The sequence below is a fragment of the Penicillium taxi genome (genome assembly GCF_028828555.1).
Source record: "Penicillium taxi strain IBT 34144 chromosome Unknown utg000004l_segment0_segment0, whole genome shotgun sequence".
Taxonomy (NCBI): Eukaryota; Fungi; Ascomycota; class Eurotiomycetes; order Eurotiales; family Aspergillaceae; genus Penicillium; species Penicillium taxi.
The window spans coordinates 1,208,414-2,237,500 of record NW_026643206.1 but is presented as its reverse complement, the minus strand read 5'-3'; the positions used below and the strand labels follow the sequence as shown (position 1 = coordinate 2,237,500).

The 1,029,087-nt window shown below is 46.6% G+C and overlaps 377 protein-coding genes across 377 annotated transcripts in view; 194 read left to right on the top strand and 183 right to left on the bottom strand.

The window, feature by feature from the left end:
- N7495_005745 (uncharacterized protein) overlaps positions 1 to 322 on the top strand; it is a gene marked incomplete at both ends in the record, with an annotated part of 4,467 nt that extends 4,145 nt beyond the window's left edge. Inside the window, one exon of the mRNA XM_057208396.1 lies at positions 1 to 322. This exon is cut by the window's left edge and continues 3,212 nt beyond it. Coding sequence (XP_057062170.1) covers positions 1 to 322 — 322 coding nt within the window.
- A 506-nt stretch (positions 323 to 828) lies between these two features.
- Positions 829 to 2,306, top strand: N7495_005744 (putative nucleotide-sugar transporter; the record flags this gene model as incomplete). Its single annotated transcript, XM_057208395.1, has 5 exons — positions 829 to 912; positions 979 to 1,055; positions 1,104 to 1,136; positions 1,253 to 1,972; positions 2,033 to 2,306. 5 exons carry the CDS (start codon positions 829 to 831, stop codon positions 2,304 to 2,306), a joined length of 1,188 nt encoding a protein of 395 aa, XP_057062169.1.
- Positions 2,307 to 3,002: 696 nt separating this feature from the next.
- On the bottom strand, positions 3,003 to 5,766 carry N7495_005743 (AP-1 complex subunit gamma; the record flags this gene model as incomplete). Its single annotated transcript, XM_057208394.1, has 5 exons — positions 3,003 to 3,098; positions 3,154 to 5,263; positions 5,321 to 5,509; positions 5,567 to 5,690; positions 5,757 to 5,766. The coding sequence occupies 5 exons, from the start codon at positions 5,764 to 5,766 to the stop codon at positions 3,003 to 3,005; spliced, it is 2,529 nt and encodes an 842-aa protein (XP_057062168.1).
- A 658-nt stretch (positions 5,767 to 6,424) lies between these two features.
- On the top strand, positions 6,425 to 8,339 carry N7495_005742 (putative sterol o-acyltransferase (APE2); the record flags this gene model as incomplete). The annotated part of the gene is made up of 6 exons (XM_057208393.1): positions 6,425 to 6,552; positions 6,618 to 7,061; positions 7,121 to 7,825; positions 7,899 to 8,154; positions 8,218 to 8,259; positions 8,313 to 8,339. The coding sequence occupies 6 exons, from the start codon at positions 6,425 to 6,427 to the stop codon at positions 8,337 to 8,339; spliced, it is 1,602 nt and encodes a 533-aa protein (XP_057062167.1).
- Positions 8,340 to 10,544: 2,205 nt separating this feature from the next.
- Positions 10,545 to 12,473, bottom strand: N7495_005741 (J domain-containing protein; the record flags this gene model as incomplete). The annotated part of the gene is made up of 1 exon (XM_057208392.1): positions 10,545 to 12,473. One exon carries the CDS (start codon positions 12,471 to 12,473, stop codon positions 10,545 to 10,547), a length of 1,929 nt encoding a protein of 642 aa, XP_057062166.1.
- Positions 12,474 to 15,004: 2,531 nt separating this feature from the next.
- N7495_005740 (metallophosphatase domain-containing protein) lies at positions 15,005 to 16,230 on the bottom strand (the record flags this gene model as incomplete). The annotated part of the gene is made up of 2 exons (XM_057208391.1): positions 15,005 to 15,897; positions 16,035 to 16,230. The coding sequence occupies 2 exons, from the start codon at positions 16,228 to 16,230 to the stop codon at positions 15,005 to 15,007; spliced, it is 1,089 nt and encodes a 362-aa protein (XP_057062165.1).
- Positions 16,231 to 17,098: 868 nt separating this feature from the next.
- On the top strand, positions 17,099 to 17,941 carry N7495_005739 (60S ribosomal protein uL13; the record flags this gene model as incomplete). The annotated part of the gene is made up of 3 exons (XM_057208390.1): positions 17,099 to 17,249; positions 17,419 to 17,731; positions 17,803 to 17,941. 3 exons carry the CDS (start codon positions 17,099 to 17,101, stop codon positions 17,939 to 17,941), a joined length of 603 nt encoding a protein of 200 aa, XP_057062164.1.
- A 770-nt stretch (positions 17,942 to 18,711) lies between these two features.
- N7495_005738 (putative AMP-binding domain protein) lies at positions 18,712 to 20,671 on the top strand (the record flags this gene model as incomplete). Its single annotated transcript, XM_057208389.1, has 5 exons — positions 18,712 to 18,855; positions 18,942 to 19,137; positions 19,192 to 19,638; positions 19,690 to 20,319; positions 20,376 to 20,671. 5 exons carry the CDS (start codon positions 18,712 to 18,714, stop codon positions 20,669 to 20,671), a joined length of 1,713 nt encoding a protein of 570 aa, XP_057062163.1.
- An 840-nt stretch (positions 20,672 to 21,511) lies between these two features.
- On the top strand, positions 21,512 to 23,332 carry N7495_005737 (putative ubiquitin ligase complex F-box protein GRR1; the record flags this gene model as incomplete). Its single annotated transcript, XM_057208388.1, has 2 exons — positions 21,512 to 22,927; positions 22,985 to 23,332. 2 exons carry the CDS (start codon positions 21,512 to 21,514, stop codon positions 23,330 to 23,332), a joined length of 1,764 nt encoding a protein of 587 aa, XP_057062162.1.
- Positions 23,333 to 23,808: 476 nt separating this feature from the next.
- N7495_005736 (M28 family metallopeptidase) lies at positions 23,809 to 26,658 on the top strand (the record flags this gene model as incomplete). The annotated part of the gene is made up of 1 exon (XM_057208387.1): positions 23,809 to 26,658. One exon carries the CDS (start codon positions 23,809 to 23,811, stop codon positions 26,656 to 26,658), a length of 2,850 nt encoding a protein of 949 aa, XP_057062161.1.
- A 489-nt stretch (positions 26,659 to 27,147) lies between these two features.
- N7495_005735 (putative L-cystine transporter) lies at positions 27,148 to 28,088 on the top strand (the record flags this gene model as incomplete). The annotated part of the gene is made up of 2 exons (XM_057208386.1): positions 27,148 to 27,669; positions 27,738 to 28,088. Coding segments are annotated over 2 exons (873 nt in total), but the record flags the coding sequence as incomplete, so codon positions are not given.
- Positions 28,089 to 28,566: 478 nt separating this feature from the next.
- N7495_005734 (uncharacterized protein) lies at positions 28,567 to 30,529 on the bottom strand (the record flags this gene model as incomplete). Its single annotated transcript, XM_057208385.1, has 7 exons — positions 28,567 to 29,191; positions 29,253 to 29,439; positions 29,510 to 29,649; positions 29,708 to 29,816; positions 29,866 to 30,014; positions 30,096 to 30,273; positions 30,331 to 30,529. The coding sequence occupies 7 exons, from the start codon at positions 30,527 to 30,529 to the stop codon at positions 28,567 to 28,569; spliced, it is 1,587 nt and encodes a 528-aa protein (XP_057062159.1).
- Positions 30,530 to 30,799: 270 nt separating this feature from the next.
- On the top strand, positions 30,800 to 32,861 carry N7495_005733 (uncharacterized protein; the record flags this gene model as incomplete). The annotated part of the gene is made up of 3 exons (XM_057208384.1): positions 30,800 to 30,842; positions 30,898 to 30,941; positions 30,996 to 32,861. 3 exons carry the CDS (start codon positions 30,800 to 30,802, stop codon positions 32,859 to 32,861), a joined length of 1,953 nt encoding a protein of 650 aa, XP_057062158.1.
- A 494-nt stretch (positions 32,862 to 33,355) lies between these two features.
- N7495_005732 (Rieske (2Fe-2S) protein) lies at positions 33,356 to 33,751 on the top strand (the record flags this gene model as incomplete). The annotated part of the gene is made up of 2 exons (XM_057208383.1): positions 33,356 to 33,373; positions 33,527 to 33,751. The coding sequence occupies 2 exons, from the start codon at positions 33,356 to 33,358 to the stop codon at positions 33,749 to 33,751; spliced, it is 243 nt and encodes an 80-aa protein (XP_057062157.1).
- Positions 33,752 to 35,027: 1,276 nt separating this feature from the next.
- Positions 35,028 to 36,016, bottom strand: sdh2 (succinate dehydrogenase iron-sulfur protein subunit SDH2; the record flags this gene model as incomplete). The annotated part of the gene is made up of 3 exons (XM_057208382.1): positions 35,028 to 35,348; positions 35,409 to 35,560; positions 35,653 to 36,016. 3 exons carry the CDS (start codon positions 36,014 to 36,016, stop codon positions 35,028 to 35,030), a joined length of 837 nt encoding a protein of 278 aa, XP_057062156.1.
- A 1,042-nt stretch (positions 36,017 to 37,058) lies between these two features.
- Positions 37,059 to 38,459, bottom strand: N7495_005730 (uncharacterized protein; the record flags this gene model as incomplete). Its single annotated transcript, XM_057208381.1, has 3 exons — positions 37,059 to 37,557; positions 37,607 to 38,115; positions 38,241 to 38,459. 3 exons carry the CDS (start codon positions 38,457 to 38,459, stop codon positions 37,059 to 37,061), a joined length of 1,227 nt encoding a protein of 408 aa, XP_057062155.1.
- Positions 38,460 to 39,539: 1,080 nt separating this feature from the next.
- N7495_005729 (putative amidase) lies at positions 39,540 to 41,433 on the top strand (the record flags this gene model as incomplete). The annotated part of the gene is made up of 3 exons (XM_057208380.1): positions 39,540 to 39,838; positions 39,903 to 40,330; positions 40,406 to 41,433. The coding sequence occupies 3 exons, from the start codon at positions 39,540 to 39,542 to the stop codon at positions 41,431 to 41,433; spliced, it is 1,755 nt and encodes a 584-aa protein (XP_057062154.1).
- Positions 41,434 to 44,908: 3,475 nt separating this feature from the next.
- Positions 44,909 to 46,259, top strand: N7495_005728 (polysaccharide lyase family 1 protein; the record flags this gene model as incomplete). Its single annotated transcript, XM_057208379.1, has 5 exons — positions 44,909 to 45,246; positions 45,304 to 45,426; positions 45,483 to 45,579; positions 45,632 to 45,865; positions 45,921 to 46,259. The coding sequence occupies 5 exons, from the start codon at positions 44,909 to 44,911 to the stop codon at positions 46,257 to 46,259; spliced, it is 1,131 nt and encodes a 376-aa protein (XP_057062153.1).
- Positions 46,260 to 46,614: 355 nt separating this feature from the next.
- On the bottom strand, positions 46,615 to 47,746 carry N7495_005727 (putative sexual development protein (LsdA); the record flags this gene model as incomplete). The annotated part of the gene is made up of 2 exons (XM_057208378.1): positions 46,615 to 47,322; positions 47,384 to 47,746. The coding sequence occupies 2 exons, from the start codon at positions 47,744 to 47,746 to the stop codon at positions 46,615 to 46,617; spliced, it is 1,071 nt and encodes a 356-aa protein (XP_057062152.1).
- A 1,875-nt stretch (positions 47,747 to 49,621) lies between these two features.
- Positions 49,622 to 49,819, bottom strand: N7495_005726 (uncharacterized protein; the record flags this gene model as incomplete). Its single annotated transcript, XM_057208377.1, has 1 exon — positions 49,622 to 49,819. One exon carries the CDS (start codon positions 49,817 to 49,819, stop codon positions 49,622 to 49,624), a length of 198 nt encoding a protein of 65 aa, XP_057062151.1.
- Positions 49,820 to 50,215: 396 nt separating this feature from the next.
- Positions 50,216 to 50,500, bottom strand: N7495_005725 (uncharacterized protein; the record flags this gene model as incomplete). Its single annotated transcript, XM_057208376.1, has 1 exon — positions 50,216 to 50,500. The coding sequence occupies one exon, from the start codon at positions 50,498 to 50,500 to the stop codon at positions 50,216 to 50,218; it is 285 nt and encodes a 94-aa protein (XP_057062150.1).
- Positions 50,501 to 53,608: 3,108 nt separating this feature from the next.
- cat2 (bifunctional catalase-peroxidase Cat2) lies at positions 53,609 to 55,852 on the top strand (the record flags this gene model as incomplete). Its single annotated transcript, XM_057208375.1, has 1 exon — positions 53,609 to 55,852. One exon carries the CDS (start codon positions 53,609 to 53,611, stop codon positions 55,850 to 55,852), a length of 2,244 nt encoding a protein of 747 aa, XP_057062149.1.
- A 521-nt stretch (positions 55,853 to 56,373) lies between these two features.
- On the top strand, positions 56,374 to 56,592 carry N7495_005723 (uncharacterized protein; the record flags this gene model as incomplete). The annotated part of the gene is made up of 1 exon (XM_057208374.1): positions 56,374 to 56,592. The coding sequence occupies one exon, from the start codon at positions 56,374 to 56,376 to the stop codon at positions 56,590 to 56,592; it is 219 nt and encodes a 72-aa protein (XP_057062148.1).
- Positions 56,593 to 56,725: 133 nt separating this feature from the next.
- On the bottom strand, positions 56,726 to 57,319 carry N7495_005722 (uncharacterized protein; the record flags this gene model as incomplete). The annotated part of the gene is made up of 2 exons (XM_057208373.1): positions 56,726 to 57,065; positions 57,117 to 57,319. 2 exons carry the CDS (start codon positions 57,317 to 57,319, stop codon positions 56,726 to 56,728), a joined length of 543 nt encoding a protein of 180 aa, XP_057062147.1.
- Positions 57,320 to 57,840: 521 nt separating this feature from the next.
- Positions 57,841 to 58,832, bottom strand: N7495_005721 (uncharacterized protein; the record flags this gene model as incomplete). Its single annotated transcript, XM_057208372.1, has 2 exons — positions 57,841 to 58,631; positions 58,694 to 58,832. 2 exons carry the CDS (start codon positions 58,830 to 58,832, stop codon positions 57,841 to 57,843), a joined length of 930 nt encoding a protein of 309 aa, XP_057062146.1.
- Positions 58,833 to 59,693: 861 nt separating this feature from the next.
- On the bottom strand, positions 59,694 to 61,314 carry N7495_005720 (fungal specific transcription factor domain-containing protein; the record flags this gene model as incomplete). Its single annotated transcript, XM_057208371.1, has 2 exons — positions 59,694 to 60,753; positions 60,809 to 61,314. The coding sequence occupies 2 exons, from the start codon at positions 61,312 to 61,314 to the stop codon at positions 59,694 to 59,696; spliced, it is 1,566 nt and encodes a 521-aa protein (XP_057062145.1).
- Positions 61,315 to 66,206: 4,892 nt separating this feature from the next.
- Positions 66,207 to 68,014, top strand: N7495_005719 (uncharacterized protein; the record flags this gene model as incomplete). The annotated part of the gene is made up of 3 exons (XM_057208370.1): positions 66,207 to 66,473; positions 66,532 to 67,281; positions 67,349 to 68,014. 3 exons carry the CDS (start codon positions 66,207 to 66,209, stop codon positions 68,012 to 68,014), a joined length of 1,683 nt encoding a protein of 560 aa, XP_057062144.1.
- Positions 68,015 to 69,816: 1,802 nt separating this feature from the next.
- On the top strand, positions 69,817 to 71,050 carry N7495_005718 (uncharacterized protein; the record flags this gene model as incomplete). The annotated part of the gene is made up of 6 exons (XM_057208369.1): positions 69,817 to 69,889; positions 69,948 to 70,405; positions 70,462 to 70,588; positions 70,641 to 70,706; positions 70,759 to 70,863; positions 70,917 to 71,050. 6 exons carry the CDS (start codon positions 69,817 to 69,819, stop codon positions 71,048 to 71,050), a joined length of 963 nt encoding a protein of 320 aa, XP_057062143.1.
- A 1,578-nt stretch (positions 71,051 to 72,628) lies between these two features.
- N7495_005717 (transcription factor domain-containing protein) lies at positions 72,629 to 75,208 on the bottom strand (the record flags this gene model as incomplete). Its single annotated transcript, XM_057208368.1, has 1 exon — positions 72,629 to 75,208. One exon carries the CDS (start codon positions 75,206 to 75,208, stop codon positions 72,629 to 72,631), a length of 2,580 nt encoding a protein of 859 aa, XP_057062142.1.
- Positions 75,209 to 76,051: 843 nt separating this feature from the next.
- On the bottom strand, positions 76,052 to 76,369 carry N7495_005716 (glutaredoxin family protein; the record flags this gene model as incomplete). The annotated part of the gene is made up of 1 exon (XM_057208367.1): positions 76,052 to 76,369. The coding sequence occupies one exon, from the start codon at positions 76,367 to 76,369 to the stop codon at positions 76,052 to 76,054; it is 318 nt and encodes a 105-aa protein (XP_057062141.1).
- A 267-nt stretch (positions 76,370 to 76,636) lies between these two features.
- On the top strand, positions 76,637 to 77,742 carry N7495_005715 (uncharacterized protein; the record flags this gene model as incomplete). Its single annotated transcript, XM_057208366.1, has 3 exons — positions 76,637 to 76,742; positions 76,855 to 77,368; positions 77,430 to 77,742. 3 exons carry the CDS (start codon positions 76,637 to 76,639, stop codon positions 77,740 to 77,742), a joined length of 933 nt encoding a protein of 310 aa, XP_057062140.1.
- A 2,508-nt stretch (positions 77,743 to 80,250) lies between these two features.
- On the top strand, positions 80,251 to 81,763 carry N7495_005714 (putative ethanolamine kinase; the record flags this gene model as incomplete). Its single annotated transcript, XM_057208365.1, has 5 exons — positions 80,251 to 80,409; positions 80,508 to 80,619; positions 80,688 to 81,130; positions 81,189 to 81,532; positions 81,592 to 81,763. The coding sequence occupies 5 exons, from the start codon at positions 80,251 to 80,253 to the stop codon at positions 81,761 to 81,763; spliced, it is 1,230 nt and encodes a 409-aa protein (XP_057062139.1).
- Positions 81,764 to 84,445: 2,682 nt separating this feature from the next.
- Positions 84,446 to 87,183, bottom strand: N7495_005713 (putative quinate pathway repressor protein QutR; the record flags this gene model as incomplete). Its single annotated transcript, XM_057208364.1, has 2 exons — positions 84,446 to 84,700; positions 84,751 to 87,183. 2 exons carry the CDS (start codon positions 87,181 to 87,183, stop codon positions 84,446 to 84,448), a joined length of 2,688 nt encoding a protein of 895 aa, XP_057062138.1.
- Positions 87,184 to 87,905: 722 nt separating this feature from the next.
- N7495_005712 (putative C6 transcription factor QutA) lies at positions 87,906 to 90,641 on the top strand (the record flags this gene model as incomplete). The annotated part of the gene is made up of 2 exons (XM_057208363.1): positions 87,906 to 90,427; positions 90,482 to 90,641. 2 exons carry the CDS (start codon positions 87,906 to 87,908, stop codon positions 90,639 to 90,641), a joined length of 2,682 nt encoding a protein of 893 aa, XP_057062137.1.
- A 367-nt stretch (positions 90,642 to 91,008) lies between these two features.
- N7495_005711 (type II 3-dehydroquinate dehydratase) lies at positions 91,009 to 91,476 on the bottom strand (the record flags this gene model as incomplete). Its single annotated transcript, XM_057208362.1, has 1 exon — positions 91,009 to 91,476. One exon carries the CDS (start codon positions 91,474 to 91,476, stop codon positions 91,009 to 91,011), a length of 468 nt encoding a protein of 155 aa, XP_057062136.1.
- Positions 91,477 to 93,070: 1,594 nt separating this feature from the next.
- N7495_005710 (inositol monophosphatase family protein) lies at positions 93,071 to 94,361 on the top strand (the record flags this gene model as incomplete). Its single annotated transcript, XM_057208361.1, has 5 exons — positions 93,071 to 93,257; positions 93,326 to 93,520; positions 93,576 to 94,014; positions 94,070 to 94,201; positions 94,253 to 94,361. The coding sequence occupies 5 exons, from the start codon at positions 93,071 to 93,073 to the stop codon at positions 94,359 to 94,361; spliced, it is 1,062 nt and encodes a 353-aa protein (XP_057062135.1).
- Positions 94,362 to 94,558: 197 nt separating this feature from the next.
- Positions 94,559 to 95,623, bottom strand: N7495_005709 (shikimate dehydrogenase family protein; the record flags this gene model as incomplete). The annotated part of the gene is made up of 1 exon (XM_057208360.1): positions 94,559 to 95,623. One exon carries the CDS (start codon positions 95,621 to 95,623, stop codon positions 94,559 to 94,561), a length of 1,065 nt encoding a protein of 354 aa, XP_057062134.1.
- A 1,023-nt stretch (positions 95,624 to 96,646) lies between these two features.
- On the top strand, positions 96,647 to 98,395 carry N7495_005708 (sugar porter family MFS transporter; the record flags this gene model as incomplete). Its single annotated transcript, XM_057208359.1, has 3 exons — positions 96,647 to 97,183; positions 97,236 to 97,637; positions 97,697 to 98,395. 3 exons carry the CDS (start codon positions 96,647 to 96,649, stop codon positions 98,393 to 98,395), a joined length of 1,638 nt encoding a protein of 545 aa, XP_057062133.1.
- A 2,612-nt stretch (positions 98,396 to 101,007) lies between these two features.
- On the bottom strand, positions 101,008 to 102,099 carry N7495_005707 (Gfo/Idh/MocA family protein; the record flags this gene model as incomplete). The annotated part of the gene is made up of 1 exon (XM_057208358.1): positions 101,008 to 102,099. The coding sequence occupies one exon, from the start codon at positions 102,097 to 102,099 to the stop codon at positions 101,008 to 101,010; it is 1,092 nt and encodes a 363-aa protein (XP_057062132.1).
- Positions 102,100 to 102,669: 570 nt separating this feature from the next.
- On the top strand, positions 102,670 to 103,761 carry N7495_005706 (sugar phosphate isomerase/epimerase family protein; the record flags this gene model as incomplete). The annotated part of the gene is made up of 1 exon (XM_057208357.1): positions 102,670 to 103,761. The coding sequence occupies one exon, from the start codon at positions 102,670 to 102,672 to the stop codon at positions 103,759 to 103,761; it is 1,092 nt and encodes a 363-aa protein (XP_057062131.1).
- Positions 103,762 to 104,279: 518 nt separating this feature from the next.
- Positions 104,280 to 104,936, top strand: N7495_005705 (uncharacterized protein; the record flags this gene model as incomplete). The annotated part of the gene is made up of 1 exon (XM_057208356.1): positions 104,280 to 104,936. The coding sequence occupies one exon, from the start codon at positions 104,280 to 104,282 to the stop codon at positions 104,934 to 104,936; it is 657 nt and encodes a 218-aa protein (XP_057062130.1).
- Positions 104,937 to 107,731: 2,795 nt separating this feature from the next.
- On the top strand, positions 107,732 to 108,717 carry N7495_005704 (uncharacterized protein; the record flags this gene model as incomplete). The annotated part of the gene is made up of 2 exons (XM_057208355.1): positions 107,732 to 108,114; positions 108,177 to 108,717. The coding sequence occupies 2 exons, from the start codon at positions 107,732 to 107,734 to the stop codon at positions 108,715 to 108,717; spliced, it is 924 nt and encodes a 307-aa protein (XP_057062129.1).
- Positions 108,718 to 114,675: 5,958 nt separating this feature from the next.
- On the top strand, positions 114,676 to 118,136 carry N7495_005703 (uncharacterized protein; the record flags this gene model as incomplete). The annotated part of the gene is made up of 5 exons (XM_057208354.1): positions 114,676 to 114,753; positions 114,810 to 114,840; positions 114,903 to 117,431; positions 117,486 to 117,581; positions 117,637 to 118,136. 5 exons carry the CDS (start codon positions 114,676 to 114,678, stop codon positions 118,134 to 118,136), a joined length of 3,234 nt encoding a protein of 1,077 aa, XP_057062128.1.
- A 737-nt stretch (positions 118,137 to 118,873) lies between these two features.
- Positions 118,874 to 120,269, top strand: N7495_005702 (H(+)-transporting V1 sector ATPase subunit C; the record flags this gene model as incomplete). The annotated part of the gene is made up of 4 exons (XM_057208353.1): positions 118,874 to 119,174; positions 119,234 to 119,328; positions 119,389 to 120,024; positions 120,078 to 120,269. The coding sequence occupies 4 exons, from the start codon at positions 118,874 to 118,876 to the stop codon at positions 120,267 to 120,269; spliced, it is 1,224 nt and encodes a 407-aa protein (XP_057062127.1).
- Positions 120,270 to 120,564: 295 nt separating this feature from the next.
- N7495_005701 (adenylyl-sulfate kinase) lies at positions 120,565 to 122,436 on the bottom strand (the record flags this gene model as incomplete). Its single annotated transcript, XM_057208352.1, has 2 exons — positions 120,565 to 121,189; positions 121,673 to 122,436. Coding segments are annotated over 2 exons (1,389 nt in total), but the record flags the coding sequence as incomplete, so codon positions are not given.
- Positions 122,437 to 125,714: 3,278 nt separating this feature from the next.
- Positions 125,715 to 128,385, top strand: N7495_005700 (glycoside hydrolase family 92 protein; the record flags this gene model as incomplete). The annotated part of the gene is made up of 4 exons (XM_057208351.1): positions 125,715 to 125,841; positions 125,916 to 126,553; positions 126,602 to 127,614; positions 127,668 to 128,385. The coding sequence occupies 4 exons, from the start codon at positions 125,715 to 125,717 to the stop codon at positions 128,383 to 128,385; spliced, it is 2,496 nt and encodes an 831-aa protein (XP_057062125.1).
- A 1,479-nt stretch (positions 128,386 to 129,864) lies between these two features.
- Positions 129,865 to 131,599, top strand: N7495_005699 (Zn(II)2Cys6 transcription factor; the record flags this gene model as incomplete). Its single annotated transcript, XM_057208350.1, has 3 exons — positions 129,865 to 130,060; positions 130,108 to 131,493; positions 131,568 to 131,599. The coding sequence occupies 3 exons, from the start codon at positions 129,865 to 129,867 to the stop codon at positions 131,597 to 131,599; spliced, it is 1,614 nt and encodes a 537-aa protein (XP_057062124.1).
- Positions 131,600 to 132,559: 960 nt separating this feature from the next.
- Positions 132,560 to 132,829, top strand: N7495_005698 (uncharacterized protein; the record flags this gene model as incomplete). Its single annotated transcript, XM_057208349.1, has 1 exon — positions 132,560 to 132,829. The coding sequence occupies one exon, from the start codon at positions 132,560 to 132,562 to the stop codon at positions 132,827 to 132,829; it is 270 nt and encodes an 89-aa protein (XP_057062123.1).
- Positions 132,830 to 133,222: 393 nt separating this feature from the next.
- On the bottom strand, positions 133,223 to 133,537 carry N7495_005697 (uncharacterized protein; the record flags this gene model as incomplete). Its single annotated transcript, XM_057208348.1, has 1 exon — positions 133,223 to 133,537. The coding sequence occupies one exon, from the start codon at positions 133,535 to 133,537 to the stop codon at positions 133,223 to 133,225; it is 315 nt and encodes a 104-aa protein (XP_057062122.1).
- A 3,954-nt stretch (positions 133,538 to 137,491) lies between these two features.
- N7495_005696 (uncharacterized protein) lies at positions 137,492 to 140,631 on the top strand (the record flags this gene model as incomplete). The annotated part of the gene is made up of 4 exons (XM_057208347.1): positions 137,492 to 137,751; positions 137,980 to 138,913; positions 138,981 to 140,470; positions 140,544 to 140,631. 4 exons carry the CDS (start codon positions 137,492 to 137,494, stop codon positions 140,629 to 140,631), a joined length of 2,772 nt encoding a protein of 923 aa, XP_057062121.1.
- A 738-nt stretch (positions 140,632 to 141,369) lies between these two features.
- N7495_005695 (Apq12 family protein) lies at positions 141,370 to 141,974 on the top strand (the record flags this gene model as incomplete). Its single annotated transcript, XM_057208346.1, has 2 exons — positions 141,370 to 141,385; positions 141,466 to 141,974. The coding sequence occupies 2 exons, from the start codon at positions 141,370 to 141,372 to the stop codon at positions 141,972 to 141,974; spliced, it is 525 nt and encodes a 174-aa protein (XP_057062120.1).
- Positions 141,975 to 142,476: 502 nt separating this feature from the next.
- N7495_005694 (putative signal sequence-binding GTPase GPN3) lies at positions 142,477 to 143,345 on the bottom strand (the record flags this gene model as incomplete). Its single annotated transcript, XM_057208345.1, has 2 exons — positions 142,477 to 142,816; positions 142,906 to 143,345. The coding sequence occupies 2 exons, from the start codon at positions 143,343 to 143,345 to the stop codon at positions 142,477 to 142,479; spliced, it is 780 nt and encodes a 259-aa protein (XP_057062119.1).
- Positions 143,346 to 143,768: 423 nt separating this feature from the next.
- N7495_005693 (S-adenosylmethionine synthetase) lies at positions 143,769 to 145,060 on the top strand (the record flags this gene model as incomplete). Its single annotated transcript, XM_057208344.1, has 3 exons — positions 143,769 to 143,848; positions 143,912 to 143,997; positions 144,060 to 145,060. The coding sequence occupies 3 exons, from the start codon at positions 143,769 to 143,771 to the stop codon at positions 145,058 to 145,060; spliced, it is 1,167 nt and encodes a 388-aa protein (XP_057062118.1).
- A 704-nt stretch (positions 145,061 to 145,764) lies between these two features.
- On the top strand, positions 145,765 to 148,802 carry N7495_005692 (uncharacterized protein; the record flags this gene model as incomplete). Its single annotated transcript, XM_057208343.1, has 3 exons — positions 145,765 to 145,917; positions 145,979 to 146,695; positions 146,751 to 148,802. 3 exons carry the CDS (start codon positions 145,765 to 145,767, stop codon positions 148,800 to 148,802), a joined length of 2,922 nt encoding a protein of 973 aa, XP_057062117.1.
- Positions 148,803 to 149,278: 476 nt separating this feature from the next.
- N7495_005691 (uncharacterized protein) lies at positions 149,279 to 150,998 on the top strand (the record flags this gene model as incomplete). The annotated part of the gene is made up of 2 exons (XM_057208342.1): positions 149,279 to 149,469; positions 149,519 to 150,998. The coding sequence occupies 2 exons, from the start codon at positions 149,279 to 149,281 to the stop codon at positions 150,996 to 150,998; spliced, it is 1,671 nt and encodes a 556-aa protein (XP_057062116.1).
- Positions 150,999 to 152,238: 1,240 nt separating this feature from the next.
- On the bottom strand, positions 152,239 to 153,306 carry N7495_005690 (ankyrin repeat domain-containing protein; the record flags this gene model as incomplete). Its single annotated transcript, XM_057208341.1, has 6 exons — positions 152,239 to 152,292; positions 152,348 to 152,677; positions 152,736 to 152,858; positions 152,912 to 153,040; positions 153,167 to 153,192; positions 153,249 to 153,306. The coding sequence occupies 6 exons, from the start codon at positions 153,304 to 153,306 to the stop codon at positions 152,239 to 152,241; spliced, it is 720 nt and encodes a 239-aa protein (XP_057062115.1).
- A 384-nt stretch (positions 153,307 to 153,690) lies between these two features.
- On the top strand, positions 153,691 to 155,043 carry N7495_005689 (WD40 repeat domain-containing protein; the record flags this gene model as incomplete). Its single annotated transcript, XM_057208340.1, has 1 exon — positions 153,691 to 155,043. One exon carries the CDS (start codon positions 153,691 to 153,693, stop codon positions 155,041 to 155,043), a length of 1,353 nt encoding a protein of 450 aa, XP_057062114.1.
- Positions 155,044 to 155,716: 673 nt separating this feature from the next.
- Positions 155,717 to 158,225, bottom strand: N7495_005688 (origin recognition complex subunit 1; the record flags this gene model as incomplete). The annotated part of the gene is made up of 3 exons (XM_057208339.1): positions 155,717 to 157,193; positions 157,251 to 157,375; positions 157,437 to 158,225. The coding sequence occupies 3 exons, from the start codon at positions 158,223 to 158,225 to the stop codon at positions 155,717 to 155,719; spliced, it is 2,391 nt and encodes a 796-aa protein (XP_057062113.1).
- Positions 158,226 to 159,323: 1,098 nt separating this feature from the next.
- On the bottom strand, positions 159,324 to 162,554 carry N7495_005687 (uncharacterized protein; the record flags this gene model as incomplete). Its single annotated transcript, XM_057208338.1, has 9 exons — positions 159,324 to 159,391; positions 159,471 to 159,588; positions 159,662 to 160,289; positions 160,430 to 161,756; positions 161,810 to 162,022; positions 162,072 to 162,162; positions 162,214 to 162,257; positions 162,310 to 162,388; positions 162,456 to 162,554. 9 exons carry the CDS (start codon positions 162,552 to 162,554, stop codon positions 159,324 to 159,326), a joined length of 2,667 nt encoding a protein of 888 aa, XP_057062112.1.
- Positions 162,555 to 162,752: 198 nt separating this feature from the next.
- N7495_005686 (RNA-binding ribosome biosynthesis protein MAK21) lies at positions 162,753 to 166,294 on the top strand (the record flags this gene model as incomplete). Its single annotated transcript, XM_057208337.1, has 3 exons — positions 162,753 to 163,493; positions 163,551 to 164,719; positions 164,779 to 166,294. 3 exons carry the CDS (start codon positions 162,753 to 162,755, stop codon positions 166,292 to 166,294), a joined length of 3,426 nt encoding a protein of 1,141 aa, XP_057062111.1.
- Positions 166,295 to 167,930: 1,636 nt separating this feature from the next.
- Positions 167,931 to 169,555, top strand: N7495_005685 (putative neutral amino acid permease; the record flags this gene model as incomplete). The annotated part of the gene is made up of 3 exons (XM_057208336.1): positions 167,931 to 168,161; positions 168,235 to 168,377; positions 168,439 to 169,555. 3 exons carry the CDS (start codon positions 167,931 to 167,933, stop codon positions 169,553 to 169,555), a joined length of 1,491 nt encoding a protein of 496 aa, XP_057062110.1.
- Positions 169,556 to 170,265: 710 nt separating this feature from the next.
- On the top strand, positions 170,266 to 171,760 carry N7495_005684 (glycine decarboxylase subunit T; the record flags this gene model as incomplete). Its single annotated transcript, XM_057208335.1, has 2 exons — positions 170,266 to 170,642; positions 170,701 to 171,760. The coding sequence occupies 2 exons, from the start codon at positions 170,266 to 170,268 to the stop codon at positions 171,758 to 171,760; spliced, it is 1,437 nt and encodes a 478-aa protein (XP_057062109.1).
- Positions 171,761 to 172,139: 379 nt separating this feature from the next.
- On the bottom strand, positions 172,140 to 173,709 carry N7495_005683 (H(+)-transporting V1 sector ATPase subunit H; the record flags this gene model as incomplete). The annotated part of the gene is made up of 3 exons (XM_057208334.1): positions 172,140 to 172,752; positions 172,815 to 173,355; positions 173,415 to 173,709. The coding sequence occupies 3 exons, from the start codon at positions 173,707 to 173,709 to the stop codon at positions 172,140 to 172,142; spliced, it is 1,449 nt and encodes a 482-aa protein (XP_057062108.1).
- Positions 173,710 to 174,263: 554 nt separating this feature from the next.
- Positions 174,264 to 176,967, top strand: N7495_005682 (M protein repeat protein; the record flags this gene model as incomplete). The annotated part of the gene is made up of 3 exons (XM_057208333.1): positions 174,264 to 174,468; positions 174,523 to 175,964; positions 176,023 to 176,967. The coding sequence occupies 3 exons, from the start codon at positions 174,264 to 174,266 to the stop codon at positions 176,965 to 176,967; spliced, it is 2,592 nt and encodes an 863-aa protein (XP_057062107.1).
- A 793-nt stretch (positions 176,968 to 177,760) lies between these two features.
- Positions 177,761 to 179,987, bottom strand: N7495_005681 (Zn(II)2Cys6 transcription factor; the record flags this gene model as incomplete). Its single annotated transcript, XM_057208332.1, has 4 exons — positions 177,761 to 178,546; positions 178,601 to 179,107; positions 179,161 to 179,806; positions 179,860 to 179,987. Coding segments are annotated over 4 exons (2,067 nt in total), but the record flags the coding sequence as incomplete, so codon positions are not given.
- A 331-nt stretch (positions 179,988 to 180,318) lies between these two features.
- Positions 180,319 to 180,981, top strand: N7495_005680 (GNAT family N-acetyltransferase; the record flags this gene model as incomplete). Its single annotated transcript, XM_057208331.1, has 1 exon — positions 180,319 to 180,981. The coding sequence occupies one exon, from the start codon at positions 180,319 to 180,321 to the stop codon at positions 180,979 to 180,981; it is 663 nt and encodes a 220-aa protein (XP_057062105.1).
- Positions 180,982 to 181,925: 944 nt separating this feature from the next.
- On the bottom strand, positions 181,926 to 182,423 carry N7495_005679 (uncharacterized protein; the record flags this gene model as incomplete). The annotated part of the gene is made up of 1 exon (XM_057208330.1): positions 181,926 to 182,423. One exon carries the CDS (start codon positions 182,421 to 182,423, stop codon positions 181,926 to 181,928), a length of 498 nt encoding a protein of 165 aa, XP_057062104.1.
- Positions 182,424 to 189,562: 7,139 nt separating this feature from the next.
- On the top strand, positions 189,563 to 192,108 carry N7495_005678 (putative nuclear localization protein; the record flags this gene model as incomplete). The annotated part of the gene is made up of 3 exons (XM_057208329.1): positions 189,563 to 189,659; positions 189,833 to 189,940; positions 190,088 to 192,108. The coding sequence occupies 3 exons, from the start codon at positions 189,563 to 189,565 to the stop codon at positions 192,106 to 192,108; spliced, it is 2,226 nt and encodes a 741-aa protein (XP_057062103.1).
- Positions 192,109 to 193,834: 1,726 nt separating this feature from the next.
- N7495_005677 (uncharacterized protein) lies at positions 193,835 to 194,177 on the top strand (the record flags this gene model as incomplete). Its single annotated transcript, XM_057208328.1, has 2 exons — positions 193,835 to 193,975; positions 194,001 to 194,177. The coding sequence occupies 2 exons, from the start codon at positions 193,835 to 193,837 to the stop codon at positions 194,175 to 194,177; spliced, it is 318 nt and encodes a 105-aa protein (XP_057062102.1).
- A 987-nt stretch (positions 194,178 to 195,164) lies between these two features.
- Positions 195,165 to 195,744, bottom strand: N7495_005676 (uncharacterized protein; the record flags this gene model as incomplete). Its single annotated transcript, XM_057208327.1, has 2 exons — positions 195,165 to 195,387; positions 195,716 to 195,744. 2 exons carry the CDS (start codon positions 195,742 to 195,744, stop codon positions 195,165 to 195,167), a joined length of 252 nt encoding a protein of 83 aa, XP_057062101.1.
- Positions 195,745 to 195,776: 32 nt separating this feature from the next.
- Positions 195,777 to 196,559, bottom strand: N7495_005675 (uncharacterized protein; the record flags this gene model as incomplete). Its single annotated transcript, XM_057208326.1, has 1 exon — positions 195,777 to 196,559. The coding sequence occupies one exon, from the start codon at positions 196,557 to 196,559 to the stop codon at positions 195,777 to 195,779; it is 783 nt and encodes a 260-aa protein (XP_057062100.1).
- A 2,467-nt stretch (positions 196,560 to 199,026) lies between these two features.
- N7495_005674 (ankyrin repeat domain-containing protein) lies at positions 199,027 to 200,970 on the top strand (the record flags this gene model as incomplete). Its single annotated transcript, XM_057208325.1, has 1 exon — positions 199,027 to 200,970. One exon carries the CDS (start codon positions 199,027 to 199,029, stop codon positions 200,968 to 200,970), a length of 1,944 nt encoding a protein of 647 aa, XP_057062099.1.
- A 594-nt stretch (positions 200,971 to 201,564) lies between these two features.
- On the bottom strand, positions 201,565 to 202,821 carry N7495_005673 (phosphoglycerate mutase family protein; the record flags this gene model as incomplete). Its single annotated transcript, XM_057208324.1, has 3 exons — positions 201,565 to 202,326; positions 202,430 to 202,654; positions 202,732 to 202,821. Coding segments are annotated over 3 exons (1,077 nt in total), but the record flags the coding sequence as incomplete, so codon positions are not given.
- Positions 202,822 to 205,735: 2,914 nt separating this feature from the next.
- Positions 205,736 to 207,882, bottom strand: N7495_005672 (homeobox domain-containing protein; the record flags this gene model as incomplete). Its single annotated transcript, XM_057208323.1, has 2 exons — positions 205,736 to 207,484; positions 207,544 to 207,882. 2 exons carry the CDS (start codon positions 207,880 to 207,882, stop codon positions 205,736 to 205,738), a joined length of 2,088 nt encoding a protein of 695 aa, XP_057062097.1.
- A 6,833-nt stretch (positions 207,883 to 214,715) lies between these two features.
- Positions 214,716 to 215,683, top strand: N7495_005671 (uncharacterized protein; the record flags this gene model as incomplete). Its single annotated transcript, XM_057208322.1, has 2 exons — positions 214,716 to 214,919; positions 214,967 to 215,683. 2 exons carry the CDS (start codon positions 214,716 to 214,718, stop codon positions 215,681 to 215,683), a joined length of 921 nt encoding a protein of 306 aa, XP_057062096.1.
- A 2,380-nt stretch (positions 215,684 to 218,063) lies between these two features.
- On the bottom strand, positions 218,064 to 218,974 carry N7495_005670 (HAD family hydrolase; the record flags this gene model as incomplete). The annotated part of the gene is made up of 4 exons (XM_057208321.1): positions 218,064 to 218,545; positions 218,606 to 218,715; positions 218,779 to 218,800; positions 218,884 to 218,974. 4 exons carry the CDS (start codon positions 218,972 to 218,974, stop codon positions 218,064 to 218,066), a joined length of 705 nt encoding a protein of 234 aa, XP_057062095.1.
- Positions 218,975 to 219,326: 352 nt separating this feature from the next.
- N7495_005669 (GNL3/Grn1 family GTP-binding protein) lies at positions 219,327 to 221,099 on the top strand (the record flags this gene model as incomplete). The annotated part of the gene is made up of 3 exons (XM_057208320.1): positions 219,327 to 219,339; positions 219,405 to 219,505; positions 219,597 to 221,099. The coding sequence occupies 3 exons, from the start codon at positions 219,327 to 219,329 to the stop codon at positions 221,097 to 221,099; spliced, it is 1,617 nt and encodes a 538-aa protein (XP_057062094.1).
- A 538-nt stretch (positions 221,100 to 221,637) lies between these two features.
- cbfA (uncharacterized protein) lies at positions 221,638 to 222,602 on the top strand (the record flags this gene model as incomplete). Its single annotated transcript, XM_057208319.1, has 3 exons — positions 221,638 to 221,787; positions 221,869 to 222,002; positions 222,077 to 222,602. The coding sequence occupies 3 exons, from the start codon at positions 221,638 to 221,640 to the stop codon at positions 222,600 to 222,602; spliced, it is 810 nt and encodes a 269-aa protein (XP_057062093.1).
- A 686-nt stretch (positions 222,603 to 223,288) lies between these two features.
- N7495_005667 (putative SIR2 family histone deacetylase (Hst4)) lies at positions 223,289 to 224,966 on the bottom strand (the record flags this gene model as incomplete). The annotated part of the gene is made up of 2 exons (XM_057208318.1): positions 223,289 to 224,565; positions 224,621 to 224,966. The coding sequence occupies 2 exons, from the start codon at positions 224,964 to 224,966 to the stop codon at positions 223,289 to 223,291; spliced, it is 1,623 nt and encodes a 540-aa protein (XP_057062092.1).
- Positions 224,967 to 226,203: 1,237 nt separating this feature from the next.
- On the top strand, positions 226,204 to 229,471 carry N7495_005666 (mediator of RNA polymerase II transcription subunit 16; the record flags this gene model as incomplete). The annotated part of the gene is made up of 9 exons (XM_057208317.1): positions 226,204 to 226,349; positions 226,416 to 226,764; positions 226,820 to 227,063; positions 227,120 to 227,574; positions 227,627 to 227,966; positions 228,018 to 228,128; positions 228,184 to 228,450; positions 228,512 to 228,643; positions 228,699 to 229,471. The coding sequence occupies 9 exons, from the start codon at positions 226,204 to 226,206 to the stop codon at positions 229,469 to 229,471; spliced, it is 2,817 nt and encodes a 938-aa protein (XP_057062091.1).
- A 764-nt stretch (positions 229,472 to 230,235) lies between these two features.
- Positions 230,236 to 230,905, bottom strand: N7495_005665 (60S ribosomal protein uL29; the record flags this gene model as incomplete). Its single annotated transcript, XM_057208316.1, has 3 exons — positions 230,236 to 230,467; positions 230,703 to 230,842; positions 230,903 to 230,905. The coding sequence occupies 3 exons, from the start codon at positions 230,903 to 230,905 to the stop codon at positions 230,236 to 230,238; spliced, it is 375 nt and encodes a 124-aa protein (XP_057062090.1).
- Positions 230,906 to 231,215: 310 nt separating this feature from the next.
- N7495_005664 (putative vesicle transport v-SNARE protein Gos1) lies at positions 231,216 to 232,028 on the top strand (the record flags this gene model as incomplete). The annotated part of the gene is made up of 3 exons (XM_057208315.1): positions 231,216 to 231,278; positions 231,340 to 231,453; positions 231,525 to 232,028. The coding sequence occupies 3 exons, from the start codon at positions 231,216 to 231,218 to the stop codon at positions 232,026 to 232,028; spliced, it is 681 nt and encodes a 226-aa protein (XP_057062089.1).
- A 282-nt stretch (positions 232,029 to 232,310) lies between these two features.
- Positions 232,311 to 233,469, bottom strand: N7495_005663 (mitochondrial ATPase complex subunit ATP10; the record flags this gene model as incomplete). Its single annotated transcript, XM_057208314.1, has 2 exons — positions 232,311 to 232,914; positions 233,042 to 233,469. The coding sequence occupies 2 exons, from the start codon at positions 233,467 to 233,469 to the stop codon at positions 232,311 to 232,313; spliced, it is 1,032 nt and encodes a 343-aa protein (XP_057062088.1).
- Positions 233,470 to 233,904: 435 nt separating this feature from the next.
- On the top strand, positions 233,905 to 236,084 carry N7495_005662 (DNA-directed DNA polymerase IV; the record flags this gene model as incomplete). Its single annotated transcript, XM_057208313.1, has 4 exons — positions 233,905 to 234,232; positions 234,270 to 234,457; positions 234,511 to 234,852; positions 234,906 to 236,084. 4 exons carry the CDS (start codon positions 233,905 to 233,907, stop codon positions 236,082 to 236,084), a joined length of 2,037 nt encoding a protein of 678 aa, XP_057062087.1.
- Positions 236,085 to 236,829: 745 nt separating this feature from the next.
- Positions 236,830 to 239,275, top strand: N7495_005661 (uncharacterized protein; the record flags this gene model as incomplete). Its single annotated transcript, XM_057208312.1, has 7 exons — positions 236,830 to 237,280; positions 237,354 to 237,838; positions 237,895 to 238,006; positions 238,063 to 238,430; positions 238,487 to 238,886; positions 238,919 to 239,107; positions 239,175 to 239,275. The coding sequence occupies 7 exons, from the start codon at positions 236,830 to 236,832 to the stop codon at positions 239,273 to 239,275; spliced, it is 2,106 nt and encodes a 701-aa protein (XP_057062086.1).
- Positions 239,276 to 239,851: 576 nt separating this feature from the next.
- N7495_005660 (uncharacterized protein) lies at positions 239,852 to 240,224 on the bottom strand (the record flags this gene model as incomplete). The annotated part of the gene is made up of 2 exons (XM_057208311.1): positions 239,852 to 239,954; positions 240,013 to 240,224. The coding sequence occupies 2 exons, from the start codon at positions 240,222 to 240,224 to the stop codon at positions 239,852 to 239,854; spliced, it is 315 nt and encodes a 104-aa protein (XP_057062085.1).
- Positions 240,225 to 240,945: 721 nt separating this feature from the next.
- Positions 240,946 to 243,474, bottom strand: N7495_005659 (uncharacterized protein; the record flags this gene model as incomplete). Its single annotated transcript, XM_057208310.1, has 3 exons — positions 240,946 to 241,349; positions 241,404 to 242,778; positions 242,851 to 243,474. 3 exons carry the CDS (start codon positions 243,472 to 243,474, stop codon positions 240,946 to 240,948), a joined length of 2,403 nt encoding a protein of 800 aa, XP_057062084.1.
- An 872-nt stretch (positions 243,475 to 244,346) lies between these two features.
- Positions 244,347 to 249,339, bottom strand: N7495_005658 (uncharacterized protein; the record flags this gene model as incomplete). The annotated part of the gene is made up of 6 exons (XM_057208309.1): positions 244,347 to 246,031; positions 246,109 to 246,432; positions 248,548 to 248,830; positions 248,903 to 249,043; positions 249,105 to 249,133; positions 249,195 to 249,339. The coding sequence occupies 6 exons, from the start codon at positions 249,337 to 249,339 to the stop codon at positions 244,347 to 244,349; spliced, it is 2,607 nt and encodes an 868-aa protein (XP_057062083.1).
- Positions 249,340 to 250,113: 774 nt separating this feature from the next.
- Positions 250,114 to 250,939, bottom strand: N7495_005657 (Frag1/DRAM/Sfk1 family protein; the record flags this gene model as incomplete). Its single annotated transcript, XM_057208308.1, has 4 exons — positions 250,114 to 250,244; positions 250,297 to 250,502; positions 250,560 to 250,805; positions 250,860 to 250,939. 4 exons carry the CDS (start codon positions 250,937 to 250,939, stop codon positions 250,114 to 250,116), a joined length of 663 nt encoding a protein of 220 aa, XP_057062082.1.
- Positions 250,940 to 253,808: 2,869 nt separating this feature from the next.
- Positions 253,809 to 255,302, bottom strand: N7495_005656 (uncharacterized protein; the record flags this gene model as incomplete). Its single annotated transcript, XM_057208307.1, has 1 exon — positions 253,809 to 255,302. One exon carries the CDS (start codon positions 255,300 to 255,302, stop codon positions 253,809 to 253,811), a length of 1,494 nt encoding a protein of 497 aa, XP_057062081.1.
- Positions 255,303 to 258,755: 3,453 nt separating this feature from the next.
- On the top strand, positions 258,756 to 259,177 carry N7495_005655 (uncharacterized protein; the record flags this gene model as incomplete). Its single annotated transcript, XM_057208306.1, has 2 exons — positions 258,756 to 258,770; positions 258,842 to 259,177. 2 exons carry the CDS (start codon positions 258,756 to 258,758, stop codon positions 259,175 to 259,177), a joined length of 351 nt encoding a protein of 116 aa, XP_057062080.1.
- Positions 259,178 to 259,386: 209 nt separating this feature from the next.
- On the bottom strand, positions 259,387 to 261,210 carry N7495_005654 (uncharacterized protein; the record flags this gene model as incomplete). Its single annotated transcript, XM_057208305.1, has 4 exons — positions 259,387 to 259,611; positions 259,665 to 259,788; positions 259,847 to 260,093; positions 260,151 to 261,210. 4 exons carry the CDS (start codon positions 261,208 to 261,210, stop codon positions 259,387 to 259,389), a joined length of 1,656 nt encoding a protein of 551 aa, XP_057062079.1.
- A 2,612-nt stretch (positions 261,211 to 263,822) lies between these two features.
- Positions 263,823 to 264,890, top strand: N7495_005653 (uncharacterized protein; the record flags this gene model as incomplete). Its single annotated transcript, XM_057208304.1, has 4 exons — positions 263,823 to 263,873; positions 263,930 to 263,947; positions 264,004 to 264,661; positions 264,718 to 264,890. 4 exons carry the CDS (start codon positions 263,823 to 263,825, stop codon positions 264,888 to 264,890), a joined length of 900 nt encoding a protein of 299 aa, XP_057062078.1.
- Positions 264,891 to 265,547: 657 nt separating this feature from the next.
- On the top strand, positions 265,548 to 266,779 carry N7495_005652 (recombinase RAD51; the record flags this gene model as incomplete). The annotated part of the gene is made up of 4 exons (XM_057208303.1): positions 265,548 to 265,634; positions 265,693 to 265,772; positions 265,836 to 265,903; positions 265,968 to 266,779. 4 exons carry the CDS (start codon positions 265,548 to 265,550, stop codon positions 266,777 to 266,779), a joined length of 1,047 nt encoding a protein of 348 aa, XP_057062077.1.
- A 352-nt stretch (positions 266,780 to 267,131) lies between these two features.
- N7495_005651 (nucleoporin Nup120/160) lies at positions 267,132 to 271,207 on the top strand (the record flags this gene model as incomplete). Its single annotated transcript, XM_057208302.1, has 3 exons — positions 267,132 to 267,768; positions 267,825 to 269,960; positions 270,015 to 271,207. The coding sequence occupies 3 exons, from the start codon at positions 267,132 to 267,134 to the stop codon at positions 271,205 to 271,207; spliced, it is 3,966 nt and encodes a 1,321-aa protein (XP_057062076.1).
- A 1,577-nt stretch (positions 271,208 to 272,784) lies between these two features.
- abcB (uncharacterized protein) lies at positions 272,785 to 277,747 on the bottom strand (the record flags this gene model as incomplete). Its single annotated transcript, XM_057208301.1, has 8 exons — positions 272,785 to 273,019; positions 273,193 to 273,567; positions 273,624 to 273,704; positions 273,764 to 276,245; positions 276,301 to 276,580; positions 276,634 to 276,860; positions 276,911 to 277,448; positions 277,523 to 277,747. The coding sequence occupies 8 exons, from the start codon at positions 277,745 to 277,747 to the stop codon at positions 272,785 to 272,787; spliced, it is 4,443 nt and encodes a 1,480-aa protein (XP_057062075.1).
- A 3,130-nt stretch (positions 277,748 to 280,877) lies between these two features.
- Positions 280,878 to 281,171, bottom strand: N7495_005649 (uncharacterized protein; the record flags this gene model as incomplete). Its single annotated transcript, XM_057208300.1, has 1 exon — positions 280,878 to 281,171. The coding sequence occupies one exon, from the start codon at positions 281,169 to 281,171 to the stop codon at positions 280,878 to 280,880; it is 294 nt and encodes a 97-aa protein (XP_057062074.1).
- A 1,180-nt stretch (positions 281,172 to 282,351) lies between these two features.
- On the top strand, positions 282,352 to 301,024 carry nrps1 (uncharacterized protein; the record flags this gene model as incomplete). Its single annotated transcript, XM_057208299.1, has 9 exons — positions 282,352 to 282,864; positions 282,927 to 283,343; positions 283,399 to 283,701; positions 283,760 to 290,720; positions 290,784 to 295,439; positions 295,503 to 295,885; positions 295,940 to 296,600; positions 296,658 to 298,273; positions 298,331 to 301,024. 9 exons carry the CDS (start codon positions 282,352 to 282,354, stop codon positions 301,022 to 301,024), a joined length of 18,204 nt encoding a protein of 6,067 aa, XP_057062073.1.
- A 1,101-nt stretch (positions 301,025 to 302,125) lies between these two features.
- Positions 302,126 to 303,827, bottom strand: N7495_005647 (MFS transporter; the record flags this gene model as incomplete). The annotated part of the gene is made up of 2 exons (XM_057208298.1): positions 302,126 to 302,971; positions 303,033 to 303,827. 2 exons carry the CDS (start codon positions 303,825 to 303,827, stop codon positions 302,126 to 302,128), a joined length of 1,641 nt encoding a protein of 546 aa, XP_057062072.1.
- Positions 303,828 to 304,143: 316 nt separating this feature from the next.
- N7495_005646 (uncharacterized protein) lies at positions 304,144 to 304,965 on the bottom strand (the record flags this gene model as incomplete). The annotated part of the gene is made up of 1 exon (XM_057208297.1): positions 304,144 to 304,965. One exon carries the CDS (start codon positions 304,963 to 304,965, stop codon positions 304,144 to 304,146), a length of 822 nt encoding a protein of 273 aa, XP_057062071.1.
- A 37-nt stretch (positions 304,966 to 305,002) lies between these two features.
- N7495_005645 (uncharacterized protein) lies at positions 305,003 to 305,794 on the bottom strand (the record flags this gene model as incomplete). Its single annotated transcript, XM_057208296.1, has 1 exon — positions 305,003 to 305,794. The coding sequence occupies one exon, from the start codon at positions 305,792 to 305,794 to the stop codon at positions 305,003 to 305,005; it is 792 nt and encodes a 263-aa protein (XP_057062070.1).
- A 1,363-nt stretch (positions 305,795 to 307,157) lies between these two features.
- On the top strand, positions 307,158 to 307,589 carry N7495_005644 (proteasome regulatory particle lid subunit SEM1; the record flags this gene model as incomplete). The annotated part of the gene is made up of 3 exons (XM_057208295.1): positions 307,158 to 307,266; positions 307,331 to 307,436; positions 307,556 to 307,589. The coding sequence occupies 3 exons, from the start codon at positions 307,158 to 307,160 to the stop codon at positions 307,587 to 307,589; spliced, it is 249 nt and encodes an 82-aa protein (XP_057062069.1).
- Positions 307,590 to 308,418: 829 nt separating this feature from the next.
- On the bottom strand, positions 308,419 to 309,735 carry pgkA (phosphoglycerate kinase pgkA; the record flags this gene model as incomplete). The annotated part of the gene is given in 3 exon segments (XM_057208294.1): positions 308,419 to 308,640; positions 308,652 to 309,605; positions 309,670 to 309,735. The coding sequence occupies 3 exon segments, from the start codon at positions 309,733 to 309,735 to the stop codon at positions 308,419 to 308,421; spliced, it is 1,242 nt and encodes a 413-aa protein (XP_057062068.1).
- Positions 309,736 to 310,556: 821 nt separating this feature from the next.
- Positions 310,557 to 311,630, bottom strand: N7495_005642 (Mpv17/PMP22 family protein; the record flags this gene model as incomplete). Its single annotated transcript, XM_057208293.1, has 6 exons — positions 310,557 to 310,628; positions 310,680 to 310,846; positions 310,899 to 311,241; positions 311,317 to 311,342; positions 311,402 to 311,492; positions 311,568 to 311,630. The coding sequence occupies 6 exons, from the start codon at positions 311,628 to 311,630 to the stop codon at positions 310,557 to 310,559; spliced, it is 762 nt and encodes a 253-aa protein (XP_057062067.1).
- A 622-nt stretch (positions 311,631 to 312,252) lies between these two features.
- N7495_005641 (TRAPP trafficking subunit Trs65 domain-containing protein) lies at positions 312,253 to 314,156 on the bottom strand (the record flags this gene model as incomplete). Its single annotated transcript, XM_057208292.1, has 4 exons — positions 312,253 to 312,421; positions 312,476 to 313,586; positions 313,649 to 313,921; positions 313,982 to 314,156. The coding sequence occupies 4 exons, from the start codon at positions 314,154 to 314,156 to the stop codon at positions 312,253 to 312,255; spliced, it is 1,728 nt and encodes a 575-aa protein (XP_057062066.1).
- Positions 314,157 to 314,334: 178 nt separating this feature from the next.
- Positions 314,335 to 316,726, top strand: N7495_005640 (snoRNA-splicing protein PRP40; the record flags this gene model as incomplete). The annotated part of the gene is made up of 3 exons (XM_057208291.1): positions 314,335 to 314,493; positions 314,541 to 315,749; positions 315,815 to 316,726. The coding sequence occupies 3 exons, from the start codon at positions 314,335 to 314,337 to the stop codon at positions 316,724 to 316,726; spliced, it is 2,280 nt and encodes a 759-aa protein (XP_057062065.1).
- A 320-nt stretch (positions 316,727 to 317,046) lies between these two features.
- Positions 317,047 to 318,404, bottom strand: N7495_005639 (WD40 repeat domain-containing protein; the record flags this gene model as incomplete). The annotated part of the gene is made up of 2 exons (XM_057208290.1): positions 317,047 to 318,144; positions 318,261 to 318,404. The coding sequence occupies 2 exons, from the start codon at positions 318,402 to 318,404 to the stop codon at positions 317,047 to 317,049; spliced, it is 1,242 nt and encodes a 413-aa protein (XP_057062064.1).
- Positions 318,405 to 319,518: 1,114 nt separating this feature from the next.
- N7495_005638 (Translation initiation factor RLI1) lies at positions 319,519 to 321,592 on the bottom strand (the record flags this gene model as incomplete). Its single annotated transcript, XM_057208289.1, has 4 exons — positions 319,519 to 320,873; positions 320,929 to 321,267; positions 321,436 to 321,509; positions 321,570 to 321,592. 4 exons carry the CDS (start codon positions 321,590 to 321,592, stop codon positions 319,519 to 319,521), a joined length of 1,791 nt encoding a protein of 596 aa, XP_057062063.1.
- Positions 321,593 to 322,625: 1,033 nt separating this feature from the next.
- On the top strand, positions 322,626 to 327,179 carry N7495_005637 (chromatin-remodeling ATPase CHD1; the record flags this gene model as incomplete). The annotated part of the gene is made up of 2 exons (XM_057208288.1): positions 322,626 to 327,001; positions 327,059 to 327,179. The coding sequence occupies 2 exons, from the start codon at positions 322,626 to 322,628 to the stop codon at positions 327,177 to 327,179; spliced, it is 4,497 nt and encodes a 1,498-aa protein (XP_057062062.1).
- A 604-nt stretch (positions 327,180 to 327,783) lies between these two features.
- N7495_005636 (C2H2-type zinc finger protein) lies at positions 327,784 to 329,097 on the bottom strand (the record flags this gene model as incomplete). The annotated part of the gene is made up of 2 exons (XM_057208287.1): positions 327,784 to 328,454; positions 328,551 to 329,097. 2 exons carry the CDS (start codon positions 329,095 to 329,097, stop codon positions 327,784 to 327,786), a joined length of 1,218 nt encoding a protein of 405 aa, XP_057062061.1.
- A 520-nt stretch (positions 329,098 to 329,617) lies between these two features.
- On the bottom strand, positions 329,618 to 330,695 carry N7495_005635 (aldo/keto reductase family protein; the record flags this gene model as incomplete). Its single annotated transcript, XM_057208286.1, has 3 exons — positions 329,618 to 330,098; positions 330,153 to 330,585; positions 330,644 to 330,695. 3 exons carry the CDS (start codon positions 330,693 to 330,695, stop codon positions 329,618 to 329,620), a joined length of 966 nt encoding a protein of 321 aa, XP_057062060.1.
- A 512-nt stretch (positions 330,696 to 331,207) lies between these two features.
- Positions 331,208 to 331,817, bottom strand: N7495_005634 (uncharacterized protein; the record flags this gene model as incomplete). Its single annotated transcript, XM_057208285.1, has 2 exons — positions 331,208 to 331,615; positions 331,671 to 331,817. The coding sequence occupies 2 exons, from the start codon at positions 331,815 to 331,817 to the stop codon at positions 331,208 to 331,210; spliced, it is 555 nt and encodes a 184-aa protein (XP_057062059.1).
- Positions 331,818 to 332,816: 999 nt separating this feature from the next.
- On the bottom strand, positions 332,817 to 333,969 carry N7495_005633 (uncharacterized protein; the record flags this gene model as incomplete). Its single annotated transcript, XM_057208284.1, has 4 exons — positions 332,817 to 332,855; positions 332,914 to 333,006; positions 333,067 to 333,281; positions 333,342 to 333,969. 4 exons carry the CDS (start codon positions 333,967 to 333,969, stop codon positions 332,817 to 332,819), a joined length of 975 nt encoding a protein of 324 aa, XP_057062058.1.
- A 740-nt stretch (positions 333,970 to 334,709) lies between these two features.
- On the bottom strand, positions 334,710 to 335,659 carry N7495_005632 (SDR family NAD(P)-dependent oxidoreductase; the record flags this gene model as incomplete). Its single annotated transcript, XM_057208283.1, has 2 exons — positions 334,710 to 335,542; positions 335,602 to 335,659. The coding sequence occupies 2 exons, from the start codon at positions 335,657 to 335,659 to the stop codon at positions 334,710 to 334,712; spliced, it is 891 nt and encodes a 296-aa protein (XP_057062057.1).
- A 5,481-nt stretch (positions 335,660 to 341,140) lies between these two features.
- N7495_005631 (C2H2-type zinc finger protein) lies at positions 341,141 to 341,944 on the top strand (the record flags this gene model as incomplete). Its single annotated transcript, XM_057208282.1, has 1 exon — positions 341,141 to 341,944. The coding sequence occupies one exon, from the start codon at positions 341,141 to 341,143 to the stop codon at positions 341,942 to 341,944; it is 804 nt and encodes a 267-aa protein (XP_057062056.1).
- Positions 341,945 to 343,063: 1,119 nt separating this feature from the next.
- On the top strand, positions 343,064 to 344,984 carry N7495_005630 (uncharacterized protein; the record flags this gene model as incomplete). The annotated part of the gene is made up of 2 exons (XM_057208281.1): positions 343,064 to 343,391; positions 343,450 to 344,984. The coding sequence occupies 2 exons, from the start codon at positions 343,064 to 343,066 to the stop codon at positions 344,982 to 344,984; spliced, it is 1,863 nt and encodes a 620-aa protein (XP_057062055.1).
- A 730-nt stretch (positions 344,985 to 345,714) lies between these two features.
- Positions 345,715 to 347,177, top strand: N7495_005629 (adenosylhomocysteinase; the record flags this gene model as incomplete). Its single annotated transcript, XM_057208280.1, has 3 exons — positions 345,715 to 345,753; positions 345,812 to 345,944; positions 346,003 to 347,177. The coding sequence occupies 3 exons, from the start codon at positions 345,715 to 345,717 to the stop codon at positions 347,175 to 347,177; spliced, it is 1,347 nt and encodes a 448-aa protein (XP_057062054.1).
- A 1,389-nt stretch (positions 347,178 to 348,566) lies between these two features.
- Positions 348,567 to 351,174, top strand: N7495_005628 (uncharacterized protein; the record flags this gene model as incomplete). Its single annotated transcript, XM_057208279.1, has 2 exons — positions 348,567 to 350,212; positions 350,271 to 351,174. The coding sequence occupies 2 exons, from the start codon at positions 348,567 to 348,569 to the stop codon at positions 351,172 to 351,174; spliced, it is 2,550 nt and encodes an 849-aa protein (XP_057062053.1).
- A 608-nt stretch (positions 351,175 to 351,782) lies between these two features.
- Positions 351,783 to 353,777, bottom strand: N7495_005627 (uncharacterized protein; the record flags this gene model as incomplete). The annotated part of the gene is made up of 1 exon (XM_057208278.1): positions 351,783 to 353,777. The coding sequence occupies one exon, from the start codon at positions 353,775 to 353,777 to the stop codon at positions 351,783 to 351,785; it is 1,995 nt and encodes a 664-aa protein (XP_057062052.1).
- A 1,660-nt stretch (positions 353,778 to 355,437) lies between these two features.
- Positions 355,438 to 357,503, bottom strand: clf1 (putative cell cycle control protein (Cwf4); the record flags this gene model as incomplete). Its single annotated transcript, XM_057208277.1, has 2 exons — positions 355,438 to 355,668; positions 355,728 to 357,503. 2 exons carry the CDS (start codon positions 357,501 to 357,503, stop codon positions 355,438 to 355,440), a joined length of 2,007 nt encoding a protein of 668 aa, XP_057062051.1.
- A 2,497-nt stretch (positions 357,504 to 360,000) lies between these two features.
- N7495_005625 (U4/U6-U5 snRNP complex subunit PRP31) lies at positions 360,001 to 361,401 on the top strand (the record flags this gene model as incomplete). The annotated part of the gene is made up of 1 exon (XM_057208276.1): positions 360,001 to 361,401. One exon carries the CDS (start codon positions 360,001 to 360,003, stop codon positions 361,399 to 361,401), a length of 1,401 nt encoding a protein of 466 aa, XP_057062050.1.
- A 1,516-nt stretch (positions 361,402 to 362,917) lies between these two features.
- On the top strand, positions 362,918 to 363,704 carry N7495_005624 (uncharacterized protein; the record flags this gene model as incomplete). Its single annotated transcript, XM_057208275.1, has 2 exons — positions 362,918 to 363,461; positions 363,514 to 363,704. 2 exons carry the CDS (start codon positions 362,918 to 362,920, stop codon positions 363,702 to 363,704), a joined length of 735 nt encoding a protein of 244 aa, XP_057062049.1.
- Positions 363,705 to 363,881: 177 nt separating this feature from the next.
- Positions 363,882 to 365,323, bottom strand: N7495_005623 (M20 family metallopeptidase; the record flags this gene model as incomplete). The annotated part of the gene is made up of 4 exons (XM_057208274.1): positions 363,882 to 364,108; positions 364,163 to 364,302; positions 364,362 to 365,170; positions 365,231 to 365,323. 4 exons carry the CDS (start codon positions 365,321 to 365,323, stop codon positions 363,882 to 363,884), a joined length of 1,269 nt encoding a protein of 422 aa, XP_057062048.1.
- Positions 365,324 to 367,241: 1,918 nt separating this feature from the next.
- Positions 367,242 to 368,165, top strand: N7495_005622 (casein kinase II subunit beta family protein; the record flags this gene model as incomplete). Its single annotated transcript, XM_057208273.1, has 3 exons — positions 367,242 to 367,301; positions 367,389 to 367,634; positions 367,689 to 368,165. The coding sequence occupies 3 exons, from the start codon at positions 367,242 to 367,244 to the stop codon at positions 368,163 to 368,165; spliced, it is 783 nt and encodes a 260-aa protein (XP_057062047.1).
- Positions 368,166 to 368,454: 289 nt separating this feature from the next.
- N7495_005621 (arylformamidase) lies at positions 368,455 to 369,556 on the bottom strand (the record flags this gene model as incomplete). Its single annotated transcript, XM_057208272.1, has 2 exons — positions 368,455 to 369,406; positions 369,450 to 369,556. The coding sequence occupies 2 exons, from the start codon at positions 369,554 to 369,556 to the stop codon at positions 368,455 to 368,457; spliced, it is 1,059 nt and encodes a 352-aa protein (XP_057062046.1).
- Positions 369,557 to 369,993: 437 nt separating this feature from the next.
- N7495_005620 (putative eukaryotic translation initiation factor 3 subunit EifCh) lies at positions 369,994 to 371,282 on the top strand (the record flags this gene model as incomplete). Its single annotated transcript, XM_057208271.1, has 4 exons — positions 369,994 to 370,001; positions 370,053 to 370,092; positions 370,167 to 370,636; positions 370,703 to 371,282. The coding sequence occupies 4 exons, from the start codon at positions 369,994 to 369,996 to the stop codon at positions 371,280 to 371,282; spliced, it is 1,098 nt and encodes a 365-aa protein (XP_057062045.1).
- A 752-nt stretch (positions 371,283 to 372,034) lies between these two features.
- Positions 372,035 to 377,432, bottom strand: N7495_005619 (uncharacterized protein; the record flags this gene model as incomplete). The annotated part of the gene is made up of 3 exons (XM_057208270.1): positions 372,035 to 373,422; positions 373,573 to 376,507; positions 376,587 to 377,432. The coding sequence occupies 3 exons, from the start codon at positions 377,430 to 377,432 to the stop codon at positions 372,035 to 372,037; spliced, it is 5,169 nt and encodes a 1,722-aa protein (XP_057062044.1).
- A 1,254-nt stretch (positions 377,433 to 378,686) lies between these two features.
- N7495_005618 (uncharacterized protein) lies at positions 378,687 to 382,289 on the bottom strand (the record flags this gene model as incomplete). The annotated part of the gene is made up of 3 exons (XM_057208269.1): positions 378,687 to 378,961; positions 379,030 to 382,075; positions 382,146 to 382,289. The coding sequence occupies 3 exons, from the start codon at positions 382,287 to 382,289 to the stop codon at positions 378,687 to 378,689; spliced, it is 3,465 nt and encodes a 1,154-aa protein (XP_057062043.1).
- A 380-nt stretch (positions 382,290 to 382,669) lies between these two features.
- On the top strand, positions 382,670 to 383,701 carry N7495_005617 (HMG-box domain-containing protein; the record flags this gene model as incomplete). The annotated part of the gene is made up of 3 exons (XM_057208268.1): positions 382,670 to 383,185; positions 383,240 to 383,536; positions 383,594 to 383,701. The coding sequence occupies 3 exons, from the start codon at positions 382,670 to 382,672 to the stop codon at positions 383,699 to 383,701; spliced, it is 921 nt and encodes a 306-aa protein (XP_057062042.1).
- Positions 383,702 to 385,871: 2,170 nt separating this feature from the next.
- N7495_005616 (uncharacterized protein) lies at positions 385,872 to 386,321 on the bottom strand (the record flags this gene model as incomplete). Its single annotated transcript, XM_057208267.1, has 2 exons — positions 385,872 to 386,033; positions 386,094 to 386,321. The coding sequence occupies 2 exons, from the start codon at positions 386,319 to 386,321 to the stop codon at positions 385,872 to 385,874; spliced, it is 390 nt and encodes a 129-aa protein (XP_057062041.1).
- A 711-nt stretch (positions 386,322 to 387,032) lies between these two features.
- On the bottom strand, positions 387,033 to 387,313 carry N7495_005615 (uncharacterized protein; the record flags this gene model as incomplete). Its single annotated transcript, XM_057208266.1, has 2 exons — positions 387,033 to 387,176; positions 387,203 to 387,313. The coding sequence occupies 2 exons, from the start codon at positions 387,311 to 387,313 to the stop codon at positions 387,033 to 387,035; spliced, it is 255 nt and encodes an 84-aa protein (XP_057062040.1).
- A 187-nt stretch (positions 387,314 to 387,500) lies between these two features.
- On the top strand, positions 387,501 to 389,472 carry N7495_005614 (C2H2-type zinc finger protein; the record flags this gene model as incomplete). The annotated part of the gene is made up of 6 exons (XM_057208265.1): positions 387,501 to 388,797; positions 388,847 to 388,987; positions 389,039 to 389,115; positions 389,166 to 389,193; positions 389,249 to 389,311; positions 389,369 to 389,472. 6 exons carry the CDS (start codon positions 387,501 to 387,503, stop codon positions 389,470 to 389,472), a joined length of 1,710 nt encoding a protein of 569 aa, XP_057062039.1.
- Positions 389,473 to 389,990: 518 nt separating this feature from the next.
- N7495_005613 (uncharacterized protein) lies at positions 389,991 to 390,509 on the bottom strand (the record flags this gene model as incomplete). Its single annotated transcript, XM_057208264.1, has 1 exon — positions 389,991 to 390,509. One exon carries the CDS (start codon positions 390,507 to 390,509, stop codon positions 389,991 to 389,993), a length of 519 nt encoding a protein of 172 aa, XP_057062038.1.
- Positions 390,510 to 391,063: 554 nt separating this feature from the next.
- Positions 391,064 to 392,371, bottom strand: N7495_005612 (uncharacterized protein; the record flags this gene model as incomplete). The annotated part of the gene is made up of 2 exons (XM_057208263.1): positions 391,064 to 392,258; positions 392,319 to 392,371. The coding sequence occupies 2 exons, from the start codon at positions 392,369 to 392,371 to the stop codon at positions 391,064 to 391,066; spliced, it is 1,248 nt and encodes a 415-aa protein (XP_057062037.1).
- Positions 392,372 to 394,095: 1,724 nt separating this feature from the next.
- On the bottom strand, positions 394,096 to 395,347 carry N7495_005611 (uncharacterized protein; the record flags this gene model as incomplete). Its single annotated transcript, XM_057208262.1, has 4 exons — positions 394,096 to 394,877; positions 394,928 to 395,056; positions 395,122 to 395,223; positions 395,278 to 395,347. The coding sequence occupies 4 exons, from the start codon at positions 395,345 to 395,347 to the stop codon at positions 394,096 to 394,098; spliced, it is 1,083 nt and encodes a 360-aa protein (XP_057062036.1).
- Positions 395,348 to 396,037: 690 nt separating this feature from the next.
- On the bottom strand, positions 396,038 to 396,415 carry N7495_005610 (beta-glucosidase I; the record flags this gene model as incomplete). Its single annotated transcript, XM_057208261.1, is given in 2 exon segments — positions 396,038 to 396,187; positions 396,200 to 396,415. 2 exon segments carry the CDS (start codon positions 396,413 to 396,415, stop codon positions 396,038 to 396,040), a joined length of 366 nt encoding a protein of 121 aa, XP_057062035.1.
- A 72-nt stretch (positions 396,416 to 396,487) lies between these two features.
- On the bottom strand, positions 396,488 to 396,879 carry N7495_005609 (glycoside hydrolase family 3 protein; the record flags this gene model as incomplete). The annotated part of the gene is made up of 2 exons (XM_057208260.1): positions 396,488 to 396,622; positions 396,664 to 396,879. The coding sequence occupies 2 exons, from the start codon at positions 396,877 to 396,879 to the stop codon at positions 396,488 to 396,490; spliced, it is 351 nt and encodes a 116-aa protein (XP_057062034.1).
- A 380-nt stretch (positions 396,880 to 397,259) lies between these two features.
- gcy1 (putative glycerol dehydrogenase Gcy1) lies at positions 397,260 to 398,215 on the bottom strand (the record flags this gene model as incomplete). Its single annotated transcript, XM_057208259.1, has 2 exons — positions 397,260 to 398,139; positions 398,196 to 398,215. 2 exons carry the CDS (start codon positions 398,213 to 398,215, stop codon positions 397,260 to 397,262), a joined length of 900 nt encoding a protein of 299 aa, XP_057062033.1.
- A 956-nt stretch (positions 398,216 to 399,171) lies between these two features.
- On the top strand, positions 399,172 to 399,973 carry N7495_005607 (PSME3-interacting protein; the record flags this gene model as incomplete). Its single annotated transcript, XM_057208258.1, has 2 exons — positions 399,172 to 399,340; positions 399,432 to 399,973. 2 exons carry the CDS (start codon positions 399,172 to 399,174, stop codon positions 399,971 to 399,973), a joined length of 711 nt encoding a protein of 236 aa, XP_057062032.1.
- A 138-nt stretch (positions 399,974 to 400,111) lies between these two features.
- Positions 400,112 to 402,008, bottom strand: N7495_005606 (sugar porter family MFS transporter; the record flags this gene model as incomplete). The annotated part of the gene is made up of 7 exons (XM_057208257.1): positions 400,112 to 400,769; positions 400,822 to 401,078; positions 401,134 to 401,377; positions 401,446 to 401,637; positions 401,720 to 401,810; positions 401,870 to 401,915; positions 401,982 to 402,008. 7 exons carry the CDS (start codon positions 402,006 to 402,008, stop codon positions 400,112 to 400,114), a joined length of 1,515 nt encoding a protein of 504 aa, XP_057062031.1.
- A 628-nt stretch (positions 402,009 to 402,636) lies between these two features.
- N7495_005605 (alpha-N-arabinofuranosidase) lies at positions 402,637 to 404,374 on the top strand (the record flags this gene model as incomplete). Its single annotated transcript, XM_057208256.1, has 5 exons — positions 402,637 to 402,743; positions 402,795 to 402,989; positions 403,043 to 403,259; positions 403,318 to 403,417; positions 403,476 to 404,374. The coding sequence occupies 5 exons, from the start codon at positions 402,637 to 402,639 to the stop codon at positions 404,372 to 404,374; spliced, it is 1,518 nt and encodes a 505-aa protein (XP_057062030.1).
- An 86-nt stretch (positions 404,375 to 404,460) lies between these two features.
- N7495_005604 (uncharacterized protein) lies at positions 404,461 to 404,839 on the bottom strand (the record flags this gene model as incomplete). Its single annotated transcript, XM_057208255.1, has 3 exons — positions 404,461 to 404,515; positions 404,575 to 404,657; positions 404,735 to 404,839. The coding sequence occupies 3 exons, from the start codon at positions 404,837 to 404,839 to the stop codon at positions 404,461 to 404,463; spliced, it is 243 nt and encodes an 80-aa protein (XP_057062029.1).
- Positions 404,840 to 405,606: 767 nt separating this feature from the next.
- On the top strand, positions 405,607 to 406,773 carry N7495_005603 (uncharacterized protein; the record flags this gene model as incomplete). Its single annotated transcript, XM_057208254.1, has 1 exon — positions 405,607 to 406,773. The coding sequence occupies one exon, from the start codon at positions 405,607 to 405,609 to the stop codon at positions 406,771 to 406,773; it is 1,167 nt and encodes a 388-aa protein (XP_057062028.1).
- A 552-nt stretch (positions 406,774 to 407,325) lies between these two features.
- N7495_005602 (putative VPS9 domain protein) lies at positions 407,326 to 411,361 on the bottom strand (the record flags this gene model as incomplete). The annotated part of the gene is made up of 3 exons (XM_057208253.1): positions 407,326 to 410,924; positions 410,983 to 411,229; positions 411,284 to 411,361. The coding sequence occupies 3 exons, from the start codon at positions 411,359 to 411,361 to the stop codon at positions 407,326 to 407,328; spliced, it is 3,924 nt and encodes a 1,307-aa protein (XP_057062027.1).
- Positions 411,362 to 414,420: 3,059 nt separating this feature from the next.
- Positions 414,421 to 415,611, top strand: N7495_005601 (ABC transporter; the record flags this gene model as incomplete). The annotated part of the gene is made up of 3 exons (XM_057208252.1): positions 414,421 to 414,480; positions 414,552 to 414,622; positions 414,696 to 415,611. 3 exons carry the CDS (start codon positions 414,421 to 414,423, stop codon positions 415,609 to 415,611), a joined length of 1,047 nt encoding a protein of 348 aa, XP_057062026.1.
- An 821-nt stretch (positions 415,612 to 416,432) lies between these two features.
- On the bottom strand, positions 416,433 to 416,842 carry N7495_005600 (cytochrome b5-like heme/steroid binding domain-containing protein; the record flags this gene model as incomplete). Its single annotated transcript, XM_057208251.1, has 2 exons — positions 416,433 to 416,731; positions 416,830 to 416,842. The coding sequence occupies 2 exons, from the start codon at positions 416,840 to 416,842 to the stop codon at positions 416,433 to 416,435; spliced, it is 312 nt and encodes a 103-aa protein (XP_057062025.1).
- A 66-nt stretch (positions 416,843 to 416,908) lies between these two features.
- N7495_005599 (uncharacterized protein) lies at positions 416,909 to 417,716 on the bottom strand (the record flags this gene model as incomplete). Its single annotated transcript, XM_057208250.1, has 2 exons — positions 416,909 to 417,357; positions 417,479 to 417,716. 2 exons carry the CDS (start codon positions 417,714 to 417,716, stop codon positions 416,909 to 416,911), a joined length of 687 nt encoding a protein of 228 aa, XP_057062024.1.
- Positions 417,717 to 417,994: 278 nt separating this feature from the next.
- N7495_005598 (uncharacterized protein) lies at positions 417,995 to 418,888 on the bottom strand (the record flags this gene model as incomplete). The annotated part of the gene is made up of 3 exons (XM_057208249.1): positions 417,995 to 418,102; positions 418,178 to 418,456; positions 418,676 to 418,888. The coding sequence occupies 3 exons, from the start codon at positions 418,886 to 418,888 to the stop codon at positions 417,995 to 417,997; spliced, it is 600 nt and encodes a 199-aa protein (XP_057062023.1).
- A 2,981-nt stretch (positions 418,889 to 421,869) lies between these two features.
- N7495_005597 (acyl-CoA desaturase) lies at positions 421,870 to 423,183 on the top strand (the record flags this gene model as incomplete). The annotated part of the gene is made up of 3 exons (XM_057208248.1): positions 421,870 to 422,083; positions 422,156 to 422,904; positions 422,953 to 423,183. 3 exons carry the CDS (start codon positions 421,870 to 421,872, stop codon positions 423,181 to 423,183), a joined length of 1,194 nt encoding a protein of 397 aa, XP_057062022.1.
- A 3,707-nt stretch (positions 423,184 to 426,890) lies between these two features.
- Positions 426,891 to 427,589, bottom strand: N7495_005596 (mitochondrial 37S ribosomal protein uS11m; the record flags this gene model as incomplete). Its single annotated transcript, XM_057208247.1, has 1 exon — positions 426,891 to 427,589. One exon carries the CDS (start codon positions 427,587 to 427,589, stop codon positions 426,891 to 426,893), a length of 699 nt encoding a protein of 232 aa, XP_057062021.1.
- Positions 427,590 to 427,967: 378 nt separating this feature from the next.
- tim44 (protein translocase subunit TIM44) lies at positions 427,968 to 429,533 on the top strand (the record flags this gene model as incomplete). The annotated part of the gene is made up of 2 exons (XM_057208246.1): positions 427,968 to 428,806; positions 428,861 to 429,533. 2 exons carry the CDS (start codon positions 427,968 to 427,970, stop codon positions 429,531 to 429,533), a joined length of 1,512 nt encoding a protein of 503 aa, XP_057062020.1.
- Positions 429,534 to 430,531: 998 nt separating this feature from the next.
- N7495_005594 (uncharacterized protein) lies at positions 430,532 to 431,716 on the bottom strand (the record flags this gene model as incomplete). The annotated part of the gene is made up of 3 exons (XM_057208245.1): positions 430,532 to 430,595; positions 430,655 to 431,652; positions 431,714 to 431,716. 3 exons carry the CDS (start codon positions 431,714 to 431,716, stop codon positions 430,532 to 430,534), a joined length of 1,065 nt encoding a protein of 354 aa, XP_057062019.1.
- Positions 431,717 to 431,976: 260 nt separating this feature from the next.
- Positions 431,977 to 435,349, top strand: N7495_005593 (RIC1 family protein; the record flags this gene model as incomplete). The annotated part of the gene is made up of 4 exons (XM_057208244.1): positions 431,977 to 432,288; positions 432,346 to 434,008; positions 434,061 to 434,539; positions 434,591 to 435,349. 4 exons carry the CDS (start codon positions 431,977 to 431,979, stop codon positions 435,347 to 435,349), a joined length of 3,213 nt encoding a protein of 1,070 aa, XP_057062018.1.
- A 452-nt stretch (positions 435,350 to 435,801) lies between these two features.
- On the top strand, positions 435,802 to 437,092 carry N7495_005592 (SPFH domain-containing protein; the record flags this gene model as incomplete). Its single annotated transcript, XM_057208243.1, has 2 exons — positions 435,802 to 436,277; positions 436,357 to 437,092. The coding sequence occupies 2 exons, from the start codon at positions 435,802 to 435,804 to the stop codon at positions 437,090 to 437,092; spliced, it is 1,212 nt and encodes a 403-aa protein (XP_057062017.1).
- A 1,057-nt stretch (positions 437,093 to 438,149) lies between these two features.
- Positions 438,150 to 441,623, top strand: hir1 (putative histone transcription regulator Hir1; the record flags this gene model as incomplete). Its single annotated transcript, XM_057208242.1, has 5 exons — positions 438,150 to 438,186; positions 438,296 to 438,370; positions 438,442 to 438,660; positions 438,726 to 441,455; positions 441,529 to 441,623. The coding sequence occupies 5 exons, from the start codon at positions 438,150 to 438,152 to the stop codon at positions 441,621 to 441,623; spliced, it is 3,156 nt and encodes a 1,051-aa protein (XP_057062016.1).
- Positions 441,624 to 442,362: 739 nt separating this feature from the next.
- N7495_005590 (YchF/Obg family ATPase) lies at positions 442,363 to 443,970 on the top strand (the record flags this gene model as incomplete). Its single annotated transcript, XM_057208241.1, has 3 exons — positions 442,363 to 442,437; positions 442,642 to 443,199; positions 443,422 to 443,970. 3 exons carry the CDS (start codon positions 442,363 to 442,365, stop codon positions 443,968 to 443,970), a joined length of 1,182 nt encoding a protein of 393 aa, XP_057062015.1.
- Positions 443,971 to 444,392: 422 nt separating this feature from the next.
- N7495_005589 (translation machinery-associated protein 20) lies at positions 444,393 to 445,330 on the top strand (the record flags this gene model as incomplete). The annotated part of the gene is made up of 3 exons (XM_057208240.1): positions 444,393 to 444,406; positions 444,655 to 444,795; positions 444,940 to 445,330. 3 exons carry the CDS (start codon positions 444,393 to 444,395, stop codon positions 445,328 to 445,330), a joined length of 546 nt encoding a protein of 181 aa, XP_057062014.1.
- Positions 445,331 to 446,891: 1,561 nt separating this feature from the next.
- On the bottom strand, positions 446,892 to 447,144 carry N7495_005588 (uncharacterized protein; the record flags this gene model as incomplete). Its single annotated transcript, XM_057208239.1, has 2 exons — positions 446,892 to 446,997; positions 447,050 to 447,144. 2 exons carry the CDS (start codon positions 447,142 to 447,144, stop codon positions 446,892 to 446,894), a joined length of 201 nt encoding a protein of 66 aa, XP_057062013.1.
- An 810-nt stretch (positions 447,145 to 447,954) lies between these two features.
- Positions 447,955 to 448,985, bottom strand: N7495_005587 (HNH endonuclease signature motif containing protein; the record flags this gene model as incomplete). Its single annotated transcript, XM_057208238.1, has 2 exons — positions 447,955 to 447,974; positions 448,178 to 448,985. 2 exons carry the CDS (start codon positions 448,983 to 448,985, stop codon positions 447,955 to 447,957), a joined length of 828 nt encoding a protein of 275 aa, XP_057062012.1.
- Positions 448,986 to 451,160: 2,175 nt separating this feature from the next.
- N7495_005586 (basic helix-loop-helix domain-containing protein) lies at positions 451,161 to 452,702 on the bottom strand (the record flags this gene model as incomplete). The annotated part of the gene is made up of 1 exon (XM_057208237.1): positions 451,161 to 452,702. One exon carries the CDS (start codon positions 452,700 to 452,702, stop codon positions 451,161 to 451,163), a length of 1,542 nt encoding a protein of 513 aa, XP_057062011.1.
- Positions 452,703 to 457,042: 4,340 nt separating this feature from the next.
- On the top strand, positions 457,043 to 458,717 carry N7495_005585 (putative Golgi traffic protein SFT2; the record flags this gene model as incomplete). Its single annotated transcript, XM_057208236.1, has 3 exons — positions 457,043 to 457,274; positions 457,828 to 458,384; positions 458,565 to 458,717. The coding sequence occupies 3 exons, from the start codon at positions 457,043 to 457,045 to the stop codon at positions 458,715 to 458,717; spliced, it is 942 nt and encodes a 313-aa protein (XP_057062010.1).
- Positions 458,718 to 461,839: 3,122 nt separating this feature from the next.
- On the bottom strand, positions 461,840 to 462,478 carry N7495_005584 (GFA family protein; the record flags this gene model as incomplete). Its single annotated transcript, XM_057208235.1, has 3 exons — positions 461,840 to 462,146; positions 462,203 to 462,382; positions 462,471 to 462,478. The coding sequence occupies 3 exons, from the start codon at positions 462,476 to 462,478 to the stop codon at positions 461,840 to 461,842; spliced, it is 495 nt and encodes a 164-aa protein (XP_057062009.1).
- Positions 462,479 to 463,120: 642 nt separating this feature from the next.
- N7495_005583 (coiled-coil-helix-coiled-coil-helix domain-containing protein) lies at positions 463,121 to 463,549 on the top strand (the record flags this gene model as incomplete). The annotated part of the gene is made up of 1 exon (XM_057208234.1): positions 463,121 to 463,549. One exon carries the CDS (start codon positions 463,121 to 463,123, stop codon positions 463,547 to 463,549), a length of 429 nt encoding a protein of 142 aa, XP_057062008.1.
- A 379-nt stretch (positions 463,550 to 463,928) lies between these two features.
- Positions 463,929 to 466,404, top strand: N7495_005582 (nitrogen permease regulator 3 family protein; the record flags this gene model as incomplete). The annotated part of the gene is made up of 2 exons (XM_057208233.1): positions 463,929 to 464,970; positions 465,029 to 466,404. The coding sequence occupies 2 exons, from the start codon at positions 463,929 to 463,931 to the stop codon at positions 466,402 to 466,404; spliced, it is 2,418 nt and encodes an 805-aa protein (XP_057062007.1).
- A 2,712-nt stretch (positions 466,405 to 469,116) lies between these two features.
- Positions 469,117 to 472,084, top strand: N7495_005581 (La domain family; the record flags this gene model as incomplete). Its single annotated transcript, XM_057208232.1, has 2 exons — positions 469,117 to 471,458; positions 471,523 to 472,084. 2 exons carry the CDS (start codon positions 469,117 to 469,119, stop codon positions 472,082 to 472,084), a joined length of 2,904 nt encoding a protein of 967 aa, XP_057062006.1.
- Positions 472,085 to 473,704: 1,620 nt separating this feature from the next.
- On the bottom strand, positions 473,705 to 474,792 carry N7495_005580 (uncharacterized protein; the record flags this gene model as incomplete). The annotated part of the gene is made up of 3 exons (XM_057208231.1): positions 473,705 to 474,216; positions 474,263 to 474,426; positions 474,482 to 474,792. 3 exons carry the CDS (start codon positions 474,790 to 474,792, stop codon positions 473,705 to 473,707), a joined length of 987 nt encoding a protein of 328 aa, XP_057062005.1.
- A 610-nt stretch (positions 474,793 to 475,402) lies between these two features.
- Positions 475,403 to 478,563, bottom strand: N7495_005579 (COPI-interacting protein CEX1; the record flags this gene model as incomplete). The annotated part of the gene is made up of 10 exons (XM_057208230.1): positions 475,403 to 476,165; positions 476,231 to 476,403; positions 476,460 to 476,663; positions 476,718 to 477,012; positions 477,068 to 477,441; positions 477,494 to 477,640; positions 477,699 to 477,809; positions 477,869 to 478,006; positions 478,071 to 478,403; positions 478,549 to 478,563. The coding sequence occupies 10 exons, from the start codon at positions 478,561 to 478,563 to the stop codon at positions 475,403 to 475,405; spliced, it is 2,553 nt and encodes an 850-aa protein (XP_057062004.1).
- Positions 478,564 to 479,016: 453 nt separating this feature from the next.
- On the bottom strand, positions 479,017 to 479,256 carry N7495_005578 (uncharacterized protein; the record flags this gene model as incomplete). Its single annotated transcript, XM_057208229.1, has 1 exon — positions 479,017 to 479,256. The coding sequence occupies one exon, from the start codon at positions 479,254 to 479,256 to the stop codon at positions 479,017 to 479,019; it is 240 nt and encodes a 79-aa protein (XP_057062003.1).
- Positions 479,257 to 480,322: 1,066 nt separating this feature from the next.
- On the bottom strand, positions 480,323 to 483,951 carry N7495_005577 (putative PAB1 binding protein (Pbp1); the record flags this gene model as incomplete). The annotated part of the gene is made up of 5 exons (XM_057208228.1): positions 480,323 to 480,519; positions 480,587 to 482,881; positions 482,942 to 483,212; positions 483,301 to 483,487; positions 483,797 to 483,951. 5 exons carry the CDS (start codon positions 483,949 to 483,951, stop codon positions 480,323 to 480,325), a joined length of 3,105 nt encoding a protein of 1,034 aa, XP_057062002.1.
- Positions 483,952 to 485,155: 1,204 nt separating this feature from the next.
- On the top strand, positions 485,156 to 488,224 carry N7495_005576 (formin-mediated actin nucleation enhancer; the record flags this gene model as incomplete). The annotated part of the gene is made up of 2 exons (XM_057208227.1): positions 485,156 to 485,158; positions 485,219 to 488,224. The coding sequence occupies 2 exons, from the start codon at positions 485,156 to 485,158 to the stop codon at positions 488,222 to 488,224; spliced, it is 3,009 nt and encodes a 1,002-aa protein (XP_057062001.1).
- Positions 488,225 to 488,967: 743 nt separating this feature from the next.
- Positions 488,968 to 492,108, top strand: N7495_005575 (uncharacterized protein; the record flags this gene model as incomplete). The annotated part of the gene is made up of 6 exons (XM_057208226.1): positions 488,968 to 489,643; positions 489,726 to 490,292; positions 490,846 to 490,940; positions 491,165 to 491,194; positions 491,266 to 491,342; positions 491,400 to 492,108. The coding sequence occupies 6 exons, from the start codon at positions 488,968 to 488,970 to the stop codon at positions 492,106 to 492,108; spliced, it is 2,154 nt and encodes a 717-aa protein (XP_057062000.1).
- A 328-nt stretch (positions 492,109 to 492,436) lies between these two features.
- On the bottom strand, positions 492,437 to 492,849 carry N7495_005574 (uncharacterized protein; the record flags this gene model as incomplete). Its single annotated transcript, XM_057208225.1, has 2 exons — positions 492,437 to 492,691; positions 492,760 to 492,849. The coding sequence occupies 2 exons, from the start codon at positions 492,847 to 492,849 to the stop codon at positions 492,437 to 492,439; spliced, it is 345 nt and encodes a 114-aa protein (XP_057061999.1).
- A 730-nt stretch (positions 492,850 to 493,579) lies between these two features.
- On the top strand, positions 493,580 to 495,670 carry N7495_005573 (uncharacterized protein; the record flags this gene model as incomplete). The annotated part of the gene is made up of 1 exon (XM_057208224.1): positions 493,580 to 495,670. One exon carries the CDS (start codon positions 493,580 to 493,582, stop codon positions 495,668 to 495,670), a length of 2,091 nt encoding a protein of 696 aa, XP_057061998.1.
- Positions 495,671 to 495,981: 311 nt separating this feature from the next.
- On the bottom strand, positions 495,982 to 496,853 carry N7495_005572 (peptide alpha-N-acetyltransferase complex A subunit ARD1; the record flags this gene model as incomplete). The annotated part of the gene is made up of 2 exons (XM_057208223.1): positions 495,982 to 496,346; positions 496,487 to 496,853. The coding sequence occupies 2 exons, from the start codon at positions 496,851 to 496,853 to the stop codon at positions 495,982 to 495,984; spliced, it is 732 nt and encodes a 243-aa protein (XP_057061997.1).
- A 430-nt stretch (positions 496,854 to 497,283) lies between these two features.
- Positions 497,284 to 498,782, bottom strand: N7495_005571 (PLC-like phosphodiesterase; the record flags this gene model as incomplete). The annotated part of the gene is made up of 3 exons (XM_057208222.1): positions 497,284 to 497,507; positions 497,564 to 498,163; positions 498,221 to 498,782. 3 exons carry the CDS (start codon positions 498,780 to 498,782, stop codon positions 497,284 to 497,286), a joined length of 1,386 nt encoding a protein of 461 aa, XP_057061996.1.
- Positions 498,783 to 499,280: 498 nt separating this feature from the next.
- Positions 499,281 to 500,317, top strand: N7495_005570 (SUR7/PalI family protein; the record flags this gene model as incomplete). Its single annotated transcript, XM_057208221.1, has 2 exons — positions 499,281 to 499,701; positions 499,773 to 500,317. The coding sequence occupies 2 exons, from the start codon at positions 499,281 to 499,283 to the stop codon at positions 500,315 to 500,317; spliced, it is 966 nt and encodes a 321-aa protein (XP_057061995.1).
- Positions 500,318 to 502,620: 2,303 nt separating this feature from the next.
- N7495_005569 (WD40 repeat domain-containing protein) lies at positions 502,621 to 504,024 on the bottom strand (the record flags this gene model as incomplete). Its single annotated transcript, XM_057208220.1, has 4 exons — positions 502,621 to 503,280; positions 503,341 to 503,836; positions 503,912 to 503,933; positions 504,003 to 504,024. 4 exons carry the CDS (start codon positions 504,022 to 504,024, stop codon positions 502,621 to 502,623), a joined length of 1,200 nt encoding a protein of 399 aa, XP_057061994.1.
- A 1,190-nt stretch (positions 504,025 to 505,214) lies between these two features.
- N7495_005568 (dynein light chain Tctex-type family protein) lies at positions 505,215 to 505,891 on the bottom strand (the record flags this gene model as incomplete). The annotated part of the gene is made up of 4 exons (XM_057208219.1): positions 505,215 to 505,499; positions 505,577 to 505,651; positions 505,732 to 505,770; positions 505,865 to 505,891. 4 exons carry the CDS (start codon positions 505,889 to 505,891, stop codon positions 505,215 to 505,217), a joined length of 426 nt encoding a protein of 141 aa, XP_057061993.1.
- Positions 505,892 to 506,437: 546 nt separating this feature from the next.
- Positions 506,438 to 514,365, bottom strand: N7495_005567 (uncharacterized protein; the record flags this gene model as incomplete). Its single annotated transcript, XM_057208218.1, has 6 exons — positions 506,438 to 507,331; positions 507,407 to 507,730; positions 507,792 to 512,398; positions 512,453 to 513,008; positions 513,063 to 513,603; positions 513,662 to 514,365. 6 exons carry the CDS (start codon positions 514,363 to 514,365, stop codon positions 506,438 to 506,440), a joined length of 7,626 nt encoding a protein of 2,541 aa, XP_057061992.1.
- Positions 514,366 to 515,392: 1,027 nt separating this feature from the next.
- Positions 515,393 to 516,144, top strand: N7495_005566 (uncharacterized protein; the record flags this gene model as incomplete). The annotated part of the gene is made up of 2 exons (XM_057208217.1): positions 515,393 to 515,408; positions 515,474 to 516,144. 2 exons carry the CDS (start codon positions 515,393 to 515,395, stop codon positions 516,142 to 516,144), a joined length of 687 nt encoding a protein of 228 aa, XP_057061991.1.
- Positions 516,145 to 517,076: 932 nt separating this feature from the next.
- N7495_005565 (tRNA ligase) lies at positions 517,077 to 519,470 on the bottom strand (the record flags this gene model as incomplete). Its single annotated transcript, XM_057208216.1, has 1 exon — positions 517,077 to 519,470. One exon carries the CDS (start codon positions 519,468 to 519,470, stop codon positions 517,077 to 517,079), a length of 2,394 nt encoding a protein of 797 aa, XP_057061990.1.
- A 425-nt stretch (positions 519,471 to 519,895) lies between these two features.
- N7495_005564 (ankyrin repeat protein) lies at positions 519,896 to 520,546 on the top strand (the record flags this gene model as incomplete). The annotated part of the gene is made up of 1 exon (XM_057208215.1): positions 519,896 to 520,546. One exon carries the CDS (start codon positions 519,896 to 519,898, stop codon positions 520,544 to 520,546), a length of 651 nt encoding a protein of 216 aa, XP_057061989.1.
- A 637-nt stretch (positions 520,547 to 521,183) lies between these two features.
- N7495_005563 (vacuolar protein sorting family 37 protein) lies at positions 521,184 to 522,040 on the top strand (the record flags this gene model as incomplete). The annotated part of the gene is made up of 2 exons (XM_057208214.1): positions 521,184 to 521,491; positions 521,554 to 522,040. The coding sequence occupies 2 exons, from the start codon at positions 521,184 to 521,186 to the stop codon at positions 522,038 to 522,040; spliced, it is 795 nt and encodes a 264-aa protein (XP_057061988.1).
- Positions 522,041 to 523,261: 1,221 nt separating this feature from the next.
- N7495_005562 (uncharacterized protein) lies at positions 523,262 to 524,135 on the bottom strand (the record flags this gene model as incomplete). Its single annotated transcript, XM_057208213.1, has 2 exons — positions 523,262 to 523,872; positions 523,922 to 524,135. 2 exons carry the CDS (start codon positions 524,133 to 524,135, stop codon positions 523,262 to 523,264), a joined length of 825 nt encoding a protein of 274 aa, XP_057061987.1.
- A 3,335-nt stretch (positions 524,136 to 527,470) lies between these two features.
- Positions 527,471 to 528,654, top strand: N7495_005561 (uncharacterized protein; the record flags this gene model as incomplete). The annotated part of the gene is made up of 2 exons (XM_057208212.1): positions 527,471 to 527,865; positions 527,916 to 528,654. The coding sequence occupies 2 exons, from the start codon at positions 527,471 to 527,473 to the stop codon at positions 528,652 to 528,654; spliced, it is 1,134 nt and encodes a 377-aa protein (XP_057061986.1).
- Positions 528,655 to 529,038: 384 nt separating this feature from the next.
- On the bottom strand, positions 529,039 to 529,714 carry N7495_005560 (GPI anchored serine-threonine rich protein; the record flags this gene model as incomplete). The annotated part of the gene is made up of 3 exons (XM_057208211.1): positions 529,039 to 529,405; positions 529,472 to 529,570; positions 529,623 to 529,714. The coding sequence occupies 3 exons, from the start codon at positions 529,712 to 529,714 to the stop codon at positions 529,039 to 529,041; spliced, it is 558 nt and encodes a 185-aa protein (XP_057061985.1).
- A 784-nt stretch (positions 529,715 to 530,498) lies between these two features.
- N7495_005559 (alanine--glyoxylate transaminase) lies at positions 530,499 to 531,939 on the bottom strand (the record flags this gene model as incomplete). The annotated part of the gene is made up of 2 exons (XM_057208210.1): positions 530,499 to 531,570; positions 531,632 to 531,939. Coding segments are annotated over 2 exons (1,380 nt in total), but the record flags the coding sequence as incomplete, so codon positions are not given.
- A 712-nt stretch (positions 531,940 to 532,651) lies between these two features.
- Positions 532,652 to 533,458, top strand: N7495_005558 (vacuolar protein sorting-associated protein 29; the record flags this gene model as incomplete). The annotated part of the gene is made up of 4 exons (XM_057208209.1): positions 532,652 to 532,708; positions 532,767 to 532,781; positions 532,832 to 533,245; positions 533,312 to 533,458. 4 exons carry the CDS (start codon positions 532,652 to 532,654, stop codon positions 533,456 to 533,458), a joined length of 633 nt encoding a protein of 210 aa, XP_057061983.1.
- Positions 533,459 to 534,124: 666 nt separating this feature from the next.
- On the top strand, positions 534,125 to 534,936 carry N7495_005557 (polyadenylate-binding protein; the record flags this gene model as incomplete). Its single annotated transcript, XM_057208208.1, has 5 exons — positions 534,125 to 534,190; positions 534,261 to 534,517; positions 534,586 to 534,673; positions 534,740 to 534,857; positions 534,914 to 534,936. 5 exons carry the CDS (start codon positions 534,125 to 534,127, stop codon positions 534,934 to 534,936), a joined length of 552 nt encoding a protein of 183 aa, XP_057061982.1.
- Positions 534,937 to 535,728: 792 nt separating this feature from the next.
- On the top strand, positions 535,729 to 538,776 carry N7495_005556 (NEDD4 family E3 ubiquitin-protein ligase; the record flags this gene model as incomplete). Its single annotated transcript, XM_057208207.1, has 9 exons — positions 535,729 to 535,748; positions 535,836 to 535,858; positions 535,955 to 535,993; positions 536,066 to 536,171; positions 536,243 to 536,376; positions 536,445 to 537,693; positions 537,740 to 538,033; positions 538,087 to 538,224; positions 538,281 to 538,776. The coding sequence occupies 9 exons, from the start codon at positions 535,729 to 535,731 to the stop codon at positions 538,774 to 538,776; spliced, it is 2,499 nt and encodes an 832-aa protein (XP_057061981.1).
- Positions 538,777 to 539,404: 628 nt separating this feature from the next.
- Positions 539,405 to 539,596, bottom strand: N7495_005555 (uncharacterized protein; the record flags this gene model as incomplete). Its single annotated transcript, XM_057208206.1, has 1 exon — positions 539,405 to 539,596. The coding sequence occupies one exon, from the start codon at positions 539,594 to 539,596 to the stop codon at positions 539,405 to 539,407; it is 192 nt and encodes a 63-aa protein (XP_057061980.1).
- Positions 539,597 to 540,329: 733 nt separating this feature from the next.
- Positions 540,330 to 544,177, top strand: N7495_005554 (hybrid sensor histidine kinase/response regulator; the record flags this gene model as incomplete). The annotated part of the gene is made up of 7 exons (XM_057208205.1): positions 540,330 to 540,412; positions 540,483 to 541,526; positions 541,585 to 542,286; positions 542,338 to 543,387; positions 543,440 to 543,701; positions 543,763 to 543,877; positions 543,942 to 544,177. The coding sequence occupies 7 exons, from the start codon at positions 540,330 to 540,332 to the stop codon at positions 544,175 to 544,177; spliced, it is 3,492 nt and encodes a 1,163-aa protein (XP_057061979.1).
- A 698-nt stretch (positions 544,178 to 544,875) lies between these two features.
- Positions 544,876 to 546,711, bottom strand: N7495_005553 (uncharacterized protein; the record flags this gene model as incomplete). The annotated part of the gene is made up of 1 exon (XM_057208204.1): positions 544,876 to 546,711. The coding sequence occupies one exon, from the start codon at positions 546,709 to 546,711 to the stop codon at positions 544,876 to 544,878; it is 1,836 nt and encodes a 611-aa protein (XP_057061978.1).
- A 3,000-nt stretch (positions 546,712 to 549,711) lies between these two features.
- N7495_005552 (uncharacterized protein) lies at positions 549,712 to 550,167 on the top strand (the record flags this gene model as incomplete). The annotated part of the gene is made up of 2 exons (XM_057208203.1): positions 549,712 to 549,895; positions 549,959 to 550,167. The coding sequence occupies 2 exons, from the start codon at positions 549,712 to 549,714 to the stop codon at positions 550,165 to 550,167; spliced, it is 393 nt and encodes a 130-aa protein (XP_057061977.1).
- Positions 550,168 to 551,274: 1,107 nt separating this feature from the next.
- Positions 551,275 to 553,362, bottom strand: N7495_005551 (Zn(II)2Cys6 transcription factor; the record flags this gene model as incomplete). The annotated part of the gene is made up of 3 exons (XM_057208202.1): positions 551,275 to 551,416; positions 551,467 to 552,310; positions 552,474 to 553,362. The coding sequence occupies 3 exons, from the start codon at positions 553,360 to 553,362 to the stop codon at positions 551,275 to 551,277; spliced, it is 1,875 nt and encodes a 624-aa protein (XP_057061976.1).
- Positions 553,363 to 554,092: 730 nt separating this feature from the next.
- Positions 554,093 to 557,814, bottom strand: N7495_005550 (uncharacterized protein; the record flags this gene model as incomplete). Its single annotated transcript, XM_057208201.1, has 3 exons — positions 554,093 to 556,074; positions 556,126 to 556,761; positions 556,830 to 557,814. The coding sequence occupies 3 exons, from the start codon at positions 557,812 to 557,814 to the stop codon at positions 554,093 to 554,095; spliced, it is 3,603 nt and encodes a 1,200-aa protein (XP_057061975.1).
- A 741-nt stretch (positions 557,815 to 558,555) lies between these two features.
- Positions 558,556 to 560,091, bottom strand: N7495_005549 (putative pyridine nucleotide-disulfide oxidoreductase AMID-like; the record flags this gene model as incomplete). The annotated part of the gene is made up of 5 exons (XM_057208200.1): positions 558,556 to 558,593; positions 558,657 to 558,967; positions 559,040 to 559,382; positions 559,450 to 559,791; positions 559,845 to 560,091. The coding sequence occupies 5 exons, from the start codon at positions 560,089 to 560,091 to the stop codon at positions 558,556 to 558,558; spliced, it is 1,281 nt and encodes a 426-aa protein (XP_057061974.1).
- A 1,132-nt stretch (positions 560,092 to 561,223) lies between these two features.
- On the bottom strand, positions 561,224 to 563,229 carry N7495_005548 (uncharacterized protein; the record flags this gene model as incomplete). The annotated part of the gene is made up of 3 exons (XM_057208199.1): positions 561,224 to 561,661; positions 561,721 to 563,125; positions 563,183 to 563,229. 3 exons carry the CDS (start codon positions 563,227 to 563,229, stop codon positions 561,224 to 561,226), a joined length of 1,890 nt encoding a protein of 629 aa, XP_057061973.1.
- A 4,607-nt stretch (positions 563,230 to 567,836) lies between these two features.
- Positions 567,837 to 568,919, top strand: N7495_005547 (LLM class flavin-dependent oxidoreductase; the record flags this gene model as incomplete). The annotated part of the gene is made up of 1 exon (XM_057208198.1): positions 567,837 to 568,919. One exon carries the CDS (start codon positions 567,837 to 567,839, stop codon positions 568,917 to 568,919), a length of 1,083 nt encoding a protein of 360 aa, XP_057061972.1.
- A 1,201-nt stretch (positions 568,920 to 570,120) lies between these two features.
- N7495_005546 (Major facilitator superfamily domain general substrate transporter) lies at positions 570,121 to 571,611 on the bottom strand (the record flags this gene model as incomplete). The annotated part of the gene is made up of 1 exon (XM_057208197.1): positions 570,121 to 571,611. One exon carries the CDS (start codon positions 571,609 to 571,611, stop codon positions 570,121 to 570,123), a length of 1,491 nt encoding a protein of 496 aa, XP_057061971.1.
- A 488-nt stretch (positions 571,612 to 572,099) lies between these two features.
- On the top strand, positions 572,100 to 573,123 carry N7495_005545 (alpha/beta fold hydrolase; the record flags this gene model as incomplete). The annotated part of the gene is made up of 4 exons (XM_057208196.1): positions 572,100 to 572,202; positions 572,269 to 572,553; positions 572,605 to 572,820; positions 572,927 to 573,123. 4 exons carry the CDS (start codon positions 572,100 to 572,102, stop codon positions 573,121 to 573,123), a joined length of 801 nt encoding a protein of 266 aa, XP_057061970.1.
- Positions 573,124 to 573,795: 672 nt separating this feature from the next.
- Positions 573,796 to 577,662, top strand: N7495_005544 (uncharacterized protein; the record flags this gene model as incomplete). The annotated part of the gene is made up of 2 exons (XM_057208195.1): positions 573,796 to 573,829; positions 573,881 to 577,662. The coding sequence occupies 2 exons, from the start codon at positions 573,796 to 573,798 to the stop codon at positions 577,660 to 577,662; spliced, it is 3,816 nt and encodes a 1,271-aa protein (XP_057061969.1).
- A 581-nt stretch (positions 577,663 to 578,243) lies between these two features.
- N7495_005543 (N-terminal protein methyltransferase) lies at positions 578,244 to 578,996 on the top strand (the record flags this gene model as incomplete). Its single annotated transcript, XM_057208194.1, has 1 exon — positions 578,244 to 578,996. The coding sequence occupies one exon, from the start codon at positions 578,244 to 578,246 to the stop codon at positions 578,994 to 578,996; it is 753 nt and encodes a 250-aa protein (XP_057061968.1).
- Positions 578,997 to 580,057: 1,061 nt separating this feature from the next.
- On the bottom strand, positions 580,058 to 581,637 carry nemA (Nem1-Spo7 phosphatase catalytic subunit NEM1; the record flags this gene model as incomplete). The annotated part of the gene is made up of 2 exons (XM_057208193.1): positions 580,058 to 580,200; positions 580,260 to 581,637. 2 exons carry the CDS (start codon positions 581,635 to 581,637, stop codon positions 580,058 to 580,060), a joined length of 1,521 nt encoding a protein of 506 aa, XP_057061967.1.
- Positions 581,638 to 582,215: 578 nt separating this feature from the next.
- On the top strand, positions 582,216 to 583,714 carry N7495_005541 (translation initiation factor eIF2B subunit beta; the record flags this gene model as incomplete). The annotated part of the gene is made up of 3 exons (XM_057208192.1): positions 582,216 to 582,313; positions 582,391 to 583,584; positions 583,642 to 583,714. The coding sequence occupies 3 exons, from the start codon at positions 582,216 to 582,218 to the stop codon at positions 583,712 to 583,714; spliced, it is 1,365 nt and encodes a 454-aa protein (XP_057061966.1).
- Positions 583,715 to 584,312: 598 nt separating this feature from the next.
- Positions 584,313 to 584,893, bottom strand: rps23 (40S ribosomal protein uS12; the record flags this gene model as incomplete). Its single annotated transcript, XM_057208191.1, has 2 exons — positions 584,313 to 584,491; positions 584,635 to 584,893. The coding sequence occupies 2 exons, from the start codon at positions 584,891 to 584,893 to the stop codon at positions 584,313 to 584,315; spliced, it is 438 nt and encodes a 145-aa protein (XP_057061965.1).
- Positions 584,894 to 585,425: 532 nt separating this feature from the next.
- N7495_005539 (uncharacterized protein) lies at positions 585,426 to 586,184 on the top strand (the record flags this gene model as incomplete). Its single annotated transcript, XM_057208190.1, has 1 exon — positions 585,426 to 586,184. The coding sequence occupies one exon, from the start codon at positions 585,426 to 585,428 to the stop codon at positions 586,182 to 586,184; it is 759 nt and encodes a 252-aa protein (XP_057061964.1).
- A 310-nt stretch (positions 586,185 to 586,494) lies between these two features.
- Positions 586,495 to 586,923, bottom strand: N7495_005538 (MICOS complex subunit Mic12 family protein; the record flags this gene model as incomplete). The annotated part of the gene is made up of 2 exons (XM_057208189.1): positions 586,495 to 586,848; positions 586,903 to 586,923. 2 exons carry the CDS (start codon positions 586,921 to 586,923, stop codon positions 586,495 to 586,497), a joined length of 375 nt encoding a protein of 124 aa, XP_057061963.1.
- Positions 586,924 to 587,272: 349 nt separating this feature from the next.
- N7495_005537 (mitochondrial 54S ribosomal protein bL17m) lies at positions 587,273 to 588,104 on the top strand (the record flags this gene model as incomplete). The annotated part of the gene is made up of 2 exons (XM_057208188.1): positions 587,273 to 587,500; positions 587,634 to 588,104. The coding sequence occupies 2 exons, from the start codon at positions 587,273 to 587,275 to the stop codon at positions 588,102 to 588,104; spliced, it is 699 nt and encodes a 232-aa protein (XP_057061962.1).
- Positions 588,105 to 589,884: 1,780 nt separating this feature from the next.
- N7495_005536 (putative R3H domain protein) lies at positions 589,885 to 592,572 on the bottom strand (the record flags this gene model as incomplete). Its single annotated transcript, XM_057208187.1, has 3 exons — positions 589,885 to 591,400; positions 591,488 to 592,470; positions 592,522 to 592,572. The coding sequence occupies 3 exons, from the start codon at positions 592,570 to 592,572 to the stop codon at positions 589,885 to 589,887; spliced, it is 2,550 nt and encodes an 849-aa protein (XP_057061961.1).
- Positions 592,573 to 592,880: 308 nt separating this feature from the next.
- N7495_005535 (zinc finger CCHC-type containing 10) lies at positions 592,881 to 594,270 on the top strand (the record flags this gene model as incomplete). Its single annotated transcript, XM_057208186.1, has 4 exons — positions 592,881 to 592,916; positions 592,970 to 593,085; positions 593,420 to 593,548; positions 593,625 to 594,270. 4 exons carry the CDS (start codon positions 592,881 to 592,883, stop codon positions 594,268 to 594,270), a joined length of 927 nt encoding a protein of 308 aa, XP_057061960.1.
- Positions 594,271 to 594,412: 142 nt separating this feature from the next.
- On the bottom strand, positions 594,413 to 594,672 carry N7495_005534 (uncharacterized protein; the record flags this gene model as incomplete). The annotated part of the gene is made up of 2 exons (XM_057208185.1): positions 594,413 to 594,561; positions 594,612 to 594,672. 2 exons carry the CDS (start codon positions 594,670 to 594,672, stop codon positions 594,413 to 594,415), a joined length of 210 nt encoding a protein of 69 aa, XP_057061959.1.
- A 469-nt stretch (positions 594,673 to 595,141) lies between these two features.
- Positions 595,142 to 595,714, bottom strand: N7495_005533 (CCDC12/cwf18 family protein; the record flags this gene model as incomplete). The annotated part of the gene is made up of 1 exon (XM_057208184.1): positions 595,142 to 595,714. One exon carries the CDS (start codon positions 595,712 to 595,714, stop codon positions 595,142 to 595,144), a length of 573 nt encoding a protein of 190 aa, XP_057061958.1.
- A 524-nt stretch (positions 595,715 to 596,238) lies between these two features.
- Positions 596,239 to 598,725, top strand: N7495_005532 (pentatricopeptide repeat protein; the record flags this gene model as incomplete). Its single annotated transcript, XM_057208183.1, has 1 exon — positions 596,239 to 598,725. One exon carries the CDS (start codon positions 596,239 to 596,241, stop codon positions 598,723 to 598,725), a length of 2,487 nt encoding a protein of 828 aa, XP_057061957.1.
- A 1,386-nt stretch (positions 598,726 to 600,111) lies between these two features.
- N7495_005531 (putative transcription initiation factor TFIID subunit 13) lies at positions 600,112 to 601,349 on the top strand (the record flags this gene model as incomplete). Its single annotated transcript, XM_057208182.1, has 4 exons — positions 600,112 to 600,688; positions 600,751 to 600,816; positions 600,878 to 601,246; positions 601,273 to 601,349. The coding sequence occupies 4 exons, from the start codon at positions 600,112 to 600,114 to the stop codon at positions 601,347 to 601,349; spliced, it is 1,089 nt and encodes a 362-aa protein (XP_057061956.1).
- Positions 601,350 to 601,767: 418 nt separating this feature from the next.
- Positions 601,768 to 603,111, top strand: N7495_005530 (uncharacterized protein; the record flags this gene model as incomplete). Its single annotated transcript, XM_057208181.1, has 1 exon — positions 601,768 to 603,111. The coding sequence occupies one exon, from the start codon at positions 601,768 to 601,770 to the stop codon at positions 603,109 to 603,111; it is 1,344 nt and encodes a 447-aa protein (XP_057061955.1).
- A 94-nt stretch (positions 603,112 to 603,205) lies between these two features.
- Positions 603,206 to 604,528, bottom strand: N7495_005529 (uncharacterized protein; the record flags this gene model as incomplete). Its single annotated transcript, XM_057208180.1, has 1 exon — positions 603,206 to 604,528. The coding sequence occupies one exon, from the start codon at positions 604,526 to 604,528 to the stop codon at positions 603,206 to 603,208; it is 1,323 nt and encodes a 440-aa protein (XP_057061954.1).
- A 1,241-nt stretch (positions 604,529 to 605,769) lies between these two features.
- N7495_005528 (uncharacterized protein) lies at positions 605,770 to 608,559 on the top strand (the record flags this gene model as incomplete). The annotated part of the gene is made up of 1 exon (XM_057208179.1): positions 605,770 to 608,559. One exon carries the CDS (start codon positions 605,770 to 605,772, stop codon positions 608,557 to 608,559), a length of 2,790 nt encoding a protein of 929 aa, XP_057061953.1.
- A 785-nt stretch (positions 608,560 to 609,344) lies between these two features.
- On the bottom strand, positions 609,345 to 610,488 carry N7495_005527 (eukaryotic translation initiation factor 3 subunit F; the record flags this gene model as incomplete). Its single annotated transcript, XM_057208178.1, has 3 exons — positions 609,345 to 609,567; positions 609,624 to 610,336; positions 610,387 to 610,488. 3 exons carry the CDS (start codon positions 610,486 to 610,488, stop codon positions 609,345 to 609,347), a joined length of 1,038 nt encoding a protein of 345 aa, XP_057061952.1.
- A 667-nt stretch (positions 610,489 to 611,155) lies between these two features.
- On the top strand, positions 611,156 to 613,478 carry N7495_005526 (UTP25 family protein; the record flags this gene model as incomplete). Its single annotated transcript, XM_057208177.1, has 4 exons — positions 611,156 to 611,298; positions 611,352 to 611,871; positions 611,930 to 612,507; positions 612,566 to 613,478. 4 exons carry the CDS (start codon positions 611,156 to 611,158, stop codon positions 613,476 to 613,478), a joined length of 2,154 nt encoding a protein of 717 aa, XP_057061951.1.
- A 428-nt stretch (positions 613,479 to 613,906) lies between these two features.
- Positions 613,907 to 615,304, top strand: N7495_005525 (DMT family transporter; the record flags this gene model as incomplete). The annotated part of the gene is made up of 3 exons (XM_057208176.1): positions 613,907 to 614,251; positions 614,306 to 614,427; positions 614,488 to 615,304. 3 exons carry the CDS (start codon positions 613,907 to 613,909, stop codon positions 615,302 to 615,304), a joined length of 1,284 nt encoding a protein of 427 aa, XP_057061950.1.
- A 232-nt stretch (positions 615,305 to 615,536) lies between these two features.
- Positions 615,537 to 616,646, top strand: N7495_005524 (uncharacterized protein; the record flags this gene model as incomplete). The annotated part of the gene is made up of 1 exon (XM_057208175.1): positions 615,537 to 616,646. The coding sequence occupies one exon, from the start codon at positions 615,537 to 615,539 to the stop codon at positions 616,644 to 616,646; it is 1,110 nt and encodes a 369-aa protein (XP_057061949.1).
- Positions 616,647 to 617,498: 852 nt separating this feature from the next.
- Positions 617,499 to 619,054, bottom strand: N7495_005523 (choline-phosphate cytidylyltransferase; the record flags this gene model as incomplete). The annotated part of the gene is made up of 4 exons (XM_057208174.1): positions 617,499 to 617,621; positions 617,689 to 618,094; positions 618,150 to 618,500; positions 618,555 to 619,054. 4 exons carry the CDS (start codon positions 619,052 to 619,054, stop codon positions 617,499 to 617,501), a joined length of 1,380 nt encoding a protein of 459 aa, XP_057061948.1.
- A 914-nt stretch (positions 619,055 to 619,968) lies between these two features.
- On the bottom strand, positions 619,969 to 621,937 carry N7495_005522 (PP2C family serine/threonine-protein phosphatase; the record flags this gene model as incomplete). Its single annotated transcript, XM_057208173.1, has 7 exons — positions 619,969 to 620,294; positions 620,376 to 620,618; positions 620,673 to 620,879; positions 620,950 to 621,034; positions 621,087 to 621,160; positions 621,223 to 621,541; positions 621,902 to 621,937. 7 exons carry the CDS (start codon positions 621,935 to 621,937, stop codon positions 619,969 to 619,971), a joined length of 1,290 nt encoding a protein of 429 aa, XP_057061947.1.
- An 892-nt stretch (positions 621,938 to 622,829) lies between these two features.
- N7495_005521 (putative transmembrane glycoprotein) lies at positions 622,830 to 625,619 on the bottom strand (the record flags this gene model as incomplete). Its single annotated transcript, XM_057208172.1, has 1 exon — positions 622,830 to 625,619. One exon carries the CDS (start codon positions 625,617 to 625,619, stop codon positions 622,830 to 622,832), a length of 2,790 nt encoding a protein of 929 aa, XP_057061946.1.
- A 1,699-nt stretch (positions 625,620 to 627,318) lies between these two features.
- Positions 627,319 to 632,581, bottom strand: N7495_005520 (nuclear pore complex Nup192/Nup205 family protein; the record flags this gene model as incomplete). Its single annotated transcript, XM_057208171.1, has 5 exons — positions 627,319 to 627,369; positions 627,432 to 627,703; positions 627,763 to 627,918; positions 627,972 to 632,318; positions 632,395 to 632,581. The coding sequence occupies 5 exons, from the start codon at positions 632,579 to 632,581 to the stop codon at positions 627,319 to 627,321; spliced, it is 5,013 nt and encodes a 1,670-aa protein (XP_057061945.1).
- A 264-nt stretch (positions 632,582 to 632,845) lies between these two features.
- atmA (DNA-binding protein kinase TEL1) lies at positions 632,846 to 642,034 on the top strand (the record flags this gene model as incomplete). Its single annotated transcript, XM_057208170.1, has 9 exons — positions 632,846 to 632,924; positions 632,976 to 633,018; positions 633,069 to 634,430; positions 634,487 to 634,827; positions 634,901 to 639,383; positions 639,441 to 639,828; positions 639,886 to 640,950; positions 641,004 to 641,958; positions 642,015 to 642,034. 9 exons carry the CDS (start codon positions 632,846 to 632,848, stop codon positions 642,032 to 642,034), a joined length of 8,736 nt encoding a protein of 2,911 aa, XP_057061944.1.
- Positions 642,035 to 642,524: 490 nt separating this feature from the next.
- N7495_005518 (uncharacterized protein) lies at positions 642,525 to 643,102 on the bottom strand (the record flags this gene model as incomplete). Its single annotated transcript, XM_057208169.1, has 2 exons — positions 642,525 to 642,718; positions 642,781 to 643,102. 2 exons carry the CDS (start codon positions 643,100 to 643,102, stop codon positions 642,525 to 642,527), a joined length of 516 nt encoding a protein of 171 aa, XP_057061943.1.
- Positions 643,103 to 643,602: 500 nt separating this feature from the next.
- On the top strand, positions 643,603 to 647,086 carry N7495_005517 (DNA-directed DNA polymerase gamma MIP1; the record flags this gene model as incomplete). Its single annotated transcript, XM_057208168.1, has 3 exons — positions 643,603 to 643,792; positions 643,864 to 645,125; positions 645,176 to 647,086. The coding sequence occupies 3 exons, from the start codon at positions 643,603 to 643,605 to the stop codon at positions 647,084 to 647,086; spliced, it is 3,363 nt and encodes a 1,120-aa protein (XP_057061942.1).
- Positions 647,087 to 647,380: 294 nt separating this feature from the next.
- Positions 647,381 to 649,902, bottom strand: N7495_005516 (uncharacterized protein; the record flags this gene model as incomplete). Its single annotated transcript, XM_057208167.1, has 14 exons — positions 647,381 to 647,408; positions 647,466 to 647,631; positions 647,681 to 647,853; positions 647,913 to 648,013; positions 648,064 to 648,398; positions 648,455 to 648,505; positions 648,576 to 648,860; positions 648,917 to 648,986; positions 649,043 to 649,226; positions 649,277 to 649,422; positions 649,474 to 649,568; positions 649,621 to 649,670; positions 649,722 to 649,755; positions 649,809 to 649,902. The coding sequence occupies 14 exons, from the start codon at positions 649,900 to 649,902 to the stop codon at positions 647,381 to 647,383; spliced, it is 1,812 nt and encodes a 603-aa protein (XP_057061941.1).
- A 902-nt stretch (positions 649,903 to 650,804) lies between these two features.
- N7495_005515 (cyclin family protein) lies at positions 650,805 to 652,034 on the bottom strand (the record flags this gene model as incomplete). Its single annotated transcript, XM_057208166.1, has 1 exon — positions 650,805 to 652,034. One exon carries the CDS (start codon positions 652,032 to 652,034, stop codon positions 650,805 to 650,807), a length of 1,230 nt encoding a protein of 409 aa, XP_057061940.1.
- A 2,350-nt stretch (positions 652,035 to 654,384) lies between these two features.
- Positions 654,385 to 655,191, bottom strand: xgeA (putative endoglucanase; the record flags this gene model as incomplete). Its single annotated transcript, XM_057208165.1, has 2 exons — positions 654,385 to 654,781; positions 654,839 to 655,191. 2 exons carry the CDS (start codon positions 655,189 to 655,191, stop codon positions 654,385 to 654,387), a joined length of 750 nt encoding a protein of 249 aa, XP_057061939.1.
- A 2,150-nt stretch (positions 655,192 to 657,341) lies between these two features.
- On the top strand, positions 657,342 to 658,161 carry erg2 (C-8 sterol isomerase ERG2; the record flags this gene model as incomplete). The annotated part of the gene is made up of 3 exons (XM_057208164.1): positions 657,342 to 657,672; positions 657,732 to 657,758; positions 657,824 to 658,161. The coding sequence occupies 3 exons, from the start codon at positions 657,342 to 657,344 to the stop codon at positions 658,159 to 658,161; spliced, it is 696 nt and encodes a 231-aa protein (XP_057061938.1).
- Positions 658,162 to 658,357: 196 nt separating this feature from the next.
- Positions 658,358 to 660,015, bottom strand: N7495_005512 (GNAT family N-acetyltransferase; the record flags this gene model as incomplete). The annotated part of the gene is made up of 2 exons (XM_057208163.1): positions 658,358 to 658,475; positions 658,541 to 660,015. The coding sequence occupies 2 exons, from the start codon at positions 660,013 to 660,015 to the stop codon at positions 658,358 to 658,360; spliced, it is 1,593 nt and encodes a 530-aa protein (XP_057061937.1).
- A 489-nt stretch (positions 660,016 to 660,504) lies between these two features.
- On the bottom strand, positions 660,505 to 661,941 carry N7495_005511 (putative proline utilization protein PrnX-like; the record flags this gene model as incomplete). The annotated part of the gene is made up of 1 exon (XM_057208162.1): positions 660,505 to 661,941. The coding sequence occupies one exon, from the start codon at positions 661,939 to 661,941 to the stop codon at positions 660,505 to 660,507; it is 1,437 nt and encodes a 478-aa protein (XP_057061936.1).
- Positions 661,942 to 662,494: 553 nt separating this feature from the next.
- Positions 662,495 to 663,331, bottom strand: N7495_005510 (GIY-YIG nuclease family protein; the record flags this gene model as incomplete). Its single annotated transcript, XM_057208161.1, has 1 exon — positions 662,495 to 663,331. The coding sequence occupies one exon, from the start codon at positions 663,329 to 663,331 to the stop codon at positions 662,495 to 662,497; it is 837 nt and encodes a 278-aa protein (XP_057061935.1).
- Positions 663,332 to 664,731: 1,400 nt separating this feature from the next.
- N7495_005509 (MFS transporter) lies at positions 664,732 to 666,358 on the top strand (the record flags this gene model as incomplete). Its single annotated transcript, XM_057208160.1, has 4 exons — positions 664,732 to 664,919; positions 664,967 to 665,350; positions 665,409 to 666,160; positions 666,219 to 666,358. The coding sequence occupies 4 exons, from the start codon at positions 664,732 to 664,734 to the stop codon at positions 666,356 to 666,358; spliced, it is 1,464 nt and encodes a 487-aa protein (XP_057061934.1).
- A 708-nt stretch (positions 666,359 to 667,066) lies between these two features.
- Positions 667,067 to 668,648, top strand: N7495_005508 (glycoside hydrolase family 76 protein; the record flags this gene model as incomplete). Its single annotated transcript, XM_057208159.1, has 4 exons — positions 667,067 to 667,163; positions 667,218 to 667,462; positions 667,577 to 668,026; positions 668,082 to 668,648. The coding sequence occupies 4 exons, from the start codon at positions 667,067 to 667,069 to the stop codon at positions 668,646 to 668,648; spliced, it is 1,359 nt and encodes a 452-aa protein (XP_057061933.1).
- Positions 668,649 to 668,951: 303 nt separating this feature from the next.
- On the top strand, positions 668,952 to 669,773 carry N7495_005507 (putative 2-hydroxychromene-2-carboxylate isomerase; the record flags this gene model as incomplete). Its single annotated transcript, XM_057208158.1, has 4 exons — positions 668,952 to 669,026; positions 669,088 to 669,187; positions 669,244 to 669,524; positions 669,573 to 669,773. The coding sequence occupies 4 exons, from the start codon at positions 668,952 to 668,954 to the stop codon at positions 669,771 to 669,773; spliced, it is 657 nt and encodes a 218-aa protein (XP_057061932.1).
- A 412-nt stretch (positions 669,774 to 670,185) lies between these two features.
- On the bottom strand, positions 670,186 to 671,855 carry N7495_005506 (MFS general substrate transporter; the record flags this gene model as incomplete). The annotated part of the gene is made up of 5 exons (XM_057208157.1): positions 670,186 to 670,316; positions 670,372 to 670,542; positions 670,598 to 671,404; positions 671,452 to 671,700; positions 671,759 to 671,855. 5 exons carry the CDS (start codon positions 671,853 to 671,855, stop codon positions 670,186 to 670,188), a joined length of 1,455 nt encoding a protein of 484 aa, XP_057061931.1.
- Positions 671,856 to 672,381: 526 nt separating this feature from the next.
- Positions 672,382 to 673,084, top strand: N7495_005505 (pyrroline-5-carboxylate reductase; the record flags this gene model as incomplete). Its single annotated transcript, XM_057208156.1, has 3 exons — positions 672,382 to 672,655; positions 672,716 to 672,848; positions 672,928 to 673,084. 3 exons carry the CDS (start codon positions 672,382 to 672,384, stop codon positions 673,082 to 673,084), a joined length of 564 nt encoding a protein of 187 aa, XP_057061930.1.
- A 112-nt stretch (positions 673,085 to 673,196) lies between these two features.
- On the bottom strand, positions 673,197 to 674,534 carry N7495_005504 (uncharacterized protein; the record flags this gene model as incomplete). The annotated part of the gene is made up of 1 exon (XM_057208155.1): positions 673,197 to 674,534. The coding sequence occupies one exon, from the start codon at positions 674,532 to 674,534 to the stop codon at positions 673,197 to 673,199; it is 1,338 nt and encodes a 445-aa protein (XP_057061929.1).
- A 312-nt stretch (positions 674,535 to 674,846) lies between these two features.
- N7495_005503 (uncharacterized protein) lies at positions 674,847 to 676,109 on the bottom strand (the record flags this gene model as incomplete). Its single annotated transcript, XM_057208154.1, has 1 exon — positions 674,847 to 676,109. The coding sequence occupies one exon, from the start codon at positions 676,107 to 676,109 to the stop codon at positions 674,847 to 674,849; it is 1,263 nt and encodes a 420-aa protein (XP_057061928.1).
- A 572-nt stretch (positions 676,110 to 676,681) lies between these two features.
- N7495_005502 (uncharacterized protein) lies at positions 676,682 to 677,128 on the top strand (the record flags this gene model as incomplete). The annotated part of the gene is made up of 1 exon (XM_057208153.1): positions 676,682 to 677,128. One exon carries the CDS (start codon positions 676,682 to 676,684, stop codon positions 677,126 to 677,128), a length of 447 nt encoding a protein of 148 aa, XP_057061927.1.
- Positions 677,129 to 677,851: 723 nt separating this feature from the next.
- Positions 677,852 to 679,290, bottom strand: N7495_005501 (DnaJ family domain-containing protein; the record flags this gene model as incomplete). Its single annotated transcript, XM_057208152.1, has 2 exons — positions 677,852 to 679,054; positions 679,111 to 679,290. The coding sequence occupies 2 exons, from the start codon at positions 679,288 to 679,290 to the stop codon at positions 677,852 to 677,854; spliced, it is 1,383 nt and encodes a 460-aa protein (XP_057061926.1).
- A 434-nt stretch (positions 679,291 to 679,724) lies between these two features.
- Positions 679,725 to 680,219, top strand: N7495_005500 (mitochondrial 37S ribosomal protein mS37; the record flags this gene model as incomplete). Its single annotated transcript, XM_057208151.1, has 3 exons — positions 679,725 to 679,854; positions 679,979 to 680,058; positions 680,121 to 680,219. The coding sequence occupies 3 exons, from the start codon at positions 679,725 to 679,727 to the stop codon at positions 680,217 to 680,219; spliced, it is 309 nt and encodes a 102-aa protein (XP_057061925.1).
- Positions 680,220 to 680,471: 252 nt separating this feature from the next.
- N7495_005499 (cytochrome P450) lies at positions 680,472 to 682,140 on the bottom strand (the record flags this gene model as incomplete). Its single annotated transcript, XM_057208150.1, has 3 exons — positions 680,472 to 680,608; positions 680,668 to 681,758; positions 681,812 to 682,140. The coding sequence occupies 3 exons, from the start codon at positions 682,138 to 682,140 to the stop codon at positions 680,472 to 680,474; spliced, it is 1,557 nt and encodes a 518-aa protein (XP_057061924.1).
- Positions 682,141 to 682,554: 414 nt separating this feature from the next.
- Positions 682,555 to 683,958, bottom strand: N7495_005498 (calcium/proton exchanger; the record flags this gene model as incomplete). The annotated part of the gene is made up of 2 exons (XM_057208149.1): positions 682,555 to 683,484; positions 683,563 to 683,958. 2 exons carry the CDS (start codon positions 683,956 to 683,958, stop codon positions 682,555 to 682,557), a joined length of 1,326 nt encoding a protein of 441 aa, XP_057061923.1.
- A 2,471-nt stretch (positions 683,959 to 686,429) lies between these two features.
- N7495_005497 (guanine nucleotide exchange factor DCK1) lies at positions 686,430 to 692,837 on the bottom strand (the record flags this gene model as incomplete). The annotated part of the gene is made up of 1 exon (XM_057208148.1): positions 686,430 to 692,837. One exon carries the CDS (start codon positions 692,835 to 692,837, stop codon positions 686,430 to 686,432), a length of 6,408 nt encoding a protein of 2,135 aa, XP_057061922.1.
- A 1,196-nt stretch (positions 692,838 to 694,033) lies between these two features.
- N7495_005496 (GTP-Rho binding exocyst subunit SEC3) lies at positions 694,034 to 698,726 on the bottom strand (the record flags this gene model as incomplete). The annotated part of the gene is made up of 5 exons (XM_057208147.1): positions 694,034 to 694,958; positions 695,016 to 696,118; positions 696,181 to 696,664; positions 696,725 to 698,384; positions 698,561 to 698,726. 5 exons carry the CDS (start codon positions 698,724 to 698,726, stop codon positions 694,034 to 694,036), a joined length of 4,338 nt encoding a protein of 1,445 aa, XP_057061921.1.
- Positions 698,727 to 699,646: 920 nt separating this feature from the next.
- On the top strand, positions 699,647 to 700,945 carry N7495_005495 (nucleolar and coiled-body phosphoprotein 1 family protein; the record flags this gene model as incomplete). Its single annotated transcript, XM_057208146.1, has 2 exons — positions 699,647 to 699,673; positions 699,764 to 700,945. 2 exons carry the CDS (start codon positions 699,647 to 699,649, stop codon positions 700,943 to 700,945), a joined length of 1,209 nt encoding a protein of 402 aa, XP_057061920.1.
- A 235-nt stretch (positions 700,946 to 701,180) lies between these two features.
- On the bottom strand, positions 701,181 to 702,982 carry N7495_005494 (F-box protein; the record flags this gene model as incomplete). The annotated part of the gene is made up of 2 exons (XM_057208145.1): positions 701,181 to 701,865; positions 701,916 to 702,982. The coding sequence occupies 2 exons, from the start codon at positions 702,980 to 702,982 to the stop codon at positions 701,181 to 701,183; spliced, it is 1,752 nt and encodes a 583-aa protein (XP_057061919.1).
- A 414-nt stretch (positions 702,983 to 703,396) lies between these two features.
- Positions 703,397 to 704,565, top strand: N7495_005493 (mitochondrial 37S ribosomal protein uS7m; the record flags this gene model as incomplete). Its single annotated transcript, XM_057208144.1, has 3 exons — positions 703,397 to 703,696; positions 703,757 to 704,089; positions 704,143 to 704,565. The coding sequence occupies 3 exons, from the start codon at positions 703,397 to 703,399 to the stop codon at positions 704,563 to 704,565; spliced, it is 1,056 nt and encodes a 351-aa protein (XP_057061918.1).
- Positions 704,566 to 705,344: 779 nt separating this feature from the next.
- Positions 705,345 to 708,107, top strand: N7495_005492 (putative plasma membrane phosphate transporter Pho87; the record flags this gene model as incomplete). The annotated part of the gene is made up of 3 exons (XM_057208143.1): positions 705,345 to 705,427; positions 705,578 to 707,901; positions 707,962 to 708,107. The coding sequence occupies 3 exons, from the start codon at positions 705,345 to 705,347 to the stop codon at positions 708,105 to 708,107; spliced, it is 2,553 nt and encodes an 850-aa protein (XP_057061917.1).
- Positions 708,108 to 709,175: 1,068 nt separating this feature from the next.
- On the bottom strand, positions 709,176 to 709,958 carry N7495_005491 (uncharacterized protein; the record flags this gene model as incomplete). Its single annotated transcript, XM_057208142.1, has 1 exon — positions 709,176 to 709,958. One exon carries the CDS (start codon positions 709,956 to 709,958, stop codon positions 709,176 to 709,178), a length of 783 nt encoding a protein of 260 aa, XP_057061916.1.
- Positions 709,959 to 710,976: 1,018 nt separating this feature from the next.
- On the top strand, positions 710,977 to 711,417 carry N7495_005490 (uncharacterized protein; the record flags this gene model as incomplete). Its single annotated transcript, XM_057208141.1, has 1 exon — positions 710,977 to 711,417. The coding sequence occupies one exon, from the start codon at positions 710,977 to 710,979 to the stop codon at positions 711,415 to 711,417; it is 441 nt and encodes a 146-aa protein (XP_057061915.1).
- A 3,745-nt stretch (positions 711,418 to 715,162) lies between these two features.
- On the top strand, positions 715,163 to 715,813 carry N7495_005489 (DUF2470 domain-containing protein; the record flags this gene model as incomplete). Its single annotated transcript, XM_057208140.1, has 1 exon — positions 715,163 to 715,813. The coding sequence occupies one exon, from the start codon at positions 715,163 to 715,165 to the stop codon at positions 715,811 to 715,813; it is 651 nt and encodes a 216-aa protein (XP_057061914.1).
- Positions 715,814 to 716,457: 644 nt separating this feature from the next.
- Positions 716,458 to 717,193, top strand: N7495_005488 (40S ribosomal protein eS8; the record flags this gene model as incomplete). Its single annotated transcript, XM_057208139.1, has 2 exons — positions 716,458 to 716,531; positions 716,665 to 717,193. 2 exons carry the CDS (start codon positions 716,458 to 716,460, stop codon positions 717,191 to 717,193), a joined length of 603 nt encoding a protein of 200 aa, XP_057061913.1.
- A 360-nt stretch (positions 717,194 to 717,553) lies between these two features.
- Positions 717,554 to 718,609, top strand: N7495_005487 (uncharacterized protein; the record flags this gene model as incomplete). The annotated part of the gene is made up of 1 exon (XM_057208138.1): positions 717,554 to 718,609. One exon carries the CDS (start codon positions 717,554 to 717,556, stop codon positions 718,607 to 718,609), a length of 1,056 nt encoding a protein of 351 aa, XP_057061912.1.
- A 183-nt stretch (positions 718,610 to 718,792) lies between these two features.
- On the bottom strand, positions 718,793 to 721,088 carry N7495_005486 (uncharacterized protein; the record flags this gene model as incomplete). The annotated part of the gene is made up of 3 exons (XM_057208137.1): positions 718,793 to 719,501; positions 719,573 to 719,973; positions 720,018 to 721,088. 3 exons carry the CDS (start codon positions 721,086 to 721,088, stop codon positions 718,793 to 718,795), a joined length of 2,181 nt encoding a protein of 726 aa, XP_057061911.1.
- Positions 721,089 to 721,983: 895 nt separating this feature from the next.
- Positions 721,984 to 722,519, top strand: N7495_005485 (Cytochrome P450; the record flags this gene model as incomplete). Its single annotated transcript, XM_057208136.1, has 2 exons — positions 721,984 to 722,277; positions 722,325 to 722,519. The coding sequence occupies 2 exons, from the start codon at positions 721,984 to 721,986 to the stop codon at positions 722,517 to 722,519; spliced, it is 489 nt and encodes a 162-aa protein (XP_057061910.1).
- Positions 722,520 to 723,746: 1,227 nt separating this feature from the next.
- On the bottom strand, positions 723,747 to 726,604 carry N7495_005484 (glucan endo-1,3-beta-D-glucosidase; the record flags this gene model as incomplete). Its single annotated transcript, XM_057208135.1, has 6 exons — positions 723,747 to 723,766; positions 723,824 to 724,083; positions 724,139 to 724,200; positions 724,254 to 725,978; positions 726,032 to 726,337; positions 726,401 to 726,604. The coding sequence occupies 6 exons, from the start codon at positions 726,602 to 726,604 to the stop codon at positions 723,747 to 723,749; spliced, it is 2,577 nt and encodes an 858-aa protein (XP_057061909.1).
- Positions 726,605 to 727,940: 1,336 nt separating this feature from the next.
- On the bottom strand, positions 727,941 to 730,839 carry N7495_005483 (UTP14 family protein; the record flags this gene model as incomplete). The annotated part of the gene is made up of 2 exons (XM_057208134.1): positions 727,941 to 728,123; positions 728,185 to 730,839. 2 exons carry the CDS (start codon positions 730,837 to 730,839, stop codon positions 727,941 to 727,943), a joined length of 2,838 nt encoding a protein of 945 aa, XP_057061908.1.
- A 250-nt stretch (positions 730,840 to 731,089) lies between these two features.
- Positions 731,090 to 731,533, top strand: N7495_005482 (mitochondrial 54S ribosomal protein mL41; the record flags this gene model as incomplete). Its single annotated transcript, XM_057208133.1, has 2 exons — positions 731,090 to 731,272; positions 731,324 to 731,533. The coding sequence occupies 2 exons, from the start codon at positions 731,090 to 731,092 to the stop codon at positions 731,531 to 731,533; spliced, it is 393 nt and encodes a 130-aa protein (XP_057061907.1).
- Positions 731,534 to 732,243: 710 nt separating this feature from the next.
- On the top strand, positions 732,244 to 736,002 carry N7495_005481 (uncharacterized protein; the record flags this gene model as incomplete). The annotated part of the gene is made up of 3 exons (XM_057208132.1): positions 732,244 to 734,213; positions 734,269 to 735,271; positions 735,331 to 736,002. 3 exons carry the CDS (start codon positions 732,244 to 732,246, stop codon positions 736,000 to 736,002), a joined length of 3,645 nt encoding a protein of 1,214 aa, XP_057061906.1.
- A 1,017-nt stretch (positions 736,003 to 737,019) lies between these two features.
- pab1 (polyadenylate-binding protein) lies at positions 737,020 to 739,280 on the top strand (the record flags this gene model as incomplete). Its single annotated transcript, XM_057208131.1, has 2 exons — positions 737,020 to 739,052; positions 739,121 to 739,280. 2 exons carry the CDS (start codon positions 737,020 to 737,022, stop codon positions 739,278 to 739,280), a joined length of 2,193 nt encoding a protein of 730 aa, XP_057061905.1.
- A 1,640-nt stretch (positions 739,281 to 740,920) lies between these two features.
- On the top strand, positions 740,921 to 741,242 carry N7495_005479 (uncharacterized protein; the record flags this gene model as incomplete). The annotated part of the gene is made up of 2 exons (XM_057208130.1): positions 740,921 to 740,945; positions 741,079 to 741,242. 2 exons carry the CDS (start codon positions 740,921 to 740,923, stop codon positions 741,240 to 741,242), a joined length of 189 nt encoding a protein of 62 aa, XP_057061904.1.
- Positions 741,243 to 741,684: 442 nt separating this feature from the next.
- On the bottom strand, positions 741,685 to 742,812 carry N7495_005478 (isocitrate/isopropylmalate dehydrogenase family protein; the record flags this gene model as incomplete). Its single annotated transcript, XM_057208129.1, has 1 exon — positions 741,685 to 742,812. One exon carries the CDS (start codon positions 742,810 to 742,812, stop codon positions 741,685 to 741,687), a length of 1,128 nt encoding a protein of 375 aa, XP_057061903.1.
- Positions 742,813 to 743,771: 959 nt separating this feature from the next.
- On the top strand, positions 743,772 to 744,388 carry N7495_005477 (vanillyl-alcohol oxidase; the record flags this gene model as incomplete). The annotated part of the gene is made up of 3 exons (XM_057208128.1): positions 743,772 to 744,024; positions 744,152 to 744,271; positions 744,327 to 744,388. 3 exons carry the CDS (start codon positions 743,772 to 743,774, stop codon positions 744,386 to 744,388), a joined length of 435 nt encoding a protein of 144 aa, XP_057061902.1.
- On the top strand, positions 744,389 to 745,893 carry N7495_005476 (FAD-binding oxidoreductase; the record flags this gene model as incomplete). The annotated part of the gene is made up of 4 exons (XM_057208127.1): positions 744,389 to 744,711; positions 744,771 to 744,855; positions 744,909 to 744,947; positions 745,015 to 745,893. The coding sequence occupies 4 exons, from the start codon at positions 744,389 to 744,391 to the stop codon at positions 745,891 to 745,893; spliced, it is 1,326 nt and encodes a 441-aa protein (XP_057061901.1).
- A 612-nt stretch (positions 745,894 to 746,505) lies between these two features.
- Positions 746,506 to 749,434, top strand: N7495_005475 (FTFMHR domain-containing protein; the record flags this gene model as incomplete). The annotated part of the gene is made up of 7 exons (XM_057208126.1): positions 746,506 to 746,581; positions 746,638 to 746,692; positions 746,764 to 747,868; positions 747,921 to 748,043; positions 748,103 to 748,153; positions 748,211 to 748,335; positions 748,390 to 749,434. The coding sequence occupies 7 exons, from the start codon at positions 746,506 to 746,508 to the stop codon at positions 749,432 to 749,434; spliced, it is 2,580 nt and encodes an 859-aa protein (XP_057061900.1).
- Positions 749,435 to 749,663: 229 nt separating this feature from the next.
- N7495_005474 (uncharacterized protein) lies at positions 749,664 to 753,469 on the bottom strand (the record flags this gene model as incomplete). Its single annotated transcript, XM_057208125.1, has 8 exons — positions 749,664 to 750,650; positions 750,733 to 750,858; positions 750,914 to 750,927; positions 751,249 to 751,276; positions 751,328 to 751,363; positions 751,416 to 752,200; positions 752,256 to 752,547; positions 752,603 to 753,469. The coding sequence occupies 8 exons, from the start codon at positions 753,467 to 753,469 to the stop codon at positions 749,664 to 749,666; spliced, it is 3,135 nt and encodes a 1,044-aa protein (XP_057061899.1).
- Positions 753,470 to 753,744: 275 nt separating this feature from the next.
- N7495_005473 (Eukaryotic translation initiation factor eIF-5A) lies at positions 753,745 to 754,488 on the top strand (the record flags this gene model as incomplete). The annotated part of the gene is made up of 4 exons (XM_057208124.1): positions 753,745 to 753,756; positions 753,907 to 754,176; positions 754,236 to 754,368; positions 754,424 to 754,488. 4 exons carry the CDS (start codon positions 753,745 to 753,747, stop codon positions 754,486 to 754,488), a joined length of 480 nt encoding a protein of 159 aa, XP_057061898.1.
- Positions 754,489 to 754,935: 447 nt separating this feature from the next.
- N7495_005472 (uncharacterized protein) lies at positions 754,936 to 756,963 on the top strand (the record flags this gene model as incomplete). The annotated part of the gene is made up of 7 exons (XM_057208123.1): positions 754,936 to 755,049; positions 755,090 to 755,180; positions 755,233 to 755,342; positions 755,396 to 755,655; positions 755,728 to 755,833; positions 755,891 to 756,029; positions 756,089 to 756,963. The coding sequence occupies 7 exons, from the start codon at positions 754,936 to 754,938 to the stop codon at positions 756,961 to 756,963; spliced, it is 1,695 nt and encodes a 564-aa protein (XP_057061897.1).
- Positions 756,964 to 757,334: 371 nt separating this feature from the next.
- N7495_005471 (ubiquitin-60S ribosomal protein L40) lies at positions 757,335 to 758,209 on the top strand (the record flags this gene model as incomplete). The annotated part of the gene is made up of 4 exons (XM_057208122.1): positions 757,335 to 757,403; positions 757,536 to 757,706; positions 757,912 to 758,022; positions 758,123 to 758,209. The coding sequence occupies 4 exons, from the start codon at positions 757,335 to 757,337 to the stop codon at positions 758,207 to 758,209; spliced, it is 438 nt and encodes a 145-aa protein (XP_057061896.1).
- A 650-nt stretch (positions 758,210 to 758,859) lies between these two features.
- On the bottom strand, positions 758,860 to 759,803 carry N7495_005470 (Yip1 family protein; the record flags this gene model as incomplete). The annotated part of the gene is made up of 3 exons (XM_057208121.1): positions 758,860 to 759,572; positions 759,645 to 759,702; positions 759,759 to 759,803. 3 exons carry the CDS (start codon positions 759,801 to 759,803, stop codon positions 758,860 to 758,862), a joined length of 816 nt encoding a protein of 271 aa, XP_057061895.1.
- Positions 759,804 to 760,163: 360 nt separating this feature from the next.
- On the bottom strand, positions 760,164 to 761,508 carry N7495_005469 (TBC domain-containing protein; the record flags this gene model as incomplete). Its single annotated transcript, XM_057208120.1, has 3 exons — positions 760,164 to 761,038; positions 761,093 to 761,224; positions 761,280 to 761,508. Coding segments are annotated over 3 exons (1,236 nt in total), but the record flags the coding sequence as incomplete, so codon positions are not given.
- Positions 761,509 to 762,670: 1,162 nt separating this feature from the next.
- thtA lies at positions 762,671 to 766,820 on the top strand (the record flags this gene model as incomplete). Its single annotated transcript, XM_057208119.1, has 6 exons — positions 762,671 to 763,149; positions 763,201 to 763,315; positions 763,370 to 764,933; positions 764,994 to 765,166; positions 765,223 to 765,692; positions 765,890 to 766,820. The coding sequence occupies 6 exons, from the start codon at positions 762,671 to 762,673 to the stop codon at positions 766,818 to 766,820; spliced, it is 3,732 nt and encodes a 1,243-aa protein (XP_057061893.1).
- Positions 766,821 to 767,254: 434 nt separating this feature from the next.
- Positions 767,255 to 770,532, top strand: N7495_005467 (putative mitochondrial translation initiation factor IF-2; the record flags this gene model as incomplete). The annotated part of the gene is made up of 3 exons (XM_057208118.1): positions 767,255 to 767,686; positions 767,754 to 770,218; positions 770,289 to 770,532. The coding sequence occupies 3 exons, from the start codon at positions 767,255 to 767,257 to the stop codon at positions 770,530 to 770,532; spliced, it is 3,141 nt and encodes a 1,046-aa protein (XP_057061892.1).
- A 551-nt stretch (positions 770,533 to 771,083) lies between these two features.
- Positions 771,084 to 771,795, bottom strand: N7495_005466 (uncharacterized protein; the record flags this gene model as incomplete). Its single annotated transcript, XM_057208117.1, has 2 exons — positions 771,084 to 771,443; positions 771,514 to 771,795. 2 exons carry the CDS (start codon positions 771,793 to 771,795, stop codon positions 771,084 to 771,086), a joined length of 642 nt encoding a protein of 213 aa, XP_057061891.1.
- A 1,085-nt stretch (positions 771,796 to 772,880) lies between these two features.
- erg5 (C-22 sterol desaturase erg5) lies at positions 772,881 to 774,674 on the bottom strand (the record flags this gene model as incomplete). Its single annotated transcript, XM_057208116.1, has 3 exons — positions 772,881 to 774,165; positions 774,262 to 774,412; positions 774,521 to 774,674. 3 exons carry the CDS (start codon positions 774,672 to 774,674, stop codon positions 772,881 to 772,883), a joined length of 1,590 nt encoding a protein of 529 aa, XP_057061890.1.
- Positions 774,675 to 775,118: 444 nt separating this feature from the next.
- On the bottom strand, positions 775,119 to 777,055 carry N7495_005464 (signal recognition particle subunit SRP68; the record flags this gene model as incomplete). Its single annotated transcript, XM_057208115.1, has 3 exons — positions 775,119 to 775,608; positions 775,672 to 776,805; positions 776,865 to 777,055. The coding sequence occupies 3 exons, from the start codon at positions 777,053 to 777,055 to the stop codon at positions 775,119 to 775,121; spliced, it is 1,815 nt and encodes a 604-aa protein (XP_057061889.1).
- A 486-nt stretch (positions 777,056 to 777,541) lies between these two features.
- N7495_005463 (putative translation regulator (Cya5)) lies at positions 777,542 to 781,279 on the top strand (the record flags this gene model as incomplete). The annotated part of the gene is made up of 1 exon (XM_057208114.1): positions 777,542 to 781,279. The coding sequence occupies one exon, from the start codon at positions 777,542 to 777,544 to the stop codon at positions 781,277 to 781,279; it is 3,738 nt and encodes a 1,245-aa protein (XP_057061888.1).
- Positions 781,280 to 781,656: 377 nt separating this feature from the next.
- N7495_005462 (MCM DNA helicase complex subunit MCM3) lies at positions 781,657 to 784,639 on the top strand (the record flags this gene model as incomplete). Its single annotated transcript, XM_057208113.1, has 7 exons — positions 781,657 to 781,729; positions 781,793 to 781,811; positions 781,865 to 781,916; positions 781,974 to 782,020; positions 782,076 to 782,181; positions 782,248 to 782,511; positions 782,573 to 784,639. The coding sequence occupies 7 exons, from the start codon at positions 781,657 to 781,659 to the stop codon at positions 784,637 to 784,639; spliced, it is 2,628 nt and encodes an 875-aa protein (XP_057061887.1).
- A 284-nt stretch (positions 784,640 to 784,923) lies between these two features.
- On the bottom strand, positions 784,924 to 785,529 carry N7495_005461 (uncharacterized protein; the record flags this gene model as incomplete). The annotated part of the gene is made up of 1 exon (XM_057208112.1): positions 784,924 to 785,529. One exon carries the CDS (start codon positions 785,527 to 785,529, stop codon positions 784,924 to 784,926), a length of 606 nt encoding a protein of 201 aa, XP_057061886.1.
- An 842-nt stretch (positions 785,530 to 786,371) lies between these two features.
- Positions 786,372 to 787,745, bottom strand: N7495_005460 (Spo7-like protein; the record flags this gene model as incomplete). The annotated part of the gene is made up of 1 exon (XM_057208111.1): positions 786,372 to 787,745. The coding sequence occupies one exon, from the start codon at positions 787,743 to 787,745 to the stop codon at positions 786,372 to 786,374; it is 1,374 nt and encodes a 457-aa protein (XP_057061885.1).
- Positions 787,746 to 788,289: 544 nt separating this feature from the next.
- On the top strand, positions 788,290 to 790,041 carry N7495_005459 (putative alpha/beta hydrolase; the record flags this gene model as incomplete). The annotated part of the gene is made up of 2 exons (XM_057208110.1): positions 788,290 to 788,460; positions 788,527 to 790,041. The coding sequence occupies 2 exons, from the start codon at positions 788,290 to 788,292 to the stop codon at positions 790,039 to 790,041; spliced, it is 1,686 nt and encodes a 561-aa protein (XP_057061884.1).
- A 273-nt stretch (positions 790,042 to 790,314) lies between these two features.
- On the bottom strand, positions 790,315 to 791,373 carry N7495_005458 (uncharacterized protein; the record flags this gene model as incomplete). The annotated part of the gene is made up of 1 exon (XM_057208109.1): positions 790,315 to 791,373. The coding sequence occupies one exon, from the start codon at positions 791,371 to 791,373 to the stop codon at positions 790,315 to 790,317; it is 1,059 nt and encodes a 352-aa protein (XP_057061883.1).
- Positions 791,374 to 792,654: 1,281 nt separating this feature from the next.
- Positions 792,655 to 793,833, top strand: N7495_005457 (TatD family hydrolase; the record flags this gene model as incomplete). Its single annotated transcript, XM_057208108.1, has 1 exon — positions 792,655 to 793,833. One exon carries the CDS (start codon positions 792,655 to 792,657, stop codon positions 793,831 to 793,833), a length of 1,179 nt encoding a protein of 392 aa, XP_057061882.1.
- A 468-nt stretch (positions 793,834 to 794,301) lies between these two features.
- Positions 794,302 to 796,786, bottom strand: N7495_005456 (Zn(II)2Cys6 transcription factor; the record flags this gene model as incomplete). Its single annotated transcript, XM_057208107.1, has 3 exons — positions 794,302 to 795,406; positions 795,463 to 796,576; positions 796,723 to 796,786. 3 exons carry the CDS (start codon positions 796,784 to 796,786, stop codon positions 794,302 to 794,304), a joined length of 2,283 nt encoding a protein of 760 aa, XP_057061881.1.
- Positions 796,787 to 797,582: 796 nt separating this feature from the next.
- Positions 797,583 to 798,643, bottom strand: N7495_005455 (nuclear transcription factor Y subunit beta; the record flags this gene model as incomplete). The annotated part of the gene is made up of 4 exons (XM_057208106.1): positions 797,583 to 797,816; positions 797,870 to 797,997; positions 798,052 to 798,162; positions 798,484 to 798,643. The coding sequence occupies 4 exons, from the start codon at positions 798,641 to 798,643 to the stop codon at positions 797,583 to 797,585; spliced, it is 633 nt and encodes a 210-aa protein (XP_057061880.1).
- A 1,492-nt stretch (positions 798,644 to 800,135) lies between these two features.
- On the bottom strand, positions 800,136 to 800,920 carry N7495_005454 (putative prefoldin subunit 2; the record flags this gene model as incomplete). The annotated part of the gene is made up of 4 exons (XM_057208105.1): positions 800,136 to 800,168; positions 800,280 to 800,472; positions 800,604 to 800,694; positions 800,761 to 800,920. Coding segments are annotated over 4 exons (477 nt in total), but the record flags the coding sequence as incomplete, so codon positions are not given.
- A 299-nt stretch (positions 800,921 to 801,219) lies between these two features.
- On the top strand, positions 801,220 to 804,100 carry N7495_005453 (putative mRNA splicing factor RNA helicase (Prp16); the record flags this gene model as incomplete). The annotated part of the gene is made up of 3 exons (XM_057208104.1): positions 801,220 to 802,072; positions 802,138 to 803,678; positions 803,747 to 804,100. 3 exons carry the CDS (start codon positions 801,220 to 801,222, stop codon positions 804,098 to 804,100), a joined length of 2,748 nt encoding a protein of 915 aa, XP_057061878.1.
- Positions 804,101 to 804,446: 346 nt separating this feature from the next.
- On the bottom strand, positions 804,447 to 805,135 carry N7495_005452 (putative oligosaccharyl transferase subunit Dad1; the record flags this gene model as incomplete). Its single annotated transcript, XM_057208103.1, has 3 exons — positions 804,447 to 804,513; positions 804,588 to 804,769; positions 804,887 to 805,135. The coding sequence occupies 3 exons, from the start codon at positions 805,133 to 805,135 to the stop codon at positions 804,447 to 804,449; spliced, it is 498 nt and encodes a 165-aa protein (XP_057061877.1).
- Positions 805,136 to 806,240: 1,105 nt separating this feature from the next.
- Positions 806,241 to 808,754, bottom strand: N7495_005451 (putative C6 transcription factor; the record flags this gene model as incomplete). Its single annotated transcript, XM_057208102.1, has 1 exon — positions 806,241 to 808,754. One exon carries the CDS (start codon positions 808,752 to 808,754, stop codon positions 806,241 to 806,243), a length of 2,514 nt encoding a protein of 837 aa, XP_057061876.1.
- A 236-nt stretch (positions 808,755 to 808,990) lies between these two features.
- On the bottom strand, positions 808,991 to 810,372 carry N7495_005450 (uncharacterized protein; the record flags this gene model as incomplete). Its single annotated transcript, XM_057208101.1, has 4 exons — positions 808,991 to 809,780; positions 809,839 to 809,965; positions 810,024 to 810,162; positions 810,217 to 810,372. The coding sequence occupies 4 exons, from the start codon at positions 810,370 to 810,372 to the stop codon at positions 808,991 to 808,993; spliced, it is 1,212 nt and encodes a 403-aa protein (XP_057061875.1).
- A 2,054-nt stretch (positions 810,373 to 812,426) lies between these two features.
- Positions 812,427 to 814,825, top strand: N7495_005449 (uncharacterized protein; the record flags this gene model as incomplete). The annotated part of the gene is made up of 3 exons (XM_057208100.1): positions 812,427 to 813,499; positions 813,552 to 813,829; positions 813,888 to 814,825. Coding segments are annotated over 3 exons (2,289 nt in total), but the record flags the coding sequence as incomplete, so codon positions are not given.
- An 804-nt stretch (positions 814,826 to 815,629) lies between these two features.
- On the bottom strand, positions 815,630 to 817,180 carry N7495_005448 (uncharacterized protein; the record flags this gene model as incomplete). Its single annotated transcript, XM_057208099.1, has 2 exons — positions 815,630 to 817,107; positions 817,165 to 817,180. The coding sequence occupies 2 exons, from the start codon at positions 817,178 to 817,180 to the stop codon at positions 815,630 to 815,632; spliced, it is 1,494 nt and encodes a 497-aa protein (XP_057061873.1).
- A 1,130-nt stretch (positions 817,181 to 818,310) lies between these two features.
- Positions 818,311 to 821,646, top strand: N7495_005447 (TMCO4 family protein; the record flags this gene model as incomplete). Its single annotated transcript, XM_057208098.1, has 2 exons — positions 818,311 to 820,350; positions 820,402 to 821,646. 2 exons carry the CDS (start codon positions 818,311 to 818,313, stop codon positions 821,644 to 821,646), a joined length of 3,285 nt encoding a protein of 1,094 aa, XP_057061872.1.
- A 417-nt stretch (positions 821,647 to 822,063) lies between these two features.
- On the top strand, positions 822,064 to 823,572 carry N7495_005446 (RTC4 family protein; the record flags this gene model as incomplete). The annotated part of the gene is made up of 2 exons (XM_057208097.1): positions 822,064 to 823,223; positions 823,296 to 823,572. 2 exons carry the CDS (start codon positions 822,064 to 822,066, stop codon positions 823,570 to 823,572), a joined length of 1,437 nt encoding a protein of 478 aa, XP_057061871.1.
- Positions 823,573 to 824,340: 768 nt separating this feature from the next.
- Positions 824,341 to 826,100, top strand: N7495_005445 (MFS transporter; the record flags this gene model as incomplete). The annotated part of the gene is made up of 5 exons (XM_057208096.1): positions 824,341 to 824,380; positions 824,437 to 824,460; positions 824,519 to 824,547; positions 824,596 to 825,487; positions 825,550 to 826,100. Coding segments are annotated over 5 exons (1,536 nt in total), but the record flags the coding sequence as incomplete, so codon positions are not given.
- A 2,671-nt stretch (positions 826,101 to 828,771) lies between these two features.
- N7495_005444 (uncharacterized protein) lies at positions 828,772 to 830,729 on the top strand (the record flags this gene model as incomplete). Its single annotated transcript, XM_057208095.1, has 5 exons — positions 828,772 to 828,868; positions 828,926 to 828,988; positions 829,072 to 829,613; positions 829,685 to 830,229; positions 830,282 to 830,729. The coding sequence occupies 5 exons, from the start codon at positions 828,772 to 828,774 to the stop codon at positions 830,727 to 830,729; spliced, it is 1,695 nt and encodes a 564-aa protein (XP_057061869.1).
- A 927-nt stretch (positions 830,730 to 831,656) lies between these two features.
- N7495_005443 (TMEM14 family protein) lies at positions 831,657 to 832,038 on the top strand (the record flags this gene model as incomplete). Its single annotated transcript, XM_057208094.1, has 2 exons — positions 831,657 to 831,659; positions 831,718 to 832,038. The coding sequence occupies 2 exons, from the start codon at positions 831,657 to 831,659 to the stop codon at positions 832,036 to 832,038; spliced, it is 324 nt and encodes a 107-aa protein (XP_057061868.1).
- Positions 832,039 to 832,712: 674 nt separating this feature from the next.
- N7495_005442 (bZIP transcription factor JlbA/IDI-4) lies at positions 832,713 to 833,457 on the top strand (the record flags this gene model as incomplete). The annotated part of the gene is made up of 2 exons (XM_057208093.1): positions 832,713 to 832,754; positions 832,810 to 833,457. 2 exons carry the CDS (start codon positions 832,713 to 832,715, stop codon positions 833,455 to 833,457), a joined length of 690 nt encoding a protein of 229 aa, XP_057061867.1.
- A 194-nt stretch (positions 833,458 to 833,651) lies between these two features.
- Positions 833,652 to 834,365, bottom strand: N7495_005441 (HAD family hydrolase; the record flags this gene model as incomplete). Its single annotated transcript, XM_057208092.1, has 1 exon — positions 833,652 to 834,365. The coding sequence occupies one exon, from the start codon at positions 834,363 to 834,365 to the stop codon at positions 833,652 to 833,654; it is 714 nt and encodes a 237-aa protein (XP_057061866.1).
- A 1,293-nt stretch (positions 834,366 to 835,658) lies between these two features.
- On the top strand, positions 835,659 to 840,296 carry N7495_005440 (uncharacterized protein; the record flags this gene model as incomplete). The annotated part of the gene is made up of 9 exons (XM_057208091.1): positions 835,659 to 836,291; positions 836,351 to 836,693; positions 837,141 to 837,209; positions 837,345 to 838,031; positions 838,085 to 838,404; positions 838,469 to 838,527; positions 838,838 to 839,113; positions 839,174 to 839,916; positions 839,980 to 840,296. The coding sequence occupies 9 exons, from the start codon at positions 835,659 to 835,661 to the stop codon at positions 840,294 to 840,296; spliced, it is 3,447 nt and encodes a 1,148-aa protein (XP_057061865.1).
- A 120-nt stretch (positions 840,297 to 840,416) lies between these two features.
- On the bottom strand, positions 840,417 to 841,568 carry N7495_005439 (uncharacterized protein; the record flags this gene model as incomplete). The annotated part of the gene is made up of 1 exon (XM_057208090.1): positions 840,417 to 841,568. One exon carries the CDS (start codon positions 841,566 to 841,568, stop codon positions 840,417 to 840,419), a length of 1,152 nt encoding a protein of 383 aa, XP_057061864.1.
- A 3,052-nt stretch (positions 841,569 to 844,620) lies between these two features.
- On the bottom strand, positions 844,621 to 845,478 carry N7495_005438 (putative mitotic spindle checkpoint protein (Mad2B); the record flags this gene model as incomplete). Its single annotated transcript, XM_057208089.1, has 1 exon — positions 844,621 to 845,478. One exon carries the CDS (start codon positions 845,476 to 845,478, stop codon positions 844,621 to 844,623), a length of 858 nt encoding a protein of 285 aa, XP_057061863.1.
- Positions 845,479 to 848,072: 2,594 nt separating this feature from the next.
- N7495_005437 (uncharacterized protein) lies at positions 848,073 to 851,256 on the top strand (the record flags this gene model as incomplete). Its single annotated transcript, XM_057208088.1, has 2 exons — positions 848,073 to 849,421; positions 849,483 to 851,256. The coding sequence occupies 2 exons, from the start codon at positions 848,073 to 848,075 to the stop codon at positions 851,254 to 851,256; spliced, it is 3,123 nt and encodes a 1,040-aa protein (XP_057061862.1).
- A 309-nt stretch (positions 851,257 to 851,565) lies between these two features.
- Positions 851,566 to 852,907, top strand: N7495_005436 (class I SAM-dependent methyltransferase; the record flags this gene model as incomplete). The annotated part of the gene is made up of 3 exons (XM_057208087.1): positions 851,566 to 851,607; positions 851,809 to 852,576; positions 852,629 to 852,907. 3 exons carry the CDS (start codon positions 851,566 to 851,568, stop codon positions 852,905 to 852,907), a joined length of 1,089 nt encoding a protein of 362 aa, XP_057061861.1.
- Positions 852,908 to 853,030: 123 nt separating this feature from the next.
- On the bottom strand, positions 853,031 to 853,645 carry N7495_005435 (uncharacterized protein; the record flags this gene model as incomplete). The annotated part of the gene is made up of 2 exons (XM_057208086.1): positions 853,031 to 853,545; positions 853,603 to 853,645. The coding sequence occupies 2 exons, from the start codon at positions 853,643 to 853,645 to the stop codon at positions 853,031 to 853,033; spliced, it is 558 nt and encodes a 185-aa protein (XP_057061860.1).
- Positions 853,646 to 855,266: 1,621 nt separating this feature from the next.
- Positions 855,267 to 855,566, top strand: N7495_005434 (ankyrin repeat domain-containing protein; the record flags this gene model as incomplete). Its single annotated transcript, XM_057208085.1, has 1 exon — positions 855,267 to 855,566. One exon carries the CDS (start codon positions 855,267 to 855,269, stop codon positions 855,564 to 855,566), a length of 300 nt encoding a protein of 99 aa, XP_057061859.1.
- A 2,559-nt stretch (positions 855,567 to 858,125) lies between these two features.
- On the top strand, positions 858,126 to 859,408 carry N7495_005433 (glycoside hydrolase family 16 protein; the record flags this gene model as incomplete). The annotated part of the gene is made up of 3 exons (XM_057208084.1): positions 858,126 to 858,177; positions 858,228 to 858,640; positions 858,692 to 859,408. The coding sequence occupies 3 exons, from the start codon at positions 858,126 to 858,128 to the stop codon at positions 859,406 to 859,408; spliced, it is 1,182 nt and encodes a 393-aa protein (XP_057061858.1).
- Positions 859,409 to 859,637: 229 nt separating this feature from the next.
- On the bottom strand, positions 859,638 to 862,160 carry N7495_005432 (chitin synthase-domain-containing protein; the record flags this gene model as incomplete). The annotated part of the gene is made up of 3 exons (XM_057208083.1): positions 859,638 to 860,035; positions 860,095 to 861,362; positions 861,424 to 862,160. The coding sequence occupies 3 exons, from the start codon at positions 862,158 to 862,160 to the stop codon at positions 859,638 to 859,640; spliced, it is 2,403 nt and encodes an 800-aa protein (XP_057061857.1).
- Positions 862,161 to 864,024: 1,864 nt separating this feature from the next.
- Positions 864,025 to 865,401, top strand: N7495_005431 (nucleotide sugar dehydrogenase; the record flags this gene model as incomplete). The annotated part of the gene is made up of 1 exon (XM_057208082.1): positions 864,025 to 865,401. The coding sequence occupies one exon, from the start codon at positions 864,025 to 864,027 to the stop codon at positions 865,399 to 865,401; it is 1,377 nt and encodes a 458-aa protein (XP_057061856.1).
- Positions 865,402 to 865,553: 152 nt separating this feature from the next.
- N7495_005430 (glycoside hydrolase family 18 protein) lies at positions 865,554 to 866,873 on the bottom strand (the record flags this gene model as incomplete). The annotated part of the gene is made up of 4 exons (XM_057208081.1): positions 865,554 to 866,227; positions 866,312 to 866,543; positions 866,618 to 866,642; positions 866,722 to 866,873. The coding sequence occupies 4 exons, from the start codon at positions 866,871 to 866,873 to the stop codon at positions 865,554 to 865,556; spliced, it is 1,083 nt and encodes a 360-aa protein (XP_057061855.1).
- A 1,564-nt stretch (positions 866,874 to 868,437) lies between these two features.
- Positions 868,438 to 869,382, bottom strand: N7495_005429 (phytanoyl-CoA dioxygenase family protein; the record flags this gene model as incomplete). The annotated part of the gene is made up of 1 exon (XM_057208080.1): positions 868,438 to 869,382. The coding sequence occupies one exon, from the start codon at positions 869,380 to 869,382 to the stop codon at positions 868,438 to 868,440; it is 945 nt and encodes a 314-aa protein (XP_057061854.1).
- A 487-nt stretch (positions 869,383 to 869,869) lies between these two features.
- On the top strand, positions 869,870 to 872,116 carry N7495_005428 (Het-C domain-containing protein; the record flags this gene model as incomplete). Its single annotated transcript, XM_057208079.1, has 4 exons — positions 869,870 to 869,951; positions 870,012 to 870,318; positions 870,381 to 870,763; positions 870,831 to 872,116. 4 exons carry the CDS (start codon positions 869,870 to 869,872, stop codon positions 872,114 to 872,116), a joined length of 2,058 nt encoding a protein of 685 aa, XP_057061853.1.
- A 1,237-nt stretch (positions 872,117 to 873,353) lies between these two features.
- On the bottom strand, positions 873,354 to 873,809 carry N7495_005427 (uncharacterized protein; the record flags this gene model as incomplete). Its single annotated transcript, XM_057208078.1, has 1 exon — positions 873,354 to 873,809. One exon carries the CDS (start codon positions 873,807 to 873,809, stop codon positions 873,354 to 873,356), a length of 456 nt encoding a protein of 151 aa, XP_057061852.1.
- Positions 873,810 to 874,949: 1,140 nt separating this feature from the next.
- Positions 874,950 to 875,708, bottom strand: N7495_005426 (uncharacterized protein; the record flags this gene model as incomplete). Its single annotated transcript, XM_057208077.1, has 1 exon — positions 874,950 to 875,708. One exon carries the CDS (start codon positions 875,706 to 875,708, stop codon positions 874,950 to 874,952), a length of 759 nt encoding a protein of 252 aa, XP_057061851.1.
- A 91-nt stretch (positions 875,709 to 875,799) lies between these two features.
- N7495_005425 (Zinc finger RING-type) lies at positions 875,800 to 876,360 on the bottom strand (the record flags this gene model as incomplete). Its single annotated transcript, XM_057208076.1, has 1 exon — positions 875,800 to 876,360. One exon carries the CDS (start codon positions 876,358 to 876,360, stop codon positions 875,800 to 875,802), a length of 561 nt encoding a protein of 186 aa, XP_057061850.1.
- Positions 876,361 to 876,864: 504 nt separating this feature from the next.
- N7495_005424 (syntaxin family protein) lies at positions 876,865 to 877,659 on the top strand (the record flags this gene model as incomplete). The annotated part of the gene is made up of 1 exon (XM_057208075.1): positions 876,865 to 877,659. One exon carries the CDS (start codon positions 876,865 to 876,867, stop codon positions 877,657 to 877,659), a length of 795 nt encoding a protein of 264 aa, XP_057061849.1.
- Positions 877,660 to 878,037: 378 nt separating this feature from the next.
- N7495_005423 (uncharacterized protein) lies at positions 878,038 to 878,462 on the bottom strand (the record flags this gene model as incomplete). Its single annotated transcript, XM_057208074.1, has 3 exons — positions 878,038 to 878,118; positions 878,185 to 878,264; positions 878,333 to 878,462. The coding sequence occupies 3 exons, from the start codon at positions 878,460 to 878,462 to the stop codon at positions 878,038 to 878,040; spliced, it is 291 nt and encodes a 96-aa protein (XP_057061848.1).
- A 1,664-nt stretch (positions 878,463 to 880,126) lies between these two features.
- Positions 880,127 to 880,834, bottom strand: N7495_005422 (DUF4452 domain-containing protein; the record flags this gene model as incomplete). The annotated part of the gene is made up of 2 exons (XM_057208073.1): positions 880,127 to 880,444; positions 880,556 to 880,834. 2 exons carry the CDS (start codon positions 880,832 to 880,834, stop codon positions 880,127 to 880,129), a joined length of 597 nt encoding a protein of 198 aa, XP_057061847.1.
- Positions 880,835 to 883,753: 2,919 nt separating this feature from the next.
- On the top strand, positions 883,754 to 883,978 carry N7495_005421 (uncharacterized protein; the record flags this gene model as incomplete). Its single annotated transcript, XM_057208072.1, has 1 exon — positions 883,754 to 883,978. The coding sequence occupies one exon, from the start codon at positions 883,754 to 883,756 to the stop codon at positions 883,976 to 883,978; it is 225 nt and encodes a 74-aa protein (XP_057061846.1).
- Positions 883,959 to 885,887, top strand: N7495_005420 (calcium-binding mitochondrial carrier protein; the record flags this gene model as incomplete). The annotated part of the gene is made up of 4 exons (XM_057208071.1): positions 883,959 to 884,088; positions 884,144 to 884,224; positions 884,298 to 884,505; positions 884,573 to 885,887. The coding sequence occupies 4 exons, from the start codon at positions 883,959 to 883,961 to the stop codon at positions 885,885 to 885,887; spliced, it is 1,734 nt and encodes a 577-aa protein (XP_057061845.1).
- A 610-nt stretch (positions 885,888 to 886,497) lies between these two features.
- Positions 886,498 to 891,513, bottom strand: ubaA (E1 ubiquitin-activating protein ubaA; the record flags this gene model as incomplete). The annotated part of the gene is made up of 6 exons (XM_057208070.1): positions 886,498 to 887,070; positions 887,127 to 887,305; positions 887,516 to 887,684; positions 888,181 to 888,301; positions 888,354 to 891,153; positions 891,369 to 891,513. 6 exons carry the CDS (start codon positions 891,511 to 891,513, stop codon positions 886,498 to 886,500), a joined length of 3,987 nt encoding a protein of 1,328 aa, XP_057061844.1.
- A 741-nt stretch (positions 891,514 to 892,254) lies between these two features.
- N7495_005418 (uncharacterized protein) lies at positions 892,255 to 894,564 on the top strand (the record flags this gene model as incomplete). The annotated part of the gene is made up of 1 exon (XM_057208069.1): positions 892,255 to 894,564. One exon carries the CDS (start codon positions 892,255 to 892,257, stop codon positions 894,562 to 894,564), a length of 2,310 nt encoding a protein of 769 aa, XP_057061843.1.
- A 513-nt stretch (positions 894,565 to 895,077) lies between these two features.
- N7495_005417 (beta-class carbonic anhydrase) lies at positions 895,078 to 895,778 on the bottom strand (the record flags this gene model as incomplete). The annotated part of the gene is made up of 4 exons (XM_057208068.1): positions 895,078 to 895,302; positions 895,392 to 895,531; positions 895,583 to 895,620; positions 895,693 to 895,778. The coding sequence occupies 4 exons, from the start codon at positions 895,776 to 895,778 to the stop codon at positions 895,078 to 895,080; spliced, it is 489 nt and encodes a 162-aa protein (XP_057061842.1).
- Positions 895,779 to 897,042: 1,264 nt separating this feature from the next.
- On the top strand, positions 897,043 to 897,301 carry N7495_005416 (uncharacterized protein; the record flags this gene model as incomplete). Its single annotated transcript, XM_057208067.1, has 2 exons — positions 897,043 to 897,135; positions 897,167 to 897,301. 2 exons carry the CDS (start codon positions 897,043 to 897,045, stop codon positions 897,299 to 897,301), a joined length of 228 nt encoding a protein of 75 aa, XP_057061841.1.
- Positions 897,302 to 898,762: 1,461 nt separating this feature from the next.
- On the top strand, positions 898,763 to 899,792 carry N7495_005415 (putative short chain dehydrogenase/oxidoreductase; the record flags this gene model as incomplete). Its single annotated transcript, XM_057208066.1, has 2 exons — positions 898,763 to 899,054; positions 899,116 to 899,792. 2 exons carry the CDS (start codon positions 898,763 to 898,765, stop codon positions 899,790 to 899,792), a joined length of 969 nt encoding a protein of 322 aa, XP_057061840.1.
- A 449-nt stretch (positions 899,793 to 900,241) lies between these two features.
- N7495_005414 (uncharacterized protein) lies at positions 900,242 to 902,153 on the top strand (the record flags this gene model as incomplete). Its single annotated transcript, XM_057208065.1, has 4 exons — positions 900,242 to 900,608; positions 900,677 to 901,332; positions 901,391 to 901,458; positions 901,511 to 902,153. 4 exons carry the CDS (start codon positions 900,242 to 900,244, stop codon positions 902,151 to 902,153), a joined length of 1,734 nt encoding a protein of 577 aa, XP_057061839.1.
- Positions 902,154 to 904,080: 1,927 nt separating this feature from the next.
- N7495_005413 (GILT family protein) lies at positions 904,081 to 905,145 on the bottom strand (the record flags this gene model as incomplete). The annotated part of the gene is made up of 2 exons (XM_057208064.1): positions 904,081 to 904,603; positions 904,670 to 905,145. 2 exons carry the CDS (start codon positions 905,143 to 905,145, stop codon positions 904,081 to 904,083), a joined length of 999 nt encoding a protein of 332 aa, XP_057061838.1.
- A 2,547-nt stretch (positions 905,146 to 907,692) lies between these two features.
- On the top strand, positions 907,693 to 909,607 carry N7495_005412 (hexokinase family protein; the record flags this gene model as incomplete). The annotated part of the gene is made up of 2 exons (XM_057208063.1): positions 907,693 to 908,321; positions 908,374 to 909,607. The coding sequence occupies 2 exons, from the start codon at positions 907,693 to 907,695 to the stop codon at positions 909,605 to 909,607; spliced, it is 1,863 nt and encodes a 620-aa protein (XP_057061837.1).
- A 742-nt stretch (positions 909,608 to 910,349) lies between these two features.
- Positions 910,350 to 910,748, bottom strand: N7495_005411 (uncharacterized protein; the record flags this gene model as incomplete). Its single annotated transcript, XM_057208062.1, has 2 exons — positions 910,350 to 910,517; positions 910,650 to 910,748. The coding sequence occupies 2 exons, from the start codon at positions 910,746 to 910,748 to the stop codon at positions 910,350 to 910,352; spliced, it is 267 nt and encodes an 88-aa protein (XP_057061836.1).
- Positions 910,749 to 910,987: 239 nt separating this feature from the next.
- Positions 910,988 to 911,500, top strand: N7495_005410 (transcription initiation factor IIA subunit gamma; the record flags this gene model as incomplete). Its single annotated transcript, XM_057208061.1, has 3 exons — positions 910,988 to 911,031; positions 911,105 to 911,252; positions 911,354 to 911,500. 3 exons carry the CDS (start codon positions 910,988 to 910,990, stop codon positions 911,498 to 911,500), a joined length of 339 nt encoding a protein of 112 aa, XP_057061835.1.
- A 585-nt stretch (positions 911,501 to 912,085) lies between these two features.
- On the top strand, positions 912,086 to 913,288 carry N7495_005409 (uncharacterized protein; the record flags this gene model as incomplete). The annotated part of the gene is made up of 3 exons (XM_057208060.1): positions 912,086 to 912,242; positions 912,304 to 912,349; positions 912,409 to 913,288. The coding sequence occupies 3 exons, from the start codon at positions 912,086 to 912,088 to the stop codon at positions 913,286 to 913,288; spliced, it is 1,083 nt and encodes a 360-aa protein (XP_057061834.1).
- A 103-nt stretch (positions 913,289 to 913,391) lies between these two features.
- N7495_005408 (uncharacterized protein) lies at positions 913,392 to 913,872 on the bottom strand (the record flags this gene model as incomplete). The annotated part of the gene is made up of 2 exons (XM_057208059.1): positions 913,392 to 913,736; positions 913,795 to 913,872. The coding sequence occupies 2 exons, from the start codon at positions 913,870 to 913,872 to the stop codon at positions 913,392 to 913,394; spliced, it is 423 nt and encodes a 140-aa protein (XP_057061833.1).
- A 211-nt stretch (positions 913,873 to 914,083) lies between these two features.
- N7495_005407 (uncharacterized protein) lies at positions 914,084 to 914,440 on the top strand (the record flags this gene model as incomplete). Its single annotated transcript, XM_057208058.1, has 2 exons — positions 914,084 to 914,170; positions 914,264 to 914,440. The coding sequence occupies 2 exons, from the start codon at positions 914,084 to 914,086 to the stop codon at positions 914,438 to 914,440; spliced, it is 264 nt and encodes an 87-aa protein (XP_057061832.1).
- Positions 914,441 to 915,795: 1,355 nt separating this feature from the next.
- On the bottom strand, positions 915,796 to 918,553 carry N7495_005406 (DUF323 domain protein; the record flags this gene model as incomplete). The annotated part of the gene is made up of 7 exons (XM_057208057.1): positions 915,796 to 915,868; positions 915,924 to 916,005; positions 916,071 to 916,294; positions 916,346 to 917,201; positions 917,255 to 917,470; positions 917,520 to 918,199; positions 918,255 to 918,553. 7 exons carry the CDS (start codon positions 918,551 to 918,553, stop codon positions 915,796 to 915,798), a joined length of 2,430 nt encoding a protein of 809 aa, XP_057061831.1.
- A 3,966-nt stretch (positions 918,554 to 922,519) lies between these two features.
- N7495_005405 (uncharacterized protein) lies at positions 922,520 to 923,878 on the top strand (the record flags this gene model as incomplete). Its single annotated transcript, XM_057208056.1, has 6 exons — positions 922,520 to 922,669; positions 922,727 to 922,843; positions 922,896 to 923,086; positions 923,139 to 923,261; positions 923,314 to 923,394; positions 923,464 to 923,878. 6 exons carry the CDS (start codon positions 922,520 to 922,522, stop codon positions 923,876 to 923,878), a joined length of 1,077 nt encoding a protein of 358 aa, XP_057061830.1.
- Positions 923,879 to 924,512: 634 nt separating this feature from the next.
- Positions 924,513 to 925,850, top strand: N7495_005404 (F-box protein; the record flags this gene model as incomplete). Its single annotated transcript, XM_057208055.1, has 1 exon — positions 924,513 to 925,850. The coding sequence occupies one exon, from the start codon at positions 924,513 to 924,515 to the stop codon at positions 925,848 to 925,850; it is 1,338 nt and encodes a 445-aa protein (XP_057061829.1).
- A 454-nt stretch (positions 925,851 to 926,304) lies between these two features.
- On the top strand, positions 926,305 to 927,132 carry N7495_005403 (uncharacterized protein; the record flags this gene model as incomplete). Its single annotated transcript, XM_057208054.1, has 1 exon — positions 926,305 to 927,132. The coding sequence occupies one exon, from the start codon at positions 926,305 to 926,307 to the stop codon at positions 927,130 to 927,132; it is 828 nt and encodes a 275-aa protein (XP_057061828.1).
- Positions 927,133 to 928,769: 1,637 nt separating this feature from the next.
- N7495_005402 (Gfo/Idh/MocA family protein) lies at positions 928,770 to 929,828 on the top strand (the record flags this gene model as incomplete). The annotated part of the gene is made up of 1 exon (XM_057208053.1): positions 928,770 to 929,828. The coding sequence occupies one exon, from the start codon at positions 928,770 to 928,772 to the stop codon at positions 929,826 to 929,828; it is 1,059 nt and encodes a 352-aa protein (XP_057061827.1).
- Positions 929,829 to 930,490: 662 nt separating this feature from the next.
- Positions 930,491 to 934,648, top strand: N7495_005401 (DNA-directed RNA polymerase; the record flags this gene model as incomplete). Its single annotated transcript, XM_057208052.1, has 2 exons — positions 930,491 to 931,288; positions 931,349 to 934,648. 2 exons carry the CDS (start codon positions 930,491 to 930,493, stop codon positions 934,646 to 934,648), a joined length of 4,098 nt encoding a protein of 1,365 aa, XP_057061826.1.
- Positions 934,649 to 935,771: 1,123 nt separating this feature from the next.
- On the bottom strand, positions 935,772 to 937,376 carry N7495_005400 (beta-lactamase/transpeptidase-like protein; the record flags this gene model as incomplete). The annotated part of the gene is made up of 1 exon (XM_057208051.1): positions 935,772 to 937,376. One exon carries the CDS (start codon positions 937,374 to 937,376, stop codon positions 935,772 to 935,774), a length of 1,605 nt encoding a protein of 534 aa, XP_057061825.1.
- A 1,234-nt stretch (positions 937,377 to 938,610) lies between these two features.
- xlnR (putative C6 transcription factor) lies at positions 938,611 to 941,567 on the top strand (the record flags this gene model as incomplete). Its single annotated transcript, XM_057208050.1, has 2 exons — positions 938,611 to 941,373; positions 941,424 to 941,567. Coding segments are annotated over 2 exons (2,907 nt in total), but the record flags the coding sequence as incomplete, so codon positions are not given.
- A 521-nt stretch (positions 941,568 to 942,088) lies between these two features.
- N7495_005398 (DUF92 domain-containing protein) lies at positions 942,089 to 943,339 on the top strand (the record flags this gene model as incomplete). The annotated part of the gene is made up of 4 exons (XM_057208049.1): positions 942,089 to 942,274; positions 942,354 to 942,562; positions 942,618 to 942,981; positions 943,037 to 943,339. 4 exons carry the CDS (start codon positions 942,089 to 942,091, stop codon positions 943,337 to 943,339), a joined length of 1,062 nt encoding a protein of 353 aa, XP_057061823.1.
- An 815-nt stretch (positions 943,340 to 944,154) lies between these two features.
- Positions 944,155 to 946,091, top strand: N7495_005397 (inorganic phosphate transporter; the record flags this gene model as incomplete). Its single annotated transcript, XM_057208048.1, has 3 exons — positions 944,155 to 944,233; positions 944,315 to 945,748; positions 945,808 to 946,091. 3 exons carry the CDS (start codon positions 944,155 to 944,157, stop codon positions 946,089 to 946,091), a joined length of 1,797 nt encoding a protein of 598 aa, XP_057061822.1.
- Positions 946,092 to 948,624: 2,533 nt separating this feature from the next.
- On the bottom strand, positions 948,625 to 949,716 carry N7495_005396 (uncharacterized protein; the record flags this gene model as incomplete). Its single annotated transcript, XM_057208047.1, has 3 exons — positions 948,625 to 948,834; positions 948,914 to 949,161; positions 949,245 to 949,716. 3 exons carry the CDS (start codon positions 949,714 to 949,716, stop codon positions 948,625 to 948,627), a joined length of 930 nt encoding a protein of 309 aa, XP_057061821.1.
- A 367-nt stretch (positions 949,717 to 950,083) lies between these two features.
- Positions 950,084 to 954,807, bottom strand: N7495_005395 (sulfite reductase (NADPH) subunit beta; the record flags this gene model as incomplete). Its single annotated transcript, XM_057208046.1, has 4 exons — positions 950,084 to 950,110; positions 950,182 to 954,513; positions 954,573 to 954,712; positions 954,777 to 954,807. 4 exons carry the CDS (start codon positions 954,805 to 954,807, stop codon positions 950,084 to 950,086), a joined length of 4,530 nt encoding a protein of 1,509 aa, XP_057061820.1.
- A 3,151-nt stretch (positions 954,808 to 957,958) lies between these two features.
- On the bottom strand, positions 957,959 to 959,023 carry N7495_005394 (inositol phosphorylceramide synthase regulatory subunit KEI1; the record flags this gene model as incomplete). Its single annotated transcript, XM_057208045.1, has 2 exons — positions 957,959 to 958,924; positions 958,982 to 959,023. The coding sequence occupies 2 exons, from the start codon at positions 959,021 to 959,023 to the stop codon at positions 957,959 to 957,961; spliced, it is 1,008 nt and encodes a 335-aa protein (XP_057061819.1).
- A 2,430-nt stretch (positions 959,024 to 961,453) lies between these two features.
- Positions 961,454 to 963,408, top strand: N7495_005393 (MFS transporter; the record flags this gene model as incomplete). Its single annotated transcript, XM_057208044.1, has 3 exons — positions 961,454 to 961,890; positions 961,963 to 963,078; positions 963,147 to 963,408. The coding sequence occupies 3 exons, from the start codon at positions 961,454 to 961,456 to the stop codon at positions 963,406 to 963,408; spliced, it is 1,815 nt and encodes a 604-aa protein (XP_057061818.1).
- A 637-nt stretch (positions 963,409 to 964,045) lies between these two features.
- On the top strand, positions 964,046 to 965,214 carry N7495_005392 (Galactosyl transferase; the record flags this gene model as incomplete). The annotated part of the gene is made up of 2 exons (XM_057208043.1): positions 964,046 to 964,121; positions 964,526 to 965,214. 2 exons carry the CDS (start codon positions 964,046 to 964,048, stop codon positions 965,212 to 965,214), a joined length of 765 nt encoding a protein of 254 aa, XP_057061817.1.
- A 438-nt stretch (positions 965,215 to 965,652) lies between these two features.
- Positions 965,653 to 966,590, bottom strand: N7495_005391 (Rab family GTPase YPT6; the record flags this gene model as incomplete). The annotated part of the gene is made up of 5 exons (XM_057208042.1): positions 965,653 to 965,711; positions 965,769 to 966,171; positions 966,262 to 966,350; positions 966,449 to 966,474; positions 966,538 to 966,590. The coding sequence occupies 5 exons, from the start codon at positions 966,588 to 966,590 to the stop codon at positions 965,653 to 965,655; spliced, it is 630 nt and encodes a 209-aa protein (XP_057061816.1).
- Positions 966,591 to 966,965: 375 nt separating this feature from the next.
- Positions 966,966 to 967,816, top strand: N7495_005390 (H(+)-transporting V0 sector ATPase subunit c''; the record flags this gene model as incomplete). Its single annotated transcript, XM_057208041.1, has 5 exons — positions 966,966 to 967,023; positions 967,080 to 967,114; positions 967,183 to 967,274; positions 967,334 to 967,642; positions 967,708 to 967,816. 5 exons carry the CDS (start codon positions 966,966 to 966,968, stop codon positions 967,814 to 967,816), a joined length of 603 nt encoding a protein of 200 aa, XP_057061815.1.
- Positions 967,817 to 968,215: 399 nt separating this feature from the next.
- Positions 968,216 to 970,484, top strand: N7495_005389 (bifunctional molybdopterin adenylyltransferase MobB/molybdopterin molybdotransferase MoeA family protein; the record flags this gene model as incomplete). The annotated part of the gene is made up of 4 exons (XM_057208040.1): positions 968,216 to 968,500; positions 968,549 to 968,589; positions 968,654 to 968,691; positions 968,746 to 970,484. The coding sequence occupies 4 exons, from the start codon at positions 968,216 to 968,218 to the stop codon at positions 970,482 to 970,484; spliced, it is 2,103 nt and encodes a 700-aa protein (XP_057061814.1).
- Positions 970,485 to 970,798: 314 nt separating this feature from the next.
- On the bottom strand, positions 970,799 to 973,747 carry N7495_005388 (DDHD family phospholipase; the record flags this gene model as incomplete). Its single annotated transcript, XM_057208039.1, has 3 exons — positions 970,799 to 971,271; positions 971,331 to 972,765; positions 972,821 to 973,747. 3 exons carry the CDS (start codon positions 973,745 to 973,747, stop codon positions 970,799 to 970,801), a joined length of 2,835 nt encoding a protein of 944 aa, XP_057061813.1.
- A 580-nt stretch (positions 973,748 to 974,327) lies between these two features.
- N7495_005387 (uncharacterized protein) lies at positions 974,328 to 974,585 on the top strand (the record flags this gene model as incomplete). Its single annotated transcript, XM_057208038.1, has 1 exon — positions 974,328 to 974,585. The coding sequence occupies one exon, from the start codon at positions 974,328 to 974,330 to the stop codon at positions 974,583 to 974,585; it is 258 nt and encodes an 85-aa protein (XP_057061812.1).
- Positions 974,586 to 975,582: 997 nt separating this feature from the next.
- Positions 975,583 to 977,355, bottom strand: N7495_005386 (uncharacterized protein; the record flags this gene model as incomplete). The annotated part of the gene is made up of 1 exon (XM_057208037.1): positions 975,583 to 977,355. The coding sequence occupies one exon, from the start codon at positions 977,353 to 977,355 to the stop codon at positions 975,583 to 975,585; it is 1,773 nt and encodes a 590-aa protein (XP_057061811.1).
- Positions 977,356 to 979,659: 2,304 nt separating this feature from the next.
- On the top strand, positions 979,660 to 981,614 carry N7495_005385 (putative FAD monooxygenase; the record flags this gene model as incomplete). The annotated part of the gene is made up of 2 exons (XM_057208036.1): positions 979,660 to 980,304; positions 980,364 to 981,614. The coding sequence occupies 2 exons, from the start codon at positions 979,660 to 979,662 to the stop codon at positions 981,612 to 981,614; spliced, it is 1,896 nt and encodes a 631-aa protein (XP_057061810.1).
- A 344-nt stretch (positions 981,615 to 981,958) lies between these two features.
- N7495_005384 (CXXC motif containing zinc binding protein) lies at positions 981,959 to 982,858 on the top strand (the record flags this gene model as incomplete). Its single annotated transcript, XM_057208035.1, has 5 exons — positions 981,959 to 981,993; positions 982,144 to 982,258; positions 982,326 to 982,391; positions 982,532 to 982,654; positions 982,706 to 982,858. 5 exons carry the CDS (start codon positions 981,959 to 981,961, stop codon positions 982,856 to 982,858), a joined length of 492 nt encoding a protein of 163 aa, XP_057061809.1.
- A 587-nt stretch (positions 982,859 to 983,445) lies between these two features.
- N7495_005383 (small nuclear ribonucleoprotein F) lies at positions 983,446 to 983,969 on the top strand (the record flags this gene model as incomplete). The annotated part of the gene is made up of 3 exons (XM_057208034.1): positions 983,446 to 983,546; positions 983,674 to 983,829; positions 983,903 to 983,969. The coding sequence occupies 3 exons, from the start codon at positions 983,446 to 983,448 to the stop codon at positions 983,967 to 983,969; spliced, it is 324 nt and encodes a 107-aa protein (XP_057061808.1).
- Positions 983,970 to 988,822: 4,853 nt separating this feature from the next.
- N7495_005382 (uncharacterized protein) lies at positions 988,823 to 989,074 on the top strand (the record flags this gene model as incomplete). Its single annotated transcript, XM_057208033.1, has 1 exon — positions 988,823 to 989,074. One exon carries the CDS (start codon positions 988,823 to 988,825, stop codon positions 989,072 to 989,074), a length of 252 nt encoding a protein of 83 aa, XP_057061807.1.
- A 3,623-nt stretch (positions 989,075 to 992,697) lies between these two features.
- N7495_005381 (uncharacterized protein) lies at positions 992,698 to 993,467 on the top strand (the record flags this gene model as incomplete). Its single annotated transcript, XM_057208032.1, has 3 exons — positions 992,698 to 992,902; positions 992,966 to 993,069; positions 993,126 to 993,467. 3 exons carry the CDS (start codon positions 992,698 to 992,700, stop codon positions 993,465 to 993,467), a joined length of 651 nt encoding a protein of 216 aa, XP_057061806.1.
- A 545-nt stretch (positions 993,468 to 994,012) lies between these two features.
- Positions 994,013 to 994,474, top strand: N7495_005380 (DASH complex subunit DAD1; the record flags this gene model as incomplete). The annotated part of the gene is made up of 3 exons (XM_057208031.1): positions 994,013 to 994,105; positions 994,188 to 994,250; positions 994,304 to 994,474. 3 exons carry the CDS (start codon positions 994,013 to 994,015, stop codon positions 994,472 to 994,474), a joined length of 327 nt encoding a protein of 108 aa, XP_057061805.1.
- Positions 994,475 to 994,967: 493 nt separating this feature from the next.
- N7495_005379 (GTP-binding protein rhoC) lies at positions 994,968 to 995,941 on the bottom strand (the record flags this gene model as incomplete). Its single annotated transcript, XM_057208030.1, has 3 exons — positions 994,968 to 995,342; positions 995,398 to 995,601; positions 995,654 to 995,941. The coding sequence occupies 3 exons, from the start codon at positions 995,939 to 995,941 to the stop codon at positions 994,968 to 994,970; spliced, it is 867 nt and encodes a 288-aa protein (XP_057061804.1).
- A 1,220-nt stretch (positions 995,942 to 997,161) lies between these two features.
- Positions 997,162 to 999,003, top strand: N7495_005378 (phosphatase PAP2 family protein; the record flags this gene model as incomplete). Its single annotated transcript, XM_057208029.1, has 5 exons — positions 997,162 to 997,216; positions 997,300 to 997,516; positions 997,576 to 998,346; positions 998,403 to 998,875; positions 998,933 to 999,003. The coding sequence occupies 5 exons, from the start codon at positions 997,162 to 997,164 to the stop codon at positions 999,001 to 999,003; spliced, it is 1,587 nt and encodes a 528-aa protein (XP_057061803.1).
- A 2,215-nt stretch (positions 999,004 to 1,001,218) lies between these two features.
- On the top strand, positions 1,001,219 to 1,002,681 carry N7495_005377 (SUMO protease ULP1; the record flags this gene model as incomplete). Its single annotated transcript, XM_057208028.1, has 3 exons — positions 1,001,219 to 1,001,336; positions 1,001,397 to 1,001,868; positions 1,001,910 to 1,002,681. 3 exons carry the CDS (start codon positions 1,001,219 to 1,001,221, stop codon positions 1,002,679 to 1,002,681), a joined length of 1,362 nt encoding a protein of 453 aa, XP_057061802.1.
- A 517-nt stretch (positions 1,002,682 to 1,003,198) lies between these two features.
- N7495_005376 (glycoside hydrolase family 16 protein) lies at positions 1,003,199 to 1,004,650 on the bottom strand (the record flags this gene model as incomplete). Its single annotated transcript, XM_057208027.1, has 1 exon — positions 1,003,199 to 1,004,650. The coding sequence occupies one exon, from the start codon at positions 1,004,648 to 1,004,650 to the stop codon at positions 1,003,199 to 1,003,201; it is 1,452 nt and encodes a 483-aa protein (XP_057061801.1).
- Positions 1,004,651 to 1,006,544: 1,894 nt separating this feature from the next.
- On the bottom strand, positions 1,006,545 to 1,008,095 carry N7495_005375 (uncharacterized protein; the record flags this gene model as incomplete). The annotated part of the gene is made up of 1 exon (XM_057208026.1): positions 1,006,545 to 1,008,095. The coding sequence occupies one exon, from the start codon at positions 1,008,093 to 1,008,095 to the stop codon at positions 1,006,545 to 1,006,547; it is 1,551 nt and encodes a 516-aa protein (XP_057061800.1).
- Positions 1,008,096 to 1,008,724: 629 nt separating this feature from the next.
- On the top strand, positions 1,008,725 to 1,009,855 carry N7495_005374 (TauD/TfdA dioxygenase family protein; the record flags this gene model as incomplete). The annotated part of the gene is made up of 3 exons (XM_057208025.1): positions 1,008,725 to 1,008,991; positions 1,009,069 to 1,009,211; positions 1,009,270 to 1,009,855. The coding sequence occupies 3 exons, from the start codon at positions 1,008,725 to 1,008,727 to the stop codon at positions 1,009,853 to 1,009,855; spliced, it is 996 nt and encodes a 331-aa protein (XP_057061799.1).
- A 4,122-nt stretch (positions 1,009,856 to 1,013,977) lies between these two features.
- N7495_005373 (GTPase domain-containing protein) lies at positions 1,013,978 to 1,015,630 on the bottom strand (the record flags this gene model as incomplete). Its single annotated transcript, XM_057208024.1, is given in 4 exon segments — positions 1,013,978 to 1,014,949; positions 1,014,961 to 1,015,301; positions 1,015,357 to 1,015,488; positions 1,015,612 to 1,015,630. 4 exon segments carry the CDS (start codon positions 1,015,628 to 1,015,630, stop codon positions 1,013,978 to 1,013,980), a joined length of 1,464 nt encoding a protein of 487 aa, XP_057061798.1.
- A 522-nt stretch (positions 1,015,631 to 1,016,152) lies between these two features.
- Positions 1,016,153 to 1,017,362, top strand: N7495_005372 (GTPase domain-containing protein; the record flags this gene model as incomplete). Its single annotated transcript, XM_057208023.1, has 3 exons — positions 1,016,153 to 1,016,333; positions 1,016,414 to 1,016,988; positions 1,017,018 to 1,017,362. 3 exons carry the CDS (start codon positions 1,016,153 to 1,016,155, stop codon positions 1,017,360 to 1,017,362), a joined length of 1,101 nt encoding a protein of 366 aa, XP_057061797.1.
- A 1,152-nt stretch (positions 1,017,363 to 1,018,514) lies between these two features.
- N7495_005371 (uncharacterized protein) lies at positions 1,018,515 to 1,019,645 on the bottom strand (the record flags this gene model as incomplete). Its single annotated transcript, XM_057208022.1, has 1 exon — positions 1,018,515 to 1,019,645. One exon carries the CDS (start codon positions 1,019,643 to 1,019,645, stop codon positions 1,018,515 to 1,018,517), a length of 1,131 nt encoding a protein of 376 aa, XP_057061796.1.
- A 3,320-nt stretch (positions 1,019,646 to 1,022,965) lies between these two features.
- N7495_005370 (FAD/FMN-containing dehydrogenase) lies at positions 1,022,966 to 1,024,480 on the top strand (the record flags this gene model as incomplete). Its single annotated transcript, XM_057208021.1, has 1 exon — positions 1,022,966 to 1,024,480. The coding sequence occupies one exon, from the start codon at positions 1,022,966 to 1,022,968 to the stop codon at positions 1,024,478 to 1,024,480; it is 1,515 nt and encodes a 504-aa protein (XP_057061795.1).
- A 2,538-nt stretch (positions 1,024,481 to 1,027,018) lies between these two features.
- Positions 1,027,019 to 1,028,574, bottom strand: N7495_005369 (uncharacterized protein; the record flags this gene model as incomplete). Its single annotated transcript, XM_057208020.1, has 2 exons — positions 1,027,019 to 1,027,761; positions 1,027,821 to 1,028,574. 2 exons carry the CDS (start codon positions 1,028,572 to 1,028,574, stop codon positions 1,027,019 to 1,027,021), a joined length of 1,497 nt encoding a protein of 498 aa, XP_057061794.1.
- Positions 1,028,575 to 1,029,087: the final 513 nt, after the last annotated feature.

Here is a 1,029,087-nt window from a genome sequence, read left to right as displayed (position 1 = left end):
TTGTCCAATTTGCTTACCAAAGCTTGGGGATACCTTACCAACAAAGCCAAATTGGTTTTATTGGGGGATCAACTGCCCTAACGACCACCCAACTCCCGATTCCGTGGACGTTGCAGCGGTCAAAACCCCCGAGGATATTGGCAACGAAAACAACGAAAATCAATTGCTATTCTTTGAGCCTTGGGACGAAATCTCGATTGAGGAGACTATTGATCACATTGGAGCACCAGATTGTCTCAAAGACCCCAATTCTACTGGAGAGGCCTGTATGGATGTTAAATGGGACTACCTGCAGAGCCCTCAAATTTTGGTGCAGCTCTAGAGAGGTTCACCACGCACTATTCAAGATACCCCTAATATTAACAATATGTTTATCAAATATGATTATTAAATATGATTATGACATCTTCAGGGCTGTTACTAGTAAACTCAGTAGTAGTTACTGTATCCTTATTATGATTCAGATAAGAGCTTCGGATTAAACGTAGATCAGGGTCTGAGCACAGATCCACTTAGCTACTGTGTAAGAAACATAAGACTCTCTGTGTCAATCGAGTTAGCCGAGACCATGTTAAACTTATGATGACTGATAGATCTATGGATGATAGTCTAGAAAATAAGTTAAAAGACGGAGTATGGAGTAACCATATAAGCAGATTGTACCTTGTCCATAATCCAATATAGGCTTAGCTCATGTGTTATCGGGGATCGCGTCACCTGCCTCTCTTATCCGATAACGATAACGGCGCTTTGTTCATCTTGGGGGTTCGTTCTCTTCAACTTTCTCCTCTCAACTCTCCACAGAACTTCGAGTCAAGTCGAGGAAACATGGCGAATCGCAACTTAATTCCGTTCCTGGTCACGATGATGCTAGTGACCGGGGTTTGTAATACTATTCTCAACAAGTATCAAGTACGCACCCCCAAGCCGACCGAGGCTAAATCAAAGGCCCCCAGCTAAACAACATTGTAATCCTAGGACATGCAATGTGTGCGTAACTGTGACTCTCCTGACCCTCAGGAGTGGAAGACGTTTGAACAACCGGTTATCCAAACGTAGGTGCTTTATTTCGAAGTGGGCCAGTACGATTTGATTGCTCACAGTGATCTATTTGAACAGGGCGCAGATGTTCTTGGGTGAGATGGGCTGCTGGCTGGTCCTTGGTCTATCAATCCTCTATAAGAGCTTCATCGCACCGCGTCTCTCAAGTAACGAGTCACCTCTTCTAACAGGCGGCTATCGGCCCGTGCAGGGGGGAAGATGGAATCCTCGACGACGACGATGATAACACAATTAGCGGCCTGATCCCTGATCAAGAGCGCTTGAATAAGCCAGAGTCAGAAGATGATTTTAGGATTCCGCTTCGTGGATGGAGAATTCTTCTCCTTGCCGCACCATCCTGCTGTGACATTACAGGTACGACGCTCATGAACGTGGGCCTGCTCTTTGTAGCCGCCAGTATCTACCAGATGACCCGTGGAGCCTTGGTTCTGTTCGTGGGATTGTTCAGTGTTATTTTCCTCCGCCGGAAGCTGTACTTGTACCAGTGGTCTGCACTAGTCATTGTCGTGCTCGGCGTAGCTGTTGTTGGTCTTTCTGGTGCCCTCTTCAGCGGCGACAGCAGTCAAGTTCAGAATGATAGCATTTCGACACAAACCGCAGATGTCCCGGATGCCGTGCAGTCCGTTTTAGGAGTGCTGCTTATTGCCGCGGCTCAGATCTTCACGGCCTCGCAGTTCGTACTTGAGGAGTGGATCCTCGAGAACTATGCTATGGATCCTATCCAGGTTGTAGGATGGGAAGGTATCTTCGGTTTCTCGGTGACCTTGATTCTGATGGTCATTTTGCACTTGACTATTGGAAGCACCACAGCTGGCCAGTATGGCTACTTCGATATGAAGGAGGGATGGCACGAGATCGTTTCAAACCGCGCTGTGACCATCTCCAGCCTCGCCATCATGGTTAGCATTGGGTATGTCTTATCTCTCCGATTTACTCACCTAAATTATTGCACTCACTAATCATCACCAAGGGGCTTCAACTTCTTTGGTTTGTCCGTCACTCGTAGCGTTTCCGCCACCTCTAGAAGCACAATCGATACCTGCCGTACCCTCTTCATCTGGGTCGTATCACTTGGACTAGGCTGGGAATCTTTCAAGTGGCTTCAAGTTGTTGGATTCGTTCTTCTTGTCTATGGAACCTTCCTGTTCAACGATATCGTTCGGCCTCCTCTCAAGGCTTGTCTACCAAGTGTAAACCGGGAAGGCGAGGTTTTACTCCCAGAAGACCCAATCGAGCACATCTAAAGCAATATACCAATCCTTCAATACCTCGTTCGTTGATTCGAACTACAATCATCCACGATTGAATCTGATCATCAAAGCTATAAGCTTTCTGTTATATGTTGGCTACGATCTTGCATTTCAATGACTTTTGGGTTGTTTTGTTTTTGTGGTTTGGTCATTTCTTAGCTTTCATGAGATGGTTCTTTGTTCCATACATCAGTTCTTGAACTTCTGTTGTCTTTCGAATGTTTCAGTCTATAGTCTTATTTTTGACACGTACTTTTGAACTCGGAGGATATGCAATTGCCCCTGGCTATTTGTGTCCCAATGCATACATACTTAAACTTGACTTGAATCATGATCTGATCTGTACCGTAGCAAACCCAAACTTTGTACAATTTCTACATCTACTAGATGTTACGACTTTCAATGTTGAAACTAGCACAAAATGCATATCAAACCATCCAATTGTGGCGCTAAATCACTCATCTGTTGACGAAGCATGTACAAGAAAAATCACTCTTCTCAGAAAGAAGACCAAGAGAGAATGGAGATAATAAAAAATCTAGATGGAGATGTTGAAAGTAAAAGATACTAAGGCTGGTGTGATTTGAGGATGCCCATGATAATTAAACAATCCACCAGATGAATTTTTCGGAAGGTACGTCTTGCTTCAACCTGAGATAGCTGAAGTGTTTTTCGTTTCACTTCATTCGCTCACGATTCCGTCCAGTCGACCTGATCAGTTACTGGGTTTGAAGGATCCTGCGCAGATGTGACACGAAGGCGGAGGCGGAGTTTGGGGGGTAGAGCCTGGAAGAGGTTAGCATTTACTGTAGTTATAAAAGAGTAAGAAGGGAAAACATACCCCATTGAGTGCCGTGATCCGCAGTGTTTGGAGTCCTTCATCACCAGCATCAAGATCAGCCTTGGTAATAGCACTCAGCTGTAGGCGCTGGCTTTTGGGCACAGCAGCCTGCAGACCGACACTTGTGAATCTTTCCAAGTTAGACTCGTTGCGGAAGCGAGCCAAGATTTGGGCGTTGGTTCCGCTCCGTTGAACTTGCAGGTTCAACACAAGGCCATCTTTGCTGAAAACAGTATGGGCAGGGGCCGAAGTGGCAACAGGTGCGGGAGAGGCAGAAGGTGAGAGCGCAGATTCGCCCATTCCACCGCCTAGCAAGTCCAGGCCGACAGAGGAAGATTGGACAGGCTGAGGGGTGGATGTTGCGTTGTTAGATCCAAACATATCCATGATGGCAGAGCTCTGGGTAGCGGCGGGGGTTGGGGCAGGCGACGAGATGCCTGAGTCTCCGCCGAGGATATCTGCCAGCAGATCGGCGGTGTTTGAACCGGAGGATGTCGGACTGGTCACGGGGGCATCGGAGCCACCCATCAAGTCTAGCAGCAAATCGCTGTCAGCAGGTTTGGAAACCTTGGTGGATTTACCACGCAGAATCTTGCTCTGGCGCTTCTTGGTAGGTGCACCCAGCACACGTTGCTCTTCACGAATCTCGGGTGCGGGCATCCGTTCGAGCACACCGCGACGGATCTGGTCGTATGCAAAGAGGTTGGTGTATTCAACGGCACGTTGCTGGATCTCGACGCTCAAGTCGGCAGTTCGACCGGAGAGGAAGCGTCGCAGGCGTTCAATCTGAGCGGGGTCTGACATGCGCACGGTAAGCTTCATGGACGCAGTGATGACATACTCAACGACAATCTGGGTAGCGTAGGTGCTGTTGAGAATATTGGTGAATAGATTGACAATGTCGCTTTCCTTGACCTCCTTGACCAATTCTTCTTCCTCGTACTGACCACCCTGCAACAAGCTGTCGGCATATTCACCGATGGTCCATGTTGCAGCCAACGTCAGACCCTCTTGAGAGATATCATCCTTCAAGGAGGCGTAAAGCTTTTGAACGGCATAGGTCTGCAGCTCGGGGGAAGTTGCAATGAGACGAACAAATGATGACAGAATCTGCTCCTTGACGTAGTTCCCAGCCAGCTTGAGAACGCGAAGAATGGTATCTAGGTGCCAGCGCTTGTTTGGGGCAAATCGGTCTGCTGCAATACCAATCTGGGTGGTCATTGTCGGCTTAAATTCGTTGTCGGCAGACTCCAAGAAAGCAAGCAATTCTCGCACGAGCACCCTAACATTTTGGTCGTTTATCAACATGAAGCTGAGATCGAGCGCTCGCCGGCGAATGCTGATATCAGGATCGCGCAAACACTCAAGAATAGTATTGCGATGCCTTTGTACCGCGTTCGGCTCAATGGCCACAACTTTGTTAAGAGTGTTCAATGCAACATAGCGGATATTGTTATCCTTGTTAGACAAGAATTTACCCAAGATGTTGACACCCAGGACCCTCAATCCAGAGTCGGCTTCAATATCCAAGATTGTGAGCACAGCTTCGTATAAGATGGCATTGCCCACGTTCTTCGACGAGTCAGTATTGGTGGCTACCTGGGCCAGAATATCGTTGATCAATTCACTGGTAGCAGCATCTCCTCGGGCTAATACCCGCAAGAATCGGAGAATCTTCACTTGAAGGAAGGGATCTGTAATTCCGGACACATCGTGCTCTGGGGCATATCCTGAAGTGGTCAATCCTTTGAGAGAACGCACCAGCCCACCGGCGAGCGGCCGGAACGCCTCAATCACGCCCTCTGGACCTTCCTCCTCCTCCTCTGCCTCGCATAAATCTGTCACGAATGTCAAACCACAGAGAAGAACGCCGTGATTGCGGTCTGAGAGCAATGTCTTGGCTTTTTCCAGGAAGTGCTCGAACAAGTCTGGAACCTTGCGACAGATTCGCATGGCGCAGATCGCTGCTTTCCGCCGAATGTAAGGGTTTGCGGTGGACATGAGAGATTCGACTTCGGGGAAGAGATCACGCGACATTTCGTCAGAGGCGATATTGCCGAGGGCGCATAGGGCGAGACCGACGATATACTGGTTGGAATGATTGAGGTCACTGAAAAGGGTCAGCATTGGGTTATTCACGTAGTAATATCGTCAATTAATCACCGACTTTTTCAGCGAATTAGTCACTAGTGTCAGCACCTCCTGATTTTCATCCAACAACAGCATTGTCCCTAGATATCCCAGTCGCTTGTCGGCAAAGCGGTGTGAGGCGAGTAACTTCAAGCATTCGATCTGACCAAAGTGTGTCCGCTCTCCGAGAGTGAATAGATATAGGAGCTTTGCCACATTATTTCTCCTGCGAAACATTAGCTATGCATGGCCAATGGTGGTCTTTGGGACGGGTATGGCTAACCGAACGCCAGAGTCATGACTCTCTTCACGGAACGAGGCTCGAATGGCGGCGCTTTCCTTCTGAATAACTGCCCGCTCATCGGCAATGGTCTTGGCTGATCGGACATTTCGAATAAATTGCTTAACTGTTGGGAAATGGGAGAGTTAGACTCAATGTTCAGGGGAGGAGGGGGCGGCGGGCAGCAACTCACGGGAAGCCATGGTGGCTACAACCCCCGATGGGGTCAGAGGGACGAAGAGTCAATGAAATAGAGAGATATAGGATCCCACGGAGGGTATGAAAATAACTCGAGGGTGCGTTTTGATAAGTGTAGCTATGCAGTGTCCTGCGTCCGTTCTGGACTGCTTTATTATGGCCCGTGACTTGGTTGACCTGGCTTCTTGGCGGAGGTAGAGCTAGTCTATAATAAGAATAGCGTTATACTACCAAGCTGAATAAGCTGAATAGATTCACCGCCTAGTAAGGTACTTGTAAATTACATGTAATTTAATCTGCATAATGCATGATGGATCGAAGTATAAAGTGTTAAACTAAATTAATCTAAGTGGTTTGTAGTTCCCCGGTAGATCACTGATTACTCATAAGCCAAGATGTTCTAGTTATAATAACCTTGGACACATGATATAGTTGAGAGTTGCTGCCTTTATGTATGGTCCCATCGGAGCAAGGTCCGGTAAGATAGATCTGAGACTGACGTAGTGTCCACACACTGTTTGCTCACCTCGAACATAGTTCAAGTGTCTGTTAAAAACGAGATAACACATCTAGTGAGCCTCTATTCTTTTGCTTGTTATTAAACTGGGTGCTGAAATCTTCGATGTCATCCAAGTTTTCTCATTTCGCAAACACGTTCCTCTAATGATGTCAACTGCTGTCTCTCACGATGCAGCCTCAACACTGCGGCCACGGGCCACATACACTGCACCCACCCCTGAAACAGACCCGGGCCTCAAGCCGCCACCAGATAAACCGGGTCTAGATAGAAGGTGGGTTAGATGACTTGTCATTTATGGCATTTTCTGTTCAATTGCTCATTGTTCTTCCAATATAGTGGCCACTCCACTCCCGTCGCAGAAGATGCTCCCCCCTCGGCGCACTCGATATCGACAGCTCGCAAGCAGGTGCGAGCTCGCAATCGTCTATTCTATACCATTGACTATGTGCCACGAGTGTCCCATTTCGATCCCGAGAGCGACTACCACAATTTCCGGGGATTTTTCATTCTCTTTTGGATCTCCTTGGTCATTATGGTGGTCACGACTGGACTGCGCAATATCAAAGATACCGGATACCCACTGCGTGTGAGAGTCTGGAGTCTTTTGAGTGCCAATTTATGGGAAATGGGAATGAGCGATTTGGCCATGGTAGTGAGCTCTGCGCTTGTTCTGCCGCTGCATCGGCTCTATCGCCGTGGACCAAAGTGGCTACAGTGGTCTCGCGGCGGTATGGTAGTTCAATGTATTGGCGAAGCGGTTTGGCTCGCTGTCTGGATCAAGTGAGTCGAGTCCCTCGGAAATAGCCATAATGTGCGAATATGTATTGACTGGAAAATAGTTGGCCATTTATGCGCCTGTGGACTTGGACTGCCCAAGTCTTTTTTACCCTCCATCTCTTGACCATCCTGATGAAGCTCCATTCTTATGCCTTTTACAACGGTCATCTAAGCGAGACCGAGCGTCGTTTGAATGCCCTCGACAAACAAGTTGAGGTAACGCCGGGTTCCTCTCGAGAATTTCACTACCCAGATACGTACGGTCTGCGGCCATCAATCCCTTCGCAAGATGAGGATTCTATTTCCGAGCTATCTCGTCTCCGTGAGGGCTTAGCTACAGAGCTGACATCTCCCTTGGGCAACATCTCTTACCCGCAGAATCTCCACATTGAAAACTACGTGGATTATCTTTTCTGTCCTACTCTCTGCTATGAGCTCGAGTATCCCCGGCGACCGGAGCGTCGCTGGTCCGAGATTGGCTATAAGACACTGGCTGTATTTGGATGCATTTTCCTGCTGACGTTGACAAGTGAGGAATTCATTGTCCCTGTCCTAAGCGATGCCAGTGGCCAGTTACATCTCTCTATAAACATTGCGGAAAAGGCTCTCATTCTGGCAGAGACCATCAGCATGCTCTTGTTCCCATTTATGATCACGTTCCTCCTTGTCTTCCTTGTCATATTCGAGTATATACTTGGCGCATTCGCAGAACTGACCCGATTTGCGGATCGACACTTTTATTCCGATTGGTGGAATTCATGTGACTGGTCAGTTTACATTGCCTATGGCTCTTATCTTCTATCTGGTATTTCATCTTATACTAATGGGTTGTTGTTTCAGGCTCGAGTTCTCCAGAGAATGGAATATCCCTGTTCACAACTTCCTTTTCCGCCATGTCTACTATCCATCCCGCGTCAACTTTTCCCGGCCCGTTGCTACATTTATCACGTTTCTTGTCAGCTCCATCTTCCACGAGGTGGTCATGAGTTGCATCACCAAGAAGCTTCGCGGGTATGGCTTCATCGCCATGATGCTCCAGCTACCAATTGTCGCCGTCCAGAAGTCCAATTTCTTCAAGGGACGGACGACTCTTAATGTAAATGACCATCCCTCTTCCAATTCCAGTCCAGACCGCTGCTAATATGCTATTTTCCTCTAGAACGCCTTCTTTTGGTGCTCAATGATATTGGGTCTATCGATGGTAAGTTCATTGGCAGCTCATATGTGAAAAGATCATTTCTAACCCCATGGCAGATGTGCGTATTCTACGTGTTGCTTTGAGAATCAGGCCTGGCTTGGCTTGATACCTCTATCGCTTCGGTGATATTGCGTTCACTTGGATTTAAACTGGATACAGCGCGCTACTTATCAAATACCCTTTTGCTTTCAGTTGGTTTTGTCAGTTTCGAATAAACCTAGTCTAAGTTCACCTAGTTGGGCTTTTAAACACATTCAGTGTTTTTTTGGTGGTATAATGGATGTAGTGTTGAAGATGTTTGGACCCTAACCGATATAAGGAGATAATACAATTAAGGTTAATTTATCTCTAGGTAGCTACCTAGGGACTGTAATATATCGACACACCTTAGGTGAGGATCTGAAGGGTCTCCTCAAGCCTTCCAAGGTTGAAACCTCCCGTAAGATAAAGAGACGAGGGGACTTATGAGAAATCAAGTGCAATTAGTTAGCTAGAGTTCTTCAGATAGAATGAACATATTTCATACACAACACCTGCTTTCACAGCCTAGTAGGCCCCAGATTTGGTACTTTATTTGCCTCTTGTGCGTGTTGGTAAGGTAGTACATATTTGATGGTCTGGATATGATATTCCCAGTCTTAAGCTTAACAAGGATGGATATTTGTTCTCAATCTTTGAGACTGTGTTTATTCCATGAGATATTCCGGTAATTATTCTCGGAACTGGGTCCCTTGTTCCCTGCAACTAGCCCGGTCTTTGACTGACTTTTCAGGTCATTTTTGTCCTTGGAGTTGGTGCTTTCGGACTTCACTGATTGTAATGTACAGGGCTGTTGTAGTTTGGAGTTTGACCATAGCTGAACTTACTGCCCGCTGCTCCATTGTGTATTCTATATCTTGCATGATTCTTCATCTGACGGCTCTGAAATATTCTGAAACTTCTTCTACGTCACAATCTGCATAGGTATTTTGAACAGCCCTCCAGGGGCTGGAATCAAGGCTATATGGATGGTTTCAGTTCTACCTATGTCGTACATGCATAGCCTTGGAATGAGAGCCGGTCGTAGTAATGCATACTAACTGCTTAGCCACTCTATACTCTAGCTTTCAAGACGATAAGAACTTAACTCACCTACTTTGTAGGGGCAGGCTCTACAAAAATAGGGTATATAATTCCTCTCAACATATGTCCTTCGGGTCTAATGGGCATGTTGCAAAAAACAGAGAAGATTCGCCTTTGTCCTGACTAGGCTGGAAGAGAGAATCAACAAGACGATGACCATCTTCTTTTCTTTTTACGAAACGGTCTTAATCAGGGCGTTATGAGGTTGTTCCAATTCTGGCAAAGCTACGAGGCTATAGGTTTGAAACCGAGTGCGCGCCTTTTTATTATATCTTTCTTTTGCGTAGATTAAGGCAATATAGAGAGATGAGTGTGACTTACCTAGGTAGGTAAAAAAAGGAGTATATCATATTTACGTGACAAATATAAGGTAATATATGCGTATTTTGAGCTCAGGGATGCACTAAAGCTATGCCATTTCGCCATTCTGATAATATCTCATCTCGCGTAGATACAGAAAAAAAAACATAAAAATCAGAAATACTGTAAAATATTTTCATCGACTCATGGTAATAATCATATCAAAAAGCATAAATTCGTTAAGTTAGGATATTCCAAAACAGGTTCCACGGGTATATAGATAATTTGTTTGTTTGTGCCCGGGATAAGGGGGAGTTCAAGGCACATAAAGAGTTGGAAACAGGCAACAGAAGAAGAAAAACCACGTAATAAGTCATAAAGGGGGAGGAAAGAAGAGTGCAAGGGATTTAACTATGCGATTGTGGTTATTTTGTATGTTGGGTTTCAAGCAGAATTAAAAAAAGAAAGAAATAATAAAGGCGAAAAAGTGAATCCCCGATGCACCGGCATGAGATCTTGAGCTCTGGGCCCGCAGGCTCTTCATGCGTACACCGAAACCGTCCCAATGCTGAAGGGAATCATAATGAATTTGCATGGATACGCCATTGGAAATGAACTCGCGTTTGTCATGCTTCATTGGATTCCGAGGCAAGACTACCAAACAAGTTGTCGATGTATGGACATGTGGACAAGATGCAATGAGAATTGAAAAAGATTCTGTCGTTGAAGATTCAACACCGGATCATTGCGAACTGAACACAACAAGATATCAATGTCAGATATGATATCGTCGTGGATTTCTGGAATGACCGAGGCATATAACTGAAATCGCTCGCAAGCGAAGGATTCGTCGTGAAGTTTCGTAACTACGTGTAGGCCGATTGACGTCTCGGTCCTATGGGAGGGGGATGCCGGCTGTGACTGGACCGGCCGGCAGACACGGTGGCATCATTCGGTCGAATATGGGTATACTTGACATCCTCAACTCGACCATGATACGTGATATCCTCAGGTCGAACATGCGGGGAATATTGTACCTCGCCATATTTCCGAAGAGGTCGCACAGATTGTATTTTGGGCCGGGTAGAAGAGACGGACTCGTGATGGAGGGTGCTGGAGCGCTTGGGAGTAGTCCGCGAGGGACCTTCCCGATCTCGATCCCGATCCTTTTCAGGCGAACTAGAACGGTACTTGGACTTCGGTTCGATAATGATACGTGGTTCGTCATACGTATAGCGAGCAGTCGCTTTAGGCGATTTGTTTCCAGGCATTTCGGGCGTGCGAGGACTTGAGTATCCCGAGTCATATGGATCGTACTTTTTGGATCGTACTTGGCCTGCCTCGTGGACCATATTGTCCAAGATGGATCCTTCGCGACTAGATTTGGACCGCTGGAAGCCAGTATGGGTGGCCGAACGGGTGAAAAATGATGGGCGCATGGAGGAGGTCTTGTAAGCTGGAGATGTTGCAGCCGAAGGCATCTTGGGCTTGAATTCCTCAGTCCGAGTGGAGGCAGTAGATAACTTGGGTGGCTTTTCATTACTTCGAGAATCCAGATGCTCGTAAGAGTTACTGCGTGACGAGGACTGGTCCTGAGTCGAGCGGATAGTAGAAGAGCTAGGCATTTTAGGGGATTTGAAGTCACTTCCCCGTGTGGAAGGGGAAGGCATCTTAGGTGGTTTCGACTCATTGTTTCGAGAAGAATCCAGATGTTCGTAAGAATTGTTGCGAGACGACGACCGATCCCGGGTGGAGCGGGAGGACCGAGCCGGGTGCCGTGAAGCTGCAGCTTCTGGTTCCGTCGCCTCGTATCCACGGGTTCGCTGTGGAGATGGTTGCTTCGGGGTCCGCTTGGGAGAGCTTCGCCGTGGGGAGCGAGAGTTTCGTGGGCGCTCCCCTTCGTACTTGGTCCGCTCAATATGCTTCTTGGCCTGCGTGTGCCAACTATCGTGTTTGTTGTTGGCATAGCGGTCGGGATAGTCGTCCTCTTCGTAAGCCCGTTCACGCCGGTGCGAAGGTTCTGATGGACGTCTCGACTCCCGAGACTCACGAGCACGGCGGGGCATCTTGAGACGAACGTAGTAAGAGCCGCTAGAGTCGTCGGAGACATCGTCATTGGAATGATCATTGGCCGCGCTAAATGAGTTGTATTTCTCAGAGGTTTGTCGTTGTCGTTCTTGATCGCGGCGCCTTGCACGATCTTCCTGTGCTGCTTTCGCCTCTCGAGCCTCCCTTGCTGCTCGATCTGAGGTTAACGGCGTCCGGGTCTTGTCTTGAGATCGGGTCTTAGAGGGAGCTCTGGATTTGGAAGGAGCTCGTGTTTTGGATGCAGATCGGGGCATGGGCCGCGTGCCGTATTCTTGATACTTGCGACCCATGGGTCGAGGTTCCTCTGTAAATGGTATATCTTCATCGAAGAATGAACTCATTGGCTCTCTCTCCTCTACTTTGTGGCCATGGCGAAACTCTTGCGCGGAGCCACTACCACGAGGAGTTGCGTATGCAGATTCGGTCCGGCGATGCTCTCTAACCTCACGCTTCAGCTGCTCCAATTTTGCCTTCTGCACAGCTTGTTGATCGTAGCGAGCGCGACGAGTGTCGTCCGAGAGTAGTTCGTATGCCTGTTGGACCTTCTGGAATTCATCCTGGGCCGCAGCTCGTTGCGATTCATCTTGGACTTTGTCGGGATGGCATTTCAAAACGCGCTTTCGATGAGCGGCTCGAATTTCGGCGGTTGTTGCATCCTTCGAAACACCCAACACAGCATATAGGTCTATATCGGGTGGAGTTGACATGATGTTATGGATGGGGAGAGGAAAAAAGATATCATCAATAGATAATGACTCCTATGAATTGGAAATGAAAGAGGGAAGTGAAGTGAGGAGGGGAATAATGGGAAATCGAAGTGGCGGTGGAGGTATGGAATGCCGCAGGTTGACGTCTTTGAAGATCGGGAAGAATCCGGGACAGAGACACATCCAGAATGATCTCGGGAAAGATTGTATTATCAATCAGTCAGAGTTATCAACTGCATAGAATGGCAAAAGCGGAAGTAGGTTGAAGTCGGAGGACCGGCAGCTTTGAAAAGAATAAACAGAGACAAGGTGACCCGAGAGAACCGATATTAGATGCCAGGGGCGAATGCGAGCTGAAAATCATATTCCGCCACCTGGGCACTTCTTAGCTTCAAATTTTCTTATTTTTCTTATTTCTCTTCTTCTTTGAATCCTTAATTTTTTTTCGGTTAACTAAATAGTAAAGGAGAGTAAAAGTCAAATGTGGTGCCCAAACTAATTACGAAAACGGGAAGTCAGTCTTATTTTGACGGCGCTTGGATGATTCTCCTCACTGGTTCTTTCACCGGTTTTCTTACATATATTTCAAGGTCTCCGATTTGCTTGCTTGCTCACCAATTAGATGTAAGAAATGGATACTGTTGTCTTGGTCATTTCAAGTGGGGCGATCAATCAACACGATCTCCTTTTCATAAGTACCCAAGTACATATGTTGCCTTGTGAGGTACCGTGTACTTCCTATTATTTTTGGCTTATTTTTGCTTATTTGTTGATTATTTTGATTACTTTGCTTATTATTTCTCTACTTATTTCCCTTCCATTCTATATCATTCTATACTGTTACTCGTAGTAGGCATACTGAGATCTCCAATCTATGTCCTGAGTCTAACTGGTTACAGTGATGGATCCTTCTTCCCCCCCGCATACCTAATTCAGCTGGGCTGATCTTAAACTTCGCCTCACTTCCCTCTCCCTTTTCCCTCACTTTATCAAGTCATCTGATTGGCTGTGCCTGAAAATGTCTTCGGTTGCCGTGTGAACCTATTTTCGACGCCTTAATAACAATACTTATGCTGCAGGTCTTGCTGCAAGAGAGAGAGATGCTATATATAGGTACCTAGGTGTGTAACCAGGGTTTCCAGCTGGAGGTTGATTATAGGGTAAAGAGTATAGACGTAGAATAGTTATAGAAATTGATAATGGCCTCATGAGTCCATCTACCCCTCCATTCTAGACTCCAGCCCCCCTCTTAACCCCTCCATCTCCACTGCTCAACTTCCTCTTTGGGACACCCAGTCATCTGGTCTCGGCGAATGCGGTCCGGGCGGACTTGAACTAAAAAATCCTTTCAATCATTCTTCACAATCACAGGTTCTTAGCTTCTTTATCATTTGATGCGGTTTCGGAACCTTCCAAGGTTGGAACATTGATCGGGATTGCTTTCAATTTCAACTGCCATTACACCTTCCCACTTTTATCTAGGTGATTAATCCTCCGGTAGGTACAATGGAGTCGTACAAGACCTGAAAACGAAAAAAAAACCCCAAAATTTGGGGAATATCGTCACTTGCCCACCTGGGCACCTGGGCAAAAATTGGAAGCTCCGAGCTTTTTTTTCATCATAGCTCCACTGCTTCACCTTCACCGGTCGTCTAGTCAAGCTCAGTCTAGGTTCCCCTAACCGCCAGATGATAGATAGTACAGAGTCGTCACTTGGGAGATCCATGCATGACTCCTGCGCCATTTGAATCGTTTCATTCAAAGTGGCCACTCATATCTCTAGACCTTGTGAAATTGGAGATTAGAATTACCTACCTAGCTAGGTATGTACTGCTTGTGAAGAAGATCTTCATCTGTGATGTCTCCAAGGTCACACATGGAAGAAGTGGCGCACCGTCAGACATCCATTGATTAGGGCTAATTGGCCCGCTCCCTTTCCCCTCATTTGGAAACTGTCAGTTCCCAAACCCCGTGACTTTAATATCAGTTCTGCAGATGACTAGGATGTCCCATGAAATTGTGATAAATTCTTGGTCTTACGGCATTTCCAGAGACATGTCAGACGACGGGGATAATCGGATCGCATTGTACTACCTATAGCTTAGTTGGATCAGACAATTCGAGGCTCACAATAAGTTGGTTTAAACTTCTGATGTATCGATACTTGATTTCTGAACTACCCTATACCGAAAAGAACTTAGAACGGTCGAAATTTGACGCGTCTGTTCGCAGGACGATCGAACTTTCGGTCGCATCACTTGGATCGATCAGCCAGTCCTACGGGTCAAGCACACGAGGGAATGATGTAAGCGTTAGGGAATCAATGTAGTGAATAAATCCGGTTCGCCTTGATAATTCAACCAACGAGAGCTGAGATCCAAGATCCAATGGGCCAAAGCTCGGCGGTCCTGCATGGCAATGGGAAGCATCCAAAGCCACGATATGCATGGGGACCGATTGAGCGATCGAACCCTGCTGTCAGTTTTTCGTGCAGATTCTGTCTGCCTAAATGAGAGAGCTAAATGATTACTTTACCTCTTCGGGTCCCCCTCTTGCCTCACTGGCAGATGGACGTCAACCACGATGGGTGCATGGAACCGCTTGCCTCCACGATGCGGCCAACTAGTCGCCATGATGGCGGCGTTGACAATGCACGTCTCCCTTCTGAGCGTCTGCGCTGCACAGCCATGATCTACAACGTGGCTACCTGCGTTTACCGTCGGCACGATGGATTTCAGAATGGAAAATGCTGCAGGTTGGCCAATGGAAGATGGAGGTGACATCGGGCTCATTTCCAGGAAGTCGCATTGTGCAACAGCTGAGCCTGAAAAGCCCGTGTTGTCCAGCGAGGGAATGCTTTTACCCGTCAGATCAACCAGGCTCTGTTTCTTGCTACCCAGAGGTGGCAAGAAACCAGGAGTGGTAATGTCGTCGTCGTCGACACCACCATTTTCTGTGGCAACAAGCGACCGCCAGCGGACCCTTTCATATCCTCTTCCCTCATGCACATGGCCACAAACAGATAATAGCGGCCTGATGCGCCTGAGTGTCTGGCGAAGAGCATTGCACCCGACGAGCATGCCCGTGGGTTTCTGGTCGCAGTGCGATTGAGGTGGTGTATGCGTCACGAGAATGTCTACGTCGAGAGGAATCTGATTCCAAAGTGCATTGGTATCCTTTGAGTCCAAGCCAAAAGCCCAATTTCCCTCAGATTGGGAGTACGGCGATCCGAAGACTTTGAACATTGTGTTTGGTCCGTCTGGTCGAATCAAGCGAATGATAGCGGCTTGGTGCTGGAGATACACGACAGAGGGTGAGGATCCGCTCACAATGTCAATGCACTGCTGCGGGTCTTCGAGGCGACTGTGAAAGGATTGCCCATGTTTCGCGTAGAATTCAGGATCGAGTGTGATATCGTGATTTCCTGTGGAAGATTATAAAAGTCAGACCGCGCAAGAAACCTTGGAACCTCGCGCCGTGGCGCCATATATGCAGTAGACTGGCACTCAAAATGAGTGCGATCGGGAGCATTGTTTCCAGAGAGGGGTTATCCAAACTGACCAGCCACGATGATCTTTATTTCGAAGTTGGCTTCCGAGATCCAAGCCATAGTCTTGCGTAGTTCGGCCGTGCTTCCATTTTTTGTCAGGTCCCCCGCGTGTATCAGTACATCTCCAGCGGGGAGCTTGAATCCTGCTTCTGAGGGCGTATATCCATGAGTATCTGAGACGCAGACAAAACGCGTTTTTCGAAGCATGATTTCCAAGACTCTGAGGTCCTAGCTTTTCTGGAGCTATATCCCCCGAGGGATTATCGGGTAATTGTGAAAGTTTATTTCAAGATATGCAGGGCTGGTCATTTTGTTTGAGACTAGCAATGCCACAGAATGAGCGAATAGGCTTAGCTGGAACCAAGAATTAGGTGGAATTGACGGGTGAGTTCTAATTGAAGGAAGAAAAATAATGATCCTTGGTAGATATTAGTCATCGAGCCAATAATGGCTCCAGATCATTCCTTTGACTGATCTATGCAGATACGCAAGTAGTAGTAAACATATATGTACCTAGGTAATGAGGGGGAAATCTTCAATTTATGTCATTCTTAATTGAATGCATTTACAAAGTTCACATTGTATGGGTATTTGGGATGTAACTATCTTGGGAAAACACATTGATCTGAATAGAACTGGGTCAAACAGCCCTAAAGACAAGCCCTAGGAACAGTAGGAGCATATGTAAAGGCCTTACAAAAAAGGAAGTTAACATACTGACATAAGCACATTCAATTCAAGGGTGGATCATTATCCTAAGTCACGTGACTATACTCTCCCACCATTGGCCAGGATTAGGGCTGCGACCCTTACCACTAGTCCACACACAGTTGGTCCCACTTTGGCTCGCTTAGCCCCTTCGCCTTCGATCCATCCGACTGACCGTTGTGTGCGTTGCTTTGACTCCAACGACAACAACCGCCGACAACCATTCAACCCAAGGACATATTCCTTAAAACGGTGACAGGATGTCCTCCTTTGAATCAGTGGTGCGTCTCTCTTGCAATCGGTGCCCTCGATACCCGAAAAATTCAATCTTCAATCCGCCTTATTCGAAGATTAAATCACTAACTGAATGTCTCCAAATCAGGTCGTCATCGACGGCAAGGGACACCTACTCGGTCGCCTGGCTAGCACTGTCGCTAAGCAGCTGCTCAACGGCCAGAAGATCGTCGTTGTGAGATGTGAGGCCCTCAACATCTCTGGCGAGTTCTTCCGCGCGAAGCGTACGTTCAATCCTCCACATCCCCCCGATTCAAATGCCTGGTATCACAAAAGACAGTAAGAGGAGGAAACGAATTCACAGAGAATATGCGATCAAAATAATGAAATGTCAACTACACGGGATCTGCCCACAAATCTCTGAATAGAATACTGACTCGACTACTCCAACAGTCAAGTACCACGCCTACCTCCGCAAGATGACTCGTTTCAACCCCACTCGCGGTGGTCCCTTCCACTTCCGTGCCCCCTCCCGCATCTTCTACAAGGCTGTCCGCGGCATGATTCCCCACAAGACCGCCCGTGGTGCCGCCGCCATGGAGCGCCTCAAGGTCTTTGAGGGTGTCCCCCCTCCCTACGACAAGAAGAAGCGTGTTGTCGTTCCCCAGGCTCTCCGTATTCTGCGTCTCCGCCCCGGCCGCAAGTACTGCACTGTTGGCCGTCTGAGCCACGAGGTTGGCTGGAAGTACCAGGATGTTGTTTCTCGGTACGTATTGAAGCGGATTTGGGATCTGAATTCTTTAATTATACGGAATGCTAACATCTCATTTTCTATAGTCTCGAGGAGCGTCGGAAGGTTAAGAGCAAGGCTTACTACGAGCGCAAGAAGGCCGCTCGCCGTAACCTTGCCAAGGCAGAGCAGGGTGCTAAGGTTGACAGCAAGACCAAGACTCAGCTCGCGGAGTTCGGTTACTAAATACCTCATATCATGCGGCTGGTTATTGAGTGACGGGTGTGGGTTGGAATCGCGGACGGTTTTGTTTCAGCAAACTTGAACGGCAAGCCGATCGACCTTGATCTTCTTAGTGGCTCCAGTCTTTTCCCCTTGTTTTCCCTTTCTCATGAATCTCACAATTATTCGTTTGATTGTGATGCATACGCGGAGGGAGGACTTGGGAGACTGGGGTCTCTTTGGAATTCTCAAAAGCAGAAAAAAAAACGGAGTCGCGGGATCAAAGGTTGTTTCAAAATAGCTGGCTGTTTGTCTCGCACCGTTGGCGGTTCAATTCAAAACAATTTTCAAGAGTTCATTATGACCTTAATGATGATACAATTTCATCTTTTTCACCATTTCTTCTAAAATCTAGTGACCTCGTAAGGCCTACATAACCCTGTTGATATGAATAGTACTTTTCTTTAATCTCTAGGGCTATCTGTGTTTGTAGTACAATCTTACCAGATTCCTTAGAATTGGCGTATTTCAACTATGGAAATGGAAGTGAGCATTTCAATATGAACTGTTCTGAGAACCCCTAATCCGCAAGGGCGCTAGCTCCCGAGGCCCTGAGATCCCCGGATATAGCAAACCTGGTTTCCATGGGCTTGCCCTTCCCCGCATTTATAAAGGTTCCCTCGGCAATTCCCCTGGCCTTCTTCATTTACTCGATTTCAATCAATTCTGATTCCTGAAGCATCATCCGGCAACAAAGGTATATAGCGAGTTTCAACAATACCCGAATTTCTTCAATGTCTGGAGTCAAGTCTCGATTGGCGAGCCTGCTCGCTCATATCTCACCTGAAGCTTCAATCTCACCCTTTGAGCATAACTTCAATCGCCATACTCTCTCCCCTACTTTCTTTCTTCCACGAGCGGCTGAGATTGAACCTGATGTGAGTACTACCTTACATCCTTCTTTCAAGTTGTTGTCTTGAATACTACTACTATAAGAATGCTTCTGATACACATCTAATCACAGGCAGAGGCAATCTATCATGTTACAGCCGACAAGAAGATCCTGCGAAGAACTTACAAAGAGACAGCTGCTCGGGCCCAGGGGTTGGCATACTATTTGAAACATAGAGGGTACCGAAGGGTCGGGATTCTTTGTCCAAATACTCCGGCATTCCTGGAGGCTATCTTTGCAATTGCAGCTGCCGGAGCAGTAAACATTGGTAGAGTCATCTGATAGGTTGGGTACGAAGAAAATATTAGCTGATCTTAATTAGCCGTGAATTGTCGACTGAAGAAGGACGATATTGCCTATATCTTTGCGCATGCAGAGGTGGACATCATCCTGGTGGACAAGGAATTTGAGCCTCTACTGGAGACATATCGAGCTCAAACCCCCAATGTACCCCTTATTATAGATGATGATAAGTATAGTGAGCCTTGGAATCCCATTGGAGCCGTTGGCGATGCCATCAAAGAAGGATGGAACCATGATAAGGCGGCCGGGGGACATGGGTGGGCAGGACTCGAAAGTCAGGCTGCCGATGAAGACTCCGTTATTGCTTTGGCATACACCAGTGGGACTACAGCAAAACCCAAAGGCGTAGAATTTACGCACAGAGGCTGCTACTTGGCTAGTTTGGCGAATATTGTTGAATCGGGGTTGAATCATACCAATGGACGGGCCAGGTATCTCTGGACACTTCCAATGTTCCATGCAGCAGGTTTGTAATACCCCATAAAAAACCTGAGGCCAGTCACTGACACAATTTCAGGATGGACATTCCCATGGGCAGTCACTGCCACTCGTGGAACCCATTACTGTTTGCGCAAGATCGACTACCCCGAGATATGGAGACTGCTCAAAGAGGAGCATATCACTCATTTCAATGCAGCACCAACAGTCAACACGTTACTCTGCAATGCTTCAGAAGCCGAGAGGCTGTCTCAGGCAGTCAGAGTCACAGTGGCTGCAAGTCCGCCGACAGCTCACCTATTTGAGCAAATGACCGATTTGAATCTCCATCCAGTCCACGTCTACGGAATGACTGAGACATATGGGCCTATCACAAAGGGCTACTATATGCCTATTTGGGATGAGATCCCATTGAAGGAGAAATACAATAAGATGGCGCGCCAGGGTCACGGTTTCATTACTAGCCTTCCAGCGCGAGTGATCAAGACCGAAGTGCCCGACGGAACTATCATCAACGTCCAAAAAGATGGCAAGGAGATTGGGGAGGTTGTGTTCAGTGGTAACATCTGCTGCAAGGGCTACTACAAGGACCCTGAAGCAACCCAGAAGCTTTTTGCTGGAGGTGTACTGCACTCTGGTGATTTGGCTATATGGCATCCTGACGGTGCCATTCAAGTTCTCGATCGTGCTAAGGATATTATAATCAGTGGTAAGTTCGGATTCAGCCAGACTAAACCCCATTCATCACCCCTGACATTATAATAGGTGGTGAGAACATTTCTTCTATAGCTCTAGAAAACATGATGAGTGAACATCCGGATATTCTCGAGGCTGCGGTAGTTGCCGTTACAGACAGCCACTGGGGTGAGCGACCCAAGGCCTTTATAACGATAAAACAAGGGAAGAAGCTGGATGGAAAGACTGTGATCGAATGGGCACGTCATACAAGTGGCATTAGTAAATTTATGGTCCCTCGTGAAGTAGAGATAGTGGCCGAGTTGCCCAAAACTTCAACGGGCAAGATTCGAAAGAATGTGCTGCGAGAGTGGGTAAAAGGCTAGAATAAATCATGGTTTTTTGTTTAATTGTTTTTAGCTCATCATGGAGGTCTGAAATATGTATTTAGGCCTTGATATAGACAGCTGTGCATATATTCAGTGGTCAATGAAGGAAGTAAACTTGGTGTGGTAGCCCTAAATTGTCGCTCCGCTGAACACTTAAAACACCCATCCCAAACTTCAATTAACAGGCACATCGATGAAAATAGAGATAACTTTGGGAGACTAATTGAATTAGTTCTAGGATCGTAGATTTCTCATACTTCCAGTCTATTTTTGGACTTCCCCTCTTCAAACCAACAAACACTAGACGAAATCACCTGGCTTATCACACATCGATAAGCAAGTGCCAAGCACACACTCTCCGCGCCTGTGAGACCCGACTTATTGCCTCACCACCCCTCCATCCTTGCGTTTACTTCCCTTGCGCTCTCATAAATCTACTCATAGGCGTCAAGAGGCTGACGCGTCTTTTAAGCCTTTGGTATTGTTTATAAATCACCTTAGTCATAACGCCACCACGACGCAACTTCGCCTTCTGCTGCAAAGAAGGCACCAAAGAATCCACAGCCTCACGTTGCGTCATTATCTATCATAATCCTACGTGCGCACACTGATCGGGAATATTGCATATCTGCATCATCTGGAATTCAGGTCTTTCCGCAGATCCTCCAGGAGACCCGGTCACTCAAACGCCTGGAACTCTGAATCTTCAGCGCTGACCAACCTCCCTTTCACACCACACCGCCTATGCAAACAACGCCTGGCGAGTTGTTTCAGCCCTAGATCTTAAGACTACTTTCAGATGAAAATTTGATTTGCGGATCTTTACCAACAGATCAAATGACTCGTCCACGCCCTATCGCTCGGTTGTCGAGCGAGGCCCCCTCCGAAACCTCCTCCTCTACTTCTCCCGAACGCGCCGTCGACGATGACACAGACTTTTTCATGGAACAGGCCAACGACTCGGAGTCCTCGATTGGAGTTGCTAATTTCCGCGATCCCCATGTAGATCAGAGTCAGAATGTGGCTTTGCCGCCGATTAGCCGCCTCCCTCCTGAGCTCTTGATCGCGATCTTCTCCAAGATCGAGGAAACACAGGATATGTTCAACTGCATGCAGGTGTGTCGTAGCTGGGCCGCGAACTGCGTCGCGATAATGTGGCATCGGCCATCGTGCAATAAGTGGCGCAAACTGGTGAACGTTGCGTCATCAGTCGGAAAAACCGATGGTCTCTTCACCTATGCCGACCTTATCAGGCGCCTTAACCTGTCGGGTCTAGTCAAAGACGTTAGTGATGGAACAGTTGTACCGTTCACTCAGTGCAAACGCATCGAACGATTGACGCTCACAAACTGCTCCCAAATCTCAGATAAGGGAGTTTCGGATCTCGTTGAAGGGAACCGACATTTACAGGCGCTGGATGTTACTGATCTACAAATGTTGACCGATCATACGATTTACGTGCTCGCAAGAAACTGCCCACGCCTGCAGGGACTTAATATAAGCAACTGCAACAAAATTACGGACGAGTCGTTACTCGTCTTGTCGCAGAGCTGCCGCCACATCAAACGGTTGAAACTTAACGGGGTTACCAATGTCACGGACACGGTTATTAACTCATTTGCCCAGAACTGCCCTGCAATTCTGGAGATCGACTTACATGGCTGCAAACAAATCACCAGCGCAACAGTAACGACTTTGCTCACGACCCTCCGTCATCTTCGAGAACTACGCCTTGCGCATTGCACTGAAATTAGTTCCTGGGCATTTACGGACCTGTCTCAGAATATAAAGCTTGACAGCTTACGTATTCTTGACCTCACGGCGTGTGAGCTTGTCGGGGACGAGGCTGTGGAGCGGATCATCAGCGCCGCTCCTCGCCTGCGAAATTTGGTGCTGGCAAAGTGCCGGTTCATCACAAATCGATCCTTAAGAGCAATTAGCAAGCTGGGCAAGAATCTCCACTACGTTCATCTAGGACATTGTTCCCTTATCACCGATGATGCGGTGATCGAACTCATAAAGGCTTGCAACCGCATCCGTTATATTGATTTAGCTTGCTGCACCGAGTTGACCGACGATACCGTTATTCACTTAGCTGCTCTACCAAAACTTAGACGGATTGGATTGGTAAAATGCGCAAAAATCACCAACTTCGGCATCAAAGCCTTTACCTTCAAACACCCACATCATCGACTCAGCATCAGCAATCTAGAGCGTGTCCATCTCAGTTACTGCACATCATTAACTCTTGAGGTATGTTTCGCTAACTGTAACTTTTGTCAATGAGTATCTGTTCATATCTGATTCTAGTCAATTCACCCGTTGGTCAACAAATGTCCAAGGCTTACGCATTTGAGTCTGACCGGTGTTCAACCGTTTCTGCGACCAAATCTCACCGGCTTTTGTCGTGCGGCTCCCGAGGAATTCACGGAGCAGCAACGAGATGCCTTTTGCGTGTTCAGTGGAGAAGGAGTGACTAATTTACGCAATTACTTGAATGAACAGGCAAGACATCAGCAACAACAACAGTCAATTGATACCGTCATGTGGGATGACGACGAGGAAATGGAAGACGAAGAGGGGAATATCACAGGTCTGATGCATGCGACTGGTCTCGATGACGGAGACTACATCGATGTTAGATCTCTTGAAGATTGATCTGACAACTCATATTTATCATGCCTTATTCTTCGGGTTAGTTTTACAGGGAACCTTCATTTTCATTTTTTTTTTTCTTTTTCGCCTTCATTGTGTTTCTTTTTACCACTTGGGGTTTCCGTTTCCTTTCAACAAAGGCTTTCAAAATACAGATTTCGAGCTTGGAGTCAGGATTCAGCGACAAATTACCATATATCTACCCATATCAGCGAGGATTACCCTATGCCATTCACTATCTGCGTTATTGGGAGGCAATGCATTGTGAGGTAGCGAATATGGACTCCACGGAGGTCTCTTCTCTTTCTCAATTATTTAGCATATTTTACGTCAAACTAAAGTTTTTGTTTGTGTTTGATTCCATAAAAAGTAATTATACAAAGTGTTAACCTTGGCGCGTATTGATGACGGGCAACTCCAAAAGAGCTCCCCCGCATTCTTTGCTCCAACTTCATCCCTTCCTCAACCATCCGCTCTTCATGGCGAATCCTCTGGCCTTTACCCCATGGCCAGTCACCATTATAACCACTGTAGTCTACCTGGCCCTGCTCGTTCCTGTGCTGCTGATTCATTTCAACGTCCCAGTCGCGCCTCGAACCAGTCCTAATGGCCTGAATCTCACCGAGGCATGGGCAGATCTCCAGACTCTTACAGGCGGATTTCACCCCTACAATTCACACCGAAACGATGAAGTACGCGACTGGCTTCTCAAGCGAGTCAACTCAATCCATCAATCCGTGAGAATATCCAAGGACGAAAAGGTACCGGATGTCTTCGTTTTCGACGACCTCACCTCAAACCTTACCTCCGTTGACGGTCGCCTCGGCGTATACTTTGAAGGAAACAATATCCTGGTGTACATTCGGGGTGCAGAGGATGTGAAAGAAAATTGGTGGGAGATTGGGCACGTGCCAGCGAACAAGGGAGGTGTTCTTGTTAACGCTCACTTTGATAGCGTATCGACAGGATACGGTGCTACCGATGATGGAGTCGGTGTGGTCACATGCCTTCAATTACTTCGGTATTTCACTACGCCTGGCAATGCACCTAAACGTGGCCTGGTGATACTCTTGAACAATGGAGAGGAAGACTACTTGAACGGCGCTCGCGCGTACAGCCAACACCCCATGTCGGTATTTGCACATACATTCGTGAACCTTGAAGGTGCCGGTGCTGGTGGCCGTGCAACCCTGTTTCGTAGCTCAGATGCGGAGGTTACGCGTGCATACGCGCAAGCGAAGCATCCATTTGGATCGGTGATCAGCGCGAATGGATTTGAGAGTGGACTTGTCAGGAGTCAAACCGACTATGTTGTTTTTGATGGCATGCTGGGGCTGCGTGGGCTGGATATTGCATTCTTTGAGCCTAGAGCTCGGTATCATACCAACCAAGATGATACTAAACATACTAGTATCGACTCGTTGTGGCATATGCTCTCTACTGCTGTCGCGAGCACCGAGGCCCTTGTTTCGGACACCTCTGACGAGTTTGATGGACGGAATCGGGAAGATGGCAAAGTCTCTAGCGGCACAGGCACGAAAGCTTTATGGTTTGATCTCTTTGGAGCGGTCTTCGCCGTGTGTCGTTTGCACACCTTCTTCGCTCTGTCAGTCACTATACTAATTGTGGGACCTGTCACGCTGCTGTTTACAAGTATTGCTCTATCCAAGGCTGATAAGATGTATTTGTTTCGCTCGTGGGCATCCATGGACTATGATGAAAAGGTGCCACTTCGAGGTTTACGAGGTTTCTTCCGGTTTCCATGTTTGTTCATCATCCCCACCGGGACAATTGTTGGACTTGCATTCCTCGTGACCAAAGTCAATCCTTATATTTCACACAGCAGTTCTTATGCTGTCTGGAGTATGATGATTTCCGCCTGGGTCTTTTTGGCATGGTTTGTGTCTCGTGTTGCCGACTTCGCTCGTCCCTCAGCTTTCCACCGAGTCTACACATGGACCTGGATCTTTATCATCACGTGGTCCTTGCTGGTGATTGCTCTTGTGTACGAAAACGAAAGGGGACTAGCTGGCGGATATTTCATGCTCTGGTATTTTACAGGTGTATTCCTGGCTACCTGGATCTCATATCTTGAGCTCTTCGCACTTCCCAAGAAGTCAGAGTACCTGAACTCAATCTCACTCATCCAGGACTCACGGCGCCCCAGCAGCTATGGAAGCCGACTCGCTCTCAATGAGGATGAGGAAGATGCTGATGGCGATGAACCGACGGAGTCCACCTCACTGCTGCGTAGTCAACAACGGACTACATTTGCGAACTATGTCCATGTTGCTAGTAGTCATGTAAGAGATGGAAGTGACGATGAAGAAGAAGACCCAAGAGTGTACCCATACGAACAAGCATGGAGTGGTTCGATGCCCACTTGGACCTGGTCTCTACAATTGATTCTTACAGTCCCAGTTGTTCTCACACTGGTCGCCCCAATCTCTCTTTTGCTGACGAGTGCTCTGAACCAAACGGGTCAGGATGGAAGCTCTCAGCTTTTTGTCTATATTTGCATTGCTAGTCTGACTGTCGTCCTTTTCATGCCAATGTTGCCTTACATTCATCGCTACACCTACCACATTCCGCTCTTCTTGTTCCTCGTGCTGATCGGTACCCTTTTATACAACCTGATCGCCTTCCCATTCTCAGAAAACAATCGTGTGAAGATGTCTTTCTCACAACAGGTCGATCTTGATCGGGGAAACTCTACCGCCTATCTGACTGGCGTGCCTCCCTTCGTGGAAGAGATTGTCCGCGGTCTCCCCAGCGCCCTAGGCAAGACAGAATGCCATGAGTACCTCAATCGCGTGCAATGTGGTTGGGCCGGCCCTGAACCCCAAGTAGTCCCCCACGGCACCTTTATGTCGCCTGGTCCTTCCAAAGACTGGGTTTCCTACAGCATCTCCCATACTCAGAGCTCTTCTCTCCGGTTTGAGATATCCGGCCAAAACACCCGCTCTTGCCGCATCACTGTGGACCGTAATCCCATTAAAAATTTCAGCGTCTTAGGAGGCTCTCTACCCGATAGACGCTTCATCAGTCCCGATTCAGATGGCCTACATGAGATCCGCCTTTGGAGTCGTGACTGGGATAACAAGTGGGCCGTGGATGTCGATCTCGCGGAGCATGGAGTCTCTGACGTGAAAGGTCGCATCTCCTGTATCTGGAGCGACCATAATACCCCTGGTCTCATCCCTGCCCTTGATGAGGCTATCCAGTACGTCCCAGCCTGGGTGGCAGTGACCAAGCTGGCTGACGGCCTTGTAGAGGGCTATCGGGAGTTTCAACTCAAGAAGACTGGCTCGGTGTGGAACCAAGTTTAATACCTGTACACGACAAAACTGTAAGCCTGCAAACGTTTGTCTCTGTTTTATCTAGAATGTTTTCGTTTTTCGGTCTCTTTTCTTTAACCCTCACGACAAGTCATACCTTCTATATCTGTTGTTTATCCATTTTGCCACAGGCGGGGTTGGCACTAACTATTTGAATATGTTATTTTACATTGTTTGCTCAATTTTCATCGATCAAATGTCACAATATTTTTCGGGATTGTTTTTTATACTCACCTCCACGGAACTTGGAACTTCCATGGGGGTAAACGGGGGTTGATAGGAACACGACACTTCTTTACGGGCAATTCTACCTTGGTAGACTTCCTACATTGAAGTAGTTAGTAAGTTATATCCACTTCCGCCTTGTGTCATCCCTGTGGCAGATTGCGGTGAAATTAGATATCGATTGCTAAGCTCCGAACTCCAGATCTATTCCGAACTCCGGATCTATTCCGAAACTTGGGATTCCCGCCTTTCTAGTGTTCTTCCCTTCAAATTGAATCAAGGGCCAATTCTGTTGGTCGTGACCTCTCCGTGATGAAAGATCTTTGGACACAAATCATCTCTCAAATCCTAGGCTGGACATACTTCGTCTTGTGGTCACTGTCCTTTTACCCGCAAGTCCTGCACAACCACCACCGCCGCTCAACTGACGGCTTCTCTATCGACTTTGCACTTTTGAACACGCTTGGATTGACTGCATATACTGTTTTCAATGCCTGCTTTCTGTTTTCGCCGGTTGTGCGCGCCAGCTATAGCCAGCGACATCCACGGAGCCCCGAGCCAACTGTCCAATGGAACGATTTCGTCTATGCCCTCCATGGGACCTTGATCTGTTACTGGATAGGCAGCCACTTCCTCTGCGCCCGGTTCTGGAACTTCCAATCCAACCCGCAACGGGTAAGTACTTCGGCCTTCGTAGTCTTCTGTGGCTGCCTGGCAGTGATAGCCCTAGCCGTTCTGTGCGTTCCTCTGTTTATGTCGTGGGAATGGATTGATGTGGTAAGAGAGCAACACAGTCCGCAAATGATTAACTTGTTGACATGCGCTTACTGAACTACTTGCATAAGGTCTACGTGGTCGGCATGACCAAGGTTTTCCTGACAGCCATCAAATACGCTCCCCAGGTGGTGATGAATTATAGGCAGCAGTCGACGGCGGGGTTTTCCATTGGGGCAGTCTTACTGGATCTGTCGGGCGCAGTGCTGTCGCTGATGCAGCTTGTACTGGACTCCTCACTGCAGGCGGACTGGTCAGGCACCGTGGGCAACATCGCGAAACTCATGTTGGGTAACATCACTGTCCTATTCGATTTCATCTTTATCTTCCAGCACTTTGGTCTGTACCGAAAGCGACCAGCGGGGAAGAATCCAGGACTATCGGAGCATAACCCTCTCCTGGGTAGCAGCCATGGGATATAAATAGGTGGTTGCTAGGTGCACCTGATACTAATATCGATATAGAGATAACATTGACGAATCCAAGTATGGAGAGTTACAATATAATGGGAATACAATATTGGAACTTGCCAATTGTATCACCACAGGACACCATATTCAATGTGTTTATATATTCTCAGGCTATATCTCAACAACATAACTTCAATAAAGTTGGTTCAGTATGAATGAATATTGATATGGCTTCCGAGAACAAAAAAAGAACTTTCAAGCAGATCAAAAGCTTGCATTATTATAATACCACTCATGACCTCGAACATAATAGTAACTAGTTATTCCACAGTATTATATCGTGTACCTAAATGCAGTAAACATGCACTAGCCCGTGAGCAGGCACACCATTGAAGAAAGAGCTATCAAAAAGGGGTTCATAAATTTCTTTAGTGAATTTCAAAGTAACACACCACTAACCATGCGAACGAATCGAGGTCTTACCCAGTATCTAGTAATTGCGAAATGCAATGCGGAAGGCACAAGCCGTGAAAAACATCAGCCCAGCAACTACTGACCACAGAATGACCAGCAAAGGGTCTTTGGCGAGGGGGGACAGTGCCATCCCTAATAGATATCCTAGCCCCGCGGTTCCGATATAACACGCCTGAAGTATTGATTTCATGCTCTTGGGAGCATGGGAGTATGTATACTCGGAGCCTGTCGGCCAACAGAACACTTCGGCTAGGGCGATGATGATGAAGGTGGGGAGCTGCAGCAGCACATGGACGCGGTTCGGGACCTGTCCACCCTCAGATTCCTCGCATACAAGAGGGTATGAATAGCAGGGGCCCGCACGGTAGATCATGTCCTGCACTACGGCCGAGTACGCCATAGCCACTGACATGATAACGAATCCAAGAGTGATGCGGTTCACTATACTGAAAGGAATCTTATGTTTTTGTAAGAACGGATATAGATGTTTCTGAATGATGAATCCGAAAATAACATAGGCCAGCGGGTTAGCTGATTTGATCAGATCGTTAGGAATACCGTGGGTTTCCATTTGCCCGGCCTGAGAGATGGACACTTGGGCGCCTTCGCCCATGCAAATCCAGAATATCGGCCATCCAATGCTATTCTGGTTAGTCGACCCATATGATCCACAAAGCAGATTAGGGGAAGAGCATCACGCACCAGATCTTAAAAGCCGAAAGGGCATCTCGGAGCTCATCAACAAAATCATCGTTCCATGGGACGACTCGATGATACACTTCTAGTTGATTTTGCGGCAGAGCGGCATCGAGCTTGAATCCTCCTTGGGCAGCACACCATAAACAAAAGGCGGCATGAGGTAGCCGAGAGCCTTGGACAGGGGATTGGACTTTGTAAAGAAAGCATTAGACAGACATATTAAAATCGTAGTTCTACGGAATTAACGACAAAAAACCCACCAAATTTTGTTTTCACCATTTGGACGGTAATAGCGCATAAGAATATTGCACCGAGATCCAGCAGATATGCCGACCAAAACCCAATATATTTCTCCATGAGTGTGGTGGCGATGCTTCCTAGGGAGCCGACATTGACCATCCTTGCCAATTCATTAGCTAAAGTCACTCGGTCTTTCCATTATCCACTCAGATACCTACCAGTAGTACAGATTATAGATATACTGGATTGTGACTTCGCGGTCCTCTACGACCCTTTCGCCCTGTTTAGTGACTCTGATACGCATTTCGTGATCGGTGTACTGCTCCGCTAATGTCTGATCAGCTATGGGGTTCACCGTCTATATAGCTGCACTTACCGATGAATGGTTGGATGGAAGATTGTACTCCCCCTAGCCCAACTGCAATGAGGAAAGCCCCGACTCCGAAGCCAGGAGTCGCGATCCCGGCCGCCATTTCGGAAGGAAAAGAGGTCGCGAAAAGGATGGCCGAACCCGCGGCATATATACTAGAGATGAAAAGTGGCAAGGAGTTAGTTCATTAAGCCTATGTAAAGCTAACAACAGCTATAGGTCACCTAGTTTCCTACCCTGTGAATATCTGAAGAGCTTTGTATCGGCCTAGCCATCCATCGACGAGGACAGAGGTTGGCAGTGGGAGGATATTCACTAGCACAGTGAACGCCAGGTTGACCGTAGTCGCCCGAGATTTGCCCAACCCCATTGCGCCTGGGACTAAATCGTTCGGGCTATTCTGAAGATAGTTTTCTAGAGTTGAGTTGCATTAGTGGAGCAATACGCAAGGTTTCTAGGGCGTATACTAACGAAAAAGAGTCTGCGTTCCATAGTAAGAAAATCGCTCAGCCATTCCGATGATCGCCACCAGCCAGACTCTCAGTGGAAGATGTGCTGACACATGGCGCAGTTCTTGAATTTCGTTTTCAGTAGCCAGGTTGCCCTCAGGCGTGTGCATCGAGGCCACTGACGCCGCATGGGCTTCTAACTTTTGAATGGATTCATCCATTGGGAGGTTTTCTCAGAAACCTTGATTTGGGTATTAGGAATTGAAAAAGATAATCATTCGTACTTAATCAGACATCACAATTTATAGCAGTATCGGATAGAAGCTTGATCCAACTCCGGATATGAGTTGATTTCGGAGTTGATTCCGGAGTTCGGAATTGCATGATACCAATATTATTAAACCAGCTTCGGGGCTTTCAGGGGAGCTTTCTTTTTTCTTTCTAGTATTAGAGAAAGAACGGCATCATATCAGAACAGGCATAACGCAACAATGTCGCCCGAGCAATATATTCTGCTCGATGGCACTCGGAATGGTATATTCCCTTCCCAACGAACAATCTGAACCATGTCACCTCTAACCTTTCCCAGTCCAAATGGAGATCGAGGCCATTAGCAATGAGCCACTTCAAGGGGTAGACATACCCAGATGTAGTGTCCTTACAGCTAAAGTTCGGCCTTTGAGACAGGACCTGATCAACAAATATGAAAGTTCTCCCGATCCAGCGATGCTGCAAGTGATGAATGCAGGCTCTGATATACCGGTCATGGTACCCATAGAACCTGGCAAGCTTGATGTCCTCTGCGCGTGTATGAGCGTTTGGAAAGATCAGGAAATCGTCAAGTTTATTATTTCTAATGAAGAGGGGCACATAATTCGGAGTGATATATTCGAGGATCGACTACGGGGTCGCCCGGGGATCCGGGTTGTAGGGCTCGTTCATCCTCGGCAATTTGTCTATCCTCCTCCCTACACTACACGAGCAGGTCTAGGGAAACTCCTGGAATTCGCCGTATGCTGTATTCTGATCGATAGCGGCAGCAAAAGTTCCAAGAACCAGCTTTCCGATCAATTGCAATCGCACCTCACTGAAAGGCTCTCATTTCCTTGGTTGTCACCGACGCCAATTTCTTCGCGCAGGCTTGCTGTAGTCGGTGAAGTCCGCCCGGCGCACCTCTCCTTGCGATTCTTTCAGGCCGCTCAAGCCCTTGGGGTTAAGGTGGTGGCCTTTGGGCCTCGCGGACATTGGTTACAGGATCAAGAATCCCACAACGCCCAAATAAAAGAAGCTTTCATCGAAGTGGATTTGTCCGTAAATCCTGGGCTTCCAGACCGCATTTTAACCGCTATTCAAAGCTACCCTGCTAAAATTGATGGAGTGACTACGGTCACCGAATTTCTGCTCATTCCAGTCGCTCAAGCTGCCGAACGACTAGGTCTCCCTACCTCGCCAACTACGTCATTTATCAAGTCCGTCAACAAGCACAAGACCCGCCTAGAGGACAGCCCAAGCTCCTGCCTTCTGGTTTCTAGCTTGGATACCCTCCAATCACAGTTAGCATCCGGTAATGAAGAGATACTCCCCCCGGGCCCACCGTGGATTGTTAAGCCCTGTAATGGCTGGCATAGTCTTGGAGTCTCCAAGGTGGCCACCAAGGAGGGCTTAGCTGCCGCCGTAGAGAGAGTGGCCAAATATGCCGCTTATTCTAGGGACGAGCCGGAAGAAAAGGAGCCCCAGTGGCAAACCAATGTGTTGATCGAGGAATATTGCGATGGGCCGGAGGTAGACTGCAATTTCGTCTTGTGGGACGGCCAAATCCTCTTCTTCGAAGTGATTGACAACCTTCCGTGTGCTGGTGATGAGGTAGGAGAGGACAGGCAAAGCTCGGGAAATTTCAAGGAAACCCAGCTAGTATTCCCCTCCGCGTTGCCGCCATCAGAATTGGAGACGCTCAAACTCTCTCTGTACACCTCCATTACGCGATTGGGATTTCGCTCCGGAGTCTTTCACGTTGAAGCTCGTGTGCGTGATTCTAGTTGCCGATATCGATCGGTAGAAAAAGATGACTCGTTAGACTTGCGCCCTAGCCTTGAGCCTACGGCGCAAGATCCGACTGTTTTTCTGATTGAGATCAACGCCAGGCCTCCGGGCTATATGGATACATGCGCTAGTTACTTTGCGAATGGGGTTGATCTTTTCGCGCTTCAAATCCTCATCGCACTCGAAGACGAGTCAAGGCTACGAGCCTTGTCACAGCCATACAAGTCTTGTAAGTCTTGTCCTCACGTCGTGATCTCAGCGATCCAAGCAGCCAAGTCCGGGGTCATTGTGTCGGAGGATCCCTGGAAAGACCTATCCCAAAAGGATCCAACCCTGATGTCTCAAGTGGTGCAAAATGTCACGAATTTTGGAAAAGGTGATTTTATCCAGGACCCGCGGTCAGATACCACGCCGTGGCTTTCTGCGTTCATGGCATATTCACTCAAGGATCGAACGAAGGCTTTGGAAATAACTTTACAGGTCAAGGAGAAGTTTGAGTGTGAAATTGACTAGTTAGAAATTAGAATAAATGTAACGGGTTTGCCTTGTATATTTCCGACCATCCAAAGTGATAGCTATTTCTAAAAAAGATAGTTATTTAAATATTTATTTAGATATTTATGGTTAAAAAAATTAGTTACATAAGAATGTTATTACATAATTTTTGTGGTGTCTCTAATTAGTCCAAATTTTGTAGTGTTTCTATCAATTCCGCCAAGGTCAGGGCACATAAAGTATAGAATTTGAAACCAACCTCACATCAAAAAGGAATGAACCCATTTCCCACACGATCAGCCCGGCAAAATGCAGCCTGGCACCGAGCTGGGCTTATATCTGAATTTCCAGACTTAGATCTGGATAAGGACGCGTACCGAATAGCTCCAAAATGCAAAGCTTTTCGCATTCCAAAAGACGATCCGTCTGATCCCAACGCCCCATTTGAAGCAGACCTTGATCTACCGGGAGAATTAAAAGAGCAAGTTCTTGTTTTTAAATATAAGGGGAAAATGCATGCTATCGACCACGTAAGTAATTCGTCAACCTCCAAGCCTCGAACCGAGTTTCAGGAACTCCTTTATATATCAAGCTATGAGCTGGGGCTGTATTTGGATAAGGTGTTGAATATCAGCTAAACAAGTACGCAGCAATGTCCCCACTCATCTTTTCCTTTATCACAGGGCACCCTGTTTGATATTGAAGATTTTGGAATCACACTCAGCACTGGCGTGACCTGTCCTAAGCACGGCTGGTCCTTTGATCTTTTTTCTGGTCAAGCAGATCGTGGCAATTACAAGCTTAAGATTTGGGAGGTGCAGCTTCGTGACTCTTCGTTATGTTCTGGAGAGGGCGCTGAAAGTAGTGAACAGGAGGTGTGGGTTAGGCGGAAACAGCGTATTGGCTGATTGATGTACCTACGTACGATTTACTACCCAGACATGTGCAGGGAATCTGCCAGATATGTAATGTATATGGGTTATGCTATAGCGTCGACACTGCGCGACTTGTGATCGGCCTAGTTGTGGCTGAATGATCGGCGCACTAGGCCTGACTACCCGGGTGTTGCAATAGCTGCTAAAGGGTTGGCGATTGAAAAGCTTCTACGAGGACTGATAATGGCGCATATTGGCACCGGACCTCGAGATGAATGTTGGGAGTATAAGTATATATCACTTGCAATCCCAAGGTTCATTACACCAGCCGGTCTTCTGAGGGAAATAGGAAAAAGGTTGGCCCCTGCAATAGATCCATTCATACTCTTTGACCTTTCAGTCTATCAGCTATCTTTGTATGGGTTCCATATCTGGGAAATTCTAGTGATCCATGCCACCTGCAGGGCTGCATGTGAGTGAAGCAGGATCGTGATCTCGCCTCTAGTTAGACATTGGAAGTCACAGCCGTATTCTGCTAGGTGCATATTTCAACAAATCCCTCTTTCTTTCTCACGACTTGTTCTATGCAAATTGAACGTACTTATCTGCAATTTATCTTGGAAACTATTTAGCGACAACCTATTAATGAATTCCTAAGGTTTGCATTAGACGCTGGCACATGCAGATCTGTGCAGATAGATAGGGTCATAACGCGAAAAGTATCAGCACCATTGGCTATGGACTATGGACTGATGTGGTTGATTCGATATGATAGTGGTTTATTTTCTAGGATGGACACAAATGCCGGAGTTGGTAAAGAGAGATCGTTCAATGGCTTGAGTCTAATGAAACCTTGGAATGCGAAGGAACTAAGTAGTATATCATCCAAGGTTGTCAATGACACAATACATATCGTGAAATCATACTTTTCCTTTTGACAGTCAATGTGATTGATGGGCATTTGGACAAGATGGACAGATTAGATTACAATCAATCTAATCAGATCAAATAAGATGTTCAATCGAAATGTTCAGAGCATTATCTAATGACGATTTGCGCTCTACACTTTAAACCAGCAATCTTGTGAACATCCCGAAGCCGAGATTGTATTTTTTGCGATTCATATCCAATGGATCACTAGTGCATTCCTGTAAGAAGCAAATGTGCACGATTTACACCTATGAAAACATCCAGGGTCTGAAAAACAAAATAGTATAAGAAAAAATGATGAAAGAAAAGAAAAGGGAAAAAAGCGGCTGGCAAAGACATTGTGACAGAAAGGAAAATTCCAACTCCGTTTTTATATCACTTAAACGGCCAGCATCTTCTTGACCTCGGCTACAGCAAGACCAGGGTTAAGACCCTTGGGGCAAGTCCGTGTGCAGTTGAGAATGGTGTGGCAACGGTAGACGCTCATGTTGTTGTCAAGAGCGGCCTTGCGCTCGGCGGTCTTCTGGTCGCGAGAGTCGGCCAACCAACGGTAGGACTGGAGCAGGATGGCGGGGCCAAGGTACTCCTCGCTATTCCACCAATACGAAGGGCAGGAGGTTGAGCAGCAGGCGCAGAGAATACATTCGTACAGACCGTCAAGCTTCTTGCGCTCCTCGGGGCTTTGGCGGTTCTCAAGGCCCTGTTGATCGTTAGTATACAAATCCCGCACAAGGGTTGAGGAAATCCATGAATCACTCACATCAGCAGTAGGGGTATCATTCTGGAGGTAGGGCTTGATGGACTTGTATTGCTTGTAGAAAAGGGTAAGATCGGGAACGAGATCCTTAACGACGTAGGTGTGAGGCAATGGGTAGATGCGAGACTCCGAGGCAGTATCGGTAGGGATGCGGCCTATCTAGAAGATTAGTTACTCTGATATTGGGTTTATGGTGTATCGCATCACTGCGTATGAAATCGGGTGGCGAGAATGGTAGAGCACATACACAAGCAGGCAAGAGTGTTGACACCGTCAATGTTCATGGCACAACTACCGCAGATACCCTCACGGCAAGATCGGCGGAAGGTCAGGGTTGGGTCCATTTCGTTCTTTATCCGGATAAGAGCGTCCAGCATCATGGGACCGGTCTTCTTGAGGTCAAGCTGGTAGCTCTGCATGGTTGGCTTCTCGCTTGGAGTATCCGGGTTCCAACGGTAGATCTTGAAGGTCTTCAATGAGGGGTTCTCAGAGGCAATAGGATCCACGGAAATAGCGGACTCAGCGGTCGCATAGGAGCGAGCGAAAATAGCCGGGCGGAAGAATGGCCGCGACGCAGCGAAGAGTCGCGATGTAGTGCGGAGGGAGGCCATGACGAGTGCGAAAATCGAAAAATTGCCGAGGGAACCGACAATTGGTAGGTAGAACACGGAGAGACGGTGATATTCCTGTGAGGGGAGAGGATCGATTGATTGGAATTCCGAAAGGCCTGGAGATCACCACTACCAAGTTGACGACTGAAGTCAAGGAGTTCGAGTTCGAATTCGAGGTTCAATCTTGGTCACTAACCTCGGGTTTGAGGGTCGGTAATTGCATGACTAAGCCATATAGCACCAATCACATCGGATCTAATTGTCACAGATTCGGGCGGACACGGCGGCTTCGACTCTGGCATTTAAACACTGCCGCTGCTCAATTGACGATCTACAGATCAACCAGATTTATAGAAGGGCGAAATACAAGTATAATCTGATACATATATATCGGATTTTTTTTTTCAACTTGCTCTTCTCTATGCACAGGCTTTTATTCAAGTTGTAGCATCTTCAGGCATCAAGGCACCAACGTTCTCTTTGCCGAGCGGCTTCGGTCCAGTGGACCGGGGTATGGAGTACCCCATACGACAATATTATTTCTCATTCTTAACTACATTTCAAATACTCAAAAGAATCGACTCATGGACCATAGCTCGTATGAGCATGCAGCATAATAATTTGTCTCTTCTTCAAGGTATAGCTGAAACACTCACCAAACAGCGAATCACTAATTAACTAACTACTTGATACTGTCGCATCTACGATGGTAGGAGTTTAACCGATGTGCAGAGGTCGAATACAAAAGAAGGCATATAATTCCTAATTTGGCTTGAATTATGTCCTTCAGCTCCAATGGTCTTGTTACAAAAATACGAGGCTATGGACTCAAAACTGAGTGCGCGTTCTTTATCTATTTTTTATAGACCGAGGCGGTCGCCGCTGACTGACCTCATAGATCTGAAAGTTGAAACAGCATAAAAGATTCCGACGTCTTCTTCGAAAAGCCTTCGAAATGTTTTATCCGATCTTCAAGTACACTCAGGTGAAATGTCTTTCAGCGTTGCTAGGGAAATCAGAATATTATTTCAAATCGTGACATCTACAAGCTTTTTGTACCAAGTGACGCATGCAAAGAAGGGCTTCCTGGTGTTGGTGATTGAGAGAGATCATCCACACTCTCGATATTAACCTCATTTGTCACCTTGATGCCTTCCGATTTTGAGCGTGGTCGACGGTCATCTGGATGATGGGAAGCTTCCGGGGCCGTCATCTCATACTCATTACCGCCAATATTCGACCAATCAATCAACCGCTTATCGTCGCGAGTAGCCGAGCTCAAGGTGTTAGTCACGATCCGGGATTGATGAGTTCGCAGTCTGCCGACAGACTGAGAGCGAGTGCGGCTTTCGGTGTACTCTGTCATGTGATTGAACATGTTTCCAAACGCGGGCTTCAGGGCGGGCACAGAGAGGGCAATGAGCGAGCTGGCAATCTCGGCATTTTCAACACACAACATTTGGTTGTAGGGCCAACTACCATCTGCGGCCCACTGACCTTCGACAACCAGCCAGATGCGGATGGCGGAGACAACGATGACACTGACAAGTTAGACCATGAAGTATTCCGGGCTATTGCAAATGAACTCACAATACACCAGGGAACATGACTATGGAGAGCTTGATCTTCTTCCTCATGCTGATATGAAGCTGTTTGATGAGAATCGCAGGAATAGCGAACATCATCACATCACAGACCAAGGAGATACCTGAGTTGACTGAATACACCAAGCCCCACGACAAACACGTATAGTTTATTGGTTCGGGCTGCCAGGAATAAGGCCAGAGTCCGGTTACTGGTCTGCAGTGGAAAATCAATAGGAATAGCTGCGGAAGGTATGCAGCAAAGAGGAATGGGGCCGCAACCATAATGATCTTGTTTAAGATACTTGAGCGTGATGTGATTCGGAAGTAGAAGGCCAGACCAGAGAGTCGACAAAAGAAAAGGGCCGTTGTGTAGAAAATGTGCGCAACGAAGTCGAGGACTTCAGTCTGACGGACGGTGGACATGGGTAGTACATATTGAATGTATTCGATATGACGACCGCTTCCCATATTAATCAGGACAATGGAGAGAACCACAAATATAATATAAAAAACCTGTTGTCGAGAACGTGTGGTTAGCCTCCATGACCAAGGTTTCCCTTATTCGCGTTCAACCACAGATCTCTAGATATACTCTTCGGACACGAGCGGTTGGATATGACTTGAACTAACCAACATACCAATGTCAAAATGGCCAATGCATCATCGAGTCCGACCTTCTTGACCAGAAAGAATCGCGCATATAGACGTACGATCAGGATCACCCCAGTAAAGCAGATAATGAACAAGATGCCTACGATAGCAGGGTGATCACGCGACTGTGCGAGGTAGGTGAGTGAAACATCACTAGGAATACTCCCTGCCGCCTCGGCCGCGAGAATATCGGCAGGAATTGCCATTGAGGTTCCAAAGCTGTGTAAATTCAATTGAAGGGCATTGGTGCAACAAATTCAAAAAGTCATAATGTGGGAATGACAATGTAGGAAGAAAAGCTATTCTAAAATGCTAGCAACAGCCCTAGGAGTAGATGGTGGCGCTCTGAATATCGCCTTAGAAGCTCTAGAGAACATTTAGAATAACATCAGATCAAAATCTTACCTGCTTACGGGCAAAAAGTAGCGAAAGCGGGTCCTTAATTAGAACTATTTGATCAGCTAATAATATTGATACCGAGGTACGTATTGAGTTCAACATTACTGTCATTTAAAAAGAGAACTGTGCAATAAAAAAGGAAAGCGACGTCAGAAATAGATTAACCACAAGTACCCGAAAGATTAAACGCGTATTGAGATTAGGTTTAATGACGGATACTAATTGTAGATGTTAAGTAGGAATTTTCAGTCCCAGTGAGGTATTTCTCGCTGCACATCAAATCCTTTTTAGCCGAGCCAATATTATTCTATATACGCTAGTTTCATCTTCGAGTCTTTTGGACCATTCAGTGAATCGCAGTGGATCGTAGTGGATCAAGATCGATAGATTATCGCTAAGAACGACACAGTTCCGGACCTACGCGAAAGTATACTATTTACAATTAGGAAGGAGACAAGAACATCAAAAAAATATACATAGAACTATGGAGTGCTTTGGAGATGATTGTGGATCTGCAGGCGGCTCATAACATGCAATTGGCGTTATATTGAAATCCACACCTGGCTTCCGCGTGGACTACCATGTGTTTTTAAGACCGTTCTGGGAATAGCAAAGTCATTCCGCAGCTTCCGATTTTATTTCCATGACATCAAATATGATACTATGGTGGCTCTGGCAGTGAAAAGAGATAACGGAAGACGGAAGACATGTATGGAATATGGGGCAATAGCTGGGAACCTTGCAAGGCTCCCCCAGTGGTTCATGTTTTACGTCGATTCTCTGGATTAGTAACGAATGGACCCATCTAACTATCGAGGAATATGAAAAGCTAAGCTTCCCCCCTGCCAGCTTTCAAAGTGGCGCTTCAAGTTCGATTGCCAGCAAACATGTCGCATCTGCTGAAGACCGTCGTGACCAGCCTGGCTCTAACCAGCGCCGTCATTGCTTCTGAACCAGTTGACACTCTAGTCACTTCGCAAATTTTGGCTGATCCTTATGCCTTTGACTTCCCTCGTCTGGGCGCTGCCGGAGATTTGTTGTTTCCTATGCGTAAATGCCACGGCTTCAAGTTGGAGGAAGCAACTGTTGATGAGATCCAGCATCAGTTGACCAGTGGTAGCCTCACTAGTGTTGAGCTGTTGGAATGCTACCTCGATCGTATTCACCAGACACAACCATATCTCAAGTGAGTGTTATTATTATGTGAAAAGCTGATTTTATGATTATCTTAATGCTGACTGGTTTATTAGTGCCATCCTGCAACACAATCCGGATGCTTTCTCTATTGCACAGAAGCTGGATCATGAGCGTGCTCAGGGTAGGGTTCGTGGTCCTCTCCATGGAATTCCTTTCATCGTGAAAGACAATATTGCCTCCAAGGATCGCATGGAAACTACTGCTGGCTGCTGGGCTTTGCTTGGTAGTGTTGTGCCTCGTGATTCCTTTGTTGTCCATGGTATGCGCAAGGCCGGTGCTCTGCTCCTAGGAAAGGGTGCTCTGAGCGAATGGGCTGATATGCGCTCCAACAACTACTCCGAAGGTTTCTCTGCCCGTGGCGGACAGTGCCGCAGCGCCTACAACTTCACTGTGAACCCCGGCGGTAGCAGCACCGGTCCCGGTGTTGCCGTGGGTGCCAATTTGATTCCTATTGCTCTCGGCACCGAGACTGACGGAAGTGGTACGTGGAAACGATTCTTTGATCTGTCAAAAAATAAAAAATAAAAAATAAAAAAGAAACTAACACAATTGCCAGTCATCAACCCTGCTCAGCGCAATGCTATTGTTGGAATCAAGCCCACTGTCGGTTTGACTTCTCGCGACGGTGTTATTCCCGAGTCTCTCCACCAAGATACCGTCGGTACTTTTGGAAAGACCGTTCGTGATGCCGTTTATGCTCTAGATGCAATCTACGGAATCGACCCCCGTGACAACTACACCCTCGCCCAGAAGGATCTGACTCCCTCAGGTGGCTACACCCAGTTCTTGTCTAACAAGTCTGCCCTCAAAGGCGCCGTGTTTGGTCTGCCCTGGGAGTCTTTCTGGGCTTTGGCCGATGCCGAACAGCTCGCTCAGCTCCAAGAGCTTCTCACTCTGATTGAATCTGCCGGTGCCACCATCATCAACGGCACTGAGCTGCCCCACTACAAGGACATCGTCTCGCCCGACGGCTGGAACTGGGATTACGGAACTTCTCGTGGCTTTCCCAATGAGAGCGAATACTCCTATGTCAAGGTTGACTTCTACAACAACCTGCGTGACTACCTTGCCGAGCTAAACAATACCGATATCAAATCGGTCGAGGACCTTGTTCAGAACAACATTGACAATTACGGCTCAGAGGGTGGTTATCCAAGCATCCACCCTGCCTTTGGCTCTGGTCAGGATGGCCTCATTGCCTCGATGGAAAGCAAGGGTGTCATGAACGAAACCTACTGGTCCGCCCTAGAGTACTGCCAGCGCACCACTCGCGAGGAGGGTATTGACGCTGCTCTGAAATATGGAAACAGCACTCTGAGTGGCCTTCTTGTTCCTCCCGATGTTGCCCAGAGCATTCAAATCGCCGCGCAGGCTGGATACCCTGTTATCACCGTCCCTGCTGGTACAAGCAGCGTGTCTGGCATGCCGTTCGGCCTTGCTATCATGAACACTGCCTTCTCCGAGCCCACTCTGATCAAGTACGCTAGTGCCATTGAGGACCTTCAGAAGACCTCTGGCACTAAGTATCAGCGTACTCTTCCGGAGTGGCGCGGCTACTTGGAGCGAAACTTGCCAGTTATCTAATTCTAAAGAGGTACGGGTTTACGTGAAAGGGCGTATGGAGCACTAATTGAGTCACTAATCTCCACCTCCTTGTCCATCTGCGTCATATCATTTACAAATACTTCCTTTAAATCAGTTAGATGAATAGTGACTTTTTTAGATATCTGTGTTAACATATTACCTAACTTGAAAGTCACTGCTGAATTTTATAATGTAACATCTTTTTTCAATGGATCTGAACTATGCTAATGGATGCCGGGCGATGGATGAAGATTGATAAAGAATGAAGATTTTCACCTCACGGTGCTCTGACGGGGATATTGTTCATTCCTTACTATACACATGTCACTGAATACTACCATCCACCATGAGTACGACTACCTTTTTTGCTCTAGGTTTGTGGGATCCTATCTTCAAAATTTTGATATTAATAACCAGGGGAAGCGGAAAAGTCTTTATAATCGTCAGATAAAGAAGTGTTCTTTTCAATGCGATGATTGGGACGAAGATTTGGGCGAATTTACTACACTTCTTTCCGATTGGAATCAGCAGCCGAATCAACCTCTCAATCATGATTCATGACTTAGAGTTTGATATTGATACTCTACCTACTGAGTTTGGCTCGGGGTTTGATCAAGAATAATAAGATTGGCTATGTATGGTCTTTTGTATCTAATCTAGAATGTAGTGGGATTTCGGTTCCGATACATATCAACCAGGTAAGCGGAATATTAAAGCCGTCAATCCCAGCTGATACTGTAAACGCTCCATCCCGCTATTTTCGTCCTATATAGTCGATCGCTAATTAGGGTTGCGATTTCAGTTTATTAATCCGATAGAGAAGCGGCTTAATGGTGTCAGGAAAGTAGAAGCCTATAATCTACTATGTATTATCCATCTATAGACCTTATATATCAATGTGTAAATTAAGGGTCTTGCCTAACGCTAATAGATTGCCTACTTTAAAGTTACCACGGCGGGCATGGTACCTTCTACTCTGAAGATCTATCTCACTTTGAAGTATTTGATTCAAGTGAGAGGATCATCACTACATCGCTAATTCTTTGAGTTCGTCTCATGCCAAGTATAGTAGACCTTGTGCCTTGACACTTCGTTTTCTTCAGGATGCTCCCTAACCTAGCGCGAAATCTTAGCAGGGGCATAGGTAAAGATGAAGGAATCAATAAGGTCATATATGACTTGCGGAACTTGAAGATCTTTATGAGACGTGTGCTAATGATGTTGGATGGAAAGGCGAGGGTTCGGTCAAGCAAGGGTGGCTATATACTGAACTTACTTCCACAAAGAAATCGCTCTATACAGCGAACACATCTCTGCTTCTCAATGTCTGCCTTAGATTTATAGCTTCGGGTATACGCTTCATCTTAAGAGCAATGATATCCATATCGATGATATTATAGATTATTACTTAGTTGATAAACAGAGTGTTCAGCCTGATTTGCATCAGAGAATAAAAGCAAATCTAGGGGCAAGGTCACATATTCTTTATAAGTTCCTTATTAAGCTCAAGGGGTTTGGATTTAATCCAAGCTTTATTGCGATTGATAAGGATCTAGCAGAGATCGGAGCAGTTGGATCAATCTGGCGAGAGGCTACGCATTAGCTTTATTAGTGACACGCGGAGTGCGCTATTAGCATGAAGTTAGAGGACTCTACTAGGCTGGCAACGCATAATCAGTATGAAACAGAGGATGCAACGGTGGTTTAGAAGGATCATCTTGAGATTTGATGGGGATCAATCACAAATAAAAGACCAAAAGAGCATAGATTTAGTAGTAAGTTTCTTTCCCTAGTACCTTGCCCTACGTTTCTAGCAGTATTGATTTTAGAATTGAGTAATATTGATATTTAGGCCCTCGTCAGTTTCAGCGTCTCTTACGTGGTATTTGGCCTATTAAAAATCGAAGGCTTGTTAGGCATATTCCGCCGACACTTCGATGTCCATCCTCTGATTCCTGATCTGAATGGTATTCAATGCCAGCAGAATCTCCATCGAGATTGTGCTCAAGAGGTATATGATTGGTGTCAGCCTCGCGACTATTACCATCTCCGAGCCTACCTCTTTATCAGCCGGTATAAAAAGGATCAATAGATTCTCTGTGCTCGGGCTACTAATCCTGAGAAGATTCCTGTGCTCAAAACAAAAATGATTATAGATTCGCATTGGCGAATGATAAAGCATGACTATCTTCATCGGTTCAATTGGCCTCGAGTTGATCTAGTGGTGGTCAAAAAATAGGTAGTCGGTAAGAAGTATACTGCCTATAACAGTAGTCTAGGGAGTTTAGAAGAGATTCAAAGTAACCTTGGAAGCTTAGTATTGAGAATAGTGGTAGTAATGAGGAATATATATCTAATGATGAATGCTCAAGAAGAATTTACTGAAACTGATTTGCCTTCAATCGTCAGAATCGTCTTATTTAGTCAAATTCATCACATTTTGGTTCTCAAATCCGTGTTTGGAAGTTCCCATTTTTTTCTAGAATTTTTGGATTAACGGGACCGTCGGATAACCGAAATCACGTTAGATAAACTGCACTGAACGACATACCTGCATACGTACGATTCACAGCGATCTTTTGTGATTGTGACTTGGCATGAGGAGAACATCAATTCTGTTACCATCAGCAGAAGTTTGCGTGGACTGACATGGATTACAGTACTACTAAGTAGATTTTCAATTATCATTGGTGTATTATTTCTTCAACATCGCGAAAAGCTATGACTGAAAGATCAGATTGGTCCGAAATGCCAAGAAGGAAATATTCAAAGAGTAGATTAAGGGGCGACGTAGATAGTGCAAAAAAAATTACAATCACGGGAATTCACCGGAAAAACTATTCATTAAAGCAAAACAACCCAAGGCGTAGGTGTAGAGTATCCGCTCACGGAGTAGACCCCCCACAGAGTAAAGCGTGGTTATCCCGTCCTTGAAAGCAAATATCAGGTGGAGCGAGCGGATAACGCCAAGGCCGATAGAGTGAAACATCTTCAAGAAGCGTGCTTGAACCTGTCACTTTTAGACTACCTTAGTTCGTGGGGCTAACCATTGTTCCAAGCTTCTACTGGAGAGAATCCCTTGGACCTCTTGAGTCTCCACAACGTTGACCTTGGTTTAATATGATGGAACTCCACTTAACATTGCAGATACAGCCCCCTGCATTGTTGTCCGAGTCTGATTCGTCTAGTGAAATCTTTGGAGACAGTGATATTGAAAAAAGGACCAGTTCTGGCCTTGCGATGTGGAGCTTGGGACTCCCAAGGTCATGAATTCTTTCATCTAACAGTACTTTGAACTCCGAATGTATTTCTTTTTCTAACGACTAGTTTTTGCGCTAGCTGAAATGGGAATAGGCCGGCCTTGAAGAGCGACTTCTTACTACTCAGGTTCCTATATAAAGAGAGTCAATTCCGCAAATAATGGAGTCTCCCGTTCAAGGGTTCTTTCTTATTCATCTTCTCGCTTCTTCACGATATGAAGTATAGTCTTACAATTGTCGCAGCTTTTGCTGCTCACGTTGCTGCTGTCAGTGTCTCCGGCGCCGCTGAGGGTTTCGCCAAAGGTGTTACTGGTGGTGGTGATGCCACTGCCGTCTATCCTACTAGTATTGCCCAGTTGACCTCATACCTTGGTGATGATGAGGCTCGTGTCATTGTCCTTGACAGAGAGTTCGACTACACTGATTCCGAGGGTACAACCACTGAAACTGGCTGTGCTCCTTGGGGTACTGCTTCTGCCTGTCAGTTGGCTATTAACCAGAACGACTGGTGTGACAACTATGAGTCCGATGCCGCATCTGTCTCTGTGACATAGTAAGCTCTTCAAACTCCAGTTAAGAAAGACTGTTTACTGATGGTATTGGCCTGTAGCTACAACGCTGGTGTTGAAGGTATTACCGTTGGTTCTGATAAGACCATCTTGGGTGTAGGCTCAGAGGGTATCATCAAGGGTAAGGGACTTCGTCTCGTCGGATCTAGCAATGTTATCATCCAGTAAGTGCTCTCAAGATTGCAAGCGGTTCTGATTTCAACATCTAATCATTATCTAGAAACATTGCTATCACCGATCTCAATCCCAAGTACGTCTGGGGTGGCGATGCTATCACTCTTGATGACACTGATCTAGTGTGGATCGATCACGTTACTGTAAGCAAACATTTTGAAGGATTTGGAAGAGCTTTTGTTAATAGCTTCACAGACTGCTCGTATTGGCCGCCAGCACATTGTTCTGGGCACCTCTGCCTCCAACCGTGTGACAATCTCAAACCACTACCTCGACGGTGTGACCGACTACTCTGCCACCTGCGACGGCTACACCTACTGGGGTATATACCTCGATGGATCTAACGATCTGGTGACCCTGAAGGACAGCTACATCTACAGAACTAGCGGCCGTAGTCCCAAGGTCCAGGGCAACACACTCCTCCACGCCGTAAGCTCAATTCTTTAGAAATGAAATAATGGCAGCTCACTAACATCCGATTCAGGTCAACAACTACTGGTATGACAACAGCGGCCATGCCTTCGAGATCGGCTCGGGTGGTTACGTTCTGGCTGAAGGAAACGTCTTCCAGAACGTTGATACCGTTGTCGAGTCTCCTATCGATGGTGACCTGTTCACTTCGCCCGACACGTCTACCAACGAAGACTGCGAGACCTACTTGGGACGTGCTTGCAAGATCAACGGATTTGGTTCTTCTGGAACCTTCGATCAATCTGATGAGGGTTTCTTCAGTGACTTCTCGGGCAAGAACATTGCATCTGCCGACGCCTACACTACTGTCGTATCATACGTCAAAGCTAATGCCGGTCAAGGTAATCTGTAAATGGCTCAAGGCTATATTGGCTCCTGCGTTTGCTGCTTGAAAGAACTGTAAATAGCGGAGGGGTATCGTGACTAGCCACTGATATTATACGTTGAGATCTGAATATGATTAGGCTTAAGCCCACGAAGTGAGAATAATCTCAGTACCTAAGTACCCGAATAAGTGATTACTTGAGAAACGCCCGGGCGTAGAAAAGGGTTTCCTCTCAAACAGACGTTGATTGGTAGTTGCATAGGTCAATACTTGGGCTTAGCTTCACTATAAACACACACGCATTCGTAATGGTAAACAGCACAACATCCGATATACAATCGAGTCCATTCTACCCGATCATCCCGACAATTCCCATCTCCCCTTAATTGACAACGATAAGACCAGGACCAGCAAGGGTCCACTTAGCCACAGAATTTGCATCACCGAACGGTCCCTTGTTCTTCGTCACTGCTGCGATAGTAAGGCCGTTCAATGAATGTTCATCGTATGGGAAAAGAGCCTGGGCGACAACGTCACTTCCATTTCGTGAGACAAAGGTCAAAGGCTCGACAACAGGCAGATTGAGCTGGTTAATGTAGGTCAACCACAAGGTGTTCTCGGTTTCGTTGCCGGGTTCGTTGAATTGGAATGTGATGTTTTCCGATTTCGGGCCCGGAGCGGTGTTGATGGTCAAGGGCTCGTAAGTGCGAAGTGGAATCTCATTGATGTTCGGGCAGCTTCCAGGGACCACGAATCCCTGGATAGCGGTGAAAGCGAAGTTCAGGTCCGAGGTTGTCACGAATGGAAGATCATTTGGGATACGACCCTGCATCACTCGGAACCAACCCTGTTGCTCTCCTTCATTACCAATGACCGATGCAATCTCGCGAGCAAGGTCGACATCTTGACCAAGGGCAAATCTTTCAATCACATCCTGCAAGGTACCAAGAACAACCGATGTGAAGGTGGATGCGAGCAAAATGGCCGAATCAAAGTCCTCAACGGGGAAGGTGTAGACACAGGGCTCAATGGGGCTCTGCTTGAAATGAACCAAGGCATTGTTGGCCCGAATTGCGTGAAGTTCCTCTTGCTGTAGGGGATTTAATCAGTACATATGAAATAATGGGACTCTGTGGCATGGAGATACTCACAGCGAGAATGGCCTGCAGGGAGCGAAGGACAAAGTCACGATCACCACCGTCGGTGAAGCGGTAGCCGTCGATCTTCTCAGTGATGTTTTGGATCAACTCGCCAAAGAAAGCGACCTCAAAGAGCTCGTTGAAAGCAATCAGCTTGAGATTGTTGAGACCTTTGTTGCTGACGACTGGCGGGACAGGACCGTTTGGTAGTGTTCCTTGGGATTTCTGCTCGATGAGAGACAGTTCACTGGGGCTTGGGTATGGCAGACCATTTGGCAGCTCATTTCCAACAGCCGGGAATGGTCCTGTCGGGATTGCAACAGCGAAAAAGATGGAGGTGGCGCTCAGAAGAGCGATGTTTGCAATAAAACGCATGGTAATAGAGAAGTGCATACGCTGATTGAAAAAAAGTGATGAGCAAAGATAGTCACTGGGAAAAAGTACGGCTTAAGTATGCACTGGAAGTATGAAAGAAGAGAAGTAGCAAGGGTGAGGAACTGGAAGATGTAGGACACAGCCTCGAAGTATAGGGAAGGAACCTTTCTATAGGAAAGAGCCCTTGGGTCCCGGGAGCATCACACATTCAAAGACCACAATTTTAGAATAGGAAGTAATTTGATTGGAAATAGAATGCAAAAGATGAAGAATTACAGTGGAGTGTGCTACAGCAAGTCTATAATTAGGTTGAAAAGGACGAAATGAGATACTTGATGTAGGTGGTGTACAAATCCAAGCTGGTCAGCGACACGAAACGCGGGCACCAATATGGAGCATCAGCCCATTAAATCTGGAATCTGGGCATCTTACAGGCCCAGTTCAAAACTTCCAATGTTCTTTTTCTGATGAGGCGCAGTGGACCAAGCTACATTTACTTGAAGTAGTAAATGTGGGGCTCAGGGACTTAAGCCTTGATATGCTTACTTTGAGATCAGATTCAGCATAGCCCAGACCCTTATCCCGTATTGATTTATTTCTGTTTGGATGTGGCCACTCATATAGTTTTGATAAATACTTTACAGGCTGCAATAAACTATTATTGGTGCAGGTTGAAATGGTCTGGAGCCTCGATTACTTTAATTTGGTCCTGCTACGGCCAAGGCTGCCCAGATATTCTTTAGATCCATGGATAATTTTCAAAGAGAATCTCGGTTTAAATTGTGAATATTTTGACATTCAGCGTGCCCGTTATAGTAAGACCTTGAAAGTAGAATTACTGGATCTTCAATTGCATGTTGTACAGTTCGGACCAACTCGCCTAAATTGGAACGCTGGAAAATTGTTTTACCGTTACTGAGAAATGTTCTCGGTTTTCATGGGATAATAATCTAGATCTGCAACCTTGAAACTACATGTCCATCCCTTAATGTTCGGATGATTCTAAGGTTGTTTCAGCACCTTAGGTTCTGGATAGATGATCCCGAGGTCTGACCTATCGCGGGTTAAATCGATATGGATTAAATTTATTATGAAACAAACTAGTAAGTCATTCCGTACTTATCAATCACCTCGGGTCCAACTTCCCGAAAGACCAAGAGTATGCGAGGACCCGTTGAAAGTGGTAAATAGATGTCTGGTCTAAGGATCAGTTAACTATGATGATCCACTCAGAGCCAAGATTACATAATATGGCGTCATGTATAATTCCCAGATATGGTGAGTTTATACTCCGTACTTACCCCGCACATGATATGTACCGGATTTTCTATGCCAGTTCCTGACGTTCTTCTTCTGTATTAGTGCTCACCCCATTGCTGCTTTTGGTCCCTGAGTAGAACTGAGCACGCCTCTGGGCATTATGCTCCCTGATCTGCTCAGTGAGGATTCGGCTTGACCAATACACAAAGAATAATCCTTTTTGGGCCCCACTGCCAAGCACTTAACATGTATAAAAACATATATTTCACATACTGATTTCTCCAATAGAAACAATTCAAAATCGAATTAGGACTCTGGTATTGATCGCAGCCCTCAACTTTACCCTACGTCTATCATCAAGCATTTGTTGCTGTTTCTTCCCTCTCCAGTCAGTATGAACTCTTCCACTAAGAATGCGCGCGAAGTCATCGGTGCAAGATTTCCCGGAAGCATTGCTACTTCACTCACCATATTGGATATTAGGTATTAGTTATGCTGTTAAGTTTTCTCTTAGCTAACTCTATGGGTATCTTAATAATAAAATAACGCAAAACTACACCACCCGAAAGAAACCCAAGCAAGATTGAAGAAAGAAAAGAAAAAAAAACACTAAAACTAAAGCTGAGATATCATCCCACCTTTGGTTAAGGCAACCGAAATGGTAGGAATACCCGGCCCTGTACGCATGGAAAATGTATTGCGCATGGATGCACCTGATAAACGGTGACCGACGGGTGCTATTCTCTGGATGGCGTTTTCTGAAAACCAAGGCCCCCATGGTTGTCCATCCTCCTTCATCAATTGGATATCCATTTTGCAAGTTCTCAGCTTCTATGTGGTACAGTTGGCGTATAACACATTTGTCGTGTTGAGAATTGGTCGATATGTGAGGCAATTGCTGCTAAGGTACAACCACTCACACATAAACACAGTAAACACATCACTTCCAGTGTCGTTTAAGATCAATATCTCGATGTATTGATTGTTACCTCCTTCAAGAAGGGGCAGACACATCCGGGCTTTGATCTAAAGCCAAAAGGTTAGGCAATCAAAAAAAAAGATAGTCAAGAGAAGAAAAGCTTACTCACCTCATGCATAGAATTCGTAGTGCTAATCCCTTAGGTGGCATTTTTCTGCATTGCTTGGTTTAATGGACGTTGGTTACCATGCTGTTTCGTATTAGCAATGATAAAGTAATCCATGTTAGTTCTAACTTACCTCATGGAAGGATGGTTGTTTTGTTGCTAGACATTCTTCATAGTTGGTTACTCGGCGTCCGCCTGAAACCCAAACATCGTCATCGGTAGTGACAGCACCATTTTCATAGAGTTCAATAACTAGTTGGATATTCATCTCTTGGCGATGTCCGTAAATAGGATCGGTGAGGTCAAGCACATGCTTCAAGAAGGCCACTCTCTCCTCAACAGTAGGGGGTGGTGGAAGGATATAGGGTGGAGCTTTGAGATCGCTATAGTAGGGTTCGGAATTCGACATTTTGAATCGAATAAAGAAGGGGAAAGATAATAATGAAAAAAACCTCGGAGTAGATAAACGCGTAAAATAAAGTAGTTACTGTGTACAATAATAACAATATAGGCTAACCTAATATAGACTAATTGATAAATAAGATTTATATAATAATAATTCATTAATTGAATCTAACTTAATATAGACTAGTGTTGGACTAGTGATCGGTGGCGATCCTCTTTCATCTCTGCAACTACATAATGGGTCAAAAGTCTGTTCACACTCCCGCATTTTAGCGCGTTTTTTTCGCGTCGTCTATACTCGCCTTTTTAATTTTCGTTTATTTCACTAACCATGGCTCCGTTTGGCACAGAAATTAGTGAAAACCGTGGCAAAAATCAAGAGCTATCTACTGAAAAACTCTCTGCAATTATCTCTAGCCTCAAGAATGGTGTATCGCCCTCTAAAATTGTTGCTATTCATGGCTGCTCCCGCAAGACAATCTACAATACTCGCGATCGCTACGAAGCCACCAAAACGCTTGAATCTTGCCCTCAAATTGGACACCCCTATCTATAATGGAACCACTAAACTTTGGATTTATTTAAAAGCGCGTCGACATCCATTTTGGAGCTATAGATGACTTGCTGTAAATACCGATTTTCACCCCTCCCGATCAACATTACAGAAATCTTTAAGACTTATCACCTAACTAAACGATGCCGAAAGAATAAAATATCTCTTGGCCCTCTTCTTGCGAAAGACCGACTTGAATTTGCTCAAAAATGGCGTCAGGATGTGGATTGGAAGAAATGGATCTTCTCGGACGAATGTTTGGTTCAAAGAACATCAAATTCTGATGTCCAATAGGCTTGGATATTGAAATCGGAGACTTACTTAAGTCAATTTATCAATCCTAAAGCCCATGTGAAGGATATTTCGCAGATGGTATGGGCTTGTATATAGATTAATGATCGTTCAAAGTTGGTGGTTATGGAGCGTGATTCTAGGTCTAAAGGTAAAGGATTTATATAAAAGCCCTAGAAAAGGGCCTTTTACCACACTATGAGGATGTTGATATATTTCAGCAGGATAATGCTAGAATTCATACATCACAGGAAGCAGGAAGGTGGTTTCGATGTTGGAGGATTCTTCTTGAAAAATGGCCTGCACGATCGCCTGATATGAGCCCTATCGAACCATGTTGGTACCTTCTAAAGTGTAAATTAAGAAAGCTACACCCCGAATTAGTCGAAATGGGCCAAACTGCAGCTGATTGGGCCTATTTTAAGGCCTGTATTTGCGAAGCTTGGGATGCCATTCCACAGGCGACGATTGATAGCCTAATTAGGTCTATGCCATGTAGATTGGCCGCTGTACGTAATTCTAGGGGATATTATACTAAATAGTGAATAAAATTCTGTTCTCCTGTCATTTTCCTATATAAATATATATACTATACAGCTATAGCTATAATATTGGTGTAGATATAGGTGGTTGAAGTAATTATATATATTTGGGGTGGGTGGGGCTAATTCCCGTGTGTGTACAGACTTATGACCTATAACGTACCTAATCAATCATCTTTCTACTTTGAGAGCTAAAAATGTCGAATTCCGAACCCTACCTTAGCGATTTCAAAGCTCCACTCTATATCCCTCCACCACCCCCACCACTCCCTACTGTTGAGGAGAGAGTGGCCTTCTTGAAGCGTGTGCTTGACCCCACAGATCCTATTAACGGACATCGCCAAGAGATGAATATCCAACTAGTTATTGAACTCTATGAAAATGGTGCTATCACTACCGATGACGATGTTTGGGTTTCAGGCGGACGCCGAGTAGCAACTATGAAGAATGTCTAGCAACAAAACAACCATCCATGAGGTAAGCAAGACCTAACATGGATTACTTTATCGTTGCTAATACGAAACAGCATGCTAACCAAAAACCAAATCACCAATAAACAGTGACCTATAGGTTATCTAGGTAGACTAGGGGGTCAGTGATATGCGATGGTCGCTACAATCTGCCATCTGGGCATCAACTTGGAATAAGATATTTTTAAATTCCACAGTATTTTTTTTGTACGTGTGATGGTCTTGATCCCTGTGATTAGCCATAGATTTAAAGCTTCATGATATGATAGTTTATTATGTTGTCTTGGTTTAATATTTCATTGAATATATTCTAAGATTGGTGTGACTATTTTGTGCCGAGAAGTGTTTATTGGGGAGGATGAGTCAATCTCGCCGCTGGCTATCATCATAAGATAGTTCTGACGTAAAGCCTGTGATGCCTTAGGTGAGGAAGAGAATGGACCAAGCGGACCCTTTCCAACTTAGAACGTTGAGTGGTACGCGAGACCTTGTACATTTATAGTACCTCTAACCGAAAACGTTAGTGTTCCGATTGCTTTGAAGAGGTGCTTCTCAATCTCATATTAGTATATTGAATATTTATATAGGATATAAATCGCTTAATTATAGCTAGAAAAGCAAAAGAAAATACTATAAAATAAAAGATATAGGAAAAGGCTTAAAAATATGTTCAAGAACAGATTTGCGAGTAGCTTTAGGAGCAGGTTCAGAAGCAGATTTTGGTAGAAAATGATCTAATAATAGCGTTAATAGAGAGATTGTCGGAACATGAGCCTGAGCCTAGACTGAAATTTACTCAGTGAGCCTGACCCTGAGCGCCCTCATAAAAGCGGCGGCACCTAAAATAGGAAAGCCTTAGCATAGAAAAAACGGTACGTAAAGCTAACTAGGTGTTTCAACATGTTCAAAAAACAAGGCCAGGTAACAACCAATAATAGGTACTACGACGTACACAGTATCCATAATAAAAATTGACCTGCGCAGTACATCTTACATCGGAATTTGCCGCCTCCCCGCAGGCGGATCGTTTCCCCACTGATCTGGCCCAATGATCAGCTACAGCTTAGCAATCGGGGCTGGACTTGTCCATCAGTAATGAAGCTGACAAAACCAATTCCCGAGCTTCAATTTTCAATTTCTAGAAGTGCGGGGTGATACTTTATAACTCTCGCCCCCGACTTTCTCTTTTTCTCCCCTTCCTCTTGTCCCTTGTATTACACTTCATTTCTTTCCTGATTTTGACAATCAACGACATCATGGGTGAATGCCCAGTTCACAAATTCGACGCCAATGTTGCTGGCGGTGGTACTAGAAACCCTGACTGGTGGCCAGAGCAGTTGAGGTTGAATATTCTGCGTCAACATACTGAATCTACCAACCCAATGAGCAAGGATTTCGACTATGCTACCGCCTTCAAGAATCTCGACTACTATGCCCTTAAGAAGGATCTGAACGACCTGATGACCGACTCCCAGGACTGGTGGCCGGCCGACTTTGGCCACTATGGTGGTCTATTTGTTCGTATGGCCTGGCACGGTTCTGGTACTTATCGTGTGTTTGACGGCCGTGGCGGCGGTGGTCAGGGACAACAGCGTTTCGCCCCACTTAACAGCTGGCCAGACAACGTCAGTTTAGATAAGGCCCGCCGTCTTCTGTGGCCCATCAAGCAAAAGTATGGTAACAAGATCTCCTGGGCTGATTTATTACTTCTCACCGGCAATGTCGCCCTCGAGTCCATGGGTTTCAAGACCTTTGGTTTCGCAGGTGGCCGTCCCGACTCCTGGGAGGCCGATGAGTCTGTATATTGGGGTGGTGAAACCGTTTGGTTCACCAATGATGCCCGCTACAAGGCCTACAATGAAAAGGACAAGGTCAAGCAGAGCGACATCCGCACTCGTGACCCAGAGGACCCCTTGGCCGCTGTGGTCATGGGTTTGATCTATGTCAACCCTGAGGGCCCAGATGGCGTTCCTGATCCCGTTGCCTCAGCTCGAGATATTCGTATCACTTTCAGCCGCATGGCTATGAATGATGAGGAGACTGTTGCTCTGATTGCTGGTGGTCACACCTTCGGTAAGACTCACGGTGCCGCACCCGCAGATAACGTCGGTGCGGAGCCTGAGGCTGCCGGCATTGAGTCGCAGGGTCTTGGCTGGAAAAACAAGCACGCCTCTGGCAAGGGTGCCGATGCCATCACCAGTGGTCTGGAGGTCACCTGGACCAAGACCCCCACAAAGTGGAGCAACAACTTCCTGGAGTACCTGTTCAAGTATGAGTGGGAACCGACCAAGTCCCCCGCCGGCGCAAACCAGTGGACCGCTAAGAACGCTGACGACATAATCCCCCATGCCTTCGACGCCACGAAAAAGCAGAAGCCCCGTATGTTGACAAGCGATCTGGCTCTACGCTTCGATCCGGAGTACGAAAAGATAGCACGTCGCTTCCTTGCCAACCCTGACCAGCTGGTCGATGCTTTCGCTCGTGCCTGGTTCAAGTTGCTGCACCGTGATATGGGTCCACGTGCCCGCTGGCTCGGCCCCGAGATCCCAAGCGAGACCCTGCTCTGGGAGGATCCCATCCCCACACCTAACCACCCCTTGATCGACGGCGAGGACATTGCCGAGCTGAAGCACAACATTCTGGCTTCCGGTATCGACCCTACAGCCTTCATCTCCACTGCCTGGGCTTCGGCCTCCACCTTCCGAGGTGGTGACAAGCGTGGTGGAGCCAACGGTGCGCGCATCAGACTCGCACCCCAGAACCAATGGGAGGTCAACAACCCACCCCAGCTCCAGAAAGTCCTCAAGGCCCTCGAGGATATCCAGAAGCGATACAACACCACCCAGAAGGGTAACAAGCGCGTGTCGCTGGCTGATCTTATTGTTCTCGCCGGTAGCGCTGCCCTCGAAAAGGCCGCTGGTATTCCCGTCCCCTTCACACCCGGTCGCGGAGACGCCACAGAAGAACAGACCGACGTTGACTCCTTCCGCTGGCTCGAGCCGTTTGCGGACGGCTTCCGCAACTACGGAAAGTCTACCGGGCGTGTGCGTAGCGAGCAGATTCTCGTTGACCGAGCACAGCTTCTAACGCTCTCCGCACCCGAACTTGCCGTCCTAGTCGGTGGTCTGCGCGTCCTGAACACCAACTGGGATAATTCCCCAGCCGGAGTCTTCACCAAGCGACCTGGCCAGCTAACCAACGACTTCTTCGTCAACTTGTTGGACATGAACACAGTCTGGAAGCCTACCAGCTCCGAAAACGAGACTTTCGAGGGTCTCGACCGTAAGACCGGCAGCAAAAAGTGGACCGCTACACGTGTGGATCTGATATTCGGTCACCACGCTGAACTGCGCGCTCTGTCTGAGCTTTATGGTAGCTTTGACGGCCAGTCTAAGTTCGTCACTGATTTCGTGGCTGCTTGGACCAAGGTCATGAATCTTGACCGGTTCGACGTGGTCTATCACCCACCTACACCAACTGGTCGCCAGACTCGCCTATAATTGTATGAAGTTAAAACTTGACCAAAGTTATGTGTTCAATTATTGAGTTATGAAGATTGATATGTTTCAAATCCAATGAATTAGCCTTGTTTTCACCTTTTTTTTTTTCTCAAGATATTGTAGCAACACCGGAATTTTTAGGAACAAGCAACGTTAGAAATAAAACCTAAATCCTAATCTCGTCGATAGATCAATACCTACCGAAAGAACAGTCGAAAGCGTCTAGTTACAGACTACCTCCAGTGAGCTCGCCTTTCATACTCATACTGCTCCTCAGTATAAGAGTCCCACTCATTTTTCATAGTACGTGCATCAACAGAGCTCCTAGTGCCCTGTTCTTGAAGAAGTTGTCCACGAAATTCAACTCTCATCCAATTAAATTCACCCTCGATACATCCATCACCCAAAAAGGTGATGTGGCCGAAATTGGCGTTCCCATAATGACTTGCATTCTCGTGTTCCCTGCCCCTCCAAGTGAAAGACACGGACTGATGAGATGAAGTCATGGGCCGTTTATCAAAATGCATGATTCTCTCGATGATGCCGACGCTGAATTTTCCCCAGAGCTGGCAGCCATCAAGTGTCAACGTCAGGAAGAAATCCTCGTCGTTAAAGCTCCATTCTTGAAAAGATGTTCAAGTGAGATTATAGTCGCCGTTGAGAAGTCTAAGTGGAGGAAGGGGTCTATCATTATAAATCTCTTCATCTTCTTCCTCATACTGCTCCTGAGTGATATATGAAGCCCACTCATTCCTCATAGTGCGCGCATCAACAGCACTCCTAGTGCCCTGTCCTTGTCTTCAATGCGCACAATTCCCCGTATGATGCTAAAATAAAACTTGCCCCAGAGCGTGTTGCCATCAAGGGTTAAAGTCAAGATAGATCGATTTCCTCGTAGCCCCAGTTTCCAGAAATCCAAGAGAGAGTGTAGTCGCCATTAAGTAGTCCAAGTGGAGGAAGTTCTTCGTTAAAATTTTCTTGAGCCGCATACTCCGTATAAGGCTGGGTACCACGGCGAGCTGTCTGCTTGTTCCGAGGAGCAGGCGCAGGCGTATCCTCGACGTCCATGACATCCTCCACAGGAGCAGCCATCGCCTTCTTCGAAGCAGCGTTAGAAGCAACAGGCCGCTGCACCGACTCACCCCCATCAACAACATCAATATTTCTCTTCCCACCAGCCATAAACACACACACACACACACACACATAGTAACTTTAGCTGAACTAGCCGTCACCGCAGTCGGCGTAGCTTGAGCATTCTTACTGTCCCCTCTCCTTATTCTTCGACTCCTCCGCAAAAGCAGCCTCAAGCTGATTAATCTCAGTGGGTACAATCAAATTCCCATGTCTCGCCGCGTCATGAAGTATTACATGTGCAACAGCCTTAACCTTAGAAGCTTTGAGTCCACAGTATTTCAGTTGAGCTTCAAGCCAATGCCATCGCAGAATTTTCATTGTAGCCTCCATTTGCGGCATATTCTTTTATTTCGGCTGCTGAGGCGCGGAAGTGTAGATTTCCGAAGCTGGATTTTGCGAATAAGACACAGTGTTTGTAGTCGAAGCGTCTTTTGAGCTTTCAGATGCCATTTTTTATGGAGTTCGGTGCTTCCACGGGCTTCGGGTTCGCCATTAGGTTAGTTTGAAGGTGTAATTGGGCCGTCATTGAATAGAACGTTGGTTGACACTTCCAGAGTTGAAACTTGAGCTTGGATGGATGATGTAAATGTAAATGTAAATTTAAATGTAAATTTCATTAATTCCACTGGAGGCTAGACCGGAGCCTTCCACTATACTAAATCATATTCAGTCCCATGATAATAACTATCAGACAGAAGAGCTCATTACAAGACATCAGATGACATAAATGGCATGACAGCGAAGGGACTTCAAGAAGCACAATCAGCTGCACAGGGGGTAGGGGTAGGGGTGGTAGCACAAATGTAAAGCTTACAAGCCTTGAAAAACTCCAAACTCGAAGCGCAAACCGTCTAGAACCATACAATTCCGGCTACCAAGCCGATTACGACAGCCATACAGCTGCCTTGTAGTTCAGGGGAATGCCGCCCTGCGGCATCGGTGGACTGCTGTTCACCAGGCACAATGTGGGACTTGGGGGTTTGCACCGCGGTGGAATTCGAGGCGTTGGTGAGAGGCCTCGGGGGGATTGACGTATTCAACAGATTGAGAGACTGGGGTATCATGTGGATTATTGACTCGATGTAATTTGAGCCGTGGATTAATGCAGGTATATAAGGGGCGTCCTTTGCGATGTCCCATAGGCTAATTGCAGCTCGGCAGGCCTGCTGCCACGCACTGTACTGGTATAGAACCTGCAGTTCTGATTTCTCTGTCGTGGATGTATTTGATTTGATCGGAGTATTTGAAGCATGATCGGGCTGTTTGTTGTAGGAGGTTTGTAAAGGGGGGCGAGTGGAAGATGTGATTGTTGGGTCCAGACTGGCTGTCTTTGCAGTGACATTACGACTGGAAAAATGTGTGAAGAGTTGATAGCCATCTAGCTGTTGAATGAAGTATGTGCGGAATGCGCGAGCTCTTCTGCTGAATAGGAAAGAAGATTCCGAAGCATAGGATGAGCGGCTCTCATTTGCAACGGTCGCAGTTTCGCTGAATATCGTCGATGCCCCATTACCCCATCTTGACGATCGCGGTATGCGATTCCCACACGGATGAGGTAGCGCAGGTTTATACCATGACTTGCGAGTGTCACTCAGAAGTGAATCGGAGGGAATGTCGACATTATCCTGGATAAGAGGGACTTCTGAAAAAAAACGGTTAACTCCGGGAAACTCCGCCACTGTAAGTCGTGCAGGTGATACATACGACGAGCGCCACTGGCAAAGGGAAAATCTGCCAGCTTGAGGTTGTAGATATTTGACAAAGATGGTACCAGGGTGAGGAGGGAAAAGACAATCAGAGCCAGAAGAGGGAGTGCGCCTGGTTTATCAAGCCCCGGGCGCATTGTCCAGGCTCGCCGGTCAAAGGCCGGCCAGAGTTCAGCTCAAACTTGAGATTCAAGGAAATACTACTGAATCAACGCCATCGAGGAGAAAAGTGCGGTGGTGCGACAATCAATGTTTTGGGATTTCACGGGAGGCGTTTTAGCTCGAGTAAGAGTTCAGACGCGCTAGCACTCAACTAGTAAGGGTAAGGAGTAAGATAGAGAAGAGCAACCACCACTTAACCTAAAATCGATCAGAGAAGATGTAGAAAGGAAGATTCGAGGAATGCGACAAAAGCTTAGCCTAGAATGTCACTGACACTATCATATCTCTGTCTTGGCTTCTTTTTCTTTGCATGACGTCGATGACGGTCGCATAGGTAACGGTTGCAGCGGTACTTTGTACCTGGACTACCTCTAGTACACGGATTATCTACGTGGAAATGATCGTTCATCACCGGGCATTCGGCATTCGGCATTCGACATTTTATATAATTTTAGGATTCTGGTTTTCTCTCAACAAATTCTAAGAATCTGAGCCTGAAATAACAGGCATTGATTACTTGATCAGCTGATCAGCCGTGATCGGCGCTACTTCGGGGTATCTTCCCAAGTCATATTTGTCTGTACTCGTCCGAAAACTCTCATACTTTGACTTTGACTCTGAACTGGATCAGAAAATATTATTAACACGCTATATAGCAGTGCTGCTATATACTAAGTTGAGAGAGCGTCAATCATCATACATGTACAATTAAGTTAATTCAGCCCAAGTCCCCAAAATGGATGTTGTGGCATGGTGCAAACAATAAACCCACCCGTTCTATCCCGTAAGGAGTAACCAGTACTCCGATCATAGCTTCGACAAACCACCTGGAAAGTCTAAGCGAGCAAATCCCTAAAAAACGCCCCATTTTGAAACACCCAGCTTCGAGCAGGTGAATCAAGGAAAGAAGGCAACCAACTGGGAAGTGGTAAATTGGTATTACTAGTGACCTTCTCCCCACCTTGGCTGTACATGGAAACCAATGCATGCTCCAGTTGGAAAACATTGACACTGCCAACAGTGCCTGCCGCAGTCAATGTTCCTGGCGCGTAATCCACTTCAACTATGTCCGGATATTGGTTGCACGCTGTGGCACGCACTGTTCCGTGAAACCCTTCCATGATCCTCATGGCTTTCCTGGCCAGTGCATATCTGGGAGCTTGCTGACAGATCACGTTGTATCCGTTGAAGAATGCCGCGTAACTATATTGCAGTCCCGGGTCGGAGCTGACCTGGATCCCGTTTGCTGCAAGAATGTCCCTGTCGGCTTGGATGGACAACAAACATACCCCAAGACATGTCAGTGCCTCTGTCATGAATGTTGGAAATAGAAACAGGTTGTCACCAGCTTCGCTCCTCTCATCTGGTGGCAGCATATAGAGCTTGTGGATCGAGCTAATCACCCCGCAGGTCTCTTTCATCAGAGACCGTCGATGAGACAGGGCAAGAAGATCACCTCTGTAATTCGGGCGTCCATCCTTGGGCTGACGAAGATTGTTGCAGGGGTCGGCGAATGCTTTGTATAGCGCGGCCTTTGTGGAAACGACAAACATATGCAGTAAGCTTCTCTTGCCGGTGATGGTGGGATCCACGGCGTCCCAAGTTGTGTCCGCATTATCGAGCCAAAATGCAGGTGGCAATTGATCAAGAATAACCTCCTGGAAACGCTGAGAAAAGTCGGCGACAACAATCGGGTCGAGTTGGTCGCTTCTCCAGGAAGGTGGACTCATGAAAGCGGTCATATATCGCGCTAATTTGATATGAACGACTCGGCTTGTGAATGGTGTAAGTATATAAGGGCTGACTGTATATGCCTGCAGATTATCATGGGGAAGATCAATGTCAAAATAACCCTCGGGGATGAGTGGCCAGTGTCCAAAAAATGAAGACATGAATCTGTTGAAATGTTAGGATCGTCTCCTCCAGGCAATCTTGGAAAGAATTCACATACCTATCCCAGACGTACAAAGACCAAAAGGTTCGTCTGCGATATTCCAAATCTAATTCACTGATAATAATGCCTGGGTCCTTTAGATGCAAACCAACTTCATGCGCATCCTTGATCGCAGCACTTAGAACAGACCAGGCTTCTCTTATTTTGGCGTAATTCTTCAGATAGCACACATTGAAGAATCTTTGCTGAACCGTGATAGTGGAGGGAGGATGAGGTGCCCGAGCTGTATCGATTTGGTCTGCTGTTGCGTAGAGCCATTCCTCCAACTCACTCAGATGCGTATGCACAACTCCCTTGGTAGGGTACTTTGGATGTGGTAGACACTGACAACTAAGCAGACACATGCGAATAATAAGCAGGCCGAAGTCGCAATCGTCGCCTGGAGATGAGACGACTGTTTGAAAGTCGTTATTTTCCTGGGAGATCCACCATGAGTTGTATCTTGTTTGGAATGCCAGGGGGTGTATGATCTCATAAATGCGATTCATCTCATTAAGGAACATTCCAGTCAAGAAGTCGGCTACGGATCGCTCTGGCCAAATCCTTCGTGGGCGCAATGATCGTGAGAGTGAGTGTGCAGGCGACAAGCTGGAGGATGATTTGCTAGTCTTTTTTGGTGGTATCGGGGATGTGGCGCTGATTTGGTAGTTAGAATACAGGAACGAGGCTGGCAGGACGGGAGGATGAGGATTGCAGGATCGACGAACAGGTTGTCATAGTGTGTAGCCGGAAATAAGATCTTTGTATCCAAATTTGGCAAGTAGCCCAGAGCCTCCAAAGAATCTACACCTTTCTCATTTGGTTCGGAATCATAAGATGATAGGGTTGTTGACGTGTCTCTTTCGCGATTTTGATCAGTGCCAGTTGAACTCGAACGACGTCCAGCGGGGTAACTGCGGCCTCTGCTAATGCCTCTCTGGGAGTATAGGTTGGAATAAATGCAAGCATGCTCTACCCCACGACTGATGCAATGGTTGCATGGTTTTTGGCGATTGCACTAGAGAGTAATCATCAGTGATTGAATTCCTTCGGGATTAATTGGGTAGCCTTAATTCCTTTACCTTTTGTTTCCGACGATTGCATTCCAAGCAAGATTTAATTGGTTTGCGACGAGTCTTCTTTTCATGCATCTTTTGAATTGATTAAGATCCAAAGGAAAAGGGAAATTTGGGACTGGGCAGCAGTTTTATCTAAGAAAAGCGAATGGGTAGTTGCGGTACTGGGGCCTTTTTTGGTTCTGGTTAGGGAAAATACGCCCCCACCATATCCAGCTACTAACTACTTATGGCATTCCCAGTAATGTGGTATCATATACGTTTTAGGCACGTGTGATCATCGTTGTCGAAGTTAAAAACAAGTTAGGTATACGGTGTTGTTCCAGTCGGCCATGTGGTATTTGGTCCTATAGTTTTACCGATCTACACCTGTAAAATAATTCCAACTGATGCCCAGCTACAACACAGATAATTGTCTATAGTGAATCATCCATTATTTAGGTAGTAATTCATTATATTCCAAGGCTCATGATGTAAATCTATTTCTCTTTGGGTATGGAACTTCCTTCGGAAAAGCCGAGATACGTGGAATCACGGAGTTTTGATTAATTAACTAATGATAAGAAGATGATAGGTAAGCATGGGGCGCAATTTAGTGTACCCAAACCGATGGAAATAGCTCCACTTAAGGGAGGGGAGCAAGAGGGCCCGGAAATCTCCCGCCTAGCCATAAACGCCGCGATATTAGGTATAACACCGGAACTTGACCGACATAGAGTTATCAAAAGTGACAAATATCTAGAACCTTGGAACCTTTTCCGAAACCCGAGTATCACAATTGATCGAGAAAAAGTAGGTAGATGAAGTGAAGTATGGGAAGTCCCGAGTTTTGTGAGTTCCGATACTGATATCTGATTTGTTAGTCAAGGGTCTCTTACCGCCATTCAGCAATATACTACCAACAATATACTTACTATAATATGCGGGCGGAGCCTTGAACTTTCGAGAAAGTTTTCAAGGTTCTAGTTCTCTTTAGTACCGAGTATAAACTAGCACGGAGAACTTCATATTGCAGATTCCCAAAATCCCGACCCCCGGTAAATGCTTAATATTTTAGGCCGTTTTTATGATATTGTTAATTATGACCCTGATGGACATTTGAACTGTTACTAACTAGTGCAAAAGTTCTAATCTGATTCATATTTGACGTCATTCACCAAATTAGGTAGCCCGATATATTGGGCATATTTGGCTAATTTGTTGGTTCTTCAATTTCTCAGCTAGCTAAAATTGCACGTTTGAAGTAATGACAAATAATGACTACTTAATGGATGTAATACATCCTGAGACGACAATCAGTGGGGTTACTGCGACTATATATTGTAAGCAAACGTAAGCTCTACTTCAACTGAAAATATCCCGACGCTATCTATTCTGTACCTACTGTGTAGATAGTAATGTGGGTACATTGAAATTCTGCAGCTATTCAAATTATAGTTTCGGTACTAGTTCATTCATAGTGGATTAATAAGGGGTTTATTGTCTGATTTGGTAGCTTTTCCGAATAAGACGGAGCCACCCACAAAATACTCCGAATTACTCGGGGTTACAATCCTAAAAAGATATGTTTGCCAACAGTGGAGAATTGATTAACATGATCAGTAATTTAAGTGACCGTGACTATTTTTACCTAGGTAATCATGGCAGGATATCAATTACTCAAATACCGAGAGAGAATTGCAACCCCATGCTTTGATCTCTTGAACTGACGCGCTACATAATGCCACAAATACGTAACAAAAGATTCATTTTTTTTGATTAAAGATTAAGATGTTTTGTCTGGATAAAGGTTTCAAGTCAAGCCTTGGGAGTACCAAATATGTTTATACAATACACCTACGGGGGACTTCCGAGATCTCGAAAATGCATGAACTTGGGAACTCTCTCTACTATGTATCAAATCGGTTCCTTCCTTCCCGTCTGTCATATTATGATCATCGTCGATTCACTTCTAAACCAAGGCTCTTTAACCTTTCCGACTAAGGATCCACTCTATCTCAAATCTCAATTTCGGAGTAGCTAACCTGAGCTAGCAAATCCTTCGCACATCACTGAACTGGGGTCACGATGTGGAAATCGGTATCTCCACTTTAGACTCCGCACAGACTCTTGTCTTCACGTATTCATTCTCTTCTTGCCTTTCCTAATCCAAGACTGGTAAATGAAACTTCTCTTTTTGATCCTTCGCAACTCTACCCAAAGTACGGGGTAAATCTAAATTCCTGCCCCCGAGGTACCGATGTCTGTAATTCTATCTCCATACAAAAGAATCACGCAACATTGATGATTGAAATGATGGATATTGGAATGTCGAAACAAGGAGAACTCCTTTCCCTTCTTATTTCACTAGTGTCTTTTTTACCGTATTCGGTAAAAGAATCTATATCCACGTGCTGAGACACGTGGCACTGCAATATACTTTACTTTAAAAAGTTACTCCGTACCTAGTGCAGCTCCAATCCCAGCCAAGGCTCGCAAAACTTGCCGCAAGATCTTTCCAAAATTTCTTCAGGTTCCAATCTATTTAGCTTTAAAAGTTCATGTGACATAGCTATCTGGTTATGAAACCTTTTTTCAAAACTGGGCCAATTGTATTCCCATTGTAATTGTAAATTCCCACTTATCCACTAAGGAGTAAAGAAGTATTGATTTTCTGGAAAAAAGTTACTCCGTATATCCGCAGATCTGCCCAGGTGGTCTAAGTATAGAAAGTGCTGATACAGTAAGTTCGAGCCCCCTTAGGTCCGTGAGATTCAGTTCTCCATAGATAAAATGAGGTCATTTAGCTATTTAAGGATTAATTTTAGTTGGTTCCAAAACCTCCTTTAGTAGTACTGCCCACGTGGGCAGGCAATCTACCGGCAATCGGCCGAGGGCCGAGTCCCGATAGTCTATCTTAGTGCAATAACTGAGGGATATCGCCTCCAAGGACCAATCACTTGGCAATGGAACCTCCTGAAGATATTTGAAGATATCTGAAGGTGATACTAGCAGTAACTGATACTACCGTGGCGGGCTGACTTCCTTTCTGAGCTGTTGCCACTTTTATGACCCTCAAATCAGTTCGCACTATACAATACCTGCTTATTCCTTACTTAATGAGGGCTGATATGGTGATAGCCGCTAAAAGCCAGTTGCGTTGGAGTTTCTATCTAATCATCCCAGAGAAGTCGGACTAAAATTGCCTCTTTATTCGTAAGGCGTGAAAAGTAAGGCGTGCGACTACGCGAAAAGCGGCGACGTCTGAGCACGAAAGGGAAGAAAAACGCCACAGAGTGGAATTTTGACTAGGATAACGTTCCCCGGTACCTTGGTAAGATGTGGGTACCAATTGTTGGACAATTTATTCGATAAGCGAAGATTTTCCCTGTTATCCCTATCAGTTTACTTTACGATGGGTTCATACCCCAGGCACTTACACGGTAACTAGAGGTCATCTAAAGTAAATCCTATGAGTGGCGCACACATATGAGTGACCCAGAACACCATAGTAAAATAAAATAAAATTTAATGTCATATCTCAACAACAATGACACTGATAATATTTAAATATAAAGTCAGATATAACAATAATGATCTCTATAAAGAATCAACTCACTTTAAGTAAATTAGATAGATTAATTCTATTTAGTGGTATCATATATTACTATACATTACAGCATAATTTATCTATTTTAGCTTCACCTACACCTCACTTAATGATTTCCTAATCCTTCTTTACATCTATTTATCTGATCAACTAGAAATAATCCGAATTCAAGATTTGAAATTATTTGAACTGGTGGTTGTTGAGATATGACATTAAATTTTTTCGATTTTAATATGGTGTTCTGGGTGCGCCACTCATAGGATTTACTTTATAGAGCCGAGGGCGAAGTTATCTTCTTCACATGGTAAAATGACTCACGCTTTGAGAAAACTTGCAACCCGCTTAGAAACTTGGAATAAGCAATTTAATTCCGTGGAATTCCACAGACCTTGAACATTGACCGCACAGATCGCTATTTTGACTTGAGGATTGTCCCTTGTTACATTAAGCTCATCATCCATTGTTGGATATCCCTTGTTAAGTCACTTTATATGTTGAAATACCCCTTGGCACGGAAGAATTTGACGAAAAGCGCAGAAGTCTTGGCTGTTATGTCCGCGTTATCCCTTCAGTCAATCCACTTTCAAAGTTCCAAGGTATTCATGAATGTTATGTAGATAACGCATAGACGCCAGATACGATGTTCAATCGTTACATCCCCCTCAGGCGGCAAGCAGCCGGTCTATACTCTCGTATAGAAAAGAAAAATTATCACGAGAAGCATCAAGTCCAACATTGAAAGGTAAATCAAATGGGCCACTCGGTAGAGATCTCAGATTCATTTGGCAATTATTTTGTCAATGACACCAAGATCCACGATCCTTACGCGAGCGTTCTTAACATCGAAGATGTCGGCATCCACCCAGCGCAGCATAGTCAAGTCCAACTATTCGACAGTGAGCCATCCAATGGACAGAAATGGAAGCTGGGACTACGCGAATGGCTCATTTTGATATGCATTGGTATATTAACCATGATGGATGCTTTTGATTCCACGGTCTTGATCACTATGTTGCCTGTAAGTCAAAAAAGTAGTCAATCCATTAAAGTAGCAGTACACTGAAGAGAATGGATAGCATTTGGCGAACACCTTCGATAAGTCACTCGTCAGTACCTTCTGGACAAATACAGTCTACCTCGTTCTCAACGCCGGCAGCTTTCTATACTTCACCATAATGTGTGAAGTCTTCAGCCACGGAGTCCTATGGATAATTGCATGCGTGTTCACGACCATCGGCACAGGAATATGCAGCGGGTCATTGACTCTGGTCGAACTGATAGTCGGGCGCATGATCCAGGGAATAGGCGGAGGCGGCGTCCTAGCTCTCAGCTTTGTGATAATGGCAGAGTCGATCCCTGAAGCGATGCACTCGCGATATTCATGCTTTATAATGCTCATGCGGCTGATTGGGTTTATTCTCGGTCCGATCTTGGGCAGTATATTAAGCAATACTGCCAGGTGGACCTGGGCCTTCTATATCAATTTCATCTTCTGTGGGTTCGGAATGATGGCAATTCCTTTCGCGGTCGATATGCGCATTTCGAAGCAAATTCCGCTCAGGAAACTGCGTGTCTTAGACTGGTCTGGCGTAACAATGGCTTTTTTAGGGCCCGGTTGTATGCTTCTTGGTTTGAGCTGGGGTGGGGTTTCTTACCGGTGGAATCAATGGGAGACGGTGATGCCAATCGCGGTTGGAGGCGCGGTACTACTGTCGCTGGCGTTTTACGAGGTTATCTGGGCGTTGCATCCGCAATTTGATCGCCGCTTGCTTCGGACTCGGGCGATTACAATGACCTATCTGGGTTGTTTCTTACATGGCTTCGTGGTAAGTTTTCAATTACCCATATCCATGGATATCCATCTACATAAGCTTGAGCTGACTCGTACAACAGGTATTCTGCCAGTTACAGTTTTTTCCACTGTACCTCATGACAACCAAATATCTCTCACAGACATTGTCTGGCCTCTCTCTACTTGCCGTAAACGGCTTTGCAACCATACCGTTGATATTAATCAGCGTAATCCTCGCTGGAAAGGCGCATAAGCAGTGGATAAAGTGGATTATACCTGGTGGTTGGGCAATAACAATACTTGCGGGAGGTTGCTCCATTGCCCTCAGCCCTAAAACCCCAATTGCAGGATGGATTATCCTCTTCCTCACGGCTGGCCTTGGTCACGGGCTTTTGATCGCGGGCTACAATATCCGGGTGCATAGCTGTTCTTGCATACTAGGAGAGGATTCAGAGGAAGATGTCCCTATGTCAACCAAACCGATTACTTTTGCACTTTTCATGTGGGCGTGGGGAATGGCATTTGCTGTTCCTATTGGTTCAGTCGTGTTTTTGAACATTTTTGGCAAGGAGCTTCGACAAATGGGGCTCGATCGAAATTTCATCAATTCCTCCAGTGGATATTTAGTATTGATGAGTCAGGTCGAAATGAGTGATGATCAGAGAGAGGCGATAAAGTTCGCTTCGTCATTGGCTTTGCGGGTGGTGTGGGAGGTAATTATGGGTGTTGCTGTGCTGGGATGTATTTCGTCCGCTTTTATTGAATAGACAGGGTGATTCATAAATTCGAGAGCAGGTAGGTGGTCGTGAGTGGACTTTGTGTACAGCCCCAAGTGGATGGAGCTTTGAAAATTGTTGATAACTATTGGCACCAACTTAATAATACAGGGCCGAGATATGGAATGGGTCAAGGCCTGACAAGTCAGCAGACTCACAAGGTTGGCCTATCAATTCTTCAATCATTTGAGTTCTTGATGCTTCAACCGCTCGAGGACTATAAAATCTCGCCCACCCTTGATCTGTCAACCGTTAATTCGTTCTTAGACAAGGTCTTGTAGAGTTTTCTTCTCAGCAATACTGTACAAGCTTGGATCCTAGCGATCGATATTGAACGGCTGAATTAGCGAAACGGGCAGGTTGGTGATAACCCGTGAGTGAACCATCAACCGATGTAGAAGTACAACATCTCCTGTATTACCCGTCATTTCATTTAACTCCTTACAGTTCTCAAGAACATATTAATTATTAAGAAAATTCCCTCGGCTTGCAAGACTTCCAGCTTCGGGGGCCATATATGGAGACACGCCTCGATGGTTATCATACTGCACAATCGAAGTTAGATCAGTCTTTCAGCAGAATCGATGGATCCCGCTCAAGGTGCTTTGCCAACACCTTAACTGAATCAGTACAGACCATGATACTGCCGACCTTTTCCTGAGTGTCATTGAACAAGGGAATGACCAGCAGTCCCTGCCCAGACAAATCGAGAAAAATTTCACAGATAGTAGATCGTGCCTTTGACATGAACTTTTTGACAGAGATTTCTTGTGTTAAGGCATATGTGTGCATTCGGATGTCCAGATTGCCTTGGGGAAGGGCTCTGTTCCACGTGTCGGCTGTCCATTTTGCTGCTTTCTTTCGAGAAAAGCAGTTTGGGATGTGGGGGTAGCAGCATTGCATGAGATGGGCAATCTGCTGGGGAGAGCTTGTAATCTGAATCGGTTGCCATTTTATCTACATTTTGTATAAAGCATGTCAACAATGGGAGCCGTGGATGTGTTGAATGTTGATGCCTTGACGTTGAGTTCGGAACGGCAAAGCACCGACTTTGGAACAAAATTAGGTAAAAAATTCGTAAAATTTAGATTATGGGATGAAAGTTGAGTTGAGAAATAAGTTCATGGTATGAATCTCGTTGAAGCAAGCCGTTTTCGTTTGATACCTTGGGAATCGACAGCTGGCTCATGCGCTTCCCAACATTTGATTTTTGTCGATTGAGACGCTCGTTATTTGCCTTGCCTGATTTGAATTGTAATTTGTTGCTTCTAGTAACCTAGTTATCTTAAACCGGTAATTTGAAGATGAAGAGATAATACTGAAAGGGTTGCCTTATTCTGACTCCCCAAACCCTTAATCTGACTCCCCACTACCTAATTCCTAAGGTTTCAACTCCACTTTCCCTACCGCTTTACCGCTTGACCGCCTTACCAATACACCAACCAGCGGGGAGATTAAGGGTTTGGGGAGTCAGAATAAGGCAACCCTACTGTCCTGATGGAAGCCCCACTTACCATATTAGGCTAGTTTCTTGTCATCAATTGTACATGTCTCATGAGATTTGTTCCTTGAGATGGTGACAGTCATTTTAACCTATTTCGGGTGATAATTATGGGTCTTTGGACCGAGGACTTAGGAGTTAATGGCATACTTGCGGAGTTAATAGCTATAGGTGCATAACTTTGCTCCTATCCAAGTAAGATATAAAATGCACATCCCTTACCTGGAATCCCATCTTCATTTCCAACATTCCAACTCCGCAACATCTATCGAAAACTCAATTGCCTCTCAAGATGTCTGAAAAGCAAATCCTTCGTTCCGAATTTATACTGGAGAAGTATGGCAAATCACTTGCAGGAAAGACAGGTAAGTGATCTGCTAATTTCCATACATGAACTATGCCCCTAATTCAACGCCCCGGAAGTCTTGATCACTGGTGTTGCCAGCAACTCAATCGCTGGAGAACTCGCCATCCAACTATCCACCGCGAGCCCTAAGCTGCTCATTCTAAGTGCCCGCGACGAATCGAAAGTGGCCGGCATCATTAAAAAGATCCAAGAAACTAACCCGAATGTCGCGACCCGTTTCCTCAAGATGGATCTAGGGGACTTAGGCGAGATTCGCCAGGCTGTCAAGAATGATCTTGCCGATGTCCCTCTCATCGATCATGTTGCTTGCGTGGCTGGTGTCATGACTTGTCCGTATGGCAAAACCAAAGATGGATTTGAGACTCAGTTTGGAGTCAACTATCTAGCGAACTTCTTGCTGGTGAAACTGCTCCTGCCAAAGGTCCAAGCTGCTGGGCCATCTTCTTCTGTCATCATCGTGTCTAGTTCGGTTGTTAGATTGGGTCGTATCAATTTCGACGATCTTGCGTTTTCTGTATGCAGTTCACCTTACTCAAATTTTCTGGAAAGGACTGAAACTGACATTTTTAGGATGGCAAAACTTATGATTCCTTGTCTGGATATGCACAGTCAAACATTGCCAGAGTCATGTTTGCCAAAAGATTGGGGGAAAAGCTCAAGAGTCAAAAGATCCGCGTCTTTAGTATTGATCCTGGTGGTATGTTGTGCTCTGAGCTGTTTATCGAATGAAGTAATTGACATTGCCTTAGCTGTTATTTCTGGTCTTCAAAGACACGTCAACGAATCGACATTTGCGAGTCTTTACAAAGACGATCGTCAGTATCAGATCACGTTTCCTCTTTTTCGGCGATATTAACGCACATTTAGCTCCCCGTGATGTAGACGGAAAGCTGTATGAAGGACCCCCATGGACCAGCCCATCCGAAGGAGCTGCGAACATCATTACCGGAATGTTGGATCCTACAATCTCGGGTCAGTACTGATAAATTTGTCCGCTTTTTTCTTATGACTAATGAGTATCACAGACCAAAGTGGAGCCTATATCGAGCAAAATGCTATTGCAGACTCCGTCTTGCCCAAGCAGAGCCTCGACGAAAACAACTGGACCCGACTCTGGGAACTCAGCGAGAACTTCATCCAGGAGAAATACTCTATTTGAGTAGGTGGTAATGTGAACAGTCCTGTCTTCAATGTAAACCCTTGATAAAATCATTATACTATTGAATTTCTTCGATGCGATCTCGATCGTTCCCCAATTTCCCAAACTCCAAGGGTTCTTCCCCCTCATCCTCCTCCAATAATTCGTAGAGTCAAGGACTTCCGGAAAACTCATTAAAAGCCAACTCCATTTCTTTATGAAGATTTCCGAAATCTCATAGGCCGCAGGATCCCAAGGCTCACCCCACAGCATCATTCCAACCTGCCAATCCGAACAACCATCAAGCCCATGAATATCAACACATAGTTCATCTTCGTCATAACGGCCAATATTCAACAAAAGACTTTCGCGGAAAGACACAATTGGCAGTAAATCAATCCATGGATGGTGAATGATGGATTTTTGCGCAGAAGTTGGTTGTAAGCTTGGTGGTAGAGGTACTTGGGGACCAGGAATATTAAATTGTGATGCAAGATTTTCATTCAAGATATCAATTGTCAGCCCAAAATGGGCTGCATTCATTACCAACGCCTGAAATAGGTTGTATTGAATGATTGGAATCTGAAGATCAGGACCAATGAGATCTTGGATTGTGCCATCGGTGATTCGCTTTTGGATTTGAGCTAAGAATAGCTCACCCGAGGCTGAGGTCTTATAATATTGGGAAACATTGCTATTTTGGCCTATTATTGAAGTCGCCTGCTGGGCTTTTTTTGTTACTGCAGGTGGTGGACTTTCGATATCTTTATATTTTTCCTCCGGAGGGGATGTTGAGTCTTTCGTGTAGATGACCCAGCGTTTTACGTGGTTATCTGACTTCTTCCCGAGTTTTAAAGCTCGTCTTTGACCTGAATACCAGTAAGTCAGTGTTCATCTGAAAGGGTGGTGAGATGCTTACGGCTGGCCCGTTGGTTAAGACGATTCTGTAGTCTTCGCTTTGTTGCAGGATCTAGCTCTGGTGGATGGGTTTCCATGGCTAGGTGAATGCAGTCCTAGTGCTCGACAAAGATATTGATAATCTATTCGACCAAATATTCGATTCGTCGGTCACGTGGCAGTACCAAGCTTGGTATATATCATGTGATACGGAGCCTGCATAGGCATTTATAGTTGATTAACTACTTTACACTGCCTCTTATAAGACGGTGAGAGGTTAGCGGTGTCCAGGGGCAGAATAATACTAAATTCGGCTCCAATCATGTCTTCGGGCAAGGAACGGCCAAAAGAGATCAGAAGCGAAGATTAACCTGCCTGAATTGGGGGCTGCAGGTTCAATTAATAAGACGTAGCTATTATTTTTTTAATATATAGATCGAGGCGACCGTATCTGTGTCATGTGCACACCCGACTCGTAAAAAACGAGTCGGGTGTGCACATGACACAGATAGTAAGGCGGATTCGCTTCAGCCATGTGATCTTCCACATGAGCTGTCTGTTCTTCAAATAGCTCCTAGTTTTTTTGTCAGATTGAATAGGTTGATACTTTTAACCTTCCATGCGCAGGTGCTTTCAAATAGTATATGTAAACTCGTAAATTTATGTTATGAATACTAAGTTATCTTAATTTTGTCGAGAGTATCACTTCAAAATACTCACTAAGTCTATCGGCAGGCTTTCCAAGCAAGCGAAGAGCACCAGGCTATTAGCAGCGAGTGAAGCAGTATCAGACGTTTTTTCAGAATTATGGGGCGAATCAGAAGAATCAGAAGAATCAGAAGAATCAGAAGAATCGGAATCTTCAGATTGAGTATCATCTGTCGAATGAGTCGAAAGTTCCAAGTCCATAATTTGTGTCGGAAGAATACGATCGAATCTACCGTACAGTTTGCGCCAAGTCTGCGAACTGAAGCCAAATACCTTAAGGAAATGCGATTCAGACAGATTGAGAGTAGCGTCGTCAATGCGAGAAAGAGACTCATGGCAGAGATGGAAACGATCCTTCAGTTCCTTACTTTGGTCTGGTGCGTTCTTGTACTCGGAGAGAATTGATAAGGTGTCACTGAGCATCTCATCCATGTCATTGACCCCTGACAATGAGGCGCCCTTGTCATATTTATAGAGAAAAGGGGATATACGGGCTGCGATGAAAACCAGTCCGCATACATAGAGGTAGTTCAGGGCATCGCATGGTGACACCGCACTTGTAGACATATGAGCTGAATTTGTGCTCGATGACACAAGCGACAAAAGCTGACGAGCAGCAGTTACACACTTGAATGACGCATCCCGGATAAAACCTAGGATCGACGGATGATGAAGAGATTCTTGCTCTTTTCCGGTAATGTGGCGTACATCTGAGCAGCGGTCACATTTCATGGATAGGGCAACCGCGTTGATCAGGAGCGGACGGAGGAGTCGAAGCCGGATGTACAAGTACTGAAGATGGAGCGATATGCGTAACCGGTGAAGAACGGGGTTCTTCGTGGGATCATCATCGTCCAGGTGATCGTCCCACAGAATTCTGGGCAATGAGCGTTGCCAAGTAGAGAGAAAGTCGTCAATTCTTCTAATGTCATTTGTATCATTTTCCATGACTTTGCGAAGGGGACATTTAACGCTGGTAAGCCGATACGAAATTTCTGTGTCATAGAGATCGTACACAAGCCGGGAAAGCTGGCTCTTCTGAAATAAAACCTTCAAAATCGGATCAAGTAACTGATTTTCTGATGACAACTCAGGAATCTCCTTTGTCCAGTCTGATTCCGTACAAGACAGGAAAGGAAGATTACCGGAGGCATGTGAGAAGGGTCTGAATCCCAACCCAAGACACAAAGCGAGCATACGTTCCGTAAGCTGAATGCTGTGCCATATCCGGTATACGAGTCGCTCTGATCTCGGATCGGTAACAATACGACACCCTCCCTTTGTATGGAGACCGAGGGACTGGGCTTTACGTACCACTAGGCCAGTAATTTCCCACGCAGTGCTCAGATTTCCTGTTGAGTAAAGATATTGAATTTGAAGGAGGTAGCACTGAATGAGGCCCAGCCAATCTGCAGAGTCTTCAATTTCATTGAACAGGGACCGAGCGTACTTGTAGAAATCTATTGATTTGGGAATATGAGAAGGGCCCTTTGGGCCCACACAAGCAAGAGCAAAGCAAAGGCTTAGGATTGCTGATTCGGTCTGATTCAGGGAATGAGAATTAGTCTTTGAAGACCTGTGAATTGATTTGAGATTTGAAATATTCAATATCGGCAGAGCTGGAAATTCCAGGTTCAGGTAGTTGTTCATCAAGTTATCCGAAAGCTTGGGAGGGAGGGGCGGCGCCTTTATGGACTGGGAGTCCGAGGATTGGGAGCAAAAATAGGATGGTCTTTCCATGGTGCTGAATTGAGGGCTTTCCATGCCCTGTATTTGCAATCGAGGAGTTGGATTCTGTTTTATCGGGGGTTGAGAGATAGAGATGGGTGGAGGTGAAGCCGAGTCCAGAATTGACAGAAATGTCCTCAAATCTGAGAGAGTTGGGATCTCATCTTTCTCAAGTGCATCATCAATCAGAGAAAGTAGAGGCGCATGTTGTAGCTGCTGCTCTTCCGACTCAGTATTGATATGTCTCTGGAAGACGCGTCTTAAGCATCTTAGGGCTGTAGAACTAAATTTCCGTTTCCCCGCGAATTCTAATGTTTCCAAACAAACAGCTAGTTCTGTCGATTGCATTGTTGACGGGTCCAGGAAAGGTGCCATCAAAATAAGCTCCAAACACTTTATATCGCACATGTTGAAATGGACACCCCCTCCACGCCCTTTTGGCTTTTTCGGATCAATAAGGACAGACAAAATTGATGAAAGAATCTCTATTTCACGGATGTACTCTTCAGGGTATGTGAAAGTTGAATGTTGTTCTTGTAGGAGTTGGTGAATTTGTGACATCGTGTTCGTATGGATGAGGCCATGTGTAGCCTTTTCCTGCAAAAAGACGACTATTTCCCAGCGAGGACGGTCCACTTCAAACATACCAGGGGGGAGCTTGGTATTCTTGGAGGGAATAGGGGATCGAGGAAGCGATAAATTGGTTTGTGGCACCTCGCTACACCTTCGTAGACTATTCGTAGGTGATTCATTGTTGGTAGTAAAGCCAGGAGGCTCTGACAATCTCAGCCGCTTTGCAGGCGGGAGCTCTGAGTCAATCGGTGCTAGCGGTAAGCTAGATTTCATCGCATCCTCGGGTGGGCTGGAAGAGGGTGAGCGGCATGAAATGCCATTAGCGCGACAGCTCCCGCATACTGTTCATTTTATTTTTATTTTTTAGCAATGACTTTTAAAACACTCTGCAAATAGGAACTAACTGACCTGGCTTGAGTCTGTCACAATCGTAATGTTTCATTTTGCAATTGAGGCATGGGCGTAAGAAGACAGACTGGGAGCCATCATTGGAGGACAGCATTATGTGTCAAGCTTGGAGTTGCCAGCCGAATGAAGTCGAGATTCGCTGTATAGCGAGGCAAGGGAGAGTGGAGAGTGGAGGGTTGTCGTCCTCAAAGAAAAAAATGAATGTTTCATGTCAAGGTGCTAGCCTTGAATATGATAAGAAGAAAAGCCTGCGTGAAGAACGCGCCAAAATACGTCGCGAATTGAGGACGCGGAGCAGATGGGGCTGAAAAGCAAAAGTGAAGCTTACTTGTTTATGGTCCTGGGCACTTAAAATCACCCATTTATCAAGTGACTAGCTACTGGCCATATCAATATTGAGGTTGTCGTGATTGGAGCTAGGTACCTGCAGAAACGTCCAACGGAATTAACCCGCTCAAGCAAGTCACCTGACTGAGTTCTACAATATCCCTACTTTCCAAGAATGCTGTATTTCCTAGGTGCCTCAATAAAATTAAGACAGAAGCTGGAAGGTTCTTAATGATTACTATGCACTGATATTGTTCTATTGATAGATCGTATGGCAGTTCTAGTGCTTCACGTGCGGTTATCACTATCTGGCAAATGCTCCAAGCATGCATGGGAATATCATACAAGAGATTATGTGCAATAAATGGACCGACTGTCTGATTATTTCTCAACTTCATCCACAAGTTGCTCAACTTCTTGCTCGGTCCATCGGTGGAATAGCTTCTTCGAGTCGGAAAGGTCAGCCTCCTTCGGTAATCCATTGCTCACTGATTGAATATGAAGCACAGGCACGTCAAACACATAGGCATCATGCCATGACTTATTTCCAGTCTCCATAATATCAGTCTCCACATATTCAAAGGGGCGTCGCTTCTGCAACTGAATCACAGTATTTTTTGCGGTATCGCAAAGGCCACAACCGGCACGAGTGAAAAGGGTCAATCGAGCCTGACCAAAGAGGATGCGTGTAGGTAGCATAGCGAGAGCACGTATTTACATGTGTTTATGCTTGAATTCGCTATTACTTCCAGTGGTAGTTGCAATTGAAGCTGGCTTGAAGTGGCGGGTGGAATCAACAAGTCGACTGTGTGGTCAAACCAATAGAACCTTCGAGCTTCATCGAGCTATACCGCCTTTGGTCGTATGCGCCAGTTTGTTCAGACCGCACGTCTATAACCTCCACTCAAACCTCTCGGTGAATTGACCAAATTATACTGTTCAAGCCCAGTCACTTACTACGCAATTATGGCTGGTAAGTGTGTTCACAAAGGATGTGGGAAGACTTTTTCCGACCCGGAGGAAGATTGCGTGTATCATCCGGGTCCTCCAGTGTTCCACGAAGGACAAAAAGGTGAGTAACTTGATGTATAGATATTCTAGATGTTTCATTTTCCATCTTGGATACTGTATTGCAACTAAATCGACATTTGGAAGCCGCAAATGCTAACTGGTCAACTATTCAGGCTGGAAATGCTGCAAACCCCGCGTTTTGACCTTTGATGAATTCCTCTCTATCCCACCATGCACGACTGGCAAACACTCCACAGTTGACGATACACCTGTCCCTGAACCTCGCAAAGTTGTGGAGGAAGCTCCTGCCCCAGCAGCTCAGGTGAAAGCGCTGCCCGAGAGACCTGCTATATCTACCACTGTCGCGCCTGCTACACCCCCCGCCAAGCCACAACCAGAAGAGCCCGAGTCCGACGATCCTGATCTGGAGATCTCCGCCAATGCGACATGTCGTCGCAAAGGTTGTGGCTCTACCTACACTGGATCCAGTGCTCGAGATGACGAGAAATGTGTGCACCACCCTGGTCTTCCAGTCTTCCATGAGGGCAGCAAAGGATGGTCATGCTGCAAGCGTCGAGTGTTGGAGTTTGATGAGTTTTTGAAGATGCCAGGCTGCACTGAAAAGACAAGACACTTGTTTGTGGGCAAGGCCAAGCCTCCTGGTGAGGAGAAGGTTGACACCGTTCGGTAAGTAGCCAGTCACAAGTAGTAGATCAAGATCATCGCGCTAATCCACGTCTGTATCTAGTAACGATTTCTACCAGACATCAGCTTCCGTGAACGTCTCCCTCTACTTGAAGAAAATTGATAAGGATCGTGCCCGTGTTGATTTGACAGCCGAGTCCATAACACTTGACCTTCCTACGACCGATAACAAGCGCTACCAGGATACTTACAAACTATTTGCGCCAATCGACGCCGAGAATTCATCCTTTAAGGTGCTTGGTACGAAATTGGAGCTCACACTAGTCAAGGCAGATGGAACTAGCTGGCCAGTGTTGCGTAGTGATGACAAGTGGACTGGAGAACGGATTCAGATTGGAAATGCTGGACGGGCTTGAGGGCTGGACTATATAGATTACAAAAAAGCCGTTGTATGATTTTACTCCCATGAATGAAGGTGATGGTTACAATGAAAATAAGTTGACTGGGCCACTCTATCCTTCATTGCTCAAAACACTGTATACTATCACAGGCTTATGGTTTTATCGCGGTTGGCTCACGATGACCTTGGAGCTCTAAAAATTGAAAAAAAAAAAATCATGCAAGATTACAGTAAGCATTGAAAGCAATAAATCAGGACAGAAAAGAAGTAAATAGTGTAATATAGTACAGAAATAGCGAGAGAAAAAAAAATACACTAAACCAGGCCCATGAGTGCGGTTATCGACAATCCCCTGGGTTGAGCTGTTGGAGCCCTAAAATCACCTCTTGAAAACTATTTAATAGTTCTCACCAGCTTGGAGAGATCAAATAATTATCCTAGGTACGATCCGCTTCTCTGAATTTATCGATTCTTCCCTCTACACCATCTTCACCCACTGTCCATACACTACTTTTAAATCAGCTCTCCCCACCGTTTGAATAGTCACTGTAATCTTTGTGGCCACCAATGGCAATTAATGGCCCCCAAACGAATGGAAATTTCCATATTGAAAGAGATCTAGACATGAGCCTAAGATACTATGGGCATTATAGTAGGGAAGCCACGTCCATTGGTCCTACATATGACGATGCCGATTGTAGATCAGGCCATAGATTAGATTGCCTCACAACAATCTTCCCTAAATGGATCATTTTGACATAGGGTGGGTTCTCTTCATTCACGAGGGCGTCTTCAATATCAAGAATTTGCTGTGAATTCATGATAGTCGAAAGGATGTTGAGAGAGGGGTAAGTGTGATAAAGGTAAAGGAGAAGTTATTTAAGACGCTTACTCAGCGCCCTGCATCATGATACAGTGGCGTCCGTTTGGCCATCGAAGACTGTAATGTCAGTGATTCCGCTTGGGGAGGGGAGGGGGTGAGGTTCTTAGAATGCGAGGTGAAATTTTGCTCTTTAAGCTACCTCCTCGTCTTCTGCCTCCCTACTAGCTGAAACGAACGTCGTACCTGTTCTGCCCGTACTTCTAACGTGTACTGCCTACGGAGTAACATGGTGGGTGACCATATGTGAATTCTGACTGTTGGTGATTTGGATGAGAATGGTTGAGAATTCTTTAGGGAGTTAATCTTATTCTCAAGATTTTGAAGCGGTTGGAGATAACTCTACTCGAGAACGAGAAGAATGTCATTTAAGATGTGATGGATATCAACCAATTTTTGAACCGAAAGACAAATACGTGGTTGGTTGTCGATTGCTTTTTGAAGGGGTTTCTGCCAGTACGCGACACAGTAAAACCATTCAATCGGGTCAATGTAAATACGAGCTCCTTAACCTGGAGCGAAGACCTTTTATCATAATTTACAGTGGACTGAGTACAGATGAAAATACGAGTTCATTTGATATTAGATTGAAGGGACAAGACATGTCGCGAATCCTCCACAGCTTTAACGCATGAGGCTCCCCGAAGGGAACCCTAGCCAAGCCATATAGGGAGACGCTGTCTATCTGCAGGGCCGGGAACGGAGGACTATCCAGGGAGAGCAAGGATAATCCTCAGCAAGCCTCCGTAGAGGAGCCATGGTTATAAAAATTTACATTAGTTAATGTAAACCTCTACTGATGATGAAGAAAGGAAAAGGAAGACTGGGGGCAGGACGACCGATATATATACCCTAAGAAAAAAAAACTAGAGAGCTAGTCCTAATTAGGACAGGGTAAATCATTAGTCCGAGTCACGTGTAACCCCGGTGTATCTCCAATAGGAAATAAGGGTTTAAGGGCTGGATCACAGCACGTGATATGCCTCAGGTTTTTGGCATGTGAAGGCCCCACTGGTTTATCTCAAACTTGAACGCCTGAGAATTGAGGCTTAAGGCTTGTTGGGAACCGGAAGCGGTGAAACGAGAACAGGACACTTTCCACTATTGTATACATTACAAGAGATTCGAGAGCTCGATATTTATACCTTTTGTCCAACATGATCTTCAAATCTAAAGGACCGAAGTTCAAGTTTGTAGTTAATAAGTAGTAATTTAGTAATCATTTCAGGGCCCATAGTACAATTAAACTGGTACGCCAAATCGATAATTGCCGCCCCCCGCCTCTTCCAATCATGGTTCAGAGGCACGAGACCATCATCTCCCTTAAAGTCTCATTCCTACCAATTCGATCTCTTTTCTTTTTGCCATATTGTACCCCCTTTCACCCCCTTCATCTTCATTAATCTTCCTTCTCCATCTCCCCTCTTTCTTGCATCACCCTGCAGATCTTCCCCGCTATCAATTGCGGCCCCCCCCCCCCAAAAAAATATAAAATGTTGAGCCTCTCAATGCCAAACTTTGTCTTAAAACACAAACTAATCTTGCCTAGTCCCATTTGGCCCCCCTGGCCTTCGTAGATTCTGATCTTCCTACACAGCGCTCGACTACGATCCCATCTCCCTTCCCCTTATCACACTCTTCACTATGGGTTCTCACTCGGACCTTCGGTACATCCCCCTCTCATACAACCCCGCAGACTCTCAAGCCTCTGCTTTGCGACTCATCTTGACAATCAACCCTGATTGGGATGGCCCTAATAACAAGATCGAGTTCGTGCGCTTCACCGACGGCATCACCAACACGGTGGGTTTTTCTCCGCCAGCACCACTCACCCTCGCCCCTGGGGCCTATAAGGGGCTCTTTCGCTCGAAAAGTCAATGATAACTAACCATATTTGATAGCTACTGAAAATTATCAACCGCAAGGCTGGTTTGACAGACGAGGAAATAGACAATGATGCTGTACTGATGCGCGCGTACGGAAATGGCACTGAGATCCTCATAGACCGAGAAAGTACGACTTTCTGACTCCCTCTGCGCCTTTATTGCCCGTGCGACATTGTGCTAAAAGTAAATTATTAGGAGAAACTACGTCTCACGCCCTTCTTGCCAGTCGCGGCCTTGCGCCTCCTCTTCTCGCACGTTTCAATAACGGCCTACTGTACCGATTTATTCGTGGCAAGCCCTGCAGTCATCAGGACCTGGTTACACCGCCGATTTTCCGAGGTGTTGCTCGTCAGTTGGGTCGCTGGCATGCAGTTCTCCCCGCCAATGCGACTAGCCCTGCTCCTGCTGATGAGGCCACTTCTGTAGCCAACTCCATTACCCTTACCGAAAAACAAGATCCGGAGTTCACGCTCATCCAGCCGCGTCGTGATGGTTCTATGTGGTCTGTGCTCCAGAAATGGGTTCTCGCTTTGCCCGCATCCACCCCAGAGCAGCAAGCTCGACGACTCAGCCTGCAGAAGGAACTTCAATGGGTTGTGGGACAGCTCGACGATGGAAAGGGTATTGGCGAAGACGGCGTGAGTATCTTGATCTAAATATATCGCAACAGAAACAGTCTGATTGACTTTCCTCTAGCTTGTTTTCTCACACTGCGACTTGCTTTGCGCCAATGTTATTGTCCTACCCATGAACGACAGCGAGCCTTCCGAAGAGGGTATCACCGCAGTGAACTTCATTGACTACGAGTATGCCGTCCCCGCACCTGCTGCCTTTGACATTGCCAACCACCTGGCTGAGTGGATCGGCTACGACTGCGATTACAACATGATCCCCACGCAATCAGTCCGCCGCGAGTTCCTGACCGAATATGTCAAGAGCTATTGCCAATACCGCGGTCTAGATGCTTCCTCCGAATCCGACATCGTCAGCAGATTGTATGGGGATGTTGACCGATTCCGTGGTATCCCCGGATTGTACTGGTATGTATATCTGATACACGACTTTCACGAACAAATATTGACATAAATCACGAAATCAGGGGTGTTTGGGCTCTTATCCAAGCACAGATTTCTCAAATCGACTTCGACTATGCCAACTACGCCGAACTCCGCCTGGGCGAGTACTGGGCCTGGAAGCGTGAGGTCGACGGCAGTCGGCAAAAGTCTGGCGAGGAAATTCCCCTCCGCGAGCAGCGCTGGCAGCTGGCATAGAGCGGATTACGGCAAAACAACAAATACACTAGTCTGCTTTTGATCTACGCTGACGACGCCTTTATTTTTCCCGGTCTTCTCTGGATATTATTTTGCTCCTCAAGCTTGGAACCTCAGGCTGGATTGTCCTTTTCCTCTTGGCCTCAAAATGGGAAAGAGGACCAATCGATTGCGCGATATGGGACCACGTGACAACAATTAACTTGCATAATTTACATCATTTTTTCAAGATTGTCTTTGTAGTTCTTCATATATTAACTTGATAGCTAGTCTTGCCTTTCATGGGACGCTTTTTTGACTTCTGTTTTTGTACTTTTCCTGCTTCGAAAATCTGGTGTTTGAATGATTTTATTCGAGTTACTGCATGCAGCACATACATGGCATTGAAGGTGATCCGGCATCAATTGATTGTTTAGATTAAAGATATTTCAATAGTCCGGGGTTAGTGGCCTAAATCCCCAGATATCCAATGTTCCAGACTCATGCTATAGGTATCGACCTCGCCCTTCCGTCATATCGTTTCTTTTCATCATAGTTCTCAGGGGCAGTGACTCGTAGACGAAGTTATATATCCTGAATTTTGTCGGATGGCATTTCGGTGACCTCTCTTCCACATGACTAAGGACTTCAACTGTCGTATTCGTGAAACGCATCGACGTGAGAACTTGGAGAATGAAAACAGTCGGCCAATCTGGATTTTCCATCTCGATGATAGTCCATATCGATATTTACCAAACTAATCTTCCACTATCCCTTGTACCACGTGGTGTTTATCGGGTAAGGCGTGGTGGCACTTACCGTCACTTAAAAGAAAACTTGTGGTATCATGTCGTAGCAGCCCAGAATGAACATACGTCCAAATCACCTCTATTGTCGTAGTTCCAAAGCCTAGAAGTCAACATACTAAGATGAATATGGCTTCTTATTGATGCATGGTTTGAAATGAATGCTGCTTCATTCTGAAGTCTTCATCGCAGCTTTATTTTCCCATCGAGAACTTCGAGCTTCGAATGCCAAGATTCTGACTCTGACTTGAGACTTACTGACTACGGTAGGTACTGTTATATTATCAACACCAACCCCACGCAACCTGCCTCAGAACCGGAGATCAATACTTGCACCAAATTCAACCGTCCAAAGGCTCTGGATCAGTTCCTCTCGAAGAATAGAACTCGAAAAGTGGCGACATACTTGTCATGTCGCACGGCTAAAACAAAAAGCGACCATCACAATTGTCTGATTGTGGTTGATCGTCGCAGCATCTTGTTCACATCAGATTTACAGATGGAATCCACGTGCTTAGAAAAGGAGGCTAATGGGAACACCTAGACTGTTGAAGACACGAGACTGCATAACTCTTTCTTCTATCTTCAAGAATCTTATTTCAATCATCTTCGGGTAAATACCCAAAATACTCACTCAGTCTGCCCTATTAATCTATCCAACCTTGGGGGTGACATTCGGTGGTATTAGCCAATGGTCAAAATCGCGCAGTATCGTGTCTTTAGCTGGTGTTTCACAACTGCACGATCCCTCTCATGGTCAAGCAAGCACATCCACTACCTTCATGGATCATGCTTCGAAAAGCAATCTTATCACCATTGGCAATCTCCACTCCTGGCTAGAAATAGGAAATTGTGCATTTCTGGGAGCTTGCACAATGATTTTCGATAATATTGGTCCTGATGCTGAGCACCAATCCCTCAACTTATAATCAGGTGACCCTAAGCTCACTCTCACTGCTGGGCAGCCAATCCAATCTACCTGAAAATCCTGGATGATGATCATTTTCCAGATAAAGCCTAGAAAGTAACAAGAAACAGGTGTGCTTTTGACTCACAGTTGGTAGTCGGCGCTAGATGTTTCGAAATTCAGTCTCCTTGACCGGAGATGGATCAGCTCTGCAAATTTGATAGATAGGCCCCGGATTGTCCTGTTTGCGATGGCGCTAGCCGGCTGATCTTCCATGTCTACATAGCATCAACTGCTGAAATCCAGAGATATCAGGAGATATCAGGAGACGGTTAGATCTATTCAGCATCTAGTTTCAATTATACGCCCTGATGAAACGAATGCAGCGACCAAATTAGCCTAATTCCTGCTGAATCCAGGGCCACAGCATCTCACTTCAGTGGAGAGATTGATCGTCCATCTCTATCATATACGTTTTAAAGCTCTATGCTATCCCTAATCTGTCGCTGGTAGGTAGTTGTAGTCCCCCTTCATAGTAACATTATGACTCTAGATCTAAGGATTCTTTATTACAGTTCAGGCTGGCGAGACACTTTCGTATGAGGATGCCTAGGTATCATCGAAATCAATCAACCTTTATTTCGTTCAATTCGTACTTGGATGTCCAAGTTTGATGTCATACGCAGCAGTTAGATCCTTTTTCCATCTGGTCATTTCTCAAGTTCCAGGACCCAGCCTCTGGATAGAGATCCTGTACAGTAACGTGAAGTCCAGTCGTACTGTCTGACTGTTGACTTGAGAAGACCCAAGCCATTGTTCCGTGAATTCTCCAATGAAGAAAGACTGTACTAGAGAGATCATGTGCTTATACAGATATCTCTCGACCTAAAAGAACAATCGGCATCACCAATAATTTGATGCATATCTCATGAGATCTGCCTTAGGCGGCACTGACTCAAAGCTTGAACCGACATGAAAATTCAACCCAGCTCAGCTTGGATTGCCATCCAAGTTCTGCAGTCTATCTTTGATGTAACTGGCATCATGGTTTCCATCCTCATCCACGTATTTTTGGAGGACGATATTCCGCATGAGCCGTCGAGGTGCGCGGCGTCCAGTGAAGAGTTCAAACTGGGCAAAACCTTGCTCAGGGAGAACGTCAAGACCATCCATGGGAACCCAGCCCCGGTGCGACAGAGCACGTATTTGTTTCATGAGTGGTGTGTGGAGGGGTTTGTATGCCAGCTAATAACATGTTAGCGAGAATAAGAGTTGTTATACAGACTGGGACCTACGTCGATGACAACACCCCCTGTCGGGCTTTCAAGCCACTGGCATGGCACGTTAAAATTAGGAGCTGGCTGACCGCCGATACTATGAGCCGGGATACCAGATACAATGATAGTCGGTTGTTTGTAGTCGACTGGCCAAGGATCGCCTAGTGAGCTTAAGGTCATGACCCTTGGGCGCCCGTCGCTTCTTCCTTGTTCAGTCAAGTGGCGTTCTTGGCGATTGTAATGATGGGCAAGCTTCTCGGCATTTGCGAGAGTTTTATTCCAAACAAAGATGTTCTGCACCCCAAGGTGGATCATCGAGTATATAGCTGCGCGGGCCATGCCACCAGAACCGATAACAAGACCGGTTGTGGAAGGACACACAGCATTCGCAGGTGAAAGACCTCGGCGGATGCAGTTGCAGATACCGATCCAATCAGTATTATCGCCATGTAAACCCACGACGGGACCAGCCCGGCATTTTTCGATACCTACTGGGAGTTGGGGATCGAATGTATCCATATCTCGGATAGGAATGAGGGTGTTGACAGCACCGATCGCTTGGGCATGCGGTGACATGGAATGTAGGAGAGGAATGACTTCGGTTTTGTAGGGTAAACTGACACTTGAGCCGCCAAAGAACTGATTCTGGACAAGATCGTTCAATCCACGAAGAGTAGGTGACTGGTAAAGCGAATATTGATGAGGCATCCCGCACAGCTTAAAGGCCGTGTTATGCATGGCGGGTGACATACTGTAGGTGACATTGACACCAAAAACGTAAAATCGCATCGGATCCACTGTGAATGAGCTGTAAAGGGCCTGTTGAGCTTCACGGGCAGTAATTGACGAACGCATTTCTGTTGGACTTTCATGAATTAGGGCTGGATGCGTGACTGGCGTCAAAATAGGATTGCAACAACGAGATTTGCGACCAAGGGGCCCGGTGTTATAGGCGATTAAAGGAAGTGCCCCAGGAAGATTTCGAACACGGGATCGGAAACTTTCAACGGCAAAGTTGTCTTCCATCTTCTCAGCTGGTTGGCAGATCCGGACCATATCACATCCTATTCGCTTTGCGCGTTCATAAATCTTCATGTATTCCTCTCCATCCCAGCCACCAGGTAGAGAGCGGAATGCCTCGAAATGGCCAATGACACTCGTGCATCCTTTGAACCTCACAATTTCAGAGACCAAACTCTCATCACGAGAGAGATCAACGGTCACAAAAGCTGGTGCGAGTCGTAGGCCATGGAAGACTAGATGGAAGTAAGACTCATTGGTAGTCTGGGCTGGAGAAGCAGACCCTTTCGTGACATGGCCATCGACGTGATATATAAGCGGCACAATAATATGCCGACGAATGATGGACACAACTTGGCTAATACTATCGTGTAGGTTGGCATTTGACTTTTGCTGGTATTTCTCTGACATATCCCAAGGGGTTGATAGCTCATCTGAGAAGCTTCCCATGTCGATTACTAGCTCAAAAGCATCTGAGCCGTATTCCAGTTCTTCAATATCAAGGGGCTGTTCACACAGTGCGGAGAATGGGACTGAGATTGCAGAGGTATATGATCGAGCTTGGACTGGTAACAGCGATAGTGGGAAAGAGGCGTGCTGGCGAGTCAACACCGTGACATCATTAGTAACAAAGGCGATGAAACGAAGGAAGTCTCTCTGGAGCCGCTTCAAGGTCAAAAATGGTGAATGTGCGTGTGTCGGCCCTGGGGATGGAATGTGGCCTTCTTTTACTGAATTGTCTCCGTTAGTAGGTTCGGAGAGGTTGAAGAATTCCAAATTTGACAATCCTCGGTAAACTGGACCGCTCAGCAGCAAGAAGAGCCGCACTTTCTCAGTATTCCACTTTTTTAGGTAGGATTGGATGTTATCGGGATCTCGAGTGACATGGATGACCGGATGACTTTGTGCATAATCTCTCAGTAGTTCCTGGGCACAACTCTCCAGTCCACCGCCACATACGATAACACACCCTTCCTTGTTATCCTCAAGCATGGATTGGAAGACCCGTACTTCTTGCTGTCGATTTTCATTGTCCTTTTTGAACTCGGCGCGCGAGCAGCCCGTCACCTGGTGAAAGTAATGGTCGGCATCAATCAAGCGGCGTCCAGAAGATGTCGCAAGAATCACAGCTAAACTGGATTTCCCTGTACCTCGAATCCCGACAAGTACGATGGAGGCCTTTGGACTGAAGTTTCGCGGAGTTTGGAAGGGGTGATTACTGATGGGAACAGGAGTTGCGTTGGTTGAGATCGACTGACTGTGTGAATTGCCACACGTATCAGGCTGCTCACTAGGTTGGCGCGAGTTAGATTGCGAGTATGTTCGATCAAATGCCTTCCATGAAGCTATCCTGGAACTTTCTTTTCTCCTCTCATCAGAATCGGAAGGCTCAGACAATTTGCGCTTTGGTGGGCGCACCAAGACGGACATTGCATGAGTGTTAGTGAATTAAGGGGATGAGCATGTCGTCAGATAAGCGTAGACTTGAGCCAAGGCTTGGATCCCTGCAAGCTAAGGGGTGGTAAGAAGCCGGTGGGGGATGAAGCCGAATTGGTGTTAAGACGAATGGAGATTGCGGGGTGCAGAATTAGTAAATCTGTTTGAAGATACGGTATTATAACCGGGGCGGCCAATCGCTCTGCCGGCTGGTATTTTTTCCATTTTTCCTTCCCCGCGGGGTGAGCTTCATGCAATGCAGACTTGTTAGGTCCTGGCGATTATGAGGAACAATAACGGAATTATACCTATATTTAAAGACTGAATAGTCCAAATACTTCGGGAATACAAAATATATGATAATCAAAATTAAAATAAACCAAAATCTTACTGTATTGGTCTCTGCAAAAGTCTAGAAACATTTTGCCTTCAAAGACTTTACCGCTAGCGGATCAGAGCCGAGGTTGACCTTCCTGCTGACAACTGCATTATCCGACTCACTCATCCTAGTCATCCACGTACTCCGTATTCTACGGGGTAACAAAACCCTATTCAACCAGTCTTGCACGGTCCTTTTTTCTCCGGTGGGGGCAAATCGTTCATGGAGACCACCATTTGACTGCCCCATCGGCAAAAGGTTCACCAGAATCTTCACCCTCATCGCATAGCAGTATCATGCGTCTGACACCGCCCGGTGGAAAATCGAATCTGTCACAATGTCCTCCGACCTTCGCCAGGCCACCGGTGCGGGTAAGGGAAAGCGACATTTGAACTCCGACGATCAAGACAACAGAATACTGGAGGATTCTGCAGTGCAGCCTAAACGACAGCGCGTTTCGCGAGCATGCGACAGCTGCCGCTCTAAAAAGGACAAGTGCGATGGAGTACAACCCGTGTGCTCAACGTGCGCATCGCTATGCCGACCCTGCACCTACAAGGCCAACCCCAAGAAACGAGGCCTACCGACAGGTTATATTCGGTCGCTTGAGCTGCTATGGGGGCTGGTATTCCAGAAAATACAGGGCAGTGAAGATGTGATGCGCGCATTAATGAGGTCCATCAACCTTCCCAGTCATCTCGCTACAATGGGCAAGGAAGCCGAAGGATCGGATACGTTACTATCTTCCTTCAAAAACAGTACAGTCTTGAGGGACATTGAGCGAATATTGGTGGTACTGGAGCTACCAGAGGAAGAGAGGGAGCGCAACCTCCAATTAATCAGCGATGAGCACACACCCTTGGATATCGATAGAATTCTTGCCTCGTCCGAGGCTCATGAATGGCAACTTCCAGAAGGGTTGGAGCAACGAGAGACTCCCCTCCCCGGCGTATCGCCATCACGATTATCAATCGTTGGCGCTGCTCCTCTGAAGACTTCAGCGCATCATAATCGAGACTCTGGCGTACAAACTTTGCCAGACGATCTTCACTCTTCATCAGTCTCCCTAAACCCGCCCCTTCAATCGACCTCAAATAAAGCTCCCATTCAGCTCCCCTATAACGCATGGCCACTTCTCGACATTTACTTCTCATACACGCAATGCTGGTTTCCCATTCTGGAAAAGCATGACATCCTCCGAACAGGATTTCAATATACTGAAGGTGATGTTTATGTTACACGTACAACGCCTGGCTCTGGAGATCACGCTGCTTTATGGGCCGTCTTGACTCTTGCCTCACTCCAAGATGCATCCATTACTGCGACCCGCGATAATAACCACCAACCAGAACGAATTAACTCTTCGCAACTGTACAGTACCGCCAGAGAACTGATTCCCGCCGAGAATGGCCCGTTTGAACTTGGGCATGTTCAAGCGCTACTCATATTGTCTTTAATAAAGTTTGGTCAGAAGGAGTGGACTTCTGCTTGGATGCTGGTCGGACATGCCGTGCGAATTGCGCAAACCTTGGGTCTTGACCAACCAAGATCTCCTGCGCAAGGCAAGCAACTAGGCCGGGCGCAACATGTATTTCTAGGATGCTTCGTTCTCGAAACACTGATCGCGCAACAGACGTCACAATGTCCCTCGCTACGGAAAGACGATTTGACTAGGGTAGGGTGTATCAACGAGGACGGACTGGAGGAATGGCACCCATGGGAAGACCAGACTGGCCTTCGACCGTCACAGTCATCCCGAGCTTCAATGCAGCGTGGACCACTCCATGCACTCAGCACTTTTAATCGTCTTGTTTCTCTGGTTTCGATTCTGAACGATCTGTGTTACCTCAAACAAGATCCTACTATTTCCAGATCACAGCTCGAGTCACTAGGGATTCAGCTACAGCGCTGGGTAACAGATCTGCCGAGGAGTTATCGTGTTGATCTGCAAAGTCGACCAATCAAACTGGCCTCTCCCCATATTTTCAGCCTCGAGATGACATATCAGGGCATTGTTTCCGCCCTCAGCCTGCAGATCGCATTACGGGAGAGTGATCAGAACATCCCCGACATGCCCCATAAAGCTCTTGCAATTGAAAGCTCAAAGCACTTGCTTTCACTCCTTCAAATATACATGGAAAACTACAGCTTCTCGGCCACCTTTCCAACATTTGGCATCATACTATTATTCTGTCTCCCACATACATACTCTCGGGAACCTATATCAGATCTTGACATGGGCATGCGGAACAAGATCCAATCATTTTCATCTCATCTAGCGCAGCTCTGGTCGGTTTCAAATCGGCCCAATACCAACCAGATTTCCATGCAAATGAGTCAGGCGGCTATCACCTCCCCGGCTACGTCTCAAAAACTGCGAGTGTCAGCGTCGGAAGACTCTACACATAGGCATGGCCTACCACCCATATCCACTCCTCAGGGGCAAGTTCAACAAACCCCACTCCTGACATCTACACCTGACCACTACCTTTCAGCCCCGTGGCTCAGAGTCACTCAAAATATAGAAGATGGAAGTATGATTTCCACCCCTACTCCACCATCTTTGTCCACCGCTGGCGGTGTCTCTGAGGTATCGCTACCAGGACAATTGGACGGTGGGATCGAAAGTGGACGCCATCAGGCATCAGCCAAATCTCATAACGGGCCAGCGATAATGTCTGACCTTGGAACGCCGTTTCCTTCAGGCCCACAATACCATCCGGCATTCCCAGATCCAGCCCTTAGTCTTGGCCATTATGTCGAGATGGATGGATATGGGCCACCATCACGACGGCAACGAATTGCTCCTGATTTAGACGCATTGTTTGACGAGCTGGCATCGTTAGATGGTGCTGAAAAGTGAGTCTGCCAACTTTGTATTTACTCGTTAAATTACTAATTCATCCATGAAAGGGTCGACAATCAACCCGAGTTCATGCAAAATCTTGGGTTTGTGTCCGAAAGCGCGGTTCCGGAGATTTACTCCTTTCCGAGTCAAATTGAACCTTTCTTGCTAGCGCAGACGCAACAGATGCCTCGAAACGGATCTACCGTTCCTCGGCGAGAATCATAACAGCTGAGCATGGTAGGCACTCCGAAGAGGTGACATGAAATTCTTTAATGAAGACTCTTCTCTTATGACTGCCGCCGGTCGGCACCAGTTGATGAGCCTGGCCACACATTTGGTACACGGCCACTTGCGAGACAGGTGTAGTTGCACGGAGCTTGGAAAAAAGGGGTATACTTCTAAGCAGCATGACAATTCCGTCGAAAGACTCAAGATTTGCAGATAATAGACTATATCGGAATCAATAAAAGACATCAATAAAGTATCCAGTAGTTTCGGAGAGCCCCATAATAATGTCTATATGTACACACAAATTCCCGAAATCTCAGATTCATTTTGAATCCACCCTTTTGAAAAAAAAAAAAAAAGCCGCTTACAGAGCAGTCTTATCATCCTTCTCCAATTCCTTGAAGTTAAGCGCAACATGCTCAACCGCAACCTTATACCCATGAACTCCCAAACCAACAATAATGCCCGAAGCCTTATCACTAAAATAAGAGTGATGTCTCCAAGGCTCGCGCGCATGGACGTTGCTCACATGCAACTCAATGAAGGGAATCGATACGCCGAGCAACGCATCGCGGATAGCGACGGACGTGTGCGTGTATGCGCCGGGGTTGATAATGATTCCGTCGACATTGCCCCGCGCAGCCTGGATACGGTCAACAATTGCGCCTTCGTGGTTGGACTGGAAGTGCTCCAGGGTTGCGCCTAGGCTTTTAGCTTGGGACTTTGCGCTGGCTTCGACTTCGGGAAGGGTCGTTGAGCCGTAAATGTGGGGTTCTCGGGTTCCCAGTAGGTTGAGGTTGGGACCGTTGATTAGGAGGATTGATTTGACCATTGTCAATTGTGGTGGCTGTGATTGGTATTGAAATTTTGACTGATGGAATGGAGTATAGTATGGTTTCTAGAATGGAGAGGAGGCTAGATAGGAAGAAATAAATAATGGATTAAATTGATATCCGTCTGTTTCTCCGCATTTTTAATCGCCCCTCAGCGGCTGAGCACTTTACCGCATGGACGTTCCATAGTTCGAGTAATAAAACAGAGGTAAATTTCCGTACGAACTGAGGTTGCTACGATTAATCCTGTGTCGGTCTGTGAGAGCTTCGTTAGTTATTACCATTTGAAGTGTATAAGCGCGTCTGGATTTACTCTCCTTGCCTAATATTTCAAGGTAAGTTCCCTGATCTTCCTAAGAATTAGAGATTTGAGCTCAGTCCAAATGGCTGGACATCAGATGAAATAGAGCCCCGCTGGCTAAAAAAGATATTCATTCCTATGACTACTTGACATACAGTATGGTTAACTGACGTCCTCATATCCATTCAGAATCGGTTTATTCATTTCCTCAATCCCCTCTCTAGAAGGCTAAGACCAAGGACATGGCGATTGTGGCGGATTTTCTGGCCTTCCGTAATATTTTTGAATCAGAGCTCCATCTTATCTCTTTGAAGTATCGTTCCTACCCTTCATCCTTGAAACTAAAAAAATGTAGACCAAGCGTCGAGCAGCCTGCCCATGGTATTCATCCATCCACGGCTCTGGGAAAGTAGCCCTGACCTATCTATTTTGAAGTGCTCTATGTATGTATAGAACTCAGGTCACGTCACCTAATATCTTGAGGAGGTTCACCTATTATGTTACTTGGATACCTCTGACATTCAGCTGTTGATCAAAATATTCAAAACTCGGTAAGATGGAATTCACGGGCGAGTGCCCTAACCGAGTCCATACATCACATAAATGCGATAAATCTTAACTTTACATGCCAACCATCAGGGCTGGTATGAGGATCATGCTTTGCATACTCTAGATATGTACTTATCCTAGTAAATTGATAAATTTTCAGAAACTCATAGGACATAATCTGCCTGAGAAATAAGGCATCCAGGATACTTCATTAGGAAATATTGATCGCTGGGCAACTAAAGCCACCTGGGTAGAGGTAAAATGGAATCAAAGAGTCACCTGAGCAGGATCCTTCCAAGGGCTTAAAAACTTGTGATCTAAAGTGGAATGTAATCGAAAGGAGGGAAGCGATGCAATAAGTAAAGGATAGGTATTATAGTTAGTAGGTAATTGTTAATAACTACTTGCCCACTCTTTATGCTCTTGATGGAACCATAAACTTATCCTACCATCATAACACATAAGTATCAGCTTGATTTAAGAACAATCGCCAGCGTCCTACTCCATACTCCATACTCTTTAAAAATGACCATGTGTGAAGGACCCACAGTGGAGAGCTACGATAAGCCTGATCGGCTAGCAACGGTGCGATCCCCGACCATTTTGCAACGACAACTCACTCAACCCCAATCCACCTCCTCCAGACCTATTCAGCATCTACAAGTCGCCCATCTAGATCATCGTTCAATCTTGAGCTATACCAGAATCGCTCCGCTGAGCCACACATTCCAACACCCTCCGCCATGGCTGTTGACCCTCTCTCACAAGATGAGCTGAATGAAATATATACCTTTGCGGTGGACCTCGGCCGCAAAGCTGGAAAGATACTGATGGACCGTATCGAGATGCGGATCTCTAGAAGCGAGGCTCAATCGCAGAAATTTGAGGAAAAGGAGAATGCCGTTGATATCGTGACTCAGACCGATGAGGGTAAGAAGATATCTAGTCGTGGAGGGATCTTCGTACTGCTTGCAGAGCTAACTGTGATATCGATATAGATGTTGAACTATTTATCCGGACAGCTCTTCAGACTAAATATCCCAAGCACAAGTTCGTCGTCTTCTTACCCCGCACTTCGTACAACCAAGTTAACCTCCACCCCAGATTTCTCGGCGAGGAAAGCTATGCCAAAGGCCAGTCGCGCGATTACCTTATTGACGAACATCCGACATGGTGTGTCGATCCACTAGATGGTACATCGAACCCCAAACACCAATCTAATATTCCCGAGGCTAATCAACATCTCAGGAACCGTCAACTACACCCACATCTTCCCCATGTTCTGCGTCTCAATCGCCCTCATCGTCCAACACCGCCCCGTAATCGGAGTCATCTACCAGCCCTTCACAAACCAACTCTTCTCCTCCTGCACCGGCCGTGGTGCCTGGCTCAACGAGACACGCCGGCTGCCACTCATCCAAAACCCGTCTATCCCACCCATGCCAGCTAATGCACCGTCACAATGTATCTTCTCTTGTGAATGGGGCAAGGACCGCCGTGATATACCGGACGGAAATATGCATCGTAAGATCGAGAGCTTTGTGAACATGGCTGCGGAGTTGGGCTCGCGTAATGGGAAGGGTGGTATGGTGCATGGTATGCGCAGCTTGGGTAGTGCTACCCTTGATTTGGCATACGTAGCTATGGGATCATTTGATATTTGGTGGGAAGGCGGCTGTTGGGAGTGGTAAGTTCCAGACTTCAATCAATAAACGAGTTTCTCCCTGCTCATTGATTACTAGGGATGTTGCGGCTGGATTTGCGATTCTTCTTGAAGCTGGTGGGTTGATCACTACTGCTAACCCACCTGAGAATGTGGACACTGCTCCTATTGAAGAAGTGCGCATGGGAAGCCGGTTGTATCTCGCTATCAGGTACGTTTTGCCATATCTCGTTTACGACACTCTTAACTAACTTGTGTCTAGACCTGCTGGCCCCTCAGACACTGAAACTGGCCGCGAGTCACAGGAACGTACAGTGCGGGAAGTTTGGCGGCGGGTCCGTCACCTTGAATATACACGCCCTGGGGCTTAAGAGTCCCGTAGAACAACCAATGTACAGGTTTTGGTTATCTCAAATAACTTCAACGTCAATATTGTCCATATTGTCTTGTCCATATTGTCTATATACTAGGTGCACTGAAGATCATTTGGAGGTCAAAGTCATATAATTCGTAATCAGCGCCATCCATCTATAACCAAGGCAAGTGTCCTATATATATTCCATAATAATCACAGGTTAGACCTAGTGGCCGCTGCTCTCTTGGCCACAGACCCGTTGACAAGTTCTTTCACCTGCTCAACTAAAGCAGGATTACCAACAATATCCTCGCCAGTCCAGAGACGAGCCTGCTCAAGACCCTGCCAGACCAGAGCCTCTGAGCCCAGAATAACCTTCCAACCACCCACCGAAGCCAGCTCAGCAATCTCCGTCCAAGGAACGGGGTGGTAACACATCTCAAGAATGACACCCTCCTGCTTAGCCGCATCAGCGGCAGTGCCCAGGAAAGCCTGGATGACAGCACGAGCTTTGATCTCCTCAACAGTCTTGGGCGGGTAGTTGGGAATACCAGAGACAATAGCAGATGGGGATTCGAGCTTAGCGGCCTCGGCAGGGTCAGTCACATGTATGATAGGAGCCTGGGTAATAGGGTCTGGGTTACGCTGGCGGTCCTCAGCAATGATGGCGGCGACCTCGCTTGCGTCACGGTTGACAACGTAAATACGGCTTGAGCCGAGCCAGCGGCGCATGACATAGATCGCTGTGCGGGCGGTACCACCACCGCCAATGATGAGAGCGGGCCGGCCGCGGAAGCGTGACGGATCTGGTGCGTTCTGGGTCAATGCCTCGCGGATACCGTCGCAGTCGGTGTTTGTGCCGACTAGCTGGCGCTGGCCGGTTATTGGGTCGTTGCGCAAGAAGATAGTGTTACAAGCGCCTGCTTGGGTTGCGTGTTCGGTTAGGTCATCTAGGTGTGGCATAATGGCGACCTTGTGCGGCATTGTTACGGATGATCCGACGAACTTGGGGTTGGCGCGGATTGTGGCTAGGAACTTTTCGATCGGTGGGGATCGTGTGAATGGTGGTGGGTAGGTTTCTGATGTGCCTGTTACGCTGGATAGCGGGATCTGTGTCCAGTTAAGTCCGAGGGAGCTGTATACAGTCTGGTGAAGGGGTGGTGACATGGAGTTTAGTAGTGGGTGGCCATAGAGGTAGGCCACGCCATCCAGATTGACAGGGCTGGTGATGGGCTCCTCTGGTTGTTGTGTAGAGGTTGTGACTTGAGGTGCGGCCATTTTGAATGGATGATTTTAATTTTGACGAGAATAGAGAATGATATTATCGTAGGAGGGATTGGTGGTTTTATAAATTTATGAAGAGGTGGGGAAGTATGAAGTAATCGAAGTACCATATAACTAGTTCATAAAGGTACAGCCGCGGGGCGGAGAAACACTTTTCTCTTCCCATTCTAAACATAGTGAACGCTGCAACTAGTTACGAGTCCCAAATATCTATTCTTAAATCCTAATGGGATCTCATCTCCATACGGTCTAGGGCTAAGCGCTTTGCCCAAACACGCCCCTTTACCCCACGGGGAAATCCTTCTATGCAGAGTTTTTGGATCCAATCAGATTATGTTAGTTTCACCAAATTGCCCAATCAGATACACGGGACAAATACGATGCCTGTGACTTAATCTACGCGTGGATCTCAGATCAGCCCTGCCGGCCTTGTGTTCTTCCATTTGTAAAATGTCTATGATTGGTCGCTTTATCGTGGCTTGAGTCCAAATGAAACAAACCACGTGACCTGGGGTACCCCGGATTCGAGATTGTAGCAAGTCACATGTTCCATTCGACTTTTCTGGACTCACCGGAGCCACTTTTACACACTTCTTAACCTTTTTTCTTGGTATCTCTTCCTACCAAGGGCTTGGCTTCTGCTCGGCCTACTTAACATCTAACACTTCGTTTTGCCGGCCCTTAACCAGGTCATGTGAAAAGGCTAAAAGCAGTTATTTCTGCGCTATGTCTTTCTCCGCCTCCACTTCTCCACGAAGTTCGAGATTTTCATTTGCCCCTGTGGACCTCACGGGGGTGAACCCCAGATTTTCTCTTCTCCGCCGACCCTCCTGTAAAGAGTATTTAGATCGCCCCGTTCCTCTAGCTGTTCTCTCTTTTTTTCTTCATCCAACTCCTTGATAATCTCTTCTCCCCCTTAAAGAGGCAACAGTCCTCTTCATTAAGGGCCGCACCCTCCTCTGCGTATCAATTGCAGTCGCATCTTCTTTTTATCTTTGATACTCCATTCCAGCCACAATGGGTATCTTGTCATTGACCGAGGATCGGCCGACGCCAAAGGCTGTCTACAATTGGCGGATCTACCTATTGGCTGCAGTCGCCTCATGCACCTCCTGCATGATCGGATATGACAGTGCCTTCATTGGTACTACTCTATCTCTGGATTCTTTCAAGGCCGAATTCGGCTTCAATGATATGTCCACAACTGAGAGGAACCTCGTGAGCGCCAACATCGTTTCCCTCTACCAAGCTGGCGCCTTCTTCGGTGCCCTCTTCGGTTTCCCTCTCGGTCATTTCTATGGTCGCAAGATTGCGCTGTCCGTTTCTGCCCTAGTTTTCATGCTGGGCGCTGGTCTTATGCTCGGTGCCAATGGCGATCGTGGCCTGGGTCTGATTTACGGTGGCAGAGTCCTGGCTGGTGTAGGTGTTGGCGCTGGTTCCAACATCACTCCTATCTATATCTCTGAACTGTCTCCTCCAGCTATCCGAGGTCGACTTGTAGGTGTATATGAGTTGGGATGGCAAATTGGCGGACTTGTGGGCTTCTGGATCAACGTAAGTTTGCTTTGCATGAAACTCAATATTTATAATATGCTAACCTCTGTAGTATGGTGTTTCCGAGACCTTGGCTCCTAGTCATAAGCAATGGATTATTCCATTTGCCGTTCAACTCATCCCTCCTGGACTTTTGTTGATGGGTGTTTTCTTCATCCGCGAGTCCCCTCGCTGGTTGTTCATGCGCGGTAATCGTGAGAAGGCCATCAAGAACCTCTGCTGGATTCGCCAACTGCCCCAGGATGACATATACATGATTGAAGAAATCGGTGCTATCGACCAGGCTTTGGAAGAGCAGCGCTCAACCGTTGGTCTCGGCTTCTGGCAGCCTTTCAAGGCCGTCGGCAAGAATAAAAAAGTCCAGTGGCGTCTGTTCCTGGGCACCATGCTGTTCTTCTGGCAAAATGGTTCGGGTATCAATGCTATAAACTATTACTCTCCTACTGTCTTCAAGGTAAGCCCCTTTTGAGTTTACTCTTCTTCAATCACCTAGACACTAACGTCCCTCTGCAGGCTATCGGTCTTACTGGTACCAACACTAGTCTTTTCACTACGGGCATATTCGGCGTCGTCAAGACTGTGGCTACCTTCATCTGGCTCCTATACTTGATCGATCGCTTTGGACGCCGCAACCTTTTGCTGTACGGATCCCTCGGTGGCTCCATCTGCATGTGGATCGTCGGCGCATACATCAAGGTCGCCAATCCGGCCAAGCACCCCAGAACTCACATGAGCAGCGGTGGCATCATGGCCATGGCATTCTTCTACCTCTGGACAATATGCTACACTCCAAGTTGGAACGGAACCCCATGGGTCCTCAACTCAGAGATGTTCGACCCGAACGTCCGATCCCTAGCCCAGGCCTCCGCCGCCGCATCAAACTGGCTCTGGAACTTCCTCGTCTCACGCTTCACCCCGCAGATGTTCGCCTCAATGGGCTACGGGGTCTTCTTCTTCTTCGCCTCCCTGATGCTCTGCTCAATGGTCTTTGTCTTCTTCCTGATCCCCGAGACCAAGGGTATTCCCCTTGAATCTATGGATGCTCTCTTTGAGATCAAGCCTGTCTGGGTCGCTCACAAGCAGACTATTTCTCGTATTCAAGAGGAAGAGGCTCAATTCCGTCACGAGATTGAGGATTCGGGTCTTGCTGCTTCCAAGATAGATAATGAGCAGATTGAACATGCTAAAGCCGATCCCGGAAAGTTTGCATGATTATGTTGTTTTATGATTTTGATTTTTTACTTTGGTTCTTGGATAAAAGGATATGAATTGTAATGAATGTATATAGCGAATGCAATGCCTTACGACTTATATAATCTCCATCATTACCGCCGTCATAAACCTTGAAACTAGACATCTGAAAGACAGCAAAAACCCAGTTCTTTCTCCAAGCGATTGGATAAACCAAAGCATTTGATGAAAAAAGAGGTGCACATCGGCCGGGGGTAGTGTAAGCCCAGTGACATACGGTGTGGTCAGAGCCTGTGCAAGCACAGGAACTGACCACTAGGTGTAAAAAATAAGATGATCTTTATACATCAATTCTTGGTATCCAGGTGGAAGTTTTTTCTTCCAAGAGGACAAAAGAAAGAAAGAGGGAGAGGGGAGTTTGGAAGGGAAGGGGGTGGTTAACGGACTCACCTGCTTACTCTCCATACAATCGTAGTTGTTCGGGGTCACCACAAGGCCACACTCGCCAGCATATCCCAGTGGAAGAAAGTGGAAATAGGATAGCCGAGTGGTAATTTGAGTGGACCGAGTCGACCCCGCCTCAACTACCCAAGGTCACACTCGCCAGCACATCCCCTGTGTAGATGTAGAGAGTAGGATGGATGTACAAGGAACATGCTCCAAGTTTGAGTGGACCGAGACGACGCGTGTTGACCACTAAAGTCCAGGTCCGCAACGGAAAATGGAAGAGCTAGGAACGAATTCACGTAGCCAAGGGTGGTCAAATGGTCATGTTAACAAAAACTCCGTCGGCCACCTATTGAGGCAGCCGCAAGACTGGCATCTAGTGTGAACACCAGCCTTCCACCCCGAGTGTGGCAAGAGCCCAAATGCGTCATGTTAACAAACTCAAGTCAGCCGAAGCCAAGAGCCTGGTGCCTAGTGTGAACACCATTCTCCCACCCAAATAGTCCTGGCAGGATCTTATCAGAGTGGCAAGAGCTACGAGTGGTAACAAAACTCCAGACGACCACCCTCAATAAAGGTGGCCGAGAGTCTGATGCCTAGTGTGAACACCAGATATCCCACTCTGAATGTCGGAATGTGGTAAACCCAGGAGGACCGAAGTCACTGGGATCAGAGTGGCAAGAGCCCGATTCGTTTATCAAAACTTTTATAATAAAAGCCCGAGTCAGCCGGCCATAACGAACGGCAGACACCCACCTGACAGAGTAGGACCAAAGCCACTGGATCTGTCAGATGGAAAGAGTCACAATGTTTCAAGATTGTGATTTTGACAAAACTCCAGACAATCAGCAATTGGTCGAAAATCTAGCATCGCATTGTGTATGGCAGACTCCCACGCTGACAGAGCAGGACATTGGTAAAGTCACTGGGTATCAAGGGTGGCAAGAGCACGAATCGTGATGAAACCAAAACTATATCAGCACCTTCACAGGTTGCCGAGAGCGTCTGGCGCCGAAGCGTACTTAGGACCTCCCATCTGAATAACCCCGGATCATATCAACAGGATTATCAAAAGGCAATAGTTGCGAAATTTGTTCGCCTCGTGTGACCAAAACTATGTCAGTGTACCTAGAAAAAGGATTACTGAGAGACCTGACGCATAGTATGTACGTCAGATCTATTTCCATCTCTGAATATTCCTGAATCAAATCAACGGGATGTGACAGAGTGGAAGTATAGTCACGCAAGGTCGTCGACCGTCGTGTTACTCACTCTTTGCGTTGAGTGGTAAATGGTTGTCGTGTCAACCAAAACTAAGTCAGCCAACCTGATAAGAAAGCTGAGAGTCCAGTGCCTTGTGTGAACACTGGGCTCCCACCCTGAATAGTGTCGAGGATCTACCAGAGTAGCATAGCCACGAGTAGTCGGTTAGTTGAGTAGTCTGGACTTTGTATGCAGGTGTGTGTGTGCTGGGGAGAAAGAAAACAGAAACAAATGAGGTGGGTAACAGTGATGAGCGACGGTGATAAAGAAAGTAAATAAGTAAGAAAAGAGCAGTAATGAAGAACGAAAACAAATAACAGAAAAGATTTCGAAAGAAAATACAGTGGAGGGGTGATGGAGAAGAGAGAAAAAAAAAGTGAGGAAAGCTGGGAGACGGTCCTTTTAAGGGTCGAAAAACGCGTGCATGTCAACAGTAAATGACCTCATAGATGAATTATTTCCAGGCACCACCTAGTAACTTTGTTACAATTGTCGACATATATTAAAATTGAATATCATGATGTTTCTCTGTCATTTTATCGAATTATCTGAGTTGTAGCTTTCATGACTCAGCCAGTGAAGCTATAGTTAGAAATTGAAAATTACCTACACTACCTTTGATTACTTGATCGAGGAACAGCGGAGAATTATACAGGCAGTTCCATAAGTCTGTTCCTAATAAGACAATGACTACAGATTTGATTTGAAAATGGTGCTCACGACTACCAAAGCTCGTGATATAAGTCTCTGTTGAGCTCGTCTTCTAATATCATTTCGTAGATCTTTTGGTCCCTTAGTACCAACATGGAAGAGTCTAACAGCTAAGCTTGTGGAACTACCTGCTAACATTTGAGAAGGCACTGTCAATGAATATCTAGGTATTTTACCACCTCGATCTTGCTCGACTACTCATGATAAACCCATTAAGCCAACGGATCAACTGCAATATCGACCGGCTGACCAGTCTGCATTGCCTTCTGGATAGCCTCACAGACGACCAAAGCACGCAAACCCTCCTCCCCAGTACAACTAGGCTCAGCCACGCCCCTCACAACATCCACGAAATGGGCAATCTGAAGATCAAAGGGGGCCACATTATCGGGCAGATCAATCTTATCAATGGTCAATGGCTGCGACCAGCTCTTCTCCGGCTTCCCGTCATAACTCCAGCGCGTAAGATCCGGCACGCTAAGCGAAGCCTCCGATCCAAAGATGCGATAGAAATCTGACCCATTATCCGTAGGTACAATCATCGGGTTCTCACCCGTGCCAACCTCGAAGCTATGCGGCGAAGGCGTAGCATCACAAACAAGGAACGTACCCACGACATCAGAAGCAAAGCGGAGCGTGAGTGCAGCACCCTCATCTGCATCGTGAGGCTTCGGCCGTTGTGGGGTGATCCGCTCCGCCTGCACACGAACTATGGGCCCGAATAAGTGGTGCATGAGGTCAATATCATGGACGAGGTTGATGGGAATTACACCGCCGCCTCGATCCCGAGATGCGTGCCATTCTGTCGGCGATGCAAAGTACGAATCTGGCTTGTAGAGTGTCCAGAGGCCGTTGACCGCAATGAGACGGCCTAGAGACCCTGCATCAAGAATGGACTTGGTGGCACGTACGTAGGGATTGAAGCGGCGGTGGTGACCAGCTAGAATCTTGAGATGCGCATGCTCGGGCGCTTTGGCAAATTCCAACAGTGAGCGGCCTGTTTCCAGGGTATCGCTCACAGGCTTCTCGAGGAGAATGTGAATTCCACCTGCTAGTAGCTCTTTTGCTACTGGGACATGTGTATTATTTGGAGTGCATATTATAGCTGCCTCTGGGCGGTTCGGTGATGCTAGTAATGCTGCTATGGAGGGATAGTAGTCTGTTTTCAATTCGGAAGCTGTGGCTGGGCCTGTAGGTGCGGGATCAACAAGTCCAACTAGCTCTGCTGAGGGGTTTTTGACGACGGAGTGAGCATGACGAGGTCCAATTATACCTGCGCCAATGATGGCAATTTTAACAGACATTATAATTTGTTTTGTTTTGGAGATATCAAGATGAAACTGTCAAGAATCAAAGGTCAGGATACAAGTACTCTGGATTCGGATTGAGACGTACCAACTGAATTGGGGTAGGCGACAGATATAAATACTCGTGGTTTTTAATGACTCAGAATGAAAGAACCTTGAATGCTGCAGTCTTGGCAACATAAACGAACTGTTAACCAGTACTACTTTAGTTACTTCAACTAAAATTCCGGGGTAAATGAATTATGTAATAAAGTGGGGGGTAGGCGGATAAACGCTTTCAACTAGAAAGTCTTAGCCGGCTGATATCCCACCTTTTAGAGGCGAAATTTGAAAAGGTCCAGAATTACAATCAGCCATTGCACCCTCATTCGTTAAGGGAAGTACGTTTAGTCGCTCCTTATTCAGCTCAGCCATTATCCGCATAAGTCCCGTAATTGTTTAGTTTGTTCATCTTACAATTTCAAATTTCTCTGCATTTCTTGTCCTTATATCGAGTCTCCTATCCATCTGCGCATTTACTCGCCTTCCATTCATATATATAAATCTCCATATATAGCAACCGTCATTATGGTCATCAACCGCCCCGGCATCGCATCCATGTCCCTGGGTCGCCCCGGCATCCACGACCTCCCAGGCAAGCTGATGCAAGCTGCTGCACATGGCTTCGAGGGCATTGAGCTATTTTTCGACGATCTAGACTTCTACGCTCAACGCACATTTAACGGTGACCACCTTGCAGCCGCACACGCCACCCGGCGGTTATGCGAGCGCCTCGGCATGGTCATCATCTGCCTGCAGCCCTTCTCCATGTACGAGGGACTGATTGACCGAGCTGAGACTGACCGTCTCCTGCACGATAAGCTCCCCAAGTGGTTCCCCCTAGCGCGGGCGCTAGGCACAGACTTGATCCAGGTCCCCTCGAACTTCCTCGGGCCGGACCCCGAGACCGGAAAGGCGCGGACGACAGCTGATCGCACCGTGATTGTGAACGACCTGCAGCGTCTTGCTGATTTGGGAGCTGGTGCTGGATTTCGCTTCGTTTACGAGGCTCTCTGTTGGGGTGACCATGTCGATACCTGGGAGGCCTCTTGGGAGATTGTCCGTGATGTGGACCGCTCCAACTTCGGACTATGCTTAGACTCATTTAATATTGCTGGTCGTGTATATGCTGATCCGGCCTCACCAACCGGTTGCACACCAAATGCCGCTGCTGATCTCGCCGCCTCGCTGGAGCGTTTGCGGACTGCTAATATCGACCCCGCCAAGATCTTCTATGTGCAGCTTGTTGATGGTGAGCGCCTTACTTCTCCTCTTGATGAGAAGCATCCCTTCCATGTGGCTGGTCAGCCCGTCCGCATGTCCTGGTCACGAAATGCTCGTCTGTTTCCGTTCGAGGAGGAGCGTGGTGGGTATCTGCCTATCTTGGATGTCGCGCGTGTCTTCTTTGAAGACCTCAAGTTTAAGGGCTGGGTCTCTCTCGAATTGTTTAGCCGCACATTGGCTAACACTGACCCATTTACTCCGGCTGATCATGCCCGCCGTGGTATTGAGTCTTATAACAAGGCTGCTGAGATCTTCCAATGGGAGGGTCAAGAGAAAAAAACAGTCACAATGGTTCCAGAATATATCCCTGGGCCCGCTCCTCAGCATCATCTGTGAAGAGATGATTAATGGCACGATTTATCCTACTTTAACTTGATATGTATATAGTTTTTTACGTTTGATGATTGTCTATGATACATAGATAGATCTAGGTACAAATACCCAGGCGATTGGAAGACTTGATGCGCGCATATTTGAGCGCATAAGATAGGAGCTCTTCCAGCTTGGAAGTTTCTTATATGATTTGTTTCCCAGTTTTGAACTTCACTTAGCAAATAACAGCAAAATAGACCTTACTTTGATTCAAAGGGATATATCCATCATCTTCTATCATATCGCTTCGTGTACCGAAAGGTGGGTTAGATACAATACTATACAGATTAGTCTTTTTTCTTCTTGAAATGAGGGCTTTCTAATTTTGGGATTTAACCTAATACGGACTAGTAAATCGGCCATCAGCCCCACTTATATGCTCCTCTTGCCTGCCAGCACGAACACTTACCTCTCGCCTGAGCACCAACTCTCTAGTGCTGTCACACTGCGGCTTTTGAACTCACCAGAAAAGTCATCTTCTCATGGCGACCTCCTTTCAAGAAGAACCGTTTAGGTTCCCTATAGATGCTTTCCTTTCGCAAGCCCAGCGCCCATTCAATTACAACCTGCAGAACGAGAATCTGTTCCCGATTGAGCATTTCTTACCCTTCCGAAGAGGAGGACCTGCTGCTGCAAGGTCTTTCTCTGCCATGCAGCCAGCACTTGGACTGATTTCGAGAATCATCCTAACACGACCCAGCACCTTTGGAATCTTTGTGAAGCGTGCAGAAGCTGGCTCTGAGGATGTTTTCCTCGACGATAGTACCGAGATTCCTGTTCCTGACGATGAAATCATTACGGCTATCAAAACTCATATGCATTTCTTTGAGCTGAGCTCAGACCCGATGTCGAGTTTTTCCGAAACCATATTCAACCCAAAATCCACCAGGGACACTGTATGCCTCGATTACTCTCTAGTCGAGGCACTTCATTTCGAAAACGACGGCAGCAACTCAAAACCCCCAATGCTTTTCTTTCTAGCCGCTCTCATTGGTCACGAGATTGCACATATCCTCGAATTCCGGTGTATTCGTTCGGGGCGCCTGAATGGTGATAACGCTTTTGTTACGCCTCCGGGCCTAACTTGCCGGGAGGCAGGAACTGCGTGGGAGGTCCGCACTTTTGGGGGGGGAAGATAATGCCCCTATGCTCTCCCAATATGATTATCTCTGGACTACGAGGCATAGGACTCAAGAGGGTAGCCTGGGACTACATGGTTATGAAAGTTGACGACAGATTCTTGAGCGCTCTTTTCACAGAGGAACACTGGACACCAACAAAACCGAAGAACCAGTTACGAGATTACTCGGTTTCAATTACTGCTTAATGTGCAGTGATTGAAAATGCTTTGGACGATGAGAACTCAGCCCCATCGACACCGGGGAAAGGGAAGCAACGTATATATGCCTTTGCAGAATTCCCTATGAAGCGACCTCGTCAACGAATCTTTCGAGAGATTAACAAATGCGGCGGTACATATGTGGGAGTTGGCTCCGCGTCTTTACTCAATCCACTACGATCGCAGGAAGCCCAACGAAGCGACCTCGTCGACGACTTGGTTGAGAGATAAATAAATTTGGCGGCATACATTTGAAACTTGGCCCCACGCTATTATTATGCCTTGCTATATCTTTTCAGTGACTCTTGTTTCTTGTACCGTGATACTAACTTTCATTTGTACGTTTAATACAAAAGTACAACTATTATATTCAAAGTGCACCTTATTAAGTAGTCATTAGTCTCCCCCAGTGGTATCTAGCCTTGAAGCTACCTCTGGTATGAGCATGCTGCAACTGGCACCCTTTTTCATTACAGTAGGCGCTCCACTGATTATCGGGCAAATAGACTGCTTTGATAGCGTCCATGCTAGTAATAGTGCTTACGCAGCGTGCTGGTACCTGAATGAATCCGAAATTATGCATACTGTATTCCGAAGAAGGGAATTGACAGAGATTCCCTCAAGTGTTCACGACAAAGGGTCTAGCTGTCTCAAAAACTCCCGCAGTCTAATCTACAAACTGGACGAAACCCCATTACCCCTTCTCTCTCTTATGATTTGAGGTTCTGAGTCAGAGGGGCGTCGGAATCGGGGCAGCATCCGCGTGGAATGTTGGATTGATCTCCGGTTGAATGACTTGCCAGAAACTCATGTGTCGTACTTCGCTGGCTGGTTCTGTTTCGTCTTGATAAAGTTGTTGTAAATGCTCTTGGTTGGATTTCTCTCCATTGTTTTCAACACGTCACGTTGCTCTATTTGACTGTGTTTTCCCTCAAGCACTCCGACCTCTCGAACCTCTGTCGCATGCTTCGGCGAAGGTCTTATTCCTTGTTATTGATGAAATGCTGTTATGCTGAGTTCATTTGTGGGTGGACCCTGTTATGGAATCCTCGAGATTGGCAGGCGAATTTCTTCTGCAATGCTCGGGATGCTGAACCTGGGAGACAGACGGGTTTGGTGGAAGCGAAGGCACGGATATCACCCTCCTCTAGTGTTGATTGAACACACTCCGAAACCCATGAAAATGCTTCAGAAAAGCCAAGAAAAGCTTCTCAAGCATAAATATCTTCTTACACCAAAGCTACAACAGGGTCTTACACGTCTTTGCCACTATCACCAATTACGCGATACAGATGTATTTACATATCATCTATTGCTCTACTAGGAACTAATCATACCATAGATTTCAGACCAGCTAATATCCCTGCTAAGCTAACAAAGAATGGCGTCAACTATTTGTCCAAGGATTAATTGCTCTCTCTCTCTCTCTCTCTCTCTCTCTCTCTCTCTCTCTCTCTCTCTCTCTCTCTCTCTCTATTTCTCACACACACACATAGGCCAGCCCCAGAAGACACATATGTATATGTTTACTGAAGTGAGGACCTTCCACCATCTTCGCCACAATACCTCACACTTCCTGCCAACATGGAAATTGATGTGGAAAGGGATATCAGCCCGCCCAAGAACACACTATCGGCCTGGCCTGCGACTTATGGGCGCTAGGATGCACACTTTTTCGAGATCCGGAAACAGATTGCACTCCGGTACGGGATTATGGTGAAGAAATGCTACCAGATATAGTGCGTCTCCTTGGTAAACTACCTCTGTGGGATGATTGGAAAGCATGAAGGAATTTATCTACTGATGAGGGAAAATTCATCTCATTCGGTGTCGAATACCCACTCGATGCAGCGCTAAGAGAGGATACAGAAGTTGTATCTGTCAGGCAGCCAGATGAGACTGGAGCGATGATCAGTTTGCTACATGGACCCTTAATCACACTCCAAAAGGAACAGCATTTAATAGCAGGTCTTCTGCGTAGGCTATTGAGCTACGAACCTGAGAATCGTCCAGGAATCGAGGAGGTACTGGCGCATGACTAGTTTAAGATGCCAATGAAGGGAATTGAGCCCACTAATTAAAGACTTATGCCCAGTATTGATTAACTAGGAAGATGATCAGTAGGTAGTGGCTGACTGAACGAAGCCCACTGAGAGACTTTTTTGATAGGGCAACGGATAAATCTAGGTAGGTTGGAGGCTGAACCAATCAACATAAGAACTGGAGATTCGGTGAGAACTACACTGCAATTTTAGCTCTCCAGAGGGGTTGGAGGAAGGATGCTGGGCCAATCAACATAAGAACTGGAGATCCAGTATCCAAGAGTCATGGATCAACCTCAATCTCGTCGCCTTGGCTCTATGAGGACTTGACCATAAAACCTTCCAAGAATCGATACTCTGAAAATGAAGTCTGGACGTCAGGATGATGCTGACTGTCGGGGCGCTTGTCCCTCCTGGGCGATAGACGAAGGTATTCAAGGTTCTTTTCTCGTCAATGACTGACGCATCAATCTTCACCCTCCATCTTCATCTCCATATCTATACTATTCATCTGCTACGGCCATAGCTAGGTTTCATTGAAAAGTCTGTCATTATGCCAGAATATACACTGTCAGAAGCTGTTGTTCCAAATGACCTCATCTTAATCAACGATCGCCGCATTGACCCCAGCAGCAAAACCGAGTACCTTCTCTATCCAGCTATGTTCCGCGTCCAGACAGTATGTGGAGACAGCACAAATCCTAGTGCCTCTTCCGTCTTTGTCCAGGAAGTCCTCCGCAAACGACTGCCAACTGCCGGGTACTGGACCATGGATGGTCCCGACGTTCGCTTTTTCAACGAAGATGAGGCTGGAGATACGGAGCGCGACTCAGACTCTGAGGATTGTGACAAAGATTCTTCTCTTAACAACAATTTGCAGAAGGTCCTTGATTCATTTGAGAACCCAGTGAAAATCATCGTAAAACCGCATGGCCGGTAAGTTCCTGCACTCCCCTAGGTTCTAGCCCTGTCATACATTGCTGACTTGGGATTTTTAGAGATGTCCTGAAGTATTACTACTGGGGCCACTGCCCGGAATGCGGCGGATCAGGCTCATTCTGCCCCGGCTGTGGTGGTGTTAGCAGACGATGGCCAGATCTCTTTGGCAGTTGCGGCGTGGACCAATCATGCCCTGTATGCCTTGGCTATGACTTTGCATATAGGGAAAAGTTGGAGCTTCGATATCTGGAGCAAGCTAGCGACTCCATCAGTTATGCAATCAGTGCGCTGAAGAAGCCCGACTCATCCAAGACTATCGAAGAAGTGCTGGCAATGAAAGCAGAGTATCTCTTGGGGGAAAGAGAGAGGTATAAACTTATCAATGCCCAACGGGCCGAAATGGGCATGAAACTTCATAATGTGGAGAAGATCGTGGATATTCTTGATAATCTGGAGTTCCTTTGCATCAAGAATGATAATGTCGATGACACTGCTGACAGTGATACTACTGGCGAAATCGTCGATACCGCTGGTGTTGTTTATGTTTCTGGGGATGTCGATACTGCTGGTGATAGTGGCAGTGGGAGTGACACAGCCTAAGGGGTCCACTATTCAGTCACAAGGCATCCTATGCTCTACACTTGTACTATTACTTATTGATGACGTTTTCCAGGGTTGTTTTCCATTCTGGGATGATCATAATCCACTTCTTTCCCAACATGATATTAACAGAGAGCGGGGTTATAGCTATTCAATAAATTCAGTGACCAACAAAACTAGTCAGTAGACGCGCCAAAAGGTCTTTCTCATATTTCAACCCTTCCAAGATCATAACCATTTATTGCCCAACTGGACAAGTCCCAGGAGAAGAACCTCGTCTTGGAGGTAGTAAAGTACAAAGTGATAGAATAGGATAGACTGCTCTAGGTTGTTGAATGAGGAAGTGCGAGATATGCGGCGACAGCGAAAAGAGTATATCGAAATGGTTAAATCAGCCGAACTTGAAGATAGCCTGCTCTCGGGTTGCCTACGTAGTACAAGGAGCCATATGATAGCTTATGTGTGTGGTATACTTGTATTGGAAAGCTTGCCCATATAGTTTCTATAATCGGGTTATACAAGAGTTAGAGAGGAAGGATCAACCTTGACAAAACATTGAAAGTGCTGCATTGAAACCTTCCTTTTTTCATCAGAGGTCCGTCATAAAAAATCGGTCATGCCACCTTCCAAGGGTGGAAGTTCGCTCTCCGATCTCTGGAAAACTTGGACTATGACGCATTGTATATTTAGCATACCTAGGTATGCGTTGGCCATGTTAGAAGAAATAGACCTTGACTCTGAGGTCCTAAGTGCTAGGTCATCAATGCGCAAGCCCTGGATGTGGGGTTCTCGTTCAAGTGATGTACAATAAGGCTCGTCTCTGCCAGCTAGATTCAAGCTAATGCATTCCTAAGCTCTTTTGCTACTTTGGCAAAATGGGACCTATCTTCCGATTGAATGTGACTTGAATCTAACTAACACCACCCAATTTTGAATCTTCAGTCAAGGGGCAGCTTACAGCCCTCTCAATGATCTTCAGATAATGCAGTATGTCGTGTTCCAATGTTGGCAGGGGTATGTTCCAAGATTGGGATGTGGCAAAGGTCTCTGACGGTCTAGTACAGTCTCAGGACAAAAGTACCGTCAAATTAGGTTAGCTACAGAGTTTTGCTGACCAAATCACTGATCCCCCGGTAAAATGTAGATCAATTGGGGTCATGCTCCATGTGCACATCTACTTGCTGAGAGGGGTAATATGGTAATATTTGAAACGCAACCCGAGTAAAATCCGTGCACCTGTACCTAGAGGTCGGCACGGTTTTACGGATATCCGTATCCGTAACCGTAACCGTAGAATTTCTACGGTTACGGATACGAATAAAATCTCTACGGTTACGGTTACGAATAAATGCCCTCTATCCGTACGGATATCCGTAATATCCGTAGCTTATATCACGTGTCTAGAACCACATGCAGTTCTAATATATATTTCCAAGTCTATAGAGTTATAAATCTCATGTAATTCTCAAGTAAAAGAAATTTCAATTAGGAATCAATATTATATACATCTCTTAACAAAACTAACTCTCTCATGGTCTTACTGTTCAGAGATTGTCGACGAACACCCAGGATATCCCTTACAGAACTGAAAAGTCTTTCAACTGAAACCTCAGCTGCTGGAATACCAAGGTAGTCCCTTGCAACTGCTGCCATCCTGGGGTATTGATCCTTATGAGCGTTCCACCATGAAAGCAGCCACTTAGAGTCATCTTGGTCTTCTATTAATCCTTCTACTTGAATAGGAGGCTCATCAAAATAGCGATCAATATCAGAAGCCCGAGATACTTCTTGAGAATGTACTTTTTGTAGAAGACGAGCTCTCATACCTGGTCGAGCAGGAGGATCCATAGTTCTAGAAGTAGAACTAGAGATGGAGGTAGCCAAAGGGGGATATTTCTTATGAAGAAAGACCTTAATGCTCTGAATGATTCCTTGGATAACCCCATCTTCAAGCTCTTGTTCTAAAAGAGCAAATTTGACACGTGGATCAAGAGCAAGAGCTATATAATAGATATCTTGCATATCCATAAGATCATAGTATTTCCTATACTTTTGCATTCCAACCAAGACAGCAGAAGAGATATCAGGACTAAGCCCTATAAAGTCGCCTTCAAAAGAAGCTGCTTCTATAAGGAGGTCATGCAATTCATAGTAAATAGGAATTACTAGACTTATATGAGGTTGCCGCTGAGAGATAAGTTGGGTAAACTCATAGAATCTTGAAAGAACCATGGCAAGATCACGAAGATTAGACCAATCATCATTTGAAAATGGTATCAGCTGATTCTGAACATTATTCCAATGTTTAATCTGCTCTTGAGCAAGGATAGCATCTTGAATCATAAGATATGTCGAGTTCCAACGTGTCTCGATATCATACCTAGAACTATAAGTATATATAAGAAAGAGAGAAAGGAATCTTGCTTACCGAACGAGCTTATCAGGTAATCCATGCGTCTGACAAATGATTTGCCACTGCTGCTGTCTTTAAGGACTTCCAGATACCCAAAGGGCTAAGATTCGTACACGAGCTAGCGCAGAATGCCCAGCTGGTAGGCTCTTATGGCCCTTTAGGATACCACAGGCATCTAAAGAAGATTGATAATCGCCAGATTTCAACTCTGATAGAATCTTTTGGACAATGAGATTCAGAATATGCGCCAGGCATCTAATATAGCTATCAAGACCTATCTTAAGTGAGTTTAGATAATTAAAGAGAGAGAGAGAGAGAGAGAGAGAGAGAGAGAGAGAGAGAGAGAGAGAGAGAGAGAGAGAGAGAGAGAGAGAGAGAGAGCTTACCCTGAAGATTTGCTGGAATGCTGTAGACTGAAGAGCAGTGAAAGGGATATTCTCCAAGACTATCCATCGAATCAAATTCTCCTCTAATGCCTCTAACATAGATTGACTAGTTTTTGTCCGAAACATAGAAACAATAGATGCTTGCTGAGTTGCTGATGATATCATTGATCCATGTTTTTTTCATCAGATGCGTTTTCATATTAGAAGTTGATGTATCTCTCTGGGAATCCAAGATCTTCCATTCTCCACAATGAATACATACAATCTCTCGGTCCTGTAACGGCCCTTTACCCCGTTTAGGATGCCAGAACTTCCCTGGAAGATTGCGGATTGTAAATTGACTCCAAAGGGCTTGGTTTTTGGATTTTGGTGTCTTGGGCAAAGAAGAGTCTAAAGGAGTAGACACTATAGAAGAGGTTGTTTCAGGGATTTGACTCGCTGAATCATTCGGAGAGATAGATTCATCTTCATCTTCATCTTCATCTAATGGGGAGTGATAACGTGGTTGCTTTTTGATACGATCACTAGGATCAGCTTCCTCATCACTACCATCATTTAGAACAAGGTAATCCTGTCGTGGAGCGCGTTTAGGGCGTGGTAGGAGACTCATTCTATCAATGAATGGATAACTATTTAGATATCAAATTAGGGACTTCGGATGATAAGTTTCTATCGTAGTATCGTATGATTTATTTAGGCGGTGGCATAATATCACGGATATCCGTAATCCGTATCCGTAACCGTAGAATTTCTACGGTTACGGTTACGGATAGAAGCTCTCGACTACGGTTACGGATACGAATAATCCAAAATCTTACGGATATGTATCCGTGCCGACCTCTACCTGTACCTGGTTTGTCTTCTTTTGCAATTTCGAAAGATTCTTGAGGTCCATTTATCCATCTAGAGTTAGAAACTGGGGTCCACGAAAGTGACGGGGTATTGATGGATCCATTACAGAGCTACCTAGGTACCTATGTCCATACCTCCAATTGCCTAGGTGAGTTCTTTGACCTCTGGCCACATACAGCATCAACTTTGGAAATTATCAGCCCTATAGGTATGTGTTACCGAAAACTCGAGCTCGGAACCAGGACTACCTCTTAAGAAATACTACTCCCTCTAAAATCGCTCCTTGGAATACTAGGTATCAAGGTACTAATGAGTGACCTGTTTAAGACAAGATTAGGGTGATTTCTTTTGTGATTGACATCCTAAGGTCCATTGTCTAGGGCTTCCCCTTCCCCGAGACAATATCAATTATTTCTATAAATAGCGGGAAAATAGGGCTCTAGCCAAAACAGAATTGGAGAATAATGGCACCAGTCTCGGAACTCAGCGATCTAGATAGTTTATTATCCGATTGTTTCGGTATATCCACGGATGTACTCCAGGGCTATTCACTTACAAGGTCAACCTCTTACCTATACATGTAGCCATGGGTTTACACCTGGATAGTTGAATTACACTTCCCTAAAGGGGCTCTCAGCAACATTGGATCTGGAGCAACCCATACAATTAGAGAGATTTAATTCAAAGGTCTTTTAATTCTACTTCCTCCACAGCAGAGATCAGCAAGGTTGAAATGTTCCACTTTATTCTTAGCATGAACTTGCTAGCGCTTCTTTAAGTAACTCTCGTCTACTTCGTATACTGTCTCCACTTCATATATAACTTTGAGGACAAGATCGAATGCTTGGAACATACTACGCGCTTTCAAGTAACTTCTACCGGCTTTTCAATAAAAAGTCTCTTTATTCACTGGACATTTGAAGAGATATTACGTTTTATCAATATCTCCCCTGTGGCTTAGAATCAGTGCCAATCACTTAATGAGAGACAATATAGTGGGTATCAAACTTTGTGATGAGGAAAAGTTTGTATTGACTTTAGAAATAAAAGGGGTAAAAATCCTATGGTTGACCTAAATGTCTGTTGCCCAGATGGTGCCTCAGGGCAACCAATTGCCCGATTGATAACTATTCGTGGGTACTAAATATACTATATACTATAGTTACACGTGCTGATAGGAGATTTACCGGCATTGGATGCATCATTCTCATTTCCAATCGGCAAATAAAGAGAGATCGTACCTGGATCGATAGGTTAGATCTCAGATTCTTAGATTCGCGAACCTCGAAATAAGTTTACTAATCTCAACTCATTTCATCCTGTCAAGAGGTTGAGTGTGGATAGCGCCCTGAGCCGTGCGCCCTTTAGCCGGGCCCGCTGTTCGTAACAATCCATTGCGTATGCCGTGATGCCATTAAAACAGCCAATTTAGAGGCTCGGAGAAGATAAACGTTCCAAGGTTTAAAGATCGAGATCAAATTCTGTTGCGGAGAAAGATCTATGTTGACTTTTCTGCCACGTTCATCGCTTGTCACTCCTTTCTTCCTCCGCATCCCCTCTTCATCTCTTTCTACCTGCAGTCCTCGACTCTCTTTTGAAATTCCCCCTTTTACTTCTATAATTGAAGACATAATTCTCCGCTATATCTTTTTCCTTCCATTCTCGACCCCCTATCCTCTTACGAGCGCTCACGAAGGCCAAACGAATCTCATTCCGCTTCAGAACAAGCGCTGGTCACCAACATCCGCGCCTATCTATCTGAAACGCCGTGTTGCACATCAGGCTGGCACTGCATTAGTATGTTGGTTTATTTTCCTTTCTTTTTCCCCCCTCCCTCGTGCTGGAAGGAAAAATTGGCTATCCCTTGGAGTAGTTGGGTCCTCGGATTATTTGAATTCGACCCGGTCTGGCCTCACAATCCCGACAGCTCACCTCATCCTGGACCTTTGGACCCTTGCACGGGGCCCACGCCTTACGATTATTCAACTGATACCACTAGATCCTTTGTGTTAATGAAGCATTAGTCTGCCTTAGTTGCCAATCTTCTTTCCGCCCCACCCTCCTCCCCTGTCGCATACCCCCTCTGATCCCGCACAACCATTTTTGTCACCTCCAGTCTATCTATAGCTAGGCTTCTGGTCCAACTTGAGAAAGCGCGAACGCTGGAAGTCCGCGCTCTCGTGTGTTCAACAACGCTATTCCTGTGGCTCGCACTCTATTGATTCGCGGAGCGCACCCGTGTTCGAATCGGATACCCAACTACAATTCAAGCCCGCGTGGGTGGCTTTGAACAAAGATTAGTTCAGGATGGAGTCACCACCTACTTACCCTGAATCCCTGTTGGACCAGGATGATGTGCCTTACGCCTGTATGGCATGTGGGGAGGTAGGCCTTTTGTAGAGCTTGCTCATGATGATATCATAACACTAACAACGTGTCAGATCTTGGAAGAAGGGAAAGCTTTCGAGCTCTGTAGGTCATATAGTTATCATAACAATTTCGGAATCCCAGTCCCGTCGCTAACCTCCTCGAAGCCGGACAGAGATGGCACATCGATTGTTTCCGGTGCAGCACTTGCAACACGCTCCTCGATTCGGACGCTCACCTCTTGCTCCTCGGCGACGGCTCACTGATTTGCAGTAACTGTACATATAGCTGCAACTCGTGTGGTAACAAAATCGAGGACCTGGCTATTCTTACAGGAGATCAGGCATTTTGTGCACAGTGCTTCAGATGCAGAAACTGCAAGAAGAAAATTGAAAACTTGCGATATGCTCGAACATCACAAGGTATCTTCTGTATGGACTGTCACGAATCTCTGATGCAAAGACGCCGGAAGAAAAAGTCTGCTGCGAAGAAACCAGGCGGACCAGGTTTCAAACTAGACAAATCATTACCTTCCCTGCCAAATATGGATGAGGTGCAATCACTGGAAGACTTGCCTATTGATACATACATGGAGGCAACGACAGATTCTCTTCAGGGCAAGCTCGATGGTGCAGGCGTCCCGGATCAAACAGAGACCACAGGTAAGGAAACAATGAACTGTTCAAACCCATTGAACTTAGGACTAATTGAATTCCCTCTCTTTTTAGACGGACTTATTCTCCCTTCGAGCACCTACCGTAGTAGTCGTCACCTGGGATCTCAACGTGAAAACGACACGGACGGAGGCGAGCTTCTGATTCCACTTACCTTTGATCCCTCTGAGAATCAGCGAACCTCTCCCCGTGTCGCACCCCCTCCAACCCAGGAAACCTCGCGCGACTACTTCAATCAGGCTCGATCTGGTGATCCCTCTCACGGCCCTGAGACCACATCGGGGTCTTCAATGGAGACCACATCGCCTCATATTGCGTACCAGGAAAAAGGCTGGGAACGCACTGATGCAGATGTGCCTAGGCGTGACTTGGAAGGGACGAATGGTTCAGCTGCGAAATCATCTATCACCAACAGCATTAATAGACCTGAACATACCGCATCCGCTCGCAGCTCTCGCTCCGACCTGCCACTTTCATTGCGAGAAACTAGCGCCTTTTCTGGGGCGACTAGCCCTGAAAGTAAAAGGTCAAAGGAGGATGCCATACGGCCAACTCTGGATACAACGATGTCTACACGTCCGTCAAATGAATTACGCCGACTACATGAATATGGATCAACGGATTCGTCTCATTCACAACCTTCTATCATGGCATACCCACCAAGGCGCAGTGATTCACTCAACACCAAGCTTCATGAAATCCCACGAAAAAATGTTGAGGCCTCGCCGAGTTCCTCAGTCTATGGATCCCCTACACTACCGGACATTTCTGCCGAGATTTTGAAACGGAACTTCAGCCCAGCCAATCCGTCGCTGCCAGTTACGCAGCGAAAAGACAGCGCAGGCTCCTCATCTCTACCTCAGGGGCGGTTCAATGGCAGCGATTCGTCACAGGATGAGGATATCGCACGGTTCATCGGAGTTGATGAGTCGCTGAATGGCCAATCCAACGATGGATTCTTGCGACGGGTCTCAAACTCTGTCCGCCATGGCCGCAGCTACAGCGACAAGAGTGTGCGTCTTGGAAAGGATGGGAAATTCCAAAAATCACCAACGAATGGAAGCTCGGAGATCGGTAGTCCAACAATCAGTACTTCTCAAAACGAGGAGATTTCTTGGCTACGAAATGAGCTGCAAAAAGAGCGTCAACGAGTTTCAGAGATGGAGGCAGCCCTCCGCGCCACAGCTGATGTTAAGAAAGTCAGCACCGAGCTTTCGGAAAAGCGATCTACCATGGTCGTGCTTGACGCTCAACGAGAAATGGTGCTACGTGAGCTGACGGTACTCACGGAGCACTTGGAAGCAGAGAAGCGCGGGGCTATCGGTGGACCATTGGATCTTGGCAAGCTTTCAAACCACGTTTTGCGGGAGCTTGCTGAATCCATCCAGAAGCTGAAAGAATCATACTCTCCACAAATCGAGGCGCTTATCCAAAAACGCAATGATCTATCGGAGGAACTGGTCGACATCAACAACCAGAAAGACAAGGCTTTTCAGGAGTTTGAACAAGTCTCATCGAAGAATGCTCAGCTAGCTGAGCTGAACAATCAGCTGGTGCACCAGATCCAAGAGCTCTACAAAGTCAACTCAGACCAACGTAGTGCCAATGGTCTCGGTATTGTATCATCTCATAGCAAGGATAAATCCGTCAACTCCCTGGATAGCTTCAAGACTACAATGAACGATCTGACCCCGTCGCTTTCAACTGCACACATCTCGGAGGGAGAGCCTGCGACTGCTACGATTATGCCCGGTCCACAGGTTGTCAACATTCGCAAGGGCCAACCTCGCAAGTTCAACTGGAAGAAAGGTGGGCAAAATGTTGCAAAGGGTGTCAAGGGTCTCAAGGGAGCCTTCATGTCCAGCGATGCTGTCGGACCGGAGCCCGTTGGTGGATTGCCTCGCTCTCAGACTCAAGATCCTAGTCGCCAAGGCTTCGGCTTCTTTGGCAATCAGAAAAGCAAGCAGGGCGGAAAGATGTCGCAGGCCGACAGCGTCCCGGTACTGACTGAAGCTGCAGGTGGTATGTGTTTTATATCTATTACTTCAAGTGATCCCCAGCTAATCAGTCTTGTAGCTCTCTTTGGCGTTGAATTGGAGGTCCGTATGGAACATGAAAAGAGCATCATTCCAGCAATTGTCACTCGGTGCATTCAGGAAGTTGAATTGCGAGGTTTGTTCCATCCCATCATCTACCAATGTGTGGATTTTTCACTGACTCTAATTAGGTATGGACATGGAGGGAATTTACCGCAAGTCTGGTGCCGCATCTGCCATTCAGGGTATCAAGGAGGGTTTCGAACGGTCTCCGTTTGATTACGACATCTCGGATCCCGATCTTGACATTCATGCTGTCACATCCACTCTGAAGCAGTACTTCCGCAAGCTGCCCAACCCTCTTATCACCTACGAAGTTTACGAGAATGTTATTGACTCTGGAGATTACCCGGAGACAGCCGCCCGCATTGAAGTTCTGCAAAAGGGCCTGTCAGAATTACCACGTGTGCATCTTGATGTCCTGGAGTTCCTCGTCTTCCACTTGAAGCGTGTGGTTGAACGCCAGTCAGAGAATTTGATGACTAGCCAAAATGTTGCCGTCGTGTTTGCTCCCACCATCATGAGACCTGAGAGTCTGGCTCGGGAGATGACAGACGTGCAAAAGAAAAATGATGTTTTGAAGTTCCTCGTCGAGAACTGTAATGATGTGTTCAACGGCATGCAGGGCTAATTGAAGCCCTTTTGGCGCTATTATGTCCATACTGAATCTCAATCCAATGGCCTGAGATGATCGCTTGCTTTGACCCTTCTGCCCCGACAGGCCTCCCCTCCCGACTTTTGTTTTCTCTACCAATCGCCTCTTAAGGATACCATTGCATGCTCATCTCCCTTTCACACTCTGTTATCGATCAGGGTGCTCAACAGAACTACTCTGCTGCGTCTTTCCCCTTACGTTTACTTTTACCGCCTCTTTTTTTTTTTACATATTCCGCAGGTTCGAAGTTAGTGATTTCCTGGACCTCTCGGTTTTGCCTCATAAAAGTGCCTTGTCGACGTCTTCATGGAATCAAAATTTATGTTTTAGGGTGGTGTACTGTTTTTTTTTTTTTTTTCGTGGTCGATGTTGGGTCTATTTTATCAAGCCAAAGAACATTGATGTTGCCAGCTAAGCATTTCCATCATCGAATACAAAATTTGCATGAGTAGATTGGAGCTTTGTGACGAGTAGATATGAGTAGCGATATCTACATATATAAATCCTCCGCGAGGTAAACAATGTACTCCCTACTCCAGAGTATATTGTCAAAGTGGCTCCGGTCCCGCACCAATCACCGCCGACCGCCTACGACATCAGCTCCTAAGCTCCGTCCCAATCCCACCCCTCCGCACGCCCTGATACCCCATGCCCGCCCGAAGGGTCCTCTGATCTCCGTCTTCAAGGCTACACAGTAGTCACATCTGATCAATATGTCCAAGCCTAGCCAATACCTCCTTCTCTCCCTTCCGACCTCCATCGTCCCCTCGCACCACCGCGACGACGCCCTTCAGGCCGTGTCATCCACCATCTCCCCCGACAATGCCTCCGCTGCCCCCTTCCCCATCCCAGAGTTCAAGATAGGCACTCTAGACGGTCTTGTACAGCAGGCGGATGAGCTTGCCAAACTCGAGTCATCATGCCAGGGTGTCGTTGCCAAGGTCGGCGATGCATTGAAGAATATCCTCAATGGCGACGAGGTGCAGATTGAGAGTATGAAAGTTGTTAATGATAGTATGTTTTCAATCGGGCATTGGGCGGATCTTGTGGACTTTTAAGCTTATCAATCGCAGAACCTGTTGATCACTACCTGCGGACTTTCTCGTGGAATAAGGTCAAGTACCGTGCCGATAAGCCACTGGCAGAGTTGATTGATCTGTTGCAAAAGGTACGGCTAGGATATGTCATTGGGACACTTAGGCGAATGTGGTGCTAACTCATGTTACAGGAAGCTGCCAGCATCGACGGCGATATTCGCACCAAGTACTCGCAATATAACCAGGTCAAGACCAATTTGGCCACTCTTCAGCGGAAACAAGCGTACGTCTCTCAATACTGCCAGCGCAATCCACAGCTAACTTGTCCCTACAGAGGAAACCTCTCTACCAAATCTCTCGCCTCAGTCATCGACCCCCGCTCCATGGTCCAAGACTCCGAGTTCATCGAAACCCACCTAATCGCCGTGCCATCACAGCTAGTCAAGGATTTCCTGAAGACTTACGAGACTATTGCGCCAATGGTGGTGCCACGCTCTGCACAATTGGTCGCCTCCGACAGCGAATTCTCGCTGTACGCAGTTACTTCTTTCAAGAAGACCAGCGTGGAGTTCATTCACAAATGCCGCGAGCAAAAGTGGATCCCGCGCGACTTCAAGTACGTTGAGGGTGGTAAGGAGGATGAGGCGAAGGAGGTTGCACGTGTTGGTGGCGATGAACGCAAGCTATGGGGTGAGACGCTTCGTCTTGGGCGGACGGCCTACAGTGAAGCTGTTATGGTTTGGGTGCACGTTCTTGTTCTCCGGGTATTTGTTGAGACAGTGCTGCGGTATGGTCTGCCGTTGGACTTTGTCTGCACTTTGATTCGAGTATGTTCCCTGTGTTCTTCTTTATTGCTGACTCATTACTAACCTGACTACAGACTCCATCATCCAAGCAGGCTGATCGCGCTAAGAAAAACCTCGAGGACAAGTACTCCTACCTCGCTGGTAATGCATTCGGGCGCGACAAGAAGGGCCGCGTCAAGCGAGATGACCCGAATGAGATGCACGGCGCTAGCGAGGGCACCTCAGACTACACACCATATGTGATCTACGAATTCGAGTTCAACTAAGAGTTTCCCCTTGACAACGAGAGCAAATATGGGATGATACGTGCATATACCACCCCCAAGGTTATTGAGCACAACCTTAGCGCTTTGAAGATTTCCTGTTTATTTTATTTTGAATGGTTTCGGGTTGTGCCTACTGAAATACACACAGTTCATATTTATGCAAATAAGGGCCTCGTTTCTTTCTTTTAGATTCTTTTTTTTTTTCCAACACTCGCAAAGCGACCTATAAAGTTTGTCATGAAATCACCAGTGTCAGAATTAGCTGTCCAAGGACAAATTCCACCCATTTAACAAATTACTTCTTAGGAGGGAGGTAGCCCTTGGAGTCAAGGTAGTCGATGATTTGCTTCACGGCCTCAGGGACAGGAGTCTCGTGGCTCTTAATGTGAACTTCGGGGTTGACAGGAGCCTCGTAGGGAGCAGAGATACCAGTAAACTCCTTGATAACACCCTCACGAGCCTTCTTGTACAAACCCTTAGGGTCACGCTTCTCAGCGACCTCAACAGGGACATCAATGTAGACCTCGACGAAAGGCAAACCAGTCTCTTCACCTGGGGTAGCAACCTCATGCAGCTGGCGAGCAGTATCGCGGTCCTTCCGGTAGGGCGAGATGAAAGAGGTGATAGCGACAGAAGAGCTGTCGGCGAAAAGCTTAGCAACCTCCGCGATACGGCGGATGTTCTCGTTGCGGTCAGTCTCGCTGAAGCCGAGGTCCTTGTTCAGACCGAAGCGGATGTTGTCGCCATCCAGACGGTAGGCGTGCACGCCGCGGTCGTGCAGGAGTTGGTGCTCGAGCTCTACGGCGATTGTGGACTTGCCGGAGGCTGAGAGGCCGGTCAGCCAGATTGTCAGGCCCTGCTGGTTACGTAGGGTATTGCGCTCCTGGCGGGTCAGGGCGGCGGCGTGAAAGGTGATGTTGCTGCGGGGTGAGTGTTAGTTGGTATTTCTAGTTTCTGAATTCGAGCCCCATTGTGAGCGCTGGGGTCAATTGACGTACGTAGCCATTTTTAATATGTTTGGAGATAGTGAGGGAAAGGAAGAGGGGAGGGGACTTCATGAGAAAGTTGAAGATTGCGTAAGAGCGGAACGACTCCGATCGCGGGGTTTTTTTGTCGCTTGGCGGTTCCATATCGGATTTTGTTACTTGATTACGGAGTACGATCTACTTCAGTAAAATACTTCAATGTGTTCAATCTTATAATTCTTCAATCTATATCCAATTAACTCTAACCTATACAAAAGTCATATATCTGCCATCTAGAAAAATAAGAAAAGTCGGAATCACGTCAGGATCCAGGAACGGCGTATTCGCCATTCTCGCCACGCGGGAAAGAGATTTATCATTTGTTGTATCGATTCGTGATTTTTGAAAGACCCTGAACAAGATAATAAATTAGCACACCCATAGTAGAAGAGAAAGTAAAAGCATTCACTCACAGATGCTTGTCGGGGCTCAATAAACAAAGCCTTAGCCTCAACCAAGACAACAGGGTTCTTCCCTTCTTCAGGAATAGTCTCAATGCGACCCTCAACCCAAGCCTTACGGCCCTCAACATTGACGGTCTCAGCCCGTAGCACAATGTACGAATCAGCCATGGCAGGCGCACGGTAATCAAGATTCAGGTTGGCAGTAACGCCGACCTTATTAGGCAGCGCCTCGAAGCAGCACCGAGCAAGGCCCTCGTCCAACAGCGTGGCAAGGAGACCACCGTGCACGATGCCCGGGTGGCCACAGACGTCTGAACCGAGGTACAAGAACGAGACGAGACTCTTGCCTTCGCGCTCGTTAAACACGAGCGGGGGCACAGGGATTCTCTTCGGTCCAGAAAGAGTGCCAGCTGTCAAGCTGCGCTCACTCAGAGCGACAGGGAACTTGAGGTGTGGGCGCGACTCTTTGAAGTCTGGGTTCTCGCGCAGGGCGGCTACTTCGGGAAGGTTGTGGATGTAGTCGACGATTTCCTGCGCGACGGCGTCTGGCGCTGTGTAGTTCAGCGTCTCCGCATCTGTCTTGATTAATGATTCGGCGGTCATCATGCGAGATATTGTGTCTCCGGCTTCAACGTAGAGTCCTAGACCAGCGGATGTGACGGCAATCGAGGCGAATCCGAAGAAGCGACGGAGGCGCGATTGTGGGGGAGAGGACGAGTGGTAGATTGTTTGAGTTAGTCCTGGCGATTGTGGGTTAGTTAGCGACTGTTTAGGGACAACGCGGCAATATTATCTCACCTGTTGATAGATTGTGTTTGTATCTTGGAGATGCGACTCGCAAAAGAGGTCGGAATGGAAGAGTTCGAGGGGCGAAGGAGTGGAAAGGAAAAAAGGAGAAAGCAGGACGGGGCATTGTCCTAATTTAGGCGAATTCTCGATTCTAGAAGACTATATGTAAGTGAAAGCGTGGTCGAGAAGTGAAGTAGTGGAACTTTTGAGAAGTTGCCGAGGTATCTTTTGTGCTCGGAGACTTTTAGAGATTTTATGATCTACTATGCATTAAACTACAAACATTCTATCGATGATTGGTTTTTTTAATTTATTCGGATTATGGGGCTCATCTTTTTATCTTGATGATTAGTCACGGTGTATTTAGTATAGTTAGTTAATCTGTTATTTATTTAGTGATTTAGTTATTTGATTCTAACACATAGCCCCTGAATACACACGCTCAGGCACCGTGCCTGAGTAGTGCCTATCATATGCCAATTAGGAAACACCCATGCAGGAGCTAAGAAAGAAACAGAACCTTGGAATTTACTACTTGCAGCGATCCCAAACAAGCAGAAAAATGGACAATAAATCACTGATGTTATGATATCTGTTGGTACTATCATCTCATGCTTATCATGGGATCACTCGCCGCTTATCGGGTGGGAAGCCACATGCTTATCATGTGACTTCCAGGTACCATATCCATAGCAGCAGTTTCATGATAATCAACCACTTCTTACAACTTACAACTACCGCACGTACTACACGCATACGTAGACCACTTGCGGCGTAAGCTGAAGTCCAATAGCAAGCTATTGTAGATACTCACGACCTGAGTATCCCGACAATATCAAACTGCAGTACTGAGTAACCTCTCTTCTCTACCTGCAACCAACAAGGGTTATCAAGCAATGAAAAAAGTATAAGAATGAAATCAATCACAATTTTAGAGATCAAAAAATGGTTGCTCGATAAATCAAGTCTTGAGGACAAAGTCCAGGTAAATGCCAGAATGCATCAGAATTCTCATCATATGCATACTGGCAGGAAGGTCAGCGGAGAGCTAAATCAAAGGGAGAGGGCTACTTAGCTGGTCGAAGCAAGAAATAGAGAGAGTCGAAAAGATATCAGAAGTCTTGATAAAAGAGAGATCAGCGAGTATACAAGGTCAAGGGAAGATGAGGACTTAGCCGGTTAGATGAAGAAACGGATAGTCCCAGCTATCAAATGAAGAACCCTTGACAAAAAAAAAAAAAAAGGTCAGTGGGTACTAAATAAGAGGAGAGGGAAACTTAGCCAGTTGGAAGAAAGAGACAGCCCTGGAGAGCAAAAAAAACACTTGAAAGAAGGTCAGCGAGTACAAAGATAACATGAGATGGGAACTTAGCCAGTCATATGAAGAAAGCGAGCGACAGCGGAAAAAAAAGCCTTGAAAAGAGGTCAGAGAGTACACGAATAACACGAGGTAGAGACTTGCCAATTATGAAAAAAGCGACAGCGAAAAAGAAAACCCCTTGAAAAGATGTCAGCAAATACAAATCAAATATGAGATGGGGACTTAGCCAATTGGAAGAAAGAGGCAGCTTCGGTGAGCAAAGGGAAGATCCTTGGAAAAGAAAGTCAGCAATTGAAAAAAACAATATGAGATAGGGACTTAGCAGAAGTTGATGCTGAGATGATTGAAGTCGATGTTGAGATAGATGAATAAAGAAAATAAAAAGGAAAGAAAGTGGGAAGATCCCACTACTTAAGGACCTCCGGGCACATCGTAGGGACCAACATGGCGACGACATCATAGTTGACTACGAGTCATAATGGAAGGGTACAGCGTAACGTGGCGATGGTCTCCACCATGATGGCCTCGGCGACGACATCATGAAGATACAGGCCTCGGGTCGTGTACCTAATCATGAATACAGCTTTAAGCTCTGGGGAAGCGGATAAAAAGTCAACGAGAAGCAGTTGTGGAATGAGATGTATGAGTATAGTCCTGAAAGAGCTCAAAGGGATCTCCAGAATCATTTCACCAGTGGTTACCTAGGTAGTAGGCATGTGGCTCGTCCTCCATATAAAAAGTGTCACCAGCCATTTCAGAGATCCACAATCCACTACAGTTCGAAAAATCTTCCAATGGTATTACGGACACCTAGATAAAGTGTGATTTTAGTCGTAAAATTGTTTGAAAGGGCTCCAAGAGAGTTGAACATTGATTGATACCTAAACAAAAACTCACCCCACCCATCACCTGGGCATTATATATGTAGGTGTCTGTATCTGAGGGCACTATTCCTACGGAAAAAGTGTGAATTATAGAATATCAGACTACATATAAAGTGAACTCCGAGGTCCTGAATCAATAATCTTGGGATAGCCTCATGCATGATATCATGATCACGACTTGCATCTATAGATTTGCATGTTCCCCAGAATACTTAGGTACTCAGGTAATTTAGTTGACTAGTGAATGAAATCCTTACCATCTGAAATGGAAAGTTAGCCCTGGAGACTTTTCTGACTCGATCCAAAAAAAAAAAAAAAAAATACATCCATTCAATGTGTAGGTAAGGTTGTGGGGACACTAAGGGGTCGCCCGCGGGCAGCGGCCCGAGCCTTTATACTTAAGCCATAACCTCGGGACCCAATGAATAATTTTTCCAAGGTCATCTTGCAATACTGAAGATCCACTAATTTATTGGATGGATAATAGATTTCCAAATGACATATTGCTATCTATTAGAATATTTGCTTGGAATTTATGGTATGATAGAAGGTCCCCGGGCCAGTTATAAGTTTCTCAGACAAAGAAAACTCCTACCGACCTAGGTACCTACATGCTCTTGAACTAACGCAATGAATAGAAGAATTGGGCTATCAGCTCTTCACTGAAGTACCAGATTCTAATATCACGTTGTTTTCAGTATGTAGGGAGTTATCTCCTGCCTACAGGAGATAACAGCTGACTTCACAGAAGTTGCTGCGGAGAACGAACTCACCTGGGCACTACCTAGATAATTACTCCTGGCATAATCTGCTCCCTAAGTTACCCATATTAGTGCTAAAGCTTGATTGAAAGGATCTGTATGCACTCTTGATGCAACTCTGCAACTGCAACGCGGGGTTGATCGGCAGGGGCGCCCGCATGCCAGGGTCACAAGGCAGGCACGAGCCAGGGGGAAGAATCAGGACCTGAATTCCAGCTCGATACTGCAATCCAGTAAGTCTTTACTCTTCCCTCATCAACGATGCCGGTAATTAACCTGCTTCTTCCGCTTTTTATAGCCGTACTAGCAAATGCGGCTGACCCATCGCCTGTTGAGGACTACGATGTGCTGCAGTATATTGATCCACTCATCGGTAGCGCTAACGGCGGTATGTCAAAATTGACGAGGGAGCTTGTACCCTCTGATTGATATTCTGTATCTAACCATGAAACTCTTTACCAGGAAATGTCTTCTCCGGAGCTACACTACCCTATGGCATGGCAAAAGCTGTTGCAGATACCGACTCGGAAAACAACCAGGGCGGCTTCGCCTACGACGGCAGCAATGTCACAGGATTCTCAAGCATGCATGACTCCGGCACTGGAGGGAGTCCATCTCTAGGAAACTTCCCTCTCTTCCCATACGCACAATGCGCAAACGACGATGTGAACGGCTGTGTGTATCCGAAGAAATCACGCAAAACAAAGTACCAGTCAGACTCGGTACAGTCCAGTCCGGGGTATTTTGCTATATCGTTGGAGTCCGGTGTGCATGTGGACATGACAGCTGCACATCATACAACTCTTTTTCGGTTTAAATTCACAAAGGATAGCAATCCGCTGATTTTGCTAGATCTTTCAGACCTATCCGATTCGCGGCAGGACAATGCATCTATCTCAATTAATAGTACCACAGGACGGATGACTGGCAGCGCGAGGTTTTTGCCGAGCTTTGGCAGTGGATCTTATAAGCTTCATTTCTGTACAGACTTCAACAGTTCGGGAGCGTTGAGAGATAGTGGTATCTTTGTTGATGCTCGTGCGAGCACTGGAGTTCAGGTGCTAGAGATTTCTCGCGGTATTAATGGCTATCCCCTACCAGTAGGTTCTGTGATATGCTCAGGGAAAGTCTTGGGCTAATTGGTATAGGGTGGTGGATTTGTCCGATTCAAGTCACCTCCCGATGGCTTAGTCCATGTCCGTGTTGGAGTGAGCTTCATCAGTCCCGAACAAGCCTGTACACACGCCGAGTCTGAGATTGGAGATTTTGACTTTAACTCAACACGCAAGACCGCCATCGACAGCTGGACTGAGAAGATGAAACCCATACGTGTATCTCGAAATGGGGTCAATTCATCCGTCCTCACCAATTTCTACAGTGGAATTTATCGCACAATGGTGAACCCTCAGAACTATACGGGCGAGAATCCGCTGTGGACAAGCTCGGAGCCATACTTCGATTCCTTCTACTGTCTATGGGACTCGTTCCGCTCTCAGCTCCCGTTCCTCACTATATTCGACCCAAGCTCCGTGGCTCAAATGGTTCGCTCGCTGATTGATACCCAGCGTCACCTAGGTTGGCTGCCAGATTGTCGCATGTCATTATGTAAAGGATATACGCAGGGAGGGTCAAATGCCGATAACATCCTTGTTGATGCTTATGTCAAGGGGATTACAGACGGAATCAACTGGGACTATGGGTATGCCGCTGTGAAGAAGGACGCTGAAGAGGAGCCGTACGACTGGTCCAATGAGGGTCGTGGTGGACTAAACAGTTGGAAATCTCTGCACTACATCCCAGTGGAGGATTTTGATTATCTAGGCTTTGGTACTATGACACGAAGTATCTCGCGCACAGTCGAGTACGCTTATAATGATTTTGCCATTGCTCAGATGGCTCGTGGTCTGAACAAGACAGGTGATGCAGAACGCTACGAGAAAAACTCCCGTTTCTGGCGGAACTTGTTCAAGGCCGATCAAACTTCTTACCTGAATGAATCCAGCACAGGTTTCACAGGATTTTTTCAACCAAAGTATTTAAATGGTACATGGGGGTACCAAAATCCCCTGAAATGCTCCAACATCGATAACAGCGATTCCATCTGCTCACTTCAGAATACCGGCGCAGAGACATTCGAATCCAGTATCTGGGAGTACCAATTGTGCGTTCTAGGCTCAATTAAATAGACTTTAACTCACAACTAACACATCACAGCTTCGTCCCTCACGATATGGCCGCCCTAATAACACTACTAGGCGGTCCTACCAGCTTCGTGAAACGCCTCGACTACCTTCACGACAAAGAAATCACATACATAGGCAATGAACCAGCATTCCTAACAGTCTTCCAATACCACTACGCAGGTCGGCCAGCAAAATCCACATCAAGAGTGCGGACCTATATCCCCGCCTACTTCGCCCCAACACCAGCAGGCTTACCAGGCAACGACGACTCTGGCGCAATGGGTTCATTCGTAGCCATGTCAATGATGGGCCTATTTCCAAACCCAGGCCAAAGCGTCTACCTCATCACCGTCCCATTCTTCGAGTCTGTATCCATCGTCTCCCCTCTTACCGGTAAAACGGCCACAGTCCGCGTCACGAATTTCAGCTCGTTCAACTCGGTCAATGGTAGCGGAACCGGATTTATTCAGTCTGCTACTTTGAATGGGAACCCTTTTACTAAGAGTTGGGTTAATCATGACTTTTTCACATTGGGTCATGAGTTGGTGCTGGTTTTAGGGGCTGATGAGAGTACTTGGGGGACCAAGGTTGATGATCTTCCGCCCTCCTTAGTAGAGGAGTCTAATGTCAGTGCTCGTGAGCTTGAGCTTGGGCTCTATGGGGACTTTGAAAATGTTTTTAGAGCGGGTGGGGAGGGGATTACTGCTAGACATTTGCGTATTGGTCATCATGCCCGTCTGGGTGGTTGATGCTCTACTATTGCTGCTCAGGTGGAACTCAGATAGAGGTATATTTTAGTCATCGAGAATTAAATTCCAAAGTTCAATTCACAGCCCTGGAGTGGAATGAAGCCACAACCTTCCAAGCTTGGAAGGTTAGAACATTCCCTACAGCAGGTAGGGAGGTCAACTGTTTCAAGATTACCTGTGAATATCGAAAGATCTTTGAGCTGCCCAATTGAATTAATCTAATCTATTACCGATTTTTGATTCGCGAATGTTTATATTCGCTTTAGACTGGGGTTTCAACCAGAGTAAGCTTAATTCAGAATAGGCTTATGGCATCTATAGTAATTTCACCGGATAGAATGCCTGTAGCAGCATCACAGTCCCTTCTTACACCACCTCCCCATTTTTTAGGGCCTATGATATAACTAGATCAAATCATCAAAAATGTATCTAAACGACATACCCCAGAAGCTATTTGGAACGACGCTAGCTATCCCTTTAGGACTTATCATTATGATATTTTCCGCCTGGGCTCTAAACGGCTATTTCTTTGCCTATCTTGCCCAGTAACACACATTCTCTGCGTTAGTATGGGCAGCGAAAAGGCGTTCAGACGCGATGACTTGGAAGTTTGATTGGTATTATATCAAGAAAGCTCGAAGGTACCAGGGCAATCCGGATACCAAGGAACATCCAATCTCGCATGCTGCATATATGGGCTATGCTAATATAGCATGCCTTATATTTTGTAACAGTATCTAGCGATTTCGAAGTTTTATTATAGTTATATCTAAAAGTAGTAGTGAAATCAGGACACCCAAAGGAATATATTGAAAGAGACTTCCCTTCTATCCTATGCTACGAGGCGAAGATAGGTAACATTGATCGCATTCAATATCTTCTCTCGCTTAGCTCCAATGTGATCCGACTGAACTCCCGTTACTCCAAGTAGGGCAATATACTAGTCCAGATGTGACTAGGCTTTTACTCAACGCCGGTGCAACCCCGAACGCAATCAAGCCGTTGAGAGGAACTACTTACACACGGAGGTGTCTGCCACAAGCCCCCTTAAATGTGACATCTAAAGTGAAAAGTATAGCGAAGTGATCGTAAAAAATATTGATTGCACATAGGGCTCGTCCGAGAAAGGTAGATTTAAATACGCAGCCCTTTGCGGATCTCTTGTTATATAGAATCTCCTGAAGGATGCTGTGTAGCCCAATTTGGCAGATACGGAGCGTGTTATGTAGTTTAGTACAAATGCATTTTGTTTGCTCATTTGACCAATTCCGTCAATAAAAGGATTGAGACTTTAGTGGGTGCTCGCTAATCTTAAGAAAGCGCAATCCAAAGAGAGAAAAACCCAAACTAAGGGTAAGATTTAGTTTACTTTACGCCTCATTTACATCATTTCCGGCGACATTTCCCGAACCCTGATAGGATCGCCACGTCGCACTTCCCCGCAGCAATTCCTCCGGGCATTCATTCCACTCCATAGTAATGTCGAGGTCGTTTAACGGCTGCACAAGATGTAAAGCGCGGCGTCAAAAATGTGATGAGCAGAGGCCATCGTGCGGACGCTGCCAGCACGCAGGCGTGGAGTGCAAGTACTCCATGCAGCTGCAGTGGGGTGGTCGGGCCTTTTCTCGATCAAGATTTGGGGCCTGCGTGGGCACAGGAGGCATGCAAAAACTGGGTATGTAATCAGGTATTTATTCTGGAGAATTTATGCACGCTGACCAGGACTAGAATATTCGCCGGGAGAGTTCATATACACCACAAAGTCGGGAAATACGGAAGCACAGACCACGATACAGACCCTGTCTCAATTTCAATCACCATCCCCTCCTCCACATCAACTCCAACCTCAATCTCAATCACTTATAATACAGGAACGGGAGCAACCCAGCTCCTCAGAACTGGTATTAGCGCAATATGTCGATCCATTCTTGTCCTTAACGTCTCGCCAAAAGAACCTCCTCCACCACTTCATTAATGATGCGTCCCAGATTACGGCGTCTCACCCTGGAATGCAACAAGATATATGCCGGATGCTCGTACCAATGGCCCTACAGACCCCATCTCTGCTCTACGCAACAACTGCCCTCTCCGCAATCCACTTACAAGCCCTACAAAACCAGTCCGAAAGCGTGAAATCCGCCCCGGACATTGCCCAGTTGATGGGACTTAGCTTAACACACTTCCAAAAAGAGCTCCAAACCCCATTGAACAATGGATTAGAGGCGTTGGTAGCAACTGCCCGCACACTTTGTCTTGCAGAGATACACTCCGGGGCTATCAATCCAAATTCATGGCGAGCACATATTGAAGGTGCAAGGGCACTCATGAAGACATCAGATGCCCGGAAATCCTCGCTTAGACCTGTGAATGGATTTCGCCGATATCTGGACCGATGGTATCGATCAATTGTATCATTGACGGCTCTAACCGGAAATGGGCCTCCTATCGGCGATGATTCAGACTTTACAACCTCTGATTTGGAAGGTCAAGGGGGATCACCCGACTACTTGGACGATTATTGGGGCTTCTCGGTAGATCTAGCGTCCGTTTTCCGTCAGATTGGCGCTGCCGCCTGGAGAATCAACCAAGCCGAGAAAAACGCCACGGGCTTCATTGAGAGTGAAATTGAAAGCAACATCGAAGATGAAGCGGAACTGCTGGAGCTATCCGTGAGACAACTCATGGATCGTGGCCCAGATTCTCAACCATCACTTTACCCCGGATCTGCAGATAGGCTTTCTGCCGAGAGTGTGCGACAACTCATGCTCTGCAACGAAGCGTTCCAACATAGCGCTCTGATTCAGATACACAAGCGGCTCCGCAAAACGCCGTCCACATCGGCTAACGTGCAGCATTCTGTGCAGCGTATCCTGGAGTGCACAGCTCAAATTGGACCATCATCCGGTCTTAGCCCGTGGGTGATGTTAACGACACCACTGTTTATTGCGGGCTGTGAGGCAAGGGGAGAAGATCGTGATATTGTGAAGGGCTTATTGACGTCTTTGCACGACACTATCCGAGTCCCTAATGTACTTCAGTCTTTGAGATTTCTCGAGCATTATTGGGAGAATAAGATGAGCGAGGACGAAAACTGGAACCATTTCCTGGGTAAGCATTACTTGCAGTATTCAATTTTTTTTTCTTTTTTGCTAGGAGAGGGGCAAAGCTAACACTTTTTCTAGACCGCATGAAGTTTGACTTCATACCTTATTAATCACACGCACACATTTCTTGCCCGGCCAATAAAGAATATATGTGTATCGAAAGATAACAATTACACAATTATTGATAGCTACATCTTTCAATTATTGGTTAATCATTTGCCCCTACCTTGAGTAAATGCCCTCTTGAGCCACCAGCCCTCAGACATCTACGAGGCTTCGAAACCTCCAACCTTGGAAGGTTTCATCCACGATCCGCATAGCACGTAGTGCAACAGAAGCCATTTTCTGAATCATTTGTCAAAGTGAAACGGTCATTCATCGACCAGCTGCTATACCGACCGCAAGCGACCCCAAATATCAGATAGCCATCGATGTAGTCAGGCGTTCAGGACCTCATCCGTCCAATTGACTGTCAGAAACGGTTGTCGGGCATGGTGAGTGAGACTCAGGCGCGTGCTTAGAGGCAGCGGAATTGTATATACTTTTTAGTTCGAATAATTCTAAGGCCCACGACTTTATCAAAGCTTAGCGGGTAAACAAACGCGTGTAGTCCTAAGCCCGATTCACGAAACTCATGAGGTACGAGAGAGACAGTTTTGGCGAAAACTTATACTTCACGAGACTTGAGCTAGGGGCGACGCTAATAAACCCATTCTATCAATTAAAGATAGAGGTCATCGATGCCGAGCAGGAGTAGGAATAGGAGTAGGCTCACGAGGCACAGACGGCGGAGTAAGAGGCGCTAGAGGCCTAGGACGAGGACCACACACAGCAGGAACCGAGGAGCTAGCGGAATTCTCTCAATAGAGAGGGGGGCAACTAGTGCTAGGCCAGAGAGGGCAAATATTATCCTATTCTCACGCTGAAGGTGCCACGCTGGGCGTCACAGGACGAGATGATACTCACATCTCCCCTAAGCACACTGTAGATGAAGATTTTAAGCTGTAGCTCTCTCTTATGTCCTCTGTAGGTATATCTCCTGCTGTTCTAGGTAGGCGGCGGTACATACTATGTTTTCTACAGCGGGGGATACCAGTGCTCTCGAAAGTTATGCAATTCTGGTCTCTGACTCTCTGGCTAGGGCTATAAATATGGTAGCATGCATACCGGCCAGAATAATCGCCATCCTGCGGCCTGCTCCCTCGCAACAGTCCACTGGATCACACACAGATGTGGTAGATGCCATATGCCAGCATAAGGCGTCTACGGCACACCAGCAAGGCGTTCCGTGGAACGGTCTCCATCAGAGCGTTGAGAATGGCGACGACATCTTGGCCTGATAATAATTAGTGATTTCCTTCAGAATAAAAGGTAGAGTAGCTTACGGTTCATGTGATTAATGTGTCGGATGTCACGAGGCTGCCCCCGGGATAACATGGCCGTTGACCAAGGAGAATAGTGGGTGTAGAGGCGAGTCTTCACGCAGAAAGCTATTTATCGGTTCACAGGGATCTCGATGCACTATTACTACTACGTTGTACGTGTAATAAGTTATGCGGTAAGATGTGTGTTCATTCAAATTCCCGCGATGGAATCGATTCCACTAGTTTCATTCACTTCCCGAGTTCATTCGCTTCAGCAAACCAGATTCCATTGGTTCCAACACTATTTTCCAGGCGGATTGACGCATTGCGGACACTATCAATAAATATTAGCTTTTAACACTAGAAACTCTAGACTTGATTTACGAGGCGAGATGCGCGGTCTCTAGAGTCAATTCGCTGATTCATAGCGCCAAGTCGAGCATCCATCGCGTCAAATCGAGCATCCATCGCGTCAAATCGTGTGTTCATTCCGTCATTCATGAGACGTAACTGCTGCAGAACCTGCATCCCATAGTCTTCAATCTGAAGGCTGTCGGCAGCCAATGCGAAGTCTGGAAGTGGAGGGATTACAACTTGGGGAATTGGCTGCTGACCATCGGGGGCTTGCTGATCATTTGCGGGATCTGGGAAGTCTGGGGGACCTGGAGGCGCTGGGTCTGCCATTATTGGAGCCTGTGGTGGGGTTTGGAGCCTGTGGTGGGGCTGGAAAAGCAAGGACGCATCACTGACTCATCAACCCCTCCACGTCGCTGACTAACGTGATTCCGGGTTGCGTCGCTAACCTAATCAAAATATCTAGTCTAATTTCAACCCACTATTTTTGAACACACACCATGCCTCCAATTCGTGCTGAAAAAAGCAGGAATTGGTAGAGCAGGAGGAAAGAGTCTTATTAGTTACTCAAGCTCTTAAGAATGGTCGACTTCCCTCTGTTTTAGCTGCTTCTAAGTCATTCAATGTAGCTAGATGAATCGAACACATTTTACACCACCTTGCACAACGTATATACCAAGAATCTAGGACGACTCATTCCCTACTCCAGTATATATAGTGCAACCTGTAAACCATGTCCTTTCAACGTAGTTAATCGACTGCTACCCAAGATGATTTACGGCTACATCTAAAACTAAATCAAATGTATTTGCTCCTAGGATTCGAGAGGTACGTTTGAAATATTGGGAGCCATCAAATACAGTCACTATCAATGAGTCTATGATTCGCAATTTGAGCGTTCTCAGCACATATTCAAGATGCCTAATAACTAATTCCTCAGGGTTATAAGCTATTTACTATAGCTGATCAGGGATACACATTATATTGGATTTGGGCAAGCCGGCAGAAGTCTTCAGTAGAGGTAAAAAAGCTTGGAAACCTGACCATGACAGGCTCCATGGTAAATCTCTCTCTCTCTCTCTCGTGAACTTTTCGATCGACAGTGATCTCGGGAAGTCTTCAAGTTCAGCCAAATTACAAAAAGTCCGGATTGAGAAGTCATTCCAGAAAATGTCTGCAGAAACGTTTAAGCGGGCATAATGACGAGACCAAGGGTGGTGATCTCACAGTACTCATCAGAGGTTCAAAAATTATAACACGATGCTTTGCGACTTTTTGCTGATTTCATTCGTGCAGACCAACACAATAATTCCCATACATCGACTGGTACAGCTTAAGTTGCGCGCATGGCTGAAAACTCATGAAGAGCTTGAGCAGTGGAAAGGCAGATTCATATAAAGCTGTGTTATGGATTGAATGGACCAATAACAGGGAGCAATACGAAGACTGGGAAATATTCAGATTGCTATCCACACGTTAGATCGGCAGTAGAACAGCGACCAGAATCAAAGGATGCCTTACATCAGTGGGCTATACTTCTTAACGGTTACACATGGTATGTTTGCGGAGCTGGTAATCTCGAAGAATGTATGGAAATGGCGTTTGAATTGAGGACACTGATGTAAAATTTTATTTAAAGCATAGAGTCCAAGATCTTTGGATAGTACGATTACGTTAACAGACACATATTTCAGTGAGGGCCAATTATAAGAGGATAAGAGGCTCGAGATACAGGTATTGGGAACTCGCAAGAAGAAGCTTAGTGTGTACCACTATAGCACGCTGACAAGTATGAACAATCTCGCTCCAATATACTCAAACCAGAACTGATCGGAAAAGAGACCAAATAGCTTCAGCTGCAGATGGTACAGAATCAGAAGACAAACCTTGGTATGGACCACTATAACACGCTAATTACCCTGGCGCATCTGGCCGCCACTTGGCAGTCCAAGGGTCTTTATACTGAAGCTATCGGTCTGCTTAGAACTTGTGTCGCGAAGCAGTAACGTGTAATAGCCTCCAATTATCCTGGCATCCTGTTTTCTTCTGAGCACCTACTGGAATGGGAGAGTATGTACGTTACGAACTGAATCATCTTTCATAGAAAAATGTCGCCTTTCTATTCCAAGGTTGCTCGTGGTATCTATGGATGTCTTCTCCAGGGCTAAGATGAAATGTACTTCCAATGTTACCTCCAGATATCCACAGATACCTAGATAGTACCCCAAACCTGGGGATGCGCATGAAAGTATGGCTCAATTCTAAGCTTCCAGCTTACAATGTTTGATAGTCGTTTTTTATTTTTATTTTTATTTTTATTTTTTTTCGCGCCGAAAGTGCACGGGCATTTGAGAGGCACTTGGACCACATGAATTTTGATAGATGCATCTAACGGGATTCGGACTATTTTTGGTATGGGGTCCGTGCTTGGGCAAATCATACGACTCGAAGATATTCGCGCTTACGACGTAACTTGGGTATAAACGTAGACCCAATTTGTACATGTGGACTCGATTCTATATGTACGTATAAGTGGACCTGTGGGCCCTAAGCGCTTCTTGTTCGGGAGAAACCTCCTGTTCATGGTTCCAACTCAAGTAGTTGAGCCTGACAGGTGCTATACATACATTTCTTCAGACTTGAAACAAACCTTGGAAGCAGGTGCCATGCGATGGTACTTCGTAGCTCGAACTAACCGAAGATCATCGGTTGTGGATCCCGGAGATCACTATTTTGAGCAAACAAACAGAACAGCTCTTGGTCTAGACCAGGTCTGAGCTTCTTGAATCAATAGATCTATCTTTTTATAACCAGTGGCTGCGTGGTTTCAGGGTGAACGAGACATGCACGATTGTTGGGGCATCATGTCTCGAGCCGGGAGGGTTTATTCTTAAACAATTAAGATGAATTTTTCACAGCAGTTTCGGAATTGATCCAGCCACATAAGCTGTTACGTTATCTATTTATTTTTTTGGACTCCGGCTCGAATATTTGGTAGAGCATTTGATAATAGTGATGCTGATGATCATTCGATAGTAAAGGCTGGGGTATTGCCGCCTTGCCTAATGAAGAGACATAGGCCGACCACGAGTTGGTTTGAGCGGAAAACATCAGTTAGACAGTGTTGATTGGGTGCTAGACACGGCACACACCCCTTGCATTACCCAGCTTGCAGGGTGAGCTAGAGTAGATGTGCAGCAAGCAGGAACACCTTAGTACACGTTGTTAACCTGCCACATTGATCATTGGCTGGTGATAGTGCTCAAAAGTGCCGAGGGAAAAGGGGGTCGGGGGTGGAAATACCCCACTATGGCCACTTTGGGGATGAGATCCACGTCCAATACGCGATCGGTTAATAAGGATAGACATAAGGCCCCTTTATACACCGTACTTTGAAGTGGACGAAATAGATGTACAGATGGTAAGATTGGGTTTGTGAATCCACGGTTGTGAATTCTTGTATACTCAATAATTCGATGTTCAAGAGACAACTACATTGGTGGCGCCTTGCATTGGGTCTGACGATCTAGATGGTAACAAGGGAGTACTTAAGTAGCTTGGAAGTACCTTTTACGAGGTAAACAAGGGTAAATTGACTTCAATAAACTTATCAGATACCTTTGGTATAGTTTACCCCTGAGTACTTAAATTCCCAAAACAGGATAGTTCAGAGCCAAACTCCCACGACTCAAGGGGGAGTGTCTTTGTATTGCAGACTATTGAATCTACTAGATCTGACTTACCTCAGTAACAGTAGGCCCATATGGATGCCCAGGTGTATAGGTAGTCCGCGAGTATCCGTATGTATTATGAGCTCTGATATCTGTATATCTACCGGGTAGTAATAGCACTCCCTTTTATATAGGCTTAAATGCGTTGATCTCGGGTTCCTTGGCATAACACTGATAACGCACATTTATATTCAAACACCAATCGAACATGATTCTTCAAGACCCACGTAGCGAATCGCCCCTGTGAGACTCCACTCAACTTTTTATCCCAGCGCCAAAAGAGTATATAGTTAGTCTGGAACTTATGGGGCGGGATGCGCCAATCTCCCCTACTTTGGTTCTCTCTAAACCTTTTCTCCCCTTTTTCATCTTTCACTAAAACACTCTTTCTCAAACTTCTCGTCCTTTCCTCTTTCGTCACTTAGCCCCCCGGTCTTACTGTGGTCCTCAAGTTCTAATTGGCAAAGCCAAGTGAACTTCCCGTGTTTATTCTCAGCAATGAATCAGAATCACCGATCGTCTATTTTTTGATATTTGATATTTGATATTCAAAATGGATTCCGCGACTCCTGGCGGCTCTCCCACGCCATCTTCTAACTATAATTCCCCGCCCCCGACGTCTCACCTTAATCGGAAGCCTCTCCCGCGACATGTCACTCAAGTGACTTCTAAGCTTGTGCACCCTTCTTCTCCCCTGTCCATTCAGGGTGATAAACCCGGTTCTATTCCCACACCTCCGCGAACTAGTAGACCACCACTATATCCTTCTTTGGTCGATGGAGACTCCTATACATTGCCAAGAAACCAGAATAGGTATGCTCTACTCCCCTGAACCCCCCTTATGGTTAGAAAGCATTCATCAACGCTTTTCCACTCCGTTCCCCTCTCGTTGTCTTGAAAGAGAACTTGCGACAGCCGGGAGGCACCTGAAACAACATACTAGTAGCATGGCCTATAGTTAGCATGGCCTATATACATGTTGCCTCGCTTTACAATCACCTGGAAGGCCTATCATAGCTTACCATCATCGCGCTTTGCCAGATACTCTCGTGGACGACATTCGTCGCAGCCCCTGCGCATCGATACTTCTACATCAGCCGCCTACCTAAGGTCAATCGTCGACGACGACGACGACGACGACGACAACAACGACGAGAGTCAGGATTTCTTTGATGAATATTACGCGACCCAATTCACGACCCTAACCCCCCTACACAGTCGACTCGCGAGCGAACCGTTTATTCCGGTTCTCAATTCTCCACCTCCACTCCCAAAGACTCAAAGACGTGCCACGAGTATGGCATTGCATCTTCCTTTGAATCGACCACCCTTGCATATCGATGTGGATGGACGACCAATGTCTATGGGAAATGAAATTAAACAGCCAAAAACACCTGGAAAAAAGATTAGTTCTTTCTTTGGCTGGAAAGGTAATCCTTCAACGTCACCAGGTGCAGAATCCACTAGCACCGACATCTCAGACGGGGGTCGATCCTCCATCCCTTCACCAATGCCTCCAATGGCCAATATATCAACAAAATCACCGTCTCATGACTCAAGAGGCCCTGGTTTCGGCCCACCAGTCCGAACTTCTTCTCTGGGTGGTGCAAGCCAACAGGAATTGGCGTTTGCTTCAAAGATAGCTGACCTAGAGAGTGAATTACGAGAAATTAGTTCTGAACTGGCGGGCTCAATCCGTCGCGAAATGGAGCTAGAAGACATAATTGAACTTCATCAATCAGAAGGACTGGAACAGCCAAGTCGGCGGACGAGCGACTATTTCTCTGACTCAGGCGCTAGTTCAGTTCGTACATCCGAACCAATTAAGTCTGAAGATATTGATAAGATTCGCCGAACAGCGGAGCAGGAACGTGCTCAGCTAAAGGCTGAAAACTCACAACGATTGCAAGAAGAGCGGATACAAAGAACGCAATCAGAGTCTCATGTTCAGATTCTGGAGAACCAGGTTCAGCAGGTGAGAAAGATCAAAGCATACCCATACCGCATTTGTGGCAGATTTGGCTAACAATTATAATCATTAGCTTCGACGAGAAAGAGTCGATCTGTCCGACCTTTCATCCAAAACAAGAGAACTTGAGACTGCATTGGATGACACCCGGCGCAAACTGCTAGAAGAACGACAATCGAAAGATAATTTTGAAGACTTGCTTACAGCTATGCGTGTGGAACTGGAGCAGTTGCGAAATGAACGAGATATCCTCCGGGAAGGGAAAACCCCCGCGGCGGATAAGCAGCGACTGATCGAAGAAATCGAAGCTCTAAAGATTGAGAATGCGTCGTTGGCACAGCTTCAAGGAGGTCGTTTTGCCTCTATTGCAGAAGAAGGAAGCGACGCAGGCGCACCAAGCAAGCGAAAGTCAGTATTTGGTCTAAGCCGGTCGAGCTCTCTAGCCCGCAAACCAGCCAGCGGCTTAGCACGATCCGGGTCTTTATCCCGATCCAACTCAGTCACTGGTAATAAAATCCCCCAGGAGAATGGTGAGTCGCTGGTCGACAAGGTGAAGGACATCGAACTCCAGCGAGACGCGCTGCACCGAACGGTGAAGAGCCTTCTGGATCGCCAATCATACCAAGCCCGCGAATTCGAGAAGCGCGCTCGGATGATGGAGATTGAACTTTCTCAAGCTCAGCAGGTGGGCCTCCCACACAAGATGGGATATGAGCGAGATGTGATGAGCCTGCGAGAAGATATCAACCATCTCCGCCTGCGCGCTGAGGACGCATTAGATGGCAAGTGGCAGGCCGAGAAGGGTCTGGCTGGTCTGAATATGGACCTCGATCGTGCGGAGCAGGAGACTTCTTCTTTGAGAGTGCTGCTACAGGAGCTTGATAATGATACAGTCACTTTTGAGGGTCTGGAAGCAGACCAAGAGGGCTTTGCTGAGATGATGGCAAAGTCATCTTCTTTAGAGTCAGCATACCAGCAACTTCAAGCTGACCGCCAACAAGCGGAGGGTAGCGTTGAGCTCTCAGACGAGCTGACGGCTTCTATTGGCCGTACCGACATGCTGGCCAGAGACGTGGACGAGCAGTTGCGAACAAACAGCTCCCTGCGTAGCCGCTTGGCATCTGCAATTGAAAAGGGCGAGCGAGACCAGAACCTGTCGGTTGAGCGGATCAACTATCTGCAAAACCGACTCAAGGAACTGGAAGACTCGCTCTTGAATGCCCAGCAGCATTCTGAGGAAGTGATAACCAAGCATGAGGACGAGATTCTCCAGCTCAAGGAGAGCAACAATGCTCAGCTCATGCGGATGAAGAATGGTGCTCGTGCCCCAGCCGCCCTTTCTCCGCGCCCACCGAACTCCCCCTTTAGTGCGCGATCCCCGCGTCTTGACAAGACTACCAGCGGTGACGGTGTCCCGCTGGCCGAGGTTGTCCAGGCCGAAGTCTTGGAGAAGAGAGTGAAGGAGCTAGAGAAACTCCTCCGCGATGCGGACATGGAGATGGAAGAAGTTATCGGACGAATGAATCGCGCACAGGTTGATGTGGCTCAACTCCAGTCTGACAGGTAGGTTTTATTCCGGGAAAATTGACAGCGTGTTTCAATCCAGTCCAGTCTGACTAACCCATTTCGTTTACAGGGATGATGCCCTTCGTGAGACCCGTCGCCTTCAGGCTGATATTCAATCCGAGCGGGATACGCTCGCTGTCATGATGGGTCGCGCATAATTTAAAAACGCGCGTGCCTTTTGCCTTTTCACATCTTTTCATCATTTTGTCTTTTTATATACCACATTTGCATCAGCATCGGTACTCGCATTCGGCGCATTCGGCTCAATGGTCGAGCAACCGGGCTTGGAGTTTTAGCATTGGAGTTTATATCAGATACTGATATCTCGATATCTTTGGACTTGGACTTAATGCGCGTGGCGTCGTGCAGATCACACTCGGGTTGGAAGTGTTGATCATATAGCCTGCTTACTGCTTGCGCTTGTATATACCACCTTAGTTACTAGTACCCTTAATCAACTGTAAACTACATTACAATACGAATGTTCAACTTCTAGGACTTCTGCTGCCTTCACATCATAATTCGAGTTGACATTGAATTGGTATACTTTCCAGATCTAGCCCCGGTGTTTGTTTGTTTTGCATCCCTATCGTAGACACACAGCAACCGCAAAATCTCCTGTCCAACACCTCTTATCACACACTTTGGTCTCTAGTTTTTCTCATATTTCATTGAGAAGCTTTTCAACGTATCAAATGCCCACTGCTGCTTTTCAAACTGAGATATCTCCCCAGCCAAAACAAAACCAATTCGAAAGTCACAACAAAACCGGCTTTGTCCAGAACTGCCCACCTAGGCCCGAAGTATAAAGCCTTCTTCAGAGCATGAACAGTTCTCAGTCAAATAAGTCTTGATTCAACACGACACCATCATCTAAGCGAGATAGTCAACAAGAAATGGATTTCCTCATTGGTAAGCGCAACAACAAGCACAACGCAACCCGCAACTCGCAAATCCAATCCAATCCAACTAATCAACCGAACGATTTACAGAAAACGTCCAAAACCTACTCCAAGCCCCAGCAGTCTCCTACCTCCGCACCACAACTCAAGAGCAGGTAACAACGCACCTATCCAACCTGCGCACAACCTACATGCAACCATACATAATAACACCCATCTCAACCTTTCTTTCCTCGACATCAGGCGTCGTAATGCCAGATCTGCTCTCCATCTTCTTACTAGCCCTCATCCTCATTATCACCCTGAAGGTCCTGGACTATGCGCGCCGCGTGATCATGTTCTGGGTCTCGCTTGCTTTCAGACTTGTCTTTTGGGCTACACTGCTCAGTGTTGCGTGGTATATCTATCGCGTTGGTTTGCAGGATGCTGGAAGGGATTTTGGCTGGGCTTGGGGTCTTGCCGAGGGGTTTGTGCAAGATTTTCAAGCTAGGACTGCTGCTGCCGCTGCTCATCGGGCTGGTGGTGTACCTGAGGTTGGAGCTGGGTCTGGGTCTGCTTGGGGATCTGGATCTGGTAAGGGCTACGCTCGTGGGAGGTAATTCGATTTCAGTCATTTACTTTAATGTTACTTCATATATTTCTATTACGATTGCGCCTTCGTGGGGACATGTTTGGGGTTGGGTTGGGGTTGAGGAGGGCTTTGAACAGTGTTTCCATATTTGCTTTTCCTGGGCCTTTTATGACATATCATTATTAAGGATCATTGGATAAATTTCATAATTCATGGGCTTCTTTTTTCAGGGTCTGGTGATTACTTAGATATGGGGTATTTTGATATGAGCCCTGTTCGGCGCCCTAAATACTCGGCTTTCATGTGAATGATGAGATAGCCTTTCCGTTTCGCTCTCACAATCTCCCTTGATGTGACAGTGGATTCTTTGTTGAGTATCAATTTCCATCGCTGGTTGAATCATTTCAGCCGATGATTCACGGGGTGATGCCTGTAGAGTTGGGCGAATTTGCCAGAACATAAGCGCTGATGTGTTAAAGATGAGCCGCTGGTAGTAGTATGTAATGGGTGAAAGTCGAAAAGGGTTATCCCTAATCTTCATAGTCCACTTCCTGCTCATCCTTGGGCTCTTTCGGCTCTTGGGCTTCGTGATATTGGATAGCATCGTCGATATGGCTCAAGATAGCAGAGACACTGTCTTCATCCTGAGAATCTAGCTGCAGGAATGAGACCATGCTGAAGTCATCGATCAATTGTGCTACGGCGCGGTTCAACTGAGTGAATGAGCTACCACTCATCAAAGCGTCTGTAGCCATTGGGTCGGCGCTGACGGCAGGGTCATCCTCATCTGTCGACAGCAGCTGCACATCCACATTTTTAAATCTTCTAAATTCGCGGCGCGAAACCATATCGCGCACCTGGTCCATCTTGCTGAGAATATTGAGGTGAGGTATTTCCATCAATAGCATGGCGGACATGGCACTGAGGGTGCCTGCGAAAAATTTGGCTTTGTCAACGACGAAGGTACTCTCGAGAGGAGGTAGGCCGCGCAGAGGTTGATGTTCAGAGGTCCTTGACGAGAAAGGTATTGGATTAATTGCGGAATGAGAGGAATGTGCGTGTAGAGCTCGATTTGACCGGGCATGTCAAAGATAATGAGATATTCTTCACTCAATGGGTCGAGAGCTTCGGACAGGAATTCCAGATTCTGGAGCAGAAACTCGAAACAATAGATCAGGCCTCCATTAGGACCTAGGCCCAGCTCTTCCATCACATCTTCCAGGGTGATTAACTCGCGAATATCCAGGTCCGGTTGATAATTGAATGTTTCTGCAGCTGGGTCCAGATTGATGTAGAAGCAGCTTCGGCGTGTGTTCTGCAGATGCTGGATAATAGCATTACTGAATGTCGTCTTTCCCGCCCCCGCGGGGCCCATCACCATGACACCGAATTTAGACATTGTGTTGGAGCTGCCTTTTTTTCGGCGAGTTTTCAAGGTTCGTGTGGAGATTCGTGATACTAGTGAGCTTGTTTCGGGAAATAAAATAATTGTAGTTGCCGGTGGGGCTGGATCTGCTAGGCGGTGGCAGGCGGCAGATGGCGCCATCGAGCACGTTCTGAGGGTTGGATCTTTACGGGCGGTGAGATGGTACTTAAAAGTGACTAATATTTAACGTGTGTTAAGTATGGTTATCACTAGTACCTTACATGTACCCATTTTGTCCGTGGTCCAAAAAGAAAATATCTAGCCCCGCCCAATCCAATAAGTATTACCCCCAGCGTCTTCCCCCTCAAAATTTTCCCTCTTCTCTCAACCACCTCTCTCTTCTCAACTTCTCAAATTCTTTCCTTCTCTTATAATTTAATTCTCACCTCCTTCAAAATGGGTTCCGTCGCTAAGCAGTCTGGTACTTTCCTCTTCACATCCGAGTCTGTCGGCGAGGGTCACCCTGATAAGATTGCGTGAGTTTTTACTGCCCCTGAAAAACCCTCACGGCTCAAATCTAACAATCAATCCCCTTGTAGTGATCAGGTTTCCGATGCCATTCTCGATGCCTGCCTTCGTGAGGACCCCCTCTCCAAGGTTGCTTGCGAGACTGCCACCAAGACTGGTACGTGCACATATCTTTTTGTCTGACGCGTGGGTCCCAAATCTGACATAAGAGTCTCGTAGGTATGATCATGGTCTTCGGTGAGATTACCACCAAGGCTCGCCTGGATTACCAGAAGGTTATCCGTGATGCTATCAAGGACATCGGTTATGATGCCTCCGAGAAGGGCTTTGACTACAAGACCTGTAACGTCTTGGTTGCCATTGAGCAGCAGTCGCCCGATATCGCTCAAGGTCTGCACTACGATGAGGCCCTTGAGAAGCTTGGTGCTGGTGACCAGGGTATCATGTTCGGCTATGCCACCGATGAGACCCCTGAGCTCCTCCCTCTCACCGTAATCCTTTCTCACAAGCTCAACGCTGCCATGAAGGCTGCTCGTCTGGACGGCACCATCCCCTGGTTGCTCCCCGATACCAAGACCCAGGTTACCATTGAGTACGCCCACGACAACGGTGCTGTCAAGCCCCTGCGTGTCGACACCGTCGTCATCTCTGCCCAGCACTCTGATGATGTCTCCACTGAGGAGCTCCGCACTGTCCTCAAGGAGAAGATTGTGCGTGGTGTCATCCCCGCTAACCTCCTCGATGACCGCACTGTTTACCACATGCAGCCCTCCGGCCGCTTCGTTATCGGTGGTCCCCAGGGTGATGCTGGTCTGACTGGTCGTAAGATTATCGTCGATACCTACGGTGGTTGGGGTGCCCACGGTGGTGGTGCTTTCTCCGGAAAGGACTACTCCAAGGTCGACCGTTCCGCTGCCTACGTTGCCCGCTGGGTCGCCAAGTCTCTGGTTAACGCCAAGCTGGCCCGCCGTGCCCTCGTCCAGCTGTCCTACGCCATTGGTGTTGCTGAGCCCCTTTCCATCTTCGTTGAGACCTACGGTACCTCCGAGAAGACCTCCGATGAGCTCGTTGAGATCATTCGTAACAACTTTGATCTCCGCCCTGGTGTCATTGTCAAGGATCTTGACCTTGCTCGCCCCATCTACTTCCAGACTGCCAAGAACGGTCACTTCACCAATCAGGAGTTCAGCTGGGAGAAGCCCAAGACCCTCAAGCTCTAAATGGAGTTCCTTGAGACGTTTTGATGATTTTGATGAGTATGCTTTGTTTTCAACAACTCAAAGCACGTGCATAGACTTCCCTTAAATCCTTAGAGTTTGGCTCCCAATATTGGGCGTCATTCTCTTCCTTGTTTCATTATCTGCATGGTCGCCCTTTTCAAGCGACGGGCCTCCGGCGAAGACAAAATTCAACATGATACCACTTTCATCTGGGCTGGGACGGGATGTTTTCGGCGTTTTCTTTTTTTCCTGGAGCGAGTCTTCAACAATACCATCTCTTTAAGCCTTACACCCGATACATATGGTCATAAGTGATTTGCGGATCTACACGGTGTGTTATCCATTACTTATCGCTTGACATTTCGGGGGCTTGGTCCATGACAGTCGGATGTTATTCAACAATTCGACTCAGTCATGGTTCTCAGATTCTTATAATACTACGATTAGCCATTTTTTGGCAAATTTACAAATATTCAATGATCGTTTTCCTTGCGTAATTATAACGTAGTTGATTTGAGCTTAAAATTAGATTTTAAAATGTTCGGGCGGGGAGAATCTCATGCCCGACGCGTCCACTTCAGTCTCGATCTTGCGCATCTTCTCACCTTGCACCACTACTTCATGAGCACTTCTTCCTTCCTATTGTAGCAATTTTCTTGAGCTATTATGGTCGCATAATGTCCACAATCTTTTAAAACGCGACCATGACCGCGCGCATTGTTCCCAGCGCTCTAGATAGTATCAGATCCTCGACCCTGGACACGATACATGACGCGACTCAACCGCCGGCGAAAAAGCGCAAGATTGAACCCGAAACCGCTGCTGGCCAGCTTTCTACAACCTCCATAGTCATCAGAGTGAGTGGTTTCCATGTCCCCCCTGGTTTTCCTAGGCTAATGCACATTTCTTCCTATCCAGGCTCACGCCAGAACATTATCAGATGTACCACTCGTCCTCGATCCTATCACAGCGTTTCCCCGCTCCCGGCTTCTACTTTCATGGCTTGACGACGCACCATGGTTACATTCCGACTCGCATCCTGATGGTCTTTTTGCGGTTAACCTTCCCTCCCTTGAGACGGACTTTCTTATCTATGCGGAACCCACAGTGCTCTTGGTGCGACTCGTCGCAACTGGTGGGCTCTACGTGATCGAGAGGGTGAAGCGGGGTATCTACTCGCTATGCAGGCTTGCGCGTGGGGTGCATGAAGGCGATATCCTGGCTGCTGCCAAGGGATGGCAAGGCTTACGAGTAACCGAGATCCATACTGAGATCGATGAGAAGCCTAGTCAGGCGTTTGATACCGATAATTGGTGGCAGGCTGCTCGTATTGCAGAGCCGTCATCCGATCTAGGACTTGGAGAAGAGCTGGCGGGCTTGCAAGTTGCGGTTGTATTCAAAGGTCCAGAGCCGGGCATTGGTCATGATTCGCACATTGGGGACGTTTCTGACCAGAATCAGTCAGTTGCGCCTGCTACAGGGTATGTGGATACAAAGGTGGACGAATCCCAAGGTTCAAAGACTATGCATGTGGATGGCGTCTCAGTCTTTCATGAGCTGGAAGCGCAACAATTGCCCGATGAGTTGTTTAACGGCATGAGAGACCACTATTTACAAGCTCTATACGTATCAAATGTGAGCAATTCTTTGCTTATGTCCGGCTTTATGATTTCTAACTGTATATTTTTAGACATCCGTGGCCTACTTTGCCAAGGGTCCATTGGCACGCTGCCGGACCGCCTTCCAAACGACTGATCAAGAGCAGTCGCCATCACTTGCCGCACTCATTGAATTCTACCGAGAGAGCATTTTGCCTGCCAAAAAGATGGATCTCAAATACCGAGAAACTGTCCCAACATGTATCCGCGATGCAATACTTGCTGTCTCTGATGACGAGGGTGCTCCAGGCGCTACGAAGCGTAAGAGTAAAAAGAAGAAGTTGGGCAAGAACGGCGTGTATCCTGAGGAGGAAAGCTTTATTCGCAAGTGGTGGAAGGACCGAAGCATGCTTGAGGCATCTTCGAACGAAACTTCGCGCGAGACGGAGACTAAAAAACACATTTCTGACCTTCGATTGCGCGAGACACAGCTACAAATTCTCTTAATCCTAGAGACTATCGCCTTGGAGTTCACTCAGGCAGACGGAAAATCAACAGGCGTCGATGAGAAATCAGCCGATGGTGGTAAGCAGACACCGAAGAAACCAAAAGCCAAGAAGCTTCAGGATCTCAACATCCTGCTCGAACTACATTTGGACCGAATGTGCATTTGGCATGCAGTCAGCAGCATGGAGGACACTTCTGCCGCAGACTCGGCCAAGACTTCATCTTTTACCGAGGGTCATATGTCTGGGAAGAAGGTTGAAAGCGATGCAGTGCGTGATTTCTGCACCGAAGTTATCATTCCTTTCTTCGGGGCACGACTACCCGACAAATGTAGACTCGTCAGTCGCAAATTTGGCGTGTCTACTGGTACCACTCCCACCAGTAAATCCAGGACACTCGTGGAACCAGGGAAAGAAAGTAAAAGACAACCTCCACAAAAAATTCGACGAACATTGCAGCGTGTGTTGACGGACGAGAGAGCGGCAGCGGCTAGTCACAACCGACAGCCATCGAATCGACAGCCCTCGCTCAGTAGATCCAACACTGTACCAGCTAAGACCGAGAATAGGCGCAGGACTTCTATAGATCCTCAACTGCCAGGACTTGTCAGTGGAACTATCCGTGGTGGTATTCAAAAAGCCAAGGGAGTGGAAAACCGTGAAGTTGATCTCAAAGCCGTGGCTAGGCAACACGAGAGTAAATTGCGCAAGGTCCAGTTGCTGGCAGATCAAAAGAAAGAACTTGACGCTGCGATTATGACGCTTAGGAAGCCAAATAGACAATTGGTCGCTCAGGATATTGCCACAGATGCCTCAAAAAGGGTGGTGTCTACTGGAGGAAGCAGCTCGCGGAAGCCCAAGAATCCTGTGCGGAATCCTTACGGCCAGGGTGTGCAGGTCATGGCAACACCACGCGGGAACCGCAAGAAAGATGTGGTGGCAGGGCTACCACCATTGCCGCGCAGTCTTGTTTCTTCGCGGTCCTTTGCGGGAGAGACGGAATATAATTCTCTTGCTGAATCTCCTGTCATGATTCCTTCTTCCAGTCGGCGGGCAATCTCGTTCTCTGGTGCTGATTCAAATCCCTTCAGTTCTGGGGGCGTTGCTTCAAGGAAACGGGCTCGTCAGGAGCCATCTACAGAGCTTGAACCTATTCAAGAAACCCCTACTCGACCTGCCTCTAAGATGTTATTTGGTAGCAGCAATGCTGACGATGAAATCATTCCCCGTCGGTTGTCTTTATCCTCGAGCAAAGGGAAAGGCTTATTCCGTGTGCCTAATATCCCTGCTCCTCGTGACACTGATCCATTCATCCAGCCTATGGCGCCCTCCACCCCTGTTTCATCTCGCCATAAGACTATCTCTACTTCTACCCCAACACAACCATCGAGCAAATCCTTCCAGACGGCCATGATCATGGAGACACCACCTAAGCAGCGTGCCTCGAATCCAACTTCTGCCGCTCATATTACATCCATTATTCCCGCTTCTCCAGGCAACCAGCCCCCTGCAAAAGCGCCTGCCATTATAAGGACACCCGTCAAGGGCACTGCTACCATCGCCATGACACCAGAACAACCAGACTCAGTTTATGCACAGCTGGGCTGGGATGACGATGATGTTGATGTTGATCTATAATCCATTATTCCAGAACGAGCATAATTGTCTCATGCATATTTGTGGTGTTTTATCTTTTTGCATCAGTCGTGGCGTTACGAAAAGAAATTCCAAGCGTGGGTGCTTTCGGACCGGCTTCTCCTGCCAGTTTTACAGGGCATACAAGCGAGATGGTATCAGCTACCTAGTTTCAACTTAGAATATGATATCTATTGAACAGTTAGCGGCCCCAGAGTGTCTGAATCAACAATAACTACAGGGATCAAAGGGAAGATACCTATGTGTAATTTTATTGTACTTCCCACTGTTGCATCTCGCATGTTTTGTAATACTCTCCGACTGAGATTAGGTCAAATACTGTCCCGAGGTCATCATAACGATTGATGTTGACACAAACTTGGTTTGTCTTTATGGATTAAAAACCGAGGTACCTTCTTCCTCTTTCCCATCGTTTCACTTCTCCCTCACCACTCTCCCTCACACCAACTTGATCCAGAATGTCCTTTCAGGTTCCAATCTCGCAAGTTTCCGCTAGTATTGGAGGTCTTGGTCGAATTGATGGTCTCCATTATTCAAATGGTGTAGAGCAATATTGCGGTATCCCATATGCTACACTGTCAAAACGCTGGACACGCTCAGTTCTCAAAACCTCTTGGGAGAACGATTATCACGATGGAACTCAGCTTGGGTAATTACTGCTCCTCTCACAAATACTATGGTCTAACATGTCACTTCAGAAATAATTGCCCTCGTCCACGAATCTCGGGTACAGATGCAAACCCTAACAACCCGTTCATACCGGTCCCAGCAAATCCATTTTTCACTCGCCTACCTGTATCTGACGAGAAGACTGCTCTCATAATAAATATTGTCGTCCCAGAGAGCCCAAATCACAGCTCAGATGGAGAGGCCAAGTTCCCCGTTATGGCATGGATCCATGGCGGATCTCTGCTGTATGGTAGTGCAAACTACGGGATCTACGATGCGGTGAATCTGGTTTCTCACAGTGTTTCTATCGGTCTTCCAGTAATTGTGGTAAGTTTCAATTATCGACTTGGTTTGGGTGGTTTCCTGGCCGGTTCAAAGGTAGAAGAGGAGCTTAAAAAAGATGGTTTTGCCGGCAATGGCAATTTCGGCTTCACAGATCAGAAGGTTGCTATGGATTGGGTGCAAAAATACATTTCTCAATTTGGAGGAGATCCAAATAATGTCATCGCTTTTGGGCAATCGGCTGGTGCAATCTCTATCGGCCATCAGCTGGCAGCGAATGATCCGATGAAATTCGACCGTGCAATCTTTATGTCTGGTCTGGGAAGCACTTTGAGTCCACTATCTTTGGAAGAGCATGAAGAGTTATTCAGTGCGAGCTGCCGCTACTTTTCCATCGATGCACAAGCCCCCGATGCTCTGGATCAATTGCGCAAAATTGATCAGCAGGTCCTGGCTGATGCAGATAACAAGATCCAGGGGGCTATTTCTGGTGGTGGAAACCCGTGTTTGGACGGCTGGTTCTATGCTCACGACCCTCGGATAATCTCTGAGGCGCCAAGCTGGCTCAGATCATTTGCGATGGGCGACATGCATGACGAGGGCGTCATATTCATCATGAGTCTGATGAATGATACCTACGACACAGTCCGAAGTACCATGATGGAGCACATTAGAGATGAGAAGTTCGTCAACACAGTATTCGAGTTGTACGGCATCACCCCGAAACTATCGAAACACGATTTCATCGACAGAGTAGCCAATATGGGTGCGGATGCTGTCTTCAAAATCCAGAACTACAAGACTGCGCTTGTGAATAAGCGCCTTCAGTCCGAGAATTCAATTTTCAAATATCATTTCGACCAGCAATCGCACATCAAAAATGTGCTTCAGGGGAAGGCATACCATGGACTAGACGTTGTCTATTTGTTCCGAAATTTGGAAAACAAGCTCAGCGAAGAAGAACGGAAGATGAGTGATGAGTTTGCCTCTGCTTGGATTCGATTTGCATATGCTTTGGATCCATGGCAGAGCGCTGGAGCTACCATGTGGAAGGTCTGGGGCCCCAACAGCAAGGAAAGAGTTGAGACAGAAGAGGAGGATGAGCCCGTTCGCTTCTATTCACGTTTCAAGAATGTGATGGAGATGGGTGCTGGTGGGCTATGGGAAAAGTACATAATTGCATTGAACTATGTGCTAGTGAAAAAGGGGAATATGAGGAGGATTTGAACGGACATGGTTGAGGTACTAGGATCACATACATCAGCGGGTGATCAACGCGACTGACTTAAAAGCTTCATCCATTCCAGAGAATGTTTGCAGAAATCAACCAATTGTCATTGCTACAAGAATTAGTAATTACTTTCATGGAAACTTGTCAATTGAGTGAGTTTTTCAACCCATTAATTAAATTTTACATGCGATATAAGACAGATTGAAGTACCGGAATAACCATTTGGATCGCGGAAAAACATTAACCCGGGATATACATCATAAAATGGGTGAATTATTTCGTAACGAGTTCTGTGGCTCAAAGTGAAAACATCCCCATGCACGAGGTTGGGAGTCACAAACATAACTCATTTTTGCCGCAGGCTCAAACTCAACGAAGTGCATCGGCGTTTTTTCTTTTCAAATCCAGACAGTTTTTAGTTTTACGTGTTCAGTTCGGAGTTTACAAGTTTCAAATTTCTGGAGCATATCTACCGTAGATTATGCCATAAACTTGGGTTGGTAGCTCTGTTCGAGGCTAACTTTCTAGCTCCAGTTGAGCGGAATAGCTACTCAAGACTTCAGTGACAGAACATGTTCTGTTGATTTTATAGAAAGCACTTGATTTTCTTCTCCAACCTCGAATCACTGACTCAGGAGTTGATGAAAAAATGGAATCCCAAAAATGGAATGTGAGCAAAAGAATCCGCCTGCCACAGACCCGAAGATCGTTGGACGACCTGATCATCCACGTAGTGCAATGTGGAGACCCAGTCGTGGTTAAACTGCATACATGAGCGCAGCCACCCAAACAAGGTAAGTATGAAGAAGAAAGAAGAAAGAGGAAGGGAAATTTGGGCAAGTTGTTTATATAGGTTTATTTTCTAAACCGCGCTAGTTACTTACCGCTTTATTCTGGCAGAAAGTAATGTGATCAGCTCTCCTTACTTCCATGCTCAGACATGGATTTTCTCCCTACATTGTACATACCTGTCGTATCCCGCCTAGATGCTCCCTCGTCGAGTTGTAGCTAACAGCTATTTCAGTTTATGGTCAATCCCTTCAAATCGCACATCCATGGTTGTGGTTGATACAACATTTAAACATATTCTTTAATTCTGATATAAATCAACCTTCTCACTCAATCTTGATATCACTGCGGTAATAATCATTAGCAGTTATAGGAGTGGCTCATGTATGACTGCAAATCAGGTTTGCATTATTGTAGATGTGGATTGGCTAGTGTACAACTTTTTCATCATGGAAGTTCTACTTCCTCTCTTTCTGCGGTTTTCAAGATGTATTGCTTGACCTGCCAAATAGTTAAAGTTTATCGATAGATCACCATACTTGGAGCGTTGACTTACCTTATCATCAGGAACAAGATCAATAGCCAATCTTCCATCGATATCTCTCTTATCAGCCTGCGCCCCTGACTTTAAAAGTAGGATGGCAGCATCTCCGTGCCCTTCTGACACCGCATGGTGCAGCGCCGTAAAGCCGTCATTATCTGTGGCGTTGATCGGGCTGTTTCCTTCTTCCAGGAGGTTCTTGATAATTGGAACAGATCCCACTGCTGCAGCTCGGTGAAGAGGTAGTTGCCCTCGGGTATCTTTTACACGCGCACTGCATTTATGAGCAATCAAGGTTTTGACAGTTGAAATGTTCGACTTCGAGCTTGCAAAGTGCAAGGCGTTCTGCTAGCTTGTTAGTATTTTCAGTGTTGAGCCCTGAGATATCTCCTGTATGACCTACCTGACCAGAAGAACTCTTCATAGTAACATCAGCACCTTTACGCAGAAGCAGATCAATGATCGAATCACCCTCGGCATTCTTCAAGCTCGCAGCGATCATGAGTGGTGTCCAGCCGGACCCGTCCTGGATAACATTTAATAAGATGCACTGCTGATTGATCACCATGGTATACATACTTCAACATCAGGATCAAAATTTATATGGGAGACAAGCAACTCCACAATAGGTAGTTTGTTGTAGGCAACGGCCCAATGAATTGGGAGTCGCTCATCGTCATCTTTGACATAAGCAGATTTGGGATTTGCCTAAGTATATTATCAATATATATATTCAAGCCTAAGTTGCAGCCAGTAAAGTAGAAACGGGATCTATCGGCTGTAAATGGTGGGTTTTTGCGGGGCAGCTGGAAGCTCTTTCTATGTGTAACTCACGTTCAGAAGGGACTCCGCAACTTGATCTATTCAAAAAATTATCAGTAAAAGACAGAGAATTATATACTGCAGTTTGGATTACCTCTTCCTTCTCGTGCAGCCTCGTGCAGAGGAAATTTAGCATTTTTGCTTGAATCCATAACGACGTGGAGGTGGAAACATATTAACGATAAGAACTGCGATAAGTGGGCAGTCGACACCTCGACACCTCAGGCATAAATACATTTGTCCCCGAGGTCTTCCTCCGCCCGCAAAGATTCACTCATCTGTCATCTCCTCGACAACCAATCTACACAGCCCATATTTGCGATTTCAGAAGTTGTCAGTTGTCATCGAAAAAATACGATATACAAATAGCCCACGTCAACACCGAGATTGAAACCCGGCATAGAGCTCTAACTGCGCGAACGACTTTTCGACAAATCCGAAGCCTTCGCGCTTCGAGCTTCACTTGAATATTTTCAGGCGCCTTCCATCACGTTGCCTTCGCCAAGCGCCAAGCATATCTAATCACATACATCAAAATGGAAGTTCATTCTAACCACTCTGCTGAGGATGCCGTGCGCTCCTCCGCAAAGCGTACCGCCGACCTCTTTGGCACTGAATACCTAATGGTCACCCCCTCAACCTCGACAGACGGTTCAATTGGCATCTCATACCGACGAAAGGCAGAATACGAAAGTGTGAAGGAACTGCCGCCTGTGCTTGCAGAGAAGCAGGCCAAGGCAGCAGCCGGTCGCTCAAAACGGCCCAGAATCCAAGCACAGGCCCAGGCCTCCGGCGGCGACGGGAGCGGTGCATCAATGTCGCTTGTCAAGAGAACACCAGGTCTTTCCGGTAGCGAAGATCAGCCTAAGAGCCTTATCCAGAGACCATCAGCAACGAAGCAACAACCCCCCGAGTGGCACGCGCCATGGAAGCTGATGCGTGTGATATCAGGCCATCTGGGATGGGTCCGGGCTATTGCTGTTGAGCCAAATAACCAGTGGTTTGCTACTGGGGCTGGAGACCGAACCATCAAGATTTGGAATTTGGCAACTGGCGCCTTGCGCCTTACTCTCACTGGACACATCTCAACTGTGCGCGGTCTGGCCGTGTCACCGCGGCACCCGTACCTCTTCTCGTGTGCCGAGGACAAGATGGTTAAGTGCTGGGACTTGGAGACCAATAAAGTTATTCGTCATTACCACGGCCACTTGAGTGGTGTTTATACCTTGGATATTCACCCTCACCTCGATCTGCTGGTGACCGGCGGTCGTGACGGTGTGTGTCGTGTGTGGGATATGCGCACGAGAAGCAACATCCACGTTTTGTCCGGACACAAGGGCACCATTGCCAGCCTGAAGTGCCAGGAAGCCGATCCCCAAATTATCTCCGGTTCATTAGACTCGACCGTGCGATTGTGGGATCTGGCTGCTGGTAAGTCGATGGGTGTTTTGACCCACCACAAGAAGGGTGTGCGCGGACTTGCCATTCACCCGCGTGAATTCACCTTTGCCACTGCTAGTACCGGAAGCATCAAGCAGTGGAAGTGTCCAGAGGGTGAATTTATGCAGAACTTTGAAGGACAAAACGCTGTCATCAACACACTCTCCGTGAACGAAGACAATGTCATGTTCTCTGGAGGTGATAACGGCTCTATGTCTTTCTGGGACTGGAAGACTGGTCACAGATTCCAGGATATGGATAGTATTGCACAGCCTGGTTCTCTTGTAGCCGAGGCTGGCGTTATGGCCTCGACATTTGATCGTACTGGCCTGCGTCTCATCACTGGTGAAGCTGACAAAACTATTAAAATCTGGAAACAAGATGAAAATGCTACACCTGAGACCCATCCTCTTACCTGGGCACCTTCTCTGGGAAGAACACGGTATTAGAATGCTTTTTAAAGCCACAAAATACATAGTTTTTCAGCATGGATATGGCGCCTTTCATTTAATGAGATACCAAATACTCAAATCTATTATATTCATTTTTTAAATGTTCATATGGAACAGTTCTATCGATGGTGGTTTAAGCCTCATCGCTTCTTCACTATCACTCTCATTATTCACTCTCACTCTAGGCAGGGGCTCATCATTCAATCTCCCCGCCTACATCCTCCACATATACGAACCCTCAAGAGGAACATGGATCCCGTCAAAGCATTAGATAGAGACTTTAAATCGACACGTTTTACTGAAAATGGAGATAATCATTCATTTGTTGTTGATAAATGGGGAAATATTCTGTAGGACAAGACTTTCGGGGCTCTGCGAATTCTCATTCCCCTGTCTTCTCTCATGCGAGAAATTATAATTGATTCTTCCATCACTGTTGGAGTAGCGAACACATCACATTTTCACTCATTGTTATGCTGGGATTGTCATGAGCATGTCTGATGTAATATGGAGTTCCTTGATTTTCTCTAGCAATGGAACAAGAGCGGTATTTATCTGCTTCCAGATATCACTAAAAGGGTATCATATAGTCAAACTATCTCAAATTATAGAACAAAAGTGTAGGAACCAGCATAAATAATGTGTATTACAAGAACCAATGCTTTAAGGTTCACTGGCTAATGCCCATTCCAAAACCTTTAGCCTCAACATCCTCAATAAAAGCAGAACGTATATCTTCGGCCGCAACCCTAAGCCGAATTTTACTGCTTCGATCACCACGAGAAGGGATAGTAGAGCCACCAAGCATATTCTTCGACCCAGTGCCTTGCTCCATGGCCAAGACACCTGAGTTCATCAGCTCCATAGCGGCAAAACCAAGCGCACGTACTCGAGCACCAGCACCGCCGTTAAGAAGGAACTCTCTCACGCCTACGCCAGCTGCACCGGCGACTGCAACTGCCGCATCAGCGATACGACGTGCCTCGTCAAGAACGTCCCCGAACGTAGATTCAGTGATGCCTGTACGCTGAACTCGAGCCAATAGAGCGGCTAGAAAAAGTTTCCCGGATAGTGGGAGACAGCGTAGAGATTGCTGAAGTGGAGTTGATGTGGCTTCTTGGATTGCTTGTTTGATTGTCGCGATGGTGACACGGCCAGGCTTGCCTTTTCCCGATATAGGCTTTGAAGTAGGCGCCTCAGGATCCTTTTTGGAGAGGGTTTTGTTGCTCCGTGCCGGAGTCTTGCTGGGTGTGGCAGGCGGAGAGTCTGCCTCATCAATGGTTTCTAAGTTGGAAGTGGAAGCGGCAGCCTCATCAGCTTCTTGTTCAGCAATTTCGACAGCACGTCGACAAATGTCCAGCGCACGCCGAGCATCACCGCTAACAGCAGCGACTTTGCGACTCGCGAATTGAACTGCATCAGGGTCGACAATATTGCCTGGGACGTTTGCGAGCCGGGTGCTGATGATTTCCATTAGATCAGTGTGTCGGTATCCGGGGAATGTGATACGAGTGAGACCCAGACGACTGGAAATCTTGTTGCTTAGAGTTCGTTCAGGAAGATCCATGGTGTTAGCCACTGCTAAAACAATAAGACGCGAGTGACGTAGGGCAGGCCAATTAAAGAAATTGTACATGACTGATTGGTTTTTGGTTACCAACTGATCCAGTTCGTCCATAAGAACGACGCAAGAGACTCGACGGGGAGAGGGGTGGGAGAACTCTTGTTCGAGGAGGTCAAGTGCGTGTGAAGGAGAGACTCGATCGCCCTTCAAGGCCTCCCATAGCAGAGAGTATGATTGATGCGGGTCCGTCACTTTCATTCCGTTGATCTCCACGAATATGAAGTCGTCCATCTCTTCTGTTAGAACGGCAGCATTAAGTTGGCCCACCACTTCTCGTACAGTGGCTGTCTTGCCAGTACCTGGGGTACCTGAGATATAAATACACGCGCCAGTGCCTTCCATGATAGCGGCACTAAGATGGTTGTAGACGGCATTGAACTCCGTTTTTCGACAAGGCAGAGAATCTGGGACAGTGGATACGTGGAGTAGGTTACGTGCCTGCCGATATGGGGATGCAAAATGTGTCGGCGAAAGAACACGCGTGCCTAGTGGGGTGAATTCTAGGGGCTTTTTAACAACGATTCTGATGTCATGTTAGTTCAGTTTCAGAGGTTTAAAAAAAGTATAATGGAGGTCGTACCTTTTATGGGTCGGCGTTGTCAAGGCCTTTTTACGCTGGGACTTTGGAGTTGTATTGGTCGATGCCATTCTCTGTCTTTTCCGTGGAGTTGTAGGAATAGCACTATCATCCTTGGTATCAACGTACTAGAGTTTAAATGATGGTTAGAAGGAAGGAGATTTTCCATTGAGCGAATGTGATACTCACATCAGTATCCGCAGCCTTGCGCTTCTTGGCTGCTTTCAGGTTATCTTTAACCATGTTAATGAGTTCGTAGATGTTGTCCTCTCGATACACCTTCTCCCAAATGAACTCATCTGTATATCTTCCTTGTACCTGGCTCACACCTCGCCGGCAGATAATGCACTTGCTGTACTCAGCCAGCTGAGCTTTGTCCTTGGGAGGATTGCCATTCGGGTATTTGGCATAGAAGGCGTCCTTGGACATGACAGAGGCCTTGCCATTGATAGAAGTCAAGGGATTGGTGTTGAAGTCCGCCGTTAGATATTGCTCGTTCGGTAATGCATCGGTTCTTTGCTTGTTTCTCGTTGACAGAAATTCATCCGGCGAAGCGAACCACATGACGTTGACAGATTTAATCAGCTCGTCGTCCTCATCCTCATCTTCCTCCTCAACAAACTCGGTGATGATGCCAATCCAGTCCTTGCCTGGTTCGGGGGACTTTAACAACACAATTTGGCCAAGACGGCATTCAAAGCTTCCCATTCGAGCTCCGACAATTGCGCGCTTCTTTTGGGCCGGCCGAGACGACCGTCGTCGACCTGATTTCTTTTCCGGGCTGCCATTGTTCTCTTTCTCCCCATTTTTCGGATCCAATTCGGCGTCATAGATCCAGTGCCAGGGTAGGTCTTCGGAGCCAAGTTCATCGTCGGAGTCCTCATGAACTAGGGCGCCCTTGGTCATCCATTTTGGGGTGCGTTTTTGAGAATTACTCTTGATTTTAGGCTCTGAGTCGCTAGATGAGTTATCTGCCATCTTTGAAGCACAACAAATGCTGAACTCTTGTGGTTGTCGACTTAAAATTAAAAATGGGGTCGCGTGCAAATCAACGCGCTGTCCACTTTACTCTAAATACAGCTTAGTGTGGTGGGCCCTATTTATAACCAATAATATCACCACGATCTACTACCCTTCATCGTCGATAATCAACATAGAGCACAAAAGAGGATAAGTTATTTGTACTTCATATTAGAATTTTTCTTTATAGACCAATTACTGAACTTGAAACACAGTGACTATCATAATAGTACGATTTCAATGATAAGCGTTAACTTTTGGAAGGTCAAGTACATCCATAGCCACCCGTAGCTGCTCGCTATTGAATGGCTTTAAGTGACATGAGCATGAAGTGACAGTGAATTGAGTATGTATCCTTTCAGTTTCACACTGCGACTGGTATCGGTGCTTGCACCAGCCTGAATTGGGAGGAGTGGTGGTAGGATAGCAGCAATTCTGCAAATAGGGTGCTATTGATGTAGCCGACAACCGAAGGTTGTGGTTCCAGTAGGGAATGATGAGATCAAGGGTTAAAATTTCCAGGTGGAATGTAATATCTTTCCGAGGTCCCTCGAGCATTAGGCAGCAGCTGAAGTAAACCACCTTCAAACCCTCATGTGTGTGCTTCAAAAGAGAATTTGGACCATATACATGTGCTTTCTAAGCTTACATTACTCCCGAAATCCCATCCCTCATAAATTGAATGTGAAAGAGACACCTGTGGAATAGTGAGAGACTGACCATCGTCTAATTCTACCTCTAGGGCTTTTACTTTGAAACTTCCGAGGTTGGAATTCATGCTATCATTTGACCTTCTAGAAGCTGTCACATATCGCTATTTGATACTCATAGTTTCAATTTAAATTTGAACTATGAATGGGAAAAACTTACCTAGGTATATTTCGACCCCCAGTAATTGATCTATGAAGAATAGGATCCCCTTCTAAACACCATAATCCTTTTGTTGATTATCACGCAGGGGATTACAGCATATAAATGAGGATTAATTGAATTTTAATTTCACTCAGCTTTCCTCTTAGTCTGGAGCTATGTTGCATCTCGAGTTGCATATGAAGTTTAGCTTGCACTGGCAGCCGCCGACTCAGACGGTACAGCTTCGCCGCTAAGCATCTTCTGTCTAAGCACTAGAAGCAGTCAGTAAATGGGATACAGCATAGAATAACTTAGTGCAATGGGAATTGGAATAGGAGAAGAGGAACATACCTTCTTCAGTGACCCGCAGTTGTGAACTTTTGCCCTGTACGATTTTTTCCACTTCCTGCAAGTTAGACTCCAAGCCCTTGGCCTTATCCTCATAAAACTCGGCTGCCTTTGCCGGTGTCTGTCACAGCGCAGAAAGTATTAGAACCAGACCCTAAAGCTCCGAGTATCCATATAGCTATGGTCCAACATACCTTTTCAACATAGAATCCAGTTCCGACATCCACAAGGACCTTTTCGCGATCCGCAAGCCGACCTTTGACATACAAAGAGCTAGTCAGAGGGACGAGGATCTCATCTTGGCCAGCGGTACCCTTCTTCTCAGAGCCAACAACACCGTCATTGATCGTGCGCACGCAATCGCGGAACTTGTTCAGCGCGCCGCGCAGCTTGGTGTGTGAAGTGGTCAGATGTTCCAACTCGGAGGTGAGGCGGGTTTGGAGAGAGCGGAGCTGGGGGAGGGAGAGACTGGCTAGATTGACTTCAGGGAAGGAAACGATTGAGTTAGCATTGTTTGCTGGCCCAGCTTGAATTTGGGGTGCGCTGGCAAGCTGGTAACAACCACGAGACTGCGGGGTGTTTTCTGGCAAGGAGACATACTTGAGCCCGGAGGAGCTCCATCGGAGCCTGATTGTGGTTGCGGAGCCATTGTGTGTTTTTGATTGAGAGTACTGGCCACCTTGACAAAAAGGTGAGTCGTCGCGCGCTGGTCGTAATGCGGGCGGAGAGGTGGGGGAACTGAGAAACTGGCGCGTGCGTGGAAATTGTGCGGATAGACTAGCCCGCACATACAACGAGATACTTGATTTATTGTCACGCACTCTAATATGAATTGAGATGAAATTTATAATTTACAAGGCTATATTCCACAATCAAAATAACTTAGTAAAAATACATTTAATACATGGCTTTTTCAAAGCCTTGACAGCAAGCTCTCGATCACTTCGGGTAGCCGATCTAACGTTATGTCGTCCTTCACGTTCAGCTGCCGACACTGCACTTCCAGCGTCTGGCTCTTCTTCCACCCATTGCCCACAACCACAATGACTGGGTATCCAATGAGATCTGCATCACTCAGCTTCCAGCCCATGCCCTTATCTCGGTCATCGAGGAGGACATCAACGGGCTTGGCAGTAGAAGTAAGAGTGTCATATACCTGTTCGGCCACGGAATCCATCCCCTTTGCGGGGACGACAGCGACCTCGTACGGAGCCATTGCACGGGGCCAGTTGAGTCCCTTTGAGTCAATCATATTGTTAGCCACCGCAGAGATCATGCGAGAGACACCAATCCCGTGGCAACCCATTTGTATTGGCACAATAACCTCTTTGCCAGGCTTGCTGGCACTGAACTCGGACTCCTCAAGCACAGCTGGGTTGACCGAAACAGAGGCATTAAGCACTTTGCTGTACCGTGTGCCCAGGTGAAAGGTATGTCCGAGCTCAACAGTGGGATTGCTCTCCAAATGTCCAACTGAGCACTTAAAGCACTGGTCTCCACTGTGAACACGGACAAGACTAAGCTTGTTCTCTGTGCCCGGGAACCGATCCAACATTGAGTAATCGATGTCATTAGCGCTGCATCCAACTTCCTGGAGAAGATCGCTCAGTGGCGGACGTTGGTAGACTCGCACTCGCGAGTCGTACAGGTCCAACACACGAGGCTTTGGAGTAGAAGTTGTATGGCCTTTAACGTAGGTCGTCCATTTATCCTGTGGGTTCTCTACACTTAGGTCAAGATCAACACCTGCAGCACTGGTAATCGCTTTGACAGCATGTGAATTCACGAGACGCTCCACCGGCTCTGTAGAATCGCCCTGCATGGAGTATTTAGGGTACCAGACCCGCAGGAGAGTGCTGCCATCATGCGAGATAGCCGTCCACATACCATTGGAAATTGTTGAACCAGCTTCAGCATCTGAGTCCTTGGTCTGGAATTGATCTGCGGTTCTATCTGAAGCTTCGTCAGAGCTGTGGGCTTTTCCGTCTGCAAGCTCTTCGTTATATACGTGGTCGCAGTTGGAGCAGCTCACCACATAGTCTTCGCCTTTTGAGCTGACAAAGTGGAACTCATGACTTAAACTGCCACCCATGTTACCAGAATCTGCTGCTGCGACCAAATAGGGGATTTTCAGCTCATCGAAAAGCTGGGTGTAGGCGTGCTTGACGGATAAGTATGTTTTGAGTGCTTCCTTAGCACTGTAGTCGAATGTATAAAGATCTTTCATGATGAATTCTCGCCCACGGAGAAGACCCTGCCTTGGTCTGGCTTCATCTCGGTATTTTCGTGCTATTTTTAGGTTAATATTGTATCGTAGATCATGTCAAGTTCTGTTTTCATACATATTTGATAGACACGCAACGGAAGACTCTTATATGAGGTAGTGAGACCCCCGACAAGTGTCGTAATCTCTTCCTCGTGTGTAGGTGCTAACAGAAAGCGCGCATCCTTTCGATCATTGAACCGAAACACCTCTGAGCCCTGTGCCGTCAATCGACCTGATTGCTCCCATAGCTCCTGAGAGGATATCGACGAGAGTGACACCTTAGAGGCACCTATGTGTCTATGAGTACGAGGTTTCAAGACCAAATGTAGAAAGCTTACCCAATGTGCGCATGTGCTTGTCAATTAAACGCTCTAGCTTGTCCTGAACTCGCAGTCCAAGCGGAAGTAGATGGAATACTCCTGAATATGCCTGCGATGACTGTTAGGGACATAAATATGGCGAATGGCACAGGTTACTGACCTGCCGAAGAAATCCGCCTCGAATCAAGAGATCATTCGCATCCTCTGACGCAATGTTAGCATTTCATACTCCGTTTTCGAGATTCAATTGCCGTACCTTTCTCTCCATCAACGGGTTTCTTGGAAATACCACCGGTTGGGATCCAAAAGTTTGATACCCGGTTTCTTCCATCATACTATAGACTATTAATATTTCACTTTCTCTCTGGCTCCAGTGGAGTCAGCTATCCTCGAATCGCGTACATGAAGCCAACATTGTTGAGCTTGGAAGCTATAAAGGGAGGGCAGTCGCGACACCAATGGTCTCATCAAAGTGCGACCAGCTGGCCGTACTAGCTGCATCCTTCTAAACTCCGAGTATTTCACCAGAGCAGTTGAGAATATTAGATTGAGCTAGAGCACAAGTTCCTGGAGGATATCATGACAAACTTGTCTCTTATCGGGTTGGTCCGAGCGCTCCGATAAGCCGCCCGCCGCAAAAGATTTCTCCGTTCATTTTTCTCTCCATCGAAAGCAAGAGCTCAACCCAGACACACCACAATGGCAAAAGGGAAAGATAAGCGCTCATCAGGCGCAAGCAAGTCCCCTAAAAATGAGGATGATTCAACTTCTAAGTCCCAGTCTACCACGGAAATGCCCCAAATCGACGAGAGCGCCTTCGTTGGTCTACGACAGAAGATTGAGCAACGATTGAAGGATAGTTCTTCGAAAGGAAAATCGAAGAAGAATGCTAATAAGCCGACTGCATCTGTGGAGGCTGCATCTCCCAAAAAGGATGCATCATACACCAAGGGCGGCAAGAAGCAGGAATCCTCCGTTCAGGGCAAGAAGCGGGATCGCAATGGTGATGTGATTGCCCGTGACGAGAAGAAGGGAGGAAGTAGCAAGAAGACTACTGATGATGTCGATACTCTACGACAGGAAATCCTGGCCCTGGGCGGTACCGAAGAGGACCTTGAATTGCTTGAAGAGGTCGACTCGGAGTCCGAAGTAGAGGGCGAATCCAAACCTAAGGGCAAGAGCGGTGACGATGATCTACGAAAAGAGCTTGCAAAGATGCTGCAAGCAGCTGGCCAGGTTGTTCCAGAAGATCTAGGGGACGACGAAGTTGAAGAAGGGGAGGATATTGAAGAGGAGGCTGAAGAAGAGATTTCAGATGAAGATATGGAGGACGCCAACGAGGAAGACAATGAAGAGTCTGAAGTCTCCGATATTGAAGAAGCACCGCCGGCGAAGAAGCAGGAAGTTGATATTGTCGTTCCTAAGGAATACGCAAAGCTCGTGAGTACATGTATATGTACCAATTTCGATATTCTATACTAATTTACCTTCGCACAGCTTGTGCTTCCTCGTTCTGACTGGTACGCTATTCCTCTTCCTCCGGTCAAGACTGTGAAAGAAGTGACCGCCCTACCCCGTCACCTGATCGATCGTATTCATGAACTCGCAAACAATCTGCTACAGGAGGAGAATGACAAGTATGCGGAAGCGCAACAGGCCGCGGCCTCATCATCTCACAAGTTCTACACAACAATTATGACTTCTGGTACCCTGAGCGATAAGATCTCTGCATTGACCCTTGCCGTGCAAGAGTCACCACTGCACAATGTTAAGTCACTCGAAAATCTGATTGCTCTTGGACGAAAGCGCAGTCGTGCGCAGGCCGTCGAAGTCCTACGATCTCTGAAGGATATGTTTGCTCAGGGTACTCTGCTGCCCAGTGAACGTCGCTTGAAGTCATTTTCCAATCAGCCTGCGCTTGTCGCAGCATTCCAAGGCGCTGGAGGTCGATGGACCGAGCGAGACCCGCTTCCTGGTGGCTTGCAGAAGAGCCACCTTCTAGTTTGGGCCTTTGAGGACTTTGTCAAGGAGCAATTCTTTGAGGTTCTGAAAATTCTAGAGGTCTGGTGCAATGACGAGATTGAGTTCTCGCGCACCCGTGCCGTCAGTTATGTATACGAACTTCTCAAGGAGAAGCCGGAGCAAGAAGCAAACTTGCTACGGCTTCTTGTCAACAAGCTCGGAGACCCTGGTAAAAAGATCGCCTCCCGTGCCTCTTACTTGTTGCTCCAACTTGAGCAGACCCACCCTATGATGAAACCATTAATTATCAAGGCTGTCGAAGAGCTGCTGTTCCGACCGGGCCAGAGCCAGCATGCCAAGTATTATGCCATCATTACTCTAAACCAGACCATTCTCAGCCAGAAGGAGGATAAGGTTGCTATGCAGCTGCTTGACATCTACTTTTCTCTCTTCGTCAATCTTCTAAAGCCTCAGGGTAAGAAGCCTGCGGCTAAGGGAGAAGACAAGCCTGTAGTTGAAGATGAAGGCAAGCCTGCACCCAAGGGAAAGCGCCAGGGCGAGACCTACAAGGGATCGAAGGGCAAAGGTCGCAACGAGCCTGTCAAGGGAGAGGCCCAAGACGACGAGATGCGGGAGAAGCTGACTTCAGGTGTCTTGACCGGGGTCAACCGCGCATACCCCTTCACTGATGCCGATTCAGACCGGTATGTTATTTTGTGCTCGTCCCAAGTCATCAGATCAATATTAATGTGTGAAATTATAGAATCTCCAAACACATCGATACTCTTTTCCGCATCACGCACTCTTCCAATTTTAACACCAGTATTCAAGCTCTCATGCTCATCCAGCAACTTACTACGTCTCATCAGGTTGGAAACGACCGCTTCTATCGGACCCTTTACGAGTCTCTTCTGGATCCTCGAGTCGCCACCTCCTCAAAGCAATCACTCTACCTGAATATGCTGTACAAGGCCCTCAAGAACGATCTTAATCTCCGCCGTGTCAAGGCTTTTGTCAAGCGTGTCGTTCAAGTGCTTGGACTTCACGGACCTTCTTTCGTCTGCGGTGTTTTTTATATGATTCGCGAGTTAGAGAAGACTTTTGTCGGTCTCCACTCTCTCATTGATCAACCCCAGGAGAACGACAGTGATGACGAGGAAGTCTTCCGCGACGTTCCAGACGAAGACGATGAGCAGCCGGAGCCTACTCCAGTCGTATCCAAATCTTCAAAGCGCACCGATGGTTACGATCCTCGAAAGCGCGACCCCGAACACAGCAATGCTGACAAAACATGTCTTTGGGAGCTGCTCCCTTACACATCTCATTTCCACCCCTCAGTTTCCGTCAATGCAGCACGTCTTTTGGAGAATGAGCCCATGAGCGGAAAGCCTGATATGTCATTGCACACCCTCAGTCACTTCCTAAATCGCTTTGTTTACCGTACTCCTAAGGCTAACGCCAATACTCGCGGTGCCTCTATCATGCAGCCCCTGGCTGGTGGTGAGGTTGCCGATCGTCTGGTAGAAGCTGGAAAGGCTTCAAATCAGAGCATGCCTCTCAACTCCCAGAACTTCTGGACGAAGAAGGTCGAGGATGTTGCGGCTGAAGATGCCTTCTTCCACGACTACTTCAACCGCATTAACAAGGACAAGACCAAGGCCAAGAAGGGCAAGGGTGATGAGGATGCCATGGCACGTGACGAGGAGGATATTGATGGCAGCGACAACGAAGACGAAATCTGGAAGGCGCTCGTGGATTCGCGACCAGATCTAGAGCAAGACGATGACAGCGATGATGATCTGGACCTAGATGATCTCGACTCTGCATACGATGATGACGAAGACGACGAAGAACTCGAGGGCGGTGACGAGGACGTTATCTTCAACGACGAGTCTGACGTACCATCCGACGAAGACGAGGAGATGGACGACTTCGATGGCTTCGATGATGAAGAAGCCACACCTATCCCGGCCGCGTCGAAGAAGGCTACCAAGAAATCTACCAAGGAAGAGAAGTCCAAGGCACAGAAGCCTGCCGAAGACGACGAAGATGTCTTCGATATGGACGTCTCAGACGATGAGGCCTTCCTGGACAGCGACGAGGACCTGCCCTCGGATATGGAGCTGGGCGGTGTGGATATAGATGTGGCGGCCGATGCAGCTGCAGCTGCAGCTGCACCTTCCGATCGCAAGAAGCGCCGCAAGCTCAAGAACTTGCCTACCTTTGCTTCGGCAGACGATTATGCTGCTCTATTGGAGGACGAGGACTTGGGTATGTAAATAGGACTATCTGTTATTGTGTATGTCGTGCTTCTAAAAGTGAGAGATTCTCTATTGCATTCCATATTATCTGGCGTTTCTTCCGTATTGTGGACTGTTTGATCCTACTTTCTCTCTCTCTCTCTCTCTCTCTCTCTCTCTCTCTCTCTCTCTTCTACTTCTACTTCTACTTCTTGCGTTCATATGGTAGCTATCTCTACATCAGTAGCTCCCTGTGGGGATGTCCTATCACTTGATTTTTTTTTCTCTAGCAAGTAGAGGATAATAGCGTGGACTGGATAAAGCCTTACACTCTTTCTTGCTAGTTCATTTAACTGGAATGCTATGGATCACGTGATTTTATCATTAAACCGAATCATTTAGGGCTCGAGTCCTTCACGATGTTACAAATCGACAATGAAGTCAGCCCCGCTGAAGGGGCCCGGACCTGGTGGTTAGGACTCAGAAGCCAGTATAACATATTAAACGACTCACTATAATAAGTCAGTGCTAGACTCCATTTTTTATTCCAAGGTCCTTTCAGCGCAGGTAAACTCGGAAATAACTCTTGAACCGCCCCCCCCCCCCCCCAATTTCCTGCATGAAGAGCCAATGTTGTTATGTACTTCGGCCGTTCCACAGTTCCTGGTATCCACTCTTGCGTGCTCCATAATTGCCTCCTAATGCCTTGGTCATGATTCACCAGGGCACATTCCATATTCGGGTTCATCGGGATCGGACGATGACGTGGACCCGCTCTCGTGGAAGGTTTCCCCGCGTTCGATACTTGAAAATGCCCTTTTATATCCTATTTTTCTAACATTAGGACCTTGAAACAATGAAAGAGTCACGATATCACATATCTCTGCTAACTATCTTAAGATCGATACAACTTCCAAGTTTATAGGTTGAATATCTTCGATCATTCAGCTTTGGAGCTGAGTCAGCAGTGCGAAATTTAAACACTGTTTCTTTTCTTATTCTCTCTGTTTCTCCTTATTCCAAGGTTATCATTTTCATGCCATTAATACGAACGCCTCTCGAAACTGCCTACATAGGTAGGTGCTTATTGAAAAACGCCTCTATACTCCGCTACGCCTCACCCGCTATTATGGCTTGGACCAGCCGAATCCGGTTAAAGAAATCGAGATCGGGAGCCAAGGCCAACCATGTTTTCCTTGATATTCATGGCTCAGCATGTAATTCTATAATCCATTTGCAGGGCAAATATACTAGAGGAATCTATAAGCCCCAAGATTTGAGAGCCTACCTGCAATACCATTATAACCCTCTATTTACAAATAAATACGAAGAAATGAGATAGAAGACAGAGTGGAGTTGAATTACCTATTAGTGCTAGCGGGGTGGACCATGGAAGGATTTGATCGCCCGTGTTTAAGCCCGAAGCCACGAACGTAAAAGGTGACGTTGGATTCTACTTTTCGGCCGGACTTGGATTTTTCTCTACTAGGTCTTTTCCTGTTTCCCTTTCAATTTCTTATTGACTGTATGGTTTATTTCACCGGAATCACCACGCTTCGTCGAAACCCCATTTGTCGCATCTATAGACCGTTTCCGCCAATTTTATGATTGTCAACAATACCTTTAACTCCACCGAGTATCGTCAGAAGCGGTTCGCCCGCTCATTAAGATTAAAATGGCTGAGCCAAAAAGCTTCAAACCATTGGGCGCTAGCAATAGCAACAGCAACCGCTCCCCCAGTTCCATCAAGCTGAATGAAAAGGAGTTTGATGTTGAGAATGGAGGCCGACGCTTGTCGCATCACCACGATGCCGTCGATTCATCATCTACGACTGAGAAAGTTGGTCACCAGATTGAGTTGGAGGCAGAAAATTCGATCAAGTACCGTACTTGCAGTTGGCAGAAGGTATGCGATATTCGAGCGCAATTCGTATCAGTATAATCCTGGAATGGTGACTAAATTTTCACTCGTACCTTAGACTGCGGCGTTGCTCTTCTCCGAGTATATCTGTTTGGCCATGATGTCGTTTCCATGGTCATACTCCATCCTAGGCCTCGTCCCTGGCCTGATCCTGACAATCTTCATCGCTGCTATCGTTCTCTATACTTCATTGACAGTTTGGTCAGTTCTGAGAAATTCGTGTTTTCATCTCTATACCAGATATACTGATTGATGGCAATAGGAAATTTTGTTTGCGACACCCAGAAATCCGGGATATCTGCGACATCGGCCAGTATCTGTTCTGGGACTCCAAAATTGCCTGGTGGTTCACGGCGGCCATGTTCCTACTGAACAACACCTTCATCCAGGGCCTGCATTGTGTCGTGGGCTCCGAATACCTTAATACCATGAGCAATGGTGGTGTATGCACCATCGCATTTTCGGCCATTGTCGCCGTGATATGCTTCTTCGTCTCTCTACCACGTACATTCAACACGCTGGCATACCTGGCGACTGCCTCCGCCTTCTTCACATTTGTTTCCGTCCTTTTAGCCATGATCTTCATCGCAAGTGAGGGGCATCCCGCCGGCTACCCTAAGCTTGGAGAACCTACCATTCTAGCCATTCCGGCCAAGGGCACATCTTTCGTGTCTGGTACCAACGCTTTCCTAAACATTAGCTACACCTTCATCGGCCAAATCACTCTGCCCAGTTTCATTGCTGAGATGAAGGAGCCGCGTGACTTCTGGAAATCTGTCACTGCGGTCACCATTGCTGAGATTATCCTGTTCAGCTTGGTTGGCTCGATCATCTACGCCTACACTGGTACGCAATATATGACATCTCCAGCCTTCGGCTCCATCTCAGATGAGATGTATAAGAAGGTTTCCTTCTCGTTCATGATCCCTACCTTGATCTTCTTGGGTGTGCTATATGCATCAGTCTCCGCTCGTTTCATCTTCTTCCGCCTATTCGAAGGAACCCGCCATAAGGGCAACAACACAGTTGTGGGATGGGCCTCTTGGGCCGGTATTCTGGCAATCCTGTGGGTTTTCGCCTGGATCATCGCCGAAGTCATCCCGTTCTTCTCCAGTCTGGAATCTCTCATGAGCTCACTATTCGACTCATTCTTTGGCTTCATCTTCTGGGGCTGGGCATACATACAGATGAGCTATGATGATTATGGACCTTCCTTCTATAAGATCCGTGGCATTCGTGGCTGGCTTGGTGCAATTTTAAACGTCAGTCTTATCTTTATGGGTTTGTTTTTCTTGGGCCCTGGCACCTATGCTTCTGTCATGGGTATTATTGAAAGCGACACAAGCGGCGTCTTCACCTGTGCCAGCAACGCACTTTAAATTTCTCTCGCAGGGCGAGGGACATCATACCAGTGTATCCATTTACCTCGAGCTGGATGCTAGCTGAGGAATTCATTCACGACCTGACAACTTGATGACAGGAACAGCTAGAAGCTCGCATTCCCGCTTCTAGGTCAGATGTCTTGTCCTTATTATATTCCTATATCTTCATTTCTATTCTTATTTGTTGGTCTCTTATATCTACCTATCTACCTAGGTGCCTAGGTATGGTGTTGTCGTCTTTCTCAAAAGTTTTCTCTGAAGTACCTGGGTAAGTATATGATATCTTTGAAATTTGATATGCAGGGGAAAAAATGAATCAGAGGATGCTGGCTGAACTTTGATCATTTTGATTTCTCTGCCCTAACATTCTGTAAATATTTCGGTGGGTGATTTACATCAGGCAATAAATTTCATGTTGATACGACTTTACCGCCACCTTATTTTTAAAGAATTTGACATTTTCAAGTTTTTCAAGGACTCTCATCAAGACTAGTATATTCTTTATACTTTATAGACCCCTAGTAAAGATATCGAAACTAAATTAGAGAAACAGAATCGCACACAGCTGCTCTCCGGTTGCCCTATCTCCACGTGACTTTCCCGGTATACTTCTCCGACGGAGGAATCCTCGGGTCTTTTTTTCTCTGCTCCTTCCTCTTTTTTTTTCTTTTCTTCTTGCAATTCAGTTTAACTTGTATTGAATTATCATGTCTAGCGCTCGTACTTTCAGGAGAGGTGTTGACCTCGTTGCCGTGAGAGCTTTCAATACTCCCCGCGCCTCTATCGGCTCCACACTACTGCGGAGGGAGCTATCATTTGGGGTGCGGCCAGCAGTACGCAGCACCAGAATCGCCACCCCGACGTCAATTGTGCCTGTAAAGACTCAATCCATTCGCTATGCGTCCAGCAGCTCCAGTTCCGAATTGCTACATAAGACACAGCTATTTGACCTACACAAGGCATATGACGCTAAAATGGTACCATTTGCCGGGTTCGCGATGCCGCTACAGTACAAAGACCTGAGCCATTTGGAAAGCCACAAGTGGACTCGCGAGAAGGCCAGCGTGTTCGATGTCAGCCATATGTAATAGCATGCAAAGAGATCCACCCCGCAGCTTTAATGGCTAATTAATCGGCTACAGGGTACAACATCACCTCAGTGGCCCCGGTGCCACAGAGCTGCTGATGAAGGTGACACCTTCATCACTGAATAAGCTTGCGCTGAACACATCCACCCTGTCTTGCCTCTTGGAAGACGGCACAGGTGGTATAATTGACGACACAGTCATCACCCGTCGTGGTGAAGACACTTTCTACTTCGTGACCAACGCCGGCCGCCGCGCCGAAGACCTGGCTTTCCTAACGGCCGAGATTGGTGCATACCGCGCCCAGCACGGCGCAGACAGCATCAAGTGGGAGATCCTTGAAGATCGCGCCCTCGTCGCTCTGCAAGGTCCACTCGCTGTCAGCACGCTCCAGCCCCTCATCAACTCAACCAACGCCACAGCGGCCGAAACCGACCTGAACACACTATACTTCGGCCAATGCCGCGAATTGCACCTGACTCTACCAGACGGCAGTAAAACAGCATCGCCACTCCTGATTTCTCGTACTGGTTATACAGGCGAAGATGGCTTCGAGATCTCAATCCCAACCTCCGCCTCCTCATCCCTCCCCCAACAAGTCGTCGATTTACTTCTCACGGACAAGGACACGGTCCGTCTAGCCGGTCTCGCAGCCCGAGACTCCCTCCGTTTAGAAGCAGGCATGTGTCTCTACGGCCACGACATCTCCACCGCACAGACACCACCAACCGCAGCACTGGGCTGGGTTGTCGGTCGAGACCGCCGCGACGCAGCTACAGCCACCTTTAACGGTGCTTCCGTAATTCTGTCACAGCTCGCTAGCCCTAAGACTCTATCCCAGCGCCGTGTTGGGCTATCAGTTGAGAAGGGCTCTCCTGCGCGCGAGGGCGCTGTCGTCGTCGACCTTGCCGATCCCGCCAACCCTGTCCAAGTCGGTGTTGTTACTTCAGGTCTGCCTAGCCCGACTCTTGGTGGTGCTAATATCTCTATGGCTTATGTTAAAAATGGCTTGCATAAGAAGGGCACTGAGTTAGGTGTCTTGGTCCGTAATAAGGTGCGCAAGGCTACTGTTACCGGTATGCCTTGGGTTGAGAGCAAGTTCCACCGTCCTTCATAAAAAGCTACTTGTTCTGCTTATTTTAGGGCTGTTATTAATATGAAATGACCAACTCATGATTTATTGGCGCATGTATATATTTTTTTCCCTTATTACTTGGATTCTTTGCTGCCTTAAGCCAGGTCGCTTCATGCTTGCGTTTTCTACTTCAACAGCTAGTCGACCAGGGTGGATCCGCAGGCAGTTTATCAATTGCCAATTGAAGCCAGCCACTTTCTAGATTTAGATATCATTCTTGGCCCGAGAAATAAGATTTATGCGCTAGTTATGGCAGATATAGAAGAAATACACAATAGCCGACAGTATGTTCATCCATTGGAGAAAATCCATATGAACTTGTGAATAAGAAAAAAAAATAAACTAAAATGCCTCAAGATCTTCAGCCATCGAATGTGTATCTGAGCCATTCGCCCACTGCCCGCAAGCTTTCCCACCGCACCGTCTCGTCTTTGTCGGCCATCAACTCCATCACCCGGACTTTCAGACCGAGGCGTTCGAGTTGTGTGCGCCTTTCTGGAACCTCCTTCACCAAGCAGCCGACATCGTTACAGGCGATGGCCAAAACTTGCTTGTCATTATCCCAGCTCTTAGACAGAATCTCCTTAAGTTTCTTGGTCAGAGCACCATTGTTCTCATCCACAATGCGCCGTGCGTTTTCCTTCCAGAAGGTAGGGTTCTTGTGCGGGGGCGACCAGCGCAAGTGACCTGACTGGACTTCGACGGCATACTCATCAAAGGTGGTCTGAGTCTTGGTATATTCATCAAGCATGGTTGATAGAGCCTCCAAATCTTCGAGGAGATCGGGGTCTGTCAGATGACGTCCCTTGAGGTTAGTCAAAAGTGATGGAAGCCGAACAAACACGGCAACGGGGAGCAAGGTATTCCGATTTTGCAAGAAAAGGTTGTGCAGAGTTGCAACAAGAAGACGAGTGGTCTTCTCCTTTGGCGACATTCGCAGGAGCTGCGTGTAGAGTTGAATAATCTCATAGCTCCTAAATGAGGGTCAGTTGTTGAGCATGGGGCTTCATGATTCTCTCTTGAAATGGGCACTTACTCTTGAAGCTCTTCACCGACGAGTGCGCTCTCGAATGTGAGTTGCCACACCACAAGGAGAACCCGATACAACAGCTGAAGACCAATCCCTCCAGCAAGACCGGACTCAATGCCACGTGTGCTGGGGGCTGGTGTACTAGCTCCTGAGATGCTCGCTCCGGAATTGCTGACATTATCCTTGCCCCCAGCAGCAGCACGGAGAGTTTCAATCAGAGGGTCCAAAGTCTCTTTGCGGTGGTTCCAAAAGATCTCACGAGAACTCTTCTTTCGGAGAAGCTCCGAGAATCCTTGAACTCCAATATCCTGGACCGCGCTATCTTGGTTCTTGGTCAGGGTAGAGAGAAAAATATACAACTGCGGAAGAGCTTCCTCGTCACGAGGAGCGGATTTGGTCGAGGCAACAAGACTGTGCGATACAAGAGTCGTGAGGAAGGTAGAGGCGAGCAATGGAATTGGGTCAGTGTTCGTGGGTTGCAGGAACTGGAGGAATGACTTGTATGGTTCCGGGTGCGAGATAAGAGCATCGGCCAGCGAGGGAACGTCTAGATGTTTCTTATTAGAATTGTTTGAATAGCCTCATTATCGGAATTGCAATGCATACCCTGAATCAGATCTGAAGCTAGCACCAAAATGTACTGAATCATATCTGTCCGACGAGCGGCGTAGTCCAAGACACTCTTGCCCTGCTCTCCTCCAGCAAGTAGGCCCGTATAGCCATCTAGGTCGGCCTCTATTGTCTGACGACGCTGTTCCTTGCGCACCTTGTCTACCGCCTTGATCTTCTTGAGATGATCATCGGTAATATTGCCCGCTCTGACGGCACCCTCCCATGGAATTGGCCGAGAACGAATATTATTTTGCAGAGAGCTGAGGTAGGTGGGCGGCTCTAGCGACATTGTGATCAAATGGGACCAGAGAAGCAGGAGTGCGCCGATAATTTGAGGTGTAGGAGAGGGGGTTGCGGAGGGAGGAGCTTGGGGGATGACGGAAGCTCCGCCAAGACCGGGATGTTGCTTCATCCCAACGGGTCAATTGTATCGGCTTTCCTTCAAGCCTCATCTTTGTCCCTATTTTTGCTTTCACCTGCGGGTTTCCAGCAGGAATTTAAGGTCACTTTAAACACCCGTCGTGGGACACATTTTTCAGTCTCTCTGGCCCAGGTATCCTGTGCGACATCCACCTAAGAACGTGGTTTGCTGCCTGCGCTTCCAGATTTCCTTACAGTCGAGTCTCACCACCGTCTTTGCTGGTATCACACGCGCCTTTAGTAACTTTAATCGAAACTCTTCGTTTCTTTTGTTACCCGCACACACTCTTGAGCTCTATACCACGAACTATTCCCTGCTGGGTGTTAAGCCTCTAGCCCCAACCCCCCGCCGACCTCATGCAAATCGAACTCGAGGCATTCATTGCCCTCTAGCCGACTAGCGTATTATACATCTATACAATTATGGCGCAGAATTCTCAACCGTCAAAGTCCAAGTGGGGAGTAGGGACTCTATTTCAGCAAGCAGTGGCAGGCGTCGAGTCGCGCTTAGACCACATCTTACTGGATGAAGCAGACAGACAAAAGTCGCAATCGCAGTCGCAGCCTTCAAATGAAAAGCTGACAGAAAATGCAAACACTGCGCCAATATCAAGATCTCCAGCTGGGTGTAAGTTCCTCGATGCATTGTTTAAATGTAGACTTAGCTAACACCACTTTCCAGCCATATCACGCAGCTCATCAAATGCGCGCAGGAACGATCGGCTTCAGGAGCGTCTGGCTCGGGCCGTGGTTAATTCGAACGCGGCAAATCGGAATTTGCAGCCTTCTCACAGTAGAGCCTCATCCCAAGGCGCCACTTCAATCCAAAGTGATGACGCGCGATCTAGCATGGACGTGGATCACAGCGTTGCAGCGTCCATTCCTGCCGTCGATATTTCCAGCCTGCCTTTGGATGACGAACACGGTATCCCAGAAGCATACACACCAAGGTCAAGTCATGACTCGGGGCTATCGAATCGGAAATCTACAGAAATAAGCGTCGCGGGATCATTGCCCAAGACTCTCAGTGATATAGGCGAGCAGCCTTCAAATGTAGAGGGAGATGTCCAGACTCTGTCGGATTCGCAAAATTCGGAAGATTCAGGAATTCGAGCCTCAGTAGATAGTTCACAGATAAGTATGGATCTACCGTCAGAGGCTGGCATTAATGATACGATTGAGTTTCAGCGACAAGAAGAAATTCATGGTTACATTGAACGCATAGACGCACTGCAGTCTAAGCTCAAATATCTCGCCAAGGAAGCATCTGAATCCTCGAGGAATGCTGCTGCAACAGCTTCGCCGGGGAGTACTAAGAAATTGCTGCTCGAAAAGGATGAGAAAATTGCCTTACTCCTAGAAGAAGGACAGAAGCTCTCGAAGTCTGAAATGGACCATCGTACAGCGGTCAAGAAACTCCGTCAGCAGCTCAATGAGAACATGAAATCGCAAATAGAATCAAAGAAACGGACCGAAAAGCTGGAAAGGGACCTTGCCAACTCCGAGGCCAGAGCGAAACGAGCTGAGGCCGCAGAGAAAAGAGCTAACGAGTCGTTGAATTCTCGAACAAAAGCCTCGAAGGACCTTGAAGCCGTGACAAACGAGCGAAATGCCCTAAGCCAAACCGTACAAGAAATGAAAGGACAGCTGAGTCGAGCTCTTGCACGTGCAGAAGCTGCCGAGGCCAACGCTCAATCAGATGCTCTGGAACAATCGAAACGCCGCGCGGACGATTTGGAAGAGGAATTGTCCTCCATCAAGATTGAGCAAGATATCAACGAAAGAAAGGCGAAGACGGAAATTGACGAACTGAAAGAAAAGGCCGATCAAGAGAAGGAACGAGCGCGGAGGCTCGAGGCCGAGCTTAAGGTTGAACAGTCAGTCATGGAAAGCAAACTGGAAAACCTCCGATCTCGCGCAGAAGAAGCATCTTCTGGCGTGACTGGGGAGTCGCATGCAAAACTTCTACGACAGGTCGAGACTCTGCAGACGCAGTACTCTGTAGCTAGTGAGAATTGGCGCGCTCTCGAAGGCTCGATATTGTCCCGTCTTAAAAGCGTAGAGAAGGAACGTGACGATACTGTGCGAAGGGAGGTGGATTTGCGGAAGAAGATTCGGGAGTTGGTAAGATGTCTCTATTGACTTTGGTCTCTATATGAATCTAACATGCACACCTTTGTAGAACCTCAAGACGAAGAAAATGGAGGAAGAGTTTGAAACTGCAAATGAGACCGAGCGAGACTTGAAGGGTAAGCTCTATGAGAGTATGCAGGGGTTGCAGAGAACTCAACAGAAACTCGAGGAGGTAACAGACGAGCTTTCCGCCGCCCAGACAGATTTGGCCGAGCAGAAGAAGGTGAGCGATGCGGCGTGGGCCCAGAAGTTGGAAGAGGAGCGAGCCAAATGGCGAGAGCAGGTGAATAGTTTGCCACAAACTCGAGGTGTATCACCCGTCCAGTCTCTACGTCGGTCGAGCAACCTCGATACAATCGGCGCCGGGGAATACCGGCCCATTAGCAGGCGATCCTCAACTCTTCCCTCTGCCTCTCCTGACATTGGCACACCACCGCGCCAAAACTCATACCCGACATCGATTGCCCAAGGGACCCTCTCCCCTCCTCCAATTATAACAACTTCGGTCCCGACTTCTATCCTAGAGACCCCTTCAATCACCTTTGAACCAGATGAGTTCTTCGGTTCCGGTACGCCCGTAACTCCATCCGCATACGGTGGCACTCAAGCACCCCAGTCACGCGGTATCAACGACATCATCTCGGAGTCGACCGTTGGCGCAGGACCATCTGTACAGCTGGTTGAACGTATGAGTGCTACCGTCCGCCGCCTAGAGAGCGAACGAGCCGGGTCGAAAGATGAGCTTGCTAGAGTGACCACCCAGCGCGACGAGTCCAGACAACAGGTTGTCGATCTCATGCGCGAGATGGAAGAAAAGCAAGTCTCCAGTGCTCGCGTGCAGGAACTCGAGGCCAAGCTTGCAGATCTTGACCAGCGCTACCAGACTACGCTGGAGATGCTGGGTGAGAAGAGCGAGCAGGTTGATGAATTGCACGCTGATATTGCGGACTTGAAGAAGATATACCGTGAACTAGTTGACAGCACTATGAAATGAGAGCGAAATGAGAGCATGTACATTGAATTGATATTCAGGTCGAGAGCTAGTCTGTCATGAGTAGATAGTGAATATTAGAATAAAAAAATGTTATCGATCTATCAGCTATGTATACGATTGCCTTCTCTGCGGTTTCCTGACTTTCTCTCACTCCTACCCACGCTATCATGCTACCTGGTCTGCCAAAATGACATGTTATAGCTTTGAGCAGCTCATTTCCTCCTATGCCTAGGTAAATAATAAAACCTTGGAACCTTGCGAGCAGGGTAATTGCCCAGGTTGGGAATATTTGGGCTTAGTCATAGACATTTTCAAAGGTTTCCAATCTCTTCTCACCGATGGTCGTTGATGTTGTGTTTGCTGATATGAAAGGTTATGAATTAAATTATTTGGCTTTAGTCATATAGAAGCACTGGTAGATCAGCGGTTAGATCGTGTGATTGCAAGTAATTACTATCATCACGAGGTCCCGAGTTCAATTCTCGGTCGGTGCTTGCTTTTTTTTCGCTCTTTTTTTTGGCCCACCCAACCTTGTTGTCAGTGACACCATTATATCTCTTTATTTACGAGGAGATATAGCTCAACTACCTAGGTAATTAATTCATGGCGGATATGTGCGCAGGTGAATCGAGAGCTAGGATTACCAGACGTAACTTAGATCGATTTCAAGTAATCAAGCTCAGATTTCTGCAAGTAGGTAGTCTATACATATTTAAATAACTAACTACTAACACTACTAACGGTACATGATTGTTGTTCCTGATTTTTGTCCTTGAGACAGGTGGGTATTAACTCAAAAGAACATCGCATCCATGGCATCAAAATCATTCAACGTCCCCGGAAACCCCGGAAGCCCCAGAGACCCATCATCTATAGTAGACTGAGTCAAGAACTCCTCCATAAGCGAAGAATGAAGAGCCATCTCAGTCGTTAAATCCGGCTGAAATATGAGATCACTGGCAGCAGCAGCAGTAGTAGTAGTAGTAGTAGTAGTAGTAGTAGTAGTAGTAGTATTAGTTGGTAGCAGAGTCGTAAACCCAGTTCCAGAATTAGAATTGGAAGACTGTTTCGGCTCTTGTACTGAAGCCGAGATATATGGCCATAGATTTGGATCTGGGCTTGAATATCCAGAGCTAAAGTTCGCAGGAACAACAACAGCAGTTCTTGTAATTGGCGGAGGATGATACTCATCAAAGCACTGTCTCACCCGTGACAGGTGTTCTGAGAAATCTTTCGCTGCTAGATTTTCAGTTGAGCTGAGAGATTTCAGCATCTCGGTTGCTGTGTCGACTGAGGCGATGTCACTTGAGTTGCCCATTGGTAGTAGGCTTGATATGACCAAGACTACAGCTGAGGAAAAGATGAATACTGGGAAAGCATAGCCATATACTGCTAGTGATCCACCAGTCCACTCATCTAGGCATAGTTTTATTGAATATCTTGCAGAGTGGATGCATGCTTCGCTCAAGGTAGCTAAAATCGGCGTGAGATCATCGCTTGGGTTTGAAGCTGGGGTTGAGTTCCGGGTACGCCAAACGAGAAACTTTAGAATAACGGGCCTGATTGCCAGAATTACACACTTTAAAGGCGTTAGCTATTTCATAAGCCAATACGGAGTTGTAAGGGGCCATACATAGCTGAATTGCAAGTGAAGAAGCACAGTGTGTTTAGAATTCTGCTTTTCATCATGCAGCCGTAAATGTTCAGGAAGCCTTTGTATCCACTGTTTTAATTGAATCAAGAGCTTCTGCTCGCGCTGCAAGAAGCTCTCAGTCGACCTTTTCCGGCTGTATATCTCCGTCGTTGTATTTCCAGTGATCTTCGCGAGCTCAATAGCCGCAACTTGGTATGCACTATCTGTGAATTGATCACTGTAAGTTTCTGAGGCTTCTCTCGATGGTAGATCGACATCAATGTCATCGTCGTGGATCTGAACAGGAAAGCCCAGTTTGGATCCCCAGTAGCGGTCGAGTACGTAGATCGACCACCATATGCGAACACGATGCTCGCGTTCAATTGGATGCAGATTTTGACTCAGGGGGACATTGTAGTTCAAGCCTGCGCTTACACTGAGTCGTAGTGCATTGCCCAGTAGGAGATATGATGAGTTGAATCTATTGAGAAACTGACAAAAGTATGCCTTGACGATTTTAGCTCCCTTGCCTTTCTGGAACTTTGCATGATTTGACCTACCAAATAAATAAGGCTTTCGATGTGAATCATACTTGGACGTTCTGGTACGATCTTGAGGAGATTCAGGGCTTCGGCAAAATAAGTTGACCCAGGAACAGTTTGGATGTTGGAGGGATCAGAGGGCGTAGTATAGACCTGTCCTATGGCAAACATAGCAAAATATCTGCACTTGAGGCTCGGATTATCAAAATCCTCTTTTTGGTAGATAGTATGAAGTGCATCAAGAGTTTCTTTCTTTAATGCCAGATGAAAAGCTGGATTGAGATGGCCAAGTGCAGTCTTCACTAATAACCTCGCGCTCGCTAGACTAGGCCACTCGATGCCCACATTGAGCAATGATTCCAAGGCTGATTCATCGATATACCGCCGCCGTGGGGGATGTAATGGCTGTGCGTCTGAACCTCTTAAAAATTGACACAGGCGGGTAGCAAAAGCAGAGGAAGACGCTTCGCTGGTATATATTGGAAGAGCAAACGCTTCGTGAGATTGGAACCATGGAGCTTCGCCAATAGTATAATCCTGCGCGATCTGAGTACTTCCTGGAGATGAGTTGAGAGCCTCTCCATCCCCCGTGGATTGGGGTCTATGAGATGCCCTACCTCGTGCATGCAGTTCCTGACTGTCTTGGATAAGCTGCTCCAGATAACTATCGCTTATTAATTCAACATTCATCTCGACTGAATCACGAGTACTACATACCTTTCATCCACCTTTATCTTGCGATCTCGGGTTGTGTATCTGCATTGGGTCGCATGGCCAGATCTTCGGCATCTCGAGCACGGCTTCTCACCGGAGCACTTGATTTTTTGGAAGCGGCATCGATAACATCTTCACCGGATTAGCCATGATACATCGGCTGAGATACCGTCACTCACGCTATGAATCTTTTTTGGGATCTGATGATTGGTGGAGGTGACTTATTTGGGCCCTCACATGAGTCAGATTTGGTTTGCATAGTAAGTACGGTAAAGCTGGATTAAAGATGCGGTGATTTAAAGATTAGCCGTATAATAAGTGGAGACGGCGGGGAATGTTCGCCGCCGGCAATATTTATCTTCGCCGTAGCGGTAAAAGCAGTATAGAGGATTAAAAAGGAACTTAACGACCAGGGCGGAAAAAAAGTCGAACATTTACATATTCAATAGTCCAAGTTTAGTCATGGTAGCCCAATACACCTACTCATACTTCCGCGTCTCCAAGACAGACGACGTTCAAACGTCTGCACGCAAATACCGAGATCTACGTCTCCAGGCACTCAAAGTCTCCCCAGAATCATTCTCATCCACCTACGAGATTGAATCAGCATTCACAGAAGAAGAATGGATCTCCCGTTTGACTGTTGAAAACCGTGAAGTCTTCATCTGCAGCGCGCAGCCTTTAGACGGCTCAGCCACAGAATGGATCGCTCAAGTCACTGTCTGCGGCCCCATGTCCGAGGCCGACTTTACTCTGCCCATTGAATCTGAACAGCCAGCTCAAAAGTCCGATGAAGAAGAAGAGCGCTGGCAGATGCTGAGTCTATTCGCTCTCCTCTCCCACCGCGGCAACGGACTTGGAGGCAAGTTATGCCAAGAGGCACTCAACTATCTCCGGACCTTGCGCTCGTCACCCCCAGGCGTGCAAGTTCGCCTTATCGTGAAAGCTGGAAATGATATTACAATCAATCTATATAAGCGTCTTGGATTTGTTGATGCCGGGAGGGCCACACTTGCCGAGGCTCTTATTGCGAATGGAGATTCGCACCTTTTACCGGAGGATATCAGCATTCCGAAGTTTTCCAATCGCTTTGGAATCATTATGCTTATCCGCTTAACACGCTGATTGTGATTTCCAATATTTATATCAATGGATGACAGATGGATTGTTTTTGTTCTTTGTACTTTGATCTAGTTCTATTTATGGGAAAAGTCTTTTCCGGTCGCCTGGATGACGGTATCATTACTTAGTACGGAGTACAGATCTATTTCTTCCATGAGATCCAGAAGCCTAGAGTCACTTTTAGTCTTCTTATTCGTCGGTATCTCAGGCCGAAACCATCATATTCTCCAGATGTCGGTGGATCAACATGTCATCTTGCAGACTACTTTCCTTATCAAACCATTTTGATAGATCGCACTCATCAAACTAGATACCACGATTAGCTCTGAAGTGGATAAATGACACGCGTGATGACATCCAACGTGATCGACACGACTAGTTTCGCCACCTGATCCTGCCCTGGCAGCCTTGTAGCCATTCAGATCATTCCATAAGAAGCTTCTGATTTTCTTCTCCGTATTTCCATATTACTTCATTTGCCGTAAATAAGTACATTATGGGGTAGAGGAGACCCACAGTTTAACATTACGATGTTAAGTAATTATTATCCTTCTCCATCAATTGATGACATCGTTGACTGACGACCTTTGCCCCTTCCCAGTTTGTGGGGATCATGTGACTCGAATTCTGGAGTGAAGAGTCATAGTGACAGACGGATATCTAGTTTGAGTCATAGTGACAGATGGATATCTAGTTTGAGTAGATACAGTTACGGTAGATACAGTACAATTTTCTACGTGTGGAATAGAATTGCCCAGCAAATATAAATTGTTTTGTAAATTAAACATATAGAGAACATATTGATATATATACAGTATGCTATTTTGGTTCCGTGGTCATAATAAAGGTCGTCATTAGGTCGTTAGGTCGTTATAGGTTGAAGAGGTGTAAAGGCGTAAAGTCGGAAAAGAAGTAAATGTAGGAAGAAAGGATGGGAACCGAAATCTTCAACCGGCGAGAGGCGGAACAGTCATGCAACACATGTTCTTTGATGTCATCTCAATGACATGTTGTTGGCTCTGATCCAAGAGAGACTGATTTGAGGCGTCATCGCAAGTAACTTCGGTAACTTGCACCACATAGGCGTCACGTTGTGGGAGGTCTGATTTTTGACGTATGATCCTCTGTTGAGGGATGATGATATCGTTTTCATCTTCAGAGTCGTCTTCGAACTCAAATGAGCTGATACGAGACTTCATATCGTTCTCAGTCCATAGAATGGAACCACAGTGTAGGCGGAAGTGACCAACGCAGCGGCGGAGGTCTGGGTCGGGAGCAGTAGTCTCTCGGACCAATTTCTCTTTCGAGATAACAGTGAGCTTATATGGGAGAGCATTGCGGTTTGCCATTGGGGGCCAACGTTTTCTGGCGTTCTTTTGCAAGAGAGGAATAGCGGGAGAGGGAGATGGAGATGGCGGAGCTTGGAGGCCAAATGCAACGGTCATTCTCAAGTGTTTTGAGACCGTTAATGATATGATGTGGAGTGAATAAGTAAGGGGAGTGGAGATTCAAATCCAATTGATCTGGGGAAGTGATGATTAAATAAGTTTGGAATGTATGGAGGAAAGGGGGAAGGAAGGGGAAGCAGGAAGACGGCCTCGAGTAAGTCTTATAACAAGATCTGCAGGTATGGGGAACCTGGTCCAAGCGCCCAAAAAGTCTTGCGTGTCACCAGGTCACCATAAGCGGTTCTAGACCGACCGAGTGCGTCCAACTCTCTCTTCTTCTAGTTTAGACCCTGCCAACTATTCTTCCCTTTTTTCACTCGGTTCTGTCTAACCCTATTTTCATACTTCATTTATTCAATCCATATTTTTATTGTTGATACATTTAAAGATAAGATGGATAACTCTACAGTAGAGAAGATAGAAAAGGTACCAACGGCTATTCGGATACTAATGCAGGCCCCACATGATCAGTTGATTCTTCGAAAACTTTTCTTGTGGAGACGCTTCTGCGTAGCTTATCTTTATTCGACTGAGAATAGAAACATTCCAGTTACACGGGGTAACTCACGATCTCCACGGATTTCCGCGTATGGAAATCCGAAAGACCTCAGCTTTTACTTTTCCCATTTTTCTTTCCATGTTGCGTGCAATTCTCTCAAGTAAACATAGTATTGCTTAAAAATCAGAATCTTATATTGAATCTTAGGACTGCAGTTATAATTAGTATTGACATTCGTTTCGTCTTGATTCACCCCTTTCCGAGGCTATGGCGACTCGGCTAACCTGCTGAATATCGTAAATGACTAAGCCCGGACCGACTTCCTTTCTAGCCGAGTTTCCAGATCCACCACTTTGTACTGTTCGCAACTGGTTCTGGGCCATTACTGAGAAGAAGAAAAGTCTCCACTGGGGAGTTCTTTCCGGTTCCGCTTCAATAGACCCATTCGCGCTTCCATGGTTCTACCATTGTTCTCCGCTGACCCATATTTTTTCTTTCTTTCGCAAACAGGACTTATAAATAAAGCAGATCGTTAATCTATTTGAGAAGCGTGTTCCCCGGACATCTCGTTTTGAGGTCTCATTCGAAACAATCAAGAAAAAAAAACAGGTTAGATCACCGGGTGTCCCGGTCTTGCCAATTACATATGAACACGACCATCTCACATAGAACAAGCATAACAGTAAGTTTTGCGGTCAAAGCTCGGATGTCGGAATATTATCGGCGCGGAGTTCTAGATGCGACTGTAGGTGCAATATTCTCTTGGCTACTGGTCCACGTTGTACAAAATATATCGCCATCAGTTCTAGCCATCAGGAGGAGGCCCCTTTGTTCTATACCACCAATTCCATAGGTTTTCTACCTAGTTCGCCTCGATCTATCAATTGGTTACTTCGTCAGCAAGGTGTTTAGTTAACTAACTCTTCGTCTTCGTCCACGCCGATCTTTACGAAAGCCATTTTCCAACTTCTGGAGGTTTATGAATAGACTCAGGACCCTGGAATAGCTCTAGCAATAATAGTCTAGTACAATTTCAGTATGGCTTGCCACGCTGGCAGATTTGAATCTGGAAAACGTACCGGTAGTCAGGGACCATGTTTCCGAACTGGATTTGAGCTATGAAGTACCTTGTTACTAAGCTATTTATTGAAGTTGTTAAGTAAATCCCATGCGAACAGACCACCTCAAACTTCACGCGTTAGTTATGTGTCTCTATCTTTCAACCACCCACCATGCCTCCAATTCACCCTGAAAAAAAAGTAGAAGTTGGTAGAGCAGGAAGGTAGGATCTTATTAGCCATTCAAGTTTTAAAAATGGCCAAACCTCTATGATTCGTAAAGCTGCATCTATTTGATATACCATTTTCAACCCTTTCTGGTGTCGAATTTCGTGTCTAAAAACGCGCCAGTAGCCATAAATTGACTGGATCTGAAGAGAAAACCCTTCTTAAATAGGTCCTCTCTTTAGATGCCCGTGGATGCGCTCCTAGGAATTGTGATGTTGATAGAATAGCCAATATTCTACTCGCCGACCGCGGAGCCAACCTACCTCTTACGATCGGACGAAACTGGGTCACATCTTTCGCTAATCGAATGCCTGGTCTAACAACCACTTATTCGACACCACGCGATTTTCAACGAGCAAAACAAAAGGATTTTATGGTTATACATGAATGGTTTATACTAGTTGAAAAGATGATTCGCGAAAATGGGATTCAACCAGAGGATATTTATAACTTTAATGAGACTGCATTCGCGACAGGGCTTTGTTCTACTCAGAAGGTTATAACCAGATCAGAATATCACAGTCAAAGAGCTAAAAAGTAGCCTGGAAACCGTGAATGGGTTACTGCTATTGAGTGTTTAGGCGCGTCCGGTTGGGCGCCTCCATCATGCATCAATTTTAAAGGGAAGGAGATGATGGAGAATTGGTTCGCCTCTGATCTAGGCTTACCACCTGATTAGCGTATCGAACTTAGTCCTAATGGCTGGACTTCAGATCAAATAAGGCTTCGTTTGCTCCAAAAGATTATTCCGACCACTTCTATGTGTACGAAGGGACGATATAGGCGGTTGATTTTAGATGGCTATAGTAGCCATTTAACGCCTAATTTCGACAGAATCTATAAATATCATGATATTATACCAATCTATATGCCTGTGCATGAATCATATCTATTACAGCCTTTACATGTCGCCTGTTTTATGGTGTTTAAACGATCTTACACGCGGCTGGTTAGCTCTAAATTGGAGCTTGGTTTTAGCCATGTCAATAAGGAAGATTTTCTTGAGATATAACCCTACCACGCAACTAGAGGCTGTTTAATCTACTTCTGATGTATTCGCTGTTACTAGAATTGTCCCATTTGATCCTAATAGATTGTCTTCTAAGCTTACTATTAGGAGTCATACACCAACACCACCACTATCTAGAGGTAGTTATTCTAGTCGAAATTAGACTCCAAAAACACCAAAAACGCAGAAGGATCTACATCGCCAATATAAAGCTCTACCCCGTACAGCTTCTCAAGCACCACCATCACTATCTAGAAGAGCATTAGATCAGATAATAAAGGTGCAAATACCCTATACCAGGTGAATACTATTCTACGCCAGGAGAACACTGCCCTTCGTCATACGCATGAAAAACATATCAAAAAGGGAGCTTCCACGTCGACAAATGGCAGTGGAAGAGGGCCTTACTATCTAGGGGGCATAGAGCTTATTAGCGAGTCGAATAGTTAATGCTCCTGGAGTTAGTAATACCTATTCTACACCCAAGAATCAGGCACATTTCCGACACCACCAACGCCCACATAGATGCGGAATATGCAGACAGACCAGCCATAGGAGAGAAACATGTCTTCAGTGACAGATTTAATAGTTTTTAAATTAGTTTTGTATAGTTTTAATGAAGTTATTAGTAAAATAAAAAATAAAAGTGGGTTAAGTTAATCCGTTCGTATGGAATTTACTAATATAAATAGTTAACCTATTAGATTTCTTGACTAGGGGAAAAATCCCATAATATCAAATTTACTTGATATGTGATTTCTTTTGCCAGGGTTGTTATGGGTCCACATCTCTACTGCATAACAATCTGGTACTCTCAGACCAGTGCATAGGTATTAGTCCAGCCTTCTTCCAAGTCTTGAAACTAGGGACATTCGGAGTTGTGTTCTACTTCAGAGTCATAAACCTCCATGATCTTCAGCACAGCCCCATCATCGCCTCCTCCTTTAATCTCGCCACTCAATAATCATAATTGAATCTTTCAATACTGGAATCACCGAGCATCCCTGATAAGTTCGGCCGTGCGCAACAAACGTTTCCTACCGGCTCCAGCCGCGGTCCGAAACATCCTGGCGCTAACTCTACGGCACTTTTACTTTACAACACATCTCTACAATATCAGCGGGCATAACTCGGCTTGCTAAACCTCCTCTCATATGTCCCCTGCATTCAGTTGACGTGCATAAGGAAAGAGTTTCTCCACGTCTAGTGCGACAGTATTATGGCCAAAATCCTCCGTTCCATCCTCGGATGTAAGAACTCTATCCACGGACTCGGATTGTGTCGGAAATGATTCTCGTTGGTCTTATTGTTACATTTGACGCTTTGGCAGTGACTACTTGCTGGAATTTCTTTTCATTTTTGCGCGCTACAAACTAGGGGTACCTGTCCTCTTTGCTTTGGGCTAATTTGATATCATGGATCCACTCAGCAAGAGTATAGGGTTGTCACCGGTGAAAGATGCTTGAGCCTGGAAGCCCTAAGCTTATGGATCAGCTTTTCCCGGCTCGGGCGGCTATTAACTGTATGAATGTCATATCGGGATGAACTTTGGCCCATTTCCACTTATTGCATCAGTTATGCGAAATCCAAACTGTGCAAGTTGTGCAACGCGCGGCTTTGCCACCGATTCTAAGATTCGTAACGCCCCGATAGTAGGAAAAGAGAAAATCAAGAATTTTCATGATAGAAATGAAAGAAATGAAAGAAGATTTTTAGATGCCATGTTGCTCGGGGCTGCGCCCAGAACACGCGTGATTGTGTCCGCATGCCATAGAATCCCTGTTAGGTCATTGGCATTCGCCTTCAGCTGTGGCTTCTCATGTCCTTGGAATGGCCCAAGGCGAGATAATTAGACCTCAGTATGCAAATTGAATGATCTGCAGCTTCTAGATCTGGCTTCAGATTGCATGTCCAGTGAATTGCCTGGTAGATTGGCGCCTGGTGCTGCCGTTGCATCCACAATGACCAGGCACCAGAAACTTTCGAGTTTGGAACTTTAAGGTGGATATTCAAAAATGCATGCTATCAGATTCTGTAATTTTAGGCAATTCTAAGGCATGGCTATTGAAATTATCGGGACAGCCCCGAACTCTATGCGCTGAGACAGGATTTTGATGAAGAATGCGTGAGTTTTGCAATCGCTGCACTCGACTCAACTTGGCTCGTACGACATTCTGCAACAGAGCAAATGAACAATCTACAGCACAGTATCCAAGTAAAAAAGGTCTAGATTGAGCTTGTGCGAATTTGTGAAGATCGAAAAAATCAAACCAATGACTTCAAACTCCCTATCAGATGTACAATATCCGGTTGCATTCAAAATGGACTCGAACTCCTAAGGGCCCTGCATGATTTGCTCGAGAGATCTAATATCTATTCCTCAAATCAGATCCTGCAGAGCCACCTTGTGCTCATACGATACGGCAAACGTAACACACACAACTACCGGAACCGAGAGATATCAACGGCAGCGCTGCAGGACCCTGCTGTGAAACATATGAAAGAACACGATAGATTGTGTCCATTTGTCTTTCCAACGGCGTACATGGGAAAATGCTTGTACGCTCATGGTTTATCAGTGTAACCTATGGACCCCGTCTTGCCCTCGTACAGCCGAAGAAGACAGTTTTTTCCAATATTCACATATTATTCAAAAGAAAGAAGAGAAGAATCGCGATATTGAGAGCTATACCAAGTCATATGGAATGATGGTTTGACCTACCTGTGCGCATAGACCGTTGGCCCTTCTCCCATGACTACTGTTCTCCCTTGTCATCTGCTTCCTTTTGACAACACACTAACCTGGAGTGGTCTCGTGCAGATTAAGAATCCAACCAATCCAACCAGAATGTAGATGTGATAGTGATAACTTGGCCTAGAGGCATATATGCAGGTTCATACTCAGCTGAATAAGGAAGACTGTGAAGATCGACTGAAGTAGATCCGGTTCGTGATTTTTTTTTTCCTTTTCTGCTTTTTCGCACCTTTATCTGGGGCGTCAGCCGCTAGGTCAAAATTCCGTTTCTCTTGTCCGGCTGACTGACATGTTTCTCTGCATTTTTTTATATTTTTTTTTTTAGCTCACGGATCTTATTCCTTTTTTTAATATATTTCCGGATTACAGGAATAAAAACATGTAGGATTAATGCTATCAATCAAGATTCTGTGGGAATAAGAGGCTTCTACGGAGTAGGCAACTTATTGAGTTAGCCCGAGTTAGGGCTTGGATGATCAATCAGCCCAGAGGGGTCTTGTTGTCTATATCTACTAACGCAGGGCGATCTAGCTCAAACGTTTTAACGGTTTAAGACAAAGTTACACGCAGACCGGCCGGAAGTGAATGCAGGACAAGCACAGTATTTCGTGTGGTGCGAAAATAAAAGAGGTAACAACTTAGAAACGGGATCGGACGTGTTTTATACCTAGTCTAGACTGAAGCATAAAATGATAGAAACAGCTCATATCTCTCTCTCCTCTGATTCTTCCACTTTGATATAGTTATGATTGGTTTAATATATGTTCAAATCACACCTGTGCGACTGTTGCTTCTTTTTCCCCCACTTCGACTCCTTCGTGCTAAAATAAGTACATATCATATCAATTATGACAACCCCAGTCAAATGCGATTGTCCCACTTCGGGAAAATCCCTCTCCGCTTGACTCCGGTTCCACTACGATCTCATTCCTCATTTGTTATGCTGCAATTTGCCTTGCGCCGTACCCGCTTCGCAAAAAGAACTTGCCCCAGATTTATGAAGGATACCCATCTTACTGCTTCTGGGCCTCGCTTTTTCTTTTTTCCTCTTTTTTAAACCTTTTCTTTCTTCTTTTGACCTGTTCCTTCGGGTAATCCCGAACGCCTTTTATGGCATATTCCAATCCAGGCATTTCAAAACTTGTTTTAATTGTTAGTACTTTTTAATGTTACTGATATTTATATTTACTCCTCCTTTATTCCATTGAAATTGATTTGGACCAATCATACTTCCTTTGTTATTTCCCTCTACCTACATTCATCCTTGATGCATAATCTCTGCAAGGTTAACTTATGAAAAGACTTTGCACGTGGTTGGATTGACCCTTTTGATCCCTAATTCCCCAGGCATCAACACCTTCACCGCCTCGCCCCTCTCAAAGTTCCATCTCGAATCAAGCTACCTTTTTCCCTGATCGACCTACACACCACACCACACACACCCATACCCATCTGCATGCAAGCCTAGTCTACCCGCCCTTCCCTTCAGTCCTGCGCCACCGTTCGTACTCTTTCCCCCTGCGCACTTCAAGGTTCCACTCCTTCAACGCGCCTTTTCGCGGCCCTCGGCTGTCTGATCTCTAGACGATGTATGGTACACCTCACTCCACATCGATGAATGGCATAGGAGGTGAAGTCTCCCATGATTTAGGCACCATTGATCCAGCGAACCTGAGCAACTCTGGTACGTTTTGTCTCTTTAATTAAAGATCGATTTTGTCCTCAAATCCTCGCGACTTTCTTTTCGCGACTTTCTTTTTCGCGACTTGCTATTTCACACGACTTCACCATGTTCTTGTCCTCTTTGTTTCTTCTATATTCCTCGCATTCCTCCCCAAAACTGATGGCCCCTCCTAGTCTCTATGCCGGCACCATCTCCTGTAGGAACAGGTCCCCGTGGTATCAAGCGTAGTCGCACTCCAGATCACATTGGGAATGGCCGCGTCGAAGGCGATCAGGATGATGGTATGTTCGCATATGGGGAGGAGTACTTTTGCCCTTCATGTCGATTCTTCCCGGTTCACAACTTGCCGCTTTTTTTTTTTTTTTTTTCCGTTGCTGTTCGGTCGCGTCCCAACTCTATATTACTTGGCAAGGTATACTGACCAACAGGATCTATCCCAGAGGACCAAGGTCGCCGTAAACGTGGTCGCCCCCCGAAGATTCCTCGGTCAAGCTCAAATGACCATGCGCCAAACACCCCGACTCAAACACACAAGATGATTCCCCGGCAGAGTGCCGGATCACCATCGATGGCATCACCGCCCAGCAAGACTACACCGACAAAAGGCCTTGTAAAAGCACTCCCAACCGTCCGAGATCACACCTCAGATCAACTTAATGATGAGGGCGACGAATATATCCCAAAGGACTTCGATGAGGCGGGAGAAACCAAGGTGGACGCCATGGGCTATCTGCAGGGCACTAGGGAATACAAGTGTCGGACGTTCCGCGTACCTCTTCGAGGCACCAAGCTCTTCATGTTGGCAACGGAGTGTGCGAGGGTATTGAACTATCGGGATTCGTACCTTTTATTCAACAAGAACCGATCTTTACACAAGATAATCGCATCTCAAATTGAAAAGGACGATCTTATTCAGCAAGAGGTACTTCCGTACTCCTACCGCTCTCGACAGATTGCCATCGTCTCGGCCAGATCTATGTTCCGGCAGTTTGGTAGTCGTGTGATTGTCAACGGCCGCCGGGTTCGGGATGACTACTGGGAGAGTAAGGCACGAACGCAAGGATTTACAGAGGACGACTTGGCAGGGGAGAAGCGCCCCGGAGCGACAAAGGCTCGCGATGGGCCTTCGATAGAGACAACGTCCTCCAGCCTGCTACCAGCCCTTCCTCATAACAATGTGATCTTTAGCAATACTGTCGAGCCTTTGCCTCAAGGTCTTTCATTAGATGTGTCTGACGCCTCTCCGTCGCTTACACAACTTCCCATGATTCATATGACGACTACAGATGACCCACGGTTGCGGGACTATACTGGTATGGCTAATCAGCGCCCAGAACTGACTGGCCAACCCTACCAAGACCGTATTCAACCCAGCTCTGCATCAGAGCTTATCAATCAGGCCCAACATGCGGCCGACTTCAATAAGATTCTGGGATCCCAGCGAAATTATCGCCGCAAGGGACTGGATGAATTCTATGCGACACCACGTGAACCCCCGGAGACCGGAGAACAGGTTGTTACTACGGCCATCGATTCAAATCTGTCTATCTCGCAGCCTATTCAGGTTGCTCAGATCCCACCAGCGGTCATGGCAAACCCCCATCCTCAACATGTGCACCCCCATCAAGCAGCGATGATGGCGGGGCAGAATTACGCCCAGTCGCATCAACAGGCTATGGGACAGCCTCGAGGAATTCCCGCTGGGATGCGACCAGATCTCATGCACCAACGACCTAACCCCTCCATGGCTGCCGGGGTTGGACAGCCTTACGGATATCCTCAACATCAACATCAACAGCAGCCGCAGGTCTGGGGTCAGCCACCACCACAACCGCAACCGCAGCCGCAACCTTCATCCTTATCCTCTTCGGTTCCCCAGGGTATGCCGCAGTATGGGCAGCAGATGCCGCAGCAAGCACCTTCGCCTCTTCACCACGGCCAGCAGACTCAGCAATCTCCCCGTATACAACATCGTCCTCAGGTCCCACATATGCCTCAGCACTACCAGCAAATGCATCCACAGGCCCAGCAAGCTGCTCAGCAACAAGCTCAGCAGCAGGCCCAACATGCTCAGCAGCAAGCCCAACAGCAGGCTCAGCAACAGGCCCAGCAACAAGCACAACAGCAGGCTCAACAACAGGCTCAACAACAAGCTCAGCAACAAGCCCAACAACAGGCACAGCAGCAGGTCATGGCCTCTATGGGCTACTCTGGCAATCCCGCGGGGTACCCTGGCATGGCACGTGCAATGTATTCCTCCCAGGGTGGTCCTGGAGGCCAGGCCTTCATGGGAGGAAACCCTCAACAAGCAGGTATGGCGATGGGCATGGGTCCAGGCGGTATGCCCGGATGGCCTAGTGGGCCCGGTGGACCAGGTGGGCCAATGCAGCCCGGTCAGCCCCAGCCAGGACAATCAGGAAGCCCACTGGGCGGATGGTCAGGCTACTAGACAGCAGCATGGCGTTTTATAGAACAGGACATTAACATGGGGGTTTCCCCTTACCCTTATCTGCATCCAAGACGGTTTATGATATTCAGTCTCTGTCGCTGCTCTTTTTGGTATCTTAAACTCGATTCTCCGCTTACCGTTGATCTTTATTACCCATTTTACTTTTTTTGCCTTGCATGTTCTCCTGTGACTTTACTCTCTCAAGGTCCGAGGGGGCTTCAGTAATGTTAATCTGGGCCAGTCCTTAAATACCCGTTCTGCTCAGTTGGGCTTAATTCTTGACTGATGTCTGTGTACTGTATTTGTTTCTATCGTACTTCTACAGGGAATTTTCATGGCGTTATCATTTGCTTAAGCGTTGAATTACCACTGGGTATGAGTATGTACGCTTTATGCCCTATTGCTTACCATGTTTCCATTACCTTGATTTTATTTGGTAATGAGAGGGCTACAGTCTGTTTTCTATGCCCTGATTCTCTGTTTGTCTCGGGGTCCTCTCGAATATGGCGTTATACTTTTCAAGTGTCATTACTGTACAGGTGTTAAAGGAATGAAAATCGACACTTGGATACGCTGCTGTGATTCCATATATAACTCGCTATTGCCCAGCCTATGCTCGGGTGTATACTTGTAATTTTATCCAGGCATTTACCCAGGTAGTAGGTAGCCTCAATCTTGATATCGCCCCAGCTCTAACGCCCATATGCCCAGGCAATGATACCTTACTATCTTTCTCCAATTACATGGGATCATTCCGATGTAAATTTTAGCCTAATCTACTTGTAAACTTGCCCCGCTTATTCTATACGTTGTCCTTAGGTCAAAAATTAAGAAAAGAATTCATGGCATCTAAAATGTGGGCCAAAAAAAAGGTCGTCCCCGGGAAGGCTCGAACTTCCAACCTCCCGATTAACAGTCGGACGCGCTAGCCGATTGCGCCACGGAGACTTCTTATTGTGATTGGCTGAGAAATTTTGCCATTATAATGGACTCTATAGTCAACTATGAGAATTTTGATCATTGCTAAATATTTAGTGACCTAGCTAGCTTAGACTAGAAATATTTATCCATTGATATTCACTAGGTTTCTTCAATTTCATCGACTCCATCCTCTGTCATTCCCTCGTCAGAACCAATAAAACCAAATTCGAACGCCTTAAAGTATACATTGTCTAAAAATACGCTAATCAAGTCCATAATCAATATTTTTATATATTATTAAAGCCACCATTTCTAACAAGCAGCTATCTGACAGTTTCCATTCCCCAGAGTCTATCTATTCCAAGGGTCTTTATCAGAGACACATGAAGCAATCATTACTTCAAAAGTAGCTCTCATGGCATGAACATCCATATGCCCCTGCTGTATGACTTCTGTCGGTACACCTGTACCAAGTGTGGAATAGCTATTCGATAAAGGTGATGAGGCTAACGCCCACTTCTGACACCTATCACAGGTAACGCTTTACGCCCCTATGATATCTTTGTGTCCTCTTGAAGTGGTTGTAAAGTCCGGTTTTCATTCTTAGTTTGCTATCTATTATAAAGTAACAATTTGATCACATGACTGCTTTGTTCCATATTCCAACAACTTCCTTGGGCCATTTTCTCTGTTCTGAGAGGGATGTTGAAGGAACTTGTGAAACTGGCAGTTCGATATAAGACAAGTGAGGGCTCTCACCAAGACCCCAGGAACTCGTGCAAAAACTTTCACAGAACTCGAGGACATGAAGTCCAAGATTACGGCCTTGGGAACTCACAACACCAGCATGATCAAAAGTTTCGAGCAGGTACTATTTGAGACAGATAAATACAGTTATATGAAACAGGCCAACGCGATGGCCAAAGACCTCGAAACCTTTGAGCTCGTTGAGCGAGCCGAAGCCACTCCAGTTAATCCTTGAGGACGTGGGAAACAACCAGGAAAAACTGACCACGCAAATCGAGAACATGCTGGAGAAGATTGCCAAGCTCGAGAAGTATCTTATCCATGAACTCATTATTGACAACGAAGGCTATTTAGATACCTACAGCCGGCTTCACGATATCAAAAGAACGATCAAGTATTGACCTATTGACCACGGGAATCCACCACAGATCGAGCTAAATTGTGGACAAAGTATTAGGGTCAGCCTTATAGAGATATTCCTAGGTATAACATCGCCACTCAGCTTTTTCTAACACTCAATTGAAGGGTCTTACTTATATCAGCCCCTTAGGGGAAATGTCGCCGTAGCTATGGCTGTACCCTGTAATATGACATCATGATACACTTGCTGCTGTCCCAATTTTCTTCTTGCGATATTTGTGATAGCAGATTCCAATTGATCATGTCTTATTGATAAATAAACCAAAATAGAGGACGGAAGATTTGCCTTGAAAGTTCCTATAAGGTCGAATAGCCATTCCTGGTTTCGGTTTCATGTGCTCCCAGAGCTTAAAAAACATGGGAACTGGGTATTCTGGATTAGCTTAAGACTCCAGAGCCCATAAACACATCCGAAGAACCATCAGGCCCAATAATATGCATAAGCAAGTGTGGTATTTCTACTTCTACTTCGATAAAGCATGAAACTTGACTGGATAAAGCTGAAGTACTACGATACACTAAAACATGTTACTTCAAGGTTTTATCCACGCTGTCAAAAAAATCTGATTGTCATAGCATTTGCCGCCCTTTCAAGAGTTACTTGGTGTCCCTTCAGCCAGCCATCTCTGTTCTAGATCGAGATAATCTTGCGAATCATACGACAAAAAGAGCTCTTTCATATGCTCTTTCTTACGATCACTCTCGCTTCCTTGTTGAATCTACATCAGATATTGGGGGTAGGTAAGAGACGCAGTAACTAACACCTGCTGTAGTTTAGCTCTTTATGTCAGGTTCACTACTGAGAAACGACAACGATGCCTCTGAAATTGTTACAAAGACTGTGACTAACTGAGGCAATAATAATAAGTACCTAAGTTCAGGCATAAACATAAGCATTAATTATCAAATTCTTTCAATTTTATTTCCAAATTTACACCTGTTGTCTTCATATACTAACTACTACTCCACTAATACTGGTTAACGTCAAAGTTTGGCAATAATCGAGTTTTTGCCAAACCGCCAGCAAGACACAAAAAACGACGACATTTATTTGTCTTGTTCTGCTTAATTCTTTGTTTGAAATTCATTAAAAATTCATTAAAAATGAAAAAGTCGTCCCCGGGAAGGCTCGAACTTCCAACCTCCCGATTAACAGTCGGACGCGCTAGCCGATTGCGCCACGGAGACTCACTTGATGACGACCCGGCTGGTTTCAAGCATTATGACCAAGCAAGATATCTACAGGACTTCATTGGACTGAATTATTTTTGAATTGTTCGACCTAGAGCATCAGTCTATTTTGTCATACACTATTTGTCATTACCTAGGTAAGTTATAAGACAATTTCTGAATAATTATCATTAAAACCTGATATAGCCTGAATCCATAACCATTAGTAATTTTTCCAAAAACTCCCTACCCAAATAAAAAGCCATTACATATATATACAATTTCTCCATCAGTGCCTAGGAGACAACCTTCCTCGGAAGTTCCCGAGGTCGAGGTCAATGTACCATACCTAGGTACTGGCGATAGTATTATAATCATGACGATATATGAAGATATTATCCATCCTTCTTCTAAAGCCGACGTGAGCTGCTCAACGCGGTAGAAGAGGAGCCGAAACGAGTGGAAGAAGAACCAGCAACAGTGCTAGATGTGATATTAGCCTCCAGAGGACCAATCTTCAGGACACCACAAGGGTTCCTTGGTGCCGAAACACAGTCGCCCAAGTACTGACCCAAGCTTCCAGTAGCATTGGTAGTAGCATTGAGAACTTGGTCGGGGTTATAGGCGGCGACCAAGGAAGTGGCATTTGCCGGGAAGATGGTCGAGTTCACACGGCTGCCAATCCAGGTAGCATGAGCGCTGTGCTCAGCAGCAAGACGAGCAAGAAGAAAAGCGACTTGAGGTGACTTGGTGTACCCAGCTGCGCCGATGAAGGCGCCAGAGAGTGTGGATTCAAACTCGTACGCATACCCAATGAAGGATGAAATACCTGTGACATTCGGGTACGTATAGCTGCAGTTAGGAGCATTGAAGCCAGGAGCCTGGGAGCTGAGCTCTCGGATGGCCTTGATGGTTAGGTTGTTTGAGCTCGCAATTCCCTCGATGTTGGCTAATGCCTTTGAGGAGCTGGTGCTGTTGGAGGCAGCGGCGGCGACGCTCTGATTCAATGGAACTGATGCGTAGAAGCTGTTGACGAAGTTTGAGAGTGCGTAGGTGTACTCGAGAACTTTAGTATCTTCCTTGGCGAGGGGGCATTTTGTGGAAGAGCTGCTTGAAGCGGAGGATGAAGAGGTCGCGGCAGAAGCAAAAGCACCCCCTGTCACCAAAAGCAAAGGAATCTGATAAAAAAGCATTTTTCAATTGATCTTTATGGGCAGATTACCGAGGGACCGTAAAAAGAAAAAAAAACTTATGCTCAATCGTATCAGGGAGTGATTAATTTATATAGCACTTTATGTACAGCGGCGAATTATGTGGTGACGTTCTAGAGCCCTTGAACTTCTCCTAGTCGATTATATCATACCAAAGACTGTGGTTACGAAGTTGCTGAATGCATCAACGTTTATTTGAACCTGAAGAGCTATCTCGTTACAGTTCAGCCGACCCTTGGGTATATCGAAAGTTAATCCTGAACGATATGGCCCAGATCCAATGCCCTGGGAATAAATCGAAGGAAATGTCCAGGTTTCCCTTCAGCTCGTCATGTAATTCGCAACAAGATTTAAAAAAGTTTAGATTTTAGGAATGGTCGTCGCAGGGTTTTCAATGGGTTGTGGTGCTGCCGACATCTCCGGATAGTATGCGTCATGCACCATGAATTGTGATATTCTCGACTGTGCGCCTAGAATATATCTTCTGGAAGGGATGAAGCTCTTGGATCAAATAAAAGCCTCTTTACTATTCTTGTCTAATTCTTCCGAATGATGCAAGTAATATTTCATGTAGTATTCCACCATTTAGTTAAGATATCAGTTGCGAACTACCTCAGTCATTATCAATAACACTACTGAACAAGGCTTTCTACACAACCAACCCTAAATATCAAGAATAAAAATGGTATATCGTCAATATTTTACATGGAGATTCTCATCAATAAAAATCAGGAACTAAATAGAAACATTCCGGAAAAGAAAAAAAAAAAAATCGAGTGGACCCGGTGGGTCTCGATCCCACAACGTTTACTAGGACTTTAAAGGTCGCTAAACCATGAGAATTTCCTGTCAAGGAGAATTTCATAAGAGTAACACGCTACCAATTGCGTCACGGGTCCTCATTAACATCGTTCTCGCCACTTTTTACATCCTATATGCCATACACCAACCACCCAGTAATTAAAATACCTTGATCACTACCCTATCAACACAACTTGTGCTCAGCTTCGTAAATTTATCACGAAATTTTAAAATTCAAACCAACAAGTAAGCCAGTCGGATCATTCAAATTTAAGAAATTTGACATCCAGCCTGGCTTGAGACAAGAAAATTTAGTCAAAGGGTGGATCACATGTGGGGTTCAAGCCCTATCATTCAGCTATATTGGAGCATTCAAATGTTGGGACTGTGCTTGAAGATGTAAAATCAAATTTGATTGAATTGAAATAGTCTTGAACCCTTGGGAGATTAATTTTAGAGGCAAGAGTTAAAGAAAGATTAAGTTGCCTGGAAGCCGTTCAATTTCATCATGGAACTCCGAAATAGAGACATCATCACCCACACATGGCCAGGAGCCCTCAATCTTCGAAAATATACGTACGTAAAGATGAAGAAACTCAATACATATACTGGGACCGGTTTCTCTTACAAGAGAGCCAAGGTAATTGCCTAGGTGCTATTCGTAGAAAGGCAAGTTAGATGAGGTGCAGATAAGTTAAGGTTTGCCATGTGAGATGCATAAAATATCTTAAACGAACTTGCGAAATGTATCAAGGATAGCCACTGTGCGTAGAATAGATGCAAAAAAAACCCCTCGGTACTGCACAATTAGAACGCCATTGATTTTGAGGGTTATTTCAACGTTCAGCTCCTATCTTAGCTTAGAGGAAACAAAAAACTCGTCCCCGGGAAGGCTCGAACTTCCAACCTCCCGATTAACAGTCGGACGCGCTAGCCGATTGCGCCACGGAGACAAATTGATATAAATCTGACCTTCAATGTTCGTAAGAAGTTTCCGAGTACTTAGATTCGGGAGCGGTCGAACCACTGGAATTTCGGTATTGGTCTGACAATAAAACCAATAAAATCTAGTCTAAATCAACCGCGGTAAAACAGTTAAATCCTCAAGGTTTATAAGAGGGCCTCTAATATTGGCGAAATTCGATGAGATATTGAGAAGCACGGATATACAGCGGCAATACCAGTGCGGTGAGAGAATAATGCCAATCATTATTTCCATTTCGTCAGATAAGCTTCCCGAACAATAATACCCCAGCCTCCTAAGTAGTCCCACTTGCACTTTCCTCCTGGGCTCCTTTCCAATCCTCTCTCCCCTTGCTCCAAGGTTTCTCCGCGTGACATTTCAGAACCAGACCATTAGCTTTATTTTCCACTTCATTTGAAACACTCGTTCTCTAGTCTTCTAACGTGACCACTCGGGCTTCTTTCAAGTGGTTCCAAGGTTACCACAGCAATGCCTGGTACATCGATTTCTCAAAAACGCGCTAGATCACTGAGTGATGGCGCAATTGGACAACTAGAAGCTATAAAGCGAATCAAGAAACCATCAAAGACTTCGTTCTTAGAACTTCCAAATGAGCTACTCATCACGATAGCCAGCAAATTGAATCTGAATGAAGTTAGGGCATTGTCATCCACCTGTCATTCCATGACCGCTCACCTGACTCATCATTTCTATCGAAGAGCGCAAGATTCAATTGTTTTAGACCGCCATGGCCAATTTACACACGTCCTCCCATGGGCAGCGCAACGTGGTCTGATCAATACCATCCACAATCTCATCGAAAGCTACAAAAGTGATATACCATCAGAATCGAAAGACATATCCCTCTGTTACGCTGCACAGGCTGGAATGTACGATGCTGTCAAAATCTTGATTGCCAAAGGTGTATCTCCTTCATCGAAGGCAAAGATACCTCGAAGACATAGTGCACGAAACTATGCTGTTTACAATGCTCTGCTTGGGCTTGGTACGGAAATGGAATTTTCCGAACCATCAGAAAGATATATGCCGAGACAATTAAGGAGTGCACTACAACTCGCAATTGAGAATAACCACGACAATATTGTTCATCTCCTTTTAGAAAGTGGTGCAGATGCCTCTGCTGAAGTTGGAGCTGAAGTGGGGGCTCCCGATACTGCCTTACAAACAGCAATTCGGTCTAACAATGAGAAATTGGTACGGCTGCTTTTAGACCGTGAAATCACGCAGCCAGAACTGAAAGCGCTCAACACCGCATTCGAAATGTTGGAATTGCACACCGCAGTACGGCGTGGGGATTGGGGTCAAGTGGCGTTATCCTTTCGAAGGGGATTTGATTTGGAGGCAGTCACTGGGCCGACAGTATCACGTTATGCCCCTATTCCGTCTATATGTTCAATCATCCCTCTTCTACTAGAAAAGGGTGCAGATTGCAATATTCCTACTTCTCCGAAGTCTCTTTTCACACCACTCCATTATGCAGCACAAGGCGCTCATGAGGAATTTGTGAGGTTACTCCTGGTTAATGGCGCTAAAGTTATGGTCACAAATTATCTCGGCTACACACCCCTTCATTATGCAGCAAATTCAAAGGAGAGTGTGGAAGTTGTGAGGTTGCTGCTAGATAAAGGCGCTGATGCAAATTCCCGTAATCTTGTAAGCTGGACACCCCTTCATTGTGCAGCATCATGTGGGAGCAAAGAAGTTGTGAGGTTACTGTTGGACAATGGTGCTGATGTTATGGCCATAACGGGTTCCTTTGCAACGCCCCTTCATGCAGGAACAGAAGGTGGGAGTGGAGATATTGTGAGGATGCTATTGGAACGGGGTGCCAATGTGATGGCTCGGGCTGGGCGCAACAACACACCCCTTCATCAAGCAGCAATATATCCCATAAATGTCGATGTTATAAGGGCGTTGTTAGATTTCGGCGCCGATATCATGGCAGTGAACTTCAATGAAGAGACACCACTCCATCATGCTGTAATGCAGGCTAATAATACAGATGTTGTGAGGCTACTGTTGGATAATGGCGCTGATGTGATGGCGGTGGATATGGATCACTGTACACCACTTCATTTTGCAGCAGAATTTAAGAATGGAGATTCCGCGAAGGTGCTGCTGGATAACGGCGCTGATTTGATGGCGGCGGATGTTAATCACCGCACACCCCTTCATCATGCGGTAGATTATGAGGGTGAAAAAGTTATGATGATTTTGCTAGAGAAGGGTGCTGATGTGATGGCGGTGGATGATCATCATGAGACACCCCTTCATTATGCAGCACGTGTTGGGGGTGAAAGAGTTGTGAGGATGCTGTTGGAAAAGGGTGCCAGTGTGAGTGCCCGCGATGATGACGGCTGGACACCCCTTCATCATGCTATAGCCAAAGGTGGATTCGAGGCTTCAAAGGTTGTGAAGGCGCTGATAGAATATGGTGCTGATATGGAGGCTGAAGATAACAATGGGTTAAGCCCCATGGATCGAGTAGAAGGTGGAAGACTTGAACGAATTTTTCAACAGGGATCAGAATTTAGAGGGTTCACAACCGATGAGAGTGGTGAATCTGGGATGGACTTTTCTGATGAATCAGAGTTGGAGTACTGGTAGTCCTGATAGGTCTAATATTAACTCATTGGTTTCTTATTATAATCAGGAAAGTCTAATGTATCCATCCCATTATAGTTTATTTCCAAGATTGTATTCTGTAAAATTATCTATATGAATAACCTATCGAGATCATCATATATCAAAGTAATAAATAACGTCACCATAACAAGTCTCCGTGGCGCAATCGGCTAGCGCGTCCGACTGTTAATCGGGAGGTTGGAAGTTCGAGCCTTCCCGGGGACGACTTTCCTTTTTTGCTTTTTCTTAGCTAGCTCTTTCCCTTCCGAGGTATCGTAGAATTGGATATATTCTTAATATTTTCATGGTTTATTTTTGATCCATTCCATTTAATCAATAGATTTAAGCACTGAAGAATAATTCAACTGGGCATTTATCATCTGTATCTAATTATATGCCCAGGTGATATACCTACATTTTCATATTTAGGTAGAAACAGAATTCTATATAAATTCGTAGATTTCTGGTTTTCAATAAAATAGAGTAAGAAAAAAAACATTGAAAGTATATCTATTGAGGTATCAATATTTCAAAATCTACCTAGAGTACACGCATCCAAGTAACACACCTGTTCATCTAAGACGTACTAACAAGCGGTGTAGTGACAGGCACAGCACTAGACGGACAAACACAAGCCCCAGAAACAGAAGTAACAGGCGGCACAGTACAATGAGCACCAGCAGTCCAAGAAACAGAAGTAGAAGAAGCCTTTTCAGCATTTATCTTCTCAGCACGCACAAGCACAGGAATAACAGCACCAGTTTTCAAACTAAAAGTCCGATGCCCAACAACACGCAAGATCGAAGAAATCTCACCAGAATGTGAAGTCACAGAAACGAAAGAGTCTTCTTTCGTTGACTTCACAAAGAAGATCTCATCAAGAGCTGTTGCGCTACGCACATCCCGTGCTGCAGATGTCTCGGCCGTAACTCCATTCCACAGCTCGTCGTCTTCAGTGAAGCCAGCTTCGATGGTCCAGGAGGGGAATAGTTCTTTGATGTAAGTTTTGCTGCGACGGTGGTCGCAGGTGTGGATGCTTATTCCCTCGCGGAAAAGTTCTTTGATCAGTGGCTTGAATTTGACTTTGGTTGGGGATTCATGATTCCTGTGGGCTTGGCCATCCGGGTGCTGTGATAGATTGGTGAACGTGTAGTTTGCTGTTTGGAGGGTGCGAGTTAATGGGCTGACGAAGTAGCTATCTGGCGTGTGAATGCGTTGCTCATTTATCTCTTTTTGCCAGAAATCATGTGCTATTAGGGCTTGGTTTATGCCGTTTGTTGTTAGGGCTGCGTCGTGCCAGGTTGCGGTGCTGTTGCCGTTCAGCTCGGCCCAATAGCACTGTATTATTTCAAGTGTCAGTAGACAGGAAGTTTGGAGTTTCAAGTTTCCTCTTCCTGTTCTTCTTTCTTGATTTTTGTCAGTTCATCAATGTTCAACTTACATTCCACGCTGGTGTGCCGTAGTATGTCTCGGCAGCATTATGCCATCCTTCGCCGTGACGACCTAGGAAAAGGACTCTATACTCGACATCGCTGTGTGACTCATCATTCAGCGTTTGCACTTGGTGGTGAAAGCGCTCCCACTGGGTCAGAGTCTGTTTCTGGTTGTGCTTTAGCTTCTCATCGGCAGGATAAGTCCGGTTTATGAGGCCAAAATTGACTGTGGTCTATACAAATAGATTAGACCCGATCAAAACATAACTGAGTCGAGGTATGACTCGGGTCGAGAAGGTGATTAGCATACATAGTCGAAGGTCGAAGGATCAGTCGATGTCTCGTCTTGAAGGAAGTAGCCCGTGATGGTGGTATAGTTGATTGTTGACGCCCGCGCACACACTGTTGTGGCGAGAGCCAGAAGAGATGGACTTAGATATGATACTTTCATCGCGCTGGTAAAGTATTTCACCACTGAACGGGTCACACTACTGAACGGGTCAGTTTGACCCACTTATTTTTATGAATCCCAATAACTCCATTATTTACTATGTAATATAGTAAAAAAAAACTACTGAATGGGCCTACTAGGACAGGTTTCCCTCCTATGTCCAGGTGTCTTACATGTCCCACACCGGCGTTGGGTTACAGGCGCCCTTACAGGCGCCTGGCCCTCTTGTAAATTGGCATCATTAAGTTTAGGGCCACCATTCGACGCGTCAACCAGGTCTAATCCCTCCTGAATTGTAAGACCCCCTACTACTGTTAATTGACGATTCGGACGTTCTTTTTGTTTTTTCTTTTTCTCATGGGCGGCGCGTAAATCTCTGTTTTCCAGGCGTAAGAGAGCATTCTCTTGATATAGGTAATTTGCACCCTTTACTATCTGGTCTAATGCTCTCTTAGATGGTGTTGGTGGCGTTCGAGATACAGTGCGTAATATAGCTTGGTGTTGACGTCGTAAATCTTTCTGCGTCCTAGGCGTCTTAGGTGTCCAATTTCGACTTGAATCGCTTCCTATAGAGGGTGGTGGTGGTGGTGTATCGACGCGCATAGTAAGCTTTTTTAACACCCTAGTAGGGTCAAGTGGCACGATTCCAGTTGCAGCAAACGCATTAGAAGCAGATGCAAATGCTTCAATACGCGCAGTAGGATATATCTCTAGGAAATCTCCTTTACTAATGTGGGAAAAACCAAGCTCTACTCTAGACTCAACCAGCCGAGAATAAGAGCGTTTTAACACCGCAAAACACCCAACATCAAGAGGTTGAAGAAGATGAGACGCATGCGCAGGCATACATAATGGTATAATATCATGCTCCTGGCAGATTTTGTCGAAATCAGGTGTTAAATGGCTACCATGGCCATCTAAGATCAGAAGGCGATACCGTCCTTTAGTACGAGCAGTAGCAGGTATAAAGAGCTTTTCAAGCCAACGGAGCCCTATTTGATTTGATGTCCAGCCATTAGGACTAATCTCAAGACGCCAATTAGGTGGTAAACCTAGATCAGGAGCAAACCAGCTCTGCATCATCACCTTACCCTTAAAGATAATACAGGGTGGAGGTGCGTAACCAGACGCGCCTAAACACTCTATCACAGTAACCCATTCCCGGTTACCAGGCTGTTTTTTTGCGCGTTTACCATAATAACCAGCTCTAGTAACCACTCTCGCGGTCGCACATCGTCCCATCGCAAACCTAGTCTTGTCAAAATTATAGATATCGTCGGTGGTGATACCATATTTTGCGATCGTGTTTTCAACCAGTTTGAACCAATTATTGATCACATTATAGTCCTCTTGACGCGCACGTGTAAAATCGCGCGGTGTTGAATAGGTCGTCTTAAGTTCAGGTAAACGCGTCGCAAACCTAGTAACCCAGTTTTTACCGATCGTAAGAGGAGGGTTGGTTCCGCGGTCGGCGAGTAGGATATTAGCCATTCTACCAACATCTTTAGTTCTAGGAGCACAGCCGCGATCATCTAGAGAGACGACCCATTGAAGTAATGAATCCTCTTCAGATTCAGTCAGTTTAGACTGCGGTGGGTGTGTTTCAAGACGAAATTGGACACCAGAATGGCGGCGTTGGAGGGTTGAAAATGGTATATTAAACATAGCTGCAGCTTTACGCATTGATGATATATCGCCATTCTTGTAAGCTTGGTAAGCTAATAAGACCCTATTCTCCTGATCCTGTTTGTCTTGGACATATAGAGCATTTAGGGGGGCATGGTGGGTAGTTGAAAATGGAAACACCAGACTGACGCGTAAAATTGGTGGGGTGACCCGTTCAGTAGTGTGACCCGTTCAGTGGTGAAATACTTTATACAGTGTATGATTAATCGGAATTCATCAGATAGACTTGGAGGGACATTCTATTCTTATACAGTGTAAATATTGCTAATTGATCTCATGACATTAGTGACATTAATGTTTTCCAAAGAGGAAAGAATCATGAACTCGGTTCAGGTAGACAAGTCATCTCACCCTATCGAGTAACGCACGTGGTTTTCCCATGGGTGGAGGCTTCACGGGTTTATTATTAGCGCCCTGGAGAAACCATTTAAGCGAGATTAAATAGGTAATGCAGCAAAGACTCCACTGCAAACGCCATCTCAACCTTGGAAGCCTTGTGAAGAAATATCCGAGGTATCAAGGTAGTGTCACTTGCTAGTTAGGTAAATTTCTATGTCTACTAAATGAAATTTTGATAGTTGCCCTCGTTTATTATCAAGAGGTGAAAAAAGAAATATGAACAAGTGAGTATGTATCAGATAGCCAAGTGCTAATATGCAAGACGAAATCCCAATCCAAAGCCGAACCAGTTCCAAAATATTCAAAAATCAACGAAGAACAGAAATGACAAGGTAGAAAGGGTAACAGGGTTAAAGGGTAAAAGGATTGAGCTCTCAGACTCGCCAGAATTAAGGGGGTTGTATAACACAAAGAAAAGAAAGATAAAACCCAGGCCAATAATAACAATGCAACGAATGCTCCAAATATGTAATAACCACGGTGGAACCACACCGAAAAGAACAGTTGTAAAAGAGAGAGATAGAAAGAAGGATATATATAGAGAGAGGAATAAAGAGGTAGAGATATATAGAGAGGTGTATAGGGAAAAAGAAAGGAGGGAAGGATGGTGTTTTTCAGAAAGGATTTGAGATAGGCAGATGCCTTGTCGATGAACCAGAACAAAAATAGATCAAGAGCAGGAATCGGAAAGTCGCGTCAGAAATGAGATGATGCGTAGCGGTGAGTCGTATCGCGGTACTCCATATATTTCTCATTGATCCATAGGAACGGGATAACTTCAAGGGAAATTGCTCAACGTTGCGTTGTTCGCAAACGTGTAGGCCTTGGGCTTATGAGCCGACTGTAGGTGACCAAAGTGGTTGGTCTCCTGTTGCTCGTGATACTCGTGCATCATATAATCAGACACTTTTCTTTCCCCATCCGAGACAGCCATGTCGGCATCCTCGATCGAGTAGATCAAGGACGGAGAAGCAGACACCGACTCCATTGCGTAGCCCTGGCCATGATGCTCGACAGAATCATAGGGAATGGGGGACACGGTACTCGGGTGTGTCACTTGCATGCTAGAGTGGAATTCGGGAGATGAGTTGGATGCATTATCTGCCCAGCTCCGAGTCTGATCACAGCCGACATACTCGGGGAAGCAGCTGAGATGAGCCGGAGCCGAGATTGGCGGACCGACATTCTGATACGGGAACGGGGAGTAGATGTCCATAGGCGTTGCGGGAGGCGAGGCAATATTGACTTGCATGGAATGAGAGGGAGGGTAGAACTGGTTATTTGACTGAGCAGGCAAGCAGTAGTTGCTTTCGGTCGGCGAAGCAGGGACCAAGTGCTGGAAGTCTTGGGGTGTCAACGGTGTCGGAGGAACCAATGAGCTCGACGAGACCGAAGTGCGGAGCATGTCAGCCTTGCTCGGCTTCATGGATACAGCTTCAGCAAATGTGAAGTTTAAAGGAGATCGTTGTGTAGCCGACACCTTGCGCACACCGGCATAACGGGAGCTGAGACACTGAGCGGATTTAGTATGCCTCATCGAGTTTCCAGCACCCGAGTTGGACATGCGTCTCGAAGGTGAGAGCGAAGTCATGGAGGTGGAAGCAGACAGAGTAGGGGTATTGGCAGTGCCAATAGCCGCAGGACGCGGACGCTTGCGCCGAGCAGCAAGGTCAAGTTCCTTGCCCGACTCCTTCCACGATCCTTCCGCCTGACTGGTAGGTGGTGAACCAGTGGAGATTCCAATACCCTCTAGAGACGCAGTGAGCGTGCATGATGACTCACGTCGGTTGACTGAGATTTCCGGCATGGACATTGGATATTGCATGTTGCTATATCCTAGACCAGTATCGGAGCCTATCAATCCCATTTGCTGTTCCGACCGAGGGGCATACTGAGCTCCCGAGTATGAGTCTACATTTTGATGCGCCGAGTGGGAAGATCTTGACGCCACCATGGTTTGGCTAGCAGGCGAGAGTGAGGTATCTGCATGTCCATGGGCTGATGCCCACGAATGAGAGTCCTCCTTCATACCCGGCCAATCATGATAAGATGAATGATATGGAAGCACCTTGGTCTCCTGCGTGCATTGGATAGCCTTGGGCGGGGCCATCGAGGTAGGAGAGACTGACTCTTCCTCGCATGGAGTCTGATGTTGGCCAAGGGAATCCTGATGAGAGAAGCGCTCCCGGGCAGCAACCGCGGCATTCAAAGCACGCTGGAGGGATGCAAATGTTGCCTCTCGGGCAGTATCGCTCTTGGTCTTTTGGTGCTTCCGACTGGCACTAGTACTGGCATGGGTACTTGTTGCGCTCTCAGATGTTGAAGTGGCGGGTTGCTGTTTAGGAGTAGGAGACCTCTCGGGTTCCTCCTTGACTGTGGAAGAAGACTGTCGGGACTCGAGCTGATCCAAGGTCTCTGACTTGCGACGGGAGGCTTCCTCAGCCTCGACTTTAGCTTTTTGCATGGTCTCAAATTCCTCCTGGCGTTTCTGTTGCTTGGCTTTGGCGCGACGATTTTGGAACCAGTTCTGTGAAAGAAAATTAGCTTTTACCCCTTGCTTTCCTTTTTGTCGAGATGAGAGCTTACTGCAACGCGCGGCAAGCTCAGATTTGTTTGAGCTGCTAATTGGCGCTTAACATTACTGCTGGGCTTGGGATGCGCCTGAAATTGAGATTCCAAAGTCTCTACCTGCTCCTTAGTCAAACGGGGGCGGGATAGGTTCTCTGTGTATTCATCGTAGTCCATGATTGGTTGGTGATAATAATCGATCATCTCCATGGGCGGATGAGGGTAGAGATATCCATCAGTAGAATGATGATGCATCATAGGTGGAGGCATCATAGAGGGTTCGTAGTTGTAGGAATGTTCCATCGGCAGACCGGAGGAATGTTGGCCATAGTGCCATGTGGGGTGGATATAACTCATGGCTGTGAGGGAGAGATAAAGAAGGAGGGAGGGGAGGGTAAAAAGAAGGATAATGAGTTGATAAGATGATTTGGTCGAGGTCAGAAAGCGCTGGTACGGGAAAATGAGGGTATAGAGGGATGGATGGCTATATCATAGAGATTGAATATGAGCGTGATCGGCCCGTGGGATGGTTTAGGAGGGCAAAAAAAGATGGATATAAAAGTCCGTTAAATGAGAGGAGGACTAGTAGAAGAACTAAAATGACAGAAAAAGAAAAATAAGGAACAAGAAAAAAAAAGAGGGTGTTGTGAAAAGAAAGACTGGAGGGGGGGGGGAATTGGGGAGGGAAAAGAGAAGGAAAGAGTGGAAAGGGCGGTCACTTTTGGGGATTCGGAGGTTGACAAGCGATTCAGTGATTGGACAATAGTTTAGTCCAAGTATATTTTCAGAAATTAAAATTAAAAATGCAAGTAGGAAGGTACCTGAAAATAGCATAATATCCATATCTGTAGTAGGTATTGGGTACCTATTATTATTCCATTTTCATTTTACCATTTTACCATTTTACCATTTTACCATTTTACTATATTTTACTGAATTATGATATTTTAATTCTGGCTGTAGATATGATCATCCTTCCTGAAAGAGAAAAGTAAGAAAAAAAAACGGAAAAAGAAAACCAGAAAACCCACTCCGCATTACCGTCAACTTGACTAGGGGGTGGCGTCTGAGCTCAAGATCCAGGAAGTACTAAGTAGTACTCTGTCGAGGTAGAATATTAATAGGATATTTAGTTAACCCTTTTCTACTATACTAATTTATATTTCCCTTTTCTTTCTAGTAGCCTATCTAGCTACATACTATATGGTTACGTATAGATACTCCACCGTACGTACAGTATCAAGGTCAGGTACCAGGTACCAACCACAGTTGATGTTCCATGGTAGCGATGCGGAGAGCGGCTCGGGTACTGGGGATGAGACCCGCGGTAATTTACCTATACAAACACACAATCAGTTCCTGCATTAGCGCCTCAAAACATTACTATATTATTATTTCATCTCGACACTAACTTGCAAGTTGTTCTCATGAAGAACATCTAAGCCGCTTTCCAATGGAGCCACGATTTTAGATACAAACTCACACAGTACCGATACCTAGATAAGGAACCTTAAAGAGCAGTACTGTATACTCCGTACTCGTACTCTGTAAAGTATACAGAGTATCTTATCTCGATCTTTTTCTTCCTCACCGGGAACACCGGAGATACTGAGGTCAGTCCTCCATGAATTATCGGGTATAAGATCGACGATGTCGTGACCTTGGGATTAGATTATTGGAATCTGAAGCACAACACCGACTTATCTGCCGCGCTTACTCCGTACTTCCTCTACAACCTTGGAACTGTCATCATCTTTTCTTGAAGGAAATTCCCTGCCGCCGCTAAGATGAAATAGTACTAGTAGAATAACATGTCAGCGCGCCAAGGGTAACTAAACATCAATAGTTGACAGATCCTGTCGATCATCTCTCCAGGATCGAGCTTTCTTTTCTTTTTCCACTCGCTCCGATTAATACCGGCCAATACCGACCTACCTTACTACTAAACCGGTTACTCTCTAGTACCCTGTATTTCACAATTTGGGTTCCTAGAATTACTATAATCTGACCCTAATGACATATCTTGTCCCGAGTAACTGGTACCTCTAGTGGACGGCGCTTTAACTCTGGGATCGAGAGGCTGCATGCATGCAAATCACGAGGACTGTGCTACGGTTTCAATCCTGTTCTTGGTTCTCTGATGCTGCAGCTTGCAGACCCTGCAAACCTCACGTTGAGTCGAAGGCCCCTACTCCGTACATCTCGTAAGCTGTCGTGCATCCTGCTGTTTGAGCCACAACGCTCTCTTCTGCATCTCTCAGATCATTCCGATCCTCCCGGGAAGTACTGATCCCCTTCTCTCTCTCCCGGGAACTTCCCTTGAACGTATGCAAACTTGGTGACAGCAAAACGTCTCACAAGGATCTCCTCATCTCAAAAGTCTAAAGTATGGAGTCGGTGCCTCTGTCAAGCCACAGCCTACGTAGGCTCAATCCGGGGATTGGGTTGGTCCCCGAGTCTAGAGAACAGTGTATTGTATCCAATTCTAGCCCTTGGAAACCTCCCTCATTAGAAATATCTCGATCTCTTGCCCTAGTCTGAAGTCAGATCTGGCCCGTGTTCATCACCATGATCACACACCAGGTGTTCTGGGGATCAGTGGAGCAATTCCAAATTACAGATCGAATGGGGATAAGCTAAGAAACTCCAGGTCCATGACTACGGGTTAGGGTTAGATTCAGAATCACCTCGCCTCTTGGCACAAACTTCCAGGGCTAGGGACCCTACAACGTGGGCTGAGGTCTATTCTCAAATTAAGACCCCGAGCTTCGGTATTCAACTGCCGCAGTGATTGATTACGATGAGAACCTTCACGTGCGTCACACACCACTCAATTAGGAGCGAGAGGGGTAGATCTAAGAGATGTCGTTGAACCTCGAGTCATGGCTTGGGACAGGGATCATGGTGTGCATAGTAAGGTGTGACAAAAGGATCTCAAGACTCCGTCATTTCCGTCAGAATTATAAGGGGGTGGGGAGTGATCTACAGCAAGCTGCGCAAGGATCCCTTAGCCCCATCAGACTATTGATTGGATCTGATGAAGGGGCCCTGGGGAACGTTACTTAATTTCAAATAACCCATACTGCCTACTACTAGGACTAGTAGATATTATGCTCCAAAATTCCCCGATCTCTTCTGGCGATCGGCGGTGTGACAGTATCGCTGATTGTGCTTGTGTTTGTGTCACCGATTCAATACCATCATAGATCTTGTCCCACCTATCCCTTTCGGAGACTTGGCTGTCACAGTCCTGGAAGTTTCTCTTTTCATCTCCCCCTTTCCTTTCTGCATCGGAATTTTCCGGTGTACAGACAATAGTGCGCTTTTGCTGTATAATCGTAATGTGACAGGTCTACCAAATACCAAACTGGGTATCCCATTGTGGCGCATCTGAATTTGAAAAATACCGGTGGCGGTGCGCTCATGCGCTGTAGAGACCTACAGCTGTTCCATACCTCGAAGCGCGTGTGATTTGTCAAATGCAAGTACTCTGTACCTTGATGCAATATGATTTGAAGCCTGTCCGGGACAGTTTACTCCGGGTAAAGATCGGAATACGGACCAGTCCCGATGGTCTGGTTCAGATCTGAATCAAGGAAGAAGCCTGAAGATAGGTAGGGTGATCAAATTATTCTATCTCGGGATGTGATGGAGAGTGCATCTGCCACTCTAATCACAAGTTCTATGTAAATGTGGTTATCATACCTACTACGTAAGTATACTACATGTACCCAGGTGCAACACAAACAAGGTCCAACCATACCTAGGTCGATTTGGACTCACCTTCAATCTTGGAACTTTGTAATAGGATGTGACTTCTGAACTCCCGAGGTCACATTGTGATATCTCAGCTCTGCAAGAAAAGACGCCCAAGAACCTTGGAAACCTTGGAAACTTCCAAATACCCTGTCTGTTACCCCTTACATGTCTCGAGAAGGAGACAATTTGACTGCAGACTCGCCTCGAAGTGGAATATCCCTCCGACTTCCCCTAGGGCCTAGCTGCAAGTGCAACCCCCCTTCCCTTATCCCGAAAAACCAAACCTATACCGCTGCCTCGGTGCTGTTACTTGCTTCCGGCCAATTGCAGTGGCACAATACGCTTTGTTGTCGGGATTGTCCCTCGTGAAAGTCTCCTTTGCAAGAGCTGCGAGTTACGAGCTGTGATGCATAGCTGCGATGCATAGCTGCGGAGGCGACCTGGACCGAACGAAATCGGGGTCGGAATCGGAAATTGCTGTTCCTGTTTCTATTCCTAGTGTCTGGTTTCTGCTTCTTTCCTTTTTTTACATTGCCCCTGCTTGGCTCCTTCTACCGGTGAGCCCAGCAAGGTTTGAAGATTTGGATTTTGCCCCGGCGGGATCTCAATCCGCTGCGATCTTGGATACTCGGTCGTAGGCTTGGGCTCGGGCTCGCTGCCCTGGTCAGACTTGCATGAACGACTGTTCGCAGGACTGCTACTACACTATTGGTTCCAGACTAGATTGCGCAGCTCAACGAGTTACAATTCACAGATTGTGGTTATTGTACTTGCTTACTAGAGGTTTGTCCGAGTATATCGGATCAAGACTAAACTCTGCAAGGATTGGTCTTACGCCAGTCACGCCGTCTCGGTCATATAATTCAAGGGCCTCATTTGACAGGCCTGGATCCTTCCAAGGTTCTAAATCTAAAATCTTGTGCATATGGTCTCATCCTTGTCATCACACCCGGGACTATACGTACTCCAATTATCCTTGACATGACTACATTCGCGGGAGAAAATTCAAATGTTCTGCTAGGGTCCTCGGACTTTGCCGTCCTCCTTATCACCAGAACCAGTAATTCATAGCCTGTGGCTGTTTCAACTTTCCTCATATGGTGAAAGTGAGTATATGCTCCTCATGTTGTACAAAGGCTTGCTATAACGCGCCAGATGGAAGTGAAATCTCACAAACCCCTTCTAATGTTCCAAAATTATCAGGGCTGGTAGGCAGTTTGTACCGACTATGACACACGAAGCTCCCAAGGTCCTCACGGCGAGGTGGTGGATCTGTCTCACTGCATACCTAGGTACTAAGGTATGCTCTACATACCGTATTTTCCATGGCGGGTGGGACTTTCCTATTTCGGGCCGTCGCCTCTATGAGGACGTTCAGGGACTCATTGAGTAAATTACAGTTTGCGCTCCGACTCACTGAGCTACTCATTGTCATTATGTGATACATCCGTGATATTTGATAAGCTTTCACCGATTACTCACGCTCAGTCAATACCTGAGGAGCATTTGGCCCTTCAAAACGGTTCATTTTGTGAACTACTGTTTGATGGCATTAATCATGCCTCCGTTTTTGAAGCTGCTCCGGCATGGCTAATAACAAAGTACTGATCGAGGGCTTAAATTTTTGAAGACCAAGTACCGTGCCCGTCTGAGCTTCAAGATCTTTTAAATCCTATCTAGATTTCGATGAAATGAACCAGGAAGTGAACTGAAATATAAAGTGAATAGATTAGAACTGGGATTAGAATACCTAACTAGATAGGGCTTGGAACAGTAGATATGAAGAAATAGAGAGGATAGACTCCTATAAATAAGATCAACTTCCTCTCTATAATCTTTCAATTCTTCTAACCTTGTGGTTTCTCCCAAGGTCTTCTCACAACTCGACAACATTTAAACATTCGACGCACAATCGTCGATTTTTCCTGACCACAGACATCTCGCTCCTCCCTTGTCAAATCTAATAGAACTAGGATGTCTTGAGTCCTACATAGTAGATAATATTGGTCACAGCCAGTCAGGAATTCCTACTGTTGCCACAGATTGCTCAGGGTAAATGCTAACCTTGGAAATCAACATCTCTGATCATGGCCCATAGACCTAAAGATATACCAATATCTTTATAGAATTCCTACACAACTCTGTCACTAGGTTCGCTGATTTCATCATTGCAACGACTTTGTTGTCACGGCCTCACGTTGTACCAATAATATATTTATATACTTATTACTATGTTCTACTTTCACTTCAACTTCGCCTTCCACTTTCCTATTTCGAAATATCATCTTATCAGGTTTTCAATACTCTAAGTTTCCCTGGATCTTCAGTTCGCTATCACAGATTTTTCACACTTTCATTCTCAAGAACTCGGAACTTCTAGTTTCCTAGAAAGCTCAGTCCATTATCTGCTGTATCATTATCTCGTTCAGTCTATCGCTCAAGCTTCACTCAGTGAGCGAATCGGGGCGCTCAGGTTTTGCTCAGTGAGCCGGTCAGTGCGCGTATATAATACTTACTGATCGGATCAGAGCACTCATAGCTATGCCCAGTTCTACTCAATGAGCAAAAGTGGCGAAGTGGGCACTTATACGGAAGGGGAATGCTATTAACTGGCATAGAAAACCCGGTACGTAGGTGAGCTAACGTATTCCTAGGTAACTATCAAACCTTGAAAGATTCTGTTGTGTAGACTTCAGTTACCTAGGTCGCCCTGGCTGTCCACAGGTGCAGACAACATACTCATCAGACAATGGTTCTCAGGCGATGCCTAGGTAGCTTTACGTACCGTTTTTCCCATGCCAGTTGGGGATTTCCTATTTCGGGTGCCGCCGCTTTTATGAGGGCGCTCAGGGTCAGGCTCACTGAGTAAATTTCAGTCTGGGCTCAGGCTCACTGAGCTGCTCAAGATCATCACGTGACAGATCAGTGATGACCAATGAGCGCTCACTAAGCACTCGGTGACTGTTCAGTGATTATGATTGGCTGCTCCCTGGTCACTCACTGATTACTCAGAGGCATCTATTGAGCACTTAACTAACTAGTCCACGCTCTGAGTCTTAATCTCCCTTGACATGTACAACCTGAGTTTCTCGGCGCCCATGCTATAGCACATTCACATGATTGTTAGGACCCCTAATCGACATTGAACGTTTACGCCGGGTAGCGCGCCATATGATGACGGCCACAATTTCAAGTTGAATCCCTGGGTTACGTACTTACGAAAACTCCTGATGGTATTCAGGCGTCATAGGGGCGCCTTTCTGCCATAAGGCGGTGATCTTCAGACTATGTCATGAAATATTTTGTTCATCACGCTTAGTTAGTATCAATATCCTTTAGGAAGGAACCCCCAAGGCCATCCTCTTCCGCGCCGACTTTTCCACTAGCCTTGTAAGTAACTCTGAGCATTATTGTCTGACCTCGTCCTAATCATGTCCAAGAAACGCGTCAGTTTCGCCATGTCCACCAAAACAGAATCTGCTACAGGCTCAACATCAGGCATCTCTTGCGCCTCATCGGGTGGTTTTCCAGCCTCGGTACAAAGTACAGCAAGGAGACTATGCCATGATGTCTGCTGGGTTTGCGGCTCGCTGGACCCTGAGATCGCGCACGCTTTTGGAAAGGCCGATAAAGGCGTATGTACTCCTGCTAGGATTTTACTGCTATAAATATGACCAAATAGATTTCAAAATGGCGAGAACGCGAACTTATGAACTTCGCTCCTAGAGGGCTAGACAACAGCATCCCTCTTTGTCCGAATTGCCATAGCCAATATGATCGGGTGTCAGACCCCGGTCTAACAATAATCCCTGTTGACATCCCGTACTTTCTCAATTTTGAGAAAGAAGATCAGGTTCGCCGGTTAAATGGAGGCTGGAAAGAGCAGCGCGAAGTACCCACTATCGAGCAATATGAGGATGGTGAGGAGGATGAGCCAGGACTGTATCGACGAGTCTGGCTTAAGGAGTATATGGTACCCCGAATTATCCAGTCTGGCCAGGGCGCTTGGGCCTTTTTGACCACGCCCAAGGCGTGGTATGGGTCCTCAGTTGCGCTGTTTCGCCAGGCGTTTGCAGCAACTAGATCAACAGACATCTATGCAGCTTTAGATGAAAAGACTGTTGACGAACTTGGCGAACTGCACAAACTATACTTTAAAGAGCCCGCAAGCTCTGTGACTAAGGAGCAAGAAGGGCAGGGCTCTGCCACTGAAGGAAAGGGAGAGGCCAAGCGGCCCGTTGACAAAGAAGAGGAGAATGAGGGAGGGCAACAGCTGGCCCGGAAACCTAAGACTGCCGAGGATTCGTGTTATGGCCAGCGCAATATGGGCTTAGCGCCAATGATTTCTTTGCATGAGAGGGTTGAGCAGTGGGTAGTGAATGTACCTATTGCCTGTTGAATTTGTTGTTCTAGACTTCAGTTCCGGTATTGACAATATTATACTGTATTCTCAAGATATGAAATGTTTGATGCATTCTTTTCATCCATGTGGGTATAGAATGATGTAAGACTCAATAGTACCACCTACCTATCTATGGATGGAACCTTGGAGGCACATATTGGAAACCCTCAAACATCTAAGCTGCCTTCTTCGCAGAAATCGGTCTGAATGTAGAACTGAAAATTAAAACCATGGGTATCATGAGAAAAAAAGGGATCATAACATCATAAGAAGTAAAGAAACCCCTAAAAAGGCAGGAAAACAACAGAACAAAAGCGACATAGAGTGAGATTAAGCGTAAACTCTAGCTAAGGCCAGATATCTATGTATAATCCGTTCTCAGGCCTTTATGATGATGTGGTACTGGCAGCAGGATTAAAGATGGATGGTCACTGTGAAGGTGCTAAAGCTAATCTTGACTTCAGAACTAGCTAGGCATAAGCTGTGTACAAAATTCTTAAGGAACGTAAGAGGGTCGGCGTAGGTTAGGTTTATATGTCTCTCTGGTCCGTCTGCAAGAGACTCTCCTGAGACTCTCATCCTGTTTGTAGGTAACTCAAATTCGTTTGAAGGTGGGATTGAGCGGGAGGCTGAAGACGAGAGTCAGTCCGTTGCGTCGGCCGTTTGTCGTGCTAGGATCAATAGGCACCATGATCTGATCTGCAGGCTTCAGCCTGTTACAGTCACTGTCGACAGACTACGTCTGAAGGATTGTATCATACGTCCCACGTCCCAGCCTGTTGGGAGTTTACTCGACCAAGTCAGTATGGATTTGCTGTGGATATAAAGTGTATGAAGTGTGTCCATTCAATCTAGCTACTGAGGAGGCATATATACTCCTCTATGGAGGAGTACTCGTAGCCTGCTTACTAAAGCCGATAGAGAGACTTCGTGTTCCAACATCGGACCAATGTAATCACGTACATATATTCCGACAGTCACTCTTCAAAACTCATCAAAAATAATTAGATCTTCTTTCAGAATGGCCTACTGTAACGGCGTGGGTTGCAAGAAGGCTGAGAAAGGCAATGGAATCTCTATATAAGCTGGCTGAACCAGCGGTCAAGGGAAGCAGGGGCTCCCTGGGTAAGCTAGTAGAGGTTTGCCACTTCCTGATGTATTTAATTCTCTGAGGTCTTCGGACTCTTGAAGGACTTCAAGAGTTGTTCTTGTTCCCAATTTACCTTAGTGGAATTGAGCCCTATGGGATACCACTCACACACCTGTCCTCTGGTAGCCTTCTCATATTAGTTCTTCTCTTGTTTACGGTAGCCCAACCGTATTGGACTCTAACCCTTACAGTTTTTAACTACGGGAGCGTTTAAATATACATAATATTTAGATTGAAACACCTCACTTTCTCTGACAAATGTTCAACAGTAATCTTAGGGACTTGTAAAACGATCTAGGATCCTAGGACTCCTAGATCATTGGCTCACCAAAATAAATTAAGCTCTCCGGGAAACTATCGTAGTAGGTCAGGGCTATCTCCTAGGAGCAAGGTCTAGAAGCTAATTGTTTCCGCCTTGTAGTATTTTCTAAGCATCAGCCTATATTAAGTTTCTGATAGTAGTATTAAGGTCTTTGTGCTATTATTGGCGAGGCAACTTGTCATTTTCGCTCCCTCATATCATGAAGAATGGCCCATCCGATCGGAACTAGCTCGGAGCAAGGTTAGAGATCGTGGTGTAAATTCGTCTAATGCCTAGGCCAGATGAAGTGCTTCCTAGGAGCTTACATCCCGAAATATGAATTGATAGACCAATCAAATTAAATACGCAGTAAGATTACCCCCTAAACAAGAGTGGCTCCTTCGGAGTCCTAGGATAAACGACCATTCTAGTGAAACCCGACATTTATTGATGGGATAATTTAAACAACCTGCATAGGAGGGGACGGGACTAGCGTGTTGTAGTTTATTAAGGTGCTTATTCAGCTCGCTCAGATTTCACTCAGTGAGCGAGTAGTCAGACTACTCACTGTGTGCTGAGTGGCATCTGATAACTACTCAGTGAGCAGATCAGGGAGCTTATGTAATGCTCAGACACGTGCTTAGTTCTACTCAGGGAGCAAAAGCAGCGAAGGGGTGAGCACTAATACGGAAGGGGAATGCCAAGAGCTAGCATGGAAAAAACGGTACCTAGGTAATACATGGATACCAATGTAGCTACTTCGATATGCTATCCTAAAAAGTGCCTAGGTGGAGAACTTTGAAAGTGAAATAATCACGCATCTATACATATATTCAAAAATACTCTAGTTTCAGCCATTACTCGGCTTTACTATAAGTGCCGTGCAATTCATCTATGTACAAACCTCCTAACCAGTGCTTATACCTCTATTGGTACGCATTGGTAATCTCGAGTTGGACTTTACCATTCTCAACACCCTTCACAGTGAGACTGCGCAAGTCCTCGACAATCCAGTCCGGCTTGGCCTCTTGGATCCTCTCCATCGAGTGTGTGGTAGTAAGAGCAATGACCTTGAATCCGGCTTCCTTGCCTGCCCGGATACCAGCTGGTGCGTCTTCGAGCACCACGATATTGGTGGATTCTTGAATGCCCAGACGCTCGCGGCCGAGGAGGTAGCAGCGAGGATCGGGCTTGCCTTGCTCAACGTCTGACGCAACAACCAACACTTTCGGGCGAGTGAGGTCTAGAACTTTTAACCAGCCATCAACCAGAGCCTGGGTGCCAGATGTGACGACTCCCCACTTGGCTCCGGTGTTATCGAGGGCCGTGAGAAGGTCACGGCCGCCGGGGATCTCTTTTGCATCTGAGCCCCATTTCTCGGGGATTTGACCTTCGATATAGTTGACGTCTGAATTGAAAGAAGTTTGTTAAATGTGTGTTTCACAAAGTGAATCAAAACTTGACCTACATTCCCAGTTGGCCTTGGTTTTGTCGTATAGTTGCATGACATCAATGCTTCGGCGTCCGTGGGATGTGGCCAGGATAGTCTTAGGGTCAACACCCATTTCTTCACCAATTCTATGTCATTTTATAGAGTCAGTATAATCCATCCCAGGAGCTTTCGGATTGGTGATCACTGACTGGTGCCAGTGCTTCACGATAGCTAGTCATATTGTAAGCTTCGGGTTCCGTCATAGATATATACGTCCATTTAAATGGTATCATTGATATTTAAAGATTACATACCATCTGTAGAGTCCACAATTGTTCCATCGAAGTCGGAAAGAAGACCGTCAAAGGCGTGAACCTGCGGGGGCGCAGAGAAAGATCCAGACATGGCGGGGGTTATTGTAGATGTGGGATGCGGCGGGTAAATTTCAGAATTAAGAAGAAAGATGGAGGAAAGTTCAAGCCAACAGGAGATTTTAAAGACAGCCAAAAGTCAGTGATTCGAGATATTAAAACAAAATAGCCATAAAGACGTAATTGGAGAAAGAATGGGCTGATTCGCCCTCGATTAGTGACCGGGTGAGACACATGGTTCGGATCTATCGGCGATCGGCATAACTGATTTTCCGCTTATCGAAATCTTGGCGCTCAACTTTTTCGATTCGATTTGTTAAACTCCAGACTGGTTACCAGCACACATTCTGGTCTTTTTCTTAGCTCAGATTTACAGTGCAGGCAAAATGGTCAAGCTCGGTAAGACCTCAAATATTCTGAGTCATTCAAAAATTCCTAAATCAATTCTCTGACTCTTTTTACAGGTGGAGGAAAACATTCCAAGCGGGTGCCAGTCCGTCTCAGACACAAGATTGAGAAAGCCTCTGTTGCCAAGCAGAAGAAGGCGAGAAAGCTTGCGAAGCAGGTACATATTCCCGAATCATTCCTTTGATGTCTTTTTTTTCTGTTGCGCTTCATGGGCCCGAATTCTTACATTTTTTTTTCTTCTTCTACAGAACCCAGAATGGCGGTCTAAGATTAAGAAGGACCCGGGTATTCCCAGTCTGTTCCCCTTCAAGGAGAAGATGCTCCATGATATCGAGGAGAAAAAGCGCTTGAAGATTGAGGACCAGGAGCGTATTCGCGAAGAGGCACGGGTCCGCCGCGCCGAGGCCAAGCAGGCAAAGAGTAGCGGCGGCGACCAGCCTATGGCTATCGTGGACGAGGACGACCTAGACGATGATATGGATGAAGAGGGAGATGAGTCAAACCCCATGGCCGCTCTCCTTGCCTCGGCGCGAGCTCGCGCTGCGGACTATGATGGAGAGCACGAGGTGGACGACGAGATGGAAGATGATGATGACGACGAGATGGACGAGGACGATGAGGAGGAGGGTGCTGTGACCTTTGAGGACGTAACTGTCTCTGAAAGTGCACCGGGTGCCTCCAAGGAGGGCTCACGACGACAATTCGACAAGGTCTTCAAGGCCGTCACTGATGCCGCGGATGTCATCCTATACGTGCTTGACGCACGCGACCCTGAGGGCACCCGGTCGAAGGAGGTTGAGCGCGAAATCATGGCTGCCGACGGTGGCTCAAAGCGGTTGATTCTCATTCTGAACAAGATTGATCTAGTTCCCCCGCCAGTGCTGAAAGCTTGGTTGATTCACCTGCGCCGATACTTCCCTACTTTGCCCTTGAAGGCCTCGAACGGCTCTGGCAACGCACACAGCTTCGACCACAAGCAGTTGACTGTCAAGGGAACCTCAGAGACTCTGTTCCGCGCTCTCAAATCCTACGCACACGGCAAGCAGCTCAAGCGCTCCGTCTCCGTCGGTGTCATTGGATACCCTAACGTTGGAAAGTCGTCGGTCATCAATGCGTTGACAGCACGCCTCAACAAGGGTTCCAGCAATGCCTGCCCGACAGGTGCTGAAGCTGGCGTGACGACTAACATGCGTAACGTCAAGCTGGACAACAAGCTGAAGCTGATTGACTCCCCTGGAATCGTATTCCCCAGCTCCAACGGCAAGACTGGCAAGAAGTCTAAGGAGAATGAGCAAGCCCGTCTAGTCCTGCTCAATGCCATCCCCCCTAAGCAGATTTTGGATCCCGTCGCTGCAGTTAACCTGCTTGTCAAGCGTCTGTCAGCCTCAGAGAATCTTATCACTAAGATGCTCGAAGTGTACGGCATCACCCACCTCTTCCCCACCAACGGAGACAAGACCACCGACTTCCTGATCCAGGTTGCACGCAAACGCGGACGTCTTGGAAAGGGAGGTAAGCCCAACATCGAGAGTGCCGCTATGACCGTGATCAACGACTGGAGAGACGGTCGCATCCAGGGCTGGGCCAGCGCACCTGTGCTGCCTGTCATCACATCTGTCGACACTGGAGCTAAGACTGTTGTCGAACCCGATGCGGATATTACACAGGTTGTCACAGAATGGGCTAAAGAATTCAAGATCGAGGGTCTATGGGGTAACGGAGAGGGCGAAGACGAGGAGATGGCCGAGTAGACGGTCAATCTTGAAACTGCTCTCTCTCTCTTTCATCTCTTACGAAGCCACTCATTATCGTTTTCGATTTCTTTGGATACCAAAAAGTAAGGCGTTAAATAGTTATATTTGGATGTTCTAGTATCTTCAATTAGAAGCATTTTCTCAATATGTCTGAAGACAACGAATTTACAAAATCATGAATAATTGCAACTCTTTCGATCTGTAATAAAAGATCCTGATGTCTCTAGCTCACTAGGAAACGAATTGTCTGTTTTGAAATGTATAAATCTCACAAAGCGGTCTACGGTGTAACCGCGCGACTGAGAATTCGCGTCACGGATTTCGCGTAGTGAACCTTGCAACTGCCGCCATCCACCAATTCCACTACCCATTTATCCCACCAACCCAAAATACCGCTGTATTGGTGGGATCAGGAGCTCAAAATACGGACATCACATCGGAGTAATCTCCCAAAAACCTGAAACAACATAGCAACGCCCCTCCAGGAAACTTTAGTCAATCCCGACTACCTTCGAAAGACGGAACCTACTACAACATGCCACCGCGAAAATCCACGTCCTCGGTAACTCCAGGTGATATAGACGACTCGAGTATGCTTTCGACCCAGGGACAAAGCACCGACAAGCCCATCACAGCGACAGAGCAGCAGATCAAGGCGCGAGCAGAATTGGGCGTCAGCGTAGATGTAAGTAGTGAAAGTGGCGAGAGAGATAATATGGTCGAAAATCATCTAAAATCTATATACTGAGTTCTTCTTCCCTTTCAGGACTACCTCCTCCCACGCTCGTTGACAATCCGTCTGGCTAAATCGGTTCTCCCGCCCAATACCACAATCCAAAAAGATGCCGTGCTAGCAATCCAGAAAGCGGCGACAGTATTCGTTTCATATCTTGCTTCTCAGTAAGGAGCGCCTTATACCCCTTTTCAAGGAGTAGTCTCTTGATATATTATTGCATATACTGACATTCTGAAAGTGCCAACGACGCAACCCTCAAACGAACCCTCAATCCCTCGGACGTCTTCAGTGCGCTATCAGAACTTGAATTTGACTCGTTCCGCGAACGCCTCGAACAAGAACTGGAAGCTTACTCCGAAATCAAAGCTGGTAAACGCAAGTCGAAGAAGTCAGATGGGGGTGAAGCGGCCGCCACCTCCGCTGAAGCAGCTGCCCCGCGGGACGATGACAATGATGTTGAGATGGCTGAAAATCCATCTAAGAGGGTGAAACGGGATTCTAAGGGTGTGGCTGCGGCGCAGGATGATGGGGATGAGACTCAAGAAGAGGAGTTGGAGGACGAGGCTGAAGAGGATGAGGAGGAGGCTGAAGAGGATGATGATGAGGAGGAGGACGATGGAGCTGATGAGAGGAGAGTTGAGTATGATGTTGATCGCGTTGAGGATTTGGATGCTAGGCCTAGGCATGTGGATCCTGATGCTGATGAGACTGATGATGATGATGGGCCGGCTAGTCAGCTGCGTGATAATATGGGACTTGGTTAAGATCGCTCTGTCTTCTTTGATTGGGGTTCCAATGTTGCTGGAAGATAATTTAGATACTTCATATAACTAGGTAATGATGAATGGATTCACACGCATTCAGTCGACTTTGAATGCCTGGAACCAATTGGACAGCCCTGGAGAGACCAGAGCAGGACCTTGGAGCACCCTGGGCCCTGCCTATATCTATGTCATTCTAGAGTTGTAGCTCAGCATTTCCACACTTCTAGGTAGTTGAAACATTGATTAATATTCAATAGCCATAGAGATGAGAAACATCCATTAAAACGTCAAATTGTATAGCTATTAAAAACTTGGATAACAAAGGGGGCGGACACCTTGGGTGAGCAACTACTCAGAGCAAAAACTTGAAGATTACCAAGGTATGCCCAGAGGCCGTTGCCTGCCCATGTCAAAATACATGGTGTCACTTGTGTGAGCAAATGTCAACATTGAAATGTAACTGTTCATCGCGGATCTCCAACTAGAAGTAGCATATGCCTATCTTCATATATGATTTGACACTGGAAAGTAATTTATGTTCTAGGAATGGTGAGGGAATCGTAAGTGAGATAGTATTAATAGTTTCATATTAATCCTCCAGACAATGCATGAGCAGGTTCCAATCAACATAAGTTGAATCCTACCAGATCGCTAATATTGACAAGAAAAAACAATCATCTGAGAATTTAAAGTCCAACAACATTTCTGGACAGTACAGCGGGTAGCTTAACTTCAACAGCAGTCTTCTTGTCTGTAGTTGCAGCAGCCTTTGTGGACTTGGTGACCTTACTGAAGGTGGTGATCTTTGCGGTCGCAGGTTTAGGGGCGGTCTTGGTAGCGCGCTTCTTGGGAGCAGCATCAGCAGCAGCAAGCTTCTTGCGAGGCTTTGGAGCGGTCTTGGATTTGACTCCCTTGAGCACATCATTGAGATTGCGCCCGCGACTGGCAGGATTTGACAGTTTGCCGGTCGCAGCCATCTTTTTCGGCGGCCCTATCTCGTCACTGGATGTAGGTGTAATGAGGCCTGTGTCTGAGCAAGGACGTTTGCGAGGGGTACTGATGATCACGGCAATGCCAGATTTCGTGTCGATCTGGGTCTCTGATTGCTCTGAAGAATCGCGCATTGGTCCAAATACAGGGTCTGGCAACATGCTGTAAGGTGTGTTGTCCTCCCAATTTTTCAATTGAACTAGGTTCGCGACATCATCTGTAGATCCTTGGACAATAAGATCGAAGCAGTTCTCAAATTCTTTGCCGACCGGCGGCTCGTTATTGATGAATATTGTGACTCCGTCCTTACGGCTGCGGATAGTACTGCACATGCTCTTCACAAGGCGGCGAACACCAGGGATCTTCAAGCTCGTTCCGGCAACGACGAGGACACGAGGACGAGATTTAACATCGGAATTCATGACAGCGGTAATGGCTTCCTCATCCGGGTTGTGCTCGTTATAGAGAACGATACGGGGGCGCATGCGACCCACACCATGGCTGCGTTGACCCAACGTTGTGCGACAGTCATCGACCTGGGAGCACTCATCACAATCAGGAGGATCAGCTTGATCAAACCTTTCGGGCTTGAGATCGCAGAGGTATCGACATTTCTGACAGACCATCTTCTGAATGCTGCCATGGAGTTGAATGGTTGTTGGCCAACCATTGGAATTGTGAAGGGGGATCTCGGTCTCCAGCGGCTTCATCGAAGTCTCTATGCCGTCTATGTTTTGGGTATAAAGGCGTTTTAATCGCTTCTCCTTGCCCAGGCGGGCCAACATGTGGTGGAATGGAGAAGGCTTGGTCTTGGCAGTTTCTAGAGACAGCGACCGGACCAGCTCATGAAATGGGGCGGTCAATTTCTCATCTTGGTAGACGGCAACATCAAAGAGGAGTTTACCAGATGCTTTCAGGTTGTGTTTTTTCTGAAGAGTTTTGAACAAACCATCAGCAGAACGGAAGTCAGGAACTATATGGCGCGGTTAGGTTAAGACGCGGGTAGAAGGAAAACAAGGAAAACTTACTGCCAGCGGAGGTGGAAATGCCGGCACCAGCAATGACGACGATATCCTTTTGGTAACGAAGAGTATCTACAAGCAATTGGGTTTGGTCCGATTGAAGATAAGACGACTTAGAAAAATCGAGGTATTGTGTGATGCGTTCTTTTGGCAAAGGGTTTCGTCGCCTTTTCTTTGCGGGTGGGCAGTCTTGGCGCGTAGAGTCCTCGCCGGCTTCGGCTTCGTGGGATATCTGGGATGACGGTGTGGGATACCGCTCGGATGCAGGTACTGGCTCTGGTGAAGAACGCGTCGAAGATGGTGCGGAACTCAAGTCCGAACCAATATCTGACACTTCATAGTAGGAGTTCATGATGTATTCGTAGGTTGAGGGTGGTCACACCCAGGGGGTGATCCGTTGGGTAGATGAGGGGGGGGGGGGGGGGGGGCGAAACAGATTGAATAGGATCAAAAGACAAGTAGTACGGGAGAATGTAATTTCATAAAAGATAATGCTTCGAAATAAAAAGTGCAACGAAGTTGGGTTAGGAAGAGTCAATGGGGAGAGGGAGGGTTGAAGAAGGAAGGAAAGGTTGAGGAGACTTCACGGACAATGAGGTCAAGTAAGCGGGAGAGGGGGTCAGGATAGAAACTCATAAAATAAGGAGAAAATGGAAAATTGAAAAATGTTAAAGCGGCCCGCTATCGAAGCATTTGTTTTGACCCACGGGATCCCGGAGGATTTACTTTTGGTACCGAGAGGAATGTGGTTGTGAGGTATCAGTATCGACTGGTATGCTTGAGGGTACAAGGGAATATAAGAAATATAGTAAAATAACGTGTGTCAAAGGTGGTTTGTCCTTGAACTAGGGCATGTCTCGTTACAACTGTCTATAGACGCGACGAGAATCCACAGCCCAGCGTTTAAGAGAGCTCCTAGGTTGAGTACACAAGGTTGAGTACAAAATCGACAGGAATATGAGGTGCAAGAAGTGGTAGAACGTGTGTTTGAGTCCCTAGCTCTATGTTTTGATCAAGGAGTGGGATCTTTCAGATTGGTTGTTTTAGATCCATTGGACTTTTGATACTCTTGATATTTCGCGACTTTGGCTATTTGAAGCGTATATATAGATCAAAGAACACGACCACAATAATTGATCCCTTCATATCAAACGACTAATCTATCAAGTACGCAATTGAATGAATTTGATTCTATATTTTCCAACTCAACAAATTTGATGTCAGGAAGCATTCTCATTGGATGAAAGTGGTTGGCAGGACTACCATCACGTGACCTAAATGATTTCATTGAAAAGGAAGAGGCTGTCATTTCTATTATTGGATTTAATTATTTATTTGATATTGTATCAATTTTGTGGTAATAATGATTAATTTCGTATAACATAGTACTGTATGTCTACTTGATACAGGTCCTGGTCCTTGCTCAGATCCGTTATCATCTTTCTATCGGGAACTTCCACTCCTCGTCATACCAACTCCGCCAAAGGTGGTCTAGATCGATCAGGCTATGGAGTAGCTCCATGACTGTCGACTTCTGATCAATATACATTTCATTACTCAATCTGCCAGATTTGATCTGAAGTTCAAGAATGCCTTTAATCATGGAGGAGACTATCAATGTTGATGATCTCTTCGGCGAGCCCAGTTCCCTGGAGCTCGGTTTGCCTTCTGCTCCTCAGTCCACCAAAGGTCTAGCACAATGTCTCGATGAGATGCGTCTTTTGGGATGCAGACAGTAAGTCGCATAAATTGTCATCACTCAAAGCTGATTATCCGAGACCTGAACTGACAATGCCCCTAGGAAGGTAGCTTGGTCTAGATTAGGATGCATCGCATACATATCTACAGATGGACTAGAGCTTTGCGTACGCCACCTGCAATGCAGTCCTACTGATGGCAAATGGTTACTGAGCGATGAGTTTCCCTTGGGTTCTATCATCACCGACGCCCACGGTGGTAGCCACCTCATGCACCTGTCCTGGAATGAGACTGGGTCAGAACTGGCAGTCGTTGATTGCTTGGGACGAATATCTATTTATTCTATTTCTATGGCTCTGAATAGTATAACTGGCCAGCGACAAGCCATCTTTGACTCTAGCGATGATAGCAACCAAATAGTCGGCATGATGTGGCTTAATACCAACCGCTCGGTAGGTATTCTTAATGGTACGAATATCTTAAGAGTTCAACTAATATATTTTCCAGTATCATGCTTTCCAACAAGCAGCCAAGGTGAATGGCCGATGGGCCTATACCCCATTCCGCAGGCGCCCAATTGGCCCTTTCAACGTGGCCAACAAAGGTGCCTTGGTTTGTGTAACTCGAGCGGGCCAGATCCGGCTTTTATATCAACATCCAGATAGTCGATGGGCAGAACTACCTGCTGAGTTAAAGAATACCCTCTATTCAGACAGAATCTTGACACATGCATCCATGATTTCAACGCAAGGTATCTATCCCTTTTGTCTTTAGTTATTGACGTCTATGACTAATGAATTGATACAGCTGGAATTTTGCTTGCCACATATTCAGTGTGTCAAAAGATATGTCTGTATCGAATCCACATTGCCTGGAATCCACCGCAATGGGATCCAAGTAACCCCAGACAAGTCCCTATCCCTACTTTCCGCTTTCTCCACTGCAAGATTGATATGCCATGTAATATATTTAGCGTCAATGGCCCTGAAGATCACACAGATCACTCATCGCCATTCCTCAACTCTGTTTACTCTTTGGCCCACCTGCAAATCATGCCAGGCCAGATTGATAGTCCGGGAGGATCAACAGCCAGCCCGTGGATCATGGCAGTCTTCTCCAAACCCCTCCATGCCACACCAGAATACCCTGACCAGCAAGGGCCTCCGAGTGTCATTGCACGCTGGCATTTAGACTCAGCGCCGCAGACCTTCCACCCCAAGTTTGATGAGGTTACCTCAAATAAGAGCAATGCACAACCCAAGGTTCGCCACGCATTCATCAGCGTTGATGAGATCCAGCTGACATCCATGATAGCCCAAGATTGAGCTACATCGGTTAGATGATATTCACTGCGATAAGTATATTATTTCGGTTGATGTGGTTGAGCACGGTACTGCATTAGCTTTTACACATGATGACAGTTCGATCTCCTTTTATGACATGCGAACCATGACCATTTTCAATGGCCAAGACGATACAAGCATGGTGACATGTTTGGCTCAAACAGGCTTTCAGTTTCCTTTGGACACACCAGGTCTTTCAATCGCATTTTCTCCCAACTCATGTGCAGCCGTGATATTAGATGCCGAGGGTCAAGCACAGTTGAGGTTTATGGAACATTCATTTGGTTCGGCAGCCGGTCTCTTTGACGAGAGTATGTATTCTTCGTCAAGCTTCAAAAACTTCATTGCTTACTAGGAACTAGGCAAATTTTCCGCTGCTATTGCGGCACTAACGCTGGCTTTCAGCCGTGGAAGTGGAGGTGATGTGAATACTGATGATATCTTGACAGTAGCCCTGAGACATCTCTCTTCAGGTAAGCTTTTCACAGAATTCTCATGGCATGAATCAGGTGCTAACAGTATCACTAGATGCCCAGGCATCTTTTCTTAGCGAAGTGTATCGTGCATTACCAGTCAATTGCAACTTTACCACTGAGCAAGACAAGCTCATGACCCATCCCTATATACCACGGTGCCTGAGCTTACAAGCTGCTCTGGGCTTCAGAGGAGATCTCAAACGTCGCATCACCTCATCCTCTGTGGCTTGGGCTATTCTTCAGCTTCGTCATGCTTCGGTGCTATTTGCCTATTTCCTCCAGAATAGCAAACAAGGACAAACCGAGGCCCATGATCCAGGTGAGCGTTAATCTCAAATAAAGCTTCCCTATGCACGGGCAATTTACTAATTTATTTCAAGAAATTCTACGAATGATCTGGGGCAACACTAAATGGACCCTTGATTTTTCCCACTATATCATGGCCGAGATATTTGATCTAACAGAACAGTTCGAAAGCACCTTTACAGATCAAGAAGCATTCACCAAAAAGTGTACGTATACTATACAGCCAATGCGAAAGGAGCTCACTAACATTTCTATCCCCAGTGAAAACTACAAACTCCCTTGCCCTTCTAGCTCTTCTCTCAAGCATGCCCAGAGCCTTCCTTCGCTTTATCTGCCGGGGCCTGCGAGGTGTGCATGCTAGTTTCACGGCCATAAACCCAGCAACCCTACCCAATGAGTCTCGCATCTTTTACTCCGAGATCTGCCAAACACTCGACTCCTCCCCAGTACGGATAGAAGTGTACGAGAAGTTCCTCGCCGGTGTCGACTCCGCCGTGAAACACGCCTACAACAGCGCAGGCTTTGGAGACGCAGAGCGCCCAGGCCCCGAAAAAGAACTTCTGGTCAACGCCCGTATCCCAGCAGTGCTAGTCCCAGCCGTAGCAATCCTCATGCGCCAGAACGTACCAGCCATCAAATCAGAGATCAACCGCAAAGACATAATCCTCGGCGACTACAGCTGGCTCGGTTTTGGTGACGATAAACGCACAGTGATGTACCGTAAAACCCGGAAAGTGGACGCTCTGAAGAAAATTCCGCTCCAGCCGCCTTTGCCTGTTGGGAGAAATGGACGAGTTACAAAGCCCCAGAAAAGACGGCGTTGTGTGCGCTGCTGTGAGGTTTCGGGCGATACTACCCTCTCTCGCTCGCTGACTTATTTCAAGATGGTTGCCAAGCTTACTTTGTTGAGGTCTTGTCCGTGTGGTGGTATGTGGACTTTGGAAAATGATTCTAGGCCGGATCAGAACGGTGCTTCGCAAGCACGGTCTGTTTTGCCGCGGACTCCGGCTATGGGTATTGCTTCGGAGACTTGAGAAGTTTTCGCTGTTGTATAAGTTATGGCTTCGTTCTTGCTTGAATCAAAATTTTGGAAGATCTAAATATCAGCCGCCTGGACAATTCGCCTCTCAATGATCAATTAATAACTATAGAATTCACTCCATGTTTGGACGAGAAAGAACTAATAGTATCACTAGAAGTAGGTATATAACACTCGGACATTTCTTGCTATGCCTTCAGAAGTATCACTGACTGGTAATAATAACATTGGAAGTGCGTAGCTGGTCTACAATACGACATTGACCGTTGACAAAGCATGTTATGTGCACCATGGCCTCTGCATAGGTAGAGAGGGCTTTGGGTTGGCTCTGGGTTTTGAGGTATTGATATAGGCTGGTCTAGATTGCACCTTAGAAGCACTCCGTACCCTAGGTACAATTATTCTATAGAGATTAAAAGGTCTAAAGTGTTAAAAGTGTCATGTCATGTCAGAGTCGATTTGCATCCTTCTTAAGATACATAATCAAATTCCATTTTTGGATGTAAAAAAAAAGAGAAAACCGACCCCGCCGCAAGGTTTCAGGTCCACACATGCATACGGCCTTCTTTTATGTCCAAGGGCAAGCAACGTCTTCCCACGAAACTCCAGATCCTATCAAGTTTTTTTTGACTTAAGCCTATTAAGTCTATTGTCAGTGGTTATTCTTGTAGGTCGTTTGTGCCGGGAGAGGTAAGATTCCGATAGTATCGTATGGATTTTCTCATATGAAACCTCAGAAAATGCTGGAAAAGGTGATTCTCATACCTTAACAGCGTACTTCCGCTGGGGGAAGTGGATCTGGCGCTTGCGCTGCTTCTCAGTAGTGCGGGTAGCCTCGAACTTGGTGAGCTTGCGGCGCAGCTCACGGGTGAGCTTGGGGCGGAGGTCAAGAGGGGTGTACTTCTTGCCCTTGTAGAAGAGACGCAGCTGAGCGCGCTGGTTGGCGTTGATAACGGTCAGGACACGGGCGATAGACTTGCGGACATCGTGGCTGTTTCGAGAAAAAAATTGTCAATACTCTGGATCCAGTCTATAAAATTTCCTCCTGCGAATCGAATCCATGTCGTCGGGGTTATGCATCGTTTTTGCGATTGTTTCCTTTCGTTCCCTTGGATTCCCATTCTCTTGTTTAAAATTTTCATCTTGTCGCTGCTCCGATCGCACAACCCCATATTTCGGCATTTCGATTCATTCGTAGGAGGATGGGTTCAATATCGAATACGCACATGCGCAGAGTCTTGGAGTTACCACCGTTGGTGATCTTCTGGACGCGGAGCTGGTTAAGCTCGGTCTTCAACTCTTCCAACTGCTTGTGGAGATCCTCCTTGTTCTTTCCCCAGAGCTGACCAGCCTTGACCTTGGACGACTAGACGCAGAGAAACTATGAGTATGACGTTCGGGCGATGGGACTGACGGATCTACATACCATCGTGGCGGCTTTGTTGTATGTGTTGTCGGCGTTGAGAATTGAAGATGTCGAGTCAAAATGTGGTTGTGGGACTAGGGCTAAGCGAGTAGACCGCACTAACCGTACACGTGATGTGGCCACCCATTTTGTTTGCAGCCTATGTTTTAAGGCATGAATTTATCAAAATTAAGGCACTACTATATCTCCACATCGGGTTAGACTGGGGTACCCTTACGTCGTCGCTACCCTTTAGAGTAAATCTGGTATGTCCGGGGACAAAACTGCTCGGAAGTTCTTCTAACATTCTTGTGTGTGTTCACACATATCTCTAATGACGTCCACCAGCTCTGGATGGGCGCAGCTTCGCCAACAAGCGCGGTCGCTTGAGACTCAAGTATATCATATTTCGTCCAAATCTAGCCCCGTACTCAACGACTGACTTGAAGCTCCTATAGACCGAGAACCTTTTCCACAACTATGCACAATTTGCATCGCTCACAAAGCCTCCTCCTGAACCCACAGAGGAGGAGCTACGAGTCGAGTCCCAGTTGAAAGACCTCCTGGAACGTGTATGTGCCTTCTACGCATTCAAAATCAAGTATACATAAGCAGCAAGACTCATTAAAATACCTCTCAACAGCGTGATTCACTCATCTCCCAACTATCTCGCCTCCTCGACTCCGAAGCTACCCTTACCTCATCCGCTCTAAAACAGAATAACCTCTCTCGCCACCGTGAAATCCTCCAAGACCACCGCCGCGAGCTTCAGCGACTAGCTTCTGCTATCTCCGACTCTCGTAATCGCGCCAACCTTCTATCCAATGTCCGCTCTGATATCGATGCCTATCGCGCATCCAATCCCAGCGCAGCCGAAGCCGAATATATGCTCGAGGAGCGCGGCCGAGTCGAGAACAGCCATAACATGATGGACGGAGTGCTCAGCCAAGCCTATGCTATCAACGAGAACTTCGGGATCCAGCGCGAGACTATTGCCAGTATCAATCGGCGCATTGTCGGTGCAGCGAGCCACGTGCCAGGAATGAACTATCTAATTGGGAAGATCGGAACCAAGAAGAGGCGGGATGCCATTATCCTGGGATGCTTCATCGGATTTTGCTTCTTCATGCTGCTCTTCTTTCACTAGAAAGTCGTATTTTTGGCCTTTATTTATTATTCCCAACACTTTATCTCGTTACAGCCGTCCAGCGACCTGATTTCTTGTTGATTTTACTAGGCGTCTGGGGTTTCGCATTGCCTTGCTGACAGGAGAATAATCTTGTATCTGGCTTGTGATGACATCTTATGTTCTCTTTTATGCTTCATTTCTATTCTACTTTACACATTCTTTATTATCTGTACAAATCCAAGAGAGGGGAGAGTCGCACCACCCATATATCTATCAATATATGCCCGTCGTAGTCAATGTTCACAATTTCTGTGCCTCGGTAATCAGCTTTTCCAATCCAGCATTCAGACTTTCCAACTCCTCTGGCTTGGCCGGGCCACTTCCCGCCCACCGAATCCGACAATCGGCATCAACAAGGTAAACATAGCCGACAACCTTGTTCATCATACCGACAGCCTCCTTCAAAGATTCAGTAAAGCCCTTCTCCACTAGGAAGTAGCGCGAATGCTGCTCTGTGGGGTATTTTTTACGCAAACCACCCATAAACCGCTTCACAATCCATGCTCTCATGGTTCCCTCTTCCAGATTAATATCGACCCTTTGCGCGATCTTATGCTTAGCCAATAGCGCTGCCAGTCCGGGGTTCTGGTCGGCGTCGGTAAAAGACTTTGTTTGTTCCTCGGCCCATTCGCTGCAGAATAGACGCACTACACTGAGCTTGCCCTCCAGGACGAGGGTCGTATCCTTCGCTTGCTTCGGGGATGCCAGTGTTATTCCGTGCAGATTGGGGAAGAACAAGGCTTTATCGCCCTTGAACAGTCGTGGGTTTGATAAGAAGGTCTTACCCTCGTGAAATCGCAAGTTTGACCATTCTCTAAAATATGGTTTCGCAACTAGTCGCGTTCTGTATAGATTGGCGCTGGTTAGCTTCTCTCTTAATTGAATATTTCAGATAATCAATTGCCGTCGCATTACATTGGAAATCATTTCCCAATGCCTGATCACAGGTTGAAGTGGACTAGTCAACCTACAATTCCTTCCGGCGCGCAATATGTTTATCATAGTCGACAAAATCGTCTCGTCGTTCACGGAAAGTGCGTGAGTCGACTCCCGTATTCTGTCCCGCAAAAGGTCGATCTGGTGCTCCTATCGGACGGCTCAGTACCGGGAGTACGAAGTCTGCATCGCCTGGCTTTGCATTTGGACTCGCGACCGGATTTCGCTGGAAAGAAACAGGGCGCTTTGAGGGGTTATCTGCCTTGGGTGACGGAGATGAAGCTGTGACTGCTTCATTGCTTGAAGATTTATTCGAGTTGCCTGTGGCGTAAAAGCGTATAGATGAGGTATATGGGCGCAAATGTGTAGCCGCGGTTTTGTGGAATTGGCAGCTCAAGCAACGGCTACTTTGGAGAATAATGGCCTCCGAATTGAGAATAGTGGAGATTGGTGACTTCCACATGCTGGGCTTGACTGCTGGAGGGCCAATGGGAAACCCTTCAATGCCGAGATGCGAGTTATGGCTCAAACTTTTTGGCCTCAGCTATTTGGCAAATATCATTAAGTCCCGTGACTTGGTGGCACTTTGGCGCTTTTCGCGTCGCAGGTTTCCGAACCTTGTAAATGACTAAATTTGTATACAATAGATATGCAATAAGGTATTAAAGGGGTATGAGTCTGCGATTTCTGTGTTTTTTAATTTCAATAAATATCAAAAAGTGAAAAAATAACTGCTAAAATATATGAAAACCCACCAGACGACATTCATGAGGGCGAGATGAGGCACGCGTCCATGGGACTTCACCTCTGTTATTTCGGCAATTCGTGTGTCAGATATCCAATCATCTGACTTTCGAGATTCATGACCAAAAGCTTTTATGGATTGATGTAAATCATCATGTCTAGGCTCAACAAGGCAGACTTCTTTGCGGTCCTTGATCAATTAGATCACGATGACGATGACGACCCTGAAGATGAGTCTTTTGAAAGGCTGGTTCAAGGCTTCCCGAGGGTGGTTGCTGCCTTGGACGATACAGACTGTCCCAAAGCGCTTACTCGAGCAAACACTGAACCATCTCCTTCTGTCCCCCTTCATCCTGACATCACACGCTCCGAGACAACAAATATGTCACCAAAAGCTACAGGTCCTGCTTCAAAGAAGAGGAAGACCAACAGTTTCAAAGCCGCACCCCAGGAACAGCAAATTCTGAGAGGTCTGGTATTCTGTAAGTACCAACCTATTTGTGGATCGAAAGCATATAGCTGATTACCTTCTTGTCTTCTTCCCAAACAACGATAAGTCTCCTATTCGTCGACTGCGGATCCAGCGAGTACAGGAGTATGGAGCCACATGGGCTCATGAGTGGATAGGGAATATCACACACGTCGTTGTTGAAAAGGGAATCAAGTTCAAAGAACTTTTGTTTCATCTCAAACTGGATTCTCTTCCGGTAGGCCCATACTGAAGATAATTGGGTGTTTAGCCTTGTTAACCCAATTCCAGGACAAGATGATCATTGTAAATGACACATACCCTTCTGAGTGTATTAGATTTCGCTCCATCCTGAGTCCAGCATACGCGCGATTCCAAGTGGAGGGCGTTCAATCTGCCGAGAAGCAAGACCCCGCCATGCTTATTGAAGGTGAACCAAGCTCTACCAAATCTTTTCCGCCAAAATCACCCATCAGGGAAGAAGATTCGCCTCCAAAGTCATCTGGATCTGTATCTACCGACAGACAAATTCCAGCAGCTCCAACTCACAAAGCCATGAACACGGGGCTACCAACCTGTGAACGTGATGCCTTGGATATAATCATTGATGAAGCCAAGGCGATCCAACACCTAGTAAGAGACATATAACTTTATCAAATCGATCTGCTTATAATGAATACCACTAGCCCCTCGACCTAGACTTCCTCGACGAAGACAGTGAAAATGAATCCGGCAACGAGACCTCCAGGTCTTCGAGTTCCGAAAGGCCTCAGAAAAAACGCCAGGAAGAGACTAAAGCTCCGCCCACGAAGGGATCTTGGGAAAAGAACTTTGCTTGCATGCAAAATTTCGACTCTACTGTGAAAAAAAATAATGTAAATCGCAGGACCATCGAAGTCCTCCAACAACTGCTGGACTATTATGACCGAACTGCGGATCACTGGCGGATAATTGCCTATCGAAGAGCGATCACTGCGCTTGGCCGACAGGAAGTCAAGATCATGACTCGAGCGCAGGCCCTAGCTATCCATGGGATCGGACCACGATTGGCGGACAAGATTGAGGAGATAGTTCTTACTGATCGTCTCCGTCGATTGGATGAAACAAAATTCAGTGTAGAAGACAAGCTCATCCAACAATTCCTTGGGATATATGGTTGTGGTCTTGCCCAGGCTTCTAAATGGGTGGCTCAAGGCTATCGATCCCTTGATGACTTGCGAGATAGAGCACCGCTAAGCAAAAACCAGCGTATTGGACTGGAGCGATACGATGACTTCGCCATACGAATCCCTCGAAAAGAGGTTGAGGGACACGGTGCAATTGTCCGAGAAGCCGTCAAGAGGGCGGACGCTGACATGCAGGTTATACTCGGAGGATCTTTTCGCCGCGGGGCTCCAGACTGCGGCGATATAGATTGTCTAATCACGAAGCAGAACTCCTCTCTTGAGCACATTCGTGACTTGGTCATGAATCATGTGGTCCCCAAGTTGTTTGAGGACGGGTTTCTCAAGGTTGGCCTAGCCTCATCGCGACAAGCGGGCGATGGCTCAAAGTGGCACGGAGCATCTGCTTTGCCTGGTAACAATATATGGCGACGAATAGACTTGCTTTTTGTACCAGGGGCGGAGTACGGGGCTGCCCTCTTATACTTCACAGGAAACGATATCTTCAATCGCAGTATGAGACTACTCGCACGAAAGAAAGGGTTATGCCTCAACCAGCGAGGTCTCTTTGCAAATGTGATCCGTAACTCTGAGACTCAGGTCAAAACTAACCCGGGTGAATTACTTGAGGGTCAAGACGAACGCCGAATATTTTCATTACTTGGGGTGCCGTGGCGACCTCCAGAGCATCGAATCTGTTAGTCGGTTCTATTACTTTTTAATTTTTAAATAATTCATTCCAATACATTGGAAATTATGAAAATACTTTTTTTTTTAAAAGAAATTAAGTAATAATATTTATAGGGGGAATTAGAATAACAAAAGCTGCATCTTCCGCTGCAAACTGGAAGATTCCCATATTTTCCCCCCCTAAAAAAGTGTGACCTCACCTCTTCAGTTTCTTGACTTTAGACTTCTCCCATTCCCCTTCTCTGCACCCTTCTCCATCCCCATTTCTCTATCTAAATCCATCAAAGTTCTTCTTCATCTTGATAGTTCCCTCATCACCGCCTTTGGATTTTGTTCGTGACCTTCCCACCGCCTTTTCCCTCCGCTTTTCCTAGTCATCACCGCCTTGTGTGCGGTGAAGCTTCTTGTTGTCAACTCCCCTGGTTTCTTCCCAGACCGCCCTCTACTGCCCGGTATTGCCGCCTCATATCGAATATTGTTCATAGATCATCGGATCAAAGATCGATCGCTGTGACTAGGGCGTTGCCTGGAAATTCGTTTCATCGTGGTCTTCAGCACACGGTCGCGTCTTTCCCTCAGGCCCCCTCTCCGCCAGTCGATTCCCAAATCGCGTGTTTGGTCAACGATCGCGTCTTGTTCATCGACCGATTGTTATTCTCGAAACAGCAATTGCTAATTCACGCTTTCGTGGAAAGCCTGAATTGACAATTCATAAAATATTTTCAAGGATATCTCCGATCCTTTCCTCAGTCAAAACATGGGTCGCAAACCCAACGCTCTCATCTTGGAGTTTTTCACTCGAGGCGCAAAGCTCGAGGACTCCAGCAACCGATACCATCACACTTGCAAAGCATGTGGTGAAGAGTTCCCCAAGGGACGTATCGATAGCTTGACCAACCATCTCGTCAAGAAGTGTCAGGCAATTTCTCTGCGTGATCGTAAGCGTGTGTTGCTCCGACTTCACGACCTCGACCCATCTGAGGTTGACGGAGAGTCTGATAAAGGAAAATCTGATTCTGGGTTTCCTAACCCCAACGGCCCTAACTTTGACGGCTTGAACGTCTTGGCTGAGGCTTCTCGTCAAGTGGGTGCTTCGGACACCACCAAGCGCGGATACCAGTCTGTCACATCTGGTGGCAAAATGGTTGTCGTTGACCCATCTCTTGAGGAAGGCTATCAAGGCCAGACCCAGCAGGGCTCTCCTAATGGTAAGCAATTTGACTGCGTGTGCACGGATGTGCACGAAATTCAAAAATGTTAAATGAAGCTAACAGTTTGCAGGATCGCCTCATCACTCCATCCCAGCTCTGCCTAGCCACACTTCCGGTGACCATAACTCCATGTCTCCTACTATGGTCCACCAGTCTATGTCTCCTGAATCTGCTGCAAATGGTCTGCAGTCTCAATCGCTATCTTTGATTGCAGCTTCTGCTAATGAGATGGTCCCCCAAGGTCTTGTGGATGGAGAACATGACGTAAAGATGTCCTGGAACCCCCATCTGACTGAGAATGAGCAAATTCTGTTGCGCAGCTTGCAAGAGCATGACCCTACCCTTACTGCCACCACACAGCGTGCTGCAGCATTCCCGCGTCCGATTGCCATGAACCCTAACACACAGGCCAAGGGATTTGTGAATGAGTTTGGTAACTCAACAAAGCCTGCCAAGCCCAAGGTGCGTGGTCGCTTCACTGCAGAACGCCGCCGTGAGGTCCAAGAAGTTCGAAAGCAGGGTGCATGCATTCGTTGCCGCATGCTCAAGAAGCCAGTAATTATCTCTTTTCATTTTCCATTGTTTGGGATTTTTGTTGATTCATCGCATAGTGTTCCGGTGATACTCCTTGCACTACTTGTGCAAGTGTGGAGAGTGCTCGTTTGTGGAAGCAACCTTGCATCCGGACTCGTCTCGCTGAGGAGTTTGACCTTTATAATGCTAGTACGTCTCAAACATCCTCGAGCTTTGAGCATTATTCATTACTAACAAGAATGTAGACCTTCACACAACTCTCGCTTATCATGATATCAGTGCTATCAAGAGCCAAATCAAGTTTGAGCATTATGGTGGCCGCATTGATGTGACGCACGCTGAGGAGAGTGGGGTGATGTTTATGACTGCCACCGGCTTGCAGGGCCACCGTACCTCAAATTCAGCGCTTGATCCGCAGCTCCAGGCCATTGGTGACCAGCAGTTCTCAGGACAGTCCCAAGAGATTTACCTGCTGGACACTGACGCTGAAGATGTCACCGGCAAGCTTGAGATTTATCTGAAAAAGTCGACTTCAATGTTTATCGACCGTGAGACTTCTCCTCTCATTAAGCCTACCATGTTGATGGCCGCAGAGCTTCTGCAGGAGAAGAAGGTAAAATTAACTACCCTCAATACGAGGACTGCCCTTGCTAATATTTGATTGCTTAGGATCCCCTTCTTGAGCGCGCTATAGAGCTGTGGGTTGCTACCCATATCCTTGTCAACACCGATATCAGCTGGAAGGCCTTTATCAACCCCAATTACCCTCCCACCTCTATGCATTTGACCCAGCCCAACGAAGAGGGTCGCATTCCGATTAAAGACCCAGAGTCGGTAGCATTATTGTGTTGCCAGCTCCGTGCTGCTGTGGAGAAGCGCGCTATGGCCTTGAGTAAATCTGTGATTAATGACTTGGAGCGACGCCTGTTGCAGCGCCAGAAGTCTGGCTGGTTTGAGACTTTCATGATCGCCATCGTCCTGCTCAACGCAGTCGAGCGTACCACCTGGCTGTACCGCTCCTGGGACAACGAGTCATTTGTTCAGCGCGTAAGTGATACTCCATTCATTGGTAAATTGTCAACATCCTTACCTCATTCATAGTGGCCTCTGGACAAACGCCCTCCGTTTTATTACAATCAGTCTCAACGCTTTGCCGATATCCTGGAGATGTTGTTGCGCATGCGGAGCCTTCCCCCAAGACCACTGTTCGCCCTGAAACTGGCACTCTACGTATGATTGATGGCAGTGAAGAGCACGCCACCAAGTGGCTCGACTTGATCCAGGTTACTCGTGAGTTTCAATGTTCTCCCCTTACTATTTGAATTCACTTGGACTTAAGTTAACCATCCGTTTCTAGCATTCTTTATCGAACAACGCATGAGTACTGCCTTCGATCCAAATGATACACGTTCTCTTGACTTCGTGCACATTGCTCGGCTTCTTATGCCGCCTGCCTAAAGCTTCTTCCCTTCGTCATTGACAGCAGAGTCTGTTACTGTGCTGGTCACCGCACGGGGAAGATGAGCCCAGAAAGAAAGTTCGAGAAAGCAAAGGAGAAAAAGAAGGAAGAGCAGCATCTATATTTTAACCGATCTGAATAGGTTTTATTAGTATTGCTGGAGGAAAAAGGTGTTGAGGGGGTTATGTGGGGATTTGATTTTTGCTCTTCTTATGCTTAACTATTAATGACCCATACGGTGTACTCAACATGAGATTAACCAAACGTTCTTCCATAAGTAAATCCCTTGAAGTGAAGCACTGGATATTCCGAGGTATTTTAATACAAGTTAAGAATCCCGTTGACCAGTCACCACCACAGACGACGACTTCTTCTCGATATGCCCTCTGTTCGGCACTTAGGCCTTGCTCTTGCTCTCTCGGTTCCTCCAGCTTGCTCCGGATAGCTTCAAATGAGAAAACATAAAACATATATAATAAATCTGGTATCAAAATTAATACACTGTACAGAGAAGAGAGATAAAAGGCTTTCTCATCTCCACTTCAGCTCGCTCACTCACTCCCCAAGGTGCCACCTCAAATAGTTGAATCCTGAGGACTCTGCAATTGCTCCAACAAAACAGCATAGAACTTCCCCTCTTCCGAAGTATCATGGTACGGACCAGCAGAAACAACAGCCCTGAAAATGAAGAAATTAGCTCTGTTCCATCAAAAAGTCCAAAGAAGTGAAAACATACCACCCTTTATACTTCGGCTGATTGAAAATATCAGTAAAAACCTTCAAGATACGAAGCGGTAATTCTAAAATAGACGGTAACTCAGGCCCATCACCACAGATAGGAAGACCTAGTTTGTTGACAGGGACGTAGAGAATTTCAGCGATATTTTGCGGATTGCGCGTCTCTTGGAAGATTAGCAGACGGCGGCCTGGTTTTGGGAATCTGCTCATGATGCTTGATCTTGAGACTCTGCCTGTTTGGGACTGTTGTTGGAGTTGGATATTCGGATCTTGATCTAGTTCCATTCGAAATTGATGGATCCCAAATTGGGAGGAGGGGCAAATAAAAGCCCCTCGGTTTTTCGATGTCTGTAGAGAACAAAGAACTCAAGCTCTGTATTGTATTTGTTAGTATATCAACGTTGGTCTGAAAATCGTCTTTTATATCTTACTGCTCGATTTTGTGCGCGACAGAGGCTGCTTATCGGGTTTGATAACCCAGATAGGACGCGGGGCAGAAAAAGGGGGTCGACGATTGTGTACACCGTACACTCTGCCGGTACCAAGTTGATATTCAGACTAGTGATAATTAGAGGCTTGACTCCTTGAGGTTGCAACTTGTTGGTAAAAAAAGAAGAGAGTTGAATAATGTTTTTCGTCGCGAGGTGGGGGCGTGACGAGGTGATGAACCATCAATCTACAAAGAGTGAGGAAAATCGATACTTTTTTGGTGGAAAAACTACCGCTGGAATATCTAATTAATTTGAAATGCCTCATTTATAGAGTAAACAAGAGAGAAACACGCAAAGTCGATGCCCTTGGGATCATGAAAATGGAAAACTGGGTCGAATAAGTATATCAGGTGAAAAAACCAGTGGGTATCATAGCGAAGAGAAGAATGTAAACACATATATAAGACAGAAAGAAAGAAAATATGTATGTATAAACTCCATCAAGTATCGAGCTCGCCGTCAAGAACTCTCCGCGCCGCATCCAGTCGTCGCCGGAGAAGTCTTGCAGCTTTCAGATCCGGATCAGGCGAGGATGTGATAGCCTGCAATTCCATGCAGACATTACCCAGACTGGCAAATAGACTTTCCAGCGTCTGGGTATCGTCTTCATTAATGCCAGGGTTGGGAGAGCCTGGATGCGGACTCGCAGCTGCTCGAACGGTTGAAACAAGAGAGGAGGCAAGAGCTGTCGGTGTTGCTGGCTCGTGCTTGGAGGCGCGTGGAGATTGCTGCGGGGTGGTGGTTCCGCTGCCAAAGTCTTGAGATTGGCGAGGAGATTCATGAGGAGTTTCGGAACGGATGGTATCAAGATCTGGACTGGTTGCTTGGTGGCGATGGCGAAGTTCTGTGGAATGTTAGTTTGTGGAAGTAGAGATTATTTTGTATACCATTGACTCACCAAAATTGAATCGACGATCCCAGTACAGTACACCGCCAATGTCATCTTCTCCGTTTGCCATCTGATCTCCTTCGACTGCTGTCGCAAAGGTATCAACCGTGGAAGTGGACATTACACTGTTTGTGCGCGACATTCTTGCTCGTGATGGTGCAGGTCGAGAGGTCTCGACTGATCGCCGGGAACTGATACTTGGACGTTTGGCTTTGTGACGAGAGTAGTTACCCAATGCACTATGGAGAATGAAATGCTCGTAGTCGAACGCATCTTCACGTTCCTCGTGGGGTCTTGTGTCGACCATGCACTCATCATCTTCGAGCGCCTGTAAATCTTCGTCAAGCGGCTCGCGCAAAATTTCATCCAGAGCATCTCGGTCGATGTCTCCCGGATCAAAGTAGTCGCCCTCCTCCGCATCTTCGTAGCTACTCATTGTAGACTGATTTCCACCGTCAAATCCATATTGGCTCAGCCGATTGCGATCGACAATACTGCCACTTCGCTGGGATTCCTGAGTGTTATTTTGGTCCTTCACATTCACGCTCTCGTGAGAAGCCCGTGGCTCATGAGCATACTCCGAATTTGAGACTCGTCGCGAGCCAGAGCTACGGCTACTTCGGCCATCACGGGTCTCCAGGCCATTTGAATACCAGGGATCAGCCGCCGTCAAAGGACTCGGTGTGCGTAGACTTTGAATACTACGTCGGCGCATGTTATCCTTCTGGTTCTTTACTTTGAGCGACGAAATTTTGATGTGAAGCCCTTTCATCTGGTACTGCAGGTCACGGACCTGCAGCTGAGACTGGGCGCGACTGGGCGGGCCAGAGCCGCTATAGCTTGGACTTATATACCCTGAATAAGATTTGAAGTCATCTTCTCCTATATCCGGATCCGCTGGTGAATCCAACGGGCTATAATCTTCAGGGATCGGTGACTCAACAGGCGGTGGGGATGACGTTGGTTTCGGCAAGTCTTCCTTGATAGATGGAGGGCGGTTCTCTAAGGCAGATGATCGGTGCGTCAAGTATGATCGCGTAGGCCCATACTGGAACGACCGCTCATCTTTATGAAAGCTTGTTACACTGCTTGCCCCCATTGCACTCACGGAACGAGACATGCGTTTATCACTCGGAGAGGAGGCATCGGAAGGAAATTGCATGTCGCTGTGCACTCGAGAATGTCGGGTGGTCAAGTAGTCCTTCGAAGAGTTCAACGATTGTCGCCGAAGAGCGGAGGCTCTACCAGTTCGTGAAATTGATTGATATAACCCACCAACAGGCTTGTGAGACCCAATGGGTGAATTATACCCAGCGGCCGATGGAGACGGAGAAGGACTGAGGCGTACGGCCGTACGAGCACGGTTAAGATTGCCTTCCATGAGCTAGCAGAAACAAAAATCAGCATTCCGCATAAATTGGCGTCCCCTTCATAGCATTGATCGATCTCTACATACCGTCAATCGTTTCTTTGCATTTTCCAGAATTCTCTCCGCTTCTCTACTCAATACCACCGACGAGTGCTCCTCTCCAGGAGCCTTGACCTTTACAATAGAAGCGATGAGACTACTATCAGGTAGCCCACCATTAGCAAGTTTCTGAGAGTCTGCAGCCACAGATTGAATCGGAGAAATGTTGCGACCGTTCGGCGCAATCACACTCCCCGCACTCAAAGTCGATATCAGGCTCGGGCTCGAGTTCGAGCTATTCAATTCCGAATTCTCACTATTCCCACGAGACGATTGATCTAGGACAGTCGAAATTTCCCGTCCCTGTTCCTGCCCCTGTCCCTGTCCCATCCTCTTATCGTCATCCCTAATAATCTGCCTTGGCGACGTCTCCTCGATATCTGGTAGGCGACGGTTGAAATTGACCTCCTCCTCGTAGGCTCGGGCGTGTCGCGAAATTTTTTTCTTTGACCGGCTGCCCGAGGCAGTTAAAGAATAAGGGTCCTCGTTATATCGCGCGCTCAGGTTGGACAGGTAGACCAGCTGTGAGGGCGGGGACGGGGTGGAAGATTCGCGTTCGCTGCCATTGTAAGGTAGGATCATATCCGGGTCGGTCAAGGTAAGGGACGCCATGACATTGGGCCACTCGGCCTGAGGTTGGGTTCAAAGGGGGGGGTTTTATGAGGTTGTGAAGAAGAAAAGAGAAAAGGGCAAAAAGCCTCGGCCGCTCTTTCAACGGCTTTGCCCTGAAAAGATGTTGCCCCCTGCTAACGGAAGGAGTTATAAACGGTTTAGCGTCTTTCCTGATATGGAAAGAACTCCCTTTTAAGTTGTCAGTTAATAATTATTATTTTCTATTTAATTGTGCTCCTTCCATGGACTCTGGGCGTGTCTGATAACTTGTTAGACATGTCATAATCTAGTGGCGGATATAAGAGAAGTTTAAATGTGATATAGTTATTATTATAGATATTTACACGGAAGTTAGTTAGACAATGACTATTGTAATTTAGTACAACATTTCATTGTCCAGCTATTAGTGCAACCTGAAACAGCGAGGCTCTTAGATTGCAGTAGTTTTAGTTCTTAAAACGAGAATGTAGTAGACTCTCTCCACCTTCATGCATAGTATTAGCCCTAAGTATCAGAGATCACTTAATACTCCATCCAAGGTTTCTAATATATACATACCCCCTGAACACCTCAAAGTAACCTTGGAATACCTACTGCTACTAGTTAACTACTAAGTAAATATTTAGATGCTAACTAACTACGGAGTAACTACTCTGTATCTAGTAAATAGTTACTCCATAAGTACTATCTTTAAACGTCTGAAGGCGTCTGAAACGAACCCCTGAAATCCACCAACGCGGTATAAGAACCCACACTAGGTGGGGAATCTATTTTCTAATAAAAAAAGGAATCACAGAACAAAATTGGTAGGCTTTTGGGTCACGAAAACTCCCTATACGTAGTACATGAAAATTGTATGGAGAACGTAGAAATTATAGCTTCTGAAGCAGTAGCTTTGATCCACTGCTAGCCGGGCCCTTGCCCGACGCCGAGGCCTGCTCCAGCGCCTTCTTGTTCTTCTTGAGAGTCTTCAACAACTCGCTCTTCTTCTCGAAATCATCCGATTCAATCAGTGCAACCACAACGAACACACTAGCGCCAGTGGCCCACTCCATAACCTCCTCCTTGATCTGCTCATATAGGAGACCGTGGAAGTTCAATAAGGGCTCCACCTTCTCGACAGTCTTCTCCGCTGGACTGAAGCGACCACCCTGTACGAGAGACTTGAGGAGGCGGCCCACGGAGGCCGAATCGCGGACTTCGGACTTGGCCTTGGCTGCCACGGCGATGGCTGACAGAGCGGCGTTCTTGTCACCGTCGGCTTCGAACAAAATCTCTCCAATAAATTGGCAGCCAACGGTAGATTCCAGAAGAGCTTCCGCACGTGCGGCGATGAACTCGAGTAGGGTAGGCGATGCAGCCTTGATCAGCTCACTGCGGCGGATAGCAGGCTCTTTCTTTGAAGTTTCTTTTCGAATTTCCTTGACTTCCTTGAGCACCTCCTGGTCAGCCTCGGTGAGGAGCCACTTGACACGCTCGCCAGAGAAGGGGTACAGCACAGGAATACGAGCGGTCAAGTCACTGATCTGGAGGAGCAGCTCGTCATTGCGGGCGTCCTCGGGGTCGGCCTGGTTCAAAAGTTCGCTGAAAATCGACTTGCCACTCAATTTGGTATCGTCAATCACCTCGTAAGCCGCAAGGATAACAATGTGCCCGTTGATATCACCAGCCATTGCCTTGATAGTGTCTCGGAAGAAGCGCAAGAGTAGCTTACGATCCTTGGCACTAGCATATGCTAGAGCTAGGCACATGAGGCGCGAACCGGACTGGGTGAAAGCCAAGTTCTTCACAAGGTCACCTTCCTCGTCATCCTTGAGCAAATCAAGGAACTCGTTCGCCTCTGTGCTTCCAGGCTTTGTGCTGAGGAAGTATTGCAGCATGGCATCGTGCAGCATAGTAAATCCAGTAGACTTCTTCTGGACGAGCTGGTTGATCAGCTCATGCAAGAAGCGCATGATAGGTAACCGCTTCTCGGGGTGGGCTTCGAGAATCTTGGCAAGGTCGGCCGATTTCTCTGTGTCGTCTTGGAAGATAACAAACTCTGGGCCGTACCACTCGCGCAGCATTCTTCGCTTCTGCTCCTTTGTAGCAACTGTGCGGTAAATATCATCCAGAATCCACGAGCCTTCCGGGTGACGAATAAGACGCTTGACATTGCCGTAAAATTCAGGAATGATCAAGTCCCGGGTCTCTGCGTCTCCGTGAACGATCAACTTGCCAACCAAGAACTTAGCGTAGCGGCTCTGTGCCAGCTCCTTGTAGCTGCCCTTCAATTCCGTTGCAATCATCTTGCGCTGTTCAAGGTTTCCGTACTTCAAGGCAGTCTGAATGACACGCACCGAGTCGTGCTTGAAAACAAAATCCCGAACGCGGCCAGTGATGATCTCGAACAATTCCTTGATGAGTTTCTTTCTCTGTTCAAGGGGAACGTGTGACTTGCGGCGCAACTGCTCCCAGAGCTTCTTAGAGCGGGCGATCGTATCGGCATTAGGCTTCGCATTCTTGCGTTCCAGTTGGAGGGCCTTCTGCTTGATGTGAGACTCGCGGGATGCGTGCACTAAGAGAAAAGACAAAATGTTAGCCTTCGAACCAAATCTGTGTCCGACTTAAAACACAGATGGTAGCAAAACATACTCTTCGACGGATCGGTAGATTTCTGAGTTTGCTGAGGTACTTCCTCTTCCTCTTCACTCTCAACCTCCTCATCATCGGCATTTTTCATCTCAACATCCTCCGATTCCTCATCGACGCCATTGAAGTCATCGTTCTCCGAAAGCGACACATCGTCAATATCGAAGTCATCCTCGTCTTCAGATTCAGATTCCTCCTTCTTAGCCTTCTTAGAGGACTTCCTATCACTCTTTCCAGACTTTTTGTCTTCCTTCTTGAATCCCGAGGAGCTAGACTTCTTCGCAGGAGTGAAGGCCTGCTTAGTCTTGGTCCGCTTTCCATTGCGGTCTTCTTTCGAGTCAACAGATCGTTTCACACCGGCCATGGTGAATATGTGAAGTAGCAACTTTGGCTACACCTCAAGATATAAAAAATTAATCAGTAACAAGGATAAATTCGAGCTGATGTCGCTCGGCGTGTTGGGGATAATTTTTTTGAACCTGCGGGCGGAGGAAACTTTTTTGCCAGTTGTTTGCATAGTTTGCACTGATAAGAGTCAGCCATATCGTAAATCTTATTTCGTTGTTTTTGCTAACATCGCAGATTCTGTATCGATCAAAATTTATATATCTGATTAACATTATCAGCTATTGAGCCCAGATAAACAACAGCAATTACCAAATAATGCAAACGAAGGGAAAAAAAAAAAAGGAAAAAGAGAAAGAAGGCCCGAGCCGCGGATCGAACGCGGGACCTCGCGCAGGAGTGCTTAGGAGTTGCTGCCCTAAGCGCGAATCATACCACTAGACCACCCGGGCTTCTTCATGTTATGTAATCCCAAATTTCACATAACTTGGTTCCTGGTTGGCCACCTCTTCATAGCAACCCTTCCTTTCCAAACAACCAACCACAATACCTCCAAATCACTCCCAAAAACGACACAATTTGATCAAGTAGGAGGGCAATGTTAAACTAGCTATTTAGGCTATCAAAGACGGCGTACATCACCCGGTCACAACTGCTGTACGCCGATTTGCTGCTCCAAGATCAACCCTCCGACGTCGAAAGGGGTTTCAAATATGGTTGGAAAACGCTATTCTTGTCATAAATTTACTGAGGTAGAAGAGGATTCTATTGACAAGTGGCTAGTCTCTATGGATAAGAGAGGTGTGGCTTTTACTTTGTCCATGTTAAGAGATATGGCTAATCTTTTACTCTGATTGCTTTCCTTGACCACCTCTTTAACCATCTCTTCTATAGGCAAAACTGGCTAACAGGGTTTATTAATCGTCGTTCAGATCTGACTTAATGCCTTTCTTGGAATTCTGTTTGTAGAAGAGCTCTCTTAGAAGACCCTATAATTATGATACCATAGTTTGAATTGGTCGAGACGACGATTGAAAAATATGGTATCGATCCAGAAGCATTATGATCAGACACTTAGAACAGTTCATCAATATATTTTTATTTTTAATTTTTAATTTTTCGCATGCGATGTGGTCATTTAGAAGAAGCGAGCCAAAAACAAACCAAATATTGGGCAGCGAGTAAGAAGCAGACTGCCCATGAATGTATCCAACTAGGCTATGGAGTTTAGAAGACCTCGGGAGATTCATGAAGTGGTTGTTGAGGACAGTGATGATAAAGATGTATGTATATATATCTAGAGTAGAAGCTGTAGTCGAGCGTTTGCTCCTAACTTTAATTACTATCAGGCGTTAGATAAACTGTTGAAAGGCCATACATATACTCAAGGTAGCCAGGTGGCCACAACTGATAGTTTTCGGTTGCGCTGATCATCTAAGAGTCCTCTTCATTGATAGAAGGTAGCCGATAGCACCTGATTAGGGCTTATAAAAACCCCGCATAAAAGTTGAAGAAGAATCAAAGAAAGAGGATGGGAAATGAGAAAATTTCTGTTTTTAAAGGTCCAAGGGGCACAACGTAGAGACCACTGCGTTCGTACGGTCGAAGTTCATGGTCATATATGGCATTTAGAAGCGTGTATAAGAGCGTTTCTTCAGTACATTCCATGCAGAGTTTCCAGTAAATCTCAAGGTTGAAGGGTCAAAAAGGGGTGTTCAATTCGGCATTCTAAAACAATAACTCCGTTGAAACCCAAGGTGACTTGACAAGTTTAGCAGACATCCAGCTGTAAACTGACATATAAGAGCAAGCCAACTGATATAATACACAGTAAAAATGGCCCCAGGCCATGTCATGCGCATATATCAATGAAAAGAAATTACATAACGTAGGGCATCAAAGGTGCAGCAAAGGATAGCCTGCCTGATCGTTATATCCTTCAGCCCAGCATTCATTCCAAAGAAGCTGGAACAACACCTCAACTCATCAGAAACGCCTCGTCAAATATTCGGCAGTCATGAATATTCTATTCAGACTGCTCTGTCGCAGATGTTGGTGCAGGTGAGGGCACTTTCATCAACTCTGATCCAGTCCCACTCTGACCACGCTTCCGTCCAGGGATGTGGAATCCAAATGAGGTACTTGATGATTTGGGTGATTGTGCATCAGCAGAAGAGTCACCAAATCTTGCGAAAAGACCCCTCCTCTTAGGCTTTTCGTCATTAAGGCCGATGTCCTCAAAGCTCTCTTCTGTCATCGGGTCTGATTTCTCAAACTTCTTGGAGCGCGTGTTGGGCATGTTCGTTCTAGAGAACCGGGAGTCGAGTGAGGTGCGGGATTGGACATCGGCGTAGGCGATCGGGGAGCGAGCCGAAATATCCTATCTCGGGTCAGTTATTCATTCCATGATGTACTTGATACTTGATCAGACGGGGGATTGTGGGAGGCGTACAAATGATCGTCGATAGGAGTCGAATGATTCGCGCGAAATGGAGAATGGCTCGTTTTCATCAACTAAATCGCGATGATTGTTTGAGGGTCGTGTAGCGCCCTGGCATTTATGCCAGAAGCTCTGTTTCTCTGGCGGCGACGGCTGTTGATCATTAGCCAGGGGTTTTTCCATTGGTAAGTGCGAGTGGAAGAAGGCGCTGTACCGGGAGATAGACACCGCTGTCATTAACGACTGTTGTTTCAAGCGATTAGCCAATGTAACCGTAAAGACTTGGTATCATAATGGGTCATACCGCTCAGTTTATACTCCGGAGGCTGAATCTCGGCGCTTTTGCGAATTGCGATCGGAATTGGCTGGTCAGGCGATATGTGACTCTCAAAGCCATCTGTTGGCTCTGGCTGTGCCTTGCGACCGAGAAAATTGCGAAAAGGAGGCATTTTAAGATGTTATATTGATAAAGAGTTGGAGGGGATCAAAATGGATCAGGAACATCAGCCCATGGAGAGGAGAGTGGCGTTGAACTAGTCGACGTCATCCACCTAAATGCCTCGGCCATAAAACATTAAAACTACCGTTAATTTCAATGACATCCCTTTTTGTCTCTATCAATTCTGATTGTTACTGTTACTGGTTGAATTCTAAGGAGTACAGTGTTACACAACTGAGGTAGCTAGTCGAGTAAAAACTACTCCTTGAAGCCATATTTAATTACGAAGGAGCATCTAATTAAATGAAATTAAAAGTACGGAATTATTAAGAGCTAAGTATAAACATATAATCAATAAAAAGATGTCAATAGTTTATATCTGTCATGGATAACCTTGTGGGAGACATACTTCTAACAGTATTACCTTGCTTCGACCTTGGTCAGCAGGTAAAGGTGCCTGGTACGAATCCTGGGGTGGTCATTACACTCGTGTGAGTAATCCACGATGCTGTGAGGCCTTAAGCAATGGAAATGACCCTTGAGGGAAGCAATTCTGCAGAGACATTTCCACCCTGGGATGGCGTCGCCAGAGGACACCGACCTGTTACGGGGGAGTATTGTGCATGTGTGTCGACTTCTTTTTTTTTTTTTTTTTTATACCTCAACTCGAAGTTTTGAAGTTCTTCTTTATCGTCCAGCCTTATCTATTGATCCACGTGATCTTTCATCTCATCCTTGATCACAGTATATTATTTCTAGTTATATCATGTAAATAACCCTTGTTCTAAATAGCTATCCTGGTCGCGTGAGAATCCATATCCATCTCCAGCTGTTGATATTGAATGTCTTTTTCGGACAAAGGTAGCAGATCCATCACAAATGACAGGATATACCCACCAAAGAGAAAGGCAATGACTGAATGAAGTTAGAGACGAGATCAAGAGGGATGGCAAACCCCAAAACTTACTCCATTCAAGAACAGCAGCGGTATTCTTTTGAGGAAGATCAACTTGCGCCGTCACTCGGAAGGCTAAAATAAAAGCAAGCTCAATAATGACAAAAGACAGCTTGATCGCAAAACTTGCTGTGAGCATGCGGTGCGGTAATCGATATGAGATGTCCAGATAGAAGTACTCTATACAGATGACTGTGGCACTAATGAGATATCCCGTCCTACAAATCTGTCAGTAACAAAACTCTTTCTGGAGCTCGGCGAGGACTTGGACTGACATGAAGAGAGCCACGAAGCTGTCGTGGGCATACAGATGATCAAGATTATCAAATATTGACAGCATGATCAATCCAATACTGCCGGCTATGGCAGTAGTAAATGAAAGGTAATTGTAGATCTTGTTGCTTTCTCCCTTCTTCTGCACAAATTGATAAAAAGATATGTTCATAAATAGCATTGTGATCATGGAACCAGCCATGAACACAGGCTTCAACTCTTGTGTGCCTCCTATATCTGAAATGAACCTGATTCCATGATATTAGCTTCTGTACTTACTGCCCAGTGGTCAAAATACTCACGGAATTGTCTGCCCTGGCTTCATCCTACCGTATCTGGGCTCTCCGACCAGGATCCAGTAGCCCAGCATCGAGAACAGCATTGCTTTAAAAAATTGTCAGAAAACGGCTCTTACGGAATGAGCTGGACTACCTACATATCCATGTCAAGGCTGATATTATCGGTGGGACCCAGGGAGTGGCTGACATCTCGAACTATTGATGATAGTCTTTCCGATGTCATAGCCAGATAATAGTGTGAGGAGATGGTAACCGAGGAGGAGATGGCAACCTTGGAATGGAAGTAGTTATGCTAGCCCTTGAGGTCAAAACACTGAGCCAATTTTCGCGAACTGAGGACCAGCAAATTACACGGTATAACTGTAACCCTTGCCTCGGACAAATTTCAAGGGAGAAATTTCCGAGTTCAGGGTGGAGTGTAGTAGTGGAGAGTAAGTGTCAATCCTGAATTGAGACATTTCTTCTATACTTGGATTTTATTCAAGCTGACTACATTATGATTTCAAGGTGTTTCTAACCTAATATCCGTGTATTTCATCAAGCCATCTAGAATAGAATTAAATGAAAATTAGCACTTGACGAATAATTTACCAGGCAAAGGAAAGTAATGTGGTGGGAAGGAGCTGTGTTTACTATGCACATTCTGGCACTTCAGTATGGAATGTGGATCTTCAAATTAACTATTATAGGCAAAACTCCCCTCTTCCCCTTTCATTTCTAGACTCAGGGGCCGTTGATCAGTGACCAATTATTCAATAATTATTATGGAGTACACCCGAGATTTTGAAGATGAAACATCCGCGACAACCCTTGCTGACGAGTACGCCCTTTACTAGCCTTTTATTACTTCTTTTTTTGGGGCTTTTTTCTCAAATTGGATTCACATATAGCCTCTCATATGATAGTTGATCCCGTCTTCAAAAGATTGTGGGTACAATCAAGGAGAAGATCTGCAACTATTTGAGTCTAGCACGTTTGATCAGCGGAGGACACTTATTACCAAGCAGATTAGAGTAGAGAACCATGTTCTTCAAGTCCCCCCCACTCCGCCACAAATGCAGTGGATCTGCTAGGCTAGAGCCTAAGTAAGGTGCTCAGCAACTTACTATGATCAATATCGTTTTTGATTAGAACTACGCAATTCGCACTCCAGCATATATTCGCAACCTGTGCCTTTGCATCATAGAGTACGAAATCCTGCAGACTGCTTTGATACCGTCGATAAGTCAAATCCCCCAACTAAGGATCCAGAGATCCGTGTGTATGATCAAGACTGATTTGATGGACTGACACTAGATCACACCATTCCAATCTTGCTGCTGCTACTACTGAGTAGGCATTCTGCAATTCGGATGCCACCTCCCGATGATAATCGATCCTATCTTGATTGAATGAAATATTGCGGCCAGGTGTGTACTGTGCTGGGTTCCAAAAGAGCTAAATATTCAATAAGATAAATGCGAGTCCTAAGCGCTTTCTTGTGCACCCCATTCAAGTGTTTCCAGCTAGGTGTCTGGTCAAATCTTCATGGGTGAGAAGCTTGGGGGTTTGATAAGTTGATTGGGGGAGTGTGATGGAACCGAGTGCTTTTATAGCCCTTGAAAGCCCATTGCTGACACAACTCAGTGTAGTTGCAGGCCAAATATCGAACATCATATCGGTGATGTAGCTGATGCTATTGCTGCCTGCGGTAATCGTGATAATACCTATCTGCATCTTCGAGGAGCTCGAAAATCTGGGGTGGAAAACTCGTCCTTGAGAATGGCGGTGTTTGTGGCCCAGATGTAATATTGAGCAGCGTTGCTCAAGACGCCAAAATATTAGTATGTTGAGCGTCTAGCTTTTGTGCTAACAGATGAGCGTAATTTTGCTTTGAGCGGCCTGCGATCCGAGGCTGGACTTGTGAGTGAATTCCAGGGCCGGCGACAAACAGAGCTGGCGACAAAAGGAGCTCCCTATATTAACAATATGAATCTTCTTACTTTCTGCCATTTGAAAATTTGAAGCTAAAGTGTCAGGCAGAACACTGAATTAATTGGTATTTTGGCAATGGGTAATCCTTCGGGCTCCGGGCATATCCTTTTGATCCAAGTCCTGGAGAGGTTGGAGTGTGGTGTCTGCCCAGGTGATATACAACAAGGAAGATGAAATACCTAAAAGCCTTAGAATCAAGAATCAGGTTAGATCTAAGCCAGAGTCTCCAAGTTTCTACCCAGGTAGCTTTCAAATGTCAATTCGGCATTGTGAATATTTAAATTTGGATTTCTAATTTTCTATGTATTTATCCCACGAAAGTAGATGTTACTCTTAACTCATGCATATGGTCTCTCAATAATCATCGAAACCCTCCAAAACTTTCAAGACTAAAAACCCTTGTTAAAGTACAGGTTAAGTATGGTTGTTCCATCATTATACCAGTATGCACTGCGAGCGGGGAGGGTATAGAAGCACCGAGGGATTGTGCCGCTGTTTGTGCTCGCAGAAAGGTCAACCGTACCATCTCCATTGATGTAACAGTCAATAAGAGATGTGTAATATGTCTGCTGAGGTGTTAATTCGTGCAATACGTAGTATAATGGTAGACTTACCTTGAGGTCAAAGCCGTAAGTGTCAGTTAATTTCGTATAAACTTTGGAACTCATCTCGTTGTTATCGTCGTAAGGGGCTTCCCAAGCATCAGAAACACACTGTTGTCATGTTAGAAGACGGGCAATAGGAAGTTTTTTGGGAATGACTTACGGTTGTAAGATCATTATCACTACAGTCATGAGTGCTGCTTGGGCGGGTCAAGTAGAAGCAACGGTAGTTACCAGAAGTAGCTTCAAGCCAGTATGCGCCAGTCATGGTGCAGTCCTTTTCATCCACGTCATCTTCGCCAATAAGAGCATACCAGGCCGTTTTCATAGCTTCATCGACCAATTTCTTCTCCTATTTCCAATGTTTTAGTATTTGTCAAGAGTGAATAGTAGAATAAGTCAAACTCACTATGTTATCGGCAAAACCATCAAAAGCCGCGATAAACGAGGAGTTGTCCGACCTTTCATCCAGCAAGATGGTGTTATCGTCAAGGAACCTCGCCGTGGCATATTGAAGAGTTGTATCAGTGTAGATAGGAAGGGTGCTAGAATCTCCATTTCCTGTCGCATTCGATAGAATACTCGCAACATAGTTGCCAGCAGCACCGACAATATTTTTGAGAGTATTTTCCACCGAAGTTGTGTCGACCTTATCTCCATCCTCACTGCTAAGACTGACATCTGTAAGTCCTGCAGAGGCAAAGCCGATCATTCCACGAAGTTGTTTGTTCAGGTCGATTCCAGTTGCGAGACCACCAGCCATACTAAAGGCAGCAGAGATCCACTTAGCCCACTCATTGCTAGGGGACACAGAAGAGAAGTCTTTGGCGATCTGGTCTATCGAAAGACCGTCAAGCCAACCTTCCCACTGTAGCTTGTCATGGACAGTATTAATCTTGCTGTGGAGAATACTAATTTCGTGGAAAATCCAGTATGCCATGTCTGTACTGTAATCAGAACACAAAGTGTCAGGATTGCAATCACCGCCGATATCACCACATCCTCCGAGAGGAGATGCGCCTTCGTTAGGAAAGACTGTTGTCCATAATTGATTCACCCAGTCTGTTTCACCATCTGGGAGGATCAAGAACATGATGTCCAGCCAGTCCACACATCCTGTAGAGTCTAGGAGAGCTTGAACACCATCGGTAGAGGAAGTATCTCCTGCTGTACAAGTTTTGTTTGGAGCAGTTGTTGTGGAAGAAGTGGAAGTCGTTGTGGAAGTCGTTGTGGAGGTTGTGGAAGTTTTAAATGAAGTTGTGAAGGTAGCCACTGATGAACTGGAGCTGGTGGATGAAGTTCCAGATGGCAAAGAAGATGCTGTTGTTGAGAGACTCTTGTACGAGGCTGACGAAGTTGTGGAAGCTGTAGATGAAGTTGTAAAGGTGGCCAACGAGGAACCGGAGCCGGTGGATGAAGTTCCAGATGGCGAAGAAGATGCTATTGTCGAGAGACTCTCGTACGGGGCTGACGAAGTTGTGGAAGCTGTAGATGAAGTTGTAAAGGTGGCCACCGAGGAACCGGAGCCAGTGGATGAAGTTCCAGATGGCGAAGAAGATGCTATTGTCGAGAGACTCTCGTACGGGGCTGACGAAGTTGTGGAAGCTGTAGATGAAGTTGTAAAGGTGGCCACTGAGGAACCGGAGCCGGTGGATGAAGTTCCAGATGGCGAAGAAGATGCTATTGTCGAGAGACTCTCGTACGGGGCTGACAAAGTTGTGGAAGCTGTAGATGAAGTTCCAGATGGCGAAGAAGATGCTATTATCGAGAGACTCTTGCACAAGGTTGGCGCAGGAGTGACTGACACCGAAGCAGAGCTAGCAAACGCCGTTGCTGCCAAAGCAGTCGCGGCAATAGGACTTAATCTCATGTTTTTCTTTTTTTTGAGAATCTACAGATATTCCAAGGTCGAGTAGTGAACTTATAGCCTCATGTAGTTAGTGCCCGATCGCACTGGTATCTAGGCGTTGATATTACTCTCCAGGGATAGTCAGCTCAACACCTCCAATCTAGGAAGGCCGAGGTGGAGTATTACTAAATGCAAATCTCGGTTTCAATTGCGGTTCCCTTTCAATAATACTCGATGATCCTTTTTTCAATAAAAAAAGAGATTGACATAAGAATAATATCCGATGGACTTTCTAGAATACATGTAAGGAAATTTCATTTTAAATACACAGCCTCGTGGTTAGGTGTAGTCCTGGTGTGGACAAGGCTGAGTGGGAACAGGAATCAAGTACGTGTATTACCAAGGCTTATATTGTATTTTCGAGCATTGGTAAAAAGTAAGTGAATCTTATAGCACGTGTAGAAATGCTTGATATAATTTGATGTTCATTGGAAGTCTTTGAAACAAAGCTTGGGGGCCATCTATAGAAATAAGCACTAGATCACACTATATCCCCACAGCGGATACTCGTCATGATTTTGAAATCCAGTGAGATCATCTTTTCTGTGCACGTTGAGTTTCAATCATCTGAATGTTCTTGTTCGTTTGGTCTAACGCCTTACGGAGCTGCTCCTTGACATTCCAAACTCAGAACTAGCCCCTAAGGCGTGGGCGTTAGTACATGCGTGCGTAGTCGCTGTTACACGCGTGCGTAGTATCCATTACACGCGTGTGTAGTTTTCATTACTTGAATAAGGTAATGAGAAAAAATTGAAAGTCGTTTTGATTTGCTAGGCTACCGAAATTCTCCACTGTTCAAGTTCATTGTGATCCCAAGAAGTTACCAAGGAATGGAGAAGGATCAAGAGTGATCCCAATATCGACCTCGGGAGATCCATGGATCGATCCATAGCTAAGAGCATGTATGTTGTGTTTTAAAATCGCGCTCTAATATCTTTATATCTAGGTATAATCTATGCACAAGGGTTGAATTGAATGACAGTCGTCAGCGATTATGTGATCGTGGCCTGATCCATAGGAGCTGAAAAGGGTTAAACCCTCTAGGTATGTCAGTATGTCAATCACTAAGGTAAAGCTAGGTAGGAAGCAGTTGGACTCCTGTTTTGAATGATCAAAAATGTATAGATAGCCCCGTAGTAGGGCTAGGTTTCGTAGAATATGGTCCGAGGATGAACAATCAGCGCGTATTGCCGACAGGAAGCCAAATAGTCTCAGTGTAAAGCTCCATTAGGTATTTGATACCTCGGGAAAGAGATCAAAAATGGGTGCTCCTTCTTTTTCTTTACACCTATTACCTCATGTAATGTCGGGGCGCAAGCTCAGATGTAACTACTAATGTCCTCAATACTTGATCAGCCTGTGTTTGCATTGGCATCAACTGCGTTATTTCTTCTCACCTGGGGCACTCACTCGTAATTAGTCCGTTTCATACAAAGAAAACATAGAAAATGCCTTGAAATTTTGGAACCTAGATACTTTCTGTGCTCATATCGGCTTTGCATCTTACCTACCTATGTATGTGCCAGGATCCTCAATAGATATTTGCATATTCCAGGCAACGTTGTTGACCAAAAGATAATCTCACATATGAGATCCTGCCAAGTCCTGGGTGTTTTAAAGTTTCATCTTCGCTTGTGTGGTCTGCCAGATGCTCGTTACACTAGACTGCTCATTTAGGGATGAGAGCGATACATTAGATACACCTTGACAAAGGATTTCGTTCCTATGATATGACCTGCATAGGTTAAGGAACGCCGTCGTTGCCCAGGCGGGCGACGTATATTATGCATTGGTAGATAACCTGGGAAATATGTGATACCCCTGAATCTTACATCTTACTTTGCTATTATCTCATATTGCAAAAAGAGTATATTGATCTCATAGACCAAGGCCTTAGTTTACCTAGGTACTTAGAGTTTATATTCATGGTCAACTACTCACCTGAAGCTCAATGAATGAATTGGTAGCGCCGTAACCTATTTTGTCCAACCTCTCCTCCTTGTCAATTGGCCCGAGGGTTTGACATGGGTGTAGATCTAGACCTCGGGAATATCACGTATTACGATTGCTCTCCAATTTAAGGATTCACATTAAGTATCTGATATTACGTTATTTGTTGTATCTTGATGTGACTATAATTCTTAGATGTGTAAAAGAGGTAAAAGAGACATTGTTTTGGTCTACAAAATACTACTTTATAAGGTAAGTGATGTTAGTCCGCCCCACTTCATAGACCTATTTTTTATACTAAAACCACTAAATGTTATTTAACAGCTTGAAACAAAATAAAATACAAATAACATAACAAAATCAGATGCGACAAAGAAGATCCAAGTTCGGACAGTATAAGTAACGATACTAGGCCAAATAAGGGTGATCAGCCCTATTCTAGCTAAATTTAACTAGTTTGCGCTAAGTTCAGCCTTCGAAGATCCACTACCCACTTTGATCCTCTTGGCCAATCAAATTAATCTTAATGGACAAGCTTATTTGGTGATCGATTAATCAGCATTCATACTTGACTGGGAATTGATACACCATGTTTTTTTTTTTTTTTGATAGAGACACCATGTTTCTTATGTAATAACATTGTGTAGTTATGGTAACTAGTAACCTCGAAAAAATTGAATGTCATATCTCAACAACTTCGACTTGAAATCATTATCACTCTTCAATTCCTATTATAGTGATATATATAGAAAAACCTTCACTAATTTTTAGGAAGTTATTGAACAGCGTGGAGTAAAATCTGAAATAGAAAATTACGACATAATTCATGGTATCATCATAGTCCTGTAACCAGAACAATCTAGTTGTTACCCAGGTGGATAGAGAGGTATTGGGTGCACACCTTTGGTAGTCCCAACCGTTTTATCGTCCTTGTAACAAACTTCGAAAGATCGAAAATGCATCAGTGCAGCACTTCATACCGCTTCTTCATAGTAAGCTTACACTCCAATGATTTCAAATATATGACTTGAAACCGAGTAAGCAACCATGATGAACTGAAACAAATATGGGGGTTTGCCCCCAAAAGATATCACAATCAATCACTTTACGTATCGTGTCGCTATATCATTTTCGCTATGAACCGCCTCGTAGCAAAGCTTAGCCCGTTTCCAGATGCTACTGCAACCTACATCAAGACCAAGACCCCAACCTTATAACAAATCAAGCATCACTGATCCTTTTGTCCACTATCTCACCCAAATATGCACTTCCAAGCCTCAATCACTGCTATTGTAGCTCTCGGCTACACTGCGAGCTCAACTCCTATTGAGACACGCCAGGATACCGGAGTCATCTTCTGGCCCTGAGTGTTGTCTTTAAGAACATATTCGGAGAGTCTGCTGCCGGTTGTAATTATTTCCCTAGCGAATCCATGGTTACAGGTTATGAAAACTCACTTCTTTCATGAAGCTTGCTATGGTAAGTCGACCCTGAATGAATCCTGACCAGTATTCAGCTAAACAGTACTCTTTCTAGTTGATGATCTTCAGAAGTTCGCTGCGGCTGACTCTGGGGTTGCCCAGTGTCTGCACTACACACAAAGTGACACCTGTATCTCTGCTGCTAGTAGCAAGTGTGATAATGGCTACATCGAGTGGCGGCCGAATTCAGAGCTCGTCCGTTTCCCTCAAAGTATCTCCAAGGTTATGAAAATGATATCTAAATTTTGGCAGACATGTTTCCTTCACTGGGGCTCGCACCTCTTATCAACACTGATTAGTCTCGATCCTATAAGGGAGCTATCGATGCCTCTTATTGACAGCTACATCCGTACCGATCATGACACCTACTTCCCCGTCTTTTCTGCTACCTCCAGTGTAGGATGATTTGAATGAGGTTGATATTTATGCATTTTGATCCATTCTAATCTATAAAGTGAAGTAAAACATTTGAGCACAGCTAAATGAGACCTAGCAAAAAAAATAATTCGCTCAAATCTTCCAAGGCGTCAACCACATCAAACAACCGCCCACCTGGGCAACTTTGGAAGTTTGGCATTTCAAGAAAATTGGTCTGAATATGTCATCATCATTAATCAAATATCAACTGGACCACCAATTCTGTCCTTTGGTCCAATTCCTTTGCTTCGGACTGCAAGCAAACCGACCACCAACCCAATACCGGCAATACCAGTAGAGCACCAGAGGCCAGTAGAATACTGCTGAGCAATTCCATGTCCTTTTCTAATATCAACTGCTTCAGTCGTTGCTGCCGAAATGGCAAGTGTAACACCAGAGCCGATTTGGAATGCCGTGTTAAGCTTTTCATAGTGTTAGTTGAAGTTTTTAGTAAAATGAGTGAAATTAAACCTACCATTCCTCCACATAGACTTTTGACTTCAACTGGTACGCTGGTCAGGATTACTGTGCTGGTTGTGACAAAAATTAAAGATACGGCAGAGATACTGATGAGTGATGTAGCAAGGGTGTTGATCCAGCTGCAAAACCTGGTCAGCATATGTAACCAAATTGTTCCAAGGGGTTGGCAAAACATACAAGTTTTCAGTCGATGTAACTGTCAGGGCACTCGGAATTGGTGCCACCACTGTAAGAACCAGTCCTGCTAGGAGGAGGTATTTTCCATTCATGTACTCGAGCGCTTTTCCTGTGCCCAGAGAGGCAATGAATCCTATCAATCCCATTGGTAAAAAGCGAATAGCAGTATCGCCCGCGGATAGCTTGTCCACTTGTTGCGCAATGAGTACAACGTAATAAATGACGTTCTGGTAGCTACCGTAGCAAGCTGGTGAAAAATTGTCAGTAATTGATCCTTGATTAGAAATGGATATCAATTACTTACTGAAGCCTGCAACCCAGAGACCGGCGAAATTTCGAATTTTCCACAGAGACAATGGCATGAGTGGACTACTGACGTATTTCTCCAGAATGGTGAATGCAACCAGAATTGCAATGGCTAGAATCAGAAGCACAATAACAAATGGTTTGCTCCAACCATAAACACCACCACTTGATAGAACAAATTGAAAGAGGATGAGCCCAGAGGTAGAGAGCACTGCACCCAAGTAATCCATACTAGGTCTCGCTTTGTCTGCTTTGCGGTCTCTAGGCAGAACAATCATGCCCAAAATACCGAGCAGGCTCGTGATAATGACGATCAAGTGAAAGATGTATCGCCAACCCAATGATGATGTGAGGAATCCACCGAATATGAGACCTGCACAGAAGCCTACTGTTCCAGAGGCAGCATATATGGACAGGCCTCTAGTTCGGTCAACACCAGTAAAGTATGAGCTGATGATTCCGATGGCTGATGGGACAGTCATTGCGGCCCCAATGCCTTGAATGCCACGGAAGATAGTCAGCTGAATAAAAGACTGACCGAATCCAATAGCCAAGGTCCAGATAGAAAGCCAGAAAAGTCCAACGCACAGAATCTTCTTCCTTCCATATCGATCAGACAGAGATCCAGCCAGCAGTAGAAAGCCACCAAAAGCCAGAGTATAGGCAGAGATCATCCACTGCAAGTTGGTACTGGAGACATCAAACTCTTTTTGGATTGAGGCCAGAGCCATGTTTGAGCTTGTCATGAAAACATTGTCGAGGAATTGAGAGCCGGAAGTCACCAGCAGGATCAAAGCTCCTCTCCAAGATCCCAACCGACCAAACTCTTCAGGTAGCTTCTCCAGAGGGTTCTCCTCTTTTTTGATCTCGGTGGGGGATCCCACCAAAGTAGATGGAGAGTCCCAGTAAGGAGTACCAGGAGTTTGAGTCCCAGGGGTAATAGGAACAGACATAATGGTGGGCTCGATATACTTCGGAAGAGTGTCCTTCCTTGCACCACCATTATCACCCCAGGCCTTCTGGCCACGAATTCGACTGATTAAGTCCAGCATAGCCATTTTGTTGATAGATGAAACAATCAGCGACATTGGATTTACTTCCTTTATAGGGCAGGTTAACGATCGGCCAAAAGTTTGATTACCTGAAGTATGGCAGGGTCCATAATAATAAAAGTGGGTAAATACTGTATCGGGGAATCCGTGAAGTGGAACTTTATCTGAAATGTGGTCGACTCAGGTCGAGACCAATTCAGCGGTATTGAGCTGTCAAAAGCACATCGAATGGTTTGTCCATGTGGACCGTAGGATTCTTCTCTCCGGTCTTTTGTTTGTAGCTTGATGTCTTGGGATCGGCATTGCCGCTCGCACTGACTCAACGATATGAAGATCCTTTTACTGGATTTTTAAGCATAGATTTATTCATTGGAGCTGATAGTTCCCACTTATCTCCCCGGGCGTATTTTCAATTGAACTAAATATCACGTTTTGTTGTGATAAGGAACATTCTCTCGCCTCTCGGCCTTCCAAGGTCCACTTTACCTGCCCAAATCGGTATCCCGAGATGGCAGACCCTGGTTCACGGTACTTCAAGCCCCACTGATTTTAGTCTATTTATTTCTCATATCTTGCTTGAATTGCAAATTGATCAGCGGATTCTCTCACTAGCAATGTCAGTAGAGCTTGTACTGAGTCGCATGGCACTTTCTTCTAGTCGCTCTACATAGGCACTTGGGATCGATTGAAGATCTGGGGTAGGATAAGAGGGATCGAGGTGGTAGGGCTTTATAAGGGGCTCTCTCATCAATAAACGTGTTTCGTGATAATTGTAATCTTATGTCTCTACCTATGTAGGCATTTCATGAGTATTCACTCCAGGGCTTTTTTTTTTTTTGGGGGGGGGGGGGGGGGGAGAGGGGGTGAGTATAACGTACCATTATGCTTCCCATCCTATACTTCAGTTCTTGCCGGCTGTCCGAGCTTTGCATAAAGATGCGTCAGGGCCCGCTAACATGCAGGTAAAGACCTATATTGGGCACAAGGTCAATGCCCAAAGAGCCCTCGAAGGTCCACGGGTTGGAATATCTTTTCCAAATGGGATTCCTACATGCATCAGCATTTCGGAGGGTTATTTCGGATCTGCAACCTGAAGTCTTTTCCAATAATCATCTTTGGCGGGAGGCAGTATACCTTCGAAATGACTCGAGAATCTATCAATCTAGTGTAGGGATACTCGACGCTTGACACGTGCCCTCTCCCCTCTCCTAGTACCTTCCACGGTTAGTACCTATCAGTCAGTCGATATTAGACCATCAAAATACTGTCAGATGTACCCGAGTGTTGTTCACCAGTTCCCGAGATCTAGTACCAACTATACTCCATATCTAGGTACTCAAGTAGGTGACTCTTCGCGAACATATCACCAAGTATCCATTCCCTTCGTATTACCTTTCCTTTGATGCATGAAGGTTTTCACCGTGATTATTTTGCATGTAGCTATGTATGATATGCCCGTAGTGCAGCAACATCACCTAGCAGTCGACGTGCTCATCAAATAGAACAGAATGCATGCACGAAATTCTCGAGGTCAGATAAGGGACCGGACTACATACCTAGGTATCAGGATCCTAATTAAAAGTAGCTCAAGTTTCAAGAAGGTCCTGCCCAACAGGTAGGCATGAGTCTTGCTCTCATTGGTCAGCTATGCATCGAGACGGCGAAGACGCGGGCTTGAAATCCGAGAAATTTGTACATGTGCATATGTATTGCTTCCGAGGTCCCGATATAAGCCCTGGACGTCTCGGAGCCGGCTCCGGAGGCCAAATGGTTGGAAGGCAACGGGAACATTGGAAGTGTTGCTGTAGGTATCCACGCGTTCAATCCTGCTACGGCGAATATATTATATATGAGCTCGGGCGGTCGGGACAAACCTGTAGAAATGGAGAGTGATTTCAAGGTTGGATGCAGATGTTGTATATGGAGTATTTTTTGGTGCCAGTAATAAGATGGTAATAAACTGTTGAATGGAAAAGCTTACATCAACCAACACCAAGTGGTCTAGTGGAACTGGACTGTCTCATCTTCCTTGGTCTAGTGGTCATGATTTCCGCTTGTCATTAACACTGATAAGCGCGGGAGACCGGGGTTCGATTCCCCGAGGGAGAGATCTTTTTTTTTATCCTGATATTTAATGAGAAAGGCATTAGCGACTAAATATTGAGAAATTTCCTTTTTTTTGACTATTTGATCCATAAAACTGTTCTTGGCTCATGTAAGACGTTTAAATTCGATGTGCTTTGGCGACCTGCTGTGAGATGATACAGGTTTATGGAGGAAGACACTACAGCTTTCTGGTCACAGCTTAGAAATTGGGTAGATGAATAACAGAAGAGAGCACAAGATAAAGCACGAACGATGAAAAGAAACTGACATTTACGTGCATTCTGAAATCCACGCGGAAACTATGTTTACGTTAAAAGTGGCAGGTGCTCTACTTAGAAACACGATCTTGGAACTAAACCTCTTCATGTCCTTCCAATTTTTCTCCAAAGATCAACGAATCCTATACCGAAATACTCGTCTGATCCATTTACATTCGCTTCGAGAACATCATCACTTACCCCAAACTATACACGGCTGACAAAGCCAAGCTACAAATAACGCCTTTCGAAGCCATGCCATTCTCATTCTGGTCAAATCTGCAATTATGGGAAAAGCTGAGCATCGTAGATCACTCCAACTAACTTTGCCGAAGCCCCTCACTGACATATAGCTTTGATAGGTACTGATGGCTTCGATTGTAATGCAAACTCTAGTGTGATGAGGCAGACATGGTGATACTGACTTACATTACAGCTACTCACCTTCATCGGTGCCTTTTGCGTTCTTGCACATAATCGATGGAGGACACGCAGATACACGGAGATTGAAGCCCAGCAAAAATTGGAGGAAGCTGATATGTTCCCGATGCTGAATATGGATGATATACCATTCGGTGCTAGAGCTCTTGAGAGAGGTCATCATGTCGACGGTGTTTGGGTCGGCACACTCAACGCACCGATTGTAGGCCCATACCAACCTGATACCATCTGTGCAACCCGGTCATTCAGTTCAGGACCAAGGCCATACACTATTCGTCCGCCATCAACACTGCAATTGGAAAGTACCCCAGGCTCATCATATGTGCCGAGTTTTGACGGACCAGCAACAACCATAGAGAATGATGTTATTGAAGCTGCTAACCACGGAAATAAGTATTACACACCTGGCGTATCTGCCCACGATGGAACGTCCAGTGTCCCAACTTCGTCCAGCAACTTCAATCGCCGAAGCGATAGTGCACCTACAAACGGGAAACGGACCAGTCTTTTAAAGCGTGCAAGCCACTTGTTTGAACACAAAAAGTCCATTTCAGATGTCGGCGGACGGGTTGAGATGGATCTGGGAGCCGATGGCTGCAGAGATTCTGGTTTTCATACTCCACCCGAGGAAATCCAAACTCGACGCAAGCATAGTAAGTGCCGTGGTTTGAGCAAATAATTGGCTGTGAGACTAACTTCTGTGCCAAAGGGAACCTTCAACGGAGAAGATCATCAGAGGAGTTCAGACGTCGGATGAGCCAGATTTTCAACGACAGAATCCGCATGAACATGCCAGTGGATCGACTGCAATTCAACTCAGAGTTGCAGGCATCTCGAGGAAGAAACTTTCGACGATCAATCCTTGGGGCTTTCCGTGATTGAGTGCATTGTAATGATGAACTAATATATGCCGTTGATCTCGAGGTTGGAATAGGAGGCATGAGATGGCCTCCAAAGATGCAAAGAATGTGGCTATGATATTCCTAATGAACTTGACCAGCGGCATTGACAGCCGTTGAGGCTTATGCTGCTCGATTCTTTATTAGTGAGAGTACGAGAGGACTCAGAACCTGTCAGAGGAGGATCAAGATTTGCAGGTGATATTTTAAGTCCTTCAAGTCTTTATTCGTTATTCTATACTTATATTCAATTATTGTAATGACTGACTCTAGCCATTCCAGACTCCAGACTCCAGTGAGCATAAAAAGCACCGTACTAGGAAACCCATTCCTAGAGTGGAATAATATATCAAAAGTAAAATTGGCTTTGTTGCCTGGAGATTGGGCACGTGACTGCGCGACAGCCTAAACGCGTCTATCGGTAACTTCTGTTGACTCAAAGCGATTTGAAAGTTTCGCCACCGGAAATTTATGTTCCTTGAGCTATTGGTGCCGCATCACTCAGTTTCAACAACGAAGTGAATTTTTCTTCCAGCGGAAACCTGAAGTCCTCCAACTGCCAACTGGTCTGACGCGGTTCGTGTTCCCCCTCTGAACACAGCCTCTATCGCCAGCCAAATATCCCAGCAATATTAGGACAATGACAACAGAAATGGAATCTCAGATTGAAGTTGATGAGAATGGATTGCCCGGTCCTGGTGCGCCTACCCCGCTCTCCGCGCTTGAGGTATGTGAAGCTTGACAGCGATTCAATGACCAGTCCAGGTACTGACACGCTGTTTAAGGGAGTGGCAGGATTGACGGGAAGAGATATCAAGTTGTTCCTGGATGCAGGGTATAACACTGTTGAGTCGATCGCCTACACGTATGTTTCTTACCATCGGATCAAAGGCCGAGTTCAGCCGAGTCCTGACTAACAAACCACCAGACCCAAACGCCTGCTTGAACAGATCAAGGGAATATCAGAACAGAAGGCTACCAAAATATTAGTAGAAGGTGAGTTACCATACATGCTGCACACTGCACAGAACTAAGAAATTGACAAAATTCCACTCCATAGCCGCAAGACTTGTGCCCATGGGATTTACGACAGCCACTGAGATGCATGCTCGACGAAGTGAGCTCATATCAATTACAACCGGATCCAAGCGACTAGACACACTACTTGGAGGTGGTATCGAGACCGGATCAATTACAGAGCTTTTCGGAGAATTCAGAACTGGAAAGAGTCAGATCTGTCACACACTTGCGGTGACCTGCCAACTGCCGTTTGATATGGGTGGAGGCGAGGGAAAGTGTCTCTACATTGATACCGAGGGAACCTTCCGACCTGTTAGACTTCTTGCAGTCGCGCAAAGATATGGTCTTGTTGGCGAGGAAGTTCTTGATAATGTCGCGTATGCGCGCGCATATAACTCGGACCATCAATTGCAGCTGCTCAACCAGGCATCTCAAATGATGTGTGAGACTCGATTTTCCCTGCTTGTTGTTGATTCAGCAACCGCGTTATACCGAACGGACTTCAATGGTCGTGGAGAGCTCTCATCACGACAGACACATCTAGCCAAGTTCTTGCGCACTCTGCAGCGTCTGGCCGATGAATTTGGCATTGCTGTGGTGATCACGAATCAGGTTGTCGCCCAAGTTGACGGTGGACCTAGTGCCATGTTCAACCCCGACCCCAAGAAACCAATTGGAGGAAATATCATTGCTCATGCCAGTACTACGCGTCTAAGCTTGAAGAAGGGTCGGGGTGAGACTCGTATCTGCAAGATTTATGACAGCCCGTGTCTTCCGGAAAGCGACTGTCTCTTTGCCATTAATGAAGATGGAATTGGAGACCCCAGCGAGAAGGACCTGGAGAAGGAATAAGTCTATTATTATTCTTTTGATACGATGTTAGTGACCTTACGAGCACCTGATCCCTTTTATTCCATGTCACATATGTAATTGCCAATATTCGAGAGTTATTACATTTTACTTGTAAAGATAGTATTGGAAATACAATAAATATCTCTGATGGCAAAGTAAAACAGTAAACAGATATTGCGTCTTGTGTTATTTATTTTCTCCAGTAAAAGACGGGTTTTCCCTTTCTTATTCACGCCAAGACTTTGTTTTTTGAGAGCTCCAGCTTTCCGCTTTACCTGCAACCTTTACCCGCTCTTTACCAGCCATGGAAGTCTGAGTCCTGAATTAATAGTGCGCCCAGAATTGTTCCATCATGGCCAAAATCTACAAGGATACCAGGATTGATTTGCGACCCTATTCACAGTCAACGGTCGCCAACGTTCAAGTCTCCAGCGAACCAAGCGCGTTTCGACGAACTCGCTTTTCAATCTCCTCTGTCAACGATCAACAGCCCATCGCAAAAGACGAAGATGAGTTTGCCCGACGGTACCTAGCCACACAAGGCACAGTCTATTTCCGAAAGCGCAACACCTACCCGAGAACGTTCCTGTGGAGGGTCCTCAATGATAACAAGCGATTGGAGATTCAATGCGCGGACCTGACGAAAAGCGGCACAGAGCAGTTCGAATACAATGTCACCTTACGGTTGAATTTCCAGGAGCAGATTCTTCCCTCCTGTGTCGCATTTGCTGATCATGAGGACCATGAGGTTCTCAGTGTCTTCGTGCTGACGACCACCAAACACCTTCACACCTTGTCCCTACGCCCTGAATACTTCCGACGACCCGAATCAATTGATGATAATGTCGCCGACTGGTGTAAATCCTACATCCCCGCGCCGCTATCCTTCTCTCATCCACACCGACTTCATGCGAGCAGCCCGAATGAGCTGTTCATCTCCCTGGACAGTGGCGCACTTCTTCGCCTGACACGGAAAAATGGAGATGATGGTAAGTCCTCGAAAGAGTCTGTTTAGTATTGCAACTGAAATCTGACTTATTGAAAGGCTCTAACTGGACTCCGCTCACCTTCGATGAACGGACATGGGGCGCTTCGATTCGAGGCCTCGTGAAATGGAATGCACCTACATCACTTAGACATGATGGACGCAGCCTCGACCTGAATGTGGCCAATGCCATCGCCACCACCTCCGACGAGACATACGTTTTCGCTATCTGCCTGAATCACACACTGAAGATCTGGAACCTTGCCTCCAACAAGCTGGCTGCGACCAAAGACCTTCTGGGCCGCTACATGGACGCCGACGCAGTGCCATACACATTGAACCCTGCTGAAACTTCCTTCATTCGGGTATTCACTGCAGAGAGATCCTTAGATGCACACCATCGCTTCTATGCTGTGACATATTCGCCGTTTGAAGATGGGCGTTTCAAGTTCTGGGCTATCAAGGGAGGTCTTACGTCTGAGTTGGTCGTTGAGGATCTTTTTGCGGATACCGTGTTCCAACCGAAGGATCCCGATGCGACGGGCAATATGTTCTGGAGCATCGCTGATTTTCAAGTTAGATCGATGGACGAAGGAAGAGATATGGAGTTATGGGTACTGTGGAGAAACCACGGCCTCTACCAACTGTATACTCTCCACTTCGACCTTGCCTCGCTTGTGACAGATTGGTCTACAAGCTGGGTTTCAACAACGTTTGAAACACACCGACAGGAACCACTGCCAGCACCAGTGCTCGACGATGTCGTGGACCCGACGGAGAGGTGGCTTGCATACCTACTGCACCCGAATCGATACCCATCTGAGGTCCTGGAGACTGCTCTGGCTGTCTACCAGGAGGCTCTTAAACCTCTATCGTCATCTTCTGTAGTTTTGAAGAGAGATGTGCCATTGGCGGAAAAGCTCTGCTCTACTATCGGAGCCACCGTTTCTTTACGAAAGTATGGCCAAGATGAAATGGGATATACGCGGTACCGAACCGACACAGATGCCAAGTGGCGGCAATTCTGGCAAGTCGCGGAAGATCTCAATAAGCGCAGATTTGAACCGGTTTCTCTTGCCTACGACGCCTACACCGAGCTGCCCTGGTTGCTTCTTTCCGATGCATGTGCTGTGATCCGGGAATGCAATCCTGCCGAACTACTGCTGCATAACTCTAGCTCTGAGCTCACCGATGATAAACCAAAGATAGCTGATCGCTGGAGGCACCGAAATTTGGGCACTGAGCTTGGACCTGTCTATCCGCAAGCCTCCGCATTGATGAAAGTTGCTGCTGATTTCAGAAAGCGGTTTTCTCCAGAGTTGGAGGCAGCGTGTCGGGCTGCCCTCGAGATGGAAATTTTTAATGCCTCTTCTTCATCGATTGAAGACCGTATGGATGCCTTCCGCGACCGGTGCGAGTTCACAGACCGAGTTTCGAACAAGAATTTTGACACCTTAATTGCTGCTTTGAACGAGGAGCTGAATGCCGATCATCTACCAAGTGAAGTCTTTTGGGCCATCATACATACCGTTCCTCGAAAGTTCAATGCCAAAGACTCGGAAATCCTTTCAACTTACTTCGGGGCCCGAGTTTTTGCCAGCGGTGCTCTAGAGACAATTCTCCTCACACGTCGGACTCTCTACGACCTGTTAATCTTGGTTACATTTGTGGATGGTGAGGTTGATCAGACTAGTGGCAATTTCGATGCCATCGACCTTTTTTCGAGACTTATTGATCTTCTGCGCGAATACGAAATGATGTACTGGCTAAGCTCCAATGTTCGAAAGTGTACTACTGACCATCCTGCCCATGCGGATGCCTCGAGTTCGGTATTTTCGTTGAAGGACACCAAGTCGAAGAATAACAATCAGCGGACAACGACAATTCTTGAGGATCTCTTTGTCGCACCCATCAAGCCTCGCCAATCTATCGAGCAGCCCCAGACCTATACAATCACACTTGGCATCCAGGATGTTCTGGCCTGGGTCATTCGACATGGCGAGGTGGCCTCTTCGAACGCGCTGGCTTACATCCAGTGCGACCTCATCGCTAATAACAACATTGATCTTGCATGGGACTTCCTTCGCTTCCAATCTACCACTCCATGGGCGACGTATGTCAAGGGTCGCTTGTACGTGGCGATGTCGGAGTTTGACACTGCAGCTATCTACTTCGGCAAGGCAGCACATGGTCTTTGTGAGTAAATGTTTGTCAAAGGTTTATTTCCTTATTTGCTAATCCCTTTCTCAGCATGCGGCAAACCCCTGGGTAACCTGTACGAAATGTCATCGACTCTTTTGGATCTCGTTTCTGTCAACTCCTTCCATGATGGCATTCCGAAATATTTCCAGCACATTCTTTCAATATTCGAGCAGGCCCGATCCTTTTCACACGTCGCAGATTTCGCCAGTCAAGCACTACAAATGCTCGAAGCCGAATCATTTAACGACCGTCACTCAGAGCACGACATCATGCGAGCGGATCTGCTTTCGCGTCTCTTCCATGCTTCTCTCAAGACTTGTCAATTCGACCAGGCCTATTCTGCGCTGGCTCGATACCATGATCTTGCCCTGCAAAAGTCCGCGCTCACCTTACTCATCACCACTGTTCTCACTACCTTCGGGCCCGGTACCGCCGGTATCAAGCAAATTCTCCGCTTCCCTACAGCTACTGTGCCCAATATCGCCTCTCACATCGATGAAGTTCTTGTGTCGCTTGCACGGAAACAGAGCGCGTTCAGCTCATGGTTGGACATTGACCACAGCGAGACCGACGGCTCACCTGACTACCATCGCATTTTGCAAGCATATCGTATCGCCCGGAATGACTACCGTGGCGCTGCTGAAATTGCTTACCGCAACGTTCAACGACTGCGCAAGGCACGTGATGCCCCGGTCTCTACTATCGTCCGCAGAGGCAAGAAGGAAGTCGAGGAAGTACCAGAAGACGATCCCGAAAGCCAGGAGATTCGCCATGAGCTCTTGTCCTTGATCAACCTCCTCGCTTCGGTTGATCCGAGTGAATCATACATTCTTGTTGAGACTGGGCCATTGGCATCGTTTGGTGGCAATGAGGCTATTCCAACCCCATTGGCACACAGAGCTTCAAAGACAGACGACGACGGAAATGTGTTCATGGAAGATTCAGGAATACTCGACTCTCCCTCCGTCCGTGCCAGCCATAAACGCTCTTCCAGTATCGCGTCCTACAATTCTGGTCGTCGAGGCAGTCGTTCTCCAGTTGTTGGACGAAATGTGTCGTTCAAGCCTACCTCCCTTGATCAACCCCAGGAGCGTGTCATTGTTACCCTCGAACACCTTCGTCGTGAATATCAGTCGGAACTAGACCGCGTCAGCCGAATTGAACGTGGTGATTGGGAGTTTGGCATGCTAGATGATGAGGAGAGGGACCTCGATGAGGATGAAACAATGATTCTATCGTAAGGCTATTATGTTATGAAGACAGTGAGATAGCTCTTGGTCTTGTTCCGGGTATGGGCCTCGTATCCCAACGGTGGAGGCGTCCTTGTTATGGCTCTCCTTTATGTGTGATTGGAGTTTAGCAGCATGTTAAAATAGTTTCTTTTCTTCAATATGGTAGTTTCATCTTGCATGGTGCAAAATAGGATTTTTCATTCATCAAATGTTCTTGTCTATTCTAAGAGACCAAGAGTTAAGGCTGCAACTTATCACAACTCCACTGTACGGGTAAATAGTCAAAATAAATAAGAGAGTCAATCTTGATATGAAAGTCAGAATGAGAGTGAAAGTGGAAGTAAGGTGAGAGTGGGTAAGAGTGAGTAAGAATGAGGTTACCTTGTTTTAGTAAGAGTAGGTACCTTTATTTCACCTTTTGATCTTTACTGCATCTTAATTTCACTAATCATTACTTTTGGCATGTTTTACAAGGTGTGTACCTAATTTTAAACACCCAGGTGTGATAGTGAAACCTCTCATTGATACCTGGTTATCTTAGCTCCAGAGCTTACTCTTCTCCTCGCATAGCCTGCATAGCCTGCATAGCCTGCAGAGCCTGCTAAAGAGTGTCCATACTAGTTAATGACCAACCCTGCCCATTCAACAACCTCCACATTCAGACCTCGGGGAATATATGCCTTCTTTTCATCCTTGAATTCTCATCAGCTCTCTCTTAGCCCCTTGTAAACCATGTCATGTTTGTGTATCGGACTACATTGATGGCAGCAAACACCATCATTGCCTATTTAATGGATACATGCTCTATCTAATACCTGCCATCTGAAACAGAGACCTAGCGGCTCAGGACATATCAGCCCGTTCATGGAATAAAGCGAGTTATGTCAGCTTGTGACGGATGGTGTCGAACATGAATCTACTTCAGTGCTGATACCAGATTGAGAACAATAATGAAATCTCCTCATAGCTGTAGATGAAGGAAGGCTAGGTGGTACATTCATCACTTATATCCCAAAGGGGTATTGAGATTTTGCTGCTCATTGTTAATTGATCATAAGAATGTAGAGGTGCTATACCCGATCTAAGTATAATATTCATGGAACTAGCCGCATTTCGTGGTTAAATAGATGTAAGGCCGGGATTTATGTGTGTATGAGGTAAACCCTTTGATTTTAAAGCAGGAAGGCACATAGCAATAGGTTGATAGAAAGAGCAGGTGATATTTTTTTTTAACTTATTTGCTGTTGCTTCTCGAGGTAAAAAGGGAATGAGAGTGAGTGGGGTTCAAAGTGAACGTGGAAAAATAACAAGATAATAAAATCATAGGCGGATGAACGAGGTCAATCAAAGAGGGTCAAGAATCAAATCATAATCAAAGAGTGTCGAGAATCAAGTCATAAGACGTATAACAGCCAGGAAACATTACTTTGTAGGAGTCATATGTACCAGTGAAAAGAGGGAATCTCAAGTGTGTGCAAAAAAGCCTCGCAAAAAAAATAAAAAAAAATAGGAAAAAAAACTAGAATAAGGTAAATGGAAAGGAAATAATCAAAAGATGGAGAAGGCTAGGTTAGCCCGGGCAGATCCTAATTCGAGTTGTCCGTCGATTGAAAACTGGCATACAGTTTGCTGAAGTTTGAGCTGGGATCTTCGAGGAGGGAGTATGGTTCGCCGTTTTCGATAACGCGTCCGGCTTCGAGCATGACAATACGGTCATAGTCCAAGATGGTATCTAGCTTATGGGCCACGGAAATGATGGTGTGTTTGGAGAATTTCTCCCGAAGAACGCGTTGCATGATTTCGTCTGTTTTGGTGTCGATGCTGTGTCGAAGTTAGTAAATTCTCGTTGCTCTCTGCAAGGGGGCAGGCAAAAGCGGCAATATGTGCGGTGTAAGGGGGAACACGTCAAAAGAAGAGATGAAAGGGATGGAAAGTGGGGCTGTCATATTGCAAGAGGAAGTATGTTAGGGGTTCAAGACAATGTTGTAACTTACTTGCTGGTGGCCTCGTCGAGAATGAGGATGTTTCCAGTGCGCAGGATGGCGCGAGCAAGACAGAATAGTTGCCTTTGGCCATGTGAGAGGTGGATCTCATCGATGTCGGTGTCCAGATCCCCTTTCTCTTGAATGATCGAGTAAAGCTGCACACTCTTGAGTGCCTCAATGATGTCCCCATCGGATAGCGATCCGGTTGGGTCGGCGTTGAGGCGGACTGTGCCCTTGAACAGCAGAGAGTCCTGTGCGACTCCGTTGATGCGTGAGCGAATTTCACGACGCGGCAGACGACTTATGTCAACTCCGTCCACTGTGATAGTACCGGCCGAAAGCTCGATCATGCGGAAAATGCTCATAATAGTAGATGTTTTGCCACTATGCTGGATGTCAGAATGGACGGACTAGCTATGTTTTTAACGCAGCTTGCTTACCTTCCAGTTCGGCCGCAAATACCGACCTTCTCACCTGGCGCGATTGACAGAGAGACATTCTTGAGAACTGGCTCATCGGGTCTGGACAGATATGTCAGTTTGAAAATTAAAGTGAGTGGAGGAGGATTGGGAAAAAATACCTGTAAGCCGCAGAAACAGAATGGAACTGCACTGCACCATTGGCTGGCCAGTTGGTAGGAGGAGTATTATCTTCCCCGGGGAGATCTTCTGACGGAGCAGTCTGAGTGAAATCCTTGACACGTAGAATTGATCCGATGTGGGTTTCTAGATTGGTCCAGAAGGTCACCAAAAGCTTGATACTTTGACTAAACTGGATGACGTTGAGGAGGGCAACACCGACGGAGCCTGCTCCCATTGCGGTTCCACGAAGAGCGACGACAAGAACGATTAGGAGGATAGCGATACCGGCAACGACTAAATCTAGCGATAGAGTGAGCCAGCGCTGGATAGCAAACATGTAGTAGAATGGTCTTTGAGAAAGATCCAAAAGCTCAATGTTTTTCTTTTCCATGTTATGTTGCCAGCCGAAAGCTCTCAATGTTACAAGTCCTTGGAGACAGTCGGTGAAATGTGAGAACAACGGAGCCTTTGCCTCAAGATCGATGAAACGGATGCGACGGGAAGTGCGCAGGTAAAGCTTTTGGATGAGGAACAGCATGCCAAGAACGATAGGGAAGGAGATGGCCGCCCATTTCGAACCAACTCCAATCAGTGCCATTTGAGCCATACAGAGGAACAAGGTGACAACAGTGTTGATAGCCGCGATTGGGAGCTCCATGTCAACAAGTTGCAAGTCTTGGCTGAATCGGTTGAGGATAGCGCCACTATCAGTCGTTGAAAAGAATAGCATGGGCGCACTGAGGACAGTGACCAACAGCCTGCGGTGGAAAACTTCGCCAGACTTGGGTACCATGCTGATAATCATCTGCCAGCAACCGGCAATGAGGGCGATCATAGCTAAGACACCGAGCATCACGTAAATACCAATGTAGTATCTGTTGCGCTCACGGTAATGAGCCATGTCTGACTCCGCCCACCACTCTAACCAAATGCTGGGGAAGGAGATGCAGAAAACAAAAGCAGCCATGGACGACATGAACACAAATCCAGGTAACCATCCGATGGCATCGAGATAGTACTTGTAGATGGACATATCACCACCCTTGATCATCGGCTCAGGTTCGGCCTCGGGCTGGGCAGGTTCCGAGTCTTCTGACAGCTTCTCATTATATATACTTTCAACGAGTGTGCTGTAGCTAGCAGAATCTGATAAGCGCTTGGGCGGCTTGAAGTCCCATTCAGTTGGACCAAGACCGAAGCTTGACACGTATCCACCAGTCTTGTTGAGAGCAGCGAAGCTGCCTTGTTCGGTGATACGGCCATCCTCACCCAAGACAACAATGTAATCGGAGTATGGCAGACGGCTGACGGCAGAAGAGGCGACAATAATGGAAGTGCCCATCTCTCTCAACAGACCCATGGGTCCAAGCAAACTGTGGAAGATGTGGTTTTCAGTGGTTGCATCGAGGCCGCTCATTGAGTCATCCAAAATGACAGTCTTCCGCTTGGCATAGACAGCTCGTGCAAGGGCAATACGTTGGCTCTGGCCACCACTGAGGGCGACGCCCTTGCTTCCAATGATACTTTGATCACCACTAGGGAACTGGCCGAGATCTTCCTCAAGAGCGCAAGCCTGAAGAACAGTTGCGTACCATTTCGGATCATAGTCTCCCATGGCGAGAATACTATCTCTGATGGTGCCGTTCATATGCCAGGGTGTCTGATCACAGAAAGCCACACCTGTGGAAGACAAGTCAACCATGCCTTGTGTTCCAGGCATTTCACCGAGAATGGCTTTAATCAGAGATGATTTACCGCATCCAGAGGGTCCAATGAAGTAAGTCAAACTACCACGCGCGAGAGTCAAGTCAATATCACTCAAGACAGGCTCCTTGTCAGCATCCCAGCTGAATGTTCCATTCTTAACGGTAACTACGTTAGGAGATACGGCAGATGGAAGCCCCCGCTTGAAGGACTCAACCGACTCCGCGTTGCTGAGAGACATGTCAAGAGTGCCGTACATAGACAGTAGCTTGGCTTCAGCCAGATCTTCCAGGGATTGATATCCAGGGGAGCTCTTCCGCTTGTCTTGATGAGAAGGCTTGTCTAAGAACTCTTGGCAGCGAGCAAAAGATCCCACCGACCCGAGGAAAGACATGAGAGCCATGACAAGGGACATGAGAGGGTCTGAGAGAAGACCAAAGAGGGACAGAGAGGTATACACGCGCGAGACGGTCAAGACGTTGTTGGAAATGGAAGCAAAGCAGGCAAAGGTGAAAATTGGGGCGAAGACACGGGTCATCCATGCAAATCCCATGTTCCAAGTAAGAAGCGTACGAAAGTGCTTGGAAATATTGAGCTCATCGATTCGCAAGCCATGCACGAACTTCATCATGGAATCTTGTAGTCCAAGCATTTTCACTCCCTTGATGGATCCCAGCATGTTGCTAGTAGATGAGATGCGGCGCTCGATGGCTTCGAGCCACTTAGCTTGACTTTGTACCACGAAGGACATCATAATTATGGAGCCAATCAAGGCAACTAACGCAGTAATTAGTATAAAGCCGTCCAGTGAAGAGACATTAGGTCCACATACCAAGTGCAACACCAACTGGTACAACACAGGAAACACCTAGTTGAACCTCCAGGAGGTAAATGGCCAATGCGATCTCTATCGTGTTGCCCCAGATCTCGTGCATTGTCTGCCAACCGTTGGTAATGCGCTCCACATCTGCACTCATCAAGGTGAGAGAGTTGGCAGGGTCAGCATCGGTGATGCTGAGAGTGCTGGCTTTCTTGAACAGCATTGTAACAAGAATCCCGCGAACCATGGTAATGGCACGATAAGTGTTGTGCTGATACTGACCCATCGAGACCTATAGCTTGTTAATTTACGTTTCAGGAAGGTCGTGAAAATTGCAAGACCTACAGCCAAACCGATATAAACCAAGATATATGCGCCAATCAACCCATAGCCAACGTTGGTGGTAGCACCGTTCACGGGTTCGCTGAAGAAAGTGATAGATCGAGCAAGCAGTAAAGGCTGCGATATATTGAAGGCCGCAACACACAATCTAGCTGGGATTGCTGTGAGGAGCGGCACGCTGGCAGCCTTGAAAGCTTCAAACTGCAGCGAATTGGGAGTTTTTGGATCGACTGGATAGTGTTAGCTGACTCGAATCGGACTCGATGGTTCATTATATTACCTTTGCTCCATTTCTCCTCAAATGAGGACAATAGTCTCTCAGAGCTCAACTCATCATCCAAAACAAAAAGATCTTTGAGAGACAGCGCGTTTTTATAACCACGTAAGAACAGGGGATTTAACCAGAAAAAGAAGGCTCGGTTGTAAAACCCGGCTAAAGCCTCAGAAGGATAGTTAACATAGTCAGGCCGAAGGATGTGACGCTTCTCCACAGCCTCGAGAACAAGGAGCAGAGCTTTCAATGCCACAGATACAGTAGTAACGATTGCAAGGTGGTCGCCCAGCGTATCCACGGATCGCAGCCAGATGGTTCTGGCACGAGCAATATCAAACAACAAGCTGCAAAACAGGTATGCATTTAAAATAAACGAAGGTCGGACAGAGCGAGTATGCTCTGCAAAAGAAAGCGCGCCTAGAAAGAGGACTCCAATCATCAGCATTGCGTTTGCGGCAACCGATGCCCTGGTTGACTGCGCTGACGGCATAGCCCACAGAGCCAGCTGAGCAATCTGAAGTGCCAAATAAATGACCCAAGAAGCCTGGTCGTGAATAATCCGTATTAGTTTCTTGGTGAAGTCTCAATACCGCATGACAAGTCGAAATTAGAACTAACCATCTTGACGGGGAGTCCCCATGATCCGACGACCTTGCGCCGTTCCTGAGAGAGCTGCCATAATCGAATGGGAGTAATAATTATAATCAAAGTGATGGGAAGGATTTCAAAAATAGATTCCTCAAACAAGAGTGTAAAGTCAAAGCCTCCACGACAATGACTAGCGTATGCGCCAAAGGTATTGTCAATATCACGGCAGGAAGGTCCAGACGATGGAGAAGCCATGAGGAGTATCTGAAAGCCAATAAAGGCTCAGGTGAACGAGTGACCGAAGTTGGGTAAATGAGTGATGACTTCAAAAGCTCATAGCGTGTGTGACGGTCTTTCTAGAGTAGAAGGAGTAGAAGATTGGACTTGTCCAAAAGACAGCAGGGTATGTACAAGAAGAGATACCACGACGGACTTGGATGTAGATCCCGATCTGTGCAGATATGCAGGACTTTGCAATCCCCTGAATCAAAAATCGTGATGTCCGGATTTATGACCTTGTTACTGGGCCCTGCAATAGAGTGGAACTCCAAATTTTCGTATCTCTCTTACAACGGGATTACCTGTCTCTCTTCTTGAACCGAGTGTTCCACTCCGTCTCAATTCTATTTTCCCTTCTTTTTTTTTTTTATCTTTTTTTATTTTCTGAATTTGATGCGAATAATTAGGATTTTTCTATTTTGGGAGACTTTCCGATAATTCGGTGGCTCACGGAATCACATCAATTTTGGAGTCTATATTGAGCAAGCTTATTCAGAAAACCATTTCCGTAGGACTTTTGTGTGATGCTTCATTTTCCCATTTTTTTAATCGTTTATTTGAATTTTCTATCTTCTATTTTATTTTCTATTTTTCTTTTGCCTCTATGGGGATGCGGGGGATGCAAGGCTATCGATAGCGGTTCACCCCTAGAGTGTAGGATTAATTGAATAATAACTCCGTAGCTCGCGACAGCGAGGGACTCGGAGGAACCCTGCCGCAAGGGAAATGTCCCATATAAAACAGGTGGGCTCTTTTTCCGTTTAAGCTCATTCGTGCGCGGGAGAATCCTTGAAAGTCATGCTATTTTCGGGTTAGGGCTAATTACTGAATCTGAAACTATCAGATACAATGTAACAACCTGATGCACTTGACCACCATGAAACACTAGAGTCTTTATCAGAATGCACCACTGCAAAGGAAAGCTGGCATGCCATGTCTGACAGGAGTTCAAATAAGTGCAACTTAAGAATGAGATCTCGGGAAAGCCATGACAAAGCTGCGACATGACTGTCTGGGTAGATGTGTCAGATCTGTATCGACTCCATGGTTTCTATGTTTGTAACAAGCTTGAAAGGTACCTAGGTAAGCATCAAAAACTACGGTATTGTCCATCGAGACAACATGGGAAATATGAAGCTTGAATAGTTTCGTTTAGACTTACTTGAACCGAATTTCAGAATACTTATATACCTCTTACTTTTCAATATGCTTACTTGAGTGTCTAGCACTCCACTTGATACATACCGACCTCCGGAATAGCCTACATCCATACAACTGGGTATCTATATACGTGCACTGGTGCTAAATATCGCAAAAGTGTGTCTATGACAGATATAGACGGATATACTTACGGCGTATCTAGGTAGTTATTTAGACATTCTGCATCATCCTGAATAGCTTGGAAGCTGTGTTTACAAGTTGATTTGTAGTAGGCCACTATTTAGATATATATATATATCTTTAGTTCCAAATATCCCGGGGTCTCGCTGCCGTCCCTGAGTTAGGAAGTTGATCAGCATGAGGACCATGATGGTAACTCCACCTGTTAGGCTTGAGTTCTTTTCCAGGACTCTATCTCCAGTACTTACGACGTAAAACCTATTTCTATTGTAACTGTGACATGTAAATGAATTTCATCTGCAAGTGGGATACATTTCGATACGTATGCGGGCCATACGAGTGACTCCGTATTCGAGCATCGGTTACCAAAAAAGCTCCACTAGCTTAACCTTGGAAGTGGCAATGAGCCGGGATTTGGTGCATGAAAATTCTGTAATATTTAGCCTGCCGAGTCCTACAGAGATTCGGGAGGCTACATCCATGCAAATAGAGCGTGGGCAATCTATATGCATCGCGTTGAGGCTGACGTATTTGACCAGGATAGCCCTGCATTCTTTGGCAAACATAAGTGAGAGATGACGACGAGGTCGTATAGCGTAATGGTTATCTAGTTCCTTCAGGAAGAAAACGCCTGCAATTAAGATTTGATTATGAATCTAAGGTTATCTTCTTTGGATGGGGAATTTTGTAGCACGGACTACGGCACTTGGGATTTGCAGGTATTAATATACGCCCAATCTCGGAGTGCCTTAATGCCGAGAGCAAGCCCTAGAAGCTTCAGAGCTTGGAATATCTATACAATCCTACAGCTGAAATCTCTGTAGGATCGACCACGGGTCGTGATCCAAATTTGAGAGATCTGAACTCATACTGTATCCCATAATCAGCACTAAAACTTTAGGTCTTTCATCAACAAAACTGAAAAGCAATTAATATGACGAAGTATTTGTTTGACGGCATTTGGATAGTTAGGGCCCGAGCGCTAACGCCGTTCAGAGAAAAACATTCAGGGAAATGTTAGCAAATGGAATTCAGCCACACCCATAGGCCCCTGACGCCCGCCAAGATTCAAGCTAATGGCCATAACATTGATGTGACTTCATAGTACCAGGTAATACTCCAGTCCCGAGCGAACTCTGGAATGATGTTTGGTGAATGTTCTATAAAACATCCAAGGAGTATTCAGGTATGAAAAGGTAGGGATTTGAACATCGAAAGTTGTGTCGAGATATATATAAGGTGCACGTACCTATTTCTAAGGTTGGAATTGCTTTTCTCTTCCCACTGACTTGCAGGAACCTGTAAAGAAGCAAACAAGTAAGCGAGAGCGATGATTATTTTTAGGTAAACATCTAAAAATTTTCGCAGGTTCCAAGGTTATGATGGGTCTCAACATTGACCTCCCGACAAAATCACGTCAAAAATGACAGCCCACATTTATTTTATTCGCAAATGCCGATAGGCTCTTCCACAAGAAGCAGGGATTGATCCGCGATGGGCCGATATTAGCCCTTGCAGAACTGGCTCTAACACTGGTACGTCGGATCCCTGAAACGATTAGCTTTCTTAGGCTGCGTTTCTACTCCACTGGACCCACTTAGTTCTTTCTACCATTCTACTTCCAGTGGTAATTTTCTATGTATTGTGTTCGATTCGTCCATTGCTCCATAGCTTAGTAATCGGCTGCTGTACCGAGTAATCTTCCGATGCGCTGGCTTTTCATCACGATACATGTAGTATTCATCAATATAAGCCATCAATCTCACTAAGATGTACGGATTGGTCCTACCCATTGTGCTGATATATCCAATCTAGTCTCCTCTGCCTGGGACATAAAAGAAATAGACAGGATGAAGTCATCGAGATATGTGTGGTTGTGATCGTCGTACTCTTCTCCACCTCTGGCACCTTGTAAATGCGTCTTGACTTTACTGCAACTATTCTCCGTTATCTGGGCATGGAAGAAAACATGCGCGCTTTGTATCCCGCCTCGAAACTTGTTGATACGGGAGCTCCGGTCTTCCGAGGTGTCCTGTCGCGTCTGCGTGGGCTGAGTCATTTTGCCTGAGTTAGTAATTCCGTCGAGTATGGCATCAATGTCTGCTCCGTAATGTGTGTCATGGGATCCATGGATCAATAAATAAAGCTGAGTGTAAAGCCTTGCTGATAAAAAACACCTTTTGAATACAATTGGTATTTTTTTCTACGACATCAAAGCCTGCCAAGTTTTTCTACTGTATATCCGTCATGGTCATCAACGCTAATTAAACATAAGAAATGAACTCATTTCAGGATTCAAGACATAACATGTTCACCTCCATAGATATCACGGCATTAGACTTGACTGGAATGCTTCGTGCAGGAACAGTGTTTAGCGTTTGCCTTACTGAACCACGTTGGCAAGTACATAAGTAGGGGATTTAGATCGGAAGGTTGCATGTCGATCTGCCCTGACCAAGAAAGTGGATAATATTGAAACCGACCGAAAAAAAGAACAGAAGCGAAAAGTAGAATGAAAATGTACTATTTGTAGTTAAAAAAAACTGTAGAATAACCCCTGCATGTTACTCATGCCTTTTTTAGGGCATCATTTCCCGTTCCCGCGATAATCATTTGCCTTCCGAAATCCGATGATTTCAGTAAATATATTTTTAGTGTAATTTGAGCTCGTTCAATACGGAGGATGGAAGTTCACGGAGTTCTCCACTAAAAGTGGTGTCCACTACATATCCCGTGTGCTTCCTCGTTCGAAGTTGTCTCTCTAGAGTCAGAACTTGTCTTAGTTCCGTGGTGGCCGAGGAGTTCTCCACTGTTCACCGCACTGACGGCGTGGCGTCCGCCTAACTCTTGGGCCATCTAGATCTAAACTTATGCAAGGACAATACATGTAGTGTTCTGATTCAGGTTAGTACTGTATTTCATACGTAGAGCCGTTTCTGAACGAGGAGCATGGCCGATTCTGCCCCGATGGCTTGATAGTGTGGCTATTTTAGTTTTTTTAAATGTTTGAGAAATCCAAATCCATCCTTTTCCAATTTCACGAAAGTGTTCGACTGTCTTTATACCTGCGGACGAACTAGCTTATTTGGATTTGATTTATTGACTTGTCCAATTGTAATTTGAAGCTTTAATAGCAGCTTCCCCTAATCATCGGCCATTCACTACATACACTCCATCTATCATTCTCTCATCAGCGCCATCTTTTGTCGACCGAACTAAATACACCACCAACGATTCAAATGACGATCATGGCCAAATCCTCACATTGCTACCTACCTACCTTCTCTACCGCGGTAGACGGACCGAGACGCCCTGTATCGATCAAGACGAGGCCGACACCTGCTCAGCATGCGCAGTTATTCACTGCCTGGCAAGAGGGCCGCCTGGAATCTGTCCTGCAGACGACTTGGGGTCTAGTCTTGCACTACTACCTCCGAACCGAAGATATCAGCTTCGGGTTCCAATACATCGACGGCGATACGCCGACCACTATACAAACTGTACAACAATCCGGGATCGCGAATCTTTCGATAGTCCGGCTAGCCATTGGTGAAAACGACTCCATCAAGGCAATTGTAGATAAAGTGAAGAATCGTGATGAATCTGATTCTCAAACGACCGAAGGATCTCTGGAAGGTGCATCTGGCGCATTGCCCTTCAACACCATCTTGATGCTGCGCACGTATCACCAGGCTGTCGATTCGCCAACGTTGCCCGCCAGCCCATTGCTGGCAAATCCACTCCCAGAACAGGTTTGTCGCTTCATCTCGAAAGTGTGGGCGTTGGAGTCTAAATACTGATTTCATATGTGCAGTGCCAAGTTCGCCTTCATGTGAAGGTATTGAGTCGAGACATCAGCATCTTCCTTGAATGGCGAAACGGATCTATGTCTGGCAACCAAATGAAGAGTGTTGCCTATATTTTTGAACAAACGCTTAACAAAGTCCTTTCTGCCGAGGACATTGCTATCAACCAGCTTAATTTCTTCTCGGACAATGATTGGCAGCGGATCCAGAAATGGAATTCCACTACCCCGAAGCTTTACGATCGCTGCATACACGATGCGATCCGCGACAACGCAATCAACGGCCCAGATAGGGAGGCAGTGTGTGCCTGGGATGGTACACTGACTTATAGCGAGCTGAACGAAGCAGCCTCAAAGCTTGCATATCACCTGCGCATGCAGGGAGTTGGCCCTGAAGTGCGCGTGGCCCTGTGCTTTGATAAATCGGTGAGTGGTTGTCAGAGATACTTTTGTGGTGGACTGATTAGCTGATATGCGGCAGAAATGGAACATTGTTGCAATGCTTGGCGTTATGGCCGCCGGTGGCGCTTTCGTCCCATTGGACCCGACACACCCAACATCGCGACTGCAAAATCTCATCGAGTCTGTTAAGGCTCCTGTAGTGTTGTGCTCGGAAACCCGCGTGGAGACTCTTCGCTCTGTTGCGAAGAATGTGATTCCACTCTGCGACGAGACCCTGGCAAGTTTTGCTGCCCCTGCTGAAGGCGTCGACCTTGCATCGGGTGTCACTAGCCAAAATGCAGCTTACGTCTTGTTCACTAGCGGATCGACGGGCGAGCCTAAGGTAAGTTGCGGGAGTTCGATTTGGCAGAACGGGGCGGAGATGCTAACTTTCTCGTTAGGGCACGCTGCTCGAACACCGCGCTTTCTTGTCTGGTGCTATGGTTCATGGACCTGGCTTGCAGGTTTTCCGTGATTCAAGATCACTTCAATTCGCAGCTCACACTTTTGATGCTAGTCTGGCAGAGACACTGACTCCTCTAATCCATGGAGCCTGTGTCTGTATTCCTAGTGAGGAGGCGCGGCTCAATGATATAGTCGGTGTTATTAATGAGATGCGTGTCACCCAAGCATGCTTCACACCCTCATTCATTGGCTTCATTGACATCGAAACTGTGCCGGGGCTAAAGAGTATTACTTTGGCCGGAGAGGCAATGTCGCAGTCTCAACTGGCCACTTGGTCCAAAATCAAACTAGTTAATGGATACGGACCGACCGAGGCCAGTGTCGCAGCGACGATCAATTGCAACATCACACCAGATACCGACTGTAAAGATATCGGATTCCCAGTCGGCGTCAAAGCTTGGCTTGTCAACCCTGAAAATCATGACGAGCTGGTCCCTGTGGGCGCTCCCGGTGAACTTTTGCTTGAAGGCCCAACCCTGGCTAGATGCTATGTTAACAACCCAGAGAAAACCAACGAATCTTTCATTTACGACCCCGCCTGGACGAAGCTGGACTCCACAGGCGGCATGAATCGGAGATTTTACAAGACCGGTGATTTGGCACGGTACAACTCTGATTCAGGCTCATTCAATTATATTGGCCGGAAGGATACCCAGGTCAAGGTTCACGGACAGCGAATTGAACTAGGCGAAATTGAGAATCAATTGATGAGAGACTCTAATGTTACGCATTGTGCCGTGCTGTTCCCCAAAACGGGTTTCTCAAATGGCCGATTGGCAGCTGTCATTTCCTCAGCTGGGTTGTTCGCTGATCAATCGGATGCGAACCTTGAGCCCTTGCGCCTGATATCTCCATCGATGAAAGCGAAACTGGTCGCAGGAATTCGAGAGGGACTATCGGTCAGACTGCCAACCTACATGGTACCGTCTGTCTGGTTGTTCGTTGAGTCTATGCCTCTCCTGCCCTCTGGTAAGCTTGACCGAAAAGGCATTGCTGGGTGGGTCGCTGGTATGGAAATAGACCCAGATCTTTCAAATTCCAAGGCCGCTACGGTCTCAGATGGGACTGTATCTCACCCTGCTAACGAGACGGAGGAGGCTCTCGCTGCTGTTTATAGCCGCGTTCTCAACATCCCCCAAAATCTTGTAGATCTTGATGAAAGTTTCTTGGCCTTGGGTGGTGACTCTCTTGCTGCTATGACCTGTGTGGGACACTGTAAGAAGCGTGGTTTCGGTCTTTCTGTGCAGGAGGTTCTTCGCAGCAAGTCTATCCGTGATCTAGCCACACGTGTCAAAGCGCTGCACAACACGACCTATAAAGAGGCAGTTGAGGAGAAATTCAGCCTGTCCCCTATCCAGGTCCTTCACTTTGGCGTTCGCAAGGAGGGACAGGGCCACTTCAACCAGGGAATCACCACTCGCATTAGCAAACCGATCGAGGAGGCCACTTTGCGGAAGGCTATCGAAACCCTCGTTTCTCGTCATTCCATGCTGCGCGCTCGATTCGAGGATGCTGGTGATGGTACCGCATCTAACCAGCGGATTACTGCCGATGTGAAGGGCTCATACAGATGGCGCCGTCATATTGTCGGTCGAATGGATGAAATTGAACCATTTGTGGCGGACAGTCAGTCCTGCATCAATTGCTTCTCTGGTCCTATGTTGGCCGTCGAGTACTTCTGCTTTCACGATAAAAGTCAGCCTCATGTCATTTCGATGACTGCACACCATCTGGTAGTCGACATTGTCTCTTGGAGAATAATTCTGGAAGACCTAGAAGATCTAGTGGTGAACCCGGAGAGGTCAGGTAGTGATACTGGCTCCGTCCCGTATCAGACATGGTGCTGCTTGCAGGAGGAGCACTCCAAAGCTCTAGTTTCAGAAGGAAAGGCACCGAAGGATCCACTTCCTGTCATTGACTTCAATTTCTGGGGTCTGAAGAGCAACTCGACGACTTACGGTGATGTTGATTGTGCATCATTTGAAATCGATGAGGTCCACACCAAGTCTATCTTGCTGGAATGCCACAAGGCTCTGGATACAGAACCGATTGATCTGTTCCTTGCATCGCTGTTGCACTCGTTTGGAAACTCGTTCACTGACAGACATTTGCCAACCATCTACAACGAGGGCCACGGACGCGAGGTCTGGGATCCCTCAATTGATATCTCACACACCGTTGGATGGTTCACGATCTTGCATCCAATCCTTGTAGATGGATTCCGAGCTGATAACCCAGTTGATACCCTTATCAAGGTTAAGGACCTGCGACGTCGCGTGACAGATAATGGTCGCGCGGATTTCGCCAGCCGAGTTCTGAAAACTGGAGGGCCCCAGAGTGGTAGCCACCCGCATCCGTTCGAGATGTCCTTCAACTATGTTGGACAGCACCGTGATCTACAGAGACAAGATGGTCTTTTCCAACTGGTCAACCAAATGGCCGGAGAGACTGGTCAAGGTAGTGGTGCGGCAGATTTCGGACGTGACACTCCCCGATTTGGCCTTTTCGAGATTTCTGCCATGGTTGTCGCTGGCAAAATTCGGTTCACATTCTCTTTCAACAAGTTTATGCAGCATCAAAATCGCATCCACCAGTGGGTTTCCAACTGCCAGCAGCAACTGACTTCAATGTGTGACCAGCTCAGCGCTATGGAGCCTCGTTTGACGCTCAGCTCATTCCCAATGCTTTCTTTGACCTATGACAGTCTGGACAGACTACTCACAGAAAAGCTTCCTCGTATTGGTGTCCGCTCTGCCGACCATATCGAGGATATCTACCCTTGTTCACGTATGCAGCAGGGTATTCTCCTCGGTCGCACTCGGGACAGCTCCTACTACGCTGTCCATGATACCTTTGAGGTTCAAGCTACTGGGTCCTCAGCACCGAATCTGGACCGACTCATTGCGGCGTGGAAGCAAGTCACTTCACACCATGCAATGTTCCGCACAATTTTTGTTGAGAACCTCACTCCTCGTGATCCCTTCTCCCAGGTTGTGTTGAAGGAGTATGATGCAGCCCCCGTAATCCTGCCGTCCGTTGGTGACGATGATGTGTTGGCTGCGTTTGATGCTCAAGAGCCCAATAACTACGATGATATCAGCCCTGCTTATCGTTTCACGCTTTGCCAGACATTTACTGGTCGGCTTTTCGGTCGAATTGAGCTCAGCCACGCTGCCATGGATGGTAACTCGATTTCCATCATCATGCGTGACCTGCAGCTTGCATACGTTGGCAGACTTGAGCAGAGCCGGCGCCCGTTGTTCAAGGAATACATCAACTATCTCCAGAATGCGCCTCAACAAGCAAGCATCAACTACTGGCGCTCATATTTGTCGGATTCTAAACCTTGTATTTTCCCTGTGCTCACTGACGGCAAGACTCCCGCAAGGAAGGCTCTCCGCTCCATTCCTGTGAGGTTTGAATCTTTGGCCCAACTGCAAAGTGTTTGTGATAACAAGGGAACCACTCTCTCAAATGCGTTCAATGCGGCCTGGGGTTTGACTTTGCGACTCTTCAGCGGCTCCGATGATGTCAGCTTCAGCTACATGGCATCGCTGCGAGATATTTCTGTAGATGGTATTCAGCTCGTTGTTGGTCCGGTGATCAACATCATGGTCTGCCGAATGAAATTGTCTGGAACTTCCTTGTTGAAGGATGTAATAGAGAGTATCCAGAATGATTACATCGAAAGTCTGCCATACAGACATACCTCGTTGATTGATATTCAGCATGCGCTCAAGCTGTCTGATGGAAACCTGTTCAACTCTGGTGTGTCATACCGTCGCTTGCCGGGTGCTAAGGACGCCGTGATTAGCGATATTGAATGCGTCGAAGTCGGTGCTATTCACGATCCAGCTGAGTTCCCGGTCTTCATCAACATTGAAGCCATGGATAGCAATGCACAAATCGATTTGAACTACTGGAGCACCCATCTTTCCGATGCTCAAGCTACCAATGTTGCCAACACCTACCTCGCTTGCCTGAACAGTATCATGACCAGCTCTGATAGCGAGATCCGCGAGTTGGAGTGCCTCAATGACAGCAATAAGCTTCAAATTGCCGCATGGAACAGCCAGAAGCCGCAAACCGTCGAGAAGTGTGCCCACCAGATCATTCAGGATATGGCCATTAAAACCCCCGATGCATTGGCAATGAAGGCCTGGGATGGTACTATGACCTACTCCAAGCTTGATCAATACTCCTCGCGCCTTGCCAGCTATTTGATGACATTCGGAGTTGGGCCTGGTACCCTCGTTCCCACTTCTTTCGAGAAGTCTCTTTGGAACACAGTGTCAACGCTTGCTGTCATGAAGGCTGGCGGTGGTTGTGTCCCGGTCGACTCACCTAAGACTATGGGTTTGATTGAGAAGTGGGTTCTCGAAAAGAACGTCCAAGTTGCTCTAGCGTCGCCAGAAAAAGCCCAAGTCCTTGAGGAGACTATCCCCTACGTCATTCCTGTTGGTGCATCTCTTCTTGAGTACCTCAATGATGAGCCCTTGATGTCTGCAGCATGCGTTGATGATGCTGCATACGTTGTTTTTTCTGCCGGTGCTTCATCAAGTCCAAAAGCCATCGTCCTAGATCATGTGGCAATAGTGGCAAGGGCTGCTGCGTTTTCCAAGTCCCTCCAGATGACTGATGTCTCCAGGACCTTGCAATTTGGTGACCATACCTCTGATCTGTTCTTGCTTGAGACTTTCGGAACATTCCTTCGCGGGGGTTGTGTCTGCATCCCGGTTGATGTCCAGCCAGATAGCCTTAGCACATCTATCAATAGCCTTGATGCTACTGTCGCCTGCATCACCCCTACAATTGCGAAGTTCATTTCACCAAAGGACGTTCCAAGTCTAAGTGTATTGTCTATGATTGGTGAAGCTGTTACAAGTGACCTTTTCGAGAAGTGGAACACCAAGGATCTCACTGTGCACTGCCTTTATGGTACAACTGAACGTTCCTCGGCATCTTTACACACCACCCAATTTTCTCCGGCCATCCTTGGTACGGCTGTGTCTTGTAACTCGTGGGTCGTTGATTCCACTAACTGCGATATCTTGGTCCCGGTCGGTGCTGTTGGTGAGTTGGTTCTCGATGGCCCTCCAATTCCTCCCATGTACCTCGACCAGGAACTGCCCGCCGATTCCTATTTCGAATCCCCGACATGGTTGTCCAACTTCCACAAAGACATTGACTCTACGTTACCACCCCAGCAATTCTTCAAGACTGGAGATCTCGTCCGCTACAACTCTGATGGTTCATTGGTGTACGTTGGACGAAAGCCTATTGAAGCTGGATTCATTGCTTGCTCAGATAGACTCGATCTTGAGGAGTGCATTGACTCACACTTCAGTTCCAAGAGGTTTTGCATTCCAGGATGTGTCTCTTTCAAAGGAGATCTTTCAGATCGATTGGTTGCGTTTGTTTGCACCTCTGAAACCTCCCCTGTCTCCTTTGAAGAGGGCGTCATTCAGGACTCAGTTCCTGAGATGAAATCTATCATTGCTGCGTTGCACGCATATTTGAGCACAAGGGTCTCATCAAGGAATGTTCCGAGTACGTATATTCCCATCTCCTCCATCCCCCTCACCCGTTTTGGTAAGTTTAACCACCAAGGTCTGAATGAAGAGCTTCAAGGCCTCTCAAACAAGGTGCTAAGCTCCTTCCACATTAAATCTTGGACTGAATCCAAGTCTTCAAATCGGATTTCTCGCCAGTCTCTTTCCGGGTCCAATGTTGCTTTCTGGAGAGAATATCTTGCTGATGTTGAGCCATGCAATTTCCCGGCCCTATCCGAGGACCCCAGCAAGGGTATTGCAACACGCACACTCAACAGACAGTCTCATGAGCTGCAGAACTTCGCCAAATCGTGCTCTGTTTCTATTGAGACTATTCTCCAAGTTGTGTGGGGACTTGTCTTACGTTGTTATACTGGGTCTGATGACGTTTGCTTCGGTTACTACAGAAGCAAGCTGGATGACTCCGCAGCTGTCTACATCACCCGCCTTTCCGTCAGTAACGCTCGCAAGATTATCGAAATCTTGCAGCAAGCCAAGTCCGACGCGGAGAAGGCGAAGCAGAACTTCGCTGAGCTGAATGTTGTCCTCAATCAACTGGGCCTGAATGATACCAATGTTTTCAACACCCTCCTCACATACCGCGAGGTCGTATCTCCAAGCGGACGGCCCTCACCTTCAAAGACTTTCGATGGTTTCAACATTACGGTTTCCGCGGAAGTTTCTAGCACTATTGTGGCAATTCGTTTCCATTATTCCACAGAAACACTTTCCTCATCCCAGGTCACCCATCTCATCGACACCTTTGGGCACATCCTGGCAGATATCATTTCTTCCAGTCCCCAGGACCGCGCCATCGGCCAGATAGATTTCTTCCCCCGAAGCTCTTGCCGCCAAATCCGTGATTGGAACGCGAGCTCTCCTCCACGTTTGGAACGGTGCACTGATGAACTCATCCAGCAACAAGCACTGATGCACCCTCTTAATGAGGCCATTTGTTCTTGGGACAAAAGCTTTACTTACGGAGAGCTGGATCTCACTGCCACCCGGCTCGCCCGTTACCTCGCAAGCCTGGGTGTTAAGCCTGACAGCTTTGTGGTTCTCTGCTTCGAAAAATCTGCCTGGGCGGTCGTTGCCCAGTTGGCCATTCTCAAAGCTGGAGGTGCTTTCGTCAGCGTTGATCCTTCTCACCCTGATTCGCGCCTGCAGATGCTGATCGACGAGATTGGAGCCGAGTTGGTTTTAAGCTCAGTACTACTTCAACCAAAAATGTCGAAGCTTTGCAAGCAAGCGTTTGCACTGTCGCAGGAAAGCATCGATAAAATGGATGAATCGTCCCTTCCATCCTTGCCCCCCCCTAGACACACTCCCCAAAGTCCAGCCTACGGTAAGCACCCTCGTTATTATGATTTTGAATAGCGGGTTTGTTTACTAACTGCCGTTGTCATAGCAATTTTCACTTCGGGAACAACTGGGAAGCCCAAGGCGACTGTGCTCGAGCACACGGCGCTGAGTACCACCGCTTTTGCACTGAAGGATGTTTTGAGATTGAATACTAGCAATCGAGCCTTGCAATTCTCAAACTACACTTTCGATGTGAGCATCTTCGAGATTCTTATGACTCTGATGACTGGTGGCACTGTCTGCATTCCCAGTGACGATGAGCGCATGAATGATTTGGGAGGTGCCATTGATCGCCTGCAGGTCACCAGTTTGGCCCTTACTCCTTCAATTGCCAATACTCTGGACCCGAAATCTATTCCAAGCTTGAAGGTAATGTTGACCGGTGGCGAGAAGATATCTGTACATCACATTGATCGCTGGCGCGACCGCTGCGTTATTAATGCGTACGGGCCTTCCGAAGGTACTGTCATTTCTACTCTTGGTTTCAAGACCGACTGGGATGGCAACCTTATCGATCATGACCCTATGTCGATTGGCACTGCCCCTAACTGTCGTTTGTGGATCGTTGACCCTAATGACTTTAACCGTCTTCTTCCCGTCGGTGCTGTCGGCGAGTTGCTCCTCGAGGGCAGCAATATCTCCCGTGGGTACCTTGGTAACGCGGAGAAGACCAAGGCTGCGTTCGTTCAAGATCCCATTTGGCGCCAGCACTCTGGATTGCAAGGCATCTTCCCACGCAACGAGCGCATGTACCGAACTGGTGACCTCGTGCGCTACAACAGCGATGGCAGCCTCGCCTTCCTCTGCCGCAAGGACACCCAAATCAAGTTTAACGGTCAGCGCATTGAGCTTGAGGAGCTTGAAAGTCAATGCGTTCAATGCCTCCCCGAAGGTTCTCATGCCGCCGTCGAGGTTGTTGTTCCTCAGGAGAAAACTGTCGCCAAAAGTCTTGCCGCATTCTTCACAATTTCTGACAATGACTCTTCCCGAAGCATCCCAGGTCTTGATCCGTTGCTCCTTCCCATCTCAGTTTCCATCGTGGATGTTGTGCAGAAGTTGAAGAACTCCTTGCCCGATCGCGTTCCTCAGAGTGTTATGCCTCGGCTGTTTTTCCCTCTACGAAGCCTGCCTGTTACCACTTCTGGCAAGGTTGATCGCCGCCGTTTGCACGCTATGGTCGAGACTTTGCCCAAGGCTACATTGAAATCCTACGCCATATTAAATACTGTGACCAAAACGGAGCCATCATCCGCAGATGGACTTGAGGCCCAGTTGCAAACTCTTATTGAAAAGACACTTGACCTGGACGCTAACTCCGTCGCTAATGACGACAGCTTCTTCGCCCTTGGCGGTGATTCTTTCTCTGCCATGAGCCTTGTTGGTGCCGCTCAGGCCCAGGGTATCTCACTCAATGTGGCTACGATTTTTAACAACCCAATCATCAGCGATATGGCTAAGAGCTGCTCATCAGTACCTGAAGTCTCAGCGCCAAAGAAGGCATCCCTCAAGCCATTCTCTCTGCTGCCCTCTTCCGTGGAACTGGAAGAACTCATGGACGAGATTGTAGATAACTGTGACGTTCCCAAGAGCTGCATTGTCGACGTTTACCAATGTAGCGCTGTTCAAGAAGGTCTTTTGACCCTTTCTGTGAAACACGCTGGTGCCTATGTCGCGGAGCCTGCCTTCCGTCTCGCCGACGGTGCGGACCTTGGACGTTTCAAGGCGGCCTGGGAAAAGACTGTGGCCGATTTGGATATCCTGCGGACTCGCATTGTCCACACTGACAGCTTGAACTTTGTCCAAGCCGTGCTCAAAGAGCAGCCCATCTCATGGGTCCATGCGCAGTCCTTCAGCCAAATTCCGAACGATTTCTTGGACTTGCCCAAGCAAAATGGCGCCCCACTGACTGGATATGCGATTGTTCAGCCTCCTTCGTCCTCTACACGCTACTTTGTGTGGGCTGTCCACCACTCTTTGTATGATGGATGGAGTATTCCTTTGGTCTACCGCAAGTTCGAGGAGAACTACAACAAGTCCAGCTTCCAACAGTCAACTGCCCCATATGGTCTTTTCATTGAGTACCTAAACAACCAGGATAAGGAACAGTCTGACATTTTCTGGAAGAACTACCTCGCCGACTTATCCAGCACTCCTTTCCCACAAAGCAAGAACTCAGTATCTCATGCCGTTCGCGCTGGAAACACCCAGTACCATACCATGGAAATCTCCAGGCCCAACAACAGCGTGGAATTCACTCTTCCTGTTCTCCTTCGTGCTGCATGGGCGATTGTTATCTCCTCTCACACAGGGTCCGGAGATGTCTGTTTTGGAGAGACTCTCTCTGGTCGCAACATCGATCTGCCTGGCGTGGGTGACATTGCTGGCCCTGTTCTGACAACTGTGCCAACACGCATCCAAGTTGACAGCGATATGTCTATTACCAAGTATTTGGAGACTGTGAACCGGTCAACCACTGATATGATCCCTCATCTGCACCGAGGTCTGCAAAGCATTCGTCAATTAAACAACGACACTGCCAGTGGATGCGACTTCAAGAACCTCCTCGTCATCCAATCGAACGATGGAAATCTGGACGAAGACATTTGGATCGACGAGAAGCGAGAGACCAGTGAGGACTTCTTCACTCACCCCCTGGTTCTTGAGTGCGCTATTTCGAAGACTAGAATGTCCATCACAGCTCATCATGACGAGCTCATCATCAGCGGATGGCAGACAAAGCGACTGGCTGAGCAGTTCAGCCATGTTCTCTCGCAGCTTATCGCCGTTCCCAAAACTAGCGTCGGAAATGTCGCAGACCTGGAGATCGTCAGTCCAGAAGACAAGGAAATCATTGCTGAATGGAATGGACGCGATCCTCTTGCCATTGAGCGATGTGTCCATGATTTCATTCGACAGAAGACTGAGGAAACACCCAATGCCCCAGCTGTCGTCGCATGGGATGGCAAACTGTCTTACCGTGAGTTCTGGACTCTAGCTTCATCTTTCGCAAACTACCTGGTTTCCCGCGGAGTTGGCCCTGAAGTGCTGGTACCGGTTTGCCTGGACAAATCTGCATGGGCCATGGTGACCTTGATCAGTATTCTGATTGCTGGTGGTGCTTACGTTCCGCTTGACCCGCATCACCCTACTTCCAGACACGAGGAGATCCTAGCGGACGTTGGTGCCAACATGATTCTTTGCACCCCCAACTACACAAACCGATACAACCGAGTTGTCAAGACTGTTATTCCTATCAGCCAGGAGACCCTCAAGGCTTACGGCTCGCTCAACTCTTCTTCTCGCCCCTGTTCTGAAGTTACCCCTGCTAACAAGGCCTATGCCCTGTTCACTTCAGGGTCAACCGGACGTGCTAAGGGAATTATTGTTGAACACCGCAATGTTGTTAGCAGTATCATGTCGTTCGCTCCTCTTACTCTTATGACGGCATCCTCCCGAGTTTTTCAATTCGCATCCCTTACATTTGATGCTGCTATCATGGAAACTCTCGCAATCCTAATGGTTGGTGGCTGCATCTGCGTCCCCAGCGAAGATGACCGTCTGAACGACGTTGCCGGTGCAATGCGCCGACTTGATGTGAACTGGGCTTTCCTCACCCCTAGCATTGCTTCTATCATCGAGCCATCATCCGTGCCTTCCCTGAAGCTTATGGTTTGTGGTGGTGAGAAGCTGTCACCAGAAGTCATCAGCAAGTGGGCAAATGCTCTTACGCTTATGAATGGATATGGACCTACTGAAACTTGTGTTTTCGCTGTCGTTGAACCTAACATGACAGTTGGTACTGACCCATCCCGCATTGGCCACGGTATTCCAAGTACGTTGACATGGATTGTCGATTCTGGAAACCACAATCGTCTGGCACCTTTGGGCGCTGTTGGTGAACTTGCCCTGGAGGGTCTTTCCTTGGCCAGAGAGTATCTCAACAATCCTGAGAAGAACGCAGAGTGCTTTATTCAAAATCCTGCATGGATCGGTGATTTCAAGTCCTCTCTACCATCTCCACGCAGAATTTACTTGACTGGTGATCTCTGCTTCTACGGCCCCGATGGATCAATCCAATATATCAGTCGCAAAGATCACCAGGTAAAATTGCACGGCCAACGTATGGAGCTTGGTGAGATTGAACATAGAATTCATGATCAGCCAATCGTCCGTCACGCTGTTGTTATTCTTCCCAAGACTGGTCCTCTCAAACAGCGCCTCGTCACTGTGATGTCCCTGAACAAAATTTCCACCGACGCCAAATTGATCTCCGACAAAGCGTGTGAGCTCGTAGGAGGACGAGACTTCAACCGCCATGGCCTTGCTGGACTAGTGGAAGTTCAGAAAAATCTCGAATCACAGCTTCCCATCTACATGGTGCCGCAAACATGGGCTCTAATCAAGAAACTCCCCATGCTTGTCTCTGGCAAACTAGACCGGAAGAAGATCACATCCTGGCTTGAAAATATTGATGACGAGTCATATGAACGCATTATGCAAGATTATGACCAGATGAAACGTGGACCTAGTCAGAATCTGCAGGAGGAGGAGGAGGAGGAAGAAGAAGAAAAAGAAGTGGCGGAGAATTACCAGGAACAAGGGAAGCAAAACATTTCCCTGAAGACCATTCGCGAGGTTGTTTCGCAAGCTCTCAACAGTCCACTGGAGAAGGTTAATGCGGACCGGTCTTTCGTCAGCTTGGGTGAGTTTTCAATCCAATCAAGTCTCAACTGGAAGATGTACCGAAACTAACCGAATGAACCAGGCGGAGACAGTATCACGGCAATGGCCGTGATTTCGAAAGCGCGGAAACAGGGCCTGATCGTGACTCTCAACGACATCCTTCAGAGTCGCTCAATTCTAGAACTGGCACAAACTGCCAAATCAAAGGTTCCAGCTACTTCCCATCGCGAAGAGAAATCTGGTCACGGCTTTGCTTTGTCTCCTATCCAGAAGCTTTACATGGATTGTTCAACTTCATTCAAGGGTGACGCTCGTTTTAACCAGAGTATCACCGTGAAACTTGCCCGCCGGGTGGATGACGAAGTGATTCATCACGCCCTTAAGGCAGTCACTAGACAGCATGCTATGTTCCGTACACGCTTTGAAAAGACCACCAATAGAACTTGGGAGCAAAAAACATCCGCGGTATGCTCCTTTCACAAACCAAATACTTTACTTGATGCTGACAGGTATTATCAGGAGGTCGATTCGTCGTACCGATTCAGGGTCCACTTTGTCAACGACACGCGATCCATGGTCCCCAAGATCTCGGACAGCCAGTCTTGCCTTGATCCACTCAATGGCCCTATCTTCGCTGCTGACCTATTCAATCTCCGTGCTGGTGGCCAAGTGCTTTTCCTTGTGGCTCACCACCTTTGTGTTGACATGGTGTCTTGGCGCATTATTCTTTCAGACCTTGAAGATTTGGTTGTTTCAGGGGCCTTGTCTGATGATAGGCCTCTGTCCTTCCAGGCTTGGTGCGCTATGCAACGCCAGAGATCAAAGATTGAGGATGCCGCCCTTACACTTCCTTTTACCCCAGAAAAGCCCAACTTAGAATACTGGGGCATGCATCAATCACCCAACGTGTACGGCGATATCAAGATGGAATCTTTCAGTTTGAATGAGGCTACTACCCACTATATCCTGGATGGCTGTCACAACGTTTTTGGTACCGAAACTGTCGATGTCTTGCTCGCATCTATCCTCCACTCGTTCCGTCGTACCTTCACTGATCGCAAAGTGCCAACTATTTACAACGAAGGCCACGGTCGGGAAGCTTGGGATTCGAGTATTGATTTGTCGAGAACCGTTGGTTGGTTCACCACTATGGCACCCCTGCATATTGACGACGGGGATGGTATGTTTCCCTATTGGCGACAGTCCTCACAACATATGATTCACTAACTTATCTCAGGTACTATCATGGATACCATCAAACGTGTCAAGGACACTAGACGCAAGATCACTGATAACGGACGTCCCTACTTTGCAAAGAGTCTGCTGCAGTCAGACGGTGCTGATTTCCCTGTACCTTTGGAGATCCTGTTTAACTACCTTGGCAAGCTCCAGCAGCTTGAGCGCAATGACTCCTTGTTCCAGCACCAGGAAAGTGTTTTTGACAGCTCGGACTTCGCTGTTGCTGGCGACATGGGTCCTAATACTGTGAGATTCGCATTGTTCGAAGTTTCTGCCATCGTTCTCAAAGATCGCCTCAACTTCTCCTTCACATACAACCGAAAAATTCAACGCGAGAGTCAGATCCTCCGATGGATCATGAATTGCAAGCAGACTCTGGAGGAGGAGATCTCAATCATGAGAAACGCCTCTCCAGAGCCAACGCTCAGCGACTACCCGTTGTTGCCCCTCAAATATCAAGACCTCAAGGTTCTCACCAAGAATACCTTCCGCAAGGTCGGCGTTCGAAACATGAACGAAGTGGAGGAGATTTACCCATGCTCTCCAATGCAGGAGGGTCTGCTGCTCAGTCAGCTTCGCGACCCAACCGCTTATATGTTTCACACTGTCTTCGAGATCAAGGATCCACGTACTGGAAAGGTTGATGCAGACAAGCTTGACCAAGCATGGCAGCAAGTAGTCGATCGCCACTCTGTGCTTCGAACAGTCTTTGTCGATAGTACTTACAGCGGTGGATCCTTTGATCAGCTTGTCTTCAGGAAAATTAGCGGCAATATGCTCCATGTGCAATGCTCTGATTTCCAGGTCATGGAGAAGCTTGGCGCCATCTCTCTCAGTGACTTGAATGCCAAGCGTCTGGCTAATTTGTCTCACCAAATGACTATTTGCAAGACACAAACTGGACGCATCATTATGAAGCTTGAGATCAACCATGCAATCATCGACGGTGGCGGTGTGGACGTTCTTCTGCGTGATCTTGCTATGGCCTATGACAACCGACTTGTTGAGGGCCCTGGCCCACAATTCAGTGACTATATTCAGTTCATCAGAACTCAAAGTCAAGGCGCAGCTATGGACCATTGGAAAACTTACCTTGGCAATATCACCTCCTGCCACCTTCCTAACACCTCTGGTTCTCACGCTAAGCGTGAGCTCAAGGGTATTCTAATGGACTTCCATCGTTTCCCTGAGCTGCAGACATTCTGTGAGAAGACTTCAGTGACTTTGGCCAATCTGACTTTGTCAGCATGGGCTATTGTCCTCACACAAGTCACGGGCATGAGGGATGTCTGCTTCGGCTATCTATCTACCGGTCGCGATGCGCCGGTAAATGGAATTCAAGATATGGTCGGTATCTTCATCAACATGCTTTGTTGCAGAGTGAAGTTCTCTGGCCAGGAGAGCCTTACAGACATCTCCAAACGTGTCAATGCCGACTACATCAGCTGCATTCCTCACCAGAGCTGCTCTTTGGCCAGCATTCAGCACGAGCTTGGCTTGCAAGGGCTATCTCTTTTCAATACAACTCTGTCAATTCAGAACCACACTGTCGCCGGTGGTTCCAGAGAGAATAGTTTGTCCTTTGATCTCCAAAAAGCTCATGATCCAAGCGAAGTAAGTCATTTAACGTCCCCTTCCAACCTCACTTGGATAACTAATAACAAATTGAAGTACGCTGTCACCGTAAACGTGGATATTTCAAGGGGTCATGAGGGTATCATGCTACGTTACTGGAGCGATGTGGTTTCCGATGAGCAAGGTCAATTCCTAGTTGACAGCATTGCTAAGGTCTTCACTGGCTTCATCGAGTCACCAGATGAAGCAATCACGGCCATCAGCTTCAAATCCAAGGCTTCGAAGCGCCCTTCGCCTCTGGAAACCAACAACTCACCTTCAACCAAAATTGATGAGGCTTCTATTCAGAAGATGGTAGATGATCGTGTAAATGCGATTATTGAAAAAATGTTGAGAGAAGGAAAGTTGGGCCCAAGTGCGTCAACTACAGACTTGTCTGGAGGCTTCGGTCATCCCGACAATGGGATAGATTCTCCCGCCTCATCGCCGATTCAAGAAGATGCCGATAGATCAGATGCGGATTCGATAACTTCGCAGTCAAGCCAGGAAGATTTCCTGGTGGATGTCGATGTGGAGATGGAAAAGAGACTTTGGAAACTTTGGAGTTCTGCCTTGGGTCTGTCACCAGATGTGGTAAGACACAAGGACAGCTTCTTCAAGCTTGGAGGAGATAGCATCACTGCCATGAAGATGGTCAGTTCTGCGCGTGAGGATGGGCTGGTTCTTACTGTTGCAGATGTTTTCAACAACCCAGTGTTTGAAGATATGCTTGCTATTGTGCGCGGGTCCAACATCACACAAACGCTTCTTGACGTCGATTTGAAGGAACACAGCAAGATACAGGCACTGCCCAACAGTGCAACACCTTCTACCACCACATTTTTGCCGAACCACTCATACGAGAGCGTTTCTGCTCTTCGCAGCCAAGTTGTTGACGATTACTCGGTACAGAATGGCATTTGCCCCAAGATCGGTGTTTTCAAGGGTGGCATTGCGGATGTCCTCCCTGTAACTGACTTCCAGGCTATGTCCCTGACTGCAACGCTATTCAAATCACGCTGGATGCTGAACTATTTCTTCCTGGAAGGGAATGGAGTTTTGGATTTGCGACGTCTTCGTGAGGCCTGTTTGAAAGTCGTTGATGCCTTCGACATTCTGCGAACTGTCTTTGTCTGCTTGAATGATCAATTCTATCAAGTCGTGCTCCGCAAGATTCGTCCCAGCATCTTCGTCTACGAGACGGATCGGGGTCTGGATGAGTTTACCCAAACGTTGCAGCAGCGTGACCGCGAGTACGGACCACGCGAAGGTGAGCAATACGTGCAGTTCTACGTTGTTAAGAAGAAGAATAGCGACCAGCACCGCATCATGATTCGTCTTTCTCACACGCAGTACGACGGAGTCTGTTTGTCAAAGATTATGTCCGCTATCAAGCTTGGGTATGAAGGCAGCCCTCTACCACCAATCACACCATTCGCAAGCTACCTGCGTCAGCTTCCTGGCACCATCACTCCTGAACATTACAATCATTGGTCTAGACTTCTCCATGGCTCGCAGATGACAGAGGTTGTGCAACGGAAGGGTACCACCATGTTCCAGAACATTGGTGCTTTCACCGAGATCCACAAGACCATCGAGATTCCCCCGAACGCTCTTGGAAACGTCACCACTGCAACCATTATGCAAGCTGCTTGGGCCTTGACTCTCGCCAAGCTTACTGCCTCGACGGATGTCGTTTTCGGTCTCACTATTAGCGGTCGCAATGCCATAGTGCCTGGTATTGAAACCACCGTTGGACCATGTGTCAATGTGATTCCTGTCCGAGTCAAGTTCAACGATCAATGGACTGCGCTGAAGCTATTCAGCTATCTTCAGGACCAACAAATCTCCAATATGCCATATGAATCTTTGGGCTTCCGGGAGATTATTAAGCAGTGCACCGATTGGCCGGCCTGGAAATACTTTACGACCTCGGTATTCCATCAGAATGTAGGCTATGAGGGTCAATTGGAACTTGACGACATCAAGTACCAAATGGGTGGTGTCGGTGTCAACGACAACCTGGCTGATCTGACTATGGTATCGCGTCCCACTGATGAGCGCAATCTCAGTGTTACCATCGGTTATTCTGAGAAAGGACCTATTCACCCTGACTTCGCAACCAAGGTTTTAGACATGGTCTGCGAAACTGCGCAGGCCCTCGTTGCAAACCCTTCGACTTCTCTGCCATCGACAAGCATGCTTCGATCTCTGCCATCTCAAGCCATTGATGATCTGCCTCGCACCACTGACGAGCACTTCCTCAGTCAGCACCTCAAGTCTCGCTCTATAGCAGAGCTGCTTGTTCATTCGGACATTCTTTCACGCTCTTGGCACCAAGTTCTACCCAATCGTGTCACACCAATCGACCATGTGTCTGATGAAAAGCACAAGGATGATTCACCTTTCCAGCTTGACTCTTCATTCTTCGACTTGGGCGGTGACATCTTCAATATGGCACAACTTACCTGGCTTCTTGAACAAGAAGGTCTCAAGGTTCGCCTTGAAGATCTCCTGGAACACCCATCTTTCTTGGGTCAGATGGCCGTCCTGGCTTTGCATAACGCAAAGTATCAGGAAGACAGACCTGCTGAACTTGCTACTGGTGCTGTCGAGCCTGATTATCTGCCTGAGCCTGAAACTCTTCGTGTTCCTCAACCTGAGAAGAGAAAAACATGGGGCAATGTCATGACTCTTGCTAGGAAGCTAAGACGGAAAAGCCACAACCCGTCTGTTTCTAGTAATGCTTGACTTATTGAATCTTGAACAATGAAAGATCAATGTGCTAACGACCAAACAAAAAAAGAAAGAGAAAACAGAAGAAGAAGAAGGGGATGAATCAGCTCCAGAACCGACCCTATCGTCCAATTGTTGAAGATTTCTTTTGTTCTTATTTCATGTTCTCATCAATGTTTTGATGAAGACGTTCGTTATTTGTTGATTAACTTGACTTTGTTTTTCTACCCGTTTATATCGTGTTTATCGTGTTTATTCGCTCGTTTTGAGTCCGACCTGGTCTCAAGTTTTTTCTTGTCTTTTAACCCTCTATCCTCCCCATAAGAAAATGGAACCGCTCTCTCAAAATTTATTTCTCCATAAGGAGTAGAGTCCCGTAGGGTCAAACTACCACGCATAGTGCTTCCAATGTTATACGTGGAACCAGTTGGGCCGTTGAGTCGGCTTAGTGTATCATATTTAATCCTAATCCACTTCCCTAGTCCAGAAGCAGCTAATGCGGTTCGGAACTCTTCAACTTGAACCCTCTTTCTACTTCTGTTTACGACGTACTTTCCTCTTTCGCCGTACCGGCGTCAATACCCACAAAATGCTGTCTACAACACCATCCACTCCAGTTCCTAGCCACGCAGTTCAATTCCCTATCCCGCAAGGAGCGCTTAAGCTCCAGAATACCATAGTACTACAATCCATCTCTCAATGGCTGTTTGATCGACTCTCTCAAGACGAGGATCTTTTCCCCCGGAGCGTGAAGGTTTGTATCGAGTATGAGTTAGTTAGGGCTGAAAAGTTACTCAGCTAATGGCCTGGAAAGATTTAGGTAAGCCTAAATTCTGGACATAAATTACTTAAGTCCTAAGGAGAGTAAGCACTCAATTTAGGCTAACACGAATCCGCCTTCTTATCGACACTCTCCTGAGATGGATCCATTCTGACTGATAGTAGATAGATTAATAGACAGATAAATGCATAACTTTTGAAAATAATGAAAATAATTACAAAGCAAAGGGTATCAAACATCTAAAATCTAAGTCTCGCGAGAAAGAAAAAAAAAAATCAGCCGTATTAAAATAGCAGAGAAGATTAGTATGTGCATCTTATATTAGAAAAAAGATATTACAGCGATTCACGAGACCATTCCCCACGAGCGCGAATTCGTTTACCGTACGTGAAGAATAGGTACGGAATAGGGATGAGAGCCACGGAGATGAAGCCGAGGATACTAGCCGCCCACGGCACACCGAGGTTATGAAACATGGCATTTGTAAACAGCGGGAACGCTCCTGCGAACAGGGAGCGCAGGAAGGTGTTAGCGGCGATAGCACTAGCGGAAGTCTTTTGAAATGTATCGACGAGGTAGTTGAGGGCTGCTTGGAAGATGGTGAAGAAGCCTAATCCCATCATGACGGCTCCGATGATCGGTGCTATCCAGTGAATATTAGGCTGACTCGTCCAGCCAAATAAGAACATTCCCGCGGCGAACATCACTGAACCTAACATCATTGGCGGAAGGCGGGCTTCTGGGACTGGCCGGTTGTTGTTTGCTTTGAAGCGGCTGATGTAGAATTTTTGGTTAGATAGATTAACTGCGGCGCCGATGAAGATGCCGACGAGGTAGGCAAGGAAAGGCAGTGCGCCGACGACTTGGTTCCAGCCGCGAATCTCTTGGAAGACGATTGGGAAGGCTGCTAGACTTAGGTAGAGGATACCGTAGACGAAGGAGGCGTATATGGCGACAAGGAAGCAAATTGGGGTTGCGAGGAGTTGAAAGGGTCGAATGAGGTACTTTTTGCCGAGTTCATTGAGCGTGGCGTCCCATTCTTCATGGCGAGCATGCAGAGCCCAGTTGCCTGTTTCGAAGCGCAACCGTCGTGCCTTGTAGACTAGAAGCTGGGGCGGATAGGACTCATCAACAAAGATGATATCGAGCACGAGGAAGGCCATCATCATAATACCAGTAAGCTGGATACGATTGGGGTCAGAGTTCAGACTTATATTAAAAGAGTGGAAAGAATAAACTCACGTATTCCGTCCATCTCCAGTGCAGGTAGCTCTGAGTTACCGCACCACCAACAATCGGACCCAGAACAGGACCGCCGACCACTGCTAGAGCATAGCCTACTATGGCAGCACCTCGCTGCTCGGGAGACCAAATATCACTGAGTACACCGCCGGTGTTGGTAACAGGGGCCGAGCCAAAAAAGCCAGTAAAGAACCGGGTCAGCATGATAGTCTGCAGGTCCTTCGCAGTCGCAGTACCGAATGACATGATCGCAGCAATGAAATACGGCGCCAAAACAGCCGGTTTGCGACCATATAGCTCGGAAAGCGGAGCCCAAACAAGAGGCCCTACAGCCAGGCCAAACAGGAGCAAGGAAGTTCCCAGCGTTGCGACTTCTGTCGAGACATTGAACTCCTTAGCGACTTGGTCGGTGCCAGTCGAATAGATCGAACTCGCCCATGTCGTTCCCATAGTTGTCATTCCATAGAGGATTGTAGTTACTGCCTTCTTTCTGAACCCCCAATTGATGGGTCGGTATGGATCATCGGGACCATCGAAGTCAACGATGACGTCCGGGCTCGTTCTCGTATGCGATAGAGGGTGGGTAAACTGTGCGGTTTGACCAGGTTCTCGACTGCGAATGCGCGAAACAGCAGATTGCGCTCTTTCAAAAACCGACCGGCCCGAAGTAGATGCAGCAGTTGTCTGTTTCTCTAATGACGCAATGCCGCCATTGGTGACAGACTCATGAGACTGAGATTCGATTTCGTCGTCGGATGCGAGTGACGAAGGGTAATCGTGCTCTGTAGATGCCATGGTTCATGCACACGACATGGATGCAAGGATCCGAGGCTGGGGTAGTAGAAGTGATATAAAAATATTTAGGACTGAAATAAGGGAACTCGGTTAAATTAATACTACTACAACTATTCGGGAATCGTGTCTCTTCCCCGGCCTGATAACGGCCGGGGTTGAAAATCAAGCTTTTTCTTCGGACGTCCGATGGACGGCGCCGAGCCGTCATAGCCGACCTCGGGAAGTTGTAGATTAGATCTATAACGTCTATCATATTCGTTATCCTCATATCAACTACCGATCTATATGAAATATTCTTAAATCACAAGGTAATTCACTAGTGCACACTCTCCCATTTTTTCACAGCCTCAAGAGCAGCCGTCACCTTGAGTCCAATGCGAGCATCCAACTCATAACTATCCCATCGAGCCGCAGTTTCCAAATGCTCCTTGCACTCTTGGACTTGTTTTTGCTCGTCGGGCTTTCCAGATTCGGCCACTATCTGCTCGGTGTTTTGGGACTTCTCTACACCCGACGACCCATGAAGAGGCCGGTAGCTAGGTCGCTCCATCCAAAGATTAGCGGCCATTTCAAAGTGTGCAGCTGGTAGGACCCAGTCGTCCTTCAGATTTCCCTTGAACTGGGATTTGTCATGTTTGAAAACAGTTTTAAGAATCTTTCTAGCCTCTTCGTGCTTGTGAAGCGACCGGAATACGGCAGCCCTCATGAGTTCCAGAGTCGCCTTTTCCTCTGGCCCTTCACGAGACCATGTCTTGTTTTCTTCACTTTCACACCAGGAAAGTCGAGTCAAAGACTCTTCTAGCTGGCTGGTAGTCATGCGACTATGTCCATTCCAGAAGAAAATCATCTCTTCGATCGGATCCACTCCAATGGCATCGACCAAGGAAACATTCCAGTCCTTGGCACGGGCCTCCCACTTGGCGATTTTTCGAGTCACGAACACGTCAAAGGGTAGTTGTCGCGCCATGAACTTCTTCTTTCCTGCAAGGGCAGGGGCTTTCCGAATTAGCTCAGCAGCGATTTTGGCGTGAACCTCTGCTTGTTCAGGATTTGAAGCGATGCACTGGCGATAGAGTCCGACGTGAGATGACCCAGCGATATAGAGGTAGAGTGAGCGAGACCAGGAGTTAAGATCCATACACTGATCCAGAGTCAATTTACTTTTCTTTTCAATTTCACAAGATTTGACAGAAACCACTTACCTCAACAAACGACTCCGAACACACGTTATACTCGTGCAGAAACATAGCATTCAAACTCTTCTCAAAGACGCATAGCGCCTCAACTTGCTTAAGCGGACTCTTGCTGCTATTCGTGAGAAGGTCCAGTGCTCCCTTTAGATCCCTGTTGGCTCCCTTCATGCGAGACTCTTCGAGAAGCCACAGCCGACTGTGGGGGAACCGTGATCGCATCTCCGCCAATAAATCAGCTAGTCGCTCCTGTGGGTAGCCTTCTGAATTGTCCCCATCAGGAGACTGATCGGGCATAATATCGCAGTAACGGACAAACCCATTGTAATAACCCAGTAGGGCTAGTGCAGCTAGGGCACCAATAAGGTTGTGGAACTTGCTGGCCTGCCAGAGCATCTGAAGGCCGCGTTCCTTATCACCACGGAAGCCAATGATGGAAAGGAGCTTGGTGAAAGCGGGGGGCACCATGGAAATAAGCAGGTTCAGGATTCCAAAGCAAAAGTTGGCACCAGAGTGCACAAAGATGTCTATTTCGTTCTTGAAGATCTCAGATTCGGGACCATGATCGATCCCGTTCGATCCGTTGGGTGTAGAGGGCTGTGGAGAAACAGGTTCAGAGGTGACATTCATTGCGATGGACTTGGGGAGGCCTTTTTTCGAGGATATGCTGGACGTTTCCGATAATTTGGAGCTAGTGCTGGCCCTGGGGAGACCGTTCACTCCAGAAAGCGAAAGCTGACTTGGGTTTTTTTGTTGCTCCATGAACTTCTCTTCCATTTTGAGAATTGCATCCATCGTAATATATGCCCTTCGTAGTTTATAAAATGCCTTTATACTTTCAGTTAGACTTTCATTCAATACACCAACCACGGCGCCCATCAGCTGTGCAATCGCCTGACAAAGGGCATATTCAGTACCCGGGCTGTAGATCTCGGAGTGGAAAGCATTGGGTGCATGTGAGTTGTGTTGGGCTCGTTGTTGTTCAATTCCACCGGTAGTCTCGGCGTCATTCAGTCGTTCAGATGCTAGTAAAGTGTGTGAGAAGGGCGATACTTTATCAAGACTCAATTAGACGGACCTTGGCGCATAATTTCCTGTTCAAATCCCAAGGTTGCGCGAAAAAACGCTACCATTCCTTTCCCCAGCTATCAAGAGAATCAACCAGTTGCAACGCCATATGGCTAGGAGTGATTTCTACCTTGTGAAAAGCCGAGTTTCCCTTTGAAAGACCAAGTTCGGCACTATCAACATCATCGTTGAGAATGTAAGTAGCAGCTAGAAAAAGGGTTAGACTTGGGTCCAAGCTTTAGGCACAAATAAAAATACCTTTCATGGCCTCCTCCACTTCCCCGCTCGAAGATACAGTCAGCATAAGATCGAAAGAGCCTCATTTTTCTGTCTATCCCATTTTCCCATTTTTGGATGAGGAATATCCACGGTTATAAGACGGGATGGATCTAGATTGTCGATCAGGGATCTTCACATACAGTTCTGTACCTCCGACAGCGAGTCCAGAGACTGTGTTGAGATATTGGCCTTCTTGCCATATAGCCACGATCCTACTTTCATCATAATGGGCAAGAGTAATCAAGAAACAAATGAAGAAAAAGTCTGAATGGATATATAGGTTCAAGGCTGGCCGAGAGAGAAAGGAGGCGGATTGGGAAGAATGTCCACGGAGTCTCCATATATCGGGCACACAGCGGAGAACAGGAAGAGGAGTGAGAAAGGGGAAGAGGGTAAGAGGGACAGAAAAACAAGATAAAGAACAAAGCTGGATCAGACGGGGCACGGAGTAATCGTGGCTGAGAAGCTGTTCCATGGGCTTCGACTTTGCCGGCTTCTCCGAAAGATTCTTATTTAAGTTGTCGCATAAAAATCAGCCCTTGTTTCATAAAGGATATTAAATCATAGAATGGTTGCCCTAACTCTTGAAGTGTACGATTGTATGCTCTAAGAGACACAAACTCGCGCCAAATCTGCCAAGTCAAACCACTCCGCCTTAAACCTTTTGAAGCTCTCCACCCCCCACCTCTCTCACCTCTTCTCCAATTACCAACCAACTATTTCGTTACATCATTTGTAACAAATCCTCACATCACATCACATCCACACACATTCACACACATCACATCTAATCATGTCGAACTCCACAGCTCAATCCAAGGCCGACCCTTCTGAGGAGCCCCAGCAACAGAAGCCCCAAGTGCTTGAGGAGGATGACGAGTTTGAGGATTTCCCCGTTGAAGGTAAGAAATCCTATGCATTTGTACAATCCAAGATCAAGACCATTCTGATAACCACTCCACACAGACTGGCCCCAGGAAGAGGCCGAGGCAACCAACGGCGGCAACGAGCACCTGTGGGAAGAGAGCTGGGATGACGACGATGCCGCAGAGGACTTTTCCAAGCAGTTGCAGTAAGTTCCTTTCCAGCTTGACCTTCATCTAAAACATCCCTTCACCAATATATCTTCCTTCCCTTCCTACACTTGACACCTGGTTATAGAATTCATATCTGACATCTGGTTGTTTACAGGGAGGAGCTGAAGAAAGTCGAGGCATCACACTAAATTGGAAATTCGAAATCAAATACCCATACAAATACTCCGCATCCACACCTCTCAAGGCTCTAAAACACGAACAATAAAGCTGTCGCGACCGTGGCTGGGAATTCGACAATTGCTCATGTCTTCTTCAATACAATACCCACTTCCTTGAGGTCATCCATATAATCACCTTCTCTATCATGCTATCCCGGTTGGAGATACATTTTACTCTACAATTCCAGCTATGGACATACAGCTTCTATTTCGGGACTTGATGTGAGGTTTCTACTAAGTAGGCGACTTTGTGCACCCGAAATAATGGACTAGTCAAGTCTACGTAGAGAAATAGCTGTTACTCAACGTTGCTTTCGTTTTTCAACGTTCATTTCATCATAGTTGTGATCACGTAGAGAAGAAGCGTGTTTCATACCAAGGTCGTCTTTTATACAGACTCTAGTCACGAACGCTAGTTAACTACGGCGTAGTTAGTTAGGGCGGTATGCTATAAAGTTACTCACGATAGAATGAATATCTACTAGTCATGAAGGAGGTAATAGACACATAGACTTCATGTGAAATAGTTTTGTATGTGTAGGTGCCTTGGGTGTTCCAAGTTTGAATTAGAGCTTTGGTCTCGTGTATCATGTCTAACGAGCAAACGAAGTCTTAGTGAAGGAAAAAAAAAAGCGCCCATAGGGATCGAATTTTGTAATTGAAAAGAAAAGAAGTTACATTATAGTGTCGTGAAAAAGAAAGGTTCCCAGATAGAGATCAGATCCAGATCTAATCATAGGACCCAAAAAGAGCCAGCAAAGAAAACAGCTTGCTCGGAAATTCCCAATATTTATACCATTTAATTGCTGGAGAGAGCAGCGACACCGGGCAACTCCTTACCCTCCAGGAGCTCAAGTGAGGCACCACCACCAGTGGAGACGTGCGACAGCTTGTCCTCAACGCCGTACTTGGCAGCGACGGTGGCGGTGTCACCACCACCGATGATGACAATGGCGCCGCCCTCGGCGGCCTTGACGGCAGCGTCGAGGGTAGCCTCGGTGGCAGCAGCGAAGGGCTTAAGCTCAAAGACACCGGGGGGCCGTTCCAGAGGATGGTCTTAGCCTCGCCAATGACCTTCTTGTACTTCTCGACGGAGAGGGGGCCGACATCCAGACCCATGTAGCCGTCGGGGATACCAGTGGCATCAGTGGCGGCACCAACCTCGGCATCGGCGGAGAACTTATCAGCGGTAACGTAGTCGACGGGGAGGACGATCTCGACGTTGTACTTCTTGGCCTTCTCGACGATGTCACCGACGATCTTGGAACCGGCCTCGTCGAAGAGGGAGTTTCCGATCTTGACGTTCTCAAGAGTCTTCTTGAAGGTGAAGGCCATGCCTCCGGTGATGATCAGGCTGTTAACCTTGGGGAGCAGGTTGTCGATCAGCTGGATCTTGTCGGAGACCTTGGCGCCACCGAGAATGGCGAGGAAAGGACGCTTAGGCTCCTCGAGAGCCTTGGCGAAGTACTCCAGCTCCTTCTTTACGAGGAAACCGGCAGCCTTCTGGGGAAGGTCGACACCGACCATGGAGCTGTGGGCACGGTGGGCAGTGCCAAAGGCGTCGTTGACGTAGATGTCACCGAGGGCAGTGAGGCCCTTGCGGAACTCAGCAACCTTCTCCTTGTCGGCCTTGACCTTCTTGCCCTCGGCATCCTTAGAGCTTCCCTCCTCCTCGGCGTGGAAGCGCAGGTTCTCGAGCAGGATAATCTGGCCACCGGTAGCGCTGTTGACAGTCTCCTCGACCTTAGGGCCGACGCAGTCATCAGTGAAGATGACAGTCTTGCCGAGCTTCTCCTCAAGGATGGGGACGACGGGCTTCAGGCTGTACTTGGCGTTGACCTTTCCATCGGGACGACCCAAGTGAGACATCAGGATGACAGCCTTGGCGCCGTTCTCAATGGCGTACTTGATGGTGGGCAAAGCACCGACGATACGCTGAGGGTTGGTGACATTCTTCTCGGCATCGAGAGGGACGTTGAAGTCAACCTGGAGGATTTAAATGAGCAATTGGGTTTGAAGAAGAGGAAGTTGAAGGAGAATCAGAACATACTCGGATCAGGACACGCTTGTCCTTGAGGTCGACCTCGGTGATGTTGAGCTTGTTGGAGAGAGACATGATTCTGAGTCTGTGATGTCAGTTTCTGCGTATGATTTTCAAAATGGATGAGCAAAGTACCTTGACGGAGATGTGTGAAGGGAAAAAAGAAAGCGGGAAGACCAGCTTAATAAACAAAGAATTGTCAGGAGATAATTTAATATATCAGGAGACTGAATCAAATCAGGTCACGGTGAGGCAGCAGAGAGAGGATTGGAGGGGTAAGGCAATATGGTGGGGCGCCGGTGAGGGTTGTTGTCCCGGATTCAGCATAGCAACGAAACTACTTACCAATGATGTAGTGACCTGGTTTTGCAATCAGAATCAGCTAACTGAATTACTTCGGTATAAATGTTCCCATACAAGGTCTATTCTACATGTCCTATTTCTAATCCACAGCTCAAGACCGGGCTGATACGGGACCTAATGTCAGAGCTTCCTAGAGCGGAACAGCTCGGGTCTCTATAGCCTCGGAGTCGGGGAATTCTGGGGGAGATCGCCCTTAGATACGGTTTCCCACTTGATTGGCTTAGGAATTGTATATCAGCTGTGATGGCGGAACCTACAATGACCCTGACACCATGTGAAATTCGCGAAATTCATATAGCAGCAATTTTAACAACAGCTGGATGGATCAAGACCTAAATATGGAAAAGTCACGAGTATATCTGAATTGATTGATTATGGAAGAATAAAAGACCTTTTGGGAGATGCAAGCTGTTTCTCGAGAATGTTTTTATTCTCAGACAGCTGAAACTAACCGTAACGCCGATGAAATGTGCAAGCTTGAAGCAGGGATTCGGTATCGTTAGCATGACCATCGCTGGAGCAATCGTTTCGAATTAAGACTCCTCAGAGGAGTTAGTGAGAGAAAGGTATGCAGTCCATGCAATACCAATGCAGGATACAAACGGCTGTCATCGTTAGTACTATCCACAGAGCGGGATAACAGGGGAGAAGCTTACAATCTGGAACTGTATTGGAATAACCCGGAAGTTGATGATTTGAACGGCTGGCCAAAGTACGAAGTTGGCTTTCAAGGTTGGTAGATATACGTCGCGGAACTTTTGTGTAAGAGCCCTCTTGCCGCCACCCTCGGCAATCGTCATGTATGTGAAGAAACAGACCAGACCTAGTCGAGAGGTCAGTTAGGCTCGGAAGAGAGACAACGGCAATATACATACCAAATGGCGCAAAGATAAGCTGGTCAAATACCACTCTTTTGACAGCTGGACCAGTGGGATTCATCTTGGTGAGCGGGAAAGCTCTGGACAAGAAACCATACCACTGAAACTGAACTGGGGCCATAAAGAAGCCATATGCCATGAACCTCGTCACTCGCTCGAAATCAAACGGTGATGGGGATTTCTTGGAAGAATCCAGCTCCACAAGAGCTTGCGACTGTTGCTTATTCAAATTTTGAATCTCAATGGAGACTAAGTTGTCATCACTCTCAGCTCGTTGCTGTGAGCGAGATTGAAACGCCGTGATAAGCTGTGCAACTGTATCAGCCACTCCACCAAGCACCTATTATAATTATATCAGTCATCTGGACTGAACTGGGAATATCGATATACCGGGATAGGTTGAGAAAAGGCTTACGGCATTGGTGACCATGGTCGTGAGGACTATTATATGCCACGTTAGAACGTTCGCATTCTCGAGAAGCAGTAGAAATGGTGCTTACTTGGTCTTTCGGCATAGTAGGAATTGAACTTGGCTGCGATTCGAGCTGCTACGGCCATTTCGATGAGGAAAATGATCGTGTGTAGTAGAGGCTAGATCATGGACAGAATCAGTGCGGGTTCGTTGGAATGAAAAGATGACAAGAAAAACAGGATAAGATCACATACCACGCGACCGTAAATATACCGACGGTTCAGTCCATCGAGAAATTTCCGTTTTAAAGCAATCATGATGAGGCGCGGGTATGGCCGTAATCCTAATTATGGAAGGAGAGGGAAGATTTCCGGTAGTCTCGCGCCAGTTATGACGCAAATATCTGGACGGCACAAATTTATGGAAATCAGATTCCCCTGATTTGTGGAAAGCCAATACTTAGGTAGCTGGAATGTGAGAGATGTTCAAAGATGGAATGAGGATGATATATCCGCATCTACCCCAGATTGAAGGGCTCGACTCCGCTCAAACGTTGAATGACTAATGACGTAACTCTAACTAACTAGCTAACGTGTTATTTATCTTATTTACATGGAGCCTTCATATCTACAAATATCGAATATTTAAAACATCTTTGAAGAGTTAGTTTTAGATGTTTGATTCAATGATTTCTTCATTCATGCTGTTAATTCAAAATCTACCTACACATGGATATTGCATGTCTGCTTGAAGTTCTCCAGCACAAGGGCTAAACTTGTCTAGATAGAGTGATACTTAGGGCTAACAGCTAGTTTTTCCATGGGAAGACAGACCTCGGAAGCAGCGACAATTTGGTGGAATTCACTGTCATTGGTATCTATACATTGGTTCTATTTGAAAGACCCATTCATTTCCTTTTTCCTCTTTTGATCAGATCCTCTACGATGCTCTCGGTTGGTCGTCAGCAAGAATATCCGGGAGGTCTCGGATATCAGTCGTTTCATTAGTGGTCACATCAACAAGCCGTACAGCCTCCAAGTGCAGGGAGCCAGTAGCCAGTGGAAGTAGCTTCAATTCAGTAGAATGGCAAATTCCAGGCAGAAGAGGTCTATGAAGATTAATGTCAGATATTATATCATCAACGAAGAAAGCGACAACTCACCCAACTCGAATATCAGTGCTTAAACTAATCAATTCAGCTTCTTGCCCAGCTACGCTCTTCTGTCTCGCGTGCACAACATTGTCGTCAGTTACAGCCTCAGCCACCCAGTCCTTTCGACTCGCGATGGAAGAAGTTGAGGGCCGAGAGACATGACCTCGCGAGTCTACTTGTTTCCGTCGAGGAATGGCAATCAACGCAAATTTTCGAGGAACTTTGGACCGGTTCACGATGAATACATCCCAGGAAAATGGCGTCCCCACTTGAACACGAACTGGCCCAGAGAACGATATCGTAACCCCAACATCCGTAACTGAATATGCTCTTTCACGTAAAGAGCTTCGTGTCGCCTGACCATCGCCTATATTACTAGAAAGCATGGGTAGATTCATTGGACGATTCAGTCTCTGAAGTGCCTGGCTGGGTCCACCGAAAGTAGGATTGAGGGCCATTGAAAAATCAATATTAGTCTTCCATTCCATGACGATTCGTGGATGGCAGTCGTCCGCTAGAAGTAAGGTCGCTGCCAAAGAGATGTCCAGCACACTCATTATAGCGGTAGAGGAGGAATTGGTCTCAGGACCATACTCGGGTGTTATTTTGTAGACGAGGGTCACATCGTCTCTAGGCCGGCAGATCAATGGAAGCTGAAGACCGGGGACATCAGAAAGAGGCTCAATAGTTCCAGTGGATACTTGAAAATTTGCTTTATCGAATGAGACTGTACAGTTCAAAAAGGGAGTCACTTCAAAATCGAGACTTGCAACTGTCGTGGGAAGACCAGAGTAGGAATTTAATCGCGAATAGCGAATTCTTGCGCTAGCGGCAGGAACAACACGAAACGGATGGCCATGTTGTTGCTGTATATTGTAGATTGGGTCTTCGGTGTACGTTGTCGGCACTACTCGTAACAACCTCGACGCAGGAAGGAATGGTTCACGATTTGAAAAGAATTTGTCGCCAGAGAGGGATTGGAGCATATTCGTTGAGGCGGGAATGAGTGGAGGGAGATAAGCATCCTCTATGTCCTCTGGTCGGCAACCTTCTGACGGGTTTAGACTGACAGAAGCCAGGAATAGAAGGGACGGTTGCTGAATGCGGTTTCGAGGACGCTCTTGTTTGGAGTTAGCAAAGAATACATTGACAGCAAGGTTTGTTTTTTCTGGTTAGACTGACTGAGGAAACTCTCGATATTCCAGATAATGTATACATGGTTTCCAGATCCCTCGTCGCCCTCAAACTCATTGATCACTACCAAAGGCTCTTCATTTGTGTCTACAACGCCTGAGAATACAGCTTCTCGGGAAGGTGTAGAGTGGTCTGCAACGGGCTCAGCTGGGTCGACCACAAACACATCTAGTCTGATCTCAAGACGTGGTAAATATTGCTTCAGAATAGCTCCTGAGCAGTTGGAAAGTCGCAGGACGATTCGGACGGGGAGAAATTCATCTAATATGTCGTATGTAAGAGAGAGGTTGGCACTCAATTGGCTTCTTCAGAGCAGCATACCAAAGAAGAGAAGAGATCGTTGGGGAATTGAAGACAGCACCGAGGGAAGATCATCAGCGCCATTCTCCAGCGCCGAGGCCAAGGCTACCTCGAGATCAAGTTCCGGATTATGGGGTATGACAGTGTCTAGAATCGCATGTCGTAAAAATTCACCAGGTACTTCTAAGCCAGGCATTGCGACGAAACTTGTCGCATGCAATCGCAAACAAGCTCGGGAGATTAATGGCGGTACGTAGTTAAGGAGAGGATAGTGATAAGCGGTGTGCAAACATTGCAAACATCTCCAAGTCGCAAGCTTTATCTCCGCAGTTTGCTTTTTCAAATCTTTTCATCGTCACCCTTTTCGCACAACCATGAATTCCACCATCAATCCCATAGCGGCTCCTGTCATCTGGCAGGAGGCACGCACTGCTGAAGGTAGACCTTATTACTACAATGTCGAAACGAAAGTAACTCAGTGGAAGAAGCCCGAAGAGCTTATGACTCCTGCGGAGGTTTGTATCAACACTCTTGTTTTCTTATCCAATCTCCAAACTAATGCTCTCGTCCTCTCTAACAGCGCGCTTCTGCAAACGTTATTGCAGCTTCGCCGTGGAAGGAATATGTACATGAGGATGGGCGCAAATATTGGGTCAACTCAGAAACGAAGGAAAGCACTTGGAAAATGCCCGATGCCTACAAGAATGCGCTCGCAGCAGATTCATCTGCTTCTCTTCCAACATCTTTTGCCGGACGTAATTCTAACCAGACTTATCCCCAAAATCGTGATCGGAACGATTACCACGATCGAGGAGGCTACAACGAGCGCCGTGGTTATGGAGGAGGCCATGACAAGTACGCGATGGTTGCTATTCCAGCCTCAGGGAGTCAATTTGAACCCGAGTATCACACCATAGAAGAGGCCGAAGCTGCTTTTATGAAGATGCTCAAGCGCCACAATGTTGGTCCCGATTGGACCTGGGAGCAAACCGTGCGAGCGACTATTAAAGATCCTCAATACCGTGCCCTTCGAGACCCTTGTGACCGCCAGGCTGCCTTTGATAAATATGCGATTGAGGTTCGCGTTCAGGAAAAGGAACGGGCGAAAGAAAGATTCGCAAAGCTCCGCGCAGACTTTACTGTTATGTTGAAGCGTCATCCTGAAATTAAATATTACAGTCGCTGGAAGACAATCCGTCCCATTCTCGAGGGAGAAACTACATTTCGCACGACTAATGATGAGAGCGAAAGACGCCAACTTTTTGATGAGTATGTTGTTGAGCTTAAGAAAGCTCATGTGGAACTCCAGACAGCCACTCACAAGGCCGCTATGGAAGAGTTGATTGGCATCCTCAACTCGCTCGACCTCGAGCCCTACACGCGCTGGTCGGAAGCCCATGCGGTCATCCAGTCTCATGAAAAGATCCAGACCGATGATAAGTTCAAATCCTTGTCCAAGTCTGACATATTGACCGCATTTGAAAATCATATCAAAATTTTGGAACGCACTTTTAACGATGCCCGTCAAGAGCAGAAGGCAACTCGAGCCCGAAAGGAGCGCCACTGCCGAGAACAGTTCCTTGAGCTCCTGGCAGAATTGAAAAGCCAAGGCAAGATAAAGGCGGGGTCTAAGTGGGTGACTATCCGCCCTTTGATCCAAGATGATCCTAGGTACCAGGGAATTCTTGGCCGGTCCGGCTCCACTCCTATGGATCTGTTTTGGGATGTCGTTGAAGAAGAAGAACGTTCCATTCGTGCTATTCGCAACCACGTTTTGGACGTACTTGATGTAGGTCCTCGAAAGATCCGAATGCCCTTCCTTCTTTCACCTCACCTATTAACAATATATTTCAGGACCACCGACAAAATGTGACCCCAAGCACTACACTTGATGAGTTCAACGTCATTATGGCGTCTGATCGACGTACCTCGACGGTCGACCCAGAGATCCTAACTCTCATTTTCCAGCGCCTCCAGGATAAGGCAATTCGCCGGAGCGAAGAGGAGAAGCACGCCGCTGATCGACATCAGCGCCGCGCCGTCGATGCCCTGCGCTCGCTTATCAAACACCTCGAGCCTCAAGTACGTGTGACTGATACATGGGAGCAAGTTCAGCCCAGACTGGAAAAATACGATGAGTACAAAGCTGTTGAGTCGGATGAACTTCGTCAGTCCGCCTTTGAGAAGGTGATTTCTCGCCTCAAGGAGAAGGACGATGAATTTGAAAAGGAACGTGAGTTCCGAAACCGCCGAGACCATGAACGTAGTGACCGTGACTACCGCAGTACTCGAGGAGAACTCTCCCCTGAGCAAGATGCCTACGAGGCAGACCGTCGGAAGGCTCAGGCCGAGCGCGAACGAACCTATCGCAAAATCACGGAAATCTCATCCCCTACTGATCGCCGTGACGACCGCGATCGTTACCGCCGGGACGTTGATCGCCGTTCCCGAGACCTGGATCGTCGCGAAGACGAGCGCGAACGACTTTATCGCACTCGCGGCGACCCCCGTGGTGGCCGCGATGAACTTGACTATGGTGATACCCGTAGTCACGCTGTTAGCAACGGCGATCGTCGTCGCCGACGTGAGAGTGATGCTAGTGTGGCCAGTCGGTCTGTGAAGCGCTATCGTCGTGATAGCCGTGAGCCAGAGCGTAGCAAGGACCCTCGCAAGGACCGTACTTTAGAGCCTGCTATCATTGAGGAGGTGAAGATCGCCAAGGCTACCCATTCCGGTAGCGAGGAAGGCGAAATTGAGGACGATTGATTTTTCGGCAACGTAACAACACCTAGCACATCTTGGCTCGATGTCTTATATTTTTCTAGGTAGTCTGACTGTAACAACAGTTGTGTATCTTGGCTCGATTCATAGCTTGTAGATATAAACTTCGCCTTCACTTTCACTTTCTACACCTAAGGTCTTACGACTCACTCTTCTGATTCTATGGATTTTCATTTATAAACTTAGTATACATATTAGATCACAACATTAAAGATCAAGCATTGCGTTTATTTCAATGAAGTGACTTCAAGAGGAGGTATGCTAAACAATAATAGTTTAGGCTAGCTATCTGCCATCAATTTTCATTACATGAAGACTCGCAATCGCGAATCTGCACTTCCAGTAGCGACGACACATCGAAGTTCCACTTCACCTGGATCCTCCTTGTCGGAGTGTATTGTGGACGGCGCCCATCCAATACAACTAAAAAAACCTCCACTCACCTCAATTGTTTTCGAAAGTCTTCCTTCTTGCGCAAGATCCCAACAGCGAATGGTCCCATCATCAGCAACACTCAGCAAGAATCTTCCACCAGGATGGAAAACCAAGCCTTTGACCCAGTTGTTGTGGCCAATGAAAGTCTTGATCAAAACACCTCGAGAGTCCCAGAGCTTGATTGTTTTATCTCGACCGGCCGTCACCAGAAACTCGATTGAATTCAAGGCTGTAGGAGATACTCTCATCCCTGTCATCGTTGCTAGATACGAATAACTTGCGTGAGGTGCGTAGGTAGAGCATTCGATGTAGTTTTCATGGCCTAGAAGTGTAGTACGTGCTTCTCCGGTGGTAAGGTCCCATATCGTTGCTGCTTGATCTCGTCCCACTGAAACCAGCGACTGTCCATCAGGAGATGGGCATACATCATAGATCCAGTCAAGATTGGTATTGATTAAATTGGTACATATACCTGTCGATGCATCCCAGATGCGAATGGACGAGTCCCGACTAGCTGATACGAGGATGTTCTCGCCTGGACGTAGGAAGCGAATGCATGAAACAGAGTGATCATGTCCCACCATGGTCCTGATATAAGCATATTCGCTGCTTGGATCCCATATTTTGATCATGAGATCATGTCCGCAGGAAGCTAACAGGGTTCGGTCCTTTTGGCCGCCAAATTCAAGACCTGTGATGGCTCGAGTGTGGCCTTTGAGTGTTTTTTCAAACTCGCCATACTCCCAGCTCCAGATCTTGATGGTGAAGTCATCGGAGCCCGATGCTAGAGAGGGATGCGTTGGATGAAAAGCAACACAATTAATAGCTGCTCGGTGAGATTCAAGCGTATAAGTTGCCTTTCCAGGAAGCCATTTTATCGGGTCTCGCTGTGTTTGTGTCGTTAGATTGCCAAGATTGGATTGCAGTATTGCTTCGAGGTTGGTGATTTTGGATTCTAGACTTATGACCTGGTGATAATCAGTACCATTTTATCAATATGGACTTTCCACACGGAAAGTGGTCTTGAACAGATATATCTCCTGTACGTAGGAGGCTTCAAACGTCGACAATCAGCTCTTCTTACCTTTCTCTGCAATGTTGTAATCACTGTCCATTTCTTCTGAAGAATCTGGGCATACTGCTTGCATGCATCTTCAGTAAAGCTGTCATTCAGTCCAAGCTCATTCCGCAGTGTTGTCGCACTTCGAGGAGCATCGATTAGTGTCATATATCCAATTATCGCCTTGTGTCTAAGATTTGGTTAGCATGGGACTAAGTTGAAGAATTGTGAGGAAAACATCATACAGTTCTTGAGCTTGTTGCTCTGACAGATGATTTCCCATGCTTGTTGATTCCCAAGGTTATGGTGGTAAAATGGTAACCCAGTAGAAGGATGCAGGAACGAGAGACTTCGAAAGAACAAATACCAACAGTTCAAGTGAATGAACGCCTTTCACTTATCGTGGGTAGTTTCAAGGTTGCTTCAGATCTTTTCAATGTGAACGCCTACAACCTTGAAATATATGACAACTATGCAAGGGGAGATCCGACTAATTTAAGTACGCACATAAAATCTAGTGCCTCATACCCGAGAGTGCTCTACAGCTGGCTTATATTGAAGGAAAGATCAAAGGTAGATAGGTTAAAATGTCTTGGAGTGACCTAAGTGACTGAAAATGAAAAATTGGAATTAAGAAAATTTGAACTAAGCATGTACAGGAATTGACCTGATGCGAAGAGGACCTCGTCAAGATTCAGCAATAACAGTCTTCCAGCCCGTATATGGCTGCTTTCTCTGTCACCCTCATTCATCCTCCACTATCGATCATCAAGTCATAGGTGCTTTTTGGGGGGAACAGACCGTCATCCCAACGGCAAAAATAAAGAAACTCCGATCAATAAACCATGCCAATCAAAAATCCCCCCGACCTAAAATTTGGGAATGGACGTTGACATTCACCCGCCAAATTTCAGATGCATATGAACAAAAGCCGGAGAGCCTGGTAAAGTCGATTGCAGGGAATTAAGGAAGAGAAACAATGAAATGATAGAAAAGAACAAATAACTTGAGACCAGTGGCAGAATTGCCGCTTAGTTTCGCGCTTCATAATCAGCCATCATCATCATCGTCATCTTCCTCGTCCTGGGAGCCCTGTTGGTCGTCGGAGCAAGCCCCAACGAGACTGGGCCCAGTGCCCTGAACCGCCGAGGCTCTACAAACGCCCGGAAACGCCATTATTCGCCAGATTCTTCGATGGCCGCGGCGCTGCTTGCGCCGCTTCTCAGAATCTTGACCATCACGGTTGTGATGGCGGCGGTGATGATTGTAAAAGATGCCTTTTTTAGTTCTCTTCCTCCAGGAAGTAGTAGTTGCCAGCCAACTTCTGTTCCTGGTCCATCTGACTCTGGTACTTGTTGATACGGGGGCGGTAGCTGTTGGGGTCACGGCGGAAAGTGACATCCAGGTTCTTCAAGAATTTATTGCAGCCAGTGACCAGAGACTCCGGGGTGTTGGCATGAGCGTCCACGGAGGGCTTACCGTCAAAGACAATGACACGGTCAGCTAGGTAGGTAGCCATGATGAAATCGTGCTCGACGATGAAAGCTGTCTTCTTGGTGTGCATAATGAAACGCTTGATGACACGGGCAGCCACGATACGCTGCTCGGAGTCCAGGTAGGCACTAGGCTCATCGATCAGATAAAGATCAGCAGGCATACCAAGAGCCAGGACAATGGCAACACGCTGCAATTCACCACCAGACAAGTTCTGAACCTCCTGGTCAATGAAGTCATCAAGCTTCAGGGGCTTGTAGACGTCGGTCTGGAACTGAGGCGAGAGGAAAGCAGCCTTGATACGCTTGAAGAACAGCTGACGAACGGTACCCTGGAACTTGGGGGTAATCTTCTGAGGCTTCATGCTAATGTTCATCTTGGGGACGGAAATGAGACCATCGGGCTTCTCAGCACCAGCCAACATACGGCAGAAAGTGGTCTTTCCAGTTCCGTTCTCACCCATCATGACGATAATTTCTGAATCTGTGAATCTGCCAGGATCGATCTTGAGGTGGAAGCCGCCGAGAGTCTTCTCCATAGCAGGGTAGGCGAAAGCACGTGCCTTGTCGGAAATGAAGTCATCACCAGCCTCAGTCAGGCGGAAAGTGAGCGATTCCTCGCGGAAACGAAGGTTCTCAGTGGGGATGTGACCGTCCAAGAAGATGTTGATACCTTCGCGGACCGAAGAGGGCAGGGTGACAACACCGTAGACAGCAGGACGACCATAGAGTACACAAATGAAATCAGAGAGGTAGTCAAGAACTGACAAATCGTGCTCCACGACAATGACATAGTCATCAGGACGAAGGAGGCTGCGGATGGTGCGGGCAGCAGCCAGACGCTGCTTGACATCAAGATAAGACGAAGGCTCGTCAAACATGTAGACATCAGCCTTCTGCACACAAACCAAACCAATAGCGAAACGTTGCAGTTCACCACCAGAAAGGTGATCAATGTCACGATCAGCGACCTGCTTCAGCTCAAGAACGCTCATGATCTCGTCCATAGTGCCCAAAGAATCACGCGCCTTGATAAGGTCCTGTACTCCCTTGACGGGACCCTTGACAGCCCGGGGAATCTGATCGACGTACTGAGGTTTGACCACAGCCTTCAAGTTGTCCTCCAGAACCTTGGTAAAGTAGTCTATCTAGTGTCAGTTTCTCTTTATTCCCAGAAATAATCCATTTGGCAATCTTACTCTGCAGCTCGGATCCACGGAAATACTTCAAGATTTCCTCCCAATCAGGCGGGTTGTCATAACGACCCAAGTTAGGCTTCAGCTTGCCACTCAAGATCTTCAATGCTGTACTCTTGCCGATACCGTTGGTTCCAACAAGACCAAGAACTTGACCGGGACGGGGCATAGGAAGACGATGGAGCTTGAAACTGTTGGCCGAGTATCGATGGGTAACCTGAGTCTCTAGGTTGGTGGGCAAGTTGATAATGTGGATGGCGCCAAAGGGACATTTCTTCGGACAGATACCGCAACCGATACACAAGCTCTCGGAAATGAAGGCAATCTTGGACGCGTTGGTCACTTCAATGCAAAGTTTACCGGATCGCACGACGGGGCACGCCTTCTTGCACTCTTGACGACATTTCTGCTTCAATTAGTCTTTGCTAAACTAGGCGATTTCTTGTCGAGTTTCGTACCTTGGGCTTGCACTGTTCGACGAGGAGAAAACTGCGTTAGCTGGTTACATACAAGGCTTTCCGCGCGCAAAGAATGTTGGCGGGGTAGTTTTGAGACAGACCTTGTCAGAGTTGATGATCGCAATACTATAAACACAAGTGAATTAGAAATGCATGATTTTAGATTCAACCGGTCTCGAGACATACCGAGTAAGCTTCGAGTCGGACATGTTGGTGGATTGGGCTCAAAGGAACCAAAATTTTGTATCAAAGCGGGAACGAAGAACTAGATGCTAAGACTTTCAAGATGGAAAGCTTCCTCGAGTTGGCAAACAGGACACCGTCGCAGCCAAATAGAGTGGGGTGCAGAGGAGCGTTAACTATCTGCGCACGCTGAAACTGGCGGAATCAAAGCGAACAATATCAACTGGTTGAGGGCAGAATTGAACGGACTCTTTCTTGTTGTGGGCTGGAGTGCCTGAGGCAATAACAAATTGACCGCCCATTGTCTAGATTATTCGCCATGATTTTGATTGGCCGATGGCCAATTCTTAGGGCAATCTTTTATCCGAAGTACTACCTCATCACATGACCTATCAAGATGATCAGGTGAAGCGAGTATACTAGTCCTGATTTGGAAAATAGCTTGGTGCCTGAAGTACAAGGAACCGAAGGATCCTTGCAAACCTCCCAAACCAAACCGAATCCCCCAACTCTCTCTTCCCTTCAGTGCCCGTTTCGTCTCTCACCTTCTGTTGTCGTCTTTTTTCACAACCACCATTCACTATTTTAAATTGATACCCTAGTCACCCCTCCTACGGGGTCACCGCGCTATGGAGTGTGAGTAATTTTTTTTTCTCTCCTTTTAACTATCAGACGTGTCGATCAAGCGTTTTGCCCAGTCACTTCTCCGCGTTCTTCGACCCACCATAAACATCTCGATATTTCTGATCTGTCTCGAGGTCAGGAGGAGCATTGAACTGCATCTTCTCACCCTAATTTTCTCCCTCTATTCGACTGGTGTCTTGTGTCATCGATCTCGTGGCGCCAGCTCAGGTCGTGCCTCGTGCATCCCAACTGACTCAAAAAACCATCGATTTCCATCAATCTTGATATTCTACCCCAATTCACCATCTTTAAGCTTTCTTTTTACCGGGAACTGAGTCGCGTATCGCTGCTCTACCCTACCATATGTATTTTGTCTTCCCATCAGGCCAGATCGAGCTTCAATGCTAACTGCCCACCCGTTTTATAGCATCTAGCATGGTGATCCCACCAGGTCCCGAATCTTCTTCGCCCCTTGCACTTTCGAATGGCTATGCACATGCGCTAGCTACCGACGAGACAGAACACGAGCTCGACATGGCTGCGAAGAGCGAACACAGTCCATCCGGGCCCATCGAATTCCACGACGTCTCCGAGTCCTCTTCCGAAGCCGATGTCGCAGATGAGTCCTACGATGCGGGGTCACCGGCTTCTGATGGAGAGGATGAGGATGCTGTCATGGGAAACAGTGAAGATGAGTTCGACCATTATGATGGTGAAAATTCTTCATCGTCTCACCTTGACCGAGGTGTCAAGCGCAAATCCACGCCGCCAGACGAAACGGAGTACATGAGACAGAACCCTGACCTCTACGGTCTTCGTCGTAGTGGTCGCGCACATCTTCCACTTAATGTTGCCGACTCATCTGAGTCGGAATCAGATGTTGGGCCACGTAAGCGCCGACGAAAGGAACCTTCTCAGCGGCCCCCGAAGACCTCACGGTCGACTACTGTAACGTCCGCCACCGAATCTGACAGTGACGAATACGGTCCAAAAAAGGCAAGCCGCCGACGTCGTGTGAAGGAGGCAAGCACAGGACCCTCACTCACTGAAGTGCGCTTCTCAACAAGAAACGCTGCCCGGGCAAATTACAATGAAGATGAAGATGACGACATTTTCGAAGATGACCAAGATCAACTGCAGCCTAATTACTGGGCAACTGACTTTGTGGAAGACACCCGGCCTGCTGTTGATGTTGTCCTCAACCACCGGCTGAAGGAAGGCGTCGACCCCAAAAGCCCTACTGTCGATCGCCAAGATTTTGAATTCTATATCAAGTGGCAGGACAAGGCACATATCCATGCCACGTGGGAGGCAAATGAGGCTCTGGTCAACTACCGAAGCCCACGCCGCGTTGACAACTATGTGCGCAAAGTGCTCAACGAAGATTTACGACTGCAGCATGATCCATACGCTGCTCCCGAGGACCGCGAAAAATGGAACCTCGATCGTGAGCGAGACATTGACGCTATTGAAGACTATAAGAAGGTCGAGAGAGTGATTGGTGTTCGGGAAGGCGAAGATGGCACGGAATATTACGTCAAGTGGAAACGGCTTTTCTATGATTCATGTACGTGGGAAGCCGAGAACTTGGTCAGTGAGATCGCACAACGTGAAATCGATCGCTTCATCGATCGCTCCGCTCGACTCCCCGTCTCGGATCCAAAGGAGTCAAATCCTGCTACCCGAAAGCCGTTTGAGTTCATGCGCGAGTCTCCAAACTTCTTGGAAAATGGAAAGCTGAAGGATTTCCAAATTGAAGGATTGAACTTCTTGGCTTTCAAATGGGTCAAAAACCACAATGTGGTTCTTGCCGATGAGATGGGTCTGGGGAAAACAGTACAGACGGTGTCTTTTATTAACTGGTTGCGCCATAACCGGCGTCAGCAAGGCCCGTTCATTGTCATTGTGCCACTGTCGACCATGCCGGCATGGGCAGAGACCTTTGACAATTGGACACCGGACTTGAACTATGTGGTCTACAATGGAAGTGAAAAATCTCGAGACGTTCTCCGTGAGTACGAGCTCATGGTGGATGGCAACCCCAAGCGCCCGAAGTTTCATGTTCTCCTAACAACATATGAATATGCTATGAATGACTCTGCTTTCCTGGGCCAGTTCAAATGGCAATTCATGGCAGTGGACGAGGCCCATCGGTTGAAGAACCGTGACTCGCAGCTTTACGTCAAGTTACTTGAATGGAAATGCCAAGCGCGTCTTCTTATCACAGGCACTCCTGTTCAGAACAACCTGGCTGAATTGGCATCTTTGATGGACTTCCTCAACCCCGGCATCATCCACGTGGATGAGGATATGGACTTCAAAGACCCCGAAGCCTCGTCTAAAAAGCTGGCCGAGTTGGTTGGAGCAATTCAGCCATTCATGTTGCGTCGAACCAAGTCCCAGGTAGAGTCTGACCTTCCTCCGAAGACAGAAAAGATCATTCGTGTGGAGCTCTCCGACATTCAGCTGGAATACTACAAGAATATCCTCACAAAAAACTACGCGGCTTTAAATAGCGGTGGTGGTGGCGCGAAGCAGTCTCTTCTCAACATCATGATGGAATTGAAGAAGGCTAGCAACCATCCTTTCATGTTTCCAAATGCGGAGGCAAGAATTCTCAATAACAGCACACGACGCGAGGATATTCTGAGGGCTATGATCACCAGCAGCGGCAAGATGATGTTGCTTGATCAGCTTCTGCGAAAACTGAAAGCTGACAATCATCGTGTTTTGATCTTTTGTCAGATGGTTGGCATGCTCAACATTCTGAGCGAGTACATGGAATATCGCGGGTACAGCTACCAGCGCCTGGACGGCACAATTCCTTCCGCCGCTCGCAGATTGGCTATTGACCATTACAACGCCGCTGGGAGCACCGACTTTGCATTCCTCCTATCCACTCGAGCCGGTGGTCTCGGAATTAACTTGATGACTGCAGACACAGTTGTCCTCTTCGATTCGGATTGGAATCCTCAAGCTGATCTGCAGGCCATGGCTCGTGCCCATCGTATTGGCCAGACCAGGCCCGTGAGTGTTTATCGTCTCGTCTCGAAAGATACTGTCGAGGAGGAAGTCCTTGAGAGAGCCCGTAACAAGTTGCTTCTAGAGTTCATTACCATTCAGAATGGTGTCACAGACCAAGAAGCAACGGATATTCACAACAAGATGAAGACGCGTCCTCCTGGTGAACCTACGTCTTCGCAGGATATCTCTCGAATTCTCAAGCGACGTGGCCAAAAGATGTTTGAACAGACAGACAACCAGAAGAAGCTGGAACAACTTGATATCGACTCTGTCCTTGCCAATGCAGAATTGCACCAGACGGCAGAAGAGGGGATTCAAGCTGATGGTGGCGAGGACTTCCAAAAGATTATCAATGTCAAACTCCAAGAATATCAGAATTGGCAGGCAGAAGACAATGCGTTGGACAGCAAGGATCTCAAAGACTTCATGTCAAAGGATATGGTTGACAAAATCGAGGCTGAGCAGTCACTCAAGGAAAGCGAAAGACTCGCGGAGACACTCCAACCGAGTCAACCGAGAAAGCGCCAGGCACCGAACTACATGACAGACTCTCGCGAAGAACGCAAGGCAAAACGCCAAGCACGAGCACAAGTTGCCATTGATGACGGAGATGACGAAAGTAGCTCGCTGGACCCAAAGCGCCCTCTCGGTGAAAAGGAATACCGCGCCCTTTCACGTGCATTCCTTCGATATGGCGATATGGATGACTGTGAGGCACTTATCCTTGAGGACTCTCGGTTGCAAACTCGTGATCGAGAGACTGTACGAGCAGCCCTTCGAGAGATCACGGACAAGGCTGCATCTTTGGTCCAAGAAAATATTGCCCAGATGGAGGCCCTAAAGCAATCCGGTAAAAACCTGACCAAGAAGGAGCAAAAGGCCGTCTTGTTCGATCATCATGGTGTTAAGCGTTTGAACGCATTTACCATTGTAGATCGCCCTACAGACATGCGACTTGTACGGAGCCTCACCAGTTCCCTTTCCGACTTCAAAACATTCCGTCTACCCGAGGCAACCAAACTAGCAGATTATAGCTGTTCATGGGGTGCAAGAGAAGATGGAATGCTGTTGATCGGCATTGCACGTCATGGCTTCGGTGCTTGGACACAAATTAGAGATGATGTCGACCTGGGCCTGGGCGATAGGTTCTTTCTGGAGGAGCACCGCGTTGAGAGGAAAACCCAGCGTGCCCAAGGCGAAGAGAAGGCTACCAAATCCCCTGGTGCCGTTCACCTTGTCCGCCGAGCGGAGTACTTGTTGTCGGTTTTGCGAAACAAGCATAGCCGTAGTAGCAACACTACTGCGAAACGGGCTGTTGACAACCATCATCGCAATAACAAGCGAAACTCGCGCGTTGGCAGTGGTAGTGTCTCTGCATCTCCCGCACCCTCTGCCCGAAAAGGACAACGCGAGGCTGATCGATCACGGCAACGTTCACACACCCATGGGAGCCGAGAGGGATCAGGTCGACACGGCACTCCTAATAACGACCGTTCAAAGTCTGGATATGACGGTGATCGTCCTAGACACCGTTTGTCCGATACGGCACATGATGAACTTCATCGACGGAGGGAGCATGGCGGCTCTAATAAAGAAGACATGGCGTTCATGTTCTTCAAGCCAATTGTGCCAAATCTCAAACAAGTTTCCATGATTACGGCTAAGAACTATCCCGAGAAGGCTGATCGTGCCCGAAAGTTAAGAAACACCATTGTCAAGATTGGTGAATTCATCGATAGCACGTTGGAAGGCCAACAGTCCATGCCTTCACTCGAAAGACGCCTCTGGTAAATCAAATTACAAGTTTTTCAGATCCTGATAACACAACTAACGTGATATTTTAGGGATTATGTGTCGGTTAATTACTGGCCAAACAAAGAAGCTAGTGGCGCAAAGCTTCAACAGATGTTCATGAAGGTCCAGGAAGCTAGTAAAGCTTCGAAAGCCGCTACTGCCAGCACTTGAAGTGGTCTTACTGGTGAGCGGCAATGTTATCAAAAGGGCCCAGACTAACATCTTTTCCGTCCTTTTTCCCCTTCAAAGTACATACGGATGCAACGACTTTGCATTGCATTGCGAAAGGCGTATTCTCATACAGGTTGCTCCACGATTGGAATTTGGTTCAATCTACTGAACCCGGGGCTAGATATGTCCTTCATGTGAGCCGTTCTTGACGAACTATTTTTTTTTCTCTTTTTTCGCCTGTTTCTTTCTTCAATACCTCTAGGGGCTACGGCTACTTCATATTTTCACATGTTCACTATCTTAGTGAGTTACTTCGAGTATCTAACTAGTTAGCTGACTAACGTTTTGTTCGCTACCTCTCCCTCTTCTTTAAAATAATGGACCCTGTGATGAGGCAAAATTTTCGTTATTAATATTGGCAATGCCGTTACTTCATCGGACAAGTAAAGCAAATAAGCGGAAAATGAATCTTAAGCTCGAAATCAATAGAAAGTAAGAAAACTGTTCATACAAGTATCCATCCCACTCCTGTTTTCCGATTTCCGCCGAGACGCCACGAACACATAAATAAATTGATTCGATCAAAATTTTGCGAAAGCAAAAACTAAGGCACAGCAAGACTATTCTCAGTCTCAGCCTCGGGTATCTCTCTTGTGGTTTGTCTCTGCTCCCGCTGGCGCTGAAACTCCATTTGATGCCGTTGCAGCTTTTCCAAGCTGGACATATCCATGTCAGACGCAGAAGAGCTCGGGGCTTCGGCTGAAGAGCCACAGGCTGGGGCAAGGATGTTGAAGAGTCGTAGCTCGCCCTCAATGACATTGTCAAAGATAGCGTCCTTGTCACGCCAGGCGCGCTCGCGCTTTGGACTGAGTGCTTCCCAGTCTGCGCGCAATTGAACCGTTTCCTTCTCTGCCCAGGAGATCTGTTTTCGTAGAAGTTTGTACAAGTCACGAACTTGCATGCCGAGCTCGTATGGATCGAAGCCAAGCTCGGGTCCTAGCTCTGGCATTACTAGGTCGTCCTCGTCTGTCGCATTGATAGTGACGGTCGGGGTAGATATGATGGTGGCTTCATGGTGCTCATGCTCTGAGCCGGGTTCTTTGGGTTGTGAGAGCTTGAGGCGGATGCGTGGACCCTTTGAAATGGGTGTGCTGACGACGCTTGGGGCTCCGCCAGCGTTGGACTTGGAGTCTGTTTGGCGCAAGGAGTCAATTTCGTGAACAGAGCGCATGTGTTTAGTCAGAGCATCGGAGCGGGTGAAGTTGCGGTCGCATTCTGGTTTAAAACCGGTTAGCTCAGTACTTAATGATTATATACGCCGGATGATAGGAGACTCAATCGACGCTTTGTTTAAACCTGAGTAGAAATTACCTGGCAAAGTGCAATAGAACGGCTTCTCACGCGTGTGACTCCGCATATGAGCACGCAGTGCATAGGCGCTGGCATGCGTTTGACCCTTTCGGGCGCAATCAGTCCACTCGCACGAATACCGCTTCTGTCGGCTCCCGATGTGTTCGTTGTGGAGATGCTGCACCAAGCCATCCATGTTGCCAAGATCTCCAGTTGTGCATCCATCCCAGCGGCAGATAGTGACTTGGTCACCACCTTGGCCGCTGTAGTCGTCGTCTTGATTATTTCCCAGCAATCCTAGTAGACTGGGAGAGTTCGGTATGTCGCCGGAGCTATCGGAAGAGATAGAGGCTGTGGGTGAGGGAGGGGGATTAACATCATCTTGGGCTGAGGATAGGGGTGTATGGCGGTCCCAAGATGCTACACCGGTTCGGCGGCGCTTGGAAGGGGGCATGTTTGAGGCTGAGGGTGACTGGGCACGGCTTTCTGCCTTGATGGATTCATGATCTGAATCATCAGCGGAGGCGATGGACGACAAAGGGGAACCGGGTGATACACGGACTTCCATATTGAATAAGCTTGCGAACAAAGGGACGGATTCACTAGATGAGAGTCGAGTGATCGCCGGGGCGAAGGTGTCGCGCCTGTAGATAACTACACTAAGGGTCAGGCATTGAAATCACGTGACTGACCCGTTTCCTTCTGCTTTTTTCTCCCCACAACTTTTCTCTTCCTAATTCCACTCTTCTCTCAACATCACAATGTGGCCATTGTGTTCTTAAAATGACGCAATTCATATTCATCATTGACTTGAAATAATCTCTCCATTTTATTGGATAATCAGTTGGTATGCAATGCTTATGCTACTTTCTCTCTGCCCTCACACCCACAAGATGAATATTCGAAAGAGTTCTGCAATTCAGACAATCCTCTAGCATCGTATTTCGGTGCGAAGCTCAGTTGGACTGCATGTCGACTTAAACTACACTTGATCTGACCCAAACTATCATGATATCCTCATCGTTGATTTCAAAAGCCTAATAGTCCAAAGCTAACAGACTTCATAGTAAATCATGCTACCATTGTGCCTAGTAACGTGGTCCAGCAACAGTATTCTCTCTGAGAATTGCGTCAACCTCGGCCAGCTCCTCGTCTGACAACAGCTTAACCCCCACCATATTTTGGATCACCTTGTCGGAGGTGGTACCACCGGGAATAGGGATGATGGTGGGCATACCGGGTCTGCCACTGAGGCTCCGGATCCAGCCCAAGGCGACTTGGGCCGGGGCAACACCCTTACGCTCAGCCAGGCTCTTCACCTCGTTGATTAGCTTCAGGTTGTGCTGGAAGTTCTCTTCCTGGAAGCGGGCCATGCGTCGGCGGATGTCACCCTCGGGGATATCGTTGAGCGAAGTCACAGCGCCGGTTAGAACACCCCGTCCAAGCGGCGAGTAGGCAATAATTGGGATGTTCAACTCTGCACAAGTTGCGGCAATACCGTTGTCGAGAATTTCTGTTGACCATAGTGACATCTCAACCTCCACAGCGGCGATAGGATGTACTTTGACTCTAGATATGAAGTTAGTATCAGAATAAACAATGTAACACGCATCATATACGTACGCTCGTCGAATAGTCTCAGCATCCACCTCACTAAGGCTAATGCCTCCTAGCTTGCCGTCCTTGACGTACTCCGCCAGAACCTTCACAGTGAGCTCGACGGGGAAGTTAGAGTCCTGTCGTGCACACTCGAAGATATCAAGCTTCTTTTTTCCGTCTAGTACGCGCAGACACTCGTCCACACTTCGGCGGATGTTCTCTTCCGAGCCATCTGGGATAAGCTGGCCAGGCTTCAAGCCACCCTTTATACTGAGAACGACTTTGTCTGCATTCTCAGGATACTTGGTGAAATACTTGTTCATCAGGTGCAGAGAGTTGTTCTCAGGTGTGCCATATAGCTCGCCACCGTTCCAGAAGTTAGCACCAAGCTCCAGGGCCTTGTTCAGAGTCTCAAGGCAAACTTCCTGGGTTGGTGGCTGTGCGTTCCAGGTCATTCCTGTTCGTGTCAGCTACCATATGCATCTTTTCAAGGTTACTCGGGGATCAATTCATACTCATGGTGCCATAGCCAGTGGAGCCGACTTCCTTTCCAACGAGAGAAGGCATTGCGTACGATATATTGACTTGGGAATGGTTTTAGAGAAGAGGAGTGAAATATCAATTGGATGGTAACTTGTGAAGCTAGTATTCCGGGACTCCAGGCCCTTTATATATGTATCCTTATTCAGCACAGCTATCGAACCCCACTACGGTAGGTGCAGCTATCCACCAAGACCGGGCACAGCTTATGAGCGACTATCCCCATTAAAGTGCCGAATGTCCGATCTTTGCACTTGGTTGTAATTTCTAGTGATTGGCCACTTCACTGGTTATGGTGATAAGAAGGATTTAAAATGGCGGCCTAAGCGGAAATAAGTCTTGTATGGAAGCTGGTGGACCGGAGTTAACGCTTATGCCGAGAGATGATTTCTACTATCCAGAAACCTGCTAAAGGTATTCAATATTTTTGGTTCATAATAAAGTAAGCTATGCATCTAATCGTATTCCTTCTATGTAAAACCACCCTCCCAATAATTCGATAAATCTAACACCATTTCCAGAGTCCATTGCTCCTCAAATCAGGGCGAAATCTCGTCTGCACTGTAAATATCATTAAGCCTGTGGGAAACCAATTTTTCCACGGCATTCAGCACATTGGGAATATCTGACGCCTCGATCTTGTTTCCGCCATGCCAGTCTCCGATCTGGATGTTCTTGACAGGGTGGTCAGAATCATTCTGAACATTGGTAGTCCAACTCGACTCATAGCTAGAGATGGCCGGAGATGGATACAGTCCTTCGACGTTTCCATTGCCGTGATCACTAATCTCAACGGTAGGAGTAGGAAAATAGAAGGGCACCGGTACTGGCACAGACACAGGGGGTGATGGGATTTCGGGAGCTGGGAGCTCTGATTTGGGTGGAGGACCCAGGCCAACCTCGTTCAAGATGCTCGCGAGATAATTTTCCGTATTGGGAATGATTCGCTATTATCGAGTTAGTTTGCTAGCTAGGTGTAGCTTAGTTATCGTTATCACGTACTGGATCGCGAGGCTGGATATTTGCTACAGGTTGTGTTTGCATCTCGCTGTTGGAGCCTTGGATTGGAAATGCGCAGGCTGATGATACGGCTAGTAGAGCCAATACCACCCTTGTCATCAAAGAGAGCTTTTGGGTAGTAAACGCCATATTGAATTGACGTATGTGGTGAAGTAGAGTTTGTATAGAGGGAGGCGTAGTATTAATCAGGATAGAAGGAGGTTTTGAGCAGGATCTTGAGTTATGATGGTGATGATATTGATGATGTTGATGATGATGTACCATGATTCATAGGTAGGTACTTATATCCTATTCTTCAGAGTCTTTAGAGGTTTCAGCCATCATCTGGAATGAAGAAAATTTCAAATGCCAATCCAAGCATACTTTGACAGTCAAGTCCAATAATTCCCAACCTACTGGTATCCAGAATCTAGAAGCAACTGAAATTTCCACCACTACCTTAGGATAATCCTTCATTAGCTCTCCAATAGCCCCAAGCTACTCGGTACATGAGCAGCCCTGCCCTTGGCTCCTCAAGAAACACTAAAATTGGGAAACTAGGGATGACTGCATGTATGATAGCCTATAATGATAAACATTCCAGAGGAGACTACCGGCAAACCAGATGTATTATTGACTCCTTGGCGCATTCTTATTGATGGCAATCATGAATTAAAGGTTGTGTCCCACCAAAAAAGATGCCTGGCAGTAGATCTAGAATAATGTGGAGGATCTGCGTGGGTATCTTTCTGTGCTGTCATGTCAGACTCTGGCAGCTAGAGCCGATAAGAAGATTCCCAAGCCCCCAAGAATGGATTTCAATCGATTCGTAATTGCATCAGACCTTGGAAAGCACATTGGAAGCAGCATACTAATTTTGATTGCTTGATCTAATTAGCTAGATAAGATGGGTATATAAACCTTCTCTGATCGATAACGTGGCTATGGATTGGCTCTATTCCACTCATGAGCATTATGATATGACCGCATGTAGTAACTACGCTCAATAGATAGGTATCATTCGAGCATATTCTTGGAGCAATACTACTTAGATATCCATAAGTTACAAAATGAAGGTACCACAAGGTTCCAATGTTGCAATTACTCAATATTATTATGATCAATACTAGAATTTTACCTGAACTGTACTTAAACTCCATCACCGAAACGATAGTCGTTCATCCACCGCTAAAGAACAAATCAGTTTAGTGCAAAATGACTAGTATCTTTCTCCAGTGAATCCTACCTTGTCATACGGTTTCGAAGAATCGCAAAAACGGAGATCCGTAGCGAGACGAATTACATTTTCCGGATCATTGTTGATAGTTGACGCGTGAATCTAGAGAATAAATTAAGTAAGTAGTATTCCTGAGTGAAACATGGTGCCAAGATCAGATACCATATGGGGTTTATGCAAGACAACATCCCCAGCCTCGTAGGCCGACACCAGCCAGCGGCTGCCATGTTCACGCGCGAACTGAGACGGAAATTCCGAGAGTAAGCCCGTAGTCATCATGTTTGAGTTGAAAGCAGAACGAGCCTCTTCATCAGTCATGCCTGCCTCCGTTGCCTTTTTGAAGAATGCCTGTTCCGTTTCAATACCGATGCGGTCACCTATTTTTCGAGTCAGTATACATGTCGCCGAGAAACCAAAGCGAAAACAAGTCAACTTACTGTTCTCGAGATACATAAGCCCGCCACCATTAAGCTTAATATCTCCAATAGGGACCCAAGCAGTAATGCTAGTCGGTTCACCATACCGCAAGAAAATTTGATCATAGTGTACGCCAATAGGTTTCGAACCAGGAAGATTATTCCTCAACAGTGTGCGACGGAAGCTAAGCGTATTCTCTTCCCAGCCAGAGAACCGGGCAATGAAGTCTTTCAAAGCAGGGTGATTGCAGAATTTCTCCGCATACCAATCTTGATAGTGTGCATCCAAGGCCAGATCAACAAAGGCAGAGGCTTTATCACCTCCTGGTCGTCCATTGGCATCAGCATGGCCGGCACCAATACCTGGGTAATCTTCGTGGTTTTTCGCTGGGTCGAAAACACCTTCTACGGGTTTGGTGCCGGGCTTCAGGACGCCGGTTGATTCGACTAGTGAGAAGTATGTCTCGCGGGCAGCGAGGACGTCGTCGCGAGGGATGACTTGCTTTACGAGAAGGTATCCGTCCTCTTCGTATCGTTTTCGTAATTCCTCTAGCGGCAGGCTGGGATCGGAAGGACGCAGGAGAGCTGCATTCTCTGAGTTCAAGGGCCCATCGTTGACGGCAAGGTTATCTGCTAGGATAGCGACCATTTCGAGGCTTGATGTAGAAGACTCAAGATCAAAAGTAGATGGGAAGCTTGTAATATCCATCTCGAGTGGGAAAGGCTTCAAACTTATACCCGTGGACCCTCTTGAAGCTGTTGTTATTGCGGGGAAACAATAGAGCTTCTAGCTCTAGAACAGATGTTTCCCCGCATGAGTATGGTCTTGGTGGAACCCCGAGTTGCCACATTTATGACTGCATTATACGACTGTGCACGGTCTTTTGATGAAAAGAGTAAAAGTGCCCGCTGGAAGGCGGGGGAAATGGGCCTTTGGGGGATTTCCAGAGATGATCGACCGCGGGAAAAGATACTCTTTCTAGAATGAAGACCTCTTGGTCGCTCATCGTGGAATCTTTCAGCGTTCCCTAGACCCTCGTGAGTTCACCTGCAGTGTACACCTGCATCTCAGGTTGGCACATGTGCAGCTATGCAGAAGTCTATTCGATTACAAGCTATAATTCATTGCCCTCGGGGTGCTCGCTCGATAGAGGTGCTGGAATTACCTGAATAGCCATGGAATTTCAGGTGGTTAGACAAAACGAAGTGTAAGTTTCCCTCTGGATATATGGTCACTTTTTGAATTGAGCAACTGAACCCGCGATCATCCTTTTGAAGGGGTTGGATGCTAACTCGGTGGTCATTGAGCAACAGCATTGGACATAAGTTCTAACATTGTACCATCTAAGAACTAAATGAGATATACACCAATGAATCAAATTCACCCGCTCATTGGCCCATCTTCATTCCACCATTTGCGCAGACCACACTTCCAGTGCACCAAAGAGAATCAGGAGTGCACAGCATACCGACAATGCCGGCAATCTCACTGGTAAAGGCCGGGCGTCGGCCACCCATCTTTTCCTTCACCAACTTCGTCTGTTCCTCAGTCAAACGACTCATTATAGCCGGGTCATTTTCATCCAGTTTACTCAATGGCGTGTTATCCTGTGAGCCCTGCATATCACGCCAAAATTGCTCACCAGTTGCCCAGTACATATCACCAACGACAGGACCAGGATTTACAGCGTTGACAGTGGCGCGATCAGCCAGTTCACGAGCCCAGGTTCGGGTCATCGATTCAAGTGCAGCCTTGGTACCGCCATAAATAGACTGGCCCACGAAACCCAAGGAAGATGAAACGGAAGAAATGTTGATGATACGACCGGTACGGTCTGTGGGGAGGTAGGGAACGCATGCTTGAGTAAGGAGCAGCGGAGCAAGAACATTGATCGTGTACATCCAGTTGAAGTGTTCCGGAGCAATAGGTCCTCTCTCGGTATCTCCCAACTTGCGGTCTGAAGCTACACCGGCATTATTGACGAGGATGTCAATTTGAACTTTGCCTGAAGATGCAAATTTCTCTGCTGCAGCGATGATAGCTGTTGAGGCTTCTTCGGGCTTGCTCAGATCAGCTTGGACATTCTCGCACCTGATTCCATGGGTCGAGGCTAGAGAAGAGCACAGCTCCTCTGTATGGGCTCGTGAGGAATCGGATGTATAATTCAACAAGAGAGAACAGCCTTTAGAGGCCAGGTTATGAGCAATAGCTTCACCGATTCCTACATTACTTATACCGTTAGCTCTATTGTTGACAGGAAAGTGCGGGGGAAATTCATACCCCGCGATCCGCCAGTGACGATGGCAAATTTGCCTTCCAACACGCGTGAGCTTGCCATCTTTGGTCTTTCCAAGATTGATTTAAAGAAGGAGTAATTAAGATTCGAAAAAGCTATAGGAGGAAGATTGAAGCCTTTTGTACCTCCAATTTAGCCGAATGGCTTCGGACAACCCAAGCCCCGCACTGTAGATTGAGATCCACCGCAGAGGAATTGCCCGAGAGTCCGAAGATGGACGGTTAATTTATCATACCGTTGTTTCCTGATCTATCACTCAAATTTCCAACAATTCTTTCAAGGGAACTTCCACCTAGCCGAGGTTGGTTTAGTATATCAAGAGCCCTGTAGCTTTCCAAGGTTGCCCAAGTCTGAGCTTATTGACTGAAATTGGGACATCAGGACCAGGGGGAACTTCATTCCAGTTGAAATCAGCCCAATTATAAAGTAATCTAAAAGTTGACGTTTGAAGTACGGTCCACGAGTATGGGACTTCAGCTGGATTCGAAATACACATTCAATGTAACTTTCAAGGTTCATCCGCAGCTAGGATAGGTCTTGTGATTAGATTGTATGACCTTACCTGTAAATGCTCAAAAACATACCCTGTTACTCTCATACTAATAACACAGCCCGAATTTCAAGGTTCATCACTTCATCAAGTTCAATCGAAGGTTGTTGTGCTGCCAGATATGCAAAGAAATTATCTATAGATCGGGTAATAAATAGATATGGACGACTTTCAATCATCGTGAAAATAACATTATCGTGTCCGCACCTGAGTAGTTTCTCCGAGAGACGTTATTGTCTCGTTTATCGTGGCAAATGCGCGCTTATATCACGGATCGGCTTCTTCAATGATTTGACTGGTGTCTTTTTTATAGTATCAGAATCAAGCCTGATTTGATCATCACGAACACTCTCTGCTGCAGAATTCGGATTTGATAGAGGTCCTGAGAGCAGACAAACCCGATCAAACCAGGGGCCATCATCAAAGCTCAGGGGGGGGGGAAATTCAAATCTACTGAATCCTGCGGTACTCGGACTCGAGGACCCCTATCACGACTACACGTAATCGATTCTCAGTTATGCACTAGTAACAGTATAGATACCAATTATGCAGGGGCTAATTCTTAGCCTTAGGTTCAAATAGCGTGGAGTTTGAAATAACAATATGACGTTTCAGCTTACGCAGCCTCCGTTGCCAGCAAACCCACCTGGGGCCATGCATTTTTCATTTCTTTCGCAGACCCTTTTACTCCATAGCTCGCCGATACAATGATGCAGATGTGGGATCACTTCAAGATCTATACGAGTTGATACAGGTGTATTTGGTTTAACTTTGGAACTATGCTTGCATATATAACTAACCCTCGATATACATGTCCACATGTTCTAGTAAAGTACATAGGTATTGAACCTCCTTGAAATTTTCGAACATATTCGTCATGAAGAAGACTCATAAGATTATCTAGGTACTAAATGGGATTTTCAGCCCTGGACCCCTGCTAAAATTTCACGACCGAGCCCTTCGATGCATAAAGGGTTGAGCTGCCTACCTAAGTACGTAGTAGTTCGAGAATACCGAATCAATGAATTTCGCAGGCCTTTCAACTAAACCCGAATTATCAGGCAATCAATGAATAGGTATTTAGCTGGATCTGAATCTTTGATAAATCGAAAACCCAATGCTTCCGATCACCAAATGATCCATAGATAATTTTCAAGACTTCGAATGAATATATGTGTATATAGATATAGATATATCCATCAGAATGTAGATCTACACAGCCACTTATAGGGATCTCCTCTCTATGCCTTGTTTGACTTCATATATGGGGCATAAGTGACATTAGGAACCCTTTTATTAGCCCAGTCACGGATCCAGCCCCCGGCCCCGGGGCCTTTTTATACTTACGTGTGCTCTATCTATGCCTTGTCTAAGTCATATATGCAAGTGGATCAATAAGATGTGAGGATAAGGGCTATGGTTCCGACGCTCTGTATTTACAGAGTATGTGTTGAGAAGAGACGCGTTCGTCTTTTTCATATTTTCAAGGTACGTCACGTTTCCCGTATATACGGAGTAGGGATAGAAGAATGACCTCTGGGGTTTGGGAATCCGTCTGTTCCAATAGGTAGGCTGTACCTCGCTTTATCCATGTTTTTGATGCGTGGAGTGTCATTTAGGGGATTGACAGATCCTAAAAGGGTCCATCGAGTACGTAGGCTTCTGAATCAGCGAATTACCGTATATATGACGATCGAGTGACGTGCATCTGTTTTAAGCGACTATCCAATACAGCCGGGTCTGTGTACCTAGGTAGCCCATGCTCCATGCAAGCCCTGAAAGTCAGACAAAGCTGTCACGTGCTAATATCAAACATCAAATTCCAAGGTTCGTTCAACAGATGTTCCTTCGACTGGGTAGTACTTCTCTTTATAAAGCGCCGTAGATGATCATCTATCGGTTGAGACCTCTGATAACTGCCGAGAAGGTATAAAGTTTGACTTCCATAGTAAAAATGGATCGATCCTTGGCCTGTGGTTGTAATGTGGATGCGCCATGGAACATTCTGAAATTGCATAAAGGATGAGTCAATTCTTATTATTTAGATTCCATCTAAGATTCTACTTCTATCGATTTGTCTCTGTTCACCGCTTGAGATAGATTGAACAGGTTTTCCCCGGGGCTTAAAGCCGAGACCTTAAAATATGTACCAGGTTGGGTTTGAAATCCCTGAATCGATCCCAAACCCAGAGGGGCCGAAATAAGCCGCTTATAAACGTTAACCACGATCCTACGATACTATGTACTAGTATGTAAAGAGCAGGTAGATGGAAAGGAAAGGATATCTGTAAGGGTTTTGTCGGACCCACATTAAAAAAGGCCGCGTGGGCAGGCGTGGCAGCTCCATTGCGCTAGTAGAAAATAGGGTCTAGAGGGATGCAGGCTGAGGATATTTACGCAGGGCTAGTCTATTTAAGGTAAGGTGAGCTAACTGGCCACGAGTCCCTGCATAAAACGGCTTGGTATGTAAATAAAAATAAATTACAGGAGAACCTTATAAAAAACAAGGGTCCTAAGTAGAGACCACTATGAAAAGTAGGGACAAGTTAAACATGTGGCGTTATGCTCCTTACCATACGCACGAATCATTTTGAATTGGCACATAGTCGGGATAAGCACGGAAAGCATTGACCAACTGTATTAAGAGGGTGGATATCCGCGTGGGCGCATACGTATGCTTAGTATCTACGTATGTTCCCGGGCAAATCATCTCTCGGCTCCAAACGCCCTAAAACGGCCCTATTAAACCTATCTCCTCTTTTTTTTTTTTTTTTCACTTTAGGTCCAGCACGAACCACACCCTTGATTGTGCAGGGTCGAGAGATTCAAAGCAATCCCCGAGGTCCCTTGGGATCGACATGTACAGTTAATGATTATGGTGATTTTAGAACTGGATTCATTTGATTCTGATTCCGATTCTTACTCTGATCCTTTCATCCATTAATCCATTCCTAGGCGGAATACATACTCATCAATCCATTATCCGGAGTCCAGAAGTGAATGTAGAAGCTTAGAACCTTAAGGGGGAGATATTGTTCCAAGGTACCCACTTGTTTCTTCCGAAGATTCAACGGAAGATTACAGAGTAAATCATCTACCTAGAGTATTTAAAGGGAATTCGTCGGGGCGGGGCGGCGGGCTTACGAGTACGAGTGGCAGGTCCCTGAGCCTTATTGTTCCCCTTTATTGTATTTATTTTACTATTCCGTAAATGGGCACTCTGTAAGGTTCTTTACTTTTAGCAAGAGATCTACCTCCCATTAGATCAGGGGAACTGGAACGAACATTGAAGGATTGATGTGCATCAAAAAAATAGACGGAATTCGTTTCTAGATGTTGGAGGCGCACTGCTAACCTTGGAACCTATCACAATGTGGAGAATTACCGAAGGACAAGACCCTGCAGCATAAGGAAAATAATAGATAATAAAACCATCAGACAAATACCTAAGTATTGACATGGAACAAAAGACTGCCATTGAGCTCCAAAGCCCCGCCTAAATCTTAGAAGACGGAGGTTAGCCCCCAAAGAGGGAAAAGTTGCTTGCGCAACATCACGACTTACGTATGTCCCCGGACTGGTGGTACTGCCTTCTTGGCGCATCTTTGAACGACTACGGGTATGCTTTGTTTGTAGTATTGAAATTGCACCTAGTCCCTACATTTAGGTAGGTAACAAGGTATAATGCGACCGCCTATTTAAGCCCTGGAGGGGAGTGAACCGTACTAAGGTTGTATTATGTACTGACGAGGGTGTATACTACCGTTGCTTAGAGTCTTGGGCCAGTTTGACTAAACCAAGTGGGGCCTCATTATGCAGAACAGGCAAGGGTAGTACGGCATACTTTACTTTCACGTTCTCTTATGATAGAATAATTCGCCTAGATTAACTAATTGATTATTTTCTGATATCAAACCTATATCGACTACGTAGGTATAATATGTCTTATACTCAAACCTTGGAATTGGAGGAGAACTTCGATTATCAGGGTCTACATTCTCTATTTAGTCCCTGAGCCGATAAGTTGATGATCACTTCAAGGGTCCACGGTACATGTAAAAAAAAAAAAAGACTTTTAGGTTTATACATTGTTTTTAACCGTAGTTTGCCCGAAGTTATGCTTTTCATTGAGTGGAGACAAGTTCGCTTGTTTTGGCCCGAAGCCCTAGTTGTATTGGTAATCTCGGAGTCGAGGGTGCCAAGTTGAGCGTACAACCGGGAGATCAACAAATAATACAGGGAAAGAGAGAAAGACGGAATTATGGGAATAAGAAAATAAGAGAAAAATAAAAAGGAGATCTTGACGAGTAATGTGTCGTGGAGCGGAAGAAGTGGAGGAATACAAGACAATATGCCGTAACTGTAAAACAAGTATTTAAGTACAATACCTACAGATCCACTCCAACGGCTAGTATGATGGTGTTTTAATGTTTTAATGTTTTGGTATCGAAAATAACAGTGAGCTTCTCTGGGAGCCTCGCCGGGCAGACCCTGGAAGCTTGGCCTTTTGGCATTTATAGTATATTTAGGTAGTTCCTGAATTGGGACATGGCTGTCACTTTTTTCTCCTTCTTATGAACTTCCACTTTCAATACCTCCACCCCTACGACTTATCTCCCCTGGCTACTACTTCACTTCTCCTCTTCTAATCCTCTCTATTTCTCTTGACACTTCTACTTCGACTTCGACTTCGACTTCCAATTCTAATATCTTAATTTTCACCTGGTAAGTTTACAGCGAATTCTTTCCCGAGGTGATGGAGAGGATGTATAGAAGCTTGTCTCACACTCTCCATCGGAGTCTGTCCTCCCTTCTCATCTCCCCATGATCTTCACATCGTGATCCCTCGAATCATCTCTTTGCATCGCAGCCTCGTTGGAGCGAGTTTTCAAAAAGTCAATACTAATCAGTATTGAGTATTTCCAGTCTATCTTTCTTGAGATTGGTTTACAGACTTCGTGGCACAGGAAATTATGACCACCAGCCGGACAAACATAGTATCCATCTTGAATGATGACGATCACCCATCATTTGCTGTTCGTTCGAACCAAAGAATAAGTCGGACTGTTTTCTCGGGACAGGCAGAACTGCACTCTTCTTTGCAATCACAATACATCCGCCCCTCAATATCGACAGCGTCAGAGTCACCTACTGCATCACCGCGAGTTACCCGCAACCCTTTCGATCCAGTACCGGAGGCGGTTCACTCTACTTCACCTGGCTCATCAGAAGGTTCCACCTATGACTATATCATGAGTCAACCATCTGCTTCTGCTTATCACCCATACGCCCGACATGACCTGCGACGGGATCCCTTTCGATACTCGTCAAGAGGGCCACCGGCACCGCAGACACCGCCCGAGATGGATCCAATCACGACAGATATGAAGTCTAATCAGGCAGCTCGGGGATTGGGACGAAAGAACAAGTATCCTTGCCCGTATTCTGCGAGCCATGGGTGCACGGCTACCTTCACCACCTCTGGCCATGCAGCTCGCCACGGCAAGAAACACACTGGCGAGAAGAGTGTACATTGTCCCATCTGCAATAAGGCCTTCACTCGAAAGGATAACATGAAGCAACACATCCGTACTCACCGCACTCACTCCGACGAAATTCGGTCGACGTCTGTATCCGAGCCGGAAGCTGAGTCGAGGTGGACAGTGGCTCGACCTGATTCGGGGTATGCACTTGCAACAAACGAACGACCGATGAAGTATACCGTGGATGCAAGCACTCAGTCTTCTCCTCGCGCAGGGTCATCTCGCCCCTCCTGAAGAAGTGTGGAGAAGGAGAAGTAGAAAAGAATCTCTTATCCACTTTTCGACTCTCTGCATGGCTCATTCTCTCGCATAAGACGACCTGCTCTCTTCTGATGACCTTGTATTTAGTGGCCACTGCTGTGCGGTGCTCTACTCTACATCTCTGATCGCAATAGTGGATGTTTTATCAAAGAAATACCTCCGAAAACCCTCCCACTGGGAAAACCGAGTCGCCTGCCTTTGCAAGGCTCACACCCGGATTTACTTGTATCTATACGAGAAATCTGACGACAGGCCCCACCCTGACACATTCTTAACACACTTCACGGTGTACAATATCCTCAAATATCATTCTTTACCTATTCTTTACCTATGCTGTATATCCCATCTAAATCATCTTGCTTCTTTTTTTCTGTGTCATTATATCAAAAGGAGCATCCTTCCTTTTCATTTGAATTGATAGTCTCATTATTCAACTTGATTTGTCTCTTTTTATCATGTACATAGAGTATTCGATCGTATGACTAAGAATCGTAATCCATGGGAATGGCAGTTCAGACCCATGGAACTAGTGTTGACACTTGATAAGATAAGATGAAAAGAGATGAAACTGAGACGAAGTCAAGATGAATCCTGACAAGATCATACAATGGTCAAGAATCAAGAGTGATAACAATAGCAAAAGTGAACGGCTGACGGCGCCTCATTATATGCACATAATGCAGGATGACGTCGGAATACATAGAGGCGAATGGATTTGAGAGGAGTGATGGGCAAGGAATAACTCGTTATTTCTAGACCCCTACACTCTCTTTTTAAATCGACGTCATTGGGTCTCGAGATGGTTTCATATATAAATGAGAATTGATAGGGGTCTTCTAATCGCAATCCACCATTCCTTCTAATAAAATCCCCCACTTTGAGATCTACTCTTTCTTCTTCTGCCACTAAATCCCTCCGCCCAACTACGTCACTTCCCCCCCGCTCTTACTCTGAATCTGAATCTGACACCTTCGCCTATATTTTACCTTCTACAACTCTCCAGAACTTCTAGAAAGCTCATATTTTTTGACCTTTCTTTCCTTTTTCTTTTTTAAAAACACTTTTGAATCGGCCTTTGATATACGCTCGACGATGGCGTATTACGAAGATCGATCTTATTACCCGCAGGACCGCCGCGCCCGCCCCGCTAGTTATGCTGCAGACTTCTATGATGATCCTCGGTATGCAAGGCACGATCGAGAACTCTATCCCTATCGTGGAAGTGAGGACTCGGTCGAAGAAATCCAGCGAGAATATCCTCCTGGTGAGGATTATATTGAACGTGAACGTGGCTATACATCGGGGCGGCGCCCGGTCTACTATGACACTGTGAGACGAGCTTCCTCTGTCAGCGGTTACGATCCGTATGAAGGCGCATACCCCCGCTCCCATCATCGTCGATCCAGATATGATGACCACCGTAAGTGACCTGGCCTTTGATAAAATTGTTGATATTCGGTTGATCTCATATTTTTCAGGATCTCATCGCTCCAGATACTCCCCTTCTCCCAGTCCATCTCCCCCACGTCATAGACGTCGCAAGTCATTCAGCCAACAGGCTCTTGGAGCCCTTGGCCTTGGTTCCACTGCATCACTCTCCAGACATAGCGATCATGGCTATGACTCTTATTCCCGCCATGGTAGATCTTACTCTACGTCTTCACGCTCTCGCAGCCGCAGTCGCAGCCGTGACCGGGACCGTAAATCCCATCATCGCCAGCGCAGTCAACAAAGAATTGCCCAAGCTGCACGCGCTGCCCTCATATCTGGTGCCGTGGAAGCCTTCAGGTCCCGCAAGGAACCAGGCCCATGGACTGGTGAAAAGGGAAAACGCATTCTCACAGCTGCGGTCACGGCTGCTGGCACGGATGGTCTTATTGATAAAGATCCCAAGAAGCACAGCAAGCGCCACCTCGTCGAGTCTACGCTCACAGGTCTGGCCGCCAACCACTTCCTGAATGGTTCGCGGTCCAAATCTCGAGGTCGAGACAAGGACGGCCGTCGTCGCTCTCGCTCCAGTAGCGGTTTCAAGAACATCGCAGCTACTGGCGCCCTTGCTGCTGCGGGTAAAGAAATCTATAAACGATTCTCTCGATCACGATCGCAGCACCGTGGCCGTCGTGACAGCGATGATGACGATGATGACTATCATCATGGTTCCAAGCGACGCAGCAAGAGTGTCTCGGACTACCTTAGCAAGGGAATAGCATCTCTGGGACTTGGAGAAGAAGGCAGGGATCGAAGCCGGAGCAGAGGTGGTCATGATGATCGCCGGGAGCGGCGTCGACACCGGGGTTCCCGATACTCCGAATATTCAGATTCAGATGCAGACAGCGACGATTACAGCAGGGATCCACGACGTGGCAGAGGATCGAGAGAGGTAGGTCAACACCGTTCTAAGAACGACAACAAACATACCCCCAAAGTTCCCCCTGGCGCCTCGCGCGGATTGGACGGTCACAGATTCTCCAAATCTGATGCGCATTCTAGCTCCGAGAGTGATTCTGACATAGGCGATAGTTCTGACGAGAGGGAGAAGCGAAAGAAGTTAAAGCATGACATGCTGCTAACAGGTGGATTGGCTACCATCGCAACAATCCACGCTGCTCACGGTGTGTACAAAGGTATAGAGGGGCGCAAGAAGCGGCTGAGGGAACTTGAAGAGGGCAAAATTTCACCAGAGGAGGCTCGCAAACGCAGAATGAAAGCCAACGTGAAGGATACTGTAAGCATTGGGCTGGCTGCCCTCGGTATCAAGGGCGCCTATGGTGAATGGCAGGAAGTGCGTGAAAAGCGGGAGGAACATAAGCATTTCCAGGACGAGTGCGCAAAACATGCTGTCAAGCGCGAACAGCGTCGCCGTGCCCACAGTCAAGGTCCGTCTCGCTCTCGATGGCCTTATGAGATTGAATACCCACCTTCTCAGGATCGATTGAGTCATGCCAAGACCATCGCATACCACGACGAGAATCCTTATCGAGCTACAGTCGAAGACCCTCGGATTGAGTATTAGGCATTTCTTCCAATTGTCGACTTGGAGTTGTTCTTCAGGAATTTCTACACTTTTATGATTTACGACGTTCAAAACCCTTATCATGCGTTATCGAATTAAGTCTTTCTAACGCGGCCAACTTTCGTTTAACGTTATTCTCTGCTTTTATTTTCTTTTCGGAGCCGGATTTGATGATCCGAGGGGTCAATTTGAATTCAGGAGAGGCTGGTTATTATAATTTATGTTAGGGTTGAGGAGGTTACCTTGAATCCTTCTTATCCAGGGCGAAGATCCATTTTTACGAGATATGAGTAACGATACTTTCTGGTCCTTCATGATCTACCAATGAAAAAACAACAAGTAATAGTCGCCGATGCACGATGTAAGGCAAATAATGCACGTTTTCGTTTTCGGCATCGTTGCTGGTCGTTTAGTGCCGATATCTCCCTGACTAAGCTGGCGCCCCGCCAACTGATTATCACCCGGCGGGACATTGACTGAATGTAGTGGTACATATTGTGCAGTATAATTTTATATTGTAAAATTTGTACCTGTACCGTAGATGGCCCCACCAAAAAGTTTTGTCCCCTCCTCTCCCAGATCTGCATTTCCCTCCTTTTATTTTCTTTCCTGTTCTTCTTTTCCTTCAACCCCATCTCCTTCCTATATCAGTCAGTCTCTCTCCTCTTTTCAAATAATTCTATTTGAATTCTAACATCTTTTCTACAGCCTCCTTTTCCCCAAAATAATCATGTCTGCTCCCGCTCAGAAGTTTAAGATTGCCGACATCGTATGTAATCCTCTTTCTTCAGTTCTGTCTTTCAAATGACTAACTCGTCTGTTGATAGTCCCTGGCTGCTTTCGGCCGTCGGGAGATCGAGCTCTCTGAGATTGAGATGCCCGGTCTCATGGCCATCCGTGAGAAGTACGGCCCTGACCAGCCTCTCGCTGGTGCCCGTATTGCCGGTTGCTTGCACATGAGTATGTTATCATTCAATCAACGCCTCTCAGATCTCTAGTATCTAACTCCATGTTACAGCCATCCAGACTGCCGTCCTCATTGAGACCCTCGTTCACCTCGGTGCTGAGGTCACCTGGACCTCTTGCAACATTTTCTCGACCCAGGACCACGCCGCTGCTGCCATTGCCGCTGCTGGTGTCCCCGTATTCGCCTGGAAGGGTGAGACCGAGGAGGAGTACCAGTGGTGCTTGGAGCAGCAGCTCGGTGCCTTCAAGGATGGCAAGAAGCTTAACCTCATCCTCGATGACGGTGGCGACCTCACCTCCCTTGTCCACTCCAAGTTCCCCGAGCAGCTCGAGGGTTGCTTCGGTGTCTCCGAGGAGACCACCACTGGTGTTCACCACCTGTACCGCATGTTGAAGGAGAACAAGCTCAAGGTCCCTGCTATCAATGTTAACGACTGTGTTACCAAGTCCAAGTTCGACAACCTGTACGGTTGCCGCGAGTCCCTCATTGACGGCATCAAGCGTGCTACCGATGTCATGATCGCCGGTAAGGTCGCCGTTGTTGCTGGTTACGGTGACGTCGGCAAGGGTTGTGCTGAGGCCCTCCACTCCATGGGTGCTCGTGTCCTCGTCACCGAGGTCGACCCCATCAACGCCCTCCAGGCTGCTGTCCAGGGCTTCCAGGTCACCACCATGGAGGAGGCCGCTCCCATTGGTCAGATCTTTGTCACTACCACTGGTTGCCGTGACATCCTCGTTGGCCGCCACTTTGAGAACATGCGCAACGACGCCATCGTCTGCAACATCGGTCACTTTGATATTGAGATCGACGTTGCCTGGCTCAAGGCCAACGCTCAGTCTGTGCAGAACATCAAGCCCCAGGTTGACCGCTACCTCCTGAACGGCAAGCACATCATCCTCTTGGCTGAGGGTCGTCTTGTCAACCTCGGCTGTGCCACCGGCCACTCTTCCTTCGTCATGTCCTGTTCCTTCTCCAACCAGGTCCTTGCCCAGATTGCTCTGTTCAAGGCCGAGGACTCCGCCTTCGGCAAGAAGTACGTCGAGTTCGGCTCTTCCGGCAAGAAGGACATCGGTGTCTACGTCCTCCCCAAGGCTCTTGATGAGCAGGTCGCCCGCTGCCACTTGTCTCACGTCAACGCCAAGCTGACCGAGCTCACCCCCGTCCAGGCTGAGTACCTCAGCCTTGACGTCAACGGCCCCTACAAGAGCGACATCTACCGCTACTAAGCAAAGAAAAAAAAAACGCACTTGTATTCCTAAATCTACCCACTCAACACTGTGGTAGATTGGGTGTTTCTTCCCCACCTTCACGTCACCGGTATTTCCAAATTTCTCCTTTGAAATATAGACTTTCAACATGATTCGACGATGTTACGTTTGGCATAATGGGCTCTCTATCAACTTAGAGCTCTAAAAGTGGTTGTCCTTCAACGGCATAAAAAGTGTTTTCCACATTTGGGGGTTTGTGTGTATTTCTTGTTTAGTTCTCTGTTTACTGGCGTGGGTCTGACCTGGGATTGGTCTTGCATTCAACACTGCGTAGGATGGGATTTACTTGATACCTTGAGATGTTTGTGAGCCCGTGATTAGTTATGGGTGCTACGAATTATCTAATTAATGAAAGCTGAAAGCTGAAAGCTATTTCGCTGAATTGCTCCTAGTAATGACCTGTGTCACAGCGTAGACTTTGCTGTCAAGTAACTAAATAGTCTATATTTACGTTCCTAGGTACCTAGGTACTCTGTGAGGCGTTGCCTATGTGCTAATACCTCCAGCCTTGTCATTACCTACTCACATCCATCGACATAATCCCTAGGTTCAAAGTCCCTTTCGTCTTGGATGCAGCCTTGGCAGTGCCCCGGTGCGTTGAATACCGATCATAAGCATCAGTACCCACACCTAGTGACATGGGGGTGGATGCTGTTGAGAATTTATTGCAAGGCCACTCTTGCTATGACGAACATTACAAGCAATATATTCTCAACAGAATAAGAATAATTACGTTAAACTGCCGCTGACCAAGTATCTGGTCAGAAGCAGAAACAGAAGCAGGTAATTACCCTTGTGGGCTCGGACTCCTCGGGGAGATTCCGTCGCTCCACTTGCCGTGTCTACACATCTCCAAGCCCCATCACATACCCGACAGTTCATTCACATCTGGTTGTCTTGACCTGCATCCCTATGTCGGATGTCCTACTCAACTCATATCCAAAGGATCACTGTGAATAAGCACATTGTCCCCTTTGTTGGTGTTAGACTATAGACCTGATGGTCAGTGTTAGCCACATCAATAAATACCACCGCTGACAGGGATCTACACTCCGCTGTATGTGAGCAAATAGGGCAATACTTCTCTAGCTCCGTACGGAGTTCTCCGCACACAGAATAGCCTTAATGGTGCAATCTTTGGGCCACAAAACAATTATCCGCGTCTAGAGTGACCAGGGTTAGACCAGGGTACACAACAGAGGGGAAAAAAGAAAAAGACAAGGCTATTTTTATCTCAGCCAAGATGAAATCGAAATATTAGCTTCTTACGAGTGTTATTCCAGCTTTGCGCTCCTCCTTCCCCAAGTGATCATCCTTCCCCAAGTGATCATTCTTCCCCAAGTGATCATGGCAGAGTCGTCGCGAGAATCACAACATTCCCTTCTCGGGGAGGAAGATGTTGGTACTGCGACCCATCATCACTCGTGGTCTTCTGTCAGTAGCTCTTCATATATATCTATCCCTTCCCACGAAAGGAACCTCAGCTTCTCAGAAGAGGTTTTTCGAGAGGTCGGATTGGGTATATCCAACTCAGCTGATGATGATACCTTGCCTTTGTGTGGGAAAAGCGAGTCAGTACAAAGTACGAGCCAAGCTACGGTAACTCCAAGTCTCTCCACAACGCCCAGTATCTTGAAATCAGCCCAGGAAACACCAGTATTCTCACAGCAACATACACCGAGCTTTCAGACCCCCAACTGCCCTAGCCGATCGACAGTCTTGCAGAAAAGGTTCTCATGGATCTCCGTTACCATCTTTTTTCTCGCAATCTGGTCTACCGTATTGTCGGGAGTTTATCTGGCTGTTGCGATTAGAAAGCCGCGATGGACTACTATCGGCGTATCCCTGTCGCTGTCTACCGTGAACCTACTCTGCGCCTTCTTCGCCAAGACAATCGAACTGTCCTATGTTACCATTTGCGTCGCTTTTTTAGGCCAAGCGCTCAGTCGTCGAGCCCTGATGAAGGAATCTCGCGGAATCAGCATTGCTGATATGAGTATGAGAGCATGGATTATGCAGCCTGGGTCGATGATTGTGCATTGGGAGACATTGCGATACTCGGCGCTGTCATTTTTGGGTGCGATTGCGTTGATCGCAACAATTGTGGCGATGCTGTACACTACAGCCGCAGAGGCTCTAGTGTCGCCAAAGCTTTCACTGGGTCCAGTTGAGTCTACGATTCTCTGGGGAAAAGTGTATACCAGCTTCGGCAATCCGTTTTATCTCCAAAAGAACTGTCAAACCCCAATTCAGCTATCAATGGATCCCGATTCTCGGAATCAGACGTGTCTCGAGATGGAGCACGTAGGCTCGTCTTATCACAACTACCAGCAGTGGATCGCGACATGGGCCGATCTAGTTAATAGTGGAAATAACATGTCGGATCAGCTTCGCTTGAGGCCGCAGCCTAGTGGTTCCCTCTGGGATAACACAACGATAACAGGTTCCTGGATCGAAATTCAAAATATGACCGAGCAATCTGACAATTACGGCCGCATGGTCAACAATATCACCATGGCTTTCCCGCACGGTGGTATTCCCATTGCAGCCATGGATTCCAAAAACGAGATTCGCCAGCCCCAGGATGCCTCCGGCGAAGGCAAGTACAACATCGAGGCTTCAGTGCCCTCACCAGCTGTTAACGTCCTCTGCGTTGGCATGTCAAAATCAGACTTAGACCCGCTGGTCTATTCTTCTTGGCCGAATGCCAACTTCAACGCAACAACTTGGAGCGAGGATCCTCCAGACGACATTCCCCCAATGCCGTCGTGGCTCAACCGCACAAATGTAGATTCGATCTTTGGCTTCGGCGAGAAGTACGGACAGAGACCTCCAGTCTTTGGCACATTCCCCGAAGCAAACAACACCATCCTTAACACAACAGGTGTCTCACCCGCAAACGCAATCTACCTTATCGGCAAACCAAGTGTCTCCAATCCAGAATACGTAATGTGTGCAATTCGCGCCAAACTAACAGGCGTCTGCTCAACCAAGTAAGAACAAGAAATTGAGAAAAAAGAAAGGAAATAAAGTATTAATGATAGATAATAGATACGACGCCGCCTCATCAGGGGCATCCCTCTCGACAAACTGCGAAAACGTAACAAACAAGCTCCAATACGACTTGAATGAGGCAAACTTCATCGAAGGCTGGTGGGCCTCGGACTGGAAAAACGTGGCAGCAGACTGGGGCATCGCCCTAAGTCTAGGCTCGGGAATAACAACCTCCCAAGCCAGCAACGACCGCCTCCTAATGCAAATGATGCCAGCCCACAACAACGCCACAGACACCTACTCCCTAGACCCGTACCTCCCCTCAGTCGCCGAAGCCCTCGCCGTAATGGCAGGCAGCACTCTAATCCTAAGCACATTGAACTCCCCCTTCGTCCAGGGCTGGAACTACTCAGAAGCAGATGGATCAGATTGTGACATGCTATCCACCCCGACATACCAGCACTTCACGGCCTCGCTGCAGGCAATGTCGTATTCATCCGGCGGCACGCAGCGCTGGCAGGGTGTTTTCTACGTGGTGCTATCCTTCGCGTTCCTGACCAGTGCCATCTGTCTAGGTTTCATAATCATCGAAGCGCGCGGTCATCAGGTTACTGATTTCACTGAGCCGCAGAATTTGTTCTCACTTGCTATGAACAGTCCGCATAGTTCTAAGCTTGAGGGTGCGTGCGGGTGTGGTCCGCTGGGCCACCAGCTTAAAGAACGGTGGTATATCGGCATGGAAGAGGATCATGCTCATTATTATATCCGGGCTAAAGCTGATCGGGCAAGGTTGGAGAGTAAGTCTCCCGAGCCTGCTGGTGACCCTGCCAGTGGCTCTGGGTATGAACGGTTGAATATGCTGGATATCGATGATTCTAGCACTTTGAAGACAGTTAGTCCGGCTGTCAAAGAGTTCAGGAGGGTTTCGGCGAGCAAGACTCTTTTGGCCAAGTTTTACTAGATGAGGTTTGTTTTCTTTGGCTGTTCTAATGTCAAGATATCTATGAGTTGATGATTTTTATATTAATGAGAATATGATACCGCTTATGTAGATTTTACCTTTATTAAGCGTGGAATTTATCGTAAAGTTATGGAAAAGCAGTGGCTGAGTACCAAGTGATTAAATGGATATATCCCCGATGCATTCCAAATATGTAAGAGGGAGAGGATCCCTGCTCGGCTAAAGCTAATCAGCGGAAAATCAAAAGTGAGATACAGCAATATGAACAAGGTATCACTAGTGACTCGCATAGACACAGAGAGAGAGGAAACGTAGATGCAAACTTAGATTGCACAAAAGGAAGTAGATGATGGTGGAGACATGGTTGATGCAAGAGAATACCGTCAAACGCCATGCGAGGGATTTAGAGCAGGAGAGAGGATGGAAGGATGAGGGAGTGTATTGTTGTGGAAAGGAAGGTTCGAATGTGATTTGGTAAGATAAGGGAGTGAAGGAGAGAATAGAAACGGAATACTAATATGATTATTGATCCGCTTGGAGGTTGAGCCAGCTCATGTCTGGATTGACGTTGTTTCGACTGGTCTGTTCCTCGTTGATATGCTCAGGTATTAGGACGGTTGATCCATGACCGTTGTATTGTCGTATAGATGCATGCGCAGAGTATGATTGCGAGAGATCCCGCGTGCTCGTATTGTAGACACTGTTGCTGTAGTTGCTGCTGGGGGTCGGGGTCCAAGCCAGTTATTTTGAGTCCACTTCGTGTCGTGCGGATCATCATCTGTGGCAAGGGTACTGATTGAATCGGCGCTTGATATACGTGCCGATTGGCTTTCGGGAATGATGAATTTGCCCTGTGGAGAGTGGGTTTGAGTTGTTGGACTTCCACTGATCACTTGACCGAGTGGCTTTGGTTGGTCTAAGAATGCGAGGTTCAATGGCGTGAGGTTGTTCATCGGCCAGGCACTGCTGCGGTAATCTGACTTGGTATACAAGGATCCCATGGTTGAGCGATCGGGTTGCGTTTCCACAATCTCGCTGTTTTCTTCAAAGTACTTGCCCCATCCCTCATCTGTTGTCCGATCCCCGGGCGTGCCGGGCCGGTCGGAATCAAGAGAATACGTGCTCGATGGAGCGAAGCCACTTGATGGAATTGTTGACAATGGGCTCTTCCAGCCGTGCTTGGTTGGTCCGTAGCTGGTTACAACTGGGGGTTTCAATGCCTTTTCGCCGGCAAGTCGTCCTGACAAGATAGCGAGGGAGTCGCTTGACATCTCAGCAACTGGCACAGGACTCTTTGCCATTGGATAGCCACGTTCGGCAAGAGGCTCGATGCCCCGATCTTGGAAGCTTAGTCGGTCTTTGTCGTCGGCGCCGCGACCTGAACCTTGTCTCTTCTTTTGCACGCGACGAATGATAAGCAGGATCGCGATCAGAATAATCGCAAAACCAACCAGACTACCCAGGGTAGCGCCGATGATCAATTTTGTATTCAATTTGGAGCTGCCAGTTGGTGCTGCTGCGAAGACGGTGGCTGATGACGTAGTACTTGATGTCGCAGAAGAAGTTGTGGAGGTGGAGGTGGAGGTGGGAGTGGAAGTTGAAGTCGTGGTTGTGGAGGTGGTCGTCTTCAAAACATTTTGAGTGTTTCCATAGAACAGTTCTGTCGCGTTGACCCAGCTGTCAGATGTTCCGTTGAAAACAGCCAGTGAGTTGTTGCCACTGCCACTGGATAGCACCACCAACCCATCCGTCCCGTGGGCGACCGAGTAGTCAGTCCACTTGTTGGTGGGGGCGTATGTGCTGTTGTATGTGGAATAGCTACTAAGGCTGCGTTTTGAAGATGAATCACCCAATTTCGGAGCAGGGTTTTGAGCGATGCCCTCTTTGACCAGGTCGTAACTTGTCACCGTGTTAGGGCTCGCGTCCATGCTGAACTCTTCCAAGACCCTGTTGCCGTCATCATCCCATAGCAGGGCACAACGACTTGATGTGGGGATAGCGGATGGAAGCGTAGCACCTGAGTACATCCAACCCGAGGTTGCGCCATAGATATAGATATCAGTGTTTAAGTCCGATCCACCAATGAGGGCTACAGCTGAAGAATTCCAAGTCAGTAGCATAGGTGATGAAACAGCGGGCGCTCCCTGATTATTTTTTGAATCCACTGAATACGGAGACGTTGTTGACATTAGGTAAGTCGCAGAAGAGTCACCGGTTCCCGAGTCCTGATTCCCTGCATAGACCACAATGGAAGCGATAGACTCGATATAGCCGGCACCGTGGGAGGTACGGTTGGCCATATTCTGAACCGACAAAGTCTCCCATTTTTGTTGGCTGAAGGCGTATCGTTGGAGGCCCTCGTAGCTAGACGAGTTGCTGATACCGCCAATCACATACATAGCCTCATCATCGGTATTGCCTTCAACGGCAGCGATCACACAGGCAGCACCAGAGACCGAGACTCCTGAAGGTAATTTGTTCCATGTGGCATTGGCTGCGAGGGAAATGGACTCAAACCCATTGGGCGAGTAGACATAAAGAGTGTTACTATGGATGACCGAGCAATGGCCCTCCAGTTTCATATGAGGTTCTGGCACAGTCATATTGAACGAAGAAAGAAGGATGGTGCCAGGATAAAAGAAGGAATCTGAATAGCCAGCCGGCTGGTGAAAATCAGATTGATGAAGAAGAAGCGTTGGCTGCCAGAGCACTATCTCTCATTTCCCTTATATTTGAAGACAAAAATCCAACATTCGGCGAGGGATTCGTAGCTAACGGGGATATTTTGGCGTGTAAGAGATTTGTCGAGAGATCAAATTGCGGTTCAACGATGCAGAGCGGAGATGAACCGGAAGTGTAGCGAGTCGCAACAGCCAGTATATGTATAAATCTCAAAAGGATAGTGGTTCCAGAGAAATTGCAGAAGTTCGGATGAAGTATCAAATTAATCAAGACGAGTCATATCTACCAGAGGTCGAGGGATTGAATCAAATGCGATCGAAACTGGAATCGTACGGGTAGAGATGCGCAAAAAGAAAGAAAGAGGGAAAGGCTATAGAGGAGTTAGAGTAGATGATCGAGCGATGGCCTGAATACTAACCGGGGGACAGGTGCACAGCACATAAAACCAGAAAAGGAAAAAAAAAAGCGAAACCAAAAGCTGGGGGAGGTGAAGAGGGAGTGTGAGACATGAGACAAATCCTTAGTAGATTAGCGAAACAGCCCCCCTTTAAGATTGTAACATTTCGTCACGAACCACCTTTTTTTGTATGGATCTACGGAATTTATTTCTTCTTTTCTTTCCTCAATAATCCGAGTTCGTTTTTATATTATTGAGCGGAGTGTATCGGCTATCTAGTGTTACAACGTGCGGCATTTCTTATGTACCGAGACATACGAGATGTAATCTTTTATGCTCTAGGTCTCTAGGTCTCTAGGGCTCCAGGGTTCCAGGGTTCCAGGGTTCCAGGACTCCAGGACTCCAGGATTACCTAGCATTTAACCGATGTAAGGGGATTTATACGTAGTATATCAACAAACACCCCTTTTCGCCATCAGTATCAATAGTTCGGGTGAGATGATCAGGAACCATGGAATCAACCTGGTGCGTGCGCAGTATTACTGGAATTTAAGTAATTGTATTCCAGTATTGGAAAGTATTATGATGTTTAACACAGACACCAATTTTATAAGTAGATAATCTACAACCCTAGAAATCTCCAGGGCTGTACCTGATAATCCCGATGATCTGACTAGGTTAACCCTGTCTATCATCCTCGCAAAAACGTGCCTGGATTGATCAAGTAGCAAGAGTGGACAAGTGGAGATAATAGTGGGCTTTAACTTTGTATTTACTCCGTATTCCTATTTTAGTTTCTATCCACTCAGACCGTTAATTGACTCCATAATAACTGCCCATTTCAATGGTGTTGATATGTCAAGTTTGATCATAGTACCACTTTAATACAGGATGTATCGCATAGGATGTAAGTAGAGTGTAATTTAATTGAGAGTCATATGAGTAGATAGTGAATAGTCAATAGTCGATATTCCATGTTTTCAATCTGAAACGCTCTCAAATTTGACATTGACCAATTACATAGAACACCGAACTACTCCGCTCTATTCCCGGACCCACTCTAATATATGACCTTTACAATGTCATGTGGTAGACTGTTTATTACTAAGTAGACTACTCTGGGTATTGATATTTTTGAGCAGATAGACCCATAATAGCATGATATTTGGCATGCTCTGATCAACCTAAGCCTGCGACTGTTTCCATTCGTGTGCTTTTTGCAACAACCGGGATAGATTGGCCGCCGATTTGTCGTCCGCCGGGAAGACATAGTCCATGTATTCTTCGTATCGGTCGTCTTCCAACTTGCGCCGTTTCTTGACCCGCCGCGGCATTTGTTTGTCGATCTTTGCAAGGTCTTCGGCCGAACCGTAGCTGGCCTCAAATGCACGCCACGCAGTAAGCAGTTCCACACGCTAGAGAGAGATGAAGTCAGCAAAAGTGGCAAAACCGTGGAAAGGTCCAAAAGATTTACCTGTTCCTTAGAGTCCCTTTCCTTGAAAAGCTTATGGGCCCGTTCAAACACTGCCCGTGCATTTCGCTTGGCATCCTCAGACACGCCCTCGACGTCACCATCTTCTTCCTCGTCAGCCGGCACGCTGGCCTCGAAACGGGCGTATGCAATCCACACCCGTACGTGATCTGTCTTCTCCAGAAGACGTTCGTATAGCGGACGCGCACGGTCGTACTCGCCTTCCTCTACCTCAAATTCAATGTAAGACCTCCACACTAGCTCGGGCATATCGAGAGTCGGTTGCTCGATGCCAAGTTCGTAAAGAGACCGCGCCCGCTCCGCATCGTCTAGGCCACGTTCAAGCAGTGCATATTGAATCCAAGATTGGCTGTTGGAGGGATTGCATTCAATCTTCTTTGCATATAAGGTTCGGCATCGCATGAACTCGAACAGCTGGCGCTCGATGTCAATGTATCCACGGAAGAGTTTATCCTTCGGGCACATGCCAATGGCTTGACCCAACGTCTTTCGTGCCGTTGTAACCTCCATTTGCCGGATCTCAAACTGAGCCTTCAAGAGCCACACCTTGGCAAAGGTGAACTTCTTGTGAGGGATCAGCTTGATGCATTCCTGGTAGATTTGTCGAGCGCGCGCCATATCCTTGGCCTCCATTTCTTCCCATAACGCGTAAAAGATCCAAAGATAGATGTAACGGCGCCAATGGCGTTTCTCTTGTGATGGCGGGATCTGTGCAATCGCCCGTTCGTATACATCTCGTACACGCTCGAGGTCACCTGCCGTTTCTTCGAGTCGTGCAAAGTCAAACCAAACATCGTAGTTTCGTGGATTCTCCTCCAGTTGTTCTTCGTACTGCACCCGGCGCTTGGACAAAATGACGTCTTCAACGCCCTCCTGGTCACCAAACTGTTTCTCAAAGGTGGTGTATAGCTTGTGCAGAATCATGGTCTTGGATCGTGGAAGCCGGTCAAGGGCATATTTGTAAATTGCTCGGGCCCGTTCATACTCCTTCAACCTGGCTTCAAATTTGGCATAGGCCGCAAAGAGCTTCTCATCCATGAAATCTTCGCCCAGAGTCTCGATGGCGTAGCCATAAACCTCGCGGACCAAGTCACTCGTGCCATAATTCTCCTCAAAATAAGCCCACTTGATCCAATTCCGCGGCTCGGGGTGCACTATGGTGAAACGTTGGTAGATCGCACGCGCTCTCTCAAACTCGTTGTATCGTTCCTCGAGTTTAATGTATGCGTTCCAAGCACCCTCCTCCGGCTCCCATGACATCCAACGCTCAAAAACCTGCCGAGTACCAGGGATATTTCCAAGAGTCTCCTCCATGTATACATACTTGTACCAGAGTTTGTCAATACGAGGCAAGATCGTCACGGCGCGGTCGAGAAGGTTGCGGGCATGGTTGATGTTTCGGGTCTTCATCTCAGCTTCGATGTAGCGAATCCATAGTATGACGGAGGTCGAGTCGACATCCAGCGCGCGCTCAAAGATTGACCGCGCTCGGCGGAATTCCTTCTGTTCCAATTCCCAGGCTGCATAGCGCGTCCAATTGTTCATGTTAATGCGATTGCGCCGAACATAATCCTCAAACTCCCTGCGCTTGCGACCCTGATATTCATGGAGCTCTTCCAGGTCTGCAAAACGTTGTGTCGGGGCCTGCAGGCCAGGATCCTGTCTGTCGACAGCCTCGCGAAGCAGCTGCTCCGCAGAGATTTGAATAGGCGCAGCGGCCTTGTTCTTGACACGCGGAGGGCCACGAGAAGCCTCCATTTTGATGTTGAGGTATCGATATGCGGGGGGTAGGATAAAAAGGTTGGAAACGTTATAACTGTGGTTGGGTGATGGGGCGGCGTAGACTGAAATTCCGAGAAAAAGACTCCAGGTCAAGTTGCAGTCAGAAAATTGATAAAATGTTGCAGTGAACACACGATAGAAGACAAAAATCAGTTTGAGTCCCGTACAGGACTATCGAGGCCCAGATTGAGTGGTCGCAATAAGTATTTTTCTGTCCACTGTTCATAAATATGCCTGCACATGTGGTCTTTGAAACCTACCGTATTAAGCTATCAGCTGACTAAGTATTTAAATAACTAACGTGCGTCACGGTTGACCGAGCGTCCCGGTTGATCGAGCGACGCATTTGGAACTTAAAAAATCTAAGATTTTCAACATCAACTTTTAACACCAAAACATGAATTAATTATCTATTTAACGCGTGTAGGACACTGGGTATATATATGGCCTTTGGTTCCACAACCTGAACAGGTGACGAGTCGCCTAATAGTAGGTAAAGTAGGCAATGGAACATCTTCTATAGGTTGTCCAGGAGCATCCTCTAGGGATATATATTCAACTCTACCATTCTCCTGAGCAACCACGCTTTGCTGCAATTCCTCCAAACTCCGAAGACTCCCTTCATGGCCTCTGTGCTTCTTGCTAGCCGCTCTCTTTTTTATCTTTCTCTTCGCAGTATTCTCCAATCGCTGAATACGGTCTTCCATCATCATCATCCGAATCGCCATCTGAGTATGCGCATCTTGCGACCGATAAATTTGTCGTTTTAGAGGTGAAGTTAAAGCTCCTGAGGAAGATTCGAGTTCTTTCTTGATAGCAGAATTCGATTTTTGGACTTTTGAGTAGCTCCAAGGCCGATTTGAGTCACTGCTGCTTGAAGAAGTAGGGCGTTGAGGGTGGTCGTGAGGGGGGTCTTGAGGGGGGTCTTGAGGGTGGTTTTCGACCATGATATTCAGCTTTTCTAAAACATGATTAGCATCTAGGGGTACTAAACCAGCGCCCCTGAAGCTATTCACTATAGTAGATGCTTTAAATGTTGCTTTGCGTGTATAAGGATAGATTTGGAGGAAATCATCCTTATCAATAGAATCCACTCCATTCTGTATTTCAGCACTAATCAGGCCTCCATATACCTTTTTAAGCACCGAAAAACATCCTACATCAAGAGGTTGTAATAGATGGGATGAATGAGCTGGCATATATAGACAAATAATATCGTTGTCCGCGCATAGTTGGTCGAATTCTGGCGTACGATGCGAAGAATGACCATCTAAAACCAACAGAATATATCTCCCTTTCTGGACCAAATTAGGTATAAAGTGGCTTTTCAGCCAATCTAGACCCATTAGATTTGTAGTCCAACCAGTTAGGCTAGTGTTTAGTGACCATTTAGGGGGTAGATGGTCAAACCAACGCTCCATAAAATGTTTCCCTTTTAGGATGATATAGGGCGGAAGCGCAACACCTTGGGCGTTGATAGTCTCAATAACAGTAACCCACTCTCGATTTCCAGCTTGAAGAAGCCTTCGTTTACCATGGTAATCTGAGGAGCATATAATATACTCTGAAGATATAACACCCATCGCAAATCCAGTCTCATCGAAGTTATAGATATCCTCTGAAAGGATACCATATTTTGTGACTATATTCTGGACGAGATTAAACCACCCTTGGATGACTTGTGGATCTTCTGTCTGCGCCCTCTGGATATCAAGCGCCCGAGATTTTCGCGTATGAAGAGATTCGGTGCGTTGAAGGAATCCTGTCACCCAGTTTTTGCCAACTTTAGGGGGGTGTCGGAGGGGACAATTTCGCGGGTGCGGAGGAGCAGATTCGCCATATTTCGGCACATTTCATGCGAAAAAGCGAATCCTCTAGCGTCCATATCAAGGAGCCATTTTTCCATCGATTTCTCCTCACCTTTAGAGAATTTATGGCGAGAATGGCGAGTTATGGCCTTCGATTTGCGACCTTGGATTCGCGCTTTCAAAGTTGAGACAGGAACTGAAAAGGCGCGAGCAGCGGCAGCAGCAGAGGAGTATCGTTCATCTTTAATAGCCTGAATTGCTAATAAGACTTTACTCTCCTGCTGCTCCAAATCTTTCGATTTTTGAGTGCGAATTAGAGGCATTGTTGGTGTTAAAAAAAGGAGGGTCGATTTCGGGGTAAATATTTTGAGGTGTCGCTCGGCCAACCGGGACGCTCGGTCAACCGTGACGCACGTTACTTTGTTACTACGTTACGTGGGGCAAGATGAACTATGACCAATCAGCCGAACTAACTAAATTAAGTAACTAACTGATTTTAACACGTGATGACGCATCCAAGCTGCTCCAGTTTATTTAACGCGTTCTCTTCTCCAACTTTTTACCCATCATCCTTTTCACCCCCTCACATCCCCCTCACACACTGAGCTACAACCAACAGACTTCCCCCACTCACCACAGTGGGTTTAACCCCCATTTCCGCGAAGATGTCGACCGCGGATGATCTCCTTCGCGATCTTGAATCCGACAATGACGACAATGATGACAATGCCATGATGGCCGAAGAATCGGACCACGATCAGCAAATGGAAGACGAAGACAAAGCAAACACCGAACCCAATCAGGTGAACGAATTTGAACGATCTCAACAGATCGACCAAGAGATTGTTGGACTACACAAAGTTATTCGCGATTTGTATGCTATCCGATTCCCCGAACTTGACGAACTAGTCACCGACCCTGTCAAATTCGCCCAGAGCATCGCTATCTTCAAAAACAATCCTTTCGACAAATCCCACTCGTCTGCAGACAACCTTGTTGGCAAACCTCTCAATGTTATCCTGGATGGCTCAACATTGTTGGCCGTCTCGCTTGCGGCTGCCGGAACTGGTGGCGTTCCACTGAGCGAGTCCGAGCTAGAGAGAGTGATGGAGTCATGCGTGAAAGTTATCGAGCTTGACAAGGAACGCACTGTTCTAACGGAGAATCTCACATCTCGTGTGAACAGCGAAGCTCCCAACATGGCAGCTTTGATCGGAATCTACACCACGGCACTGTTTCTTAACAACGCCGGTGGACTGGAGACACTTTTCAAGATGCCAGCCTGCAACTTAGCCGCGGTTGGTGCACACAGACAGGATTCACTGGGTCTTGCGAACATTGGTATTCGTGCGAAGGGATTTCTGCACAATTCTCCCATCATCCAGGAAGCCCATAAAGACTACAAGAAGCAGGCATTGCGAGTTACAGCAAACAAGTTGTCTATGTGCATCAGAATGGACCACATGAAGATGTACACAGATGGATCGCAGGGTCGAGAGCTTTACGAACAATGCATCGAACACCTTGCGAAATTAGCTGAGCCCAATCCTAATTCTCTGGGCCGCGCTCTCAAGGCGCCTCTAGAAAAGACAAGTAAGAAGCGCGGTGGTCGCCGTGCACGTCACGACAAGGATGCTTATGCCACGACCGAGCTGTCCAAGCAACAGAACAGAATGGCTTTCGGCGAGGACGAGGAACCCGAAATTGCAGCGGGTTCTGGTACTATTGGTCTTGGTATGATGGGCAAAGATAAAAGTGGAAAGATCCGTAAGGCGGCAATCGACCAACGTACCCGTGCCAAATTGAGCAAGAACAACGCGGGCTTTGCTGTTGAGCCCAATAACCAGGCGCTCAACATTTTCTCTATGGACCATACGGAGCGCCTAGGTGCTAGACCTGCAATGGACTTTACAAAGGGTGTTGAGTTGACCGCACCCAAGACTGAGGAGCGCAAGCTCCAGCAGTCAATCCAGTCTGCTTCAAATAAGAAGAAGCGCCAGGCTGATCAAGACGGTTATTTTGACTACAATGATACCAAGGGTAAGCCTGATTCGGCTACAGAATAGTAGAATTTCTACTTTGGAGAGGCCCTCCCAAGTCAGGCTGACGGGGCGTCGATTGGATTGCGGGCGTATTTCTGGTCTTCAAACATGTTGATGAATAAACAATGTAGATAGAATCTGGTACCTATGTATGTATAACAATTGCTTTTTCCTATTTCTGGACTAATACATGGATTATAGCCAACCTTGGAATGCGGACAAGGATCCCTAGGTAGAATTATAACTTCCAGGGTTTGTATTAGATTTCAGCAAACCACCTAATAAGATGATTCTGATAGCATTGGAGAGATCAATCTCTATCTCCAGGCTATATTAGGGTTCCAAATATCAAGATAATACTTTCAAGGTTAAGTAGACATAGGTAGATATCCAGATATCACATCATTAACTGCCTATTATCCAATTTCAGATCAGACGGTAAGCTTATCGGGAGCCCTGTAGTACTTGGTACCGAAATATTTCAACTTTAGAAGGCATTTAGTTCGTTCAAAAGTCGAAGTTGAACTCATCAGTTCCGTTCAAGGTAAGGTTCTATATGACCACTTGTATATCACCTAGGCATGCACGAGTCTGAATCTATGATCATACCCTTCCAAGGTTGTAACCCACCGGGCCATTTGATATCCCATCTACTGGATTCACCTTTTAATTACCTACCTACCCGACTATAGACACCTTCAGGGTTGTCTAGGTAGATATGGATTATATAAGGAGGATTCCCCTAGTATCTAGTCCTACTCTTCTACTCCTCCAGGGCATTGTCGAAGGATCAGTTCTAATTACCTGCGTCTTTGCTCCATCCCATCTCTTTCCTCCTCGCCTATCTATTCTATTCGCCTAACCCTAAGAATCAATGTTCCCATTATGCAGCAAACTCATTACCATTATCATGTCACCTTTCAAAAATCACCAGTCACCAACTCGCTTTACCCGGATATTAAAAAGAAGAAACCCGAAAGTTGGAACCTCCAGCAAACAGCCATAAAGAAGAACTGAGGGAAACTAGGGTGATCACTATATAAGCGCCGAAAATTGAAAACAAAAAGAAGAAGAAAATAATCCATGGATTTTATTGTTAAATTAAAATACCAACTATGCTCACAAGGTTCGTAAAGAAAAATGAGTAAAGATCGTCTTCGGGTTGGGTAGATGCGGTACTCGGTACATATATAGCAATTGCGTGCTAGAGCCATACTAATTACTCACCCGGGGCCCGGGGAGGCCGCTCTTTCGCAATTCCAGAGAATGTGATACAAGCTTGGAACCTTCAGAGAGAAAAAACAAATTTATTTGTCTATAAGAAAGGGGTTGTGCTGGAATTGATGTTCAAGGTTGCTTACATTTTTCTTTCACGTTAAACTGTATCTGTTTCCCACGCTTCTATCCAGCTCTATTGCTACACCTGTCAATCTGTGATTTGGATACGTGGGACTTTGGATTATTTCCTCCTATTCCATACCAGGAATCTGACTAGGTGGTCATCTAATCGACGTTCTGATCAGGGGTATCAATCTTCATCATGGCTTTGGACCCAATTACTCCGAGACAATATAGCATAATAGTCTCCGCCAAAACGCCGGGTTTCAATGAAGAAGGCAATCAGAAATTTCCCGCGGTGGAAAAAGACTTTGCAGCGTCGAAATCGCAAAAACTGCAAGACTCAATCAATCCAAATACCGACTCCCTTCTCATTGCCTCACCATATGAAGAGCTGCCGCATCTATTGGATCTAAAATCTTTAGATACTCAAAGCCGGCTACTGGCACTAGCACTGTCATATTTAAAGCCTATTCGAAACGACTATGCCACAGCAGAATACCTAGATTCCTTCAATTGGAACGAAGTCTTCGATCTCGTCCGGACTTTCTCGGAAACTGAGGGACACCAATGGAAGTCACAGTCATTTTATGTTGTTTCTTTCCGATCAAGGCTACAGCCAAATGTGGATCAGGATTATCTCACAGACCTAGATGCTTATTCGCATCAGGAGGCTGTTGCTAGTGGTGGATTGTTGAAGTATTGGTTCGGTACTAAGAATGAACAGCGGCAGAATCTCGCAACCTGTGAGTCAATATTTAACCATGGTGAATATTCTGGCGCTAATAATGGATATAGGTATTTGGCGCAATCGAAATGATGCCCGTCTGGGAGGTCGCGGGCCATGGCACGCAAAAGCGAGACTGGCAGCCCGAGAGCTGTATGAGGAGATTGTCTTCTCGACCCTGAAGCTAGATATTGAAGATGAAGCAAAGTCCTGGAAGCTGAGTGAGTGGAAAGATAAGGATGATGAAAGCATTCCCGCTTGAGTTCGGCTATTCAAGGCACTTTAGGTAGTTATGTCGATGATTTATGAAATAGAGTAAACATGTGCATTTTTTTTTTTGGTTATTCTGAATTCCGTGTAATATTTCTCACTCGAGCACTTGGATAAGTGTTTGAGTGGCATAAATTTAAACCAATTGAGTCTGCTCAAGTGAGCTGAATCATGTTTTCTTATCACTTTCGTCGAAGTTCTTCTTCACTGCCTCAGCAAACTTATCGTCCACTATGATCTGACACGCGACAACCGCCATTCCAGCTGCACATGCGATGGCTCTTTCATGTGCTTTCCGCGATGCAGCCCCGTTAGTAAATAGTGGCGTGTGATTGACGCCCTCACTTGGGATGCAGAAGAGGCCATGGAATCCGGGCACAGCGTACGAGACATTCCCTTAAACAAGATTAGCTGACCCCGATATGGAAGTTCAGGATGAATAAAACCCACCCATGTCAGTAGAAGCCCCAGAGAGTACGCCCTTCACAGTCGAGTTATCGATGAGTGTATGATGTCCCATCGCCCGCATTGCGGACAAATAGCTCTCACAAATAGGCCTGTTGCTCTTAACGTCATAATACGAAACGCCCCTATGAGCAGTGATTAGCAGATATTCTCTGCGAGAGCCAAGTGGAATGCAAATACGTACCATTCAAATTCGACCTTACAGCCCGTAGCTGTAGCCGCTGCCTCAAAGCATTTTACAACCTTTTCTGTCAAAGGCTTAAGCGTCTCCACTGTTGTTGACCGAGTTACATAGTTCACCGTGGCGGACATGGGAATGATATTGGCCCTATCGCCTCCATTGGCAATAACACCATGAATCCTCTGAGTAGGGAGGATCTGCTGTCGAAGCATGGAGATATTGACGTATGCTGAAACCACTGCATCCAGAGCATTGATACCTTCCCAAGGAGCTGCTGCCGCGTGGGCAGGCTTGCCAATGAAGGTGACGCGTACCTGATCAGTAGCAAGGAAGCCCCCATCTGTAACAGACGACATGCTTACTAGCTCAGGCATATCCGGAGCAATCGGAACAGGATGAACCATCAGACAGGTGTCCACATCTTTATAGGCACCTGCATCAAGGAGCTTCACTTTTCCACCGCCCCCCTCTTCCGCGGGGGTACCTAGTAGACGGACGGTGAATCCAGGAATATATGAGGACTGAGCGGAGGCCTTTAGAGTTTCACAGGTGGCGATGAATGCTGCAATAGAGCTCGTGGCGATCAGATTATGTCCACAGGCATGGCCGATACCGGGAAGCGCATCATATTCGGCGTTGAAAGCCACCACACGCCCTCCGCTTCCAAAAGTGAAATCTACTTCAAGGGCAGTCTCAAGACCGTAGGCTTTCCGATGGACTTTATAACCATTGGATCTCAGGCTCTCGAATAATTTGCAGATGTGATCGTGGGCTTTGTATTCCTGGAATCCAATCTCTGGGTTGGACCAGATCTAGCTCCAATTAGCAATTACGAGATTGGTAAATGATGAATCAGCTGATCAATTGCTTACTTTGTGATTGATATCTTTCAGCTGTGAGTCGTATTGGCGAAGTACTACCTGCACTTTTTGCAGAAATTCTCTCTGTGAGCTGGGAATATGCATAGTTAGAGAAAAGTTGGGAGATCGCCAGAGTAGAGATGGCGGGGAAGACGGGCCTTTTTATACCTAGATAATAAACTCACGATCGGAATCAACGATCTTCCGATGCAAATCGCGGCTGTTAATCAATACCTATCTTGAAATAGTTATTGCCAATCGGCGGCTCAAATTCAATAAAATGGATCATTTATTGCCTACTTCGCTCTGTACTTATGTGCGGAGCTAACTTTCCCCTCCTGACATTCCCCTCCTGAAATTCCCGGCATTCCCGTCTCAATTGTTGGCGGGGTCTAGAGACAACCTTGGCAATTGATTGTTGTGCGTTACTATACTCTAGTTATATACTTGATAAGCTCCGGGGTATGCAATCTTGAAGCTCCCAAGCGTTATATAAATGTTCCGACACTCCCGAGACTTCTTTCGCCCTCCTGTCCATATGCTCAAAAATCTCATTGATAGCATAACCTGGCCGCAGCTGAGCACCTGGGCAATAACGGGCTCATCTTGAGATGAATCTAGTCGTTAAGTCACTGGTCACTCGTTTACTCGGCGGCAAGGGATCAACACCATTATCCTGCAAGACCCTACTCGGAGGAACAACCTAGCCGATCTCCAGTTGTCCTGGGCATTTGGTGGTAAATCTTCTAGAGATCTTTCAGCGAGGTTTTTATTTCCTAGTTGATATGTGTTTACACTGAATTTTGATTCTTGATCAGTTCAATCGATGATTATCAATGAACAAGGTGTGCTATCTTTTTGGCCAGCATTGTCACCTTTGATTCTTGAAGCTTCAAGTCAACAGAGAGTGAATAATAAGCCTTCCTTGACTTTCCGATAGGCATTTAAAGCCATACGTCAAATCTTTAGTACACAGAGCCTTTACACTTTCTCTCGTGCGCTTGTGTTAGCTGCTGTCCATCATGCTGCCTTTCGTACGACCGCAGGTTGCCTAGGATATACCTTCAGGCTATAATTGCCGAGGAATCTTGCATACTCTCCATTTGCTTTGCACTTGTGCTACTGTTGCAGTACATTGACCTCGATTCCCGTCTCTGAGAAAAGATATGGGTAAAAGCAAGCGGGCACACCTAACGTCTCCTAGTTTCGTATTTAGACTATTTGAAACCTGCTTGATTCATTCCCCCATTTACCGAAATGGCTCGGGTCCTCCTTTATGGAAAGAGTGCAATTATCAACGAACAGGCATGCATGTAATCCGGGTATTAGGATTGCTGCTAGCATCTATCACTCTTAGATCAGCCGAAGCAAGTCTTCTGCCAGGAGATTTAGAGATAAAGGTCCCTTCTCCAACAAGGCAGCGTAGATCAACAATTGCGGAGTTACTTGTAGAAGGCAAAATACTTCTAGGCTTCACTGAATGTAGGAGTGTATTGAATGGCTTGACTCAGTTTTTGTGGCTCATTAAGCATCATCTGATAAAGTGTACTGTCTAGATAGGATTGGTGTTGATCGTCGATTACCCATTTTTTTTGGATCATCAAGTGCTAGCTAGCTAACGTTAGCTTTCCAAGATCATTAATAGAATATACAGACTCGCACCACTCAACTATATATGTTTATAATGTATAAATGTATATATTTGAACAGATAAGTTACGTGCAAAATAGAGTGATTGGCAAATGAAAGTATGTAGTTGATTAGTCAGAAGGCGGCGATGTCTGGCAAAACTGATCACCGCCCCTCGATAAACTTCCCCTCGTTGCTTCTGCACAACGCATGCCTTTACCTGCGCGCACTTTGAGACCCTGGTATTCAAATTTTATGCATAGATTCCCTTTACTGTGAAATTTGAAAAGAGGGTCGCTTTCAGTTCGAGGTTGATCTGCCCAATCTCAGTGGCTGCCAATCGCCATATTTCCAGCCGGACTGGCCCCATTATCAGCACAGCTCGACCTTCATCATGATGGAAGATTTCAACAGTGAGACTGACAGTGACTACACTAGTTACTGGAGAGACTGGGTTCGTCTATTCTCGACTGAGGCAATCGAGACAGTAGTTATATCTTGTTATTATGGAAATGCTAATTTATTTTTTTGTAACACTTAGTTTGTGTCTTCTCGAGGGAACGAATACTTCTGTGAAATTGACGAGGACTACCTGACGGACCGTTTTAACCTCACTGGTCTCAACACCGAAGTTCCATACTATCAATATGCTCTCGATCTTGTAACGGACGTTTTTGATCTCGATGCTGATGATGAGCTACGAGAGCAAATCGAGAAGTCTGCCCGTCATCTTTATGGGCTGGTTCATGCGCGTTACATTGTAACTACCCGTGGCCTCGCAAAAATGGTACGTTGGGTCGATATACACCACATGGGCCGAACAGAAGCTAATTAATACCAGCTTGACAAGTACAAGAAGTGTGATTTTGGAAAATGCCCACGCGTTCTGTGCGATGGACACCCACTGCTCCCTATGGGTCAGTCCGACCTTCCCAGCGTCAGCACCGTCAAGCTTTACTGTCCTAAGTGCGAGGATATATACAACCCCAAATCTTCACGGCATGCATCTATCGATGGTGCTTATTTTGCAACCTCGTTCCACTCCATTTTGTTCCAAGTTTACCCGGCGTTGAGCCCTGAGAAGAGTCTGCGCCGCTATGAGCCCCGAATTTATGGCTTCAAGGTCCACGCCTCTGCTGCTCTGGCACGCTGGCAAGACGGTCACCGTGAGGATATGAATTATCGTCTTGCGGATCACAATGTACCCCATAGGTTCGCTGAGGAAAGCGAAAGTGAAGAAGATTATGAAGATGTCCCACCCACCAGGGCCATCGTGGCCGGGGACGCTGCATCCGTTCGCATGGACATCGGTAATTAATTATAACCGACGGACAAGCAGTCGGCGTAACAAGGGACTTTTCTTCCAACCTTGGATGGTTTCCGTGCTACGGAGTATGTTTTTATGAATAATGGCGTTTTTAGGCCTGTACCATTTCCCCCTTTCGTTACTAGCACCTGAAAGCTCTAAATGAGAGAAATGAAAGTATAATTCTATGGAAAAGATCTTATGTATATAAATATATGGTTTGCTGTATATATGGCAATGTGTAAACATTATGTTCAATGATTAGGGGCAGCCTTGAGATACCATCATCAAGCCGCTTGAATTAAATGAGCGTGGTCGTGGAGCCACTCAGTTCCTCAGGTTCTGGAGCCAAACCCATATTCTGCAACTCCAAGAAAGCATACTTGATTGCACGAGCCAGTCCTTCGCCGATAACCCAGTGATTATCATGTTTGTCACTGATCTCCAGCTCACGGACACGTCGATCCCGACCTGGCAAGTCTTGGGAAACGAAGTCAGCTTTAGTCGACTCCCAGCCCTTTAAGGCTGTGCGCATGGCATCCATTTGTCCTTCATCCACCAACCCATCCTCCTTCGAATGCGCCAGGATGACCAATCTACCAGACTTCCATCCACCCTCCACACCACGCGACCCCATCATTTGTGCAGGTGATACAGTATCCCACAGCATTTGATCAACTCCAAATGCCCCCTCGACAAATTCACGATACGCCGAAATGTCGCGGTGCGTATCCACCAATCGACGCAGGTCATATATGCCTGCCACGCCTACAATGGCTGTAGGATGAGCAGACAATCGCGGAGGAAGGGGTCCAGAAGACGTGGAGACCATCTTGGCGCCAGCGCCAGTGTCCATTGCACCTCCGATGAATGACTGCTCGCGATGTCCTGCGACAGCGCCCATGACGGCCTGGAACGCTAGGGTTGCGCCGCAGCTGTGCCCGACAAGGATGTATCGTGCACCGAACCCATAGGTATTTTGGAGAAAGGCGAGCGCAGCCTCCACATCACGGATGTGATCGGGGTGTTTGGCTGACCGGAAATCCTCTGGCGGTGTGCTTGTTTCGTCTTGGGGGTGGTTTGGATGCGCGCTCAACCGGTATGAGATTGAAGCGTAGCCTGAAATTGGAAGGCTCGGAGAATTCGACGTAAGAATTGACTCGGCTGCATCAAAAGCCGCCGATGTCACAGTCGGGTCACGCCAGGCACCGCCGTGGATGTAGCTGGTAAATTGGCCATTTTTAGTCATGTATCTTTCGTCGATCCGTGAGTGGGGTTAATAGCGGAGAGCAATACATTAGCCAGTAACCACCTGGTCGCGGTTCCAACGTAGTCACACATATTTTCTGTAGAGAATGATACAATCCATAAGATACAGTCCTCTTGCCGAGTAGAGTAGCCATCGCGAAAGACTTGTACCTGCCGAGTACAGGCCAGCGCAACAGATTAATGCCATGGAAAAGCGGGTCAAACACCTTCGAAGTGCATGACTAAGGGTAATTTAGTCAAGTATAATCTGAACGGCATGGTACTACTAACCAATAAGCTGATGGAAAATAGTGATTTATAGATAGAAATGGTCTATATTCTATCAAGTACCTTATTTTCAACAAAACTAGCTAAGTATTTCAGTAGCGGGAAACAAAGATCAGGTTATTAGTTAATACACTGTATTCACCCTCCCTAAACCCTTTAAGATACTGTATGGTAATACATGGCGCCGGTCATTATCTTGACCACGCTAAACCCGATTTGAAATTGTTCGTCTTTCACACAAACCCGCTCGACCCCATCACCGAAGAGATCCCCATTCATCTTCACAGTGCATTCACCTTTCATAATGGCCGAGTATGTGACTCTTGTGATTTAAGTATTGAAAGTATACTAATGTTCTCCTAGAGCACACGCCCCCCTCGCGGCCGTCAAGGTCGAGGCTTTGGTATCGTCCCCTCCGAATCTGCAAATTCTAGCCCTGCACTCGTCAGCGATAAATACTCATGTTTGACGCTCTAGGTGGTGATGAAAATCATCAAGCACTGCTCCCAGACCTTCCCGACCACCGCGACCGGATCTATCGTCGGTATGGACGTTGACGGTACCCTGGAAATCACCAACTCTTTCCCCTTCCCTGTTGTCGAGCAGCCCACCGAGTCGCACTTTGATAACGCCTCCCCCAACCCAGCTGCCGCTGCTCCCCGCGCCAAGGGTAACGCCGCTTACCAGGCTGAGATGATTCGCATGATTCGCGAGGTCAACATTGACGCCAACAACGTCGGCTGGTACACCAGCGCGAACATGGGCAACTTCGTCAACATGAATGTGATCGAGAACCAATTTTTCTACCAAAAGGAGATGAACGAGCGGACAGTTGCTCTTGTTCACGATGTTAGCCGCAGTGCTCAAGGAAGCCTTTCCCTGCGCGCGTTCCGTCTCTCGGAAAAGTTTATGGAGGCGTTCAAGGAGAACAAATTCCAGTCAGAGGAGTATGTAGTTCCCACCTGTCACACTATAGGAGGGATGATTGGAATTCATCAACTAACTCAAAATAGGTTGCTAAAGTCCAACATCCGCTACCAAGATATCTTCGATGAGCTCCCCGTCGAGATTCACAACTCGCACTTAATCACCACCTTCATCCACCAGTTGCAAGGCCCCAACATCTCCGGACCTACTGAACTTCCCGCCTCCCTCAGCGCCCTTGAGGCTAGCCCCTTCGCCAAATCCTCCATTCTCACCCCCAACCTCGATAACCTTGCGCTTAGCATCGATCCTTTCCTAGAGAAGAACTGCGACCTCCTGTTGGACAGCATTGAGACCCACAATACCGAGGTCAACAACTACCAGTACTACCAGCGTGTCCTTGGCCGTGAGCAGCAGAAAATCAACAACTGGAAGCAGAAGCGCACCCAGGAGAACACCACCCGTGCTGCTCTCAAGCAGCCTCTGCTCCCCGAGGACGAGTGGCAGCGTCTCTTCAAGCTCCCCGCCGAGCCCAGCCGGCTGGAAAGCATGCTCAACACCCGCCAGGTGGAGCAGTTCTCGCGCCAGATCGACAGCTTCGTCTCGTCAACAACTGGAAAGATGTTTGGTGTCAAGGGTAATCTGTTGCCTGGTGAGACTGCCAATTAGATGATGACCCAGAGTGGGATATGAGCCCCGAGGCTTTTGGAATTGCATGACCTTTTTACGGCGTAAGGAGGGAAAATGTTCTCTGGGATGTTTATACGACTTCCTCTTTTTCTTTGTATCCGTGACGAAACTGAGTCTGATTTTTCGACATGTTTAGACTCGTATACGTTCATAGAAGCCACAACTTTGTGAATTTACAGCTTTTATTTTGTTCTAGCAGTACTTTGTTGTTGCTTTATAGTATCTTTATATCTTGATGTTAGCCCTAATCGAATATAGGGCAGTTTCGGTCACGTGATGTATATAGATGATCTCCTGGCATCTAGAGGTGATTGTGGCTTGCTATATACTACATTATGTAGTTATTACATGTATGGTGCCATTTTCTAGCCCTTCCCTGGGCTTGCCTAGAGCTTCCAAGGCTGCCTAGGGCTGTCCCACTCCCGAGGTACCCTCTACCTAGCTATTAGCCCCGGCCGTGGAGTCTGGAACATTTTATAATGAAGTTTATTCTTAAAGAATAGCTAGGTAGAACGAAACAACATACCAAGTCATAAATTCATAGTAAACATAGTGCCTGGGCATCATAGAATCATATCAGTCGTAATCAGGCCGGTATGCATACCGACCCAAACGTGAGATCGTAAACAATAGAGAGAACAGAGAAAAACAAACGCACCATCCTTCATAAACAAACAAAATGAAAAAATAAATTTACCACCCAAGATTTTTCAGATCAATCATAGGAACTGTTAGTTACCAGTTAGTTTCCGGAACCAGCTTGAAGATTTCTTAGCTCCAGAGCTCGGAGGAGCCCCACGACTTCCATGAGATCTCATGCCGCGATCACGCTCATAGTCACCGCTTCCAGAGCTACTCTTGACACGTCCTTCACGGCGGCGAGCACGGAGGTCCTCGATCTCATCTTCCGTCATATCGCCGTATTTCGCCCGATGGCGCGCTTTGCGACGGAGAGCGCGGCGAGTCTCCTCGTCCGAGGACAGAGAGTGATCGTTCGCTTCGGCATGATCTAGCGGGACATCGATAACGGTTGGCATGATCGGCGGAGGCTCTGGAGGCTCATCAGCCTGTGAGTAAACCCAGGAGGAGATCTTCTCCTTCTTACTTCCACCATGGTCACCGTGATTAAGGCCTCCGGTCGGCCGTGAGGCCCGCCTACTTTCCTGGGGAGCTTGGGATTTACGACGGGATTTGATGTCGTCTACTCCACGAGTTCCGCGTCGGCGATCTTCTGCTACTTCGGCCGAGACTGTTTCCGTATACGGTTCTTCGATTCGTGAACGGCGGCGTTTGGCCTTTGCTGCCATCTCTTCGTCTCGTAGGCGTCGGCGCTCGCGGCGTTCGACGGCTTTGGCTTCGGCGGCGGCTTGGGTTTCACGTTCAGCTTGCTCTTCTCGTGCTCGTCGTTCTTCGCGGGCGGCGCGGCGGGCTAGCTTTTCGTCGTAAAGACGCTGCTGTTCTTGCTCGCGAGCTTGCTGCTCACGGGCCTCACGCAGACGCTCTTTCTCTTTGCGTCTGGCACGGCGCTCTTCAGCTTCCCGTTCCATATCGCGAGTCTCGGAGGGAGCCTGGCGAGATGAGCGTTTTGCTCGACGAGCTCTTCTAGCTTCGGGGTCTTCGACTTCTGTCTCAGCTGCATCCGCCATAACTCCTTCACCGTCCGTATCCGGTCTGACGGTTTTGCGACGGCGATCGTCACGTCGTACCCGGCGAGGGTCTTCGCGTTCAGGCTCAGTAAAGCCTCTTGCTTCGTCATCGCGGTACGATCGGGATTTCCGTCGCTCTGGCATTTCAGGGCGCGAGTTCTTCTTTAGAGAGCCGAAAAGGCCCATGAAGCCGCCAGACTCTTGTTTTTTCGGGGGAGCTGTATTGGAACGCTTGAGGCGACGCTCTCTGAGGTCTTTAGGAGGTGCGTCGACGAAGGCGAGGTCATCGGGACCCGATAACACATCTGGGCCACCACGGGCTTGGTCTGCCTCGACCATAACCGCATCATCGTCATACCTGGAGCGCGTCTGTATCGGGAGAAATAAATCAGTAATCGGCGAAATGAAAGTTTCAAAATATCTCTCACCTCGCGCTTTGACTTGCGCCTGGAAGGCGCAGACCCTCTCGAGCCCTCTTTTGGTGGACCATCGGCATCTTCCATATTGACCATAACTATGTCATCATCAATGGCTTGTGAATCACGATGACCTAAATCAATTAGAATGTTGACAAATATCAGGGGGAATCGTAGAGAGCTTACGTGATTTCTTCCTCTCAGTACGCGGTCGCTCACGCTCACGCTTGGACTTGGATGCGCCCATCAGGCGTACCTTATCGGGCATATCGTGCTTATCGTCGGGAGATGGCATGGCATTGTCCATTTCAAATGACGCCCGCCTTGATACTGGTCTTGATGTCGATTTTCCCGACGGTCTGTGCGTTGATTTACTTCGTGAAGTTGGAGGTGCAGCAGCTCCGAGAATGAAATTGGAAAAAGTGGTGGCACGTTGCGGCTTTGGTCTTTGGCGTCGCTTTTCTCGGTCAGATGTTGATCTATCTTCATGATCGGACTCCTTCTCCTTGGGACGAGATTTGGTTGATTTCGAGCGTTTAATTGCTGGAGGTGATCGTTCCCGAGTAACTTCTTTTTTCTTGAGTCGGTTCGGCTCCTCAGGGGGATTCTCTTTACTTGAATCCTTCTTACTGGACCTCTTTGGGGGCGGCGCTGCTCCCCAGAATCCCCAGCCTCCGCTGGTAGCAGTACGTTCCACACGTGGACGGTCTTTTTTCGCAGATTTTGGGGGCTCTTCTTCGACTTTCTCTAATGAGGCGGTGGGAGGAGTACCGTCGTCAGCGTTGTCAGCTGCGTCAGCTGAGTCGCCTGCCTCGGCTGGATCAGCCTCTTGAGGCTCTGCGACTGGCGGCTCCTCCGCAGGTGGGGGTGGAGGCGGAGTTGGTTCCTTGGAGATTGCAGCTGCAGCTGCGGCCGCGGCCGCGGCCTTCTTAGCTGCCTTTTTAAGCTCCTTTTTGGTCATTATTTTTACCGGCTCAGGCGCAGGCTCGGGTTCAGGTTCAGGTACAGGCTCAGGCTCAGGTTCAGGTTCAGGTTCAGGTTCAGGTTCATGCTCAGGCTCAGGTCCAGGTTCAGGTTCAGGTTCAGGTTCAGGTTCCGGCTCCGGATCAGCTGGCGGCTCTTCATCAGGGAAACTGCCTGGAACAGAGGACCTGGAGCTCCTTTTGGGTTCCTCTAATATGGGCTCAGGCTCGGGCTCAGGGATGACTTCCGGTTCCGGGTCAGGCTGGACCTTCTTCGACTTCGACTTCGACTTCGACTTCTCTTCTTTGAGCTTCTTCTTGCTCTGTTCAAGTTCTTTGATACGCTCGGCAACAGACAGCTTCTTGGCCTTGGATTTCTCAACGGGCTTTGGTTCTGGCTCCTGTTCGGGTTCGGGTTCGGGTTCAGGTTCGGGCTCGGGCTCAGGTTCAGGCTCAGGCTGCGGTTCTGGTTCTTTAGTGTCATCGCCAATATCAAGTAAAAGATCCTCCTCTGGAGGCTCTTCCTTCTTCTCTTCTATCTTCTTGGTTGATTTGGGTTTAGGAGTTGATGCACCAGTGAGAGAAGCCCAGAAGCCTTTAGCTGCCGGCTTTTCTTCCTTTGGGGACTCGATGGCCTTGGTCTTCTTCGTGCTTTTGGAAGTCTTCGGAGCAAAGTCAGCCCAGATGTCGTCCGGCTCCGGAGTCAGACCTTGAGCAGGGGGAGTAGGAGCAGGTGGTGGTGGTTCAATATCCATGCCCTTCTTTTTCTTCTTTTTGTCCTTGGTAGTGCCCCAAGCTCCCCATGTATCAACTTCGGTTGACTTCTCCAGTTCTGGTTCTGGTTCTGGTTCTGGTTCCGGTTCTGGTTCTGGTTCTGGTTCTGGCTCTGGCTCTGGCTCTGGCTCTGGCTCTGGCGGCTTATCAGGCGGAAATTCGAAATCTTTCCCAGGAATTGGAAGTCCCTTCCGTATCAAGGCTTTTTCTCGTTTCTTGCGTTCCTTGGAAGATACATTATTCCAATTATCGTATAGAGGATCATCTGGTATGGTGGGTGGTGTAGGTTCGGGCTCTGGATCGGGTTCAGGCTCGGGTTCAGGCTCAGGCTCAGGCTCAGGTTCTGGTTCTGGTTCTGGCTCTGGCTCTGGCTCTGGTTCTGGCTCTGGTTCTGGTTCTGGTTCTGGTTCTGGCTCGACTTTTCCCTTTTTCTTCTTCTTTGGTTTAGTGGCGATGCCCCAGCCAGCCCAGTCATCCTCATCTTTGGATTTGACGGGCTCTGGTGGGGGAACCTCGATGATGGGCTCTGGTTCCTTGGATTTCTTCTTCTTGCCTGCAGTACCCCAGCTGCCCCATGTATCCTCCTCCTGCTGTGGTGGTTCTGGAATGGGCTCTGGATCAGCCAAGAGATCAATATTCTTCTTGTCCTTGGATTTGTTTGGAACTTCCCAGCCCATGTCATCTTCAGGAACGACCTCACTGGCTTTCTGAGCCTCCTCCTCTTCCTTTGCGAGCCTTTTTTCCTCCGCTTTCTGGGCTTTTGCTTCTGCTCTTATCTTAGCTTCAGCTTCCGCGTCCTTTACCTTTTTTTCCCATTCTTTCTTGGCCTTACGTTGTTCCTTCTTAGAAAGGCCTAGGTACCAAGTCTCTTGGGTGATATCCGGGATTGGTTCGGGCTCAGGTTCAGATTCTGGTTCGGCTTCGGCTTCGGGTCCAGCCTCAGCCTCAGCCTCCGGCTCGGGTTCAGGTTCGGGTTCTAGTTCGGGTTCAGGTTCGGGGTCTTTCTTTTTCTTCTTCTTGGTTGCGGTTCCCCAAACGTTCCAGTCGTCATCCTTACTGTCCGCTGGTTCCGGCTCATCGAGATTCTTCTTACCCTTCTTTCCAATAGCACCAAAACTGCCCCAACCACTGTCAGGCTTGGTTTCAACAGGTTGAGCTCCTAAATCACCAAAGGTAAATTCATTAGTAGGTGGTTTCTTAATGTTAGAGGTCGTCCAAAGTCGAGTGTCTTTGGATGCCTTTATAGACTCGCCCATACCTCCGAGACCGCCTGTAGACCAGTCTTTACCCCATCCACCAAAGTTAAAGCCAGGACCGGTTTTAGGACCACTGTCGAAATTCAAATCCAGCTGCGGAGCGCTTTCTCCCAAGTTTATATCCTGAAATCCCCCGGGTGGTGCCTCGTCCTGTAACAGGTAAGGAACAGTTCAATATAAATCCTCAACTTTAATAGCACTATACCTTTCCTTTCTTCTTTTTCCCCACTGTCGCAAAGCCAGCCCACGAGTCACCTCCGCCTTCATCAACATCGTCAGCCCAGCTGAGATTTTTCGAAGCAGACGCTTCAGCAGCTGCGCGTTCTTCTTCCTCCTTGGCAAGACGCTCTTCCTCCTCCTCCTCTTTCTTCTTCTTGTTTTTTTTGCTTCCGCTAGTAGTCCAATCGTTCCAATCGTCTCCGTTTCCATCACCGCCACCATCACCGCCACCATCCCCACCTCCATCTCCAGCACCAGCGTCTCCACCATCCTCATCAGGCGGCGGTGGATCGTCACCTGCGTTATCTGATCCACCACCACTAGTATGCGCCGGAGCCGGAGTTGCTTTTTTATTATTACCACCCGCCTTTTTCTTCTTGTGCTCTCGAACTCCAACCGGGCTCTCAAAATCAATATAGATATCGAGCGAGCGGTCCTTGAATAAGGTAGGAGATCGGTCACAAGTCTTCGTCGCAGGTGGCACAGGCGCATCGCCAAAGACAACTATCTTCCGCTGCGCAAGTGCAGGAAGCGACTCATACTCTGGCGGTAGGTCACAAACAGCATCTTCGTAGGATGGCGGAGGGCAACTGTATGAGGGGATATCGAGAGAACTGGAAGTCAATTGATTTCTTGTCAAGTGCTTGTAGCCATGAGGGTGCAGTGTACTAGCACCTTTCCTCAGCACCAACGCAGCCCAGACCTCGTCAACGAGTGTATACACTGCGTCTTCGAAGTACTGTGGTGTTCCATTGGCGAGGTCTTGAACCCCACATTTGGCGACACACTCATTATGGACCATAGGAGCGGCCATTTCCATATCGAAATCGCGTATACCTGATTCAACACTGGCCATTCAGTGATCAGGCTTCTTTATCATAAGGATAGAACGCATGGGTTGGCTCGTTGGGGTATTCGGAGCCCCCCGCGGGAGAAGCTCAGCGGGGCACGGGTGAGTCAAAGATTTGATACTTTTACGGTGGAGGCAAGCTCGTTCGCAAATAGGCCGTGGGAATGAGGTTTATGCGCCTTTAGTGGATCAGGCGATACGAAAGAATTCAATCAGACTTGTACGACCACAGATTGTCTTATGAAGATTATCTGGGGTCGGTAGCGTGGCGATAGCGATAAGTTATATCCACTACATATAAGTTGAGACGAAATGTAATCTGTTGAGAGTGGTGGCAAAGGGAATCTAATGTAGGAAAAAAAAATCAAGGGATCAGCTGGGCGCAGGGAAAAAAAATAGAGGCGGTGGACGGAGTAGATCATCCGCATAGAGTGCGTACTTTGAACACCAATGATGGTCACTCAAGTTGAATACCAAAGTCACCGAGGTATCCTCAATATATTGATCACTTCACAGGATCAGATCAGATTCCTCAATCCTACTAGGAAGATAAGCTTGATGGGGAAAGAAAAAGAAAAAAAAAAGCAATAAAAAAGAAGGCTGGGGCGATCGAGGGATCAACCGCCCATATATAGACCCATAACCTAATCTAGCAATGCTTCTACTCTAAGATCTCTTCTCTTACTGCAATCTGAACGAAAATTCAATCCTACGTACCTATCTCTTACCTCAAGCAAAACACGCAAGTATCCGCTGCATACTCGAAGTCAGCACGAGCATGTAACTGGTGGACGGATCTGCAGGTATGTACATGATGCAGCACATCTTGTCCTATCGATGACCAGAGTTCCCCTCCTTCCTCATACAGGGTCTTAGGCTCTCCTCAAGAGCTGAAGAGCAGGGGATTGTCCAATGTCCTCCGTCTATCCCATAGTCGACTCTAGCCCTAAGCCTCTAGACTCATGTTTGTTTACTTTGTCTACTCACCGCCTCAAGTCCACGATTTGTTTAGTGGGGTGATTACGTACTTGATGTTTTTAATTGGGGTCTAACTGGGTAACCAAACTGCCGCTGCTTTTATGGAGATGATTAGTCACAGTAAATTGCAGTCTTGATTACATATAAATGGTAGCCATCTATTATGCACTCGGTTTAAAGTGAATCTATACGAAAATATGTAACTTACTACAGTTGATTCATTTTACACTCCATATTGAACGATACGGTTTGAATTGGCGACCTATGTAGGTCTACCCTATTTTAAACAACATTGTAGCGGCCGCTAGTAGGGGCACGAGCTTCACTGTCAGCAGCAGCAATCGTACCCTCCTTCAGCAATCGTCTCAACTCGCGAATGGCGTTCGTAACTGAAATCTCCGTCTCACCTTCAACAAGGATGTAAAGCTTAGGACCATCTGTAGGACCAGGTAATTTGCCAGCCGGATAGTAATTGCCCTTCGTAGTTATTGATGTACCACTGCTTTCAAGGATCTTGGCGACGTTCGTGCGGTTGGTGACGGCCCAACGAGCTTTCTCTGTTTATTAAAATTTTTCATTAGCAATTGTCCAAAAAATAAGGATAGGGAAGAGGAGGAGAACGTACGGGGGAAATCATTGATTTCAACAGTAGCGTGAAATGCTCCTGCATCTGGTCCACGGTTGTCGATGGGCACGCCAGATCTCATAACACCGGTTTTATTCAAGCGTGCATTGATACCGGCCGCCGCAGCCCCCACCTTGTCCCAGGCGTTGTTCTTTGATCCGTCTGCATCTCGTTCGGTTCGGTGCACTTGAATCTCACCATCCAGATCAATACCATTGGGAACGCCCACGAGAGGACCAGGGACGGGAGAAGCAGAAGCTTCAGCGTTGGCTGTAGGCTGCACAGCCGAAAGTGCTTTGTTGAAGCGCTCATCATCCTCTGCTACCTTGTCCTCCGTCTCTTCTTCCTCATCGGCATCATCGCCGGTCTTGTGAGTTCGACGTTCACGAAGACGAGTACTCTGGCGCTCCTGGTCAAATTTTTCTAGACCATGACCACCGAAACCTCCAGTGTAACGATTTTCCTTGCCAGCCTTTACTTCCTCCAGGAAAGATTGCACCAGCTTTTGAACAGGCTCGGGAATTTTCTGCTTACTTTGTCGAAGTGCTTTGGCAATATCCACAGCGAACCGTCCTTGATGCTCCGTAATGAAAGTTACTGCCGTACCCGTGGCTCCAGCACGACCAGTTCGACCTGCGCGGTGGACATAATCTTCCAGGTGATTAGGGGAATCGTAGTTGACGACTAACTTCAGCTGCTTCACATCGAGACCGCGAGCGGCGACAGAGGTGGCCACCAGGACAGGAAAGATTCCTGCCTTGAAGTCTTCAATTGTAGAATCGCGATCAATTTGGTCCTTGCCCCCGTGAATGGACATACACGGATAGCCCTTTCGCATTAGCTCTTTGAGAAGAGTGTCAGCGGACTCTTGCTTTTCAACGAAGATCAACGCCCGCGCATCTTCATTCGCATCGTCCGAGTACAAGTTTCCGAGCAGTTCCAAAAGACGAACAAACTTCTGGTCCTCATTGCGAACCTCGACAATTTGAGTGATTTCCGGGGCAACAACGCTCTTGCCCCCTACCACGATTTCAATGGCGTTCTTCAATGCCTTTCGGGCGAGAGCCTCCATGTTGCGAGGGAATGTAGCTGAGAATAGAACGATCTGGCGCTCGGGGCGAACATTGGCCATGATCTTCATAACTTGAGGCTCAAACCCCATATCAAACATACGGTCAGCTTCGTCAAGAACAACGTAAGTGACACGGCGTAAGTTTGTGACACGTCCTGAGTTTGCGGCAAGAAGATCAATCATACGACCCGGGGTGCCGACGATAATCTCTGCTCCACGCTTAAGTTCACCAATCTGGTCCTTGATTGGAGCACCACCATATGCGCAGACAGCGCGCAGGCCCACGGCTTTCAAGAAGGGCTTACAATCCTTGTGAATTTGGGTTGCGAGTTCGCGAGTAGGTGTCATAATCAAACCAATGGGTCCCTCCATATTTTCCAGCGGTCGCTGATCTTGAATGTGGCGAAACATTGGAATCAGGAAAGCCATGGTCTTTCCTGATCCTGTTTTTGCGACGCCAATAACATCACGGCCAGACATGATTGCAGGAATTGCCTGGGCTTGAATTGACGTGAGGCTTTCATAACCAAGACGTTCGACGACATCTAGAGTTTTGACACCCAGGCCACACTGCGACCATTTTTGGACGGGTTTGGGGATGTCGAGGCCACGTACCTTGATTCCATCCAGCTCAAGACGAAGGTTGGCTACTTCTTCCTCGGTCATGTCTGCAAGATGTGAGGGCTCCGTGTAAAACTTCTTTCTGAACGGCTCGTACTCGATCTTTGTATGGTCGACTTTGGGGATTTCCTTCTTTTTCTTTTTCTTTGCCATGGCTAGAACTTCATCTGTATTATCCTCACCAACTGCAGAGATTTCAACCTCGTCTTCGTCCCCAAAGATGGCCTGGGGTTGAGATACCTTCTTGGTTGAGGATGTAGTGAATGTCTTCTTTGGGGGAGCGCTCTCGACTAGGGTATTCATGTAGACATCCAAAGGATCAACTTCTTCTGCCTCATCAACTTCCATTTGAGTACTTTCAGTCTGTTGGGTAGGCGCATCCTCCATGAGAGTATCATCATTCTGGGCTTGAAGCCGCTCCTCTCGTCGCTCTACTGCTGCTCGAGCTGCGGCAGCAATTTCTTCCTCGGTTCCTCCGTCTTCCATGTCAACATCATCATCCTCTGCAGCTTCATCTGCGACGTTATCTTGCCCGTCATCAAGTGGGGGGGTGGGTAACCTCTCAAGCTTTTTACGGGTAGATTCCTCTTCACCAAAGCCCAATGTTTTTGTAGTCAAAGATTTATCGGCATCAAACACTGACTTGGCACCCAGACCAAACGCACCAATATTTCCAGTGGGTTTCAAGGAAGCAGAGATGGGGGCAGGCAAGGGTTTTGTCGACTTAAGTATTGCAACATCGTTTCCGAGTACAGCTGGGGCTGCGGAGTTTGAGGCTGTCACATGCTTTGCAATGGCCTTGGGGTCGAACTTTCCGGGATAGGGAGTAGAATCGGAAGGGTCAGCTGGGGTAGCGGAGATTAAACCCGACTTTCGATCCATCTCGTCAAGAAAGTTCTTGGATCCGCCCTTGAGATCCTCCTCCATTTGTTTGCGTTGGCGCTCAGCTGTTTGCTTTAGCTTCCATGCTTCTATCTTGGCCAATCGCTGGGCTTGTTTGTCCTCTTCAGTCTTGGCGGCGGGTGCGGGTGCGGGCGTCGACACCTTCGATGGTTGAAGTGAACCACGGTCACGGTTATCCTCCCGTCTAGGCTTGGGCTTCAGGTCAGCAGATTCATCTGTACGCCTGCCATCACGGTCGCGTGAATCAGGACGTCTAGGTCGGCTATTTCTTTCGTCGGCACGTTGGCGGGGGTTACGTTCGTCGTCTCGGTCTCGCGATCGTCGGCGTTCACGGGACCGAACTCTGCGATTGGGTCGGTAGCTATCTTCGTCACGTCTGTCTAGGGAGCGATCACGTCGGCGGTATCCTACGTCTCGGTTGCGGCCATGATCACGATCACGGTATCGACGCTGTAAAGGTAAAAAAATTCCGGTAAGACATGGAGCTTGCGATATTTCGGGGGTTGAATTGACAACATACGTCTGGGCTACGGGATCGGCGATAGCTGCGTCCTTCGTCCCGTCGAGTTCTGTCGTAACGATCATCTTCTCTGCGACCGCGTTTTGATGCAGAGTTTGTGCTGCCTACAGGTGATGGTGAGCGTTTATCCCCGTGGCGAGCCATTGTTGCAGGCCAACGATTAGAGAGAAGCACCAAAACGTTGAGATAAAGAGTTTTTTATCCGTCACTCTCTTTCTTCATAGACTCAGTCAAAAATTCGATCAATTCGGCAAGTGAGGCGGAGGTGGATTGGGGAGTTGAAAAGGAATGGATGATGTCTTTTTCGATGTTGCGATGAGGCTTTGGTGATAAGAGGGTCACGTGTCTTGCCGGGTACACCAATCCGAAAGCGGAAATCTCCAAACGAAGCTCGGACTCCTTACAATCAACCTCCCACCTTGGTTTCAGGTAAGCACCATCCTGTTACACTCCTTTTTTTGTGCTCTCTCTATCTCCACCTCTCAATTATACATACTACAATTAAAAAGACGCATACAGCATCCATGTTTCTCCAGCGAGTTACCGGTTCGGGGGTTCTCCGACAATTTCATGTCAACAATGTTTTCGCTGGTCCTACTCGCGTGATGGGTGTGCAAAATCAACTCCGTCAACTATTTCTCTCAGCGCGACCTGTCGCAAAAATCCCATTAAATGGATCGCGTATTGTCGCTCTTCAACACAGTCATTCGTATCGAACGAAGGCCGAGACCAGCGAAGACAAGCCTAAGAAGGCTCCCAATAAGAAGGCCGCCGCCAAGAAGCCAACAAAGCCATTGGTCAAGAAGCCATTGACTGAAAAGCAAAAAGAGAAGCAAAAGGAGACCAAGAAGAAGCAAAAGGCTCGAGCAGAACTAGCCGAGCTTAAAAAGACTGCGTTGGAGCCGCCAACCAAGCTGCCAAAGACTACCTGGCGAGTTGCTTTCCGGGAAATGTTCCCCCAATCCAAGGGCGAAACCAACTCTGAAAATTTTGCTCTCACCATTGCCGCTGTCAAAAACCTTAGTGATGCAGAGTTAGAGGTGAGCGGGTTCTTCTTTTTTATCTTGGATCAATAAACATGCTAACTTAGTAAGCCCTTCCGAGAACAAGCCGAGAAAAACAGGGCGACCAACGAGTCTGAGCTATCCTCCTGGCTGAAGACTTTCACTCCCAAGCAGATCCTAGATGCTAACAAAGCTCGACTTGCCCTTACTCGCCTGACAGGCAAAAGGTGGCCGGCTCTTAGCGATGACCGACTGGTGAAGAACGTGCGGCCCTCATACTTCCTCTTTATGCAAGATCACGCGAACGAATACCCTGGACAACCCGTGACTCAAGTCACTACTTTACTTAGTCAAGTATGGAAGGGTTTGTCTGACGCAGAGAAAGAGGTAAGTTATAGACAACATTTCATGAAATTCAATATTAATGTCTGACACTGGACACAGCCATACATCCAAAAGGCAAATGAAGATAAAGCTCGATACATTCGCGAGTACAAGGAGGTGTATGGCGTGGACGCTCCGGTTGTCGAACGCAGCAAATCCAGCGCTTAAATGGCCTAGATATATTTGCGTGCAAGCCTCCTTGTTGGTGCCTCTTGTATTTCTTCAAACGGTTGGTGACTGTGACGATATTTCGCTTTTCAATGTGAGGGGTTTTGGGTTGGAAATGGATTGGGGAACATTTCCTATGTCTGTGTTTTTTTTTGTATTTCTTTCACTGCCATTAAACTCTTCTTTCTGATGTTGCCATGTTGTATTTTGATATGATAGCTTTTCTTTCCCCCCATTTCTCGTCCCTTGCCGGATAACAATGTGAATTTCCTTACATTTGTCACTTTGCTGAATATCCAAGAAATCATATTGATTATTTTCTCAATCTTCTATCTGTTATTCAACCCCTCTTAAACCCAGCACTATTGAATATTATATTACCCTGAGTCCTGGTAGAAAACCTCCGATGCAGATTTCACCTACATAGGTAGGGAAGTCTGGACGTGCCTTGAAAGTAGAGGAACACGCCAAAGTGAAACCACAACTGAGGTGACGACTCAACCTCAACCTCAACCTCAATTCAATTTTTCAATTGCTAATTGAGTGACGCAGCTTTCCAGAAATTCCCCCACTGCGCTATTTTCCTGACTCGAGGCCACAACCCAGATTGGAGTCTGGAATCAGGCCGCAGAATCTCGAAGTGGCGGTGAACAGAAAGATCGTGTTCCGCTTTGGGCAGCCCAAGTCAGGCCATGTGAATACAGTGGCTTTCTGCGCGGTTCATGAAGGTCCGACTCCGAGCTGCTCGACATTCCATATACAACTTGAGTGGAGCCAAGGTCTGGGGGCAGGATGTTCTCAATGTGTTCTCATAGAAGTTTCCAAGGTCTAAAAACACACTTCGGGGGAACCAAGACTATCAATATGACATTTAATCTGAGTATGTCATTGATAAGATGCTCAATTAACCTTGAAACACTTTCTACGTCCTACATATAAGTTTGAGCTCAACTTTCGTCGTTGGAATCTTGGAGAATTCGTACGATTGCACTAGATGGGTTGGTGCAGCTAGCTATGCGGGGCATAATATGTATCTAATTCAATTACCCGCTGCTTTCCATGTCCAAGAATAGCCAGATTCCGGGAGGTACATTTCAATTAGCTGCCCGGTGCTGGAAACCTAAGTCAAGACTGTACTAGGTGCGCTATTTTGGCAATGAGTCTCCCAAGATTGATCGGACCATTCTATTGATATTTAGCCTCCGAGGGCTACAGTTAGAGATATTCAATCCATCAATGGTTAAATTGTATAAGAAATCAACTTACTTAGGTAGATATGTTAGGGCTAGCTCCCTCTCGTACCGGTATTGTCAATGTAGTCTTTAATATCAAGATCCATAATCATGCCATGACATCAGACTCTGGGCAACTTGGGCTTACACAAAATGGGCCTGATTGCCCCTCGACGGGATGTGGAGGGTAGTTCCAGATAGTTTGAATTCTCTTTTCCGTTTTAGGGCTCAGCTCTTGCCGCTTTTTGCTCACTCGATCTACTTGGTGAGTCAGGAGATGATCGAATCTTGGAACCCCAATAAAAGATAACACGGCTAGCCTTACCTGAATTAGGTTAGCGTAATGCGGGGAAGCATATTGACGGTAAATATGACCCCGCTAATACTTCAGAAACTTTCTTTTATCCTTTCAAGGCACCAATTGCATGTCTAACAATTATGCTGTTTAAGCAATAGAGACTGGTGGCATCAGTTAAACTATTCATCAAATAGTTCAATTCGTTCAGGACGACAACCCTTACGCTCTGGAAATTCAGGATATTGTCACCTTGGGAAGAGCAGAGTACATCGAGAAGATCTTACGAGACCGAGAAGTTATTGCAGATTTGTACTTGTTACATATAAAACCTTGTACTATACCAAATATCGAAGTTTTAAGGTCCAATTGACCGCATGTGACACGGACCTGATCTATTTAAATGTTACAATCACATCATGACTTGCCGCTGTATGTCCTCAGTATATGAGAGAGAGAGAGAGAGAGAGAGAGAGAGAGAGAGAGAGAGAGAGAGAGAGAAAACGTGAAAGTTGAGTTAGTGTGCCAATTATAACCCTCAATTAATCAAATTGTGCCGATGTACATCAACGCTATCAGGAACAAAAACTTCTCGTTAAGGTATATTTCCAGTCTCCACTAATGCGCAAATGGGCATCAACCATTACTCCCATTGTCGCGCGACTGCCTGGTCATCGGCATCTCGAGCAGCCCGCTCAGTCTGGCTTGCCTCATTCAAAGTTTGTGCAGGAGTCTTAGCCTTCTGGGCAGCTAGCTTAGACCCAAGCTTTCCCCTACTAGCCGATGAGGCAGCTTCGGCCCGTTTCTGTAGGTGATGGTATCAGTGAGTGGTATTCTGCTGAGGGTCTTGAAACAAGAGATCTACCTGTGCCGCAATGGCGGCATTAGACCGCGCCTCATCTATTCCGGCTCCCCCTTGCGTCCCACCCAGTGAGGTTTCGCCTAATGTGCGCCCCGGTGTAGATTTCCAACTTTTGCTTGCGGGGATTGTAGCGCGTGGGGCTGGTTTGGACTGGGTCGGTGCGCCGACTACATGTCCTGGACTGGCGAATGCTTCGGGCTCGTTGGACGAGCGGGAGCAGATGTTGCCCATGTTAATAAAGATAGAGCAGTGGCTCGGTTGGGAGTTGGAGGTGGGAATAGTGCTTGGTAGGAGTCTGTGGTAGCATAAATATTAAGGGTGATTTTTCTGGAGGTTGAGAGGTCGAAGAAAGTCAAGGATACCTAGAGGTCATAATCGCATCTCCAAGTGTTGATTACGCGATAACGATAGGCGGATCTGCACGTGGGGTATTATATCAGCATTGAGTTTAGTTAACTACCGACTACGCAGTTGGCTTTGAGATGGGCTAAGGTGAAAGATTCGTGGATACTGAAATTGACTAAATGAACTGGCGAAATAATGAAATTTATAAATGCGAGGGACAATATTTCTCAATGTCTAAACAATCGTATAGGGCTTAGGGTCAGATGAGGGGCCGAGGGCCGCTGTCTGGTTAGTCATCAGCAGTGAAAATGAAGGTTGGAATGTTGGAATGTCTCTAGAACCAAATCTTTAGGAATGCTGGGGAAGAAAGTGCGATCTATGTTAATTCCTCAATTTTGATCAAGTCTCGATTTATCAAAGATTGCGAAACTCGCGATAAACCGCTACTCATCCTTATTTTCCATCCTCACTATGACGATTCACCCCCAAGGTCCTCAACCTTCATCCGCGTCCCAAAGGTCCTCAGAATAATCTGGAGCGGGCAATAGCCTACACACCTCCACTTCACCCCCGGCAACGTCGATCTCGGTTATTTGTCTACTCTGAAAATATTCCTTTGTGGTCCTCAAAGGTCCCTTTTCGCACAGTGTGCCACACAACAGCCATTCGCCAATTCTCCGGTTCGCCGTGGATCTCCAAGTCGACGTAACACGCATTCACCACCAATTTTGTTGCATGATACTACTGTGAGACTTGATTTACCCTACTTTGGAGGTGAATTCTTTACCAGCGCGGTGGAAAGTATCCTGCACATCCTGCAGACTCTTCTTGGCACCCCTGTCGTGACCTTCCAGAGTGGCATCTTGTGGCCGAAACATCGTACATGGATACGACTATCCCACTTATGGTCGTACATCCATCCTCGGTACTCTAGCTGCTCTTACCTTGTCATCTCTAATATCCCGGGGTGTACCTGGCTTTCTGAGTCAAATTCAACCCTGTCGCATCTTTTGTACTGTATTTATTCTATTTCATCTTTTGGTCCCCGACTAAACCCCACCAACAATGTCTTTTCAGGCACAGGGTAATTTCTGCCTTGAGTGTAGCTGGGATGGACTAAGCATTGATGGCAAAGAGACGATAGACTCAGGCGATCCATCCAAGTTTCAATGGAACTGTGTGGACGAAGCGCAGCATTCAGCGCTTGCCAGATGCAAAGCTGATGCGGCTTGCTGTGAAGTGGATGACTGCTCAGAAGATTGTGAGGCCGATTGTGAGGCCGATTGTGAGGCAGACTGTGGGTCATTATGCGACGGTCTTGTTGATTGTGACGCCTCGAGCGTCTGCTCCGCTGCGCATTGCGACGAGATAAACTGCGAGAGTGTAGAGCCTCTGTGCTACGAGGACCATTGTTGCGACACCAAGGAGCAAGCTTGTGATTTTGATACTTTCTTTGGTCTCAAAAATTCGCTGTCATTGAATACGTCGGATATACTGCCGCCCTCCACGATTGGTGCTCAAACTATCGGCGAGCTCAGCAAAGAAGTCATAGACCGTACTCTACCGAGTGCCATTGACCCATGCTATCATCAAGAATTTCTGTCCTCGTATCAGAGCCATGCGATTCAGTGTGATCAAAATGTGTCTTATCATTTTGAATGCCATGACTTTCAGAGGGACTTACACGACATGTTCACCCAGCAACAATTCCCAATACAGACCGAGGTCAATCCAGAGGAGGTCTTTCAAATGCTTGGAATGTGCCCAGAATATAATATTGGTGACGAAAACCATATTCTCGAGCAAAACCCCCATCAAAATCAACTCGAAAGCCCAAAAGAAGATATTTCAGTCAATGCTATGTTCTTCCACCCAGAACACCATCATGTCCACGACCAATTCAAAGTCCCTAATGACCTGAACCTTCAAATCGCCCGAGGTCCCCATCGCACCCAGCATCGATGCCATGACCACCACCACATGCACCCGCATTCTTATTCCCCCTATCCACGCCAGTCTCGGCCAAGTCTCAGCTCACGTCTTCAATCAAGCCCTAGAGAGACCCCACCCCCTCTAGAAGGAGATGGCTCTTCCATCTTGACCACACCTGACCTTTCGGCCGAAGACTCCGATTTTCGTATATGTAGGTGGACATCCCAAATCCATGGAGTCAAAACTCCCTGTGGTGCCACATTCACAGACTCTGGTGCTCTACAGGAGCACCTAGCCTCCAGCCACATGCACACTGTTGATGGGGCCAGGGGCAATGGATACTATTGCTGCTGGGAAGGATGCCACCGCCCTGACGAGCCATTCTCACAAAAATCCAAACTTCAGGGTCATTATTTAACCCACAGCAACTGTAAGCTTTATCTAAACTTCTCTTTTCTGCATTACTAACTTTTAATTAGACAAGAATTTCAAGTGCTCTGTGTGCAGAAAAACCTTCGCACGGCAGGCAACCTTGGATCGCCACGAACGCAGCCATCGTGGCGATAAGCCCTTCCAATGCAAAATTTGTGGGAAAACATTTACAGACAGTAGTGAACTGAGTATGTCCATTGCCTCAGCTGGTCACGTCCCACCGCTAATTTCTTTTGCAGAAACACACTCACGAACTCATACTGGTGAAAAGCCATTCAAATGCACTTATCCAGGATGCAATTTCGAGACAGGCGATGTATGTGTTCCAATGGGCTTTTGAGAACTTGACTAACTGACATCATCTAGTCCTCAAACATGTCCAGCCACAGACTCAGTATGTTTCAAATACTATCATGCCCTTGATGAAAACTTTTCTAACATCAAAATAGCACATGGCGAACGAAAACACAAATGCGCTTATCCGGGATGCACCAAGAGCTTTACTCGACCTGGTATGCTTATCGCATTCTACATTATATATGTCAAATGCTAATATCCCCTCTCGCCAGACCAGTTAAAGCGCCACCAACGCACCACTCACAAAGGCGATCCATCTAGTTTCCTTCCCTCACCAAGTCCAGACCAGCCATTCACCTTCGCCTCTTTCGAATAAATCCATCTCTCACTTCCTCAAAATCTCACTTTCCGACTTCACTTCCAACTTATGGCCATCTCGGCATGGCATGGCGTCACATACGACCTGGTGTACATAGCCATGCTAAACTGACATTGGGTTTGACCTGGTGTCGACTCTACTTTCCTGTCTTTTTCCCTTTAATATCTACAGAAGAAAAGAGAATCGTTTATTCTTAACAAGTTTGTCCAGACTTCAATGTTTCTGGACTACTCTGACCTAATCATGCTGCGCTGCTTGATTGATGATTATCAAAAATTGTAGCAGCAATATTTTGAGTTTTTTATTGATGATACCCGAATCGAAACCATTTATCAGTCTTGCTTATGAAACAGTGATTACATCCATTTAATGACAACCCAGTAGAGTATCAGGATAAGATAGAATAATTCAAGAAGGAACAGCCCATCCACTCGCTAATTACTCCGTACAATACCACAACCATGAAACCTCCCCAAGCCGAGATAGAAATACAAAAAGGAATGGAAAGAAACACTTCAATCAGCCTTAGTCCTCTCTTCCAAAAGCTGCACTGCGTTCCTCAGCTCCCTAATGCGATGCGCAACACGTTTCCTAACTTCATCTCTGACCGAATCCGAAACTTCCGCAGGGTCATAAGCAGGGTCAACAACGCGAGTTCTAGGCCCATGAAGTAACTCCTCGCCAGAAACAGGCACCCGATCCGGCCCAGCTAGGATACCCGTATCGTGATCACCTTCGCGCGCAGTATACAAATAGTATATGGCACATAGTTCATTCAGGGCATCACGCGCGGAGTCCCGGTCCGAGGCAGCGTAGATAGTAGCATTATCAGTGCTTTCGGTAGCGATTTCAAACTCGTCTTTAGTCATTTCGTACAGGTCTTCCAGCTCGGTGATTATATTGTCGGCTGTTGGTGCTGTACTTGTTGAGTAGGGTCGCTGAGCTATGGCGATGGGTGATTGGAAACCTGTGTGAATGGAGGAGAATTGGGCTGTTGGAAGTTGATATTGGGTCTGTTTGAGACTTCGGGTCATTTGAAGAGAGCGTGTTGCTGTTGTATGACGCGAGCATATGCTCCATGGATACTGGAGTGTGCGGAGTAGATGCGCTGGTACTCTTGTGCGTGGGAGGGACATGTTTGCGGGTATGGTCACAATGGGGTTTATAGCAGATATTGCGCAGCTCTAAGTCCAAGAATCAAATGTTTAAATGTTCTGTAGATTGATTACAGTGCTTGGAGATATTACGGGGCAATCCGGGGCGACTTAAGAAGGGGGAAGCTAACTACCGACTGAGGCAAAGTAGTCGTATGAGGGTCCGGATGACGTCATTCTACCGACAATGCCACTTTTGGATTTACTCCTTTGAAGTAGACTAACCATTTATGAGAAAAAGATGATGCAATTCAATGATGAAATTCAATATACAATCAATTCAGACAGACCAAGAATGAAAAAAGTAAGGAAATTAAAAAAAGAGTGGAGTAGTATCAGCACGTTATCCTATGTCCCGAACAGGAGCATATCTCAAAAAACAGCAGAAGAAATAGAAAGTAGACATCTCTATAGATGCATCTAGCATGTGTTAATCAATGTCGAGCATAAGCACGATCACATTCAGCGATGAGTCTGTAAATGCCTTCATCACCATCATGTTCTGTCGAGCTCTCCTGTAATCCGGAGCTGGTCTCCGGGAAGTATACGCGATCTCCGAGCTCACTAATATTGATGCTAGAGTAAGCGGATTGAGAAACCGATGCCCACGGATTCTCGCCGAAGAGCTCGCGGTCATTAAAGCTGATGGTTTCAGGGGTAAGCATGTTATGCCAATCAATGTCATCGGTTGATAATGTTGGCTGGTGCGAGGTTTTCTCGAACAAAGAATTGTCCGATGAAGATGTAGAGGGAACGCTAGGAGCGAATGGGAACAGTAAAGCAAGATCTGCCCCGACACGACGTTCGAAATCTTCGTCCTGTGAGATGCGGCCGCGTTGGATACCAAGGTCGTCGCAAAGACGCTCTACAGTATCCGCATCACAGCCGGGAAATCGAATACGGATGGTGGAGCGGTCAAGCAACTCAATCGGGAGGTCACCTAATGTTTGAAGACGTTTGATGTCATTCATCACTACGGCAAACTCCTTCAGGGCGCGAGCGAAATCAGCTGATAGCATGTCCACGAGACCCTCGGAGTGCAGGGTCTGGCTAGCACTGAAAGCAGTGATGGTAGGTGAAAACTGGAAGTCGATATGCGATCCAAGAGAATTGCGAGGGATGGAAATCATCTTTCGGCTGGCCTGGTCTTGTAGCGCACTGACGGCGGAGTATCGATTCTCGCCGGTGCGTGGATCAATGCCATCGTATCGAACTTTCTGACCAGATAGTAAGAAAGCGCGGATGCCCTGTGAAACATTGTGAATCACCTCCGCTGGGGCTGTAGGGCTATGAGAGAAGTATCGAGCCCCGCCGCGAGCGTAGCCTCCAGCAGTGCGACCAAGAGTGCCACCGGTCAAGTTGGGACGAAGAGTCGAAGCGAATGGAGCACGGCTAGTCATGCGACTGATATTAGAGGCGACACGAGTAGACCTGTAGGCTGCAGCCTTAGCTTGAAAGCCAAGAGTCGAGAAGCGGCGACTCTGAGCCTGGCGGATGGCAGCAGCCCGACTAATAGGCTGGCAATTGATACGGGCATAGGCAGGCTGATATCTCAACGCAGCTTGATATGGCAGGGTGTTTTCTGGTAACTTGGCTCTTATGGCCTTTGCAGCCTTCTCATAGGCAAACCTGATAAATGGTTAATGCGTCATAGGTGAGTAGATATCGACGTCTTTGGTTGTTACATACCTGGCTACTCTCCATATCTTGGGGAGCAGCAGGTGCCCATTTGCAGGCGCCATACTGATTATCAGAGAATGGAATCAATAAAGACTATAAGGGAGGTGTAAGAAGTGAGTGCCTGAGGGGGAGGGATGGTCTTATCAGCGGGCCTAAAGTAGTAAGTGGCGCCGCACAGCCACATATACGTGATTGGTTTAGATTTATAGTCTCTCATTAGTGATAAATTGTGGATACTATGATCCACTTTAGCCACATAAAGCCACAGAGTAATTCCTTGGCTGTTGAAATGATCAGAATTAGCGCCTTGGCGAAACTTGAAATACACACGGCATTTTGTTATTACCACTAAGAAGCTAAGCCTAAATAGGCTTAGTTTATCTTTATTTACATCTTTCTCGCCTAGAAGAGAATGTGGTAAATAATACCATTATGCGTGTTCTTTATTATAAGATAGCTTAGTAATATATGGTAAATAGCCAATTATAGTCTCAGGTCTAAGGCGCTAATTCTGATCATTTCAGCAGTCAAGGGGATAGCCTATCATAGATAAGGGCTTTTTCTACTGTTCAATGTAGACGTTTATTCACGTGGTGACTGAAACATCTGAGAGAGCTTCGTTAATAATTCAATATATTTATAACTTTATTTTGTTCGTGGGTTGGCATTCGACCCTCGTCATCAGTCAGGCTCTGAGTGCTTCCAAGTCGCTGGCAATTGAATTCCCGCCCAAGCGAATAGGGATATTCAACAGTCAAAGTCATTTTAAAGCTCATTAGATTTCCAACTTTCATGACAATGGGCACAACAGCACCGTATTCTTATGGTTAATATCAATAACCGGCCCAACGCCTTTAATGGCCAGGTTGATAATCTAAATCGCACTCAAAATTCAATGCGAGTGAGTATTAAGCATCAATAGCTGAAGTTAATGAATAGGAGCCACAATTATAGCTATTCAGTTAGGTTTCCCTCCACCGTTATGTGAATACAGAGACTTTTTTATATGATGGGATAATATTTACTATCAATCTCCTCAGATTAGATTATAAAAACTGTAAACATTTATGGAATCTTACCTCACCCTTTACATTAAAATATTTCTGGTCTGATACGTTCAATATCTTCTTCCTTAGGATCAAGGAGTCAGAGCTACGTCTTCTATAAGCTTGTCATCTATTCTGCTTTCTTCCCACTCGGATCACTGAGTGGTCTGGTCCCTTGAGGGGAGAATAAATCCTCGAGTCCGTCATAAAGACAGGTACTAGTTCGATGAAGGGCTGAATCTGTATACTGTGGTTGGGGCGATCAGGTGGGAGCACATCACGAATGCTGGTCAGTGGGCTCCGACTCAGAATAACTACCACGGTAATATGAGTCGATCCGCGATAATTATTGTCCTCAAAATGTCTAACGAATCAAACGCCAGCTCATCTACAACCTATCCCGTGGAATGCACTGACTGCATTCTAGCAACCGTTTGTTTGGATAAATCAAGGTCTACCAATTTCTTGAAGCCTAGTATTACCCCTCTATTTGCCCCCTCTTGCATCTAATAGGTAATTCGCCATCTGATCTCTCAGTGAGAGTACCCGTTGTGGATCTCGTTCAATGTGCTGTATCATCCCGTAAGCCCGTAATAGAATACATGCGTCGATATAGATATGTATATTGAATTTTATATTCGATATTGGAATTTCATAGCAACCTTAAGGGAAAACTGTCACAATTTAATTGTACCCGATGATAGTCACATATGATACACTTTGCCAATCACACATGGCCCTCATTCGTGAAAACTAATGGCCGTAAAGCCCCCCATCTGCGTGGTAGCTTTTGGATCAGAGGCAAAAGCCTTTCTAACCTGCTCCCTAGTCCACATCAACGCTGAAACTCCATGAGTTGTACTCTCTCGATAATATCCTAACCGCCGCAGCAACGGGCTATCAATGACCCGCAACCCCAACCGGTCACTCGGCCGTACAAAGTATAAAACCCCCAGCCGGTCTCCGGATGACTGGTCCTCAGGAGGAGCTACTACGCGATGGAGACCACTCTTGAGATACCCGTTAGTGACAATCTCAATCAGGTCAGCACTATTCACAACTGCCGTTCCAGGCCGAATTTTCACGTATTCCCAGTCCGATACCTTGTTTCTTTTAACCTGCAGCCCCGCAACAGGCTGGTGGAAGACAAAACTTAAAGTCCCTCTGTCGGTGTGGCCACGGAGATAGATATTCTTGAACTTTTGGTTCTCTGCGGGTGATCGTGCTCGCGTCATCATGTAGCGGATGTGACTGTCACAGTTGGATTCGTAACGATGGCCATCCACGAGATAGAATTCGGGAATCTCCAAGGCAATGGCGATAAGCCGCAGGAGTTTGTACGTGATATGCTCGTGGACGTGGCGATGGAACTGGCCAATCTCGTTCCAGTGGCGGCAAAGGACTTCCGGGTGCGATTGCTCAAATTGTGGTAAGAATTTTAGGATGTTGTAATGCTCAATATTGTCCCTGAGGCCGGGCTTGACTTCTGTAGCTCCAGCGGGCCGATAGCCATTGTATATGCCTATCATACTGTTAGATAATTTCGTTTAGAGAATCAGTATGGGATATTACCGTCTTGCTCCATAGGCCCGCGGTATTTGATTTTTTCGGAGTAAGGAAGTGTATAGAAGTCTCGGGCGATTGCAAATTGTCGATTTACTTCTTCTTCAGTAAGGCCAAAATTGGTGATGTAGAAAAACCCTGCCGCCATTTTAGCATATATCCAGCTGTTTCAATGGCAAAAAGGAAGCAATGAAGAAGCCTACCTATTTCGGTCAACGCATTCTTCAGCTGCGCTGCCAATATTTGCTTTCCGCCTGGACGATCAAACTCCCCAAGATCGATGGTAACCAGGTCGGCATAGGTTACTATAGTACGTCAATATTTCAATGCACACAGTCTTATGGGTTTAGAACACGGACGTTGCTGCTTTGTCTCTGGCGCATGGACATATGGCACTAGAGACGGCGCATCCTCTTCATGACCAATCATCTGTGACTTGGTACTGCTGGATTGCATGATGGATGGAGATAATCTCCCGTCGGAGATGATGAGATAAGAAAGTGAAAACAAGAGTTTGTTCCAATCGGAGGTATGAAAATGATGAAGGAGGGAGTTATCGGCACCTTTTATAGCCCAATGGTTATCAACTAGCCCTGTGTGAATTTCCAACGTTGTCTTACTCGGGAAGGGTATTAGTCAAGTCGGTTTTACCAAATCATGCCGTTAATGCTACATAGATCGCGTATAGAGATATCGTGGGCCTTCACGTTCCCTCAATTTGTGTGACATGTTTATAATGATGCGAGCATGTATGAAATTGGGATAGATGCTCATCACCGATATCAATCTACAGCGATGAGGTTGCACTAAACTTCGAGCCAATCTAGGATAACGTTGCATCATGGCAAATAAGCTCATCCGAGCCGACAATAGTACTAAAACCATCAACTCCGTAAGCGGTGTTGGCCGAACACGGCCGAAGAATTGATACTGAAGGGACGGTGACTGGCCAAAACATACGAATTTAGGTAGTAAATGTACGTGCTATATCATCTGTATCATCAGTCGTAGTATCTATAGGCCAAGCCAAAATCGGGTCCTGCCGACCTCAAATTTACCCCGGAGCTCCTGGTCACCAGTACCGGTGATCAGGACTTCGTATTCACCCTTCTTAGAGATCTATGGCCCGCGTTGCTCGTCCCACCAGCTCCTCGCAAGCTTCTTCTCGACAGTGAGTTTTACGGTTTGAGATTCACCGGGCTGGAGGAAGACCTTGAAAGCCTTGACTTCACGAGCGGGACGGTTGACGTCAGTCTTCGGAGGAACGATCTAAAGCTGTACGATTTCAGCACCTGCGATGGAACCGGTGTTTGTAACGGTGACAGCAGCGGTGACGGACTCTCCGGACTCAGAGAGCTTGGCCCCCTCGGGAACGGTCTTGATATTTAGATCTGACCGGGCGAAGCTAGTGTAAGATAGACCGTGACCGAAGGGGAAGGCAGGAGCAAGATCGGTCTTCTCAAAGTAGCGGTAGCCCCATAGATATATCTTCGCCATATAACACACGGCCACGCTCGGAGCGGAAGTTCACGTTAGAGGGATTATCTTACAGACGATGGGGGAATGTGACTAGCAATTTTGCGGAGGGTTCACGTCGCCGCAGAGCACATCTGCGATACTGTTGCTACACTCGTCACCGCCGAAGCAGGCCTGTACCACGGCGCGCGCATCTTTTACCAAGGGCATTGTAACGGGTGTGTCAGACTGGATCACCACAGCGATGTTTGGGTTCGCGGTCAATACACGTGTGATGAGTTCGTCACTGCCCGAGGCAGATCCATGTGGTCAAGATCGTAACCTTCGGTTTCCCATTCGCTGATTAAGCCTGCGAAGATGACAGCCTGCTCGGCTGTCTTTGCCTGCTCCACGGCGGAAGAAGGCAGAGCCCTGCTTCTGGTTCTTAATGTTGTCCACCACCACCTCACCATCAATGAGCAGGCGGCCAGTACCCAAGAGTCCATGGTCAAGTGTGCAATACATGGGACAGAGCACGGCTCTGACCACCAATGAATTTACCAAAATCCAACGAAGAGCGGCAATCCATATCAGCAGAGCATTTAAATCAACAAGTGCGGCCGCACTGAATATAGAACTCCACCTTCTACCGATCAAACTAGGTAGATAGGATGTACCAGTCTTCGATTTTCAATTTCCAGTGCTGACAATCTTAACCTCTAGGGCTCCGACTACTCATGTTCCTGACACTTTCAAAATACACAGTACATATTACTTATCTAGACTACCTAGACAAGACTTTGAAAATATATTGATGAGATATCATAATTTATTCATTAAATCATTTAGGGATGATCAAGCAAGTCTAATAATCTAAATTTCCCATTTACTCATCATCACCAAAGAAAACCTTGACTCCCTTAGGCAGCCAGGCATCACCGCAAACCTTGAAGCGATCCTTGAGATTATCCAGCTCGTTAACCTCATCATCGGTCAGATTCCAACCATCAATCTCGTAGTTGGCATCAATGCGAGACTTGCTAACCGACTTAGGAATGACACTCCAGCCCTTCTGGATACCCCACACCAGCAAGACCTGCTGAGGAGACTTGCCTTTCTTCTCGGCGAGCTTCAGAAGAGTAGGATCCTTGTAAAGAGGCGAGTTGGTAGAACCGAGGCAGGAGTAGCCAGTAGAGTGGATACCCTTGGATGTGTTATAGGCAACCAGCTTGGGGGAAGGATTGTTGGGGTGAAGCTCGATCTGGTTGACAGCAGGGATGATCTTGGTGCTAGGGTCATTGAGCAGCTTCTCCAAGTTCTTGATGCCAAAGTTAGAGACACCAATGTTGCGGACCTTGCCAGTAGCAGGCAGCTTCTGCATCTCTTGCCAAGTCTTGATGAAATCCCAGTCTGGCACCGTCTTGGTGGTATCCTCGGGGTCGGTAGCGCAGGGCCAATGGACCAAGTACAGATCGACATAGTCGACTCCCAGATCCTTCAGCGAAGAGTCAATACCTTCCGCCACACGGTGATGCCAGGTGTTATTCAGCTTTGTAGTGAGCCAGATTTCCTCACGGGGAACGCCAGAGTCACGGATACCCGCGCCAACTTCGGCTTCATTGCCGTAAGCCAAAGCCGTATCGATGTGTCGGTAGCCCTTTAGTAGGGCATCCTTGACAGCCGAACGCACCTCATTGGGCTGTGACTGCCAAGTACCCAAGCCGATGGCAGGGATCTTGTCACCAGTGTTGAGGGTAAAGGTCTTTCTGTTGAAGGCGATTGGTTAGTTTTAACCTACTAATAGTGGAGTATGAGAGCTTACTGAGTGTGTTGGTTGGACATTTTAGAATATTATCGATGGATGTAGTAGAGAGGAAGAAGAGGAAACAAGAATCAAGGAGAGAGAGAGAGAGGGAGAACAGATTTATACCTTACAAGGGTAGAAGCAGATGGGCAATAAAGTGGGCAGGTCCACCCCTCTAACTAGTTAGTTAACTAATTGATATGACGATTATCTAACCCGGCTAAATGTAGGGTTCCACTCTCTACCATTATTGGCCCGGCTCTAGTCAGTCAACCAATCAAGAGTAGTCAATAATATCCATGGATGTCAAAAGATCTTGATGAGCTTGTTGCTTCTATAAATTGTACTGCTGTAATGCCATCCATGATCGTTGTTGAAGTCACAGTTCATACAATTTTGAGATAGATGTTTAGTATGCTGAATACTGGTAGTAGAATGAGTTTTTAGGATGCTTGTTTGTCTCTATAATCATTCTTTATGTACAGAGCTTCAAAGAATATCTCGTTACCTAGGTAGTTTATCTTCAGAAGGGAGATCTTGAACTCTCTCTGCTAATTTAATAGCCAAGGCGATAAAAGCCAGTATAGGCTTCAAGTCTTAAGTAGGTTCGGATAATTAACTGAGAATAATGCTTAGAAGTGAACATAAATAGCTAAATAGTGAATAGATAGATTCCTGAGTACGTGTAGAGTGGGGAAAGTGGACTATTGAAAAAGAGGGGTGCTTCCGACCGCCTTTAGCAGAAATCACGTCAATTACTCCTCACGCCCATTTCTAGAAACTTCGCTACCATTGCGCCTTTTCATTCGTCTCAGCTGCGATCTAACTCCTGTCGGTCCATTTATCTAAAGAAAATCCGGTACACCCCGCTTCAAACCCATTAATCTGCCGGTTAAATACCTCCTCCCGACCTTGCATTATACCCGAGCCTAGGACTCGGGCTGTCACACCAATAACCGAGCTTCTTTTACCCCGAACTTAAACCTGTGTCGTCATGTCTTCGGGATTCGTGTCGGCTGGTACCAGTGACCAGCAAGTCGACCACCGGAGCGACGAATGGATCCAGGCGCAGAAAGAGTTGGAGGAGGAGCGCAAGCGCAAGGCTGATATCAGCAACCAAAAAGATGGAAAGAGTCTATTTGAACAATTGGAGACAAACAAAAGTATGCTTCATCTGACCATTGCCTTTCGTCTGCATTCCAGATAATTGTCCCGACTCAAAGATTCTCTGCTGATATGTTGGTGATCTTCTAGTGGCAAAACAGGAAGCATTTGATGAAAAATGGCGCCTGAAAAATCAATTCCGCTCCCTCGACGATGATGAATGCGAGTTTTTAGATTCCGTGCTTGAGTCCACGCGTGTCCAGGAAGCTGCAATTAAGAAGGATACGGCCGATCAGCTGGAAGCCTTTCGCAAACAACGCGAAGAGGCTGCACAGGCATTACTAGATTCGACTTCATTGGAAATTGAACCAGCGCTAGATAATGAATGGTCCATCCCTTCACGCAAGAGACGACGTGAAAAAGCCAATAATCATCTGCTACTGACTGGAAAGAAGAGAAAGGCATCTACAGGACAGGAGTCAGATCAAGCTGAGAAAAAGACTGATCCATCTGGCACTTCAACTACAGTGTCAGGGGGTACACAAGATTCGGCAGCTAAGGATGTAAAGCAAATATCTGCAAATTCGGAAATTTCCAAGACAGATAAGAGTCAATCAGATAAGCAGCCTTCTAAACCAGCCTCGGTCTCGCGCCCCCTGGTTGCATATGGATCTGATTCTGATTCTGAATAACTAATTTTCATCAAAAAAAAATATGACAATCCGCCTTTGAAGGTTTCCGATGACCTAGCTATTCCATAAAATAGTTTCCGAGCTAACGAGCTAGCAGCAGCATCGAAAGCTTCCATGAATGACTATCTCCAGCTTATACTACTCCACATGCATCGCTTCATGCTTGGCTTCGTGCTCCACCTTGTGATGCTCCAAGTCACGCGGCAAGTAATCCTCTCTCTTCATTCCAGGCACGATCCATGGCGCATTTGAGAAAATCCGATTCATCTCTTCCAGTGGAATCTTCTTCGTCTCCGGCAAGAGGAAGTAGAAGAATACTGCATTGGTGAAATTGCAGATGACAAACAGGTAGTAGTACTTGTAGTGGATAGAAGACATAGCAATGGGCGTGACTTGGCCAATCATCGTATTGAAAGCATACGAAACCATCGTCACAATGGAAACACCCTTTGCACGTGTGCGTGTATCGAATACCTCGGCGGGAATTATCCATGACAGTGGTCCACAAGTGCATGAGAAAGAAAAGTTATATAGCCATGTCATGATGATGAAGCCCCAGTGAGCACCGGTATTGTTAGATGTTGGAGGGAACCTTGCCAACAGGACGGTTGCGATGATAAAGGTCACCATGTTGCCCAAGTTTCCACCGATCAGGGTCCAGCGTCGACCAGCCCGATCAATCAGCATCATGCAAAGGAATTGAGCAATCAGGGCGATGATTGAGTTGATGGCCTGGTATCGCAGTGTGTCTTCGCCAGAAATACCGATCTGTCCATAGATCGTCACAGAATAGTACCTGGAAAGGAGGGTTAGTGGGGTCTATTCCTTTTTCAAGGTTGGGCTCTTACTGAATGGCAGAAACTCCAGTCATTTGCACTGATGCTTGTAGAGCACAGCAAAGGAAAAGACGTCGGAAGGCCGAGCGACTGCTGAACAGTTCGGCATACGATTTGGCCTCGGTTTCGTGCTCAATGGCGATGGTCTCTTGAATTCGAGCATATTCGTCCTGCACCCAGGGATCTTGCTCGTTACCATGCGCATGCAGCTTGGCTAGTGTCCGCAATCCCTCTTCGGCACAGTCGTGATCTATAAGCCAGCGAGGCGACTAAAACACACATTAGAGGTTGACGCAGACCACAACACTGCCAAAAAAGACGAACCTCAGGGAAAAATATGATCAATATACCCAGACACACGGCAGGAAGCAGCTGAAGACCCAGTGGCAACTGCCATTGAGCGTCATCGGTCTCGGCAAACCCAATGTATGTGCCATAGCTTATCCAACTGGCGCAGAGAGATCCAACTCCAAGCATGAATTGCTGAAGGGCTGTCACTCGACCACGGATGTTTGGATGACAAATTTCAGCCTGATATAGCGGAATCACCATGGTCAGGAAGCCAACTCTGTATACACTGTCAGTTTTTTTCAGAGACGCAGGGGTATGCTCCACGACGAGAATTAGGGCACTTACCCGAAGCCGGCAAAGAAACGTCCCGAAAATAGGAATGAGAGAGACTTAGCACCAGTTTGTAGACCTCCACCCAAGCAAAAGAATAGACAGCCAAGAGAGATTGTCTTCCGTCGGCCTAAGTAATCACCACTAGGTCCTGCAAATCCAGCTCCGAAGAAGGCACCACAGGTAAACATGGAGACAACTAACCCGCTATTCAATAGTCAGACACTTTCCAGACACTTTCCATACACATGTATGCTGTATGTTGTCAATGTTCCAAGATGAGACTAACGTTTGCGTAGACCACCTGGAGGCGTCTACTTTGTCAAACTTTGACACGAAAGATGGGCAGACGATGACCTCTGCAATGACACCCAAATCATCTTGTTCAATGTTAGATACTTCCACGATATTGACTGCAGCCAACTGATAAGAAACATACATCCATAGAGAAATGAGCCGAGCGACGCGAACACTCCAACCAGAAACTATGCCCTGAATTAATTTTGAACATGTACCCAGGTACCCTGCACCTTTGAAGATCATGCACCTACCTGGTACCATGCCGGTGACAGACGCATGGTTAATATCCCTCTATAATATTCCGACTATAAAGCTTTGAAAGTTCCAACGATCCAAAATATGGGGAAGAAAATCCGGGGATCTCCACACATTTTAAATCCTTTTTGCGGGGGAATGTTATTTTCGACATGACTTTCAAAACTGCAAGCCAGAGCGTAGAATGAGGGGCTTCAGAAGCCTCTGAAATTCTACTAAGTCCCCCTCTTCAAGCCACGAAAAATAACCGAGCTATAAACTACAACCTTAAAAATAACCGAGATGAGGATAATAGAACTACTGCAGCAGTCGTACGAGTATAAGTCTCTTTTGGGCTTATAAAGCCGAGATGAAGCCGAGCGGATGGAACTCTAAAATAGTTCAACGACCCCGGCATGCATCCTGCACCATGATTGATGGGAATGAGAGTAGTGGCATTTACCCCGCAGATAGCTTCCATTTTGAATCAAGCAACCATAGCGCTTTTTAAGTCACAAGGTCGTAAGTCACCTTTTCGATCCATTTCATTTACCCCGGTAACCGATGCTATTAGCCGACCAATACCAAGGTATTTCTACTCGTCTTTAAAGTCTCTCTCCCACGGACGATAGGTGGAAAAAAACATCTTGGAAGGCGCTACATCTTTCTGTCATGACTTCCTTTACCAAATTGAGCGAGCAGGAGACTCCTGTCATCTCCGTTCATCCTTCGCGCCGGATCTCAAAGATCAACCCTAACATCTATGCCGGCTTTACCGAGTGAGAGAAGTAACTTCTAGTTGCATGATTTCGGTACTGATTAGTTCACAGGCATATGGGCCGATGCATTTACGGTGGCATCTACGACCCAGGAAACCCGCTTTCCGATGAAAAGGGGTTTCGTAAGGATGTCCTAGAGGCTCTCAAGGAGCTAGACATCCCTGTCGTTCGGTATCCAGGTGGCAACTTCTGCGCTACTTATCATTGGATCGATGGTGTCGGTCCTAAGGACCAGCGACCTGCTAGGTAAGTCGTGCTTGTGATACTTTCCCAATGATCATATGCTGATATTACCACAGACCAGAGCTTGCTTGGCTCGGGACAGAAACCAATCAGTTCGGAACAGATGAGTTCATGCAGTGGTGTGAAGCCCTAGGGACTGAGCCCTACCTGTGCTTTAACTTTGGAACTGGTACTCTGGATGAAGCCCTGGGTTGGGTGGAGTACTGCAATGGTACAGGAAACACGTATTATGCCAATCTCCGACGGAAGAATGGTCGTGAGGAGCCATACAACGTATGTTATATTCCCCGATTAAAGATTATTCATGGGTTCACTGTCTTATACTGAAAAGGTCAAATACTGGGCACTTGGAAACGAATGTTGGGGTCCATGGCAAGTGGAGCAAATGACCAAGGAGGCATATGCTCACAAGGCACTGCAATGGGCCAAAGGTTAGTACCCAGGTGTATATATGACTCTAGCATCTGAAGCTAATTATGTCCACTCCAGCTCTCAAGCTCCTAGACCCGAGTCTTATTCTCATTCTGTGTGGTCAGGATGGCACAGCCTCATGGGACTATTATACCCTGAAGCAGTGCCTCCTACCCGCATTTTCAGCGCTCTCTACAAGCACAGTCCCTCTGATCGACATGCACAGTATTCACCTGTACACATGTTCCTCATCCCATCTACCTAACGCAACAGCTCCACTAGCAGCAGAGCGTGCAATTGAGATAACATCCTCTCTAATCGATCTCGCGCGGATCGAAAACGGGGTTCCGCCAGACCAGCTCCGTCCGACAATCTGCTTCGATGAGTGGAATGTCTGGGACCCTATACGCGCAGAGGGCAGCAAAGGCGCAGAAGAGAGCTACACTCTCTCTGATGCACTGGCTGTTGCGGTCTGGCTGAATGTTTTTATCCGAAAAAGTCGTGATCTGGGCATGGCTTGCATTGCGCAGACTGTCAATGTCATTTCCCCACTTATGACTACACCAGAGGGAATTACGAAGCAGACAACTTGGTGGCCACTTTACCTGTTCTCGCGCTTTATGCGCGGGTGGACCGTTAGCTCTCATGTCTCGTGTGGTACATATGAGGGCGAGACGGCGCCTAAGTGGTTGCGTGGGACTGTTGATACCCCGTGGCTAGATGTGAGTGCCTCGCTTGGCGATGATGGGTTCGCTAATTTGATGGTGGTGAATATTCATGAAGAGAAAGACTTTGAGACCAAGGTTGAAGGTACTACGGGTGCTGTTGCTGTATTTACAGTTACAGGTGGTGATGTTCTGGCGACAAATATGAAGGGTAATGAGGAAGTCCGCGTGCAGGAGTCTAGCTGGGATGGTTCTGGATCTTACGTATTCCCTAAGCACTCACTGACTCTTCTGAGATGGAAGGTTGAGTAGTTATATAGCGTAGAAGTCATAGGAATAAGCACAACTGATGATTAAGCTTAAACTGCATTAAATTCCCCGCATCTGTAAACTTTAAACTAGCCATACGTCACATCCCGAACAGTGTCATCATCTCCAAGATGAATGTTAAGCCTAATATATCAATTAGAGAGGTCCATGGATTCATTAGTTCAAATTTCTGGCAATCATACCTCTCGGGTTGGTGATCCATTGTTTTCATATCACCTGGCTTCAACACACGGTGGGACTGAGGGAGATCTTTCTTCGCGAACACCTATGGAAAGAGCAAGAGTTAGATTAGTCCCATTCTTGAATGATGGTAGTTGTTATGCTCAAGTCTTGTTTACATACCGTCTCATCGCTGTGAGAATCACCGATCTTCTTTCCCATCAGTTTGTTGACCCAGTCAGTCTTATCGCCCATGGCAGTGGTGACACCTGGTACAACGAGAGGCATGATGAACTTGAGGCAGATTATGTATATAGAGGTATCACTTATAGTGTTCTGGTTTCAAGTTGAAGCAAAAGATAAATGAGGAAGAGTTGTGAGAAAGGGAAAGTAACGTAAAAGCGCGCAAGGCATCTATATACTTATGCTAGACGATGACGTAGCGCTATCCGATAAGCCCAGCTTAGTCAAGGTCTAATATCCATTGAAGGAAAGTAAAATATTAATTTATGGACTCTTTTGAATTCAATACTTGTATCTGAATCTTAGATCTGTGACTGTCGTGGCTTGCGATTGAAGACGATGACGATATTTCCTGCCAGATCCATGAATATATTTAGGCGCTGTTTATGTTTTTGATTTTCTGATCATTTACCTCGTCAATCTCCATATCTACTACCCATGGATATTGCGGATAGTCAATAAACCTTGCGAATGATGTACATTTGTTGTTATAATGGGATGTGAAAGAGATTGAATCTTGACTGAGAGTGGGAAGGAGATGGAAGGAAACCCTTTGAAAGAGGATATCTGATATACTTCCAGATTGGATGGGCAGTCAATTGATATTGCTCCATTAAAAATACGCTCTAATTGTTAGGCAAAAGGCTACAGCACAATCGTTTTGATTTTTATCTTAATCTTGGAAAGCACTCAGGTGAAAATAGTAGATGTAAACTGGCAATCACGGTTTGCGGCAAGTTGGTCCTGCCTCTCAAGTCTCATTCCTCCACTCACAAATACTTCGATTCCATGTTTGTTTATTCTCTTGACAAATGCCATTCTACTGGGACTTCTACTGCTGGTTTCACTTTCATACAGCCGCAAGTATGGCCAGACACAACCAGGACAGCGTTCTGCGACCACATACATATGGTCTATCCAAAGACCAACTCGTTCTCAAACAGCTGCAGCCCCAGAAGATGGAACACACCCGAAAAGAGTTCATAGGTTTTAATAGAGGGTTCGAGACAAGAGACAAAACAAAACTGCCTGTTAGCCCTCTGCAGGGTGAATATGAAGCTGACAAGCGCTTCTGGACAACCACCGTCAAGTCACTCACAGGGCCACGCCATATTTCGGAGGATGAGACACGTTTCACACCCAGATCGAACCATTACAACTGGAGCTATCGATATTGGTCCATCGCAACCGCCACTATCATTGGAACAATGGTGCTCGGAGCTCTCATGTTCCTTATCTACTGGTATATCAGACGAGCAAGACGAAGACGGCGCATGCATCGAATGCTCGACATAAGCGGGGACCCTTTCCACGCATCATCTCTCAGCCTGAACGAAGATACAAGCTTAACTCTGGACAGGTTCCTCATGAAGGATGTCCTACCCGAGCGCGCCTCTCTCATGTTCAGCCGGAGCCGCTCTCCTTCTCTCGCGTATGTGATGCATGACATCGAACACAATTCTTCGAACAAATTGTCTCGGCATAGTTACGACGCTTCGAGATCCAACCTGACAAAGCTTGACTGCTTGACTCGTGTCTCAATGGAGGAACCTCGACTTTCTCTAGGGCTATCGGATCGTACCCAGATCTGGTCGCTTGCCGGCAATGTTAAAGTACAGAAAGTTACAGTTGATAAGCCGCTGTTATCTATGTCTATAGCCCCTGTGACCCCCAGCTCCTCACAGGTATGCACATTGTCGTCGGCACCCACGGTGACCGAAGAGAGCTCGCTTCTCAGCCAAGATTACACTTTGACTTCACAATATTCTTGTCAAAATCTCCCGTCCAGCTCGAATAGCTCTCGTGTCTTATCCAATGCTTCGCGCGCTTCAAGCCAGCTTTCGAGAAGCAGCCTTCGGCGTTCTACGGGACACAGCTCTCGAAAGTCTTATATTACATCCCACAGTCATAGTCCCAGTCACGGCTTGTCATCTCCTCTCGGGGAGTCTTCCAGTTCTCATGAATCGCCATTGTTCTGACTTCCTGCGACTTGATGGCGTTCTTCCTTTTATACTCCTTGGCCTGAAATGTTATGTGGTTGTCGTACGCTTTTGCATGACTTGGGTGCCCAATGTCTGTCACTTATCAATTACGTTTGTGCTTTGTGTTTCAAAGGGGTCTCGTTTTACTTGAACCCTATTATAGCTTCCAAGGTTTCAAGGTTGTCTCTTTTAATTTTATTTTTTTTTGTAATAAGATGCACATGCTCCAGGGTATAGAAGTTTCATATTCCTCATTTAGCCAAAACGCTAAGGAGCTAGTGATGTAGGATGTAAAAAGATAAATGATGAAATCCGTCATGCGCCATACTTTGAAGTAAAAAAGCATAATACCTATCCGGGTAACAGATAAAGAGATCACGCAAGAAGCAAAAGAAGCAAAAGAAGGCAAAGAGGGAATTCCGAGCAGATGTCATGAGATATACAAAATAAGAAGTCCGGAGCTCAGCGAATATCACAAACGAGTAGAGAAAAATATCTGAGAAGATAGATTCCTGACGTAGAGTGAAAAGTGTAAAGGGTGTGAGCGCATTATTTCATCTCGCGTACACTAAGCAGACAACGCTCAATTCGTTTCCCACGCTCTTTTTCTCGAATGAGCGTCTCCTTCACAAATGCCCGGATTGCATCTCGTCCGACTTTCTCGCGCCACGTTGTCCAGCCCGCTAATTCACCGACAACGACGTCTTTGTTCCATGAGAGCTCCTTAGCAAGACGAACAGCTTGGGCTTCATTGTCACGGATCTTCTGCTCAAGCTCACGGGCGGACTTTTGACGTGATTCTTCAAAGCCGGGAAGGTTGATGTTGAACTTTCTAGGGAGCGATGCAGAAATGAGAGATGAGCGAGAGCGAGCAATGTTACGGTTTGTGGACGTTAAATTGGACATTACAGAAAGAGGACGGGAGAGAGCTGTGAGTATAGCTGCAGTCGTGTTGTCCATCGAGGTTAAGGCTGCGATGTATTGGAGAAGTGGAGATGAGTCGGAGCTTGAGGTAGACAGATAGGTTCCGTAGCGAGTGAAAGCTTCTATGTGTGCCAGAGGGAGGGCACTCGTAGGTTCCTGAAGGGTGGAAATTGCGGATGAACAGAGTGAAACGGCATCTGCAAGATCGGAGGCACTATTCTGAAGCGCATGTCCACGCCGGATGAGGTTGCGCGTGTTGGCGTGTACGCCACGCACCATATCCTGGGCGTGGGAGATAAACTGCTCTGTATCTCGCATACCATCAAGACTGACAGGTGAGAATTCATCGGCAATAGACTCGGTAAGCAAAGCTGCCTTCCGCCGAGATCGATCAGCCATCATGTCGAGCTGTAATTCGGGAACCAAGAAAAACTCCCAAAGCATTTCGTGCGTGGAAAACGTGGGGTGGGTGAGAAGAGTCTTGAGAAAACGATCTAGCTTCTCCTGGAGATCATGAAGCACAGATCGCGAGGGTTTGGAATGGATCTGGAACGGATTTCGGAAATCAGAAAGAGACGGCACATAGGACGCAGGATGCTCCACTGAAAGCCATTTGGCCAGATTCTCGAAGTCAGAGAAACTGCGGCGACATGTTGTAACCGTGTAAGTGGTTGACCCTGGTCGGGAAGAAGCTATTTTCTCCGACGGAGGATACGGTGCTCCGGATTTGAGAATAAAGCGCACAGTTGCATCTTCAACAAAGAATGACCTTGCGACAGTAGTAACGCGGCCTGAAGGATCACCGCACAACGATGGTGGATTCGATAGAAGAATCAAATCGTCAATACGATTCCTTACTTCGTCATCCTTAGCTAACTCCACAGCTGTCAACCCTCGGGCCTCCTTGATATGCACATCAACTCGAGGGTCCATGAAAAGGATTCGAACTTGATCTACTCGCCCGTATTTGCTGGCCATCATCAATGGCGTGAACTTCTTGTCATTCGTAGCATTGGGATCACAATCACTCTCTTGCAAAATTCGAGTTGTAATTTGGGGGTCACCGAGGATGTGCAATAACGTATTGCCCTTTGCATCGACATGATCATCTAATTGAAGAGGCTTTCCGTTTCCCTGCGCTCCTTGGGCCGCTGTCAAGGCAGATTGAACCATGGACCGGTATTGAGGGTGATCATAAGACCGGCAGAGGGCAAAGAGTGGGGTTTGCCCATGCTTGTCTCGCTGCCGCCATGGAATAAGAGGTGCAAGCCGAACTAGTAACGAAGGTGTGCTAAACAGGTAATGTCCAGCGGTACGGCCATGCACGTCTGACTTGGCCATATACCTAGAAATCACTCTTTCATCGGTTCTGGTGAACAGGAAATCCAAAATGACTTCGACAACATCGGTATGCGCAAGCTGAACAGCTGCGTTAAGCAGAGTTGTACCATTGATATTTGTATCTTCAAGAATATCCTCCAAAGGGTAATACTCTTCCAAGCTGAGAAGATACTTCAAAGCCTCAGTCTGGTGGGATTCCACTGCCATCATGGGGATGGAGTCTCCAGCTGGATCTTGAGTTTTGGTGAGTGTCTCGATAGAGCTATCACCCTCGATTCCGCCGGCGAGAGATCCAACAGTCGTAGTTCTGGAGAGGAAAGAAACGGCCGAAGACTCGGACATACTACGTACATTCATCGATACTCTTTTCACTGGTCGGTGAAGATTCTTCAAAGATGTTGTTTCATCCCAGGTCTGAAAAGGAAAAACGTGGGATAATGGCGGAGCGTCGCTAACCGCATCCTCTACTAGTGTTTCACGGTTAAGGATCACTGAACTGCTCAGCATAGAGGATGTGTCAAGGGCTGACTCGTCTAGCTCGTCAGAGCTGTCGGTTTGGAAAAAAACAGATTTTCGCACAGGCTCACAAGGAATGGCTTCGCTCACAGAATCATGGTCTTCATTAGGCTCCAGAATATTCTTCAATTCCGATATCCTACCGGCCTTGGTTGCTTGCCATAGACGTCGATTCCGAGCACTTGCACGACGTAGACCGGCTGAATCGGTGACCAGATACATCAGAACTGCTTCAAATGTGCTCAACGCGTAACCCATTTCACCATGATCGACATCGTCGATATAGATAAAGTGTTGCATGTATAGCAAACGGGCGTTAAGATGCCGAACTTGCGACCGAATCACGACGACCAGTAAGAGCGATACTAAAACATCGGCATTGATCGTTACAGATGATCGACCCTTTTCGGAAGTTGATGGGCCATCAACTTGATCGTAGCTACCAGGATATGAAACCACTTTGACTGTTTCTAGCAATATGTAGAGCATGTCATGGGGCCCTCTGGCATCTGCGATTTTTCGAAATTCTTCCACTCCGCGTATAAGTCGACGAATCAGTTCTCGTTTGCCTTCACGTCCATCTTCCGCACTAATTCCCACTTGCGTCACATCAATGCTTTCCATGTGTCGGATTCTTGAGTCTAGCTCCAAGTCTTCTGGCTGTCGGAAAGTACATAGACGAGGGAACAGTAAGTGCTGATGAACTTGTTCAGCAACATAACGCTCAATAAGTCGTTCAACCAGGGGACCAGTCAGGTCGGTTGTTGCGCCAAGTAAAGAGAGCTGTTGCTTATCAACGAGACGGAACAGATCAATTGCGGCAGTCACGGCAGTTTCAAGACTACGACGCATGAGATCCTCATCATCCTCAAAGTACTCATCCGAATTAAATGGTAAACGGCCCCGGCGAGATGACCAGCTGTGGATAGACGAACTTTCATCCATCAAGGTTTCCGTTCGAGAAAATCTGTTTTCGTGTTCGCTGCCAGAAGCGGACGGTGATCTTGAAGGTGGAGGAGGTAGTGGCTTTCCCAGTTCTTTACCAAACTCGCGAAACAAACGTTCAAGGCCTGGCTGCATTTGCCTTGCTATCATCGGAAAGTTTGACAAGAGATCGCCAAAGGATTTGATCTCTTGTTTCATTGGAGAACCCGCAGATTCATGATTGCCGCTCCTTTTTTCCGGCTGAGCTGGCTGGATGGGCTTTGGATCAGATCCGGGAACCACTGCTTGTATTATCTTAGCCGGATCGAATGATCCGATCAAAGGACGCGAGATGTAGTAAATGAGCCATGGCCGTGACTCGCTCTGAGGGGTGTAATAAAGGGCATCGGACAGAAGATGAGCTTGTGCCAGAGATTTGAAGCCTGATACAGATCGAATTAGCTCAGAGCAAACATCAACTCGAGTGCTGGATCGGCCCACCCTTATTGCTGTAGACCAAATTCTCCTTTATTATCACAGTCCTCCCATTAAATGTCGTTACTTGCTTTGCTTTTCCCCTGCTGTCACGAACATTTGATTCCTCCTTTCCATTTGGGCCTGTGTTGATCGGGATCCGCAGTACATGACTCCCCAGAAACTCCTCCGACGTAACAAGGTCCGAGTATTGAAGATTGGATTCCCGGTCGCGTGAGCCAACAAGGCACTCTGTCGTGGGAACAAGTAAGACCTAAACATAATATATTAGTATTTCCGATTTGATCCGAGGAATATTCAAACCTACATGGTTCTCCACGGGTATACACTGCCCCGGAACAGTGCTTCGAAAGAAGGCACGGAGAAAGGGATTTAGAGGGTGCATCCAAACGGTTTTGGACGGCCCAGCAGAAAGGGTCCAGCAGTCATCAAGCCGTCAGTATTAGATTTCGGAACGCGGGGCCGGGATTTGTGCGCTGGTAGTTTCGCGGGGAAGAGCTCCGGCGCATTCAACTGCAGGCAACAGTCCGGGGTTGTAGGATGGATCAGAATGGTTTCTTGATAACCCCAATCAGGTGAGAAGAGATATTGAGAGAAATTATTCGATGAGGCACAATTGCTAAGAACAACAAATAGTGAACGAAATGATAACAACGCGAAGAAGATATAAAGAGAGTGAGGTTCAAGAACGTGATCGCTGCGGGAGCTGATCACGCTATACCGCTTTAGGTAGATAAGGGGCTATCTAAATCAACAATAATGAGCAAACTACATAGTGAAATAGGGAACGCTCTAGGCAGCACGGTCAGGACGTGCAGGTTGGTTCAGCTAAGAAAAACCAACCACAACCACGAAAGAAAGCTTGATGAAAGTAGGGAGTCAAAAAGAGAAGAGGTGTGTAAAGGTGTCCATTCTATAACTATCTGTCATGGAGTTGATAATCGGATAATCATGTGACCCTTATGTAATACCCACATCCCCTATGATCAAGAATAAGTGAATTAGGAGCGAATCCATCACTAATCACCCCTAGTCCTAAGCCAATATTAGGCTAAGAAGATTCTCTGGATTATTCAGATTCTGATAAAGAGATCCAAGAACTTCGGATAATGTCCTATTATATGAAGATCAAGTATATACTCTAGAAGTATATCGGGGAAAATAAATAATAACTCGAGGAGTACGAAACCCCATCGAAACATCGCTACCAGGCTACTGACCGTGTTACAGTATGAATCCAGGAATTTGTACGCTGTAAAGATCCGATTGTTATAAGAAGAATTAACTAAGGAAGGGAAAGGGGTGCCGGGGGCCGGATGCTCTTGTGGTTCGTCCGGCTCCGCATAGGAACCACAGAGACTGGGCATATCATCGGGTATGGACCCGTTACATTACACCAATTTTTTTGATTTGGGATCAGACACCAATAGGCCGCAGTTTACATCTGGCTATATCCTTCTAGCCCTCGCACTTAAGCACTGTGCTCTTCTTAGTATAGATAATATAGTGGATCTGGCCGAGTATGATCTCTTAAAGGGGCCAATTCTATTACAATAGAAAAATTAATATTTGGAAAAGTCTATGCTTAGAAATTTTATACCTAATAGACCCAAAGATATATCGCTAGCGAAAGATATATTTGTTGAACAAGGATAGGCAGTGTGTGACAAACACTGGTGGTGTTTAATCTCCACAAACGAGAGGAATATCAAAGACGTATGGACACTCCAAATAACTATAATAGAGATAAGAGGAACTGTCGGTACACCTGTACCAAGTGTGGAATAGCTATTCGATAAAGGTGATGAGGCTAACGCCCACTTCTGACACCTATCACAGGTAACGCTTTACGCCCCTATGATATCTTTGTGTCCTCTTGAAGTGGTTGTAAAGTCTGGTTTTCATTCTTAGTTTGCTATCTATTATAAAGTAACAATTTGATCACATGACTGCTTTGTTCCATATTCCAACAGGAACCACTGATGAGGGAAGCAGAATTCAGATCAGAGAGAATAGCTTGTTTTATGTTTCGGTGGGAACCTAATTGGTTTAAATAAATCATCAGATGGAAAAGTGCGAGAAATGACTGTTGTATCTTGCCTTGAACAATGAGATTTTAGAAGTCCTATAGGCACCAAAATCTTTTAAGCCCACAAAAACAATGTAATTCACTTTGCATCCAGCAGGCACAGTCTTAGTGGAATACACGAGCCAAAATAAAATTTACTAGTTTAAGATATTTATCTACTTAATAGCTAACTATAGAATACCCCCTCACAGGTTGCCAATGAGGTTTAATTGGCTAATTTCTGGACCAACGCATATGAAATAATTATGATGACGTGTAACTATCTCTTATTTCATAGCATACTGGCATGCAGATCAGACTTTGATCTACCTAGGTACAATATCGTCACTGATCCTTTACCCCTAGGTGCTACAATATGTTCCCCTTACAGATCCCAGATATGTACATTTCTCAGACCTATATCTCATATTTTTCAGAAAGGAGGAATGCCAAGATGTAAAATTTTTATTCTGAGAGAGTTATCCTCAATAGATACTTTCAATTTCGGGATTTTCAAGCTCTATTTATTTTCATGGAGATTACAGCTCACATTTACAGAACCGCTGGACCCTACCACTTGAAAACACGACAGGAAAAATACGACTCTTTAATTCAAAAACATACGCCTTTCTCACTACCATGACTGTCATATCGAGGCTAACTTGCCTCTCGGGAAACGCGTCTGCCGTTATATCTACGACAGTAACATGCATTGATGGATTTTTTGTATGTCCTCATTGTTGTGTGAATGTACCTTGAGCTTAAAGAAAATAGGAATTTGACTGATATAGGCCCAAACAACGATGCTAGACATCCACCTGAATACTGCCCGCCAACACTTGAATGCCAACTGAGACGTCTCCAAGAAGCGCACAACATCTGCGACCTACCACAAGGCAAGTACGAGCCCACTATCTGTAAAGCAGGCTCCTACTGCCCGCTAGGGGGTAGGTCTGAGCTCCCATGCCCTAGAGGACATTTTTGTCCGTTAGGCTCTATCGACCCAGTTCGTTGCACCGCCCTTTCAGTCTGTTCAGAGGGTAGTTCTCGCCAGATTCCTCTCCTAACGTTTCTGTGTGTTGCGCTACTGGATGCAATCCTGCTATTTATATGGATTTTAAAATTGAGAAGCCCAAAATGCGACTCATTTCCCAAGTTAGGATTGGTTGGTGGAAAGATCAGGGTGAATAGCCATGAGCTGGGCAGCAGGCATAGAACCGGTGAAGTCAACATGGAAATCATTCCAAACAATGATTCTCAGGCTGCACTACTCCCATCCTTTGAGAAACGACAGTCCTCTGTTGGTGTTGAAATCATTTTTCGAAACATCTCTATGCATCTTGGAAACCGCAGAGATATGATTTTACATCACCAGAATGGAAGAATACGTGCAGGTTCTTTTCTTGCAATTATGGGGCCCTCAGGATCTGGAAAAAGTATAATATAGACCTCTTGGTACATGGGGGTGTGACTAACGTTCATATTTGACACAGCTACTTTGGTAAAGATCCTCACGGGGAGAGTCAAGGCATCGACGGGTTCCATTTATATCAACGGTGTTCTAGCGCAGACAGATGAGTATGACAAAATTCCAAAATTTAGCCCCTGAAATTCATGCTGATGAAAACTTGGACTGACAGTTTCTACACAGCTTGAAAACCCTCGTTGGATATGTCCCGCAGAAAGATGTTGTCCTTCCTGAATTAACCGTCCGCGAAAACATTATCCATTCTGCTCGCGTTCGACTTGGAAGAAGGTTAAATGGCCAGGAGATCCAAAAGTTTGTTGATACTTTGATCCATTCCTTAGGGCTTTACAAAGTCCGCGATTGCTACGTAGGCGTAGCCAATCGAGGTTTATCTGGTGGTGAGCGCAAACGTGTCAACATCGCCCTTGAGCTAGCTGCAACACCCCAGGTGCTACTACTCGACGAGCCCACATCTGGACTTGATGCACGGGCAGCACTTTCTCTTATAGAACTTCTCAAGTCCTTGTCTGAACAAGGAATCACAATCTGCTGTGTTGTTCATCAACCAAGAACGGAGATATTTTTGGCTCTGGATTATTTGCTTCTTCTAAGCGGTGGAAGACAAGTCTACTTCGGCCAAGCAGGAGACGTCATTCCTTACCTAGAAAGACTTGGGCACATATTTTCTGACAATTTCAACCCTGCTGATAAGATTCTAGACGTTATAACCGGGCTTGAAAATTCTTCTTGCCAAGAAGATGATGTTTTATTGGAAGAGGATCAAGGTAGTCAGAAGCTCACAACGCTGCTTTACTCTGTTCGGAGCCAAAGGGCGCCCTGGTATGTTCAGGTTTACCTAAAGTTTCTACGAGGAACCAAACAACAAAGCAGACAAGTTGCTAGCTTTTCTCTTGAAATAGCATCAGGTGCAATCACTGGTCTCCTTATCGGGCTATCAAACTATGAGTTCAAAGGCCATTTATTTCAGGGGCTTTTCAAACAACCCTTTGAAGCACTTTCAAGTGCTGTTTCCTATCGGCTCCTGACAGAGCAGGGAATGCTGAATTGTCTAGCTATTGGTACAAAAGCGCTGTCATGAACCAAATTTTGTACTAATTCTTTTCTACAGGTTGTGCGGCCGGACCTGCTGGTGTTAAGACTTTTGGCGACGAAAGTGAGTTTATTGTAGGTAGCTACTTCAGAAAAGGTACCTAACTCTATTTAGAGCCGATTTTCTACCGTGAAGCACACTCAGGGCATTCACAAAGTGCTTACGTCCTCGGAAAAATACTATCCACTATTTTTCGAATTTTCCTATCATCATTGCATTTCACAGCGTTCTACATGATACTTACCACTCCGATTGTATCTTTCAAAGTGCAGTTAATTCTCAATTTCCTATACTTTTATTGTGAGTTTGAGGTAAAGATAAATATTGATCCCTTACTAAGTAGCTGACATTCAGAAAGTGCTTATTCCTTTGGAAAGGTTCTTTCAACCATTATACAAGTCCTTCTGTCCGCGATCCACTACAAAATCTTCTTTATTGTACTCACGACCCCTGTGATTTCCTTCGATCTCCAGTTAGCTCTCAACTTCTTGTTCTTCTACTGTAAGATTAATCTCTTGGAATTTAAGGGGAGTATCAGCTAATTACTCTGACCATCTTGAAGGTTTATATGGTGTTGGATGCATCGTGGATGCTTTCACACACCAACGCGATGGGCCCCTTTTGACTATGCTAATAAGTCTTGTTATTTTAGTAATTTCAGGCTGTGGACCTCGCCTAGCTTTAGTCGTAGTTTTGGTATACGGACTCAGCATGCATTCTCTTCTCTGTATTTTCAACACTATTCAACCGGAATCAATCCCTCCACATCTATCAGTAATCTCTACCTTTAGTGGGTTCTTTAATCACAGCTATCCGCATCGTATTCCAAAGGTTAAAGGCCGCCCCCGAATGACCGTATACTCCCCCTCAAACATCTCGGTTGCGTCTTTCCCCATCGCCCCTATGATCATAGCTGTGCCTCCCGGGTGCTCTGTGACAAAACCTGAAATATCATGAACAGCCCCCCTGATGACTATGATATTGCATCCTGTCCTCGCCTGTTGTTGGAATTCGTCCCACTCCATGACTGGAAGATCTGCCAGTGGCACACCCCAATCCACCATCTCACATTCCTTCTCCAATTTCTCCTGTCTTCGTTGTAGTCTCCCTTTCTGAATCTCGTTTTGCGAGAAACGTCTTAGATTAGAGGCAAGCCCAATCTGATCACATGTCCAGATCAACCACTTGGTCGGGTCAAAGTCATACCATTGAACCCCATTCCGATAATCAATCGGGAATTAATGATGAAAATTATGGTATCCCTCCCCAAGCGTGAGGAGACTTGTCAAATATTGATTTCGGGAAGATTTCCAATTCCATAAGGCTGATCCCCGAACCAGTGCGCGACAGAATTCATACAAAGTACGGCTTGTAGTTGTAGAGCTGTAGCTAAGCAGCCTGCAATGAAGAATCCACCAAAGAAGTCACCAAAGCATAGACCACATATGACCGTGGGGACGACGTAGCCTGCCAAGATGAAATAGTATCGGCGCTGCCATTCCACAATACGATCAGATTTGAGGTCGGTCATATCCACGTGGCGTATAGTGGAGGCGTCATGAGGCGAACGTGGTTTTTCAAACAAGAGCCATCCTATATGCGCATAGAAGAATCCCCTTTTTACACTGTACGGATCATGATCGGTATCAACATAGCGATGATGGGCCCGGTGGTCGCGGCACCACTTTTTGATAGGGTCTTGTCCCGCGCCAGCACCGATGACCGCAAGAATCACTTTCAATAATGGGCTAGCAGTATACGATTTGTGGGCCTAGAGGCGATGATAGCCTATTGATATATTTCTTCAGAATTTGCTCAAATAAATAGGAAGCAAGTGACTGGTAGAGGAACTCACCAGCCGTAATAGCAAGACCTCTCAGATAGGCATAGCAGAAGCCACACCAAAGAGTCCCTTTACGAAAAGGCACCCAGAAAAGACTAATCACGGCTAACAAAGGAATTCCGACGAGATAGATTGAATTCTTCCAGTTCAACGAGTCTTGGTTTGCATGATCTGGCTTTTTGCTGATAGGATCTAGAGAATCAGTGCTCTTAGCGGCAGAGCTCTGTTCTTTCAGAGGCACAGATTCCATCTTCCTGTGGGATTTCTTGAAAAATTGCACGAAAATAATTACCAATGGGATGAGATATATGTATCCCACATTAAGGCAGAAAACCTCTCCACTGTCACTTAAACATGTAATTGCACCATCGCTGGCCACTTTTCTGGCCTTGCATGAGAGTCGGCGGTCGAGGTATTATTATGGCTTATAGACAAGTGCAACGTTGGCGCCGGTTCGTTGTTGAGAGTGTTTGCTGTCGCCTCTTGCCGGGACTTTGTAGCTCATGAAAAGAAAGCAATAGGCCAAGGCTAGCCCCCCCCCCCCCCCCCCCCCCCTGTGAACTGGACAATCTGAAGGCTGGTAAGAGTGCGCTTCAAACCCATAGAGATAGAAATCCCGAGGCTCTGGATAGTGAACTAGAAATACTGCAATATTCATGATAGGCTGTTAGCAGAGTATGACGCTGTAGGCAAAATATTGAGCTAATTTACCATCAAAGTATAGATTCCCGCATTCAATACCACCCCAAGAAAGCCCAACGGGGACTCATATCTAATCACTGCCCATCCACATATAATCACACCGGCATGATGATATGTTTGCAAAGCTGAGCTCTTTTTCCCGCGTGCGAGAATGATCAGCGTGTCCACAACCTCGTAGAACTTGCTGATATAGAAAATCCAGGTCAGGTAACCACCACCTCCTTCCCAGACACTTTTTGAGTTCGTTGAAACTAAGACAAGGCATAAACGGTTAAAAGACTGATTTTCCTGTATATGATCTTAGTTAATGATCAAAGCTTACCAAGAAATGTACTTGACTCGACTTCGCAAAGGACTTCTGCACAAAGTCCATGCAGAGTATAGCGTCAGAAAGGCATTATGCATTAATACTAACGCCTTGAATATAGAGGTTTTGCTGAAAGCCCATGGTTTATACTGTCAGGTAGCATTGAATCGAATCAAAAACAGAACTGTGGCAGTATATACCGTCACAAAAGTGAGAACGAACTTGAGATCGAGAGAGAACCGAAAAGCTTCAGATTTGATCATAAATGGCTGGAAAAGCTTTGCCGCGGAAGTATCCGTGGGTGGAAGAGGGAGACGTGCAGCCGGCTTGTGAAGCTGGCTTGGAGGGAGCTCAAAAAGTCCCATAGGTGGAAGGGCGAATTTAATCGCAGTTTTGGCTGTGAAAAGATCCATGATGATAGAGCAATTTGAGAGCATAGTCCTTGTCGGGTAGCCTCGGCCCTGCTTTATAGATGCCGGGGAGCTGCACGCGAAAGAGGGACGCCTCAGCTAGTTATAGTCACACCAAGAAAAGCTTTATTATACAGCCGCTATCTTCACCGATGACGATCTGCAGCGAGAAAAAATCGATGTATCTACTAGGAGACTTATCAAGCATGGGAATAGGATCTAGATTTTTTTTAGCTTAAGTGAGCTTTTGGAGGCGTAAATGTTGGTAAGAAAGATAGTTTCATAAAGCATATAGTCATCACTGCAAGTAGCTCATTAGCCACAGAATAGGCTCAAATAGTCTTGAATTAGGATATACAGACAAACAATATTACTGCAATCTGTCACCTCGCCATATATCAATATCAATGAACCCTGTTATAATACCAATTAGAGAGGACTACGTAAAGTCAGACTACAAAAGATGTGGAATAGATGACTTAAAAGCGTTCTAGTTCAAAAGTTATTAGTAGCTACTCGTATCTTGAAGGATACTCACAGTTACAGTTTGTACCTAAGTGTGCCTAATCACTTTCGCCTACATCAAATAACCAGTTCTGCTGATACTTTGCAGGGATCACGCTGTAGCCCTGCTTCCTATTCGAACGACAGATCTTGAGGTCAAAGAGCCTGTTGGAGTATATTTTTCGCCATTGAGACTAGGTGCGCTTCTGCTTCTGAACCCGCCTGCAGTAGGGAAAACAAGGAAAAGAAACCAACGGCAATATCCATACGTGAGCCAATATGTTTTCTCCAAAATTCTAATTATACTGAGAATATATAGTTGCTTCATTTCGCACGTCAATCCCATCTACCAAAAGCGATAATTTGTTTGCCATAGAAGAGCCAGTAGATTGCCGGGCTGTGCCGAAGTCTTTTTGTAAAGGAGGGAGTTTAACAAGAGTCCGTTCGGAAGATTGAAGGATAGGTGATCGATCGGCACGCTAAATAGCTGCTGCAGGTTCCGTGCTTCTACTGCCGCATAGGGCTATGTTAACATACACCACAAGATAGCATTTCCCAATACCGCTCTTGCTTGGCATACTATACGTTTTTGTGTCATATTTAGACTTAAAGCTTTGATTCCGGACCTTTGGAGTATCGAGTATCAAACTTGCTCGTGTAATGGTTCTCATAATTGCTGCCTTGTGTCTGGTAGACACTGGGATGGGATCTCTCTACTACTCTTCGTGACTATCTATAACCTCAACTTTAGCCCCCTAGTAGGCATTCCAGGCCCCTGATTGGCGGCAATAACATGATGGTATGAGACTTATTTCAACTTATTCTGCGGGGGGAACAATTTATGTGCGAGATTCAGAGGCTGCATAGGCTGTATGGCCCTGTAGTGCGCATTGGCCCCAACGAGGTCCATATTAGCACCGCCGAATTATATAACACACTGTATACTGGACCGACCCGGTGTCGCCACAAGGACCCTTGGTTTATGTCCTCTATTGCACCAGGCACGTCGTTTTCATCGATTGGTGCCATGCACCACCGTGTGAGGCGTGGCGGTCTAAGTTCTTTTTTTCCAAGAACGCTGTTCGTGCATGTGAGCCGCTCGTATATGCCAAAATGAATCTACTATGTACGCATGTTCAACGAGCACAGCAAAATGGAAATGCAATTGAACTACATAAGTGCTTCGTCGGCTTTTCTGTCGACATCCTCTCGCAGTATGTATTTGGTACAAACTATCACTTCAACACTGCAGGAGCCAATATTGAGCAGCAAATGGAAGAAAGGCGTTAATGGCATATTTGAGATGCTGTTGGTCACACGCCACTTCCCTTGGCTGTATACCCTATCAAGGGAATTGCCCTTATCTGTCTCTAGCTGGATCTGTCCAACATTTTCCCATATCGATGCTATTGAAAAGGCGGGTCTCTTCTTTATCTTATGTGCGAGCACGAGAAATAGACATATCGTGCTAAGGTGATCTAAATCTTTAGGACATCGAACAGAAGGCCAGTCTTGTCTATCGATCCTCTACAGATGAGAAAAACTCTATTATTGCACATCTCATACGCGATGAGAAATTACCCCCTAGCGAACGCACGCTAGCCCGAGTACATCGGGCATAATATACACCAATAAGCAGCAGGATATAGGAGACCAAGTATAGCTTGCGATGACTAGCTACCTCTCTCTAGTTAAAAGCAGGCTTTGGTATTATCACTTTACACTATTCTAAAAGCCCATCGCTACCAGCCAAGAATAGGCTTGTCCCACCAATGTAAAATTCCCCCAACAATGTAAAGTTTACTTTTTGGGTATCTTTTTTGTATAGCTCACATGTAAAGGACAATAATGTGATATTTCTGATTCACGAAAAATTTGTACCTTTAGTATGCGAGCCATATGCCATATGCTAAGATACCTATAAAAAAGCAATTTTTACTTCACATTTGCTTATCTTCAATTCTACCAAGAAATAGCAAGTTTGATCACCGCTAGATAAGGCCCTGCTAAGGCCTATGAGCCATTGATTTGCATTGAGGGAGAAATCCAGACTTAACCTCATAAACCCTCGGACTACAGGACTAAGCATTTTCGAGGGGTTTTGTGCATAAAACTTAAAACTATAATGCTGGCATCGTTCCACTGCAAACTCAAAGCTATAGAGGTTAGGTAGAATGTCCACCGTAGAATTAGTCAGACCGGTAGTATATAGCTATAAAAATCTTAGAGCATACATATCCTTCATTTTTACTGCTTGCATATACGTGAAGTATTGGATCTGTCCAAAATTCCTTATCATACAGATTTATTTTCCAATGAAGAAGTGGAATGTGCGATGACTTACCCTATGCTGCGACGCATCATCATAAATGAACTCGAATAAAGCTGGGCAGTACTCCGTAAATAGGTTGGTTATACAAAAAATAACCCAAAGATTTCGCTTTTGACTTTCTCCTGACACAAGTCACAGGCGTCGCACTATGGTAGCTCAACCCAAATCTTCTCAGTCTACAAAGACCTTCTCCAAGCCTTATTGGCGTTATTACTATGAAAATTTACACTTGTTACATTTCACTATTCTCCTCATTTTCCTAGGAGTCCTGGTTTTTTTTGCTCCCAGGGTACACTTGAGTCTCAACACAGCTCTCTTGGCATCCGTGCTACATGTAGCGGGATTCCTCGGAATCACAGCTGGTTAGTTTGCCAAATTTATGAGCCTCCAGTAGTATGATAGTCTCAAAAATCTGATTTTATTTTGCTTTGCAGGATACCATCGTCTGTGGACCCATAAATCATACGAGGCTTCATTTCCACTTAGGGTGTTTCTGGCAATCGTTAGCGCAGCACAATTACAATGGTCAATAGTCGAATGGGTAACACACCATCGTGCTCATCGCTGGTATACTGATACAGACAAAGACCCTCAAGATGCAACAAGGGGCTTCTTCTTTCGCTATATGGGCTGGCTTCTTGCATATAACCCTCAAACGTGGGGCTCTGTTGATATCTCGGGCATCATGGAAGATCCTGTGGTCCGATGGCAACAAAAGAATTATTTCGTCCTTTTTATGCTTGGCGGTCTTGGTTTACCGACCTTAATTGCTTACTTCGGATGGAACGATTGGCAAGGAGGCCTAGTCTATGTCCTTCGCGTTTTCTTCTCCCTACAAGTGATACTTTTCTCAGGTACTCTTATGCACTCTGACTGGGCAGGTGAAAAGATCTATTCAAACAAGAATAGCTCAGTGAACATTCATCTCTTCTCAATTCTTTCAATTCTGAATAATGGCGAAGCACATCACAATTTCCATCATACATTCCCAAGCGACTATCGTACCGGAGTCCAGTGGTACGATATCGACCTATCCAAGTGGATGATTTTACTGTGGTACCAGCTTGGTCTTGCAGGGAATCTGGTAATAGTAACTGAATTTGAAATTGAGAGAGCGAACTGGCGGCAAGAAAGAAGAAATAGGCATGGGGAGGCAGTTAAGTATGTGGATGAGGACCATGAGGTTCTTTCAGCTCTTCCAGTAATGCAGTGGACAGAGTATATTAAATAGGCTAACACTGGTCGTCGTCTGGTGTGCATTAATGGCGTGATACATGATATATCCGATTTCATGGGAGAACATCCTGGGGGGAGAGATCTGTTGCATCAAGTTCTGGGGAATGATGGGACTGCTGCGTTCTACTATGGCTCTCATGATCACTCCATGCATGCCAAGAATGTTTTAGCAGGAATGCGTATTGCTGTTCTTGAAGGCCCGCCGCCAACGAAGCCGCGTGTTTAGCATTTGCAGATATACATGGATATCCGAAAGACCAAATTGAAAACCTCGAACAACTAATTACACCTGGAGCGGGGAAATAACCCGGCGTTGTATTACAATGTTAGAAAAGAAAAGAAAAACGTCGGAAACCATAAGATAATGCTAGTCAAATGGTAAATATTTGATTTTTATGAGACGGCCTGAGCTGAGTCTCCCTAAACGAAAGAAAAGCACGAATTGAGAATCTCCCACGTTTTGACAAATCCAATTTCATCTCGGCCATGAAAATCGAGTAAAAGCAATGAGTCCGGAACTTGAGGAGCAGGAAGTCGAAATCGTCAATTCTATAGTCTATCTCTTATGACGCTGGGCTCGTTTCATATATGAGTGCCGGAACAAGCCCGCGAAAAGATATGTTAGTGGAATTAAATAGAGAGTCGTTAACCAAACCGCCAATGCCTCTCTACTGCTCTTTAGACAGGGACTTCTCTGGACTTGAAAGTAACCTCGAGGGTGTTGGAGGTTGGGACTAACCCCATTTCCCTCTAGAGCGCTAGGCACCATTGGCATAGAATATGAGGCATCCTTGCTTTTAGAAATTGTTGACGACAGTCCTCCGACAGGACCTCTGGCGCGGTATATCAGGGTATCGTACTCAATAAAGATATAGCCCCAGATGAGGGAACCACCAACGAGGAATTGTGCAATTTAAAAGGCCATCAAAATCTGTTTGATGAAGCCGAAGACTCGAAAACCAAGGGAACTCCAAGCAAAGTACAGGTACTGAGATAATGGGATTACAATTCAGCCCCAATAACAGATTTTGAGTAGAGTGCACGTACCACTGAAGTGTGTATCGCCGAGTTAAAGAAAACACCGACCAGGAAAGGAGGTGACGCATATCGGGCTCCTGCCCAACCACAAAGTATTACACCGCTGTGGTAGTAAGCTTGTAGGACCGAGCTTCTCTTTCCCTTTGCGAGTGTAATCAAAGTGGCAACCACTTGGTAGAATTTCAATATGTAGAGAATCTATGCGAAATAGACAAATCCATTGTTATATAAACAGCCCAAGCGGGGTGGGATTGAAGGTTAGACACCTTCCTTTCCGCCAAGAAGAACGTTGAGACTCCGAGACTTATCTAGGAAATTGAAACGGCAAAGGATGTCTGCCACATTAACCAGAAAGTTTGGCTCTGTTGTTGATGGCCAGCATTTCTTCAATGATAGACACAGGCCATAAAAAGCCCACCCGGAAACGAAAGCTAGGAAAGTATTGTGCAATACCACTAAATATCTGAAGACCGAAGTTTTCGCAAAGCTCCACGGCCTATTTTTTCGACTGTCATTCACGCTGTTGAAATATATGATCGAGATTAGATACACGGTAGCTATTGTGGCGGGAGCCTTGATGTCGATAAGGGCATGAAACAGTGAGGGCGGGATTGTGAACCGTTGGAGCCATGTTGATTCATGCGGCGGTCTAGGTGGAAATTGTACTGGGGCGTGATCAAAAAGGCCAGCTGAAGAGCTCTGGAGGTGGTAGCCGAGCATGGACAGAGAGATTTTGAATAACCATTTCCGCGATAATGAACGATTATGTAGGGTGTGTGAGGATAATTTCCCCTAGGCTAAATAATGCCACAGATTATATCTAGGGAGATATGATGGACTATATATGTTCTAAGAACCTCAGGGACAATCATAGGGGTCTATTGGCTTGGCTCACCCACTTCTCAATAGGATATACGTGATGTGTCAAATAGATTTTTGTTACGCGAGGCTACATACATGAACCCTCGCCCAAACAGCCCGAATATTTTTTGGCAAACCTTCAATGTATCTAGATTACCATACTTCATACAATATTTCGGCGTAGAACTCTCGTATATATTCTGGGATATCAACAAGGGAAAACAAATACAATCAATCAGACGGTTCACAAAAAAGCAAGAAACGAGATAATTGAACCAGGTCTCTATTGCTGAAGGTCAACGAAGTGCGTATGACGCGTACTGATGTCCAGCTTTATGTTTTGACGTCGTAACTTCCAACAAAAGTTCAAAAAATGACAATAACAATATCACCAGACGGTGTAGTCATAGGCCTGTCTAGGTATTCAAGCACCTTGCCTTCCTCAAACACTCATTAATCATGCTTGTCTGCCAGAAATGTCAGCAGCAAGGTAAGACCAGCATGATGGCAGCATCGAGATCGTAGATATCGAGTTGCACACCGACTTTCTTTATAAAAGCACGAAACTTTTCATGCTCGACTGCCGTAAGCGCATAACCAAAAATTCCTTCGCGAAAAAAAATAAATTGTTTCAAAATTTCAGCAGTCTTGTATGATGATGTGTACTCATTATAGCAGGCTATACTATGTACAGTTATTGAAGCCGGCTGTGGGAATAAGTGGTACACAAATCATTTGTTAATTCTCTTATTTCTTTTAGAGGGCTATTCGGAATAGCGGAAACAATTTCTCGCACAGAGGGGGTGAGGGTCTCACATATACATAGAGGCGAATAGTATCTCGAGATGAATAATCAATATTAAGAACAACTATAATTGACTTTAGATACAAGATGTAGTGCGAGGAAGCAAAAGACAGGCTTCCTATGACCATGTGGGTGATATAATCCCGCTAGTCCTACTTAGTATTAGTGTCTTGGCATTTCTACTTATTTTACGAGGAATTCTGCCTTCCGCCAATAATCAATACACTTTCAGCACACCGCTTCCAAATCTATTGACACATGACAGCTATTTACTATCTTCATTCATCTGAGCATTTTAGAATGATACTTCACTTTTACCTAACATGTATACACCTATTATATACGTACAGAAACGATATCAATAGCTGTCTGCTTCGGTAATAACCTAGTCAACTGACACTTACCTAGATACGAGTTTAGAGTGCGAATTGCCCTATATTCATGAGGACTTAGTGGGTTTCTATGCAGGATAACGCCTAATTTAATGCTGCGAAGAAATCTTGGAAGTGAGGGAGTGGTTTAAGTAATGGACTGACTGCCCTATTCACCTTGATCTGAACCCTATTGAGCATATCTTCTTGAGATCCTTTCTTTCGACCACAAGAGCACAGCCACCTCAAACCACGGCACAAAAGCACCATCGACATAGCTGAACTTGCCGCCAACGAGGTATTCCTTGTTCTGGAGCGATCGATTAAGCATGCCTGAAACACGTCGAATCTCGTTAACATAGCACTCGACCGCACTGGGCACCTTCTTGGGGTGGTAGATCGTAAACCAGGCGGCCTGCTCGAAGTAAGGTGGCCAGAAACCTGGTAGTATTCGTACTAGCCACTGTTTGCTTTCGTACGGTGACGATCAGGTGACGCTCAGTGAGAGCGGTCGCACGATTACATAACGGTCACTGACTTGCTCTTGGCGTTTATGAAGTACTCAGCTCTACTCAGTGAGCAAAAAGCGGCGAGCTGAGCACAGGGGAAAGCCAAGAACTGGGAAATGAAATATTCTACCTAGGTTCTTCACAAAGTACTAGACTAAACAAATTACAGATTTCATATAGCTTTCTGAAATTGGTAATATGCGTCATTTTTGAGGTGGAAATTTGTTATTGTACAGAAATATGAAATGATAGTCTACAGCAATGCTGGAGAGAATAAATAGTATAAATCCTCCAATTCTCGAAGCAGCTCGCAAAAAAATTAACAGCTGCAATTGAATTCATTCTCCACTTAACCCAGTCTGCGGACCTTGCGGCTACGGGTACCACCGAATTTGATACGAGTTGAGTCTGATACCCGGCTGACGAGTCCCCGAACGTTGCGGCCTTCGTTACCCAGAAGCACCTTAGTGAATGCTTCACGACCCTTTCCAAACCCACGGTAAATAACCTCTAGCCGCTTGATATCCAGCAGATATCCCCGCTCCTGGATCTGCGACATGACATGAGACGACAATTGATATGCCGGGTCAAAGCCTGAGCGACCGCCTTTGCGGAAGCCAATCTGACCACATCCCAGAGACATCATTGGGTTACCGTTCGGCTTGGTGAGTGTTATAAGGGTGTTGTGTTTGTGGCAGTAAACGTGGAGGTGGTGTGGAGGAGCACGGTCAGCGTAGGGATTTTTCATCATGTCGGCTTCCAAGCGCTCAGCGAGTCTAGAGTAGTCGGAACTAACTCGCGAGGCCGAAGAGGAGCTATCTCCTTGCATCATCTTGGTAATGGCAGCCAGAGGCGAAGCCTTGGAGGATGTGGTATCGCGATCGAGGAGCTGGTTTTCAATGCTCTGTTCCTGTCGATTCGCCGCAGCGGAGTCCTTTAGGGATGTGGAGAAGGATCGAAAGCCGCATGAAATTACTGTCCTGGGCTGACATGGCCGGGATAATGAAGGGAGGCTCTTTGCGAGCGTGCTCATCGAGAAAGAATTCATCGGGAAACGAGTGCCGATCGGTCAGCGTAAGAGCCACGCGTGAAATTGAGAGTAGTAGTCGAGGCTGCGATAAACCAAGTGTGCCTGTTATAGAAATGGAATTGAATTGAGCAAAGACAGGTTAAGTAGAATGACTGCCAAAGCCAAGTATAGGTTGAAGTCGCAAAAGAGCCGTGGTCGGACCAACAAGCGGAAGGCAGCTGGAAGTTTTTGGAAGTCTTGGCATCTCGACTTTTTCCCTTTACATACTCGCCTTCCCCGGTCCATCCTCACTCAATCATTTTACAACCCCGAACATCCGGGCCGGACTGGATACTTCTTACTTTCGATTAACTCTTTTATATCTTATCTTGCTACCTTCGTCTATCACTTTAGAGCATGATTTCGGCCAAGATGTCAACCGCCGCTCGCGCGGCGACTATCCGGTCCAATATCTCGGTCTTGAGAACCGCTTCACACGGTTCTCGGGCGCTTTCGTATTCAGCACTGCCGGCACAGTCCCTTGTTAGAGGTCAAAGAAACGCTCTACAGCCCCCTGTCCGTCCGGTCTCCCAACTTGTGTCGCCGTTCGCCGCTCTCCCTTTGACCCGGTCTTTCCACGTCGCAAACTCCCTCTTCCAACAGCAACAGCAACAAAAGGATGAGAAGAAGAATGATGAGGCCAAGGAGGGTGAAGGCTCTAAAGAAGAGGGCAAGGAAAAGAAAGAAGACGCTCCGCCACCACCACCTCATGGAGACAAGTCACCATGGCAAGTCTTCCGGGATACTCTCCAATCCGAGTTCAAAGCTTCTAAAGAATGGAATGAGTCCACCAAGGCTCTCGCTTCCTCTGCACACGAGTTCTCGGAGAATGAGAAAATCAAGCGCGCTCGTGCGGCTTACGAAGCTGCCTCGGGAGCTGCTACCTCTCACACAGCTTCGGCTCTCAAGTCCACAGGTCAAGTAATTGGAAAGGGTGCTGCTTGGACCTGGAATACCCCTGTTGTCAAAGGTGTCCGTAAGGGTGTCAATGCAACTGGTTCTGGTCTTGAGAAGGCCACTAGACCCGTTCGTGAGACCGAGGCCTTCAAGAGTGTGAAGAATGCTATTGATGACGGCAGCAGCTCTCGCTATGGAGGATTTATTGAAAAGGAAGAGCGTCGCAAGCAGCGACAACTTCGCGAGGAGATGGAGGCTAAGTCTGGAAAGAAGCGGGAGCAAATGGCTGAGGATCCTAAGTAAGCTAATACCAAACCATCCAAATATTTGGCATATAACTAACGTGTCAAAAGTGCCGGTACCAACGTCACCCTTCACAAAGATGCCGCTTGGAAGGAGTCATGGCGTGACTTCCGCGATTCCAACCCCATGATGCAGAAGCTCTTCTCGGTGAGAGAGGCCTATGATGAGTCTGAGAACCCTCTGATCAGCACTGCGCGCAGCATCACCGACCGTATCGGTGGCTTTTTTGCCGAGAATGAGACCGCCCAGGTTATCAAGAAGTTCCGTGAAATCGACCCTAATTTCAAAATGGAGGAATATCTGCGTGAATTGCGTGAATACATACTCCCGGAGGTTCTTGACGCCTACGTCAAGGGTGATGTTGAAACATTGAAGCTTTGGCTATCTGATGCGCAGTACTCTGTTTATGCTGCTCTCTCCAAACAGTATACTACCGCCGGCCTCAAATCTGACGGCCGTGTCCTGGACGTCCGCGGTGTCGACGTTGCTCACGCCCGTCTCCTCGATGGTGAAATTCCCGTTTTCGTTGTTACCTGTCGTGCTCAGGAAGTTCACGTATACAAAAACATCAAGACTGGCAAGCTCGCTGCTGGTATGGAGGACAAGGTCCAACTTGTGACCTACGCCATTGGCATGACTCGCATTCCTGAAGAGGTCAATAACCCTGAAACTTGGGGCTGGAGGCTGATTGAACTGCAAAAGGCGGCCCGCGACTATATCTAAGCCATTTCCAACCATAATTGGCTTGACTTCTGAAGTATTAAGCATAACAAGTTGACACACTTGGCTGACCTTCGAGACTATATGTCACTACCCTCTTATATCCTTGTTCCCCAATCCTCAACTGTACAATATCATTGTTCGATATCAGCCAGGCGGATCTGGCCCTTGTGTACTGTCACGCTATTTCAGTGACACAGCAGGGCTCCTGGTTATTCTTTTTCATGTATTAATGTTCACCACCTTTTTATTAGTCGTTTGCGGGCATGTTTGTTGTTATAACCGGATGGAAAAAAACTTCTACCAAATTAGACTCGGACTGCATTGGATTTGAGCTGGTTCTGATGGTATTTTGGACTTGAGGTGTTCAACGGCGTCCTGTGCTTTGCATTTTCACCTTCAATCTCCCCTCTATCTGATAAATATATGAGGGCTTTCTTCCAATCATCTAGTCGCCCTCCCCTACATCCATGGATTACTTAAGATGCATCCAACACGATTTCACCCGTGGCATGGAAAAATCCCACGGAATTAGATCGATATTGTTTGAATATTATTATCAGGCTCGCATTGCCAGCCAGTTGTTTCTGACCATGAGATACATGGCTAAGCAGACTCACATCCTAGACATGCCCTTAACTGGGACGATCGATGCCACTTATAGAAACCGAAGCAGCACCAAGTACCTAAGGAGATAAGATGCCTAGATAGTAGATTCCCCTATCCGTAGACATTTCTGAGTATATAGCGACATATTGATAGGTCGGTTTGGCTTCCTCTTCACTGCCCAGATGGAGATTGCCTGAATTGCATGGATCCCTATATTAGAAGGCCACCGCCTGGGCAGGGACTGAATACTTAGGCACTGAGTACAGCTGGCCTGCGTTGGATAAATAATAAAATGATTCATTTCTATGAAACGCTGCTGAAGACTTCAAGTTACCCAGCTGGAATCAGATCGTGTCAATTTTTTCAATGTCGTCCATCGTCATTCAATTAATTTATTTCGAGCCATTTCCAGCACCGGCACCACCGGCACCACCACCTCCCATAAAGTTTCGAGCCCTATATATACAAGTCAGCGTTATTCCTAGGTCGTTGAAGAGGGTCCAAAAACAACTTACATCTCAGCAATGTTAGGATCACTCATCAGGCTAGACATGTCAGGCATGCCACCACCTTGACCAAAGCTTTCGGCCATCTGGCGGAGACGTGGATTGCTCATAAGGTTGCCCAGCATATCCGGGTTACTCATTAGGTTCTGGGCCATGTTGGCAAACATAGGATTGTTCATCATAGAGCCCAAGTCAGGCATACCACCACTGCCACCACCTTGGCCACCACCACCAAGCATACTAGCAAGCGACGAAAGGTCGGGCATACCACCAGCGCCACGGGAGGCACCAGAGGCAGTCTCCAACTCCTCGGATGGGGGCTCACTCTCACGGCTGGCCTCATCAATCTTGCGCTTGCAGGTCTCCAGACCACGCTTCATGGCTTCGCTACCACCATTGCCCTCCGACTCAATACCCTTCTCATATGCCTCCTTAGCAGCATGGTAGTCGGCCAATTCGAAGCGGGCGAGGCCCAGACGGCTCCATGCCTTGGAGTACTTGGGATCCACGGCAACGGCGAGCTCAGCATCATCAGCAGCCTTCTCGTGTTGACCGGATGCGGAATAAGCGGCGGCGCGGTTTGAAAGGTAAATGGTGTTGGCGGGGGCAATCTCAAGGGCCTTGGTGTATTGTTCAATAGCAGCGGTGTAGTCCTTGCGAGCCATGAAAGCATTTCCCTCAGACTTCAGCTTATCGGACTCAGCAGTAGGTGTACCGGCAGCAGGCTTATCATCTTGAGATTTCTCAGCACCAGTACTGGCTGGCTGTGGGGTCGACTTGTTGCGCAGCTTCTCGTAAACACTGTAGATGTTGGCCAAGGACTGTCCACCAACAGCATCCTTCACAGCGGCGTTATCAGTAGGGTCAACCTTGAATGTGTCGGCGATACAGGATTGGGCAATCTCAATAGATTCGGCATCATCTGCGGTCAGAGTTCCATCCTTCAGGCTGGAGCCGAGAAAGTCGATAATGGCCAGGGCCAGGCGCTTCTTACTTTCTGTAAGAGACTACAAAATAGCCAGTCAGCACCAACCTCATATAAAATTCATTTTTGTTAGTGAATCATACCATAATAGCGATGTTTCCTAAAATTTGTAGGAATAAAGAACTGGATGGAGATTAGGGGAAAGAAAAAGCAATGCGGGGAGCTTTTTACACGTGACGCCGTTATCGCCTTGGTTGGACTGGCGCTCTGTTTAACTTCACGACTTACCATCTGGACCCAGCCATCCCTGGTTGATTCTGGCTGTTTATTACACTCTTTCTGAGGCGACATGACTTAATTCAAACTCCGTTACATCCCCTAGTACCTCCGAGTCGCGTATGGAGCCATGTACTGGCCTAATGGAGTCCCCCGAGTCTACGCGGCCAATGGCCCTAACATTGCCCATACTTCCTCCCACTTGAATGGCAAAGGTGCCCCGGATAATTTCCCCCAACCTCAAAGCTCGACAGAATCAGTTAATGATGGCGAAAACTCGCAAATTCTTACAAATCCAGACGACCATCCCACCCCCGAGCCGTCTGTCGAAACGCCAGCTCCCAGGTGGGAAGATGAAGCTATCAATGGCCTCTGTGTGTCCCGGACCGGTCTTATGTTCGCGACTTTAACCCCGTCATCTATTTCATTATGGCAGACTAGGGTATAATCAAGAATTATCCGACGGTTTCTACGAGCTACATACTAACTTTTGCGGCAGCCAACCGCCGTAGTGGCTTCGATAGCAAGGTCCACATACTCGATAGAAACCTACGGATTGAATATTGCACTTTTGATGCACCCAGACTCAACAATTTTGGTTGTACAGACCGAGAATGGATACCTCCTCACCTATTCAGTAGCGTCAGACCCAGCTACACGAGTCTACCAGCAACAATTTGATCACTCGACAAATCCACGACGTCAGCAACTTGCACATTTCTCAGCTGTTGAAGAGTCTAATGTTGTTGGTGATATAAGTATTCGATTCCGAATGGCAATCAAGATCGAGTCCGGCATTGTCAAGGCTCTAGCGTTGGACGATGAGCTTGTTGTTGCTACTGTCAAGCCCCCAGCCATACAGTGCATCCGATGGGTAACAGAGGAAGGAGAGCAACAAACGACATCGGAGTTGCTGAGCCGTATAATTGGTGTGCCAAAAACGGTGTCAATAAAGGATATGGTCTATGATCGTGCGATGAACCTTTTGATCTGGCTGACGAGTAATGGCCAAGCATATGCTGTACAACGAGTCCCTGGAGCACACACAGACTCTGATATTCCAAAGAAGCTCTTTTATGGTCATTGCTTTCACAAACCTGAGGATGTTGGCGCTGAAGCCATGAAAGTTGCAGTTAATGCCCGTTTTTCCTTGCTGACTGTGAGCTGTGCTAACGGTGAGGTCCTGGTCTATACGGCCAAGGACTACATGGGAAACATTCCGCTCTCGCAAAAGCTACCACTTCCAGTATCGCTTAATACCTCAGGTGCACTAACATTTATGAGCTATTCGGCAGATGGATACTGTCTCTTTGCAGGATACGAACATGGATGGACAACTTGGAGTGTCTTTGGGAAACCTGGTGGAAATAGCTTCACAGTTGATCCAGCTTTAGCAAAATTTAACAGGGAGAACTGGCTTACAGGGGTTTCTAGCGGCTGCTGGATAGGAGGAGGATCAGACATCATTCTGTCTGGACAGAATGATCGACGCCTCTGGATTCTTGAAATGGCACGTAGCGCCTTGACTGGATGCTTCTCCGCTGCCAACCTTGCTCGAGGATTGTTGCAGACCGGAACTGAGTTCATACTCTATCGTGGCCATGACTTACCTGATTTGACAACCATATCAGGTAAAGATTCCCTCTGGCTTCATTCCCAGTACCCCCCGGCATATCTCCACTCACAATGGCCGATTCGATCGTGTGTCGTATCCCAGGACGGACGGTATGTCGCAATCGCAGGTCGACGAGGATTAGCACACTACAGTGCGACCAGTGGTCGTTGGAAAGTTTTCGAGGATTCCAATGTGGAGAACTCTTTTGCCGTTAGAGGTGGAATGTGTTGGTACGGGCACATCCTCATCGCTGCTGTCGAAAGTGATGGGTCCTACGAACTCCGTCTCTACTCGCGTGAATCACCGTTGAACAATAACTCTATCATGTTTACAGAGTATCTTCCTTCTCCAGTGGTGTTTATCGGTCCGTCCGGAGAAGATTCTCTCCTAGTTTATACCCACGACAATATTCTTTACCACTATATTATAGACGCCTCTCAGCCACAGATCACCATTGTCCCGGTGGGACAGATTGCATTTAATGGGATTGTTCGAGCCCCGACCCGAGTGCGGGCAATCAGCTGGGTCTTGCCCGAGGAGCAAATACGTGAGTGGATCTCTTTTTATATATACAAGATTGTTGAATAATTGACATTCAGCAGGAAATGGCGATCCTTCACAGGACGTTAAGGTCGCATCTGTGCTTCTCCTTGTTGATGGTAATCTTGTTCTATTGCAACCAATAGTCTCAGAAACAGGCGATCTCAAGTACGATATGCGTGTGATATCTCAAGATGTGGAATACTACATCCTCATGCGTGATCAACTTTCATTCCTGTTCTCTCCGCAGGTTGACCTATCGCTTCCGCCTAGTCCATCTGCTGAAATGGCACTCGGACCCACCTACAGCAGCCTGTCACTCAACGACTCTCTTTGGATGTTTCGAGGACAGGACTTATTGGCGTGGAATGACATTAATGATGTTCTTCAGCAAGAAACAGTACCTACACCACTACATGTTCCTCTGGATTTCTATCCACTATCAGTACTGTTGAATAAGGGCATTGTGCTAGGTGTAGAGTCTGAAATGATGCAGCGACGGGATGTGACCTTTACTAGCCTCAAGTTTGCTATCCGGGTGGGTTGATCAGTCATTTTAACTCTCGAAACAGAAGCTAATTCGTCATAGACCCATCTTTTTCTTCCATACTTCCTCCAATACACCTTGATAAAGTTTGGAACACCAGCTGCACTCTCACTGTGTCGGCATTTTTCTCACCTTTCATACTTTGCTCATGGCCTTGAAATTCTTTTGCATCATGTTCTCGACGAAGAAGTCGATAACGAGAGTAACGCACGGAAATCCGATAGTCCAGTCGATCGCGAAGGCCCTCTTTTACCCACTGCCATTGCCTTCCTCCAGGCATCCCTCCCTCCTCGTGACTACCTCGACATTGTTGTTCAATGTACTCGAAAGACTGAGTTGCGATCTTGGCGCACGCTCTTTGAGTACCTCCCACCGCCAAAGGACTTGTTTGAACAAGCGCTTCAACTGGACTCGCTCAAAACGGCCGTTGGGTATCTTCTCGTTCTACAAGCCTTTGAAGATGAGGAAGAAGATCAAGGTCACGATAGCCGCATTGAAGAATACGTCGTCCGTCTCATCGGACTAGCCTTGAAAAAGGAAGACTGGGAGCTCTGTGCTGAGCTCGCCCGTTTCTTGATAGCTCTTGATGCCTCAGGTGAAATGCTTCAACGTGCCATCTCTCGTGTGGGGCTGCGATCTGGGACTCGGCCCTCAGTTAATGGAAATCATTCTGGCCTGCCTTCCAGATCTGGATCTGCTACTAGTGTTAAAGGGCTTGGACTGAGCTTGCCTATCCGAGCCCCCTCATGGTCGTCATTGTCTCCGACGTCGTCGTTGTCACCACAGGGTGAATCTCATTAGTATCCGCACGCGCCTAATGGAACAAAATAGGTGACCGGACTTCATTCGATAGTCTATTAATCCTTTGGCTTCTGATTGAAGAATATCAAATTTTGAATAATAAATTGGGTAGCTCAGTGAGAGCTGTAACTAGTAAGCCCAGAACATAAATGAAGTCCACTCGGGCAGGCAGCGAGACGATACCTAAATTCTTTTACTAAGCGGCCTTTATTAGAGCGCAGTGCACTAATTTCCGTTTGGACAAAAATGCGAAGTTATGAGAGACCGAGTGTAAAGTCTGGGGCAATTCTCCAATTGGGTTGGATGATTTGCGGAGAGAATATGTTGCCTCATGGATTTAAGGCACCAATACTTGCGGAACAGCACCCGAGCCTTGGTAAGCTCTCGACCAATTTCCTCATCGTCACCTCAACGTACTCTCATTTGCTCCATTTAATAAAGCTCCCTTCGATATGGAAGGTGTACGCCAAAGCTCGAGACTATTACGCTCTCGTGGCTCAATTCTCCTCCCCCAACAACGCCTACCACGGTCCACGATAGGCGTGTATCAGACACAAAGACGAGCCCTCACAAATACACCCCGTGGTCTCGCCCCAGAACCCCTCTTCAGCGGCTTTGGCAGTTCATCGCAACAGCATGGCGCACCTACTACATATTTCTCGAATCGATCTACCCTCCCCACCAATACCGTCGTGCGGTTCGTACCACAGCAAACAGCATGGATTGTCGAACGCATGGGAAAATTCCACCGTATCTTGGAGCCTGGTCTTGCACTCCTTGTTCCATTCTTAGACCGGATCGCCTATGTCAAAAGCCTGAAGGAGTCGGCTATTGAGATCCCGAGTCAAAACGCCATCACTGCAGACAATGTCACATTGGAGCTGGATGGAGTGCTATACACGCGTGTCTTTGATGCATACAAAGCGAGGTTTGTCTCCATATCATTGTTTCTGTTTTTTATTCATAATTGCTTCTCGATCAGAAGCTAATTCATGTATTGAATCTAGTTACGGCGTTGAGGATGCCGAATATGCCATCTCTCAGTTAGCGCAGACGACTATGCGATCTGAGATTGGTCAACTTACTCTGGACCATGTTCTGAAGGAGCGTGCTACTCTCAATACCAATATCACACAGGCTATCAACGAGGCTGCACAAGTCTGGGGTGTTGTCTGTCTCCGATATGAGATCAGAGATATCCATGCGCCAGAGGGCGTTGTAGCTGCGATGCACCGCCAGGTAACCGCCGAGCGGTCTAAGCGAGCAGAGATATTGGATTCGGAGGGTCGTCGCCAGAGTGAGATTAATATCGCCGAGGGTCACAAGCAGTCCGTCATTCTGGCCTCCGAGGCTATGCGGGCTGAACAGATCAACCTTGCTACTGGTGAGGCTGAGGCTATCCGACTCAAGGCTGCTGCTACTGCTCGTGGAATTGAGTCTGTTGCAAAGGCTATTCAGGATGGCCAGGAACATGCCCATAGTGCTGTCAGCCTGAGTGTGGCAGAGAAATACGTCGAGGCATTCTCTAACTTAGCTCGTGAGGGTACGGCTGTTGTGGTTCCAGGAAATGTTGGTGATCTGGGTGGTATGATTGCCAATGCCTTGGCTGTATATGGAAAGGTTAGCGAAGGCCAGGCCAAAAGCATTGCTGCAAAGACTATCAGTGCAAACAACTCTTCTTCCAAAGAGACTGAATCGGAGGTCCCCCAAGCCGTGAAGGGTGTTGGAGAAGAACAGGAATAAGTGTATTGATATACCTAGGTCAAATGTCGACTCCTCTCCCTTAACTTGTGTGTGACTAACTTGTCTTGTTATTCTACATCTGATCTGACCATGTTGCTTCTCCTCTCTGTAATCTCCTTACCCTTGCCCGTGTCTTCTCTACTCCTGCCTCTTCTCGTTCTCTGGCATTTTATCAAGAGTCTAGAATGTACACGTTACTTAGGCTGCCGTGGGACTTGATTGATAACTTTCCACTATTTATGTTCGGTTGTACGACCATGGCATAGAAAGAAAAGGGAAGGGAATAGCGAGTCTGTACTATAATCAAAAAGAATTATCTGTTACTAGATATCATATTTAGTCAGTAGGTGTTGGAATATGGAACAAAGCAGTCATGTGATCAAATTGTTACTTTATAATAGATAGCAAACTAAGAATGAAAACCAGACTTTACAACCACTTCAAGAGGACACAAAGATATCATAGGGGCGTAAAGCGTTACCTGTGATAGGTGTCAGAAGTGGGCGTTAGCCTCATCACATTTATCGAATAGCTATTCCACACTTGGTACAGGTGTACCGACAGTAGGATTCTAGGTAACTAAATACGGAGTGTAGTTAATTAACTAAATAGTAGTTACCCATTAGGTAATTATAAATACGGAGTTGATAATTCTCCGCTCAAACGCGAAAGGGAGCTCGGGCCACACGCCAAACCTGGAGATCGCGACTTTTCCATTGGGCGCGCCTTCAGTCAGTTTCTATTCTACCCTGACTATCAAACCGACTTATTTGATTCCATTAGTCTCCCCTCATACCTACCCTCCATCATACTGCTCTTTAGCCATACCTACTCCTGATCGAAAACCTGGTGGCCCGTGCTTTGGTCTACGATGGGCTTAACGTTTTAACACCTAATTTTGTTCCCATCACGATCCTAGATTCCTCCCTTCGCACCCACTTTCTCGCAATCCATATCTTGACTGTCTCCCTGGATACGACATATCTTCTTCGTTCAAGTGAACAACAACCCTCCACTTCTATCCGCCGGGACTTGCGCGCCCTGATTGATCTGCGCGATGCATATCATCAAGCCAGTTTGGCTAACTCACGGAGGTATGCAAATTTAGCAAACTTCTTCGCTAGAAATGGGAGTGATTTCCTGCTAGCTTATATAGAAGAGCCGTTGCATGGATACATATGCTAATTTCTTGTACCATAAAAGGTGAACGGAAAGACTTCGAGGTTTACAGTTGCGACGTATCGCCGGATGGAAAGAGACTGGTTACAGCTGCCGGAGGTACTTTTTCCAAAATCAAACTCTGCTTTACAGAATGTTTTTCTGACAATCATTTTTTCCGTGGGCCACAGATGGATACGTACGGATATGGTCTATCGATGCCATCTACAACTCTGGAGATTCAGCATCTGCTAGCAAACCAAAACAACTTGCGTCTATGAGTAATCACTCTGGTACGATTCACACAGTACGCTTTTCGCCAAATGGAAAATACCTTGCTTCAGGCGCAGATGATAAGATTGTTTGCATCTACACTCTGGATGCGAACCCGCCAACGCACGCAACATTCGGTAAGTAGATTCAATAGAAATCTGGCAAGAACTCGGTGAGCTGATGCTAATATGACTTTATGCAGGCTCGAATGAACCATTACCAGTCGAGAATTGGCGCACGATCCGGCGATTGATCGGCCATGATAACGACGTACAGGATCTGGGATGGTCACACGATTCATCCATTTTGGTATCAGTGGGGCTGGACTCCAAGGTAGTCGTTTGGTCTGGACACACATTCGAAAAGCTGAAGACAATTGCTGTACACCAGAGCCACGTCAAGGGCATCACATTCGACCCTGCAAATAAGTACTTTGCTACCGCTAGCGATGATAGATCAGTGCGCGTCTTTCGATTCACATCTCCCGCCCCGAACTCGACCTCCCACGATCAGATGAACAACTTCGTTCTTGAGCATACTATCACAGCCCCCTTCACCAATTCACCTTTGACCGCTTACTTCCGTCGTTGCTCCTGGTCGCCTGATGGCATGCACATTGCTGCTGCAAATGCGACCAATGGCCCTGTGAGCTCAGTGGCTATCATCAATCGCGGCTCCTGGGATGGTGATATTAACCTGATCGGGCACGAAGCACCAGTTGAAGTGTGTTCATTCTCTCCACGTCTGTACGCAAGAGAGCCAGTGAATAAACAGCAGGCGGAGGGTCCTCCGCAACACCATATTACGGTCATTGCAGCCGCGGGTGCGGACAAGTCACTGAGTGTCTGGATCACGAGTAATGCTCGGCCCGTCATGGTTGTCTCGGAGGTAGCAGGAAAATCGATTTCGGATTTAGCATGGACGCCTGATGGAACGTGTGTTTTCGCTACTTCCCTAGATGGGACAATTTTTGCGGCAAAGTTCAAGGAGGGTGAATTGGGGTTTGCCACGGAGATTGAAGAGAACGAGAAGTCTCTAACAAAATTCGGTACAAACCGCAAGGGTGCCGGTATAACAGAGACTATTGATGGATTGCTTTTGGAAGAAAATAGCAAAGCTGATGAAATCAAAGGCGTTGAAGGTCGAATGGGCGCGCTGATGGGTGATGGCGCTGGAAGTGTCAACGGTGCTCCTGCTTTGCCATCAAACGTCACAACCCCAGCGAAAGGTCCTTCACCAGCTCCTGAGCCAGTGAAACCACAGACAAACGGTAACACGCCCACAACTGCGAATGCTGAAAAGCCGGACCCATATCAAGCTAAGCTAGAAAGACTGAAGCAACGTCCAACCTTCACAAAAGACGGTAGGAAGCGTATTGCTCCTCTATTAGTTTCTGGAACTGGGGCCGGTGAGTCTTCCCTTCCTCAGTCCCGTTTGATGGCTTCTGTAGCAAGCCAGGTGAAGGGTGACACCCCGACATCCATTGTTGATCTCTCTAAACCTTTTGATGGACTGCCTAAAGGCGGATTAACCGCGCTTCTTCTTGGAAACAAACGCAGGTTGGGTCATATTGATGGGGATGAGGAGGGTCTCGTTGAAAAGCGCATCGCTTTGGCAAGTCAGAATGGCGCAATACCGATTATGGCTAACACGCCAGATGGACTTCTCCCTGCTCAGACACAGCCTCCGGCAACCGGTCAGCAGCCAACCCCAGAATTCATACGACCTGCAGTCATCAATCCTTGCATGTCGATTAGTACGCTTCGGCTCGCGGTGCCAAAGATCCGGAGTCAGATCCTACGGGCGCTGGATTTCAGTGGAAACCCTACTGAGCCGCCCCCTCCTGGTGGGGATTCCAGTAGTAGATCGCGAGTAGATGTGGTGTTTGAGGCTCGGAATCCTTCACCAGCCAGCTTGACTGGTCGGATGGTGGATCGAGAGCCAGTACGTCTAACTCTCTTTCGAGGAGAACAACCATTGTGGCAGGACTTCCTCCCAAAAACTGTTATCCTTGTGACGGGTAATCAAAGCATGTGGGCTGCTGGTTGTGAGGATGGTTCCATCTACATCTGGACACCCGCCGGTCGACGTCTTGTGAGTGCTTTGGTTTTGGAGGCCCAGCCCGTGATTCTAGAGTGTAATGGACCATGGCTTCTATGTATCACCGCCGTTGGAATGTGCTATGTCTGGAACGTGAAATATCTCTCTTCTCCCCATCCACCCGTCTCCCTTCAGCCCGTTCTCGATAGTGCAATCCACACTTTGAGTACCGCTCCCACCGCTGCCCCCGCGATCACCAGCGCTCGCCTCAATTCTGAAGCTCGGATTACTGTGTCTCTGACGAACGGAGATGGATACTGTTATTCACCCACCATGTACACATGGCAACGGATCTCAGAATCATGGTGGGCCGTTGGTAGCCAGTACTGGAACTCGACCGATGCCCCTGTGGGCAATTTGCAGGCTGCAGACCAGCCAGACAACAAGGGTACCAAGGCTGCAGTTGGGGCTGGCATTGTCCCCTTCATGGAACGCAACACCACCACGGAGACTTTGCTTCGTGGCCGAGCATACTACCTGCAGCGACTTGTAAAGGTCTTGTTATCCCGTGAAGGCTATGAGACCTTTGAATCTAGTGTTTCCATCGCCCATCTTGAGAACCGGTTGGCTGCTGCACTCTCTTTGGGCTCCAAGGAAGAGTTCCGTCTGTACTTAAACATGTACGCCAAGCGTCTTGGTGCTGAAGGTCTCAAAATGAAGGTTGAAGAACTCCTGAGGGGGCTAATATGTGGAATCTTCGAGGATGAAGAAGGTTTCGATATCGCGAAGCTGCAAGAACATGAGCGTGAGGGTCGTAACTGGCGCGAGGGATCTCACGACATTTGTGGCTGGCCTCGGGAGACTTTGCTGAGGGAGGTTATTCTGGCTCTCGGTAGGTCTTGTTCACGTCTTACTACGGCTCATCTAGGTCATTGTGTGTTCATTGGCTAACATAGATACTACAGGTAAATATCGGGAACTTCAGCGTGTGACTGTACCATATGCTAAGCTCCTAGATATGGTCGAGACCCCCAGCCAGGGTGATGCAATGGATCTGTGATTTCTGGCTTTTTTTTTCTTGTCTAGTGTTAACCTATAGCTTTTAGATGGCGTTTATGATTCCCTCGCATGGACTTAGGTTGGGAATATGGGCGCTTCAATGATTGTTTTGTTTTATAATTCAGATCACTACACGACTCTGGAAGACGAGAAAGGGTGTAAGATGTCTGTTTATTTTTTATTTATCCAGAGCAAAAGGTCTAATCATCTGGTCTTCATTTTTTTTTTTTTTTGACAGGAGTTTGACCAGAGACGAATGGAAAAGCGCAATGGTAGCGAAGTTTCTGGGGTGCTAGCCTGGTATTCATGCCATTATCCCTTTATGATCAGAGGAATTGACATGATTCTGCCAAACCTTCAGCTTTCCTAAGCTGTACTATAGTAGTGGTACCTCGAAATGACGTAGGGCAGGGCTTCTGATTCACGTGGGCGGTCAATAACCACAGGCAGAAAACTTCAATGACATCTTTCTATTCAGCTTCTCTATCAATATAAGCCTTATTTGCTTGTTCTTTTTCGAAGCCAATTTCAATTGACTGCTGCTCACTGCTATTGTGGGCTAATTCGTCATCACGTTTTTCCTAACTGTCCCCGTTTTCTTCCTTCGTATCGTCGATCGATCCGCAGCTGGTACTGCACTTACCGCGAGTCCCTGTGCCCGCTTCCGCCTTTGCTCTCCTCCCCACCTCCAACCTTTTTCCTGTCGCTTCTACTCCAGCAAAAAGAAAAAGTCCAATAAAATGGCTCCCAAAAAGGCTGTTGTTCAAGAGAAGGTCCTTTTAGGCCGTCCTGGTAACAACTTGAAGAGCGGTATCGTATGTGAGCACTGACCCACCCTTCCTTTTTTTCACTGGGTTTTTTTCTTTTTCGCGACAGCCCACTTTTTAATTCCACACACAAACTATTTAAACCTCCTTGCTCCCTGCATTCCTTTGCTTTTGTTTTTTCTTTCCCTCCTTTCAACCATAAAATCATCGTGATTTTTCGACATGTCTTGATGAAACTAACAATAGTCCTAGGTTGGTCTTGCCAACGTCGGCAAATCGACTCTCTTCCAGTCTATCACTAAGTCCTCCCTGGGTAACCCGGCCAACTTTCCCTATGCCACCATTGACCCTGAGGAGGCCCGCGTCATCGTTCCCGATGAGCGGTTCGACTGGCTTGTTGAACACTACAAGCCCAAGTCGCAGGTTCCCGCGAACTTGACTGTGTACGATATTGCCGGTCTGACCCGTGGTGCCTCGACTGGTGCTGGTCTTGGTAACGCTTTCTTGTCTCACATTCGGGCTGTCGATGCCATCTACCAGGTGGTGCGCTGCTTCGATGATGCCGAAATTATCCATGTCGAGGGTGACGTCAACCCCGTTCGGGATCTGACTATCATCAGCGAGGAGCTCCGTATCAAGGATATCGAGTTCGTGGAGAAGGCCCTTGAGGCCTTGGGCAAGCAGACCCGCCGTGGTGGCCAGTCCCTTGAGATGAAGAAGCTCAAGGAGGAGGAAGCCACTACTGGCAAGATTCTTGAATGGTTGAAGGATGGTAAGGATATCCGTCAAGGCGACTGGAGTCCCAAAGAGGTATGTGAAACTCCCTTCACTTTGCTTATTTTCGCTGCACCTTCCTCCCGACTTTATATGATGAATAAGAGCATAGCTCGACATTATAACCCAGCTCGATGAGTGCCCACATGCACGTTGAGATAAAAAACCCATACTGAAAAAGATTGTCGTCTTTGGAGTGTTATTTATTCAAATCACCCACACATTTCAAAATATTGATGACTAACTCTGAATGTTTAGGTTGAGGTTATCAACCCCTTGTTCCTCTTGACTGCTAAGCCAGTCGTGTTCTTAGTCAACCTGAGCGAGAAGGACTACATCCGCCAGAAGAACAAGTACCTCCCCGGTCTGTTCGAGTGGATCAAGACCAACGCCACCGGCGCCGCCGTCCTTCCCATCTCTGCTCAATTTGAGGAACGTCTGACCCACATGGGTGACGAAGCTGCTGCTGAGGAGTGCAAGAAGCTGGGCACCAAGTCTGGTTTGCCCAAGGCTATCACTGCCATGCGTCAGGCTCTCCACTTGGCCAGCTTCTTTACCACTGGTACGGATGAGGTCCGCCAGTGGACTATTCGCAAGAACATCAAGGCTCCCGCTGCTGCTGGTGTCATCCACACTGACTTTGAAAAGACTTTCATCCAGGCCATTGTCTATAACTACTCTGTCCTGAAGGAGCTTGGTGATGAGGGCGCCGTTAAGGCTGCTGGTAAGATCATGACCAAGGGTAAGGATTACATTGTCGAGGACGGTGATATCCTGCTCATCAAAGCCGGTGCTGCTAAGAGCTAAATGCATTTCTCTCCATAAATATGATTAAAACATTTTGTGCAGGACATAGTTCCTATTCTATCCATTGTAGCTTCGTAGTTTCTCAGTTACGAGGCTTTCATTAGCCTAGGTGGATTTTACTTGGTCGTTGCTCACCTGGGCAGATTTCCAACGATCGTAACTGTACTCCGTATCCGTGGACCTGGGTATCGATATCAACTCTTATCACGGGCTCTTAAAAAGAAGGAAACATTCGATCTGCCACATTCCAAGGAATAGTGATCGATAGTGGAAATTCTACCCAAGTACTCCGTGCTCTTACACCAGATTATCTCGAGGCTGTCAAGTCACGGGGCTGTATATAAAAAATATCACGTGCCTCCCCGCGCATCCCACTTCTGGCTGTGGATAAACTTGACAGCCCCAAACCAACAACCAGCACCATGTTTAAGAAAGAGTGAGTTCAATGTTTTCTTCGATGGTCATACTACCTGGTACACGGTTCAAGAGCACAGTTCATACTGAGAGGTTCTACCCTACTCATGAGAATGGATCAAACTGCCCCCATCACTGAAATACAATTTCAAGCTTCAGTTTGGCCAGCCCGGTCCCTACAGAAGCTTGAGAATAAACATATACTCTGAATATATCAGATGGAATATTTACTGAGACTTGAGCAAGAGCTGACTTGTCCTACCTATCTAGTATCCCACCGAGCAATCGCTCCAAGGTCAAGTCCTCCGTGCAGCGGGGCCTGCGCCAAAAGCTGTTGGAGACATATCCCGGCTTCGAGCCTTACATTGAAGAGATCATGCCCAAGAAGGCATCTTTGGAGGCTGTTAAGCTGTATGTGACCCCAAATATCCAAATCACCAACGAACCAAATTACAACCCAAGTCAAAATTTGTTTCTCTGAATCACCCAAACTTTGCGAGACGTCGAACAAAGAAGAAGAGAGAGACAAATATCTGATTAACATGTACAAAACAGTCCTGAGCGCATAACTCTCTACACAATTGACTCAACTCCCATCTTCTTCCAACCATTTGACGGTCCCCCAATTCCCCATCTTCGCATCATTCACGCCTTCCCTTCCGCCCTCCCAACCGTCCAGATCGACCGCGGTGCAATCCGCTTTGTGCTCTCCGGTGCGGCACTTATGGCCCCGGGTTTAACATCCCCGGGTGGACGTCTTCCAGATGCCGAACACGCCTTACAAGCCGGGCAGATTGTTGCTGTCAAGGCAGAGGGCAAGGAGGAGGTTTGCCTCGTTGGTGCCTTGAAGATTGGCACTGAGGAGATGAAGAGCAAGGGCAAGGGTATTGTCATGGATGAAGGACATTACTTGGGTGATGGACTGTGGAGAATGCAGTTGGATTAGATTTGAGTTTGGATTGGAAGGCTCTTTTTTTTTTTCTTATGAGTGATATCCCTCTGATGATGATCTTACGATGACCTGAAAAAATACATGATCGAGTTCTTGTTTGTTTGGTGCTTCCTATCTATTGAACATGGTTTCTTTTCACTACTGCTTGCAACCCATGCTAGTTCATACCATCAATCCCGGTCTTGTATACTTCGTGTGTCTTTTGATCTATATATGATATTAAGTAAATATACCATCTGATGCCTATCCATGGATGTAACTTGCTCATAGCTAGCCCTTTACTGTTCCTTCTCTACCGTTCTTACTAAGCTCTGTAGGTCCTCTACTGTTCTGCCTCGACTGAACACGACCTCAGGACAGCTTATCTTCGAGCGCATCCATGACGTTGTCGTGCGCGTTGGTTTCTACGTTGAGCCATAGACATTTAAGTGCAGAGATTTTCCCTATTTTTTTCCTCTTTCTTTACTTTTTCTTCACGCCTCTTTTCGACTTTTATCAGGCCAACCCCCTCATTCCCTTCCCTTACTTTCTGTGCCACTAGTACTTCATTGAACAGTATACAGATAAGTGCATATGCCCCCACTGACCTCAGATCACTCACATTAAGTTGGTGATGCATCATCTGGCGGGACCCCCTTCCTTTGGCCTAATACTTTACTGGCCAATATCTAGGACAATATATATGCCTATGATGAGAAATCATTTTGAGGCTCCAGAGCTATTCATCAATTGATCTGAATTTCCCCTCATACCTAGGTATAGATAGGTAGGTGCCTATGGTGATATTCTATTCTGAGGCGTCTGGATTACCATTTGAAAATCGTAGAACGTACTTTTAATTCCATGTCTCAGCCTTCAGCCTTTTTTACCTAAAAGGAGTGGTTTATTTCACTTCTGACCTTTTTCTTCCTTGCCCGATAACCCTTGTGGCTAATGGTAGAGGAGAAATGGTACTATAGGGGTGCTTCATTTGAAGTTAGAACAATGAGGGCATTCTTGAAGCAGAGTGCTTCCTAGATTGGTCATGGATGTGGATGTGGACGCCTACGCTTTAGATAGGGCTGAGAGCCGCATTAAAGAGATGGAAGTTCAATATTATGTCTGTACACTCATACAAACTGCCACTTCGGCGCACGACTTCTTCCAAGGTTATGTTTTTCTGTCTCTCCAGTTGGAAGTATGCAAGTATTCAAACTTATCTATTGTCTAATCTAAAGCCTACCTAGATACCTACGCAGGGATGTGATTCAATCTTGGAAGGGCTTCCAAGGATCATATCTTTTGACTTGTAAATTGTACCTACCCATGTACTTGGGGCTTCAGAATGCATTCCATGGGTGGTTTGGCCCATGTTACATGTATAATATAAGGGCCTGTGAAAATGATGCCGAAAATCAGCCTTCTTGCTTTTTTAGTTTATCTAGGTTGGAGATCGACGAACGTTCACGATTGATAGATCGTTGGACTTCATCGGATACTTCTGCAGACTTCCAAGGTTAGAGAAGGAAACTTAACTTACGGCCCAATCGGCGTAGCTCTCTCCAAAGGTCGCCGGTCAGTCTTGGATAACTTGGTCAGTTCGCAGGTTATGTAGTGGTGACAACAGGAACTCGGGTGTCACTGTCGGATTGTTGTTGATTTTGGCCAAATCATTGTAGTTTCTATTATAATGAGTATTAGATGTTGATGTTAAATAACTATAGTTTCACTCACTTAGCAGTTGATCGAGTCTCCCTCCATGGCTGCGAATCCGGCGACGACTCGAGAATCCAATGCTTCGCCTCGAGAAAGGGTGGTGAGGTTGGCATTTTTTACCGTGAATTGCGCTGTCAAAAACAAGGCAATGAGCGCATTAAGTACCGCAATCAAGGCGGCGAGGGCAATACGACCATTCTTACGATTCACACCTGGAAGGTATTTGTCTGCGCACTTTGCTAGGTAGGCTATCTGATTCGTTTCAGGAACCTTATTAAGTCTGCTTTGGAAGGTTCAATCACAGTTTGAAGAATATTCCTTTGTAGTATTTGATTTCTCGTTGTTGGCTTTATCGTATGTCGACAAAGTGAAAGTAAAATGATTTTGCATCACTTTGATAATAAAAATGGTCCTTCACGAAAGGCAAATACAAGTTTTAATGCGTTATCTTCGGTCAATATCATCAGTATGTTGAAGTTTAGATGCATAGATATCTTCTGTTCACTTGAGTACTCCTGCTAGCTTCCCTCATATCCAAGTGTAGAAGTGACAGGAATATACTAGTAGGAATCCACTACCAGATCGGTGGATTGTCTACGGTGTTGAGTAGCAGTTAGTTGAAGATCACCAATCCTTATTTACTGCAGTAAACTCCATATCATTTACTGCAGTAAAACCCCGTTCTCAGTTATCGGCGACTAGCTAGCTCGCTCGCTAAGCGAGCGACAGATTTAGCTTGGGCCAGTTGGCAGATTACGGTCACCAAATTAATATAGGAAGAAGAGGGGTATGATGTTAATAAATGTCCCTTTGTGAAGGGTTTGAAGGATTGGTTGGACCGCATGTTCAGCCGAGAGCCTATAGAGGTGATTGAAGAAGCTCAGAGGCTGTAAATCCTTGACTTCCCACCTATCTGGTTATTCCTATTTACCAGCCTGACGCCCTCTATAAATAAATGAGCATTATATTGGATCGAGTTAAGTCTTCTGGGAATACATGTAATTAGTGGAGTTCATACCTAGAGAATTGAGGTCAAAATATGCTTCATTAGGTGTCCGAGGGCGGCTAATAAACTATGATTCTGGAATGCCTACGATAAAAAGTTATACCTAGGTCCATATTAATATCAGCATGAAATCAACTCACTCATGAGTGCTAAGTCGGTCCCCCACAGCATATCGGCGACATTCGTGGATCCATCGTGCGCCAGGACACATGTGTCCTCAAGATCCTCTAGAACACGTTCAATCCATTGAGCTCTGCCGGATGCGTGGAGAATTTGAGCCACTATGTGATGAATTTCGATTAGTTCCCTAGATGGCAAGTCGAAGTGGGTGCCATGTGCACTGAACTGCACAGTATTAATTCTTCGTACACGTGTGAGGACTCGTGGTTGCCAGAGATGTGGGGTGTATTGGTCCTGGAGGCCAGTGGCTACTAAAGAGAATTTAAACTCGCCGAATTGATCATGAACCTCTTTAGCCATAGTGATCAGATTCCGATGGTCGTTTATGTCATCATGCGCGAAGAGTACTGCGAGATCATCGAGAATTGGAAAGCACCATCTGATTGATGTCCAGACTTCTGACCTTTCTCGAGCCTTTGTATCACTAGTGAATGCTGAGAGCGAAAATGGTAAAATATGGGCACATTGAGTGTCACATGTATCTCCTTGAAAGCTGGGGGGCATCTTCTGTTCGTCTGGGGCAAGAGTGATAGCGCACCGATTGTTGTCGCGTAAAAGACAATCTTCCTTGAGGCCTTTCAGCCTCTTAGCTGTGACTGTCATTTTGCTGTACTGATTCTCGACCTCACATTGCATCCCCGGCCGTGGAGATAGAGGTGTGGAGGCTGGAGTTTTACGGGCCCTCATTGGGAGGAGAACATGGTGCACTAGAGATTCCATATATTGATTAAGCTGAGGATCCGTCATGTGCAAGATGTCTCGTTCCATGGAGACTCTTCCTGCACGGGGGAGAAAATCTAGGAACGCTTGAATAACTCTGACGGTATCATCATCAGGACCTGTTGGTTGATACTGAGCAAGGCGGGGGGTGAATGGGGGGAGGCGGGGGAGGCAGGGGATTCATCTTTGATAGAAGAGGCGTCAAGCTTGGAATGATTGGTAGTTTTGCTGATAAAGTTGCAGCGGAGGGTACTTTATTGAGTATTCGGGGTTTGAACTGAAGCTTCGCGTTTTGAACGAGAAACTGTGGTAATGTAGTCACATGACTTCGTGAATCACCTTAATGGGCGCATTGAAATTTTTAGTCTTGAGTGAAGTTGAGTGAGAAGTGAACAAAATTGAGGGGATGCAAGTGATCTAAATACCCCACTACCTACACTAGTTCAGTATCTTGCTTCGCTCACAATTATTGAACACACATCTCCACAATGCCTTACGACAAAAGATTTGAGCTACTAACTGACCGGCATCAGCGATCTGGGATATGGTCAGCGAGTTTCTCAAGATCATTTCGCGAATTAGCTCCCGAGTAGATTGTGTTGTATTGTTTTCAGGTAATGAATGTGGTAATATCATGTTCAGAAAGAGATGGATAGTTTTAATTGGGAAAGAATAACTTATTTACTTTTGGAATATCGGACAAACGACACATCACGAATCCCTGTTCAGAGAGCATCGCAAACGACAACCTTGAACAGTATGCATATAACTGTGATGTCCCGTCTTTACCGACTATTCTGTCTTAGACGATGGAACACATTCGTCTCAGACAGAAGAGCGACTTGTAGGATAAATAGCTAGTCCTCACCTTGAATGAAAAACCAGACTTTACAACCACTTCAGAGACACAAGATATTATAGGGGCGTAAAGCGTTACCTGTAATAGGTGTCAGAAGTGGGCGTTAGCCTATCGAATAGCTATTCCACACTTGATATAGGTGTACCGACAGGTACTAGCTCGCTCAGTGAGCTAATCAGGGCGCTCAGATTTCACTCAGTGAGCGAATCAGACCGCTCACTGAGTGCTCCCTGAGTGGCATCTGATAACTACTCAGTGAGCAGATCAGGGAGCTTATATAATGCTCAGACACGTGCTAAGTTCTACCCAGGGAGCAAAAGCAGCGAAGGGGTGAGCACTAATACGGAAGGGGAATGCTAAGAGCTGGCATGGAAAAAACGGTACATAGGTACACTTCAAATCCAAATACAAACCTTGGAAGCTTTAGCATTCATAAATACACCTGGACAGCTTAGATGCCATCATCTTGCTCTATACACTACAGTTTCATATAGAAATATGCTAAGTAACCTTGGAATCCTTTTTTGAGAGTGCATTAAGCAAGATCCATGATTAATTAGTATTATCATTGAGCGAAGCGAGACTATTATAGGGGCTCCAGGGCTGTCTCTGTCTACGGCAAGGTTTGATTGAAGTCATTGAAGTAATGGTACTTAGTTATGATATTGCTGATCCATTCGATTGCTATGTGACTGCCAATATGAAATAAACTTGTAAACTGCCATACAGAATGCAAAATATAAACAATCACGTGAAAAGACGATGCAGGTGGATTAGGGGAAAGAGAAATATTCAAGGCCACGCGCCTATTGCAAGCACAAGCGGTGCTAGTGAAGAAATCGGTACGTAACCAAATCGCCAATGAAGGCGAATATGGAACAAAAGTGGCAAGCAATCGAACGTAAAAGAAGTCAAAATTCGTAAAACTCAATTCAGTATATGTGAAAAAAACCAAAGCATTGTAACAAACATAATAACACTAAAACAACGGGGTATCGGTTGCATGATAATAACATGATAGGCAAAAAAGTCAAAAGATCAAACCGAGATAAGCACCTGTAAAGCGAAGTGATAAATGGATAATAGTAAATCGATGTAAATTCCAGCTCGGCTGGGGAATTGACAGTAGAGCCGAGCTGGAATCTGTACAGAGAAGATGAAGAAGAATGACAGAAGCAAAGCGGTGCAATAACTCCAATAGGGAAGAGTAGATCCGAGAAAAAACAGACATTGGAAAAGAAAACGCAAACTCAATAATGGTCATTCAAGAGTCAAGAGTCTCTCACTCCAGATAGGCCGGATGTTCGGTCCTCAGTAGACGCCGTGTATGCACCAATTCATATCATAACGTAGAGGAGGCTAGTTCACATCTCCATGCCATACTCATCCTCTTCCTTAAAGCTCATCGCGGCATGGCCGGCGCTGTTCCAGAATTGAGGTTGGCCATTGATACTGCTGGCGCCACTGTGGAAAGAAGGGCTCAGGTTGGGTGGGGTGAGTCCGTCACTGCCGCCTGAGACCGGGTCACCGGCGAGGTTGGTGTGTCTTGGCACGCGGAGACCGCTACCAGGGCCACGAGTGTATGCAAACGAGCTAGGGTCGTTGCGCTCTAGAGCCTCTAGGATCTCGCTACGCATACGTTTCTCCTCCTCGGTAGGCTCAAAGGGCCAATTGCCACCGAGGTTGCTGATCATTTCGGCGAGCTCAGCCTCTTGCTGGTACTTGACGTGCAGAGCCCACATCAGGTCACGCATCCAGCTCACGGCTCCATTGAGAATGTCACCCTTGTTGGGGCCCTTCTCCTTCTCTTCAATGGGAAGACCCATGGTGATATTGCCAGGAGTGGCTCGGCGACCATTGCCTCCAGCAAGGAGAGAAGTGGCGGCATTCCCATTGGCACCAGCTATTGAGAGAGCATTGTTGTTCACGATTTGCTTTCGAACCTTGTCATCCTCGAGACGGTGTTGCGGTACCAGGTGGGAGAGATCTTGGATGCGCTCATTGATATTGTCACGACGTCGACGCTCCACTAGGTTATGAGAGGCACGACGGCGACGACGTTTAGCCTCCTGGGATTCGAGGTCCTGGGGATTGCTCGGCATATGAAGATCCACCTTGGCCGGCAAGGATGCGTGCTTCCCAGATGCAATAATCTCCGAAATTCCAGCATGATGAGGGTGGCCTGGGGAAGAAAGTGGAGATTCGGCATAGGACTGTGCGCTGCCTGGAGTTCCATCCCATTGATTTGACAGACTCTTCTGGTGGCGGTGTGACAGACCGCCTGTGCGAATGGGTTGGCCGGGGAAACTTCCCGAGTCTGGGGTGCCCAAGTTCAAGTTCGCCAAAGCGGGGGTCTTGGGGGTCCGTGGGCTACGTGTATCCGAGGAGGTGCGATCCATTGCCTGAAGGCCAGGGCGGGCCTTGTTCATGTAGCTCTGGTCAAAGGAGTTGGCATTCATGTGCGGGGCTTGTTGGTTCATTCGGAACTGCTCGTAGTTGAAGCTGTTCTGGACAAAAGGGCTAGCCATCGGGGCGCCGTCAGGAGTGTTGGAATAGAGATTTGACATTTGGCTCTGGTGGCTCATAGCGATACCTCCGGTGGACTGGTCCTGCATGTAGTTCATGTTATCACCACGGGAGGAGTTATTGTGTCCGTTGATCTCAAGGTCCAATAGCTCATCGGTATCGATTCCGGAATTGCCAAAGTTGAAACTAGAAGACATGTTCTGTTGCGAGCCAAATGAGAAGGGCATGAAGCCACTCTGCTGCATTGACAAGTCCGATGGGTCAATCCCATCGTTGGGATTCCCAAATGGGTTACCCATGTAACCGGAGTGAGACATAAAGAAAGGATTGCTGCGATCGTCAGATTCGTGCTTGATCATGAAAAGACTTGCTTCGGCCATGTTCGGGGTCCAGGAGATCCTTTGAGGTTGAAAGGGGAAAACGTGGGGAGTTGCGGGTTGAATGTGGAAGAAAGGTTGTCGCGTTTCGAGTTACTGACCCTCTCTAGATAAACTAATGCCCAAGATACAGGTAGTCCACAATTCTGGATTACCGGGTATAGACGAGGTTCGAGATCTGAAGAGTAGTGAGATTATTAGTGGACAGATCCATCGGAAATAGATGGCATAAGTTCGGCAGATGGGGTTCTGCCGGGTGGAACAAGGCAACCGGGGTGTGGGGAGAAAAGAGGGGTTTTGAATCATTCGATTTCATCACATACCTTATCAAAGTTGAATTGTAGAAATGGAAGACAGAGTTGCCCTGTTCGTAGTAGTTGGCGAAGTATTGTCCAGGGGAAAAAAGGTTGAATCAAAGTTTAGGGTGGGATGAGTCGACGGAAACTCGGGGGACAATTGTCCGGGGATTATTTGTAGATCAAGCCCGAGAGTGAAAAGGGACTGTTCAGAAGAACAATAAGCAATCTGACAATAAGAGGGGAAATGATAAAAGAAAGGAAAAGCCAAGATTCAAGACCACAAAACAAAAACCTGTATCAAGTTTCGCTATGGTCCGTCAATTCGGCAACAGAAGGGAAAAGACTGTGGAGAGAAAAAGGTGGGGGAAATAAAGAAGCGGTGGAGAGAAAAAAGATTAAGGGCGGTGAGCCTCCTTTCCCACGCTCGACCATATTCATGCCCTTAGCCCTGGCACTGGACGCACAGATTGCAATTTCAAACACAAAGTCCACGTAAGATGAAAATGAAAGATGAGAAGGGAAATTTGAGCTGCTCCTACCTCCAAGTGATCCACTGATCATATAAATCCAAAGATGAGATGATAATGATATAGTTCAAGTCTTGGTCTGCTTGTTTGTTAGACCATAACTTCAATGTAATAGGCCAGCAAAAACAGTTGAACAATCAACAGGGTGATCGCAGCTCAGAGACCAATGATCAGAGATCAGAGATCAGAGAACAACATCCACTCATATGGCAACACGTCAATATCCGCAGAGCCCCTACACGTGGCAGGGGAGGATCTAGTTGCAGACAACAAAGACTGCATGCAGGAACAATACCGCGGCCTCAACAAGAAAAAAGGAATCAATCAACAAAAAAAACAATAACGTACCTGCAATAATATTTCACAGAAAGTATACTCGAAAAAGATATACAAATCATGAGGTTTGAAGCTGTAAGAGTGGGGGGAAAGAGTTGGAATGGATGGGAGGGGGAGCCAGTTATATATAGTGCCAAACAGTGTTCATTAAACACTTGCAGAAATGGAGGAGAGAGGCAGTTTAAGAACTCAAGAGGACTGATATATTACAACATCGGTCATGCAGCCCGTCGATCGGTGGGAATCGATGAGGCTTGCCGTGCTTCGGCATCGGACATGATCAATAATAGGCATTTTATGATTTATTTATCTAACTATTTAGTATTTTATTTACCTACTTACCATCCACCCTCTTTCCCAAAAGGTCCCAAAAGATTTTTTTTTAAAAAAAAAAAAAAAAAGGATAAGAGGTGTGGGTGGGCTTAGGAAAGAGGGGCAGTGTACATGGGTGGCAACGGGAAATCCCGAGCCTCTGACTTTATGATAATCAAAAGACGGAAAGTAATCTTACTAGATCTAGTACTGGTAATGACAATAAAACAAAAATAACGAAATATACAGAAACTTGGATGAAGGGGGGAAGGGTGATACAGCCGGATTCGGTAAAAACGGCCATCCCATGATGCCCGTGGTTGTTTGTCACCTGTACTCTAAGTCATGACTCAGAATAGATGGTTGGCACAGGCCAAAAAGAATGTATCAGATGGACGTGGGGTTACAGACATACCAGAATAACCAAGTTCTTGCAAGAAACCCTAATGTATAGATATGCATCGTCCCCGAAAGTCAGAAGGGTGTGGAGTAGTATGCGGTTTAGAGATCCCCCAATGACACCCATATGTTAATGGGATACGGACGATCTTCGGAAAGGCATGCAGGAGGTGAATTAGAGTAAAATGATACCTAGCTGAATCATAGATACCTATGTGAGGGGAAGTGGAACGGAGTTAGTAGAGATCGGCGTTAAAGAAGTAGTACTTATACAAGTAACCAGATGAAATATATATTTTAAAAACGGACAGAAAAACGTAAAACATGAACAGAGATAGAAAAAAAGAAAACCGGAGAGCAAAATAGAAGCCACGTTCGTAAGCCCTAAGCCCTTATCATGGTAAATGTCGTGCAGAGGGGATCGACCCGGAGCTTGGACCTTGCGATTTCTGCAGACTCATACACTGTCGTTTCCCGATGTGGTACTGGAAAGTGATTGCGTCGTTTCCCCCTCAAAGGCTACTGATCTAAAGGATGTGGCGGTAACCCATAAGAAGGGGGATTTGAATGTGTCTGAGCCCACGAGCCAATAGTATATCGAGTTGACACCACCCTTATCGAACCGAAACTGGGCACAACCCTAGGGTTTAAGCCACATGAAAATTGAAAGTTTCCTTTGCATCCAGGTCTCACCTTTTCGTTCTAGCTTCCGAAGAAAGATATAACGGTATGAATACTGAGAAGAAGTGGGAAGTGGGAGCCTAGTTGGTGTTGGGGCTTCTATCTAGTATGGGGATCAAAAGCGTGGATCTTTATCACGTCCCGTCCCGTCAAGGTTCGGAGGATATAGTACATGATACTATTTACAGAATTGCCTAGGTAGATATAATAAATACCATATAACACCTTTTTAGGTACCTAGGTAGGTCTTATTATAGCGGTCCTAGCGTCCTAGCGTCCTAGCGTCCTAGCGTCTTAGTGTCTTAGCGTCGATTACAAAGACCGCAATAATAGTGCACAGGACCCTGAAATGACGCAGTTGGTGCATACTAATATGTCGGGTATACTACGGAGAAATGATGATTAAGTACTTCGTCAACTAAGAGTAGATGGAAATGCTACCTTACCTCTTCTTTGAGTATATTTTGAATCTTTGGTTGGGGGTCGGATAATTTAGGCATCGTCGTACAAGCGGGTAACGACAGCCAGAAAGTATGCAGCACTGTATCGGAGAGTTATCGAGCCGCGTTGACGAACATTATACTGGCATTTGTCAAACCCCCAACCACCAACTTTCATTTATGATTCGGGCACCACGAGGAGGCGGGAATGTAAAGATCAAGTAATTCAAGAAAATACGGTGTGGAGGGAAGAGATTAAAGTTTTGTAAGATAAAGAGGAGAAGTAGAAGTCTGAGCACTTACAAATTGTGTTAGGTATATCAAATATAGCACTTAGTAGCTTTATCAAGTAGTTATATCAAGTAAAAAAGTAAATCAACCTTGGAAGTATTTCAAATATATAAAATATATCAAGTGTATCAAGTATATTTCGCATAGAAATCAATTCGAAAGTAGTTATCAAGATGTTCTAAACGATGTGGACTGTAGTGGGCTGTATTGGGGCTGTATTGGGTTGTAGTGGGGGATAAACTATGATGGAGTTGCTATATGGTCCGTGTTCTTACCTCTTCTGGTTTAGCTTACTTTACTCCAACCTCACTCCTTCCACTCTTCCATGTTTCTTACCATACCTAAGATCCACATCATCTGACGAACTCATCCAACACTTCCATCTCGTCATCCCACCTTTGCTTTACACGATAAGGCGCTTCTTGACCCAATCAACGCTTTTCTTTCCACATAACCTGCCTCCTCCGTTTTCCTCCTTCTCCCACTGGACTCGGAAGGTCTAAACCGTCTCTTTACACTTGGCGATTTCCCGGCGCGCGTCCCGTTCACGTCGTACCGCTACGCCTTCGATCGATCTGTGCCGCCACGGAAAACTCCCCCACTTACCTCCCCCTGTACTCTCTTCTCTCTTGTACGCTGAAGACCCCGTACATTGGCACGTATCAGTATTTTCCAATATACTTTGGAATTAAGCTTTTACGATCGACTTTCCGACTTCATCATCAGCCTTACCAGTTGGCCAATCCGAGCTCTTTTCTGCCGTAGGGATAGACATTCATACTGCAGCTGAGGCATTCAAACCCAGGCTGTAACCAAATTTCTTCGAAATAAAAAAACAGCAGGAGAATACGCGTTCAGCGCACACGTCATCTGCTCAGCTTGATCCTTCCAACCCAGCCCCCCACCACCCGCAGATCATCTGCATTCTGTGAGTAGTCCCTGCAGCCGTTTCTCGGTATTGGTATTCTCAGCCACCGTGCAGAAGCTCTAATTTCCAGTCTGGCATATCGATAAGACCAACAAGAATACGTTTAGAATTCTCACCATATTATCTCACCATGACTACCAACTCGTTTCGAGACACCGCCAACTCACTAGGCTGGTCGCGTAGGGACCCCGACTTTCCTGTACGGACGAATGCTTCTTCGGAAACTCCATTCCTCTCGCGACTGCAGTCGTTTAATCCGTTCGGGCAGGGTGGCTATGTCCAGCTACCCACTCACAATGAAGGCCCGGGTGCGCCTTTGCCAGCACCCAATCGTCGCGAAGAAGAAGAAGGTTTCTTTGCCTGTAAGTTGATTCTTATTTTTATATTATTTTATTTTCTACTTTTATTTTTCTTTTCACTTCCAATCATCGTGTGACCCGATTACACATTCCGCTCTGCCCTGAGCTTTGCTAGATGCGGGTGAATAGTGTGCCAGTTCCTGCGCCGGGATAATAATAACCAAGCTTTCTTTTCATGACTATGATCTAAAGCATCGCGATATATGCTAATCTAACTTGTGAATAGTGAGTCGATGGGATCGACTGCTCGTTTTTGGGGCTTGTAATCTGGGTGCTGCAGTATGCTTCATGCTCTGCTTTTTCCTGTTTCCTGTCCTCTTTCTCAAGCCCCGCAAATTTGCCGTTTTGTAAGTTGCCTATTCTTAGCATGATGCCCACCCCATTCCCGTTCCATTCCAACTCCATTCCATCCCCAAGCCTGCTTGTCTTCCACGGCATGGGGATCCGCCAGTCAAATCTTGTGCTAGTATTATCCTGGTCATGAGCGGGCTAGACTTTAGGCCATGTGCGAGTTCTGACTTACACGGTTGGAATCTGATTCGCCATCTGCTGCAAGCCATGTCCTACGCCTCATACTCTGTTGCCTTGTGCCAAGGAAATGCTTTAACCTCTTTTCATCTGGAATATGTGGAATATCTGGCTAACAGGATATTCTTTGTTCTCGGTATTAGGTGGTCTGTAGGATCTGCTCTATTTCTCCTATCATGGGCTGTCCTCATGGGACCTTTCACTTACGCCAAGCATCTGGTATCGGGACCACGCTTGCCCTTTACAGCGGCCTATTTTGGATCCATCGCACTCACTCTCTATTTCGCCGTTGGTGTAAGTCCCTCCGCTGCCGTTGTTTTCGCTTTACTTCTTTTTATCAATCACTCGCAACTCCAAGCACCCAATTTTCTACGTCGCACTTTGAATCGCGGTTGCACAATTCCGTCGGGAAAAAACGGGGAAGGGAATCTTGCATTCCTACGTTTTGTCTTGCGGTACTACGTGAACAAGATCTCCCTGGTCACGTCCAGGGATGGAGAGACCCATCATGGCCGAAAAGAGAAAAGGGTTGGTATGGTAGACATCACCTCCACACTCAACGGCTCTTGTGCAACCACGGAAAGTGTGACGACAAAAGAGTTTTCCTCGTCGAAAGAATTGAGATTATTACTGCACACACTGTCAGATTTTGGCGCTGTTACGACTCATATTCACTCATACCCCCTAATCACACATTCCTTTGCCTTTTTTCAGCCTCTGTCACCGTCACTGACGCACAGAAAACTAAACTAACTCTCTTCTTAGCGCCAAAACCTTCAACTCACTCTCATCTCCTCTATTTTCCAACTCGCCGCTTTGATATGGTACCTCGTTAGCTACTTTCCTATGGGCAGCACGGGTCTGCAATATGCGACTCGTTTCGGAGCGTCGCGCGTCTCTGCTTGGATGACTGGTTGATACTAATTATAGATATTATGGCTGGATATTCATTGTTTATGTTAATATTCTCGCTCCTCTTGAGGTCCGGTGTGTATTTGTATGGACGATGCTCTATTTAATACCCTTATTAAGCATAGTGGATATACCCTGCTTCAAGGACATCATCATTCAGCGCTTAAAGTAGACCATTTTGTTTAATCACTCAAGGTCAAAATTAATACTCTGTTCTCGACGGAGACGTCTAAAAAGCCTATGTAGATATTCTCCAGGACTGTCGAAAACAACTAAAGTTATCATTCCAAGATTGCCCAGGCTGCGCTCTTAAAAGCGATCCATGAATCTGATGTGGTTATGTCTTGCAAATGTATTTGCTTCTATAATCTGCCGACAGTAGTATTAGCTATATCCACCTGGGAAGTGCGATCCAATGATTTGGGAAGCTTACAACGAGAAGATAGAGCCTTGGAGCCCTAGATCACTCTGACGCAATTTAACTTACAGTTTTACTTTTCTCCAATTTTACCACATACGACCTGGAGAACAGTAGGAGAGAACAGGAAGCCAATAATCCGATTGATGTAGATAAAGATACTGAATTGGTGATATTGGTATAGGCGACAACACGTTGATCGGCTTCGTCGGCACGCTGCATAGCTATGGTCGTCTAAAATCTCTGTTAGTATTCCTCTGGTATCATGATAACAGCCTGTAGCTCTCACCTGCAGACTTTCCCATTTTTGCCGTTGTCAAAAATCAATATCTCGAAAGCGAAATTTGTCGTCTTGGTAGACCACCCAATATTTAGCGATGGGATACTCTACAATATCGGCTGTAATGTGATCAGCGGCCTCCAATGTTCCGTTTTTCAATGTGTAGTTTATTTTATGGGCCTTGATATTTGCACTGATCGCTGTATTTGCGACTTGCGCTAGACACGAATGTTCCTGGTGATTTCAATTGCGGACTCCACTCAATTCTTTGGAATTTTCAGAAGTAAGAACCCTTAAAAGAAAATGAAGGGATTTCAGCTATATTGAATATCTCATCAAGCTTAGACTTGTGCGAAAGAGGGCGACTGGATTTATGAGGTCTACTTTATGGAAGCTTTGTCTAGGTGCTTGAGCGCTCCTTAATTTTGATCTTACTTCCTAAATCTTCTAGTTTTTCTTTTCGCTTTTAGCTTTTTGCTCTTCGCTTTTGACTTTTGATCCCTTATGTATTGATACTCCCGGCCAGCGCAAGGCCTTGAGTGACTTCTTTTCACTTCCTTTCCCTCTTTTCTTCTACTTCTATAGCCACTTCCATATATATATATATTGCAGTATTTTTACGCTAAACTTGTTTTAAAGCCTCGTCAACAGTCAACTCAACTTTATTACCATCATACAGCATTCAAGTTCTAAATTCCCTCCCATATTCCTCAATCATTCTGTCATATAATACCGCTCCTTTCACCATACTCCGTACAAGGCTAGCCAATAGAAGCACCGAATGATATTTTTATTTTAAATACTTGTGAGATTTTGGACTAAGTGTTGATTTGATTCCCACTTACCTATGTATGTAAATGGACAGTTAGAGATTTTTAGTACTGACAGACTGATATATTATTTACTACTGTGTATTTTTCAAAAATGGGCAGAGCCAGGTTGAACCAGTTCATCTTCGACCGCTCCGGACCCCACTTTTACCACGTCCAATCACACGTTGAAAACATCTGGACAAGCCCTAAGATGTTTGACACTTAGACAAACTGCCATTATAGTCCGTTCTGCCCACCGTACTGCAATTTATATTTCTTCGCTCCACCCACAAATTTTTCTTCCTTCTTCCATGCGCGAGCTCTTCTTTTTTTTTTCTGGCCCTAGAAGCTTCAATAGGAGCTCTAGGAAGCTTCCACTTCTTTAATTTTACTTTTCTCAACAACTACCATGATCTGCAATGATTATGGGGGTTTTCTAATCTCCTATTCTTGAACAATTTATGTTCGTTGTTCAACCACATCTCTGTAAAAGGTAAGACAAACATTTTCTTCTTTTTTATTCTGTCTTCACCTCACCTCTTGGATGATGATACCTTGACACGCTATGGCATTCCTCGAACTTAATTCTCCATGTGGAATCTGTCTATATATCAAGTTTCAGCCTTGTCTGACTCCCTCTTTACAATACTTTTTACTATTGTCCCCGGCTATCTATCATTTGAATTGATGCTAATAAGACATTGGTTAGGTAATTTAAACCACACTCAGTTCCCCTTTGCGGCCTACACCTTGCATGAAGAAATTTGAACGAACGGGCGGACAAAACGTATCCATTTCCTTACACTCAACAAAACCAGAGCGTACAAACTCTGTGGGTGTATAGGAGATGGAATACTTGTTGAGAATTCGTCACCTGATCATATGCCCTTGGTCATATCTCATTGCTGCCAATCAAGATCCAAACTTTTATGAACTAAAAATCTAACCCGTCGATCTTTAGGTATCTTAACTCTTCCCTTCTCTTGCACAAATCCACCATGGTCAATTCTATTATGATGAACGTGTTTATTCACACTGTTTGACTCGGATGCTTAACGTATCTCGGGAATGATGCCCATAACAAAATCTGATTTAATGAGGTTAGCCTTCTTGATGCCATACTTTCATGATGAAACTAAAAGCTGACTGATAGGCTTAAGCCTGACTTAGTTGCCATGTTTTCTATCTTCAAGATATATATTTTCACTTTCGCCGAGTTTCTTCGCTGACTCGTTGTGATCAATCTAGTACCTCACCATCCCTTAGATACCTTAGTGGTCTGTTATTTGTAAGTTTTCACATTTTCATTCCACTCTGCCCTTGCCTGATGAACAACATTTATTCGCTGTGTTCTTTCTGAAACATATTGAGGATAAAATATCTATTCACCTTGGAGAACTGACCACCGCTCTTGTCTACACAATTTCACATCATATATTGTGTTCCATTGCTAATTTGCAATATAGGTTTCGACAATATCACCATCCCTTGTTAGATAGAATTGAATGGAATTATTATCATCACTCATTTGTCCAAAGATCTTCGTAAACTTCCAAGGTTCACATGATATTAGGCCTGTGCCTGTTCGATCATGCTGTCCCGACGGACACAGTACACCTCACTCAATAAAGAGTCCACGTAACCTGTGCCACTCCTCTATACTGCTAACATTGGAATAAAGCTCATGCACGCTCTTCTTCCCTTCAGGCCATCGCGCCCACGCAGGCTTCGACCCGTTCATGATACAGACCATCTCCTCAGGCACAGGCAGCTCAGTATCAATAGCCGATGCAAAAGGGTGAATCAGTTCTGGCCAGTGATGATCCCAAACCCATAACATAGAACTGCAGTTAGAGCAGAAACTCCGCTCGGACGAGCATAGCTTTTCATCCGGGGTTCCTCGATCTTTGATCGCAGTGTATTTTCTGTGTTTATTTTAGTCAATATGAATATAATGTGTGTTCAAAATTGAAGATCTTACTTGATTAGATCTTTGCCTTTCAGTATTTGCAGGCTTTCGCTGATGCCACCTAGGTTGACGGCTCCTGTGTAGCCGCCTATTTTGCGGCAGATGCCGCATCCACAAAGTTGGAATGGCACAGGAGTTTGAGACTGGAGAGTGAATTCAATACCGCCACATTGGCAGCTTCCGTCGAGTTTCCTGAATAACCTTGTTAGTGGTTTTTGGTACTGGTTGGGCTTGTTTAATTTAGTAGCAGTAGCGAAGAAGATTGGAAGATTATACATACATCGGCATGTTTTAGGATTCTTCGTCCTTTGATAGATATCCAGATCTGGTTTAACAGTAGACGTGAGGATAAAATTTCAAGGCTGAACGTTGTTTCATGGATCAGTCTTGAGTTGATGCTCAGACAGGGCGTTCGGATGTATTTAACTACAGCTGAGAACAAACGATGCAAAAGAGTCAACCATGAAACACTTCAGGATAAAGCATATTGATAGGTAGATTAAAGCGGTGCACGTGAATTACAAACATTGAGAGCCTTTAATTGGCTTATATGCAAGAAAAACATATCCTAGTTGGCCCACGCCGTGTTTGTCTCATTTGTTTGATTTGTTTCTTCAGACAACTTCAACTCCACATCGTTATTACCTGCATTTTATACTCGCGTATACACTTGACTCTCCATTTCATTTGGGGGTTTATTGCTTAGGAAAATTATAAGTCTATCCTCACGATGAGTTTTGGAGCCCCCGGTGGCGGAGCAGTCAACTACAAGCCTACACCGTGAGTCCCTAGTCGGAATTAAGCCCGGGCATTTTTGCATGAAGATCTCCATGGCTATATAGACCCTAATGGATTTATGCTATCGGAGAATCCTTACTGACAATTGCGACCCTTTTATCAGACCTGAGCGTGGTAGCTTCCCTCTCGATCATGAAGGTAAGCAGCTCCGTCGCCAAACCATTCTTTCGGCGCATGTTGCCCCAAAGTGAGCAGGTGAACTTACAATTTGATGCGGTATTAGGAGAGTGCAAACACGTCATCTCTGGCTACTTGAAATGTATCAAGTATAATCGGGGCACCAACGACGAGGCCTGCCGCAGATTAGCTAAAGATTATTTGGCTTGCAGGATGGACAAGTACGTGAATCCCTACCCGAACTTTCAATCTCGGAAGCGAAGGCATTTGTTCAAAGACAGATCTCTAGAAGGATACATACTAAACGGCGTGCCTTCTATCTACAGAAACCTTATGGCCCCAGACAATTTCGAGAACCTTGGTCTTGTATTCAAGGACAGCCAACAACAATCCAAAACATTAGGTGCAGATACAGCAACATCAGGTACAGAGAAGAAATCTTAAGCTCAGATTGCATGCCAACATCTTGGCGTGACTTGTACGATATTGAAGAAACCGGCTTGTTGGCGGAAGCCCATCATGCCATCGAAGTTAAATGAGGGGCATTGTACATGCACATTGTATTATAATTCATGATCCTCCCAGCACAATTGAATCATCTCAAAATAATGACTGTGTCACTGTATAGTTTAATTTGATTCTACTTATACAAAATGCAGGAATTTTACAATTAAGGCACCTATCAAAGTTGATTCTTTTTGAACGGCAGAATATTACATTTTCACCTCGGTGACAAGGCGGTCAGCTTCCTATGCGGGGAAGTAATTGGGCACATCCAATGCTTGAGCTACTCCAACTCTCGGCCTCGGGTATCAGGCATTAAATGTCTTCAATTGCCCGGCCTCCGGATCCATGTCTGGTAGCAATTATTCTCATTGTCCGCTCACGAACAGGCCCCCGTCTGGTCTTCCACTGGCCTCCGAACCCACTCAACGAAAACCGGATCAAGACAACGACGAAGGGCGGTCGGCGCTCCCGCAGAAGCAGAAATACAGATTCGAGCTCAAGCTCTTCTAGTGGATCATCTTCGTCGGAAGACGAGGAGGGTGATAACCAGAGCCATGCAGGTGGTGGTGCAAGCACCCCCATGGGTCGACGGCCGAGTAACTTCGGTCTAGACGATCATTTGTTCGTTTCCGCATCACCTGGAAGTGCCATGGAGCCACAACGTCCTGGATCTCTGGGTTCTGGCCGAGCTTCATCGCTTCGAAAACGGGGTGGTGCTGACTCGGAGGCTGAGGACGAGGAAGGTGGTTCGTCGCGCCCGCCTTGGGAGTCACTTCTGGGCTTACCAGGGAGTGTATGGGAGAAACTACTTAGTCCATCTCGGTCTTGGAATAAACGTCGGTTTGAAGTGGGGATCAATGATCTCGCGCTGATCGGGTGGCCAGTCTTTATTCGTGAGGATGGGACTTGGCGCAAGCAGCGGCGCAAGAAGGAGAAGAAGCCTCGTGCAGATTGGGAGGGCGGGGAGCTGGGTCATAATGAGCATGGTGAGGGCACTGGTAATGAAGATATAGTGTCTTCTCCCCAGGACTTGGGGGCTAGTATTGCTTCTTTTGCAGATTCGACGCGGACGGTAATTTCGCCAAACGCTTCTAAGCGTGCGTCGATAGCCAGTGTGAAGATTGGAAAACTGCCAGACGAGTCTCAGGATTCAGATGATAAAGACCACATGACTATGTTCAATGTTGTCTTTGTTGTAGATCCTCCTTTGCTTGAGTATTCCCTGCGCGTCAAGGAAATCTACGAGAATATTATCAAGAAGTTTGCAAAGGCTCTCAAGTGGGAGCAGGCTCGAACTGACTATGTATGGAAAGAATCACAGCATATTTTACAAGTGCGAAGAAAGGCGCGTGAAGCAAGTAGGTACCTGGTTTATATATATTTTTTTCTTGGGCTACTTAAAGCTGACTAGCACAGAAACCTCCTCACTCACTCTCTACTCTGACTTGATCAATCAATCTTCCTTAGCCAGGGCAATATACACAGTTTATACAAGTATCTCAGCATCCAAGATTGCATCTGTCTCGCTCAGCCCCGACGTCTCAATCTCGCTGCAGATCCCTCCGTTGACGTCCACACCATATCTTGCCGGCCCAGCAGATACTGCATATCCAGGTCTCTGGTTGACCACGGCAGACAGTGCGACTCCAGTAGATGAGCCAGGTCCCGATGGGGGTAATGCGCCACACATGGTCCTCGCTAAAAACTTTGCACTACTTTTCCTAGACAGCGAAGCGTCTATCATCAAAGATATCGAGGCGTCCGGTGGAGCTCTTGCCCAGGCACTTGCTCATTACATTCGATGCTCGAAGCCTACCAAGTCATTTGCCCAAATTTCAGTATCTTCGGGCATTCCACTTTCCACGATCCAGATGCTAGCTAGCCACCTTGTCTACTGGCGCCGTGCCCGTGCCATACCTCCTATCCACCAGCGAGACACATACTTTGTCTCTCCCAACTGTGACCTAAGCAAGCTGGAAATCGCTACTGTCGCCTATCAAGCGGCGTTCCCAACGCTTCCCAGTTTACCGAAAATGCTTTCTACACTCAGTGGCACGCCTCGTCCTTATGCAAGCTTTATTCCAAGCAAAGATCACAAGGAGGCTTACTTCGCTATTCTGGCATGGCTACTCCGTGGTGGCTGGGTCACGCAACTGCGAACCTTCGCTCGCATCAAAGTGACACCTGAAATCAAGCTGGCGGTAGAAACAGCCATTCGAAAGGAAGAGGTAGATCGATATCTTATGAAGGGCAACTTCGGCTCCACCCCAGACGTAGAATCATCATCCGATGATGATGTCAGCTCTTCATCCTCATCATCTCTTGCCAGTCACGGTAGCGGAGGCGGAGGCGGAGACGGGGACGAGACGCCCATGCCTGGCCGACCAGATCCTCGGGCTCAAGCTCAGCTTCGCACCTCGCACAAGCTCCTCGATCGGTCTACTGTGCTCCGTTTCTCTTCTCTTATATCATTACCGCATCGGGCGTCCGCTCTAGAATCTCGATGGCTCGATGAGATTGCAGCACGATTTCCCAATACACCCGAGTCCGACGCACTTGTTGTTAGTCGGGACATTGCACCGAGTGATCCCCAGATCTTGCTGAAGACCTACTGGCTTATATTCCTGAAATATTTCAATGGACATGACTCTCTTGAGAAGATACCCGTTCGAGAGAACATGAAGCGAAAGTTCGTGGCGCAGATTCTCATGCGCTTAGGGCTCGTTACTGGGCCACTCTCAGTGGAGACAGACCCTCGAGAGCAGGTGCTGGTTAGTGTTCGACATTGGTAAATGGATCTGGCGTGATCTACAGGAGTTTTATGAAATAATAATACAGAGATACCTTGTTTTTGATTCTCATTTTACTACTGATACGGAGTACAGCCCATTTGGTAATATGATTACATACTCCACCCGAACCCGGTTCCGCTTGCCCTCAGCCCTAATCGCCTGCCGAAATCAGTTCCATCTGGGGCCAATGAATAAGAAGCTGTTTGATACTGGCTACTTGAATTGGTACATATTTTCCGTATATCCTTCAGTTTGTACGAAACTAAGTAATCCCATGTGGAGCTATTCAACAAGTCACGTGTTACTATCATATTATTAGTCGCACAGAAGCACAGTTCATCTCAATAGATCCATTGGATTTAGAAACCAGATGATGTTCAGGTCATGTCCAGGTGACTTTCACCCTAGATATGCTGGACATATCCAAAACTTGAATGGGAATGCTATAGTGAATGATACTGTGTTCGATACGCGCCAAGTCAGGTACCCGAGGATTTTGGCTCGTATATCCGGCACCAAGAAAGTCCCCACATAATAAAGATCGGGGCACGGCGATTTTTATTGTCATTTATGACCCAGTAATGAAGCTATCATTGACCCCTTGAATATAACCATGACATCACATTAACCTCGATCTATAGAAGATCAAAAAATAGCCAATATACAAAGCGAGAATGAGCTTGAATTGAGTTCCCGTTGCACCGAGACAATTGTATTAGACCGTTATTGGGGCCAATCAGAGTGCTTAGTGGAGGGGCTCCGGTGGACCCCGCAGTTAATGTTAAAAATTGGCTGTTGCGTACTTCTACTGTGCGATATCGCTAATTGAGCTGAAGTTTGAAGCTGGAGGTTATCTTACAAGGTTGAGCTGCAAGGTGGTTGTTATCTATCTAGGCACTATCTAGGTATGTAGCTCAGCTATTTACCTTGCATGTTTATTGATGTAATTAATTCCAAGGTTTCCCACGTATAGATACTAACCTTGTACTTTGTAGACAGTGAGGCACAATACAAAGGTATTCCCGAGGTCCAGTTCCAAATTTAGGTAGACCTGCAGGTGCTAGGTATTAGTCAAATACCTAGGTAGCCTAGCCAGCACACAGGTATGAGTACTAGTCAAATAGCGCATGAAACTTGGGCATGTAAAGATGATCGATCGACATACATCTGAGGCTCTGTTGTGGCTTTTATACGAGTTTGGGACTATCAAAATAACTTCTATCTTGATAAGAACCAAGGTTGGGAGGGTCAAGCTTTAGAAATCCAATGTTCATATACTCTTTTATATGAGGCTGTCAAGAGTAAGATTAGGGTAACGGGCGTAACAAAGAATAAACCTCACTCGGCCACTAGTCCTAAACAAGAGAAGTTTCAAGTCCTCCCACAATACTTATCTAGGTAATGATATCAAATCAATAACAGGATTGGAATGAATGTTGAAGCTATAAGCCATTTAAGGGTGATATATATCCAGGTATAGTAAATAGATTACAAACCTTGGAACAATAAGTCGAAACGGGCTTCCGGCACCGAGGGATTAATCCGTTTTGGCTCCATCCTTCCATAAAACTAAAATGAGATTTTTTTCTCTCTTAGAAAATTCCACCAGGTTTTGGGGTACACAGAAAGCAGAAGAAGAACTTTGGAAATTACATTCAAGTCTTTTTTTTTTTTTTTTTGTGTAATTGAAGTTCCTGAATTACTGTAAGTAAAAAACCCCCGCTACCAGCACTGGCCCTTTATTGCCCAAGATAATTTTGTGTTCTTGCTTTCTCTTACCCTTCACCACTTCTCCCCTCCTTCACCCCTCTCTCTCTCTCTCTCTCTCTCTCTCTCTCGTCTCTAGGACTTTCCATTTATTCCTCCCTTCTTCTTTTTTGATCTCAGTTTGATCTTCTTTGCACTCCAAAAGCTACCCACGTTATCGCGTGTTGTGTGTTCTCGCACTGATTTCCCACTAGCGTCCAAGGCTCTTCGTTCTCCGCCGAATCGTCCGGCGTCTTCCTTCCTACAAGTGACCCGACTTTAATTCTTCCCTATCCGATTCTACCTTCCTCAAAACCCCTGCGGACGTGCGCTTGGTTTCATTTCTCGCAAAATTCACCGCAAGGGATCATCGTGAATCCGCACCTTTTGCGTTTTTCTTGCGTGTCCTTGCTACTGGTCAACAACCACACGATTTCTGGATTACCCCGAATTTTCAGATCTTCCGTGACATCCGAACTTGGGATTTTTGCAGGTTTTGAGATAGTTGCATTGAGCAGCCTTCAACTCCACTTGCTCGACGCCTAGCTCGTGAATTTTTTTTAAAATCCTCATCTAAACATTGACTAGGCCGTGCCTTCTCTTTGTCACTCGAATTTTTCACTTTCGAAAAATTTTTATTCGCTCACCCGATCCTTGTGCGTCCGGTGACCTATCCCATCATCTCCTCTTTGCTCCCCACAAGACTCCATCCCATGCGATTTGACTAAAGCGTTTTATCACGACAGAGTTTCAACTTCAATCCATACTTTTTGACACGCCTTGTCTCAGCGCTCACCTCGAGTTACCACCCGGTGGAATTACAAAGAAAAGAGTGAAACATCTCTTTTGACCGATACCGGTGCCGGAGATATCTTACGAGAACTCCAGGCCTAGTGAATTAACTGCTCCGCAGCAGATCCGGTCGCATAAACCGCTTCCTTCGACACAACCAGAGGTCGAGCCAATATGAGCTCTGAAATGCCTTCATTCTCGTATGCGCAAGCTGCGAAGGGTGTTTCTGGATCCCACACCACCATCCAGACAGCACCCATAGAGCCTGAGAAGACCGATTCCAAGTCGGAAGAGTTGCCCAAGCAGGCCACCGAGAAGGCACATGCTGCCCCCGAAGCCGAAACACAACAGACCAATAAGGATGTATCAAATGTGAAGGAAGCTGGATTTACAACTGTTACTAGCAAGCACGTTCGATCAAAAGTTGTTCACCCCCGCGCTTCATCTTCAAGTGTTCGATCGTCTGCGACTCAATCTAAGGAGGGTGATTCCTCCAATGCGCCCAATGGCAAGGAAGACTCTTCGACAGATAAGTCTCAGTCTGATGCCAAGACCAAGTCAGAGAATGGCTCTGTGAGCTCAAAGGGAAAATCGGAGAAAGAAAAGACTGCCCCACCAAAGGAGCTGAAGGCTGCACCTCTCCCATCAGTGAACATCTGGCAGCAGCGCCAACAGGCCCAGGACGCCAAGTCCAAGACTGTCCCAGTCACCGCCAAGAGCGTGTCTGGAAAGAACACAGAGGAGGTCCAGCAGGATCTTCACAAGGGCGGAAAGAAAAAGAGCGCCACCGATGGTGCTTCCGAGAACCCCAAGGATCGCAAGAAGTCTGAGCCTGCTAAGGCACGGGACGAGTCCCTCCCCCTTGTCGAAGATGCTTCATTGTGGCCTACTCCAGAGGTGGCCACTGGCGAAGAAAAGAAAAAGGCGCAGGAGAAGCCTCTCAAGACTGAGACAACCGATAAGAGCCCCAGCAGATCGCACGGCAAAGAAAAGTGGATGCCGGTCAACTACGTGCCCAACGCTGTTTTTAGCACCCCCCTTCCTACTTCTGGAGGTCGTGGTGCTCGCCGGGGTGGACGTGGTGGACGGGATGGTGGACGTGGAGGATCCCACGCCGCCACCGCCGAGAAAAATGCTTCTGCCCAAGCTTCTCACGCCGCTGGAGCTAAGCACGTTTCTGGAGATCGAGGCCCTACCGAGTCCGGTAACAACCGTGCCGCCTCAATCCCTGCCCAGTCTGGACGCTCCGCCAGCGCCGACATAAACGCCTCAGAGGGACGCAAGGCTGGTCGTGGACCTCGTGGCACTGATGAGACCACCACCAACGGAAAGCAAGCCAATGGTGGAGAGAATGTTGCTCATTCCCAGCGCGATGGCAAGCAATATTCCAAGAACGAGTCGCGCAACCAGAAGCCCAACGTTGCTGTTGACCCAGCCCGCGCTAATAACTACGCTCGCACTCAGTCCAACTCAAAGTCTGCCGACCCGACCCGCGAATCGGCTGGCTTCCAGGACTTCGGCCGTGAGCGCGGTGACGTCCGTGCTGAACGTGGAGGCCGCGGCGGAAACCGTGGCCGTGGAGGCTCTTACAACTTCCACCAGAATGGGCAGCAAATTTCCAATGGCTATGTTCCCAAGTCGTTCAACTATAGCGAGCGTCAGCGGTCGCATGGAAGTATCCCTAACGGATCGCATCAAGGCAACCGCATGTCCATTAGATCCCCCTCATTGCCTGCTTCCGGAAACATTTACCAAAACAATTATGGTTACAACAATGATCTGATGTACGGTGTTTCGCCCGTGACCCCCGGCCCAGTCACCTACCCCCAGCAATACGTTGAGCCCTACTCGCTCATGAATATGCTATCCATGCAACTGGACTACTACTTCTCTGTTGACAACTTGTGCAAGGACATGTTCCTTCGCAAGCATATGGATTCCCAGGGCTTTGTTCCATTGGTTGTTATCGCAAACTTCAAACGAGTCAAGTCACTGACTGAAGACATTGAACTCATTCGTCACGTCACCCGTCATCTCCGTAACGCGGAGTACCAAACCGGTGAAGATGGTATTGAGCGGTTGCGCCCTCGAGAGAAGTGGGAGACATGGGTTCTCGCTTTGGAACTCCGTGATGATGCTGCCAAACATGGCGGCGTGGCTCCTGCCCAATCTCACGACGAGAATGCCATTCCCAATGGCAGCTCTCTTCACCCCGGATCGCAACAGTTTATTCCCAATGGAATTTCGCACAACCCAAGAGCCCACCTTTCAACGGCCGCTCCCGAGTTCTTGCCTTCATACGCACAGAACGAAATTGTCGATGTACGGAAACACTCCTTCGATCCTTGGGAATCTTCTGATTCTCGCGGATCACTCCCCATCTCCCGTCATGAATTATCTACAAAGAACAGTTCAAAGTCTAACAGAAATCCAGCGCGTGGATTAAATTCCCAAAACCCTCAAGCCTTCGCCGCCCGGACCACCTCGACTGACTCAGCCAAGCATCAATTTAACCGGTAGATCACTAGCTCATTTTTGTTTCGGTATATACTGACTTAGTTCTCGCTCTTTCTCTTATAGTAAAATCAACGTGCAAAAGGTCCATGAGCATAGCACTACGTCATCTTCACGCCGAAATGAGGATCGTAACCGGAAGTCTACTGGAGAAAAATATTTTTACAATCAACGCAAACGAACCAACAAAAAAATAGCGGAAGACTTTGCATCTGAGACACATTGGAACAATATTGGTGGTTCCACTCATCGTTATGTTCTTTTGGCAAAGGATCTAGCCTTTCAATTTGATATGCACCTTTACAATGATCTTCGCCGTTCAGCCCTTGACGAACTCTTGACCCGACATGTTCCTGATGCTTTCGAAATCCTTATGTCCTTTTATGCAGGTGTTTTTGAAACCGATCAGGATATCCCTATCCAAGTATTTAGCGATCTGGCCCACTTGGCCTATTCCGACCTCAACATTGAATACTGTTCTGCTGCTCGTGCAGTCATGCAGAATGTTGTTGCTCATGGACGGATTTTTGACAAGAACAAGCTTAAAGCCGAGCTTTATTTTGGTTTTGAATATTCCATGCAGATTGTTCAGGCCCGGGATGAGCGTACCGATCAGAATTTGTTTTGATTGCGCCTTGTTTCGTCCTTCTTTGGTTCTTTCTCCCTTTATTTTCGCCTTTCCCGTTAACTATTATGATTGACTATTCCCTTGCCCCCTTTCCCATATTTTTTACTCTTTTTTTTTTTTTTGCGCCCGCAATCATGATGAATGATTGCATGCATCGTCTGTTGACGAGGTCATTTTGCAATGACAGCATATCGGCTTGCTTTTCCTGGAGCCGCGGAGGTTCATTTTGTTCGCCATTGTTTTTTTCCCCTCAAATTCTCTCAAAATGTTCGGAGTTCATCTTTGAAGTTACTGGCATTCCATTCCGTCTTTGCCTTTCGCCTGCTGCAACACCGTGCTGGGCCCAAAAAGCTACCTTTGTTCCGATCATAGAGATCATTATCTTCCATTTTTTTCCCCCTCGAGAAGTTCCTTTTTCCCAAACGACCCAGACAACCCGAATGGTCAGACAACAATGAAAAAGTATCGTATCATCTCATTTCATCTTTGCCAAATTCTGCATTTTTTTTTCTGAACCAAAGCCTGCCTTCAGAGCTGGATTTCTATATCCGACAGTCCTTTGGCATGGCTTTGCTTCAAAAAAGTTGATTGTGCTTCCTTGTGGCATATCAACCTTATGTTTGCTCTCCTATCTTTCTTCTACTGTATTTACTACGGTCTATGGGAGGCCACCATCTATGTTGGTGGCTTTTTTATGCATATCCAAGGAGTTTGGGAATTCCGAAGGACCTACGACTATGAGTACTTCTGGAGTAGTGTATGACTATTATGTTGCTGCTTAATTAATGTAAAACTTGTCCCAATAAATATGGAATATACAACCTTGAGTTGTAACGTGCGGACCCTGCCTTATCATCTGCACATAACCACATAGTAAGGTTAGCTAATTTATGATTACTGCACGAATTCTTATATTTTCAAGGACCATTAGTTAGTAATGCCTCTAGTTGTCCCGAGGCACACCTCTAGAATCAATAATTTGAACTTGGATGCTCAAGGTTCCCTCTAATTACCTACTACCTTGAGGTAATCGAATGGGATCGAATCCCCGGGCTACTTTCGCTTTTATCATTTCACAATATTTACATGACACTCTCCCGCCTCTCTTTCCCTCTCCCTTCTACAACCTCCTACAAATTTGCATCAACCACACATGCAGAGGTTTATTCTTACCCTGGATAACAAATTTCTCTCCTCTCTCGCCACGCCCGTGTGCTCTATCCAGCGACGGGGGATTGGAGTTTTCTGGATTGTTCGTAGGTATGGTTCCAGGAGATCCAGCTCCGAGCATTGAAAGCTCTGGCTCCTCGGGGGAATGAGCGGTACTAAGCTATAATTTTAGATATTTCAAAGAAAGAACTTTCTAGAGCGTATTTGAAGAAAGGCAAGATGCTGTTGTTGGTATGGAAGTTGAATTGCATTGAATAGCTAGGCGCTTCATAGTGTGGCCAGAGTAACGATAGACTAAAAAAAATTGAAGGAGACCAGACAAGATCCACCGTGTCTGTGAGTTGATACTGGTATTCCTCAGGTTCACCAGGAATGAAAGCTGCTCTTGGAATAAAAGGTGAGTATCAGGGGTGGCTGTGGAACGAGAGAAAGGATGGAAAGTTCGTGGGATCACAGTGGTTGGTAACCAGTAATTTCAAGATCTGACACAGCGAAGTCCCGTCGGAATACGTTGACATCAAATGTCAACGTATCTCGTTTGTTTCTGTTGGGGAATTGGGGTCTGAGATTGCATCCAAACAAATCATCAAATGTGACACTGAAGGTTTTTACAGTGGGAGGATCTGGCCGAGGAAAGACTACCTGCGATGGTAGTACCTGTCGAGGAATTCCATTGCGATCTATAGTCCACTTCTCCACTCGACAATAGACGCCCTCGACCTGACGGGACCACACCACAAGGAAGACAACCCGCATCGCTTCATTTCCACCAACGAGCAACATGTTCATGTCTCGCAATAGATCTTCGTAGCCTTCCAACCAGCCTGATTCCATTGCTAAAGTCGGCATGTAGATTGCTTGCCCATAATAGTTTCGAAGAAGGCCATCTTTGTTTTTTGGAATTATTAGGAAGTCTGGTCCCTTCTGCCCGGTTCGATACGGTCCTTGTGAGAAGTCCAACACTATAGTGTATTAGTAGAGCTTGGATTAATTAGGTAAAACGCATACAATCACCGCCAGAACAGCTCTTTAGTGCCTTTGCCTCTGCTCTGGTCATCTGGCCATCTAAAACCCATTCATGCTTGGTTTCCTCGAACCAAGTGGCTGCAGAATTGTGCGGCACGGTGGGCATTTTTAATTGCAGGATGTGTTCATTCGGGTTCCAAGTCTTCCTATTTTGAAAGGTTAGTCAGGCTAGATGATAGTGAAGGGAGGCTTTTGATTTACTTTAAATGAAGGAAATCCTTCTTGCTTTCGAGAAAATGGAACGCAGCGGGTCCCCATTCGGTTTTGACACCTGTGAAGAAAATTGCTTCGGTTCCTTGGTTTTGGGTGATTGTGCTGAGGACAAACTCGAAGAAAGCAGCTCTGTCTTGAAATTCTGGAGTCTGTATCTTGATGATTGTTTCAAGAGGCCCTTGGCTTGTGGTAGAGGGGATCACACGAGTTGAACGGCGAGTAGAAACACCGATAGCATCTAGAGTTTCCGGATTAGCCTCACTATTTGGAGTGGTGATCGAAGTGGAGTGACGATCCATTTTGAAGAAAGATTTGTGGGATATGAAACTGAATAAGGAAAGGGTGTTGGAGAACAGTTAACTGGAGATATAGAATGGGGCAGCCTCATACAAAGTCCATTAGACCGCCTGCCTTGGGGCCCGGCAGAATTGGCCATACTACTTAGTAATTAGTATGATTGAGCTGCGTTGGAATTAACAAATAGGTGAGATGGGTGAAAATGGGATGTTGATGGGGGTAAGTCTTTTGACATTATCCGCAGTATCTATCACTTTGGAGATTCGTGTCGAGTTTCGCCCACAAAGCAGCAAGCTCGTCGAGCAACTTGCGACTGTCTCAAAGAAAGTGAAGCTAGTACTGAATCCCGAATAGAACTAGCGGCCGCTTAAGGCCCCACCTCCCGGTCCTACTATAAGCCACCCGCAGAGCCTCAAAATTGGCAGGAACCTTTGAATGAGTATGCACTCCAAAACTATGTCAAGGAAGAAAATCATTGAGTATTTCCTCAGCAAACCAATGATGATGGGATAGATAATTCCATATACCTAGGTCCTTTTAGATACATAGATTTTGACATTATATACAGAAACCATCTAGAATTCCACCAGGAAACCGAAGCAGAAGCAAATTCTAATCCCAAGCATCACCCCAACCTTCATCCTCATCAGCATCCTTAGGTTTGATATCGATCTTTTTAATCGGCACTACGGCCCTGGGTTTAGGCGTGGATCTTGTAGGCATGCTACTACTAGACACAGTCTTGCCCAGACCCTTCGGCAAGGCATTCTTTGTCTTGGATTGACTCTTCGCAGCCAACCAACCTGCAAAGTCTGGTTCACCACCATCGTCAAATGTCGTAGCAGAGATTACATTTGCAGTCGGGTTGGGTGATGATGGGCCCGGCGATGCTACAGCTGCGGTAAATGTGTCTACGTCGTTTTCTTCGTCGTCCATATCACCCCACGCGTCGAAACCATCGTCTCCTTCTGCTTCTTGGAGTTTCTCTTGGACGATTGGGGCTGGGCGGTCCGAGTGAGAGCGGTTTAGGGGTTGAGCGGGGCGAAGCGCTTGCTTTGGAAGGTCGAGTTGGGTGGAAGGTGATGATTTGGCTGGTCGAGGCACTGAGGCGGAACGGGTATCTACCTCGGCAGGTTTGGTGGATATTTTTGGTTCGATCTCACCATCCGCCGCTGCGATCTTGTTGGTGAAGGATGAAATAGCCCACCCGGCCCACGAGCTATCAGTTGAAGTGCCAATACGAGCATCGGACTCATGCTTGCTGGGTTCTGTGGGGGCGGCGGGTAAAATTATTGTCTCTGCCATTGTGCTTCCAAATTTGCGTATCCGTTGGAGATATAGATCAAGGGTTTTATTCGCTTGATCTCGGATGAGCCTGGAGAGATGTCAGAAGCTGCCGACAGAAACAAAAGTGCACAAATGAAAACAGGTGATACACACTTCTCTTTATCCAAAAGAGCTGGGCAAATAGCAGGAAGGATCTTGGAAGCGCAATCATCCTCGTCAAAGACATCGATCGTGGCGGAGAGAGCAAGAAGTCCTGCATTGCGAGCATGGACAAATGGATCCCGGATGGCCCTTGAGAATGCGGCAACGAGTACCTTGGAGCGAGACTATACGAGTGTTATTGTCACATTCCAGCAAACACGATTACCTGGAAAGAACTTACACTTTGTCCCAGGTTCTTGGCAATCCGGCCAAGACAGATGGTTGTATTTGTACGGATACCAGGTTGCTCGTCGTTAGCAGTACGAGCTAGAAACCTGAGAAGTTCGCCATTGATGACGCGGTCACTAAGTTTATTAACGACTGGAAGAACAGCCTTAACCGTCTGTTCTCGAACTGCAGGAGCAGCGTCGGTGAAACCAGAAGTCTGAAACCAGGTTAGAAATCTCAAAAGGAATGTATAGATGAAGCAAAGACTTACCATCTGGGGGAAAATCTTGTCATTGACAATCTTCTGAGGAAGATTCTCAATCATCAAAGGTAGGTTATCTAACAGGCACACACGCAGCGCCCGATCAGGATTTCCAAAGAGACGCACAATGACGGGTGTTAGTTTAGCGTTGAACTCGTCTGCAGAGAGCTTAGAGCCAATTTTCAATGTGGCACTGAGCACTTTTGGGCCTCCACCTCCAAATTCAACAGATTTCAGCAATTCGGGAAGGACCTTCATCTTGAAGAAATCTTCAGGAAAGTCCTCGGACAGGTTATCAAGTTCACTGTAGCACATTAGAGATTGCCATAGACTATGCTTCAAGGGTCAGAGCGGCGTACTTGATAAATTCCTCACGTTCGGCATCGGTCTTTAGACCCAGACTATCCATGTCCTCCGTTAAGCGAATCAACGAGGTTTGGAAAAAACCACCCTGTTTTTTCCCTTGCTCAACAAAGTGCGCAGGACTGAGTCGCATCTTAGGGTTTGCGGTGCACAGTCGCTTGTAACTTTGTTGCATGCTCGGAGGGATATTAGTAGTCTTGCCAACTTGATCGCCACCGGAAAAGTTGCCATTGAAGACTTCAAAAATGAGAGCTCCTAATCCGTACGAATCAACGGCAGTCAGAGGATATGACTTGATGCTTTGCCAACCACCTTTGGCGACTTCCGGAGGTGTGTATCGAGCTGCGTCGGGAACTAGACTTCCATATGTCTGGGAATACTAGTTAGTAGTTGTTTTCTGCCGGTTACAGCCTGAAGCTTACATATATGACAGCATCATCTTCTTTCATCGAGCTTAGGATATCAAATCCTCCCAGTTTCCATTCACCACTCTCACTTGTATAAACGGACGAGGCACGTACGGCGCCGTGGACAGAGGCGGCGTCATTATTGATAAACTTGAGAGTAGACTGGGCCTGAGGTCAGAGAGGGTTTCTAAAAATGAATGACAGACTAATAAATACTCACCGAAACTGTACACAGCCCCCATTTCGCCGTCTCCTCACTCAGACTCCGCCGTTTGACCGGCCATGAGAGGGGAGCAACGCGTTCTGTCACAATGTAGATGTTGGATTCAGTCTATAGCAGTCTGTTAGCTCCAGTGAAATTCCAAATCTAGGAGCAGAGCAACTGTATACCTCGATCGTATCCAGAACTTTCAGCACACCAGGATGGCGCAAAGTCCTCGACTTCCGAACGGCATTCTTTGCTATTGGAAGCCGCGATCTGTTCGCCACAATATCAAACGTAAAGACACTGCATGCCGAGCTGTCCTCCTGTTACAACGTTAACCCGTCAGTCTACCGGCCATGTCGCAACAGGACAAAGGAGCTTCCATACCCGTTTCGTACCGTTGTGCAGTGTCCACATCGAGTCGCCGATGTCTACCCTATCGCCAAGTGAAAAGGGGAGCGAGCTTCCCTTGGCGATCGCTGAGGCGACAGCAGATTTTAAAAAATCCATCGTGGACCCTTTGCGCTGGTCACTTGTTTGGTTTCGAGGGGTTGTGTTGAGGGTTCTTCGTGGTGGGAGCGGCCAATGGCCGCGGAAAAAGAGGTCGCAAACGGAGTCGACTAGGAGATAGAAGGATATAAAGCGAGTATTAGCAACGTCAAGAAACAAATTAACCCCTGTGATAGTTGAATGTAGAAGTTGTGGGTGTAAACGGCGGACCTGTGAATTACTGTATCTGGTTAGTTTTGCCGCTTTGGGTTTAGCGTCTCAATACATCATCATGTTTTCCTCTCAGAACTCACAACTGCCACTCAAAGCTTAACACAACAGGTATGCTATTACTTCTCATTTCTCTATCACTTACCCCATCATCTCCCATGATGTTACACCTGGTAAAAGGTCAGAGTGTCCCAACAACCCATCATATGTATCGACACGATGGAGCTTCCTCGCCATTAACGCGTCCCACCTTCTCTGTTCCCACGCCTTGACCGTTTCATAGTCGATCCGAGCCGAGAATTTCACGTTAAATGAATCCTCGAACATCTTCATCTCAGGCTACCGCCAGGTCGAGCAGAGCAATCTCTCGATCTCACTCTACGAGCTCTGTCACACCATTCTACACTATCGTCTCTCGTGTTCGTTTTGGGCCGCTATGCTCAGCATAGCGGCCCAAAACACATCTGCATTCCCTTGCTCTACACTCGCATCAAGCAGGCACATATCCTTCAAAGATAAATCTGGATTGAAGCCTAAAGCTTTACGGCTTTCCTACGGGATCTGTCAATCTTGTGGGATGTGAGTGTATCAACATATTTGATACCTCTGGTACTCAATATGCTGCCGTGAAATGGAGCTCCTGTGTCCGCTTTGCTCTATGAGGACACACATGGAGCCAAAGGCTGCGGCTGACATCTTTCCACATTCTGCCGTGCGAGAGTAGGGCGATCAAAGGGACTTGAAGGAGATACAAGAGCATGCGAGTGTTGTATGGATGTGTTAATGTGTTGGTCAGGGTGGGAGATGAGGGTTCTGTTTTGCGTTTGCTGTGATCGCGGTCAAGTGCTACCATGGAGAAGTTGATCACTATATTGGAATCCCGAGGCCAGCACCGCGAGTATGTTTGCATTTGGTGGTATTGTTGGGACTGGTATGATGAACAAAATAGTCGAAAAGACCTGAGGAGACCCAACAAGACGAAAATTGTGTGATTTTGATTAAGTTGTTGAGACGGAATTGCTAACGTTTCCGAGTTCTTACAGATAGCCCAAAGATGACCGAACTAGTGGCATATTGATCTGAAACAAGGGTTTTGTTTCGTAGGTATTGTGTCTAGTGTTTACAAAGGAAGTGTATTTTAACAATATCATTGGCATTCTCTCGGGGGTTTTAGCGATAGCCCTAATAATTCTTCTGTTTCTTGCTATCACGTAAAGTATCGATCACCCAGTTTGCTATTCTGACCTCCATGGATATTCACTGGAGGCGCATGCGGCACGCCCCATCCCTCGATTTGCTCATCACCGCAAATAACAGAATGAAACATATCACGGGGGCATTCACGGGGGCATCCACTCAGTATGAAAAAGGGTAGATGAGGGACATAAGCTAAATGAAAGACCTGAAAAGCATGCGGACCTTCTGAAAAGACCGCTGGGAATATTCCAACAACGGATAACAGCAAAGAGGTCCAGTGGAAAAAGTGTAGGGCCTTGGTGTCCAGAGGATAAGGGCAACGGTTTTGCATTGTCGGCAATACCATATCAATCCAATTGGAGATAAGTAGACGGGGTAGTAGTTCGTTGGATAGTGGGATGTTTGATAAGAGGCGGTTGTATAAGATTTTATTGATTGAATCTAAGGCAGATGTTAGCGTTGCGCGACTCGTGCCTCTTGCGAGGGATTATTACCTGCAAATTGTCATTGTGCTTGCGTGCAGTGCGTACTTCGTCGAAGGATCCTTTTGGCATGATGGCCAGTAGAAAAGATGGAGTAGGGGTACATTTCAAATCGTCCAAGGGGTGTGTGCCAAAGATTAAGACAAGTCCGAAGCCATATCACATAATAGATTCACAGGCTTCCAGGCGAAAAAAAGTGACCGCTGCTCCGAGTTCCTATTATGATTCAGAAAATGTAGCTCATTTGGCTTCGTCGGTACTATTCCCCGCGGTTTGCGGGGTAGGGCCGGAGTTGGAAGGAGTATGAGACGGCATATGAGGGGGAAGTTGAGGCACTTGATTAAAGCCGTTACCTCGGTGTTGGTTGTGGGGGACATGATGAACTTGGTGTGGGCTAGAAGGGAAATGGGGGTGACCACCGCGGCCGCCGGGAGGCACTAGAAAGAATTTTGTAAGCGGAAATTCAACAATTGAAAGGAAAAGTACTGGTAGCATAATACGTACTATGCGGTTGTCCATATCCAGGTTGGCCAGGGGACATGAACATCATTGGCTGGGGGTGGTCGGACTGCGAATTTTGATGCATCATCATGGGTGCACCACCGCGGCTTGGGCTGGGATATCCGCTCTGTGGCTGAGGTTGAGGCACGTGGGGGTAGGCATGTCCCGGGGAAGGTGAATACATGGGCATTTGCATCTGTCCATTGTAAGGCATTCCCTGGGGAACATTCATGTAAGGTCCGTTCGAGGGGTTTTGTACCATCATGGGTGCGCCCATGGAGCCTGGTGGGCCAATAAACTGAGGACCGCCTTGATAAGGATGCCTCATGTGGTTGGGTTGGGGTCCCCCGTAAAATGGCGGCTGTCCGAAGGACATTCCCGGCTGGACTGAAGGGTATCCGGCGTGGTTGTTGAGCATGCGCGGGGATCGGAAACCACCTTGTGCGGAAGCTGGATTTCCGTGGATTCGATGGTCATCACCTTGATGACCATGAGGGTGGTTGATCATCGGCCCATTGGGGGGACCAGAAGAGGGTTGCATCCCTGGATTGCCTTGAGGGTACGGGAATGGGATGTGCTGCTGGGGGATGTTGGGGTTGTTTGAACCAGTCCGACTCTGAGGAGAAATCGATGAACCAGGGCTAGGGTGCTTGAAAGCCTGATCAAAGGTCTTTTCCTCATTGCCCTTAGGAATATCCCAAGTTGGGAAAGTGCTGTACGGAAAAGGGATGCCTCCGTTGAAGGGGAAGGGGGGTTTATCCTTGTCCTTCTTCTGCGCCGCCTCCAGACTTTCTTTCTTCATACGTTTGATGGGATTGAATCCATCACTGAAGGCAGGTCTTTCCGAAGCTGGCCTTGGCTTGCGGGCACCAAAGAAGGTAGATGGGTTTGCCACACGAGACACAGATTGGTGGCGGCTGGCGGCGGGACCGGCTACGGGAGCGGGGGCGCCACCAGGAGTGAAAGTGCTAGCGGTGGGGTTGGGTTTGAACTCCATAGCACGAACGTTGAACTTGGGTTGCGTGGTGGCTGTGGCAGCCTGTGTCTTCGCAGGACTAGTCACTCTCAACTGGTCACTGGCAGGGCCGGTAGGTGGGGCCCGGGCTTCTTGGATGGGTAAAGAAGGAGCGACTTGACCTGCACCAGTGGCTGAGGCAGCTGCACCCTTGCGCTGTTGAAGATTATCTGCTAGCCGGTTACCGAGCATACCTGTGCCCGGACGACCTTGCTGCATGGGCTGTTGGGGGAGTTTACCGCCAGGTCCTGCGAGAGGGCCAGTTGGGGGATATCCCTGGCGACCACGAGCGAAATTCTGGCGATCGGAGGGAGCAGTGGGGGGCAATAGGCCATTGGGTCCGCTAGCACGAACTGGTGGTTTCTGATCCGGAACTTGAGCTGCAGTATTGGGAGGCGATGTATCATCCACGGACTGTTGGCCCCGCTGAATGATTGCCTCTTGCTTGTGGGGGTCTTTGGCTAGAATGGGCACAAGATCTTTGGGAACGGGGGTTGAGAGTTTGAAATTCTTGGAAAACTTCATCAACTCGTTCAGCTTGATGGTTCGGTCATGCGATACCTGATTGCGGCGACGCTCCGCCACCCTCAACTTCTCGCTGGCGGAAAACTGGCGGAACTGATCCAAGACTTCTGTCTCGACATTGGCAGTTGCATTCTCTGGAGTCCGCTTGGGGGCAGCTGGTAGTGCTGTCTTTCCCAGGGTGGTCTTCTCAATATTGGTCTTCGTCATTTGGGGATTCTCCTCTGAGGGAATCTCCTTGACAGCCTGGGGAGGCACTGGGGCAGAAGCTACAGCTGCCGATGCCGACTTCGGAGCAGCGGGTTGAGGCGCGACCTGGCGACGGCCTGGTGGAGTGTATTTGTTCGGCTGTCCAGAGAGGAGAGGTGGGAATGCCTTGTTCTCACGACGGACACCACTGTACTTGTCTTCTTCATCCTCATCACCTGCGTCGGAGGCTAGACCTCTTTCTTCCCGCATGTGAGGGTTTTCAACTTGGTTGCCCTCAATCTCGCGAGCAATGCGAGTGGCCTCTACCTGTTTCTGGCGGAAAGCGGGATCTGAGCGGTCCAGGCGAGTTGTATAGATATTTTCATCATAGTTGGTTCGGGTGCCGAAGAGGCGCTCGTTCGCCTCAAATTGATCCCATCCTGCGTTATCACCAGGGGCACTCTCCAGTGAGAGGTCATGATCGGTCTCGGCGGGTTGCCAGCGCTGCAAAGTACGCTCTCGCATCGCAAGATTTCCGGAGATATCACTGTCGGTTCTAAATCCAGCGGACCCTGTCATAAAGCTAGTCAGTACGCCATTTATAACGAAAAAAACAGGTCAATTGTTCTTACCATTAGATTCTTTCATCGCCACCTCAGTCGGTGCAACGTCAGACACAGAGAAATCCACGATATCTTTCGTTTCAAATGACATACTGTGGTCTGGCGCTGTGCCGAGGTACGGGCTGATGGACTCACTAAGGCCGTTCGATTTGGCATTAGACTCTGAAGAGTTACGGACCATCTTCAGAAGGAACGAGGTGTCACTTGATTCTAGTGCCGAAAAGGAGTAAATGCCGGTAAACTTATCGCCAGTTTTCGTCGTGATGGTTGTCTGCAGACCCTATAAATTTATTAGCATGTACTTCTTCCGCAGGAATTGATAATGGGCGAATATTGCGGTCAGATGAGCAAAGACCAGATGAACTCACAGTGAATGAAGAGATCAAACGAGCAAGGCGGTCATGAACAGGGCTGTCGGCGGTAATTGACTCCTTTTGTGTTGGCCGAGGGGATCCAGACTGGTGCTTAGACATATTTCCGTTGGATTGGGAGTATGAGGCGCGTTGCGTTATGGGGTTTGTGCCTTGAGTCCAAGCCTTCTGGGAGTTTGTGCGCCTATATTTTAAAAGATAGTTAGAAGTTGTTCGAAAAAGGGCGGGATAGGGCGACAGCTGCTATCCAATCTCAACACAATTGGATCTCCATAGCATAAAGCTCCATGCCAGGCTATATTCAAGCTTGCCCGCGCAAAAGCACGTGCACCACTTTCGTGGTGACCAAGAACAATGCGATGGAGGGGGTGCAGTTGGCTCTCAAATCTGTAGTTTGCAACAGATTATGGGATCAAAGTGCAGATGCGCGGAAGATACTTGAGTGGAAGGGCAGGATGGATATAAGGGTAGGGGGGAAGGGGAGAAGACATACCGTTGACCACCGTCACTAGGGCTGCCAGATTGGCGGCGACTATCCCCCTTGGTGCTTGCACTAGGTCTAAGTGAAGGTCTTCCAGAGGCTTGTGTGAAGTTAGCAGCTCCAGAAGAGCTGTTTGTAGCCGGGATAGGCTCGATAGCGGAAGGCATTGATTGACTCGGGGGTGGTGTCGAGTCAGGTCAAGCTTAGAAGTAACGGCGGGAAGCCGCGAAAATACCGCCTGCACAAACAGGAGGAGGGGAGGCACTAGAAGCCAAAAATGCAAGAAGAACAATTTCCAATGGCGGGTTAAAGACAGCAATAGAAAAGGGAAGGGGGACCAAAAAAGGGTTCGGGGGAGGGGGAGAATGTTTGGGGAAGAAGAAGTCACGGGGAAAGAGAGAAGAGAGGTCAGTCTACTATCGGTATCGGTGCGACCCTATCGATTGCGGGTGGGCGGATCCTCCTATTCGATCTATATTTCTTTATTCTTCTCTTCTGCTTCACTTTATTATGTCTCAGGCATCTTTCCTTTCTTATTTTACTTTTACTTTTTCGAGTTTTCTTTTTTCTCTTTTCCATCTTATATTCTCGTGACTTAATACTCATTTTGGCTCATCTCGAACAGTCCTGTTGCCAACAAAACAGTGACTATTTAGTGTGATTGTACCCACAACTGACACGACCGTTGTTGAGCATAGTAGGGATTTATTATCCGCACGCTGATATAATATGACAATTCCCATATTCAAAGTATTGTCGTCGGTTGACTTCGGGGTAAAAGTACGAAGTACATCATGTATGCATGTGTACTCAAGTACTCGTGATAATCAGCCCCGCAGACAATGGATATTGAATATTGAGTATCAAATACCAGATACCTCGACACTATGCAACACTCATTAGTCCTTTGCTCTGGACATCCCTAGAGGTAGGACTTACTAAAGGAGTTGGTTATTGAAGGGCGATATATAGTCAACAAGTCTAGTGGCTGGAGTGGAGTAAAAGAAGCTTCAAGCTTACTATAAAGACATCATCAAAGAGATGGATCTTTCCGAAGCTAGATAAAAGCTAGATAAATGCCATAGACATTTGGTATAAAACAGCGATGTACATGACTCGGTACTTAGTACCTTTTCCGTAGTAAAAGAAATAGAAATCAAAACATAGAACTGTATGGTAAGTTTCCGTATTGCGTTACCGTGCATCCCTTATTTTGTTGGTGGGGAGGCTGGGTAGTTCGCTTATCTAGACAGTATCACCTTGCTCCTTCTTCACCCCCCAACATCTTCTTTCTTTTCGCGTTTTTGTTCAGACTTAATGTCAAATTCGAATCGCAGCTCTTCAGCGTCCTCTCGGTCGCAATCAAGAAGCATGGTGAGATCCAGTTTTCCTGATATTTTCCGTGATATCCTGACCTCTGACTTTTTGTGACAGCCCGATAGGCAGATCGTCCAGATCGAGAAGAGCGTCACTCACCTACTCGTCGCGACAAAACAACTCCTTGAGACACTCACGCAATGGTCCCGGCGACAGGCCACAGAAACTGACGTCTCGGACGTCTACGTGCGCTTGGGCTATGAGTTCAACCTTGCTTGTCGTGCCTTCAACGCAATTAATGTCGAAACCTCGGATTTGGGTCCCGTCCCTGACATTCTACGCTCCATCCTCGAAGATACCTTAAGTCAAGATGCTTCCGCCCAGAGCCTCGATCGTTACCTTCCTCAGATTCGCGACATCATCATCAAACTTCTCGGTGGTCTAAAACAGAAGCAGGCCCGTCTACGATCGCGACAGCATGCGGGAACACTGGGTACTGCTACCCCCAAAGCAGAAGCTTCCTACAAGCATGTCGTTGGAAGACACGCCAGCGCTGGAAGCGTTACCAGCGCCCAATCTATTGGACAGCTTTATGATGAAGCGGCAGCATCGGCATTGCCTCCGTCGTCCGTCTCATCGCCACAACGTTCAGCAGCGCGTCGTTATGACAGTAGTGGATCATTGGAAGGCGGCACATCCGTTACCTCGGCTGGTTCTCCCTTCAAGCGTGGCTCGGCTGAATCTGCCGAAGCTCCAATCTCCAGTTCAGCGGATCGGGAGGCATCGCGACAGGAAGCTCAACAGATGCTCACGGCACAACAGATGCTCATGCGACCTTCAAGAGACGGCGGTCCAGCATCCCATACGGCCCCGCCCTCTGCCCCTCCAGCTTTCCCTGCCCCACCACCTCCTCCCAAGGAAGACGATGCGCTAGGAGCTTTGCAGCGAAGTGGAGAATTGGAACGGCGTGCCTCACGACGTTTCTCTGCATATCAGATCCAGAAGCATCTGGGTTCTTCTTCAAATGGTGTTCCGGTACTCCCTACCCAAAATTCTCCCATCCCCAATCGCGGCCGTGACGTCCGCGAGTCTCTAAACGCTGTCCGTCTGCGTGGATCGTATGCGCATCAACGACAGCGATCAAACCGTTTGCAGGAAGGGAACAAGGATGGCCAGGCCCAGGTAACAGCAAAAGCTCCTCATCGGCTTCAAGAACAGAATCAAAGCCGCCCAGAGAAAGCAGATACTACGGAATCAGACCACGATGAGACGCCCAAGCCCCCTGTAGATCAATCCGCTGTTGTGCAACAGGAGTCCGTGGAGGATCCAGCGGCTTCCACGCCATCAACTGGTTTTCCACAACCACCAAAGGCCCTTGACGACGCCTTTAATCCCGACCTCAACCTTTCACCTGTTACCTCTGTCCCCCCTCAGACACCGATTTCGAGTCACCTTGGCCCATCGGACATCGCGACTCCTCCTGATCAGCCTTCGCCTGGAAAAGAACTGACATTGTTTTTGCAATACAAAACGAAAATCAAAAAGTATGTCATTTCCGAGGGCATCGTCGGTCTCACCATTGGTAGGCTCCAATTGGCATTCATAGAAAAGTTTGCTTGGAACACTCACAACGACGGCGTCGATCTACCTGAAATTTACATTCAAGATCCAATTTCCGGAATTCGACACGAGCTCGAGGACTTGAGCGACGTGAAGGACCGATCAGTGCTTGTCTTGAATGTCGATACTCTCGACGAAGTCAAAAAGCACTTTGATGATAGCTTTGGAGGTGTGCGCCTCGTAGTCGATGATGTGAAGGAGGCTCTCGCAGACCAGGGAATCGCCATTCAGCGTGTATCGGACCGACAACTTGAAGCCTCCAAGGAGATCGCTCGCTTGGCTTCCTCTACACCATCATCTATTGCGGGTTCATCCAGCGCAGGAAGCAGCACTTCTAAAGCGACGATATTAGGGAGCGGTAGTCAGATCGCGGAGCTCCAAAGCCTACGCCGTGATCTTGCCGTACTGCGTCAAACCTATTCCAACTTCACCACCGACATCGCCAGTTCAATGTCGTCTGTCCGAACCAAGGCCAACCTAGTGAAGGCCGCTGCGGAAACTGCTGCTGACCGAACATATGAAGGTGATGCCGGTCGACAACGCGTTCAAACCGGCAAGAAAGAGCTTGCAGATGAATCGGAGCGTCTTGTGGCTCGTGTTGACGATCTTCAGGATCTGGTTGAGGATTTGCGGAAGGATGTGGTTTTGCGAGGCGTTCGACCTTTGCCGAGACAGTTGGAGGGTGTTGGTCGTGACATCAGCAACGTCACGAAAGAGATCAAGAAGATGCAGGATTTCCTTGGTCGCGAGAAGCCCGTCTGGACCAAGATCTGGGAGAAAGAACTCCAGTTGGTCTGTGAAGAGCGAGACCAACTCACTATGCAAGAGGATCTGGCTGCCGATCTGCAAGACGATCTGGAAAAGGCCGCCCAGACTTTCGCACTGGTTGAGCAGGCCACCAAGGAGCAAGCCATCGAGAAGGCTAACGGGGGTGTCTCGCTGCGGGCTACTTCTCGAACTCTCGGAATCGACCCTACCGTGGACCCCATGAAGGCCAAGGATGGCGTTCTGGGCGAAGTCCGCGCCTTGCAGCCGAACCATGAAAGCCGAGTTGAGGCTATCGAAAGGTCAGAAAAGGCCCGTGCGAAGGAACTCGAAACCCGTCGCAACAACATGTTCCAGAAAGAACTCGGTGCGTTTGTCCAAGAGGGCAGACTGAAGAAGAGCGGTGGCGTGGAAGAAGCCGAGCGACTTCGCACGGCCAAAGACGATCGCATTCGCAAGGAGGTCTGGGAAAGACAACAGGCCCGCAATGCAGAGATGGAGCAGGCCGAGGCTGAAGCCACAGCGGCTGCTGCTGCTGAAACCGAGCCACAGCCCGAGGGCGAAGATGAAGATGGCGCTACAGAGGCGAGCCCAGATGCTAACAAGGATGAAGAGTCGCCGAGCGAGGACACTCCTCCTGATACTGTTACCACCACTCCTGCTGAAGCCAAAGAAGAAGAGAACGAGGAAAAGGACACTGAGGAATCTGTTTCCGAGGTGGTGGAGAACGAGTCGTAATTCAACTCGCTTTCCTTTCGATTTTCAACATTCATTATGATCTGTTCCATTACTGTGTTTGAAGTTTAGTCGATATTTCGATCTATTTCTGCAATATTTCTGTTGGCGTGTACTCTAGCGTGTATACCATCTTGCCATTTATTACTCCATATTCCATGCTGACGATACCCTGTCATGTCTATTTTGTTTCCACATTTCATGATTATTCGTGCAGCGTGGACTTTTGAGGGTGACGAACAGTTAACTCTTATGTTCCACTAAATGCCACGATTATTTTTTTTTTAATGTACAAGCTTGACTCTGAAACCATAGACAAGTAGAGAAGTAAAAAAGTGGATAAAAGGCTTGTTTTGGTTTGTTGGTGGCCGGGAAACCAGCCACCTTAATTGTCCCCACATTCAACTTTACTACTACATCCAGTATCTCTTCATCTTATCACCTCTTGATATTTTTGATCTTTGAAACTCTGATCAATTGGAATCGATTAATCTAGTCTTGAGATTGGATTATTGGAAAGTAAGTTGTCCACGCCAAGTTTTTCCAAGCCGCATCTATCTATGATCTATCTACTAAGTATGATCCATCAAACCAGTCCAATTTTTAATACGACCAGGTAACCAACTGAGACCTTGTACGACAATAGCTTTATGCCAGCTCTGTGACACCAGTCTTACTGATTGATACTTCGGATCACCTCTCACATTGATCTAATAATCGAGCTTGACTCGGTCTTTGTATTCACGATGCTTCTCTTCGCGGCTGTCGGTACAATTCTGTTGAACTCAGCGACAGCTTATGCTGCCACAGATAGTTTCAATGCCAGTTCTTCTGGAGCGGGGCTCTCGGGGACTAGTACTTCACTATATGATATGCTACAGCGCAATAAAGAGGTCGAATTTCAATTAGCGAAATCATCTATCCAAGGCGTGAGGAAGATGAGCACAAATGAAGGTGAAAAGTTCTTCCTTGACTATTGGCAATTTAACAATGACTCTCATGGAAGCTTGTCAGAGCGCGATGTGGCCGATTTTGATATTGATATCGAAAAGAGCTACGACGCCCAAAGTTCTCAAGATGAGTCCCAGGTCAACCTCTTCCATGCAAGATCATATCCGTTCAAGCCTTCGTTCGACCGGGAAACAAATTCAATACTTGGCCGAAGTCTACTGGATGTAAGAGACTTCAAGTGTCCTACTGGGACGGATGCATGCACATCTATCGGCCGGTCTGATCGCTGCTGCAGCTCCAGTGATACTTGTGAACTAGTTACAGATACGGGATCTGGCGATGTTGGATGTTGCCCGAATGGGCAGACTTGTGGCGGTACCGTTGGATCTTGTCAGAGTGGGTATTCTACTTGCTCTACGGCTCTTGGAGGCGGGTGCTGTATTCCAGGATATGAATGTGTTTCTGGCGGCTGTGAGTATCCCTTCTTTCATGCAGCATTTACAGAGATCCATGAATCTATTCCCCACGTTTCAGTATCTGACTTGAATTATAGGCGCATTTGTTTCTGTGGTCACTATTACTATTGATCAAACCGTGACACTATCCACAAAGACCTATTCAACAGAGCCACAAAACACTAAGTCTGTTTCTGCCTCAACCTCCACTTCAAAATCTACGTCATCTACTTCATCATCCTCATCTACCACTGAAACCGAAACAACAGCCACATTAGTAGCCCCAGCTCGGCCAACAAGCCTAACAACCCAAACCCACGCAACAACAAGTCAAACAGAAGTCTGCCCAACAGGCTTCTACGCTTGTTCCGCCGTCTATGGTGGCGGTTGCTGTCAAACAGGTCGAAATTGTGATACAACATCATGCCCCACAACATCGTCTACTACCTTTACGTCCAATGGCGTGACTATAGTGGAGCCTGTCACGACATCAAGCTCATCAAGTACGGGCAAATGCGCGACAGGCTGGTCCATTTGCGCTGCTACAGCTGGCGGTGGATGTTGTCCGTTGGGTTATATGTGTGGGTCTAGCTGTACGGCAACAGCAGCGGCAACTACAGTTGCTAAGGAACAGGCTACTGGTGGTGCTGGAGGCGCATACCAAAGTTCGAAAGTGTTGTGGATCTGCGTATTCATGGGATGGATATGGATGTGAATGTATTGGAAATGAAATTTTATTCCTGTATATTTCAACAGAGGGGTTATAAAACCGAGAGTTTTGTTTGTTTATGCCTTGTTTTTCAGGTTCCATATTCCATTTTGGCTCATGTAAGAAACAATGCTCGAATAATTAAATAGGATGGGATTACTATGAGTTGAATATTCTGCTTTTTTTCTTTTTTTCTTTCTTTTTTTCCTTTTTTTCCTTTTTTTCCCTTTTAGTCTAAGCTGTGCTAATAAGAGGACTAATACTAACATACGACGGGAAGAATCGCTAATAACCCCAGAGTCCGGTTAATTCAGACATAACCGGCTGGGCTTATCACCGAAACTTACCGACGTCGGCTTTGTAACCCCGACTTGCGACTTTCGACATTCTTTCCTTCCTTTCCTTTCCAGCATATTGTTGTTCAAGTAAGACTTTGAATTTGATATATACCATCCAATTATGCGGTATACTGTTCTTTTCTTAATTGTTTCTAATATCTCACTCTCCAGGTCAATTTCAACCGCCCATCATGTCTGACAAGCCCCAAGCTCCCCTCCCCTTCATCTACCAATTCGCCGCTGGTGCGGTGGCTGGTGTCTCTGAGGTATGAGCCCTTGCCTATACAGCCCCCTAGCTCTTGTCCAACTCAGTAGCAGGGGTTGAACTCGTCTTTATAAGGTGTACTGTACTAATGTGTATCCCCGCACGGACAGATTCTTGTTATGTACGACCCCAATCCCTGCACCTATGATTGCCTGCTTCTTGCTGTGGACAAATTTTGGTATAATTGATTAGAGAAATATGGAATTGACAATGCGCGACCTCTAGGTACCCGCTGGATGTGGTCAAGACTCGAGTGTATGTTTTTCCCCGGTCGGAATTATGGCCTGATAAACGGCACGGCTAACCCATCTCACAGTCAACTTCAGACTGGTGTCGCTGTCGCAGGCGCAGAACACTACAATGGCATGTTTGATTGCTTTAGTAAGATAATCAAGACCGAGGGGTATGTTCGCATTTGTGCTAGGCGTCGAGAGTAATAACAGGAACTCATAATTTACAGTTTCTCGCGTCTGTACCGTGGTATCTCCGCTCCCATCCTGATGGAGGCTCCCAAGCGTGCTACTAAGTTCGCCGCAAACGACAGCTGGGGAGCTTTCTACCGGGGTCTGTTCGGTGTGGACAAGCAGACCCAGAGTCTGGCTGTTCTGACTGGTGCCACCGCCGGAGCTACTGAGTCGTTCGTCGTCGTTCCCTTCGAACTTGTCAAGATTCGTCTGCAGGACAAGGCCTCCAAGTACAACGGTATGATGGATGTGGTGAAGACAATCGTTAGAGAAGAGGGCCCGTTGGCCATGTACAACGGTCTTGAGTCGACCCTGTGGCGTCACATCCTGTGGAACGCCGGTTACTTTGGCTGTATCTTCCAGGTCCGCGCCCAGCTGCCCACACCTGAGCCTGGTAACAAGAGCCAGCAAACTCGCAACGATTTGATCGCTGGTTCCATCGGTGGTATCGCCGGTACTATCATCAACACCCCCATGGATGTCGTCAAGTCCCGTATCCAGAACACCTCCAAGGTTGCCGGCCAGATCCCTAAGTACAACTGGGCCTGGCCTGCTGTTGGAACTGTCCTGAAGGAGGAGGGCTTCGGAGCCTTGTACAAGGGATTCATTCCCAAGGTGCTGCGTCTCGGCCCCGGTGGTGGTATCTTGCTCGTCGTCTTCACTAATATGATGGACTTCTTCCGCACGATGCGCGGTGAGCAGTAATTTAACTCTGCATAGCTTTCAAAAGCAAAAATAAATCAAAAGAGTTACGTCCAAGTCAATCCGGCCATGCTTCGGAGCATGTTGAACCGTATGACTTTGATATAACCCGCCGCTACTATCTGATCTGGTGAATACCAAGACCAACCCGAGCTTGTGTCTACTCATTTCTGTTGATTATTGTATCTTAAAGAATAGAGCATAAATCGTACAAGTCCTTTAAGTCGGATAAAAAAGCATTTGATTCAAAATTGTCCAGTATTCAGATCTATTAGCCTAGTCCATAAGCACCGTCATAAGTAGATGGAAAGTCACATCAACAGTACAATAACTACTCCTTGTGCTTTCTCGACTTAACAAGCACAATTCCAAAGATCATCAAAAACAGCGCAATGAGAATGAAAGTCCACGAAACTATTTCGCAGACCCTCCGGCTCTCCTCACGCCTCTCGCGCCGATCTAGTTGGCGATCGCAAGATTCACAGTGAACATGGGACTGATTCTGAGTCTGGCCTGGCACAATGTTATCCAAGTGCTCGTGTTGGTGAGCCTGGCTCTCGATATCTTCGACAGGGACACGAGAATACTTTGGAGATCCAGTCAGCATCAAAATGTAGTATGCATGTATTATGCGGGGTCGAGATCGATACGTACTCCGGTGATGGCGTTTGAGGGGCCCTGTGCATATAAGTCGCCGTAGGCTGGTGCCGCTTCAGTTGGAGCAGGAGTAACAGGAGCGCCCATTGTGATAGTAATAGTAGTAATGGATTGTATGTTCAAATTGATTAAAAATTTTGATGATGAAGAGTAAGGAGTTCTCGGAGAATTTGATATGGGATGGAACGATGCGGCTGACGCTGACTACTCCTAGGCATCCATCAATCCTGATAGCCACAGTTTGCAAAGAATGCCTAGGTAGCTCTTATGGACATTTATATATTGAAAGAGACTTGGCTTTATCGATAAATAAAAGAACCGAGATTGAATTATATACATAGAAGCTTAGTCCTTAAGCGTCTTGTTTTCAATTTGGCTCAAAATTAAAAGGACCATGTACTGTCAGGTACTGTGAGGTGACCGATATATTACCATATCGCTTGTAAGAAATTACAAAAATGAAACCAAAGTTGAGATACTAGACCTTTGGAATACCAGCCTAGGAAGATCTAGAGAAGGTAAGAAATAGAATACCTAGGTACAAATTATCTATCCAGCCGTGGTATCAATGGTCTCTAAGATCTATGAACTTCTTATCGTTTATCTCTTATCTCTTATCGTTCATCCCATCTGAGGAAGAATCTCACCATATCCTTTAACCCCGGACTTTGTGATCACTGGCTGGAGAATCCTGCTGCCTTCGAAGTCCATCCAACCAACTTATACCCTAACTGGATAGAGTATCCAGACTCTCGGAGAATTGCATTCTATTGAATGTCGCAGATCATATACTATTTAACACCTGCAGCCTCTCACAATGGATCAGGAGGAGGCTCCACCACCACCGTACTCGGCTGTTGACCCGATGATTGATGGCGCTCCGCAGGCCCCAACACCATTGCGCGGAACTTCTTCAGCGTCACCTAGCGGTAGTTCTCGCACCGAGGAGACTTCCTCGACCTCATCGCGAGTTGTGCCTATCCACTTCACTTCCGCCGCGGCATACTTCGAGCAACGGCCGCCACCAGTTTCAGATGACAGTCGGAGTCTGCTACACCACCATGTGACAATATATCCGCGCAGCCAAGCAAAGGACTTCCCCCGGCGACCACGTTGCTGGGCATCCCGAATGGAAGAGGTTGCTCAGCAGGACTGGGATACCTTCTTGCGTTACATGTTTCCGCCTCATCTGGGTTTAGCGGCTACTTCACAACATCTGCCCCGCCAGCTTCGCGCAGAGATCCAGCGGGACCGAAAGGACCGGCCCCAGGAGACAGATGAACAGCGACAATCAAGAATCTCAGCCGTGGTTGAGGAATGGAACCAATGCTTCTTCGAACCTCGCTCAACTTGCATTAACTTTATATACATCGGCGAGCCAGATGCAGCACCTGCATCTGCCCTCTGTCCTCGATGCTACCCAGCCGCAACAAAGGCAACTCAAGGGACGAGTACGCCGTCTACAGAGGGCCAATATATGAGAGATCCAAATACGCCATCGCCTTTGCCGGGACAGTATGCCCAAGTTCCATCACCAGCCCCTTGGCCTATGCCACCGTTTCCCAGTTTCCCCCAATCTCAATACCCTCCTATGCCATACGGGCCCTATGGCGTTCCTCAGTTTCCCAGTCCTGGGGTACCACCATTGAATAACCATCCACCTCAATACTATCCTCCGCCACCTCCGCCACCTTCAGGTGCGCCACCTTGGCAGTATAACAACTGGGTCTACTCCCAACCACAATTTGGGCCGTCCGGTACATCTAAAAGTGGTGCTCTTGGCTGGTTCTCAAATATCACCGCACAGGCGCAGAAATACGGGGAACGATTCGCGGAACAGGCACAATACTATGGAGATCAGATAAGCGCACAGGCGATGGCCTACGGCCGACAAGTTGAAGAACAAGCGCTGGCGCATGGAAGATGGGTGGAAGAACAGGCGAGACTCCAGGGACGAAAGCCAACACCTTATCAAGCTACTACTTACCCCGGCCAAGCTGCGTGGGCTCCTGCTCAAACAGTGGGGGTTATCAAGGACATGCCTCCTCCTACCAACAGCACGAGCCCTATGAATCAAGTTTCAACTCCATCGGAAACCCGAACCGAAAGCCATACTGAACCCCAGCCTCAGAACCAAGATAAGGACAAGGAACATCCTCACCCCGAACTTACCCGTCGTGCATCTGTTTCTTCCTTGTCATCAGACGCCTCTCTGAGCTCCTTCAACTCATTATCAGCCACCTCCGACCTAAGTGCCACAGATCTAGCCGCAGTGCGCACACAACTTGAATCTCTAGATGAATGCCATGACCGGACTCTATACGACGCCGCTCTTGATCTCCGCAAGCAGCTCGATGTTCTGCAAGAATCCCGCCATGCCGCACGACATTCTGGTCGTTGGACGTTGCACCAAGACTGGCGCCGCCAAGTCCACAGCCAGTCTCAGAGAACCGATGACAGCGATTGGGGCCGCTGGGATTCCCCTCAACAGCAACAGCGCCTGGCTGCCAAACGACAAGCCATGAAAGAGGAAATGAACTCCACCAAGAAGGCGTTCCGTGATGTAATCCGCCGAGCTCGTGAGGAACAACGAGAGAAGCGGAAAGCCCACAAGCGCCGCCACCGCCACCACCGCCATAGCCCATCTCGTCCGGCCCAGGAGAGTGAAGCCACAGATGAATCACTAAATAGACAAATGAGAGATCTTACCCTGGGAAACATCCCTGATTCGGGTGCTGCGGGTACTTTACGGACTGGTCCGACCGGACCTGTGCAATCTGCGAATGTCTTGAGCTCGCAAAATACTCCATCAGATTCACAGGCTAGCACATCCCAACTTCCTGACCGTCTGGTCAAACCTCAAAGCCGGTTCAAGGGGATACTCAAACCGCGCGCTTCCAAGAAGTAGCAGTAGAAGTGACAGATGCTTAGAAAGCTGGCTAAGCCAAAGACTTCTAAGCATAAAGATTTGCATGACATTCGGTATTCCAAGCGAGGCGCATCCAATCTTTGGTCAGATCAACGAAGTTACGATCAAGCATTCTTTGAACATAATAAAGTCTAATAAAGGACCTTGTATTTTTTGAATTCACACACAAAGCCAGTGTCAAGAAAATTCCATGCTCCCCAATGCTAAACCTTTATTCCAAGTAATGCATCAGACATCACAAAATATTCCAGTGTGTATATCTAACAGACTCGACTCATTCAAAATCACAATCATGTCTGCTGAACCTCACTCTTCTCAACCAAGTCACCAACACCCAAAGCTCTCCCAACCTTAACGCGCATCATTTTCTCATCATCCTTCTTGCCAAGCGACCCAACCTCATCACCCTCATCTTGCGCATCGTCATCCTTGCTCTCCTCCAACTCCCGCTTCTCAATAGCCTTCCAGTCCAGCCACTGCGGCTTCAGATCCAGTTTCATGGCGTAAGCATCTTCCCCATCAGCATAGTACTTGCTTTCTATCTTCTCGACCTCGAAGGCGAGTGTGTCCCGGTATAGACGCAACGCAGCGATATTGGAGACGCGCACGTGCAGGGAGACGTAGTTTGCGCGGTGGGACTCGGCCATTGCTCGTTCTGTAAAAAAAAAAAATAGAAAAATAACCATGAGTATATTTCGTTTCATTTCATTTCATACTTATCTGTTTCTTCTCGCGACCGATATCGCTTAGAGGAGAATTGTAAGAGAGGGGGAAGGAAAAGAGTGGGAAACATACGACTCATTCGCATCAATCGCTCTGCAATACCCAGTCGTCGGTGAGTCCGCATCACACTCAGACTGGTGATATGTCCATGTTGCACACCGTCTGTCGGCTCCTCTTCCATCTTGGCAAGAACATATCCGACAACCTTGGGGTACTGGCCTGAGAGATCGCCAGCAGCGCCGGGTCCCGAACCACCATTCTTGTAGCCATTCTTAGGGCGTACGACAGCTACAAATGAAAGCTGGGGCCATGTTAGGGCGTGATAAAGGTAGTATTTCAGGAAGTAGTTCTCGGGCAGGTTGGTGATGTTGCAGGTTTGAATTCCGGGGAGAAGGTCGATGTAGGAGGGGTAGGAGGAGAGGGGGACGATGTCGACCATTTTGGCGGGGTTTTTTGAAGGTGTAGGATTTTGAGCCCTGTTCCTAGTTGGATTGAGTTTGCCCTGTTGGAATTGAGGAGATGCTGCGATGGCGAGGTGTGGTTCTTTTTTTTTGGAGCGAGTGAGGTTCTATTATTGATTGCGGGATTCACGACCACGTGATTGTGGGACTCGGTTGTATAAGTTGCGGAGTTAATTGATTTCGAAAGACTTGGGACCGATCAAACCGATTTTCGTGTAAATTTTCAACTAAGATCTAATCTATGTAGTATGGGTACCGTATGTACAATAAAACACGCAAAGGACCGAGAATATCCACTTAGAAATAAATAGGCCAAGCGCCAAATGGGGATATGTGAGAAGACAAAAATTGAGATATTGTTTAAAGATCGAAGCTAAAAGATCCGGTAATATAGTTGCAAATATTAGCTTAAATAAATGACGACAAGACCTGTACGCCAGCTGCGAATATGAAGAGAGTGGAGAGACTGGTGACGGTCAAGCTGTGCATGGCAGCCGAGGCGACACCGCAGCAGGTCTGGTTGTTGAAGGTGACATTATTCATGTTGGCAGCGACTTCGAAGACGGAGCCGTTGAAGTTGCCATAGTTATAGAAGTCGACAAGTAGGAAGTTGGGTGGGCGGTCCCATGTTGCTGGATTGGGTTAGAATGGAATACTTAGACAAATTGCAGTCTTACGAGAGACTTACCGGTACAGTTCTCTGCCATCAGACCCAGGCTGCCATAGCCACTCACAGCATTGGACACATTCATGACAGCCGTGTTAGGGATCATCAGACTGATTGACCCCAGGTTCAGCTCCAGGTTCAAGTTGTGATTGGCCATATACATGCGATTCTTCGCATCCTTTACAGACAAGTTCGGGGGCCGTTGCTCCGTGCAAGGGAAATCACGGTCTGTCGGGGAGAAGGGTGTTTCCCACATCTGAGAAAACTCGTCCATGAGCCAGGGGTAGGCAGTCTGGTTGGCCTGGTAGTCCATGAAGAAAACAGCTCGCTGGCGCTTCAAGATCATCTCTGACAAGGTCGGCCAATCTTCCAGGACCATGGGAATCTTGCTTGGAGTGTATATCAAATCCATGAGGCCTGAATTTTGGATGGGCGCGGTGAAATTACCAGGGTCTACGTAATCGTAGTTTCCTATGAGGAAAGTGACCACATCGAACGGATTCTTGAGCATCCAGGCGAATACAGTGGTAAGGTAGGCCTGCAAGGTACCGACATTGAGAAGCTCGCATGAGGTATGGCACAGATACATGGTACCATTCTGGTTGTGGACTTGGAATTGAACTGTACATTGTGTTGGTTAGCGCATCTTTCGAGTCCCGAGGATAACACGACACTTACGCATGCGAATTCCATCATTTAGCTGATCTGTCACGGAATATTCCTGATTCGCCGCAGCATTACCCTGGCGCACGAAGGGGCTGTTGTGCGCGGCAATCATGGTGATATTGGAGTAACTACGCTGGCAGTACTCGACATAACTGTTGCAGACCTGGGTGTTGGTCGCCAATGCAGCCGTTGATGTGGAAGAAGTCGCAGTGGAATTAGTCCCGTTTGTAGGAGATGCGCCGACCAGCACGGTCAGCGAGTTTGAGTGGGTTGTTGTGACTGTTGTTTGGTTGCCCGTGGGGGTGGCAGTGGAATTCCCAGTGATTGTCGCGTTGAGGACGAAGGTCGAGGTAGTTTTCCCATCATCTAGAGTGATTGTAGATGTATATGATTCATATTCACCGGTAGGCACGGCCACAGCACTTGGGTTGGTGATGGTTGTACCGCCCGTAAGAGCCAGGGAGGAATCTGTAGAATCTGTAGAATCCGCAGAAGAAGTTGTTGTTTGATCGGTGGTTTTATCGGCAGCATAAGCCAGGCCCACAAAGAGACTGAATACTAGAGACCACCTCATAGCGGTCGATACACAATGGGTGTGGAGGGGAGAGAGAGCAAAGAGTAAGGGAGGAAGATATTCCCGGTTATTTTAGTTTGGAGTGCCTAGACCCGCCCTAAGCCAATAGACTAGAGTGGATACTTACTCCTTAGGCTTCTAGATTAGATGACGTTGGCTTGTCGCTGTTGTTGATAGATTTACTCGATGAAAATGTGGAATTGAAGGCGCTGGAGATCCTGGAAATGTCAGAATTTTCAAGATATCAATCCTCAGCTTCAAATCCCATAATAAAATATTCAAACGCAAGGTCTCAAAACCTTCAGGAGCCTGAATCAGACCAAAGAACGCCACTGACGATCTAGCGATTTTAGCCCAAAAATCAACTTTTTTGAGTTCTTCTTTACTCCGTAGGTCCTTTTAGGGGATCGGGATCTTATACCTTCTCCATCCACACATTATCCACCTTTCTCCTCTCCCATCCCCTTCAATTCTCCTCCCTCGATTATATCACACGGGATGGACTCCCCTGGAAGAAAAAAACTCCCTTTCTTTCGAAACTCCAGATCCGATCGAGCTGTTACTCGACGCCCTGCCACCGTGAAATCTCACCGAATCTTACGCTCGTTCCTCTACTTAATCGCATGGATCTTCTGTGTACTGGTCGTCATCGGAAATGTCTCCAATAAACCAGTCCTGCGCAATACCTACTTTCTCTACCTCGATCTGTCAAACATCATTCCTTTGTCTATACCCAATGCCGTCTTGATCAACTCCATCGCCCAGTCCATTGGACTGCACGACTTCTACCAGGTTGGCTTGTGGAACTTCTGTGAAGGCTACAATGGCCAGGGAATCACCCATTGCTCGAAGCCAAAAACCCTATATGCCTTTAACCCCGTGGAGATTATCGTGAGCGAGCTATTATCGGGCGCTAGTAGTATGTGTCAACACAGCCTCCACAATCTACTACCAAGTATAAACTAATCCTCGATCCTTGTGTTTTCACAGTTGCCTTGCCATCCGACATCACCCAACCACTGAACCTGGCCAAGCTCGCTTCTCAGTGGATGTTCGGTCTGTTTATCACCGGCACCGTACTTAATTTTATTTTGATTTTCATCAGCCCATTGGCCGTTTCCGCTCGGCCTCCGCAGTCCATCAAGGGCTGGGCTGCCGTCAGTTCATCCAACGGCGAGGGATTCAAAAATCCTGGCCAGCCACCCCATCGCCGTCGCACTTTTATTCCCTTCCGCTCCATCCCCATGCTTTTAATCTCATTTTTCGCTGCCCTCACCACTATTGTCGCGACCGTTGTTGCGACCGTCATGTTTATCATTTTCGCGAATGTCTTCGTGACCGCAGACCCAAGCTTAGATATTAAGGCGCATATCGGCAAACAGATGTTTGTCTTCATGTGGATCGCCTCGGCATTTAGCCTCTTCGCCTTCATCCTCCAGTTCTGCTCCTGCTGTGCATCTTGCTGCGGTGGTCACAAGGCGCGGAAGCAGCTCAAGTCCGAGGGCATTAATTTATATGAGAAACACTCCGCGTAACGGAATGGTTTGAGCCACCAATTTTAGTCTTGATGTGAATTCTATTTTGTGGATATTTTTGTCTTTCCCCCTGCTGATCTATATCATCTACAACAAGTGTCGTGATTTGGCGTTCTTTTTACATAGATTTGGGTACATATTGGATTCCACTGAAAAAAGTGATAGGTATGGAGGTAATGAGTATACCTATCGACCTGATGAAGCTGTGACGAATTGTCAATTTTAGGCTCCATTTAATTCCTTTTTAAAATATTCCCCACTTGCAGATCCTTATTTGCCATCAGCTCCACACGATCTATTTCAGTGGCGAGGAATACGTTTACAACTAGTCCTAGTTAGGGCTAGGATTACGATATTAATTTGTGACTAGTCGTCATCCATATTCAAGGCTGGACGGTGCTATTTAGTGATCTATTCAAGTAGATATCTAGACCCCTCTATACCATGGTACCTGCTAAAATAAGAATTGGCAATCATTCCTCTTTTCTTCTTTGATACCTCGGGAGATATTTACCTAAGTATCTCCAAGGCTAGGTAGGTATACTCGAGATACTTCGAGAGATGCCCAGATGGATGTATTTCTAAGCGTTGAAGGCAAAACTCGGCTTGCAACTTACTACCTTGACCTAGGTATGTCACTCGCATGATGTCGTCGACGAGGTCATCGCCGTAGTGGTCTCTACGCTGTGCCCCGTGGACCATTAAGAACAAACATTTCCTACTTCATTCCTCTTTTCTTTCTTCTCCATACATCCATATGCATGGGTCTTTAATACACTAGTGAGGAGAAATCTGAGGTTATTATTGCTGACTGAAAGCTATCAGTTATGTCTACCTGACTGCCCTCGCTGGCAGCCAAGTAGTTTTTTACTCAAAATTGTGATTTTATTACTCTTATACCTTTTTTCATTACTTGGCAGCCCTTGCTGGCTGCGGGTAGAGAAGAGAGCAGGTTTGATGCGGAAGTAAAGGTTCACCATGACATCATATCATTGGGTGTTAGCTTGTATATCCACGTGTGTCTTAGGTACTGGATGAGGTCAAGAACGTGAGAATACCTATTACCTACTTACGTACTCTTCCAAGGTTGGTGATTATTTGGATGATGCGATGAAAAGTAGGTATCCTTGATACAACGTCAAATTAAAGATGGGGGCTAAAATAAATTGGGCGGCAAATACTTGTTTACTTGTACTTTCGATCTAACAGTGTCTAGTGATACTACCTAAATACATATCAGTTGGCAACCTTTTAATATGATTTGAGATCCTGTAACGGAGTATATTCATGAACTAGATATTGATGTATTCTAGGCTAAAGTTCAGAAAGAATCAGAAATACTAAATTGGTAAAAATAATTCCAATCACGTTTGTATGTCTGATCTAGAATACACTAGTATATCACGTATAAATAACTGTCGGTTGACTAGGTTATTACCGAAGCAGACAGCTATTGATATCGTTTCTGTACGTATATAATAGGTGTATGCATATTGGGTAAAAGTGAAGTGTCATTCTAAAATGCTCAGATGAAAGAAGATATAGTAGCTGCCATGCCAAGATCACATGATCTTGGTATGTCAGCTGATATTCGTTCCAACAATAACTTAAGAGTTACAACACTGGAAGATCCCGTAGATCACATAAGTATCGGTTAGTCTACATCCAAGGATAGGTAAGCAAAGATACGCGAAAAGATCACTCATATCGACACGCACCACCTGACCGGGGCACCTACATGGGTATATGCTATATGGGTATATGAAAATTATTTAAAGATTGGAAGCTATCTAGATGCCAAGGTAGGTGATAAAGGAAAGTGAAGGTGAAACCAGAAGTCAAGGTCTCTTCAATGTTGAAATTGGGCATCAAGGCTAGAACGAGGGAAGTTGCAGTGAGAATCACCATCTAGAACAACCAAAGAAAACGTCCACATTGAGTACAAATGTAAGAGAGAGAGAGAGAGAGAGAGAGAGAGAGAGAGAGAGAAAGAGAGCATGAGAATGACTAGTAGCACATGCAGACTATATTATAGATCTTCATTTCCAAGGTTCGGCTCTACGTATTTTTGGAGACCCTCATTCCAGCAGGACACGTCAATACTAGAGCTGGGACTACAAGGCAATGTAATGTAATACAATAATGATGTTATTAGTTCCATGCTGTTTAATAATGGCGCCATAAAGTATAACGCCATTGTCAGATCCCACCACCCCTACTTGCGCCATGCTATGAATATATCAATGAACATAAAATGATAAAACGTTTAAGCCTCAGAAATCATAAACATTGAGCCAAGTAGCTTAGCGAGGCTCAGAGTAGTCGTTTAAAGCAACACAAACAGCACCACGGTGATGTCCACTATACTGACGAATGATGTTTCCAGTGCTGAGCTCCCACAGGCGGGCATAATGATCACTCGAGACGGTTACCAAGTATGCAGAGTCAGCTGAAAAGGCGCAGTCCCAAACCCAGCGCTGGTGATTGGCAAGGGTGGTCTCCAAGAACAAAGTACCGTTGGCGGGGTCCATAGGTGGACCATCCGGCTGGGGAGTGAAGGTCTGCTGGGGAGTTTCGGTTCGGGGCACCTGGCCTGAGATCCGCAGTAGTTCACGATCACGGGCGGGTGGGTCGAAAATACGCAGGAGGTCGCGGGTCTGGTTTTGGAGCTCAACACTCTGCTGGGCCTCAGCGCTATCAGAGCCGGACTCATTTTGGCTCTCGGTAGCGGCTTTCAAGGCTTGCTTCTCATTCCAATCTTTGATCGCAACCTTGGCCGGTGCGTAATCAGGATCCAGATTCCAGACTTTGGCAGTATGATCGGCTGAACAAGTGGCCAGGTGTTTGACATCTGGGGATAGTAAAACACGGGTCAAGTAGTCCTTGTGAGCTTGGAAGGTGCAGATGGGAATGATGCGAGTTGCCTCATCTGTTTGGTGCATGCGCCAGATGTAGACATTTCCCTATAAGCAGTAGATGATTAGGGTAAGTCAATATATACTTGGGGATATGAAATGTCTAACCTTCTTGTTTCCAGCGCAGAGCAGTGAGCCATCACTCGCAACGCTCACACTGAGGACAGAAGTATCATCCTCAGGAATTAACTGATGGGTGCAAACACTTTCACCCAGATCCCAGACTCGAACCATACCGGCGCGATCACCACTGATCAACTCACCCTGATTAGGGTGGATAACCACGTCATTGACTGGGGCACGGTGGAGGTAGTTGCGCTGCAGAGTACCAGTGCGTGTATCCCAAACTTTCACAGATCCATCCTCCGAGCTAGTCACCATCCATTTACCCTCACAATGGAATGCGACTCCAGTGATATTACCAGTGTGCCCCTCAAAGGTCATCACAGGATTGGGATTGGAAGACTTGATATCAAAGAGCTTGACATTATTGTGGCCAGCAGCAGCAAGAAAGCGCTTGTCGGGGGTGATGCATAGGCGGTTCACTTGAGAATCTGGATGCTGAATAGTGCGAGAGCAAATACCTGAGAGCGCCTCCCAGAAGCTGGACCATTGTATTAGTTAAAATGCAAAGGGGGTATATAGACAGATTTCAAGAACTGTAGAGCACTGAGCATACCGGATTGTATGATCATATCCAGCTATAATAAGCAATAATTGCATTAGCACATAAGTAAGAAAAATGCGGGGAGCTTTGTGCATTAGCTTACCAGTGCAAAGAATGACGCTCATCTTGACCAGTCTTCGATACCACTCTCAAGTGAGGACTGGAGTTAGGAGAAGTAGTCCCAAGACGGCTGGAGTATGTGATAAATGGTTGACCCTTTCAGTTGTTGTTGCCTTCGTGACGCAACCAGCAATCAGAGCTTCGATTGGAGTTAGAAAGGCTTGGCAATGGGTTATATCCACGTGATCAGGTATAAGCATAAGGCGGTATAACTTAGACTGGCAGTATTACTTGCGGTGAGAGTAAAATATCAGGCGGTGAGGGCATAACTCTAGATATACTGCCGTCCGAAAGGGAATCTGTATACATCAATCATACTAGAGAAGAACGACTACCTGAAGTATATTTTGGGAGTAAAGCTGATTTTGAACTTTATCTCATGATTTTCATCCTTGAAGGTACTATCACCAGCTATCTTTTATGGCTGTCAAGGAGTCCTCAATTCCTTCTCAAATTTGCGAACCCAAAGAGGTGTCTATCACTACAAAAATCGGTTCCAACTTCGAGTATGAAACCATTTATCCCAATTACACCTTTGACACCATACCTTCCAGTCTGTTTCAATACTGGGCCCCCATGATCTCTCATGAGGTATTTGTCCCATTCACAAGACGCATTTTGGAAATCCAAGGGGGCAAAAACGAAGGCCCATAAGATCCCTCGGTCGAAGAATTATAATTAAATGCCCCTAGAGGTAGAGCTCACTCTACCAGCTAATCACCTGAATAACACCTCTAACATCGCCTATACCCGCGAATAAAAGAGAATTGAATACATCGTGGTTCTCATCAGCAACTAACCTTGGAACTAGTTAACAGGCCTTCTAATACAGGACCCCAGGAGTACTTGATAGGCGAATGTGTATCGGAAGCAGGTAATCTGCTAAATATAGCTTTGTAGAAAGTCCTGTGACGATGGAGATTTGATATGAATGATACTTAAGTATTGATCTACACCCATTACTCAGTGAACAGAAGTAACAACGAACGAAATCCGGTGTCCCATAGATACAGGTAGCAAGAAAGAGAACGACGTGATCAAGATGAATAATAATTTCGAGAAGAAGAGGTCAACATAAAACTTAACGTCCGACTTATGAACAGAACAAAAAGCAGGAATGTATATGCCCCTCAATTCCAGTCTTCCCATTTATCAACAGTATAAATAAATAGACAGCGGTTTAAAACAACCACACTTAGTTCACTGAGAACCAAGTGATACTGATAACAACATCCAGACCCTGCTCCTCGGCACCTTCGTACTTGTATGTCCACATACCGTCGCGCTTCACATCCCAGAAGGCACCGGAAGCGGAGTGCAGACCGCGCTTGCCGGCGTTGCTCTGAGTGCCATCGGCGGCGGCGGACTTTTCAATCAGACCCTGCTGCACAATTGTGCTGTTCACAGTGAAACGATAAGGTGCTGGCTTGGAAGAATCAGATGGGGCGGTGGCGGCGATAAGCCCTTGAAGGGTAGTGCTCTGATGGAGGTATAAGTGGTTAGAGAGGGATTTGACGTCAGTGCCTGCACGGATGCAGAGTTTCAGGTTGAACGTACGATAATATCGGAATTCCATTGACTAGCTTTAGCGTGGTCGTACTCAGTGGTGTCTTTGAGAGCGCTACGGCAGGCCTATAAAAAGAGCTTGGTGAGACATGCTCCGTATTTGTTTGGATTTGGGACGCCGCGGGGGTGAGGGGCACAACGCATACCTTGGTGGTGATATTGGTCAGCTCTTCAACGGAGACTGGCTAGAGATATGAGGCGCATTAACAAGGATATCCTGACAGGCGAAAGTGTTGCAACATGCTAAGCATGGCGCAATATCGTAATGGCTCAACATACCTGAGCAGGAGTGTCGTTGACGGCCATGATGGTAGAATCTTAGAGCAAAGTATATTAGATACTAATAAAAAGTATGTTAGTCATAACTGGCCCAATAAATCTCAGGCATTGTATAATCCAACAGTGGCTGACACGTTGACTTGAGTATTGACAAGTCGCGTTTTTCCTGCAATATGGGAGAGTGCGATTGGCGGTCAAGCAGGGAGTAAACAGTTGAAGACCACGGGGTAAAATGAAGGGATGAATGTCTAGAGATGGACCATACCAGATGAATAGGGATTTTTAGATCAGGGGAATTAAAGAAAGCAATGGCAGTTTGTTTAGGGAGAGACTGGTATTGTGGCGACGGATGCTGGTTGGCTGCGGCCTTAGCGTAGAGCTTAGATAAGCTTAATGTGGAGTTAAGGCCCAACTTAAGGAGGTTGACCCCCTAGATGTTGACATCGTTTCATTTATTAACCGGTTTTACGGAGTATACAAGAAACGAACAAATTATGGAGTTTATATTGAGAGTGAAGTTCAATGAATGACTGAATTTAATTATACGGTTGAAAATAGGAAAGATGGCAGTCATCAAGTTGTCAATTCTGCCTTTTCAGCCGTTGTGAAGGACTTGAGGGCTTCTGAAACAAATCCTGATTTTTGCAGAATCGTATTTGCCAAGGCATTCACTGAATCACTGGCCAGAATCTCTAATAGCTGAAGATTTGCGTCGAATTCCCGGGTTATCCAGTGTCGAATCTCAATGGCCACAAGTGAGTCGAGCCCGAGAACAGAGATTGGCTTGGAGGCATCAAGTTCTTCCATCGCAATCATTAAAAGACTAGATAGCTTTCCTAGCACGGAGTCCGCGACAATTTGGCGGGCTTGGGTGGCATTTTGAACCTGCTGGATCGCCTTTGCAGGACGCTCGAATGCGCCATCTTTAGACTGAGAAGATTTTTCAGAAGTGGTGGACATGGTGTACAAGCGGACCAGTTGAGAGAACCTAGGATCTCGAGTCCAAGGGTGATCGGTGTTTTCGTATTGTTTTTTGATGCCCCTCATTCCAGTGATACAATGGTCATTGCAAGAGTCCTTCATGAAGCCTCTTATTGCGATCGCGAGGAGACTATGGATCTCTTCTGCAGTGACCCATTCATCACCAAAGAGTTGTCGGACCATCTCTCTCGTTTCATCGTATTGAGTGAGATAACCAATGCCACTAACTGGTGGGAGATCTATTGTGGTGCATGGTACACCGATGGCATTCATTGAATGAGAGAACTCATCCATGAATGTACAGCTGGCTGCGTAAGCAGATTGTGTGAAATTGCCAATGATACCAGAGAGCGAAGAGAAGTTGATGAGGAAATCGAGTTTCTGGTTGAACTGAACCAAGCCATTATAGAGATTCCACACCCCCTGGACTCTCGGTTGTGTCACTGCGTGGTAATCGGAATATTCCATTTCTTCGAACATTACATCCTGTTGCATCATAAGTACATAGACTCTCCAATCTGGGAAGATTATTTTGGCCATCGGCAGGATTCTGATACTCACACGAACAACCATGGCACTGTATATCACACCACGTAGGTTTGGCATCGTGGCCAAGATATCTCCCAGTTCTTTTTTGACTATCTCTTCCGATCTAACATCACATTGGCATACTTTGACGGACACTCCTTGGCTGATGAGTTTGTCGATTATTGGCTGTGATTCTTTGCTCACTTGACCTGATCGAGATACAAGTACAAGGTATCGTGCCCCTCTACTTGCTAGCCAAGTCGCAACATTGAGCCCGACCCCTCGCGTTCCGCCGACGATCAGATAAGATGCATCGTGTCGAAGAAGAGTATCGGACCGTCTTCGTGGCGGATGAACCTATGAGTTATGTTAGTAACGAGAAATTTTTCTTGATTGGCGAAGTCGTTGTCCGAAATACCTTGACAATTGCATCTGCATTCATTTGAATAACAATCTTGCCAATCATCTTTCCTGTTCGCATCTCCCGTAATGCATTCTCAGTATCTGAAATTGAGTAAGATGTGATAGGCCATGTCGGCTTGCAAAACACATCACCACCAAATTTCTCGAACACATCTCCTAGTAACCTCTTTAAAAGTTGAGGTTTACGCTTCATCACGAGGACCAGATCCACCGAGGCGAACGTCACGTTATTCAAGAAGTGAGCCATCTCCAAGCGAGAGTTTTGCAAGAAATCTCGCTTACCTAACTCAACAAAACGACCGAATGGTGCCAAGGTCTCGAACGAGGCACGAAGATAATCTCCACTCAGGGAGTTAACAACGACATCGATACCTTGTCCATCTGTTGCCTGAAAAATTGCTTGAGCAAAGTTGGTGTCTCGGCTGAAGAAAATCCGATCCTCATCCAAGCTATAGGCTTCTTGAAGGAATTCCTTCTTTTCTCGTGTGCTAACAGTTGCAAACACATTGGCCCCAAGTGATTGAGCGAGAAGAATAGCAGCTTGACCAAGACCACCTGCCGCGGAGTGAATCAATATACTCTCCCCAGGCAAAAGCCGAGCCACATCAACCAAAGAATAGTATGCTGTACAAAATGTGATTGGAATAGTAGCGGCAACGTCAAGAGCTATTTCAGGAGGCAACTTCCATGCACTAGTCTCAGGGCAGCGGATGTAACTCGCAAATGATCCCATGTGGGAAACAGCACATACTCGGTCGCCAATATCAAAGCCTGGGACGTCAGACCCCACCGCTGTTACAATACCACTGCACTCACCACCGACATTAGAGCCAGTGACCTCTCCCATGATGACCATTATGTCCCTAAAATTCAAACCCGAGAAGCAAACCTTGATCTCGATGAAGTCTGATGGAAGCGGTGCACTTAAGCTGTCATCGTCTGTGAACAAAAACCCGTCCAGGGCGTTGGTGTTGGTCAATTTGAGCGTGAGAGGCCTTGCATTTTGCTGGAACTCTTGGAGCTGTGGAGGTGCTTTCATTCCTTCTAACATTATGTTGAAGTTCATCGCATGGTCCTCCACTACACGGGGGATGCAGATCTCTCCATCTTGAAACTTGAACTCCATTTCACCAGTCATGAGGATGGAAGGTGACTGGAACACTTTGTCGAGGACACGCACAACACTGTGTACCGCATCATCAGATCGGAGGTCATCGATTTTACCGAGATCGAGTGTGACGAATGGGAATCTGGTTTCATTTCTCACTGTGCGCGCTAAACCAAGGATCATTTTAACATCAGCTTGCTGTAAATAGGATTCATGATGCCCAGTGACCCAAAGGATTCCCTTCGCAGTTTTCACAACTCTTTGAATCGCAAGGAAAACTTCACTGGCCAAATCCGGCAACAACGCCTGCCCAACCTCGCCGATAAAGACGCATACTTTCCCCGCCACATCTGCATGAATGAGGTCTTTGATATTGGGGGATACTCGAGCCACAGATCCAATGCTGATTACTAAGTCACTTGGAACTATCACGCCTCCTTGTCCATGTCCAATGATGACAACCTCGTGTTTGGAAAGCATGTCGGTGTTAGCAGTAGAGATAATCACTGATGAAGATGCTTCGGGACAGTCGGGGAAGTCTTGTAGATAAAGGTCGACTCCAGAAAATCCATTTTCTCTCAGTGCTCTATTCCAAGCCTCCTGGTCGAGCAGAGGACCTATAGTCCGTTCATCCTGACATAACCACCAGCCAGGGAGGCAAGCGAACGGGAAAACCCTAGGGTGCATGTTTGTTTCCTCAACGAACAGAAGTTTTCCACCGGGCTTCAGTAGCTTGTGAGCATTGGCTAACGTTTCACTGATCCGAGCAGTGGCATGGAAAACGTCTCCAGCAATTACCAGGTCATAGGAATGAGCAGTATACCCTTGGCTAACTGGGTCCTCAGATATGTCCAGACTCTGGTAGGATACAAGAGAGCCCCATCCCCGAAGTCTCTCATGTGCTCTCTCAAGGAAACCAGTTGAAATATCCGTAAAGGTATAGTGGCAGAATCTTGGTAGAGTCTTCCCATCCCTGCCACCAAAGCTTTCCAAGATGGGCCAGGTAACAGAACCAGTGCCGGCACCAATCTCCAAAATGTTCATGTTAGGATTCTGGTTTGCCATTATATCAATGCAGAGCGAGATTCTCTGGCATATTTGTGGGAAGCTGTCGTGATTCTCATAGTATTGATTTAAGAGGTTATCTTCAACAATAGCCGACAATGGGTCTATTTTGCCAAGGAGAATTTCTGGTAGCAGTTCTCCAATTTTGCAGGTCATCTCTCCTGAAGCACTCATGGAGCGAACGCTACGTATCAGCTCATCGTCACATTTCGTATCACTAGAGGAACGGACCGTTTGCATCCAACGATACAAAGAGCGATAATGAGGCTGAAAGCTTGGAAGTTCCGACGGAACCTTTGACAATGCTCTGTTAATAAAGTGTCGTGACACTTTTTCCAAAAGCCTCACTCTTTCCAGAGAACTACTAATGCTCCTAGCTGAAATCTGGCGCAGGGTAGTACCAGAGATCTCAAGCAAGTCGAGACAAGGTTTAAGCTCTTCTTTATAGCACAGAGCTCGCTCGACTTTGCCGTCAAGAGTATCTGGAGCATCATTTATGCGTACGGCTTTGAATCCACTGACTGATATCCATGGATTTTCTTCTTCAACAACGCCAAAAACGTCGAATGTTTCATCCCCACCAGGTGTGAAGTTTGGTTCCTGTACAGCAAAGAGCTTGAAAGTTGTGCCGCTAGTGAGAAGCTCATTCAACTTTATGGTCATATGTTTGATCGAGTCAGCGAGATAAGCAGAATGGGGTCCTGGCTTGTCATATCCAATCAAGAACCAGAAACTCTGAAGAACAGTATCCAACGTAATTGGATGCACCAAGAAGTCGGTCTCGTGCTGAAAGGACATGCAGCTTTTGGTATCGGGAATGCACGCATCCGCTGTCACTTTTCCATCTTCACTGACTGTGATACCAGTCAAATTCCGAAACAGAGGTCCGTAGTTCACCGATGTGGCTGCGATACTGTCATAAACCATTGATGCATCAACAGGCTTGGTGCAATCTTGGCTGATACTCAAGAGCTTCTCGGAATCGGCGGTTATTTTCTGATTGACCGGATTAAGGCCCTCAGAACTTCGAGCGATGACAAAACCGTGACAATGCTCATCCCATCCTCTACCCTCTGCCCAAGAGTAAGCCTTGAACTCATACCAAGCACCATTGGACATAGAGGAAGCAAGGCCATTGTGGAGCTTCATTGAGAGGAAAACTTCTACGGACGACGTATCCGGGACCACCAGCATTCGTTGCATCCTTACATCTCGTAGCTCGACACGATCAAGTTTGATATGCTGTAGGTGTGCCAGCTGCACTACACCTTCAATAGCCATAGCCAAGAAAGCAGTCATAGGGTAGAGAGAATTTCCATGAACTTTATGCTGGCGAATCCAAGGATGATCGTCAGTGCGTATAACATTTCGCCATCTTGGCTCAAGATCGATGTTGTCTGCACAGAGTTCCCCCAAGATATCATTTCGAGGAAACTTGGGATGACAGAGGTTTTGCGCAATACGGGAATTATGCCAATGACGGGTAGTGTGATCCCACGGATAACTAGGTAAGTTTGTCAAGACCTTCGGTTGTTTTTCAGACTCGGAAAAGACATTGATGGCGTCCAAATCGATTTCAGCACCCCTTACAAAAAGTGCAGCAGCGAGATCTTGAATGACCTCCTTAAGGTCTGAGTTGCGCTTCATAGCTGCAAAATATTGACTCTTGTTCTCTGGGAAGTGTTGCTTGATCGTGGCTTGGATTGGAGACTGCATTGCCGAGTGCGGTCCGACTTCGATGAGTATGTGATTGTTTGAAGTCGTTTGGGAGATTAAACTCTTCAATCCGTCGAGAAACAGGACTGGCGAAACAAGATTGTTGACCCAGTAGTCGCTAGTCAAATAGGAGCTGGGGATTTCTTTACCATGAACCGTGGAGTGAAATGTGATCATGGACGGCCCAGGTACAATATCACCCATGAGTTCGCGATACTTCTTGGCAACCGACAGCATATGATGCGAGTGGTACGCAACACCGGTCTTGATCTTTCTAGTAAATATTTCCTTGCTGGCCAAAGTCGATTCTAGCTTGTCAATTGCATCCGCATCACCAGAGAGGGTCACGCTTGAATCGCTGTTTATACAAGCGATTCTGACTTTTTCTACTGCAATCTCATCGATGAGTGGTTGCAGTCGGGCTGGGCTAGCACCAGCCACCATCATCATTCCTTTACATCCAGCAGTGTCATTTTTGAGAATTTGAGCAGTTGCTCCGCGGAAGTACGCGATCCGAATACATTGCTCAAGACCGAGGATACCAGCAGCGTAAGCAGCTGCAATTTCTCCACTGGAGTGACCAATGACGGCTTCAGGGAAAATATTCCAGGAGTGAAGAAGATCAACGAGTGCCAGTTGAATAGCTGTACAGGCTGGCTGGCTCACATAGGGTTCGTGAAGAGAGCTGCTTGCTTCATCTTTTTCGAGCTCATCTTTATACAGGTTAGCCCCCATCGAATCGAATTAAGGGAAGGGCGCTATCTTACCAGTGATTAAAAAATCACTACCCAAATCCTTCAGAGCTTTATCAACAGCTTGTAATGTTTCAGAAAACTTTGAGCGTGATTTTATCAACCCCATACCCATGCCAATCCATTGAGCCCCTTGACCAGTGAAAATTAAAGATACAGACAGTCTTTCTGAAACATTGAGAGGCTTGAGATCAGTGGAAAGGTGGCCAATTAACTCTTTGCATGACAAGGCGGAAACTGCTAGCTTCCATGGGAAAATTGTTCGCCGCTGGCCCAGAGTGTAGGCTAGGTTGCTCATCAAATTTGCGTCAAATGCATCAGGGTGCTTTTCGAGGTACTCTGCTAAGAGCTTTGACTGGGCCTTGGCTGCCTTTTTATTGTGGCCTGAAAGGACATACACATAGCGTGTAGGATTGTTCTCTCTTCCTTCATCATCGACCTGTCCATTTTCGACTAGTTGCGCTTTAGGAGCTTTCTCCAAAACGATGTGAGCATTTGTTCCTCCAAAGCCAAAATTGTTGATACTAGCAAATTGCTTGCCTTTAGGCCAAGGAGATAATTTATTCGGTACCTGAGAACGGTGTTAGTCTCCTATTATAATGGAACGTGAAGGCAGTTTTATTACCTTCATTCCCCATTCCTTCATTGGGATATCCTCCCGTGGAGTCTGAAAGCGACAATTGGGCAATACAAAGCCCCGCTCTAACATCAGGGCAGTTTTGATGGTTCCAATTAGACCACTTGCACCCTCGGAGTGGCCGACATTCGATTTAACTGAGCCCAAAAGCAATGGTTCATGTCGGGGACGATACTCGCAGAAAACATCGTGCAGAGATGCCGCTTCAATGGGGTCACCAACTCCGGTACCTGTCCCATGTGCCTCAATATAGCCTGCCTCTAGCGGGTTGATCATCGCTTGGCGATAAACCGCGCGCATAAGTGCTTTCTGCGATTCGCCGTTCGGCATTGTGATACCTATCGTGCGACCATCTTGGTTCACCCCAGTATTTACGATGACAGAACGGATTGGATCACCGGCAGCCACGGCTTCATGGAGCGGCTTGAGGACCAGACAGCCGATGGCTTCTCCACGACCATATCCAGTAACAGTCTGATTTTTGGCTTGTTGATCGAAAGGATAGCTTTTCCCACTTTCTGAAAATAGCCTAGATAAATTGTTATTCGTACGGTCTCTTATCAATAATCTTTAGTTCTGTCACTTACCTAGAGGCGGACATAGAGACAAAAGTGTCAGGGACCAGGTCAAGTCGGCATCCTCCAACCAGTGCCGCTGAACATTCTTTGGCTCGAAGGCTCTGGCATGCCAAGTGCAAGGCAGTCAGGCTTGAAGAGCATGCTGTATCCACAGTCACACTGGGGCCCTTCAGATCAAAATAGTATGAGATTCTATTTGACTGCAGAGACAGTGCACATCCAGTGGCTTCGTGCATGGGAACCGTGGTAGGATCGCGGAGCATATGAATCTCATAGTCCGATTGAGAGCCACCCACAAATACACCAACATCACGACCTTGAAGGGACTGTTTTGTAATGCCGCCATTCTCAAGCGCCTCATAGGTACATTCAAGTAACAGTCGCTGCTGTGGGTCCATGGAATGTGCTTCCTTGATAGTGATATTGAAGAACAGAGCGTCAAATAGGGAAACGTCTTCATCTAAGAAGTGGCCCCCTTTTGGGTTGAAGCAGCCAGTACGATCTGGATCCGGATGATAAAAGCCCGCAGCATTGAATCGGCTACTGGGTATCTCGGACCATCCACTTCTGCCACGCGCACAAAGTTCCCAGAAGTCTTCGAGATTGCGAACTTGACCTGGGAGCCGACATGCCATGCCTACAATGGCAATCGGCATAGGCTTTGTTGCATCGTTAAGAACAACATTGTTTGCTTTGTTACCAAGATCTCCCATTATGATAATAAAGAGCAGAGATCTGTTGGAGTCAAATAAAGAGATAGTTCAATGGGAATATAGATCTCAAGATTAAGAATTATAAGACTACAAGGCACGGCTGGAAATCACCATTTATAGCCGAGTCCAGATGTATACCTACTCCAACCAACCTTGGAACTAAAAGATGAGTCGGGACCATATGCAGGTTCGTAATCTATGATCACTGCTAGAGAGATCTACGATATCCACGATATCCACGATATCCACTGCCATCAGCAAGTAGAATCACCGGATCTAACCGAGGATGCGTAAGGTTCGCACTAAATCACTAAATCACCTCTTTCGGAGCTAGTAACTCTTTATCCTCATTCAGGTGCCTCCAATCACTTGTTCAGCCATCATTTGGCCCTTATTTTTCTTTGTTATACCCCCGAACTCATCCGAGGCTGTCTGTATGGATCTTGGTATAAACACACGAGGCCAAACCTAGATTCTTACTATCTGATGGTTCGATACTAGTCTAGAGCTGCTGATTACGTCTTCTCTTTTCTTTTTGTGGAAGATGCAGCAGTTCTATGGGTAAGGGCTGGTTCTACCTCTTCCTAGCTAGGACACTATAGGTATTTCGTCCAGTAACAATTGATGAGAGCCTACTATTCGCCACAGATTGACAATAGATTGATTCAACCAAGGTTACTGAGCAGCTGAAGTGAATCATATATTCTTCGTTTGCATCTGTGGCGTCGAGCTACGGGGTTCTCCGATCTGAATGCTGCTATCATACCCCTGCAAGTGAACTTTGGAACCTTGGAACCTTGGAGTCGACTCTTCAAGGCTTCAATGTCTTGCATACAGTACCATTTGGTATCTAGCTAGCTATACCAGACCCTGGAACTTCTCTTTCAGATTTTCTATCTCTCGCTTGTTCAATTTTCAATCACTATGAAGTTTCTTTGTCTGCCAGGGAGTCTTTCAAATGCCAAGGTCAGTACAATACTCATTCTTCTCATTATAACACTTGACTTACATCTACTTCGTGAAGACCATGAAGGTACAGCTTGGTAAGTCTCCAAACCCTGGAACTCAGATAGTAGTCAGTCAGAAATACTGACTTCAATGCTTTCAGAGCCTCTTATTTCTGAGCTACAAGCCGACTCAAATATCAGCTTCCATTTTACCCAGGGAAGCAACCCCGTCAATATGCCAAGGCAATTCGAAGGCTTCACTGGCCCACCTCCCAACTTTACCTTCATTGAGTGCGACTTGGAAGCGAATGCTCGCATTATGAGTGCAATAGATGCACGGGGAGATCCAGAGGACACAATGAGAATATGGCAAGCTTCACCCGGCAGTTATGGAGGCAGGGATATCACCCCAGTACTCTCCCGGCTCCTTGAGCAAATAGATCAAGACAATGACATCGAAGGTATCATCGGGTACTCCGAAGGTGCCGGGGTTGCTGCCTCACTCATTGTGGAGGAGAGCAAGAGAATGGAGTTGTTTGGACGAATCCCTCGCCTCAAAAGTGCCATTTTCATTGCAGGCTTACCACCAATGGACTCGGGCACTGGTCGCTTTCTCTTACGTGATGAAGTTGGCTACCTTATCAAAATTCCAACATGCCATATTGTTGGAACACAAGATACAATGATCTGCGGGGCTATGGCCTTGTACAATGTGTGCGACTGTGATACGGCGGACCTTTTTGATCACGGTGGTGGGCATAGTATTCCCCGTGACTCTCAGACATTGAAAGAGCTTGCCACCACCATTCAATCTATGATTGCTTCTGTCTAATCGGAGTAACCGAGGCGGTTTCATTCACGGACATATGTAGTACCTAGGTATTACTTTCACAAAAAGCAAACAAACTTGAAACCTCCGGGGCGTTGGAGAGGAGTATTTGCTTACAATATTAGTTCATAGTTAAATATTATGACTAATTTAAGGAAAATCTGCGTCATTATTACATATACACTACGAGTTTTGTGAGGAATGATAACTATGAATACCTACCTAGATAGGTATGTACATGGAGGTCTTCAAATGGCATCAGGACAGTATGGAAGACTAAAGAAAGTACGTATTATTGTCAGATGCCGCGCACCAGAGGTCAGGGCTTGAGACACGCTTCGATAATGCATCTAAAAGTATCTAGACAATACCAGATCCCTTTCTACCTCCTACTAGGTAAAATACTATTAGTAGTAGTAGGGAACCTGTTGCCAAATTTAGAAATCCTACTCTTTACCCCCTCATTTTCCGATCATTTGCAAGTTCATAGAATGATTAAGAAAGCGCGTGATTGTATCTGTTTTTTGCGTCTTTCGATAACTTGCGCCTACTTCACCTACTTTCATGAAGTTATTAGGGTATATGGACATGGATACATCTAAGATTATCTACTAAATCTAAGACAGTCAAAAAGGAGCTAGGATCTACATCTAGGGCTGAGTGGTAAAAAGAATTATGAGTCTAGGCGATCCCTAAGCCTGTTGGGTATTTCAGACTTACCTAGGAATTCTGCTAGTAAATACAAAACTTCCAAGGGCAATCATTCATGGATATCTACTGTCCAGATGGAATCTGAACTCATAAATATGACTGCTATGCTAACTATGTGATATAGGTAGTGCGCAATAGCTTCATACTACTTCTAATCACAACACAATAATGATAATCTCAGAATTGCCTCCTCAACTCAAGACCACTTGTGTCTTGCCTGCTCATCACCGCATCATCACCGCAGAAACCATTCCAGTCAAAACCATAGCCGGTACTCTTTGCTCAAAAATTCCTGTCTCACCCCCAGAACCGAATTCCAACCAACGCACCAGGAGATCATTACTTTCCTTTGGTTTAATACTCTGGTCGGCGGTTCCGACAGTAATATGCGGAAGGATGTTGGCACATTTCAGACCTTCAACATCCTCCTCTCCTCCCACCTCTCCCTCTTCGGTCTTGGGTGGGAGGATGCGGACGACGAAGGCCATGACTCTGTGATCCCAGATGAGACGCTCGATGCAAACGCGCTGAGGGCCGAAGCTGGAGATGATTTGTCCACTACCTTCCGTCTGCACTTCGCTAAATTTGTTTGCATAAAAGTCCCAGGTCAGAGCCTGAGACTTCTGGGCGCTGCGATGAATCAGAGTGACGTGGAAGTGTGACTGGATACGCTTCGCTTCGACAAGCTTATTGTAAAGCCAAGCACCCTCAGGTATCATGGTGGGGCTAGCAAAAATGGACTGAAGAAGTTCGTAGACATGAGAGGATCCTAAGCCAATCTGAAACAACTCAACTTTATTAACAGGAGAGGCCTTTGTCTTATTTGAGTGGTAGCTGGAGCTTAGGTCAACCTTGACTTCGTGGCTGATGGATTGGTTGATGGCAAGCTCCATCTCTTCGTGAGAGGGAATTGAGGGAACAATGGAGGGGTATGCATTGTGGAGTGCGACAATGGTCGTCTCCAAGTTTTGAAGGGAGGATGCGCACACATCGAGGTTGATAACAAGATCAAATCCATCATCAGGGTCGCGGCTAGTATCAACGGACTCAAAGCGTTGCAAGAACCCATCCATTATCTTGATAGTCTCTCCATTGGCTTTGGAGCTTGCTCGGATGCTTTGGTGGTTATCTCCACGGTCCAACACTCTCTTTCGGGTGACTGCCTTGATGTTTGGAATATCCCTAAATTCGTGTACGTAGTTCAGAGCAACGAACTTGGCATTTCTAATCGTCTGCAAGATATCGTGCATCAGCTGTGCTCTTTCACGTCGCTGGTGGTTGTTCCGGTCTGCAATCACCACTTTGTGTTCTCCCAAAGCCTGGGAGATTTGAGCAGCAAATTTTTTGGGCTTGTTCTTTTGCTGGGGAAGGTTGTCATTCTGGAAATGACCCCATTTGAAAAGAGATGTGAGAGCCATTGCCACAGTTGTCTTACCACAGCCCAGAGTCGCAATTGGAGCGAGTACGAGCCCTTCCGTTACGGGTCCCTGTTTCTCGGCTTTCATTGCAGTAATATCCCAGCCTCTCAATCCTCGTTCTTCCAAAAATTCAGTTCGTAAAGAGATGATACCGTGACCGTGCATGTATGATTCTGCCAGCTGAGGATCCTGGGCGAACTTTTTGCGTGCAAAATCCAGATACATCTCAGTGATTGGGACTTGCTTTTTGATTTTAGGAGTCCGTCCTGCAATGATGGCTTTAGTGCATTCACGCCACTGTCGGTACATCAAATATGGCTCCTCAAACTTGTACTTGAAAAACCAGTCGTTGTAGGTGCCATTCTCGTTCAATTGGCATCGGACAACAAAGCCTTCGGTCTCACGACCATCCCAGGTACCTGTCCTGGAGCATTCCTCCAAGAACTTGCTAACTGTGTCAATATCGGTGAAGGTTTCATACTTGCACTTCTTGAATCCCCATTCATCGGCAAACTGTTGAACCTTCTCCCCAGACATTGTGGCAAACTTGGGAACATTGTAATTCAGGCCATGAAGATATATACCAGCTGCAGCTGGGCTGTAGGCCAGTACGTGCTCCTCAAAGCTGTCGTCGCATAACTCTCCAACTGCCGTAGCATTCATCTGGCGTAATTTTTTTGCAAGCTCCTTGGTCGATTTTCCAACGCTAGAGACATGTCGTGTGACCCAGGATTCACCAGCCACGGCATGGCTTACTCCATCCTGACGAGGTCCAATAGAATGCTTGCTGCACACCATTAATGTGCTATCTTCCATACCAGCAATGAAAATGATACAGCCATTCTCCTTCACACCCACCTCATAAGGTCCTCTTGTGTTATTGATGATATTAGACCATTTGGTGGTGTGCATCTCGTCCACGTTGAAGAACTTGTCATATCCACGGACTGCAATCTCAGGGGTGTTGTCCTTGAGTTTGGTGGTAAACAAACCTCGTGCATAGGTAGGAAGATTTGGCTTGTAATAATCCCAATCCATGAATTTCCACGAGTCCACAGTGACATTGGTAGTTCCTGGAACAGGATAGGTATTCTTTTTACAGGTAACCGGTTTTTCCTCGCCTTCTTTCCTTTCACGTTTGCTGGAGGCTTCCTCCAAGTCCTGGATAAGCTTAGAAACAGCCTGTGGGTTTTGCGCCATAGTTTGCGGCGGAAGATCGATGTATAAAAAAGTGATAAAGGTGGGGAGGTGAGGGAAAGAACGTGGAAATTAAGAAGAGATCTTAACTAGTTTTTCTGCCAGCTTCACAATTATCTCTCTTTTTCCTGCGCGCAGCAGTTAAAAGATTTCAGAGTCCTGGGTGTATGTAAAATCTTACAGTGATATTGTTTTTCCCTTAAAAGATTCAAAGATCGGGCAAAAAAAAAAAGTCATAAGCGCGGGGAATCAAAATGGAAAGGCGGTGACAATCTTATCGTCCTATTCTTCTCCCCGCTACATTTTTTTTGAGGCTCAGTCACTTAGCCATTTTAGCTTTATTAAGTCAGATTTGTCTACAGAGTCCCAGGTCTTCAATTTTGACTCATCCGTTCTTCTGAAACATACAGTCAAATTCCATTTCGAACATGGCCCAACCAAATCCCTATCTGCTTGCTTGCGACAACCCGTCAGCCCTATTGGAACTACTGCGCTCAAATCCCTCAATCGCTTCCTGTCAGGATGAACATGGGTACTCCCTCCTCCACGCTGCTGCCTCATATGGCCATATCGATCTTCTCCGAGCACTCGTGAAAGAATTCAATGTGGACGTCAACCTTCTCGATGAAGATGGAGAGACCTGCTTGTATGTGGTTGAACAACCCAAAATAGCCCGGTGCTTGATTGAGGAGCTTGGCGTGGACTATAACAAGACAAATCACGAGGGTGTCAAGGCTCTTGAAAAGATTGAAGAAGAGGATGACTATCCTCAGGTTTCTGCCTATCTCCGAGAAGCTGTTGGAGCTCCTGCTATTGCTTCAACAGACTCACCTGCAGGTCCTTTGAATGCCCCACCGCCTATTCCGAATAATATGCAGGTGAATATTGGTACGATGTCGGAGCAAGAGGCGAGCGCTGGTGAAGTTGATCCTGAGTTTAAGCGACGTATTGATGAGTTGGCAGCCCGGGAAGACTTTGACAGCGAGGAAACTCAGAACGAGCTGCGAGAACTGGTCATGGATGCCATTTCAGGTTCTAGCATTCCAGTAGAACGTGAGACCCGGAGGAGGTTCGAATGAGATGGAACTTTCCAAAAGTTTGAACTCCTTTCGAGAGCTTTGCCTCGCCAGCCTCTACGAAATTACTCAGAACGTCTCAATTCTGAACTTGAGCTTTGGTGGATGCTGTCATGAAGCTACAAGTGAACATGTTATCTACGGTTGTTGATTCCGTATACCCCCTAGTCCTAGATGCATTTGAACGTCTCAATTGTTCGAGCATCCCTATGGTTTCTTACTGAGCTTGACCAATCGTCACCCTTGCATGTTGTTCCGCAACCATACTTTCAGTCATTGTACATAGAACGACTATATGAATAACACAAACCCCGATCAGGTCAATCCCTTTGGGCTTGACTGTGACAAACATATGGCACTATCCCGAACTGAAAAGGGCACATGTAGCCCTTTCGCAATAGTTCCGCATATAGATTCGACCAAGAATGTTGCTTGCATCATTTCATTTGAATATTTGTTCTATCCAATATTCACATGGAATGACTTGAGCAATATTCTTGGTCGAATCTTGAGTCCAAATCAGTGGCGAAGATTCCGTAGATCAAGGCTAAATAAGTGGCCGAGGCGCCAATGTTAGACCCGCATCTCCAACTTCAACCTCCAACCCCACATCAAGTAGCACCAACATAATATTCTCGTCATGTCTCAACCAGCGTCACCCTACCCCATACATCCCTCATTTTACTCAACGCCTACAACGATGAATCCAGCTCTAAATCCAGATACCCCTCCTCTACCACCGCCAAAACCCAGCGGTCATGAAGCAAGCCGTGGAGGCACCCCTCTAAATATGTCAATGCCGCCCTCGCATCAATCAACGCCTACTGGCTACCGACCAGATAACCAGCTAGTCGGAGCACAGCAATCTCCTTATCCCCAACCCAAACATATCCCACCACCACCTACTATTGAAGAGGGATGGCTACCAGGGGGCGTGAAAGACAAATCGTAAGGATACTCGTCACGCCCAAGTTTACACGGAAGATATGGCTCACCAACCTCATGCGCAGAACGATGGATCTTCAATCAATTTTAAAAGACCCAAGTCTCATATCAGCATTCTCAAGCCAACACCCCTCTCATATAGCCTCTCAAGAAAATCTTGAGTCCCTCGTCCAAATAAACAAGGAATTGGCAACAAGACTGCTTGAACTGCAAAATCATGTCGCTGAGCTCCGCTCCTCTACAGAATCAATGCTTCTCACCCATCAATCTCTGGAAGTCTCTTGGCGCAAGAAGCAGACTGAGATGGACTCCGCCTTGGCACCATGGTCGCCTAAGGCTTTGTACCAACGGTTAAGCGCAGGTATCTCGGAGCAAGAAGCCATTTGTCATGCAGTAGAAGAGAGTTTCATCGATGAGGATCATCATAGCCGGGTGACGGAAAAAGAGATTACAGACTGGGTACGGCGCATTCGAGCCGAGGCTTCAAAATTGGCGGCAAGGAAGGAGGCCAAGGCTAGATGGGATGAGGGCCGAGTAGGTGGTTGGCGCTAGATATTTAGGAAATATTGATTAATTTCGACCGTCTCTCAATTTCTGGCTAATACCATCTTACTGTTCAAGGTCATTAAGTGGGGGCTTGATCTAGGTACTCGGTGAACGTTCGTCTGTGTACTGAGTGGTCTTGACCCTGTCACAAATAAAATGAGAACTTTGTAAGTTTTAGCTATTCTCTGTTATCTGTGATTTCTTGACTCAAAAGTAAAGAAAGCATTTTACATTGAAAGATACCTGGGAGCGTTGCGGTGCTGGTTGTTGGCAGAAAATGGAAGTGACCCTAAGAATTTTGCAGGTGCACATGAAATTTCAGCATTGAGCGCCGTTTGAATTAGGGCTATTCTTCTAGCTAAAGTACTCCATACCTTAACTGCTCGCCATTCCCTCACTTTCAGCCGTTGACTTCATTATGAATACTATTCACGTGATGATAAGAGCAGGTATGTAACCTTCTGGTGCCTCAAATTCCAGGCAAAACAAGATGGTTCATGTGAAAAGCAAGTGTCAAAAGAAGTAGCCTACTATACGAATCTTGGGGAAAAAGAAAAGGCCAATATTTTCCCTCCTTTTTTCACGCAGATTGAGCCCAATTTCTTCAACTTTCCAAGTGTCTGCATGGTGCTCAAAACCTCTTGCGTATATGATCGAACTCGGAATTGATCCTGAGCCGATTTGGAGCCAGGCCAATTTTGCAAAACGGAAATAGCCTTATCGTGGCCTAATTGAGGTCGTTTAGTGAAAAAAAAACTGGTAGCTTCTCTTTGATTGAGCGTGTCATCCTTAGTGCAGGGGCCATGCTAATCTTCTCTGTATATTTTCATTTGACCAAATGTCCCGAAGGACGTAGTCTTACTCCAAATATGATATTATATCTACCGTTGCGGGTGGCAGTAATTACCAACGGGAGTGGCGGTAGCCTCACCGCCGGGATCTGACAAAATCAAAAATGTACGGGTCAATACCCACTCTAGACCCTAACTACTGCTCTAATTTACACTCGTTGTAGGTATCAAATCCAATATCTATTTAATCTTTGATATATAAAATGATTTAAAACGATTAAAATTGTAATTTATTCACCAATGCGTATGCCATATAATTGACCTTCTTTTCTTTTTAGTCCTTTTAAGTCCTTTATTTTTAAGTCCTAACTGTGCTTTTGCATAATTAGGTGTTGTCACTGTAGCATTTTAGATGTTTCCTGCTCAGATATTTTTGCTAAGGAAGAACTTCTTTCCCCTTCCAGTCCCAGCAACGGCCTCTCCCATCTTCCAGGCCAGGTGGCATATTAACAAGAACCTGTAGTAAACGTTCTGCAGAATCCATAGGCTCCAGCATTTCCCTTCCACCCCAAAAGTCTTTAGTAAAGTCTGTATGAACAGTCCCAGGATGCAATGCCACTGCAAGTGCTTTTTTTGCAGATCTGCCCTGCAAATACAAATCGAATGTCTTCGCCAATTGATATACTGACGCCTTACTTGCCCGGTACGAGTACCAACCACCAGAAGAATTGTCGGAGATTGACCCGACCCGGGCTGCCATCATGGCGTAGATTGTATGTTCCGGTAGTCTCAGATTGTGGTTCTCATTAGAAGAAAAGATTGGAAATGCAGGAGAAGATTTTGTTGGAAGAAATGGAGAAAGATGTTTTAATAGAAGAAGTGGACCGAGAGCATTCACTTTGAAGCTATCCAAAGCGGCCTCGGCATCAATTTGAGCTGGGGATTTCTCAACATGGAGAATTCCCGGCACTGTCAATGCAAGTCTGAGTGGTGTTTCTGGGTATTCCCGGCGAATTGTCTCTGCCATTGACGATATCGTGGATTCATCTGCCGCCAGTCAGGTTGATTTGCAGAATCTTTATGGGAGCTTTGGTACCTGTAACATCAACTTCTAGCACTTTTAGTCTCTCCTCTGAGTTTGGAGCTAGACCTTTGCTAGAAAGTAACTGGTCTCGGACCTGGTCGCTGTTCTTGCGAGCTGTTACCACGATGGGCAGTTGGGTTTTTGCAAGCAATATCTGGGCAAAAGCAAAGCCTAGACCTCGAGAGGCTGGCGTTACCAATGCAAACCCATGCTTGGATGAGCCCATGTTAATTGATTACAACTGATGTGATTGTTGGTTTGTTAGGTAGTCTATCTACGACCCAGGTAGAATGCAAGTTATGGGAACCCTGTTACGTCATGACGTAATGGGCAGTGCAAGCAACAACATTGATATCTAAGTGCTCCACATGCGGTCAAGGACTATTTACCTGGTTAAATGCGTGGCAAGCCACTCTTGAGTCTTAGGATTCTAATTTCTGGCCAATGTTTTGCTAATGGAATTGACCAATTCCACCTCACAGCCTGAATTGCACATAACTCTACCCCTTGCTCCAGCCGGGAGAAAAACGATTTTTCGACCAAATTGTCCTTCTCAAGGCGAACTAGTAGTCTCTTATACTGGGCCAGGAACCGAATGTGCATAGCTCGTCTCCAGTTATGAATCAAGAGAGGGACCGGACCGCCTCATCATCGAGATCAAAAATAAAATCAAGCTCGTCGAGTACCTCCTGGTGAGTGGCACAGCTGGTGTTAAAAGTAAGGGACCGCAGGGTAAGATTAATATGAACGGTAAGGAGCTAGTCCTAGCGCCGACGCCTAACAAGGGCATTAGATCTGCCCCAAGGACATCCAGGACCGGTGCTGCTGGAAGTATGCAAGGAGCAGAGCCGTCCTCTCGGCTTGTAAGTCTAGATGGTGTGCAGTTAGGTGCGCGGAGGTCTCTGTGGCAGGCTGCCAACTCTGCACTCTTAGCCGTCTTCTTGGATGGCTATAAAGCACGGTAAGATAGTGTGATCTCTATGGTGTTGCCAATTGTAAGGGTTACTGGATTAAACAGAGAAGATAATAGAACCAAGAACTTAGTGTATATTTGCCAAGACTGGTTGAAGGAATCATGGGGAAGTACGTAGCAGGTGCGCTCTTGTATGAGTCACATGATTAACTATCCGATTATCAACTTCGAACGACTCAGTCAGCTGGGTTCCTTTGAGTTCTTTGTTATTCCATGAGGTAAAGAATGTTTCGTCCTAATATTTTGATCTGCGTATGAATCGCTATCGAGTTGCCCATGACTTGTGTCTGAAGAGAGTTTTCAAGATGGTCGCATCCTGGGTTTTGAAGAAGTGGGTGTTTGATAGCATAACAAAGAGATGAGGGGTTTGCCTATCCAGAGGACAAAGCCGTCATGATTTTAAGGAGAAGGCAGTTCTCATTTTCTTCTCCCCTATTTTCTCTTCTTCAACTTCCTTAACAGTTTTTTCCTTCAATATCGCACCGACTCCTACTCGATATGGCTGCTCCTACAGAGGCGACAGGTCGAGATTTCATATATTCGGCAAATTATATGGCCTGTGTCGCATGCGTCAGAGAGGCCAAGAATGTGTGGCGTGAGGGGCATTTGCTCACTATCTCTTGTATCTGGAGTAGAGTGGCTTCGAAGAAATGCGATAGTTGTATCCAGTCCCATAGAGTTTGCCATTCGGTGAGTGCGATTCAGGTTGATATCGGTGTTGTTCCTTTACTAATTTGTAGACTCCGTTTGGCATTTTATATGAGTCTTGGGTGTTTCACGAGCTTCTGGATTGGGCTAAAAATGCTGATCCTGCGGTGGCGCTGCCAAGTGTTGGTCTATCAGGTAATTTTAGGACACCTGGGGTAGTTCCCCAAATTATCCCTTGGCATACAGCAGGGACAGCGGCGGCTCGATTAGCAACCGGTGCCCTTTCGGTAGCGTTCCATTCCTTAGTCGAAAGCCATTGCAGTGATCATGCAATTGATCTCCAAAAGGCTTTTGACGCTAAGAACTTGCGAAATTATTTCGCGTCTCAAGAGGATAAGGCTCGTAGACAATTATCTACAAAGGTTCTTCCCATTGAGTTTCCCGATACTCTCTGTCGAATCGACCACAGGGAGACAGGGTTCCTCTCATGGAATACTGCGATCAAAGCCTTTTTCTATGATATTTCCCAAGAGTTTGTTTTACCTGCTGGGGCTCCAATTCCTGCGGTGAATATTGAAAGGGCGATTCTGAATATGGCCACAAAGTATACTAATTCGATATGATTTCATTATCACTATCTCCCCTCCGACGAGGGCGTCTCGACCAGGATTCGGGTTCTAGTCGGTTCATTTTCTCGTTTTCCGGAATTTTTCTACGAGTTTGTCTGCGGTCAAATCCTCTTGGCTGACCCATTGGTTGTACTCAGAGGGCCAGCCTTTCCATTCGACTAGAAAGTGTGTTTCGTTTCCAATCATCTATTCGTCTCAGATTTCTTTAATTTCCCAGTCTTCGTCGTCTTGTAGGTTTGGTAACGTGGTTGATTCGTCACCATCCCGGGACCTCCAGGGTTCGAGTAATGGAATTGGGAAGATGTTATGAATGCGATCGTATTTTATGGGAAGGCTTAGACGATACGCTTGGATCCGATTCAGGCGAGGATCTTGAATGGTCCAATGAATTTTGGACCTAGTTTGTTTGATGGTTGGTCGAGGCGTATGTTGTGGTGGAGAGTTTTACCAGTTCGCCGGCATTGAATTCCACCGTGAGACGAATCAATCATTGAAAACGAAACACACTTTCTAGTTAACTGGAAAGGATGGCCCTCTGAGTACAACCAATAGGTCAGCCAAGAGGATTTGAACGCAGATAAACTCGTCAAGAAATTCTGAAAAACAAAAAAATGAACCGATTAGAACCCGAATCCGGTCCTCGTTGGAGGGGAGATGGTATACTTCGTGGCCATTTTCAAAATCGCCCTCTCAATATTCACTGGAGGAGTTGGAGCACCAGTAGGTAAAACATACTCTTGAGAAATATCATAGAAAAAGGCTTTGATCGCAGTATTCCATGAGAGGAACCCTGTCTCCCCGTGGTCGATTCGACAGAGAGTATCGGGAAACTCAATGGGAAGAACCTTTGTAGACAAAATTCATTGAACCATTCAAGATCCTCGCCTGGATCGGAACCCAAGCGTATCGTCTAGGCCTTCCCATAAAATACGATCGCATAACGTCGTCCCAATTCAAGTTCAGTAGAGCCATGTGGAAGGTGGGAAGGCTGTCTGTAGTCTTTATGGGCCTAGTCGGTTTTCTAGCGCGCGATATCTATCCTCTCTTATGGATAGGGTATTTCTCGTCGCCTAAGCTTATCAAGCCCCTTGACGTGATGTAAAACGACGGCCAGTGGGCTTCCAGTACCACAATAAATGAACACAAGATGGGACGGGACCTAAAGCTTACCGAAGAATTGCTGTAATATTATTTCATCGCCAAATTGACACGAAACGCGTCGGTGCTTATCGGACGCGATAACCAACTTATCACAACTCCTTCGCTTCGTTCCGTAAATTGTCACCATAGACTAAGAAAGAAATCAGAAAAATGCAGGACTTAAATACGCAAGCTGATAATGGTGAGCTAACTTTTCACCCGAGGCTCATCACACGGTCCACGTTCCAAAAACTACTCTCTTGTTATCCAACGACAGTCGAGCGGGTACACCAACACAGGATAGAGCAGAAGCTGCAGCCAAAGAAAAGCAAGAAGAAGGGCGCATCAGTGCAGGGCTTGGAATCTGTCAAGACAGATTTTAGTAAGGAGGAGCAGTCACAGATCCGCGATGAGGTGAATAGAGTTCTTGATTTGGATGAGTGGCGGTATGAGAAGATGCCCGCGGCGATCTTGGAAAGGAGAGCCGCAAATGAAGAGGAAGAGAAAATGGAAGACTCTGAACTTTTGACTAAAGACGAGTTGGTAAACATCGTGGAGTGGAAGCTGTGAGTTAACCTTTCTTTGTTTTCGTTCAAGTCCGTTCATCCACTGAAAGGGCTTGGGTGTGTGGTATACCATTGAAAGAAGTTACATTGCTAATACAAGTGCTATGGATTAGGAAACATGGCAAATACCGGCCTGCTCTCAAGGGTATGGTCAAGAAGAACACGGAAAGCTTGGTATCAAAATGTGTTGAGGCAGCTATAGCCGCTTTGCCGACGACAACTGAATTTCCAACGGCTAGCATGGATGCTATACTGCCCCTTCACGGTATTGGCCCTGCTACTGCATCTCTGATTCTATCAATCGCCACTGCGGCGGGTGAGGTCAAAGGTCAAATTCCTTTCTACAGCGACGACCTCTTCTATTGGGTATGTATGCATCAATATCCAGGTATGGAAAATGAAGGGAGCAGTGAAGAGTCTGCTCCGCTAGAGACGTCGTCTAAGAAAGCTGCTTTGAAGCCGAATGGGGAATTGAATGTGAAATATACCTTGGCAGAGTATCAACTGCTATGGCTTGCATCACTGGAATTAAACGTTCATCTGAATCATCCAGAAAACAAGGGTTCCCCAGAGTTGCCTGTTTTTTCGCATGTTGATGCTGAAAAAGTTGCTTATGTTCTGCGCCATTTGGATGTTTCTGGGTTCTACCCTGAGCATGAGTCGGCGCAGGATCAGGGAGAATCAGCATCTGATTGTAAGATGGAAGGGTCTAAGAGAAAGGCCTTTGATGAGGAGGAAAAACCGTTGAAGAGATCTAAACGGAAGCGAGAGGGTTTGAGGAATAACTAGATATCTAGCGGGGATGTCTTGATTTAATACAAGCAGTCCTTGAATACTTGGAATTGGAGTGTTCTAGAAAGGCCTTGTCCAAGTGAATATTCAGCTCTCAACCTTGCTACACTGATTTGTGATAAATATTTCCTCAAATTTTCACACTTGAACGTTCAAGGCAACTTTTTCAACCTTACAAGCGACTAATCACATCATACACGTGAGCAATCCTCCAAAGATAAATTATCATTACACTACCTGCCCATGTGGATATGACAATGTATACGGAGGCCTGCTTCAAATCTAGAGATAAAAGCACCGAGATATAGTTCCAATTTAAAAAACAAAATTATAATTGCAACCATAAAAGGTTATGTACTAATTAACAAGGAAGTCTCGGCCTCAAAGCATAACACCCAATCCAAACCCAAGGACACCCAACCATCCAACAGTACCAGCTGCCACTCCAGCTGCAGCACCTTGAGACGGGGAACTCTTAGCTTGAAGTCCACTCAGCGCCTTAGTGGGCTCAGAAGAGTCAGATTTATCCGAGTCGGATGAATCATCAGAAGTAGTGCTCGTGGCCTCGGATGTAGCAGAGGCAGAGGTAGCACTCCAGTTTGCAGAGGTAGGAGTCTCGGTAGAAGTCCAGGTTCCAGTTGCAGTTGGTGTGGTTGTGGGATCGTATGCCTTGGCGTTGGCGCAGTTTTGTTGGCGGATTGTTTGGGCTCCAATACGGTCTTGGTCATCGGGGCAGTTGTTGTAGCAGCTGTTGAACTAGTTAGTTCTGTACATGGTAGCTTGTAAGTGACAGATGGGAAACGGAAGCACGTACCCTACTACATTGGTGCTTTGGGTGCACAGACAGTCCCAATCAGAACTTGCGCAGTTCTCCAAAGCGAATTTCTCAGTTTGAAGGCATTGGTCTAGAACCCTGGTATCTTGTCAGCGAACATCCTTGCCATGATGTAAATGGCATTGCTTACTTCTGAGCAGCGCATTTAGGCGAGCCTGAGCTAGCAGCAGCAAGAGTAGCAGAAGCAGCCAGTAGAATGGGAATATTTGTGAGGAAACGCATTTTGATTGGATTTAAGGATGGTGACCTCAGGATGTTCAGTAGAAAATGCGATATTTACTTCTCTACTCAAGGAGAACAACTAGATTAATATATGCTACGAGAAAATGGATAAAAAAATAAGACATTTCATTCCATTCCACCCATCGCGAAGGAAAGAAGAGCCCTTCATGGTGATCTATATCTCCTTCCGGCTTGGGAGGGCAGGGATAGGACAGTATCTAACATGAAAACGGTAAATTCTGTCAGGAGGGAGCGGACCGACTAACCGATCTCGTAATCCAACCAGAGCCAAGAGTTGAGAGCGTGTAGAATGGTGGCTTTCATTTGGTTTGGACAATTCTTCGGCGGAATTGGTATGTTGTTCTCGTTGACGGCGAATATTTAGCCGAGAACATACTGAGTTCGAGTACTTGGCATTTTTGTATGTGCCACTGCTGTACAGAGCACTGTAGAGTGAATGGGGTTGGAAGTTTGTACATTCCAGGAGGAGTCTGGGGATACATTCCGTTTTGGAATGTTGAAAATCGGGTCCTTGGATTAACTAGGTAGAAAGGGTGAGATTTAGGTTAAAACGGGTACCTGCAGAAGGGAGATTGTATGCGAGCAATGGTCTCCTGCGAACTGAAATCGTTTTGTAAAGGGATCAGGGATATTACTGTGGCTTAGAACCACGATCAATCTGTACATAAACATGTAATAATATTTCACCCATCAACGTCTAATGATAATTTTTAGGTATAGAGAACACCTGTACATGAGACAGTGAAAGCATTAGCGCCGATATTTAAAGCCCCTTGGCTTTCTTAGCCTCCTCAAGAGCTTCCTTCAAGCTTGTCAGAGCCTTTTGGATGTGGTCGCGGTTGAGATCAGTAACACTGACACCCATGTGACCGAAACGGATATATCTAGTGGCGATCTCCTTGTGCAGGCCAGCTGCGAAGATAACACCGCGCTTCAACAGACCAGGAAGGATGTCCGGCGGGGTAAGACCCTCGGGTAGGTAGATTGCAGTCATACCGTGCGCCTGAGAGTCAGGGCTGGGCGCAAGCTGGGACAGACCAAGCTCTGCAATGGCAGACTTGACGTTATTGGAGACCTCGGTGTGAATAGCGAATCTTTCAGAGATGGGACGGGCAGTAATCTGGGTCAAGGTGGTGTGCAAAGCATGAATTAACTGAGTAGGAGGAGTGGCAAAGTACGAGGGTTTGTTGTTCTCGTAGTTCTGCATGATGGGGAGCCAGTTCTTGATGGAGGCATAGTAGGATCCGGGAGGGGTCTGGCGGGACTTGACACGTTCGATGGCACGACCGGAGGTCATGACAATACTAAGACCAGGAGGGCAGCCGATGGCCTTCTGGCTTGCAGTGACGACCACATCCAGGTCCCACTCATCAAAGACAATCTCCTCCGATCCGACACTGCACACACCGTCGACAATAACCAGGGTCTCGGGGCTGATGCGGCGGACGAGCTGGGCAATACCCTTGATGTCGTTCAGCACACCAGTTGAGGTGTCGACGTGAGTGATAGTGACCAGTGCGTATGGCTTCTGCTTCAGAGCGGCCTCGACCTGCTCCAAAGAGGAGCGTTCACCAATGGGTGCACGGAGCTGGGTCACTTGGGCACCATATGTCTCGAGGCATGCACCGAAGGAATCGCCAAAGTAGCCGGTATTGAGAACGAGTGCGTTCTCTCCACGCTCAATCAGGTTGGCAGAAACAAGGTCCCAACCAAGGGTGCCACTACCAGCGATGATGAAGGGTTGAGCGGTAGGGTTCGTAGACTGAAACAGCTTGCGCAGGAGGGTCAAAGTCTCGCCGAAGACCTTGACAAAGCCAGGAGCAACATGGCTCTCACTGTTCAAGAAATAAACGGTCAGTTAGATCATAGAGACAATATGACATCACGCCAACTCACGCATAGTGGCCCATAGACTCGAGCACGGCATCATCGAACTCGATGGGGCCCGGGATAAGAAGGGTGTTATGAGCTGCTTGAATAGACATATTGGGAGTAGGTTGAGGAGGGGAAGATGGTGGGGTCGAGCGATCGACGGGTTTATATTCAATGTCGTCAGGAGCGACTGAGTTTCTTTCGGTCGAAAAGGGAGTATTAAGCTCCGGCAACGGCAGGCGCTGATCCAGGTGTCTGGAAATCAGGCTTAGTCGCTGCTGCGTCGATTTGGAAGCCAGCTTTCCGATTACGGCGGTAGCCGCGGGGTAAGACTGTATAGGGATCGGCTGTTGGTACCAAGGTACTCGGATGCAGTCCCGAGGGTACGGAGTATTGGATTGGCAGATTCGGGTCGGGTGAAGGGAGAATGAGGATGAGGATTGGCTGATAGGTGTTTCACAGCCCCAGTGTTTTTAAATATAAATCAATGAGGGGAAGAACGAGGTACTTGATATTGAATGAATGAGAGAGAAGTTAGCAGTTCATCTGAAGTCTGGAGTTGCGCTATCGGGGTTCGGCGCCGGCGGAGTTTGCCGGTGGTGCTATCTTTGAGTTGAACTTGCCCTATCCTACAGACTACGCAGTAACTTATATATTCCATGGTAATAGAGCCATCCATGTCTGGACAAGAGAGTATCAATTTGAGAAGCTAAGACCTTTCCTCCGTACTTCCAAGGATGATATTGGTAGAGGCTTCCAAAGTTCAAGACTTGAAGTAGTTAATAGTCAGGATTTGATTTATTAACGAGCTCCGTAAAGAATATTCTAAAAGCCCTTGTAAGAATCTACATATATGTAAAGATTAAAATATTAAGTATTACCCTCATCAAATCAATGTACTGGTGTTCTCATTGAAGATCGATGGTAATAGCGTTAACAGCGCTAATCCCAAAAGGGGCAGGGCATAGGGCCTGACGTGGTCTCCCCGCGCCAAAGCTCCAGACCATCTCCAAAGCTTGAATTCTGAGCTCTCTTTTGTCAATCATGACCGCCCGCTTGGTCCTGGTCATTGGTGACTTGTTCATCCCTGATCGCGCTCCTGTGAGTTCCTTCTCTAATACTCATGCTTCGAACGAACAAGCTAACGTGCTCTCCCTAGGATCTACCAGCCAAGGTACACTCACATCGAAACGACCATACAATGCAAGCTAACCTACTACCTAGTTCCGCAAACTCCTCACACCCGGAAAGATTGGCCAGATTTTGTGCTTAGGAAACCTGACCGATAGAGAGACCTATGAATATCTACGAGGTGTAGCTCCAGACCTGCAAATGGTCAAGGGAGACTACGATGTCGATTCACCAAACTTGCCCCTCTCAAAGATTGTCAACCATGGTAGTCTGCGCATTGGCTTTACCCACGGCCACAGCATTATCCCACCTGGCGACGCTGATGCCCTGCTGATTGCAGCCCGACAGATGGATGTAGACATTCTGCTATGGGGTGGTACACATCGTTTTGAGGCCTTTGAGATGGAAGGCCGCTTCTTCATCAACCCCGGAAGCGCAACAGGGGCAATGAGCTCGGGCTACTGGGCTGATGGAGAGGAGCCAACTCCAAGCTTTTGCCTGATGGATGTAAGTGGCCATGCACATCTTCCCTCTTCTCTCTTCCCTCTTGGAGTATAGCTGACATACAAATAGATCCAAGGAGATGTTCTTGTTCTCTATGTTTATCAACTCAAGACAGATGAAAATGGGGCAGAGAATGTATCAGTTGAAAAGGTCTCTTTCCGCAAGAACCATGCCCCAGCTCCAACCCCTGTCCCATCTTCAGCCCCATCTTCCTAAGATCACTCACAACTGTTGTCTTGATTCCCCTCTTTCATGTTTACTACGGTGTAAATAGCCTGTTTGTCTCATTCATCTTTGTCATTACGTTCGCATGAATTACAAGCCTTTCTCAATTTGATTCATTGAGACCTTGAGCTACAATAATCTGTCTCTGATCCAACTATTGCTCTGGAAATCTAGAATCAAGCTTCGTATTGACTGTCTGGATACGTAGTTGACGTTGATAGATCCAAATCCTAGAGCAATATGCTTATGGAAACAAGTACATTTCACCTCCCTGTCTTGAATTGATCTGATCACGCCGAGGCTAATGAAGAATGTTCTTGGATCTCTCTGAAAGAAAACATGTATTGAAGTCTTTTGCTCTGCCTGAAAGAGTTGGCAGATGACGCTAGTCCCAAGGCGGTAAGTTTCTGCCTTATCTCCGCCCCGCAAAGCTCAAGTTCAAATGATTCTTGCTTCAATCCTTCCTTTGTAAATTATCACCGCTCATCAGATTTATTATTTCACACGACGCCATCCTTGTATGATCCTTCTCTCAACATATTTCTATTTGCTCAGGTCCCGGCACACAGCATTGATTGTTCCCTTTACTAACCTGCAAGATTCTTGCTCAAACACAGAAACTTGTTCATACCCACGGACATTGCGCATTCGCACATAATGGCGGAAGAAGTTGCCGAGCTTAAGAAGGAGCAGCTTCCTACCCAGGAGGGTGTCGATGATGAGGTCAGTGTTTAGCTGAGCCCAATCCTTCCATGAGCGAACGTTGAATAGCTTACTTGGTTTGTTCTTCTAGGAGGAAATCGCAGCTATGAAGAAGCGAGTGGCAGAGATGGAGTCGGAGGCCGCCAAGCTGCGCGAGATGCAGGAAACTTTGGAACAACAGTCTGAGAGCTTGCAAGAGAACAAGGAGGATATTGACGCCCGCAGTGTGTTCGTTGGGAATGTGGATTACGGGTCTTCTCCTGAGGAGATTCAGGCTCACTTCCAAAGCTGCGGCGCTATCAACCGCGTCACCATCCTCCTTGACAAATTCACCAGCCAGCCCAAGGGGTGAGTATTATAAAAGAGAAAGAATCAACTCAAAAACTGCCGGCAGCCCACTAACAGGGTTTTGATAGCTATGCCTACGTCGAGTTTGCTGAACCCAGTGTTGTTGCTCAGGCGCTTGTCTTGAACGAGAGTCTTTTCCGTGGACGTAACCTCAAGGTCAGCTTCCCTTGCCTTCCTCTGATATATACGAGAGTTTCCTCTTACTTACTCTTCATCTACTAGGTAACTACCAAGCGTACCAATCTGCCTGGAATGAACCGCGGCCGTGGCCGTGGTCGCGGTGGACGCGGTCGTGGTTTCCGAGGTTCATACCGCGGTGGTGCTGGATACCGAGGCCGGGGTGAGTCTATTGGGCAGGAGCTATGAGGTTCCTGGTTGCTAACATTGTTTTTATAGGCCGCGGCTTTGCTCCCTACTAGCTTCGCATATTTTCTTTAAATATTCTTGATACGTCGCTTTTCTTTCCTCAGTCATCAGGATAGTGGGCTAAGGAGTTTTGTTTAATGTTTTTTATGGGATTGACATGTACATTAGCCACCGGCAAGTCGAATACATTTATTGGGATCAAAGGTGTCAGCATTCAATACCTACGAGTAGACCCACCTAAACTCGGTGAGAATAACATAGTTATAATCTGGAAAGATTCACGTATAAACGCTGTAATTCAATACGTAATAAACCACTGTGGCTCATTCTATATATTATATACGTGACTCGGTATCGCCACAATGATTTCCGCCCACATCCACCAACACCGAATATTACGTACACAGGGAGAAAGTCCCCGAACCTGATATAATTGTGGCTAGAGGTAACTTAATATACCAAGTCCAGAACCTATTGGAAAAAAGGCTATCGTACTAGGTAATTGCTCAGCCCCAGTAAGTTACCAATTGGTACCATTCCATACCCAATACGTAGCCATAGTACCCGCTTAATACAAACTTCCACTGAATTACGGTTACCTAGTTTCCACCTCTCTCCGCTCTCTCCCTCTTCCTCCCTCCATCCTTGCCAAACCCGCCCACTTCTACAACTCCTTCCCAACTTCTGAATCCACTTCAGGTCACCTTTGTGGCTTTGACTTCTGGATTGGCGCTTGAAATTAGCGACTCTGCCATTCCTCGTGGATGTGCGCGCCGCATTTGTCGGCTTAGGCTTGATTGATCGGCCTTTCGCATCGGACGTGCTGTGAAGCAATCAGGGTCACCATGGCATCTAATCTGCCAGCGTAAGTTCTATTCAACCTTGAATATTTCTTTGTTTTGCTTTGATCCCATTCTTCTTGGGTTCCAAAAGCTAACTTTGAGAACTGCAGCCAGCCAAATCTCCGCGTCACGAGTAAGATTTCCCTTTTCCATCTGCGTCGAGTTGGGATATAGCGGCCGTCCCTTTTTCCCAACACGGAAACTAATCCGCTTCTTTTTTCTCTCATAGTCATCGCTGCAGATGGTCTTTACAAACGCGATGTCTTCCGTAAGTTGAATAACCAAGTCAAACCTCTTAATTCAGGAGCGGGGTCAACTGACGTATTTTTTTCTATCCTAGGCTTCCCCGATCCTTTCGCTGTAGCTACAGTCGGTGGTGAACAAACCCACACGACTTCTGTGATCAAAAAGACCTTGAATCCATACTGGAATGAACCATTCGATCTGTACGTGACGATGCCCCGCTTTACCGTGTGATCTGATAGGTGAATGTTACTAACAAGCATGTATCGTGCAGGAGAGTCAACGAGGATAGTATTCTTGCCATTCAAATTTTTGACCAGAAGAAATTCAAGAAGAAGGACCAAGGTTTCCTCGGCGTCATCAATGTTCGAATAGGAGATGTTATCGATCTACAAATGGGTGGTGATGGTAAGTTTGGAGGTGTTCCCTGTACATGAGCCGTACTGAGCATGCCTTCTGACCTCTTCTTTCAACAGAAATGCTCACTCGTGATCTCAAGAAATCCAACGACAACCTCGTTGTACATGGAAAGCTGATCATTAATTTGTCCACTAATCTTACTGCCGCGCACCCTAATCAGCAAAACGGCCTTCAACGCCAACATGTACAACCTTCAACCTCAAGTGGCCTTACTCCACAAGTCGCCGCACCCTCAACACCGCAGTCTCAGGCCGGTCCCAGTCATTCTGACGGACCTTCCGCTGCTGCGTCAAGTGTATCACTTAACCATCGAGCATCCGTAAATGCCTCAATTCCGCCGCCGGCTGCCAACGGTGCCGCTCCTCCTTCGGCGAGTGCTGCATCTCGCACCAACCTGAGCTCCTTTGAGGATAGCCATGGTCGATTGCCTGCTGGTTGGGAACGACGGGAGGATAATCTGGGACGGACATATTACGTGGACCACAATACACGAACCACAACATGGTCTCGCCCTACAGCTAATTACAATGAGCAATCCCAGCGTACTCAGCGCGAAGCGAACATGCAGCTCGAGCGTCGGGCCCATCAAAGTCGTATGCTGCCTGAAGACCGTACTGGCGCCAGTTCTCCGAACTTGCCGGATGCCGCCCAGCCACAAACACCGCCGCCAGGTCCTTCGGTACCGTCGGCAGGAGCTGTATCCGGAGGCGCACCCGCCGCCCACGCTAACGCGGTTTCGATGATGGCAACTGGAGCTACCACTGCAGGCACTGGAGAGCTTCCACCAGGATGGGAACAGCGGAATACACCCGAAGGACGGTCTTACTTTGTGGACCACAACACACGCACGACCACATGGGTTGATCCCCGTCGTCAGCAGTACATTCGCATGTATGGCCAAAATCAGAACACTACCGGCGGGAATAACACCACAATTCAACAGCAGCCCGTCTCTCAGCTGGGTCCCCTACCCAGTGGATGGGAGATGCGTCTCACAAACACTGCTCGCGTGTATTTCGTGGATCACAATACCAAGACTACAACATGGGACGATCCTCGGTTGCCCTCATCTTTGGACCAGGGTGTTCCTCAGTACAAGCGTGACTTCCGTCGCAAGCTGATCTACTTCCGGTCTCAGCCCGCTCTACGGATCACGTCTGGACAGTGCCATGTCAAGGTCCGCCGTAATAATATCTTCGAAGATTCTTATGCCGAAATTATGCGACAGAGCGCTTCAGATCTGAAGAAGCGCTTAATGATCAAGTTCGATGGTGAGGACGGTCTGGACTATGGCGGTCTCTCTCGGTATGATTTCTCATCGCAACCTTTCTTACCAGTACTAACTTCATAGTGAATTTTTCTTCCTTCTTTCGCACGAAATGTTCAACCCCTTCTATTGTCTCTTTGAATACTCCGCTCACGACAACTATACCCTGCAAATTAATCCCCACTCTGGCGTCAACCCAGAGCATCTCAACTACTTCAAGTTCATCGGTCGAGTCGTTGGATTGGCGATTTTCCACCGTCGCTTCCTTGATTCATTCTTCATTGGCGCTTTTTACAAGATGATGCTCCGCAAGAAGGTCACCCTTCAAGATATGGAGGGTGTTGATGAGGACGTACACCGTAACTTGACTTGGACTTTGTGAGATCCTATTTTAGTCTCATTACTCGAAGAGGAAACTAATGTGATCTTAGGGACAACGATATCGAGGGAATCATCGAACTCACATTTTCGGTTGACGATGAGAAGTTTGGCGAACGTCAAACAATCGATTTGATACCCGGCGGTCGGGATATTGCCGTCACCAACGAGAACAAGGCACAGTATATTGAGTAAGTTCAAGAGGCTGTCCATGGACAAAATAATATTTGCTAATTGTCTTTAACAGGTTGGTCACGGAGTGGAAGATTGTCAAGCGTGTTGAGGAGCAGTTCAACGCATTCATGTCCGGCTTCAACGAGCTGATCCCGGCAGATCTGGTCAATGTCTTCGACGAGCGTGAACTTGAGTTGCTTATCGGCGGTATTGCCGATATTGATGTTGAGGATTGGAAGAAGCACACAGACTACCGTGGATACCAAGAACAGGACGAGGTCATCCAGAATTTCTGGAAGATCGTTCGTACCTGGGATGCGGAACAAAAGTCGCGTCTTCTCCAGTTCACTACTGGAACTTCACGTATTCCTGTCAACGGTTTCAAGGATCTTCAAGGTTCCGATGGCCCACGACGGTTTACTATCGAGAAGTCTGGTGACCCCGGTGCGCTGCCCAAGTCGCATACTTGCTTCAACCGTCTGGACCTTCCTCCGTACAAAACGCACGAAGCCCTGGAACACAAGATGACTATCGCAGTGGAGGAAACTCTAGGATTTGGACAGGAGTAGATGTCACCACACGCTCTGCTAATCAACGCAGAAAATTACTATTATCGATCCTGACCTTTTTCCTTCTTTCCTTAAACTGTAACTTCATATCATCACTTAAACATAACCACTCCTTGTCCTTCACCTTCAGACCTCATACTCACTTCGCTCTCTGCCATAACATTCACTCGTTTCCAAGGTTCTTTTGCGTTGCTAGTTTTCTCGCTTGTGTTTTTTATATCCCGAATGGCGCCGTTCAGCTTGTATATAGGGATTTTTGTGTATCAACGTGTGAGCATGTCAATTTATCCTCGTCTTTCACATAGGACGAGACTTTTACTTGATTTCTGTCCTCATGGCTGACTGTTCGTACATATTGGGGTCTTGATATCATGGTTATAGTACACGCATGCACGTGGTACGTCTCCATCCCGCCTTCTTTCTGTGCCTTCCAACCGTCTTTCACCTCTCTCCATATCTAGTTTAATCTTGGAAATTAAAACTGCGAACACAACCAACTAGGGAGAGAATTTGATTTTAACAGAAATCTGCACCATGGGAGCATTTGGTACTAATTAGCGAGCAATTTGGTCCCGATCGCATCGACCGACAAGTCCTGTCTCGACATGCTACAAGTCACGGTGTAGGGTTACACTGATTCGCCTGTGGCGTCGGCTTTATTGCCTAACATCTTGGCCATCGAATCTGTGTTTAGCTTGGGCATCCTTTGAATTTGATGCTCAAGGTTCGTCGGCTCGAGGGCACGACTCAAAGTCTCGAGGACAGGGTTGATGAGTAGATACTTGAAGTCAGGAAGCCGATGAATATCATAATCTGTCATTGTATCTGCTGGGATATAATGAGGAATGTGCCATCAATTTATGTCCGATTTTACAGATTTGAATTCCATAGGGCGCACGCTAAGCAAAATTAGCCGGTCCCTGGTTCAATTAAGCGCTCCCGCGTCGATGTTGATCAGGGCTGGCGTCCACTTCAGTGGAGTCATGTCTGCCCAAATACGCAGATCACTACGGATTACGGAATATATACTCCAAGACTCTATGAAAGTCATGAAAAAGCAGTGAGGAATGAATTGTTGAACACATATCTTGACACAAAAATTGAAAGCCGAATCTACAGGGGGCCGAGGGAACTATAGCGGGGACACCCGAAATCCACAGAGTTTCAAATGGAATTTAAGGGCGACAACACGGAAAACCGATTAAGAACAGATTACGGACAGATTAGGAAATAAGCAAATGAAGGCCACATTGATGTCTAGAACCTTGTTGAGCGGGACAATCTATGAAGGCCGAACTTGCGCCCCAATGTTCAATTGGCTGAGTATTAGCCCTTGGGGCTGGAATCCAACGGACCCCATTTACCAGTTGTTTCTACCGAAGCAGTCCCGCTGGTCATTTGCTCCAATCGATTCTATGGTGGAGCCTGTCTGAGTGGTTTCAAACGAATGCATAAGGCCTCTTACAACTCCTTGCGGTCCTTTCTGGGGCCACTTCCTCAATACACTTCAGTCACCACAGGCTACCAGATCGTGATGCGTCACGAGAAAATCAATGAATCTACCTGACTCAAGAGTCAGTCGTTCTGCTTCTGTAGCGAGCGATGCTGAGCGAGAGAGATTGCGAGAGCTGTCGAAGTGGGTTTTGCTAATCCCTCACCCCGCCTCATTCGTGGGTGGTTCTTTGCTGATCGTTTGACTGGAATAGATATTACGGCGCCTTCGGTCGAGCAAGATCTTCATCGTTGGCATCTTTCAGGGACAATGAGAGGAGGAGTATACCAGAAAATGACGATCCTCAACACCAGGATGAACAGCTGTCGATTGGCACCCTATCCGAGGATATTACCCTCACGGCACTGGCACAACTAGGTATCTATCGTTTGTCATGCAACAGATCGTTCGTTTCAATCATCGATGGCGACAGGCGGCTTATAATCGCGGAGGCAACGGGCTCTGTGCCCACCAGCCAAGCTGATCAGCACACCATCAATGATGATATCTATACTATCGCTCTCTTCACCGGCCAAGATCTTGCGCATGAAATGGATACCCCGAACATCACTGCCAACCAGACACGCTATATCATTCGCGATTGTACTCAAGAAGATTGTTTCAAAGGCCGATCCTTTGTTCGCGGTACGCAGTTTTACGCCGAGGTCCCTCTTTACGGTGTCTCTGGATATGTCATTGGATCTTATTGTGTAGTCGATGAAAAACCACATGCTGGTTTCAGTGAAGTTGATTTTGCTAATCTGCAAGAGGTGGCCAATGCCATTGCACAGCATTTGGAAAATGTTCGGATGATCCATTATCATCGTCGTGGTGAGCGCCTAGTTACAGGCCTGATGAATTTCGTCAAAGATAGTGCAGATTTCGATCCTCGGGAGGTTTCTAGCGATCACCGGCTGGCGTCAACCACCAAAGCTTCCAATTCAGAAGTTCCACCTTCTCCTGCTTTTCCTGATTCATCGGTGCCATCAAGTGGATTTAGCGCATCTTCATTACCTTACGGGTCCCCCTCCATTTATTCCACGACACCGGGGGATGAACATAGTCTCGATGAGGTTTTAAGACCCACAACTGCGAACCATTCCCTCTCTTCAAACACATCTCAAGCCTCATTCACCGAGGCTATCCCGATAGCAGATCGAATCTCGAATATCTTCTCCCGTGCTAGCATCTTACTCAGAAAGTCCATGGATCTTGATGGTGTGGTCTTTCTAGATGCAGCCCGGAGTAATTCCTCATTGTTAGTCATTCCAATATCAGTTCCCGCTTAATACTCAAATTTAACTTATATTTTATAGCCTATCTGCTGAGAACCAGCCTGGCTGGGAGCCACTGCCAAGAACTGTCGTTTCGGAATTTCCCTCAGCCCCTCGTCCCACACCCATGGGTCGAGAAGACTGGGAGTCTGATCAATCGGATGTTTCTTGTGACATTTTAGGCCTGGCTCTCAAAGGAAATACCGACAATGTACTTCATCAAAGCCAAGAACAAATCACCCAAGGCTTGTTAGATATGCTGGTTACGTATTTCCCGCAAGGCCAGATTTTCCGGTTAGCAGAGACATTGGATGAAGGATACATTTCTCATAGCTCGCAAACTGTGAGTATAGAGAGTGTATCCCTGCAGCTAAAGAGGATGTTGCCTGGTGCAAAATCCGTCCTTTTTCTTCCCTTGTGGGACTACCACAAGTCCCGCTGGATGGCAGGAACGCTTGTTTGGACTCATGATCACCACCGTGACTTGGGCATAGAAGAGCTGCACTATTTCAAAATATTTTGCGATTCGATCGTCTCGGAAGTTTCCCGGGTGCACTGGATCACTATTGAGACGTCTAAGTTTGATTTTATCTCATCTGTTAGCCATGAACTTCGTTCTCCACTGCATGGTATACTGGCCAGTGCTGAGCTGCTGCATGCTGGACCTTTGGAACCCGGTCAGGAGGAGATGGTCAGAATGATTGAGACATCGGGTCTGACCTTGCTTGATACAACCGATCATCTGTGAGTTCAAACAAACTGGCACGAGCGTTTCCCTGGCTAACCTATATCTAGACTGGACTTTTGCAAAATCAACAATCTATCGCAAAGAAAGAAATTGAAAAAGAAGTATAACAGCAGCGACACCTCAAGTCTCATCTCCGACTTCGACCTTGGGCATCTGGTTGAGGAAACCACGAACATCCTCTACACCGGCCAACGGCCTCCTACGCCAGTTATCAGTCCTTTAAATGAGAATTTACTCAGCGTTGATGGAACAAGGCCAGTCAACAGTCGAAATAAAGCTGATGAAATGTCAGTCGTGGTACGGATTGAACAACTTGAATCCTGGAAAATTCTGTCGGAAGCTGGAGCGTGGCGCAGAATCGTCATGAATCTATTGGGCAATGCAATAAAGTGGACCAAGACCGGTTTTGTTGAGATATCTCTGTCGAAAGCAGTGAACCCAGCCGAGCCTAATGGCCTTCTTGCGCATCTCTCCGTCACAGATACGGGCCGTGGGATTTCGCGCTCTTTCCTACGGCACAAACTCTTTTCTCCCTTTACTCAGGAGGACTCGCTGGCAGAAGGCGTTGGTCTAGGCCTCAGTATCGTGCGACAAGTTGTGGAATCACTTGGAGGCCACATCAACGTCCGAAGTGAGTTGAAAGTTGGAACTCAAGTCGACGTCTATATCCCAGTTCAAGCATCGAACGGTCATCGACCCCACACCAGCTTGCACGATCACATTCCTACTTGCTCACGGGATACACCCACGAATTTACAGGCGTGCATAGTGGCGTTCAATGGATACCCCGATTTGAAAGAAACACCGACTGGAATGCTGACCGCTGAGGCTAAACGAAAGCTGTCAATTCAAAGCACCATTGCCGACGTGATCATGTCCAGGTTTGGATGGAGCGTGTCTTTAGTAGAATCGCTCGACAATGCGGAAGGAGATGTTGCCGTGATTGATGAGGCAATGCTCATGAACGCTACAGGAGGCTCCCGAAGTCTAGAAAATCTGACATCTCAGCAGGGCCCGAAATTATTCTTGATCCTCAGCAGCAAGACACCCTTCTTGGAGACTGGCCCATTACCAAATGTGGTTCGGGTGTCTCAGCCGTAAGTCCGGAATTTGCCAATCAACAGGATACACAAGCTAACAATGCACTAGATTTGGCCCTTACAAAATTCAAAAAGCAGTCCAGAAGCTTTTGAAAACCAAGGATATGCAACTGCATTCAGTTTCAAACCCAGCTCTTCTTCTTACCCCTTCAGGGTCCCACGATCGCCCAATCTCGAGCCTTTGCAATGCTGAAAACGATCTCTTGTCATCAGTGGCCAATGAAACATACGAAGTCGCGCCAGTAACTTCAATGAGTGAGACCAATCTCAGGCATGTTCTTGTGGTGGATGATAATGAGATCAATATTAAGGTGCGACAACACACGCCCAATCCACATTCCAGACCTCAGGAACTGACATGAACTGCAATAGATTCTCACAACATTCCTGCGCAAGATCGGCTGCTCCTTTGACACAGCCACTAATGGTCTGATCGCTCTCCAACAATACCAGGCTTCCGAAAAGCCCTACGATTTCGTTCTCATGGGTTAGTTTTCTTATGTCCTACCACCTTCGTAATTTTCTAACATTTTTTCTTTTCTTTTCTCAAGATGTATCAATGCCAGTTATGGACGGTCTCGAGTCAACAAGGAAGATCCGCCAATACGAGCATGAGAGGGGTCTCAACCCCTCTTGTATCATGGCTGTTAGCGGAGTGGCCTCTGACACAATGCAACAACAGGCCGTACAGGCCGGGGTAAACGACTACCTCTGCAAACCACTATCACTTCAAAAACTCAAAAAGATAATGAATTTTTCACGACCCCAGCTTCATCGAGGGAATTAGGATATCACAGCTTTTTTATACCTTTTTTTTTTTTTTTTTTTTTTTTTTTCTGGGCGTTTTAACTTGAGGCTTTTCATTTGCATATCTGGAGAATTAGGATCTATCTATAGAAATACCCTGCAGCACTCGTTTTACAGGAAACTCATTTTTTATTCATTTTGGAGTTGAAATTGAATTCAAATGTTTATGTCACTTTCTAAGGAAGTTTTATCAATTTATCTATATCTACATCTATATTAAAAAAAAAAAAAAGGAATGAGACCTCAAAGGTTGTAGCACGGATGACTTGCTAGGTACTATAAGTGTGACCCTGGAGGTACGGAAAGAATATATTCGAACGACACTAATCATTCTTCAGGGCTTGAGGCTGATTCAAAATTGCGAAAACAAAAGACACAGCACCGGCCGCTACATTCTAGGTTTCTAGACTCGCTCTGTGCTCTTCGAGAGGTTCAAGGTTACAACGTTCTCACCAACGATCATGCGATACTATTTATTTTTACCAGTCTGAATATATCTAGGTACATCACGCTTATATACAATAGTAAATAGAACAGTGGCCAATCTTTGAAGCTTCGACTTTGAATTCTATCGTAGGCATACTCCTGGTTGAAATTAGAAGTTATAGTGAAGCATTGGAGTGGAAGATATCGTGATTATGGATACTGATGGGGCAAGTGCCCGCTAACTATGGCTAGCTAGATCTCTTCGCCCACCTGGATGCGGAATTCCTCGGCATCCATCTCCTCAGGGGAAGGGGTGGCAGCGTCGTAGGCCAGCGCACAGTCATCTTCGTCATCGCTGACTAGGCTAGGAGCCTGGTCATCGTCGGACGGTTCCCAGGAGTTGGAAACTTCCGAGCTCGAGCCCGAGCTGCTGGATGATGGCTGTGCGCCAGCTGCTTCCTTCACGGACACCGTCTTACGGCCAGTTTCTTTGTTGAGGTAACAGGTCTTACCACCAGTTGGTTCGGTGGTTTGAAGAGTTTGATGGCCGGTTTTGCGGTCAATCACCATCTTCTTTCCACCAGTGGTCACGCGAAGTGGCTCATCCTCATCACAAGTTTCCCGGGTAATCGGGACTTTCTTGCCACATGTTTCCATGACGGATGAAGTTCTTGCGGCGCGAGAGGTCTTCACGATCTTTGTAGACTTCACTTTTGATGTCTTCACTTCAGCTTCGTCTGAAATAACGAACTTGGTGATCTTTTCGGTTCCGATTTTGCACTTGGCATCCTTGATCAACTCTGCCATGTCCAAGCCGACACCTTTACTCTCAATCAGAGCGGAGAGGTGGGGTGTTACCATCGATGGTGTGAATGAGGCATTCACCGTAGTGGTTTCAGGACGACGGCGTTTTAGGCTTGGCTTCAGGCCCGTCGAGGGCAACTGCTCCGCCGGGGTCTCGAAGCAGTTGGGACGCTTGAGGTCAGGCGCGAAAACTAGCGGATGTACCGATCCCGACGGGAACTTGGTCTCAGGTTCAGCAAGAGGTGCGGGTTGAACCTTCTTGTGGGACTTGCGCTGCGGGCGTTGGGGGTTCTTGTACAGAGATTCGGCACCAGGAAGCATCGAGGCCTTGTACTGGCCCTTGGTGGCCTTGAATTGGGCCATAGCCTTGGTGTGAGTCGACTTCATCTCATAATCCTTGTTGATCTCTTCACTGGTGGGAGGCTGGCCACATTCGTCGGCAGCGTGTTGATGAGAGTTGATACGACGGTTGTGTGAGAGACGAGTGTGGTTTATGAAACCTTGGGCGCTCGCAAAGTTGAAAACCTTGCATTCGGGGCAAACAAGCTTGACAATGGTATTGTCCGAGTCGCGATGAATGAGGACGTAAGGAAGATCTAGCTTCGGCCCAGTTGTAGGATGAGTGGACGGGGTTTCAGTTGGGGGATTGCCCAGGGCGCGGGTGCTCCGGGAGTTGCGAGTTGTACGACCAGCCATGGCTGGGGCAGTAGAAGGGTCAGCGACAGAAGGACCTGTCTCATACAGCACTCGTGCGTCGTCGAAGCGCGGATCGGAAAGTAACCACCGCGCATAATGGCGTGTGTACGGACCTTCGGTGACACCCCAAGGCGCGGGCGACTGTATTTCGGTATGTTTGGGAAGCGATGGACCAACGCCATTACTGACATCCAACGAGGGACCGGTGACAGTGGATCCTGGGAAAGGAATCTCAGCGCATCGGCGCAGTTGCTCGAGCGCGATTTGGCACTTGGCGATTTCTTGGTCGATCTGGCGCATTTCCTGATGCTTCAACAAAACCTCTAGGCCGATCTGGCCTGTGAGAGTTTCGCGGAGCATATTGGTATTCAAAGTCCGTTCGGCGACCGGGGCCGCAGGGCATGGAATGTTGACAGACGATTGCGTGGGGTGGTTAAGTTTGGCATCTTGGGTCTCTTCAGCGACCTGCGCCGGTAGAGATGGAGAGATGGAATCTTCGTCGCAACGAGCTTTAGCCGTGGGAGCTTCAGAAATATTAGAGTCGGATCGCTTGCGCTTTACTGGCGGCAGCGACTGTTGGGTCAACATTCTGATTTCCTCGACTATCTTTTTTCCTCCGATCGCAGAGGGCCAGGGAAGATGAAACATGGCAAAGAAACATGCGTGAACAAATATATTTATAGGCTATTTCACACTTCCATGCTAGTCTTGAGTTGGAATAAATGGGATATATGGAAGTCGAAGTAGAAGTTGCGGAGTAGGAGTGGAAGTGGAAGTAGAAGTCGAAGTAGATCAAGCGACCGGGGAAGTTGACAGATTTGGGGGCGCAAAGAGAGTGGAGGCCTCAGAAAGTGGATTACAAGATGAAGTGGCAAAAAATATATTAAATGGGGAAATAGAGAAGTGGAAGTGGAAGTAGAAGAAAGAGGAGAAGAGGGAAGGGGGAAGAAGGATTAGGAAAACGGGAAACGGGAAATGGGAAATGGGAAATGGAATATGGAGAGAGAATTCAGCGTAAGGGGAGTTTCGTAAGGAGAAAACAGAAAACAGAAAATAGAAAATAGAAAATAGAAAGGGGGAAAAGAAGAAAATGATATGATGTGATTCACCCAAAACCCAACCAAAAATACTTCTTCTTTTCTGGGATATAAAGACACGTCATGCTTAACGTGTATAAGACTCTACTCTATACTTCTGATTCCACTTTTCCACTTTCAGCCTACATCTACCCCGTCTTACTCCTTCACTCCATATCTACTCCCATCTACTTTCTCAACATATCTGTGTATAAATCATATATGCCAAGGTCTGGGTCTGGACCTGCACAGATCACTATCACGATCACGATCGGTCTAGTGTCGCCAGATTAGGAAGGATTGTAGAGTTGGAGCGAATGAGGCCTGATTAAGATATCGGCGAAATTAACCAGAACAAGGCAAACTGCAGCTTCAAATGTTTGTTTGTCCAGCTTAGAAACCTTGGTAACTTAGAAAGTCATGGAATCAAGTCGAAATCTGAGTATTACGATCAAGTCATCCGAGTGTTGAAGTACGGAAACTAGGGCTTCCGCCCCACTGATACACTGATCTAGTGGAGTCCCGGAGTTCGGAGTTGATACATTGAAGTATACAAAACCCCTATTGAATGACTACTCTGTACTAATATGATCTATCATTCCCCACTAGTGGATCTTGACCTAAACATGGAATCTAAGCGGAAATGTACTCCGCTCAGAGTAATATCTATTGTCTAATGTCACCTTATTCTAACTTTGAAGCTGAATTCCAAGGTTCCCAGGGGTATGTAAATCAGTACCTAAGTAGAGGATGTATCTAGTGATACTCCAGGGCTTGAAACATACTTCATCCTTCATATAAATTACCGGAGAGCTGTATCTGAAACATCATATTTCTTAGCGATAACCTTGGAAGCATAGACCTCAATAGTGTGGAGGGAACGCAGATCGCTGCTTTTGGAGGCGCCAGGGCTCAATAGGGACTAATAGTTGCCCAGGTGAACGCCCATGTCAGATGCATCTGCGACTTCAACGCATATCAAGACCTCAGAATAACTTAAATGTACTCCATAAACGCAACAAACTTGTCAATTTCTATAATGACCTCTACTGTAATTTCTTGACAAAATTGATTTCCAAGGCTGCAACTGCTGACCTTGGACCTTACAATGAATCTTGATCAATTTCGGCTGATGATAGAGTCAACTTGTAACAATGTGGTTTTAGATGCTAAGAACAGCTTGAAGTTGAATTTCTTCGCTGTTTACCTCGAAGTATGGACACACGCATTTAAGGATCCTTATCTCCGGTAATTTTCTTACGCCGAAATTTAAAATTTCAGCTTTGAACCTGTGCATTGGCCCTGGAATTTATTGGGTAAAAAGGGCCACTTCAGGTGCTTCACTTTTTGGTGAGGCTCTTAGGTTCCTAGGTACCCATATACCCGGTAGGATTTTGTCGCAATACGGTCCACAGGTGTTGAGAATCATGAAATCAATTCTGGAACGTCTTGACTCATGTATGTTTTTTATTTTCGGCTTCCTAGACATGGTAGTTGACCTCGCTTTCAAGATTGGAAGGTTAGACACAACACACGTCCATATGTATACCTAGGTTGGTACCTAGGTAGCCTTATCGGGCGTATAGCCCCCACCTGGGCTGACTACATAATTTGTACCTACTCCGAAAGCAGCCTTTGTGTGAAGGCTCCATTCAACCTTGGAGCCATGGTGTCTTTCATAGGCACCAGAGATTGGAATATCCTGACCGGCTACACAATCTTTACCGGCCTATCTTGGTAGATATCCCACCGGGAAGCCAGATACCACTATGGTATCTCTAGGTAGCAAGATTATTGCACCATTCAAGTGTTGCTGACACTGCTCCAGGGCTGCCGACTTCCCAAGGCCGGGATACTGCTGCTACCGTAGTCGACACAGGAATTCCAAGGTTGTTTCGATACTGCACTAATTGAATAAATCAGACTAAAACTGGCAGGTGTCAAACCAACTATCCATATTTCGTAAATAATAACAGGCATTTGCTTAGGTAATGTGGCCCCAGATGGGCTGTTCTGTTTGAGTATGTCAACCTCGGAGCTGACACCTGCCAAATGGTACCTACTGAAAGGCTGATCAGTTGCAGATGACCAAGTCTATAGACCATTTCCACGTCATCCATTCGATCTGGATCTGAGGCGAATATCATGTCGGGAGAGATCTTGCCAAGTGTTTACCGGAGCAGGTGGTAGACCTTGAGATGAGAATATGACGAACGTAGATATTGGGCTCTTGGGAGATTCAATCTATCTCCAATTTATATCCAATAGCAAGAAGACATCGATATTAAAGCGAGTCATAAGGAAACACAAAAGTGGCGAAACTTACCCGCCGCCATATACGTCACAGCCTGAAGTAGATGATATCTAGATATCAACACAGGGAATTTGTAGGTCTATAAATCCACCATTTCCACATATCTTCTTAGTGCTATTCCTCAGCAAATCTCGAGAACAGCATCCCCAACTCTGAATTATAACGAGCATTTCTTTCTTGCCTCGCCAGATACACACGATGGATGTCAAATCTAGCACCGCCAAGACACCTTTTGCGTCAAATGACAAAAAGGACCAGACCTATACTGAATGGGCTAAAAAAAACTACCAAGACCAATACGAGAAATGGGTTCCATGGATCGAGGACCAATACCTAAAATGGTTTGGAAAAGGTGATAACAAGGCATCGTATACGACAAAAGGTAAGCACTTACAACTTGGAAGCCAAGTCCAAGTCCAAGCTGATAAATATGCATTTGCGATAGATACCCTTTCGAAAACAAAAGTCACAGGAGTTGATCAAATCGACCAACTCCAAGATGATATCCATAACGTCGTCGGTAACCAGATTGGTGACAAAGGGCTTTTGGCCCCGGTCGGGAAGTTGGTATCCAAAGAAGGTGTAAACCGGGCTGAAAGGGATGGTAAAGATGAGAATGGGTCATATACATCTTCACTGCTTCCAAAGTTTTGAGTCAATCTTGAAATACTGCAACAGGACCGGGATACGATGCACATGGAGAGTTGAAGACGCTACTAGCACTTCGAGCACTACAATTTCTACATGTGGAATCAGGAGATTTATAGAATAGGGCAGGAGATATACCAGGATAATCTTTATGAATGAAATTTAATGACTTTGGATTCGTCTGATTTCTAAGTAAGGGCGTTCAATGAAGCAAAGTAATTCTAATTAGTGAAGCAGTAAGGTACAGCAAGAGAAGCAATATTATAAAGGAAGCTAATCCATCTTTTCTTATAAGCATATCTAGCTGCTAGCGCCGGTTCCTCTCTCCCACAAAAACAGCTTCGACCTCTTATAAGTTGACGCAACCAGAGATAACAAGCTAGTGCTTTTACTGACGCGCAGGGACCAGTAAAGGAAGAGCATATAGGTGATGTTGAAAGCCACATAGGTTCAATTCAAGCCAAAGGCCCGCTAACGCTGGCTATAGAAAAAAGAAAAGTGCTCCAAGAACACGTCGGAGTTGGTGAAGGGGCAGAACTCACAGCAACATCGGGGTGAAAGACCGCGCCACCAGCCGTCTCCATATATGCTTTCAGGTAGCTTCCACAAGTCTCTTCGGTGGTTGAATCAGTATTGTTTCTAAATCATCGCAGTGAACTTCAACGTTCGCAAGCCTAATAAATATAATTATACTGGCAAGATCAGTCATAGGAGATACACGGTACATGAAAAATCCAGAACCTGGGCAGGCTTGCTGGAGTCACCATGACTCCACAGAAACAATATAAAAAACGAATAGAAGTCATGCAAGGATAGTACTGGTTTCTGCAGTAGCTGTTGTAGAAACAACAAGTGTCGTGAATGCTCCGCAATGTAGGAAGAAGACCTAATCAGATTTGGGGAGTGAGCATCTGTTTTGACTTGATAGTTAGATAAACACTCGCGAGGAATCGTGCTTCGACTCGGGTACTCTTTGAACTGGATCATTAAAAATATTCTTTCCATAATTTGGAAAGGGCCTAACTAGTGCTAGTTATAGAGATGGGCTTGCATCTGTGGTTATAAAACCCTCCAAGACATCCTAACAAGACAAAGTTAGTCATCTGCGAATTATCACTCATCTGGCAAATTGCTTACCCAGTTCACGGAATCAGGATTGAGCCATTGCACTGCATCAATCCAGTCGTCAAAATTATTTCTGAACTGGTAATCTACAGGAGTAGACCATTTAAATTGTCCCGGAGACATCATGGACCTATAATATTATAAGCGACTTTTTCCAAAAGAACGGCTTATTCCACTTACTGCAGGTGGCTTAGGATTGGGTAGGCCTTGGTACAAATTGCACTCCTGCTTTGAAGTAAATCGAATCGTGCTATAGATGCATCGAAAGAAGCTCGATACGAGGTCGAGTCAAATGTCTCGTCGTCCTTATCAAGCAGACATGATGCTAATGCAACAGCCCCATGTAAGGCATAGAAGCTAGTCATGCCGTAAACATACCAACGGTAGTGACGTAGCCTTGGAAGTTCGAAAAATTTCTGATGAAGATCCAATAAAGCAGCACCGGAGGATATGCACTTGGCTTGGGAGCTTTGACGAAATCTGGAGCCACTAGATGATTGTTTGTGGCAAAAAGGGCGATGGAGAAGAAGGTAGAGCTGATGTGCGTAGAGCTGTAAAATGCACCAGTGTGCATAATTTGAGGTATCCAGTATACTTGGATTGCCTTCTAAAAGGAAAGTAGAGTCCCACTGAGACTGCTCTCTGGCCACTGCAGCATCCAAGGTATCCAAAGTCTCCTCGTTCATATATGGTTGACTCAGTAGATGGCGGCAGATCCGGCTTGAAAGTTGAAATAGTTGGATCTTGAACCTCATTACGGACATCTGTGTTGGTTGGCTGGATGGCTGCATAACGGCTTCTTCCGTGATGTCAATATCATTAACATCTGTGGGCATTGTTGCTTTGATATCGAGAAGGAAAGACATATCGATATCTTTGAATGATATTGCTTGGTTGGTGTGAAGAAGAAGGATTCCAGCCCAGCAGCGACGGCGGCGCTCAATCTCAATAAAATTCAACGTCTCCGGTCGAGTTTGGATCTGAACGTTGCATCGGAGAGCAATGCCTATATTCAGAGCTATGCCTTTTTTGGGTTAGCTTTTAGATAAAACTTGTTGGGATGGAAGGGTATACCTAGCAATGTCCAGCTGCGTTCTACTCCTTCACAATGACTGATTGTGTACACTTATTTCGCTGATGGTTGGAAGCCTTTTTCCCAAAATATATGAGTTCATGACGTCACTCACCAAGAAGTAACAGTCCCTCAAGCGTATTAAGGTGATGCCGGAACAAAAAGTTGTCTTTAGAGAGACAGAGCATGGCGGCAACACGATACTGATATGAGAGAGCCTCCGTATCACGAGTCGCAGTCTCTTTTGGCCAAAGGTCCTCTAGTACAATATCATCGTCTTCCATTGTCTGGACCGTTGCCGCGCACACTGAGAAAAGTAATGCTAACCAAGAGAGGTCTACCTTGGAAGGGTTCTCCCGAAAGGCTTGGTATTGTTTTTGGAAAGTTGGACCGTGCAGGATGTGGAATAACGGCGACAGATGCATAAAATATTGCGTTATAAAATACTCGCAGCAATGATTTGGGGGCAGTATTCTTAGTAGCTCCGCCATACTGAGGCTGTTGCCTAGAGGGAAGGGAAAGCAGATATTCCCGGACCTGGAAAAAGGATCATACTGGTTCAGCGCGGGGCGGTCTGCTTGGTCAGTTGGTCGCTGGAGAATTGCATCCCAACGAGCGTAAGTGACATCTTGCCGTTCTTGATTGGCTTCCAAAGGTAAATGAGGTTCTGAAATTATCCCAATGCCCGGTTGTTGCGATAGTAAATGCGGCAGTGAGTGCGGAATAGCAGATTCCCCCCGAATGGTACTACTTGGGGAATTTAGAAGTCGCACTATTGGGGGAATTCCCTTACCATTTGCATAAATGCACGAACTAACGCAGTTCCGTCGCTTACATGTAGCGCATGGAGATTGGCGATCGCATCGCAATTTTGACTGTCTACACGACTGACAGCTGATGGGCTTTCTTGGCCGACGTCGCATGGGTGTTGGAACCTTGTTGCTAGTGCTGGAATCAGGAGGTGCATCTAGCAGAGCGGTGGTCTGATTCTCAGTATAATCCATGATGGTGTGTGACATGTAAGAAGATCGGGATTCGGAGATGATATCGGCTCGGAGAAAAGAGATGACATAATACGGTGGTTTCTTCGGAGATAGCAGTGCCAAGAGCGCAGCTACTGTGTAAACACTTTCCACTACACTACAATTCTTAGTGTCTCTCAATGCGCGTATTGAACATGTTTGGACAGTCATAGAGTCAGGATTCTGCAAGTTTTACCCAGTAGTACTGGACCTGGATACGCCATCGGAGATTGCACAATTTCGGAGATCCAAAATCCAATCCGGGAATTAATGCCCAAGGGTGAATTGTATGAATCAGAACAAGTAAAATACCAACTAGGGTATCCGTATATATAGTGTTACAGATCTAAACATACCAGGCCGATTGGTCTAACTGATCTACCACAGGATATTCTCACCAAACATAGCCGACGATATCGCTTTTTTCGTAATGTGCCAAGTTACCCGATGACGGGATCTAAAGGAAGTTACGTGGTTGAAAAGGCGTTTGAGGGAATATGGCTGACTCAGGATTTTGAGTAAATTTTCGTGTCTTGAGTAAATTTCCTTTCCAAGAATACATATATTCAGGCCTCGGTCGTATCAGGAATTTGGCGGAGGCCAGCTCTACAGCAACGCCGTATTGTTATAGCAGACTCATATAGAGGACATATTGCAGTGAGATGGTCATTCTTCTCAGACCCATTGTGGGTATGCAGTTGACTCACTCTTGTTATTTAAACCATCGAGTAAATTTACCTATAGCCCGCCGTGCCCTCTTAGCATTGAGACCCGTAACCTTTTGACTTTCTGGCAGTTCTCTCTGGTACGAATCCTCTGCCTCCTTAAGCTTCCCTTGATCTCTGTAGAGATTCCCAAGGTTGTTCACAGTATCAAGAGTGGATGTATGATCTGGACCTAGGGCTTTCTCTTTACCTGCCAGTGCTCGCTGGTACATCTCCTCTGCCTCCTTAAGCTTCCCTTGATTTCTGTAGAGATTCCCAAGGTTGTTCACAGTATCAAGAGTGGATGTATGATCTGGACCTAGGGCTTTCTCACATCCTGCCAGTGCTCGCTGGTACATCTCCTCTGCCTCCTTAAGCTTCCCTTGATCAGAGTAGAGAAGACCAAGGTTGTTCACAGTATTAAGAGTGGGTGCATGTGTTTCATGCTGCAAACCTAGTGCTTTCTCATATCCTGCCAGTGCTCGCTGGTACATCTCCTCTGCCTCCTTAAGCTTCCCTTGATTTCTGTAGAGATTCCCAAGGTTGTTCACAGTATTAAGAGTGGGTGCATGTGTTTCATGCTGCAAACCTAGTGCTTTCTCATATCCTGCCAGTGCTCGCTGGTACATCTCCTCTGCCTCCTTAAGCTTCCCTTGATCAGAGTAGAGAAGACCAAGGTTGTTCACAGTATTAAGAGTGGGTGCATGTGTTTCATGCTGCAAACCTAGTGCTTTCTCATATCCTGCCAGTGCTCGCTGGTACATCTCCTCTGCCTCCTTAAGCTTCCCTTGATTTCTGTAGAGATTCCCAAGGTTGTTCACAGTATTAAGAGTGGGTGCATGTGTTTCATGCTGCAAACCTAGTGCTTTCTCATATCCTGCCAGTGCTCGCTGGTACATCTCCTCTGCCTCCTTAAGCTTCCCTTGATCAGAGTAGAGAAGACCAAGGTTGTTCACAGTATCAAGAGTGGATGTATGATCTGGACCTAGGGCTTTCTCTTTACCTGCCAGTGCTCGCTGGTACATCTCCTCTGCCTCCTTAAGCTTCCCTTGATCAGAGTAGAGAAGACCAAGGTTGTTCACAGTATTAAGAGTGGGTGCATGTGTTTCATGCTGCAAACCTAGTGCTTTCTCATATCCTGCCAGTGCTCGCTGGTACATCTCCTCTGCCTCCTTAAGCTTCCCTTGATCTCTGTAGAGATTCCCAAGGTTGTTCACAGTATCAAGAGTGGATGTATGATCTGGACCTAGGGCTTTCTCTTTACCTGCCAGTGCTCGCTGGTACATCTCCTCTGCCTCCTTAAGCTTGCCCTGGTCAGAGTAGAGATCCCCTAGCCTATGGAATGCCCCCCATATACTAACGTTCTCACCATGGAATTTACCAAGAAGAATGACATTTGCATGTGGAATAAGCCGTCGCTGACGCTTTGAATAATTCCTTTCGCTGTCACTAGGAACTGCCCATCCGACTGATATCAGTACTAGCTCAGAAAGCTGGCTAGGGGTCATATTCTTTTCGGTGCTGGCAATATAAAAGCACCAGTCCTGTACCACAGGATGCATTGCATAGCTCCCTTCTTGTTGCTTAGTCTCAAGGAGAGAGAATTCGATGAGGGGCTTCACATAATCTTTGAAAGTAAGTTCGCTTGATATTATTCTTTCAAGCCAGCTTGGAACATCGAGGCTATTGGAAGCACTTTCCACCAACTCATACCAAATGTCCCGATTATCGAAGTAGGCAAGCAGCAGGAGAAGCTTTGCTGCGTTTGGGGCTCGATTCTGGATCTCACGGTATGATATCATCCATGTCTCTAGCATATTTCCTTGCATATATTGACGCATAGGGCCTGATTTTGACTGTAAGTCTGACCATGATTGTTGATAGTATTCCAAGTACTGAGCGATGCTAGTGCCAGTCTGACGCATAAATGCCGCAGCGATGACAATCGCTAATGGTAATCCATCAAGATGCTTAGCGAGGGCAAGAGTATCTACTTTTGTTAGTATCATTATCAAAATATATATATCAAGTATCATCATACCTAGCCTGTTCTCAGGGTTCTTCATAGTGTTGTTTGTTGATAAGCCGCTATTTTTTAAGAGAAGCTGAATAGCTTCCGTCGAGTCAAGTTTGTGGATTGGAATAGACTCTCCTAGTTCAGTAAGCGCTAGAAGTCGAGAGGTGATAATAATAGAGCCATGATCTGCTGCGGGAAAGAACTTTCCAATGTCATATGCCTTCCTAGCGCCGCTATCGATTGGAGAGTATTGATCAATATTGTCGAAAATGATTAACCAGCGAGAGTTACCGTCATCTGCTAGCCACTGCAATACTTGTCTAGCTCGTTGTTCTAGCTCCTCGTCACCAATTACCTCGCTGGTCTGCGATTGCCCGGGTAACTGAGGCAAGATAGAGCTAAATGATTGTAGGAGCGTGCCTCGATCTTTACCACTTAACCAGAATATAGCGGTGAAATCATGTTTATGTTCTCGTGCGAAATGAATCGCTAGCTGTGTTTTTCCGATTCCACCAAGCCCATGAAGAATCGCGACCTTGCGTCGTTGGAAATCTGCCGGCTTGAAATACTGCCATAGGCGATCTAGCTCGGCTTGCCGCCCTACAAAATTTTCGATCACAGGCACAGTAGTAAGATCAAGAGGTATTTGGAAGCGATCAACTAAATATATTTAGTAATATACTTAAAAGGAGAAGAGAGCCTAAAGAAGAAAATTTAGAGCCCCTTACCAGAGTCTGCCAGAATATCTCGTGCTAGAGGAGTGTTATCAATCTGATTGATTGGAACCACCAAAAGCAGCTCTTTAGCATAGGCTGCCGCCACTGCCGCCGCATACCCTTGCCATTGCTTATTCTTATGTGAGTCAGCATAGTCACATATGCCTCGAATGACCACACATGGAAAATCATTCATGAGCCCCGCCGCTTCCATTTCCACACAGTATACACCTAAGTCTTGAGCCAGCTGGTCTCGCCGTCTGCCATCTTTCACCACCTGATTCGCAGATGCAATGAGTCCATAATGAATGACTGGCTCATCATGGTCTCTCGAAGCTCGAGGTAATAATTTTGATTGGTCACAATCCACACATGTATCATGTGCACCATGATCATATTCCGCTTGGTATAAACAGTCCTCTTGGATAGGACGAGTAAAATTCGCGGCTTTACGCCGTGGTGTCTTAACATCGATGTTTGAAATAAATTCAATAACCCGACTATCTTCTGTAAGATGATGTGCTTGTAGTGTGGCAAGAGCAGTCAGTAGAACCTTCGGGGGCCGGTTCAACATCCCGGTCCGCTGAAATCGACCGTTATGTAACACTTTCCCAAGATCGTATTGGATCACGCCTCCAAATGTGTCCTTTGGCTGGCTCACCACAATATCGCCTAGTCGAATGTCTGCGTTGCTGCTTGGTACACCACCACCGATACCAACCATCAAACCAAAGCGGATAGAGTGGAAACTCGAGAGCAACTGCATCGCCACTGTTGCAGCTGAGACAATGCCATATGCGCCACCTGGTAGGCAGGCAATGACGATGTTGTGTTTCCCGATATTGCCAAGGATATAGTTGTTTTGATCGGTTGATAGACTCGGCAGGCTCGGATGGATTGTGTCCAACATCAGTTTCGCAGCCGCCATTTCCAGCGGCAGGGCGCATACCCATCCGACCGTGTAATCGTCATGAGACAGGGTCGTCCTAGCAGCCATGCTGGGTTAAATAATAATTTCATGTGATATCGAAAGGCTGGTTTCTCATATGAGGGTTATCGATGTCTGTAATCGCAGAAACTTAGTCTTAGAATGGATCCAAAGTTTGGGAGTAGCGAGGTTAGACAGTGAGGCTGAGGCATCATGATATCACAGCCAATCATCTTCGTATAGTGGAGATAGGCACGATTTGTGAATCTTTGTCCCATGTGCGCCCTGTTCGTGTTTGATAAGCATCGTCGCTACAAATGCTATTGGCCATCGAAGTGGGAGAAGCCTAAGCAGATTGAACCGGAAGCGATTAGCAAACATTTCTGGCGTCCAATAAGATCCGAAAGGATGGCATGATGATGGACAGTGGCGGGGACTACAAATAAGCCTTACCGCGCTGTAAGCTGTCATAATCTTGCCTTCTAAGAACTATGCTATTTTCGGCAACAATCTCCTTTTAATACCTACTCCGTAAAGGGCATCTTGATGCTGTCATAGACTCATAGTTGATTTCGCGTATTAGAACTCCACCTATGTATCATTACAAAAAGATCAATATCATCCGGGGACGATAAGAACTATGTCTGCACAAGTTGGATTTGAGGATGAACAGGGATTTTCTCATAGGGGTAAGACCAGCTCTTTAGAGCTTTAGCATGTGTTCGGGCTCTAATTTAGGATGCTTCTCTGATAGAAACAATCTTGAATCAATACTCAATCATTAGTCTATTCCTATTCCCTAGATCTGCCTTATTTGTGTTTCCAAAGACCAAGACCAACCAATACCCCTAATGTTGGTTTTTTGTCAGCGGATAGCGGAAAAAAAAGTTGAGAAAGAGAGTTGGACTTACTTTGCCAGCCCATGTCAGAGCCAAAATACGCTTCACCTATATCAGCTCCATGCTGGACCTCAGAGTCGCCACCAGCAAAGCAAATGGCGTTATCACCAATAGATAAAGCCATCTTCGGTTGTGTTACAGGGCACTCCTCCATGGCGGGTGGGCATATGTTCTCCCTCGACAACACAGAGGAATAAATGTTAGCACCAGCAACATTTCCCATCACCATTGCGCTGCCTCCTAATTTCATCCCCTCCCATTGTACAACATCACCAGCGGCAAATATTGTATCAGACGGAGAGGACCCCGCCATCACTCTCAGCCTAATCAGAATTCATGAGCGTTAATCCAGTCCTTGTATCTGATAGTTTTCTAGCTAGTAGAAGAATACGCACCGATAATCCACAAGAATAGTCTTATCTTTGGCAAGGCTTGCAGATGGCACGAAAGAAGTGGCGGGGCTGACTTTTGAAACAGCCATCAGGACTAGGCCAGCATGTATTTGGTTACCTTCTAGGAATTTGATATATGATGTCCCATCGGGAAGCTCATCGGCTGTTACACGTTGTCCAAGAATTACTCGAACCCCTTCGTTCTGTAGAAGTTCTAGGGCTCGTGTTTTGAACTCGTCTGGAAGGGGTTCATTCGAAAGGAGTTGGTCTCGCGAGTGAATCAAGATAACTTTCACATTTGGATAATGGGACTTGATCTTCCCAGCAAACTCAACACCCACAGCACCTGCCACGTAAACCTGTTAGAATGAAATATAAAATGATGCCCAGGTGCTTGATCGGTTATGACTTACCTCCTCCTATAATCACCACACCTAGCTTTCCGGCCACTTTGATTGAGTCTGCGTAATCGGATGCATCCTTTAAATATGACAGCAGGCTATTTGCCTTGGGCGTAACCGGCCATTTTCGTTGCATGCCAGTAGACACAAGTAAATAATCATAGGGCTGATATTGTGACATTCCATGGACATCGTCATAGGTCAATGTTTGAGTTGTTGGATTTATAGAAGTTGCAGTACCTTGAAGAAATCTGAGATCCGGCCTCATGAACTCCTTGAATCCCGTATATTGTTTCCACATCGAGTTTGCGTGTGTAGGCGAGATGTGGGCGAGTGGCGCGCCTACTGTATGGACTGCGAGATAATTAATACACTACTGCTTGAATTGAAGTATAAAATTCTCATACAGAAGCCATCTCTCTGGTCAAGTATAGTGATATTTAAGTTGCGCACCTGTGGTGCATGTTTTAGGTGGGCATAGTTTCCGTGCGACGCAAATGGCATTTCACGACCCTCTTTGAGTGCTATTAAAGTCAATGCAGCGGACAAACCGGCGTAAGAGCCACCAACGATGACAACTCTGTAGGGCTGAAAGGAGCCAAGTCGACAGGACGGGTCATTCCCCGTAGTTACTGTGTGAATTGCGTCCAACATCGTAGGTAAATTGTGGATTTTGGCTAGCTTTCTTCGCTGGAGGTTGAATGATGAGAACGAAAAGACAGCAGCCTTCTGAAATATTGACCTTTGGACTCTCATAGGTAAAGCGACCTCGGTATGAGTTTTTGTGATTCAATGCTTCTGAAGTCTGTTCTTATCAGATCTCTTAATTCCGAGGGACCCGCCATCGGGGATAGTTAGGGCTCGGAGATGACTTCGGACCGGGTTCGTCAAATCTCCATTTGAACAGCTTTTGTAATAAAATGCGTATATACCTCATTCACCGCAATAAATGTATCATTATGCCGACCTGGATGAGCTTTCTGCCGACAGGCTCACCGTTCCTAATTACTCTAATGCCGAGAGGGTTCAGGCGATCATATTTCTTGTCGCATTATTTCTTGGAATTTTCTTTTGTGGAAGAGCTATTGTTGCTTTTTTCGAAGGCGAACGACACCCTGCTATGGAAACCTTTCTTTTTCTTCATCCATATCAAGGGACATTTTCAAGATTCATCTCAATATATCCTAACGGGGAACATCATGGTGCACTTTTCCCTCGCACGAGTCTGGAGGTCTCCTTTTGAGAGCCCCAGCTTTCATAAAATGTAAGCCATGCGAGGGTCACCGAGTTATCTATAAGTTCTTTTATTCAATATCATGTATGGCTGACGGTCCAGTTCAATTCCAGAATAACACCCTCCACAAGCGATCACAAATGCAATTTTGGATCGAAACTATGACCGTCTTCCTCCCATAGATTCCGAGGACCTAAATAGTGATGAACTTTTGGAGCAGGAAGAAATTTGACAATGAGCCGTAGTAGCATTGTAGCGGGAAATACGAGAATGGGGAGTCTGTTGCATAGACGCCTTCAGCGAAGTTACCAAGACCCAGGTATATCTATATTTGGCTTCGGCGTCCCGTGTTTTTTCGACGTGGGCCTTTTGTAAGCATGTGCTGGGGAGAATAATCCTTTAACTTAGCGTCTTGACTTTAGAGCTAGTACTCCGGGAGAGAGATCGAGAAGATGAGCACCAGTCTCGTAATTTTTGCTCAATTATCATACAACATCATAAAAGGCAGCTTCGAGGTAAACAAAATGAATACTTGACAAAGGAGAAAGTTGTTCAAGGAGGCAGGCTCTTCATCCGAACTTCACATGCCCCGCTGATTCTTTTGATGTCCTCGAAAATATCTTCGATTGGGGTAATATAGCTCGTGTTGACTCTCTCACCCCCTGAATGCAGAATCCCAACAACTCGTCCACGACCCAGCCACACCAGTGATCCCGAGTCTCCAAGCTCGGAGAATGGCTTATTAGATGGGGAAGTAATGCAATGCTCCCACGTTGCTTTGAATTTGGATCCGCCGGGTACCGAAGGATCTTGTTCTCTTGAAAAGGAGACCTGACACAGTGTTCCCCAAGTAGCCTGGCTCAATCCCGTCGACCTTCCTGTTTTGAATACCGTTTTTCCCTCAGTGGCCTCTAAGGATCCTTTGGGGGTAACAGTCAATTCCAAGAAATCCGTTTGTGGCGATATTCCATTACCACCGTAATTAAAGGGCTATAAAGAGTGTTAGTATTGGAGTCATGATAAATAACAAGACTTAAAAGTAGACATACTTTCACACTTGCTTCATGCTTTCCAATGTGAACAAGCGCCCAATCTAAAATCATACTTCTTCCATCTGTTGTCGAGCATGTTCTGTGTAATCCACTTCCACAAAATACATGTCCCAGCATGTATCCTTTCTTGCGGTAGAATCTGACCATATGGTTGAGACTTTCTTTCATGGTTGCAATCACCGAGACAGAACAATCCAAGGATCGGATTTCTAGAGGTGTCAAGAAAAACTCGTCAGAGCCCTCTTTTATTAGTTTGTTAATTTTGAGAAGTTTCTGAAAATCTCCATCTTCTTCCTCCTCTTTCAGTGCAACTTTAGCTACGTCAATTGATCTCTCAATATCCTTTTTCGAGGGATGGTCGATTCGTAGGATAACCTCCTCTGGTCTTTGAGCGATTGTAAAATTTGACCGTAATGGAGAGAACTCCCACTTGTCCAGAGCTTCTTCTGAATCTTTGATTCTTCGCAAATTGTCCCGATGAGGACCCCGTGGAGGATAAATGGCATGAAAGCACGTAATGGCATAGGTCCGCCATACTGGGGAGCTCGGCCAACGAAGCTCAACGTTCCCCCCTAGAGTAGAGCTTCCTGCGCTGCTATTGTGAATACCGAGGCTTACCCCGGGTAAAGCCTGCTTTCCACATGCATTCCATGGTAGTTGTGAATCCTGGACATGATTTCTCACGTTGTTCTTTATGAAAAGAACTTCGGCATTCGGTTCCTGGTTCATAGCGAGAATTCCAACGATCTTTTGCGTCGAGGTGAAGAAATTTGCAGTTGAGCCTTCCTTGATGCTAATAAGAACTGTGATCGGGTTTCTTGTAGGTTCGGGCTCAACTCCATAATGCCAGAGCTCAAGTGCTGTCCAATCTCCCAGCCAACATTTGGCAATAATTTCGCCGGAAATTTTATACCACTTAGAAAAAATTGATGTGCTGCTCAACACTGGATAACATGAGGGGTGGAGGTCCAACTTTCCGTTGATCAGCTCGATTGAGATCCCTGGGAAAGTTCCTGACAAGCTGTTATGGATTTCTTTTGCAGCTTTGTATAAATCTTCGGCGGGAAACTTCTTCGGCAGTAAAACAAAGACCGTAGGAACAGGTTCAGGCTCGGGGTTCACTTTCGACCTGCGGCCGAGCGCATTGACTGACTTGTATTGAATAGCGTGCTTTACTAATATCTTCGCTGTCTCATCTTCAATAAACGCGGCGTTGTCATCAAACCGCGAACCCGAAGTAAAGTTCACCGATTCACAGTATGCAGGAAGAGAGCAAAGAACCGGCCCACCTGCTCGATTGGAAGACTTCAGAAATCCAAGACGATCGACCGTCAGGGATCCTTTATAGACAGACTGAGAACTTCCAGAAGTTTCGGGGGCCCAGAAACTGAGGGCATGCGAGCTAGAAAACAGAAAGAGTTAGCAATGGCCAAGCGAGGTGTAAGCGGTGCAGACATACCTTGTATTGCTGGACGAAGAGTTAGAGGTTATTGTAATTTCCGTCATTCTGAGAAAAGAGTCTGAACAGAACCAAATACAAAGTTGAAAAAAGGTGAGGGAAATGAAGTACGTAGTTGGTTACTATGAGTAGTTAACTATTCAGGAAAGTACGTAATGAGACTAAGCTACTTTAGGGGGTTTATATAGGTGTTATTAGTAGGCAGCTAACTAACTAAGAGAATTGTTAACTGTTGGAACTGAATTCACTGAGAATAGTATTCACCTAGTTCCGGGGAATTCGAATCATCGGATCGAGCAGTTCTACTCAGTGAGGGAGCACTAATACGGAAGGGGGCTTGGCTTGGCACACCTCCACCTCGAGGTCGAGGTCGGAGATGACGGAAGTTGGATGTCGGATTTAATATTGGGTTTTTTTTTTCAAGAAGCCAAACCTAAGTAGCTATATAAAGTAACCTTAAAATTCAAATCTGGTCAATCAAGGCTCGATCCCGAGGTCGTTTTCTTTGATGGCCAGAAAAGCTGGGGACAATCATTACTTACCTATGAGGGCATGATGTCCTCAATCTGTTGACTTTAGCCATTCAAGGCGGGGCTTAGCGCTTCATTGTCAGCCCTGGAGAGATCGGAGGAGTGAAGTGGATGGTACATTAATAGTGCCAAGATACCGTGTACCTACCTGGGTAGGTGATGAAAGCTTACGGGACTTCCAAAGTTATTTCTAGGTGATCATCGAAATTGTTCTTTGATCATGCTCTGGCAGCTCTGATTCTCATATCATATATTTCACAAAATATGGAAGATTTCTTCCAAGGAGTCAAACACAATGGCCAATAAGAGCTACGAGTCCAGCATCGAAACGAACCTCACACTTCCCACTCGCGCAGGCCTTCCCTCTGTATAATTACACACAGATTTCCTACACCCGGCATTGTTGTATCGACAGTCAGAACTGTCATGGAAAATTGTGCCTGGATCATACTCGCTACCTTTTTCACAGAATTCGAATTCTAAGTGTCCGCTATATCTTCCCACGAAGCAACCCCTTTATTGCACTCGTTTTTAGAAAAGCAGAGCGCTCCATATTGTCCATTGATTGTTCGACATAGCTTGTTGACACAATCTAATTCATAACATTGTCGGCTTTTCGTGTGTGAATCACCCTGGTGTGGTATTTCTTGCATGTTATGGAGGTCGTGTCGCAGAAGTTGAAATGATCGCATTTCTGATCCTCGTTACATTGCTTGCCAAGAGCGACGATTTTAATGACTCGTTTACCAGATACCTTGAGGTCGGGAGAAGAGAATTTGAGATATTTGCCTTCACAGGATCATTCAAATGAGCATAGCTAGCTGCTACCTAGTACAGATATGTCATACAATGGCAGCTGATGGAAGTTAACCTTGGAAAAACCACAGAACCAACCAATCTATACCTTCAAAAAAGTTTTAGTCAAGTCAATTCAATCCAATTCTGTTCACTCATTCGTTGTTGGAGAGTTGAATTTTTGATGGGTTGGCGGGCCAAAACAAATCAGAAATCCAAGTCACATCATACGTAGCTTGATGCTCCAAAAGAACTCTAGAGGATGTATTACTAACCTTTCAAGTATGCAGAACGATTTTGAACGAAGTGCTCGCATAGCATGTCCAGGTTCTTCCAGGATCATGCCTATTCTTCATCTTGTATCCAAATTTAAGTGGATATATCCCTTTTTTAGTATGAAAGCAACCCCGCATTTCCGGCAGTGCAGTATCCATCTGTATTCGCAAAATTATACATTTTAGCGTCTTGGTATATAGCACTCTTATGAGCTATTAGCTTTCACTGGCTTATCATCTAATCTCAATCCATTAAACTCCACCCACTTTCTATTATCCTTATACGTATCTTGGTACGCACGACTTAGTACAGATTCCCGTGATTCTTACATAGATGAGGTTATTGTTGCGACAGCCGAGAAACAAGGCTATCAACAGACGGAAAGTATTTCGGCCGAAAAAGCTTCTGCCGAGACAGCGACTCCGGAACTGGATTAGTATATCACGGCATCCTTGAACGATATGCATTCATCGCAAACGACACCCTTGAGCGATGCGCATTCGCGACAGTAATGTCCCGTCTTCACCGTCTCTTCTGTCTCGGACGAATGTTGACATTCGTCCAGAGCAGAGGGGCGCCCATATACTATAAGTAGCTAGTTCTTCCATCAATGCAAAAGCAGACTTCACAACAATCGCAGTATTCAGTATCGTAGCATCCACTACACCCGGTGGATTTTCTACGGTGTTGAGTAGCGGTTCGTTGGAGCTCACTGTTCTCAGTAACGAGCGACTAGCTAGCTACGCTCGCTAAGCGAGCGACAGTTATACCATTTAGCTCATATGTAATAACATCTCCTCATCTCCTCTTTTACCACCCGAAAAATCGCCAAAATCGCCAAAATTGCTACTAGCAGACCTAAAACTTGCTGATATGCTACCCCAAAATGCAACTTTCGAACGTCAAGTTAGGTGAAAATAGAGGTTTTAAGAGCCTTTGTAGCTTCTGTCCCCTCTTTTAACACCGAATTGATTGCGCTTTTTACCCACCAAGACAGATATGCATACTTGAAGGGCACAAGTTCTGTAGGTTCTAGAAAGTGGTCTGATACCACACCTTCTGAGAGCGTGGATTTCATAGCTATATTAAGGGCTTATGTATATGGTAGTGCATGAATTTGGGAGGGAAAATGTATATTGGCAGCAAGATTCGAAGCCACTCTATTCCAAAGTCTACCTCCGGATTTCATGGTATTCTATCCCGTTCAGCAAATTAATCAAATCTTATCTGTTTCTGATCTTCATCCTAAGGCTGCTATTGATGAAGCTTTATGGTTAAATCTAGAGCCAAATGAAAGGTGGTAGTATAAGCTAGGGCCCGTTGCAACTGGGATTCGTGTTCTATGTCTTCAATACCGGGAACCCTCAAATGCTGTTGCTATTGATAAGTCAATGATCAATGGTTTTAGGCGGCCTTCACATACATTCAAGATGCCGCATAAACCAATTTAGCAAGGCTATAAGCTATTTACTATGGCTGACAAGGAATATACGTTATATTGAACACGAGAAAGCCGGCAGAAGTCTATTGTGGAGGTTGATTGGCTTAAGTATTTGACCCCAACTCTCTCTCTAGCTATTACCTATGGCTAGCTGTGGTTGTTACTTCTGCTATCACTTTAAGTATTGCTAACTCTCTCTATTTGGTGGTTCAACTTATCAATAAAGGCCCTCCACAGTGCTGTCATAAGTATACTCTCTATATAGATAACTACTTTACGACTGTGCACCTGTGGGACAACACGGCCAAAAGCTCCAAGATTCTGCTTCTTAAAGGCCCTGAAGACACTAAAAGAGTGGAAAGAGTTATTAATTGTATGAAAACCTCTATACTGCTCTGGTGGACTCTGCCCTCTGTATTACTTGGTAGGATAATGTGTCGTTACTGCGTTATTGACTATCCATGCTACTCATAAACCTACAGACTAGATTCCTCGTCTTCCAAATTGACCAGCAAAGACATCTGCTAGCGCGAAGATCACGTGTGAGCCATTCAGAGATTCACCTAAAAAGGAACTTCTTAGTTATCTCTCGAATGATTAATCATCATAATCATCAAATGGAAGCTGTTGATCATGCGAACTAGCTCCGTGCAAGATAGGAGACGCATATACATTGTGTTTACGCTCTGAATGGCCAAGTTTTTTTGGATTCTTGAGTTATCTATTGTTAATATTATATTACAAGGATATCCTACAAAAAGCAGGGTCTAAGACCACTCAACGTCAATTTCGGGTAGCTCTTTATGAAGAGCCATTACAGCAGGGAGTAGAGGGACCTACAGAGGCGGAATCTTATATAATCTGGAAAAGGTACAGAGTAAAAAGCGGTGCAAATCCCACCAGAAGGGAAAGGGAAAGAAATTTAGGACGAATTGGGGCTACAAGGCCATCTAGGCCCATCCTGGAAAAATTATTACTTAAATGTTGGTACCAATCTTTAGGAGAGCGGACCCAAATTGTTGTTAGAATTGGTGTTAGAATTGATGATCATTATTAGAATTCAGGCAAAAGTGCGTGGTATTTTCCTAAGGGTTCGTGTCATTTACCTATTTTGCCAAGGCGCTAAATGGACAAGGGGATAAGAGGATTGCTACATACTTCGATAAAAAGTACCTCGTAGCCGTCGCCCAAAACGCTCATACATTCCTAGATCTTGCATATCAATGCATAATATGCATATGAATCAAATTTATCAGACTATCAATTTACCTAAAATTATCTAAGCTCGGATAAAAAGATAAGATGATATTTTGATACAAAATGATTGCGTGATTTTGTGTACATTGATGCGATGTCGACATCACCTTTTACACCATAGAAGACACTTGGAATAATCAGGCAACACGTGTACTTGTAAGCAGTCCTATTTACCATATCAGGGCCTTTCTTCGCAATAAGACGCAATTATCTATCAGGCTTCGTTCCATCCATCATACGGCCGAATAGTCGGTTAGTGCCGATTCAACCAAAAAGTATAAGAAGAGGCTTATTTGCCTCCTAAAAGTGGAATAAATCAATTGCCATCAAATAATAAGAGCAAAACAACCCAACAATGCCTGCCGAATTCATCAGCGTCACATTCCCCAATGCTTCGACCGAGCTCAACCCGATCCCGGGTGCTGGCGTCGATCCCGACTACCTCGTTCGATATGCCAGAACTCTAGATGATTATGGTTACAACTACACTTTAATTCCATATGGCTCGGAGTCATTCGACCCCTTCACCATCGGTGCCACTATCTTGACTGTCACCAAAAATGTCAAGGTTATCATTGCCCTTCGACCCAACACAATTTACCCAACTGTGGCAGCAAAAGCCCTCGCAACCCTAGACCAACTCGGTCGCGGCCGTGTTGTTGTTCATTTCATCGCAGGTGGAAGTGACGTGGAGCAACAGAAGGAGGGTGATTTTGCAAACAAAGAGCAAAGATATAGCCGCCAAGAAGACTACATTAAGATTCTACGCCGTGCATGGGAGTCCGACGAGCCATTCGACTGGGAGAGTGAGTTCTATACCTTCAAACAATTTAGCAACAAGGTGCGCCCTACCAACGGCACTATTCCCGTCTCACTGGGTGGTTCCTCCGACGATGCATACCGTATCGGTGGTTCCCTTTGTGACATCTTTGGTCTGTGGGGTGAGCCTCTCAAGGAGACCAAGCAGCAGATCGATCGTATCTACGCAGAGGCAGAGAAGGCTGGCCGCAAAGATAAGCCCAAGATTTGGGTCACTTTCCGTCCTATCACTGCAGAGACAGATGATCTTGCCTGGGCCAAGGCTCACCGAACATTGGACGCCTTGAACAGCCACCGGGCCGCTGGTGTGGGCAAGGTTCCCGCTAATGCTCCCGCTCCCCAGAACGTGGGATCCCAGCGTCTGCTTGATATTGCTGCTCGTGGAGAGGTTCAGGACCGTGCTCTTTGGTACCCTACTGTGACTGCCACCAATGCCCGTGGCGCCTCTACTGCATTGGTTGGATCGCCAGAAACCATTAAGGACTCGATTATTGACTATGTTAAGCTGGGAGCTGAGCTTATCTCCATTCGTGGCTACGACAACCTTAATGATGCCATTGACTATGGACGTTATATCATTCCTGCTGTCCGCGAGGAAATTAAGAAGGACAACCTCTAAGTCTGTGGCTTTCAATAGGCTTCAATTATGAGAAATTGATAGAACTTGATTAGCTTAGCATATATAAGACTCGAAAGAGCTTCTAAATGGCAAAAATTACCAATAATCTAAACGAGCTATCATTCAAATTCATTTAAAATCTTTTTGAAATTTCTCTTAGTTACTTACCTACTTATTGCCAAGGTTCGAAAGAGGCAGAAGAAGTGTTCATCTAGTGTTCATCTGCTCTTTTTTCAAGGTTCATTCCCTCAAAGGTTAATAGCCCTGGAGTAACAAGGATTATAAGCGCAAGGAGTGTTAGATATATGATGGGACCTCGGGAGAAGCTTGGATGTTCTATTTACATGATACCTGTCAGAAAAAAAAGGGAGGTTTCGTTTTCAAATCGCGATTCAAAGCTTCTTCTTTCTACTTTTTTAAACTCATTCAAATGTCAATCTACAGGATCAAGATGACGATACCAGCGATGAAGCCTTTAAATTCATCTTAACAGGGAGGCCAGTGAATGCCTACGTGTGTACTCCAGGTGCCACATAAGAAATATCGAGCAAAGTCCGTGAAAAACGGCGCTGGAATAGTTTATGGATATGGTAGTATGAGATATCTTGGAATGTAATAAGGAAGCAGAAGAGGGCAATGACAAACACCACCTATACTATAGTGATCATACTAATAACAAATCCAAACTTGCTGATAGAGAAACTGGGATCTAATGGCAGAGATACTACATTCAAATGAAGTAGTACCCTTGGAAATATTCATGAATGAGTTGTACGTAGGTAAGATGTGTCAATTCCAAGTTGCTCTTCCGCAGAGTTGAGAGTCAAGCTCCCAACTTGTTAAATTGAATGAATAACAACAAAAGCCGGAGTTCTGTATATCCTTACGGCTATGGTTGGGGACGAGAATAGGTAAGCTATCAGCAACTCTGCCTAGTGCAGGTGGAAAGACTTTTTTATTCTCAGATAAGTTGACAAAGACCAACCAAAGGACAGGTGTATTTATTGATTAGAGTATAGGCACGTAGCTTAGTGCGGGCCGACTGGTAACCTCAAGAAAGAAAATTGAAGGTAGTGACCTCCCCGTCGCAGGCGGGAGCGATGGAAATGAACCATAATACCTAGATAGGCATTTATAAAAGTTAAAGGAAGATTTTATCTTCATTAAGATATGTAAAAAGTGATCTAACTAGATATATAAACTAAACATCATTCTCCTTCTCTGGTTGGCGATTCTTTGTCACTATTCTCTTCACAAAGTCTATTCCAAAGCCTGTCCATAATGTCAATGCCACAACAAAGGCAAGTGCACTAGCCCAGCCATGAGTCTGGGCAAACGTGGGAGCCTTCCCACTGGGCAATTGATACTGTTGGAATGGGATGACAACAGCACCTCCAAGACTGACCATGAATGCCAAAACGAAGGCTCGCAACTGCTGATCACCGCCACAAGAGCCGTTGACCCAGCCAGCTAGCAAAGGAGTGTAGCATCCATAGCAGCCAGTCAAGATAAATGCAGCCATTTTCAATGAATGTGATGCGGGCCATGCCGTGAAGACGGCATAGCAGAAAGTCATCAGACAACCCACGGCGAAGCAGACAGGTCCTCTTCGACCGATCTTGTCGGAAATAAAACCTGTTCCGATCATGAAGAAGAAATTTACTGCTCCAATGCAGGTGGGGATGTTGTTGATCTGGGGCACTGAGTAGGTCTTGAGTGACTTCAGATACAGCTCGAAATACTGCATTACATATGACCCACACGTCAAAGACCAGAATGCGTAAGCAAGGGAAAACGTATATAGTTGCCATGACTGGAATATGCGTTTCAAAACGCTCAAGTCCATTTTTCCTGAAGGCGTGCGGCCATCCTCGTCAATCCTCTGTATAGCACGAGTTCTTTCCCATTCATTCAAGTAGAACGCGGTAGTATTCTCGGGTGTATCAGGGAGAAAGATAAAACCGTAAAGGGCTACTGGTATGGCAAGGATGAAATCAAAGATGAAAAGCCATCTCCAGGCAGAGAGGCCTCCTTTTCCTCCCATTCCCTTATACAGTGCAGATTGCAAGTAGCCAGAAAACATCTGTCCTAGAACTCCGGACATGACGAACAGGCCACTGCGGGTTGCAAGCTCGGATTTCTTGTACCAACAGCCAAGAATGTACTGGATACCGGGCCATGCCGCCGACTCAAAGAATCCAATACTGAACCGAAGACCGTAGAACTGCGAGGCATGGTTGCACTTGTATAAGAACAGAACAAAAAGTGACCATACAAGCAAGCAGCTAGGCAACCAATACCTCGGTCGAATCTGAGTCAGGGCGAGATTGGAGACAGGTCCACCAAGGATTGTTCCAATACTGAAGTAGGTGTTCATCCAGCTCAGTTCATTTTTTTTGCCAAAGTTCAGTTCTTCTGACATGCCAGAGACGTAAGCATTAGACACATTGTTCCCATCTAACTGCTTGATGAAAAAACACAAGCAGCCGTAACTCAGGAGAAACCAGTCGAGTTTGAAGATGAGCTTTTTCTCTGCTTTGGAGGTCCCGGGCTCATGCCAATGAAACCAACCAGTGCGTGTTGGTGATTCTTCTATATCTGAGCCATGTTGACGATTCTTCTGTTCATGCAGATTTGTGGTGTCCACGGCCGTGGAATCCTTCCACACATCAGGTTGTCTGCTTTCCCCCATTTTTGGCACAATCAATGTTAGGGACTGGGGATTCCATGATTTAAAGCTTGTCTGTGAGACAGGATGAGAAATGAACCTTACTCCGAGATCAGTTCGTATAACCCTAAGTAGTTAGTTTGAAGAACATATGAGTTTTTAGCATCCTTACGCCATTTCAGTGCCAGTGTCGTGATAGGGTGGATTAATTTAACTAATTATGGAAACTATAGGCGGAGTGGGGCCGCGTTGAAGAATTACTGTAATATCAGCTTTGCTCCGCTCTTTCTAATCTTTTCATCTTATTTCTCAAGTCTTTTTTTCTATTGGCCAATCTGGCATTCTTAATTCCTGAATCCAAGCCCCCTTTCGGTTAATTTGACTACATATTACCTAGGTACACTCTAAATAGATCGAGCTTAATAATCATGTTCTTCTTTGAAGTCTAATCACTTAGTGCCATCGCCAGTTCATTTCGCTCAGATAATACTGAGAGATTCAAGCCCTAAGATATGGTCGAATACGCTGCTATCGGAAACGCAAAACTGGCTTACCGTTTGACCGGTCCTGCCGATGGCCCTCTGATAATCACTCTACATGGAGGTCGAGGTTTTGGTAATGATTACAAATTCCCTTGATATTGCCAGCCTTGGAAGCTGATATGATGTTACGCGTGTAAAGGAAGCCACAGTTCCGACTTCAAGGCTTATCACCCGCTATCCTCGTCTTATCGGGTCCTCTCGTTTGACTTTCGAGGACATGGCCAAAGCTCGAGGACTGAGCCTTACACATTCAATCAGCTGGTTGAAGACATCGAGGGAATGCGGCGGCATGTCCTCGGTGACAATCATCCTTGCATCATCTGTGGTGGCAGCTTTGGTGGGTTCCTAGCTCAGCAGTATGCAATTACATACCCATCCATGGTTTCGCATTTGATTCTGCGGGGAACTGCTCCTTCTTATCATCGTGAGTGTGACTGTCGTTCCCATGTATAGCACAACGCTTATTTTCCATCAGATGAGGAAATGGCCATTCGGACACTTGAAAAGCGGGCTTCGAAAGCTCCTAACTTCTCTGTCAAATTCTTGCGAGATGGAATTTTTGGAAAGTTTGACAGCGATCTTGAATTCAGGCTTGTCATGTATGCAGCGGCACCACTCTATAGTGAGAGTTTCGACCCAGAAGCTGCTTTAAAAGCCAACATCAACACAGTTTTCTATGCGAAATCACATAGTAGGTCGTTACCCCAACCACTCAGCACCTGTTAGAAAAGACAATGGCTAAGATCATACCAAAGATGATCTCTATAGTGAGCAGGAAAAATATTTCGATTATAGAGATCAGCTCCAATCCATCACCGCAAAGACATTGATTATTGTGGGAGAATTTGATTGGATTTGCCCAAAGGAAAACTCGGAAGATATTGCATCGAGAGTGCCCGGCGCACATCTAGCAGTTATTGCAAATGCAAACCACGCAGTTCACCAGGAGAAAAATGCGGAAGTCATAGATTTGATCAGGAACCATCTTGCGTAAGCAATCATATCACGTGACTATTCATTTCTGTCAAATGAGAAATTGACCGTCCAACCAGAAATGGTTGACGAAACTGGATTGTCTATCTAGGGATGAAACCCGCTTAAATACACACATTATGGGTCCTGCTGACATACGCAGCACACCCCTTAATATCGGCCCTTTGACAATTTCCATAGCCATTGCATTCAATGTCTATCATTTCACAACCTGCTCTTCTTCTGGAGTAGTTCCGATAATATCTTGAGATAATCTAGACTTCGAGGATTGTAGAAGCTTGTGTGGACCACAGGAATTTACTTGTTAGCGTCCCCACTTCCCCCACTATTCACTATCAATCAATCACACCATTTCCACCCTATTAAATTGCACGAAAGTTCAAAAAGATAACGTACCACAGTACAATGAGACATGATTTTCAAATCTGATGTCGGTCCATTGTCGGCCGTTCAAATGGAGGTTGGATGAATCTTGATGACGTGCTAGTAATACTGATGGTCGGCGCACCCCCGATGTAGATTACCCTTAAGAGACGTTTTGCTACAATTCGGCCGTTTAACGATATCGTCGCTAATTAACTCCGTTATGGGATATTATGATATTATATTGCATGGTGCGTGAACTGCAATCTAAACATCTGCAAAGTTCTAGTCTTCATCATCTTGGATCACCATGGCGTCCATAGCAGATATCAATATCTCAATAGGTAGGAGTTTTGTCTACATTCAGACCAACTGAACTTTTCTGACCATATCAGATCGTGGTGGTACCTTTTGCGATGTGTTGGTTCAGGTCCCAGGTCGTGAAGATATAGTGTTCAAGTTGCTATCAGAAGATCCGCAGAACTATCGTGATGCGCCGACAGAAGCAATACGAAGAGCACTGGAGACGATAGAAGGACGACAAATACCTGTCGGGCAGCAACTTGATGGCTCAAGAATTGCATCTTGCCGTATTGGAACCACTATCGCCACAAACGCCTTGCTAGAAGGTAAAGGAAGAAAGTTCGCGTTAGTCACCACCAAAGGTTTCAAGGATGTTTGCGTTATTGATGACCAGACTCGACCAAAGCTATTTGCATTGAAAGTGAGAAAGCCTCCCGTTCTGCATGCGAAATCGGTAGAAATCGATGAGCGCATCACAATTGAAGACTATGATTTCAATCCATTTCCTTTAAACAAATCTACAGCAATCACAGACCCCGCCTTGGTGCGGACATCAAGTGGCGAAATCATTCGGGTCATCAAGCCACTGGATCCTGCTGAAGTCCGAGAAGTATTGAGTGGCTTGAAATCTGAGGGTTATACATCCCTGGTAATCTCATTCATACATGCATACCTGTATCCTGACCATGAGGATCAAGTTGCTGAAATCGCTCGCGAGATAGGCTTTGAGCATATCACCAAGGCATCAGAAGTGAGTCCTACAATCAAGTATTTGCAGCGGAGTACTTCTGCTTGCTCCGAGGCCTACTTGTATCCCATTGTGAAGGACTATGTTGCCGCTTTCCAGGCCGGATTCAGTTCTCTTCCGCGTCGTGTGGAATTTATGGGTTCTGATGGCGGATTAAGGCAAGCTGCAAAGTTCCGGGGAAATGAAGCACTTCTCAGTGGTCCAGCAGGCGGTGTTGTCGGAATTGCCCGAACATGTTTCGACGCTGCCGAAGGAACTCCTGTTCTTGGATTTGATATGGGTGGAACAAGCACCGATGTTTGCAGGTTTGATGGAAAATATGATTACATCACAGAGACAACGGTTGCTGGTCGCAAGATCACGGTTCCGATGCTAAATATTGCAACTGTCGCAGCTGGTGGAGGATCAATGCTCTTTGCCCGGCATGGATTGTTTGTTGTGGGACCTGAGAGCGCAGGAGCACACCCTGGGCCTGCGTGTTATCGAAAGGGAGGTCCTCTCACAGTCACAGATGCCAATTTGTTCCTAGGAAGACTGGTTTTGTCTTCTTTTCCAGCTATATTTGGACCTAACGCAAATCAGCCTCTGGATTACGAAATCGCAAAACAAAAGTTTGATGAGATCACTCGTGAAATCAACGAACAGACAAACCAAACCCTCAGCTCCGAGGAAGTTGCTTTAGGGTTCCTCGATGTTGCAAATGAAACTATGACTCGGCCGATGCGAAATGCAACTGAAGTCAGAGGATTCGCCCCGAGCAGTCACACTTTGGTCAGCTTTGGAGGTGCTGGTGGTCAACACGCCTGTGCTATCTCCAATAAGCTGGGTATCACCCGCATCTTGATTCACAAGCATTCATCATTGTTGTCGGCTGTGGGAATTTCTCAGGCAGATTTGCAGGTTGAAAAGACCATCCCCTTTACGGGCTTCTTCCACATCGACGTGCTGGATCAGATTCGATCCAAGATCAAGATTCTCAAAAGTCAAGTTAAAGAAGAGCTTGCGTCTCAAGGAGCCGATATAACCAGCATTGTTTTCGAAGAGTCCTTGAGCATGAGGTATGCAGGCACTGACACCAATATGGTCATTTCCAAACCAGAAGACGAAGATTATGGAAAGGTCTTTGTGGGATCACATTTAAGAGAATTTGCCTTCGTGCTAGATCGGAAGATCCATGTTGACTCAGTCAAAGTTCGTGGGGTAGGAAGGAGTGGCATTTCAGCCGAGACCACCTCTCCCTACCCATTACTAGAACAGGTCAAGACTCGCAAAAACTATCTCCAGTCAACACAAGTTCAATCTGTCTTTGTGGATAGCAAATGGCAGAATGTTCCTGTCTTCGAACTTAGCTCGGTCCAACGGCCTAACCAGGTACGCGGCCCTGCGTTGCTCATTGATGCCACCCAAACAGTATTCGTTGAGCCCTCCTTCAACGCATACATTCTACCAGATCATCTTGTGCTTGAGCGTGATGTAAGCAAGAATTCAGAGACGGAAACTGCTCTGAGTTCTGAAACTATCGACCCCATTCAGCTATCTATTCTCTCTCATCGATTCATCGCTATTGCTGAACAGATGGGGTATACCTTGCAGCGGACCTCCATATCAACTAGTATAAAAGAGCGTCTAGACTTTTCTTGCGCTATCTTCTCCCGAGACGGAAAATTGGTTGCGAACGCCCCTCACATCCCTATTCACCTGGGCTCAATGCAATATGCAATTCAATACCAACACCGCCTCTGGGATGGAAAATTGAAACCTGGTGATGTTCTCCTCAGCAATCATCCCGAGTGCGGCGGTACACATCTCCCGGATCTCACTGTCATCACCCCTGTCTTCTTAGATAATGAGCCTGAGGTTGCGTTCTACGTTGCTGCCCGAGGCCACCATACCGATATCGGTGGTCTTGGAATTACATCGATGATGCCAGGATCGAAAGAGTTATGGGAAGAGGGCTTCAATGTCCGGTCGATGAAAATCGTGGAAAGCGGAGTATTCCTCGAAGCGGATGTACGAAAGGCATTCTTGGCTGTAGGCAACTTCCCAGGATGCAGCCCGACTCGTCGCCTAGATGACAATATTTCAGACCTCAAAGCACAAATTTCAGCAAATCAGCGAGGAATCTTGCTCCTGCAAAAGATGTGTGACCTCTGGAGCTTCCCATTCGTCACTAACTACATGAATGCAATTCAGAGGAATTCCGAAACCGCGGTCCGAGAGTATTTAAAGAAAGTCGCTTCGTCTACAACGATGCCTCTGACGGCCAGTGATCACTTCGACGACGGCACTGTGATCAAAGTCTCCATATCAATCGATGATGCTGGCGGTGCAGTGTTTGATTTTGCAGGGACAGGTCCTCAGATGTGGGGAAACTATAACTGCCCCATCTCTATCACTCACTCAGCAGTGATCTACAGCATTAGATGTCTTGTTGACGCTGAAATCCCCCTCAATGATGGATGTCTAGCGCCAATAGATATTCAAATTCCCAAAGGTTCAGTTCTGCGACCCGGCGCCTCAGTGGCGATCTGCGGTAGTACACTGGCAAGTCAGAGAGTCGTCGATACGATCCTAAGGGCCTTCAAGTCATGCGCCGCATTCTCAGGCTGTGCCAACAGCTTTGGTTGGGGCATGGGAGGAAAGAACCCAGAAACCGGTGTCATTGAACCTGGATGGAACTATGGCGAGACTGTTGGAGGAGGATGTGGTGCCGGACCAAGCTGGGATGGAGAACATGCCATCCAGGCGCATTCGACAAATACCAAGATTACTGATGCAGAGGTCGTGGAGAAACGAACGCCTGTTATCATTCGCAAACATGCCATCAACCCTGGAACTGGAGGAGCCGGGAAATACTGTGGAGGTAATGGCGCGGTGCGGGAGGTTGAAGCTAGAATCCCTATGCGATTCAGCATTCTGAGTGACCGACGAGTCTATTCTCCATATGGCATGAATGGTGGCCAGCCAGGAACGGTGGGTCGAAATTATGCATTCAAGTGGAATGATGATAAGACGGCGTTGGAGAAGACATCTTTGGGCGGAAAGGCAGCTCTAGCCCTAGCTGCTGGCGAGATCATGCAGATAAACAGCCCAGGTGGAGGAGGTTGGGGGTCGATTGATTCTTAATAGCATAGTCATACCATTGTAGCCATTCGTCATTCTTCAGAAATATGAATTACCAGAAGAATTAAAAGTTAGTTAGACCATTCAAGCCGTTCCTACCTAAGTACCTAACCCTATCTACCTCCAGATGTATATTTCAACTATAGGCAACTTTTATAGTTGGGGTAGTACCTACACCGGGCCATCCACCCGTCACCCGTGCACTGATAAATAATATTTCCAAATTCCTTCCAAGGCGATTCCTGGGGAAAGATTTTTCGGGCGGTCGTGAAATAACTGTCGGATTGGTTTGTTTACAACTGGGCAATTAGTTTTCAAGTTTCTTACATGTGTTCGGTTATTGCGAATGCCACTTTGGAAATGCCGAACATCATCAAATATCTACTCCGTCTAGTATTTTTCAGCAGGATTTACAATGGGAGCGGATCCTAGATAGAAAATTCAATTACTGTGTAGTTATGTCAACGTCCAATCGTCCAATCGTCAAATGATACTGTGTTATCACGTGATGTATTACATAATCGGTCATCAAACATGAATTTGAAAGAACTATTCAAATTCTCCCAGCCATCGAGACAAGAATCATGTCTTCAAATTCACAAAATCCGGAGGTAGCAACAGAGACAGTTGCTCTCTCAGGTTCAATCGACTCCAAGATCAATCATGCTGCCTCTATTGACTATTGGAACAGTGTTCCAAGCACCTCGAGCGAGATGCTAGGCATGTTGGGCACTTATCCATGGTACACGCGCATCGAACTACAAGGATCAAAGAACTTTTTGACAAAAGTTCGTCGGCTAGTGCCAAACCTTCCGTCCAGCGGAAAATTCAGCCTAGGAGCAGACTGCGGTGCTGGAGTGGGACGTGTGACCGAGGGATTTCTCAGCCACGTCTGCGATGTGGTCGATGCGGTAGAGCCGGTAGAGAAGTTCACCCAAGTCTTGCAGGAGAGCAAGCTGAAGCAAGATGGTATTGTTGGTGACATTTATACCGTCGGTCTTGAGAACTGGTACCCCCAAAAGACATATGATCTGATTTGGACTCAATGGTGCGTGGGGCATCTGACCGATTCTCAATTGACCGATTATATCGTCAGATGCCGTGCGTCACTAACGGAGACGGGTATTATGGTGTTCAAGGAGAACTTGTCTACCGATCCTCTCAATCAAGATATGTACGATGACTTGGACAGTAGCGTTACCAGAACAGACGCCAAGTTCAAACAGATCTTTGATGCTGCTGGCATGAATGTGATCAAGTCTGAGATTCAAACTGGATTTCCGAAACAGTTCAAGCTGCTACCTGTGAAATCGTATGCCTTACGACCAAAGTTATGAGATACTTTGTATAGTCTGAATGCAAAATCCAGCCTAGCGTGATCTATTCCAGGCATCTCTCAACATAAGCGGTCTCATCTGAAACTTCCAAAGATATTGATATGGCTCTTACCTGAAAGCAAATCTTCAGCCTGATGGGCATTACAAATCTAAATCCAATAGTCCGTTCAGATAGGAAAAATCTGGACTTTTTACGTGGCGAAATATGACATCTACGGGGAGGATCTACTTTGATGATGTGGAACTGAGCTCCCTTAGGCGTGCGAGAAAGAACATGATCATATATTAGCTGTTTATTGGAATAGCAGGTGTTCCCTCTGTCAATTTTCATAAGGGTCGATGAAGAATATTGAGAGGAAGAGAGACAGTCAGTTTCCAAGGTTGAATGGTAGAATGGTGATGAGTTTTGCCAGTGAAATAACCTTGGGCAAGTGTATGCTGCTATATGGTGGGTCTATGACTGATTTCAATCTTACGACGCATAACTAAACGTTGGGCGAACGATAACCGTTGAAAGGATCGGTGTTGGGAAGGAGATCAAGCTGTTTGTAGTTTAGCTCATTCAAATTTCCATTACTAGCATTGTATGGACTGGAACCTTCAAAGACCTAACTTCGTAAGCAAAAGTGCATAGGACTATACATGTAACGATCTACACTTGCGCTTGTAGACTATTCCACTGAGCCAAAAAGGCTATAATAATCTTCTGAGCGGAAGATTATGCGCAAGTTCCATATATATACCAACTTTGTAGAACACTGAATTGAGCATAATGTCGGTCGCATCTCCGTACGCCATTACAGTACAATAAATACTGGCTACGGTTGAACTCGTGAGGCTGTTATTAGTACATTTGCTGCTTCATGCCAGTAACACGAATTAGAATGTCATTAGAATAACTGCGCTCTTGATAGCTTCATTCATCATCGCTGTCATCCATGCAGCCAATTTATCTTTTTTCGTATGATTTCTTGATGGAAAAAGAGGTCGCTTCTAGCAAATACAAAACTCCCTTTACACTCATATGCGCGTCCATAGTTAAAAAAAATAAAAGCGAGACATTAATGCTGAGTCTCGCCACGGCGAAGTCCCAAGAATGCTCGGACATCAGTAACATATTGTAAAGCCTCCAACATGGGAATCAGTTGCAGTAGGTCGTTATCAGTGGGATCGTTGAGCCAGGCCTCAATGGGAATTGAGTTATCTAAGAAGCTAATATTAATAATCGGGTTTAGAGGATATTGGATAGGACCAACCCTATACCTTCATGGAAGATGTAGCTCAGCGGGCTGTTATCCAGAATCATCACCTTACTCAGATCCGGTTCCACAGAACTAAGATCTTTGATGTAAGCACCACTGCGGTATGTGCAATGTTGGCGGTAATAGCGGGCGTGAAAGTACTTGCGTTCCTGCTCGAGCCAGTCGATCACGGGGTCGGCGTACTCTTGGACACTGGCCGTAAAGATGACGAGTTTGTACCACTTGCAAATCTTGCGGAGGAACTCATCGCAATGGGGCCGTTTGTGAACATAGTACAAAATGGGATGTTGGGGTCCCGGTGTATTTTGCTGTCCACCGGCACTGGCAGCAGATATTGGCATGGAGAGTTTTACCTCAACCATATGACCACTGGACATGCGGCCACCCTTGGAAAGCGAGTGGATGAGGGTTTCATCTAGGTCCAGTACTAAGGTCTTCTGCGGCAGCTTAGCATTTCGCGTAGCTGCCGTATATGAAGGCAATCGTGGAGGGAGAAGTGGCCGTGGTGGAGTAGGAGAATGCGGATATCTAGTGATGCGATGAACGGATGGAGATGTTGGAGACTTCAGACTGTCTAGGTTGACAGCTGCCTGGATGCGGGTCACACCCTCTGGCATCGGCTGGCCTTGGTCTGCACCCTGTGATCGCCGTTGTCTCTGCTGCTTGAGAGACTCTTCATGATGGAGCTTGATTCGTATAGATCGACGAGGCGTGCTGTCATCTAGTACGGCATCAGGATTCGGGTCTTGGGAATGGCTTGGTCGACTTTTCGGTTTATTGATGACCCGAGAATCTGTATCTGATTCAGACGTAGTGGACAAGTTGGAATCACGAGATGTATGGCGCTTCGACTTGTGGGTGGAGCCACTCCGCCGCCGACCTACTACCCGAGTCGGTACTTTATCCGGCCGGGGCCTTGTATCGGCAGAGGATCGCCAGATCTTTCTTACGGGAGCAAGAAGAGAGTAGTAACCTTCATTGGTTTGGAAGAGCTGAGCCACATAGACACCAGGTGCAGCCAGTGTAGATAGAATGAATCGTATTGTTTCCATGATCGCGGCAAAGATGCGCTTCGTGATAAGTCGCCAGGGACCTTGTGCTACAAGTGTACCATCTTTGTGAAGGAATATGGTCTTATCATTGAACGATTCAAGTGAGTCATCTTCTTGGTGTTGGTCTTCATCTGCTTGTGATGCCGTTCCATCGTAGCCAGTTTCAGCGGTGAATGCCCGAAAATTATTTTCGCTGTAGGATCGATACTTCGCAAAGTCACTAGGCGGGATTACGCGCTGACCATCACTTTGTGAATGCGATCGTGGGCGTCTAGAACTGGACGACTGGCCAATGACTCGCGAGGACAAGATATTCAACGAGTTCATCTTCCAAGGTCCACCGGAGACAAGCAGGAGATCTAGAGACGGAGTAAGTAAGTCATCAAGACAGCTGACTGCAGTAAAGCTTTCAAAATAGAAGATATAGGAGATAGAGGGGCCTCGTATAGGAGGCGTAAGCTGGGTAACTGGGTGTGCTCTACCGACCTCAATGCGCCGGTCACCCGTGCCTCGGAACAGCTTCCGCGACTCTCCAGTCCGGTTTCTACCACGGTGACAGCAACTTTTTCTTTTAAAGAGACTGAAAGGAACTCGACGCAGAAACTGTAAACCAAAGGATCCGAAAGGAGAAAGGACCTGGTCGAAGGAGGAAAGTGTGGGGAAGCGGACAACAGTTCAAACGGCAGAAAACGATTCTTTGACGCCCACTTTTGATTAAACTTGCGATTCTCCGGTCCTGCAGGAACCAACCTCTCTTTTTCTACTACAGAAAAGACTCTTCACTCTCAATCTCAAAATACAAAAGAGATCAAAATCAAAAGTAAACACCTAGTTATCAACCCTGTTCAACCAGCAACACCCTGACTCAGTTCCAGATCTTTTTGCGGCTTTCATCCCACTTCCCCATGTCGCCGACATCTTTGAGCCTGACGCCAGGCCTGACGTCCTTTCTCAAATCGCTCAATGCGAACCCGATTGACACCTCTATTGAAAATCTTATTTCGTGCGCATTACTGCCTTGCTTTATGAAGCTATGTCTATATAAGACATTCGTTGCTAACTATGACTCTTTTGGTTCAGATTGCTCAAACGTCGCCAAATTCGCCATTCCCGATCATGCGCTACTGCTACTGCCTACTTACTTCGGCGAGTAATCTCAGCCTGCCGCACATCTGAATCAGCGAAGCTTATTGAGCGAGTGCAGAGCGTAGGAAGGCGGCTAATGGAGGCACAGCCTCGAGAGATGGTGGTGGGGAATATTGTGCGCCGAGTACTCGGCCTTATTCGCGATGAAGCAGAAGACGACCGTGATGCTGAGTTTGCTCTCAGTGAAGCTGGGTCTGAGAGCCTACCTCAGTCTCCCCGCGTCCTTGACGGTCAGTCTCCGAAAAATACATCACCTCGTAACACAGTGGTGACTCACCAAGACCCAACAGATGCCTCACTAGCTTTAGACCGAGATGCGCTTGGTCTAAGGTCTGAAGGTGAACGCACCTCAGCTCGCCCCCCTCTCACTTCCATGTTCAGCCTACTATCCCATCCAGAAGTAGACTCGTCTCCTAGCACACCGGGCTCTCAGTCTCCAAATGGCCGAATGCCCGCTCACATCAATAAAGATGTGCGAGCGGAAGTTATGGAGGGAATCAATGAGATTATCGACGAACTGAGTCAAGTAGACGACCAGATTGCGGCCTATGCCTTGGATCATATTCACTCCAACGAAGTCATACTGACTCATACATCTTCGACGACAGTACAGAAATTTTTACTGAAAGCTGCCGCGAAGCGCAAGTTCACCGTAGTCCATGCGGAGTCATTCCCCAACAACCACGATGCTACACACGCTACTGTCAGTGGTAATACTTACGGAGATGACGAGACCTTGAGCCACGATGCCTTCCAGAAGCCACTCGTCGCACTCGGTATCACTGTCATCCTTATCCCCGATTCTGCCGTGTTTGCCCTCATGTCCCGTGTGAATAAGGTTATTTTGGGCACACACTCTGTCCTCGCTAATGGTGGCCTCATCGCTGCTGCCGGTACCCGTGTCATTGCCCGTGCCGCCAAAGTTCATCAGACTCCTGTCGTTGTTGTCAGCGGTGTCTATAAATTGAGCCCTGTCTATCCTTTCGACTTCGACTCACTTATCGAGTATGGCGATGCCAGCAAAGTTCTTCCTTACGAGGACGGTGACCTTGTCGATCAAATTGACGTCTTGAATCCAATCTACGATTATGTCCCAGCAGAGCTCGTCGATCTTTACATCACCAATCTGTGAGTCTTTCATCTGACAATTTCATATTGAATATTTTGAACTAATTGGTTTTGCAGTGGTGGACACGCCCCATCATATCTCTACCGTATTGTTTCAGACCACTACCGCAAAGAGGACATCACCTTTTAAAGCTGAATTGCTCGGTTTGAGTTACATGAAGAATCTAGAAAATTAAGGGCAAACGTTGAAAAATATACCCTAGGAATGACAGCAAATGATTGGTATGCAGAATAGAAACAAAGATCCATTTCGATGTCGATGTGAGATTTGAAGTATTTAGTAGTAAATATCTAAACAGCATATAAGGGTGGCGCCATACTACGTCTACCCCGAAATTGGCTTGGAACTACAGATAACAAGTTCTAGTAAGCTCAGTATATCATTTGTGTTTCTCGGCACATGGTACAATATGTAGGCCTGGGAGACTACGCTCCTCTACACTCTTTCAACTGCTCATTAGGCAGCTAGACACTAGCGTATACCATGAATACATACTGGATTCCCGGAGGATACTCGGATATTAAGGTCATAGCGCCATTGGTTTTTTGGTTCGGAATTGTATCAATCATAAGAATTCACACACATCATTCCTTCTAGACGAAAGCCCGCCCGGGTTGTATTTCCCTAAAAAAAAGTTCTCATGAAATCCAGGCGCTGATGAGACGGGCTTCAGTCTCACACCCACTATACTCCTCCACATCTCCGCATTTTTGTTGCGACAGGTTGTTTAAGAGCGGGGCTTCTCCTTCTTCTCCTTCCACAAAGCAAGGAGACCGACACCAGAGACCTTGACGACCTTGAAGCGGACACCGGGGATATCACCCTTGGCCTTGCCCTTACGACCGAAACCAGCGAGGAGAACTTCGTCGTTCTCATCGATGAAGTTCAAGCAACCGTCATTGGGGACTAGTAGAGAATAATAATGTTAGTTCCAAATGTGCACAATTTGGTATTTCCTTCCACCCGATTGCGCATGCGATTTGAAGAATTCGATATCGTATGACATTGACAGGCATCGGTTCCGAAGGGAGAAATAAAGGGTAACCCACCGAAAGCAGCGACCTTCTTGCCGTTCTTGATCAACTGGACCTTGACACACTTGCGGATGGCGGAGTTGGGCTGCTTGGCCTCAACACCGACCTTCTCGAGGACGATACCCTTGGCGTGGGAAGCACCACCGAAGGGAGAGGACTTGAAGGCGGTTCCGAGGAGACGCTTCTTGTAGTGGAGATCGGCCCAGCGCTGCTCCTTGCGGTGCGCATCGAGCTTGCGAGCGGCGTTAAGACCACGAGGCTTTCCCTTACCCATGTTGACGGATTATGTTGGACGGTCTGGAACGAGAGAATCGATGTTAGTTTTCTTATTTGGTATTTCTTTGTCTTCTGGCGAGTGCATTTCGTGGGGAAGTTTTCGATCAGGGGAAGGTAGAATCTGGACTTGTTTCGTGGGTCGACGGTGTGATTGATTGATGACCTCTTCCACCAAGAAGGGAATTGCAAATACAGAACTCATCGATAAAAGACACGCGAGGGATAAAAAACGGCGTACGTACCGACGTAAAATGGGTGTTGTCGCCAAAAGGGCTGGATGTCGATGAGATGTCGAAAAGTCGATTTCGGTTTCAACATGAACGGGGGCCGCTAGGGAACGCTTTGTGCGCTTAAGCGAGTCACGGTCACGGGATCATTCATTAGTCATCTCTAATATTAATGCCAGAACACACCGCTCTCTACGGAGTACTCCGTATCATACCGCCCAGAACCCGTCAACTGATAAGATCTTATCGCTGCCGATCTTCTTCTCCTGTCCTCTACTGTCAACACCACTCTGACCGCTCCCAATGGATTCATATAAGAAACCCACAAGCTCGCGGTTACCGCCCCCATCTCTATTTCAGGGTCCACCTTCTCATAATGCCTCTAATATCTCTCTATCTGTGTCTCCCCAATATACTCTCGCAAGTCAAACCGGCAGCCAACCTCCGCCTCTCCATAGAGATCGGTCGCATCGCAATAACGACGGTGACGGCTCGGAGAATAAGAGCTTGCTTTCTCCATTCATTTCGAGGCGTGTCTCCAAGCACGACGTGGACGGCTCCGAAGCTATTTGGCAAGAAATGCAGAGTGCCTTGTCCGAAGTCGAACTAAGTGCTGTGACGAGCGAAAATGTCTTTGGCGAGAAACACGCAGAAGCACTAGAAGACTTACGCATGAAACAATTGAAACTCGCACAGGCTTGGGCGCGCAGTGAGGCTGATGATGAGGTTGTCGATTCAAGCCCCAATACTGCTGACAGAGACAAAAGCTCTACAGATCCACCCAGCACTGATGCAGCAGCAACTGAACAGGCACCACCTCGTGACCGTGTGTCTTATCGCTCTTTGGATGAAGAGACCGAGAAAGATATTATACTTGCACGTCAACGTCGCGAGGCAAATGATCGTTACTTTGACCGCGTCAACCAGGGTGTGCTAGATGTTATCGCCAAGCTTGAGGATGTCTCGCAGGCCATGCGAACTGTGGAACAGGAGAGCAAGGATATTTGGAGTGATACGGAGAGCATGGGAACGGTTGGACCGTCATCCATCAATTCAGATTGATATGGAGACGTCGAGGTCAAGCTAATGGTTTTGGCACTGAGGTAATGCCCCAAAGCCATTTCTCGTCATACTAGTCACGCATGATGCATTTACGAACTAGCGCTGAGCGCAATTTCTAATGACTCCATAAAATGGTGTCTGTTCATAGTCAAATTAATACTTGTATCAATATTATGCAAGAGAAACAGAAATAAAATAAAGACTCATAAACCAAGGGTATCCGAACTCCACTGCTCGATATACAGGCCCAAAACACAGTCATACATATAATACAGGAATCAAACCATAATACAGTAGCTTTCGGGAACTTTTAGTCCCTGTTTACAGCCTTCAATGTAGCATTCCAGCCATTCGTGGCTGTCGCTCGGACATCCTCCCATCGGGTCTCGGAGGCCTGATGAGCCAACTTCTCAACCTCTTGATTCCAACGATGTTTCAAGACTTCTTTCGTAGTTGTTTGTTCCCTTCGCTTCGCTAGTCTATCTTCAAGTGAAAGTGGAGCATCCTGGGGCAAAAAGCGACGGTCATAAGCACCCATGGAGGAAGCGATCCATGTTACTTGGTCCACTTGCTCGCGGATCAACCTGCGTTGCTCTAGGCGATTGCTGCGATGTACTTGGATAGTAATGTAGAGGACCGAAGTAGTGAGGGCGAATCCACTGATCTATGTGTAAAAGGTTAGTTGTTTAGTTCTTAGGCGAGTAATGTTGAAACATACAAAGCCAGTGAAGAAGCCCATGTTGTTTTTGACTCTTGTTGCCGAGAGCGTCAATCTCACTCGCGTATGGAAATATTAAAAGAGTTTAAGGTGAGTTCCAGAGAATGAACTGTTCTTTTTGCAAAGAATATAAATCAAGATGTCGCGCAGCGAGGAAAAGTGAAGGCGGACAGCCGTAGCAGCTCTCCGATTGGCCGCAAGCCTGAACTCGAATCTTTTGATCCCGAACATCCTATCCTCGTGCTCAACCTCCAAACAGAACGCCTTTCTCCAGCTGATTCAACAGAGGATCGTTTTCTTCGTCTTCTGTTTCAATTGTTTTCTGTGTACTTTGTTCTCCCCCTTTTGACCTTGTCCATCACACTTCACAATGGCCGGTGGTGCTGCAAAATACCGCCACTTGGGTCGCAAGTCCTCGCATCGACAGGCTTTGCTTCGTAACCTGGTCACCTCACTCTTTGAAAATGAATCGATCACAACAACATGGGCCAAGGCCAAAGAGGCCCAACGCCTGGCCGACAAATTGATCACCTTGGGCAAGAAGAACACCGAGGCCAGCCGACGACGGGCTCTCGAGATTTTCTATGTACGTGACCTCGTCCTTCTACAGACAGCCCTTGCTGCGTTACTATGGCACGATATATCTGGCCCGTAACAGCATATATCCCCGGCACCGCATTTGTCTTGAACGACCATTCGCGCTATAACAATCACTAACATGGACAAAATAGAAACCCCATGCCATTCTCCCCAAGCTTTTCGGTCCCCTCCGTGAGCGCTATGCTGAACGCCCTGGTGGCTACACCCGTGTTCTCCGCACCGAACCGAAAGAGAAATTTGAATACTATACAAAGGGAAAGGATGACAAGAATGCAGTCTCAGAACGCAAGCCGCAAGACCAAGCCCCCAGTGCCATCCTGGAACTTGTCGATGGACCCAAGGACATACGCTTTGCAATTACAGCGCGCGCAGTCGCTCGTCGCCGTAAGCTCGGTGTCACAGAGGAAAATGAGATCACAAAACTCAATGTACGCAAAGTCACCCGGTTCCGAAAGGGAGGAGTCGAGGCTCTTGAGGCAGCTATTCGCCAATTGAACCTTGAAGAGGCGAAGGAGAAGTCTACTGGTGAGGTGGAACTGCAAAAAGTAGATGAAACTAATAAAAACGAGAAAACCGAGGGGGCTCTGCGACGATTTGATTAAGCAAATGAAAAGTTGGAGAAATGAAAAGTTGTTGTAATATGTCTGAACAGGACCTATATACTGCGTTGTTTCTCTCAACTTTTCAAGGTTGTGTTTTGTTGCCCATGTACCTGCCAGTTCATTCTCGGGGCTCTATATTCATTTCTCTCTTGTCCTTATAGGAGTTTCTATTATTTTTTTGGCATCCTGTCTTCTCTTGCAATTGCATTGTGAAATAGCCTATGTACAATACAAAAAATATTCTGATCAGCTTGGATTACTGCCCAGGTCTATTGCGTAGTAGCAATAGAGGTAATACCGGCGTGATGGCACTCGCTATAAAAAGCCCTACCCAGGTTTTCTTGGGTGTAAGTTAAGAGCAGTACACATGCAAGATTCCCAAGGTTCGATTCCAACTAATTCTCCAAAATTTACCTCAGCATGGCACATTTTTTTATCATGTCGGGGTCGCTCTCTTAGGAAAACATCGTATGCGTTATTAGTTCTTTTCAAACCCTCGAAAATCCGAATGAGCAAATACGCACGATCATTTCGTATAGAGCTCTGTCGATAACGCACGGTATCCTTTGTACACAGAATCGATAAAGCTACGGCTGTATCTTAGTGAGTATCAGTTATTTAGCCTAAGTAGTTAGTAAACCCAAGCATCTTCCCCTTTAGTATCCACTCATTTCAAGAAACTCAGGAAAGAGATCCCCGAAGTTTCGGCCTGTGAATAGACTGCTCCCAAATGCCTCGATAAGAGTAAAGCAGAGAGGAGGCTCCGCAATCTGCGGAAATGGGAAAGTGCTGCGGGCTTCTGCGCAGTATAGGGTTCCGGTTGCACCCATTCGACATTATTCTAGTCTTATAGCAACCTTGAGTTCCCAAACGAAGAACTTGACAAGAATGACAAGAGTGGTGGTGGTTCCTCCGTTGAAAATCTAATGGGCGTTTTCTTTCAGACTCTTGGAGGTTTAAGAATACCCAACTTCCCAAAGGATGTTTGGGATGGGCTCGCGCAGTGAGAGAGAGAGAGATTCGGTGGAAAAACTGTGAGGTCAGACTCCTTACTACCGGGAGAGTTGATCTTAACTCGAGGATTCATTGGTCAAGAACTGGAGGTTTCCGGTAGATTCAAGTACTCAGAATGGAGTCCAGAAGTAATTGCAGAGTTTCAGTGTTAAGGTCGGTCAGAATGAGGAACTTCTTGGTTCCAGTGCTCTCGAGATCCCAGGATCTTCAGAGAAAATTCTTCGTTAGGTTTTTCTTCATCACTATAAGACTCTATTATTGCGAAGTCGAGATCTATGAGAAAGTTAGAATATTTGAAGAATGGCAAAAGGGTAGCTCCAAAAGTAAATGGATGAAAAATGAAAGTCGATATCAATCGAAGTATGCCATTTAAGGTCTAACCTAATTTGGACAGAGCCCACTCGACGAAGTACATAATCTCAATAGGCAGGTCTAAGCAGATATTTGTCCATCTAGGAAATTAAATAAGCATTGAATTAATACATAGGTGCCGAGATAACACATCATATTCCAATTTTAATATGTTTTAAGCGTATGTAGGTATCTACTTACCTAATAGGCTCTAGTGAAGGACTTGAGATGGAATTCGAGATAAATGTGTAAACTCATAGCTCTAGCTACCTAGCTAACCGACCTTCACGCTATGGACTTAATAGCAGCTGACTCAAAGTTCATGGATTACCATAAACGCACGTTCATCCATCTGTAACATATGCAAACCACACGCGTATATGGCTACTGATGGGAATGATGCAAAGCTTACGCCTCAATTAGGCTTGGAAGCACCTGTATCCCCAGAGACCACAAGCGGTCCAGTATTGGTACCAGGCATTCTGGCACCGCCGTAGGACGGCGGCATGGCCATCTGCAGGGGACCTGTTCGAAGTCTCTTATCGAAATCAGATGGAACTTCGGATGGGGGAGGCTTAGCGGGAAGGTGACTAGGAGTGCCCCATTTAGCAATAGAGTCTCGAGTGTTGGGATTCGAGACACGAGCCTGGTTAGTGGTTGTAGCATGGTCCATATTGCGGTTCTGGTTAGGATCTGGGTATCCAGCCCATTGTCCCTGAGAATTGGGTGGCACATTGGCGAATTGGGGTGGTACGGGATACTGTGCGCCTTTGTTTGGAATACGCGACAGAGGAGGGCCGCCCGGGACGAAGGAGCGTGTCTGAGGGTTGAAGTGAGATCTAGCATATCCTCCAGGCATCGCGGGAGTCCCAGCCGAATGAATGGTGTGATTCACAGACTGCCCATGGTATTGACCGTAAGGATACGGCATTCCGGGCTGTTGGTTGTAGTTGAGTGATTGATGACCCTGGGGCGAAGTCTGCTGATAGTTCCCATGATAGGGTTGATGATTCCAAGCAGGGTTCTGGGGATATTGAGGAGCGTAAGGAATGGCGTAATTGGTTGTGGCCGGTGAGGACTTGGCTGATGATTGGGCACTCGGCATTCCTGACTGGCTTGCGTATGAAGATTGTTGCTGTTGCATCTGCAGTTGAAGTTGCTTTTTTTGTTGCTGAAGTTGCAATTGTTGTTGCTGCTGCATTTGCTGCTGTAATTGCAGCTGTTGTTGCTGTATCTGTAGCTGATGCGCCATGTTGCCTGCTTGCCACGAGCCATTGGAGGCCATCTGTGGCGTCACAGCTACTGGAAAGTTTGACACGCTCATTCCCGTGTTCCCAGGGTACGCAGCAGTTTTCTGTCCAGAGGTCACAAAGCCGTTGACGGGTGGAGCCACACCTGGTCCAACCAGATATGGGACTTGGTTGGGATAGGTAGGATCATTAACGGACTTGTACTGTGGAGGACCACCATTGCCGTACTGGATACTTGGATGCCAGCTACTGAACTGCGAGCGAGCTTCAAAGCTGTCATCGTGGGGAGTTCGCTGCTTGGGTTCCTTCCACAAAGTGTTTTTCTTGCGACCTGTTGTCGAGCTGGAGCGCGACATAGCTGCACTTGATTCGCCACTGGCTGTGTGCGAATTATCAGAGAAATCACGGAAAATCCGCTCACGAGCTTCTTGATATTTCGCCTCCCGTTCCTCTCGGCTCAACGTCGATCGATCTTTGGCCGGAGTGGTGTCAGCTGAAGAGTCAGCGTGATCTTCGTCTTGACCGCTATCACCAGCTTCCGAAGTAGCCTTCGATGCAGCGGATGAGCTCGCTGCGATGCTGCCTTCTTGGCGACGTTCCCGAATCGTTCGACGCATAATTTTCATAGCTGGAATGCTTGGTTGGGGCGAAGAATTACTAGCAATCGAAATAGGGGAAGGTCTAAGTGAAATTAGTTTGATTTTCATGTTCCAATTCACTTTCAATTCACTGACAGCAAAAGGTAAAGAGAAGGTAGAAAGAACTTACAGTCGGCAGAACGGGGTTCGATGAAGGCGAACTGAGGTTACATTGTTGTCCACAAAATGTGTTAGATGATAGTAATCTCCGAGCTTGTGTGCGAGAAGTCGCCCAAATGCGTTTGATGGAGGGAGCTCCAGTGAGGTTTCACTGATGCAAAAGTTAGGTTCAATTCCCAGAACAAACATCGAAAATATTACTTGCCTGGAACTCTCGATGAAATACCGAATTTTTTCTTCTAATTGAAGAATAAGCAGCCGGTCTTTTGGAGATTTCATTGCCTCTAAAAGTTTCTCGTCTGGATCGAGAGGAAAGCCATGCAGCGGATGGCCTTCGGGTAGATTTCCAGGGTTGACGGGAACGATGAAATTGTTGGAGACGAAGTCTGGAGGAATGGCAACAGAACCCATTTGGTCCACGCCATTGAATAGGGAGCCAGGCACCGGAAGAACGCCATGTGATCTGAGAGAATTGCCATCACGAAATTGATCTCGATAAGCCTCAGAACCGGTCACCGAGTTCGGTGTTCCGGAGGCACGACCTGAAATAGATTCCTCTTCATCAATAGCCTGGACACTAGCACTGTCGTCAGGTCTTACAGAGTCCTTTTCATCCATGGCAAAAGTAGTGACGGAGGCAAGGCTCTTGGTGTCGAAATTGGTCATTTTTGTGGATGAATTATTAGAAATGTGAGTGCGAACATCATCAAAAGAGTTTTGTCTGTTCAGCAGGCCATTAGCCTGGTCATCCAGCAAGGATCCTGAACCCTCATCGTCCTTGTGTAGACTAATATTCTGCATGGCCCTTCCCAAACCATCACCCACCAGGTCAGATGGAGCGCTCTCTCGCTTTATGGCATCGAATGAATGTGAGCCAGAGATAGAAGTGCCAGCGTCAAATGTGGTTGAATAGGTAAATGATTCGACGGGATGCGCGCTATCGCTGTCTTCGGGTTCGGAATGGAGTTTAGTAGCGACAGGCATAGCAGCAATCTGGAAGACGAAGGTCAGTTATGAAACCCGCACAATAATAGATGCTCATACCGTTGCGAAAGAGAAGTGGTTGTCCCCGTGCGATGCGTCCTTGGATGCCATATTTTATTTCACCCTCTGGGATGAGAATTGAGAAAGGTCGGTGAAAAGTTCACCGGATGTAGAGAATTGAGAACGAAAAAATCACTCCCGAAAAGATGATGAGCGACGACTTTCAAATAAAAAGAAGATGACTGGAAAATCCCACTTCGCAGAAGTTCAAAAAGAAAGACATCTCAGATAAACCTTCGCCATCGGGGAACGCTGTAGAAATTAAAGTCAGTCAAAAAGCCTCAAAGAAAAAGATCATCATACAAACAATTGTAGAAGTGTCCCTGGTAGGAAATCGATCTAGTGGGGTTCCGTACGCGATGCTAAAGCTGAAGATGGAGGATCACGACCTCAAAGTGAGATGGGGGAAAATACTATCAGGTGATCAATAGAATACCAAGAATGACAGCTGAATAAGCACACTTACTTCCACGAGAATCCAAAGTCCATCAAGGCCCGGATTGAGAACTTCGAGGAAGAAGGAGCGTTGGGAGCAAATATGATTCCTCTCCAACTGCCCTGGAGGTGCGTGAGGGTGGAATTTGCCGTGCTTGACCGCCTTGTCTACTAATACAACTTCCTTTCAAATGCGCGCCCACCAATAGCCATATTTTTCGTGAACGTGAACTTCTCTTATCCCTATTGTCTCTCCTTTCCTTAACACATCCTTCGCTCTTTTTTTCCCTCTCACTAGTTGTTTTGAGTGACCTTCATGAATCGTTATCGAAACGCTCCGGGGCTTCGAGGCCCCAGCAGAGCCTCTGCGAGTACTTTGTGCCAAAAGTGTTTGAAGCGAGATATGTCCCCATTTTGATCCTGCTGCTTGGTTTATTACTGACTTTATTGCACGGCACTACAGCTATGAGTGTAAAGGGACTGCGCAGGATCGCCCATACATTTCAAGACCTTCGCGCACCCAGCAATTGTTGAACCCAGAGCTGGTGCCCAAACTGACAACCGAAGTTCTCCCCGACGACCCTCTGCGAAAGTAAGTTATGAGCGGTAGATCTCAATAACTCTCTTGGTGGTGAAAATCTGTTCCGGAGATCTAACCGCAACCTTAGAGATGGTCTAGCAGACAAAATACTTGCGAAAGCCGATGCGGATCGCGGACGGAATAAGCTTCTACTCGATGGAGAAACAGACCGAGCAAGATCAATATCGTCACATTCCACAAACTCTATCGCAACAATTTCAACCAACCGATCCGCTTCAGCGTCGCCTGATCGGCGAAGCAAGCACAGCGTCCGGGAAAAAGAGCGTCGGAGCTCAGTGTCACCATTTGCGACGAAGTCCCGGAAAAGACGATATAACGATTCGCCCGATACCTACTCTGTCTCGTCTCATTCAGAAACAGGACACCGTTCAAAATCTATAGATTGGGCCGAAGATAGAAATATTCGTCGACGACGCCAGGAAAGTAGTCCTGACGCACGAGGAAGGAGTCGCGACTCTGGGCATAATATTTCCCGTCAAGACCGGTGCAGTCCTGAAAGTCCTGACAAAATCAAAGTTGCAAAAGATCAACGCTCCGTGACTCCACAGACAAGCCACGACCGACCTCCAAGACACTCGACTCGGGATAATGACAACCAACATAGGCGTCCCAAACCAGTCCCCAAATCACGACCAGGTCCCCCTCGGGAACGAAGCTTGAGTCCCTATAGCAGACGTCTTGCTTTGACGCAGTCTATGAATTTAGGGCAGTGAAAATAAGCTTGAGAATTATTTTATTTGTGAATTTATGAAAGGTTTCCACTGGTGCAAGTGTTCTTGACGAAAATACTTTGCCTAACTTTCATATTCCATTGGTTGTGTCTCTGGGAATGTTGTACGAACATCATAAAGGTTCTTACGTTTCAATGAACGGCACCCTTCCAAACGTCTTTTTCAGGTCTGCAAAGGCGTAATTTCGAGACGGCATTTGCTGCATTCGCTGCCCTAGTTGGCATTTGGTACCAGCACAAGTACCAATGATCAAGTCCTGTCCATCAGCCGTATCTAAAACTAATTAGCCAAATAGAGAGTGGCTTGCTTTTCCCGAGTCATACGGAGTTGGACCGCAGTTGGAATTACCGGTTCCTCTTTGAGGATAGATTGCCTAGTTGGCATGTCGACATACAAACCCCCTAGTCTCTAGCGCGGTTGCATCAACACACACTTCAGAGTCATGAGTCAAAAAGTACACCTTCTGTACGTAGGTAGTCTGATGCAGCCATTACCTTCTAGCGGCCTGGCTGACGGTTGACAGACTGCGTATTTCCAGCCATAACTCCATGCTCATTCCAAAGTATCACATTATCTATCATCAAGAAAAGTCATATTGGTCAGCCCTGAATTCTCCTATCTTGAATTCAGACGACAAGGATCTAGCCAGCCAAGAGATAGGAAAATGCACCTACCTCGTAAACCAAGTGGAATAAAAGGAGAGCAGTATGGTGAAGTTGGCTAAAAAAGCAATTTTCCATGCGGTACGATTCGATTATGCTTTTCCCAAAGCAAGTGGATTTCGGAATGAGAAGATGTATCTAGGTATTTGACTGTTTTTTGATGTTTTCATAAGACCTTCGCCTTGTAAAAATTAAATTTGATTCTCTTGTTCTCGCACATGGATTCCCTCAACAAGCATGTCACCCTGGATACCCAACTCTTCGCCTTCTTGCTCCCCGTTAGAAGATGCACCTCGCTCTTTAGCTGCGCTCTGAGAAGCCTCTATCCGTTGGCGCACAAGTCGGGCAATCGCATTCTCTGTTCTCACATTAAGCGTCTTGAGCTTTTCATCTAGATCCCGTCGCAAGTCCCAGTTGGGTTTCTTCGGTTGTAGCTTGAACAAATCCAGGGGCTCTTCGGCATCATCGTCCTTAATTGCTTGTTCCTTCATAGCCTCAACAATCTCAGCTGCCTGAGATTCCACAGTCACTGAATTCTCATGTGGAGCTTGTTCAAACCCCAATTTGGGACCACGGGTTTCGACATCGTAATTGCGTCCCGAAAGGAATTTGGTTGTAGCATCGGTAGTGGTATCATTATCGCCAGTGCCAGTAGCTTCAATAGTATCTGGTTCAGGTTGTTTGCGCTTGAGAGCTGCGAGTTTGGCAAGGCGAGCTTTGCGGTCGGTGGAGGCCGCATCCAGAGAGGCAAGATTTGATGACATGTTTTGGGAAAAGAAGCTCTATAGGAGAAGAAGGGAGGTTTGATGTTCGTATGAGGAGGAAATTTAATGAAAACGACTTTGAAAAATAAAGTCTTGTCTTGAAAAAAGTTTATATGTTAACATATGTTGCTCTCTATTACCTAGGTCCACTTGAGGATACTCATGGCAGAAGACTCACTTACCTGTAGATATTTCTCAATAAGTCTCGATCTTATTAGGTGGTTGATGGGTTTGTTGGTTTTGTAATGTCTAGAAGACAATTAACGCCAGGTGCTGCACGGTATCAAATCGACTATGGCGCTAATCACGCCGCCTTCTACACCGCCTTTTAATTTTTGTACTAGCAGCATTGCGTCACTCTGAAAGTAGATTATATAATGTTGGTCTGGCGCCACACACCAGCCACAGAAAAATTGGGGGCAATCTTTCGGAGTTACCACGCTATTCAACTTATCTTACACAGAATTCCAGTCGCACCACATTTTGTCTTCAGTTTCTTAATGTGTGCTATTATAGGTCTTTGAATGTTATCGTGCTCGCACCACTTCGGTGGGCCCCGACTTAACGGGCTGTCGACACCATGTAGGACCTCTGGACGCTGGAATCGGAGTTTAAGAATCAATGGACACGGCACACAGCGGGTGTCGACCTATAACTCATTGAACCAGGGGTCTAGCTTGGACCACCATGACTTCACTACTTCTACACAACTTGAAGCTCCTCGTGCTTCATTACTATCCGCAGTTTTGAAACCCGACCTACAAGTACCTGTGCGATCACCTCAACCGCAATCTACCGACATTGAAACAGATAAACAGGCTACCACTAGCCATGAGCCCCCGAATCCAAATGGAGTATCAAACCGTACCCGAAGACCTGTCCGACCTCTATCCAAAATATCAAAGACAGAAGTTCGATCGCTGCTTCATCACAATGGCCTCAACCCTAGCCTTGCTGAGCATGTCACTCGCCGAACAAATAATGAGTTAGCGGCGCTGGATAAACCTTTGGCTGCTCGATCTGTACGCATGGCAGCTGTCCTTCGAGCTAAATCACTATTTTCACGAGAATTGGCATTGCGTCAGTGGAAGGCTGCCTACGCAGCGATTTTTTACGCCAAACTTGAGCAGCGTGATGTTGAAAACAGAGCGGTAATTCCTAAACTGACAAAAGATGGACAAGAAATACTAGAGAAGCTCCAGAGCCAAAATTCTCAAGCTTTTGGAAAGATATGGCACGCAATGGACCGGTCTATCAAGGCCTCTTTGTGGCAACGATTAGCGATCTCGCTTTTGGAAAAAGATCCACAATTACTCTTGAAGTTCTTGTTTGCAACTACTCAGGGTGAAACCAAGCCTGACTTTACCATGGTGGTAGACTGTCTGTTGTTTCTGGACAGGTTTTATTACAAAACATGGCTAAAGGACCACACCGTCGATGGCCGACATAACTACTCGGATGTTATTCAGGCCTGTCTACATCCTACTACCTGGCCCATTATATCTTTACCCCACAAGGGTGCTCGTTTATTTATTCGACGGGCACGTCTTGAAGCTGTTGTTTCTGCCTTCCTAACAGTTAACAGAAGAGGTATTCATATGACAGCTACCACAATGCTGTGCTTTATGTGGCGCTTTACAGAGCTGGGTGATGTGGATTATGCGCTGCGGGCTTTGCACAAAGTCCGAGGGATGAACGAGGCATCGTTCTCGATGAACTCAGAAGGAGTTCACCGGCACTGCTGCAAGCTTTTGACTTTAGACAAGGTCGAGGATACACAGTCTGGGCGCAATTTCCAAATTCTTCCACGGCTGTTAGAAATGGGTGTGCGGCCTGACCGAGACATGATGAACGTTGTCGTTGCGAATGCCTTCAAGACCGGCGATCCCCAGCTCGGTGCTGACATGCTTGACTTCATGAAACAACATGGCTTTGAGTATGACTCGCACACATACATGACTCTTTTGAAACACGCTGTTGAGTGTGGAGATCGAGGTAAGGTGGATGCTTTGATGCATCAGTTTGATGCCCACGACGAACTTCGCAACAATCCCTGGCTTGTCAGCAAGATCATGCATTGCCATTATATTTATACTGTCAAGCATCTGGACACAGATGCAGACCCTAGACGTATGTTCTATTCAATGCTGGAGATGTACAACCGATTTCACGATATTACTCCTCTCCGAGAGCTTTTCATCATTCCTCGGAACTATACAGTACCTGGAACTGGAGAAATTAAAAAGACACTGCCTTCTCCTGTCGCTCTCTACATAATGATTGCAACGTACTTCCGTTGTCAAGAACGCTTTGATATGGTGCAACGTGTCTACTCTCAGTTCCGCTCGCTCGTGGTCCAGGGGCATCCAGTCATTACTCCCTTGGCGGAGACCGATCACACCTACAATGAGTTTCTCCTCGCATTTCGTGAAAGTCCTCGTGGGCTCCAGCCATGCATGCGAGTTGTGGAAGACATGCTTAATCCACCCACCTTTGCGGCTGATAGCTTGGGAACTTCAAAAGCCCACTCGAAACCCACCATTCGTACCTGGACCATTCTTCTGAGTGCTTTCATTTTCCACAGACGTCCGCGTGCAGCAGAGCGGATTCGAGAAATGATGACCAAGCACAATGTGCGGTTCAATAACGTGACTTGGAACACCATTATCAGCGGCTACGTTACCGCGCAGGATATCCCCAAGACTGCCGCTACCATCTGGGAAATGGAGCAGCAAGGGTTCTCTATTGACCAGGATCCTTGCACAATGAGGTCACTGCGCTATCTTCGTGACCCGGAGCGGTTGTCAGTTGCCATCGAGGAGCTGGACCGCAAGACCACCGAGGCAGGACTTGATTCTCATGTTGAAAATCATATATATGAGAACGTTGATGGGGAGGAAATCATCGAGCATGAGCCTGAATTCACCGTACACAACAATAACAAGAAGCGTGATCAGCTGGTGGATTGGGGACTAGAAAAACTGGGTACCAAGATGAAGCCTAGGCTTTGATATCAGATACCCTACTTTCGCTTTTTTTTTTTTTTTTAAGAACTTTTCTAGCGTAATCAATCATACTGGACAAGGCTAGCCGGAACTAAGTCAGCTTTGTGAAACGTACTCCATTTGTAGATTAGGCTTGTATATAATGGGTCCAAGGCTTCGAAAAACAGCGAGTCCGGATGATTTAATCCAATCATATCACTAGGGCAGTAGTAGTCTAGAAGCTTGTGTCCAGAGCTTTCTTGTCATATCTCGGCTTTAATATTCCAAGATTCCAACCTTGGAATGTTCCAACGTTCTTAATATTTGAAAATCATTATGAGCTTCCAGCCTTGGAAAGCTTCAAAATACCCTCCCTCCACTACGCCCTGTCCATATTCAAGCTAAACGGCCCTTTTCAAGGTTCTTGCAAGTGCCCAGGTGTGGATGGTACTTGATCTTGGTCGATCCTGTATAAGGCGGAAACGACGGACATCCGGCTATTGAGGTAGCTTTGGAAGCAGTGGTACGAGCATATGTAGTGAGGGAAAGTCAGTATTTATGAAAAACCTTGAAAATTGAAGATTGGGCTGTATTATTTACATCGACTCATTACATTAAACAAAGGACATTGACATCCACAGTTTTCCTTGAAACTCTTGAGGTATGATGGTATTGGTTTGTATTCTGGGTCCATCAAGTTATAATACGTGTTGGTGTAGACGTCCCCTTTCGACACGTTATAAAACCCAGAGTGAATCTGATTTGGTTTTCCCTTCCACAACGCCCTTCCAACACGCCTTTCCACCTCGTAACAAAATCATTTATCAACCTCCAAGGAAGATCGAGACCTATTGAAATGTAAGTGAATCTTCCATATTGGATTCAAGTGAAATTATGTCTTGAACTTACTGCCATCAGTAAACAGCATATGCTAACATATGGACTCAGTCGCTCTCCTACGCGAGCGCATTTCCAAAACACACCCAATATTCTGCATCAGTTAGCCTTCCTGCCCTCAAGTTTTCCATAAGCCTTGACTGGCTAGGGTGCTTACCCGTGCTGGTTTCGATCCATAATTCCAGGCATAATTGAGTGGGCATAAGTACTTGTGCAGATGATAAGCAATATCACAAGCAGCAGAGACTGGAAGTTGAAAAGCGCAGTCTAAGTAGATATTTTGTCAACAATGATGTCGCAAGCATCGAAAGTACACAGTATGCTGATCTGATGCTTCACAGATTCGATAGCCTTCTTTTGCTTCAGAGCATTTTTAGGGGACAACCTATGTTTCCTGATAAACAAAAACATACCATTTTGACTGGTGCTCTCCGAAACCAAGCTTAAAGAAAGGAGTGTGGAGTTTAGGACGAATCCAGGTGGCACCTTGAAGTGGAAGTGGTCATTCTGCCCATTATGTCCGACAGAAGCCTAGACCGCCTCGGCCCAAACGAAAGTCAGCAGCAGCCACCCCGACGCGCTCGACCATTCACACCACCTCCCCCTTCCTTAATTTCCTCAGATTTTGACATATATCTGGATTACAACCTCTTCCCAGGCCAAACCACACTTCACAACCGACATTTACAGCCTACTGAACAGAGCCTTGAGTCGACAACCCCAACAACTACATCGACAGCTGTGCAGGCTCCAGAACCAAATCAATACGTCTCTGGCATTTATCGAGTCTACACACCAGCTTTTGAACCATTCAGATTTAGGGATCATCCTGAAGATCCTTACCTTCTTCGCGTCCCCCAATCATTGACTACTACCAGTAGCATTGTGAAGACTTCCGAAACCTTTTTTTCTCCTCGCGATTCAAGCAATCCATCCCCTGATATTACCGCTGCCAATCCAATTGGCCAGCCTCCACTGGATCCCAGTCTTGCTTTACTTCCTCCATACCCTCCCACCTTTGCTTACTTTCCTGATCCACCTCCTGGTTTCGGGCCGGATTGCCAGTACGATCAACACGACTCTGATATCTATCGTGCTGGGTACAGACCCGTTAACCCACTTAATACTCGCAAGTATTTGAAGCCGCCTAGCTAGTCGACATGGCGGAACCTCGTGCTCGTGCTGCTCGACACAAGGGCCAAATGAATTTTGCGCCCGAGCGTATGTCACTAAATTCCCCACCCTATTGACTGTAGTTAATAAGCTAATGTCTACTTTTCAGTTCGCCTTCTCCTTCTTGCATACGGTGACCCGAGCCCACACCCTTCATTTTCTTCTGAGCCTCTTCCGGAAACTGTCCGCGTTCTTGACGAGATTGTTACTGATTTTATTTTGGAGCTATGCCACGGCGCTGCTCAAGTTGCGCATCATTCAAGTCGACAGAAGATTAAGGTGGATGATTTTCGTTTTGCATTGCGTCGCGACCCGAACAAACTGGGTCGTGTGCAGGAGCTGCTCCGTATGGAGCGTGAGTTGAAAGAGGCTCGGAAAGCCTTTGATCAAAATGATGATAAGGTTGCTAAGAATGCTGGAAAAAACGGTGCTGTTGGTGGTTTAGAAGTTGAGCCAGAGGCTGAGCCTTCCATTGCGGGTACTGGAAAAAAAATAAGGGCAAAGGCAAGAGATCTGCTGGTCCTCGACGTGAATCGGATGCCACGGAGGAGTCGATGGCCAAGAAGCGCAAGACTACATAGGTGGATGATTTTGGTTTTGTTACGAACGTGGGTTAGTTTATTACAAGCGATGAACTTTTACTGACGAGAGCTTTTATAGGCGATGACTTTTACAGGCGGTTTCTTCTTTTACATGCGATCAACTACTACCGGCGACATCAAAGGCATTTCTCAGGCGTTTAGTGGACGGTTTTTATTTTATTTTATTCAATGGCGTTATGGCAAGGGATAACCTTTATTATCAAAATACCCCTTGCAATGAGATTTCATCTATTTCTGTATCTAGTATTCTTTAAATAATCGATCTGAGTGCCGGTCAGCTTTATAAGGGGTTCGATTAATATCCCACCAGGTCTGATCCCTACACGTCAAATTTCTGTTCAGCCGCTCTAATGATCATCCCTAAACAAAAGCATCTCCAACCTTGGAATAATTAGTTATGCAGTGTCCGGAATCCCTCCGAACAGCTTGTAACCATCCTGACTCTCTATTCGCCCTCACAGACGAAGAGCTTGTGCGTCTGGTACATAGAGAATTCTCCGACGACCTCGATCGTCTTAAAAGAGCCTACTCCATTCGAGATGGGGAGGTAGGTGGGGACCAGCTTCCGTCACCTTCATACATTCTATACCAAGACAATTACGACGAGGTCAACCGGACACTCGTAGGTTTTTTGGCTCTGCGGTGGATCCATACTGGACAATATGAGAGGTTCATCGGATCACAGCCTCTCGATCACCGCTTAAGCCGGGAATCATTCGAGTGGATTCATCGCTTCTACGCAGAGACCATCACTGATACGAACACTCTCTACGCCTTGATCACTTCGATTATAACGAATGATCTGGGGAAAGACCCAAAGCTGACATCTGACTACTACAACCTGACTGGGATCGATATCTCCCATCTCAATCACGATGCTATTCTCCTCAAGGCCTGTGAAGCTGGTATGATCACGTCACTAAACCAACTTCCATTATTGGAAAAAGAATCTCTATTACTTGGAATAAGGCTCGGTGCTTATCTCAATTTTGGTCAACTTGGTCAGGCTGAGAATGCCCCCGTTTGTCTCTCGGTTCTATCTCGCCACGACGCAGATCTACGCCATCACAGCTTTCAGCTTCGTTTCATGGAGCAACTGCTTGATATAGCCGGTGCTGCGGGTCATATGAACTGGAGTTGTGCAAAAAAGCTCAATCAGCCAATTTTCCAATCGTACCTGAGTGTATTCTATGCATGCAAGGGTGTTCTCAGCGGCGCTCTGACTGTTCGCGAAGGATATGACTTGGTCCTTTCTCGTCGGGCAGAATTTATCCACCAGAAGGGCTTTCGACTGCTCCGAGTGAAAGAAGATCGGTACGAACGGGGCTTGATGCGACTACTGTGCATGGGTAATGCCACAACAAAAGACGCGGCTAATACATTCGAGGCTGCGTTGGGATCTCTCGAGCAGTCAATTAGAGATGCTCTTTTGCGTGCCCTCGATGTTGACGGCTCAGTGGGCGAACCCGCAGTTCAGCCAACGTATATGCCTGCTTTTTTCGGTTATATGAAAGACAAGCGGGCGCTGATCTGCGCGCTCGAATATCTTTGTCGTGTTATGAGCACAAAACCCGTGGTTGATCGCTCAGCTGTGCTTGTTGAGCGGAGCGTGCTGGGAGTACTCAAGCAACATGTTGACAGTATGGAGTTTACGGAGGATCCTACAACTTTGGAGGGAATTAGTGTGCCTGACGATGCTGTTGCTATGACTGAGACGACTTCGCAAACTTTATCTATATAGGTAGCTGTTTATAGAATGTGTTTTTCATTATGTTCAAATTTTGGATGGTAGCTGCCTATCTGGGCAGGTTCGTTTCATTACATAGCCGAGTATCTTAACGGCCAAATCGTCCCTCATGTATCTTCTTCTTCTCCAGATACTTATTCATCCATTCCTGATTATGTGGTATCAACCCCCAGAGACTCAGACATTTATCTTCTTCGTCTGTCAAATTCAACCACGCGTACAGGTCCTGTCGACGCTCTGGAACCTTTTTTCGAGTCTGTGGGTTACGAGCAGCTTCCAGATTGACCATGGTATCTCTCAGTCGCACATCCTTCTCATCCGCTATTTGCAAGTGGGGCTGCATGTTTTGGGCCACTTGCGCTTCGTCCCACTCGGCATATTCGGCTGGATAGGTAGATATCGTGGCCCTCAAGCTGGAACTCAGCCAGCAAGAAAACTCCCGTTCTTGTTCACCTCCAGTTATCGTGCTGCGAATGGCGCTCCATATCCTTGAATCCTCGCAGCCAAATTTGTGGGCGATCAGGAAAGTAGGAACGATCATCACAACCACTGTGCAGATCTGTGTATGGAGAGTAGCCATGCCAATGGTGATAACATGAACACCGAATGCAAGCCAGCCAATCCACCCAAAAGCTTGGTAGATCAGGCGATTCGGTATTTGCTGTTGCAGAGTAAACAATGGTCTCATCAGATAGCGCGGTGCAGCAATAGTGATGGCCCTTGATTCTGCTGTGACCACAATACATTTGGCTATACTGTATGGATCCTTGGGTTTGACCGGAGGCTTAGCTTCGGAAGTGACATTTCCATCCCTAAGCCTTGCCACAGACGCCTCATATTGGGCCAATTTCTCAGGATAATTTTCCTTGTCGGCTGCTCTCTGGGCCTCTTTGATGTTTGCCTCAATCCCAGCCCGGTTCTGGGAGACTAGGATGCACCTCACGACGACGGAGACTAACATGGCCATGACATTTGAAAATCCCCACCAGTCTTTCGACAGCACGGTCAACGCGATGAGTATTGAGAATATTGGAAAGCTAATGAGAAGAAAGCCAACAAAAAACGATGACCATCGACGGGGGCGCGGAGTGATTTCCCAACTGACAATGCTGCGAACCTGATGAAATTCTTGAGACTCAAGCCATCTCGAAAACCAACCCGTCAGCTCACTGGTAATTATTCCTTCCGTGATGTTATATAGTGTGAAGCCGGATTTTCTGGAGGTAAACCGACCTCCAGCGATGATAAAAGCTCCTAGAATGGGGAGATAGTCGAGGTATAGACTGGGTACGAGCCGTCCAACGCACGTATCCATATCCTCCGCTCCTAAGAGCGTGACGAGGCCGAGGGCATCGATCTCCAGCCCTGTCCTATTAGACCAGGAGCTGAGAGAACTATACCAGGGATACATGTCTAGGCTATAATTGTAGTTTTGTCGTGGTCATGATTGTTATAGTCCCGGAGAACGTACAGAGCAGACGGCATAAATACCCAGTTCACCGACTGTTACGAATAGGAGTCATCTACTGAGACAGATCATACCTATTTTCGTAATACTTGACAATACAAACTAAATGAAATGGTTCAGTGGTGCCAAGTAAAACTCCGACTTGCAGCTCTTACTAGGTTGGGATTTTGTGGCGTACTTTAGGGCTGACTGCACACGGGTCATAGCGCTCGTGTCAGCTGTAGCACAAAAAGCAACTTTAAGCATTTACGGAGGTTGACATCTTAATAAACTCATCAAAATTGACCGGTATAACGAGGGAAATAGTTTCTTGTTACACGCTGTACTTAAGGCGACCTACGATGCTAACCTTGGAATTGACTCGTCTAACATTGAAGGAGCTACTCTGTACTACATACTATCATTAGTTTTAAGCTAGTCCAACTGCCGGTATATACGACTATACGAGCCCAATTTCCACACAAACTCCCACGCGAAGGATCCTTTCCCCTTGATGCATATGCAGATCAACGGCAAGGCAAGCCTCAACCCTATCACTACTATGCCTTCATTGGAAATGCCGTCGCTCCTTCTGAAAAGAACGACCCATGGGTGGATCTAGCTGAGCTCTACAACGTACTTTTGTTTTCATGCTATTTCTCAAGGGCCAATTAAAGCTAAACAGCTCAGTGAATCCCCACAAATGATTTTGTACAAAGTAGAATTTATATGGTAGACCTTTTTGTCTTGAAGGATCGGTCATGTACTTTGTAAGTGTCCCAAGTCTTTTAAGCCTCTTCTAGATGTCTGGTTTCCAAGGGCTGCCTTGACATTGGAATTATCCATGAATGCTACAGAGTAATTTCCATGTTGTACGGCAACCTTAGGCGAGAAGGATGTCTATAGATAATAATCACTAAGCCTGTTTTGGATTAATGGCTACTGGTAATGATCTGATTCTATGTAGACCATGTAATTTATATTTTGCCAAGGGAATACGAGTGGCTTCCAAGTCACACTTACTTATTAGCGCACTGCGAAGATTACTTCGAAATCTCATTTCCACAAATTTGCAGGTGATGCCTTGCAGCCTCTGATGTCCTTATATACTTAGTGCTCTCCTCGTAGATTTGACTCATAAATCTCCATCAGCAGCATATACATACCAGGTCTCTCTCTCCATTTTCAGGAAAGACTTTGTCATCATGGGGGCGTCCCAATCCTCAATGCGTAGGAAAGAGCAACGCAGAATCAACAAAGCAAAACACCACCTCCAACGGCAATACGATGGAAACTGGCATTGGCGTCCCGATGGCAAATTCAAGCATCCGCGTATGGATCAACCCCAGCTGGACAATCGTATTTTGGAGCTCGAGGATGCGAAGCATATGTACCGAAAGCGTCGATATCTGAATGTTTGGGGGAACAGTGAACACGAGAAGTTTCCCGACATCGATACCTATTATAGCCCAGACAGAGAGTATCCCCGTCGACTTATAGTGCAAGCAACTGCAAGTGCCCTACAGGATGATGAGCCTCGCCACTGGGGCCGTCGCAAAGTCAAGGGGCACACACCGCTGATAATCAAAGTGGCTGAGCTTTGTTTGAATCCCCTGGGGCTGACCGAGCACGATGCGAATATTAATGACGAGGATGACGTTGAGGTGAAGAGCAAGGAGTTGAGCAAGACGTGGGCTGCGAGAATCGGTCAATCTATACTGCATTACTTCTTGTCCATCCTGGCCACTCTGACAACTGGGTGGATTATTCAGTTGCTTCTATCCTTCCAGATTGTCACTGCGCCATGGACGGATGATGGATCCGCGGAACCATATGACGAGTATGAGAATACCCAGTGGTACTGGCCCAAACACGCCGTCAACGTACTGGACCAGTCACCCAAAAACAAGAGGTCTCAATCACAACTCACTACACTCACCATTCCTCGCCGGTTAGTGGTAAGAGATCCACAAACTGGGGAGTGGGTGGTCAGAAAAACAGTAGATCTTCGCGATCAGAGAACCGGCATGCTTCGACCTTATATCTTCTTGAGTTTCTCACGAGCGAATTATATTGGAAAGGGAGAAAGCGAGATGCGACAATTCTTCTACCAAGTGGCTGAGAAAACGCTCGAGCATGAGAACTTGAATAGAAGAGATGCAGAAGAACCCCCAATGGACGCATTTTGGTGGGACCTCGACTGTGTTTCCCCAAGTGATCCAATGGACATAACTCCCGATCAACTAGCAGAGTCCAGCCGTACCAAGGATGTAAACTCCATTTGCGACGCGGTTCGCTGTGCCAGACGTGTCTACGTTGTTCTACCCGATGATAGCTCCAACACCAAACTAGTATGGGGACAGCGGATCTGGACACTGCCAGAAGTCCTGCTCGCAACCGGCAAAATTCGATACTGCTTCAAGGATCCAAATATCAAAGATGGTGTAATGCAGATTCTCGATGTGACTTTGACCGACATGTATGAAAGCTTCTGGCCGGGATCTGCCTCTCGATCCCAATTATGTGACAATGATCACAAGGCCGAAGTTGTCCCGAGCGACGAGCAACATGAAGACGCAATAGCCCATCTTATACACCATTATACAGGTACAATCAATCTCAGCGAAACTCAGTTGTTCACTTGCGCCATTCAAGCCATGGCGACACTAGGCACTCGTCGGTTCGTGGAGGGCTATACAACAAAGGATGTGGCCTACGCTTCTATGGGGCTGTTGTCGTATAGAATCACGCCCTGTCCCTCAGACAATCCATTCCAAGCCATCGCAAGGTTGTCTCTCATAAATGACAGTAACAAGACACTTGAACGCTTAACCTGCCTGATGCCATATCCAATCACCCATGAGCAGAAGCGACTCACGGACCAAGAAGAAGAACTCAGGAATGAGGAGCAGCGTGAAGAGGCAGAGAATTCAAATTTCGCCGTTGCAGGAAGCGAGACTCTACTTCGCAAAATCGCAGACCGAGATCAATTCTCTGTTCACCTGTGGGATATTGAGCCAATGTGCAGTGTTGTCGGTATTGGCGACGATGACCTCGCACCAACAGTCATACTAGACAGATGTCGTGGTATTCCCATTCGGTGGAAGAACTTCCCCAGATTGAATTATGCAAAGGATCTCAGTAGTTTCCGCGCAACATTATCACAACAGCTTGTCTATTGTGGTGCGTGGTTCCTGTTGACTGGATTTGGTCTTTTCGCATCGGCAATGTCTCTCAAGTTCTCCATTCTAGCCGACTCTTCCTCCTCTTCACCCGTGAACGTAAGTCTCTACCTTCTAGGTGTCGCAATTTTTGTCGTCGTAGCCTGGATCATTTCATGGTTCAGTCCGTGGGCAGTGCGACAGCTTTGCAACGGCGGCACCTCGGGTACCTCGTGTCATCTTGTCGGGTTTGAGGGTACGATGTCGCTAAGAGATATCGAAATAAGCATATATGGAAACTTCAACCAGCGTCTTGATTACGCAGCCTCGTCAACCATCTTCTCCAAGAACTTGCGCCACCCCAAGACTCGAAGGGGCTTGGAGCCGGCCTCGTGGGAGGAAGAAGCCAAGCGTGTTGGCATTCCTCCCGGGCACCGCCTGTTCACTATCGTAGATACAGGAGACATGACCGTGTCAGTGATCGCTGCAGAGAGACCGCCTGTGGTGGCTTTGATCTGTGGTCGTGAAGGTGGCATGGTCCGCTCTGTGTTGTGCAGTTGGCGATTCGAACAGAACTGTCTCTATCGCGAAACTGTTATGCGGATGCGCAGCTCTGTCGAGGACTCGGCTACGCCAAATGACTGGCTGAAGATCAGTTTGGCGAGCCAGGGAGATGTAAGTCGGGCTCGATTGAGACAAATGCAACAAAAGAAGAACAAACTCGAAGATTGGGCTCATTCTTCACCTCCTCCCCCTCCACCACCTAAGGACCGAGTGCATATGGTACAGGAGTCGATAGTCAGCATACAGCAGCATGGTTCCGCTGAGATGTGAGCGACTCAAATACCTCATGAATACTTGAAATAGGCTGTGGGCGCTTTAATCCATGGTTCCAACCTTGCCGGTTAGGGCTAAATCATAAATTTGGCCTCATGTACTTTTAATTTTGTTTCTCTGAGATACCTGCTGATAAAATTTGAATACTATATACTTAATCACTGTGGTGCAACCTTGGAAGCAACCTCCAGCCATGGCCCACGTTTCAGGACGATATTCTCGACATCATATATACCGGTCACTAGGTAGTTAGGCATCTACGAATGAAGCATCAGGCTCTAGCATTTTTATGTCCATTTAATCATAACTAAACGCCGCCCATATAAGATGCGACTTCGCCAAACCGGGCCAACAGCCGGGGTATTCCTGACATGGTCTTGTGCAACAGACACTTTTCCAAAACTCTGCCAAATCTGCTTCTCGCAGTGGCTGCTTCCTCACCACGATTCCTCTATCTGAACAAAGCCAGATCGACTCCGATACGCCACTTTGCTTTTTTTCCCTGATCGGCTGTCTGAACGTCAGGAACGGCCACAGCGGGAGACAGGATGCGGAGAGAGGGGTTTTTTTTGTCTCCGATAAGTTCATGTCTCGCAGCAGAAAAAGGGCGCGAGAGCATAAAAGGAAGAAAAATAAAAGAGAAGAGAAAAAGAAATTGATAGAGACAAGCAATGGTTACGAACTTTATAATGTCCGAACAAGGAATCGACACAAACGAAACATCAACGGAGCAGACCAGCTCCAGGGAAATTGTCTTAGCATGCATTGACGCTTATAAGCCTCTATGCGCGGGCCTCCTCAGTAGGAGCCCGGTCCTGACGGGGTTGACGGCCTCCCTTGCCGCCGCGCTGACCACCACGCTGGTTGCCCTCACCACCGGCATTGGCAGACTCGCCGCCACCAAGGGTAAGTTGAGCAGTTGCTAGCCGGTTGGAAAGCTCCATCTGTGTGCGAACAGTGTTGGCCAAGTAAGAAACGACCAAGACATCCTGAATGTGGTTGTTGCTGCGAGTATGTTAGTAATCAGCACATTAAGAAATAGCATATATATAAGAACATACAAGTCACGCTCAATGTCAGCGGGCTCAACCTTGGGTGCCAGAGCAAGAGCGTTCAGCAAGAATTGACCCATGGCGGTGGAAGCAGGAGTCTCTTCATCGATAACAGACTCGACGTAACGGGACACACGGTCAATCATAGAAAGAACCTCCTCAATAGCACGCTCAAGAGCCTCAACATCGGAGATGGTGGAGGCAGAGCGATCTTCGGAATCCTTGGCGTTGGCAATGGCCTCGAGACCGCTCTTGTCAGCCTCACCGTATCGAAGCTCATATGGAACGGGAATGAAGGCAGCGCTGTCGGCGGCCCGCTCAGCGGTAACACCAACGGGGGCGGAAATGTAGGCGCGAGTTTCGAGGTCCTTGCCGGCCTCAGTCGAAACAGTCAGGTGAACGGCGGGGTGCGGCCATGTGCCATCACCTTGGCCGCTGTAGAAGTTCTGGATCAAAGCGGAAAAAGTGTTGAGCTCCGAGGCGGTGGCGTACCAGCCGACCAAGACCTCGCGCGGGTTGGCCTTCAGGTGCAATGCCAGCATCTGCTTGTGGTATTCCATGTCGACCTCAACCTGATCTTCGGCTTCAGAGTGACCCACGGCAAAGGCGGAGCGCACCTCAACCTCGCTTCCATCTTCCGATCGTGTTCCCAGCAAAGTTCCGATGACACGTTCCTGGTCTGCATTGCGGCGAAGAGAGTGGTCGAGAATAGAGAAGATAGCCTGATGACACTTAGCTTGTATTTCGGAGGGGAATCGGGATAACAACGTACCTGCGGCTGGATCACCACATTAAGAGGGGCGGTAGTAGGAGCGGTCCCCACGGAGACGGGGCCTAGGGGGCGGGCAAGATGCAGGAAGGAGTCTTCGGCCATGGTGGGATGTGAAGGTGGTTTAAAGGAGAGCAGGTGCGTTTCAATCAAACTTCAGGCTGGACTCCGGAGGTACAATTTTTCCTGAAGTGGAGATCTCTTTGTGTGGGAATTTTGAGAAGTGATAGTTGGACATAAAATACCTACTCTGACACCAAAGGCTTAGATAGGTTTAGCGCTGTATCATTATACAGGAAAGTATACAGCTTAGGGTGTTAAATTAATGTTTTCCTTAGTAATTCTCTTATATCTACCAAAAACTCCGGTGTCAAATGTTTCTTATTCTAAAAAGTATGAGAATAAGTTTCAGGAAGTTGTATATATACTACCACCATTTCTGCTACAATCTCCGCCATGATTCCTCAGACTCTAATTTATTGAGATCTCGCTTAGAATAGTCGAACCCAAATTTAGTGATAGAGTCTTTACTGCTCAGAACATTCAATTCAAGGCTGAATAATTCAGAATGATGAAGATAGATAGAGCATGCTGGATTAAGAAAATATTAATTCAACACCCTAAACAGTACATTGGTATATTAAATACCACGCTAACCCTATTTAAGCCTTTGATCTCGAATTTTCGCGCTAAGATAAGAGATAAGCCCGCCCCCAACCCAATTTGAAAAAAGTGAATTTTTGACGTATTTCTATACTTCACCAATTTCGACATGCCTCCTCCTACCGGCGGTCGGTCTTTTAGAGGAAGAGGTAGTGGTCGTGGTCGAGGTGCCGGTCGAGGTCGAGGTCGTGGTCGTGGCCGTGGTGGATCTGGACGAAATGGATTTTCTTCGTCACGATTACACGACATGGAGTAAGTCAGAGCTGGTTGCGATATAAAAGGTCTTATTGCTGAATTTTACGTAGGGAAGAATCATCTGGAGATGATGAGATCAGCTCACAGGCTAGCGAAGATATGGGCGACGACACAATGGTGGACGACGAAGCTTCCAGTAGCGACGAGGAAGAGCAACATACAGAGCGCCCATATAATGAATTACTTCAATTGCTTCATGCCGATTCGGACTCTAAAGGCCCCGCACCGAAGAGAAGAAAACTTGCCAACAACGCAAATACGAAGGATGTTCCTGTGGCTGCTGAGGAAAAAGAGTCTGAACATGGAGATGACCTAGAAGCTCAGGCTCCGTCTGACGACGAAGAAGATGTCCAAGAATTAGAGGATGACGATGAAACTACCGGTCCATTTGAGAAGCACTTCAATCCTCCGGAAGGACCAGATTTCACAAAGAGGGTTGAGCAATCTAGCTCCAACAAATGGAGCTTAGCAAAGAAGGAAGTGGATGGACTGCGACTGGTACAAAGTACTCCCGATGTGGGAGAAGCTGCATATTTGCTGCCACCCATGAAGAGCACTGCAAATCTCAAGGTACGCATTTTGTCACCTATCTGCCACTCAGGGCACAGCTAATTTATCCAATCGCTAGCTCAAAAACAAATTGAAGCCTCGTGTCGCAGAGCTCCTTCCCGACATCACTGGTCCTGCCCAACATATAGCCCCATATGTATTCGACTACCAAGACGTTCTATTCGGCTCACGAGATACTTCTCACGCAGAGACTATACGCGATATCATGGCCCTTCACACGGTTAATCATCTCATCAAGACCCGTGATCAGGTTCTGAAAAATAGCGCTCGTCTCGCAAAGGACCCTGATACAGATATCGATTGCCGCGATCAAGGATTCACACGCCCCAAAGTTCTTTACATCTTGCCGACTCGGCAAGCTTGTGTCCGGGTGGTCAATGCGATTACGCGATTTTATCAAGTCGAACAGCAGGAGAATAAAAAGCGCTTCATGGACACATTCTCGGCGCCAGAAGGCGAGGGATGGGAGAATAAGACCGAAGATGCGCGCGAACTTTTCGGTGGTAACAATGATGACATGTTTCGGTTGGGTCTCAAGTTCACCCGCAAAACTGTGAAGTATTTTGCGCAATTCTACAGCTCGGATGTCATCCTGGCCAGTCCTCTTGGACTGCGGACAATTATGGATCAATCCGAGTACGTTTCTGCGTGTCATTCCACTTGCGATTACATACTGATGCTGACTTTCTAACAGTGCAAAGAAGCGTGACCATGACTTCTTGTCGTCCATTGAGCTCGTTATTGTCGACCATGCCGACGCTCTTCTCATGCAGAACTGGGATCATATCTCATATATCTTCCAGCACCTCAACTTGCAGCCAAAAGAAGCTCACGGTTGTGACTTTAGTCGAGTGCGCAACTGGTACCTCGAAAACCAGGCCCCACACGTGCGCCAAACCGTCGTACTATCATCCTTCATCACGCCTGAGATCAACTCGTTGTACTCAACGCATATGCAAAATGCTTTCGGTCGAGTCAAAATCACGCCGACCTATGCGGGCGCTATCACCGAGCTGCCTCTTCCCGTATCTGTGAAGCAGACTTTCTCCCGTGTCGACAGCTTATCGCCTTCCAAGGACCCAGATGCGCGATTCAAGCACTTCACCACGACTATCTTGTCGACCCTCGTGAAAAACATCGAGGGACGCGGCAAGGGCGGTGCTGGAACGCTAATCTTCATTCCATCATACCTAGATTTTGTGCGCCTGCGCAATCACTTCGCCACTTCGGCGCAAACATCGAACATTTCATTCGGTGCGATCTCCGAATACACTGAGCCCCGTGATATGGCACGTGCTCGCAGTCATTTTATGTCTGGCCGCCACTCGGTGCTCCTCTACACAGAGCGTGCGCACCATTTCCGCCGGTATCAGATTCGTGGTGTGAAGCGTGTCGTCATGTATTCTCTTCCCGAGAATCCGATCTTTTATCAAGAGATTGTTGGATTCCTAGGCCTTGATCCTGCTGCTGTGGTAGAGGCTGCAGAGGGTGGTGTGCGTGCCCTGTTCTCCAAGTGGGATGCGCTCAAATTGGAACGTGTTGTGGGAACGCAGCGTGTGGGTAATATGTTGCGCGAAAAGGGAGGTGATACTTTTACATTTGTATAAAAGCGTTTAGTCGTTAAATGTATACCAGGCTTGCGAAAGGGTTCGTTTTTTGAGTAGGCTTTTAAATCTATATGACAGAATTTATGAAGACGTGCAATCTACGTGATCTTCCACAGGCCCAACCCAACACAAGAGCCTATTACCTAGGTACCCTGCAGAAGCTTGCAAAATAGAGTCCCATCTGAACGCCTTCACATTGAACAATTAAAACATTAGACCTTGTGATCCAAGTATAGCGGGGTCAGGTTAGCTCCACTATTCAAAGCCAATAGTTCTATACCGGTTTTGATTTTTCTCCTTCCACACAATCTTCATGACCTGACGTCTTATTTCCTTTGTCTTAAATATTTCTTTTCATTTCGGTTCTCATCTATGTGATTACATCACTGTATGTTACATGTCGTATAAACTACAAAAGAACAGAGGAAATGGCAGCATCAGACTCAACCGAGTCCCCACCTCGAATCGAACCTTGCTCCGATCACGGCGATCAGGACCAAAATCATACAGATGCAACTCTGTCTACTGAGCCATATCGCGATGATATATCGTCACAACCCAGTCTGGCCGAATATGAGCCGCGTCCTATTGACGAAAGCGAGGATGCTGCCGCCGCTGCTGAGCGACCCCGCCAAGCGTGGAAGGCTCGATTGCGCCTAATTTGGCTGCGCAACAAGGGCATGTTCCTCGTTTTGATGGCCCAGGTGTTTGCTGCATCTATGAATGTGATGACCCAGGTCCTGGAGATTCAAAGTGGCATGCATCCATTCCAAGTAAGCTATTGTCTGATTTGGATGTTGAGATGATCTATTTAACAAAAGTACTAGATTCTCTTCGCTCGTATGTCCATTACGGCCGTTGCTAGTTACCTCTACATCTGGTACGCGAAGATACCTGCCCCATTGGGTACGAGGCCAATTCTGCCATTTCTAGTCCTGCGGGCTGTGTTGTGAGTGATCCCCTTTAGGAGAGCGTGACAGACTGGAGCTGGAGCATATGTGACTAACAGATGTAGCGGTTTCTTTGGCGTTTTTGGAATGTACTGGTCAGTACAGTACCTGCCCTTATCTGAAGCAACGGTCATAACATTTTTGACCCCGATCGTCACATGCTACACATGCTCTTGGTTGATTCCCGGCGAGAGATTCTCACGACGTCAACAACTAGCAGCAGTTGTATCGCTTATAGGAGTCGTGCTCATTGCTCGACCGTTCTCAGTATCTGGCCAAAATGCTGCCATGACGGTTCTTGGGGGTCCTAGCGAAGTGGACTCGTACCACCACATACTTGCAACGATTGTATCGTTCCTGGGTATGTTAGGTGGCGCTGGAGCATATACTATGATTCGCTTGATAGGCAAGCGAGCACATGCCCTGGTGAGCGTTACTTATTTTTCCAGCATAACGACTATAATATCAGCCATAGCTTTGGCTGCTCTGCCCAGCGTGCCATTTCGCTTCCCCAAAACTCCGCTTGAGTGGGCGCTCCTGGCGGGACTGGGCACATGTGGATTCTTATGCCAATTTCTCTTGACAGCTGGGTTATCATATGTGCCACCGGCTTCTGCAAATGTTGGCCAGGGAGGCCAAGGCTCGCGCGCAACATCTATGGTGTACACGCAGGTGCTGTTCGCCTTGTTCTTTGATAAAGTTATCTGGGGTAGTACTTTGGCGCCTATAAGCTGGCTAGGGTCGGTGGTTATTCTTGCTTGTGCCATCTATGTGGCGACGATGCAGGAATCGAACAAGCCCAACCCACCCAAGGTTATTGGTGATGCCGATCGATTCAAGGATGTGGATGAGGAGGCAGTGATTGCACAAGAATAATCCTTGTTTCGTGCATATGAAGTGCATAGACTCTTTTCCGGAGCACTCTACTCCTATATATCTCAATCACATCTATTATCGATCGACGTCATCCCGAGTTCGCCCGTTATTCGTATATAATTATCGAGATCCCCGCATATGCATTCATCTCGAACTGCTCCGTCAGATCTTAGCACCCCTTTAATTTAGATCTAGATCTATGTCAATAAAGAACCTTTGAAAACAATCTACCATGCGACATTTCGATGCCTGGATCGTGAGAGATCCATATTCAATCTGGAATTACTACACAACCGGCCGTCGATGGCCAGACACAGTCCGCTCGCTTATTGCTGAGCGCAAGATATGCTCACCAACTCCAGGCACCAACCCTGTTAATTTCTATGCCACCTCCATAGACTCCCAAGAGAGCTGTAGCCTCCTCTCCCGCCTTCCACCCGAAATCCGACGAATAATCTGGGCCTACGTATTCGGCGCCGACGCAATCCATCTCGTCCAAGTCAAGAACAAGATCCGCCACGTCCGCTGCAAAGACACCGACCCATCTATAACACAGCACCGCCACTGTTGCCCACTGACTCCAGCCCGCTGGCGTATCTACGATGGCCGTATCCCAGGCCACTCAGACAGATTAATCTACCCCCACACACACGAACACCTGCCCGACAATCTCAGCAACGGCAACGCCGCCCTCCTCCGTACCTGCTGGACCATATACACCGAAAGCGCAGACCTCCTCTACCACAACTCCGTTTTCGACGTTGATGATCTCTACACCTTCATCGCATTTACGAAAATTATCGGCTCGCGACACCGCGCCTCGATCCGGCGCCTGACCGTACAATGGATGCCTGTCTGGCAACCACTAACAGGCCAAGACCACAAGGGCTCCATATACGCACACACGCACAGCGACGCACTGTGGAAGTCCTTCTGGGCGTGCGTGGCATCGCTGCCAGCTCTGCAGGAACTCAAGCTGAGTCTTGATCTAGGCCGCTTCACTCTGATTTCGGACTCTGGGGGTGGGGCCGTCGTTGCGGGGCAGCGACTGCCGCTTCTTCTTGCGGAGCCGTGGCTTTTGCCTCTATTGAATGTGCGGGGGTTGCACCACTTTGACTTGGCTGTTACGGCGAGGTGTGATGAGGCTGCAAAGGGCGTCATTCAGGATAAAATGGTTAGAGATGCCGGTGTTTTGAGGGGTCAATTACGTGCGGTGATTTGTTCGCCGAGGGAGGTGCCGCTGGCGGAGGTCCTGGATTTCAGCTTTGATCCCTGTACTTCGGAGGCTTTTACCGAGAATGTTGCTGTGAGAAGAGCGCCTTTGGCTATTGCGATGGCTTGATTTTCGGCATCCATGGATGTCTTCAGTTCCAAGGCTGGTGATCCAAGTTCTAAAGTTGCGGTAAGTGTCATTATATATTTATAAGGCTCACTTGGTCAATATTTGCATTAAGTCCCGAATCTAGGAGAGGAATAACTTCAACTACCTAGGTAGTGTTTAGGTAGAACAGCATTTTCGATATCACATGTCTGATTCCTAGATTGACGCGAGAATGTGTGGATGAGATTCCATAACGAATTGAAGTCGGTACGGTATATCCATGGATGGTCTCGGGACTGGAAGATCGGAACGAGTACCTATCTGGGTAGGTAGTAGCTGCCATAGCTGAACATGGCTTGTGTGGTACAGAATATCTAGGTACCGAGGTCTTTTCAGGGTATAAGGTTATTTCGCTTATCAGATTCACTCATCTTTACCCCGGAATGTCGAAATCGTTTCTGCTCTGAATCCAAAAAATAGACCAAACTACAAACCGAAAATAGTCTAGACATGTAGAAATTAGGCTCAACGAACATCCATGTCCTTTTTGCAAAAACAAAACCCATCTTTAGTATCCAAATTCCCCATTTTATACGAGTCGAGTCGAAGCAGTTTAGAAATCGTCTCAATCATCGCGGTAACAACACCAACATCATCATCAGAAAAAAAACATAACAGAGCCCGAATGGAGAAAGAGGGAGATTGATCGCGGAGTAATTAGGAGAGAGGACGAGAAAACGTCACGGCAGTTAACATAGGAAATTGCCTGCAATTTAGGGAGAATTGTTGTATAAGACATGAACCGAATGCAAATGAAGAAGGCATAAGAAGCAAAATGCGATGTCGTATGCAATGGAATTTCATAGGTCCAATCTAATGAGAGGTTGGCATATCCTCGTCGTCTCCATTGGTCTGTTCTGAAGATTCGGGATCTTCGTCAGTGGGAGAATGAGGTTGGCTTGGGAAGTCAAGCAGTGATTGACGACTACGCATCATCTGAAAGCGAGTTAGGTTAGCTGGGGAATCATTCAAAGATACCTCTAGAATGTGGGGGGATGTCTACCCATGCTCGGACACCTCCAATAAGTCCTAGGCTATAACCAGTAGCGAAGTCCTCATTTCGACCGCCACCAATTGGGCTCTCAGGTCGGTTCAGAGCCTCTAACCGCGATACATGTGACTTGGTAGTGCCTGTCGGGCTCGTCAAACCGCGAGCGGTTGTGTAGTCCACGCTGTTGCGGTTACTAGGCGCCGGGCTGCCAGGCCGGCTGTTTTGCCAGATCTGTCGTAGCTCACGGCCCAGCTCCTGGCCGGTCATTGTCCAATTGCTACGGATATTGTCACGCAGTTCCACCACATGTCGCTTGATTTCCAGTTCGTTTTTCTTCAACCACGACACGTTAAGTTCTTGGCGGGAGGCGCCACGCTTGAACTGGCGAGAGATGTACTGGTCATAGTCACGGACGATACTGTAGAGATAAGACGATCAGTGGAAGCACAACTAAGATATAGCGTGGGGCCTACCGAGTGATTATTCCAGTGGTGCTGACTCCTTCCGTCCGCTGGGTAACCAGGAATTTGCCCTGCGCTTTAATAGGCTCATAAATATCATCACCCTCCTCTGCTTCATAAGGCAAGTCATCGTGGGCGACGTAGTCGATTTCATGTTCCGCTAAGAATTCTGGTGTGACGACCCAGGGACAGTTGGGAATGACCTCATCAACCCACTTACAATGGCGAAGGGTCTCAGCTCGCTCAGAACCACTCAGCACAGTGAGCCCCTTGCGCATGTGTGTTTCTTCATCGCCGGTAACACCAACAATGAGATAGGTTTCCGGGAAGGCGTTCTTGGCCTGCTCGAGCTGTCTCATGTGACTTAGGTGGCATCAGCATACATTTCTTTCACTTCCACAGCGATTGTATACATACCCAAGATGGAACAAATCAAACACACCATCCGCATACACGCGTACTGGCCGGCCAACCGGTGGTGGATTCGTACGATAGCCGACAGGGTCTGTGATACCGCGCTGCGGGGGTGGCATGGAACTCTGGTTACTCGGCAGCTTAATATGTAGACCTGGTCGACTTCTAGGCTGATTCTCAATGTCACTGCTTGCCACAGTTGTCTCGGACGGTTCACCAGGATCTTCTTTGTGCATCAAGGTCTCGTCCGATCCGTTGGGTTTCACGGTGGAGCCAGAATGGCTTGCATCACCGGAGGTCTTGCGGGCTCGTTTGGACGGCGGTACTGCATCTGCTTTTTTGTGTTTTGAAGCAGTCTTATTGGCTGGTTCTGTTGAGTCTTCACCACCTTCTTCACCAGACGCGTCGCGTGAAGAGGGTTGGAGCTCTCCAGTTTGTTGGGGCACTGGCAGGTTGGAGGAGCTACGCTTGCGCTTGCCGGGAGGGGATGAAGGAGAGGACATGGCGTAGAAAGGAAAGCCTGCTCTAGTAAGGATTAGATTAAAGATGAGGAAAGGAAGGAAAATTAAGTAGAAAGGATGATGAGAATCGAAACGATGGACCCGTAGCGGGTGGCCCGGTTAGGGGCGGGCCCGCGTGTAATTTTCATTTTAGACGCCGAGAGTGGGGGCTGCCGCTCCCGCACGTTGTACTTTGGTTGGATATCATCACTCTTTCTTCGACTACATATTACGATGAGACAAGGACCCTATATTTACCCTCATTCCATAATCATAACAGAGAGGGCTCATTATGTTTACCGTCTGCCGGAACGCCTGCTGAGAATTCTCATCTACCCATACCATATACGCCCAAAATAATAAAGCTCCATCTCTCCAATCTCTAATCTAACCTCTGAAGACGAGAGATCAGATGGATCGAGCATATGGAATATAAGAAACACACGCGGCGTAATACCTTAGAAAATGTGTAATCGTTCGTCAATATCGGGGCAGTTTCTGCCGTATCTCGTGTGATGTGGTTGTCACAAATAGAAAAAGAAAAGACAGACGTGTTCATGAAGGCCCAATGCACCCGGCGAGGGCCTCTTCTCATATTCATGATAGACCCTGGTATCCCAATTCCAACCCCATACTCTCTCTTATCTCCTTTGTATAATTCTGTTCTTTCTGAAGGTGATCCGTCCTGGCCGAGGACACAGAACGGACAAGAAGCAGAGCCCGAGCAAGACTCAAAAATAGTATAAAAGATGATGAAAAAAGCAACAAAAGGGTGGGGAACGCAGACGTGGATCGGTGAATTGGGAAAGGGGACGGCGAAGGTTGTTCGCAGCATAAACAAAAACAGGAAGGGGGAGAAAAAGATAAAGATGGGAAAACTAAAAGAAAATAAGGAAACAAATCCAGCAGGTCAGGACCTAAGAGGTCGTCGACTTCTCTTTATCATCAGTGGAGGCCGGAGACTCGGATATTTGCGCAGCCTCCTGCTTTCCCTGCTCCTGCTTTCCTTGTGGACCAGGAGTGGCCTCACGGCCTTGTCCGTGTGCAGGCTCAAATTCAAGTTGATGGGCTTCATTGTCAAACAATTCAGCCTCGTTTTGTTCAGGGATAAATTCGGTGCCATCTCCAAGAAGAATGATGCGACCGGAGCGCATGCCCAAGGCACGCGATCGCTGCATCTCGGAGTCGTTGAAATCTTGCGTGTCCTCAAATTGGTTCTGAATCCCGGGGCCGCGGAATTCGGCTATACGAGTAACTGGCCGTCAGCACGAAGTGATACTTCGTTCGGTTTGGTCGTTAGACTTGCCGTACTCGGGAGGGGCACAAGGTCCGTCTCCTTTCGCAACCCGCTCCGCGATCTTGTTGTACCAATCCTCCTTGCTCTGGCCGTTAAGCAGTGCAATGATAGTCATAGTCATATTATCGCATCCGACACCGCCAGTCTCGCTATTAGAAGCCAGACAGTTATCCATCATATTCTCGGAAATTCGGTACAGTTCCTGCTTGGCGGCAATTCCTCGGCGCACAAATTCAACTACGGCCTGAGAAGACTGGCAGTCCCAGATACCTATTTTCATCCAGTTAGCTTCCTTCATAAACATAGGTGTGTCAATTGACATACCGTCGCAAGCGATCACAAGGAACTCATCGTCCTCGGTTACATCATGTATGGTCACGTCGGGGTATGCAGTCACGATTTGTTGTTCGGGAGACAGCTCGGGGCTCTTCTTAAATTCAAAATCACCAATGGCACGGGACAAAGCCAGATTACCGTTTACACGGCCAAAGTCGACAAAGCCGCCTGCAGCGGTGATGCGAGCCTTCTCGCCTATTTAAGAGAGGTGATTAGTGGGTGGCAATTCGAAAGAGATCACAAGATTAATCAGATGCGCTCTCACCATCGTTTTGCGGCTTGTGGTCAAAGGACAGAGGCTTCGCATGGCCCTTAACACCAAGAACTGAACGGGAATCACCGGCGTTGGCCTACAACAATTTCAGTCAAATGCAAAACACCCCTATAATTTTCCATACTCACCACCCAGATCTTTTTCTTGGAGATAACTGCAGTTGAGGCGGTGCAGCCAGACACTTCCTCCTCATATTTTGGGTCTAGGTTCATGTGAAGAAATGGATTAGTCAGATGAAGAGATAGGGCAAGGAATATCCCAAACCTTCCAAGATTGCACGGTCGGTGGCCAAGAAGCCATCCTTCAAGGCCTGTTCAATGTCTCCCTTGGCATAACCATCCTGCTTGGACACAATCTTGTGCAAGTTTTCTCCTGTAAAAAGTGCGACCTTGTCTCCACCGTGACCGTCGTAAACTCCGAAGAAGGCTAGGCGATGTTCTGGGTCGGTTGATTTGTCCTCGGTACCGGTATATCTTGCCTGAAGGTCGAGGATGGCGGCGTGGGCATCTTCCATGCTTATACGCCAGCCCTGCATAGAGGAGATGCCATAATAGCAGTTCTCATCTCCACCTTCAGTGGAGACCTAGAATCGAAGGAAGAAGATATTAGTATTTGGCCACTCGAAAGTTTTGGAAACGCAATTCAGAGAGAAGGAAGATAAAATGAGTGTATATGATCGCATAAGCCCCCCAGTCAGTTTGGCCCCTCCTAGTCAGCAGACCCCGCATGACCCATATAGGAGACTCCTGAAACTGTCAAGAAGGAAAGTAGAGCACCACCGACGAAATTTGCCTTGCAACACCCGTCACAGAGATCATTAGGGAGAATAGATAGATCAGGGGCGGAGAGAATCGGCTTCAGAAGATGACCGGGATGAAGCCACATTAGGCAGTGTGGGGAGGGGCAGGATATAACAGCAAATTGGCGAAAATCGACTACGTACCTTTTCGACCACAGGTTCCGACAAAGTCTGACCCATATTGACACAAATTGAAGAATATGTGAATGGGTGTGGGGGTGAAATCGCAGAACAGATGAATGGGTGGGAGGGGAGAAAGGAAGTCAGGTGAGGGCGCAGGCCTTTCAGCGCGCGTTTCTGGGTCCCGCGATAAGTCGCCTGCCAAAGTGGGGAACAATGACGATCTAGGGCTTGTCCGGTACCTACGGTGTCAGGAGAAGTGAGAGAGAAAAAGATTTCGAGTATCAAATTCAGAGAGTGGAATTGGAGAATTGGATGTGAAAGGTGCTCAGCAGAGATTTCCTAGTAAAATTACAATCTACGGTATTCTATAGTCAGGTGACTCACCGGGTGGTGATGACATTACCTTGATTTCAATTAAATCTTCAGTTTAAGGGCTTAAGTCTTTGTTTTTGAAGTTATCAGGAATCATGATTAAATGAAGATGAGGGCTTTGAGCTGCTACTTGTATTTAGGCATCAATAGTGTAATGTTGTCACTGCCTTAGTGTCGAAGGATTGCCACGCAATGCACTCGGCTGTAGGTAGTATGGCCTACACCAAGGGAAAATTTTGCTAATGGGTATTTGAAGTCATTACCTACGTATTGTACTAAGATTCTAGCCTTTTCTGCTTGGTATTGGAAACTATCATAGAATAACTACTAAAAGTATGCCCAACAAGCAAACGTAGGGCATTACTATTACAAGTATAAGCGCACGTGCCAATATCTGCCTCGGAGATGTGGAGAAAATGCTTGAAATTTGACGACTATCAACATTACAAGTAGAAGCTTACAGAGATCATAAGCCAATGGATTCAGGATATCATGTTCGCCATGCTCAAGACTGCCAAATAGCAGATTCACAGAAATCAAAAACAGATTATAAGCACAATGATGGAAATTATGATAATTAAACGAATGCTAGCTCTCCACTGCTGACGATGGGTAGCCCCCGGGAGCTCATACCCCTCATGTTAAGTGGAGGTTGGCGAGGAGATATTTTGCCCTTCTGTAGGCTCGCTTTTCGGGACAAATGTTGTTCCAAGTCAGAGACCATCGAAGAGCTCTGTGGTACAGCCGACTCGCTCTCCCGCGGTTGGTGTTTAGGATGGTTTCCATGCCGGCTACTGCTTAGGCTATTTTCACTCCAAAATCGGGGTAGAGGTGAGATGACGCCCCGGTAGTCTTGCGCTAGGCTCAACTGGCTCTGGCCACCCTCCATTAGAGGAAATAACCCCGGCGGGGGCTGTATGGGCTGATATTGGGAGAAGCGATTCTCATCTCCATATTCGGAGACAGATAAGGCTGTAGAATAAGGTCGTTCTTGGATGGATTGACGAAATTCATCAGTGAAGGTGGACACAGAGACTGTGTCGGCACGACTGCGCTGGCTGAAATTGCGATTCAGAGCACGCAGACCAGAGGTTGTGCGGTGACTGGTTTGGGCAGAGAACAGGGGATTTGTCGAGTTTCGGTACTTCGCTCGAGCTTGGACGAAAGCTTCAAGTGAATCTGCCTCGGATATGGTCGATTCTTCTGGTTCTACGGTCCTCATCGTGACTCGCTTGGGATTTTCTGGAATGCTGGATGCCATGCTATGTCTCATGCGAGTAGATGGAGGGGGCCGAGGGTAAAAGGGTGTCATGTTATTCATGTTGATCTCATCGCTCATAAAAGAAGCCATAGTGCTCTGCCATGATGTGTGCACCATTCCGTGTCCAGGAGGACCAAATCCACCAGCACCATGACCGGCTCCGCTCAGTCTCACTGGAAGTCCAGAGGCAATTGTGGAGATCCCGCTAGAACGCCTCGAATATCGCTTTGATCGAGATGACTGGACAGACTCTCGCTTCATGGCTCGAGGCTGGATTGTCTTCAAGGGCTCGCGTCGAGAGCGGTTGCTGGTTCTGCGACGAAGACCTGGGCTGCCTGAGCATGAAGTGATCTTGTTTTGATTCTTGGCTGGAGAGATCCTGATAGGACTATTCTCTTGAGCGTTTGTATCTCTCAATGAGGTAAAGCCTGCTCGTGCGGGAGAACGGGGCGGCGGGACAGGCTCGGGAATCGCGCTCATCGAGTCTACCGGCTTCTCAAACGATGCCACGTTCCATGCGGGTCCAAGCTCTGCGGGTCCAAGTTCGAGCTTGGGGATATCTGATGCAGGCGATATAGGGCTCATCCATTCAACCGAGTTGTCATCTTGTGAAAGCCTTTCAGTTTCACTCATCTCACCGCTGGGAACATCTGGGCGCACAGGCCGTGGTGGAGGGAGCTTTGCCTGAAACTCTCCCTCCTCCTTTAGAGCTGTAGACTTTCTTCTGCGGCGCCAGCAACAGAAAATGATGCCAAGACTGATCATCACCACAACTGGAATCACCACTGATATCGCGATAACGCCAGCTTTCTTGTGGGAGGGGCTAGGATCGGAAAATGGATCCTTGGAGCTTGAATTCGTATCAGAGGGTTCTAAAACGTCCAATTCGAATTCCTGTGTGTCATCGATATCCCCTTGTTGTGCCTTCAATGGGATAGTGAACTTCTGCGGTTGCATGTCTGATGGAACGTGTCCAAAAAGCGTTTTATTACTCGGGTAATAAGCGAGCCATGAAGAAAGATCTTCGTCTAGATTGACGTCAAGTTGCACAGAATTATCAGTTACAACTGACTGGTTGAAAACAAAGGTGAAGTCTTCGCCAATGGTTGCTTCACATCCTTGTACGTTTTCAAGGAAGAGCTTCAGAAACTCCAAGCGCACCATAAGCTTTGCCTGGTCCAAGTAGCTGTCTACAACAGTAATGGTAATGTTTTGATTCACAGCATCTTTGGGGGGAGTTCCGCTCAAGGAAAGAGTGGAGTTATTAAGTGACAGCCAGTCTGGCAGCTGAGCGTCAATGTTCGTCAAGTCTGTACTCGAGATTGGTGAATCATCAAGAGATAAAAGACTTTGAAAATTTGGACTGCTGAATTTGTTCCCTCGCGTGAGATTGAAGAGTTGATCCGTCTCATTGAATGCAAGGATATGAGAGCCAATGACGAGTTGAAAAGTCATGCAGGCGGCGCTGTAGCCCGCTACATCAGAGGCCAAAAGCTGAAAAGTAAACGCTTGAGACTCAGAGCCTGGGAAGGCTGGGGTATAACCGGCGAATGTTAGGGATGAAGGGTCGAAGCTAATCCAAGATGGAAGCGGTGCATTATTAGGGGAAGTTCCATAGTAGATTGTAGAAGGATGAGTGTTATGAAAAGTGTCCGGGTCAAAGCTAATCGAAAATGGCCGACCAGGATGAATGAATAGTGTCGAGGGATAGGAAACGGGACCAAGGGCTGGTAGCTGTTGAATAAGAGGCATGCCTTCGCTTGGTCCTTGGTCTACTGTCACAATCAGAGTAACGTCCATACTGTCAGACTCGGATTCATCTGATGCCACAAGCTTGAATGTCTTAGCGCCACTGTCTTCTGAGTGTGGTGTACCTGATAGAGTGCGGCTACTGCTATCAACCGAGAGCCATGATGGCGCATCCGAAAGGGAATACTTCGTTTTCGAGTCAGTATTGGCGAATGTGCTATCGGCAAACACAAATTTGAATGGCTGAGCAACTCGAGCGACAGGAGGTAGTTGTGCGTTGATTGGATAACTGGCTGAAAGAGCTGCTGCGTTCACAACATCCATTAATATCAAGGTAATGATTAAAAAGAGCGCCATACTGGCTAAAGAGATGCGGGACAAGTCCCAGGGACTGTAGATAGTGAAGGACAATCACAGCTAGCACGACCAGAATGGATGAACAATCACAATCACAACTACAGAAGCCCCAGACGGCACAATAAGATAGTAACAAGAACAGATGGAAGAAGGAAAACACGAAGAAGAGTATGAAACGTTATGATCTCTAGAAATGACAATACTCCCTAGAACATGAGCCGAAGGGACTGATAGGGAGCCATTCAGGGCGGGCCCTTGGATCAAAGCCATACCTGGATATGCCCAACGTCACCGAAGTATGTAGCAGGACTCGTAGTGACAGCCGAGAATGAGGAGTGTGTTTGGGATCGGGCTCACGTTTCAAGGTTCGCGGGCGTCCTGCAAGGGATGTCGCATGCTCCTTTAGCAGCCAAGGAGTACAGGGCGTACCCAACCACGGCCATAATTTCCGACCCCTCTTCACTATTTCTAGAGAGCCTCATGAGGACAAAGAAAGATACTTGTAGTCAACAAAAGGAATGTCTTGTTATAATAGCAATATGTGGATTCATCTGGTATGTTCCAAATCCAGGACCATTTTGATACCAGTACGTCCAGGTGCGTAGTAGTCAGGGATTTCCTCCCGTTCTTCAAATCCCCTTCGATTATATAATGCCCGTGCAGGCTCCCTGTCCCTGTCCACCCATAATTGAATGTACTGGCATCCCTCCTTTTGCAGGCGCTCCTGAATGTAGGACATGAGCTGCTGCCCTATGCCCTGGCGGCGATAGGCCTCGAGCACACAGACTTTGTGTAAAAGCGCGACACCCTTCTGTCGTACATACACGGCATAAGCAACAAGCTGCGATTGGCCCCCCTCGGAGATCTGGGTTGTGTATAAAACCCGCGTGTTAGGCTTTTTCTCCACAACTCCTCTCCGAAGCCGAATGCCTCATTGGTGGGAAATGTCTTTTTCTCGACGCGTGATATATGGGCAAGAATTTCAATGGCTTCGTTTCTTTTCAAGGAATGAATGTCTGTGGTTAATGTGGGTGATGACATTCTTGATCTCGCCGTGGCTCATTCCACGATGTTACAGGTCGGATTGAGACTTAACAGGCCCGCCGTGGCCAGTAATTTGACGCAGTGACTTTATCGCATTTGAAATGCAGCCAGACTGTAGCAGCTTAGTTCAATTCAATAGCATCTACTACAGTTCTAGGCTGACAGGTGGTTTGAAAAACACCAAGAAGATGTAATACGGATATTTTATTCTGCGCGTGTAAACTGAGATAGATACTGTATTGAAACAGATATTAACCGGCAGAATAACTATTTCGGTGGGTATCAATGGAGGCGGTATGTAATCCAGTGACGAGTACGAGGAAGTTTTAAACAGTAGTATCAGCATCGGGGTATCGTATTAAGCTATGATAGTGGGCAACATGTGGTGTGATTCCTGAATAGTACTGCACTGTGCCTATTATTCTAATTTACCTAATAAAGGCCCAGGTGGTGACAGCTTCCGTTGACTGACGGATACGGGGCTATCTACGGGCTTTGAATCCCGAATGAGTAGGCAACGGACCTAGAGAATGGCTTCCGCTAAATCTGCTTCACTAAAAAAAATACATGAAAATATGACAATAAGTAGCTATGGACCTGTCTTCCAGAAATTGGAAAGCTACTTTGAGCTGAATAGCTTAGAAACCTATTACACTCATGAAAACAACATCGGTCGAGCTTGTTGTTGTACTTCTTGATCCTCAAACTAGGGAGAAAATTAGCTTCGTTCGTTTTGCTCATCTTCAGTAAAATTATAATGATACATACCTCGAGGAAATCAGTGGCGGTCACTAGAGCCACGAAAGACTTGACCAGTTCACAAAGAACTTCTTGATGGCTTGCAGCTGCGCCGCCACCAATCTTTGCAAAGCGCTTGAAAATTCCCACCATACATGGCCGGTTCTCAGTGATGAACGCACGCGTTGATGCCTTGATCTGCTCATTGTGAATGCCTCGCGAGAAGATTGCAGAAACGATCACACGAATAATGGATAGAAGCAGGTCGTAGTATTTTTGAAGAGAGTCGCGATTGTCAATGTCTGCGAAAGTTAGCAATCAAGTCGATCAAGAGGCGGGCAGGTAGACAAGGGAAACTTACCAATGCCGATATCAGGGTCAGTTGCGAACAATTGTGAATCTCGCACAGATTCAAAGAGACCGCATTTGAGAACGCAGATAGCGCCATTCTTGGTTTGACAAAGCTGCTGGAGCAAAGCCAACAGCGATTCGTAGAATGACAGCAGCATAGGCGTATCTAAGAAAAGGATGAGTAATTTGTTAAAGTGATAGGTATCGACATGGACCTACCAGCAGCTTGAGCATTTCGTAATTCAATGGGCAGGGATCGGATAGCATCGAGGAAAAGGTTCAAATAATTTGACTGTGAGATCAAATCTGCTAGAACACAGTCGGTTCGGTTGTCCAGGGCTGCCAAACAATTAAGTGCGAGAAGAGCAGCGCTACGACATGACTCTTGACCAGTGTAGGCATCATCGCAAATAATCTCAATGAGACCAACACCCGAGGACTTTACGACCTGTTGGCAATGGCGCCGCAGGCCCTCGTGGTTTTGGTCTGATGATGTGATGCGCGAGATGTAGTGAGAGCAAATGCCATAAAGAATTTCTCTCAGCTCCACGTCCGCTGAAGCTAACTTGACACCGCGCATTGCGACTTGGAAAAGTTGATGAAGTTTCTCGTCAATGATATCTCCACTTCGAGAATAAGAAAATGTAGAGACGTCAGAAGCAAGTTTGCCAACCAACGTTTCGGCGAGGCGTGCTAGCTCAACCGCTTCTGGAGATGGAGCCTCGATTGCAGCCTCCAGTTTGGGGAGAATCAGTTGAATAGCATGCAAGATAAAGGTCGGCCTACTTGCGTCATCAAGAGCAGAGCAGCTGGTGATTGTGATGACGAGTTCAGTCCAAGATCGGAGTGCCAGATAGCGGTTGTATTGGATGTGGCGAGACTGATTTGTTGCAAGAAGGAAAAGTTTCAATTTGTCTGCCTCAGCTTGGAAATGATCTTCCTCATGCGGTCGAGGTGCAAGAGAACCCAGAAGCCTTCTGCGTTCAATGCGAATCAATTCATCTACAGCGGCGATGTTGTAAACTACCGGCAAGCCCTCTTCTAGTCTAGCATAAATCTCGAAATCATCCCAATTGAAGAAAGATAGCTGAGGTGGATTGAAGTCCGACCCAACATCGAGGTCTGCGAAATCAAAAAGATCAAACACAGAAGGGCTTTTTGCGGACTCGCCATTTTCCAAAGTGGTGTTTCCAAGGAGAATCGCCAAGATCTGCGTTTGTAAAGTTGGCGAACCGGCCTTTGCTGCTGACCGAATCTCCGTCGCGGCATATGAAAGTAGATGACTTCGATAGAGCAGGAATTCAGCCAAGGCCGAGGTAGAATCGGTAAGCCAGAATTCCTCGGACAATATTGGGTGGCCGTTCCAGAGTGTATTTGGACCAACGATCGATTGTCCAGCAAACATGTTCATCAAAAAACCCTGGGAGCGCATTTCACCGAGAGTGAAATAGCTTGCAAGCTTTGAGGACCAGAGATGATTGAGCACTTCAAAAGCCATGCGCTTGAGATGCAAAGTCCACGAGATAATGCTTCCATCCAAGGCGTCAGGATAAGTCTGCATAAATTCGATGATTGTATGCAGCAAAGACATTTGGTTCGCAAATAATCCGTCAGAGGTCACGTCAAGAATGTTTCCCACTGAGCTGAAGCCAAGGAGGAGATGAGCAACGGTAGGGCGATCTGAAATCATCCCAAGACAGCTGGTCAAGAGAGCCAGAAGGCGCTCGCGAATGGTATAACCAGGTGCTTGAGAGCCCCATTCTAACTCACGAGGATCTGGCGCCATCTGTGAAACAAATGAACGGCCTACGCTCTCAATGTCAACCTCGGTCGCAAGGATCTCGACCATTTTGTTTGACGATTGCCACTTAGCAATTTCGAGCGATGACATCTTATTGAGCTTAGGGGAGCTGGTGAGCTTTTCCAACAAAGTCATAGAAGCCACGGTAAGATCCTGATGCCCTGTGCTGCAGTACAGACAAAGAGCAGGCACCAACATCAGATTATTAAGCAAGCTATCTTCAAAGCAGGAGAGTGATGAGTTAGCAACGTTGATCCTGTTTGCCCCAGAGTGGGCTTTGACCAGAGGTTTGACGATATTATTATATGTGGATTGAAGATCCAGGATCCGATTCATCACTTGAACATTGCGAAGGAGAGCAAGAACCAAGACAGAGTCGGATGGTGATCCACAGACCTCATCGACACTTTGCTGACTGGTTGCGAACAGAGCCCTTAAAACATCCTCGTTGAAAAGCCATTCCATAACACGAGCGAATGGGTGAAGGCGAAGGTAAGTGATGAGTGCAGATGTTGTCTCTGAGGATTCAGAGGCAGTGGAAGGTTGGCTAAGAACAGCAACAAGGTCTTCATTGAAGGTTGTCAAGACTGCCACGACAAAGTCCAAGCAATTGAAAGCTAGTAAGCGGGATTGGTAGTCGTTCACTTCCGGGAACTTGCGAGAGAATGCGTTTCCAAGGATGAAGTCGATATAAGGCTCGATCCCTGGCATACGGTAGGTAGCTCCCAGGGACTCCGGGAAGGAAAGAGGTAAAGGACCAGCCAAGTCAAAGGCAGGTACAACGAGAGAGTCGATCAGGACCACAAACGCATTAGTTTGATCAAAGCGCTCACCAATCTGCGCCAAAGCTTGTTGCACATTGAACAGGGATGTGTTAGAGCCGGGGTTAACATGGCCTTTAGCAGAACTATCGGGTTTAGCTGACAACCAGTGGTCAAGCTCGAGCCACATTATGCTGCCATTAGCGGATGTTTTATCGGTCATTAGCGATGAGAGGGCGGTAAAAGTGGTTGCTCTGAGGTGAGTTGGTATCGGACCTTTGCATAATTTCAAAAGGGTATTAATGACGGGGAAAGATTCAGTTTGCAACATCCAGTCTCGAATGACTCCACTCTGTTTGCACAGATGTCCCATTAGTCGTAGGTAGCAGGTAAGCATGACCGGACTTTCAGGTTCGCTCATGTCTACAGGTTGTGGCTTCTGAGTGCGCGTGATATCATGTTGAGTAGCACCACTGGAAGGCTTCTCGGTGACTCGCTTTGCGTAAAGCGCCAATTCAGCAAACATTTGGGTCCAATTCATAGTCGTCGATCGTTTCATCTTGGAGGACATAAACTTGTCTTCTTCCGATAAAAATCTGTGAGCTGCGCTTGCATTTTCTTCACCTTCTGAAATGGAGCAAAGCATTTCACAGAATGCACTGACTCGAGGAACAGTCTGACGCTTCGATGCCCACTGAAGGAATCCGTTAAGGTTGCCATCTGGGTCAGCCCAAAATTCCTGGGCAGCATCTTGTCGATGTTCGAATGCGAATGAGATGATCATAAGGAAAGATTCAAGGTGAGTTCGCGCCTCTACTAAGCCACGGTGGAGGTTGGATGTCAAGCCATCTCTCAGTGCGGTGATCTGGTCCAACCTCTGATTGTCCTCCTCTGACTTGAGCATTCGGACAGCATCCGGCATATTGGCAATTAAAGACTCCACAAACACCTCAAAGTTTTCCATCAGAAGTCCCTTCATACCCGAATTGCATGAGATGAGCTCTGGTAACGAGATGACGCTTTCTCTTAGAAGCAGCGCTACAAGCTCACTGCGAGCAGGATCGGCCCATTCCTCACTGTTGACACTGGAACAGATTGCTAACATGAAGTCGAGGGCCCCGTCGTCAAGGGAATTCATGAAAATCTTCGTGTTTGACTCAGCCTCCTTCTCCAGGTTAGCTCCCGAGATAGGTGACGGTGGAGTGTCATCGAAGTACCATCCGCTATAGACAGATAACCATAGAGCAATGACAGCAGCGTGAAAACTGGGCAGCTTCCACATCTGGCCATCTTTGGTCGTAATTATGGCAGAATTCAGACTTCGAGCGTCCTTACGGGAGCCAGACCCCTCTGGAGACCCGTGCTGAACAAAGGACGCAATTGTGACGGGCACGTAATTGATCAGCAGCCCATCAAAGCGTTCCAACTTTTTCAAATGACCGATTAGGATGCGGAGGTCTTCAGAGCTTGTGTATGGGCCTTTGAAGAGATAGAAGATGATTGCTCCCAGTGACTCGTGTTGTTTCTGCAGGCTGTTGCGCTGGTAATCAATGGCTTCCATAATGTCGCGGTCGTCTTCCTGGCCTACAATTGAAGCCTTTTGTACCTGATCACCAAGAAGTGACAGCCATTTCTCAATATCCCCCATGGAATCCATACATTTCCTCGCGTAGAGTGATGCATTCTGCATAGGGTTGTCCCTGATCTCCAAAATGTACGCCAAAGTATTCTGCATAACTTCCGGGGTTTTCACTTCTCGTTCAGTTTCGATGGACTCGCGAAATATAAGACGTAAACCGTCCAGAAGGAAATGGCGGCGCTCATGAAATCGCATAATCGCAGTGATCAGAGGCGATCTATCTATCATCTGCGAGTCTTCCTGGGCAGCAAGGAACATCACCGCTGCCTCCAGTTCGTCAACATTCAGAGCATCGGCTAGCTGCAGTGCACCCTGCTGGAAATCGTCGTTGATCGAGTATTCGACATCGCCAACGGTAATTTTACCTAGTGTGACAATCTCAAGTCAGTGAGATCCTTAAATGCAATGGAAAGAAGCGATTATGAATGTAAATTTACTTACCAGAAAGAACCTTATGGCGACTCGCACTACTCTTTCCAGGTTTGTCTAGGAGTTTTCGGAAGTCATGAATATGCGACTCCAATTCGAGGCATAAACGTTCGATGTTTGTAAGTGAGCCGGTGGAAATAGCAGAGAGGTCCTGGTAAAGGCCTCGCAGGCTTTGCAGGTTGTTCTGAAGCTCTGCCATGACGGCGCCGAGGTGGGGGGAAAGTTTGGAAAAGGAACCGTTGGAGCTTCAAGCTCTGTTGATCGTAAAAGGCGGAACGCGATCAAAATTCCGGGCGGTCATCAACGTTCTGCCACTTCCACATTCACCGACAACAACATTAGACAACAATCGAAAACGCTTTTCACTCTCTCACAAGTTTGGAAAGAATGAAATGATTTTGCTTTGACAATATTTCTCTTCAATGATCACTTTCATGAAACTTCAGAGGAATTGTCCATCAGGATGGGAGAGATTTTCCTTGACGAAGCACTAAAGCTTCTGTCGTCGGATAAGCAAAAGGAACGCGCTGATGGTCTGGCAGGTGTGTACTCTGGTATTTTTTTTACTGAATAGGGACTAATTGATTTCTCAGATCTAAAACATATTTTACAACAGAATAAACATAGCTCGAAGCTGTGAGTAATAAATTAATACAATGACCGAATCGAATATTAATTTCCTTTAGATTGGACCTCAACGACAAGGCCTGCTATAGAATTTTTGAATCACTATTCCAGTCCATCGCTGTGGAAAAATCAATTTACAACAAAGCAGCTTCAAAATCCAGTTCCAAGGGTCCCTCCGCCTCCGCCACACGGCTGTCTGCATATGCCTCCGTAATTCGTACAGCAGTCGATATCTTTCTACGGAATATCAGAAGCAAGTCGTTTCGTGCCATCGTTGAGCACATAACTGAAACCATACCGGCACCCGGAGAGGGATTGTGGGAGCTTCTGAGTGTAGACTATACCAAATGCTTGTCATCACTCCTAAGTTACCCACCCCACATCGAGCATCTCGCTGATGCGGCATGGGACGACTTAGTAGACTATTGTCTCGCGGCAATTGGTTTCCAATCGATTGTTGATGGTAGACTTAGTATCCGCAGTTCATATTGGTCGACACAGGATGATCTGGATGCAATTGACGGCCGCTCAACTCCTTCCAGAGTAGCCACAACCATCGCCACCACAGAAAAGCAAGCGGGCGATAGAAATGCAATCAGGGAAGTTTTAACTTGTCTTCAGCTTCTCATAACAAAATCGTGTGCCCCAACTCAGGCGGCGGCTGAGAAAATTTTGCAAGGCCTTGTTGACTTCGTCAAATCACCGTCAATGGCAGGAAATTTACACCAACTGGCGATTAGTAGCATCAATACAGTTGTTTCGAGAGTAATTTTTGATCAATCCGATCTGGCTCGCTCATCTCTGTTAGACTTGATCCCCACTATCCGGCGCTTATGGACTACTAAACTTCACAACCTGAAAGATGAATTACTTGCCACTTTGATGCTCTGCATAGTTGTTCTGGTTGATACATGTCGAACCAATGCTTCTGAATTATTGAACAGTTCTGTGGAGGGACTAGTAAACTTTCTCCTTTCTGACATTGTGAAGAGGTCCGAAAAGGAGCTGCTGCAAATTGACGACGCGATCTTTTATAAGTCGAGCTTTAATCAAAATCGCCTTCTATTTGGCCCGCGCCTCGGCAGCTCTCGATCAGAACAAAACTGGACGATTCTGTGGGCTATCTCCAGCCTGCTTAAGATGTCTGAACATGTCACTGGTACGCCCTCTGAACCATCCGACACTGAGTCCACAAATGAAGGTCACAACAAAAGACAACGTCTTAGCTCGGCAATCGAGGATGTTTTTCGAGACGCAGTTTCTGCCACAGGCACACGAAGGATCTGCGCGCTGCAACTTGTTCCTTTTCTAGAAAGTGAGATGAAAATCGAAAGGAAGAATTTATTAATCGAACGGCTAGTGCCTAGTATTGTTGACGATAATGGTTCGATTTCGTCGTGGACGATGATCGCATTGGCAAGGTCAGTCACCTCATGTATGCTATTCTCTTTTATAGCTAACTTTGTACCTCGCATAGCATCGCAAACGGTCCCGATGCTAGCCAGCCTAATCTCAAGGCTCACTGGTCCAAGGCAGCGGATCTGACATTTCGTTTCATCTCTTCTTCTTCAACATCTCGTGCCGCTTGTAAGCTCATGTGTACGATTTTAGATGCAGGCTTGCTGGAAGATTCAGTCATAGCAAAAAACGTCAGCTCGTTGTTGTCTTCTGCCAACTTGAATGGTCCTCCAACAATTTCGGATTCATCGCTGGATTTATGGGCGTCGATAGCACGCAAAAGCACACATATCAGCTCGGGTTCATCAAAGAGCTCTTCAAAACAAATTTGTGGTTGGTTGAGAGAAGTATGGACCATTGGTATGATTATCCCCCAAAGCACCATATCTCAAACCACCTTGAAAATAAAAGAAACTCACCGTGATGTGTCCAGGCGCTGTAACAAATCGAATTCAAACAGCACAGACTGCCATGTTTGCTCGCCCTTTAGACTTGCTCAATCTTTTTTTGGCATGTACCAACCGATCCTTCCAGCCACCAAGCTTTCAAGAAGTAGGCCCCACTGGACTAATCGCGAAGACCTGGTTCTTCTTTCACGAGAATCACAAGATTTTGGAGTATCTGTTTGATATTGGGACTTTGGTCAGTCATTTTGATCCCTGGCACCGAGAAAGGCCATGGAGCTTACAACCATTCACTCAACAAAATGACAATGATTCAGTGGTCCTGGACCTCTTGAAATCAAAGTCTGATATGTTCTTGCAGGTCTGTCAGGGAATGACTGCGGAAAGATCTCATCATGTCACTTCGGATATTTTGCAAATAATGGCTTCATTTTGCATTGTTTCTACTCTTTACGGAGCATCAATTCAAAATCTTACGCCAGAACTAGATCCAAGGATCAAGGATATAGAACACAACTGCCATGCTTTGTGGAAAGAAATTTGCGAGGTTTTAGCTGATCAACAGCCTGATTCGATGCAATCATTCCTTGAGCTGTTGCTTCCAATTCTTCCCGCGGAATTTCTTCCAAACACCAATTACGTGGCCTGGAGGTGCCTCTCCCCACTCATGCACTCACTCGCCAAGATACTGGAGAAAAGTCGGCAAGGCGATTCATCCAAATCTGGAGATCTCATGGATTTGGACTTGGACAATCAATTTCTATCGCCAGGAAGCCAGTCTTTCAATGAGAACACTATTCTTACCTTGAACCGAGAATCTTTACGTCTTGTCCCTGACGCTACCACTTTTCAAATTGCCATGACTATTCGAATTTCTGTGCTTCTGCTGATGCTACCTCTTGATGAAACAGACAAGCCACTTTATCCTCCAACCCTCGTCGAGTACCTGACTAGCTTGAAGGAAGCTGAACTTTTATCCGCGCATTACATTTTACAGAGAATTTTTCGTGCGCTTTCATCCATGGAGCAAAGTGACAAACTCGACATCCTTGAGGGCCTGGGAGAGAAATGTCTCCAATCATATGAGATGAAACGTTGTGAAACATCACACTGCCTTTGTATAAGTATGATAACCAGCTTTGCAACATCTTTGATATCCACCGAAAATGATTCCTTGGAAGAATCAGTCATAGATCTGTATCGCTGGTTTATGGAGGCTCTTGTGGCTCGTAAAGCTGCTTCAACTAGAGTCTACATCGCATTGTCAGGATTATTCCAGACAGTAATGCACAAGGAATGGTGGCAGGCCATCGACAATATGCCTTCGCCGCGTACGAGTCTTTTTAAAATTCTCCAAGAGGGAGACTTTCAAGTGAAATTTCATATCGCAAATATCATTCCCACCCTTCTCAAAAGCTCTGTCCACGATGAAGGCCTCTATGATGAAATTCGAACAAGCCTTCCTAAAGATCCAGATTGGATCGAAGGGATTGCACTTCGCCTTTTTGTTCTTGCTAGATTAGCCTTGATTTGGCCAAATATGCTGCGCAGAAGTACCTACCACATGTTTGAGACGCCAACCTTGATACCACACTCTCTTGGCTATGCCAAGAAATGTATGGCATTTGTCTCGAAGACCCTTGGCTTCAAAAATGAAAAAGAGTTGTTTCAACTTTTCGCGTCTCAAATAATCTATACTTGGACAGAAAACCAGTCCATAAACTCGATGTCTTTCGGGACCTTTGGATATCAGTCTCTCAAAGAAATGCTTATTGACGTGAAAGATGAAGTCGTCGGGCAGATGGTGATGCGTGGTAGGGAATCTGACGTTCAAGAGCTCTCAACTCTCCTCGGAGTACCTTATCTCAGCCTCGTAGAGGAATCTTTTCACAAAGCCGAGGCATATTGCATCGCCCAAGACATTAGTACACCACCGTCACCCAACAATTTTCCCAGAGGAGTAGAAATCCCACTGAAAGAGTTGTTTGAAAGGGATATGTTTATGCTTTTGACTGCGGACCAATTCCCTCAAATCGTTGCCAATTTTTTCAAGTCACTTGATCAGATCGATCAGATCGATCGAGCATACTCGAAACGGCCAATCTTTCAATATGCAATTGATATTCAAACAGAAATCAACTTGAAGTCTGAGCCTTCGAACCTCGTTCCTTTACCCTCGAATCACCAACCATCATTTCGAGCTCGTTATCTCCTTGATGAGCTTGAGTTTATCTGCAATCGGCTAGGGTTTCAACTTGAGAATATTTGGACGCCTTCCCTGACCCTCTTCGTGTGTCGTTCATTGCTAGAGTCAATTCATCCTGCTCTGGGCTCACTTCATGCCTGCTTTGTTATCCGAAAAATCAAAATTCTCGTTTGCATTGCTGGCCCTACAATGCTTCGGAACTATCCCTTCGAGATGCTACTTCAATCACTGAGGCCATTTTTCACCGACCACTACTGCTGTGAAGACGTTGTGGGTCTATTCTGGTATCTCCTCGAAGCTGGTAAAGCTTACTTAGAAGATACCCCTAGGTTTATGACAGAGATCTTCGTGTCTGTTTTCTTGACTATTCGAGAACTCTTAGGGAATGAATCCAGTGAACCTCAATTTGTGAATGCACATCATAAGCTCACTGATTTTAACAACTGGCTGGGTAACTTCGTTGATGGTTGTTATTCATCTGAATGGGGTGACACAGTGGTCCAAAAGTCATCTTGCAAGTTGGTGCAACTTGCTCGAAGACCATCCAATCAAGATGCGAAACACTTGGTATTCGAAGTATTCAAAGATCGCGAGTCAGGAAACCCTCTCCTCAGCACATCAATCGGGGATCTTGTTCTTTCCCTATTGTGCCTTGAGTTCCGTGCAACTGAGGGTGATAATCAATTCTCTGACACAGAGGTAGATTCTCCATTATATGTTGTTTCAATGTGGGAGATGCTTCACAAACTTGATACTGGACCAGAGTACCGCCTTTGGGCCGCTCGCGTTATCGGACGCTATTTTGCAGCTACTGGATCAGTTGACGAAACGCTGTTACGGGAACAAGCCCTTTCCCTATTTGAGGCACCGGTCCCCGGCCTCATACCAAATGGGATGACACGGTCTAAGGCAAGAATCCTGCAAGTACTTTCTCAAAAGTTGCCGATCCATGGCCACGTAGGTTTGATAGAACGTACTCTGCAGCTCATTATTATGAATCTCGCCAAACCAAAGAACTCTCGTTACTTAGAATGTGCGGATGTCATGACTGAATCAATGATGATAGCCCTTATCAGGGAACCAGGAGTCGCTTTTCGAAACCCAAACGCACCAAAACTGACGGAAAAGGATATACCGCATACCAAGGAGATCATTCCTTGTGTGCTAGGACTTTCTGTCGACGAATGGGCTCGAAGCTTTGGCTTCTATATATGCGATGTTATGCTTGCTCAAAACCCAGTCATCGCCCCCCTACGGAAAATCCTTGATGTGATTCCAGGTCTTGCTGTACAATTACTGCCTTATATGATCCACGAGGCTCTTGGTGGAGAAGGAACGATTGGATCTCTAAATACACCAGCACTTAAGCGCCTCAACGAGTACTGGTTTCAATCACGCGAAATAATCTCTAACAGTTTCATGCAGATTCTCTCCAATGTCCAAGATGAGACAATTCCTCATGCTCGCCTTGTGATTAGCTGCATTTTATACCTTCATAACCAGCCTCAGCCAGATGAAACTACCATAGTTGATCGTTATATGTGGCTAGACCTTGATTTTGGCGAGGCATCATCAGCTGCACATCGATGTGGCCTTGAGAAGACATCACTTTTGTTCCTCGAAATTCAAACATCGAGAGCCCTCTCAGGTGCTCGCCGTTCATCATCTGCCAAGGTTGAACTACCAGTTGAATTTTTGCATGATGTTTTTATGAATATTGATGATCCAGATCTATTCTACGGCATTCAACAGCGCTCATCATTGAAAACTGTGATGGAAAAGCTTGAGCACGAAAGCTCGGGTCTCAAGAATCTCCTCTTCCAAAGTGCCCAGTATGATAGCGAAATTCAGATGTCTGAGGACGCAAATCCTCTTGGTATCTTGCGTGCCTTAAATTCAACTAATTTACAGGGAATTGCCAATACAATGCTTTCGAGTGCTAGCAGCGCAAAAGGGAGTCCAGTTCCCTCCGATAGCATGCTTCAAGCTGCCATCAGCCTCCAGCAATGGGACGTCCCTGTGTCACCATCGGACCTCTCATCATCTGCAACGGTATATCGAGTGCTTCGGAGTCTCAATATATCGTCTTCCCTACCTGAAGTCTTCAATTGTGTTGATGAGTGTTTGCTTTCCACACTCAGTGGTTTAGTTGGAAGTGGCCAATCTGCAATCGAGCTAAGGAGCACGATGCGAACACTCGGGATCATTACTGAGATAAATGATGTTATTCAATCCAAATCATCACAAGAATTGAATGAGGCCTGGGGCAAAATCTCGACAAAAAGCAACTGGCTGAAAATCGAGAGGTAAAAATAACCCCCTTCTATTACTCTAAAAATGTGGATTTTTTCTGACCAAATTAGCTATCATGAGGTGGGAGAAATTTTGAGTTGTCATGAAGCGCTATTCTCCTCAATACGAAAGAATGACTTGCTGAAGGCGAGCCCAACTATGAGTCTTGAGCAATCGTTGCTTGAAGCGAAAGTCTTCCGTCGGTCATTGGAGGTTACCAGAAGCCACGGAGTCTCTCAGGCGTCATTGAAGTCTGCAATGAGTCTCTCCAAACTCGCTGGTCCTTGTGCTGAAATGGGAATGATCATTGATGGGGTTGCGAAATTTGATCTTGCGAACGTTCTTTGGGACCAAGGCGAGATGACTGCATCTATCAGCATGCTGCAGCAGCTCAAGGGCCAGAGTGGTCTCCAGACGCAAGCAATCCCGCTTAATCGGTCCGACCTACTCGTCACTTTGGTAAGATGACCTTCAATTTATCGTTCCGCAGCGGCGTCTGATCTATGGTTTATATAGGGTCACCACGTTGCCGAAGCACGACTGGAGAAACCAGAAACGATATTGCAAGATTATCTTTCTCCGGCAGTCAAAGAACTGAAAGGAGCATCACATGGAGAAACCGCCGGACGAGTCTATCACGAATTTGCGACTTTCTGCGACATGCAGCTTTCGAACCCTGATGGTTTAGAAGACTTCAAAAGAGTAGAGCAACTTCGAGATCGTAAAGAAAAAGAACTTACTGGTCTCGACGAAATGATGAAAAATGTCTCGGGTCGAGAGAGAGAGTCCATCCGAATGTTTCGCTCCAAGGCAAAGCAATGGTTTGATCTTGATGACCGCGAATATCAGCGTTTAATGCGAAGTCGGGAAGCCTTTTTGCAACAGTGCCTCGAGAATTATCTTCTTACCTTGCAAGAGAGCGATACCTACAACAACGACGCTCTGCGATTCTGTTCAATCTGGCTGGATAAATCAAACAACAAAACTGCAAATGCTGCGGTGTCCCAGCATCTGGGGACGGTTCCAAGCTATAAGTTTGCACCTCTCATGAATCAGCTGTCTTCACGCCTTCTTGACGATTCTGACGACTTTCAGCCGCTACTGCAAGAGTTGATTTTCAAAATCTGCCTTGAACATCCATTTCATGGCATGTATCAGCTCTTTGCCAGCAGTAAGTCCAAAGGAGGTAAAGATTCTTCCTCTCATTCACGTTTCCGGGCTGCAAATGAGCTTGTGGAACGCTTGAAAACCCACAGCGTCATAGGTCCCACCTGGGTTTCTTTCCATAACATGAACATCAGCTATGTTCGGTTTGCAATTGATAAGCCTGATAGCGACAAATACAAGACTGGCGCCAAGATTGCCTTGAGCAAGCTGGCAACAGGCCAGCGTCTTGTGGTTGATGTGGCGACTAACAGGCTGCCGCCGCCAACTATGAAGATTGAGCTTCGACCCGATCGGGACTATAGTAGAGTTCCTACTGTTGCTAGTTTCCAGCCTGAATTCACAATTGCCTCTGGTGTGAGCGCTCCCAAGATTGTGACTGCCATTGCCACTGATGGCGTGCGCTATAAGCAGCTAGTGAGTGGTAAATCCTTCCCGGTTCTTGAGACTCTGCTAAAACTGTTATTTAGTTTAAGGGAGGTAATGATGATCTGCGTCAAGATGCGATCATGGAGCAAGTATTCGAACAAGTCAGCAGTTTACTCAAAGATCATCAGCCCACCAGGCAGCGAAATCTGGGCATCAGAACGTACAAGGTTATACCATTGACACCCAGTGCCGGAATTATTGAGTTCGTTCCCAACACCATTCCACTGCACGAATACCTCTTGCCAGCGCACCAGCGGTACTTCCCCAAAGATATGAAGCCTAATTCTTGCCGAAAACACATTGCCGAGGTGCAGACCAGGAATTTCGAACAACGAGTACGAACTTACCGCCAAGTCACCGAGCATTTCAACCCTGTGATGAGGTACTTTTTTATGGAAAAGTTCAACAACCCAGATGACTGGTTCAGCAGGCGTTTGGCCTATACCAGAAGTACAGCTGCCATCTCGATTCTAGGGTACGTTCTGGGTCTTGGAGATCGGCATGGGCACAATATCCTGCTCGATAACAAGACAGGCGAAGTTGTCCACATTGATCTTGGTGTAGCTTTCGAACAAGGCCGCGTTCTTCCTGTTCCTGAGGTTGTTCCTTTTCGCTTGACCAGGGACTTGGTTGACGGGTTCGGTATCACCAAGACAGAAGGTGTCTTCCGACGCTGCTGTGAATTCACTCTTGAGGCTTTGCGGCAAGAGTCTTATAGTATCATGGCTATCCTTGACGTGCTTCGCTACGATCCCCTGTACAGCTGGAGTGTCTCTCCTCTTCGAATGAAGAAAATGCAAGACAACCAAGAACCAGACAATGGACCGGCTCTCCTTGCTGGGATAGATAAGTCCTCAAATAATGAGCCCAGTGAAGCAGATCGAGCCTTAACGGTAGTGACAAAGAAACTTAGTAAAACACTCAGTGTCACAGCCACAGTCAACGAGCTTATACAGCAGGCTACGGATGAGAAGAATCTCGCTCTTCTTTATTGTGGTATGTTTAAGCCTATTCGCAGTCTTTTTTCCAATTTTCATACTAATTCATCTAAGGCTGGGCGTCCTATGCTTAATGAACCTCATGATTGATGTTTTGAAGCTCATCTTCGTACCGTTATAGGGTAGCTTACATGGCCATAAAATTACTGCATAATATTTTCTTTTCAGAGTTTCATCCTCGCGATTGGTTTGAATCCTATCGAAGTCGTTGCTGTAAGATATGACATTCAATTTTTTCGAGTTTACTATGATATTTGGCACTGTTGTCTTATCCCGTCAGGCCCCGCGTAGGAGCCGGTAGCGCAGTGTCTAGTAGACACTCGGCATACCACTAGGTTCTACCCATTATAGATAATGTAAATAACTTAGGGAGGGAGGTCTTGGTTCTCCATATTAATGCCTCGGTATAACCTATCAAAATTTGGTAACAGGCTTCGGTAGGATAGTTCTGTCCTCCTGGACAATCAGCCGAATAGATAAAAGCGCTGAAGGTGAAAGTGGAAACCCCTAGATAATAACCATGTCACAACAAACCTCATTCAGAGACAAAAAGCGTGTCCAACTTCAAATGTTCGGCTTCGGCTTGGGCTTCGTTTTAAACAGAATAGGGATCAGTGAGCGCTTAGGTCCACTTATGTCATTGCGAGTAAAGGTCTTGCGACACACCGGGCAAGAACCACGATGTTTATTTTTATCAACTGGCGGGGTAGGGAGTCGTTCTAGGCATTGCATAATACAGCTGTGACAAAACAAGTGTCCTGAACGATGAACGATGGCGTCAGATGAATACACGACAAAAGGAGGGATTAATCAGACTTACCGCAAGTCGTGGCAGTAATATTCTCACAAATGTCCATGCATACTGGACATGTGTATGAGAACAGGGTAGAACGGCCCTGTTGCGCTTTAATAGCATCCTCTTGTTGCCTGGAAATAACCCTGTCAATCGCGTCCAGTTCCGTCAGATCCAAAGCGTCGACGGTATCATCAAGTGGAGAGACAGGTTGGTCTCTCTTGCGCTTGCTCGTCCCTGTCTGCGGGGTGCGAGATATTGGGGTAAATGTGGGGGTCACGGTAGTCGATGAGGCAGACCACTCAACAGCTGGAGGGATTGGAACGACGTTATTAGAGCTCTGACTCATGATTAATGTGGATTTAATGATTGGAAGAGGCGATTGAAAGCTTGATAGGATGGTGTTTGGAAATGTGCGGAGAACATGAAAATCAACCCAGTGGAAAAGGGAAGGATCAGGTATGATAACACGTGGAAGAGATAGCGATACCAAGGCGGCAATTTTTTGAGTCTGAAATGAATTGGAAGTAAGCGCGTGTGAGTAGAACACAAAAATCAAACTTGGAAACCAGTGGAGGAAGAAGGAAAGACAAAAAAGGTATGATGATTGTCTTGGGGCCCTGTTAGATAAGATAACGATAAATATAAGATGAGGATCAAGGCGGTGAATTCATAGGATATATACTTAATCCGGACACCGACATGACGCGAAGATAAGTCAGATAGGAAATCGATATGGAAATTGCATCAAAACTTCATCAGTTCCTTCAATCTACAAGCGCAGCCCCTCAAAGGCTGCATTTATCAATGCTATAATGACTTGATGTTGCATCCAGTTCTTCTTGGAAAATGACATCTAGGTATTTCTCCTGCGTTCCTTGTTGTCCGGGTGTTGTGAGATTTGCAAGTCGGCGACTACGTCCGACATGCATTCATGCCCATGCGCATTCGCAGACATGGAATTTACCACTGCGTGACTCTATACGCCAATACTCAACACCCATCAACGATGAGAATCACGCCAAAAGATCCCTCTTAGGTATATCATCCGTCGCGGCGCATCTATCTTAAATCGCACCAAGTGTACGTATACTGACGACATATTTGTAGTCCCTGCAACGCCAAGATTTAATGAGATTGGAGTTCAGCAATTGAGTGAATATGTTCATCCCCAAGTCTTTCCCGGAACAGGTCGAGTCCCAAACCCGAAACTCGTCGCCCTCGCAAAAGACCATTTGGCAAGACATGATCTCCTTGGAAAATCCCAGACCGGAGCGGTGCCTATCGCATTTGACCTTCCACCACTTCAAGGTCAGACACTAGACGAACATTTTCACAAGCTAGGAATGGATGCGTCGGAGCCCTACTTGTCATACGCCAAAGAATATGCATCCTTGAGCTGTCCGAATAAGCCGCGCAAATGGGTGAAGCGTAGTGGATGGACGAAGTACAACTCGGATGGGTCATCAGAAGCAGTGGATGCCCCAAATGAGTCTATGCTGACATTCGATACCGAGGTCATGTACAAGGATAATCCATTCGCGGTTATGGCTTGTGCTGTCAGTCCGACAGCGTGGTACGCCTGGATCTCCCCCTGGCTTCTGGGCGAATCGCAAGACAAAACTCATCTGGTGCCCCTTGGTGATCCTTTCAAGCCTCGTATTGTGATAGGCCATAATATTGGATATGATCGCGCAAGAGTTTTAGAAGAGTACGACATAAGCCAGTCCAGCAATTTCTTCATGGACACCATGTCCCTTCATGTCGCTGTTAATGGTATGTGCTCGCAGCAGAGACCGACCTGGATGCGACACAAAAAGAACAAAGATCTTCGAGACAGGATTGCAAATGAGCATAACTCTATGGAACTGGCTTCATTACTTGAGAATAATATGCTGAGGGAAGAGGAGGAAGAGCTGTGGGTTGGGCGAAGCTCGGTGAATTCATTGCGTGACGTTGCCAAATTTCACTGCGATGTCACCATCGATAAGGCACAGCGGGACTTCTTTGGAGAACTTGACCGGGAAACACTCCTGACAAAACTAGAAGAACTTCTTGACTATTGTGCCGCCGACGTTGCTATCACCCACCGGGTCTACAGAAAAGTTTTCCCCAACTTCCTTGAGACATGCCCACATCCTGTCAGTTTTGGTGCTCTTCGGCACTTGTCCGCGGTCATTCTTCCAGTCAACGAGACTTGGCAGGAGTATATCAAAAACGCGGAGGAAACCTATCACAAACGACTAGATGAAGTCCAACGCAAACTCATTGAATTGTGCGATGAAGCTTTGAGCATGAAAGATCAACCTGATGTTTACACGAACGATCCCTGGCTACGGCAGCTGGACTGGTCCGGCCAAGAGGTCAAAATGGTGAAGGGGAAGAAGAAGGGGGATCCCCCCGTCCAGCTGCACGCCAAAAGAAGCCGGGCATGCCCAAATGGTACAAGAATCTTTTCACCTCAAGCGCTGCCGATATCGGATTGACAGTTCGAACTCGGATTGCGCCAATTCTACTCAAGTTATGTTGGGAGGGTTACCCCCTTATCTGGTCCGACCTGCATGGGTGGACGTTCCAGGTTCCCCGCGACCAGTTGAAAAAGTATGACAATCAACCAGTTGTGCTTTGTGATATGGCCGAGGAAAAGAACTTGCAGCTCCGAGATGACCGAAAGAACATATATTTCAAAATCCCTCACAAAGATGGACCGCAGGCCAGATGCACGAGTCCTCTCGGAAAGGGCTACATGCAATACTTCGAGCGTGGTATTCTGTCCTCTCAATTTGCACTTGCCAAAGAAGCCTTGGAGATGAATGCCTCGTGCTCTTATTGGATTAGTGCTCGAGACCGAATCATGAACCAAATGGTCATATATACTGATCAAATGCAGAAGAAAGACGCATGCGATGAAAACTCAAAGCACCGATTGGGCTTCATTCTTCCGCAGATTATCCCCATGGGCACCATCACTCGCCGTGCCGTGGAGAATACATGGCTCACCGCAAGTAATGCCAAAGCAAACCGGGTTGGCTCTGAACTTAAAGCTATGATCAAAGCACCCCCAGGCTACGTTTTCGTTGGCGCCGACGTCGACTCCCAGGAGTTGTGGATTGCCAGTCTGGTAGGAGATTCACCCTTCCAGATCCACGGAGGAAATGCAATCGGATTCATGACACTGGAGGGTGCCAAGTCAGCAGGAACAGATTTGCATTCTCGAAGTGCACAAATCCTGGGCATTTCGCGTAACGACGCCAAAGTGTTTAACTATGGGCGTATCTACGGCGCTGGTGTTAAGTTTGCCGCCACGCTTCTCCGCCAATTCAATCCGACTTTGACTGAGAAGCAAACTCAGGAGACAGCAGCCAGCCTTTACAAAGAAACTAAGGGTACCCGAACCACGCGTCGTCTATTGAGCGAAACGCCTTTCTGGCGGGGAGGCACGGAATCATTCGTGTTCAACAAACTAGAAGAGTTTGCGGATCAAGAAAGACCTAGAACCCCTACCCTGGGCGCTGGTATTACTGAAGCCCTCATGCGCCGATTCATCAACAAGGGCAGCTTCATGACATCTCGCATCAATTGGGCCATCCAATCATCTGGAGTAGACTACCTCCACCTCCTGATTGTGGGAATGGATTACCTGATCCGCCGCTTCAACATTCAAGCCCGACTATCCATTACAGTCCACGATGAAATCCGATATTTAGTAAAGGAAGAAGACAAGTATCGCGCAGCTCTCGCATTACAAATTGCCAATGTGTGGACGCGAGCCATTTTTTCTCAACAAGCAGGCATCGACGACCTCCCGCAGTCTTGCGCATATTTCTCTGCAGTCGACGTTGATCATGTACTGCGCAAGGAAGTTGACATGGACTGTGTCACGCCTTCGCACCCTCACAAAATTCCCCATGGTGAGACTTTAGATATAGCCCAACTGCTGGCAAAAGACCAGCAAGCTTTCCTAGATCCTTCCATTGTTCCGGAATCCCCTCCAACGCCGGAGAAGTATGAGTACGTGCCGCGAGAATCGGTCATGTCTACCCTTCAAGCATCCAATGACTTGTCTTTTATCAGAGCACAAATCACAAAAGATGACAAAGAGCTTCGCGAGATTATCAAGGAGAAGAGCATGTCTACCAAACCTCCTATTTTCCGCGCCTCGTCAGCCAAATCCCACAAAACAACCGGATGGGCACCGGCAGAGTCCCAGCGCGCAGTGCTCATGGACATGGAATTGGGCCTGTATCCTGATTTCCGAATTCCCCCACCGCGGAATTCTTCCAGCAATATCTATCGTAATTCTTGGAAATCCCGACCCTCTGCCCGGGCATAAATCATCGTGGCTTTATGCTCTACCTTTTTCCTTTCCCCTCTTTTTTTTTTTTTTTTTGTTTTGTATGTATCACTTCTCTTTTCTCTCTAAACTACTAGGGGCAGGTGCATCTTTTATCGGATTGGTGAAGTGCATTGGGATGGCGTTGAGTGATCTGATGTGACAATATTGTAAATACATTTATAACTACGGAATTCAATCATCTATATAAGCTCAGACCAGCCTTGTTTAGGTCGGGCTTTTGCTCTATAGCTCTATAAAATTGCCTGCATATACCTACCTAGGTTGGTACATTTAGGTCTCTTTCCACATAGATGGGACACTGCAGCCGTCAGACACCTTCGAATACGAAACTTTGGGGGAAAAAATGTTTACTTACGCAACTTCAATCACTGCACTCCTCTTTTCAACCTCAATAACCCTTCTGGCCTCTTTAATGGCCGGGTCTAACTCACTTGGAGTCTTGACAGTAGCTCCCCAGGCGCCGCCGGCGGCAGTAGCAATGCCTGGGTAATCGGGAGAGGGTTCAAAAGAAAGGTTGAGATCTATTCGATCGTTAGATTAAAGTCGAGGAGGTGTGCAGGTCTGACTTACCCCTTCTGTTTGACTTTGACGATAATCCGTCTTTGTGAACAAGGAGAGTAGACACTTTTGGTGCGTTCCACCCTCCATTGTTCAATACGATCAGAAGGAAAGGAATGTCGTAACGTCTGGCAATCCAAAAGACACTTTCCATTTGGGAGAATAGGTAGACTCCATCACCGACACTGGAACTTCTATGTTAGAATATGACATGGGTGTTCCAAATTATGGATGTGAGACTCACATTGCACAGATGAATGAGTCTGGTTTGGCCAGCTTAACTCCGAGGGCTGCACCTCCTCCCCAACCTAGACCACCGGCTCCACTTGCAACTAGGCTGCCGGGCTAAAATATTATCAGTGCGTGCGCTTTCAGTGGCGAGCCGAGAGACATACCTTGGTTAGGCGCAAATGATGTATCAATGACCCTGCATTGGTAACGGCCTCGAGGACATAAGTTGTGTCCGTGGGGAGCTGTGATCGCAATCGGGAAGCTAAATATGGCACATTGGTGATATCATCTGAAGGAGTCTCTAGCTTCTCCAACGCCGATTTCCATTGGGTATATTCCGAATGAACATCCTGGAATTTGTCATGGTGTGAGCTCTCGCGTGGAATCTTTGAAATATCTTTTTCCGCCAAATGGCCCTTGTCCTCCAAGTATCCATTCAGTTGAGTCAATGCAAGCTCACAGCTGACTTTGAGTCGGCGAATTGCCTTGATTGAGAATACTAATTGATATTTTTTTTTAGCAGGATCGTCCATAGAGTATGGTATTCTGACTTACAAGGCATTTGCTGCTTCAGTGGGTCGACGTCGAGATGGAAGATCTTTGCATCTATAAGGTGGTATATCGTCAGCAAAAAGAGATCCAATAGGATGTAAAGGCAAAATTGTGAGAATATTACCCTTTCGAGGTTGTCCGGCAGTTGGAATCCAAGGCACATCACAGTCAAGGATGAGGATGACATCTGCCTCTGGGATTTCTTGATGTGTGGTGACAGTGACACCACGGTAGGCATGCAGATCACTGCTTATGCAAACATCCGATCCAACCATTTCAACGACGCGAATGGGCAATCTGATAGAGAGCTCTTCCAGCAGAGCAGGTGCTTTGTGATTGCGGCCCAGGTAGCTGGTAATTACGAGCGGTCGAGCGGCGCGGATGAGAGCATCAGCAATAAGGGCCACATCTATCGCGAGTCAGTGTATTAAACATCTAGGTATATCATAGGTTGGAGTCTAGTACCAGGCTGAGATAGTGCACTAGGCGTGATTGGACACAAATACTCTGGCTCAAGCCATTTCTTATCCACTTGCTGAAATTGTTTGTCAGGTCAGTAGCACATTTTAAGTGAAGTCAGCAGTGACTTACCTCCTCAATAACTTCTCTTGCGGCCATTAGATATGCTGGGCCCTTTGGATCAGATGTGGCAAATTGCAAAGCTCTGTTCACCATTTCTTTGATATTGCGCCCGCTCTTAATTTCGGCAGAGTATCTGCAGTACTGTCGCACGATAGCAGATTGATCGGGCACATCTTGCAACCAGTGAATGAATCTGTTGTAATCGTCAGCTCGTCATAGCATAAGAATTGCAGATCTTCATACTCGGTCCTTGAGCCCAGATGCTCTCCTCTTTGCGTGTAAGGGCTGAGACCAGCGAAGCATAGCACAGGCACTCTGCTAATGGACGCATTGTGAATTGACTGTCCCATGGCTAATGTACCGCAGTCTACATGGACGATAACACATTGCTAGCAAATAATTAGAAAAACGAAGACGTTGTTATTCGAAGGACAACGCACCGGTTGGCCCATGACTTGGGCAAAGCCGAGAGCTGCAGATAAAGCAACCAGCTCAGATGGACAAGTGATGATTTGGGGAAACTTGGCCAGTTTTTCTACTTTCTTGTCAGACAGTACATGAATTGGGTGTAAGGGACATAATGATACCTTTCTTTGCCTTGATCATAGCTTCCAACATGGCTGGATGGTCACTCCCTCTGTAGCCACATTAGACCCGGTTGGGATTGACCACTCGTCGATAAACTTACAAATTGACAAAGCAGTAGGTGATACCAGCCTCCGCTGAATACAGTATTAGCTATTGCCTTGAAATGGAAATTGAATTGCCGACATACCAAGCGCTTCAAAGAACGCCTCGGCGGCCGATGTGAAATTGCCATCCACGACGACATCTTCAGGTAGCTGCCGCTTTTCCGGAACATGCAACATTTGGTATGCCATTTTGAAGCTTTGGTCCTTTTTTTGTCTGTCCTATTCAAAACTTTGCATAAGCAGACGTTACAAAAATGAGGTTAGATACCCAGAATAAAGTACTAGCCAGTAAACGCGGGGGGTTGGAGCCCGCTCTTGCCCACTGTGGGGATTTCTGGCGCCTTGTTGGGCCAATAATGTCATGAACCGAGGCCTACAGAGTTCACCTCGGCAAAGATCGAAAGACTAGAGGCAAAAATAGTGATCGTTTAATGGTTCAGGAATCAGAATTGCCAGGTTCCCGTGCCGTCTATGGGTCATCTGATCATGTCAAGAGCCGAGCAAATGGATGACAAAGTCGATCAAAGTTAGGAATTAACATCACAGGGCTGACTAAAGTCCCGTGATTCCCGAGCTTATCAAGTCAACAGCCGAACGCTGTGGCGAACAAAGTGTGGCAACGATGCACGGGAAGTAGCGAAGCTTTAACTAGTTAAATCACCCATGATTCCCTTATCAAGTTACCAGGTCATATACAATTACTCTTCCACGAAAGACTGAGATCAATGTATAATATCATTACCGGTAAACCACCGGGACTAGAATAAGGGACGCAAGTCTAATTCAAGAAACTCCCAGACGGAAAAAAAAAACCCCAACAATTCAAGGCAACCAAACTCCGATGCCGAGTGCAGATGCATATAACGAGTGTAAAGAAATGAGGTCATGGGTATATGACCACGAGATCGAGATGAGAGAGATACAAAACACATTGGAACTCGACAGCGTACGGGTATTCAAGAACCAACAAATGAAATTGCTTTTTTTCAAAGCAGTAATAAAAGATGATAAGTGTTGCTAAAAGGGAAGTGCAATGAGAAGGGTGTTAAGAGTCACGAGTTGGTCTAGACCAGGTCGATCTATGCATGAGGCCGACCGATGCGGCTGCCCATGTAAGATCCCGTGGCAGATGCCAAGAAGCGTGCCACAAAACCACCATGAGAGTGGTTCTGGCTCTTGGCGTGGCTCTGGATCTTCATCTTCTTGCTCGGTTGGCGAAGGGGCTCGTAGAATTTGTCCACGCCACGTGTGACATAGTTCAATGCCACATATGGGCTTGCGCAGTTGCTGTTGCTGTGTTCCATGACCATCATATCGTCGGAGCAGGTGCTGATACTGCGTGGAGTACCATAGGAGCTGGGAGCCGCGCTCGAGGAGCGAGATGAGAGTGAGTTGAAGGTCTCTGCATGTGAGAGATCGGGGATATCCTGGACTGAGGGGGGTGAAATGGACCGGCCAGATCGGGGTGAGGTGCGGCGAGAATAGGGTGTGTATCGGTCACAGTCTTGTACAAGATGAGAGTAGGCTTGGTTCATTGTTGGGCATGAGACATGGCTGGGGAGTCGATAAACGTTCTCACCACGGACGGTGCCGCGAGCTTCAGGTCTTTGGCGACGGAGACGGCTTGCGAGAAGGTCGGCTGATGTGTGAAGATTGACTCGGAGCCATTCGCCGTGCATGCGCTGTTTGTGTTCCTCCTCGACTTTCTTTTCACGTTCCTTCATCTCCAGTCGGTGACGGATTGGGGTTAGGAAGGGGTGGAGGTGGATGAGGAGGTCTTTCTCAGTTACACGGAGATCCCAATCCAACAGGAAGAGCAGCTGGCGTTCCATCAGGTTGACTTCGGGAAGGGAGAATCCAAAGCCTTCATAATTCTTGACGGCAGTGTAGCGGGCCCAATGTTTGTTCTTGGGACTCGAGTCGTTTAGATTCTTGGCTGCCAGAATCAGGGATGCCAGGAAAATTCGATGAACTGTGCAGCGCATGCCCTTGGCAACTGGAGGTAGACGAGCCCGCAGCCGGCCAAGGTACACGAGGGAGCTCATAAGAGTGGGCACCTGGACCTGCGACCGGGCAACAAGAGATGTGATGAACTCCTGAAGAGTAGGTAGAGGAGGGAGAGAGTCTGCAACATCCATAGGGGGAGTGGATGGAGGAGTTGGTTGTCCATGGGGGCTGACTGTGTTGGTCACATTTGCCTCACATCTGATGACCTGTGATGCCTGCTTGGCGAGATATTCAATCATCTCCCGGGACACACGCTGCGTGACAAACTCATCGAGAGCTGCTCTATGCAATGATCGAGCCATTGTTTGAGGATGTGAGAATTGAAAAGACCTTGGAAGAGAAGTTCGACAAAGATGAAGGAAATAATATAGAATGTCTCAGGGTAGATCAGGGCGCCAAAGCAGATCAAAGGCCTTTGTTAAAGTGGGAAGTTGATGTTCACAAAGTCACAAACAGTACCCTAGATCCTGAACCAGCAGGATAAAGTAGTCAAGTAGTTTTAAAGTAGGAATGTGGCAGTAAGGATAGTTGGTGTTGTCGTGTCAACCCTTGTTATCGATAGCCCTAACTGGGGATTTCTCTTAAAATGAGACCTGCCGAAGCGGAGATTTTAAAATCCAGAGACAAAGCCCAGACTTAAGACTTGAGAACAATAGATTTGCAGATTGGTGTAATAATTGATGTATGTCTTTCAGAGAGTGAAATGAGAAGTCAAAGGGAGTGTGAAGTATTAAAATAATAAAGAGAGGATGTGAATGACGATGTTGAGCATGTGGATGAGTCCCGTGAAGAATGAAGTGGGAATTACTTGACTACATATAGCTCCGGTATGCAGTTTAAGCCCTAGAGGGAAAAGAGAGGAGGCTAGAGGGGCAAAATCCAATGAGATGCAAGGACATGACAATCCAGTCAGAAGTCAGAAGAGCACAGGGGGCGCGAAGGAGAACCTGCATAGTTGGATCTGAGATGACATTGACCCTAGGCGCGCGGATTATGAGTTAGACTAGTTCTATACTAAGTTCTATACTAGGTTACTTAGGCTCATTTAGTCTGAGATGGGAATTAGTAGATAGCAGATGTATACGGAGAAATACTACTCCCCCTTCTTCTTCCACTGTTATAGTGTAGTGAATTAATTAAGTCCAGCTTGGAACGTCAAGATCAGCCCCGCTGTGGAGATTGGCTCTCAGACTCCTACAACTTGATATGTCTAGATCTCTCGAAACTCTGCAATTCTGAAACTCCCGGCTGTCTCATGCACTCCACAGGAGTACTATAACCATGATCAGGTATCAAGATCACACGTCTAAGTATCTAGGTATCTGTGTCTAGGTATCTGTATCTAGGTGTGTCTAGGTATCCGTATCTAGGACCAGGACATACTCCTAACCTTGAAGTGACCAGTCCCTTCAGATCAGGGGGTCTCCTCTAGTTCCAAGCTCAGCTGAAAGAGCAGACCTGGCGTATTCACATACCAAATTCAACAATGTGGCACAGTTTCAATTTGCCGCCAACATGTTCGCCAACCTCCAATCAGCTTCAAATAATCTACTCCGACCGTGAAATATGAAAATCACAATTAAATCATACAATCATATTGATTATTCTTACTAATATTTACTAAGAGCTGAATTTCCCTTCATGCCACCCCTTGTACCTGTTCTGCTCCTTCTAAGGTGGGAGGGAAGTCGAGGGGGCTGGCCTGCTAACTAATGGGAATAGTCTGTTTACCTCGCATAAGCCCTGTCATTTTCTACTCCTTAGGTCTCTTGTCTATTACCCTTTTCTATTATAATCAATAATTGGAGGATCCGATGGGGAATTCGATATGTCCAAACGTGCGGGTCCCCGCCATTCTCCCCTTTCAGCCTTGGAGGGTTTTTCATGAATGTATGCAATAATATGCAATGTTCCGTTGGGTACAGACATCTGCAGTAACAAACTGTCGGGTACTGCCAAACACTACTGATAACGTAGGTACTTTTTTCCCGCTATGCTATTTCAGTCCCTGAGCATACCTAGTCATATAAGCGCCCTTTGGAATCCTCACATTACAGCGCTTATACTCTTGATGATTCAGTCTATTTACAACCTTCATTGCTAAATCTATTGATAGATCAAGGTTATTCTTAGATTCTTCTACGCGCTCACCTTGAAACATGATTTTCGCTGCCTAGAATCCACGTCGCCACGTCGCCACGTCGCCTGGACTGCAATGAGCAAAAGATAAAAAAAAACTTGGAAAAAGATCCACGAGATGTCGAGTACTCATTAGTTACTCTAACACGGGGCGTTTATGCTATGTGTTTCTCCAGCCCTGGAGATATTGGAAGCCTGTAATTGCCCTGGATAGGATAGATCCGTACTTTGTATAAAGTCACGCCCAGGTCATCGATGATCAACCTTTGAAATAAGCCTATGTTTCAGGCAACATGCCATTTTTATGTCACTAGCATCCAGTTCTCAGCGGTTCTTGACAACAAACTGAATCGATCGTTCAATTCTCCAGTTGGAAACGTATAAATGTCACGGCCCGTTCCAGGCCTTGATTTGTGTGGGTAGGTATGTCCTTCAACCTCCCACTTTGAGACTATATACAACTCCTCACAATCCCCACCTGATCGCGTCCAAATAGCCCCTCCAAGACTCTATTTACACAACACTGACCGAATATTCCGAAACAGTCAGCTTAGCAGTCCCAGTAAAAGGCTCAGTACCAGCCTGCACATCAATCAAGTACTTGCTGGAGCTCAAGCTTTCGTTTTCTTCCAAGTACTTGAAGAAATCAAGCAAGTCACCCGAAAAACTCGTGGTGGTGGACTCGGCGACAAAGCTATATACGGTAGTAGAGCCATTAGCACCCGAGTACAGCTTAAAAGTGACACCACCGATTGTGGTCGTGGCAATCGCTGATCCAGTGGAGGAGATCGGGCCTGCGCCGCCCAGAGCGGCCAGCCACACCATTATTTCATACTCATTGCTTCCACTGGCGCTAGAGGATAGGAACAAATCGTATGAGACGTCGGCGACGATGTCCTCGTTAGAAAAACTGTGGTCGCGTCAGCTATGATTTGATGGATGAGCCCGGAAATATGGATCAACTAACCTCCACTCCCAAACTGTGTTGATGCTACTGATTGCGCTCAGTTTCTTCGCCGTGAAGTCGAGAGCTACGTTGGCATAGCTCTTGACTTGGCTGGATTCTCCAGACCATGAGAACGACGTCCACCAGGAAATCGTCGTGCCAGATAGTGATTCAACCTCGGTGCACTGAGTACCGCTGGTGTCATAACTCAAGCCCCAGAGGTTGTTATAGACAATGTAACTACCGGTGGTCGTGGAGCCATACTGCTCGCAGAAATCGGCACGAGGGGTGAGAGACCTTGTGGGGATAGTGGAAGCATTTCCTAGGCCGGTGAGGGCGAGAGAAATGGCAAGAGTTGCAATGAAAGACTTCATTTTGGAAACGAATATAACTTAAGGTTCTGATGACAGATTTCACAACTTCCAAGTTCTGGAGATTATTTATACTATTCACCGGTAAATATCTGGACCTGATAGGATCCACCCCCGAGGCCTCTGAAGTGTTGCTAGTGACAAATGCTTGTTTCATATAGAGCATAACGCATCCCTGTCTCATATGCTCATCGGAAATCTACCCTACCTGGGTATAGTAGGTAAAATGATAGCCAGCGCTAGCCTCCCTATTAGACTAGAACCTATGTCCACGTTGCATCCCTTATGTTTGCTGGCGCTCATTTCGCCTCCTATTCCTCTAGCCGTTGGGGTTAGCAAAACAACTTTTGAGTTGAAGCTTGCAATTTCAGGAGTTTCTTCCGAGCAGGTGACGGCGTCGAATACCACTTCAATCAAGGCTAAGAAATTCATCGGATATTCATCGGAAATTTGATTCTTCAGCCGGATTCTTCAGTGGATTCTTCAATGGACCACTTCGACACAATGCATTGGACAACCTAGGTATAGCTCTTCATCGACCTCGATCTCGACCTCAACCCCGACATATGGACCGTCTATAGCTTCGAGCACCGATGATGTCGTCAACGATGTCGTAACCTAGGTCAGGTAATCATCGCCGCAGTAGTACTATGTACCTTTTAAGTGCGGGGTTATCAAACTTCCCTTTTTCTTTCTTTTTCATGCATCCATATGCATGGGTCTTCAATACTACAGTGAGGACCTCGGGAGAAATTCGAGGTTATTATTGCAGATCTATTTTCGGAATGAAAGCTATTGGCTATATATACAGTTATGCGTCGAAAGCCTGTTAACCCCACCTCCAAAATATACCTTTAATTCAGAAGTAACAACTCAACCAATTCAGTAGACGTGGGTTTATAAGTTACATACTTAGATATATAAATGGAGGAGAATAGAATTGAGCTCAACTAGGTACTTTGTATAGTCCATGTCCTTCCGTACAGCGGCTTATCTTCGGGCATGGACATAATTAAGCTATCAATTGTAGCTTTCGGGATAGCATCCTAAGCATTGAAAATGCACTCGGTTTTGCTCAACTCGAATAATTCAGATCAATCTTTGTAATTTGCACTGTGGAAAAAAATACCAGTATGATTCAATCGGGTTTATATCGCGTGAGTGTGCGGGCCATTTTTCAAGATGACGCCAACGCCTAAACTACCTTTTCGCAGCCTTCGATATATAAAAACTGGCAGTTCGTCGATGAAAAGCATCGTCATCCTCGTAGTGCAGAATACCTACGTAAGGTCCGTTTCGAGGACTTGAAGGTGGGTTAATTTTCGATATAGGATCTCTGACCACGAACTTGACGGGCCATTAATCCATATGGAAGCCCGGCTTTGGGATTGACTAGTTGCCTAGAATAAGCCTTCGATTGTGGTATCCAGGCCCTGACCTTGCTTGGGCTGAGCATTCGTCTGAAAGGATCCATTTATGCCAATTGACATCCTGACGCCATTTTTGGGCGAATCGAAGTCGTTATGCGAGAAGAGGGCGAGGGATATTATTATTCTGACGTCATTTAGGAAGACCCCTTAAAAGGATACGCGCCAAGACGTACTTTTGGACCCTTATTGAGTTATGTACCTGCCTTCCTTGATAGCTCTGGCTGGTAGAGAAGAGAGGTCACTTATGTGGAAACCCACGTAGGTATCTTGAGAAGCAGATAAGGCCGGGGTTATATACCTACATTGTCGTCTTGCTTCCACGGTTTGCCTACTCTCAAGTCTCAACCTTGGAATTCACTCCATGACATAGGACCAAGGTAAATAACTTCATACCAATCAGCCATACATATCCAGAATAGTTCGGGATGAAATGATCCGATATGGCGTGTCAAGTTTACATAACATCACAAGAGAAATTATTCCCAGCATTGTAAGGAAGCAGTATTTGAGAAGATTCAAGAATAAGCAAAGAATAGTATAAGACAAAAGAGATTAAATGAAGCAGGGTTAGAATATGTATAGGCAATAATTCGAAGATGTTTGTTGTGGGGTGAAGTGGGACTCCGATAAGCAATTAAGCTAGGGGTGGACCAACAGTTTAAAATCAGTCAACATTTTTAAATCCGCCTCTTCTAATTTTTCTTTTCTTCCCCAACTCCCGCCATGGCCAAATCCTCCTCCCAAAAGTCTTCGGGCTGCTGCTTCTTCTCTATCAAGAAGCTCAGCATCCTCGCTATCTTCCTAGCTATTTTCTCCGCCGTCTACAGCTACTACGACGCGCGCCTGGAACAGTTCTACATTTTCGACCCAGAACACCTGCACGATCTCTCACAACGCGCTATCCAGGCCCATGGCGAGGACACCCGCTCTATCGTCAACTTCATTGTTGCCGAGCTGGAGGAGAAGGTTGGCCCTAACCACCTGAGCACACAGGAAGAATGGGTCTTCAACAATGCCGGCGGTGCCATGGGTGCCATGTACATCATCCACGCCAGTAGGGGATCCCCTTTATCTAGACCTGTGGATTCAATTGACTGATTAACCATCCTGTAGGTATCACTGAGTATCTGATCATCTTTGGTAAGACCCAATTTCCAAAAAGCCCCTGGTCTAATATAAAGCTTTCTAACGACCACCCCCTACAGGTACCGCTATCGGCACCGAGGGTCACACTGGCCGCCACACCGCAGACGACTACTTCAACATCCTCTCCGGCACACAATTAGCCTACGTCCCTGGCTCTTTCGAGCCGGAGGTTTACCCCCCTGGCTCCGTCCACCACCTGCAGCGCGGCCAGGTCAAGCAGTACAAGATGGACTCGTCCTGCTTCGCACTTGAGTACGCCCGTGGCTGGATCCCTCCCATGCTGTTCTTCGGCTATGCCGATACCTTGTCCAGCACCCTGGACTTCCCTACACTGTGGGCTACCTCGCGCCTCACCGCTGTTGAGATGATCTCCAACTTGCTCAAGGGCAAGATCTGAGTGACTGAGATATGGATGATTTTATAGAGGGAATTGAGCGGTTAGATCGATATATACTGTGGTGTAATGTATGGCATTTGTGTGAGTAAATCTATAATCAACTACAATAGTTGAGTAATTGACACGTTGGATGTAAATGGCATAATTTCGAAAGAGTCGCTTCTAATGACGTCCACATGTTGTGGCTGATTTAAATTTATAAAGCCGGTGCTTCCCAAAACTCGCGTTTAATCTTCATGACGGCAGATTGCTTATGAGGGAAACTAACCTCACCCTCTTTATAGAAGCCCACATCTTGAAGATATCCAATGATTCTAAATAAAGGTAAAATTAGCAAGTATCCTGTAAAAAAAGAGAAAAAAGAAAGGAAGAGATATACTTCGCATTATCAACTCTCGGCTCCAAATAAACCGCCTCAGTCCTCATATCCGAGAGGAAGCAGTGATGCACCAAAGCTGAGAGCCAAATAGCAACTCGGTGCGGACCACGAAACTCTTGCTCACCAACAAGCAGGTGAATACCGCGGTCATAGTTATCCACGCGATCTAGAAGCCGGCCCAGCCGATCCTCTTTCACCCAGTAGATCTCAAAATATCCGAATGGCTTCCCATCCCAGCATCCGAACACAGGGAAGCTGTGTCGGCTGGTCAGATTACCCATGAGGAATTTCTCCTGCACAGACTGCGGACCACCTTCTCCCCACATAGCCTCGACGCGGGGGTCGTTCATCCAGCGATGCAGGATTTCCAGATCAGACGATGCGCCTTGGTACAGATGCTGCTCGATACCTGAGAATGACGAGTTAGCTGCTTGGATGGGCGTCGATGGGCGACTACCTTTCCCAGCTGCGGACTTGATCATGGGGAGGAAGGGTATCCGGAAGGCGATATACTGATCTACGCTGGGCACATGGCGGGTGTAGAAAATCTCGCCTTGATGGGGTGGTTTTGGCCGCAATGGATGGCGCACGTTGTTCGTAATTGTGTATTGTGTCGGAGTTGGTGGGTAGTATGTTGGCAGGTGACTTGCAGATGAGAAGGGACCACCAGACGTGAAAGAGCCCGCAGTTCCAGAGTGGAAAATTACCTGGGTGGGTGGTAGAGTTGGAGTCTGTGGCAGCCCATCACGTACCGGAGAATCAAGCTGCACTGGAGTAGACGGGGTCAAGCTTGGAGACGGTGGGCTACCGCGAGGAAGAAGGGTAAATAGGAAAAGACGCGGGTCAAGTTGCCAGAAGGCGCGGCGACTGACAAACAGATTTGTCCAGCTGCTCGAGTCTTGGGTTTCAATGGGCTGCAGGCCGACGGAAGAGTCCTCGCTTGCTATCAAACCCATACGTTCAAGCTTCTGTAGCAGATTTCGACCCTTGAAGATGCCCTCTCTTTTGATGTTCACCCGCCAGTCACCCTTCGGCCGGCCATCATGGGGCGTTGAGCTCGACGCTGCTGTCACTTGATGTAGATCTGGCTGAGGCTCATGAAAGTACCACCACAGCGTGGCCCAGAGCATCATAGCAATCTGGCGAGTGGGTGATATTGGAGGCCGGAAGTCACTGTCTGGTGGGCTGACTGTATACGAGATGTAGAGGCAATCGCCTGACAATGTCGGCGTAGTGAAGCGGGTAGTGCTTACGCTGTGAGGCTGTTCATGTTCATTTTCATGTTCATCCTGCGATGTACCTTGCTTCTCAAGCTCAGTACTTTCCTTTCCACTGTGTATCATGACTGTCCAGCCTGGTGGGAAAAGAGTGAGCTTGTGCGGGGTGACATCGCTTGATTTGAAGGTTATGCCACCGAAGACAGGCGATACTGTGAACTTGAGTCCATTTGGCAGGCTACAGGTGGTGTTTCGCATATTGAATATTCAGTAAATTCAACCTTGTCTGTAATTTCCAATGGATGATTTTCTTTCCCCAAGCGTCAAAGTTTTGCGAAGGTGGGCCTTGTCTGACTTGCCCCTCACTCTTGAGGTGGAAGTACCGAGCTTATCGGTAGATGTTTGAAGTGGGTTAAATGGACAATCGAACGCTATAAGCTGAGGCGAGAATATTCAGAGTGGTTAATTATAAAAGAGGAGGGAAGAATAGATAGGGGGTATTGTTGTTGCATGAAGTTCAGATGATGTCAGGCTTCATACTAGTTCACACTAGATTGAAGTTCAGCATTAAGCTATTTCAGCTATTTATATTTTCTGTAAAAAGAGTGAAAGCAATTATCTGATTGTCTTTGATCTCTATGGCCTTTCTAATTGATATCTTGACGCAAAGGCATTCCTCCTCCCAAGCAAATGCGGTAAAATGAGGCAAAAGTACAAGAGGGGTATACTACAAAATAGTTGATAAAATCAAAAGTCCTCCACTGTCGTTCCCAAATTGCGCACTCTAGCCAAGCTGATGAGGTCGCCGCCCGTGACCAAATCCATCAAGCCGAGTCCGACGCTCTTGTAAATGACGTTTCCGCGCTCCACCCAATCGTGTAGACTCTTGTCCTCATCTACGCCTTCGTCGGAGGAAAGCGAGGCATGGCGCACCATCAGCAGCTCACCAAGTTCAACAACTTGGTTCGGCTTGATGCCAGCCTGAATAACCTCGCCGGCCTCTTTCAGCGAGGCCTCGACACTGTCCACTACTACCACGCCACTGCGTCGAGTGTGTTTATGGTAGTGACGGTGCGGAGGTGTCACATTAACCTCGTCTCGGAAGATGTCGGGATGTACCTCGGTCATATGAGACTTGTAAGAACCGATGGCGCAGATCAACCGGCCCTTTTGACGACCTTCTCGAGAGGTAAGGTACTCTGCTGGGAACAGTGGAGTTGCAGATGGAGTGCAGCAGAAGATAACGTCGGCCTTTCGGACATGCGATTTCAGGATGCGATTGTACTCGCCAAAGTCGGTGCTCATTGCTGAGAATTTGACATCGCGGCGCCACTCTGTATTTTCTGGCATATAGATATCACGTAGGAGCTTCGCTGCTCGGTCGAAGGACCGGTTGACAATGTAGACACGATTTATGTCGTCGCCGCGCAGGGTCAAAGCTAACCGTATGTGCCAGAATGCCAGTTTTCCTGCGCCAAAAACCAAAAGGGTGCGCACCTTCTTGCGCTTGTTGAATAGCATCAGCGAGGCTAGTGCAGTACGGAAGGCTGTTAGCTCCTGAGCGCTAATCAGTCCAAAGGGTAGGCTGTCCGCATCTAGAAGTGTAACGCTGCCCCGCGGTGACATATCGCGTGTTCCCGCGCCAGGCCAGCAAGGTGTTGGAGGTGTCGGTGTCGGGCGATCGTTAGAGGTGATTGGCATCTGATTCACACAACCAGACATAAGAGTAGAGCTATCGACGCTGCTACTTATATTGCTTTCACTAGGTGTCATTGCTGGACTTTCTCCCTGGGAGGATCCCACGGACAAATCGCTCATCTCTGACGAAATAGATGCGACCGAACCCCGTGTAGACGGTCGCCGAATGGAAGACGAATCGGACTCTCTCTCAAAAGCACTGCGCTCCATAGCGCACCCGGCTTTACCCCCGTCCCGCAGGGAAATCATCTTAATGCCTAGAGTCTGGCCTGTGCTGGCAGGCATGAAGAGTGTTGTACAACCATCCTGGCGAGTAATTGCGGTTCGCTGTGGTTGATAAGTAGCCGAACAACCTTCCTCTTGGGAACCGGTTGAGTATTCTCGAAGTGCTCGGGCGAGGTTTCGTTGGAGCTCGACTATCTCGTCGTGAGAGAGGGAGTATAGCAGCTTTCGAAGTTGTTCTGAGGATAGGATGGTGAGAGGCATAGCGGATCCTAGTCAACGTGCGTTGTAAAGGGTAGTATGTGGGGGAAGATAGATGATAAGAACATGTATTGGAGCCTAGGACATACCATGTTATCTTCAGTCCGCCACGCCAAGAGAAATGAAACTTACCTACACGGACTCAACTTGTTTCTGTGTGAGTAATTCTAGTGATTTGTGGAAATGTCTTCAATTTAAGACTTTGTAGAGTCTGGATTCGTATGGACTTTGTTGATGACGTATGAGAGGTAGTATTGAGAATATCAATCTCTGTCTTCATTAAGCAGCAAAAAATATTAATTAACGAAGATGAAAGATGAAACGATGAAACGATGAATATAAAAGAGCATGAACATGAATATATCTCTGCTTTCATGCCGCATCCAGAGTCCCCAATGCGGTAAATTGTGTACAATAACGCCGATTTCGGACGCCAAGCCTTGATCTATGAGGTTCATAGATTTTACTATTTTTGAATCACCCCTTACAGAATACCAGGATACAGATAATGGCTGAAGCTAATACAAAAACTCCGAGGCCCTAATGTCCATTACCTTCATTGTATTGAGCAATTGCCCATACTTCCATCCTGGTCATCGCCAATCTTCATCTGACTAACCGATGCAGTCAACTGTTCAACGTCCAATTCAGGAGAAACCTGAGATTTCCTAGACTTTCTAGGTGTATGGCGCTGGTATTGTTTCAAAGCAGGAGGGGGCAACTTCGTGTCCGCAATCAAATTTCCGTCAGAGTCGTATGGTTCGCTTTTAACAAACTTGATCCATTTATTCAAAGTTTTCAGCAGCTTCTGCTGCTCAATCTGAAGCCATTCCCCATGATAAAATGTGCAATGCAAACACGGTTCTCTCATTCTGCGGCGATATGGGGAAAGTTCCTTCAGCACAAGCTGCTCCACCCGATAAGCGTGGGGTACATCGGACTGTATCTCGACCATGTGGACATCATGATAGCAGGACTTATGAGCTCGAAAGCGACTTGTCGTTGGGTCGCGCCCTGAGAATCCAATTTTCAGCATTCCAGAAGGCGTAATGGTGCTGGAGAAGACATATATCCAGCCCTGAGCCATATCCTTGCGTTCCAGTTTCTTGCATAATAAATCGGTGATAACATCAGCCACGCTAGGGGTGAAATGCACGAATTCAAGGATCGGTACTTGTGTGGAAGAGACAGAATCTCCGCTTATATTACTCGGTGCGTCAGGTTTATTGAGGTGCTTGAATTTATCCAGCTTGGATGAAATCTGACGTTCCACCTCATTTTCTTTGAGCTCCGCATACCACTGAGTCTTGGCCTGAGGAGCTTTTTTCAAATGTCTTGAACAAGCGAGAACATTTGAAAGGTCATCGAGGGTCTTGCTATTGTCGACAAACATATCCAACTTCGCAAAGCACAATTCAGCAGAAGATGCCTTTTTTTTACTAATTTTTTGGCTGCAGGGCTCTCCATTGTTTTTGAGATATGGGCATGTCAAAGCAGAAGCATCAAGCTGAATCCGATCCAGCAAATCTAACAAGGTGCAGCAGCTTGCTCTCGAGGATGTCATATTCTGGTGAAGTGTTCTGAAAATGGAGTAATTGCAGGATGACGGACTGAAAAGATTGAAAGTATTCGCAATTGTTCCGACGTGGAGAGAAAAAAAGACAGATGCTCATATCTAGTGATGCTGTAGGGCTACTCGTGCCAATTTAAGTCCAGAGGTCAGATCCCTCCGGTGTCCAAAACGTACTTTAGCAGGAGGAGCTAATATCCCCTGTCTAGTCGCCAAACTAATGTATGCGCAGCCTCCATCAGATCATCATGCCCCGATTAAGAGAAGTAGGTCCCGCAATAAATCTCTGTCTATCGGCAAATTGAAGATTATTTTGATATGTGTCGACCCTCCAGGGCTATTCGCCTTCTATATTGGGATGGAAATCTACACCCCTGTTAGTGTTTGTGTCCCCAGCCACCAGGCGCAGCTGCTTACTAGAACATTTGTACCTTGGTAATCCAAGTGTTCAAATAGTTAACAGTATCATGCAATAGCTCCCAAATCACGAGAAGTGGCGGTGAAAAATAAGTGATGCTCAAAATGAAGTTTCTTTGGACTCGGAGAAGTATAACTTTTTAGGGCCTAGATCTGAATGGCTTGCGTTCCAAGGTTGAGTGTTGTGTTATGCATGGACCAGTAGACCTTTTGAATGCCATCATTAATCACAGAACGAGGGGAGAAAAGACTTTCCCCATCGTCAAATAGTAATGATGTCTTTCAAAATCGAATGCTTTCACTGAATGCAAATCATGAAAGGCGGCGGCTGAGATCTAAGATCTAAGATACAAGATACTAAGCCTCTTTGAACTTCAGACCAGTAAACTGGTAGCATTAGGAATTGAGGAAAAAAAAATATTATTCATGTGAGCAAAGTCTACTTCTCTTCAATTGAAGAGTCGATGTTGAATAATCATAAAAGGAAGCCGAGGAGTAATTTGCGATTATTCAACATGAAAATGACTGTGATTGGCCAGATTACCTCAACCGCCAAAACAACCACTCATCGTTAAGAGAACCTGGAAAAAAGCAGTACGTAGGTATTTCTAATTGACTTCTGTCGGTCTTCAGAGTCGCCATGACAGCGGGGGATTTATCAGCTGGTGAAAATTCAATAAGCATTGCACCATGATTCATCTGCTATAAAACTTCATACTTATACCCCTCCTAGATGGAAATACAGACATTCCAAGGCTACATTCCAAAGATCACTTGCAGCTAGTAGCAAGCAGACAATTTTCAAAATGACTACAGCTACACAAGATATGCAGAGTGAAGGTGATTCTGTGACACTCGACATGGAACAAGCTGGTGAAAAACAGCCAAACAAGGATGGATGGAATTGGGACGAGGACCCCGCGAACCCGTACAACTGGACGACAAGGTTGAAGGTCCAACAGATCTTTATGATGGCCTCGGCAGCATTCACCACGTGAGTCCCATTTCCAGCTTCGTGGCATCTGTAGCTAACCCCGATAGCTCATTTGGCGCATCGATTGTGACCCCTGCTCATACTGAGTTCATGGAAGAGTTTGGAGTCACAAGTACCCAGGCCATTCTTCCACTATCTCTATATGTATTTGCCCTTGGCCTAGGACCGATAGTGGGTGGTCCACTTTCTGAGACCGTTGGTAGACATCCAGTCTATTTGATCACAATCCTTCTGGGAAGCTTGTTCACTCTAGGCGCTGGGTTCAGTCAGAACTTCGCATCAATCTGTGTTCTTCGCTTTCTTGCAGGCTTCTGCTATGCACCGTCTCTAGCCATTGCTGGAGGAACTATAAACGAGACATTCAAGCCTGTAAAGCGAGCACTTCCGTCAACTATCTTCATCCTGACTCCCTTCTTAGGGCCAGGTCTTGGGTAAGCTCTCCACATCAAAACCTGCATCCTTCTAGTGATTGTTTCTCACAACCTCTAGACCAGTCATCGGTAGCTTTGTCGTCAATCGCAAAGGTTGGCGCTGGACTCAATGGACAATACTATTCTTTGCCATTTTCACAATGCTCACAGCAATAACGGCACGAGAGACGTTCCACCCCGTCATCAAGCGTAGACGTGCCAAAGTCCTCGGTCAGATACTCCCTCCCTCGCCCCCACTGTCCTCTCATCTCCGAAAATTCGCAACAGTCTCTCTCCTCCGGCCAGTGCAGATGCTGGTCACAGAGCCCATCGTCGCATTCATCTGTCTCTACGTCGCATGTGAATTTGCAACCCTCTTCTCATTCTTCGCCGCATTTCCACTGGTCTTTAGAAGTATCTATAAGTTCGACCTTGAAGAACAAGGTCTCATCTTCCTAGGCATAGTGGTGGGATGCATGCTAGGCGCCTTGACCGTGTTGCTGTGCGACGTGTTCATGTACCGCCCACGAGCAGCAACATACCGTAACCAACCTGTTCCTCCAGAACTGCGTCTCTTCCCGTCTTTGATTGGCAGTATGGGTCTGCCGATTGGTTTATTTTGGTTCGGGTGGACCGCAAGAGCCGACATTTCATGGGCCAGCCCTGTGGTCTCCATCGTGGTCTTTGCCTGGGGAAACTTGTGTGTCTTTGTCAGTACGACACAATATATTGTGGACACTTATCACGGCTTGACTGTTGCCAGCGCTATGAGCGCGAACAGCTTGGCCAGGTATTTGCTTGCGGGGGCTTTCCCCCTATTCACTATCCAGAGTGAGTATCATAGACCCGTCACCCCCTTAACATGAGTGAATACTGATATCTTGAATAGTGTATACTAGACTCGGAGTTGATTGGGCGACCAGTCTTCTTGGGTTCATTGCCATTGCTCTATTGCCTGTGCCGTGGCTGTTTTTCTTGAAGGGAAAGAAGTTGAGATCACTGAGTCAGTTTGATACTGCGGAATTTTGAGGTTAATTAAATATTAAGCGGGCCTGCTTTATTCGGAGCTCCGTTGGGTGAATTGATCAATGGATGGATTGATAGATGTTTACAATTCCCGTTAATAGGTAATACAAATAGATTTCAATGAAGTATTTATTCATTTAACTCACTAAATAGGAATTAGTAATTACATGTTTACTTTTATTCTTCTAGAATTTAGATGGGGGTTTTGCCCCTGAGTTTAAAATTTCGATCTATTTTTGACTGTGGTGCCACTATGCCGCATCCGCTAATTTCCTTAGTCACATATGAAGATGTGTACTATAATTGAACCTGTTCTTCACGACATGGGTACGACTTAAGACTGTCGAGATCGGAGACCTCCATAAATATCAACATGCAGATTACGTTTATCAGCACAATGTGATCATCAAGAGATTCGCTGATTCGGATTAGCGACCAACGTCGGTGAAGCCCCGAGTATCCACTTATCTCCTACGAAACTCGAGTTGGCGTCGAGGATTGCGCATGCTTCCGGGCTCGGACGCTAGCTGTATTTCCAGCATTGGCAATCCCCATAACACGGAATGGTATTCCGAATGTCTTGATTTTCTCATGATCCGAATGTGCCGATAACGATTTGAAGATCGCTCATCGCCAAGTACTTTGATTTGGAGAGTTGATACTTCCTGATCCGAGACTATATCCAGAACAAATCGTTAAATTGATTGTGCTATGCTACTTCCGAGCCCCTGGTCCCTATTCAAGGGCTCGCTGGTCGCGCTCCTTGCCGCCCCGGCGTATGCAATTACATTGGATATCTCCAGTGAGGGTGCGTGACTGCTCAATTGATATTCATTCGTACGTACGTACTGATCCCAGCCAGAATCTATCAAAAGTGCCGCAAGTATCTCAGCAAAGGCAATGATGAGCTACTATAAAGGGAATCTACCAGGTCATATCCCTGGAGCTTTTGCTAGTAAATGGTGGGAAGGAGGAGCACTATTTCTAGCAACCCTCCAGTATTGGCATTTCACAGGCGATACGACCTACAATGAAGAAACGCGCATCGGAATGCAGTGGCAAGCAGGTGATGATAACTTCTATCCCAGTAATTATAGTGCTTATCTGGTAAGATATCTATCCTGAGTAACCTTGAATTTTTCCAAGGTTGTAGAATCTATCTCTGCATTAACTCTTACTAGAGCCAGGCTAAGTCAATGTGGGTACTAATTCGGTATATAGGGAAATGATGACCAGATGTTCTGGGGCCTGGCAGGAATGACAGCCGCAGAGCTAAAGTTCGCCGATGACTCTACTGGCTATTCATGGCTCTCGCTGGCGCAGGGTGTATTCAATGCGCAGATTGACCGGTGGGACACCACTGCCTGCGATGGTGGTATGCGCTGGCAGATCCATTCATGGGAATCTGGGTATACGCTGAAGAACTCAATTTCTAATGGTGGTTTGTTTCAGTTGGCTGCTCGACTTGCTCGTTATACTGGTGACTCTCTCTATACTGAGTGGGCTAATAAGATCTGGAACTGGTCGGCCAATTCACCACTGCTCAACAATTCAACTTGGAATGTTGCTGATTCTACTGAGATGGAGAATGACTGCGCTACTCAGGGTGATACGCAGTGGTCGTATAACTATGGGACTTATATGATGGGGGCTGCATATATGTATAACTATGTGAGTTTTCTGTCTTATTTCAATTCAAGAGCTAGACTTGCTGATCATTTAACAGACCAATGGGAGCTCTACCTGGTTAAAGGCAGTGGATGGTCTTTTAAATAAAACCTTCGACCACTTTATTGTCAATGGAGTCCTGAAGGAAGTGACATGTGAGCCATCAGAAGAGTGCAACGACAACGAGATTCTATTCAAGGGACTCGTGTCATCGTGGCTATCATTCACGGCACTTCTGGTCCCGTCAACTTATGACAGAATCCTCACGAAGCTGCAGAATTCTGCCAAAGCTGCCGCACTGTCCTGCACCGGCCACAGCAACAACACCTGTGGAGTGCGCTGGTATCTGTCAAAATACGATGGATGGATGGGAATGGAGGAGGAGATTGCAGCCACCAACATCTTCGTTGCGAACATGATAGCTTTCTCTAATTCGGCTCCTGTCACTTCCACAACCGGTGGAAACAGTACTAGTAATACTAATGCTGGAAAAACCAACGAGACGTCGGACTATGTGATGTCTACCATCACCTCTGGTGATAAAGCAGGTGCTGCTATTTTGGCGGTTGTTCTTACCGTTGGGGCTATGGCCTCGATGGGCTGGCTTGTTATGGGAAGCGATTAAAGTCCCAATTGTTTGCGGAGTTGACAAGGATACAATAAAATATGAATTTGTTTCTTTTCCATATATCACTAAGTAGGTAATTTTGCGGCGAAGAGTGACGGAGGGTAAGTCCACAAGTATGAGAATTCCCCGGTAGACGGTATTCTGGTGGGACCTCAACAAAACAATCTCTACAAAAGGTTGAGAAGAATCCACGACTCGGAATAGATGCATAATCAAAAAATAAGATCAAGATTGAGGATTCTATAAAGTGTAAGTCAATATCCAAGGTCTTCAAATCGTATTAAGAAAAGAAGATCAACAATGTCTACTTCTCAGGTTAACATCTATGTTGATATTGGCAGCCCATTCAGCTGCATTGCTTTCAATGCTGTATCAGTAAGTCTGGGTCCTTACATCAAGTACCTAGATATGGGACTTCAGGAACTGACTGAACTAGAAATCCCCAGCGTTTTCAAACTGCAAGGTCACCTATGTCCCCGTCGTGCTCAGAGAGGTGATGCAAAAGGCCAACAATGTCGGCCCTTTTGTGACGAAGAGTAAATGATGCAGCCCCAGACCTACCTACACTGATACTAATCAATTATCGTTTCAGACAAATTCCAGTGGATCCAAAAGGAGCGGATGTACTGGTCCCGTCGGTTCGGAGCCTCAATGACTGAGCAGCTTCCAGTGGGGTTCCCCGCCACGACAACCGATATCCAGGCTAGATTGAGCGTCGTTGCAAAAGAGTATCCGGATTATATGGGTCCACTACTGGAGAAACTGTACCATATCTTTTGGGCAAAGGCTGATACCACGATTGTGACACCAGCCCAATTCACCCCTATCATCGAGAGTGTACTCGGCGAGAACGCCCAGAATGTCTTGAGTGTGGTAGGTAGAGTCCACTCGTATTATTAGTTCAGGCTAACCTGTCATTAGCCAGAGGAAGATGCAAAGGCTCTGTTGGATGCGAATACGCAGACGGCACATGATCTCGGGGCTTTCGGACTGCCGTGGTTCGAATGTACCAATGCCTATGGAGAGAAGGACGGATTCTGGGGAATTGATCATCTTGGACGGGTTGCTGAGTTCTTTCAGTTGGATATAAGTGTGGATGAGCGGTTTAGTGTTTTATTGTGAGATCTATATCGATTTAGACCTGGATCTGATCTGCTGAAGTAACCCATATCTTATCGTCCTTGACCTCCATCCCGTGGCATACCTGAGGGCATCTTACTATTCCCTTATCATTCATACATATTTTACTAATTGGCCATCCAAACCTCTATTTAAAAGTTGACATATTTAGGTTATTTAATTTTAAGCTTACAACTGCTTACCCCATCAGCCCTTTACTTTAATAAGTAATATTCACCACGGTCGCTCCATCCACCATCCTTGCTTCTAACGAGCACATCTCCTCAGAACGAGGTGTTGGAAAGTGACTAAAAGATGATATTGTTGCCATGATAATCGATCTACCATTCTCTTTTTAATCCTGAATGCACCTTTGTCAACAGAACTCAGCTTTCCGTGATATACCGTGGTGCCTCTATGCGTGTGAGTCAAGGGATGAGTAGGAATAGACACTGTCGGATGAAGGAGCCTGATCTAAATTCTCGGACGGAGGTTTCCCATCGAGGCATAAGAAAGATGGAACAGCCATGGCAATAGAGGTGGCAGCTAAAGAATCAGTCAGGAAAATGCTCTCATCTAAGCCACAAGTTCAGTCACTTACAAAAGATGAGATTCATGGTTGAGAATCCAACTGTTTCCGAGAGTGCACCGGACAGTAGTGGCCCAAGCAGCATTCCAATACTTGAGGCGACCAAGACCATAGAGGAGACTGAGCCACTTCGACCATTCCCGACAATATGCGGTTTGTCTCTTTGCAAGTCATTGGCCACAGCTACAATGTACAGTCAGTGACCAAACAATACGATGCGAAATTGGAAATGACTTACACCTCAATTGAGCAGGACCTGCGCCACGGGTGAAAATGGACGAGATACCAAATCCAATCATACAAGCAACGAAGATTGGTTTCCCGGCAGCATTCTTACCAGCCCAAGGGAAGTGATCATTGCCGGGTATACCCAGGAATAAAAGCAGAGGGCCACCAGCAATGAAACCGATTGTAGTTGGTATCTTTGGTCCGTAGCGATCTCGGAGCCATTCAAAAGGGACTCCTAGCACTACGGACGGAGCTTGCAAGCACAAGAACATCAATCCAGTGGGTAAACTGCCCCATCCAAATATTTCACGCAGATGAGCCGGAAGGGTATTGATCATGCCGGCTATCAATGTCGAGTCCATCACCATACTGGCCAGTCCAGTTCGAACTCGTTCATCGCTCAGCATGAGGCGATAAAATCCACTCAGGGAATCGTGTCTTCTGGACAATCGTGGGTTTGGGAGGAGCAATGTACTTTCGTCAACGTCATTGCGAGGTCTCAGCACTGGGGTCGCGGACTCTGATGAAGTGTGCGGTTCCTCCTCTTCCTCGTGAGGCTCAATAACGATCAGCCGAGCCACGATATCCAGCACCAGTATTGTTAGAGGAATCGACCACATGGCCCAGTATCCTGCTAGTTGCATTATCGTTCCACTAATGAATGGACCGCTACGCGTACCAGCTGACAACGCGGTTGATGCAAATCCCATAATCGTTTCATGCTGTGCAAACCTTTCCGTAAGTATGGCGAGACCAGTTGCTGATGAGCCCGCTCCAGCGATGGCTTGTAGAGCACGACCTAGATAGAGAACCCATGCTGTCTCACTATTAGCCAAGGCACAAAACAAGAGGGTGATTTCTTACATGACGGAGCCAATGCAACCAGCAGAGTACCGGCTATAGATCCCACTAGAGCAAGGATAAGAAGCCAAGATTTTCGAAAACTCGTTCTATCTGCGTAGTGTGTGATGACCGGTACAGCAACAGACGAACACAGACCGTGAAGGGAGAGCAACCCCGAGGTAAACGTCTGCGTTTGGGCGGGATCGAGGTGTAAGCGTCTTTCGAGAATATAGCTCACGATGGGACCAAGAAAACTGTAAAGGAATGTCTCTATTGAAAGGGCGGGGTCAGTGTTGAGAGCACAACTGGGCACAGGTGGTGGTCGTACCAGAGAATAGAGCAACTATGATTGAACCGCTTATGAGCCATGGCGAGGAACGCCATTTGTGGGTAGATGGCCCAGGCTGGCTGCGTACTAACTTCATGGTGCTGGAGAGATGGAGGTTTAGGAGAAAAAAATGTTGTTTGCATGAAAGTGATGCATCTCGATTCCCAACCTCAGCCGCAGATCCACAGCAGATCTATCGATTGAGATCAACAGTACCAGCCTCCCAATTTCATTCTCCTATAATAGCTGATTCATCACTTGTATTCTTGAAACAAGGGAATTTTTGTTACGATTTTGATAAAAAATCAATGCGGAGTATAGGTATGGAGTACTACTGTTCCATACTTCAATAAAGTTATCTTAGCTTTCGGCTAAGTGGACCCAGGTTCGATGCTCCGATAATCGGATTGAGTATAAGAACCCTATCAGATAATCTTCAACTTCACTTCACTTCAATTCAACCCTCAATATCTCATCCCGATAAACACACTCATGGCATCTCCCGATCGCACAGTCGCATTCATCGGATGCGGTGAATTCACCACGGCAAATTAAGAAACATTGGAATCACGACTTATAGAAACACAGGAAACATGGGAGGAGCAATCCTCACGGAGTCCTAGATGCAGCATTTCGCTCCGACTCCCCCAAATCACGACCAGTATCCAAGTTCATCGCTTGCACATACACCGCTGCTTCAGCCACCCGTCTCCAAGCATCACTTTCGACAGAACATCAACCCCATGTTAAAGGTCGTCTCATCAAAGATTGTAAAAACAATGCAAGAGGCCGATGTCGTGATTCTAGGCTTCAAGCATTTCTTGGTAGACGATGTGCTCAGTACTAAAGGGGTTAGGGAAGCATTGGCCAACAAGCTCGTGATAAGTCTATTAGCCGGTCAGGTGCCGCAAAACCTGAAGCGGATAATTCGCTAGAGTGTGTCTGATTCAATTGTAGACCCTGTTGTTGTGAAAGGCATGCCGAATATGGGTGCGCAATTCCGACAGTCGATGACGGTCCTTGAGACACCGTTTGTGTCCCTCTCGGCTGAGAATGCTGAGTGGGTCTTCGGACAGGTAGGCGCTGTCAAGTATCTTCCACAAAGCTAGATGGATCTGGCTACTGTTCTTGGGGGTGCGGCGCTTGAGACACTAACTGTTTCAATTGAGGGGTTGTTGGACGGGTGTTGTTGAAGGTTTGAAGCGCGCTGATGCGATGGAGGTGCTTTTGCAAGGTATTCGGGGGTTGTCGGCTGCTTTGGAAGCTGGGATCCATCCAGCTGCTTTACGCGAGAGTATATCCTCGCCTCGTGGTTGCACAACTTAGGATAATAAATAGATTTTAATAAGAATGATTAATTTGATCTTTGAAGCTCTCATAAGAAGTTGCTTGTCGCGGTAATTGGTGTAACAGTTCGCTCTAACTAATATAAGTCTCCTCACACAGCAGGCTCAAAATACGTCAAGAACTCTGCGTCATTCCCCAGAGACTCATGCTCCTCACCAGTCAACTGCACAAGGACATCAAACACATTCACTGGTCCCCGCGAGAAATTCGGCAAAATAACCACGCAAGCTCCCGGCATAGCACCGGCCTGTCTAAATGCAATAGGAACCGAAGCAGCACCGATATCATACTTTTCCGCACTCCCCGAATACCAGCTATTCATGAAAATATCCATATCGCCAAAGTCCGCGCCGTAGTTAAGCATCTCCGTTGGCGATAGAGATGCCACAAGCGAGTTCATGCGACTGATTTGCCAGAGGTCGGTCGCAGTGATAGACTGGCGGATTCGCGTGGCTGCGACTGCGAGACTTTTGTCTTCGTTTGATACCAGGGCTTCAGCAACAAGAGGACCGGCTTGAGATCCGATCACTGCATTGCCGAAGTATCGATCAGAGGTTTTCTTCTCTGGATCTCGAGTGCGCACATCGATGGGGTGGATGAAGCGGGATTTTGTGGCAGATTTCTCGGGGTGAAGTTGTAGTCGGGCTCGTGTGATTGATTTCCACATCAGGGCCGAGATGCAATCATATGAGGTTATGTAGTCAACCTCTGTCAGGAGCGGGGTACATCTCGCTTTGAGTTTTTCGACAGACGAGTTGGTTATCTGATAGATGCATGATCGAGAAGGTGGTTGTGGCTTTGGTCGAAAGTCGCTCTTCTCCATGACGTAGAAGATTGGGAGCTTTTCTAGTATCTCTTGTCTTGAGATTGTCGATTCAGATGGGGTATTATATGGTTCTCTCTTGAGATCTGGTGTAAATGTTGGCATTTCAAGGCCTTGCTGGTATGACTTGCTGCTTTGACAGATTAGAGACAAGAATCTATCCATGGATGCCCAGTCTCCGGCTGCGTGGTTCATCCTGAGCCCTAAGACCAGCCCACTGTCGATGAGAGTGAATTGAAGAGTACAGACTGGTTTCGCGGCGGTTGACTCTTCAGGTAAGAATTTAGCGAAGTCCAGATCATCGGGAGAAAAAGAGTTCTTGGACAACGTAGAAAAAGACTTGAGCTCTGTGGAGTTGAGTCGGCGGGTCTCGACTTGCACCTCGCTTTCTGGGGAGACTACAATATTGACCTTTCCAGATTCCATGAATTGGAAATTTCCTGCCATGAATGGCAACTGAAGTGTTGCATTTCTCACTCCTTCTTTCAAGGCGGAAATCAATTGATCGACATCAGAGGTAGATTGGAGCTCATACAGTATGAAGACCCGCACTATTTTGTTTAAGCCCCCTTTGTCAAAGTCGGAAAGTTCATATTTCGTCGTCATTTTTTAGACAGTAGACTTATAGGCTATATTTCCTAGATAGTCACAATGAAAATTGGTCTTCAGATGTCAAGTAGAAAACATGTTCTGAGTTCGTTTGGGGAAGAGATGTTAAATAACTGAATATTACTAAGACCCCTATTTCCTATAGTGGACTAGCTCAGTATCCAGATCGGGTGCCCGCTAGAAAGAAGAGAGAAGCATCAATTCGTCGAATTCAAGTCCAATCTAGACGAAGAAATATTGCCTCCAGGGCAGATATTTGATACACTATTATCATGAAACCAGTACAAATCTCAGTCATCATCAGCTCAACTAACCCCATATGTCATCGTCATCTTTAACCAGATCATCTTCATTCAAAACCCGCAGGCCGTTGCTACGCTCTTCCCTTTTGCGTTGTCGTTTACTCACAATTCGCCCCGGTGTAAATGGTGTCACAGGAGTGAATGGCATATACGGAGTGTATGGAGTAGGCACTCCTGTGATGGGTCCCCTGTTTTTGTCCGGCCTTTCCAGAATTGTTGTTTTCGTGGCAGGCGCAGTCTTCAGAGAATCCGGGTAAGCATCACGAAATGGTAGAGAGGAGGTAGATTGGGGTGTAGTAGCTAGGGTCAGTGGAGCCGGTGGCCGGGCTCGCCCCGACGGTCGAGGCAGCACTTGCGCGACTGCTGATGGCATCCGAAGACCGGCTGATGGAGCAGCTGGTGGAGGGCCTGGGTTGTAGAGCCGCGGTGATAGCGGCTGCTCGTGTCCAAGGTATGTCGGAGCGCTCGTATCTGGTGAGGCAAGAGGAGAGGAAATGTTCATTTTTCGGACTGAGAACTTGGGGGACTTCAGCCTGCCCATGTCAGGATTCGAGCCTGATCTCGAGCTGAACAGCTTCGAGAGGCGAGATGAGTTGAATGGATTTGGAGACTTGGGTGGCACGGCAGGAGGTATCTCTGAAAGCTGCAAGGCGTGACGGTCGGTGAACGGATTGCTATACTGGCTGTCTGGGGTCTTCGTCTGGAAGTCTGCCTCTCCCGCAGAAATATCAACGCCCGAAGCTTTCTGGGCATCGTACTCCATGACCGCCGCATATAGCATCTCCATTTCATCCTGGGCTCGTCGCCGATCGGAGGCGACGATAGATTCATCCACTGTCACCATGCTGCCGTTGATCGATGACTGAGAAGGTCTCAATGCAGGAAGGCTTCCCCACGACGAGATGAATCGGCTTGACTTTGACTTGCTTGGGCTTGGGATGCTCTGTGCTATTGGAGAGACTGGACTGGGATCTATACTGGGCGGGGGTTTAATCGGCCTCAATATTTCCATCTGCAGTGAGTAGTTTGATGAGTGCACCGAACGACGCAGTCTTCGGCCAACAAAGAGGAGGAGAGCAAGGAGAACAGCAACAAAGATCACGTAGGAAGCGACTATGCTACCGATCTGGATGGCGAAAAGTGGCTTGTCCAGTGGTGGCCTCTCTATAGTTCCAGAGCGTACATCGATTGTGCCAGAGACAGGCACTGTAAAAGCAATTAGGAGAGAAATGGTGGGAATAAGAGGTGAAAATACGACAGGAGGAGTCATTGCTGACGCCAGATGCAATGACAGGGAGTGCTGTCTCAGGAGAGGATGCTTTCAACATTTAAGTGACAATGCAGCCCACCTCGTCAGATCGACAGCGAAACACGAAACACGAACCTCGAATCGAGTATTATCACATTGTGATCCGACTTGTGACGGGGCGAAAGGGGAGGGGAATGTATGAGACCTTGAAAATCATTGGATGTGATGAAGTAAAGACGAGATGGACGTCGGCCTGTCGTTTGTCGCAAATAAGCGCCCTCATGCACGATCGTCACTCCGCAGAGACGAATCAGCAGCCGGAAATAGTATACTAATTGAACACACTCGAGACGTCAATAAACTATACAAAATGGACTCTCTGAAATTCAGAGATTCATAGATTCAGAAACTCAGAGTATAGAGTGTTGTTACCACATAGGTTCAGACGTTGGCTGTTCCTTCCTCTTCTGCCCTAATCAACCCTACAAAGATCAATCTCCCAACTATTTCACCATGAACTCTTTACACCTCTTACCTTGCAGAAATCCCACCCAAACAATTACAAGACTCTTTATTTTGCATCTCTATCATCCATGGGCCATCGATTTTCAGCCGTTACCGGGGTGAAGTCTGAAAACTTTTATAAACAGGGCAACGCAGTCAACGAGATCTGGATCGGTGACGTTGAAATCATCTCGCGGCTCCCATTCGGTGATTCTGACACCGGACAAGCAGGTTGGCCAGCTGGAGGTTGGCCAAAGATACCCTGGCATCAATTTATTATACCCTTGAAACGGGAACTCCAGAGCAACACCACCGCCATAACGATCCGCACAATGTGCGACTCCCCTGCGTCGACGCTCCTCGACTCATGGTGGGTTTTCTCTTTTTGGGGGCCATTTGCCTATGGGGGTAAACATTATTGGTGGAACCCTACTTGTGGTCATTGCACTTTGTCTGTGTTGCAGAATCATCGCAGTGAATTGGTTGGACGTCACGAAAGCAGCAATGGGCCAACCCCGAACCAGGATGCTCGGTAACGCTCCAGATCTTCACCTGAGCGAAAACCAAACAAGTCGCGTCATCTTGAAATGGTTTTTCTACTTTCTCTTCTACCCGTTCGGGTATTTCCTCTTGGGATGGGTTCTTCTGCTGCTGGGAGCACCGGCAATGGCTACAGGGCTAAGGGGAATAGACACATCCGATTTCATTCTGATCGGCTCGTGCATCTTTGCTTGGCCTTTTTTCATACTCATTACATGTGTGGGGTATGTTATCATATTCACCAAATATCTCAAGAACTTCTTTCACACGATACGTCGTGATTACCCAAACGGGATGGCCGGTTTTCAAGCAGCAGTGAATTCAGCAAATCTCGGAATTCCACCGCCTGTGGTTGGAACGCCTATGCCTGTGCTTGTGACCGGGGTGTCACTTGTATAGAAACGTTTCTTGCAAAGGATTGGAGGCCAGCTTTCCAGAGTCCATGAACCATTTATGCACCAGCACGGCTTTCATGGATGTCGGGAGTCTCAAGCAAAAATTTTGGCAAGTGGATGGTCAGTAGATTCGTTATCTTGTCCAGTCCGAAATATTTTCGCCGTTAAGATTGTGAAGGTTTTGTGATGATGGTTTCATGCCCTTGTGCTTTTTCAACTGGTGATTTCGATATTGGGTGGTTTTTATTGTTATATCGCAGTAATTCCTGCGTAGTTGGTCGGCTTTGTCTTTGAATATTAGGTACACTCTGTTAATAAAGCTCGTTATCGGCCATCCTTGGAGAACAGATCTCGCCAAAATTCCTTAAACCCGTATCCTTTCGTCTTATCCTCATCATAAACGCGTGCTGGTGGCCCAGGGCTGAGTGATCCAAATATACTCGACCTGCTAGTGGCAAGAGTCGGGCCCCTTGCTCGCTCTGTTGCCCGTCGCCTGATCTCCTCTGATAGTCTCGGAGCCACATCAGCAAAGCAAGAATTCAACTCACGGTCAAGATTGAGGTAAGGCTTTTGAGCGGCGCGTGGTGCCTGAAGGTTGTAGGATCGTGCGATATTATTGATCTGCTTCACGACAAGCTCATGATAAGACCGTTCAGTCGATAGGTATTGTGGGTCTCTCAAAGGGGGAAGATGCTCGAGCTCTTCCGAGATGCTCGGTTCATTAGCAACAAGCTCCTCTGACGGGTTGGTTTTGGAGACTATTCTCCCATCTGTAGTGATCTCAGATACCACAGCCTCGGTGTGACTCAGACTCTGAGTATCGCGCAGCGCTGCCTCCAACTTTGCCTTTTCACTCAAACGGACCTCGGCAGCGGCATATGCTCGCGCACGTTTCATCTTTTCTTCAAGTGAACCACCTTGACTCGAGATAAGCCGCGCAGCATGTCTTGTCCACTCAGCGCGAAGGTGTTGGCGAAATCGACTAATCTCCACGGCAAGCTCTTGCTGTTTTTCGATCCACGGCGGGACGATCTCCTGCTTCTGGATGATCTTGTTCATAAAGTATTCAGTAGTGTCGATATATGCACTATTTGCATTATGATCAGTTTCAGTATTGACGCCCTTTCCGCGTTTGATCTTCTGGAATTGCCCGCGCGCAATCGCATCCTCGATGCGCTCGTTGGCGAGCGATGCGAGGCCTGAGATGGAGATTGGCATGGAGTGTGCACCAGGTGACAGCTTCTCCCTCATTTCACGGCGCATGGATTCTCGTTCTTCGTCTGAGAAGCCAGGGCTCTTGCTTAGTGTGTATGTAGATGTGCGCTCTTTCGCTTCGGCTAGGCGGAAGCCATTGGAGCGTTTTGGCTTTGGAGATGGTTTGAGGTTGACTGGTTGCGGGAGTTTGTAGGGCATGCGTATGGGCTTGCTAGCATCATTCAACATGCGCAGGTTTGAGTCGTAGACGCTTTCTACTCCCGTCCATACTGGTGCTGCGGCCATTTCTCGAGATCCCTGGCCTGCGCTGCTCTATACCTTGCGGATTAGTTCGCATGGCCGAATTCGAGGGCTACTACATCACGTACAGGCATATCGAGGATTGAGTGAGCTGCAGCATGCTCGCTCTTGAATGCAGCGGCCTTGACGCGCTCTTCAAGTTGTCTTTTCAGATCCTCCGAGAATCCCGACTGTTCTATGTTGCGGCGCGCCGACCGTCCTCCTTCTACCATAGCATCCTCGGTCATTTGGGACAAACGGCGTGACATTGCACCTTCACTTGCTTCTCCATCTTTTCTTGTATCCGTATGATTCTTTTTATCTGTCGCTGTGGAGGAGATTGTATTCTGGCGTCGCTGATATGGCGCTGAGAGCCGAAATGTCGTATATCTCGTACATAAGGACACACGACGAAAATGTGAACTCCAAATTTGTCTGCCAGTCATAACCACTCAGAATTATAGCAGTCAAAACTTGAATTAAAATCAAATAGACATAAGAGCTGATTGAAACAAGCAGTGAGGCCATGCTTTGTCATCATCTCCGCGGAGCCACAACTTTTCGAACTTCTAAGGGATTTTATCGCAGTGCTGTCGTCAAAACATCCCTATTTGCAGTCCACCGAGTCTCCTAACGGTGTATCGATTCCTCTCGCTCAATTCACCTGCTTCTTCCTGCATAAGACGCCGCTGATCTCGCCATCATGCCGCCCAAGGGCAACGTCTCGACCCGGCTCAACCCGCTACGTCTAAACACCATCAACCATCTGCGTGTTCGTCGGCCGAATCAGAATGAGCAGAACCCTTGTGTTACTGTCATGTCCTCTATCCTCAGTACGTCTCTTTGCTTCTTGTTACAGGATATCCCATCGGCCAATGCCCGACCTACGCCCTTCGATGGCACGACACGGTCCTGGTATTTAATTAGAATGTATCGCTGACAATATTACCCTAACAGACTGCTGGGCTTCTCAGGGATATAACCATGAGGGCTGTGCCGCCCTTGAGACTCAGTTGCGAAAGTGCATGGACCAACCGGTACGTCTCGTGTCAAATTAGATCCCAAAAACAACCTTACTAACGGGTCTTTTTCACTCTAGAAATCCACCGAGAAGAAGAAGAACACCGTCAACTACCACTTGATGAGAATGTACCCCAAGGTCGTCGGACCTCGGAAGAAGGACGGCGTGCTGGGCTAAATGGGACCAAACGGTTATTTTATCAGGGAGTTTGGGGATCTTTGCGACATATTCTGCAAGAGGCCGAGTCTCAGCTGTGGATAAGATTTATCTAATTGTGATGTTGCTGGCTACTTTGTCTGGTCTTTTATTTTCGCGCATCTGTACAGTATATACCTCATGTGGCATATGGCGCTTTTTAAAAAAGAATCGATTGTATCATTATCATGCAGTTTGCTTTGAATATTTGCTATGTAAAGCTGAAGGGACCTCCTAAACCCGTTGGAACTTGAGAATTAGCTTATTGCTCTTTGGGCCAACCGTATAAGCGTCTATCTCATTGATATCCTCATCATCAACGATGGTGGTGCGGAAGTTACTGTACACAGCAGCAGTGACCAGTTTTGTTTCTGGAGATATGAATCAGCATAAAGTGGAATCTTAGAATATGGGCAAGTAATGACTCTACCTTGGAGTGCCAAATTGCTGCCAACACACATGCGCCCACCACTTCCAAAGGCCCAGAACCAGCGGCGCCGCTCATCGAGTTCAGCGGCCGAGTTCTCCTCCTTGAGCCATCGTTTTGGCTGCCAGGACTCGGGCTCTGGGAATACCTCTGGGTTACGATGTAGTGAGTAGGCTTGTGCATTGACGCGCACGTTGGGCGAGATTTCATATCCAGCAAGGGTACATGAGGGCGCGGGGGTAACTCGAGGCTGGATGCCTGGGATGGGGGCATGAAGTCTCAGCGTCTCAGTCACAATAGCTTCAAGCAGAGGCAGATTATCAATAGCCTTAGCCGGAGGCAGCTCTGCCGATTTAGGGAATTGAATCGAGGGGTCTAGAGTGACTAATTCCTCGCGGAGCTTCTCCTGTATTTCTGGGTGTTTGGATAGCTCCCAGAACAGGTAGGTGAGGCCAACAGCGCTGGTCTCAAAGCCAGCAGTGAGTTGGTCGTACATCTCACACGCAATTTCATTCTGCTGCTTGGTTGCATCAGGTTTGATGTCGCCTTCCTTTGACGATTGCTTGTCGAGACCCTGCTTGAGTTGCTTGTAGACAATTGGCTCTATGGCTGGGTCAGTCGTGTATAATGAAGCTGCTGCCTTATCACATAGATTCAAAGCCCAGGAATCCAGCATTTCATTGGCGTCGTCGCAGTATTTAGGAATGATTCTAAGACCGAGGCATTTCATCCATCCCAACAGAGAGGGAACTTCCTGATGATAAAATTCGAATGGTTTGCGACACATGTATAGATTGAGCCAATGTTTCCGGAATGAGTGATTCAGTAGGTGATTTGTGCCGTTCTGCAGGCCGAACAGATAGCAAGAGACAAAATCCATAGTTAGTCCCTGGTTAAGATCATGAACATCTAGCGGGCTATTCGATCCCGATGCTTCCTCGAGGATAGGTAGTAGGCGATCGTGAATCACAGTATCAGAAATCAATCGCAGATGCGGCGACGTCTGCAGCGTGGATTTGGAATAGATGTTTGACAGCATTCTCTTACGAGTAGAGTGAGTCTTAGTTGCAGTCATGGTGAACATACTGACAGTACTATATACAGATCTCAGCAGCTGTTTTAAAATATGCCGTGATCTATTTCTTACCCCAGAGACCCAAAGACCCGTGGATACCATTCATGCTTCTCGAACCCACCCGTGTAAACGGACTTAATGCCATCTTCAACACAGTTGATCGAGATCTCAGAGGGCCCAAGCCGGACTATCGGACCTAATTTTTCATGCGCCGCTTGAATAGTCTGATTATTTCGCATCTGGAATCGCTTCCATAATATCCAGGCGGGAGATATCGGAGCGCTCCAATGCACATTGGGAAGCTTGGCTAGCGGTGATAGTAAGGCCGGGTATATGATGCCTTTGTATATGACCAGGGCGGCGACAGCCACAATTGCTAGTGAAAAGACTGCAATGGCCATTTCGCAAACTTCAATTCACACTGACTGAGAATAGGTCCTCGGCTCATGAGTTTAACTACTCCAATACTCCGCCGATAAGGATCAAAGATAAGGATAAGGATCCACATGACATAATGGCGCAGATAAGTAGTTACGGCGTTATGCTTCGAACCACGATAGAGAAATTATGTAACCCTAAAGTAATCGAGAAGCAATTGATTGGAAAAACCGGAAAAGGGTGGAAACCCTGACCCTACGTCTGTTTCAATGAGAAGTGAATAAATTTTGTTCATCGAGAAAATTATGAAAGAAACCATCGACATAGGTGTTGACAAGAAAGAAATAGTGGTCAGGCAGACCGGCTACCTGGATAGCGATTGTAAGAAAATAAAAGGAGAACTAGCCAAATGTTTCTTGACTTTACGTCTGCTTCACTTATTTGAAAAGGTTGAGAACACCATCTTTGACGCCATCGGTGACATCGTCAGGGTAGACGAAGAAGGCAAGTGCGAGAATAATGTACAGACCCAGGCACATACCGCCTTCTAAGTAGTTACTCTTGCCGTCTTGGATGAGCAGGGTAACCACCAGACCGGAGATGAAGAAGGCGACAGTCTCGAAGGTTTGGAAGTGCAAAGTCATATCAATGCCCAAGATCCAGCCCAGAATGACAAGGAATGGGGTGACAAAGAGCGCTATCTGCAAGCTACTTCCTAGTGCAACACCGATCGCAAGATCCATCTTGTTCTTGTAGGCGACGACCACGGCGGTAACGTGTTCAGCAGCGTTGCCAACGATAGGGATCAGCACCAGACCAATGAAAGTCTTGCTGATGCCAGTCGTCTGCACGATGCTGTCAATGCTGCCAACCAGGTAGTCGGCGCAGATGGCAACTTGAACAGTGACAATGATCAAGGTCACGGTGGCAGCCCAAGGATCAAGCAGACGCTCTTCCGCTTCCTCCACCTCTACTTCATCACCATTCAGGTTCTCCGCATCACCGTTGTCCTCCTCGAAAAGGGTGGCGTGAGATCGCAACTGGAAGTAGAGATACATCACGTAAAGAATGAGCAAAATAACGGAAGTACCATGGGACAGGATGAGGATGTTAGCTTGGGCATCGTTATTAGTGGACTGTGATAGAGCGGCGTAGAGGGTGGCGGGGATAATGAGAGATGCCGAAGCCACCGCCATGAGAGACGACATAGTGGACGCCACAGTGCTGTTGAAAGTCTGCTCTTGATAGCTGAGACCACCGACGAAGAAGCAGCAACCCAAGACCAAAAGAATATTGGAAAGAATGCTACCAAGCATGCTAGCCTGCACCACACGAATCTGGTTGTCCTTGAGGGCAATGATACTGACCTATAATGGATGATATTGTCAGTAAGAGAAATAAAAATAGAACAAAACAAAGAAAAAATAACAGAGATCCACGCTTACGATCAATTCCACAGCATTGCCGAATGTAGCATTCATCAGGCCTCCCAAAGCCTGGCCCATAGTGGCCGCCAACTCCTCCGTAGCGAAGCTCAGAAGGGAAGCGAGCGGGATAATGGCAAAGAAGTTCAAAACAAAGATGGCAGTGGAGTTCCACTGCAGGATACCGGCCACCATGCCCAATGGGACAAAGACGAGAAGCACATTGACGTAGTCTCGAATGAGAGTCTTCCATGTTAGACGCACAATCAACTGCGGCCAGCGCACCCAGACGGGCCGTTCCTTCAACTGGCTCTGCGGATGATGGTCATCGCCATTTGGAAGACCTGAATATGAATTGGGAACATGACCGAGCAGCGCAGTGCGCTCGGCAGAGTCAGCAGATCGATGAGAATTCATTCTATTTCCTGGACCAAAGCTGGTCCTGCGAACTTGTGAACGAAAGCCGACGGAAGCTGGGGGAAGTCAGCGGGAAGAACTTCTTAAAATGGAAGGTGGAATGATGGAAGGAATGTGGAGTGACAGTGTGATGGGAAAGGTAGGAAAGAGCGACGAAAGTGGGATTAAAGTATCACGTACACATTCTTGGGGAAGGAATTAGGAGGAAGAGGATGAACTCAGGTAAGTTTCAGCCACTGGGACCGTGGTTCAATGGTGGATTGTGTTCAATCAAGAAAAAAGAAGAAGGTCCGTGGGGGAAAATAATGAGGGATGACGAGCACAGCCAGGCAGATTGAAGCTTGCGTTGATAATCTCCACTGATGATCCACTTATAATTGCTTTATCGTATCTTTATTCGCTAGCCAAGATTGCACTGCCACAATAACCATCGAAGACCTATTGAAGAGGTGTAAGGGTGACTAAGCAGGAGGCCATAGGCCTGCGTTCCCATCATACAGAAATACATGCATTCTACACATTTTTGACAGTACACACGTACATTTCCCTGCAACTCAGCTCCAGGTGTTAGCGAGCTATCCATTCCACGAGAAGATGTAAATTTCAGTTTTCATTTCCTCCTCATTCAGTATCCGTGGGTTAGGGGGGTGAGGGTGTTCAGTGACGTATTGATCTGTTTGATATCGGCTGATAGACAAGAAAACCACCCAGAATATCAAATACCGTCAATCTGAGTTTCCTGGTCGACTAGTTTTTGCGGCATCAAGACTGAAATCTGACCATGGCGAGGTCCCGCATATTGAATTATCGAATGCAGACGAAAGCATCGTCAAGGATATTAATACCTACTAAGTAAGAACAAAATCATAAAGCTTAGTCACCAGAGAATCGTTCGAAGATTTTAGTGAGTGATCAGTCATGTCTTGATTGGTCATATTGGACTGTTTCTATAACTGAAGTGAAAGCGAGATGACCTTGAACTCCATGTTTACTCCAAGAAGACGTCGTACAATTAGACAACGCGATGACGAATACAACGGGAATGCCAACGTGAGGAGGGAGACAGTGAGCGAACTCCAACACTAGGAACGCACTGGAAAAGTCTTGATCTCTTCACGTTACCAATGCTCAAAGTCCTATCGCTAGAAAATGTGACTCCATATAGTTTAAAAATCACCTAGACATGTATCAAATAGATCCCGCATCCATCCTCATAAGAGAACGCGAAGTGAATTACTCTCTGGCCAGAACCTTTCGTCTTTGCCTAAGCATATAAGAATACATCATGACCGAGCCTGGAAATGATTTGTTAGTTATTCATCCATTGAAGAAGCTGGTGAAAGTTTAAGGTAACTCACCAGGTGCATAAAGTCCCAAGAAAAAGTAATATAGACCCCTCACAGCCAACATAGTCGAAACAGTAGTGGCCTGGTACATTAACCATACTTCACTACCGATGCCGATCGGATACAAGATAGTAAAGAGAGAGTATCTAGAGCAGTAGAATTGAGTTAGGTTTCCCAAGGTTGTCTTCCCTTTACCTAGGCATCTGCTTGATCCCAAGTCACCCAGATCATGATAGTGATACGTACCTCATAAACGTCAAAAAATCAGGGATAGACAATCCAGCCAGTTTAATTGCGAAATAAGAGTAGCGGACGGCATCTGCAGTTGACCAGGCTAGAATCATTGCTGGATAAACCGGCGAGGAAGCTGTTGTGCTTGGGAATGCATAGTTGATTGCCCAGACCTGGACTGAGCGGGCATATACCTGGGTAAAGGTGGTGAAAACAGGCGAACGAGTTATTCCTAGACGAACTGCTTAGGAAGTCGAGGATTAAAATTGAGATCCAGGGTAGATTGTATACCGGTTGCTGCATGGATAATTTCAGCGATAGCTAACGTCTGAGTGAGGCGGGTCCATGGTTCTATGTTTGCATATACTTCAGAGAGGTTGGATGAAAGGAGAGTTGTGATTGTCGTGAGTAGGATGTATAGCCAGAGAAGTCCACAGATGACATTATAGGCTAGAAGGTAGATACGGCTGAAAGGTTGAGACCTATGTTTTAATGCCATTTTAGAGGGAAATTGAGAGTAAAAGCTGCAGGTGAAGTTGAATTTGAAAAGTTGGACGATGCTGACATGTGAACTTTTTACCTCAGTTTAACCAGATTGGGATTGAATATCCACTCGTGGATTACATTACATTCATCTCGACACAAAAACTGCCATTGGACAACCATTCACTCTCTAGGCTATGAAAAGATCGGACTACTAACAAATGGTATCTTTCTCGTAACACCCAACACTTTGAAAACAATCCCGATCCATCGGGAGAAAAAGAAAAAAAAAAGGGGGGGAATAGGTAGAAAAAGACAAAAAAAAAAAGTACACAAGACTTGGATTACATCACGAGGAAATCAAAGGGATCAAGGTGAGAAATTAAGTAAAAAATTAGGGAAGGTTGTTGATCACTCCTCCGGAAGCACACCGTTAGCCTTGAAATCCATTCGGCTAGTTTTGCGGCCGACCTTCAGAATGCTGAATCGTCGGAATACGGAGTCGCGGACACCGCTGTTGGAGTTGGAATTAGTAGCCGGAGGAGCGGGTGAGGTCCCATTGGATGTGCGAGAAGTGACGCCAGTAAGATTACGCCCAGTGGTGTGGCTGCTATCGCGTGTCACTGGACGAGAGTAGTCCCGAGGAATCGTTGACCAGCCACCATTAGCAGGAGCTGAGGCACCGTTGGAAGTAGGGGGACGCTGTTGTGAACTTGCCCGGCTACGACCACGGCGATCAGGAGATTGGCTGGTCGTGTCACGAGATGCGGTGCGAGTTAATTTGTTTTTCACATCATCGGCTATACCGCTGATGGAATGCGAAGAGCCATGCTTGGCACCACCGAAGAAGCTGCGTCGTTTATCATTCGTGCCACCTCTGGAACGATCAGTTGTCCGACTGTGGATGGTTGCAGCGTCATCTTCCAGCCCATCGTCGTGGTCACCAAAGCCATTGTGGCCCGTTGGTTGGATAGTGAAAACGGAGTTCGAGGCACCATGACGCTTGAACGGGTTCATGATGCTGATGCGGTGGCTGACTGACTGTCTATCAGAGCGTTTACGCGTGTGGCCATTAGTCTGCGTCGTCGTGCGACTCACTGCCTGCTCGGAGCTGAAAGACCGCTTAGAAACGCTGGGACGCTGTTTGAGTCGATCAGTCTTTGTGGGTGACCGGCGATTATGGGTCTGCTGAGTAGGTGTGATAGATTGTTCAGACGTAGACGAGCCGAAGGCGGCTATTTCTGGCTCGAAAACCGATTCAAAACGCCGAAGCAGCTGCTTTTGGGTGGCTTGCTGAGCAGGCCTTTGGTAGATGGAGATCGCATGCCTTATGGCCAGAGCATGGTCAGTTAGTGCAACAGCTAGAGCGTTCTCCATTGGGCTCAAGGGCTTCGGCGCTTCCTCCTCATCGGTCAGGTCCTCCTCTGTATCCTCAACTAGTTTGTCCTTGGTACCTTGGGCATCGACAAGGAAGCTGCGGTAAAGCCCGCAATTAGACGACTCGAGTAGTTGTTCTATAGCTTCGGTCAAGCTGGACAAGCTGTTATCTTCGCCAGAAGTTGACCGTCGCTCCAGGATCTGCAATTCCTGTGTCTTACGACATGTTCTCTCTATGGCGGTCTGCAAAGGAGAGAGATCAATCTCCTGCGCAGACACAATCTCACTCCGGCGAAGGATGTTTGGGAATGTGTCCGCAGTGGTGAGAATAAGTTTCTCAACATACTGCTCACGAACATCTTTGTCACTCGTATGTCTGCGAGAGGTGGTAGAGAAACGGGACGGCTCGGACATTAACATGTGTTCGCGAACAGATAACGGCACCTTGGATCGCTGATACACGGGATGGGCGATATCGCGATGAACACTGACTCCGCTGATCTGGATATACTGCCCTTCATAGTCATTGATTTCACCAGAAGATACGATTTGTGCCGTAGGATGTTCACGCTGCATTCGGTCGACGAACGATGCCATGCGCTCGGACGGCGAGCCTTCAAAGATGAACTCCTTGTCGCGCACACCAGGTGGAAATCCAAGACCCTTGTAGGTGATACGGTAGTACCGGGGGAACTGCTTGGTACCCTTGGCAATGTAGTCGTAGATTCGAGCGATGGAACTCTGAGCGCGGGATAACTTGGCAAAGTCCATCGTGGTAGCTTCGTAGTGAGCAGCAAGCTCCTTGTAGCAGGCGAGAGCAGGTGCCCAAGCCATGGCATTCTCAAAGTGCTGAATGATGGAGAAGTATAGTGCTTCTTTGCGTTCAAACGCAGTCTGTGCTGGGAAGGCTGGATTTCCAATCTCTGGCAGGGCCTTGTTCAGATCCCAATCATAGAGGTCGGCATGGAACTGAAGCGCCAGGCCAGCTTCGGTGAAGTTGCCAGCAGCAATTTGATGATCAGCTAGCTCGTGGACGTAACGAATGAAGATATCCTCGCGACCCATATCCTTCATGTATTCCATGAGCTTCAGGGCGTGCAGGCTCTGAGTTGAAGCGCTGTTCTGGGATGCAATCAAAAGGTCTAGCAGTTCATCCACTGTGGAAATGAGATCCTTCACGGCATTGTATAGACCCTCATCGGATTCAGCCGTATGCTCAAATAGACCGAGGAGTTCACTGATGAAGATCTTTTGGCTAACACTCTCATTCATGTGCTTCGATTTGAACAGAGAGTCCAGACTTGAGATAATCTCGGTTTCAATGATTGAAACATCTTGATTCAGGTCCCACTCACTCAAGATCATGGTTCGAAGGATGTGGACAGCAACGTGGCGGAGTCCTTCATGTACACTCAGACAGAGTCCGATGATTGGTGGCACCAGGTTAGGAACGTATTGAACCTGGTATCCACCCATCCGCTTCAAGCCGTATAGGCCAAACTCCTCGTCGGTAGTCTCCCAGCCGATGGCTTCCCATGTGGAATCCAAAAGATCCGCGCCTTGCTCACGTACATCTCCTGCGATCTTCCACACAGCTCGACGTTTCTGTTCCGGGAAAGTTTCAAGGGCAAGGACATCGCTGGTAATGACCTTGAGCAAGGTTGTGAAGAAGTACTCCCACAGTTTTGTGTCAAATGTCTCAGCATCATCGGGACTGGGGAGAAACTTCTCGATCAGAATTAAAGCGAGATGCTCCAGACTCTTGATGGCTGCACGATGGTTGTAAACGTGTATGCTAAACCATGACTCTGAGTACGCCTCGCAATCGATGATGGAATTGTGGGTCTCGAACGCTTGCATTACAAATGTAGCCAGCTCCAGCTCCTTCAAATTGGGAATCTTCGGGGAAACAATCTTTGCCAAAGCAGCAATAATGGCAGATAGTTCCACCAGCGCCTCGTCGAACTTTTGAGGAGTCTTCGATGTCTTCATCTGGAAGGGGAAGGACTTGCTGAAGAGGAGAGACAAATATTCACTCTCCTCCACACCTTCTCTTGAGATGGCACAGTACGAAGCCACAACGCTTGGCATAAATTCATAAAGCTGCGGGTATGGTTGATCGAGGAGTTGGGCGACGATCGCATTACTGAGTCGAACCTGATCGCGGTATTGATCAGAGACATCAGATGTAGAACCCCAGTATGGTGTCAGCCAACCCACGCAACTGGAAATGAGGGTTTTTCGCTCTTCGCCGGTCGAGAATATGGCGAGCTGGGTATAGTTCTGGATCAGCACCAACTTGTACAGCACTAGCATTCCTGTCACATCCTTGCATGAATCCATAAAACTCAGAGCAATCATAATCATTTCATCTTGGCTCAAAACCTTGGTAAGCTCGGGCAGCCAAGAGTGAAAGTGCTGGACAATCAAGGTCTTGCTTCCCACCAGGGTTGGTGAAGGAATTTTCATCAAAGTCTCCATAGATTTGAAAATTGTATGCAAATCTCGATTAAAAGTGGATTGGACTGTGGTTATCCCAATGCCTTCTTCCTTCGCCTGTTGTTGCCCGCGGGCATTGATAATGAATTTGAGAATTTGACGTCCTACCTTGAATGCAGCACGAAGGTTACGAGACTGCTTCGGGTCGGTGGAGGCACCTAACAGACGCAGGTAGCTGCGAATGAGGCATGGAGTGGCAAAAGGGAAGTCGAATTGCTCATCAGCATAGCGGTCGACAAGAGGACCAAGATTGAATCGTCGGTCATGGACAATTCCCAGAACTGTGACCAGGTTGTTAAATATTAAATCTTCGTACTCCTCATTGCCTGCATTATCCACCAAGATTCCGAACAGTGCGTCAAAAACGCCACGAACCTGTTTGACAATCTCGATCTCAGGAACGAAGAGCATTCGTTGCAGAGTATTGAGAACCTCGTCAACTGGCCGTTCTTTCCAATGAAGTAGACTCAAGATGACCTGATCTTGAGAATATTCGGTGCTGCATAGATGAGTCTCGAGGCGCAGGGTTGCCAGCGGCCCAGTCAATGCTTCATCCTTGGCCGATTCATTTTTGCCAAGTGCACTCCAAGGGAGGCTAAGGTAGAGACCCTTTCCTCCCTCAATAGTGGAAGTCTGCTTGTCATATGCATGGAGCAGCAACGAATGGGGACCATCTCGGATGAATGCCTTTTGGTCCCAAAGGGGCATCCACGCCAAGGCGAAGGGAAATTCGGGAGCATCTGCGACACTCATAATTAGGTGACAGCCCGGAATCTGGTCAGTGGGAATTTTGAGCCGAATGGTCTGATTCCAAGGCATGCCTCGAGATGTGATGGTAGTACGCCAAGCAGTCTGCGATACGTTGGCAGATGATGGGAACACACAGCGTTCCAAGCGTGCACCCGAGGAATTTCGCACCTCTAAGGTAAGTTGAAGATTATGCAATCCATTGTGGGTCTGGAGAGGAATTTGACCAGCAGATGGATGTGAGAGCAGCGCATCTGTAGGAAACACAGCCTGAGATAGAGTGACATAAATGTCAGATCTCTCCTTAGCAGGCGCTTTAGAGAATCCAAGGCGTCTAGTCTGGACAACATCATGCAGCATGGTAGGATTGCGGCGCACAAGGATTTCAGCGTCTGTACTGACAAACGGATGCAGGTGGACATGCAAACGTGCGGCTGATGCAGAGCGCACGTACCGTCCATTATGGCTTGGAAGAAGCATTTGAAGTAATTTCTCGAAGCCATCTGTCGTTACTTCACCCTCTTCACCCTCTCGTGTTGGTGACCAGACATTAACGATCTGCTCAGTATCCTGATCTTGTTTTAAAACGGCCGACAACTCCAGGATTCCAACACCTACGGTACGAGACACCAAAATCTCCTTATTGGATGCAGGCTTGGGACTGGTCGGCTCCTTAACAATGGAAGTGGAACTTGCTGACTGCGGAAGCCCTCGAGTCGATGTTCCGTTGGTTGATCCTCCATCCAAGCTAGGTCGACCCTTCGTAGTCCACATCATACTACGTCGTGACTTCAAACTCCCCTTCACCGAGGGCTGAATACCTCCAGCTGAATTCACCTTAGGTGATGTCGGTATCTCTCTCGATATTGACGGCCGTGGAGTCGATATATTGTCGGAGCTAGAACGTGATTCCTGGACTCGTACTGAAGTGACCATGTAAAGTTGACGCCCGTTCGCACTTCCATCCCCAATATCAGTTGCGGCGAGTTCCGTGAACAGTGTTTTCAGCTTATTACTCTGAGTTAAGCTGACAAATTTGTGAGGAGACGGAATGTCCAAGGCGAAGGTTTCGGACAGTGGACTGAAAGAACCGGTATCAGACCGAGAATAGAGCTGCACTCCAAGAGACACAGGACCGGGAATATTGCCTGAAACCGCGTGAATTTCCATCAATAGATGATGCAAGGTTGTAGTATCAGAGCTGACGATTGGACGACTGTCGAGCATGCTCATCTCAGACTGTAGCTTTGCCAATTGGACAGCAGAGTCATCACCAGTTAGCAACCGTCCTCTCTGATCAGGATCCCGCACAATGACATCTCCACTGAGCATTTTGTTGGCCCTGACCAGTTTCCAGACTGTTTCATCTCGGAGAAGCTCTTTTTCCTTGCCAGTCAACACATTATGCAGCAATTGGCGCCGTGAAAAGTCCAATTCCTGTACAATTGTAGACATTTCCTCCAGAACGTCGTATTGCTGGGCCAACAGTAATTCGTGTAAATTAGTCGAGTGCCATTCACGCAGGCATGAGGCGATCTCGTCAACAAGAGGCTCCGAAATAGACGTTGGCGTTTCGTCTCCGATTTTAAGCATAGGCACAGGTGCGGCAGGCTTGGGCATATCGGGATCACGGGGAGTGAAGGAAATAGGAGTATGAGGAATCGAACCGGGTAGGAATGCGTGAGCGGATCGGGGACTGTTAAGATCCAAATCTTCGGTCTTGGGAATGATAATTTGTGTCGGTTTGCCCTTACTCGCGATAACCACACCCGCTACACCTGTCATCTCAACACCATGTTGAGTCTGATTCACGGGTGAATTTGCCTTGCTGCTTCGAGTTTGAATGTCTGTATCTAAACTGGGCAGGGTTGAATAGTCGATACTTTTGCGATCGCCATTCACCATAGATTTGTACCCATCTGATTCACCCAGCATTTCGCGGATCTCGACACAATTCCGCGGAAAGATTCCGGAGAAAACACGAGCCTCAAGAGTTTGGCCCTTGGTGCTCGTCAATCCCGCCAATAATGACGGTGGCGCTACCAGGTAGCCCCTGCACCACTCGCCATTACAACCCCCTTGTTCAATAATGTACAATTCATCACCAAGTTCGAGAGGTAAGTCTGCGGGGGAGGAAGGGTGGAATGGGTAGATAGCCACCGCAAAAGCAATGCGAGGCAGTGGCCGCCAGGGCATAGCTGCAGTGGCTTGTAGAATTCCAAGAAACTAAGCCACGAGATTGCAACGTGCCAATTTCCCCGCAAAAGTACTAACGTGGGCGATCGGATTGCGAGATTTTCGGAAGGGATTCACGGTGAAGAATGTTGGCCCTGTTCAAAGGCACAAGACATACAGTGAAGAGTTCGGTTTAACGGGCTCGATCGAAAAGAACAATTTGCGCTCAATTCAAGATATGCGATAGCTGAAGGATCTAAATAAGAATTTGTGATTAGAGTACTGAAGAACGAGGGGTTCATCATAGGAAGGATTGGGGCGGGTCCTAAAATAGAAGATGCGCAGAACCAAGACAAAACCGAATAGAGAGACAGATGTTGCTCTCATTCACGCGCCGTTGAAACCCGAAATGGACCGAATTGTTACGCTGGGATATCCTTGCGAAACGACTCAAATGCATTGTGGAGACCCCCGAAATGGTCTCTTAGGCAAAGACAGCGGGGACGCAGGGGGTAAAACTCACAGGTAAAACGAGCGTCAATTAGAAGAAGAACAGAAAAGAGAAGATAATTAAAGAAGGGATCAAAGTGAGCAACGGAAGGAAGAGGTTGAAGTTGAAAGGAGAGAGAAGATGAAAGGGAAATCGACGATCATTGGATTTAGTCCAGTCCCTTTTCCTCTCCACATCAGCGGACAGTTCCACAGATACTATGGTTTCAATTGAAAGGATAGCTACAGTTCATCAGATTAGAATACGTTATTTAATACGAAATTTCAAGTTGCATAAATGATAAAAGCCTTGCTTAGTATCTACTACTATCTGCGGAGTATTGGTCCGAGGAAAGACCATTTCGAATAAATAGCTAGTATTCAATAAAGATATCTAAGGATTTGAAGATTTAAAGATTATATAACCTCCAATTAAATGATAGACCTTAACTATTACTTTAATTCAAGACTCCTGAATTCTTGAATCTTTAATACTAACAAGCACAGACCAGAATCTGCCCCTGAGCAATAAAACAAAATGAGGCCGAACTGTGGGCTAGACTATATGACTAAGCCATTACTTAACCAGCTTTTAACTAACTAGTTATTTAAATAAATAGTGAACTATTTAACTAATAACAACTAGTTGACAATCATGCTTATACGTACGAGATGAGACCCTCGAAAAAGGAAGAAAGAGATAAGAGGAAAATATTAATTCTATAGGCTCATTTCCGGAACATGGCGTTGACGTCCTCCTTGCGCCAGTCCAGTTCCAGTTGCCCTTCATATACAGTATCGATAATGTGCCGGGTTTTGTCATACGCATTTTCATAGCGGATTTCGCATTCCCGTAGGACCTTGATCACAAGGCTTCGGCTGAGACCAGGGTCATCAGCGTCACCGAAATGCTTCTCAACTCGCTTTTTCAGCAGCTCAACACCGCGTTTGATTTCTTTGACGTCGTACGAGGAGAATAGCTTCTTCGCCACGGATCGAGAGTAGCTTGCGCGAGATGCGATGTCGGCAACAGCTCCGGATTCTTTCAGGTTTTCAATGGACTGGATGAAATCAAGGAGCTTGCCGAGAGGACGGTGAATCACTGAATCAAGGTAGAGCTTCATGTGCTCAGCGAAGTCTTCATTGGCTCGGTCCTTCCAGCGTTGTAGGACTGGAAGATGATGTTCATCGACTTCCTCGGCGTAGTGATTCATATTCTCTATGAGCAGAATGTGGTAATTGAGAACCTCCTTGTCCTCGGGATCTCCAGCACCTGCGGTCACACCTGCTGGTTGGCCTGGTGCTTCCTTGGCGATGAATTTGAGTGACTCCCACATCGCTCGGTTAATGCGATCATATGCCTCGTTGATGCTGATTCGAATGTCACAGAACTCGCTAGACGGCTGAGAAAGCATGTTCTCAATGGCATTGGAGAAATGCGGAAAAACGCGCATGAATGAAATCACGCCCTTTCTCTTGTTGACCTTGACCTTCGTATCTTCAATACCACGAATCTGTTCATCCACAAATCGGTTGAAAAGGCCCATGAGTCGAGTGTGGACTTTTTGCATCGCATGGATGACAAATTCTTGGTTGCTCTCCTCAAAGTCACTAATTGCCGACTCCAAAGAAAACAAAATTCCGATTCCTTGCCTAAAGATTGTGTTAGTAAACCATGTCATAGTATACAGTGGAGGGAAAGCAACTTACAAAGGATCAGCCTGTAACGCCCAATCTATCAGAGACTGCAAGTCAGCGGGCCAGAAAGAGTAGACTTCATCCATGATTCCCTCGACTCTCTTCGCCATCGTGCGGTCAAGATCATGCGACTGCTTAGCTGAAACATCTGGACATTGTCGTGATTCTGGTGTGGCAGATACCAAGTCTGAAAAGTCAGCATTGGCGAGAGAATTCAGGTGGAAGAACTCAACAAGGAAGTTCTGTTCCTGAGTGATCATATTCAAGGTCTCGCGCAAAGTCCCGGCAAAGGCCTCATAGGGGTCCACTTTGCTAGTAATCTTCTTCTCGTTGGAAGCCAACCGGAGACCAGCTGCAGCACGAACAGTCTTGCCTCGTCGAACGGTAAGCTTGCGAGCAGCCATTGTGATAGTCTCGGCTTCTTTCTCCTTTTCTTGATGTGTGAAGAGGAGTTCCGACTCCTCTCCGGTGGGCTTTCGGGCTATCTTCTTCCAAGCTGAGTTGTTGTCGCGGAATTCAGCCTGATATGAAGGCTTAGATCCCTGGTCGTACATACCGACCAAAGAATGCCATTCTGCCATGCTGACCTCACGGGCGAACAACATGAGCGGGTTATATTTCCAAATTTCTGCGCGGAATTGATGTCGTGCGGAGCTATCTAGCTTCATGGGGTCACCTGATGCCGATGCCGCCGCCTCCACCCGTTTCTGCTCTGCCATCTTGAAGGCAACAGCCATGAACTGCTTGAGTCGTTGGAGGAAAACCAGTGCAGCAGAGTGGTACTCCTCCTTCTTCTGTTTAATTGCACGCATTTGACCGAAGTCGGTGTTGGCATAAACTCCGACGCTTGCATCAACCAAGCGCGTCTTATTAGATCCAAGATCATTATCAATCATAAGCATAGCTTTGTACAAAGTTGACAAGGCATTTTCGGTATCTCTCAATCCACCTGGGCTGCTGAGAGAGGCCTCTTTGAGTGGACGAATGTCAGATGAAGAGATCGACAGTGTCTTCAAAAGTGACTGCAATTCATTCTGGAGCAGTTTTTGGTTGGCCGTCTGCACTTGGAGACCCTGAGACTGGGCTTCAATATAGGCCACATCTTCATGAAGTGTCTAGGAGAATGAAACAGATTAGCATATTAGACAAAGAATCTCGCAGTTCACGAGTGACTTACGTTCAATTCGTGAGAGTAAAGAGTCAAAAGACCATCCAGCTCGTCACACTCTTCGATTGTCTTGTCAATGAGGACACCCAGCTGTTCTACCTTTCCATCTTGTTGTTCCAGATTACCAAGCCAGCTAGTCGCTTCAACACGTCCTATCTCGCGACGGATGTCGGCTTCCAAGTCCTCAAACTTTTGCTCGTCAGCTAGCCTGCCGTTCCAACCCAAATCGGTCAGTATATCATCAAAGTCAATTCCACGTCCATCAAGAATACTGATTTCGATTCCAAGAGCTTGGCAGTACTTTATTGTGTTATCTTCACGGCGTCTTCGACGACGACTTTGAGCTGATGGAGAGGGTGTTCGCGAACGGTTTTCCAATGTCATTTCTGACAAAGAATCAAGAGACTGTTCCAAAGTAGGGAGAAGGTCTACCCGAAGCTCCTCTGTGGGTGGTTGCGTTATTTCAACTGTGGGCTTTGATACCACAGGGGCGCTAGTTGTTGAAGGTATAACTACTGTTGGTGCTGGTGCTGGGACGGGTGCTGGTACTGACGCTGGCGTTGGTGATGGTGATAATGCTGGTGCCTGCTCATCCACTGGGCTCTTGGGTGCATCATTGGCAGACCGGGCAAGGAATGGGGCAGGAACAACGCCTGTAATTCCATCGGGTCCAGCTTCTTCCGCCTTCTGTTTCTTTGCTGCTGCTAGCAGTCGCTCTCCAGCTCCTCCAGCTCGCGGTTTGAAGGCACCATAGGCAGTTGCAGCTTTACGGAAGGCACCTGCAAGCTCTTTTGTACCCTTGTTCTTTACCATAGGACCCAGACCAGGGCGATGTGCGTCTCCTGCTTCTTCGGACGAGGCCGGACTTATTGGTGTCTCTTCTGCGGGAATTTCTTTCGGGGCTTCTGGGGGAGCTTCTGCGGGGGCTTCTGTGGGAGATTTTGTGGGGATAAATTCAGGGTGGCTAGATGGCTCTGCCACTGCCATAACAGCTGCTGCCACTTCGGGTTCCACGATGAGTGGCGAAGATGGTATATCCTCTCCAACTGGGACACTCTTCGGTTGATCTGTTAGTGTCACAATAGGAGGCGTCGCAACTTTGAGAGCTTCCGGTAACTTCTTCTCCGGGGGCGGCCGTGGCTGTTCAAGAATGGGCACACTGGGGGTTTCACGGTATGGCTGATATGGTTGATATGTTTGGTACGGCGATTTCGGTGCAAGGTTGCCTCCAGGGCTGATTCCTCCGGGGCTTGGTGTGCCTCTCGTCTCGCCGTTGAATGAACCGGGTGTAACTGGGCGTAATGCATCCGTACTCAGCTTCGGTTCCAATGTTCTTTTTTCTATGGGTTGAGGTGTGGTTGTTAATGGACTTTTAGGGACGTCTTCACCACGTGATGACGATGGTCGAGAGTCTGGAATACTGAGTTGACTACTTTCTTGCAAGAATGATGATCCTTGTGAACCAAGCTTTGGCTCCATGCGTTGCGGCGGATGAACATAGGGCGTTGGATTGGAAGGCGCTCCAAACGGCGGAGCTGGTTTAGACGCAGTGGATGGACGTGGTAATTGCTCACGGCTCTTCTGAGCCCGAATTATAGGGTCTTCAGAGATCTGCCGTCTGATCTCAGGTTTCACATCACGGCCAGGACGTTGTAGTGGTGGAGCTTGTGGCGCAATAACGGTTTCCGATGACGGCCCAGCACGCGAAGGTGGTGGTTGTTGGTGTCCTTGTTTGATTCCTGATGCAATTCCTGGTACTTCTCCTATGAGTAATTGCCGTTCTCTTTCATCAAATCCAAACATGGTCGGTAGTCTTCCTCCCGTATATTTTTTATAGATCTTCACCAAACTGCCGATGAAGAAGTCCTTCTCCTTAGCACTTCTAGCATGCCAGTAGTAGGGCTTTCCAATGACGACCACAAATCCAACATTTGCTGACCATTCCTTGTAGTGTTGCTCTTCAGGTGTCTTCGGAACAAAGGTATGGTAGGTTTGAATCGCAGTGAGATCGTCGAGCATCCATGTTTTGCCAATTGAAAACGATCCATCGTTATTCTCACGGGCCTTATGCATGCGCACTCTACCTGATCTTCGGACGGAAACAATGATCACGCGGGGCTTTTTGTTGTTGGGCGCCGATTCTGGTGGAGCAGGGGTAGAGGGGTAGGCTGCATCCTCGGTGATGCGGACGTGTGTTATGTATGATTCAATTACTAAAGTAAAACAGCAGTCAGCAATTAGTTCTTATAGCCAGATATTCAATAATATTTCAAAATAACACCAGGTTCTAGACCACTGTGTAACATCATGGCGCGGGCCGTCATCCCTTAACAGCGGGGAAGCAAGTAGCAATATCAGCTCAAAGGAGAGATCAATAGTATTTACTTACAGGTTCCATCACTATCCTTCTTCGAGTAACAGCTTTGCATAATACGTTTCTTCTCATCTTCAAACTTCTCGGCCCTAGAGATGGAGGTATCGCCCGACCCTTGGCGACTGTTGGCTCCGCGAGGCGGAGGTGGGCGAGGCCGACCATTCCCATTCCCATTGATCATTTTGTCGTTTGCTAGAAATCAATATCAAATCACTGCGCGGACTCTGCTAGATCAAGAACATGGTCGAGAGCGGGGGAGTATCGGAGTATCGGAACCAGCCAGACCAATCTAGGAGTCCCGCGCGCACCCGTGCCAATTTGTCTTCTAGATGACACAGAAAGCACAGTATGAGGTCGCAAAATAGATGCAGCGAGTGGGATTCGATTTGCGACAACAAAAGATGTAGGTAACAGCTTTGATTAGCTCATCACTATGTTTGGGGTTGTAGGGCGGAGAGAGCTTAATAGGAGCGGGTTATTCAGTTGATCCGGCTGCAATGAGGCTTAGTTCCAAGGTTGACAAATCCAACTCAAAATACAAGCGCTCCACTGACATATCAGATATATAGTCTATTCAAATATTTAAAGTAGGCATTTTGACGTCTCTTTTTCAGAATCTTGAATTTCAGTCCATGCACTTCGTGCAGGTTGCCACGTTATATTTCCACGTGACCCATAGGTCAAGACGTATTTATGATGCCAGTCAACTTTGACTGCCTTCGAGAAACTCAATCAGTATTCAAACAAAGGAGTATAATCTCCCAAAGTCACTCTACTTAGGTAACCTTCTGGCTATATGAATTGTGCTATTTCTATACCTAGGTATTGCCTACTATTTGAACGCACGATGTAGATCTTGAAAAGGCTTAAACTCACCGCCCTCATAACTATATCACGTGATAAGGTTGATCTTTTTTATCTGTTTTTATTTGCCCAATCATCGTCAACAACAGCTGACCGCCTGATATATACACTTTTTTTTTTTTCGTTCCTGAAAGGCGACTTTTCTCAACAGACAAACTCGCAACGTCTGGGTTTTTCGCTGTTTGTCAGTGGGTGGATATTTAATTCTGGCAAATTCAGATTGTATTGCTAGCAATCATGGCCAAGTCAAATACTTCGAAGAAGGTAAGCCTTGAATTCCTGCTCTTTCTCTTTGTCTCTAATCAGCAACGCGCCAATTGAGCAACGTTTGACTGACACTTTCTCAAATAATAGGCAGAGTCTAGCCCACCTTCTCAACTCCTCTCGGCCGTTGCTGCATTCCTATCTACCAATGGCTTCTCTGGTGCTAGTACTGCTTTAGAAAAAGATCTGAAAAAGGCTGGCAAGACCGCCGATGTTAAGGGCGCCCCATCCTTGTTGGAGATTTTCCAGGCTTGGGAAAAGAAGACCCCTTCTACAACCGCCGATAGTTCTTCTAGCTCCTCTGAGGATGATAGCAACAGCAGCTCGAGCTCCGACTCCTCTAGCTCAGATTCTGACAGTGATGCCGACGACTCCGACGTTGAAATGGAAGATGCGCCCAAAGCCTCAAAAAGCAAGAAGTCTCGCTCCTCTTCCACTTCTTCATCTTCCTCTTCTAGCTCTGACAGTGACGCGGATGATGAGGCGGCCTCTATACCTGCCCCTGTTCAGAAGGCCCAGACTGGCGTGAAGCGCAAGGCCGAGTCTAGCAGCTCAGAATCCTCTGATTCGGATTCAGGCTCAGAGTCTGATGCTCCTAAGGCTAAAAAGGCCAAGACCATTGAGAAGGAGGATTCGTCTTCTTCTGAGGATGACTCTGACTCATCCTCGTCCTCTGACTCTTCCAGCGACTCATCCGACTCCTCCAGCAACTCTTCATCCGACTCTTCTAGTTCGGACTCCGATTCAAGCTCTGACTCCGACTCTGACTCTGATTCTGACTCGGAGGAGTCCGACAAGGAGCCTGCCAAAAAGGCCGATTCCAAGGCCCTGAAGAAAGCGACTAAGACCCCGCTCCCAGAATCTTCTGATTCTGATTCGTCTAGCTCGTCCAGCTCTTCATCTGACAGCTCTGACGATGAAGAAGAAGAAAAATCTGGCTCTGACACGAGTGGCACGGTAGTTTCTGCTTCCGAGCCTGTGAAATCAGCGGAAATCTCGTCTTCTAACGACAGCCCCGCTCCTGGAAATGGCTCAGCCAAGAAGAAACATGTCGGAGCTCGCCCCACCCCCTTGGCTGCTCTAAGTGCTTTGCCTTTTGATGGCCCGCGAAATGATTATGTCCCTTATGCCTACGCTGAACGCGCTTTCAATGATTTGTCGGTAACTCGTGGTAAGGGCTTCACCAAGGAAAAGAACAAGAAGAAGCGTGGTTCTTACCGTGGTGGCCCCATTGATACCTCTGGTGGCAAGGCTTTCTACTTCGACGACTAGACGACTTTTTGAAGTGATTATATGCCTTGGAAATACTTATCCGACTAGTCCCGTCTCAATATCTCCAATGGGGGTTTCGCCACATTTAAGCACGGCGCATTTGGAGCTTAGGAGTGATCTTGCTTGTTGAATTCATATAAATTATAAAAAAGTTTCTCCATAAGTACTTGCTTGCAAAAATTCTGAAAATCCTTCTCTTGTGGTATCTATAGATAGACTTTCAACTTCTAGCGCCTCATCTCCAGTTTGAAGGTTTTGCAATGGGTGCCCATCGCCGATCCCAGCCAGTCATCTCTTCGTTGAAATCTCTTGACTCAGGATACCAAAATCCATGTTGTTTACGCAGCTTAGCTGTTGTGCTCAGATCATCTGGGTCCGGGCGCTCATATCCTGCCAATCTTGACACCTTGTCTTCCGCAGCTGGTACTGAGGGCTGACCCATATCTACACCAAGATCAAGATTTAAATCATACCAATCTTTGACTGGTCCGGTCAAGTCATCAGTGGATGCAAAATCGAGACGTACAACGCCATCCACGATCCCAATGTATGCCGTCGGCGAGGATGATGATGGTGTAGAAATTGTATAAATTGGACCACGGTATGATTCGTCTCTGCGCCGGCGAGAGCGGGGGTTTGATGGGTCAATAGGAGGGTGAGCAGAGAGGAAGAGAGAGAAGTTGTGGGCTCTTTTTTTCTTCACCGAATTGGCGAGTTTGTTGGTTGTGGATGGGCTATTCCCATTCAGGTAGCTGTATGTATTACCCATGCGAAGATCAAAAATCTTCAGAAGGGCGTTGCCCCCGGTCCCAGCTAGAAAGTGGTCATTTCCAAAGGGGTGCACGCTATATACTTGGTTCATATCTGTGGTATCTCTATATGCAGCTTCGTATGAGCGCGGGGAACGAATATCATGGAGGCTAGCAGCGTGTTAGTCAATACTCCTAGCTTGTCTTGGTTGAAAACATACCGTATAGCACCGTCACCCCACGCAGCTAGAAAAACATCTCCTTGGGACCCAGTAAATGTACAAGTATTGAGAGGCATGATAGCAGTGGTATTGGCTTGCGCCCAAGTACAGACTCGCTCATCAAGGTCCAGGGCAGTCACGTCAATTTCGTGCTTAAAACGAATGCCATCGGGTGCGACTGTTGAAACTGAAAGAGACCCTTGTGTTTTTCCTGATGCGACAGCAACTCGCGATTCAGAAAGAAGTTTTGAGTATCGCCTTTGCAATGTTGTGTCTTGCTCTGGACGAATCAATGCAAAGGGCTCAACATCTTTCACATCGTTCTTAGCATGGTAAAAAGCAGTACATCCATTAGCAAAATGGGCTGCGAGTGTACCACCATAAAGGTCGGTTCGTTCTAGTTCCAGGCCATGAGTAATGAAGTTTTGCCTGATATCATGCGTGGCTTCATTGAGAGAAAGTGCGATATGAACAAGCTCGCCTCGCATTCGACCGAAGATCAAGGGCTGAATGTTCACATCCTTACTCTGTTCCGGCTCAAGAAGATGCACACCACATATATCATCATAAACACTGGCATTCTCTACTCCGTTGAATAAAAACCAGTTTTCTTGCGGATTAGATCCAGACTGTTTTGTTCGCATTACAAGCTTATGACCTGCGCCCCAAGCAAGTACTTCCTTCTTATCAGCCCAGCGATCACCATTCCAGATCTCATATGAATCAATAGCAGGTCGGTAACCAATGGTAGGATTATCGCGACGAGTTTCGTCCTTGACTCCAATTCGAGTTATGCTCTTGGAAGGGATGACGAACCGGCCGATGATCCCTAGTTTATCCAACGCTCGCGACCGAGAGGTCAGGGCACACGCCGCATCTTTCCAGAACGCTGGGGTGGCTGTTCCTGGAAATTTGGTTTGGACAAAGCCTCGGAATATTGTTGACTCTTCTGTAGTAACCACTTGGTGCAATCGATGACAAGTTTGTGAAAGGTTCAACACATCAGTTGCAGTCTCAAGATATATTGCGATGTGGACGACGATTTCGGAGGGGAGCTCAGTGAGCATGTTGTTACCGGGTATCTAACCAGACCAAACCGGTTAAAAAGAATCTATAAGGCAATTGCTAGCCTTGATTAATGACACGAATTGTGTATCAAACAACATTGAAACCTGGAGCATGGGGTTTGATGGCGGTACAGACGGAATTAGGCATTTCCGAACAGAGGAGCGTGTTGAGTTCTATACGCTGGTCGCTATGTAGTTGAATAAATGGTACAAATATGAAGTGATTTTGATAAGTACGATATTGTTTAATCCTCATAAACAGTCAAGACAATGAGGTTTAAGGTTATCCATTGCTTGACTTCAAGGTTGGTGGTGTTGACTAAGCACCGGGAAATTTGCAGCCACCCGCCGAGGCCTCATTATCATTGATCTCGATCTCAATCTCAGTCATAACTTACGTGATCTCTGCACACAATGCCTCCACGACTTAATCTCTTCGCAGCCCATAGGGCCGCATCTGCCCTCCGTCAGTCAACAGTATCCTCCACTGCACGGAGCATCGCATCGCCGCTACGAATCCAGTCCGTCCCAGTCCAGAAAAGATGGAATTCCTCAAAAGAATCAAAGCCGGAGGACCAGAAGCTTTCTACACCGGATTCAATTCCCAGTGTCAGTGAAGAGGCCGCCGAAATGGCAAGGATTCTAGAGAAGGAAAAGGGCTGCGACGGGCAGCCAACAGCTCCGGAGCTCCAGCAAGGATCTCCAGTTTCGGAGGTGAGAAGCATTCATGTGTTATCTCTATTATCCCATATTAATATATTTTTACGCGGTCAGATTCTCCAGCGCGATGATAAGGCCAGGAAACTCATGCCAAAGGTTATGCAAGACCAATTGAAGGCCTCCAAGGGCTTTCGTTCTTTCTCGACCTCTTCTCGCCGCAGCGAGGAAGCTGATACATTCTTAATGAGTGATGATGCTTCTGCCGCCATTCTTGCAGACATGGTCGAGCAGCTGAACGTGAAGGCCTTGGAACGCTCCCCGGGCCTTAAGTTTGACGAACCGGATGTTTCATCCAAGCCACAGAGCTTCCGAAAGCGCTACGATGATATGCAGGACCAATTCACCAAGATGATCATGCAGGATGGAAAGTTGGCACGCGCACAGAAGGTATGTTCTTTCTAGGTGGAGTCTCTCAGTGCCATATCTAATTTCAGCTACAGAACATGTCCACCATTCTTGATCACCTCCGTACTTCCTCTCCTCCCAGTATAAACCCCCGCCGCCCTCTCCTTGGTGGACCACCAGCTGCTCAACTGCCCTTCGATCCCATTCTTTATCTCAGCTTGATTGTCGACTCAGTGGCTCCTCTCTTCCGCATTCGCCAACAGAAGGGTATCTCTGGAGGTGGTACTGCCGTGCAAGTCCCCCACCCTCTGAATCTCCGTCAGCGCCGCCGCGCTGCTATCAAGTGGATTATTGATGCCTCGAACAAGCGACGTGATGCGCAGCTGGCGCACCGACTTGCAAATGAGTTGGTTGCTATTGCAGAGGGACGTAGTGGAGTTTGGGAGCGAAGAGACCAGCAACATAAAATCGGTATCGCAGGTCGTGCGAACTTGGGACTTGCGCCTCGTCGTCGGTGATCTGCCTGTATTAATTATTTCATTTCTTGTTCTCAGGAGACAGAAGGGGTTCTGTTCGTATTTGAGGACCTTTCACGCACCTGTAAATTTAGTATGTACATCAAACTAGCTCGGTCTTTTTCTCGTCCATTTTAAATATCCTCCCTCTATGATATTTTCCATATCAATATCTGTGATCCCTGAAAACTTCAATGGTTACGCAATTTCAGATCTCACTTTAGCTTTGTACAAATTCGGCCACGTGCAATGACTGGTGGCTTACCTCATCAGGCTACGCAAAGACGACAGGAGCCTCCATTGAGGCTTGGAGGATCATATCTCTAACGAGCTAGCTTCTTGGAGACAAGTCACTACAGGGATTAACCGCAGATCCAATTCACCAAAAACCATTCTTAACCGATAGCCCTACCACCAGTGCGACCTAGAAAAGTCCTAGCCGATACACCGACTAGCTTTGCCCCCGCAACATCTTACCATTCAGGTGCACAACAGCAAACCCCCTCTCGATATCATCATCCGCGACAGTGGCTTCCTCTGCCAGTGGCGAATCCCTCGAACTTTTAGACTACCATAACTCCGGATCCACCAGTGACATCCTACCACTCCAAACTACGGTTAATTCAAGCTCGCACGCGGGCTTCAGTTCTAGGTCGTGTATAGACTGTGAGAAGACTTTCTCATCGAATCCGTCCAATTCTACCGTCAGACTTTGGGCCGAGGCCCTCCGACGCCGAGCTCATCTTGCAACTCACAACCCTGATTTAGAGGTTGTTGCCAAGATGAAGTTCTCGCACAGCATCCAATTTAATGCAGTTCCTGATTGGAGCACCCATTATATTGCATACAGCAATCTGAAAAAGCTGTAGGTCTTGCTGCCAGGATGCCCTGAACATGTGTACATCAATATGTGGACTTCTCTATATTGGCACGGGTGCCACACTGCATAGGCTTGCGCATATGCACCATCTCGATGAGGTCCGTTTCACATTGCTAATATATGTCTTTTCTGCAGAATCTATACCCTCGAAAAGCAGGTCAACCGACCTGAACAGGCTGGTACAGATGTTGAATCGGCCCCATTGTTGGGGTCTCAAATCAGCAACCCAGATGCTGTCTTCAAACGAGCTTTGGATATGGAGTTGGAGAAAGTCTGTTCTTTCTATAAACATAAGCAGACGGAAATACTCGAGTCTACAGACGACTTGATGCGCGACGCATCTGTCTACTTGTCCGAAACTGATGGTGTCAATATGGAACCTGTGAGCCAAACCATCGTCAAGGCCAGGACCCTGAGCTCGTCTTCACGCCGCGGAGGTGGCAATACCTTTCGCAGTGTTGGATCTAATCAACGGCGACGGTCTAGTACAATCAGTGACGAAGATGGGGATAGTGACGATGATCAGTCCGCTTCGGCACCAAGACGCAGAATGGTACCATCGGTAGACGGAGATTCTACTGTAGAATATGCTCATAATGGCGATATGGTAGACTCTACCTTCTTCGGGCCATCGAGCAGCCGGCTAATGCTCGGTTCTGACGTGGATGACAATTTGGTGGCTCTCTACCATACTGGAGTGTCTCTGAAGAAACGTCTGATCGAAAATTATGTTTCCCTCTGTGAGCTGAGATCATTCATTGAGCTGAACAAGACCGGATTCTCCAAGGCACTGAAGAAATATGACAAGACATTGTTTCGTACCTTGCGCCGGGACTATCTTAAATCTTTTGTGGAACCCGCTTCACCCTTTACAGACGCGACGATGGCTGTCATCGATAATCATATCAAGCAGGTTGAGGGCATCTACGCCGACATTGTCACCAAAGGCAATCAACATCTAGCCAAGCGCGAGCTACGCTTGCACCTTCGAGAGCATGTGGTCTGGGAGCGAAACACTGTTTGGCGTGAGATGATCGAGATCGAACGTCGTGGACAGGCAGCGAATGTGGGTATCCGTCAGACTCTTCTAGGAGGCGATGAGAACTCGTCCACATCGAGACGTCAAGGTGACAAGCAAGAAATAACTACCAAAGAGGTCATAACTCCAATTGGTCGGATTCAGTTTCCCTTATGGCTCTGTAGCTTCGGCTTTTGCACATTGGTTTTCAGCTTTGCTGTCTTCGGAGCCTTGCTTTCGATACAGATAATGGAAACCCCTGAGCAGCAGAATTGTCTAGCGATGTTGGTACTGGTCAGCCTGCTGTGGTCCACTGAGGCCATTCCCCTTTTCGTCACTTCGCTACTGATCCCCTTTCTTGTGGTCGTTTTACGCATTATGCGGTCGGACGCTAATCCTCATGCTCGACTGGGCACTAAGGAAGCAACGAGCATGGTGTTTGCAGCTATGTGGACCCCTGTGATCATGCTTCTTCTCGGTGGATTTACCATTGCGGCAGCGCTATCTAAATATGACATCGCTCGGCGTATGGCTATGTTCGTGCTCAGCAAGGCCGGGTCAAAGCCGCATAATATGCTTCTGACAAATATGTTTGTGAGCATGTTCTTAAGTATGTGGATTAGCAATGTTGCTTCTCCCGTGCTGTGTTACTCCATTATTCAACCCCTGCTGCGCAACCTGTCTCCAGACTCGAATTTCGCCAAAGCTCTTGTGTTGGGCATCGCGTTGGCAGCAAACGTCGGTGGAGCGGCATCCCCCATTGCTTCTCCGCAGAACATCATTGCTTTGCAAAACATGTACCCGAGTATCAGCTGGGGCACTTGGTTCTTCATCGCACTGCCTGTCTGCATAATTTCCATCCTGTTGATCTGGGTGCTGCTCCTGGTGACTTTCCGCTTGGACCGCAACGAAACCATCGTTCCGATGCGCCCGGTCAAGGATCGTTTCACAGGCATCCAATACTTCATCACCTTTGTCACCCTTGGTACCATAGGTCTCTGGTGTGTAAGCCACCAACTTGAGCACATATTCGGTGACATGGGCGTTATAGCCATTATCCCTCTTGTCCTCTTCTTTGGTACCGGTATCCTTAACAAGGAGGATTTCAACAACTTCCTCTGGACAATTATCATTCTTGCAGCCGGTGGTCTCTGTCTCGGCAAGGCCGTTACCTCATCCGGGTTGTTGCATACCATCGCTGCTGGTATCACAGCACGTGTCGAGCATTTAAGCCTTTACGGCGTGCTTCTCGTCTTCTCGGCATTGATTCTTGTCATTGCCAGTTTTATCTCGCACACCGTCGCCGCACTGATAGTTCTGCCCCTGGTTCGCCAGATTGGTGTCAGTATGGAGGATCCCCACCCAAATCTGCTCGTCATGGCCAGTGCGCTTATGTGCTCTGTGTCAATGGCGTTGCCGACAAGTGGATTCCCTAATATGAGTACATACTCTCTCAAACCTGCCTATACATTTCAATGATCCTTACTGACTTTCAATTTAGCTGCTATCATGACAGAAGTTCCTCAAACCGGCCAGCGCTACCTCCATGTCAAACACTTCCTCACCCGTGGTATCCCAGCGAGTCTGATGGCCTTTGTGGTTATCGTGACTATCGGATACGGGCTGATGTATGTGGCAGGACTGTAAATTGTACACTCGAATTTCCGTTTGTTATTTCTTTGCAGACACGTTACTTTGTTATATTATCGAGACATGTTGTTCAATATTGATTTTAGATTCGGGGAGAGAACGCATATATGAAGGCCACGAGCAATTTACTCCCCTTGTTTTTCCTTTTCCATTTTGTCCAGCCTTTCTAATGGATATTCTAAAACAGTGCGCAATCTTGTTTTCATTTTCAATATCTTGGGACTAGATCAGGATGGATACAGGCGACTGTCACATTACTGGGAAAAGTACAAATGTTATTTTATTCTACAAGAGATCTTTACGACCTACAATGGAGCATGTCTTTTAGTCTATTTCTATTTCCACCTTGGGTAAAACCTCGTTCCAAGGTTCATTCTCAGGTACGTTACTATTAGGTCAATGATAAGTATCACGTGATGATCACATAGCAGTTGGGCCAAAAACTCGAACTGTCTTGTCTAACCTAGCTCAGGCTAACGGACCACTCGATACATAAAGTAACAGACTGTTATTATTCAGAACTGACTTACACTGATTAATGTTTAGTGTTAATAGTTATACGGGTGCCACATCGGGATGCAGCTATGCTTCGATCAAAACGACATTTGATGCATGGATACCTAACTATTCGACGCACTGGTGCTACTCGGTACTAACAGACAAACTTAGTTCAGAACATTACTTGCAAGGTTCATTCCATTCATATGCAGCTAAGTATCAGGTACATATCACTGCAGTAGGTTCTCTGTGCTGTCGATGCCGTTGCAGGCATACCTAGACTAGAAATCTAATACGTTGAAATCAAGACAAGCCACGTCTGAACATGTAGGACAGTAAGAAAATTGAAGATTGAAATGAGATCATAGAGTCAAGCCATGCCTGTATTTTGCATCACCGCGTAACAGTCGTCATAGGAGAAAAAGGAAAAAAATGGGAAAAATTTGAAAAATTGAGATGGGATATCGTCACCGAAAGCTGAGCCCAAAAGTCCCAACTTCATCGTAATCAAGGAAAAAATAATAACTAATTACTGGAAGGATAACTCGAGTCAGCGAAAAGGTTCATCTATAAATGTAGCCTGAAAATCAGAGGGTTTAAAAATAGAGGAGAAAGGGGGAATACTGACAGCAATCCTAGAGTCAAATCACCATGAATCTTAGCCTTGAGCTGAATTTCAATATCGAGGTTAAGATCTAGACGCAACCGCAGTTGCTCGTCGCGACCGCCGTCGTCTTCCTTCTCCTCTTTCTGTCCGCCGCCTAGGATGCCGCCAACGGCTTTGCCTGCTGAGTTGGTTGCGCCGTTAAGCGCATTACCGGCCGTATTTTGGACTAATTGGCCGGCTTGGTCGACGCCGCCGATGTTGTTGAGAGGGTTGCCATCTGACTGTTGCTGTTGCGGTCGGCGGGTGCGACGGCGACGCTGCTCTGGTTGTGGAGAGTCCATGTCGCTGCGGGCGATTGACTCTATGTCAGATTCTTGACGTTTGCTGCTTGGGCGTGGGCGACGACGACGTTCGCGTTTTGGCTCAGGCTGGGGTTCAGGTGCAGGTTCAGCTTCAGCTTCAGCTTCTTCAGGTTCAGGCTGAGACTCAGGCTTGGACTCGGGCTGAGCTTCTTGTTCTTTCTTGGGCTCTTCTTCAGATGGCTCTTCTGGCTCTTGGTTCTTGGAGGGTTCTTCAGAAGTTTGCTCTTCAGGCTTCTTCTCTTCTTCGGGGTGATCCTGATCTTGACTCTTCTCTGAAGGAGGAGGGGTCTGCTCTTGCTTTGAGGGAGACTTCTTTCCCAGCTTAGGAGGGGTACGTTTAGGTTTATCCGTGGTTGGAGTTTGAGGGTTCTGATCGGCCATAGTGAAAGAGGAAAAAAGAAGTCTAGAGGGGGGATTGCAGGGGAATATGAAGTGATCAGATGAAGTGACTTATGAAATACGAGGCGTCACAGGTGAGAGGGGTTGCAGGAATAGAAAGTGATACTAGTTAACGTGCAGAAGGTATGATGTAGGCGGAGCCCTAAGCTCGAGTACTTGTTTATATGTAACAGGTTAAAACCGGGCGGTGGTAGGCAATGTGGTACTCTATGGCCGCCTCCGACGTCAGATGAATATAAATAACGAGGTGGTCCAGATGAAATGTAGCCCAGCAGCATGTTCCAATCGAGATAACGGCGTGGAGAGAAGAGCAATGTTGTGGAGTATGACGTCGGGGGATTATGACCAAGGTATCAAGTATTTTCCGAAGTACATGGGAGATGCGCACAGACAAAGTACAATGAAAAATGGAGAAAGATCGACAATCCGATTCATCTGTAAGAAGAGAGCTTAGACGCCATCCCAATGGTGGAGTATAGGAGATCCACTTTTATAGATTAAAATCGACGTAAGAATGGGGTATTCTGGATTACTGTACCTAAGATCCGTTCATAATCCAGATAATTCTATTAAATATGACGACAATTTCATCTCTTGTGTACTATGGTACCTACTCTCATACTCTCTTGTCGTTGTTTCACGTCATATTGGAATTGACTCAGGTCCACGAGTTTTCACTTGATTCCCACGGTTCATGGTCATTTGAAACCTAATACAATCCTGTCGCCAAATTTGCTAGAAAATTAGAATCTGGACTGCAAAGTGACACGTATGACGGTGGTTCTTGTACTATGTAATTTCAGTTACGGTGAGAATTGTGGAGAGACTGTTTCCGCCGCTAACGTCATGGCAGTTCTATAGATGTACCCTTTTTTTATCTTTCCTCTTTCCTCTTTCCTCTTTCCTCTTATTATCATATTATCATCCACTTCCCTTCCTATCTCTCCCTTTCCTATAATCATTTCACATAATCTTATACCTCTAAAATCTACAATTCAATATGGCCACCGTCGAAAAGCCTAAGGAGCAGCAGAAGCAGTTCCAAGTACCAGACCAGGATCAGTCAGACAGCGAAGACTACGATAGCGACGACTACTCAGAAGAAGAGGAGGAGGTGGTTCCCCAAAATAACCAACTTCGCAAGCGTCCACCACAACAGTCAAAGGTACAAGAACTCGAAGAATACTCAGACGAGGATGATTACTACTCCGAGTCGGAAGACTATACCGATGGTGAAGATTACGACGACTATGGCATGACCTCCCGCAAACCCAACCAACACTTTGATCAGAATCCTGCTGGTGCCATGCATGTCATCACCCAGCCGAAAAAGAGCATCGATGACGAGGAAGGCATGAAGCTGAAGCTGGAATTGAATCTGGAGATTGAGATTGAGCTCAAGGCTCGTATCCACGGTGACTTGACCCTGGCTCTAATGTAAGTTCTTTCACCTTACCCCATGCCAACCAGTACAGTACACTCAACTGGAACTAGGAGTTGATTCTTTTTTGTCGGCTGCAGTGCATGACTTTTTACTCCCCTAATCGAGCTAGATCCTCTGTGCTCGATGCTCATGATTGTTACGATTTAAGGCGCTTCTGCTTCCGCTTTGCATTTTCCTTTTGTTCTTGTTGATAGAGCTACCGGTTGATTGTCCTGGTTGATTTTCTAATTCTTATGCATCCACGACTATTCTTTTACCCTTTAACTTTTGCTTTTGAATTGTGTACCTACTAAATGCATGTTTTTCAAGGTTCCCATCCAAAAAATCTAAGAAGTGATAGCCCCGAGCTTTCCCATTCAAATATTTTGCTTTCGACGCCTTGAATAGCGAATTATCTAAAAATACATGCCCTTTTGCAGTTCTCCTTCAGTACTAAACCTTTCCAGGCCGTTGTAATGTCACATCCAATCAGTTATAATCGATCTAGCACTGGCCCAAGGTTTCAAGATATTAAAATGAAGTACCGCTGCTTGATATTCTTCAAAAAAGGGAACCTTGGGATTTATTTCACCTTCCCCTCACTGAGATAACAGAAATATGGAAATCCTCAAGTCAGCGCGGGTATTTTATCTGATCTCCTTCACGAGGTATTTTGATCAATAGCCGACTACCTTCATTTGGATGATATAACTGGCCTATCACAATGCAACTATCCACTTTGTACAGGATTTGCCCGAACTGAGAATATTCACGCTTTGGGCCGAATCCATAGATCTTACGAGATCTACCTGCCAGGTTACATTACCATCATTGTTGTCGGCTTCTCGTGAGATGAAATACGTCATGGTGGACTTTCTAACCCTGACAGCTTCGATATTTATTACAGCTGTTGGAGAAACATCTATCTATGCACTAAAATATCACTTGGGTCGAGTGATATCAAACCCAAGTTCATGAAGGGGCTCTTGTAATTGTTTGTATGAAGCGCAAATCACTTTACTTCTAGCTCACATGGCTCTTGAGGCTATCCAAAACCGATTGGAAACCCAACCCCTCATACGTGGAATTTTCCTTGCCGGTTGACCACGGGGTGGCCACAACAAATACAGGTAAAGATTCTAAGGTTCCTTACACCTATTGCCCTAAAGTGAATCCCGCTTGTTCGGATCACCCCATCAAAATTTCAAAAAATGTACAAATTCAAACTCATATCTGAGAACCGAAACACTATAAAATTCACTAAATAACACGGGTTTGACACTAATTGATCCTATGCCTTATTTTACCACACTTAGAGCAGTTTGGCTGGCGCCTGGTTCTAGGCATTATAGGCAAATCAGTTTTAGTGGACATATTCTGAGCAGCTTCACCACTATTCCCAATCTTGTTCTGAATCTCTTCCAAACTCCCTAGACCACCATTATGAATAGCATGTTGCTTACTAGCTCCCCTTTTCTCACCTGTTTCTTATTTATCTCTTCTATATGACCACAGCAATCATATAAAAAAATATGATGATGAACTATTCGGATCGTGCGAGCGTAGTGCTTTTGAATCGGCCTTTTAGTAGGTGATGGAATCGAATCAGGTGACGATTCTAGACCTAAGTCGATACGGCATTTCGACTTGGCTAGTTTTTCGAGCGTTCAAAGAGAGCTAGGATCACTATCGCTCCCTAATGATGATGATTGCTCTGATATAAAAGGAAGTGGAGGTAAAGATTCAAGTCGAATATTCAACTTATCTAATAGCTGATTGAGGTCTAAAGGGACTAAACCAGTAGCTTTAAAATCTCTATGACGCGCATTAGGAAAGACATCAAGGGAATCATCTTTATCGATTGAATTGATACCAAATCGCATCTAGTTTGATACTACAGCACCATCAAGCTTCTTTAAAGGCGAAAACAGCCTATATCTAAAGGCTGTAAAAGATGTGAAGCATACGGTGGGATATAAAGTGCGATAATATCGTTTTCACAAATTTGATCGAATTCAGGGGTAAGATGGCTACCATGACCATCTAATATCAAAAGGCAAAATTTACCTCTTCGATTCCTAATATTAGGAATAATGTCGCTCGCTTGGCGAGTGTAGCTAGCTAATCGCTCGTTACTGAGAACGGTGCTTGAGTTCTTACTGCAGTAAAAGGGAATTGGAGTTCACTGCAGTAGAAAGGAGTTGGTGAGCTTCAACAAACCACTACTCAACACCGTAGACAAACCACCAAGTGTAGTGGTCTCTACAGTACTGAATATTGTGATTGTTGTGAAGTCTGCTTTTTCATTGATGAAAGAACTAGCTATTTATAGTATATGGGTGCCCCTCTGCCCTGGACGAATGTCAACATTCGTCCGAGACAGAAGAGACGGTGAAGACGGGACATTACTGTCGCGGATGCACATCGCTCAAGGGTGTCGTTTGCGATGAATGCATATCGTTCAAGGATGCCGTGATATACTAATCTAGTTCCCGAGTTACTGTCTCGGCAGAAGCTTTTTCGGCCGAAATACTTTCCGTCTGTTGATGGCCTTGTTTCTCGGCTGTCGCAACAAATAAAGTATATCTTTAGCCAATCGACCCCAATCTCATCGCTAGTCCATTCATTTAGGCTAAGATTGATTCGCCATTTACCCTCCTTAGAGAGCTTATGAAACCACCGTTCCAAAAAACCTTCCCTTTAAAGATGAAGTATGGGCTAGTATGGCGGAAGAGCTTCTCTAGAAGACCTTATAGCTTCAATAACAGTGACCCATTCGCGATTCCCAGGCTGTAGAACAGCTCTCCGGCCATGATATTCAGAAGATGCAATGACTTTTTGGGTGGCATTTACTCCTATCGCGAAGCCAAATTTGTCAAAGTTGAAGATGTCGTACAAATCTATACCATATTCTTGGATAGTGTTTAAATCAGTTCAAACCATAGTACAATGATTTTAGGGTCTTGAGCTTCAGCTCTCCTATAATAATAGAGAGCTGTAAAGATAGGTTTTTGCGACGCTTAACAAAGCCTGTTACCCAACTTTTGTTGATATAAGGGGGTTATCGGAGGTGGTTGAAAAACGCGACCAGAGTAAAAGACTGGCCATATCTCTGAACATAGCGGGGGTAAGAGCTGCACCTCTCTTATCCATAGAGACTAGTCAATTCTCCATCGACTCTTCTTCAATTTCATCAAACTTAAGGCGAGAATGACGTTTTTCAGCCCAACTTTCAATACCCTTCATTCGCGAATGCAGAGTTGTCTTTGGTACATCAAATGATCGTGCAGCGGCTGATAGAGAAGAATATTGCCATCTTTTATAACTTGAATGGCTAACAAGATACGCCTCTCCTGCTCTATTGATTTCTGTCATTTTTAGAGCGGATTAGGGGCATAGTGTGTGTTTGAAAACAGAGAGTTGCCATAGAGACGAAATTTTGATCGTTCAATCCCGAACAAGGGAATTCACGTTATATGGTTGGTTGTATCGTCTCTCAAATAATATATATATATATTCAATTTTTGGAAAGAATGAATGTGAACGATATCTGATATCATCAAAAGGCAGAGCTGATCAAAAAATGCTACTATTGAACTAGTGCTTAGATATATGCAAGGGGTGGATTCGGGCTGAGGATCAAAGGTGGTGTGTTTCCGCTCCTTATCCTGTACTTTGTACTCTACCGGACATCACCCCATTAATACTACATCCTGGTTAAAATTGGTGTATTCTGCTGTTCAAGGCAAATCGCAACCTCAAAATGCCTAAAGACTTTGTCATCAAACACATGAACGCCGACCATGGTGGTTCGGTTCAACTCTACCTTCAAGCATTCTGCAATATCAGTGCCAGCAAAGCTCAGGACGCCCAGATCGAGGATCTCACTTTGAACAACCTGATCCTCAGCGCCAAGGGTACACGCTACAATATCCCAATTGATCCACCGATGAAAACTTTCAACGAGGCCCGTGGTCGCTTGGTCGCAATGCACAAGGAAAGCCTTGAACGCCTAGGCCGCTCAGACGTGGTACTCACAGAGTACCGGGCACCTCAAGGCTTCCAAATTGTGATTTTCGGACTGGTCTTGTTCACCTTCATAAGCTGCTACCAGCGCGACAATCTCCTGCCAGGCTCATTCGTCTACGAATATCTGGGATTCAAGTATGTGCCGGACTTTGCCCACTACATCTACACAATCCAGCCAATCTTATTCCCATTTGTTGTGTTCATCCATGTTGTGGAGTCTATTCTGTTGGCCACTCTAAAGTTGAAGCCACATGGTGTGCCAGTCCTGTCGGGATTATGGTGTGCTTGGATCGCCTCGTGTTTAATTGAAGGGTTTGGGTGTTTCCAGAGAATCGGCCAGATTGTGAAGGAGCAGCAGGCGAAGAAGCATGGAAAGGGCCAATAGTTCAGATGTATATAGCAGAATATTGTTTTAATACTGTACAGCAATAAATATGCAAAGTGGACTGGCCAAGCACCTCCAAACTTCACAATTAACAGTAACTTTGGAAATGTAGTAGCGACCGTGGACTCACCGATTTGGACCCGATTTGGACAATGATCAGTCATCATAAGGTCACATGATATCAGTTATATGCTAGTCTGGATTAGGACTAGCTCCACTTAGGGCAACCGCACAAGCGAGCGACACAGTGCGGCTTGCGAAATTCGACGACTCCACGACCGCAACCTTCAAACGACACCCCATCGACAATTGTTCTGCGTCACTGGTGAAGGGCTGCAGAATTAGAGGTGAGTTCCCATCTACTGCTCTCCAATTCCTGCTTTCTTTTCTTCTGCTTCGTCCGAGTTGATATTTGTGGTTTCGCGAAACACGACGCCGAATATTCAATATTCAATATTCAATCTCGACATCTCCAACAATCCAACCTTCATTTAATCAACCTCACTCAACACATCCGAACGTAACGAATTATTCGCTCCACACAATTCAGAAGATTTGGGAGACTTACAGGAACTTTTAACTTGTCGTTTTACTCGGGTCCTAATTTTTCTGGTGCTCTATAGTCCCACACATAAACCGCAAATATGGGTATTTCTCGTGATTCTCGCCACAAGCGCAGCGCCACTGGTGCTAAGCGCGCCTTCTACCGCAAGAAGAGGTACGACACATCTGCCACTGGAGTTTTTTGGATTTTTTTGTTATCTGTGGGGAGACTATCGTGATGATGTTATGTTGCAAGGGGAGGCAAACCGTTTATGGACAACTTTCTGATCTTGTTCTTTCTACAACAGAGCCTTCGAGAAGGGTCGCCAGCCTGCCAACACCCGTATTGGCACCAAGCGTATCCACCTCGTCCGCACCCGTGGTGGTAACCGCAAGTTCCGTGCTCTCCGTCTCGAGTCCGGTAACTTCTCCTGGGGTTCCGAGGGTATCTCCCGCAAGACCCGTGTCATCGGTGTCTCTTTCCACCCCTCCAACAACGAGCTGGTCCGCACAAACACCCTGACCAAGTCCGCTGTCGTCCAGATTGACGCTGCTCCCTTCCGTCAATGGTACGAGGCCCACTACGGCCAGTCTGTCGGCCGTCGCCGCCAGCAGAAGACCGATGCTCCTGAGGAGAAGAAGAGCAACTCTGTCACCAAGAAGCAGGCTGCTCGCTTTGCCGAGGACGGCAAGGTTGAGGGTTCCATCGAGCGTCAGTTCGAGTCCGGTCGTCTCTACGCCGTTGTAGCTTCCCGCCCCGGCCAGAGTGGTCGTGTTGATGGCTACATTCTGGAGGGTGAGGAGCTCGCTTTCTACCAGCGTGCTATCCGCAAGTAAACGAAAAACAAAAAGGGAAAACCATACGGTTGGGGCCGCGTGGGTTGTCGTTGCACGGATGGTTATCGGAGTTTCTACGTTTGCCGGAATATTTTATGATCTGGGCATCTAAAGATGCGATTTCTGTAGAACTCTGAGCCGTCAATTCCATGGGAATCAAATCCCTGTTTTATGTTATGATTTTTTTTTTCTATCTAATTGTCCTTTTTCCCTCTAGACCATCGTATTTGTACTCCGTATTAGAAAGCTCATTATGAGTGGGGTTTGTCATCTGACGTTCCCCCCGTTATACCATCTTAACTTGTCTTCAACTTGTGTCTATCAATCATCCCATCCCTATCTCTCTGCACTCTTTGCATAATGGCTCGTATAAAAACTCGGATATGTATGATCTCTGACACACACTCAAATTCCCCAACGCATGAATATCAAACGAACAATCCATACCGTGTCCCACTCCCCAAAGCCAACATCCTTCTTCATGCGGGCGATCTTACCAAAGTCGGCTACCTCTCCGAGCACGAAGAAACGGTCTCGATGCTGAAGGTCGCCGACGCAGAACTCAAAATTGTGATCGCCGGAAACCACGATATAAGTCTTGACGAAGAATACTTTACCACATTTGGCTACAGACGCCATCGCAAACCCATCCGCCTCGGTCTCTCCGATTTACTGCCCGATACTGAGGAAGATAAACCTCTTATGACAAAGATCGACGGGAATATCGTGCCACACGAGGAAAACATAAAAGACTACGTCCGACGCGCCAAAGACCTCTACACAAACCAAGCTGCCCGCGATGCAGGCATTCGCTATCTGGAAGAAGGCGTACACACCTTCACTCTCTCTACTGGTGCCAAATTTACCGTATATTCCTCGCCTTATCAGCCCGAGTTTTGTCGCTGGGCCTTTGGCTATCCTCGCTCCGAAGACCGTTACAACCCCCCACTCCCCGGGATAACAAATCGGAATCCCCACCCCGCAAACCCAGTTCCTGACTTCCCCTGCATCGACATAATGCTCACTCACGGCCCACCATCCGGTATCCTGGATAATGTCAGTCGTACAGACAACCCTGAAAATGTCGGATGCAAGCACCTTCTTCGTGCTGCGGAGCGTGCCCGCCCGCGTCTCTATTTGTTCGGTCATATTCACGAGCAATGGGGCGGGATACGTGGGACGTGGAATAGTTTCGCGTCAGGTGGGATTCAGCAGGAAGTCATTCCTACAAACAAGAGCGAGATGCTAGAGAAACGAGGTGCTTTCTACGATGTTAGCTCAAGCAGTGCGCGACCATTACGTGTTGGCGAAGAGACTTTGTTTGTGAATGCTAGCATTTGCCAACTCTCCTATCGCGCTGAGAATGCGCCTTGGGTGGTGGATTTGGATCTACCACTTACTGGGGAGACAGAGTAAGAGGTCTCGGTTGGCTTATTAGTCAATCATAGTTCGTTCACACATAATGAATACGACTAGACATTAGAACTCAAACCGAGCTTGTGCTACCTAGAGGTAGATATCCATAGGTGGAAAAATACAAAGAATACCATGACTCCATTCAGCTCACTAATCTGGCACATCATTATTATGTGTGGCTGCCTATACAAAGCTATTAACCCACTTCAGCAGATCAGAGTCTTCATCCAGCCACTCATTGAAATTCATCGCCCAATCCATGTGCATGAAGAGATTGCCATCATCTTCAACATCATGATCATGAAATTGCGGCACAGCCGGTCCTTGAGGAGACGACAAAACACGATCCAGGATATGTAGTATGAGACTTCTAGCCTGTTGACACATCTCATAATTGGCTGATTGACGGAACACAGCATGTTCCAAATCAGCTGCGAACCGACTCAAGTTCTGAATAGCTTCTGAACGTGGGAAAGATGGGTCTGGATGTGGATTTTGGAATTGATGGAGGAGCTCTATGGCTAATATTCCCGCGGCAGGGAGGCCAACTGATGAGATCTGGAGCGCGTTAATTTTCTTGCACGGGATTTTACGTAGGGATGGAAAGAATCTTACTGCCCAGACTAAGGACTTGTTATCATCTCCGGCGGAAGATCGAAGAACGATGAGATGCAGCAAGTTGCTCAATAACTCGTGAGCGATTTTGACCAGATTCCCAGGCTCTTTTCCAGCTCGTTGCACCAGGAGTCGTTCCATCAGTAATTCATTGTATAAGAAGTCCATATGGAAACTCAAGGAGATTCGGCTCGCTTCTGGTTCGCGCTCGAAGTCTTCCTTGTTGCCGATTCGCCATAGGGTGGATGGGAGTCCATTGCGTATTTCCTGCGCCAGACTTGAGATCTCTCTTCATGGAGGATAAGCTTAGAAGACTGAGCATCTAGACATACAGATGGGTCTACTTACGATATTCGTTTTTCAAGGTTTTCATTGTCAGGATTTAGCGAAGTCTCCAGCACCAACTCTCGAATAACACCTAGTATAAAAGATGCGCGTTTACGGGATGTTAGAGTGATAGGGCCATCAATTTTCCAACCGTCCTTATCAAGATTAGCGATTGCAGCATCTCGGACTTTGGGCTCAGCCATGATATCTTCGTATGTTATATCGAGCGGAAGCTCAATATGGATGTATCGTCTCAGCATGCGAGGTGGACGGCCTAAGAACATAGATAGACCTTTATCCGAGACATAAGCTTGAACGACAAGTCGCTTCCGGTGCTCTGCAAGGAAAAGTGGTCTTTTGGTATTTGTATCTCGCTGGTGGAAACCAAGCGCGTAGATCAACGTGCACAGATCGCCGAATATCTTCCAGGGTCGATAGTCTATTCATTCTCAAGGTCAGATCACACTAGGCCGAACATGCGAGAGTGTCTGCAATCTAATTTACCATAATCCCCATATATCACAGTCAGTAGTGATGCATGCTGAAGAAGGAGCCAGCAAAGTTGTTCCGAGATGAGTCCGGTGTTTTCGCAAAACCGCAGGCATATCTCGCCAGCCGCAACACATACCGCAGAAAGTCCTTGGCGATCTAGCGTTGAAGCACTAGATGCTGGAATGGCGGATAAAAAGTGTTGTGAAAGAAGACATGTACTACTACCCAGAATCGTGAATAGCAATCCGATTATTTCCCATCTGTTCGGCATGGCAGTCCAGAAATTAGCGGGAGTTATATTCGCATCTACCACGAGTGGCTTGGAAAACGTTGCAAACATGCTGCGGGACAGATTCACAAGATCGGGTAGTGGATTGGATTTATCTGAGATAGCCTCGTCAAACATCTTCTGAACCGAGGAGAACATTAGGCCTACGACCAATTTGGGAAAGAGATCGCTATGGCATTCGAACGGGGCTATTGCCATCTGGTGGTAAAATGTAAGATCCTCAAATAGAATCAGCAGAAGTTCAGCTCCTGCGCGAACTTCATCGTCGTCGATAAGTGCGCTTTGGTTCTTCTGGAGTGATTTGGCGAATTGCGCCACATTGGTGGATGGGGCGATTGCATCGTCGCTTTCATTGAGAACTGCCATGTAGCTAGCTGGACCAAAGACCCCCGTGCTTGGAGTTACCTTTGGCCGTTGACGCAAGTCGTAAACGCCCAGGCATTGGTGTCTGTTATGCCCTCCCGTTACTGATGTTAATGCTGATTCCGAGGTTGGTAGTTGCGGACTAGCTAGCGAAGTCTGATCTATCGAAGTATTTCCTATGCGCTCCGAAATAGCTGGCCGAGATAAAGAGTCGCTTGAACTCAAACTTCTATCAATGGCTCCCCTGGTCATCGGAGCGGGATGGTAGACACATAGGGCTATTTTATTCCGACGGCGGCACCTGCCACATGGGGCGGAGTGGTCGCACCGAAGCTTGGATTTTCTGCATGGCTCACAAGAGCCGGGTATACCGTTTGAACGTAGGAGAGACATTTCAATTCTATTTCAAAGACCCAAAAGAAGATCAGGGTCAACTAATGACTTTTACTGTCGGAGTCGAAGAAGATGCGGGATCGGAGTGGAGTCTGACATGAGCATCGGACTCGGAGTGGACCTGGCCGACATATGAAGCTTCAAAATTTACTTAGTAGGTATTATTCAGCAACGATAGCATAAGGGTTCTTCAAGGTGGAGAGAGTCCAAACCGTCCCTAGAGCTGATATCAGACTGAATTGCAATATCTTCAATAGCTAGCCTATAGGTCCTCGATACCTACCTATGTACCGGTTTTTCTATGCCAGTCCTTGGCGCTCCCCTCCCAGGAGCTAGCGAGCGCTTAATTATTTTTAGTGAGCTGATTATCTAGGAGTCCTAGGATCCTAAAGCGTTTTACAAATCCCTAAGATTACTGTTGAATATTTATCAGAGAAAGCGAGGGAGCTGCTGCCTAGTGCGAGCTCACTGGGGGCTTTACAAAGTTCTTCATCCCGACACAGCTTTCTTTAATCATGATAGATCGAAAGGGAGACTTTTAAGTTGGTTGCTGGTTTACTACGCAAGAAAAAGAAGTAGCGATAGATACTTAATTAAGTAGGTAGAAAACTGAAGTATCCATAAAATTGTCCCTCTATGAGATCTCTTCATGTCTCAGGCACATTTCAGCCAAAATTTCTGATATCAATCAAATGATTACCGTAGATATCCTCGTCCGGGATATCCTTGGCTTTCTTCCCAACCTGTGCAACCCGTGCCATACGGGAGTCACGGATACTCTGTATTTTTAGGAGCGTGTTAGATGGACTACCGCATTGGATAGTTAGACTATCCCTTGAATTATTATCATATACTCTAAGTGTTCTAATATGAGTAACGCACTCCCTTCCAGTACATGGTTGACGTCCGCAGTGCTGCAACGGGTGCGGCAGTTTTGGTTCTGCTCCGCGGCCTATACCTCGTGGTGTACCGGCTCTACCTTAGTCCGCTGGCCAAAACCCCTGGACCGAAGCTGGCGGCGCTATCGAGCTGGTACGAAGCATACTATGACTTGGTCAGCGAGGGCCACGGCGGCCAGTTCGTCTTCCAGGTCAAGCGGTTGCACGAGAAGCACGGCCCCATCTTGCGGGTCGGCCCGAACGAGGTCCACATCGACGATCCCGACTACCTTTATACAACGATGTGTACAGTATGGCGTCACTCACTAAACCCATCGACAAGCTGGTCCAATACAAGCACCGATTTGACATTCCCGAGGCGACCATCAGCACCGTTGAATCGGAGCATCACCGCATCCGTCGGGCGGCCATCGCGCCCTTCTTCTCGCATGCCCGCATCAGCTCTCTGGGGGACCATCTAGATCTGCTGCTGGCTGATGAGGAGATGGGACAGGTGGATACCTTTCGGGGGATTGAGGTCAGGAGGGGATAGCCTCCGGCCTTGATATTTGTCGATGAAGCTGAGACATTACTTCCTACCAGGGAAATGATGAGGCTTCTGGGAGAGAACTCATAGATTAGATAGGTGGTAAGACGAGAGAATTAGACTGAGCAGTATTTATATTTTACTGAGGATTGTGTCATCCAACAGCCATGATAATATGTCAGTTAAGATGGGTCAATGGGGGAAAGTCTTGTATCAGACTGTATCTAGGCTACATGTTTGTCATTTTGTGCCCCACCAACTTCAAAATTTATAATTTTTCAACCTCAATTATGAACCCGAAATAAATATATTTTCCTTTCCACTTAGGGCTACTTGCAACGCAATTGGGTGAGACCTTATTCCTTCTATAGTTTCGCGTGTTACTGGTACATCCTTTGTATAGTAGAGATCCCCCTGTCTTTATCTTAAACCGCATCTTCATGTGTATGTGCTCCGAAAACATAACCGTTTTTTCCCAATGGGTTGCGGCTTTCTATTTAGTGATCTCATCCCTTTGGCGATTTTATCCTGTTGAGCAAAGAAGTCTTTCCTAACAATAGCTGAGAGAATTCGAAAGAAAAAACTAAGATAGAATTAAAAAACTAAAGTAATGGAACGAGGGATAAATTAAAGCTAAGTGAATTGTCATGAAAAGTGGATATAGTCTCAATCTATACCTGAGGCTTTACGTACAGTCATCTTTGAATAAGGAATTAAAAGGACATCTCGCCGGTGCCACCGCTTGATAGAGAAGGCCTATTCCTCCAGTTTTTGAGTGATCACGTTCTAGGCAGCACATTTTTGAGGGGTAGATGAATTTGAATGAAGAAATTTCAGAAATGGAGGACTAGAGCCATCAAAAAGTAGTTTATAAAACATTATTAAACGACATTGCGAGCTGAGTGATCAGGGAGCAGCCAATCATAATCACTGAGCAGTTACTGAGTGCTCAGTGAGCCTGACTCTGAGTGCCCTCATAAAAGCGGTAGTACTTGAAATAGGAAAGCTCCTTCTGGCATGGAAAAAAAGGTACGTGAAGCTACCTACGTAACGCATCTAAAGTCCCCAACAACGGGCAATCCACTATATACCCACCTCAGCACCAGATATAACCACAAAGAAGCATCCCATATGGATTGAAATTAACACACCCCAACCAAAATACCCCGGAGTGACGAAAAGAAAGAAAAGATTTCCACCTGGGGAAACACAAGAAAAGAAAGCATATGATGTTCAAGAAGCTCCACCCAGCGCTAATTCGGAGTTAGCTTTAGATGAAAAAAAACTAGAGGGAGGAATATAAGACAAACCTGCGGCATAGGCAAGGTACCAAACTCTCGATGCACCTCCGTCGATCCAGTTGTAGTCGAAATCATCCTGAGCGAAGAAGTCCCATGATGCCTTGGGATCGATAAGGGCAAGGTTGGCATAGAGGACACCCTTCCAGCCACCCTCAACATCATCAGCAGGTGCCGCGCCATTAGTTGCGAACATCGCTTTCCATTCTTCGGCCACAAAGTCACGTTGGCGAGTGTAAGCTGAATTAGGAAGGAGAGGCAACATGTGGATTCTAAGAAGATTTTAGTGTTCCATGTCAAAAGTGCTGATTCTTCCTATGGACTCACCCTTGAACGAATTCTAGATTGCCGCCGAAGTATGTTGTGTGGTCAACTTTGTTCTCGAAGAGCTGGAGAAAAACATTAGTGTTTCGCCCGATGATTGGAGAGGTAGACTACTTACAATGCCAGTGACTTTGTTTTTGACAAAATCAGCTGGTTGGTTCTTGTTACTATCCTTCAAAAGGAAATAATTGTCGAGCGAGCGACGCATAATGCCCAGCATCATGTTTCCTCGGGCTTCCATACTGGCATCACCACTAGTACGACCCCACATCTTGACAGCATAGGCGAAAAGGGTATCCTCTGAAGTAGATTCTTGGTCCTTTCCATCATATGATTCAAAAAGGCCCTTGGCCCATGAGTGACCATTGAACCAGTCAAAAGATCGTGAAAAGGGGAAGTAGGCATCGTCGGCAACGGAATTACCAGCGTCACGGAGCAGTGTGTTGACCCAATCCTTGTTCGCGGGTATCCAAGAGGGATCGAGAGCTCCAATGATAGCGGCAGTCTGAATGAAGTAGGCATAGTGGAAGTGGTGGTCATTATAAGCGGTGTTTCCGAAATCAGTGCCCAAATCACCGCCGTATCCAGCGGTCGAAACCACTCCCTTCCAAACCGTGTCGTAAGCTAGCGGGTACTGCTGCTGGTTTTGCACAAAACGAGCAAAGCATCTCTTTAGCTCCAGGAAAGCTGCATGAGCTACATCTTTATTGTTGCCAAGCTTGCTCACTGTGTAGACCAAAGTCGCAAATTTACTGAGCGCCTTTCCACTGTAGTACATGCTGTTGAGATCGGTTTGGGCATTTATGTCTTGCTGCAATTCAATAGGAGCGATTTGAACAAGAGCACTTTGAACATCATCGGAAAGGGTGTGCACGTTCCCCTCTGTAGCTGACCATGGGGCGAAGCCCATGTCCATAGGAAGATTTTCCTCGGTCATAGTCCAGGTTTCTCCGATGACAGCGGTGGCATTACCCTTAGTAGTAGTACGCAATTGTATGTTCGTGATACGTCCAGTGGTGTTATCATCGAAGGACTCGACGTGATGAGGCAAGGCAAACATGATAAGGGGAGTGCCTTCGGTATGGACACCTGCCTTAGTCCACTTCAGGCTATAAGTGCCGACATCGCCAGTCACAGAGCCAGTGATCTCACCAGCCACTGGATAAACACCGGCTGAGTTATCATAAAACTTCTCACCAGCCTTACCAGCAGAATTTTTGGCAACTTGGATGGTACCCGAGAATCCTTTAGGACCCTCGAGCTTAGAGTTTGATTTGAGATTAAATTTAGGATCTGTGCCATCAGTTGGTGCGGCATAAAGGACCCAGCTGGTGTTGTCCTCAAGAGTGACCTGGTATTTGAAAACACCCTGCTTCGGTGAACCAGCACTGATAACTTTCAGGAAGAAAACACCACTCTCAATGATAGGTTGCATGTCTTCGTAAATGGCCGTCACATAGCCCATACCTTGCACAACAGGGTATGTAATAGATTTTTCAGAATGAGTGGATGACTTCAGGACAGCATGGGCTGAGAATGCCTTTCCTTCTTTTACGGAAAGGACACTGGAATCATCCAGTTCGGAAGCCGAGAGAATCATGTGCTGAAGACCAACGGGATTGATGTAGTACTCTATTGGACTCCCGGGGATTTTCTGGCTCTTTGGGCCAAACGCCATAACGCCGAGTTCAATATGAGAGATTGACATACCCCAGCTCTTCAAAGTGCCACCTCCACGCGACCATGCAATGGAGTATGGCTGCGTAAAGCTAGCATTGGTCTGAGATCCGAGAAAAAACCCTGCATAAAATTTGTTGGTCTCAATCGGGGTCTTGGTATCGGCCTGTAAAGCTCAATTAGTATACTGCTACTACTGGAGGAAGGAATAAAACGTACATGTTCATTAGCCACTGGATGGTCATTTCGGGACTTGATGCTCGCGAATGGACCACCTGTCGCAACAGGGTGGAAGATATCCTGGTTGTTCATGACGGGGGAATCGGCCAAAGCATCAATTCGCTGTTGCTCTGGTTGGACTGGCGTTTCATGGGTTTCAGGATGATCTCCTGCCTTTTGAGTCGCCGTTGGGACGGACGGAGTTGGCCACCCACTGCTGCCGTCAAGGAAAGGATCAATCAAGATCGGTGTCGGAAATGGAAGCTCAGAAGGATGACCGTCGTTATCCAACGCAACCCGGTAGAACTATTCTTCAAAGTTAATTTACAGTTCGTTCTCAGTCCATTTTCTCATCCTTGCAGAACATACTGGTCGTGCGTCGGGATCAAGAACTCTCTGTTCAGAATTTAGCGGTGGATATTGGGTCTTGAAAGCAGTCGAATGTCGAGTGACTGTTCTTTCCAAAATCTCTTCAACTGCGGTGCCTAGCGGGCTTGGATAGCAATGCACAGACTTTGCAGCTAGAAGCCATGTTAGCAAGACTGAAGCCTTCCACTGATATCCCATCCCCATTGCTGAAAAGATTGAAACAATAAAAGAACGAATTGAATATACAAGTAATCTTCAATATACGGGTATATATGTCTCAATTCGTCCCATATAGTGACAATGCCAACAGAAAAGGGCACCTCAGTTGACAAAGGTCGAATCCAATCCAGCAGAAGAAAAGAATATATAGGAAGGGAACTTAACTTACAAATATCCTAAGAATTCCAGGGAGTGGGCCTGTCTCCAGGGCTCCTTGAGCTTGATCAGTTCCTAATTAGGACTTGCGAATGGCGCAAAGAATCCCGGGACTGTAGATCATGGGAGTCTGTGTGTATTCTACTGTGTACCTGGATACTGCCAGATGTAAGGTGCCAGGTATCCGTATTGTGTGGAACTTGATAAGTGTTAGGTCCAGCAATGTAGGGTGGAAGACAACAGTATTGAGATCTCCGCACAAACCATATTCCAAGGATCTCCACTATTGGGAATGTGAGTATGTAAACACTCCAGGACTTGTCGTTATCCCGGTTTCGTTGAAACCATTTCAATTTCAGTAGGTTCAATTTCAACTAGATACTAGATACTAGCCCATAACTATCATACATCCTATTGTCAATTTGTATTGAGTATTCGTAGCATGAACTTGATTAGTTGCCTATGTGGGTCATGCCATGTGGAGTAAGTATTTAAAGCCCCAGGCATTCAGGCATTAAGGCTCTAAGGCTCGAAGGCTCGAAGGCTCGAACATTGAGATAGTAACTGCTATTGGTACAATAGTCAACCTAGCAACGATACTGCGCATATGGGATCGCCGCATTCCAGCCCTCAGTGACCAGTCCACGGGTTGAGGCTGATACTCCTGATCCAGGAACGCCATAGTCGTCAGAGCACACAATTTTGAGAATTTATCAAAGCGCCACCATGTGAGAAGGTTCTAAGCACTCGAGTCTGGAAGCACTTGCTCCTGGGTGCTGAATATAAACCCTGCCCAGGTGGTCCGGTACCCGTCGAGTTAATTTAGCCTTGGGGCCCGGATATATATATATATATATCCCGTGCCCGAAATGGGTACCTACCTGTCTTATTTATGTATATACTTATTATCTAGGTACTACCACTAAAGGTGAAGTCCACGAGTACAGATGAATTCAAATCCCCGGCCTATACCTCAGTCCTTGAAAGGTTTGCCCAGGCTTCGGGACATCATGGATTCTAAAAACATCGAAGGAAACTTTAGAAATGAATACTTTTTTGTATAAGCAAAACACGATGCACATCCATAGATCCATAGATGTGTGATTCGCCATATCTAAATCTGAAAATGCTGAAAGGATATACAGGAGGGTATCGTAACAAAGCCTTAAAGCATGGGCTTCTCCATGGGCTTGATTATGCCCTGCTTGACCATGACACGAGGCTTGGTTTCGCTCTGGTAAGTTTGCTTTGTAGACCACTCCGGGCCCAACGGCATTCGTAAAGACCGCTCATATTGAGTCTTAGTCTCATATCCGTGCGGGAGCTGGCTTGCCATATACTTGACGTTCTGTTAGGGAGATATTAGCTAGTGAACCTTGAAGGATCTAGTAGTAGAAGAGTATTCGTACCTTCTTGACGCGCTTCTCGTTGATAATGACACGCGCAAGCTTTGCGTCCTTGCGCTGCTCGGGCTTGACACCCTCCATTTTTGTCAGGAAACGCTTCTTCTTCTGTGCTTTCTTACTGACGCCCTCGCCGGCCCAGCTACCCCATCCAGCCAGTGTGTTGTCTACCACCTTATCGCCTTCATCTTCAATGGTATCCATTTTTTCTTGCTCAAAGTCTTGGACGACCTCATCCCCAGCAAATGCACGCTTCACAAGGTCATGATTCTTCAACAATACAGGCACACTATCCTCATCATCGCTTTCATAATCTGGAACTTTGTTTTTGGCGACAGTGACTTTGGAAGCCTTTCTCTTCTTGGAAGAGGCGCTTACTTCACCGACTTGAAGCTGAGGGCTGTCAAGTGAGATATCGATTGAGTCCTGAGCGTTTGTACCGGTTCGGCGACGATTGTTGCGCTCAGTCTGAATCAACCACGGGTTCTCTTCAACATCTTCCTTCTGCTGGCTGAACATCTTTTTTGAGGGTTGAGCTGCAGACTTGGCACCAGAGATAGCAGACTTCTGCTTGCCTGAACGGCCAACCTTCGTATCAACATCCTGATCTGACCCGGCTACTTGACGCTGTTCATCATCGGAACCAGGTGGTCCTTCAAGATCGTCCTTTGGCAGTACCTTCGCCTTCGCTGTGGCTCCAGACTGGCCGAATTTCCGTCGACCAACCTCCGACTCGGCCTCGGACTGTGAGTCTTCACCGCGAAGCTCACGGTCGAGTCGTCTGATTTCCGCATCGTTTTGTAGCTTACGGGCAGCTTCAGCTTTCTTCATGAAGTTCATTTCGTAAAGGGCGGAATGAGGTCCCTTGTCACCGTCATTAGGGGCCATGTTTTGCAAGTCACTAAGCTTTTTGCGCAGCTTGCGCTTCTGCACCTCAGAGGCATCTGAAGCCCAGGGGTCATCGTCTTCTGATTCCGAGCTCGAGGAGCCAAGATAATCTTCGTTGGCCCGAGAAACTCCCTTACCCTCAATCCGCTTTCGGAGTTCTTCCTCTCTGAGAGCCAAATCGGCGGCATTGTTGCGAGCTTCCTCGTCCCAGGCAGTACGACCACTCTCCTTCAAGCTCTTGGCCCACTTGCTTTCACGATGCTTAGAGCCCATGCGAGCCTCGGCTCTCCGGCGCTCGTTCAGCTCGCGGTCCTCCTCATCCAAATCCACACCGGCTTCCAATAGCGCTTGTCGTTCTTGCTGTTCGAGTCTCTCACGCTCCTTGCGATGAACGCGTCGGTAAGACTTGCTCTTGATTTTCTTGATTCGTTTTGAGCGCACCTCTTCACGGAAAAGCAGGTCACGTCGCTTGCGCAGCTCTGCGCGTCGTGCCTGGATCTCCTCGATGGGTATCGTGCGAGATTGAAGCTCTTCGAACTCCTGAACTTGGTCTTCGCCTGACTTACCCTTTACTTCTGCCAAACCGCTCTCAGCGAGAATGTTCTGAATGGTGCTCTCAAGGTCGGTAGTGGGCTTTACAATATCCATGCGGTGGGTTTGTTGAGCATCCGGGTCGGGAAGAGGGAAAACGAGGTGGTCTGCCCTGCGATTGTGCTTGACTGTATCGAGCCATCGGTCGAGGGTTTCCTTGCTCTTTTCATAAGCAGCAGTTCTGTCAAGTTTGTCCTGTTGACGTTTTGGCAGGGGCGCATCCAGCTTGCCTGGAATACCGCCCTGCTTCCCTTGAGGAGTGGCGTCAACATGCTTCAAGGAGCTCTTAAGGCGGGAATCAGTGATAGAGGGCAACAAATCAGCGACAGTCAATTTCCGAGAAGAGGTCAATCCGAATTCGGTAGGCAGACCATGTTCTTGCGACTTTTGCGTATACTTTTTAGATCTTTCAGTTCCCATTGATTTAACAAAATCTTGGAGCTTGGATAAGCCGTGGGCATCTGCATCTTCGTCATCTGAAAGAGACAACCCAGTATCATCACTGAGGTCTTCTTCGCTGTCCCCTTCTGAGCCAGAATCTTCACTTTCGTCATCCGTCCCGGAATTTTTGGGTTTAGAGGTAGTTTTCTTAGATTCCTCTTCCTCCGCCGCCGTGTTCATGTCCCAGGCAGTAAGGAGATCCACGGCGTCTTCCCCGAGATCATCTTCATCTTCTTCTTCATCTGATTCTTCCTCGTCGGACTCGTCAAGGTTTATTTTGGATCGCTTGTTGGCGAGCTTCTTCGGCTTGGATTGTGGCTTGGAGCTTCCGCGGAATGTGAAGTCTTCAAATCTTTCCTCGTCGCTAGATCCCAGAGCCTCATCACTGTCCAGCTCTTCGTCGTCACTGCCAACTTGTCCTATCTTCCACTCGTGGCCTTCGCTGTCGCTGCCGCCATCAATGCTTCCATCTTCACCGGTATGGTCTGTTCTGCGGCGTTTCTGAGTTCGACCCTCTTCATCATCTTCATCGTCCTCATTCTGAGCGGAATGTCTCTTGCGGTCATTTGAACCGTCATCATAAAAGCCCAGACGAGTGCGGCGAACGCCAAGTTTTGTGTGTACTTGCTTCTCTGCAATAGCGAGTGCATTTAGTGCTCGGCCAGCCTTACGCTTTGGTGCTGGCTTTTTTTCCGTGGAACGTTTTTTCGGAGCCCGCAATGGGGTTTGGCTGCGAGGCATGTTGGCGAGAAGAAAAAAAAGAGAAAAAATTAACAAAATACAACCAATGCACCCCAGTAAAATGAGGAAAATGAGTACATAAGGGTAGTGATTGTGTAGTGGGTGTAACAACGACTTTTTTTTTGTTGCAGAAAAAAGTTCTCGGCACGGCCAATTAGTTAACGCCGGTCCGACCGCCCGGAACTTTCGACTTCTCTACAAACTTACATCTAGTCCTCCAGCCTTTCACTCTTTCCCATAACCCGCCGTTATGTTTAAGCCTACATCCCCTATGATGGCGCGTTTGCGCTTGACGACCAAGGCTGTCAATGGTGGCTACTATAAGGGTAACCGAACCGGCTCAATGGGTTACTTCGAAAAGAAGGGCAACTACGTGATCGATTGGAGGAAAGTCCGCACTTATGTTGTACCTGAAGACTTGGCGGATTTCAAGGTTGGCCTTTTCGTAATCCAATTAGCGACATGACCACTTACTCGCTCACAGCTCACACCCTTTGTCTCCAAACAAGCCCAATCCACGGGGAGCAAATACAAAAAGAGCATTGAGAGACACGGCCAAACAGTCATCGTTCCCGACAGCCTCAAAGGCCAAGACTATATCAACTTGTGGGGTGAAAGGAACTACGAGGAAGTCGTCGAGTTTGAGGAGGCTGAGCAGAAGTCGGTCGAATCTAGTAAAGAGACCTCTTCCTAAAGGATATAATTTGACAAATCGAACGTTCGTATATGACACTGCGCGCTTTAAAATTGCTTCAACTGACTGTCACTCCAGGGATCATAATAATCTGCTTTATATGTCGATCGAGTTCCTGAATCGCGAACCTCCCACGGCCACTTCTCTCCAATATTTGAATCTACATTTCTACCGCTCGCTGGCCGATCGCACCCTATATGTATTATATGTACAATTTACTTGATTGATCTTGGAATCATATCATGTACTTCAGCATTGAAGCGCAAGTAGAAGCCAACCATCTGTATTCGCCGCATGATCCGGCCTTGAAAGTCGAGGAGTTGAGATGTTGATGTGTCTGCTTCGAGGCCAATGTTGCTGTTTTCTTTTTTTTTTCTTTTTGTAAAAAGAAAATTGCTAGATCATGAAATAAATTTTGGAAGTAGACGCTGTTAGTAGATCGACCGAATTTACATATCGCGTCGCATTAGTGTGGTAATAGAGTAAAATTGGAGGATCTGGTGCGTTGTGATAGAGGGTTGATAAGCCGCACCGAAGCTATCGGGGTGGACAGCGTACTCCGTATGTCATAGATATTTTAACTTCACACTCACTTTACCCCGGAACGCGACATGGGCTTCCATCTATTTATTTTGCATCCACAGTGATACCCCTTCGTGCACTCAAATCGCTCTTTTCGAACGTCCATCTCTCTGCTAAACATAGACGCCATGTTCCAGTCGTTTACCGGCAGTTCTCGTCGCCCACGACAGGTCAACCTCAGTGGCCGAGCCAACAATCCATTCGCCCCATTCGCCGCACCCCCTCATGCCTCAAACCCTCAGAGTGCGGTCGCAATTGCCCAACAAGAGCGAAAACAGAGACAGCAGGAAAGGGACAGACAGAATGCTGCTCTGATCATTCAGCGAGTCTGGCGGGGCCATCGGAGTAGAAAAGCCACATGGGAGACATGGAGATCGGAGTGGGATGCAAACGAACAGTTCATGATGAACAACGAAGGGTTCGTGATGGAAACTGTTGAAGTGATTACTGTACGCAACGTAGCAAGCGCACCCAGTACAACTGTTGCCTTCCGCCGTTCTGCGCCTTATTCTTCAGCGGGTCAATGCCTAGCGCAACTCCGACTCTTAATGCAGTTTGTGTCATCGCATAAACCAGATGATCAAGTCCGCCTTGCATACTTTACAAATGCATTTGAAAATACTTTCTGCACTTTGCCGACAATTGCTACTGAAGGCGAGTGGACTAATTTGCTGAAACGCCTGGCAACCGCCATCCTGACTTTGGTTGGTACCCATACAAATTTCCGTTTCATTGAAACATATCTTCGAGGTGCCATATTGCTGGCAGGTTTGATACCGAAGGAAATGGCAGCCGACGGGGATACCTATTATAAAGCGATTTCAATTTTGACGACTAATAATTCGTCTGCTCATGGAGGATTTAACATTGAACCAGAGCTTATCAAAGAAGGTGTACTTGCTCTCCTACGACCTATCACCTCAAACACAATATCTGCATACGAATCATTTGCTCTTCTATACCTCACAACCCCACACCTGGAGAGCTACTTGTTGAAACTAAATGACTTGGCGACCCAAATTAATTACAGGATGCTTTCCCTTGCTGTTTCAAATCTGCTCGATTCACCCAGTGGAAGGTCTCGTGTCCTAGAAGAAATGGAGGCTCGCACTTGGCTGCTTTCATACCTGATCTTCTTCCACCGATATGCCCTTGGTAGTCAAGCAAACACAAGGACACTTGAGCTGGAATTCATAGCAGTCATATCCCATCTTTTGGCCTCAACTGCACCTCATTTGATACAGAACCTAGAGATAGAAGACTTGACCAATGAGGACTATCGAAGAGTTCCAGGTCCACTACCCAAATTCGTCAAGGACCAGGTCTCTAGTCTGATTAATCAAAACAGCGTGACAGCACTTATCTCACCAAAGCGGACTGCTCAACCACCAGCCGACGAATCCAAAGCGGCTCATGTTCTTGCCACTTACGCATTGACTCTTCTGAGAATATTCCCTGGGCGCGGGGATGACATACGAATGTGGTTATATTTGGGCTCGGCGCCTGCGGGGAAGCATACCTTTTCTGGGCAACCGGAAGCAAATATTCCAGCTGTTAAGTATTTTTGGCAGGCATCTAGATCTAGTCGGATCTTTCAGATCATCAGCAGCGACTCGACAAAGGTGCTTCCGCTGTTGCAGGCGAAGGAACCGGTCGACGTCAGCCAGGAACAGCGGAACCAGGAGTGGACAACCATACTCCTTTTTCTCGAACTCTTTACTTTTGTTCTAAAAGTTATGGACGACGACGAGTTCTTTTCCAGCACATCTTCCTTCACCTCCTCTGGAAGTGGCAAGGTTTCGTGGACGAGAGAAAGTGCATTGCCTCTGACTGATATCAAAGACCTGACGATTTTTCTGAAGAACCTGGCTTTTACCCTTTACTGGAATGTGGCGGATCTAAGCGAGCCTGAAGTTCGACCCGTGGCGAAAGATCTCAGTCATTATTTCAGTGGTACATCCGATGCATCAGCTCTTTCAGCCGCCAAAGACCTTGTAACTAAGGGCCGAACAAACAATCTTTCTGGTGTGACAGGAATATCGCCGGAATACTTTACGGGCCTTGTCACAGGGTTGCTTCGGATGCTTCATGAACGCGAGTAAGTGTGAACATCAAACTATTCTAGTAAATACTAATCACCAATGCGCCTCTAGCTCTCGTCTTAAGTTTCTCCCACCGGATCACTGGCTCATGACAAATCGATTCGATATGGAGGGATTTATCGCCATCGTGGTGGCAGAAGATGAGAGGAGACATGAGTTCCAGGAGCAAGACGATGATGAAGACGATGATTTGATGGGAGATGAGATGAGCCGAGAAAATGAACCGTCTGGGTTAGCCGGTGCTAGTTATACTCAGCAGCACATTCGACGTGAGTCGTTGAAGCGCCACCAGCAGCGTCTTGCTCGCCGACGGATTTTGGCCGCTATCGCACCTAGATTAGAGATTCTTCGAAACATGCCCTTTTTCATTCCATTTGAAACCCGAGTTCAAATCTTCCGTCAATTTATCTACCATGATCAATTCCGTCGGCGAAATGGCCTTGTCGATGCTGACGATTGGCGTGTATCCATCGCCCAAGCCACCATCAACCCACTGAGCCATAGGGGTGATAATCTCGCTCGGCATCGTGCCGAGATTCGAAGAGAACATGTCTTTGAAGACGCATTATCCCAGTTTTACCCACTGGGCGAAGGACTGAAAGAACCCATTCAAATTAGCTTCATTGATCAGTTTGGATCGATGGAGGCAGGTATTGATGGAGGTGGGGTGACTAAAGAATTTTTAACCAGCATCATAGCCGAGGCTTTCAAAACTGAGGAGTCCGCCATGTTTGTTGAGAACGACCAGCATTTGCTGTACCCAAACCCCATAGCTGTCGAACAGTGCAACGCACAGCTGCGTGCTCTTGGATTTGACCAGTCAAATCCTGAATGGGGCACCCGTATTCGCGAGTTACTTCGCCGATATGAATTCATAGGGCGGATAATTGGAAAATGTCTTTACGAGGGAATTCTGGTCGATGTCAACTTTGCGTCCTTCTTCTTACTCAAGTGGGCACTGACCGGAGGAAATCGCTCTGCTTCAAGAGAGTCGTCTTATCGGGCTAGTCTAAATGATTTGAAGGAACTTGACGCCAGTCTGTACCAGGGACTTGTGAGTAATCCAATGGCCCATCCAGCGTTGTTACTTCTGACTGAATTTTTTCCGATTAGCTGCAATTGAAAAATTATGATGGCGATGTTGAGGACTTTTCTTTGGATTTTACTGTCACCGACAACATTACGATCCCAGGAGAGCGTACCCGAACAATGACAAAAGACTTGAGGCACTCTGGATCTAAAATCCCTGTCACCAACTCGAACAGATTGGTCTACATCTCTGCTATCGCCCGGTATCGACTCCAGTATCAACCTGCCCTGCAAACCGATGCATTCCTGCAAGGGTTGGGGCAAATCATTCAGCCTGGCTGGCTGTCCATGTTCAACCAAACTGAACTTCAAACTTTGGTGAGTGGTGAGACGGGTGATATCGATGTCGAAGACCTCCGAAAGAACACCCAATACGGAGGTATATACGTGATTGGCGACGACAATGAAGAACACCCAACCATCAAACTCTTCTGGCAGGTGATGCACAGCCTGTCGAATGAAGATCGCCAGAAAGTACTACGCTTTGTGACTTCCACTCCACGGGCTCCACTGCTTGGGTTCAGCCATCTGAATCCATCCTTCAGTATTCGGGACTCCAGTAATGACGAGGAGCGACTACCAAGTACCAGTACCTGCGTGAATCTCTTGAAGCTACCTCGCTACTCCACTGCCGAGATACTCCGGACTAAGTTATTGTATGCAGTTAGCTCTGGTGCCGGGTTTGACTTGAGTTGATCACGCGGCGTTCTTAACCTCTTATATCAATAATATATTCCAAAGTCCTTTTTAAAGAATAACTTACCAGGTAGACTTCTCATTATGTACTCCGTATGTCCACAATGATAACCTTGGAATTCGTTTGGCCTGTGTATGTACATGTATGCATAGCGGCGTCGAGCAAATCTGGGACATGATTGGCTATCGAGGTGGATCTAAAGGAATGTGGGAAATCTCTTCCTTATTGTTTCTTTTTCTCAGTAACTGACTAGGCTAATAATGTATTATGAGATATTTGATAAGTGGACATATGAAAGAAAAACCGTAGGACACTTACTAATGTCAGTCCAGTTAATCAGTTCTATCTTCACTTAGTACTCGTTAAAGCACGAGGCGAATCATTAAAGCGGCATCCACCGCCTTCTGTATTAGGGCTAGCGTGGCCCTCTTCCCTCTACTCTGAGTTTTCCTTAATCGCGTTTGATTCAACTTTTTTTCCTTTCTACACCCTTCTTCACAACCTCTCTCCGTCTTCTTTCTTTTCCTTAGGGAACCCTTTCGTCCTTTCGAATATCCTCGAAAGACTAAAAAACCCTCAAAAAAATCAGAAAAACCCCCCGAAAAAAAACCCTATCTTATCTCATCCCCTCCATTGTGCGGTGTGTGGAAGATTTACTTTCCAACTTCAACTTCAACTACCCACACCTTCTCTCAGGTAAGTTTCTGTATTAACTCGCCTGACAAGAACTCCATTTGGCTATGCCATTCCTCCTCATTGCCTCACCTCACTTTGCCCGATATCACCTAATCACTGTCAATTTTCCCCTCCAAATTTGCCCTTTGTTGTGTTGACCCTGTGGTTCCCGCTCAACACATTTCTCACATTCACTTCTATTTTCAAGAACCAAGAATACTATTTCTCAAGTACTTCACTGCATGTAACTTGGCTTGAAATCCTCCATTCTGTCTCCACCCACGAGAAATCATCTTGACGGGTCATTGCTAACTTCACTTTTGAAGTAACCATTATTCGAAATGTCTGCTGAAGCCACCACCTCCCCCGCCCCCGTCGAGGGTGATGTCAACGGTGTCCCCGAGGTCAACGGCGCTGCCGCTGCCCCTACCACCACCGAGGGCGGTGCCGCCGACGACGCCAACCAGCCTCACTCGGCTTCGCTCTACGTTGGTGAGCTCGATTTCTCTGTGACCGAGGCCATGCTCTATGAGCTGTTTTCCTCTATTGGTCAGGTCGCCTCTATCCGTGTCTGCCGTGACGCTGTTACTCGTCGTTCCCTTGGCTACGCCTATGTGAACTACAACAACACAGCGGACGGTGAGCGCGCTTTGGAGGATCTGAACTACACCCTCATCAAGGGCAAGCCCTGCCGTATCATGTGGTCCCAGCGTGACCCTGCTTTGCGCAAGACTGGCCAGGGCAACGTTTTCATCAAGAACTTGGACAATGCCATTGACAACAAGGCTCTCCACGACACCTTCGCTGCCTTTGGTAACATTCTCAGTTGCAAGGTTGCCCAAGATGAGTTCGCCATGTCCAAGGGCTACGGTTTCGTGCACTACGAGACTGCTGAGGCTGCCAACAACGCTATCAAGCACGTTAACGGTATGTTGCTGAACGACAAGAAGGTCTTCGTCGGTCACCACGTCTCCAAGAAGGACCGCCAGAGCAAGTTCGAGGAGATGAAGGCCAACTTCACCAACATCTACATTAAGAACGTTGACCTGGAGATTTCTGACGAGGAGTTCCGTACTATCTTCGACAAGTTCGGTGACATCACCTCTGCCACTATCACCCGTGACAACGACGGCAAGAGCCGTGGCTTTGGATTCGTGAACTACACCACCCACGAGAGCGCCAATGCCGCTGTCGAGGAAATGCACGACAAGGAAGTGAAGGGCCAGAAGCTCTTCGTCACTCGCGCCCAGAAGAAGCACGAGCGTGAGGAGGAGCTGCGCAAGCAGTACGAGGCTGCTCGTCTCGAGAAGGCCTCTAAGTACCAGGGTGTTAACCTTTACGTCAAGAACCTTACTGATGACGTTGATGATGAGAAGCTCCGCGAGCTCTTCAGCGCTTACGGCACCATCACCTCTGCCAAGGTTATGCGTGACAGCCTCGGTGAGCGTAGCCCCACCCCCGAATCCGACAAGGAGAAGGAGGCCACTAAGGAGGCCGAGCCCAAGGAGGAGGCCGAGTCTTCCGAGGAGAAGACCGCCGAGGAGAAGGAGGTCTCTGAGGAAGAGACCGACAAGACCGAGAAGAAGCAGCACCTCACCAAGAGCCGTGGCTTCGGTTTCGTCTGCTTCAGCAGCCCTGATGAGGCTTCCAAGGCTGTTACTGAGATGAACCAGCGCATGGTCAACAACAAGCCCCTTTACGTTGCTCTTGCCCAGCGCAAGGATGTCCGTCGCAGCCAGCTTGAGGCCAGCATCCAGGCCCGTAACACCATCCGCCAGCAGCAAGCCGCTGCTGCTGCTGGTATGCCCCAGCCCTACATGCAGCCCGCTGTCTTCTACCCCGGCCAGCAGGGCTTCATTCCCGGTGGCCAGCCCCGTGGCATGTTCACTCCCCAGCCTGGTATGGTCATGGGTGGTATCCCTGGTGGCCGTCCCGGCCAGTACCCTCCTTTCCCTCAGCAGGGTGGTCGTGGTATGGTTCCTAACCAGCAGATTCCCCCTAACTTCCAGGGCATGCCCATGGGCCCCGGTGGTATGCCTGGCTACCCCATGCAGGTTCCTGCCTTTGGCCGTGGCGCTGGTGGCCGTGGTCAGGTCCCCGGTATGCCCATGGGTGGCATGCGTGGCGGTCCCGGCTTTGGCCGCGGTGGTCCTCACATGGGCCGTGGTCGTGGTCAGCCTGCTCCCGCTGGTCCTCCCGGTCAGGAGGCCCCCGCTGGAAGCCTTGTTGCTCAAATTAGCGCTGCTCCCCCCGTTCAGCAGAAGCAGATGCTCGGCGAGGCTCTCTACCCCAAGATCCAGGCCATGCAGCCCGAGCTTGCTGGTAAGATTACTGGTATGCTTTTGGAGATGGATGCCAGCGAGCTCCTTGGATTGTAAGTTTACTCTATTTTGGTCTGAAGTTTGTTTTACAAGTTCAAACATGCTAACCCTTTTTTTTCAGGCTCGATGATGAGGAGGCTCTCCGCGCGAAGGTCGAGGAGGCTCTCAATGTTTATGATGAGTACATGAAGAACAAGGGTACCGAGGGTGAGGCCACTGGCGAGTCTAAGCCCAAGGAGGCCGTCAAGGAGGAGGCTTCCTCAGAGGAGAACAAGTCTTAAGAGACCTGTTTCCCAGCGGTTTAACGGTCGAGTCAAACCCCGGCGGATTCTCACAGTTTACGCACCACCCCGGGACATTTTGAACGCACCTTTTTGATGACCATTTCCTATTTTATTTTTCTATCCCCTTCCCCTCTGCTCTCCTCTACTTCCTACCTTCTCCCGTTCCTCTTTCCCACTCTCTTCTCCTTCCCGATCCTGATATCCCTCGGTTTGAAAAGTTTTTTTTCGTAAGGCAGTCGTCACTGCTCAATAGTGGCACAAGATGATCCGATTTTCAAAATTCTTCCGCCTCTCCTCGTACATCTCTTTTCCGGAATTTCTCAAGCTTCCAGTATCCAACCTGGATCTACTGCCAAGATACCCTTTAGGGGATATCATCTAGGGGACCGCACAAGGGATCAGATTAGAAGTTTCTTCTTCCATTCGATGGATATTGGGGTCGAGAGAGTATCTCCTTTTCTTTCCTTTGAATTGCCGGGTGGGATCTGTGACGTCTTTCTATTCCTGTCCCTCAATTTTTCTTTCGTATCCTTTATACGAGTGTAACATATCTATGACTTTCTCGCGAATGGGTTTTTGTTCCGTATAACTGTCTTCAGGTTCGAGAGAGTAGACTGTAGTGCTTGTCAATACTAAGGTGGCTATACGCTCTTTCTCCCATCTCTAGGTTGATATTCTTGCGAGACGAGAATGCGGAAGCCTGAGGCATAATGCCTGCGCTCATTCACGATACCTCGCTTGCGCCCTATTTCTATAACCAACTTCTTCCTTCCCTTTTGTTTTCTTTTCTTTTTCCTTCAAACTTACCTTGTTTAGGTAGTGAAAACGGCCTATCCGCATCTCTATCCCTGCTTGGTACTATCCAGGGATCAGGTTTTCCAATCGCTCTCGGGTCTCTAGGAGGCGGATTCTTTGACACATATCCCATATTATGGATTCTTTTTTATCTTTTTTCTTTTCCTCAATTCTTGAGTCAATGACTCCAGCTTGGAGAAGACATTTTCAAGAATACAAAACTATCTAGCGCTTATCTACAAGGGTCCAAGGGTTCAGCAAATTTAGCGGCTTATTGTTCTTTGTTTACAATTCGAATAGCGTTTGCCAAAATGAAAGTGAGCTATAATAGATCATTATTCAAGATTAGCTGAGCCGCTTGGTATTCAAGGTTCTGATATTGATGTCCGTTTGTCTGCTGCTACAGAAATTCTGGGCTTACGGGAAAGTCCATGCCAGGAAAGCTCTCAGTTTGACCAAGCCTTAGAAGGATAAAGTGAAAAATTTGGGGAAATCTCACACTCCGAGGCTATGCATGCTATACTCCTCTTCAACGGGGACTATCAGCAAATGGCTAGAAATTGCGGATCAGCAAAGGAAAGAAGATGTCCTCGCCAAGTTACGTTGACTCCGCGACACTCGCAGCGTGCACACTCGAAAACGTTTCACAAAACTATTCTTATCAGATCCATAGCACACCTCGGAGCTCCTCTTAGTGACACATGTCCATAGGTGGTTGTCCAAGAGAGGATACAATGAAAAAACAACAAAAAAAAAACAAAAAAAGCCCTGGAGTGGAGTCGATGAGATCTATCCCGCATAACTTACCAAAAGACTCTATGTGCTTGAATTACTTGGATATAATGGGTTCCAAGGTTGTCGGAAAAGGTAAGAGCGATTGAAAGGAGCTATCCCGTGGAAATCCAAATCCCAGATCCAAATTCCGACTGTAGTTTCCGCATCTTTATACATCGTATCTCTAGAATGATGGTTGAATAACACTGGGACAGACAGGCAACAGGCAGTAATATTCTTCATGGGGAAATTGCTCAGACTGGCAAAGCGGCGTGCAATGGAATCTTGCAAGAAATGAAGAAGAGCCATGTCATCAAGGTGAGCGAACTTTGGAGAGATGAAAACGTTCACCCAGTGGACACTGGTAGTACTATTGGAGATGTTAGCTAGGTGGTTGGAAGACATTTTGAGGATTTGATATTTGTTGAGTTCGCTTGAAGTTTCAACTTAGCTGTTGCTGTTTTATAGGTGGGAGTAGCTGTTCAATGTTAAACTTGATGAAAATTTAATTTATTGGTTATTCGAGGCCCTTAGTACTATCCCAGACATAAATAGACCGACTTTGAGTAAACAAAGCCTTGTCTTCCAAGGTTTGAATGAGGTCTTTTATCGAGGCTTCCATCTCACCATCTCTTTGTAGATATCTTCCGTGTGCTTTATCCTATTGTTTACTCAAAGAAGCAAATCTTTCTTGATACCTAAAATAGGATACATTGTCTCTGAATCGGCATTGTTTAATTTGAATTTCCTTTTCGAGACTGTCAAAGGTCCTAAGGTTGGGAGCGAGACAAGCCAAAATAGACTAGAAGATCAAAGGAAGAATGTTTTGGCATCACTCATTGAGCTTCCCAATCTCTACACAGACAGCGTCGACGACGTCCTGCGTACTCGATGTTCCTCCTAGATCAGGAGTCAGAATTCCCGCCGCGCAGACACGTTCCACATACTGCATAAGCTTATCAGCAGCATCCTTCTCTCCAATCCAAGTGAGCATCTCCGCTGCCGACCAGAAAGTAGCAACAGGATTAGCAATGCCTTTCCCAGTAATGTCAAACGCACTTCCATGAACAGGTTCGAAGAGCGACGGGTTCTTCCGAGTCGGGTCCAAATTAGCACTTGGCGCCACACCAATAGATCCAGCCAGTGCAGCAGCAAGATCTGAAAGTATGTCCATATGCAAGTTGGTGCCAACGATGGTATCAATAGACTGAGGCTTCGCAACCATGCGTACAGTCATGGCGTCAACGAGCATCTTATCCCAAGTGACATCCGGGAAATCCTTTGCAACAAAAGCAGCTATCTCATCCCAGAGAACCATACCATTCCGCATAGAGTTACTCTTAGTAACGACGGTAAGATGTTTCCGGGGTCTCGACTGCGCCGTCTCAAAAGCGAAGCGCATGATGCGCTCAATGCCAACACGGGTGAATATGGCTACTTCGGTGGCAGTTTCCCACTGTTGACCCACATGTGATCGACCTCCCTGGCCAGCATATTCTCCTTCTGAATTCTCGCGAACGAGCATCCAGTCTATGCCATCGGTGGCAGTCAGAAGAGGGCACTTGGTTCCTGGGAAAGTCCGTACGGGACGAACATTCGCGTACAATTGTAGTGGGCCACGAATAGCGAGAAGAAGTCCCCATAGCGAGATGTGATCTGCCACATCTATCTGTCTGTGAGAAAACGAAATGTAGGGCTGTGTACTATTTGGCTTACCTGGGGCACCTACGGCACCGAAGAGCCCCGCATCAAACTGGCGTAATGTGTCTAGGGCGCCTTCTGAGATGTATTGGCCATGCTGCTTGTAATATGCTGTACCCCATGGAATGTGGATGAATTCTATCTGAAATGTTCCTAGCGCTTTGGCAAGTTTTTCTACAACTTGGATCGTGGCACTGACAACCTCGGGTCCGATGCCATCGCCTGGAATAGAGGCAATTCGATACGCGGGAATTGGCATATTGGAAAAGCGGCTTGGAGTGAGCTGAAACTTTGAAGCTTGGGATAATTGATTCAAATGTGCAGATGAATCTGAGGATAATGAAAGCGTGACACAATGAGACGATTAAACCTTCCAAGGTTGTAAGTCTTGACCCTTACGTACACGGTACACCTGGTAAAATATACATACTCTTTGACAGCATTGAATGCAACCCTTTGAAACAAGCATATACCAAAGCTTCCCAGGTTGGGCACTATTCCAATGAATAGAAAATCAGAATCTACTAATTCAGCTTTTTGGACTTACATTTTGTCACTTGAAGAATACCTAGGTAGGTAGCAAATAAATAATATTATAATAATAACATAGTTAAATACATCTCTCTAGTTAAATACTTACTTTTTTAGATAAGATACAGCCTTGATTATGTTATGTTTTGTCAAATGGAGGTCTGACTACCAAGGAATAGTGGATTCTAGGGGGCAAATGAGAGTGCAGTATGCGTATGAAAAGTATATGTGTGTGTGTGTAACTATGGTAGGAATCCCATTGTGGAATTCCAATGCTGACTAAAATAGACTAACTATAAATGGAATCGGGCCTTTGACAGCATGTGCCAAGGGTGTTGTTTGTACTGTTTGCAGGATTCAAGTATTTAGCAGAGTAAGTTTCGTCGGTCAAAGCTGTTAACCGTTTGCCTGACAACTCCGATATGTAACCTGAGCCGACACTATTGGAAGAAATGACTTGTCTTCCAAGGTTCGGGCAATTACCCCGCGCTTTGAAGCTCGTATTTATGGGGTTTTCCCGATTACTCCACAACAATCCAATCCAGGGCTTATCCCGATCTAGCGAAAAAAATCCGAAACCTTGATCAAAGATTTGTTATATATGAGTCCTGCCATCTTGATATCCATATATTACCATATATTTTCCCTTCCAAGGTGCCGTTGTAGAAATTCATCAAATATCAAGCTATGAGCTCCAAGACTGGTATCAAAGCAACCCCATTGCTTTCAGAGAAGCATAATGGAATTCCAGCCAGACTCTTCGAAAAGGCCCAGCAGACGAGAGAAGGAATCTTCAATCTCGCCACGAAAACCCAGAGCAATCGGACACAGATTTCCATCCCCCAAGGTGTCAGTGAGAGAATATTCCACCAAGCCATTGAGGAACTCCAGAGTCAGCTGATGCGACGAATTCATCTTCAGCTGCAATGTGCATACCATCGTGTGTATTGGGGTCTTAACGCAAACTATAGATCAGTGATTCATTCGGATCGAATGGAATCTTCATTGTACTAATCTTCATTGCACTGACTTTCCATGTACCATCCATCGTCCAATTTCGTCACCAGCTCCACATGCTGACGGCCCAGCTATTGTCTACCCTGGCTCCACAGAGGATGTGCAGACAATTGTCTTGTGGGCCAACAAGCATAGGATTCCCATTTCTCTGATTTCAATTGGCAGAAACTGTGCGTCATCTGTTCCCCTCATGTCCAGCAACTCATCTGACAAGCGTTCTCATAGATGGATATGGAGGTGCTGCCCCTCGAGTCCGGGGCACCGTTGTGATCGACCTCGGAAGATGAATGAATAAGATCCTCGATATCAATGCAGAGGATTGTACATGCCTGGTTGAGCCGGGAGTCACATACTTTGCGCTGTATGAAGAGGTCCAGAATCGTGGACTCACGAATCTTTGGGTGGACGTTCCTGATATTGGAGGTGGTTCTGTTCTGGGAAATGCCATGGATCGAGGTGTCGGTTATACTCCGTATGGGGACCATTGGATGATGCATTCTGGCATGGAAGTTGTCCTGCCGACGGGGGAGGTCATCAGAACAGGAATGGGAGCTCTTCCGGGAAATAATAGCTGGCAGCTTTTTCCGTACGGCTTTGGCCCGTTTCCCGAGTATGATCCCTTCATACCCACTTTTATTGGATGATACTGACTCTATTCTGCCTTTTTAGTGGGTTATTCTCGCAGTCAAACATGGGTATTGTGACTAAGATGGGATTTGGGCTGATGCCAAATCCTGAAGGCTATGAAAGCTATGTATGCATTTTAAGTCTATCTCCTGCAGCTATGTACCGACTAACCGGTAATAGCTCTATACATTCCCCAAAGAAGAAGACCTCTCTCAACTGGTAAGCAGAGCCATGACCTTGAAGATATGACTTCCTTTATTCACATGTCTAATGTGCAAGATCACAGGTAGAACTAATCCGGCCTTTACGAATCGCTATGATACTAGAAAATGTCGCTCAGCTGCGCCATATTTCCATGGCTGTTGGTGTACAAGGAAAGCCTCGAAGTGCCTACTACAACGGAAAGGGACGTGTGCCTGAAGAAATCTACCACGACGCCGCAAAGAAGCTCTCCCATGGTGACTGCACATGGCTCTACTACGGAATGGCCTATGGACCGAAAGAGATCCGCCAGTACAAGCTGGACATTGTCCACAAGGAATTCATGAAAATTCCCGGTGCTCGACTGATTGACCCAAAGACTATTCCAGCAGAGGACTACTTCTGGTCCCGCGACAGAATTGCCAGAGGTACCCCGGACGTTCAAGAGCTACGCTGGGTCAACTGGCATCCCAATGGTGGACATATTGCATTCAGTCCCGTGTCGCCGGTACGGGGATCTGACGCAACGGTGTTATGGGACATTGCGAAAGAATGCTGCGACGAGTATGGACTGGACCTATTCCCAACATACATTGTCGGACTGCGCGAAATGCATCTTATTGTGGAAATTGTGTTCAACCGTGATGACACTATTATGCGAGACAATGCACGGGCTGTTCTTCGGAAATTGATTGACCGAGCAGCTGAGAGAGGCTACGGGGAGTACAGAACGCATCTTGCGTTCATGGATCAAATTGCTGCTACTTACAACTGGAATGATGGGGCGCTATTGAAATTCCACGAGAAGATCAAGGACTGTTTGGATCCTAATGGTATTATGGCACCTGGAAAATCGGGTATATGGCCTGCACGGTATCGAGGACGTGGGTGGGAGATGACGGCTCAGGATGAAGGAGTAGAGGGCCAGGGTGTGGCACCGAGTGCTGGTACTACGAAGTTGTGATTATAGAAGCAAGAGGGACCTCGGTATCGGAGTATCTGAGTATGGTATGGTAAGATTGATATATGAATACGGAGTACTGTTTTATGTATATGCCATTGACGTCAATCCGGTATTGTCGATCAAACTACCAGCGAATCACAATCTCAATATATTTAAATTAGGAAAATCGAATCCATTTTAGAGTTCCTGCATCCTCCAAGGCTATAGAAAGGATCACTTCAAGACTGCACTCAATATACTATGAAGGCTTGAACGTGAAGTCTCTAAATTGGCCCCCGTAAGCGACAGAACCCCACTGTTTTCTCCCCACGGGGAAATACCCCAGTGGCTTGAAAGACCCGCGGTCCATGCCACTCTCTAGCCATAAACAGCCCAATCTACAGGTAACGGGTGGATAATCAGTGTTGGATTATTGGTTCATACCAGAGTATTATCAAATCCTTATTTTGTTATAAAGGCCGCGTGATCCTCGTAATACTCGGTCGGCTTTTAATCCAAAGAGGCTGACTAACTCCCTTCCCGAGCAACGTGGTTCCGGAATTTATCTCTTCTTCAATCATGTATGTTCGCAAGCTTGAGCCTTAAAGTCTGCAAATACAATAGTTTCTCGCCATGGTCTTACGGAAATGCACAATCTGTGACCGCCGGTTCAAGAAGACAGAACATTTCAAGCGCCACGAGCGGTCACGTCAGTCCCTCCATACCTACATTCTAAAGAATAATATCCCTGATTTTTTGCAATAGACACGAAGGAACGTCCTTATGAATGCCAGGTCTGCCATAAATGTTTCTCACGAAGGTAGGATTGCATTGTATATCTGAAAGCACCGCAAGTGCTTGCGCATCGTCAAAATTCTAACTGATATATAGCGATGTTTTGAGTCGACATGCCAAAGGCCACAACCAAGGCACTGCCACTGCCACTCCAACTACCAAGGCAGCAAATGCCGCAGTTTCATATACCCAGGACCGACGTCCCTCCACTGTAGCTGGTGTGTCACCCAAACAGATTGACTCTGTTGAAAGTGCGGCCCAGCTTCTCCCCTCCATTGACTTGGAACCACATCATCTTCAGAGTGTACCAACACCCCAGGATATGTCGCTTGTGACGACTGGAATTTCTTCTTCTTCATTGGACTTTCTTGCAGATATCTCAGCGCACCATGGCCGGAACGAGCAGGACCTCCACCCCATGATGCTCGACGAGCAGCCGACATACTTCGGATGGAACGAGATAACACCGACTGAACAATCTTCGAGAGGTAACATGGGCTTCGAGAGCATACCGAGTGATATGCTGCAATTGTGGCTCGAGCCTCGTACAGATTCGGTGTCCAATAACGGTTCTTCTCTGGATTTGATGCAATACAGCCAGTTCGCCATCATGAGTGACACTGAAGTAGTCACTCCCGACCGCCAGAATCGACATTCAATCGCTACTACAAAGTTGAGCCGTGACAGCATCCCCAATGAAAGGTTCGCTAGGGTCCAACGAACCTGGCTTGCACCACCTAACCACACCGGGCGGTTGATAAACAGTCTATGGCGGGATATTGTCTACACCGACGTCGACAATCTATTCTCCGTAGATTCTTTACAATCTTCTAGTGTCCCTGAGATACCTCAGGGATCACGCTATGGAATTGACGAAGACTGCAGACGGCGCCTTCAAATAGCTTTCGGACAGATATACTCAGATCCAAACATGCAATCACCCAGGAACGGTGCTCCCTCGCCTCCAATGTCTGGTTCGACTGCGAGTACTGTTCCATTTCCTAGCTTTCCTCCTTCGGAGATTCTGGACATGGCACTGGATCTCTACTTCCGCACCTTCCATTCACTTGTGCCTTTTGTCCACCTCCCAACTTTTTCTGCAAAGAAGACCCGTCCGCCCATGCTTTATGTGATGTGCCTTATTGGCATGATGCTACTCGGGACTAAAGGAACGGCTTCTTTTGTGTCAAGAAATTTCAATGTGAGTTTCAATAGTCTGTGTCCTTCTGTTAGCCACTAACGATAATTTCAAGTCTGTATTGGAACGCATTACCGCCGAATTGGCAAAATGTACTATTGGTGTCGAGTCTCCAGCGGGCACCATGTCCACCTTTGCCACAACTTTCTTGTTTCTGAACTTGGCTGTACTGACAGGAGTATGCAAACCCCAGTTATTCCAGCATGAAGCCTCATAACTGATTGCTTTTTTTAAAAGGATAAAATGCACCTGGAACAGTGTCAGGGGCTTTATGTCAATCTCATATCAGTGAGTAGAAAACCTATTCCCCATTCTACAATCGATGCTGATTAGAGTGCATTACAGATCGCTCAACGACATGGTCTTTTTGCAGCCAATGAAGGCCAAATCCTGGACATGAATTTATTCGAGGCAGTGCCAGATATTGACATTAGATGGAAAGCTTGGAGCAAAGTTGAGTCAACAAAGAGGTAAGTTGACAATCATTACTTTATCTTCGATTCACACTCCTAACCTTCATAAAGAGTCATAACTGGGCTTCTTCTTCTGGATACTTGGTATTCGTCACTCCTTTCAACAAGCCCGATTATTGTCCCCGATTCAATCCAGCTCATCATGCCCTGTAACGAATCCCTCTTCCGCGCTCATTCTTCCATGCGCTGGACGCAGTATATCCGAGGCGGCAAGCGCATACTGATGCCAACGATGCTTGCACCATCTGAAAACACTAATATCCCCTCTCTCGACGGCACGATGGATGAATTCTGCCTTCAAGCCATCCTCGCAACCGTCCAACTCCGCCAATCAGAGGCTTACCACCGCCTCCTCTCAAACCGTTCCGGCTACCCTTTCGCACCCTGTCACACATACGCTATGGATGGTCGAGCAAGATGTATTCCAGCCCTGCAATCACAAATTGCTACCGACTATGGCGAGACTCTAGACCAGCTAAATCCCAACGCCCTCGTCATGTGGCATCACACATGCTTAATGCTCACAGCTGATATCCAGATCTTCGACCTGGCCGCCGGTAGATCCGGTCCAATCCCAGCAGCGCGAAAGGCATTTGAAGATATTGCGGAGTGGTCGCAAACCCCTGCCGCCCGACGAGCCTGTCTACACGCGGCCCATATTTATAAGGCCATGAGCAACCGAAAGGCCTCCGACCATCCCACATTCCATTCCGTATATTCGTTATTCTGCTCTGCTCTCGTTTTGGGTCTATACACGTTCATGGCCCCCAATACTGCAAATTCGTCATCAAGTATGGGGTCCATTGACCTGATGGACGATATAGGCTGGGACCAGGTTGGCACAGAAGGCTTCACTAGCTTTATGGAGCCGAGAGGCAGTCAGGCCTTCCTGTCGACAGATGATCCTTCCGTGAATTTCATTCGCAATGGTGCCACCATCTACCTGCGGGGTGTACTTCTACAAGGCGGGTATCAGTCTGCACGGAGGATCTTCCTCGACTATGCCAATCTCCTGAAAGATTCCGGAAGATGGAGCGTGAAAAAGTTCTCTTACGTGCTAGATATCATGAGCGATGTGTTGATGGACGTGGAATAAGACCACTCGTGCTGGGTGCTGGGTGGTATTTCAATACCTTGTTCACCTTCTTGTGTATATTAAAAGTTATTGACTGATGGACGGAATGACCTGCGACAAGATGGACCTTGATGATATTCTAGACTCAAATTTAATGTCTCGATTTAAATTCTATATGCTTTTGTTCTGTACAAACGCTCTGCTATACAAGGGGTGATAACAAGGCTAAACCATTCACGCTTCCAAGGATCTACCTGTAAAGAATCTCATCAACCTTGTCCGCAATAGCCAAACAACTAGTCAACCCAGGACTTTCAATGCCCAAAAGGTTTACAAACCCAGGGAACCCTTCCTCCTCCTGAATAATAAAGTCATTGAAACCCGAACCCACATTCACTCCACCGCGTTTGCTCAACTTGGGCCGAATACCGCAGTAATCGAGCGAGATAGCCGACGGGTCAATACCAGGCATGAAGGCCAAAATCCCCGGAAGAGCCTGTTCCAAGCGCGCAGCGTTAGGCTTCAGATCATTCGGGTCATCAACCCACTCCACATCCGGACCGAAACGAATCCGCCCAGCCATATCCAGCGTCAGATGTGTGCCGAGACCACCGTGTCCAGGCATAGTGACGGGATAAACCAGAACGTTGGTTCGTGGCCGCGAACCGGCGTACGAGAAGTACGTGCCCTTGGCATAATACGGAGTGCGATGGCGATCGGGCGGGAGAATGAGGTTATTAATAGCGCAAGCACCGTGTCCAGCACTGTTAATGATAGTCTCGACAGTAATGGATGTCTCGGAGCCATCCTCTGAAACAGTTGTAACCCTGTAGCCGCCACCCTCCGCACGCTCAATGCCTGAGACGATCGTCTTGAACGCGCAGTCTCCGCCGCGCTCCTCGAAGTCGCCATGCAGGTATGTCATTAGCGAGTGGCTGTCGACTATACCGGTCTTCTCGGACTCCACGACGCCGGCTACTGCTCGCACTTCTGGTTCGCGGCGAGCTGCTTCTTCTGCGCTGAGTATTCGGGTTGGGGCGCCTTCGAGGCTTTGGGAGTGGTTGTGGACTTTTAGGCAGGCTTCCCATTCTTCGGGTGTTTGAGCTACTATCCATTTCTTTGTGTTGCGGTGTGGGATCTCGTTTTTGGAACAGAGGTCGTAGAGCATGTCGCGGCCTCGAATGCATAGTTTCGTCTTGAGGGAGTCGGCTGGGTAGTATAGGCCAGCGTGGATGACCTTTTCGGCTTTAGTTAGGGTTTCTTTCGTTTGCTTCTCGCTGGCCGGGGTGGACTCCGTGCGAGGAGGGTTTCTTGCTCACCTCCGAGTTACGACTGCTGGTCTCCATCCCTGGTGCTTCATGGCGTTCAAGGAGGATTGTTGATGTGCCTTCGCGTGCTGCTAGCTGGCGTGAAATAGCCAGTCCGACGACACCCGCGCCGATAACCTATCGCAAGTCAATTGTGGGATTCTCATGGTATTGAGGTAGAGAAGCAACTCACAGCATGGGTGAAGTCTGCACGTGAGACTCGCGCGCTAGAAAACCAACGAGTCCCTAGGGATTTTCCAACAATTCCACGCGCCAACATCCTGAAGGAATTAAAGTAACAATTGGCCTGTAATTGCTGAAGAAATTCCGAAGTAAAGCCCCGCGACATTAGTGCCGATCGATAGGACCCGCTCACACGCAACATTAAGCCTTTATCACGCCATTACTATAGAAAATAGTTTAAGGTTAACTACAGAGCAGTGGATGCGCAGAATTTTTCAGCATATTCCGTGGGAATTAAATAGTTTATATTAATAAGAAATCGTGAGAACTGGATCTAGCGCTTACTGCAGCTCTTAAGCATCTCATCGAAATGCTACATAGTTCGTTAGTTTGGCCAACGAACTCAAGGCTTGAAACAACTTACCTGGCGCTGTTCAATTGCTAGTTTGCCTTGGGTATCCTAGGAAACAATTAGCATCTGGTCAGGTCGGGGTGATTGGCGAAAAGCATACGCTAATGATGGTTAAGATCAATGAATAATTGTTGAATAAAAATCGCTCTCTGCGCTTAGCATCCGTGCCATTCCGACTCAGTTTCACCAGGAGGGTGTTGAACTCGGAGCGCAAACGAGCTAAGCTGTTAGAAACGGGTTCATCGTCTCCAGCTTCACTGCTTAGAACCAGAATTCCATGCAGAAGTTGTCCAAATCGCTGGGTCAAGAAGTGAGGAGCTGAAGACTGTTTCATATCATCTCCCCCAGCGATGGAAAGAGCGGATATCGCACTGCGTCCAGTGTTAGATCCGACGCGCTTGAGAGACTCTCCATGGAGATCCATAATGACTTGGAAGCGTGGCCATAGGTGCATATTGATTCCATTCACGTATGAATCGGCCACAGGAACCTTGCGCCGCTGAAGCTCAAATGCTGAATGCTGGTTCAGACGCACGCACATCAAAACTCCCAATGAGTCAGTGGTGTGATCTATCAATTTCTTTATCAGGTTCTGGCCAAGCGCAAATACCAGCTCGAAGATCTCCGTGGCCTTGCGAGAAATTTGATGAAACGTCAACGGAGAGAAAAATTCGGTGAGGAAAGAGTACTCAGCAGAGACATTATCCACTAAGGCGATATTGAAATTGCGAAAGGGTACCTCAATTCCATGGTACGTGGTATCTTCCTCGGCTAGGTAGGAAGACAATGCGGCTTGGTGTCCATTTCGAATTACGTCAATTCGTCTACCCAGCGAGAAGGGGTCATGGGCAGCAGAGCCAGCTCGGCCACCTGGAACGATATTCCCTATGGAGGGTTAGCATTGATCTGATATTCAATCTACCTGTGCGGATTGACTCACCTCTATGTGAAGAGGGGTTGCCTCCGAGTACTTCATTTTGATCACTAGGGTAGACCTTGATTTTCTCAAGTGCCTGGATGTATCGAGTGAAATTCGAGGTGTAGTACCAACGCATGGTATTAACATATGCCTGGGCAATCTCACCGGCAAGTGTTGGGTGTGCCTTGGAGAGATAGCTGTAAAGATCCTTAAACTTCACTAGTCGCTGTTGCTGAATTATTTGCGAGTTGATGTTCGGGGATCGCATCGCTCGAATTTGAGATACGAGGTAGTTACGAATCCGTTCAATCGCCTGTATTACTTGGTCAACGCAAGTCGACTAGTTTGAATTGAGAAGCACGACTTACCTTATTTTTCAAATCCACCAGAAGAGGCCGAATGTCTTCAAAGGCTTTGAATCCACTTGATGAGGATGCCTTTGCTTCGATGCTTGCTGTGCGCGCATCGATCTCGTTCAAGGCGCGAACCCAGTTCTCATCCATAGGACCCTCAACAATTGTACGAACGGCTTTTGGGGAGATGCTGATCTCCTCCACGGCTGGTCCAAGAAGACGCTCAACATTCCTCCTATTCCCTAGCATCGAATTCAGCTGGGTAGACCGTGTTTGTAGGGTTTCGATCTCGGCTGACACTGCTCCCAATTCAGTCTGGAAGTCATTCAAGTAAAGTTCGACGGACTTTGATACATCATCACAGCCAGTAATTGAGATGTGCAGCTCCTGGAATCTATCTCTATCTTTCTCAAATTGTTTGGTCGTTTGCGCCCTAATATCGCTGCCAGGAGACTTTCTGGTCGGTGGTGGGTCTGGTTGGGTCACATAGTCCTCCAGATTCAGACCATTGAAATCGATGGATGTTACTAATTCGTTTGGCCGTTGATCCAAGCGACCTGATAGAAGTAGCACATTCTTCTCCGTAACCCCTTCTCCAATAATCCCCTTTAAGACCTGTAACGGATCAGGAACATCCGCCGGAGCGGGCTGCTGAGCACTCGTCCGTCGCAATCTTGGGCCATTGGGTGAGCGAGATCTTCCTGGATTAGAGCTGCTGGAGTCACTTGCGGGTAAAAGTAAAGATGTCGATGAATTCCTTGAAGCTGCAAGACGGTTGTTGTATGGACCTCGGGAGAGCTGCGATGAGGGTCGCGGCGGTAAGGAAGGGTTTCGATTAGCTCCGGAGGGAGTAGATTGACCTGAAATGCGGTCACGCCACATATTGAATGGCTAGAGAAGAAGAATCTAGCCACATATGAAATGGACTCGAGTACCGGAGGTGTTCTCGGTATCGTGCCTACCTTAAAGAGAGGCGGAGGATCTAAGGCCAAATAGACGCCCCGGGTAACGCTAAACCCAATCAGGACGTAGCGACCAAGCCCCCCCACCACAAAGCCTTTTTCTGTCGAGAAAAACTCCTCACCTTTTCATTTTCTCTCTTCACCCTGCCAATCTTCCCACCCATACCTCTCTTCTCCCCACCTAACTCTTTCACCATGTCTGACGAGGTATGTGCTCGTAGTCCCAATTTAATATTCCCTCCAAAAAGCCCTCCCAATCGCTTCGATGAGTTGTTTTTCAAAGCCCCGCATCTTCAGAGCCCCCTCTTGGGCGCTGAGATATCGGATGAACAATCCCGACTAACTGGAATTCAATAGCAACACGACCACACCTTCGAGTCCGCCGATGCCGGCGCCTCGACCACTTACCCCATGCAGTGCTCTGCTCTGCGTAAGAACGGTCACGTCGTCATCAAGGGCCGTCCCTGCAAGATTATCGACATGTCTACCTCCAAGACTGGCAAGCACGGTCACGCCAAGGTCCACATGGTTGCCACCGACATCTTCACTGGCAAGAAGCTCGAGGATCTGTCTCCCTCCACCCACAACATGGATGTCCCCCACGTCTCCCGCAAGGAGTACCAGCTGGTGAGATCTTTGTCCTTTGCTTATGCCTAAGGGTATCAGGCTGATCATTCTTATTTTAGCTCGACATCACCGATGACGACTTCCTCTCTCTCCTGAAGGAGGACGGTGACACCAAGGATGATGTCAAGGTTCCCGAGGGCGATGTTGGTGACCGCATCCGCAAGCTCTTCGTCGATGAGGGCAAGGACACCAGTAGGTCTACACATATCTTATTATCGCCTGTCCTAAAACTGACTTCCCTTTCCAGACGTTATCATCCAGTCCGCTATGGGTGAGGAGGCCGCCGTTGAGGCCAAGGAGGCCCCCAAATAATCTGTTCAATGTTCCCAAGTCCAAGCGTCTTATGATAGTCTGACGAACCAAAAATATGTTAACAACTTCGCTTATATTTGCTACTGCATGTCTGTTAACTCCGGTCTCTTGTAACCCGTATTTGCCCATATGAAGTTACATGCATATGCTAAGATAGGGCCGACATCAAATTGACGGGACTGGCTTTAATATTTTATTATTTAGAATTTTCCATTGAAGTAAAGACCTCGAATTGCAGGACCGACATGTAGGTAGCTTTAGGCTCTAAAATAACCGCAAAAGTACTACCATGTGCAGTTCATGTATGCAATTTTCGGCGGTCGTTGAGGCAGAAAAAAAAAAAAAAAAAAAAAAAAAAAAAAAAAAGAAAATCCGCGGGAGCGCAACTACCAACCTCCACCTAGATACCTAGGTAACCAGCATGACCCAGTTATTTCGGCATGGACTATGTTACCCGAGGGGTTTGTGGCCAAGAAGGATGCCGTGAACGACGTTACTTTCTCGAAAATGGTCTTTGGTTCTGTCGACGCGGCCATCAACAAGAGGTACAAGCCTGCCCTAGTCGGTATAGTCCAAAAGTAATTTGTTAACAGCTGAACAGGGTCGGCAAGTTGCTGAAGATCCAGATGATTTCGGGAATCAGGGAAAGAAACATCGAGTGAAGAAGGATAAAGCAGAGAGGGCCAGCAAGAGTATCAATCACTAATTCCTCTTACCTGAGCCCGCTATTGACCGTTTCCATAGCTGTACACGGTCGCCAAGCACAAACGATATTTCTTCAGGCGTATCAACTTATTCTCTGGAAACAATGTCATATTTTGGTCCACGACCATGGATTTCCGGAGCAGTTCGAGGTGAACCTTCATATTACTGAACTCATACATAACGGAAAGCTGATGGACCCTAGGGTGTCGTGCGCGATCTCTGGGCTTTGCGGCTTCGACGCTATTCGTTAAGGATCAATCAACTCACTGATAATTATGATGATGGCGATGGACCTGAGCTCTTTAGCTCCCAGGCCTCTCTATCAGAGGATTCATCTGATGGAGCGAGCTTAAAGGCTGACTCGAGACTTGTGGTATGGCCTCGAATTCTTGATACCGTAGCTACTTGCTATCTTGCAGCTATTTTAATGCGACTTCCTGTCTGTGTCAGTGATTTTCATCGGTATGCTAATATCTTTACTTCTGCCAATTTTTCATTTCTCTGCTTCACATTTGCTAACATGGTATCTTCCAGCTTAATTATCCTTCAGGATATTCCTTATATACGGGCTCTAAGAAACGTCCCTCGTGACATGAAGGAGAGACTTCCTCCGGAGTTTATCGAAATCCTTGAAGTAAACGTGAGTGTTCTCCAGAAAGTAGCCCCAAGGGACACCAACTGACCTGTAATCCAATAGAAATTGCCTCAAATAGAGCATCTTCATCGTGGGTTCAGAGATCTACTGATATACTATCAGCGTCAGTTCGATATTGCACTCCCGGCTTTAAACTCGCCTATTATTTTATACCGCTACATTAAGAGACTAGCGATTCCTGGTAAATAGCCCTGGAATACATTGACCCGCTATTCAATAATGAAGCTAATAGTATCGCAGTCGATGTTTATGAGGTCATTAAAACGCTGCAGGGTCTTCTTGGATTCAATTTCACATGGCCCCGGATTTCAAACTCCAAAACACGAAAGAAAGTGCTTGATCTGCCTGACGTGCAGATGATGGTTCTCGTTGTTATTGCTACCAAGATACTCTTTCCATTTGATCGTCTGGAAAGATACCCAGTGACTTCCAAAGAACCAGCCTCTCAAGCTATGGACTGGTCTCGATGGATGGACTCGCAGAAGCATTTCGATTCCCCTGATCCTGATGTTTGCAGTACGGGAAAGGATAAATTGATACAGGTGGTAGATACAGACGTTTTTCAAATGGCTCCCAATCAACTGGACCAGTACATGGACTGGTATGAAAAGAGTTGGCTGAATCCCTCGGAAAAGAGTAATCCAATTGCCAATATGTTCCCCATATCTCGTGCAGAGACTGCGGCTGGGGCGAATTCGGATCCTGCTTCGGCTTCAAGTACCTCCAACGACAGAAATCCCGAAGAGGCACTCAATGAATTGCTGCTTTCTGTCATGCAAGACTTGTCACCACTACCAGTCATACCAAACCAAGAAGAAGTGGACTGTGGTAGACCGGGTCAATGGTACAAACGATATCGGTGGGAATCTTCCCTTCCCGAAACAGCACGAGCGTTTTATGAGCTCGCTGCTCAAATTTGTGGCATTTCATTGAAGATGTTTGTTCGTGCCGTTATGGTGGCCGAGTGGAGACTGTGGCATTGGCAGGAAGGTCAGCGACGCGAGGAATACATGGCGAACGAAATGGAATATCACTCAGATGGCACTGAAGAGCATCTTGACGATGAAATTGAGGATCTCGATGAACAATTAGATGAGCTGGGCATGGAGGACTGATTAATAACACTATTTGTTCCTAGAATTGTATCCGTATAGCTTCAATATTCAAAATTCAGAAGAGCTCTCGGGCTAATGATACTTCTGGAAGCCCAAGATGACTTTTCAAAATACAAAAAATAACTTGAAAGCCATACTAATCATTATTTTATTTTTCCATACTTCCATATGACGTTGTAGAAGTGAATATATCACGTGATATATCCAAAAGCGGACGGGCTTATTAGGGCTTAGGGTATCGAAGAAATCGGCCCACCTTTGCTAAGCGAGAAGTCCTCACATTGTCATCGACTCCTCCGCCTCGAACACAGCGACCGACCGCCGACACCAACGAGAACTCGCAACCAGTACGTATCCTGAAACCTACCGCAATGTATTCCTGTGACCTGGGTGATCTCAACGAGCTAACATTTTCTTTTCCCCGCGTCTCCAGTGCAGATGTATGTCACTCTAAACCCCGAACTCGTCGTTCTCATTAAACCCCACTCGAAACGCTATCAATATCGAACGAAACATGGAGGAAATGAGCAAAGGAATATGCAGCTAACGCGGCTTTGTATAGTTTCGTCAAGACCCTGACGGGTAAGACCATTACCCTCGACGTCGAGTCGAGCGACACCATCGACAATGTCAAGACCAAGATCCAGGACAAGGAGGGCATCCCCCCTGACCAGCAGCGTCTGATCTTCGCCGGCAAGCAGCTCGAGGATGGCCGCACTCTTAGCGACTACAACATCCAGAAGGTACGCGATTTCGGATTTGAATTCCTTTGATATTATGGCATAGAATCGGAAATCAGATTGGATGGGTGTTCCTGCTATGACCGCATCTCGATATGCGCAAACTACGATACCTCCATATATGATGGGAAAGAGGAGGAATTCGATACTCAAGACATGCAAATGCGATATTGATACTATCGGTGACTGACATGCGATACGACTATAGGAGTCCACCCTTCACCTCGTCCTGCGCCTGCGTGGTGGTATCATCGAGCCTTCCCTCAAGGCCCTTGCCTCCAAGTTCAACTGCGAGAAGTCCATCTGCCGCAAGTGCTACGTACGTGACTCTTTATTCCGATACACCGAATCAAATATTGCTTTTGAACGATAACTCCGGCAGTACCACGACTCAGTGAACTAACGTTTTAAACTAACAGGCTCGTCTCCCTCCCCGTGCCACCAACTGCCGCAAGAAGAAGTGCGGACACACCAACCAGCTCCGCCCCAAGAAGAAGCTCAAATAGATGACTCGCTTTTTGGTGTTATGTTCGGTATGCCGTGGTACAAATTCACGGTCCAGGGTTTGGCGGATGCGACACGGAGAGGTTTTTACATGGCGTTAGAAATGATGAAACAATCACAGCCACAGTCATACTGTTCTTAGTTGGCTCCTCCCGGGGTCCATGTCGCACCATGAATTGAAGTAAAAGTTCAAAATATTCAAACATTTCCTAGCCAAGTGCTTTTTCTATAAGTGAAGTGGTTGGAGTTGAGATGCAGGATTATTCCGTGTCCTCTACAGTAGGCATGGTTTAAACGCATAGGCTTCAAGTTTCGAGACTTTGAAAATTGTCTATATCCGTAGAGGAAAAGCAGATGCTCATTGGAAATGCGGGCCGTCGAGGCCACACGTATAGAAATGAGAAATACAATTCATGCATTATCCGACCTATGGGCAGATTGGAAAGCAGAAGAACTATGTTACTTGTGCAGGCTGACGAAGCGACCAATGTCAACAACCCCCATCATAAGGCTATATCACTCTGTCCACTCAGAACATCTTTCCTCCCTTATCATCACTGACCGGGTCTGTCTTTTTTGAGACAGGACTTCCGTGACTTTTGAAAAGAGTTAGCCTGATTCAAAGAGTTATCATCAAGGAGGGGGAAAGATCTCACGCAAAGAATAAAATCTTGATGGCAATAGCCAAGCCAGCATGCAGCAATACAACCAAGATCAAGAGAATCTTGCTCGCCTTAGCATCCGTAGCACTCAGAACAGGATACAAGTTTCGGATAAGGAAGAAAGCAGTCCAGGCAAAGCCCACACCAACCAACGCCCAGTTCAGAGCAGTCAGAGGACTCCAGCTAACAAGCGCCACGCCGATCCAAACCAGATTCGAGTACCCATACAAAGCCCAGCACTCAATCAGATCAGCCGACGAGCTCCCGAACCAGCGCAGAGCCCCCCATAGCGCAATCGGCAGAATGCCAGTATATCCATATATCAGGCCCGCAGCACCTGAGAGCAAGGTGAAGTCGTACACGAAGTGTTTCTCGTCATTGTTCGATAACCACTGCGAGATAGTGCCTGTCAAGAACAGAATCACAACGACGGTCGTTGCGATCCAAACTGGGCCGTACAGGTCTGCATTGCCCTCGAGAACATCCAGAAAATTTGAGCGCGGGTATAAGGTTGCTACGCAGCGCCGGAACACCTCGTTTGTGTCGACGTCAAAGAATCGCTCGTAGTAGTGGATCGACCACCAGGTGTGCTTTGTTGGTGTGCCGCCAGGAGATCGATCACGGCGGCCGCGCGAGGAACTGCCGCCTAGGAATGGAGCGGAGTCGGCTTGGGCTTTAGCGGCGCGTTGGTCGCTTTCATAGTCTGAGTATCAAGGAGGTTTCATTGATTAGTTTTCCGGTCTTGAATTGTCTGAGCTTGCTTAATTGCACTCACTGGACGGATGGAATACAAGGCCCTCATCCGGGTTGAAATCAGTGTCCCCAAGGTCACCCTGTTTATGGGTCAGTGAAGAGTAGACGGGGAGTTACCTTACATATGCCTGCTTACCTGGGCATCCACATCGACGACTACGTCGTATCCCCGGTTAGACATGGTAATGTGATGGTTCTGGAGCGTTGATTGTTATCGGAAGGTGGGAAGTGTACACATAGCTTTCCACACCCAACGCCACACCCCTCAGCCACACTTATCTGTTACAGATCTATGACATTCAACGCTCTCACTTTGACATCTTATAATATCTTATAATATCCATGGATGCCTATAGTTAACCTTATTTTTGCAATAACATGGCTTTGGAGGTTTGATCTTCACCGAAAGTTTCGAATTTATAAATCAGAAAAGATATAGTCGGTCGCAATTGACACCATATTATCTACGTAGTACTACTTTTACATTTCATAACCATAGCAAAACATTCCGAAACTTTGTGATCCAGCCCATCTTATCTTTTCAGACCTCACTGAATATCGCCTGAGCCCGACCGAAATATGTCCAGATAAAACTATCGAGTCCTTTCTTTCGAATGTAAAACGATACAGCTCCGACCAGGATAGCCAGAGCCACGGATCCAGTCTTTCTGTGCTTCCACGCAAACTCAAGAGCCCTTTTCCTGCGCTCTTCATTTTTGATCTGCCTTGTCTGCTTCTCAAAGAGCTCAATTGCCTCGCTCGCTGTGTGGTGAGCTGTTAGATCGCGCGAAGTCTTCAGAACACTGCACGAAGGGATACACTTCCATATCCCGAAGGGGAGCGACTCCGGAGGGTAGTCCTTGAAAAGCTGGGTTGCACTCAGGATATAACTGTCCAGATCGAGTGGAGACGGAAGCTTAGAGAGTGTGAAATGAAGCATTTCGGGTTCTTCCACGGGAATATCCAATAGTTCCTGCCTTCGCGAGAGGATGATTTCTGCGAATAAGTAGATAGCTAGCACTGGCTCTCTGGCTAGAATGAAGTCGAACAAGCGAGCAATGTCACTGTATTCCTGAATGTCATGGGCATAAAGAGTGAGGGTTGCGGCGAGGGCAAAGAATGGCTGGATGCTGGAGAGGTGCTGTCGCAAAACAGGATCGACAGCTTCAATGATAGCTGGAATAAGTTGAAGGTGCTTGACCGTGGGCGACAGGGATGAAAGCATGTAGTCTCTAATACGGAAAAGGGAGACTTCTGCCATGGCCGATACTGCCTTCTGTTCTCCCAATACCAACAAAAGAACTTGCACAATATCATGATATCCCTGGAAATAGCATAGCATGGGGTAATTGCGTAGTACTTGGTTGATGAGGTGTGCTAGTTGCTCTTTCTTCTTCAACAACTCGTCTTCGGCGGCTTGATGAAAGTTAGTGATAGTCGGTCAGCATTATGTGGAAGTGTTGGACTGACCATTAGGATAGTAGACAAAAGACCTGTTAACGTCTAGCTGCACTTGGTCTTCGTCTGCGTGTCGTGGTAGATCATCCAGGGGCTTCAAGTTGTTATATCGTGAATTCTCATCGCATTGCAGAAAGATAGGCCCTATTGGATTCTTTTAATCATGTGGAAGGGGAAAATAACAGCAGATCTTTCTTACAAGCTTTTTGTCGCAGTTCGTCTTCCAGTAGTCCACCTTCGCTGGTTGCAAATTCAACTAGTGCATTCACATCACGGTCTTTGCATGCTTGGCGAATGGCCTCAGCTTTCTCTTTTCTGGCTTTTTCTTTTTGTTGATCCGCCCACGATTTGTCTTGAGATTCGCTTTCGGTATCTGATATTTTCTCATTGAGAGAAGCCGACTCATCTCTTGGACTCTCACCTCCAGACTCTGTATTGGATGGACACATTGTCCACAATACCAGTTATAGGTATGGATGAAATTTGGAAAGCTCTGATATCCTCTTTGGTCAATATTGAGAACTACTTTCAATGTTGACAGCAACCTTGGGCATCGTAAATCAGCAGATGTGAAAGGGGTCAATTGGTGAGGCACATACAGCACCTCGAGGTTGTATATATGAAATGAGACGAATTGTTTGAGTGTTGCTGATTTAATACAAACGCCAGAATATATATTGAGATTCAGCTGTACTCCAAGGTTCATATGAATGAATCTGAGCAGAATGAATGCACAGACTCTCGACAAATCGAAGGCTCGATCAATATTGATGTCATGTAACTGAACATTCAATATTGAGTGGACCTGAAGTATCCAATAAGATGCTGAACAGATGTAGAAGCAGTGAAGTTCGAGATATGAAAGGCGGGACCCACAAAGGTGGCCTAAGGCAGGACACCTAACGTGATTCTTTCACCCGCAAAACGTTGTCCCGAGTTTCAAGATACCGCCTTGCGACCTTAGGTCTGAAATTTCATATCTAGAGAACAAAAGTCATATTGAATGGGCTCGTCCGATTTTCTTTCGTTGCTCTGGTCCCTGGGGTCCCATCGTGTGCGGTAAAATCACCCCCGCAGGCGCACCTCCACGACCAATAGTTCATGTTTCTATGCGCTGCCTTTGAAGTACGAAATATCAAATCTGGTTGGAGAGCTTTGACTCGATTTGAACTTGGTATTTTTATGCAAGTTGATTTCTCACGTGGAAACAGTCCTTTTGAAGGATCTTTCTAGAAGTTATCATTGTCAACATGGTTCAGTAGCACTGATTCGCATTACAGCCGTGTTTGTGTCTCTACCTATCTAGGAAATTACGCGAACTTGGCTGGATTTGATTCAGATTTGACGTCTCTGGAGTCTACTCTCTTGATTACAAGCTTCTGCTGAGCTATTGTCTAACTATTCCGCCCACTTTTTCAATCTCAATTATCTTTTTTGTGAGAGACCAAATTTCTATCAGACCGCCCAACCTCTTTCTCTTGAATTAGCTTGCCAATTCACATTCCTCTTGGCAGCCTAATGACTACATTACATGACCCTCGATATCATTCCTCCCAATATTCTTCTTTGGGACCATTTCAAGAACCCAAGATGGGTGCTTCTACGCGTTCATCGCATCCAAAACGCCCTGAAGGTCCCGTCAAGATCCCCGGAGTTCTCTCCCAAACTATCTCTCTTAGCCCTGTGATTAGATGGATTCTACCAGCTCGCATTCGGAACAATAATCGCAATGATGTCGTATTTGTCAGTGAGGGTCGAGTTCAAATCAAGCAAGCTTTGCCTGGTGGATACCTGCAGGGTGTGATGGAGAAGACCGATTTCCGGGGCCCCATAATCGCAGCGAAAGTTCTCAACGTGGGCACCGAACTTTCCTTGGAGACTCAAATCCAAACAGGTGATGCCTATGACGGCCCTTCACAGATCCTCGTTCTTTCAATCGATATGAAAGAACTTTTGTTTCTGTACTGTTCGCCCTCAAATAAGGGTGAATTCGTGACTTTTCGTCGACCGTTGCCGGTTGATATTGGCCTGCCACTGAGATTTGGTAGGCATATTGCAGTGGATCCCAAGTAAGGAGCATACTTATTCAGGGAACACTTGCAGATTCTAACGCTCAGCAGATCTCGTGCTGTCGCAGTCAGTGCGTCAAATGACTTCTTTGGATTTCTCAGGCTCAAATCTCCCCATGATCTTCACATGCAGATGTATCAGAACATCTTAGATCCAATCAGCCAGGTATGTTTGCTGTATTGAGAGATCTACTTACTCAAAGCTCATATTGTTATATAGGAACGTTTCTACCGAATTGATGGCAATATTCAATTCATGGAATTTCTCTACCCCAATACCGTCAATGATAACAGGATCATGTTGCTCCTGATTGTCCAGCAAGATGGAGTCGTAAAAGCTGTGACTTATACATGGAGAGAAAACCAAGGCCAGAAGCCAGAAATAGCGGAATTTAAACTCCGTAAGAAGGACACTCTGCCAACTATGGTTGTTCCACTGACCAAGGAATGCTCCTTCCTACTCGTCACCACCACTTCTATGACAGTCTACTTATCGGATGCTTCATCTGATGATTTCTCTCGCTCCACAAAATATCCCCTCATTGCACCAAGTGCTGATATCAGCGAGGCTGCGATGTGGACGCGCTGGGCAAGACCGGCACGCAATTGGATGTATAGCCAGCAACATGACGGAATTTATCTTTGTCGCGAGGACGGTTGGATTTATTACCTTGAGTTCGGCACCAAAGGTGAACTAGAAAGTCAAGATTCTTTGGGTCAGCTCAACTGTGATGTTGACACAGCGTTTGACGTCCTTGACATGGGGTACGAAGGTGGTGATTTCATCCTAGCTGCAGGAAGCATGGGAGAAGGTGGACTTTTCGTCCAAGAAGCGCGAGACCAGCCGAGATGCGTCCAGAGATTCATCAACTGGGCTCCTATCAGAGATGCTGTCATGATCTCGTCGGACTTGCAAAGCAATTCTCACGGTGGTATCTCTCGAAATCGCTTATTCGCCTGTTCAGTCGCCTCATCTGGGCATACTGAATCTTCGAGTCACGGAGCTCTCCACGAGTTCCGCTATGGTATTGAGGCTCAACTTGGAATTACAGTACCCCTTGATGATCTTCCCAATATTCGAGATATGTGGATCATGTCTGACGACTCCAATGGTGGAACTTACGTCCTGCTATCCGACCATTCATCGACCTTGCTGCTCTTCATTAATTCGGAGGAAGAGGGTATTAGTGCTCTTGACGAAGACTTGACAGGACTAGGTACTGAGCAGACGATAGCAGCAGGTTGCACTTTCGAAGGCGTTATTGTTCAGATCTCTGGAAAGGCCACTCACCTATTTGTTCCTCATTCAACCTGTTTGAACGCCTGCATTCCCCATGATTCAAGTACTTCAATCCTTGCAGTGGCATTTGGTGACTCAAGCTCGGTTATAGCTACTGCTGTCCGCCGTGATGACAACCTATACCTTTACCTCAGCCAGATTGTTGCCACTGATGACAATATCCGTCTGGAAGTTGGTCAACCGACAAATATCAACAAAGATCCTGTTTGCCTATCTCTGCAGAAGTTCGGCGCTATGTCATTCATCTTTGCAGGGAATGTTGACGGCACAATCTCAGTATTCGTGCTTGAAAACGAGACCCTTAATTTTCTTTTTGAGACATCTATTTTAAATACAGATGCTGATCTCTCAAAAGTGATCGAAAGCTTCGCGGTCATTCGCACTACCACGCCAAATGGTTCCTTGAGGGCTTTTTTGCTCTGTGGTCTGCGGAGTGGAGTTCTCGTGTCATATGAAATCGACTTCAATGCTGATGATCTGATTGGTAAGTTCGAATAATTTCCTCCTGAATCAGAATGATCATACTAAATTAAAATTGCTCTAGGACTGCAACAAAGAGATACAAATCGAATTGGGACGACATCTATCCAACTTCAGGGTCAGACTTCTTTTGCTCTTTTTACATGCAACGATGAGCTTTGGCACGTTTCGTACAATTACGATTGCATCCCCTCTAATTACTCTATACGGCGAGTTTGGATCACCGACCAGAATAATGTATGCTCTCAGAAATTCTCCCTGCTATTCGAATTTTCTGTGTCTAACTCATATAGCCCGCGTGGTTCCCGATGACTCTTCATGGCTTCGGGCTGATTAGCCAGCAAGGTCCTGAATCAAGGTCCTCTCTAGGACATCTTTTCTGCTTTGCAGATCAGCAACTTCTCATATGCTCACTGAATCGAGAAGCAAAAATGGTCCCGCGACGGATTGAACTGCCGGGAAGGCCGAAAAGGTTGATCTATTCGCCTATCCTACGGTCTCTCATTGTATCTTACGATATCATTCAAGTCGCGGACCCAGAAGAAGCTGTTTTCGCATGCATGCAAAGGTCATACATTGAGTTTATTGACCCTGATTCGCAGCAGGCTGTGGTGCATCGAGACAGAGCTAAGATGGATGGCACTGAACCGTGGAGACCTGAGTCAGGACGTGGCGAGTCAATCAACTGTATTTTAGACTGGGTTTTTGAAAGAGACGGCCAAACTTATCACATGGTGGCAATCGGCACCTCACTCACCCCAAGGTAAGTTCATACCTACTGTCTTACATTCTTTGTGATTATTTTAGCTTGTGCTTGAGATTAGCATGCATATGCCCTCTCTACTCTGCTGCATCCTCCTCTACTCCCGAGACCTGCCGCTTGTTCATTTCCGGTTTCAACAGAATCTTTAAAGTATCTTCGTACAACATCTTACTGACTGCGCTTGCTCGAAATTATAGTTCTCATGGCAGATTAATTCTTCTATCCCCACGACGGGATTTAACAGACCCTTCACGTGTCAATTGCGTTACTCAATACACCCGGCGACTTGACGGACCTGTGCGTGCGATGGCAGCATATCGAGATAGTGTTCTCATCGGAGCTGGGAACCTACTAATACCAGTGTCGGCCAAAAATGCATCTACGAAGTGGCGTCGAAGTGCCGTGGGTACGCTTACCTCCGCTGTCGTCTCGATATCTATCCATGATAATATTGTCTTTGTCATGACCGCCCGAAACTCGTGGACAATTTTTGAAGTTATTCATGAATCTGGGAGCGAGGGCGCTGATCTGAAAGCACGAAGCTGGGATGCAATGGCCCGTGATGGGTTGGCTCATTTCGTACGTCCTGGAGTTCCACCAGTGGTTTTCATGAGCCATCGAGGTGGAAGAGTCAGTGTCGCGAGACTGCAGGATAAGAATCAAAGCTGGACTGATTTGAACCTTGAAAAGTCTTTGAGAGAAGCCAACCTTCCTGAGTCGGTTCTACGATTTGTCTCTGGATCCAAGCAAACAGACTCCATGTATGGCTTCAGCGTACATGGATCCATCTACAGATTCCTTCTACCCACTGAAGATGAGACAAAACTACTCCAACTACTGCAGAACATATGCTGCAAGGACGAATCCATTTGTCCGTCTTTGTCAAAAGCTGCGGGGCGAAAGAATCCGCTTTCTCTAGACAACTATCATATTGATGGTGATCTACTTGCTCGTCTTGCTCATCGTGGCCCTGAATACCTCGAGCGGCTGATTGAGTCATTGGGATCTAGTCCTACAGCCAACCCAGCTCATCAGCTATTCAACGAACTTGCCCTTAATTTGTTAGGGCAGACATCGACTGAATCTGTTATAGCCTGGATGCGGAAACTTCTAGAAGTTGCTGTCTGATGATTATGAATGTGTTTTATTATGCTATCTAGTTATTCGTGAAGAAGAAAACACAAGAAGGGAATACCCCAACAATTATCACCTAGGTAATTTATTTTTAGTCCTATCCACATAAGTAATCGACCTTGGAAAAGGCGTTGTAGAGCTTGCGGCGGAATCCACACTGCATTGTTCCCCACCATTAATTGATTCTTCCCGAAATTCTTTTTTCCACTCCCCACCCCCCTCGGTCTATCAACTTGTCTTTATCTGCTGGGATTCTATGATTGGAAATCTTATTTTCCGCTATCCTCATTAATATTCCCTTAGAAGGCCGTGAATCCACGTTACTTGAACGCAAGTGAACGGTTAGCTCCGTTTGTGCGTAACTGCATCCCTCCGATCACCGCCCGATCCGGAACGTGAACCCTCAAAAAACACATTAAATCAACACAATGGCGCCTAAGAAGAAGGGAAACAAGAAGCAGCAGGAGGAGGATTGGGAGGCTGAGCTCGGCGAGTCCGCTCCCACTGTCGAGACCCCGGCCGCTGATCAGCCCGAGAATGGTGCTGATGATGAGGAGACAAGTGGTGGCGGTGGCCTGATGGCTGCCCTGCGTAAGAGCAAGGCCAAGAAGGCGAAGAAGGGAAAGTCCACCAACGACTTTGTCGAGGGTGAAGATCCCGTCAATGACCTCGCTAGCAAGCAACCTGAGGAAGGTAATTTCGACGAGGACGATGTGTTCGCTGGAAAGCCCAAAAAGCCCATCAAGGAAGTCGCTGCACCTGCAGAACCTGCTCAGGATGACGGAGAATTCCGCGTGAAGTCTAAGAAGGAGAAGGAAAGAGAAAAGAAAGAACGTGAGAAAGCCCGCAAGAAGGAACAGGTAATATTCTTAACCTCTAATTCCAAAGTCAAAGGCCTGAGCTAATTGGAGGCTTTACTTCTACTAGGCTGCTTCTAAGAAGAAGGCCGCTCCTGCTCCCCAGAAGGAGGCACCGACCAAAGCCGTCGAGGCTAAGATTGAAGAGGCCGTTGCTCCTGCTGCGACTGCCGGCAAGAAGAAGAAGCTCCCCCCTCACCTGGCTGCTCTTCAGAAGCAACAAGAGGCTCTGCGGAAACAGCGGGAAGAAGAGGAGCGACTCCTGGCTGAAGAAAAGGCTGCTGCTGAGGAGCGCAAGCGCCTGGAAGAAGAGGAAGAAGCGAAACTTGAGGCAGCTCGTGCAAAGAAGAGAGAAAAGGAACGTGAAAAGAAGGAGCAGCTGCGCCGAGAGGGTAAGCTTCTCACAAAGGCCCAAAAGGAGGCCCAGACACGAAATGAGCTGCGCATGAAGCAGATGCTTGCAGCTGGTAGTAAGGTCGCCGGTCTTGAAGAAGGCAGCACCGAGAAGAAGCGCCCTGTTTACGAAAACCGCAAGAAGAAGGGTGGTAAGAAGCAGGAAGATGTTGACCTTGAAGCTGCCGCCGAGCGAGCTCGTGCCCAGCGTGAAGCTGAAGATAAACGCCGGAAAGAAGCCGAAGAGAAGGCCAAGGCCGCGGCTGCTGCCGCCGCCGCTCCGGCTGCGGAAGAGGAAGATGCCGTTGATGACTGGGAAAAGGCTGCGGAAGACGATGACGATGTTAAGGACAGCTGGGACGCTCCCACAGATGACGAAGAGGAGAAGAAGCCTGCTACTGCTGCTGCCTCTGAAGATAAGAAGGCTGCCGAAGACTCAGACTCGGAAGATGATTCGGATGATGATTCATCTTCTGAAGAAGACTCCGAAGATGAAGAGCAATCGGCGAACCAAAGAGCCATTGCACAGAGAAAGGCCGAGGCTGCTGAGCGAAGAAAGAAGCAGCACGAGGAGGCATTGGCAGCTCGTTCGAAGGACAACCTGCGTTCTCCTATTTGCTGTATTCTGGGACACGTCGATACCGGAAAGACCAAGCTTCTGGACAAGATTCGTCAAACCAACGTTCAGGAAGGTGAAGCTGGTGGTATTACTCAGCAGATTGGTGCTACTTACTTCCCCGTTGAAGCCCTGGAGCAGAAGACCGCCGTTGTGAACAAGGATGGTAAATTCGAGTTCAAGATTCCTGGTCTTCTGGTTATTGATACCCCTGGTCACGAGTCCTTCTCCAATCTGCGTTCAAGAGGTTCATCTCTTTGCAATATTGCTATTCTGGTCGTTGATATCATGCACGGTCTCGAGCCTCAGACTCTCGAATCGATGCGTTTGCTGCGTGACCGCAAGACTCCCTTCATCGTCGCATTGAACAAGATCGATCGTCTATACGGCTGGAAGAAGATCGATAACAACGGTTTTGAGGACAGTCTGGCGATGCAGAGTAAGGGTGTCCAGAACGAGTTCCGTACTCGTCTGGAGACTACCAAGCTCGCTTTCGCCGAACAGGGTTTCAACTCCGAGCTGTTCTTCGAGAACAAATCCATGGCCCGCAATGTTTCCCTAGTACCTACCTCCGCTCACACTGGTGAGGGTATTCCCGACATGCTCAAGTTGTTGACTACTCTGAGTCAGGAGCGTATGACCAACTCTCTGATGTACCTTTCCGAGGTTGAGTGTACTGTTCTGGAAGTAAAGGTCATTGAGGGTCTCGGTACCACTATTGATGTGATTTTGTCCAACGGTATCCTTCGTGAGGGTGACCGGATTGTGCTTTGTGGTCTGAATGGACCTATCTCAACAAATATTCGAGCACTGTTGACGCCGGCACCGCTTAAGGAGCTGCGTCTGAAGTCTCAGTACGTGCATAACAAGGAGGTCAAGGCTGCTCTTGGTGTTAAGATTGCCGCTAACGACTTGGAGCATGCCATCGCCGGTTCCCGTCTGCTTATTGTTGGACCCGACGATGACGAAGAGGATATTGAGGAAGAAGTCATGACCGATCTGGAGAACCTCCTGAGCCGTGTCGCTACCGATAACCGTGGTGTTACCGTACAGGCTTCCACTCTGGGTTCCCTGGAGGCTCTTCTGGAGTTCCTGAAGGTCTCCAAGATCCCTGTGGCCAACATTTCCATTGGTCCCGTTTACAAGCGTGATGTGATTATGGCCGGAACGATGTTGGAGAAGGCCAAGGAGTATGCTGTCATGCTGTGCTTCGACGTCAAGGTCGACAAAGATGCTGCAGCATACGCCGCTGATGTCGGTGTGAAGATTTTCACTGCGGATATTATCTACCACCTGTTCGATGATTTCACAAAGCATATGGCTGAGATTACCGAGCAGCGCAAAGAGGAGAGCAAGCTACTTGCTGTTTTCCCCTGTGTTATTGAGCCGGTTGCTGTGTTCAACAAGAAGGATCCTATTGTTATTGGTATTGATGTTCTTGATGGAAGCTTGCGACTGCACACCCCTCTGGCTGCCGTCCGCACCAATGCCACTGGTGGCAAGGAGATTGTGCACCTTGGTAGAGTGTATGTTCCCACCTTTTTTCCTTTTCATTTAACTTTAGCTTGGTTTTCACTTTCTAACTATTTCTTACAGTACATCCATTGAGCGTGACCACAAGGCTATCCCAGTCTGCAAAAAGGGTCAGCCCTCTGTTGCCGTCAAGATTGAAGGTCCCAATCAGCCCATGTACGGCCGCCAGTTGGAAGAGAAGGACTTGTTGTACTCAGCAATTTCCCGCGCTAGTATCGACACTCTCAAAGAGTTCTACCGTCCTGAGGTCTCCATGGACGAATGGGCCTTGGTCAAGAAGCTCAAGCCTGTCTTTGACATTCCTTGAGTGTGAAGTAAACATTTAAACAGGCGGCGCATGGCGATTTCCCTTTACGTTTTAGATGCAATCCCATTCCGAACATCTGTACAAACCAGCCAGGCCACCATATCCATGTCCTAGTGAGCCTGACCACAAAATCTCATTCAGTCGTGGGTTGGTCTATAAGATGGATTGAGAGTGGCACTCATTGAGAGAGCTTGCAGCAAGATGTCAAGATATAAAAGTTGCCATCCAAAGAAGCGGAAAAGTTTTTCATTTTATTTTATGATTGCAACCTGGACATATTATGAACGATTACGAAGTAAATGGATTGGACCAAAAAGCCACCTGTATATACTTGAGGTGGTCTATCAAATATGTATCGTTGCTTTCAGATTAATTCGAGTATTCGTTTAGATCCGAGCTAAATTCCATGGTTAGCGTCAGCGTGCAAGCTCGAAATAGTAAAAGTCAATTTTCTACAGCTAATTCCCATGAGATCTACATGTACGGATTAAAGAGTACATATGTGTAAGCCCATTTGACCATACTTCCAACCTTGAAAGGTAGCTTCTCATTTAATCATCCCCATCCCACCTTTCAACCCTACCCCCGTTCCTCTCCCAATCCAACCAACTCCCGAAATAAACTCCGATTCGCTCCGGATCATACCCAGCCTGGGCAGCCAACTGTGCTGCAGCCTGTGCGCGCACACCAGCCTTACAATAAAACACAATCTGATGATCGGCATCAACAACCGGCTTAGGAAACCCGAAGCGTGTCTCAAACTCGTCGCTCTTCAAGTATAGCGCATCGCTCTGCGATGCAAGCGGGATATTAATGGCAGAGGGAATAATTCCAGTTCCATTCAATTCAGCAGGTTCACGGACATCGACTAGGATTACAGAGCCATGAGCAGGTGGGATAATGGCGTTGACCTGTTTCCAAAGAAAAGAGAAAAGATTAGATTCTGATGGGTCTCTAAGATGGATTGATCGTGGAGCGTACCTCCTCAAATCCCCATTGCCGGAAAACGGGGCCGGAGTCATCGCTGGTATAACGCACATGGCTCCGCAGACCTGGGGTATTCTGTGGAACTGTGCAGGTCCGGTGACCTGTTCTTGTGAGCGAGTTGCGGCTCTGGGAGAAGGAATTGAGTCCTCGGCTGACTGGGAGACGTGTGCGCTGGAAAACCGAGGTAGTTGCGGGCTGCGAGACTGCAGCTTTGAGGTTTGACTTGGAGATACTTGCTAGCGAGCGCCGCATAGCTGATTGTAATGATGTAGCCATTATTTGATTCTGAAGGTGGAATTGCGGAGGTAGAGTTGGAGATGCATTGTGATGTCAGCTCTGTGACCGCCTCCTTAGTTGGGCCAGTTTATTTGTAGATCGTGATTGGATAAAATAACTCCAGGCCCCACTTATATAGCAGCTGCGAACCACTTGGGATATTTGAATATGCTTATTTGGATAATGAAATGTAACATCAGAATCAAGATTATTCAAGCATTTATGTGAGGGCAATGACTTCATGTATCTGTACATGTGGTAGGAGGAGCATCCAGTGCTTAGAACTACGCATTCTATTTTCAACCTTGAAAGGCTCCTTATTATACAGACCATCCATTTAAATTTCTGCTCAGTGGTCGACTAGCTCTTTCGCAGGCCAATGAGACTTACGACATAGATAGAATCATCCATCCGAGGCATCAACGTACATGATTAACCCCTAATCGTGTGGGGGCGTGTCAGACCATGAGGTCTGAGGTCCACTGTCCGCTTTGATCATGCAATGCATGCTATTTCGGTTAGATAAAAGTGTGGAACTCATGGAATGAATAAATAGGAGCCTGTCTGGCTGGAATGTTCTTTTTCACCTACTTGCTACTTGAATCTGTTCTGGTTGCCGTCACATTCCAAGGTTGAACCTTCTAGGAGACCTACTATTCTCACGAATCTACCTAGGTGTTGATTATCTCAATACATATGCCTCAACTCGGCACATATACTAACAAATCAAAAACAAGAAAGTTCAATTAATATTATTCTATGTGAGTCTCGGTGACTCCATTTCCAGAAAGAAGAGGGAAAAGAAAGCCCAGAAAGTTTCTCCCAATATCTTGACAAATAGATACTTTGCTTTGTACAAAATCAGGGGAGAATGGTCTATAGGGGGTTCAGGGGGAGAAATTCTGTGTAATGAACCATGACGGACTATTCTTGAGACCAAGGATGGTATCAAGCCAGATCGAAAGAAAGAGGTGAAACAGCGCCTCCGTCTCCAGGACAGAAAATGCTGTGATGAGTTGGTATGACCGAGCCCTTCTGTACGGATCTTGGTTCCAACTCAGAAATTTTCAAGAGACGTTGGAGAATCAAGCGCGAGGGCGGAAGGTAAGGAGACAGTCATCCTGAGGGAAGATAGTGGCAAACACTTTGATCTCTTCTGACAGAGCAGTGGGGGTGTGCTCCCAGTCCATCTCCATGGAGGCCTTGCCGATCATGGCCGCCAGGGAGAGCTGAGCATAGGTTTGACCCAGGCAATAGTGGGGACCCGTGCCGAAGATCAGCCAGTTCTTGGTCTGCTGCTCGGCAGTACCGGTGATCCAACGGTCCGGGTCAAAGGAGTCGGCATTGGGGTATGCTTCTTCGTCGTGGGCAGCGGGCCACACCGAGGGGATGATCATGGAGCCCTTAGAGACGGTGATCTTATCGGTAATAGGGAAATCCTTCTTGACCAGATATGGCACCATGATGACAGGAGGACGGTAGCGCAAGGTCTCCTTAACAACAGCGCGGGTGTAGGGCAAATTGTCGAGCAGCTCCATGGAGATAGGGACAGAGCGGTCACCGTTACGGACCTTGAGGTTCTCGTCGCGAACTTTGTCAAGAATCTCAGGGCGGTCGGCCATCAGCTGGAAGAGCCATGTGGACGCGGCACTGGTGGCATCCTGGGAGGCAAACAAGAAGGTGAAGATAGTCTGGGCAATTTCATAGTCGGTAAAGTCACGGAGGACCTGAGCAGGCTTCTCGGAGTCGTCAACGGCGACACCACTTGCGATCTTCTCACGGTACTTGGCAGAGTCTTGCTGCGCCTTAACCCAGCCGTCCATGATGCAAAGGACCTCGCCACCAGCAGCCATGCGAGCACGACTCTTTGCAGAGCACTTAGCAAATTCAGCCATGACCATGTCAGCAGCCTTCTTGCCATACCAAGTCTTGGTGTAGGGTAAGATGATGGGGAAGTTGACCAGCTCCAGGGCGGCAGTGATGAGGTAGTAGTCATCCGCGACCTTCTGGACCACCTCGTCGGACATGTAGTAGCCGACAAAGGTACGGCAAGACAATGCAGTCATGAGCTCACGGAAATCAGGCATCCAAGGGGTGGGCTGGTGGTTCAAGGACTCGGACTTCTCTAAGAAGCGCTTGAAGGACTCAGTCAAGACTTCCTCGACGCGGGGAAGGTAAGTGGCCAAAGCTTGACGGGTGAAGAGGCCATTGAGACCTTTGCGGTAATCGACATGCTCCTTGCCATCCAAGAAGACCCAGTTGGTCTTGCCGAGGAGCTTGTGGGCAGCGTCCACGACGCAGGGCTTTACATACGTGGGGGAGTTGAAGATTTTTCGGGACATATCACGACTCGACGCAATGACTACGAACCTACAGCAATTGTTAGTCGAATTTTTTGAAAGATGTGTCTCAATGAACACCATTGTCGAGTCCAATGCTGAAAATGTGTCTGTGGAAGTCACTCACTTGTGGAAGACCGAAACACAGCTGAGTTCGCCGCTGTCCCATTTTGCCTTGTACTCGGTAAACTTGGGGTTGACAGATTCCAGGAATGGGCCCATAAATGGGATCTTGAAGGCTGGACCGATGATATTGCCCTTGAGGTAATTGTATTTGACTGTGGAAAAAAGGGGCATTAACAATTGACTGAATTCCAACAACAATCAAACTAAAAGGACGCAAAACAGGACCAGTCACGACAACTCGAAAGAGAATTTCAACTCACACTGATCATAGATGATGGCGCCGACGAACAGAGTCAACAAAAACTTCCAGATAGTGAGGCCCTCCAGAACCGATCCCAAAAAGCCTGTCGCGACGAAATAAGGCGAGGCTGTCGCGTCCGCAGACGGTGAGACAAAGCTCGTGACGTTGGCCATGATATCCGACAAGGTCACGAAAGAAGGAAACCTTTTTTTCCGAGGAGTGTATAAAAATTCCAGCCAACCTTGAAATTGCTGAGACGAAGAAGTGGAGAGGGGAGAGAAATTACCTAAACTAGTTAGTCAGGGGACGCTGCAGGATTACGGAATACGAAGTACGGATATACGGAGCAGAAAATCTTCATATTTCGTCTTGAAATAATACTTTAGAATCCTCTGGAATTGAGCGTACATCTTAACACAGCGGTTTGATTCTTCGACAATATGCCACTTCTAAACTATATTAAAACGTTTAATAGATTTAGATGAATATAAAGCGGCCAATTTTATGGCCATAGTTAAGGCCGAAACCCATTGAATGCTTTATACAAATTAGGGATCGTTGTAACATGGTAAGAGTCCCATTTTAATTCATATATGGATCTTAGACGCTATGAATGACTACGATCGACCAAATCCAAACCAGCCGCGGGCCTTCTTCTCATCAGGTGTTTGAGCCGGAGCTTGCACCTGAGTCTGAGAAACTGCACCCTTCTCACGAGGGTATTCAATGTAATTCCATGCCACATCTAGGAACAATGGCTTCACTGGTACTGGCTGCATCTGCGGTGGATACGGTACCAGGTTGCTGAGATCAATTTTCGTTTCAAACTGGTGCAGGCGCTCCACGATTGGGCGCTGCGGGGATGAGCTGCGGTCGACATCAAGTCGTTCCAGAGTGACAAGGCCACGGTACTGAGCTTCCAGCCCGCGGAGAGTAGACTGCAGAGTGTTAACTTGTGCCTGTGAGACATCAAGCTGTGGAGGAGCATCGGAACTGCCAGAGGATTGCGAAGTGGCACCACCAGAGAGATCGAGTGCTCGTGCAAAGAGTGCCAGCGCCTCGGTTGGCTTGTCGAGAATGCTGTAAGATCGACCCAGAGCCAGACATCTGAGCACAAAATTATTTAGTCAAAAAGAATGAAAACAAATAAAGACCTTTGACGGGGCTTACCTGAGTGCGCGAAAGTAGTGTCTTTTCGTTTCAAGACCCTGCACAAAGAGGGAATCCGCAGCGACACCTGGCAACTCGAGAATAAAGTCCAAGCTCTGTAGAGTCGAGTCATACAGCACTACTCGTTCACGTAGCTTGCTCAGCTTCTTTCCATTTCCGTTGCCCCCATTGCGCTTAGTATCCTTGCTACTGTTGTTTTGATAGTCGTCCAATGTCAATCCGTCTTGACCGCCACACAAGACACGATTGCGCCCAACTCGCCATCCTACCAGGTTGTAATTGACAGCGGTCCGAGTAATCTGCAGAGCCTGCAGCCTTTTATCACCGGCATCTACACCCTCAACAACAAGATCATCAATTGCGCTTTTTGTTGCATCGACAGCATCCTGGCTGGCAATAATCACGTTGTCATATGCCGCAGCCTGATCCTTTGAGGTGGCAGATTTGCCAGCGCCAGCCAACCAAGCAGTTAAACGAGCCTCTGCCGCCGAGGCTGCAGCCAGAGCTTGAGAAATTGACGCATCTTCAAGTGAAACAGTATGGTTTCTCCAAGTGACGGTTTCAGGTAGCTGTTGCACATCACCCTCGGCGGTTCTTCGTGTTCCGGCTGCTTCTTCCGCGAGGCAGGAGGAGTCAATCTTCTCAACTTCAGATCTAACTTCCGAATCCAACGGGAAGTATTCAATAGCTAACGAAGACGTTGGCTTGGAGCGAGGAAGCTTTATCTGGTAAGCGGCATAGCGCAAACTGGGATCGACGGTCCCCGCAAGAAGGTCTCGAAAGGCATCTTTCTTGACTTTCTGGCCAAGAGCTGTAAAGATTACTCGTGCAATGGCGTAGTGACGAAGACAATGCTCCCACTTTCTCTGTTCCAGACACAAGGCTCCGGATATGGTAGCTAAATAAGCTCGGGCTTCGAGGATATCGATGTCACTTGCCCCCGAGACTGACTGCTCGTGGAGCAGCGAGACCAACTGTTTCGCATATCCAGTTGCCTTGTTCAATCGGGAGATGATGTGTTTTCGAGCGGCGCCAGAGATGCCCTTGGCCGATGGATCTGCAGAGTGTGTCGATTTCATGTGCATAGCGTGTGCCCACGCTCGTTCGGACCCGAGAAGAAGAAGATGCACGTAACTGAAAGGAAAAAAAGACGGGTTAACCTTGCGATAAGATCACATAGAAGAGATACATACGCCACATCTGATCCGACATTCTCAGCAGTCACAGCAGGTTTAGCTGTATACTTGCGACCTTTAGAAGTAGCCTGCCCAAGCTTCTTGTGAAGTTTGTGTAGTTTTCGAGTGGCGTGTGCACGGTAGGCATTGTAGTCTCCTACGGATATCACCTCCTCTCGCTCATTAAAGATGTAATCAGTAATCTCCATTTTATTCAAGAGGAATGGGGACAAGAAATTGAGGAGATGTGGAGTTATCGGTTTGGTGGGCTGCGATGAAGGCGGTGCGCTGCTTCGGCCAAACGAATTGCCCGGCTGGCGGCAATTTCACCTCCGAACCTTTGTCTTGAGCCGTAAGCTTCATAATTGTTTTGTGGCACGATTTCTATATCTGCTGCTTCAAAACTTTCGTCTATCTTGAGAAGTCCTGCAATTGAAAAAATTACTGCAAATCAATTATTCGAACTTGATTTGTTTTCCACGCTCAATTCGTCTTTTTGTCTCTTCGGTACGATATGGCACCACCCCCAAACAACCTCGTTTGAACTCTACCATCAGCAAAAAAAAAAAAAAAACGATTCGGCATCCCAGTCACTAACTTCCATTTGTAGCTCTGGGCCCCTGGGCACGAAACAATGCGTTTAATTTATTGTCTCTGGTGATCTCAGTGTTTCCACTCGCGACAATCCGGGGGTGATGCTCGAACGAGCGGCCAGTCGCCTTGAGACCGCAGGTCGGCGTTTCCTTCGAGATTCCAATGGCGCTATTCGAACCAGGAGAACACTGTCTCGTCATTTTTGGAAGCACAATGGAAGCGGAGGAGATGCTGACCGCTGGTATCTCGCCCTTGTTCAACCGCCGCCAGGATCCTCTACATATCCTGCCTCCGAACAGTCGCTCGGTAGCAAAATGAGCAACGATGCAGTCCTACCATTTTTAGATTTTCTATACCCACGAGAAACCCAAGAATACGCGAACTTGCGGCTACCCAGTTCTCCGAAGCGGCTGGGACTGCGCCGGAGAAAAAGAACGCTCAACAGCTTTCAAAGGACCTACACATCAGAAACCTCAAATATTCATCGAAACTCTGTCAATAACCCAGAGCAACTATGGGAACTGAAAGAAACAGACGAAACAGGCGAAACAGAAGCATCTGTTCAAGCGGAAAAAGACCTTTTCGAGCTCTTGCAAACAACAGAAAGAACGGATATATTGTTTGACAAGGCTTGGGTACTCTACCTTGCGGCTTATAGACCCTCAGGAGCTCGCTCAGCATTGATTGAATATTTGAAAAGTTCTCAACAAACTGTGGACCGAGACCGAGCCTGGGAGCTGTTCGAAAATCTTGCACCTGAGAGCCGTTCCGAGCAGGATTTCCTTAACATTACCATCTCTCAGCTTTCTTGCAAGAAACCCTCAAAACTGAACATTATCTGTGAACAAGCAGTTTCTAGAGGGGTTGGCAACGTTTGTTGCCAGTTATCGTTTGTATACTATGTAAATCACCACGATTGGGTGAACGCCCAGGAAATCTGGGACTTGAGGAGGTCGCCTGAACAGCCAGATCGTTGGCAAAACTCGCGAAAACCACCTCCGAAAATCTTTATCACCAATCTTGATGAACTGGAGATCTGCGACGATGCACTTTCATTGGGAGACTTCTTATCAAATCAGCCCGATAATGCTTCCCTTCGCAAGCTTGCATACCATTTCATTAATCGAATCGCCAGTTCACTCAATATTTTGGAAATGACCTCGTTAGAGATTTTACTTCAGCTTTTGGATCAGTACCAAGAACTGCACATCCTGGAGCCCCGACATTATTTTGCAATGATTGAATCCCTGCAATCAACTTCAAGGTCATCGTTGGCTCGGTCGTTCGTGATCTACCGTCATATGCGTCGACTGGAACCCGATTTGAAACCGAGCGAGAAATTTTTCGATGAGCAGTTGCAAAAGCTCAAGGCTTTCAACATGACTGACAGCGTCCGCTTCTTCCTCGACGAATGCACATTTTTTCATCAGCGACCCTCCAGCGAGCAGTTTAGAGTCGCCATGATCATATTCTCCAGGGCTGGAGATGTGGAGCAAACCAATCTTCTCTTCGAGAAGTTCATTGCGCGTTATGGAACTCCAAAAAATCCCAAGTTGATAACTCCACTCCTTCATGCTCATGCCCGCAATGATGATCTCCCTGGGACCATCGAATTGTTCAAAAGAATATCGGAGGAATTTCACCTCAAACCCATAACAGAATGTTGGAACATCCTCATTGCAGCATATATGTCCCGGAACGATTTGACTGGTGCTTTTTCAACCTATTCACGGATGCTCAAAGCCGGAGTGAATCCCAATTCCGCTACAATCACCACGCTTATGGGAACTTCTGCCAGTCGAGGTGATGTGGAAAGTGTTCAGCGTTTGTTGATAGAGGCCCGAGAACAGGGAGTGTCTGTAACTATGGATATGCTCCAACCGATTGTCCATGTCTACTTCATTAATGGTCGATTGGACCTTGCCGAACGGTTCTGTTACACATGCATGAAATTCAACATCAAAGGCTCTCCAATGCGCACGTTGAATTCTCTTCTAATGCAATATGCATTTAAAGTTGACTATACGTCTTTTTATCGGGTACTTGAGCACATGAAAAATGCGGGACTGGAAGCAGATGGAACAACGTATGCGGCTATCATGCTTAATATGGTTTTGTCAGACAGACCAGACATGGCACGCCAGACTCTCCGGCGTCTCCACAGGAGACACACCATGCAAGCCACGGAATTTCATTATGCTATCATTTTGCTTGGTTATCTCAAGATTGGTAATCTCGAAATGGTGCATATCATCTTCCACGAGCTTAGTGAGCGATTTAGCGGGTCAAGAATGCTGTCAGATATCATGAAGCTTAGTCCCGAGCTTCAGCAGGACCCAGCGACCTCGCAAAAGCGCACTACCAGGCTCGCAGAAAAGTCACTACTGAATATCATTTCACAGTTTGACATCACCACTGTGGCAAGCAAGTTTGTATCCTCCAATTCTCGACAAGAGGCTCTTAGCAAATCTTTCAATGTTTGGGACGTCGAAAATCTCATCAAGGAACATGGCGATAAAGGAGCGATTGAACAGGCCATCTCCGTCTTTGACCAGTATGTCTCCGGTCAGTCATCTGTCGCCTCGTCAGGTAGCTCTTATTATGATAATGTGCCTATTCGTCTTATCGTCGCTATGATGATGGCTCACTCTAAAGCCGGACAGTTCGAAAAAGTGGAAGAATTCTGGCAACTTACACTATCGAGGACAATTAAGATGGCCATTCCAATCGATGTTGACGAGCTCCTTAAACAAGCTGATGCAGATAATGATACTGGTCTGGCCTCTCTACCTGTCACTCTGAATTCTCCACAAAGAGAGCCCAAGATTCTCCCATCACAACGCTTCTACATGTCCCGACCTCTGTCTATCTATATGCGGACATTAGCGTCTCGAAATGAACTGCAGAAAATCTCCGAAGTGGTGCATGAAATCGAGGCCGCAGGTTTTGCCCTGTCAACTTTCAATCGGGCAACTTGGGTGCAGGTTCTGTCAGATTCTGATCGATTAGCCGATATAAAGCATGCCCTCCGAATGTTCGAAGAAGTCTTCATGCCTAATTTCCCCGGTTGGGACCGACTGAAGACTGGCCAAGGCTTGAAACCCCAGGGTGTTCCGCGGAGCGTGTACATGTTGGAAGACATTCGCAAACCCGAGCAGTCCAAGCATTTCCTCGGAAAAACTGCAAATAGGTACTGGAGCAACATTGCACCTGGGTTTATGCAGCCCACCTACGTCACTGTGATACATATTGCAGCGGCATTGAACAGAATTCGCGAAAGATCTATTTTGACTGGCAGTGATGAACTGCAGAGGCTTTATGATGTCGCACCACTGACGATGGATGTGATTGCCCAGCTGCCATACATGCGCGAGAAGGTTCAGGGTGTGCTCCTTCGTCAACGCTCTGATCAGTCTGAATATAAAAAGCGGCGGCGACGGATCACCAAGATTGGTCTTGCACGCGAAGGCATTCTTGGTCGCAGGGTCGACACTACGCTTGATCATGATCTGCCCATCAAGTCTGATTTGGAGGACACTCTTGCCCCCGCCGATATCATTGACATGCAGAGGGAAATTCGCCTTGACCGCAAACTGCGTACCCAACGCAACCCACAGGCCTCATCAGAGGTTGGATACTTTGAACAGACATCGACTCGCAAAGTCTACATGCCTCCTGCTCAGAAGATTGTTTATTCAAGCCGCATCACTCAACGTGAGCGAGTAAAACGCTCTGAGAGAAAACGGCAACTGATGTTGACCGAAGGGGAAGAAGATGAATCGACCACACAGCCCGCTGAACCACCCACAGAAGGAAGTCTTCATGAAAGGCATTCTTGAACCATGTATCCATATTGCTTGTTTCTTTTTGTTTTTGCTTTCTGTTCACTTTGAACCCTGTATATCCTGTCCTGTCCATGTAACATACTATGTAAAATATCTTTTCGATTGATCTACATGTAATGAATCTTCCAGGTTATTTCACCCCTCAACTACTGAATACAACCTAGGTAGTTGAAATCCATCTTCATTGTAGATTGTACAAGTCTGGACTAAGAGAGGGTAGGGTGGAGTAGTATGGATAGGGCTAAAGTGGTTTTTTCATTTACGCGACGCGACGTGTTATACGCGTCTTAATCTTCGGATCGCGCTTATCCCCACCTCAAGACCTTTCTTCCTCTCTTCCCAACCACCACTACCAAACACAACCCCCAACCATGGATGGCTTTCAGCTACGAGATGAGGTCTCAAAGGATCGTGTGCGCGCTGCAACTGAATTTCTTGATCCTCGTAAGTCGTTCTATAATGCTCAAGAGCGTTCCAAGTTTAAGCTAACAAACTTTTTATTATCAGAAAATGCGAACGCACGCAGGTTTGTGATATCAGAATATCTTCAATCCTGCAATTTCTGACTCTATAAAACAGCTTTCGAGCAGACATTTTGGTGATGCTCAATCGAGGTCTGCGACGACTGACCGTACGTGGATTTATCCCCTGAAAAAAAAATGGGAAAAGGTTGCTAATGTTCCTGCAGGTCAGCCTTGACGAAATCCGAGCACACAACCGCGAACTAGCAGAAGGGTAAATTAGTCTCATTCTCTTATCTCAATTTCATAAACTAATTGTTCTCCTCTAGTCTTCTGACGTCCCCTTTCGACTACTCACAAGCCTTCGACCAAGCCCTGAAGGACGTGGTTAAGGCCTTGCCAAACCGTCCCATAAAAGAACAAGCGAGCGAAACCGTGCGTATTCCGATCGACGTGACATTATTCACTGTGAATTGGAGCTGATTGAAGTCATTGCGGTAGAACTACTATTGCGCTTATGTTGGAGCCTTCGGAGAATTTTCCTGCAATCCTCGCACACTTGGATCCGATCAATTGAATCGGATGGTCTCCCTCGAGGGAATTGTCACAAAGTGCTCTCTGGTCCGACCGAAGGTTATTCAAAGTGTTCACTACTGCGAGGCAAATGGAAATTTTCACTCAAGACGGTATCGTGACCAGACTATGACTGCGAGCGGTGCCACAAGTTTGAATGTTTACCCCCAGCAAGATGATGAGGGAAGACCAGTAAGCAAGGCCCTTTAATCGCAATATAGAAAACCGCAGTCTGATATTGATTTTCTTTTAGCTTATCACCGAATATGGCTACTCGACGTTTTTGGACCATCAATCAATTTCCATACAGGAAATGCCCGAACGAGCACCGGCCGGCCAGCTACCCCGAAGTGTTGATGTCATTCTTGATGATGATCTTGTCGACAAGGCTAAACCTGGAGATAGAATTCAGCTAGTGGGTATCTATCGCACACTAGGAAGTCGTAATGCAGGCTCTGGCTCATCGACATTCCGCACCCTTGTGATGGCCAACAATATAATCCAACTTTCTTCAAAGAGTGGCGGTGGCATTGCACAGGCTACTATCACGGATACAGATATTCGAAACATCAACAAGATCGCCAAGAAGAAGAATGTCTTCGAGTTGCTATCGCAATCGCTCGCACCCAGTATTCACGGCCACGATCAAATCAAAAAAGCTATTCTGCTTATGCTGCTCGGTGGAATGGAAAAGAACCTGGAGAATGGTACCCATCTTCGTGGTGATATCAATATCTTGATGGTTGGTGATCCATCCACGGCCAAGTCTCAGTTGCTTCGCTTCGTGTTGAATACTGCTCCTCTAGCCATCGCCACCACTGGTCGAGGTTCCTCAGGTGTTGGTCTGACTGCGGCTGTAACCACGGATAAAGAGACCGGCGAGCGTCGATTGGAGGCCGGTGCAATGGTTCTAGGTGACCGTGGTGTGGTCTGTATTGATGAGTTCGACAAGATGAGTGATGTGGATCGTGTCGCCATTCATGAAGTCATGGAGCAGCAAACAGTCACTATTGCCAAGGCTGGAATTCATACCAGTTTGAACGCCCGATGCAGTGTCCTCGCGGCTGCCAATCCCGTGTACGGACAATATGACCCTCACAAGGACCCACATAAAAACATCGCTCTGCCTGATTCTCTTCTTTCCCGTTTCGATCTGCTTTTCGTCGTGACAGATGACATTGAAGATGCTAGAGATCGTACCATATCAGAACACGTTCTGCGTATGCATCGATACCGCCAACCCGGAACTGAGGAGGGTGCCCCCGTCCGAGAGCAGCTCAACCAGACACTGGGCGTGGGTATTGAAGATACCGGTGACTCCAACCAGCCTACAGATGTGTTTGAAAAGTTCAACGTTATGCTTCACGGTGGCATGGTCAATACTGGTCGAAACCGCGGCAAGAACGTGGAAATCATCAGCATTCCCTTCATCAAGAAGTATATACAGTACGCCAAGTCGCGAGTCAAGCCAGTCCTGACCAAGGGTGCTGCCGACCACATTATCGTCTCATACTCTGCTCTACGAAATGAAGAAATTATGGGTAGTAAGCGTCGTACTGCACCCATCACCCCTCGTACCCTCGAAACTCTGATCCGTCTGTCTACTGCGCATGCCAAGGCCCGGTTGTCGAACCGAGTTGATGAAAAAGATGCCAAGCACGCCGAAGCTATTCTGCGCTTCGCCATGTTCAAAGAAATAGTTGAGGTCGAGCGTCATAAGAGACGTAAGCCCAATACCTTCGATTCAGACTCAGACGATGAAAGTGAGCCCGATCTTGAAAGTGACGATGGTGATAATGGTGGTGACGATTCCACATTCCGTGGACATTCGAGTGCCACACCAGGACGGAGGGGCACAAGGTCTCATGGTGCTGCCAGCCTTGCCCCGGAGGATGAAAGTCTCTACTCATCCGGTAGCCCGCGTGCCTCACGCACACGGACCAGTCAGACCACCCGTACGCAGACTCAGAGCGAGTCTCAGATGTCTATGGCATCTTCTCAGCCTGCATCTCAGCTTGTGCAGTCCCAGACCGACGACTCGCAGTCCACTGTCTCATCGGTCCAACCTATCACTCCCGCCCGCTTGACAGTTTTCCGTCAGGCCCTGGGTCCTCTTATGGGCACTCAGCTCTTTTCGGGTAGCGATATGGTCAATGTCAACGTTCTGATCGAGGCAGTCAATGCAGCTATTCGCTCAGCACCAACCCTCGGTGCTGCGCACATCTTTTCACAGCCCGAGGCTTTCCAGGCTCTCAATGTAATGAACGACGAGAATCTGCTAATGTTCCTCGAGGACGACGACAATGTCTACCGTATCTAATCTTTCTCATATCGAGAAATGTCGGGCTTTTCTTTTCTGTCCTGTTTTTGAGATTGCTTCCAAGTCATTGCATTGGGATGATATCACAGTTCTATTTTGGTATATGGAGTATTAGGGGGTACCACGGAGTCATTAGATTGAGGGATCGTTATGACATTTCTTCAAGAATATTATATCCATGAACATTGTACAATGAAAGACATCAAAATATTCAAGATTAAGCTATCTGCTTTAAAAGTCCTGATTAGATACCCAAAGTTCAATCAAACCAATCCTGAGTGAGCTTAGTTCTCACCACCAATCCAATGTGTCAACAAGATCGCATCACGACCAGTCCAAGAAACAACATTGTCAGCAGCACCGTCAACTTGACGTCTAAACCCATAACGCAATATAGCACCAATCTTCGCAGCCGCCTCTGCTATCGCGCGGACTCTAGTCCGTTCTTCGACATCTTGAATGCCAGCATCAAGCCAAAACTGATCCCAGAAGATAGCGAGAAACCACATCTTGCACGAGTAGTCTCTCCAGACTTTAGTATCCATATAGCCCGTTGTCAAGAAGAGAATGTCAAGATCCATTCCAAACGGAAGAACCTTAGCAAGAGACCAGTCTACAATGCTCGCCAGCTCGGGCGTATGTTGGCCAATGCGAACGCTAGTTAAAGAGAGGTTGCCATTCGTGAGGACTTGGGGATAATCAGGATTGAAAAGTGCTGGGCAAAGGCTGTATAGCTCTTTCATGGTTGACTTTGGTAGGATTCGTGGCGTTGCGCCCTCGAACTGGCGTAATTGGTGTCTGATGCCAGCTAGTCGGATGGGAATGAGTTCTGGGGGATAGACAGGCTGCGAGCAAGACCATGACCGCGCAAAGTATCTGATAGCATCCATTAGCTGGGATGCGCAGTACATACAAATGTAAAAAGACAGACCTTGCTAGATCCTTCATGAACAACCCTTGCCTTTCCTTGTGGCTGTTGGATAACTTAACCCGACAGCAAAGAGTACTGAGGAGAGAGACATTTGGCTGACATGGCTTAAGGTAGATACTCAGCTGGGGATCAGAATCTTCCATCTTGCTGTGAAATATGGGCTTTGATGCTAAGTCTCTAAAGGTTTCCATTGCTAGTTCGACTATCCAATCGACTGGTTTAGCATTTTGTTCACAGAAGGTCACGATGCAATTGGTGTAAGATGAAGCACAGCCACTGCAAATAACAGAGTAGACCATTGCACTTGCACTATAGACTGGCTGGACCACTGAAGCGCTGGCAATAGTCCTTGCGAGTTCATTACATCGTGTTGGGTTGGATGGGGAATTGCGGTTGTCGAAAAAGTCATACTGGGCCATTTGGACCCAGTTCATGTCAACCATGATTATACTGTAGATAGTTCAGGTTAAGATAGTTTGGATGTTGCCGTATTTTGAAGTAATTGAGGTTGGGAGGAGAGTTGTAGCCATCCGTATTGAAGGTTCTTTCATTGCCTTCAGGCTCCTCTTTGTCTGCTTGTAAAGACGAGTTTCAGTCAAGGAATTCTCCCCTGCTCTCTTCCACTTCTTTCATGTCGATTGACCCCTATACTGAATGAATCACACCCAGTGGCAATGGTTCTAGATATAAGTTTGTGGAATCATAGTAGGAGGTGCTTTCAAATGTATATTAATTACGGATTACCAATATCTATGCCTATGATAGCGATATGAACAGAAGGAGAGGTGAGATGTATAATATCTAAACAGCAGGACCTGGCTCGAGTACAGGTGCAGGTGTGTTGTCATTTTCTCTCCCGGTCATCTCAGTCATAGGCAAAACACCAGAATCATCAGATGAAAAAGACGATGTCCTTACACCTTCACGGATTGAAGATGGTGCCAGAGGTGACAAACCACGACGCAGACTCTTGGAGCCCTTTCTTTTTCGTTGAGGGCTTGATTCTTGACCCGAAACAGAGGGAGTAAGGCTGCCACGTCGGGGACGACCTGTGGTAGAGGAGCGGGAGGGTGGTCGGTCATCATTGTCCATGGGAGTTGAACTGCGAGATGAAGTTCGGGAGTGAGATGATTCAGAGCGGGTGCCACGGCGGGCAGAAGATGGTCGAAGCTCTTGGCTTGGCCTAGAGGAGATGGATGGTTGATGGAGATGGGACCGGAGTTTTGGCTCTGAATCATGGGATCGGTGCAAATTCGCTGCCATAATGCGGTGACGCTGTGAAGAGCGCCACAAGCCAAGACGCCAAAGCCAGCCGCCTTCTGTCTGGGCGATATGGCGTTCGCGCTCGCGAATCTTTTGACGTAGCTGAGTTCGACGCTCGTTCTCTTTCTCCCAAAAATCGGTACGGTAGTCATCCCAGTTTTCACGAAACCCAGATGAGAAGGATTTGGGAAGTAGCAGCAAGCGGATGTAGTCGCCGCCGCAACTAAGGTCTTCTTCAATCAGACCTGATTCCATACCACCACTGTTGTGATACTGTTGGTAATGCTGACGATGACCCGAACGCTTCTCAGACGGGTGACGCTCGACGAAGTGGAAGTTTCCTGTAGGGGAGGGGAAGAAGGGTAGGTAAAATGGGAACAAGAAGGACAGGTAGGATAACAGCTCCCTCCACCAGGGCCCCCGGATCACGATGATCTTGGTATTCATAGTGCGCAGGCCGCGATTGGCGAGTGCCAGCCAGCGCCGGGGCCAACGGATTCCACGCTCCCACTGTCCCGTCCCCCAGACCAGCAATGCCGTCACAACCCCACCAAGCAGAGCTACCTTTTCTCCCATCTCCACGACCCAATATACTGAACCACCAACACCTCGGCCATCCTCTCGAGGACGGAGAAAGAGAGCATATGCAAAGTAGGCAATCCAAGCTGCGAGAAGCACTAGGAAGAACGTGTTTTGGCGGCGGCGTTCGCGGAGCGCTAGGTACTGCGACCGTAGCGAAGCTTCAAGGATTAAGAGATTCAAGTAAATTTGGGGCGGAGACGAAGGTAGTGAAGCCAGTGGGTCTGAAGTTGGGGGATTTGGTGGCGATGAAGAGCGACGAGGTGATGAATATGTGGGAGCAGCTTCGGGCATCGGAGCACCCTTGACGATCTGCTCCAAAGATGCCGGCATGTTGGAAGGATCAAAAAGAGATAAAAGAGTTTACAAAACACACAGAATCAACGGCCGTTGCGGCCCAGTCCGGTTATCATGGTGAAGAAGAGGAAAAGAGGGAATCAGGAACCAAGGGGAATAAGCAGTAGATCAGGATCGCTACATCATATCTTGGGACCTTTCCGCCTTCCCCAACTATACATCTTCTTCCCAACAAGATTGTCTCTTTCTTATCACTTCGACCTGTCATTGTTTCCAATCTCTTCTATTTTTCTGACTTCGATCCTTCTCCACCTGGCTTGAACCGTAAATTACGGATGCGCCTGATTGTCGGACGGGGTTAAGCGGCGTGGCTTGTCTCCGAATCGCCTTTTGAGTCTTTTTAATTCCGTGGCCCATGGTTTTCTCTCAACTTATCCCTGCGACAGAAAATACCCATATATATACATTATATATTGTTAACTCATTTCGTCTCTGCTCACATACACCGCGACGCTGTGCTACCCCTCCACGCTCTGTCGCATTTTCCACCATATCTCTTGGTTACCGCCAGTCTCCCTCCATGGCGTCGGAAACGATGAATACATCCGATGCGGACGCCCGCAGTCATAGCGGACGCAGTTCCCCTACTAATGGCCGCGAGAGCACTCCGTTTGCTGCCAACACCGCTGCTGGGGCGGCCGCTGCTGCCTCATTTTTTCCGTTGGGGTACCGCGAAGGCTTCAGCCAATGGGTAAGTGGGGTCTATACTGTCAATACTGTTTCCCCAACTCATAACCAACGTTTTGTCGTCCTGTAGTGGGCTCGTCTACCTGCTGCTGCTGCCGAGCACAAAGTCCTTTCATACCTTCCTTACCTGCATCACCAACCCCCAACACATCTCCAAACCGGCAACACAGCAGACTTCCCCGATGAAAATACCCCAGCCAGTTTGCGGTCTGCAGATCACGACCAGAAAGCGGATATCTCAACCAACTCTAGTGATGATCCCTACGGCCCTCGTCGCTGGCGCTCCAGCATGGTCGAGTTGAGCGGAAAAGACCGGGCTCTCAACGAATTTTCGGTGGAAAGAGTGGGCGAGGAAGCTGATCAGCATCTGGTCATGCTTCATGGCTATGGCGCAGGTCTTGGTTTTTTCTATAAGAATTTCGAGCCACTCAGCCGGTTGAAAGGTTGGCAGCTTCATGCCCTGGATATGCTGGGTATGGGTCGCAGTACACGGCCTGCTTTCAAAATCAAGGCGAAGGACCGAGAGGAAGCTATTAGAGAGGCAGAGGCATGGTTCATAGATGCGCTGGAAGAATGGCGTGTCAAACGTAAGATTGACCGATTTACTTTGCTTGGTCACAGCTTGGGTGGTTACATGGCTGTCGCATATGCGCTCAAGTATCCTGGTCACCTCAACAAACTTATCCTCGCATCTCCAGTGGGTATTCCTGAGGACCCATATGCGGTGACTTCGGGAGTTTCTGAGCCGACAGAGTCTACACTTCCCAGTGAACTCACCCAAGATCAAATCGACATTACTACGCCAAAAACTCACGACGGGAGCTTCATCACTGGACGAGATCCTGCAGTTTCCACATCCAACGAACCACCACGTCGGAAAATCCCCAAATGGTTCGCCTATTTGTGGGACCAGAACATCTCCCCCTTTAGTCTGGTACGGTGGGCAGGCCCTCTTGGCCCCCGGTTGGTGTCTGGGTGGACTTCGCGCCGCTTCTCCCATCTCCCCACTGACGAAGCCAAAGCTCTTCACGACTACTCGTACTCTATCTTTAGTATGCGTGGCAGCGGTGAGTACGCCTTGGCCTACATTCTCGCTCCCGGTGCATTTGCCCGCAGCCCTCTTATCCACCGTGTTACTGGCATCGGTCGTCAGATGATCCAGCCTGGCAGTCCGCTGTCCAATCCTGCCACTGAAGCGGCCTCCAAGTCCTGCTCGATTTTCTCCAAGTCAACCACTTCCGGTGTAGCTACTTCTGAAGATGCTACCATCCCAACTACAACCCCTTCATCTGATATTTCAGAAGCACCGCGTCGTGAAAACGGTCTCCCCGTCATCTTCATGTATGGTGACCATGATTGGATGGATGTAACGGGTGGCCACGCTGCTGTTAAACTCATGGAAAAAGAAAAGCAACAGGTTTTGGCCAATGCCAAGCCTGAAGAGCGACAGAATGATCAAGGCTCAGCAAAGGTTGTCGTCATCAAGAGAGCAGGACATCACCTCTATCTTGACGGATGGCAAGAGTTCAACCAAGTCATCCTCTCTGAAATGGAGGATGTTAATCGGCGCGAGAGGGCGTCGTAGAATTGAGACAATACATTTTCAGTGTGACCACTGGCGGCTATCATGCACTAGTTCTACACTGGAACATACACAGTGACCTATGGGCGAACCGGGATATTCCATTCCCTCCGCGTAGTTTTTTTCAACCCGTGGACGCCAAACAGATGGCGTGGGGCTGTTCAACTGCTAAAATTTTAATACGGTGTACATACTTCTCACATGGATGCTAGACATAGATCGGAGAGGCTTCAATTCATAATGATATCTCATGCGTAAAACTCATTGTATATCAAATTATCTAGTCCGCTCATGATTGTCAACATCTTTGTAATGCGGCCCAGAAATACTGCTTCGTCGACTCCGCACACTAGTAAAGTAATGAGCCATCAGGCGTGTTATCTGCAGAGGCGACGCATCACGGTCTTCGTTAGATGTAGCCGTGTCTGGTGTTGTGCACGGGCTTGAACTAGGGCTTTCTACTGCAAACAGAGCAGAATCAGGGTGAGCAAAGTATCCACTGTTACTGCCATTGCCAAAGCTTGAGCTCACTCCATCTAAAGAGCAACTCATATGTGAATTATACTGGGATGGACACAAATTCTGTGCATGTGGACGAGTTTGGGCTTGTGATTGCGGCTGTGGAGTTATGAACGGAGCGCGAAAAGCCACCGGTGATGTCGGGTGACTTAGACCTTTGCAATCCGGTCTATTTGATACAGCGATAGAGAGACTGGGACTAGTACCCTGGTTGTTGGTGTTGAGAGAAGAGGTAGTATGAGAACGGTGGTGATGTTTATGAGGAGTCTGGGTATGATAGACATGCGAAGACGTGGGGGTCAGATCATGAAATCTGAAGTTGTGAAGAGATTCCACATTTTCTGGATTATTAGAGCCGCCGATGGTCACTACTTGAGAGGGTAGTTCCAGACGCTGGTTCAAGGACAACCAAGCATGGTCGTCATCATCAATATTGGTGCTATAGACCGACGATGTCGATGTAGAGCGCGAATCTCTACCACGTAGAGATTTGGTCCCACGGAGTTCTGGTCTAGAAGCGTTGGTATATGGGCGCCAGCCGCCTACGCCTTCAAAATCCCTCCTCTCATTGACGCTGACAGGAAGATCGTGCGCTTCAACCATGCTGCGTGCATAAATCTTCTTCTTCCTCTTTTTATCATCGTGATGTCCATTGATACCCCATGATGCTAACAGGTCGTTCCCTCTTACTGGTTGAGTCTGGGCATGCGCTGAGTTTCGTCGGGAGTTTCCAGTAGCTGGTGTGTTGGGCTTTGATGGAGTGAAAACCAGAAATGAAGATGTAATAACTGGAAGTGTGAAGAAGCTGACAACCATGTCATAGAATACTCCGATGTAGACCAAGGATACTTGCAAAAGTAGTGTAATTATTGCAAGCCAGATGGTTATACATGCTGAGATGAGAAGAGGGATTGAGACGAGCGCAAATATAGGGAAAAAACATAGAGCTGACACGGATGACATTGATCTTAATCAATGGATTTCTTTCATATCGCAAATATAGGATAGAGAAGATGCGATGTGTGAGATGTGAGATGAGGACCTCGGAAGCTTTTATTGATAAGGCGGAGAAATGCATGTGACATCGGCCCCACTCACTTTATTTACTTCTGAATATCTGATTCTCTTCCCCAAAAGATAGGTTACAGACCAAATAGCGCATTTTACAGAAAGCAATGAACTTGAAGATCATTGGGGAAAGAAGATAAAAGGAAGAGGCCGATCTGTAAAATCTAGCAAAGCTCACTCCTATAAGGGTAGGAGATAGCAAACTTTCAAAAGATGACAGTTTTTTGGGGGTTTTATGGAGACAATACGTCTCGAGCCAAGCTAACGCATTAGGGAGTGCGGTTTTCTTAGATGCTGCACTATAAAGTCTTGGGCGTGACTTACACCAATTTTTGATATTATAACCCTGACCACTCAATTCCCATACAGCATTAAATAGGACCCATAGTGCAAATGAGTATCTCATGTTCTGTACACGGAGAAAAGTCGGAAGCTATACATAACTGCCCACTTCAAGAAAGCTGGAATTTCATATTGGTCTGCATAATAGCCTATATTAAATTATTAATAGAGCAAGACTTGAATGAGAACAGACTACGAATCTACAGTACTCACGGTAGTTCAAAGTTGGGAAAAGGCCAAATAAAGTAGGCGGTAAGTATAAAACTTATTCTCCGCTGCCGTATTGTGCCGTTTTAGCGTATACCAAAGTGGGGTAGATTTATAGCTATTATTGGCTAGAAGCTCAGACCGCTTTTATAACATAGTAATTCTTACCCACTAGTATCTTAACCAATGAAATGGACCATTTGTAGCAGTAAGGCTGTTGGAAAAGCTATCATGGATTATAATTGGCTAAAATAGGTATCAATCTATTCCTTTTTCGGATGTAATTTTGGAGACTGTATTGGCAGAAAAAGGGCGCTAAAACGGCACAATACGACAGCGGAGGGGATAGATCAGATAGGACGGTGAGAGTATTATGCCAGAAATATTCATTTGCACGATAGGTCTTCTTTGATTGCATCATCTTCCTCGGACATGAAAAAGACTTGGACTCGTCTCATCTTCGGATAATTCACTTTTAAAATGTCACTTTCCCAGGAAGTGGATTTCCCATGGGATATCGGTATTCAAGATGCTCACTGTCACCCTACCGATACAATGGCTTCCATCGCCAGCATCGCCGCCATGAAGACCGCCACTTTAACCGTCATGGCCACACGCGCAGAAGACCAAGATCTCGTGCAACAGGTAGCCCAATCCATCAATAGCCAAGAAAATGCTATTAGTGCATCAAGCAGAGACCGTATCGTCCCTTGCTTTGGCTGGCATCCTTGGTTCTCTCACCAGATTTTCGACGATACACAACCAGGCACAAGAACGGTGCCAGATAAACACACCCACTACTCAGCTGTACTCTCACCCGGCCCCCACAATGACACTGAATTCACCAATTCATTACCGTCGCCAAAGCCTCTTTCGCAGCTTATTGCTGAGATCAAAGCTCGTCTTCAGCAGTTTCCGCATGCGCTTGTGGGTGAAATCGGTCTAGATAAGACATTCCGCCTCCCTAGTGCATGGACAGGTCCAGAACTTGATAATCGTGATGAGGAGCTAACGACCGGCTCGCGTGAAGGCCGAAAACTCACCCAGTACAGAGTGAACATGCAGCACCAGACAGTTGTCCTCAAAGCCCAGCTCAAGTTGGCAGGGGAGTTGGGTCGCCCTGTTTCCGTGCACAGCGTACAAGCCCACGGGGTTGTACTGAAACAATTTCAGGAGTTGTGGACAGGCTATGAACTGAAGATCGTATCGCGGCGAAAGATGATAAGAGAGAAAGATGCAGAGGGCGCATTTCCAAACGAAACAGATAACATCGTAACCCAGGATAGAAAGGATAGTGCATCCGCAGAAATTTCTACGCCCTCGCCATTGCCTTTCCCTACACGCATCTGCATGCATTCATACTCTGGACCTGTGGAGCCTATTCGCCAATTCCTGAATCGGACTAACCCGTCCCAGGTATATTTTTCATTCTCTTATCTGATCAACTTCGAACGTGCGCGGGGCAAGAAGGCCTGTGATGTGATCAAGGCTGTGCCAGAGGACCGTATTTTGGTTGAGAGTGATCTTAACATGGCGGGGCCGGAGATAGACGATTTGATTGAGAAAGCGGCTCGTCAGGTGTGTGAGTTAAGAGGGTGGGAATTGAAGCATGGTGTTAAAATCCTCTCAGATAACTGGAAGAGGTTCATCTTTGGATAAATCACCGGCGAAGCCAAATTGAAAGTGCCGGCTTGAAATAGGCTTGAAATAGTAGTTTACATATTTACATCTCTTATCATGTACAATATAGGGCATTCGATAAGGATGCCACAGATTCCGAAAGAGTCCAAATTTCAAGAAAGATAGTATTGCCTGGGTGGTCAAAATCACCCATTCAAAGGCTCCTGTCGTTATCTAACAACGTAAAGTTGTAGTCTCTCTATCAAAGGAAGAATCGAATGTAATAATGTTCGACATTATCTAGTGAAGTTTTGAAAAAGTGAATTGAAAGGAGTCCGTACCCTCGTTTCTCATTTCGTCGTGCGGATACAGACTCTTAGTCGGGAGGTGGAAGGGTGTGATAAAGCCCTGGAGGTATTTTGACGATGATAGGTAATCAAGCGGAGGAGTGGATGTAGTGTCCCGGTAGTGTCCCGAGAAGACAAATTCGGGTATGTACAGGAAAAACTAACCGGGAACCCATCCTTCCTGAAACAGATCGGCTAGTGGTGTGTCTTGCCAATAGATTTGCCGCCATTCATCTTCCAGTTCAAACAGTCCTTCGCCGGCCATGGGCACCGCTAAGTCCGATTCAGTGTATGCAAAGAGTTGTCTCCAGTCTGGATAGTCGCGATGCGTGTCCATTTGGTCATCGACTTGCATGTTGCTAGAATAATTATCTTGTCTTTCCATTGGGCCAACATTAAGTCTAAGAGGTGCTGTGATCCAATTGTCAAATTGCGGGGTCGGTTGCGGAGATATTGTTGTATGTTGCATTGGGGTAGATTCGGGAGTAGGGACACCAAAGGATAGTGGTCCTGGTGTATGTGCTGCGATGGAGGCAGCCGTGACCTCAGGAGAAGTAATTTGCATCTTACTGGGAGGTTGAGTGACGTTGAATGGTTTGGAGCGATCACTGGTTGCAATGCGTAGATCTTCTTGGAGACGCTTTGAGTCTTCAAAGAGGCGCAGAATTGTTCTCGCATGGACCCAGTATTGAGCCAACTCTCGCAGAGAGTAAGATGCTGAGTCAAAGCGACGCAGGGCGTTTATGGCAAGGACCGGGTTAGAGAATCGCAGTTCAACCCTAACTTGGATCATGGCGGTGAATAGAGTATGGACACCGGTGTACCATAGGAATTTTAACCGGTCATTGATCCTGAGCTCTTCAAAGATGGATGCAATAACTCCAGCAGCAGCACTGCAGATTTCCGCATCGTGAGGGCCGTAGTCGTCAGAATATGCCGATGCTCGTGGATGGGGTCGGTGCAAGAGGATGAGAAAATTATTGTAGGTCAGGTGTAGCATGGCAGACCATGGATCCATATCGGATGCTCGAAGACGTAGGTTATCTGGAAGTTTCAAAGACCAACTGGCTAATGATTCGTCGGCTTCTTGGAGGACGGCTTTTCGTCGTTCATCATTCGCTCGAAGTCCGAATCGATCACGAATAAGATATGAAATCATGGTACAAAGCTCTGTGAAGTGAATGACAAATTCGGCTTGTACATGGGCACCACAGTCCTCAAAGTCAGCATGAGTCAGTGGAGATACGTCAGAGTCATCCAGGTTTCTGATCAACCTCATTAGTACGCACATACTAGAATGAAAGCCTTGAATTCTTCTTACATTGCTTGTGGGCGGCCAAACGAAAGGGAGACCATCACATCAAACTGTACCATGATGAACCAAACTCGTCTCCACATTCGTCTGTCTCGGGTAACAAAACGACCAGAGACTGGGTTGCGATGCATCCCAAGTCCCGTGGCAATTCGTGCAGCAACACCAACCCAAAAATGAGCGTCTGCGGAGACATCGTCATCGGCACTATCGGAGTGCCATGTCAATAGCAAGGCCGTTTGAACAAGGATATCCCTATTTCGCTCGATGCGATTGTCGAAAAGGTATTTAGTGCGACGAAAAAATATTTCTTTCAGTGTATCTCGCTCTGCTTTCTGGCGAGTAACATGTGCACCCACTAACAAGATTGCTTGAAGCAACAGAATTGGCGGAGGATCCGCAGGGTCGCGATTGCGGTACTGTGTCATGAAAAGATCCTCATCGATAAGCGGATACCCTGGGTTGACGTATGTGAAGTATGCTTGCACAAGCTCATCCGCCAAGGCCGGCTCAGGGAGTGTCAGCGCATCCATAAGAAGCTGATCATGGCCGGTTTTAATTTGTCGGCGGGGGATTTCGTTACTGGCGAAATGATACACGTCATCGTCCTGGTCGCGTTGCTGGCGAATCAAAAAGGACATATTGGAGTGTTCATGGCCAACATAGAATGCGCGGACGCCTCTTTGGATCTCTCGTCTACCATGCTCTTCCTCATCTATCAATTTCACGAGGTGTTGCTCCATATCTGCATGTGCATCATGGGCATGCGACATATCCGGGCCTTGGCGTGAGAATGGTTCTTGGACATTGGATAGGAAGTTCTGTTGTGGGGGATTGCTTGCTAGAGGAGTCGATGCGGGGCCACCCGTAAAAGCCGTTGGAAAGCTTGGCGGCATGGGTGAGCCCCCTGAAGATGGAGGGTTGACAGCATGATCAGATAGCGGTAAAGGCCGAGACCGGATAGGTACAGGATCGAGGATTGAGCGCACCGCGAAGCGTTTTTTCTTCTCGTGTATGCGACAATCGGTCTTTCCAGAAGTGCGACAATTAGTACAAGGAAGTCCGATGACTCTGGCATCACAGCGAACTTTACGCCGGTGACAGTGAATGCAAGCTGCAGAACCTAGGATGTTTTCAGTCACCGGTCAATCTTCTGAAAATCTACATTTCGAGGACCAAATTCCGAAGTGAAAGGGGGCAAAAATGAGAAGCCAGCCATTGTAAATAGCAGTCTGAAGCACAATATATCGAAGGCTAAGGGTATCTTACCCTGTTTGCGCTTGCTCACTCCATCGCCCGCGAGAGGCGAGGCGGCATTATCGTTGGCGGACATGGCTGGAGAACCATCGGCATCATTCCATGTGCACATCGGCCACGACTCTGCATTATTCTCTCGAGCAACTTTTACTCACACCGGCGACTTCAAGGCATCCTGCGTAGGGCACACGACTGGAAAAATAGGGACAAAGCAATAGATAGAAAAAAGATCGGAACGTCTAGGACTGCGGGATCGGGTCCAGCTCACGTGGGGTGCGGAGAATTATAGATTATGTAACGATAAAACCCTAACTAACTAGTTATCAGTTGTTGTTAAATAAATAACAATTTAGTTACCTAAATAGTTTTGATATTTCAACGTTGAAGGTCTTGATGTTAGAGCCCTGGCATATAATTAGAAGGAAACAACTTGAATGTGAATAATCAGCTTATCTACTTGTGCGTGAAGTACTACAACCAATAATATCATTGCGATAACAGGGCTTATCGGTTCTTCAAGGATAAAAATGCATTAATCTAGCTGTATAGTTGAACGCATTGAATCTGTCGTAAGTATAGCTGGAATAATTTATCAGCGTGATATTCCTAGAACTCTAGAAACATCAGGCGGATCAACAGTCGGATCAACAGTCATCAACGAGTTCTGCATTTCACCGGAAAACAAAGGAAATTTCGAACAGACATTATCTCGTGACAATGGTTCAATCCGTAGCATAGAGCAGCCAATTCCAATCCAGTACAAACATTACAAAAAACTGCATGATCGGGATGTTGGAAGCTCGAGTAATCAAGGACGCCTCACGCCTCATACCTCACGTTCAAATCCATGAAACTCACCGCGGGATTTGACATTAAAAGGTATCCCCGCCCGCACCATTGTGGGATGAGTTAACCATGGGAGGGTATCCAAAAGCAGTTCCATCCTGCTCTGATGGGTCCAGGCCAGGGTTTAAGATACTGTTGGAACCATCTTCGGGGAATCCAGGAGGGCGACCTTGAACAGAGCCAGAGGGTCCAACGACTCCTGAACCGCCATATCCACTGCTCTGGGGTCGTTGCTGATTCTCTCCTCGTGCGGATTGAGTCTGCATAGTTCTTAGCTAATCATTCATGGAATTAGGGCATGGGTCAAAAGTACCTCACGATATTTGGAAAGATAGATCTTCAAGGCCTCGGCGTAGTTCTCGAAACCAAGCGAAGTCATAGCGAACAAGATATCCTCGCCGTTGACTGTCTTTCGCTTTTCCTGTTGGCATTTTTCCGATGCTATGAATACTGTTAGTGATCGACCAGAAAAACTGAAACATGGTCAATAATTACCCTCACTGGTGATGAAAGAGATGAACTCGCTCACGCACTCTTGCATGCACTCCTTGGCTTCTTTAGCAATCTTAGCATTATCGGGCAGAGCCAACTTCATGATGCGTGCAACTAAGAGAATTGAACATTAGCGATGTCAAAACCAAGAGTATTATCATTGGAACGTTGAAAAAAGGCAGTAGAAATGTAAGAAGAAATTGATAGTAGTCGCGACAGGTGTTGTGTTAAAATTAGATACTTTCAGAGCAGGGAAAATGTGATGGTCCGGTGAAAAGGAAGGCAAGAAACAGCTGAAAGAAACCAGAGGATTTCCGCAAAAAGGGAAACATCAAAGCGGAGATGGTGAATAGAACACATGGTACTGGCCAGAAAGAGCAGCAAGGTACGCGCAAATCAGAAGAACAGAAAAGGCTGCAAGGAGACGCAACTAACCATTTGCAATCGGAAGCCACCGATCTTGTTCTTTCACTTCGAACTCACTCTGTCCTTGCGCCAGAGCATCTTGTTGGTCTTTGTCCATTTGTTCCTGGTCTTCGCCAGATTGCACCTCGGGTTCGATCTCCGGTTCCTTGGAGGGCGAGGTTGACGACATTATTAAGAGTGAGTTAAAGGCACACTGATCCTCACTTTGGGCGTCAAGTCGGGGGGCGTAAATTCGCTCTGTTGGCAGGACCACGTCAGATCTAAAAGGCTCGGCACGCGATCGATTCCAATGCAGGCCCAAGGGTGATAAGGGTGTGGGATTGCAGGGTTGGGAGTTGACAATGACTGGGTACGAACCGTTTAGAACAACCTGAGGGGAAAACGGTGTCAGCTAACCCGAGAATTTGGCAATATAATGCGCGAAGTGGCTATCTACTGCGACGCGCGCGCAACCGCTGATTAGTGTCTTGACCAAAAATGGAATAGATTAGGACTCGATAGAATCAAGAGAATTGGACGCGATCGCGTCGCACCACCCGATGCAGTGCAAATAGCAATTATGCGCGCCTTTCGAAGGCTGGCTGGTTGGACTTATGGTGACGCGGGTTGCAGCGCGGGAAGCATCAAGAGTGGGTCAGACTGGGGGAAGCCCAACTGTCCGACAGTCGCACGGTTGCGCAGGGGGAGGGGAAATGGGAAGCTAACCTTTAAGGTAAAAATCACCAAAGTATTGGATTCAGGCTGATGTATTCCGATTCGCTTAATGAAGTTTGAGGTCAGAGCGCTAGAATGAAGATGGTTGGAAGAGGGTCCCCGTCCAGGCTGAGATCAATTGGCGAACCAGAATCTTGCCAGCGGATCGAATGGTCTTTGGCTCCTTACTCTAAATATGGCAACCACGTGACAAGTGGTTAAGATGCATATGGTATTGGAGTAATAAGAGACCGGAACAATTTTGAATTATCAAGCAATCAAAAGGATGAAAGATACATACAGTCCCGAGGTCGAATGAGGAGGTGATCGCATCTGATCATCTGGTGGCCTGAGGCATTAGTTCCACCTAGAACGGTAATTTACTCGCTCCTCTAACTCTACTTATGTATTATTCGTATTTACTATACGTATATCAAAACAACCTTTGCAGGTAGACGAGGTTGAATATTATAATTCCAAGGTTCTGCATAACAGCGAATCCAATTTGACTATGTTGTGATTCTGGTTTTATCTACATTCATATGTACTGGCTTATAACTACTGTGCATATTACATACCGAGGTAGCCAGTCTCCCTTCATTGGAACCTCATTGGTTGGGATGGTCGGCGCTTCAGTAAGCTCGTCAGGCACTAAGGCTTGCATATACATACTTAATGTCTCGGCCATTCGGAACACAAACCTTGCAATTCAAGGTCTCAATGTTCTGCCTTTAAGGCATCAATGTACAATGACGAAGAAGATACAGCCTTGGAATGTATCACAAATGCTCACTTGTACTATTTCGGAGTAGAATTCGTAGAATCTTAGTAGTTCCATTTTATCAAGATCATCAGAAACCACGCTGGATGTTGTCTATTATTTTGTGTCCTTCCCATCAACGCCGTAGTCTCCTCGCAACTAGATGCAAGGAAAGAGGATATCAAGATGTACAGCCTGGGTCGATTGTTCAGGGCTGCACAACCTGGATATTGTTCTTTTTCTATTATGTGAAAAGTGAGTCGTTAGTATCACGACAATTCAAATCTTGTCATGTTGTGAACTAGGAATTGCCTCGTGAACGGCAGCCCCTGATTATAGAGGGTTCACACACCTTCCAGCTGTCCAGCTCAGTCTGCTTAGACTTGTATTGCTTTAGCATATCCTCCAACACTTGCTTCAATCCGTCTGCGTTCATCTTCAGGGAGGGCAAGACGTCCTCGACTGTGCGCTCCACCAGCACTCCGTTGACCATGCGGAAACATTTGCGGTCTTTAGGGAGAGGGTCCATTGTCTCAATGACGAGCCTAAATCATCAAATTAGCACCGATACTGATGGAGGACACAGTCCTGATTGCTTTGAGCTGGTCCGCTCCCATTGAGGGAATAAGAACACATTCAAGGCATTAAGACTTTTGTAGACCGCCCAAAAACTCACTTGTGTTCCTCAGCCTCCTGTTCGATATCTCCAATCTTCTGCGCTAGTTGTTGGAGTGTGTTCTTGAAGGTGGTGTACTGGAGCTGCAACTCTGGTGCGGGGATGCGAGTTAGCTTTCATGCGATCTTATCATTTGGAATTAGCAGAATAGTCTTACCCTGTTGCTTCTCGGGGTCAATTTTCTGTTGGCTCGACATGGTGACGATGTGAGTGCTCGTATTCAAGCGCTGTAGGGAGCTCAAAAGTTGGTGATGCGGGGCCGTTACTGGATGTTTTGCGGGCTTGGCTGCTACTATCTGGATATGCTCAACCGTGCGGCTACGAATAGGTGCTTTACACGTATTGAAATTATGTGTATGACTTGCTGCATTTAATGGCGTGCAAGACGAGATTATCTTTCGAAATCTAATTAGATAATGATACATCCAAATTCAAAAAGCGCTTCAGCCGTATTGAAAACAACGGCACGTGACTGATAACGGTGTTTGCACTGTTTGTATTGAGATTACAACCTCGATCATTCGCGATGGGGACCTCGATCTTGTCGCAACATCGAGCGCAGGAACACTCTTCAATAACAGTACCATTGTCCTGGTAGCTGGATCAAACATTCATCATGGCTCGCGACGAAATTGGCCCGCCAGCCAAGCGGCATAAGGACGATTCGCACCTTCCACCACATATTCGAGATGCTAGACGCAAGGACAACGATGACTGGGAAACGAATCGCATGCTCACTTCGGGTGTTGCCCAGAAACGAGGCCTTGATGTCGATAATCTTGATGACGATGACAGTACCAGAATTCATTTACTGGTTCATGACCTGCGACCACCGTTCCTCGATGGCCGCACCATCTTCACAAAGCAGCTGGAGCCGATCTCCGCCATTCGGGATCCACAGAGCGATATGGCTGTCTTCAGTCGCAAGGGAAGCAGGGTTGTCCGTGAGCGCAGACAACAGCGGGAGCGCCAGAAGCAGGCTCAGGATGCAACAACTATGGCAGGCACCACTTTAGGAAATCTTATGGGTGTCAAAGAGGATGAGGGCGATAGTGCTGTCGCCATGCCGGTTGAAGACGTTTACAAGAGTACAGGCAACAAATTTTCTCAGCACCTTAAGAAAGATAAAGGTGGTGCTAGCTCGTTTAGCGCGAACAAAACCATGCGTGAACAGAGAGAATTCCTTCCCGCATTCGCAGTCCGTGAGGACTTGCTCCGAGTCATTCGGGATAATCAGGTTGTGGTGGTTGTTGGTGAAACAGGTTCCGGAAAGACAACCCAGTTAACACAATTCCTTCATGAAGATGGTTACACGAAGCAAGGTATGATCGGATGTACGCAGCCTCGCCGTGTAGCAGCTATGAGTGTTGCAAAACGTGTCAGTGAGGAGATGGGTGTGGAGCTTGGGGGAACTGTTGGATACGCCATTCGATTCGAGGATTGTACAAGCGATGAAACGGTGATCAAATGTCAGTACTTGTCGCAGCTGAGGTTTCAAAATCTATAACCCCATTACTAACATGAATTTGAACAGACATGACGGATGGTGTTCTCCTTCGAGAATCTTTAACACAAGCAGATCTCGATAAATACTCGTGTATAATCATGGACGAGGCACACGAAAGAGCCTTGAATACTGATGTTCTAATGGGACTTCTTAAGAAAGTCCTAGCCCGACGCAGAGATCTCAAACTAATTGTCACATCTGCGACTATGAACTCATCTCGTTTCTCACGCTTCTATGGCGGTGCTCCGGAGTTTATCATCCCCGGTCGAACATTCCCCGTCGATGTTCACTTTTCTCGCACTCCATGTGAGGACTACGTGGATGCTGCAGTCAAGCAGGTCTTGGCTATTCACGTCTCTCAGGGAGCGGGTGACATCCTTGTTTTCATGACGGGTCAAGAGGATATCGAAGCAACGTGCGACCTTGTTGCTGATCGCTTGAAATTCTTGAACGACCCCCAGCCACTCAGTATTCTACCCATATACAGTCAAATGCCCGCAGAGCAGCAAGCAAAAATCTTCGAAAGAGCAGAGGCAGGTGTCCGAAAAGTGATTGTCGCTACGAATATCGCTGAAACAAGTTTGACTGTCGACGGTATCATGTACGTGGTGGACTCAGGATACTCAAAGCTGAAGGTGTACAACCCGCGCATGGGTATGGATACCCTGCAGATCACCCCAATCTCGCAGGCCAACGCAAACCAGCGATCTGGCCGAGCTGGCCGAACGGGCCCTGGTAAGGCTTATCGCCTATACACCGAGAGCGCATACAAAAATGAGCTATATATTCAGACGATTCCTGAAATCCAGCGCACGAGCTTGGCCAATACTGTTCTACTGTTGAAGTCATTGGGTGTCAAGGACCTCCTGGACTTTGATTTCATGGATCCCCCACCACAGGAGACCATCTCCACATCTCTCTTTGAGCTTTGGTCCCTCGGGGCATTAGACAATCTGGGTGAACTCACTCATCTCGGATCACGCATGACGCCGTTCCCCATGGATCCCCCTCTAGCTAAGCTTATCATTACAGCCGCTGAAGAATATGAGTGTAGCGAGGAGATGCTCACCATTGTGTCCATGCTTTCCGTCCCGAATGTTTTCTATCGTCCGAAAGAGCGTCAGGAAGAATCCGACGCGGCACGTGAAAAATTCTTCGTCCCAGAATCTGATCATTTAACGCTTCTTCACGTATTCACACAATGGAAATCCAACGGCTTTTCCGATAATTGGTGTACCAAACACTTCCTACACGGCAAAACCCTGCGCCGAGCCAAGGAAGTTCGAGACCAACTCCTCGACATCATGACAGTGCAAAAGATGCCTCTCATCAGTTGTGGTACAGACTGGGACTATATCCGAAAATGTATCTGCTCTGGCTTCTACCATCAAGCCGCACGTGTGAAGGGTATGGGCGAGTTTATCAACCTCCGGACCAGCGTGACAATGGCATTGCATCCCACCAGTGCACTCTATGGTCTCGGCTACGTCCCAGAGTATGTGGTCTACCACGAGTTGATCTTGACTGCCAAGGAGTACATGTCCACCGTTACAGCCGTTGACCCACACGTAGGTCTTTTTGAGTCACAGTCCTTTACAGTTTAGTACGAACGGATCAGCTAACATGATATCTTTAGTGGCTCGCCGAACTTGGTGGTGTCTTTTACTCCCTAAAAGAAAAGGGCTACTCACATCGTGACCGGCGTGTCACGGAACTCGAATTTAACCGCCGCATGGAAATTGAGAATCAAATGGCTGTGGATCGTGAACGCGACAAAGTTGAAAAGGCGCGTGAACTGGAGCGCGAGGACCCTGTGCGACGTAAAAAAGAAGTTGAGGTTGGCATTGGGTCTTCTGTGCGGCGTCCCGTCATCAAAAAACCTGCAAAGGTTGGGATTACTTCTTCATCCCGGCCTGGTGGGAGCAGTAGCTCTCGGGGTAGCGTGGTCAAAAGGCCGCAGGTTACCAAGCGCCCCGGCCGGACATTTTGAGCTCTATTCGGATATCAATTCCGTGACTTGTACAATAATGAGAACATAGATACCTGAGTTTGCGATATGCCCTCAGAATCCATCCAAGATACCCAGCATACTACATCCGGTCGATTTAGAAATATATTCGAATTTTCTCGTAACTCGAAAGACATTCATGATTTTTATACAAAAAGGCTTGCTCGCTCATTCATCGCCAGACAGTAAATGCAGTGGACTAAAATTTTCGGAATGGATTTGCAGTTTTATGAGGTAGTCGTAGCAGATCTTTAATTCCGGAGTAGGAAATCGCAGAACCTCGCAGTAACCCTTCAAGCAAGAGTACACAGACGCTCCGGGACGAAGCTTAGTTGATAAAGTTGATACAGAAGAAGTGTAGAATAAGACTTCCGAAGATATAATCGGCAAAAGCCCTGTTTATAGTCGGAATATCAGCAAATATGAATCGAAAGATAGGACAGAGCACAAATGCTAGAATTTAACGTACCTCTCGTGAGAGATACCAGGAACCTGTTCCTCATCATCCACGAATCGGGCATTCTTTCCCTTGGAGCTGGGCTTACTTGACAACGCCCCAGAGCTGGTATCACTTGTTTGCATGCGCAAAGAAGCGGTAAGCACAAACTGGCCAACAGAAGCGCTGAAACCACTCAGGAAGGCATTGAAGGGCTACAGTTTGAGATAAGATTAGCAGGAATCACTTTGTTTGTTAAGACAATATCTCCGTTCCAATCAATCTTCTTTCTCAGATATATAAAGGTCCTGAGGGCAATAGATCTGACGTACGTAGTTTCCAGCCAGAACGCAATACACGAACTGCAATCCGCCGACAAGAACTAGAAAGACCATAAAGGCGTCTAGGAGCAATGTGCGCTGAGAGGTGGAGGTAATGTATTGCTGCCAGACATTGGCAGCAATATCAACGGGGGAAGCATTGGATTTCAAGGTTACTGGGCCTGAGGAGAGGGTTGTCGTTGTCGGGGTAGATGATACTGGTGCGGAGGTGGTTGAGGCCGCGTGTCGTTTGGGAGCCATGTTGACGATATGGGGTGTGCCCGAGTAAGATACAATTGAAAGTTGGAAAAAGTCTTGTTTTAAGAATTGTTAGAAGTCAACAAGCGTTCACAGCGATTCAGGAATTTTGAGGAATATAATGGCTGAGGAGAGGAAGATCAGTTGTCTTGATGCCAGCTGGGAGCTTCGTTATCGCGGGTCACGTGGTTGATAGGCCAACTATATCTCAACATCCTTGGGAACATGAAAGGACCTCGAGAAAGTAGATATAATAGAGAGGGAAACCGAAAACAATGCTCTGACTTGTTCTGACTGGAGGAAAGAAGGAATGAAGAATTATGAGCTTACACGATTGAGCTAATTCCTCAATATTTGAATATTGGAACATCTGTCTAGACAGCTATAGCCTCCGAAGGTTCTTTTCTATCGATCTTTATATCCATCACTTTCCCTTTCCTTTCGATCGAATTGGAACTAAGAATATCCTAGGAAGAAGGAAAAAGACAAGAAAACCTTCCAAGGTTGAACTTTCGAGTATGCCTGATGGATTGTCTATTGTTTATTGAAAATAACAGTTCATCCCCTCTTCCTTTTCTCTTCTTCCTCTCTTACCTTTTCCACCATCTTGGAATCGCCCCCATGACTTGAAAAAGAGAGCCTCTTCTTGTATGCCACCATGAAGATCCATTGTGAGTGGTATTAACAGAACTCACAGATTCAATGTCCCACGTCGCGGACAATCAAGTAATAGCCCAGGCCTAATTGAATTTGAGGAAACGATCTGGGATTATGAATCAATTGATGGGATGTGAGCTTTTTCATTGAGTAAATGTATTTAATCCCTGAAGATTAGCCACGCTCAATTCCGAAAGCATGCCTTATTCCTCTTGTATCTTTAACCTGCCAAAAACCACTAATGAAAGGATAGCTAAGGCATGTTGAAAGCTTTTGTATATAGCTATATAACCACTGAGAGGAGTGACGAGTGGAGAGAGTATACCTAGTGAAATATGATACAAGAAACATCATCATTTCATAAATTAAAATTCAGAACAGTACTGAAAGGTATGAAAACCCTCGTCTGAACAAGAGCAAAAATACCAACAGATATCATCAGATGTATAGATCATACAAGCCATTCTGTAAAAACCCCATTTCCATTTGATAGGCCTGGATCATCATTCCTAACATCCATCTGGAAGTCCCGCATCACTTGGTCCCAATCCTCCCAGTTGAGCATTTCTTCTTCAGGTTGAAGACCCTGCGAAATGAGTGGATTAATCGTAGGATTGGCTGCAATGGGTGGTGGTGGTGGTAATGGTGTTGAGAGATTCAGATTTAGGGGTGGTGGTGGTGGTGGTGCTGAGGTATTGGCAGGACTTGGGGTTCTTGGTGGCGGATTATCGTAAGGAACAGGTGCAAGGATGTTGGTGCCGGGGAAAATTATTTGTAGCGTCTCCCAAGGGCCACCATTGATACTGACATCCAAGGGGTCTGGACTTGTTGATTCAGACTGGTTTTGATTTGTCGTCTGAACAGTACGAGCAAAAGGTGAAGGCTTTGCGGAGTCTTCTGGCATATGAATATGGGGTAGAGAATTCATATACATAGCTTTCAAATCGCAAGGAGGGGTCTCTATCAAGGCATTGGAATTCGGTCCATATTTGAGTAAAAGCTCTTGTTTTTGCTGGGCGCGAGTCGAGGCAGCCCGTTTCATCAACGCGTCTAAAGGTCGCCAAAGCATGCCTTTCTTGTGCGTCTCTTTCATTTTCCAGTCCTTGTAAAACAAAGTGACAGCGTTCCAGGCTCGATCAGTTACAGGGCAAATCGTACGAACGCAAATTTCAGACAGAACAAAAGCCACGCCGTGCCACTGCATGTTGGTTCGGAACAACCAAGACCATTTGGCTGTCTTGGGGTCTGCTTCAAGCAAACGACCGAATTCGAGCACTTCAATCGAAGTGAGGAATAGACTCTGGCGAGTTGAATTAGAGACGGTGGTGATGCGGTCTTTCCGTGTCAATGGGTGATGAACAATCAACCACAGCTTCGCAAGTATGATTCTTCCAACAGTGGCAGCTGCCCATTGAATGGGAATATTCTTATCGCAGTGCTTGATGTACCGTTCCTCAATTCGGCGACTAATAATCTGTATCATCCGCTCAGCAAATTCGATGGGCGGGGGCCGGGCCTCCGAGCCCACGCCAAAGCGACTGAGAGGACAGCCATAATTCACTTTCCGCAATGCGCCGGTAATTTCAGCGCGAATCAGAGAGAACGTAACATCAGTACATCCCTCTCGCTCTTTTGGGGCCTCCGTCATCTCCGGTTGAAGGTCGTCGTCATTTACATTGAGTGGGAGTCGAGTATCGAACATGCTCTCGTGAATGAGTGGATCAGTCGCATGGTCTTCGGCCGCTCGGATATCCAAAAAGCAAATATGCCACCATAATCGACGGCGCATCTCCGTTTCGAATGGCTTCAGTGAGAAATGGGTTCCATCACGATGTAGACCTAATCCTTGGGCGAGGCGAAGAACAACAGAAGTCATGGACCATACAAATTTGGAGTCATCTTCTCTCCGAACACTAATTAGGAATAGGACAGCCGCCTGCAAAAGTACCAGACTTTGCGTGTTCAAGAGATTCGCTCTGGAAAGGGCTTGCTCGACTGCAAAGCGATATCGCCTATATAAAGCGCCTCGGTCCTCTCCGAGTTGTTTGAGACAGTCATCAGCGCTTAAACTAATAATCGCTGTCAGGTATATGGAAAACACCAGAGCCTCCGAGTTCTTGTCTAAAGATTCAGGCTTCTGAGCGGCTTCAATCAACAGAGATCGAGTAGAGGGGGCGTGTAGAATGGAAATTAAAGGGGCAACATTCTCCATATAGATTTCCCAAAACTTTGATACTCTGGGAAGCGGAGGATGATACTCTTTCAGGGAGAGTGAAATAGAGCTGAACCCTAGAAGAAATCCATCATGAGAGCCCGAATGAGCAGATTCAGGGGAATCAACATCGTCTTCGTCGGAAGAAGAGTGATCAAGAATATCCTGGAGTTCCTCAATCTCGTCCCCGAGACTGGCCCAAAGCCGATTGCTCACATATCGGCTCTTACCTTCATCGATAACCAGCCTCCCAAACTCATTTTCAAACTTCCCTGGATCAGGCTTTCTAGGATCACTGGGTTCAAAGGGACAGGCAACACCACTCTCTTTTGCAGCACTTGCAGCTGTAGATTTGACCGGAGTAGAAGCAACCCGATAAGTGGAAGCGGTTGTCTTTGGTGGCGTTGTATTAGTAGTAGTAGTCGAACTACCTTCGCCATTCTTCCCACTCAAGCTTCCGATGACACCTTCTAGGTGTCGCAGGCGAGAAAGAAGTTCAGTGTCGGGTGGACGTTTGGATTTTCTTGGAGCACGTCCCGGTGGAGGGAATACACACTCTATGCCAGATTTGGCACAATTCGAGCAAGGAGATCGTTTATTACAGCGGACTTTACGACGACGACAGGTAACACAGCTCCGCGAGCTCGGGTTGTCTGGTATGCGGGAGGTGGGGGCGGTCGCAGGTGGCGCGATCGGGGAGTTGCTACTACTGGCCGAATACTTCAGACCTTCCGGAGAAGCTGTGAACGACATGATGCGGATAAATGGTATGTGTACCACATTCTCTCTATTCAGTGTTCAGCTGCAGATTTGATGTAGTGTAACGAGCGACGTCAAGATAATTTAACCAGGCTTACGCCCGCAGGCTTATGAGTCAGCCTCCGGCAAATTACTCTAATCTTATCAATTTGCCGAATTCATTTTGACTTCAGTAACATCGAACTTGAGCAGAGATTCACATTTCACACAAGGTCATTAAAGTACAATTACTACACATTCTTCGGCTTCAGTCGGGTTTCAAAAAGAGCCGGTTGCTGTGCCAATGAATTCGGGCTTCCATCACAGCTATCTGGAAGCCAGACTTTAACAAGTTGCAGGTCGGCTTTTTCAAACAGTGCCCGCCACTGTTCTTGTGTTCGTTCAAGAGATGAAAAGGTTCCCATCATTTGCATATCAGAGAGGACAGATGTCAGAAGTACACCAGATTCAGGCAGTATGAGTTCACTAATCAGAAGGATCGAGTCGCGACCCATAGCATCTCGAATCCGCCTAAGAATTTGGACACCCTGCTTGTCAGGCCAATCATGTAGTACAGTCCGCATGAAGTACACCTTTGCGTTTCGCACGGGCTGTACTTGAAAGAAATCATGGCTCTGGACCTCAATGCCCTGCAGGTCTCGAGCACATTCGATGACAGCTGGTAAGTCCTGCAGAATAAGTTTGCCAGAAAGACAAGGGAACCGAGTCTTGAGCTTTTTAAGATCATTTCCATTGCCTCCGCCAATGTCCACTACAAGTGGCTCAGACTCGTTTGAGATCTGCAAGCGTTCTGTGGGAAAGAATTCGAACCAGTCCTTTCCAGTTCGGCGGAAAGACATGCCCATGACGGCGTTGAAGGCTTGCCCGTAGTATGGCGTGGAGCTCAGGAAGTCGAAATAATGTGTATTGGACTTCGTAGGAGTGAAATTAAATGGCCCATCGTAAGCATCACCGGGACTTTTCCACCCTTTAACATGGAAGTACTCTGGTAGTTTGGACAGTATCGTCATGAAATAAGTGCTATCTTCTTTGTTAGATCATTCCAGGAAGATTTCATCGATTAGTTTTCGATGCATACCCGTGAATTACCGCCGCTGCCAGTAGTGAGCTCGAAACGAATGCAGCTGCCAGTGGTGTCTGAGCATATACATCTCGATCTACTTCCTTGACGACAGACATGGCAGACAGGAACCGCACCAATCGGGCTATGCGGAATGAGAACTAGTCAGGTCATGTAGAAACATTCCATCGGATATAACTTACCAATAAGTAATGGCTCTGCATGTCCAATTTCGTTATACAGGTCGTGCACACTGAACGTGTCAGTAGACAGGGATATCTTTGCTATCGCATCGAAGATCTTGAGATCAACACTGAGTCTTATTGCCATTGCTTGATGTCCCTGATATTATGAGATATTAGCGATGCCATTCACGCTCGTTTTCAATTGCCATACCGAGAGCATGAGACGAGCCGTGATGTCCATTGGAGACTCCAGCTTGCTCTTCAAACGGTCACATGCTTGCAACAAATCTCGGCGCTCTTGATCTTGCAAACGTGAAATATCAATGTCTTCAAGGGCATTGAGTCTTTGGATCAAATTCGCAATCATGGTCGTTAAGTAACTTCCAATGTTTTATATGAGATACGATCAAGATTTGCTTGTCTAGAGGTTAGAAACTCAGTCTAGACTTTATAGTCAATTGCAGTGCTCCTTTAATCCTTCTCCTCTAATATATAAGTACGTAAAGTGACGTTAAGCGAAAATGCCGCCCGGCATATATCGGGGAATTGGCCTAATTTACCGAAGCGCCCTTCGACATCAAACATAGATTAACATTTTCATTTTCTCTACCATAATTCGCCCTAGAGGATTAGAAGTGATGGTAATAAGGCAGATAAGTGGATAAATTTTCCGTTTTTCACAACTAGAAAGTGCTGCTATCCCGAGTTTACTTGATCATTCCAACAGTTGAAGGCTGATTCATGAAGTCGTAAGAGAGATTAATCTTTGCAGATTCAAATTTCTCGGACTTGTGATCCTGGGCATCTAGCAATATCTATGAATCCAAAGGAAATGAGCGAAATATCAGCTTCACTTCCGCCATAATATCAACCTGGGCTGGTCATCAACTTGATCATCGACATGAATATGGTGGGCACTGGGAAACTTTATCCCTAATCAGGTAAACTCGACTCTGAACAGGTAGATATTTCAGACTGAATCGCGGAAATACCACATCTAATGACTTAATGCAGGACAGCATATGTTGTGGCACAACATCAGCCAATAAAGTAGAGGGATTCAATTACTTGATCTGAGGCGAATATACCGCTTGATGCCTGAAAATAAAGCGATTATTGGAAAATAAAATTTCCTAGGCTAGCTCCTTAATTACTCAAGACACCAAGAAAATTGATGTGTGAGGAACCCAACTGGCATAGATGGCGAAGTGACAGAAACTGTGTTGAATGCATGGCAGCAACAGTCACCTAATCCGTTGTGCATGTATGTGCTGCAGATCAGTTTTCGGTGAGATTAAAGATCTGGGAGCCCGGATATTTTGTTGAAAAGTAGCGTCCAGTGTCTCATTCCACTTCTTTCCAAGGGGTAACTAGGTCAGTATATTCCAGGATTTTCAGTTGGATAACAGGCAAATCAAGAAATCAAAAAGGCATTGAGCGGTTCGGGCGACGAGTGGGGCGACGATTGAGGTGAATAGTTATGGTATCAGCCAGTCCTTGAAGTGTCTTGTCTCAATTCTTCTCAAGGCGGATCTGACCTTGAAAGCATTAGGTCTTGTACCTTGAGATCTCGAAGTAAAGGAATACCTACGGAGCTAATCATTGAGTGCATTGGCCATCTAGGTAACTGTGGAGTAGTATACTGTATATGTACCCACAGCCATAGAACTAGCCCTAAAACCAGCCTGCGCGGCTTCCTTTATAATAATGGCCTGCTGAAGTCCAAATTGGGCGGATATCTACTAATCTTGTTGATTCCCTTAATTCCGACTCGGAGATAAGCACCGATGACGCCTGATTTCTAAGGTTCAATATTCCTGTTCATTCTCCTTACCTTGCGGAGTATAAATCATCTATATTGAGATTTTGCTTGGTCAGAGCAAATCTTCGAAGATCCTAGAAAGCTTTATAAATCTGTTCCAGCCTCTCTCATCTTACTCTATAAAGTCCAAGCTCTTCCCAAGACAGTCTAGAGTCAACGCCTCCAAAAGTGGAGCGCCTAGCGCTAGTGGGATGGATTCTCCAACCTCAATTGTCCACCAGTTTGACTCTGTACTTGTTGACCACGTACCATTCACGAACGCGTTAATCTTCAGCCATTGAAATTTTACAGTTGAACATAACTACTGACTCTTGCACCTATATTGAGTCGATCAGGACTTCATTTGCTGAATTTTGTGTTTAATTCCTTATCGTGGCCAATCCGTCATCTCGAATTGAAGCTCGTTGCATTCTATGTTTCCTGGTGAAACCGATTTGCACTCACTTATTCCTGAATCCTACATCTGAGCATTACACCAGCAGTGAATGTGGCTTGTTCATTGTCAATCTTGATTCCCCTGCTTTGGATGCGATGAGTTGAAACCCCACACAAAAAACGGTTCAAGACTTGGTAAAATCCTTGCAACAAGAGATTTTAGGCCTGTCAACCAGAGGAAAACAAAACTATTGTTCTCATCCTTTGATTCCTCCTCCTTTGTGACATTTAGTGCGAAAATGTCAGAGTACTCTGCCTCACTCCATGGCGATCCCTCAAGTCAGCATTCCCAGCAGCTGAATCGATCATGTGAGTCCTGCAGAAGTCTAAAGGTTCGCTGTCTGCCGAACCTGGCCACGCCCAATCAGTGCCAGCGATGTGCCAAAGGAAATAAAACGTGTGTCTTCATGGCGCCACAGCGCCGGCGACCTCGTAAACGTACGGACTCGCGTGTAGCGCAGCTTGAAAAGGAGATGCGCATGATGCGCTCCTTGCTCAAAGATCGTATTCCAGAAGATAGTGACCCGGAGTCGCCAGATGAGAGCGACAATTCGCAGGAGAACAAGTCTGGCGACGTGGACTTCTCAGCGGATGTGTCGAGTGGCGTTTCAGATTCAGTCCATTTCATGGACTACTCTTCCGAGATATCCAGTACTGTTGGACCCCTCCCTCTGTCCTTTTCTGGTCTGCATACAAATTTCATGTCAGATCCAAACCCACTGCCCGCGAACGATATTATCGATCGAGGTGTCATTTCTCTGAACGATGCAGAACAACTGGTTTCCTGCTTCATCCATGAACACTCGCTCTTTTTCCCTGTGGTTGTTTTGCCTCCCGATACCACCGCTACTCGACTTCGACAAACGAAGCCGGTGCTGTTTCTTTCCGTGGTCGCTGCGGCTGCAATTGCCATCGATTCTGGGCTCGCAGAGGTTCTTAATCGCGAAATAGTTCGTCTATACGCACAAAGGTTCTTTGTCGAAGGTGAAAAGTCGTTGGAGCTGGTGCAGGCGTTGTTGCTGATGTGCATTTTCTATTTCCCTCCTCATTCTCCCCTGAAACTGCAATTTTATCAATACGCACACATTGCCTCTACCATGGCCTTGGAGATTGGACTTGCGACGAAACGTCGCGTGCCAAAAAGAAAGTCTGATCATAAAGGCCGACATGAGCTTTATGACGAGGACATGGCAGAGCAAGCGAGGGCTGTTATAGGATGTTATCATCTAGGCTCGATGTAGGTCTTTCTGAATTCCAGAACTTATATAACTGTGTTGACAAGGGAACAGTGTCGCTATGAGGACTCGACGACCGAATTTGCTTCAGTTCAACGACTGGATGGCGGAGTGTGTGACGCAGCTCGAACAGTCACCACATCTGTCGGATAGACATCTGGGTGTTTGGTTTCAGCTTCAGCGAATAACTGATGAGACAGTGTCCTCATTTGGTCTTGATGACACGAGTGCCTCCTCACCATTGACTGAATCTCGGGTCCAGGCTGTGCTGCGATGGTTTGACAAACGAATGGAAACTTGGACCAAGAGCACACCCAACGACATGCTCACGGGTAAGTCGAGGACTCTAACTCCAACAATCGAGATGGCTTTCTCACATTATCCTTTTAGTACCCATCATCCTCCAGTACCGAATTACCAATTTCTCCGTGTATGACCTCGGCATAGGAGAGGGATACCGAGACCCAGATGCGATTCAAAAACGATATTTCACACTACCTACCCCAGACGAAGGCAAACAAGAAGCCCCGCTCAGCGCAATCCGGGTCGACATCAATGTAAAATGGATGCATGCTGCGCAGGAGCTCCTAGAAGCAGTTCTCACCTGTAGTGTAGAGACAATGCGCAAGCTGCCCAACCTGGTCTATACCCGTTTCGTGTTAGCATTTACAACGCTGCTAAAAATCCATTTCTCCGTGCGAACAGGTTCCCTGGGCCAGGTTGTCACCCTCAAGGCAGTCAATGTCAAGTACTACCTCGACGCAATTTCAACCCAACTGAGTGAAGCAAGCGGCGGTGGCAAGTATAAGGTTCCGAGTCGCTGGTTCTTCATCGTGGCAGTCAAGGGCCGCACCTGGTATGAGCGTCTGGAGAAGCGGTACACTGGAGTAGACTCCGTGGCTGGAAAGGCACCTGACGGCTTGTCGTCGGGTGAGGCGATGGTGCCTGTGCAGATGCCTGGCTCACAGGACATGCCGTCTCATATGGGCCCAATTGGTATGCCTGCCGTGGACTCATACTCAGTTTTGCCGGCTGCATCACATATACCCTCGGGCATGGAGGGTAGATATATGCCTATGGGCGCCAACACCGGTATGTGGCCCGTGGATGGTGGCCATGGCCAAGGCCAAAATCATTTCTACCAGTCTTTCCCGCCTGGTTACCCATCTCAACCGCAGGCAGTCCCTTTGCTACCGCAATATATGTATAATCCCCAAATATCCCCACCGCCAGGTGTTGGTGGTCAGAGGCCCAAGACAGGGATGGAGCTCGATGGGTGGCTTCCAGACGGAAGTGTCTTCAGTATGCCACCTTTGCCTGAAATCTGATTCTTTATGGTTATGAATAGCGATGGCTCTGGAGAAGGAGGAGCTATAGAGTGAAATGAGCGTTCTTGAGTATATAACGTCTAGAGATGCTCCAATCGCATGACACCTAGATAATGATTGAAAAGCACGAATTGAATAAATCTTAAGATTATAGAGTATAGCGCATGACGAAACAAAAGCCCAACACGTTAACACTAGCGTTACGTAAATATTGATATCCTGGAATCAAAGCGGGAAACTAAGAGAAGAGAATGAATAGACATGGAAACGAACTCCACATCTGACAGCGGAAGATTCTCGGCCTAACTGATAACTGATTCTTAACCGTGTGATCAAAGTCCGATACGTAGGGATAGCGGGGACATAACTGGTGCCGGGTATCGGGTGTCGGCGGACATGAAAGTTCCGTGAGGATCAATAGCCGAAGAAGGAAGATACGATCATCATAATCCACACAGTGCAAACACTCGAGGTTTCCGATTTTTCATTCCCTTGCAAGGCTCTTTTTCCTTGTGAAAAAAAAAAAAAAAAAAAAAAAATGAAAAGGGTTTAGGCTGAGTGAGAGTGGAGGTAGAGATATTCCTGGGCAATTTGTATAGATCACTTTCAACAGTCTAACTGAAGCTCTCACGGTAGTTTACTACTTCGTAGGTATTCAGTTCTGAGCTCTACAGAATACGCAATTGATCTTGGATTTTGTACAGAGTAGGACGCTAAAAGAATAGCCAATTCATTAGTCAAATACAAAAGCCAATGATCGCTTCGGAAGCATATGCATCTTTTCCTGAAGGACCTCGAAGGATTTCAAAGGATTGAGAATGCTTCTAGTGCGTCCATAAACCCAGCGATTGCACCGATCCCCACCAGTCCTCGAGTCGCAGTACGGATCAAGAAATTGTTCCGTTCGTTCTTTTCTTCCCGTGAGGATTTCCGGTGACGACGGGGCGAAGGTCGGAAGTCGGTATCTAACAGCTGATGCGTGGATGCACGTTGACGGGGCTGAAGGATATCATTATAGCCCGATGGCCGTTTATAAGAATCACGCTGATGAGAGAGTGCGTCCCGGTGATGTTTCAATGTTGGTTGGACATTATTGCTGTACTTTCTGCTGCGGTGGTCATTTTGAACTGACTGTAGATGTGGGCGAGGTGGAGCAGTCTGGTAACGTGGCTGAGAATGATGGAGGTTCGGACTAGAGGCTGAGAAGCCACTGTCGAGAGCAAGGTCGAAACGTACGCGGCACTTCTTTTTGGACTTCTCGTCAGATTCTAAATGATCTTCCACTCGAGGCTGATGACTATAGGATCTTTGCAACTTGGTGCCCTGGTGCTGGTCTTTTTGGCACTGAGGTTTGTCAGTCGTATCGCTCTCGAGATGTTGACCGTCGACATTCCGATCTTCAAGGTCGTTTGCATCATCGGAGACACGTACTCGAGAATGACATGAGTCGTCCGATTTATCGTTAGGGCTTTTGGAATCGGGTGCTGATATCCAGAGCGCTAAGAGGTGATTCACTGCGGTCTCGGAAATATGGACCATATCCTTTGGCACTCTTTCAATCCTGCGCATCTCTAAGTCGATGTCATCGAAGGTCACCGTACGTATCTTCGTGAGATCAAAGCTTCTTGTTGTTGAAGACAAGGGGTTTGTAAAGGCTGTATCCAAGTATCTGCAGTTGATCTTCTTGCTGATCTTGTCATGCTCAGCCTCCCATGCTTCCTCCTTTGCGTAATCCCACAAGAGATCTAGTCGTCGTATTGACCAGTGACGAACAATGATCATGTTTTGCGCTTCGGCCTTTTCTTGTGCAATATCGTCGTTAGACTCAGGTTCGTCACCACTCGACTTGACTGACTCGGCCAGTTGCAATGCCCGGAGCATCACAATGAGACTGAACTTTAGGGATTCTAGATGTGCAAGCAAGTATGTGACATGCTGTTTCCTGAAGCATCGTTTCAAGCGCTCGAAAATGGGTACCCTTCTCAAGCCATCGTCTGTCTCTGTTACATGCAGCTTATCCAGCATAAGCTGGATTTCCACAAAGACTGTCTGACCTTGGTAGGCAACCTCGCATGCCTTCTCTTGTGCCTTGTTTGAGAGATCCAAGTTCGTGCTGCTCATTTTCTGTCCCACCTGTTTGAGGGCCAACGCGAACAGCGAAACGCCCTTGGCGATGCTGTGTATCTCAATCCTTGACTGTGCAAGTTCACAAGCAGCAGCATTGAGAAGCAGAGAAAGCCGATATCCGGCGCCTGAGGTTTGAAAGATCAAAGCTTCGGATCCTGCGCGGTTTCTTCCATTAGATCAACAGACCTCATATGTTGAAGGTTATCGCGTACCTTTCGGCAAAGCCATTGTGATCGCAAGGACCTAGGTACTAGGTATTAGAATACCGCCGACCCGGGGATATTTTAGATCAGTGAAGGCTGGAGTGGGACCATTTGGGAAGAGGGGCATTAAATGCAAGTGGCTACGTCCATCGCTAGTCAGTAGGGACTATTCCATACTTGCCAGCTCATCTACCTCATCTTAGAGCGATCACATTTCATCATCAACTCTATACCAGGGCAAGGCCGGGGTTATTCTGATCCAATACCAGTTGCAGGGCGATTGGCTTAATGTTCGATGATGCAAGAAACCCGGGTTACTTTCTGTTGTAAAGAGCCTGGCTGCAGGGAAGCCACAAAAGCATCATGTGTGCCCGTTAGCTGTATAGCCTGAGGCTTTGATAGCTCATTCAAACTAGTGCGTACTCCGTAATTAGGCTGGAGCTGAACAGGGATAGTCCATGTAAGACGTGGCAGAGTGATCGGGCCGAAATAACTTTGGTGCAATAATAGACATTTAACAGAAGAGCCGTTTCTTATCATAGTTCTTGCAAATACGCCATGGCTTATACTAGCTGATAAACCCTGGTAAGCCGTGGTAAAATAGTGATATAGTGTGAACTTTGAAGGCCTCTACTACCTGGTATAGATCTATGGAATCAATATTTACATTTTCTCCGAAAAGTTCCCCGCTGGCCTTCCGCTTTCAGCTCGTTTATATGCGTATAGATCGTAAGACAATTTCTAGTTCATGTAACTCAGCAGTGATTACAACTGATTCTTGTATCACCCACTTTCTATAATTCTATAATTCTATATCCTATATCTTATTGCATTGACGACCTTCTTTTATCGTTTATATCAAAAAGCCACCCCCGGCCCCTCGTGTCCCCCGCTGCGGTCCTCCTTCTCCACCCCTCGCGACCTTCCTTTCTCCACGTCCACAGGTGGCCATCATTACCAGCGGAGATTTCCCCAGTCCGATGAGTATCGGATTCACTGTAAGAATCAGGGGGAGATCAAGCTAAACAATTATATCACCAGTCCGAATGGGTCGAGCTAGTCACAGGATCGGTCCGTACAAAGAGGGACCGTCAACTAGAATCTCACTACTCCACCACCGCACCTGCTCGCAAGGGCAATTGTCCATGTTAAATAATGTCTGCTGAAGGTGTCACCGTTGGCGACACCTCAAACCGTTCTGCTCCGCCTGCAAGCTCCCCTTCGAACACGTCCCAGCCACCTGCCCCTAGCCCCACCCTTGATCACAATGGAAAGGACACAAAGTCAAAGGAGGACAACATGAATGTCCAGGTGGAGACTGCAAAGGCGCAATGCTTACAAGATGTCCCAGAGGAGGTGGATGACTTTGGCCTTCCGATTCGACCTCGCTCAAGGCCCCAACGATACCCTGACGATTCCTCCGGCGACGGCAGTAATCGCCCTGAAACTCACAAAATTCCCAGTCCAATCCCCGAATACCAAGCAGAACATGTGGAGGCGAACCAGAAGCACAATGTAGAGGGTGTAGAGGGGGTAGATCACCGAAAAACTGAGTCCCAAGAGTCCGCTGCAGTATCTCTAGAAACTCCCAAAAGCCAACAAGAGGATCACGACGCCCCTTCTTCCTCCCGGATATCAGCCTCCAATCCAAGAAAAGCCGAAATTTCGGAATGGTCCCATATGCGAGTGGCCCAGCCTCACCATTCACATGACGAAAGTGAAGAAGAGGAAGGGGAAGAAGATGATGATTGGAAGGCAATGCCAGCTCTTGGAGAATTCGACTACTATGACGACTACGGAAGACTGATCGCCCGTGGAACGCAAGAGGAGGAAGACAATGAAGCTGTTTATAGAGGATTGGGCGGTGCTGGAAGGGGATACACCCGAGTCCAACTCGATGAGGATGCGCAGTCTGCTACTAGTATGGACGAAGATACAAGTTATCTTTTTCGCGAGGCGGGAGATAACTCGGCCGGTTTGGTCGGCGAGGAACTTCGTGACTCGGTCAGCCAGCTACAGGCCACAAAGGATCTTTTGAACGAGACCCAAAAGATTGCTTACGTGGGCGTCGTTCGATTAGTGATTCATATTATAACGCTAGAGCTTGTCGAGCTGCCCAAGACGAAGTCCACCCGCAAGGTTGTCCAGAAGGCCTTGGATGCGATGCGAAAATGGGGACAGGCCATGATGGGCCGATTGTACATGCATATGGATATCGACGTCGCCGAGCAAGTTATGATTGAGCAACTTGCGGAACATGGCGTGCAGCCAGAGGATCTAGTTCGACCTCTCATGCAGAATGCACGGGTCAAAAACCCCATGGCAGAGACCGAATTGAAGAAATCGTATTCATCCATGTCATCTCCAACTTTCCAAAATGGATCTAGGATGTCTTCGGATACTGGCGGTTCTGAACTTGATTCACCTCCCCCATATGAGGCTCATGATAGTGAGGAGCCCACAGAAGTTCAGATGCCGTCTCAAATGCCTACATCTGCCCGCATCGACATTGATCTTCGGTGGACTGTTCTTTGTGACCTTTTCCTGGTGCTTATAGCAGACTCAATTTACGATGCTCGGTCACGGACTCTTTTAGAAAGAGTAGCAGCAGCTATGGATATATCTTGGCTTCAAATATCACGCTTCGAAAAACGCGTGATAGATTCCCTTGAAATGCATGAACAGGCCGAACAGAAGGAGAACTGGGATGAATCAGAGCATATGGAAAAGCGTAAGCAGATGAATAAGAAACGCAAGTTCATGATTATGGGTCTGGCTACAGTTGGTGGAGGCTTGGTTATCGGATTATCTGCCGGTTTGCTGGCTCCTGTTATTGGAGCAGGTCTCGCCGCTGGACTCACGACAGTGGGTATCTCTGGAACCAGCGCCTTCCTGGGAGGAGCCGGCGGCACTGCTCTAATCGCTTCTGGTGCTACTCTGAGTGGAAGCGCCATCGGGCTGAGGGCTGCTAACCGCCGTACGGGAGCCGTTCAAACATTCGAATACCGGCCATTGCATAACAATAAAAAGCTGAACCTCATTGTGACCGTATCCGGATGGATGACTGGCAAGGTTGACGATGTTCGGCTTCCATATAGCACAGTGGATCCGATTATGGGCGACATTTACTCTGTTTTGTGGGAGCCCGAGATGCTTCGCAGCATGGGTGACACCATAAATATTCTAGCAACCGAGGTACTTCTCCTCCTACTCTGTTTCTATAATTAATGACTGACTTTTTATTAGGCATTGACTCAAGGCCTACAACAAGTGCTGGGAAGTACCGTATTGATGGCTTTGATGGCCTCGTTACAGCTTCCCCTGGTCCTCACAAAACTCGCCTATCTGATTGACAACCCTTGGACCGTCTCCATGGCTCGAGCCCACTCGGCAGGCTTAGTCATGGCCGATTCCTTGCGGCAGCGAAATCTAGGCAATCGGCCTATTACGTTACTCGGCTTTTCCCTGGGAGCTCGAGTCATCTTCTCCTGTCTCACAGAGCTGGCGAACAAAGGTGCCCACGGACTCATCCAGAATGTGTACCTGTTTGGTTCACCAATTGTGGCCAACAAAGATGAATATCTTAAAGCCCGAAGTGTGGTATCTGGAAGATTTGTGAATGGATATTCGAAGAATGATTGGATTCTGGGCTACCTTTTCCGGGCCACCAGTGGCGGTATCATGCGTGTATCTGGTCTGGCGCCCATTGAGAGCATCCCTGGCGTGGAGAACTTTGACTTGACTCAACTTGTCAATGGCCATATGGACTACCGTTCTGCCATGCCTCGTATCCTGAGAGAAGTGGGCTGGGAAGTGCTGGATGACGAGTTTGCTGAAATTGAGGATCCAGATCCAGACAACCATGCTGAACGACAGAGAGAGTTGATTCGTGAGATTGACGAGGCCCGTCGAGAGGCTGAGCTCAAGCCTGAGAAGAAGCGATTCGGTCTTTTCAAGCGCGGCAAGATGGCAGAGAAGAAATCGTGGGAGACATACAACGTCGACCGAAATGCTGCACCACGGGACTTGAACGACCCAACAAATGTACCGGGGTCAGTTCTTTTCGATATTGAAGCCATCCGCGCCGAATTGGCGTCAGAAGCGATCGAAGTCAAGCAGCTGGAGTCTACTCTGCCACCAATGAGACTCAATTTAAATCCTCCACCAGAGTCCTCGCCTGTGACTCCAAATGAGAAGACATCGAAGACCCTCGAGACCCCTGAGCCACCACGGACACAATCAGCACCCCCGCTTAATAAATCCCCTTCAATACCCAAGTCTTATGAACCTTCTCACTTATCCAAGGAGGAAGAAATCGAAATGACCTTCGACACTTCCTACCGCGAATCTTCGCAGATCCAGCCCCGATCTGCCTCCACTATGCCTGCTATCGGCGCTACTGCCGTTGGAGCAATGGCTCTTGAGCCCAATGCTTGGGCCGATGATTATCTTGAGCAAGGAGAAGATGAATTTCAAATGACCTTTGAATGATGTGTCTCTTCTATTTTTATTTCTCATGACAGGTTGCTGCACGGAATAGCTCCGCAGCTTTTTTCGATTCCGGAGGCTCACCTGTCCTAGATTTCTCAGTTTTATAGCAATATAAATGTGTATATTATGCAATTCAAATAGATACAGTCATATACAGAGTAGTACGGAGTATGAACCTAGACAATGGCGTCTCAGTGGGGCCGCTCTTTGTTCGCGTCACGCGTTCCCCTCCTTCACCCGGTCCATTTGCAAAGCATTAAACATACTGCCGTCACCTAATTCAGTCTTGATACTGTGGCTGTAACTCCGAGCTTATTTGCATCATTTTGGCCCGCAGTTTACTACACGTGCCACTGGCCACCGATCGAATCCACGGAACTTCCCGCTGTCGCTACAACCTTGGATCCCCTCCTTACAATGTCACAACGCGACTCGAGCGAACAGACTCAATTGACGATCAATGGTATATCCGCGACCCCTGAACAAAAATTCGACAGCCTGAAAGGCAAGCTCAAGAATGAGTCAAGCGCCAACACTACGTATATTTTATCGGATGACGAAAGTGACCTGACTGCCTTGGAGGACATGAGTACTCCAAGCTCTGGATCTGAAATAGGCGAAACTGAGTCCGTACCAGTATCCGTACCCGTACCCGAAATCGAAGATATTGCAGTCTTCCAAGATCCTGAGAGTGACCCTGAGAGCGACAACGAGAGCGATAAACCTCCGATCTCCGAGGATGAAAGACCAACATTGCAAGAAAAGCTGAAATCAGGACCACGCACAACCTACTCACAGAATCGCAACTTATCTGTGCGGAATGGAAGGATAAAGACGTCTAGCACGTTTGGCAATGATGATGAGGGGGAACTGTTTCCAGGCTCCCAACGCACCACCAAGCGGGTTAAGACGAACAAAACATACGGCTCCCAAAAAACCATCTACAGAGCCCCAAGCTCGAGCGCACTATCAAGCAAGCTACAGGAAAAGGCCGAGGAAGAATCCAGCGAAGACTCAGAAAAAAAGCCTTCTGGTCCAACCTTCAAAATGCCCCCTGTCTTGCCTATCGAGTCTGGCTCCAGCTTTTCGCTGATGACCTCTTCCTCTAAGGATACCCAACCTACCACCGTATTTGATGAATCGTCCCATTTATCTGGCCGTACGTCTATGAGTCCTTTGCCTGAGTTCAAACCCGAGAGGCCAGAATCACCGCGAGAGGCAATTTGTCCATTGTGTAAGGCACCAGTCGACCTAGGTCTGCTGTTGATCTTCGAGGCACAGCCTAAACAGCGGTTCCGTGAACAGGTAAAATTCTGCGCTTCTCATCGACAAGCCACCGCAGAAAAAGAATGGAAGGCCCAGGGCTATCCAGAAATAGATTGGGATACGTTTACTGAGCGCGCCCAGACCCATTTCAAGTACATACAGGGGCTCGTGAACGCAGACACACCATCCTACTACCGTAACATTCTGGACAGCGCTTTCAAGTCCGGAAAGGCTCTTCGTCTCACCCTTGAAGGAGATGGTGTGGAAAACATCTCATGTGGTTACTATGGGACAAAGGGAACACAAAAATTGTAAGTATTGCCCCATTTCTTTCCTTTTTTTTTTGGATCTGCGAAGGTCTCATGCTGACATTTTCTTCACAGGTTGGAACTACTTATGGAAAGGTTTTCAGTGACTTTGCGCCGACTGGCTAAAAATGACCGTCTGATTGCTGAAGCAACGATCGTCGGTTACGCACAGTCCGTTTTGGTCCCAGAGCTTGGAGTGAGGCTTATCAAAGAAGATATGGGGGTCGACGATGAGACTGCACGCCAAATCATGCGGGAAAGCATTGATATTGGTCAGAGGGTCAACCCCGCACAAAACGATGTAGTACATTACGAGCCGAAGGATGAAGAGGATGAACAGCTAGACCTATAGCATATTGAAAAAAGGGCACTATTACTGATCCATCCCAATGCTCAGTTATGATTTTACTCGAGTTTGCATCGGCCTTAGCGATTGTATATAATACCTGTCATACCCTTTCATGTTCCATACTTTTAAAACTATTTATCAAACTGATACTATATTTCGGGGAGAGATTATATCGGACTAGACAAACCAATAGTCTCTTTGAAATTTGCTTGAAGTAAAAAGTACGTACTAAAGAGGAATACCGGCGCCGAGTCGGGCTCTTGGTCTAGATCGGACCACATCACTTGATCTTCTATATTAGCCAATCTGCATGGCATACGCAGAAAAAGCGCATCATCATACATGAAAAGGAAACAATTGAGTCAATGGCTGTAACCTCCAAGACATAGTAAGGAGTCAGGAGTAGCGGCGGAGAGACGTGAAATTTTACTTAGTAGAACGCAGAACTCACATAGTACTGGAGGAAGTATGAAATGAAACTAGCTAAGTAAACGATAGTCATAAATCGGCCTCAGTTCCTGAAACTAACGTTTGACTACTAGAAAACTAGGCAATTGACCCGTTTCCCCCTCAATTAGTACACCATAACTACTACAAACTAAGTAAGCGGATCGGACGGTGGGGATCAAAGTTACTAAGGAATTCGTGCCGATAACTCCGATAGTTCAACGGAAGACTGCCGATGTACTTTGTACTACTTATCCGATTGATATTTTACTTCCCCCTCTTTTTCCTCTTGTCATATTCTTTTCAAAATTATATCGGTAAAAAATGGCTCCTAAGTTGCCTGTTCGGCAGCTTTTGATATTAGGTATGCACAATGGTTTACCTACAATGCTGTGATCAATACTGACTTGTTTACTTTAGCGATATGCCGCTTTTCCGAGCCTCGTATGTTACCTTGACCTTTTTTTTTTTTTTTTACGTCCGAGCTAATGGATATTCTCAGTTGTATTTACATCTGTTCTTCCATACTTGGTATGTCTATTCTGTCCGCTCCTGAGTCAAAACTAACGATCAATGTAGCCTGAACTATTAGAATATGTGGGTGTTGCCAAAGCCGACGTAGCCAAATGGGCTGGCATCACCTCAGCAGCTGCAGCTCTGAGCCAGGCCTTCACGGCAGTGTCTTGGGGCACACTATCTGACTATGTGGGCCGAAAACCAGTGATTCTATTCGGTCTGACCTGCACCATGGTGCTGTCAGTGGTACTGGGCATGTCCCAATCCCTCACAACGGTGCTAATTTCCCGGACCATGATCGGTCTCATGAATGGCAACGTAGGTATCCTCCGCACAATGGTTGCAGAGATTGTACCTGAGCGTGAGTTACAACCTCGTGCTTTCAGTATCATGCCTACAGTATGGACAATTGGCAGTATCTTTGGTCCGTCTTTCGGCGGAGCTCTGGCCCATCCAGCAGAGAAGTACCCTAACATATTTGGAAGCTCTGAATTTCTGCGACGATTTCCATTCGCTTTGCCAAATTTAATTTCTGCTTGTGTCTTCATTTTCGGGATCACCGTTGGGTTTCTATTCCTGCATGAAACTTTGGAGACGAAGAAGGATCAGCGGGACGTTGGTCTTGAGATTGGTAAAGTACTTACGGGCTCGTGTACGTCGCGCAGGAAGGGCGATCTTGAAAGAAAGGCTGTCGATGAGGAGAGTGCAAGTCTTCTACCTAAAAGTTCTCTAAAGAGCAGTAAGAAAGATCAGCCTATCAAGCGTGTGTCTCACAGCTGGTCTCAGATCTTTACTTTCCAATCCAGTATCATTCTTGTGGCCTATACCTTGATGTCAGGCTTCGGTATGGCCTTTGACTCTGTGTTTCCTGTTTTCCTGCACTACCCGGTCCAACAGCTACACGAAAACCTTGATGTGAACCTTCCATTCAAATTCGCTAGTGGATTTGGCGTTGGTAAGTATAGCTTTACACTTTAACTATACCTAAGCAAAGAGATAGAGGCTAATTTGATCCAGATTCTCAAACTATTGGCACATACTACACCATCATTGGCATAATCGGCATGTTCATTCAGTTCTATTTGTTCCCACCTGTCGTCAAGCGCTACGGTGTACTGAAATGCTACCAAGTCTCAGCTATCTGCATGCCAATCATTTTCCTCCTAACACCCTTCACAGCCCTCGTGCCTGGAGTACTCCGTACTCCAGTCGTGATATTTGTTATGCTCGCTAAGCTCAGCACGACTATTTTCGGTATTCCATGCTGCACCATCCTCCTGACAAACTCCGCATCAAGCATGGCCGTTCTTGGCACTTTGAACGGAGTTGGTACCAGTTTTAGTGCACTAGGTCGTGCTGCAGGCCCAGCAGTTATTGGGTCTGCATTCTCGTATGGTGTCAAGGAGGGCTATGTACTCTTTCCGTGGTGGTTGCTTAGTGCTTTGGCGCTTTGGGGTATTCTTCCTGGACTTTGGATTATTGAGCAGGAAGGTCCTTCTCGTGCAGTTCTGGAAGAGGAAGATGCCGATATTGAATATGGCCAGGGAAATGAGTCTGAGGATGGGTACGGTACGTTGAAGGTGCCGAGGGATGCAGCAGGGAGATAGATGGTTCATGAATTATGACGGCATGCATTTTATATGAGATTATACCCTTGTCATATACTGATACAAAAAAAGAAGATTTCCGTTATTGTAGCTCATGTTACCAAATCAAATTGTTATTTTGTTAATAATAGTCCGCGGCAGGACATTATAAATGAATAAAAGAAATAGCCATTGAAGCTCTAGAGGAACCTTAGAACATCGAAAAGGATAGGCAAAACTCGACCTTGGGAGAAGAAATCCATTGAAATGACACAATAACTAGGTACTTTCAAGACACTTAGTGGGTGCGTGATTTGGCTATTTAATTGCGATAACGAAGGAGACCTCAGCCCTTTCTTTTGATATCTTCTTTCAGCTGGAGTCTGTCGCAAGGAAACCAAATTTTCACGGCCTTCTTTGATTAGAGCTCTAACACGCATAAGAAGGTACCTTCTTATTCTATAACTATGACTCCCAACGAACGCCAGATATCTCTGGCCGTCTCTGACTTAGAATCAGGCCAAACATCTTTTGTAAAGGCAGCTGCTATCGCATATGGTGTCTCAAGATCTACCCCTTACACATCGAATGAATGGCTCACTTTCTCGTCGCGATGCACACTCAAATCAACAAAGACTATCTTAAGGCCAAGAGGAGTTCCTAGTAAAATGGATTCTTGAGCAGGATTCCCAAGGATTCCTTCTTCGCATGCTCGCGCACGTGAGATGGCTACTCGCATTCTACGCTCTAATGGCGATAATGAACCTCTTGTTAAGGCATGGCTACCAAAGTTTATTCAGCGAAACCCACGCGTAAATTCCTGTATAGGTAGACGTATCTATGTGTCTAGAGTCCATGAAACACAGCCTATAGCAATTCAAGCTTTATGAGCTATTCGCAAAGATTAAAGAGCAATATGCTATTACCAGATAACATTTGGAATATGGACGAGTATGGAATCGCTCTTAGAGTCTGTACGAATTCCGAAGTCCTCTCAGCATCTAGGAAGAAGCATACTTATGTTAAATCACCAGATAATCGGGAATAGGTGTCGATTATCGAGACGATTAGCCCTACAGGTAAAACGATTCGCCCACTCATTATCTTTAAAGCAAACCCCCACAGACTCCATTATTTCAAACCAACATCCTATACTGGTTTTATACTGCATCAGAGGATAGCTGGACATCAAGCTCAACTAGCATTAAATGGCTAAAGACAATCTTTTTGCCTGAAACAGCTACACTAGATCAGCATCGATTACTGATTTTTGACGGCCATTGTAGCCATATCAGTATCGATTTCTTATAGATTTGTAAGCAAAACAACGTCGAACTAGTGTTTTAACCTAAATATCGATTGTATCTAGTCGTTGGGCAACTTTTCAGCTCCGATGCTCATTGCAACTGTAGGAGTGGGCTAATTTGTAAGTACCGCCGTACAACCCGGATACCGCCACGAAACGGAAGTAATACACATGGAGATGTCTTTAGTATAATGAGAGTCAAGAGTGTCCTTGAGTAGGGCCGGAAAGGCACTTAGACCAGGACCTCATCCCCGGTGAATTATGGGCCGAGAGAAACGTTCACGAAGCGTTAGCGTTGTGGGCACGGCCCGACGCGCTCCTATATTTAAACTAAGATAATCCTTCAGTGGATATGGTAACGTGATTGTAAGGATCTCTAAAAGCATCATCTGCGGCTAAATATTTCCTAAGTCCCACAAATAGAGAAAGATGTATTTGACCATGAATGTTAGGGAAAGTGTAGGTCCCGCAACCAAGAAATTTCGATACATCCTGGTGAAAGAGTAGTGGTTTCATTTCCGATTCCTTGTGGAAAATGCATGAATACCAGAGGTTTTCTCCTAGTGCAGTGTAGCCAACCAAAATACACTTGCCAATGCCATGTATGGCAATCGAACTGCTAATAAGTTATTAACGTTAAATGACGAAAAATGGGTAACTGAGATTAGGCATTTTTGGATTTTCCCACTTATATTTCAAAGTCACGGGGATTTGAAACTACCTGTCATCCCGGGTCACATTCCACATGAGAAAGCCCTCTCTTGTTGTACAGTTGTTCTCAAAATCGATCTGACCCATAAACCTGAAAGTTGAGGGCGACAACTATTGGTAAATTAAGATAATTCTGGTGTCATTACACAGCAATGGAACAGTCATATCTTTAGTCTCAAGAGAAGAAAAGTGGAAGCAGATTTCGCGACAGTAAAGTGGTAAGCACTGGTAGAATCATATCTACTGTGATCGGGCAGTGCCAGCAGTCAGCCTCCTTCTCTCTTGGCAATTTGCGGGTGAGCCTCAAGTCTCAACTAGAGATTTCGCCATTCTGGGCATTGCAAACTACTGCTCCACTAGTTGTCGTTCTAGCATTGACCTCAGTTCCTCGCGAATGGTGTCAGATCGAATCTACTATCTCGGAAAGCCACACAGGAAAGCCTTGAGAAGTGCATCTGTACATACGGAGTACCTCAGGATCATGCATGGAACCCCGTAATCACAGAGCTCATATAATCTGCAAAAGGCTCTTGGCAATTCAATAATTTCATGTAATCATGAAGACTTGCATTTTTCTGTTTCCGTTTAGGCTTTTTCCGAGAACCACTAACCCCGCAAAATCACTGTAAACTAGCCATGATAGCATGGAATTGGTTGTTTGTCACGGTACTGGCCTTGGTGCAGCAAGGATTATGCTCTGGAGGTGACATTTGCTATTTGGTCGGATCAAAATGTAGGCGGTGTCGCTGTCGCGCTGAAAGATTTGCCGCTGTTTCTAATCGACTTATAGCTGCTGTGGTCAACGATCAATTATATTTCTTCGCCGGCAACTACAGTACTGTGTCCGATGGCGGTGGACAAGTGATCAGGCCTGGCAAGTTCCGCGGACTCTACAGGAAGCCCTAGGCTGAGGCCCTTCATACTAACGATCAAAAGCTGCGTCTCTCTACTCTATCGAACTCAGCGACCAGTTTCCAGCCCAACGTGCGATTCCTCAGTCGGCACTCAGCACCCATTCCATCGACTCTGATGCAAGCGTTGCCTACAACAGTGCGATGCTCACTAGAAGTGCGAACAGTGGGAACGTAAATGGAGCAATTTGGAACATTGGTGATGTAATTTACGTCTTCGGCGGCGGCTTTGAGACTCCGAATAACTTGGTTGGTGCCTACAATACTTCGACGGGTGAGTGGAAAGACGTTACTGTGGCTGGAGGTGACTTCAACTTCGGGAATCGCTTCTCTACTCAGTTTGCTACCGCTCCTGGGGCCAATCTCGGCTTTGTTTATGGCGGTTCCACACCTTATATGACCGGCATGATTCGTTTTGATGCAAGTGATCCTAATCAGCTTTCATGGACCAACGAGACACTCACAAGCGGGTCCAATGGCATCGAACTGCCGAACATCAGTGGTGGCACTTTGGTTTATATTCCAGCAGGAAAAGAAGGAATGCTTATCAGTTTCGGCGGTCGAAATGTACGTCTCTGTTACTCCTGACAGTTTTCTTCTATAACGACCCTATACAGTTAACACTGCTCGGTAAATAGGCTACTGCAGGCCTGACATCCAAGGGATGGCATATCGAGTCAGACTGGCTAATTATTTACGTGTATGATATCTCATCTCACACCTGGTGGATGCAAAAGGCTTCTGGGGTTCCCCCTAAAAATCGACTTTCTTTCTGCACTGCTGTCACTACTTCTCCCGACGGCGGTGCGTTTCACATCACGACGTACGGCGGATGGAGTCTGGAAGATTCTCGCTCATACGAGGATGTGTATGTCTTAACGATTCCATCATTCAAGTGGATCAATGTCACGGACGTGTCAAATAAGACCAATACAGAATGGGTCAATTCGACTATTGGACGCGACACCATGTCTGGCGCTTGCCAGACATATAAGGGCTCACAAGCAATCGTTCTTGGAGGTGAGATACGCTCTGGGGCTTACTCGGTCTCTAAAAGAAAATGTAGCCCCGTCTTTGAGCCTGTTCGTGTGCTGGATCTGTCGTCGTATATATGGCGGTCAGATCTAAGTACTACATCCAGTTATGAAGTGCCAGCCGTTATCTTTGCCGAGATTGGTGGAAAGTAAGATTCTTCTATTTCTATATAGTAGATATCAGCTGCTAATTCCCAACAGTGCAAGCGGTGGTGCCACAATCACAACGCCTTCTGCTGGATTTGCAGATTCTACGCTGGCCTCCCTGCTTCAACAACGCGCCGCCACAAACATAAGCACATCTTTCTCGTCATCACTCTCGGACCAGAACACGTCTCATGTAAATAGCGGTGCGATTGCAGGCGGCGTGGTCGGCGGTGTGGCCGGGCTCGCATTGATTGCTGGAGCAGCATGGCTCCTATTCAGGAGTCGCCGTAGCCAAAAACACAGCGTGGACTCGAAGGGTCCTCTGTCGCCGCATGATAATGTAGGAGCTCAGGAATTGGAGTCGCAAAATATGTATGAGGCACCGATGCATGGAGAAACAGAGACAGCGGAATTGGATGGAGCTAACGTTCTTGAACTTTCTGGATTGCTGCCATCTGTGGAACGGTCACCGATACAAAATATCGGACTGACTCGGATCTAAGCGAGCACGCGAAGTAAAATTCCATTATGAAGTCATTCAACCTCTTTTTTCGGGAAATTATATACGCTAGGGGGTGGGATTCGGGATGGGGATACTTCGTGTCGTCGAATCTGCTGACTATGAAGCTGATAAACAGGTCGTTTCATTAAGAACAGAAGCAAAATAGTTCGAGCTGGAGATTAAGTGTATGGTGGGTGACCACATACAGCCCCTGATCTTTGTATGTTTTTTTATTGAATCCAAGGGCCATACTCCATTGAAAGCCACTTAAAGGATAAGTGTAGTTACTACATAGTAGTACCTAGGCACGCATTCATAACCACTCTCGCATATCCCGCCGATTCTTCCCTTGAACGCCAAACTTCTAGCCTCGATGTAGACAGCACGAAAGCTATCACTATTGATGTTGGCACTATTCTCAAAAAAGGCTTGAGTTTTGCTTTCTGAAGCCTTAGTTTCTGCCTCGACTTCTACTCTTCTTGGCTTGAGCCCTCGCGGTGCTGCTGCCATAAGCGGCAGCGCCCTCGGATGTAGTGCTAGCACGTTCAGCTTTAAGGATCGTTTCCACTTGAAGTCCTGACTCTCTAACCAGATCGTTATTTCCGGCAGGCTTAAGTCTTCCGTACTTAGATGATGTGAAGGTTCAATCGCCACCCTTAATGCCGACGTTCGAGTTGGTCTCAAGGTCAATATTCCTAGCTGTGCCAGCAATTCTAGTACTCACTGTGTGCTCCTTGAGTGTCACCTGATACTCAGTGAGCAGATCTGAGCTTATATAATGCTCAGAGATATGCTCAGTTATACTTCGGACTTGATCTCGGTCCCAATGACGTCATAATATGAGTAAGATCATCGGAGCGGGAAGTAATATTGGAGCAAGGGCAATCACAACTCCATCCAACCCAAACAATCAACCTCATTGAAACAATGGTAAATTCAATTCCCATACCATACCTTCCAAACCACTAATACATCACTTACGAATAAGTCCACCACATACCCAGCCCTCGTGCTATCGCTCCTCACCTCCTTAGGAGGCTCAATCGGTTATGCCCGCACTGGCTCCCTCCCCTCCATAATAGCCGGTTTTGCAGTCGGCACGGTCTACTTCGCTAGCTACCTGAGTCTGCGTAATGGTTGGCCATACGGCGAGGAATTGGGACTGCTTGCTTCGGTCGTGTTGGGTGGTAGCTCAGTTCCACGGGTGATTAAGACGGGTGGAAAGCCTGTTCCTACTTTGTTGGCTGGGATTGCTATATACGGGCTTGTGGTTTTTGGACTTGCGTATCGTGAAAAGAATGCTGTTTAAAATTGATGGATGTGGAATCAAGTCTGCTTAGTTTAAGGGCATTGGCTCTAGTGGACAGCGAAGCTGCCCTGACGCATCAATCAGATGAGAGCTTTGATCCTTGTATCCAATCCATTCATCTAAATCATGATACTCCTCAAAATTGTGTGCTAGGGCTGTAATTTCAAGGGTTCTATTTTAATTTGGAAACATATTTGTATGAATATATTCACGGAGGAGTTTTAGAAATGATATTGGCTGAAGTTACCTAGAAGGTAGACTGAGCTCGACAACTTAAAAATAGATATTCCGATAAGGTCAAGATCAAAAAGGGTTCAATGGTATCACATGTACTGACCAACAACGATATGACCACCGTAGCCGAGGATTGGTCGAACCAGATGAAGGCTATGATTGGATAAGGAAATGCACTAAAATGAGTCATGATGAGTCTTGACTAAACGACCAATCGGGAAACGCCGATGGTGGCTTCCAGAAAGGGACGCCAAGCATTTGTCCGTATATTATCATCTCATCTTCCCCTCTTTCATTTCCTTTTTCTCTCAGGACACAACCTGTCGGCCTTTTCAGACCGAATCAACTTCCTTGAAGTCTCTCTTAGAACAGACTTCCTCTTCTCAACTAAAAGGCAACCGCGCCTAGGGCCCGCTTAGGCCCTATCAAACTATCTCGTCATGGCGGCCTGCGCTTGCTCCTGCTCCGCAGCCATTTTCCAGGCAATCACCTTCTGGCAGCCCCAGATGCCCTGGCCTTCTACTAAACCCTCAAGAGCCAGACTCGGGGTATACACCGTTTAATTCTTTTCATCACGATCATTACGATTTTTCTTCTCTCGCTCCGCCGTTACACTACATTCCCTCGGCTGAGCCACATTTCTTTGATACCTTTGCGCTAGAGCCAGAGTTTTGGACAGAGCCAGTTCTATCCTCTGCTGATTCGGACGGGAATCTTACATCTACCGATTTAAGTGCGTTCGCCGAAGGCTTTGACGTCGACATTCCTTTTACTATTCCTGATTTCAGCGCATCTACATTTCCTTCTGTTTCGGATTCGGGATCAAATGAACCCCATACCCTTCAATCACCTATCCAATCCAGCTCGGCCAATTCACAAACCGACCACTCAAATGCTCCCTCTGTCTCTCAACCCCCCGGTACTGTCTCAACATTTTTGCCTAGCCCTGCAACATCGCAGGGTGATGAGGTTTTGGGTTGTGTAGACTCGTCACGCGTTGAAAAACGCAAGCTGAACACCCTCGCGGCTCGGAGATGTCGACAGAGACGCGTCGACCGGATGAAGAGTTTAGAGGAAGAATTGGAGAACGTGCGGAGGGAACGCGATGAGTTGAAACTAGAGGTTTCGAGACTTAAAGGTGAAACGGAGGCTATGAGAGGGCTACTTACTCGAAAGGGTACATGAAGCCTCATCTAACGATTCGGACCCTCGAGCCGGACTCGAGATTATTCCTAAGTGATTACATTCAAAATTTATTCCGCTTTTGTTTCATAGTTAAATCAATCGAATGATTAGAAGGTTTTGTTCTGTTGGCAGAAGTAATTCCAGACGTGCTGAACAGCTGTCATTTTGGTTTCAGCGAAGATGCAAGATTGGTATCAATCAACCAGGTACCCAAGCTTGGATAGAGAGTCAATTCTTATAGCCTGAGAGTCATCAAATTGAGAATTACTCTTCTCATCATACAACACGGTCACCATACCTGCTGCCCGTGCAGAAACAATATCGCGCTGCTCACTATCACCCACATAGACGATATCCGATGCCGCAATGTGATATTTTTCCATGACTATAGGAAATAAACCATCGACCTTGGACTTCCCAATATCGTTGGTGGTGACAAGTACGTCAATGTAGGGCCGCAACCCAAGTTCAGATATCGTCCATTCCTGCGCATCCTGCGGGCCTTCCGTCACTACGATGATATTCTTTCCTCGAGCCTTTAGTTTCTTCAACAATTCCATTGCACCTGGCTTAAGTTTCAGCCCCGTCTTGAGACTATCTTGGTAGATCACCAATAAACGAGCAAGTAGTTTTTCCGTTGACTCAAGTCCATGAACTTGGAGAAGGTGCGAAAAGCGTTCACGGCGATACTCTACTGACGTCCTACCATCCGTGAAAGCATCGGATGTTTTCCAGCGCAAGATGTCACTATACGTGGACGCAAGGATTTCTATCGTGACATTTGGGTTCTCATCCACGATTGCTTTGAATACAGATGATGACGCTTGTACAGATGCGTTCCGAAACTCATGCAGGGTGTTGTCAAGATCAAATCCAATCCATTTCTTGGTGGACAACAAGTTCTGCATACTGTCTTTTTTGGACCCGTATATCTTGAGGTATCATATGCGTTAGTTTACCGCATGCATGAGTTGTATCGATACATCCTAGTCTTGTACCTGCTTTAGTGAATTGATGTCATCGATTTTGCCAATTGATTGCAGCTCTTGATATTTTGGGAGATCCATATTCCTGGGGTCCCGGAGTCCAAGAACCAGTTCCAAAGTTGACTTGAGCACTTGAGGTTGTTTGTGTTCCGTTACAGAAAGAGAATAGAAGTGTGAAACAACCCATGCAATTAGTGCGTGATGGTGATAACTAATAGTATGTGTTGACGATGTGATTGAGGGACTTCCCGGAAAGGGAAAGCCAAGGCCGGTATTCAGGTGTTCAGGCACCAAGGCCTATTATTAGGCACTGGAACGCCGCAACACTAAGCCTCCCTTGGCATCATTTAAGTAGATACCTTCAAAAATTAAACATGAAGACAAGTTCATTCCAAGGACCCAATCAAATATGATAACCGGCACACTGCCGAGGATCGTATGCCCAAAAAGTAAATATGAGGATTTGCTCCAATAGTCTTGAAGGATTTACGGTAGATCTGTGATGTGCTATTAATACGACCCGATCTGAATAAGTGAACCTTGGAAGAAGGAGAATAGTCTCCACTGTGGAATCGGAACCGCAAATCCCATCTTGAATTTGCGATCTCCGAGATTCCGCGTTCAAGTACTACAGCGGAGTACAGAAAAGTACAGCACTAAATTAGGAGTTGTAACACAGATTCTGACGTGTTAATGCGCATAAGACTTCAGCTGAGCAATAACGCAATGAAACCCACGATCAAAAACGTAATAATAATTAATAAACTGTCTCGTATTTCAGCCGGACTTCACGCTAATTGGAACCAGGGACGACTTTTTTGAAATTTTCATTAGTAGATGCTCCACTTGAACATCAGACATGAAGACGCGACGACACGGCTACTGAGACATTCCAACACTGACGATGTCCTAACTTATAGAAGCGATTGGTCCGTTATAAGAGAGTCAGATATAATCAAAAATACCTAGGTATCTAACTTTACATCGTTACAGGTGGTGAGGCTATTCCCGAGTTCCGGTACTTACTATATAAAAGTCTTAAGTTTCAGTTTCAGATGCGTTGACGTTTGTTTTCGTCTCCTTTCCTTGGTTCCTGGTTTCTGAAGAACTAAGCCTGTCTGAGTTTTCCATCTTCAATTCAATGCAATTCTGATCTTTGATCACTACACCTCTGGCTTTCTTGCCCAGTAAACCCATGTCACAAAGAACGGCAACATGAGTAAGCCACTGACTGGGACAGTGATTATTACAGGCAGCAATGGCTCACTGGGATCAGAGATTGCATTAGCTATTGCAAAGTCTCAGCCTTGGGTCCATCTACTTTTAACAGCCCGGAATACAAGAGGCGAGGACCTCCACATTTTGATGAACAAAATTCGACTCATTGGACCACGATCAGTCGAAGTACTCACCCTCGACCTCGACGACTTAAAATCGGTTCTCGACTTCGCCCAAACTACCGTCGAGCGCGTGAAAAGCAAACAGATTCCCCCGGTGGTGAGCCTGATACATTCTGCCGCTACTCTCTCCTATACTATCGATGATTTCACGCTGGACGGCTATGATCCAGTATATCAGACCAACTGCATTGCTCCTTTTTTCTTGACAGTCGGTCTACTAGAGGCCTTCCACGCTGGCGATGGAAGTCCTTATGGAGCAGCAAAAGTCATCAACATTGGTTGCTCGGCTGCAACATATGGTCGACTAGATTACTTCGATCACGACCAAGGCCGAGATCACCGGCCAGCAGGCACTTTGTTGAGTGCCAAAGAAGCAAGACTCCGGTTCGGCAGTAGCAAGCTATTGTCGAGTGTCGCATTATATGCACTGCGACGAAGTTTAGTCGAGGTAGGTCGAGCAAACAAGAGCCTTCCCACGGTTTGGAGTGGTAATGCTGACACTGTTAGAATGCAAACATCCCGCTCGATATATTCACATTAGACCCAGGAGGTATCGTTGGTGATAGCCACGGGCAAACTGGAGCTCCCCTATCTGTTCGCGTCAAACACCAAACACGATCAGGGCTTCGACCATTTCTGCGCATGGTATCCCGAAGCTCGATGAACAAGGCCAACGTCCCGGCAAAAGTGATCGCCAAAATTTCATTTAAAAAAAGTGTGGTGGATTATGAAAGGGAACGATATTATATATTGGATGATGAATATGAAGCTGGATCTGTCCTGCGTGAATTGCGCAATAGGCCACAGATGGGGACGTTGGTGATGCAAATGATGCAACGGCTCGAGGGAAGTACGAAAGGGTCGCCAGCATCAACATTGAACCTATATTGAGATGGAAAATAAAAACGCCTATAGATTAAATAAATTGTATATACTACTCCAAATGAGGAAAATTGGGTTGGAATTGATTTTAATTAAATAGATTACTCAGGCTGGGCTTCTGTGGCTGCAAGCGGTAACCCGGATTCGGTGCTTCGAGTTAAACGCGAAACTCCCTCTTCTCCCTGGTTCTTGTTTCCGAATCATCGGAACAAACTCCCTCTCTTTTATTCTACTTCTTTCAGACGTCAGCTCTTTTCCTTTCGCTTTCCATTGCTTCTTCTACATACTGCCTTCAATCCCCGTCGAGCGGCCCGGGCATTCTAAAGCTGGCCTTTTCGAGATAGATCTTCGGGTTGCCGAGGCCCCCGTTGTTTTTTGGCCTGAGAATCAATGCGAGTATTTGAATCATGAACAGGCACGCCTTACCAAAAGGCTCCCTGGCCTATCCTCGAGGCTCTAATGCTTTCTCCATCTCTCCTAACCGGTACGTCGAAAATAACGGTCGCGCGCATCGCAGATACATCATGGATCCATCGTGGATCTATCGTGGACATGGGTGGCTGCAGATGACAGCCGATTTCGAACGACATTGGCATGAAATTGTTAAGCTAACATCTAGCCAGCTTCCAGCCTCGCACTCAACCCTCCCTCCGCCGTCGCCGCCAGCTTTTCCAACGATTATGCCTTGTCGGTGGGGTATCCCTGCTTCTGATCTTCTTCATCTTCCCCTCGTGGCGCGCCGTTATAATTCCCTCCTTTTCCCTCGGTCTCTGGAGTGCTTCAGAAGACCTCCACCTCCAAACGGTTCGGTACTATGATCTGTCTGAAGTGCAGGGCACAGAAAAGGGCTGGGAGCGCGGGGAACGTGTTCTCATGCTTACACCCCTACGAGATGCCGCTCCGCATTTACCCATGTTCTTCTCGCATCTCCGCAACCTGACATATCCTCACAATCTGATTGACCTTGCATTTCTGGTTTCGGACTCGCGCGATGATACCCTTGACATGCTGTCGACCATGCTATCGGAGATCCAGAACGATCCCGATTCGAAGATGACGTTTGGCGAGATCTCCGTCATCCAGAAGGACTTTGGTCAGAAAGTGCAGCAGGATGTGGAGCACCGCCACGGCTTCGAGGCTCAGGCTAGTCGGCGAAAGCTGATGGCCCAGGCGAGGAATTGGCTTCTCAGCGCAACCCTTCGCCCGACGCACAGCTGGGTTTATTGGCGAGATGCTGATGTACTGACGGCCCCATGTACGATTATCGAAGATCTAATGCGACATAACAAGGATGTCACTGTACCGAGTAAGTAGCCTGCAGTCACTTTAAGGGGCCGACACTGATGATTTTGTTTCCAGATGTGTGGCGGCCGCTTCCGGATTGGCTAGGTGGAGAGCAGCCTTATGACCTTAATTCTTGGCAGGAATCGGAGACTGCACTCGCACTGGCCGATACTCTGGATGAAGATGCCGTGATTGTAGAGGGTTATGCCGAATACGCTACATGGCGACCTCATCTTGCATACCTGCGCGACCCCTACGGCGACCCCGACATGGAGATGGAGCTGGATGGTATTGGCGGTGTTAGTATCCTGGCCAAGGCCCGGGTATTTCGCGCTGGTGTTCATTTCCCAGCCTTCAGCTTTGAGAAGCATGCTGAAACTGAAGGCTTTGGCAAGGTAGCAATGTTCATCTAGCCCTTTTTTGACAAACAGCTGACATTCTTCTTTTTTTTTTCTACAGATGGCCAAGCGCATGAAGTTCTCTGTATTTGGACTGCCTCACTATGTTATCTGGCACTTGTATGAGCCCAGTGAAGACGACCTGCGACATATGGAGGAAATGGAACTGGAGCGACAAGCCAGAGAACAAGAGGAAGCGCAGCAGAAAAGCGAAAGTGACCCCTAAAGTAGGGATAAGGATTACCAAGTCTGTGTAGGTCATAGAAAAGAGCTTGACCTCTTTATCTGTTTAATTTTGTTTTGTATATTTTTTGTCCTGTTTCATGGCGTATTAGATTGCATACTAGAAGGCGTGATATGTATGGATTGGCTATTTTGGAATTAGATCAGCATGAAAATGTATTCGAGGATTTCTGATCTCTTTTTATAGTCTCGATGTGGTCTTGAACCAGTTGATTATCAGCAATTCTATTAAACGGTGGTCTGTGCTTCCCGACGCGGTCAAACGCGTGTCTCCGATCATCTCCGAATCATCTCTCTCTCGCCAGCTCTCCATTTCCCCAATTGATAGAGGCATCATTCTCAAGATGTCGACCCAACATTCACGAAGAATTCTTTTCACACACACTCACCCTCAGCAGGGCTTCCGACTCCTAGAACTCACCCCAGAGCTAGAGGAACTGCTCTCTTCAAAAGACGCACCCGTGTAAGTAGTCTGAACACTGAGCACCAACCTCACGCCTACTAACAAGCTATATAAAACCAGTCTACAAATAAAGTCTCCCTCGCCTGCACTCACCCTAGCCGTAGCAGACACAACCGCACAAGAATACATCAACCTATGCACACCGACAAAAACATACCGTATCCGCCAGGTTCAATCCTCGAACTCAATCCACATCATCCTCCCAAGCCCGGGCCAAATTTCAAAAGAAGACGTCAAAGTCGTCGAGGAAGCTGATGAAAATGGCGCATTAGATCTCCCCGACGAGGCAGTCACTACTATTTCAAAGTGCGGGTCGACACTTGAACTGCACGTTCCAGCCGGTGGGTTCTCGGCCATCCCACTGCTCGAAAAAAGCTTGCAATTGTATGATCGGCGCGATGGAGATTTGGATAATGATGCTGAAATGGAGGACGAATCTGACATGAGCAACGCTGCGGTGCAGAAGCTCCGCGATGACATTTTCAACGATATTCCTGTTTCGACTGAACAGTGTGTGCAGGGTTGGTTGGAGCTTTGTGCTTTTGTGCACGGGAATCAGGGGCTTGCGGGATGGAGACCTTCTGCGAAGGCGCGTTTGAACGTGTGGAAGCGCATGATGGAGGGTGCGGCCTTGCAGGGGATTGACGTTGAGAAGCAATTCCTTGTCGGGGATTTGTGGAAGTCCACTTTGGATGATGATGATGATGACACATCGGAGCCGTTTCCACGAGCTTTGCTTGAGGCTGTGGTGCGCAAGCTATGTACAGCAGATGAGCGGCCGTCTTGGACGGAAGAAATCAGATGTGAGTGCACGAGACTGAAGGCGATCCCGGTAACATAAGACTAATGACTGATTCATGATCCAGGGGCAAGCTTTGACAAGGTAGAATGCGTGCGGTGGGTAGGCGAGACATATCTTGCTGCCACGGCTCCTTCGGCTTCGTCAGCTATCGGGCGAAGTGAGTTCCTTCGTGCGTGGAAAGATTGTCTTCCCGAGTCATGGAGAAACGAGGCCACATTATCTAAATTGCAAGGAGCTTACCAAAGCCCCGATCCTATGACTATGTTCTTTGTTACGCCCTCGCAGAGACAAAAGGCAATCGAGGTATCATCTGGCCCTCCTGCTGCTGCTGGCAAAGCTACCAGGAATTGGCATGAACTTCTCAAAAATTCAAAAAGATGATTATAGGAATAAAGGCTATTGATAAGGTTGTGTAATTCATGGAGTGGCTCTTATATATGATGATATATGATGCCAGAAATCTTAAAAACACCATGATCGAGTCTATCGCAGGTCATTCGATCAGCACCACGCAAACTTCTCATTAAAGAGCCAATCCACATCGTCGCTCAGTCCATGTTCAGCTCCCGTCCACCGCAAACTGCAAATACTGCTCTTCTCACGGTGCACAAGCTGGATATTTGGATCTAGCTTCGCCACTGCCTTTTGCAGCAGTGGTGACGGATTCCAGAACTCGACCTTGCTCAGCCCCCACTCATGTGCCTCCTCCTGGGCGCGCTCTAGGATTCCAACAATAGCCTGGACCAATGAGCTCTCCTCCTCAACTGACTTGGGCTCATCATATACCCAATGCAAGATGTACAAGATATTACTCTCGGGCGATTCACCAAAGTTCCGGTTCCACACGGCATATACACGAGCATCATCGTTCCCAGCACCCTTGATGACAGGTTGGGAGCGCTGCAGAAGCTTCTGAGCCGTGAACTCCTCACGGGCCCAGTGCCACACGAAATGATCGAAATCAGGAATAACCGCAACTTGAACATTAGACGACTTCTGCGAAGCAGTCTGCAATTCCTCTCGCACTTTAGTCATGACCGTATCATTACACATGAAACTTTTCACATCCGTCGGAAATAAATCCCTCGTCTTGGACTTCGCAGCTCCAGCGGCCGAAGCAGCCGGCAAAGAAAACTGTGCAGAAGGAAACGGCTTCCACCCCAACTGCGTGTAAAACTTCTTTCCAATATCCGAGTAAAGAATAGAGAACAACGATCTACCCCTCGGCTGTTCTTCCACCAGCCACTTTTCAAGCTTCTTACCCAGCTCTTCGCACATGCGTTTAGCGTAGCCTTTACCCCGGAACTCAGCCCGGCAGTAGACACATCCAATACCATGTGTAACTACGTCTTCCAGCGCCCCGTTGTATGCTAACAATGCCCTTTTCTTGTATGTTTCGCATGCGCTGAGAATCGTACGTTTACCCTCTGGCTCGGAACGATCCACCAAGATCCAGATTGTTAGGCTGTCGCGAGTCAACGACTGGTTAAGGAGAAGATTCTCACGGGAAATATATGCGTCGAGATCCAAAGGGCCTTTCCATGCAATGCTGTTGAGCTTGAGGCATTCAATGCGCTCCTCCGCTGTAGCGCGGACCAAGACGAGGTCAGGAGAATCTCCGGCGGGAAGTGAGGGAATAGCCGAGGCAGTCATGTTTGTAAGTCTACAGTTTCTTCAATATTGGATATATATATATATATATATGGTCCAGGAAGAGCAAAGCAATGGAATATTGAAGTAGAAAGTAGAAAGTTGGGGCTATTTCCAAGTTTTCAAGGTTCAGGGAAGTGTGAAGTAAGATCCGGGGTTGAAGCTAGGAGAGATGCAGCTAATAAATCTGCCAAATATCGGAGGCTTTCGGGTAGCACCAGTAGAGTCAGATCCCCTCAGTTACCCAGATATGACTTTGTTTGAAAGAACCCTGAAACTGCCTTGAATGAATATTGAATCGGGCCGATGACAAGCGACGGCAAGCGATAAGCTCCCGCTTGGACTTTCCGTTTTGAGGCTCTTTTAATCAGATCTTATCTGTCCTTTATCAATGAACTATAACAATAAGTACTACGTCTTGATAGCAACGTTATAAATCGAACAGATTACATAGGTATATCGATAGAGTATCGTCAATTGATCTTTCAAGGCTAGGAATGATGGATGAAATTTGATTATTTGAAACTATGGGGACAGTTAAGCATCAGCTTGCATGTTGGATAGTCCTCACCTGGGCGCTTGTACTTTTGCATCAGCTTTTGGTGGATGGCGTAGCCAAATGCAACAAAGGATGGCATGCTCTCGATGTCATAATACAAACTAATTTAATGTGACTTGACCTAATGCTAACAGCGCTGGCATCGAAAGCAGAAGTCAGGGTTGGCGATATTGGCCTTGAATCATGAATATCCAAGCTTTGTCAGTGTTGATATTGATTTCGGTATTGGGTAGAACACGGGTATATATTCTGAAATTATGTGTAAGTACTTACTGTATATCTAATTTTAGCTGACTTGATCTGCGCTTATTTCTTTTCAGTGTGCACTCTTACCAGACTCTTCCTCTCCACAACCCTCTATAATTGACAATCCCACTATTTTCCCCCTCCAATTTGAAACAATAGCCAAAGTTTCTATTTCAAAGTAAAGTAGCTCACTTCCTCCCAAAAAGCGGCTTTGCTAACGCGTCTTTCTCTAGCCTGCTTGCCCGTTACCATGGACCTCAAGTGTCAATTCATATCATGATCTCTGATAAAGAGCATTCAGTCGCAAAAGACCTCATCTGCTTAGAATCAGCTGTGTTCTCTGCAGCGTTCGAAGGTTCTTTGCCGAGTGGAAGTCCCAGATGGTGATTTTAGATAAAATGGAGGATTTGGTAACGGTACGAGGCCTCGAAGCTCTGATTCAGTGACTTTACATCCTTGTGGTCAATTTCAGTGATATCAAAGATACAAGCGAAAATATCTCTGCTGTAATGGAGCTTGCGCAACTAGCAGACAGATATGACGTGAAGGGTTAGAAACTGCTATTGCGGATTTCATAAAATCAACCATCAAACCCAATTTCTGGACTCCTGACATCCTCTCTTTATGACACCGACACACAGTGCCTGTCGCATCACTTCGGGGTTGATCATGTATCGGAATCTTCCGGTGCGTTGCATGCTGGTATCTGCTTCGGTGGAAGGGTATTTGATTAGCGAAGACCATAAGTTTGCTCAGGCTACCCAAGGTCGTCCATCACTTGGAGCTGATCTCCGGGAGGTCAGATCAACTATCAACCGTATTAGCCCTCCTCAAAATGAGGTTAAATTCAACTTTCTTCGACCAATTCAGCGGAAGGTTGCTCGAGATCAACGACGATGCACACATCTGATTGCCGCATGTGTTATCACATCATTGCAATGATGGAGATAGAAATTTATTTAATATAAGCAAAATAGTAAGGATTGGAAGCTGGCCTATACGATCATCAAAAGTGCATGCAATAAGTCATCATTTTTAAGTCAAGCTCGAGATTGAATTCAAACATTCGGGGAGACTGAGGACAGAAAAGCTATGAGTGGATATATTACTCTATTGAGTACGAGAAGGGATACTCATATACCTAAGTAACAGTATGACCACTTGGGAATCGAGATGGGACTGATCCCATCACCTCGCTCCATCACCAAAAACAAGAGAAAATGATATTCACTGATGAGGTTCCAATGTTTATGAAATAAGAAAACTGTTGCTGAGATCAAACTTCCAATCTTGGGAAGTGAGAATTACCTGCTCTTCTGATATTGAAGTTGGCTCTAACCGTCCTATCTCACAGCGGAAGATCCTCAATTACAAATTCTTTTCCGCTGATAGGGTCTGTAAGCTGTCTCGAACCGTCGTTCATTCTGCCGATTGTCAATGCCACCTCTCAGAGGCCTTTCCCCAAAGATGCGTGTTCCAGAGTCGTCCGTTAGAACAAGTATCGTAGTCCAGGAATCTTTTGACTGAAGTTGCAGCCACAACACCATGTCATGGATGTTCTTGGTGCAGAAAGGTGGCCGAGGCAATATGGCCTAGTCACCATTTTACCAATCAATGTTGAGTATCATCAAGATCACATTAAAGGCTGGCCTACAAGGCAGTCAAAAGTGCACATGGGCATGAACAAGTTTAGAGTCAGATCGAGATGGCCTTCTCATTGGTGTATAATCAGATTGGCTAAAAATTGTAAAATTGTAAAATTGTGAAGATAATCATATGCTTGGGATATTCCAAGGCATATGGTATGAAAAAAAGATAACGGATCGCTAGACCGCAGTTTATAAGACCAGAGATCACAAAAAGATATAAGGTAAAGATTCTGGCAGAGTAATATCAGAACCAAATAGTGGGTTGAGAAGAAAAAAACAAAATGTAAGAGAAGGAGTGTTAGGAAAAATAAAAGGGGAGAGGGGGAGAAAAAGAGGGGGGAAATATATATATATATAAAGCTGATAAATGCAAGTATGAAGAAGAGAAGAAAGAAGGAAGAAAGTGCTGCGAGCCCCATAAATCGACAGTTCTCCGTTTTCTATAGTTGCGCCACTTTCTTGGAGGGAAATTCCTGATTTCCTTGTCCATCATGTGTCGATCATTGGTCACGCTAATTCAATAATGAGGCTGGAAATGGATGTGGACATATAATAAACGAACAACGATTCCCCATGACACAATTATAGGTGAGGTAAATGTTTATGATGGCTGCTCTGAGTCCACCGGGTCGTTAAATTTCTGTCGTGCCTCCTCAACCCACAGCTCCAATCGCAGCTCTCCAGCCTCAACACGTCGTACCGGTACCGTTTTAGCACGACCATTTGAGGTCTGAGGGGGTGAAGGGTCATCTTTCCGTACTTTTGACACAGAATAGGGGGCGGTACAGGATCGCATGTGCACCTTTTCAGGTTCGGCAACAATCCAGGTTTGCTCCTCTCTGGTGGTACCTGCGGGAGGGAGGGCATCCTCTCGCACTTCGATACAGACAGTGAAGCTGAATTCGTCATCGCGGGGTAGCGGGGTCAGTCGCGCACATGCTGACGCGAGGCGAGCCAAACAAGCCCGGAATTGTGACTCGAGGTCGACAGAGGTCGGGGCGGTGTTCGCGTTCACAGGAGTTGTGGGTAAATTCTCACTTCTTTCCTCGAATGTGGTGTTTACCTCCCCCGCAGGAGCTCGCGGGAAGCCCGATAGATCGAAGGCATATCGCTCGAGAGGTTGGTTGGAGCGGAGAGATGAGATGATGATGCTGACTGCGGTAATTGTGCCTTTCAAAATTTCTGTTCCAACTGCGATTGATGCGTCATTGATATAGTCACAAACTTTCGGGTGACGAGACTGTCGGACTGGATAGTTGTACGCCCGCACGGGGAGAAATGTTGCACGTGGATAGACTGATCGTAAAAAGAGTATTTGGTGGACGGAAACTGTAAGGAAGTTGGTGAAGGAAGCTGCCAGCGCTGCCTGGTTTGTAGGCAGCGATCGAGTAGCAGGGAGCGGTGCGGAGAAAGTGGTCATGGTGGCGGTGGTAGTACTGGTACTGGTTTCACTGGCCATTGGCATTGCCGTCGGTTGTGAAATTCTTTTCTACAGGAAGTGTGGTCTTGATGGAGTCTCGAGGGAATTTGAATAATACTCCACCCTAAGGCTAATCATCGCTCTGCCTTTCTATAGTCATCGGTCAACGTGGGATCCACTATAAAAAGTTTGAGGTGTGTATATATCAAAAATCTTGAAGTTGGTGGGGATGAAAGATGGGAAAGGAACAGAATGCATAGGTGGGCTTCTTCAAGAGGATTTATGGAGGAAGTAATGTAGGTAGAGAGGGTTGAGTGAAGATTTGTTATGGGCCAAAAATCGGTGTTGTTCAAGAAGGGGGTAAATGAGAAAGTAGAAGAACCTACGCTTTAGTGGACAAGACAGCAAAGTGCAAGCACTATCACACAGCACGGGAGCAGAAAAAGCGATGTATTCTTAGGCGCCGATCTCAGGAAGAAGGCATCAACTTTTTTTTGGGAGGGAGAGGGGGGGGGGGAGAAATGATGTTCCCTGAGGGGTGGGTTTCTCAAGCGAAAGGGATAGGCGGTATGGGGTAGACTAATACGAGGCGAGAAAGCTGACGTAGGTTGAACCCTTAATAAGCTCGAGAGAAGAACTGAGAAGAAGAGGCGACGAAATTGAGGGGAAGTGGAAGATGAAGGTGGAAAGTCACGACGTCACGTGGTTGGGATAAAACCTCCTAAAACCTCCTTCTTTTTTTACTCGAGTTACCTAGGTACAGGAAACCTATTTAAAATTCAAATCGTTCCTAATGTTGAATATATACTATTACAATAGTGGCACTGCTGGTGGGAAGATATCAAATTAAAAAAAAAAAATAGTTGAGATAACTAAGCTAAATTGTATAGGGGGGAATGTGTAGTAGCAGTATACAGGTTTTGCCCTAGTACCTGGGTATTTGCTTCTATTGTTTTTTTTGTCCCCACTGATTAGTTGAGCTAGTGCTAGACGAGGGAAAATGGGACACGCTAGCGACGAGGGGCGATCATCAGAAAAATAATACAAATTTAGTGTAATAGAGAAGAGGATAAGGGCCCGTTCATGAAACAGCCATGGGGGAACCAACCGGGGTATACTCCATATTTTAAGACTGAATTATACTCCATGGAGTTTGATGTCGAACCTTGGAAAAGTAGTAGAAACTAGCTTATCTGTTACCCTTGGTCAATATTTCCCAAGTATAAGATCCCACTCAACTCCCACTCTTTCATATCCACTAGTAAATCCATGCATGCGTACTTACTACAACTCCACTCCAAAGGTACAAGGTATTTACTATTTGCAATCTCTTTTTTCTAAATTAACCCCGCGGTGGAACTTACACCGCACGCCCTATATGGAGTTCAATTGGTATCAGGTCCGTAATCGGGTACGCACTCGATTTCACCGATGATCTTCATGTCAGACGGCAGTGGCGGCAATAAGATATACCCTTGGCTTTGATTTCTACGGCTGTAGGGTTATCTCTAACAAAATCATATATCATCATATTCCATCCTTCCGACGCCCTGTACCCAGAATGATCAGGCATGATCGGGCATTTGCTTTGATGGAGATTTAATGAGGGGCTGTCGTCGATCTTCTTAATTGGCAATTTAACCCAATTGAGACTATGATGAGACTATAATGACACTATAATGAGACTATGACTTGAGTCACTTGATTGCTATGTTATAGTCCCACTCACATTTGCTCACGAATCTAAAACTCTGCCTATGAGAAACGTGCCCACATGGTGGATTTTTAAGCAATGGGCTGACATTTTATAATTCTGATCCTTAGTGGGCCTTGTAAATCCTTTCTGAACGATTCATGATCTATCCACTGACCTAAGAATAGGAGAATATCACACCACGAGCCTCAAGGTCCAATATATATACATGTGAAACGGTTCTGAAGCTGAGAGGGTAAGATAATGAAGGCAAGCAGAAGATATCAACTTGATGAGGCTTTTCCGAAGCCCCCACTTCATCCTGTAGTTAATGAACTGAAATACCAGTGTATTCTGGTATACACAGACACAGTCACTCCGTGTATTCCGTGACTAAGAGATAGTGCAATCCCTTTGACGCGAAGTATGACCACTGGAGCACTGATATGTTCCTCACAGCTCCCATCAATCGGCCGAGTTGGCTCTTATAAACGCCAAAAGGTACTCTGCAGTACTTCGTATTCGTAACTCGAGATCTGAAGAACCATGACTCATTGGCCTCTAAATAGTACTAAAACACTAAAATACTAAAATTAGACCATCTGGTGGGGAACGTTGAACCTTTGAATGATTGACCTCTTGGTATGGCAGAGTAGGGCAAACCATGGTGACTTTTCATCGGAGTGGTCTCCATGATAAATTCACATATCACTAGTTATTAATGTAGCAACAGTATCTTCGACGCGTAGTTAAGATAACTAAGTAGTTAATTGACTAATTAATTCCATTATTTTATTATTATTATGAACACTTGAGATTATCAGGCCTTGACCGCCTTCTGCCCCTCGTGTCTCCTTATCGTCGCATTAATTGTTTTTCTCATCGCGCGACGCAGCTTGACAACACTCTCCGTTGTCATTAATCGATCACACCACCAGCCATGGAGCAAGAACTCTTGTCGCTCCTGGCAAATACCCAGTCATCTGTATCCCAGACGCGAAATGCCGCCGAGAGTCAACTTCAACAGCTCTATCCGAACGAAACCTTCCCCATCTCCTTGACAGCTATCGCTTCCCATGAGTCTGTCCCGGTCAATCTGCGTCAGTCCGCCATTTCGGTCCTGCGTAATTTCATCAGCGAAGCATGGTCCCCAAACCTGGACGAGTTCAAGGGTCAAATCCTTGTAAACGACGCGAACAAGGCACAAATTCGCCGCGCACTGGTCGAGCTTGCCACTACAACGGAAACACCAGAACGCAGAGTCAAAGCCTCCGCTAGTTATGCCGTCAGCAAGATTGCCAGTGCTGACTTCCCCGATGATTGGCCCGAACTGTTACCCTCGCTGTTGCAGATCATTAATGACGCTTCCACCAGCGATATTGCATTGCACGGCGCGTTGAAGGTATTGCTGGATCTCGTCGATACTGGGTTTAGTGATGAGCAATTTTTTAATGTCGCCCGCGATCTCGTCTCTTCACTCTTCGCTGTGGCTACTTCCCAGTCACGGCGCCCGATCTTGCGGGCACTCTCAGTTGCAGTCTTCCGGTCCTGCTTCGACACATTGGAGATGGTGATGGAACAACACAAGGCGGCTATCAAGCAGTTTGTGGATGAGGTGCTGAGTGGATGGTCGCCGTACTTCGTCGAGACCTTGAAGGCTCCCTTGCCCCAGCCCCCCACCGAGGAGGAATACAACAAGTCGGGCGAGGTTGCATCTCAATGGCGTGGCGTCGTTGCCTTGAAAATGCAGGTTGTCAAGACGCTTATGAAGATTCGCATGGTCTTCCCTGGCCTCATGACAGCCCTGAGCCCAGAATTTTTTTCGGTTATCTGGACTGAACTCAATAACGCGCTCCCCATCTTTTCGAATTTCTTCGTTGAGAACGAACGCCAAAATCGCCTGGAAGATGCGGACGGGCTTCCTTACTCGCTTGATCTCCTCGTCCTGGAAGAGCTGGACATCATCCAGACCCTTTTGAAGGCTCCCCCAGTGAAAGCAGAACTGCAACAACAACTTCAAAATGCCGGCGCCGCTGCTACTTCGACTGGCTGGTTGCCTGAGATCATGAAACTTGCCTGCTCCTATGCGCAGATTACCGCCGAAGCAGAACTTCTGTGGGAAATTGATGTAAATCTGTATTTGTCCGAGGAGACTTCGGTCACTGCCAACTACACTCCCCGCACATGTAGTGGTGACCTGGTCATCAAGACTGGCGAGTGGCTAAAAGCCAAGGCAGCTGAGAGCCTTCTGGGCTATATGAATACTCTGTTTGCCGACAATACTGCCTCGTATGGTGCTCATATTTTTTTCCCTCGCATTTCTTCCCAATCGATCTAACATTCTACTTAGATGGAAGCTCCGTGAGGCAGCTCTTTACATTCTTAACGTCTTACTGCGGGACTTCGCCGAAGCAAACCAGGACTTCTCCATGGAACTCACAAATCAGTTCCACCAGTATTCACACTATGCAATTCAGCAACAGGATGATCTTTTGCGTGCACGTGGCTATCTTGTTGCCGGATCCCTTACCAGTATTGCAGGTGAAGGATTCCAGGGACCCGCGACCTCGTATTTGGAGGCGGCGCTGAAAGCTATCGCCGACGACCCTTCAGAGCTCGTTCAAGTATCTTGCATCCGCGTTCTTCAGGATATTCTGCCATCGCTACCCAAGGGTGTATCGCAGCCCCTCCAATCAACTGTCATTGCCACCGTCTCAGAGTATGTGTCTGCGCATGATTTGCGTGAGCAGGTTGAGGCCGACGACCTCAAGATCACCCTGGCAGAGACACTCCGAGACACAATCATGATAGATACGACCGTGGTCCTGAATTCAGTTGCCCTTGATGTTCTCTTTAATATCGCCAGCAGCGGCGCAGATAACTTCCAGCTGATCATGACAATTACTGAAGCCTTTGAAGATATTGTGGAGGAGATCACCGAGCATGGGCCTGAAGCTTTCTTGCGCCTTTGTGAGAAGGTGCTTCCATCCCTGATGGGTGCTATCGATATTGGGAATATTACGGAAGAAAACTCGCTGACTTGCTTTGCGGTCGACATGATCCGGGCTTTGGCTGATCGCAGTCTCGAGCCAATGCCTCCCGGATTTGTGCAGACCATTTTCCCCAAGCTAAACCGTCTGCTCCTCGACTCGACTGAAGCCGAACTGATTCGGCCTGCCACGGAAGCTGTGCGACACATGCTAGCCCACGACTTTACGCAGTTTGTGGAATGGCGGGACCCGCTATCGGGCAAAGATGCCATTGAAGTTGTCCTTGTCATCATTGACCGACTACTCGGGCCTGCTGTTGATGACGATGCTGCAACTGAAGTCGGCCAGCTGGCAGCAGAGCTTGTGGAGAAAGCTGGGCCTGAGCGCCTAGGTCCTTATCTGCCCCAGCTTCTCCAGGCCGTGGCCCAACGACTCGCGACCGCCCAGCGGGCAGCCTTTATTCAAAGCCTGATTATTGTATTTGCGCGACTCACACTTATCAGCGCGCGCGAAGTCGTTGACTTCCTTGCTCAGATAAACCTCGGCGGCCAGAGTGGCCTGGTGGTGGTGCTGAGCAAATGGCTCGAGAATTCGGTCAACTTTGCCGGTTACGACGAAATCAAACAGAATATCTTCGCACTGGCGCAGCTGTTCGAGTTGTCGGACCCACGACTCAACGAGGTTCCGGTCAAGGGCGACCTCATCATCCAGGATACCGGTCGTATCAAGACGCGGTCGCAGGCCCGTAAGAATCCCGACCAATTCACAACAGTCTCTGCACCATTGAAGATCGTCAAGGTGTTGGTGGAAGAACTGTCTGCAGCTTCGGGTAACAAGGAGATCGATGCAGCAATTGCAGCTGGACTCGATGCCGATGATGATGATGATGAAGATGATGACTGGGAGGATCTGCCTGGATCAGTTCTCGATCTCGGACTCGGCATGACAAAACAGGCATTGATGAACTACGGAGAGGGAGGACAGGAGGGAGTGTTTGGAGTGCGAAAGCGAGATGATGATACCCAAGCCTTCCTCGTTGACTTCTTCCGTCGTGCTTCTACTCAACCTGGATTCCAGGAAGTGTATGGAGCATTGACAGCGGATGAACAAGCCAAGCTCCAAACACTTGGCTAGGGCAGTATCCATATGAATGATAAACAAGCGAAAAAAGAAAAAAGAAAAAAAAAAGCAATTTAACTTGGTAGGATTAGAGCAGAAATATACCTATCACTCCTAGTGATGTAGTAGAACCAAAGTAGACCAGGCCGAACCCGACAGACTGGGACATTGACAGGGAGTATGAAGAACATCAAATCAAGTCCAAAACACACTAAAGCGGGGTGTGATGGATCACCATTTCCCCATAAGACGCTCTGACCTTCTTCTTCATGGAATCTGGATAAATCTGGATATCTTATTCTTCCTTCCCTCATCCCCCTGGCCATGACTCAACAACCAAATTTCAATGAACGTATTCAGGTCGATGTAAGCACTTCTTTCTTATAGCTCTAATTTTTTCCCCCTCGTTCGTTATTCACATTTGCTTATTATTTCTTTCTTGTCGTCTCTCTTGTAACAAATACTATATCGTATGAAGAGTACGAAGTCGAGCCCCTCACCAAAAGAACCCCCCTTAATCTCATCCCTGCTCCACATGGAAACCCCCTGTCTAAGTCTTCAATCTAGACAAGCGACGAAGATTCCATCTTCGAAACCGACTCACTCCTAGACTCCAATCTCTCATTCGCCTCGTCAATCAGAGACTACTGCTACGAAAATGGCCGCCGCTACCACGCATACCGCCCCGGCCAATACCCATTCCCAAATGACCAAGAAGAACAAGAGCGCCTTGCTCTAATGCACCACCTCTTTAAAATGCTCACAGGTGGCGACCTTTATCGCGCCCCGATCCCGAGAGACACAGAACCAAACACAGAAACAGGAACAGGAACAGGAACGCGAACACAAACATGCCCGCCCCGCCGCTTCTTGGACATTGGTACCGGTACGGCGGAGTGGGCCGTGGAGATGGCAGAGGCCTTTCCCAATGCCGAAGTTATCGGCACAGACCTCAGTCCCATCCAGCCGACCTGGTCGCCGCCAAACTGCCGCTTTTTCATCGATGATATTGAGAGTGACTGGGCCTATTCTCCTAGTGAGGCGTTCGATTATATACATGCACGGTCTATGGGCGGTGGGGTGGCCGATTGGCCGCGGCTGCTCCGCCAGGCGTTTCAACACTTGAAGCCAGGTGGATGGGTGGAGATTCAGGAGTTTGAGACTATTGCATCTTCAGACGATGGCTCGCATAATGAGGCAAAGCTTCTCAATCAGTGGCTGGAGCGCTTGACCAGCGCCAGCATTCAATTTGGGAAACCGGTTAATCATGCACGACAGGTTGCAACTTGGATGGAGGAATGTGGGTTTCAAAATGTTACCGATGATACGTACAAGGTATGGTATTTACGAGAGATGTGATTGATTTCCTTTGCTGATATTGCCGCAGTGTCCTATTGGTGGTTGGGCTAAGGACCGCCGGCTTAAGGAAATCGGTCGTATCGGGCGAGTTAGTATCATCGAGGCTGTTGAGCCGTATACATTGGCGCTGTTCACACGGATACTGGGTTGGAAGTTACAGGAAGCACAGGAGTTCATGGACCGAGTGCGAAAGGAGATGGCCAACAACAAGTACCATGTCTATGTATTTTTCCACTTTATCTATGGACAGCGACCCATGGAGACTGAGACTGATCAGACCCAGACTCCCGTGGAAAGTCTTACTTGATTGACTGACGAATTAACGACTTATGACTGCATCTTTATGTGTTCGATTATCTTTAGGGTATATTCAATATCTTGGATACGGGTGATGAGCCAGCTCAACCCGTTATATGAACTTCCAAACCTTCTATCCCTCAAAGCTCCCAATGCCTAGAACCTGGCATATCCCCGATACGGCCTCTTCAGGGGTCGCGCTGACTCGGACAACCTGCACGACTTGGGCCACGCGCTCTTCGTCGCAACCGCTAATCGTGTCTAGCAGAGTCTCCAAGAGCTTGTGCTTCTCTTGGCCCTTCCAAGCGCCAGGGATGGAATAGGCGTTCTGATGTGAATTCTGGGATTGCTGCGGGTCGAAATTATTATTGGACGGAAAGCATGAATCTGAATAAGGATGTGCAGGCGTGAATTGATGCCCGAAATCCCCTCCCCGCTGCGCATAATATGCAGATTGTTCATCTTTGGGGTGTTGGTAATCTGAATACCCCGGACCGGGTATGTATTCAGGCGCGTTGGCCGCGATATAGTTGTTATGCGTTGACACATGCGCACTCGCGTACGCAGGATCAAATTGAAATGATTGGGGGAAAACCTCCTGCGACATTTGATCTGCATGAGGCTGGGTGATCACATCCTCGATCGGATCTGGTGCAGCAGGTCAGCATTAGGATCGCTATCCGAATAGCAAAAGAAAAGACAAACTTCCATCCCCGGTCAATCCGGTCGCCACATCTTCCGCATACATTCTATGCCAAACCGATACAGGGCACGGTGTTTGGTTTGCACTTTCATTCCCAATACTATCGGGACTAGCGATATGTACTGAATTGGCGTTCGTCGACGAAGGAGAGGAACCGTGCCAACTCCCCTCCGCTGAATCAGAGAGGGCTCTCGCTGTACCGGCAGACCGAGCCGTATAGCCATGAGCGTCACTCCTGCGTGCCGAACTAGAGCTGGACCTTGAATTGGAAATCGAGCTCGAGCCGACGACCCCACCCGAAGATCGCGCATGCGACGCTCTATGCCGACTCCGACTTTGGCTCCTACTCCTAGACGGACTCGGCGCACGCGGTCCCTGGTTTAATTGTTGGCGCAATTGCGCGACTTCTCGACGCAAGCGATCAATCACTTCGGATTGACTGATATGCGCTCGGTCTTCGGCTGTAGTGACGTATGAGCATTCAGCTTCTAAACCACGGAGAATACACGCATGGCATGGTACAGCGCGGTCGCACTAATGAGAATAAAAAAGAGGTATCCGTTAGTTATATTATTGAGGTCTACTTTCTGTTTTCTTTGTTTTCTTTTTTTCCCCTCGGAGCGGAGGAAGATGAGGGGGTGTCGAAAAGGTGGGGAATATGGAATACCTTGACTTTGCGCTCACGACATCTTAGACATGATTGCTGTGGGCGGGTCTGACCCTTATTTTTTGAATCTGGCATCTGGCCGCATTAAGTGAGGTTGTGAAGAATTGGTGTTGGAAACCCAGGACTCCTCACCATGTAAGCTAACTATCCCTGGCGCCACTAACTCCCCTGATTGGTAGTCATATCTTACGCATTCATGATATCAATTCATTTGGAAAATTACTTGTAAACTGAACTGAAACCTATAGGATTCTATATGTCTACGATCTTCTTACTCTTCTAGTATTGGAACCTTGGAAAGTTACCTACTTTGTACAAAGTAGATATCTTTATCCTAGATCCTATCCACTCTGATCGATATCATTGGTCGAAGTCGGCTCATGATTCCTTCAAGCATCAGTCTTGTTAAATACACACTGAGTTCTTGGTTCCATTATCTTCTCTGTTTAACCCAGTAACCCCTTACAGTCAAACGGTGTGAATATGGCGAAGAAATACTGTCGATCAACTACGTTGAAAGCACAGGGTTCACACGTTGCACTATATATGTTAGAGTTGGGAACGGGTCGTCCTAGATTCTTAGTATATACGTTGTGCAAGGTGTGAAATGTGTTCGATTCATCTAGCTACTCGAGTTGCTAATAGTGATTCCCCCGTGATTCGGGGGTCTGCTTGTTCCGTTCCGGGCTGTGGTATTGCGGGATTGCAATATCCATGTTCCGACAAAGACGAAGATAGAAACACGGCATTCCATTGGGCAGCACGGTCGGGTCATATCCAAGCTGGCAAACTACTAGAGAAAGGAGACTGCGAGGGAATGAATACTGAAAACTCAAGAAATACGGCATTTGCACTACAAGATGCTTCAGAAGCAGGACATCAAAGTGTGGTGGAAATGTTGATTGCAACTGGGGCAGATGTCAATGCCCAAGGGAGGGGGGGCAATATAGTAATGCCCTCCAGGCCGCTACTTATAGAGGACACACTGAGACAGTGCGGATGCTACTCGACGTTCACGCTGATGTCAATGCCCAGGGTGGATGTTATGGCAATGCCCTCTATGCCGCTGCATATGGAGAAAGTACTGAGATAGTGCGGATGCTACTCGACGCTCACGCTGACGTTAATGCTCAGGGTGGAGAGTACGGGTCCCCTCTTTTGGCGTCTGTCCATAGAGGCAATGTTGATCAAGTTCAAATTCTTCTAAATGCCGGTGCAGAATTTTTAATAGCAGATGAACTCGGCCAAACTCCTCTTCATGCTGCAGCCTCGAGAAACGTGCTCCAAAGTATCTATTAATTTCCGTTGCTCACATCAACTGTCAATACACGGGACAAGCTCTTACGAATCCCTCTAAATCTAGCCATTTATTTTGGTCACATCAGGTTCGCTTTCATGCTTCTCGACCTTGGTGCCGATCCTTGCCTTCTAGAAGGTTGGCATCAACTTAAGAAATAAACACATCTTGAAGCTTACTTATTACACGTAAACTGTAGTAGTAACAGTGCCTTAAGAGTCAAGATCTCTGTCCTGTCAACCGACACCTATTCTCGCGTAGATATGTTCACGAATTGGGTTGGGTTTTGATGCCTTTATGCCTGATTATTCTTAGCTAATCCTAATCCGGATATTTACTGCCTTTGTGCCTGACTTGCCTTATGCAAACTTCATTAGGTAATAAATGTATGACGTAACAATGAGGGCTTGAGTAAACCCAATCCAGACGAACATGTTTATTCTCGCATCATCTTTGCTAGATTAAGCTACTCGCGAATTACCTTAGGGTCTTATTATTTCGCGCATTATTTATTATAGCATTTCGAGCGATAGGTTTTTAGTTTAGGCGTTCGTTTAATAAAGTCAGTGATCTAACTATGGCCGATTATAAGAGGGGGTCCGCCGTCAGCGGGTAGAATATTAGCTATTATGCGAACAGCTATCTAGGACCTGCTCCGCAAGTATCTAAAGAGGCCTATTAAATATAATTGTAGCTTTGCAAATAGAAAATATTTGCCTATTTTGTAAGCTTTGATAGCTAATAAGATTGTACCCTGTTCTACCTGGTTTGGCACGATTTGGGCATTTTTGGGGATAGTAGGTGGTTGAAAAATAGAGACATGTAGATGACGTGCAAAAAAGGGAGTCTCGCTATTGTAGTGGGGAGCTATGCAGTCGTAGTGAACCAAGAAGACGGTCTGCTGTGGCAGAACCGAGTAGACCATTTATCTCGAAGTTGTGATAGTTACAAAATGGACACCTTTTCACACCTCTTCACTTTTTGACTCCTTACTTTCATTGAGATTTCTTCGGCCTGTATCAACTTTTGAGTCTTTGACTATTCATCATGTTTAATTGTTGCAAAGTTGCCTGCTCCATTGAAAACCCAATACTCTGCCCCATTAGATTTCAAAGACGGTAAATAATCACATTGTAATCAAGATTCGATAATATGAGTCTGTCAAGATTCTCTATCTTCACAGGAAATAAAATCTTGAGGCAATTTGAAGAAACGTCACTGGAAAAACATTTATGTCATGTCAATTCTAGAGGATCCATGGCTGACAGTTGCTGGTGTCTACAGTACAAAAATACACAATCTCAGGTTCGGTAGTTTCGGCAATCAGAATCTATGTAGCCTTTGAAAACATCATATATTACCAACATATGTTCGTCGAGGGCTCTAAGCTTCCTCTACCTAAGATTCCATTGCTTTCATGGTATCCCCGAATACAGTGTTCATGGCAGCCATGTCTGGTGAAAGTGAACGGCGCTGGTATTCCGGGAGATTCTTTTCAAGAGTATTGTGCAAGTTCGTGGCATGCTTTGGAGCGCACGAACTTAGAGTGACATACATTACCTGAATAATAGCACATTGACTATGTAAACGCTAACTATTCCTGATCAGCTATTTTAGCCAATTTCCACATTTTACACTTCATAATAGTCTGTAGGCACCTCCAACCTTTCCTATACCATGAGAAGCTCAGCTGATGAGGCGCCTAGAACTATCGCCACATTTGCAGTCTCCTTATACTTTGCTCAGCCACAGTGGGTATTCGTATCAACTGTCATCAAGGGTGCTGCAAAACAAATATTGTCTTTCTTACGGAAATATCATATTCTGACCGGAATGCTATAGCTGATATTCTGGTTCTCGAACAACACGACTGACAGGCGATTGCCATAGACTGGGTCCCGCTTGATATCCTCGTGTATAGGTATAATGGTGCAAGGCGTGGGACAGAGTCATGGTGCGCCGACACTGTATTCTCCTTGCGCGCGGCTAGAGACCAAACTATTATGATGATCCGGACTTGATTTGTAAGTAAATGGTCCCTTTTTCCACTATAGTTTTGTGCTTGGCACTCGATTGCTAGCACTTACCCCGCCACGTCCACTCCTTCCAACTGGTGACCTTCGGCCGAGAATCAAGATCCAGCAGGTTGTTGTTAGCGATATTGAACGTCAATTCCAATTCCCATCATGAATTATTGCAGATGTTACTGCTAGCCGTGCTGAATATATGTCCTCAAACGAAGACGACCGGGTGGAATTTGGAATCTGGACTCCTGGACTCCTAGACTCCTAGACTCCAAAGGCATCAATACTCAGGTCACGTGTTTTAAAGAGATCATGATTTTGAGACTATGAAGGTTCACTAAGTGAAATGTGTAAATCAAGGAATGTTGAGTAGAATGTAGTACTTCCAAGAGAATAAACTGGGGGAAAAGAGAGGTGAAGTTTGGTTCGGATTAAACCCTAAAATCGATAGTGAAATCAAGTCATTTTTTAACTCCCAACACATTCTCCATTCACATCTCTCCCCTTTCTTTCTTTTCTGTGTTCAGTATCGGCATAATGTCGAGCTTCAGATGGATTGCAGCAAGCTTGCTATTGCTAATTCAAAGTGGTATTGTATCATCTAATCCACTTTCACTTTTATCTCTAACCTTATCGCAGTGGCGGCCACATGCGAATGCGGCTACTCAGTGAATGCAACCTCGTCGCAACATCAAGTCTTTACAGATTTGATAGAGTCTGACTTTCTCACTATTCAGGACATTAAGCGGGATACAGACTGGGAGATTCAGAGATACTGGGTCGGATACGATCCAAACAATGGTTACTATGGCGAGAACTTCACTGCGCAGAATGTTGTTTCCAATCCGCTCAAGGATAACTACACCCTCGCTGGTCCGAGTCAATTAGGTGGTGATGCAGGCTTGCAATTATGGGTTAGCGGTGGCACCCCATCGGATGGTCTCGTGCTTAATGGCGAAGTCAAGACGGCGCGAGACGATATCAAATATGGTTCTTTTCGCGTGGGAATGAAGTTGACCCCTATCAATGGGACTTGTAGCGCTTTCTTCTCTGTGAGTGTTCTTTCTCTCTCTAAGGGAATAACCAACCAACCAAGCACACAGTATTACAACGATACCCAAGAGATAGATATGGAACTCCTCTCCCACCAATACATGAACTACACACGCGCCGATCCCAACGGAACCCCAAAATCACCCATCAACTTGGTCTTTCACTCCTTGCAAACAATTTTAGCCGGATACCAAACACCCAATACATCCACCTACGGTGTTCCAGTGCTCCCCATCTCTCTCAGCGATGCATTCCACGAATACCGCTTTGACTGGACGCCCGAACGCGTCTCCTTCTACTTCGACGGGCAGTGGCTCTGGGATCTCATTGACGAGGTTCCCTCTTTGCCATCTGCCATTCTTCTGCGCCACTGGAGTAATGGTGCTCGTGGGTGGACCAAGGGTCCCCCGATAACAGATGCCGTCATGACAGTGAGCTACTTCAAAGCCTACTTCAACAGCAGTGATACGCAACGGGTTAAGCACTACAGCACGCGCTGTAAGGACCCTGAGGCGTCGGGTGCAGTCTGTCTCATCCCTGATCAAACTGTTGCGCCTGATCCTAAGATCACTACTGGGGTTAGTACTGCCGTTGCTGCAGCCAATGGGTCGGCCAATACCTTCTTTTTCTCGCAGCAGACGAACCAGACTTTCAACCAAACAGTTTATACCGGTGTTAATGGCGGTATGGTGTCTGTTGTGGACTTGCAGTCATGGACTGTGTGCACTGTGATGCTAGTTATCTGCGGTATTTGGCTTCATATTTAAGCAGATATAGGGAAATTATCTTTCACAGCGCATTTGTATAGCGATTTATGAATCTAATGAGTAATCTTGAGATAAACAGATCTCTTTTTGAAATGTACATTTTCGTGACAAAGCACTTTTATTTATATATGGGGTATGAAGACAAATGTATATAACAGGAATGTTAGAATGTTAATGAGAGTATGGGGAATATTAAGTAGATATGGGACAGGCAATGGTATACCTTGATCTAAATTCTAGAAGGAGTGGCAGTCGAGATCGGCTGAGCGAAATCGTGAATGACGGGCAGTGTAGGCTGTGCTTGTTCCAAAGCCAAGGGTTGGTTTGGGGTCTGGGTCTGGGTCTGGGTCTGGGTTTGACTAGGGGTCTCCTGATTCTCCTTACCCTCTTCAGGTTCAGTGATGACCTTTCTGGTCTTTCCCCATCCAAACGAATCCATATACCAGCAAGCATACAGCAAGACCGAGATGTTGAGGAACGGACCGCAGACAATGTACATGGCGCATCCGAGCCAGAACTGGAAGCGCTCAAGCCATTTCTTGCACAGCCATAGAGGGATGCAAAAGTAGTAAGTGACAGGAATGAGCATGACAGAGACAAATGCCATGAGGATAGCCGGAGGGACGCCTAAAGCATTGAATTAGTATGTGTTTGTGACAAGTTGGAATATTCGGAAAAGAACTTACTCATAGCGGCAGTGATGAAACTGGCCAAACTAGCAAAAATGAACAGGTTCAGGAACCAAGTGAAGACGTTGACTGTTGCCAGAATCCGCTCGAACCACTGCACGCCCGGTGCGGTGATCAGAAGCAGGTCGTTGGACGTGGCACCGAGAGTCCATCGTCGTCGTTGCGAAAGGAACACAGACCACGAGTGAGGAACGTCAGTCACAGCCATGGCTTTTAAAGCCTGTCGTGTCTGTACCTTCGGTCTGGCGGATAGCATGTGGCATACATGGTTACGATCTTCACTGGCTGTTGCCCGGATTTGAGTGAGGAGGCCATCGGTGAGGGTTGGGCAGTAGCCGAATTTATCGATCAACACCTCTGGGCCGCAGGTTTCCTCGCAGATTTTGAGTAGCTGACAGCATCCGGGGAGGCAGGAGACTTTGTGCGTCACGATTGACTGATGCAGACGGCGGAGACCTTGGGCAATTGTGTACTCGGCGGACTGGTACAGACGCCATGGGTCAAAGTTGTTGTTCTTCCAGTCGACGGCTACGTAGCCGCAGACTCCGACGGTATTTTCATAGCGGGACTCGAGGAGGAGCTCGTTGATGCAGTTCTTGTCGAAGACGGTGTCGGCGTCCATGCCGATGAGGTGGTCGACATACTCGATACCAGCGCCACTGATGAAAGAAGCCATATAGGCGAAGAATTTGGAGGAGAAGACAGTTTCAGGACGTTGGTTGCGAATGTTGAAGTTATACAGGAATGAGCGGATGACGATGAGACTATCGCGTTTGCCTTGGTTTTGCTGCTTGACAATGCAGAAGTAGGGGACTCCCTTGTAGGTTCCCTTCTGCACTTCGATGTCCATGAATTCCTGGTCCCAAGCGAGATAGGCCGCTGGGATGCGGACGCGATAATCCTTCTCTAAGAGAATGTCTTCGAAGAGATAGTCAGCTGTCGACTTCTCCATGCCGGGACCACGGACCTTTCCATCACAGATGATCATGATGGCGCGCGGGTGCTGGTCAATGTTCGTTTGCGCAATGAGCGAATCCATCGACTTGATCATCTCTTCTTCTGTTTCATTGTAGCAGGGAATCACCATGATCAGGGTCTCAGGCTTTTCCGGCATGGTCTGCTTCTCGGGGAATATGCGGCGGCGGGTGGTGTTGAAAACGATGGAGACGATCATGAAAATGTTCAAAGCGACGGTGGCAGTGATGAACGGCAACAGAACGTAGTAGTATCTAGTCCACCACCATGTGCTGAAGATGCAAAGACCACTAGAGAGAAGGGTTGGTTAGGAACAATTCCATCAGCTGTGCTGTGGGGAATTCTACTTACTTGATTCCGAGAATAGCAAACTGGGTAATATGCTTCTGTGCAACGATGGTCCTTCTGCCTCGCTTTCGGATAGTGGGAGTATCTTCAGGTCGGGGCTTTGGGGCGACAGTGGTGACACAGTCCATGAAATCATCGATAGCAGGTCCGACGTTTCGTTGCTGGGCATGAGCCGGCAACACCTTGGCTTGAGCAGTGGGTGCCTCAACCGCTGGCAAGGCCGATGCTTCTTCAGCCTCAGTCTCGGATAGATCTTCTTGTGCACTAGGGGTCGGTAGAGACGTGTTAGCCCAAGGCTTTGGTGCAACGAGATCCCGGTTCCTTCTCACACGGGGTGAGAAGTAATCTGAGGTACCCTGGTCATCTTCAGGAGAAGCACGACCATCTCCATGTTCCTCCAAAGTATAGGCTACACGAGAAGGAACGGTGATATCAGGTGTTTGTATGGATGCTTGAGTCCTACTAGAGACTCGTGACGCCGTACCCAGAGACGGGGTGCTCGACGATGCCTCTTGCTGGATCTCATCGCCGAATACAGAGCCGGCAGTGGACTCTGGAGGAGTGATGGGGACAGTAAAGAACGACTTCGGCGAGATGAAGTTATGAGCCCCGGTCGAGTTCACTGGGGCCTGTAACGACTTGGAGGGAAGAGCAATCGATGACTGTGCTTCCATATCAGGGTCCAAAGACGATCCATAAGAATGGACTCGCTCTGGATTCCCAGCCTGAATTGTATACATTTCGAGGCAATCAGAATAAAACGAATGACAATGGGAGAAGAACTACTTCTTCAGCCCGGGTACAATGAAGTGGGAAGTGGCTTTGGAGCTTGAAGTCACCAAGGGGAGCAGAACAAGGTCAAATAAGTGCGGCTCAGGGGGCAAATATTACGATTTATACGGCCAAGACAACGACTTCTTTTTTCAACCGGTGAGTTCTACATATCAAGATGGCAAAACCCAGCCATTAGGCGAACCCCGGGGACTGGTAGGGCTCAGCTCGCTTGAAATCGTGTCAACGGGTCGGTAATTTGAGCAGGGTATATCGATGAATGTCCATTCTCTCAAGGTAGAGTTCATACTAATGCTTGGCAAGACAAATCTGACTGCATATGACCCACTATCAGATTTCTTTTCAAGCTGAATTGACTATAAAAGACATAAAAAGAAAATAAGCGAAAAAGGTTAACTGCGTTGTACGCTATAGTTTGCAGTCTGGGCTCTCGTCAAGTCTAAACCACCGTTCACGTGCGCCACCACCACTAACTTCACTGGTCGGTTCCTGTTCCTGTTATTTTCGTATTAGTGTTTAAGTTGGTCTTGGCCAATGAGCTCAGTGTTTATAACCTTATTACCTTAAAAACCTTACCTGAACACCGGTTTATTTGCCTGAGAGTTGCAATTGTGGGGCTACGGGTGCTATCCGTTCTGGTATTCCAATACGAAGCCCTAACTATTTTCATCTACGCTAAACTTTATACCAAACCAGATCTTACATGATTTAAGGTTATTAATCTCGTGCCTGAATAAACCCCCTGACCCAAGGTCTTCAAAGTTTGATTTCATATAATTCAGTAATCTGGGCCTCAGCTAGGTAGTTCGTAATTACGTATTGATTCGCCTAATGTCTCGTAGAGTTACTGAAAATTAATTCAACTGGCGGATACCATTGCAACGGAGTATGCATCTAAATAGTTACATTGATCGCTTAAGATCTTACTTACGCTTTGGTCCTGCAGGTGTATCACAGTCATCAACTAAATTTTCATGAATCCAAAGTTGGTAACTGCCTGAGGTCTTCTGATCAATCCTTAGAACTACTCTGTACAATCATGTCATCGGCTCCAGGGCTGCATCTGCTGTGTAATGTGTTTATGTTATACTTCCAATAAGCCTTAAAATAGTCCACAGCTTCATCCGTGATTGGCCTCGGGATCCGCAGTAAACTAGGTTTTATAGTCCCACGGGCCAGGATACGCCGCGTCTGATACTCAAGGGTTCTAAATCCCCCATGGGACTAAAGTTCCAGTTCTTGACTAACTGGATTTGGTGCATGGCAAGCGATATAAGAAAACTTTGTCAAGAACGTTGTCTGGCCATCGAATCGGCTCGTCTACCTACATCTACGTATTGTAGGTATGGTCACAGGTGTACAATTTATGGCTTTTGCACCCACCGTACCAGCCAAAGTAGCCAATAGAGGCTCAAAACACATACTGATGCTATGTATCGTATCCTTCCATTCGATGATTCCAGAAAATAAGATACTATGACTTTTTTACCGGTTTCCTGCCAAGACAGTGCCATCCGTAGGCTATGTCCGAGACCACCTAGATTTTTAGCTCAATATCGGACCCGAAGAGCATCGTATGGCTTGAGATGATTGAGAAGTCAAGACAGGGGCAAACTGAAGTCTCCGCCAGATCCACGCAAAAGCTGAAGAGGGTTTCAAGGCGAAATTGGCGAGGCTGACCCCGAACACTAATCTTTTGAAGATTTTTGAAAGCAAAAGCCTTGGTATTAGTATATAAGAATTCTCTCTTCGTTATACCACCATCCTTATCCAAATAAATAGATTCAATTTCATACCCCCTCTGCTTTAGCCATGCATTTACTTCCTCTATCACCTTCTACTTCTGTGGATGAAAATTCACCCCAGTTGTCCAAAAAGCCTACTTTCTATGTGGATTCCAACAATGGCCTGGCCACTCCTCCTCAGGATGCTAGGATGAAGCAAGATTATTTCAGCGAGGGACAGCTGAAAGGGCTTGGTCTCACACAACAACAACAACCAAGATCTGTTGTGGCAGTGATTGGAGTCGGCTATGTTGGCTTCGAGCTTGCTACAGGTTTCTCAAAAGCCTACCGTGTCATTGCCTATGATGTAGACCAGCGTCGTCTGGCTCACATCAAGCCATTGACAGCTAACATGAACATCCAATGCACCAACAACCCACAAGACATTGCCAATGCGTCACACTTCCTCATCTCTGTTCCCACTCGGCTGCACCATGACAACTCCGTCGACACACAACATCTGGAGAGCGCCATTGCTCTCGTTGCGCAACACGCTTGCCCTGGATCAACAGTGATCATCGAAAGTTCCGTCGCGGTTGGCATGACCCGTCAGCTCATCAAAGATGTTATGATCGCCAAGGGCCTCAAGGCCGGTATGTCACCGGAGCGTGTTGATCCTGGACGTGTCAGTCCCAGCTTCGAGACTATTCCCAAGATCATTTCCGGGCTTGACGACATTATGCCAGGCTCTCTGGCCAGCATCCACGAGTTGTACGAAGAGATCTTCGATGTGCTAGTCCCTGTCTCATCGCCCGAAGTTGCCGAGATGACAAAGCTATATGAGAACTGCCAGCGCATGGTCTGCATTGCCCATGCCAATGAGATGGCCGATGCCTGCCACTCCATTGGCATCAACGCGCTGGAGGTCTCAGCTGCCGCAGCTACAAAACCGTTCGGATACCAGCCCTACGCTCCTGGTCTTGGAGTTGGCGGTCACTGCATCCCCATCAACCCGTACTACCTCCTCACCAACTCGGCATTCCCTCTCCTGCAGGCAGCGACGGAAAAGATGGCCGATCGCCCGGCAAAAATGGGAGATCGCGCAATGCGAAAGTTCCTCGAGCACCACAAATCCCGGGCTTCTCGTGGCCGAACTCGCGTCCTGGTTGTCGGTGCAGGCTTCAAGCGTGGACAATCTGTGTTGAGTAACTCGCCTGGTATTACCCTCATGCAACATTTACTGTCTGAGTGGGAGGCGTATGTTGAGTTTGCAGATCCTCTTGTCTCAGCGGAGGCTCTTTCATTTATTCCTAAACTGGATGAGAAGACATCCTGGAACAAGGAGGACTTGGAAAGGCAGTTCGATATAATTATTGTTGCTGTTGATCAGGTTGGGCTGGATATGAGTGTTTTGGAAGGTCTTGATGTGATGGTTGAGAACTTTGTGACATCAAAGTTCTGTTAGATGGCGTACTTTTTTGATTGTTTACTTATACTCCCTGGAATTAATTACTGTTCTTAATTTATAATTCAAAAGCTCTGGAACAACCTTGCGAGGGATGATTTAATGCTCTAGAAGAACGAAAGTGTACATGTATCAAATATACCTCCATAAATCTAATTCTGGCTCAATACATCAAATCCAGCCTTCACCAAGCTCCTATCAGGCTCAATAGCATCAGCAACGCCAGTCCAGTAAAAGACTCCCCCAAGCTTGTTCGCCTTGGCATAATTAGCCTTCAAGCGCACCGTGTCTGGCGTATCATAACTAACAAAGCCCCCATCTCCACCAACACACCACGCAGCACCAACTTTCTCATCAAAGAATTCCTGTGCGCCAGCCTGCGGTAGCGAGCTATAATCAAAAGTACCTCCCTCCCCAGCATGGCCAGTAAACCGCTGGCCGATGCCATCAACGCCCAAAAATGAGCGGCCGTAAAGGGGCACACCTAGAACCAGCTTCCTGGACGGAACGCCTCTCGCTAGAAAATAACTCACGGCAGCATGTCCCGACCTCTTGGCAAAGGAATTGTGCGGTCGATCCGGCGTATACAACTGGCTCTGGTGGCCTGAAAGCTCGGTCCACGGGCCAGCATAGTCATAGCACATCAGGTTTATGAAATCCACCTGCTCGGCTGCTTTTCCCAGATTTATATGTTTAAGACACCACTCACCGACGGGAAGGGCCGTGGTAATCAGGTACCGTGGGCCTGGGAGACTCTTGCGTAACTCTTGAAGTAATAGCACGTAGTCTCGACCTTCATCTGGTGTCGATGGGTGCTCCCAATCCACTACGTCACGAATTAGCAGTGCCGTGGATACCATTTTTCTCATATCCTATGAGAATCTTGTCTAGAACAAGTTTTTCAACTCACAGTCAACTCCATCAAAGAGAAATTGATCGACAAAGTGGCGAAGGGCTTGTGCTAGCCTGACCCGACTATCGGGAGACGCAGCCACATCTTTGAAAGCTTGACTCCCGCTGCCACCACCGACGGATACCAATAATTTCAGATGTGGAAATTGCTGACGCTGCAAATTCAGTGCGTTCAAACAACCTTTGGTACCGTCGGCTGGATACTCCAGATCCGCCTTTTGATCAAGATGCTAAAGTGGGTCTGTTAGTCTGGGCGATCGTTGTACCGGAGTACCATAGAGAAAGTATTTGAGAATTCACTCACGCAAATTTCACCATTGGCTTGAACTCTATTGTTCAGGGTAATGAAATTACATCAGAATTGAAACTTGCGCATACCCACCTGAGTGAGCCTTTCGACCTACTTACCTGAGAAAAGCATAAAAGACGTGAGTCGTCAGCGCAAGATTCATCGTCGATGGCGTTTTTCCCTTGTATACCCGCCAGCTGGGATAATAAGATGCATGGACGTAGTTGAGTTGCATTTCGATAGACTCATGCGGTTCGGTGTTAGGGCACATTTTAAATGGAGAGATCAAATCAGATGAAAATTATGGAATTAAACCCTTGGAATAGTCTGGAGAAATAGATCCGATCATCCAAGGTACATATAGATACATAATAGGCGACCAGGGGCCTGAACCCTAGTGAATTTTTTTGTGGCGCAATTCAATTGCAGTTTAAAATATGGATGTTTGAAGTGGACTCTGACGGCAATGAAGAGCACAGAGTAGGGCTTGGATAAAGTGAAATGGATTCAAGTTATATGAGATGCGGAAACCCGACGGACCTATGTCCGTGTTTATCCTCAGTTAATATATCTTCCAACAGTACACATTCAAGAATGCCTTTACTCCGAACCTTAAGGTCGGAGCTTGAAATCCCGCTTTTGAAAGCCTGAGGCATGATTAATACCTAAGGTTTCGGGTGGCAGGCGAATTCTTTGGTACACATGATCTATTTCATGGATTCTTTTCATCAATTCTTGAGTTAGTGATTCAAGGCTGGAGAAGAGATTTCTCAAGGATACGAAGAAAAGGCTATCTTGCACGTATCTAGATAGCAGCTTTAACTCTTGTGTAATGGCGACCCTGTATATACACTAAAACGATGAATACATATATGAAGCTCCTCGTGTCTGGTCTACGGTGTCTATGAGAGTGGCTTCACTCCAAAAGTCCACAACTATATAAATGCGAATCTAGCTACATTTCTATTTTATGAGACTTCGCCTACCCAATTTAGAACCGAAGGTGTATTCCAAGGCTGATGGAATACCTCGTAAATCAGTGACTTTGTACTGTGTGAATTACCTCTGAGAAGAGCCCTTTCTCCAGAAAATAAGAGTATAAAAGAAATACATAAGGTGGATATTTAACACAAAGACAAATACCCCAAAAACTTTCCAAGATCTTGTTCATGTCCAGGTGAAAACGAAAAGCCTGGTCTGTATTGATTTTGAGATTTCAGCGAACCCTGGACCTCAACAGTTAAAAATGCACACATGAATTATTGAGTACTGGCTGTGCAATTCCATCACCATAAACTATCAAATTATCTTGAGTAAGCAGAGAATATTGAAATTGCATACCTAGATCCTACTAGCTGTCCGCTTCTGAAGATACCGAAGCAGCCCAATATGGATGGGTCTATAGATATATATAATGTGTATATACATAGACCACATCGGCATCTATATTAATGGCAATATGCACGATGATTTTGCCACACCAAAAGGTTGGTGATGTCAACAACTATATTTTAGTGCTCGCAATTTCTACTGCTGTCTTTTCAAGGTTTTGTCATGAAGTCATACCAGCATGTGGCTGTTGCTAGCTACCTAGGTAGCTAGCGAGTCCTCAAATCAATGTCTCTAAACTCCACCTGGGCACTAATCATAATTTAGAATTAATTCTACACTTGCTTGTCAAATAAATTTTACATAGGTATGTATTCCGTAAATTGGACTGTACGGCATGGATGCAATTGAGACCGTTTTCTGGGCTAAAATTGAATTAGATCGTATCCTATTGTGACTGCATGCATATGCAAGATATACCTAGATATCCATGGATAGTTCTCCACCTATCCCTGCAACGAGTAACCCACGCCCTCGCCACTGCCCATAGCAACAAGATTAGCCCTCATCTTCTCCGGCCGCTCGCCAATTCCAAACGCCGCATCATCCCGATTCACCCAATCGCCTACACCATGTTGCAATACAGCCCTAGCACGAACCTTTTTCTTCTCCGAATCGTTCGCATCTAAAATATTCAGCCCAACGCATCCATGCAGCGTTAGTCGCGTCTCTTCCCCACCCTCTGCCTTCCCCTTATACACCCCACGATGCAGAATATTGCTATCATAGAAGACAGCATCACCAGGTTGTAGCTCCACAATTAATTGATCGGGTAAATAAGGCTCGTAAGGCTTAGCATTACGCTCAGTATCTGTCCGCGCCCGGCGATGTGATCCAGGCACCACAATTAACGACTTATCGGGACACAGCGCCAGGTTATACTGTGCATGCGACTGTTTTCCGCCAGGAGACCTTGCCGCCAATTGATGTAGCTCCTCCTCCGCAGTCGCGGTCTCGGGTATGTCATCTCTATGCCATCGAAGCTCAAAATCCTTCGTCTCAGGCGCAACGAGCAAATTGAACAATTCCATCACAAGTTTTTCGTCACCTTTACCATTGTTCGCTGGCTTGGCGCCTACTAGTTCTTCGATGACGCTCAGGATGGCCTCGGAGAAGTAGCAGCTTGCGAATGATTCGCGACCTGGCATTTCTGGGTGTAGCAGGTGCTGCACGCCCCAGATGCCTCCCTCTGAAGCTGGGGGTGGTGTGGTGGGCCATGGCGGAAATTGTTTAGGGACGGTGCGGAAATGTGGCCAGCCCCCTGTGCGGGTCTTGGTTGTTGCGACTGTGGCTATGTCGCGGTAATGGGTGATCTCGGTGGGGGAGAGGAGGTTGCGGATGACGACGAAGCCGTCGCGTTGGAGGGCGTCGAGGTGGAGTGTTGCAGACATGAATGGTAGCTAGGAAGTTGTTTGAATTACCTTGAAATTCATGAGAAGTTGAGAAGGGACGTTGTAAAGTAAACAGTTACTCTGTAATAGGTTCATTCCTCTGCGGGGTAGATTAAAGATACCCCGCACTAAATACCACTACGATAGCACAGTCAAAGTACAAGTTGGGAGAAGCTGATTGAAAATGCGATAACCGTCATGCAGTTCCTTTTGTATATATTGTCAAATTGTACAGCAGTACAAAGATACAACTTCAAATAGTGGCCTTACACGGACGTCATCACAGTGCCAAGATTGGGCAAAAATAGAACCCGAAATAGTCTGAATTTCTTAATTTCTTAATTTCTTTCTTTCCTTCATTTCGCTTTCATTTTAAATTGAGACATATTCCTTTCTTTCTCTCTCTCTCTCTCTCTCTCTATTTGTGTGTCAGAGTGTGTCTCTTACTTTGACGGTCTTTCTGAAGGCAGATTATACTATCAACGCGATGTCCTTCATCCGAGCCTCTCCCGTGTTGCTCGTATGCCTGCTCTTTCTACTACCTCAGGTCCACGCCTTTGGTGCTGGTAGTACGTTGCCACATGCTCAACCCCTGAGCCCTGAGCTCTAAGCCTGACTAATAATCTCAGATATTGCCTCGATCTCTGCCGTCGAGGGTCAGAACTGGCGCCATGGAGATATCGAGGATATGCTTAAGAACATCGCGTTCATCGCCGGGCATAAATGGACATCGACTCAGATCAAGCGCGTCTACTTTGGAAATTGGCTGCGTGACTATTCACAGGCTATGGATGTCGGGACTCTTAAGTCTCTTCAAGCTGAAACAATCCGCATCTTGGTGTGGGTCCTGTCATTCTTGAACTTCGGCTATGCGACTGGAGAATTTGAGGTTACCTCGGAGCGCCTGGGAGTTTACCGGCCAGAAGAGCATATTGAGTATGTTGGAAATTTTGGAAATTTTGGTCTTTGCTTCGTCTTCCTAGCTAACTCTGTCACAGCAACCCTAAAGATTATGCCGATAACCTAGATGCCCGCCAGTATGATAGTCGTCTGCGACCCCCGGTCCGTCAAATTGAGCTCGATATTGACCATGAGACTGGAATGAAAAACTACATCGCCAATGAAAAAGGTGACTGGGCAACCAGTTCCGCCTATGTCAAGTTTAGTCTTTGCCGGAGCATCCACTATGGACGTATGTACCTACACGGCGGGGAGCGCAAGGGCAACGAAGAAGACTTATGTGAAGCCCTTCGCTGTCTTGGCCAGGGTCTCCATACACTCGAAGATTTCGCAGCCCATACAAACTACTGCGAACTTGTGCTACGTGAATTGGGCTTCCACAACGTCTTCCCCACACACAGGAACTGCCACACAAATCAACGTTCGTGGGCATCATGTGTTTCCTTTAGTGACTGGCACCTTTGGTATGGTTGATTTTTTCCACTCAGTACTTGGAGAGGCAACCGATCATTTCACTCAGTCCGAAGTCAACGAGATGGATATTGCTCTTGGAAATGCGGAGAACAACTCTCACTCTAGCAACCCTCTCGGTGCACTCACCGGGCTTCTGGGCAAGATACCTGGAACGAGAGAGCTGGTCTCTGAGGCTGAGCACCTGAAGCAGACTTCAGAAGTGCAGGAGACGGCTAATCGTTCCCGAGGATCACACATGGGCTATGCTCGTGGTTTCGAGCAGGACCGTGCAGAGCCTTCTTCAACCAGGCCAGGCACAGGACTCCAAGGCATGCCAGATTTCAATCCACAGGAAACAGTAGCCAAGATTTATCCAATCCTAGCTTTCCGTGACAAGGTGGTTCGGAAACTCAACTCGATTATCGAAAAAATCCCCGGCTTGGAGGCCATTATGGAGAAGATCTCGGAGACACTGACGGTGTTCATCATGTCCCTTCTTGCCCCATTCATCCGCCCTCTGATCAGCGCGGCGTCTAAATCCCTGCAGACAGGATCGGCTGGCGTCATTGATGCCTCAGGAAAGCACCAGTACGAACCGTGGACCGATCCCCACTGCACGGATCCTACACACTCCATGCTCTCCAAGGATCACTTCGCCAACATTCTGAACGAGCCCGCCGGCCGAGTGGCATCTTCCATCTTGCAATACGTCGCACCCCGCGTTCTATATGCGTGGCAGCACATCGAAGTTTCCGAGCACGAGGTAATGAACGACTGCATGCATGTCTTCCACAACCCCGCTGTCCGGAATATGCACAACGAAGTTCACCGCAATATGTTCGAAGCCGTTGAGAAATGGGCCCATGCCCGCCCCGACCACGGCCATTCCTTCAATGACGTCCTCAGCGCCGAGGGAGTCAGAGCAGGCCGTAACACCGGCGGTGTACCCCATACCCATGGCGGTGGTCAAGGTGGCTTTGCTGCGCTGGGAGGTGGTGCCCATGGCCATCAGGGACAAGGACACTCCCAATCTCAATCCCATGGACTGGGATCATTCTTCTCTGGAGGCCAACAGCAGAATCACTCGTCGCAATCGCACCACTCATCTGGTATGCCTTGGGATAATCTCTCCAGCCTGCCCATCCCCGGCATCAATAGGCTTGAGAGCACCATTAACAGCTTTATTCCCGGTGGCCTTTTGCACGGTTCGTCCAGGGAGGTTGATGAGAGTGAGGGAAGGACTGGAAATGATGGCTATGAACAGGGCCATCATCATTCACACTCACATGACCAAACTGGCCATGGCAGATATCAATATTAACGGCTCGGTTGAATAGGCTTTCTGGAGCACTAGTTCAAGGACCGTTTGGAGGCGACTATTTTTGAGTATGCCTAGGTATGCATGAAGCTATGAGATTATGTGAACTATTACAAGTATTTTAGTTATGATAATTTGTCGTCTCGACCATGACCTACATATGTACTTTAACTAAAAGTAACTAAAGCCGGTTGGGGCATCTGGATCAAATATCCATGGATCATTCCATGAAGTCTGTAATTGCTTTACATGTAAAGAATCAATGATCCAGAAGCCCTGAGGGCTTCAAATCAACCTTGAATTATCCATAAGTCCTTGTCCTCATCTCCACTTAAAATCCGAGCGTGGAGCTCCCCCAATAACTAAATACCTAGGTACGATCGCCTGTGCCAAGGATGTGGCGATCTGGGTGGATTTTCTGTCATACCTCCAGCTCCCAAACCACTAAAGCCACCATATTTAGGCGTCCACGGGTATGTTGGTTGATGGAGATGTCCAGGTGGGCTTCATCCTGGTACTATGACCCTTGATATCCGACATAAATATAATTGGGCGAACGGACCTTTCAAGTCAATAACCGGGATGATACCTTCGGATATTATTGTGTATGTAGAGTATATGGACATGATATCTAATAGGTATACTTACGAAGGATCGCCGATCGAAGCATCAATCTACTTAGGTAATGCATGTAATGCATTATATCAATCATGTCAAGGTTAGTAAACACGTCCAAGCATTTACACAACCGAATGATAAAGGCCTCTGAGTCTGGCGAAGTAGATTAAAGGTCTTTACCAGATAAATAAGAGTTGATATATAGTCTACCCATAACTTTTGAATCTACTACTTATTTAGTGAAACAAATACTTTTGAAATATTAACGATTGAATTCCTTGTGTATTAATATGTGTATGCGACGTTATAACTTACTCTGCTGCCAATCAGAGAGCTGTACAACATCAGGAGTCAGAAATAACCTAGTATTGAATATCTTAGTTTATATTCTCAAAAATCCATTGGCCGTCATACAAGCCCTGCCGGGCTAGCTCAATCGGTAGAGCGTGTGACTCTTAATCACAAGGTTGGGGGTTCGACCCCCCGTTCGGCTATTCCTACTACGAACCTTCGAGTCTTCTTTTTTGTTTTTTTCGAGCTTCCAATCTACTATTTTTAACGTTACTGAAGTCTAATATGCTTTCTATTTTTAGAATATACCAAAATCCATTTACTATACAACTCAGTCCGAATTAGAGCACTCAGGCTCCACCGGCGGTAAAAATTCATAACCACAATGCACAGTCCAGAACAGCTCAGACGCAAACCAATTGAAGTTATCGGCATTATGAATAGCTTCATCCTTTTTAATCCATTCTTGAGCTTCCCAAGGTCCATATCCACCATCGAGATCGTCAGTTTCTTCTTCCAACGGCGGCACCACCAGATTGCGCCAGTGCGTATACTCGTGTAGAAATGCTCCTCCTAACGTGTCCATACCTTCGTTCAATACCTTCCCAATGCTCTTGCATGTCACGGCTGGTACTCCAGTATAGCCCTTATCAATCCCAGCCAGTGTAAATCCGTCATCGCAGATTACCATGCTTGGATTGGCTTGATCGTAATCTTCAGTCACCACGTATTGGTCAACTTCACATACGTATTTCGCCTTATCAATAACTTTCATTTGGCTGAGCATTGAGTTGCCCGCGTAATTATTGCTACTTCCGCCTGAGATCTTCTCGAAGACAGCTTTACTGAACAGTTAGCTAAGTTTCTAGAGCTCAAAAGAGGAGTAACTGACCGAGAACAAGTTGCTTCTTCTCTATCGGAAAATACTTCTTCAGTATTTTGTCTACAGTGTCCTCGGGTGCTGTCAGTATGACTTTGCATATTCTGAGGGCATCTTCAAATCCATCAGAGATTTGCTTCTGTTCACTGAGTTTATATCCCACGATAGTTGGGGAGGTGCGCTTCGTAATAGATTTGACTTGTGGTGCGGCCAGTACTGATATCGCTAGAAATAATTGAAGGAAAGGCTGAAACAACATCTTAGCGTTCGACTTTTGGAGTCATGAACTGGTGGAAATAGTCCTGTCCAGGTGGAGAATAGAGTACTTTTGACTGGATGGGGATTTCCTCAATTTTCTTTTGATCATCTGGTCAGCATGAAGTATTTAGAAAACTTCCAAGGTTGGAACTACAGCCCTATAAAGGATTTCGAAGGAATTCAGCCCCAAAGTAGGTGTTGGTACACCGGTGGGTATAGCAAGGTTGGTGAGAGGCTAACGCCCACTTCTGATACCTATCACAGGTAACGCTTTACGCCCCTATGATATCTGTGTGTCTTCTTGAAGTGGTTGTAAAGTCTGAGTTTCATTCTTAGCTTGCTATCTATTATAAAGTAACAATTTGATCATATGACTGCTTTGTTCCATATTCCAACAGTAGGATATTGAGACACTTTCCAAGGTTGGAACGACAGCCCAGCAAAGGATTCAGAAAGATTTCAGGCTATTTCCATGGATGCAGTAAATTTTATGAAATAGAGTGGATACAAACGGATACTATGGAGTAGGGTTGAGATCCTGAGTCTTATGTTAATGACTTCAGTACAAAGGCTTGCATATTAATGCAGAAACCTTGGAATAAATGGTCGTATTGGAATTAGTTATGATATGCTAGCTAGCACATGAAGCTATGGACCCTTGACCTGTCTATCCCACCAGAAAGACTCCCGAACCTAAACATAAAGTCTTCATACAACCTATACCCAGTAACCCGTATCCCAACCAGCCGAAAAAAATACAAATAATTCATAAAATTTCATGGGACACCCTTACAGTTTCGTTCCCTCACGTCCGCTATCGCTAGGTCTCCTAGGCCGAAGAGATCCTTGAGACGGACCAGCGCTGTTGTGACCAGAAGTTGACGAGGTAAAACGTGACCGGGCTCCTTCAATACCCTGAGTGCTAGCTGTATTAATGGGTTGAGGGATTCGGGGGCTCATGAGCCATTGTACCTGCATACGAACACTATTGAGAGCTGCGTTGGTGTGAGCCATATCCTCGTGGAGCCGCATACACTCAGTCATAATACTCATACTTGCGCGAGTATCTAAGTCTTTCAGGGCATGCCCAATCTGATTGACATCTTCACGCAGGGACTCATGGAGGGAGAGGAGGTATGTCGTGGGGTTTGGCGGTAGACTCGAAGAGCTGCTTGGATCTGAAACTTCCTCTGCATTGTACTCTGCACCTTGTTGATTGTGATTGTTTTCACTCTCGCCGGTGGAGCTTCTTCCGTTATGTTGACTTGTAATGCGTGAGGACTCAATCAACTTGGATTGGACGTTGGACATGCCATCTTGTAAAATTTCATTTCGCTCTTGAAGGTGGCGCATGTTCAATTCTAGAGAACTTATCCGGTTGTTTTGAGCTTCGAAGAATGGGACCATCTTCGCAAGCGGGCAGACTGTTTCGTGTGCTTCGATCACTGCTCGTCGAGTTTTGAACAAACACCCGCAGACGGATGCAGCACAAGGAGTTACAACTTCGGGACAAGTTGTAACATGGTCCTTTAGCTCTGACAGTGGCATTTTTGATCCACAGTCGCAAGTAGTTTCCCTGCTCGGACAGAGCTCCCTGTCATGATTCTAGCACGAATACAAAATCAGTATGGCCATCGCACTAGAGGATAGAAAGATTTACCTGAAAGTCTTGTTCCATAACATATGCAGAGCAGCGAGGGCATTTCAGGAAGTGATGAATGCATCCATCTGCTTGCTCCACATCCATATATCGAGCCGTAAGCAGGCAAGTGTCATCCGCACATGGCACAAGCCGGTATATGCAGTATTTCTCTACATGAGACTGGAGGTGACCACGCGGAACAAGCTCCTCACAGCCGTTTGTGACAAAGGGGCATCGAACGCGAATATCGTCGCACATGTTGATCAGAAGACGGGGTATATTTGTCGAGATTTGGGTGGAGGGGGTGCGGCAAGAGGGACACGGGAATTCGTCCGAGTCGGTCGACCGGAACGTGGTGATGGCCGATCGCAAGCAACTTTCGCAGAAAATGTGATCGCATTGTATTCGCACTGGCTGGACGAAAGGGCAGTGACAGATCGGACACTCAATGTGAGGGTCGTAGCTGGAAACAAAATCCAGGGAGCGGAGATCGATGAGCTCATTATCAGACTCGGTATCGTACTCAGCCGTCATGGCCAGGAACTCTTCGATATCCATGATGCGCGGGTATGTAGCGTCTTAAGGAAAGCCCATTAGAAACGTCACCTATTCCCGATGCATGGGTTTTTGGAATTGTTCGCGTCTCCAAATCGGTGCGGAGTGCGCCTCCGACTGCAGGTAGATGGAAAGTCGTAATTTAGATATCGAAGGCGAGTCAAAGGCACGGGGTAATAATGGAGTAGTTTCTAAATCAGATGCGATTTGCCCGAGGAAACATCCCGAAGAAAAGGAGTATTGAAGATCGGAAAGTAAATAGAGGAATGAAAGATTGCGGGGGACGAAGAAGAGGCTAAGCCGGAAACGACAGACCTGCGGCAGTTGGTTGTTGCAAGGTTGCCTAACCTCTCACCACTCTCATCCAGCATCTGCCTACCCTAATCGCCCTAATCAAACCCTTTATTACTATTTGTCAAAACCACTTGGATGCCCCTGCGTTGATCTTCCGTTCCTCCGGAATTTGATCACCTATTTTATTGCCCCAACACATCGGCTGATACCATCATGACAAATCCATCCCAGCTCTTTCTGCTCGCCGACCACATCAAATTATCGCTTCTAGAACGCCAACGCGCTATATCTCTAGACCTAGAGCCGAACGCACAAGATGGGGAGATATCTCGTTCCCTTGAGTCACTACAGGAAGGTATCCGAGCCGTAGAAGCCGAGCAGACCCGGTTAGCAGATTCCCACGACAGCGCAGGCGCCGCATCTGTGAAGGACCAACTCATCCCCCTGCAGGAGCAGCTAAGGGAACTTTCAGCTCAATTCTACGGCGATGACTACAGCCAGGATCTGACATCGAACACATCGCCCGATCTCAAACAACCCGTTCCACAACATCCTTCGTCCAAATCAGTGCGGTTCATGGATAGATCCGCCGCCGCCACCGCTGTACAAGAAGAGATTGATGAAGAAGAAGAACGCAGTCGTCAAAATCTTTTCCGACCGTACCGTGATGAGCCGTCACCTCCACCGGTAGACCAGTCCAATATGTCCAACGAGCAAATTCACGATCATCACAGCCAGGTCATGCGCGAACAGGATGATCATCTAGATCGGCTTGGGGAGTCGATCGGACGCCAGCATCAACTGAGTATTCAGATTGGAGATGAACTTGATGGACATGTTGCGTTACTGGACGGTATGGACGACGATGTTGAGCGTCACGCTGGTCGTTTGACTACTGCTAGGCGGCGACTGGACCGGTTCAGTCGCAAGGCTGGTGAGAATTGGAGTATGATGACTATTATTGGATTGATTATTATTCTTGTGATCTTAATCGTGATTTTGAAATAGATCGCAGCTTTAGTTGCGGTGTTGTATACGCTACTAGGATTGTGATTGTCGCGAGCGGGAGTCTTTGGTTTAATGGGATCGGTCTTTTCTGTTTTATAGTGGTTTCAGGGTGTCTGTCCAAGGATTCAATACTTTGCGTTCCCATCGTTATATCTAGCGTGTACATTCATGATTATTCCCTCTACAAAGCTCCTTTTCAGACCAAGAATAAGAAAATAATATATGCCTCGGTACTTTGTTCTCGGATGTTATCATTAAGTTATGTTCATGCAGGTACATGAGCTTGTATTCGTACTAATGAAGCAGCCCACACCATTGGAACTGATATCTAGAACTAGGTCTTCCATGTACTTCATTCATAGTTCATCCATGAAAGTCTCACTTTTGCTTCTTGATCTTCTTCTCAGTCTGTTGGAAGGCCTTATCAGTAGTACCGTGTTCTCCACGATCAGCCTTGATCTATAGAGCAAGGAATCATTTATTAGCTTCAGATATCACCTTCATTTCACAATCAAATTCACATACCTCAGCTTCACTATCACTAGCCAGAGTATCGTTCCATTGAGCCTTGCCTTCCTTAGCCTTTTTCAACTGAGCATCTTTACCTGCGTAAAGCTGTTAGCTTCCAACATCTCGGATATCACGACTCAATATGATAGTTGGTACAACTTACTCTTATCACTTTCCCCGGCCTTCAGGCTTCTCTGAGCTGATGTAGTGTGGAATGTAGAAGCTGAGCGGATGACATAGCTGGACTGTGCAAGGCGACAGGAACCAGTGCGAATGGAAGGGAGGAAAGACATTATGAACGGAGATGTGCAATTGGAGGAACAAGGCAACCTTGAGGAATTGCTAGCTATGAATATGAGGTTGTTTCTCGATGTTGTCAGATTGATGGGTTTTGTGAGAGAAGAATTGAAGATGAATGTAACTTCCTACGTTGATATTACACAATATACTGCTGACGTCACGGACACTCAATGATCGCATTTCCACGGTTGCGATCGTGATCGACATGGCCAACTTCTCCACGCTCGGGTATCTACAGTGAACATATGTCATGACATCATGAGATGTACAGCAGGGAAACGATGAGCAATGTAGGGACTCAAAAGGGTCTATTCTCCCTTCATAGGTGAGTTGCAACATACAGCCTGGACAGGGATCCAGGCTGAGATAGACTCAAGATCAAGAATGTACTGGAAATTCGTGTAGAAATCATGTCACGTCGATTCTTCAAGCGCATCGTATGAAAATAAACTTCATGAACATAAGGAATGTCAATAGAATGTCATATACATGAAAAGCAAAATAATGAGCATGCACAGCTTTTGTCAAAAGATGGCTCCCAATAAGTCATTAACGAAATTGAAACAAAGATGAACGTAGTCCAAGAAAAAAGTCGAAAGTAGAAAGTGAGCAGAAGAGTAGAAAGAATGGGTGAATAGATCTCAGTTAATCGACAACAGAATAATAAAATCCATTTTCAGCGCATATGGTGTATCGTACCCCCGGGATATCGATTTCACAGAAAACAACTCCGCATCCCACCAGAAGTAATGAGCATCGCTTGTCAACCATCTCCAAAGCCGATATACAGGAACCAGAAGACAGGTGCAAACAAAAGTAAAAGCAATAATAACAAAACCCCAGGTATTTCAACAGTGCCCAAGCAATGCAGACGTGTGTCGTTTCCGCCTCTAGTTCCTTGAAAATATGTGATATCCGTTCCACCCAACGACAAAACCCCAATAAAGCAAAGCAAATTCCAGGCAAAAAGCTGGAAAGAAAATCATTCAAGTAAGTCACAACTTAGGTAAGAAGGGCCCCGGTAATTACCTGCATTGCAAGCAACGCCCCTTCCGTCCCCAAAAAATAAAGAAATCAACTCCGGTCCACATGGACATGCACGTCAAGTAACAAGTCACAGCACACGTTCTATACATCATCGGTAGTCCAACCGAAAGAAACAGAGGCCAAAGAGAAGTCTCTCTCCGAGAGACGTAGGTATCGTTGGAGAAAAAAGAGAAAGAAAAGGGAGAGGGAAAGAGAAAGTTAATAAGGGAAAGGTAGTAGAGGTAGGGAATCAAATCGCAGGCTCCGTCGCTCGCAGCAAAGTGAGAAAAGCACATCGTAAGGAATCTAGATGTATGGCGAAAGAGGTCATAGATCGGGCAAATGGCGAGTGTAGTATGTACAAAAGCCGGATTTTCGAAATTTTCGGATTTTTTGAGGAGGATATTGAAGTTGACGGTTTGTAGAGCAAGAGGATTTTTTTTTCCGGATGTGGATCATATCGAAAATGCAATGTAGTCGTATCAGACAAGAATGCGAGAGAAGAAATTATAAGACCAAGAAATTAAGACTCCGATGATGCAGATAGACTCGTGTGACGTGCATAGAACATGCCGCTAGGGCGGAGAAGGAGCGCAAGCGCCGCGTATTTTTGGGGAACCGATCAAAGCCCTCACCAGCGGCGCTGGACAGTCTGCATCATGGCGGGAGAAATGGAAGAGGGTGGGCTGGCTAAAGTCATCCCAGTATTAGGATTAATGATAGGAATGACTTTGCGGGTCCGATTGGCAGAAGACTGTTGCCCGTAGTTGAGTTGATTAGGGTTACCAGAAATGCCCGCGTGGACATAAGCATTGGCAGAGGCGGGAGAAAGAGAGATTGAAGGAGTGACCTGTTGCACAGGCTGAATCTGGTGCTGCAAAGGCGAAGTGTTCGGTGATCCGCTAGATAGCGAAGATCTATCGGACGAGGCGGAGTGAATGGAATGAAGCTTCAGGGATGGTGTTAGTAAATGGATCTATCTTATCTATCTTTGAATTTCTAGTAAAGAGAGGGGTGCTATTTCTGGTGATAGGGGATATATCGCCATGTCAAGACATACATCGTCCTCAGTTAGGAGATTGGGGCAGAACTCCAAGTCATCATCCAGATCGAAAGATCGGCCGGCTTCGAATCTCGCACGGAAAGCTGTCACAGCGGGAGCCTCGGCGAGCTCTCGCATGCTCTTGACACCCCGGAATTGACGCTGAGGATTCTGAGCAGCCATTTTCGGGGCCCGACGAGACCGACCATGGTGATTATGTGAAGCCAAATGGGCACCATGGTGAGGGTGTTGTTGTTGTTGCTGGTGGTGGTGGTGGGTATACATAAAGGCAGACATCGTGACTATGAAATAGGACCAGCCAAGAAGGGAGATGATATGGAGAAAAGAGTAGAAAGGAAAATAAGATAAAAAGTCGACAAGTTTGCAGTTGGGGAACAATAAAAGAGAATTGAAGGTTGTGGGAAGAAGAGAAGGAGAGAAAAAGAGGGGTGATTTGGGGCTGATGGAAGAAGAATTGTAATGTATTGTCAGAAATACCATAGTCACTGTTTTTAAAGCCCTAGAAGGGAGTAATGAAATGGTAAGAAATGAAGTTTCAAGTATTGGCTGTGTTACCGTGAGGAAGTGGACTCACTGGCGCTAGCGAGTGGTCACGCACCAACCATAGCCATCGAAGTACTACACTCGGTGGCGAAACTTATATTCTTTTCATCCAATAATATTCCTTTAATGGAGCTTAATTGGCCCACTATTGAAATGCTGGTCGAGTAAAACCGTGACGTCTACGAGAAATGCCACTAACTACATGTGGAAAAGGGGAAAGGTAATTTGCCTTCTGTATTGTGTATGTGTTTTGTATCGTGTATTACTGCCCGATTACCAAGGCGTGTATTTACCCTTGATCTCAACTTTCCTCCCTTCTCCGTACAATTGTAGCAATCTCCCAATTTTAAACAGCCACTTCCCTACGTTCCTTCCCTTCGTTCCTTCGTACCTCTCCCATGTACCTAGAAAGAAACGGCATTCCGGAAGTAGGAGTGGAGAGGTTGGGGGGTTGGGAGATGCAAAGGTCATGTGCTATACGGAGTACATTCCCTCCAATACCTGGGGACTTGGTATGGATCGATGATCGACAATTCTCCTTCCAAAAATTCTTCAATCTTTCCACTGCGCCCATCGGCCAAAGGACCTTTTCCTTTCTCGAGGCCACGCCACGCTTTCTCTGCAGCTAGTATGAGATTCCTGTTATGATTGGATACCCCTCGATCCGATCTGTCACGACCCCATCTTCTTCCCCCCGAATTGGGAATCCCATCCTTGTGGAGTCCGCATTAGGAAAAAAATAATATCAATTATAGCCGCTGGACACTACTAAGCACTCGAGTTACATCTCCGTGACCCAAAACTTCATCAGGTTCCACAGTTGTGGCCACATCAGGGGGGATTCTATTGGTTTCATGTTCCTGAGTACTTAGTATCGGCGCCTACGGGAACATATACCCCTGCACTTTGTATGGACTACCTAGGTCTCAACTTGCATGTTCTTATCATGTATATAGTAGAAGGATTGCGTGTTCATAACTAAACCTTGGAATAATAGTCGTAAATATAACTAGGTAGTTACCTAGGCACGGCACGGAGTACGGAACACGCATTAATTGAGACACTCTACTTCTTTCTTCACCGCTCCTTCATGAGACTGTGGGTTGGAAATTCACTGCAACTAGGTGGGAGTCTTGGAAGTATATTTGACTTGCTATGCAGTGTTATGACCACCTGATGTGAGATCGGACCACAGGTGCAGGCACCGTTACTCGGTCCTTGAATCCTGCAGTCCATCCACGCTTACTTAAGTGTTATGTATGCATTTGGGTTTCCCGTCTGATCTTCGTATAAGCTGACTATTGGATACGCTAGTGGGGGCTTCCAAGAGTTACTTATTGTGTACGCAAGGGAGTTGTGATTTACATATGTTGTATCATTTTCAATGTACCTAGTGTACCGAAGGTGTGGATGTTGATGTGCTATTATAGACTTCCAACCTTGGAAGGTTCAACCTGCGCAAGGTTTATGTGTGTTAGTCCTTCGATATGGCCTAGGAACTTCGAATCGGAGTTGGTTTTAGATGTTTAAATGTGGCTACGGGAGTTCAGCAGTTCCAAGAGTTAATTTGGCATCCATCTAGGTACATTGAGGGAAAGTTGTTCTGAATGACAATTGGCACGTCCAATTGAATACGTCCGACATGAAAATTGAAGAAGGAAAGGGTTGGGTTCCCATTTTGGAGTCTAAAGATACAAAATAAGAATATCTTTCAAAACTAACTGGGGGCGATCAGTGGTCATATCGATACGGTCCTTCTCTCGCAGCAAATTGAGGGTCGGGGATTGGGAATATATGGTGTGCTGCGACGCAGTGAGCAACCCCTGCTGCCTCTTATCGCCAGATTTCCAACCGAACAGTAGTTCCCAGTTTACTCCGGGAGTACTTACGATGGTAAGAGCTCTTGCAATCTGGGTTCTCTCCGCATTTCTTCGACACTCTTATAATACGTTTGGGAGAATTCAGTCTCTACATAGAGGGAAGAGGGACATTCCCAGCGAAGTGCTCTGCGCACGGCGTGAGGTAAAGAGGGCATCCGATTTCTGCTTTCCTTGATGCAGCGCGTTTTGAAGATTACCTGCTGGGCTTCATGACTAATAAAAAAAAAGGGGTTATAATATAACAGCTTCGCTTGATCATCAGATGGTCGATAATCATCTGGATTGCAAGGTCTATGTGAAAGGAAGAAAAGAAGAGTGGGAAGTAGTCCAGTCTGTTTTTTTTTTGTACTCCAGACCTCAGAATCGGGGCCCACGTATCAGTCTGTAGACTCTTTATCCATATATAGGCCTCCACCTGGGCAAAATCGGAAGTGAGGTTGTAAGTGAGATAAAATGAGATCTAATATTAGAACTAGTGCACACATGCAAGGTACAGAACATCCTTGAGTCAATGTCATGCCCAGTTGGTAGAGAGATATAAACTAAGCCCGCTTTGAGTCCATGAAAGTGTTGAGATATTCATGAATTATGACTACTGAGATCGGATAAGAGCTTGCTGGAAATTTCCGGGCGTTTCATGATACTTAGAACTCGAGTGTTCGGGCAAGCAAGAGCGTCTTTGAAGCCGGGAAGAGGGTAATTCAGAGAAAAGGAGTGGAAGGTGAAAGATGGAATGTAGAAGGTGGAAGTAGAGCAGTGTACGTCAGTTGTTATGGAAGTTGAAAAAGGCCCAAAAGGGTATAGGGCCAAGCCCTGGTCTCGTGTTCGTCATCAAGGCAAAGATCTCCCCGGTTTACTTCCTCCTCACATCAAGCTTTATTTTGAAAGCGTGAACGCCCTACTAGCGTATTATATCACATTTGAATACTCTAGCACCCCAAACTATGCCGGGTCCGTGATCGCCAACTTTTTTCAACATGGCACCCGCCGAAACTAGTGATGAACGTGAAGAGCGAGTTGCCCGCCTCTGGGGCTCCTTGGACTCGCGTAAAGAAGGCCATATCGATGCGGCCGGTCTTAAGAAAGGCTTGAAAAAGATTGATCATCGTGAGTTTGCTGATCCCAGTCCCATGGCGAACTCTTCCGACTGACTCGGTCGCAGCCCTCAAAAACGCGGATGAAATGCTGCAGAACATTCTTTGTCAGGTTGACACCAATCGCGACGGAAAAATCGACTTTTCTGGTAAATTTTTGATAATACCCTCGAGCTTGGCGCATCCTCCGATCTAGTCCATTACTAAAATTCCCATCTATAGAATTCCGCTCATTCATCAACCGGACCGAGTCTGACCTATGCCAGATGTTCCATGCGATTGATCACGACAAAAATGGCGAAATCGACAAGTCCGAGCTGCGAAGTGCATTTGCTCAGTCTGGAGTGACGGTATCGAACGCGAATTTAGACAAATTTTTTGCTGAGGTTGACAAAAACAATGACGGGGCCATCTCTTACAACGAGTGGAGGTATTAATGCACTTTCCTAAGTTATGTAAATAATCGAAGCTTCAAGACTAACTGACACATAATTTAGGGACTTCCTCCTTTTCCTGCCCTTGCAATCGCCCACCGACTTCCATGCCCTGCTCTCATACTACTCGGCCACTGGCAATCTCAACCCTGAAGGCGATGTTCAAATCAACGATCTACACGACCTAGGTACTCATTCTTCCCTCCTCATTCATTTTCTCCTTATTATTGAAAGATTACTTTATAACACCTTCTCCCCCCAAATTCTTTTTCCCTCGGCCTTTGCGCATAACAACGTTTCAATGTCATCTTCGACTTGCCGGAGTGACATGACCGTGTGTGACGCTGAGTTCGATGTGGAATGGATCCCGATCCCGAAAACTCTCGCTCTTTGGATGTCGATACGGTCTTATGCTCGGAAATTGGCTGATAATTCGCCGCAACTAGGCTACTTCGCCGCCGGCGGCATCGCAGGTGTCGTATCTCGCACAGCCACTGCTCCACTTGATCGTCTGAAAGTCTACCTAATCGCTCAAACCGGCTACAAACGAACGGCTGCCCATGCGGCGAAGGATGGCTACCCACTCGTTGCAACCAAATCGTTGGTAATTGCGCTGAAAGAATTGTGGAAAGCTGGTGGTATCAAGAGTCTTTTCGCCGGTAATGGATTGAATGTCTGCAAAGTAATGCCTGAGTCTGCAATCAAATTCGGAGCATACGAGTCGGCGAAAAGAGCATTTGCCCGTCTTGAAGGACACAACGACACCAAACGACTTCTCCCGACTTCACAATTTTTGGCAGGTGGCATCGGTGGTATGGTCGCTCAATGCTTTGTCTACCCACTAGATACTTTGAAATTTCGCATGCAGTGTGAAACCGTCGCTGGTGGTTTGACAGGAAACAAGCTTATCGCCGAGACGGCCAGAAAGGTATGGAACGCAACTGGCTTTTGTGGCTTTTTCCGTGGACTGCCTCTCGGTCTTGTGGGCATGTTCCCTTACGCCGCGATTGATTTGAGTACATTTGAGTACCTCAAACGTGCTTTCATCGCCCGAGAAGCACGCAAGCTCAACTGCCATGAAAATGATGTTCCCCTCAACAACTATGCCACCGGAGCTATTGGTGCATTGAGTGGTGGTATGAGTGCATCTGTTGTCTACCCCATGAATGTGATCCGCACTCGATTGCAGGCTCAGGGCACTGTTTTACATCCGGTCACCTACACAGGCATTGGAGATGTCGCTCGCAAAACCCTGGCATCCGAAGGACCCCGCGGATTCTACAAGGGACTCACTCCCAATCTTCTCAAAGTTGCACCGGCCGTTTCCATCAGTTACGTGGTTTATGAGAACACGAAGCGATTGTTTGGACTAACATAATTCACTACCAAACTATTACCAAACCGGCGACATCTCTTTCAATACTCCGCAAACCGCGTGAACTTTTACAACTATTACCCATTTTTTACTGAAATATTTTATGCTTCGATTCTTCTGTCTCTCTAGAGAGACATGCTAGCCCATGATACCCAGGTGGGACATGCACGAGACTTTTGTTTTCCTGCTTGATATCCCAACCCTTTCGTTCCGCATTCCATAATTTCATCTTATGGATCTGATCTGATCTGACCAAGTTCATTTTCATTTTCACTCTCTTCTCGTTTTGCATTTTGGGCTCTCTTGCGTGTGAAATTATTCTTGAACATATGTAGCCTTTTGCTCTTTATGATTTACGACAATAGGGTGAACCTAAGCCTATTTAGTGTAAGCATGGGCAAGGCGTCGAGGCTTCCGGATCTCTCTTTCTTTTGTGTACATTGACGACTAGATTTCTTTATTTTTGGATATTCAACTCAAGTTGTATCCCTGGGCTAGAATGGGTCTACAGAGGGATCTCTGGTACGATTAGCATGCTAATAGAATTTGCATTTGACTTGTATAAAATTCAACGTTGACACTATTATAAATAATGCATTTTTTCCATCCGCACTTAAGCCTTCACAGCTCTGACCTCTTCATCCTTCGGCAAGATATCAGGCACAGGTCCAATAGGCGTAATAGCAAACTGGTTGATCTGCGTATGACTCTTTGTGTAATGGAATTTGATATGCTCAAATTGCGTCGTGTCCCGGAACGCCGGCAAATCCCAGTACAAACCACGCATCCAGCGGTGAATAGCAGGGTATCCAGAGCGAATATCCCGAATATTGCACTTGAAATGTTGCACATAGACAGGGTCAAAGCGAATGATGGTGGTGAAAAGCCGAATATCAGCTTCTGTCACCGAGTCGCCGAAGTAGTAGGGCGATGAAGTGAGTTGCTTGGTTAAATGGGCTTCGATCTTGTCGAGAGAGGAGAAGAGTGTTGTGACTGCTTTCTCGTAGGCCGCTTGCGTTGTTGCGAAGCCGGACTTGTATACGCCGTTGTTGACGTCGTTGTAGATCCATTCGTTGGATGCCTCTATTTCGGAGCGCAAGTCTTTTGGGAAGAGATCCAGCTGTTTGTACTGCTCTGGTAGGAGATCATCAAACTCGTAATAGAGCATGCGGATGATTTCAGCGCTCTTGGAACATGTTAGTTTGAAATTTGAAATTCTGTATGACTTTAGATTGAATTTACCTCGTTGCTCACGATCTTCTTCGTCTTCTTGTCGAAAAGAACCGGGACAGTGAAGCGGTCTGCATAATCTGGGTCATTGGAGAAGTAGACCTGGCGGATATGGGTGAATTCCGGGTGCACAGGGTCAGGAATAGTATTCTCGCCAGGAATCTTCTCGTCAGGTGTGGCAAAGCGCCATCCTAGGAACAGATATTAGACACATGGGGAAGACCTAGTTTCTGTATAGAATTGACTCACCCTTTTCACCCATGTGCCAGTGCACAGATGAGAAGGAAATAAAGTCGTTCAAGCCCTTGAGCTGGCGAGTAATCAACGTTCGATGAGCTGATAAATATGTGAGTTAGAGCGACTTCTGGAGCGACTGAATAAATAAGTGACCCTTAACTTACCCCAAGGACAAGCGTATGACACATAGAGATGGTAGCGTCCCTTTTCTGGTGGAAATTCCGCACCAGGCTCGCGCGAGATGAAGTCGCGAAACTTCGATTGCTGTCTTTTGAACTCGCCTGATTTGTCATTGCGGTTGACCCAGTCAGTGATCTTGGCAGAGCTTTCAGTCTAAAGATAATATCAAAGGTTAGCGCTTAAGTCAGAGATCGATATATCAAGATCTACACTCACTGCCATAGTTCGAGGTGCTGCAGGAAATCTGGGGTAGGAAGCTAATAAAAACCTCGAGCGGGGAATTGGAAATCTTGAGAGATGCTGTAGCAGCGGCGGACGTAAGAGAGCAAAAAGCATCAGCTAAATAGATGACCTTTTATAATTAAGAAAAAGGCAAGGAGGGGTTTTTTATCGGCGCGGGGAATGAATGACGTTCGGGCTTAATACAATGCTTACTCAGCCCTTATCAGCCTGGCCTCGGCTGCGTTACAAATCATCAGTTAAGCATTTGGAAGGAAAAATGCTGAATTGGTCAATTGAAGATTTGAAATCTAGTCTCGAAATCTAGTCTCGGCCCAGTTGTCGAACTTGTGCATAAAATCTACATCTTCCCCTAACCCGGTGACACTCGATTCGCTTTTAGAGCATTTGTTTATTTGGCCAGCTTGACCATCACGTACGGAATGTCAACATCCTCCTCAGTCTGGTCCTCTGCAGTCACCTCGAATATAATATTCTTCTGGTGATCAGGTACAGGGACCTTGCTAACGTGCTCAACGAGCTTGCTCATTCTGTGACAATGTTAGCCTGATTCTGTAGATAGTGCATAATTTTAAGACCTACTTGAGGGGAAGACGGTCCTTGACCTTGGCTGGAGGATAGAAGCTGGCATACAGCAAGCTCACACCAGAGCTGACCATAGTGATGTCCAAGCCCTTCTCGGCGAAATATTCCAAGAAATCCTGGAGAGGGATGTCGTCCACCTCGAAACGTTCCCAAAGTTGGTCAATGATGACCTCACCTTTCTTGCCCTGGTATTTACCCTTGGGACTAGCGAGCGGTTCACTGAAGCCAAAGAAGGGAAGAGCAATGTTGATGAAACCGTTCTTGTACTGTTCAATGTCATCCTTACCATCGACAATTTTGAAAAATTCTAAAGCCACCAGACCAGTCACCAGAGCAGTGGCGGTAGCGATAGCCGGAATGATCTTTCCAGCAATGAACTTAGTCTTGTGTCGGTCTGCCTGAGGAATTTCGTAGTTATCAGCACGGAGGTTGCTAGCCGCAGTGATAAAGTCGATGTGGTAGTTGCTGTCATCATCCTTCTCGAACTCGACAGGCTGGAGACGGAAACCAGCAAGAGATTTGGGAGATGGCAAAGCATTGACAAGACGTGAAATTTCATCACTATCGTCGGACCCGGCTGGTCGGGCGTTGGGATCTGGCTCCTTATCATCGGCTTGAATCTTGACGGTAGAGCTCGGGGTGAACTCAGGGATAATCATGTCATCGACAACCTTGTTGTAGTAGCTCTTTTCGGCACCAGGGTTTTTGATACCATAGTTGAACGCGTGGAGATTGGCGCCGGCAATGACAAATCCGATGTGAGCAGGGTTGGAGCCATCGAACTTCAAGGGAGTTGGTGCACGCTTGGGACCAGACCAGAAGGGCTGCCCAGAAGAGGTATTGGAGTCCCGGGGGAAATTGTACAGTAGCTGTTGAATTGCATTGTTATACTGCGCCTCAAACTGCTGGCGAGCCCAAACAATGCAGTCGTCAAAAGTCAAAGGCTTCTCAGTCACCAGGAAGTCGCGAAGATTTTCCAAAGTCTGCCTCTCATTGCCCGCTTGCTTAAGAGTCTTCTCAATGTAATCGGATTGAGATAGGTACATGTTCACCGACTCTGGGGGTCCAACAAAATAAGTTTGGAAAAGGTCGCGTGCCCAGGCAATTGTGTGCTCAATACGGTTTGGGAAACTCTTCAGCGTACACATAGGGAACGACTTCTCTGGGGGATCCTGAGAGCTGGAGTACGACTCAGTGATGAAAGGCAGGATAACCTGGATGTTACCCTTGGTACCGAGGGTACCACTCTCAAGTAGGGGCTTGCGGAAGAACACGCAGCGACGGTCGACGTAAGTACGAGCATCAACGTTATCTAAAGCGTTGGTAACGCCGTCTAGCTGGTTCCAAAAGTCCTCATTGAAGATGTGTTCAGTATCTTGTCCGACACGGTCACGCATAGTCACGATCTTGTCTTTCAGATCAGGGTTCATAGCCTGAACTGCAGCGGAAGCACATTCACTCTTCAGGCGACCAACATCCTTAGGGCGGAAAAGGAACTGGCGATTCAGGTTGCTTCTCTCGATCTGATCCATATCTGTGACGTAAATCTTACCCTTGGGACCAGTACCCAGGCCAATCATGGCCCAGTTCTTCAGAGTCTCACAGCCGATCGCACCGGCTCCTACCAGGAACTGGGTGACATTTGAGAGCTTCTCCTGGAACTCTTTACCGAAAACCGCAATTTGTCCATCGTAACGAGTACTAAGAGGCTTACAGCTTTCTTCCGAGCGAGTAGTTGAGGTTGGCAGAGACTCGAGAGAATCAAAGTACATAAACTGGTGTACAGGTTTGAACTTTCCAGATACGGCCTTTAGAATTTCTTGAGCGGCAACACCTCCGAAGAAAGCAGCTAGCGGGTTAAGGTCGCCACGGGCCTGGTAACTCAGCTCTGTAATCAGCTTCTCATCCAGTTTAACATCATCATCCTCTTTTGCAACGGACTCATTGGCTAGCTTGAGGATATCATTAGCTAGCTTGATGATGTCCTGGGCATCGCTATCATTATGCGGGCGAGGTAGCTGACCGTCATGGGTCTCTGCAAACTTGTGAAGGGCCTGAATACCGATGTGCAGTTGGATGGGGCGATCCATTTTAGCATAATCAGAAATCAGGAACTCTGGCTTCTTGATCTGCTCTGAGAGGGGCTGGAAGTCAACAAGCTTTGGCATTTTCGACTGAGTGTAGATACCGCCACTCTTGTAAGAGCCAAGGCCAGACACATCGCCAATAGTAAAAGTGTAAGGGCCCTTCACAGTAATCTTGCGAGGGGCACTGTTGTTTAACTTGTCCATGCCCTTGACCTCGGTGAAAGTCACGAAATCACCATCCTCCAAACCGTGCCGAGTCTCGTCCAAGGCGGAAACCAGACCATCTTCATCAATATCGGCAACAATACCACTGGCTGGCTCCTCACCAGTAGTATCACCAACAATGAAACTCTTTCCGAAATCGTTGAAGATGTAGCCAAAAAGGCCGAAAGTATCAGTGATTGTAATATAGATTCCATTTTTGTGGCAGAAATCCGCAATGATCAATTGCTCCTTCAGAGGTGTCAAAGTCAAAACTATTGCCTGATACTTCTTGAGCTGCTCCAGATCATCTACAAGACTCGCACCCTCGTGGATTGTGACTGGGACATATGAATTGAGCTCGGCGACTCGGGGTGCGGTGACCTCAGCGCGCGGTTTGCCGACATCTTGAGACTGGAGGAAGAATTGGGACGAAAGATCGGAGATAGCAACGGGTGCGGGGTCGAAAAGGGTAAGGGACTTGACGCCTGCGAGTGCAATGTTCTTGGCTAGAGAAGTGAATCAGTTAGATCTGGCATGATATTGCCAATAAATGTCGTGTTGCATACCAATTTCGACTCCTAGGCCCTTTAGGCCTACCACTAGAACATTCGACTTGCCCATACGTTTCATGGCCTCGTGGCCGAGAACGTACCTATGAAGAACTTAGATTCCATCCTTACCATTTCAAACCAGATTTGAAGGTGGGCTCACAGTTGTCGACTGTACAGGGACTCATCGATTTCCCCCTGTTTGATCAGCTCCACAGTCTCATGTGGACTGTCGATTTGCATTGCAGAGTCCTGAGAGGGCTCAAGTCGGTCAGTGGAAATATCGCTTTCGCTCGCTGGAACAAAACATACTGCCATGATCTTCTTCTTGGGCCGAGAGGCAATATCGTCTTCAGACGCTCTGCGCTTTTTCTTAGCTGCTTCACGAACAGCAATATTGGAAGGAATGATGAAAACCAAAGGGTGAAAGCCTTGCTCAACGAGCAAGACCTTCGACAGTGCTTAGATAAAACAAGTGGTAACTGACAGCGTACCAGGTACCTGGACCTATCTTGAATAGGCGATAGCAAATAATGAAAAATGCGGTTGTAAGGGTGGGAATGCAGATTTACAAAGAAATCAAATGTGTGTAAGAAGTAAGTAAAAAGAGGCAAGGGTGAATCGGTGAAGTGGAGGAGCATCGACGTAACCAGTTGGAAAGGCGGGACAAAGCTACAGCTGACTAATGCCCCGCAGTAGATGGTGTCAGGGCAATTTACTCCATGTGGCGGCTACAAGCGGTCAGTATTTATTAATTCTGATGATTTGAATACAAATACGACTATTCTAGGGTTACTCCGCACATTAAGCGAACTGAAAAAAGAAATGAGTCGAATCTAAGTCCTTTGAAGGCCTGGTCTTGAAATCACCTCGTCGTCAACGCGTCAACAAACCGCGCTTTTCATGTGTCGTTTCGAGCTTTTTGGGCGTGGCTTACTGTACTGGCAGCGGCATAACCCTGAAGCTGAGAGACAGCCCTCAAGGTAAGCTGTAGATTCATCTTCTGTCATCTGTTTGAAGATCACCAACGTCTTTCAGACCCAAAACCCTCGAACCAGGATGCTTCACGAGATCATCCTCTCCCTCTCCGGCCAAATATCTCCCCTTTTCAGCTCGCAAGGGAAAGATACCCTTACTCAAGATGACTTTACCCTTCTCTCTCCACCGGAAAAAGCCCTCCTTGGATCTGTTGCCCATCTAAGCCAGCTTCATGCGCAGCTGCGCGCCCACACCTCCCAAATATCCTCCTCACATTCATCGGTGATATGCCGCTCCGTCTCGACAGCCATAGTCACAACTCATCTAGGAAGATTTCAGAAAAAAATCCTCGAGGTGGAGAAGGCCATTCTTGCCAAAGACAACTTGTATGTTGGTGGCTATGGCATCGTTCCACTGTCCACTATCGTCGGTGAATTTTCACCCTGGACTCGCCGTTTAGAGTGGCTCTGGGATGTGGCAAAATACATACAACCAGAAATTAATGACCCAGGGCGCCCAGGTGGTTGCTCAGGCGCAAATCTCATCAACTATCTTCGAGTGGAACTGCAAACGGGATACACAGATATTAAGGAGATTGCAACACAATTAGTGGCTACGGCAGAAACAGCCTGGATGAAACAGCTGTCTATGTGGCTTCTGTACGGGAATCTTCCAATGTACGGGAAATGTGATTTCTTCGTCCAAGAAGATCTCGAAAGTGAGGACGACGATACCCAGTTCGGTATGCGCATGGACCTACTTCCAAAGTTTGTCTCTGCACACACAGCAGGATCCATTCTATTCATAGGAAAATCGCTTAATCACATCCGCGCAAAACGAAAGATCTCTAAGGGAATATCAACTGCGCCGGTGACTTTGTATAAGGAGCACATTGAACAACTAGCCGGGTTGAAGTCACCTATGTCGTCCTCTAGACTCACCACGGCTGTGGACTGGATTAGACTATCACTATCTCAGTCGACCCTATCAAAACTGCTCCCTTTGCCCAAGATCCTTGAGATGCTTACGTTGCTCCACGATTTCCTTCTACTAGGCCGAGGCGAATTTGCCGTAGCACTAGTGCTGCATGCTGATGCTTGCATTGAGGAGAGTCGCCAACGTATGCAAGGGTCCCGAAATCGGGTCTCCGGGGGACTTGATGGAATTCTCATCAAGGAAGGAGATGTCAATGCCTCCTTATCACACGCATGGACAGAACTCGTCTCTCTACAAAAAGAAGAGGATCCAGCCGACGAGGAGATGGAGCTAGCCAGAGAGCTACTTCGGCTGTCAATCAGCGATACAAAACTTGCTCGTGCGGCAACCCCATTCGGCGGCCGTAGTGGATTACCTGAGATATCGACCGTCTCATTTGAAGACTTGTTGTTTCCGACACCAACCTGCCTGACTGCGCAAGTTAGAGCTCCTTTGGACCTTTTTCTTTCAAGCTCTGATTTAAAAACTTATTCGAAGATCCATTCATATCTGCTGGGAGTTCGACGAGCACAGATGCGGCTTGGAGATCTATGGAAACGGACCTCATTGCGGAGAAATCACCCCACTCCATGGGGACCACCGCGAAGCAACAGTCAGTTTGGCCAGAATAGATTGAGGGCGACACGAGAAAGAGACAACGCTCGCGTCAAACAGATGCGTCCCATCTGGGCAACCGGCAGTGCTTGCTTATTTGTTCTCTCCCAGATTGGTGGATTTTTCCAAGGCGAAGTCGTAAACGAGTCATGGCAACACCTCCGTGAGTGGATTCAAGGAAGTCCAGAACCGACTGCATCGGTATCTAGCTCCCGACCGGGCACCGCCTCTTCATTGAAGCCGCAAAATAACTCACAGGACTACTTGGATCATGAGTCTAGTCAACCGTTATCCCAAGCTGGTCCCTCTACCATGGGTCGGCATGACCCTGAAGCTTTAACGGTAGCTCATCAACGCCATCTATCCACCTTGGTTCACTCATTATTTTTGACCGATGTACCCTTTACTAGCGCGCTTCGGGCCCTACTCACAAGCGTTGATAGTTTTGTGGCATTAGCAATTCGACTTGAGGCGATCCAGCGGAACATGGACCTCGAGACAGATGAGGGCGTTGTGGACGCTCTGGTAGACTACGCCCAGGAAGAGCTAGCAGTCTGGCAAGAGCTACGTGCTATTCGCGACGATGTCCAGATGGGGATCAAGGACCTTGTTGCGAGCTTGCGTGACATTGATGATCACCGCGGGCTTGGCCTGACAGCTCATTCCAACCAAATGTGGACGGGAGCACGACCTTATGCTGGTACAGGATCAGAGTCTGGGTTCAGACACTATGTGCCGCGCCAGACAGCGGGAGTAGACCGACTGCTGATGAAACTAGACTTTGGAAGCTTGCGAAACTAGATTTGGGAGCAGGCGAAACGTTGAAAAGCTCGATGATTACATGAGGATAGGTATAAAGGGCGCATTGGCTCAATTCTCGCTTCACGGTTTAATAATTGCTATGGTGTTGAATTCCAGGGCGTTTCCATGGCATTCTTGTAGGATTGGCGTTATAGGAAATATTCCACAGAGCTACGGGATGGAATTGGATACTCTTAGCTTACCTGCTATTTTCCAAGGTTGCATATCTATTATCAAAAGTTTCCAATTTCGACCAAATTAGCTAATGGAAATTGGATAATAAATATCGACGAACTATCACTAGTTAACTAACAAAGAGAGGCTATCAGACCTTGATGTGTTCGGGCAGAAGTCCACATATCAATTACTTGACCATATATCACCGATCCATGAAGCTTCCTACTTTTCCGAGTTTTATATTCTATTTCAATTCCATTATTCCAACGTTCCAAGGTTCTTATTCTATTGCCTTCGGTAAATTCTGACAGCCCTGCACCTGGGCAGTTGCAGACTTTACTCGACCTTGACAATCTTTCCTGTCTCAACTTCATAGATATACCCGGTGACTGGGACATCCAATACAAGTGGACTATCCTTCACCAACTTAATGTCATCCAGAACACTCTGGCGCACATCGTTGAAAGGGAGGAAGGCAACGTGGTCGACATTCTGCTTTAGTTCTTGGCGGACTTTGTCACGGATCGACTCGTCAGTGAATGTAAGCATTCCACAGTCGGTCTGTATATCCCAATAGTCAGCACAATCAGCCGCTTGAGGTCTCGTTTGGGAAAGAGGTAAAGAGTTCTGGAAACTTGACTTATACGTACGTGGTGCACAATGATGATCTCTCGAGTACCGAGCAGTTGTTGAGAGATGACAAGACTGCGCAAAGCATCCGTCACACGTCCACCTGCATTTCGGATGACATGGGCGTCACCTTCCTCAAGACCAAGGGCACGAGCAGTGTCTTTTTTGTTGTTAGTTGGGGGAACTAGTGGGGTTGTGGGGTGAACCTTACCAAGGCGAGCGTCCATGCATGCTACAATGGCGACCTTTCTTATTGCAATATCCAGGTCAGTTCATAGTTCCACAGGAGGTTAAACACAATATGAAAATGAAATGCCCTACCGAGCAGGAGGAAGAGGGAGATCTCCCTTTGTAAAGGCGGCAGCGTATTTGGCGTTAGCGGCCTCGGCTTCTTGGGCGACAGACATGGTGATGTCGAGAATTATATTGAGGAATTGAAGAATTTAAATGGAATGACTGATAAGATGAAGTTCTTGTTCTTCTTGATGTCCTTGGTTTAATAGAGATGACGCTTAGATATAAAGACAACACCCTCCAGATGTCATCCTACCCGTCGATGATGTGATTTAAGGGATACTCCACATTAACGTGAATCCCGGAACAGATAGCTCTGGAGGGTATGAGTTTATCCGATCCTCGATGAGAAACTAATCAATAGAATTTGAAAGTATCTCAAATGTTTGGTTCCGTTGAAATGCGCAAGACAAACTCCATGTAACTCCCAGAATTGGAAATTTGGCCCCGTGAATGGGCTGCTGTAAGATTGATAAATTGCTTAACAAGACACCATCGCGGGCATATAAAAAGTAACAACATGATAGTGAGAACTCCTGTGGGAGATTTCTAACACGCCATCGAGGAATATGGATCTATGGCAGTGGAGTCATTCTAAAGCATCTTTAGCCCCGACCAGTTCGAATTGTGTCAACTTAGTTAATTTGATAGAGTATTGGAAAGTCATTTGAAAGAAAGAACGTGCACTATCAGCCTTGAAACTTCAATCTCGAGTGACAAGAACATCTATATCAGCGACTAAGCCATCGACAATCCGTAGTCCTCAGCGGGATCCGATCCTATAAACTGGATTTCTAGACAAATTCAAGTCTTTCAATGTAACGCCTATTGGAAGTTAATTCCAGACTCTTTGACTGAACGAAATTCTCAAGTGTGATGAGCAAATTCGCGATCTTGAAGCACTAGGTTTGTGATTTCCTAGAAGATGTATAATTATTGATACCTGTCTCTCTGACGACTGCACTTAGCTTCACAACGTGAAGTCCTCTTTTTGAGGCCAAAATATTGACAATGAAGGCATCAAGGTGCTGGCAAACAAGATCGAAGAATTTACTGGTCGACGCAAGGAGTCTGGCCTTAACATACCGCTAAGTAGCAAAGATGATGTGAAGAACCACGACGAGAGAAATGACAATGATAATGAGGTAAAAAAAAGATACATCAATGATGCGATCAAAAAATTCCGCTCTAAAAGTTATATAGTGCGAAAAGAAGACTATGATAGCCGGTTTCTTGTACCGCTCCCTAAGCTAGCAAGCTATCTTTGGCATTCCGAGTATGTTCAGTCCAGTTCAAACTTTGGAATTCAGCCCATTGAAACTATATTCAAAGCACCTTGGCATCACATTCGAGCATATTCCTTCTGTCTCAAGAGTCATGAAGCAATCACCCAAAACCGAGGCAACCCCGAGAATCGGGAACTTGATTTCGAAACCATCCAGTCAGACAATACTTGAGTCCTCGAAGGAAGTTTATCACTAACACTCAATATTTAGCCCAGTTGTTCGAGCTGATCTTGTTACTGGGTGATTACTTCGCAGCAGATCAACAGATTTACGATAGAAAAACCAGTGGTCTCACAGACAGAGAGGAAGAGATTCTTAAGCGATACTGTAAGGATATCGCTGATACTTGATTTCCAAGGTTGAAAGCCTAAGGTGAATGCTGAATTCTTTCAAGTGTTTCAGTTGGTCATTGAAAATCACGACTTTCAATGTCGATTCAAGTGGAACTCGGAGACCTGATGATTTGGGATAAGGCCCAAAGTCATTTCCTCGACGTATGGACACATAAATAATGATCAAACTTCCTGTCGATCAACTTTCCATATTTCTACAAAGTAAGTAGACCTTGTTGTTTCAATATTTTGTGTCACGATCACAGACTAACAGGTGACTATGGTGATTACGAGGGCAAACACAAGTTGATCTGAATCACTTCAATTGGCGAGAAGCCCTACTTTGATGTCAACTTTGAATCTAGGACTCGAGAGCTCCGTATAAAAGAGTACAAGCTGACTATTGAGACTGAAGTAAACGAGAAGCGTGTCTGGCTTGATTAGAGCTGATACTGTGACTTTGAGGTTCAATGCACCTTTTTAGTCCTGAGGCCGGGTTCGGTCCAGATCGTGACGCTTCAAATGAATCGACTTCTATTGAGTAAATCCATGAATAAATAGGTATCTATGTAGTACATATGAAAAGATTTCCGTATCAAGATAAGAATTGTTTATCTACCTGCCTAATTAGCTGAGTAGTCCTTGCCAAAAGAGTCGGAGTAAGAGTATGGCTGCGAACCAAGGAACAAGGTTACCCGATTTAGATATTCTGGGCTGTTTCACTACAGCGCCACCGATTCACCCCCACTAAATGCTAACATAAAAATAAACGGGCAGTCAACTGACCTCTATGATGCCCAGACCCGGTTTGCGGCTGTGAAAGACCAATTTTGAATTTTGTGACTGCCTCTTATATCAAACCTTCACGGAGCAAGGTTTTGATTTCTAGCGCAGCTATACTAATTACTTCGAGATATCTGATCATTCTAAGAAAGACATCAAATTCCAGAGTCTTAAAACATCACTTTATTTGTCTTGAGACGCCATGTTTAGTTCACGGCCTGTTTCTCTGCAGTGGCAAGGCTTTCGTATCTAACCGTGGATGACCCTGGTTCGATGTCTGGTTGGAGCTTGCCAGGTTTATAGTCACGCGCATCTTTATTTGTCTCTGTTCATGTTCTTACTTGCATTTTGGCCTGTGGCAACATACCTTAGTTGCTATTATTTGAAAATCATACTCTCATTGCCTATATTGTGGTTGGGGCGGCTTGTTGTAACTTAGCGTTGTACTCATTCTAGGTATCTGCGCCTGATTGTTTATCATCTATCAAACTAATACTGCCACTTTCTAAAGCATCATCACCTGATAATGAATAAGCTTGAAAGCGGTCAACTTATTATCTTTGATAATAAATAATAAATATTGAGGCGCAGACACCACTTACATTAACCTTGAAAGTTGCTACAGAACAAGTCCATCTTTATCATCCCACTCTTCATCCTCCAATTGAAAAAGACTCATAAGAATCATAACCTACCATGACTTTTCTTCTCACTCGACAATTGGCCTTGGCCCGATCACGGTTCGCCGGTGCTGTTGCAGCTCCCGGCGTTCTTGCATCATCCGCACGACTTTATTCAGCCACCAAAACCGCATTCGGTCCACAGGATATTCAAAACAATGACTACATCCTGTCCGGGCTTCCAATTCAGTGTAATCCCAACCCTTTCCATGATTTCAACATGGAGGGCAGAGTTTATGCTATCACTGGTGGTGGACGAGGATTGGGACTGTCGATGGCCGAGGCACTGATCGATGCTGGCGCAAAGGGTGCTTACCTTCCAAATATCAATCCCATGCTGTAAATTCAATACTGAGATCAGCTATTTAGTTCACTGCCTCGATCGACTGAAAACTCCTCACTCAGACTTCATGACTGCAAAGGGCCGAGCAAAGGAGCATGGCGGCTGCTTGGAGTATCATCGGGTCGATATCCGGAATAACGAAGAATTGAATGGAATCTTTGCAACCATTGCCACTCAGCACAAACGCCTTGACGGTCTTATCGCTGCAGCTGGTATCAATAACCTCCAGTGCGCGCTAGAGCACTCTCAGCAAGCTCTGAGCGATGTCATGTCGACCAACTACACTGGTGTTTTCAACTCAGCAACCGCCGCTGCTCGCCAGATGATTAACTATGAGCAGAGGGGCTCTATCCTCCTAGTGGCTAGCATGAGCGGTCTGATTGCCAACAAGGGCATGGAATCACCCGTTTACAACTCTTCCAAAGCTGCCGTTATTCAGCTTGCCCGCTCCCTTGCTATGGAGTGGGGTCGTCATGGAATTCGTGTGAATAGTCTCTGCCCGGGCCATATCCTTACCCCTATGGTTGAAGATGTGTTCAAGCTAAATTCTGCTACACGTGCCCTCTGGGAAAAGGAGAATATGCTCGGTCGTCTTGCAATGCCCGAGGAATTCAGAGGTGCTGCCCTCTTTGCCCTTTCTGATGCTAGCAGCTTCATGACCGGGAGCACTTTGGTTATCGATGGTGGCCATACCGCATGGTAAACACTGATGGATTGATTAAGTGGTTTACGACAACAGCGTTTTATTTTCAAACATCACCAAGGTTTTTGAGGCTTTAGATGGAAAATTCACCTAATAAGAAATAATACATTAAAATCATCAATTCTGAGGATGTAGCTTTTAGGTCAGTAGACCGTACATTTAACTATATTTTTCTTGCTTTATTAACCATCAACAACATCATCGCGACAGAATTGGAGATGATAAGAGATAAAGACGATAAGGACCGATCCACCCGAAATGGCCAAGTGACCCACGTGCTTATATTACATAATACATTCGAGTCCTGAAATCTACATGCTACAAGCTCTCAAGTATACTTACGGTATCGTATCATCCCAAAAGAGCTGATTTTGCTCAGATGGAGATCCAAGGATCAATAGACTCACAGTGAGCCTTGAAAATTCTTTCGTGCCGCGATTAAAGCCAAGATGTCAATTCGCCTAACCCCGATCCTTACCCCCTCCGGCTCCGATTCCAGTACCTCGAACTCCCGATATACTCCCGTGTCCAATGGCTCGGATGAAGACATCCATGTACCCAGACCTGAGAAACCACGTGCGGGGTCGCTGAGAGTGCAGACCAATTTCGAGGAAAACACCGTTGAAGCACCTGTTTCGGATATTGAAGACAGAGATGCATACGACTCAGACACGGAGCTGCAAAAAAGGCCTCGGCGGGAGGAATCAGCTCCAAAATTTACACTGGAAGAAGAGAAGGAAGTGGTGAAGATCTTCGATCGGAGACTAATACCATTCCTAGCCCTTCTTTATTTGCTGTCTTTTCTGGATCGCTCCAGTACGTAAACTTTCTTTGTCCTCTACCTGTAGACCTCCTTTGATCTATTTACTTATCTCAGAAATCAGATATTGGTAATGCAAAGATTGCCGGGCTGGAGGAAGACCTCAATCTCTCTTCCTCGCAGTATGAATGGCTACTGACTGCATTCTATGTCACATACATCATCTTTGAATGGATGACGCTGATGTACCGCGTTGTTCCCCCACACATTTACATTTCTCTATGTGTATGCGGATGGGGTCTAGTGGCATCCTTTCAAAGTCTAGCAACCTCCTTCGGAGGCTTGGTTGTCCTCCGTGCCTTGCTCGGGATTACCGAAGCAGCATTCGGTCCGGGAGTCCCCTTCTACTTATCGCTGTTTTATCAGCGTCACGAACTAGCTTTTAGGAACGGGCTTTTCATCTCTGCAGCTCCTTTAGCAACATCATTTGCCAGCAGTCTCGCTTGGCTGATCGTCAAATGTAGCAGCGATGGCCCAATCTCTCCATGGCGGACCCTTTTCTTGGTTGAGGGGTTTCCGAGCGTGGTTGTGGCCGTCTTTGCCTGGTTTCTTATCCCAGACTCCCCCGGTAAAGCCCGATTCCTCACTCGCAGACAGAGAGTGGTGGCTCGTCTGCGGCTCGGAGAGAGCAAGTCAGACTATCAGCATACTAGGGGAGGACGGTTCAACTGGCAGGAAATTTGGAAAATAGCCTCTGATCCGAAGGCATACATCGCAGCTGTAAGTTTGACTCTTCTCATGATATTAGCACATGTCTTACCATATCATTATCATTTAGGCCATGTTCTTCAGTTGCAATGTTGCTTTTAGCTCTATGCCGGTGTTTCTTCCCACCATCATCAAAGAGTGAATGACTTCCAACCCCGTCAAACCAATCCAATGCTGACACTCTTCTCAGTATGGGATATTCTGCCGTCCAGTCACAAGCTCTTTCAGCTCCACCGTACCTTGTCGCATTTATTGTTGTCCTTCTCACAGCATACGCATCAGACCGTAGCCGCTCCCGAAGCCCATACTTGATTGCCCACGCGGTTGTGTCTTCGGTATCATATCTCACAATTGCAGCCACGGGCCACTTTCACGACCGGCTGTCGCCAGAATTACACACATTTATACGGTACATCTGCGTTTACCCCGCAGTATCCGGGTTCTTTTCGGCCATCACACTGATAATCACATGGTCAATGGATAACCGTGTGGAGAAAGAAGGTAAAGGCGCTAGTATCGCCATCCTGAATATTATCGGGCAGTGTGGGCCCTTACTTGGGACGAGACTATATCCCGCATCTGAGGGGCCCTGGTACGTCCGTGGTATGATGACTTGTTCAGTCTTCATGATTGTCGTAGCCATCTTAGCTTTGATTTTGCGGATCCTCCTTCAACGGTCAAACCGGGCAAGCCGTCCTGGTACCACCATGTATAGTGTTGACAATACTGGATCTGCAGATCAAGGCGAAGAGCAGGATGGCCTCATGGGCACTGGCCGTAGGAATGACTTGGAGAATCATTCAGGGGATCAGCGATTCGTGTTTATCATTTGATTTCAAATGAGTGCGTCAGTAGATCTAGAAATCTGGAATCTACGTACAATATTCTCGTAAGCTTAGTTACTGATTGCTTAGATATGAAGGATTTATCAGAATTAAATGAAGAGCAGAACATTTCCCTCTCCCTCTCCTTCTCATGTCGAGACTAAGAAAGCTGAGCCCACGCCATGTGTGCCCTCCTAGTCAATGAGGATATCCAAGATGGTGGGGTCAGAGATCATATATGAACACCTCTGTAGGCTTATAGCCGTGGTTTAAAATAGAGATAAGAAATAAGGAGGAACTGTTAGGTGATAAGTCCAGCGACCCAAGTATGGCAGGAAGTCGACAATGCCAGTGTAGGACTATCAGTCAATGGTATCCACGGACTTCGAAACAGTCCCGAGGCTAGCAACGATAACGTGTATATAGAGTCAATGGACACACCATAAACCGCGTGCGATCAGTCTAATGATGATCAACCCAAAGCCCACTTGCACAGTTCGTGCGAAAAAGAACATTTTGGTGTGTTTGACCCGAAGATGACAATGATAGGTTGGTTTTATTGCATGCTGGCTGTGAAGGGTTATAAGGGCCAGGCCGCCTGTTTATTGACGCAGAACTTCTCGTTGAACAGTTGAAAATCTTCATCCAAAGCTAAGATGAGAGATTCCTCTGTACATGCGCGCCTATTGTTGCTTTGAAGTTAGTTTTTTAAGTAGCTGTCGCTCGTCACTGAGAACAGTGAGCTCCAACGAACCACTACTCAACACCGTAGAAAACCCACCGGGTGTAGTGGATTCTACGATACTGAATATTGCGGTTGTTGTGAAGTCTGCTTTTTCATTGATGAAAGAACTAGCTACTTATAGTATATGGGTGCCCCTCTGCCCTGGACGAATGTTGACATTCGTCCGAGACAGAAGAGACGGTGAAGACGGGATATTACTGTCGCGAATGCACATCGCTCAAGGGTGTCGTTTGCGATGAATGCATATCGTTCAAGGATGCCGTGATATACTAATCTAGTTCCAGATTCACTGTCTTGGCAGAAGCTTTTTCGGCCGAAATACTTTCCGTCTGTTGATGGCCTTGTTTCTCGGCTGTCGCAACAGTAGCTCAATTAACAATGACACCGAAGAATTGCGTTTTACCAGTCACGTCCACGCCAAACATAGGGCCACTTTGCCTCAGGATAGAGTGGCCAATCACATTTTAGCACAAGGCAACAATAGAGATATAGACCGTATATCAAATCCATGATCATCTGAGATAGATGTAGAAGGATGACTATAGAATCACTCCACTTCATCTCTTGCTAACTCCCTATAGTCATCTGTGTCACTAGACAGTAGTTGTAAGTTGAAAAACAACTAGAAGAAAGGTGAAAGGAAGGTGGATAGTGAGTAGGATGCCGAATACCCAGCTAAACTTGGAAGAGAATGAATATATTCTAGTCTGGCTATAGGTCTCTTCATATGGTTTTTATCAAGTTGTTTGAGACGCTACACATATCAAGATATGATCGATATATAGAAGTGAAATAGGCAGTCCATAATGAATGTTGTAGAAGGAAGAAACGGGGAGAGTGGAAGCAGCCTAGACTCCAACCATGTTGATTCTCAGTGGAGCGTGAGAAAGTAAGGGCAACCCTCCCCCTATCTGTAGATATAAGAAGGAACCTTGGAAAGGAAGAGGATTGAAGTAGCCCACTCTATCTTTATATACCCACCTAGGCAAGATTCTGAAGTCATATGCTATTTCACCAGACCTCTGGAATCTGTTGTTACCTATGTCATCCAGATTTATTAAAAAAGATATATGGATAAATAGATACGATTCAATATGTTCGGCGAACGAAATTGGTTAATGAACGTGATAATGGCCAGTCATTATTCTCTTAGACCGGGTATTAAGGTAAAAATCCGTGAGCTTCAATGGCTCAGTTTCTCTCCTTCCAGATTCGATTCACTTCATTAATCAAAACCTGGGGCTTACCACCCTCGCCATTCTGGACACAATCCTTCCACACACCGCCATCACGAACGCACCAGACTTTCTCATCCAGTCGTACAGTGCAGCTGACCTTGACCCCAAGCTCCTGACCACGGATTGCATCCTCTCGCAAGAATGCAATTCCGCTAAGTGGAGGGGCCCCATCTGGCCCATCATCGGGATCATCACTCTGCTGACTAGCACACTTGTTCAGAGCATTGAAATCAATTCCATGCTCCAGTGCACACTGCTGGACAAAATCCCGTTGTGGAATGCGAGAATAGTCATTGATAAGACAGTTTGCAAATCCCAGTGACCGAATGATTGGGGTATGGGGGTATGTTTGAGGCAGAAGTGATTCGTCCTCTGCTGCGGGGAAGGGCAGGTTGGCTGCGCAGAGCATAAGGATGTCACCGATGCACTCTTCCGGGCCGTGTTTGCATTGGATATCGGGAGAGTCTTTGGACGCACTTTTTAAATCAATATGTCAACAGAGCGCTAATAATGAGAGTTTTAAAAAAAAGGAATAGACCCACGTTGCGATGAAAGAAAGTCGGAAGTCAACCTTGTCACTAATTTGCTCCATGGCTGGTAGAATAAGTTCTTGAAGGCATTCTTGAGCGTCTGGGCATTTGCTCATAATGTGTGCCTCAAGGGGAATCTTAGACAGTGCAACGGGTGCAGGAGATGCACTAGGACCCGGGTGGTGAATGGATAGAAGTTGTTGCACTTCAAGGTTTTTGTCATTTTGCGGGTAGGTCTGAATGGTTGAGTCTAAGCTCAAGCCAGAGACAATAGAAATACCATGATGAGATGGATGTGCAGTGCAAGAGTCACAAGTTGTAGGTGGATTTCTTAGAATGCGAAGCACATAAAACGAGCCAAGACAAAAGCAGATAAGGATTAGGAGGCGTCTGAAGGAAATAACTTGACAAGAGCGCTGTCGAGATAAGGGCTTGTTGAATCTGACATCCTCAAGGACATCAGATCTGTGAACAGGGAGCTTCTCCATGATGCCTGGGTAAAAGGTGTGCTGACGTCGACGTTAATGAGATGTAGTTAGTGGATCATATTTACGTAAGAATCTAGATAATCTGACTACGGTCTTCTTTATAGACTAAGAGTGCAATTTCACCGCTCAAATTCTGCCATCGACAACAAGGCTGTCCCTAGGGATATACGAGATGAGAGATTCGTATGATCTGTAAATTTCAGATCAGTGAACTTTCCTAGACTATCCACGGGCATCATTGGTTAGGTTTCTTCCTACCAAGGACTAATGGACTATTGGCTGAACCACCACAACCCTATCGGCCGAATCCAAAGTATCATCAGTTGACAGATCTTGACAGAAGAATGGACAAAATTCAGCTGTCTAGGGGGTAAATTTTTTAATTGTAAAAGCAGAATGTGTGCAGATACAGGTACATCAACAGCCCCGTTACACCATCTACTAAGTCCCCATTTAGTATACCGGTATATGCGTAGATAACGAGGATGTTTACAAGGTTGAACTTAGGAATTGATTCTCGATGAGATCTGTCCTGATGGAATGAAAAAAAAATATATATATAATCAATTGAATGTGATTTCTAAACAAAGGAGAACTCAAATGCTTAATTCAGTCGAGGAGTATAGAATCAGATGCCCATGGTGATACCCGTCAAACGATCCATATGGACTGAAACAAAGCTGAGAGCACGATCTACGATAGATCTTCGGGAATTTGACTTGATATAGCCAAGCGCCTGTTGAGGTTAGACCATACCAAGATAGAGACGAATACGAACAAAAAGGATGACTAGGCTCATCATAAACCTTGGAGATCCTGCATAGGGATACTACTCGCGATATCCTATCAGGACAAGGCTATAAAACCGGGCTGTGTTGGCCGTTTAGCGGGCATGCGCGGAAGCTACCTAGGTATAGAGTGACTCATTATCCAAATTGAGCTTCTATTCACTTTCGAGATACACATACTAAGCCCTATTAGGAGTATGTAATGCTATCGGGGTATTCAATTGACTATCTGCAAGAAGAAAGATATTCTCACGGGGCGTATACTAATATCACCATCTTTCAATAGGCATTTAAACGCTCATGAAGTGCGTGCTCCGATCTCGGAGCCTTACAGGGCGTAAACCAATGCCGGGTTTTCCATTTTTTAAGATTTCAATGGTAATTGAATCAGCCCTGGACCAGAGTTGATGAACGGAGACTTTTTTTGAATATGATTTCAAGAATAGATGACTTGAAGATCTGTTGCAGCCAGTATAGCTTCATATTGATGATACTGATCCGTACCGCCCCATATTTGAAACATACGCCGTACACAGAGTCTATTGAATTCAGAATCTGACATTTCAAGGCGATTGAGGCCTAAGCGCCAGAACCCACTACTATGTATTTAGCTCCGAGCCGACCATTGTGCGAAAATCAAAAATTCCAGCGAATGACAACTACTGTGAGAATGATAAATTAGCACGTTTTTATTATTGATACCCCACTATATTGTCGCATGGCTCCGGTTCGTTCGTTTCGTTCGTATAGAAAAGCCAAGGGATCATATCGATTTCAATAATAAGGTCAGATGGTTTATGGTTACATAGTTATAGAGAGGGGTTGTATAAGAATGGAACACCTCCGAGTCCAAGAAGACTGTAGTCCTTCAAGATACAATATATTATGGAAGTTCTGGGGATTTTCCGGGAGAAGAATAGCGTCGTATTGTCTCGTGCCCAGGTGTCCTCCGATGGTCGCATCTCTTTTCTTATATAGTAGGTCTTTTCTATTCTTCTATTCTTCTTGATATTCTTCCTTATTTTTCTGATACAGTTATTAATGACTCCATAATCTCCACTTTTCGTATGTTTCTAAACAATACGAACCATAACATCTCTACGAGCCTAGAGCGATGTTTTCTCATAGTCAAAACTAACCTAGTTCCTTAATCAGCATAGCCGCATACCTCCCCCTTCAGAACCGATCTCCATATATCGAGCATCCCCTGACCCTGGTAGATCTCTGGCCTTAAGAGAGATAAACAAAAACAAAACAAAACACAAAAAACAAAAAACAAAGAAAAGGAAAAAGAAAAAAGAAAAAAAGAAAAAAAGAAAAAGGAAAGAAAAATATCCCTTCACTTTTTCTTCTTCACCCTTTCTTCCCTTCACGTTCAAGAGTTCTTAGGGTATGTATTATTATTATGCAGACCGCCAACTGGAAGATGATTCCATGATGCTCCCTTCCCTTTTCCGTTTCCCCCGCAGTATCCTAGCTCCCTTACACCCTGCAGACCACGTCACTTAAAAAAGTTGACCCTAAAGGACCAACACCCTTTATTACACTCACTAATCTCCTTATCTTTAGACCATAGTCCCATGCCCGTGTCCCTTTCTGCCGTACCTGCTTCTTATTACTACCCGACGTCATTAAGAACGCGGGTGACAGAAAGGTACATATCTGCCCTCTCAACTGAATAAACCACTATTCTACCCCGGTCTCACGTCTTTTTCTATCTCATTTGTATCCATTTCAACGCGACAAAAACTTCCCCATAATGGCTTCAGTCAAGTCAATATCGTCTGAAAAAGACGAAGACCGTGACATTTTGAATGATGATCTAATTGAGGAAGAGGAGCAGGAGGATGTTAGCTCGGAGTTGAACTGCTCCCAAAGAGAATATCTTGAGTATAATCAACGACTAGATGGGTTTCTAGAGCCCCTGTGTTTGGATGAGGGGGTGCTGTACACATTGGCGCGCCGGTTCTCCAGCACATACCACCACTTGGCCCTTACTTCGGATCAGCAGTTTTTACCCACACCAGTGACTCAACTCCCCACAGGTCAGGAGACAGGTCGCTATCTAGCCATTGATGTTGGTGGAAGTAATTTGCGCGTGGCATTTATTGAGCTACTGGGTGAGCTGGACTCTGATGTTCCTTCTACAGATGCCTTAGACAGGTCACGCGACACTATTCGCAAGGCCCAACGTCAACGTGTGAAGCGGACTTTGGAGCGAGCATGGCCGATCCAAGAACATTTGAAAAAGGACAAGGCTGAGGATCTGTTTGCATGGATCGGCGACTGCATTGCAGAGGTGGTGGCAGAAAGTCTAACGTCGGACGCTACCAAGAAAGACATTCCCCCAGAACTAGATATGGGAATTACATTCAGTTTTCCCATTATGTCAGTATTGATTCACTAGAGGTATATGTTCCAAATGCTAATTCTTCTCCAGGCAAGAATCTTTGGCAGAAGCTACATTGATGCCCATGGGCAAGGGATTTGCCATAACATCAAATCTCGATCTTCGTAACATCCTGTTGCATGGCTACGAGAAACACACAAGAAGACCCGATGACGAAGATGAGCCTACCACCAAGCGCCGGAAACTATTTGCTCTACCCAAATTGAAGATACAGGCTATCACGAACGACGCTGTTGCAACACTGGCTTCGCTTGCCTATTCCGTCAAGTCATTACCGAACAGCCGAGTCGCCATGGGAATTATCGTTGGAACGGGATGTAACGCGACAATACCGATGAAACTGACCGATCTCCATGAATCTAAGGCTAAAAGTGTCAACTCAATGGACCCCGGGGCTGTAGAAACCATTGTCAACACTGAGTGGACCATCTCAGGGGCTGCGCCACCACTTAGCGAACTCAACATTATCACCATATGGGACGTCGAGCTAGATAGAGCATGTGCACGACCAGGTTTCCAACCATTTGAATACATGATTGGAGGACGATACATCGGCGAACTGATCCGTCTCATTCTGTACGACTACCTCACCAAAATTTCAGGACTATCCAAGAGGACTCTCCCTGCAAACATCATCCAAGAATACGCCCTGACTACCACCTACATCTCGGACAATGTGGCACGAGCCCGATCAGACCAAGACCTTGCAGAAGATCTGAACCAATCTCTTCGGTCACCAGAGAGCAGTGACTGGCAATGGGATGCGCGTACAGCTGGTGCATTCCGCAGAATCGCACGGACAGTACAAAGGCGATCGGCTGGACTGATTGCTGCAGCTGTAATAGGTCTACTAGCTTGTTGCCATGAGATTGAGCTGAAGGAAGACAGCAAAAGTACCACACCCGAAAATGCAACTTCGCCGCAAAGTAACGGTGAAACCCCTGTCGAAAGTGCAACGGCAGCAGTCCCAGCCGCAGCGTCTCTATTAGCCCCAAGTGGGAACAACTTCCGTGGTCTTGTTGTCCCTGTTCTGCAGCCAAGCCCGGAGGACTGGCAATCTGGTCCCGAGGAGCTGGTCGTTGCTTACACGGGGGGTATCATTCAACATTACCCCCAATTCAAGGAGATGTGTCAACAACACATCGACCGCCTGATCATGCGCACTGGTCCACAAAGAGGAGGAAAGTCGGTTTTCTTACGAGAGGCCTCAGATGGTGGTGTTATTGGAGCAGGCGTTTTGGTCGGCATGGTTGTTAACAAGTAGAAAATTCACCTTACGTTATCAAGCAGATTGGGAGGTTTTGGACGGAGTTCTTTCACAAGAAAAGATTTGGATCGGAGTCATTTCTTAAGGGCACTTTTCTTTTGTTATTCTCTCATCGACCACATAGAAATGGATATGAGAGGCTTAACACTATGATATGAATGTTAAATTTTTATGTACAGTAAGACCCTACATTCCTAGGTGACCTTGAAGCTTCATTCTGGGTGTAGTTAATATCCATGAATGTGTACTTTGATCCCTCAATATCGCTCAATTTATCTATCCCTATCCATGTCTCCATTTAGCTGCATAGGTCCAATCAAGATCAGCATATCACTCACTCAGTATTGCGTGATTTACATCCATTGCGACGGTGACATAGCTCATCAAGTCATAGATGTATGCTATCGTCAATAAAACCTCAAACGGAAAAGTAACCAATCAGCACAATCTTCCGAGCGTTTCAAATCATAGCGCTAAAGCTAAGCCGGTTGCGTGGCTCCATCTATGCAGCGTAATCAGAGCCAGGTCACTTGTTTCACTTGTTGCATTAGCCTAGCTTGACCTTAATGTTCCTGTACTTCTAAAATTGGAAGTACCTCCGAATGACCAACTCTTGGACATACTTGTATCAGAAAGCAAGAGCTCATCAAGGTTGATAGAGTCTTCCATCTCCCTCGCTTTGTTGTATCCATACGTAGTCCGATCCATGTTGAAATGGTATAGATTACTACCTTTCAATTCATATCACTCGGAACATATTCTCTCGTACGCCTCGTTTCATGGTATTTGGCTTTCCGTCTTCATATTGTATTCCTGCAGCTCCACCATTCCCAGATATCTGTTCAAGTCGTTCCCGCAGCTCGGCATCAGCTTCCGCGACGGTTTTGGTCTTCTTGGGGCTCAAAAGCTTTTTGCTGGGGTTGTTGAAACAATTCTTGGTGGGCACTGTGGCTATTTTGGCTGCTTCGACTGTATATAGTAAGTTAGGCTCTGAGTATATATCGTCAATGCTTTCTTATTGTTAATCGGTACAGCTTACCCTTTGAGGCCGATAACCGGAGTGAGGCTGAAGATAAGAATCGTACAAGAAGCGGCCTGGATTGACCAAGACCTCTTTGACATCTGAGAATGTATGCATGCATTATTGAACCTCGGTTGCAGAGTCGTGGATTGCAGACTGAGCAAAATCTAAGGGTGATTGAAAGCTGTTTTGAAAGTTGATCGTAACTTGACGTATTGCGCGATAACTAAGAAACGGGTAATGTCAGGTGACCTCACGTGTTCCCCGCGATCAACCCTCAGCAAGGCAGTTACCATCTACATCTCACTTAGTAGATTGAAATAGCCACAAAAGCTTTAATTTAGGCCATCGCGAATATGGCTGCTCAACCTGCTTACTATGAACTCTACCGTGGGAGCAGGTATGAAGGCCTATCCTCTGAAAATATGATGAGGACATGAGGACTGACATTTAGCTGAATTGTATCTGAATAGTCTAGGTCTTTCTTTGACCGATACCCTGGATGACCTCATCAACGAAGGTCGCATTGAGCCTCAGCTCGCGATGAAAATCCTCTCAACATATGACCGTGTGGTCACAGAGGTCTTGGCCGATAAAGTTCGAACCCGCTTGACGTTCAAGGTACACCACCATACATTTCTGGAGAAGTAGCACGCGAATGCGTATTATGTGCTACTCATTTTTATAAGCAATACTGACCTCTTCTTTTCATCCACTTACAGGGCCACCTCGACACCTACCGATTTTGCGACGATGTGTGGACCTTCTTGATCAAGGATGTGTCATTCAAACTGGACAATCAAACCACAGTCACCGCAGACAAAGTCAAGATCGTGAGCTGCAACAGCAAGCGGCCTGGTGAGGTCTAGATTTGCATTTTCGGTCTATGCCACCCACTGTTATTTCTCGCAAGGGTCGGGGTTGGTTTCGAGACGTTATCCTGGCAAGCCCTAGTTTTTTTTTGGAACACTTCATCATTGGCGTTAAGTATGCCCTTACATTTTTTAGTCACTTCGTTTTCCCATATTCTTTTTCCATATTCTTTTTCCATATTCTTTACCAGATACTTAATAAAGATTGAGGTTTATATGTGTCAATACCACCAGACCAAAGTGGGGCACAGGACCAATGAGAATGGTTACGATGCTGTTGATCCAGCGACATGAAGTGAATCTAGTGAGTTTTATCTATTTAGTTACAACGAGGACAAGATTGAATAACACACCTCTTACAACTCGCAACGATACATTTACAAAGCAGATGCATATGCAACAGTAAGACTAGTCAAACCGTCGTTCCGACAATATGCCATCAGATTAATTCAGCTTTACGTAGTTCAGCCTGTAATCCACTAACACGGCAAGTTACCTCATCTCTTATCGTTCGGCCGAATTTCTCTCTGCATTCCCCACCAACAATTTCCATCGCGCTCGCAACCTCGGTACTGGGACATCATGCCTCGAAACTTACCTTGGCTACTAGACGAGAACGAAAATACGCGCGTCAAAAACTCGATCACGCCTCGAAAGCGCGTCAAGCGAGAGCAGGACCAAGATGCTACGCCCAAACAGCAACCAATATCGCCAGACAAGAAGGACTTTTTCCCTTCCTGTATGAAATTTCATGTCTCCAGAGCTTCCAATATAAGCTAATCAAAGCTTGTGTCACATAGCCCAAACCCCACCCACATCCCCGGCACGGCCATGTCCTACTGAAGAGTACGTCCGAAGCCATTGAGCTGCAAAACACGCAAAGTTGCTAACAGCAGGCTCTTCAGATTTCTGATCCAGGGCCTCGACAAAGATGATGGCTGGGTGATGGTTGAAGACGAATTTTACACCATCGCACAGTCGTTTACTCGGCATTTACATTATGCAGAGTATGTGAAACGAAAGAAGGAAGCTAAGGCCAAAGCGGCGGAGGGAACAGGAGAAGTTGAACGGCCGACAGATGGAAGAACATCGGTTTCAAAGGATCAGGAGATGAGGAAGAAAGCCCTTACCGCGCGTCAAAAAGCTGGGCTGAACCAGATGGATGCCCAATCGGATGACAACAACGATTATGGCGCGGACGGCGACGAAGAGGACGATGACGATAATATATGGGCTGGCACCCATCTTCACGGGCTGATGACAAGCCCGCGGAGAGTGCGGTCCCTTGCTGGCGCTCATGTAGTCAAGTCTAATACCAGAGCTGCTGCTGGTTTTAGACAGACAACAGGCTCGCAAGCGAATTCTTCGAGCTCAGCACGAAGGATAATCATTCATACATCGCCTTCTCGTCCATTGAGGTCAGTGCAATCTCGGATGGTGGTTCTTGACGAAGAAACGGCGTCTGAAGACGATGACCTCGATGGACCGAGTCAGTCAACTCCAGTTCCAGCTAGATACGTGGGGAATGCACATCAAACAGGAGCTAAAAGGAGCCCACGGACTGTTGAACGCGCCCAAAAATCTGAATCGTCTACAAGCAGGCAGGTAGTAACACCGACCCGAGCGAGCCAAAAACCGCCACCGAAGTTCAAGTCAAAAGTTCAAATGCTATTTGATGATCTTGACGACTATGATGGGCTTCCAGAGCCGTCGACTTCTAAATCACCTGTTACTGAAAAAAAGTCAAAATCCCGCTTCAATGCAGTCCCAACCTTCCTGGGTTGAAACTCATCCTTCTGAAACCCCCAACCATTAGAAACTTGTATAACAAGTGACCCTTTCAAGCTCTCCTCCTTTTCATCAATTCCTTGACACGAAATCCCTCTCATCATTGTTTTTTATTGTTGTCTTCCTTCACTGGAGCAGATTTGGTAAATCTCAACAATCGTGGCACCTTGATGCGCATTCGACGGCGTGACTCTCCTGCTTGTTGCTTTTCCTCCGAATGAGGCTCTGGCTTCTTTTCTTCATCGGTGGCTAACGCACCTCCATCTCGATCACCACTCCCGTCTTTGTCTCCACTATTGTTTCGTGGCTGCTCTGGGGCCTCAATGTTCTGTGATTGCTTTGTCAGAATTGGCGGCTCCGCTATGGCCTGGCTGGGCGATACGACTGACTCGGCATCCGAGAAACATGCGGGTAGTTCCTCCTTTCGGAAATCTGTCGGGTGACCCTGAATTTGTCAGTCAACAGTTGGACGCAAGTTTTGAACATCTTCTGCGCCAACTCACAATTTCGATCGGCCTTTGGTCATCTTGGCGCTTGAATGGTGCTTTGATGCATCGGAATATTTGTCGAAAGCAGTCCATTTTCAGAAATTCGCGTTGGCTGATGAGCTTGATGCAGGGAATCCTGCGGTTTTATGAAGATAGTGTTGGTGGCTTTGTTATACGATCTCTATCAACGCCCGAGTCGTATATGGTAATGAAGGCAATAGGCAATGTATGTGGCTGAAACCTGAAATGCTAAACAACGAGGGACGATAGGCGAAATGAAAGACTGGCGATGGTATCTGCCGAAATGCAAAGGAAACAAATGTCGCAAACACTTTATGCCATTGGTGCGTTGGTCGAAAATGAAGAGCGGTCCACAAAAATTGGGCCTGGGGTACATATAGAGAAAGATAAAAAAAAAAAAAAAAAAAAACCGCCCCGTCGATCCAAGGTCCAGATGTATGCAGTATGCACATCCATACTGAAGACCCACACCCACTGTCCTATGCAGGTTGAGCTGGGCGACAACCGATCCTGTGGCATGGAAACTAGTACCATCCAAGTGACAGGCTCGGCAGATTTCACCTGTGGAATCCCTTTGTTCCAGTCTGTGACACATTCCAACCAAACAGCCGGTGCTCCCTCGCGGCACTACGGCACATAGCGGACTCGATCGAGAAGTTCTGCTCTAGGGCGGGCTCCAGGCCCCTGAATCTGCAGAGTCATTATCCTCAATTTGCAGTGCAGTATACATATGTTGAGCCTGTCAGCGCATCTGTCTAATTCCTATACTGGGCCCAGTTTTGAGTATTCGGAATTATGCGACTATGCGTTGGCATTACATGAATACACAACAAGGTCCCTATGACCTGCAGGCTGCAGGGAAGGAAAATGCGTCGAGAAACCCGTGCATAAGAGGCACTCGACAATCAGTGGGAAGAGTGGAGCGACATGGCCCAAAGTAGGCAAAAGGGAGACAGGTATGATACCCTCGTGTCCTATGAACTTCATACTTCATTCCTGACAAGTCTTTTCGAAACAAGGGAACGTCAAAATTTCCTCGTTTGGACCGTTTTTGGCTGCATAACATTTCAATAGTGGCAATGATGATAATGCGCCGTTTGCGGGTAAAGAAGGAAAAAGTAAATGTTGGTATTGGTACAAAGTACTTACAGGCTAGGAACTTCGTCTACTTTTGTAACGACGATGAAACGGCTTCCTACGCTTGAAACGATAGAGTACCACGATATTTCCAGTCGTACCAGACTCCTGGTAATCTTGGAATCGCCCAGAAATCAAGGGCCGAGAGGCTCCTCTGGAACGCAATAGCAATCTCACCCTAGATCTTGCATTGCTCATCGCCCTGGACCGCGTCGATCAATCGCAAATCTACCGCTGACAGGGGTGATTTTGATTGGCAAATGGTCAGCTATGTACTGTATCTTCACCTTCGCGTGTTGAGGATGACAGGACGGCTTGGTGGCATTTTTCATACTCCAATAAATTGGATAAAATTTGATCACGTCCTTGCTTTGAGATATTTCATCGTAATTATCTGATAAGCTAGCTTATATCAAATAAGATCATCTCGAGGTGATAAGAACAATTGGTGAATTGTTATCAAGCTAAGTAGGTATAAATAACGTCTCGTCTGCGAAGAACATCAACACTATCAAGATAGATGGATGCTTTGAATCGAAGACGTAAATTACTAACTTTGTTAGTCGTGTCCGTTTGAATGATTCGTTGTATCTTTTTTTTTTCTTTTTTTTTTAATTCGGTGCCCCTTGCGTCAGAAGCAATGTTGACAAACGCCTCACAAAGATTTCCGATCCTGCGGTCCGGTACGACTGCCAGGTAGCCCTAGACTAGCCGGGTTTAAATGCCTAGTTCCTGGACAGGAATACTATACTACTGTGTACTTCTATCTGATAAGTAAGGACGTGTGAAGCAAGAGGGGAGAGTCAAGTTGGCCCATTCCATTTTGTCGATCTAAAACTATTGTTTCGATATGAATAACTATTCATTCAAGTCCCGTACAAGGCGTGCTCCTGCCCAGGCATACAAGTAGTTGTGTTGATACCAATTGACACTTATTGAAGTTAGTAATGATCAATTGAACTCTTCCAAAAAGGGTTTATCCTTACAATGTTGTCCGTCCGGCGATTCGGGGGAGCGTTGCCCATGACCCACCCTGGATGATGTTATGCTTTCCGTCGAAAAAGTCTGCTGCAGATGATAGTTAGTATGGATCAAAGTATAATGGCACAGTCACTCTGAGCAACGTCGCATACATGTATAACCTGGATAGACCTCCATGGCCTCAAAACCTTCATGCGGCATCAATGGAGTGCTAGTCCATTCCCAAACGCCGCCGAAATCACCTTGACCAGCCAACTTGTCACCATTAGGCGTGACTGGAGTAGGATGCCAGTGTTTAAAGCCGACGTTGCATCCTTGGATATCGCGGAATACAGGACCTGTCTTCACTTCATTCGGAGCCCCATGAATTCCATCGCTAGAACTCGGATTAGTTGAATCCAATCTTCCAATAGATCTACCAACATACCTTTGAGATGACTCATTTCGAAGCTGATCGGCATATAGATATATACTCCGGACCTCTTCAAATGAGGGAATGCGGCATCCTACCCACTTTGCATAGCTTGCCAATTCGTCGTAGGAGGCCATTAACGGCCAATCCTGCGCGAATGCAAGAGCAACGGATCCAAAGACAGTCCGCACAGCAAATTTGTCTTTATAGCCTTCATCAATCCCTCCTGTGGCGATCGGATAACTCTGATCCGAAGAGATGTCGACCCAAGAGGTTGGCAGTATATGAATATTATTAGCCTGCAAGTATTTGGCGTATTCTCCATTCGTGATTGGCCGAGCTTGAGCTTCAAATGAATGAACTGTGATCTCTCGCTGCGGCTTTTCATTGTCCCACCCAAAGGAATCCTTGGGTATGACTCGTTGATTAGAGTCATTCAACCCGATAGAAAATGTTTGTTTCGGAATACAGAACCATTGATTTGGTTTATTATTTGTCTTCGCTTCCTCCGCCATGTTCGCAAAGTCTGGAGACTTGACACCAACAGGAGGTAAGACCTTATTACTCTGAAGAAGCGCGTAGAGGAATGTCTCTAGGTGCATAGCCTCATGCTCATAGCCGATAAAGAGCGCCTCGCCCAAAATCCGATCATTTAATAGATTTTTGTCACTAAGAAGTGACCGAACTCTGCTACGCACTCGCTCTTGATAGTTGATAATTTCCCTGAAATGAGGCCATTTCTTGGGAATATCACTATGAGCATGGCATACTTCAGGATTTTCAACATCGGGATCAATGCCACGCTCAAATATTTGTCGGTAATTCTTGGGATCAGTCGGGTGTCCCCGCACTGCCCGAGTGATATGAATATCTGAATATCAACGTTAGAACTGGATTGGTCTTCCCAAACATCTGTAGACAAACCGAGAAACGTAGGAATGTGGCCCAAATAGAAGATCAATTCGTTGCGAAGTTTGATCGGCTTCGAAAGAAGTTCTTCATGAGAGATCATGGATTTTGTCACAAGATCCCATGCAGTCCAAAGTACCTGGAAATCCTTCAGACTTGGAACTGAGTGAGACGCATAGTGTGAAGGGTTTGTTGATATTTCAAGAGCTGCAGGTGACAGTAGATGAATATCTAAATCTTTGTTAGTATATAATTCGGTCCTTGGTTATTCAAATCATACGATAGTTATCATCTGAGTTCCCAAATTCAACCTGGAGGATCAGTTCTGCGTTGCGGAATAATTCATCCCGATCCTCACGACCGTATTTCACTGCTCCCTCAAAAACCAGTTTTTCGCCTCTTGGAATAATTATGTCGTTTATTTTCACGTCAACCTTCGGTGAATAGGCTGCTTGATGCAGGCCGTCCTGGATGTTGTATCCAGTTACAATGTCCCATTCATCGGACTTGAAAGCCTCAAAGCCAAGAACAGCATTAGCATGCTGCAGCCCGTTCTCATAAAACCGTCGAGTGACGTGTTGAGAGTCATTGTAAGCCTTGTGAACCTTCTCAGGATCCTTACAAGCGTCTAAGCCAACCAAGAGGTAGTCTGTTGGATTCAAAACCTTGGAAAATCTGCCAAGGAATTCTGCAGCTCCAGACCGAGTGAAATTGCCCATAGAAGACCCCATTGTCAGAACAACTGTAGGTCTTTTGCGGTTTTCCGGCTTCTCCAACCAAGTCAGGGCATCGTCGTAGGTGCCATGAAGACCGTGGAATTCGACGTATGAGAAGCTTTCTGGTGAGATTTCCGAAAAGGTTCGCTGTAGCTCGACCAAGGACAGGTCCAGGGCGTAGTAATCTACGCGTTTCTCGGTTCTTTCACATTCCCTGAGTAGAATTTCAATCTTGCGCAAGTTTCTCAAAAGATGTTAGAGCTAAGAACAAAGATATTTGTAATTGAAAGATGACATACCCGCTACCAAGCTCCACCAATTGGGCATTCTCTGGTAACCATTCCACGATTTTCTTTGCGTGCGTTGTTAAGACTTCAATCTCAGCGTTTGTTAGATAATATTCGTCCAGATAGGTTATCCTTTCAAACAATTTGAGACCATTGGCATCATAGAGGAGAAGGGTGGGAAATGAGCGTTGTTTTCCGTCAGATGGGTCGATGCTGTGGTAAATCTCGTTGACAAGAGAGAAGTCTAGGTCATCTTGATGTATGTTGACAATATCAACAGCGCCGACATTTCTCAAAGCCGTTGGAGACATTTTGTTGCTAGGAGTATATTGTGATAGTATGCAGAAATGGAATAATAGAGGAAAAGAGAAATGAGCTTGGTCTGAAGGGATCACAGTATTTATGTAGCGGAGATCGACGGATCGACGGAGCTTCGTTGAGGCGTGGATGTTCGAACCTGACGACTATCGAGAAGGAAAGGAAGCACAAGTAAGTAACCTTGGAGGGTTCAAGGCTGAAGATTTTGTGTCCATGATTATTAATTGACTAGACAAAGCAAAATGGAAAGGTGGATTAACTCGTGTTCAAGGTATTGGCCATAGACCGGTTTTAGTCTTGACTCTTGAGTAACAATATGTTTGCATCCATGAACCCCGCAGGTCTAGATCGACCATTAACCAATAGTATATAGTATATCTAGAAGATCTCACAGTCTGACGTCGGTTAGGTCACGTTTCATGTTTGATTCTGTTTGCATCGACGAGTTTTACGTATGCGGGCATATGAGGTCATAGCAATGTTTGAGCTGTTTAGCCTGTTTAGCCTGTTTGTTATGTTTAGCCTGTTAGCTCCGATTCATATTAATGGCTTCAATATTCGCTAACATCTACACCATATGTCGTATGTAGTGCCTAGATTCAATTTCCAGCCCGGAGTCGTATGATATTACAGACTTGCAGGCCAATTCTGCTAGCGAAAACCTTAGAATAACAAACTGGGTCATAGGTTTAGAATATTGAGCCATTTTGTAGAGATATTCAAAGATGCCTAGTTTTTATCCCCGTCGGATTCCCCGAGGCCGTACAGTGATGCCCAGTTACCCACCTGGGCAGTACTAGGTGTACCACTGGTCCGCTAGGAGTCTACGACCCTCCATGGTATGCTACTGTGATTTCAAAATGCTCTAAAGTCGTGATGTAGCGGGTCGATACCCAATGAAATGCCCAGTCTCAGGAGAGACTGCGCTCCTGGCATCTGTGCGGAGCCGGACGAGCCATAAGAGCATCTGGTCCCCAGGACCCCTTTCCCTTCCTTAGTTAATTCTTCTTGTTTATCAATCGGATCTTTACAGTGTAGAAATTCCTGCATTAATCCCGTAACACGTGAAGCTTAGCTACGTTATGTTGTAGCTGGATAGGCATCTACTTACATAGGCAACCTGCATAGATACTCGGGGCCACAAGTACTTGCGATGCAACCTTAGACCTCAGAAGTCACAAAAATTAAAAAGTGTTTATGTCTATGCAAGCAATCTTTTCCCAAGATCACATCCTTGGTAGCAACATGAGTCATGCCAGTAGCATACCTAATTAGTGATACACATGATGAATACTGACACTCATTACAGGTAAATAGCCTTGGAAATTTCCAAATCATAAAATCAATATTCTACTCATTTGACTTCAAAGAGAAAGTAATATACCTACATTCGAGCTCTTCCTCGTGAAATTACACTTTTTGCTTCAGACTTATTTAAGCGAAATTTGACTATGGTTTAGCTACTCCAGAATTATCCCATTCAAGTACAATGGACTGACTATTGACGAATGAGGGTATTTCGGACCTCAAACTGAAGAGGGGGTGAAACGATTAGTAGTCTACAAAATTCCAATTAATATTGGAAACTGAATAAGGAGGTTATAAGTAGGTTCATTTCAATTTGCTATTAAATTTCCCGTCCTACAATCACTAATCCTCGTATTCCAAGGTTCTAAATTCTCTTAAAAGTGTTCTATGTAAGGCTGATCGATTCAAATAAATTGTGGTGATCTACATGGGAATTATGAGTGAAAAATGTTGAAATAACGGTAAGTGTAAGGACCCTTTGATCTTTCTATACTAAGGTACAGTCCATGAATAATATTAGCGCAAAACTACCTCTGTAGTCTTAGAACCTGAGAGTTGACCTACTTGTACTCCATGTCTGCTTCCTACCTGGATAACATACCTATATGATTGGCCCTAAGAAATTGGCGAACGTGCCCAGCCCCTCTCAATAAGGGCGCAATCAACTCCTGTTGTCAGAAATGGGAAACACACTCCATTAACTCTCTTTTTCAATTAGATCGAAACTTTGTGATGATCCCACCTATCAGATTCTAGATCTAGTAAATAGTAAGGAATGGATCAGAGCTTATTTTTCTCTTTTCATATGTAGTAGCCCTATTTTAGGCGGGGGCGGGAGACACCCGCCCACTCATGGACACCATCTCCTCGGGTGTGAAAAGTCTCTTCGTATATTTTACTATGTAGTATATCAATTAACGAACTGAAACCTCCAAAGGTGAAGATATCAGAGCTTTATCATCAAATTTAGCCTCCATGGACTGTCGTTCCTTGATATTTAAATCTGTCGAGAAAATTTGAAGCCCCTGCAGTTATTTAATTTCAAGGTTTCCTGTGGCAATACTTCGGTAAATTCTAGTATGAAACTACGCTTCGAAGATTGATTGGGCGAATGCGTATCTGCCAATTTTCTGAGGCCAATTTTATCTCAACTCTCGCTATTTTATGCCGAGGCCTTCTTCCGCTTCCTCTACCTCTACCTCTTTTTGACTTCAGTCATATCCGCTCTTCCGACATGGCGTCTTTAGCTGCCATAGATCTTCAGCCAATAGTCCAGAACCTTATTCCCAATGCCAAATAGGTCAGTGCTTGCTGTTACCATAGGGCCGAGGAAACTCAAAATTTAGGGACACTTGTGGATACCTCGGGATACTGACCATTTTCAAACACCTTCAATCTCTCGGGCTTTGAAGCTTTTTGGAATATCCAAGAAAAGAGCCCTGAAGACTAGTACGGCCATGAAATGAGTGGTACACCTAGGCATACATCAAGGCTTAAAAAGGGTTTCATACCTAGGTACTAGGTAGTACTTACCAGGTCTCTGACAATCTTCCAAGGCGGGATGAGAGAGACCAATGTGGAGCTCACTCAGCTGAGTCAGTTCACTTTGAAGTTATAGTTTGTCTTTTAGATAATCATGCATTGTTTCCAAGGTTCTTTGACAGTACTGGTTGTTTGTTTTCTTACTTTGTCCGTCTGTGGGCTATTCTGCGAACCTTCCAAGGTTGGAAGGGTAGATGGTGGGCACCGGGCTTGCACACGTCTCCATCCATCTATATTCAGACTATTTCTCGCTTAGAATTTTGCCTCTTGAGATCATATTTTTGAGATTTTTGATTTCCGACTTCTGGTTCCGCTTGGCATGTTTTTTTTATATTTTTTGCCAAGTGGCAAAACCAATAGTGGCAAGTGTAAGGAGGAAGTTATTTCCGACCTCAATACGGAATAGGAGGCCGGGAAATTAAACACTACGGAATACCACGGATGTACGGAGTACAAATAAAACTCTCCAACTTCACGTACTGCATAATGATCCTTCCGACGTGGGTCGGCCCGATTTTGATGTCCGAACCAGTCATATCGAGGTACTACTTAGCACACTAAAAATTGACGGCGGGCGTAATCTAGAAATTATGAATCTGAGGCACTGACATTTAGTTCACCTAGGGCTAGGGTGGAGCTGGGGAGATTCCAGAGTAATCCCTTATTGTTTCATCGTGGCGAAGTAGCTCAATCTTCATGAGATAAGCTAAACCAAAGCACTACTTAGTAGTCAAATAATCAATTGCCAAAGTATATCGAGAATTGTTTATTTAAACTTTGAGCTTTGACTAGGATGTCTGCCAAAACCCATTTGGGTTCCAAGATAGCCTAGACTCTAAATGTAAATTCTTCAAGCGTACCTTCAAATGCTCCAAATCTGATTTGAACCAAGGTTCAGCTAGTGTTGGACCCCTATTTAGCTCTAACGATAAAAATCTAGATCCCGTATAGCGGAATTAGAGTTTTACAGTAGCTTGGAGGTAAATCATCTTTTATCATTTATTACAGCTCCATATATTGATTAAATCTTCCCCTCTTTTGAAATCTTTGAGACATTCCATTCCTTCACGGAAACCAGGCCGACCTTTTCCTAAAACATTCACCCAATAATGGCTATCTGCACAGATCATGCCCCGGCCTTAGCAGGCAGTACGATCTTCTTGACCATAGCAGCCTTACTAACCTATGGCTTGCGGGTTTACTGTAGAATATCCCGCAGATCATGGGCATTGGACGACTGGATCATGACGGTGGCACTGGTGAGCTCCCCCAAATGATTTAAGGTTCGGAATACATACTTATATGCCATCAAAAAGGTACCATTTATCGTGCTTACTGTAGGTGTTATTGGAGGCGCTTTCAATGGAATTGGCATTCATAGCACGACACTTATGCTCCCCGGTAATGAAAAATACACTACACTGGGAAATAAGGTAAGCGAAACCATTATATAACCTTGTTGATAAATACTGATCGAATGGCAAGTATTTTTTGATATTCGAAGTCGGCTACTGCGCGACTATCATTTTCGTCAAACTCAGTATCAGTATGATGTTGATTCGAGTAGCCAAGGGACACAAAATCTATCTCCTTATGCAATATATCATCATTGCTATGTTTGTTGTTATGAACATTATCGCTTTCATCTTTATTTTGACAAACTGCATCCCCATACAGTAGGTTCTCACTTTGAACCTCTCCTTGAGTTAGATACTTACCTCATTACAGAGCTGCCTGGAGCCAAGAAGCTCTCGACAATGGAGGCCACTGCAAGCCAGGTTATATCCTTGCTAATGTGTACTACGCTTGTACTGCTGTCAATATCCTTACTGATTGGGTGACAGCTTTCATGTATGGATCCCAGACCCATCCATATTGTGTTTATCTAATATCGGGAATATAGGCCGGTTCCTCTGCTTTGGAATGTACAAATCAACCGCAACACTAAAATTTCTATCATTGGTTTGATGGGTCTCGGTATCTTGTGCGTAATGCCCAACTTATCTCGCCTTTTCTTGTTTTCTTGGCTCGAGCTAATATTTGTTCCCTGCAGTGCATCCTTGTCAGCATGTGTCCGACTGAAGTACACTGTTGCCCTGACTCAGTCAAATGATTACCTTTATGGTATCGCCGATGTAGTAATCTGGGGATTTGCAGAGAATGCCGTCGGTATGATAGTTGGAAACGTGGCAACCCTCCGCCCACTACTACGAATCCTCCTTGATCGCAAGGCTTCTGATTATAAGAAGGACCAATCACCTGGGTACATGAGTTCGCACCGTACTGGAGGGGCTGGTTTCTCACAAACCTACGAGCTCGCAGTTACCAACCAAATTATCACCACGAAAGGAAATAGACGCGACAGCGTGAGCGATGCAGATAGCCAGAAGGAAATTCTTGACAATTTCAAACGGCCTGGCCGAGATGACATTATTGTCAGTCGACAGGTTGATGTGGCGTATGAATAGGCAGTCTAGGCCTTCCGAGTTGACCATTCATTTATATACAATCATTGAATCAAATTTCCTTTTCTTATTCAACGTGATGTACACAAGTATGACCATTAGACTTACGTAACAAGAGACCTTCAATTTACGATATTGTATTGGTGGATTTCCTCACATTTATCCTATCTGAATCTACTTCTTGTGTGGTTTAAAGTAGACCTTTTGGTCCTATCAAAAGCTCCGTTGTTACCTAGTGAAGTACAATTCTCCACTTTGGACTGACACCCCTTTCTGCATTATATTTCAAGGTGTAATATGAAATCGATAATTTTCTCGCACGTACTAAGTTTTGTGACTCTATTTACGTCGAAAAGTCTTGTTGCTACTTTCTTCCTATGTTTTAGGATTTGCCTTGGTGAATGCAACCCACCTTGGAATAGATATATCATATCGTAAACCAACAAAGCTTGATCATATATTCATATTCATATCATAGAGGCTATCGGTGTACGGAAATACTTCATTGTCCTTAGATAAAGAAGTGGGGCCGATTCAGACGCTAGTAGCGAAGAGTCTTCGACTTCGGAGCTTCCCCTGACCCTCAAAGGTTCTTCTTTTTTATCTTAGCAATCTAGATCACCCAACCAGCGTAGCCATGCTTGTGGATGATATAATTCTTCTCATAGTTGATCAAATCGACACCATACAAGATCTACTTCGTCTTCTGCTGGTGTGCCGTCATTGGTATGATTTAATTTTCCCTAAAGCCTATGAGTGCATCTCGCTTGACGGTAATCAAATCTATGGTCTTCTTTGCTCCATACAAAGTAATCCAAAAATTGGCCCTGCTATTCGAGATTTATCCATTGGTTGGCCCTCCTATCAATCCTATGAACCAGGTTATTTCGACCACAATGTGGCAATATTCAAGGATTTTTTGCAGCAAGCAAGTCCCTCCATAGAGTACTGCTCGATTTGGGAGCAGGACCTACTTAAAGGACACTCAGATGCGTGGCTAGCAGTACTTGCGCCGTTACTCGAAGGCGTCGAGTGGTTAGAGGTTGATCATGGCTGGAAGTATCATTTCCTCCCTTTACTAGCCCGGGCAGGCGCTCGGGAAAAGCCATTTGATTCGAAACCTATATTTCAAAGTCTAAAGAGCGTGATCATCAAAGACGAAGACCTCAAAGCTTCCTTCTCTGCCAACAATCTTTTGCCGCTGCTCTATTTCCCAGAAATGCAAGCTTTCTCCGTCAACTCGTTACATGAAGAAGAGGACCCAGATGAATTTTACTACTCAAACCCTGAGTTAGGAACCTCAGGGGTCTCGGAACTTGATTTTGATCAATGTAATGGGATTCACGGCATGGCTCACTACGTCAAGGCATGTGCCAACCTGAAAGTCTTTAATTATCAACATCAGAACCAGGCCGTCTGGGGTGCTGAGTATTATGACTTTCGTCCTCTGAAATTTTACAAAGCGCTATGTATCCAGAAACAAAATCTTCAAGAGATCCGACTAAATAATAATGGCGAGATCGACGGCAATGGCGATAATGATGATGGCATAGACTACAGTGGTTTTGGATCCTTAGCCGATTTCCATCAGCTACATGAACTTCGGATGCCATTACGCACGCTTCTGCAATTTGGTTTGAGTGATCGGCCATCGGTTTCTCTTCCAGATGTTCTTCCGTCCAGCTTGGAATATCTTCAGCTTGCCGGATATTACGAGGAGGATTTCAATGTCGCAATAGAAAATCTCCGAAGCATGCTAGCGCAGCGAAAGAAACGATTCCCAAATCTTAAGAGGATCGAAGTCCAGCCAGTCTATATGGAGCAGACTCCAGATACCAAGATACCGCATTGGATGCATTATGAAATTCCGGAGTCGGTCAAACAGGCATTCGCACCTTTCAAGGTCGCATGTGACGAACAAGGAATCAAATTTGCACTTACTAAAGAAGGCGAACATAGAATACGTGTCAATTAATCATGTCCGTCACCAACATCCAGGGCAACTTGATATATCAGGAGATAATAAATCTTTCTTTAATAATGCTATACTTGATTCCTCTCGGAAATGAATATGAAAGATCTTGAAAACTAAACTACCAGTTGACTAAATATGAAAATTTTATCTTTAGCGCTGATCTCTGGAACCTTGTAATCTCTTTACATTCAAAGAGCCTGATCAATGAACCAAAGTACATAGCCATTGCTATTAAAACAAAGAGCCACAAAGAAAATTGCAAAGTTTAATGGTTTTATACTCGATCACAGAACAAAGGAAGAATCTACGGATATATCTGGATCCGCTCTGAGTATATACATATAAAAGGCCATACATTGCTTCATAGATTTCTTCCTTAGTTACTTTCCATCTATCATAATTAGCCTTATAAGTTTCAATATCTAATCAGACTGCATCAACATTTACTGTCAAAATGGGTCTTGGTCTCTCCATATCCCGCTTATTCGGAAAAGGCGAGGAGCTCATGTCATCCACAGAAAAACTCAGGGTCAAGTGCAAGCAACTGATCTCCCAAAAATCTCGGCTCGAGATGGACCTCTATGAAGCACACAGTGAGATAGATCGACTAAAGGCACATGTCGCAGAGTACGATGTTTTACTCGCACACTTCAGGTCTCGGAAGTTTAAACACCAGCTAACAAAATTACATACAAATATGAGACCTGAATCCTCTAATCTTCCCGTGAGTACTACTGACGACTGGATTGGCGACATCTGGCTCTGTTCCGATTCTCACCGAGGACTTCACAAGGCAGAATACTTATGGAAAATGGAAAGTCTTGAGTTTGCAAAAGAAGCAGCTTCTCATGCTATCTATACTAACCAGTTTTTATCCATAGGGGATGTCATCCGCTATAGAATCTTTATAGCAGCCGTTCTACATAGTATGAAGCAATACGGTGAATCAAATAGTCAACTGGATGAGATATCGGATGCGCTCGTTGATTACAACTCTTTCAACGGACATGAATCCAAGGAGCTCATTGGAATGGCCAACTTTGTCCGTGGGCGGAATCTTTTGGTATTGCAACAATTTGAAGATGCCTATCTATGTCTCTCGCGAGCAGTCAATACTCCAGGATATAAAGTGAAGGCTCGCCAGTATCAGCAGGAGCTGATCAACAAGTTCATTGAGAAAGAGGCTACTGAAGCCCATGCTTTCGTGGTAGGCCATGAAGATCACCTTGCTAGTCTCATACTCGCAGGGGATGAGTATGAGAAACTCGATTATTTTTACTGACTCCAGGGCTAGCTAGTTGTTATGATAGTAGATACTTCCAAGGTTCCACTTTTCGGTACTGAAAGATCCTATTCAATACCTACGTACTGTATTTACCTTGAATGCTTAAGATTAAGTCAGAAAAAAAATACTTGCTTCAATTGAAATTTACTTCACCTTTTCTGCTAAACCATCGAAGTTCAGCAGTACCAAGATATAATAATGTAAAACTAACCAATTGAATTAGGGAAAGAAAAAACTTCCCACTCACTAGGTATTATCTATAATCTTGCAACATCTTGGAATGCCTAAGTAGTTCTTTCTCAACCTTGGTCTTGTCTTTATTTGACTATCTAGGTATCCATAGAACTCTTTCAATAATTCTAAGGTTACTTCCAAACTTACCACTTCTCTCCAGCCCTGGAGGCTTTTCACATTCCAAGTTCTCAAGGTTTCAACTCAGAATATTCCTATGTAAAGAGCATAATAGATTTAAAATACGGAACAAGTATAAGCTGGCGTAGACTATGTCTTAGGTCTCTCTTCAATGGTCTATCTGAAATTATCATCACTTGGGCGAGCTGCATCGCCCATAGTCATACCTGTATGTTAGGAAAGCTGCGTACCTGTTCAGGTCTTATGCGTAGGTGCCAATGGATGAAGTCCCTTCTGTCTCTTTGTTAACAAAAGGGAGATATAATAAACGGAGGGGAGGTAATGAAGATCAAAGGCGAGAAAACAAGGGAGCATCCGAGCGCGAGCAGCCTGCCAGTTTACTACTGATGGATTTGTAGGGGCACAGTAAGAGGATGGCAACATCGTTCTCTACAGATATTAGGTCTATATAGCTCATCACAGCCTTCTGTGTCATGAATAATGTGCGTAGAGGAAGGCTGGACAACAGGGAAGCATGAGGGGGAACTAGCAGGTTCGCTCGCCAGATAACAAAAGGATTCATATATCATTACAGTATTTTAACAATGAACAAGATATTGATTTCATACCTGTATTTTTAAATATTCTGGTACTTTTGACCTGGTTAGCTACAATACACGTCAGAATCATGGGTGCTAGAAACGGTGTGGGAAAATTGACCTAGTTACAGGATTACCTAGGTAAATTCAGTACTTGTGCTTCCAAGGTTTGAAACATCATACCTCGGCTAACTATGCACTCCAGGCCGATCATCCATCTAAACTGTGTAGAAGTCAATAGCCGACAGGATTTCACAGGAAGGGGAATCGCCGACCCCGCTACTTTGATTATACTGAATCTATGCCATTTGACGAAACTCTATTGACCATCTAATAAGGATTCTTCCAAGTCTACTCGGGTTTCAAGTTCCGGGTATTCATCGGGCTCAAATGCTATAATCAAGTTATCGCGCAAGGAAACCCCCTGCATAAATACCGCAGTTCCCTCCATGCTCTTTGCCGTTTCGTATCTTCCTCATTACCTATTGCTTTTTGCAGTTTTCAAAGATTTCACTATAATCAAACTTTTGAGTGCCTTGATAGTTAGTGGTAGTCCTGTTTCTTGCCCAATATGTCTGACTTACCCACGGTCCGATGGGGTATTATTGGTATGTAAAATTCTCATTCGGATCGCATTTGATGGCGTTTACCCAGGTGAACTGACCATCATTATCAGCCACTGGAATGATCTCCTCTTGGTTTGTTGGAGATCTAGTGCTCGAACGGGATGATGCGAAAGTGAAACATGTCATTCATGCAATCGGCACCTCGAGCCATGAACGAGGCAAGGAGTTTAAAGCAAAGCATTGTCCAAATCAGAACCCAATAATCTACAATTCCTATGAGGGTGTTTATAACGATAAAGATGTCGACATTGTATACATTGGCACACCGCATGCCTTCCATTATCGCGATTCTATGGCTGCCATTACCGCCGGCAAGAACGTCCTTTGCGAAAAGGCATTTACAATGAATGCCTCTCAGGCAAAGGAGCTAATCAAAGCCGCCAAAGAAAAAAATGTCTATATTTCCGAGGCTATGTGGCTACGTCACCGACCTCTAGTCCGCGAGCTGGTGCGGGTTCTTCATGAAGAAAAGGCAATTGGAAATATCCTTCGGGCATTCACCGACTTCTCATCTGGCGTTGGGGATATCGCTTCATTGCCCCCGGATTCCAGATACCGTGATCTTGCACTTGGGGCCGGAGCGTTGCTTGATATTGGCGTCTATGTTCTGACTTGGATCACTCTCGCACTGAGAGGAGATGCGTCTGCAGAAATTGAAATACCACAAATTATGGCAAGCCAGATCCATGAGGAAGGTATCGAGATAACAACAAGTGCAGTGCTTCACTATCCTTCGACAGGCCGCCATGGTATTGCAACTTGTACCACTAAAGAGCTTGGTCGTCCCGGTGAGATTTTCGCAGTTATCTACGGTACTGAAGGCTGCGTCGAGGTTGAGGGAAGGGCACCTTCCATACCTGAGTCCTTTACTGTATGGCCAAAGCAACTGTCTGGAGAATCGGATCGATGCCAATTCCCGCGAGAAAAGTATAAGGGGAAAAGATACGATTTTACAACCCCGGGTCGAGGCTTCACATATGAGGCGGATAATGTGGCACTCGATGTTCTGGAGGGGCGAAAGGAGAGCCGTATTATACCATGGGCTGAGACAGTCCATGTTATGGAAATCATGGATGAGATCAGACGTCAGGGCGGGACTGTCTACCCTGGGGAGTGAAAGTCGAGAAAGTCAAGATATACCTCGGAAGACAGATTGCAGCGCCAGATCATTCAATGTTTCAAGGCTTTCTATTTGGTAGCATTCGAAGTGAAACAGTTTCAAATGAACCTATGATTCAACAAAATACCTACTTAACTTGTGAGCTTATGGGCATTGGAATACCATCACTTTTTCTCGATTAAATTAGTATTAATTCCCTACAAGAACTTGAAAAAAGAGCGACTTGTAGATGTTTGTGTAGTTATATTGCCACGTCAACTTAACTAAGGCCCCAGTAAATTTTAGAAGAATAAATCATGATCACGTGAGAGTCACGCGTTCGGTCCAGGCACTCGAGACTTTTTTTTTCTCCCGAATCTTCTCCGTCTGCTCTCGTGGTCGGCATTCCCTTTCGTCCTACTCGATTTCCTTCCAAGGGTTTGGTTGCCTTGTTTTTTTTTTTTTTTTTTAGTTAATTACGACTGAGGTCTACCCATATCAACAGCCCCCGGCGAGAGACTCGCTCCTGCCCAGACAATTGTCCTTTTACTGCTGTGTTTGGCCATTTCTTTGCGCCTCTCCTGCATTTTGCTGGCAACTACAGTCTTTGTTTATCTTTGTTTCTTGAACTTTTGAGCCTCTTTACCGCCATTTTCCATTATAAAACATAAGCAGCCATCATGTTGTCACGAGTGGCCCGTCAGAAAAATGCCTTGTTCAACCTTCGGAAGGCCAATGCTCACAGAGTATTGGGCGCATCGCCAACTTTGCGCCTTCATTCAACTACAGCCAGGATAGGGCCTAGTCTGAATACTGAAAATAATAAGATATCTGAGCGGCGTCGTAGACCGTCTTTTCAATCGCATCGAAGCCTCGCAACCGCGGCCGATCCATCCGTTATGGAACCATCGCCCTATACACACGACGCTGCGTTTTCTATTCCCCAATCAGAAAACTTGCATCCGGAATTTTTTAACCCTTACCATCAAGCCTCACTCCTTATTCTTGCAGACACACCCAAAACACAATCCAGAGTTTTCCGCAAAGTTCGAGGCGTTGGTGGTGACGAGGATGAGATGATGGCAAATTTCGAAATCTCACTAAGAGTTCGGCGGTTCGATCGAGCTGCGGCTTTGCTCAATCGCCTGGGAACTCAATGCCCCGTTGAATCTCCCGAATATCTGAATCTTCACAACCGTTACTTGAAGGAGATGGTGTCGTACATGATTATAACCCGACAATCCGGGAAAGTTCCACAACTGCAGAGATGGTTCGAGGTCGATATGCCTGCCGGAGGTGTGAAGCCTGACGCCACCACTTACTCCGTCATGATTCGAATGTCACTCCGTCTGCTTCATGGGTCCAAGCGGGAGAGGTCAGTCCGCCGTTATTGGGAACTTGCTAAGGAGAAAGATCTCCATGAGGAGCTTCTAGCAAGTGAAGTACTTTCCGACTTTGATCTGGGTGAATTAGTCAAGGTAAGCTTATCATTTGCTTGACTACTCTCATCCGTAAAACTAACTACCCGCGCGTTTTAGATTTGCTCAGCCGACTTGGGCCACGCTGCGTTTAACTTCATGAGTATCGAGGAACCTAAAGCCGAGGAAATTACGGTCACCGACAACTTTGCCGAAGTCCTAGCTACAAGCCAGAGGGGTCTTGGTCTTTCAACCTTGAAAAAGTCACTATCCCTCTTCTCGGACAACTCTCAACTACAAACTACATCTGATAACCTCGAACTTGACGACCATGAACGGGAAGAATTACAAAGAAAGCTTAGACAAAAGCAACTTGAGGCTGATACGGTATCCTCGTCTTTGGAACGTTGGCGCTACGAGTTTGAAGAAGCGCAGAAATCTGGAAATACTGGGAAACTGAGCCAGATCACAAGCCAATGGGTCATTAATCTCCAAGCAAAGATTGAAGATGAGCTGAGGCTTGCTGACGAAGCTGAAGGAAAGCCAATCCGCACATTGGAACAAAAAAATCGTGCCGAGTACGCCATATTTCTTCGGTGCTTGAGTGCCGATCGTCTTGCTGCTATCACCATCCTTGCAGTTATGAACTTGTTCAGTCGGGCCGGCATGGAAAAGGGTCTTAAGCTCTCAATGATCTCCTCGGGCATTGGTCGAGAAGTTCAAGACGAATTGGTTGCCGCTTCATACCTAAAGAAGAACTCAACCTCAAACATATACCGTAAGAAGATGCTGAAAGAACTTCTTGCTGGTCGCAAGGGGAAGGATGAGCGATTGCGTTGGAAGAAGCTATCGGAAGGCATGCAGGAGGAAGACCCTTCTCTGTCCTGGAGTTCCCGGGTCACCGTTAGGCTTGGAGCGGCATTGATGTCTCTCTTATTTGATGTTGCTAAAACACCCGTCAAAATCACAAATCAGCAAAACGGGAAAACCACGACATCTATGCAACCTGCCTTCCTTCACGGCTACGAGGTTAGATTTGGAAGACGGTTGGGTCTCTTACACATGCACCCGCAATTCGTTCAATCTGTCACCAAAGAACCATCTCCAAGCGTTATTGGCCGTCATCTGCCAATGGTTTCCACTCCTCAGCCTTGGACAGGAATCAGAACTGGCGGGTACTTACTCTATACGACCCCTATTGTCCGTTCTACCCCCGGTGAAACCTTACAGCCGGCTTATATCAAGGCGGCTTTGGAAAATGGTGACATTTCAGAAATTCTGAAAGGCCTCGACGTGCTTGGAAGTACTGGCTGGGTGATCAATGAAGATGTTTTCCAAGTAATGCTTGAGGCTTGGAACTCCGGCAAGGAGATCGGTAATCTCGCACCGCTCGAACCAGAACGCGAAATGCCACCGCAGCCTGGTCCGGATGCTGACTATGCCACTGAAAAGCAATGGCAACTTAAGATACGTGATATCGAAAACGAGAAGGCTGGTCTTCATTCCCAGCGATGTTTCCAAAATTTTCAGCTAGAAGTGGCGCGCGCGTTCCGCAAGGAGACTTTCTATCTTCCTCACAATATGGACTTCCGCGGCCGAGCTTATCCACTGCCCCCATACCTGAATCAGATGGGAGCTGATAATGCTCGTGGCTTACTCTTATTCAGCAAGTCTAAGCCTCTTGGAGCCAGTGGTTTGCGATGGTTGAAGATTCAAGTTTCCAACTTGGCCGGTTTCGACAAGGCAAGCATGTCGGAGCGTGAGCAGTTTGCGATGGACAATCTTGACCTTATTTTGGATTCCGCCAACAATGGTCTCCATGGAAAGCGATGGTGGCTGAAAGCTGAAGATCCTTGGCAATGCTTGGCCGCTTGCTGCGAACTCAGGAATGCCATGCGCTTGTCTGATCCTACCAAATACGAGTCTCGCCTCCCTATTCACCAGGATGGCTCCTGTAACGGTCTTCAACACTATGCTGCTCTTGGTGGTGACCTTGTTGGTGCTCAACAAGTTAACCTTGAGCCGTCCGATCGACCATCTGACGTTTATACTGGTGTTTCCGAATATGTCAAGCAGGCTGTGACTGAAGATGCCGCCAATGGTCATGCAATTGCCAAGCTCCTTGAAGGCCGTGTTACCCGCAAAATTGTGAAGCAAACAGTCATGACCAATGTGTACGGTGTGACATTTATTGGTGCAATGAGACAAGTTCGCAGGCAGCTCAACGAATACTGCGAAGATCTTTCAACTGATGAGAGAAAGGCGGCTGCCATTTACATTTCTAGAAAGATTTTCGGGGCCTTGGGAACTATGTTTAACGGAGCTCATGATATCCAATATTGGCTCGGCGACTGTGCCAGTCGTATCACCCAATCTTTGACTCCGGACCAAATTGAGGAAATTGCGAAAGATATACTGATGCCCAATTCGCCCACGGATGGTACCTCAGGTGATCATCGCACGACGGATTCCTCCCTTGATCCAGTCAAGAGATTCCGGTCAACTGTCATCTGGACCACGCCTCTTGGTCTCCCTGTGGTTCAGCCATACCGCACTCGCAAGTCACGACGTGTCAGCACTACTCTGCAGGACATTAACATTGTGGAAGGTGGCTCTGATGACGTCATCTCTAGACGCAAGCAACTCCAGGCCTTCCCACCAAACTTCATTCACTCACTTGATGCCACTCACATGATGCTGTCTGCTATCGCATGCAAAGAGGCTGGTCTCGAATTTTCCGCTGTCCACGACTCCTTCTGGACCCACGCGGGCGACGTCGATTCCATGAACAAAATTCTTCGTGAGGCATTCGTGAAGATGCATTCTGATGATATCATCGGACGTCTCGGTGCGGAGTTCGATGTCCGATTTAGCAGAAACCTATTCCTGGCGAAGGTTAACGCATCGAGCAAGATCGGTAAAGCTATTCTGCAGTCACGTGAAACACCCCAATGGAGAAACAGCATGAAGGTTGTGGAGCTTATTGACGAGCATAAGCGACAGACACTCCTTCGCTCTGAGGATCCAGTGGAACAGGCCGAAGGCCGCGAAATGGAAACACCTGCCAGCATATTCGAAGCAATGGATGGTGCAGATGATGACTTGTGCATTCCAAGCACATTGGGATCTACGGGAGTGGGTCATGTTCCAGATAACCTGGCTGCTGCCGAGCGCCGACCTGATGCTACTGGCTTCGACAGTAGCGACCCAGCTCTTGAGGGTCTCTTCGGCGACTTCAAAGACGATATCTCGAATGACAGTACTATGGGATTAGACAATACTGCAGAAGAAGCCACACCGCAGAAGAAGCTTCAGAAGCGCTACGTGTATTTCTGGATGCCGTTGAAATTCCGGTCAGTCCCTAAAAAGGGTGATTGGGACTTGCAGCGCATTCACAAAAGCGAGTACTTTTTCTCATGAAGAGCTTCCCAACTCCTGGAGTTTGTTGATCGCATTTGTTTGGCGCTCTTTTATTATTTCTGGGGTTTCTCTGTCGGTCCTTTTTACCGAATTTCTGTTCTTTTTCTTTCTGATCTATGATCGATGCATTTCATTTTGCATATGTACATTACGCGGACTTTCTATAGCATTTTCATCTGAGCGAGCAAAAGGTAAATAATATGTTGTATCATATATCATTTTGTACGTCTTTTTTCTCTACCCCCTTTTCTCTTTCTCTTTCTCCGAGGATCCAGTATGACACTAGAGTTCATCAGTAACGCCAGGAAAAGAGTGAAGGGTTCAATAACATTGAGGATTCTTTACTTTGTTCTGCTTGGTAGTTTCGTCAAGTCAACGTGCGCCCTGAATTTCATAGATTGGAAGTCAGTGAATACTACACTTCTGGGATTTGATCTACATAACTAGAACAAACTCAACTGCGAGTAAGAGCTTAGCCACTAATGTTGCCATAGGATTGCGATGCCTATTTCTCTGACTAGCTGGTCTTGGCGGCTATCATCACTTTATTCTGTTTGTAATAGTCAACCTTTAACATCTATGATTGAATGATTGAATTAATACACCTCGGCATATTGCAACCTTGAAAGCTGCACATCGAAGAACTGGAAGTGGGTAGGTAGATATATGATGAAGGATTGAAAGGAAGAAGAATTAATAGAAATAGAGAAAAAGTAAGGGATGTATATGGGGAAGATGAGATAGAAAGGCAGTGAATATTCCAAGGTTTGGAGACAGAGTAATCAGAGGCACAATACTAAGTGTGCCCAGGTGGTAGTGAGAGTGAAATTGAGAGTGAGACCTCGATCCAAGTTTGCCCAGATGGTCAAATTGGTCACATTGTTTTAGTCCAGTACACGGTGTTTTATATTGAAGAATGGAAATAAGAGAAAATTAAAAAGATTTCAAGGCTGAGGTCTGATAAGATCCCAGGTGGTTCAGATTATAGGTACTACAAGTGAAAGGAAAAGTGAGATCAAAGTGAGCTGGGCATGAAGCCTGTGGAAACTGATAGATATTTGAGGCTGTGTGTACCATTTTCCACTCAATTGCGTGGACCTATCTTCCTCTCAATTTGCAACTATCAGATTCTGAAAAACTCCACTCCTCTTGCAAGCCAACATCCAATGACAAAGCTTACAACAGCACCTTTATCGTCACGCTTCAGTACCATTGTCCAGTCACCAGGTGCTGGGGCATCTAAGCCACGTGGACATTTCAGAGCCCAGACATCATCCCCAAGGTATCGTATTGGGGCTGCATGTCCCTGACCTAGATAACCATCAAAGAAACCATATAGTATTCCAGCTTCGCCAGTGCAATGGAAAATAGAATCAACTTCAGCAGAGTGGTATTTTCCCTGCAGAACGGTATCTTTAATGCTAGATTTGCTGGGCTGAAGTCGCCTGGCTTCAAGGATCCGGTTCTCGGAAATTCGATGGACGAGGAGGACATCTCCTGCGACGGTTGCCACCATGGATCTGGATTTACCATTGTTGGGATCCGTCAGTTTGATAGTCTCAGGGCCACCAGAGTATGAAATAAGAATGTCACCCATGCGAGCTCCTTTGCTAACAGTGATCGCCAATTGTGTTTCTTGGTCAAGGAAAATCCCAACCCATGAAGGGCTTGGCTCGACAGGGGGGAATTCAGGATTTGGCTTTTTCAAAATAGCCCGTAAAATATCTTCAACAGCTGCGGATGCATCTGCCTCATGGTTGAAGAAGACAACAACTGACAGTCGCTCTCCTGGGGCATGGCGTCGGTGAATGCGGTAACCACGTAGCGCACCACCATGGCCGAGTGTTTTAACATCGTCAATATCGACACGACTCAGCCCGTAGTGATAGTTGGCAGGTGTACCATCATTGTAGGTATGTGGTTTTGCGACACTGTGATACCAGCTTTGAGGGTCGTAAATCAGGCTGTCCAGGTACTTCTCGTAAGAGATCATGTCAGTGAGTGAAGCCACCAGGCCGGCGTCACCAGACCACTCCATTCGATTTAATGCTTGGAAATATCCAACTTGATCATTTCCTTCATAGCCAACACACGGTGGAGGGAGTTCGGCATTGTTGGGACACAAAAGTGCCGTGGTCATTCCAGCGGGGTCGAGAACTCGTTCGCTCAGTAGCTTTCCCAGTGTCTCTCCAGTCACTCGTTCAATAATCCGCCCGAGAGCTGTAAAGTTGACATTAGAGTAGGAATACTCTGTTCCAGGCTCGAAGTGGAAGGATTTGGTCCGTTCCAGCATTGGACGAATGTCTCGATGCACCAAAAACTCATCATCTGGCTTCGCACCCCATAATGTGGTCATAGCCCAATAGTCACGTAGACCTGACTGCATGTCACATAGATTGTCGAGAGTCAATCCCGTGTCCCTGGTGAGCTGTGGGTCTAGTACCGCGTTGAAGCTCTCTGTGAACTGTTCCTCAGTGTTTCCCTTAGCAGTCATTGCTGCAGTTGGATTGCGTTTTAGATCCTGCAGCAATGCACACATGAACTGCTTAGTGATTGAGCAAATTGGCATCTGAATCTCTGGCGTCATGGCAATGCGCTGGTCCATATCTGCGTGTCCCCAGACGCGCTGTGCGATGAGCTCACCATCTTTAATAACAGCAGCAGCACCGCCTGGTCCTCCATAGTGAAGAGTGATTAAGTTGAGGATATCCTGAATAGGGGTTGCCATTTTTTCGATGAAAATTTGATGTAGAAAAGTGAAATTAATTGTGCACTCCTGAGTTCTTACCAGTCTATATACTTGTTGCCCAGTTACGTTACAGAGTATCTGAAAGTGGATAGATTGAATGTGTCAAACTATTCCGGTTTAGTCTGTTTCGTCTGTGCTTTTATATGTTCTGTTTGCATTGTCCATCTACAACTTCCATTATACATAAGAACCAAAAGTCTTCCACTTGGGCAATATATGAAAGGTTTGCAGATGTGTCTTTCATGATTTAATCTCAGAGAGACATTCTTGCCCTGACTAACCATAGTTTAATTAGTATTTACTAAGCCTGCTATAAGTGAACAAGTTTGTCCGGCTATGAGCCCACCTATGATTGGATTATTAAGGCACGGATTAACGGAAGCTGGGATACCTATTTAGATCTTGGATCATGCCATGCCCAATATAAATACCTCAGGCCATTGTAATAGATCATATTTATTAATTAGTTCGTTTCAAGTTCCAGAAGTATCTTCAAAGTGGCCCATTCGGGAGTCTCTACTTCGGCTAATGAAGAACTTAGGTAGTAAAGAGTATATTCTCTTTTCTTCCCTTATCATCACTAAGTAATTAGGAGACTGTTTATTCACTCTGAAGTACATGGTAGTCTTTTCATGACTCTAGCATGATACGTCGATCCAAAATCTCCATTTACCCATAACCTGCAGGAATGCACTCCGCACTGAAGATATCCCCACATAGCCTAGGTACCTAGGTACAATGAAGGATGTCATAAAGCACGGAATCAGAGAGAAGGCCCAGAGAGATATACTAAATTACTAATTCAATTCAAATCCCAATAATTGAAAATTGCCTCTAAAACGGAGTGTTATTATATATACAAGGCTGTACAAGGCTGGAGGGATGTCTGCCCACTTTTCTCCTCTCACCACGTGCTTCCCCGCCTCCCCAGATTTTCTTAACTCCCCTTCTTTCCCAAATCTTACTAGGCATCGGATTTGCAGTCTGGCGGAGATACTGTTCTTTAATTCTTATCTGAAGTGTGATAAACTTTTCGGGGTCCAGATCCGGCCAAAAAATAGGATCACGAATACTAGGGTCGGCAATGACGCCTGACTTTTGACCCTCTGAGCCCTACTTTCTCAGTGATAACTAGTACTACTCACGAGTCAGGGATATCTAATCTCCACCTCGGTATCTCTCGGACCTGCCCGACTCTATGTCACAGGTCTAGACCCTGTGGAGAAGCATGTCGAATGCCTCTATTCAATTATTTGCAGAATCCTTCACTTCCTTCACTTCCCAGTCGCAATCCAATCGTATGCCCCAATCTCAGACTCCCGGTCTTGATACGCTTGCAGAGGGGTCGCAATATGCACTCGAGCAGTTGCAGCTATCACGCCAAGCTGGCGCGACACCCATCCTCAGAACCGATCGCCAAGGCAAACCTTTGAATAATCCCGAAACGTCGCAATCGTCATATTTGCAATCATACAATGAGCATCATCGCACACTTTCCACAGGGAGACATTCTTCTCAAACCCGTGACATCCTCATGGAGGCTCGCTCCGCTATTCGCAAAACTTCATCTGCAACTGGGGTGCGCCGAAGGATTAGTCGGGCCTGCGATCAGTGCAACCAACTACGCACCAAATGTGACGGGCAAAACCCTTGCGCGCATTGCATAGGTAATGATTATCCCTCAATTGATGTTTTCTCATCTAATAAATTTCTAGAGTTTGGATTAAGTTGTGAGTATGCACGACAGCGCAAAAAGCGAGGGAAAGCTTCAAAAAAAGATCTCGCGACGGCTACCATTGATGGCACCAAAGACAACAAAGACAGTCCTTCTGCACATGACAATTCTCCACCCTCAGAATCTCCACATGATGTCAATGGACCATATGACCCGAATTTTCCTGAGCCAGCGCATACAATACTGCACGATTCCATCCAAGGGGTGCCCAGAATGCATCAGAACTCGAACTCCACGTCAAGTGTACATCCACCACAGTCAATAGGATCAAATATGGACGGTAATTCTCTGAACTACGGAAGTTTATCAGAATCAAATCGGCCCCCGATCTCCGTATCCGACTTGCGGTCTCTTCACATGATGCAACAGTCGAATGGGAATATTCGGCCGACACCAGCAATGATGCACCCTCAGGGATTCGGGGCTGGCTATCACGATGGCTCTTACCAGATGATGAACACACATGAGATAGCCCAAACTCCAATCAACACCCAATTTCGACTTCCAGGCTCGGCAGAAAGCCCACCCGCTTCATTCATGGGATTCACACCTCCAGCACAGTCGCCCAGCTGGCTTCCTCTCCCCTCTCCAGCTCCTGCCCACTTTCCATCCTTTACAATAGCGCCATTTCCAAGTTCATTGAGATACCCTGTCTTGCAGCCCGTTCTTCCTCATATTGCTTCTATTATCCCTCAGTCTCTTGCCTGCGATCTCCTAGATGTTTACTTTACTAGCTCTTCTTCATCTCACCTCTCACCATCATCACCATACGTCGTCGGTTTTGTCTTTCGCAAGCAATCATTTCTCCATCCGATCAAGCCGAGAGTATGCAGCCCCGGTCTATTGGCTAGTATCCTCTGGGTGGCAGCACAAACCAGCGAAGCCGCATTCTTAACTTCCCCACCATCCGCACGAGGCAGAGTCTGCCAAAAGCTTCTTGAATTGACCGTGGGGCTGCTTCGGCCGCTCATTCACGGGCCAGCCACGGGGAGGGCCTCGCCCAATTATCCTGCAAGCATGGTCATCAATGGAGTTGCTCTTGGTGGATTCGGTGTCTCTATGGACCAAATAGGTGCACAAAGTAGTGCAACGGGTGCCGTGGACGATGTGGCGACGTATGTTCACCTGGCCACAGTGGTTTCAGCAAGCGAATATAAAGCAGCTAGCATGCGCTGGTGGACTGCAGCGTGGTCTCTCGCACGAGAACTCAAACTGGGTCGCGAGATGCCACCTAATACAGCTCGTCAAGATGGCGAACTAGAAGGAGAAGAACTAGATCAAAATGGGAACAAAAGGCAATCCTCATCCTTTCTGAACCCCATGGGCCAGGGACCTGGTAATTCAGTTATCAATTTAACGGAAGAGGAACGTGAAGAACGCCGACGCATCTGGTGGCTTCTATACGTAATGGATAGGCACCTATCTCTGTGCTATAATCGCCCATTAACACTACTAGATAAAGAATGCGAAGGCCTCTTGCAGCCCATGAATGACGACCTTTGGCAAGCAGGCGATTTCTCAGCTACTAGCTATCAGCGTGCGGGTCCCGCCTTTGAATGCACCAGCCATAGCATGTTCGGCTATTTCCTACCTCTGATGTCGATCCTTGGAGAGATTGTGGATTTACAGCATGCTCGAAATCATCCACGGTTTGGTCTTCATTTTCGTAATAGCGGTGAATGGGAAAGCCAGGCTGTTGATATTACTCGGCAGTTAGATGTCTATGCCCAGAGCTTGAAGGATTTTGGGGCCCGATATACCAATTCTCTGACTCGCGACAACGAGATGGCCATGGAAGGATCGCACATGAACCATATTAGTCCCTCTGATCGTTCAAGCTCCACTGGCGGATCGCACTTTCATGAATCCATCGTACATACGAAGATGGTTGTCGCGTACGGCACGCATATCATGCATGTTCTTCACATTTTGCTGGCTGGTAAATGGGATCCCATCAATCTCCTCGACGATAATGACCTCTGGATTTCGTCTGACTCTTTTGTCACCGCAATGGGCCATGCCGTCAGTGCCGCCGAGGCAGCTTCTGACATTCTAGAATATGACCCGGACCTGAGTTTCATGCCATTTTTCTTTGGAATCTACCTTTTGCAAGGAAGTTTTCTCTTGTTGTTGACAGCGGACAAGTTGGCAGCAGATTCTAGTCCCAGTGTTGTCAGGGCATGTGAGACGATTGTTCGGGCTCACGAGGCGTGTGTTGTGACTTTGAACACGGAATATCAGGTAATTTACCCTTGATAGCTGTTATGTATTACGCTAATTCAGTATCGCAGAGAACCTTCCGTAAAGTAATGCGCTCAGCTCTTGCTCAAGTTCGAGGCCGTATTCCGGAAAATTTCGGTGAACAGCAACAGCGTCGCCGTGAAGTGATGGCCGTCTACCGTTGGAGCGGAGATGGCAGCGGCCTCGCTCTGTGAGTGTCTCTGAGCCTCATATAAGAACACTCATTAGTGCTGCTCTGTTGATCCTTGTCGCTGATCGAACTCCTCTTCTTCTATATGCCTTCTCCTTCTCTGCAGGATTGCATTGATCAATATGCTTCTGGTATTCAAATGATTGATACGAAGGACTATTGGATGCACATTTTATATTATTGTCTGTACTTCTGTACGATATCTCACAGACATACCCATGGCGCAGAGGAATGCACATATGTCTTGTCTACTTCTTACTTGACGAGTAAAATATTGTACAAAAAATAGCATTGAATTCATTAATACTCTAAACAATTGAGCCCTGGAAGAGTATCGATTTTTTTTTTTTTTTTTTTTTTTTTTTTTTTTTTTTTCACTTCGAATAGAATACCTACAAAGTATTTGCGGAGGCGGAGGAGCCGCTGGAGTATTTATGTTGGATCGGGAAATGCCAAATTGCGGCCCCACTTGAGCTCAAGCCCACCACAACGTCTAGTATTTTATCGGTTAACCTACATAAAACCATGAGGTCCGTCATCGGTATTCCAGCAGTGCTCGCTCTTGTGTATCGTGCCTGGTCTCGCAAGTCACTGACGCCACTGGGTCTGGTGGTGGCCGGAGCGTCCGGGGCCGCACACGTCTTGCACCCATGGTCAACACCCTTTGCCCTGCTCGCGATATTTTACTTCGGAGGCACGAAGGTGACCAAGGTAAATGAGCTATTCCATCATATTAATCTCTGTGATTCGTCCTTATCCACAAAAAAACTCATTCTCCGTTCGATGCTAGGTAAAACACGAAATCAAAGCGCGGTTAACACTCTCAGCCAGCGGCGCAGATGGTGAAGGTCCTCGGAATCATATCCAGGTACTGGCCAACTCAGTCGTTGCAACAGTGCTTAGTATAGCTCATGCGATCGTTCTCAACAACTCGTCCTCGGATTCGTGTTTCTCTCTCGGCCACAATGCGGCGGATATCCTCATGGTTGGAATAGTGGCGTACGTTGTCTAGAATAGACCTTAGTGTGAAACATTGCTAATATTTACTTTTCAGAAACTACGTCGCCGTCGCCGCTGACACCTTCTCCTCAGAACTGGGCATCCTATCCAAATCCAAGCCTCGTCTCATTACGTCCCTGAACCTGCGTGAAGTGCCTCCGGGTACAAACGGCGGTGTGACTGCCGCTGGACTCGGAGCTGGTCTACTTGGGTCATTCACTGTCGCTCTTACATCTGGAATCTTGCTTCCATTCTGTCCAGGGAGATCGGGGATTAAGGAGCGTGCGCTGTGGACTGTGGCTCTGACATTCTGGGGCTTGTTGGGAAGTGTGCTGGACAGTGTTCTTGGTGGGCTTCTACAGGCGAGTGTCGTGGATAAAAGAAGTGGCAAAGTCGTAGAAGGTAACGGCGGTCAAAAGGTATGTGTCCGCTCTTCTGTTCCGACTTCTTAAATCCATACTCATACATAATCAGGTTCTTGTTCATCCTGCTGCCACCAAGCCAGGCAGTTCGGAGAGTACATCCGCAGAATCCACAGGCAGTCAACCCCACTCAGCCGAACCTGGTGCCAGTTTACGAAGCAGCCGTGCGACGGGCGCACAGGTGGGACCTCACAGTGATGCAAGTCATGAGAGCCGACGTATTGAAAGCGGCCATGATTGGCTAGATAACAACGGGGTGAATGTGCTTATGGCGGCCACTATGAGCTTGGGGGCCATGGGAATTGCCCGGATCGTTTGGGGCGTGGATGTTCGAGAGCTACTACAATTGGCCTAGTACTCTCACTAGTTACTGTGGTGAATGGAATGAGTTCGTATTTGGAAATGCGTATCCCACGTATCAGATTTCTTTTTTTTTTTTTCGGGTGACAGCTACTCCATATGTCTCGCGTTAATAATGACCATCTCTCGGAATCAATATCTATGGATATATCTACTACATACCCAGGTATGTACTCCGTACCAAGGTAGGTATGTACACAGTAGCTGTAAAAGGAATATAGTCCGATGACTAAGTATAGTTTGCCAAGACCGGCGGGAGTATAGTCTAGACTCTAACCACAGCACGTGGGGTGAATCTGGGGTTCTATAGGAAGAACCATAGTTAGTCCGCTGCCAAGAGAAGATATAATCATAAGATATAGTGTGATAGAGAAGTTTGCCAAGTCCGCCAAGATCGTCTACGGAGTACTCCGTTAACCTCAAACCTCTTCCATAGTTATCGACTTTCACGTAAATTGGTAGCGAAAATGCCTAGGGGCCGCCACTGCCAAGTCAAATCGAAGGACAAGCTTCTACGAGTCACCTTAGCACGTGTGTCTTACTTTTGCACGTGTGTCTTAAATTTCTGGTAGTGAACGTATCTAGAGAGGCCAAAGGCCTGCCAAGGGGGCAACTTCAAGCCCAGGTTGACTAAAGCAGTTGTGAAAATTGCCATGGTTCACCTTAGGTGTGTGAAAATTAAGCAATGGAAAAAAAACCCCCAAATATTATAAAGGGTCTTTATTCTCTCACTTTCCATTCCCTCTCCTCCGTATCCATCGACTTCTTTGAATCTACACATTCAATTTAGGCTATCGCCTACCATCCAACATGCCTTTGCATAAGTACGATTACATCTTCGGCATCGGCACGGTGTTTGCCATGCTTGATGCCTACAACAACGGCGCGAGTGAGTCTTAACATGGAAATGTTCTCCAAGCATGGCGACTTTCTCAACTTTTCCCAATTTCGGTATTGACATATCACCTAGACGATGTTGCCAACTCATGGGCAACCAGTGTTTCATCTCGATCCGTGAGCTATCGTCAGGCTATGGTTCTCGGAACCGTCTTCGAATTCCTCGGAGCTGTCTGCGTCGGATCCCGTACTGCGGAGACCATCAAGAACGGTATCATCCCCGCTTCAGCGTTCAAGGACAACGCCGGTGTTCAGATGTTGGCCTTTGCTTGTGCCCTAGCTGCCGCCTCGTCTTGGGTGATGTGGTGCACCCGTCACTCTGCCCACGTCTCGTCGACTTACTCTCTTATTTCCGCTGTCGCTGGTGTCGGTGTTGCAACTGTCGGCGCCTCTCAGGTTCAGTGGGGCTGGAACAATGGCAAGGGTCTTGGTGCTATCTTTGCTGGACTGGGAATGGCTCCTATCATCTCGGGTATCCTTGGTTCGATCATCTTTTCTCTGATCAAATACACCGTGCATAAGCGCCGCAACCCTGTTCCTTGGGCTGTCTACAGCTCACCCTTCTGGTTCCTCGTTGCTGCAACCATCTGCACCCTGTCGATCGTCTACAAGGGTTCGCCCAGTCTTGGTCTTAGCAAGAAGCCTGGTTGGTACATCGCCGCTGTGACCCTGGGTACCGGATTCGGTGTCTGTCTCCTCGCAGCCGTCTTCTTCGTTCCTTTCGTCCACGCCCGTGTCATCAAGAAGGATCACAGTGTCAAGTGGTGGATGTTCATCCTAGGCCCTCTTCTGTTCAAGCGGATTCCCCCCACCGAAAATGAGACTGCGTTTGTTCCCAACTACGCCGTCGTCCAGGAAGAAGAAGAAGAGTCTCCATCTTCCGTGCACAAGCATGATTCCATCGAGAAGGACCCTCATGATTCCATCTACCCTTCCGACAGCCACGAGCACGAAGCAGTTGTTGCCGAGTCTGCTCAGCTTACCTACAAGCAGCTTATGGCCCAATCGGACGCCAAGCACCGCGAGAAGCTTCTCAGCAGCCGTGGTCCCCTCGGCTGGGCCATGCGTTTCCTGCGTGATAACCCCATGGGCGCTGGTGAGATATACGAGCGCCGCAACATGTGGCTCCTTCTGAAGCGTATTCCTGCCATTATTTTGTGCGGATTGCTGTATGGTTTCCACTATGATATCCACTCTGCCCAGAGTGGTATTCACGGCACCCCCGAAGGCCTCCGCATGAAGCGAGTCTACGACGCCGCTGAAAAGTACCCTAACGAGGTTGAGCACACATATTCCTTCGTCCAGGTTCTTACTGCTTGCACCGCTTCCTTTGCCCACGGCGCCAACGATATCGGTAACTCCGTCGGTCCCTGGGCCGCCATCTACGCTGCCTGGTCGACTGGAAGCCCCGCTGCCGCCAAGTCCCCTGTTCCCGTCTGGCAACTCGCCGTCATGGCCCTTTGCATTTCGATTGGTCTTGCTACATACGGTTACAACATCATGAAGGGTAAGCTAAACCGCCGCTTTTCATCCAATTTCCCAACTTTTACTAACTGATTCATTTAGTCATGGGTAACAAAATCACCTACCACTCTCCTAGTCGTGGTTCCAGCATGGAATTGGGTGCCGCCCTCACTGTCCTCATTTTCTCGCAGTACTCGTTGCCCGTCTCGACCTCCATGTGCATCACTGGTGCCACTGTCGGTGTCGGTCTCTGCAACGGAACCCTGAAGGCTGTTAACTTCCAGCGTGTGGGACTTTTGTTGCTTGCTTGGATTATGACCATCCCCATTGCCGGTACCATTGGTGGATGCTTGATGGGCCTTTTCATTAATGCTCCTCACTTTTAGACCGTGATTAGCATTTTGTCTAGTGTATGATTTCAATGTCTTTGTCTGCTAATACTTAATCGTATGGACTCACGAAAGTCCCAAAATTTCGGGTTTTCTATCACTCTGTTCTTTCCTCTCTTCGTAGGATTTTAGATCTAGCACTGTGCCACTCAGATAGTGTAGACCAGTAAACTGGTGCACCATCACTAATAGAAAATAATTACTGACAATATTTATCTGTTCGGATCTTTAAGCATTTTATGATCTCTCATCATGCAAACGGCTCGCGCTATATTTCATGGCTTCGAAAGTTGAAGTCCGTGAATTTCCCAGGACATTGTCATTCCCCAACTTTTCAAGTCTTTCATTACAAATATTCCTTTCCTATTCCAAGGTTTCCACATACTCTTAAATCTCCTAATGCTTTTGTGCTGATCTACATCTTCTTATCACTTCTGCTTTTTTCCTTGAGAAGGGATCATCAACGACTTCCACCAGGTCCAAAGCCGCTTCCACTAATTGGGAATATCCGTCATCTCCCTAGGTCATCCATTTTTTCTATATCAAGATAATGGCACAAGACTTATGGCCTTATCATCGGCATTCGGATTGGTCCTAAAGTACTGGCGTTATTAGGTTCTCACGATGTCGCCCACGAGCTTCTGGGAAAACAGAGCTCATGTCCCAAGATTCTATAACTTAAACGAGTAGTGCAGGATGCCATGCTAATCAGCCTTCCCTATGGTGAGCAATGGAGAAGCTACCGACGGTTTCTAAACTCAATTCTCAAAGTCGACGTGAGCAAGAAGTACCGGGGGTTTCAGGATCTTGAGTCTAAGCATATTCTCTAGGAGATGCTAGAATCTGATGATATTGAGAAAGCTTTAACTTGATATTCATATAGTTTAGTGTCAATCTTGAATTATGGGAAAAGATACCTAAAATAAGACTTAATGGAAATTATAACGATGCAAGATTTAATTCAAGATTTGTATCGTGAGCTTGTGTTCATAAATTGCTTCTTCTACTCGGTACCATTTATTGGGTCCTTTCTTAATCACCGAGACACTATAAGTTTGAATAGCCATGAAAATGAGCCTCTCTTAGCCATGTTTTGGAAAAGAAGAGCAGCCCTGCTATCCTAGGTAGAGGAGCTTTGAACATGAAGTCCGGTCTTGCCGCCAAGATAGCAGCTCTCGCCTTAATCAATGCCCGCCAAACCACACTGCGGGGAGATATGATTTTCGCGGCAGTGTTTGGACGAAAAAGACAAATTTTAGGGAAACCAAGATCTAATTGCTGCTAGGTGGCATACAGATAGGCTTTCATTCCAAAGCCTACCAAGTATATCCTCATTACTGCGTATAAAGGCTTTCTCTAGGTCGAAGTCGACATTCTCGGCACGGCGGCTCACTGGTTGGATCCAACTTCTAGGCTGGTCGGTTTCCCACTATGGTAGGCCAATATCAATGCCAGGGTCCAATCTATTGACAGAGATTGTGGATCACATGTCGTCGTGCAGGACCCTATACTAACTTCAGGCTGGTACCGTGACAGTTGGACTGCGTGGGTTTGTTCTTCAATGGCATAGCATTAGTTAAAATGAAGAGCAGCAAATGTCGGCCAAGGAAAGCGTACATCTTATTTAGACATCGCTGGAAGCCTCAATCAGAAGAAGATATCAGGTTGACTATCTGCTTAGCATGCCTGCTGTCTTTGAAGCTTTCTCGCAAGATAATGGCCATAACCGAATATAGCGTAAATTCCGCACGCAATAAGAAAGGGTAAAAAGGGACTCCTTATATCACGAACAATTTTCAGGGCACTGTAATAATAAACAAGCAAAATTACTATCATTGCCCTATTTAATACTGTTAATAAAGCAAAATTTACTCTGTAATTGGGTACTTACTTGATAGGATGTTTTGCAGAAGGAGCTATAAGGTAGTTAACAACGAGGTTGTTAGGATAAGATCTCACAAGAAGGCCTGCATCGAGTACCTAAGTGGACGATCGCTCATTTCTTGTAGGGGCATCTGAGAGTGTATTCTCAGTCTTCGGTAGTAAATCACTCTCCATTTTGATGAATAGATAGATGCCCAGACAGAGAAATATTAGTGGACCAAATTTTTGAAAAAAAAAAAAAAAAAAAAAAATTCTCCGGAGGGGGTTATGGTATTCCCTTTAAGCCCCCTATCGGATTCAAGTTACTAACTACTACTATTTCATTGTATGACACAGTACACGGTATAGATAAAATAAAGTACGTTAACCCACTTTTATTGACCGCTGCATATGTGGGTCCAGATGGTGTCAGCAATGGATATTAGCAAATTTGATAAATATCAGTTGAAGTTGACTTTAGTCCTTTACTATTTATATACCTACATAAGGTGATCAAGAAGGACAAAGGCTGCATTTTATTATTGTATGAGAACAATTGTTTTGATTAATTCATATTTGTCCTTTGAAATCTATTATTGACAAGAGAGGACATCTGTTAGTCGACAAACTTAACAACCTGCCGACATGGCCGCCGAGCTTGTGACTCTTATTGCTCTGACTGATTTAGTTGATTCAGTCTGATCAGTCGGTTCTGCTTCATCGCCCATCCCGTCAGATCCGGTCGCACAGGATCAATTCGTGGGGCGCTCATTGCGTCCAGATAATCTTCGATATCAAGTGCTGCTTCAAGCTGCGGGAGCTCTTCTGGAGCTTTATCCACCATGTAATCTTCATAAACAGACCAGGCCTCTTCGGTCTGAAAGGAAATTTAAGGAAGCAAAAGTCAGACCACTGTCAATGGGATAAAATTGAGAGTAAGCAGGATAAGAACATACCTCTGCATCTACCCAATCAAATTTCGTCCATACTTCCTCCGACATCCGCTGTAGGAGATCCAGATTGCCCGTCAGCATTGCACTTGCGTCTTCTGAATTCCTGACTTTCATATCCACAACACGCGGTACGAATTCGCTTTCCTCTTTGGCGCGGACCATCCGCTGGGGCATCTCATCCAACGCATCGATGTGATGCAGCTGGGGTTGTAATTGAACGACAGCGGTAACTGGAGATAAAAACATGTTTTCTGAAAAAGATTAGAAATTAAAGATTAGCATTCCAGACCTCTCTCACAAAGCTCCCATAACCAGGATTCAATGGTTATCATACTGCCTTGAAATGTAGCCAGCATATGAACTGGATCCCCCTCCTCCGGTGTCTTAATACGTCCACCCAATGTTTGCGTCTGGAGCTTTGAGTTTTCATCGAAAGCTTGATGTTTCTTTCCCGTAGCAGTTTCGCCCGTCTTTGCCTTGGCTGCTCGCACAGCGCCGCTACCCACGGCACCGGAGTTGAAACCACCGCCCATACCAAAGCCGCCAGTGGCGAGACTGTGGTCTAGCGCGTCGCCGTATTTAGCAGCCTTGCCATGATCGTAGTTGACGTGAGTGTTGATAGGGACCTCGACCTCGACGATGCCGGTGTTGAGTTTCATTCGGAGCGCTATTGGCTTCTGGTCTCGGCTCGCGTTGTAGGGTAGCTTGGAAGGGCGGTCAACATATTGGAAAACGTGACGTTGGATTTCAGAATCTGTTAGGAAGATGTCGTATGAGGCGATGACTGGATCGTCTTCTGAATCCATAATGAAAGTTGGTGTTAATAATAAATTTGGTGGATTTTTTTCTCGGTGATAAGCGGGGATGACTGGCAGGAAAAAGAGCTATCTTCACCGCCCTATTATAGACAGTAATTATTGGCTGAGGCATTCCGCCTATCTAACCCTATCATACACGTGACCTACGATAACGAAGGTCATTTACTATTCCTAGACGCGATCTGATCAAAATGAAGAAAAGTTTATGGCATGAGCTAAATCACTAATTTATCAAAAAAAGAAGGCTTCTGTTCATATATACTGATTGGAAGAAAAAAGACATAGACACGAAAGTATATAAACAATAAAGAAAATGTTTTCGAGGTTGGACATTGGTTCCAAGTTAAGTCAATATTTACTCATTCTCCTCATCTTCGGCAACCTGCAGAATAACCATTAGTAACGAAAAAAAAAAAAAAAACATGGAAGTTACACAGTAGAGTCTTCACTTACACCATCGTGGAAGTTGGTTCCATCAGTGGTAGCCTTGATGATACCAGCACGGATACACCAGTCACCGAAACGCTCGGGTGTCTCGCCATCAGTGTTGCGCTCCTTGGAGTATCGCTTGAACAGGTCCTTCGTGATCTCGAGGATCTCATCCTCCTTGATCGAAGAGCGGTAGCGCTTGTTCAGGCGCTGGCCGTGGTAGCCACCGCCCAGGTACATGTTGTAGGCACCGACTGCCTTACCGACGAAGGCGATCTCGGCGAGCCAGGGGCGGGAACAACCGTTGGGGCAACCAGTCATACGCATCACAATGCTGTCGCGGGATAGGCCGTTCTCCTCGAGGCTATCCTCAAGCTTGGAGATCAGGACGGGGAGATAACGCTCAGACTCAGCCAAGGCGAGACCACAAGTTGGCAAGGCAACACAGGAAGAAGATGACAGACGCAGTCCGGAGAAGGCGGTGTTGTCAAGCTTGTACTTGGCCATGGTTTCCTTGATGAGAGGCAGATCCTCATCGGCGATGTTGGACAGAATCAGATGCTGGTTACCAGTGAGACGGAACTGGCCCTTGTCGAGCGAGGCGATCTCACGGAGACCAGTGCGCATCTTGAAGTCGGCGGTATCCTCGATACGACCGTTCTCGATGAAGAAAGTGAAGTGGTTGAGACCTGTCTCGTCCTTGATCCAGCCCCAGGTGTCGACGTTGGACACGAACTTGAATGGACGGGCCTCGCCGAACTTCTGGCCCTCAGGCAAGAGGTCCTCGACCTTGCTGCGGAAGACGTCGATGCCCATGTCGTCAATGGTGTACTTGAGACGGGCGTGCTTGCGGTTCTTGCGGTCACCGAAGTCACGCTGCACAAGCATAATCTTCTCGCAGGCGATGTGAGCCTGGTCAGCAGGGACATATCCGAGCATGCGACCAACCTGGGGGTATGTCTTGTTGTTGTTGTGAGTAGAACCCATACCACCACCAGCAAGAACGTTGAAGCCCTCAAGGTGTCCATCAGCACCCTTGATGGCAATCAGACCAACATCGTGGGCGTACACATCAGTGTCATTGTGGGGAGGAATGGCAATGGTGACCTTAAACTTGCGGGGAAGGTAAGTAGGGCCATAGAGGGGCTCGGAATCCACTACAGCGTCACCGGCAACCTGGACCTTCTTGTCGTTCTCATCCTTCAGCCAGATCTCGTGGTAGGCGGTAGTCGAGGGGAGGAGGTGATTGCTGATCCTCTGGGACACAGTCCAGGTCTCGTGGTGGAAGTGGGAGGCCTCGGGGAAGGAACTGCACATAACGTTACGGTTCACGTCACCACAGGCAGCGATGGTCGTCATCAGAGCCTTGTTAATAGCACGCATGGCGCCACGGAGGTCGCGCTTGACAACACCGTGGAACTGGAAGGTTTGTCGGGTTGTGAGCTTCATGGTCTCGTTACCGTGCGAGCTGCTGATTTCATCCATCTGCACCCACTGTCTTGGGGTAGCAACACCACCAGGGAGACGGCAACGAATCATGAAGCCGTAAGCAGGCTCAAGACCCTGGGCCTTGCGCTCTTCGCGGAGATCGCGATCATCTTGAATGTAGGTACCGTGGAACTTGGTCAGCTGCTGGTCAACGGCACAGATGGCACCAGTAGACTCGTCTGCGAGACCCTCGGCAATAGTGCCGCGCAGGAAGTTCGACTGAATCTTCATGTCCTCGTTGGTCAGGGGAGCGGGCTCCTCGGGAAGACCCTCAACCTTGTCAACACCCAGGGCTTGCCAGAGGCGGGGCTCCCATTCAGAATAGCCAGTCTGGTAGGCATCAGGATCCTGATCATCACCGAGACCAAGATCAGTAAGCTTGCTGCCACCGAGGAAAGCGATTCGAGCATCGAGGTCCTTCGCGGGCTTGTTGTAGTAGATCTTATCCTCCTTGCGGGGCCAGTAGTGGCTGTCACCCAGACCGAAGACGGAGTATTTGATGGAAGACAAGTCAAGATCACCAGAGTTCTTGACGTGTTCCCAGAGACTGCGGCCGTTGACGGGGAATTCACCCTGACCAGCAGAGCTGCTGATGAAGACGACATTCTCTTCAGTGGCCAGATCCTCAATAGGATACTCATCCATAGCGAAGACCGAAGTCTTCAGACCACGGGCACGGCCGCGGTTACCCAGGCGGTTGGCAATGTTCTGTGCGTTGCCACCATCGGAAGCAACCAGAATGGTCAGAGGAGCGCCGAAGAGACCGTCCAGGAGCTTCTCATAGGAGTCCTTAGCCTTGCGCTTCTGCACGGCACGAACCTCGGTACCATAAGATTCAGAAAGCACAGAAGCAAACTTGGGCTGGCGGCTCATAAGCTGGGTAAGCTGGTTGTCCCGGTCGAGGAACTGCTCCAACTCCCGCTTAATTCTCTCAGAGTCCAAAGAAAATCTATTAGTCTCATTGTCGGGGTTCCAGCGGTACAAGGGCCAGTAACCGAGGTCAACAGCCTTCTTGGTCTCCTGGAGAACAGTGAGAGCAGAGTCATCCTCCTTTAGGTAGGGTAGATAAGCAACAACGACTGAAGGGCCCTTGAACTGCTCAGCTTCGGCCATAGCCTGGAGAACCTGGGTGTACGAGCTGTAGACTGCAGTGGACGCAACGTAGGCATTGCCAAAGTTCATGGCGTAGAGACCAATATCCTTCTTACGGCGGGTGGGATCTGCGGCGGCACGCTCAGAGTATGGTTGCGAGTCAATGATCAGCATGTTGACGTTAGCACCAGAGGCCAGAACGTGATGAACACCGGAGTTACCCAGGTCATAGGCCCAGGCATCGGAGCCAATGAGCCACTGAGATTCCTCAAAGAAAAGCTGCTTGGACTTCAATAGCTGGTTAGACAGCTCCGAGGCATCCTCAGAGAGGTGAGCGATCACATCAGGGGCGATGCTGTTAGCCTTGGAAGCATCGTTGGCGCTCAAGGCCCACTTGGACAACCAGGTCTTGGTGTTGTCAGTGGAGAAAGTGGAAGACTTGGAAGCTTCCTCGACCTCCCGGACAAATCGGGCGCGGTGTTCCTTGCGAGCAATCAAGGAACCAAATCCGTACTCAGGGCTGGCGGCGATCTGGGAAGAGACACCGGCATTCTGGGCACCGAGTTGGTTTGCGATGTAAAGACGCTCACCAAAGAGCTGGTTCAGAATCTTGAGGTAGGCATTCTCAAGTTGAGGCTGCTCGAGAGCGGCCAGGGCCTCGGGGACCTTGGAGCTTCCGATTTCCAAGTTTTGAATGGGCGATGCAGCATTCAAGTTCTGAAGAGCTCCACGAAGGGCCTGAACAGCGGTAGTAGGGTCCACGTGTCCGAGCCGGTAGCCGACAATCTTAAGAGACAAAGAAGTCAGGCTAGACAGCAGGTCCATGAAAGACGGACCCCACTTGGTGGTCTTGCGAACCTGCTCCAAAACGGCAATTTTCTCAACAGAACTTGGGATCGACTTGGCAAACTGACCACCGATCCATGGGCGATACAGGCGAGCGGTGATAAGACCGACGTTATTAAGTTCGCTGTTGGCCTCCGCATTGGCCAAAGCATTCGCAAAGACACCAGAGGAGCCGAAGACAAAGACGGCAGACTTAGCATCAGTAGGACCGGTATATTCGATAGCCTTGTAGGTGCGGCCAGTGCCTTGAGCAAGAGCAGTCCAAATCTGAGTAGTAAACGCAAAGATATCAGCCGAGTTGACTTCACGGGAGCTGGGGGTCTCAATAGTGGTAGCTTCTGTGACCTCGCTTCCGACACTACTCGCGCGGTTGGATGAGCCAACAGAAGAGTTATCAGCGCTTGGACTGGAAGGGGTCTGAAGCACATCCAAGCTAGTCGGGACAATCACTGCCTCAGTATCGACAGTGGCTGCACGGCCAGAGTCGACATACAGAGTCTCAGCTCCAGTAGATTCATGAGAAACAGAATTTCCTGCCAGGTGAAGAATCTTCTTCACAAGATCATAATCCTCGGTGGCAATTGCTGCATCCTGGACAGAGTTGGCAGGGTCGAAAAAGTGAATGACACCCTTTCCGGACTTAAGAGCTAAAGCATGAGCGGTGATGGCAATATCTTGAGCCTCTTGCACAGTCTCGGAGTGCAGGAATGTGAAGCCACACTGGCGAATTGAGCTGATCACGGAGTAGTCGGGGGTCGAAGAGGACTCCAGAGCTACATGGATGACAACGGGGTAGTTGGCGAGGCGGTACAGGTGAGGAACTGAGGTGATCAAGATCGAGGACCCAGTAACGACAGACACAGTCTCGCCCTTTTGCAGTGGGTAGAAGGCAGACAGAATGGGGTCTTCATTATAACGCACAGTTTGCACCTGAGAGGGTTTAGTTAAGATGGAACTGATACCAAATTTATGTACGTTTTCTCACTCACCTCCGGGGTGCCTCTTGACAGTGCACTTGTTGTATTGTTTGTCTTTAGGGACTTAAGGGACTTGGAAAACAATGAGTCGGTTCTTAGAGACGGCTGCACAGATAGGACGAGGTCACTGGACAGGTAGGCAATTCTGGCCACTAATAGAGAATAGAATGAGCGACTGATCATAAAATGGTTGGAAGATATCTCCGATGAACATACCTGCTTCACCAGCAGTTTGAATGGAGGCCATGACTCAATGGTGAATAGTCTAGGGTAGGAAGGAAGCGGGGGTTAGGAACCACAGGGCGATACCTATAGGCTTATCGGGGCTGCGATCTCCCAATATAAACCACACGGTAAACACTAACACAGAAGGAGACAAATTCAATGTTCCTAGCTGAGCTGATTATATCCAAATTATCAAACGACGGTAGAAATACAGTATAGAAGGAGGCAAATTCAATGTCCCACTCTAACATGAATATATTCAAATTATCAAACGAAAAAGTCGCCAATCTCGGCCATCGGGGTCTGATCATCAACATCCTGATTGGTCAGTGATCACGACATCAGTGCAAACCCACAATTTTATCGATGCAAACGTGCCGCTTTTAGAATAGTGTCAGAGTCACCTGACTCTGACAAAGCACGTCATTCTCCCGAGATGAGTCTTGTTTTGTGCCAATAGTGTAATAGCGATTATAAATTTTCAGTACTTAGTAGTAGTGACAGTGCACTCGAACCAGCTCGAATTAACTCAACAACTGGGCCTCGGGATTCTTGTTTCACCAGTCATTAGCCATCTCGGGGTTTGCCTATGGCTGTGGCATGATTAGGACTGCGTAGTAGCTATAGCACAGAGTACAATATGTAAATAAGGTTTTCATTTAAGTGTAGAGTAAGAAAAAGCAAAAAATTAACACTAGTTCGGGATCCTTCCGGATCCTTCGGTATCAAGGGGAAAAGAGAAAAAAAATGATCGACGCAGGGTTCGAACCTGCGATCTCCCGCGTGTAAAGCGGGCGCCTTAACCACTGGGCCAGTCGATCTTTGATGATATAAATTCGATATTATTAGCATTAAAGGCTACATTTACACTGATCGTTCTTTCCGTCTTCATTACGTGATTGCTTTTTTGCGTCCACGGATATGATCTTACTACCTAGGTAGGTGAGGACTATGGATCAGATGAGTGGTTCCGACCCTCTTGAGCCGACCCTCTTGAGCCCGCTCACGTTGACAATGGAAGTACGTGCAGGAGCATTGCGTTAACAAAGGTGTTTTAGTTTGAAATTAACTAAAGACCACTAGTCTGTCGTATACTCAAAATCATCGATAATCCTATTATCCAGCTTCCGAAACATGAACTAAAACCCAGCGATGATAGTCAGCTGTAATCCTACCAAAATATTGACCACCACCGCCAGCGGCAGCGGTCTCGCATTGATCAGCATCACGAACGCATAATATACAGCAGTGGCGTCTGACGGTCCAAGCTCCCGAGCTCAAGAGCTCCAGGAATATGAAGGTTGATACTAGGAAAAGAGAGACATTGAGACCATGCTCCATATCTAGGATCTCCCGCGGTCGATAATGAAAGACTTGGTGACAAAGAAAAAAAACAAAGGGTATCATTAATCGAAATACATCCTAGCCCCTGGTATATAAAACGCCCGCATAGTCCATAACTTCCTAAAAATCTGGAACTTCAATACCGTTCAATCCTGCGCCCCTTAGACAAATTCTTCCATACACCAACAACAAAAGCATGCAGCATGACTTCCATGATCAAAAATATACCAGGACCAACAACACCTCCATCCCAACTCTCCTTGAGCGCCAGCCCAAAGAGAGAAGACTCTAAATCCTGAGGACTGACTCGAATAGATTGGCCGCCATGACAGATTTCATAAATTTTAGGTCCAGAGTTATCAATCCATATTGAGGGTTGTGAGGCCATGGATCTGGATCTGGATCTTCCTGCGCGGAGTATGCGATGCCGAACTCGATTTGAGATCCCTTTAAGTACTTTGAATGTGAGGCCGTATTCGAGTAGACCGATGATTCCACTGGCGGATGTCATCATTTCTTCGAATGTTATGTTGAATTGCTCTGTCGGTGTGCCGACTAGGTAGGTCCCAGCTGTATCAACTTGTATACCGAAAGACTGGGATTTGTTAGACAGGGATACCTGAGTAGTTAGAGTGGGTGAACATACATTTATAGTGTTTATATGAGGGTTCGAGGACAATATTGGAGCTCTGGCGTTGGGATATAAGGATTTCCTTGAAGAATTTAAGGAATCACTTCGAAGTCGAAGATAATCATAGCAGACAGACATTTTTTCAGAATGTAAACCTTGGAATGTTCTGTTCAGTTAAGTTGATTTGGAAAATAACTGGGTAGATCCAGTCCTTAAAGAAGAGATTTACAGGATCTGGGGGTGTAAACTTATATACATCACACAAAGTTCATACCTGTCTCTAACACCACCTTCAGATAACTCGATGCAATATTTGTTACAGCCCATATTCATTCCCCACTCTTTATTGCTTGTTCGTATTTCTGACATATCGGGTATCGATTGGGCGTCTTGATGGCTACACTCTACATAGTTAGTCTAGATCGGATATTAAAATACGCCAATACGTATACGGAATAGAGATACGATCAGGGCTTAGAAAAAATGTGATGAATGTAGAAATGCATAAATTAGATTTTCGATCAATCTTGCAGATTTGACCCACAATAACCCCTAAAACTTCTAAACTCCTGAATATTGAAACGGGATGAAACGGATACGCGTACAGAGTCACTATGTTACCAAGGTTTAAAAAGGACGTTGCATATAGTCAGGCTATTTACAGAAAGTGACATATGTATATTGGGAAAGTAGAGCGCCTTCTCTCCGTAGAGCCCATATCCAATATATATATATATACCCATACGCCAAAAATAGATAAGATACATTGAAAGCGAGTCTTATTGGACTCGCTATATATTTCTGTTTCATGATCCACGCCCAAAATAAACCACATATACTCAGGGTATACTCTGGCTCCACAAGGAGTCCCGCTTCACTCATGGGAGATATGGAGATATTTGATTCAGAATTGGCATATAGAACGTGCTAATATAGAGTGTGATAACGCCGGGGTGAGTATGTGAGTTTCCGGATGAAAGATCTGGGATATGCTCGTGGGAAAGAACGGATGCAAGATGCAAGATGGGGCTGATCGCCGAGGTAGGGGTTCACCTGCCAGGCTGGGCAGCAAAGAAAGAAATAAATAGATAATAATTGTGGATCAACGCCAGCACCTGCATGAAGTAAAAATTTGGGAGCAAAGCGATGTGACGATTAGCTGTTTTTGGAAAGACAGCCACGGCGGATGGTGGTAGAATTAACGAGGTTCAGTCCAGTCCTGCAACTTGACATTTGTCCCAGTCGGATGCTCTTGAATGGGTTGCTGAAGAATACCCGATCGGACAAGGGATTGTGATGGCTGAGGGGGCCCAGTTCCCGAGCGACGTCTGCGCTCTCGTTCCAGAGGACCCGGAAGATCGTTGGTGTTGGTACGGCTGTGGAACTTTTGGTTGATTCCACTCAGCCAGTTACCATCTTCCTCTTCACCCAGCCAGTAACTGTGGCCGACACCAACCATGATCCGACCGAGCTTGCCCTTCCACCCCTGACCTTCGGGGCTGAAATGGCCGAAAGGCTCTCGGTCGATATCTGCTACACTTGCGACCGAGACGTTTCGGCTGTGTGTTGGAAGCTGTGTGTGGCGAGGGACGGCGATCCAGAGGCGCAGGGTCTGACGCGCGAAAGAAAGCATGACAAGAACGAAGTAGACGCGCATAGCCCACAAAATCGAAATGAAAAGGATGCTCTCGAAGCTCTCGGGCTGGGAAACGAGGGAACTCAAGGCGTCGGCACTGCGGGGAGAGTGGGAGATGAAGCTGTTTGCATTCTTGGTATTATCGGCATCGTACTTAGCACTGGTGAAGCCTGCGGTTTCTGCCATGGTCGAACTTCCGGAGACTTTGCTACCGTCACCTTGCGACAATAACAGGAACCAGGTCACACCGAAAGTGGTAGTGTAGGCGGCATTGATCAAGCTGTCAAACAAGTAGAGCCATGCGAGGCCAAGACATTCAAGAGGGGATTGTTTTCGGATGTGAGGAAAAAGGTAGACGGCGAGACCGAGGGCGAAAATTGAGTAAATGTACATGGAAAGTTGTACGGGCGACAGGTGGTAGCCGGTCAAGAGTGCAAGAAGGCCATAGAGACCACTGATCTTGTTCAATAGTAGTGAAAGTGTAATTAAGGATGCGCCTGTTTCCAGGCTCATGATGTAGAGAAAGGTCTGACGTATCATTTTGTTAGCTGGGGGCGGACATGGTCGAATATTCCCAGAACGCACCTCTGGCCGCGGAATGCGGAATAGACGGGAAGCGAATCCCATGATTGCGCCAACGTTGGTATGGACACAAGGACAGGGTGTATAGGGCGTAGTAGTTGAGGAGGTGAAGTTTGCAGAAGTAAGCGGTCCCACGGCACAGGGGCGCCACCAACACATTTCCCGGGTGATCCGTCGTTGATCGATACCCGATTTATGATCGATCTATCGTCTTCTTCGATCTTGATCTACGTTTTGTTCTACTTCTGACGCGGTTGAATATTTAGGTATAGAGTACTCCGTATAACTCTGTTACATGTACAGCATTATCTGCCGTCTTCGTCCGCTTGTTTCGGCCGTAAGTGTTTGTGTTGAAGTCATCCAATTCCCGGCCAATTTACGAGACCAAAATCTCATCACACTGCTTAGAACACCTTGTTTACAACGCCTTGTTACTTCAATGTTTCTTACATAGGAAAACTACATTCCTATTATTCCACAGAACCCTGAAAATAGCCCGTCCTTTCACCCAGGCCGTTTCATTATACTACATAATTTGTGCCATACCTTTTTCATAGCGCTTGTCTAGAATAAACGGGTTCAATGCCAAGATCACTTTATCACTACCTAGGAGCCCCTGGAGGTGCCCAGGTGGTATAGTCCTAGAATGTCTCTGAGCAACAAGAAACCTTACAGATGGCGAATATGCTTCAGGTACACCCTAACAGCAGAAGACCTCAAGTCATTACACTATACCAAGTAACATGAGAAGGAGGGACTTCAGTAGAGATAGTCTCGAAGAAGGGTCTAATACCTAGCTTACTAGGTACATAGATTCTTCATCTATATCTATATACCTCAAATTATTAGTACTGGAACCATGGAAGGTTCTGGGCGGCAGTACTGATTAACTAGTATCGTATGCTACGTTCATGCTTCATAGCTTGGAATTTCCAGATCTTCTATGGAGGACTAGCTCAACTCTATCATGGCCCAGAAATCCCCAAGCCCGGCTCAATTGATAAGGTACCTGGACCATCTGGCTGGTGGTCTATTGAAACAAACAGCAGAGTGTTTTGCAACGGTCTAATTGTTTCTCTTTTTACATGCTTTTGTGGCACTTCTAATCACTTTGTATAAGAAGAACATTCTGTCTGTAAATGAGCCCCCAGGTAGATTCAATGATCCGAAAGCTATCTAGATGGCGTGAAATAATCATTCGCGAGTCAACCATTCTTAATGAGTTACGACTAAGTAAATGAGCCACGGTGATAGTCTCTCAAAAGCTCGAAATCCGGAACTCGGGAGCCCAAGTTTGGATATCTGTAATGTGGAGCGAAAAAGAGGGTCTATAATGAGAAGAGCCGCACCGGGTCTGCCGAAACCTTGAAAGGAACAAGGGGAACCCTGCGGGGAAAATAAGTAATAAGTATTAAAGCGCTTTAGCCCAATCCAAAAAAATATCAGAGCCATTCTCCGTTCATATTAGGGGCTTGATGCTACCTGGCCAGGTGTGTGTAGACTTGTTAAAAACATTTGTTCTGCTTTCCAGGATATTGCAAAACAACCTCTGAATAGCTTCATTCATTCAAGCCAGAAAAGGAGAGCTAGTGTGCTTAAATGTGTACAGATGCATATGTGATTATTGAGGAAATAAAATGTATAACGAGCTTGGGGGGGGGGGGGGGGGGGGGGGGGGCGAATCAATAGCGCACATGTAATTCAAAGAACCTCAGAAAGCTGACAGTTTATAAAGGAGTCTAGGATGGAAGCCTCTAATCTCATCCATGGGAGAGGGGGGACTTCTTTTATCTGGCCCAGTTATGCGCCTCAGGAGACAAGAGACTTGATAAAAGCTATGAACATTTACTGGCACTGGAGACCCAAGAGCACAGTCCTGATCCTATTGCAAATATCAACCGTGTAGAAGGAAGTACTTTTGTTCTCTATGCATTTGAGTTGGGCATTGCCGCCTTTTTTTCAGGCTGAGAACTAGTATCCACAACTTACGAACCGAAATCCTTAATTACGCTAAGTGACATCAGATTCAAATGAGCACTCTTGTCTGGCATTACCGAATACGCTAGTGCCAGAGCCGAACTTGAAAGCTTTAACTTGATAAAATTTCATTTCCCTTCAGGACCGTTTCAGGGATGTGATATTACTCAAAAGGAGTTGAAACTCTAGTCTCTTGTGAATAATCCAACAAGATCTATCGAAATTAATCTTTTTCTGTGCTATTCAGCTGGTTTCCTCTCCTGAACGGCTCATCCCAATCCAGTTTGAGAGTGGGCCCGAAGGATTGTTTTGAATCGAATTACCTTGAAATGGGGCTGTTTTCGATTTCCTCGGCATAAAATCTCCTATTTATTTATATGTTAAGTCGGCTATCCTGCAGACTTTTTCTTCCCACTTTTCTACCATAGATCTGACTTGGAGTCGCTTGTTCACGGCCTTAGAAAGTGATACGGATTTCATAGTACCCTATCATTCGCCATGGAAAACAAAGTTGACAAATTCATCGAGCGGGCTGAAGAAGATGCTTTAACTGTTTCGAGGGACGAAGAAATATCCAAGGAATCAGAGAATATCAGGAGGCATTCGACATCAGAGACACTAGCATCTTCAGATGCATCCAGTAGCTCGGTTGATTTATCCACCCAGTTTGGCAGAATCCATACGCGTAATACAGAGTTGGACTTGGAGCATCAACTATCGACAAACTCCCAGGCTTTAAGTCGAATTGAAACACAACGTCTCCAACATGCGCATACAGTTGGCAGTACTAGGTCGCGTGCCTCAAAGGTACCATTGCCAAACTTTGGTGGAGGCAAGCCATATCCTCCTCAACTACCCAATCGCGAGGATTATGTTGTAGAATTCGATGGACCAGACGATCCGTTGTATCCAAAGAACTGGTCGTCAACAACGAAGTAGGTTCATTATGCGGCGTATTAATAACCTGGGCAGCCTGGTTCATTATGCTAACCATTTCCCCTGATTAGAACCTATACCAGTCTCATGCTTGCATTTACCAGCGTTTGCTCAACTTTTGACTCTGCCATCTTCAGTGCCTCTTCCAATAGCGTCGCTACGTACTTTGGCGTCTCGTTGGAAGTCTCAGTCCTATCCAGTACCTTATACATCATCGGCTATGCCTCAGGGCCACTTCTCTGGGCCCCACTGTCAGAGCTTAAAGGCCGTCGCCCCGGTATCGTCGTCGCTATGCTTGGATTTGGCATTTTCAATACCGCAGTTGCAGTCTCGAAGGATATCCAGACCCTTCTGATCTGTCGCTTTTTCTGTGGCGTTTTTGGAAGCTCTCCACTGGCCGTTGTCGCGGCAATATTTTCGGATATCTATGACAATCAGACTCGTGGTATTGCCATCGCCTGTTTCTCTGCTATGGTTTTCTTAGGTCCCCTTTTAGCCCCTTTCATTGGCGGGTTCATCAACATGTCAATTTCCTGGAGATGGACAGCATACATCCCAGCTTTGATGGGCTACACTGCGTTTTTGCTCAATCTTTTCTTCCTCAAGGAGTCATATCCGCCAGTCGTCCTCGTTGAAAAGGCGACAGAGTTACGCCGCCGTACGAAGAACTGGGGAATCCATGCAAAGCAAGAAGAGATCGAGGTTGACCTGCGAGAACTGGTGGTAAACAACTTCTCTCGTCCAATCCGACTGCTCATTCAAGAGCCTTTGATTCTTGCCGTAACTATCTACCTGAGCTTCATTTATGGTCTGCTTTACTGCTTCCTGACAGCTTATACGATTGTTTTCAAAGGCGTATACGGGTTCAATGCAGGACTATCGGGACTACCTCTACTATGTCAAGTTGTCGGATTGATGATTGCTGCACTATACATCATCCTCTCAGCCAAAGCCTACAATCGAAAGCTGGAAGCTAACGGAGGTGTGCCTATTCCCGAGTGGCGTCTTCCACCAGTCATTGTTGGGGGCGCTCTCTTTGCAGCAGGGCTTTTCTGGTTTGGATGGACTGGATTCACCAAGGAGATTCATTGGATCGTGCCCACTTTGAGTGGATTGTTCACGGGATTTGGTCTGTTGATCATCTTCATTCAACTTTTCAACTACCTGATCGACACATACCTTATGTTGTAAGTTAATAACGTACTCTTGTCCTAAATATCTCCATCTTAGTGCAAAACTGACATGAAATGACTAGCGCCGCATCGGCAATCGCAGCAAACACCTTCTGTCGTTCAATGGTGGCAGCGAGTTTCCCATTGTTCTCCCGTCAGATGTTCGAGGGCATGGGTGTACAGTGGGCATCTACTCTTCTTGGATGCGTTGCTGCAGTTCTAGTTCCTATTCCTATTGCCTTCTTGCTGTTTGGAAAAAGGTTAAGAATGAAGAGCAAGTTCGCGCCGATTTCCGAAACGGTTCCAGAGTCGCACGATTTTGAACAAGCTGAAGTTGGCGAATAGGAACTTTCTTTATACAGAAGATGTACTTATTTGTATGATAACGAAACCTTGCGAGGTTTATATAATTTATGAGTTTTCTTATTCCTTTGAGTATCTTCGTTGAGGAAAAAAGATATATCTTTAAATAACTAAGTATAAGTTCAGACATCATCTCCGGCAACTTGATATGGTAGTGGTCTAGTCTAGAGCTACTTAGATGATCTTGGAACTACTCAAGCAATGTCCTAACTTTATGGTCAAGCTTTCTCACATGGAATCATCCAAGAATTTAACATAGAAGCTCAGCTATGATGAGAATATCTGTGAAACACGTATCAGGGGTGGTTGTACAGTGGTGCCTTAAGCTTTGAGGAAGAGAATAAACCTGAAAAGAGTAGAAAAACTAGTAAAGTGTGTTTGATATGGAACGAACTTATAGTAGCCTGACTTAAATGTTGTTTTTTGCGCCTGAAGATTGTTGATGTTAAAATTATCCTCAGCACAAATTTGCGCCACATCCTCTTCAGGCATGAAATTTATGTTTTATTGACAAAAATGAACTTGCAAGCAAAGTTCGCGTTCATTTTTGCTCAAAGATGGATCCCATACTTGGCAGGAGTGATTTATGCGCTGGGATTGCTCTACATCGCTTTTCACGATGAGGGGACTCTACCGGGCAGTTTGGATTCTAGGTATGATCTCGACCCTCGCATTCAGCCCTACAGCATACCTTGGTATTTATCAGTAGAAGTATAAAGACTTCTAAAGCGAAATGCTACTATACAGCGCGAAACACCACTCCCAGTCACCAAAAGAGCCCCCGGCTCTATCGACTATCGCTACTATGTATGAGGGCTTACGTCTACCTATTGATGCTAGCAGCTTTATAAGTTCAACCGGTAAAATTCACTCGCTTCCAATATACTGGCCTAGAAGGGAACTCAGTTTTACAGAGTCCTTGGGAAATGAAATCCTAATTTTGGACTCGGACACTCGTCAACTTGATATTCTCAACTCAACCTGGAATGAAAACGAACTTCACTGGCAGACTATGGGTAGACTGAGCCACTATATGTTTGGTAGCTCCCACAATGCAGAGTCCACTGAATAAAGCTCTTGAACTGACTTTTCAACTCAGCCAAGATACACGGGTACGACTACAAGTTAGTCCACGCCCCGAACTTCCACAGATTCGGCACCTGGTCGAAAGTGTCCGCCATAAGAGATCATTTAAGCCAGTACAAGTTTGTTATCTTCCTCGATGCCGATGCAATATTCCACTACCCTCACATCCCTGTTGAATGGCTCTTAAATTATTGGAATATCACCCCAGATACCCTCGTCGCTTTGGCTTTGGATCCAAGTGACCCGGTCAACAATGATGACTACGGTCAGAACCTTCTGAACACCGGATTCATGATTGCCCAGCAAAGCGAAAGAACCGAGGCATTATTCAAGGCTTGGGATACTTGCCCAGAGAATGAACACTACCCAAATTGTTCCCGGTGGAGTTTCCAATGGCCGCATGAGCAGGGCGCTTTTGGTAATCATATTCGATACGACTTCAATCGTCCGGAAGACGTGAAGATCCTTCCTTGCTCTGAGGCAAATGGATGTCCGGAGGCGGAATTTAGCTCTGGCTGTGCAGGCGAATTCGTACAACACTGGTGGTACGCGAAGGCCTCGGTTCCGACGGTGGTTGAGCAGTCTATTTTGGATTACTTCCTACCGTATTTACATGAACTCTTCCTCAATGACTATGAGCGGGTTACCTTGAATGCGAGTAACCTGACGCTGACAGGAAGTGGTGGGAAGACAAGGCTGTAAGATTTCATACTTTCATGTACGAATATCCCTGGAGAAATTAATTTGTAAATTCTGCCCATGTGGGGGTGGAGTAGTATTACTGAGGTCGGACAGTATCATATTATACAGCTTCATCGATTAGAGTATATCCGACAACGTAAGCCTATGCTAGGACGACCATCCGGAAACGAGCCAAGAGAAGCAACCTCCACAGGCACCAGGAAACAAGAAGAGAGTGAGATGCATAGATACCCAGCCTCCTAGCAAGAGCTAACAAAATAAATGGGCACAGCCGCATTCGACACTTAAAAGATCTAAACACACGCTATTCACCGGAAATGGACAGGAAATTGGGAGGAAACATGTACATCATAAGAGAATAGTGCAATATCAAGGGTGAACTCGATTCTCATGATCGGGTACGAGGATTGTAAACGTTTAATAGGTGGGTAGGAGCGATTAGCAAGCGCAGCCGTCGTTGGTGGTAGTCTCCTTCGGGTGGATATTCACATCAATCACTAGAAAGACAAATGTTAGCATTCCGCAGTAACAGTGACCTTCAAATGGAGAAATACTTGTGCTCTCGCCCTGCTTGGCCTCGCCCTCCATGCCCGGTAGTGCTTGTGCAATTCTCCGGAAGAGCTGCTTCACATTATGGCCGACTTTGGCACTGGTCTCAATGAACATCAGGCCATTCTTTTTGGCTTCATCCTCTCCTTGTGCGGTGGTGACTTCACGCTTATCGTTCAAATCGGTCTTGTTGCCGACCAGCACAATGATCACATCATTTCCACGTTCTCCGCGGACGTCATCGATCCATTTGCGAGTGTTCTGGAAAGACTTAGCATTCGAGATATCATAGACGACAACGGCGACACTCGAGTCTCGGATGTAGGAAGGAATCAGGGAGCGGAATCGTTCTTGGCCGGCGGTGTCCCAAAGTTGAAGACGAACGGTGCGATCTTCAAGGTACATGGTCTAATACATGTCAATTCAACTCAATTATCACTAATAGCGTAACTGGTGACACCTCAGATAGAGTGGAGGAAGTTGTGAGGCGAAACGCACCTTGGACAAAAAGTCGATACCAATAGTGGCCTGATATGTGTTGTCGAATGAGTCGTACATGAATCGAGTAATCAGCGATGTTTTTCCAACTGTTATAACTTGTCAAAACTGCAATTCTTGAACTGAAGCTCCTTCCTCTCATCCTCATCACAGTATAATTCGGAGGGGGTGCTCGGGGAAGTCGTACCGCTTTGTTCGCCCAGGAATACTAATCTGTGGTTTGAATTAGATTTTTTCTTATTTTTTAAGGTGAATACAAGAGCAATTCAAACCTACTTGAACTTTTTCAAAGGGTTCGAATACGACCCGACTCCAGAAGATGAAGCCATATTTGTTGGTGTTGGTGTTCAAAGAGGGGGTGCGGAGAGGCTCAGGGGAATTCAAGTATGAGCTGCGGGATAATGAACAAGAGCTCACCACACAGCAAAGATAGGCTATTGGGGCATACACAGAGATTGCTAATAAAGCAGATTTTTATTCAAAAGATGTTCCCCTTGGCATGGAAATGGACTGATCAAGTGGGAAAGACGCCGTGGATCTGGGGAATGGTTGATTGTCACCGCCAAATGGGATTAGTTAATCCGTTCCGACCACCGAGTTGTTCCTCTCTACCTTCAACCGCAGTCAGAGAGTGAGCTCCAGCTCTGTTATCGACCCTTTCCATCCGGACTTTTTCGTTCATTCATCTTCCGGTTGAGGTCGCCATGGCTCTCTCATACCTATTTGGTCTCTCCACGACCGCCCTCGTCGTGGTCGGATTGTGTATGTCGTGTCAACTGTCATGTGGAGGTCCGGCAGCTAATGAATCTGGTGCTTAGATATGCTCTTCCAGGGTGAAGGAGAAGCTTTCAATGTATGATTTATCAATTCTGCAGCATAGACCTTCTGAATTGTGAGGGTTTCTAACATGACGCGCAATAGGTCGGCCGCTTCCTTGAAGAGGTATCTCCTTTCGCCTGGGCAAATATTGGTATCGCGCTATGCATCGGATGCTCGGTAGTGGGCGCTGCATGGTATGTGAAATATCGACTCTCTTTCTTTTCCAGTACTGATCGGTTAATGTTTTCAACAGGGGTATCTTCCTCACGGGTTCCTCAATCCTCGGCGGTGGTGTTCGAGCTCCTAGAATTCGGACCAAGAACTTGATCTCCATTATTTTCTGTGAGGTTGTGGCTATCTACGGCGTCATCACAGCTATCATCTACTCCTCCAAGCTTACTCCGGTCCCCGAAGCGGAGCTCTACACGAGGAGCAACCTGTATACTGGATATGCCCTTTTCTGGGGTGGTGTTACTGTTGGATTCAGCAACTTGATCTGTGGTATCTCTGTCGGCATCAACGGAAGTGGTGCTGCTCTTGCGGATGCTGCCGATCCTAGCTTGTAAGTGCCTTAGCTTATCGCTTTCACCGATCTGAATTTGCTCTAACCTTTTCTTTACACAATAGGTTTGTCAAGATTCTTGTCATTGAGATCTTCAGTTCCGTTCTCGGCTTGTTCGGTCTTATCATTGGCTTATTGGTGGGTGGTAAGGCCTTGCCCATGGGCTCTGCATAGTGGCTCCACTCTGCATTTGAGTGTTTATGATTGCCTTACTCGGCATCAAGGGCGGTATAATCATATATCGCCCTGTACGATCTCGGAGAATTTCCTGTCTTCACTTCTTTTTATCTCGTTTCTCGTTTTCCAAAACTTTTCGTTTTCATGTTTATATAAAGCATCGGGGCGTCCGGGATCGATACTGTAGAAGCTCTGGGTTTGCTTAATTGCATTGATCAATTGGAGATCATTTTTGTGTACAGTAATTAGTAGCAGATGGGAACTGAATACAGAAATTAGCAAATCTATCCTATGAATGCACGAAATATACCAGGTGTCTGCAAAGTATAGGTGGGTTGTGCCGAGGTTCTGCCCGATGGCTTCAAAAATTAACAGACCTCAACCCCACTCAACCACATGTTCATCCAAGGTTCTCTCGCCATGGAGACCAAACTTAAAGTAGCCATTCTGATTGTATCAGACACGGCCTCCCGTGAACCATCTACTGACAAGACAGCCGATGCTCTAACTCCCATCCTCGTCGCCGAGGGGAAGTGGACACCGCCCACGATAAAGATTGTGCCAGACAACGTGTCTCAGATCCAGCAGACCCTCTGTGACTGGACTGATGGAGTCGATTTTTATAATCTCATTCTGACCAGCGGCGGAACTGGCTTTGCTGTCAGAGATAATACGCCAGAGGTGAGAATTGTTCTGATACGCCATAACCAGCTGCTAATGACATCACAGGCTGTATCTTCCCTCATCCATCGCCATGCTCCAGGCCTAGTGTAAGTATACTTCCGTTATATTTGACGCCGAGTGTACTCAGGTAGAAAAGACTAACTTTCTTAGGCATGGCATGATCGCCGCATCACTGAAAGTAACCCCATGTAAGATAACATTACCCACAAGTAGTCTACACGCATCGCTCTGACCATTCTCAGTCGCAATGATGTCCAGACCAGTTGCTGGAGTCCGCGAGAAGTCATTGATTATCACTTTACCTGGATCCCCTAAAGGAGCAGCTGAGAATCTCGCAGCGGTTGTAAAACTCCTTCCTCATGCTTGCTTGCAGTCTGCTGGTGCCAACTCACGTGCCATGCATGTTGGGGGCACTAAAAAGCTTGAGACCGAGGCTGGTATTTCTGGCTGTGGACATCATCATCACCATCATCACGGTCATGGGCATGGGCATACGGCTCCAAAGGCGCATACCACCTCCAATGAACACCAGTCGAATGATCCGTCTGCGGGACCTAATCGGAGGTATCGTTCCTCGCCCTATCCAATGCTTTCGGTAAAAGATGCACTAGAAAAGATCAGTGAGCATACACCGCAGCCGGTAGTGATTGAAGCCCCAGTCAACATATCCCTTGTGGGTTCTGTTATCGCCGAAGACGTCTATGCTGCTGAGGCGGTGCCAGCATACCGTGCCAGCATCGTTGATGGCTATGCTATTATTGCTATCGCTGGCCAGAGTACAAAAGGGGTATTCCCTGTAGCATCAGTGACCCATGCAAATATTGGCGGAGATCTAGAGCCACTTCAACCTGGAAAAATCGCTAGAATCACCACCGGAGCTCCTCTTCCCCCGAATGCAAACGCCGTAGTTATGGTCGAAGATACCCTCCTAGCCTCATCTACACCAGACGGCCAAGAGGAAGCAACTGTTGAAATCTTGGCTGAAGATGTCGTTCCAGGAGAGAACGTCCGCGACCCTGGAAGTGACATCTCCCTGGGCTCAAAAATCCTCTCCCGTGGAGATCTGGTTACCCCCGTGGGCGGTGAGATTGGTTTGCTCGCTGCCTCCGGAACCAGGACAGTCAAGGTATTCCGAAAGCCCCGAGTAGGCGTACTCAGTACAGGCGATGAATTGGTCGAACATGATGACCCCCTATCTCTCACTGGTGGCCAAATTCGAGACTCAAATCGTCCGTCTCTCCTGTCTTGTATCTCTTCTTGGGGATTCCCAACCGTCGACCTAGGAATCGCCAGGGACACTCCGGCCGGTGAGCTCGAGCATGCGTTGCGCGACTCATTGCGCGGTGTAGGCCGAGCCTCTTCCAGTGTTGACGTGATCATCACTACAGGCGGTGTATCAATGGGTGAGCTGGATCTCCTCAAACCAACAATTGAACGTTCCCTAGGTGGTACAATTCATTTTGGCCGTGTGTCAATGAAACCTGGCAAGCCGACTATCTTTGCTACAGTTCCCTTCAAAGCAACAGACGGTGCAGCTGATAACAGCCAGCAAGAACGTACCTCAAAGCTAATTTTCTCCCTGCCCGGAAACCCGGCTTCTGCTCTGGTCACTTTGAACCTGTTTGTTTTGCCTTCCTTGCACAAGCTTTCTGGTATGGGTGAGAGTTCTCAGATACCGTCGTCAACGCCCGGTTTAGCGCCGCACCTTGGTCTTCCATGTGTGGCTGTTGTGTTGACGCACTCATTCCCTCTGGACCCCAAGCGTACCGAGTACCACCGTGCCGTGGTGACAGCCTCTCGCTCGGACGGCCGGCTGTACGCGACTAGTACGGGTGTCGAGGGGGTGGGACAGCGCAGTTCGCGGGTTGGAAGTCTTGCTAGCTCCAATGCATTGATTGTCCTTCGTCCTGGTGGTGGAGTTGTCGCGAAGGGTGAGACTGTGGAGGCCTTGATGATGGGTCCAGTCCATGGCTCTGACTGATAGTAACGAGAAAGACGACAAGTAGTTGGAACCGCTGTATTTATGTTCCTTCGAGTGAATTCGCCAAGACAATGTTTTCCTAGAATCTCAAATGGTCCAAGGTTCCCATAACTTTTCTTCTAATGTTCTAGATGAGGTTCTAATTTAGGCAAACAGCAAGATATCTATGACAAGCGACAGTGTAATCTGATAAGAATTGAATTCAATGACTCCGAACCCTAAATGTGACATGTATGTGTGTCTATCTTGAAAGTAGTGCAAAAAAGCCCATAATATTGACAAAAACCGGAATGTGGGTCATTTCAATCAATAATTCATAGACCCTTGGTATACTTCCAACCCTTCTTCTTCTCGGCCCGGAAAGCCAGCAAAGTCCCATCACGTCCCTGCTTCCGCGCAATCTCCACAACCAGAAACCTGACAAAGTCCGTCAAAGTCCAGTAGCTGCTGTGCGCACTCAGCATGTTCAAGTACTGAATGTTGAGAGGACCCCCGCCGCCAGAGAGATAGAAGTCAACTTGCGCATTATCGTTAAGCAAAAGCATGCGCTTCTCAGCAATTTCTTCACGAGTAAAATCGTGCGTCTCCATCTCGACGGTAGATGGAAGCTTGGATGTCATCCCCGGGCGAGTTAATTTTGATGATGTGGCGAAGGTGGGAGATTGGTTCCATTTGAAAACACTGCCGAGGGATTGCCAGAATGAAGACGTCGAGCTCGGAATGGATGCTGTCTTGAGAGAGTTGGAGAGATCCGTGTCCACAGCAGCGTTGACGCGGTAAGCGATCGCTAAGATAATTCATGTTAGCACGAATCTTGGTCTTTGGAAAAATAAGTGAAGCACATACGGTCAGTGGTGTGGACAATGTTGTATAGATTGTCAACAGCCATGCAGCCGTATTTACCAGCTTCCCCAGCAACACCGGGGAATAAATCTTCACCCTCGCTGCCTGGTTTCTCTCGACCTTTCCGGGGCAGAAGAGTCGCTTTGTTGAGTAATAAAAAGAAGCCGACGGGACTCCCGCAAAGAAACAAATTCCTGGTATCAAACTCAAATATATCGCTATGCAATGGTGTATTAGAAAAGTCAAATTTGGGAACATGGGTTGGCTGATGGCTCAGTATGTCAAGAGCCATGACACTTCCCAATGAATGGGCTAGGATGTGCACACGGCCAGTGTCTTGGAAGTTGGGATTATTTCTGCACCAGAGGCGGTAGATACGATTTGCTTCTTTCACGACGGCTTTGATCATCTTTGGCTTGTGGTGGGACAGATAGTAGGGAATATCAAGCATCACGTCACTGATCAAGGAGCGTATGGCGGGAAGTGTCTGGGGTGTGATATCTGAGAGTGTGTAATCGTTGGCAAACGGGTCTTCCATATCCATCGAGTCCAGGGTTTGTTCTTCCAGTGATAGTGTTGTTCGCCAGTTGATAGGCAGCACCATAATTCCCCCATGATCTTGACGCACGTGGGGCCAAACAGGTTCGTTGTACAACTCCATGCTCACTTGCCGACGGAAGGAGTTGATGGCGTGTGTAAAGGCGAAACTTTCCATGCGCTGAGATAATTTTTGACCTATACCATGTATGACAAATACCAGATCGGATGGGCTCGTGCGCAGATCTTCCATTTTGCAGGCGTAGCACGTCTGTTCAAAAGGAGCGGCAGGGGCAGTGTCCCGAGAGGTCCGTCGGATGTATTGTCGTACATCGACAGCATTGGGTTTCGTTGGATGTAGCTTGTCCCAAAGTTTCCGGCTGAATCCGCGTACCACCGGTATTCCAACCTGCCGTTCTTTGCGAATGGCAAAAAGCGGCCGTCTTCCCTTAGATGCCGACGGAAGAAGGCTAGGTCGCAGGATCTGGGCGCTCTTCGCATTGACGTAGATGACACTGGACGATAAATGGGGCTTGACAGCTTCTAGCTGATTCCCTGTATCCCCTGCAGCTTGATTTTTATCAAATGATCGAGCTTCTTGAGCATCCGCAGATTCAGACTCATTCGTGTCCAGACCATCAGCCTCGGCTAGATTGGCAGAGTCCAATTCACCTGTGGGCCAAAGTCGGTGCACAATTTTCAATTCTGCATCGGCCCCGTTTTCCACGCAGCTGTTTAATTCATCTTGCCAAGTCTCGGTCCATGGCTTCAGTTCGACGTACCCCTCCTCTAATTTGTTTGCGAGTACTGTCTCAACGGGTAACATGGTGTTTTTGTAGAACCAAGTAGCTCGCATTACACCAGAGATATCATGAAGAGGATTCCAGTATATTGGTTTCATCTATAGACGAAGGTTAGTGCATTTTATGAGCAATCTTATCAGTGACATAAATTACCTTGAGACTTGGGAGTTCAACCAAATAGAGACGCGATGCGCCAACTGGAATTTGTTCCAGTACATCCTTTCGAGGTATCTCCTGCTCAGATGAATCGGGAGCAGTTTCTTCAAGGCTGACGGTAGCTCGCAGATTCGAGCGCTTTGAGGCAGAACGGCCAAGGCCGCTTTGTCGCGCCTCAGCTTGCCAATCCTGGATTCCATCATTTGGTAGCAACGAATCGACGGAGCGTCCAAATGAATTATATGACGGTGAAATAGGTGCTCTGATGAATGGCGATCCACTGATACTCGCATCCCTGGATCTATTGGGTCTTAGACTTCGTGCCTCCTCTTCGTCCTTCTCGGAAGGTGAGTTTCTCCTATTCTTGCCCGAAGGTGACTCGTTGAGAGAAGTGGAAGGTTCACTTGTTTGAAAAGTCACACTGGTGCGGGGAATTTCATCGTTATAACTGGTGTCTAGCGAGGACACTAATACCCGGCGTCTTTCTGAATAGCTCTCCACAGATTGACCTTTGAAGTTCCGCAAAGCAGGGTCATCAGGCAATGATATAGGGTTACTGCTCTTGCTGCTGCCTACGCTGAGGTCCTCTCGCGTTGCAACGCCACGATAGCCAGCCAATCCACGGCCTGGTACGGCTATGGCAGCCCCTTTAAATTGATGGGGCTCCTGCTGCGCTTTCCCAATATCACGCCAAGCCGCCTCCAGAGCGGCATTATCCTTAGCTGAAAATGGATTGGGAGTTCCCGTTATTTGTCCTGTGGGTGCCGGCACGGGCGCCAAGGGATCGTCAATGGGCAGAGATGAGACGTAGAAAAAGTGAGATTTGATCTCTGGTGGATTGAGAAGAGAATAAAAGCTCGACAATGCAGGCTCATCATCTACTAACAGACAAGACGGCCCATAGGTATGGAAAGGACCCGTCATGGTGAGTGAGTACCTAGGTACCAACGAAAGCTTGGGAATTGGTCCCACTTTATCTCCGGTGGAGATCAGGGGATCCCATATAAACTTAGATGATGATCATGGTTGGTGTAAGTTGAAAGCAACTCAGATGTCGCGAAGCATCTATGACATATCGTTTTTTCTGGCAAAGTTGGCATTTCTTTCCACTCGCTCAGACCGCCGCTTTTGCTGAGTAAAACTGAGCACGCTTGATTACATAATCCAACGTCACCAAATTTCCCGAAATTTGACTAGAGAAATGTTAATCTAGTTTGAACTACTACGTCCAGAAGATTTTAGTATTAACATTTATTAGACGGTTCAAACCTTTCTTACAAGTTGGTGGCAAAGCACAAATCCAGAAGAAGGTTGACCGGTCTGGAATAATATTCTTCCTCTTAAGATTCGTACCCGCAAGCGCTAGCCTAATATGGATTAGTAGTAGAGATGAAAGCTTAAATACTCCGTAACTAGCTTATATCCAAAGCAGATTCCAATCAAATATAAACTAGTGATCAAGTTCATCTACTACACCATAGACATAAATCAAATTATATCCAATATGTCTGAAGTCCAGAAAAATCATCTTCCCGGGTCGAAGGGTGAATCAGAGAGGAACCTCGAGCTTTCTGGAGATATATTTGCTCTACAAAAGTATCGGCTCCGCGGGCTAAATATTGCTGAAACAGTATGCAAGTATAAGGATCTGCTCCGGACCGAGATTAGCCTTCGGGAAAATTCCCAGTGCAAGCAGGCCGTTGTGCAGAAGATCGCAGCTAAGATCCTGGATGCGAGGGCAGATATGGAGGATATTCAATAGTTCGTGACAGAAGACTCAAAGCTTGATCGAGATTACTGGATACTAGAACGCCAATGGTGGTGGAATAAGTCCTCCTTCAATGATGGCCCAATGCAGCGAGGGATAGACCTCTGGCGTTCATACCCGAATTGGTATATGCATCCTGTGCTTTGTGAAGATTGTGCTCAGCGAGGAGGCTGTTGTGGAAGGGGCTGTAATTGCTGTGTTGAGCGTCAGTACGAACAAGGCCGGAAGCTTGCTGCCGGTCATTGTACTGTGGAATGCGTATGTTGCGAGAGGGCTCGGGGCTTTGAACTCAGCACGAAAGAATAAGAAATACTCCAATATGAATTCGGACATAGGGAGGATGACATTGATGGTGATATAGATATATGCTACAACTGGCAGATCAGGATCGCTTCTCTGCTAGGGCTGATGACAGAAAGTACCGAAAATCCATTTAACCTGATTGTTGACACTCCTCCCAAATACGACCCGGAACTTTCCAAAATTTGAAGGTTGCTCCAAGAGAGTTTGGGACATGAACGAGTCGATGACTATGCACAACATTATCATGCAATGCATTTGCGATAGCTTCTTGGATATGACTGTCGATACAATCCCATTCATCTGCTTCATCAATTTCGTCTCCACTCAAAATGTCATATGTACAGTGCTTTCCGTATCATTTGTGGGTCGTTGGTCGCTCCGGGATAGCATTCCTATCCGATATGTACTTCTACTATATTTTACTGTACTGTGAATGGAAGAGGATACACAAAACCGATCATTAAAAGCTAAAAGCTAAGAGTTGTAACTGAGGCATCAGGTCATAAAAGTTGTCACTCACGCGTCGATGTCATAAGAGTTTCCGTGCATAATTTCATAAAGCATAAAAGCCATAAGACATAAAAGTTAAGAGTTGATGAATCAGATCCAAAGAAAGTGGGGGCAGATGTTGGTGAAATGAGTGCTGACAATGAGTGTAACCCACAGAAACCGTGGTAATTGTAACCATCTAACGGTGGATGGGACGTCGATTGATGATAGATTGAGGGACAGAAGGTTGAAAGTTTCGGGGGGAGTAACAACGACGCTCGTTGCAGCGGGATATTGGCCGGTCTTGTCTGGGGACCTTGAAGGACGCGAAAAGAGCACCGAGTTCATCATCTTCATTGCAAGTATTACGGGGACCGATTGAGTGCAAAGTAGAGCTGGTCAGCTTAAACAGTCCAGTCATCACAGCTTTATCGGCACCGAGAACGATCAGGATGTTCTTCATAGCCGCAAGATGATGGCGAATAACACTGTTGGGAACACAGTACTTTCGTTCTTTAGCTTCTTTTGCGAAAGATCGCCAGTCAGTGATGATAGTGTTAAAAGAAGTGCACAGAGATGAGCCGACGCGACCCCGAAGGTCAATGGTCTTTCGGTTATTCCAGACAAGACGACGCTGAGTCTCGAGATCGAAAAGGAACTCGGTAACGGGGGGTCCGCGCATTTTTTCCCACAGGGTGTACTCATCGATAGCTGACTGATGGGAAATGTTACCGTCGACGAGTTGCTTGCACAAAAACTGATTTGCAGAAATGTTGAGCATATGCTCGAGCTGACAAAAGATATTGTCCTGAAACTCAGGAATGAGTGGGGAAGTAACAGGAACAGTAAAAGTAGCACGCTTTGCGGGCGAATTCGAGTCATAGTCTTCATGCTTGCGCTTAAGGCGACGGGAGATCATTGAACTGAAACGGCCGGTGGTGGTTGGGGTTGCGGAAGTGGGAGTAGGAACGCCCAGCACGCCCCGACCGCCATTGGTACCAAATATATCCTTGTGAGTAGTGGTCACAGCAGTATCACTCATAGAAGAGTCACTGGCCTCAGCAACATCACTCATAGAACTGTCACCAGTCTCAGCAACGACACTCGAAACAGTGCCGAAAGAGTTTCCAGTGAAACGTTTGTAAAGATGGTGCTTGATCATGACACTCTGCCAGAAGAGAGCCCAAGTAGGGAAACGACCAACGGCCCCACTAGAAGTGTCTAGCATGCGGTCCACGCAGGCCTTTGCAGATGAGAGCAAATTGGTAAGACCAGGGATATGATGGAACTGAGGTGAATCGAATGAGAGAACGTGGGCCATGGGGGGACTGCTAGTGGTAGCATGAGACAACGTCAAATGAGGGTTGAACTGAGTCATCGACATGTCACCAAAGCGCATAGCAGGGTGGTTGACGTGGGTGGACATGGGGCCAACAATAGGGCTGTAGCCGTCATCATAGTCAGCAGAGCCGCTGCCAACGTCGTTGATATAACGCTCGATGTGACGTTCAAGCTGTTCGTTGGAGATAGAAGGGACGGTGAGACCGTCGTTGATGATAGCCTCAAGGTGACGATCAAGCTGCTCGTTGGAGATGGAACTAGTATCAATCTGGAAACCACCGCGACTCGTCATAATATTATCATGGGGAGCGACGTGAGAAAGCGGCCTAGTATTGAGACCGAATTGTGCTTGCCCGAAGGAGGCAGACGGAACATTGATCTTAGAGGGGTCAACCTGAATACCAGACAAGTTGCGGTAGAGCGAGTTGAACTTTGGTTGGGGAACGAAATTGGGGTTGTAAGTCACAGCCTGGAGCAGCTCGCCAGTGTTGGAATTGGGGTCGTCAGTCTGAGGCCCAAGAAATGTGGTAGGGTCCCAGGAAAGCGAAGGGATCTGCTCATCCTCGCCAAAGCAAATCTTCAGACACGAGGGGTTCAACTCCTCAGGAATATCTGGGTGAGGACGAGACATGATGATAATTTTGAAAAGTTTTGAAAAGTTTTGAAAATTTGGTAATAGAATATAGCAGTTGCTGCCTCCCAAAAAAAAAGACGGCGAAGTTGATAAAATGAGAACAGAAAAAGTGCAAAAGTGCAAGATTCCAAAAATTCTGAGAGTCGGAAAAATTGAAAAAGCAATTGCAGCTTTTCCGAAAAATGGGTTGACAAGGCTGGTAGAGTGAGCAAGGTCCAAAAGTCTGGGGTCCAGAAAAATGAAAGTGGAAAAAAGGAGGAAGAGAATTAATAAGGAAGGAAGTTTGGAAGAGCAAAAGATCCCCCTTATAAGGGAGCTGGTACTAGCGTGTTTAATCGCGTGGTTCTGTTTAGTTACTATAGGGCTATTTGTGGTTTATGGAGCGCGTTGAGCACGCGACAATAGGATTTTTCATTGTTCGTCGCGTGTTGAGTTCGCGACAATAGGATTGTTCATGCAGCGCATGATCGTTTAAGTGGAGCCTTCAATTTCGAAGTACCCCAAAGTAGATCGATGGAACTTGAAAGAATCAAGAAGAGACAGATTCAGTAGCCCATTGTTCGAGAATTTGGCAAGCCCAAGCTGAAGGATTGGGTATTTCTTCAAGATTTCGGCATAAATACCATTAATTAAGAATACTGCCATAGAAATCCTCAAAAACAAAGCAAAATGACCACATTTGAGAGCGCGTAATTCTATCAATTTGTCCTACGCAATGATTGCGACTGAAATTTGGAAGACGCTACTTCCAATTATGTACAATTTCATGAACACAAATCCTGAAGAAATAATTGTATTTATTTTCATTGTATTTAAAATCAATTTAAGCTTGGAACTAAGTCAAAAAGCTTTGATATCCAATGTAGGAGTGTTAAATTATTCATCAATTCCTGGAGTCCAGGGGTCCAGTCACCTTTCCGAGATTCTGGCAGCCACAGGGCTTGAGGGGACTCCACATGGCACCCAAATGATAATGCCAAGTAAATGTTTACCATAAAGAAGCTTTAAACTTCCAATAACTACAAGCCAAAGCCAAAGACAGAACTTGACACTCCAGTTTCTACGTGATATCAAGATTAAACTGCCCGTGGGTAATGTAACTGGAATTGAAGTTTACGGTGGTTGACTGCTTGTTTGGGGGGCTGAAATAGATACCGCAAAACTTAGCAGCGATGAAAAAGCAATGCAATGAGGTCATAATCACGGAAGATATGAAGAGAAATCCGGGGTATGGAGAAGCTAGCCCTAACTCCCATTGTCACGTGACCATGACATCGTGAACGATTATGTCATTTTGTCATTTGCCTCTAGCAGTAAAATACAACCGGGCATGGTTTTTGACTCGAATCTGTTTTTTTTTTTTTTTGTAATAACAACCTCGGAATGAGAAATGAGCTGAAATAACTCAATTGAAATTTAATAATTGCTGTAAATTGTGTCGATCTGAAATGACTCCCTAGTAATCACATTCGTGAAGCTCCCAATTCTTGGAGATATCCGAGGATAGCCCTGGAGGGTATAAAATTCCAAACTACTGAGGTAAGCTTGTCTTTTTGTCCCAATGGTAAACTTTCGCCTCTCTTGCCTCATATCTAAAATCGAGGTGGCGGGTCGGAGAATGAAGTCGTTACTATCTACTGTGTATATCTGTACGGAACCTTGGAAGACAGGAAGGCATTCACACCGGCTTCCTAGAAAGAAAGAAAGTAACCTTGAACTGCCAGGCTTAACTCCCATATAAGTGTGGGGTTAAGTGGATGGGGCGGCTCGGAGGAATCGGATTAGAAAACGGCAAGACAGAACGGAAGGTAGTGTGAGAACCAATGAAAAGGATGAAATTAGAGAGAAATGAAGCCATTGAAAGTCAATCCCGGCTTGAATGCCGAGGTTCTATATCACGTGACCATCAGTCTCCACCTGCCGACTGCTGCAGATGAATCTGCCGTAGGGAGGGTTGACTTTGGTCCAAGTGATCCATGACGCTGGGTCCTACTGCTCGGGTTTGACGACGGCATTCTACAGAGTAGTGATTGTGTTGGCCACTTGCATTCTCCACACGCGCTTAGTCACTTTCTAAAATGCACAACCCACTTTTTATCTCTCATTTATTGGTCCATTGGCCACCCCCAGTTACTCCCCCATGATTTGCACACCCGAATCTCAATGCCGTGGCCTGGTGTCATCAACCTTGGTCCAGTCGGCCCGCTTACCCCGGCTTGCTAAAAAACTATTTATGAAACCCTTTTACCCTCCAAAATATGCGATCAAACATCCCTACCTATACATATACACATCTACATAATGGTTCAGGAGAATTTCGATATCGTTATTGTTGGCGCCGGCCCCGTTGGCTTGCTCTTGTCCTTGTGTATGTCCCGTTGGGGCTACAAGGTCAAGCACATTGACAACCGACCCGTCCCTACCGCCACTGGTCGCGCCGATGGCATCCAGCCCCGTTCCACTGAGATCCTGCGCAACTTGGGACTGAAGCGTGCTATCATGGCCTACGAGCCTGCTAAGGTCTACGATGTTGCTTTCTGGGACCCCAAGGCCGACGGCACTGGAATTGCTCGCACTGGAAGCTGGCCCAGTTGCCCCCGCTTTATTGATACCCGTTATCCTTTCACAACCCTTGTGCACCAGGGTAAGATTGAGCGCGTCTTCCTGGATGAGATTGAGAAGGCTGGTTCCCACGTTGAGCGTCCTTGGACTATCAACGGTTTCAAGAATGATGGCGCCAACGCCGACTACCCCGTTGAAGTAAGCCTGAAGAGCATTGACACAAATGTTATCGAGACTGTACGCACCAAATACTTGTTCAGTGGTGAGGGTGCTCGCAGCTTCGTTCGTGAGCAGCTCGGCATCAAGATCCACCACAAGGACCCCATCGCCTACGTTTGGGGTGTCATGGACGGTGTCGTGCGCACTAACTTCCCCGATATTGAGGTAAGCAGCCCTTCCGTTGCATTCAATTCTTCTGGCATCAAATCTAACCATTTTAAAAGACAAAATGCACTATCCACTCCGATGCTGGATCCATCATGGTCATTCCCCGCGAGGACAACATGGTCCGTCTCTACGTCCAAATCGCTCAATCCAGTGATGCCGACTGGAACCCCCGCAAGACCGCCACCGCCGAGGAGGTTCAACAAGTTGCCAAGGACATCCTCAAGCCCTACTGGGTCGAATGGGACCGAGTTGAGTGGTACTCAGTTTATCCCATCGGCCAAGGTATTGCCGAGAAGTACACTCTCGATGAGCGTGTGTTCATGGGAGGCGATGCTTGCCACACTCACAGCCCCAAGGCCGGTCAGGGTATGAACACTGCTTTCCACGATGCCTTGAACATGGCCTGGAAGATCCATGCCGTGGAAAGCGGCCTTGCTGACCGCTCCACTCTGAGCACCTACGAGACCGAGCGCAAGGATATCGCCGAGACTCTGCTAGACTTCGATGCCAAGTACGCCGCTTTGTTCTCCAAGCGCCGCCCCAACGCCAGCGAAGTCTCTGCCAGTAAGTCTTTGGACACCGATGAAGAGGAAGATGAGTTCGTCAAGACCTTCAAGTCTTCTTGCGAGTTCACCAGTGGATACGGAGTTGCCTACAAGCCCAACGTCTACAACTGGGATGCTAGCCACCCCGCCAAGTCTCCTCTGTTCGACATTCCCAGTGTCAAGCTGACTCCTGGCCGTGCTATCACTCCCAGTATGGTGACCCGTTTGGCCGATTCCAACTTTGTCGAGCTCGAGCAGGAGGTCCCTGTGAACGGTTCTTTCCGCATCTTCATCTTCGCTGGTAACCAGCAGAAGACCAATAAGGCCATCAACGATCTCGCTGCCAACTTGGAGAAGGAGCGCTCCTTCCTCTCGGCCTACCGCCGCCCTGACATTGCGGACCTCTCCTTTTTCGAGCGCCACAACCCTCACTCCAAGCTCTTCACCCTATCCGTCATCTACGCCGCTGCCAAGAACGAGATCGATGTGGACTCCATCCCCCAAATTCTGCGTGACTACCACCACCACCTGTACGCCGATGACCTTCCCGATGTCCGTGTCCCCACTGCCAAGTATGCTGCCCACGAGAAACTTGGCTTCGACCCCGAGCTAGGAGGTGTCGTCATTACTCGGCCCGACGGCCACGTTGCCGCCACCGTGAAGCTGGTTGAGGGCAGCGGCACCGCCGACGCTCTCAACGAGTACTTCAACTCTTTCTCAACTAAGCCTCTCGGTCAGGACGCCCAGTCCCCCCGTTTGTAAGGCTTTTTGATGTGTCTATGTATTCATGTTTAAAACTTGGGATGTATATAGCTTTTTGGGCCGCTTTTGTTTGACGGCTATCTGAGCATGATTTAGCGTTTTTATTCTATTTCCAATTTATTTCAATGAACATAAGTTTTATCTTTCAGCTCTTGATATTCTCTCGATTTCCCTTAATTCGTCATACCACACATTGTAGTGAGAAATCGACCCTGATCTCGCCGTAGTCACATGCCAAGACCTCGATCTATTTTTCTGCATCCACCCCGCATCAATTGATCTGTGTTGTTTTCACATCAACGCAACACAACAAAGCCATCAAAAAGAGAACATTTGATTCCAAAATGCTCTCTCTTGTTCTCAAGGCCGAGCTCGAAGGGTAAGCCCTACCTTGACACGCGTTTCCCCATTTTTTCTAAGCGTCCTGGTGGCTTGAATCTCTCCCCGCACCGCCGGAAAGCTGCATTACACACTGTTTTTCGAATGACTCAAGCGCCGGAAGATATTTGGATCTAATTATTTGGAATAGAGTCATTGGTCTAAAGCCAACTGATGCGGAGGAGAACCCTTACTTCTACACTTTCCGCGTGAAATGCACCTCATGCCATGAAGTGCACCCGAACTGGGTCAGCTTCAATCGCTTTGTATGCTTCGGACAATTAAACACTTATTCCCCATAATTCACATTGTTAACAATACGGCAATTTGTAGGAGGAGCATGAGATCCCCGGCAGCCGTGGCGAGGCCAACTTTGTGTGGAAGTGCCGGATGTGCACGGTAAGTAAATAACAACTTCTCCCTCTATACTCATCGCCATCAACATATGTAACACAAGCTTCTGATACTACCCTCCATGTATCTGATCGCATTCTCGTCATGCTATATCAATCTTCATTGGCTAAAAAAACACCGGCTAGAAAACCCACTCGGCCAGCGTCATTGCCGGTCCCCACGCCTATGAGGCAGATGAGAAAAAGAAGGGTCTCAAGATCCTTGAGCTTGACTGCCGTGGTCTAGAGTTTATTGAGTTCAAACCCGACGTGAGTATACCTGTCTCCTGAAGCATTAATTTCAGCATTGTTCTGATCCAGTCTACGCAGGGTGAATGGGAGGCTAAGGGCGCTGAGACTTCGACTCCCTTTGCTGAAATTGACCTCTCTGAGGGCGAATGGTATGAGTACGACGATAAGTCTAGTGAGGAGGTCAGCATTAAGGAGATCACCTGGACTATTGGTCGCGCATAATTTCGCTTATGATTTCTCTTTAAATACTTGCAATTCTCATGTTGTTCTGGAGAGATTTGGCCCAGCTTGGGCAGTCCTTCAAACCAGGTATGAGGCTGTAGCGATTTCCGTTGATTATTTTCTTTTACTTTCTTTCTACTGTCTTATTAGATTTGGCTGCGGAACTTGGAGTGGGCCAGGCGATTGGTGCTACACAATTGACAGAGATCTGGGATAAAGCAGTGAAATTTTAAATATTGACTCAACTACAACGTATATATGGACATTCTATTAAATCAAGGGTACTGTACATCCCTATTACGTTAGTTGTAGAGCTCTAAACTCTGGGAGCTTGTTGATTTGATATCGTAGGCGGTGAGAAGTGGAGGCTGTTGATTGGCCGCATGCCCAGACCACAAGCTCACATTTTCGCGCTACCAACCCCCAGACCCTCCATCATTCACCAACCTACGAAAAGAAAACCCATCGTCGATTCCTTTTTCTCCCCTGCATATTCTTCTTGCGAAACGGTGCAAAACCGTCAAAACTCCTATTCACAATGAGTGTTCGTCTTCCCTACAATCTCGGACCTTCGAGTCCAGCTCCCGATGGACTATTGCTCTGATGGTCTATCCTCAAATGCTAGATCACAGCTGACATTCCTTCTGCAGCTCGCTCCTCTCAATCCCCGTCCCTTTTTGCAAGCCAAGTAGATCTCCCCTCCCTACCCCACACCCAAATCTGACTCCACCTATGATTGGATCTCCCTGTCGCGAATCCTACCCGGGGATCACCAACCAGAGATACAGAACCTTACTGACCGACTTGATAAACAGAATTGGCACTGAAATCCTCGTCCGCCTTAAGTGGGGCCAATCCGAGTACAAGGGTACTCTCCAGAGCGTGGATTCGTACATGAACCTGCTACTACACAACACAGAAGAGTTTGTGGACGGAGACAAACGCAGCGACCTGGGCATCGCACTTATTCGGTAAGTGAACTCGAAGATGGATCAAATTCAAGAATATTTAACAGTGTCTTGCTAACTTATGCGCTGAATACAGTTGCAACAACATTCTCTATGTTTCTTCGTGGGGCGGTATTGAGATGACCAACATGGAATACAAATAAATACGATACCACGAAAAGAAGGTGCAGTGCTAGGCAGTGCGTGTTGATCAGCGGTCAAAGTTAGTTACCTGGACAGCGGGTTGGGAACGGCTGCATTTGTTCCAATTCAGGGTTTTGAATAGGCGTTTTTATGGTTCTTTCAGTCCTCGCACTTCTTGCATATGGCGGGGGAAAATCAAATCAGCTGATTATCCAAACTTTACAAGGTTTCAAATTCGGGGTTTGGTAGACGGTAGACCGGGTGATTGCCTGGTGGGATGAAAGCTATGACCTCGAGAGCCCTGTGTCCTTGGAATCTTCGTAAGCTTCTCTAGGCAATCTAAGGTATTTAGGTAGGCTGTGTTAGGCAGTACTCGTTATAATTGATGAGTGAATGCGAAATCAGAAACTTGGAATGCTCTGATTTATCTGATATCAAGTGAAATGGCCATGATATTCCCAAATTTGGAATTCTAAAAGAAGCGGTGATGTACCGTTGAGGTACCAAGGTAGCTTTACGTACCGTTTTTTCTATGCATGAGTGGGGATTTCCTATTTCAGGTGCCGCCGCTTTTATGAGGGCGCTCAGGGTCAGGCTCACTGAGTAGATTTCAGTCTAGGCTCACGCTCATGGAGCTGCTCCTGTCGACTTTAATGAGAAGTGAATAGGTTGATTTATTGAAATTACTAGAAAATCCACGTGTTAACTAACGTGTTCTACAAGCGAACGATACACTAAATTCCCATACGTCATTTTCGCACCTCGTTTTTAGCTACCCTGCCACCAAAAGGCCCGATCGGCACATGATATGAAGCGCAAGATCTTAGCTCTTAAGGAATATCAAAATAGCATTTATTCGCGAAGCGTCTATACATCTCGCCGAGATATGGCCGCCGTCCAAATATCCCCCACTCTCATCTGATCCCTGAGATATATCATATCCTTCTTCCTTTATTAGATCACCAAGACCCTTTAGTCTGATATCGTAATACCGACGACTCTGATCAGACTAAACGACCATTTAGTCTGATCACCCTTCTCGGCAGCATCTACGGAGCTTGAACACCTGCCTTACATTTTAGGCACCACAACCCCTCCTCAGTTCAACAGGCCTAGTCTTATATCTTGTCACTTGTGTAAGTTATCCCCTAGCCTATAAATAAATGGCTTAAGCTATAAATGATTCCTTAAAAGTCTAAAGACCGGCTTATACCGCGCGGCCGTGATTGTAAGTACCACATTTCTTCAAATTAATTGCCGTTTTGATGAGGGCGGTCAAAATTTTCAGTCACATTATTGGTTAGCAATAATTCAGTCTAACCGAGAAAGTGAGTGCGGAGAAAATCAGCTTCTACAGCCGCCTTCCATTTCAGGAAAGATCAAATACATCCATTATAGGAAAGACCAAGTATCTCCTCCTTGGATTCTAACTTCTCTGCTCATCATGGGCTCTCTTCCAGCTCAAACCCGCTCCCTGGGGCCAGATCCAACCATTTCGCTTGCGAATATTCGCTCCATGCAAAAGGCATTCATCCTCGTCCAGAGTAATATTCCATCCGACGCGCCGTTTTTGGTGTTGACGAACGTATCAGAAAATCTTGCACCAGAGCTCTGAAAACTTCTCGAGGCCAGAAACTCCGGCTACAAACTGACGTCATTTCTTCAACAAAAGATAATTCACATCAGGATGCCAACCCCACAACACGAAGGCGCAGTTGTTTGGCTTAATACTGAGGTAATCTGATAGAACAGTGTAGGCCTTCTCACCGCGGCTGAAGTAAATGAGTTCTGTTGTGGAGGGAATCCGACGATTGTCATGATTAAGTCGCTCTATGTGGGCTCTAGAAAGATTACAGATTTCGCGATTGAACCTTTTCAGTCTCCACACCAGTTGCCCACAATATCCATGGAGGTTGGATGGAGCGAGTCGTATGTCAACCTTGTGGCTAATGCCCGCCTACTCCTAGAGGGTGGGGCCCCTCATACACGAAAGTGATACTTATTGATTTAGAAGACACCCGAGCGGGAGTTATAGCAGACTTCGAGATTTGGCAAAGGGACGCAGCCAGAATCGCCACATGTATCGGCAGCTGTTCCTCCTTCGTGACGATATTTTCGGTGCTTATATACTGGCAAACCGAAACCTACTAGATAATCTACCGCTCGGCCTGACTGAGCTCCGTCGTCAACTTGACACCTCTTAAAGATTGGCCACCATCCTATGTAGATGGCCAGGTGATTTGGGTCTTTCTCGTTCTCTCGCATTCTGCTATTTGCTCTCTTGCTTCATTTATTCCTTCTTTTCTGTTTTAATATCGCTAAGAAGCATCGTTAGCGCATGCATTAAACATTTTTTTCATTTTCATCTTCGTATCCTTTTCTCTCTTCCTTTCTTGCTTTTTGTTTCTTCATAAACGTTTCCCTCTTTTGTGATCATCTGTTGCTCGGAAGAATATTTAGAGCACAATAATATCTAGTTCATCTTCATACCTTATATCTGGTAATACTTCTGGTGAATTTAGAGTTTTAATAGGGTCTGCTTTTCTATTTATGTAGAGGACTAGCTATTTATAAGATAGAACTGCTCTTACTGCTTTAGACAGAAGAGTCGATATAATTATTATAAATATTGTTGAACTTAGGACGGGTGGCAGTGCCTAAAACGTAATGTAGGAGGTGTTAAGCTCTAATGACTTCTGCCAGGGACGGGACGAATATAATGATCAGATCAAAGGGTCTTGATGGTCTGATCAGGGACAGATGGACGCTACGATATCAGACCAAAGGGTCTTGTTGGCCTAATAAAGGAAGAAGGATATCCCAAGGATCAGATGAATAGAGATATAGATATAAAATAAACTGGTAGATACTTGCTTGACCAACTGTCTTCCATGGAAGCAGTTGGTCCTTTAAATACACGTTTTTCGGCCGAAATAAAGGGTCTGGAATATCAGATGAAAGTAGAACAACCTCAGGGTCTTCAGAAAGAGCTCTCTTATAATTATGTTTACGAGAGAGATTAGTAGTGAGGGCTTCATCTCGTTTAACAAACACAGTGGTTTACTTAATACCAACTTTGGGAAGAGGGTTAGAGGGTGTTGGTTGTCGCGGTCGGAGCAATAAATTCACCATATATCTAGCTAGAGCATGCGTAAGAGAAATCCATCTAGAATCCATAGAGGGTAGCCTTTCTCTATCGATTTCTCTTCTTGGGCAGAGAATTTATGGCGAGAGTGGCGCGAATCAGACCAACTTCCACGTCCATATCCTAGCTCGCAGAGTAGTAGGTGGGACAGAAAAAGCATATGCTGCAGCTGCAGCAGAGGGATACCTACCCTCATTAATAGCTTTAATAACGAGTAATGCTTTACCCTCCTGCTCAAATAATTTTTGAGACTTTTGAGAGCGGATTGGTGGCATGGTTAATGATTAAAAATATAGGTTACTAAAGAAGATGGGTTTTGATGAGGCGGCGACCGAGCAACCGTGGCTACCGCGGAGCAGATCAGTGAGCTTATAATACTCCGAGATGTGCTCAGTCCTACTCAGTGAGCAAAAGCAGCGAGGGGTTGGGCACTAATATGGAAGGGCACGCCAAAAACTGGCATAGGAAATGCGGTACAGAGGCAGTGTGCCGATCAACGACGCGTCCAGTGGATAGGTAGAAACTGCAGGGTCTGCATTGAAGGTGTATCAAACCCCGGATGAACGGCAGTACAGCTGTATCATGTGGATTGAAACGGTGTATTTCCTCATGATGTGTACGTATTGAGGCTTAGATATCAAGGTTTATGACATAGTTTGTAGATGCTCACGTGGACATCGTTATACTTTATCCCAGTAAGATTAGCAGTTGATCACTTCTACGGAGTAAATATCAAGTTCCATAATGCTTCTTTATACCCAATTTTAATCCACCAAGATCCGCGATCTTCCATAATCGAAACTTTTTTTATAGCACGACGATTTGGGTGGCGAACTTGAAGCTCTGATAATCGATGAAGCCGCGATCAACAAAGCTACTAGCTAGGTACAAGCCACAACCACGTCATTTAGTTAGCATGTAGAAGGTGAACCGGAAGACTAGGAAGAACCTGAACTTCGTTGTACAAGACCAAAAGAAGCTAATTATAAGTTTTATGGATTAAAACTCTGCAACTTAACTTAAACCCTCTTGGCCGCGTTGTCCCTCTCTCATGACCCACCAGGATCGCACGAACCATCCTTAAGCCATAACGGTCATAGGCCATACCGTAGACGCCACATTTTTTCTCTTCTGTAAAATTGTAAATGGTGAGACGCCGATCTTTGCCACTTTTCGTTCTCATGGGGAAGTCAATCCGGTCACTCATGACCAGATAAGGAAATAAGTTTTGAACTCTGAAGAGGAGGGGAAAAGGGGGAATGGAAGAGTCCAAGGGAGAGTCCGAAGAGGAGAAGAAGAATGGTGGCTTGCATATGAAGAGAGAGTAGGTAATTTCGGGGTGACAATTTAATTACGATTGAATTACAAGATATATTACCGTTTATTACCTCTAGACGCCCTGAGCTAATTCCCTTACTCTTGTCATTCTGTGGTTTATTATCATCCTGGATCCACTCGGTTATCCTGGACTGGTTCCTTCAACTTGTTATTGTTTTTTTTATTTTTTATTTCAATTTCTTAAACTATTAAATTCCCCTTTTCCCCTCGTTCTACTACACTCGTTTCTCCGAATATAAAAAACTACTGAGCCTACTCAACTTACTCGGCGCCAATTCTGACTTTGTCTTGTCTTTGCATACATCTCTACACTATACACTATACACATCTACTCTTTCACTCTTCCAAATTCCTGGTCGAGTAACTACTAAATACTCATCATCAATCACAATGCGCGATACACCTTCCAAGTTCATTGAGATCCTCGATCCAAAAGACTGTCGCTTACGTTCAGAGTCTGACGTTCGACTCGAGGATGTACTGGCTCATCACGAAGCTACTATGAATCGACCACGCTCCTCAACCCAGTCCTCGACCAAGCTCATGGATAAATCTCAGCTAGACAATGGCGTTCCATTGTCACCCACTCAGCGGTGGAAGAGATTCAGCAGTTTGCTTGCGCAACCACGAAGGAGCTCATAGTGATTCTCCATTCTCCTTTAGCCTTCCATCTTCTCTTCTACTACATACTTCTTTTCTTCTCCTTCTTCTATTCTCCAGTTTATTCCTTCGAGTGCTTACTGTGTACGGTTTACGGTTTACGACTTCAAACATTTCATGATCATGACCACGACCACGGGAAACCCCCAAGACGTGACGCGAACAAACAACCGAAATGCAAATGCAAATGATATGAACAAATGTGACTGGACTTTTCAAAAGGGCAATTCCTGGGATTTTGCAGTCGGACACACTTGTTTGGCCTTAGACCAGTTCGTTCTGCTGGTCTGATTGGCAAGGGCAATATTGATTGATCGCGCCGGACGCAGGAGATCCCCCACCCTTTTTATTATTATTATTTATGATAACGATATGATGAGAGCCTATTTGTTACCTTCTACTTCTATACGTCCGGGACGTTGTCTTTTTACATTTTACCTTGGGATATTAAAATCAAATGGATGAGTCCATTTTTTTCCTTGTATTTTTGACAGAACTTTTTGCTTTGTGGGTACTTCGTACATCCCATCTAGTTCTGGTCTGGAAGCGCCGAAAACATTTGTATATAGAATTGAACCCGCTTATTTCTTATTTCTTTAATTTTATCGGTGTTTGAACCATAGATCCAAATGGGGGGCATTATTATAGACCACCTATCAAGTCATATTGAGTCCTGAAGTCCTATGTCCTATCAAGTTCCTGTTGATACCTGGTTCCAGCTGGTCCGGGTCTATAGTTAGTATCAACTCTAGACAGTTTTTTTGGGGGAAAAAAGTTATACGACCTTCAGACCGAGACACAACAGATGGGGATGCGACTGTTTGATCTTCAATTCTGTACCTGGTGGATCTGAAACAGGCCCAGGCTTGGCTGTCAAGTTCGAATGGATCTGGAATTCTATCACGACCCATGGAATTGGACAGGTACCAGTGGACCCCTGGCCCGGGTATGAGGGGCAGACAGTACACTGGCCACTTTTGTACCCTTGCACTTATAATTACAGCTGTCAGTGAACACGAGTTGTTTTTTTTTTGCCAGGGAGGCTGGACTTTTGAGGAGATAAGACGTTGTGTACTCCGTACTCCGTTGGAGGAAGGGGAAATTGGACTGCTCCGACGACGTCCGTTGGCTTGATGTCTTAAATTTGGACTGCATTAGTGGGATTTTATTTTTATTTTATTTTACTTTTTCTCTCCCAACCTCTCGATTGGCCCTCGGCTAGGCCTTCAAAAAAAGGCCAGATTCGGAGTAAATTAATTACCCGGTTCTTTAACTATTCTCTATTTCTTTAACTTCGATCTCCACGCGAGAATAGACTTTAAATTTCCATGTGGAATTCGCGTAGGTTGATACCGTATTGGACTAGATTGGAGTTTCATAAAGAAAACTTATGGACATTGGATACTCTGTCTACGGGTCTACAGTTCGTAGTCTAAGTAACTAGAACTTAACTAGAAGTCACACGTATCTTTCCCCCCACTTGTCTTGGCAAGTGCTTATTGAGTCGCTGGAATTTGTTTCAGTTCAATCAGTTGAAACTTGAAAAAGTTTGGAAAGAGCTGCAGAGTCAGACCACGAGATGTGTTTCCTAAGTTGTCAGATAATGTGATGTGCCGAAAGTCATATCCGTGTCAACCCCACATATTATGCGTAACTAATAATTCACTTAAGCTTTCGTTCGCTTAGGTCATGCCTCATGACTCGCTTTGTATTAGAATTGAATTGAGTTACCTGGGCTGCGATATCTGTTCCTTCCTTACTTCAGAAATTAAGACCTCAATCTTGAAAATCATGTAAATCATCAACCTGAGCACCTGGGAGATGTGTAGACATATTTTCTACTTCTAATAAAAAGTTCATGTTGCATAATCCTCAGGATTGAGGAATTCAGGCCCCAGGTATTTGAAATCATACATAGATACCTAGGTAGGAAGAGGTTTTGAGGCGTAGTAGAAGGTAACCTACCTAAGTACTTATATCCCTTCCAGGGTTCTTCTCAAGATGATAATGTTTGATGGCTCACATGGATTTCACTTTAAGGTTATCTATTAGGTAGATATTACCACCCACGAGGCATGTCATGGGTTCCAAGGTTTCTCTAGTCCTCGCATCTGCGCAAGTGGGCAATGAAGAGCAGCTTCAAGATTTTGCACGTTGCTCAAGTGGGTTGCTACTTTGACCTTAGGAGTCTAGGACGCATCTCATGAAGTGCTTACCGGTCAACGTAGCTATTCATCCATGGATATATGAATCCGATTATCAGCCAGCGGGACGCCAGATGGTTGTGGTACACGAACTCGACACCCGGGCTCTAAAGGAGGTTGTCCATCGCTATGGGTACCTGGCACCTCGTCCTCAATAGAGGTCAACTCGCCCTCTTATATTGAGCCAACTTCACCTAGCACATATCGATCAATAAGCGCGAGTAAATGAAATACTGTGTGTGACTAGAACATTCAGCCATCACCTAGGTACGGACGATGCGTGGGTTGATCGTTGAAACGGGGCCAGGACGAAAGGTTGCTATATTCGCTTGAAATTCCAAATCAATTGCAGCTCCGATAAAGTTGTTTTTGTTGTCGCTCTCGAAGATGCATCTGCCTAGCACGGGTCAACCTTGTCAACGGTCATACCTAAGTAGTTAGAAGATTCCGAGCTTTGTGTCGCATACAACTTGCGCCTCATTGACCTGTTTGGTCAGCCAAGTTCTTGCTTATCACTTCATAGGCTGACAGAATATCTCAAGCAATTGCAGCCGGATTTTTTCCCGGGGCTCTTCAACAAACATATAAGGCTGTGAACCAGATTAATATGCAAATCAACGGTAGTGACCTTCATAGTCTATCTTTTGACTTCTTATCCATGACCTCTTACCATATTCTGAAAGGCTTCAGGGGCTCTCACTTCCCTAGAACCAATTCTCAGATAAGGCCTCCAAGATGACAGAACTTGTGAAGTGATGCTGAATAGATCGTCCGAACTTGCATCCGCTGCTCTTTCGTTCCCATCAGACCTCTTGGCCATGCGCTCAATCTTTACACCCCTTCAACTGACGTTCAGATGACAAATGTTTACATCTGCCACTTTCTCCGGAGTGGGGACCATGCTGGGTGACGTGATAGTGATCCGGACTTAGTTTGGGCAAGACCTAGGCGAGTCGAAGGATTGATGAAACAGGGAAGACAGCCATTGGAGATGCAGAAGTAAGACATAGTAAGACAGACTTCCAATTGAGTAGTCAGGAGTCCGTTTGAGATGATGGAATCACAATCCGTGGTCTTGTATTAGAAGCAATTGCTGACCGCTTATTGTGACCCCTCATCTACCCCGCAATACGTAAAAAGTAGGTATCGACCTGATAACACGGAATTATTCCGCAGTTATGTCATTTCTAAATATGTGCATCCTCCACGGCGATTAAACCTGCTAACTAATGCCCGGAATTTCGGAGTAAATCAGGGGTCCACAAGTTAATTCCGAATCCCCTATCCGAGGGGATTCTAGAAATTGGCCGAACCGAGTTGATTGTCCCTTAAAAGACATCATCACCCCTCGCACTCTCTCAACATAACACATATCATCAATTGAAATTAAAATCACACAAAATGGTTCTCAAGCTTCACGGTTTCCCCCTTTCTACCTGCTCTAAACGAGTGAGCGTTGTGCTCGCGGAGAAGGAGGTGGAGGTCGAGTTCAATGCCATTGATCTTTCCAAGGGCGAGCAGAAGGCTGAGGCTTACATTGCCAATTACCATCCCTTTGGAAAGGTGCCTGTTTTCGAAGACACTGAGACTGATCTGAAGATCTTTGGTAAGCAACAAAACACATTAGACTTGACAAGGATGACAAGCTAATCAATTCATATTCCCTCAGAGAGCAGAGCTATTGCCCAATATGTTGCTACCAAATACAGCAGTCAGGGAACCGATCTTATTCCTACCCAGAGCGACCTGAAGGCGCATGCCATCTACCTACAGGTATGTTTTGTGATGTTTCTTTTGACCTGATAACAACACTAACATCGCTCTAAAAGGGTCTCTCCATTGAACAATCTTACTTCGACCCCATCGTTTCGGAAATCGCATTTGAGAAGGTCTTCAAGCCGATGAAGGGTCTCGGGGAAACTGATGAAGCCCGTGTCAAGGCTCTTGTCGCCCAGCTTGATACTACCCTGGAGGGATACGAGCGTTTGCTTTCCAAGCAGGCTTTCATTGGCGGTGATAAATTGACTCTCGCCGACCTTTTCCACCTTTCTTATGGTACTTTCGTTGAGCCTTTCGGTTTTGCGGAACTCTTGAACAAGTACCCTGCTACCAAGAAGTGGTGGGAGGCATTGAAGACACGTGAGAGCTGGAAGAAGATCTCCGCTAAGTAGATCCTCTCATACTCGACGTCAAACTTCTTGTCACCACCTCATTACAGTACCACTATCGTTCCAATTTGCATAGTTAGGGGTAGAGAAGAAAGCGGCAATTAGATTAAACTGGAGTTAGTAACAAATAATAGAAATCAGCCTGGAGGCTGTCAAATCAATGAAGCTATTGAACTTATAATTCTATGGTATTAAAGCCTTGGAGTAGCAGAGCATTGATCACTCTGTCGGCTTCGGCTTATCCAAACTTGCCCCACCACAACGTCTCCCGATCAAAAATCCCGACACATAATCTTCCTACAACACCAGTGTAGATGAGACCATTTCCCAAGGCTTTATCTGCTGCAAATTCTCGAAGGAAACTAGTTACGAATCCCAGTCGAGTTGAACAGTTGGTAGTAGTCCGACGCTCAACAGCTCAAATTCGCGTATCTTAATCCTGACGGGACGCATCAATTCACTCGCCTTGAGCTGCGGTGGCTTGAATCGCGTTTGATACTGCTTCAATCCATATTGTTTGATTGTTCAAACTTACTTTATATTCAATCATGGCTTGGCCTGCGACTCCGGGTTCCGGTGGGCGTGCATCCCCCACTGTCTTTGAGCAGCAACGCGAAGAGCTCGTCCGAGAGATTGCCGGGGTAAGTATACCAGGGAGAATCTTCTCACTTCAATTTTCCTTCGGCTCAAAACTGCAACAGCTTTACTCACGCGCAATACCAGGGTATGGAACAAGTCCTACAAAACATGAACCGGCTGAACCGTAATTTAGAGAGCATTATCACTGTATGTTTGGGCCAAAACTCTGATATCAGATTCCAATTTACTGATGAAACCAGGTTGGTAATGAATTCAGTTCTGTCGAGGCTCTCTGGTCCCAATTTGAAAACTTCATGGCTCGACCAGAGGAAGAGGTCGAAGATGGTACTGGAAAGCGAAAGGTCAGCGGTGAGAGCGAGAGCCGGGAACCAGTAATTAAGAAAGATGAGAACGACTCGATAACTGGGTAGCTCTGAGCTGTTAACTCGCAAGTGTGGCGTTGGTTGGTTCGTACTTTCAAGATACCATGCATTACTTTGGTTGTTCCCTACAATATTTCACCTTTACACCGTAGTATAGTTGAATATCAAGAATCCATAATTTATTTGTTTCAGTAACACATAGGATGTCGCTATCGCCAACAGAGCATATCAAATAACATAAACGAAAACACCAATCCCATGCATGCCGAAATGAAAAGTGTCCGAAGCCGGGCCATGAGATGGGGAAAGAGGAAGGGTCATAAGAAACACAACAAAAGGAATCAATATAGGACAGACAAACATCCAGTCCAGGAAAAAGCCTCCCATAGATAAAGAAACAGGAATCGTCCCAAGAGCGCGCTGCGTCTTCGGGGCGAAAGTTTTGACAGATGATCCAGCTTCTAAAAGCTAGAATTTGGTAAAGAGAAGAGAAGGAGAATATCGAGCAAAAATGTGAGAAAAAAAATCAACCTACACGATCTTACAGGATCTTGCAGGAGCGTTTTTTGATCTTTTTACCCGGACCACGCGCACCACCGCCATTGTCATTTGTGGCGGGCTTTGCGCTGTTGCGATTATTCGTTGGTGGGGCGTTCCAGCCTTGCTCTTCAATTGACACAACAGTGTCCACTGCTTTTGCAAAGACGTCATCTACACCGCGCATCTCCTTACTGCTGCACTCCACATATGTGGCGCCCATCCGATGAGCCACAGTATGACCTTGTTCCTGAGTGATAGGAGTCAGACCCTGGGTCTTGAGGAGCTCGATGCAAGTGCGTTTGGAGCGAAGATCTGACTTTAGCCCAACCAGAACTATGGGAGTTGTTGGGCAGAAATGCAGGACCTCTGGGTACCACTGTGGAGGATGTCAGAGAAGTGGAGCAAGAAGCAAGGATCTGAATCTAACTGACCTTATCCATAACGTTCTCCAAAGATGCAGGGCAATCAATCGCGAAGCAGACAAACAGAAGATCTGTCTCGGGATAGGACAGTGGGCGCAAACGATCATACTCCTCCTGTCCAGCTGTATCCCATAACGCTAGTTCGACTCCCTTACCCGATGCGCGGTGGGTGGTCTGGGTGATATAGTTTTCGAACACAGTGGGAACGTATTTCTACATATATTAGAATTGTGTCTGGTTTGTTCTGCGAAATGTAAACACATACCTCTGGGAAATAGCCTTGCGAGTAACTAATCAACAAGCATGTCTTACCGCATCCACCATCGCCAACTACCACGAACTTTTTTGAATAGTAGGGCGGTTGGGTGACATTGGTGGCTTCAGACATACGTCCACTGGAGAAGCTATTATGCGTGCTGACGGTACCGTTGCTCGCTCGCACGCTCTGACTGCGGGCTCTGGTGTGGCGCGGGGACATGGAAGGTGGAGGAGGAGTGGCCAGGGACTGACGTCGCGAACTCGCATAGTGGTGTTCGTCATACATCTGGCTCATTGTGGTGGTTAAATGGAATGGGTCCCCCTTGTTGTAATGCGAGTTGACGTCTTAACGGCTATCTGCCGAGGGGAAAAATTGGGGGAATCGGGGAATTCGGAGGAATGGGATTTTGTGTTGTTTGAAGAATGTAAACAGAGTCAAGAAAAGAAGGCGAAAGATTTAAGAAGAGTCAAGGACAAAGGCGATCTGTAGAAAAATAAAGATCTAGGGATTAACCTTGATTAAGATAGAGGGTCCGGTTGGGCGAGGCCCATGTTTACCTATAGTTGCCATGGCAACGGCCGCGTTGCAGTGACGCCACAACGACCATCTTGGGCTTTAATGCTTGTCAGTTTCATATAAATGGCTTTGATCTTTCCGATCTTCTTTCTTTATTGATTTACTGACTCCGCTGCCCCTCTCGAGCCCCTCTTCCCCACTGTTCAGCTCTCCAGAACAAGGATATGAGAGGCTCTGGATCGCATGATTGGCACAGGTAAGCATAAATAAATTGGTTCCTTGATAGGGCCTCCAGAGCAGGAGAGAATACTTGTAACTTGATTGGAGATCATTGCCAGGCTCAAAGTGCCCTGTCACCAACTAATGCAGGTCGAAGCACGTCGAAGCACACCGAGTCGTGCTACGTTGTCGTGCCGTGCACTGATGGCAGCTGTTTAGTAGTCAAAGCTCGAGTATTAATTTTTGTTATAGACTTCGAAATATTTTTGTGTAACATACATCTACATCCATAGATTGATAATTGACTATCTAAATACTTCAATCTCACTATTATCATGGTTCTTGATATTGGTGCCATTGATGGGTAATCATGATACATACTACGTGACTACCTGTAAATAGTGAATATTGGTTAAGCTGCTTAATGGCTGATTCTTTGCAGCTGGCTGTTAATTAGTTCTCGGAGCATAAAATCATCAATACTATTTAGCTGAACAACAACAAACAAGAAGTAACTAACTACGGATTTCTCTTCCAGCCCGTGACTAAGCCCACACATGGCCAGAGCTCAGGGGCGGAGCCGCGGTGAGTGATCTTCGCGTTGCGGAACTTGATTACACAGCTTAACTTGAAAATCATCTTTGTCATCTTCGAGTCAATCCAACTCTTTACACTCCCTATGTCCTTGCACTGAGACTCAACCATCCAAAGCTGAGCGGCAGGCACCAAGCCTGTCCATTCCTGGGCCCACTCCAATCGGCTTCAGATAACATCACAAAATGGGCAAAGTGGCCAAAGATCAGCTTGATGCTGGGCTGAAGAGCCTCAATCATTGTATGCAGCTGACACCGGTCCTTTGATACCCCTGTCCGGCTTCTTCTGTTACAGTGTCCACTGACCGTGATATTCCCAAATAGACTCGAATAGACTGCCCACTTGGCGTTACTGGCCTCGACAGAAACTCCTCCCTCTAATTCGATATGAGACACCCTATCTTGCCTGGGTGCAGGAGAAAGTTCGCACCCCAGCTCTTGATTCCTATTTTGCCTTTACGGCCAACCTCGGCACCCACACCTTTTTCATGGTCTTCTTGCCCTTTCTCTTCTGGTGCGGCCATACTGCCTTAGGTCGTGGGTAGGTGTTTCGAGTAGATATAATCAGCGACTGGTAGCTAACCGCAATCTCGCGCGCAGACTAGTACACATTCTGGCTGCTGGAGTTTTCTTCAGTGGATTCATTAAGGACTTGCTATGCCTTCCCCGCCCTCTATCTCCGCCGCTGCAGCGAATCACGATGTCTGGATCTGCTTCTCTAGAGTATGGTTTTCCCTCGACGCATTCCACCAATGCCGTCTCCGTCGCTGTTTATGGCCTAGCTCTTCTCAATGCGCCTGATTCGACTGTCAACCCTCAAACAAGTCTCATCTTGCAGGTTGTCACCTATCTCTACGTCACGTCGATTGTTCTTGGTCGATTGTACTGCGGTATGCACGGTATGCTGGACTGCAGCATCGGTTGCATCCTCGGTGCATTGATCGGCTTAGCTCAGTTCCACTACGGCCCTGCATTCGATAATTATATCTTGTTCGCCTCTTTGAAGGAAATTCTCGTCATTCCCGTTGTCATTTTGATACTGGTGCGCATCCATCCAGAACCGGCTGACGATTGTCCTTGCTTCGACGACAGCGTAGCCTTTGCGGGAGTGTCCCTCGGCGTGGATGTGGGCTCCTGGTACTTTACGCATTCCGATCTTGCGTGGTCTGAGCCACTCCCCGGTACAATCCCATACAACTATGAAGGCATTGGCCTGGCCAAAACCGCTATTCGCCTAGTGGTCGGGGTGCTGTGTATCTTTGCTTGGCGAGAAGTCATGAAGCCCACTATGCTTCGAATTCTGCCGCCCATATTCCGCAGCCTGGAGAAGCTCGGTCTTTTGTTGCCTCGTAGATTCTTCAAGACGGCTTCGTAAGTCTCAATAAGCCTTACACTTTCTCCCGATGACAGACTCTGACCATACACAGGCAATACACCACCGTCCCGACTAACCTGAAAGACCATGATGTGTTCCCCAACTTTTCTGAAATCCCTTCTATGCTCACCACCATTCGACACCCTCGGCGCAGAGCTATCTCCATTGGTCCCCAGTCTGAAGCTGATGCGTACGAGGTCCTCGCATACCGAGAGAAACGTCGACGAGAAAGCCTGTCCACCGGCAATAGTGACACCCCGGCGGATGGATCAAACAAGCAAAACGGCCCTCATGGCCCGTCTAAAAAGGCCTCCAGACTTGATGAGTACGAGACCATGATGGGCACGGGTAGCCCGCATTCGTCCACTGTGCAAGTGGATAACAACAATATCCCGCGGTCAACACCCCTCCCGCCTCCCAACTTTGGCGCATCGCAGACTGGAGAGAAAGAGATGTTCTCCCAGATCAAACAGCCTCGTGTACGTTATGATGTGGAGGTTGTGACCAAGTTGGTCGTCTACTTTGGTAAGTATCTATTTCCTATGCCTTGCATTTCCATCCACTGATTCATGTCTTTCGTAGGAATTCCATGGGTAGTGATTAATGTGGCGCCCCCTGTGTTTGACGTTCTAGGGCTTGGAGTTCCTCTCTAGATATTCACTGTTCGAGTTCGTTCCAGTCCAGCAGGCTGTGCTGGGAGATGACATACCTAGCTATCTAGGTTTTTGGGGTTATATATGTACATACTGCAATCTGCATCCTTTATTCTTCTATTCATCTGAAGCTTGCAGGGGGCTCCCATGAGAAACGATTGAGAAGTTTTTCTATATCATGTCATCATATTTATTTTATTTCTAGCATGTTGAAGTGACTTTTCTTTGTCCAGCACTATCAGGCTCTTGTTTTTATCTTTATTTCTATACAGTCTGTTCCGAAACTGGTGCAACCAGCTATACTCTTTGAATGATTTTGAAGACCCACTGCCAAGTAACACTAGTTTATGTTCGGAGTTTTTCCGAAGTACCCTGTTAGTTATGCGTGTAACGAGCCTTACGTCAATTACATGAATTGGAATGGACTCTTGTCCACCACTTTTTTAACACTTTGATTGAATCATGAATTGAGATGAACTCCATCCCGGCGACCCCCATCGTGATAGGGCCGTTAGTGAATGTTCTCAATAACTTGGACTTTCATACGTAATATCAACATCGGCGTACACTGCTCAGCTTTAATCCAATCTTATGCTGCCTCTCCCCCTCTAACAAAGCCTACTGCTTATATAGAATACTCAGAAGGTACAAAATCAATCCCCTATGCACTTAAAGTCGCCAACTGTGTCGCAAAGATTCGAACAGCACACCCTATTGTTTTCGCAAGCCTCGCCATCGTCTACAGAAATAATGAGTCAGTCTAGGTCTGAGGATGGGAATAACTTCTACCCAACCTACACTGGCACCCCAATACAACTGGAGTCAGAGCAAGAAGATAGATCATGACTTGTGAAAGGAACTTCATCTTTAGTAGTGAATATAGGGTAGGTTGGTCGAAGTAGGGTTCGGTGATTGTTTTAGAGCTGCTCTGTTTTGATACTATCTTCAAGGCCGAAAGAATCGAGATAGAGACTTTTAAGCTATTGACATTTATTACGAGATCAGGCCCCTGAAATATTTTTTAACCTAGCGCAAGCTTGCCCTATAATCTGCAAGGGATAGCCCTGGCACCGTCATACATTCCTTCACGCTGTTCCTTCTCCTATAGGCCAATATCGCCTACGAACCGCCGGGCAGCATCTACTTTCATGCCATGTTGAACGAAGAAATTTGGGTCTTGGTCCTCATAAATCTGCCTAAGATCGAGGCAGTTATCGAGAGTCACATCGCGTACTTTATCGATGTTATCTTGAAGTGTCGTTTCTCAGCCGTGACCACTGCTATTTGCTGTATTCTCCACGGCGACATCAAGTAGCCCATGAACGGTGATTGCTTCGGCACTATTTGACTTGGTTGGCACGGATCCATTGGCAGCTAAGGGAGGCAACTACGGCTGAGGTGATTCACTTGGCAAGAAGTGGATATTTATCGGCGGATACGTGGAAGCAGTGATAAAGCCCCAGATTGTTGAAGCCCTCTTTTTTCCTTTGTTGATGTGTTTATTGATTTGCATTATCATCGAAAGTTCTAGTTGCCGTTACTGTTATGAGATATGGTATTTTTATACAGTGTGTAATAAATAGAGTAGGATACTGTATTGATTTTAGTGTGGAATATCATTATTCCGGCTACGCCTACGTCAGTTTCAGTAAAAGGGTTCGAGAGAGTGAAAGTGGTAGCACCAGTTTCGGGACGTGCTGTATTGGATCCAAGCCTGGGAGAGCTCTTCAATTCCCTTTCATTATAGTTGGCTTTGTTAAACTCTTTGTGGCCTGTAGTGCAAAGTAAAATTGGACATATTACTACCTCAAAGATACATTCCTTCCATTAGTAAACAGTAAACTATTCAATTCAATTGAACTCATCTTGGTACTTAAAAGCGCGTTACTTTCACTTGGATCCCTGATTCTCATACTTAGTTTTTAGTTGACTATTCCTAAAGTGGCTAGACTGGCTTAGTCATAGACGGCGGGTGCCTCCAGCCTCCCAAGTCGCGCTTCCGCAACTCTTTAGCGGCCTCAACTATGTGTCGCGTTGATAATGGAACCGTCAGTCTGCATACTTACTTCTAATTTTCTGAAGATTTGCGACATTCTCTTTTAAACCTTCATCCTTTTTCGCACTTCATCTCAACTAGACTCATTGCCCTTGTAACGGGTTTATCATTCGACTTCACTCACCTCCACCTTGACCGTCAAATCGTTTAACAAAAGATATGGTCAACTTCTTCTGGTGGCGGTGCAAGTCGCCTGCAACATCTGATGTGGATGTCGCAAAACCGCTTAATCCATTTGCTTTGATCAAGAGCCATCGCGAATCTCAACCCCAAGCAGGTGGGTAGATCTAGCTAGCGCATTCAATCCTTGAGCATCCTAATAAACTCGCCGTCATAGATGTCCAAGACCTACCAATACCAGGCGCATTTCCACCTACACCCCCTATATCACCACAACTTGCGCCCAGCGAGCCCATTGAAGATGGCCTTTCAATATCAGACCACGATTACCCATACATAGGCATGGCCCATACACAAGAGCTTCATACTGAACTCGGATCGCATCTCCATCCACGAAGACCATCGAGGTTCACTTCAACAGCCAGTAATGTCACCGAATACTCTCAATCAGTATCATCGCGACCTCTACATACACCACCAGAAGATGAATTGATTCTTACCACAAGTATGCTGGGGTCGTCAAGTGTGCCGCCGTCCTTTACGGACGAGATGGACATTGACGACCCCTGGCAGCGACATAATGAATATAATACTTACCCATTCGGACGATCGGTCTCAGCTGTGCGACTGTGCTATCCAGTGCAGAGCCCGCTTCCGCGCAATCGCGTTCCCTCCATCTTTGCGCCTGAGTGGGAACGCCGAGAGAAAGCGCGAAAGGCTCTGGAACGAGATCAGAATCGGACTATAAGACTTTTTTGGAGGGTCCCGCTGTCCGTCCAATGTCTCACGAATGGTTGAATAAGGTGGCTAGAGCCATGCAAGCGCCTCATGGTACGATAGTCGCCAAATCTCTCGTAGGAGATGATTTGTTCGCGAAGGACATCGCATCATGTGTTAAGCAGCACGCTTGGTTGAACGACGAGATAATAAACGCCTACCTCACTCTACTTGTCAATTATCTTCGTCAATCGACTGGAAACATTGGCTCGAACCCTCGATATCACGCTTTTAATACCTTCTTCTATTCAAATCTTCGTGAAAAAGGCTACCAATCCGTTGGTCGGTGGGCGAAGCGAGCTAAGATTGGCGGTGAAGCACTTTTGGATACTGAAATGGTCTTTGTTCCTGTTCACGAAGCGTCTCATTGGACGTTGATGGTACTACAACCAGTGAAACGTACCATTGAATATTTCGATTCCCTCGGAGGAAGTGGCCGAAGTCAAGTCTTAAACATTGAACTCTGGCTGCGCGGCGAGCTCGGCGTCAAATTCGACCCAGAAGAATGGACCACCCTTCACTCCGTTTCATCGCAACAGGAAAATGGCTTCGACTGCGGCGTTTTTCTTCTTACAAATGCCAAAGCAATCAGTCTCAACATTGAACCCACTGCTTTCAAGGCCGATTCCACGCCACTACTGCGGAAAAAGATCATTGCGGAGATCATAAACGGCGGCCTCCACGGCGATTTCAGTCCCGATATGGGGGGTACCCGTCTTCTCTAGAGTTTTTTTTTCTCTCTTTTGCGCCTTTACACTTATATATACTATCTCACCTTTGTATGAAATACCCTCATCTAGCATTTTCTAGCGTTCGGTTTTTTCTTTGGTCTGTTCCTGTTTTCTGATGTCTTGATGGATTATGATACCCCTTATCCTCGATCATGTTGTTTGATAATGTACGGTAATTTGCCATATCTTCTACTTTTCACGGCTTGAGCCTTCGATTTTCAATGAGGCTTTACGTGTACGCTAATCAACGCGATGAATTGGATATGCAATGTTACTTCTACCTGCATATGTGTATAACTAGGTCTATTTGAATCAAACTGCGTTGTCTTAACGAATAGAGATGAACGATCTCCCGATTCTTAATCAATTCGTGTCCCGACTACAGCAGTCTATTCGACAGCCACATTGTTGGAACACATAGTTTTGGGATTCAGCTTTGAATATAATGATAGAACGAACACTTCAACCAACGAGTCCATGATGGAAAGCGGAAATTGGAAATATACGCACATCACGCATCGGCAAAATGGTGGTCGTCAACATTACAAACACGACGGCAGATCTTCGGCTCTGCACCGTTCTTATTCTTTTCCCAGTCATTTCGACCATTTCCCCCCTTTCGATCACTATCCTTATCATTCTTTCTGCACCTGCGACCCCTTTTACCCTTCCTACACCGCTTCTTCACAACACCGGTCATAATTCCAGTGGCTTCCTCGAATAAGTCATGTCTCAGATGATCATCTCTCGCAGACAGATGATCTTGCGGTCGTTGGTGACCGCCATGTCCTTCATCGGGTGGAAGTATGACGCTGCCGTCAGAGGACTGGTTGTATGCCAATTCGATGTACTCGATTCCGAGGTGAATTTTGTCTCCGATCTTCATGTCTCCAGTCCATTCACCACCATCGCTCCAAAGGTTGAGGATTAACATGCTTTGGAGATTGGGCACTTGATAAGTTTTTGTGTCTTGCAGTATGTTGTTCACCCACCAACGTGACTTATCAATCTGCCAGTCTAATCGATGAGTAGCCCACGATGTCCACGGGACAGGCAATTCGGCAACTGTGCTCGAACCCGGTATCATCTGGTCGGTTCCAGGATCGTAGTCGGGTTGGTTCGCATAGCGGACTCGATTGGTTGGGTCGCTAGAGAGGATTTCGATATCCGACTCGCAGTTCTTAGCACCGTATGTGAAGATACCAACGCACGCACCGGGAGATGGCCTCTCTGGATCCTGGAGGGTAGTATTGGCTTTTTGCGTCAAGTTGCTGAATCTGGATGTGATCTCTTGCTTGACATTCAATTTTGATAAATCGGGATGCTCCGACACGTCCATTTTGACTGGCAAGATACGCATTCGGACCCGGAGTGAGCAGCGGAAGATGTTCTGTACCCGAGTCTCGATCTCGGCCGCGGAAGTAAAGTCAGAATGCCGGGTCGCTCGCATGACAAGGTAGGTTGCATCGGAATTCTCTCCATTGGCTCTGGTGAAGAAAAGGTTTTTCTTGGAATTGACCATATTCACCGGTGACATGGTGTTGCGAGAGCGGCTCCATTCCTGGCTGCTCCAATCTTTGTGGAAGGGAGTTTGAAATAGGTAAAGAGGGTGGTCTTGAGTACTGTTGTCGACGTTGCCTTGATCGTCCTCCTGCCCGTCATCATCGATGCCATCATCTTCATCGGTGAATTCGTCCTTATCTTCGTCGTCCTTATCTTCGTCGTCCGCGTCTGGCGGCAGACCGACATGAGCGTTGAAGGGAACAGAACGAAAGTCCCACAGCTTGTATTGCTGAAAGTATCCCGGGTCTTCCCCAGAAACTATAAAACAGTCACATTCACTCAGATTACTTCTGGATAAAGGGTAGGATTCTCCATCGAGTGGAGTGGGAGATGAATAGGCTGTTGTGAAACAAGTCACGAGGAGTCCTAGTATGCCTAGGGAAAGACCGTATGGCTTCATTGCGGTGGTAAGGGTCCGGTATAGAGGCGGATATCAAGACAAACCCTTCAAGACGATGTCCGTTACTTTTGAGATTTGCGGGTATTTAAATGGTGGGAAGTCGCGACATATGGCTTCGTAGCTTCCCGAACTAGATAGACTTCTCGTTTCGAAATCATTCAATCGTACAGCAATAAATTTGAAAATTTACCATGCATTGAATTTCTCTTCAAATTAATATGGAACAAGTCAATACGTTCTGAATGGAAAATTGGATTCAGTCTTGGATATACTCTAATCTGTCTGTCTTCCTCACCTCAGTCTGTCAGAGCTGTTAAAGCTTTCACCATTCTACCGAGCCCTATGTGCAACATCTGTTTTACAGAGTTGTTCATTATCTCACCTTCAAATCAAGAGGAACCAGACGACCAGTCACAGTGAAACCGCATCCATGAACGGGGGCATAATAAAGCTACGCCTGGTCACTTGTCCAAGTGAATGAGCGTACGTGGGATCTTGAACACTATCAGAGAGCAGGTTCATTTGATACTTGAAAAACCAAATACAGATGTATGTGACTTTAACAAAAAGTTGAGTGCTACAATCTCTAAGCCACGGGGCCTTAGGTAGTGATACAATCGAATATCTCCTGATGGACACAATCAGAGCATCCGAAGATTGCAAGCGTAGTCTCACATCATACAAGACACAATCTACTGGACTAAGATGGTATCTCATTAGACGGTCAAGACTGGCTTCGCGATAGACATCTGGTCGTGTTATGATACCCATTTCTCTCCGTCACATATTCTCCCTCTTACATTATAGATATACCTCTTATCATTCTTTGAAATATCACAGGGTTTCGTCCGCTCAGCCGTACTTGAGCCATATGTGTAATGCGGCCAATTCTCTAGGCACTCTCTCACCCTGAAGCAGCGATAGAAGCTCCCCTGGGGTCAATGGGTGTAATTTAGATAAGGACAGGGTGAAAAGTGCCCATATATAGTTTTCTTTATTATCCACCTCTTTGAAGGCTGTTCTACGACTGGTTTATTCCAATTCGATGTTTTGATATCAGGTCAATCAATTTCTTTTGGAATGCACATCAATGATATTCAATAGCAAATGGGTATCAATAATATTTAAAAACAACAAAAGAAAACAGAAAAGAAGCTACTACTCCGGAATATCAGGCATCGCAGCTTCACTGAAAAGCATAGAGAAGAAATCTAGAGTGAAAGCGAGAGTGCCGGCCCCAAATTTCTTGTAGCTGCCATTCCTCGGTGATGACACCGATCTTCTTCATCCGTCTGATGGTTCATCTGAATTGATGCACCGTCTCAGTCCTTATTGGAGATGTCTTCAAATGCCCGGAGGCGGGAGTTGTACTGGAGCTCAAACATGTCTATGCATGTCTCTAGGCGTGCACTGATGTTAGTGGATTCTTGTCGTAACTCAGCTTTTGCTGCATGTGGAAGACCTGTGAATAAACTAAAGTGGGAGCGAGGAAACAGAGCAGCTTATTTGATTAAAGCGAGCTGAGAAACGAAATATCATCTTATGGGATCACCACCTCCTCTCACACCCTCCGAACTAGTATCCTGAGGCCTGATATCCTCCACAGTAGTACATCGAAGGCGAGTCTCCCAGACTGTCTCAGACTGGAATTACTTTCTTGATGCAAAATGGAAGCTGTGGGTGCGAGGCTCTGGCCACTCACCTGTTGCTAGGTGTTCGGAGCCTGGTAGGATTTATCAGGAAGACACATCCCACTGTATGGATAGTCTTGATTTATTCTACGACTACGGAAATTGGAGGAATCTTCAGCTATGGGTCTTGAAATAATAGTAGGCTGGTAAAGATGACTTTTTTTGGCGCGCTAAGAACATGTCGTCATTCAAACATCATAATCTCATTTGCTTACAATAAAGAGAGTTTGCTCTCTTGGCTCCTTCTGTGCACCATACTCATCATTTGAAATGCCACTCTCAACTGAAATATCCAGATCATCAGCGCCACCCAGTCCCCAAGTCACAACATCTGGATTCTTCCGAACATAAAACCACATCCCCATGATTGCGATGATGCTACCAGCACTGAAGGCGGCCGCGAGAGGGAAGCCAACAGGGTACCTTGGCGAGTCGCTTGTCCGCCAGGCCCGCAGCGGTATCGAAGCATGCCCGGCATAGACAAGGGTGACCGCAATAGCTACGATGATGGATCGGACTTCTGGCTCCTTGCGAAGAATCTCAGCGAGCCATGCAGTGATCGCATATCCCCATGCTGACGTTGCAAATGTCAGGAAGTAAAATCCAATGATGGTATGCCAGGAGTCGGGCCAACTAGCCAAGACTGAGGTCGCCACAAGTTGAACAGTTGCAGCTCCCACTGACACCTGCCAACGCCATCCCTTCCAGTCGCTGAGAGCATTCAAACCGATGTTACAAACGATGCTAATGGCATAGCCACCCAGAGGGATGAGATTCACGGTATAAACAGAGAACCGAGCGGTTCCATCTTCTTTCGTAAGCCCCTTGAGAAACAGAAGGAAGTATGAGTTGGCTCGCTGACTCCACGCAAATTGAAGGTATGCCGCAAGAAAAAGATATGAAATTGGACTTTTTGCGAGTAACTTAAGTTTCCAAACCAGAGAACTCAATGAAATGATCGACGCGGTCTTGGTCCCAGCACTTTCCATTCGAATTCTTGCCAATTCTCTCTCCTCTTTGCTAAAATAGATTGCCCTGGTGATTGCAGGCGAGTCAGGAATCGTAAAGAGGCCTACAAACCCCCAGAACATGGTCGAAGCACCGGAAACAATGAACAGCCACTGCCAGCCAGCAAGCCCAAGATTGCCATTTAGATTTTTGTAAAGGGCGGCTTGAACGATGCCGAGGAACATGTTCCCAGCCACACCACTCACACCGAAGATAGCTAGTCGCTTACCAAGCTCTTTGGGAGTGTACCAGTTGAAGATAAGGCTGACGATACCAGGCCACGAGGTACACTCGAAAATACCAAGAAAGAATCGCAACACAAACACGGTTTTGGCACTCTTTGCCGCGTAGGTGAAAAGAGTCAATAAACCCCACACAATCTCGCAGAAGGGAAGAAAAAGGGATGGTCGGACCCTCGTTTGAACCAATTGTGAGGGAATAATGAAGATGGCGTAGCCAATTGAAAAGTACGTCGTGAACTCAACTAGCTCATTGCCGAACAATGAGAGGTCTTCTTTCATACCCGAGACATATGCTTGGGTAGTCGAAGACTGGTCCATATCTTTGAATAGACCAGCAATGAAGGCCCATGTCAGAAGAAATGCATCAAGTTTGAAGACAAGGACATGAGAGGGGTCTTTGAAGTAGGGGTGGATTTTGGCAAGCCATGATGTCGATTCCACTGATGTAGCATACTGCTGCTCTTCAAAAGACGGTTTTCCCTCCGAGCTTCTGGGTAATGACATTTTGGCTTTTATCTTCGAAGGTTCTGTGCAGGCACTCAGAGCTTATGCGCTTGTCGCAAGGAAGAACCTTGAAACCAAAAGCCAGCAGAGTGTACCAGAAGAGCTTAAATCGATAGCGTTTTGTCCTTTGCTTTCTTTATATGTCTATCCTCATAGCAACGTTTACCAACTGCAGCACCAAGAAGGGGCCAGTTTTCATTTCACATTTTGGTCATTCAGGTACAATATGACGACAGGTGCAATATGACGAGATCGCCCCTCAATCTAACGTATAGTGTCGAGGATTTGAGCGGGAAAAGCATTTTGAGCGGATGATCCTGGATTACGAAGCCACTAATCAATGTGATTTTGGTAATTGCCGATAAGTACCTGCCAGTGTCGTCTTAGAGCCTAAGATGACGACAGCTCAGGATCTCCCTAAACCTCTCAACAGAGAATAAGTCCCGAAGTCTTGGCAAGCTTGGCTAGCGCATATTGGATTATATGGCTCGATTTCTATTACCACAACCTTCATAATTTATAATTTAAAGGACATACAGGACTGCTGGGGTACCAACTCAATTTTAACTCAACTATCAACGATTGGCTGCATCGATTGTTGGATCTTACCCTATCTATCAACCTGAAAAATGTCATCTGAACCTTTGTACCCTGCATATCTGCCAACCCGCTCAGATGGGTTCGCTGCGCCCATTGCGCTGCCGCTATTTGAGGCAGATGAGCCTGGACGCCGCGCAGATCCCTCCAAGCCATCCCTTCTCAAGAGTGGTGCGGAGGTGACACAGATCACTCCCAAAATTGGCACGGAGATCCGCGGCTTGCAGATCAGCCAGCTGGATGATGCAGGGCTAAATGAAATCGCGCTATTGGCTGCTGAGAGGGGCGTTGTTGTGTTTGTACGTTTAAGCACTACCCCGACATCACATGATATCTCCGAGCCCTATAAGCTGATGTTTAATTGATGTGACTCTAGCGTGACCAGGATTTTGCCGATATTGGATTTGACCGACAGCGCGAAATTGTAAAGCACTATGGCCCTCTTCACCTTCACCCTACCATGGGCTATCCCAAAGGCACTGGGCCCGAGTTTCATGTTGTATATGCTGATGAGAAGTCGTGAGGAACCCTATATCACTGTTCAGCCGTTGAATTATTAGCTAACAGTCTGCGATAGTGGAAACTTGAGGACCTTGCTGGGACCTCGCACCACTTACGACCTATGGCATATCGACCAAACCTTCACACCCAATGTACCCTCCACTACCTTTTTTTGGGTGCTGGAAATTCCTAAATCCGGCGGTGGAGATACTGCTTTCACTTCTCTCACGGCAGCCTACGAGGCTCTCTCGCCAACGTTTCGGGAGATCCTTCACGGCTTGAAGGTGCACCACACGTCTGCGTCGGAGGGTGAAGTCCGACGCGTAGGTGCAGAGCGTGCTTTGGCTGAGGCAATTAGCACCACTCATCCACTAGTGATAAAGCACCCTGTTACAGATAAGGCCTCACTGTTCGTGAACCCGACCATTGGGCGTCAGGTGGAGGGACTTTTACCCGAGGAGTCGCAGAACCTGCTCTCGTTCCTACACAACCACATTCGGAGCCTTGATTTCAGTTGTCGCGTCAAGTGGGAGAAGGGCACAGTGGTGATATGGGATCAACGAGCGGCTGGGCATTCGGCGGTGCCTGATTTCCAAGACAACGAGCGAAGGCACATGGTGAGGATTCTTCCCTACGGTGTTCAGCCAAGTCCTATCTCTTAGAATGTTGGTTAGGGTTATAAAAGCCATGCACTTGGTGAAAAATTACAGATTTCTAATTATCAAATTTGAAAATCATGATCAGCGTAAGGTCCACAGGTGTCACTCTTACACGACCATGTCATAATTGTCATTCCTATATAAAGTCATCTTAAGTACCAAGCTGATGAGCATAAGAAGGAGGTCGAAGTAGACATTCATATCATTCACATGGCCTTTTTTGTGTCTTAGCACCTGATATTTGCCTTACGCTAGTCCTAATTAGAGCCGTAGTGCCTGGTGCCTGATTTATGCCTCTAAGTTAATCCTAATTACAAGGTTGATTGGTTGGAAAAACATTGAATTCCAGATATCAGAAAAGGGAAATATTGTCTTTTAGTATTATATGGTCATGGTAGCTATCTTACCCCTAAATTTTACCAGCTATGCCAGAAACATGACATTGTCCCTATTATATGCCTCCGCATGCATCGCATCTTTTGCAGCCACTTGATGTTGGCTGTTTTGTGTGTTTAAAGCATGTTTATGGTGAGAAAGTGGCTTAATATGAGACTCAACCTCAATTCGATCGAAAAACTAGATTTTCTAGAAATCTTTCCTAACATAATATATGGTGCTTCTAAAGAGACTGCTATTCAGAATAGCTTTTTAGCTATTGAATTAGTGCCTTTAAGCCCAAATCGTGTGTTAGAAAAGCTAAATATTCAGCTTAAATATTTACCTCCTCTTGATCCACTACCAGATCGACCGTTATCATCTAGCAGTGATAGCGATCCTGACTCTCTAGAAGCTAGAAAAGCTTTTAAATCGAACTCTCGTATCGATTTGGGTCTAGGAAGTTTGGAAGAGAGTTAGGAAGTGGCTGTCAAAGAGAGTGATGGTAAAGAGGTATGTATATATCTGATACAGAAACTAGGGTGGATGTTGCGACAGCCGAGAAACAAGGTCATCAACAGACGGAAAGTATTTCGGCCGAAAAAGCTTCTGCCAAGACAGTGACTCTGGAACTAGATTAGTATATCACGGCATCCTTGAACGATACGCATTCATCGCAAACGACACCCTTGAGCGATGCGCATTCGCGACAGTAATGTCCCGTCTTCACCGTCTCTTCTGTCTCGGACGAATGTTGACAGTCGTCCAGGATAGAGGGGCACCCATATACTATAAGTAGCTAGTTCTTTCATCAATGAAAAAGCAGACTTCACAACAACCACAATATTCAGTACTGTAGAGACCACTACACTTGGTGGTTTGTCTACGGTGTTGAGTAGTGGTTTGTTGAAGTTCACCAACTCCTTTCTACTGCAGTAAACTCCAATTCCCTTTTACTGCAGTAAGAACTCGAGCACCGTTCTCAGTTATCGGCGACTAGCTAGCTACGCTCGCTAAGCGAGCGACAGTGGAAGCTATGGTTGAGTTTTTACTCTCAACTTTACCTACTATTCGGCGTCAGGTAACCTTTTCTGGATGTGGTAAGAAAGGTCATACACATACTAAATGCCCCATTCAAGTTTTTTAGTCAATTTTATTATGTTTTGTGCTCTAAAATCGCCGCTTAAGAAATGTAAATTTCAAAATTTAGATGGGTTGGTCACACAACCGGGAATCACGTCATATAGGTCGGCAAAAATCTGAGCCGTCGGGCCAAAAATACCAAGCTCAGTGTGCATAACACAGCCTAAAGCGGACATCATACCGAAGGGGAATGCAATGTTGCATGACTTTAACGCTAGAGAGGTACTTTCGAAGAATATTGAAGAGATCCCGAATTTAGAAAGTGTTGGAACTAAGTGAATCGTTGGTGTTGAGGATTTACTGGTGAATGGACTTGTGTGAATGGACCCACGTGGTATGACCTAACTAGGTAATCGGAGCATATCCGATTCCATAGCGGGAACTTAGAATGGACACACATCTTACCGCACACTTACTCCACGTATCAACGTAGTAGTAATAGTGCATCAAGATCCCTGTAAACCGACAGAAAGCGTTGTGTCTATCGCATTTATCTCCAAGAAGGTAACGATCCATCCCATAGGAGCAGTACTAGGTAGAAAACAGTAGTTACTAGTTATTTAACTCACTTCTACCAACTAACTAGCCATAAAGATAATGAAATAATGTGAGGTCAATGAATAGTTAACTTCTGAAAAAGAGTGGAGAGCTCTTAGATTCTTTTTGTCTGATACTTTCCTTGATAGAATGAGTTTAAAATGTATGCGTCGAAAGAGCGAAAGAACGAAAGTGCAAGATCGAAGATGATAGAGACTTCAAGGCCTCAATTTGAAATCCAAAGATAGATAACTACCTGATTATCAAGCACTAGTCGCTCTTGCTCTAGATATGCCGGATGATGTCCCTTTGTCGTTCAAAGCTCTTATAATCGGCGAATTAAGCCGGGAGGTTGTGACTGATATCCTGAGCTTCAAGCAATCAGAGAAGGACATGGGACTAAATTTCGCGCCCGCAGTTGAGGTGCCCTCTCTCTTCTATGAGTAATCTCCCTGCACGCTGATTTATTTGGCTAAATGTATTTAGCCCAAATGATCACCATGATCGACCGTGCTCATGGCCGCAGTCCACACAACAAGACTTATATCCGGTGGAAGTTGAATCACCTCCCCCTGTTCGCTCACAACATCGTCACACAATCCGGCAAGGCTGTTAATCAGCAGGAGATCAGCGTGCAAGCCGAACGCCAATGGCATACTCCCTGTTGAGTACAAGGACAAGAAATGTCTTCCCAAGCGGCTAGACTATGCCGTCTGGTATAGCCTAAAAGAAGAGATCGCCGTTAATGTGGTGATTTTAGAAGCCGAGAGACATGATGAGTCCGGGATTCCACAGGCTCTGGCTCATATGGGTATCGCGTTTATCTCCCGAGCGAAAGCAGAGCTCAATTACATTTACTAGCGACGCCGATGCGTTATATCCCCTCACCCTTCACCCTCAGCCCAGAACAGGCCCCTTCAAAATTTGCTGGATAGCTGGCCAGATTCATAAAATTTAGATATTCGTGGGAGGAAGCGAGATTCCGACTTTTAAATACAAATGAGGAGCCTTTCCCATCGCCTGCAGGCCGACCAAGCGTGGAAAATGTTCGAGCCTCATAGTTAGGATACCATCACAGCCAGATCTGTGCTGCCGGTATTCTTAGATGAAGTATCAGATGAACTACGCTTAGTTATTAATAATACACCGGTTAGTTAGTAGTATGATGAGCGACCGCAGGCGAATCCTGACCACTCAAACGTATTCTTTTATTTTTTTTACTTTTTTTTTTGTTTCTTCGTGAGTGACTTGAGCTGGGTTTGAGTATTACGAAAGTCATAATAGTATCACCAGAATAGAACACTATCGTCCAATTTCTAGCCTGACTTCCTATTATTTGGGTGAGGATAGGACCGTCAAAGTATTTACTCTATCCACAGCACCTATAGATCACTTTTTAGAAATTGCATTGACCTTCGTGAATCGTAAGGATGATCACTGAGTAACTTCCAAGGTTCCAAGTAAACATATATACCTAGACATTGATTCAAAAAGTTAAATTCAAGCTATATAAACCTTGATACATGGAGGTTATTAAGATGGCCAAAATATCAAAAGATTTTGGGCTGAAATCCGAATTGGCTTGACGCTTTTGTGCTCTTCCCAAGCTACGTCAGGAGCAAAAGTCTTCGTGGATCACAACCTTGAAAGATTTATGGCTGTTCAACGGCAAAGTATCACTAAAGAAAAACACCGCAATCAATTAGAACAAAATGGTTATATTTTTGGAGAGCATGTACTCGAAGTGCGATTAGAGAAATACAAGACGATCTCCAAAACTGAAAAGGATATATAGCAAGATATAAAACTATAGACCCGGGAGTAAGGTCTCACTCGATGCAATACAAACACTCCTTAGTGTAAAGAAAAGCTGACATGCCTCTATGTTTATTGAGCAAAACGGGATATGAGGCAATGAAATGGATTTTAGTTCTAACCCTTCCATCAGTTCATCAAGGGGTCTATTCGCTAGTAAATTCATTCTGCGCGACGATGGCTTAGTAAATAAGGATGAAAAAAGAAAAAAGAAAAGGCAAGGATACCTTCTGACTATGTACCTCTGTGAGTTAGCTAGATATTGCCATTTAAGACAATGTTTGAAATCTGAGATCTATTGAAAGCTGTTGTGGAGAAATTCGATACAGATGAAGCGTAAGATTTCTCGTGTGGTCCTTCATGCTGGATCTTCCGGGATAGGTTCATCTCACTGGCGCTACTAACAGTCAATCCCACCCCGGCCCCCGCTAGGGGAATAACTGTCACAGCACCAGCAGCAGTGAGGCCCACTCCAGCTAAAAGCCCTAAGAGTGGAAGCATATTCCGCTTTAACAAGTCTCTTTTTCTTAATTCCTGCATATTTTGCGACACCTGTGACATACTGCTTTCATTTTCATGCTGGAAATCACCCATATGCTCCTGTATAAGCAATTCCTCATCTTGAATTTTCTGGCGTTCTATCTCAATGCTATCTCTTCTGCGACAACCGATTCGTACCTGGTGTTCAAGTCTTGCTCTTTTCTGGCTCCAATAGTAGTTCTCGTCCGCAAGAAACTTATCATTGCTCTTCATCTCATCTTGCAATCTCTTGTATTGTCGCTTCTGTTCTTGAAGCTCACCAAAAAGCTTCTGTTGCTCAACACGCATCTTTGAAAGTACCTTGCTATAAGAATGCTCCCTTTCAGCAAATAGCTCTCGAGTTGACACTCTAAGCTTCTCTTGTGCATGCTTCATTTCCCTGATCTCTTTTTCCAAATTTGAGAGACTAGCCTTGGCATCATGCTGAGGGGTTGAAATATCCGATTGCAGCAAGCGCATTTCCTGCGACAATTCCTCCTCGGCTGTCACGTACTCAGACATAAGCTCTAGCCCAGCGGTCGTCTCATTCAGGGGTTTCCCCTCATCAACAAGCTCTCTTTGGATAAGAAGGGATTTGTAGCCTCCCCCCAATGAAATCAATGCATCGACGATTGAGAGGGCAGACCATTCATCACCATGCCACCGCTTTGCTTGACTTCCATGTTCAAAAACCGCCCCCAAAACTTCCTTGTAGTCACCAATCGTGATTCTCGAAGTATTGCCTCATGGTTATCCACCTGTATCGAATCCCACATGGTGCTGACTAGGAACATCCGGGGTGCAGCATCCAAACCACACATAGATTCCAAAAGCTTGAAGTTTCTCAAAGCTGACCTCGAAACTCTATTATCAGAGATACGGTGCAAATATAATATGCCCGCTATCTTCATACCTCGCCGATAGATTTGAGATAGAATGAAAGAAATCTCCGAAAAAATCTCGAAATCCGAGCGATAGTTGTCGTTGAATCCGGGTGTATCCACCAAGTACACAGGTTTATCTTTGATCATTAAGCTGTGGAATTCAACACCCTGCGTATCTAAAATGTTTATCAACAATTTTAAGCTAATTATTAGACCTTGCACTGTACTCACACGAAGTCAAGTCATGACCAATGCCAGTATCACCTCCTAGAAGCTTCGATATAAAAGTGCTATTTCCAACACCGGTGATACCCATAACAAGTACCACGACACCCGTGGAGAAGTCAGAGATCCTACAGAGCGCTAGAAAAGGAATTGAAGCAGATATTTTTATTAACATACTGTGTCATATCTTTATTCATAGTGTTCATTTTGAAGCTGAAGTCGCCTTGCGTGGTAAAGGTAATTCACAAGTGAAGACCAAACTTGAACGACTAAGGAACATTTTTATCCCACGCGGGTTTCTTCACAGCCGCCTCATAGATGCAATCATACATGTGGCATTAACTGCTCCGCCGCATTCCTTATACCGCTTATCATAGCAGGGCTGTGCTCCGGCCTGTTAGGAAAGCTGATAAAAATTGAATGAATGCCAGCGCTCGAGTGCAGGCAGAAGCCTGTGATGTGATACGTCAACTTCTATGGTGGCTTCTGTAAGAAGAGTTAGAAGGCCACCAATGAGGTCTATGAATAGTGCGGGGCTGATTAATTTTTACTGAATTCAGTGCATTTTCCCGAGGTCAAGTGCGCTGCCATCAAAGATAACTATGAGGAATACGAGGAATAACTAAGCAATATTGTGAAGTGAGTAGTTATCTGGCCTTCTCATAAATTGGTTAGTTAGTTTATTGGGACGACGCACTAGTCTATTAACCTCAAATTTCCTCCAAGCATACTTATATTTACCTTGAATTAATTCACATCGAACTTGTCATCTTAGGCCTATCTTCACTTCCGAAGTAAAATTATGGCGGTCTCTAGGTTTGAAAATGCTGACCCATTGTTTCTACTGGATGGCCAAGTCTCAAACAGACCATTGCAATCCAACGAGCGGAATATTTTTATTGCAATCATGGGAATGACAGGCGCTGGAAAGAGCACATTCATCTCGCATTGCACGGATGCGAAAGTTGCCATAAGTGATCCCGGTGCTCTGCAATCTTGTAAGTTTGGCTATAACGTGATTTATATGACAGTTTGAGAGGAAAATCTTGAGTCTTAAATATAGGTACACAGGAAGTTCAAGTTTACCGATGCAAATATTTCACCCCACATACCAACGTCTATCTTGTTGACACCCCAGGTTTCGATGATACGAACCGTAAAGATACAGATATTCTCAAAGAGATCGCTACCTGGTTGACAACAACTTACAAGAAGGAGATCCGCCTAAGTGGCATTCTCTACCTACATCGGATATCCGATAACCGCATGGGTGGATGTGCGCACCGGATTCTTATCATGTTCAAAAAGCTGTGTGGTGCCGAAGGGATCAAGAGTGTGATATTTCTCACCACATTTTGGGAAAAGGTAGATGTGGCCGATGGCGACAACCGTGAGAAGACCTTGAAGACTACCAACGAGTTCTGGGGATATTTTGTCGAAAGGGGTGCCCAGGCTCAGAGACATTGGAACACTAATGACTCTGCGATGGCCGCAATACAGAACTTTGTACCTTCTGATACAACCAAGCCATCGGAGGAGATTAAATTGGCCATCCAGACTGAGATGGTTGCTTCACACAAAGATCTGGACCAAACATCCGCCGGTCAGGAGCTACAGAGCGAGCTACAGAAGGAGCGAGTGCAAATGCAAAAAGAGCTCAATGAAAGAGCCCGGGAGATTCGAGAAGAAAGGATCAGGAGATGCGCCACCTTCTCCGGGAAGACCAAGAGAGACAAGCCAAAGAGCTTCAGCGCAGGGACGCAGAGATTCAGGAGCTCAAGATCAGCATGGAGAGGATGCACGAAAAGAAGATTCAACAGCTAGAGGAGCGGTTTCTAGAACAGAAAAATGAAAATCGCAGGCATCGTGAAGAAATAAAGCAAATAATTCGACAACGGCTAGAGGTAATCCAGGAGAGACAAGGCCAGCACATGGAAATTTCTCCCAGTGAACTGTTCGATTACAAACAAACCGAGCATAACGAGATTGAAAAACAAGCACAATCTGACTAATTGAATTACAACGTGGATCTGCGCCTCACCTGCCTAACCTGCCTGAAAACATACTCGGAGCGGGACCATCTGTTAAGCATATTGCAAAAAAAGACCACGGCCGGAGTCTCACGACGGGGAAATTTGAGAAAACAATATACGTGAAAAAAGGTAGGGACTGGTACTTTGGAAGAAATACGTAAGACATTATTTGAGAGAAAATAGGAGGCAGTGGTAATAATTCAAATGTTTCAAGATTCCTCTATATATTCCATAGGTATCTATCATCTGTTACCTTGGTAGTCCTATACGGGCTGCTCGATTGAGGTTATTTATACAGTAGTAGCCATGCGGCAGATAGCTGCGGTTGTGTGGAGACCCTCTAATTTCAAGCTGAAGATTTTTATACTGCACATCGACATTCCCATACAGTTTTTCGGATAAGTTCAAGTATAATGTAGAAATCGACTATCACCTCGTGCTCTGTAATACTCATGATCAATGTTATAGACCCACTAAAGCCGTCAGTACCAGGACTCACTATCGAATTCAACTACCTGGGCAGCGAGCTTGTGTATGGTGCCAGTATACGAGTCTCGAGAAAGAAGAGTGAAATGAAGTCTACAAGCTTAGATCAAGATTTGGTTGCCTAGAACGTCGCAAGGCTCTATGTGTGAAAGGACAATGTTGAGAGTTCCATAATAGTTCTTACTATGTAATAGACTACTAAAAATTGACGCAATTAGCCAATAAGAACGCATCATGGATGTATACGTTAAAAACCACGCTGTTGCTTATCAGTGGGTAGCGTCTGATAGCGCTAGCTTAAATTTGTCCTAGCTTCAGGGCTTTATCCAATCTTATGGCTTACTAAGGTAGGTCTTGCATTAACTATCCTTAAAAAGTCTAGCGTTGTTTATGCATTGATCATTACAGGTAATCAACTAGGAAGCTGAGAACAGTCAAAGCAGAGGCACCTGCTATAAATAGAGGATCAATGAGACAATTGAAACGACAAAGGCCGTACTAATTTGGCAAGCTCAATATGTGATGAAAGGTAAAAAAGGAAAAGGAAAAAGAGGTGAGACAATGAGGACAGCTCTACTGACCCACTTGGAGAAAGAGAGGAGACGGGGGAAGACAACGAATGAAGTCACGCTCTTATCCACTAACTCAAGCGTGATCAGCAGGGGAAGGGCCGACGCCAATGTTAATGGTGTAGACATAGAGTGGCTTGACGATGGTGTTAGACTTGTTGTCAGGCTGCACAAAACGGACGCCCTTGTTCAGCTGGGAGACACTCAACCACAGGTTCTGGTAGTTGTCAATCCACAAAGCGTCAACCCACTTCAGACGGTCATCCCGGGTCACCAGAGTAGTGGTCTGGTTGGGAGAGAGACGACGGATCTCCTGGCGGTCAACATCACTGTAATAGATGTTACCATCGGCATCGATGGCAGTACCACCGGTGGCGGGGGTCAACGAGAAGGGCTCAGTGTAGTTTCCTAGATTCTCAAAGGTGGTATCGTTATACAGAGCATCGTTCAGGTATTGAGTCTCAATGCGCCACATGTACCCGCTACCAGGCTGGTAGTAAAAGTATTTGCCATCGGGGGAAATCTCGACGTCATCGGCGTGGATGTACTGGGGCTTGCCAGTGGTCACAGACACCAGGAATTTTCCGTCGCCGGAGTTGGGCAAGTTGGCAACTGTAGAGCGATGTCTTTTGAGCAACAGGCGCTGCTTACCGGTCTCAAGATCGATGATTATGATAGAGCCAATGCTATACTCAGTGATGTACGCGTACTTGCCGTAGATACGAACATCGTTAAGGAGGCCTTCAGTTCCGGTGCTCTCGCCAGTGTAGTATATACGCTGAACCGCGTTGGTTGTCAGGTTGAAGGCGACAAGCTTCGATGAGTTCAGCCACTGGTCGGGGTAGCCACTGTCCACAACGTAGAGGAGTCCGTCAGGACCAACACGCTGGGAGTTGGTTCTGACGAACTTCACTCCGGCATCAGCTGCGCTGTCGGTGCTAGCGTTCCACGAATTCCACTCCTCGTTGGGGAACGCCTTGAAGGTGTTGTTGTCCTTGCCACCAAAGACCTCAACAATCTTGGGGCCATCGCTGCCGTCAGCGTGGGGAAGGACGAAGAATACACGGCCATCAGGAGTGGTACTGGGACCTGTGGTGCCTTGATCCAACACATATTTGGTTTGGATGCGAGGATCATAGCTGTGAAAGATATCAGCCGCCGCTAGGGTGGCCAGGGACAGGCCAAAAAGGACACGAGAGAAAATCATCTTTGAGGCTTTAATGAGTCCGAGAGTGCCCTCAATTTGTTCAGACTACAAGGCCTTATATACTTATTATGTATTCCTATAAAGATAGGTCTCGATGCGAGTTTGTATTCGTCATAATGGGCTCGCTTACTTGAGTACCTGCTTGGCATGAAGGATCGATGAAGGCTGGCCACAAGATGCTTAGAAACCATGTTGCAATGTGACTGATCCTAACCGTTATGAGGAAAGTATCTGCATCGATGGCTAATTTCTCAGTCTAGGTAACCTGTCTTCAGTTTATCAGCTCCGAGTTCTGGGCATTTTCCCACCGTACCGAAGCATACCGACGTGCAGGAATCGGCTGCCGGACCTACAGTTCCCGGTCATCGATGGAATGTCTTGAAAGCGACAGAATCTGGCGTGATTTGAAAATCAGATTGCATGCAGGCTGAAGATGTCAGCTAGCAGTGACTTCGTCAGCACTACAATGGTGGAGATGTAATCCGTACAATAGTACACCTTCACACGTCGCAAGAATCTAGTTGTGCTGTCACATAAAGCTCACAAGAGGGGTTAATCAATATACCAGTAAGATGAAGGTGCAGAGCGTGAAGTTTCCTGGGAACTACTGTTGTGGTCTCCCTCACTAGCTCCGGTCCGATCCGCCCTACCGGTCGTTGACCGAGCTTATATTGGCAACCTTTCCTTTTTCAGCTCCACTCGACGACGATCTTTCAAGGATTCTTTCTCCTATTTTTTTCTCTTCAGGGTCCTTGGCAGCATTGAAACCTATGAGGTAACGAGTGCAGATCTCGTATGATTGAAAACAGGCTAGTGAACGCTAGAGAATACCAAGACGCCCCGTCATTATTCCATTCACATATACAATTTACTTCACTCTTCAAACCTGAGGTGCTCAGAATGCAGGTTTTTTTGTAAGGACGGAGTCTCATTCTAGAACATAACATAATAATTAGAGTTCCACAGCTTGATTCAACGCCGAGAGGATAAATAAAAGTACGTATGGCGCGTGCATTGTCCCCATTCAACAAGCATTCCGATTCGCTCGCATGGATAGAATATAGTACAACGACTTACACAGTAGTCTAGCAGCCTGGGCGCCCCACGTCTACTCCCTTCTTCGAGCTGAGGAACCGTTCTTCTTGGAAACTTGACTTTGAAGTACGGAATGGTGAACATTTACCCCGCGCCCCCACTCGAACCCCCCACGATCGCCATTGATACAGAAACAATGTCGTTGTGAAAGGAGAAATATGTCCGAAGTGACAATCAATGCTGGAGTTTTAAAATAGAATCGGCATGATTATCAAGTGAGTCCCTCATATCATGAAGATCAAGCCGAGCTTCTGCATGTTTTGGAAAGTCTTTCCTCCATGTGATGGGATAGACCAGGGCTGGAGAAGAAAAGAACCAAATAATTCTGCTAAGTTTTGCTGTCAACCGTAAATTGCGTCTTTAATCGTATATTATTACGTCCCTTGGCTTTGTTGTCTGAAAGAGGAAAGAGGATACTGGGCAACTTGCCAAGATAGGTACTTCTTTTCTGAGGTAGATCAGCAGCTGTGGAAGGATTGGGAATATGGGTTGGTAAATTTATCGGATACTCCGCGGGAGGAGGGGGGGTACGGGGTACTCAGCCCCAAAGGACTCTTGAACATAGGACAGAAGTTGGCTTGTTCTTGTCAACATCTTATAGCGCGAATACTAATGATGCTCTCGAGATATTCTCCCTGGAAGATGCTAAGGAAATTGCCCTCAGCCTCACTGCATCTATAATACTATATGGAACAAAATATAAAGATGCATGTATACAATACAGGTCTGGATCTATTCACATTCCTTCCACGGTTACCAATCCTGTACATAGCTATTATTTGAACTCCTCTCTGAAGCTGCTTTCTAAACTTCATTTTTGGTAGAGTTTGATCTTGACAACAAAAATTACCATAAAAATCAAAGGTACGTTGGAATGTTTCATTCTTCCATTCGACCTCTAGAGGGCTGATAGTAGGAACTGCTCGTCCCACTTAATGGAAAGGCCCAAGAAAGTTTTGTCAGGGAGCTCGCCACGTCAGTTTGTCTAAGATGTCTTTTTAGCTAGTAGCTCATGCTGGTCTTTATTCACACTGGAACTAAGCAGTACTTTTTTTTTCTTTTTTTTTTTTTTTTCTCCCTCAAAAGGCCTTTGCTGTGAAGGAATAATACTTCAGCATATTGGTAAGCCCGACTAATCACAAAGCTAAACGTCGTTCACTTTTTGTGATCCTCGCCTCGAGGAGTAGTTTCATTGGCAAATAGTTGGCGAATTTGGATTGAATATTGCCCGAGTTTCATTTCACTAGATCTAAATAGGCGCAATCTGATGCCCATGTCGATCAATTTCATGTCTTAATTACCTAGCAGGTATCATTATCCCGCCAAGGTACCTTTCTCATGCCCGTTTTCGTGACAGGTCAGTGTTTACCGAGGTCTTAGACCTTATTCTCTCAGTTCCAGTTAGTAATACATCAAAAAATGGGTTGATTATGAAACAATCCCTGGCTAGATGCCTTGGCTGCATATCATTTTATAATAGATTTTTCAGGTCGACTCAATTCGCCATTGTTATTGAACGCTTTCTCTATAACGATGTTGAAAAATGTTAGGCTAGATTGAGTTCATTAATAATCTTATCTTGCCTATTTCTCTTGGCTGCGTTCCTGGTCCTGCCAAGGCGGCCAAGCCATCAACCTTTGCATATCAGCTTATAGTTCCAACTCACTTCAATCCTCATGGCTCCCAAAAGGGAACGACTTAGAATACTTTGCCACGTTACTGCTTCTGCCAAGGTGACTTGGCTGAATCAACTTTTGGGTCAGCTTACCAGAGGCTTGGTAAATTGCCTTGTACGGCTACGTAACGTAGATCTTCAACTTCACCCTGTCCAATAGCAGTGTAGAGAATTCTCCGACTGATAGAGTTGCAGATACAAACACAGAGTAGAAGGATTCTCGAAATACGTTCCAAGATATTCTGACCTTAATCGGCGTCTGGTCTCTCAATGTATGGCCAATAATCCCTCATGATAATTGAAGTTTAGTGTGTCGTTATTACATTTTTGATTCTTGGCATTTTCTCAGAGGCTTTGTGCGAATAGGTTATAAAAGTATCAGTCGTGTCCAGTATTTCTTTGCAATCATTCAGGTTCGATTACACCAGAGTTTTAAGGCTCCCTATTGTTCGGTATGAATATTCGAGTCCTAAGTTTATAGATCTTCATTCATGAGTTTATGTTGAATGCTAATAGTCAATTTATTAGTACAGTAGCCAGATCATCCAAGATGATTGGGTCTAAATCTTCGTTGCGCGCTGCATTCCTGTCGCTGTTGGCTCTCAATAGTTCAGGTGCAATGGCATATCGCTGGTTCAACTGGCAAACCGATGTTAGTTGCGAGGCCACGGGCTTCTTTGCACCACAAGATGAAGCAGACCTTGTCAATTTTGTCAAAACCAAGTACCCTGTGAAGGCTCACCTGAAACCCATTGGTAACGGTCACGGTTTTGGCAACTTGACCACATGTGTCAATGATGGGTCGACTGAACGGGACTCCTTCATTCTCAGTCTTACCAATCTGAAGAGCTTGACTATCCACAAGAGCAACAACACAGTCACCATTGGTGGTGGCTGGGATCTTATTGATCTTATTCCGGAGCTCCATGAGAATGGCCTTCAGGTGAACAACCTTGGTAGTGAAATGGTACAGAACTACATTGGTGCTGCTACTACTGGTACCCACGGAACTGGAAAGTCTAATAAGAACCTATCGACTCAAATCATCGGTTTGCGTGTGCTTGACGCAAAGGGAAACATCCACCATATCGATGAGCAACACAACCCCGAGCTTCTTAAGGCTTTCCGTGTCGGTATTGGTGCCCTTGGTATTATTGTCGAGGTTACCCTCCAGGCTGAACCTCTCTCGTTCTTGAAGCGCACCTCCAAGGTCTTCCAGGGATCTGAGAACATCACAGAGCTCTACCAGCAAATCGCAGAGATTGGCCGCACACACGAGCAGATTAACATTCTGGGTCCCAACTACAAGTGGGATCTGGAGACGGAAACTCTTGTGCCCCAGACCAACCTTACCCTGATTTACTGGGAGGAGACCAACTACACTGGTGCTACCAACTGCTCTGTCGATTTCTGCTCCAACGACTGTGGCCGCTGTGACCGTGATTACAGCTGCTATGACTACAAGATGGATGGTATCGCCACTCCCCCACAGGGTATCTGCTACCGCGGTTTCATGGGACAGTTCGAACACTTCTTCCCCATCGAAAACCTACCTGAGATTGGTGTTGAATACTCCAATCATGCCCTGAGCCAGGCTGACCGTATGAAGCCCTACCAAATCGATGATCCCATCGACACTCACGACAAGGGATACTCCAGTGCCGACGTGACTGTCATCACTCGTTTCGTCAAGGGTGACGACACCTGGATCTCCCCTGTCAACACCTACAACTTGGATGAAAGCAACAGCGGTGTTTTTGCCACCTTGGAATACTCCTGGGTCCCCTCATATAACAACTGGACCATCCAGTACTTCTCTCAGGAGCTATTGAAAGAGTTCATCCCCACTTTCGGTGAGAAGTATAATGTCCGTCCTCACTGGAACAAGGGATTGTACAACAACGACACTTACGCCGAGACTATATACCCCAACCTTCACAAGTGGCTCGCCATTCAGGAGCACATGGACCCTCACTGCCAGTTCGTCAACCCCTATTTGGCTGATCGTCTTGGAATTGACCGCTGCAAACACCTGTTCTCCGATGAGCTTCTCCAGGTCATCTAAGTGTCTTGAGTTGTTCACTCGAAATTGATGACCTACTTTAGAAATGAAAAGGGGTATGTAGTTCTCTTTGATCTGTGGAACATTCAATATTGTTTTTGCCAGCAATGATCTGTTTTGAACTTCTTACCCGAGTCAACTTTTTGTGACATTAGACTTAGACATCTTACATTGGCTTAGACCAATCAATCGTTGCATTATTAAATATTGCCATTTCACCAACAAAATCAAACCTACTAAGATATCACCCATTTCTCACATTGGTCGGTAGTATACAGTAAGAGTCGAAAGTGGATTCCTCTTTGAAACACTCACGTATTATCTTTTCTTGGCTTGTATCCGAACCCACGCTATTATGTATATAGCCAGCTCTAGTGACAATCATCTAAGAATTTACATCCAAAACAACTGGATGATGTATAATATTGTAGTTAATCAAAACTCCGATACAACCCTTCCCCTCTCCATACACTTATAGCTAAGGTAAATGCTGCTCCTCTTAAAACACAGCCAATTTTTATGGATTCTTATTCAAGGTTATTAAAATCATGGCTATATGGCTGTTTCGTGGCCCAAGTTCCACTACTATATGAGCTGCTTTTTTATGCTGACTATAGTGGAGAGCAGGGCTTCCTCTTCGCTCAGCTGTACTGAAGCTACATGTAGAATACAGGAGATACATGGGTGAGTTCTTGGTAAATACGGGTGAATATCACTTAAGCTGTTATAGATGCAGCCGAAGCTTTCTCCCTCCTAGCTCATTCAACAATCACGATATGAACATTCGCACCAAATGCTGAGGGTCATTTCGGCCATAATAGGGTATCATGATACCCTATCATGATACGGGGTCCTGTATACTGGGCCATACGCCCAGCTGTAATATTGTATATCAGCCAAAGTGGAAGGGCATCAAAATTCTACTATAGCTTGAAATTAACCTAGATGAAAGGGAATCATTTTTCGGAGCTACGTACGAGTCACAGCTTGGAACACAAATTTCTAGCCCTCTATTGTGGTGAATCTGTAGTTCATGGATCCGCATATGACAAATATAGTAGATAAAAAGATCCTGTCCCCAGCCAGATCTAGCCCGCTTCAGAATCTTCATGGTTCCGCTCAGAGAGAAAATTTCCCCACATGTACCCTCTCCTATACGAACGAGGCCTGTTTTTTTCGGCCTGAGTAGCTTTGTTCTTCTCTGGAGCGGAGCAAATATCGAGGCGGTCGAGATCTCTATCCGGGTTGAGAGAATCCGTTTCAGAATATCGACGGAATCAGACTACCCAAGATTGAGCTCGGCAACCGGGCAAATTGCTACAGAAATGAATCAGCGCTGGCAGCATTGTCAATCAAGGAGGGAGCACTGAGGTATCCGACTCTTCGGGCAAGTTCAATGTCCTTGGTAACTCGGATATTATTTCGATGAAGCACAATTTTTCAAGTAGCTAGTACGGTTTTCGAAGATGGCGATGAACAAAGAGCTGCAAGAAGTATATATTGTAAGACTGATATGAATGTGGGGCAAATCGATATAACTTGTTTCTAATTAGGGCTAGCCTAGTTCCGTTGTATCCGCTGGGGCTAACAATTTCTATATAGTTCGTTCCTTCTCTCACCCAATTTTCTTCAACAACTTCATTCAAAGCATGGAACACTCCAAACAATTTGAAGGCTCTTAACAAGGCGATTCAAAAACAACGATAAATCGCGCTTAATCATATCTTAAGGGGTTTCATGAAGAATCAGGGCTTCGTAAAGGTGGTTCGTAAGCTTTTTGAACCGTAGTCGGATTAGTAATTCAGGCCTACTAACTAACTAGTCATTTAAAAAAAAAATTCAAAAGATAGCTCAGTTTACTTTCCGGCTGTTGTTCTCTCAGGCAGCCTTCAAGGCTTCGGGGTTGGATGGGTATATAACACCTCTAGGGGCATCGATCTGAGCGGTTAACTGGTACAAATTAACCCCGAAATAGTACTTCAAGGCCGAATAGTTTGTGAGTGCAAAAAGTACCTAGGTACTGCGATTTCGAATGAAGATGGATTGTTCCAATAGACCCAGTGGGTAGAACAAGAATTTTGAACCATCTACGGGCTTGATTGGATTGCTTCCCGCGATATAAAACCGATCCATGCGAGGTGTATACGCAGATGCAAGCGCTATGGGTATAACTAAATGACAAACTTCCCAAGCTTCAAGCTTAGAAGTGATAAAACAAAATAAGGCACCGCGCTATATGCAGATAGTATAACATAAAATGGAATCGCAAGTACAACAGATGTGACAGATGGTCATATTGCACAACCCTGACCTACCAGATCATCGAGGCAAGACCCTGCCTAGCTCGGTGGTTGGTGAGTCGAAAGTGATTCATGTTCTGATGCACGCAGAATAAGATGTAGAGTTGTGGAGAATTGACAGCAGCACTCTCAATCGAGGTGTCATCTATCCGGTTTGGAGACGCAGATGAGGGTTTCTTCTGTTAGCCAGAATATTTCAAAATTTATGAATATGAGGATATGTTAGTCGATGTTGGAGCACTCATGATGCTTCGCTATCAGAGTCTGAAGCAGGTGCGGTATCAGAAACAGAAGCCCGGGAAGATTTCGGGGAAGTAAGGTTGGTGTTCGGTTGGGTAGGCACTTCACTCTTGGCGACTGGTATGGTAGCTCTAGGCTGGGTAGCCTTGGGCTGGTTGATGGTACGAGCTGCCTTTTCAGAGGCACTTGATTTCGCTTTGTAAACACCCCGCTCAATACCACGCAGAATACTGTTGATATCCTGTGGATCCATTGAGCGTAGCTTGTTCATGCCCGAATCGGAAACATCAGGGAAGGGATTCCAACCCAGCTGGTCGACTGGTTCCTCAGAAGACATTGATTTCGAGGTTATTGGATTGACGACTCCGTGAACCAGACGCTGAACATAAGATTCGGTAGGACTAGGATGACGGACGGCGGTGGGTTCTGAGCGCGGGTCTGGACGGGCAAGTTTAGCCGGCTTGGTCTTGACAGAAACCTCATCTTGATGACGTTTTTGTGGTCGATGGATGAAATCATCTCCGACTTGTTTTTGAATTTTGTGGTAGGCCAGGCCTAACACGGCAGCCAGTGCTCGGTGAGCAGCCTCTGGATAACAGCGGACAGCTTCAGCGAGAGAGAGGTCAGTCGACTCATCGCTGGAACTTGAATCACTATCATCGGCAAACATGTCGTGGTTTTGCATTCGAGCCCAGCTTTGATGGTCCAGTTCATAAAACTCTGCAAGTTCAATCAAACGATGGACTGTTGGATTGTTAATATCTGTGGTGATATATAGTGTGATTTGAAAGATCAAATCTTACCTCGACTGCGCTTCTTTAAGCACCAGAACCTCCACACAGTACGCGGAAAGTAAATAGGCCATTCCAGGGAACCGTCGGCATGGATATGAGGGACGGTGTTAATGTTGGCATGACTTGTTTGGGCGAGAGAGTTGAAGCGGATGCGTTCTGAATGAGCCAATCGCGATTCAATGGTAGCAATACGCATCTCAGTTGTGGCTATACGTCCTGATACCCCATTCAACTGGTTAGACATCTTGGCGAAATCCGTGCGGAGGTTGTTGGTAGTAGTTTGTAATTTGGCGATGCTGATGGACGATGTACAGACATCTGATCTCATCTGGTCGGTATCAGCCTGTAGCTGGTCCACAGTCTTCTGTAATCGATCGACATCACTTCGAAGAAACCCCGTTTCGGTCCCGGATTGATCCAGCTTTAATCTGAGTTGGAAGATGCCTGTCTTCATTTCCTCAATGTCAGATCGTAGGGCCACGACATTGTTGTCAATTCTACTATATATGGTGCGGTGGTTTTGGAATTCGCGGCGAATATGGTCGTCCTCCCGGTTTCGTCGATCAATATACCCATCCTTCGTAATAACGGTAGATCGGAGCTCATAAACGCGAGAATCCAATTGATTCATACGCTCATGTATGCTTGTGAAAGATTCTTCGGAGCCAGGTGAAGTAGGCTCACGAAGAGATGGTGGTGACATTGAGGGTGAAGTGGACGGAGTAACGGACAAGCTCCTTTCGAGTGTGGATATCGTGGACATGGCTTCAAAATTGTAGTAAATGGATATATATGAGAAAGGTCGCGTCCGGGTTAAAATAGTGAGTACCTTATACCATGAGACTATCCATCGTAGGACTGAAGCTGTGAAGCTATCCCAAGGGTTAGAAAGAGTAGAGGAAAACCCGAAATGAGGCAAAAAAGGGCGGGATCAAAGAAATGGGGCATACGTAGTACGATAGGATACCGTATGCCGTGTAACAGTCAGAATATTGTGTGACGTGACACGGAATGACCCAAGCTGCACGAGCAGCCTTGATTTACTCATCACACATCATTTGTAACTTCAAGTTCATTCTTTGACATGATCTATTACTTACTACCTGACTTTCATTCCATGGCTCATTATGACTCAAGAACCCAGCAGCGATTTCTACCATCTAAAAGATCAAAGGGGGTATAGTAAGATAGATTACCAGAGAGTGACAATACCAATACGTGATTGCACCGTGCATTAGTGCTTTGCCAAATGGCTTGGCATCATAGGGCTTTCGCA